We start from the raw sequence: 1,153,433 nt of genomic DNA, 5'->3' as shown, positions 1-1,153,433 counted from the left end.
TCCAGGAGAGAGTTTGAGAGGCAAGAACTTAACACAATGAGAAAGGAAGGATAATGTTTATTGACTGAATGATTGGGGCTGGGGCAGGGGATATAGAGATAATAGCCACCAGAATCTAATTTGGGTGATCCATGGGTGGATTAGAACTACTGGGATGGGGAAAGTATTAGGAGCCTAGAGTATGCTAATCATTGAGCATGGAGTCCTGGCAGGAGTATAGTCTGACTCTGACTGTGGGAGGCAGGCGATTAAACTGTTCAAAATCTCCCCCAGAGGGACTGGCTAGAAAAGTCCCCTGGGCTAAGACAAAAGTCTAAAGGAGCTGGGTGGGGTCTTTTCCTGGATTCACACTCTCAGACTTTTCAGCCAAGTTTTCAGAACTTGTCTTTATCTACAGTCTACCTTTTAAAAATCTTTTCACTTCCACTTCTGGACAGAGCCAAGGAGTCCAGCATGTACCTTCAGAGTATCGAAAGTAGAATTCACCAGCTTTCTTTCTAAACCCACCTGTGTTCCCAACTTCTCTATTTCTGTCAAGGATACTACTATCCTTTTAGTCATCTGTTGACAGTCTCAGTATCCAGGTCAGGTCTTCACTCTCCCTCTCCCTACAAGCTAGATTTTGTGACTTCTATCTCCACAACATTTGACTCTTTCTTTTTACTCACTTAACTATCACTTTAGTTCAGCTTATTTATTATCATTTCTGTTCAGTTGTTTTTCAGTCATGTCTTGTCTCTTTGTGTCCCAATTTGGGGTTTTCCTGGGAAAAATACTGGAATCGTTTGCCATTTACTTCTCCAACTCATTTTATAGATAAGGAAACTGAGGCAAACAGGGTTAAGTGACTTGCCCAGGGTCATATAGTAGTAAGTGTCTGAGGCTGGATTTGAACTCAGGAAGATTAGTCTCTATCCATTGTACCACCTAACTGCTCTTATTATTATTATTTAGTTTAACTTATTGTAATAGCCTTTTAGTTGGTTTCTCTGCCTCAGATCTGTCCCTGATCCAGTCTATCTTCCACATAGCTGCCAAAGCTATTTACTGATAGTACAGGTTTCTAACCATTTTATTCCCTTAATCAATAAACTCCAATGATCACCTCTAGGATAAAATATAAACTGTTTGGCATTCAATGTCCTCCATAACTTGGCCCCAAACTATTTTTCTAGTCTTATTACACATTACTCTTGCTCACATGCTCAGGCCGTACATGGATACCGTAATGTGGTTTTCCTCACACTTGGTGCTGTTTCTCCATTTTTGCACTGGCTGACTTCATGTCTGGAATGCTCTCCTTTCTTACCTTCACCTCTTGGAATTCCTGAAGCCTCCTCTGACCCACCCTGTTAGTGCCCTGCCTCACAATACTATTTGGTATTTATTTTCTGTTTCATCTGCATTCTCATATGTACACATTATCTGTTAGGATGTAAGCTTCTTGAAGGCAGGAACAGTTTTTTTTGTTTTTGTTTTTGGTTCTTCTATCCCCAGCCCAGCACAGTGTCTAACACATAAATACTTAAGGACATATTGATTGAGAGACATGGACTTGATTTCTGTACTTGATCCTTAATAAATGCCTATTGATTCATTAGGTGATAGAAACAACTTGTTTCCATATTTAGTCCTTGTCAAACCACTGTGCTGTTTTTTTTAGTTTCAGGTACAACATTTGCTGGCAGGTGTCCAGAGGAGGGCAGCCAGGATGATGATGAGCTTTAGGTTAGATTTCAAGTTTGTGTCAGATAAAGATTGTGGGAGGAGCTAGAGATGTTCAACTGGAAGAAGAGAGGCTTTTTTTGGAGGGAGGGGCAACAGGAGGGAGGATTTAGGATTGTTTCCTTAACTGCAAAGGTAAAGTAAGGAGCCATGATTGGAAGCTGCAAAGAGGCAGATTTAGACTGAATGTAAGCAAAATTTCTCTAACAGTTATGGAGCTCTCCAAACCTTGAATGGGTTACTTTATGTTAAAGTTGGGCTCTTTTCCTGGGGTGGAGGGGCATTGTCCTAAGTTTCAGTGCTGCTTTTTTCAGAACTCATTTTGGGGGGTTATGAGTTTTCGGCTCTTCCAAAGTGGTATGGTGTAAGGAGAGGTGTGGTCACTGCTCTCCTGGTTTGTGCTCTGGTTCTGTGAGTGACCACAAGCACTGTTTTCCACCCTAGAACTGTGACCAGGGTCCTGCTAGTGCTCCTCACCCTGGCACTGTGACCTGGAACTCCTATAAGCAGTACAACAGAATCCTGCACCCAGGACCAGTAAAGGGTCTTCAGTAATCTTCATCTGACCAGTTGTGTGACCTCCTTACCATCTGTGGGTTGAGCCACCACTGCAGATTCAGTCACCCTTAAGATCTGCTGCTAATCTGCTATGGCATAGTCTATGCTGGACTGTGCTCTATTCTCACCACAGTAAGATAGAACTTTTCTGCTGACCTAAGTTGTCTTGGGCTGGCAAATTGTTTCATCCTGTGCTTTTGCTGGTTCTGTGGCCCCAGAATTCATTTTGAGGCTTTATTTTAAATTTGTTTGGAGGGGAATTTGGGAGAGCTCAGGCAAATCTCCCTTTCCTCCACCATCTTGGCTCCACTCCTCAGCCCACCCCCACTAGCTTACTTTTGAGTATCCCTTCTTGCTCTGAGAATCCATGAAAATCCATTGTAATGCTGCTGTTGGAAATTGATCCTCATATTTAGTACCACTGAGTCACATTGACCTCCCCTTCCCCAATCCTAATGATCCATCAGAGACTTTTGTCAATCAGAATATATGTGGATGAAGTGGAAGGAAAGGGAAGCTGACGTATGTGTAACTGGTTTGGAGTTTTAAAAACAACAATAACTGCATTTTCTTAAAGTTCTGATTATTGATTAGAGGAACATTGGATTGTATGTTTAGAACTGGCAGGGTCCTTGGGGATCATCTGATTCCCTTATTTTACAACTGAGACCCAGAGAGGGGAAGCCATCAGTCCGCAATCATGCATCTTGTTATCAGTAAAGAGGGCTGGCCCTCTGACTTCCTTTGGCTCTAAAGCCAGCACTTTCTCCACTTAATATCATCAAGAAATATTTGTCCTTGCTTATTTTTTCTTTTTTATTTCAAATATTTACATTTTTAAAAATTTTGAACTTATCAAACGCTAAATCAAATGGGCATTTTCATATATATAATAGAACAGAATAAAAGGATTACAAGACTGCGTGTCTCTATTATGTGCTTTTCTTTTAAAATGTATATATTCATATTTACTTACGAATTTATTATATACTTTAAATATGTAATATATTCAACTTGCAGCTTTCAAAGCTGGTCTCTGCTTGGCTGGCCTTCTTTCTGTTCACTGAATTAAAAAAATAAAAGATGCCTCAATAACTTCTTTTTTTCTTTCTTTTCCCCTTTTTCCTTATTCCTCCTTTCATCCCCCTTTCCCATTTGTAAACATAGGAAAAAAGCCCTTAGATCAAACTGCATAGTCAAACAAAACAAATTCCCACATTAACTGTGTCCAAAAATTGTGTGTCTTTCTGATCTTCCCTTGTTCTCAAAGGTAACCTTGTTTACCTCCCTTGCCTTTCTGATTCAAAGGAGGAGGATGTTACCATGTTAATTAAATATTTATCTACCTCTGAGAGAGGTTGGAGTTGACTTTTATTTTTGGCTGAGGGGAGGTGTGCAGCTCAACTCACAGGTCTCTGTTCACTCTAGCAGACCATTCTACCCTCTTTAAGAGTAGAGTTAAAGGTAGTTTGGAAGCTGTCTTGAGTAGAACATGTATGCTTGTTTCATCAATAATGGATATTTGCCATGTGAATTACCTATTTTGTGAATTACTGGGTAAATTTTAAATTCACGGTTTGGATTCCCCTGCCATTCATCAGGTACCTGGTGAATGGATTCCTTTCTTCCTGAGGGAGTTAGTATGGTTTAAACAAAGAGCATTGGAACCCACCAAGTTGGCAAAGATGACAAAAAAGTCAGTTGTTGGAGGGTATACAGCACACTAATGTGAAGATAGTGCTTTGAATTAGTCCAGACATTCTGAAAAACAATTTGAAACTATATCCAAATGACCTGGTGATGTCATTGCTAGGAGTCTATCCTTAAAGAGATCAAGGGCAATAAGTGAAGAAAAAGACCCATAGGTACAAAAAATGGGGACCCATTAATTGAGAATTTGTCAAAGAAATTCTAGGCACTGCTGCCAGGGGATTAAGGCGGCGGGTCCCCTTACACTGCCAGCCTGCTGTACCACACATCAACAGCAGAAACTCTGTCTAGACAGGTTCAGATTCATGTGAGTATGAATAATGTGAAATTCAGTTCAGTGCAAATGACAAAATGATACCAGGTCAGACTTAATACGAACCAAAATTCAATTGTGCAGCACATGCTAGTTGAGGATTTTAACATACCACTATATTGTTCATCTGTACTTGTCTCTTGCTACGTGTGGATATGATGTGTTGCTGCTGCATATATTACAACAGTTGCATTATTTTTAGAAGCCGATAACAAAATAAAATGGACACAAGAAAGAATACTTCATATGGAAATACTGCCAGTACAAAAGAGAAGAGGCTTGTTACTACAGTAGAACAAAAAATTTGATAAAACTGAATGAATGACATAGTAACTAAAAAATAGGATAAGATGTCAGCATGCTTGAATCTATGATGCAAAATATTATAAAATATGCAATTAAAACAAGTTAAGGTTGCATCATTGTTTTTGTGGTTTGCAAACAGCTACAAGGAATGGAAGTGTTACAGCAGTAGAAATGGAGTATCTTTTAGTTATATGGATTGAAGATTGCACTCAAAAACACGTGTCTCTTAACAGAGCAGCCATTCAGACAAGAACTTCACGTTTGTTTAAGGCAACGTAAAAAAATAAAAATGAAATGGATAGTGGAGAAACTTTTACTGAAAATCTTGGTTGGATTGATTGCTTTAAAAATTGAATTCAGTTGCATATTGTTAAAATTACTGGAGAGGCAGTGCTTGCAAATGAGGACATAGCAGTTAAATGTCTCAATGTTGTGAAGAAAATAGTCAAAGAAGGTGGATACACTGATCAACAAATTTTTAATGTTTATGAAACAGATTTATTCTGAAAAGGATGCCTTTTATAATTTATATTCCTTAAAAAAACCCCAAAAATCTAAATCCGGATTTAAATTGTCTAATGGTAGCCTAATACTTTTACTGATAGGTAATTGAGGAGGAGATTTGAAAGTAAAAGGTTGCAATCATTTATCACTTCCAGTTCTTTGATGGTCAAATAAGAAAACTGAGGGACCAAAGACTGGTTTTCAAGTTATCTTAGCTCAGTTGATAAAAAAAAATACTGCAAGGATAGCAACATTGCATTTAAAGCATTACTGATTTTAGGTAATGCTCCAGGTTATCCAACAAGACTTGGTTCATTGTATGAGAATGTGAACACACAAAATCACTGATATGTGGCTAAAACTCTGGACCTTCTAGGATTTGTATGATTTAGAGAAAGAGAAAACAGTTCAGCTAAAGTATTTTAAATGTAAGAGCTGTTAAAATATTTTAAATGACAAAAATGATATTTCTGATGTCATCAGTGTATGATTTTTAAATCTGATATTCAATAACTTTGCAAATTTTCTTTCTATAACTGTTATCTCAGTTTGTCATAAACTTGAATCCTTTGCTGTTATATTACATTAAAAAAAAGATAAAAATTTATTTTAACATTTTTTCACTGCATATTTCCACTGAGCTGGAACCAATTACCATATTTTGCATATAATTATAACTCTGAATAGTGTGAATCTGAATAATGCAAACACTTCACAGGTTTCATATTTCCAGTTGTTGGGACTTGACTACATATGAATGTAATTGAAAATAATTGTGACATGAGAAATGGTGACTATGGTAGATTCAGATAACCTAGGAAAACTTTGAACTGATGCAGAGTGAAGGGAGAAAGCCGTGTTTACTTTGTCCCTAGTAATGTAAAGGAAAATCATTCTGAAAGAGATAAAAACTTCAATCAGTGAAATGATCAATCATGACTTTAGAAGAGTCTCTCTTGGCAAAGAGAGGACAGACTAGAGGTATAGGATAAGACATGCGTTTGCAGACATGTTCAGTGCATGAATTTGTTTTCCTTGTCATGCCTATTTATTAAAGAATGGCCATTGAACTTGAACTTCCTCTTCTCATCTTAAAACCCCTTGATCTTATTTCTTACTTATGCTTCTTTTTTCTCAAAGTCTCTGACAATGATATGGCCCTATTGTTCTTTTTGGGAAGGCCAATCCCTCTATCTCTTCATCCTATCTGTTCCCATTTTTGCTAGTAGATTTCAACATTAATTATCCCTCTTCTGGAATCTTCATCCCCCTCCCTATTGGTTCTTTCCCTGTCATCTTTAAACATACTACTAGTTTTCCCCATTCTTTAAAAACAGAAGACCTTCACTAGGCTCTCTCAAGCTATTATCCTATATCTCCACCATCTTTCTCAGCCAAACTCCTAGAAAAAAACCATCCACACTTAGTCTCCACTTTCCCCCTTCAGTTAATGACCAACCCTTCATAATCCATTCCAGAGTTACCCAATGATCTCCTCATTGATGAATCTGATTTTTTTTCAGTCCTTCTTATCCTTCTTGATTGATTTGCTGCATTTGACACTAATGCATAGGCTTCTTACTAGATATTTCCTCCTCAGTTTTTATGACACTGTTCTCTCTTCTCTAACATTTCTTCCTACTGGTCTAACCACCCCTCAGTTCCCTTTGCTGGCTTATCATCTACACCACACCTTCTAACTGTGGGTAACGTTCATGGTTCTTTGCTGGGCTCTCTTCTTTTGGTATCCTCTTCAGTCCCCATGAGTTTAATCATGGTATCTATGTAGAAGACTTCTAGATCTCTATCTCCCACCCTAATCTGTTACCTGGATATAGGTTTGTACAACCAATTTGCCTATTGGATATCTCAAACTTAACAGTCCAAAACAGAAGCAAATTTGCCTATTTCTGTTGAGGACATAACCATTCTTCTGGTCTCCCAAGTTCATAATGTAAGCATTAACCCAAACTCCTCACTCTCCCTCACTTCACATGTCCCATCATTTGCTAAATCTTTTCCTTTCTACCTCTGCAACATCTCCAGCATCCAACCCTTTCTCCTTACTCACTCAGCACCACCTTAGTTTAGGTCCTCGTCACTTTGCACTTAGATCATTCCCTGGCACAAATCTCTCCCCACTTGAGTCCATCCTTTATGACACTGCTGCCAAAGTGGTGGTTTGTTCTTACACGAAGATCTGAATATCTGTCACTCTCATACTCAATACACTTCAGTGGCTCCCAATTGCCCCTGAAATAAAACGCTGACCCCTCTGTTTAAACACCTTCATAACTTGGCTCCCATTATCTTTCCGGCCTTGCATATGAACCCATCTCCCACAGTCTTTTATTCAGCCAAACTGGCCTCAGCTGTTAACACATGGCCTTCCATCTTCCATCTCTATGCCACTCTGCTGGTTATCCTTCATGCCTAGAATGTACTTTTTTTTTTTCTACCTCTGCCTTCCTTTAAGGCAAAAACCTCAAAAACCAGTTTCTGCATGAAGCCTTTCCTGATCCCCTTGCATTTCTCTACCTTTTCTTTATTTGTATTTCTTATTTTTATATTATTATTGTTCAGGTGTTTTTCAGTCATGTCCAACTCTTCATGAACCCATTTGGGGTTTTCTTGGCAGAGATACTGGAGTGATTTGCCATTTCCTTTTCCAACCCATTTTACAGATGAGAAAACTGAGGCAAACAGGGTTAAATGACTTGCCCTGGTCCATACAGCTAGTAAGTGTTTCCAGCTAGATGTGAACTTCAGAAGATGATTTCCTCACTCCTGGCCCAAGACTCTATCCTCTGTGCCATGAAGCTACCTGTATATTATATTATATATACATTACATATCCTATTTATATTTATTCTGCATAAGTATATGTAACAAAGCAGCATGAATAGTGGATAGAGAGCCAGTCTTGGGGCCAGAAATTCCTGACTAAGTTCAGATTCTCTGATCAATACTGATTGTGGTCTTGGGCTCTCAGTGGTCTAAGCATCTCTGCCTCTAAGACTGTAAATTGCAGGGAAGATGCTGACCTATATTAACAGTTTCCTCCTATAGGAATTTCTATACTGATGAAATCACAGGTTTAGTCCCCATTCTTATCCCTGTATATTTATAAATGTACTTGTTGCCCCTTGTTACACTGTAAGCTCTTTGAGAGTAGGCACTGCTTCATTCTTTGTCCGTAGAGCCTCAGCTTCTAGCACAGTGCCTGACGCAAAGAAAGCACTTAATAAGTGCTTGCTGATTGATCCATCAAAAGGATCCATTGGAATGGTTGGAATTTTTATATTTAGCTTCAAAAAAGTACATTTTACTTATATAATATGCCGCTTGACTTTGTCACCGTCACTTCGTTTGCATGTCCACTGGTCACATGTCAATCACAACATTCGATGTATCCTTAGGGATTAATGGGAATTCTACCATGAGGAGGGGGTTGACAGTGGAATCCTTACTCATTCATTTGATTTTCGGCATATTGTGTGACATATTGCAGTTTATGTGCTGGGTGAGCAGATTTATAGATTTTATTATTGGACTTTAATGAAACTACTCCTCCCCAAATGGTCAAGTAACTTAAAGAGGTTTGGACAAAGACACCAAAGATTGAAGATGACAGTGTAAACCCAATTGAACAACACGAAAATGGAAAAGTTGACATTTCTACTTCCAGTACAAGTTCTTCACCAGGCACACTGAAAGATAAAAACAATGAGCATCTAATCAGATCTGGCAAAAAGTAAGCCCCCAGATTAAGAACTCTCAAGAAAATTATTTGAAATATGGATTTTTATCCATTACTGTTAATGCAGAAAACACCAATCAGTCCATCAACAAAGGTATGTTGTGCCTTGTCATTTTGGCAAATGGTAATATGAAACCATCACAGTTAGCAAGACTTCTAAAAACTAAATGTTTGATGCAGAAAATAAAGCAACCAGATCTCTTAAAAGACTGCCCAACTTGAAAATTAAATTTCCTTTTTTCTCTTGCTTGTTTATTTTACTTGACAAAAACAAAAGCGAACATAGCTTGTTTTCTATGTTTGTTTGTATATTGCCTCTTCCCCATTATATTGAAAGGTCCTTGAGGGCAAGGACTGTCTTTTGCCTCTTTTTGTATCCCCCACACTTAGCCCAGTGCCTGGCACATAGGAAGTGCTTAGTATATATTTACTGGATTGATCAATATTTCCATATATGAAGACTAGAAAGAGGGCATTGTATATGAATCTGTGAGCCTCATTACATGCAGTGTGACCCAGTTTATGAATTTTTTCAAACTGCCTCATTGATATTCTTCCACTTTTTTGGGGGGAATCACTATTACCTCCACTTCCTGTAATTTTTCCTCTACCTCAAAGTGGGTAAAACCCCTCTCTTATAACAGGTTAGAATAGTTAAGCAAGAAAGTGCTTCTATAAACAGGTTTGTGCATGGGACCGTACAGTTAGAGCTGGAAGCGACATTGTAGGCCACTGAGTCTAGACCTTTCAATTGCTGTATCACAGTGACAAAGATTAAGACAAATTGTGAAGCACATCCAATCACATCATTCTCTTTAAAAAAAATAAGTAGAAGTATATATAGAATAGTTTCACACACACATACACACACACACAGATACACACACATATTTCTTCCTAATGGTAGCCATATGTAGGGTGAAGGGAGGGAATAAAAAGAGGGGGAAACAGGAAAGCTACATGATAACTTTATTATATGTTGAAGAGGAATAAGCAAGTTGTGCATAATAGATTTTCAGTTTCATGCACAATCTTCTTTTTTTCTATTCTTCTGTTATAGAAATGCTGTTTTATTTCTTAAGTTCAGAATAAAATAAGCAAAATTTAAAAGCATTCTTCATAATAATAAATTACTTCATTGTTTATTTCCTTTTCCTCATCCTCTTAAAATTCCCATATTGTGTATTTTTATCAGTCAGTCAATATTAGCATTAGAGCATTCAAATCCCAACCCTGCCATTTAATACCTGTGTGACTTTAGGTAAATCACTTAATCTCTCTGAGCCTCAGTCTTTTCATCTATAAAATGAGCTGGTTAGATGAAGTGACTTCTAATGCCCCTTCTGTCTTTAGATCTTCCTGGGATCATAGATATCTCTTCCTCCAGCCTTCAAATTTAACGATGAGATGCCAAAAGGAGACGTGACTTGTTTAAAAATACACAAGTGGCAGAAGAGAGGCTCAAAACTGGATCTCACATCTGGGTCATTGAACCCTGTTGTCAGAGAAATGGGTGAACTGGAAATAAAGCAGATTTGCCATAAGCAAACAGGGTTGCTAGTGAATTCCTCTGTCAGAGCTCATGAGTTGTTTTAGCTGTGTCAAGTTCAAGTTGTCAGTCATGAAGCAGGATGCACTCAGGCCCTCATCACCAAAACAAGTTTCTGCCACTGCTCACTCTTGAGCTGGATGTGTGACTATCATAAGTTACTCTGTTTTGATCAGATGAGTTTTGGGGAAGCAACTGTAAAGCAGGAGTGCTGATGACATTCAAGAGGCTTCCAAGCCTGGATGGTAGAATGCAGCCCTCTTTTGTGTTTCTATAATGTTTTTCTTTTTTCTCCTTCTATCTTGTTTTCCCTTATTTGCATCCCATTTAGATGTTGGAGAACAGATGGTTGCGATCCCCAGCTGAGGAAACTGAAGAAGAGCAAGGTCACATTGGTAGTTAATGGTGGAGCTGTGTCTAAAGCTCAGGTTTCCTGCTTTACAACTCAGTGGTCCATCTACTAGGCCAAAGAATATGAAGTGACTTTGAGCTTGGTTAGAAAAAGGCAGGGCTTTATAAAGTGAGAAGATAGAGCCATTCCCCATTGCTGTGACTTCCATGTTCTTTCCCTTCCTCTGAAATCCATCTATCAAAGTACTTATCAAGCCCCTACTATGTGCTGGGTGGTATGTTAATTACAGGCATTGGGGGAGGGGTATTTTAAAAAAAATTAAAGATCCCTGCTCATAATAAGCTTACATTCTAATGGGGAAGGCAAGTACATATATGTGTATAGTTTTATTATGACAATACGTTTATACACACATAACTTGAATATAAGGTAGTTTGAGAAAGTACTAGCAGTTGCGGGGTCAGGAAAAGTTTCACGTAGAAAGTGATACCTGAATTGTATCTTAAAGGAAGAGACTCTTTGAGGTGGAAATAAGAATGGAGCATATCCCAGGATACACACAGACATTCAGTGAAAAGACACTGAAAAGAGATTATTGTCATGAGTAGATGGCAAGAGTTGGAGGGAGAATAACATCCTCCAGTGAGACTGGAAAGACAGATTACAGTCAGGTTATGAAGAAAGATAGAACGTAGGAAGAGTTTATATTTTGTCCTATAGGCAATAGGAAGCCATTAGAATAGGTTGAGTAGAGGAGTTTCAGTGTCAGATTTGCACTTAAGGAAAATTACTTTGGCAGCAGTAAGGAGAATAGACTGGAGTCATGAGAGGCATAAGGCAGTGCTATCGCAATAATGTAGGTGAAAGGTGATGGGGAAATGAATTCAGGTTGCAGCAGTGTGATTGGAGAGAAGGGATCAGATGTCAGTGGACCCACTGAGGAAAAGGTGTGTGTGTGTGTGTGTGTGTGTGTGTGTGTGTGATACTATACTTATTCTTTCTGAAGGGGATTAGTAAGGGCCCCCAAGGCTTTTTATTCCCATAAGAAAAACTTGGAAATGGTGGCATTCAAAGTTTCTCTAGAACCACCTGAACATATAGGCACAATGTACTTTAATACAAGGTACTATGTAAAGGAGGGCACTAACTGTTGGGGATGGGGTATTAGGAGAGGTTTCAAGTCAAAATGGCAATTTGAACTGCATCTTTTTTTGAAGCATTTATTTGACATAAATTCAATTTTTTTCGATGAAAAAACATTTTCTCTCCTAATTACCCTGTCCCCCAAAACAAATAGCTTGGCCAGCCCCCCCAAATTCCCACATTGGTTATCTAAATAGATATAGATATGGATATAAACATACACACATACATGTTATTCTGTAGTTAGCCCCTCTGTTAGGAGGCAGGCATCCTGCTCTATTAACAGTGCTCAGGAATCATGATTTTTCATTGCATTATTCAGAGTTCTTTCAACTTCCAAAGTTGTTTTTATACTTATACACATTGTTCACCTGGTTCTGCTTCCTTTACTCTTCTTAGTTCTTATGAACATAAGAACATATGAACTCATATAAGCTCAAGTTTCTCTGAAACACTGTCTACTTCATTATTTCTTACAGTGCAATAGTATTCCATTATATTCATTCTGAGCTGTATCTGAGAGGAAAAGTTACATTCCAGATATGGGGGATGGCCAGTGCAAAGGCATGATGGTGGGAGATTCAGTATCATAAGAGAGGAATGGAGAGAAAGCCAATTTGGCCAGACCAAAAGAGATTCAGATCCTTTCTCATCCCTGATTTCTCCTTTGGGCTTCCCTCTACTTCCAGGGATAGTTAGGTTGGATTCTGTCCCTTTCCCTGGAACTAGGGTGGATTATAGCAAGACAGAGAGAGGGCTGGATTTAGGATCCAACAGATCTGGGTTTCTGTCCCTCTCTGATCATCTCCTAGCTGTGGTGTTATGGGTAATCAATCAATCAACAGGCACTTATGTGCCATATAGTCCAGACACTGGGGATAACCAAGATAAAAATGAAAGTTCTTCACACTCAAGGAGCTTATGTCCTATTGAGGGGAAACAATATGTATGCATATAAGTAGACACAAAGTTACATGCAAGGTAATTTTGCAGGGGACACCCTAGCAGCCAGGAAAGGCCTCTTGTGGAATGGGGACCCTTGAGTTACACTAGACAAGAGGTCCAAGGGAAAGAGGAGGCATGGGGTAGAGGCTGTGTTTAGGCAGGAAGGCCAGAGGTGGAATGTCATGTTTGACGGACAGCTAGAAAGCCAATGTGGCTGGACCACAAGGCACAGGAAGATGAGAGAAATATATAATAAGGCAGGAAAGTTAAATTGAAGCCAGGTGATGAAAAGCTCCAGATCCCAAACAGTCTTCTTCTTCAGGGGACCTGCCCTTGGACATCACCTTTCATTTGCACTACGTAGATTTTGTATACAGTTTTTTTGGGGGGAGGGGGGTCGGTCGTGTTGTCTCTCTCATTAGAATGGGAGCACCTTGAAGGCAGAGATCATGCCTTTTCTTTGTATCATCAGTGCTTAACAGGACCTGGCTGCCTCAAGTACGTGCTTAATAAATGCTTCTGGACTGAGTCATTTAACTTACCGACCTCCCGTTTCGTTACCTATAACAGGGCTGTCAGGTGTAATAATACCTATGTCTGTGTGGGGGTGGTTTAAAAGGGGCCAACACTGTGCCCACTCTAAGGGACTATTTTATAAGAGCCGTCGCCCCTCTCTGGACCTCAGTTTCCTTGCTTGTCCTGTGTGGGGTTGCGTGGCCGGTTTCCAGTCCTCTGACCGCTGTGATCCTCGCTTCAGTCTCTGTCCCTTGAGCCTCCCAGCCACCGCGGTGGAGCCGCAGCCCGAGGGCTGGCTTGGCCCCCGCACTGCAGTGCAGGGAGGAGGCTGGGTGGCCTCTTGGCTCCTGCTCAGTTCATCGATCAGAGCAGCCTGTGCTCTACCTGGCAAGGCTGCTGGCTTTCCCTCCCTCCTCTCCCACCTTCTTAGGGGGCACCTCCCCCATCTGCGCTTCTCTGACCTCCCCCTCCACTCTCCTGTTCCCTCCCCGCCTCCCCCCTCCCCCCACCCCTTTCCCTCAATGCTTCAGGATGATTTCATTTTACACGACAGCGCGCATCCCTGTCAAAGCAAATTAAGAGAAATTAATGCATGAGGCTTGAACAGACTGGGAAGCGTTTGGAGGCCGTGGCAGGATGGGCAGAGAGGAGGGCAGCCTGTGGGAAGGAAGGTATTTGTCTTGTCTTATTCTGTGTAGGGCATGGAGTCACATGAGCCCTTGAGGGGAGCATGGGCGCGGAGGGGGAGGGTGGACTCCGTCTTCATTGAGTTGCCTAATCTTTTATCCAGCTCTGCCTGCTAACTCCCATCCCCCCTACTTTATGGAATCTTTATCTCTCTCCTTGCTGAGATGTACACTAAGCTTAATTTTAGGATGATACATTTAGAGCTCCAAGGGATCGCAGAGATGATCCAGCCTCCTCCTTTTACACATGAGGAAACTGAGGCCCGCTGAGGTCAAAGGACCTGCCCGAGGTCCCTCTGGTAGTAACTGGCAGAGCTCAAAATTGAACCCAGGTCCTCCGGGGTCCTCCAAAACGAGCTCTTTTCACCAGAGCAGCGAGAGAGCTGCCTGCTCTCCTGTCCTATCTGGGATTACAGAGGTATTTGATGAGCTCAGCAGTTTTGGAAATGGGAAATCTGCCTTTGTGATTCTGTTCCCTTACCCTCCTCCTGTTTTCTCTGTGGAAAGAGGTATGCATGTGCCAATTTCCTTTTTTTTTTTTTTTTACTGGAAGTGAAAGGGATCTATTGAGAATGGGATGGAATTGTTGCCAGTGTATGAAAATGCAAAGCCTTAAAATGGGGAAGAAGCCATAAGGATTGTACTTCCCCTCCAAGCATTTTGTCCTAAAGGCTGAAGTTTTGTATTCCCCTTTTGAGATCAGATCTCTTCACCAGACAGCAACTGAAAAGGAACCTCCCAGACATCCTGCCTTCTGGGAAGCCTTGTGGTGATTTGGGACAAGTGCTAGATTTGAGTTCAGAAGACCTAGATCTTCATCTCAGCATTGTGTCTGTTATTTATTACCTGTGAGATCTTGGGCAAGTCACTCTTGTACATCTGTTAGTTTTCTAGGGTCCTTCCTAATGTGAAAATAATAAGTGATAATCTTTTAAATATATATGTATATAATATTTATGCAAATATATAATATAAATATATAAAATATTTTGTTCTTTTGAAAAACACCAATATAACAGCATAATAATGACTTCTTGCTATTAAATATATGCATCTGGAATAATGCAAGTTACCTGTGCTATTAACTATAACAATATTATCAATTCATTAAATTATTTATAAAACCAAAATAGGAATAATTTCACCACAAAAAAGAAGAGAAAAAGAGAATTGTATATAAAATTATAAATTTCTATAATATATAGCTTGTTTTATACACATACATGTATAGACTATGTTAGTTTTAAAGCTTTCTTGTCTTTATCACCCTCAGAACTCTGCTATATATTTTTTTAAAAATGCTTCAATGACACTCTTTCTTTTGGGAGGGGAAGAAGGCATCACTATCTCGTCTCCCCCTAATTACTTCCTTCCCAATTAAAAATCTTCTTAAGCATAGTTAAACAAAACAAAGATACATATTGACCTTATTAAAAAATGTTTATGTAATTCTGTACTGTTAGTCCATCACCTTTCTGGCAGGAGGAGGGTAGTATGAGTTATTATTGGTGCTCTGGAACCATGATTGGTCATTGTATTGATCAGATTTCTTTTGTTTTTCAGACTTGGTTTTCTTTATAATGTAGTCATTATATCAATTTCTCTTCTGGTATTGCTCACTTCACTTTTGCATGAGATCATATAAGTCTTCTCAATTTTCTCTGAATTTATTGGTTTCATTATTTCATAGAACGTGGTAACCATTCCATTCCTACAATGGAAAATGTTATATTCTTCATAGTGGTATCTCTGGGTCAAAGGTAAGCATAGTTTAGTGACTTCTTAGGCATAATTCCAAATTGCTTTCCAGAATGGCTCATACACATCACAGCTCCATCAACCAGTACATCACTACAATGACCTCTCACAAACTTTTCAACAATTGCCATTTTTCTTTCTTTCTTTTTCTTTCTTTCTTTCTTTTCTTTTCTTTCTTTTTCTTTCTTTCTTTCTTTCTTTCTTTCTTTCTTTCTTTCTTTCTTTCTTTCTTTCTTTCTTTCTTTCTTTCTTTCTTTCTTTTCTTTCTTTCTTTCTCTCTCTTCCTTCCTTTCTTTTTCTCTTTCTTCCTTTCTCTCTCTCTCGCTTTCTTCCCTCATTCCTTCCTTCCTTCCTTTCTTTCTTTCTTGATAATTTTTGCCAAACTGATGAGTATAAGGTGGAACCTCAGAGTTGATGACATGGGCATTTCTATTATTTTCATTGATTTAGAAAATTTTTTCATATAATTGTTCATAGCTTAGATTTTATCCCTGGAGAACAGTCCCTTTATCTTGGGAAATAGCTTTGATACTTTTTTATATCAGTTTTCTATTGATTTTGGATAGCAGATCTTGCTGCAAAGATTTTTCCCATCCTGTTTTCCCATTCCCATAACTGTTTTCCTTCTAATCTTATCTGAGCTGATTTTGTTTGTGTAAAAGTTTTTCAAATTTATGTGATCAAAATTATCTACCTTATTTCCTATGATCCCCTCTATTCCTTTTGACTCATAAAGCCTTCTAATTTCTACAGTCTACAAAAATGATCCTCTTTCTGACCTGACCCTTTATATCTAGGTCATGTATTTTTTTAAAATTTATTCTAGTATATTATGTGAGATGTTGATCTAAACCTAATTTCTACTATACTGCTTTCTAATTTTCCTAGCAGGTTTTGTCTAATAATGAGTGTCGCTTTCCAGTGGTTAACAAGCCTGTGACTTATGGAACACTACGCTACACTACAATGAACTGTTATGTTCGTTTATGCTATATATCTAATCTGTCTCACTGGGAATCAGATTTCCTTTTTTTAAAAAACTGGTACCAAAGAGTCCTGATGAATACTGTTTATGGTACAATTTGAGATCTGATTCTGGTAGATTCCCTTCCTTCTGACTTTTCCTTAGAAATTGTTGACGTTTTGTTCCTTAAGATGAATTTTGTTATTATTTTTTTCCGCTTTAAAAAATGTAGCTTTTTGGTGATTTAGCATGGAATTGAATAAGTAAATTAATTTATGTTGCATTGTTATTTTTATTGTATTGGCACATCACAACCATGAGCAATGAATATTTAATTTTCCAGGTTTTTTTTTAGTTCTGAAAAAGAATATGTTATAGTTGTATTTTACAGTTTCTGCACGTCTTGGTAAGTGGACACCCCAATATTTTATACATTCTGTAGTTATTTTGAATGAAATGTCCATTTCTGAATCTTTTTGCTGGGTTTTATTGGTCATATGGTTCGTCCTAAAAGTCTTAGTGTAATGCTTTAATAGCTTAAAACTGCAAAAAGACTTTTGAAACAACTTGTTATAGAAAGACTGATAATTTATGGGGATTTATTTTATATCCTACTACTTTGCTGAAGTTATTGAATGTTTCAATGAATGTTTTAGTTGAATCTCTAGGGTTCTTTAAGTAAATCATCTTATCATCTGAAAAAGCAAAGATTTTGTTTAATCTTTGCCTTTCTTTATTATCCCAATTTATTTTCTCATTGCTACAGCTATCTTTTCGAGAACTATATCAAATAATGGCATTGTTAATGCACATCCTTGCTTTATCCTTGATTTTATTGTAAAGACCTCTAGTGTTCTTCTATTATGTATTATGTTGATTCTTAGTCTTATTCTCATACCATTTACCGTATTGCTGCAAAGGTCCCTTCATTACTAGGATTTTTAATTAACATAAAGGGATCCATAGTATACCAAAAGTATTTTCTGTAATGTTCGTAGTTTCCATAATACTGAACCATCCCCATATTTCAATCTAGTCATAGTATTTAACTTTTAAAATAATTTGTTGCTGTAGATTATTTTCTAATATTTTATTAAATATTTTTATATCAATATTTATTATGAATATATTGGTCTATACTTTATTTGCCTTTTCTCTGCCTGGTTTAGGTATCAGGGACATAATTTTAACATTGAAGGAATTTGGTAGGATCCTTTTTTCCTCTGTCACTACAGATGATTTAATATTGGAATTAATTTTTTTTTGAATAATTGATAAGATTCCCTTGTAAGTCCATCTTAACTTGGTCTCCCTCCATTCATACTTTAAGAGTCCATTTATGACTTAAAATCCACTCCCCACACAATTGGGTTATTTACCTTTTTTATTTCCTATTATAATAATCTAGGCATCTGCAGTTTTGTAAATATTCTTCAATCTCATGTAAAATGATCAGTTTTGCTAGCATGTGATTTAGCGAAACAATTTCTAATAATTTAATTTATTTTCTCTTAATTTACTGTGAATTTTCCTTTTTCCTTTTTGATTTTGGTTATTTGGTTTTCCTTTATTAGTTTATCTATTTTATTAGTTTTCAAAACAGTAGATCCTAATCTTACTTATCAATTCAGTGGTGCCTTTTTTTTCTTTCAGTTTTTTAGTCATATTCAATTTTCCATTTTTGTGTTTAGTTGAGGTATTTTAATTTGTTGTTTCTCTTGCATTTTTATTTCCATTTCCAATTCAGTGATCTATTTTTCTCTTTTGCTGATAAAAGTATTTACTGATATATATTTTTCATAATGATTGTTTTGTGTTTTTCAAAAATTTTGGTAAGTTGTAATTTCAGGAATGAAATAATCAAATTGAGTTTTATAAACATGTAATTTGTCCTTTAATCCATAATTTCTTTAGATTTAAGTTATTTAGTCTCCATTTAAATTTTAACACTTTCTTCAGTGGCTCTTTATTAAATACAATTTTAATTGTACTCATTGAAGGGTGTTTTTCTATATTTCTTTTGAAGTTTTTGTTTTAGCACATGATCAGTCTTTATAAATGTGCTATACCTGTGAGAGAAATATGTATCTACACATCTATATATAGAGATATTTATCTAGATATAGTAATACATATATATATATATACATATATATTCTTTTCACATCATATTGAATAATTGTTGTTTCTAAAATTTTGTAAAAATTTCTAAAAATCTGTTCAGATCCTTAACCTTTTTCCTGTTTATCTTTTTATTAGATTTTTCCAGGTTTGAAAAGGGTATACTGAAGTCTCTAACTATTAGTTTTGCTGTTTATTTCTCCCTATAGTTTGATGAATGTTTCCTTTAAGTAGTTAAATACTATCACATTTAATCCATGTATATTAAGTATTGAGGTAATTTCATTTCACATGGTGTCTTTTAAGCATTTTAAAAGAAAAAATATTAATACTATACTCTTTGTTTGATGCACTCCGCCAAAAACATTTAACGTTAGTCTAAATTCATGCATTTCTAACTAACAGAAAGGAATACCCAAACTGGCATAATCCTTCTATTCCTTTTGACATCTCTTTACCCCAAGGAAATATGAGGTAACATTTATGGATCTTGAACTAAACAGAGATTATATTAAAATATAGTTGGGTTAACTTTCCAGAATAGTTACTTAATCTTCAAGTAGAACTGACTCGTTTAGTAATTATTTAGTAATTACTAAATAGTAATTGTTTCTCTTTTACCCAGGAACCCTGAAGTTCTTCCCTTCCTAGTTTGATTTTTATTCTTATTAAAAGGGGCCATCCCTTGAGTAACTACTTAAAGTGGCCTATTCATTGAATTCTTGAAGTGAGAATTTGATAAAACCTTAGCATAAAATGGCCAAGGTCCCACATTGCATCCTGGACTGTCTCCAGTCATCCTGATGAGTATCAGGTCACTGGACCCAGATGACTCTGGAGGAAAAAGTGAGGCTGGTGACCTTGCACAGCCCTCCCTCACTCAAATCAAAGTCAAGTGCAAGTCATGTCATCATCCTGATGTCATGGTCCTCTGAGAATGAAGGACAAACACATCACAACAGAACTGACTCAATTAAAGCATTGACTGCTCTTTTCAATGACTGGAAGATTCTCCTCCTTATCATCAATATCTTAATCTTTTTTTAATTAAAAAAAGGGGACTTTCTTTGGGTGTGGCTTTGGTCAGTAGAGTGAAAGGATAGAAAAGGCAGTGATTTTTAACTTGACAATAGATCATTTTTGTCCTGAGTTTTGGATTCCATCATTAGTAGTTTTCTTAAGGATGGCCTTTTATTCTTGTCCTCTCTACCTGGCCAGATTTGGAAAAGGTTTTTAGACTAGAAGAAATAGTTATTTCTTAATATTTCTAGAGAAACTATAAAAGAGGTTTTTAATATCCTTCCACAGCATATTGAACTTTCTATTTCTTTTATTCATGTCTATTTTTCCTGTTACCTTGTCCAAGATCATGATTGCTACCTTACTTTTTTATATATTATAAATTCTGTGTCAGCCTTACATTTTAACTCTGTGGATCTTTGTTTCAAGTGTGTGTGTTTTTAAACATATTGTTGGATTCTTCTTTCTAATCTGTTCTGCCGCTCCTTCTGTTCTGTGGATGAATTTATCTCATCTATGTTCATAGTTATGATTGTAAACTATGTATTTTGCTCCCAGTAAATTTTATACTTTTTCATCTCTTTGTCCCCAACCCCTATTATAAAGAAGAATGTTATGAGAAGTGTGATCAACACTGCTGAACAATAATTGAAGTTACCTGCTTTCAAATCATTATCCCTCTTTTCTTCCTGTTTTCCAGAACCTATTCACTGGATTGTACCCATTTTTTCCCCTAACCTTAAGTCCCTCTTCATGACCAATCCGCTGAGGTTGATGTTTGTTTGCTTGTAACTGTTCCTTCTCTAACTGTATTCCTTCCTGGAATTCCAAACCTGCCTTCTGTCCCTACTTGAGTTTAATGTATTTCATCAACAAACTCTGTGTGTGTGTGTGTGTGTGTGTGTGTGTGTGTGTGTGTGAATACATGCATACCTTTGTATCAGTGCTCAACCTTCCTTTGTCTGATTTAGAGAAGAGTTTCAAGTATTGCTGGCTACCCTCACCCCTTTCTCCGTCTTTGTGTAGCCTTGTTCTATCCTATCCCAATCATGAGAAATAGTGAGTCTCACCACTTTCTACTTTTTTCCTTTGACTACCTTCCCCCTCCCTTTTCTTTCCTCTCAAGAAAGCAAAGAAGACAGGACAAACTATCTCAGGATTCTCTGTCTTATTTACCTCCCTCTGTGACCCTTAAAAACATTAGTGTTAATGGAACACTTATCTGTTTTCCCTTTATTGGGTTATAACCACTTCCTAAGTTGTATAGGACTTTCTAATCATATATATACATACATATATACACATATATATATATATTCAGAGTCTCTGCTGTGTTCTGGTATTTTAATAAGGAATGCTTGAAAGTCTTCTAAACCATTAGAGGTTTATTTTCTCATTATATTCAATCTGACTGGTTGCTATTTTTGGTTCTAAACCTCTATATTTTGCCTTTTGGAAAATTAAATTCCAGATTTTCTCTCTTTTATAATCTTGACTTCTAAGTCTTGGGTAATTCTGACTGTGGTAATTCCTTGCAGTGCTTTGTTTCTTAGAAGTTCCAGATTTTTTTTTCTGTAATATTTCTGAGAGTTTTCATTTTGGGTTTTCCTTCAAGAGATAAGTGGTAAATTCTTTCTGTTTTCATTTTGCTTCTGGTTCTAGAACTGGGAAGACTTAATTTATGATATTGTTTGGTCAGTTTTCCATTTTCCATTATTTCTAAATGATCCTTATGACTTTCATTTCTTCCATCTCTTCATGATATTTTTTTCATAGATACCTTACATTTTCTTTTATTTTCCAATCTTTTAATTTTATTCTAGTATTTCTTATCCCATAGAATCATTGAGTTATGTTTGTTCCATCCTAGTTTTCAGGAAGTCTATAACTTGGTAAGGTTTTCTGTCTTCTGTTCTAAACTGTGCATTGCCTGGTCAGTCTTCAAATTTGCAGTCAGAACTCTGCAGATTTCTGGGTGTCCATGCAGCTGACTCTGGACTTCTTTCTTCCTTCCCCTAGCTTTGTAGGCTTCAAATACCCCTGAAGAATCTTCTCTGGTCTGAGATCTTCCTGCTTGTTAACTTGCACTTTTACTAGCTTTCTGGTGTAGTGATCCTGCAGTCTTTTAGCTGTTTGTCCTTTTTGGAGGGTGCATTCTTGTCCTGGATGAATACACATACCGTTTGCTTTTCTTTGGACTTATGGATTATTATTTGATCTGGTACTATTTTTAGATCTTTTCTGTAGTACATATTGTAGAACCTGTAACCTTTCATGCCACCATCTTAAATGGAAGGTTGCAATGAACTCATCTTAAATAAAATAGCTTAGCAATTTCAGGAGACATAGTGTGCCAATTGAGTGCCTATGATGCATTCCATGTATATAGATGTTTGCCATGTAAATGTGGTATGTGGGGTGACTACCCACACTGTACCACCTCATCCTTCTTATCTGGGCATGTGAATGCTTACTTACTCTCATAGTTGATTGGCTTGTTCACTCCAGCCTATTTTCACACTAACAAATCTAGTTTCCCATCTTTTTCTTTTAGTAAATAATATTTTTTCCATTACATATGATAGTTTTCAACATTCATTTTTTATAATACTATGTTTCAAATTTTTATCTTTTGCTCCCTCCCTCTAACCCCCTTCCCCAAGACAGCATACAATCTGGTATAGGTTATATATCCCACTCAGATTTTCTTAGGGCACTAGAGACTACCTTATTGAAGGGAAATTTGCTTCTCCTACTTACCACTCTAGCTCTTGATGCCCCGCTCCCATGAATATATTTTTTTGGTACCCAATCAGCTATTTACAATAATGACATGTTAGATTTTAAATAGAACCAGTCACTTAACAATAAAACAAAAGTAATGATAACAGTGTTTGTTCTTGGTACTGCTATTTAATCAAACGTATAAATAATAAAGAAGTCACAGTCTGCACGTAAATCTTGGTTTACTCTCTTCCACCAGTGCACTCAGTCTAGGAGGAAGGAAGAATGGGTTCACATTTACCGAAATCTGCCAAGGAGGCTCGTGAATGAGGAAAACCATTGTGTTCATTGTGTTCAGAGTTATTTACAACTCTGGGACTGTAACCTTAGGTGTTATCATCTGTTTCAGCAACTATCCCTAAAAGTCGCTTGATAAATTTAACTTCTTTTGTTGCGTAAATACTTCTGCTCAGTAGAGTTGAGGCAGCTGAGTGCTGTGGTAAATAAATAGAATGCAAGACTTTGAGGTCAGAAACACGAGTTCAAATCCTGCCTTACAAACTTATTAGCTGTGTGATTCTCTGGACAAGTCTCCTAACCCCTCTGAGCCTGAGTTTCCTCAGAGGATTCTTGTGATGATCAAAGGAGATAACATAAGCCCTTTAAATAGTAGCTGTTATTATTATCCACTCTGTGTTAGAGATAACACATCTCTGCCAACCTAGTCAATCCTCTCAGTGATTCCTCTTATTCTCTGCTTCCAATCTGTTCCTTTTTTTGCTAGATTTTTTTTCTCAAAAGTTACTATAGAATCCATTATTTCCAGCTTCAGTCTTGGCTGATTCAGTTCTGGAATCTGTCCTTTCCCCTCTTTCTCTCTTTTCTTCTCTTTCTGGGGGCAGACTATAATCAGATAAATTATATTTGTCCTGTAATCATGCCAGTTTTGTTGTCTTATCTCCCTAGTTTATAATAGCTTATCATATTCAAAACTCAGCAACTGCTTGGCTAAGAACTCTCAGAATGTAACTCCCAGCAACTGTCTACTGTTTTTCTTAGAATTCTGAGCAGGCTCAGCTCAGGAACAAACCTTAAAGGGGCAGTACATTACAACACAGTGCCTGTCTCTGCCCTGTTACCACAAAAACAAACAGGAAGATGGATGGACGTGGAGGCAAAATGATAAGGTGAGAGCAAAGATTCAGTGGAAGCAGAGTAGAGGGTGAGGTGGAAATAGGCTTCAGAGGGGAGACTATCCATTGTGGGATGGAAGACCTAAGCTTTTCTCTTTCCCTGTAATCCAGTGAAGGAGATCCTCTCGTCATGACACTCCATTTTCTACGCATGGTATATCAATAATTCCTTAGATCAAAACATCGTATTAGGCTGGGCATATCAGCACAGTGTGGTACAATGGAAAGAATGTTTACTTTGGATTCAGAAGGCCTGAGTTCAATTCCTTCCTTGGCCTCTTTCTACCTGGGTATGATCCTGGGTAAGTCTCTGGGCCTTTCTGTAAAAGGAAGGGGTTGGACTAGACGTCCTCTAAGGTCCCTTCCAAGTCTAAATGTTTGATTCTGTGCTTTATAAACCTATGCCTTCTCAGCCTATGGAGTTCTTGTTCCTTGTCCTTTGATAAATTCCTCCATAAAGGATTTCACCTACGTGCTGTGGGGTGTTCTTCAGGTTATTTTAATATTTTGAGACTGCCAGTACAACAGTCAGGTTGTTCATCTCTTCCTCCTCACTGTGGTGCTGTGATTGGTCCACCTGCTTCTCTGGTCAGCTTTTCTTGGTATTTTTTTTAACTAAAAGCCATGTGAGTGGTAAGAAAGGAAAAAACATTTATTAAGGAATAATCATTTGTTAATTAACTGCTTAAGATGTGCAAAGCACAGGACTAAGCATTGGGTATACAAATAGAGAAGCAATGACTCCTAAGGAGCTGACATTCTAATAAGAGTGGACAACACTCATGGGAATGTTTATTTGCAAGGCTGATGAAAAGATCCATCGGTCATTAAGATGTAGGAAAAAGGTTTATGGTAACAAATCTCCTTTAGTATCATTTTTATTAATAAAATCATATCCATTTCAGATGCTGAACCATTTGATAGGCCCAAAGACTTGGTGGTGGTAATGATGGTGGTATGGTGTATGTGTGTGTGTGTGTGCGTGCATGTGTGTGTGTGTGTGTGCATGTGTGCTTTTTTTCCTAGGTCTTCCACAGGTGTAATTGTTGAGGAGGCTAGACATGCAGCATCTGCCAAGGCAGTTAATCAGATTGAATCTCTACCAGGGGTTGCTCCACTGAACTACTCCCTCCATGGCTTCTGGGGAGGCATGCTACAAGTAGGGTCCCATGACTAGGGGCAGGTTGAGATGGGAGATAATGGTTTTTGAGCTTAACTACCACATTGGTGACTGTTTGGTCTGCAGATATGTTGGGGATGGTGGACTATCTCTACAAAGATTGCTCCCTTGAATGATGGTTACAGGGGCTGGGCTGGAAGGAAAAATATTCTTTTATTTTAGACTGCTGTCTCCTGGTCCCTCTGCCAGGATGCTTCCCAGCTGGTTTAAACTTTACGTGTTCATTTCTTGTAATTTAACTCTCTAGGGTGGCAAAATTGTGCACCTCACAAAACTAGCATCTATCATATGCCAACATTGTACCAACTGTACCAATGTATTGCTGATTTTTTAATGCATAGCTTTAGTTCTTGGGTTTTGATTGGTAGTTGTGTCTGTAATTAATCTTTAGACTTCCCACCCCTTTTGTTTAGGTAGGTTGAGAGTAGGAAGTATTGTGGGAAAGGTCCTTGGCTGGATAGATGTTTAGGGCAGCTAAAAACCCTGCTGTACCATTCTGATTTGTGAATGAGTGAGATTATTAGAGAAATCTACTTGAATTATGGATTCCCAAACAGAATTTTGAAGAGACACTCCACCCTGCTCCAATCCTCCATTTCCCAGAACATTCTCCTGATTCATCAAGGTGTAAAGGAAAAGCTGCCTTGTACCATGCACTCTAAACTGCTGCACTGATGGAATTTCTCTATTATAACTAAGGCACAAGAAGCTTCCCAATCTAGAAACTCAAAGTCTAGGGTTTCCTTCCTTGATTCTGTTATTTTTCTCATTTCTTACATCCTCATTGGGCTATCTATATAGTGGGAAGGAATGACTTTCTGCTTCCTGTAGATGAGATTCATGGAAAAAAAGATCTGAGGGTTTTAATGGTCTTTATAATTAATTCTTTGGTATATTTTTATTAATAATTAATTAACAATATAATTCATAATACCACGAACTTGCAAAAAAATAGCTACTGCAAACATAATATGTGTTAACGAGAAGCATTCTATCCAGGACAAAGTAGTTGCAGTGGTCTCATTGTGCTATGCTTTGTGAGATAACATCTGGAATGTTGTAGCCAGTTCTGGGTGTTGTTATCATTCATCCTTCAATTTTGGAGAGGACCAATGACATCATGGGATGATGTCTTGAATTGCTCATTAATTAGATATAAGTGAAGCAGAGTTGTACAAAGTTGTCAGACTTACTCTTTCTTCCAGAGTCATCAAAGTCTAGTGGCAAGAGAAAAATCAGGATGACTGGTGATGTCCTGGATGTAGTGGGTACGACATTTTTAGAGGGATGTTGACAAACTGCAGAAGGGACTGGAGATCTAGGATATGTGGAGAGCCAGTTGAGGGACCTGAGAGACATTTACTCAGAAAAAGAGAAGACTTAGTAGGGATATGAATGCTTGTCTTTAGATTTTTGAAGGGCCCTCTTATGGAGGAAGGATATTAATGTATCAAAGGGCAGAGTGGTCAAGTGGATAGAACCTGAGACTTGGAGTTCTGGGTTCAAATCTTGATCTGCCACTTAGTAGATGGATTATTCTGGGCAGGTCACTTGACAACATGAGAATCAGTTTCCTCATTTTGCAACAGGAAAAATATAAGTGTGTATTCACAGGGATTTTGAGAAGATCAAATGAGATAATGTATATAAAATGCTTTGCAATCCTTAAAGAGCTATGTAAATGTGAATTATTCTTATATTTTGTGTGGTCCCCAGGAACAGATTTAAAATAGGGGAATGATGGCAGATTTTGCCTCAGTATAATAATAGTGATGATGGCATTCATGTAGGACTACACACACACACACACACACACACACACACACACACACACATAATCTCATTTACTCCTCATGTCAGCCTTGTGAGGTAGATTGTATTATTATTCTCATTTTAAGGGTGAGGAAACTGAGGTATAAAGAAGTTAAGTGACTTGCCTAGGATCACATAGCATCTAAGTATCTGAGGCAGGATTCTAACTGATCATCTTTCTGATTTCATGTCCTATGATCTATCTACTGTGCCATCTAGCTGCCTAGGTAAAAAAGATCTTAATATATAAAAAAAAAGATTTCTAATGATCAGCAGCAGAATTGGCTGCTTTTGAGGCAGCAAGCTTTTCTTCACTAGAAGTGTTCAAGAAGAGGATGAGTGATGTTAGGAATGTTGTACTAGGAGCAGTTAGGTGGTATAAAGGGTAGAATACTGGACTTGGAGTCAGGAAGACTTGAGTTCAAATGTGACCCTAGACAGTTTCTATCTGTTGTTATTGTGTTTGTCCTTCATTCTCAAAGAGGACCATGACATCAAAGTGATGACATGATTTGCAATTGACTTTGATTTGGGTGAGGGAAGACAGTGCAAGGTCACCAACCTCACTATCTTTTCCTGAGCCATCTGGGTTCAGTGGTCTGTTATTCATCAGGATGACTGGAGATGGCCCAGGATGCAATGGGAGACCCTGACCCTTTCAGGCTTAGGTCTTAATCACATTCTCACTTTGAGTGAGATACACCTATTCAGTGAATAGGCTTCTTTAAGTAGTTACTCAAGGGATGGCCCCTTTAATAAAAAAAAAATCAAACTGGGAGGGGAAGACCTTCAGAGTTCCTAGGTAAAAGAGAAACAAGATATACATCAAAAAACAGAATAAGACAATAATCAATGAGGCAATAAAATTGTGTGGCAGTAAGTGCAAAAAGTAGAGAGAAAAGATGAATATCGGTTGAAATAATTAGGGAAGGCTTCAATGAGGTGACACTTGGATGGCACCTTGATGGATGGGAATAGGGTTTGAAAAAGTAGAAGGGAAGTTAGACTGAATCAAGAAGAAGATGTAATATTTTAAAACCTAATTTCTAGCTGTCTGACCCTGGGCAAATCACTTATGCCTCAGTTTCTTCAAATGTAAAATGGGAAAATTAATAGCCCCTACCTCCGAGGGTTGTTGTGAGGATTCTATAAGATAATGCTTGTAAAGTGCTTAGCATGGTGCCTGGCATTCAGTAGGTGCTGTGTACATGCTCTTATCATCATCATTATTATCACTAGAGATTTCCTGCATGGGTATGGGAGGTTGGACTAGGTGACCTTTAAGGTTGATTCTAACTCTGAGATTCTCTCATTCTCTAAAGTCCCAGAATGGAATGATCATTTCTGGAAATAAAGTGTTATTGTTTTTAATCCTGTTTGTACTGGCCACGCTCTAACTCAGCAAAAATGCTGGCCTGAGTTGCATGAGTTCCTTCCTGAGTCGAAATCCTGTTTGCATCACACTGGGTTTGGTGGTTGTGTGTGTGAGAGTGACTGAGCAGACAGAAGTTCCTCCTCTGGTTCTGATCCCCTGCCATCTCTTTCTCTGCCTCCTTCCCACCACCAAAATACATTGCTTACCTGAACAGAGACTGCTGGGTTTTATTTGTTTGTTTCTTTAGAGCACTGAGGACTGAGGGAAGTTGAGGAGAAACTGAGAGCCAGGCTGCCTCTACTGAACTCTGGGGCTGCTTCTAGTTCATCTCCTATTTTGCTGTTGTCACTGTGTGAGCATGTTTTTGTTGGCATTATAATTCGAATGCAAAGCAGGTAGATGGCTGATGCTTCTCATTTCGTAATTTGTCTACTTAAAATAATTGGCTTTGCAGGGATCTTGCTCCAAAAGCCAGGATCATTTTCTAGGGTACTACTGTTTTAGTATATCTGTCACTAGCTTCTCCTACTAGGTGATATTAATATTGCACTGGGGAGTTTGCAAAATTTTACTTTATATGTGTTGTCTTATTCGTACCTCACAACAAGTTTATGAGATTGGTACTATAAGTTTTCTTTGCCTTCCCTTTAAAGATTGGAAGCTGAGGCATAGAGCGGTTATGAGGCTTGCCTATGGTCACACAGTTAAATGAGTATTAAAGATAGGATTCGAACCCAGGTCTTTCTGACTGTAGGTCTGTCATGCTATTCTTTACCCCATGCACCTTATTTGCTGTGGAGCTAGAAGGAACCTGAATAATTCTTTGATTTTACAGATGGAAAAACAGGCTCAGGGAAGGAATTTTAGGAGCATGCATAGATTCAGAGCAGGAATCAGTCTTAGAGATCATCTTGTTTAATAGATGAGGAAATTTCGGACCTAGAGAGGTTAAATGACTTGGCCCAGGTCACAGAAATAGTGAGCCAAGTGGCATTTGAACCCAGGACTGTGACCCTTAAGCCAGTATTCTCTCCACTGTATCACCTTAACTGTCCAAGGTCACACAAGCATTAAGTAGCAAGTCAGGATCTGAACCCACATCTCTTGACTCTAGCCCTCTTTCTGCTACATATTATTGTGCCTTTTTTGTGGGCACCAATGTTCATTGTAAGATGAAACTATTTGTGCCTTGATGGGACTTCTTTTGTACAACAAGAGAAATACCTTCAGTCTTGTTAATAAATGAAGGGGAAAAAGTTCTGAAAGTTCCTCTGGATGTGGTGAATATAAGGGAAGAAGGATTGGGGGAGGTCTTATATGTGTGTATATGTACAAACTGGTTATAATTATTGTCACTCTATATGTTTGTGTGATAAGAATAAAAGCCCAGTGTTCATAGCTGTGATATTGACAGGGGTGTTTTCAATGTTTGTTGTCCTTGCCTCTTCAGGGCCAGTTGACCATTTCCAAGCAGTAGAAGTTCCTGGAATTGAAAAAAGGCTGTGCAAACCAGGGAATGGTTATGTGTAGCTGTGGGTGGGAGTGGGGGAGGGATCTTTTCAAGGGTACCTCTGTCCTCGTATATTGGTTCTAGCTTCTTCTGCCCTGGACGGTCAACAGACCTTTGCTTAGAGAGTGACCAGTATGTCTGGCCTTATATAAGCCAAGTAAGAATGGGAAAGGGTGGTAAACCACAAAGCTAGAGACTTAAAATTTATTTGTATATGTTCAAATCAGCAAGTCAAGTTAAGAAGTATGTGTGAGGCACTGTTCAGTGGAGAGCATTTAATATGGCCCCTCCCCAGAGCATTAATTCTTTTTTTTTTTTTATTTTTTTATTTTTTTTTATTTTGTAATGTTTAACAATCACTGCCATACAATTGTGATTTTATCCCCCCCACCTACCCCCCACTCCCCCCCTCCCTCCCCACGACTGCACACAATTCTGTATAGATTCTACATATACTTTCCTATTGAGTATATTTTCACTATAGTCATGCTATGTAGTCAGACTAAGATAAATGAAAGAAATCGTATAACAAATCAGAACATGATACACAAACACATACACATACACAAACATGATCTGTTACAATATGTGAGTGACTTCCATATTTCTCTCTCTGAGTGTGGCAGGCATTTTGCCTTGAGATCCTCCATTGGGATTTTTTTTTTTTTGGTAAGAAGTTCTTGTGTTATTACAAAAATCTAAGTCTACCAGAAAAAACTCTCACACACTGTGGTTGTTGCTGTGCATAAAGTTCTCCTGGTTCTGCTCCTTTCACTCAGCATCAGGTCATATAAGTCCTTCCAGGTCTCTCTGAAGTCTTCTTGTTCATCATTTCTTATGGCACAATAGTACTCCATTACATTCATATACCATAATTTATTCAGCCATTCCCCAATTGATGGACATCCCCTTGACTTCCAGTTTTTGGCAACTACATAGAGTGCTGCTATAAATATTTTTGTACATGTGGGACCCTTTCCCATTTTTATGATCTCTTGGGGATATAGTCCTAGTAGCGATATTGCTGGGTCAAAGGGTATGCACATTTTTGTAGCCCTTTGGGCATAGTTCCAAATTCCAGAGCATTAATTCTTGAAGCATATATGAAGCACCAGCTATATGCAGAGCACTGCAGTAGGTACAAATTTTAGTTAAGACATAGTCCCTGCCTTTTTAGTGTTTATAGTCTAATTGGAAGATAAGACACCCAACGAGATAACTAAAAGAAACCATATTTAGTAAGAATATTAGGAGACAGATGTTACAGTGAAGTGGTTTCCAAAGTGTTTTGTTCCCTGAATCCCTTTCAAAAACAACAACAAAATGTTTTGTGAACCCTCAGGGTAATTTAATATACTACTTGTAATATTCTGCAATTATTTATTGCTTAAGCCACCATTAAAGAACCCCTTGGACCAGTGCAAAATCTCCAAGGACTTCTCAAGCCTCAAAATAGGAACCACTGGTGTAATGGCTAGAGAGCCAACCTGAGAGATAGGTCTGGGTTCAAATCTCACCTCTAAAATATACTAACAGTATGACCCTAGTCAATCACTTAACCCCAAATTGCCCACGCAACTCAGTAAGACTATATGTTGGAGAGAAGATATGATAGAGGTAGTTTCTTCCAGGGAACTCTCTCTATTAATGAAATCATAGGTTTGGAAAAAAGGAAAAATGCCAGAGGGAAAAACAGGATTCTCTATGAGGTCTGAGGGGGAGATCACAAACAAACAGGAAAATAATTGAGGACTACATGAAGGAGAGCTTATATCTTGGTTTAGAAGAGTCAGTTTTACAGATATAAGGTGCATGAGATATGACTAGATAACAGTTCATCTGGAAGAAATCTGGGCATTTTAGTGGATTATGAATTCAGCATCAGTAGTGCTAATTGGCAATCACAGAAGGTAATGTGCACTTAAAATTTTTTTAAATAAGAAAATTTTCTCATTTCTTATTAAGAAATGCAACCAAGCAATCAACAAGCATTATTAGTGTACCTTATGCTGCACTGTGCTTACAATGAGGTGTTAATGTGATCCCTTTATAAAGTATGAGCATCTTTATATTCCATCCCATAGTGCTGGATACATAGCAAGCACTTAATAATGTCTATTGACTGACTGACTGATACTTGCCTTGAATGAAATGAGAGGAATATTTTCAAACTGGGTGGGCTAAAAATTAACCCTGAGGGTCTTTAAAAGGCTAAGTTGCTAGCTCTGCAACCAATTCTTTAGTTCAAACTATCAATTCAAGGAGAATCTAGACTATGAGAGGGAATTGCTTTAGTGGGGGAGGAGTGAATTTTTCTTTCCACTCCTGCTTTGTGGAGGAAGCTAGTCAACCAGTAGGAGCAGAGACACACATCCCAGACAGACCTGGATGGAGAAAACAATTAGGATGAAGCAGCTCTGAGGGGCGTGGCCTCTAGCAGCAGAAAAAAAAGAGCTGGTTATAAGCTTAAGGCAGAGCTAGCTCTGGAAATGGAGGTGAGCAAGAAAGGAACACATCCTGGGAGCTGAGCAGTCAGCCCAATAGAGACGGCCCCCCACCCCCCATCCAGTGGGGAACTTTGTGAGGACTCTGCAAAGACAGAAGGGACATTGGGACCCTGCATTTTCATAGATCTTTGTTGCTCTGGCCACACAGATTTCCTCTATTCATACTTCATGACCATTGTACTCTGTGAGCACTCCTCTGACATATGCTGTATGAATTAGTGGGAGAATGTGCCCTAGCTTTATGGGAGAATGTTTTGTAGCTACTATTTTTACTGTGTTTGTACAGAATTTTCCAATTTTATGTAATCACAATTGTCCTTTTTATGTCCTGAGATCTTCTCTACCCTTATTTGGTTAAGAATTCTTCTCCTGTCCATAGCTATATACATTATTTCCTTCCCTATTTCCCTAATTTGAGACTATGACCTTGTATGCATAGATTATGAATCCGTATTGTATGGGATACTGGTCTAAACATAATTTCTGCCAGACTCTTCCCAATTTTCTCATTGGTTTTTGTGAAATAAGTCTTTACTTAAGTTGTGTTGTTCAGGTTCATCGAACACTATGATGCTGTGTTTGTTTGATTCTAAATATTTTGTACCCAATCTGTCCCACAGTTCTATTTTTTTAACCAGTACCAAATACCTTCAGTGATTACTGCTTTGTAGTACAGTTAGATTTCTGCTACTGCTAAGATCTTCTGCATGCTTTTTTTTATTACTCTCCTTGAGATTCTTGATTGTTTTCTACCTCTACATGAAGTTTGTTTCTGTTTTATTCTATAAAGTAACCCTTTATTTGTTTGATTGGCATGGTATTCAATAAAGTAAATTATTTCAGGTAGTATTGTCACTTTTAGCATATTAACAGGGCCCCAAAATAAGCAATAGATATCTTTCCCGTTACTTAGTTCTGTCTTTATATTCATAAAAATGTTTTTGGGTATACTCATATAATTCCTATGTGTCTTAGTAGGTATGCTAATTTTTATATTTTGTAGCAGTTTTGGATGAAATGTATCTTTCTTTTCTTGGAATGCTGGAAGAGCTATTTCAGGCTTCTCTTGCCACAAATTCGCCTTGGTCCAGGCCTTGTAATGGGCTTCCTGCTACCTCTTCCTTCTGTATTTTGTAGGTAATTTGTGGAAAGGCTGATGACTGTTGTGAGTTTGTTTTGTACCTGTTTACTGAAGTTTCTAATTACTTCAAGTTAGATTTTTGTTGACTCTCTAAGATCCTTTAAATTAGTGATCATGCTATATTTAAAAAGTGATATCATTTCCTCTTTTCTTAGGTTTATTCCCTCAATTTATTTCTCTCATCTTATTGCTAGAGGGAGCATTACTCAAATAACAGTGGTAGCCCTGAATGTCCTTGTTCTACTCCAACCTTAATGGAAAGGTCTCTTTTTCCATTATAGATAATGCTAGCTTTGGTTGTTTAGATAGATGCTACATTAAGGAATGGTCCATTTATTCCTTTGCTCTTATCTTTTTTTTTCTTCAGTGTTCATGTGGAAAATTTCCAGAGGAAGGGTACACCAGATTGGTGATGGCCTTGGGTTCATGTCATTTGAACACTGTGTGAAAGAACAGGGGATGTTAAATATGGAAAAAAACTTAGTGGGGCCTGAACTGTCTCTAAGTAGTTGAAAGACTTTCATGTGCAACAGAGATTAAACTTTCTTTGTTTGGTCCCAAAGAGAAGAACTAGAGTAATGGGAAGTAATTGTAAAGAAGTCAACTTAGATTTGATAAAAGGCAACAGTTTTGTAACAATTAGAGCTATCCCGGACTGAAATGGATGCTCTCAAAAGGTAGAAGTTTCTCCCCCATTGAAGTTCTTCAGGTGAAGACTGGATGACTACTTGTTGGGTGTGCTGTACAGGTAATTTTTTTTCCCCCAGATATGAGTTAGACTCGATGATCTGAGGATCCTTCCAGTTCTGAGATTCTGTGAGTCAGCCTTTGAGTTGCCCATGTTTTTCTTGAGCTTCCGTTTGTCCACGTGGATTTTATTATTTTATTGAGCTCTGTTTTGATGGTCTGATTGGTATAGCATCAAAACTGTAAATTTACATTGAAATATTTTTATTATATTGTCACAGCCCAGCCATGAGCACTGAATATATTCCTTTAGTTATTTATTTTTCATTTCTTTCAAGGGCACTTTTTAATTGAATCTATATGAGTATTGAGTGTATTTTGGTATATTTACTCCCAAATATTTTATGTATTTTGTAGGTAGGAATCGGATAGCTCAAGTGAAGAGGAAGATCATTCTAAGCACAAAAAACAGAGCACAGATTAGGGAGAGCACGAGGCATGGAGGTAACAGACTACGAAGACAAAATACTGAATATGAGGAAGGATTATTAATAATGCAAGTGGAATAAGAAAGAGTTAAAGATGGGTTGAAGTGTGAGGAATTCATTCCTGTCATCTCAGACATAACTAGGGAAAGTTTGGTCTTCATGCTGAACTTAGAAATTCTAACTTTATAAAGTTCCTAAGAATGAATGAATGAATAGATCATTTATTAAGTGCTTACTGTGTGCAGAAGTACTGGGGATATAAATAGAAAAATAAGATAGTCTCTGTTCCTTAAAACTTCCTGAAGGCTTCATTTTGATTCACAATTTTCAGCATTAATTAGAGGAGATGGGAACTAATTTTTTCTAGATTAGTAATTGACCAGCTCTATACTGTTGGATCCCAATACCTGAGAATTGGAGATAGACTACCTCTGCCATGAAACTGGGCTTCCCTTCCCCCGAGTGTAGTAGGTATTTAATAAATGTCTTTGAGTGAATATGAATGGGTGATTGAGAGTGCAGAAGGTGCAGTGAAGATGGACGCATAGGAGGATGGGCTCAGCTGATGCTTCCCTTTGACTTGCCTGGGAGTGGGCTGTCTGACCCATCCTAACCTTGTCTTCTTCTCTTAACTAAAATGACCCATAAATACCTGCTAGAGAAAAAAAGGCTATCTGCTTGAAGTCTGCTTGTGAAGTCCTTTTGATGGTCTCCTTGCTTAAATGCATTCCAGTAGTTGTAGCTGGCATTTATACTGGTCAGTAAGATGATAGCTGCCTGACATAAGTAGTGAGAAATGCGTAGGAGTAGAAAGACTTTTAGGCACATGGTAGGCTCTGTGTCAGTGTAAAATGAATGTCATGGTTCCTTTAAGAATTATGCCAGGAAGAGGCAAGCCTGAAGTGAGAGAAGGTTTCTGAAAAATGCTAAGGACAATAAAAAAAGGCTTAAAAATTATATTCACAGCAAGGAGAACAAGGGCAAGATAGCCAAGTTTTGGGGGTGGTTCCATCTTATGTAAATAGATGACAGTAAGAACTGTTACTGTTTTGCTTCCTGGCATCAAAGAGGATAGTTTCAAACAGTAAAGGTTAAGAACAAATGTGGTAAAGAAGGAAATCTAGAAGAGAAGGAAGGAAATGGAATGACATATTTGTCTCAGTGGTGGAGAGATTAATTGCTTTCTGTTGAACAAACAGAAGGAATTAACTGGGGACAAGCTAGATATAGAGACATAGTATGCATCTATTGCATTTTCATTAAAATATATTTCTATAAAAGTAAAAGAAGATAAAAAGAAAAATATACTGGTAAAATATGGCAAATGTGAATAAAAAATCTTGATATCTAAAATGTATAATGAATTTTTTAAGTTGCAATGATAACTCCCATCCTACAACAGATGAATTGTCAAAAGGAATGAATAGAAAATTTTCTTTTTTTAAAAAAATTATTGTTATCCCTTATTTTTATATCTTCTTATTTTCCAAATATATCCTATTTTCACTTATCTTCAGTGAGCTCTCCCTTATAATAACAACAACAAAAAACATAAAAACTGCAGAAGTAGACAATTTGAAGAGGGAGCAAATTATTATGAATAACCACTCGAAAAAATGCTCAACATTACTAATGCAAAAGCAACATTACTAATAAAAAGCAAAAAATGTTCAACATTACTAATGCAAAAACATTACTAAAAATGCAAAATTAAATCAACTTTGAGGTTCCACCAAATATCCATCAAATTGGCAAAAATAACTAAACAATGAAACGCTGTCCTGGCAGGTTTATGTTGACATAGGCATGCTAATTCATTACTGGTGGAATTGCAGGCTTGTAGAGGTTTTCTGGAGAGCAATCTGGCAGAACTCTGTCAAGGACACAAAATTAAAATATTTATTTTTTACCCAATAATTAATTTGTTAGGCATGTACCTTGATCTTGGTATTAAGAAGAAAACAGAGAGATGACTTTAGAAATTTTCATGACATCATGGTGCGGTTGTAAAAAACTGAAAGCAGCCCTCAAACTTTGTTTGTTCAACTGCAGAGGAACAGTTAAACAAAATGTGTTAAATTAATTTAATGGAATTAAAGTAATTAATCAAAAACAATTAAGATGGACAAGCACAAGGAATACAAAGAGATATGGAGAGACCTGTATGCAACAATACAAAGTGAAGAAAGCAAAGCCAGAAAAGTGAACTGTAGGTGGTCTATGAATGAAGGAGAAAAGTGAGTGAGAATGTGTGTGTTCGTCCTTCATTGCCAAAGAACACCATGCCATCAGAGGAATAATGACATGACTTTGTTTTGAGTGAGGGAGGGCTGTGCAGGTCACCAGCCTCACTTCTCCTCCAGAGCCATCTGAATCCAGTGACCAGATGTTCATCAGGATGACTAGAGATGACCCAGGATGAGGCAGTTGGGGTTAAGTGACTTGCCCAAGGTCACACAGCTAGTGAGTGTCGAGTGTCTGCAGTGAGATTTGAACTCAGGTTCTCCTGACTCCTGCACTGGTGCTCTATCTACTGTACCACCAAGCTGCCCTGAGTGAGAATGAATGAACAGAGAATCCACTAAGTAATTTTTCTTAAAGCACAGGTCTAGGTATATCACTCCCCTTTTCAGTATGTTTCAGTGCCTTTTAGTTATCTCTGTGATCAGATAGGAATCCTCTCTTTGGCATTTTAAAGCTCTTTCTAACCTTGCTCCAACCTGCTTTTCCAGGCTTATTAGACCTTATTTCCCATTACACACTCAGTAACTAGCCTTCTTTCTGTTCTTCACATATGGTATTCTATCCCTTGTTTCCGTTTCTTTTTGCAGGTTATTTCCCTGTGTCTGGAATGGACTCCTGTCTCACCTCTGTCTCTTAGAATCAATCCTTAGCTTTCCTTTTTATGTAGCTCAGATCATGTGCTACTGTTTGAAGTCTTTCTTGATTTTCCTGTCTGCTACTATCCTCCCCTGTAACTTATGTGTGTGTGTCCTTCAGGAGAATGTTGGTTGATTGGTTGTTGTCCTTCATCTTTGAAGAGGATCAAAATGACATCACCATGATAAAGTGAAATTCCAGCGTGTCTGACTGTGGCTGATCAGACCAACATGAGCTCGGAATGCTCTACCACAGGTTGGGTGTAGATAGTCTGCGTGAATATTTGGGGTGGATATTCCAAATTTGCGCATCCTGCATTTACTTTGTGCTGTCTCAATTCTGTTTTGCTCATAGAGCACAGCACCCTTTCTGATGTGGGCACGCCATTCTGAGTGGTCCTGTGCCAGTGTCTCCCATGTTGCACAGTCAAATCCTAAGTGCTTGAGAGAGACCTTGAGAGTGTCCTTGTATCATTTCTTCTGGCCATCATGTGATCGCCTGCCCCATGTGAGTTCTCCATAAAATAGTCTTTTTGGCAAGCGTACATCTTGCATTTGAACAACGTGGCCAGCCTGTTGGAGCTGCTCTCTCTGAAGCATTGTTTGAATACTTGGCAGTTCAGCTCGAGTAAAGACTTCAGTGTCTGGTACCTTTATCCTGCCAGGTGATCTTCAGAATCTTCCTAAGACAGTTCAAATGGAAGCGATTCAGTTTCCTGGCATGGAACTGGTAGACTGTCCATGTTTCATAAGAATATAACAATGAGGTCAGCATAACGGCTCTGTAGACCTTCAGAAATAGAATGTAAACTCAAGGTCAGGGACTTATTTTTGTCTTTATATCCCTCTCCCTCCCACCCCATACCTGGTGCATAATAGATGCTTGTTGATTGTTTATTGAACACTTGTTGATGGACTGACTTAAAAGGAGAAAAAATAGTTATTTAGCAAGTATACTTGTTTAAGTATTAAATTTATAGTGATGCTGAAGTGATTGATTGGTTTCAGTAACTGACCTAAAGGGAGAAATTGATGACACATTCCTGAAATCTGTGCCGCAGGGAGTACAAGATAAACTCCCTTCTGAGAGCTAAGCCAATTAAGTGTCCATGCTAAGTCTGTCACCAATATAATGGGCCCTTGAGAGTGGGGAGCCTCCAGAGGACTTAGCTGGCCTAGGTCAGGAGGCAGTGGGGATCTGGGCTGTGGATGAGATAGGGAGACCCAATCTCAAAATAAAAAAGATACTTTGTCTTATTTTATCTTTGTATTCAGTGGGCTTGGCAGCGCTGTAGCCATAGTAAATACTTAGTAAGCATTCACTCATTTGAATTGAGCCAAGTTAATACATAAACCTAGAAGGGGCAGTATTCAAGACCAGCCTTAGCTGAACTTAGGAAGTTCTGATTAGGAAGGAAGTAAAAAATGCCTACCTTCCTGCAAGCTGATTCTGAAGGCAAGTCTCCAGAAAGATCAAAGAAGTTCTAGGAATATTGGGAATATTTGTAGCATTGTTGGAATAAGTGTACTCCTTATCAGAGGTTGTTTTTTGAAGGGAGCAATACCCATTTTGATGTATAAGTTCTATATATTTTATTCTACAAAAAAGTTTGGTTACAAGATAGTCACTTTTTATATGCTATATTTTAGATGGTTAGAATCCTTTGGTTTAAATTCTTTTTTTAAAATGTTCAACTCTCAATTATCTGTACCAGTGAAGGGGGTCTAGAATGTGGATAACTGAACATGTTGAGTTTGAGATGCTTACAAGGCACACAGTTCAATAGGTATTTGATGACACAGAACCAGAGCTTAGAAAGGAGACTGCAGATAGATGTTTGCTGTTAGTCATTTTTCAGTTGTGTCCAACTCTTTGTGACCTCATTTGGGTTTTCTTGGCAAAGAAATTGGAACAAGTTGCCATTTCCCTCTCTAGCTCTTTTTCCTTCCTTCCTTCCTTCCTTCCTTCCTTCCTTCCTTCCTTCCTTCCTTCCTTCTTTCCTTCCTTCCTTCCTTCCTTCCTTCCTCCTTCCCTTCCTCCCTCCCTCCCTCCCTTCTTTCCTTCCTTCCTTCCTTCCTTCCTTCCTTCCTTCCTTCCTTCCTTCCTTCCTTCCTTCCTTCCTTCCTTCCTTCCTTCCTTCCTTCCTTCCTTCCTCTCTCTTTCTGTTTTTGGGAAATGAGGGAAATGAGGCAAACAGGGTTGACTTGCCCAGGGTCACACAGCTAGTAAGTTTCTGAGGCTGGATTTAAACTCATTAAGATTAGTCTTCCTGACTTCAGACCTGGCAGTCTATCCATTGTGCCACCTAGCTGGCCCACATATACATATACCCCTATACCTACACCTACATCTGTGTGTGTGTGTGTATATGCTTACATATACAATTTTTTTGCATAGAGGTGATGATTAAACCCATGAGAGCTGGCAAGGTCACCAAATGAAAGAGTACATGTAGAGAAAAAATGAGGTCCCAAGACAGAATGTTAGGGAGCACCCACAGTTACAGGGTATGAAATTTATGAATATCCCACAAAAGGAAACTGAGTAGGAGTGGTCAGACTGGAACCAAGGGTATCATGAATCCCTGGGGAGCAGAAGGTGATTAACAGTGTGTCTGAGGCTTCCCTTTTTCTGTTGGAGGCATTATCTTTCTGGTCAAGATGTGTTAGGGAAGCTTCTGGTCTGGCATAAACCACTTCCTGCTTCTTCTCTAAGCCTTGATTAACTTAGGGTACAACACATCCAGGTTCTGTGAACCTGACAGCCCTATATAAAGGCTACTTATTATTATTAATCAATAAAAATTACTATGTATTCTATTCTTGATCTTACCCGATCCTTCCATTGTGACCTCTGGAATGCTGGTTTCATAATTAACAAACTTGCTTTCATCTTAAACTTCCTCCTTTCTTGTTCCTCCTATTTTTTATCAGTAACTAAGACCTCATGATGATACCTTGCCATCTTCTCCAGTGCTGGCTGCACTTTCAATCATACCCCTGAGTCATGGTCATGATAGTGGAATTGGATAGAATATTCCTTGTTCCCTATTGGCACTTTCAGACTCTCTCATCACCTCTATTACTCAGCAACCTCTCTTCCTTTGAGATTCATTTAATCCAAATTTACTACTCAATCCAGATTCTAGTAGCTATTAAATACCAAATCCCCAGGTCATTCTCTCTCCTGTTGCAGTGAATTGGTTCATAGGCTTCCTCTCTACCTCATCTCCTTCCCTCGTTGTAGAGGATTCTAACATACATGTTAAAGGAGCATCAATTACCCAGACTTTCCCAGGAAGTCCTTGATCTACTCAACTCCCATGACCTACCTCTCTATTCCATCTCAGCTATTCACAGGGATGGTTATATCCTTGATCTTGCCATCACTACCAAATGTTCTACTTTCATGTTCAAGAACTCTGAATTTCCTTAACATGATCATAATCTTTTCTTCTCAACCCTCCCTATACTTCACTCCTCCTAATTATAGTCTTTATTCTTACTATGCCCTCCCATTCCTTTGTCCCTCTGTGCTATCCTAAGCTTTCCTGCTTTGGCCACACCCTCCTTCCTCCCTTCTCAATTGTGACCCCTTGGTAAACCAATTCTACACTACACTGTTCTCTACTCTTGAATTTTTTCCTCTCTTGTCCTGTAGCTTGATCATGCCTTGCCCAGCCCCAACCCTGGCTTACTCCTGGCATTCGATTCTTTGGTCCTACTCAGATGCTGCTGAATCAATTGGAAATGAAACATAAAATCATGCTGATTGGGTTCACTTTAAATTTATGCTGGCTAATATCAGCAGAACCCTCACTATAGCAAGGCAATGCTACTACTTGTTCATAACTGATTTCCCTTCCACTTAAGCACAGTAGCCATTCCCAACCTCTTCATCTCTCTTCAAGCTTCCAGTGACACTCCTTCCCGCCACACTTTCTTCAGATGACTACATCTCGTACTTCACCAGAAAAAAAATGGAGATCATTCAGGTGGCACCGGATACAGAGTACTGGATCTGGAGTCAGGAAGACCTGAGTGTAAATTTAGCCCCAGACATGTACTAGCAGTGTGACCCTGGGCAAATCATTTCACTTTTGTCTGCCTGGGTTTCCTCATCTGGGATAATATTAACAACTACCTCCCAGGATTGTTATGAGCATCAAATGAGGTCATATTTGTAAAGCACTTTGCAACTTTAAAATGCTATATGAATGCTGGATATTATTATCACTACTACTGTTATCATTCAGCAATTCCTCTTCTTCCTTCCTTCTTATTAACATTCTTCTAATATCATCCCCTGCTATCTCCTCTTTCACTCCAGCTTCTGATGACAAGGTGGCCCTTCTCCTTGCCTAGAACAATACTCTTTCTTTCTCTCTCTGTCTCTGTCTCTGTTTCTCTGTCTCTGTCTCTGTTTCTCTGTCTCTCTCTCTCTTTCTTTGTCTCTCTCTCTCTTTCTTTGTCTCTCTCTCTCTGTCTTTGTCTCTCTCTGTCTCTGTCTCTGTCTCTCTTTCTCTCTCTCTCACCTAGCCCTCGATATTATCCTCTCCTACTTTCTCTACAAGATTGTCCCCACCAGATAAAGGCCTCATTTCTAGAATATATAGAGAACTGACTCAAATGTATAATCATACAAGTCATTCCCCAGTTGATAAATGGTCAAAGGATATGAACAGGCAATTTTCGGAAGAAGAAATTAAAGATATCTATAATCATATGAAAAAATGCTCTAAATCACTATTGATTAGAGAGATGCAAATCAAAACAACTCTGAGGTACCATATCACACCTATAAGATTGGCAAACATGACAGAACAAGAAAATGATAAATGCTGGAGAGGATGTGGGAGAGTTGGAACACTAATTCATTGTTGGTGGAGCTGCAAGCGCATCCAACCATTCTGGAGAGCAATTTGGAATTATGCCCAAAGGGCTACAAAAATGTGCATACCCTTTGACCCAGCAATATCGCTACTAGGACTGTATCCCCAAGAGATCATAAAAATGGGAAAGGGTCCCACATGTACAAAAATATTTATAGCAGCACTTTTTGTAGTTGCCAAAAACTGGAAGTCAAGGGGATGTCCATCAATTGGGGAATGGCTGAATAAATTATGGTATATGAATGTAATGGAGTACTATTGTGCCATAAGAAATGATGAACAAGAAGACTTCAGAGAGGCCTGGAAGGACTTATATGACCTGATGCTGAGTGAAAGGAGCAGAACCAGGAGAACTTTGTGCACAGCAACGACCACAGTGTGCGAGAGTCTTTTCTGGTAGACTTGGAATTTTGTAATAACGCAAGAACTTCTTAAAAAAAAAAAATCCCCATGGTGGTTCTCAAGGCAAAATGCCTTCCACACTCAGAGAAAGAAATATGGAAGTCATTCGCAGAATGTAGCAGATCATGTTTGTGTATGTGTATGTTTTTGTGTATCATGTTTTGATTTGTTATATGATTTCTTTCATTTATTTTAGTCTGACTACAGCATGACTATAGTGAAAATATACTCAATAGGAAAGTATATGTAGAACCTATACAGAACTGTATGCAGTCGTGGGGAGGGAGGGGGGTAGTGGGGGGTAGGTGTGGGGGGGATAAAATCTCAATTGTATGGCAGTGATTGTTAAACATTAAAAAATAATTAAAAAAAAAAAAAGATTGTCCCCACCATCATCCTCATCTTTTCCTCAATCTTCAGTCCTTTATCTACAGGATCTTTCCCTGTTACCTATAAATACACCTAAGTTTCTTTCATACTTAAAAAAACCTCACTAGAACTTACCATGTCAAGCAACTATCATCTGATGCCTCTCCTCCCCTTCTCAGCTAAGCTTCCTTAAAAAGCCATCTTTAATTGTTGCCTCCATTCTGTGCTCTCACTCTTTTCTTAAATCCTCTACAATCTGTGTTCTGACCTCATTGAACTGAAACTGCTCTCTCCCAAGTTACCAGTCCTTTCTTAAGTCCCACATCTAACTGCCTTTTTAAATCCTCATCTTCTTGACCTCTCTGGAGCATTTGACACCATTTAGCACCTCTCTGTACTCTCTTTGATGAGCTGGAAAGTCTCTTTTCTCTTTATTCTTTTCTTTACCTATGTGATCTCTCCTCATCCTTTTTTACTGGGTCTTCATCTGCGTCATACCTGCTAACTGTGTGTGTCCCTTTGTCTCTGTTCTGGCTTGTCTTCTCCTTTCCTGTTATACTATCTCACCTGGTGATCTCATCAGCTCCCATGGGTCCAATTATCATCTCTATGTAGATGATTCCCAGATCTATTTATCTAGCTCTAATCTCTCTCTCCTGAGCACCAGTCCCACATCACCAGCTGCCTGTTAGACCTTACAAATTGGATGGCCTGTAGGCATTTCGAACTCAGCTTGTACAAAATGGGACTCATTATCTTTCTCCTCTGAACCCTCTCTTCTTGATTTCCCTCTTCTTACTGAGGGCATAACCATTCCTTCCAGATACTCAAGTTTGAAACATCAGTGATATTCTTGACTCCTTTCTCTCACTCACCTCATATGTCCAATCTGTTGCCAAACCTCATAATTTCTTACTGTTATCTCTCTCATAAGTCCCCTTCTCACCACTCTCACAGCCATCATCCTAATTCAAGCCCTTTGCATCTCTTACCTGGACCATTGTGGTAGCTTTCTCAACGATCTCCTTGTTCCAAGAGTCTCTACCCACTCTAATCTATCCTCCACTTTTCTGGTAAAATGATTTTCCCCCCTAAATCTTAGGTATTATCATGTCACTTCTCTGCTTGGTGAACTCCCTTCATTTACTTTACAATCTAGCTATATCCTGGTTCATTTGCTGTTCCTCAAATAGAACCTCTCCCTATCTCTATGCCTTTAACTTGCCTGTGGCCCATGGCTAGAATGCTCCTACCACCTCTTAACTCCTAGGGGTCCCAGCTTCCTTAACAACTCAACTCAAATGCCACCTTCTCTTGGAGATCTTTCCTGTTAATGCCTTCTTCTCTATGTTACCTTTCTCTGCTTTATATTTCTATTATATGTTCTGTTTTGGATACAGTTATTCCTTTCACATCACAGGGGTTATGGGTGTGGCACTCTGCTATCTGGAAAATCTGCAGAAAGTTTTTTGGCCCTCCCTTTGTATTAGAGAAGTCTGAATTTTTTTCTTTTTCTTTTATGCGGTGTTTACAGTGTTTTATTACAAAATTGGGGTTGATATTATACTGTACTATACATATATTTTATGCATTTCTGAGTTCTAAACTTTTTCTGTGCTGTGTGTGGGCCTTCATGTGTCATCTGTGGCTTCTGTAAAACTCCCCCAAATTTCCCATTTACTTTCTTGTGCTTATATATCAAAACCTGCAGTGGGGAAAGTTGTGATATGGAAGGGACAATGTTATTCTGTTTTATATGCCTGTCCTCCCCCCTTCTCTGTTCGCAATGTAAACTCCTTGAGGGTAGGGACTGTTTTCCCTTTTTTCTTTGTCTTCCAGGTACTTTTTCCTGGCACATGGTAAGCACTTTGTAACTGCTTGTTGATTAGTCACATAAGTTTATACTTGCAGTCATCTTGGACTTTTCCTTCTCCCAACTCCGCTTCCATTCCCCCATGTCTAATTAGCTGCCAAGTTCTATTGATCCTATTTCCACACTGTCTTTTTTTATCTCTCTCCTTTTCTGTGTTCAGTTGATCCCAACCCTACATCAGTCTCTTGGAGTATCCTCAAAATTGAACTCCCTGTTTTCAGTTTCTTCCCTTCCCAAATCCACTTTCCATACAGCTGTCAAATTAATATTTTTAAGAGCCGACTATGTTATTCTGAATTTAATAAACATCAATAAAACAGGATTTTATATATTTCCATATACAGGAAATTATACAGGATGTCCCAGAAGTCTTAGTTCAGTTATAATAGCTCACTTAAAACTGCACTAAAACACACTCTGTATATGAAACTGTGAATCTCTATTATGTAAGGTTTATATCAATATGCATGATATGTATATATAATAAATTTAATGTTAGTTTCAAAACTGTTCTGCTTATGTCTCCCTTAGAACCTTCTTCTGTTTTCTTTTATGCATTTAAAAATGCTCTAATAACCCTCTTTTCTTTTCTCCTTTTTTCTCTTCTTTTCTTTTTTTTAGGCATCCTTTTTGCTCCTTCTTCTCCCTTCCTCCCCACCTCCCCTTTTCCATCTCCTGGTTTTGCTCATTTCATTTCGCATTCATACAAATCTTACAAGATTTCTTGTAATCTTTCCTTTCTTTTTTATGCCTCCATAATATTTCATTACATTTATATACCTTATTTGTTCAGCCATTTCCCAGTTGATGGGCACCACCTTGGTTTCTGGTTCCCTGCTGTAATTAAAAAAAAAGCTGCTGCTATGGTTATTTTTGTAGATATGAGGTTTTTCCTTCATTCTTTGATCTTTTTGTGATATTTTCCTAGTAGTGGTATCTCTGGGCCAGAAGGTATGCATAATTTAGTACCTGTTTGAGTATCATTCTAAGTTGCTTTCCAGAGTTGTTGGATCAATCCCAGTTCCACTTTAGTACATTAATATACCTGTTCTCCCACTGTGCCTTTTTAACAATTGTCATTATCCTTTCTTATCAGGTGGAATGTCAGAGACGTTTTAATTTACATTTCTCTTACCATTAGTGATTCTGAGAATTTTTTTCTTCTGGTTGTTAATGACTTGAATTTCTTCCCTTGAGAATTATATAGTTCATATATATTTATTGACCAGTCCCTCATATATTTTGGATATCAGACATTTATCAGAGAAACTTACTGCAAATATTTTTTTCCATTTAATTCTTTTAACTTCATTAAATTTATTTATGCAGAATTTTTTTCAACTTTATGGCATCAAAAAGATCTGTTTTATTTTCCATGATCTCTATCCACTCTTTGGTCAAGAACTCTCTCCCTATCCACAGTAGTGCTCCTCTAATTTGTTGATGCCATCTTTTTATCTACCTCACGTGTCCATTAGGAGCTTACTGTGGTGTATGGGTGAGGTGTTGCTCCAACTTTCATTTGTCGGGTATTTTTTCTCTAATTTTCCCAACATTTTTTATCAAATCTTTATCCCAGTAGTTGGGATCTTTGGGCTTATTGCACTATTTTACTATGTTCATTTACATCTGTGTTGTCTTTAATCTCTTCCACTGATAGATTTTAACCAGTAATAAATCATTTAAATGATTCCTGCTTTGAGGTGTAATTTGAAGTCTGGTACTCCTGTCCTAGACCCTCCTTTCCCCTTCTTTTTCTCTTTTAAAAATTCCCATGCAATCCTTGATCTTTTGTTCCTGCAGATGAGTCAATTAAAAAGTATTTATTAAGTGTTCACTATATGAAAGACACCTTACTAAGATGAGGATACAAAGAAACATGAAAATGGTCCCTGCCTCAAAGAGCTTACATCCTAATGGAGTAAACAACAAGTAAGCAATCTCAGAGGCTCAGGCACTAGAAGCTGGGGATATGAATGAGAAAAGGTCTTTTGCAGAAAGTGAGATTTTAAGTGAGACTTAAAGGAAGCTAGGAAAACTAAGAAACAGAGGTGAGGAGGGAGAAAAATCCAGGTATGAGGCATAGCCAATGTAAAGGTTTGGAGATGAGAGATGGAGTATTCTGTTTGAGCAACAGCAAGTAGGTCAGTATGTAATCAGATTAGAGAGTGCATGGAGGTAAGGTATAAGACTTGTAAGTTAGGATGAGTGAATCAACAGTTGTCATTGACCTTTCTTGGCATGATTAGACTAGTTCTATATCTTTCCTGGAAAGTGGACAAGATCCCAAGTCTACTTTCCCATATATCCCTGCCCTAGATTTCTGAGTGTTTTTCTACCAGTCTCAAAAGATACCAGTAAAATGGATTAAATTATGAAATGCTCTATGATAGGATCTCTTTGTTAAGTCAGATGATTTGCCTTTTTTAAGCCTACAATGTGAAAAGGATTGAGGCTCACATTACCTCTTCACAGAATTTTCTGCACCCAGGTGCAGAAGAAAGATAAAATTCATGTTAATTAGAGCTTGATATGATGAAAAAGATCAAGAATGAAATTGTGGTGATATAAAAGGAGGGCTAGATTTGGAGTCAGAGTGATATAGTTTTGAAGGGTTCAGATGGGAGTGCAGGACAGAGTCATATGGAAAGAATTCATGGGTTGGCAAAGGTTTATTTTTACGCTATTTAGCAGGTAAGAATTCTTAAGGAACCTGCAACTTTTGAAGAGTACAGTTAAAGTTTTATATAGCAAAAACTATAGTAAAACATGTGCCAGGTATGCTAATTAGGTGATTCAGAGCTGGATTAGGGAGTGATTAGGGAGTGGTCAGTTCTTAAGGGAGCATGTACTTTTAGTGCCTACTGTGAAGGTGTTTTACCCAGCATTCACCAGGAAAAGCCCAAGGTGGGGCCACAGCGTGGTATGGTTTTTAGGTCTGCTATATCACTGTTAACTAGTGGCCAGGGCTGACTGAGGATTGCCTAGTCTGCCACCAACCAATGTCTTGTTTGACAGGATGGATATAGGGAGTAAACATAAAGATACACGCAATGAAGAGTCCAGGATGCATATAATGAGGTAAGGAGTTGGTACTGAATATCTTTATGAGCCAGTACAAAGCCAGTTCAAACTAATAATTCCTACAAGTGCAGTTTGTTACTATACCAAGGAGAGAGAGAAGTGTTTTGATGGTGTTCACTGATGAGTAATTGCTAGGCATAGTATTGTTGGGCTGGGGAGAAATTGCCAGGGATAGTGTTTAGAGGCTAGAGAGAAATGTGATCTTGGAATTGGTGTCCCAACACAGGCACCCAGACACCTCATCAAGATGACCACAGCTTCTATGCCAACTCTGCTGCTAAAAAGTGAGTCCTTGGGCCCACTTTCCTGGTGTCAGTTTCTTCATCTCTAAAATGAGGGGACTTTGGGTTAGGAACGTTGCGTGTAGTAGCAGAATTGGCTAACGTATTGATTGATCTTGTGTAAGTTTTTTTTTCTTTTCAATTCTTGTTTTTTTGTGTGGGATACTCACTGGATAGGGGAAAAGAAGGAATATATTTGGAAATTGAGGTGATGTAAAAAACTAAAGATATAAATAAAAATTTAAGGTAAAAAAATAAAATTTGAGGGTTGGACTAGAAGATATCTAAGGAGATATCTTTGCCGTTACTCCCCTCTGTATACGCTGCTGAGGAAGGTTCAGACCCTGAGGTTAGGTAGGCTGTCTTGTACTTCCCATACCCAAATGGATAACTTGCCCTCTTTTTGTGCTATTGTCTCTGAGGCAGTAGGCAAGGCTTTACCTATCTCTTCTTGAATTTAGCCAGGTCTATGCTCTTGATTTTCTCGGAAAACTTAACTTCCCCAGAGCTGCAAAGAATTTCAATGGCATTCTTTTCCCATCTATCTAAGAACTTTGATCCTTGTTTAATAACTTCAGCTGAATTGGCACCTAAAACAAACTAATAGATGGATTTCTAAAGCCACCAACAAATCCACAAGCATTTATTTTCTACAAGCCTACTGTGTGCTGGTCACTGTGCTAGGGATCCAAAGAAAGGCAAAAACAGGCCCCATCCTCGAGGAGGGCACAATCTAATCAGAGAGACAAGCCAACAGCTGGGTTCAAACAAGATATGTGTGCATGATAAACTGGAGGTAATCACAGAGAGAGGGCTGGAGCACTCACTTGCTGAAGGTATGATTTTAGTTGAGACTTGAAGGGATCCTGGAGGCAGAGACAGAGGGGGAGAATTCCACGTACGGGAAACAGCTAGTGAAAATGCATGAAATGCAAGAAATGGAATGTTTTGTTCAAAACCTGTGTTGGGTTCTGGAGTATGTGGAGGGGAGTAAAGTTTAAGAAAATTGGAAAGGTGTGTGAGGAGGAGGGAATCAGATTTCAAAGGGCTTTGAAAGCCAAATATATTGGATCCTGGATGTAATTTGAAGACATGGGAGTTTACTGAAGGTGACATGAGTGACATGGTCAGACCTACACATAGAAAGCTCAGTTTGCCAGCTGAGTGAATGGACTGGAGTGGAGGGAGACTAGTGGCAGGCAGACCCACCAGCAGGCTATGGACTTGGACTGTCTTCAGTAATCCAGAATCTTAGAATCAGAGCCAGACATCAGCTCATTCCTTCCCCTACTCTATTATTTAAATGACTCCTCCTTTGTTACTTGTGAGTGCCTCTGCTCAGGCCCCTTTGTGTGCCTCTTTCTGTCTGGGTGTTCCTACTTCAGGAATACAGGTCTGTGCTTTTTACATACAGCTGAGGTGTTGGATCAGAGGCTGAATGGGCCTGAAAAAGGCAGGATCACCCGGGGCTTGTTGGAGGTGTTTGGGAAACTGGCTTCAGTGAGTGCAGAGTTGCTTTGAATTTAAGTATCAGAATGGTTTCCATGTAATTGGGTATATTCCATGTAATAGGGAATATTTGTCCCTATCTTTACTTCTCCCCCATTAGCTTTAGAACACTTTGAGTGACCAGGGGCCACATCTGTTCTGTAATTAAATGGGTTAAAAACACAGCCTGTAGCAACGGTGAAAAAGAAAACTTTCCACCTTCATGTTAATACTGAATATCTGTAGGCAAATGGACCTTGAACCAGCAAAGATGTGTAAATTTTAATGCGGGAATCCTTGTTGTTCAGTGGGATTTGGGAGAAGGAGGAGCAGAAGGAAGGGGGAAGGCCATTCTTTTCTAAGGAACTGCTGGCCTGGAGGAGGGTCTGTCTTTTCAGATTATCTTGTAGAGGTTAGCTCTACGTATGTGACAAAACTGCTATGACAAAACTGCCCAAGACACCCTCAGACAGGAAGTTCCCTGCTTTCTCATCTGGTCACTTTGGGTGCTGGCATACAGGAGAATTTCTAATAGGTTCTAGGAGGGTTTGCTCTTTAGAAGCTGTCCTTAAGAATAATGCCTGTTACCACGCTGCTGTATCTTGCACCCTCTGAGGTGAGTCACTAACAATACATCATGTGCTTAGTAATTTAGAGTATAAAATCTATTTTGAAATGTGAGGAATTGGGGAGCACCAGCAGAGTGCAGCTAGGTAAGTTATAGGTCTACAGCTTAGGCAGATTCCAGCTTGACATGACCTAACATAAAAGGACATTCTGCCTGGATGACTCACTGGCACCCCAGACTCAATATGTCCAAAGTGAAACTTCTTTTAAATATGCTCCTCTTTCTGGCTTCTCTATTTCAAATGTATATGGCACTACCGTTCACTCATGATAAAACCTTATGCTTCTCTTGGTCTCTTCTCTTCTTCATGTCAAATCTCATAAATTATCCATTCTACCTTTACAACATTTCTTCCTGCAACCAGCATTCTAGCATAGACCTTCCTTACTATCCACCCAGACATAAATAACTTCCTAACAGGTCTTCCTATCTCCACTGTCCCTTTCCACCCTTTCATACCTCTACCAGGATAATTGTTCCCATGAATAAGTCTGGTTATATTACTCCTGTGCTCAAAAATCTACAGTGGCTCCCTATGGCCCAATGGGTAACATTCAAAGTCCTGTGCTACTCTACCTTTCCAACTTTCTCTTATATTAGTCCTCTCCATGCCCTCTCTCCAGCCAAACTGAGCTGCCTGTGCCCCCTTCCCCAAAATTATCTTCTTGTCCCCTGCCTTTACATATGTGCTCTTCTATCCTCTGGACCTCGAAGCTTCCCTTTTTATTCTGAATTCCCTTAGGCTTCACTCTTTGCTGGTTGAATTCCTGCCTATTCTTTTAAAACCCAACTCAAATTCCTTTGCACTAATTCAGTTGCCTTGTTAGGTGCCTCTTCGGTAACCGACAGGAGAGCAGACCAGCAAAGAGCAGTCTGTTTTCTGATACCAAGGAGATGAGTTGCCATGGAAAGAGGAGGTCTTAGGAACCAGGGAATCTGGGTTCAAATTCTGCCTTGGCTCCTTCCTCCCTGGGTGAGTGTGAATGTGAATGTGAATGCTGAATGACTTAGTCTCCCAGGTAATCCAGTTGGAGCTCTCTGTCTGCTTCTGGCATCTCTCTCCCTGCCTTCCCTCCCCCTCCTTTGTCAAGGATTGGAAACAGCATTCTGTCCACTGCTGGGCTTGGGTGACTGAGCACACACGCATCTCTGTTCCTCGGTTCTGGGATTGTGTGCTCCGGCTTCTTTGTTTCATGGTTTACTTGATTATTCCCATAAAAATAGACTGCTCTTTGCAGAGCCACACTCCTTCTGGTTACATAAGAGGCCCTTCCTTTACGTCTTCCTCTCTGGCACCGTTTGTCCACATGGGAAGTCAGGAGACTGTTAGTGACTTCAGCTTGTTTTTTTTTTCTCTCTTTCTTTTTTTTTTGTTTTCTTACCTCTTGAATCTGGCTTGGTAAAGAAGATTGGGGATCAAGGGAGTACCCACACCAGGAGGCCTAACTTCCCAGGGCCCCTCTGTAAATATCTTTGCTTACAGAGGGACTGCTAGTAAATAAAGCATGTCCCAGCAGGTCACAGGGCCCTGACTTTAGAGAGAGAAGCAGTAGGTTTGTGTTTGCCGAGGAGGGAGTGGTGATAAACCCAGGAAGGACACTTGGGATCTTATCTACCACCTAGATGACAACTTTCAAACCTGATGACACAGATGGGTGAGTTGGGTGAAGGGGGCTCCTTGCCCAAGTGAAAAAAAAAAAGATTGTTCTGAAGGTGGGAGCTTGCCCGTTGTTAGCCATGGTGATGTTTAGGCCGCATCATGATTGTAACCCCCAAACTCCCTCCTTTCCTCTCTTCTCCCTTCCACCCTGCAAAGACCAAAGTATGGTGCTCTTGGTGACCCGACTCAGCTATTGCCTTCTACAGGAAGTCTTTCGTGGTCCCACCCCCTCCCAAACTGCTAGTGAGCTCCCTCCCTGACTACCCGGTAGTTAAACAATTTCTTTTGTATTTTTACTTAAATACTATTTATTTTGTGTTACGTATACGTGCTTTCATGTAAGTTCCTCAAGGACAAAGGGATTGTTTCATACATACATACATATTTGTATATACACATATATACGTACACACACACACACACACACACACACATATATACATATCTGCATATATATGTAGATATATTTGTCTTTGTTGCCTCAGAGCTCAGCGCACAGTGGGTGCTTGTTCATTGATTGTTTGCGTCATTCAGGAAGGTTCCAGCCGCTGGAAGCACTTGTAAAGTGCAAGAGATGGATGCAAGTGATCAAAAAGGATGGGAAGTTCTTCATCCCTGGGGCAGAGAGCCAGAGAGGATACTGGTGAATATTTCACAACTGATTGTCCTGTGGGCAGAGCACACTTTTAATTTTAATCTGCATTAGTTATATTTTCTTCTCACTTTCTAAGTCTGGACAGTCAACAAAACAATATACCAAGCCCCGATTTGTAGTCTGCTGATTTCGGAGGTGTAAGTGATTACTGGAGTGGCGCAGAGTATGCTGGGCCTAGAGTCAGAAAGACTTGAATTCGAATCCAGCCTCAGACACTTGGTGTGATCTTGGGAAGTCATTCAAACAAACTTTGCTTGCCTCAGTTTCCTCAATTGTAAAATGGGGATAATAATAGCACTCTCTCCCAGGGTGATTGTGAGGATGAAATGAGATATGTATAAAGTGTGTGGCTTAATGCCTGTCACTCAGTTGGTGCTGTGTAAATGCTAGCTGTTGTTAAATGCTCACACTGAAATGTTCATGATTGGCTCTCCTTAGCCAGGCCAGACTGGCCCTGGGACACTCCTGGACAGAGCAAAGCAGTGTTTGTGAATTCCACAGGCAGGCCTGAGTGGGAGATATTGAGTAGGAAGGGAGAAATGAAGAAAAAAGGGAGAAGTTTGTGAAAAAGAGAAGATTCACTCTTTGGGTGCTTACTATGTGCTGAGCACTATGCCAGGGGTGGGGAACCTGCAAAGGACTACACTTGAGGACCTGGAGGGCCCCGTGTGGCCTCGAGGCTATGCCCCATGCTGAGGATACAGACAGAAAAATTGAGATCGCCCTATTCAAGGATCTTCACACTCTAATAGGGGAGTTGTTACTGTTGTTCAGTTGTTTCTGATTCTTTGTGACCTCTTTTGGGGGTTTCTTAGCAAAGGTACTGGAGCAGTTTGCCATTTTCTTCTTAAGGAAAACAGGGTAAAGTGACTTGCCCAGGGTCCCACAGTTAGTAAGTGTCTGAAGCCATATTTGACCTCAGGAAGATGAGTCGTCTTGACTCCAAGGCCTAGCACTCTATCCACTGTGCCACTTAGCTGTCTGCCTAATGGGAGGGATACCACATTAAAGCAAATTTGGCTTCAGGGTAGATGGAAAGGCCTGGAAATCCTTTGCAAGGCCCAGAGGTCCTTAGGTTCCGTAAGTCATTAACATGGTAGTGCCAGGGGACCGCAGGGTGTAGAGGCAGTACAGATGCTAAATATAGCTACACCTCAGAGCTAATTTTCCAATTTGGTGCCTGAACTTGAAGGTTGGGTCCCCAGAGGGCAGCTGCTAACTCAAGTTCTAGGGATTACCTTGTGGGTTAATGTTGCTAACTCATGAGTGTGCCCACCCCTATATTTCCCATGAACAGCTTCATAGATGCAGTTAGCTCTTTGGCATTTATCAAGATGGCATAGTAAAAGCAGTAGTGACCAAAACATTCCCCCAAGAAACCCAGGGCATGTTCTCACACAAATGCACAACAGAGTCTCTGGGAAAAGTGGATTCAAACTTTCAGTATAATGGGAATGAGACACATATGTGTAGGATACCTGTGTGGCAACTGACACTGCAGGGCCCAGAAGGCCTTTCTCTCTTCAGAGAGTCCTCATGCAGCCCCCCTTTTTCCTGCAGACTCCCAATAGGTCTGTGCTAGTAAATGTTTATCAACCACGTCTCTGGAAAACAAATGTATGCACAACTCACTTTTAAGTTTAACCTGTATTTTCTCCATTAATTTCTTAAGTCTAGACAATAAGTATAAATGCTCACTGAAAATTTAACACCCAGTCTACTTTGAGTATCCCCTTGACATCTCTTCTCAGACTCTGAATTACCACAGCTCCCTCTCCTTGAAGATGTCCTTAAAGACAGCCTGAAGTGTGCGTCTACTCCCTGATTGATTCAATGTTACCTACCTCACCTACAATTGTTGTTTAGTTGTATCCTCATTTTCAGGACCACATTTTCCATGGAATTGTCTTGGCTTATGCTGGAGTGGTTTGCCATTTTCTTTTCCAGTGGGTTAAGGCAAACAGGTTAAGTGACTTGCCCAGGGTCACACAGCTAGTAGGGGGTCTGAGGCTAGCTTTGCACTCAGAGCTTCCTGACTCCAGACCCAGGTTTCTATCCACTGAGTCCCCTAGCTGCCTCTAGCAATATCTCCCTTTAAAGCTCTCTGCCGGATTGGGGGAGGGGAGGGAAGGGGAGGAGAACTAGTAGAAAGAAATTCCTTCTTCCTTGGCAGCTCTCAGTGCCTCGACTACCGTGATTCCGTAGGGCTTAGCTATTTAAAGCCCTCAGAGGCTAATTTTGTTTTTGTGTCTGTTGAGTTAATCAGAGGGGTGTTCTGGCCTCATAAAGGGATCAGGCTTGCCTTATTTACAGATTAAAAAAAGTGTGTGTGTGTGTGTGTGTGTGTGTGTGTGTGTGTGTGTGTGAGAGAGAGAGAGAGACAAACAGACTACATTAACTGAGAGTGTGAAGGAGCAAGGTGAATCACATCTCTCTCGCTTATATAAGTCCAGTGCCTGGCATATAGTAGGTGCCTAATAAATGCTTGGGAATTAATTAACCTTCACATGCATGACAAAAGAAATACTCCTACTATAAATTTTTGTTTTTTTTCACAGTGTCTTGGGCTCCATGAGGAGAAATATTCCATGAATTTCTGTTGAAAAGCTAACTCATTCAACAGCCTAGTTCCTCCCTCCTCCCCACTCCCCCCCTCACCTCCCACCTCCTACTTCACTGACTCTGAGCAATTTTCAGTGCCAGTCAAAGCGTGTCTTCCCTGCCACCACGGCTCTCCCATCTCCTGGTACCCCCTTTCCCCTCCCCTCATTGGGACAAAGAGGTGATTGTGCTTCTCTCTCAGTTCCTCTAAGCTGCCTTCTGGCTGCCCCCAAACCTACCACTGTTAAACTTGAGACAGCTCTGACCCCCTCTATCCCAGAACATTTCTTGTTTCTCCCTTCTCTTCCCAAATTCCTCAATGCTTACATCTCAGCTGGGTGTTAGGAGGAAAGTGCTAAAGTGTGAACAACGGAGTTCCCCTACCACCTCCACCCCCCCACTCTCGTAAATGTTTGCTTGTTTTCCACCAGATAGGACCAATACATTTTTGTTGAATGAATTCAGCAGTTATTTTCCAAATCTCTTTGTTGAGCTCTGTGCTATGCTCTCATGGACCTCACCATCCAGGAGGGTGAATCTCCACATAGAGAATACAAAGCAATATAGTATATATAGAGAGGTTCAACAACCTGCCAGATGAAGTCCTACGCAGAAAAGCTACTTGAAGAAACAAACCCAGACTAGTCTCTGATTGATGAAATTTCAGGAAGTATAGGAGTGGGGAGGGTTTGAATGGAGAAGAAGGGAATGAAGATGACCTTCCCTTAAATCATACCCTTAATCAAAAATCTGTGAGCTACAGTGGAAAGCATGGTGGATTTGGAATTGAGATCTGTCTTTCATCCATCTCTTTCTTCTGAGTCTTTGCTTATGCTGTTACCCTAGCCTGGAATGCTTACTTTCCTAACCTTTTGAAACCTCTAGCTTCCATCACCCTTAGCTCAAGCACCACTTCCTGTGAGAGGCCTCTCCTAATTTCCCACTAGTGTTGATGGTGATGGTGGTGATGGAGGATGCTCCTCTTCTCCCCTCCCCCCATTTTTGTGCTCCCAGAGATTCCTTTGTATTTATTTTGTATATATCTTGTATTTATACAAGTTTGAAGAGTTTCACTGTGGATGTTAAATTCCTGTTTGCAGATAGTCTTGGCTGCTAATCCTTAGAACACTGCAGAGCTTCCTGGAAGAGATCCATAATCTCTCAAAAAATTTTGACCTGTCCATCCCCATAGAAGGGTCCAAATGGATTAAAATGAACATCTGTTGCCCAGATTTCAATATGCGTTTAGATGGACACCCAATATAGTTTGTTCATCACTGTTTATATTGGGAAGACAGTACGGATGGATAATCAGCTGGGCCTAGAGTGGAACAAAAGGAAGACTGCTTTGGGGAAATTTCAAAGTTCCTTTGATGACCCCAGACTGCCCATGAAAGTAAAAGTTCAGTCTTTTTAATATTACCATTGTACCAGTGTATAGTAATGTGATGTGAAATACAGCAAAATGCCTCTAAGAGTTAAAAATGAGCATTGCCCCATAAGGCAATGGTGAAGCCCGTAAGTGGGTGTGAGTGGGGTGAACATGTAACCAATAAGGAACTCCAAAGAATAATAGTAAAACCAAGGAATTTTAGTGTATGATGGGAAGAGAACAATGAGTTGATCATGTTACTCAAGGAAGAATGAAAAGTAGACAGATGTAGGACTCCACTGGTACCCTTTCACTGGCAGGAGAAAGCATGTTGGGTGGACCCCTCCACCATAGTGAACTTATGGAGAGAGGAATATTGATTTGCATGATTGGAGAGAACTTGACTTGATGAAATCACAGATCCATTGGAGTATATCTTGTATTTCCTTATCTGGGTACCTGTTGTATTAATCAGTAGACTGTAAGCTGCCTGAGGTCAAGAAAAGTCTTGTTCTTGTTTTTGGATCCTCCAAAACTAAGCACAGAGTCTTACACATAGTTATCATTAGTTATCAATAGTTCTTTAGCTGTGGTCACTGCTGGTTGGGTCATAAATCCTATCAAGTGTTGAGGAAATATCTGGAGCTCAGAGAAAATTTATCTGGAGATTTCTTACTATTCACAAGGTAGTTGAAAGCTTAATTGATTGCGGATTTTTGTTTTCTATACTTCAGACTTTAGAAATAATAGCCTTCTCCCATCCTAACCCCAAATATATCAGAACATAAATGGAATGTTTGCAGTTATTGAGGGAAACCCTGTTGTTTCTCTAAGCCTCACCTTTGTATTGACAAAATTACTCCTTTGAAATTTACAAACAATTCACTGTGGGATTTTTCTTATTTTTGTCATTGTTTTTGTTATATATTAAATAACTCTGAAATAACACTTTACCAATAAGAATAAACATCCATGTTTATGTATCATAGAATATTATTGCTATGAGAAAAGTCACATATGACTGTTGTATAAAACTTTGGGATATTCACTGAACCTCCTTTCATAATTATTTTTATTTAGTAGCTGCATAATAAAAGCATGTTGAATTGAATTACAAATTGAGATTTCTCTGGAAGGACCCCAGAGCCCTTTCCTGCTTTCTTTAGAATCTCAGTGCTAGAAAGGACTCTGGTTGGAAGCCTTGGGCTCTAGACCCAACTTTGACCAAATTCAGGCCCTGTGCCAGTGCTGTGGAGATATTCTCTGTAACTTAAGAATGGTGTCCTGGGTCTGCACTGAGGGTGAATGGGACTCCCTAAAACTTTGAACTTTGAGAAGGAAAAATCAGTTTGCTGGGTTATGGTTCACTTTTCTTCCCTTGCTCAATTGAAGTTTGAATCCTTTGGGGTTACTCATGTAGTCCTATGACTGACAGGGTGGGTGTGGGGCAGAACACAATTCCATTCACCTTTCTGGACCTAGGTGTCCTCATCTGTTAAGTGAAGGGGCTGGACTAAGTGTTTTTGCTACTAAGACAAAATCTAAGGAAGGAACCTCAGAGGTCAGCTTGTTTAACTCATCCTGACTTTGCTTGAAAACCTGTGTCCCTTTATTGGAAATGGGGGGTGGCGAGGAACCTGGTGCTTTCTGAGACATTCACTTTTGGATAGCTAAGTGTTAGGAAGTTTTTCTTATGAAGAGCTGAGAGCTGCCTTCTGGCAACTTTCACTCGTAGCTCTTCATTCCTCCCTCTGAGACCAAACAGGTCTCATCCCTCTTCTACCTAACTTGAAGACAACCATCATTCGCCTGTCCTCAAGTCTTCTCTTCTCTAGGCTATGTCTGGCATGATCTTGAGATCCCCATCCTTATTGGCCCCTCTGGATGCCCTCCTCTAAGCTCCCATCAAGCTCTGACATACTGTAGGGTAGCATCTTGGATACGGTATCTAGGAGGTTCCATTCATTGCTAAGGGCATCAGTTTGAGTTGTTAGGCTTTAAAGATTGGGACTCAGTCTTAGTTTCCTCATCAGTAAAATGGGGATAACAATAGCTCCTGCTTCATAGGGTTGTTGAAGATCCTTAGATAGCATATACAAAGTACCTTATGCACCCCAAAGCACTCTATAAATGCTTGATGTTACCTGGGTATTGTGTGGGTTCCTGAGGGGGTGTGTGTGTATGTGTATATGTGTTAGTGTGAGTTTGTGTATCCAGTCTTAGGAAAGGAGTTTGTGTGTCCAGTCCCAGGGAAGGAGTATGTCTCCAAACCAGTATGGTATAGGAGAAACACCAAATTATTCACCATTAATTAAACGTATTATAATTAGCATGTGATTATAGGCATATATATGTCTGTGTCTGTGTGTATATATGTATATATATGCGTATATGGTATAGGAGAAACACCAAATTACCCAGCATTACTTGTAGGCTTTATAATTAATGTGTGATCATAGGCATATATCTGTCTGTCTATCTATCTATCTGTCTACATATATATAGATAGATATATAGATAGATACACTTATATAGTACAGGAGAAACACCAAATTGCCCAGCATTAATTATAGGCATTATAGTTAACGTGACTATAGGCATATATGTGTGTATGAGTATATATAGATACATGTACATATATGGTATAGGAGAAATACCAAATGATTCAGCATTAATTATTAATTAATTAATTCGAACATCACTGCCCTCAAGTTTCTCCAGGTCTTCTGAGAAAGCTGAGAAAGGCTGCTAGAGAAGAAAGCTGACCTGCCTTCTTCCTAGGTGCTCTGTCCAAGATGCTTCTCCAAAGCCTGGCAGAGCCGGGTGAGGGCTTTGAGGAGAGCGTCCAGAGGGGTCTATGTACCTGTCTTTGGAAAGGAGCTGCATTATAGTCACTCCTGGTACAAAACGCTCTCCCTCAATGTACATTGTATCTGTGCATGTATCTTATATATCTACATAAGTCCAGAAGTTGGTTGAGGCTTGTAAGAAGTTGTAACTTGCCTGGCATCTTATAGCTACTAAGTATCAGGAGGGTTTAGAGCCCTGGTCCTCCTAACTCCAAGCCTAGAATTCTAGCCACTGTTTTCCTACACTGCAATTCTTAAACTCATGAGAATAATTCACATTTATAAGAATCCTGTGGAGTACTTACAGGTCCATTCTTGTAGTTAAGGAAGAAGCTTATGCTACAGGGAGTTGAGAGACAGGGAAAGGGAGTGGATCTGTGACTGCACTGATGTAGGGAAATTCTGGGTGAGGAAATACCTTTTACCATTAGAGACTGCTGCCACAGAAAGATGAAGTGCCTTGCTCAGGGTTGGTCACATAGCTGATATATGTCAAGGGTGGGACCTGAGTGTTCACTACAGTTTACCTGGCTCTGACTTATTGCTATTGACAAAGAATATGTTAAAGATGTACGCCAGCTTGGAACAGGTCCCATTTGTCCCAAATCAGAACATACAACAGTGTGGTTTAGTTCCAGCCAGATCTGCAGACTGGCCTTAGTGGCTCTTAGCAGTTGAAGTCTGCTCTGCTCAATTCCTAGGGGAGTACAGAAGTAGCCAGCATTCTTCACAAAGGTGGGGTAACTCCTCACCCTCCAGGCACCTTTAAAACTACCAATTGAGAACAGGCTCCATGAAGCTTCTTTTAGAGGCTGATAAAATTCCTTTGGTGCTTAGTGGTCACTTTTATGGATACATTCTTTAGTCTAGCTATATCTGTCTTTGTGATACCCCTCCCTCTCCCTTCCAGTGCTGAGTCTGACCAGAGAACCTCAGATAGGTGCTGAATGTAATATTTAAATTCATTTTATAGGTGAGGGACTTGAGACTTAGAGAAATTAAGTGGCTGGCCACAGCTAACAAGAACTGTCCCGGGAGTCAAATTCAGACCTCCCGACTCATTGGACCGCAGATTTAGGAGGACCTTAGAGGCCATTGAGCCTCCTCATTTTACAGATAACAAAGCTGAATCTGAGATTAGTTAAATGGTTAAGTTTCTGAGGCAGGATGTGAACTCAGGTCTTCCTGACTCTAAGCATAGAACTTTTTATCTATGTGGCACCTAACAGCAGTGCTCTCCCCATCGCGAATGGAGAAACAGAAACGAGGAGTTCCATAGTATACCAGAACTGTTCTGCCAGTGAGAGGCCAGTCTGCATGGGTGACTGAATGTGGAAAACAGGAAGGGAATGCTTTGGCCTTCAGGGTGCAGGGATTTGTGCTACTTGTTACCTGCCTGCCTGGAAAGTTACATCCCCATTATTTAGATGTGCATGCAGCACCTTTGCCACATCTGGAAAGCTGCATTTTCTCAATGACACCTAGGACTTGACCTTTGCACCTGCATGTTCTCCCAGGCTCTTAGTGCTGTACCTTTCAGGAGTATGGACTGGCATACCCAAGAAGTACATTTCTTAGAATGCCTTGCCAGGTATGCGTGTGAGAGAGAATAGATCAGGGAGGCTTCTTCTGTCTCCTTTTGTAAGCCAGTCTCCTTTTGGGGAGCTCCTTTCCTCATCTCTCCTTTTTCTCCCTTATCTCTTTCCTTATTTTCTGTTGTGCACAGAACTTATATTTCTAGAGTGTTTGAGTTACAAAGTACTTTTGTTATTACTGTTTTGGAATATGTAATATGGTCTAAGCCCTTAAATGCTGTCTCTTGTATTGTGAACTCAAGGGCAGGGACCATCTTTTGCTTTCTTTGTATCCCTAGCACTTAGCCCAGTGCCCAGCACATAGTTTGTGTTCATCCTCTGTTGCTGAAGAAGACCATGCCATCAGAGAAATGATGACATAGTAGGCACTTAATAAGTGCTTATTGACTGATGACTATCCATCCATCAATCTCTCTGTTATCTTTCACAAATGAGGAGTATCAGGTACAGAGGAATTAAGTGATTAATTCAGCTAATAAGTGTCAGGGGTGGGGCTCAAGCTTAAGTTTTCTGCCCTAAACACGGGAATCAGATCAGATGATACCTTGGACTTAACCTTAACCTTAATCAGATCAGAAATATCCTTTCTTATATGTCACAGCATGTCTCGTGTGTGTGTGTGTGTATGTGTGTGTGTGTGTGTGTATTTCCCCTTGTATTCTTGGCATTTCATTATAGGTCAGAGTAGACCCCAGCCATGATCTCATTCTGAGTATGGGAACGAAGGGTCAGTGACAAAGGACTAGGAAACACACACACAAAAATTCTGACTGCTGATCCTACCTCTGACTCAGGCTTATCCTGTAATTCAGATCCCCTTTCTCAGCTTAAAAAATGAGGAGCACCCATCCTTTCCTCTAAGTCCTCTGAGGAACCTAGCAAAGAGCAATTAGTCACTCGTTATGACATGCTATGAAGATGGAAAGGGCAGCAAGATTGTTAAGCACCTTAGCATCAAAGAAAGCTTGTAGCTTTTGCTATGTAGAGCCAGTGCCTGGCTTAATGGGTGTTCTGGGGAAAATGCTGTTTTGAATGTAGAACCTTTGGATGTACAGATGGGGAGAAAGGAGGAGGAAGCAGAAACAGCTTTTCTGTTTTTGGAAGCTGTTATTTAGAGCAGAAAGGGTTGAGAGAGACAAGGTGACCTTTGGGGCCTCCTGAAAGTTTGGAGGGAGGGAGGGAGTGCATTCCTTTCCATCAAAACCCTGACCCTTTCTCCTGACATGCTCATTTTTCTTAATAGTACCACCACTTCATTCTCTAGTGAGGAAGCATCTGTATCTTTTTAGACTCCATCCTTCTCGTTCCCATATTCATCTGGTTACTGAAATGTAAAACTCCTTCACACTGTCTCTCCTTGTTCTTTATTCATTATTAAAATCATTTTTATTTGTCTCTTTTGTTTTTATATCATAGTCATTTTTGGATGTACCTGTGCTGCTCTCTTTCCCTACACCAACATATACCATATACAACCAATGAACCCTCTCTCCTGATACCCAGTGCAGCAATTGGGTCCAACAATCCATGAACCCTTCTAAATCCATAGTCCTTCAACTCACTGACGAAAGGAAGGAAGTCCATTTCCTCATTACTTCTTGCGGTTAATATTGGTCAATATAGTTACATGGTACTGGGCTCTTTTCATTTATACCTTGTTATAGTCATCATGTCAATTATTTTCCTGGTTCTACTTGCTTTGTTTTTCATCAGTTCTTCTATTTCTTCCCCCAGTTTCTTTGAATTCTCATATTTGTCCTTTTTTTGTGGAACAATAATATTCCATTAAATTCCATCAGATTCCATCAAGTGCCAGAATTTGTTCAGCCATTCCCCTGCTCCTTCTCTCTGTTCTTAATACCCCCACACCATCTCCAGCCTTGTCATCTCATGCCTGGACTATCTTTGCAGACTTTTGGATCACATGACTAACAAGGTGGAGGACTAAATGTTTCCTCCAATCTTTATGAACTTGCAAACCTCTCCAAAATAGGAATTATGCACCAGAGAGAAAGCAATTTCAACTGTCTCTGTGGTCTAGGATAATGAAGAATCCTCATGACATAAAAATCTGATTAATTAACAGCACAGGAAGTCAATCTCTAAACCCTTAACATGTTCATTCAGTACCGCTGATGCACAGGCTTGCAATAAAACTTAGCTCTTACCTTTCCCAGCCCTTCCCAGTGTGGCTGGGACTGGCAGTGTTCTGTGTTGCAACAGAGAAACTGAGCAACAGAGGGATCTGGGGCAGGATACCAGAGTGAGTGTGTGAGCATACATCAGGCCTGTGTGAAAGTAAAGGGCCCAAAATTCAGCTGGGTCCAGTTCTATCCTTCCCCCTCCTCCTGCCAAAGTCACTTGAGGCAGAGAATAAGGCTGGCAAAATTGTGAATTTCACTGAGTGTAAGGAGTCTAAGTGGGCTTTAAAGGTTTAGACCCCAAGGGAAGCCACAGTGAAAAGGAAAGAAGTCAGAAAGTCAGCAATATGGAAAATAAGAGGAAAAAAAATTAATTGGAATGTTTCATAAGTAGGCATCAGCAACAGAAAGGACTATGGACTCCAGATCAGGTAAAAGAAAATAGATATCTTTGAATAAATATAAGACAAAGGAAAACGAATCCAGACCTGATGAGGTAGAGGACCCTGTGGATTCCCAAGAGAGCAAGGAACCATAGAAAAAAGTTCCTAAATGGTTTAAAAAAGATATAAGAATTGTGAAAGCAGAATTTATGGTATGTATAACAGAGATAATTGGCATAATAGGGAAACTTGAAATCATGGTGGTAAGTCTCCTAAAGAAACAAAAGAGAGAATAACTCATTGGGAATTAAATACACAGAAATGAGGGACAATGTGGAAGAAGAAGTGAAAAAAAGCAATAACATTTTTAGATCTAGCCCTAATTTTACATGGGTAAATATGTATTGAACGATTTAATGCTGCTAGTCAATTCTTTTGCTCTTTCTTTATTGATTTCCCCCAGATATTTCATTTCTTTTTAAACCCTTTCCCTTTCCCTTTTTCTTTATGGAAAACTTGGACTTCACCCTTATAGTGATTGATTTACATTTTTTATCTTCAGTCAAGTGGTGTTCTTACGGCTAGCCTGTCATCCTTTTGTTCGGACCGAAGAGATATTCTTTTCTTCTTCTAAGGATAACCCTACCATCTGTACTTTAGATTCCATCCCTTCTAACTTCCCCTAAAACCCCATTCTCACAACTCTCCTCTGCCATTATAGAAGCTTCATTCTGTGTCTCTTTTCTTTTAAAAATATTTTTATTTTGAACTTAATAATCACCAATAAATATGTGTTGAGGAATTGAGTACTTTGAATTTTTCCTGACTTCAGCAGAGCATTTTCATCACTCATGTATTGATGGGGAGAATATGGCAGTGGATATTCAAGCAGAATTCACATCTGTGTTTTTCTCACAAGTGTGGTACAGCCATCTATATGTGGTATGGTCAATTTATAGTCATGCAATCGGTTTGAGAGCACAAAGAATAAATTAGGGGTGGTATAGAGCCGAAAGATGAATAGGTGTTAGAGCAGAGGAGATTGATTAAAGTGTGATTCTCTTCCCAAGTACGGTATGGCTGGCCAATTTATAGTCGTACAACTGGGTTAAGAAGATGAAGAATAAATTAGGGGTGGTATAGAGCTGAAATATGAATGGAGGTTAGTATGAAATTAGGAGATTGATGAAGGTATAATTAGTGGGTCATAGTGATTGACTTATGATCGGAGCATTGTAGGAACAAGTATTGCAAGCTGACTAGATGCTTTCCATTGTCCTGCCTAGGGACAAAATTCTTTCCCACAGGAACATGTTTCTTCATAGCTTTTTTATGTTATTATTACTTAGTCAACCCACAGACTTATACGATGATGTCAGTTTCTCTAGAAGCGCAACCAAGGCCTGCTTCCCACCTCCTGATTTTTGTGTTTCTGGAGCACAAAGGAAATCATGCTACATTGTGGAGCCTTCCTCCCAATCTATGATTATGAGGCAGTGCATTTTCTTAGGTTTGGGCAGGTAAACCTTATAGGGTTCAAGGTTCATGATGAGGCAGACTTCCTTTTGCTGTGGAGAGATGAACTACACTGATGCTTGAAGGAGGACTAGGATGGACACAGGTAAACAAGACAGGGATGTGTCCCAAGATTCACCCTCCAAGCTTACAAAAATTAGCCAGTTACACACCTGGCTAGACAGATCCTCACCTTGTTTGGGGTCCTTGTGTACCCTGTTAACTGTTTTTGCAGGCCGCTTGCTTGAAGGGCAGGATATATAAGTACAACCATGCTGTCCTATTAGGATTGAGACCTCCTTTTCTGACTGTTTAATTTGTGTAATATTCTGGGGAGTATGGAACATAATGGGACTCCCCCCATGTCCCTCTACACCCCATCCCTATGCATGGCCCATACTCATAGACTCATCTGTTGGTCAAATTTTAGGCTTTTGACAATGTGGTGAATGAAAGTGACAAATATATTACCTATCCACTTGAGAACCCAAAGTTCATTTGTGACTAGGAGGTGATCATCTCCAGTGGATGGTCCACCCACTACTGAACTTGGCTTTTGGTGCCTTTTTCTTGAGGGTTCAAGTGGTAATGGTTGGGCGCTTTGGAAGGGGACAGTATGAGGGATATATTTGTATGGGAATACCTTGGTTTATCACTGTGGTTTTGATGGTGAGGAGAGTCTTCAATGGGCCATTAGAGCAGGGCTATAGAAGTCTTATGTTCCTGGACTTTTACCTTGATCTCATTGCCAAGTTGCTTAGGGTGTCAGGGTTCTTCTAGTTCTTTGGGCAGGGCAGCTCGCATTATGCATATGGAAGGCTTTGACACATTTCATTAATGCCTTACAATAATTAAAGACAATGGTGTCAACCCCTTAGAGATCAAAGAATTACCTGCTTGTTAACATTTAGTGGGGAAAAAAATCCGTTGTGAAATAAATCCAGTTTTCATGAAATATCTAGCCATTTAGTTCAGTTTCAGCTTAGATGTTAATTATTTTATTAATATTCTGTTTCATCTGTTGATATGGGCAAATGAAAAGATTGTTGAATCAGCTTTATCTCATGTAGGTATCCTTTACAGTTTGTCTTGTAAAACTGGTACCTCTGACATTGTTTATAGAGGGTCATCAATCTAGGAGCAAGTTATTCAAGAGACTTTTATTAATTCTAGCAGAATTCTGCTTTCCTACAGAGATGAGCTTCCATACCTCCTGCAAACCCACACACAGCATTATTTTATAGGGACTCTGTTTAGTCACTTGAATAAATTTATTTTTTTAAAAGGTGAGCTGTCCTTTTCATTCTTATGGACTTGCTCAGATTATGAACTTTGACAGGGTACTGCCATCTTTGCGTTTGAAATGAAAATCTTTTCAAATCTTTCCTACCCCCCTAAAATTTGGAGAGGAAGAAATGGTTTTTCAAAGACCATCTCTCCTACCCCAAAAAGTATATAAGGGATTGAAGCTTGTTTGTGCCTCTTCTTTTTTTTAATTCAATTTTCTGAATTTCCAGTAGCTTGCAAATGTCTTAAAATTTAGGTAAACTTGGTTTAAGTTGCTGTTTTTCTTGTGGCATGCCTATAATATTTCCCTTTAGCATGCTGTGGCTATTTACTTAACCTTAAACTTTTCTGCTGCTAAATCATGTTTCTTGTGTTTTCCTTTTCTTGTTCGTTCTAGTTTTCTTTCCCCCATTGTTTCTGTCTTCAGTTTAGCATTCTTGCTATGTTTTGGATAAATTATCTACTTCAAATATGTTTTCTTTACCCGATTACTCCTAGGTTCTTAGATAAAGTATGATTACATCTATACAGAATTTCTTCAATTTGCCAAACAATTGCATTCAGTCAAATTACTTTCTTCAGACTAGCTTCCATGGGTAGTTGAAACTTTTTCCACTAAAAATGTAGGATTAATTTTGAAATTTTAGGTTGTTTAGCCATTCCCCAATTGATGAGGATTTACTTTGTTTCCAGTTCTTTTCCACTAGAAAAAGTACAGATATAAACAGTTTTAGTGTATATGGGACCTTTCTTTATATTATTTCCTCTTTCAGTAGCCATAGCCTCTAGGAGAGAGAATTTAATTTAAATTACTTTTAATAATAAATTAAGTCAGTATAGAGTTTGAGGGAACTCCTGCATCCCACCATCACTGTGAAAGAGAGTTTAAAGGAATAAGGTTATTTGCAAATATTTAAATTTCTTGATTTCAAATTTGGTGATCTATGCATGTACAGATTTAAATCCAGAGTTTTCCCTCATTATAATTTGCATGATATCTCTTTTTTCATTGATTGGCCAGATCAGTCCAGATCTTTGCTTAAATTAGGAAATTCCCATTTTCTTTTAAACTGACTACAATTTTTTTTATTCCTTCTCACTTAAAAGTGAATCATATAAACCTGAAGGAAAATTAAATTAAACACTAAAACTCTCTGTTATATACTAGGGGAGCAACCTGTTTTGGGATCTGTCATAATCTTGACTTTGACACAATCTCAGTATTTGCTTGAGTTTAGTGTTGTTGTTTACAAAAATTTAACTCTTTTGTGGAAGTTTTTTTTTTTCCCACTCCCCAGTAGGTGAATTTTTGCTAGTTCACTTTCTATTCCCCTAGCTAATTTAAAGTATTCTTGTAGCTACTTAGAGGAAAGAGCTTTGTAGCTTTTTGCTACAAATAATTTTAAAAACACTTCCTTCCCTAAGAGCAGGCAAGTTCAGAAAACACTTTTTGTTCTGAAATTTAGTTCACACAAAAAACATGGTAGAGACAATGTGGATAATGCATATACAACACAAAATAGACACTGCTGAGTTGAGAATCTGGCAGTAGACATAGCCAATGATCAGACATGCAGACAAAGCCAGCTACCAAGACTAGAAGAAAGAAACAAGTTTTTGGAAGAAATGACAGGAAACCTCTCCCATGACTAGGGGAGTATGAGAAAGAACCACTGGGGGATTAGAGAAAAGTAGCTACTGAAATTCTCAAGTAATCTCTCATTGAGTAGGTTGTAAAGAGATAGGGAAAAATTATTCATATACTTATTTTGGGGGAATCTCTTTTAGAAGAGTGAGATAGAAAAACTAGCTTTGACTTTTTTTTCTTTCTCAATTCAGACTACCCAGCTTCCACCAAATCTTTGCTTTGAGATTTCGAGAGATCTCTCTCAGTGAAAGATGACCCAACATGGCTTACCAAAGTCAATGCAGTGCTGCATTGAAGATAGAGCACCAGAACTGAGAAAAGAATCAATGGAGCATTTTGCTTTCTTTTCTGACATAGCCAAGACTCTGTAATTGTTTATGTACAGAATACCAGGAGCAATAATAGCAGCTAATATTTACATATTTACATTTGTGGTTTGCAGAGTGTTTTACATATGTTATCACAAGGGCCACCCAATCGGGGTTCACAGGCATGTCCTTCCCTCAAATGGAGTGTGGTTGGCCAGTTTAAAATCTTACAACTCGGTTGAAAAGTCAAAGAATGCACTAAGAATACTTTAGAGTTGAAAGATGAATGGGGGTTGGTGCAAAGTTAGGAGACTGATGAAGACTCAGTGCCCAACAGGAACAAGTATTGTAGGCTGGTCATGCTTTCAAACGTCCTGCGTAGGGACAGCGTTCTGTCCCATATTTTCCCATAGTTTCTTCAAGTTTAACAGTGTCTAGTCTACAGACAGGTTTTTGTAGTGATATCCATCTCTCTAGAAGCATAACTAAGTCAGGCCTGGGGGTCCTGCTATCACCTGGGAACACGCCATCATCCAAAACGACAAAACAACAAAAGAGAGGAATATTATATGGAACTGAACTCCTTGTTATGTACTGCTTGTTTTAGGCAGTCCAACAGACATTTATTAAATCCTTCCTAAATGCCAGATACTGTGCTAAAGGCGGGGGATTCCGACACGAGCAAAAAAGAAAGACATGGTTTCTTTCTTTATGTTACAAAAGTAGTGGTGATAGTGAAGGCAGATTCAGAGCTGGGAAGAAAATGGAGAATGGCTAGCCTTGGGCCCCTCCCCAAAATGGAGACCCAGAAGGAACTCATCTATGGGAGAAGGGGGCCAGAAGGACAGAGAGCTTGCTATGTTTGTGGCTCCTTCTGAATTTTTTATTCTATTTATTTTTAAGTATTTTATTGATATATTCTTTTTTTCTTTTTCTGTCCTGTCACTACCTAGTAACTTATCTCTCTTCTGTTGTGATAAATAAATACAATGAAGCAAAATAAATCAGCATCCACATCTCTTTTTCCCCTTTGCTTCTAAACTCTTGGACAAAAGTGTCAAGTATGCATTCTATTATCTCTCATCTCTTCATAATTCATTGTTAAGTTTCCATTTTAGCCTTCAACTACTATTTCTCCTATTTTCCCAAGACTGCTTTTATAAAGATAACCCAGTGATTTTTTTCTTCCCAAATCCCGTGGCTTTATTTTCATCCTCATCCTTTGTAACCTTTCTGCTGCATTGGATGTTGCTGACCCGACTGTCTTGCAACTTTTTTTCTTGCCAAATTTCTGGGAGATGGTACTTTGCTGTTTCTCCCCTAATTCTGTAATCTTTATTTTTCTGACACATCTTCCTTTTCTTGTCCCCTGACTTGTCCTTATTCTTCATCTTCCCTTTTTAAAATTGTGGAGGGCAAGAGCTATGAAGTCAGTGATCAACAGCTAGAATTTATTAACAATTGACCCCTAGTTTCCCCTAAAATTTCCTGATCAAGGTGGTGATAGAGGAGAAAGATTACTGGGTATTCCAGGAGAGTTCTTGGAAAATTAGGAAGACTGAATTTCATGGGCATTTGCCCCACAAGAGTGGCATCTTTCATAATATTTTATAGACATTTAGCTTTCCAAATATTTTTGCATTATTATTGATAATTTTTGTTGTTATATCACCTTTATTTCTCAATATAACAATGTTGTTTTTCACTCTTATGAACTCATGGACTTGTTCTCCCTCCCAGAGAGCCAACCCTTATAACAAATAATAAAAAAGAAAGAGGAAAAAAATAGTTCAGCAAAGCTAAACGATCAAGTCTGACGTTATAAGATGTGTTCTACACCCATAATTCCCCACTTTTGCAAAAAATGAGATTGAAGTGCATTCTCATGTCTCTTTTTTTGAGATCCAGCTTGGTAATTACAATTGTATTATAGTGTTTTGTTTCATCATAATGTTTTTTTGTTTCATTATAAAATTTTGATTGTTTATTGTTATCCTTTCCATTTACATTGTTGTGGTCAGAATGTAGTATATAAGATTGTGTTGTTTGGCTCCTGTAGGTTATGGGTATCCTCATGGGTTTTTCTGGATGTGGCTCTAAGGGAGCCAAGCCTAGATATCTTTATAATCTTCTTCCTTTATCCTTCTCCAAGGGAGACTTTGATTCCTGTCAGGTGGGAAAGTAGAAGACTGGGGCCAGAGGCCGGCCACTATGCTTTCTTTGGAGAGAGGGAGTACTGGGCTAGAATTATATCTTTCTACTCCCTTAAATATTATAGGTCTAGGAGAAGTAATTTTTGTTCAGGCTGCCTTTCTGATCACTATCCCTTATTGGGAAAGGAGGGCTCCAAAGCTATATATTCAAGGCTTGACTCCCTACCAAATGCCAGTTCCACAGTGAACACAAAATAACAATAAGCCCATTTATCCAAAGAGATAGCAAACAGAAATCGAAAAAGTATACATAGGTGTATACATACATTGTAGGAACAGCTGAGTGATTCAGTAGATAGAGCTCTGGACCTGGAAACAGGAAGACCTGAATTCAGATCTATGCTCAGTTACTAGTTTTGTGACCTTGGGCAAGTTGTGATACTCTGCCTCAGTTTTCTCATCTGTAAAATATACATTGTTATATATAACTATAACAGTTTGCAATTTGTAACAATTTCACTGTAGCAAAACATCCTTTATATATCACTCATACAGCCAGAATCCTAGAGGCCTTCATCACCTCTTACCCAGACTACTGTAAAAGCCTTGAAATTGGTCTCTCTGCTTCAAGCTTCTCCCCAGTCCAAATCATTCTTCACCAAGCTGTCAAACTGATTTTGCTAAAGTGCAAATCTAATTATATCACTCCCCTGCTTGAGGAGCTCCATTGGTTTGCTATTATCACCATAGTCAAATATAAATGCTTCTGTTTGGTATTTAAAGCTTTTCATAATCCAGACTCTTCCTCCTTTTTCAACCTTTATCCCTCCCTTCTCTCTATGACTTAGCCTACTCGAAGTTCTTCCAATTCCATCTCCCATCTCCATGTTTTTGCACTGGCTGCCCTCCCCCCCGCCCCAATACCTGGAGTGCTCTATCCCTTTTCAGTATTCCTGGCTTTCTTCAAGACTTCTCAAATCTCATCTTTTTCAGGTCTTTTCCAGGTCCCACTAGCTGATAATGGCTTCTCCTTTCAGATTATCTTCATTTACTCTATTTCATTTATATGTTGTTGTTCAGTCATTTTTCACTCATGTTCAACTCTTCATGACCCCATTTGGTTTTTGTTTTGGCAAGAATACTGGAATGGTTTGCCATTTCCTTCTCCAACTCATTTTATATATGGGGAAACTGAGGCAAACAAGGTTAAGTGACTTGTGCAGGGTCACACACCTAGTAAGTGTCTGAGACTTGATTCCTCAGGAAGATGAGTCTTCCTGACTTTCCAGGCCCAGTTCTCTATCCACTGTGCTGCTCGGCTGCCCATCATATATCTATATCTCTAGATGTTTATATGTCGTTTTCCTTACTAGAATGCACATTCCTTGAAAACAGGGAGTTTTGCGGGTTGATTTTGGGGGGGGGGGGAGCATTTTTTGATGTCTCCAGAGCAGTGCCTGTCACTTAGTAAGCTGATATGCTTCTTAACTAACTTGATTTACATCAAATGAAAGTGTTTTCACTTTTTCAAAACATTCTTGCTCTTCACACCAGGAAACAAAGTTCAGCAGATAATCTCTCCCTTGCTAATTCCTCTGATCAAATTAAAGGGCCTTAATTAAAAAAAATCTCAAAAGCAGAAGTGTAAACAGAGTAGAATTAATGGATTTGCTCAGTAGCACTCATAGTGATATGATATGTTTGCCATCACCATTAAGCAAATTGGCTCTTGGGTATCCTGTGGAACCTGGTGTCCTATACTCATCAATACAGAAAACACAAGTGTTCACAGGCTCTACACATATGGGCCACGGTTTTAGTATCACTGCATTTATTAATTGTTCTGTCTTGCTTTCCACCCCAGCCTTTGAGCCTCTGGCCCAAAACTGAGATGTTGCTACAGTGAATGGAGCCAGGTTGAATCAATCTGGGAAGGTTTCCAAGGAAATTGACTTTCAGTGACTTTGAGGAAAGGAAGGAGGTGGTTTGATGAAGAGATTGTCCTGGGATTCTCCTGATATCTATGCTGATTTTACATACCTTTCCTTCTTATTCCATTTTAGAAAGTGTTTTGAGGTTGGGGGTAAGTGTCAAAGAATTGAGAGGTTAGCTTAGGAGACTAGTGTTGAGACCCAGAGCCTGCCCTCCTCTCCTAGTTTATGGCTAAGGGCGTGGCCGAAGACACCACCTTGTTATTGCTTAGCCAGGTGGGAAGTTAGGAGTTATGGGAGGGCCTTGTGGTTTCGTTATATGGTCATTTGTGCACTTACTGCCATATTTATGGGGACTTAGGTTCTTCCTCTACCCTCTCAGGACTTGGAGGTCCCTCTGGACACAGGGGCATGTCAGCTTGAATGAAAGTCAACAAAGTAATAATGCTTGTTGGACTGAATTGAACTCAGTGACACTGGTGAATGGTAAAGCACTCTTCTTCTTGGGAAATGGGTCAGTTTTTGTTATTCGTAAGGATACATTGGAAAGGCCAAAACTGGAGTATCAAGGAGTCCTTGCAAAAGATCAGGGAGAAATGATGTATCTCTCAAATTATCCCAGCTCTCCTTAGAGCAGGATTTCTTAACTTGGGGTCTGTGAACTTGTTTTTAAAAGTATGTGTATTTTGATAGCTATTTCAATGTAATTCATTTTCTTTTTAATCTTATGTATTTTATTTTAGGCATTTAAAAATATTCTCTTGAGAAAGGGTCCAGAGGCTTCTTCAGACTACAATAAGTTTGTTATAGGATATAGATTTTGAGTAAGTTGGTTGCAGTCATCTCTGACTCGTTCCACTCTTTCATCCCCCACATTTAAGCAACTGCTAAGGTGGATTGATTTTTTCCCCCTTTGAAATGTCTCTGATTCATTCCTGTCTCAAAATTCCAACTATGACTTTAGTTTGGGTTCTCATCATGACTGCTTTCACCTGGATTATTGTAGTAGTCAGTTAACTGGCCTCTCTGACTTTACTTTCTGCTACCTCCAACATTCTATGTGCTACTACCATACTAAATTTAAAACAGTCTAGGCACACCCATGTTCCTATCTTCAGACAGACTGCAATGACTGTCTATTTCTGTTGTCTATTTACCCCTGTGCCAAGTCCTAAAACTGACACAGAGGTAAAGTATCATGGTGATGGGGGCTATTCCGATGTCTGTTGGAAGTCCCATTATGCCAAAAGGAGGACACATGGTAGTTTCATCTCTTAGAAAGACGAGAAATTAAAGAGGAAGATGGTCTCTGTACTTAGTTTTGTCCATCAAGAAAGTGGTTGGTGATGCAGACGTGAGAGGAGAAATGGGAGCACATACCTTCTTGGAGTTCATGATAGCAAGGGAAGGACACAACTAGACATGATTCTTGAACTTTACAGAACTATATTTAATAAATTAAAATAAATAAAAAGATAGGATTTATCCTATTTCTAGAGATTCTAAATGTGGAGGGAGCTCAATGATAATTTGTACAGTGGTATAAGACATCCCCTGGTGGTGTGGGATTTGGGAGAAAAGTGTATTGGGGGTCCTAAGGGCCCAAAGCTCTTTTGTCTCTGAGTTTTCAGTATCTGGAACACAGTCTTAGATTAAAAAGTTGATAAATTGAAGTGAAAATAGGCAGTGCTAATAATATTATTCCCATTTAAGAGAAGAGAAAATTGAGGCACAGAGAGATTAAGTGATTTGTCCCTGTTAATAAGGCACTACAGTACAATGGGAAGGCTTTAGAGTCCAAGGATGCTCAAATCTTGACTCTTATTATTGCCTGAACATGTTTGCCCTCTTATTGAACAAGCCACTTGGTCTCTCTGGACCAGTTTCTCCATATGTAAAGAGTTGGAGTGAGATTTGATGGCTTCTTAGTTTCCTTCTAGTTCTAAATCTGTGATCCTATGAAATGTTGGATCAATAAACATTTCTTAAGCACCTACTATGTGCTGGGCACTGTGCTAGGTACTAGAGATATAAGTAAGAAAAAGACAGCACTTACCTTCAGGGAGCTTAATCTAATGTAGGAAGACAACACACTTTTCAGGGGGAATGGCTACCAGGAGTACCCAACTTGGCAGGCATGGTGTGGCATGGGATTTCATGGAGTCAAAGCTAAGCAGAGTGACTGATGGAAAATGGAACTGAAGAGCTTTGAGAGGAGTTTATTGCTCTGCTCCCCAAAACTCTAATCAGAAGGGTGAATTGAGTTCTAGGACAGGAAGACTTGATGAGAAAATAATTCATGGACTTTAAACAGTCCTTGACTTAAAAATGCCTGATTTATTGAATTTACAATTTTTTTTTTTTTACAAATACATGCCCCAGTCCTCCTTCCCTACTGTGTAGTTATTATTATAGAAGACATTATAAAAAAACACAAAACTTTGAGGCTTGTAGGTCCAGAAGAGAAGGAGGGAACAAAACTGTGAAAAGTAGAAATAACCCACCAGTGTATTGGTTCTCCTGTCCCAAAATATTCTTATCCCCTTCCCTCAATTTTCACGTGTCCTTCCCAGGAAATATAATGCCCAGTTTAGGATTACTAAGAGTCAAGTTCTTAACCTGGACCAAGGGGTCTATAAATAGATTTCAAGGGATCTGTGAACTTGCACTTGGGAAAAAAATAATCTTTGTTTTTACTGACCTTTGGTTTTCTTTGTAATCCTGTGTATTTGACTTGATTTCACTGGCTGCTAGGTGGCACAGTAGATAAGGGCCTGGAGTCAGGGAGACCTGAGTTCAAATTCTAATTCAGACACTAGCTTTGTGACCCTGAACAAGTCTTAAATTCTGTCTGCCTCAGTTCCTTCACCTGTAAATTGGGGGTGATAATAATAGCACCTATTCCCAAGGTTCTTTCCAGGGCAAAATTAGAGTATTTGTAAAGTGCTCCATTACCCCTAAAGTGCTATGTAAATGCCAACTATTGTTATTAATGTATTAATATTAATTATATTAATATATGATATGAAATATATTATTCTGAGAAGGGATTCATAAGCTTGACCAGACTTCCAAAGCGGTCCATAACACAAAAAAAGTTTTAAAAATGTTTAACTTCCTGCTTTGGAGTGTCAGTGTGGCAACAAGGCATGGATGGAGAGGCAAGGAAAAAAGAGAAGTGTTGGGAGGTAGAAGAGGTGTGCAGAATAGAGGGCAAAAGAGGCAGAAGAGAAATTTTATCTGTCTAGGAAATTTGCCTAGGGCTGGCCTTACACTGAGATAAGTGGAAGCAACTCACTTCTTCCCCCTTCTTCTCCTTCCTGCACCCTGTGATTTCCTGCTTCTAGGATCCACACTTAGGCTAGATCTCTCTCGTACCAGAGTTAAGCTGAAGTATGGTTAAATTGCTCTTGGGGGCTGGGGCTAGGAGCCTGGCTAACATGTACATAGCATTCTGTCTTTAGGAAAATGCTTCCTTAGTTTCAAAATGGGATTCAGCAAATTCAGTTAAATTTAGTGCCTCCTCTGTGCAAGGCAGCAAGGCTGGGGATGAGGATTTTAAAGACAAAAATGCCCTTTTCCCCCCAAATTTATCCTGCACTGGGATCCAGGACTTTCTATTGATTTACCATCTGCACATTCAGACTCGAAAACATGGATTCCCTAGGTCCAAGGCTGTAGTGGGACCCTGGAGTAGAGTGGATGGAAGGTGATGGGGTGGTAAGTAAGAATGAGGGAGGGGTAATAAGAAGGGAGCTTGGAGGAAGGGTGAGACTGAGAAGGTGTGAACCAGGGCTGCTCACTTTCTGGTATAAACCTGCATTTCTCACCTTCTGAGGGTCCCAGCAACTGACTTCTGGTTCTGCTCCCATTGCTTACCATCCTCTGACCAGGACTTCTGTCCTTCCCTGATTCATTGCAGATCATAAAACAGTGTTGCCCCCTGCTGATCATATCCTTTGCTGGTTCTGGGCTAAGGTGAGAAGTAGCTACTGTAGGGTTATGTCTGGGTGATGATACCAGGCAATGGCTGGCGTAGAGACAGGAGGGAAGAGAAACCCCAAATAACAGCAGTGAGAACAAAAGTGGAGTTCCTCTGGATACGCTACATTTATGGGTGTTCGGTTGTATGTAGGTGATTTGGCAGGGAGGGGGTGTGTCTGTACAATATGGGACACCATGTTTTATGAAGGAGGAGGATGACCAGGATCGTGAGGGTTAGGGAAAGTTGTCTTAAGATAAATGGTAAAAAAGGGATCTGGGCATGTCAAGTCTGGAGAGTTCTACCATCACATCATCTCTCACCTCTGTTCACTTCTTTCTATTTATAGAACTAACATCAAGAATTTAGGTTCTCGTTAGCTTTTGCCTTCTGTGTTGCAATTGCCTCTTAATTGGCCTACATGCCCCCATTCTCTGCACAGCTACCAAATTGCTGTTACTAAAGCTCAAACCTGCCCACGTCACTTCCATGCTCAAGAAGCCCTATTGCCTCTAGGATAAAAAAAACCTCCTCTGTTTGGCATTTAAATGTCAGTGTTTATAATTGGGCTCTAGCCTACCTTTCCAGACTTATTGTGCATTGCTCTTCTTCATGCACTACATTTCAGTCATACTGGACAACTTACTGTTCCCAGAACACTGAATTTCTAGCCTTGTGCCTTTCCACAAGCTTTCCCCTATGTCTGGAATGCCCTCTTCTCTCACCTTTACCTCTTCCTTCAAGCTTTAGCACAAATGCCTATGTTGTAAGCTCCAGGACAAAGGGGGACTGTTTCATTTTCCTATTTGTATCTCTAGCACCTAGGACAGGGCCTGGCATATACTAGATGCTTAATAAATGCTGCCTAATTGACTGCTAACATATTGAAATAATTAATCAGCTAGCTGACTTTGTTCTCAAACATGAAACACCTATTCTTTTTGGTATGAGGTGAGGTCTTTCTCCTTCCCATTCTGTTGCCTTCACCCTTTACCCCTGTCTTCCTAGCTCTGAATCACTGGGGTCAAGAATTTCTTGACTTGTTTGATCAAGTTTTTGTTTGATAAAACTGAAAAAGACCTCAGAGATAATCTTGTTCAACCTCTTTATTTTATAGATTTTTGAAACTAGGCTTGAAGAGGTGATATAATTTGACTAGAGTTACACAAGTAGTAAATGGAAAAGGTAGGATTTGAACTCATTTCCTCTGGTTCCAAAACTAGCACTCTGGAGTCCTAACCAGGATTAATTCTATTTTTATCCTGTAGCCTGTCCTGTCTTAAAACCAAGTACAGAGATTATTGGCCTACTGGGTTAGTATATATTTTATTCTCCGGTAGCAGATTCTACCAGTAGCAGATTTTCCTTGCCACATTAGCTCAACAGCTTTTACCTGGGTGTGGGCATTGTCTCCTTTAATCTCAATTTGAGAGGTGGGAATGCTATTTGCCAGCTAGACCTGGAACCAGTAACATTTTCAGCTGTCAGACAAATCTCTTGGTATTCTCTAGGAAGGAAATAGGTCAGGAAGAGATTTTAAGATATAGTATTTGGAGGAAGGGGAGAATTCGAGTTGTTTTTTAGCCATGTCAGGAAACTCTTGAATATTTTACTGATACATTTCAGGAATAATCATTGTGGTCAGGTGAATTACAGTGACAGAAGTAGAAAATAAGTCCTTTTTGATTAAACAAAGCACCCTTTCTGGGGATTCTCTCCCAACATACACTTGCATTTGGCTTTTCTAAAACCATAACTTATGAGCCCCTACCAGTGTTTTTTTTCCTTAATAAGATAGGAGGTACAGTTGGCTCCAAAAACATTTACTAAAATGATATAGTATAGACAATAGCTACAAAATATTCTCCCACAGGAGCCTGGGGGCATATTGTTCATTTGTTTCAGTCATGTCTGATTCTCTGTGACTACATTTAGGGTTTTCTTGGCAAAGATACTGGAATGGTTTGCCGTTTCCTTCTCCAGCTCATTTTGCAGATGAGGAAACTGAGAAAATAGGGTTAAGTGACTTACCCAGGGTCACACAGCTAGAAAGTGCCTGAGGCCAGATTTGAACTGAAGAAGATGAGTCTTCCTAACCCTCGGGCCAGCACTCTATGTATTATGCCACAAAGTTACCTAAACCTGGGGCACTATTCCACAAATATATACAGAGCCCAGAGAAAGATATATATATATACACACATATATATATGTACATATCTCTATACATATATACACATATATGCATATATATGTGTGTGTATGTATGTATATATAGATAGATAAATAGATATAGATATCTTCTGTCCTTTGTAGATAAACTCAAAATGGTCATCTACAAAAGGTGCCTCTATTTTATTTTCTTGACTCTCTCCTTAACCTCTTATAATCTGGCTTCTGACCTTATCATTCTACTGAAAGTGCTCTCTCCAAGGTTGCTTAGACACCAAATCCAGTGGCCCTTCTTCAGTCCTAATTCTCCTTGACCTCTCTGTAGCCTTTGGCACTGTTATCACTCTTTTCTAGGTTTTCAGGACACCACTCTCTCCTGGTTTTCCTCCTCCCTATCCGACTGCTCCTTCTCTGTCTCCTTTGCTGAGATCTCCAGATCATGATCTCTAACCTTAGCCGTCCCTCAGGGTTCTGAACTGGGTCCTCTTCTTTTCTTCCTTTGTTCTTCTTCATTTAGTGATCTCATCAGCTTCTATGGATTTAATTACCATCTTTATGCTGATGATTCTCAAACTTTCTTTCCTGCCCTAGTCTCTCCAATCTAACATCTCCACATGCCTTTCAGATATACTAAATCCAATATGTCTAAAACAGAACTCATTATGTTTCCATCTACTGCGTTTCCCCAACTACCTCTCTTATTACCGTGGAGGGCAACACCATTCTCCCAGTCCCCCAGACTCACAACCTAGGAGTCATCCTGTGTTACTCATTCTCTCCCACTCGCCATATCCAAACTGTTGCCAAAGTCTGCCGATTTCATCTTTACAAGATCTCTCAAACATGTCCCTTTTTCTCTTGGACGTCACTCTACCAGAGGCTCTTGTCACTTCACACTTAGATTATTTTTTAGTTATTTTATTTGTTTTCAGTTTTCTACAATCACTTCCATTTATCTTAGGTTTTTTCGCCTCCCTTCCTCTCCTTCTTTTTTCCCTCCTCCCTCCCTCCTCAAGACAGCATGCAATCTTACATAGGTTTTACACATATATTCTTACTAAGTACATTTTCACCTTAGTCATGTTGCATAGAAGAATGAAAATGAATGGGAGAAACCATAAAACAAAGCATAACACAAGAGAAAATGATCTGCTTCATTCTGCAGTCTAATTCCATAGTTCTTTCTCTGGATGTGGAAGGCATTTTGCTTCGAGAGTCCATTGGGAATTTTTTAAGTCCTTGCATTGCTATGAAGGACTAAGTCTACCAGAAAAATTCCTCGCTCATTGTGGTTGTTGCTGTCACATTTACATTATTGCAATAGCCTATTGGTGGGTCTGCCTACTTCAAGTCTCTCCCCACTCCAATCCATCCTCCATCCATCCATCCACTGAAGTGATTTTCTTAGAGTGCATCACATATACACCTCCATACACAATATACTCCAGTGACTTCCAATTGCTTCCGGGAGCAAATACAAAACCCTGAATTTGGCATTCAAAGTCCTTCACAACCTAGCCCCCTCCTACCTTTCTGGTCTTCTTATACCTTACTTGCCAACCCATACTCTTTGATCCAGTAACAGTGATCTCCAGGGTGTCCCACAAACAAAAGACTTCATGTCTCAGTTCTGAGCATTTTCTTTCCTCTTACCTGGAATGCCTTCCCTCTTTGACCCTGACTACTCACCTCCATGTCTTCCTTTAAGTCCCAATTAAAATCTCACCTTCTAGAGGAGACTTCCCTAACTCCTCTTAATTCCAATTCTTTCCCCGTTAATTATTTCCTATTTATCCTGTATATTGCTCACTTTGTATATATTTGTTTCCATGTTGTCTCCCCCATCAGATTGTAAATTCCTTGAGGGCAGGAACCATCTTTTGCTGCTTTTCATGTCCCCAGCACTTAGCACAGTGCCTAGCACATAGTAGGTGCTTAATAAATATTGATCGATATATACACACATGTATAGACACACATATATTGCATACACAATATATGGCTAAGGAAACTCACAGTTCTAGTATTGTAGGACTTAACTAGACCTTTCTTTTCATGAAGAGCCCTCACAAAGCTTCCCTTTGGGTACAATATCTCTCCTCAGTGGGTCCCAGGTCTACACCTCACCTTAACTTGACTCTTGAGTGCCAGGGCCAGCTCTCTTCTCTGCTGCCAGAAGTCCTGCTTCTAGAAGATTTTTGACTACTGCTTTGAGTGGCTACCTTTCTGTACCCTGTCTGTCTAGAACACCTGCCCCTGTTCCCTGCTGGATGGGGGTATTTCCTACTAGTTGAGTAGCTTCACTAAGAGCAAGGTGTCCAGAGCAGTTATCTCTTAGGGGTTAGGTTCTCCCTCCATTTTGGGGTCCAGTTTCTAGACTTATGCAGAGCTAACAGCTCTGTGTTTTTATTCACTCTGAGCATGACTGATTCCATCATAGAAAGGTTGCTTGTATTTTATAGAGGGACCACAAAGTGCTAACACCTTGTTAACACATAACACTTTGTCATGTACAATTATATCAGCCATCTCTATGGAAGAACATTCTTGAAATGAATGTGTGGATAATTCCAAGGGGTGACTAGGTTGGGGTGAGGGGAAAATAAATGGAAAGAGAGATGAGAAATCTATATTTAGAAGTGTAAGTTCTGTCCCTTTGTGGAGGAGTGTCCCAGTTCTATGTTCCAAGAAGGCCTGTGGGATTTCTGTTTCATTGGTTTCTTAGAAAACAAACTATTCAGGGAGACAAGCAGACTTAGGAGATGGCTGGGAAATTGGTCTTCTTTTAAAACTCCACAGAGTTCTTCTCTGGACAGGTAGGCCTAGAGTAATAGAATGTTTCATCCAATTCTCTTGAGGGAGGGTGTGTGTGTGTGTGTGTGTGTGTGTGTGTGTGTGTGTGTATCTGTCTGTCTGTCTGTCTGTCTGTGTCTGTGTGTGTGTGTCTGTGTGTATGTGTGTGTGTGTGTGGTGTGTGTGTCTGTGTGTGTGTGTGTGTGTGTGAATCTGGTGGTTTCTGAGTCACGCTTCTGGTTGACATATTGATTTTCTGCCCAAGCAGCTGAGGAGAGCCTGTCATTTATTTCCAGGCTAAAGTTCAGAAGCAAAGAGAAATCTCTGGCTGCCCATACATTTGGGATGGATGAAGAGGCAGGCTACCTCTTACTGTTCTGTGTCCTCCTTGCCTTTGAGGCTCAGAGTTTCAGAGCAGCCTTGATGAGCCACACTGCGTGTTTTGTAATTCTCCTTAGTGGTTTGTGTAGCAACTGAGCAGGAACCAGGGAGCTTGAGGAGGGAGGCAGGATTGCTGGTTGTCTCACTTCTTCTACCCCATGCAGGAATAGCTGCTTATAATATCTTTTAGAGCATTGAGTGTTTGTACAGAGCTGGCTTCATTCCATAGTTGTGGTCTCATTTTGGCTTTCCAGGGAGATGATCCCATGGAAACCAAAGCATAGGGAGGTGAGGTGACTTGACTTACTTTTGCATGAGCCAGTGAGTCAGCCTAGAGAGCTAGCACTAAAAATCCAGGAGGCTAGAATCTCTCTTGACTCCAGAATAAAAGTAGAGTCATATAGTACAAGGAACATGAAATTCATATTCAAGAACCTCAGGTTTTAGATCCAGCTCTCCGTTTCTATGACTTGCTCCCTCTGTTCAATTTTTTTCCTACTCTGTTGGTCAGTAGGCCTATGTTAGAACAGCTGTATCCCATCTGGGTCAGGAGGGTGGACATAGAGAATTGGTCATTTACTGTGTGAAAAGTGAAAAACAACTTTAGGTTTCTGAGATGAGGCCATCATCATCACCATCATGGAGTGTTGGATTAGACTGAAGATCACCATCATCCCCAGGCTGGGTCACTGGGAAGTCCAGAATATTTAAAGCGCTGTTATTCAGTTGTTTCAATTGCATCTGACTTTCAGTGACCCCATTCTGGGGTTTCCTTGGTGACGATACTAGAGTGTCATTTCCTTCTCCACTTCATTTATAGATGAGGTGACTGAGGCAAATAGGGTTACATGACTTGCCCAAGGCTACACAACTAGTAAGTGTCTGAAGCCAGAGTTGACCTCAGGAAGATGAGTCTTCCTGATTCTGAGCACCACTATGCCACTAGCTTTAAATGGAGAAGAGGGAGGAAGAACAAGACAGACTTCAGCCTTTGGGGGTAAATGGAATAAACGTTTCCTACTAGGTGCCAGTCACTGTGCTGAGTACTTTATAAATATTATCTCATTTGATCCTTACCATGACTTGGGAGGAAGGTGCTCTTATTATCTCCATTTTCCAGTTGAGGAAACTGAGGCAAGCAGAAGTTAAATGATTTGCTCAGTGTCATATAGCTTGTAAGTGTTGGAGGTCATTTTTGGCCTCCAGGCCCAGAACATTATGTGCTGTGCTACCTAGCTGCCTTTGTGCCTGTAAGGAGGAGCTTCAGTAAAGCAGTGAATCCAAGATCAACTTTTTGAGTCTCCACATCCTTGGAGGTCTCACTGTGGGTCCTTATTTTTTGAACAATGATTGTGACCAGGCTGCCTTCACACAAAGAAGATCCCTTTCTATACATACTCTTGCAATAACTTGGAAAAGTTACACAATGGTGTGAAAATGAAATTATTTGGGGAATGCAGATATTTTCTTGCCTTCAAAGGGGATGTGTGTGTTTTTTTCCCTATGCTGGTGTGTGTTCCTTGTGCATAAGCATAAGAAAGTTGAATGGTGTTAAGTTGGAAGAACACTGGAGCAAGGGCCTGGCTCTGCCACTCACTTACTGGATGAGTTTAGAGAAGCGCCTCCATTTCCTCCCTTATAAAATGAGAAGGTTAGGCTAAATGGTCCCTAAAGGCCAGTTTAGTTCTAAAGTTTTATGGTTCCATTTCTCATAGGGACATTTAGAACTCTCCTTACTGAGACAGCAGAAACCAGGGAGCTGGCATGGTGGATCATGGTTGTAGGCCTGGATTCAGGAACACCTGAGTTCAGATCTCACCTCGGACATTTATTAACCATGGACAGTGGGCAAGTCATCTAACCTTTGTCTACTTCAGTTTCTTCAACTGTAAAATGGTTCTAACAGTAGCACCTGCCTCCCAGAAAGGAATGATAAATGAGATAGTTTTAAAGCACTTAGCTCAGTGCCTACCATATAGTAGATGCTTATTTCCTTCCTTCCTTCTATGTGTCCTTATCCTGATAAAAGGTATCTAGGACCATAGATTCAGAGCTGGAAGAGACCTTAGAAATAATCTAGTCCAACCTTCTCATTTTACAGATGAGGAAACCAAGACTCAAAGTTGTGACATACCCAAGCTTATATAACAAATGTGAGACTAGTACCCAGCTCTTCAGACTCTAAAACCAATGTTGTTTTTCATTATGAACTTTTTGTTATTCAGTCATTTCAGTCCTGTCTGACTCTTCATGACTTCATTTGGACTTTTCTTGGCAAAAGATATTGGAGCAGTTTGCCATTTCCTTCTCTGGCTCATTTTACAGATGAAGAAACTAAGGCAAACAGGGTTAAGTGACTTGCCCAGGGTCACACAGCTAGTAAGTGTCTGAGGTCATATTTGAACTTAGGGACATGTCTTCCTGACTCCAGGCTCAGCACTCTATCCACTGCACAACCTAGCTACATCTTAACAAACATGAATGTTTCAGTATACATACAACAGAAAAAGTAATGTTTATGAAATGCTGAAATTCTATCATGTATGATTTTTAAAGTATATTTAATTTAATATGATAGTAACCAAAGTGTCCTGCTTGTCTATGACCTCTTCTAAGTATTCTTTCATAACCCTCTGAGTATTTTTTAATGCTTCTTTGATGCTCCTTCCTTCTTTCTTTCCTTCCTTCCTTTTTTTCTTTCATCAGTATCACTACATATCAACAATTCCTTTCCCTCTTCCTAGACTCCCCTCCCTTCTAACAAATAAAACACTCAAGAAAACAAAATTCACACCATAGCCTTGTCTGGAAACATGCCTTATTCTTGTCCATCACCTGTCCTTGTCTTATCCATATGCAGCTCTTGTCCATCACCTGTCTGCTGAGCAATGGGAAACATACTTCATCATCTGTCTTCTGACATCACGATTAGTCACTGCATTGATCAGAGAGTTATTATTATTACAGAGTTGTTTTCTTTTACACTTATGGTTCTTGATAAGTTGTTCTCCTCAGTCTCATTTCACTCTGAATCAGTTGATAAAAGTCTTTTCAGGTTTTTCTAAATCCATGTTATTTGGAATTTCTTATGGCTTAATACGATTCCATCACATGCGTGGACTATTTGTTCTGGCATTCCCCAGGTGATAGACATTTCCTTGGTTTCAAGTTCTTTGCTACAAAAAAAATGATGCTATAAATTATTTTTGGACGTATGAGTCCTTTTCTTTTGTCTTTAGATTCTTTGGGTATCTACATAGTGGGTACGTGCACTAGGCCAAAAGGTTCTGATGAAGTTTAATGATTTGGGGGGGCATAACTCTAGATTGCTTTCTAGCATTATTGGATCAATTTCCAGATCAACCAATATTGTGTTAGTGTGTCTCTTCTCTTACTGACCCTTCAACAATTGCCATTTTCTTTTTTTGGTCATTCTTCCTACTCTGTGTGTGAAGTAGAACCTCAGAGTTACTTTGATTTAAATTTTTTTTTTACTATTAGTGATTTGAAACATTTTTCATAGGGTTATTGGTAGCTTGTGTTTCTTTTTTTGAAAACTCTTCATATTTTTGACCATACATATATATATATATATAGCTCTTGTTGTATTTGAATCAATTCCGTATATATCTTGGATGTTATCATAAATTTGCTGCAAAGATTTTTTCCCAGTGACCTGTTTCCTTTCTAATTCCACCTGCATTGATTTTCTTTGTGCACAAGCTTTTCAATTTTATTTGATCAAAATTGTCCTTTGTATCTTTTAGTATCATCTTTCTTACTTCTTTGGTCAGGAAATATCCTTGTATTCACAGTTGTGAAAACTATCTTTTTACCTTCTCTAATTTGTTAGGACCTTTTATATTTAGGTCACACATCAATTTAGATCCGATTATAGTTTGTTGCATGAGATATCAGTCTCAAACCTAATTTATGATTGCTTTCCAGTTTTCCCAGTAGTGTTTATGGAAAAGTGAGTCCTGACTCCAACTTCTAGGGTCTTCATTAAATACTGAACTACTATGTTTGATTGCTTCTGGGCTTACCTAACCTGTTCTACTGATCAGCTTTTCTATTTTTCAACCCATTATGAATGGTTTTGATGATTATAACTTTGTAGTATAATTTGAAACCTGATATTCCTCTTTTTTATTATTTTCCTTGAAATTCTTAACTGTTCATTCTTCCAGATAAATCTGGATTTCATTTTGTCTAGTTTTGGTAATTTGAGTGGTACAGCACTGAATCTGTAGTTTTAGTCTTGTCATTTTTTATTATATTAGCATGACTTAACCGTGAGCAAATAATGTCTCTCTAATTATTTGTCTTCTTTAGAGTTATATTCATACAAGTCCAAAGTGTGTCTTGGATGTAGGTATCTTATGTGTTCCCTAGTTATTTTGAATGAAGTTTCTTTTTCTGTTTCTTCCTGCTGGATTCTGTGGCCCCTATGCAGTCTGACTGTCTCTGCTATTACTCTACTGTGGTTATGGATAGGGTTGCCCTAAAATCGCAGCCTAGGACAGGGAACTAGGCCCTATCCTCTGACTTCATTCTTGTGTTCTGCCTCTGTGTCCTGGTGGGCAAATGCACAGTTTAACCTCTGCTCCTTCTCCTTGCTTAATCAGCAACTGGAAATTGACTTTTTTCCTTGTTGTGATGCTGACAGGATCCAGTCAGATATCAGAGATTGTACTGGTCTCAGGTTTCTTCTATGTTGTCTATGTCTACTTGATCCACCAGCTTGGCCATGGAAAATTCGTCATAGATTCAAACCTTCAGGAAGGCTCCTCACCCCAGATTGTCTGGGCATCTCAATCTTGTTTCTCTCTCTTTATCAAAAGACTTTGTCATCTGCTGCGGTTCTAATAGTATATTGGAAATTGATCTGGCTTTAGAGATCCCTAAGGCATGTCTGCTCTGCCCAGATGCCTATATCCATTTCTTGTGTCCTTGTGTAGTGACCTGTTGAGAGCTGCTTTGTCCCATGCCACTCATTCAGTAGATCAAGGCCAAGAGCCCTCTGGACCTTGGGGCCTGTTTAGCAGACATCCAGCTGGCTTCAGAACTTGCTGGCATGCTCTCAACTAGAGTTCTTACAGGCATCTCGTTTATATTCTTGTGCAGTCCTGAACTGGACGGGGATTTTCATTGGGGTTTCCTTTTGGCTTTATCAATCTATAAGGGGTAAGGGTGCAGGTATAGATAGACCTTCTTGTTAGAGAAATGAAGAAACTGAGGGGTGGCAAGGACATGGAACCAGACATGTCTTTGTTTCTTGGGAGAGCTGGGCTCACTTGTGACGTTTCATGTCTCCATCTTTACTGAAAGTCACAAGTACATCATGTTTACTTTCTCTGGTTTGCTACAGTAGCTCCTAAGGGTTGACAATCTTTTAGATGACTCACAGGAGCTTTTCTGGGATAAGACCACTCTGACATTTTCTGGGCACAAGGATAGATACCTACTCCTTTTAGCCCAGGGGTTGTGGGATGAGGAACCTGAGCAACTCATACACATATTCCTTTCATGGGCTTCAGATGACCTGGGAAGGCCTTTATTTCTATAATTAAGCCAGTTTCTCATCCATGGAGTTCTGAAATACATGAAGCCACCAACTATCATTCCTCTGCCCCACCCTGGGTCTTCTCTGTGTTAAGCATCCCCATTGTCACATGGCAAAGACTCAAGACCCTTTACCATCCTGATTGCCCATCTAAGAACTTTCTCAATATCCTTTTGAAACTGGACTGATTTTTTAAAAGGATCCAAGGCTCTTCTCCTGACCATGAGTAGAAGTTGTTTGTCTATAGTGCTTATAAAACACTAATTTTGTTCAATTCCTCAGGCCCTAATGTTGGCCAAACTGTCCTGAAGTTGTTTACCATTTTTCCTGAAGGGGGTATTGAGTCATGGGAAGTGTGAGCATCCATCATCACTACTGAAAAAATATTTCTGAGTACACTTTCCTTTTGCGTGTCATCATCAGATACAAAGGATATCACATCATTACAAAGCAGTGTGTCTAGAAAGAAAGATTTGGGATATAGTAAGGGGGAATGGGTTTTTTCTTTTCCTTGTCTCCCCATAGACTTTCTTTGTGACTGTAGGCAGGTGTTTGGGGTTCTCTCTGTAGATATATGGGTTTCAGGTTGGAAGTATGGCCAAATGAAGCAGTGAATTGGAAGTCAGGAGTCTGGAGTTTGAGTACCATTTAAATGACTACCCAAACCTCAGATTCTCCATCCATGTTTGAACTGAATGAATTAGACTAGATCAAAAGGTCTTAATCTTTTTGTGGATGTTGCTGTTGCTATGAACCCTTTTGGCAATCAGGTGAAGGTGACAGATCCTTTCCCCGATAGGATTATAGTGGAAAACAATTATATTGAAATTCAGTTTTCAACATATTAAAAAAATTCAAGGATTCCAGGTTAAGAAGCTCTGGACTTGATCTCTGAGGTTTCTTTTGGTTTTTGATATTCCTAAGGTCATTATCTTGTCCTTACTTTTGACAGACAGGGTGAGAAGAAACACACTGAGATGGCGAAGTGCTTTTGTCTCCTGGTGAAAGGTGCTATGGAAGTTGACATTGGTGTGTCTAATGTATGAAGGTTTTCCCCGTTTGGGGGCTATTTCAGACTTCAGCTGTCTATTTCCAACAGTGCAGGAGAAGATAACACTCTCTGCTAGTGGTCCTTCCACCCTGCTCATTGCTAATATTATTTTCCTGAAGATTTTAAATCAAACTGCAAGACCCCAAGGACCGTACTGTCCAGGGAAGACCAAACCCTGGGTTCATGAAGGTTTAGTATATTGTTTCTTCATCTGATTAGGCTAAGAAGAATATCTATTAGGATCTATTGGATTATAGCTGGAAGATAACTTAGAGATCATGTTAGCAAACCTTTTCATTTTACAGCTGAGGAAACTGAGGTCCAGGAGGAGATTAAATTAGATTAGATAAATCACTTATTAAACCCTTTCTTAATGCTGGGCCCTTTGATAAGCAGGTGGCAATACTCAGGGAACTTTTAAGAGGGGAAAAGAGAAAAATAGGAAAAGCAGTCTGGAGAGTCAGCAGCTAAACCATATTACAGGGAAGTAATTTGAGCAGGGATCACCTAGATAATAAATAAATTAATCCAAAATTCACACTCAGATCTTCAGACACAAAATCCAGTGCCCCCCCCCTCCCCAATCTGTTCAAATTTAGAATCTGTTGTAATGGTGGAGGGAGACAGTGACAAAGTAGAAATAGAAAGCCACTCATAGGTTATCTTAAAGAGATAAAGCTCATTTTTCTTAGTAGTATTTGTTTTGACCCAACAAAAGGTCAGACTGGTTTCTGATCAAATTCTGCATCTCCCCTTCTCCTGTTTCCCAGTTTCTGTGAACATTTATCATGGAAGCTGTGACAATTATCTAAAATAGAGACAACCACATGCCCATCTGTCCTTCTTCCCTTTAACCAATCTCTCCTACTCTACCCTTCCTCCCCACTTGAAATAAGTTTTATTTAAAACATAAATGTTTTAAAAAAAGCTGCACCAAAGAAACAACAAAAAAAAGGAGACCTATCAGTGCACAAGACCCATTCTAGGGTTTGGTTGGGGGAGGGGTTAATTTTTGAATCCAGATTTCATAGACCTGAGTGGCAAAGCACCTGCAGTCTTCTCAGCCCCCAAAGTGGCTATTCCACTATTTCCTGCTGATATTTAGCAAAAGGTCACCCATCAGCACTCACTGTAGACTTGATAATGCATGGATTGTATGAAGCCAGGTGGGATAGCCAGCAGGAATTCTCTCATCTTGGAATGTTTCCTGTTGGAGAGGGTGAAGAATTGTAATAGGCAGGGGTGGAGGGGGTGCTCACACAAGGGATGGGAATAAGGCTCTCTGGTGCTGGGAGACTCACATCTTTCATCAATCAGTTCTTTGTCACTTTGATGACAAGCACTATTTTATGAGCTAACACAGATCTTTTCAGCTCTGAGTCTCTCTCAGGCAACTGTACTGATTGATTCCTGGGTTGAAGACGCCTTAGAAGTGTCAGGAGACAGAGAAGGTTCAGAGCCTAGGTGGGATGTGACTCCAGAGTAGGGCACATAGTAGTTGTTCTTCTATGCCCCCCCCCCATGAAAGGCAGGGATACGATGAGTCTTTGAAAGCCACCTGCACCCAGAAACCATAGGAACTATGGAGAGAAGGGTGGGCAGAGTGGTGAAAAACAGCTCCTTGCTAGTTAGTTAATCATCCTTTTTATCAGACTAACTTTGTCTGAGTCTGTAGTGGCATGTCATGATGTTGGTTAAATGATTTCACGAAATTTTCTAGTCTCTTACACTGGAACACTACTCTGGCTTCCTTGAGGGTGCCAGTACTTATTTGGGCACAGGTTTTAGAGCATTAATCCCTATGATGTTATGGATTCTAACACACAGTGAGAAACTTATTCCCTCCCCCACCCTACACAAAGACTGATACCTCATAGGAAGATCATGCTTCCAGTCCCAGCAATGTAGGTGAAGGATAGCTAATCCTCCTTCTTAGAAAAATGAGGAAACTGAAGTGGAGTAGGCATGGAATAAGCATTATTCTTGTCTCTCTTTCCCCTCCACTTCTTTTATGTCTGGTGACTTCCTCTCTACATAGTGAACAGTGGTTTCTCCTCTTCCCTGCACGTGTTCTAGCCATTCCTACCCTCTTGGTACACAATGTAAAGGTTTGATCTTAGAGAATACATTAAGTAGGAAACCAGGGACAAATGTGATCATATGCACTGGAGGGGCTGGAGGTCCATAAAATCCTTTTAATGGAGTTAACATTTGATTGTATTGAACTGATTCCCACCTCCTGAGAAAGAATAGCCCTTTACACCACCCAGCACCAAGCACTAGAAGGTCTTCCTTTCTCTCAGATCTTTCTTAGAAAGTGACTATAGCTTTGAAGAGATCAGTCATTCATTCCTCAAATGCAGAGTTAACTTTTTTGGGGGGTCATGGGCCACTTTAGTAGTCTAGTAAATATGGACTACTTCTCAGAATGTTTTTCCAGTGCATAAAATAAAATACATAGGATTACAAAGAAAATCAAAGGTTCGTAAAAATAACCTTGCAACTTTTCCCCTATCCAACTTCATGAATCTCCTGAAATCTATTCCTGGTTCATAGACCCCAGATTAAGAACCCCTAATCTGATGTGTCTGGGATTGTTAGTTTTTGGTCTCTTGGTAGTAAGTTACATACGTTAGGATGTTTGTGGTAGAGGGTGGGTGAAGGTTTGTACTTTCCTGCATTACTAAAACTTTTTCCCCCAGCCTTAAGACAAACCATTGTGAGGAAAGGTACTGAGCTTAAAAGGTGGCTGAGGCTTGGATAGTCAGACCCCACTATGCATAGTGGAGGATAGGATTAGCCTGAAGATTAAGCTAATTTTTGGTGTAATGAAGCCTGATGTACTCCATGTGGCAGAGGCTTAAGTAACTCCCTTTTAGCAGATAGATGTTTGGGCCCAGGGATTCAGGGAATGGGCAGCCTGTGTAATTCCCCTCTCAGTTTTCCCTCTCTTAGTTCTCTCTTGGGCTCCTGTGTATCTAGAGGTAAATGGCAATTCAAATACAAAACTCTCTGATCTTTATTCTCTTTAGCTTTCTTTCCCTCCTCTACCCCCAAACAGTATTACACAAAAGACAGTCACTGTTAGTAAGCAAACATTTATCCAAGCAAGTAATAAAACAAACTGGAGAAGTCATGTAGATTAGTGTAGAAGGTTTAATAGTAACTCTTTGGTCTGGGAAATGAAATAAAATCTCAACTCCACCAAGGAGAGAATGATCTCACTGGAGAAGTCTGTTCATAGCACTTTCTGGGGGCACAGGTACTAGGAATCAAGGGACATATTGTAACTAGCTTTCTCCACATGCCTGAAGCTCAATGGTTTCCTCTTAGCTGTTCAAAAGTTAATACAGTTATCCCTTCCACATCATGGCAGTTAGAGACATGATGGCGCCCCTGCAATCTGGAAAATCTGTGTAAAATTTTTTTGCCCTCCCTTTGTACCAGAGGAGTCTTCTGGCTTCACAATTCCTCTTTTTTCTTGATATTATACAATGTTATGCGTGTGTTTTATGCATTTTTGAGTTTCTAAACTTTTTCTGTGTCATCTGCTGGCCTTTGTGAATCATCTGTGGCTTCCACAAAATTCCCCCCCAAATTCCCATTTAATTTCTTATCCTGACCCGTGATATATCAAAGTCCCAGTGGGGAAAGGATTTCTTGCATCATTCCTCTTTAACTCCTCTTCTTTGATCCTCTCTCTGTATTATCTCCAGAAGCAGGAAGCATCATGTGTTCAGAGTTCTCTCAGCCAATAAGCCATCACTTCTACCTTTGCATATGTGGCACCCAGAGGTACAGAGTTGCTCTTCAGGAAACTACCCTTAGTACTGCTGTGCAGGGTTGTTACACTGGAAATATGTCCAAAGCCAGGCTCCCCAGTGCCATCCTGGATAGTTTCCTATGCCTGCTAAGATTTTATTGAAATGGATAAAAGGACCCAGCTCACCTGCAAGGTCTCTGTGCTATTGTCAATTGGTCTTTTGGCTCCCCTTCTTAGCAGAAATTTCCTAGGATTGAGTGATTTTTTTAAACCACAGACAAGAGTTCTGGTCCTGGCTTTCCTTCAACTTGTTGTTCAGCTTAAGCAAGAGTGACCTCTGTGGGCTTTACCTTCTTCATTTTAAAATGAGGTAGGACTAAATCATCTCCATGGTCCCCTTGAGCTCTGATATCACATGATTGTAGTCTGAGATCTCTTCTGCTGACATCTTACCATATTGAGGCATCTAGGTGGTATGGTGTGGACAGAGTGCTGGACCTGGAGTCAGGAAGACCTGAGTTCAAATTCAGCTTTAGATACTGAATAACCATTTGTCCTGGGCAAATCACTTAACCTCTTTTTTTGTTAGAGTTTCTTCAGCTATAAAATGGAGATAACATCTTGCTCTAGCCAACCAGCATTATTTCCTATTTCTGTGAAACGCAATCTTCTTACGCATTGATTGGGTCATTTTCTTCACTGTCCTCAAATCCACGTTTGTGCTTTTGCTCAGGTCCAACCAGAATGTTCTTCTCCTCTCCAGAACTTAGCCATACTTTAAAGGGCTAGTTCAAGGTGTACCTCTTCTATGAAATCTTTCTGGATTACTTCAGCCCATACCAATTTCTTCCTTCTCTCAGTCCATGTTAAAGAGACCAGACTGATTGGAATGGAGGCAATTGCTGGAAAGTAGGAAAATGAAATTGTATAGAAGGGATGGTTCCAAATTGTGTAGGGCCCAATAAAACCAAACGGAATGTGAATGAAACATTGAAAAATACATAGAAAAGAGCAGAAAGGAAGTTTAGAAGGGAGCACAGGCAAGAAAGGCAGTGTTGTTACTGTCATGTTAAATTTTATAAATAAAAAACAAACTGTACAAAGCAATTCCTATAAATCCTCTTTTCCTTTTCTTTGTGTATTGAAATTTTCATGTTAAATTCATAATGAAAAAGAAAATTTTATTTAAGAAAATAAGTTAAAGAGTTTGAATGTAATCCTATAGAGTGTGGGGCATCTTAGAAGTGTTTTTCAGCTGGGAATAACATGATGAACTTGTGTTTAAAGAAGATCAGGTTTGGCGAATGGATTGGAGATGCACAAAGACCAAAACAGGGAGACCACTCAGGAGGCTGCGGTTTTAGCTGACGCAACCAGGGGCTAGATTAGGGTGATGAGAATGAGAAGAAGGGCTAGACATGAACGGTGTTGAATTTAATATTTTATTTTTACCCAATTACATGTAAAAACAATTTGAACTTTTTTTTTCAAATTTTTGAGTTCCAAATTCTCTTCCTTCCCCTTTCCGCTCCTCCACCCCATTGAGAAGACAAGCAGTTTGACATAGATTATACATGTGTAATGGTGAAAAACACATGTCCATGTAAATCGTACTGTGAAAGAAAACAGACAAAAGGAAAGGAAATAAAAAGTATCTTCGATCTGCATTCAGGCTTTACTAGTTCATGAAAGACATTTAAAAGGCAAAATTTATAATGTGTGTATGCATGCCCAAGTAAATTGTGTATGTTCATATGACTTCTCCAAATGTGTAAATATGTGAAGGTGTTTGGATAAATAGAATCTGAAGACTGAACCACCACTAAGGAGAAGAGGAGGGCCAGTAAGATAGCTGGAGTGGAAAAAGCAGGCAAGCCCCGAGGAGTTGGAGACAGGTGACTCTTTCCCCCTGAACTGGAATTCTATCTTAGTAAATATTTCTAGTGGTTCATACCAAAAGCTGCTTCTTGTTTGCCAGCCCTTAGCTTACTCTTACCAACTTGACTCCTTCGCACTGGTTACACAAAAGGCAAAGAGTGAAAACCTTGTAAACCCATTTATCCAAGCGCTCAGAATACAGAAATTGGAGAGGCTATACAGATTAGACCACATGAACTAGAAAACAGAGTGAATTAATTCTTCTCCGAGGAGATATTTCTACTCAAAACAAGAGAGGCTCAGATCTCACTCAAGAAGAAATTCTTGAAGTCTCTAGGAAGTAAGCTGGAGGTCAAAGACATGTTGAAGAGCTGGTTTCCCCTACATGTCTACAGTTTCCAAAGTCTCCTCTACCCCTTGTCCTGCCATACACTCACAATTCATATATGTGTGTATACATAACACACATATATGTATGTATACATATAATACACACATATGTATGTATATGTATATTTCTGAGTCAGTCCTGAAGAGAATGTCTGGAACTACACATGTCCTCTTGAAGAAAAATCATTTCTCTTCTCTAAAGCTCCCCCACCAACTCCTCTGCACATACAAGAGCGTGTCCTTGCATCAGCATTTTCTCTTTCACCTTGTAGCCATGTCTGAGCAGAGACATACGAAACACCCCAGGCTCAGCAGCCCAGGGACATCCCAGTTGACTGAGTATGGGTCAAAGGGAACTTATTTTTTGAAGCTGAGTGACTGGGAGGATGATGGCTTCAGGGACTCTGGGAGAGATGTGCTCAGTTTGACATGCAGAAAGGTATGATTAGCATGTTAAGCTGACAGTGGAGTATCCAAGTAAAAGTATCTTGAAGACAGTTTAGGATATGGGATCATTTGATTTAGAGCTGAGAAGGGGCATTAAAATAATCTAGCCTAATGGTCCCATTTTACGGATGAGGAAACTGAAATTTAAGAGATTAAGCGATTTGCCCAAGATGACCAAGTAATGATTAACCAAACTGGGATTCTAACCTAGGTCCTCTGCCTCTTGGTTAACTACCCTGTTTATAATGTCCTACATCCTGTAAGATTATATATTCCTTAAGGAAGGGGACTCCTCTCTCTAACTTCCCATTCCCAAGCTACCAAGCCTGTGCTTCTTTGGTGAGGGGAGATGCTGTGTAGGAAAATTCCTTGAACAATGCAGATTGTAGAACAGCAACTATTTTGCCATTATTGTTGTAGAGAGTTGCTTGGAGTACTAAGAGATTAAGTAACTTGTCCAGGGTCACAGCACCAATACATATTAGAAGCAAGATTTTAACTCAGGTATTCCCGATGATAAGGCTAGCTCTTTCTCCATGATGCTGCACTGCCTCTCCCTGATGTGTGATTTGCTTCCATCCCTGTTGTTTCCCCAAACTTGATCACATGGAGTTCTCAGGGGATCAGACATTATTGTTAAACATTTCCAGAGATGAAGTGGGAGTCTTGGAACTCCAATAGACTCAGGGCCCCCCATCCCAAACTTCTTTGATGATGTTTCCAACCTTCATCACATGTGTCTGTGACTACTGTCTGGTGCCTCACTGATTAGAGCCCTTGGCTCATTGTGGAGGAGGCCAGCTGACTCTGGAGTCAGTGAGAGATTCTTTCTGTTAGTTGAGATGCACTTTGGGGGCTAGTGATGTCACTTAATTGAAAAGCATTTGTTTAGCACCTATAACCAGCAGGTATGGCTGTCTGTTTGAATATATGTTTAAGGTGAAAAGTGAAAGCCCAAATAAGAGATATTTACTCTTTGGAATTTCTCTGCTCCCACTAATTAATTGGCACAGGTAAATCCTTTCCAGACCACACCTTTCCTCCAACTAGATGGATCTAGGAGACATGCACTTTCCTTAGTCCCTCTTTTACCCTGCCCCTTGCTGGGAGACCTGAACTCCATTCACCAACTTCATCGCTGACTCCATTAGCTTAGAAGTAAAATTGTCCTGGTTCATGTGGATCATCTCTCTTTCTATTCTATTTAGGAGCTTATAAAATTATTAATAAAAGTCAAAACCATGAAAATCTGTCACAATCAGGTCATCCCCCAGCTAGAAAAATCCTACTGTTCTAGACTGAGGTCCAGTTCTCTGATCCAGTCTTATTCTGTGTACACCAAGCTAGTCATTGGCATCTTGTACACAATTAATATACTGATGGACATCACAATGAAGTTATGATGGATTATAATTTTTATATGAAATTAGGAAACAGAAACAGGTCAAAGAAATAGAGAAAACCATAGAAAAAGCACCCACTGGCAATAGAAATATTGGAGAGAGTTAAATCTTTACTGCCCTTGTGCTGATTTCCAAAGGAATGGCACTGCTAGCGTATTGAGTCTGTTGCAGCCACTCATGCAGAGTTGCGCCCTCATTTCTGCAACTGTAGTCTTCTGCTACAGCTTTGTTTTCTCTAGCGAATGCTGCTGCAGCCAGCACCACTATTCCTGTACCAAACAACCTAAAAACTGGCTCTTCCTTTCCACTCCTTCTCAGCCTCTGCCAGACTCATTTGGTATAGTCTCTCTTCCATTGAAGGAAGAAGACAGTGCTGTATAGGACAATAGTTCCTAGAGTTCATAGTCAGGTTTCTTTTTTTTTTAGTTCAAGGTCAAAAGACTAAAAAAGCCAAAAATCTCTGTCCCTTTGAAATGTAGTTCTTCTCTTGTTCATGGAATAAATTGAAGGAATCCAACCAGAAGGCTTTAAACTTACTGTATACTTCGCCTTGGCAGAGATTGGCACCTGTGTGATGGTTGGAATTATACACCTCCTACATTCTAGGCACTGTACCTGGTGCTGGAGGGGAAAAACAAAATTGATAGTGCTGTTGCCCTCAAAGAGTTTGTGCTCAATGAGGACAATAGCATCTGCACACCTAAGTAAATATATAATATATGTACAGCTAGCAGCCGGGAGGGATTGAGAATGGCTTCATATAGCAGGCATTTGAGCTTACCTTTTAAGGGTACAAGAAATAGTAAGAGGCAGAGATGAAGAGGGGGATGCATGTCATTCGAAGGATAGGGCACTGCCATTGCAAAGGTGTGGATATGGGAGATGGAATTTTGTATATATGGAGCAACACAAGGACCAATTTGGTTGGAAGGTAAAATGTATGAGGAAGAGGAATTTATAATAAACCTGGAAATGTAGGTAGGAACCTGATTGTGAAGGATTTTAAGTGGCAGTTTGTGGTGTTCATTTGTTTCATTTGTATCTGAGTCTTTGTTGGGCAGCTAGGTGGTGCAGTGGACAGGGCACCAGTGCAGGAGTCAGGAGGACCTGAGTTCAAATCTCACCTCAGACACTTGACACTTACTAGCTGTGTGACCTTGGGCAAGTCACTTAATCCCAGTTGCCTCATCTTGGGTCATCTCCAGTCATCCTGATGAATATCTGGTCACTGGATTCAGATGGCTGTGGAGGAGAAGTGAGGCTGGTGACTTGCACAGCCCTCCCTCACTCAAAACGAAGTCAAGTACAAGTCATGTCATTATTTCTCTGATGGCATGGTTGTCTTCAGCAATGAAGGACGAACACATATGAGTCTTTGTGACCCCATTTGGGATTTTCTTGGAAAGGATATTAGAGTATTACGCCATTTCCTTCTCCAGCTCATTTTAAAGATGCAGAACTGAGGCAACCAGGGTATAGTTTCTTGTCCAGGGTCACACAGCTAATAAATATCTGAGATCAGATTTGAACTTGCCAAGATGAGTCTTCCTGACTCCAGACCCAGCACTTTATCCACTGTGCCAGCTAGCTACCCAACTGGCAAAATAAGAAGTTGGAATTTTATCCTAGAAGCAAAAGTGAGTCATTGAAGCTTTTTGAGCAGACAAGTGATAGTTAGAGCTGTGCTTAGGCACATCACTCTGGCAGCTGTGTTATCACATGGATTGTAAATGGGAGGGACTTGAAGCAGGGTGAACTGGACAGAGAAGGAATGATCTGAGAGTAGAGAGGAGATGGATACAAGAGATTCTGTGGAAGTAGAACTGATAAAACTTGGCAACTGTTTGGATATTAGGAGTGTGGCAACTGTTTAGCTGTGGAAAGTGAGAGAGAATGAAGAGTTGAAGGGTACGATTATGAACCTGGATGACAGGAAAGTTATTGTTGTTCTTGAGAGAAACAGGAGTGGTTTTTTGGGGGAAAATAGCGAGTTCTGTTTTGGACACGTTCAATTTGGTACCTAGTTTGAAACATCTAACGGGCAGTTGTTGATGCAGGCAGGGCTGCAGTTCAGGAGAGAGACCAGGGATGGATATATAGATCTAGAAGTCAACTGAATAGAAATGATAATCCAATCCATGGGAGCTGATGAGGTTGCTGAGACAAAGGAAAGGAGAAAAGGAAGAGTGGGAAGGCTCAGGACAGAGCCTTGCTGTATATAGGTGTGGGGAAAATGACTTAGCAAAGAAAACGTAGAAGGAATCACCTGCTGCTATGTGCAATGCGTTTGATTTCTGGTGTCTTAGATCTCCCTGGCCTGGTCACTGCATTTCTTTGCTATTTGGAGATGTCAGAGAGGAGGTTTGACCAAATTCATAAAGCTTGTCTGGGGTAGAAGCAGGATTAGAACTCCTAGTCTCCGAGCCGTAATCCTGGAACTTAGTCCCTTGGTTACCCAACCTCCTCCCTGCCACATCCCTCTCCTGATTGCTGGAATGGGAAGATGTCCCTTGGAGCTGGTGATTACATGGAAGTATGATTCATCAACCTTGAGTGACATAGGCTCCACTGGTCTGGAGGACATAGTGATAAGTCACTAATGCTTTGATTACAAATATACTGGGATGTGAGGAAATCATTGAAGACTAGTGATCACACAGAAGTATAACTTGTTGATCTTGGATGACATGGGCTTTGTTGACCTAGATGAGCCTCAAAAGAACTAACCCAGGACTGGTCCACAGACATCAGGATGGTCATCTAGAATCTAGATGACACAGTGGATAGAGTGACAGCCTGGAGTCAGGAAGACCTGAGTTCAAATCTGGCCTCTACCTGTGTGACCCTGTGCACTTGTCACTGTTTGCCTCAGTTTCTTCAGCTGCAAAATGAACTGAAGAAGGAAATAGCAAACCACTTCAGTATCTTTGCCAAGAAAACCCCAGATAGGGTCACAGATAGTTGGATATGACTGAACAATGACTGAAAGTAGCTCCCAATTCTGGAACAGCCCCTTCTCTTGGTCATATTGGTGTTATATTGGGGAGGGAGTAGGTGATAACAAGACTAGTACAGCAGTGGATAGAATGTTGGACTTAGAGTTGGGAAGACCTGAGTTCAAATTCTGTCTTATTAGCTCAGTGAGCCTGGGCAGGTCACTATCCTTTCTGTGCCTCCGTTTCCTCATCTGTAAAGCAGAGATAATAATTGCACTTGCCTCCCAGGGTTATTGTTAGAATCAAATGAGATTACATTTGTAATATGCTTTCAAACCTAAGTGTCAGCTATTAATTGCATGGGTCCAAAAAAGATCTGAGCAGTAGTCAGGGTGTGATAGAGAATGAAAGTCAGGGAGCCAGGAATCCCAGAACTTGATCATTGGAAAGGAACTCTGAGGTCATCCAGTTCAACCAACACACCAAAGGAATAAAGCCCAGGGACCAGAAGGATCTGTGATTTAGTATGGTCAAGAGAAAGCTAAAGGTCTGAAGGCTAAGAGATCAGCTGAGCTGGTGAGGAATGATAGATCTCAAATGTCAAGTGAGGTAAGAATCAGGAGCCCCAGCACGTGAGGTCTTTGAGATTTAGCTCTAGTGATAAGGATTCTCCAGTAGGGTGTAGTCTTCTGCCTTCTTTTATTACTTCATTCCTAGGTAGAAATATTTTTTAAGATTTAAGCCTGCAGGTGTGGGAAAAGTATCTGTGGCTTATTATGGAAAAGGAGTGAGACTAACAATTGATTGCCAGTTTGGTCCTCATTATTGGAACCAGCAGGCAGCTAGGTGGTGCAGTGAATAGAACATTGAGGTTGGAATCAGGAAGACTCATCTTCATGAGTTCATATCTAACCTCAGACACTTACTAGCTAGGTGACCGTGGCCAAGTCACTTAACCCTGTTTACCTCAGTTTCCTCGTGTGTAAAATGAGTCGAAAATGGAAATGACAAACTACTCCAGTATCTTTGCTAAGAAAATCCCAAATGGAGTCACAAGGAGTTAGACATGACAATATTGGGACCAGGAAGCCCATCCTGTCTCAGATCACTATTCATCTGATGTCTTATAACTCTTGGAGCTTCCACCATTCTGTAAAACTTTCCTTTACCTCTTTTTGCTGGATTTGGAAACAGGACCTAGATTTGAATTATGGCTCTTCCACATATTAGCTCTGTGACCACAGGAAAGTCACTGAACCTTTTGGGGCCTCAGTTTTCTCATCTCTTCCTTTTTTTGTGAGGACAAAGAAATAAGAAATAGCTTTAAATGAAGAGGTAATTGTAGCCTCAAGTGCTAAAAAAGCAATTGGGTGGGGAAGGGGGCAGAGATCATGGGTGATTCAGGCCAGGAAGACCAGCCTACGTGAATGTTGTTTCTCTCCCAGCATGGGTAGAGTCAGTTATAATCTCTGCCCTTCCTTCAGCAGAATGGAGATATTTTTCAACTGAGATCTACCAAGCTGCAGGAAAAATCATTTGTGGACCATACATAAGTACTTAAAATTTATTTTAGCATGGAGGGGAGAGGGAAGGAGAGAGAGAGAGAGAGGGAAGGAGAGAGAGAGAGAGAGAGAGAAAGAGAGAGAGAGAGAGAGAGAGAGAGAGAGACTCAGTGCATTCACGTAAAATTTTTTTTAAAAATTCAGTAAACAAGCATTTATTTTATTTCCCTCCCAGAAGGCAGCTAACCCCTAGAGTTCTATGGATAACTCCAAAGGGCTGGAGTTTCTAAATCTATTGCTCATGAGCCCTCATCCTTTGGGAGATCTTGGGCTGTTAGGGATGTTTTGACCTCATTCCTATGCCTATCTTTGCCTCTGGCTAGGTGCAGACATTTGTTAAGCACCCAAAAGGAGTGACATTCTGTTATTTATTTATTTTTTGCCGGATGTCCTTGCCATATAATTGTTGCATCAAGACTTTGGGATAGGAAAATGTGTTGTATGTTGCTTCCAGTTTTACTAAACATCTATTAAGGGAAGAATTGATAAAAGGCAGTCACTCCTTTCGTTGTAGAATTGGAGGGATCTGGGTATGGAATGATTGCATTTGTTTGCCAGAGACAGCTGATGTCTTGGTTAGTTTTGCTGAACTGATTTTTTGAAATGTCTTTTAAAATCTTTGTTACTTGGGTTGGCTTACTGGGTAGAGGACAGGGAGGTGATATAAAAACAAAAGATATCAATAAAATTTAGTTTAAATTTATTTTTTTTGTGTTCCTGCAATCAAATTCCCTCCTGTCCTTGTGTGATCCTTTTGGGAATGAAGGTCAATAGACTTCCACCCTTTTCTGAATCTACAGTTCTCTCCTCCTATGTATTTTCTTTTCCATCCACTGCACTCCAGCTGCCACCCTTGAATGAAAATCCCTGTGTTTTCCACATCTCTGGACCTTATTTTATCCCTCCTTAGCATGGAGATAAGTTCCAGCTGTCCACTTACTTCCTGCCATCAGCTCCAGGGGAAGAAGGAGCATAGCAGGTCCATTCATTTAATAAATGGAAAAAGCAAGTACCCAGAGAGTAGAAGTGATCTGCTCAGGGTGACTCACTTTATAAATGGCAGAGCCAGGGCTTGAACCCAGGTCTTCTGACTCTGAATTGGATATAGGTTTTACTACTGATCCCAGGTTGTCTGGATAGGTGAGCATATTCTTGTTCTTGCAGAGATGGGCATAAGAATGGGCTCAAAACATCCATAACAGCCCAAGATCTCCCAATGAATAGGGGATCATGAGCAATAGATTTAGAAACCCCAGTCCTTTCGAGTTAACCCTTGAACTCCAGGATCTAGGAGAGAAAATAAGTGCACGTTAATTGAAGCATTAGCTGCTCTTAGCAAAAAAAAAAAAAAAGAGTGAAAATACAGTCCCTCATCCCCAACAGGTGTTGGAAGTCTCTAGATTAACAAAGGACAGAATCCTGGGGAGAATCTAAGTAGCCACTTGACAGACTTGTTCTGAGGGCCAGATTGAGTGCAACTCGTTGTAAAAATTGGTGACTGCCATTACTGATGTCCATGGAATTGTTAGAGGATGGTTAAGGGATGGGGACAGTGGGTTGATTTAGAGCCCAGTGACTCTTAGAGTTCACCTAGCCCAACATTTTAGGAAATATTAAGTGACTCCCATGAACATACAGCTGGGGGTAGGAGGCAAAGCCTGGATTTGAACCAATGTCCTCTGATTCCAAATCCAGATGTTTTACCATTGTATCTTGGTAATACTCTGTTGATTTTGTGACCTACAATACTAAGATGGAGGCCTAACTTTGCTGTCAATCAAAGGAGCCACCTGAAAGTGGGAATTTGTTCTTCCTTTGAGCACTTTTCTGAATGGAAAGAATAAAGAGGACCAAGAATGAACTTGCCATGTTCTGAACAGTCTGTTATCATACTAGCTTGTGTGGTGAAAATAGATCTCTTCATTCTGATTGTTGACCAGCAATAATTCTAGAAGACTAAGGAGAAAAGCATGCTACCCACCTCCTGACCGAGAGATGATGGACTTGGGGTGCAGACAAGAAATATATTTTTGAGCATGGCCAGTGTGGGAATTTATTTTGCTTGACTATGTATATTTGTGAAAGGGGCTTTGTTTTTCTTTTGAAGAGGTTTGTAGGAGGGAGAAAAATAGATTTTTGTTAAGTGGGAGAAAAAAACAGGTTTTAAGAACGAAATAACTCATCTTGGAGTCAGGTGACCTGGGTTCAGGTTCTGGCTCTGTTACTATCTGTGTGACCTTGGATAAGTCACTTGATTTTTCTGTTCCTTATTTTTATCATCATTAGAATAATGAATATAATAGTTGTTGTTTAGTCATTTCTGATTTTTCATGACTTTGTTTGGGGTTTTCTTGGCAAAGATACTGGAATGGATTGCCATTTCCTTCTCCAGGTAGTTTTATAGAAGAGGAAACTGAGGTAAATGAGGTTAAGTGATTTGCCCAAGGTCACACAGTTAGTAAATGTCTGAGGTCAGATTTGAACTCAGGAGGATGTCTTCCTGACTCCAGACTGGCACTGTGTCACCTAGTTGTCCCCAGTATAATAGTAATATCTCACACATACATGACACTTTGTGGTCTATAAAGGATTCTCTTCACAGTAATGCCATGAGGTCAGTTGTATAAATACTGTTGTGCCCACTTTTTATATGAGGAAGCGGAGGCTCAGAGTGTGCCTGGTTCACATTTATGTAGCTAGCAAGTGGTGGAGCTGGGGCCAGCCCTCAGAGGTTTCCCCTGTGGGGCATTGTACTTGTCTACCGTGCCTCAGTACCTACTCTTTCACTTCAGTGGTGGAGATAAAATGAGACCATAGATGAGGAAGCACTTTGAAGATTACAAAGCTACCAAAGGCCAATGTCGTTCTTTAGGTTGTCTTGCTGCGAGGGCAGAGGAATTGTAGACTCGGCTCTTTGTGAAGGGAACAGGTGGTAGAAGACCCACCTGCCCCAAGATGGCCTGTTGGCTCCTCCTGCTATTGTGGGAGGGTCTCTCAGTGTCCATCTGTCAGATTCCTTCAGGACTGTGTCCCCCACCACCTCTATCCCTACCTCCACCCTGAACAAACCCCTTCTGATGAGTTCCCAGGGCTGCTGAGACTTCCTCCTCCTTCATAATTACAGTTTGTTTCCAGAGACCATGGTCAGGAATAATAATGACTCAGCTGTGGGACTCCATTTTGGATGGTGTGTGGGCGAGAATGAATGAGAGGGCCTCTCCTTCCTGGCCCTTCTGAGCTGCCCCGATGCCAAGGCTGGGGTTCACAAAGCCACCTCACAGATGGGTCTCAGATTCCTCTCTGCCTCGGGAAACTCCCCAATCCAGATGTCCCTGCATGGTGTGCATGGAACATCCCTCGTATCCTTTGTCATTTCGTGCTCTTTCTGAGTTTGCTGAATGCTTCCTTCCACCAGAGATCATTTCCTGCTCCTTGCGCCAAGTCAGGGAGAATGCTATTCAGGCTTAGATTCCTGTCTAGTCCTCTTCCTAGTTGTCTGAGGGCAGGGACCATGTCTCAGCTCAACCTCCTGTCTCCCATAGCATCTACTACCAGTTCTGTTAACAACGAGTGGATAACAATAATGATGGTAGTAATGAATGATGTGTGAAAGGCAGTGGACAGTGGAAAGAATACTGCTTTGGAATGAGAGGACCTGGATTCAAATCCTGCCTTTCCCACTTCTACCTGCATAACATTAGCCAAGCTATTTAACTTTTTTGGTCCCTGTTTCCTCATCTGTAAAATGAAGAAGGGGCAGCTAGGTGGTGCAGTGGATAGAGCACCAGTGCAGGAGTCAGGAGGACCTGAGTTCTAATCTCATCTCAGATATTTGACACTCACTAGCTGTGTGACCTTGGGCAAGTCACTTAACCCCAATTGCCTCATCTTGGGTCATCTCCAGTCATCCTGATGGATATCTGGTCACTGGATTCAGATAGTTCTGGAGGAGAAGTGAGGCTGGTAACCTGCACAGCCCTTTTTCACTCAAAACAGAGTCAAGTGCAAGTCATGTCATTATTTCTCTAATGGCATGGTCTTCTTCGGCAATGAAGGATGAAGGCACAGAAAATGAAGAAGTTGGGCTTGATTTCCTCTAAGGTTTCTTCCAGCTCTAATTGTTGATCTTTACTCTTCAGATTGTATGGCCATTTAAATTTAGCAAAACCCTTTACGTACCAGAATATAATTTGAGCCTCACAAACACTCAGTGAGGTAGGTAGGATATGTATTATTATATCCATTTTATAGATAAGGAAACTGAGTTTTAGAGAGGTTAATTGTACAGATTAAGTAACATATGTTCATATTAAGTTACAGGTTAAGTGTCAGAGGCAGATTTTGAACACGTCTTCCTGAATCCAAAACCAGTACTGAGTCAATTCTGACATGCCACTCGGTGAGGTAATTAATAGTTTATGTGTCTATTATGGCTGCTGCTTGTTCCAATATATTTTACAGACTGATGCTAAGATGAATCAAGGGGCACCTCGGTGGTACCATAGTTCATAGAGTGCCAGGCCTGGAGTCAAGAAGACTCATTTCCCTGAATTCAAATCTGTCCTCAGACACTTACTAGCTGTGTGACCCTGGGCAAGTCTCTTAACCCTCTTTGCCTCAGGTTCCTTATCTGTAAAATGAGCCAGAGAAGGAAATGGCAAACCCTTCTAGTATCTTTGCCAAGAAAACCCCAATTGGGGTCATGAAGGGTCTGACAGGACTGAAAATGATTCCACAACAAGATGGTAAATTGAATCTGTTGTTTGGTTTGGTTTAAGAGGATGGAAGAGAAAACTTCCAAAACTTCTTTCTAGTCCCAAGGTTGACATGGAAGGGGAATGGAAAGAGTGGAGTTTAGTTGAGGCAGTCATGATCAACCTCCTGTCCTTTAATTCAGTTCATTAAATAATTAGTAAGTCACTACTGCATACCAAACACTGTCTTGAACTCTAGAGGAGATGTAAAATTAAGAATTAAATGTCTTCCATGTTCAAGGTGCCATGATAGGCAATGGGATTTTAAGAGTTGGAGGCAAAGAGTTCATTCAATCTGGGCTTGGAAGATAGCCAACATAAAAGTGTGCAGATAGATGGAATAAGGAACAAAAGGAACAAAAAGGAGGATGCTTTGACTAGACCCAATAGTGGGTAGAAATGATAATAATAACAGCTAGCATTTCTATAGTACTTTAAGGGTTGCAAAGTATATGTTCCTTACAACAACCCTTACAACAAATAGCTTGGTGCTTGGTGCTTGGTGCTATTATCTACATTTTGCAGATGAGGAATCTGAGGTGATGTGAGAGGTTAAGTGACTTACCCAAGGCATATAGCTAATAGGTAAAGGAGGATTCTAACTCAGGTATTTCTGACTCCAGTCCAACACTATCCACTGAGCCACCTAGCTACATCCTTACCTGTGAATGGGGAGTAATGTACAAAAGAGCCAGAAACATAGGTTTGGGCCAGCTTGTGAAGCAGGACTATTTATATATTTGATTCTGTAGGGAGTTTGTTGAGTTGGGGAGTAGAATGGTCAAAAGAGATATAGTCCCTGCTATATGGAGTTTAAAGACAGGGCTGTGTGACACATGTAAAAATAGCTATTCATTAATCAAGAAGTATTTATTAAGCTCTACCTCAGACCAGGAACTGTGCTGGGCACTGGCAAAGTGTAAAGCACAAAGACAAAAACAATGGAACTATCCTTGCTTTTAAGGGGCTTATCTTCTATGAGGGAGATAGTACGCACCTCTATAAGTATATGAAAAATAAATACAATGTAGTTAAGTGGGGAGGGAAGGCACTGGCAGCTGGCAGCAGAGCGGTCAGGAGAGACTTCATAGAGAAGAAGATGGTCTTTGAGCTGCCAAGAAGACAGCATGTAGAGTGAAGGGAAGACGGGAAGGGAAGGGAAAGAGGAAGTTGGGATCAGTCATGTGACCACATAAAACTCCCCAGGGTGAAGCTGATGTAGCTAAATGAAGCCAGAAACCACAAGGCAAGCTCCCAGCATCAGACCAGCCACTCTCACATGGCACAAAGGCTCCTTTCTCCAACAAGCATGCCTTGGCCATCAAGTCTGAGGTTGTTGTCTGGCAAGTAGACAAGATCCCAAGAAGCCTTCTTAGGTTTCCCTTCACCTCTTCCCTTCTTCCCCCAGGGGGAGAAGATGGGCCTTCCTTCTTCCTTTCAAACCCTTCTCCCAACATTATCCCTGACCTATTAGAGTCAATCCACATGTTGAAGGGCCTGGCTAAACAAATATTGTGGGGTGCTCTTCTCCCCTAACCTACCCTGCCAGAATCCCCTTCCCTATCCCCTCTATTGGCTGGCTGGACATTGACCTTCCAAATGCCCCTCCCTTTGCACAAATGGCTGTTCACATCACTTGGATAAACAGGTTGTCACTAAATGCAATCCTTCCAGTATGATGGTGTTTCTTGAGGCATTGTCATTTACCCTTCTACTTGGACCTCCAGACCCTGGGGGCACTGTCATCTGATGTGCTGAGGTACTCTAACATCCTCTGGGCTTTGCCATCTGTTGTACGTTTCTGAATCTTTCCATCCTTTCTGCAGCTGAACTCTCTTATTTTACAATACCTTCTTATGAAAATTAGCTCCTTTTTAAGTCTATGGATCCTAGAAGCTTAAGGTCTACTTGGTTCCCTCTGTTCTTCGGCTTTAGGAAGTTTATTTTTGACAAAAAGTTATGAGTTCAGTCACAATCTGAACCTCTAGTTAGGGAAATTCCTAACAGAGGTTGGGCTTTCTGCCTAACTTTACATTTATGTCTATCTCTAGTTAACCCCTGGCCTCTTTGTGGTTGAGACAAAATGCAGTTTACTGGAAGTGCTTGGGTAAGTAAACAGCAGATAGACAGGCAAAGTCAGGGGAAGTTGGGAAAAGAGCCATTGTTTTTTTCCAGACTTCCATTACTCCAGGACTTCCACTCCTAGATGCCAATAGGGCTGATGACCCTAAGTTGAAATTGTCTTTCTCAGCCATACCTCAGAACTATCTTTGCTCCTCAGCGGTATATTGGAATGCAACCCTTGCTCCATCCTCTTGAATTGATATGGTTCTGACTAGCTTGGTAATATATGGAAAACATACCTCTGAGGGTGACCAAGTTCCCTCAGCCTATCTGAATCCCATTCTTATGTAATGTGTTACAGTTTGAAGGACTTTTCCATGCTTAGTCTAAGTGTGAGTGGGAATGATTGATCATCTTATCAATTACTTTAAGTGAGATGGGGTTGATTAAAGCAATCACTTCATCCTTACATAGTGTACTTAACCCCCTTGGCAAACCACTCCAGTATCTTCGCCAAGAAGAGTTGGGACACAACGGAAATGACTGAACAACCTAAAAAAAAAAACAACCCGTAGAAGGTGAGCTGCTTGACAGCAAGAAACCATGTGTGACTTCCTGTTTGTATCTTCACTGCTCAGCACATAGAAAGCTCTTTTTCTTTCATTTATTTACTTACTCATTTGTTGTTTCATTTGTTCAAATATCAGGATCATATGACCTGCTGGGGCTTTAAATTTACTTTAAATTTAATCAGTCAACAAGCATGTGTTAAGTGCCTACCACATACCAATTTCACAGTCACAGTCATACAATGTCAAACCCTTTTTGTGCCATGGCATTGACATAGGAGCCCCAGGAAATTAAGTCACCAGCATATTGGTATTAATGTCCCAATTAATTACCCAAATAAGCTTGGGGAAGAAACACGCAAAATTCACAATCCCTGACTTTTCACCCTACAAATTAATACATAATAAGTATATGAGAGGGAGAGAGGAATGCTATATGAGGTGTGTTTGTGGTGGAGAGGTATCAGAGAGGGCTACCATGTAGCAAGAGTATTTGAGTTGAAGTTAACCTTAAAAGAATGTATTGGAACTCGATAGGCTGTGGGGGCAGGGGGGGAGAAGGGAGAAGAGATGTTCCAATCACAGAGAAACACAACAGTAAAGGTAAGAAAGTATGGGACATGGAGTGGGGATTGGGATGTCCAATAATCCACTTTGGCTAGAGCATGGAGGGAAGTCCCTCTTAGTGGAGGGAATGTGTTATCTGTGTGGCCTCAAGGAAGTCACTTAATCTTTTGGGGTCTCAGTTCAGTTCAGTGGCATGACTTTTTCTATGCATTAGGAAGATTAACTGGGCATCATCATGGATGGTGGTATGGCTGGGATGGGGTGTGGACACAATGGAGGTACAAAGATATATGTTTCTATTACAGTAGCTCAGGAAGGTCATGATGATGACCTGTACTAGTGGGATGGCAGGTAAAATAGTTAGGGGGAGCTATGTGATACAGTGGCTAGAATGCTGGGCATAGACTCTGGAAAACCTGAGTTCAAATTCCACCTCCCACATATACTAGTTTTGGGACTTTAGACGAGTCCCTCATTTCTGTTTGCCTCTGCTTTCTTAACTGCAAAATGGGGATAATAATGGTACCTACGTCCCAGGGTTGTTGTGAGGATCAAATGAGATAATATTTGTAAAGCTCTTAGCACAACGCCTGGCACATAGTAGGTGCTACATAAATGTTAGCTATCATCCTCATCATTATTACTTTCAATTCCATATTCTCTCCCTCCACCCTTTCCCACCCAATGAGAAACTATTATTATGACATTATTATTAAATAGAAGGGGAGATAGATGTGAAAGAAATCAGTGATGTCGAATTAATGGAATTTAGAGGTAGCAAAAAGAATTTGTGGCTGTTCAGTTGTTTTTGTGACCCCATTTGAGGTTTTCTTGGCAAAGATACTGGGGTGGTTTGCCATTTCCTTCTTCAGCTTATTTTGCAGATGAGGAAACTGAGAAAAACAGGATTAAGTGACTTTCCCAGAGTCACACAGCCACTAAGTGTCTGAGGTCAGATTTGAACTCAGGAGGATGAGTCTTTTCTGTCCTCTGTCCACTGTGTCATGTAGGTGCCCTATATAAAGAACACTGGATCTAAAATCAGAGGATCTGGATTTAAATTCTGGCTGTGATTTTACTCTGTTACCTTGGGCAAATCACTTGTAAAACAAAGAAATAAAATGAAGAAACTGGGCTAGATTATCTCTAAGGGCCCTGCCAGCTCTAAATTGTAGAATTCAGGGTCAACATCAGCTTGGGGAGAGAGATAGAAGAATCAGATCCAACACCCCCCCTCTAAGGAGGTAAAATTAAAAAAAAAATGAGGTTGAAAGATTTAGCAGATTGGAGGAGGATTCTTCATATTTACCTTTTAACATATTTTCTCCATATTTATATGTGTACACAATGTTTCCTTGATAGGTTCTAAACAACTTATATGCAGGATCTTTTGTTTTTGTGTCTCCAGCAATTGTAGCAATGTGCCTGCCGCATAGTAGGCATTTAATAAATGCTGATTGATTTATTTGTTGTTATCTTTTAGTGGCAAGCCTGACTCAGTCTGGCATTTCAGATTTAAATTTGGGATAAAACGAGACTCTTACAGGTCATCAAACAGTTAAGTTAGCCCTAACACAGAAAGGATGTAGAAGCCTTTAGCTTGAGATGCAGCTATCTTTGCCTCCATGTAGTCAGTAGAGTAGGATGTTGTGACTCTTGTAGTCTTGGGACATCCTTCAAGTCTGAAGGGCACAGACCCCATGTGGGCAGGCCATTTTATTTCCTCAGGGGACCAGGAAGCCATGTCAACTTAGCTAGAGGCAAGCTATCAGGAGGCTGCTCCAAGGGAGGCACAGCTTGACCTGTGCCTTCTCCCCCAGCCCCCCAAGGACAGTTAGGTCCCAGCTTGCCACTTTACAGGGAAAATCTAGCTTAACCCATACTGAGTGTGAGATGGTGATCCTTGGGAGATTTTGATCCTATCACAGCCTCAGTCTTCTCAGCTTCAGTAGGAGGCTGAGACATCTAATTGAAGTATGAGGCTATATTTGGAGTTTGAGGAGAAGGAAAAGGGTCTGGAACTCTCACTGAAAAATGTGTCAGAAGTCCTCTGAACCAGGTTCCCTAACTTCAGAGACAATATTTCTTCCACTGTGATTCAGTCTTACCCATACGATTAAGCACCTTTATGTGCATACTAGGTATAGAGAGTATAAACACACAAGCAAAAGCCGTTTTTGCCCTCAAGAAGTTGACATTCACCTGCAGGAAAATAACATGAATTTATGTTCTAGACATATAATAAGAGCTAACCCCTTTATGGTGCCTACTGGTGCAAAAGGCACTGTACTAAGTGCTAGATAAGTAAAGCTATGTACAAAATAATACAAAGCAATTCAGCAGGGAGGGAATAGGAAATAAGTAAGAAGTGGCACTTCATCTGAGCCTTGAATGGAGCTTTGAATTCAAACTATGAATTCCAAGAGGTGGAGAGGAGGAGGGAGAACATTCCAAGCACGGGACATTGTACAAAGAAATCTACAAGTCATGTGTGGAGATGGCAAAATAGGTCAGTTTGGTTGGGATGTAGAGTGGATTAGGGGGAATTTACTTGGGTAATTTACTTGTTTATCCATATTAATATTGAAAACTTTTATTTTTACTTTGTCTAATAGCAAGATAATAATTCTCACTTTTTTGGATTTGCTTGATGCATAGTAAAATATGTTCTAGCCTCCCATTTTGATTTTGTGTGTCTTTTCATCTTGCATGTATTTCTTGGATATACCAGATTGTGAGATTTTATTTTCTTATCCATTTGATCCATTGTTGTTTTATTGGATTGTTTTGTTCATTTCTATTTAAATTTATGTGATTTAGTCGAGTTTTCCCACCATTTGCTTCTTTAGCAATTTTTTTCTTGATTGATAAAATAATATTTTACTTACAATTTTTTTAAAAAATGTATATTAACTTCAGCAACATAGTTACAAATGTTCTATTTGCCTCTGAACTCTTCTGTATATTTTTTGAAAATTTTGTTATAAACATCAACAGGCATGAATATCCCAACATACAAATACTAGGAAATTGAATATGAAACATAATGCTGGTTATATTAAATACTGTTTAATTTTTTAAGTGCATGTTAAATTTAACATCATGCTAACAAAACTGCCTTGCTTGTCTATGCCCCCTTTTGAATGTCCTTCTACTGACTTCTGTGTATTTGTTAATATTTTAGGGCTGTTCTCTTCTTTTTCTTCTTTTTTGGAATCCCTATCACTCACCATCAATTCCCCTCCCCTCTAAAAAGAACCCTCTGCCTTATATTCCATAAGCATTACATGTTAAAGCAAAACAAGTCATCACATTAGCTGTGTTTTTTAAGTGGATGTCTCATTCTGCACTTCTAGTCCAGCACCACTCCACCAAGAGGTAGGAAGCATGCTTCATCATCCATCTTCTGGAATGAGGCCTCTGAAGTCTCTTCTATAAATTATTCACCTGCTCCTAGGCTCACTTCACTCTGCATCATGTCATACAAATCTTCCCTGGTTTTTCCAAATCGATCTTACTCATCATTTCTTATGGTGCAATAATATTCCTTTATATTCGCATCCCATAATTTGTTCAAGCCATTCACTTAATTCATATTCACCTACTATCTTTGCTACAACCAAGTGCTCTGTAAGTCTTTTTGGTACACATGGGCAGCAGGTGGAGCTAGCAAGCAAGGCAGGCTGATCTACTGGAGCACAGAGGGTAGGGAGACATGGCTTTCTTTTCATTCCTTCTTCCATGAGACGTGTTTACTTTTTGTTGTTCTATTAGTAAGAGTATATATTATTAAACTTTTTTAAAAAAAATCAATTAACAGAAAATCTAAAGAAAATCTAATTTCCTCTAATGAAAAATAAAAAAGAAGACCCTTGTAACAAACATGTTTATTCAAACAAAAAAAAAATTCCCACACTGACCATGTCCAAAAAATGCGGAGTGTCCAGAAAGTTTGAGTGCAGGATTAAACTTTAATAGCTTAATAGCTTGGGCCATTATTATTTTAAGTTTTATTTGCTTAAAACTGTACCTAGACTTTTGGGACACTCTACATATACCCTGAGCCCACCACCTCTTTATCAGGAGCTGGTAGTTTGTTTCATCACGGGTCCTCTGTGCTTGATCATTGCATTGTATTGCATTACATTGATTGGAGTTCTTTCAAAGTTATTTATCTTTAAGTGTTGTTACTGTAACAAATTGCTGTGGTTCTGTTCGCTTCACTCTGTTTTAGTTCATATAAGTCTTCCTAGTCTTCACTTCATGTGACTTCTCTGAAACTGTTTTTTTCATCAAGAAGGTTTTCTTTCCCATGCAACCAGCCAAGAATGACGGTAATTGGTTTCAAAATTAAAGTACGCTTAGCCACACTTTGCATCTTGCAGCCTGCCACTCTGTGACTCATGATCGTGGAGCATCAGAATCCTGAATTTATGTTCTAGACATATAATAATAGCTAACCCTTTTATAGTGCTTGCTATGTGCCAGGCACTGTGCTGAGTGCTTTGTAATTATGATCTCATTTAATTATTGCAAGAACCCTGGGAGGTAGGTGCTATTGTTAAGGAAACTGAGGCTGAGAGAGGTTAAGTCACTTGACCACACAGTTAGTAAGTATCCGAGGCTGGATTTGAACTCAGGTCTTGAAGACTCCAGGCCTAGCAGTCTACCTAGTGTACTACCAAGCTACCCCATACAGGCTTGCACCACTCTTTTCCCCTTTTATCCTAAAAACTCAGTCCCTAGATCAGCTCCCAATGATCACATTTTTCTTCTCTCTGGAATAAAGAACTTTTTCTTTTATCCTTATTCTACTTGTAAGCCTTAACACACACACACACACACATGCACACAGAGACAGAGAGAGACAGAGGAGAGAAAGTGCTTTGCATTTCTGCAGACCAATGCAGTTTTATAGTTGAGATCTGAATAGAATGCAGCAGCTGAGGAACTGACAAAATCGCCTACCTGGCTAACCAGTAAAGGGGAACCACAGATTTGCTAGGTGGGGAAAGATCCCAGATCTGCTCTCCCCCCCCCCCCCCACTGGTTCTCATTACATGGAAGCTACAGATTTTTGGCTATGGTGTTTCTGTTGTGTGACTGCAAAAGGAATAGTTCAGATATTCTGAGAAGATGGTCACGTTTATTATTCTTCATCCTTTATTATCATTCTTTATTATTTATAATAAATATAAAATATAAATAATAAAAATTATTTATTATTTATTATTATTTGAATTTTCCCTGCATGTTTCCATTGGGCTGGAATCAATGACCATATTTTACATAATTGTAACTTCGAATAGTACAAATTCAGATTCATATGACCACTTATCATTATTCCCATAATTGGGACTTAGATGTCTTGTCACTGGATTCCGATGACTATGGAGGAGAGAGTGGGACTGATGATGACTTTGCATAGCTCTGCCTTATTTAAATCCAATTCACCTGCAAGTCAAGCCAGCACTCTCCGATGTCACTGGTCTTCTTTGAGAACAGAGGACAAAAGCAATCACCATGATGAACAGTCCCAACAACTGGGACCTACCTGTAGTTCCATATTGCTTTCCAAAAGAGTTCAACCAATTCCCAAATCCACTAACAGTGCACAAACGTGCCCATCCTTTGACAGCTCTTCCAACAATTGGCATTTTCTTCTCTTTTTTTGCCTTTGGCTGATAGATGTGGGTAGCTCCTGTGTTTTTCCAATTTTTATTATTCTTTTTTAACATAGTTGTCAGTTTTCATCTTGTTGCTCTGAAAGTGTTTTTGTTATTCTGCATTACTGTATTTCTTCCCATATTTTTTGTATCTGTCATATTTATCAAAGACTTATGATTTCATTGGCATGAGAACTTCCTCTATTGATACAGATTTATAACCTTTCAATAACTTTTAGTAGAGAGAGTCACTTACAGTTTAAAAAGTTCATCTCAAGTCACATAGCTAATAAATGTCAGAGGAAGGATTTGAACCCAGACCTTCCTGACCTAATACCCTTTCCATTTGGCCCTGTCATTTTCTATGATATAATGATTTTCGTTATACTTTCGTGCCATAGCTTGTTTACCCATTCTCCAATTGTTGGACAAATGGGCTATTTTTAGGTTTTGGGGTTTTTTTTTGTCATTATTTTGCTATAAATATAGGTCTTTCCCCCCCTGTCAATTACATCCTTAGGATATAGTCCCAGAGTTAATCTCTCTGGATTTTGTTGAGCTCATTATCCTCTTTCTTAAACCTTCCCTACCCTTCTGATATTGCTATTTCTGTCAGGGGCTGTTCAGCCACTCATGTTCATAATCTTGCGATTTAGTTGACTCTTCGTCTCTCTCATCTCTTAAATGTAATCAGTTAACAAATCCCATCGACTGCACACACCACATTACTTGAATTCATCCCTTCCTCTATTGCTATCAGCCTATTACAGGCCCTCATTACTAGCTACTTGGATACTGCATTAGTTCCCAACTCATCTTTCATATATCTGCCAGAATTATCTCCCTTATGCACAGGGCTAATAATGCATGGCCCTCCTCTGCTTGGAAACCTTCACTGGAAAAGGCATCAGAACTAAAATGCAGTGACCAATTCTGGTTCTTGGGGACAAGTGACCTCCTTCCTTTCTGGGGTGAGGAGGGAGACTCTAGGTATGGAAATGTTGCATATATGGTCACAGTAACTGTGCTTAACTGTGTTCGTTACAAGGGAGTGTTTTATGGGGAGGGAGGCATAACTGTAGTGCAGAATACATAGTATCAAACCTTTAAAAACACAATAACAGTAAAATACATTAGTGGCTTCCTATTGGCCACCAACCATCCCACCTTCTCAGCATTAGGTTATATGCCTCCTTAGAGCCAGGTAGGTGGTGCAGTGGTTAGAGTCTTAGAAAAAGCTGGAAAACTTGAAGTTCAAATCCCACTTCAGATGATGAGTAACTAGCTTGTGTGATTCTGGGCAAACCACTTAACATCTGAGCTTCATTTTCCTCATCTATAAAAATGAATAGATGAGATTAGATGGTCTCTAAGGCCTGTTCTGGCTCTAAATCTATGATCTGATGGTCCTTTGTATGTATAAGCCAAAGTGGACCACTCTCTGCTCCCCAGTACATTTTGTATTTTCTTGTCTCTCTCCATCTTTGCCATTTCCCAGGCCTGCCACGTCTCCTTTCCTTTTCTTCCCTGGATAAGTTCCTATCTGTCCGTCAAAGCCCAACTCAAAAGCCTGCTTAGCTGAACATCACCCCCTCCCATCCCACCCTCCACCCTCACCTTCCCTATTAGACCTCAAGGAGCATTTAACCCTTTACATTGTGGTTACCTGTTTGGTTGTTTTATTCTCTTTCTAATCTGCAAATTTCTTGAGGGCAAAGACCATGTTTAAAGTAAACTTGATCTCTTCCAGCATGTAGCACACTGCTTTTCATAATACCTGATGTTTAATTTGTTGTATTCATCCTTCATTGCTGGAAAAGACCATGCCATCCGAGAAACAATGACATGACTTGCACTTGACTTGGTTTTGAGTGAGGAAGGGCAGGGCAATGTCACCAGCCTCACTTCTCCTCTAGAGTCATCTGAATCCAGTGACCAGATATTCATCAGGATGACTGGAGATGACCCAGGATACAATGTTTAGTAAATGCTTGTTGCATGAGTGAAGGAGTGAGTGAATGAATGGTTACAGATGATTTTACTTCATATTTTAAAGGGTTAGAATTTAGGGGCACTAGATGAGGCTCCAAATGCAGGATAAAGTTCATAGAAAAAAATGAACCTAGATTCTAATATAGTACATCCCCATGCCCTAGTACTCTCTGCATTAAGAAGTACCATGACTGCTAAGATGAGAAGTGTTAAGAGCTAGTAGATGCAAATCATCTATCTGCAAGGAGGCTGTAAAAATTAGGCTGTATTTGAAAACATTACATTCAAATAGTGCTCTTCCATCCAAATCTCAAAGTACTTAGCAAGCAGAAAAGGGAAGAAAATAGACATTTATTAATTGATTACTGTGTGCCAGGTACTATGCTAAGTGCTTTCCAGATATTATCTCATTTGATCCTCATAATAGCTCCAGGAGGTAGGTGCTTTTATGATTCCTAATTAACCAAGCTGGACAGAGCTAGTTAAGTGTTTGAGGTTGGATTCGAATTTGGGTCTTTCTGACTGCAAGCCCAATGCTCTGTTTACTGTGCCCAACAGCCTCCAAAGCAGAACTACAGGGGAGTCTTTTGATGACAATGTCATGAGGGAATGGGACATCACCTATTTTATATTAATATCTTGCATTTATAAACTCTTTCATAAATTGGTTTCATATCCATTCATCTCATTTATTGCTCAAAGCAACCTTAAGAAGTAGGCAAGACAACTATTATTATTCCCATTTGATAGATGAGAAAGGTGACATAAAATAACTGACCTGAAGTCATGCAGCCAGTAAGTGGCAGAGCTAGGACTGGCACCCAACCCTTCTGAATCCAAGTCTAGTGCGCAACGCCGTGATGGCATTCATGGTCCCATACTTTGGCCTCTGACAATTCTCTAATTGTACCAGGTTTGTCTCTAGGACATTGCTTGGTTGAACGTTGAACATTAACTGATCTATAGCTGAAAGGAACTTTAAGAGTCATCTAAGTCATTTTGTAGATGAGGAAACTGAGGTCTGAGGATATTAAATGACTTGCCTAAAGCCATAGAAGTAGTAAATGCCAGGAGAAAGTGTCAGGAATTTGGACCCAGGTCCTCTGACTCCAGAGCCATGCTCTGTCCACTGTCCCACATTGTTTCATGATATCTTCATTCCCAGACTTTTACATAACATCTTCTTTTTGAGCTTGGCTCTTTAGTGGATTCAACATTTTCCTCCTTGATCATCAAACCACTTAATTCCTGCTTTTCCTACAGTGCTCCTCAGCTGCTTCTCAGCACTTTTTTTTTGGCCAGATGTTCCTATGTTTCTTCTTCTTACTACCCCCTCACTGCCTTTCAGAATTAAGTTCTGAGGTCACATGGATAGTGAGATGGAGAACTAGACATTATTCTTTGATCCTTATGACCTTTCACAAACTACCCAACATAAGAATTATGTGCAAGAGGTGAAGAAACTGCATTTATCACCAATCGCCTAAGACAGCATTATAGTACTTCCTTCTAAGGAGGATGATATCACTGTGGGCTGGAGTGATCAGGAAAGACTTTATCCCCAGAGGATGTGCCATTGAAGGAGCACTGATTTTGAAGGCAGGACCTGAGTTTGAATCTGGTTTTGCCTTTTACTTTGGACGAAGCCCTTTACCTTTTTAAAATTTAGTCAATTTGTCTATAAAATAAAGGAATTAGACTGCACTACCTCGAAGGTCCCTTCTAATCATAATTTTATGATCCTGCTTGGAAATTGGGCATTAAAAGATGGGCAGGTAGCATTTACATAGAACTTTAAGGTTTGCAGAGCACTTTACAAATATTATCTCATTTTATAGGACATTGATAGGCAGAAATAAAGTAGGGGAAGGTCAAAGTACTCATTCTAGACCAGTCTGTCTTGACGGGAGGATTTGTAAAGAACTGTAGAAGATAAGGAAGACAGAAACATAGGTTAGGACCAGATCATTCAGAGTCTTCAATAAATTAACTAGCATTTATCATCAGCAAAGACAGAAAACAGAGTCCTTGCCCTCAAGGACTTTATGTTCTTATAAGGGCAAATAACCTGTACTTACTAAGACTATACAAAATAGATATAAAGCAACTGGGGGAAGGGGCACCAGCAGTTGAGAGAACTGGAAAATCTTTATGTAGAAGAGGTTACTTGAGATAAAAGAAATTAGGGACTCAGAGTTAGAGATGAGGGAGTACGTTCTAAGCAAGGCCCATACAAAAACCTGCCAACAGGTGATTAAGTGTGGTGTATGAGCAAGGCCAGTTTGGCTAGACTGATGAGTGTGTGAAGGGGAGTAATGGCCATTTATATGGTCATCTGGGCATCTTTCTATCCATCCTGCTGCTGCTCCACTTCTTACCTGGAACAACCGTCCAAAGAACATGCTCCCTTTCCTCTTCTCCCCTTAAAAGTCAATCCACTAAGTTTTATAACTCCCACTCTTGAATGGAGTTACGTTGAGTGAGTGGAAATGTAGCTAAAACATTGAACCTAGCACACCCAGGTTCATGCTTCACATCCTAACCACCCTAGACATTTTTTAAAATCTACATTGCATTGCATTTTTATTCATTTTGCTAAATGTTTTATTTTTTCTTATTTTTAAATTTTATTTATTTACTTTTAGTTTTCAACATTCATTTCCACAAGATTTTGAGTTCCAAATTTTCTCCCCATCTCTCCCCTCCCCCACCCCAAGATATCTTGCATTCTGATTACTCCTTCCCCCAATCTGCTCTCCCTTCTATCACACCCCTCCCTTCCCTTATCCCCATCTCCTCTGTTTTCTTGTAGGGCAAGATAGATTTCTGTACCCCATTACCTGTATTTCTTATTTCCCAGTTGCATATAAAAACAATTTTTAACATTTATTTTTAAAACTTTGAGTTCCAACATCTCTCCCTTCTTCTCTCTCCACCCATCCCTACTGAGAAGGCAAGAAATTTAATATAGGTTATACATGTGTTATACACGTTGTACATAGGTTGTACATGCAAAAGACTTTCATAAAAGTCATGTTATGAAAGACTAACTATAATTTCCTCCATCCTATCTTGCTCTCCATTTATTGTATTCTCTCTTTTGACCTTGTCCCTCCCCAAAAATGATTACTTCTAATTACCCCCTCCTCCCATTTGCCTTCCCTTCTATCATCCCCCCACACCTCATTTTATCCCCTTCTGCCCTACTTTCCTGTAGGGTAAGATAGATTTTCATACCAAATTCAGTATGCATGTTATCCCTTCCTTAAGCCAAATGTGATGGGAGTAAGCTTCACTTTTTCCCTTTCACCTCTACCTTTTTCTCCTCTTTTATGAGAGATAATTTGCCCCATTCCATTTCTCTATTTCTCCTCCCAATATATTCTTCTCTCACCCTTTAATTTTATTTTTTTAGATATCATCCCTTCATATTCAGCTCACCTTGTACCCTCTGTTTATATGTGTATAATCCCTCCAACTACCCAAATACTGAGAAAAGTCTCAAGAGTTGTAAAATTATCTTTCCATATAGGAATGTAAACGGTTGCACTTTAGTAAGTCCCTTATGATTTCTTTTTCCTGTTTACCTTTTCATGCTTTTCTTGATTCTTGTGTTTGAAAGTCAAGTTTTCTATTCAGCTCTGGTCTTTTCATCAAGAATGCTTGAAAGTTCTCTATTTCATTGAATGACCATTTTTTCTCCTAAAGTAGTTTACTCAGTTTTGCTGGGTAGGTGATTCTTGGTTTTAATCCTAGTTCCTTTGACTTCTGGAATATCATATTCCAAGCCCTTCGATCTTTTAATGTAGAAGCTGCTAGATACTGTGTTATCCTGATTGTATTTCCACAACACTCGAATTGTTGCTTTCTGACTGCTTGCAATATTTTCTCCTTGTCCTGGGAACTCTGGAATTTGGCTACAGTATTCCTAGGAGTTTTCCTTTTGAGATCTCTTTCAAGAGGTGATCAGTGGATTCCTTCAGTATTTATTTTACCCTCTGGTTCTAGAATATCAGAGCAGTTTTCCTTAATAATTCCATAAAAGATGATGTCTAGGTTTTTTTTTATCATGGCTTTCAGGCAGTCCCATAAGTTTAAAATTGTCTCTCCTGGGTCTATTTTCCAGGTCAGTTGTTTTTCCAATGAGATATTTCACATTGTCTGCTATTTTTTCATTCCTTTGGTTTTGTTTTATAATTTCTTTTTTCATAAAGTCATTAGCTTCCATCTGCTCTATTCTAATCTCTAAGGAATTATTTCTTCAGTGAGCTTTTGGACCTCCTTTTCCATCTGGCCAATTCTACTTTTTAGGGAATTCTTCTCCTCATTGACTTTTTGGATCTCTTTTGTCATTTGGGTTAGTCTATTTTTTAAGTGTTATTTTTGCTTCAGCATTTTTTAGGTCTCCTTTTAGCATGCAGTTGACTCGTTTTCCATGATTTTCTTGCATCACTCTCATTTCTCTTACCAATTTTTGCTCTACTTCTCTTACTTGATTTTCAAAATCCTTTTTGAGCTCTTCCATAGCCTGAGACCAATTCATATTTTTCTTGGAGGCTTTAGATGGAGGAGCTTTAACTTTGTTTTCTTCTATTTGCATGTTTTGGTCTTCCTTGTCACCATAGTAAGATTCTATAGTCTGATTCTTTTTCCAGTTTTTGCTCTATCCCCAACCATTTACTTGACTTTTGAGCTCTTTGTCATGGTAGTTTTCTGCTTCCGTTGGTGGTGGGGGGTGTACTATCAGCTGCTTGATTTCCCCTCCCCCCCACAATCTGTGGGCCTAGAGCTCCAGAAATAGTGGCTGCAGCCTTGCTGCTGCTGTGGCTGCCACAGGTTTCTGTGACCCCCCCCCCCCCCCCCCAGGGCTGGGGTTAGACCACTCCACTCTCCTGCACTGGTCCCACAGTCTTTTTCCACTCACTTTCTAATTTGTCCTCATTGTTTTGGGATCATGAAGTCTGGAAACCACAGGTGTGAGAGATTCAATCCCCCCAAGGCCTGCTCAGGTCCTCTCTGTGCAGGCGTGGCCCACACTGGACCACACTGAACTGCACTCTGTTCCCAGCGTGGCATGATAGATAGACACTTCCTGGGGACCTTCCAGGATATCTTGGGCTGGATATTTACTTCACTGTCATTCTGTGGGTTTTGCAGCTCGTGAATTTGTTTAAAATCATTTTTTACAGGTATTTGGCTGGGCTTGTGGGGAGTGCTCTAGAAAGTCCATGCTATTACTCTGCCATCTTGGCTGCGGCCCCTCCACCCTAGACATTTTTCTATATTCTCTGATGCTTCATGGATACCCCTTCTGTCTTGTTTCTGTTCTCCTTCTCTACCTCCATACTGTGCCCTCCCCCTTCCTCACTCCCAGACCCTCTTCCTACCTCTTGCTGTGGGAGCAGTAACCAAATCAATACTATTATTTTTCCAGGAACTGTGCTGGGCTTCTAGAAAGCATTTGGCCATTCATTACTCTGTAACTGTGCTCATCATTCCTATGATTCTCTGTATAAAATCTCCCTTCCCTGGCCACCACTCCCCTTTATGTGTTTTTTCCCCCTTTAAAATATAAGTTTCTTAAGGGTAGCGACTTTCTCATGTGTGTGTTTACATTCCTGGGACCTAGCGCAGTGTTAACCTAACATGTGTTAGGTTTTTAATTATTGCTTTTTCATTCATTCAGTAAGACTGGAAAGGTATATTGGAGCCAAGTTATGAAGGTCTTTAAATGCCAAACAGAGAAGATTATAATTGATCCTAGAGGTAATAGGACACCTTGGAAGTTTAGCGAGGAGAGAATGACATGATCAGACTTTTGCTTTAGTCATGTTTCAATAGCTGTGAGAAGGATAGGTTTCAGGGTATGGGTACTTGAGGCAAGAAACACAATTAAAAGGCTCTTATAGCATAGCTCAGCTAAGATATGAGGAGATCCTGAAGGGGAGAAGGGGTGGCGGCTATGTGAGTGGAGAGAAGAGAATGAATAAAAGTGAAGTTGTGGAGTTAGAATCAATAAGACTTGTCCACTTATTGGATATTTATGGTGAGGGAGAATGAAAAATTGAGGTTGTAAAACTGGATGACTGGAATGTTGGTTGTGCCCTCAACAGGAATGGGAGAACTCTGAAGGTCAGAGAAGGAAAATGAGTTCTGGTTTGGACTTACTGGTGATGTATAACTAGAGCTCAAGAAAGAAATCAGTTCTAGGAGTTACCTACACAAAAATAATCATTGAACCAGTGAGAAGTAGAGTGTGTATGATTGTGTGTGTATGTGTGTAACAGAGAGAGAGACAGACAGACAGACAGATAGGCAGGCAGAGAGAGACACAGAAAGAGAGAACAGAATAAAACTACACTTGGGGGGGTAAGGCATGAACAAAAGGAAACTAAGAAGAAACAATTGGGCAGATAAGAGGAGAAGCAGAGAGAGCACTATAACCAAAAGAGAAGAATGGTCAACAATGTCACATGCTCAGAGAGGCCAAGAGGGATGAAGATTGAGAAGAGGGCATCAGATTAGACGGTTGAGGGAGATTATTGGAGAGGACAGTTTCAGTTGAATTAAGGCCATATGTCATATTACAGAGAGTTTATAAGAGAGAGAAGAGGAAAGGGAGACAAGGAGTGGAGAAAATTTTTTTCTTGGAATTGGCTGAGAAAAGAAGAAGATGACAGACTGAGAAGACGGTGGGATCAAGTAAAAATTTTTTAAAAATAGGGAAGTTCTGGGCATGTTTGTAGGCATCAAGGAAGGAACCAGTAGCTGGGTATCGATTGGAGATGGCAGGGAGGAGAGAGGAGGGAGAGAGAGAGAGGGAGAAAAAGAGGGAGAGAGAGAGAGAGAGAGAGAGAGAGAGAGAGAGAGAGAGAGAGAGAGAGAGAGAGAGAGAGAGAGAGAGAAAATGATTGTCTTCCTAGAAGAGATGGCATAGGATGGGATAAAAGGAACATGTAATGTTAAGAGCCACCTCTTCATGACTCTAATGATGAAATAACTCATTGCTCTCTTCATTATTAGTCTTTACTTCATAATATATGGTATCTAATATCCAAATAGTATCTAGGTGAGGCTAGAGGATGATGTCAGGAGGAGTAGGCAAGCTCACAGTAAACAGACACTTTTCTTTTTTTTATTAAATAAATTTATTTATTTAACTTTTAACATTCATTTTCACAAAATTTTGGGTTCCATATTTTCTCCCCATTTGTCCCCTCCCCCCACCCCACAACACCGAGCATTCTAATTGCCCCCGTCACCAATCTGCCCTCTTTTCTATCATCCCTCCCTTCCCTTGTCCCCATCTTCTCTTTTGTCCTGTAGGGCCAAATAACTTTCTATACCCCTTTACCTGTATTTCTTATTTCCTAGTAGCAAGAACAGTACTCGATAGTTGTTCCTAAAACTTTGAGTTCCAACTTCTCTTCATCCCTCCCTCACCACCCCTTCCCTTTGGAAGGCAAGCAATTCAATATAGACGATATCCGTGTAGTTTTGCAAATGACTTCCATAGTAGTCGTGTTGTGTAAGACTAACTATATTTCCCTCCATCCTATCCTGCCCCCCATTGCTTCTGTTCTCTCTTTTGATCCTGTCCCTCCCCAAGAGTGTTGACTTCAAATTGCACCCTCCTCCCCATACCCTCCCTTCCATCATCCCCCCCCCCCCGTTTATCCCCTTATCCCCCACTTTCCTGTATTGTAAAATAGGTTTTCATACCAAAATGAGTGTGCATTTTATTCCTTCCTTCAGTGGAATGTGATGAGAGTAAACTTCATGTTTTTCTCTCACCTCCCATCTTTTTCCCTCCACTAAAAAGTCTTTTGCTTGCCTCTTTTATGAGAGATAATTTGCCCCATTCCATTTCTCCCTTTCTCCTCCCAATATGTTTCTCTCTCACCCCTTAATTTCATTTTTTTAAGATATGATCCCATCCTATTCAATTTACTCTGTGCTCTCTGTCTCTGTGTGTGTGCATGTGTGTGTGTGTGTGTGTGTGTGTGTGCGTGTGTGTGTGTAATCCCACTAACTACCCAAATACTGAAAAGTTTCAAGAGTTACTAATATTGTCTTTCCATGTAGGAATGTAAACAGTTCAACTTTAGTAAGTCCCTTATGAGTTCTCTTTGCTGTTTACCTTTTCATGCTTCTCTTGATTCTTGTGTTTGAGAGTCAAATTTTCTTTTCAGCTCTGGTCTTTTCATCAAGAATGCTTGAAAGTCCCCAATTTCATTGAAGGACCATTTTTTCCCCTGAAGTATTATACTCAGTTTTGCTGGGTAGGTGATTCTTGGTTTTAGTCCTAGTTCCTTTGACTTCTGGAATATCCTATTCCACGCCCTTCGATCCCTTAATGTAGAAGCTGCTAGATCTTGTGTTATCCTGATTGTATTTCCACAATACTTGAATTGTTTCTTTTTAGCAGCTTGCAATATTTTCTCTTTGACCAGGGAACTCTGGAATTTGGCCACAATGTTCCTAGGAGTTTCTCTTTTTGGATCTCTTTCAGGCGGTGATCTGTGGATTCCTTGAATACTTATTTTGCCCTCTGGTTCTAGAATACCAGGGCAGTTTTCCTTGATAATTTCATGAAAGATGGTGTCTAGGCTCTTTTTTTGATCATGGCTTTCAGGTAGGCCCATAATTTTTAAATTATCTCTCCTGGATCTATTTTCCAGGTCAGTTGTTTTTCCAATGAGATATTTCACATTATCTTCCATTTTTTCGTTCTTTTGGTTTTGTTTTGTGATTTCTTGGTTTCTCATAAAGTCATTAGCCTCCATCTGTTCCCTTCTAATTTTGAAAGAACTATTTTATTCAGTGAGCTTTTGAACCTTCTTTTCCATTTGGCTAATTCTGCTTTTGAAAGCATTCTTCTCCTCATTGGCTTTTTGAACCTCTTTTTCCAGTTGAGTTAGCCTATTTTTCAAGGTGTTATTTTCTTCAGAATTTTTTTGGGTCTCCTTTAGCAAGCTGTTGACCTGCTTCTCATGCTTTTCTTGCATCTCTCTCATTTCTCTTCCCAGTTTTTCCTCCACCTCTCTTATTTGATTTTCAAAATCCTTTTTGAGCTCTTCCATGGCCTGAGCCCATGGTATATTTATTTTGGTTGCGTGGGATACAGAAGCCTTGACTTCTGTGTCTTTCCCTGATGGCAAGCATTGTTCTTCCTCATCTGAAAGGAAGGGAGGAATTATCTGTTCACCAAGAAAGTAACCTTCTATAGTCTTATTTTTTTTCCCCTTTTCTGGGCATTTTCCCAGCCAGTGACTTGACTTCTGAGTTTTCTTTCCACACCCACTACCACCTCCACATCCACCCAACCAGCACTTGGGGTCTGAGATTCAAATGCTGCTTCCCAGCCTCAGGGCTTTGGGCAGGGGCAGGGCTGCTATTCCATTGTGTGATTAAGTTCAGGTGCTCATGTGGGGGCAAGGCCACCACACAGGACTCAGTTCCCTCAGGGGGTTTATATGGAGACCTTCAATAATGGATCTGAGCTCCTGCCTGCTTGGGGAGCCCCTCTCTGCTGCCACCCCCGCTGCTGCCTTCCGAGGGGGCCTGAGTTATGGGGACACCTCACTCCCCTCTCGACCAGCCAAAGAGACCCTCTCACCGACCCTTGTCACCTCTGGGTGGAGGGTCCTGTGTGGCCACTGGAGATTCTGTCCCTGAAGCCTGCTTGGATCTGCTCCTCTCGGTGCCGTGGGGCCAAGGCAGGGCTGGGCTCCACTCTGGGTCCGCTGCGTGACGGACCTTTCGCATCAGGTTTTCAGGGTTCTCTGGAACAGAAATCTCCTCCGCTCTGTTGTTCTGTGGCTTCTGCTGCTCCAGAATTTGTTGGGAGTTCTTCTTTACAGATATTTTATGGGCTGTGGGTTTGGAGCTAGCATATGTGTGTCTTTCTACTCCGCCATCTTGGCTCCCCCCCTCAAACAGACACTTTTCTCGGTACAATATAAGAATACAAGGTTCTCTTCTGAGAGGGTGTGGGGAAAAGGAGGAGGCATGGGAGGGTTGAGAGAAGGGAAGGTTTGAAATAGCAACTCTGATGAGTGAGATAAAACAAACTAATTAGAAATAAATCAGGGAGAAGTACTACCCTGCTGTAGTGAGGGTCATTTGAGTAGGATAATGTAACTTGGTAGTGAATCCACTCAACATGATTCCAGTTTTATTTAACATCACAGCAAGGAGGGAGGCATGAGTAGCCAATGGACAATAGTATGGTAGATACTAAGGGTTGGAGGAACTAGACTGGAGGTCATGGTGGTAAGGATGAAGAATAGGATTTATAGGAATGAGGCACAGGGAGAGATGGAATGATAGGAGATTTTATAATCTGATAGATATAAGACAGAACTTCACACTTGCTTTAATTTTAACTTCTACTATTAGTAATTTAGAATATTTTAATATGTTTGTCAATAAACTGCATTTCTTCTTTTGAGAATTGTCTATTTGTATCCTCTGATCCTTTATTTATTGGAGAATAGTGCTTGCTCTATAATGGATATGTAAATCCATTCTGCATATATCTTGGATATTATTAGACCTATTCTCAGAAAAGTTTGCTCTAAAATTTTTTCTTCAGATTGATGTTTCCCTTCTGATTGTAAATGTGGTGATTTTTTATGCAAGACCTTTTTAATTTCATGTAATCAATAATTTCCATTTTATCTTGTATTATTCTCTCTATCCCCTATTTGGTCAAGAACTAGTCCCCTTTTCATAAATTGTTTACGATGTGACCTTTTATATCTAAGTCCTGAATCCACTTGGAACTTACTGTGGACTATATGAGTGTTGATTTAACCCTCATTTTTGCCAGATTGCTCTCCAGTTTTCTTAAATGTCTTTTCTTTTTGTTTTTAATCAAATAGTAAATCCTTATCTCAGGAGTTGGCACCCTTAGGTTTACTGAACACGATGCATTTATGCCCATTTGCTTCAGAATGTTGTGTACTTAATCTCTTCCACTGATAACTTTTTGCTACTAGTTTTAATGGTTATAGTTTTATATTATAGTTTGAGATCTGGTACTACTAAATCCCCTTCTTTCCCACTTTTTCCTGTGAAATTCTTTTTTTTTTTTTCCTCCAGATGAATCTCATTTTTTTTCCTTAATTACATAAAGTAACGCTTTGGTAGTTTAATTGGAATGACATTGTATAAGTAACCTTATGTAAGTATTTTCACTTTTATTTTATTAGACTGGCCCAACCACAAGAAGTTCATAGTATTACAATTATTTAAGTCTGTTTTTATCTCTGTAATAATAGTTTGTAGTTATATTCATAGCTAGATGGAGCAGTGGATATAGATAGGAGCTTGGAGTCAGCACGACCTGAGTTCAAATCCAACCTTAGACACTTACTAGCTGTGTGATTCTGAACAAGTCACCTAACTTCTGTTCTGTTTTTCATCTGTAAAGTGAGAATAATAGCACCTACATCCCAGGATCATTGTGAGAGTAGCTCATGTTTGTAAAGCACTTTGAAAATTTTAAAGTACTATAGAAACATGAGTAATAATTAATAAGTAGTAGTAATAGTAATATTTTCTATGTGTATCTTAGTAGCTAGACTCATAAGTATACATTTCATAATTATTTTGAATGGGATTTCTTTCTCTCTTTCTGCTGAGTACTGTTGGTCAAAGAGTATAGAAAAGTTGGTGATTTATGTGAGTTTATTCTATACCCTGCTACTTTATTAACTAATTTTTAGATGAATCACTAGGGTTCTCTAAGTAAACCATTATGTCATGAGCAAAAAAGTGATAATTTGTTTCCTCTTTTGTTATATTTATAAAGTGTTTTGCAGATCTATATGATGATGATGAGATCAAAAATGTATGTCTTTTTCTGCATTATAAGTTTATTACTTCTCTGGCAAGAGGTGGGTTGTGTGTTTCATCTTCAGTCCTCTAGACTTTTGGTTTGTCACTTAAGAGTTCTAAATCAGAGTTCTAAAGTCTTCCAAAATTATTTTCCTCCATAATGTTATTATTGTGTAAATTGTTTCTGCTCACTTCATCCTACATCAATTGATAGAGGCCTTCTAGTATCTTCTGAAACTATCCATTTCATCAGTTTTTTTATTTTGTCATTTCTTATGGCATAATAATATTACATTGCATTCATAAACCAAAATTTGTTTAGCCATTCACCAATGAGAAGATACCTCATTAGCTCTCAATTTTTGGTCACCAGAAAAAAAAACTGTTATAAACATTTTGGAACATATAGGTCCTTTTCCTCTTTCTTCCTTTCCTTAAGCACTCTAGTTCTAGTAATGGTATAGCCAGGCCAAATTATATACCCACTTTAGCAGACTTTTTGTGCATGGTTCTAAATGACACTCCAGTTCATACCTATACCTTTTTGCCCATAGCCTTTCCATTTGTCATTTTCCTCATATCATCTTTGTGAGGCTTATTATAGGTGTGAGGTGGAAACTTAAATTTATTTTATTTTGAATTTCTTTAATTATTAGTTTTTTAAAGCATATTTTCATGTTTCTTGATAATTTGGGTTTTTCCATTGGAAACTGCCTATTCATATCTTTTGACAGTATATCTTTTGGGGAATGGTTCTTGTTCTTAAAATTTAAATCAGTTCTTACATATCTTAGATATAAGACCCTTATCAGAGAAAACTGCTGCTAAGATTTTTTTTCTCCTGTTACCTGGTTTTCCTTCTGGTTTTTACTTCATTAGATATGTTTGTACAAAAGCTTTCAAATTTGATATTATTTAAATTCTCCATTTTACCTTGTATGAGACTGTCACTTGTTTATTCATAAACAGTTCACAGATTTGAAAGGTGATTTCTTTCTTGTTCCTTCAATTTGTTTTGTGACTTTTTATATGTAGGTCATGTAACCATTTAGTGCTTGTCTTGGTATATGATAAGAGTTAGTAGTCTAGACTTACTTTCTACCAATCTGCCACCCAATCTTCCCAGCTATTTGACTAAATCAAATAATGGATCCTTCCCCCGTTAACTTGGGCCTTTGGGTTTATTGAACATTAGGCTACTGTGCTTGCTTTCATTATTATGTACCTAATCTATTCCACTGTTTGACTGCTATTTTAAAAAAACACTATGAAATTTTTAATGATTATTGCTTTGCAATACAGTTTGAGATCTGGCACTGATAGACACCCTTCTTTATCACTTTTTTTTCATTATTACCTTTGAGATTCTTGACCTTTTCTTCTTCTTCTATATGAATTTTATTGTTTTTTCTAGTTCTATAAAATACTTCTTTGGTAGTTTGATTAGTACAGTACAGAATAAGTAAATTAATTTAGGTGGTAGTGTCATTTTTATTATATTGACCTGACTTACCCTGGAGCAATTAATGCTTCTTAAATTGTTATAGGCTATCTTTATTTATGGGCTATTTTTATTTCTTTTTTTAAAAGGGGCTGGGGGTTATAGTTAGAGTCATGTAGTTCCTGAGTAAATCTTGGTAGATCCACTCCCAAATATTTTATAACTTCTATAGTTATTTAAAATGGAATTTCTCTCTCTAACTCTTCCTGCTGGATGTTGTTGGTTAGATTTAGGACAGCTCATGATATATGTAGATTTCTTGTATGTTCAGCAACTTTCCTGTAGTACTTCAATTAATTTTAGTTAACTCTCTAGAATCCTCTAAGTCAATGGTGTCAAATAGAAACAGAGTCCACTAAACCCTAATAAGGATCCCTGGGGCTGCATATTAACTTAGAAAACCACATATTAACATTATCTACATTTTATTGTATTTTTATTCATTTTGGTACATATTTCCCAATGACATTTTGCCATCTTGGGGAGTTGATGCTGCGTGTTTGACACCTCTGCTCTAAGTACATGGTCATGTCTTCTATAAAAGGTGCTACTTTGATTTCCTCTTGACCTCTGCTTATTCTTCTTCCCTAGTTTTCTTTTGCTTGCTGTGCCCTGACTTGGTGGAAATATTTGGAGACGTGTCACACAGTGCAGACACAGAAGCGGGGTATGAATGGGTTATTTTTGGAGTGACACAGTAGCAGGGGAACTGGTGTATTGCAGTCAAGTGCCAAAAGCTTTTATCTCTTGTCTAGTTCAGGCTCTTCTTGAAGTACTAAATTCCCTCGACAACATAGCTGACAGATGGTCTCTTGACTCCAGACCGTCAGTACCAGGGTGATACTGCCACACGGAGCAGAATTTTCGCTGAAGCATTATGGCATAGCAGTTAGCAGGCTACATTGGAACCTAGGAAAACCTAAGTTCAAATCCTCCCTGGAACATTTATTCACTGTGTAACAAGTTACCTGACTAGAAAGTCTAAGCCTCAGGTAACCCTCTCAGACTGTAACTGGTAGATGAGTTGCCCTCTTGCTTGGTGAAAGGGTTTCCTACACTGACAGAAGCAGAGGTCATTGACATATTACATGTCGCTAGGCTCTGGGTTATCTCCACCCATCTCCATCCTTGCTGTGGGTCCGGGAGAGGAGTAGGGCCCTTCTTTGGTTGTCTGTCAGAGGGGTACTCCCTGTCTCCCCACTCCTCAGAGCCTCACTGTACTATAATGTCAACTTTCTCAAGAAAATGAAGCATCATTTGATTGGTATGCTACCCTCTCAATTTGCAGATGCTCTCTAAAGCCCAAACATCAGTTGTGTGTGTGTATGTGTGTTTGTGTGAGAGTCAGAGAGAGGGAGACAGACAGAGAGGCAAAGACAGAGAGCGAGGGAGAGACAGACAGATAGAGACAGAGAGGGAGAGAAACATGTCTGTCAACAATTAGATGTAATTATGAGGAGACAGTCAGGTGATGCAGTGTATAGAGTCCTGGGCCTGGAGTTAGGAAGACTATCTTTTTGAGTTCAAATCTGACTCCAGACACTTACTTAGGTGTGTGACCCTGGGCAAGTCACTTAACCCTGTTTGCCTCAGTGTCCTCATTTATAAAATGAGCTGGAGAAGGAAGTCGCAAATCATTCTAGTATCTTTACTGAAAAAATCCCAAAAGGGGTCATGAAGAGTCAAATACAACTGAAAACGGCTAAACAGATTTTTTTTAGGAGGCAGCTATAGCACAGTGGGCCTGGAGACTTGAGTTCAAATCCAGCCTCAGACACTTACTATGTGACCCTCAGCAAGTCACTTAATCTGTCTTCCTTAATCTACTGGAGAAGGAAATGGCAAACTCCTCCAGTGTCCTTGCCAAGAAAACCCCATGCAGGGTTGTGAAGGGTCAGATATGTCTGAACAGCAACATGAACGGCATGAAGCCAAGGTTGAAGGATTGGTCTTCGCCTGTATGGGCTGCTTTGCTTCGTTGTGTGTTGTGAAACCCAAATTCTGGCCAGTCATTCTCCAGTATGTATCCACTGGTCACAAGAGGGATGAGGGGACATAGTATCAATTATTTTCACCGATCTTTCTCTGCTGGTACTCTTTTTCCATAAAAGGGATTTTGGATTCACATAGTTTGAGTCAGGAGAATAAATATAAAACAAATAAGTATGTGTATATTTATATAAATAAAATACAAAGAGAATAAATGCAGTATAGTTAGATACAAGGGAGTCTGAGAGGGAGGGCACTAGCGATCAGGGTGGGGCAGGGATCTGAAGAGACTTCAGAAGGTAGAAGGTGGTGCTTGAGCTGCTTCTAGAATGAAGAGAGGGATTCTATGGATTGTCATAAGAAGGAAGTGCCTCCCAGCTCCGAGAGGTAGGAGAGGAAGTGTTGGATGGGAACAACTGGGGGAATTCCAGTTTGGCTGCATCACAATGTAAGGGGAGGGGGTGCGTGGTAATAAACTGTGAATGAATATGGAAAGATAGGTTGAGGTCAGGTCATGAAGGACTTTAAAAGCCAAATGGAGAAGTTTATATTTCTACAAGGAAAATCACTTGTCACCAGTGTGTAGGATGGGCTGGGGCAGGGATGGGATGGGACTTGAGGTAGGGAGATTGATTAAGAGGCCATTTTTGTTATTGTTCAATCATTTCAGTTTTGTCTGAGTCTTCGTGACTCCATTTGGGGTCTTCTTGGCAAAAATACTAGAGCAGTTTGCCATTCCCTTCTCCAGCTCTTTTTTTTTTTTTTTACAGAGGAAGAAACTGAGGCAAACAGGGTTAAATGACTTGTTCAGAGTCATGTAGCTAGGACATATCTGAGGCTGGATTTGAACTCATTAAGATGAATCTTCCTGATTCTTGAGCCCACTGCTCTAGCCACTGTACCATCTAACTGCCCATTGTAATACCCTAAATTAGAGGTGATAAAGTCCAGACCCAAAGCAATGATTGTATGAGTCAAGAAAAGGGGTCAGATCTGAGACCTGATGTGGAGGCAGAAACCATAACCTTTGGCATCTGGTTGGATATTTTCGATGAGGAAGAATCCAGGATAATGCCAAGGTTATGAACCTAGGAGATTGGAAAATGTTGATACCTTCAACAGAAATGGAGAAGTTTGGAAACAGAAGAGTGGAGTTTGGGGGAAAGATAATGAATTCTGTTTTGGACATGTTGAATTTGGAGTGTCTCTGGGACATCTAGTTTGAATGTTCAGTAGGCAACAGAAGATGTGGGACTTAAGTTCAGGGTAAAGGCTGGAGCTGGATTATGGATCTATAAGTTATCAGAATAAAGATCATAACTTAACCCATAGAAGTTGTTGAAATTTACCAGGAAAGAGAAGGTAAAGAGAGAAGGGCCTAGGACAGAACTTTGGGGAAAATCTCAGGTTAGAGGACATGAAGATTAATTAGATGGGTAGGAGGAAAATCAGGAGAGAACAGTGATATCAAAACCTATAGAAAAGGGAGAATCCAGGACTTAAGAGGGTGGTCAGCAGTGCAGCAGAAAGGTCAAGAAGGCTTAAGACTTAGAAAAGACCATCATATTTTGTTAGTAAGAGACCATTGGAATCTAAGACAATTCCAAAGAATTCATATTGAAAAATGACATTCACCTCCACGGAAAAAAAGGACAGAATGTAAATGCAAATCAACACATACTGTTTTTAAACTTTTTTTCTTATTTTTTGGTCTATGTTTTCTTTTACCATATGACTAATATGAAAATGTGTTTTGCATGACTGCATGGGTATAACTTATATCAAATTGCTTACCTTCTTAATGAAGAGGGAGGAGGGGAAGGGAGGGAAAGAATATGGAACTCAACATTTTAAAAAGCAAATGCTAAATAAATTTTTTACATGTAATTGGGGAAAAAAAGAAAATATTTGGGAAAAAAAGATCATTGATAACTTTGGGGAGAGGAATTACAATTGACTGATGATGTTGGATGCCAGACTGAAAATGATTAAGGAATGAAGGAGCCATGAAGAAAGACTGGGAGTTTTCTAAGAGTTTGGATGAGAAAGGGAAGAGAAAAATAGGCTGATAGCTTGGGAGGATAGTAGAGTCTAGTGCAGGTTTTTTCTTAAAGGGTGCTGAAGACATGGACTTGTTTGAAGGCAGTAGGGAAAGAACCAGTAGATAGGAAGAGGTGGGAGATTAGAGAGGGCAGGGAATGGTTAAAATTGTATTCTGTGGCAGAAGAGAGGAGGATCACTTATGGTAACTCTCAGAGGCACTGGCTTTAGTAAGAAGGTCCACCTCACTGTTAAAGACTGAAGGAAGAGACAAGAGTGGGTAATGATGTTAAGGGGTTTTGAGATGAAGAGAAGGAAAAAAAAGAGTTTGCTCAAACCAAATGCCCTCAGTTCCCCTTTAGAAAAGATGCTAGGTAGATATCAGCTATTTATTTCCTATGCCATAAAAGTAATGCTATAACACAAAAGGTTCATAGGTGCACATTAACAAATATTTAAAACATGAAACAATACCCATCACCTATACTGGGAGATAAAGACAGCTCTGTAGGTCTGCTCTATAGATATTGCTCATTGACCTTGGATCTCCTGATAAAGCAGGATATGTCTTTGGCTTCTGCAGTCCAACATCTTCCTAACAATGGTCATCTTTTCTTCCAATAAACCTCCTGTTGGATGATCGATACCTGACTCATAAACTCCAGGCCTCTGTACCTCACAATGTTACTGGAAACATCCATTTCTCTGGGTTGTTAAAGAAGCATGAAACAAAAGCCAGAGACACGAGGTCCAGTCTCATGTTCATCTTGTTAAGAGTGTCTTCTTCCTACCATGCACATGAGGTTGCCATTTTTGCCTGGGGCAGGGGTGAGGTGGTCTAGAGTTGGGAGGAAGAGAAGAGAAAAGAAATCCCCTCCCTCTTCCTTGTGGGACCCTCAAAGGACAGGCTGCTAGAATCTCCATCCACAATCAATGAGGACTCCTCCAAAGAATCTGGAAGCTGGGTCCCCTGGCTCCTTATGACCCACACAATAGGCAGCTTTTCCTGTTTCAGTCACCAATCTTCTTTGTCCCAGTTGCTAGTCCCAGGGACCAATGTTAGGGCCAATCATGGGCTGCCTGTAAAGGGTGAGCTTATATAGTCCACTGGCAGGGACCAGGTCATGTGTTTAGTCCATCATCCCCCTCTACCCCAATTAAACGTTTACTGTCTCCATCCAATTAGTTGGGGTACTTTTTGTACTCTCGTCCATATTCTCAGTTCTTGGAGGATCAAACACTTAGTCATCCCAGTTATATCAGAAATAAACAACTATAAGTACCTGTGCTACTGTTGGGACATTAGAATGATCATTGTCTTGTGTGAAGTGTTGTGTGGTATATACGTGCTTAGAATTGGCTGGGGAGACATCCAGGAAAGCTAAAAATAGAAATGAGGAGTCTAGAATCTGTCTCCTGGATCAAGACTAGAGAGAGTATAGTATAGTAGAAAGAATCTTGGAGTGAGAACTAGGAGACCAGGGTACCTGTCTCCACTTTGCCACCAACTAACTACGACTTTCTCGTCTGTGAGCCTTACTTTCATCTTGCGTAAAGTAGGGTGGTAAGACACTAGATCCCCAAGATCCCTTCCAGCTTTAACATTTTCCAGACACAAATCTAGATGACCTGTCTCAGTTCATGAGGCTTTAAAATGCTCATTAAAAAGGAATTCCAGTATTGAAGCTCAATAGAGATCTCTGTTTAGAATAAGTATGCTCTATGTTATCTAAGAAGATTGAGGCTTTTGTCCATTTGTTTTTGCCTGAGAGCTAGATCCTGGAAGTCAGCTAGATTCTTAGTGGAGGGCTAGCTTCTAAATCCTAGACTTGATGTAGGATTTTAATGGGAGTTAAGATGATCTCCACTATTTTACTTCTTTCCTTTCCCTACCAACTCACAGACACCAAACCTGTCTTCTCCACATCCTTAATGGATGTATAGAAAGAACCTGAGCTTCATCAAGGTGCTTTGAGATCTGGGATATCTGCCACATCACCCCAAGCATTTTTTTCACAAGTGTGCCTGCCAAGGCCAAAGAGAGAACCATAACTCACCTTGGCTAGGGTTTGCTCAGTGAATTCAAATAGGCCTTTCCAAAGGGAAGGACAGTATGTGCCCTAATTATGTCTGACTTCTGAGCCAAATTCCACTTCCAGTAACTGCATTCTGCCCACCTAAATTCCACAGCAGTCCCTCCCAGGTACATTCTTGCTTTTCCCCCCATTTGCTTAAATTGTCCTGTTGTATTTGGTTACTGGAACACATGCTTCTTCACCGTCTCTTTCAGACATTGAGCTGATGGATAGATAGGGTGCTGGTCATTTCTTAACATGCTGTGTGACTCAGAGAGACCTTTGGGACCAGAAAGCACCCACCTCCCAAAGGGGAGGACAGACATGAAGCAGAATTTCCATCATTAAAAAATTAGAGGAGCAAGGAAGAAAATAACTTTTTGCCACTATGGATAGGAAGAGAGATTATCACCCCAGGTCAGAGTAGATTATAGGAGATAAATGGACCATTTTAATTGCATAAAAATACTTTAAATTTCTGCACAAACAAAATCAATTAACTTAAAATTAAAAGGGAGTCAGGGAAAAAAATCTTTGCAGGAAGCTTCTCTGAAAAAAGGTCTTATATCTAAGGAATTGATTCAGATATATAAGAAGAAGAGTCATTTCCCAATAGTTAAATGAAATGGTCAAAGGATAAAGGCAAGCAATTTTCAAAGGAAAACAAAGTTATCAACAAACATATGAAATCCATCACTAGTAATTAAAGAAATGAAAATTAAAACAGCTCTGAGGTTCCACCTTGCACTCATCAGACTGGAAAAGTTGAAAATAAAAGAAAAATGGCATTTGTTAGAGGGGCTGTGGGAAAACAGGCACACTAGTGTAGTGGAACTCTGAATTGATCCAGACATCCTGGAATGCAATTAGGAAATTTGTCAACCCCACCCCCCCAACCTCATCATTAAGCTCTTTATACCTTTTCGCCCATCAAGGGGGAGCAATGTTCTCTCACCATTGACTCCAGTGGAGAATACCGCAGGGCTAATGAGGGAGCCAGTATCTCATCACTCCCAGATCTTCATTCAACTAGAACCTGAGTTCAAATCCAGCCTCAGACTTTATCTCTGTGACCCTGGACAAGTCACTTAACCACTGTCTGCCTCCATTTCCTCATTTGTAAAACAGGGAACCCAATAGCACCTGTTGTCCCAGATTATTTTAAGGATCAAATGAGAAAATATTTGTGAAGTGCTTAATACAGCACCTAGCATTTAATAAATGCTTGGTCCCTTCCCTCCCCTTCTCTCCAGATGGGTTTGAGTCCATGCTTGGCTTTGGGGATATAGCGGTCTCTAGGTCCATCCCCCTGGTCAGGATGGGGTATAGGTCTATACCACAAAAAAAGTGAATGAATAAATTAAAAAACCTCTATTGAACACTTACTATATCCAAAACATTGTGCTGCTTGCTGAGGGCACAAGGAAAGCTGGGATAGTCTCTGTTGGCACCAGGAATTCCCATTGCAATGCAGGAAACAACACATAGAGGAGCTACAAGTCAGATGGAAAGACCTACCCTTAGGGTGCAGAAATAAAGCAGATGTAAAGCATCTTCTTTATTGTTATTTCTGCTGACAAAACCCTATACACTTCTGACGTGGAACTGTTTGACTTTACCGAAGACTATGGTGGTTGGAAGTTTCTTTTTCCTGTCTTGAGCAGCTGTGACTACAGAATACCAGTGCACAACCATTTTACCCTTCTCCTGACGGAGAGTTGATGGACTCAGACTGCAGAATGAGATATAAATTTTCAAGCCCAGCCAATTTAGGGATTTGTTTCGCTTGACTCTGCGTAATTTGTTACAAAGCTCTTGTTTTTCTTTTTTTTTTTCCTCAGGAGGATTTGGATAGAGATAGGGTTAGAAGCTATGGATAGTATGAGAGGAAGGAAGGAGGCAAGCAGGACAGGGAGATGAGACCACTGGATAGCCAACTTTTTCAAGAAAGTGAAGTCATCCCAAAGGGAACTCAGATGGGAATTGGGCAATGAAGAAGGGTTGAGAAATTCTTGTCTGTCTGAGTCGGGTAACCATCTGGAGAGGGGAGACAGGGAGATGTATCACCATGGTGATGGCAGGGAAGTAAATGGCCATTTTTGCTACTTCTCAGTATGCTTGTTGATAACTCTGTTTTCTTTTGGGAGCTTTCAGTGAAAGATGTGTGTGTGTATGTGTGTGTGTGTGTGTATGTGTGTGTGTATGTGTGTGTGTGTGTGTTTATACACTCCATGACTCCACCTGTATTCATATATTATAAACTTTCTGAGAGGTTTAGAGAGAATAATTACATGTTACCAGAAAAGCATGAGAAAATGATTTAAAATGTGAAAGGCATCATTTTCTATTGAGGAATAAGCCTGGTATGCCATAGTTGTTTTTTTATTTTGAGGCTAACAGGCAATTGGGGTTAAGTGACTTGCCCAAGGTCATACAGCTAGTAAGTATCAAATGTCTGAGGTCACAATTGAACTCAAGCCCTTCTGGCGGGAGTGTTCCATTTACTGCACCGCCTACCTGTCCCAATGCCATAGTTTTTATCAGGGTGATATTAACTTATGAAATGAATGGACCTGTCCATCACTTACTGCAGGGCTCACTAACCATGTACGAATTGCTCATACGTAGCAATCTGAGTTTTGTCTGTCTAATATATGTTTAATATATAAGGGGTTTGGAGCTTTTCCACATTTAATATAAGTTGGCCTCTCATGCCTGTCTTTAGGGGTTTTGTTAGTCACTGACCTATCTCTGTGTCTGTCCACTTTCAAAAGCAGTGTCCATGGTCTTGTACTCAGGTTGGCAGGGAGGCCTATCTCGAGATGATCTGGCATAAGTGTAGGAAAGGATGTTGGATTAGACATGCAGATAAAAGACTGTTTTAGATCAAACAACCCCAGAGTCTATTGATTAAATAACAGGCTGGACAGGGATGTTGGAGGGTGGGGAAGGGGAAGGGATGTTGTGCCAGAGACAGGAATTCAAGGCCTCTTCGCCTGTAGCTGTTACTAGGAAATCAGCTCAGTTGGCATTTCTGTGTAGTAACAGTGTTGCCCACTGGCCATTTCTGGTATTGCAGACTTCCCAGTCCACACCAAGAACACCAATCCTCTACTCTCTATTTCTCTTCCTGTTCTGGAGACAGGTAGATTCTAGTTTTTTGGTCCTGACTTCCTGCTGCCTATCAGGAGATCTCTGTAATCAGATTCCACACTCATCAATTGTATCTTGTGCTGAGGTACCAGGAGTGTGTCTCCCTGGAGAAGTGACTTTTTATAGGGGTAAGCAGCATTTCTGGGAGTTCTTCATTTTTCTGTCCTACATAATGGTATGATAGAAAGAGCACTGAATCGGGGAGTCCAGAGGCCTAAGCTTTAGTTCCAGTTCTCCTACTAACTTCCTTATATGGTGTTGGTAATTAATTTTCTCTTCTCCGAAAGCCTTGGTTTATTCATCTGTAACATGAAGGAGTTAGATGTTTTTGGGGCCGCATTCAGAATAAGTTGGTTGGTTTTCCTAAGTATCCCTTCGCTTGTGAGAGTACCCAAAAGAGGGGATTCTAAATCTTGAAGGTCTCTGAGGCCTGGCCATAAAAGGATCTGTTGAGGGAACTAGGGACGGGAGGTCTTCAAACAAAGACTGGGAGATCACTTGTCAGATCTATTATTTTGGGGAATTCATTTAGAGGAATGGGTTGTACTAGTCAGGCAAGGAGGTCCCTTCCATCCCTGAAGTTCACTGATTCTGTGACAAAGTAAAGTTCCCTCCTAGCTCTGCCATTCTAGGACTATGGTTCTACTCCATCAGGTTCAAATACTACATTGAAGGATCTGAGGGGATTTTGCTGCTTTCTTTGAGGATAAGGATGGGAGGGAATGGAAGAGCCTTGAACCATGGGAAGTTTTGGACCAAAGTGTGCTGGCTTACCCCTCTAGTGATGCAGTGTGTCATTCTGTCCCTCCCAGTTCTCTTCTCGTTGGTTTTATCCACTACCAAGACTCCTGGAGGTTTGTGCAAGGAAGATGAACCCGGATAGGACTCTGGGACTTTGGTACTTAGCCTACCATGTGATTCTAGGCTATAAGAGTGGAATTTTCCCCAAAGAGGATTGATAGGTAGTTTGTTGGGTTAACCAGCCACTCTTAGTAGATAGAGAGTTAGGAAACTGCAGTGACTTGAACTCTGTTGCCATTGTCCTACCAAATGGCCAAAGGTGCCATTATCTTCTCCATCACCCATGGTCACAATTTTAGAGTCATCTTTGATCTTCCCCTCTCTGTTATCCTAAAATCCAATCAGTCATCTAGTCCCATTCATTCTGCATCCACAATATGGATGAGAGTCAAGTCTTTCACTTCCTTTCCACTCAAACTGTGGCTACCCTAATTCAGACTTTCATGACCTCTTGCCTGGTCTTCCCCCTTCCGTTCTCTCCCTATTCAATCTGTCATTCCTATTTAATCTTCCTAGTGCTCAGATATGATTCTTGCCACTTCCCTGCTCAAAAACTTTCAGGGACTATTTGATACCTGTTGGATTAAATACAAACTCCTTGGTCAATCTGTTACTTAAAACCGTTCACTATCTACATACAGCTTTATTTCCCATGATTCCACTTCACAGACTGAATTCCAACCAAATAAGATTATTAACTGATCTTGCCCTGAACTCTGCTGGCTCAGGTCATGCATCCATGACCTCTCCCATGGCCCAAACATATTCCTTCCCACCTCTCCACAAGTTAGAATCCTTCTCTTCCTTCCAAGGCACAGTCCAGGTGCCACCTTCTGAATCAAGCCTTTCCTGACACCACTCCATTGCCCACTTTAACACTGAACCTGGAGTCAGGAAGACCTGAGTTTAAATGTGACCTCAGCCACTAGCTATATGAACACAGGCAAGTCATGTAATCTCTGTAAAATGGGGCAATAATAGCACCCAACTTCCAGGGCTGTTGGGAGGTAATAATATTTGTAAAGCACTTTGCCAAACCTTGAAGAGTTGTACAGATGCTGAGCATTCTTCTTCTTGTTTTTGTTGTATCTGTTGCTCCTCAAATTTTCTGATTTACAGTGTTTAGATCTCTTCTTTGACCTTATTATACTCTACAGAGCTCTGAAAATTAACTGAGAAAAAGTAAAATAAGTTTATTGATGTACACAAGAAACCTTACAACTTTTTATTTAAAACTCCCCTTTTTAATAAGCGATATGTCCTCCTTTTCTTACAATCGCTTGTTTTACATGATTTAGCATTGACTTCACAGGATTTTGACCTATTGCCTATTTTGACCTATTACCCTAATTACTCATCATGAAACCACCCTTATGGCATTGGAGATTAAGTACAACTTATATAAACAGACGATTTTTCCAAGGCTAGTCATAGCTCATAGCTGGGTTCCCCCTTCCCCAAGCAGGATTTAAATTAAATGGATTCCCAGGTCCTTTAAGCATGGTTATCTCTGTCTTTTGGGTAACTTTCTTCACTTTTTGTGGATATATGGCATTAGGCAAAGGTGTGCTATAGTATTCCATCTCCAGTTGGGGATGTGTAATTTCAGAATATTTATCAGAATTCATCATTGCCTCTGTAAGCGACATGACTTCCAGGCCCACTGAAAATTTAAAAATTCCCCCCAAACACTTTTTGGGTATGGATGCTTTATAGCCTGATGAGAATACCCAGATATGACAGATGTATAGACTTCTTCCATCAAAAGTTTTGTATATCCTTGAATGAAAACGTGAAAAATCATTAGTAAAATTACCTTTTTCCAATCTTTGGTACTCTCTCTAGTCTTTGTATTGTCCTATCCTGTGACATACATTTTTTTTATGGCAATGGTTAGCAGTTTAAAACAGCAACAACTGTCATTCTGGTCATTTTTCTACCTTGAAGACATCGACACTGAATTGCAGAGAAATCATTAACAACTCCTCCAGCTGTCAGGTCCTTCCGAAGGCCTTTGCTTCTTTTCTGAGAACTAATTAGGCTGTCCTTTGTCAGCTCTAGGTTGATTTTTTTTGGTTTTTATTGCACTTAACTTTTGACCTCCACACCAGCAGCTGCTGCAATAATTTTAAAAGTCATTGAAGGGTGCTCTTGAAGAACAACAGTTTTTGCATAATTCCTTAGAATAATGTCCATTCTTCAAAAATCACAGAATTAAAAACGCTACGAAAGAAAGTAATGTATAGCATGAACTATATAGCATTCAGTTTTCAGGTAACTGGCTAAAAGTCAGGAAACCAGCTCAGTAAAGTTGTCCCTGGTCAGGGTTAGAAGCTCTGAGTCAGCCTAGCATTAGTAGAAGCATGCTTGCCGGACCATTGTCACAAAGTGAAACCATATACCCATTGTTTGTCCTAAGTGATTCACACACCTCTATAATTCACTGTAACCTATATCACACTTAGTAGTAGATGTGACACATCCCCCAGATAGAGTGTAAGGTCCTTGAGGACAGGAATTTGTGTTGCTTTCCATATTTGTTATTGATGTATGCAAGAATATTGAGCAGTGTCTTGCACATAGCAAATGATTAATAAATGTTTATTGATTGAAGTTGAATTGAATTGGTCTCTTGGGAATGGGCCTAGAGACTTTCCATCTTTTGTCTCAACCTCATTGTGGTAACCTCTTCTCTCCCTGCCTTTGATCTTTCCTTGTAGACGGAGCCCCACTTAGTGAGCTGTCCTGGTCCTCATCTCTTGCTGTGGTGGCTGTTTCTTTCTCTGGACTTTTTACCTTCATCTTCCTCATGCTGGCTTGCCTGTGCTGTAAGAAGGGAAACATCGGGTTCAAGGTAAGGCATGGATTGGACTTCATCCATGGAAGAGAGAGATGAGTTTTGTAGTGATAGATGAGCCTAGACCAGGTCCCACTGCCTGCCAGAGATACCATTCACATTGGTTTGGAAGCCTTACAGGGTTGGGCCTGCCTTCTTCCTTCTGCAAGCAGCTCAAAGAGGACAATGTGAATTGGTGAGATTGGTTAGTGTGAGGAGATTGATAAGGGTGAATGCCAGCCAGTGGATAATGAATTGAGCCTCATGCCTAGGAACATAGCTTCAGTGACCCATCGCAAAACCTTGGAGTAATCTCAGGCCTCCTGGCCCTCTTTTCCTTTCCCTAACTCTAGTTTTGCTTTGTGGGTATGCTATCCACTGGCCACATTTTGTGGCAGAGGTCTGTTATTGGCATATTCTCCAAAAACCTTATTGAAGAGCTCTAGCTTTTCTGATGCAGGATGTGGTCAGAGCAGGTCCAGGCAGTTCTGTCAGTGACCACAAATACAGCTCTTGCCTCTGCCAGCTGACCTACTCTGGTAGAGGTGGGTGAGAGCTTGAATGGTGTGACAGGATCCATCCTCATTGCCAAGAATGTTCACATAAAAGCCTTCAGTCAAGCTGACCTTGAGTTCAAAGATACCCATCTTTGAATCAAAGTGCCCATCTTGGCCTGTGGAAGGTAACAAAGAAGGATTCAGAGATACACCCATACACTCATACACCCATACACCCCCATACAGAGCATCCTTGAGAGGAGAGAGGTGTCATATGCTAATAGTCCCCAACCCTTGCTGGTTCCACTGCTGAGCATCTTGTCAGGAACACCTGACACCACTTGGGTGGCCGTAGTCTTAGTTCTCCAAAGCTCTCATCCTCTTTCCATCTTTGTGCCCATATTGATTTTCTATTGAAGCTGGTAGAGACTTTTGTGCCAATGATGCTTTTAGAGATACTGATAATTTATAAACATAATAATAACACAACTCCAATGAATTACCTCTCTATGGAATCACTCATTTGAACCTACAACTCCTAGTGTGGGAGTATTGTATGTAAAAACTATTTCTGATGAAGTTTTAGAGTTTTCTCAGTTTCCTGCATTGATCTCTTTGTTAAATTAATAGAGGCAGTGCCCCATACTGTGATGTCTATGGTCTGCTTGTTGGAGGGATTGTTTGGTTGCTTGAGCCTTATAGATTATAAATCAGATATCAAAACCCTTTTTTACTTAGAGATTTATCATCTCTGATAAATCACAGCACTGTAAGGAGAGAAAAGCCTTGATCTTGGTATTTTAGGCATATGGCCTTGGGCAAGTGACTTCTCCAAGGATCAGTTTCCTCACCTTTAAATGGAAATAGTATTATCTGCACTGCCTAATTCCTAGGTTTATTGGGGGGCAATGGGTATGAAGGCATTTTGTCAGCACCAAGTCACTTTGCAAATGTGAGGAATTATCCTTGTAAATTCTAGGAGGTTTAAGGGCCTGGAAACTGAACAAAAAGTCCTTGGAACTGTCAACAATTCCATTCAGTAAACATTTGCCTACTATGTGCCAGACACCCTGTGAAGTGCTGGGATACAAAACGAAGCAAAAAACAGTACCTGCCATAAAGAAGCTTACAATCTAATAGGGGAGACAACCTGGCAACAAGCATACACAAAGCAAATTATATAAAGGATAAAAAAGAAAAGAGGGAAGGCACCGGAATTAAGAGAGGCCAGGGAAGGCTTCCTATAGAAAGTGGAATTGTGGTTGGGGCTTAAAGAAGTAGTCAGAATGTAGGAGGGAAAGTGGTCCAGGAATGGGGGAGAGCCAGAGAAAGTGCCCCGGCAGGGGCATCACTAGCACATACCCAGGACTCCTTGAGCTAAACCTTTAGACTCTGAAGGTTAGAATCAAAGCTGAAATTCCTGATGCACCTCTGATTCTGATGGTGTCTTTTGATTTGAGTTAGCCTAATTCACTGAGTTAATAGGATCAAATCACCATTTCCCAAAGGGAATCTAGTAAACAGAATCCACAGTACTACTAATAATTATTATAAGAATTGGGAATACCTCTCATTTCTGGGGCATTTCTTCCTTTCAGGGGGCTCCTCCATGTGGTTATTTCATGAGGAATCCTCTCAGTCTTTCAAGGTAGAGAGAGCAGACATCATTATTCTTACTTAAGTAGAAGACTACTTAAGTTCCCACCTTTTTATAGGTGGGAAAACAGAGGTGAAAAAACTCCTCAGAGATGGAGAGTGATAGACTAACTCCAAGGTGAAGGGACTTCCTAAAGTGACACAGCCATTGTGGGTCTTGAACCTCCAAACTGCTTCTGGCTGCTCTGCTTGGATACCACAGAGAGGTGAAGTGATTTTCCCATGGTCACATAGTCATCATGAGACCAGCACTCATGGTCTGCCACCCCTAGCTGCTCTCCCATTACTTCCCTGTCCCCTCTGTTCTCTTTCCTCCTGACCTCTTTCTACCCTTTCTTCACCCACCTCACACCTCACCAAAGGACTCTGCCTGGCACAGAGCTGACACCTCTCACCAGAACAATTCAGTAATGCTGGGTATTGCAGCAAGATGAAATGCTCTGGCCCCAGGCCACTCTCAAAGGGTGGGAGTCTCTGACCTCACAGGCACAGAATGTGCTGGAGAAAGTGATCCTCCCACAATCTTTGGGATTTTTGTGGAGATGCCTGGCAATAGGTTTGCAACACCAGCTGGTACAGAGGGGAAAGAAGTGGAAAATGAATGGGGAGTCAACCAAGGAGTGTATGGTAGGGGGGGGGGGGCCCAGCTGGGTAATGCAATACAGTCCTGTCCTAGCTTTATCCTAAATACCCCAGGATAACAGAGTTCCACACACTGAGGCTTCTCCTGCCCTTCTCCTACCAGTCCTGACCCCTCAGAAAATGCCAGATGGAGAACTGGCTTTGGGGTGTGACTGCTTCCTAGAGAGGCTCCCTCCCAGACACTGCTGGGTTCCCCCCAAGGCAGCTCAGCTCCTTGAGCTTCACCCTACCATTCACTTCTTTAGGGCCATGGGTGGGCAGCACAGCTGTGCTGGAGCCATCCCTAGGAAGAGGGAGCAATAATCATGCTGTCCTATCTGATTACCTATCTGATCATCATCTGATCTCTCCACAGCACTGTCAGGTAATTAGGTTTGTCAGGAAGCAGCCCCCCCTTCCCCCCTTTCACCCTCAGGATGGCCCCAGAGCACCAGCTCCTTCCAGGGCACTAGTTGGAATTCCTATTTCCTTAGGAAGTGGTTACAAGAGCTCTCTCTGGTATGGAAAGGGGATAGGCTGAGAGGGTGACCTTGTTTTTGGACTCAATGCAAGGTAGGATTAGTCAGGGAAAGGGGTTGGTTTTTAAATGGATTGAAAGTGTTTTTGCAAATCCTTTGGTCTAAGAGGTGGGAGGAAGGAGTGAAAGAATGATGAGGGATTTCGGCAATCTAAAAGTAAAACATCAATAACAATTCAATTTCTTTTTTCTAAAAAGTGCTGGTGAATGTGCTCTGCCCCTGTTGGTAGAACTGGAGTGCTAGGAATGGAGGAGAGTACGTACTGACTGTGGTGAGGGTTTCTGGCCCCTGCTATCTATCAGGCACTCTCCTTAGGAGCAGGTGTGGCAACAGCCACAGTGTGCTTGGTATTCCTTCTGCCTTGGATTGCCCAACCTCAAGCTTTTATATAGGACTGAGCAACTCCCTGTAAATGGGTGGAGTGGAGAAGGGTTGCTGAGTTGGCTGTCCCAGCCCAAGGGTAAAGGTCTAATCTTCATCTGGCAGATGGCTGGGGTAGGTGGCATGGGACTGGGGAGTCCAGGGTGGGGGGTGAGTCTGGTCTGCAACAAGACTTCCTTCTGGAACTAAGGTATGGACTCTCTATCCTTAGGGAGAGTTAAGGGGTAGGGGGCAGGAGGTGAGGAGTGAATGAATGTGAAGGAGCGAATTGATGTGCTAAAGATTTTATAACTGGAACTAAAGGGACTTTCTCTCTCTCCTCCATTAACCTGAGAAGTCCAAGGGTTAGGTAGGATTGAGCTGAGTTTCTGGGTCCTCCCAGTGGAGATAGTTCACATCTCATATGGGGCTGCTGTGACCTCCAAGGAATTAAGTTTAAAGAGGGAGATAACCTTGCCCCCACTCCCTCTATCCCTTTCCTTGTTTAAGTGTGTGCAGAGATTTGATTTATTCTCCAATTCTATTGGGAGAGGAGAAAGGGAGCAGAAATCCTGGGAATGGGAGCCATCCATGTGGTTGATGCACAGTCCTCAGGACTCTAGGAGCTTAGAGATGTGCATGTACCTGATGTGCATGCTTGTTCACTCACATAGAGGCTGTTACACAGGTAGTAATAGAAGATAGGTAAGGAAAACAACCTCCCATTTTCTTTGTAGGGAATTACAGTGTTTAAGGGTAGATTGAATTCAGGAAGAAACTGCCCGGCTGAGGATTCTTAGAAACCTCCTGGTGATACTTGGCCTCTGTCCTTCCAGGCTAGGCTGGTTGAAGGGCCGTGGTAGGTGGATGTGAGGAGTGAGCAGGTGACCTGCTGGTTCTTTAGACCCTACACTAAGCCAGTGAGGTAGATAGGTGCTGTGGGTGTTATGATCCCCATTTTTCAGATGAGGAAACAGATTCTCAGAGAAGTTAAATGAATTTCCTTCTTTCCATTTCTGTGTCTCTTTCTTGTGGAGAAAATGATAGTTCTTTGACATGAGGAGTGCAGCTTAGACCGGAACCCAACTGAAAGGGAGTAGTCTTTGGTTTGGGTGTAGAAGGAAGAAAAGTGAAATTATTCATGTTTGGAATCCAGTGGACCAAAGAGTCAGGGAGAGAGACAGAGAGAGACAGAGTCAGGGAGAGACAGAGACTTGAAAGAGAGACAGACAGAGAAAGAGAGAGACAGACAGAGAGAGAGAGAGATAAAGAGAGAAAGAGGTCTATGTTTGAATACTGAGCTTCAATCAGAGTTCCTAAACCTAGGGTCTATAGACCCTACTGTAAGAGGTCAAGGTCTATGGATAGATTTCATGGAATCTGCTAACTTGGGTGGGAAAAAAGAGACCTATATTTCAATATAATTGATTTCCTTTGTAACTGTATGAATTTTATTTTATTTACTTAAAAACCAAGTTTCTAGACCAAGTTGATTTGTTGAGGATTTCTTGGAGGCTCAAGACAAAAGTCCCCACAGGGGTTGTTTGTTTAGTTGTTTTTAGTTGTGTCCAACTTTTTGTGACTCTTCTTGAGGTTTTCTTGGGCAAAGATACTGGGGTAGTTTTGCCACTTCCTTCTCCAGCTTATTTTTACAGATGAGGAAACTGAGGCAAACAGGGTTAAGTGACTTGCCCAGGGTCACACAGCTACAGCTAGTAAGTCTCTGAGGCCAGATTTGAACTCAAGAAGATGAGTCTTCCTGACTCCAGGATTCTGCCTAGAGGGGTTAGGAGGACTGTGATAAATATAATGTCCATGGTACTTAACACCTTAAGGACTATCAGATTTGACCTAAAGTTTTCCAGCTAGGGCTTAACATGAAATTTCTCTCTCTCTATCTATACAGTCACTGGTTCTTTGTTAAGAGGCACTTGGATCAATATAACCAGCCTCTCCTCTCCTCCCAACCACGCTCACTGCTCTCTCAAGCTATGGGGCTCTCCCTGAAAAGCAGAGTACTCTGCCAGGGCAGTCTGACTCAACCTGTCTGCCTGCATAGCTCTGCCATCCCTAGCCAGAAGCATTTCCCTCCTCCCTGACCCCACCTATCCACCAAGGTAGCTTGGGGCCACAGGACAGACTAGGCAGGGACACTGAGGAATCTGATTCAGGAGAATGGACTGATGTAGGAGGTGGAGTCCCCTGCGACCCATGGAACACTCCTGAGTAAGCTCCATGCTTGTGTTTTGTAATATTTTCTCTTTGTTTCTTTAAAACAGAGGTTCTTAACTTGGGGTCTGAGCAACTCTTTAAAAAACAGCCTTGATAACTGTATTTCAATATAATTGGTTTTCTTTATAATCTTGTATATTTTGTATAGTTTAAACCATTATTCTGAGAAAGGATTCATAGGCTTTACCAGACTGCCAAAGGGGTCCATGACCTCAAATAGTTAAGACCCTCCTGCTAAAAGTAGGGGGTCCTCTAGTGTGTTAGAGTTGGTGTCTCTGAGCCAGAGGTATGAACTAGATGTTGGCAAAGTGCGGTGTAATGATGTGATGAGCCCTTTTCCCATACATCCTCTGCTTCCCAGAGCAGACAGTCCAAGGCCTGGGACCTGTGAGGACTTTGGGGAGTGTCTAGTGCCTTTGACTGGGAGGGGAAGAATAATGGAACAGGGGAGGGAAAAGGAGCAGGAGAGAGAGTGGGAGAATTGTGTGTGTTGGGGGGTGATGGTGGATGGGGAGAGGAGAGACTGCAGAAAACGTCTGGAAGAAGCTTTATTTGCCTTTTTGCTAGGAGGGGTGATCCTGACCTCTTAGACCCGACAACAGGGGCAGAACAAAGGCAAAGCCAAAGAACTGGTGATTGCAATAACATAGCCCAGAGGGGCAAGCAGGGCGGGATTAGCTGTGGGTGTGAGGAGCCTGCCAGTGGGTGTAAGGGAGGGGAGATGGTACAGCTTTCTGTATGCAGTCAGTGGTCAGGACCATGGAGGGCACCTTTCAGAGAAGTGGGGCCATCCCCACCACTTTTTTTTTTTTAACTCACTGCCTATCTGTCCATCCCTCCATCCATCTGACTGACCCATTGCAGGAGCCCCCAGGGAACCCTGGATCAGGATCCACGGCTCACGGGAGGTCTCCGTCTCCGCTTCCCCCCCACCAGGAGTTTGAGAATGCCGAGGGTGACGACTACACCACCGAGTTCTCCGTGCAGGGGTCTCCGGCCACGCAGAATGGCCCCGAGGTGTACATACTGCCCCTCACTGAGGTCTCGCTCCCCATGGCCAAGCAGCCTGGGAGATCAGGTTAGTCTTATATTAAGAACTTGGGGTCAGCCCTGAAACTGGGGGACCACCTATTTCCCCACCTCCTCATCCACCTACCCCCACATTCTTACCCTAAGACTTGGAAGGGATTAGAGATTGTCCTCTGGAATGTAACTGAATTGAGAAAAAAAAATATGGTCTAGGTAGGCAGAGGTCTTGTTGGAAACTTGCATGGGAACCCTTTGATCAACACACTCTGTCCTTAGGATCTTTATCATGAAGCCTACTTTGCCTGGCTACCTTCCTATAAGTGTGACTTGACCTGTTGGTGGCCTTTCAATTTCTTAGAGAATTCTAGACTTTATTCTATATCATGGTAGAATACTAGGACTAAGGGTCAGATTGCACAAAGAAAGCTTTGGGTGGGCCTTGGGCCCTCCTGGGCAGTGGCAGAATTTCTTGATATGAGTGTTGTGCCCTACTTCCCTGGAGCACTGTCCCTGGCCAACCTGATTCCTGTTTCTAAGAGGATGCACAAACTTGACAGCTGATGTTAAGTTAAGCACCCTCACCCTTAACTCTCTGGGAGTAAGCTCGGGAGGGTCCTAGAATAGGAACAAATGACCTCAGACAGTAGGATCTCAGGGTGATGTATATAGAGGTCTGCCTATCCTGGATCCCTTTCCTTGACTTTGAGGCAGGGCTTCAGTGGGGTCTGGCCTATCCTAGAGGAACCCCCAGAGCAGCTGTCTCTTGTGCTTTTTTGGCTCCTGGGATCCCTGAGGAAGACAATGTATTAAGGGTCCCTGTTGTCTTTAAGACTACAGGACTATAAGGGCTAAGTGATCAGGTCATACTACTATAAGACTTAGAACTAGAGGGAGCCTTAAGAGATCATTTAGTCTAGGGATAGGGAACCTGTGACCTCAAGGTCACATGTGGCCTTCTAGGTCCTTAAGTGCAGGCCTTTGACTGAATCCAAACTTCACAGAACAAATTCCCTTAATAAAAGAATTTGTCCTGTAAAACTTGGACTCAGTCAAAAGGCCACACTTGAGGACCTGGAGGGCCACAAGTGGCCTCAAGGTCACAGGTTCCCCACCCCTGATCTAGTCTAACCCCTCATTTTACAAGTGAGGAAGCTGAGGCCCAGAGAGTCAGTCTTTCAAGTCCATCAACAAGCATTTATTAAGTATTTTTTATGTATCAGGCACCGTGCTAAGGGCTGAGGATACAAAGAAAGGTAAAAGCAAAAATCAACAAACAAAAAAAATCCTTCCAAAAACTCACTGTTCTCAAAGAGAAAACATTTCTAATGGGAGAGACAAATCAATGATTTTTCCAAGGCCACACACGTAGTGAATAACAGGGCTGAAATTTCAAGCCAGGTCCTCTGATTCTAGATTCAATGGTTTTGTCCTTATGTTATACTGCTATGTAAAAGCCCTTTGCTTCTCTGGGGCTCTCCTTTTTAGAGAAGCAGAATGGGCACTGAGATCCTGGGCACTGCCAGCTTCATTTCTTCTGGCACAGGACCACAGTCTTTCACAGTTGTGGAGTGTAAGAGGGAGGAGAAACATACATCCTTCAGGTGCTTCTGCACAGACTCCTTCCTCTGACCCCCCACCAGAAGAGCACTTAAGGTTTGGGAGAGATGGGTAGAAGATAGACCTTTCTGTGTCATTTCTGCCAGCCCTAGTCTCCATTGGAATATTCTAGTTAGAACTGAAAAAGACCCCTTCCCAGTGCCAGCCAGTTTTCCCCTTGCCAACCAGGTGGCCAACTAAGAAAGATCCATGTGTAACCAAGACTCAGAAGGCATACCAGCCTTAGCCTCGTTGCTCCTATGTGGCTGGAGCTGATGTGTGGCTATGCATCTTGCAGAAGAAAGTTGGCTCTCCCACTCTCTTTCTCCTTTGGCCCAGAACCCAAAGTTATATCAGAAAAGAAGGAAAAAATCTCTGCCTGCCCAGAAGGGTCAGGGTTGGATGTTTAGATATAAAGGGAACAGAAGGAAAGTTTGGGGTTAAAGTCGAAGCTACATTTTGTGTCCTCATCCTACTAGGAAGACACTTTAGGATATCGGGGTGGGGTGGGGGTGGGGGAGAAGCAAGACTTTGTTCCCTTACTGTTGAGTGGCACTCACCCCAGCTCTGTGCCATCCTGTGACAACCTCTGGACCGAGCAACCCAAGAGGCCCTGGAGCTTCTTCAAGTTCCTTGGACTACTGGAAAGAAGGCAGAACCATTCCTACCTTATTTCTTCCCCTCCTCCCAAACTCCTACCCCACCCAACGATTGTGGACATGAGCCCAGACCAACCACACAGCCCTGGTTAGCCATTGTGCCCGGACAGGGCAGCTCGTCCACACACAGAGGCTCTTTTTTTGTGTTCTGTGAGCCTTATGGGGTGTGGGACCCATGAATCTGCCCTTTCAGCCTGAGAGGAGTGGGTGGGCCGGAAAGGGGGCTGGGGGCTTGTTCCAAGTGGTGCTTTGTAATTTGGGGAGTGAGGTGGGGGGAGTAGGTGTGGGTGGGAGAACAAGGTACTTTTTCACTGTTTCTTCTGCCAGGAGGCTGGATTCTTCCATCACAGTGGGAAAGGGGCCAGGGTTGGGGCTGGGTAATAATACTCCTAGGACTGAGACTTGCCCTGACCAGGCTCCTCATTCTCTAGGTGCTCTCTGTATCCCACTCACTGAATACTGAGGGTTCGTGCAGGTACTGTAATGACCCTTGCTCTCACTGAGTTTCCCTTTTCTTAGATACTGAGCAAACGCCTCAACTTGCCTCCCCTAGTTCTGTGGGGTCCATCACCATCCTTGAGCCGCCAACCATGGTTCAAGACCTCTAACCATCTGTAGGAGGTTGATCTAGTTTACTACCTTCCCTAAATTGGGGGCAAGGCTGTAAGACTCCAATTAACGCTCCAGAATAGAGGTGGGATAGGGGGTTCATAGTCAGAGCAGCCCCTTCCCCATGACTAAGGTTGTCTGAGGGTTGCATGATATATGTGAAGTGGGATATAGGAGCAGAGTGTGGGGGTGAAAAAGAGAGATAGCCAGGTTTTCCTAAGTCATCTACCCTCTGGACTTTGGGAGTATAAACCTTCCAAGGGGGACATTCTGATCTCCAAGTTGAGCTGGCTGGTAGGGGTTCTGAGGGGCTCTGTGTCAGGCAGCTGTTGTCAGCGTGATAAGGAGGCTGTGGGCAGGAGCAGATGATTTAGGCTCATCTCCCACCTGTCCTTCCTAAATTTAGGCCACAGGTTCTGAACTTGGATGGGAAAATTTTTTTCATCTCTATTTCCACCAACTTCTAACTGAACTTGGGCATTTCCTTCAGTTATGCATAAAAAAAATTTATTCTGAGAGGGGGTCCATAGATTTCACCAGATGGCCAAAAGGTTAAGAACTTCTGCCCTAAGGCACAGTGTGTGTGCCCTCCTCAGTCTCTCTCCCTAAAGGAAAAAACAAGGACAAGGGTAACAGACTCCCCAAATCCTTGCCCACCCTCCCCCAACTCAGGCTTGGCTCCAAGTTATCTCTCTGGCACATAACAGGAACTTCTAGAAATTTCAGTTGTGATGCCCCTTCCTTTACTCCATCACCCTGCCCCTCCCTTTGTCTACTTAGAGTTTCCAGGAAAATGAAAAAAAAATGACTGAGTCAAATGCTTGCCCATAGGAGAACCCTCTCCCGTGCTAGGGAACCCTAGGACCCTTCACTGAAAGAAGGCAAGACTCTGAAGCTGAGGTCCTCTAGGACTTTTTAGGTATAGCCCCTACCATCTGAAGAGTAGTCCCTGAGCAGGCAGGGAAAGAAGAGATCAGAGAACTAGAGTTGGAAGGGACTCAAGGCCATTGAGTCCAGCCCCCTCATTTTACAGATGTGGGAACTGAAACCACAGAAAGGAGATCAGAAATCCCATATCTGGTCTCCAAGGGATTTGAACTCAGGTCTTCCTGACTCCAATGCTCTATCCACTAAGCCATGATGCCTCGTTATATCTAATAATGACAGAAGTAATGGTAATACCTAGCATTTATATAAGCTTTGAAGTTTGTAAAGCAAGCACTGTTTACGTGTTAATGCATTTGATCCTCACAATAATTCTGAGAGGGAAGGATTATTATTTTCCTCATTTTTGCAGATGGGGAAATTGAGACAGAGAGAGCTTAATTAAGTGACTTCCAGGGTCACAAAGCTAAGTGGCTGGGGCAGAATTAAAACTCCAGTTTTCCTGACCCCTGAGTTCTGCATTCTAGCTACCAAGCTAGACTGCTCCAGTCCAAGATGATTCCTGACCACCCAGCTCCAGTCCCTACTCCCTGCCCTTGACAGGTGGGAAATCTAAGGAAGAGGAAGGAACTTGATCATGGTTGATCTCACCCTGAGACTAGGACCCAGGTACCTGAGTCACACAGGTCTAATACTCCAACTCTTTATTTGCCTGCATCTTGAGGGAAGAGTCCCCCCTTTCCCCTTTTTATAAGGTCCTCCAAGTATGTTGTTCTCTCTCTCAGATTAACTTTAAGAATGAGCTTTAGAGATCAGTATATATGAGACCTGCTGCCTTTCCAACCTCCGCCCCTGCCGTGCCCCACCTTGGTTCTAGAATTTCTTGAAAATCTTTGAGCAGTTATGGAAATTCTAGGATTGAAGGTCCATTTAGGAGGGATTCCTTAGCCAAGGGGCAGGTTTAAGGAGTTACACTTCCTCAACTCTCTTCTCGTTTTTGGGACCTGGGTCCTTGAGGTCTAATTGAGGTGAAGGGTTTAGGAAAATGTCTCTTGAGGGGCCTGGTGTCTGATTCCTGAAGGGAAGATTAGTACAGTCCACCCTACCCTCCTTCTTCTTAGGCAAAGATGCCCCAAGAAGAGGCTTGAAATCTCCAATGTTCCCCCCTCCCCTCCAGTAAACAAGGGTGATGTGTGTGGGAACAGAATTTGGAGCATGCCAGGAAGAGCTAGAGGGAGTCAGGGCAGATACCAGGGTCCAGCAACCGGCCCCTTCCCTCAGGATTGTGCCGGGTGCGGCCACCACTGACCTCACCCAGGCCTGGTTTGGGGTGGGAGGGAGCCCAGGGGAGAATGGGGCCAGTGTGTCCCGTGTAGGGCTGTGCCAAGCAGTCCCCAACAATAGGCCTTTGGTGGGGCTGGAATGTCACTGCAGTGATTGGGTTGGAGGAATGTCAAAGTGTTCCCCATCTTTCCCGCCCTCTGTCCTCCTACACTGGGGCAGGAGGGGGTGGGTGGGCAGCATCATCAGCAACTTGCCCAAACAACACTGTCTGCCTGATGCTGCCCACTTAGTGGGCTCTGGACTTTGCCATCTTCTGCATTCAGTTGTTGGGCTCTTACCCTCACTCCGATCCAAGCTACTCGCCCTTCTGATGCCATGCTAGGATGCCTAGAATAGCTCCCTTGATACTCCATCTCCCAGGGCATCTAGCTTTCTTTCTTTAGAGGCTATTGCGGTCACCAAGCAGCAGGAGATTCTCAGTGATTCTGAGTGAACCCTGGCCAGTCTGTGGTCACACTGGGAGCCTCCTAGACGTAGACCCTCTTTCCTGGGTGACTCCCAGGTCCTCCTGGCTTTCTTGGGGCTCTCTCAAAGATACAAGGGCAGCATCTATTTTGGTGTCATTCTTCTTGGGCCCACCTACAGTGGGGCTCCTGAACTAAGGTCGAGTGGCCAAAATTGGATGGTGCTTGTTGAAGAGAAATTGAGCGGGTTGTGAGGGGACTCACTGAACCTAGCCTACTCTGTTACAGTTCAGCTGCTCAAGTCTACAGACCTGGGACGCTACAGCCTCCTGTACCTGAAGGAGATTGGCCATGGCTGGTTTGGGAAGGTGAGTTCTTTTGGTTCATGCTTTAGCTTTCTCTTTTTCCTCCCCCTCAGGACTCAATGTTTCCTAGAGGGAAGATGTCACAACCTTAATAGTAGAGATGCAGGCATTTGACTTAGGATAGGGGCTAGGTAATTCCTTAAGAACCACAGAGCATGCTTTGTCAAAGGCTGTCAAAACATTTTCAGTCTATTTCCTCAGTGGCCCAGTACCTTCCCTCTAGATTTGGAAGTGAGGAAACAAGAAAGGATTGGAGAATCTTATCCTGAGGTTCTGCAGTGAGTCAGTCAACAGTACAGCCTGGTTCCCTGCATGTCCACACATTAGGGTCTCTGTACTGCCCCCAGTCTAAGTTCTGACCCTGGGGACACCCAACGTGGGGCCCCCTGAATCAGAGTTGCTCCTTAGAGTAGGATCCTTAATACCCTGCTGTCTGTGCCTTTTACCCTTCTCTGGGGGACAGGTAGGTGGCCCCATCTTGGCAAGGCCTATGAACCTGGCCTGGGCCTGGGACTCCAGCTGGTGAAGGAGGTAATTCTGAGGGATGCAGGCGCTAGACTTTGCAAAGGAATCTCAGGACTGTGTGCCCCTGGCTCTCAGCTCTATTATTTGCCTCCTACTTTGCCCTGCAGACCTTCATTAAAATCTGTCTCCCCCACCTGCCTCCCACCCTGGGGTTGAGGGGAATGCAGAGAAGTAGTTTGGGAAGGGGAGCTACTAATCCCTTAGGGAGGAGTTGATAGAAGAGCCCCCACCCCCAAGTTCCATGGTAAAATGCATTGGAGCTCTCCCTTGAGTCCCTGGGTGGAGAGGACCCAGGGTAAACCCAAGGCTTGGTAGGTGGGGTGGTTTCAGGTAGGACAGGAGGTAGAAGGAAGGCCTTCCTAGGAGGTCTGGGTAAGTTGAACAGGTTGCTGCTCCCCCAGAGAGTTCATGTAAAAGAAGTCCCCAAAGCTGGAGTGCACTATCCTTCTTACAGCCAGGACCTAGATGGTAGCTCCCAGCCAGACGGGGCATTATCCAGAGGTCCACTTCCAATACAAGTTGGTCTTAAGAAAGGAGCAGGACAGTGGGCTCCCTGGGCTGGTGCTGCTCTTTGCTCCAAGCCTTCTTTGCCCAGCAGGTGAGCCCCTCCTTCATGATAGGGGGTGGGAGGGGGGTGTGGGTGGGTGACGACCCTGTTTCCTGCCCATGCAGGTGTTCCTGGGTGAGGTCAATTCGGGCATCAGCAGCACCCAGGTGGTGGTAAAGGAGCTGAAAGTGAGCGCCAGCGTTCAGGACCAGATGCAGTTCCTGGAGGAAGCCCAGCCATACCGGTAGGTGGAGGCAGCTGTGCCTAGCTGACCAGCCCCCGACAAAGACAGAGTAGAGGGGGAGATGGTGGGGCCTAGAACCAGCATCACAGATGGCTTTGATCCTAGAAGAGAAAAGGAGTAGTGGTGATATCCAAGCAGGTACCAGCGACATCTGGTGGACAAAGAGGAATCCCAGGCTCACCCAGAGAGTTGGGATGGGGAATGTTTTTCCCTCAAGGCTGCATGTGGGGTCCTTGGTAGTCCGACCCTTAGTCACTAGAGCTCCAGGTCTGGAGCATCCTTTTCCCATTTGCTGCCCCAGTGGAACTCATCCTTTCCCCACAGGGCTCTTCAGCACAGTAACCTGCTTCAGTGCCTGGCCCAATGTGCAGAGGTGACACCGTACTTGCTGGTGATGGAGTTCTGTCCACTGGTGAGTCAGGGGTTCCCTGCTCTGCTTCTCTCTCTAGGTTGGGGGCTCTTTGCCTTTTTTCATAGACCTCTTGGCAGTCTGGTGACGCCTGTGGACCTCTTCACAGAACAATATGATTTTTTTGGGGGGAGGCAAGACAATTGGGGTTAAGTGACTTGCCCAAGGTCATACAGCTAGTAAGTATCAGGTGTCTGAGTTCAGATTTGAATTCAGGTCCTGACTCCAGGTTCAGTGATCTATTCACTGTGCCACCTAGCTGCTCCTACAATATTTTTTTAAAAGCATAAAATAAAACATAGGAGATTACAAAGGGAACTAATTCTCTTCAGATATTATTAGCAAAAAGATCAGTTCACATACCTCAGATTAAGAACCCTTGGTCTTTTTCTTGGGGTAAAACTCTTCTCTTTTGCTTTGGTCCTTGGTTTGGAGCAAGGTCAGGAACCACCAGATAAGACCAAGTTGATGTCTGTATTCATGTGGGGACTTGGTTCTGCAGATTCAGTTTGGGGGGACCAATCCATCCTGGGACTTTCTTGGAATAGATGCTCCACTTATTATAACTCTAAAAGGTCTAGAGAATTCTGGTTACATTGATTTGGATTTGTAAGACCAGTTAAGAGGGCCCCGCACCTAACCAGACATTCTCTGCAGTGTCTTGGATCCCCAGTCGGTGGAAGCAGACCCTTTCCAATGGGAAAACTTGGAGTGGCACCAGTCACGGTCTAAACCCTTCAAGCCCAGCCAGAATTAATCTGGCCATGCAGTGAGTGGTGGGGCTTTTCCACAGGTTCCTGGGAGCTTGTCTATTATTGCTAGAGAATTTCCTTGGCCCTCTAACAAAACATCTATTGTTTGGTTTTGGGGTGGGGACACTATCCCTCTTAAAGTACTCACAGCCATGTTTGAGTGATTTTCAGCCATGTGGGTTCTCCCTTCTCCCCATTATTTTGTTGTATCACAGTGTTGTAAATCAGAAGCAAACATTGTACTGTATTATGAATGACTTATTAATTAGATCACCCCAACTGTTTATGCAAGTTACATAAGAACCAAAATTGATAAGATAGTTCAGTCCCCTTATTAAATTTGTATTTCTGAGTGTTCAAATAGCAGATTACATCTCTTTGAGTTTAATTTCAGTACAAGGTTAGATCTTAGTTACCTGTATGTACATTAACCACTTTGTAAAGTATCCCCAGAAAATGTTTAATTCAAAGGCAGCTGAGAATCACTTAGATAAGACTTGAGCTCTTAATCCAGCCTCACATTCCTACTGAGTGCCCTTAGGTAAGTCACTTAACCTATCTGCCTCACTGTCCTCATCTGTAAAATGGGGGTTATAATAGCACACCCAAGGGTTATGATGATAATCAAATAAGATAATTTGCAAAGTGCTTTGCAAATCTTAAAGTATTAGCTATTATTTTTATATAACTCTTGATCTAGGCAGCTAGGTGTCACAGTGGACAGTGCTGAGCCTAAAGTCAGGAAGTCTCCTGAGTTAAAATCTGGCCTCAGGCACATGCTAGCTGTGTGACTCCAGGCAAGACACTTAACCCTGTTTGCCTCAGTTTTCCCATCTGTAAAATGAGCTGGAGAAGGAAATGGCAAACCATTCCATTATTTTTGCTAAGAAAACCCCAAATGGAGTCACAAAGAGTCAGACAGGACTATAACGACTGAAAACAACAAGAATTATGAACTCTGACACCAGGAGAAAGAAGGGAAAAAGTATTCGAAGCAGAGAGAAATGGAATGGCTAAAAGTGTGCATGATATAATTGGTGCATCATCTGGACCAAAGTGAAAGGTAGGATAAGGCTTATAGAAAACAGGGTCAGAGAAACAGGAAGGTGAAATTGTGAAAGGCCTTAAATGTTAGACTTGGGAGTGTAAACGTTGTGAGCAGAATTCTGTATACATAAAAGAAGTGTTTTAGAAAAAGAAGCACAACCTTGCGCAGGGAATTGAAGTGTCCAGCAGGAAGAACAGGTAGAAAGCTATCACGATGGTCTTAAGCAAAAGCTGATAAAGACCTGGACCAAGGATAGTGGCAGTGATAAGAGAGGAAAGGGAGGACCCCGGGTTTTGGATTAGATGCTGTTTGTGTGTACATGACTGTTCATTTCCACTGCAACTTAAAAAGCAATTCTTGTTTGGATTTTTTTCTTATACTCTTAAGAAATCAGTAAAATCATATATAAAATTTTGTGGCACTTTTAGGGTTAGGAGTTGGACAAAGGCCTATCCGTCTTTTGCTCATAACTAGAGAGGGTTTCTGCTCCTTCACATTCTAGGAGTAAATCATCTCTGCTGCACTGCAGGCTTCCTCAGTCTAGTGTGGTGCAACAAAAACTACTTTACCTCAGGTTCATGGATTTGTTATCCATGATTAGTATTAACCATTATTAGTAGAGATTACCTATGGAATTGTAAGCTAAAGAAAGATTATTTTAATGTGAAAATTTTTATGTTTTTTTTAAATTACATGTAAAACAACACCCATTCTGATTAAAAACACTAGAGAGCATAGGAATAAATGGAATTTTTCTTAAAATGCTAAGTGTTCGTCCTTCGTTGCTGAAGAAGACCATGCCATCACAGAAATAAAAACCATATGCAGGCTTTATCTGTAATGGGGATAAACTAGAAGCCTTCCCGAGAAGCTCAGAGTTGAAGCAAGGATGCCCATTATCACCATTATTATTCAAGAAATGTTAGCTATAGCAATAAGAAAGGAAAAACCAATAGAAGGAATTAGAATAGGTAACAAGGCAGCAAAACTATTGCTCTTTGCAGATGATATGGTGATATACCTAAGAAATCCTAGAGAATCAATTCAAATTACATGTAAAAACAATTTTTAAACTTTTTTTAAATTTTGAGTTCCACATTCTCTCCCTCCCTCCTATTCCCTCTCCTAGAGACAGTGGGTAATTAGATATAGACTGCACATATGCAGTCATGCAAAATATATTTCCATATTGTTGTTTAGCCTTTTCAGTCATGTCTAACTCTTTGCAACCCCATTTGGGGTTTTCTTGGCGAAGATGCTGGAGTGGCTCGCTATTTCCTTCTTCAACTCATTTTGCAGATGAGGAAACTGAGATAAACAAGGTTAAGTGACTTATTCAGAGTCACACAGCTAGTAAGTATCTGAGTCTGGATTTAACTCTGGAAATTGAGTCTTCCTGACTCCAAACCGGACACTCTATCCACTGTGCCAGTTAGCTGCCCTATTACCATATTAGCTGTGTTGCAAAAGAAAACACAGAACTTGACCCCACCCCCCACGTCCCCAAACAAAACAAAACAACCCAACAAGAAAAATAAAATTTTTTTAAAAAGGTATTCTTCACTCTGCATTCAGACTCCATCTGTTCTTTTCTCTGGAGATAGATAGCATTTTTCATCATAAGTCCTTTGGAATTATCTTGGATCATTATATTGCTGAGAATAGCTAATTCTCATTCACAGAAGCTGATTTTTACAAATTTTAACAAATATCCTGGATCTGCCTAATTTTAACGAATACAGTATCTAAATGAGTGTTGTCTTCTTTAAAGTAATCACCATCAGCATTTACTCATTCATTCCTCAAATGTTGGCATTACTCAGCACATTCCCAGAACTGTGGAGTCAGAAGACTTAGATCAAAATCTTGCTGATATTTATTACTTGGGCAATCTTGGGACAGCCACTTAACTTCCCTGGGTCTCAGTTTTCTCATCTGTAAAATAAGAAGGTTCAATTAGGTGGTCTCGGAGGACTTTTCCATTTTGAGGTGTCTATGTTCCTGTGACCTTGAGAGCAGGTGTAATGAACCACACCGGGAGATCTATCACCCTGTTTCATAGTCTTGGATGCCAGGACAGCCTGGGCTTGGGTTCCTTCCAATGCAGAGATGTTATGATTCGGAAATATTTGAACCTTGTGTGTCACGGTCATGTCACAGGAACATGGAGCACAATAGATTCAGAGAGTAGTAGATTCATCTGAACTTGAACACTTCTTACTGTGATCTCTTAGTCTGAGATGTCTCAAAGCAGACGCCCAGCCGGGCCATTTTCCACTTGTCTCGGTCCCCCACAAAGTATAATAATAATAATGGTTATATATTATTGTTGTTGCAATAATATATTATCTTATTGTATATTACATAACATATTATGTTATGCAATACATTATTATATAATATATACTATTCTGTATTAATATAATATGACATATAATATATGTTTTGCATATATATTATTATTGAAGCACTTGTATAGAGCTTTTACAAATATCTTGTTTGAACCTCACAACCTCTGTGAGATATGGCTATTATTATCCTCCTTTTACAGATGAGTAAATTGAGACCAAACAAGGTTAAGTGACTTGCTCAAGGTCATATGGCCAGCATCTGAGGTGGGATTTTGAACTCAGGTCTTCCTGGTTCCAAGTCCAGGGCTCTAACTACTGTGCCATATAGCTGCCTGTTTTCATGCTCGTATCCACCTGACTTGAGTTCCTTTTCTGGCCAAGATCCTCCCTCTAACCCAAGGAATTGTTTTGTTTTTTTTCTTCCTCTTCTAGCTCCCAATTCTTACTCTTGGTTTAGGCTCAGCCCTCTACTATGTTCTCCCTTCATTGAAGGTTTTGTTCTGAGGTTTTTCTTCTTTGGAAATAACTTTTTCCCCTGACTGCTTCCCCTTTAAACTCTCCCAGGATCCAGACTTTGTCTTGGAGGGACCCGAAGGGCATTTCTCATTACCCTTTTTAGCCCTTAGTAGCTTAGTGCATTGTCGAATACTGTAACGATATTCTAATGTTATCCTGGCCCAAAGGCAGCTTGTCGGATGGATAGTAGGAGCTCTGTGTTCACTCCCACTGGCCTTGGCTCTCCCCATCCCTACGTGCCTACTCCAGGAAGCTGGGAACATAATTCTGGGGTCACTCTTTGGCAGGGAGACCTCAAGGGTTATCTGCGCAGCTGCCGAGTGGCAGAGTCCATGGTCCCGGATCCCCTGACTCTGCAGCGGATGGCTTGCGAGTTGGCATGTGGAGTCCTTCACCTACACAAGAACAACTACGTGCACAGGTAAGCTGGAAACTGGTACCTTTCCATGGCTTCAGGTAGAGGGCTCACATTGATAGTGCTGGTGGCAGCAGGAGTAGTGGAGGTGGGGAGGCAGGGGCCTCAGATAGTGGTTTGGTGAGCCTGCTGCTTCTCCTCTCCTAAGCTGGGGGATTTGATTCTTTACTGTCTAACTAGAAAAGAGATTGGGGAGCCAAGAATTATCATCTGCCATTCTCCCTACCTCTGATGCCTGCCTTTTTCTGCTTTCCATTTCTTTCCAACATATTCTTTTCTCCCCTGCCCTATGAACTGGGGGAGAATTTGCTCTGGATGTCACTAGGTTGTACGTGGTGGCCTGGGTCCAAGGTAATTGCCAAGCACAGACTTTTCCTTCTCAGAGATTAGGTCCTCTGTGTTGGGTTAGCTCACCCCTTCTGGGATTTGTCCTCTGCTTGTTGAGGGTGCCGCTGGACAGACTGGGGAAGGAACAAGTTGAAAAATGAAGGATTTAGGCTAGACAAAGGAAGGGATTTCCTGACAGCAAAAGCTGCACCCCTTTGGCTCTGGTGGAAAGCTGTGTGGGGCTGGGTTCTCTAGGCTTTTAAAAGCAGGCTTGAGTCCATGGAGCTGGACTGGCTTAGGATGGGGTTTTACCTCAGGGCTGGTAAAGGTTGAAGTCCCTAAGGCCAGCATTTAGAACTGAAGACTGTCAAATAGAGTATCCTCTTCATTCAACAGATGAGGAAAGAGGTCCAGAGGTGGGTAGTGACTTGCCCAGAGTCACAAATAGTAATGGAGCCAGGGTTTGAATCCAGGTCTTCTGACTTCAAATCCAGTGCTCTGTTCCATGATGCCATGCCCCTGCCTACCACCCTGCCCTGCCAGCTCGAGGATTCTCTGATTCTGATTCTTCCAGGATGCACGAGCAGCCATGGGGCAGCCTCTCCCCCAAGCACCACTGCTCACCTTGGCCTTCCTCCCCAACAATATCCTGATGCTGAGTGAGCGGCACACAGAGACTCCAGCATCAGTGATTTTGTTGAAGAGGGTGGCTGCCAGCTTCTTCCTGACCTGCACTGCCCCCTCCCCCCTGAGGCCTGTCCTGGGAGCAGGAAGAGGAGTTCCACTCTTGGATCCTGCCCCCACACCCAGGATATGCTGCTGCCTGGAACCCTGCAGCTTGCTTGGAGCATGGCGGCCTTGGAACATCCCAGCTGGGAGGCCGGCTCCGCACCCCTCTACTCTCCCTACCCAGCCACCATCCCAGAACCTTTGCCCTTCACCCGCATGTCTCTTCAAGGTGCTATAGTTTTGTCAGTGAAAATCTTGTAGCCTCTGATCCAGACCACCATAGACATTCCTTTGCACACAAACTGGTTTTGGCCAAGGGCAGCAGGGGAGCCTGTCCCTCCTGAGTAATCTCAGCCTCTTCTTCCATGGGTCCTTTGCATAGGACAGCAAACTGAACAGATTTTAAATTCACTTCCCTCCCTCCCTTCCTTCCTTCCTTCCTTCCTTCCTTCCTTCCTTCCTTCCTTCCTTCCTTCCTTCCTCCCTTCCTTCCTTCTTTCCTTTCTTTCCTTCCTTCTCTCCTTCCTTTCTTCTCTTTCCTTCTTTCCTTCCTTCCTTATTTCATTCCTTCCTTCTTTCATTCCTTCTTTCTTTCCTCTCTCCTTCCCTCCCCCCCTCCTTCCTTCCTTCCTTCCCATTTTGCCTGAATAAATGACCAATGCCATGGCCAAAAGGCAGGCAGAGACCAGGTACAGCTGAGCAGGCCACAAAGCCTGAATAATGGGAATCAATGGATGCTGCCCATCTCATTTAGCATTTGCTCCTTCTCCTCCTCCTCCTCCCCCTCCTCAGATATCCTTTCCCCACTCTGCAGTGGGAAATATACATCTTGTATATATTTTCAGGACATCCTGAACAAAAGAACACTGATTAGGCTGCCCTAGAACTGGGTCCCTGCCTTAGTTCTCTAGGGGATCTCTTCCCCATCCCACTCCTGTCTGTAGGCAGGGTGGTCTGCTGGAAAGAACCCTAGAATCTGTTCCCGGCTCCATCCTTGACTCATTTTGTCAGGGCTTAACCTTTTCAGGCCTCATTTTGCCCATCTGCAAAATGGAGATAATTATCTCTGTTCTTCCAGGGAAGTTGTTGGGGAATGGGGGTATAAATGAGATACATGCTCTAGGAAAAGAAATATGGTGTAAATAGGAATGATTCTTCTTGTGGAGGGGCGCTCATCTTGGCGCTTTCTCCACTCCCCCCCAGCCCCCATCACTGTCTTGGTTTCTTTTCTTTATATTGCTGGCTACTCAGTAAATTTGGGATGCTCTCAGAGACAGAGAGGAGGGAGGGGAGAACATGTATGAGGGAGAGGTGTTTGTGACCAGGACAAGGGAGGAAGTGGGTCCCATTGCCGGGACTGGCGCTCCTACACCTATCAAGGGGAAAGTACTTCCTGGAGACCAGGCATATTTCAGGAGCCGTAGCCATGCCACAAGGCAGACTGGGTATGGGAGCAGGGGAGGGAGAGCGAAGCTAGGGGCCCCCCACATGATCAGCCATGGGGACAATTGATGTGGTTGTATTATTTTGCATTTAAATGTCTAAATGAGAACAAAAAGTGACCTGTTCTCTCCTCTCCTCAATTCTGCTTTCTCCATCTTTTGTTCTGAATAAAAATAATAATGATAGTAACAAAAGTGGCATTTTGGTTAGTCTTTAGATAACACTTGAATGTTTATGAAGCACTTGACATAGGTTATTTCATCTGATTCCTCACAATATACAGAAAGTGGTTTTTATCTCCATTTTACAGACAAAATAACCGAGGCTGAGAGGACTTGCCTTCACAAGCTAGTAAATGTAGGCAGGATTTGAATTCAGGTCTCTTGACTCAAAGTTCAGCCCTCTGACCACTATGCCACCTAGCAGCTTACATATCAAGTCACTCTGGGTGTGAGGACAGCCTGGAAGAGCTCCCAGTGGGGGAATTTCTCTTGAGTACAGCTTGCTAGTGCTGCTTCCACAGCTTCCAGCATCTCCTGGATATTGAGGTTCAGCAGACAAGCAATCAGTGCCTTTCTCTCTCTGGTTGGGTGACCAGAGGAAGGCCCTTGGGTCTTCCACATCACCCTCCTTTCTTCAGCCCAGATTTGAGTCCCCCTCTTGAGTCCTCTTTTCCTGACTCTTGGTCTGACGCTGTCCCTCCCTCTCCCCAAATTTTCTTTACCTAGTGACTTAGCCTTGAGGAACTGCTTGCTTACTGCAGACCTGACTGTGAAAATCGGGGACTACGGCCTGTCTCACTGCAAGTACAAAGTAAGTCCATGTGGGTTTGGGGAGATCCCAGAGTGCACCCTCCCCCTCCCCCATGCACAACCTTTTGCACTGTTTGTGATGACTCCTAGTAGATCATTCAGTGCAGTGGGTCAGGCAGGGTTCTCCCCCTTACCCCCAGGTGGGTTGGTGGGTCATGGGGCATGTGAAGGGGAGGAGGGCTCTGTTGCTTCCACATGGAGTTTGACATTCTCTCCTCGTGCTGACCGTGCATGCTTGGCAGGATGACTATTTCGTGACGGCCGACCAGCTGTGGGTGCCGCTGCGCTGGATTGCTCCTGAACTCATTGATGAGGTGCACAGCAACCTCCTCGTTGTGGATCAGACCAAGGCCAGCAATGTCTGGTGAGGGGGGGGTGGAAAGAGGGGAGGGTGGCAATGGGAGTTGACCTCCTTCCCTCCAACCATAGGAGCAAAGGCATGATGGGGCCACAGGCCTCTTAGGGAGATCAGCAGCACTAAACCAGGAGAGAAGAGACCCAGACTACCTCTATGACCTTGTCACCTTGACACCTCTAGGTTTTGTTTTCCTCCACTGTAAAGCAATGAAGTTAAACTAAGTGGTGTCAAAGGTTCTTTCTACCCAAATGTCACCTTTTCCCATTCAGATTTAGGGAAGAAAAAGGACAGGGCTGACCCTTGACCACTTAGGTTTGGGGTTTTCCTTTCTCCTCAAAATCCCACTCATACACATTTCAGCACTCTGGAATTGAACTGTGCAAGTATATTATCTTTAAAGAGGGTGGAAAGGAGTCTCTAACATTACTTCCTCCTAAATTCCAAGATACATCTTATGTTCTTTTCCATGTTTATGTATCTGTCTGCATAAGCGTGTATGTGTATATGTGTGTGCATGTGGGAGGCAGTCTGTATATTCATGCAAATATGTGATACTATTTGCAGTTAATATAGTTTACATGCATATTTTGACCAAAAACTGGGCAGATAGTAAGCATATTCATAAAGTATTGTTCTGTTTTCACTTATATTTTCAAGGCTAATTGTTAGACATCTTTTAAGAACATCCAGAAATGAATACAGTGATCACTGTGAACCAGTATGGATTTGCTAAGAATAAGTCATGCCTAGCTACCTTTATTGCCTTTTTTATTGCTTGGGATGGCAGCTCAGGGAAACACCATGTCTATATACATATACATATACATATATATATATATATATAGAGAGAGAGAGAGAGAGAGAGAGAGAGAGAATATATGTATGCATATCTATATGTATATATAGGTATATGTGTATATGTATATATAATGTAGCTTGATTTTAGCCAGTCATTGCACCAAGTCTCCTTGGCATCAGCATAATAAGCTGATGAAATAAGGGCCAAACAAGCAGTTGGATACAATTGACTGGAGCTGCACCCCCAAAATGAAAAGACGTGTCAATCAAGCAGCACATATTTATGAAGTGGTGCTGGGTATAAAGAATGAAACAACCTTATTGGCAAGGAGCACAAGTAAATATGTAAACATATAGGGAATAAATGTAAAAGTGAATAAATACAGATACAGCGTTGTTTGGGAGGGAGGGCATTAACAGTTGGGGGGGGGGCAGTGATCAGGAACAGCTTCCTAAATAAAAAGGCTTTTGAGCAGCAACCTAAGGTAAAAGAGTCAGAGGTGAGGGGGGAGGGCATTCCAGGCACATGGTAAGTTTTGAGGACAGAAGATGGAGCATTGGGTGGGACAGAGAGAAGGGCAGTTTGGCTGAGTCAAAGAATATGGTAGGGGAAATGATGTCCACTGAATCTGGAAAGAGAGTTTGGGGCCAGGTGGGGAAAGGCTCTAAAGCTGAACATAATTCTTTTTCTTGTTTGTTTTCAGAACATGGCTAATACAAGGGGGGAAAAAGTTAAACTAAAAGTTTATATTTTATCCTCGAGGCAATAGAAGCTGCTGGAGTTGCTTGAATGTGGGAGTCACATGGTCACATCTACACCTAAGGAAAATGACTTTGCAGCAGTGTGGGGGTTGGGCTGGAGTAGGGAGAGGCTTGAAGCAGGGGGACTGATAAGGAAAGCTCTAGGTGATGGAGTCCTGACCTCAGGTGGGAGTTGGGGGAGGGAGGTATTCTGGAGGCATAAACTGCTGGGTAAATACGTTGCTGTTTTTGATTGGTAGTTGCCAAAGTTTTGGGTCTTGGGAGTCCTTTACACTCTTAAATATTGTTGAATAACTCCCCTGAGACCTTTTGATTATGTGGATTATATATGTTGATATTTACCATAATTTGAAATGAACACATCGTAGTATTTTTATGAAAATAATTTTGAATTAAGTTAGAAATGAAAGCATTTTTAAGAAGATAGCTTTGAATTAGATTAGAGAAATGAAAACATCTTAGCAATTTTATGAAAATAATTTCTAATTAGAAATGAAAAGTTAGTATTTTTATGAAAATAGTTTGAATTCAATTAGAAATGAAAACATCTTGGTATTTTTATGAAAAGCTTTGACATCATGGACGCCTTGAAAGCATCCTGGGCACATTTCGCAGTCTCCAGACCACCCTTTGAAAATTGCTGTTTTAGAACATGCAGCAACCTAGAAGGCTCTCATTAGTGAAGTGCCACAAGGCTCTGTTTCTAGCTCTATTTTGTTTAGAGCTTCTCTGATTATTAATGAAGAAATTATATTAATGAAGCTATTTGATAAGTGCTTATCAAACATAGAGATGACCCAAAGAAGGGAGACCAGCTAATATGAGAGATGACATAATCAGGATTCAAAATTATTATTATCACTGATATTATCTCACTAGGCTGAAGTGCTGGCTCAAAGCCAAGAAGATAAAATTTATCAGGGAAAAGTATAAAGTAAATGTGGAGGTTAAAAAATTCGCTTGCACAAATACAGGATGGAATAGATGTGATTGACATCAGGCTTGTGTGCAAGAAGTTCTGGGGATATTTTTTGGCCACAAGCTCAATGAGAGGTAATAATATTATGTTGTTGCTTTGAAAAAAGAAAAACTAATGCAAATTTAGGAAATCTCCACAAGTATTCATCCCACTATATCCAGCCTCAAGCGCTAAGTAGCTGTATATCTTTGGACACGTTGCTTTACCTCTGTTTGCTTCAGTTTCCTCATCTATAAAATGGGGATAGTAATAGCACCTGCCTTCCCGGTATCCCGAAGGAGATGATTATAGTAAAGCACTTATTATGTGCCTTACTAGAGTAAGCACAGTGTAAATGTTGACTGTTATTATTATTGTCTGTTTCAAATTACTTTCCAAAGTGGTTGGACCAATTCATAGTTCCACCAACAGTGTATTAGTACTGGGGTGCCATATTAGTACTAGTAGTGTATTTGAATTAGGACACCACATTTTGAGAGGCAAATGGACAACCTAAAGTGTATCCAGAGGAAGGAAGACCAGGATAGTGGAGAGTCAAGCTACCACATAGTCTGAATCTGTTTTGTTATCTACTTAGATAAATGAGTTTATTTGATATGTGTGTTCTTAATGGAACCTGCATTTGGTGAGCAGGGAGCCAAGCCTTGAACATGTAACTTGGGATGCTGTTTCTCAATATGGGATAGCAGTCAGTTGTTTAGCGTTAGCCTAAAACAGCATTTCCCTTAGGCTAACAATATGTGAGAGGAGAATGAATAGATAAAATTCTACCCTAGCTCCCCTTCCCTCTGTGTGTGTTCGTCCTTCGTTGCCAAAGAAGACCATGCCATCAGAGACATGATGACATGACTTGCACTTGACTTCGTTTTGAGTGAGGGAGGGCTGTGCAGGTCACCAGGCTCACTTCTCCTCCAGAGCCATCTGAATCCATATTCATCAGGATGACTGGAGATGAGCCAGGATGAGGCAGTTGGGGTTAAGTGACTTGCCCAAGGTCACACAGCTAGTGAGTGTCAAGTGTCTGAGGTGAGATTTTGAATTCAGGTCCTCCTGACTCCTGCACTGGTGCTCCATCCACTGCACCACCTAGCTGTCTTCCCTCTGAGGAGAGCAGTGGCTGATCTCTAGTACCAATTCCCTGCTTTTTTCTCCTGGAAAGAATGAAAGTATCTCTTGGAAAAGAGTGTGGAGAAGAGAATATAGATGTATTTATTCATGCCCCTGTGAAAGCCACACCTAGACAAACCCATGTGGACATCCATAGTCATCATCATCTTAGTCTTCATCATCAACTTTTTCTTCATCTTCATCATTCTGATAGCTAGAGTACTTTGAGACTTAAAAAGTACTAGTATTATTTCCAAGTATTATCTCATTTTATCCTCACAACAACCATGAAAGGTTGGTGCTGTTACTACCCCCATGTTGCAGTTGAGAAAGCTGAAGCAGACAGAGGGTAAGTGACTTGCCCAGGGTCATACAGCTAATAAGTATCTGAGACCAGATTTGGACTCACATCTTTCAGCCTCCAAGCTTGGTTTTCTATCCATTGCACTATCTGGATGTCCCGTAACACAAACTCAACATATCCAAAAACAGAGTTAATATTTCCCCCACCAAAAAACCCTGGTCTTCTGAATCATTTAGCGTTTCTCCCTTTCCCTGGCCCCTCATATTTAGCATATGTTCACAGTAATTCTCATATCCTGTCATTCTCCACTCATTGAGTCTCCAGTATAGTTCAAGACTATTGTCAATCAATCAATAATCTATAAACATTTATTAAGTGGCTATGGTGTGCCAGGCACTACCTTTTTTCCCTTCTCTTGATTCCCATTTCTTCTGTCTCCACACTTCAGGGATCTCTGACTTCATCAACAATGCAGATCGCAGCCTTAGTTTCCCTATTCCCTATTATCCCTCTTCCCCTCAATTTACTTTATGTTCTTGCCAAACTGGTCTACTAGCTATTCCCCAATCTTCTTCCTTATCCCCCTTCATTGCAATTTTCTTGGGAATAGTGCACTCCCACCACATCTCTAGTTATCAGTATGATACAGTAGAAAGGGCTTTGGATTTGGAGGCAGAAGACCTTGGGTTCAAATCCCACTTCCTCCATTTGCTGCCTGGGTGATCTTGGACAAGTCTCTGGACCTCAGTTTCCTCTTCAGTAAAATGAAGACCTTGAACTAGATAATCTCTAAGGGTGAGGAGAGGAGCTACATCTGTGATCTTAAGAGTTGAAGTCTTCTTCCTTCAAAGGTCAATTCAGATACTACCTCCTCTGTGAAGCTTTCCTTGCTCTTTCCTTCCACCTGCTAGCTAAAAGTAACCCTTCCCTCAAATTAATGATGTCTCTATTGACCTTATATTTTTTATTATTCAGTTGTCTCCCACTCTTCATGATTCCATTTTGGTTTTTTGTTTGTTTGTTTTTTTGTAAAGATATGGAGTAGTTTGCCATTTCCTTCAGCTCATTTTACAAATGAGGAAACTGAGGCAAGCAGGGTTAAGTGATTTGCCCAGGGTCACACAGCTAGTAAGTTTCTGAGACCAGATTTGAACTCAGGTCTTCCTGACTTCAGGGCTGGCACTCTATCCACTGTGCTACCTACTTATCACATTTTATTTTTTATCATACTTATTTGGGTATCTGTTGTACCTTCCCGGTTAAGAATGTAAGCTCCCTGAGGTAGTTTAAAAGGACTGTTATTCTTCATCTTGTGACCCCACTGGTGAGCAAAATGCCATGCACAGAGTAGATGTAATTGAAGGGCTATTTTGGGAAAGAGGGACCAGGGTATTCTGTTTTGTTCCATAATATAGAATGAGGAGTACCATAGGAACTTTATATAAGAAGACAGGAGATATGAGCATAACATAAGAAGGAACTTAGAAACCCTTAGATCTCTCTAGCAATGGAGCAGGCAGCAGGAGTCATGAAAAGGTACACCCCTGTGCCCTCAAGGGTTCAAGGAGAGATTGGATGCCCATCTGTGGGGCATGCTAGAGAGTGCGTTTCCACAGTGAGTATGGTCAGGCTAAATGATCTCCAAAATCCATTCTAACCCTAAGCTTCTGTTACTCCATGATCCTTCAAGCATAATGATTTGCTTGTTAAAAATTACAGCTAATGCCTTAACTGCAGAGACGAAGCACGGCATAGACAAAAGAGCACAGAAGTCTGAGTTTTCATCCTGGTTCTGCTCTCGAGTAGTTGTGTGACCTAGGACAAGGCATTTCCTTGGGGTCCCCAAGTTCCCATAACTTCATGAGATTGTAGTACTTAGGTCAGGAGGGAATCATCTTAGAGACAGACCGCTGAGTCCTGGGTGCCCCTACATTTCTCCCTTTTGGAACTTTCTGTGGCTTGAAACGATTACCTAGGTGGGGTTCTCTGAAATGGGCCTCGGAGTCAGGAAGACTTGAGTTCCACTTCACTTACTGCATCGTGTCCCTGGGCAAGCCACTGAACCTCTGTTTGCCTCGGTTTCTCATCTGTAAAATGGAGAGAATAATAATACCCAGCCCCTGGGCTTGCTATGAGGACCAAATGAAGAAATAACTGTGAAGCACTTAGCACAGTGCCTAGCCTAGAACGTACTAAGTGCTATATAAATGTTAGCGATGATGATGACCATGTAAGACTCTGGGCAAGGCATTAGCTTTGGCTGCCTCACTTTTTTCATCTTTAAAATGGAAATAATAGTACCACCCACCTCCCAGGGTTAATGTGAGGATCAAATGGGATAATATTTATAACGTGCTTTGCAAGCTCTAAAGCACTTACATCAATGCTAGCTATTATTTTTTTAAAGACTTTTTTCTTCCATAGCCCTAATCAGGCCAGAATTTTTTATGCAGATCAAGAAATCACTCAGCCTTTGCAGTAAAAGTAGAAAGAGAACTGTGATTCAGAGCTTGCTAACTGCTTTTTTGCTTTTCTTGCCTGTGCACTGAGTGGCCTCACTGGCTGCCTCCTTCCACCCTCTGCAGGTCGCTGGGCGTGACAATCTGGGAGCTGTTTGAGTTGGGTGCCCAGCCCTACCACCACTACTCTGACCGCCAGGTGCTTACCTATGCTATCAAAGAACAGCAGCTCAAGTTACCCAAGCCCCAGCTGAAGCTGTCACTCTCAGATCGCTGGTGAGGAGACACACCCAGCTTTCCTTTCCTCCTCCTTCTCCTCCCGCTCCCCAAATATCCTCTAGAAATGGGCCCTGAGAGGGCTTTCTGCTGGGATTTCCTGTGTACCACAGCCTGAGCCATTGGTGATCTAGCCCTGACTCCCAGCTTCCCCCAGGATCACATGCCCTAGGAGATTTCCCTCAGAGGAATAGGAGCTTTAGGGCACTTCAAATAGGGGTGTTGGCTTAGTTCTTTAGCCATGTGACCTTGGGCAAGTTGCTTTACCTCCCTTGTCCTCAGTTTCCTTATTTGTAATGTGAGGAGTAAAGACGAGATGGTATTTGAAATCCCTTCAGGGTCTAGCTCAGCTACCTCTGTGATCTCTATGCCAGATGAGTTGTAAGGGACCCTCCAGCTCTGGCATCCTGTGTCTCCATGATTCTTTGGCATGTACCATGTGTAGAGTCTGATGACAAGCTAAGAGCTTGGAAGGGGGCGGAATGCAAGGATTCAGAAGATTTCATCCCAGCACAGAATTGCTGAGTTGCAGAGTTCCACATACACATGCGTGGGCATGCTCTAAATATATGATACATACAATAGAAATATAGTATGGGCTGCCCAGGAGAGCTGAGGGGATGAGTAGTGCCATGGGTGAAGTCAGCGTGGGCCATCAAGGACAGGTTATTCCACCGGGTGAATTTGGAAGCAGTGACCACAGTGACTTTGAGTCACCCTGGGTGGAAGTGAGGAGCCTTGGGAGGCGGGAGGGTGAGGCTGGAGTGTGCTATGACTGGAACAGGCCTAAGCACCCCATCTCTACCCTGGGATCGATAGGTATGAGGTCATGCAGTTCTGCTGGCTCCAGCCAGAGCAGCGACCCACAGCAGAGGAGGTGCACCTGCTGCTGTCCTACCTATGTGCCAAAGGGACCACGGAGGCCGAGGAGGACTTTGAGAAGCGGTGGAAATCCCTAAAGCCCAGTGGGACCGGGGGAGCTGGCCATTTGGGCAGTGCGGCTGAGCTGTCCTCCAGCTTCCCACTCCTGGAGCAGTTCTCAGGGGATGGTTTCCATTCAGATGGGGATGACATCTTGACAGTGATGGAGACCAGCCATGGGCTCAACTTCGAGTACAAGTGGGAACCTAGCCGGGCTGAGGCCTTCCAGACTCCTGCAGGGACCCTCAGCCCCCGACATGCTGCTCACTACCAGGACCTCTACTACCCAACCAGCTCTTCCACCAGCCACCTGAGTCTGGGGGTCTCACCTTCGTGCTATGAGTGTCCGCCACCTGGGGTGGTCCCCATCCTCAGTGCTCACAGCCCTTCTGTGAGCAGTGAGTACTATATTCGCATTGAAGAACCAGCTGACTGTGATCTAGACTTCACTATGTGTTCCTCTAGCCCTGAGTGCCAGCAGGCATCTCCTGAGGCAGCCACCCCTTGGCATGACAAAGAGGAACCCATAGGGGGTACCTATGACTCAGACAGCAGCCCTACTGTGTCACTAACTATGGAGCCCCTCCTGGGGCAGGGACCCAGTGGGGAGGGGCCCTGGGATCACCCTGACTACTACTCCCATATGAGCTGTAGCAAAGACTCACTCTGTTACCAGCCTTCCCCTGCAGGGGACTCACGGACTGAAGACAGTTTGTTGGGGGAATGCAGGGAGGGTGCCAGCAAAGACTGGGGACTTCCAGGCTTTCGCCAAGCATTTTTTGAGGACCCCCTGGGAGTATCCCCCTCAGGAAATTCTGCAACCCAGGAGTCACCAAGTGGGGCCCAGGAGGCAGTGGTGGGAGAATCAATGAAACAGGAGGCACAGGGCAGCCCTCCTGAATCAGTAACCATAGAGTTGGGTGAAGCTGAGAGTTTGCCCTGCAGCAGCTCCCAACATGAGGGTGCTGAGGAGGCGAGCTTGGCTGCCCAGCAAAGACACTGGACCTCAAACATGTCAGCCAATAATAATATCCTTAGCAGCTGTGCCCCTGATTCCTGGGCTGCTCACTTTGTAGACTCCTACTTGGGATCAGGAGAGAACCTAAGTGCAGGACCTGACCCATGTGAGTTGCCTGCCCCAAACTGCCTAGCAGACCTGTCCCTTCCTGAGAGTCAGGAGTTGGAGACAGCTTTCTCTGGGCAGGAGCTGGGAAGCCCACCTTGCTTTGCTGAACACTGCCAGGTGGAGGAGGACCCAGTCCCAGTCGCCATCTCTCCCTCACAGATAACAGATATAGAAACTGCAGAGAGAAGGGGTGTAGATCATAGGGTTGATCAGAAAGCCATGGAGGAAGCTGTAGCCCCTTCCACTTCTCCAGTCCGATCTCCCCTGCCCTCTCCACCCCAAGGCAGAGTCCTTCCTCTTTCCAGGGCAGCGGGCAATCTTGTCCTTGTTCCGAAGCCAGATTCCCCAGTGCCGTGGGACAGTAGCCAGAGTAACAGCAATGAGCCAGACCCAACGCTGGACAGCAGCGGTAGCTTCCCTGAGCTAGAAGGGCCAGCTAGTGAGGAGGAGGACACGACTGAGGCCACCTCCGGAGTCTTCACGGACTTTTCCAATGACTTTCTTATTGAGAAACCTGACACAACCCCTGCATTCCGGTCCCTGCAGAAGCAGGTGGGAACACCAGATTCCCTGGAGTCACTGGATATCCCATCCACAGCCAGTGATGGTGGGGAGATATACAGCCCGACAGTGTCCTACCCTGCCACAGGGCAGCCCCGGGCCCTAGATAGTGGCTATGACACAGAGAATTACGAGTCGCCTGAGTTTGTGCTGAAAGAGCCCCATGAGCCCCGGGACTCCGAGGACTTTGGGCCGCTAGGAAAGGAAGATGAAAGCCCTGGCTTAGAGATGAGGCTTTCTTCCTCCATCAGTGCTGAGCTGCATGGTCTGAATGAGAAAAACCCCTACCGAGACTCAGCCTACTTCTCTGACTATGACACAGAGACAGAGCGGCCGGCCCAGGATAGGGAGGAGGATGATGAGAGTGAGGCTGGAGAAGGGGAGTCCAGCCCAGTGGGCCCTGATTCCCAAGGGCTCTCTCCCAGCAATCAGGAAATCCCAACAGCAGAGGAAGCAGGTGTTCCGTCTCTTCTTTCCCCTTCTGGGGAACCCCCTCCAGAGGGGCCAATCAGCCCAGCCAGCAAAGAGCCAGACCAGGAGAGCCCCAAGGACCCAGCAGAAGGGTTGGCCCCTGCCCTTACTCCTGCCCCCACTCCTGCTGCCCCTACCCCTGCTCCTGCTCCATCCAAATTATTCTTCCTAACTCCTGTTCTGCCAAGTCCCGAGGACACTGGGGTTGGGGAAGGCTGCCACAAACCCCAGGAGGCCTCAGGTGTGGTTCCCACCTCGGTGGACAAAGGAACTTGGAACCCGGTTCCTGGGGCAGAGGTGCAAGAATGGAAGGAAGCCCCGGGCTCCAAAGTGAAGCCAGGGGAGAAGCTGGCCCCACGTCCCACCCCGCTGCGCCTGGACCTGTCAGACCTCCCAGCACCCAAGGACAGCCGGCCGGCAGAAGAGGAGGAGGAAGAGGACTCGGAGGAAAGTGACGAGTCAGATGAAGAGCTATGCTGCTACAACATCCAGGAGCAGAGTGAGGAGAGCGAAGAGGAACCAGCCACAGTGCCCATCGTGGTGGCCGAGAGCCACAGTGCCCGCAACCTACGCAGCCTCCTCAAGATGCCCAGCCTCATGTCCCAGTCCTTCTGTGAGGACCTGGACCGCAAGAAAAAGGCTGTTTCCTTTTTTGATGATGTTACTGTCTACCTCTTCGATCAGGTAAGCCCAGTGGCCCTCAGGACTTTTCTGGGAGGGGAATGGAGAGAGGGGGCTCTGTGTCCTTGCTACGGAGACATAGGGTTGGTATAGAAAGGAGGGCAGAGGGTGTAGCTAGGGTGGGTTTGTCTCTAATGCCTCTGGGTGAGAGGGAGTAAAAGCTCTTCCATACCTTCAACCCAATGCCAGAAATCCAGATCATGGACTAAAGAGAGTATGGTGGGATGCCTCTTATTTGCCAGAGTTGGGAATTATCTATTTCCCCCTTGAGGTTTCTGGGTAATTGTCCACTTCTCCCTCCTTTCCAGAGCCCTCAGGAGATTGGGTGGGATAGAAGAAGTAGTTGCCCTGATGGGAACTGATGCCCAGCCATGGCAGGTGTCTCATACTTGTGCCACTTCTGTTCTTTACCACCACCCAGGAAAGCCCCACAAGAGAACTCGGGGAGCAGCATTTCCCTGAGATGAAGAATTCGGCTTCCTCTGTCCTGCCAAGCAGCCCCAGTACCCTGAGCCCGTCCGACCAACTCAGTGCAGCAGACAATTTCCCTGACAGGACTGTCTCTGAAGAGAGTGAGGCTGGTGGGGGAGCTGGGCTGGCCTGGGAAGGGGTAGACTTTGCCCACCTTCCACAGGAAACCTTATGTTCCCAAAGTAGCCCTCCACTTATTGTATGACCCTCCTTTAGCAGACCAGGCAGCCCTACCAACTCTCATCCTATGAACTATTCCCAAATAACCCTTTCTGACTGTTTTTGTTGGTTTCTGTTGCCCCAGCCCACGAGGGCACCTATACTACAGGCCCTTGATTCCAAGTGTCTCTGCTGCTGGGTGTCATTTAAAAACAATTGTGGCCTCTGTTTTCTGAGGAGCCACATAAATCCATTAGAGAGAAAGAAGACCCAGACTTCAGGTCTAAGGGATGATGAAACTGCCTTGAGTAAGGCATCAAAGGGTCAGGCTAGAGAGATGAGTCACCTTTACTCTTTCTTTTCTCTTTCTCCCCCCCGCCCCCCCCCCCCTTGGACCAGGGAGTTCATTAGGGAGACCTGGGCATTGCGGGTAAAAAGGGTGAGTGACAGGGCCTTCCTTGCAGGTGGTGGGTTCGAGTGGGATGATGACTTCCCACTAATGCCAGCCAAGTCATCTTTTGTGTCTTCACCGGGGCCTGGAGTGCCGGACTCTGTGCTGCCCAACCTGGCAACCCCACCGAAGCAGGTGCTGCCTGTCCAGTTTTCCCGCTTCACTGTGTCTCCTAGCCCAGTCTCCCGATTCTCCATTACACACGTCTCTGACTCGGACATCGAGTCTGTAGGAGGTGAGGACCGGGGGGGGGGGGGGGGGGGGGGGGGTGAGGGTGGAGCAGAGAAGAAAACAGGGAAAGCTTACTACCAAGGATGGGTCTGGGATTCATTAAAAACCATAGGGCAGCAAGCATCAGAGGAGTCATCTAAGCCACTGATCTTAGTTTAAAGATGCGGACAATAAGGAGGTCCAGGGAAATTAAGGATTTAATCCAGGTGGTGAGTAGAAGAACTGGGATTTGAACTTGGGTCGTCCAGCTCCAAGGCCAAGGCTTCTTTTCACTGCATCATGTTGTCCTCATTTTGAGTGGGGGAGGCCTTTGGGGTTAAGTGACTTGCCCAGGGTCACACAACTAGTGAGGCTGGATTTGAACTCCAGTCCTCCTGACTTCAGGGCCAGTGCTCTATCTGTTGCACCACCTAGCTTCTCCATTATCCTCATTTTCCAAAGAAATTCCTGAATTTCAGTTACTGAAAATCTACTTTCTTCCCACTTCCCCACCTTCCCAGTTGAAAAAAGGAAAGAAAAACAAAACCGCTGTAACAAATATGCGTGGACAAGCGAAACAAACTCTCCCTTTGACCACATCCCCCCAAAATTTGCCTCAGTCTGTACCTTGGATCCATCCCCATTCTGTCAGGAGGTGCTGTCCTCATTTTTATGGAGATTTAAGAGTTACAACAAGGCAAGATGATGCCAGTGTTAGGAGGAAGCCGAGGCTCTGACATGTGACTTGGTTAATGTGACCATGTTAATGGTCAGATGCAGGGTTTGAATCCAAGAATTCCTGATTCCAAGCCAGCCTTCTTTGTACTGTTCCCCTCTGCCTTGACTTGAGATTACACATTTCCTCGTGTTCCTTTAAGGTAGGGACTGTGTCCTATATGTAGTTACTTGTATCTGGGGTTGTCTGAAGGAGGACAGATGGCCATGAATTTATGCCTCCTCTTCCTGTGACATGGGAGAGGGAGACTGACATAGTCTGCATTAGCATCTAAGAACAAAACTGAGTCCAGGCTAGGGGAAAGAGGGTTACAGAAAGGTAGACTGTTTCAGACTAGAAGGAAAAACCTTCAATGGTGATAGCAGACCAATAGTGCCTTATCTGGCAGCGAGAACTCCCCATTGTTGGACGTATGTAAGCTCAGCTAAGGGCTTAGGCTGCTGTGGAGATGATGCTGGACTAGATGACCTCTTTGGCCCCTTTCAAGGCCCTTGGATTTTATAACATCATCGTGCTGAGTATGGTTCTGATTGACTTCCACCTCAAAGAAGCCAGTCTGGAAAAAGATCCAGGGTTGGAGAAGCAGCTTGAGCCACTTTGGGAGGAGGGCCAATAGTCAATGAACATTTATTAAGCATCTACTGTGTGGCAATCCTAAACTCTGGAGGCATTGTGCCAGGCATCCAGTGCCTGAGCAGGAATCCAGGTGTCCTAATGTACCTGCCCCCTGAATCTTCCCTCTCTTCTCTGAGGACCCAGAGATACCTTCTCCTTTCCCCTCCCTTCAAATTGTTGGGACCTAATCTCCTCCCTAGGACTCATAAAGAGTGGTCTGTTCCCCTCTGCTCCCACCCCAGGCCTCACGCCTGGCCAAATCTCTTTAAAAGGAAGCCCACGGGTAACTTTCTAATCTCTGGGGGAAGCAGAGCTGTTCTTTGAGACAAGGGCTGAGTTCAGTTCCTGGGTCAAAGTGGACCTGCCCTGAGATCAGAATGAAGAGCTAGAATTCCGGGGGGTTCAGGGGACCTCACTAGCTGTGTGACTGTGGGTAAGCCAGCTCCCCTCTCTGGACCTCAGGAGAGTTGGACTTGATCCCCTTTGCCTATTAGCCTTCCAATGCTAATCTTTACCAGTTGTACGCAGATGAAGAACATCGGATATGGAGTCAGAGGACTCGGGTTTGAATCTCAGCTCTACTAGAGGTCTGTGTGGAAACATCACTTGTCTCTAGGTTCCAATTTCATTATCTCTAGAAGGGGTTACACTGAGTGACTATAGCTCAAAATCTTATGGCTCTCTGAGTAGGACCCAGGGAGGTTATGGGCTAAGGAAAGGACTTTTCCTGCATCTGCTCTTTGGAAGTGTACGGTCTAGATGAGTAAATGGAATACCTTCATCCCATGATGACATGGCCACATGCTGGCAAGACAGGGAATGATGACAGGCTCAGAATCGGGTGGGATTAATCAAGAAAAGTCTCCTGCGATGGAGGTCTCAGGTCTCCAGCCAGATGTTGAAGGGAAAGCGAGAGTGTGTAGGGTATTCACTAACATGTGCCTGGGAGACCTGACCATCAGTTAGTAAACTGATTAATTAAGAGCCTGCTATGTGCCAGACACTGTCCAAAGCACTGGGGATACAAAGGAAGGCAAGAGATAGTTCCCAATCAAATGGGAGAGACAACATATGTACAAACTGCATGTAGCCTGAATGGGAAATAAGGCATCAGAGTGAAGAGGGATTGGGAAAGGCTTCCTCCAGAAGGTAGGATTTTATTTGGAACTTGTAGGAAGCCAGGAGGCAGAGCTGGGGCTAGAGAACATTTCAGGTGTGGGAGACAGCCAGTGAAATGTCAGGACAGGGAGGGTTTTGTGCCAAGAATGACAAGAAGGCTGGTGTCACTGGAGAGGTGGGGGTGGAGGGCATAAAGTATAAGACTCAATCGTCACTTACCGTGTTCTTTGGGAGAGTGTGTGAGATGCTGGAGAGGAAACGAGATATCCAAGACATGGCACACACTTTAGTTAGGGAAACAGAATATATGCATGGTGAGGTAGGCTGTGGGCGGTGGCTAGGCTGTCGTCAGAATAACCATCCTCTTCCTCCTGTTTCAGGAAGCAGTGAAGATGGTGACAGAGAATAACTTGGACCCAGAAGGCACTTCAGAATCTATAGTGCCGGCATGGCTCTGTGGACCAGGGCAAGAAGAGATGGCCCTCCCAGCCCCAAGACGAAGCAGTGGAGGAGATGGGGTGGGCGGGGGTTGTCCAGAACTCAGCTCTATTTTTTTAGACAGATTTTATCAGAGGCATTTGGTTTGCTGCTAGCTCACAGAGACATCCCTCCCTCCCCTGCCTTCTGCCCCTTTGTCCGGTACAGGTGCAGTCATGGACGATGGTGTCTATGTGGACATATGTGCTTGAAGGCATGTGGGTTTGTGTATAAATATACATATATAAATGATAGTGTTAAAGGGTAGACTTGCAGAATCCTGCTCCCCCTTCTTACCCTCCCCTCTTGAAGGGGGTGACTACGACCCCAGTACTGCTCGCTCCTCCCTTGGTCTGTGACTTCTCGGGGCTTACTGCTGCCCCAGTGCCTCGTGCTCCCTTGCTTACTAGAGCTGTAGTGGGGGTGGGAGCCTGTGTCAGCCCCTCCCAGGGCCTTTCCTTTCTGCCGTGCTCTCTTGGACCCTGCTGTACATACACTGGATTTCTGAATCTCCACGCTAGTGTCATTCAGTAATACTGTCTCTCTTGACTTCCCACTGGGACATGTTTCTAACTTGTCTCCCTGTACAACTCAGATAGATGGATGGTTTCCTGAGCTGGCTCCTACCCTGACCCTCCCTGTCCTCCTACCCTCTTGCCTAGCTTCTGCCAGGAGCTGGCTCTGCTGGAAGATGGGGCAATGGGAGGGACTCCCACGTCCCTTCCCGCTGTTCTCTTTTTTATTCCCTTGTTTTGTTTTTATCCCTTTGACCCTTCCCAAGCAGAAGTCTGGACAATATTTCCCAAGCAGTTATTGCCGTCTGGCTAGAGCTGGGGAGGAGGAAAACTAATGGGTCTTTCCCTCTAGAAAATGAAGTTTCTTCACCCTAGGGCCTTGGTGCTTTGGGGCAATGAGGATGGGTGGATGTCGCTACCAGCACAGTCTCATTCATCAGCGAAACTATGGAACATCTGGTTGCTTGTGGGGAGTGAGAACTGAGGGGGAGAGTTTGGGATGACCTCTCTACAGGATACGCAGTAAATGGGAGAGCTTACTGGGCCATAACTGCCCTGAGTTTCCAAGGAGAGCAAGGAGAGGACCCCTTCTCCACAACTGTCCAATTCCATGTTCAGCGTCGGGGTCCCTATTCCCCCTGCTCAGGGGTTAGGGAACAGACTGGGGGGGGGCGCTGGGTGAATGGCAAATGGGGCTCTGAGGAAATATTTTTGTAATGGCTAATGCAGAGAGAGTGGGACTGTGATAATTTAAGTTATTGTTGCCAAAGAGATGTAAAGAGTTTATTGAAGGGGTGGGGGGTGGGGGTGGGGGGAAAGGGACCTTATTTTTGGTTTGTCCTTTTTTTTATTATTTGTTTGAGGCTTAGAATGCTGGTGCAATGACTTTTTTTTCTTTATTTAAAAAGAAATTAAGCTAAGAAAAAAAGCCTTTAAGCAAAGAGAGTATGTTCTCCTTTGGGGCCAATAGACCAACCCCTGTACTAGGGTCACAGCCTTGGGAGATGAGAGTGGGAAGAAAGGCAGGTAAATGATAAGTGTGCGTATGTGTGTGCTCATATTGTGCAAGAGCATCGTGGGGGAATATGGGGGTGGCAGAGTACGTATTGGTCTGTGGGTGGCCCACATGTCCCAGCATATGTGTGTGTCTAGGTAAATCAGTGTGCTTTGTGTGTGTCTCTGGGCTATGACAGCCTTACTTACTGAAGGGGGTGCAGTTCAGAGTCCCCTGCCTGGGGGTGGAGACTGTTGATTGTTTTTTTCCATGGTGTGTATGTGTGTTTGTGTGTGTGTGTGTGTGTTTGTGTTCTGATGTCATCCAAAAATGTCATAGCTTGAAAGTCCAGCCCAATTGGCATCTGTTCCTAGAAAGGTAAGAGATGTTGAACCCCCAAATCCTTCAGGGGTTTCTGAAGCTGGGCCTTTCCCAGCCCCTGAGCATGCTGGGGTCTAGGTCTTGGGACATTACTGGCTCTGTGTTCCCCCATACTGTCTCCGAAAGTCCCAGAGAATTGAGGAGAGAGATGGAGGGAGGGAACGGGACATACCCAAAAGGAAGACTGAGAAAAGACAGAGCCTGACTGCGGTTTTAATGGCTACAGGTAAAGTCAGGCAACAGAAAGCATGTCTCCTCTGACAGATGAGATGGTGGGTTCTCCCTTTGTCAAAGAGACAGCCCAGGTATGCCTTTAGGTAAGAGCATCCTTTTCCAGTCAGGCTGCCTCTCCTTTCCTGGGAGTGATCTCATTTCTATATCTGCATGGAAGCGCAGAGATGACTATCTCCTCTCAGTCACCCCTTCTTTAGGCTAACCTATTCCAGTCTTTGAAGGTTTCTCTAGTGTTGTTAGTCAGGACCCTAATGGATCCTTTTCCTGGTCTCTGAGGCCAAACTCAACAAAGTTACTGTCCAAAGGCAGACTTGGAATGGACTCTGGGTTCCAGCTCTTGTGGCAGGAAGTGGTATGGTCCGGTTTTAATGAGAAGAAAACAGTGAGGATATGGGACAGCAGGACCAAAACTGTGGCTGGAGGTCAGGGTGGGGTCTGGGAATGAAGACATATGGGACTTCTGGTACAGACTGAGAGGGGGGTCCTGGTAGGGAAGAGGCCCTTGGTGACCAGAAGCTTTCTAGACCACCCTCATGTTGCTGGAAAATGGGGAACACCCTGATTAACTCCACCACTCACCCACACCAACCCTTAAGCCACCAATGTGGGGAGAGAAAGAAGTTGGCAAAAAAAAAATGCTTGTAAATGGTCTGTCCCTTGCACCCCAAGGGCAGTGGTGGTGGTGGTCCCACTGCCCCAACTTTAAAAGCAAAAATTGTGGGTAGGAGGCAGCTGGGAGCTGGTGGAGGTGGGGGGTGGGGGGAAACAACAAGCTGAGCCAGATTCTTCTGGGACTACGGAAAGATACAGGAGTTCCTTTGTCCTGGATGGCCCCCCCTGCCTTAGACAAAGGGGGCGGGGTAAAAAATGAATAGAATGAGAACAGCTTCCCTGCGGGAGGGGCAAGTGCCCCGTGCCAAGCTTTTAAGCAATTTGCAGGGCTTCTGGCCACTGCCACCCTTCTCTCTAGGTCAGGAAAGCTTTTGTTAGCCCGAGGCCTTCTGGGACGGTCTAATTGCCTTGTAACTGTTCCCCCGTGCTGCTTAGCTTTGAGGCCTCCCCTTCATAGCCTTCCTGGTGGTGTCTCCTTTTTGTCAAGTCTTTGATAATTGCAACAGATATTTAAAAAATAAAACAAAATGCTACATCCCAGCAGGACCTTGCCCTCCACCTGCATCCCATCAAGCAAACGAGGTGCGTTCCTTAGAGAAAGAAGCCACAAGGTCCCCAAGTATCTCTGCCGATGCTCACTGAACCTGAATGCCAGGAAGATCTTTCTCAACTTCAGTCTAAATTCTCTCACTGTTGTTAGAGCCTTGTTCATTGGTTCGTTATAAAATAGGATAGGCTGGGGCTAATTTTTTTCAAATCACTTGTACATCTATTTCATTAAGTCCTCACCTAGACCTGGTTAAAAGTAGTTAGGAAAGATGAGGAAAAGGGGACCCAGAATTAAGTGAGTCAGTGACTGCCAGGCCTTCTGACTGACTCATTTTACTCTTAAATGGGATCGGGTGGTTCTGATCCATCTGCAATCAAAGTCCTGGTTGTGGTTCCTATCTACCTATAAGACAAGCTGGTCAATGTTGGAGATACAGGCTCTAGCTAAGAAGTGGAGGTCTGAGGGTGGAGTGGACAGGATGCAGACTTCCCTCACATTGGCCTCATTTAGCACCACATGCCAAGCACCTGAACTCCCACTGGGGTATGGTGGGTACAGAATGACTTCTTACCTTCAGTCTAAGAGTGGAGTCACTCCCAAGCCTTTGGATCTTGTGGCCTAGAAGGCTGCTCCCAAGAGCAGTTCAGGATGGTGAGTGAACAAAGAGGTAAGAGTTAGAGTGCACCCGTACCTGACCGAGAATCCCTGGTACAAAGTGGTAGGGCTGGAGCTCTCCAGTGGGGAGGCGCCCCATTCCACTTTTGGACAGCTTTAATTGTTTAGTTTTCCCTTAAGTCAAGCTTCTTTGCCCCCTCTGCCCTTTGTCCTAGTTCCACCCTGAAGAACTGAACAGGACAAATATAATCTTTCACAAGACAGTCCTCTGAAAGTTGGAACCCTCTTGATGCCCAAGGAGCTAGGACCAGGGGACTGGGGAAAGCTGCAAACAGCCTACCCTCCCACAAGGGCCTTGCTCATGCACTCATGTTAACCCCTGAACCCCTCTTTCCACTCCTCTCCTGCAAAGTTATCAGCACATCCCCTTCTGGGAGCGAGGAGCTGTTACTTTAATCCCTCCCCCCCAATTTGTGCCAAACTGGGGCAGGGTACCTTCACTGGCCTGTTTCTTCTTCCATTTGTAAAATGGGTGCTGAGGGGAACTTGATAACTTGGCTTCCAGAGCATCTGTCTATGCCTCTGGTAGTCCTGTTTTGTTTTTTCTTGGTGTGTGTGTGTGTGGGGAAGGTTATTAATAGGGATGGTAGGAGACGGGCAGGAAGCCCAAATCACAATCTGACTCTGACCAAGTTCTGTGCTGCAGAAGTTGGAGTTTCAGGGAGATGCCTGGTTTCCTTTTAGACCGAGGTAAGCTATGGACCAGGTGGGAATTGGTTGTGTATGTGGGCAGGAAGGGGCTCAGTGCCCCCTCTCCCTGGGCTACTCAGGCAAGCCCAGGGGAAATGGTCCTTGTTTCCCCTGGTGCTATGGCCTTGCCCTGCCAGGTCTCCCTCCCATCTTGTCCAATGGGTAGGTTGGGCACAGGACAGCAGGGGAACCAGGACCAGGTGCTGCTGGTCTAGACCCTTCCCCTAACCCTCAAATACTACTTAAAGGCTGCATGAGGCTCAAGCTGTCTTGGATATTTTTATTAAGATAAAGGCTATTACTATTATTGTATATTTTATCAATACGGGTCATAATTGCTGTATTTTTTACCAGTGCTGATTTCCATACAGCTCCCCAGCATGTGTGTAAAATATTGTCGGTCTGATAATAAAGTTTTTAAAATATCTTAAACTAGGCTCTCTGTGGTCAGGTGGCCCCTGCCTATCAGGGTAGCCACTTCTCAAATGGTGGATGGGAGAGGGATGAGTGCAAGTAACCACAGCAAAGGATCTCTTGGTACGGAGAGAAAACCAGTAGCAAAGCCTGGGGAAATGACTGGGGGTGGGGGGCATCCCATGTTAGCCCTGATCATAGCAATCCTTGGGTGGCAAGAAAAGATTGAGCTCTAATAAAACGAACGCATTTATATAAAGTTTTGCAAGAGTTTTATAAATATCCCATGTAATTCTTGCCACAATCCTGAGAGACAGGTGCTATTATTATCCCTATTTTATAGATGAGGAAACTGTGGCAGAACTTGTGACTTGCCCAGGATCACACAGATAAGTGTCTGCAAGCAGATTTGAACTGGGGTTTTCCACCTAGATGCCTCCATTTTGGGAAACAGACAACAACACTTAGCCTTAAACAACTTTGGAATAGGGAAGACTAGTAATGCCCCCCAGCCCCCAAATTGCGTAGGACTTGGGACATTTTTCAGTGCTTTTTAATTGACTATTGAAGCCTTTGACCATTTTTTTATTTTATTTTCTCTTGGATTCTCAGTCTCTCCCCTTTGACTACCATGTCCCTGATGCGGCTCTCTTGGCATAATTTGTGTCTAAAGACTATTCTTTTCATTTGCTGTCTCCTAACCTATTAAACTTTGGAGTGTCCCCCATAACTCTGTGTGGGTCCCCCTCCTCTGTACTCAGTGATCCACATTTCTCAGCTACTCCTAGATGGCAACAACACCTGCATGTGTAGTTAATTTAACATGTCTAAAATGGAGCTCATCATCTCTCATCCAAACTCACCTTTCTAGAAACTTAATTTCTTTTGACAAACATTTTCCCATCTATCTAGATTCACAGCCATGGAGTCAACCTTGATTCTTCCTGAAACCTCCATTCCCAGGACTTGTCCACTGTACTGTCATAGATATAGCATTTTTAAAATCACTTATTATATCTATCTGTGTACATGTATGCTTCATCCCTGTGTAATTGGCAGCTTCTAAGACAGAGATTTCTACCTTTGTATCACCATCACCAAGCACGATGCCTTGTACCTAATGTTCAGTCATTTCAGGCATGTCCAACTCTTTGTGATCCTATTTGGGGTTTTCTTGGCAAAGATATTGGAATGGTTTGCCATTTTCTTCTCTAGCTCATTTTACAGGTGAGGAAACTGAGGCAAACAGGATCTTTCCCAGGGTCACACAGGTAATGAGTGTCTGAGGCCATATTTGAACTCACTAAGATTAGTCTTCCTGACTTCACACCTGGCACTCTACCCACTGTGCCAACATAGCTGCCCAATTGCATTTTAATAAATGTTTATTAAATTCTAGAAGGTAGAGAGGACTTTTTCATATGTAACAGAGGAGAGGGAGCCTGAGGCAGGGGAGGGATGGAACATTTGGAAGGGAGGTGTGAAGACATGGCAGAACCCAAGTCAGGATTAGAAACCAATGTTTCCCTCTCCTCAGAATGCACAAGAAAGGGCCTCCAGCCAGGTAGAACCTCTGCTATTACTTACAAATCAGCAAGGAAATAGGCCACACACTTTGCTTAGTTTTTTTAATTGCTTATAAATTATTTTTCCAAACAAGAAGCTTTTCAGCCATAGGTCCCATAATGGCTGTAGCAAACACTATAGCTCCCATGTTAACTTTCCTGGCACCCAAGGGTTTCTCATTGGGCCAGAAGTTCAGGGAGAGGAGCTCACACTCAAGAGTGGATGGTAGAGGGTAACAGCTTACTACAGGTGAAGGCAAACTTGAGAGCCAGCAGCACCCACATGCAGATGCATAAAATACTCAGTTCTTAACTGCCTGAGTTCTGCAAGAGTGGGGATGCCCCCAGGCCACTGACCTTAAACCTGTCCCGTACCTCATGCAACAAATAAATCTCCCTCCCTCCACATCCAGTTTCTCTATTTCCAACTCACACCCTTGGTCAGCCTTGCTGGGGGCCTTGTACTGCTGAGGAAGAGGGAAGAAAGATGAGGGGGATGTAAAAGATTATATAGATAACAAAGAGTTGCTCCTTTATATTTAGAGGGAGACTACAGGTTCTTGAGGTGGCTCAAAGCTCTCCCCTCATACTGAAATCAAATCTGTAACACACCACAAGAATGCATTGTAACAGCTGAGCCCAAATAATCCTAAAGAAAGCAGTGGCCAAACTCACTGGGTGATGATAATCAGCCGACTTGGGTAGTTTAGGGGTAAGGGGACTGCTAGAGCTAAGGGCTACTAAGGGATAGGGTCAAGGTTTCAGAGGCCTGCTCCCTCTTCTCTTGCTATGGAGAGAGAAGCTGGAGTCACCTGATCCCTAAGGCAAGGAACCAGTCCCCAACCCAGCCTCTGTCACCTTCCTCCTAATCCCAAACTAGATTCCCGTAGGGGTTTTGGCTTCTCCCTGTTACCTCTTAGAGTCCTACTGCCTGCCTAATGACCAAATATAGTGGGTTTTTAAAAAAATCCTTCCCTCTTGAATCAAATTAAGAAGGATGGGACCGAACAGGAGTACTAACCATAGCAGGCAGGTAACATTGTGAGCAAGGGCAGAAGGGATCCACTTTATTGCTATAATGCAGATCATCAAAAGCAGCTTTGGTGAAGATTGGCACTTTGAGCTAGTAACAAGTCTATAAAATATACATGAGGCTAGGGCTAGAATCACAGCTGCACACACCATCCACCTTCCCCCATCCTGCAATACAACATAACCTAATTTATATAACATTTTACTCTTGTCCAAAGATAGGGTGTCAAGGAGATGCTAAGGGATAAGGCAGAAGATGGGCCACAGAAGAGGCCCTGATTCCTTTGAGGAAACTTCTAAAACTGATAACGGGGAAGTGGAGAGGGCATGGAGAAATGATTTATTTTGGCCCGCTCCTGAGGCAAGTTAAACTAAGTGACCCATGAGGGGAAACCCAAAAAGCAGAGTTTTTCTGGCTTTCATAGCCCACCTAGATCACAATCACATTGGTTCTTTAACTCTGGGGAAAACTCGTCCCAGTTCACTCAGTCTTCAGACAAGGTGATTTAAAAGGAAAACCTCTTACCATCCCATCCTCCTCCCTCCCCCCTGAATGCCTGGGATCCAGCCCAGGTAAGTAAGGTTGAACGTTAGGATGGATGGAGCCAAGGAAAAAGGCTTGGATCAACAGCCTGGAGGAAAAACAGCCCTTCCCACCCCAAAACAAAGAACACTCAGGAAAACATGCAAATGATTACAAAATAGATTGTGTGTATGGGTCTAAAATGGTGAAACCAGCTGGAGAAGACTGCTATCAGCTGAGCAGAGGAGCAGACCTGTCATTTGTCACCGTTGGCTTTAGCTGAACGTTAGCAAAGGGATTTCTGTGGAGAGAAGAGAAAAAGCAAGTGTTTAACAAAGATTCCTTCCAGCATCCCCACTGAGGAAGGAGTGAAGTTTGGGGGCACAAGCGCTTTGTTGGCTTCATCTCCTGCCTCCGTTCCCAGGGCCATCCAACCTCAGGCCTAACTAAGCCTTGCAGACAGGCAGCAAGATGGGGCAAGGAGGGGCTCCTGCTCAGTGTTTAAATATATCACTTAAAAATTTCCTTATTTATTTAGTAATTTGAGATCTTTGGGTGGGCTAGTATGTCTGTGAACCTGTGAGTTTAAGAACTATCTGTCTGCAAGGCTGGCTGATATGAAATCATTTCCCACAAGCTTTTTAAAAAAACTGACTTGCAAATGAAGGACAAGTGGTGGGGATAGGAGTAGGCTACAAAAGTCTCTTTTTGGCACCTTTTCTATAATGGGTCTGGATGGGATTTTCTCCACTGAACCAAACACAAATCTCTTATATTTGAGATTTCAAAACTGGCTTTCAGACATGCTGGATCAAAATTTTTTCCTCCATAGAATTCAGTCTATTCTGGCTGCTTCTGTCAACAGAAGGGGCCAAGAGAACTACTCCTCAGTTGCTGGAAGGCAACTAATAGATAGCAAAGCATGTTCATCCACCCCATCCACTAGAGAGGGCAGGAAGGAGGGGGGAGAATTTGAAAACCACCCGGCCCCCAACTATTTTCACCTAGGGTGTTCAATGGGAGTGTCCCACCAGCTGTTCTCTATCACCGAAGCAGAAATTTGCTGCATAAAAGCAAGGTTAAGAAAGAAGTGGTGCCTTCAGGAGAGAGGTCTTTAGTGACCTTCAAATGCACCGCCCAAAACACGGTCCAATGGAAGAATTTAGTGAGAAAAGTCCCAATCAATTAGTATCCTAATTAAAGCAGATGAGCTTCTTTCTTTGAGGAGTTTCCAACAAGACAGGAACATCTCTCTACATCATACACACACAGATGCAGACAATAGTGTTATGTCTAGTGATATATTATGCGATGCACACACAGATGGACGATTGTCCCTAACACTCCACAAAGTCCCAAGGCAAGCACAAGGTACACCCAAGTACTGGCCCTCTGTATGACTTCTGACACACATGTATGCACACACACACAGATTATGCAGCCACATCTTAGGCTCCAGCAGGAACCTGCATAACAAGGATGGTCAATTGTTAGGTTGGCAACCCAGATCTCTAGGATGTTTCCTCCTCTCTCAGGAGAGACTTGGAGGAAAATGGAAGGCCAAAACCAGTTTTTGTCAGTCATTTCAGGTAGAAGCAAGGGTCACAGGGACTGATCTCATGCTTCCCTCCCATTTGACATCCTGACCTACCCACTGGCCTAACCTGTGGGTCAAAGCCAAAGGGACAAGACACAAGCTGGCATGATGGAACGAGACAAGGACAGAATGCTGTGAGGGGCAGGGAAACAGATGAAAACTCCTCTCTTTTCTGGGGTCCAGGGATGCCAGATTTAAAAGATGAGCTCCCACAAAGCAAGTGAAGGGAACAAGACAGGTTTAGCATAGCATAAGGTGCCCTTGGGCAGCCACGCCACAAACATAACATAACGATGGGTCAGCTTAAGGCACAGATAGGGGAGGCAGGCTCCCAGGTCAAGCCAGAGGAAGCCGGTCCCCAAGCCTCCTGACTGGCATATTACCTTTTAGTGCTTGAGAGAGCCGAAGTGTAAACTCATCACGAGGGACTTGGCCAGGGGAGAGGAAGGAAAGGGAAGATCATACTAACTCAAGCCAGGAGCAAGCAAGGCAGGCAAAACCATAGCTCAACTGGGAAAGCCCAGGAGGGAAAAACTGGAAGAATTTGAGAGGAAAAACAAGATTGTTTTCCTTATTAAAATGAAAGATTTAGGATTATATAAATCTTTTTCTCAAGAGTTATTTTAAAAAAAAGGTAACAGATGCATACAGACCTGCATAGCTCTTGCTTCACCCAAAAATATTTTAGAAAACTATGTGATGGAATAACTGTCTATACCACCGAATCCCAATAGTTCTTACGTATGCCCTGAGGACACGCAGAACTTCCAAGGGGAAATAAATCACCATTTCCATAAATTTGCTGTCTTTGCCTGCAGGCTTCTTTTGAAGTAGAGGTGAGCGACTATGTGCTTTTATTTCTGATTAGGTCTCAAAAGACTGGAGGTGGAGGAGATGCTACCAGTAGCATCCAGTTATTCTTGCAGAGATGAGAAAACAATGGGTTTCTTGGCTTCATCTGGACAGAGGAGTAAGAGCAAGTAGAAAGGCTCCGGAGTTGGCAGAAGTTGGCATCCGTTCCTTCCTTGTCCTGGGAAACCAAGATCTATAGCAATTGGGTCTGGGGTCAAGAAGACACATTGAAGTTTGGCTTCAGACACTTAACTAGTTGTGTGACCCTGGGCAAGTCATTTAACCTTTAACAGCTTCAGGTTCCTTCTCTATAAAATGGGGATAAGTGGGCAAGTAGGTGGTGACATGGATAAAGTGTCAGGCCTGAAGTCAGGAAGACAGATCCTCATGGGTTCATATCTGGTCTCAGATACTTACTAGCTGTGTGACCTTGAACAACTCACTTAACCCTGTTTCCCTCAATTTCCTCATCTGTCAAACGAGCTGGAGAAGGAAATAACCAACCATTCTAGCATCTTTGCCAAGAAAACCTCAAATAAGGTCATGAAGAGTCAAGCATGACTGAAAAGCAACTGAACACCACCACTTCCCAGGGTGGTTGTGAGATTCAAATGAGATAACATGGGCAAAGTTGCTTTATTAACCTTAAAGTGCTATATGTGAATGCAAGTTATTACTTCTTCATTAAAAGGCAAATCTATCATAATTCAGGATAATTAACCATATTTTTTTTTTTTTTTGCTGAATTTTACAAAACTCTCTCACAATGTTTTGTGGCAAAATCAGTTGCCCAGAATGCCGGGCAGGAGAGCTGATCATTACCATCTGAGGAGATGCGGTGACTGAGCGTGGGTCCTAGTGTTTATACACCAGCTAGGTATACATTTATTTATAAAATTATGTGTCTTTTTGTCCCCTCCTTTAGTAAAAAATCTAGCCTGAGGGAACAATTCCTACAGTGTATGTAAGGAACACCACTGTTCTTAAGTAACCATATTATTGTGAAGGGAAAAGCCAAACTCAACCCAGCCCAAAGCCTCCCCCAATGGTTTCCTTTGTGGACTAGATGTGAGCTCTGGCCAATCTGGAGCAAATAAATGGCCACCAGTTGAAAATGCAGACTAGTAGGAAGGCGTTAAATCACTGGAGCCATCTTTGAACAAACCACTTTCAGACTCTGAATTTGAGTGGGGGAATTTTCCTTTCCTTTTAGGAAGTATCTTGCGGTTACTTATGAAAGTTGTATTTTGATCAATGTAATAACAGAGCATGACATGGGATGACAGAAAATGAAGCACGTTACGCCCCCTCTTTCCCACCCCTCCCCCAACACAGAAGGGAAAGACTCAAAATGCAGGATGAGACATGATAGCCAGCTTTTATATTAAGCTTTTGAAATCTGCAAAGTGCTGAACATATTTTATCTCATTTGAGCCTCCTGAACAAAGTGAGGCATTATTATCCCCAGTTTATAGGTGAGTCTGAGAGTGACTTGTTCAGGGTCACCCAGCTGTTAGGAAGCATCTGAGTCAGAATTTGAACTCAGGTCTTCCAAGTCTAAAACTCTATCCAATGCACCAGGCAAATGAATTAATTTACTTTGCTTTGTTATTGTTCTGTTGCTGTGTCCAATTCTTTGTGACCCTGTACACCATAGCATGCTAGTAGTATCCACGGGGTTTTCTTGGCAAAGATACTGGAATGGTTTGCCATTTCCTTCTTCAGTGGATTAAGGTAAACAGAGGTGGAGTGACTTGCCCAGGGTCACACAGCTGTAAGTGTCTGAGGCTGGATTTCAACTGAGGTCTTTCAAACTTTTTTGAACTCCAGGTCCAGCGCTCTATGCACTGAGCCACCTAGCTGCCTCTTTACTTTGCTTAATTATGCATATTTACTACAAGGGTTTTTCTTCTCTGTCTGTCTCTGCTCTCTGTCCCTTCTTCCCCCTCCCCACCAACAGGGGAGATAAAATAAATGCTTATTAACTTTTAAAAACAATCAAAAGAAAGCAGTAACATATTTGGTCTGGTGACCAATACTCAGGTAATAATAGCTAGCATTTACACAGTGTGTCAGACAGGTTAACTCTTTAAGTGCCTGACATGGAGTTCTGCACACAACAGGTACTTGTGATAAACATTTGTACAGGTGGGAGGTCATGATGGAGATATGTCCTCATTCCTGCAAAAGGCTCCGTGCTCCAAGATCTGCACCTGCTCCATAGTGATGCTGTGAGGCTGGACCCTCACCCAGAGATCAATGACAGGAGGATGAGGAGTTAGAATACGCATGCTGGATATGTTTTCTTCAGGAAAAGCAAGGATTTGATGACTGAAACAATGGGGTTGAAATTCTGTGGTCAAACCGAATGGAAAGTTTACTAAAAAGACTAGGGAGAAAAGCAGGAAAAGGAACAGGGAATGTAGTAGATGATGGGGAAGTCTTCCTGGTTCAATTGCAGAACTTCCTTGCAAAGTGTTTCTTCAAGTGATTAATTGCTACTAAATCTGGCAGCAGGCTTCTGTCTGACACTCATCAAATTGCCCAGATATAGCAAGACTGTCAAAAGTTGGGAACTGAGCTTCACTTAGAAAGTGATTGTCTCATGAAAGAGGAAATTGGCCTAAATGGGAATATGAAATAAGGAAATAAGTGAATATGACAGAGAGAAGCCCGTCTCAATCTAGACCAGAGATTCTTAACCTGTTTTGTACTGTGGGTGTCTTTGGTGGTTTGGCAAAACCTACTAACCTCCTCCTCAGAATGTTTTTAAATGCATAAAGCAAAATACATAGGATCACAAAAGAGAACAATTACATTGAAAGAGTGAAAATGTTTTTTAAAAAAATTTTATAGATCCTCTGAAATCTATCTATGGTCCCCTTGGGGTTCCATGGACTGCAATTTGTGTAGACAAATCTTTGGTTTCCATCACGAAGGATGAGACAACAAAAGCGGAAACTGATAGAGATTCCTGCCTTCCTAAAAAAGGCTGATTCCATAACAATCCACCTGACAAAAGTTGTCCCTGGTGAGTTTTAGGGTTTTCCTCCTCACCTCTTTCCCTCCCATCATGCTTCTGAATGCAGGTTTTCTCTATCTGACAACAAAATCCAGAACACATCATTTTCTTTGATCTGCCCTAAAGGGTGGTGGTTCCTTTTGCCCTCCAATTTCTGTCTTCTCATTCTAGGTGAGAATCATGATTTCACCGGGGCAAGGATTCTTTTCCTTCCCATGCGATTTTCATTATCTCAATCTCTCCACTTTAGTATGCAGTCTTCTTGAGTAGTGTCTATGATTAAAAAGAAAATTAGCACCTATTGCCCAAGACAGTGATGATAAGCCAATTCAAACTTAGCTTAGCTGGTCCTCAGATTTTATTTGGGAAGCATTTATGAAGCACATACTACGTGTGAGGTACTGTGCGAAGACCTTTTACAATGATCTCATTTGATCCTCACAACAACTCTGCGAAGTGGTTGCTACTATAAATCTCCATTTACAGTTGAGGAAACAGAAGTTGTGACTTGCCCAAGGCTACACAGCTAGTATGTGTCTGAGGCAAATTTGAACTCTGGTGTTCCCGATAACCAGACACGCCGCTCTGTATCAAATGGGCCTGAGTGGTGGAAGCTATTGTTCCAGCTGGAAAAAACAAACAAACTGGTTTTTAAAAGCACCATAGTTGGTTGCTCCAGTTGTAAATGATGAAAAAAGTTTAAATTAAATTTCGTTGATGAATTTGTAATTAGCTGGATTTATGTAAGATGCAGCATGACATGAGAATAGAGGGTCAACTAGCTGGTGAAGTAGATAGAGCATTGGGTTTGGAGTTAGGAAGATCTGAATTCAGACTTGGCTTCAAACACTTACTTAATTAGGTGACTCTGGACAAGTCACTTAAATCTCTGCTTGACTCAGTTTCCTCGTCAATAAAGTAGGGATAAGAGCGTTTGATAAAGTTATTGTGAGAACAAAGAGAAATTTGTCAAGTGCTTGCAAACCTTAAAAATGCCTTATATAAATGTTAGATATGTATGGATATCTATGATCACATGTTTATATGTATATATTTATAGCTTTAGTTGCTAAATTTGGTAACCTATATGTATATCTATTTGGTAACATATATATATCTATAACATATATGATGATTGGTAAACCAATGTATACATGCATTAACATTCACACATATATACTCATATGGTGTGTGTATATATTTATGTATATTACATGTTGATACATATAAACATGTTTATATGTATAGATATATGTATATATCGTTATGTGGTAAAACTGTGTGTGTATATGTGTATATATGGTAAACCAATATATACATGCATTTACATATACCCACATGCACACATAAATGTATAGGCTAGAGGGCTGGCCTTGGAGTCAAGAAGAACAGAAAGGTTTGAGCCCTACCTCTGACACGTACCAATTTGTATGTGTCACAGGCAAATCACAGAAGCTCTCAAGGCTCCAGGTAATCTGCTACAAAGCTATAAACTAAAGGCAGTTTCCACACCGAAAGTTCTGCCACACAAATGAAGTTATGGCTCCAACCTCCTTCATAAAAAATGAATAATGTAAAACACATTTAATGATCAAATTTAAGAACATTTTTACATTTTAAAAACTAATGGTGACCTTCAATTTGTAAAAGGCGCTAGAAAATTACAAAAAAATTAAAAAGAGTGTATAATGAAACACTTAGCAGTTTCCAAAATGGTAACTCTCTAATACTGTACCCAACTCAGTGTCATCTCTGGGTGGAAGTTAACTGTAATTGCAAGAAATCAGCAAAATTAAGGCTTGGATTAATCAATACTTAATTATCTCTTGTGGAGTGGTCTCTTTGGAGAGGATTCTTGATGTGTTAGATCTTGATGTGTTAGATTCTTGTGTTAGATGTGTTGGACTGGAGTTGCCCTGCCTCCCAGGGTGGGCCTCACCTAAGGGGTATAGGGGTGGAGGTTAGGGTGCTGAGAGGACAAACTCACTGAAACATCTGCTTGCACCAATTCCTCAGGAAGAGAAAATGTGAACAGAAGTGGCCTTACACTTAGCAGGAGTTTGGGCACTGTCCTTGACTGATGACCCTGCTATATTGGCACACAGAATCTAGAGTAGATGGCACTGAACTCCACTGTCCTCAACAGGAAAGCCAAAATCCTGGCTAGCAGCTACAGGAGTCCAGGCCTCTTCTGGACTTCCTACACCTCTCCTAGCATAAAACTGGAGGGAATGTGTCAAGGACAGTCCCAAACTTGAAAGCAGTTATACTGTTTCCAAGTAGGGTCCAAGATTTCAGCCACAAATATGGTCTAGAACTTTGTTCATTGTCTTCTTTTTGAACGTCTTTTGTAGCCCTGCTGGCTGGTGACCAGGCCTTGGGAGTAGTGATGGGGGCTTGGCCCGGCCCAGCCCAGCCTAGCCTACCCCATTCAGGGTAGGGAGAAGGCAGAATTTTGATGGAATCCCCAATATATGGCTTACTCTGCGAAAGGGGAAGGAGGGAAAAATACTTGGGGCAGTCCACCTTGAATGAAGTGGTAAGGGTAGAGGGGGAAGAGTCAGAAATAAAGAGAAGGGAAGGGACAGAGACATCTGTAAGCCAGGCCAGCAATTAGAAAACATAACCCTGCCACATGATTGAAAGTGTCTAAGCTTGGGGCTTAGAAGTTAGATCTTAGGAAGAGAGATGTTCCTGTTCAGGCCTGGCTGCTAGGCTTGCTGTGGGAGAATTTGAGGGAAATGAAATCATTCATATTTGTTTCAAGGGGACCCAGATTGGGGAGTGGCAGTGGTAGGGGGCAGGTGCAGATGTGAGTGCTGCCTCTCCTTCCATCAGGTCTGAGAGCATGGGACAGATCTGCAAGTTAGGAGACTTGTAATCCTGGCTTGATCAAGCTTTTCGTTATTCAGATTTTCTGGGCTTCAGTTTTTTCATCCGCAAAATGGCGGCGATACCCACCCTCAGTATTTCACAAGGCTATTTGGGATGATCAAACGAAATCTAATTTGGTGCTTTATAACTATAAAATGCTATATTCATATAAGCCATTATTGTTAGAGGTGTTATTTATAGCAATGAGGTCATCCTCTCACTGCCCCTCTAATGACCTATTTCAAGGGGAAACCATCTATTCCTTGGGCTGCCAGGGATTTCTCTCCAAAATAAGGGCTGGTATGGAGGCAGCAGTTCTCTAAGCTAGACAGCCAGCCTGGGAAATTTAATTCTTCTCATTCTATAAATTTGGGCCAGGGAACTATTCTGAAAACAGAGGCAGGGAGATTAGATAAAACATGTTGGAACCCAGCTGGAAGAGCAGGAAGTTGGTGGGGTGGGGAGTGGGGTGGACAACCACAGACAAGCAAGAACAGAATTATACTAGCTGAGTTGAGCGGGGAGCAGAGGGCAGAGGAGTTGGCCTCCTAGGGCCCCTGGCACAGGATCCCCTCAGCTCAGCCAAAGTGGCCAGACGGTTGGTGACTCTCACAACGTGACCCTGAGCTCCGACAGACACAAAAACAACAAAAACTCATCCACACCTCCAACTAGGTACCTACTTCACATCCTACACAAAGACAGGCTCCTAGCCAAGACAACCAAATGAACATTTTGCTCAAGGTTCACTCGATGGATTAAACTTGCAGAGGGAGTGTGTGTATTGCCGGGGTGAGGGGAATAGACACTCATCTCCTGGCTCCCTGGGTAGCATGTCCAATCAGATGGCAACGCTTTGGAAACTGACCACAAAATGCTGCCAGTCTTGAGGCTTGGGGCAAGACTGGAGTGGGAAACTCCAGCTCAGGATTCAGGATACCACACCCCTCCCTGCTCATTGGCTGAGGGAGCATCATTTCCACCCCCAGGCCTGCTTGCTCCAGGCAATACTCACCTACTTCAGAGGGGCCAAGGCTCAGGCCAAACTGTGCAGATGAAAGAGGCACTTGAGAAAAAGCTAAATGCCGTGGGCCTCATCGATACAAGGAGCCAAGACACACCAAAGGAAATCCTCAAGCAGGTTAAACTGCTTTGGATGAGAACTAATGATGGCATTTCTGAAGAAAGCCTGATCACTGGTAAATGACTCATTCCTGATTGGTGGCAGAAGCATAGCACTGGGAAGGGCTCAGCAGCAGCCGGAGAGAAAATCCCAAAGAGCTAGTCAGACCCCACACCCCAGGAGTGATGCAGAGAGAAGATTCTGAGGCCAACCAGGGTCATTCTGGGCATGGGTGTGCAGCTACACGTGTGGCTGACTGGCAACAGAGAAACCAGAAGCTTCTAGAGTGAATGGAGGGGAGAGGAGGGCAAAGGGAAGAAGAAGGAGGAAAATCCATTTTCAGGGCCCAAGGAGGGAATCAACCTTTTCCCAATGGATTTAGCTTAAAGCAGAGGACCAGAGCCAAGTGAAGAAACCACGGCTCTCAACAGACTCTCAGGCATTGGCCGCCAAGCTTCAGAGATGAGAGCAGACCAGACTCCGTGCTGAGGTGGGGTCAGTAGTGCTGTATCCCCACCACTTCCAGCCCACCCCCACCCATCCTGGTAGATACTCAAGCAGGCCATCATCTGAGGAGTCTGTCCAGAGCCACCGGGGCATGAGTGAGGGTGTTTGGCACATGAAAACTTGGAGCAACTTACTAACTCTAGTCAGGGGGGCAGTTCAAAACCTGGCCACTTCAACATCAGCGCTGCAATAAAAACAAAATGCGGTTGGTATGAGAGGTAGAGCCTATACACCCTGGGTAAGCAAACGGGCATTTTGCTAATCTGAGCACAAACGAGGAGCTCAATGGAGCTGTTGGCACTTTGGCACTGAAAATTTTGTTTGCACACTGCTTCTGCTGAGAAAAAAATAAAAAACACATTTTACCCTTTGGAGAGGAAAAAAATGGTAAGGAAACCAAGGGTGCCTCAGCCTCCTTGGGGGTGGTAGGTAGGGGAAAGAAATAGCAAATCAAACATTCTCTTCCTTTAGGTCAACTGCTCAGGTGGTACCAAGAGTTTACTTGTAAGCTCAAGAAGCATGTGTGCCACACAATGGGAGGAAGAGAGCAGCCTAGCAAGCAAAACATCGAATACCCCTTATTAGACCCCATACCCCTAGAAGGCACATTCTTCAATTCCATTCAAACTGAAGTATCAAAGTAATGGAAACCCTGGACTTGGTCACCTACACCCCAACCCCAACCCTCACAAACACACACTCTATCCCAGGCTTACATTCACATCAGCTAGTCCATTTTTTTTTTTCATAAAAACACTACCAAGTTATCCTGCCAGGCTGTCAGGTCATTAACCATTCCCTCTCACAATATTATTTCTGAGGAGTTATCCAGAGAAGAGAAATAATGCCAGTGAACTGGAAACACTGATCCACTGAGGGAAAAGAGAAAAACAACTCTCTCCATATCATACTGTCATACATGTCTACATGCATGGCCTCTATGAAGGAGTAGCTTCTCTTCAAGAGTTTATGCAGCCAAAAAAATTTATCACGCTGTAGCCGTGACATAGTGGTGATGTGCTGCCACTCCACCCTTGGGGAAGATGGTGGTCCATGGTTAATAGGCATGCCTAGTCCATCACTGAGCCTATATCTGAGGCTTTTGCAGCTTGCTTAGATGCTATCAGAGATTGTGCATTAATGGACTAGCCTCTGAGAAGCCAGGATCACACCTCCATGGCATGAGGTGGCATCAGAAGTGTTTTGTGGAGGCATGTCTAGATATGCAGCAATCTCTTCTGTCACATGCCCACTACCCAAGTCTGGTCACTGACAACATGAAAACTCAAAAAAGTCACTGAAGCCCAACTCAATGCAATAAATAAAACTTTTATTCAAACAATTTACTCCAGTACAGGGCACGTTTCTCTTCAGATAAAAAAAAAAAAGGAAAAAGAAAAAGGAAAAAAAAAAGATTTTTCAGTACTTTACAATCTTCATACAAGTTTTGCTATTTTGTGTATACATTCAATCCACTGAGCAGAAAATCCCCTGGATTTAAGATCGTTTAGCAACATTATCACCCCAACACGGAGGGTTCTTAGTACACAGGTCCGTGTTCTGCCTTCCCCCTCCCCCCGCCCCTTTTTAACATAAAACAAGAACCCCTCTCTTGTTTTCTCTCTCTACATATCATGTATTGCCAACAACATCCTAATCAACAGGTAGGTAGGAGGTTTTAAAATCACACCGGAAAAGGAAGTGTCTACGGCTTCACAATGAAGGCTTTCACCAACACGGAAAGGGTAAAGTGGGGCTGTTGGCCCTTCACTCACTTCCCAGACAGAATTCAGTGGGTGAAGAAACAATACCAGTAGCCATTGAGTCCCATGTGTTTGTTTCTAAAGTGACCAAGACATACAAAAAGATGGACAGCATTTAGGAAAGAATGCAACAGGAGACTGCCTGCTTACCCCACCCCTCCCTATAAAGGGACAGCCTGGGGCCCGGGTCTTTAAAGCAGCCTTGCAAATAGCCACTTGCCCAGAGAAATGAGGTCCAATCATTTAATGTCATTTGTGTTACCACACCCCTATAAGGAAGGAGGGCTGGCACATGGTAGGGACTAATCTGCAAAGCTGGTTTAAGGAATAATTCCAAAAGGAAGGAGGAAAAAATATATATATATATCTATACCTATAATCTTTATCTATCTATCACTATAGGTAAGATAGATAGATCGATCAATCGATCAAGGTCTTTGGAATTCTCTTTAGTCAGGTGCATATTCCTTCCCCAGCCCCTACCCAGGTGCGCTAAGTGAGGTAACAATACCCTGCTACAAAAAAGAGATATATATATATACATATATAGTCTATGTACACTTATAAAACAGCTTCATTGAGAAAGATGCTTTTGATCGGCCCCTTGGGCTTAATGTCCCAGCTCTCCTTCAGAGAGCCAGCCAGCTTTCCTAGTGGGCCAAAATCTGACAATCCACCTTTCTATATGCCACCCATGGGCAAAGGAATAAGAGGATGGGCTGAAGGGTGGGGGTTACATTTCAAGCCTGCCCTCAAAGAGAACGACCTTAGTCTCTCTAGAGCCTTTAGGTTGCCTTCCCTTTCCTAATAAAGAAACTGGGCTGTGAACCCAGTGAAAGTCATATTAAAAATAAAAGTAACAGTACGTACACCATAGTCCATGCATATTGGGTTTGGATGTGTTTTGTTTCATGGTGTGTATGAGTGTGTTTGCATTTTGGGGTGCCATGGAGGGAGTCCTTTATCTGCTGAGGAGATGGGGTATTTTTTTGTTTGTTTTTATTTTTTGCCTTCAGACTCTAAACATGGCTCAGGAAAGAGCTTTAGAAAAGGGATAGTGCATTGTTAACATCCAAAAGTATGCGGGAGAAGGAGGCAGCAGAAAGGTTGTAGACACTGCATCCAAGTTGCCACTCCCCAAGGGAGCAGCCCCCAGTTGGGCAGTTTGCACTCTGAAAGGCTTTGGACCAGAGTCGGAGGCAGGGCAGGGACGAAGGATAAAGAAATAGAGATGAAGCAGCACCATGGATCCTTGATGATCACAGAGTTTAAAATGTCACCAACCGAAAGGCAAGGGGGAAAAAAAAAGTCTACCCAAGAACAAACCAATGAGTTGAAGAAGGGGGAAAAGAAAAAGGGAGAGATCAAATAAATCAGAGAAATCAAGGCAGGAGAGGGGAGGGGAAAGAGAAGCAGAAAATCTCTTCAAAGCAGCAGGTGCCATTTCTAGTCAAGGGGTCCTCACACTGTTGAGACCAGAGTCCCACTGCCACTGTGAAACAGAAAAGTACAGGAGAACTGCCAGACCGAACACTTCATGGTGTATCCCAAGGACAATAGCCCCTGTTCCTCCCCATCCCTGCACCCCAGGCACACAGGTCTACCCCCACCCTTCCCATGCAAGATCTCTTTTCCGAAGCTCCAGGGGGCATCCCTCCCTGGCAGACTTTAATGGACTATTATTTAGTTTCTTTAGGGACCCCCACGCCCAGGGCAGAAGAATGGGAGAAGGTAGTAGCACAAGCTATAGCTGGGCTACTTCACCTCTGGTGGGTTCTTTTCTCTGCTTTTTTAGGGTGACCATGGGTCCCATGTTTGGAGCTGGGAAAATGCCGCGCACCTTTCAAGTGGGGAAGAGGGCTCTCTGTCTGCCAGTTGGGCCAAGCTTGCCCAGAAGTCACAGGAAATCCCAATGCTATACATTCAGGTCTGCCTCATGTGTAGAGATTATTCATACTTCAGATAGGGGTTGGAACCTTCCAATTCTGAGATTCCATGACAAGAAATTGAGACCCCTTTTCTTGGCTCACCTCAGGAGGGTGGGGAAAAGGGACTAGAGGACACACTAAGGGTGAAAGGACAGGGGTTAAAGTGTCTGATAACTAATGAGATGGGTGTGGGACCCTAATATCCTCAGCTGGATGCCCAGCTCAATGTTGGTCCAGGGAAAACCTCTGGTAATCTACTGTAGTGATCTCAAATTGTAGACACTGCATCCAAGTTGCCACTCCTCAAGGGAGCAGATCCAGGTTGGGCTCATGAAGGGTCAACTTGTGTGCCCTTTCGTTACCATAACCAAAGGAAGATAGTAATAGGGATGAAATCTATCATCAATAGGACAATTGTATGTAAATCCAAAAGGGGTAATGTATATTTTCTAATTTGAGTAAAGGAGGGAGCAACAGGGCTAAGGGAGCTTCTATCATCCAGGTAGCCCAGGGATTTGTCCAGCCAGCTTGGAGATAAGCTGTCTAACCTTGAAAAACAGATCCCCAAGAAAGGGTTCTGAAAATGAGCCAATGAGGGCACTGACAGAGGAAAGGATCCCTAGAGATCAGTGATTGAGTAACAGCCTGAACATGATTTCTTCACAAATGTATTTGTAGGCCCAGATCCCTAATATCAACCCATCTACCCTACCCACCAGATCTCTCTCCCACTCGTTCCATGTTACTTTCCAGGCATGCTTGTGGGGGTGGTCTTTCCAAGTTACAGATACTCTGCCTTTGAGAAGAACCCACCCCAGTTCCCTGGCCAATGAACTCCATACCTCCCAAGGTAAGGTCGAAAACAAAGAAACAGAAAGCCCTCTTACCTGCTCACGGATCGGGAACCATAGTCATCTAGGCCCTGGGGAAGCAAAAGAATAATTGACACATCAGTTGCATGGTTTTTGAGAGTTAAACACCAGCCTGGCTAACCCTGAGAATGTGCCAGGTTCAATGTACTGGAGATAGAGGAAGAGAAAGCTAGGTTCTGGTATTCTTCTGGAAAAGAACATGGGATGGGCTCTCTGCTCTTCCCTTTTACTACTTACCCATGCAAGTGGGTTTATTTAATTCTTAAGTGGAGGCAGAGAGGTATTATACCGCATGAGAAGTCAAGGAAGAATGTGTGAGAAAACATCTGTTGTGCTGAGACATAGCTAGAGAGGATGGGGCACTAAATTACATATGTACCAGTTGAGGAGGAAGAAGATCCCTCCTAAGCTAAGGTAGACCAAATTAACTTTTTTTCAGGCATTGGAAAAAAAAGATTCACCTAGGCCAAGGATGGGGAACCTGTGGCCTTGAGGCCACATATGACTCTCCAGATTCTCAAGTGTGTCTGAATGAACCCCAACTTCACAGAACAAATCCTTTTCAGGCCATCACCATGTCAAGAGTTTTGCCCCTCCCCCGGGTCTGCTCCTGAAGCCTGGGGCAGGGGCTCCTAACCTCCCTGTTGGGCACTTAGCAGCTGTATAATCTCATCACAGCAGCAGGTCTGAACTATACCAAGGAGTTGTCAATCACCAGAGTAGAGGTTTCAGTATTTTACAGTAAATTTAACTGGAACGTATAATTGTCTATTCAAGCTGAATGCCTTCATATGGTGAGATGCATGTGAGACACACAGCCAAGGATGCACAAACGAACAGAGATCCTTCACTTCACGCATCTGAAGGTACCCTTGCTACTGTCCTTGTCACAATGCAAACTCTCCTGGGAAAAGCTATGGCCTCACACCATAAGCCATAAGTTACAGAGGACGAGGCTAGCAAAGCTCCCTGCCCCTTTAAGCTTCAGAAGGAATAAGCCCTAATAGATTTTATAAAGAACAAAATCAAAGACTGATTGTAGAATTGGTATCATTTGAGGAGGGCTGGCTCTTCAGATGGTTTAGGCAAGGGCCACCAAGCTTATCTCCCCTTCCTACATGTAGTGGCTTCTATAAAAGGTTAATTGACAGACTTTGGGTCAGGAAGGTAAGAGCTCAGAGAGAATGAATTCAACCTGAATCCAGGCCCTTGGAAGCCAGTCTCAGAAGTGCATTGGGGTATACACCAGACTGCTTGGTGGGGGTGTGAAGGCCATACTCTGCTTTCAGGTCACAGTTTGCATCAAGGTTCAGGTCATAGACTCCTCCAGCAGGCAGGATGAGTTCAGGTGACCACATTTACTTCATCTCAGCACGAGTAGGGAACCTCTAATTTCACATCCATTTCCTGTCCGAGATAACCCATCCCATCCTTTAATTGTGCAGACCACTTGGCGTATACCCTGATGCATTTCCCCAAGACTGGTTTCCAAGAGGCTGGGTTCAGGGTGATTCCATTCTCTGAGACTCCTAACTTGGCTATAGTTGTTTCGAGTTGTCAAGAAACACACTAATTTCAATGTTAGTGACCAGGTGACTACTGGTGGGGAGCACTCAGGGAAGCAAACTGGATCTGTTTCAGATATTGTTGGCACTTCTCACTTAAAGTCTTGGCCACAGGAGCAACTACAGGGGTTGCTGATGGGCCAAATACTACATTTCCAAATGGGGCAGAGGCAACACTGGTGTGTGGATCCTTCATTTCTAAAGTGACTAACAAACTACAGAAACTCAAGACACAGGTAGAAATGCAAAGCACAGAAAGAAGCTAACCAGATATTGTGTACATCCCCTTAAAAAATTCCCCCAGATAGCAAGATTAGCCATAAAGATGAGTGTTTGTCCACAAGACAGGGGCCTGTGGAAGTGCCCCAAGAATAGAAAGGTAAGACAAAATAATTGGCCTAAGAACATTAAAAATGCCAATTTGAGGCTTTTTTTTTTCTGTCCCTGCCTTTGGCCCCAGAACCAGAAAGAGGTACAGAATTGCTAGATACAAGACTCTTCCCAATCAGTCAACACCCCCACAGATTAAGGTGGGGCCCACCTTGCCCCAATCAGTCTCTTCTGTACTGGCAGCAGAAAAATATACCATTATGGCAGAGAAGAGAAGGGAGAAAGAGGAAGAGTATGTCAGAGAGCTGGAGAATACAGATGAGGGAACCAGAAAGCAAATATGACTCCTGCACACCTGGCTACTCCCTCCCTCTGCAAAAAGAAGGCTAAAGGCATCAAGCACAAGGGTGAAGAGGAGGGGAAGCACCAAAGCAGACAAGTGTCCCAAAAGTCAATGATTTGTGTATTATTTGCAGCCCAGCTCCCCTTTCATTGTAATGGGACGACCAAGACAGAGTCACCCTCTTGGATAACAACAATCCATAGGCAAGTTGCCTGGCTGTTCTGGACCCAAAGCCCCATTTCCTATGGAGAATTCCCTTAAGGCAGGAAGTAGGACTGATGTCTCTGAACCACCAGGGACAGCTCCCAAAGCTCAAGGATAAACTGCAATGCAGGTAACCTGATTTGTTGAATAGAACAGGGAGTGGAAGGGAGGAAAAAAATAAAAAATTCATGAGCTCTTCTGTTAACACATCTAGACCTAAAGCTAATTTAATACTGCTGTTGTTGGCCTGAAGAGTTTGTCTTGATCCTATAGCAAAGTATGACAGGGAAAGAAAATATATGGAAAAAAAAAATTGTACTAACTGACTTCTTTCTCCCTACCCTATCACCAAGACCTATTGTTTCTCGGGTCTGTTTCTCAGAATATGCTATTGTCCTAATGTAGAATGCCCCCCTCACACCCTTACCTTCTATCTATATGAACAGGCTTAAGTCCTGTCACATGATGGGGCTGAGAGAAGCATCACAGAATCATAGATTTCAAGGTCAAAGAGATCTTAGAGGTCATATGGTGGAGCCCCATCATTTTACAAATGAGGAAGCTGAGAAGTTAGGGGACTTGTCCAAAGCCATCCAGGCAGTGAATGTAGCAGTCAGGATTCAAATGCAAGCCCTCTGACTTTCTGACTCCTCCTTTCAAATACCATGGCAACCAATAAACTCTCCTTTCTCTGAGAAAGTATTATTATGTGAGATGATATTTATAAAGCACAGTGCTGGCACACAATAGGGGCTTTGTAAATGCTTGTTTGCTCCCTTTCCCCTTCTCCCCTCTAGACTACATAGTAAACCATACAACACAATGCTGCATTTAATTAACTTCTAATTTTCTTTACAATAGCCCCAAACTGGAAATGCAGCAAATGTCCATTTAACAAGAAATGGCCAAACAAGTTGTGATACATGAACGTAACGGAGTATGACTGAGCTGGAAGAAATGATGAATGTGGGAAGGGGAAGTCACATGTGCCCATGCAAAGTTAAGTAAGGAGAAGCAGATAACTATGAAAACGACGACTATGGCAACAGAAAATGGAAACAATCACAACAAAACAAGTCAAGCTGAATGCTGCAAAATTACAATGATCAAGCTTGGCCCCAAGGGAGGGACAGGAGAAGACAAGTCCCGGTGTTTCTATGTGGAGGCAGGGGACTATGGGCTTGGAATCCTGTATACTATGGAGGATTTCCCCCATATGTTGGTTAGTATGAATGAACTATTTTCTCCCCCCCAAATTGTTCCAGTATATGAGACGGCTCTTTGGTGGGTGGATGGGGGAGAAGAGAAGAGATACATTTGGGAAATGTAGGCAATGTAAAACGACAACAGAAATTTATTTTTAAAATGTATTCTCCATTTGTTTCACGTGTATCTAGCTCTCCCCAGCTAGAGAGTAAACTCCTAAACAGCACGTGTTTTTATGTTAGTAGCCCCTCTCTTCCTTGTGTCTAGCACAGTGCTGGACATTCACTAGATATTCAATATACTTGTTAATGGGTTAATTATCCATTTGCAAAACTGAGATCATGCTTCTTAGGACAGCTGACATATATTATTCCCTGGGGAGAGGGGGGAGGGACAAGAGGACAGAGGAAAGAAAGGCATTATGATCCCTTCTACCCTCAAGGGTCGAAGTGGACAAGCAAGCTGGCAATATTTTCGCCCCCCCCAAGGTTTGCAAAACAAACAAAAAACCAAACTCTAGGCTTGGTTTGAGCCAGAAGCTCAGAGGGCCCCACCCACCAAGAAGGTTGTTTCTAATAACAAGGAGAGCAGCTCTGAAGCTTCCTTTGTCAGTTGGGTTTACTTGGCTGTTGGGCTAGGTTCCAAATGGCATCTTCAGGCCACCTGAGCTAGGGCTCTTCTCTCCCACACTGATTTTAATTCATATCTTTGCCCACAAAAGAACATCAAACCCAAAGGCTCCACTAGCTGGGGCATGATGGTTGCAATGGAAACATGGCATCTGTCAGGACTCATGGCTGTTGCCTTAGTAAAGACTGGTAGTGAGCGGGCAGTGGTTGGCCGAGGCCACTGGCACTGTCTTTAAATGCCCGGCTGTAAATTGTAAGGAAATCCTGCAAGGAACTTTTGAAGAAAAATCTCAATGACCTGAAATAAACCCATAAGGAAGCCCTTCTCCATTCCTTACAATATACACTAGGAGCTTGAATGTAATAATTGAAATAAGGTGATCCTGCTCCCAGCTAGTGATATTTTAGGGTGAGGCAGGAGTGGTTTAGCAAATGGAAGGGACCAGTTTGAGGAATCATAAGGTGATCATTCGGAGAATGAAGTTTGGGGTTTTTTGGTTGGGTTTTGTTTTTAATCCTTTCTCTACAGATCATGCCCCATACCTCAGGAGGGGTGGCAAATAAGAAGCCTGGGGAAAACCAATTTTGCTCATGCATCAACACTCCCCAACAAGAAAATGAAGGGGAGGTTCTGAAGCCAGCTGTCTATTGGTTAAACCTTCATGGCTCAGCTCCCCAGGCGTTAGCCAGAGTCAGCACATTCAGGCTGCCTCTGTTGTTCTGCTGGCCCTGCAGAAGCCGGCCTGTAGGATGCTCTCACCTGGGAGAAGGCAGGTACAGCCACGCTGTAGGGTCTTTGCTTGAAGGTATTGGCTGTCTGGGCTGGAAAGGCCCTAGAGGAAGACACACCATAATCCGGGGGTGGGATGGCCAAATCCTCTTTGTCTAGGAGATTGCCCGTGCTGCTACTCTTTCCTTGTTGCAGGCTATAGGAAACAAGGGAAGGCGGGACAAGTGAAGGCCACACCCTGCTCTCCAGGTAACAGTTTGCCTTGAGGTTCAGGTCATCTACCCCTCCCCCCTACCAGGCAGGATGATTTCAGGGGGCCCCAACCACCTCACCTCAGCACCAGTAGGAAATTCCTATTTTTACACCCATTTCCTGTCGAAACTAACCACTCCAATTCTGTTATTTTGAGTTTTGGGGAAGGCAACTGAAGTCAAGTGACTTGCCCAGGGTTACATAGCTAGTAGGTTTCCCAGGCCAAATTTGAACTCAGGTCCTCCTGGTGCCAGGGCCAGTGCTCTCTATCCTTGGTGCCACCTAGCTGCCCCCCATCCTGTTATTTTGTAAGAAGTTGGCCCCCACCTCAAAGAAAAGCAGGAAAAAAAGGCATCTCCCATCCTTCTCTGGTGAGGTGGGGGACTACCAGTGTGGAATACTGCATACGCTATCAGGCATGATTAATGTGTTCACTGGTTTTGCTGAAATGCTTTTTTCCCCCTCATATTTTCTTAAAGTTCTTTTAAAAATCATGATTATAAGAGATGAGTCACTGGGGTGGGGAAGAGAAAGGGATGTTCTTGGAAATGAAGGTTATATAAAAACAAAAGATGGCAACAATAAAAAAAAAGTTGATGCTAGGTTATGGTTGAAGTCCAAATTAAGTTGCTGATTCAGTTGCCTAAATTTCAAACATTTTGTCAAATTCCCATCTGAGACATTTTAATTTGTATAGACAAACCCTAAACAATGAGATACTTTGGAATCTGTGACCAAGCTGTCTGAGCCAAGACTAGAAGCTCAAAGGGAGGGCTCAGAAGAAACAAAGATTGTTTTTAAATTTTTTTTTAGGGAAAAAAATGCCTTTGCTTTTCTAATTTTCCTTTTTACTAGGCTTTATCTTAAAAGCTGTCAGGGCGCTCCCCTTTAATAGCACAACTCTGTTAAAGCACCCCAAGATTTCAATGTGGAATTTCATCCCCTATCATTAACTTCTTAGCACCAAGAGTAATCTTCAGCAGCTGATGGCAAAGTGGATGGAGCATCGAGCCTGGAGTAAGGAAGACCTGAGTTCAAATCCAGCCTCAGATACTCACTAGCTATGTGACCCTGGGCAAGTCACTTCAACTCTATCTGGATCACTTTCTTCAACTCTGAAATGGAGATAATAACAGTGCCTCCCCAGAAGGGTTGTTGTGAGGATCAAATGAGATAGTATTTGTAAAGAGCTTCACACAGTGACTAGCACACAGTAGGTGCTATATAAATGCTTATTCCTTTCCATCTTCTCTTCCTTCCCCCTTAAGACCTATAAAGATAGGCAATATTGCTCAATTGCCAGATTCACAACCTGCCTTTATATCTGCCACTATGTGGGGACCTCCCACCACTCCTACAACAGACTGCAGGAAGAGCCACTCAGTTCCTCTCCAATCCTGAGGTCAGAATATAACATGTGTGTTGGTCAGGAAGACAAGGAGAGTTCAGGCCTGCTGCCATCCCTGAGAATCTCTCACTGGCCTTTCTCCTCCTGACCTTCTCTATTTCTTTGTGGCCCCTAGTGTCATCTTCTCTGATCCACATGCCATCAGCCTGCCCCTCCCTAAAGAGGCCTAGAACAGAGGCTCCAGAAGCCAGCTGCCCTGTGTCCTGATTCCCCAGCCAGCTTTCTCCGAGTGCCCACTGCTCTGGGGATGTGCGCATGATTGTCACACAAAATCTGGTCCTGCTTTCTCTCTGGGTCTGAAAGATGAATTTCCAAGGTCTCCTGGGACCCTAACTACTGAGGTGAGGGTGGGAGTGGAGGAATCTTAAGGAGACATAGCTAGTATGGGCCAGAAGTTGAAGCCAGAAAAAATGACGAGTAAAACTCAAGTATTTGGTTGGTTTTGCTGATGCCAGGTGACATAGCTATGGAGCCCAATGTGTCTTCCACCTTTGTTAATCCCATTTACAAGCAATATCATCGTCTTCTTTCTTTTTCTCCTTCTTCTTTTTTTATAAATTAATTTATTTGTAGTTTTCAACCTTTGCTTTCCTAATTTTTAATGGCTTCTTCTTCTTTGACTGAGGAGGCAACAAGGGGTAGGCTTACTGCTGGAGAACTGGTGTTCAAATTCAGGCTTGGCCGGCCCTTCACCTATCTGAATTGCAGCATCCTCATCTTTAAAATGAGGCAGTTAGATCTGATGACATCTAAGGTCCCTTCTAGCTCTAAATCCAAGACGACAATAAAAACGTTAATAGCTAACATTTATGCAGTGCTGATTGTGTACCAGGCACAATGCTCTAAGCACTTTACAGTCATCAATTCATTTGAGCATCACGACAATCCTTGGAAGTAGGCGCTATTATTATCACCCCCATTTTACATATGAGGAAACTGAGGCAAACAGAGATTAAATGACCTACATAGGGTCAGAGAGCTAGTAAGCGTCTGGGGCTGGATTTCAAGTCAGGGCTTCCTGACTTCAGGTCCAGCACTCATCCACTGTATTTGTTGCCTAGTTGCCTCCTGTGCTTTTCAGTTGAACACTAGGTCCCAGGTCCTATTTCATCCTGGGACAGGGCCAGAACACCGGGCTGAAGGGCAATTCATTCATCTAGACCACAGCACGAATGTTGAGTTGTTATCGCCTCCAAACACATTCCAGGCCCAAGGGTTGCGGCTTACCTCATGTGCAATCTGTCACTGACTTCACTGTCCAAGACCCGGGTATAGGAGAAAGGAAACCAGCCTCTCCTGGAAGAGAACCACACAAAAGCAAAAATAGGGGTCTCTGGTGTCCTCATCTCAAATGATATTACTACACTAGGTGGGAAAACTATACTCCCAGGGGCATCCTTTCCACTTACTTGCCTTCCAGCCAAAATATACAGGCATTTTGAAGTAGATAAGGAACTGGGAAGTTCAAGCATTTTAGCTCTGCCACCACCAGTCACCGTGCCTACAATTTTCAGTGCCTACATCTCTCTCAATTTACCAAATTGGAATTTTGTCTGTTTCCATCCCATCTCTTTGTTTTCTTTCACTTTACTCTCACCCATCCCTTTTCTCAAGTAGATTTAACACATAGGAAGTATTCAGATCTGTCCATGCTACTGCTGAAACCCCTCAAGTTACAGTGCCCATGAAATGGCCAGCTGAGGCCCTGCTGAGAAGAGCCAGGCCAGAGGGAGGCAGTGTGACCTCTATGGTCATGGCAGAATGAGGGGGGCGGGGGCTGAGAGGTTGGCTGCACACTTGTGGGTCAGCTGGTCACAATCCCATCACTGAGGATGATGGGCTGGCTCTGCCACAGGAACTGCTATGCCAGGGCCATCTGCAGATCTTTCATTCCTGGAAGCGGGTCATCCATAGGGATAGCTCCATGCCCAAAGGAGGGAAAGGGACATTTTCAATGCCATGGTATTGCCTGGAACCCGGGAGGAACTTGGCAGTGAGCACACATCTGAATCCCAAATTATTCCCAGAACTATAGCAGTGAGCACACATCTGAATCCCAAATTATTCCCAGAACTAAACACAAAAAGGGTAGGCTATAAAGAGGCCCAAGGACCAGGGCAGGAACTAGGTTATCTCCCAGAGACCTCTCTGCTCTTAAAAAATATCCCCCAAACTTGGCTCTAAGGCAGCCATGATCACAGGATGAGTCTCTTACCCAATGGCAGAAACAAGCTAGTGGTAGCTTACGTGTTATACAGCCATTAGTCTGCAGTTGTTCCCTCCCCTGGATTGTCCTGCCCAAAGCCTTCCTGTCCTGGTTTAGGGTAGATTCCAAATTCACAGAGACAGAATTTAGGAAGCCCATTTTGGATTTGAGAATAGGACTCAGTCTGTCTCTCTCTCATCTTGGACCAACAAAGACACAGCAGAAAAGAAGTGAGGTGGTGGGACAGTAATGACAGCTGGAGAAACTGAGGAATGGGCAAGCTGACTAGAGTATTAAGCAATAGCTGCAGATTACTCAAAAGTGCCAGGGTGATTTAGGGTCCTCAAGTTAGGGTGCCAGATCTCCCCAATCTCCTACAACTCAAACTCTGCCCAGTCTTCTCAGCACACAGAGAAATCCGCCTAGCATTCAGGTAGAGGGCTTCCCACTGACCAAATCAGGAGACAAAAAGGACAAAGCCCCAGAGGCCCTCACATTTTAGTTTTCTCACTCTCCCCATAGTGCCAGCCGTCTCGGGCCTCGGGGACCAGCAGAGTGATGAGATCGCCCTCTTTGAAGCTCAGAAGGGTACTGTTGTCACCAGCTGCATGGGAGAAGATGGCTTGCACTCTCATTCTGCCGTTTCGCTCCAGACCAGCTGCCATGGAGCTAGAGCGAGGAAGAGTTTTGTTCTCGGCTGGCCAAAACAACAGAGAGCAAGAGGTCAGAGGCCCTCCCTTGGACACCATATTCTGGGAAGGTGAGTGAGTGTAAAGGGAGAAAGACCACAACCAGCTGGGGGCCAAGCAACACTCTGAGGATTTATAAAAAGTCCCGAGGAAGGCAGCACTGGGTGGGCATTTAATTGGCATCCTTTATTTGAGCAATTGCTGATCTAATTACAACAGGCTTAAGGAATAATGTAGTGAAGTGTAAAATCACATGGGATCCTGGGCTGGGGATCAAAAGGTCTGGGGGCTCCAGGCTCAGCTCTGCCACCTAATATTTGTATGACTTTGAGCAGTTGACTTGTCCGTCTATAAAGGCTTTGCAAACCTCAAATCACAATACATAGATGCTAATTTTTACGATTGCTACTGTTCATTATTCATTACCGTCCATATAGAAAATGATATTGTATAAATGCTACCTATTATTATCATTGTCAATGCCCAGAAAAAAGTCATCTGTGCCCAGTCTACCTCAGTGGATCATAGCAGGGATGAAGTGATTATTGATAAGAAACAGACCTATCTCCTCACTTCTCACTTCTGGCCTGGCTGCACTACTCTGGTACTGCTCTGACTTTTCCACCATGCTCCCTGACTTGGGTACGTCCACCCCCACCTTGTGCTTTTTCCACTTCCTGTAAGCTCCCAGAGGACTGGGACTGTCTTTCTTTTTTTAATATTTCCTCACTGTTTAGCACAGTGCTTGGCACATTTTGTAATGCGGTCTGACTCTTTCTGACCCCATTTGGGGTTTTTTCAGCAAAGATTCTAGAGGAGTTTGCCATTTCCTTCTCCAGTTTATTTGAAAACAGGCAAACATGCCCAGGATCACACAGCTAGTAAGTGTCTGGGGCCAGATTTGAATTCAGAAAAAGGAGTCTGCCTGATCCCAAGCCCCGTGCTCTATCCACTGTGCTACCTAGCTGCCTTCTGTGCCTGGCACATAGTACGCACTTAATAAATGTTTATCGACCAATTGACTAATTAGCTCTTATAGAAGACGTTAAGGTTTGGAAAGTGCTTTGCATATGTTAGCTCATTTGATAAGGAAGGAATTTTAATTACCATGCTGCCTTCCTCCCCTTGTTAGGCACTAATAAAAAAAACATTCAGAAGAGAGCCCCTGCCTACTAGAGGTTATTATTCTAAAGGCAGCTCACTAGGGAGCTACCATAATTCCATCAAGTACATCTCTCATCAGCAATGTTTATTTGCTCTTAAGTCTCATGAAAAGTTTGATAACATTAAACTAACGGTTCTCTCCCCATCCTCTCCATCCCCATTCCCTTCATGCCAGAGCTACATTATGTGTACTTTAAGGCAGATGCCTGTGGTGGCCTATACCCTAACCACGTTCTGCCTAGCCTTCCGCTAATAAACGTGGACATTTCTGGTACAAGGGAGCATATGGTCCCCCCAGCAGGGTGAAGGTGAACAGTCCCTGAGTGATGGGCTAAGTTCCTGTGGGTGTGGAGCTTAGCCTCGACTCCTGCAGCAGCAGGATGCCCCCTTACTGGTTGCGTAGCTGTTTTTCGGTGCCACGCTCTTGCGCACGGGAAGCGTGTTCGAATAGGAGTCACTCATCTTGTTCTGGGTCTGAGGAGGAGACAGGGATTTGGGCTGGGCTGGCTTCCTGTCAGACCAGTGGTTGTAGTCTTCACTGTCTGGACCTGAGACCCCATTCATTACTGGCACATTCTCCTGGGCCGACATGCGCTGTGGAGGGAAAGACAGCTGTGCTTGAAAGATTTCTCTGCTTATGACATGGGCCTTCAGGAAGAAGCAAAAACACTTTAAAAATCTGTCTCCTCAACACCACACTTCCCACCTTCCACAGGTCTGAATATTATGAGACTACATGCTTTTCCCTTCAAACCCTAAAACCCTCCTTTTGGCAGAGGAAGCGCTCAATCACAGACTCCGCGCTGGGAGGTAGGAGCCCCAGACCCTGGTCCAGCCTCCACCACACGATTACAATTTGCTCTAAGCAATTCCTAATCTCCCTGGGCAGTTCTTTTCTTTGTGTAAAATGGAAGCAATATACTTGCTCCAAGGAGAGAATCTACTTGGAAACATTTTAAAAAGGGAAAGTTCCACATAAATGCAAAGAGGGGTCTTAATATTGTGAATAACCATTTCAGTCATACGCAGTGAGGGATAGACTTACCCCCACAAATGGGGCCAGTTCTGGGGGCACTGGAAGTGGTTTGGCACCAGGAATGGGATCTGAGATGACTAAGTTGGACTTGGAAGCAGACAGGGAGCTCGGCATGACTGTGCCATTGCTGCTGGCCGCCATCTGTTGCATCAGTTGGATGGCTCGATCTGGAATTTTATTGGGGTCTGCGCAGGACTGCTGCCACAACGGAAGTTTCTGAGTCAGCATGTCCTTTCCCTGAAACCAGAGAGAACAGGGGAGGTGTATGTCAGTGCCCAACTATAGCCCACATGCAAACAAAACACACCCTATCAAACTCTCAAAGATCAATGATCAACATGCTCTCCTCTGAAAGCACTGCTCTGTGTTGAGAGGGTGGGCCTTACCCAGAGCAGGAAGAAACCAGAAGCAGTTGAGTCTTAGTCATTGGCTGCTACTATATCCAGAGTCAGACATACAACTTCCTTAACATCTCTCTACCCAGAAGAGATCAGACATAGACTGAACTGGCAAGTCCAACCAGGAAGGTCTTTTATGGAAGGGCAAGCAGAACAATGGACTCATATTCTTAGTCACAGAACATAGTAGACTCTCAGAGACCAGACCACATGACATGGGGGTGAGGGTGTGGGGGCAGGTTACGCTACTATGTGCTAGGCATTGGGGATGAAGAGACAAAAAAGAAAGAGTTCCTGCTTTCAGGGAGCACCTTATTATTCCATCTTAAACTCATTAGCTCAGTGTCAGAGAACAGAGGAATTGGCCCTAGCACTGGCTTATGTCAGTAGTATAGCCACAGTCACCTAAGGTACCCAGTGGGGGAGAGGAGATGACAAATATAAAGTAGAGATAGGTCTAAATGCCTGAAAATATAGAGGAAGCAGGACTGGAGTTTATAAGAAGAAAGGAAGGAAAGAAAAAAAAAGAACAGAGGAGATCATTTAGGGCAGGAGGGAAATACATGATCCCCCAGACCAACTACTGCTAGCCGACCTAAGAGGTGAAGTTTGAGTTCAAAGTTGTAGCTTAGGCAGTGGTTAAGGTAGGGCTTCATGCCTATGCCATCCGAGTCCTACAAATTACTAACTGCTACTGTTCAGATTCAGGTCTGAGAGCCTTGAGTGATGCCAGTAATCTGGCCTCTTTGTCTCTGATGTACCACAATAGGCTCTTCACCCTGAACATGTTAACACGGGGGGTTGGGGAGAGAAGCTAAACAGTCAGAAATGGTGGATTTGACCAAAAGTTTAAGGGTAGAGAGAGCGAACCTGCCACAGGCTATGAGGTTGCTAGGGGACTAATGTTCACAGTCCAGCTTACAAAGATCTCTTAATAATCCTCTCCAGAATGTGGGGGACTAGGGAGAGGTAAGGAAACAGACAAGCTAGTGAATGGAATGCCAGTGGACACAGGCTGCTAACAGAATGGAGATTCCCCACAGAGTAGCCCAATTCATCAAAAGGAATAAGCTTCAGACCCAGAGGGCAGCAGGGACGTGAGCGATGTTGTCCACAAGGCAGACTGACCACCTGCACAGATGTCACCGCAATAACAACTACTATCTGTTAGATATTGGAGGAAACAGACAATTTATATAAGACATGTAACATGATTTGCCTTCTGGCGCTGAGGGATGTACTAGCAAAGTTAGAAGCTGCCTGCTTATGTATCAGCTTGGCTTCTTAGACAAAATCAAAGGTTTCGGATATGTCTAAAAGGAGATTGTGGGGAACAGGTCACACATGAATCTATCTGAATTCATTACATTCTTCTAGCCACCTATTTTCTAAGTCGGGGGTGGGGGGGGAGGCAGCCAACACAGGAAACACAGAAAGATGTGTATGTGCTTGGGACAGTCATCAGTATGGATTGCACTTGAGGGAATGGAGGATTTCCATATAAGTTGCAGTGCTGGGAAGGATACAACATGTGGACTTTACCTCCTTGGCTTTCCCACTGGGCCAAATAAGATTTGGGTAAGTTTTGATTCCTGGCACAGGGAGTGAAGGTGTCAACCCCCAAGCATGTCTGTACCAGATTACATTCATGAGTTATAGCCCAATCCTTAACTCTCTCTAGCTTTGATAAGCTGCTTTCTTCTATCCGTCCTCAAGGTGGTAGGTGCTTAGCAACCTGCTACTCAGTGGCTGTGCCCCTTGACCCACCCTTACTTTCTGGAATCCATCCAGTTTCTTAGCAGGAAAGTTTGAATTCATTTCTGGAAAAGCTTTGATTTTCCTGGATGCTTAGAACATGATGCCTTAAGAGTACTGACATTGAAGGTATTTGGAAAGCCACTGGCAATGACAATAATCACCTGAATTTCCCAAAAGAAGGGGCTTTGGGCCTGAGACAGTCAGGGGTAGTACCTAGACTGTAAAGATAAGGGCCACGTTTCTTCTACTCTTTATATTTAGGCAAAATGCAAAGCAATGCACTGGCTAGTTATCCAGTGTTTAATACAGTCGTCTCCATAAATTATAAGTCATAGGGACAGCTAGGTGGTACAGTGGATAGAGCACCAGCCCTGGAGTCAGGAGGAGCTGAGTTCAAATCCAGTCTCAGAAACTTACTAGCTGTGTGACCCTGGGCAAGTCACTTAATCCTGACTGCCTCAAAAAAAAAAATTATAAGTCCTTAAATAAATTGTAGTAATATATAATTGTCTCAAATCCAGAGCCAGTTCAAGTCCTACCCCTGATACATGTTGGCCGTATGACCTCTCAGTGTTTCCAAGAAGGTGCCAATCTACGTTGGTACTGGGAGTTTCCTCCCCAGAGGCTTCCCCATGCCAATGGAATCACACAAATCCAATCCCTATCCCAGAAATCCCAGGCTGCTGAATGAATGACTAAATGAATGAATGCTCTCCCCTCATCACCACCATTGGATACCACACGTATCCACAGAAGAAAATAGTTCAGTTACCAAGCTGAGGTTTATTTATTTTTTTTATTTTAAGGATCAGTCTCTCTCTCTTGTGTAAGTTACATGTAACATATGCTAGGGATTGACTCAGCATAGATTGTTCAAGAATTGGTCTGACTCATCGGTACTCATCTGTTATCCCCTTGTTCCTGTTCAGCAGGCATATATTAAATGTCACTTAGAGCTCAAAGTAACAGAAACTAAGCAAACCAGCATACACGGCAGCTCTCTCGATTCCCAGGGCCTCTATGTGTGAGGGGTGGAGGGTGAGGCGAGAGCTCAGTTCCCATAAGATCCATAAAAATCCATTCAATTAAATTCAACAGGCATTATTATTAAGTGCCTACTTAGTTAGTTAGGGCATTGTGTTAGTTGCTGAGGAGATATGAAAACAGACCCCACCTTCAAAGAGCTAATGTTCTCCTGGGAGATGGGGAGGAGAGGGGAGAGAGTCTAATCTATGTACATAGATTAAGTAAATCCAGGATAATTTAAGGACAGACTGAGAGCACTAACAGATGGGAAGGGGGTGGTACCTGGGCACAGAGCCTTTAGAGAAGTTAAGAATTCTAAGGGCTAAAAGGAAACAGAGAGGGCACTCCCTCTAGGCATGGGGGATAGCTCTCAGCATCCTACTAACCAGCTTGTTTCTCCCTTGAGGATAAATACATCTCCTCCTTCAGAGGCTTAGAGCCCTGACCCTCTCCCCAACAAGGCTTGGTAGACAGGCTTCTGCCAAGTTCCTGGCCACATGCTCACCTGGCTGGAGGCTCTAAGTCTCTCTCTCACAGGTCCTGTGATGAACCCACAGCAGCCAACCACCACTAGAGGGGAGCAGATGCCTGCCTCTCCACCCTGATCGCTAAGAATGAAGGCCCTAACAACCCACCCCTCTCCTCTCTTCCAGAACATTTCGTCTTGCAAAGAAAGATGTAGGCAGAAGAAAATGTGCAAGTGGGAGGCTGGAACAGCACTTTAATATTTCATACTTTTTTCTCCCCCCTTTTTCCTTCCTCCTCTTCAAGCCCACCCCCACCCCCCAACAAGAAGCTGGAACAGAGGCCTCAGAGTCCCCAGGCAAACTTTTGTACCACACGACTTAAAGTGCTTTGGAGGAGACAAAGATGATAGTGATTTTTTAAAACCATTTCCTCTGAACAAGACAAAGAGACATTTGCCCCTGTTGCTCCGTCCCCCACCCCCCCTCTCTTTGTGTATTATTGACAGACTAGAACACTTTTGAAGTGCTTCTGTGCTGGGTACTGGGGCAATTAAAGGGCAAAGAGGATTTCTCAGACTGGCCCAGGTATAGGCTGATTGCTCCTGAGAGCAGCAAGTACCCTCCACTGAGCAGGTGCCCCCCTCTCCTGGTGCAGGAGGAAGCTGCTCTGCAGAGAGGGGACAATAACAGGTTCTCTGACAGGGCCTTATCCCTGGGAGTAAGAACAGTGACTCTAATACTGACACCATTCTATTCCAAAAATCAGTGCAGTAGGATGGAACTGGAAGAAGAGGGTCTAAGTTCGAATCTCACCTTTCTCACTACTTACCTCCTCTCCAGGCCTCAGTTTCCTTATCTATAAAATGAGGGATTTGAACTAGATTGCCTCTAAGGTCCCTTGCAGCTCCAAATCTAAGATCTTCTTTCTGGGAGATGCATCTTTAATTAATAGCTGATGAAGACTACAACTGTGTCTGCATACAAAGAGTGGGCATTTTTTGTGTCCACACTGGGACCATGCATGGATCATCCATCAGGCTATTATTCTATTTAAGGGATTCTGAACTAAACAGGCAGTGAGTACCAGAATCTATGTAACAAGGAGCCAGGTGTCTTTGTGAAGTGTGCATGTGCTGGCACACTGACAGGACAAACCCCCTGGAAGGACCCAGACCACCATTTCAGTTTGCTTCTCCTGTGAAAAGAACCTGCCTGGCCCTAATCTTCTCTTTCCTCTTCAAAGAAACCTGCATGTCTTACAGAGGTATGCTTGGCTTCAAGAAAGCTGGAAAGGGACTCCTTCCCTGGATAACCTCACACCAAGAAGCACCAGAGCCACCGTCCCCCAAAAGGCAGGCCTGAGCAAAAAGAAATGTGGCTTTGGGCAAAAGTGGAAAGATAATTACAAACACAAGGCTTGAAAGTCCTCTTAGGTTGCCACCATCTGCTTTTTGATACAAAAAGCCGGGAGAAGCTTGCATGGATTCTGAGAAATATCTCTTGGGAAGGTGGTGTTTCAGTTCCCTCTTAATTTTTTTGTAAGATCCTCCTCTAAATCCTTTTTATTTATTAATTTGTGCCTCCTATTACCACCCTCCCCCTCCACTGAATAGATTTTTTTTAAAACTCTTAATCCATAGCTGCATTGGTCTGCCAAAGATAAAAAGAAAAATTCCAACAATAGCCATACTGGAAAATATATGTCTCTCTGCATTTTCATCATGTCTGTGTCAGGAGATGAGTGGCAAGCTTCATCTTGATTCTTTTGGATTTGTGCTTTATCATTGCACTGAACAGAATTCTAAAGTCTTGTTTTCCCTTCTATAATATTATGCTTATATGCACGGTTCTTTTATTTTACAGCCTTCTCTTTGAATCATCTCATAAAAACTGTCTTCTCAGGTTCCTCTGAAATTGCCTTGGATTAATTTTGAACGGTACATACACCTGTCAGTGCTTTCCCACCCAACATGGATGGTGCCCTGGGAGCACCTTACTGAGCCTCAGTCACAATTCTCCTTCCTAGACCGGCCTGGATCAGTGGCCTTACCTTGGAATGGTAGGAGACTGAGTTTTTGGCCACAGCACATTGTTTTTCCACCAAGAAGCAAAACCTTCTCCGTTCCTCGGTGAGGGCTGTCTTATAGCCATCCGACACATAGTTCTCCAATTCACCTTGCTTGTTACTGATCGCATCTATGTACTAGGGAAAGAAAAAGAGAAACTGATGACTTGGTAACTAAGGAACATATGTTCACATTTGCTTCTGTGCAGACTCTCAGGTATAAACAGTAAGTACTATTCTTACAAAGCAGGGGCCATAAATAGAGATGTATTCTGAGGCCATGAATTCAGGATGCTCATGATAACTATATTATGTTATGCTGTTCTGGAACATTTATCTTTTTTTTTTTTAGCTTCCCAAAAGATGTAATTAATATTCAGAAGACCGTGTTAATAATTTTTTAAAATCTTCATTTTATAATATGACTTTTCTTACCAGGAAAGTCACCCTTATATATACACTGCTAATTGTAACACCACTTGGAATATGTGGCTATACAACATAAGAGTATTTAACCACCTTCCAACCCCCCCCTCACCCCACTCCATTCTTTTGTTTTCTTTTTTTTAAATTTAATTTTATTTACTTTTTTAAATGTTCTACAATCACTACCATAAAATTTAGATTTTAACCCCCCCACACCTACCCCCCCCACTCCTCTCCCTCCCCAAGACGGCAAACAATTCTATACAGGATCTACATATACTTTGCTACTGAAAACGTTTTCACTATAGTCATGCTATATAGATGAACTAAAATAAATGGAAGAAATCATATAACAAATCAGAACATAATACACAAACATACACATACAAACATGATCTGCTACATTCTGTGAATGAATTCCATAGTTCTTTCTCTGAGTGTGGAAGGCAATTTGCCTTAGAAAACCATTGGGATTTTTTTTTTTAAGTTCTTCCATTCTTTTCTACATACATCAGATCAATCCAGTATGCAAAAGTTCCACCAACAGGGGCCAGTACCCTACTAATAAAAGTTTTATTTTATTATTAATTTTTTTATAGTTTATCGATGTGTTTTGATTTCACATTATAAATATCTACATACTATTCCCAATTCTTTGAGAGTCCCACTGTAACAAATTAAGCAAAACTAACCATACAGTGACTTTATCTGAAAATGCATGCAATGCACACATCTGGAGCATCACCTCGCCTCTCTACCAAGAAATCAAAATCAAATAATGGAAATCGATTTTCTCTTCTTCTTACCCACCCCCCCATCCCATTGGGGGAAAAAGAAGAGATGAGAAAACCAAATTCCTTCCAACAAATATGTGTAGTTGAACAAAACAAATTCCCTTATTGGGTGTATGCAAGCATGTGTGTACATATAAATATACACATGTGTATATATGTATATTTACATATTTTGTCTGTCTCTATCTAGCATTCTGTACCCTAAATTCACTACTTCTCTCTTAGAAGATAGATAGTGTGCTTTTATCATGTCCTTTGGAATCATGGATGGTTCATGCATCTGACAGCTTTCAAAATTGTCTATCATGTTGTTATTGTATTAAAATAAAATTGTGTTTATTTCATGTTTCATCAGTTTATAAAAGCCTTCAAAATTATAGTACAAATTGTTCTATTTGTGATTCTCCTCCCTTCCCTCTGCATGCATCAGTTCATACAAATCTTTCCATAGCTCTCTGAAATCTTCTACTTCCTCATTTCTCACAGAGCATTATGCCACAACTTATTCAGCCCTTCCTCAATGGATGAGCATTCCCCTTTAGTTTAAGGTCATTCAGACAGTAGGTGGACTGTTCCCAGGCTAGCTGACTGCACCAAACAGAACCCATCAGAAGGTTCAAGTTCAAAGACACTTCAGTGATCTATGATGGGAGTGGAGCTGTTGGAAGGCTTGTTTTGGTTTTTTTCAGGGGATGGTGGGGAGAACTGGACTTGTGATTTCACTGATGCTGGGAACCCTCAGTGATGAAACTCTGTCTCTGCACTGATAGCTACCGCTCTGCAACTTATTGTCTCACAAGACTTGTTTGGGACATTGTGACTTGCCCAGGGTCACATAGTATTCATGGCATATATCAAAGGAGATGACTTGAACCCAGGTCTTCCTGACTTCAGGGCTGGTTGATTCTGAAAAGGTTAATATAGTTTTAAAAATGAATTTTAAAAATTGTTTTTACATGCAACTGGGAAACAAGATATACAGGTAATGGGGTATAGAAATCTATCTTATCCTCCAAGAAAATAGAGGCGATGAGGATAAGAGAGGGGAGGGGTGTGATAGAAGGAAGGGCAGATGGGGGAAGGGGTAATCAGAATGCACACTGTCTTGGAGTGGGCGGAGGGAAGAGATGGGGAGAAAATTTGGAACTCAAAATCAAATGAATGTTGAAAACTAAAAATAAATAAATTAGAATCTTTTTTTTTTAAAAAGGTTAATATAAACTAAATGAATACACACTCATTTGAACATTGATAGGGAGGAAAAGGCAAAGAATTCTCCAGATTAGTGATTCTCATTAGTTTGCTGTCCTCCTAGTATGGAAATTCCCTCCACCAAAGCAGATCAGCACCTCCTTTCTAATTTATAGTTTAAGAAGTAAGGACTTATCTAGAACCTGTATGTGTCAAGCTTGAACTTGTCTCTGACTCTGAAGGAGCTATATGTTCCATCACAACAGTGTCTCCACTTGAATATTAGCTAAGGAAACCATAATTGGGAAGGTAAATCTACAGCACCTTTTCCTGGGTGGGTGGGTGGATGGAATTATTTGTGTATATTTTCCCAAACCAGAGGTTTTTGGATCTTCTGATTCCAAGGCATTTCAGATGATGAAGAGTTGACCAAAAACATAAGACTCGTTGTTAGTCTTTATTCTGGACATGGTCCTCTTCTGGCAAGGATGAGTATTTGTAATATTGATGTTTCCCAACTTAAAGCTAGTCTCACTGATAGAAACGTCAGCATTTGAATACCTTTCCTGTCAAATTTTTTTCCTTCTGGGTCGGCTGAGGGATGAGGTTTCTAGGACTGGCCTTTGAAGAAATTATTTTCCTCCTGCCCACCCCCTTTTTTTCTTCCATAGGTGTGTATTTCAATTTTCTTTTTGTTTGCTTGTTTTGGTTTTGTATCTACTTCCATCCTATAGTCCTCAGCCCAAACAAGGAAACACAGTCCATGTGTGGACTTTGATTATCTTGAAGGGATATTCAGGAAGGAAAGCAGAGATGGAAACTCTGTTAAGAGATTTCATTCATTCATTCATTCATTCATTTTTTCCTAGCTAGCTTCCTTTTTAAGGCTTGGTAGAAAAAACAGGGAGCATCCTAAAAGATTTCTGTAATCATGGGGACATGTTTGTTTGGACCCTTTGATACTCCACAGACTATGACTGGTTTAGGTACTCTGCACCTTGTAACAACAAAGTCCCCATCCCTTCAGAAGGGAATGTGGTTCAAAAAAACCCTGAGACCAATCAACCATCCCAAGCTTGTCTCAGCTGAACTAGGCTGGTTCTTGGACAACATATACATAGTCAGTCCATCAACAGGCCAATATTCTGGCCTAACAGTACCTGTTCCTCAGGTGCCTTTGAGAATCCTAGCCATAAGGCATTAGAAGGGAACTTTGGTGGAAGGAGACTGTTTATTTCTGAGATTTTTTTATTTGATATTCCAGATCATTCTGAAACATCTTCCAGGCTTTTCCAAATCCCCATTTCTTGTCTTACTTCCCACCCACTCATCCACCCCCTCTCCCAGTTCCCTGAATGGTCTGGAGCCTGACACTAAGTGGCAGGCCTGACTGCCCCCATGCAGTTACACACTAGCAGGGTTTGCTGACACATCGTTAAGTCAGGCCTCCAACTTGCTGGCACTCCAGTCCAGCAAACCCTTTCTTTAAGATTGTTTTTTCCAAAGACAAACAGCTTACATCTCTCTTTCTTCTTTTGAAAAGTCATGTTATCCCAGCAGGGGGCAACCACAGTGAGCCTACAGGGGAAGGGACGCCCCCCCACACCGCCCCCCACACCTGTGACTCATCAGTTCCCTCCCCCCACACTGACTCAGCCTGTGGGCTTTTGCCTGGGTGTGTGTGTATGTGTGTGTGTCTATGAGCAAGGTGGGAGGTGGGGGAAAAAGAGAGGGGGAAAACAATTGCTGGTAAATGCAACACAAGCTGTTCCCTCGCCTCCCCTCCCCCATGCCGCCCACGCTGCTCATCCGCCCACCCGGATTTTGCAGCGACTCAACCTGCACGCTCCCAGCCCTGCTCTCCAGTTCTGTTATAAGGAGACAAAATAAAGGATGGAAAGAAAGTTGGCATGGAATGTGAAACTGGCAAGGGGGTGGGGGAGCTGGGGGCATGCAGAGGTAGGTCTCCCACCGTAGGCCGACTGAAGTCAGGAGCCACAAGTGTGGAAAAGAGGGACTGGGTGGAGTACAGCTGCAAAGGGCCCGTGTTTCCCCTGCCATAAAGTGTCCTGAGCATCACTCTGCAGCTTTCTGGCCCAGGGGAAACGTAACTCCCTGGACCCCTGATTGCTGGGAGAAAGGGAGTGCAACACAGGGAAGGAAGCCCTTGTTCATTTACCCATAAATATTCTTATCCCCTAGGCCACTACCAAAGAAGAAAACTGCCTGGATTCAGCTCAGCCTTCCCCAGGACAAAAGTCATGAAGCAACATAGCTCATTAAGGTTTCTCGTTATTGTAAGTGGCAGCCACTCTGGTCAAAGAGGGTCTTCTTGCCCTGATGGTAAGGGCACTCACTTTCCAGTAGGGTACCCACAAGCCTCCACGCTCCTCAGCCTCACTTCTGCAGAGGTGATTTAAAGGGCCTAAGACAAGGGGGTGGTGGTGGTAGAGGGACACACTCTCCCCTCTGTACTAGAACCCTGAAGTGGTAAATGAAAGCGATAAAAATCTTCTTTCACATTTGTATGGTGCATTAAGGAGTGCAAAGCTTTACATACATACAAATATTATCTTATTCAAGACTGGAAACAGCCCAGGGAGGTAGGCAATATTATTGTCTCCATATTACAGATGAGACCCTGAGAGTATAAGTGACTTGCCTGGGGAAGTGTCTCAGATTCTAACTCAGATTTTCCTGACTCCAAGTCTAGTGTTGGGGGGTGCAATGTATGGGGGTGCAAGTTTACATTTTTTTTGTGTCGTTGACCCCTTTGGTGATCTGGTAAAACTCACAGACCCCTTTCTCCTTATTAAATAATGGTGAATTGCTAACATTCAAAACAGAAGTAATGCTAAATTTCAGTTAGTGAAAAGAAATATATCATTTCTTTTTCCATCTAAGCTCATGGACTCCCTGAAATCTATCCATAGGTCCATGGACCCCACATTAGGAATGTCTGACCTAGAGAGAAAATAGATTCTAAGATTCTTTCTGTCTTAAACTTCTATAGCCTTTCATGTCCATCATTCTAATGTCTTCTCTCTCTCTCTCCTGCCCCCAACTGTCCTCAGTTTTGTGTGTATGTGTGTGTGTGTTTTCTGTGACCATTCATTATTCAAGAACATTTGAGGCTGTCTCAAAAAAAAATCAGGGGTCAGGCCTCTGATCAACCAACCTTTGATTCAACATTTATTAAACGCTTAGTACAATACAAGGCACTGGATAAGACACAAGGGTCAATAAGACAGTGCTTCTCTTCACTGGGAGGGGCCACAGCCCCTACGTGTAGAGGCAGAATGGGTAGATTCAATCCAAATCGAAGAGCCGCCTCCCTCAGCAGCTAGAAACAGCTCTTGAATATTTTCTCTCCTATTATGCAATCCTCACCACTGTCTCCTGCTTCTGTGTCTTCTAAACATGTTTCTCTGCATCTCTAATGCTGAAATGAATGGTAGGACCACTCTTTCCCAACATGCAAGGCTAACGGGAGAAAGAGCTGCTCTTTACTCAGATGACACCACAGTATTTTTGTAATCTCAGAGGGCAGATCCACACTCAGAGGGGTTATTTATTGGTCACTAAAGTGTGCAGAGGTGTGGGCAGGCTGGAGAACCTAAGGGGCTTGCTCTAGGTTTCCTATGTTATAATTAACTATTTCCCCCAGTCATAGATGCTCACGTTTACAAAGTGGTTTCAAAGTAAGAAAAAAGGATTTCCTAGAAAGAAAAGACATCTTTGGTCCCTGGAGGTCTCCGAGCAAAATGGCTGGATGACCACTTGTCAGAGATGCTGTAGATCAGGGGTCCATGGCTTAGACTAGGTTGTCTCTGCAGCATCTATTGAGTCTGCATGATTCTGTGAACTACATACAGCCCTGTGAGAGAGGTAATCCTGGCAGGATTATCTTTGTAAGATGAAGAAACTTGGAGAAAGAGAGGTGACTTGCTCAAAGTCATGTCTCTACTAGTTAGCATGCATGGGCTTGTTCACCAAAATCAATGCTAGGAGGCAGCTGGAAGTTGCCCTCCAGAAACAACAACTCTGGTTGTTGCCCAAGTACTCCCAAGAACTCAAAGAGGGACAAATCTGAGGACAGCCCGTCAGAATCCACCTACATACCATGAAGTTGCCTCACTGGGAAAAAGAAATTGTTAATTTGCTACCATAGCGGCAAGAACCTTCTTCAAGAAGGTCCTGCTGACCTTTGTACTAGAGTGGTTTGGGACAGAGAGTTCCTCAGTAGACAACTGGGCATATTCAGGAGGGCAGAGCAGGGGGGAGGGAGAAGGGAGGAACTATACACCTTCAGTACTGGCCAGAGCCCGTGGAAATTTTATCTACTAATATGCCTTTCCTGAAACGCCTGCCAGATGGAAAAAGTCCAACTGAGGTTCTGGGCAAACATCAAAGTTCCAAGGAGTATAAAGAGAGGATGAGTGTAGAGAGGTAAGCACTATTCATTCTCCCAACATTCACCTTGGTGACGGAAGAGTATTTGCTGAGGAGCCTTCTTACCACAACTGCAGGGGGCAGTGACGTGAATTCCATATTAAGATAGACAACTCACATCCTAAGTAGGAAGAGAACTACTGAGTTGGGAGTCAGAAGACCGGAATTAAAATCCCAGCTTGGCCACTTACCACCAATGTGACCTAAAGCAAATCAATCCACTTCTCTAGGATTTGTTTCTTCATCTGCAAAATGGAGGGGCTGGCCTAGAAGTGATCTTTCTTCCATATTCTTTCTTGGCCTTAATGAAGTATGTTAACTCCTGTTCGTGGATAGGCTCAGCAAAGGCTAACCTTTCAGGACCTGGGAGGATTCTACAATCTATTCTGAAAGTGGCCAGAGGCCAAATGTGAAAGGACAGGCAGACCAAGTCCCCAAAAGGAACACCCTGACCAAATCACCTAGGGGCCAAGTGTAGAGATGCAAATACAAGAGAAAACCAAACACTCATCTTAGAATAAACCAGGCCTGTGGCCAAGAAGATCCAAGTAAAGAGAAGAACAGGAGAAAGCAACTGTCTACTTGACTGCAACCCTGGAATTTCACTTAAGCCCACACCCTCTAGCCAACAAAGCTTATGATAAAAATTAGCTTTGCCCAGGTCCAGGTCCAGGACCAATTCAGGATGAAATAAAAGCTAGAATTTGGAACTGGAAGGTACATTAGAGTTCATCTAGGTCAATCCCCTCATTTTACAGCTAAGGAAACTGAGGCACAGAGAGATAAAGGGACTTGCCTAAGATCTCACACTGGCCTCAAACCCAGATCCTTGGACTCCAAACATAGTGTTTTTTCCACTGCCACCCAAACTGGTTCTGGGTTTTTAGGTTGGTTCTAATTTCTTTCACATAAATGTTCTTTCTTACCAAGGGACAGACAGGAGAGGGGGAACATCATTGGCTTAAAATGCACTTTCCTCCAAGAGATGGCCTCATTAGCTGGGCTTGTGCTGCTTCCAAATGCCCAGGGAGGGAAAGGGAATTTTATTTTTAAAATTTCCATTTATTCAAATCAATCCCCTGGACAGACATCAGTGAGATGAGCACCACGGTATAAACCAAAAGAAACCAGTTGTTTTAAGTCTCTGTGTTGGGAGGGTGGTCATGGTGACCCAGCATGACTGTAGAAGGGGGGAGGGATGGCAGGTGTAAGAATGGAGGGAGGGAGCTCTCTCAACTCCAGGTTTATCAGAGAGTGAGACTTCTTACTTTTCCTGAGGGAAGAGGAAGAGGGAGAAGAAAGGCTTCCTAGGTGGCCACTTCTGCAAACTGCTTGCTCAGAGGTTTAAGGCCAAGGGCCAGGCTGGGGCCTGGCAAGATGAGTTGTCATCTCATATCTAGGGTAGGAACAGAAAAAATCAGCTCAGAAAAAATGGTGCTGCCTATAAGGTGATTAAGGTTCTGGTGAAATCCATCCACCCAGGATTTTTTTAACTGTTTGGCTGCTGTTAGGGGGAAAGGGAAGAAATTCTCATAAGCATTGTTGAGGTTCCCAACAAAAAGAGTTTCAATTAGTAACTTTCATTTATATTTGTTGAGCATGATAACATGATTTTTCAAACTTCTTTGCATATATTTAAATAGCAGTGAACTCCTTGGAGTGGGGGAAAGTACCATAAGTGGACTTTCAAAAATATTAGGAGGGTGGAGGAAAGAAGGGGAGAGGGAGAAAGGGAGGGAAGGAGGAAGAGGGAGAGGGAGAAGGAGAGGGAGAGGGAGAGGGAGAGGGAGAGGGAGAGAGAGGGAGAGGGAGAGAGAGAGAGAGAGAGAGAGAGAGAGAGAGAGAGAGAGAGAGAAAGCATGATATAATGGAATGATGGGCATGGGTCCTAGTAAGAGCTTTTCTACTTACCTGAAGAATTATTTTCCTTCTAAGTTTCCTCTTCTATAAGGGGTTAGAATAGATGATTCCTAAGGACACCTTTCTAACCCTAAATTCCCTAACTCTACATTCCTCTGTCTGTTTCTCTAGTGCCTATGACATAGCTATGTTTTTGTAGTAGGTGACTCTTCCATCTTGAAAAAAAGGAAAAGGACTATGGCTGCCTATAGATGAAAGACTTCCCTGGTACAGAGAAGGCCTAGAAACAGATCATTTTAAAAAGCACCTACATATAAATCTGGGCTTAAAATGGCACTGGGTCTCTCTCCACTGAACCATAAAACGCCCACTGTTCTTCTAACTACTATAGCTCCCTGGACCCTTTTGGGGTTAGGTGCTATGGTGACAACCACTATAGAGAAATCCAACCAAAAAGCATTTAACAAAAAGTGCTTCTCCTTAGTCATCCCCAGATTGAAGCCCTAAGGAGACAAAAGCAATCAGAATAAAAATCTCCTCATCTTTGCCAAGAATGCCAATGACTAAGAAACTGGGGGATATGGAATTTTTAAAAAAACAAAACTAAAACATTAATTTTTGTCAACCTTGACTGGTGTCGCCACATTGTATATTTCACTCGCTATTATTACTCAGAAACGACATGTCCACTTTAAGGCCAAGGCAATTTGGGAAGAAATGTTTGATTCTTGGCCTTCAGCTGTCACTGTCAACACCAATTACAAGTAACCAGAAAACTAGGGTATGGTTGTGATGTGCATGAAGGAGGCAGAAAGAATATGCTTTTTCACAAACTGTCTTCAATTGTTAGGTGACAGCCATACTCCAGTCCTCTCCAAGACTGTGCTTATAACACATCAAGCTCTGTTAAAACTCACCAGCTCCCAGGATCAGGGTTCCAAGAAGGCAATGAGTGCCACAAGGTCATGAGAAGGTCCTTCCCTCCTGTTTAAATTCTATCTGAAGACACAGAATTCTACTGCTAGCAGGGCCATACATTTGGTGGGAGCTGGCCACCACCTATATTATTATATCCAGCCTTAATTTCTTGCCTGAACTCTAGTCAGGCATTGTCAACTGCCTGCTGAACATCTCCCCTACACAGTAGACATGGCAAATTCAGTATGTTTGAAATAACTCATTATCTTTTTTCTCTAAATCTGTTCTTTCTCCACACTTCTCTAATTTTGCTGTGCATACCACCATCTTCCTGGTCATCCAGACTTATAACCCAAGAGTCATCCCTGGCTTTTCACAGTCCCTCCCCTTCCATATCCAACTGCAGCCAGGTCTTGTCAATTTTGTCTCCATGTCATCTCACTTTCATCTCCTTCTCCTTCATTCACACAGTGCATCGTAGGAGTTCAGGTCCTTATCACCTCTTGGCTGGACTACTGTCATAGATTCCTTACTGGTCTCCCTGCTTCTAATGTTTCCTTTCTTCGTTGTCCACACGGTTTCCAAAACAACCCTCCTAAGATACAGGAGGTCTTACCATGTCTTCACTTTGATTGTGGACCTAGATATTCACTTTCTGTAAGACATAATACAAGTCTGCCAGCCTGGCTTGTGGTCTCCACCACACAATCTGCCTCCCATCTCCCTTTCCAACTTTATTTCACACCATTTCATTTTATAAATTCTATATTCCAGTATAACTGGACTACCAGTTGTTCCCTAAATTAACCTGTCTTTTTCCTTGGAATGCACCCCTCCTTCCTCTCTTACCAGTCAGAATCACTGTCTTTCTTGAAGGATCACCTCACAGGCCACCGCCTCCAGGAAGCCTTCCTTGCTTTCCTCAATTGTTAACACTCCCTCCTACTTTGTTTTTCCTTACTTACCTGCTCACATGTTAGAACACAAAGTCCTCAAGGGAAGAGAGTGTTTCACTTGTGTCTTTCTAACCCTTGTGTCTTTCACACAGAAGTACTTAATGTGTCTGCTGAATTGATGTCATGAGAGTTTGCCGATTCAGAAGAATATACCACCTCTTTGAAATACCTTCTCTAGTTTTAACAGGAAGCACATTTTCTCTTTCTTTTTCCTGTCTGAAAAAGAATTGGTGGCAAAGTTACCCTGAGTCAGCACCATTTCCCCTCCAACCAACCCTCTAATACCCAAACGCTATGAGATGTGAAGAAGAAAAGATGAGAGGCTGGGGGACCATGTTGCCAGGAGGCTCTGAGTGTCTGTCACCCTGTAATTGAAGTATCACACCCTTACAGATAAACTTGGTTCAATGGCACTGATGGGAGAGATCCATCACTAAGCGTCTGAACTTAACACTTTCGTGTCAAGGCAAAGGACAACAACAATGGTAACTATAAATCATGAAAACAACCAGCCTACCACCTCAAGCTTTCTTCCAGAATCTAATCCTGAAGTTAACTTGTCAGAGAGCCAAGAGACTTGGGTCTCCAACCCTGTCACTAAGCAGCAAAGAAACTCTGGGCAAGTAATCTTTCCTCATCTATAAAATAAGGTCACAGGACCAGACACTCTCTAAGCCCTCATCTAGTTTCAATATTCTATGATTCTATGTTACACATCATAAGTGCTTAAGATCATAGAATTTAGAGCAGGAGTCTTGTCCAACTCTTCCTGATCCTCTTTGGAGTTATCTTAGCAAAGATGCCATTTCCTTCTCCAGTTCATTTTAAAGATAAGGAAACTGAGGCAAATAGGGTTAAGTGACCTGCCAGGGGTCATGGAGCTAGTAAGTATCTGAGGCTGAATTTAAACTCAGGTTTTGCCTGATTTTACTGCACCAGATAGCTGCCCCACTCAGAAATGACCTAGCCTAACTCTTTCATGTTATAAGGAAACTGGGACCCAGAAAACTGACTTGCCCAAGGTCACCAGTATGCACAATCTCAACTAGAATGTACAGGTAGTAAATTTAGGACTGGTACTTGAAGTCAGATATTCCAAATTCAGATCAAGTACTTTTCCTACCATGTTGCCTAGAATACTATCTGCATTTCCTAGCTCATTTCCTGGTGACCTAATAAATACAAAGGATTCTAACTTGCTAGCTTAGCCATGTCTTAAAAGATAGAAGTATAGGGTACCAGCAGTGGGGTAAGATTTCTGGAACTGGCAATCAGAATTACAGAGTTAGCAAAGTAAGCATGAACCTGCTCTTTTGGCCCAAAATACTTTTTTTTTAAATTCAAGAAAGAAATTCTAAGGAAAACTTGATTTTTTAATACCTTTCTCAGACATGTAACAGATATCAAAGGAAAAACTCATCTCAACTGGACCCCTGTGTAGTTTCTGACCGTTTGTGCTGTATTTCTCTTTGGTCTTCTTTCTTCCCAAAAAGAAAATGAAGCCAATTTTACTCTAATGGAAAGAAACATGCCCACTACTGAAAAGATTGTAAATTTGTCTAAGAGCCACTTTGAGCTTTTAAAATGTTTAAAAATTAGAACAGATTTGGTGGGAGTTAATAGAGTTAAACTACCCCGTACATTCGTGATTCTCAAGCTTTTTCCCCCTTTTCTCATGGCACTGTCTGGAATGAGAAATCAGAGCTTCCTGAACGTATGAGTTGGCAAGAAGGAGGGGTTTCCCAGGAAGTAGACAGAGCTTGAAGACCCAATTACCCAGGCCTGAATTCCTTGTTCTCTCTTTCCCTTCCCCCCTTCCTTCTGTACTTCCACAGAACTCTCAGTAGAAGAGGCGGCTTTGTGCCTCTACTGTTATATTGTGACCTTCCTTATGCCTACCATGTCAGGAAGAGAGGAGAGACAGCAAAAAGCTAGGGGTAGGGGCTGGAGCCCATGGAACTTTTGAGATGGCCCATCTAGCAAAACTCCCGACAAGCCAGCATGCTATAGCATGCACTCTTTCCTGTACAGTCACACACTGCACATATTAAATGGGATCGGCCTCCACTATTATCTTTGCTGAAGAACTAAATTATGGTTATTTTGTTTTTGCTTTGTTTAATTACACATCCCTTTAAATAGAACTAACCCTTTCTCAGACCGCAAAACTGGATGTACTTTGCCTTATGAGACAAGAAAAAGAATTTTAAAAAGAAAGGGAAAAAAAAGCAAGCTGACTGAAGACCATAAAATAAACCAAAGATGACCTAACAATCTCTTTTTATTATGGTAAACAGAATAACAAAGAATGATTCCCCTAGGAGTAAATGGAAGCCTGCAAGTTGTTACTATGGGAGCCACACTATTTGTCTTATTTTGTTCCCCGGCTGGTGCCTCCCTCTCCCCCTCCCCTCCCCCTTTCCCCCCACTTTGTAAAGCTCTGCAGCCTATGAATAATAGGCCAGAAGGACTGTCCTTCTTAGGAAAAGAAATGCTGTAAATTAAACACCAATCCAGTCAAACTCTTTGGGCATCTTCTCTGAAGGGTAGAGTGGTATGGCAGAAAGGACACTGTTCTAAGTCCCAGATCCTGTGCTTCATTGACATGTGATCTCTAAGCCTCAATTTCCTCATCTGTAAAATGAGTATAATCCCCTGTACATCAAAGGGCACTTGCTATGAGAAAGGTTTATTTTATCTAAGTATGTTGTTCAGTTGTTCCAGTCATGTCCAATTCTTTGTGATGCCACTGGGGCTTTCTTGGCAAAGATACTGGAGTAGCTTTCCATGCCCTTCTTTAGCTCATTTTCACAGGCAAACAGGGTTAAATGACTTGTCCAGGTTCATACAGCTAGTAATTGTCTGAGGCTGCATTTGAACTTGAGTCTTCTGGACTCCAGACATAGCGCTCCACCTGCTCCACCTAGCTGCCCTATTTATGTATGAGTTATTTCTTATTCCTTCTCTCCCCCCCAACCCATTCCCAACCCTTCCCTCTCAAAAAGGGAATAAGTTGCTCTGGGAAACAGCAGAACACTCTAAGCTCCCCTAAGAGGATCCATTCATCAATGCCATAAGTTGTGGTTCAGAGGCAAAGTGGACCCAAGGAAGAGGTTCATGGCCTTTGCATAACGTCATGTCTTCCCACCACATCAGTTAACTGCACTGCACTAACACCGCAATGGGGCTTTCTTGTTGATTCTTCCCATGCAGATTAGCTACAAAAAGAAAAATTTTAATCTTGGCAAACTTTCTCCATTCAACATGCTTCTGGTCTACCTCCTCCCCTCAGTCAAGACACCAAATTCTAGAAATGCAAATTCACTTTACCACTTTAGTTTTAGAATTAGGATCTGAGTTCCTGCCCCTGATATAGGAACTGGCTTTGCAATCATGGGCAAGCCACTTAACCTCTTTATGCCCCAGACAAATCACAGACACTAGAAATTATTCAGGGGTTTTCCATGACAGAAGCACCCGACATGGATGGAATCACTGGTGGAGACAAACTCAACACAAACACAATTAAAACCCTCCCTACACGTCACATAAATAAAAATCATTTTTACAGATAAGGGAACTGAGGCAAGTCAAGATTGAAGGGAATGTTTGGTAATCCAATGATGCATTACTTGAATAGTTATTGTTGTTCAGTCATTTTAATGGTGTCTGACTTGATGACCTCATTTGGAGTTTTCTTGGCAGAAATACTGGAGTGATTTGCCATTTCGCTTTCCAGTTCATTTTACATATGAAGAAACTGAGACAAACAGAGCTGAGTGACTTACCCGGGGTCACATAGCTATTAAATGCCTGATGCCTGATTTGGACTCATGAAAATAAGTCTTCCTAACTCCAGGCCCAGTGCTCCATCCACTATACCACCTCACTGCCCTAAATAGCAAAAGGTCCTTTCATTTATATAGGGGAGGACTATGGGAGTATCCATCACACCCTTCCAACTATAAATAACTCAGACTTCCAAGATGGTAAACTGCCAGACTAGTATTGAACATCTACTCAAAGTTTTCAGCTTTCCTATTCTTCCGCAGGGCTACATCCTGTTAGCCAAAAAAAGAGGAAAAACCCAACCAAAAAACTAAACAAACCAGACTTAAACACATAGACACATAGACACACACACACACACACACACACACATATGCTCATAAACAGAATGCTTGCTCCATAATTTTGGTTTACTATCTCCCAAGCTAGATGAGGCTGATGAAATTTACTCCCAGATGTAAATACTTGGTTACTGATGGAAAGAAATCAGTAGCCCACACGGTCAGTCATGACATATCTCCAAACTATAAGAACACAGCTTCCCACGGATGAACAGGGGGCACAAACCACTTTCAGGATGACAAATGCTCAAATCTGAAATTCTCAGGCTGCTGGCCCATTTTTCCAGTATGGAAAATCACCAGACTGGCCCCAAGTCAATGAGTATTGACCCCCCAAGCCTCTCTTTAAAAGTCTTTTTTTATTGTGAACTTAATCTTCAATAAACATAACTATTTCAAGATACTAAGAAAAACAGGGAAGAAGATTACATAAGAAAGTACAAACTTCCGTTGAATAGTTTAAAAGACAATTATTAAGCTTAACAAGGCAGTGATAATATTGCTCTATCCACGTCCTCTCTGTACTTGTTTCTTCATTTTTTTTCCTGTTTTTCTCCAAGTTTATTACTACCCAGTAACTGACCCACCCCTACCCAGTCTGAATAGAGGGCCTCTCTTATAACAAATAAGTCTAGGTATAGTTAAGCAAAAACAACTGAATACATTGGCCATGTCTGAGAACAGATGTCTGATTCTTTAGAGTGGTACAATTGGATAGAATGGTGGGGCCACAGTCAGGAACACCTTCGTTCAAATCCAGCGTCAGGTACTCACTGTGTAACCCTGGGAAAGTTATGTAACCTCTGTTTGCCTCAGTTTCCTCATTTGTAAAATGGGAATAATAAAAGCTCCTACCTCCCAGGATTGTGAAGATCAAATGAGATAATAACTGTAAAGCACTTGGCACATATCAGCATTATATATATGTATAAGCATTATATATACATATATTATATATATGTGTATGTGTGCGTGTGTGTGTGTGTGTGTTACCTAATAGCCATTATTAAACTGTTCTCCTAGTTCTGCTCATTACACTCTATTTCAGTTCATACAAATCTTTCCATATTTTTCCTAATCTGTCATATTCATAATTTTTCATGTCACAAAAGAACTTCATTACATTGATATATGGAGTTGACAAGCATCTATTTTGTTTCCTATTCTTTGATACAGCAAGAATAGAGTGTGTGCACACACATACACACACACACATGTTCCATGTGGATGTGTATCTATATATGTCTGTAGATTTCCCTCTGCCCTTGACCTCCCTGAAGCATATACCTAAGTAGTAAAATTGGGTCAAAGAGTATGGCCAGATTAGTGATTTTTAAGGTTCCATTTTTACCTGGTTCAAAAGATGGTCTATTTTACAATAATTTTTTACTCTCTTAAAATAAAGGTCCTTCAACAAACCTACACCCAAGTTTGAACTTCTCACTTTGACAAGTGGTTTCACTTTCAAAACAACCCCCTAATATTTTTCTCCTCTCAACATCACCCAATATCATATTCCTGTTGCCTAGCATCATGCCTGGCATATAGTAGGCACTTAAAATGTTGATTGTATTTGATTGCACACATTTTTGGAGGAAGTGTGGGGAGAGAAGTCACTCTTATCAGATATTTTTTAAGAGAAACATCTGGAATGAGGGCTAGTCTGACTTCACAATTACAAAAACTAAGGCATTGAAAGGTTCAGGGATTTATACAAGATCCCTCAGCAAGTTAGTGGCAGAAACCATCACCTAACACTTGCTGAGTGTCGAGAACACCTTTTAATTAGTGCTAGACACAGAATGTAATAGACGTAGAAGACAAAACTCTTACCTTTAAGGAGTTTGTAATCTGACAGGTAAAATAGCATGCGTGTCCATGCATGCACATGACTTTGCTTATGGAACTACTGAAAATATTAACAATAGACCAGCAAATACAAATACAAACAGTGTATGTAAACTAAAGAATATAGAAGTGCTGAGGGGGTACCACGAGCAACAGTGAGCAATCTGATGGGGTCAATCACAGAAGATTCCCCAGAGCTAAGTTCTGAATCTTTTTCTGAAAGATGGGAGAATCAAAGACTGGAAGAAATAGAAGGGATGCCAAATGCAGAAGTATGAGTATATATGGTAAATTAGCTTGACTAGAGTAAAGTGTCTAAGGGAGAAAAGAGTGAAAATAGTATTACTGAGAATTAAGGGTTGGAAGGTGAAGAAAGAGGGCTAAGGACACATTTGGAGAAGGGTTTTGAAGGCTAGACTGAGCTTAGATTCAAAGGTACAGGTTAACTGTTCATAGCCTGACCCAGCAGCCCACTGCTGGGTTTATACCCCAAGGAGGTAAATATCAGAAAGAAAGGACCCATGGGTACTATAACCTTCATAGCAGCTCTATTTGTAAATGCAAAAAGCTAGAAGTAAATTGTATGTCCAACCATTAGAGAACGGCTGAACAAACTGTGATAATATAATATAATATAATAATGTATTATATATTATAATATATAATTTAATATGATAATAATATAATAATAACGGAATATTAGTGAGCTATAAAAAGAATAATGAATCTGAAGAATTCTGAGAAATTTGGGAAAATCTGTATAAAGTGATACAGAATAAAGAAAACAGAGTCCTTCCTCCTAAGCACTCTCTCCTCCCTTAGTTTCTGCAACACTGCTCTCCTTTGGTTCTTCAGACAGGGAGAATGACCATTCCTTTGCCGGATCATCCTCTCCTCCCTACCTGTTAAGTGTGGACATCTCCCAAGGCACTGTGCAAGGGCTCTCTCCTCTTCTATACTACATTCTCTCTGAGTTCTCATATCTTCTCTAACATATAACCCCAAAATCTCTGTGTATAGCCCCAAATTCTCTAGTAGTAGAGTTTTCCCTGAACTTAACTCAGCATTACTAACTGATCATCTCTAATTGGATTTTCCAAAGGCATCACAAACTTAATTGAATGGAACTTACATTGTGCCACCCACCCCAGGCCCAAGCCCATTTCTCTTCTAAATTTCCTTATTTCTGTTGAGGAGCTGTCATTCTCCTAATCATTCAGCTTTGTTTTTTCAAAGATATTCTTGAATCTTCCATTATGTGGCTCTTACCAACCTTTAATAGTTTTTTTTTTTTAATACACTCTGTTCCAGTTAAACCAGCCTAATGATACACCATATGTCATGATCTATTTCTAGTCTCCATGCCTTTTCACAAGTGATTTTCCATGGTCTCCTATAGAATTTACATGTCACACACAATCTCTAGATTCCTTCAAAGCACAACTGAGATATCACCTACTAACACAAGGCCTTCCTAGATACCTCAGCTATTAGTCCTTTCTTCCACCTGAAATTATTTTGTATTTAGTTATGTGTGTGTGCAAATATATATACACACATATATATGTGTGTGTGTGTGTGTGTATATACACATATATATGTATACTCATGTATATTTTAGAATATGTGCACATTATGTATACTTTGTGTGTGTATATATATATGTGTGTGTGTATATACACACACACACACACACATATACACATATATGTATTCCCTTGTGAGAATGTGAGCTTCTAAAAAAAGGGACTCTCATAGCTCCAACTGGGATGAGGGTTTTTTGTGTTTAAGGAATTTGAAAGTGAGAAGGAGTTTTGGTGAGTTTTTCCTGCCATTTCAATTCCTTCATTGAGCAATATATGCCTCTCCATATATGAGTGAGGTTGTGGGAACCAGGGAAGGGAAAAGTTACACATAAGTCATATATATGTCTGAAGGAGATTTATAAAAGAATATTCTTTATATCAAGCTGGAGATGGGAATGGGATACCCTGGGCCTACAAACCTGTATCCAGAGTGAGGTGACCTTCAGATGAGGGTCATGGGGCTGCTTCAAAGATGATTTCCTAACTTGCTCTTTTTTTGCACAAGAAAAGGAAAAGTTCTGTCAATGATGTTTGTTGAGGATACTCCCTCCTTTTCAGAGGTTCCAAGATGACTGGTAAGAAACACATTGCTATCTGCTATCTCTACTTCCAGTTTTATCCTTTGGAATTTTTGAGCACGTTAGTTGGCAGATGGGAGTGAGAGTCTGAAAGTGGAATATTCCCTGATTTGGTTGACAAGGAGGATAAGGAAGGTTTTATTTGTAATGTTACATGCTACGGAGCTGTCTGGGCCCAGATGGGCATTTTATCTATGGAGTCATTAAGAAAATAGGAGATCTTCTCAATTCATGTTAGAAATAAAAGAACAAAAGCTTATAGGATAAATGCTGTGTGGTGGACATCTATCTTTCCAAGGAATTCTGTAGGGAGTCTAATAGGGAGTAGATTGAATGGAGGCTGAGAGACGGATGTGACATGATCAAATCAGATCTGAACTTTAGGAAAATGAATTTGATAGCTGAGGGGGAAAATACACTTGAGGCAGGGAGACCAACCAGGAGGTTAATGCAGGCAATAAGGGCCTGTATCAGGACAATGGCAGAATCAGAGGAGGAGAAAGGGGCATATTTGAGAGTCGTTACAAAGACAGAAACAAGACTGAACAAATCACTCCATTCCATGTAGTGTCAAGATGCTAAGGTCCGATACTTTTACCAGATGAAAAACATCTCTATTGAATCATTCAACAAATAGCTTTAAATCAGAAATTCTTAATCTAGGATCCACAAACCATCAAAGGGTCTGTGATCTTGGAACTTTTAGTATTTTGATAACTGTACCTCAATATCGTTGGTTTCCTCTGTAATCCTGTGTATTCTATTTTATACACTTAAAAACATTTTGAGAGGGGATCCAGAGGCTTCACAAGACAGCCAGCGGGGTCCATGACATAAAAAAGTTAAGAACCTTTGCATTAGGCTAAGTGGAAAAAAGCCCTTGAAATGACATTGCATAGGAAGTGTGTTTAGATTGGCTGAGGAAGATTCTAGAGATGACCCTGTGGGTCATCTATGAAATACCAAGGCAGTTTAGACCTGAAAGACTTTAATTTAGGCCTAAAAGATACATCAAGCCAAGAGAGAATGTATCAGCCAAACTCCTGAGAAGAAATGGCTTGGGGGAAGGGGCAGGTAGAGGGGGCAGGTAGAGAGGGCAGAGGAGAGAACACCTCAGTCTCAGGCAGAGGAGGCCTTGGAGAGCTCTGAACAATTCGGTCTTTCCCATCAGGGTCCCAGCAGAGTCCCCAGGCCATTAGCAGCTGGCAATAATGTCTGCACTGTGAGCTAAGAACAAATGGGACAAGATGAGGAAAGCAGATTCAAAGCTGTACAAGGAGCTCAAGAAGAAAGCTAAAATGGGTATGTCTAAGGGAAACCTCCTGAAGAATCTACCAAAAGGATGTCCAGGAGCCCCTCTGCTACATGTCAAAGTTTGAGCCCACTTTCCTCTGGACTCTGTATTTATGGGAGAGTTAGCACATACTGGGGTGGGAGGGCAGTGGTATTTTGGACCAGCTGTTCTTACTATATCACTTTAGTAAATACACCTTTTCTAAAAGCTAATTAAGTTTGGCTGACTAAGTAATATCAAGCAATGACAAAAGCACACTGGTGGGGACCCATGGAACTATGAAGCGGAAGGGGGTCAGGCTCATCACTACAAGTGGAAATTGGGATAGAAGTTCCAGAGCATGGGCTAAAGGTGTACATGCGTTTGTGTATGTAAACACATTTCATAGTATGTCATGTTTATTTACATTCCTCAAAACAAGGAAGAACAGAACTTGTGGCTAAATCTAAGAAGTAAAACCATATCCTTACACACATTAAAGAAATAGCCGTAGATAAAAGAAAAACCAGACATCACATGGAAAGCCCCGCAGCAGACAGAGAGTGGTGGGCCCTGCAATAACTTCTGGAGGGCAGAACTGTTTCTTTCTCTGTATCCCCAGCACCTAGCACTGGGGTGGGGAACCTGCGGCCTCAGGGCCACCCACATGTGGCCTTCTAGGCTCTTGGGTGCAGCCATTTGACTGAGTCCAAGTTTTACAGAATAAATCTTTTTATTAAGGGAATTTGTTCTGTAAAGTCTGGATTCAGCCAAAGGGCTGTACTTGAGGACCTAGAGGGTCTCAAGGTCCTCTGAGGTCCTAGATACTGGAATCTAATGAAAACAAGTTTTATTGCCTTAAATGTTACATGGAGGAACTTTGTCCCCAGGAAGCTCACTCTCCTGAGTGGTAACTGTCTCTTTGTAAAAATTATTTTAGAAAAACTTTCATACCCTCTGACCCCTCCAACTCCCTCTTCTGGATGCATGAACTATAATCAAACGAACTCTGCCATAATTTTTGGATGAGATGTGTCAAGCTATTCCTCTGTGGCCCCCCTCAATACCCCCATAACTTCTCCTACCACTCTTTCTTTACGTGTGCAGCTTCCTCCTTTAGAGTAAGGTCCTTGAGGGTAGGGACTGTCTTTGCTCTTGGAGTTGTATCCCTAGTCAATAACATAGAGCTTGGCACATAGTATGTTCTTTGATAAATACTCTTTCCTTCATTCACTCAGCATAGTGCCTTGCATGCAGTATTTAATATTTGTTGTACTGAAAATATTTACAAAGACAAGACTAAACGGCAGCAAACCCAAATCAAATTTATTGATAACAATGATACCAAATTATTAAAGTTAAATCATACATCCTGCCTTTCACCTAACAAATGGGAAATGACAAAAGTGGAAAGTGTTTCAATAATACTATTAGACAGTTTTGCTTAACTTTGGGAGAATGTATTTTGTTGGGAGGGGATTATGTTGGTGGAATGTGTCTCTGGATTAAAAAAAGAAGCATTGAAAAAGATTTTTTTTAAAAAGGATTAATAAAAAATTTTGTAAAAATAACAAGCGAAAGGCCAGGCTAATACTTCCCAACCACTGGGTCAGGCTACTCTAGTCCCTCACCACGTGTACCTCCTCTTTCTTCTCCTTCATTCTTCACTACTTTCCCATCCTCCAAAGTCCCTTCCAATCTATGTCTCCACCCACCCCCCCAAAGCAAAATCTAAACCAGGATGACCTGTATAGTAATCATTTTTAGCTTAGTTGTTAAGGATGCCTCCACCCTCTTTTCTCCATCTTCTTAAGGATTTCCCCCATAAAGACCTACTCTCCTTCTCACCCTCTCATTTTCATCAGCAGCAGACAGAGAGACATTTCCTCAGCCCTAAGTAGACCTCTCCAAGTCTGGAAAATTACAAGTATGATAGGAAGTTCTAGGACAAGTAATAAGGAGCCAATGCTCAAGCAGAATCACCATTCAAAATCCTTGAGTTTCTGACCACATTTTAACAGCCCTCTTCAATCAACTTCTTAAATCCCTTAGCTTTCAGTCTTCTCATTTTAATCCCCAAAGCTAATTAAATTCAACAAACAGTTACCATTTTGTGCAAGCCACAGTGCTAGATGAAAGACACAAAGATAACAAAACAGTCCCTGCCCTCAGAGACTATACCTGTGAGGTGGGGAGGTGGGGGGAAAGAGAAAGGATGCAGCAGGTAAACAGATAAGTAAATACAAGATAGTGGAAGGACAGAAAGATCACGAATGCCAGCTGCTAATGTACCTTACACACAGGAGACACTTAAAGCTCCAGCTCTGGACTCAGGAAGACCCCTCTTTCTGAATTCAAATCTGGCCTCAGACACTTACTAGCTGTGTGACCCTGGGCAAGTCACTTAACCTTGTTTGCCTCAGTTTCTCATCTGTGAAATAAGGTGGAGAAAGACATGACAAATCACTCGAGTATTTTTGTCAAGAAAACCCCAAATGGTTATGATGAGTTGGACATGACTGAAATGACTGAGCAACAACTCTTGTTGATTTGAACTTGTTCTACAGTAAAAAAGAAGGGCAAAGCTGGCCATTCACATGGCATAGCTACCATAACTGGAGCTATTTTTAAATTTTCCGTTCTTGGAAAATTTCCACTAACTATCACTAAGCCCAGCTGTCACTCCTGATTCGTTTGCTTGTGTAAGTTTGCCTGTTTCCTGACAGTCATATTTCTGGGTCATTTAGTTCTTACAGGTTCATGGTACCATGGATCTAAAAGTGAAAGGTATCTCAGAGGCCTCTTATGAGTCATGGAAGCTGGAGGGGCACATGCAAAAAAAAAAAAAAACAACCCCAAAAAAACAAACAAACAAAAAAAACCTATTTGATTAGCTTTGGGAAGAAAACACAGCCTAGGAGATGTCAACAACATCCACTTTTGTCATTGTCTTCAATGCGGTGGACTATCCCATTTTTACTTCTTGTTCCCTTCTCTTAGTACTACCTAACCCCCCAAACTTATAGTCTTGTAGACACTCCATTACATTTTTTAGCTCTTACCTCTTTCTACTTTCTTGTACTCCCCTACACCATTCACACCATCCTCTGTATATCTGCCATCAACCAGCCCTTCTATCCAAAACTAGCATCTTCCCATCCCAAAGGCTTAGTTCAGATTCAAGTCCCAGAAGCATGAGGGACTCCTTAGATTTTTTTCATACACCTATAAAGACAAGATGAACCAAACGTCCTAGTGGAATATCTAGTAGGGAATTCGAAAACTGCTGAAGCTAGCAGCCAAAGTTCTGTTTTCCTCCCAGTTGTTCACATCAGACTACTGGAGGTGACTAGAGGGAGGGAGAAGATGTAGGAGAGTGATGATACTTAATCATAATATGAAGTTGTGAGAATGGGAAACAGGAACAGAAGAAATTCTATTCCTGTCTGTGTTGCCTGTCCCACTGAGACCTGAGAGAAGGCCCTTTCCCTCTGTAGGATTTTCTGCCCACAAATCAGGGAATGACAATTTTCCCCCATCCTGAGTCACAAGGGCTGCCTCCCAGATTGTAAACTCCTTCAGGGAATGGTCTGGTTTTTGCCTCTTTTTGTATCCCCAGTGCTAAGTACAGTACCCAGTGCGTAACAGATGCTTATTAAATATTTACTGATTGATTGAATAAGTATCTGATGATATCTTGGGATTCCAGGGTTAGAGGATGATATCTCATTCATAACAAGCAGCAAATCGCAGGGCGATTACAAATTAGAATTTGATTTAACAAACATTCAACAACCACCTACTATGAGCAGTAGGGGTTTTGGAAGCAATAATGCTGAGCTAGATATAGACTTTGACCTCAAGATGCTTAGAGTTTTACACTGGCAAATGTCAGTTAGTTTAAATACTGTTGTTGTTCAATCATTTCAGTCATGTCTGACTCTGCCTGAGACCCAATTTAGGGTTTTCTTGGCAAAGATACTGGGGTGGTTTGCCATTTTGTTCTCTAGCCTTTTTTTTACAGATGAGGAAACTGAGGCAAACAGGGTAAAGCAAGATGGCAGAGTAACAGCACAGACTTTCTAGAGCACTCCCGCCAAGCCCAGCCAAATACCTGTAAAAAATGGTTCTAAACAAATTCTGGAGCTGCAGAACCCACAGAATGACGGAGTAAAGCAAATCTCCAGCCCAAGGTAGCCAGAAAGTGGCTACTGCACCACAAAGAGGGCAGGGTGCAGTCCAGTTGTGACCTGGGCAGGCCTTGGGAAGACCTCTCACACCTGTGGTGGTTTCCAGACTTCATGAAGACCCCAAAACACTGAGGATAAATTGGAAGGTGAGATGAAAACTTTTCTAAAATAATTTTTACAAAGAGACAGTTACCACTCAGGAGAGTGGGCTCCCTGGGGACAAAATTCCTCCAGTGCAGGAGAGTGGAGTAGTCCGACCCCAGTGCCAGTGGCAGAGGGGGGAGGAGATGGAGGAACCTGAGGCAGCCACAGCAGCAGTAGCAGCAGGGGTAGCTGCAGCCACTGTTTTTGGAGTTCTAGGCCCATAGATTGTGGGGAGATCCAGCATCTGACAGTGTACTCCCCACCCCCACTGGAAGCAGAGAATTACCTTGGCAAAGAGCTCAAAAGTCAAGTAAATGACTGAGGAAATGAGCAAAAACCAGAAAAAGAATCAGACTGTAGAATCTTACTTTGGTGACAAGGAAGACCAAAGCATACAAACAGAAGACAGCAAAGTCAAAGCTCCTCCATCCAAAGCCTCCAAGAAAAATATGACTTGGTCTTAGGTCATGGAAGAGCTCAAAAATGATTCTGAAAATCAAGTTTGAGAAGTAAAGCAAAAATTGGGAAGAGAAATGAGAGTGATGCAAGAAAATCATGAAAAACGAGTCAACTGCTTGTTAAAGGAGACCCAAAAAATGCTGAAGAAAATAACACTTTAAAAAATAGACTAACCCAAATGGCAAAAGAGATCCAAAAAGCCAATGAGGAGAAGAATGGCCTAAAAAGCAGAACTGATCAGATAGAAAAGGAGATCCAAAAGCTCACTGAGGGACATAATTCCTTAAAGATTAGAATGGAGCAGATGGAAGCTAACGACTTCATGAAAAATCAAGAAATTATAAAACAAAACCAAAGGAATGAAAAAAATACCAGACAATGTGAAATATCTCATTGGAAAAACAACTGACCTGGAAAATAAATCTAGGAGAGACAATTTAAAAATTATGGGACTACCTGAAAGCCATGATCAAAAAAAGAGCCTAGACATCAACTTTCATGAAATTATCAAGGAAAACTGCCCTGAGATTGTAGAACCAGAGGGTAAAATAAATATTGAAAGAATCCAATGGTCACCTCCTGAAAGAGATCTGAAAAGAAAACCTCCTGGGAATACTGTAGCCAAATTCCAGAGCTCTGAGTCAAGGAGAAAATATTGCAAGCAGTCAGAAAGAAACAATTCTAGTATTATGGAAATACAATCAGGATAACACAAGATCTGGCAGTTTCTACATTAAGGGATCAAAGGGCTTGGAATAGGATATTCCAGAAGTCAATGGAGCTAGGATTAAAACCAAGAATCATCTACCCAGCAACACCGAGTATAATACTTTAGGAGAAAAAATGGTCATTCAATGAAATAGAGGACTTTCAAGCATTCTTGATGAAAAGACCAGAGCTGAATAGAAAACGTGACTTTCAAACACAAGAATCAAGAGAAGCGTGAAAAGGTAAACAGCAAAGAGAAATCAAAAGGGACTTACTAAAGTGGAACTGTTTACGTTCCTACATGGGAAGATAATATTTGTAACTCTTGAAATTTTTCTCACTATCTGGGTAGTTAGAAGGATTACACACACACACACACACACACACACACACACACACACACACACACACACACACACAGACAGAGGACACAGGGTGAGTTGAATAGGAAGGGATGATATCTAAAAAAAAATTAAGGGGTGAGAAGAATATATTGGGAGGAGAAGGAGAGAAATGGGATGCGGCAAATTATCACTCATAAAAGAGGCAAGAAAAAACTTTTCCAATGGAGGGGAAAAGGGAGGAGGTGAGAGGGAAAAAGTGAAACTTACTCTCATCACATTTGGCTTAAGGAGGGAATAACATGCTCACTCAATTTGGTATGAGAATCTATCTTATACTACAGGAAAGTAGGGGAGAAGTGGACAAGTGGGGTGAGGGGGATGATAGAAGAGAGGGCAAATGGATGAAGGGAGTAATTAGAAGTAAACACTTGGGGGAGGGACAAAGTCAAATGAGAGAATAGAATAAATGGGGACAGGATAGAATGGAGAGAAATATAGTTAATCTTTCACAACATGACTTCTATGGAAGTCTTTTGCATAACTATACATGTATAACCTATATTGAATTGCTTGCCTTCTCAGTGGGGATGGGTGGGGAGGGAGGAAGGGAGAGAAGTTGGAACTCAAAATTTTAAAAACAAATGTTAAAATTTGTTTTTTTCATGCAATTGGGAAATAAGATATACAGGTAATGGGGTATAGAAATCTATCTTGCCCTATAAGAAAACAGAGGAGATGGGGATAAGGGAAGGGAGGGGTGTGATAGAAGGGAGGACATATTGAGGGAAGGGATAATCAGAATGGATGGTGTCTTGGGGTGGGAAGAAGGGAGAAAATTTGGAACTCAAAGTCTTGTGGAAATGAATGTTGAAAACTAAAAATAAATTAACTAATTAAAATTTAAAAAAACCCAAACAAACAGGGTGAAGTGACTTGCCCAGGGTCACACAGCTGAGTGTCTGAGGCCATGGGTGAAGTCAGGTCTTCCTGACTTTTAGGCCAACTAGCTGCCTAGTTTAAAAATACAGCACTGACAATGTACTATCCTGAAAAGCAAGTAGGAACACTTCAGAAATACAAAGGTGTGTCCTGGACCTTCTCTCTGGATTACTGAGAAGACTCTAATCAAAGTATTTTAGCTTGTGGTGTAAATACTAAATGAACTAGCTCCAAAGTCAGAAGAAGGCTTGGGTTCAAATTCCTTACTTCAGCAAGTCACTTACAGTCTCTGCCTCAGTTTCTTCATCTATTAAATAGTAACAACAATATATGTTTTGTAAATGACTTTTGTAAGCTATGATCATAGAGGTGTGGGCTTAGACTATTTTGAATGGCATTATGATGTAGCATTGAAAAGGCTGGCCTTGGAATCAAAAGACCTGGGTTTAGGTCTCACCTCTGACACATACTAGTGCCATCAATCCGGTTATTTAACCTCAATGCTCTAAGTAACTTCTCTAAGACTATGAAGGACAGAAAAGGTGCTGATCTGCATTGATAGAGGGAGTTTCTTCACCATGAGTTTTCTATAATAGTAAAAATCACATTTGCAATAAAAAACAAACAAACAAAAAAACATGAACATTACTACGTTTTGGGTGGTACAAAGTGATTATAATTAGGCAAGTGGCTCAAAATTCTTTAGCTAATCCTAAGTATTTTTCCTTTCTAACTATCATATTTTAAAGGGAAAAAAACTTTCTGCCCTAGTTAGAACCAAAAAAAAAAAAAGGCTTATAAATGACTATTTCCTGACCTATAATTAAAATTAATTCTTCTTATGGGAATATAAAAGCAGAAAGCCTCAATTATGATTAGCACATGAAAACGGCAGGCTATCTGACCTGGTAATAATTGAGGGAAGCAAAACATGCAGTTAGGGAATCTGATTTTACCTCTATGACCTGAGGAGAAAAAGGAAACCTGATTTAAGTCTAATCAGGCATTAAACCTATGTCACCTCATTACTACCTTCACTTACCTGCCCCTCAAACTCAAGCAGCAGCTTGCTACCTTATATGCAGCACAGTGAGGGGAGATGGGAGGGGGAGAGGGAAGAGAGAGTAAGGTGCATGCACATGCACCGGCAACATCAACGTATTGAATATCTATACAATGTCTGGATGCAGAAAAGCTCCCAATGAGGAGTCATCTACAGAACCCATTAGGCAGAGCTGGTATTTCTGACTAGCTCAAAGTATTAGCAGACCCCCTTTCTCTGTCTTGTTCCTCTGAACATTTCATCTTGGAATCATTACCGCCTCACTGGAGCCCCCAGAAGTTGCATACAATTCTGTGGCACACATTAAGAAAGCATGAGAGGGGAAGGGAAGGGGAAGAAAGCACTGACTTTGTGGTGAGGAAATCTGTTTAAAACCTGACTCCAACACTTAGGATCATAATTCTGTAGCTGGAAGGGACCCTTAGAGTCCTTCTGATCCAATTCCCTCATTGTGGTGGTGGTAGTATTCAGTCATGTCTGACTCTTTGTGACCCCATTTGGGGTTTTCTTGGCAGAGATACTAGGATGGTTTGCCATTGCTTTTTCCAGATCATTTTACAGAAGTGGAAACTGAGGCAAACAAGGTTAAGTGACTGGCCCAGCATCACAGTAAATGTCTGATGTCAGATTTGAACTCATGAAGAGGAGTCTTTCTGACTCCTTTCAGGCCAGGCACCCTACCTACTATGCCATCTAGCAGCCCATACTGTACCTTCATTGTACACATAAGGAAACACAAGGACACATAAGGACCAGGAACTCAACCCTGTTGAATTAGGATACAATCAGATCAAATACCATACAAAAAAACTCTCTTTTTACCTATACAGTGTTTTCAGCAATGGACTTAAAAACAGATTTGGAGCACAGGTCCAGGGAGGGAACTGTTAAGTAACTTGCCCAAGGTCACACAGGTAGTAAATGTTATAGGCAGGCTTTGAATCCAGGCCACTATCTTGCCACTGAAACATGGTGGGTGAGCCTGAGATGGTCACTTAATCTCTCTTGAATTTCAGCTTCCTCATGAATCAAACAGGTATAATAATACTTTTTCTGTCTACCATGTTCTCATTCAATAACTCATAGGCTTATTCTAAGACAAGGACTCTGTCAACCAAAAAAGTGCTACATTATCAGTTGCGCTAGTGTTGAATCCCACACTTGATGCTGAAAGGAAGTCAGATGACCACAAAAATTTCATCTAAGAAAACAACCTTAGATTAGGAGTACAGAATAAGAAATACTTGACACATAAAGACTGACATTCCTAAGCCTCAGTGAAAGACATCTGCAACCAAAGAAACTTGATAAATATAATCTTGTAAACATGGGTTTTCTGACATGTGAAGGCATCAACTGTGGGGAATAAAAAAGACACGTTCATACACACACACACACAGACACACAGACACACAGTTAATCTGTTAAAACCATGCCTCAAATAGTCTCTTAACCAGGTAAGAAGATCCCTGAGGTGCTGAAAGACCAGCAACCAGCACTGTGAATAGGCACCAATGGTATACAGGCCTGCTGAGATTCCTTAGCCATCCACCATATGGCTCTCTTTAATCACTTAACTACATTCTCTCCTAAATTCCCTGTTGGCCCACTAACCAATCTAGGAAAAAAAAAACTGAAAGGGAGAGGCATATGAGGACATAAAATGACATCTAAAGGGAAGAAAAACTTTCCAATGCTTCTAACAACTTGGTTCCTCAACTTGTTCTCACCCTTTACTTGCTGTGGGAAGGGGAGGGGATATGTGGAAGAAGTGGATAGGAAGGAAGGAAGGAGAGGCAGGAGAGAAGGACAAGATTTATACAGCACCTGAAAGTTTACAAACTGTTTTATAAATATTATTTTATTTTCACAACAACTCTGAAAGGTAGGTGGTATTATTATCCTCATTTTCCATATAAGGAAACTGAGGCAGATAGCAGCGATATGACTTGAGCATGGTCACACAGCCCATAAGTGTCCGAGGCCAGATTTGAATTCAAGGGTCCATGAATCCTGGTGGAGCACTCTATCCATGTGCCACCTAGCTGCCTTGGAAAGGGAAACCAGATGATGGGGTTTTATCAGCCCTGGACTTAAGGATCAATTTGGGGGAAGTGTCCTGAGCACCCTAACCCTGTTTGCCTCAGTTTCCTCATCTGTAAAATGAGCTGGAAAAGGAAATGGTAAACCACTCCAGTATCTTTGCCAAGAAAACCCCAAATGGGGTCACAAAGAGTAGAACATGACTGAAAAACAACTGACCATCAGCTGTCCTGAGCACCATATCCCAGCAAATGGCTTGGTTCTTTTTCACTTCCTTGGGTTCAGGAAGCTTTTAAATAGCAGGAAAAAGAAACAGCTTCTCTTCCTCCTGTGGTTCTGCTATTTCTTGGCCTGACCACTGACAGAGCTAACCACAGGGCTTGGAAGTCTACACTTTCCCAAAGATAATAGGGTACTTCCTCCTCCCTTTCTCACTTCCTTAGTCTGGGGAAGACCAAGACTAGTTCCTAAAATTTCAATCCAGCCCATCTCAGTGGACAAGTGGAGGAATGAATGAAAAGGTATAAAGATCTCTTAGGCATAAAAGCTCTGAATCTGATTCCTGAAGCTGCTTTTCAGGCCACTACTGAAAATACTGTCATTGTAGATAAAAGAAGATGGGTTTCTTTTTGCAGCATCTGGCATGACTATATCCTAGTAAAACAGGGGTGATTAACATTCTATAGAAGCTGAAATCTAAATGTTTAACTGGTTACACTGAAATTCTAGGCCTCTTTAGAGTGAGAGAGACAGAGACAGAGGCAGAAAGAAAAGTGATTCAAATGATGCCCATTTCCTCTTAACTACCAGGATCTCTGCCAAGGCCTTTATGCCCCAAGACAAAAATTTGCATTAAGAAAAAAGACAACCTATTCAAGTCAACTTGCCTAGATGGGTCTTCTTTCCCAGAAAAGTGGAAGGGAGGGACGACAGATAAGGAGAGAGCAAGGCCTGTCAGTAATTTCTTACTTAAAAATAGCCTCCAGTATCCTCCCTGGCACCCTGTCTCTCAATAACCACCAGGATTTTCAATCAGTATTTATGAAGTGCCTACTACGTGTCAGGGACCGTGCTAAGCAACTGGAAATACAGAAAGGGGCAAAAGACAATTACCCTGCCTTTCAGGAGCTTCCAGTCTAACAAGAGAGACAGACGGATGGACATGTGACAAGAAAAGTAGGATGGAACAAAAAAAGAGTCACCACTACTGAGAGCAAATGGCAAAACTGAAAGATCAGTTTCCTTGTTTGTGAAATGTTAACTGGGTTATGCTAAGATGCTCCAGAAAGCCCCCACCATCTCAGCTCAGCAGAACCTACTGTCAAATAGTGTCAAAAAAGAATTTTTATTGTCATTGAATTGGTCATTCAGTCATGTCCAACTCTTATGGACTCCATGGACTATACTACTGTCCTTGGCAAAGATACTGGATTGGTTTGCCATTTCTTTCTTCAGTGGATTAAGGCAAACAGGGTTAAGTGACTTGCCCAAGGTCACATAGCTAGTGAGTGTCTGAGGCTACCTTTGAACTCAGGTCTTCCTGACTTCAGGCCCAGAGTTCTATCTACTGAGCCACCTAACTGCCTTAAAAAAAGGGGAGAATAAGAAAGGGATGAACAGAACTCAAGGTAACTCCTCCCAAAAAAGAAATGCCTCCACAAAGTCAAGTATCTACTGAACAGCTATGTGTATGTCACTGATGTCACAGTCTATATCACTGTGCTGGAAAATTTAGTAGAGATTAAAATATTAGAAATGGCTGCTGTTCCAATTAAAATTATATTGGGTTTGATTTGAGAGGAGGAATCACAATATATGGCAATATCAATAACTTCTCACATTTATATTGTTCTTTATGGCTTATAAAGCATTTTTCTCACAATAATCTCAAGAAGAAGGTGAAAGAAGTATTACTCCCATTTTCCAGGTGACGAAAGAGAGGCTTAGACAAGCTAGGATCAAGTGGCTAGACAGAGCTGGGACTCTCCATCCTCCCCCTTCTCCCCAGCTCTAATTACCTAACTAACAGATATCCCAGCTTTTCTTAAGTTTATTTTTAAAGGGGAGTAAAAAGAAATGACCTTATTAGCCCCTGCTGCCTGTGCTGAGTCGTTTCCGTGAAGGGCAGCCAATTACAGATTTGTGAGCGGACTAAGAAACAGAATTAAGTTCTGAGGAGCTTCAAGGTAACAGAAGGGAAATATTGCCTCTTGATACCATGAAATGCCCCGTTCCACAACAATGACTCTAACTTCTCATTTTAACCCAGGGACTGAAATTCAGAGAAACCAACCCACAGGTTTGGTCATCCTTCCCTAAGCCTGCAAAAACACTCCAAGGCTCCTTCCAACACCCCCCCCCCCCCTCCAAAAGATAAGTATTCTCTAAATTCCTAGGGCAAAAAGATAAAGGTTTGAAGGTCTAATCCCAAACATTCACTCAGAAGATAAGAGAATTAACCTATTGCCTCCCTAGTTCTGCCAGGCATATATATATATATATATATATATCAAAGACTTGGTAACTGAGCTCTCCAACTCTATCCTCTTCTCTCTGCAGCTAGGTTAAAGTGCACAAAATGAGGAGTCAGGTAGGGAAGTGAAAGCTTTGCTCTTAGCTAAAATGAGAGATACTCTTTGTACGGGTTTTCAGGTAGACAACCTGAAACAAGGCAATGATCAACTGACTGATGTGTAGATGACTCAGGAGGAGAGTGGGGAGGAGAAAGTGTTATTAAGCTGTAAACGTTTAAGAGAAAAGAAATTGTTCCAGCTCAGCCCACTACTTTTGACTTTTACCAACTGCCCCATCAACTTGAAATAACCATATGAACCCTTCAGCTAGTGCTTCAAGAGGGATACAGAGGTGAGCTGGTCAGTATAAGGAACTCCTGGGTAGAGGGATCAACACGTGCTCTATTAGATCTGGGGTTCTTACCTGAGTGAACTTATGTGGTTTTTAAAGTATTTTGATACTTGCTCATATTTAAATATAATTGGTATCCCTTGTACTTCTGTGTATTTTATTTTAATGAATTTTAAAATATTGTTCTGAGAAGGGAGCCACAGGCTTTATCAGATTATCAAAGGGATCCATAACATAAAAACAGGTTAAGAAGCCCTGTATTGAACAAAAATGACATAATGACTCCAGTTCCAGGCACAGTATTGTCGGTTATGTTCTACTAAGATGAGAAAGAATGTCATAGATGGATAGGATATGTTGTTCAAACCATACATATATGAGAATCTTTTCTCCAACTAACTTCACAAGTGTTCAACCAGATTTGGCTTGAAGACCTCTGAGGTAGACCCTTTCGCTTCTACACAGCTCTAATTATTAACAGCTTTTCCTTGCATTGGGTTAAATCTCTCTGCAACTTTCACCCATTAACCAATCAATAAACATTTATTAAGTGTCTACTATGTGCCAGGCACTGTACTAAACATTGGGGATACAAATGGAGGCAAAAGACAACCCCTGACCTCAAGGAGTTTACAATCCAATGGAAGAGACAGCATGAAAACAAATATATACTATAGGAAATAGTTAGAAGTGGGAAAGTACTGGATGAGTTAGGGAAGGTTTCCTCTAGAAGGTAGATTTCAGCTGGGATTTAAAGAAAGCCAGGGATGTTCATAGTAGAGGAGGGAGAACATTCCAGGTATGGAGAACAGTCAGAGAAAATGTCTGTAGCAGAGAGACGGAGAGTCCTGTTTGTAGAGAACCAGGAGGCCAGTGCCATTAGAGCAAGGAGAATGGACCAGGGAGTCAGGAGTAAGAAGACTGGAAAGGTAGGAAGGGGCTGGTTATAAAAGCCTTTGAATATCAAACAGAGTATTTGCTCCCGGAGGCAATAGGGACAGGGCAAGTCTAATTCTTCTTCCATACAAGGACCTTTTTCAAATATCTGAAGATGGTGATAAATTATTCATTTTCTGGGCTAAAGACACATCCAATTCCTTCCATTGATCCTCCTATGATGGCAGGATCTTAATACCCTTCATCACTCGGGTTACCCTCCCTTAAATGTTTTCCAGTTTATCAATGTCTTTCCTAAAATGTGGTATCCAGAATGGAATATAACACTCTAAGGGTGTTTTGGGGGCAGCTATGTGTCAGGCAAGAGTCAAGAGTCAAGAAAGATTCCTCTTTCTGAGTTCAAAATTGGCCTCAGACACTCGCTGAGTGACTCTGAGCAAGTCACTTAACCCTGTTTGCCTTAGTTTCCTCACCTATAAAATGAGCTGGAGAAGGAAATGGTAAGCCATTCTAGTCTCTGTCAAGAAAATCCTAAATAGGAGCCAAGATGGCGGAGTAGAAAGACACACATACGCTAGCTCCGAACCCACAGCCCATAAAATATCTGTAAAAAAGAATTCCCAACAAATTCTGGAGCAGAAAAAGTCACAGAACAACGGAGCGGAAGAGATTTCTGTTCCAGAGAGCCCTGAAAACCTCTCGCAAAAGGTCCTTCACACTGTGGACCAGAGCCGAGCCCAGCCCTGCCTTGGCCGCATGGCACCGAGAGGAGCAGATCCAAGTAGGCTTCAGGGACGGAATCTCCAGCGGCCGCGTGGGTCCCTCCACCCACGGGCCCCAAAGGTTGGTGAGAGGGTCTTCTCGGCTTGCCAAGAGGGGAGTGGGGTGCCCCCATAACTCAGGCCCCCTCGGGAGGCAGCAGCGGAGGTGGGAGCAGACAGGGGCTCCCCAAGCAGGCAGGAGCCCAGAATCCATTGTTGAAGGTCTCTGCATAAACCCCCTGAGGGAACTGAGCCCATGAGGCAGCCCTGCCCCAACCTGAGCAGCTGAACTTAACCTCACACTGAATAGCAGCTCTGCCCCTGCCCAAAGCCCTGAGTCTGGGAAGCAGCATTTGAATCTCAGACCCCAAGCCCTGGCTGGGCAGATCTGGAGGTGAAGTGGGTGTGAAGAGAATATTCAGAAGTCAAGTCACTGGCTGGGAAAATGCCCAGAAAAGGGAAAAAAAATAAGACTATAGAAGGTTACTTTCTTGGTGAACAGGTATTTCCTCCCTTCCTTTCTGATGAGGAAGAACAATGCTTACCATCAGGGAAGACACAGAAGTCAAGGCTTCTGTATCCCAGCCCACTCAATGGGCTCAGGCCATGGAAGAGCTCAAAAAGGATTTTGAAAATCAAGTTAGAGAGGTGGAGGAAAAACTGGGAAGAGAAATCAGAGAGATGCAAGAAAAGCAGGTCAACACCCTGCTAAAGGAGACCCCAAAAAATGCTGAAGAAAATAACACCTTGAAAAATAGGCTAACTCAATTGGCAAAACAGGTTCAAAAAGCCAATGAGGAGAAGAATGCTTTCAAAAGCAGAATTAGCCAAATGGAAAAGGAGATTCAAAAGCTCACTGAAGAAAATAGTTCTTTCAAAATTAGAATGGAACAGATGGAGGCTAATGACCTTATGAGAAACCAAGAAATCACAAAACAAAACCAAAAGAATGAAAAAATGGAAGATAATGTGAAATACCTCATTGGAAAAACAACTGACCTGGAAAATAGATCCAGGAGAGACAATTTAAAAATTATGGGTCTACCTGAAAGGCATGATCAAAAAAAGAGCCTAGACATCATCTTTCATGAAATTATCAAGGAAAACTGCCCTGAGATTCTAGAACCAGAGGGCAAAATAAATATTCAAGGAATCCACAGAACACCGCCTGAAAGAGATCCAAAAAGAGAAACTCCTAGGAACATTGTGGCCAAATTCCAGAGTTCCCAGGTCAAGGAGAAAATATTGCAAGCAGCTAGAAAGAAACAATTCAAGTATTGTGGAAATACAATCAGGATAACACAAGATCTAGCAGCTTCTACATTAAGGGATCAAAGGGCATGGAACAGGATATTCCAGAAGTCAAAGGAACTAGGACTAAAACCAAGAATCACCTACCCAGCAAAACTGAGTATAATACTTCAGGGGAAAAACTGGTCTTTCAATGAAATAGAGGACTTTCAAGCATTCTTGATGAAAAGACCAGAGCTGAAAAGAAAATTTGACTTCCAAACACAAGAATGAAGAGAAGCATGAAAAGGTGAACAGCAAAGAGAAGTCATAAGGGACTTACAAAAGTTGAACTGTTCACATTCCTACACGGAAAGACAATATTTGTAACTCTTGAAACTATTCAGTATCTGGGTAGTGGGTGGGATTACACACACACACACACACACACACACACACACACACACACACACACACACACACAGAGACAGAGAGCACAGAGTGAATTGAATAGGATGGGATCATATCTTAAAAAAATGAAATTAAGCAGAGAGAGAAATATATTGGGAGGAGAAAGGGAGAAATGGAATGGGGCAAATTATCTCTCATAAAAGAGGCAAGCAAAAGACTTATTAGCGGAGGGATAAAGAGGGGAGGTGAGAGAAAAACATGAAGTTTACTCTCATCACATTCCACTAAAGGAAGGAATAAAATGCACACTCATTTTGGTATGAAAACCTATCTTACAATACAGGAAAGTGGGGGAGAAGGGGATAAGCAGGGTGGGGGGATGATGGAAGGGAGGGCATGGGGAGGAGGGAGCAATTTGAGGTCGACACTCATGGGGAGGGACAGGATCAAAAGAGAGAATAGAAGTAATGGGGGGGCAGGATAGGATGGAGGGAAATATAGTTAGTCTTATACAACACGACTATTATGGAATTCATTTGCAAAACTACACAGATTTGGCCTATATTGAATTGCTTGCCTTCCAAAGGGAAGGAGTGGGGAGAGAGGGAGGAAAAGAAGTTGGAACTCAAAGTTTTAGGAACAACTGTCGAGTACTGCTCTTGCCACTAGGAAATAAGAAATACAGGTAAAGGGGTATAGAAAGTTATTTGGCCCTACAGGACAAAAGAGAAGATGGAGACAAGGGCAGAGAGGGATGATAGAAGAGAGAGCAGATTGGTGAGAGGGGCAATTAGAATGCTCGGTGTTTTGGGGTGGGGCAAGGGGACAAAAGGGGAGAAAATTTGGAACCCAACATTTTGTGAAAATGAATGTTAAAAGTTAAATAAATAAAAAAAAATTAAAAAAAAAAAAGAAAATCCTACATAGGGTCACAAAGAGTCAGAAGCCACTGAAAATGACTGAACGATAACAAAGGGTGTTCTGATATGGGCAATGGGATTATCACTGCCATCATTCTGCAACTATGCTTCTAATCCTGCCTAAGATTAAATGAGCTTTTCTAGCTGCCACAGCAACAATGTTGTTAATTCAGGTTGAGCTTGCAGTCCACGATAACCGCCAAATCTTTTTCAGGGGATCTAGCCACACCTTCCCCAAATTCTTTCGTGTCCCCCATCCTCCCCACCCCAGGCAAATATTCTGTTGATGAAACTGACATTTTGGAAATGGGAGTCGAATCCTAGCTCTGACATATACTAGTTCAACAAATCACTTAACTTCTTTAGCCTTGGCTTCCCCATCTACAACATATTTTAAAATATTATATTTTATATAAAATATTAAAAATATTTTGTGTAAGATATTTAAAATGCTATAAAATATTTTATATGAAATATTATAAAATAAAATATTTTACATGAAATTTCCCCGAATTTAGTGTCAGGCCTGGACCTTAACTAGAATCTTGGGTCCACTGCATACTAGGTGTGACTTTAGGTAAGTCACAATCCTTTCAGGGCTCAGTTTCCTCACCTATAAAATGAGGAGGTTGGACCAGATTTTCTTTAAGGTACCTTCTACCTTTAAATCTAATGAACATTGGACTATCATAAAAAAAAGCTTCTTAAACCTTAAAATGCTATGTAAATGGGGGTCATCAATAAATAACAATGATGATATTAAAGATGCCTCAATTCAACACATGGCCTCCATGCTTTTTTTCTATACCCTCTCCTACTCTTCCTCACTTAAAGACCCAGAATGGGAATACCTGCTTTAGAACTTGTAACATTCTATTCAACACATCAACATTTCTCAGATACCTCAGTATTGACATATAGATCCCAATAATGCTGCTTTTAGATGGAATTCCTTTTGCGTCACCTTTTAAACTCTGCTTTAATAATTAATTCAACCGCCTGAGAAATACCACCACAATGACAATGCAGTCTTTGATTTAAAGCCAGCAAAAAAGCTGAGACTTCTCTACTGCAATTGACGTTCTAGCCCACATCCCTCCATGACCTTTGGTTAGGCATGGAATCCAGAGCTGGAAGGGACTATAGAGCTCATTTAGCCCAGCCCCCTCCTTTTACAGGCAAGCAAAGTGGGGCCCGAGAGGGAAAAGAGGGAAAGTGTCACAGGGGGAGCAAGTATCTGTACTGGGATTCAAAGCCAGGTTCTCTGACTCTCAAATTCAGGGCACTTTTACTTATCCTCATCTTGTCCTCATCTCAGAACTGATGAAGCTAAACAAGCTTCCTGATGAAGCCCTTTAGAGTTAGGCTTTTGGAAGGGAAGATTTATGTTAAATTCTATGGGTTGGTTTCCATTATAGTAATGGGAGAAGAAGAATGGCCATTGAGAGCCCAGTCCTGAGAGCATGTGTTTGAAGAGCTTGTTTCTGGAAGCACCTGAAAACAAGCAATGAGGGGTGGAGAGTTGGAGAGGGTGGAGAGAAGAGAATAGGTCAGAATTTGTGTATTTATTCTGTAACTCTTTTCTGCTGGTTTATTGAGTAAAGAAAATAGCTAACATTGATATAAGCACTGTGCTAAGCACTGGTACAAAGATTACTTCATTTGATCCTCAGACAATCCTGGGAGGTAGCTGCTGCTATTATCCCCATTTTACAGATGAGGAAACTGAGGCAGTTAGCAGTTAAATGATTCATCCAGGGTCACAGAGCTAGTAAATGTCTGACGCAGATTTTGAACTCAGGAAGATGAGCCCTCCTGATTCCAGGCCTGGCACTGGAGTCCACTGTACCAGCTACCTACCTAAAGAAAAGCCTCTTGATTGGCTACTGAGCTAGAAATGAATGTGTACAAAAAAGGGATTAGTCAGACCAAAGCAAGTTCTTTCCTGTCCTTTGTCCCAAGAGCTGTAGGGATGAGGCCCTGAGCACCAGAAGGTTGGTACTCTCCTAGGCCAGTTCATGAGCACACAGTCTTGTAAGAAGTAAGCCTGTGTCTAGGTTGAGGTAATTTCTGTTTGTATCTTCTTTCTTTCAGTACAGAACCTTGTAAGATCACAAAAAGTTGAAAGAACCACCATGCAACCCTGAGAAGCAAGCTCTTTCACCCAGGCCAGCAATGAATCTACATGCTGGCTGAGCCACAGGATCACAAAAACAAGGAAACAAACCATTCATCAGTCAGGATGCACCCAAAGGAACTCAGTGGTGGAAATGTATCTGCTTTAACATGGTACCCACTGTGCCCAAGGACCAAGATGGTGGAGAGTGGACCCATGTTCAGAGAAATGTTTATGTACTTAGGATCTTACTACATCTCCTATATCCCTTTGTAAAAGCTAATTAATGTTAGCTTATTGAGGAGATGTCAACTAGATAAAATGATACTGGGGTAGTAATTGCTGGACACTGACATTGTGGGGAACATATCAGAATGGGGACTTGAGTCAACAGAATCAGAAGAACCTCATTGCCCCTCAAGGGGACCCAATGACCCTAAGAGAGGAGAATGAGCAGTATCCTGGATCTGGGTAGTTAATCCACCAGTAGGAATGTGGGTTGGGAGAGCTGAATTCTGAATCTCACTATCTTAGCATCCTCATCTTTGCTAATGACCAAAGATAACACTATGGCTAGTCCTCTCCATCAGAACTCTTTGACATAAATCTTGGGCAACCTGTACTCTCTATGTCAAATCCAACCATGTTCTAGGAATAGGGCTTGTCTTTTGGGATACATGCCAAATCCTCTCTTTCTCAGCATGCAGGAAAAAGGAATATAGGACTTGTGTGTAGCAAGAGTGATAGTCCACAGGTTTCCTAGGTGACAGGGGATGGGTGAGGGAAGTATTGATGTGCCAATAGTACAGTTCCCTTCATTAGGCCTAATGCACAGAAGCAGAGAGAGTACAATAAGTAGGTCTGTGAAATACTTGTCACAGCCTGCTAGCCTCCTCACAGTCAGTGTAGAAAGTAGGCCTTCACTAGGGGAGGCAAATGACTTTCAAGAAATTCACAGGAGCCTTGCAGGAGAGCACTTATTAAGTTACCAAAATCACACCCATCCCCACCCCTCAAGCTTGGCAAGGAAGGGAAGTTTCCCTTAAGGATACAAACTTGCATTTTCTAATGTATCAAGTAAGCACACTCATCTGGAGTTCACTTTCAAAAGCTTGATGTCTGGGGCCTTAGGAAAGGAGGAATGCCAAAAGGTATCCCTCTAATATACCTTGGTACCATCTGCATCATACTGCAGGAGCTGCCAAGGCTGCTCTTGTCCACAGCACTGCAGTTTGCCTGCCTAGGGGCTCAAAGGCCGCAGTTCTGTGGGTGTGCAATCAAAACCTGATTATAAAAACAGTCTGTGGTCTCTCTTGTGGTTCTGAATCCAAAATGCACAGGGTAGAAAGATTTCATTTGGCTTTTCAGCTCCAGTGAATAGAAAGCCACTTAGGAGGTTGGGGAAGGGTGTCATCAAACAAGAGGAGGGGGGAAGGCTCGCAAATAAGAGGAAGGGAGGTGGTCATTAAACATAGTCTATTCAGTCCTGGAAGACCAGCTCCTTCAATGACAACAGAGAATCAGCTTAATTGAGCATCTGAAATCAGTCCACCCAATCACATCAAAAGCAGTCAACTTCCCTCTTGCCTGTGTTCAAAAAAAGGAAAGAACATAATTTAGTCATTCTTTTCCTTCTCTTCATCTGCATACTGAAAAGAGGGAAAAATTCTACCAGCCAAGGAAGAACCACTGAGAATCAGGTTATCTGCCAAAAGGATAATCCTTCAAGCCCCATTTCCCAAAATGCCACTCCAGAATTCCCTGGCAAGGTACCTGGGAGGCCAGTGGGAGGCCAGACTCTTACCTGCAGCTCCTTGTCAGAGTACTTCTGAGGGTTTTTACTCCCTTGGCTCTTCTTACGGAGTTTCTTCAGCTCAGCCTGACACTTGTCAAGAGCGTCCCCTTTGCTCCTTTGCTCTGTCTGGTATTTCTTCAGTGCAGCCTGAGAACAGATGACAAAAACAACGATCCCTTTGCAGTCTAGCATTGGATCTCTGCAGATCAGATAAGGATTTGGCTCCTGAGGAGCACTTCCCAGCCAGCATCCCTCTCTGTGGTCAGCAGCTAAGGCAGGGGGACCCCACAGATTATTAGGAAAAGTTGTCTGTTCAGCTGCAAGGCAAAAAGTAGGTAGGAGGAGGAGATCACAATTTAAATGTGGATTTCAAGTCCTCTCATCTCCCAAACTCTGCTACTGGATGGGAGGATGGGGAGGAGGAAATATCCTCCTCACCCTGGCTTCTTGGTACTTTATCCTCCCTTTAACGCTTGTCTTACTTCCTAGAAGAGGTCTTCCCCAATTCTCACAGTTGTTAACGATTCTCTTTCCCACTAGGTTCTACCCCTCCTCCCCTGAAAAAAAAAATTACCTTGTATTTCTTTTAGAAATGTGTTACATTTTCTGGTCATTATGGAAGTTGTTACTCCCCAGCAGAATGTCAAGTTCTTGGGAAAACTCTCTATCCCCAGTGCCTGGCACATAGTAGGTGCTTAATAAAATATCTGTTGAATCCAATCTGCTATCCCAGTTCAGCATCCTACATTGAATACTGCTGCAGAGCCTTTGGAGGTCCTGCCTCAAACCAATAAAGGGGACCTATTTCATATTAAATTCTTTGCAACAAGGCTGAATGAAAAGTCGCACACTAGCAAACTTGTGTTAAGAACTGGTTTGAAAGGGGGGGGGCAAGGAAAAGAGCATGGGAAAACTAGATGAGACTATGGAAAGGTAAGACAGCCAACAACATGTAGGTTTGAAAGAACAGTCAAATAATTCAATGGGCTTTACTAAAGGAAAAAAAAAAGGAGCCAAAGGTGAGAAGGAGAAGGGGGGCACTCAAACCAAAGCAAGGTGGAGTCTTGGATGCTTTGACTCACAAAACTACTACCAGGATTACACTATAGGTACTTGGTTTAGAACAGGTAAGAATTTTAGGAGAGGCACCTGTATGGGAAGCTCATAGGAAGTTGAGAAATCTCCAGATCGGGGGAAGGATTTAAAAATACCTCAGAAAATACACCTGGTTATCTGACAAGTGAGAGAGACACAGAGAGAGAGAGAGAGAGAGAGAGAGAGAGAGAGAGAGAGAGAGAGAGAGAGACAGAGACAGAGACAGAGAGACAGAGAGAGAGAGACAGAGAGAGAGAGACAGAGAGAGAGAGAGAAAAGGATGAGAATATAGTTACTTACACTTAGATACCTGGAATCTAATTCCACTTTCTGCTCCAGCTGTGTGAGTAGTTCATTGTGAAAAGACTTCAGCTAAATACAAGAAAGAAAACATATTGGAACATTACCTTAGGAGTCAGGTCTAAGCAAATATTGCCCTAATGATGGGAAAAGTCATCTGCCTGCTCATCTACTGGGACAAAACCTGGCAAATAAAAACAAGACAGATCACAGGACATGGGCCTTTTTTCAAAAAGCCAAATAATTTTCTTTAAGACTGCCAATCCAGTTTTGAAAGATGAGCTTATTCCTGTCTAGATAGATAAGGAAAGATCGGCTGATGAACTTAGGGAGACAGATGGAGACCCATATGGAGCCAAGGAGACTGCTTGGAAAACATGCAAGTGAGCAGGAGACAAGGCAATGCTTGACAGTTTCAGCATTTATCAACCAAGTTTAAATGGCTTGATTTCGCATGGATAAAAATGGAGACAGTTTTCTCTCCCCGTTACAGTGCCAGCGGCTCCACTGAGACACTGATTAACTGTGAGAAATACCTCCAATGTATAAAATGCGGCAGGAGTGACCTCCCCCTCACTCCAGACAATGGCATTTCTCACCAGGCCTTCCTCTCCATCCCACATGTTATTTTCTTTGGATTCCACCATCTGCAAAACTAGCTTTCTCTTTCTAACCAAAAGGCTCCGCCATATTTCTACAGCTTCCTGACAGCAGCCCCATGGTTGGGCTCTCTTACAAAGTACATCCACAGCCCAACAAACTGCTAGGTTATCTTCTGATCCTCAACTTGATTACTGGGTGCCCACAGGCATCTGACCTATCCACCCTTTCTCAGAGAGAGTCCAGCCAGTGGAAGCTTGATACTCACCATCTCTTCTAACTGATTCTGAATCTGCCTGTGAACTTCTGCCATCTGGAAGAGTACATCCCCTGAAAAGATAAGATCACAGCAGGGAAAGAGAAGAAAGGTAGGGGGAGAGGAGCAGAGAAGAAACATAAAGGAAAGTTAGGTTAAGTGCTCCAAGTTCGCGGTATACATCATCCACATCCGCACATCTGGGACAGCTGAGGCATTGATTCTAGTGGGATAAAAGGGCTGACACCACAGAGTTGGTGCTTTGTAGTTGACAGTTCCAGAAACTGATTCAGTGGCATTTGGGGATTCACGGAGGTTGGCATAATTCAAATAAAAAACTTGTTTAAGCTATGTGATGGGCATGCAGAGCCATAGCTGCTTGGGGGCTAGAGGATGCACTTCAATGCCTTCCCAAGGCCTCTTCTGATTATGCAAATACCAGAAAGGAGATAAGAAGGAGCAATATCACCACCAAAAACAAAAATATATCATATAAACTAACAACTCTGGGACCCTGAAAAGTATGGATAACTTGGCACCCAAGGAGTAGCTGGGATGGTGAGATGAAGTGGTGGTATGGAAAGTCCCTGAAAGGCAGGGATTTATGAATGCCTCTCCAATGGTGAAAAGGATTTCATTCAAAATTTTAAAATAATGAATCTGACAGACAGGGTGTGGGTATGTTTAATATAAAAATGCACCAAAATGTATGTATGCACTTTCTTCATGTAAACGCTCAAAATCACCTCCAAAAGTTAAGCTCTAACAGACTAATGATCACTTTCAGTTGCCTGGGCTAAAGAGAGAATACCTACTATGGCAAGCCTTGTCAGGGAAAGACTCCAAAGGCTTACCTAGTTCAAAGGCTACAGAATCAGACCATTTCATTATTCCAGTCTGCTGTTTAGGGATGAGAGAACAGAGGGGGAAATGGAGAGCCTGGGTCCTAGATTTCAGGGTGGGAGAGAGGGAGTGACTATTTCTAGTGCCAGTTGTTTTTCTGATGTCCCTTCAAATTTCATTGACTAAACCTTCAAATTTCATTAATTAAATGAAAGATAAATTAGAAGAAAGATAAATTGGAAGACCCAAGATCCCACCATGCATAAGCTGGAAGTTTAAGTTTCCAATCAGGGAAACACAAGCATAGGTCTGTCTGCAGAGGCGTTTGCCTGCAGAGGACTAATGATTGGATCTTGCCATGCTGCTGGAGTTCTGCAGCAGTCTGTACACGGCAGGCCAGCAGGCAGCAGCAAAATCCTTCAGGGGTTTCTGGTACTCAGAGGAAATGAGTGAAGAGCAGGAAGGCCCCTTGGGAAAATGGAATGCTTTCTGCTTCTGCCCTTCTTTCTTTAATACATTTCTCCAGCACACAAACACTTCAGGGATTCTGACAGTTCCTTGGCCCATTTGCAAAACACAGATTAAGAAATTTAAATTGCAGCTAAGCAAAAACTAACTACTGCTACAGGTCATTTCAATCCTGGATATTAACAATAGAGATTCCATTTAACACTTGTCTTCGCTATTTATATTTTCCACTGGCTTTGCAATTGCCTGGATTAATTTATCCCTAGGATGACAGCTCTAGAAGACAGAGTGATGGTGAAATTTTGGGTCTCTGCCACTATAGGAGGGGTAGGGTGCGGCGGCCATGCGGCTTAGTGGAAAGAGCACTGAATTTGGAGGCAGAACACCTGGCTGCACTACTTACTAACTGTGGCTTTGTGTAAGTCCCTTCACCTCACTCAGCCTCAGTTTTCTCATCCGTAAAATAGGGAGAGTGAGGGTGGACTGGATAATCCTAAAGTCCTTTATAGCTCTAAAATCTCCTCCTTACCCGTTATACCCTCCCTCCACTCAAAAAAAAAAAAAAAAATCACAACACAGAATGACTAGAAAGATGAAGAGGCAGGGATTTTCCTTCTGGGTCAGCTGCTTCCTCCCCTATAAACTCTTTGGATTTCCTATGTAGTCAGTTCCAAGGACCCCCCCCTTCCATTATCCCCCTCCAAAACTTGATGAACAGCTTCCCAGCTGTACTCTAGGCTGAGGTTAGCAAATAGTTTCAAACACTGCTCTGTTAACAGCCTTTAAGCATGGGACCTAGAGAAAAAGCCAGCAATGGAGAAATCTATTTCCACAAAGCCTCAAAGTCAAACCCCAGGAGAGGAGACAAAAAGGCCAGGAGTTAGGAGCACAGACTACTCACTGAAACCAGTTATACCAGGGATCAGAACATCAAAAATCACTATCTGCTTATGTGCTCCAGGTAACAGAAAACAAGGGATCTCCCTTGAGGAATTTCTGGAATCTTCTGAAACATTTAGGTCTTATTTTCCTAGTTCTACTAAAAACTTCGTAAGCTGTGGGTGGCCACAACTCAACCATAAATGATTAAGTTCAATCATTTCATAACTAGTGGCTGCGGCCAAGTAATCTGTCTTCTTCGGGGCTCAGTATCCTCTTCTGCAAAAACGAAGGGTGGGATGAGAAGGTGTAAAAGATAGGTCATAGCTCTGTCATTTTTTAAATAAAATGTCCTCAAACTCTGAAAAGAAAGGTGATTTTGAACATGCAACATGCCTTCCTATTGGCTACTGTTCAGTCGTTTTCAGTTGTGTCCAACTCTTATATTTTGGGGGTTTTCTTGGCAAAGATATTAAAACGATTTGCCATTTCCTTCTCCAGCTCCATTTATAGATGAGGAAACTGAAGCAAACAGGGTTAAGTGACTTACCCAGGGTCACACAGCTAGTAAGTGTCAGAGGTCAGATTTGAACTCAGGAAGAGAAGTCTTCCTGGTTCCAGGCCTGGAGCTCCAGCCACTGAGACACCTAGCTGCCTCCTAGGTCCTCTTGGACCTAGCTATAATACAGACAGTTCTGGCTTTATGTAAATTCACATTATGCAAATTCAACTTTATGTAAAGAATTCTGAAAAAAATTCACATTCCAAAAAAAACCTATGTTCTCTTTACTGTACAGTACTGTGCTCTCTCTCTCTCTCTCTCTCTCTCTCTCTCTCTCTCTCTCTCTCTCACTCTCTGCACCCCCCCCCCCCCAGTTCTATACTGAGCAGCCTCCTACCCACCCACCCCCAACTGTCGGTAATACCTTTGATTTTGAACTTCTCTTCCCAGTCCTATAATTGCTATCAACACATATATATGCCAGAGAGTATTTAGGTCTTTATTCAAGGACTGGTAATAATACTAGTACTAACACATTTTTGTAGCACTTGGCTTTATACAGATCATCTCATCTGATTCTTATAACAATCCTATGAGGTCAGTGCTATTAATTCTTCCATTTTACAGATGAGAAAACTGAGGTAGGAGGGTAAATGATTTACCTAAGATCACATGGCTAATAAAAATTTGAGGCAGAATTCAGCTCAGGTTTTCCTTACTCCCCAAAAAGTTATCTATGATGCCACCTAGGAGATAAGAAAGCTTTCATGCTGTCAAGGGAAGTGTAGCTTCAGCCACAGCAGTTGGATGCTACTAAAATCCACTATTTCTGAAAGACCTCCAGCCCAGTTCTGGAAATCTCACCCTCATGGACCAGCATATAGTAAATAGTCTGAGACCACATGTGGTCTCAAGGCTGCAGGTTCCCCACCCTGGCTAGCTTCATGGAAACAGACCTAACTTGATAGGTAGACACCATTTCAAACAAACCATGAAGGCCTTTCTCTTCCTTGAAACCCGCTAGGACCATCTCCTATTCATTCTCTTGATTCCAAAGCTACCCTAAATCCTGGCCCCTTTTGCTTTCCTCATTATACAATCTAGTTATAATCACTCAACCACCCTCTTTCAAGCCACGAGGTTTGGGAATAGACTTTATTACCGGTCCCTTGTGCCTGCCAAATAAGGTTCCCTTCTCCTCCTAATTATATAAGAACACACTCAAAATAGGCTGCTTATAATATGCCAAATTTTGCCAACTACTGAAGTTCTAAGAAACTGATTTATGCTCCCTCATGCAGGACCATCGACAGAGGGATTACTTTGGCAAAAAACCCACTGTATAGATTCCTGTCTAGGGAGGCTGGGGAAAAGAAGACGTGTGCTTTCCAAAAGAAGCACTAGGAGTGAGAACTTACCCAATAGTGGAAACCAAAGCTACAATTTGCCAGAAAAATATTTGTTTCACTAGGAGGTTACAAGAAACTCAACTTCATCATTTATTATACTATGGTATCAGTCCAACTCCATGAGAGTGACTTCCAAAATGGCGACCAAAGCTGGCAGGCCTGCAAGATTCACCTCATTTGGCAGAGGGATTCAGATTAGTTATGGCAGAAGAGGCTGTATATCAATCCTGATCGCCTCAAAAGACTAAGTTTATCACCCAGTCTAGATCATAGTGACTGTGGTCTAATGACCTCCTGGTCATTCTACTTCTTTAAGAAGTTACACATCTGGTTTACAGTCTTCCTCTTCTCCCAACTTTTGTCTATTACTAGGAAACATCAATATACATACTGATGCTCCCTAAAATACCCAAACTTGCAAGTTCTTCCTCCCCTCACCCTCAAGCCACACAAAGGGAAAGCCATATCCCGTATCTTGCCATAGTCCACAATGGCCAGGAGATGGGAAGAATTGCCATCACTTAAGATAACCCATCCTCCATTATCTTGCCCCTTCTTGTATCTCTAGACTGTCCCAGAACCCAACCAGGAGGTGAGGCAGCAGCAAAAGTGAGCACTAATGGACATCCTACCCTGGCTTCCTGCCCCTCTCATTCTGTTACCCTCATCTTTGCTTCTATCCTGGAGTCAATCCAAGATTTGGGAAGAGCCATTACCACCACCAGGTTGCCCTTACTACCTTACCTTCTCCATTTGCCCAGGCTGCTTGACTGCTCATAGGATTGAATGAGATGGTAGCCAACAACTCTGTTCCTTTCTTTACTGTCTGCCCTGAAGTCTTCCCGTCACCCTCATCTTAATTATCTATGCAAACTAAGGACATCTGTACCTTGCTAAGCACCCCACTTTTGCACTTTAGGACTTCTGGGCTTTTCCATCAGCCCTGCAGTTGACCTTCCTTTTCTGTGTCCGCCCCAATTTGAATGAGGAGCTCCTTATGATCAGTGTCTCACTTTATTTCTAGTCAGCATGTAGCACAGGGCTTAGCACAAAGTAAGTGCTTACTTAATAAATTCCTACCCTAGGACAATGAAAGCTCCTTGAGCATAAAGAATGGTTTGTTTTTTCCTTTCTACCCTCAGATCTTGGTAAAAAGCTTGGCATATAGTAAGTGCTTAATAAAAGATTGCTGATTGATTCACTCTCTATACTCTCTTATTCAGTCACTGTACCAGTTCCCATGGGTTCAATTATGATCTCTATGTAGAGACCTGGAGCATGTAGGGTGGACTGTGATGGAAAACTTTTGGGACTACATGGAAGAGAGGAGCACAGGATGGGCAAACATGGATGGGTTGAGCATCAATGGATGGGTCTGAATTACTGGAAGGAGTTCATAAATCTATGAAGTCATAGATCCATTTGAGTATGTACATGCCCCCCAGATGTATATAGTCAGCTCCAGTCTCTCCCCTGAACTCCAAACCCACACCAAAAACTACTGTTTAGACATTTAGAACCAGATGACCCATAAGATTCAACCTGTTCAGTACAGAACTAATTATTTTCCCCCATTTCCAACCGTCTCCCTAACCTGAAGGATAAGATTGCTTTTATCAGGTACTTACACTGTGCTTAGCGTTAGGAATGTGATTAGAAAAATGGTGAAAGTCAGTGCACTCAAGAAGCTCACTCTAATTGGGGGGAAATAACAGAGAAAGTTCGCTTCAGAGCATACAAGAAGTCCCTCAAGTCTCAAGGGTACAATGGTGGGACAAAATGACAAAGCCAAAGGGACTTCAGGTTACGTGAATGGGTAAGATATCAGAAGGCATAAAGGCAGGGCAGAGGACCTCGGGGGACAACAACAGGATGGAGAGTAAGGCATTTCATCAGGAGGAACAGAGTTGTTGACTACCATCTTTCATCCAAATCCTATGGCCACTCAAGTAGCCTGGGGGAGGAAAAAAAGAAAGCCTTAAGGGCAAGCCCTCCCATTGCCTGGTTGCCCCTAGCAAGTTCTGGGACTGCCAGACCAGAGAAAGAAGATGATAGAAGAGAAAGATGACCTATTTCTTTCCCACTTCTGTTAAGAGCATCCACCATCCTTCTAATCTCTTAAATATGGAATAATGCTATCCTCAATTTCTCCCAATTCCTTATCCCTTATCTATAAGCAGCTGCCAACACCAACCATTTCTGCCTCTGCCTCATCTCTCATATCCACCCACTTCTCACTACTCACACAACCATCACCTTGGCTCAGGTTCTCATAACCTTGTCTGGACTAATTTATTGGTCCCCCTGCTTCACATCTCTCCAATCTGTGGTCCACAAAGTCACCAAAGGGACTTTCCCTATGCACAAGCCTGACCACACCACTCCCTAACACCCAATAATCAAGAGTCGCTACCCATTACCTCTAGAATAAAATATAAACTCCTCTTAGATTCTCTACAATCTAGGCAAAATGGCCTTCTGCTATTCCTCAAACATATTATTTCATCTCCCATCCTTTTACTGGCCACTCCTTATTCCTCACCTCTATCTCATAAAATCCCCCATTTTTGCCAAGACTCACACAACCATCACCTTTTCTGATCCCCCCAATTGCTAGTGCCCTACCTCCCAACACTACCTTCTATTCATCTTGTATTTCTTCTCTCTATATTTATATATGGACACAATAATCAGCAATAATGACTAGGCATTTATATCTCACTTTAAGATTTATAAAGTAATTTACAAATATATTTATTTGATTCTCATGATAACCTTGTAATGTAGGTGCTACTATTAGCCACATTTTACAGATGAGTAAACTGAGGCTTCAAGAGGTAAAGTGACTTGCCCAGGGTCACACAACTATCAAGTGTCTGAGGCTGGATTGGACTTCAAGTCTTCCTGACTCTGGTCACCTATATTTTCTCCCTCTTCTCTACTCACTCCTTGAGAGCAAGAACTGCTTCATTTCTGTTACTGTACACTCAGTGTCTATCACAGTGCTTGACAGTAGTAGTGCTTAATAAATATTTTTGATTGATTGATTAGTGAAGATGTGGGGTTAAAAAACTCCATCCAAGTCAGAGTTCCATACACATATATTTTACTTAATTGTGCTCAGATTCAGGTTACTAAGAAAACTCCACTTGACTGAAGGACCTAGTACTTATTTGGATGGAGAAAAGAGAGCTGACTTAAAAAGAATGGAAGACACAGTCATCCCCAGTTGAAGAGTTTACAATATAAATCTGAAGACAAGCATAATACAAAAGAAACCTGGTTAGAGAACAACTTCAAAAGGCAGGTAGGTGTGGTGGAAGAAGCCAATAACAAGCCTGCTAGGTTAGGTGCCCTCCAAGGTCCCTTTTCCAGCTCTAAAGTTGCAGGATTTTATGAAAGAAAGTAGCCCAGTGGATAGGACACAGGCCCTGGAGTAAGGAAGACTCATCTTCCTGAGTTCAAATCTGGCCTGACACTTACCCTGTGTCTGTGTCACTTACCCTCAGTTCCCTCATCTGTAAAATGAGCTGGAGACAGAATAGGCAAACCACTGCAGTATCTTTGCTAAGAAAACTCCAAATGAGGTCATGAAGAGTTGGACATAACTAGACTAATGGACTGAAAAACAATGAAAAGACGATGGAAGTGATTGTTGAAAATTGAAAACAAATCAATTAATTAAAAACAAAACAATGAAAAGAGGAGATGATGAAACATTGGAGGTGGGGTGGGAAAGATAAAAACAAAAACAAGAACACAAATCTAGAAGGAGCCATTCAGCCCAACTAGTATACACATCATATAATTCAATTAAATAAATATTTGCAGAAGACCGCAGAGTACACAGCATCAGAGCAAATACTAGCATGGGATGATGATCCCAAGCATTCCACAGTCATGGCTCCAAAAAAAAATGGAAATTATTTTCACCACTAACTTTAATTAACTCTAAGATCCCAAATGTCTCATAATGTTATAAAGTACCAAATCTTGCTACTGATGGAAGAAGCTGCAGTAGACAGAAAAGCCATAAATGTCCCAACTCTTGTGGACTCTCCCCAAGATCCTTTTCTCCTTGCTGCAATAAAGTATGATCATGCCTATCTCTCCATAGAGATTCTTTAAGGAGCCAGCCACTCCTTTAAGCCAGAAGAGGGAGAGTACAACTACTGCTCCTATTAGAAACTGGCAAGTCAAGTGTGGCCTCAAACCACCTGCTCCCTTGGGAACAGAAGAAAACAACAGCCGCCACAGTAGAGATGGTTTCATGTGCTCTGGAGGAAGCCCATCATCGTGTGTGGTTAAAGGTAAGTTACATAGTAAATAGAGAAATGAATGAATCCCAGACTTCTGAGCTCAGTATCCCTACCAGCCCTCAACCTGGAAAAGAAGGTAGCCTGGCAAAGGAAGATAAGGTAGAGTCATGCATACTGGTATTGTTCGGTATTCTGTTCCTTGGCCCACAATTCTGAAACTGAACTAACTCCTTTAGTGGGCACCATGAATTTGCAGCAGAAGCTCCAGAATGTACTAAGTGAATGGTTGTTTGGATGACAAGGGAAGGTGCTTTTCTCAGTGCAAGCACACTAGAACCCAGACCTGGAAGAGCCAAGTCTCTCTCTTCTCCTACCAGTCTTTAAAGAACCAGATATAGCTGCTGAGGAGCAGCAGGTCTCAGCTGGCATTTCAAAGTGTCAGATAACTAGGACTGGCACCCTTGTCAAGAGTGGCTGCTAATGAAGCTGCCTCTTCCAAATTCGTCTAACATCACGAATCCTGGGTAAGAAGCAAAGTGCAGGAAGAGAACAAGGGTGTCCCCTTACTATAAGGTCCTACTATTCTTAAGCAACAAGATCTTCCACAGCAGAGCCTGTATCTTTTATCGATATGTACCCAGTAATGGCCCAAGGGTAAACAAAATGGATGCAGCATGGCTTCGTGGAAAGAGCCCTGGAGCTAGAGTTAGAGCAGTCAGGTGTGATTCCCAGTTCTGCCACTCACTCCCTACCTTTGAGACCCTGGATAGGTCGCTTCATCTCACTGGATTCAGTTTTCTCTCCTGTAAAATGAGGGGGTTGGACTTGATGACTTCTAAATTCCCTTCCAGTTCTAAAGTTATGACCCAAAGATCCTAATTATTCTCTTACCATGTTATCTAGAAAGTGCCTAGAACAGGGCCTGGAACATTCCAGACACTGAATAAACGCATGTCAATTTGGAAACAAAGCAGCTATTAAAAATAAGAAGCCAAAATCTGATGATATGTGGCACACAATATTGAGTTTGGAGAACTGATTAATGAAACACTCTTCCCTAAACATGGTCTATGCCATCAGATATGGTTGCCATGTCGGTTGGCTTTGCTCACAAGGAGCATCATATGATAGACAGAGCACTAGCCCCTTGTGAATAATAAGAAAGACCTGGGTTCAAATCCTGTTCCTGACATTTTTTAACTACATGACTTCAGGCAAATCCCTACTTCTTTCAACCTCAGTTTCCACATCTGTAAAATGGGGCCAATCACGGCACAGGGTTATTGTGAGAAACAAATGAGATCATCTACACGAAGTGCTTTGCAAACCTTAAAGCCTTATATAAATGCTAGCTATTATTTTTTCTTATTACATTCTTTTGCTTGTTACGAAGAATACAGCAGTGAGGTGGGGAGCTCTAAGAAGAAATAAGGACGGTGCTAAAAAGAAAAGGCAACCCCAAAGTCTCTCAAAATGGGGAAGGCCAATTTCATTACTTACACAGGTATCAAAAAACTGCCATGCTGCTAAACAGAAATAAAATCATTTTAAAAAGTTAAAATAAAGCTATTTTCCTTTGCAGACAATCATGTTGACATCTCTTTTCCCAGGGGTTAGTGATCTACACTGTCTTGCTCGGTATGTTTGGGTGGTCAGTATTTATGAAATGACTGCCAGAAGTGATGAGACATAACTGGCCTGTATGGATGGAGATCAAATTCCAGAATATGAGAATGGCCTCATTAATAGTAAACACTCTTTTAACCAAAGCTTTATCCAACTAGCTGATAATGGTGCCCAGCTAATCTTTCCCTACGGCAATCAATTTGGACAAAGCAGCTGCCCCATGAAGATTAAGTCCTGAAGCAAAACATTCTTACCATCAACTAGTGCAAAGGCAAATGGACAATTAGGTGGCATGGTGGATGGATAGAGTGTCAGGCCTGGAGTCAGGAAGACTCATCTTCCTGAGTTCAAATCTGAGCTCAGATACTTAACTAGCTGTATGACCCTGGGCATGTCTCTTAACCTTTTTAGCCTCAATTTCTCTCAACTATAAAATAGGGATGATAATAATAGCCTTGGAGGCAGCTAGGTGGTGCAGTGGATACAGTACTGAACCTGGAATCAGAAAGACTAAATTCAAATCCAGCCTCAGAAACTTATTAGCTGTGTGACCCTGGGCAAGTCACTTAACCACGTTTGACTCAGTTTTCTCATCTGTCGAATGAGCTAGAGAAGGAAATGGCAAACCACATGCCAAGAAAACCCCAAACAGGGCCACAGACATGACTGAAATGACTGAACCATAACAAAATAATAATAGCACTTACCTCCCCAGGGTGATCGTGGGGAGCAAATAAGACAAATCTGTCAAGCACTTTGAGAACTTAAAAGCTCTATATAAATGCTAGCTATTCTTAACACACCATATGTCTGGACACAGAGTTGGCACCATAATTATCACAAGATTTTGATGTCAAGACTAAGGAAACAGGATTTGAGATTAAATGGATCTATTTCTTTGGAAATTTCTACATGAGAGATGTAAGAGAAATGATTGAGATGCAAGCAGATTCTTCCCCAAAGGACATTCTTGAATTTGGTACCAAAATAGTATTTGGAATTACTCAAGTATAACATGGGGTGAGGGTCTTTTTCTGCCCATCAAATCTTATGGGGTTTGCTGAAATTTGGAGGGGGTATCAAAACACAGATAAAAACTTCTCATGATATGAAATGGAATCATGGTCCATTTGAGCTGTGATTCTGCACCTCACACCAAGACTGCCTAACTCATCAATGGCTACTAAATGACAGCTTGCACACAGGTAGGGAGAGGAGAGAAAAAGCAACACAGGGTAAAATTATTTCCACAGTTCTAAATCTCAATCTGTTGGCTGAACAAAATAAGCCCACACAGAGCGTTTTTTGAACTGATTTTATGAGCATCTACAGGAGGCCATGTAAAGTCTAAAATCTGCAAGGCAGTGGTGTGAGATGTTGTGCTAACTACCAAACGTTTAACTCCTGCTTCACTGTAAGATGCATCCCCAAGCTGGAAGGTGCTTAGGGGAGAGAGAAACTCAGCTGAGTGCGAAAGACCTAGTCTAGGAGACAAGCAAGATCAAGCACTGACCAAGGCATTTTGTCAAGGTTATTTCAGGGATGAACTGCTTACACGGCTCAAAGAACCTTAAACATCCAATACCATTGGTCCAAAGAGGTTCCAAATATTCTCATTTGTCCAGAAGATGTAGTTTTTCTGCTAGGTCATTTAAGGAAAACATCTTCAGTGAGCTTTATTATCTCTCTCCTTATTGGGTTCCAAGAAGGAATGAAGGCCAAAAGGGTTTTGGGGGCTGAAAAATATTTTCTTCAAAAGCATCCAGTAGCTGGAGAGCATTTTGTTTCTTTTTCATCTTTACCCTGCCTCTAATGAAACAGGAAGAAAGGCACTGAACTCTTTCCCTATCCAATTCTGTTGGTCCAGAGAAGGAAGGAGGCAGGGTAGACCTGACAGTCTAAAATATGTACAGAAACAACACATCCATTTAAACATGGCTCCCAGATCAAGGACACATGTAGGATCTAAATCAAAAAACAGGGTTTAAAATAGGTGCTGGTATCCATTTGGCACCACAGTAAACTAGAAGAGTAAGTCAAAATAAATCAACATAAAGATCCATCATCTGATAGAGACTGTCATGGTTTTGAAGAATGCAAATAGTTCTGGGATGAGTGGGTCAGTTATTTTGGTCCTGTTCGGCAACTCAACAAATCACCTCTAAGGAAGTAGAGGGGGGAGGGGAGCAGGGAGAAGGGGACACTGGGACATCACAAGTATAACATGATGTACGCGTATCACACCCAAAAAGAGGCAAACAAATTTTAGAGTGCACCCAGTGAACACAGTCAGAAAAATTCTCCAACCACAAAATATTAACCTCGCCCAGTTTATGAAACAAAGGGCTTAAAATTACCATTCTGTCATCTCAGAGAAACTGACCTGGAAGGGATGGAATGTGATGGTTTCAATCATTTATTTGATTTTTTTTTTCTTTCTTTTGCAAGGGGGTGAGGAAGTATATAATCTTCTAATTACATAAATCAGTGCTTTAGGGTGAAACCATGTCAAACATATTAGCATCCTAGAAAGAACTACCACACCCTATTCTTACCAATATCTTTTAATATCTTAGCAATTCAGGTAGCTAAAAGGTTAAAGAATGATTCACATTGCCTGTATTCTAAAAATCTATCTCTGCTCTAGTCAAAGGGTGAAATTGGCATGGCATATCCAAACCACTCAACCTAGTTGGGAACACCCTCCCAGTATAAAGAGAGGCAAAGGGACAAGGAAGGACCAAATCTGGTATAAATCAAGTTCACTTTAGTGACCCCAAACCAATCTTATTTGAGAGAAAATTCAAAATGCTGTGCTTCCTCATTTCCCCTCCTATGATAGGAACAATGTTTTGGGTATCCAGATCCAGGATATATTAGGTAGCTTCTAGGCTGGAAAAACTACCATTTTCCCTGACACCAGACAATGACAGAATAGGAAGGGGGTAAGGGAACAAGTATTTATTAAATGCCAGATACTGTGCTAAGCACTTAACAAATTTTATCTAATTTATCTTCATAACTACCTTGGGAGGTAGATGCTATATTATCCCCATTTTACACATGAGGATACAGATGAGGAAACTGAGGCAGATACAGGCTATGATTTGCCTTGGGTCACACAATTAGCTGGATTTGAACACAATGATCCTTTCAGCAGTTATTCTGAACACAGCTTGCACTTGCCTGTTCAGGGTAGAAGAGAAACAGAGCCTGCCCTACAGAAAGTTGTAAAGTAGGCAAAGGTTATCCTCAGCTCTCTTAGAATCCTCTTTCCTCACAATCCCTCCCTTTTTCCCAAACGCTTTAGGAAGATGGAAGTAGGATAGATTGGCAGCTTAGAGATCCACCATTTGGGGGAGGAAGGGGGAACAGAAACAAGGAGGCTGGGAGAACCTGGGCTAGAGGGGAGGAAGAGTATTAAACGAAATCTCAGGGGAACCGCAAGGAACATCAAATGCTGAGGGGCCCATCCAAAATGTTTGTCACTTTGATAGGAACGTCAGTGGCTATGAGAATTAATGCACATGAAGCCCATTGGGGAAACAAATTAATGTTCTTTACAGAGAATGGAAAGTGAACAAAAGTTTATTTTTGTTAGTTAGACGTCATTGCTCAACCTTCATTCTGATTTGTTTTTTAAAGGAGAAGTTATGGCAACCAACATACAAACAAATACAGAAGAAAATCGACATCTCTGACCCACCATTGGTATTAATTTGATAAGCTCATCTCAAAGATTTTTAATGGCATTTGTATCACCAGCAAATAGGACAGTTAAACCTCATACTACGTTTGCTGCCCTGGGCCAGTCCAACTTCCATCTGGAAAGTAACAAACGCACACTGAATTAAGTTGTAGATACTAATAGAAATTGATTCAATAAACCAGGGTATAGCTTCAAAAGTAGGTCTGTGTGATTCAGCACTTCATTCTAGCAGACTGTCCTAGAAGGAGGCAAAAAACAGACTGGGATGGGGGTGGGGGTGGATGGGGAGGAGTTCCAACTGGACCTCCCCAAACTGCTGCTTATCTTTAAGATAATGATGAACTAACATTGTCTGAAATGGAAAGGCACCACTACGGCCTAGTCCAGAGGTTCTTAACCTGATGTCCATAACCTTTTTATTCATATTTTGATAACTGTATTTCACTGTAATTGGTTTCCATTGCAGTCTTAAGCATTTTGTTTTATGCATTTAAAAATATTATCCAGAGAAGGGGTCAATAGTCTTCACCACACTGCCAATAGGCAGTCACCACACACACACACACACACACACACACACACACGCACACAGAGGCTAAGAGTCTCTGGCTGATGGGAAGCTGGCTTCCATTAGAAACTGGGACCATTAACTAAAATGTGGGCAAAAGATATTCTTTTATTTCTCCACTTCCCTTTTGTTTTCAACACACACACACACACACACACACACACACACACACACACACACACACACACACACACATACATACATATATTCCAGTTAGCCCTTCTGACACAAAGATACTGGGCCAATGCCCAGAGTAACTTAATGATTAAGGGTAGGAATGCTGACACATACCGGCTGTGTGATTTTAGGCAAGTTCAGAGGTGGGGAACCTGTGGCCTCAAGGTCATTTGTGGCCCTCTAGGTCCTCAAGTGTTGTGCTTTGACTGAATCCAAACTTCACAGAAAAAGTCCCCTTAATAAAAGGATTTGTTCTGTAAAACTTGGACTCAGTCAAAAGGCTGTACCCAAGACCATATGTGGCCTCAAGGACCCAGGTTCCCCACCCCTGGGCAAGTTGCTTAACTTCTCTGTGACCTAAACGACTGCCTAAGCCTATAAGTGGAGGAGGAGCAGGTGCTAATATACATTGGTAGAGGAAATTTCTTGTATCAATGAAATCAAAGGTTTGAGGGAGGGAAAAGGGGATGAAGGTTAGAAGGAAAGAAGGAAGAAAGAAAGGAAGGAAGGAGGAAAAGAGAAAAGGGAGGGGAAGGGAAGGAAAAAGGGAATATGATTTATAAACTGGAAATCATAAGATATGGTATTCAGATTTTCTTCTTTCTGTACTAGATGAAAACCATTTTATTCCTCAGTTTTATCCATTTTAAAAAATTAAAGGATCATCGTCCCTGCCTTCCAAGGAGGTCAGCAGGGTAAGTGAAAAGAAAATAAATTACTTAGGGTTTCCTGGAAGAATGATGATAGTCTATAGGAAGACTTTTTTTTTCTGGAGTCATATGGACTAAACCATTTCTAATGAAAGAAAGAAGATATTTCCAAAGAAAGTGCTAAACTATCAGATTTTCATTTGTTTTTAAAGAGAAAGTCTAGATAAACAAATTAAAAAGAGCCAGCCTTCTGTTTCAATCAGATCTGGCCATAACTCCCAGTGACTTGACTTGTTCCCAGTATATGCCTTGAAAGAGCTGTCAACATTTCACGATCATGCTTAGTTAGTTCCTCAAGAGGGCAAAACAAACCCTTTTAGAAACTACCAGTATCTTGCAGGGAGGGATTTGGGTTAAAAAGAACTTACTGAGAGGATCACAAAGCATAGACTCTTTATTTCTCTGTTGTGACAGTCTAAAACATGTACCTACACAGCAGGCCAGCCAACAAGATAGAGAGACAAACAGGCACACACACAGACACACACACACACACATCCAGTTAATACCATCAATCCTGGTATCCTTAAGAAAGAATCATCTTATTTCTATAAAATCACAAATCAGAAACAAGGAAAGAAAAATTGCATCACAAAAATTCTGCACATTCACACAACACCCCTACCCCCATTCCAGCTTAAAGAACTATTTGTAATATATCTCCACTTCTCAGCAGCAAAGATCCCCACCCATACCTCAAGGCTTCTGATTATTCCCTCCTACAGATCAAAACCCAAACTGGTAGGACAAGTCAATAGGGCAGGGAGCTTTGCAACACAGAGGGTTCTGAGTAACTGAAAACCACAAAACATCTACACCTTACCAAAACAACAACAATAACAAAAAGGTCTAAGGGCTCTCTCCGTTGTACCATTAAGGTCACAGTAAAATTCTATGTTTTTTCTTGCAGCAAAGAAGCGGAAATAAAGTGAGTGCCCATCAACTAAGGAATGACTGAACAAACTGTGGTATATGAATATAATGGAATACTATTGTGCTATAAGAAATGATGAGCAGGATGGTTTCAGAAAAACTTACATGAACTGATGCAAAATGAAGTGAACAGAACCAGGAGAACATTGTATACATAACAGGAACATTGTACAATGATCAACTCCGAATGACTTAGCTGTTTTCAGCAGTACAATGATATAAGACAATTGAAAAGGACTCATGATGAAAAATACTACCTGACAGAAAAGGAACTGATGGAAGTCTGAATGCAGATTGAAACATATTATTTTTCATCTTCTTTATTTTTTCATGGTAGGTTTTTTTGTGTGTTTTCTTTCACAATATGACTAATATAGAAATATATTTTGCATGATTGTACATGTATAAGACATATCGAATTGTTTACCATCTCAGGGAGGGAAAGAATTTGGAACTCAAAATTTTAAAAATAGATGCTAAAATTGTTTCTACATGTAATTGGGAAAAATAAAATATTCAATTTTTTTTTAAAATAAAAGAAAAAAGAGAAAAAAAGATGAAAGTTTTAAAAATTCAAGGTGATTCAGTTAAGCAGGACAATTTTGTTACTATTGTGTTAAGTCTAATACACTTTTAAAAATTTCATGGAGCAGTTCACACTTTCATACACAATTCTCTTTTCCATTTTGTTTATTAAAATACTGATATCGTAAATCATAAAATATGTTTTTAAAGTTCAGTTATTGGTAGAAGTTAGATAGTTAATCAACTAATCATCCTAAGTATTTCATTTTCCAAATATTAAAAGACTCCACCCAAAACATGGTTTTTACCAACCTTCAGTTTAGTCTGAATACCCTAAATTCATAACTTTTATAAAATTCAGAGCTGGAAAAGTCCTTACACATCATCTAATCCAACTCCAGTTTTACAGAGGGCAAAATTCAGTGCAGACATCACTGAAATCATGGTCAAGTAACTAAAGCTGACACCCCAAACTAAATCCTTGACTGTTCAGAAATCCTCCAGCCATCAATTATCCAGTAAGGATGCCTAGTTTGAGAAGGACGTAGAAGAAATGAAAAAAGTCTAAAGGAAATCTGAGACAATAATGAAAGGGTAGGGATACTGGGAAAGGTTAAATATTAGATTAGATTATTGAGGAAGAGTTGGATCTTCAAGTACATAGCAATTAACAAGAAGGATGGATGGTCTTTTCTTTTTCTCTTTCTCTGACAGATGTGATGAATAAGCAAAAGAGACTTAAATTGCAATTGTGGAGGCAAGGTGAGCACCAAGTCTGACAGCACTTATTGACAAAATCAAAAGACCTTTCTGTAAGCAATATGCTTCTCTTCATAATGATCTAGATGAGGGGTCCAATGTTTTTGTGGTGAGCAGCTACTTTGAAGTCTTGACATCAAAAAGGTATGCTAACAAGTAAATGCCTCCAGAAAAGGGGAAAAGTTAATGTTATTTTAGATTGCCTTGAGAAACATAGCATCTAGAAGGGGGGGTGACTGATAGTCATGTGTACATGCCCACCCAGATCAGAGCACATCTGGAGTATCATGTTCAGTTGTGGGCAACATCTTTAAGAAAGAAGTGACAAGCTGTAGAGAGTAGCCAGGATGGTGGTGGGCTCTGAGGTCCTATCACCTGAGGATGGGCTGAAGGAAATGGAGATTTTTTTTTAAGCCTGGAAAAGAGAAGATATTCCAGAGCACAGATAAAAGAATTAGGAATATAAAGGGGAGGGTGGTGACTGAATCAAGGTAGATTTAGGTTCAAATTAAGGAAAAACTTCCTAACAATTAGAGCTGTCCCAAAATGGAACAGATTGCCTCAGAGGGTAGTAGATTTCCCCTTAGTTATGCTCTTTCAGTAAAGGCTGGATGACCACTTGGTCGGCGCACTTTTGTTCAGATGTGGGTTAAACTAAATGGTTTCTCTAACTCTGAGATTCTGCTAACAATTACAATTTTGGCTTCAATAGGTCCCAGTCATACCCACTGCCCCACCAGAAATACCCAAAGATCACAGGGCAGAGAAGCTGGAGAGCGGGTCTTAGATATCTGAAATTCCACCTGAGTAACGGCTCTAATTCCCATCACCTTTCTTGTACCCATGAAATTTAAAACTGTAAGGGAAAGGGAGGCACAGCCAGCAACTATGGCCCTATGATCCCAAATAGTTCTAGAGCAAGAAGAATGCTACAAGGAATAGACTACTTTCCAAAGCCATCTGATGTTCTGGTCCTTGGGTCTCTGTATCTTGTAACCTCAAATCCAAAGAGAGGTGAGAGACAGAGGGCCGCTTATAAACATTAACTTCATGGGGGTGGGGGTGGGGGGCGTGATTAGGGAAGGGACGCCTCCACCTCCTCTCTCCAGCGTGGGAGTTGTTAATTTTCTCTGCAACACCTCCAGTGGCAGCCGGCTCAGATGGCAGAAGCATGTGCTGGAGTAGTTATTAGCAACCCACCAGCTCCAGATGGTATGTTTTGGGAAAGTAGAGATGAACAGTCTGACCAGAGTTTTCCTGGCTCAGAGATTTATTCCCCTTAAACAGAGGCTCTCAGAAACCTGACTAGCAAAGGTGCAGTATAGCTATTACACAATTAGAATGCTGTGATTTGGAAGGAAAGGGGGATGTCTAAACACCATTCTTGGGTGCGGTGGCAAAGTAGGTCTGTGTTAAAGGGTCAGCTACTAGACCTTAGTCTCTAGGCACATAATATCTTCCTGATCTTTTTGTAACAAATCACGTTAATGCTCAATTATTCTGGGGGCTTCCCAGGGAGGGATGGGATCCCTGAGAGCTAATTAGCATGTTTCAGCAAGACACGAGCATACAGACCTGTACGAAATGGAGGAGACTACATAGACGTACTGTAGTAATAGGAGACTATTACATCTTCTCAGAGCCAGGGGATAAAGGCACTAAACTCATCTGAAGACTACAAGAGTCTAAATATAAGGCTACTGATCCCATTACAGACATGTCCATAGCCCCTAAGACTCAAAACTGGCAAAAGAAACAAATTCTCTCTTCTCTTGAATTTGAATTCCTCCTCTGATACTTAAGAGCAGGGCAAGTCACTTGTAACCTTCTCTGGGCCTCAGTTTCCTCATCTGTAAAAAGAGGATTTGACTAGATAGCCTATAAGATCTCTGCTAACTCTAAATCTATGACTTATGCTCCTATTCACTAAAAAAAAAACCCAGAAAATGGCAATGTTACGTTGCAAACACAGATCTCCATAGCAATGCCAAATGATGGATTTTACTGGTGACAAAAGATTTTTTGCTTTCTTTATCTTCCTCCCTCACTCCCCCCCTGAAAACAACAACAACAAATTACCCTCTACTTTGATGACAATCCTGCTTCAATAGTTTCATGAAAAGGAGGCAGAAAATCTCAAATTTACCTCAGTGATACATAACTGAAGAGAATGGTCCACCTGCGTCCACTCATTCCTGTGTCTCTGCACCTTTGCTCATGGACGCCCTCTTAGCTCCTCCTCAACAAGTCATCTCAAGACTCACCTTCTTCCTGAAGCCTTCCCCCAACCGAACTGCTGATAGCTCTCTGGCTTTCTCTGCCTTCTCATGGTACTACACATGTTGTCTAGGCTATTACTCATTTCACTAACAAATGCTCAACGCTTATTCCATATAAGGCTCTTCAGGAGACAGCATCATCATACATTGCCTTGTCTCCCAGTTCCACATAGGTGTCTCCTCTCCCTAACTAGACCAACCAGGGGCCATGGATGTTTTTAAAACAGAAAAGGGATGAAGGATCAGGTCAGCTACTGAGAAAGGAGAGGTAAGCCACAAAAATTGAAAGCTCCGTATGGGCTTTTTTTTTTTCTGACATTGCCCTATATTAAATGTTTTCCTTTTTTAACAAAATTTCCAGGAAACCTAACTTCATAATCAAGCAACAAGAATGTTACAAAGCACCTACTGTATGCCACGTGGTGTACTGGGTTCCAGGGATTACAAAGACAAAACAGCCTAGCTAGCTCTTCAAGAGGCTTAGATTCTTCTCCAGGTTGTACTCTCAACATCTTCTACCATGCTCCAGCTCTTCATCTGGAAGCCTCCAGCCATGGAATTCACACCTCACCACTGCAGTCTCTCCCTGGTGGCTCCTCAGACTTCTCTTTAATGAGAGCACCCTGGTCAGTCACATCTCACTCCTTCCCCTACCATGCCCTCACAGATGGTACCAAGGTCTCCCTTCCTCTCTACCCCCTTTTGAGTTTCCTTTTGTTCTAGAATACGCACTTCTTGGGGACAATGCCTTTCTTTCCACTTGTATTCAAAGTCCCGTGTTTAGCACACCACTTAGCACACTGTAAAGTGTTAACTGACATATAAGTATATACAACATCAAAATAAAGTAACTGAGAAAGGTGCAGTTGAGAGGAGGAAACAGATGAGGAAACTTTCAGGTACATCATGAGACTAGAGCTGAGCCTTGCAGCAAAGAGGCAGGGGTGAAGAAAGAGTACATTTCAAGGCAGAAGAACAACCAGTGCAAATGTATGGAAGCAAGAAGGACAGTTGGGTTTAACTGTAGAGTGTGTGAAAGGAGTAATGTGGTGAAAAGTTAGGCTGGAACCAAGCATAGAAGAGTTTGCATTTAATCCAGAGATAACAGGAGGCCACTAGAATGTGTTGAGCAGAAGAGAACGACAAGATCAGACCTGTGCTTTGGGAATATCCCTTTGGCAGCCTTGCGAAAGATTAAAGTAAGGTGAGTATTGAGACAGGAGACCCATTCAGATCCGGCCTTCCCTCAAGGAGGACACCAGCTAAGTAAATAAACCTCCACAATGCAACAGTGGTTACTCATTTAACATGGATACGTTATTCTATGGAGTCTCAAAGACATTTTGGGTGGATAGACATGGCCTAACTGGGGAAACACCAAACAAAACACTGGAAGTGAGCAGACCTAAAAGAAGCTCTGAAAGCTATTTTAATAGAGAAACTGGAAATAGAGGTTGAGGGGTGGGGGGAAGTACACAAAAGAGCATGGAACAGTGATTACAGTCCTAGCCATTATACTAGGGGGGAAGCTTATCCTGAAAGACTCTAATTTCACTACTTTTAAATGGAATTGTATGATATTAAAATTTTTAAAAACTCAGAAAGTGGGTAAGTGATGCTAAAGCCATCACAACAGGGGTGGGAAAGCACCTTCTGCTGACAAATCATTTGAATACCAGCTATCTTCAGCTCCTGTATAGGAGGAAACCAGATTTTCCAGATTTAAGCTTCTTAACTAACACCTGAGGTGCTGACAGTATATATGCCAGGGAACAGCAGTTGAAGACAAGGTGTGGGTTTAATTTAGTGGAGGTAGCTGCCATATTTAGATTTAACATGCCTTGTGTCATAGGTAGCGAGGTGGTGCCACAGTGCATAGAGTACTGGGCCTGGAGTCAGGACTCCTCTTCCTTGAGTTCAAATCCGGCTTCAGATAGATTTGTGTGTGATTCTCGGTAAGTCACTTAACCCTGTTTGTCTCAGTTTTTTCATCTGTAAAATGAGCTGGAAAAGGAAATGGCAAATCACACCAATATCTTTGCCAAGAAAGTCCAGAAAGGGGTCATGAAGAGTCAGACATAACTGAAAAACAGGATCATAGATTTAGGACTAAAAAATAAACAGAGGTCATCTAGGCTTTCTGCCTCATTTTAAAAGATGAGAGCTGGGATCCCGAGTTGTTGAATAATTTGCCAGTGTAGTAAGTAGCAGGGCCAGAATTCAAACCCAGGTCATCTGACTCTAAATCCCATATTCTTTCTACAGTAACACACTGCCTCTCAGCTATATGAGAGGACATGGGTCAGTTTGAGGTGGGGAAGGTGGTTCAGGGTTGAGATGGATGTTACATTTTGTCACTTGATAATTGTGAGGTACTTTCAATGTTATTTAGACAAACTGTTCCTTTTCCCCCTTTCCCAAATTCCTGGGACAGCTCAAGGTGGTAGAGCAGATAGAGTGCTGGCTGTGGAGTCAGGAAGACCTGAGTTCAAATCTGGCCTCAGATACTCACTAGCTGTGTGACCCTGGACAAATCACTTAACCCTAACTGCCTTAAAAAAGAAAAGAAAAGAAAAAGACCAAATTTTTCCCCAAAAAAGAGAAGGAAAACTTTTCTTACCCTATTAGCCTTGAGCTCCCAGTAAAGGGGAAATACTAGGCTGGGGAGGTTCAAACCTGCTCATTCCCTTCACTCTCCCAACTCTGGTTTCTATCTCCTTACTTACCCAAGCCATCCCCTTGCCTGGAATTCTCCCCACTCCTGTCAAACTTCAACATCTATTTCAAAATCCTCTTTGGAGCAGTTTTTCCTACAGTTATTAGTCTGGAGTTATTATTCCATATACTGTGACTTTAGAATGACAGCTTGGATGTATTCCTTTGTCTTAGGTCCTTCATGTGAGCTGAACCTCTCTCCCATCTTAAATTAGAAACTCCTCTGGGGTGGCTGCCAGTTTCAGCAACAAAACAGACAAGCTATCAGTAACCCATACTGACTGCCTGGAAGCAACTTCTCATGATGTATAATTTGAAGGGAGCTGAATTCCAGAGAAGCCTGGGGTGAAGATAGCTCAGGAAGAGAAAAGCTTCTGAACTGCATGCCAGAGGTTAAATGGTTCTTTCTGATCTCAAAAAGCTAAGGATGCCCTCTTTCTCCTGAAATCTGAAAGCAAAACCCCATGGCCTCAATGGAAAACAAAGGTTAGAGGAGACAATATGGAGAACTGTAATTCTTACCTACACTGGCTGTCACCAGCCCCCTCACCCCTGGGCAAGTGTTTCCCAAAATCTACTCTAGTGAGAACAGTGTTTTTGTTACAACAGAGCTCAGGAGAATCCAGCAATAGGGTAAGAGTGGTTAATTCTCTGTAGAATAGTGACAAACCACTCATGGTCATACACACACACACACACACACACACACACACACACACACACACACATACACACACACCACAAACACTGCCCTATCCCCTAAACACAGCACAATCCATAGCAAGGAATGAGAAATAAGCAGAAACTGAAAATTTCCTAACAGAAAGAGAATTTGGGGGCTTGTTGCCTGATGGTCATGGAACCAGGAGTCACAGGTTTTATCACCTTGGCTCTGCAAATTAACTTGTTGGGTGGTCTTGGGTAAAATAGGTCCTGTCCTTGGACCACATTTTCTATACTTTGAAATTTACAGACACCTTTTGTTTTTAATACCACAATAATTTCCTGACACACAATTCTCACAACCATCACAACTGGTACCACCACCACTGGACCCTTTCTTACAGCAACAAAAATGACAACAACAAACAGTTGAGCAAAACTAAGAGACTCAATAATAACATCTGGATGCCGATTGCTTCATGTTTTTCTGAAGGTTTCCCTTAAGGTTCATCATGCGATATGGTGCAAGAATGTTCCATGGTAGTCACAAACCACAATTTGTCCAGCCCCTCCTCTATCAAAGGGCACCCACTTTATTTCTGGCTTTTTCTTGCTACCATGAAGGGCCACTATAATTTGGTAAATGAAGGGCCTCTCCTTTCTGGCTCTGACCCCCTAATGCCCAGGAGGAGGACCTTTAGGCCAAAGGGCATGTACAGCTTAGTGGTTTTTCTTTAAATCCAAGTTGTTTCCCAGAATGGTTTGGGCCTTGGATTTTTCATCTGCAGAGTTTCCATCACATAATGGAAAGAATGCTGAATCCTGGCCCTGCTACTTTGCCAGTGTGACCCTGGAAAATCTGGATCTCAGTTTCAGTCTGGACCACTCTATGAAATGAGAAAGTCAGACTAGATACCAAACCCTCAGAAGGACTTTTTTTAAGTGGCTATTACAGCTTGAACATTAATTCTGCTGCCATCTTGTTGAAACTTTAACAAGTAAGACAGGGAGTCAAAGGCTACCAAGAAAGGAGAGCTAAAAAGTGTCACTATGATTTTGGTATATAAGGGGACTTTCGCTCTGTTATTGACTTTCTTGAGGTAGATGGCTAGAAATGAAAACTCTGGATCAAAGGGCATAGGAATTGTAGTCACTCTCCTTGCATAATTCCAAATTGCTTTCCAGAATGGGGAGACCCCTTGATACCTTCACCAACAATGAATTTTCTGCTTGTCTTTTCCATAACCCTTTCAATGCTGACTAATCCCATCTTTGTCATCCTTGATTATTTGCCTGCAGTAAGGTGAAATTCCAGAGATGTTTTGATTTATATCTTTCTTATTATTGGTTATTTAGCACATTATTTCACGTGGCTGATAGTTTGAAATTCTAATACTGAGAACTGTTTGTTCATATCCTTTGACTACTTATCTATTGGGAGATAATTTTTAGTCTTATATATTTCCGTTAGCTGTCTATTTGAGACAAAGGTTTTTTTTTCCTTCCCTCCAGGTGATTGTTTTCCTTGTATTAATTTTATTCATACAAAAGCTTTTCAGTTTCATATGATCAAGATTTTCTATTTAATTTTTTGTAATTGCCTCTATTTCTTGTCTGGTAAAGAATTCATGCCCTATCCATAGCTGAGAAAGATATATAACCTGCTTTTCTTCTGAGTTTTAAATTTTATGATCTCTTATATTCTGGTCATTTATCCATTATGAATTTATTGTGGAATAGGGTCTAAATTGTGACTTCTACCAAACTGCTTCCCAGTTTTCCCAGAAACTCTAGTTAGATAGGGCATTCTTATGTAGGTAATTTATTTTTAAGGGTTTATCAAATGCTAAGTTATTGAGTTCAATTATTTCTGATTCTTCCTTGTTTAGTCTATCCCAGTGATTACACTCTCCTTTTTAAAAAAAAACAAAACTATACCAAATAGTTGTAGTTACTGCCTTATATTTGAAGCTTGAAGTTTGGAAGTGCTATTTCCTCATCATTTTTATCTCCCCTCCCCAATTATTTACCTTACTATTTGAGATTTTTCATACCTCCACCCTATATGAATTTTGTTATTATTTTGTCTAGCTCTGTAAAGTATTGTAAAGTACATATTGTAAAGTATGCAGAGTACCAGCTTTGGTACTGGATAGCGTCCTGGGCCTAAAGTCACAAAGACCTGAGTTCAAATCCAACCTCAGACACTTGTTAGCTATATAACCCGGGGCAAGTCACTTAACCACTGGAGAAGGAAAAGACAAGCCACTCCAATATCTTTGCCAAGAAAACCCCAGGGACAGTATTGGCATGCTATGTACATGTATGGTCCACGGGGTCACAAAGGGTCAGCTGTAACTACACAACAATTTTGATAGTATTGTTATGTTTCTCGTGCTGTGCACAGATGTGAGCACTCAATATCCTTTCAGTTATCTAAGTTGCTCTTAATTTCTTTAAGAAACACTTTGTATTGGTGTGTATACAAGTATCCACATGTAAATGATTCTCAGATATTTTATGAATTACATAGTCATTCTAAATGGGACTTCCCTTTCTATTTTTGCCTCCTGGATTTTGTTACTGCTTTACAGAAATGCTATTGATTGTTCTGCGGGTTTATTTTGCCTGTTAGCTGTCTGTTTGCTGAATCCTTTACGTAAATCATAATGTCACTCAACAAGGAAAGATTTTGTCTCTTTCTTTTGCCTTTCTTTATGCTTTCAATTTTTTTTCTTGCTTCATTGCTATTGCTAGCGTTTCTGGTAAGATGTCAAATAACAGCACAGAGAAAGGACATCCTTGCTTTACTCCCATTCTTTACTGGGAAAGCTTCTAATGTTTCTATATCCAATCAATCAATTAAACAAAAACATTAATTAAGTGCCTACTTTGTGCCAGGCACTATGCTAAGTGCTGGGGATACATAAAGAGTCAAAAGACACTTGTAATCCTTGAGGAGTTTATAATCTAATGGAATTAATTGAATATATTTTTATTTTAGACATACATTTTTGTCATACCTAAAAAAAGATCTTTTTATGCTTACAAGTTTGTGAATTTTTTTTAGCATCATTGGATATTGTATTTTACCATTTCTGCTTTTTTATATTTACATATTTCTATGTATATTTCTATACATTATTTTTGTAAAGGTTCTACATGGTACTGAGAAATATGAATATTATCTAATGTTTCCATTCAAAATGACAAATTATTTAGCTCTCGATTGTCCAACAGTTTGTTCAGCTCAATTTTTTCCCCTTTTATCTTTCTGTTTGATTTGTCCAGCTCTTACAAGAGCTGATATCATAAGTCTGATATCATAAGTACAACTCCAACTCTTTGGGATTCACCTGATTGCACAGTAAACTTTGCACTAGCCTCTCACTTTGATTCTGCATATGTGTTTGCTTTTTAGATATCGTTTTCATAACCCAGAGATTGTGGGATTTTCTTTTCTTTTCCATTCTGCCTACTTTCACTTTACTGGATTGTTTAGGTTATTCACATTTAAAATTCTGAGAGTTAGGAGCTTCATTTAGATTTGTTTTATTCCCTTCCTCATTTAAGTAAATACTTTGTGATTAGTTTTGCTTCAATTACTTTGATGTAAATCTATCACCCATCGGTGTTTTCTCTCACACACGCTCACATACCTCCCCCACCGCTCACTAATGTTTGTCAGCCTTTTGGGGGTTTTTGCTAAAATTATTGCTTTTTTTCTCTATTTTTATGTTTTCCTTCTCTTTAGCTTTTCATTCTTGTTACTTTTCTTTCTTCTATGCTTTCTTCTTAAGAACTTTTTCTTTTCTTTTCTCTTCCTTTCCAATAGACTATGAAATTTTATTCTTTGACTCACGGTCTAGACCTTTATTTATTCTTTTATATCTCTCTGGGTTCATTTCACTTCCATTTTACTCCTGTTCTACCTTCATGCCAGATGCTTTGACCACTTAAGGATGATGTCCTGAGGTTTGCTTGCTGACTGGTCTTAGTCTAGGACAGGCCTGCACAACATATGACCCACCAAGGGATTTCGGGTGGCCGTGAAAATTATAGAGAATATAAAACAGGTCTGTGGGCCACTTTGGTGGACCACAAGTGACCTCTGGGTCGAAAGTTGTGCAGGTCTGGTCTAGGATATCTATAGCTTACGAAGTTGTAGGCATATTCTTTATCTTACTTTGAGTTCACTCTAGTCTGTTCCACTGGTCTACTTTCTTCTCCCTTGCACCCATTTTTCAGTTTCTTTTAATGTTTTGTCTTTTCCTATGAAAATGTAAGCTCCTTGAGTAGGGATCATCCTTTTATCTTGGTTTCTACACTTACATGCCACAGAACTTAAAGGTTGGCAAGAGTTTTACATGTCTTGTCTTCTGATCTTCAAAATAACTCTGAGGTAAAGTACTATTATTATATCTCCATTGTACAGAGGAAAATTGAGGCTACAAGAGTTAAATGACTTGTCCAGGTAACACAGCAAGTAACTGAATCAAGATACAAACTCAGGTTTTCCTGACTCCAAGTCTAGCACTCTATACCTTATGATACCTGTTTTATTTATGTGGTCTATCCTAAATTTTAACATTTTTAGGGCATTCAATTAGGCTATATAGAAACAGGCGTAGAAAGAATTAATATGAAGGTGATTAGGAGCTAAGCTTCTGCAGTTGGTTATTTATGATTCCTCTGAAATCATTCCTAATCTTAGATTCTGATTTTTTATTATGGATAAGAATAGCATTTAATTCTATATCCTCTCTGTACTGCACATAGCATCACTGAATGCTTTGGTCAAATATAAAGGTAAGAAGAGGACCTTGATTTTTTTAAACATACTTCTCACAGGGAATAGGAGAATAATCTCCTCCCATTGGAATGTAAGCTCCTTGAGGGCAGGAATTGTCTTTTTGACTTTTTTTTTTTAACCTTAGAGCTTAGCCCAGTGCCTGGCACAGAGTAGCTGCTGAATAAATGTTTATTCATTGAATGATTGCTTAACCATCACCATTTCCCTCTGCTCTGCAGGTGTTTACTGTGAAATAACAGCACTGTTTACTGGCAAGACAGCTTCCCCATGCAATGGCTTCACGGGAAGCACATCCCTTCTCCCCAAGAAGCACCATCAAGAACAGGGGACGACAGCAGCCGCAGCAGCAAAACTTAAGACATCGTCTCAGCTCCTTGTTCTTTCTAGCTCTTGACTGCTGAAAGAAATAAAGGAAGCTATTCTCCTTCGTTGCTTCCAGAATCAAATGCTATAAACAGAGCTGGCTGGTGACAGCAACTAAAACGTGGTAATTACTGCCTTTTGGACCTCAACTGTGTCAAGATGCAGCCAGCTAAAGGGGAGCGGGTGACAAGAAAGGGAGGGACTGTGCAATTCAGACTTCTGGGTTACACAGTTATTGCTATTGGGTCTACCCAATCTTCTAGAAGAAAAGGAAGGGGAAGGGAGAGGAGAGGAGAAGAGAGGAGAGGAGAGGAGAGGAGAGGAGAGGAGAGGAGAGGAGAGGAGAGGAGAGGAGAGGAGAGGAGAGGAGAAAGGCAACTGATTCTAAGGTTTTGCACAAAGAGAATTTTACTTTGATCTTTAAAACTTATAGAAGGTAAAGGTAACCCCTAGGAAAGATTAGAAAGGTCCTGTTACAAAGCTTATTCATTTAGCAGTATGTTTTAGGCTGATTTTCATTTCCTGAAATATAAAAGGAATATGGACAATACCTTAGGAAACCAGTAATTTATGTAGACTAAATTTAATCCAGGTAACATTGCACCAAGATGCTACCACTTTACACATCCCAGAACCAAAGCCAAGTCTTCTCAGTTACTAGAACTGACTGTGAACCCAAATTTAAGAGAATCAAGAATGACACTTACAAGGTCACAGAATACTTAAATAACTACAATGTAAGGGACTTAAAATCGTATTTCTAATTCTCCCCTAATCATACAAGCACTAAACAATTCAACTTCACAAACAGGGAAATCAAGACCCAGGTCATCCATTCCTCCCAGAAAGCCAGAAACAAAAAGTAAGCAGTCATAAGCAGCAGAAACCCTAACTCAAGACATCCTTGTAAAACTCAATCCATTTAATCTCTTTATTAACAACCCTGTCCCAAAATGGGAAACATGGGAACATGCTGAGCTCTTTCCTGATATTAAAAACACTGTTTCTTAGAATCTAGCAAATCCAATTAAGAGCACCATGAATCTCTCCAAAAAAGGAATCAATCCATCACTAAGGAACATCTAGTCCAGGGTGGTAGAGCCAATAAGATAGAGGTGGTTGTGTTCCCTTCACATATAGACATAGTTTGTCACAATGGTCATGGAAACTTTCCATTCAGTTATCCTGACAGGCCAGGAATCAAAGGTACTCAGGGTGTTCATGTTCCGTTTTGAGTCCAATCCATGAAGAAGACAGGATGATCAGGATGACCACCAAGAGGAAAAAAAATTCCCACCTATTTATTAGTCAGTGTATTATAAGTAATTAATGCATACAAACCAAATGCGGAGGCACAAAAGACAAATAAAGATTGTTCCTGTTCTTTGGGAGCTGACTGGTATATAAGAGATTGAAGAAAATGATACAGAGGAAGGCTCTTTATTTTTGGTACTTTGATAATGATATTCAGGACACATTTCTTCCATGTAATGCAGAAGACCCCCATTTGCAGTTCATCAGTAAGGAATGAGAAGAGAGTGTGGTGTGGAGCAGTCAGTCAGTCAACATTTATTAAGCACCTACTAGGGGCCAGGCACTGGGCTAATAAGCACTGGAGGAGCTCACAATTGAAGGAGGGAGACAATAAGCAAATAAGTATGCACAAATATGCTATATGTAGGACAAAAGGGAAATAATTAACAGAGGGAAGGCACTAGAATCGAACACAGTTGGGAAAAGCGTCCTGTAGAAGATGAGGTTTCAGTTGGGACTTAAGGAAGTTAACTAAGCCAGGAAATTAAGATGAGAAAGGAAAGTGTTCCAGAGATGGGGGAAAAGCTACAGAAAATGCTGGGGTGTCTTGTTTGCAGAACAACAAAGAAGTCAATGTCACTGAACCGAAGAGTACATGGCAAGGAGTAAGGAAGAAGACCAGTAAGATAGGAAGGGGCTAGATTATGAAAGACATTGAATGCCATATAGAGCAATTTGTATTTGATCCTGGAGGCAATGGGGAACCAATGGAATATATTAAGTAGGAGGTGTGTGACATGGTCAGACCTGGACTTTAGAAAAATCACTTTGGGAGTTGAATGGAGGATGGATTAGAGCAGAGAGAGACTTGAGGCAGGCAGAACCTCCAGCAGACTATTGCAGTACTCTAAGAATGAGGTGTTGAAGACCTGTCCTCGATTGGTGGCCATGTCAGAGCAAAGAAGAAACATCAAGATGATGAAAACATCAAGAGATGTTGCAAAGGTGAAACACAAGTCTTGGAAACAGATTGGATATGGGAAGGGGGAGAAGATAGTGAGAAGCTTGAGGGACTAGAAGGATGGTGTTGCCTTCTACAATAATAAGGAAGGTAGAAGATGGGCAGAGTTTAGGGAGAAAGGTAATGAGTTCCATTTTGGACATGTTGAGCTTAAGATGTCTATGGGCATCCAGTTCAACATGTCTGAAAGGTGACTGAAGATGTGAGACTGGAGGTCGGTTATACATGAAGTTTGAGAAAAATCAGCATAGAGAGGTTATTAAATCCATGAGAGATGATGAGGTTACCAAGTGAAGTAGAATAGAGGGAGAAGAGAAGAGATATGAATGATATCTATGGTTAGAGGACATGATCTGGATGAAGATCCAGTAAAACACTGGGACTGAGAAGGAACAATTAGATAACAGGAGGAGAACCAGGAGGGAGTGGAGTCCTTTCTGAAATCTAGACAGAAAAGAATATCAAGGAGAGAGCAATCAACAGTGTTTAACATTCAAGGAGAAAGAGGATTGAGAAAAGGTCATTGGCAATTAAGAGATCAGTGATAACTTTGAAGAGAGCAGTCTATACAACTATGAGGGCAAGGTATCAAGAAAGACTTGCAGCAGACATGGCAACCAAACACTTTTTCCAGCAAAGATTATGAGCTCTGTCCACATGGTTACAGTATTCTTACCATAGCTTTCCTGCTGCTATTTTTCAGAAGAGTATTTTTTTTTTTAAGTTTACTTGAGCTGCTTCTGCTTTGGGTTTGTTAGGGGCTAGTAAGACCAGAACTCTACTATGACTGAGGGCTGAACTAAAGACAGCACATCAGAGTAACTGGGATGAATCTCCTAAACTACGTGGATAAAATGAATCTCGAAGTCCAATCACATAAAAGAACACACCTGGTCAAAAATACAGCCACCAGCAAATGATGGAACTGATTTTTAAGCTTTTGATTTTTTTTATTTTTGAAACTTCAACAAACATTTCTCTTTTTCAAATCCTACCTTCAAACTAATCACCCCAAAAACAATTCTTCAAGGAACTCTCTGTTGTTGAACAGCCAAAGGTACCTGTTAAGTTCAATATTCAGGCCACAAAAACAGAGAAACCATCCATAAAAGTTTTGACAGAGATTTGGTTTGGACTTCTGAGAGCTAAATGACTTGGGAAAATACTCAAAAAACATCTCTCTGGAATGAGAAGGGGAAACCTGAATCCTACAGGGCAAGTTCCCAAAAGGGAGGAATTGGAATGTTTGCCTGTTTCTTCTGTCTAGGTAACAAGGTGTGGAAAGCTGCCAATGACAACCAAGCCAAAAGCTAAGAGAGGCTTTTCAGGACACACCTTAGTCAAATGATTCAGTGGCCAGAATCTGGCCTAGGATTCAAACATAACATGGGGGAAGTTAACTCCCACCTCTTTCTGAACCTTCTTGTTTTTCCTAGTATCAGGGCATAGCAAAGGGCAGAGTTTCTGCCACTGTTCTCAGTCAGCTGCCCAGGGACCAAGTATAGGTGAAAGAAAGATAGTTATACCACATGTTTGGCAAGTATATACTTGCTTCCTGATTAAGGAAAAGTGGTCTGCTGGCACTCAGCTATTATAAGTAGCATCCTTCAAAGGAAAATAAAACAGAGGGCCCTCCGGAGACTAACGCACTCAGCAATACAAGAAAACAAGTATCAGCCCTAAACAGAACCATGTAATAAAGACAGATGAAAAGAAAGCAAAGTGAGAAAGAGGCTATAGCAATGATCCCATCAAAACATATGGTCTGTTTATTAGTACATGGGAGAAAAAGGAAGAGATTGTACTTTGGTGTGGATATCACTCACTTCACTATGAGTGAATTGATGGGGACCATTAAGACCATTGTTCAAATTGAGATCAATCTCTCAGTATCTATTAAGCACATATATACTAGGTCCTGTGCTACACAGATACAAAGGCAAAAATGAAACAGTTCCTGCCTTCAGAGAGCTTACATTCTATACTAGAAGGCAAAATAAAAAGGTATGCAACTAAGAATGACATCCAAAAAAATTGAAGGTAATCATAATGTGGAAAACAGACTTTTAAGTAGATGAAAATTTCAAAATACTCCTATCAGGGGTAAAACAAAAACACCAAACCAGATGACTACAATCTTTTAAACACAGAGAGACAAGATTAACCTAAGACAGGAAATAAATCTGAGCAACTGGAAGGCGTTAAATGATAGTTACGTGTTTACATCCTAACGGAGGGAGAAGACACCATTGTCCCTTCAGAATCCCACAATATTCCAAGCTCAAAGATGGAGCAAGTAAAGATGACTGAAGAGCCTAGGTGAAGTTTTGTTCTGCTTTGTTTGCTTTAAAAGAAGAAAATAAAACAGAGAGGAAAAAGAAATGCACATGGAAAGAAATGAAGGAGAAGGAATGATTTAGAATCACATGAAGTGGAGCCCTTCAAAATAAGAGGAAGGGGTGAGAATCGAAGAAACAGGCTTTCTCATGATCGTCACTCAGATGGCCCCAGAGGAGAAAGTGAGGTTGGTAACTTTGCACAGTACTCCCTCACTTAAATCCAATTCACTTGCAAGTGATGACATCACCTTCCTGATGTTATGATCCTCGTTGAGAATGAAAAACAAACAATAACAACTCAATCTGAATTCGACTGGAAACTGAAAATAAGGTAGATGCCCACTGACTGCAGCATAGTTAAACAAGGTTGAACACATACCTAGACAAACACAGTATTTAATGTGTAAATATATTAAAAAATAAACAGGGAAATGGGTGAGGACAGGGAGGGGGAAAGGAGTATTTTTAAAACATAATTTATTTTTAGTTTTCAACATTCAGTTCCACGAGCTTTTGAGTTTTAAATTTTCTCCACTCCCTCCCCTCACTCCTCCTGAAGATGGCGTGCAATCTGAAATAGGAGAAAGGTGGATTTTTAAGAGGTAGGGGAGAGATGAGGAGGGAATAGTCATAAAAAAGCCCCAAACTTTAACCACAGAGAGCTACAAAGGGAGTAGAAGAGAACAGGAAAGGACACTCCAATTAAAAGATTGCCAGTGCTTATCCCCTTCTCTTTCTTACCACTTTTTCCTTTGTAAAGAAGAAGATAACGGGTCAACGAGGAAAACAATATAATAAGATACAATGGAAGAAAAATACATCTCTCACAACTATGAATGTAATGAACACAAATCTTTTAATGGTGGAGAGTTAGCTGAATCTAACAGAACGCAGAATCCAACAATATGTTGTTTACAAGAATGTATTTGATACATATATTTGAACAGAAGTAGATAAAATGAGGGATTAGAATAGAATCTAGATGAATAGGTGAATTCAAAGAAGGAGGGATGGCAACAAGGATCTCAGACAAGACAACAGTAAAAATAAACATGTTAAAAGAGATAATCCAGGAATTATTATTATACTACATTATACTTAAAAGCACAATAGACAATGAAAAATACCAACAATAAATATATATGCACTCATTTGCATTGTATTTAAGCACTTAAATGTAAATGCCATTCTTAGGTTTTTTTGTTGTTGTTCTGTTCAGTCATGTCCAACTCTTCATGACCTCATTTGGGGTTTTCTTGGCAAAGATATTGGAGTGTTTTGGCGTTACCTTTTCCAGCTCATTTTACAGATGAGGAACTGAGGCAAACAGGATTAACTGACTTGCCCTGAGTCACATAGCTAGTAAGTGTCTGAGACCACCAGATTTGAACTCAGGAAGGTAAGTCTTCTTGCCTCCAGGACCACCATCCACTGCACCACCAAGCTACCACCTTAGTTTGCTGGCATACAAAAATATGTGGTGGGCTGAATTTGAACTAGTCTCTGTGTAGTTTGCCATCCTTTCACTTAAAGAAAAAGGAAATTGAACCACAAAACAATATAGATGGAAAACAAATGCTCACTAGATATTTTAATGTGCCCCTTTCATACCTACAAAAATCTCACAAACAAACAAGAAAGTATTTAAGAATCTGAAAAGAATTTTGGAAAAGTTAGAGTTGATAGCCCTCTGGTAGTTAATAAATGGGTAAGAAATATACCCATTTTTCAGTATCACATGACACTTAAGAAAACTGACCATGTGCTAAGACATAAGAAATTCAAAAATAAATGCAAAAAAAAATAGAAATACTAAACATGCCTTATTAAACACTATACAATAAAAATTATAATCAATAAGAAAAATTTGAAAAAAGGATTATGATTTAAATGCAGACTAATACAATCCCCAAAATAAGTGGATTAAAGAAGAAATTATAGAAGCAGTAAATAATTTTATCAAAGGAAATTACAACAATGAAAAAGTTTTTCAAAAATTTTGGGATACAGTCTAAGTAGTTCTTGGGGAAAATGTAAAGCTCCACACATATTTACCAACAAAAGAGAAAAAGAACAGATTAATAAACTGAACATACAACTAAAAAAAAGACAACATTAAGTAATAAATCAAAAAACTCCAAATAAATGCAAACCTGGGAAATATGGAAAGAAGTCTGGCAGAAACTAGGTTTAGAACTACATGGTACACCATATACTACACTCAAGTTAGAAATAGATACATGGTCTAAAGTAAAAGGTGATATTAAAAAATAATAAAAGAGAATGGAAGGAGATATTTTTCATAACTATGGCTAGAGGGAGAATTCTTAACCAAATGAGTATAAGAGGTTATCAGAGAAAATAAAATGGTCAATTTTAGTTAAATAAAATTGAAAAGCTTTTGCACAAACAAAACTGATGCAATTTGAACTGCAAAAAAGAAATAGCTAATGGGAGGAAATGTTTATATCAAAATTTTTCTGATACATACCTGGTATCAAAAATGCATAAAGTATTGATATAAATATATTAGAACAAGAGCTACTTTACCCATTGGTAAGTGGCCAAATTCTAACAGACAGATTTGAAATGAAGAAATGTAAGCTACCAACAACTTTATGAAAAGATACTCTAAATTACTAATAATAAAAATACAAATGAAAACAACTTTGAAATTCTACTGAACACCAATTATTTATTGGCAAAGACCTCAAAAAAGCAATTGTCAAAAGGTTAAAATAGCAATTGCCAAAAAAAAAAAAAAAGCAATTGTCTCTCTGAGAGAAAATGCACACTAATTCCCTATGGGTAGAGCTGTAAATTGGTCTAAACATTCAGGAAAGCAATTCAGGATTATACAAAAAGTAACTAAATTGTGCATATCTTTTCACCTCGCATTACCACTACTTATTGGCATATACTCCAGAAGAGATCAGAGACAGAGGAAAGGGACCATATGCACTTTTTTTGCTGCAGCAAAGAATTAAAAACAAAGGTAGAACTCACTAACTGAGGGGTAAATTGAGATTTATGAAGAGAATATATGGTGAGAAATGATGACTTCAGAGAAACCTGAGAAGACTTGTATGAATTAATATAGAGTGAAATTTACACCATGACCGCAGTAACATAAGGGAGACAATTCTGAAAGACTGCTCAATTCTGATCAGTGGAGTGTCTGATATGACTTCAGAAGATCAGCGATGAAGCATACCATCTACTTCTTGTCAGAGACACAGATGGACTAGAGATGCAGAACAAAACTCATTTCCAGACATGACTAATGTGCTGAATTATTTTGCTGGACTATACTTATTTGTTAAAAGGGAGGCCTTCTATTTGGGGATGAAGGTGGGCATTTTCAGTGGGTTGTAATTATGACATAAAAATACATAAAAGAACATGAATAAAACATTTAAAAATCCATAGAAAAAAGCAAAAAGACATGCAGAAGGAGACCTTAACAGAGCATGTTAAATTTAATATATACTTCAGAAATTCATGGTTTTGCATACAATCTGCTTTTTTTGTTCTTTTTATTACCAAAGTGTTTACGTTTATTTACAACTGTTAAGTTTATAACAAAAAGAAATTCAAGAGTGGCAACATTTTTATGGTGGAAATAGCACTAGACTGAATCAGGAAGACTTGGATTCTAGTCCTGGTTCTTCCACCTAAAGAGGTGTGTGAAACCATCAGTAAGTCCCTTCATATCTCTGAGCTAGTCACATTTGTAAAATGAGAAAACTGGATCAGATGACTCCTTTAAGGACTCGCTGATTTCCCTGCTTTATGATTCTATAAATTGGCACCTCAGAATTCTCTCTCTCAATTCGTTCATTTTTTTTTTTTTAATGAGGGTCTATGTCTACTTTCCTCATGTTTTAGAATGGTGTGAAGAGTGTCTGATTTGTAGCAACAACTTCTGTAAGTTGGGAGGGTTCAGAAAATTCAACAAGTATTTATTAAGCTCCTTCTATATGCCAAGAGTTGGGACCCAAAGAAATAAAACAAAAATGCATCAGTCCCTAACATCAAAGAACTTACATTCTCCCAGGAAGGAGTAACGACATACCACGTAAACACAAAGTAAATTATAACAGCTGGCAGTAGAAAGGTTCCTCCGGGCTAAATGAAGTGGAAAAAAATTGTAGAATTATTCATTCGACAAACATTTTTGGGTACCTTCCACGTTCAAATTCAAAGAACACCACTCACAGAAACTGACTGGCACCAATCCAGGTAAGGTATGGGAGCCAAGAGGGACCCTTATGTCCTGGATTCATGGTTATTCTGATAACAATGACAGCATAAATGTGCTACCAAGTACTTTCATTACGAGATCATCAGGGTATAAGCTTAACATACCCAATGGAACAACTGTCCCATTTAGAGGAAGGAAAATCTGACACAAAGGGAGTGGAGTCCTGAAGTCTTTTAACCCCACAGCAAAAGCAAATGACTGGATGATATATAAACGTCTGAAATTAAGGCCCCAAAATATTGTCTTCTCTACATTTTCTAGCTTAATATGAGATATTACTCAGACTTAATGGAGAAAAAATTAGTTTCTTTCTCCAGGGAGGGCAGCTAAAGCCAAAGGTTGAAATGAACCTGATTTTAAAATCTGATCTCCTGCCTAAATTGTTTTTCCCTAAGGCTGTATAACAGGACAATATTTCTGAAGCACCCTGTTCTTCTACACTTTGTTCCTTGCTCCTACCTTGAGGGCTAAGACAATTTTAAGATATTTTTCACTGAGCTGGAGGGCTGAGCATGAATGCTTACTCACATTTCAGAAGCCTCTGTTTTCTCCCTTGCTTTCCCTTTCCTGGGGGGCGGGGAGGGGAGAGAGGGAGTAAGAAGGAAGAATAATATCTAGCTAGATGAGAAAGTTGGGGCCAAGCTAAAAAGAACTTTACAAGTTCCTTCAGGCTGCCTCTCAGGACCCATGTCTCTTTTCTATCAGTTCCTTTACCAGAAGTGGTGACTTCTTCAGTAGTAGCTTCCTACTCAGTCCCACCTCAAAATCAGTACTTTCCTTTACTTGGTTATTCTGCTTTGTACTTGTAACGTCCTTACGCTGGTAACCATCCCACAGTCCTACTGGAATCTTTCTCTGCCTTCTAAGCAGCTACATTAAACAAACAAACCTAAACAATGCTTATACTTTAACCCTGGAGTAACAGGGAGCCACTAGAATTAACTGAGGAAGGGAGTCAAGTGTTTAAGGAAAATTACTTTGGCAGGACTTTGTAAACTGGAATGGAGTGGAGAGAGATGAGGCATGGAGACCAAGTAGGGGGCTGCTGTAGTAATTTAGGTGAAAGGCGATGAGGGCCTAACCTAAGGTGAAAACGGCAATGGGACAGCAATGGGCCAGAGGCAAGATATGTCATGTAGGCGAAAATTACAAAATTTGGCAACTAACTAAATAAAAAAGGGGTGAAGGAGGGTAAGGAGCTGAGAATAAGGCTGAGGTTATGAACCTGAGATATTTAAAGGAGAATGGTCCCTACAATGGTAATAGGGAATTTTGGAAGAGGGGAAGGAAGGGGAGGAAAGATGAGTTCGGTTTTGGACAAGGTGAGTCTAATATGGCTCCAGGACATTCACTTTGAATTGGCCAACAGGCAATTCATGATGTGGGACTGAAACTCAGGGGAGAGACTAAGGCTCGATATATTGATTTGGAAGTCATCAACCTAGAGGTGGCAATTAAACCCGCTGAGAACTGATGAGTTTACTAACAGAGTGAATAATGAGAGAAAAAGGCTTTGTGGAACATCCACAGTTACAATATGTGCTATAAAGGATGAGTCAGGAAAGGAGACAGAAGAATATATAGACAAGATGAGAACCAGAAAAGATTAGTGTCACAGAAACTCAGAAAGGAGCAAGGACTCAAGAAGAAAAGGTGGTCAACAGTGTCCAATGAAACACATAGATCGAGATGGATGAGGCTTAAAAAGACAAATCAGACTTGGCAATTAAAAGATCACTAATAACTTTGGAGAAAGCAGTGAAACTCAGTTGAGTAATGAGGTTTGGAAGTCAGGCTGCAAAGGACTGAGGAGAGAAGAGGATAGGGAGGAGTATATACAATTTTTTTCTAGGAGTTTGGCTGAGAAAGGGAAGAGTGATAAAGATGATAGCTTGAGGAGATGGTAGAATTTAGTGAAAGTTTTCAAAAGATGGAAGAGACAGAGAGAAAGAGCAACAGAGAGAACAACAAAGACAGAGACAGAAAGAAAGAGTAGGAGGCATGATTGCAGATGTAATCTGTTGGAGATGGCAGAAGAGTGGAATCAAGCTTACACACCTCTTCCCCACTCTGATCCATCCTATACTCAGCTGTCAAGGTGATTTTCCCAGAAGTTCAATCATGTCACTCCCCTGCTCAATGAGCACCAACGGCTCCCTGTTTCCTCCAACATCGAGTAAAAAGTCTTCTATTTGTCATTTAAAGCTCTTCATAAACTAATCCTTCTTTCTTTTCTAGTCTTCTCACATGTTATTTTCCTCCATGTACCAACTATATTGGCCTACTATTCCTCAGTTATAACATCCCATCTGTTGTCTCCATTCCTTTGTACCAGCTGTCCCACAATCCTGGAATGCTCTTTCCCCCTCACCTCCACAACTGTCTTGGCTTCCCCTTCATCTCTTCCCCCTCAGCTTCCCCTTTTTTAATTTCTCCTCTACCTTTCCATTCTGCCACTTCTACCTCTCTTGGCTTGCTTCAGAACTCCTCTCAAAGCCTACCTTAAACAGGAACAGTATCCCCAGATGGCTAATGCCTCCTTTTTAGGATAATCTATTCTTTATATATTTTATATGTTCCTAATTATTTACATATTATCTCCTCCCACCTCCATTTAAATGAAAGCTCTTTGAAGTCAAGGATTATGTTTCTGCATTTCTCCCCAGTACTCAGCACAGTATCTGGTACAAATAAGTACTGGATAAATGCTTGTTGACAAATTGGCTCCATTTTCTCTCAACTTTCCAAGTGAGAGGGGAGAAAAAAAGATGTGGAAAGATTGAAAAAAGAAGAAAATTTCTGGAATAGCTTCTGTATGGAATGAGATAAGGAATCAATTAGGGAGCAGTAACAGGACTGATTTGCTTCAGTGCAGGCTCAGTTGAAAATGGACAACAAGAATTTAAAATGCACCCAGTCAGCTTGGTTGTGTGATTTCTTGCAGCTCTGTTCAGCAGCCTGTGAGTAGGATCAGAGGACACAGATGGTGGCAGTAATCCCTGGCCAAGGTCTGACAAGAAATGAACAATGACGGGACAAGAGAGGAGGGAATTCAAGAGCAGAGGACAGTGTAGACTTAAAACGGCTAAGTATAGGGTCAAGACTGGAAAGAGAGGAAAGCAAAGTTAGACTATTTAGCCTTGCTAACATACTTAGGCATTGAAGGTCTCGATGAAGACAAAAAATAGGTTTGGGAGGACTGAGGCATACAGAGAATAATAGGAGTTATAGTCAGATCAATTTCTAATCAAGAGAGTGGAACGCTCATGAGTAATGTTAAAGTCTAATGAATGATCATTTCTAAGTGTGGCTCTGACATAAGGTAAAAGGTGGATCACAAGATTTAAAGAGGCGGAGGAAGTGGAAGGTTGAGGGATTTTATAGGAGTATCAAAGTTCACTAATATAAAGAGAGGAGCTGGGGAGGAAAAGAGGGGAAAGGAATTAACATTTATTAAGCGCTTACTAAATGTCAGGCATTATGCTAGGTGCTTTACAAATATGATCTCATTTGAGGAGAGGAAGAATATGAGACAAGTGCTGAACTCCTTAACAAAGGAGGGGGAATGAAGGATCAAGAGTCTAGTGTACTTTAAATACACTCATTATCACTAGGAGCTCCACAAAGTCTGAATTTTCCTAGAAGACATGAATAAACAAATCAAGAAAGAAATGTTTATCTGTCAGAAGTCCATATAAAGCTCCATTTTCTCTGAATGGGGCCCCAGAAAAGTTTATGAAGTGCATAAAAGTAATTTGGGAGAGAAGGAACTTTATCTGAGGCCCAGGTAGATCCAAATGAGGCCATTCTCCAGTGGTCCCAGCATCATTCCAGATTTTGCCCTGTCAAAACATGAAAACAGTTCTAGGAATCAGTTTTCAAAAAAAATGGGGAAAATAGCCAAAAAGGCAGTCACTTCACTTGCTTGTTTAAATTGGACAATTGTGACCATGCTACTGCTAAGCTTCTAAGGATGGGTGGATCTAAAGTCTGTTTCCTTGAACTTTTACCACCATGGGATAATGGGAGAAGGTTGAGGCACATTCAAATAGGAAATTCTAAAGCCATATTTGAAAATGGGAATCACCCTGCATTCCAGGAAGTGTCAGACCCACACAGCCAAAGAAAGGAAGTGGTCTGATCCTACTTAAGTCACTTCTCCTTCAATGGCATGAATGGAAGCTCTGGTCATATGACTCGATTCTCATGCGGCTTGGAGATTTTAATGGTATGTAATACTCTTGGTACATTTCCAATGAGATCAACCAACTTTTTAACCCTGAATGCCACAAGTGAAGCTAAGCGAAAACCAAAAAAATTCTTGTAGCTTCCACTGATGGAAGTCATGTGAGGGAGAAAAAGAAAAGGGGAGAATAAAGGAAAGAAGGAAAAAAAGAGTGTAAAACAATAGAATGCAATTCGTCAATGCCAGATGCCTCTTCCAGTTTTGGAACATTGTAGAGACTAGGGAGAGTTAATCTTATGTATTAATAATACTGGGGAGAAAGAATGGGATTGTAGATAGAGACAGAACTGGAGTTAGGAAGATACTTTTGTTGGAACTCCATCTCTGATACTCATTAAATGTGGGACCATATCACTGAACCCAAGACAAAGGTTCTCCACTTGTGAAACGGGAATAATCTCTGTAAGACCTAATTCACAGGATTGTTGTTTCATTCAAATGAGATAATCTATGAAAAAGGCTCTGTGAACCTTCATGTACTTACACAAAATATGCGTGGAAAGGAGACAGTTTCTAAGAAAGCCTTGTTCTACAAAATGCCAATGGCCGTCATGCATATATTTCAATTTAATCCTCACAACAGCTCACTGAGGACCATCAGAAAGTTTTAAGGTCACACAACTAGCAAATATCAGAGGGAGGTTTGAAACAACCTGTTTCTACTATATAACACACATTCTGTGTGTATGTCTGTCTGTTTGGCTGTCTGTCTGTCTCTCTCTTAAAAACGGCAAGGGGGAGGAATTGGTGTCCTCATTTTTGTGGTTCAACCTTCAAGCCAAGTAAGAATTAAGTAAATGGAATAAATGCCTGGTTAAATATTAGGCCTGTTGCTTGTCTGTTAACATTTTCATAGAGCCCTACAAGGAGTTCCTTACGGACAAGCAAGGAACTACTATTTTTTCCAGGCTTGGAGGAACTGAACCTTGAGGATGTCACAGATGATTGCACAGGTAAACATCGACTTTATATCTACAATAACTTTCTTTACTTTCAGAGACTTCCAAAAATAGTTGGGGAACGAGATTTGGGATAAATTTCCTCTCCAATCCCTCAGGACAGAAAGAGTTTTAGCAACTGGAGCACAGCACAGAGGAAAATTTCCCATAATCGTTGCTGGAGCTGCTCACCAAGCCTATGGGAGGAAAAGCTAGCCAGCTAAGGTCCTAACCTGTCACACATAATAAATAAAATTCAAGTTATCTGGAAAGGAGTAAGTTTCATTGTAAATAATGAATGAGAGCAGTGAGGAAGAGTGGATGGGAAATTTAACCTCCGGGGGAGAATAATCATGATACTAAGGAAAGTGAAAGAAAGGGAACTTGCCAGATGGACTTCAACACAATCTTGTAAAAATAACCAGGCAGGACCACCACTGAAAAGCACACATCTGAAACCTAGATACAAACCTGATGCTAAGGGTATTTCCCAGGGCAAAATCTGCAGGAAGAAGGTCCCATCATAAAGACCAGGCAGCATATGAGCAGCTGGAGGCATCTTTCCTGCTCATTCATAATACCAGTTAAGTAGCAGATCTTGACAGGGTACAATTTCACCCTATAAACTCCCACAGAGGGTGGCCAAAAAAACTTGATTTTTCTTAGCAAGTCATTACATGTATGGCAGAAACAGAAATGAAATAACCCAGGTCAGAGGTTTTACCATTGCACAGAACCCAGGACAGATGTATCTAAGAAATCCAGATAAACTATTAGAGTAAGAGCAATCCCACTAGGACCAAAGAGGCCCTCCAATAAAACTGTTTTCCCTTTAGATGACACAGAAATACTTCAGCTAAAGTTCAGCTCCTATCTGTCTGCTTCTTAAAGAAGAAGATGAGAGTACAGTCATCTTAGTGCTATATCCCAGGAAGTAAAAAGAAAAAAGTCTACCTGAAGCATCCAGTTTGCCATAACTTAAGCAACTTTACACCTCAGGGATATGTCTTCAATGACTAATCACCAGAGAAACCACTTGTCTTCAGCTCCTTCAACAGAGATTTATTAAGCTCCAATTGACTTGAAGTCATTGGAGGGAGATGGAGGACTGAGGGAATTGGGAGAAGTGTAGGTGATACAAAGAAGGTCAAATCAGACACATGCCCATCCTCAAGGAGTTTACAATCTAACAAGAGTGATGTCCCAGTAATGAATAGTATATCCAAATAAACATAACAGAAATTATGATTTTAAGTTTATAAGAGATCAGAGAGTCTTGAGCGATTTACAGAAAAATGAATTATTTCTAACTGAGAGGAAAGTTTCAGGTAAACTTCATGGTACTCCATAAAGTTTGGCACATGATGGCACCTGAAATGGACTTTTAGGGAAAGGAACAATTTTAGCAGACTAGTACATGGGAGGGACACTGTTCCAAGGACAGGATACAAGGTGTACCAATGCTTAAAGACTAGAGATGGAAGGACCAGATCAGAGAACAACCATTAGTCTAATCTGGATGGAGTATCTGGATGGAGTGATTATAAACTAATGCAAATACCCAGGTAAAGTTTGTATCTTACCCAGTAAGTGGCAGAAGGCAGGACACAGAGAACCTCCTGCATCTTTGGGAGAAGAGAAGGTTAATCATACATTACCATATATTAAAGCATCCAAAACATATCTTATTCAGTTCCAAGAATTAAGCCTGATAAGGATAAGAAGTCTCCAAATAAAGGCTGGAACCTCAGCACTCCCCCAAAACCAAAAATGTACTTCTCTTAGCTCTATTTCCAAAAATGGGAGAAAGGAAAAGAGAACATACATGTGAGCTGACAGTTCCCTTAGCAGTGATAATACTCCTACCATGCCTTTACATAATCGAGTTCTTACTGTAAGACTGCAGATTTACAGAGTAATATAACAGCTTCTTGGAAGCCATTATGGGAGTATCATGCAAACACTGCAACAATGTTGAGACCACATGACAGAATGCCTTGAAATATCACTTGGGTCAATACCAGCAAACTAAAAAATGCCCCCTAACCACCACCACCACCCTGATTCCAGAACTGTCCTAAAAAGCATAAGCAAAAAAACACCCACATGACTGAGTTACTCAAAACCAGAAATATAAGTCAAGTTAGAGACAAGAAAACAGTAAGTACACCAGCAAAGAAAGCACAGAGAACCTCAGAAGTGTAAGCATCATGGTCTTTGGTATTACCTTAGTTATCTGAAATTGACACTGACTCCAAGCCAAGAGTAAACCAACTCCTTAGCTAAGTCAGAGACTCAACTAATAAGTTAATTCTGGAAAATCTATCCTGACCCATCCTGGCTTCACCAACAATGGAGAGTACTCAGGCAGGAAGAAAGAGCATGATGTGGTAGAAAGGATACTAAATTTAGAGTAAGAGGATCGGAGTTCAAATCATGACTATCACTTATTACCTACATGATCTTAGACATTTCATTAGCTTCCTAGTCAGTAAAGCGAAGGTGCAGAACTAAACGCTGTCCAGAGTTCCTTCCTGATCTAAATTCTATGATGCCAATGTAATTAACACATGTTCCAACTTTGGTATCACTGTGGACCCCCATCTTTCATTTAGGCATTGCCATTCTCTGCCTGTCTAGAAGATTACATGGTGCATATGATGTGTACTTAGTGACCAACAAATTAGGAGTAATGTCAAGAAAAATTCCTTTTTCATAGTGAAGGAAGCAGAAACACACACACACACACACACACACACACACACACACACACACACAATCTCATTTACCTACAAGTCAGTGGAAAATTGGGCTGAGAGTTCTGGTTTTCTTGAGACAACACCCAGCAGACCAAGTGAACCACTGGAAGTTAACTTAGGAAATGGAAGTGCTTCCAGGCTGAGCATCTGAAACTGTAGCCTAAAACCTGTTCATTCTATCAGAGCTGTTTATAATGAATGAGTTAAATAACTAAGAATTGTGACCTTCATCAGCATCTAAACATCTCAAAACATATTCAGATAAGTTAAGTCAAGTCAATAAGCAAAAGCAGGAAACAGGGAGACTCCTTAAAACCCCCCCGGAAATCAGAGTCCTTTTCCAGGATTCTCAAGGGCCTGCCTGATGTCATAGTGCAATTCTCTCCTTTTACAAGCCATTTCAAGTCTTCCCTGCATAAGCACCTCTCTCTCAGTTGTGTCATAAAAATTATTCTGAGGATATATTTGGCAAACCACCACTGAGACCTGGGAAGAACTTATAAGTCTTATGACCAGCAAGATGGAAGAAGAGTCACTTTCTCCAAACCTCTTCAACCCTCAATGGGTTGAAAAAAAGTCTTCTAAAAAGCACATAAACAGAAGGAAGTTCTACCTCACACAAAGGAGGGAACACCTCATTTTATCGTGATTATTGCATATTATAGTTGTTTATTATTATTGTGCTTCGCCAGATATTGCTCTTTTTTTAAACAAATTGAAGGTTTGTGGCGACCCCGCATCAAGCAAGTCTACTGGCACCATTTCTCCAACAGCATGCACTCACTTAAGTGTCTCTCTTCTCACTTTAGTAATTCTCACAGTATTTCAAACTTTTTCATTATTATGGTGATCTGTGATTTGGGGGCACCATGAACTATACCCATATAAAACAGCACATTTAATAGATAAATGTTGTGTGTTCAGACCACTTCACTAACTAGTGTTCCCTGCCTTTCTCTCTCTCCTCAGGCCTTCCTAATTCCCTGAGATACAACAATATTGAAATTAGACCAATTAATAACCCTACAAGACCTGTCTTATTTTAAGAAATTGTCACATTCAACCCTTCAACAACCAAACCCTGAGCAGCCATCAATGGTGAGGCAAGACCCTCTACTAGTCAAAAGATTATAATTTGGTGAAGGTTCAGATGATGGTTAGTTTTGTCTTTTTTTTTTTTTTTTTAGCAATAAAGCATTTTTAAATTAAGGCAAGTATATTTTTTAGATATATAATTATTGCATACTTAGTAGACTACAGTCCAGTGTAAACATAATTTTCATATGCACTGGAAAACCAAAAATTTCATGATTTGCTTTATTGTAATATTCATTTAATTGCAGTGGTCTGGAACCAAGCCCACAGCATCTCTGAGGTATGCCTGTGGTGTAGGAAGGGAAATTGAGACCTTGACTCTAACTCCAATGTGACCACTGGCTAAAACTGTATGAACTAAACAGGGGTAACAATTCCTAGAGCTCATAGTACTGCAGTGATGCTGGAATAATGTAAAGCATTATATAAAGTCAACAATTGTTATTAACCTCTCTGGGCCTTAGTCTGTTTCCTCATGCACATAAAAGCAGAAGCTTTTAAAATCCCTTCCAGTTCTAACATTCTGTGCTGTATTTTTGCTGCTCTTAGAATGACTAATGACAACTTATTGAAGCACTGAATGGATAAAAGGTTGGGATATAGATTCAACATGCCCACATGTGTGAATTTAACAGTAAATCTTGAGATAAAAGTATTCCTCCCTAGGTAAAAATTAACAGTCATGGCCCAGAGCTGATATTCAAACACCTGTATAAACATAAACTGGTAAGTCTAGTTAATTAAGCCAACTTGCCTTATTTCTTTCAAAAGGATCAAGTCATTACAGGTCACCTGCCTTTATAACTGACTCCAAGAAACTGCAGCTTGCTTGCACTATAATTTTATTGTGGCAACTATTGCTTGAAAGGAGTAGAAGCTCCCAGAAGGCAGGGACCTAGTTTCTATAGCACTTAATGCAAGGATCAGCAACTCTTTTAACACTAAATGTCCTCACTAGTAAAAGCCAAAATTTTCTTATTAAATGGTTTGACCCAAAGTCCTAAATTTCCTTAATTTAATGAACACAAGTTTGTTGCTAGACTACCAAATAGCCTGGGGGGACACATGCTATTTAAGACTTCGGGGGGGAAAAAGTCAATCTGATTTCCCTGCCAACTGTTAAATTGTCATTTGGCAAAAGACCCATCTCCCCACCTCTGTCACATTCAACCACAGCCACTGAGACAGCTTCCGGGAGTTCTCCCTTCTTGCTTGCGCATTATTAAGTTAATGATGACAACACTGTATCTTATGAGCAAGGTGAAAGGGTCACCCCAACAGCAATAGCACAGTCCATGCACGGATTTTAGAAGAGCCACAAAAATGCTGGCTTATTTTAAAAGCTTAAATTCTGGCATGGGATTCTCCCTTGATTTTTGTTCAAAAGTGGACCAAACCTGAGATATGAAACCAATAAAAGTATGTTCCAGAACTTCACTTTCCATCCCCGCTCCCACCTTCTGGATATTCCAAAAGCTCCCAAATTGTTCTTTTCTCTCTACAGTTGCATATCTTACCAAGTTCTTTTGAGCCTTGACTTTCACTGGCCAACTCCCCCATTTTTACCAGGGCATCAAAATAGCCTTTGGCAGCAAATGTCACACCTAAGAGAAAACAAAACGAAAGTTGGTCATTTCCTTGAAAAAAAAAAAAAAGCAACACAAAACTCAGGTCATAACTTTTGGCAACCACCCAGTCACCATTAAACTCATCCTGTACCATGTCCCATTTGTGTTTCCTTTGTATACAGAAGTATTCAACACTTGATTTCCAGTTTCAGTTCAACATTGATCTCGACATTCCAACAACACGTAGTAATGTCATTCCAAACATTAGGCTTCCTTTCATTCTGAGGACATGGTCCAGGCCCAGAACTATTCAAATGAATTCATGAATGCTGTTCCTATTGTGTGTTATGGGTAGGGGAAGGCAGAGAAAGTTTATTTCAAGTGTTCTTCAGAAGGTCAGGAACACAGCAACTGAGCAAGAAGTCCATGGGAATCCAGGTACCTTCTTAGAGGTATATTACTTCCTATACCATATTGAATCATTTCTCACTTTTTCTTCTTTCTGGCCTTCAAAAAAAAAGTTATGCCTCTCCCCCAAGTACATTAAATGTGTAACTGGCACTTAACAATGCCTAATCATATTAACATAGCCACTAGCCAATATATTTAAACTCTAATGCTTTAAATAACAGATTCTGGTCTAACAAGTGGTATGTTAATATTCTACTGAAAATCATTCCAATCAACTGAAGTATTGATATTGGTTGATTAGACTTGGGCAATCATTTTGCCCTTCCGTGATGGTAAAATGAAGGGGACTGGCAAGATGGTGTCTAAGACCCCTTCCTACCGCAAATCTATGATCCATGATTAAAATCTGAGTGTAAATCCTAACTTTCTCAATCAAATTATCTTTCCAAAATTTTCAAGTTTGCTTTTAAACCTCGCTAAACCTAAAAAGAAAGCCCCACTTCCCCAGACTCCTGACTAACAAGGAATGGTGAAAACAAAGAGAAGGGAATTCAATGGCTGAAAGATCAGGAGCATGGTGAGATTGCAGACCCAGGATAATTATGTTTTTAATGCTATTTTACATAGAACCCAGTGAGGGTCCTTATAACTGGGTATTCTATCAAATTTTATTTTTATAGTTTTCAATTAAGTGCAAACAATTTGTTCTGTAGCACAAGATTGCTGCCTCGTCATCATGGGGGTTGCTGTTTCCTGAATAAAGTGAGCTTCTTAAGACAAATGGAAGAAAAACACAACTAACTTATCAGCTATGTTTTGGTTTTACTGAGACAGTGTAGTTGAAGTAGATATGAGGGCTGGAACTGATAACTATAATACAAAATAACATATTAAGAAGAGCATTAAAGAGGTATAAAGTTTTCTGTGACGTTCATGGTGAAGTTGGGGGGGGGGCAAGAGAAAAGAAGGAATGTCATCACATTAAGGATCAAGAAAGGCTTCATAGGACTTAAAATTGGAAAAGATCTTAGAGACCATCTAGTCCAACCCTGTTGTTTTTACAGATGAAGAAATTCAGGGGAGGTAACATTTCACATGGCTTTTAAAAGACTGACAAGAAGCCCAAGCCTTGTTCCATCTGCTACCATGAATTCAGAAAGAGGTGGTTTTAATCCATGCTAAAAACCTGAACAAGACTGCTCTTTGTGTTGTTCAGTAGCTTCAGTCATGTCCGACTCTTTGTGACCACATTTGGGTTTTTCTTGGCAAAGATACTGGGATGACTTGCCATTTTCCTCTCTAGCTCACTTCACAAATGAGAAAACTGAGGCAAACAGAGTTAAGTAATCTCACCAGGGTAACATAGGTGGCAGTAAGTGTCTGAGGCCAGACTTGAACTCAATAAGATGAGTCTTCCCAACTCAAGCCTGGTATTTTATTCACTGTGCCACCTAGCTGCCCAAGGCTGCTACATTTGCTTTGTAAGTGGAGCTCCCCCTCTGGGTTACCATCCTCCCAATTCATTCACAGGCTGGTTCCAGGCCATTCTCTGAGGTTCAAGGTTCTCCATGGGTTAGCTCTCCCTAAACTATATCATATTCCCTACCAGTATACTTACAAGCAAAGGTATTTACTGAGCAGGCACTGTAAGAACAATTGTAATAAAAATGTTCCCTCCATGAACCTGGATTGCAGGTTCTCTCTCATTCCACACATATGGTCAGTGGAAAGAGTGGGTATATATATAGAATACACTGAGGTAGAAAGGTCCAGACACCTCAGACTTTCAGCACTGCAGGACTTTAATGACCATTCCCTTCTTATAGTGTTCTTTGCTAATTATCCCCCTGGGCATAGCATCTATCATATGGCAGATCACTCAGCTGGATGCCCTGAACCTGTTACTCTCCACAGTTCAACTTCCAACAACCAGAGCTAGCTCCCTTCTCTACTGCCAGGTCACACTCTATGGATCCTCTTTTTCTGCCTTGGCCCTCAATTCATTCCTTACCTCATTCCCTGTTGGATGTGATAGCTGCTACTGGGCAACTCCACTGCAAGTCACAGCCAAAGAGGGAAGGAAAAAAAAATAACTCCTCTTCCTCTCTCCTCCCTATGTCTCTTCAGGTCTGGGTTCTTTTTCCATAGTTGGCTCTCTTCTATTCTGCCAGGTTACACTCCTCAGAACCATCTCCTGACTGAACCTAATTCTTTAGAGAGTCTCTGGATTTTTACAGAGCCATCAGAAGTGTGCTCAGTTCTTGGCCATAAAATAGTTACATGTCTTCTAATTACAAACAATTTTGTTACAGAAATTCTTCACACAAGATATAACAAAGTAAAAGCACTTTTTTACATTTTTATATTCACTGTCTCTCTTAATTTCCTCTTAAATTCTGTGGTATTTATCATCTGGACTAGGGAAAAATCAGTTATCAGGGGTGTACTGAGCAACTCCACTCCTTCAACTGCATAAGGTCCCATACAGTCTTCAAACATTGACCTTTGCAGGGAAGGAATAAGTAACATTGAGGTCACAGCTAAGAAATATTAGGGAAGTAAAGGAAAAAATGAGAGGAGGTGCATTATGAAAAGGGAACTGAGAAGACTAAATAATCATCCGCTCAACAGACATACCAATTCTTTGTAGATCATCACTTTCAGAACCATTCTAGCCTCTGTCAGCAAATAGAAATCTTTCTAGTAAAAATTACAAATTGACTCAACAAATTTTATACTCTTCAATCATGAGATGAAAGAGACCTGAAATCAAAACAAGTTGCAGACATTTACTGAATGAGATATGACAACAGGCAACTCAGTTAACATCTCTGAGCCTCATTAACTTCAAATGTAAAAGGATGGGTTTGGGTTAGATGACCTTTAAGGTCCCTTTCAGCTGTAAATCTATGATCTGGTAATATAGATATGAGAGCAATCTATGAATAGATAATAACTGAATCCACAGAAACATGAGATCAATGAGACTATGAAAAGAAAAAGACTCAGGATAAAGTCCTAGGGGACACTAACACCAAGGGAGAAGACCATTATGACAATCAAGCAAGAGAGACTGAGAAGGAAGAGTCATTTAGAAGGAAAACCAAGAAGGACAAGTGTCATAGAAACCTAAGGAAGAGATAATATCTTGGAGCAGGCTGCCACTGGATTTAGCAGTTAAGAGATCACAGGTAATCTTGCAACACACAGTTTCCAACCTAAGTTGTGAGTTAGAGGTCAGATTGCAGAATTGAGAAGTAAATGGAGTTCATGGCTAGGAGAGGAGGGGAAAGGCAACTATTGTATGTATGAATGGAATGGAATATTATTGTGGCAAGAAATGTTACATATGAGGAATTCAGAGAAACATGGGAAGATCTGTGTGAATTGATACAAGGTAAAAATAAACAGAACCCAGGAGAAAATCATATATCTAGATATCTATATACTTATATATATAGATGTGTATATATGTTGACTATAACAATTTAACAAGGCATCTCCAAGTGGAAGATGCTAGGGAAAGCATCCTCCACATGGAAGACACTTGGGAGAAGATAGGTTTTCCACATGGAGCTGCTTCCAACACAATGGTGATGACATTCAAGGAAAGTGCCTCTGAGAGCTAGACTACAGAACATGTAGAGACATTCTGTAATTGGTTCTGGTGAAAGAGCCACCTGATAAGGAGATTCCTCAATTGGTTGTGAAGTCATTCAAAACAACTGTTCAGCTTTAGTCAATACCCCTTTGCCTCAATGTTCTTGTGAGATTTCAGCTGCCAGTAAAGAAAATAGAATCCATAACCATGTAAGTTCAAAAGGTCTAAAACAGAGGTGTCAAAAACACACAGCCACAGGCCATGTGGAGCCCACAGATGGTGGACGCTCAAGCCAATAATAAAAGAGGGAAAGCTGGATCTTGCCCTTCAGGATACCCTAAAGAACCCTGAATGGCAAGTATAACCTGTCTGGCACAGAAAGGGCAGGGCCACAGAACACTTGCTACATACTAACAGGGAGAACACATATTATTAGGATAGTAACCTAAGGGGATAGGTCAAGTGAAAAGTTTTTTAAGAATGGGCTATACCAGTGAATAGAATGCCTGGTCTGGAATCAGGAAGACCCATCTTCCTGGGTTCAAATCTGGTCTCAGACACTTACTAGCCATGTGATCCTGGGCAAGTCACTTAACTGTCTGTCTCAGTTTCCTCATCTGTAAAATGAGTTGAGAAGGAAATGGTAAAACCCTCCAATATCTTTGCCAAGAAAACCCCAAATGTGGTCATGAAAAGAAAGACACAACTGAAACAACTAAACATCAGCAAAGACTTGAACGTGTCTATAGCTAACAGGGAAGGCACCAATAGATAGGAAAAGAAGAAGAAAGAGAAATAGAATGTTTCAAAGGGAAAGAAAGGAATGGATCAAGGATTGCACCCTCAAAAGTCATATGTCTGCTGGGAACAGAAGTATCCTTAAAAAGCTAGAGACTGTTGAGCTGTAATAATGTGGCAGAACTAAACACACTTTTACACTATTCCAGATGGTGTCCTCTTGTCAGGACATCTTATTTGGAATGTGGCCAGCTTGAACACTGACTATAGCTGTGAGCAAATAAGCCACTTGGGTGAACAGAAAGTTAAGTTATTCACCCAGGATAAGAGTGGTATATTATGAGTGGTATGTTAACTTTGCAAGGCATATTTTTTTTCTAAGCAGGAACTGACAAAATACAGTCATTTGCATACAACATTGATACATTAAGTAGAAAGATAAGATTCCCTTCAGTTCTACCATTCTACATATGAATGTTCATGATAACTCCTTAATGGAAGGGAATAAGCCATAATACAAAATAGTTCAAAACTCATTTATTTGAGATTTTAAAAGTTTTATTTCAGTTTTGGGCAATTTTACCCTCCTGATTATGCTCTTAATCAGAGAGATAATTAACCAATTTGCACTGTCTGAAGACACAGAGGGATAAACAGAAGAAATTTATAAAAAGCCCAGTGCTGGGATGTCAGAGTTCATATAGTTCAATCTTCTCATTGGATCAAGGAAGAAACTGAGGAAACCAGAAAAGGCAAGGCAATTGGGGGTAAACTAGGTGATGGATATTGCCCAGAAGAAAAAATTCACTAAACATAAGTATCCAGATTCTGTTTTTCTAAGTATTTATCCATTTCATCTATTTTCTTAGGATATAGTTTCTAATAATTTCCTTTATTTTTTCTTCATCTTTTGTCATTTTCATTTTCAATTTTGGTAATATGGTTTTATGTAATGTATTTTATGTGTAATATGTTATGATTTTATGAATCTTTTCCAAAACCCAGCTCTTAGTTTTATTTACCAACTCAGTGAGTATTTCACCATCAATTTTCTCTTCCCTGATTTTCAAAATTTCTTTCGTGTTTATTTGTGGTTTTTAAAAATGTACTGCTTTTCTAGTTTGGGGGTTTTTTGTTTTGTTTTGTTTTAGAAAACTTCACCCAGTTCATTGATCTACTTTTTCTCTTTTGTTGATGAGTTTAGCAATATAAATCTGCCATAAAGGACTGTTTTGTATATATCCCAAAAGCACTGGTATGTTGTCTCATTTATGACACTTTCTTTGATAAAAAACATTCATTTCATTTTCACCTACTTATTCTATGGGATTATATTATTGAGTCATCATTGGAATCTGAATCCTTTCTTCAAATTCATCTTACTGATTAAAAGTATCCTTGTGCTATAGTCAGGAAAGGATTTGGTTAATTTTTCTTCATTAATTTATAAGTTCTTTTTTCTAGCATATCATCACTATTGGTAAAAGAATCACTAAAAACTGAAAAATTTCCATACAACATTTCACCTTACATTTCAATAACCACTTGAAGTCTGTTATATCTAATTTTTATAAAATTGTATTTAGACCTATGACAGGATGAGTATTTACAAGTATTTCCCTGATGCAGCATCTTTTCCTTCACTCACAACATGAAGTAGGCCCCAACACTTCCTCTTTCACTACTGTGACAGGAATTAGCTTGCCCTAAAAAGAGACAAAACTTTGTCACTGGCTCTGACTGATTCCAGCTTCCTAGTCACCTATGGACACAAAAAAATCTAAGCCTCTCAGACATACATTGGTGTGTACCCAAAACCATGTAAATTGCCATACCCTGATCATCTGCTGACCAGATTAATTTTTACAACAAGGCAACAGAAGGCTTGGTACATCTTTATAAGTGCCACTGTATCCTTGTTGCAAATACAAATGTAATAAAAATATTGTTTCATTATCTGTAGTGTCATTAAACACAATGTAGTTTCTTTACTTAGAAGACCAGGTTTCAAATCTTGCCTAAGACACTTATTAACTGTGTGATCCTGGACAAGTTACTAACTTTCCTCATCTGTAATGTGAGAGGGATGAGTTCGACAGTCTCTTAGGACCAGCTCTAAATCTAAAATTCAACAATCTTTTAACTATGTTTTTACTGTTGCCTTGTGCAAGATCATGATTGCCATCTCTGTCCCTTTGGATTCGTCTAAGGATTAATGCATTATACCTACAGTATATACATTATCCCTCACTTTTAACTATGAATGAGTGTTTCAGATCAGTTACTTATAATCATTTTTAGATCCTGCTTTCTAACCCATTCTGCCACCCTTTTCCATTTTTTGGAAAAGTTCATCCTATTCATAGTTAAAATTGTAGGTTGCATTTTTCATTTCACTATATACTCTTTAATAATGTGTCTTATCTTTGCTCCCACCCCACTCTTTACAAAGAAAGAGGTGAAGAAATAAAGGGAAATGGATAAACATCAGTGATCCATAATTAGAATGGTCTAATTCTGTTACTTTGCTCTTCCTTTCACCCCACCAACAACTGACTAAAATCACTAGTTCTCCCTTTATTTGACTTCTACAGTTGAAGTCTGTATTTCTTGTGATTATTTACTCCTCAACTCTACCACCACCTCTTTTAAATTCCTTCTTTCTCTCTGTTCCCATTTATTTTTCTTTTGACTTTAATGCAGTTCTATACCAAGTGTTTTTGGGGTGAGGGATATGTGTATTCAACTTTTCTTTGCCTAATTCACATAATAGTGAGTTTTGTGAGATGTCAGTACCCCTAACTTCTATTCTCCATATTTGCATATTCTTCTGAGGTCTCCCAATTAAGTGCAATAGTAAATTTCTCCCTCTTCTTCTTCAGTTCTTCTACAGTATATTCCTTTTTATTTCCTGTTTTTTTACTCTCTTAAAGCAAGCAGAGCAAAACCATATCCAATCCCTTCAGTTGTCTTTCTTTGCACCATCTTTGACACTTGAAGTAGGTGGAGTTTTGAAGGGAGAATGAGTTCTTCACCACCTATTAGGATGCAAGCATTTGACCATCATTTAATTACTTCTAATTACTCAAATGTATTTCTATTTCTAGTCTTTACTTGTCTTCTATGTTTGTGTTTCAAAAATTTTACCCAGCTCTGGTTTTTTCAACAGGAATGCTTGAAAGTTATCTATTCTATTAAAGATACATTTTTTTTCTCCTCAATTTTACAAGTTACTATTCTTGATTATGTGCCTTTTTCTTTTGCCTTCTGGTATATCTTATTCCAAGCTTTCCTTTTCTTCATCCTAATTGCTGCAAAATCTTGTGTATTCTTAACTGGTTTGTTGGTACTTGATAATTTTCTTCTTGGTTGGCTACAATATTTTCTCTTTGGACCAGAAGCTCTGAATTTTAGCTAACATTTCTGGATGCTCAATTTGTGTTTTTGATTCATGAATTCTTTCTGGTTTTATTTTGCTTTCTGACTCTAAGAGCTCTGAAAATTTTTGTTTGTGATTTCTTGAAACATGATGTCCAGGTTTTTTGTTTCATCATGGTTTTCAAGGACTTCAAAGACTCTTGAATTTTCTCTCCTTTTCCTGTTTTCTAAGTTAGTTGTTTTTGTATCCCCACCCCTGTTTTAGTACAAGCCACAAACATTCTTAAGGTTTTTTCAGTTCTTTATCTATTCTAATATTTCTTTTAATCTCAATGAATCACTGAGCTCTGTTTTACCCTTTCTGCTTTTTCAGAGTATCTACTACTTCTGTACATTTTTCCACCTTCTGCTTACTCTCTTTCTAAATGCTCTAATTTCATTCTTTATCTCTTGTTTTAGCTTATCCTTCATTTATTTGACCCATTCTTAGAAACCTTTGTGAACAATCCGTTCTTTTTTTCTGAAGTTCTACCTGCAATTATTGTAAGGTTATTTCCTTCTTTTGTGGTTTTCTCTTGGGATTTTAAACAATATATTGTTTCTTCCATACATTGACAGTTTTCTTCTGTTTATTCATGTCTTCAGCCTCATTTCCTAGACTGGAATTTTGTGCCATGGTCAGGCCTTGCCACTTGCTCCCTTGCCTTGCACCCTTGGGTGGGTGGCTAGGTCCAGGTGCTATATCCTGACAGTGGCTACTCGGTTTTCAAAAACAACGTTTGAACTTACACACTCTTATTGCCACAATGTTAGAATATACATGCTACATAAGCTGTCCCTTCTTTTCCCAACCTTCCAAAAGCCCAGTCCAGAAGAATGCTAATAGAGAGTCCAGTCAATTTATCTTTCTCAAGACTTACAGAGGCTCATGGATTAGTCCAGCACTTGCTATTAGTGCAGAATTATTCTACAACATGAATTCCCATAGAATTTACAATGAATTTGTAGAAACCGAAAGTGACAAAGCAAAATAACTAGCAAGTATAAATCCCAAGCCTAAAGGCTTCCAAGCCAACAACTGGCTTGATCAAGTGGCTTGTTCTCTGCAGACCCCTCCTCTCCAAAATGAGGAGTAGGGGAAGCTTAACTGCCAAGATCCCTTCTACCTATCTATATATCCCATGATTCCAGGATTCTTGAATGAGATTCTTATCCTTTATCTGCATAAATTTTCTTGGTAAGTAGAAAACCCCATATAAACTTTTAAAAAAAAATTTAACATGGCTTAAAATTTTTCCTTTTGGAAAGCAATGCTGTGTTATTGCATTTCACTAGATTTGCAGGGGATAACACCATTAAGAGCAATACTCTCTTCAGGTGACAGATTTTGTGGCAGGTTTTGATGATCACATGCCACAAAAATATAACACCTGCACCTTCATTCAAACGTCCTCTTTGCAGCATTTTGTTTGAGGAATAAAGAATATCCTTTGATGGTCAATAATGAAGCTGGGATACACTGAGGTCTACCTGCTGACAATCAAGAGCTATGTTGAAACATCAAAAGATCCATTCCCAGAGCTTTCATAACAGAGGGACAGGGAAGTCAGACATACCTGCCAGGGCTTTTTCGTAGTTCTTCCCCATGGAAATGAAGTTCCTGAGGCTAGGGTTGAACTGCTCCATAATTGTCTGGAAAAAGAAAGCAAAACATTAATGTCCCAGGTGGAGATGACTACCTGAAGCTTCAAGATTCTGGCCAGTAGGGAGGGGGCAGACAGGAGAAGAGAGACAACAAAGGATATAGGCACCTTGGCACCAAACTTGTTCTCATAGCATCACTGACATCACATTGACACAGCATGAATAAACTTGGAGAGGATTTTCAAAGACTTCCTCCATCCCTGAATCTTTAGGCAGATTTCTCAACATGTAAATATGCTAGGCAGACATTTCTCAAACATAGGGTAATACTCATGCCTGAACTCTATTTTCTAATCTTTAAAATGGGAGCTGGACTAAATGATCTCTAAAATTCCCTTTCACTACATTTTTATAAAAATGTATAATTTTCAGGTCTTATGAACCGATACATCAGTATTGATGAGATAACTATTCCCATGCTGTGACTATCTCAGCTAGTTCTATATTCCACAAAGGACCAAAGTTCAAATGCCAACAGTCAGAAGTTCTTATACTAAGGAATTAAAAGAAATTTTACTGTTAAGACCGAATAGCCACTTTTATCATAAGACTCAAAAACAACACTAACATTAGCTGACGTTCACACCAGAAAACTATGTTAGAAGGAAGCAGTGAACCCCAACAACCAAAGAGTTGAGTCTCTAATCTGTACCTTGTAGTAAGAAAAGGGAAGTTAAAGGAGGAGGAAAAATTGATTATCCTAGTCTCATATACTTGAAGGCTATAGCAATTTTTATACAGACAGTTCTCACTTTATCTAAGCTCAACTTTGTGGAAAGAATTCTGAAAGAATTCACATGCCAAAAAAATCCTGTTGACTTTACTGTACAACCCTGTGTTCTCTCTCTCTTCCTGCTTCCCACTCTGTAACCTCCTACCTCACCCCTCACCAAAACAACAACAACAACAACAACAAAACCTCTGCAAGTGAGAGCTGAAGAATAGGTGGGGAAGGACCACTACTGTAAGACAGGGATTTGACTTGAAACCTCGTGCATGGAGAGAGACCTTTGCTCCCACTATACCCATCCAACCTTGTGAACACTCACTTCTCTGTGCCTAGACCCCAATGAACTTGAACTATATGCTTGCTGGGTCTCCTCTCTCAACAGGCATGGGGCTCTCTTCCTCCCTCCTTCCCTCTCTCTCTTCCTATGACCTCAGCAAATTTGCATTACCTAATCTTTAAGTAGAGTTCGGCACTTATGTAAAGCAAGAACTGTCTGTATATGGAAAACCAAGACATTCCACTGTGGTTAATCCCTCACTCAGGCAGACAGTCAACAAGCAGTCATTAAATGCTTATTATGAGCCAGGTACTGTGATAAGCTCTACGGATATGTCCCAGCCCTCAAAGAGCTCACTTTCTATCGGAGGAAATAACTATATACTTATAAGATATATACAATGTAAATGGAAGGTAATTTTAAAGGGAAAAGTGCTAGCAATACGGGAAAATGAGCTGAGTCTCAGAGGAATCCAAGGAAGCCTGGAAATGGAGATGACAAGAAATAGTGTTCAAAGAATGAAGGACAGCAAGAGAAAAGGCATAAAGCTGGGAAATGGACTACTATATGCAAGAAACTAGAGGTACATAACATTTAAGATAACTGGAAGGGAAGAAAGAAGCCAACTTATGAAGGGCTTTAGATGTCAAGCAGAATGCTTTATAGTTGATCCCAGAGGAAAGAGGGAGGCACTGGGTTTTACTAAGGTGGTGAGATGGAGGGGGAGGTGGTATCATCAGAGCCAGATTTCAGGAAATCACCCTGGCAATTGAGTGGAGGATGGCCTGGAGTGGGGAGAATTTGAGGCAGGGAGGTCAACCAGCAGGCTTTTGCAATAATCCAGGAATGAGGTAAGGAGGATTCTACATCGGGAGAACATACTATTTAGGGTAGAGTGGGTTGGAACTATGGTAGCAATTTCAGTAGCAGGGCCAAGCATATATATCCAGCCTTCCTACTCATTTCTATTCCCAATCTATTCATTGTTACCCACTAATCTGCTGTATTAGCTCAGCAGAATAAAGAAGGGTATTTAAAGATGCCAAAGAGAAGGTGTTTAGAAGGGCAAGAGCTCCAGAGAGTCATTTTTGTGGTCCTCGCTCCATTAACCCATCCTTCTTTGGACAACAGTAAAAATTCCAGTAACAGAAATAGTCCTGGGAAGCAAATAGCTGCAATCCAAAATTCATTCCTAGGGTAGCCTTAAGGCTGGATTATGAAACAACCAAAACACCTGATGCCTCTAGCATAATACAGTAGAAAGAACACAAAGAACTGGAATCAAAGGTCCTGGGTTTCAATCCTAACTCCACTTCTTACCACACGTGTGCCTTTGATCAAGTCACTCGTTCCAAGGTTCCTCATCAATTAAAAAAAGGGAGTGGGGGATGAGTTATGGCATATGAAAGCAATGGAATGTTAACAATGCCATAAGAAGTGAGAGAAGGTATCAGTTCAGAGAAACCCAGGATCATAAATGCAATCCTTTCAGTCGCTGAATAGCAGCTGATTAAACTTTTTACAAAAATCATCTACAGCAACGTATAACACAAGATAGTGGTTATGTTGAGTTTAAATAAAAACATATCAATATTTAATATTTTTGATAAACAACCTTTCCATTTTTTTTAATAAGACTGTAGCATTTATACTTCTGAAGTTATTAAAGCTAAAACTGTACTGGTACCATAGTGTCAATTGCCTACTTTATACAAAGAAACATGCTAGACACTAGAGATACAAAGATAAAAATGAAACACACCCTGCCTTCAAGGAGTTTACATGCTAGTGGGGTGTGGGGGGGTGGTGGTGGATATAACATGTAAAATTCAAAGTAATACTGAGTCATTTCAAGAGAAACCATGCAAACTGATATTGCTTGCCTGAAAATTTCCTTCACTTAAGTCTATTAAAAAGATATTTATTTTGCTCCTACTACGTATGTGTGCAAGGCTTTGAATTAGGCTCCCAGGGGAAGGTTTAAGAAAAGAAAACAGGAGGCTCAAAGATCCTGTCCTTTTAAGACTCCCCAGTGACCCCCTCCTGTGTCCAGCCATTTACATAGGAGTAAAAGCTAGATTAAGGCATTTCATAGTTGGGCAGTAGGATAATCTTGGCCTCTTTCTGGGGTTTTTAGACAATAGAAGAAATCCCATGAAGGAAAGAGAAAGAAGACCAACCAAGGATCTCTTTTCAAACTTTAATAAACTATGAATATTGGAAACACCCAAAGCCTTCTGTGGTAAATCACAGTGGATTACCCTGACACCACAGCTGGCAATGCCCAGAGTGTAGTGACTCTATGGAAACAGCGGTGAGGTTTCACTTCCTTAGATTCATTGGCAGAGATCATCCAGGAGGAATGCAGGTGTGAGTGGGTGGGGACAGAAGGGAGGGTTCAAATGCATGCCAATATCACTGTCACCTGGATGAATGCCACTAGGTTACCTCTCTACTGGGAAACATACTCCTGGGTGGAGAGACCAGTCAGCCAGGAAACTGTCATTACTGCAACATAAGTAACACTACGTCTCAAAAGCTTTGGGTCTCCATCTGTACAAGTGTGGGGCATGGGAGAAGGGCCGGAATATGGAAGAGGAGAGATATATGAATACTACATTAGTATAATTTTCTGGATGCTGGAGATGCCTTCTTCATTACTGGAGAAAACAGTATTTCTCCCCAGAAGAAAAAAAAGTCTGTCCATTCCCACCCCCAGGACCAAAGAATAGACCTTTTGTTCAATAGTTAGACTCCCGGCTATAATGGGTCATCCAACTCTTCTCTCTGTCACTCAATCTCTCTGTAACTATGGCATCTTAAAAGCAAGACAAATTCAAGAGCTGACCTTTGCAGGGAGGTGAACACAATGCCATGTGAAAATGGTCCCAGGCTCTTGAAATAAGGCAAAAGATGGAGGGATTGCTGGCAGCTTTCCATGGTTAAGGTCAACAGAGCCTCAGTTCAAGTACAATCATTCTGGATCTTATTAGACCACATCCCCCAGGTTTCCATTTTGACACTGGAGAAATTTCTGTCATCTCCAACATCACACAGCTCAAACTAAATGGCTAAATGACTAAGTATTTATAAAGTCCAAATGTATGTATTACTGTCTGAATCTAGAGCAAAAGCAAAGGCAACGTTTATTAAGAGAAGGTTTATATAATGATCAACTGGTATGCTCCCTTCCCTACCTCACCCCATCTCCACCCCCCAAAACCCAGTAGCACAGGGCGCCCTGATGCTGCTTATTTGAAGGTTTAATTTTTTAAAAATTTAAAAAACCTACACTCACATTTATTAATCAACAGCTTTTCTTTTTATATGACTTTCATTTCCAAAAATCCCTCTCTGCTCTTCCCCCAAAGAACTTTTTTTGTAACGAGTTCACAGGTGCATATCTCATCTCTTCGTCAGGGCTAAACTTAGTCATTGTAATGGGACGTATTTCTTTGGTTGTTGTCCTTTCCATTTCCATTGCTGTTGTCATTGAATATATTGTTTTCCTGGTTCTTCTGACTTTATTTTGTACCAATTCCATAAAACCTACCCCTTCTTACACACATTGATACTACATTCATAGACTACATTTATTTTATCCATTCCCCAATTAACAAGTGGCTTTGTTTTCAGATCTTTACTACTTCAAAAAGTGGTAATATAACTATTTATGTGTACACACACATACACACGAGAGCGTGCACACACACAAATGTACAGATTAAAATAAAGATTAAAATATGCAGAAAAAGTGTAAGGATATTTCAGTCATCTTAACAGAATGATTGAGGCAATTCACAATTCCATCATCAGTCTCATCCATATTCTAGGGATATATTTTCTACTTGAGTCCTGTAGGAATAAGATCACTGTCTCGGGTCAGCTATCTCAGTTGGTGATAAAATTAAATTAAACTAAGATCACAGGTTTAAATGTCCAGGATGTCATTAAAGGGATGCCTGCACTGAGGTTCCTTCCAACTCTGAGATTCTATAAATCCCTGAAGGGACTAGTTGACTTTATTCTTCTAACACAGACTATACCTCCTATGGCCCAGCATAGGGATATCCCAGCAAAAAGTTACCCCTACAATGAATAACTGCATTTATCTTCAAATGAGGATGGCATGGTACTGATCCCTCACTAAGAACCTTTCTTTTTAATTATCAAACTCCTGAAAGGATAAAGATTTGAATAGATTTGCCTCAGTAGTGTAACATGACATTTCCAAAAATGACTCAATTTCCACTTATCATGTGGATATATAGCAGAAATCTCCTTCTTTACTATTGATGGAAATGATCTATTGCTACTTTAAGTTTTTTAATAATAATATTTTCTTAACTATAAAAATGAGAGGGTTGGATTCTAGAAAAGGCCTTCAAAGGTGGGAGGTAAAAGAGTAGGCAGGACTGAAAACTTGAGTTGGAAAAAGTATGATCCATTCACTGTAAGTATTTAAGTCAACCAGCAATAACTCTTGCTATATATAATGTACTGTGTTAGCCTTTGGAGATATAATGATGAAAAAAGATACTCTCTACTCTCAAGGAACTTTATGGGTTCATGAGGGGAAAAGCATCCAGTAAAGTAGTAATAATGCAACCTAGGCATAAAGAAGAGGGTCAAACATAGTGAGTGGGCTGAGAGATTCAAACAGGAAGAGATCACTTCTATTTGGGGAGATCTAAGAAGGCTTTAGCTGAGCTATATCTTGAAAAAAGACAAGAATTTCAACAATTGGGAACATGAAAAGATTCCACTCCAAAAGTAGTTGAGATTGGAAATTAACAAGCAATCCAGTTACAATGGAACATGAAATAGAGGAAGGAGAGTAAACATGAACTACAAAAAGTAAGAGGAATAATATGATTTCAGACAAGGTAATAGGGCAGAATAAAATGGGATAAGCAGGAAAACTACCTTATGAATAATGGCATCATAAATAATGAACCAATATTAATATTTAATATATATGCACCAAATGGCAAAGCATCTCAAAATGCAAGGGAAAAGTTAATTGACTTACAAGAAGAAATTGACAGTAAATGTATATGAGACATCAATATACCCCTTTGGGGCCTAGACAAATCTAACAAAAAGGTAAACAAAAAATAAAGGAAAGGACCTAAATAGAACTTTAAAGGAGTTATTGTATGATGTCTTATGATTACTAACCAAGAACAGAAGAAAGTATACATTTATCTCAGCTGAGTATAGAACCTTTTCAAAAGATGACCAAGTTCTGAGGCATAAAGACCTTACAAGTAAATGAAAAAAAACCAGGAATGTCAAATACATGTTTTATTGACCACATCGAAATGAAAATTATATTCAATAAAGGGACTCTGAAAAAGGGGATTTAATCTTAAAGATTAAATTTATGTGTAACATTTCCAAAAGTGATAACATCCCTATTCTATTATGAAGATATGTGACAAAAATGCCCTTTCCTAGTACTAATGAAAAAAATTGTTACTACTTTTAAGTTTTTTTTTTTAATAATAGCATTTTCTTAAGTATAAAAATGTAGGGATTGAATTCTAGAAAAGGCTGTGAAAAGGTTAGCCAAAGAACAAATCATATGAACAATAGAAATTTAATCAAAGAAAATTCTAACAATGAAACACCATACCAAAATGTTGGATACAGCTAAAATGGTCTTTATGGAAAATTTTATATCTCTAAATATATTCATCAGTAGAAAAATAAAAGAATTTATCAATATAATGCAACTAAAAAAACAAGAAAAGCAAGAAATTAAAAAATCCAAACTAAACACCAAAATAGAAATATTGAAAATCAAAGAAGAGATTGACAAAACTGAAAGCAAAGCCCACCTCAATTTGATAAACTGACAAATGAAACTAGGAGCTAGATTTTTTAAAAAGTTAATGGTTAACTAGTCTATTTTAAAAGAGAATTAAACCAAATTATTTTATGAAAAATTAAAAGGGGGAACTCACAACTATTGAATATAAAATAAAAGAAACTATCAGAAACTCTTTTGCCCAATTATATTAACAAAACTGATAACTTAGATCAAATGGGTGAATATTTCCAAAAATATACTTATATTTACAGAATAAGAAATAGATTGTTTAAACAGCCAAATATCAGAAGAAGAAATTAAACAAGAAATATACGAACTCCCAAAGGGGGAAAAAAGGGAACAAGTGAATTTACAAGTGAATTACAGAAGATATTCAAAGAGCAATTAATTCCAATATTACATAAAGTATTTGCAAAATAGTATTAAGAAATTTTTCCAAATTATTTTTTATGACACAAATGTAGTCTTGATACTTAAATGATGGAGAATCAAAGCTAAGAGAAAACCACTACAAAGAAATATATCTAATTACAAAGGTACAAAAATGTTAGCAAATATTTTGGTCCAAAAAAAGATATTTTAAAGATTATACACTATAACCAGAGTGATTTACAAAGGTTGGTTGGATATAAAGAAAACCACAAATGCAATTAATAAAAAAATCATAAAAAGCACATAATCATGTCAATAAATATTCATTTGTTATTAAAAAATAAACAAATGAGAAAGTATAAGAATAAATGAAGCTTTCCATACCATAAGGACCAACATCATGGCTCCCAAAATGTAATGGAGAAAGGCTAATGGGCTTTCTATTGAGATCTAAGGTAAAGAAAGGATGTCCACTATCACTGTTATTTGATAAAGTTCTAGAAATGCTGACCAAACCAATACAAGAAAAAGAAATAAAAGGAATAAGCCTAGGGAAAGAGGAACTATGATGTTTTATCTAGAGAAGCAAGAGTTAGCTAAAAAACTAATTGAAACAAAATAAATCCACAAGAATCATCAGTATTTTTTTTAATATTACCAACAAAACTCAGCAGGAAAAGATAGAGCAATTACATTCAAAATAACTACATAATGTATAAAATATTTAGGATTCTATCTACCAAGACACACAGTAACTATATGGATAACTACAAAACACTCTTTATACAAATAAAGATCTAAAGAATTTGAGAAATATTAACAACTCATGTCAATATAATAAAAAAGAGAATATTGCCTAAGTTACTTTGCTACAGTATCAAATTTCCAAAAAGTTACTTCATTGTATTAGGAAAAATAGTAATAAAATTCATCTAGAGGAAAAAATAGGTCAAGAATCTTGAGAAACATAATGGAAAAAAAAAACAGGAAGGAAGGGGAACCTATTAGTATCAGATCTCAAAGAATACTACAGAGCAGTAATCATCAAAACTATTCTGGGACTGGTTAAAAAATACAAAGGTTGATCAATAGAACAGATTAGGTACACAACGTACAGAAGCAAATGCACATAGTGGTCTATAGTGTTTGATAAATTCAAAGATCTCAACTCCTGGGATAAGGACTGTGGGGGAAATTTGGAAAGCAATCTGGCTAGAAATCAGATATAGAGCAGTATCTCTCAAAATAAGCTCCAAATAGATATTTAGATATTAAAAAAAACACCACATCATAAGCACATTAGAGGAACAAGAAAAAGTCCCTTTTGCAACAATCAACAGGGGAAGAGTTCATGAGCAAAGAAGGGATATAGAGGGTTCAGAGAAGATAAAAGGAACAATTTTAAAATGTAAAATGCATAACCATTTGCACAATCAGTACAATTAAAATTAAAAAGAAAGTAGTTTACTGAGGAAAAATTCCTTGCAGAAAGTTTCTAGGATAAAGATTTCATATCCAAAATATATTAAGGAAGTGTTTCAAATTTCTAAGAACAAGAACCATTTCCCAATAGATAAATGGTCAAATGATATGAAGAGGCGGTTTTCAAAGGAAGAAATACAAAGTGTCAACAATCATATGAAACAATACTGCAAATTACTCATAATTACAGAAATGCAAATTCAAAAACTCAGAGGTTCCACCTCAGATTCATCACATGAACGAAGATGACAAAAAAGGAAAATGACAATTGTTTTTTTCAATTTATATTTAATTAAGTTTTCAGCATTCATTTCCACAAAATTTTGGGTTCCAAATTTTCTCCCCATTTCTCCCCTCCCCTCACCCCAAAACGCCGAGCATTCTAAGTACCCTGTCACCAACCTGCCCTCCCTTCTAACATCCCTCTCTTATCCCCATCTTCTCTTGAGTTCCAACTTCTCTTCATCCCTCCCTCCCCACCCATTCCCTTTGGAAGGCAAGCAATTCAATATAGGCCATATCTGTGTAGTTTTGCAAATGACTTCCATAATATTCATGTCGTGTAAGACTAACTATAATTCCCTCCATCCTATCCTGCCCCTCATTGCTTCTGCTCTCTCTTTTGACCCTGTCCCTCCCCAAGAGTGTTGACTTTAAATTGCTCCCTCCTCCCACTGCCCTCCCTTCCATCAGAAAATGACAATTGTTACAGAGGCCTTGGCAAAACAGGCACATTAACGTACTTTTGATAGAACTTTGAAATGGGTTGGCCATTCTAGAAAATAATGTACAACTACGTCTTTGACCAAGCAATACCACTATGCCCCAAAGAGATTAGAGAAATAGAAAATGGACCCATGCTTACAAAAACATTTATGCAGTTCTCTTTGTTAGAGGAAAGAACTGAAGTTAAGGAAATACCCAGCAGCTGGGGAATGGCTGAACTAATTATGCTATATCAATGTAATAAAATATTATTTTTCCATAAGAAATGACAAGAGATGCCTTTCAGAGAAACATGAAAAGACTTATTAGGAACTGATGCAAAGTGAAGTAAATAGAACAATTTATATGATGACAACATAGAAAAACAAACAACTTTAAAAGACTTAAGAACTCTGATTAATGCAATATTCCAGATGGCCTACAATGAAGTCATCCTGACAGACAGGTAACGAATTCGAGTTGCAGAATAAGGCACAGATAAGGACATACACACTGGGAGAATTTGTTTTTCTTGACTATGTATTCATGTTACAAAGGTTTCATTTTTCTTTTTCCTCAGTTTGAGAGTAGGGATGGGGAGGAAGAGAAGAGCTTGGGATTGAGTTGTTGGAAAGAGAGAGACAGAGACAGAGAGAGGGAGAGAAGAAGGAAGGAAGGAGGGAAGGAGGGAAGGAAGGGAGGAAGGAAGGAAGAGAAAAAAGAGAGGGAGAAAAGGGAGAGAGGAAGGGAGGGACAGAAATCATTGAAACATTTGTCAAATGTACAGAAAAAAAAACCAAAAAGAACCACTGAGAAACCAAATGTCTTTGAAAATAACAAGTTTTATATTTTAAAAGAAAAGCAAGCTGTACATAACAGAGACTTGCAGTTTCATGAACAACCCTCTCCTCCCCTACTATGTACTTGGAAGTGTTCATTTTAGTTAACATTTTTAAATTTCGAATTTTTAAGGATGAAGAAAACAAAACAAACCAAAAAGAGTAAGGTATGTCAGTGACCTGAGCTCTGTGCTATCAGACTAGAACAACCCTGCTGCTCACAAACTTGGCTGGGAAAAATAGCCATTTAATTTTCACTACTTTTGGGTTTCCTTAGTAATCAAGCACAATATTTTTGGCATTTAGAAACATTATTCTGAGGGAGGGTCCGGAAGCCTCCCTAACCTCCCCAAAGGGCTCAACGATGCACAAAAAGGGTTAAGAACTCCTAATCTAAAGGCATCTCCCAAACCCCAAAACAGAAACTTAACAGAACATATAAAGTAGGCAAGAGTGAAGTAGGTAACATGAGTTTAGAAACCTGAAGAGAAAAGGCAATTCATCAATAATCTTTGGAGGAGGCTCTGAGGACAATGGAACCCAACTGGGGGTACGAGACCACTGCAGTCTCAGATCCCACTGGAAAGATACCAGACTGAGAGTCAGGAGAAATGGTTTGAATCTGAGACATGACTATATGTATAATGGTAAACAAGTCACTTAGCTGAGCCTCAGTTTCTGTAAAAAGAGGAAAACTGATAATTACTCTACCTACCTCACAATGTTACTTAAAAAAAAAAAACTTAAAACATTGTGCAATGAGTTAAGGATGAGAATAAGGCCACCTAAAAGAGTAAAGCAGGTGACTGAAGTCAGCATAGCCAGAGGTTACTCCTCCCCAGGAAGAATCTGAAAAGCCAGGTAAGGGTATGCCTTCTTCAACCAGGATTCCACAAGAAGAGCTGTAATGAAAACTGAACTTGGATCCAGATGTGAATTGGAGTCCTGGTTTGGGGAATTTACCAGTCTCCTCATCTATAAAATTAGGAGACTGGAACAAGCTTCCTTCCTATTCTAAATCCTCTAATCCTATGAAAAGGAACACGAGGTTAGGTACATAATAAACTGTGCCAGGCAAGCTAATCTGAGGCTAGACTGTAGCTTCCTTATTAATAGAAATGCTCTGTAAACTTGTCACTTCTAGGTTTTTCTCTTGTTTTGTTTTTCCCTGCATTCCTAACAAAGTTCCTTTTGAAAAATTCCAACCATGTCTCAGCTCATTACACATGACTCCCCATTCACTCACTCTTGTGTTACTGCCCAACTGTCCTGTTGGCTATTTCCCAAATGTGGTCCTCCATCTCCCACCCCTAAGCCTTTGAAGAGGCCATCCCCTATGTGGGGAATGCACTCCCTAGCATATTTCAAGGATGATCACATGGCAGCGGAAATCTTCGTTGTTCTGTCTAGTTGTTGTTAGGTGGTATTCAAATGATTCCACGTATGCATCTTTGTTTGCAACCCACAGCAGAATGTGAGTTCTAGGAGAGCAGATTTATTGCTGGTTTTCCCCCCCATTTGTCCAGTCACCTTGGATTGCATTGGTTGCACCAGAAAAAGGGATGTCAAGAAAAAGTGAGGGGAAAGGAGAAAAACAAGAGTTCTCAAGCCAGGACTCACTTCCTGATGGCAAGTTTGCTAGCTTCCCAGAAGAAAATCAGAGAAGTAAAAACTCATATGAAAATCAGCACTGATTACTGATCTCTTTCAATCTGAGCATTCCCTTATGAGTCTGTGGGAGGAAGTTTTGTCGTTTAGCTATTTCAGTCATGTCCAACTCTCTGTGACTGCTTCTCCAGCTCATTTTACAGATGAAGAAACTGAGGCAAATGTGGCTAAATGACTTGCCTAGGGTCACACAGCTACTAAGGGTCTGAGGCCAGATTTGAACTCACAAAGCTGAGTCTTCCTGGCTCCAAGTCCAACATAAAGCGCTGAGTACCAAGGAACCACCTTGCTGCCCCTACTGGAGGAAAACTGGATAATGATGATATACACTTAGGTTGGGCACACCAAAATTCTATTATATTTATAGTCAAGGCATAAGGTGAACTGGAATAAAAGAAATGGTTTAGTTTTCCTCTTTTTGTCATGCCATCACCAAAGGGCATATAAAAACACACACACACACACACACACACACACACACACATCCATCAATTAGAAAAGAGAAGGGGAGGAAACTCAAAAAGAGTCATTTGGACTTCATCAGAGCATATGCAAAGAAATTCAAAACCAGGACACAGTGAGACATTATGACCCAGTAGGAATCTGAAACACAATGGAGGGCTTCCAGGATCATGTAGTTTACAGGAATACATGAAGATTATCTATTCTATAGAAGTTACATTGTTATTTATTTTCCATTCTATGTTACCCTCTGGGCATTCACATTGTAGACTGGCAGTTTTAGAATGTAAGCAACCACTGGGGATTGTTAAAACTCTTTGTAATATCTCACCGTACTATGCAAATGCAGAATTTGGATAAAGATGGGGAACCCATTAAGTTGTCAAGTATTGTACTATGATGCATAACTGCTTTGTGCCATAGTATCTATGATTATAACAGTATACTATAGGGTCTAGACCATGGAATAGTGGATGGAGTAGCAGCCTTGGAATCAAGAAGGCCTGGTTCAGATTCTGCGTCTGCTACTTACTTATGGGACCATGAGCAAGTCACTCCATTTTTCTGAGCCTACATCTCTCTATCTGGGTGGCGAGGTGGCACAGCGTTTAGAGTACTGGGCCCAGAGTCAAGACCTGAGTCAAATTCAGCCTCAGACACTTAGTAGCTGTGGAATCCTGAACAAATCACTTAACCTCTGCCTGCCTCAGTTTCCTCGTCTTAGAAATGAAGATAATAATAGCCCCTACCCCCCAGGGTTGTTGAGAGGGTCAAATAAGATAATATTTGTAAAGTGCTTGGCACATAGCAAGGGCTATATAAATGTTAGTTATTATCATTATATCTACAGAGTATCTACTTTCATGGGCTTCTGGTTAGGCTCAAATGAGTTCATGTACTTTTAAGATGTTAAAGTGCTACATAATTGTTAGTTAGAAGTAATAGTACCAACAAAACAGAAACACAGTCCCTATCCTGTTTACAATAATATTATTATGATAATATTAATGTTGCTAATCATGATAGCTCACATTTATCCAGTGCTAAAGGGCTATATTTTTTTTAAAAGGACTTTCCTCACAATGACCCTATGAGGTTGGTAGTGCATGTATTATTATTCTCATTTTATAGATAAGGAAACTGAGGCTCAAACTTGCCTGCCCATAGTCAAGCAGCTAAGTGGTAGAGACTGGATTATTCAAATCCCAAGTTCTCTTCCCTCCGAGTCTAGCATTCTAACAGCTGCACCCCTTCATCTCTAAGAGGTGGTTACAATCATAGGACCACAGACCATCAAAGCTAGAAGAGATCTTCCAAGTCACCTAGTCTAGACTCTTTGCCACCAATGCCAGCGGCTTTGATTTCTGCCTCCCCACCTGTCATTTTCCTACCGGTGGACTGACTGCTTGAATTTGTACCATAATGAATATCCTACAATTGTTTTCCTCTCTAAGAACTAAGACTGGCACCATATCTTAATTTTAATGGATGGAAAAGTATCGATTTGGTCCACTTGAAGACACAGGAACAGGAATCTTTCAGCCCCACACCAAGCACTTGAGCCCTTTCATTTCATGTTCTTGGCAGAGAATGTGAACAACGGGAGAGAAGAAATGACAGGGAACCCCACCCCACCCCCACTAGCCAGGCACCACATAATAATGTCTAATAAATTGATTACACATGTGTCACCTCATGGGAGGCTGCCTAAACACTCCAGAAATCTCTTCTGCCTGAAGCATTTCAGTCCTGGGTGTTCCCAGCCTAGCTGCTTTGAAGAATGTGACCATTTTCATTTACTTTAGCTGTTGCTGAATTAAAACAAAAATGGCTACATAGTTCACCACACACACACGCCCCCTACTCCCCCTTTTGCTGGGTCTTCCCCTCCTGTAATCCCAGACTGAGTTCCAATGTTTGCCAGTTGAGGAATTCTGTTTATTCTCCAACTGTAGTCCTCGCTAATGGCCTTTCTCCAGTGGTTTTCCTGGCAGGGCAGCAGCAGCTGCCAACAAAAAAAAGTGAAGTTGCTTTGCTGGCAAAAGGAAATGGCCACCCCTGGTGTTCCTTTCCCTCCCCCTCCCCCCCCCGCCCCCCCCCCCGCCCCAATAGCAAGGCTAAAGTTTTTTTGAAAGGGAGGAGGGGAATTACCCTAACTGAAAGGAAAATGCCAAAGGAAGACACATTTCCTCTCTCTACACTCACAGAAATGTAGGGCTTCTGCTGTGATTCTCCTTGAAAGTTCCTTAGCTCTTTTTAAGTAGGCCTCTCAACCTTAGTGATACAGAAGTCAAATCCTGTCTGAGATGCAAGCCGAGAGCTGGAGGACAGAAGCAAGGTTTCTGGGCAAGAGAACTGGGAGATGGGAACAGGGGAAGTGAGAGCAATTGTGTGGTCTCAAGATTGGAAATTTGGGGGCAGTGAGGAGAGGAGGAGGGGTCACAAGTCTCCCTCCCCCACTTCCCCAATCCCCCAAGAAATCATTCCTGCAGTTTTCAGGGAAAGGTTAACCTACATGCTGTCTACTAGTCATCTAATGGATTACACTTCCCTTCACTGTTCCACGTAATCCCTCAAGAGAAACGAGCTCACTCTGTCACATACATCACCACATGCTGCGAATTTAAGGGAGATCTGTGCTCTACCAAGTTACAACTTCCCACCACTGAAATTCAGTGAGCTATCTGCAAAACTCATCAGTTTGTGGAAATGGTTTCCTCTCATCCCCTCCCCCCAAGGCCAACCCTCCCACCAAACAACCTGTTAAACAGTAGCACCCATTGTTGGCGTCACCAGGATACTGCAAACTTCTGCAATTAGACACCCAGGTTCCTCCAACCATTCCACAACACTGGTCAATGTTTACCCGGCAGAAATCTGGCCAGGGCTTCTGCAAGGAAGGATAGAAAGCAAAGACTTGACTCAGTGCTGGTGGAAATCCATAATGATTTTACTCCAGTAGCAGAAAAGTACTTGTGAAGCCCTGAATCACAGGCCCAATAGGTACACTTTATATGATGCCCATGTAAATAACTTAGGGGAACACCCCCAAAATACAGAAAAGAAAAGTTTTATTTTTCACCTCACTGCTTTTATTCCACTAGAAGGATTGTAAGACTTCTCCATAATGTTCAGGAAATAAAGTGGCAAGGTCAGGTCCACACCCAGCCATAAGAAAAACGAATCATGTTAGATTTGCAACTCCATTCTCCCCGGGGGGTTATCATGAAGGGGAGTAGATATCACCAAAACCTTAGTAAGAAAAATACAGTTGTCTTGCACCACTTGAGCCCAGAAAACCAAAGAGATGTTTTTCAGTCATTCAGTTGTGCCCAACTCTTCATGAACCCATGGGCCATAGCACACAGATACTGTCCACGGGGTTTCCTTGATACTGAAATGGTTTGCCATTTCCTTCTCCAGTGGATTAAGGCAAACAGGTTAAGTGACTTGCCCAGGGTCACATAGCTAGTAAATGTCTGGGGCTGGATTTGAACTTATGTCTTCCTGATTCCAACTTTAAGTGCTCTTTAAGTCAAGAGATAGGTTGAAAAATTCATCCAACCCATGGAGAATGATTCCTGCAGAGTCTTAAGGCAAACCACCATTTCTCCTCCAACAGTTTATCTAACCACCATCATCATCATCATTTGTTGAACAGCTATGTTATTATGTACTGAGGAGCACTGGGAATAAATTGAAGTTTAAAAGATAGTCACAGACTTTTAATAACTGAGTATCTCATTTTATAGATGAGGAAACAGACACACAGAGAAATGAAGTTTTCTCAAGGTTTGCTCAGTGGCAGATTCAAGATTCAAACATAGGTCATCTGACTCCAAATTCATGTTCTTTAAATAATGCCCAGGAGTGGTTAAACAAGGCATATTGTGGAAGTGAAAAAACAAATAGGATCATTAATTTAGAGATGAATGGGACTCTAGAGGCTATCTAGTCTTGTCCTCTTATTTTACAGATGGGGCAAGTGAGGCACAGAGAGATGACGTGCTTTGTCTAGGATGTCCACATGGCAAAGTGCCAGAGACAGGATTTGAACCCAGGTCCTAAGTCCAAATCCAGTGCCCTATCCACCATTCTACTATTCTACTTCTACGCTTCGCCTGTTATGGGAGAAAGAGTTGACCAAGTCAGTAGGGAGATAAGAATTAGATGGTGGAGGAGCTTACACTAGCTTAGAAGATCCTTTAACAAGAACTAATAATGAAACTGTGGAGTTCAGCATAAATGCAGATTAAAATTTAAACAGAAAACAGGCTTTAGCATCCCTTAGGCACCTACTCTCCCACTCCCCCCACCCAGTTGAGCCTCCTAAATCTGATTTTCAGTGGCCTTTCAGGACTCATATTTTTTAGTTGTTAGTTATTAACAAAGCTTTCAATTAATCAGTGAAAAGAAAAAAAATGCTGTTAAAAAGTAGTCTCGTACCACAAGGAATTTTCATAAGTCAAGAAAAATGTATATACGCCCCAACCAATCAAGTTTGCCCTCTACTGTTGCTGTTGAGTTGCATCCAACTCTTTGTGACACTGTGGACCATAGCAGGCCATTTCTGTCCATGAGGCTTTCTTGGCAAAGATACTGGAGTGATTTGCCATTTCCCTCTCTGTTGGATTTAAAGTAAACAGGGTTAAGTGACTTGTCCAGGGTCACACAGCTAGTAAGTGTCAGGGCCTTATCTGAACTCATGTCTTTTTGATTTCAAGCCCAGCACTCTATTCACTGGGCCATCTAGCTGCCTTCTGCTAGGTATTCTCATATGCCCAACAATTCTTGGGTTAACAATGCTCATTATTTCTAAGATTCATGACTTCAAAATGTGCAAGCAAGGTGACCTAGCAGTCCCTGCACACCTGAGTGGGTGGTCTCCAGGAGTTGCTATGGAGAAAAAAAATCATCCTGTGGCAATCAGCCTCTTTTCTACTTTGGCTAACTCTCAAGAATACAAATAGACACATCAGGCTTCTACTTGAGGTCAATTGTCTCCTGTACTCTTATGTGCCTCACTATGCTAGAGTCACCTCCCATCACAACAGGACTTTCACAGAGATTAGTATTTTAAGAACATCAGATCAGTTAATAAGACTCCAAAGTTTTATTTGTTTAAATAAAGTCAGTCTGTGACTCTGGAGAAATAACACTATGACATAAACCACCTCTCTCCAGAGGCAAAGGGAAAGGCAAATCAAATTGGAGGACAAAGAACATGGGATTCTAGATCTGGAGCTCTGGAGGCAGAGAGAGAGGACTTTACAAAAGTCCCCATGGATGGTTATCTGTACCTTCCGCTTTACAAAAAAAGTTTCATTTCTACAAGTCATAATGTCTTTTAGAAGTAGAAGAGCTCTCAAATGTCATCTAGTTGACTTCTCTCATTTTATAAATGAGGAAACTGAAACAGAGAGAAGTTAAAGTGCTCTCCCTAATCAGGGTAAAAGGCAGCTGGTAGCTCAACGGATAGAGGCTGGACCTAGAGTCTGAAAGACAACTTGCTGAGTTTAAATATAGCCTCAGATACATACTAACTGGGTGACCTTGGGCAAGTCACTTAACCCTATTTCCCTCAGTTTCCTTAATTATAAAATGAGTTGGAGAAGGAAATGGCAAACTGCCGCAATATCTTTGCCAAGAAAGCCCCAAATAGGGTCACAAAGAATTGGACATGACTGAAATGACTCAACAACACCACCACTCAAGAGTCACACTAAAACTAGCAAGTGTCAGAGGTTGGATTTCAACTCAAATTTATCCAAGGTCACACGGTAGTAAGTGGTAGAGAGAGGATTTGAATCCTCTGACTCCAAGTCTAACATTCTTTCCACTCAATCACTCTGCCTCCTACTTTTCTGGCCAAAGTATCTGGTTGTCTGGCAAGAATGGGGAAAAGTGGCACTGAAAGATGGAGCAAGCCTCCATTTTGCCACAGTATAACAGTTCTCAACCATTGGCAATCCTGCAGGACACCTGTCAATAGCAAAGCTTTAAGAACTAAAAGGAACAATTAGATCTCCAGCATAGCTCCTCCTCCATGATATAAAATAGGCTGATGCCCTATAAAAAGAATAAATGGAAAAGATATATAGCTTTCCCTTTCCAGGGGCTCCTATCCTTCACTGAAAAAAAAAGCCAGAAACTAACACATCTATCAGGAGGGCAAATGTGTCCCTTAAGAGGTCCTGCTTGTTCTTGCCTCTAAAAAAGGTCATGCATATGAATTAATTCCCAAAGGGAGGTGGGAAGTTCTAACTATTGAGCATCAGCTATGAACACCTTTCATTTCAGCCCCACTTATTAGTACCTCCTACATGCAAAGCACTGTGTTGGGCACTGGGAGAGTTACAAGGATCAAATAAGACAATTTCTGCCCTCACAGAGCTCCCAATATAGTGGCAATTACTCCAATTCTTTTTCTTCAAAGGAACTATTATTTCAGTGGTCTAAATAATCACTCCACTAATGCAAATCACAACCCTTGCAGGCTGTGTGGCCTTGGGGTCAACTTTTTGGGGTGGATCAGCCCTTTTGTCAATAAGACTCTCCAAACAAAAGTAGATTTCTGAACAACAGTTCACCAACAAACTGCTCCTCCTTTCAATAAACTTTTCCAGCTGGCTAAGACCTACCAATGCTCCCACCTTACTTGTATAGGTCTTTGAGAAAATAGGATCAGTGTCCATGCCATGACGAGGCATCAGAGTTCTGTAGTGGATTCTCAAGAAAGGAGTAAAATCAAATCTGATTATCCTACCTAAGTGGGGGGTGGGGAATTCAAGGATGACATATATAGTCAAAAGAACATTACTGAATTTCCTTTTCAGATGAGGGGCAGAGAACACAGCGGGGTTTGAACATTAGGACTGAACAGCTAGGTCACTTCCTTCCTGTCCCAGTGCCTGGCATCCTGCAGATATAGGAAAACGCCATAACCTGGTCACTGGTCTCCAGTGTGACATTTTCAATCTCTGCCTCAGACAGCCGAAGACAAACTAGACTGGGGCCAAATAATAAACTTCATTCCCAAACCATACTATTTTGTTGAGAAGGGGTTCCCTAACTGGGTATGAAATTTGCATTCAAGCTACTTTTTGCCTGTGGTTACTGAAAAACTGGAACTGATATCCCTCTAGCCAATTGCTTTTATAACGAAATCAGTTTGCAGCTATGGAAATCTTAAAGTTGTCATAAACACAGGACTGCTGTTTGACTGAAATTAGAGGGAAAAATAGTTTGATATAATCAGCCTGAAAATAGAAAAATTACTACAATTAAGCAGACAACACACATGAAGAGTCCTGCTCTACTATAACAGCAGCTCCATAAAGAATCACCCAAAGTATAATAACAATGCTGTATGACGTGTATGATTGCTAAATTTGTCATTTGCACTGGCAAGTGTGGGGAAACCCATCTCATTAGGTCTACATTATTATTTCTTAATAGTCAAGCAATGTATGATTGCCATTTGCCCCATTAGAACATACCAGACGATCCCACCCTTTTTCTAGTTAAGATAATGAACTATAGTTTCAGTGGGCTGGGCTTCTGATGGAGGACAAACTTCATTATGCTAATGATGAGGCAGGTTGGGCAGCAGGCACAGAATTGTAAAAGACCATCACACTTTCTATCTCCCACGTGCCAAGTGGAACATTTCTATCAAAGCGGCTGCTGCCAAATCAAATGAGATAATGTAAGTAAAGTGCTTTGCAAACCTTACAATGCTATATAAATGTCAACTATTATTATTGCCCAAAAGAAGATATGCTAGAAATACCTAAAACGCATTCAGTAGCAGCAATAAGTTAAAAAAAATACAATAAAATAATAAACAAATGCCTACTTCAATTCAAGTGATCAAGTTTCTATTATCATGAAAATTATTACCACAAGGGTTCTCCAGTAAGCAAAACTAAAATCTATTTAATCACCAGGAGTAGTGGTGCATCCCTGCTGCTGGGATTGCTTAAGCTCAGGTAGGCTAAAACCAATTGGGTATTTGAACTAAGTCTGACACCAATATGGTGAGTCTCCCTCCAGGAATAGGGTTGCCTAAGTTCTGATCCAGGTTGGAAACAGAAAGTTAAGAAAGCTCTGTGTCAAACAGAAGTGAGATCAGACTCAAGAGAGGTCACTGCAGTTCCAGGCTGGGTGAGACAGGGAAATACAGTTTTAAGAAATACAAATAAATAAAAGGTATAAAATCAATGCAAAGTATGGTTCCCAAGTCACACAGTAGAGAATAAAGACAATACACTCCCACCCATGATGAATACAGTCCTGGAGTCACAGGAGGAAATTAAAGATGAAAGAGAGTTAATGACTCCTCCACAGTCATACGAGAAGTAAATAGTAGAGGTAACACTCAAACCTAGCTCCTGAATTCAAATCTGGTACTCTTTATACTGCACCAAGATTTCTTCCACAAAGGCAAGACTATCTTTCCTAGAATCAAAACCCAAATCAACCAACTATGCCAAATCTAAGACAGAAAGCCTATTAAGAAATATAGGCAGGAAAAAAAGAACTTTTCAGGTACTGGGGTCGTCCCTGTCACTGGTTTCCTTGGTCCGTTCTAAATCTCTCATGATGCCAACTAATTCTCTAGAGACTTACTAGTTCTAAAATCAAAAGCAGACGGAATATAATTTTCTCTTTAAGGGGGTCCACAAGGTCAAAATTATTTTTACAACAAAACTAAGACTTTTTTACCTCCAATTTATCCTGCAAATAACTGGTTTGTACACAGATGTTTTCAGCATCTCATTAGACTGGGAGCATCTTAAGGGTATGGACTGTCATTTGCCTTTCTTGGTATCCCCAGCCCTTAGCACCATGCCTGAATGCTTGCTAATACAATAAATACTAATAAGACACAGCCCACATAAACAACAGTTCTTTGGTCAATCTTTAATCCCTTTCAATAATATAAAGGAATCCTTAGGATCAAAAAGTTGGAGAACCTCTGCCTAATACTATTACATCCAAGGTCTAGAGAGAGAAGAGTTATAACAACTCTCCATTTCTTTCCCCTCAAAAAGGGAGAAAATATTTGAAACCTCATAATTAGCAGTTTGTAGAGGCTTTATTAACCGAACACTTTGAGACTATCGATCACTAAGTAGGTCCTTCAGAAGGCAGCCTGGAGGGCAGGGACTATATAGCATCTCCTACTTTAGGAGAAAGGATGCTCTAAAAATGAATATAAACCAGTAAAAAATCCCAGGGACAGAAGGACAAGTCACCAGGCTCAGGAAAAGAGAACTAATATTTTATCTACATAGTTATAGTTATGGGGATCTCATGAAACTCGATTTTAATTTAAACCTGTGATCTCCAATTTTTTTTTTAAATCACATAACTTTATTGGTTAAAAAAAAGTTTGAGCACCCCCCATATATATATATTTATTAGTTATATACATGTAATACTAATGATTATGTACATTAAAAACATACCAAAAATTTAAAAATAAAGGAAGAGATAAAGATTAAATATTTAATCTTGGATTCAATAGGGAACCACTCACTGGCATGTCCTGAGGAGTGACATAGGCAGACCAGCACTTTGGAAATACCATTTTGACAGCTGTGTGTGGGAAGGAGTAGGATGAAGACAGATATGAGACAGGCAGACCCATTAGAGACCATTTCAACAGGCCAAGTAAGAGACAAGGGTTATGTGTGAAGAGAGGACAGATCAAAAAGATGGTGCCAAGAACAAGCATTTATTAAGTGCCTTCTACACTGGGCACTGTACTAAGCCCTGAGGATACAAAGAAAGGTATGGAGGTAGAAATGACAAGATTTGGCAACTGACTAGATGTATGGGGTGGGTAAGAATAAGAATTCAAGGATGACACCAAGGTTTCCATTCAGGAAGACTAGAAGGACGTTGGTACTCATTTCAAATGTAGAGTGTAACCCATCTATGCCAAGTGAGTCGCTCACTTTTATACACTGAAAATGAAAAGGGATAAGAGAGTTCTTATTCACTGGACACTGTAGTTGGGAGCTGATCAAGAGAATGTCAGCCATGGGGTCCTTGCTGTAGCCGTGAATTGATCGAAGGAATTGAATGAGATTGTGCCATGGGGAGGGGGCAGGGAATTTTCATTGGCACCTATGCAGTGCTGGTGATGGTATCTGCTAAGAAGGGGCTGACTCTGGTGCAGAAAGGGAGTTTGGAACCTTGTCAAGCTGAAAACTTGGAGTTAAAGAATCCTGGGCAACCTCTCTGATAGAGTAAGAAAGTGTGGTCGCATTAGAAGGAAGCCCTGTAATTGGCTACTGCAGGGAAGTTGGGCAGATTACTCATCTTTTGAGGTCACACCACAGCCCTCACTTTGGAGACCACTGCTTTAAGCAATGGTATTTCTTCTCCCTATTCCTAACCTATCTTCCTTCTTTCTTTTCTTTTTCTTTCCTTCTTACTTTCTCTTTTTAAAATATTTTTACTGCTATCTTTTTATATCACCTCCAACCTTTCTTTTAAAAGGCCAAATGTTTAGATGGCAAGGCAGCATGGGTATAGTAGCACTGTCTCCAGAAACAGTTTATCTAAGAAGCAATCAAGCCTGACTACACCCCAACCCAGTGTAAGGCAGATACTCTCTGGACTGAAGCCACTAGGAAGGAGATATTTTCCATGCTGAGATTCACTCAGACTCCATAAGACTTAGAGCTAGAAAGGACTTCAGTGCTCATCTCTCCAATTTATAGATGAAGAATTTGAGGTCCAGAGACGTAGGGGATGTGATGAAGGCCAAAACTCCAATTCATTAAGCACTACTAAATATCCACTATGTTATTATAGATTTAGAGCTGAACAAGGCTTTAGTGGTAATTTAGCCTAACTTCTTTATTTTACAGATGAGGAAACAGACTTAAATGACTTGCCCAAGGTAGCTACTAGTGATAAGAAGACAAAAACACCCCTACCCTCAAGGGGCTTACCTTCTACTTGGGGGAGAAAAGAAAAGGGAACGTAGAGACAATGTAGCCATGAAGTTGTTCAGATAACCTGACTGCTACTCTAGTGCTTTTTCCATCATATCTCACTGGATGTCCCTCAAGGTTCAAATCTCCGTTGCCCCTATGGTGAGTGGCAAATGGTGTGAATCCACGCTCAAACAAAAATACCAACCATTGAAAAAGGCATAGGAATTTTCACTGCAGCAAGGATGGCAACAGGAAACAGATGGAGATTGTGTTGCATGTTTTAATAACCGCCAAGCAAGATGTAAAAGTGGTAGGTGGGAATGAAGTGTTAAGTTAAAGGCCTAGGTTTTGGAAAAGTTTAATACTCAAAGTTATCTTCCACGGAGTTTTTTATTTTTAAGAGGCACAATTTTAACCAAGCACCCACACTCAAATAACAGCTACTAGCTCAACATAATGAACTACCTGACTGCCTTCCTACCTGAGGTTTCCAAGGTTACCTTTTGAAGGAGAAGGAGTCTCACTAACAGTCAAGGCCCAAGGCTGCTGATCTTGCTGCCCTGAGTCAAACCCTTTCTCCCCTATAGCTCAGCATTTAGACTTCCTGGCACTCCAGAGGAGCCAGATGTTAGGGGCAGCAGCATGTGCAAAATATCAAGAAACTTCATGGGGGAGAAGGAATCTAAAGTATCAACCATTTCCCTTTTTCTTATGTATCAGGCTGTCCTCTCAGCCTAACAATTTCCCCCTTCCCTTTATCTTCCATGAGTAGTTGCACCATTCCCACCAAACCCAAAGCTGTAAAAGTGCCTCACTGAGCTATGTGCCTCATAAATGCTGGTTGAATGGAATTTACAAACAGGCATCTCTCTTCTTCAAGCCATTGAGCTAACCAGCAAAGCTTGGTCATCACCATACCATCTTACTCTTGTTAGTCCAGGAAGATAAGGGCTCCCAGCTGTTTTTCTTAAGGCAAATATCTGAAGGAAGAGCATACATATATACATACATATACTGGAAAAAGAAATTCTTACACAAGCAAATACACCCACATGATTCTTTCAAAATAAAACAATAACTAGGTTTCAGCTTCTGGGAACACAATACCCAACCAACAAGGAGAGTCCAAAAGACCTTGTTCTATATTTGTTCCCCCAATAAACCAACCCCTGACCTTCAGGGAAAGGAAGACTTGCTTCAAAGTGCATTCCTTATTTATCTATTTTCCAAGGTAGCCTTTCTCTCAGTTTTGTAAACCAACACCCCTCCAACTTGGCTGGGCTGGGCTTGTGCCTTGCATGTGTCAGATCTCTGCTGACACTTCTGGGGTTGAAGCCTGCTCCTATGAGAGCCATCCTAGCAGCTGTAGAGTTACAAGGTACATAAGGATGAATCAGAGCACGGGGGAAGTGGGATTACGTTGGTGGAAGGTGCCAGCTCCCTCCATTCGGCTCTGTAATTACTACATGGACGTAGGCAGCTGATTGTAGCAGCAGCATCAGTGAGGGGGAGGCTGACAGCTCTGCCACCATCTCATTAAGCACAATCTTTCCAAGGAGAGCACAGTTTTTTTGTAAAATAATTATGAAAGACTTCCTTATGCCTCAAGGAAAACCTTTGGGGGTAAGCTATGGACCAGGAAGGAAGAAGACCATTGTTGGTTCAGTGCATCCAAACACAGCAATGCAAAAAGATAACAGTCCATACCAGTAGGCTACTGAAGCTACCATGACACTCAGGCAACTTTTCCAATCTTTACTGCTGCTCCGGCAGGCCATCACTGAGACAGCTATGCCAAACTTAAGTGGTAGCAGGCAGCAAGTACCAGCCCTTCCACCCACACCATTCCTAGGGATGACTAGGCAACTGCTGCCACTGGAGAGGCTGGGCTTCATTAACCAAAAGGAACTTGCAAGCATGGCCTCACCCTCCTTCAGCTGCAGAAGGAAGGAAGGAAGGAGGGAATCTCTTACCTTCCCATTCCAGAGCTCTGCCCAGCCCCCAGAAATTAACATTATGTCAAAATCACTCCCACAATATGCTCAGCACGGGGGAAAAAGTCATTGCCCTCAAGGGATATCATTCCAAAAAGACACAGGAGACACAACACAGACCAGGACACAGGGAAAAGGCATATTGTTGCTGAGTTGTTGGAGCATATTTTCTATAATTAGACTTAGTTGAAATACATACATACACACTCACTCTTCTCTTTCCATGCTAGAATATATATACACCCTTTGAGGACCACCTATCATTCTTACAATTGAATCTTTGAAGACTAGCTTTAATTAATTCTATCCAGCTCTGGACCCCTGCTCAAAATTAAATCTTCAGCGAGAAAATAGACAGAACCCAACCAAGTTAAAAACTCTTGCCTGTCCAAAAATTTCATGTGGAAAACTGACTTCCTCAAGTGACAGGTGACTTCCCTTTTGTATTCAGACATAATATCTAATAGAATTGCTTGTGTTCAAAATGTTATCATGTAGGGCACTGTCAGGGCAGCAGCACACTATCCACTAGTCCAGATGAGTCATCTATCTTTTGGGAGATACAGAGTGCTAGGTACCTCACAGGACAAGATGAGATCAGCAGTCACTATAATGAATAAATTGCCTTTTTCTGCTTCAAGTACCAGACCAAGCATCAACAAATTAATCCAGTTCTTGGAAACAGAAGAATCTGCTAAAAGCTAGAGAGAAGTGGGGGAGGGAGGGGGCAGGGGGGAGGAGAGAAGTACTGCATTTTATGGCAAGGGGAAAGGAACTACAGTACCAATCTGTTCTTAACCCCAAATACAAATGTCATCCAAGATAGCAATCTTCCAATCTACCTAGAAACTTACTGCCTCAAAGAAACAGATAGCTGCAGTCTCTCTGCTCCTATAAATGGGAGTTTCTAATTACCTGGTATATATTTACCTCTAAACCTATTTCAGCAGTTTCCAAGTAAAAAAAAATTCATGAAAATATGCCCACTACAGTCAGGCCTCTGTTGGAAGTCAACCATTATGCCCATCTCCACTGCAATGATGAGTAAAGTTTAAGGCTAAGGTCACGTCCCATAATAACTATACCTTCAGATAGCCAAGTTGAATGAATGTATGTTGAAGAAATGGGGAGGAGAAATGTGTCATAAAATCATAGACTCACAGAGGGTTTCAAAGGCCATGTAGCCCAATGCCCTCTTTCCCAGAGAAGCTAAGTGATTTTATCACATGAACTTTGGTTTGGGATTCAAACTTTGGTCCTCTGCCTCCAAGTTCAGCAGTCTTTCCACCACCCCAAATTCAGTTCAAAAGGGGCAAACTGTCATATCACATGCAGCTGTCCTGAGGAATTTTCCACAAAATTAACATACCACCAGCCCCAAGAGATTCAGCCTATAGGTTAGAGCTGCACAAGGAGGACAAACTCAGATTTGGCCTGAAAACAAACCAAAGATACAACCAGTCTAACCCAGATCCTGCCCATCTATAGTCAGACACTTATGTGCAGTTGGAATATTCAGAGTAACAAATACATTTGCCTGAGGCAAAAGCTGGCCATTATGCCAGAAATGGCAACACTTTCCCCAAGTAATCTCAAAAGCACGTTACCAACACTGATTTCTCAGAACATAGCAAGCAGGTCAGCAACAAGGAAAGCAGTTTTTCAAACTGTGGCATAACAGGATAAAATGCCAAACTCAGTCATCTGAGTCCACATATCCAAGAACAAATTTCAACAAACATTTAGTACCAGTCATATGCAACTTCGATGTATCAATGATCACATCAGTTTGAGTATCCCTTCTACCAGCAGAGAAAGAAATTTATGTGTGCTTTCTCATCCTGTGTGATTCTTAACCATGCCTCTACATTAATTCTCCATAATTCAGTCATTTTCTAGTCATGTCAGATTCTTCATGACTCCATTTGAGGTTTTTCCTTGGCAAAACTACTGGAATGGTTTGCCATTTTCTACTCCAGCTCACTTTATAGATTAGGAAACTGAGACAAACTGCGTTAAGTGACTCGCCCAGGGTCACACAGTTGGTAAGTGTCTGGTTTGTCAGATTTGAACTCAAGGAGGCGTCTTACTGATTTCAGACCTGGCACTTGATCCATTGAGCTACCTAGCTACCCAGAATTCTCCATAAAGGATCTACCAAATGCAGTGAAGGCCTTCCTCTGGTTCTCTGACTCCAAATCCAGCAGCCTCCCCCACACTATGCTGATGAAGCATAGGTCAGAGAAACAGGTATCTATCTATTACCTCTCCAATCACTCAAATAGGACTGAACACACCTTTCCAGAGAAATTACATTCAGCTCCCCAGGAACAAAATGCTCCATCACATCCAGTTGCCCTAAGGAGTTTTTCACAAAGTCAACATACCCACCACTTCGTGTAATAGTCTGGTTAAATCTAGAAGCAGTCTGGTTAAAAGAACCAGAAGAAGATCTGCAATAGTTAGCAGTGTAGTACTAAGGCTGTCTGTGTATCATTCCTCACTACTGTTAAATGACCAGATCAAATTACTTTTCCCTGTTATACATATCTTTAATATATCCTTGACACGCTGCTTCTCACAAAAGTCATAACTGCTAATAATCTGCAGTCCAAGTACATCTTTGTCATTGTCTTTTGGGTCACCTACAGTTTAATTCTTCTGAGAGTGTAAAACAATTCTGAGCCAGAAGGGTACTAGATGGGTCTTGTGGCAAGGAACAGCTTGAGATCATCAAATGTGCTGTGCAGTTTTCCAAATTCAGTTCAGCTCTTCTCCCCCTCTTGTTTGATTCTGAGACAAAACGCAGTATCCATTTACAGTAACCACCCAAGTTTTTATAGATGTATATACATACACACATGCTCTAGCCTTTCTCCCTCTCCCTGTCTCTCTCTCTCTCTCTCTCTCTCTCTGTCTCTGTCTCTCTCTCTCTCTCTCCCTGTCTCTTTCTCTCTCTCTCTCTCTCTGTCTCTCTCTCTCTCTCTCTCTCTCTCTCTCTCTCTCTCTCTCTCTCTCTTCTCTCTCTCTCTCTCTGTCTCTCTCTCTCTCTCTCTGTCTCTCTCTCTCTCTCTCTCTCTCTCTCTCTCTCTGTCTCTCTCTCTCTCTCTCTCTCTCTCTGTCTCTCTCTCTCTCTCTCTCTCTCTCTCTCTCTCTGTCTCTCTCTCTCTCTCTCTCTCTCTCTCTCTCTCTCTCTCTCTCTCTCTCTCTCTCTCTCTGTCTCTCTCTCTCTCTCTGTCTCTGTCTCTCTCTCTCCTCTCACTCTCTCTCCCTGACTCTTTCTCTCTCTCTCTCTCTCTGTCTCTCTCTCTCTCTCTCTCGCTCTCTCTCTCTCCTGTCTCTCTCTCTCTGTCCTCTCTCTCTCTCTCTCTCTCTCTCTCTCTCTCTCTCTCTCTCTGTCTCTCTCACTCTCCCTATCTCTCTCTCTCTCTCTCTCTCTCTCTCTCTCTCTCTCTCTTCTCTGTCTCTCTCTCTCTCTCTCTCTCTCTCTCTGTCTCTCTCTCTCTCTCTGTCTCTGTCTCTCTCTCTCTCTCTCTCTCTCTCCCTGTCTCTTCTCTCTCTCTCTCTCTCTCTCTCTCTCTCTCTCCTCTCTCTCTCTCTCTCTCTCTCTCTCTCTCTCTCCTCTCCTCTCTCTCTCTCTCTCTCTGTCTCTCTCACTCTCCCTATCTCTCTCTCTCTCTCTCTCTCTCTCTCTCTCTCTGTCTCTCTCTCTCTCTCTGTCTCTGTCTCTCTCTCTCTCTCTCTCTCTGTCTCTGTCTCTCTCTCTCTCTCTCTCTCTCTCCCTGTCTCTCTCTCTCTCTCTCTCTCTCTGTCTCTCTCTCTCTCTCTCTCTCTCTCTCTCTCTCTCTCTCTCTCTCTCTGTCTCTCTCTCTCTCTCTCTCTCTCTCTCTCTCTCTCTCTCTCTCTCTCTCTCTGTCTCTCTCTCTCTCTCTCTCATAGGCTAATTCAGTGGACTGACTTTTACAATGAATGTTGTAATCTGAGCAAGGTGCATTTTTACCTACTTAACTTTTCCACTGTAGGTAAAGAGCCTGATCATCAGCACAAAATCATTTGTAAATGGAATTATCTGAAGACTTCACCATTGATAAAGAATCCCTGTTCTACTTGGGTTGTGTGAAGAACAATCTCCCAGACAGTCTCCTCGGCACAGCTCCTTGCTTTAAGCTTGGAAGTTGGGGTAAATGGAATTAACAGCAAATCAATGAACAGCAGTATCTCCAATAGACTAATCTTAATATTTGCAATAGATATCTTGCTTAGAGTCTTTAAAACTGCATTTTGTTCAGTCAAGTAAAATACTCTTTTTGAAAGGAACAGCTACCTCTCTGTCAGTTACATGACTGAAGGTAATAATCTACTATAGAAAACTACAGAAGGAAAGCTGGTTGTTTCTTTCTCATATTTTCCTCAAGGATGTCCTTGCACTCAAATATTTTATATGCATGAGAAAGTAGGCACACAGGTACAGTGGTGGTTGATGTCTTCCTGGTCATTTTTTATTGCTGTTAACTATCCATTTGTTATCTTTTCCATTCTTTCAAAATCTCTCATTTAAAACTTCTAGAAAATCAGTCCTTTGATGCCTTCAAAATTATGTCTCCTCCAAGACATATTTCTTCTGCATGGTTTTGATCGGGTCTAGTCACTCTTCCTAACTTCCCCTGATGTGTCCTGACACTTTCTCATCATGAGGTAGTTTAGCCCAAATGTGGTGCTTAACCTACTATCATCTATGAGAATAAATCACTATGGAAAGCAAATTGATTCCTTTTTTGCCTCTGTTTGTTGCCTCTTCATGGTTTCATCTATAAATGCTCTCTGGATGACCTGGTTTAGCTGAATCTCACACCAAGCTCTCTAGCTCTCGGCAGGCTAATTTTCTCCTCAACTCTTTTTTCACTGTTTCTAATCTCCCCTCTATAATCTTTTGCAAATTAGCTAGTACTGGTGCCCTTGGCTGCCATGTCTCTGCCTGGCAAGGAGATAAAGTGTTTACTGACTAGGGAAGGTTTTTCAGCTCTTATTGTCTTCATTGTTTTGCACTGAGGTTCAACTTCTGTTTAAAAATTGTGGGAGGTAAATTCTTGTTCCTTCCTCCATTCCCCATTTTTCAGAGTGGACAGCTCATATAACCAGGTCAGGTTGGAGGTACTATTATTATAGGCAGTGCCATCTCATCTTTCTTCCTTCTTCTGATTTGATATTAATTTTGCCCTTAGACCTCACCAGTCAAAAGATCACTGGCTACAGTTGTTTCAGATCCATTAGGAAGTAGCCATTTTCATCTGTAGTAATATTTTTCAGGTCTCACTTCATCTAGTGCCTTCCAGCTTTCTCCCTGAAGAAAGAATATAGCATATAAAAAGTGTGTTGTGGCTTCTCAGTGATCTGCAAGCCTTTGGACTATCCTTTCTCAATCCCAAGCTACATCTTCCAATAGTTTTTGCTGCCATCCACATTGACCACCTTCATGTTGCCACTAAGCAAGTACACTGGCTTGGCCTGGAGGACCTCGATCGGGCTTTTCATAGAAAATCCCAACTTCAACAACTGCAATAAGATGCTGGCACATAAGCTACATGACTCTCTGTTCCCTCATGTTCATTATCAGCATGGAGAGGTGAGATGACCAAACATCCTGCGAAATAGTGTTTCTTGCTGCTTTAGGGGAGAACTGCCAACTCATATTTTATTCACCCTTCCAAGGAGAATTTATTCACTGTCTTCTCATTTAGTCTCAATTTTTAAAAATGTCTTTTATTTTCATTATGGTTCAATTTTTCTGTGGTGGCATCTTAGCTTCTTGTTAGTCTTTGGACAAAGGATACACACAAAAATAATCAAAAGCTAAATTAATGTTTAGATAAGTTAAAATCCATGTGAGTCTTAGCCTATAAAAGCATGCTCTGCCCCATATCCCACCACTCTGCTACCACCATTGCTAAATATGAAATAAGCTACAAACTGAGGGTTGTTTTACAGTCTAGTCAAATGCCTCATAATAGTATGGGGGAACCATGGGTTCTCAGACTAAGCCATCACTACAAGTTCTGACAGCTTCTATCAAATGAGAAATGTCGTAAGTATGGGCCTAGTAATGCATAGACTATATCTGTTACCTAAGGCTCGATCTTGCTTAGTATAGAAAAAAGAAGGTTGGCTTGTTCAGTCATTTTCAGAACTACCCAATTCTTTGTGACCCCATTTGGGGTTGTCTTGGCAAAGATACTGAAGTAGTTTGCCATTTCCTTCTCCAGCTCATTTTACAGATGAGGAAACTGAGGCAAACAGGGTTATACAGCTAGCAAGTTCTAATTTGTTGGATTTGAACTCAAGAGGGACAAGTCTTCCTGACTCCAGGTCCAATACGCTATCTCTACTGTGCCACCTCGCTGCCTCAAGAGGGTTGGCTACTAAGAGATTAAATTTTTGTTTTGTTTTCAAGCATGTCGATCTACAATACAGAAACAGAAGATGAGATAATCGGATCATGGATCTAGAGCCAAGAAGGGACCTCAGAAGCCAACTAGTCTAACACCCTCAATTTTATAGCAGTCCCTGCCCTCAAGGACCACCTAACCTAATCAGGGAGAGGAAGGAGAAAAGACAAAAGCACAATTAATTATAACTTAATAAGTACACATTCTATGAGAAATTTGAGGGAAAGATTACTTTCACCTAAGGGTTCAAGGGTGATTTCATGGAAGAAGAACCATCTGAGTGGGCCCTTTAAGTGAAGGATTTTAATAGGCAGAAAGGGTACAGAGGCAGAAAGAAGAGACTTAAGGTTCTTGGTTACATGAGTAACAACATAAACTCAGCCCCTCTGACACCTGCAATATTGTTTACATTCAACCCTGTAAATTAAATAATGTTATTAACACATTGAAGAACGATGAACTCTACATCTGAACAAACTGAATGAACCAACTTGCATTTTCAATCTGTATCCAGATAGTCCATTTCTGCCTTCAGCAAACGGACTGAGGAAGAAGGCAGGATGAATACAGGCATACTCCCATTTGGCCGAAACATATGAAATATATGAAAGGGAGTAATAGCTAATGAGGCTAAAAAAAAAAAAAGGAAGCCAGATTGTAGAGAGCTTTGTACACTCTTTGAAGGACATACTTAGTTTGGAGAGGAAAGTGATTTGCTCAAGCTCAAAAGGACTTTAGTTACAATGGATCTCAGGTTTTGGTGGGGGTTTTTATTAAAAATAAAAAACCTTAGTTTTTCAGATTCACAACCTTCTAGTTGACTAGAGAAAGGACTGGGCCCCTACAGGAGAAAGGCAAATGTAGACCCCCTTTCATATCCAATGAAATTCCCTAAGGGGTGTATCTGCCAAAGGCAGTTAAGACAAAGAAAGGGCCATACTTTCGAGTTGCATTTTCTCCTATGATGCTAGGGAAAAATCAAAAGTGCACACTTTATTCTCACATGTTTAATCAGAAAGAGCTTGGAAGTGCTTCTCTGCTTTTCCTCTCTTTGCCAAGGCAAACACGCCACTTAGAAGTCCAGTTGATATGATGCAACAGCCAAAATAAACAGTACAACAGCATTCAAAAGGTCCATTGCATTCACAAGACAAGAGAATCACAGGCACTGAAACAGGCATTTAAAGGAACCAAGGGCTGAGCCAAGAGAAAGAACTGTAGAGTAATAGAAAATAGAGTGCCTAGAAAACTAAAAATCCCAGATCTCTACGCTGTAGGTTCAGTTCATCTATCAAATGCTTCCTTATTTCTTAATCTTCTTGTCCAATTTTTCTCCTTGTCCAAGATGCCAAGTTATCAGACCCACATCTACACAGTTCATCAACCCCTGCCTCCCCCATAAAAGAAGACAACAGCATCTGTTTTATAGGATTTAACAATCATGTCAACAACGGAGCTGTAAAAAAGCCAACCTATAAAATCAATCACCCCAATAAACAGCAGTACTGCAGGGCTGTTACTAGGTCATATGAGTTTCCAGGATGGAACACATCTCTTTGGCACCTGCAATGTGGTAAATTATATATCATCTTATTAGGAAACTTTCACAATGGATAGCAATGGACTCTATATCAGAACAAACTAAATGAACGCCAAACTTGCATTTTTAATCTCTACCAAGATAGGTCATTTCTGCCTTCGGTCAACTGACCTTACAGAAGGAGGCTCTAATATTTTTTTCCTGCCACCATTTGACTGGTTTCATCTCACAGTCCCAAATAAATTGCAGTTCCATGCTTTAAGCATGCAATGCCATAACTGCTAATGTTTGCACACAAGAACACATAAATTATAAGTATTTTATTAGGGTCTATCACAGGATTCACTAGAGCAGAACTACTAGCTTTATCCTTATAATCTAAACCATGTAAGATGATTTTAATTGGTTTTAGTTCACCCTCAAAGAAAAAAAAGAAGACAATTCTGACACTTCTCCATTCCCCCCTCCCCCCCCCCACTGATAACTAAACCACAGTAGCAGGAAGAGCTCATCACTAATGATTTAATAAATCTTCCTTCTCATAACAGCATCTGCTTTCTCAGAGAAAAAAATATATATATACAAATATATACACATACATATATACATTATATGCATGCACACACACTCAGAGAAGAAATGGTGCTATAAAGTCTGTTCCTTCAGTGGGTTTACCCCTTAACTGATTCTTTCTAAAGGATATCATGGAAATCATGGAAAGGGATAGAAGACTGAACATGTCTTCAAATCTAATTTAGATAGCTAGGGTTTTGCATCAGCTGCAAATTTCTCTTCAAATCCTACAGCTCCAGTTTTAAGGGCTTTATGAAATAAAAGCCGAATTAGTAAAGTACATTCTGTCCCTTGGACTCTTGCTAAAAACCAAATGGGCTGTCCCAGGAGCTTCCATGGGATATGGCCCAGAATGAGTTAAGAGGGTTTGCTTCACAGTCCACTGACTCAGAAGGCACAGCTATGGTTGTTTGGCAATTAAAAACTGTTGCTTTGCAGTGAGTGTGCTGCATTTCCACTTAGTGAGCTAGCTGTAAGCCAGTAACTGCAACATAAATACTGACCACTATAATCTTTGGACCACTGCTTAACCTTCAGACTTGGCAATGAAGAAAGGTATAGCATTATCTTCCAGAATTTGCCTAAAATTCATTTTTCTCAGCAGAGCCCCATGGATTGGATCAGCTGTTTCCCCCTACCCCCCAAAATGATGCTTGAGAATGGGGCACTGAGCTTGTCTCCCCACACATAAAAATGATAGAGATTTCTTCCTGTTTCTGGAACCAACCATTTGTTGGGGCAGTGGTGAGTCTAAATGCTAGAAGTGGTACCCATCCGTGCTCTGTAGTTGAGACTGCATTTTAAAAGTCAAAGAATGTGAATTTGACTTTTAAAAGAGGATTGAAGCATAAGAAGTCTCCTTAAGCTTTTAAATTATTCCTCCACAATAAGATTCACCACCACTACCATCACCAAGTTATATAAGCTAAATTATCTGTCCACTCATCTAGCCTACTCACAAAGCAGTGGCCACCCCTCCCCAGCCCTATAGGATATTCAGTCATTTCCCAAAGCATGAAGCTTTCAAGGAGTTAAATCTCAATTGTAAGTAAAAATACTAGCATAATAGCAATTGGAAGGCACAGCAAGGTACTAATAAAGACACAGTAACTAAAATCTCAGCCATTTGATAACTGTTATAAGAGCCAGCGGAGAACACGTATAGACTATACAGAGAACTGCACTGTAAAGAGAGCTGCCTCCCTTGGCCTTTCCCACAGCTTAATTCTCACTCTCAATGGTGTCTCGTCTTATTTTATGTGGTTTTTCTAGGCCACGCCAATAAAATTTCCATTTGATTCTATGTACAGTACGGCCTCTTTATTCACGGAATGGATAATCAATCCACACTAACTATACAAGATGATCTGATTTTTTTTCTCCTCCCCCCGACTTAAAAAAAAACCAACCCTGCACTACACCCTAGAAAAAAAAGAAAGTTATCCAGGATTTTGGAAGGAAAATGGGGAACTCGGCCTAAGTCCTTATGCCTCAGAGATTTCATAAAGTGTCAGCCACAGCGCAAAGCAAAGACGAAGGCCAAAGAGCCCAGTATCAAGGACCGACTTTAAGACTAGATCTGTGCCAAGGTGCCACCTGTGACTCTACAGCAACACTAGAAAAAAAACACCCAGTATCTGTCTTGAGTATACCACAGGGAAAAGTCCCCCACTAAAGGAACAGGTAGGTAGGTGGCGAGCTCGAGGGATCGACGGAGAGAGGGACAGAAAATCTCGACCTAAATTGAACTCAATCTGTTAGGAAAAGCACTCGGGAGTGAGTGCCAAGCTTTCCAGGGCAGCGGCTGGAACCGCACGGAAGGAAAAGCCCCTGGGACGTACATCCAGCCATTTCCCATCTCTGCACACCTCCCCCCAACCCAAAGCACCACCCCTTAACCTGTGCCTCCCCGAGAGGCGCGTACCCGGGTCGTCCCCAGGCGTGGGTAGGACTGGGCTGGAGCTTCTCCAGCTGGGCACCTCCCAGCTCCAGTACAAGCTGCCTGCCCCGGGCATGGACGCCCTCAGGGGACGGAAGGGGAGGGGGAGAGGGCAGGAAAAACTTAGAACGGGCAAGTCTCCAGGGGTGGGGGGCTCTCACAAGATTTGAGGCAGGGGGAATTAGGGGAAGAGAGGATTAGCAAGGAAATCCCCAAGCACGGAGTGGCACAGGGTGGCCAGACTGGGGCACAGAGCCGCACCGGGTGAGGAGAGTGGGGCCAAGAGGAGGCACGGAGTGGGGCACAAATGGGGGCACAGAGTGGGGAGCAGGGCTGGGCAGAGGACGCCACGAAAGCAGGCAGCACGGATCCTGGACACAGCAGGGCGCGCTGTGGCAGAGGGTGCCCAAGGAAGGGCGGGGGGCACGGCGGGACGCGACAGTCCCCCTCCGGAGGCTGGAGGTGCGCAGGGCTCACCTTGTAGACATTCTCCGTCAGTCGGTGCACTTCTTCCGAGCGCGACATGGTCCTGGGTCCCGGCTGCACCATAGACCGGAGCGGGAGCAACAGCGAGACGAGCCCGGAGAGCCGGAAAAGAAGAGTGGAGCGCGGACCCACAGCGGCACCTCTTATAGCCTCTCCAGTCCCGCCGCCCCGCGGCTCCGCCTCCTGCCCGCAGCTGCCGCCCGAGCCGCTGCCGAGCCGACAGCCACCACGACACCGCCTCTGCCTCCACGGATGACGCCGCCCCCTTGCCCAGGGATAGCAGCGCCCCCGGGCCTGCCGGCAGCTCTCCCTCCTCCCCCTTCCAGCCGTCGCTAGGCAACTTCCCGCCCCGCCCCCGCACTCTGGCTCTGATTGGTGCAGATCGAGAGGAGGAGACAACGGGGGAGGGAGTCAGGGGCGGAGACGAACGGGCCGTCCCCGTGCGCCGATTGGTCAGCGCGGATGTCCTTCGGGGGGAGGAGGAGGAGGCGGAGGCGGGGAGGAGGCTTTAAGCCCATTGGAAAGAAAGGCTGAGGGCGCCTCGGTACCGGCCTGCCCGGGGGTGGGGACGTAGGGGGCGGGGTGCAGCAGGAAGAAGGGAGCAGAAGGTGGGGAGGAGGCGTGGGGAGGAGAGAGGGAATGCGGCAACCGGGAGGAGAGGGGAAGGAGGGGCCGGATCGGGGAGCGAGAAGCACTTTGCGAAGTGGGAACTCGGGGCTTTCCTGGAGGACGCGGTCCCGGCCCCCTGAGTTAGCTCCGGGGGAGTGGGCTGGGGGGCGTCCCTTCCCTCCTCCCGGCCGCCCCCAGCTGACCGGGACGGGATCCCCGCTCTGGCCCCCTGTGCTGCCCTCAGGGCTTTTCTCGTCCCTCTCCTCCCGTTACGGGTTTGGAGAGACGCTGGCCGGCTGGCACGTCAGCAAGCATTAAGCCCCTGCTGTGTGCCTGGCACTGGGATACAAAGAAAGATCAACAAGTCAGCAAGCATTTATTAAGCGCTTGCTGTGTGCCAGGCACGAGATGCAAATAGAAACAGAAGACAGCTATCCCTAAGGACAGCTAATAACAGTAACTGACATGTTTTGTATAGCGCTTTTTATGTGCCAAACACTGGTGAGGGAGACCACATGCCATCCACGTATTGCAAACTGGAGTTGGTCTCAGAGTGACGGCCCCGTAGCCTCAGGGAGGAAGGAACCGAACAGGCTTCTTGCAGAAGGAGGGTTTTTAGCTGAGACTTGAAGCCTGGGAGACTAGGAGAGAGCATTCCAAGTCTGGAGACTGGCAGTGAAAACTTTTGGAGTCGGAAGGTGATGGCTTTATTGTCCTCATTAGTCTGCTGTGCCAGATAAGGTTAATGAAGATAAGAGGCAGGGAAATGGGAAGCAAAGTGTGCGCTATTACCTGGCTGCTACCGAGGTGTTCCGGACTTGGCCTTGGGAGGACAGCTTCGGTCTCAGGTTTCAAATGGAAAGGACTGGAAAAAAAAAAAAAAAAGATAAATCTCAGCTATGGGGAAATCAGGAGGTTGGTCCCCTGGGAGAGGAGAGAGAGAGAGCTGCTCTAGGATGATATCTTCTGTCTCTTTTTTTAAAGGATGGGGGTGGGGTGCTCGTTACCTTCTGCAGAAACCAGTCCACCATGGCCATCAACGTCTCCTGTGTATAATCAATAATAACAACTATTACTACTCACTTGTATCTATAGCACTTTTAGGTTTGCACAAGGCTTTGCATCCTCACATCAGCCCTATGAAATGGGTGTTATTATTATTCGAGACATTTGTCCAGGTGATACAGCTGGGAAGTGTATCAAGTGGGATTTAAATTCACATCTTCCTGATTTCAGGTCCTACAGGCTCTCTTTCCCTGCTAGACCAAATTGCCTGTGAGGAAAATGTATATAAATTAGACTAAAGTGGGGGAATTATTTGCTTTACATTATGAAACACCACATCTGAGTGTTTCCTTTTAATTAATTCCAAAACACTAACTGCCAACTCATCTCAGAAGAATTGTTAATCCCAAACACACTTCAACCTTTCACTTCCTTTTAATCTATTATCTCCCACTCTTTTGATGTCCTTGTGCCCCCCCACACACACATGTCCATTTTGACTTACTTTATACACTTTTGTATAAATTCATATTATCTTGGTATATGTGTAAATACATACACACACATATATGTATAGGCTTGTGTTGGCACAATTTACTTCCGAGATCAGCTTTTCTCCTTTTTTCTTTATTGTCCCAACATTTTGAAACCAATTTTTGTTAGTCATTGCAGCCTGAGATGAATCCATGGGGCGGGGGGCGGGGGGGAGGGGGTTGCACAGAAGAGGAGAGGAGGGAAGAACAGGTGTTAGATACAGACAGTGATTTCATCTGTATACACTTCCACCAAAGCAGATCATTAGCTGGTGTAGAACTAAGAAAGTTTGGGTTTTTTGTTTTTTGTTTGTAGTTTGGTTTTTTTTTTCGGGGGGGGGGGGGGGGGCGGCGTTGTTTTGTGAATTTGCCTGAGACTGAGAAATTCAGTGACTTAACCAGGGTAACACAGCTAGTATATGTCGGAGGCAGAAAATGAACCCAGGTCTTTAGGGGTGCATGCTGGCTCTTCTTGATCGGGTTTTCTGACCAGAAAGGAAGGACCTCCAGGGATGAACTCCATAGTCCCTGGGTCTTTCACCCAACCCTCCCAAAGTGCAATGCCCTATTACTCTCTAGCACCACCTTCAGGCCTAACCTGAGAAACTCAAAGGATTTTTACTGAGTCTATTTCAGCTCGACCTGGCAACTATGGCACAGCAAGTTTCGTGCTAGTCCTGAGAAAGAGTAGGGATGAACAAGCAGGTAGGTCACTCAGACCCACATTAGCAGAAATGCTTCCTGCTAATGAAAATGAACTAGTATCACTAAACCTTAGAATTGAAGTGGGGGAAATATATCTGACTTATGTTCATATTAAAGCAAACCAGGAAGATGAAGCTTTGGAAGGATGCAGCATGACCCACCAGACAATAGTCAGATAGAATTGATGCCCCAGGGAAACTGCTGATCCCAACTCTCGGCCACATCTCCACAGGGCCCAGCCTAAAACTGGGGTGGGGGAAAGAGTATACATAGCCAGAGGCTAAGTGAAGGAATGTCATGTCCTTGGATGGAGGGGTAGGAGTAAAAAAGTGAAGGTGAGGAATAAACAAGGATTTTCTGAGTTTTTCCTTGCTTAATTGAAGCTCTTTAAAATGGCACCAGTCATGATCATGGGTACTGAGTCCCAAGAATAAAGGATTAAGTCCTAGGGGGCCAGCTATTACCCATTCAGGGATCTTGTTCCACTACTTACTAGCTCAGGTCTACCTAGGAGGGCACCATGTTTTTCTGGTATCCCTTCTGAGCAGTTCAGAATCCTTTTATCAGTATCAACATAGCCTTTATCCCCTCCTCTCCAAATTTGTTAGCAATGACTAAATTCTTCCGGTTTTACACATGGAGAAGCTTAAGCTGTAAACTGAGTAGAAGGGACTTCCCTGAGGTGATAGGCATGAAATCAAAGTAAAGTTACTAATTAGTGATGGTGATACACATTTCCCTCAATCCACAGAGAGACGGGAGAGAATGCTTCATATCCGGCAGCCTTGGTTGATTGCATTGATACGTTCTGTGATTTCTTTTTGCTACAAGGAAAGGGGCTGGGGGGGAGATTAATTGACAAGTGATGTTTTTCTAAAGCACAAATTACGCTTTTTTAAAGTAAAGTTTCTGACTGGGAAAAGAGGGAGGACAATGTTTGCATTTACAATAGGCCCACATTTTCAACTTCCTGCTGGACATTCCCTTCTGGACCAGTACCTCAAACTCAACCTGAATTAATTATCTTCTCTCCCCTCACCAAAAACCTGCCTCTCCTCCCGACTTTTCTATTTTGTTTAATGGCACCTCCATCCTCCCACAGACCTCATAGGTATCTTTGATTTCTTTGTATCTAAACCCTCTTCTCCATCTCGTTAGTTGCTTATCAGCTCTACCTGTTCTTGAATAGGAAAGGCTGAATCTCATGGAAATATAGGTGGGAGTAGGCATAAAGGGGCCATCCCAGAGACCTTGTGTCAGAACTCCTTTGAAAACTTCCAGGTACAGGTATAAATCAATACTGATTTTGATTTGAAATGGTGAAGTAATACCCATTTTGACCACCAAGCCAGAAGAGCTATCCGTTGACTTTTTATTCTTTGGGATCCTTAAAAGAGAATGAATCTGCCTTCTTGCCTTTTCTCCTCTTCCTATCTGTGGCATAGTAGAAGACCTTCCATTCTTCCCCCCGGATCTATGAGGGTTCAGCTGGTGCCCTTCTCCTGCACTGGCAGAAATAGTAAATGGCAAGCCCATAGCAGTCAAAGTACCTATAAGTTTAGATGAGTTTTCACTTGGGCCATAGGACTCTGGCAGCATGCTAATTTTGTTTTATTTCTTTGACTGATCATAGATGACTGAGTATTAATCCTGAGACAAATAGTTCTAGCTTTCTAGAGGTTCTAGAGGTTATTTTGGATGTTTGAGATGTTTAGAAATCCTGGGTCCTCAGTCAGTATGAGGAGGACGGAGTACGGTACTCTCTCTACATCCTACAATTTCTACAGTCTACAATCTCTATAATTTCTGAAGGCAGAAAATAACCACCAGCAGGAAGATAAACCCTGACCTGGAGGGAATTATTTGGACAGTGCAAAGCCTAGGTGAAATGCCTCTCCATCAGTTCTGCAAACTGGACCATGTCATGATACTTTAGATATGGACTTCCTTGAAGAAGACAATAAATATTTATATTACTACTGCTACTGCTGTTTCTTTTCTAAGTCTGTTAACATGGAGGAAATAAATAGCTGTCCTATACCCACTCTAGAGTATTTACTGAATATTTTTATGCTTCTTCCTTGGGAAGACCCTAGACATTACCCCAAACTTAAACCTTAATTAATTTTCCCTGGGCTCCATGGTTGGGGTATAAAGAGCCAAAGAATTTGGCTAAAAGAGCCAGATTCTTCTTTTAGATAATAAGATTCCTCCTCCAGCACTGAACCTAGTCTATGAATGCCTTGATCCAGTACTGAAAGGGGTTCTTTAGTAGAAAGGGAGACAAAAAAGTACTCCAGCCCTGAGGGCTCAGTATTGGTTGTTATTGTTAGATTTGCATGGCAAACTCTCCTATGGACTACTATAATAGCTTCCTATCTTTTCTCCCAATCTCCAGGCTCTAATCCATCCTTCACATAATTGGCAATATAATCTTGCTAATGCATAAAACTGACCATATAATTCCCCTGATCAAAACTTTCAGTAGCCTTCTATTGACAATAAAATAAAATATAAATCCTTTAATCTAGAATTTAAGACTCTCCACAATCTGGTTCCAACCTACCCTTCGGACCTTCCTACCCCTCAACCCCCACCCCACCTATACTACTTTTCTTTATGTACTCTAAATTCCATGCCAATAAGACATCACTTTGATCCGTGATCTCTTCCTTCATGTAGCTTATACCTGGAATACACTCTCTACACATTTTGCCTATTGAAATTCTTTTCTTTCTTCAAGGCCTCCCTCAATTGGCACCTCCTTCATAAAGTCTCCCCTGGTACAACTGAAAGTGATACCTCTGTCAGAATTCTCCTCGAGCATCTGTGTAACCCTTTCCTTTGTTTTTTGTCATAGTCTGTCTTGTATCATATTTATTTGTGTCATATCTCCCATTAGATAGTAAATTATGCAAAGTCAGGGACTGTGTCATTTGTAACTTTGTCTTTTCAGAGCCTGGCACAATGTCTTACATGGAGCAGACATTTAATAAGTATTGGATTGTCTCACTTACTTTAGAGGGAGTCAAAAGTTTTTAAAGAAGACGTGGGGATGCTCCAATCCTCTATCCCCTCCAAGTAAGAATGGCCTATCCTGGCTTTGCCTCAGACCAAAATCCTCCCTGGAATCCCAGAACAAAGCTCATGCCAAGTATTAGGGGTGAAGTAAAAGGGTTTTGCTAGGCAAGATTTGGTCTGGAGTCTTTCCCATTTCCGTTTTTCAGGTTTGTTTCTGCCCAGACAGTTTCTAACCATAGTGACATTTAAGCATTGGACTCTTTTCAGATACCACCTGCTCTGAAGTGATAGATTCAACTGGTCCTTATGCACCATCTTGTCCCCAGGTGGCTACTTCTTGGGAGATGCAAAGGGCTTAGGTGTGAATCCAGACAGAAGGTGGAGGTGACTGACACTATAGAGTTTCAGCTGAGACCCTGAGGATCAACAGAAGCCAAGATGAAGATTTCATAAGAAAAGACTAGAAACAGGGAGAATAAATGCGCATCTCTTCATCAACTTATTTTTAGTTATGTTATATAAGTAGCTTCTTTGCTACGTCATGTAGGAAGGGGGGGGTCTCAGATTTAATTACAGGATGACAGCCCTTGCTTTTCAAGCAAGCTGTTCTCCTGGCAATGCAGATAAAAGGATTTTTAGGTTTTGCTATGGAGAAGGGGCCTTTTAGGGGGAAAGGGGAAGACCCTCAACCCAATTTAAACCTCACTTGCTATCTAGCTCTCATCTTCAGCTCCTTGTTTTTGATCAACCTGGTCAGAGTTGGACTTTGCTCTAGGTAGAGCTTTATCTATAATCATAAGGAAATTCTGAGGTAATCACAAAAAGCTTCTTCCCTCCTCCCTTGCCTCCCACCCTTTCTGCTTGGCAACTTCTCCCTCTCTCCGTTTAAGTGAAGGATTTATCCAATCAGGATTCCTCTTCACCTCCCCCCCCCCATCTTTCCCACCCACCCCCAAACAAAGCACTTGTAAATGGCAACTAGAATGTTCCTGAGCTTTACAGACCTGAAGGAGCTGGAGCTAAGGCAGAAATAGATTTTGGGAAAGGGCCTCTGCCTGAAGCACTTGGACTCAAGAGTGGGAGATGATCGTATTTTCTAAGCTGCTATTTCTTCCTTCTCATTGCTTTTCTTCTCTACCCTACACATTTCTTAAGGTCCCATGTTGTAGTCAACAAAGCATTTTTGCATAAATCCTTATTCAATTCTAATATTCAAAAATTATTTATTAACAATGATAGATATTTGTATGACTCTTTAAAGGTCTCAAAGCACTTTTTTCGACCCTTACAAAAACCAGGTGAGTTAAGTAGAAAGCACTTCTCTCTATTCACTTTCACTTTCTTTGCCTTCAATTTCCTATCTTTGACTCCTTTCTCAACCCCTTGCAATTAGCCTCTAGGCCCACCAATCATCAGTCACCTGAAATTGTTCTCTCCAACATCACCCAGCTATTTTCCATCGCTCAATCTAAAGGTCTTAGTCCTCATTCTTCTTTACCTCTCTGCAGGCTTTTGACACTGGCACCCCCTTTCTCTTAGTGTCTCTTTCTCTCTCTGTCTCTGTCTCTCTCTCTGTCTCTGTCTCTGTCTCTCTCTCTCTGTCTCTCTCTCTCTCTCTCTCTCTCTCTCTCCTCTGCCCCATCCACACCCCACCCCAATTTGGATTTCATAACAATGTTCTCTCCTAATTCTACTCCTGCTCGTCTGAACCATCAATCAGTTAATCAATGTTTATTAAGCACCTATCATGTTCCAGGGAGCAACATGACAGTGTTGCAATCACTGTTGCAAATAAGGATATATTAAGTTCTTACTATGTGCCAGAGACTGGAGAAACAAAAACAGAAGGGAAGTAGTCCATTCCCTTGAGAAGCCTACTTTCCATTAGGGAAAGAACACATAGTCTGGAAGTGATCTAGTCTATGAGATAGTGCTTAGCATAGTTCCTGGCACATAGTAGGTGTTATGCAAATACTAGCTAGGTAGTAGTAGTAGTAGTAGTAATATATACAAAATAGATACAAAGTGATTGGTTTTGGATGGGGGAAGGGTAGTAGCAGCTCGGGGGATTAGTAAAGCATTCGGTAGAAAGTGGCTGCAAGCTGAGCCTTAAAAGAAACTAGGGATTTTAAGAAGCCAAGATAAAATAGGATGACATTCCAGGCATGAGGAGCAGCCAGTGCCAAGGTACAGAGACCATAGAAGGACTGTCATATGTGAAGAATGATCAGAAGAACCATTTGACTGGCTTGTAGAGTATGTGAAGGGGAAAAATTCACAGTACAACTGGAAAGATATATTAGGACCAGATTATAAATGGCTTTAAATACTAATCAGAGATTTTTCTATTTGGTCCTAGAAGTAAAAGGGAGCAACTGGAGTTTATTGAATAGGGAAATGACAGGGGCAGACTTACATACGCTTTAGGATAATAACTTTGACAGTTTTGTGGACACTGAGAGCTGCAAAGCTTGAGGCACAGAGACCAATTAGAAAGCTAGTGCAATAGTCCAGGCAAGAGGTGTAATGAGGGTCTTAACTAGGGTGGAGGAAAATGATTGTATCAACATAGAAATGATAAGATTTAGAGGTGGAGCCAAGATGGGATTTTCCTGAGCTCTACCAAATTCTCATCCAAACAATGGTTAAAATAATGCCTCAAAACAAATTCTGGAGTAGCAAAAACAACATAAGGACATGATGAAACACATTTGTAGCACAAGATAACTTAGAAGGTCAGCAGGAAAGGTCTGTCTCACTGGGGTGAAAGTGGAGTACAGTCCAGCACAGGCCTGGCCCAGAAAGTCATTAGCAGGCTTTGGGGGTGAGTGAATTGTAGGCAGCTTCTGGAGATCTGTCCACACACATCTGACAACTGGTCAGAAGGAGATTACAGAGAATCCTTTGATAGCACTGGGAGCAGGACTTGATTGTTGCTCATGCTCAGATCCAGGTCACAGTCCCAGGGCAAGGAGCACTACCAAGAGCTCTGGTCACAGTTCAAGGGTGGAAAAGAGTATTTGTGGTTGCTCACAGACCACAGCACAAGCTAGGAGAGCAATGACCATACCTCTCCCTAGGTCATACCACCTTGGAAGAATAAAATGTGTAGACACTCAGAACTAGCTCTGAAAACAGCAGCACAAGCAACCTGAACCCTGGAGCAGAGTCCCACTTTAATATAAAGTTTAAAGTCAAAAAACAGACTGGGGAAATGAGTAAACTACATCAAAAAGAACCTGACCATAGAAAGTTACTAAAACATAAACTCAGAAGACAATACCAAAATCAAAGCAGCTATCTGAATAGCCTTAAAGAAAAATGTGGATTGGCCTCAGACCCTGGAGAAGCACAAACAGTCATTTAAAAATCAAATGAGAGAAGTAGAAGAAAAATAGAAAAAGAGCACGATACAAGAAAATAATGAAAAAAGAATCAACGGCTTAATAAAGATAGCACAAAAAATACTGAAAATATACACCTTCAAAATAGAATAGGTCAAATGGCAAAAGAGTCACAAAAATTCGCTGAAAAGAATAATTCCCTAAAAAGTAGAATTGGCCAAATGGATAAGGAGGTACAAATGATCACCGAAGAAAATAATTTCTTCAGAATTAGAATTTGGAAGTAGAAGTTAATGACTCCGTGAGACATCAAGAAGCAATAAAACAAAATCAAAAGAATGAAAAAATAGGAGAAAATGTGGAAATATCTCACTGGAAAAACAGTTGACCTAGAAGATAGGTTGAGGAGAGGTAATTTAAGAATCATTGGACTATCTGAAAGCCATGATCAAAAAGGGAGCCTAGACATCACATTTCAAGAAATTATCAAGGAAAACTGCCCTGGTGTCCTAGAACTAGAGGGGAAAAATAGAAGTTGAAAGAATTCACTAATCACCTTCTGAAAGAGATCCCAAAATGAAAACTCCCTGGAATATTCTAGCCAAATCCCAGAGCTCCCAGGGCAAGGAGAAAATATTTTAAGCAGCCAGAAAGAAAAAATTCAAATATCATGGAGCCACAGTCAGGATAACACAAGATTTAGCAATTTTTACATTTAAGGATCAAAGGGCTTAGAATATAATATTCTGAAGAGCAAAAGAGCTAGGATTATAACCAAGAATCATCTACCCAGCAAAACTGAGTATAATCTTTTAGAGGGGAAAAATGGATATTTAATTAAATTGAGGACTTTCAATCATTCCTGATGAAAAAAAGACCAGAGCTAAATAAAAAATTTGACTTTCAAATACAAGATTCAAGAGAAGCATAAAAAAACAGAAAGGAAAGAGAAACCATAAGGGATTCAATAAAGTTATACTATTTATATTCCTACATGGGAAGATGACACTTGTAGCTCCTAAGAACTTCTTTATTATTAAGGCTTTTAGAAGGAGTATACATAGAAATGACAAGATTTTTCAACTGATTGAATGTGTGGTATGAGTAAAAGTAAGGGCTGGAAGACAGCACAGAGATTACAAGCCTGTTTGGCTGGTGGGATAATGATTCCTTCAAAAGTAGCTAGGAAGTTCAGAAAAAGGGATAGATCTTGAGGTGAAAGATAGAGATCAGTTATAGACATGTTAAGTTCAGATGCCTCTAAGGGGCAGATAGACGGAACAGTGGATAGAGCACCAACCCTGGAGTAAAGACGCTCTGAGTTCAAATCTTATCTTAGACACTTACTAGATGTGTGACCTTGGGCAAGTCATTTGAACTTGACTGATTTTTTTTAAGGGTGTCTATAACACATCCAGTTCAAAATGTCCAGTAAAATGCAATCAATGATGCAGGAGATTGACTAGGGCTGATTATTTAGATCTGAGAGTCACCTACATCAGGATGATCATTAAACCCATGGTAAAAATGAGATCACCATGTGAGAGAAGGTAGAAGCAGAAGAGGAGACCCAGAACAGACTTGGAGTACACTCCATAGCTAGGGAGTGTGACCTGGATCAAGATCCAGCAAAGGAGAGCATCAGTAAGACAGGGAGGAGAATCAAAGAAAAGGGATGTTATGAAAACTCAGAGCGGAAAAGGTATCTAGGAGGAGAGGATGCCTGGCAACATCAAATGTTGTAGAGGAGTCAGAAGGGTCCCAATAAGTGGTCGTCCAAATTCTGTTTGAAAATCTCCAGTCAGAGGATGTTTACGACTTTCCCATTCCACATTCGGATTTTGCTAATTATTCAGTAGTTTTTTGGACATGAAACCCCAGTTTACCTCTTTGCAACTTCCACACACTGCTCCTTGTTTTTTCCTCTTGGGCCCAAAAACATTTTGTCTAGCCTTGGATTAGGGAATAGATCCTAAACAGATAGAATCAGAAGCATAGAGAATACAGTTGGCAAGACAAGGTAAATTAAGTAAGAAAAACTAAGTGGAACAATTAGAGCATAAAACATATCTTAGTTGGTTGGGGGCAAATTAGTGAAAAAGACAGGAAATCAGTGTAAAGTTGAAGGCAATGATACACTGGTAAATGTTTAACAATCTGCTCTTCAAAACTACAGCACACTACTAAGTTTAATTTACATTCTTAGCATTTTTTCCATCATTTTCTCAAGTCTAGACAGTCAACAAAACAGCAAATCAAGAACTGATTTGTAACGTCCAAAGTGGAAGTTTCACTTGCGTTGAAAGTTAACAATCAGCTCTCTAGCCAGTGTGTGTGTTTGTCCTTCGTTGCGAAAAAAGAACATGCCATCAGAGAAATAATGACATGACTTGCACTTGACTTTGAGTGAAGAACGGCTGTGCAGGTCACCAGCCTCGCTTCTCCTCCAGAGCCATCTGAATCCAGTGACCAGATATTCATCAGGATGACTGGAGATGACCCAGGATGAGGCAGTTGGGGTTAAGTGACTTGCCTAAGGTCACACAGCTAGTGATTGTCAAGTGTCTGAGGTGAAATTTGAACTCAGGTCCTCCTGACTCCTGCACTGGTGCTCTATCCACTGCACCACCTAGCTGCCCCCCTAGTCAGTAAGAAATGGCTGTAGTATACCCCTGGCTACACAGGAGCTGAGTGCAATTGCCTGTTGCAGTGCAATTAGTTGATAAAACAAGGAAAAGGAATTTGGATGGGGTTGCCATGTTATCAAGAAGTGGTATTTGGCTATAAAAACTTTTAATCAGATGTTTAGGATTGTATGAACAACTACAAGTAGGTTTCAAGAGACAAGGCTGAGCTGAAAATCTCCACCATTGTGGTAAATAGGAGGGGAAATTGTACAGCAACAGCCTCAAGGCATAGGATATATCTTTTTGCCATAGTTTGATGGCTGTTATTTGTGTTCCTGATGTGAACTCATCTCTCTTTCCTGAAGAAGGCAAAGAAACTTCAACACATTTCCACAGTCCAGGTTGTTACAGAGATTGAAGTGTTCCTAAAAGAAATTAAAGCAAAGCTTCAATGGTAGTGAAAAGAAAAAAAAAAAGATCTGAAGTGGAGAAGCATAGACTTGACCCTTGACACTTGTAAGAATGATGGTCAATGGAAAATTCTTATATAGAGAGGAAAGGGAAGGAAAAGGGGTTCTGTACTATCACAGCTTAAAAACCAGATTTGAGGCTCTTCCTGAAGAGGAGAGAGCTAGTTGCTCTGAGGAGGAAGATTATTATCCTTCCAAGAATGATATGGTAGAACCACAGGAACTATCAGATTCACCCACTGAAAGGCAGAGGAATAAGACTATAGTTATTGTAGTTAATGATTCATTGTCCAGGATACTGAGGTATTTGTTGACCTGATGACGACAATAGAGAGGTTCATTATTTTTCTAGGGCAGGTTTCTAGTATCTAAGAGAGAGCCTCCCAAGACTTATGAAAATGTATGAAAACTACCCACTCCTTAAGGTTCACATTGGCTCAAAGAATCTTTTCTGAAGGAACCTAAAAACGATTGCTAGCAGTGCACTGGAGTCATTTTGTACCGGCTTATAAAGAGCTGGTGGCTAAATTTTCAGTATGAGCATTTATACCTCAGAAATGGGCAAGTACTACAAAGAGGGCTTGGTTTATTGTTATGTTTGATTTTCTAGTGAAGATTTAAGAAGGTGATGAAAAATGTTAATAATGCAGATTAAACTTAAAAATGTGTCATATGCACTTCCTTTTTTTGAGAGGGAGAGAACTGGTTGTTAAGCATTTGCCAATAAACCACTGACTATTACCAATGATTATCATGTCGGGCAAAAAAATTAAAGATCATAGGCACACAGGTTGTTTATTATTTTCTACCAAAGAGAAGAAACAAAAAGGGAAAATTTAATTTAAGAAGTGAACTGGTTAACAGCTGCTATCTAGGAACGGATTTGGATTTCTGGACCAAAGCTTATAATTTGGGACTGACAGATTCCCGGTCTGAGATGGAATATATCTCACAAAGGCTGGTAAGAATATACTTTCTGAATATCTTGCAAATATAATGAAAAGGACTTTAAGCTAAAAGAAAATGAGAGAGGGAAAAGGCTATACTCAATAACCACTAAGAAGGAAGTATAATAGCCCCTAAAATACACAGAAATTCACAGGAAACAAAGGAACGAAGGAAAAAACTAGTAATAAAATCCATGGCCTCAAGTAAACAGTATACAAATGCCTAAGTTTAAGTCATAAACAAGAGGAAGTAGGGCTCTTAATTCGAGGAGGCAAATTGGACATCATGGGTGTAAGATTTGGTGAGATGAAACCTGTGACTGCACTATGACTCTGGATGGGTTTATCTTCCTCAAAAGATACAGGACTAATAAAAGGGGCAGAAGATTAGCATTGTATATTGAGAAGGCATACTTAATTTTCAGAAAATTCAAGAACCAGAGAGGGGAAGCATGAAGAAGAGTATTTGGGTGAAGGAAGAAAGGAAAGAAAGAAACACTTATTAAGTGTCTATTATGTGTTGGGCACTGGGCTAAGAACTTTACAAATATAATCTCATTTGATTTTCTTAATTTACCTAGGAGGTAAGTATACATAAGTAAGTATTATATCCATTTTACAGTTATGGAAACTGAGGCAAACAGATATTAAATGACTTAGGATTCCATGGCTAGTGTGTGTGAGACTAGATTTGAAATTCAGGTATTTCTGACTCCATGCTAAGAAGCTCCATCCACTGTGCTACCTAGCTAACTGCCTCTCAGGTAGTCAAAGGAGGGAGACATAGAAATGATTTAGCCATTGGCAGATACCACAGAACTTATGGACAGAAAGAGGAACTAGATAAGAACAGATCAAGTATGAGATAGGACTGAGGGGGGATTTCAATTATCCAGATATCTGCAGGGGCTCTCTCTCTCTCTCTTGATGTTTCTGTCTTTCTATCTCTCCATCCATCCATCCATCCATCCATCCATCCATCCATCTATCCATTCATCCATCCATCTCTTTCTGCCAAAAGCAGAGCAATGAATAACTTCTTGACTTGCCTTAGTGATAATATCATTCTTCAAAAAGTAGAGAAACCAGCAAGAGGTTCTCTATTCCATATCTCATTCTCACTAACAGGAAGGAACTGGTTGGACATGATGGGAATCTTTGGGAAGTATGACCTTTATACTCTAAATGACAGAATAAAAGTGCTTGTCCAGGAACTGATACCCAAGAGAAGTAAGGAGAGAACTGTCCCTGAGGGATTCAAGTGCCCTGGCTCAGATGAACCACATTCTGGCAGCTAAGGAAACACTTTTAATCCTGGGGCCAGGAAGGTTGAGTCTAGAGGATCTCCTGAGCTTAGGACTTCTGAAATGCACTGGGATAATCAGACGAACTAAGCCAATCAGGTGTTCATACTAAGTCTGGCATCACTATGATGATCTTCCCCAGAAGCAGAGACCACTAGATGGCCTAAGGAAGGGCAAATGATACTAGGTCAGAAACAGAGCAGATCAAAAAGTTCCTGCATCAATCCATAGTGGATAAGACCAGTAAATAGTCCTTACACTTGAGCCTGGACAATATAAGATTACCCAGTCATTAAAAACAAAAACAACTGGCTTATATGATTGCTAAACTACTTTCTGTTGTATCTCAAAGATTATGGAAAACAGGAGAAATGCCAACATATTTAAAAAGGGAAAATGTCTTAATTTTCCAAAATCAACAATTATTTAGCTAATTGGTGAATCTTTAGAAGCAGTCATTTCAAAGAGTCAAGATGATTTCATCATGAATAGGTCACATCAGAATATGATTAAAAAATACACAAAAGAATATTTCCTTTTTTGATAGGATTACTGAATTAACAGATGGGGAGAATGCTGTGAATATAATTTACCTAGATTTTAGCAGAGCTTTTAATAAAGATTTTGTGCTATTCTTGTAGAGAAGATGGAGATATGAAATAGATACACAATTACACAAAGCCGGGAAGGATAGCTAACGTACTGGATGACAGTTAGGATCTGAAAGGACTGTGACAGGCTAAACACTAGACTGAATCTGATCAACTGAAATTCAGTAGGGATAAATGATAAGCTTTATACTTAGATACAAAAAAGCAACTTTACAAGTGTAAGATGAAGAAATCATAGATATCCATTATTCAGGAAAAGGTCTGGGGTTTTAGTGGACTCCAATGACTGATACGTTGTTCAATCATTTCAGTCATGTCTGACTCATCATGACCCCATTTGAGGTTTTCTTGGCAGACCTACTGAAGTAATTTGTCATTTCTTTTTACATTCTACAGATGAGGAAACTGAGACAAAAAGGGTTAAGTGACTTGCCCAGAGTCACACAGCTAGTAAGTGTTTGAGGCCAGATAAGAACTCAGGATAATGAGTCTTCCTAACTCCAAGCCCAGCACTCTGTCCACTAGATCCTTAATAAATGTTTATTGGTTGACTCTATGAGCCAATATGAGTCAGCAGTGTGATATGATGGCTAAGAAAGTTAATACTATCTTGGGCTGCATCAAGAGGGCATTTTGCCAGGAATAGGGAAGCGATTGTTCCACTATGCTCTGCTTTCATCATATCTCATCTAGAGTATCGTCTTCCCTTCTGGGATTCACAGTTTTAAAAAGACATTGATAAGTTGTGGAGAGTGTCACAGCCAGGCAATCAGAGTGATAAATGACCTTCAGTCCATGATTATGAAATTTAGTTAAAGGAACTGGGAATGGTCAGTGACAAACTTTGAAATACTTGAAGACAGCTAGCATATTTCCCCTTAGCCTTCTCCAGGCTAACCATCCTGAGTTCCTTTAACCATGCTTCACACGACATGGACTCAAGACCTTTCACCAACCTGATTGTCTTCCCCTGGATACTCTCCATAGCTTAGCAATGTCATTCTTAATCTTTTATGACCATAACTGAATTCTGGTATGGTTTGATGAAGGAAGTGTAGTAGACCTATCATCTCTTTATTTCTGGAAACTATGCCTCTCCTAAACCAACCTAGAAGTGCATTCATACCGCAAGCTTAGTGCAGCTTGTATTGCTACATCACACTTACATTAAGTTTGTAGTATATTAACCATCCACCCTCCCCCGTGATCTCTTTCTTTTTAAGCTTTATTTGCTCAATTTTTAATTTATCGAAGAAAACAAGTATTTCTATAACATAATATAATAAAAAAGATGAAACTGAAAATCTGTTATGTACAACGTGCCATTCCTTTTAAATATATGATAAAGTTATCACGTAAGTTTCTTTTTTTTCTACTTTTTTTCTTCCCTCTGTCTCCTATGCTAGAGATGGCCACCATTAGATGCAAATATGTATAAATGTGTAAGGTTATTCTCTCTCTCTCCCTCTCTCTCTCCATATATATATATATATATATATATATATATATATATATATATATATATATATATATATATATATATATACACATACATATATATATATATATACACATACATATATATGTATATATATATATATTTCTATTTATCAGTTCTTTCTCTGGATGCAGACAATTTCTTCCTTCATATTCCTTTGTAGTCAACTTAGGCATTTATAATAAAGGACTAATTTGCTCAAAGTCATTCTTAAAAAAATATTGCTGTTACTATATACAATACTCTCTTGGTTCCGCTCATTTTGTTCTTCATTATCTATGTTTTTCTAACATCATCAAGCTCATCATTTTCATAACCATTAACTGCTGTCTAACCATATTTCCCTCATCTTATCCCTATGGGAGACAATGTGGTACAGGGGGAAAAGCAATAACTTTGGCGTCATAGGACCTGGATTCAAATCCTGGCTCTACCACTTGCTATATGTTTGGCCTAGGGCAATTCACTTCACCTTTCTGGGTCTTAGTTTCCTCATCTGTAAAATGAGAGTGTTGGATCAGAGGACATCTAAAATTCCTCCCTCTATGATCCTATGAAGATTTTCCGATGATTTACTTACAAAATTGTTTTTTTAACCCAAGTGTAAAACTATTTATCCCTATTGAATTTCATCTTATTAACTGAAACCCAGAGTGTAGTAGCTTTTCAAGACTTTTTTTTTGTATCCTGACTTTGTCATCCAAGGCATAAAATATTCCTTCCAACTTTGTGTCATTTGGAAATTTTAAAAGCATGACTTTTATATCTCTATCCAAGCCACTGATTAAAAAAAGTAGCATAGGGCTGTGGGATACTCTGCTGGAGACTTCCAAAGTGACACTGAACCCAATAACAAGTGCTATTTGAGTCTGGCTATTCAACCATTTCCAAATTCATCTGACTCTATTATGATCTAGTCAAAAGTTTCCTCAGTGGTTAGTGTTCACCCAGTTCTAGCAAAATAATAGAGTGTAACCTCCTTGAAGGCAGGAAATATTTTGTTTTTGTCTTTGTATTCCTGGTACCTTTCCTAGTTTTTGTCACATAGAAAGTACTTAATATATACCTGCTAAATTGACATAAGTTGCAAAACTTCCATATTGCAGTCAGCCAAGTGGAACAATCCTTTCTGGTTTCAATTAATGTATATATTTATTAATAATCATAATAATAACTGACATTTGCATGGTGCTTTAAAGTCTGGAAGGTGCTTTTACACATGTATCTGATTTCTGCCTCACAGCTAAGTACTAAACTATTTGTTGCACTTTAAGGGAAATACAAAAAGAGTTCCACCAATGGGAAAGAATTCTAGCTTTGGAATCAGACGACCAAGGCTTGAATCTTGGCTGTATTCCTTACTATTTATAAATAAAATAATGAATAATAAATAAAATGATAAAACTAGGACTAGGCATTTAATTTTTCTGGGCCTCAGTTTTCTGATCCATAAAATGAGGGGGCAAGAACCTAAGATTCATCACTTTCAGGTCTAAATATATGATTCTATGATATAGTCCCTATTCTTATATAGGTACCCCTGGTGTACCCCCACCTTTTCTGTTCCTTTTTGTGTTGTCTCACCCTTTAGATTGTAAACTCCTGGAGGGCAAGGACTATCTTTCTTTTTTATTAATTGTATCTCCAAAGCTTAGCCCAGTGCCTTGGCACATTGTAGGCACTTAGTAAATATTCATTGAATTTGGATTTAGGTTCTGGGAGATGCTGGCCTGTAATGAGTTAATCTTATTCTTTTTTTAAGATTTAAATTTATTTATTTATTTTTAATGTTCAACATTCATTTCCACAAGATTTTGAATTCCAAATTTTCTCCTCATCTCTCTCCCCTTCTCCCAACCCTATATGGCATGCCTTTTGATTACCCTTTCCCCCAGTCTGCCCTCCCTTTTATCATCCCTCCCCTCTTATCTCCTTCCCCCTTACTTCCTTAATGGGTAAGATAGATTTCTATACCCCATTGCCTGTATATCTTATTTCCCAGATGCATGTAAAAATCATTTTTTAACATTTGTTTTTAAAACTTTGAGTTCCAAATTCTCTCCCTTCTTCCTTCTCCACCCACCCCCACTGAGAAGGCAAACAAGTCAATATAGGTTATCCATATGTAGCTATACAAAACAATTCCATAATAGTCATGGTGTGAAAGACTAACTGTGTTTCCCTCCATCCTATCTTGCCCCTCAATTATTCTGTTTTCTTCTTTGACCCTACCCTTTTCTAAAGTGTTTGTTTCTGACTACTCCCTCCCCTAATCTTCCCTCATTTCTGTTATCCCCCCTTTTATCCACTTCCCCCCTACTTTCTTGTAGGGTAAGGTACCCAATTGAGTGTGTATGTTATTTCCTCCTTAAGCCAAATTCAATGAGAGTAAGGTTCACTCATTCCCTCTCACCTCCCCCCTCTTTCCCTCCATTGTGAAACCTTTTTCTAGGCTCTTTGGTGTGAGATAATTTGCCCCATTCTATCTCTCCCTTTCTCTTTCTCCCAACATATTTCTCTCTCACTCCTTAATTTTGTTTTTTAGATATCATCCCTTCATATTCAACTCGCCCTGTGCTCTCTCTCTTTCTATCTCTCTATCTCTCTATCTCTCTATCTATCTATCTATCTATCTATCTATCTATCTATCTATCTATCTATCTATCTATTTCCTCCAACTGCACTAATACTGAGAAAGATCTCATGAATTACAAATATCATTTTTCCATGTAGGAATGTAAACAGTTCAACTTTAATAAGCCTCTTGTGTTTTTTCTTTCCTGTTTACCTTTACATGATTCTTTTGATTCTTGTATTTCAAAGTCACATTTGGATATTCAGCTCTGGTCTTTTCATCAAGAATGCTTGAAAGTCCTCTATATCATTGAATACCCATTTTTCCCCCTGAAGGATTATACTCAGTTTTGCTGGGTAGGTGATTCTTGGTTTTAATCCTAGCTCCTCTGACCTCCAGAATATCATATTCCAAGCCCTCCAATCCTTTAATGTAGAAGCTGCTAGATCTTGTGTTATCCTGATTGTATTTCCACAATACTCAAATTGTTTCTTTCTGGCTGCTTGCAATATTTTCTCCTTGACCTGGGAACTCTGGACTTTGGCTACAATATTCCTAGGAGTTTTCCTTTTGGAATCTCTTTCCAGAGTCTATCAGTGGATTCTTTCCATTTCTATTTTATCCTCTGGTTTTAGAATACCAGGGCAGTTTTTCTTGATAATTTCTTGAAAGATGATGTCTAGGCTCTTTTTTTTAATCATGGTTTTCAAATAGTCCAATATTTTTAAAATTGTCTCTCTTGGATCTATTTTCCAGGTCAGTTGTTTTTCCAATGAGATATTTCACATTGTCTTCTATATTTTCATTCTTTTGGCTCTGTTTTATAATTTCTTGATTTCTCATAAAGTCACTAGTTTCCATTTGCTCCATTCTAATTTTGAAGGGATTATTTTCTTCAGTGAGCTTTTGGACCTTCTTTAACATTTGGCCAATTCTGCTTTTAAGGCATTCTTCTCATTGATTTTTTGGACTTCTTTTGGCATTTGGGTTAGTCTATTTTTAAAGTCTTATTTTCTTAAGTATTTGGGTGGGTCTCCTTTAGCAAGCTGTTGGCTCAATTTTCATTATTTTCTTATATCACACTCATTTCTCTTCCCAATTTTTCCTCTACTTTTCTTACATGATTTTCAAAATCCTTTATGAGCTCCTCCATGGCCTGTGACCAATTCATATTCCTCTTGGAGGCTTTTGTTGTAGGAGCATTGACTCTGCTATCCTCCTCTGGTTGTATGCCCTTGTCATCAAAGTAAGAGTCTATAGTCTGAATTCTTTTATGATGTTTAATCATCTTCATAGCCAAACACTTGACTTTCTAACTCTTTGTTAAGGTTTCTAGTGAGGGTGGATGTACTGTCCCAGGCATCAGGGATTTTGTATCAGCCCCTTTATCCCCCACCATCTGTGGGCCCAGAGCTCTGGAAGAAGCCTCTGCCACTGCTGCTGCTGCTACTGCCACGGGCCCTTGCTGCCACCACCCCCACTGCCCTGGGGCTGGGGCTTGACCCAGCCAGACCAAGTGCTCCTCTTTCCCACTGACCTTTTTGATGTTTGTGGGTTGAGAAGTCTGGAAACTGCCACAGCTGCCAATGACTCAGTTCCCTGTCTGTGCTGGTGCTGCCCACCCAGGACTGTCCTCCTCTCCCTGCCTGGCACAAAAAACCCTTCCTGTTGATTTTCCAGGTTGTCTTGGGCTGGGGATTTGTTTTACTCTGTTATTTTGTGGGTTCTGTAGCTATAAAATTTGTTTAGAGTCATTTTACAGGTATTTGGAGGACTTTGGGGGAGAGCTCAGGGAAGTTCCTGCTTTTACTCCTCCACCTAGAGTTGGTCTCACTTTTTAAAATTAATTAATTTATTTTTAGATTATGATATGCATTTCCACAAAATTTTCAGTTCCAATTTTTCTCCCCATCTTGCCCCCATCCCATAACACCTTGCATTCTGATTACCCCTTCCCTCAATGTGCCCTCCCTTCCATCACACCCCACCTTTCTCTTATCCCCATCTTCTTTCTTTTCTTGTAGGACAAGATGGATTTCTATACCCCATTACCTGTATTTCTTATTTCCCAGTTACATGCAATAGCAATTCTCAACACTCATTTCTAATACTTTGAATTCCAACTTCTCTCCCTTCCTCTCTCCCCACCCAACCCCACTGAGAAAGCAAGCAATTCAATACAGGCTATATATGCACAGTTTTGCAAAAGACTTCCATAATAGTCATGTTGTGTAAGACTAGCTATATTTCCCTCCATCCTACCCTGTCCCCCCTTTATTCTATTCTCTCGTTTGACCATGTCCCTTCCCAAAAGTGTTTAGTCCTTGTTACTCCCTTCTCCCATTTGCCCTCCCTTCTATCATCCCTTCACCCCACTTGTCCCCTTCTCCCATACTTTCCTGTAGTGTAATATAGATTTTCATACCAGATTCAGTGAGCATGTTACTCCCTCCTTAAGTCATATGTGAAGAGAGTAAGCTTCACTTTTCCCTCTCACATCCTCCCTTTTCTCCCCCATTGAAAAAGATTTTTCTTATGTCTTTCGTGAGTGATAATTTACCCCATTCCATTTCTCCCTTTCTCCTCCCAATATATTCCTCTCTCACCCCTTAATTTTATTTTTTATAGATATTATCCCTTCTGATTCAACTCAACCTGTGCTCTCTTTCTGTGTGTGTGTGTGTGTGTGTGTGTGTGTGTGCGTGCATGTACAATCCCTCCACCTACCCAAATACTGAGAAAAGTCTCAAGAGTTACAAATGCTATCTTTACATGTAGGAATGTAAACAGTTCAGCTTTAGAAAGTTTTTTATGATTTCTCTTTCTTGTTTACCCTTTCATGCTTCTCTTGATTCTTGTGTTGGAAAGTCAAATTTTCTCTTCTGTTCTGGTCTTTTCATCATGAATGCTTGAAAGTCCTCTATATCATTGAATGACCATTTATTCCCTTGAAGTATTATACTCAGTTTTGCTGGGTAGGTGATTCTGTTTTAATCCCAGTTCCTTTGACTTCTGGAGTATCCTATTCCAAGCCCTTTGATCCCTTAATGTTGAAGCTGCAAGATCCTGTGTTATCCTGATTGTATTCCCACAGTACTTGAATTGTTTCTTTCTAGCTGCTTGCAATAGTTTCTCCTTGACCTGGGAACTCTGAAATTTGGCCACAATATTCCTAGGAGTTTCTCTTTTCAGGTCTCTTTCAGGAGGTGATTGATGGATTCTTTCAATATTTATTTTGCCCTCTGGTTCTAGAATATCAGGACAGTTTTCCTTGATAATTTCATGAAAGATAATATCTAGGCTCTTTTTATGATCATGGCTTTCAGGTAGTCCCATAATTTTTAAATTGTCTCTCCTGGATCTATTTTCCAGGTCAGTTGTTTTTTTAATGAGATATTTCACATTATCTTTTATTTTTCATTCTTTTGGTTTTGTTTTGTAATTTCTTGGTTTCTCATAAAGTCATTAGCTTCCCTCAGCTCCACTCTCATTTTTAAACAACTATTTTCTTCAGTGAGCTTTTGAACCTTTTTCTATTTGGCTAATTCTGCTTTTTAAAGCCTTCTTCTCCTCATTGGCTTTTTGGACCTCTTTTTCCAATTGAGTTAGCTTATTTTTAAAGGTGTTATTTTCTTCAACATTTTTTGGGTCTCCTTTAGCAGGCTGCTGATTTGCTTTTCAAGCTCTTCTATGGCCTGAGATCATTGCATTTTCATTTTGGAGGTACTAGATGCAGAAGCCTTGACTTCCTCTGACAGTATACATTGTTCTTCCTCATCTGAAAGGATGGAAGGAAATGCCTGTTCAGCAAGAAAGTAACCTTCTATGGTCTTATTTTTTTTTCCCTTTTTTGGGCATTTTCCCAGCCAGTTACTTGACTTCTGAATCCTTTGTCAAGAGGAGGGTCCTAGTGCTCCTCCTCACCCCAGGACTGTGCTCAGGGCTGAGATTGAGATCAGCTAATCAATTCTTCTAGAGGCTTTAGGCAGATTGCTTCACAGGTGTACACTGCAGCTGCTTCCATCATTGCTGCCATTGCCACTACCACCATTGCTGCCTGGAGCCGGTGCTGGGGGGGACCCTGCACACCTCTTGTCTAGTTGGGAAAGCCCTCTCACCAACCTTTGAAGCTTTCTTTGGCGCTTGTGGGTTGAGGGATCTGAGACCCTCCCTGCTGGGGATTCTGCCCCGGAGGCCTGTTCTGGTCCTGTTTCTCCCAGTGACAGTACTATGAGGCCAAGGCTGGGCTCTACTCTGCATCCTGTGTGATAGACCTTTCCTGTTGGCTTTCCAAGTTACCTTTGGCTGGAAATCTTTTTCACTCTGTCTTTCTGTGGCTTCTGCTACCCTAGAATTTGTTGAGAGTCATTTTTTACAGATATTTTATGGGCTGTGGGGGAAGAGCTAGAGTATGTGCGTCTTTCTACTCTGCCCCCCCAGTCTCATTCTTAATTGAATTCTTTGACTCTTTATATCCCTTCCTTAGAGACTTGATGAAAATTTCTTAAAGCTTAGATATTGGCTTATTTCTAAAGTCTCACAAAGGAGGGAAAAAAAAGCTCTCAATGTGTGATATCAATCAGAAACTGAATAGTTATTCATTTCCTCACAAAGGAAATCCTTAACACAAAGATTCAAAAGAATAAATTGCAAAACAAAACGAACAAAACAAAACTTGAAGAAGCAACAGTAATAAATTATAACTGCTGTTAAGCTTACCTAGGAGGTTGATCATGAAAATATCAAGATGTGATACAATTTGTGAGATTGCTAGATAAGCATATTTCACCTCGGCTCTGCACTGTTCAAACAATTTTCTCTATGTTCATGTCCTCTGGTAAACCAGACCAGGGCTTAGATTTATCTTCCTATTGTGGTTTTCCTTTCTCATGCAGAAACTCCTGCTGCCAGCTATCTATAATTAAGACATCTAGTACCTGTCCACCTCTCTAGCTCATAAGAATGTCTCCAAGACTGGGCATGTCAATTTTAGGGTTACTATTGAGTTACCCTTGTTCATGGAAGGAGTCACAGAGATGGAAAAGTCAATTAGAACACAGACAATTTGGTTTTTTTTCCCTGACTTTGCATATCTGTTATAAGGGCTTTTTGTACTAAGAGGACAATGAAAGAGGGAGATAAGGTAGCGAAAAAGAAAGAAGAAAAGAAGAAGATGGAGGCATCTGTTTTCTTAATGTAGACAAGAGACAGGAATGTCAAAAAGAAGCACAGACAAGGAGGCTAGCTCTGAAAGCTACAGGTTGAATTTACTATATATTTAGGTAAAAAAAGTAAGTTGTACATAGTAAGAGATGTTTAGTTTCATATATAATCCTCTTTTTCTACTCTATTAAGTATAGGGAAGTGCCTATTCTTTTGGTGTTTATTAAATTCAAAGGACTAAAAAACTGTGCATACCCTTTGATCCAGCAATACCACTTCTAGGTCTGTATCCCAAAGAGATCATAAAAATGGGGAAAGGATCCACATGTACAAAAATATTTATAGCAGCTCTTTTTGTGATGGCCAAGAATTTGAAACTGAAGGGATGTCCATCAACTGGGCAATGGCTGAACAAGTTGTGATATATGAATGTAATGGAGTACTATTGTGCTCTAAGAAATGATGAACAAGTCCACTTCAGAAAAACCTGGAAAACTTACATGAATTGATGCTGAGAGAAATGAGCAGAACCAGAAGAACACTATGCATACCAATAGGAACATTGTATGATGACTAACAGCAATGCAAGGATCTAAGATAACTCCAAAAGGCTCATGATGGAAAATGCTATCCACATCCCAAAAAAGAACTACGGAGTCTGAATGAAGATTGAAACACGCTTCTTGCTTTCTCTCTCTCTCTCTTTCTCTTTAGTTTTGTTTCTTCTTTCTCATGGTTCCTCCCATTGGTTCTAATTCTTCTTTACAACATGACTAATGTGAAAATAAGTTTAAGATCATGTACATGTAGAGTCTATATCAGAGTGCACACTGTTTCGGGAGGGAGAGGGAAGAGAGGAGGAGAAAATTTAAAATTCAAAATCTTATGGAAGTGAATGCTAAAAACTAAAAGTAAATAAATTAATTTAAAAGGAGAATTTTTTAAAAAGGCAGTCAGGGGCCCCAAAATCCAGGCTTAGTTCACCTACAGGGTACTGCTTTATCTATCACATGCTAACTTGTGGTATGTTGTTTAGGTAGAGAAGGGGGTATCCCTCTTCCTTTCCCTCACAGAAAATTTAGTGGACAGCTATTTGCCACAGGGGACACAGTCAAAGGAATAGAGAGATGAGAACTTCCCAAGGTCCACTGAGTGGACCACTCTTTTTGGCTTAGTGGCCAATCCTATCTTATGCAGCTTTGATACAAACTCTCCATACCTTCACCTGTCATTTGGTGGGAGACTAAGGGACCACTTAGCATTTTTTGTATCATCCCCAAGTGACAAGTGCTTTGGTGGTAAGTCCATTTTTTTCCTGGAAGTAGCCAAAGCAATTCAATGCTTACTCCATGAGATATCCCCTGTAAACCCATTCCCATATAAGTTTCATGGGTTTCAATTCCCATTACCCTAATATCTTCCATGATGCCTGGTATTGGAGTACCTTGAAGTAAATAGAAATTTTAAAATTAGGCAGCTCTGCAGCACAGTGGATAGAGCACTGGACTTGGAGTCAGGAAGACAAGTTCAAATATGACCTCAGTCATATCTTAGCCATGTGACCTTGGACAAATTACTTAACCTCAGTTTCTTCCACTATAAAATGGGGATGACAGAACCTACCTCTTAAGATTGTGGTGAGGATCAAATGAGATTACATTTGTAAAGCATTTAGCATACTGCCTGCCTCCAAGTAGGTTCTATGCAAATGCTAGCTATTATTAAAAGAATATTTAAATGTTAAGGAGAAAAACCACAAGGAATGTGGGAAGGAGCAGGCTCTCTTCCGAGGTTCTAGGGACACCATCCTAGCTCTAGAGACTCCAGTCTGTTCTATAGAGGGATCATGAGCACTTTTTTATTTATCTATTAAAAATCTTACCCTCTTATTACTATGACCTGTTTCAAGTCCAATTCTAGTGAATAGATACTCTTGCTTCACTCATTTTGATGTCACCTAGATAAGATATTCATCCATTCCTTCGTGCCCATCCAGCTGTGGCCTTTCATAACAAGGGTGGCTTCATTTCCTCAACCCAGTTCTTCTTAAGGTGCCAACAGATGTGCTGGTCGCTGCCCAGGACATTGTATCATACAGCCTGGGAAGCCCCAAACCTCAATTACACAGAAAGCCAAGAAGGCAAGTAGGTAGAGTGGCTTCCTTGGATGTCAGACCACTCAATTCTGTCAATAAAAATACTCTGAACAAAGGTTCATTCTTCTGCTTTCTAAGGGCTGCTGCTTGCCTATCCTACTCCAGTGCTAGGAGATGATGGAGAAGAGTTGACAAGAGGGTATAATAGAAAGCATGAAGTGAATGTTGAGATAATATTCTATTCTTGACCCCAACTTAAGTAGGTGAATGATCTTGGAAAAGAAGTTACTTCTCCTTAAAACTTCCTTAAACTTGTCTGTGAATTGGAAAGAATGGACTAGATAATGGTAGTGCTCTCCCACCCCTAAGCGAGCATTATTTTATATTTATTCATTTGTATTATTTTGTATTATTGTGTAGTGTAGCATTTTATATAGTAGGTACATGTATAAAGCATTACTTTGTATTTATTCATTCATATATATATGTACACACACACACACACACACACACACACACACACACACACACACACACACACAAACTTCTCTTAGAATACTCCGTGAGGTATCAAAACCACTTTATACTGGCTAAGAAACAGAAGGGTAAACAAGTGGAATAGGCTAGGTACTCAAGATACAGTTGTCAATGAATATAGCAATCTACTGTTTGATAGACCCAAGGACCCCAGCTTCTGGGATAAGAACTCACTGTTCAACAAAAATTGCTGGGAAAACTGGATAACAGTGTGGTGGAAAGTAGGCATACACCAATGCCTGACACCATACACAAGAATAAAGTCCAAATGGGTACATGATCTAGGTATAAAGATTGATACTATAAACAAATTAATGGAGTAAGGAATAGTGTATTTGATTACATTAAACTGAAAAGGTTCTGCACAACTAAACCCAATGCAACCAAGATTAGGAAAGAAACAGAAAACTAGGGATTTTTGCAACTAGTGTCTGTGATAAAGGCCTCATTTCTGAAATACATAGAGAACTGAGTCAAATGTACAAGAATACAAGTCATTCCCCAATTGATAAATGGTCAAAGGATATGAACAGGCAGTTTTCAGAGGAAGAAATTAAAGGTTTCTATAGTTATATGATAAAATGCTCTAAATCAGTATTGATTAGAGAGATGCAAATCAAAACAACTCTGAGGCACCACATCACACCTATCAGATTGGCAAACGTGACAAAACAGGAAGATGATAAATGTTGGAGGCGATGTGGGAAAGTTGGAACACTAATTCATTGTTGGTGAAGCTGTGAGCTGATCCAGCCATTCTGGAGAGCAATTTGGAACTATGCCCAAAGGGCTACAAAGGTGCATACCCTTTGACCCAGCAACACCACTTCTAGGACTGTATCCCCAAGAGATCATAAAAATGGGAAAGGGTCCCACATGTACAAAAATATTTATAGCAGCACTCTTTATGGTTGCCAAAAACTGGAAATCAAAGGAATGCCCATCAATTGGGTAATGGCTGAATAATTTATGGTATATGAATGTAATGGAATACTACTGTGCTATAAGAAATGATGAACAGGAAGACTTCAGAGAGGTCTGGAAAGACTTATATGATCTGATGCTGAGTGAAAGGAGCAGAACCAGGAGAACTTTGTGCACAGCAACAATCACGGTATGGGAGGATTTTTTCTGCTAGACTTAGAACTTCATTGCGAAGCAAGGACTTGAAAAATTCCCAATGGTCTTTTAAGGCAAAATGCCTTCCATATCCAGAGAAAGAACTGTGGAATTTGATCACAAAATGTAGCATTTTCTTTTGAATTATGTTTTGTTTTGTTTCATGATTTCTCCCATTCACTTTAATTCTTCTTTACAATATGACCATGGTGAAAATGTATTTAATAGGAATGTATGTGTAGAACCTATATAAAACTGTATGCCACCTTGGGGAGGGAGGGAAAAAAATCTGTGTTATATGGTACTGATTGTGGAGCACTGAAAATAAAATTAAAAAAAAGAATACTCCATGAAGGTAGGGATTTGTATCCTGGGTGCTGAGTGTGGTACCTGGATCATATTGGGTTCATAATATACTTGAAGAATTTAATTTAAACCAAAATCCTTTTTCCAGTGTTTTAGATTTTCAGTTTCTTTTCACACTGGCCAATTTGTACAGTATCTCCTGCTTATCATTTCCCCAGTTGTGTACTTATATATACCTCCTCTATAAAATTCAATTTTGTGAACTGATATGAAACCTTACTGGGTTATTAATAATATTAGCACTAACAGTAATAATAGTGACACAATAGTAATAATGCTAACACTATAAGTACTGCTCTCAAAACAATCCTGTTAGGTTAGGTAGAGAAAAACATAATGGAGCTAGTTAGAGGAACTCCTCTAACTCCTCCTAACTCTAAGGTCCTCCTTCTCCTCCCCACTTTAATCTAAAGGACTTGGTTCTAGGGTGAGGGTGGCAGGCTGCATTCTATGGAACATATGTAAGAATGGGCCAACATCTTTGCCCTTTACAGAATGCTGGGAGATAACATAGTGGATAGAACACTGAGTTGGGAGTAAGGAAGACTGAGGGTGGTTCAAATCCACTCTTGTAAACTTACTAGCTATGTGGTCCTGAGGAAGTCACTTTATCCAGAGGTGTCAAACATGTGGCCATATTTGGAAAATACTCACAGCCAGAACCAGATTAAAATGTAAATTGGGAAATACTTAACAAAACAAATTAAAATGAAACATAATGTTAATATGTGGTTTTCTAAGTCAATATGCACCTCAGGGATGCTTATGTATGGTTTAATGGCCACCATTTCTATCTGAGTTTATCCACACTGACTTAGCCTTTGTCTTCCTCAGTTTCTTTAACTGTAAAATGAGGATAATAATAGCACCCATCTCCCAGGGTTCTTGTGAGAGTCAAATGAAATAATATTTATGAAATGCAAATTTCCAACATTTCTTCTTCTGAGGAGTGTCAGCCTTCAAGAAGTTATAGCTTAAACATGACCCAGGCACCCAGAGCTGCAGTTATGCAGGTCCTATTGAGAACATTCCTCTCCCTAGCCACTCCAGCCAAACATATTCACCAGAAAAAAAATAATTTATTATTAGGAGTACATTGCCCTGGATGAACCTGAGATTGCACCTAAAATCCCTGGTTGCTCTTATGTTTTGTGTTTCCTGCCCTGAGCTCAGGTAACTGCTCAGCAATGCTGACATGGATATCTCTATAGCCTTGGCTGCTACCTCATTTGTTCAGGAGTTCTAGAGTCTGGATGCTGATTGGTAGTGAGAGGTGCTTTTTTGCAAATATACTCTTCTTAGAAGAGAAAATTACCACTTCTGGGAGGACGAGCCATGCATCTTGGCCAGAAATCTGGACCTTAAGATAATGTTCAGATAGGAAAGTGCAATCAGTTCAACAATCCCACAAGTCTCCTGGGAGATTTTGCCTCCTGAGAGAAGATAATAGAGGTGATGGGGTGATATGAATTTCTGTATCTGTTCATGCACTTCTGAGAGTCCTTTGAGTTCCTCATGTGTTTTCTGTTTATGGGTTCCCATGAGTCCTTTGTGATGAGTTACTCTTTTATGTTTTAAGTATTTGTCAGTATGCACTTATGAGTCTATAAAGAAGAGAAGAAAAAGAGAATTCTACTCATAATTCATAGACAGAGTGTCCTAAAATTCTTAGTGTAGTTTTAAGCTATTAAAGCTTTTGGAACACACTGTATATGGATAAGAATACTCATATATATGAAACTGTTAATCTTTATTATGTACAGTGTTCTCCTTCTTCATCTCTTTCTCCTGGCTTCCCTGGCTTCCTTCAAGTCCCAGTTAAAATCTCACCTTCTACAAGAAGCCTTTCTCAATCCCTCTTCATTCTATTTGAATTCTCCATGAATTATTTCCTATTTATCCTGTACAGAGCTTGTTTGTACATAGCTGATTGTATGGTGTCTCCCCCTTAGATTGTGAGTTCCTCAAGGTTGGGGATTTTCCCTTACCTTTCCTTGGATCCCAGCTCTTAGTGCAGTCCTGCAATGTTGTTGCTGAGTCATTTTAGTCATGTCCTACTCTCTATGACCTCATTTGGGGTTTAAGCCCTGATTATTTATTGACTATCTGTACAGGTTTTCTTTTTTTCTTTTTAGTATATAAGAAGTGCAATAAGGGATTGCTCAACCATGGCCCAATCCAGTATTTAGAGCATAAACAGTGTTTTCTGGGTGCATCCAATCTAACACTCAAAACTTTGACTGACCATGAGTGACTGATGAACTGATGCTATGTGCTGATGGTGAATTTTATAATTGGCTTCTGAATCAGAAGGACCAATGACAGAATCAGAACTGAGGTCACATATGAAAGGTTTGAGGTGATCTTTTTTCACATGAGGAAGAAATGCTGATAATCTCCAGGTGGGGCAGGGAAAATGGCAGCAGATATCATGTGTCCATGAATGGTACATTTGTTTCTTTTGTCTTTTGTGTTAATTCATTCCTGATTTCAGATATCCAGAAGTGAAACAAATGAGGTCATTACCTTTTTAGCTCTGAAATGCTGGAAGATCAGAGGTCCAGAAACTGGAGTCAGTAATGAGTCTTCCAAAAGCTACAACAGTTGAGTCCAATGAGGAGCCAATGCTGAGAAATGTCCTGCTTAACTCAGACCGACAGTAAATTAGCCAGGCAGCTAAGATAGCACTCTTTCAAACAAAGGAATGACTCATCTCTTAGCCATGCCATACCCAGGAATTAAGTTGGAGAGAATTTTGACAATTGAGAAAAGGACTGCCAAAGGCAGGAGTGCTTACATGTTTTAGTACAACTTTTAGTATGCTTCAAGTCTGGGCCCATTCTCCCCAAGGATCTTGTATATATGAAGGAGGGAGAATGTGTCTCATGTTTTGAAGAAATGTTTTATATTCATCACTTTGAGTTTGAACCCACTCTCCTGACAGACCAAGAATATGTAAAGGAGAGAGTGTGCCTCTAGTTGTTTGTAAAAATATATTTGTATTTGTTATGTGAAATGTTTGCCAATTACATTAAAATTATTTTTCATCTTTAAAAATTTTAAGTTCCATGATATCCCAGAAGGCAAAGGAGCTAGGATTATAACCAAGAATTACCTACCCAGAAAAACTGAGTATAATCCTTCAGGGGAAATGATGAATATCCAATGAAATAGAGGACTTTCAAGCATTCTAAACTGTTTACATTCCTACATGAGAAGATGATACATGTAACTCCTAAGAACTTTCTCATTGTTAAGGCAGTATATACCTTAAGGAGTATACATAGACAGAGGACATGGATATGTGTTGAAAATGATGGGATGAGTATTAAAAAATAAAATTAAGGGATGAGATGGAGGAAATGCACTGGGATAAGGGGAAAGGGAGAGGTAGAGTGGGATAAATTATCTCACATAAAAGAGGCACAAAAGAGCTTTTACAGAGGAGGGGAAGATGAAGGAGGTAGGGTGCCAGGCCTAGAGGCCTGAGGGCTACCCGAGTCTTACCTTACCTCTATCGCAGGTCTTCGGTTGGCCAAACCAGATAAACGTATGAGAGAAGAGACTTTCCGGAGTCGAACAAGGGTTAAGCTTTTATTCAGGGTCCTGGTTACAAGTGCAGGGGGAATTCTTCCTTAGGAGGGAGCGAGGAATCTCCCAAGGAGGCAAAGATCTTATAATAAGAGATTGGAAGTAGAAGTGTAAGTGGGGAGAGAGGGGGAGGGGAGAGCGAAGAGAGGAAAAACGGAGCCTTCTGTCCTGTAACGACCCCTCCTGAGCTAAGAGCCCTTCAGGCTTTCCTGATCCTAATTAAGCTCTCCGGCCGCATAGTTTGCACCTGAATACTGTGCCTGTTAGATAACAATAGGTGTGCCCAGATCCGGGACAGTCTCGAGGGGGATGCTCCTCCCATCACGTTTCTCATGGGAAGAGGCAGAAATACACGAGATTGCTCGGTCTCACTCCTCGATTCCCTGCTGTTTTCTGGGGGGCCTCATGAGAACTCTAAGATTTAGAAGTTCCCACCTTTACCCTCCCGAGACTGTCCACATGGAATTGAGCTTCCACCCCCAACATCGGGGGTGGAACACATGAACTTTACTTTCATCAGAATTGGCTTAAAGAGGGAGTAACATACATCCTCAGTTGGGTATAAAAATTTAACTTATCCTACAGGAAAACAGTGGAGGAAGGAAATAAGAGAAGGGGGGAGCTAATAGAAGGAAGGGCAGATTGGGGGAAGTGGCAGTCAGAGGCAAAACACTTTTGAGAATAGACAAGGTTAAAAGAAAGAGTAGGACAGATAGGAGGAAAATAGGGTCAAGGGAAATACATAATCATAACTATTAAAAATAGCAAGTTTTTCAGATAAAGGCCTCATTTTACAAACAGATAGAGAACTGAGTAGAATTTTTAAAAATAAGAGTCATTTCCCATTTTATAAATGGTCAAAGAATACAAACAGGCAATTTTCAGACAAAGTAATCAAAGTTATCTATAGTCATATTTTAAAATGTTCTAAATTACTATTGATTAGAGAAATGCAAATTAAAACAACTCTGAGATAACACCTCATACTTATCAGATTGGCTAATAGGACAGGAAAGAGAAATAACAAATGTTGGAGGGGATGTGGGAAAAATGAGACATTAGTGCACTGTTTGGTGGAGTTGTGAAGTGGTCCAACTATTCTGGAAAACAATTTAGAACTATGCTCTGAGGGCTAGAAAACTGTAGGTACCCTTCAACCCACAATACCACAACTAGGTCTGTGTCCCAAACAGAACAAAGAAAAGGAAGACCCTGTTTGTAAATATTGATAGTAGCTCTTGTTGGGGTGACAAAGAATTGGAAATTTAGGGTATGTCCATCAATTAGGGAATGACTGAACAAATTGTGGCATATGGTTGTGATTGAATACTATTGTGCTATAAGAAATGATGAGCAGGGTGCTCTTAGAAAAACCTGGATTTACATGAACTGATGCAAATTGAAGTGAGCAGAACATTGTACGTAGTAATGGTAATATTGTATGGTGATCAGCTATGAATGATTTAGCCATTCTCAGCAATACAATGATCCAAGAAAATTCCAAAGGACTTATGATGAAAAATGCTATCCATCTCCAGAGAAAGAACTTTTTTACTTTATTTTTGTTTGAGGAGTCTATGTTTTCTTGAACAACATGACTAAAATGGAAAAGTTTTGTATGACTGCACATGTATAACCAATATCAAATTGCTTGACTTCTTGATAAGGGGGGTGGTGATAGAAGGAGAGAATTTGGAACTCAAAATTTCAAAAAGTGAATGATAAAAATTGTTTTTACACATATTTGGGGAAAATAAAAGAAATAGTTTTCAAAAAATAAAATGAAATGGGGGCAAAGCCAAGATGGCAGAGTAGAAGGAAGGAAGTTCCTTCCTGGGGAAGTTCTTTCCCCACAGCCCATAAAATACCTGTAAAAAATGACTAAACAAATTCTAGAGCAGCAGAAGCCACAAAATGACAGAGTGAAAGAGATCTCCAGCCCAAGACAGCCTGGAAGGTCAATGGCAAAGGTCTATTGCACTGGGTACAGAGTGAAGCAGTAGAGTACAGCCCAGGGAGTGCAGTCCACAGAGCTCATTGTGGTGCAGCAGGGACAGGACTGGAGCAGACTTCAGGGTGTGGAATCCCAGGTAGCAATTGCTGTTCCCATATTCCTTAGCCCACAAAAACCAAAGAAAGCTTCAAATGTCAGTGAGAAAGTTCTTCCACCTGGGTGAGAAAGGAATGTGGTCTGGCCCTGGGCCCAGGCAGTGGCAGCCTTCACTTTTGAAGGCCTCAGCCTAAAGACCCTGGACAAATTGAGCGATTGATCTGGGTCTCATCCCTGAGTGGCAGCCCAGGGGTGAGGAGGAGTGTTGGCTGGCGTGGTGGAGCTGGTGAAGGCTCTGAAGAGGGAAATCTCACAGATCCAGGGCAGAAAAGCTTGTGGTTGATTGCAGACCAGAGTACAGGCCAAGAGAGGCATAAACTCCTCCCCTTGATTGTGCCACCTTGGAGGAACTGAGAATTGCAGGTCCCTAGAGTATATCTTCCACTTGACAAAGGACTCAAAAGTCAAGAAATTGGCTGGGAAAATGTCCAAAAAAAGGGAAAAAATAAGACTATATAGAAGGTTACTTTCTTGGTGAGCAACATGACTATTATGGAAGTCTTTTGCAAAACTACACATATATAGCCTATTTTGAATTGCTTGTCTTCTCAGTAGGGATGGGTTTTAGGAACAAATGTTGAGAATTGTTTTTGCATGCAGCTGGGAACTAAGAAATACAGGTAATGGGGTAAAAAAATCTATCTTGCCCTACAAGAGAGAAGATAGGGATAAGGGAAGAGAGGGGTGTAATAGAAGGGAGGGCAGATTTGGGGAAAGGGTAATCAGAATGCATGGTGTTTTGGGGTGAGGGACAGGAGAGATGGGGAGAAAATTTGGAACTCAAAATGTTGTAGAAATGAATGTTGAAAACTAAAAATAAATAAATTATTTAATTAAAAATAAAATAAAAAATAAAATTTTAAGTTCCAAATTCTCTCTTTCCCTCTTGCCCCTTCCCACCTCCTTATGAAAGTAAGCTATATGACATTGATTGTACACATGGAGTCATGCAAAATACATTTCTATATTAGTCATGCTGCAGAAGAAAACACAAAAAAGACTCCAAAAAAAAAATAAAGTGAAAAAAGTATGTTTCAATCAGCTCTCAGATTTCATTAATTCTGTCTTTGGAGATATGTAGCATTTTTCATCAAGAGTCCTTAGGAATTGTCTTAGGTCATTGTCTTGGTCAGAGTAGCTGTTTTTCAGAGTCAATCATCCTTACGTTACTGCTGTTACTGTGTACAATGTTCTCCTGATTCTTCTCAATTCACTTTGCATCAGTTTACATAAGACTTATCAGGATTTTCTGAAACCATCCTAGTTATTTTTTTATAATAATACAATTAGTATTCCTTTACAATCATATTTAACAACTTGTTTCCTCAATTTCGAAATCTTTGTCACCACAAAAAGAGCTGCTATATTTTGGTACAAACAGGTCCTTTCCCCCTTTCTTTGATCTCTTTGGGACACAGATCTAGTGATATTTCCGAGTTGAAGGGAATATGGTTTTATAGCCCTATAGGCATAGTTCCAAATTGTTTTCCAGAGCGGTTGAATTACTTCACAACTCCACCAGCAGTGTATTAATGTCCCTATTTTTCTACATTCCCTCCAGCATTCATCATTTTCCTTTTCTGGTAGGCATGAGGTGGTATCTCATAGCATTTTAGTTTGCTTTTCTTTAATCAGTAGCAATTTAGAGTATTTTTATATGACTTTTATAGCTTTGATTTCTTCTTTTGAAAACTGTCTATTCATATCCTTTGATCATTTATTGATTCGGGAATGGCTTTTATTTTTATAAATTTGGTGTGCCTCCAGTTTGGGGGGATGTTCTAATAACCTCTGTCCTTGCTATATCTTCTCAGCAAATATTCTTTTACTTGATGGCAATTGGCTGATTGGTAGTGGGGAGATGTTAACTGGTTAATTGATTTTTGGGAGATAGAGGCTCATTGGCAATAATACTAGAAGCCAAAATCTGAAGAAAGAAGTAGTCAGCCACCTGTCTAGAGATAGAGGCTGTCAGACCAAGTTAGGGTTGGGAGAGTATGCAGGGCACTCACCTCTCACCCCTATTCTAGTCAGAATGGGGGTACTATATAAATTTAATAGGATAGTTCCTAGACAATCCTGCTCATCTGAAGTTCATTCTGTGGTATTCTGTGTATTTTCATAATGTTTCGTTGACATACTTTTTAAATTTTTCTTTGGCATCATTATCATTATCTTTTTTTCTCTTAACTTTCCCCTTTCCCAAATAAAAGCCCCTCCTTGTAACAAATGAATATAGTGAAGCAAAACAAATCCATACAGTGATTATGACATAAGTATTATTATCCTCATTTATAGATAAGGAAACCTGAAAAGTTAAATGACTTTCCCAGGGCCACACAACTAGCAAGTGTATGAGACAGGGTTTTCACCCAGGTTTCTTGACTTCGTCTATATATTCATAATATTATTGTGATAATAACATACTTTGGAGTGATAATAATAATATATTATAAGGTTTACTGTGCACTTTCCTCATTGTAGAAGAATCTGTACTGGTTTTGTGAGGACTGTGAGTGGGGATCTGGGGGCTGTTGTTGAGGAGGGGCAAGTGGGATGCTGTGCCCACGCATTGCTTAAGGCAGAAGGAAGAAGTCATATACAGTTACAGTGATGGTTAAAAGTAACTCGAGCAGTGTTCCTTCTCCTAGCTAAGATATTGTAAATAGTTATTTATGTCTTCATGTTATTATTGATTACATTGTTAATAAATTGTATAGCCAGTAACAGGAACCCTTTCTCCCTTCTCTCCCTTTCACATCTGCCTCCTTCCTTCCCTTTTCTCTTTGGAAGGCCCACCCACTCACTGCTTTACACACCAGGAGGTCGCTCTTGCTGCATGTAGGCTGAGCTGCCTCTCTAAGGGGGTGGGGAGGCTGTTTGAGTGCCTGGCCACTTGAGGTATAAAAAGGCCCAGTTTAAGGGGAATGGTTGTTAGAGATTTTTCCCAACTTCAGTTGCCTGTGGGGAATGCCTTCCTGATTTAGCTTGGCTGGTTGCTGGGGTGACTACCAAAGGAGGGGCACTGAGAGTTTTTCTATATCCTTTTAACTCTAGAAGCTTTGTTCTTTTAATCTCCTATCAGTTAAGTTGGTTTTAATTGCATTTTATGGTCCCCAAGTGCCTTATTGCAATTTAAAACTTGAGGCTGAATTATTGCCCTGGCCAACTATAGGCCTGGACTAGAATACTCAGAACAACTCTATGAAGGAGATAGCACAAGAAACATTATCTCATTTATAGATTAGGAAACTGAAGCCAAGAACTAGGGCTCAAACCCAACCTCAGGACTGTACCATGATGAGAGACTCCACCCCAAGGCATAAATAGTCCTATTTCCAAACTGGCACAGGTGCTTAAACTTTTGTCAAAGCTGCAACTAAGGCTACGGTAAATTTTTTAAAAGAATTTATCCATTGCTCCTTTTATTTCAAAAATTCTAGGATTTTACTTTTTGTATTTTGTGGCATGAAATGTTGGATAGTTAGCATATCCTTTACATCCCCATGACCAGCCTGGCTCTGGGATTCCATTAACCATTGCCTTTCACCATCAGGCAGTACTGGAGATGGGATATATTCCCTGTCGTCATTGGGCAACTGGATCCCCATTCTCTTTTGTACCCCTTTCTCAAATGTAACCACCCCTTTCTCAGCATAATCAAATTATATTACTTTTGCCACTATGAAGGATGAGGTGTTATCTGACTAGACCAAAACCCTCTCACCTAACAATCCCTCCTTGCTTCTTTACACACATCCTAGTTTCTCCCATCTCTCCATTGTCCCTATCCCACAATCAACAAAACATTAAATCAAGCCCTGATTTGTAGCCTTTGAACATTTCCAAGGCATAAATGCTCATTCTGAAAATTCAGTTACTGACTTCTGAGAGCCAGTTCAGAGCTGACTCTATCATACCTCTATCATGTATATATATATATTGTTTCTCCTTAATAGAATGTAAGTTTCATGTGCAATTATCTTTATTTTAAAAAAAAAAATTATACTATGTTATGGAAATGCTTGTTTTATTCCATAAATTAAAAATAAAATAAATGATTTTTAAAAAATAGAGTGTAAATTCCTTAAAGTCAGACAGTATTTTGTTTTGTCTTTGACATTTATAGTGCTTAGTACTCTGACCCAGCTCATGATAATCCCTTAATAAATGACTGCCAAATTGAAATTGAATTTTATTAGAAATAGAGTACTTGTCACTTTAGAGACTATGCTCACATCTTTCCCTACCTCCTGATAGGGTTTCATTATTCCTAACAAGGTCTTCTAAAAAATTCAGCTCACCATAAGCATCCCTTCTTTTGCTGAGCAGGGACAGAATCCCACAATGTTTAAGCTGGAAGGATGACTCTGGGCAACTCCCTATTCAGAGAAGCAGGAGTTGAGGAGGGGGATAGTGTAGGAGACATGGATGGATAGGTGGGGTGATTTACATCTGAGGGTGAGATGATCACATTTCAGAATCTGGCAGACTACAGCTTCCTCTAGGCAGCACCAACGTTGGGGGGAGGGAGAGAGGAGGTTACTGTGGTAACACACCCCTTATATAATGTCCCCGGTGGAGTCTCTCCCCAGGTGCATGTAGGAGGCATGGTTAGGGTGAGCCCAGGGGTGCAGCAGTGCAACAATGAGTTTCAAAGTTTCATTAGGGTGGGTTTTCTCTCTCTTTTTCTTTCTCTTATTATATTACAATGTCATCCTCAATCTACCAGCTATGTCACCCACTTGCTCATTAGAATACATTAACTGACAATAGATGATTTAAATAGCTTGAGCAGGTGACTAAGACCTCCCTAAATGTACTCCTGGGATGCTTGTATCCCAGAGCCCTGTAATGCCTGCCCTGTAGTCACAGGGACTAAAGTGTCCTTGAACCATTACAATTAAGGGAAAGAGAACTAGGATCCTTGAGATGGGAGGTGACGACTCTTTCCAGTTCCCTGAGCAACCCAATGAAAAGATCACATGATTATAGAATACAGCTACCAAAAACCTAGAAAGGAAAGTTCTGGCCACCAAAGTTCTTGGCACAGTCAAATTGTTCAACATAAGAAAGTGACAAGATTTTATCAGTGGAAGTGACATTAAAAAGAAGTATTAATACCTGTTTTGCTGCTGCACCCTAAGAACTATGGGACTTTTCTACCTTGAAGTTGGAACCTTCCATCATTCTTTACTCCCTTGTTAGAATGTGGGCTCCTTGAGAGCAAGAACTGCCTGACTATTCTATCTTCATACCCAGTGCTTAGCATGGTTCTTTGTACATTGTAAACATGTAAGAAATGCTTCATTCATTCATTCATTCAGTCCTAGGTTCATAAATGAAAGGATTTCAGAGACCCCTAGTCCAAACCCCTCATTTTGCAGATGAGGAAACCAAAACCTTGGAAAATTAATATTACTTAAGATCATACAGAGAAATGTGATGGTTGAGGTGGTCTTGTTCATATACCAAAAACAAGAAACTGACTCTAGGGACAGAAGTGTGGGATAAGGATTTTTTGGCTTCTTCATTTTGAAGTACTTTATACTACCTCCAATCCGAAAGGCACAGCCAGAGTAAGTGTTATATAGCAAAGGTTAAGTGCCAAGGGAAGACAGATGTCAATCCAACCCAAAAAGCATTTATTAGGCTGAATGATAGGCACTGTATTAAATGAAAAAACTAAATAAACAACAAAGGAGGAAAAAACAATCTCTTCCCTCAAGGAACTAACATTGTACTAGGGGATACAGTATATGATAGGATACTAGGAGATACAGCTAAGTATATATATATATATAATAAGGAACTCAGGAAAACAGCCTTAACTAGGTTCTGTATCCTTGGGTATGGTTCTTGAATCAAAACTCTTTGCTAACACAAAGCAGACATACACATAGCTTTGGTGACTCCTCGTCAACATAAGAAACACATTTATTCAGCCAGTGGGAGCATGTAGCTAAGAAAATCCAGTCCAGTTGACTGGATTAGAAGCTTCCTTATGTCAGACCTCATGAGTTCTTCCATTAATGTATTTCTCTTTTTCTAGATCAGATTCCATAATGCTGCCAATATATAGATTTTTTTTCTAGTCTTTTGACTCCAAATAGCTTAGTTTTCCCAGTTTGTACAATGGGGGAGTAATTTTCTGATCAGGGTGTTGGATTAGATGGCTTCTGAGCATCCTTCTAACTTGTGATTTATGATCTTATGATTCTATAAATGTCAAAGTGCTACATCAGTATGCGTTATTGTTATTAATTGGGCAGCTAGGTAGAACGGTGGATAGAGTGCTGGGCCTGGAGTGAAGCAAGCTCCTCTTCCAGAGTTCAAATCTGGCCTTAGACACTTACTAGCTGCGTGACCTTGGGCAAGTCACTTAACTCTGTTTGCCTCAGTTTCCTTATCTGTCAGATGAACTGGAGAAGCAAATTGTACTCCAGTATCTTTGCCAAGAAAACCCCAAATGGGGTCACAAAGAGACACTAAATAACTGGTTATTGTTATTAAATGTTATTAATTTACCATCTCCTCCCCCAAGCCTTTGTTTTCTTGTTACTGTCTTTTAAATGACTCAGTTTGTTTAAAAGTGATCTGAAAAGGTAGTTTGGGGAGGGAAGCAGGGAAATTTGCACTTGAGAATTAACCGAAATTAGAGGACACCCCAGAAAACAAGACTTTAATGCTTTCTCACTAATCCTTCCCAACAGAACACAAGGCAGAAATGTACCCGCAATTATCAGCTTTTTAATGCTATTAGTGAGAAACCAAGACATTTACATACTGTGTTTCTCATGCAGATGGCTTTCCTTGCAGAGGATTGACTGTTTCTAATTCTAGACTGTGTTAGAGAGGGATGTGTGTGTGTATGTGGTTCTTCTTTTTTTTTTTAAGTTTATTTAAAGCCAAAGTTTAAAATACGTTTTTTCTTCAGTCTTCAAATCTGACTTTCTCTTCTTAGGGCTTTTGGAAGAGAGCAAGAAGAGAAACTTAACTCTATTAAGAAAAGGTTGAGTGTTGGCTTGGCTTGGATCTACAAGACTTTTTATACCAGATATTCAGATGAAAAGTAAATCTGTGGACTGTCCAATATATGGATATTTGACATTTGCCTAAAGGTAGACAGGTGGCAGAGTGAATAGAATGCTGAGCCTGGAGTCAGGAAGACCTCAGTTCAGATCTACCCTCAGGCACTTAGTAACTCTGTGTCCCTGGACAAGTCACTTTAACTTCTGTCTGCCTCAGTTTCCTCAACTGTAAAATAAGAATAATAGTAACTCCTAACTCTCTAGGTTGTTTTGAGGATCAAATGAGATCATATTTCTAAAGTGCTTTAGCAGAGTGCTACATAGCACATAGTAAGTGCTATATAAATGATTATTTCCTTCCTTTGAAGTTATATGGATTATTACTTTTCAGTTAATTTGATTCTCATCAGAATTGTAGACACAGCCAGAAAATAGTATACTTCAGTTTATCTGTAGTCTATCTTTCTTAAGCGGATAGATTGCCCATACTCCTCTCAGACACTTCAAAGAGGAGTGCTAAATGCTAAAAGTCTTCCTCTAGGTCTTTTCTGAAGTGTCCTGAAAGTCTTAGTGCACTAAGCAGCCTTGTTTTCCTTATGCTCTATCTTGTGCATTGAAAGTTTGTCACCACCTACGTACACCAGCCAGCCATGTCTCTTTGTACCACACCTTTGATTCTTCAAAGACTGTAGTGTTTGAAAATTTATAGACTTGGCATAAGTGAGAATATTGGCATTTAAAAGGTAAGTTTTCATGTCAGAGAGCAACCCAGGATCGCTGAAAGTGCTGTACAATTTCCTAAATATTATCCAACCTACTATTTAATTCTGAGCCTAACGCAATAGTGGTGCCAGTCTCAGTTAGGTGGTATAGTGCATAGTGAGTACTTGGAGTAAGGAGATTCTGAGTTCAGATCCAATCTTAGATATCTGCTAGCTGTGTTAACACTGGAATGACTAAATGGAATGTTGAGGAAAGGGCGGTTTGGAGTTGGAGTTTTGATTGTCACATTATGAAGTGCTTCTCTTTATGGAGTCAGACCAGAGTGTGTGACCCTGGGCAAGTCATTTCAGTTCTCTTGGACTCAGTTTCATCATGTGTAAAATGGGGATAATAATAACACCTATGCTCTGGGGTTGTTGTGAGGAACTAATGAATTAATATTTATAAAGCACTTTGCACACTTTAAAGCGCTGTATAAATACTAGCTATTGTTATTACTGGTATATACCCATGAACAAAATAATTTAATGGACTAGTCATCTAATTTCATGTTATGGTCCAGACAAAAAGGGATTTTTCTTCCATTTAGTTAATGTGGATTGTTAGGCCAAGCTCTTTTTGTTTTGTTTCCTTGGATTTTAGGGAGGGGTATTGTCCCAAACCTGGGATGTCATTAGTGTTAGGCAGAGGTATTAAACTTGTGGCCTCACTCCTGAGTGTTGCCCCAACCAGATTGAAGTGTAATAGAGAAATATTTAACAAAATAAAAATATAGTAAAACACAGATAATATTAATTTGTGGTTTTCTAAGTCAATATATGCCTGGCAGGATTTCTATTAGAGTATGATAGTGCTGATTTTGGGGACCACATTACCAATGAAGATCATTCCTTGCTCTAAAACTTGTAGTCTTAGAGAGATGCCCTCAGGGTACTAAGAGGTTCAGTGACTTTCTTAGTGTCATATATAAGTCAGAAGCAGTTCTTGTACACAGATCTTTCTGATTTTCTAAGGCTGGCTCTCTGTCCACTATATCACGCTGTCTTTTGGGGCAATCTCTTTCCTGTTTTACTCATGGTTTTCAAATACTAAGTACTTAGTAAGTATTTGTTGAAGAAATACTGAATCTGAAGGAGTTTGGCAGTGTAGACCTTGTACTAAATTTGACTTCTAATGCATACTAGCTATGTGACTATGGGGAAGAAACTTATCCCGTTTAAGCTTAAACGTTGTCATCTGCAAAATCATGATAATAATAGCTATATGATCTATATCAAACAATTGCTTTGTAGCCCAAATGAGATAATGTATGTGTAGCCATAGGCTTCATTACCATCTCCCACAGTGACTACAGAAATGGTTAATGTATCTTTAAGAGCCAAATGTAATGTTGAGGCAAGGGTAGTTTGGAATTGGAGTTTTAACTCTCATCCTCTGAGGTGCTTCTCTTTATGGAGTCAGACAAAGCATGTGTGAATTTAAAGTCAATCTATGCGGATCTGTGAGAAATCAGAGAGAAAGATGGTGAGGAGGAATTTCTTTCTTGTTAGAACTATAAACTATTTTATGAAAAAAAATAAAGAGAATTCTAAGATGAATCTGTGAAGAACTGGAATTTTGAAGTGCATTACTTGTGATAGCGAAAGAGTGTATTAAGCAAAAAGAGACTAAAATAAGTTATTTAGAGGGCAAATAAGTGGTGTAGTGAATAGGGCTCTGGGTCTAGAGTCAGGGAGATCTGAATTCTAATCTGGCTTCAGACACTTCCTGTCTGTGTGACCCTGGGCAAGGGATTTAATCTCTCTCAGTCTTAGTTTCCTCATCTGCAAAACACAGATAATTAGTAATACCAGTTTCCCTGGGTAGTTGTGAGGATTGAATGAGATAATATTTGTAAAGTGTCTAGCATAGCACCTGGAACATAGTAGAAACTACATAAATGTTAGCTATCATTATTCTTATTATTTCCTAAGACACTAAATTTAACTCATTTTGAGGAGAAATATGAAGATGATTTTTGAGGGATTTTAACTGGTGTTTTGAATGAAGTGAATGGTTAGAACTGTGTTTCCAGAAAAGTATTTATCTGTTGTTATAGTGAGGTTTTGAGGTAACTCTGGTGGTGATCCTTCTCACAACTAAAAGATTGTAAATAATTATTTCTGTCTTTGTTTTATTACTGATTTCATTGTTAATAAATTGTAGATTCAGTAAATATAAAGTATTTAATTTTTGGAGATTCAGGTAATATATACATAGATGTGAGTAACTATTATTGGGAAATGAAGTTTCTTCAGTTTCTTAAATAAATTATGTTTAATGAACTGGGGTTGGGGTTTGAGCATGGTAGCTGATGACAGAAGCTGAAATTGAATTCATTTATAAGATAATATTTAAACATACCTCTGTTATCCTAGAGCTCATCATCATAAGATTAATTATGAGAACAAGTCAATTAAAAGCCCCGAAGGTGACTTACAAGTAAATACAGTTGACTCATGTAAACTTTACCTTATTTTGCCTTATCTACAATTTCGCATAATATTTTACCTTATCTGCAATGAATTTGTTTTATTTCTTTCCCATAGTTTCCTCATAAAACCTAAATACAAAGTGCTTGCCTATTTCATAGTTTTATTTCATACATATTAATTATCTAATTTAATTATTTGTTACTCTATAGCCTGCATATTTATTTTAGAATTATTCATTTACTAAATAAAAATCTTACGCTATCATTATTTGAAAAGTGAATATTGATATGTTTAATAGTTATTGTGATGTTTTAGACTAGAAATTAATAGGAGTGTCCTATTTTTAGGAATGGACTCAGAGATTAAAATAAGAACATTATAAGACTATTGAAAAGAAAGATCAAAGAACTGGGAGATTGCAAGGTAATTCATAGTAAGTTTAGGCTTGGGGAATCCACTCAGTCTGTACTCTGCAAATTACTGGATCCATTGAACCATTCAAAGATATCAAATACCTTTACCATAGGGAACAAAATCTAGGAAATGATTTATATACCCCCTTCTGAGGACGAAGAATTGGCCAAGTACATTTAGACCATAATGAGAAAAAGGCCTAAAACAAAGAGGCTGAAAAAAATTGGAGTCAGAAAGAGACAGCTCTCCTATGAGTAAGAGAGAAGCTAGATCTCTTATATTAGAAAGAGGTGTCCCTGCTGTAATTAGGGTCAAAGTTGGGTCTGCTTTGGTGCTAAAGAAGTTGGGGTCTATAGAACCAATATCTAGGAACAAAGATGGGATGATGATGGTGACGATGATATCTATATAGTACCTTTAAAGGTTGCAAAGTGCTTCACAAATATTTTCTCATTTTATCTTCACAAAAACCCCGGGAGGTAGGTGCTACTGCTATCCTCATTTTACAGATGAGAAAACTGAGGCAGGCAGTGGTTAAGTGATTTGCTCAGGGTTATGGGCTCCATTTGAACTCAGGTCTCCCTGATTCCAGCACTCTATCTACTTTGTCACCTGGAATTTTATTTCAGATGCAAAAAACAATTGGCGTAGAATCATATGGTAATGGGTCTAATTCAGCTGGAATCACCGAACTCCATCCAGAAATAATCGTGAAAATTGAAAAGTGAAATAGTGAAAAATTTATAGCATACACTGCTATAAAGAGTAGATCCCAAATAACTGTAACATAACAATAATTTTTAAATGACACTTGCAATGAATAGTTTTGCAAACTATGAAAGGACTAATACTCAGTAGATGGGTAATAAAGACTACCTGTTTTGGGGGTGCATCAAAATAACTTTAAAGTTTCCAAAAATGTTGTTGAGTTGAAAAACACTGTTTTATGGGAGGAACCGTGAGAAAGTCAGTGTCACGTAGAGTCTGTGGAAAGGAAAAAAGAAGAAGGCTAGAAAGGTAGAAAGGGGCTGGGTTGTTTCCCTTTGAAAGGCAAACAGAGGACTTCAAAGTTAATCCTGCAGGTGATAAGGAGATACTGAAATTTACTGGCTGTGGGGGGTGACACACCTGCTTTTTAGGAAGATCATTTTGATAAGTGATGGTTTTCTGTGGGGAGAGACTTGAGGCAGGTAGACTTACCAGAAAGTCATTGTAATAGGCCAGGTGTGAACTGATGAGGTCCTGCACCAAGGCAGTTGCAGCTCCTGAGGAGCGAAGTGAGCAAAGGTAGAATGGACAAGACTTGGCAATAAATTGGCTATGATGGTTGAAAGTAAAACGTCAAGGATAACATCTAAGTTTTGAGCCTGAATGACCAGGAGGATAGTGGTGCCCTTCTCAGTAACAGAGAAATTTGGAAGAATTGGGAGGGTTTTGAGGAAAAGATGAAGAATTCTACTTTGAATATCTTGGTTTTAAGATGTTCACATCCAGTTTGAAATGTTTAATAGATAGTTGTCAATTCAAGACTGTAGGGCAGAAGAGAAGCTCGGGGAGGAGTTTATCCGAGAATTATCTGCACTGAAGGAAGGAAATAAGCATTTAGCTTAGATTAGCTAATATATTAGTATATATTGCATGCCAGGCACTATACTAAGTACTTTACAAATATTATCTTATTTAATCCTCAGAACAACCCTGAGAGAAAGGTGTTATGTTATCATCCCTATTTTACAGTTGAGGAAACTGAGGCAAATAGATACTAAATGACTTGCCCATGGTCACCCAGCTCATAAGTGTCTGAGGCCCACTTTGAATTCAGGTCTTCCTGACTCCAGGTCCATTAAACCACCTAATCGCTTCTACCAAGTGAAATAATGTAGAGGGAGAAGAAAAGGAGGTCCAAAACAGAGGTATGGGGGATACCCACAGTTAGCAGACGCTAAGGGGGTGAATATTCAGCAAAACATATAGAAAAGGGCTGGTCGGACAGGTAGGAGGAGAACCAGTGTCTTGAAAACCCAGAGAGAAGAGATTATGAGAAAGATCAGCGATATCAAAGACTCCAGAGAGGTCAAAAATGATGAGAATGGAAAAAAGACCATTAGATTTGGCAATTAGAAGATCACTGACAACTCTGGGAGGAACAGTCTCTGTTGAAGCTAGACTGCAGAATTAAGGAGAGTATGAAATAAAAGTAAGTGCAAGCATCAATTGTAGATGGCCATTTAATCATTGAACATCAATTAACTTTTACATAGTGATATTTATTTCAAAGTTATAGCAAGGAAAAAATATAAATATCTTACCTCACCTAGTAGCTTGGAGACAGGACACCCTCTTCTCCTTATCACTTCAGTGTCTGGGGGCCAAAATTTAGCCCCATTCTAACATAGTAATGGTACCTTCAAGTTGATGTCCAGATACAGCATGATAGTTGGATGGGTCCTCTCAGCTTTCACTGGCATGGGGCCAGAAGATCAATCCTGGAAACTTGGGACATTGATCCAAGATTGGCTAAAAAGTCTTGCTTGGAGGACCTAAAACAGCTCCAAAAGACTCATGATGGAAAATGCCATTCATATCAAGAGAAAGAAATATGGAGTCTGAATGCTGATCGAAACGTACTATTTGCTCTTTTTTTGTTTTTTTCTTTCTTTCTCATTGTTCTTCCCATACATTCTAATTCTTCAATGCAACTTGACTAATGTGAAAATATGTTTAATAAAAATGTATATGTAGAGCCTATATCGGACTGAAAGCCTCCTTGGGGAGGAAGAGGGAAGGGCAGCAGAGAAAATTTAAAACTTATGCAAGTGAATGTTGAAAACTAAAACTTAAAAAAATAAATAAATAAATCTGAAAAAAATATCTTGCCTGGACACTGGAATACCAAGAAAGGTCACAGAATGTCCACTCTCTTCACCTGTAATGGAAAAGAACACACACAGATGCCAAGGACTGAGATCTATTTCTCAGTGTTCACATAGGGGAGACAGCCTTAATGACTTTCCCTTTACAACATAGTCTCTCATCAGTTGTAATCAGCAAAATAAAAATCACCGATATCTTTAAGAATGACTGAGGAAAAGAGGGAAGGCTGATGCTGACAGGCCTTTTTGAATGCCTACAAAAGCTATCAAAGAACTTTTCCTTTTATCATGTGCTTAGCTGATTGAAACTAGTTATGTAACATTGATGTATACTCCACCATCTCTACAACCATTTCCCTTACATGAGATTCTTACTCTCCTGGAAGCAAGCTTTCCAGTGTCCTCCCCATGAAGAGGTTGCATCAGTGGAACAAACTGATGAGGTCTTCACATGCACTAGGCCAACATCATATTTGTTTCATTAAAGCCTTTCTTGCCTTAATTATCTGTAAATGATCAGCAGAGAGAACATATGGCTTGTGAAGGACTTTACAAGGCAATCAAAGCTAAGAAGTGACATAATGATACTCAAATGAGGACATGGTCCCCATGAGGTATCCTACTGTAAAGACAATGGTGGAAGTTGGGGTTGTTCAATGAAATACATAGTACAGGATTGTCATTGTTCCCACACATGGTACCAAGAAGCAGTTGATGTTAACCAGAATGTGTCATGTTAGGGACATGAAAATTCTACATGATGATTTTGGACACATAGTTAAGAGAGAACCCTGGAAAGGGTAAGGAGTAGATTTTTCTGGCCCAAGATGGCTACAGATATCATTAAGAAGTGTGCCGCTTGTTCTCATTGCGTGCAAAGAAAAGCACTGCTAGGCCGTGGTGCATATTTAGAGAATATAAACTCTAGCAAACCTTTGGAACTAATCAGCACCAACTTTTTATCACTGGAAGGAGGTAGTTAGAACACAAGGAGGAACATAGTAGTGGCTGATCTTTTTACCAGATATGTAAAGATACGTCAGACATAGACAAGCTTCTACAACTGCTAAAGCATTGTGGGAGAAATATTTTTCAGTGTATGAGTTCTCTGACAGGATTCATTCTGACCATGATAGAAACTTCAAAAACAAATTACTCAAAAAAATTTTAACTTTGGCAGGTATTAAAAAATAAAGAACTACACCTTAGTAACCTCAAGGAGACCCATGATCTGAGCTTTTCAATGAAACATTCATGAACTTGTTGGAAAAAATGAAGACTGAACCAAAATATCTCAGTGGAGTCAACATGGAGCATTTTTAGTTCATGTGTACACCACCACCAGAAATGATGTCAAAGTAGAATGTTATTTTGCTGTAAGATATGATGAAAGGGATGATTTTAGAAAAACCTGAGAAGACTTGCATTAACTGATTCAAAGTGAAGAGAGAAGAACCAGGAGAACAATTTATACAATAACAATAGTGTAAAGACAAAAAACTTTGAAAGACTTAGAAACTCTGATCAATACAATAGATCTGATCACATCTCCAGAATAAAAAAAGGAATGCTAACCACCTCCCAGATAGATAGGTGATGGACTCAAGTGTAGACTCAAGCAAATTTTCTCTTTCAGACATGGCTAATATAGAAATTTGTTTTGTTTCACTCTACACACTTGTAACAGGTTTTGTTTTTCTTGCTTTCTCAGTGAATGAAGGGGGAAGAAGTGGGAAGGAGAGAATTAAAATGAAAAGAAATGATGTCACAGGTTTTATACCATATTTACTAATGATTAGTTGAGCATGAAATATGACTATCTACTGATTTGTGCTTAGGAGTCTTCCAGGATGAAAAGGATATAGTTTCTACAGAATCAAAATACTTTATGTTTGCGAAACAAGTTGAAGAAAGCTAACCAACTTATTATGACCTTAGTCAAAAAATTCTGACAGAAATAAAGTTACAATATTATGTTCAAGTTCATTATCCATGAACTTGATTTTCAAACAGGTTATAGGGTTTGGCTGGAAATCGTCAGGTTCAAGGAACCAACAAAAAAGTTGATAGATGAAGATCTACTGCTGCTAAGCCTTTAAGAGACTGGACAATTTGCTAATGGATAGAATAACACCAGAATGTGGTGATGGTGGCAGTGGTGAGATGTCTATAAAGATAATTCATAGAAACTATTTCCTATAGGAGAATTAGTCAAGACTCCCTGAGGAGTGAAATAGTCATGAACAATTAGTTAAGAGATCTTTGAAGAGAAGAGACTGTGCACCAGATACAATTAGACAGTCTTAGTTAGACAATGGCTCAAAAAAAATTATGTTTCTAGTGAGGAAGACACTATATATAGAAATCCAACAACCTTTACTGGAACTGTGGAGAACCTAGGTCAGATATAGGAGAAAGATTGAGCCTAGAAGTAGTCCTTTTCTTGGATAAAACCTCATTTATAGAGACTTCTAAGGAAAGAGACAATCTATAAAATTTAAAGATAAGTCAACCCATAACTTTTAAAACAGTTTGTATTATGATGTGTATTGTGTATAATATTAGTTTGATATAACCCCAAATGATTTCCAGGGGAATGAAAATTTTTGGCCATGAGGAGAAATGTAATAGGTGTTTTACTAGGCTTTCCCACAGAGACTAATAAATTAAAACTATTTTTTTTCTGAATTTTAAGAGGAAAATGAAAGTTCAGGAAAAGGCAATTTGGCTGACATTTTGGAGTTACAATTTTAACTGTCATTTTATGAGATGTTTCTCTCTGTGGAGTTAGGCAGAGTGTGTGGGGGTTTAATGTTAATCTGTGAGGATCCATGAGGTGTCTGTGGAGAAGATAGAGAAAAAAGATGATGAAAAATGTTAGAACCACCAATGGTTATTTTATAAAGAAACATCATAAAGATATTTCTATGAAGAGTCTATAAGAAACTGGTAGTTTATGATGCATTTTAAAGAGATCTGTGGTTGCTAAAGTGAGGTCACATTTAAAAGGATTAAAACAATTTATTTCCTGAGAGACTGAGTCTAACTCTTATCTAAGTCTTAATTCTAACTCTTGTCACATTATCTTTAAGATAATGTGAATTATCTTTATAGACACCTCACCACTGCCACCATCACCACATTCTAACTCTTATCTTAAGGGGAAATATGAAAATGATTTTTGAGAGATTTTAATTGGTATTTTGAGTGAATTTAATGGAATTATATTGTCAGAAGTGAATTTATTATTGCAGTGAGGGTTTGAGGTAACTCTAGCTGTGATCATTCTCATAGATAAAATATTGTAAATATTTTTATTATTTATTTGTATTATTTATTCTATTGTTTTATTATCTATTCCATTGTTAAAAAGTTATATATTCAATAACTTTAATATGTATTCAATTCTAAGAAATTGAAATTTAATACATACATATGAGTAACTGTTATTGGTAGAACTTCCTTTAGTTTATTAAATAAATAAATGTACTGTGTGTCAGTAGCGTAACCTGTATATGCAAAGTGCTTTGCGAACCTTAAAGTATTATCTGTGCCAGCTATTCAAATACTGCTTCCCAATTCCAAAATACAACCAGACAACATGAAGACTTCATTGGTATGCTATCTTCTTTCTTTAACTTCTCCTCTTTTGCTGATTTTCTCTATCTTCTTTACCTCTCTTCTCCTCTCTTTCTATCCTATCTTTCCACCAGATGGTTGCCTTTATCTAGGGGATGAAATCTCTTTGGAGAAAGAACTCCCAACAGACCACTGACAACATCAACACCATTTGGTGACCAACTAATACCATCGGACAGGCAAGTCAGTCTAGTTCAATCGTTTTCATCCTCTCTGTCTTTTCTACAGACTCCTCACTGACCCTCATGGTTCAGAGTTAAACCTACATAGACTCTCTCCCTGACTCCACAGAGAGAAGAACTTCATAGAAAGATAATTACAAGAGGTGGCAGATGTCAGGTGCATCAAATCACTTCTACCATCTATCCTGAGACCCCAGTGTAGAACATGCAGGAGTATGTACCCTAGGCACTCTAGGAATAGCAGTGCCCCTCAGACCACGTGCCTTGCTTCCAGTCCAACCCTCATGGCCATCATCCAAGAAAGCAACCTTTACAGAGATACAGCCTGGTAATTGTTCCTACAGGTGTTGCAGCCCTTTCCTCCTCAGCAGTCATAATTGTTAAAAACCTAGAAAAAAAGTTCTTGACAATATCAAATGTCACATCAGAACCAAATATGGTTTTTATCTAAGCAAAGAAAATGTATTTTCATGTGCCTATGTGCCACTGGACTTTTCCATCTGACTTGCTGGTGAAATCTTTTCTTTGTATTATTTTCCCCTATTAGACCATAATAAGGTCCCTGAGAGCAGGCACTATCTTGTTTTTCCTGTTTGAATTTCCAGCACTTAGCATAATGGTAAGCATTAATAATAAAAATGAATCTCATTTTTTCTCCTCCAAATTTTCATTATCTTCTCTCTTTATCAATGCATAACTCCCACCAATTCTCATGAATAAACATGGAATTCTTTCCATGTTGCACCATACTTCCATAACGTGCCAAGATCATTTCAAAATTTTCTGGTGTGATGTGATAAAACAGACAGAATTCCATTTAAACAAACGATTTTTCAAAGACTTTTCTAACCCCCAGAATCTATGGAATCAGTAGGCACACTCTTTTTCCCTTTGGATATGAGCAGAAAGAATACCTCTTGCTCCTTATCATCCTCACTACCAACAGTAACATATAAGTGTTTATTAACCCACAGCAGTGTACAAAGTGAATAGGGCCTGGACACAAGTCATATATCTATGGTCTGTAATCCATGAGATCTGTAAGAATCAGCCCAGTCAAGTATGGAGTGGCTCTTTACTAGGTTTGTTTCAGAATGGTACGTTTTTTAGCCACAGTAACTCACAAAGACCACCCACAAAGGCATAGAGGAGTAGAGTACATGGGTCAATGGGATAATAAACACTTGAAACATCAAAGTGCCACACAAAGAGAGTAAAATTGAAACTATTCTTTCCTCTCTACCATTACTAGTACTACTAGTACTAGCATTACTTCTTGTACTACTGCTAGTATTAGCACTATTACTGAGAGTACTAGTACTACTACTACAACCCCTTTCAAAGGTTAACCTATTATCTGTGCATTCAGAGGGAGGATAATACAGGGTAGGAGAATTCCAACTGGATGGATGTACAACAAGGCAGTTAGGTGACACAGTGGATAGAGCACTGGACCTGGAGTCAGGAAGATCTGAGTTCAAATCCAGATTCAAATGCTTATAAGCTATGTGACCCTAGGCAAGTCACTTAAATTTCTATCTATCTCAGTTTTCAAATCTATAAAATGAGCACAATAATAGCGGCTGCTTCCCAGGTTTGTTGTGAAGATAAGAGGAGATAATTTTTGTACAAACAAACTCTAAAGTACTATATGGATGCCAATTATTATTATTTTTCAGGATGATATATATTCCAAGACTTTGAACAGTTACCTTGAGAGGTCATGTGACCAACAAAATGGTGGACTAGATATTTTCTCCAGTCCTTCCAACAGTCAAAATTCCCCCAGATAGAAAGTACACCCAAGAGGTGAAGTCATTGCAGCTGTTTTCACAGACCAAGACACCAAAAAACCCAAGGACAATAGTAATAGCGTGCATTAATATAATGTTTGAAGACGTATAAGACATTTTGCAAATATTATCTCATTTATTCTAACAACAACCCTGGGAGGTAAGTGCTATTATTTATCCCCATTTTACAGATAAAGCAGACAATGATTAAATGACTTGCCTAGAGTCATAAAACTTTTAAGCATTTGAGACAGGATTTGAACTCAGGTCTTGCTAACTTCAGGTTCAGCACTCCATCCACTGTGCCACTTATGACTTAACAGTAGAGAAGGAAAATCCCTAACCCCTAGCATGCTCATTCAGTATTTCTACCAGCCCTTAGTCCTAGCAGGGAAGCACAACTTATTTCACCAATGTGCCCCCTCCTATTGGCTCATAATTTCCTTGCTGCTGCTGCTTTAATCTCTGCCAGCATACACTCTGCCCCTGCCCCTACCCCACCGTTCTGTGACAACGAGTAGAAAGACTTCAGCTCTGCCCACTCCCTTGTGGAGGAAGGGGCTATATGAGAAAGTAGAAGTATGCTGTGCCTGCCTGCTTCCACAGCATTCAGTTAGTGAATAACAGAGGGCAATGGGTCAGGATGCTAGCATGGGTGTGGGACTGCACCAGGCTTGCAGGAAAGGGGACAGGCATCTAGCTGGAGCCAGTTCTGTCTCCTTTAGATGTCACTTAGGGCATGAGCTGAGGTCAGTGAAAGGTAAATTCTCCAACAAAGGAGGAGGCAGAGATAGCTTTGAAGTTTAGTCCTCAGAGAATGTCATTAAGGAGAGTCAGAAAGTGGACAATCAAATTATAGTGCAGAGAGTTCATAAGAAAAGTGACAACCCACACAGTGATAGCCTTTAATAAACTTTATTGTACTCACAAGGAGAAAAGTAACAGGGATAGTCTCAGTGTATGATCTCATTGCCTTAGATGAGGAGCACTTTGTGGAACTGGAGGTGGTTGGGCACCTATGCTCAGTTTGAAGGTACAAAGTCAAACTAATATAGAGTTCAAACTAATGCAGAGTTTTCGACAAAGGGCAGCATGATACCAATAGAATACTGTCCTATTATTTGTAGGATCAGTATTGTAAGAGTATTTTGTAATAGGTTTCCCTCTATAGAGGAAAGAATAAAGGGCACAGATGTAGAAAATGGTACCTAGTGATACCATTCCATCAAAAGGCTGAAAAAAACCAATGGCTAGTCTTTAGGCTGATTAGCCTTGGGTCACCTCCATCCTGGGTTGCAGAGGCCATATCAGTCAAGCTGATTTTTACTGGTTGACAGTTCACACCCCAGTCCCAGAATTCTCCAATTGATGGGCATCCCCTCAATATTCAACTCTTGTCCATCACAAAAAGGGCTGCTATAAATATTTTTTTACATGTGGGTCCCTTTCCCATTTTTATGATCTCTTCGGGATACAGACTAGAAGTGGTATTTTTGGGTCAAAGGGCAGGCATAGTTTTATAGACCTTTGGACATAGTTTCAAATCACTCTCCAGAATGGTTGGATAGATAGTAAAAGAAAGTGTGCTGGATGGCACAGGCAAGAGTTTAATATTGTTGGCTCTGAAACCCTGTTTCTGGAGAAAAAACAGAAAAGCAAGAGAGTCCTCTCAAAAAGTGGAAGCATGTTCAAAGTGCCATCTGGGTCTGGTTACCTCCACAATTTAGTGATGGTCAGAGTGAAAGATCAGATAGAAAAATCACACATGTCAGCAGGAACAATTCAAATGGAGTCAGAGAATCTCAGGCAGTTCCTTTCCAGTGTCCAATGTTCCCTGTGAAAATAAAACAAAGACTGCTAGCTAATGCAACTATTCTGGAGAGCAATTTGGAACTACGCCCAAAAGTCTACAAAAATGTGCATACCCTTTGACCCAGTAATATCACTTCTAGGACTGTATCCCAAAGAGATCATAAAAATGGGAAAGAGTCCCACATGTACAAAAATATTTATAGCACGTCTCTTTGTGGTGGCCAAGAACTGGAAATAGAGGGGATGCTCATCAATTGGGGAATGGCTGAACAAGTTGTGGTGTATGAATGTATTGGACTGCTATTTTGCTATAAGAAATGATGAACAAGAAGACTTCAGAGAGGCCTCAAGGACTTCTATGAACTGATGCTGAGTGAAAGGAGCAGAACCAGGAGATCATTGTACACAGTAACAACCAGTGTGTGTGAGGAACTCTTCTGGCAGACTTAGCCCTTTACAGCAATGCAAGAACTTAAAACATTGCCAAAGGACTCTTGATGGCCAAATGTCATCTACATCCAGAGAAAGAACTATGGAATTAGAACGCAGAAGGAAGCAGAATATTTTCTCTTGGGCTGTGTTTTGTTTTGTTTGGGTTTTCCTCATGGTTTCTCCCATTCATTTTAATTCTTATATGCATTATATATAATATAATTTATTTATACATACATCGTGTATACATTATAATTCTTATAATTAATGTGAAAATGTGACTAATAAGAGTGTATATGTAGAACCCATATAAGATTGTATACTCTCTCAGGGAAGGAGGTAGAGAGGGAGAAAATCTAAGATTTATGGAAATGATTGTAGAACACTGAAAACAAATAAATTAATAATAAAAAAAAGAAAACAAGGAAGGCTTCAGGTCAGAGTCTACCATTCTCCTCTCTACCAGTTCACATTCTCTCTTCTGGGCTTCTTTCCCATCAGCCTATAAGTGAACTGCCTCTTGGGCAAGATCCATGGTGTCCTCCTAGTCCTCTGGCACACGATCTCAGCCGGGGCCCATTTATCTCTACCACCTGATTTTTACTATACAGTATAGCAGTAGATCTTTCCTGATCTGTGCCATTACTTCTTTAACAACTGTTTGGGTTAATTATATAGTCCCATCCTTTCAGTGGTTCAAATAAGTAAGTTTTAACCTCTTAAACCTTAAAACAGTTACAAACAAATGCACTGAGGATATGTGATACTTCAAAGCCTCAATTCTTTCTTAGTCCTCAAACTGGTCCTCTTAAAGTCTGTGAAAACTATTGCTTCACACAACCTTCATTATAGGGTTTTTTGTTTTTGTTTTAGAAAAAAGAGTCTTTTTTCCCTCTTTCAATCACCAAACTATCAACGTATGAAAGGAGTATCACCTTACATCCTTTATAAGGTGATTTAAACTTTTTTATTAATTAAAAATCCATTTTCTGCTCTTCTTGTCAATCCAAATCCTCATATACCATTTAAAAACTGTATTTCTTGATACGTAACTTTGACAAGTTTTAATTCAACAAAAATTCTTTTCCTACCCATTTTAAGCCAACCAAACTGCTCACCTATTAGAGAGGCATTACTTTAAACTCTTACCAAGGTGATTTGTTTCTTCTCCTTTTCACAAAAATGCTTTTTCTTCCCATTTCAGTGGTCACATGGCTCACATCTTAAGGGTAGCACCTTGCATAAGTCTGTAAAAATATACACAAAGTTTATATACAAGGCAACTTCAGTGACAGAAAGGAAGCAGGAGCTGGAAATATCAAGAAGGGTCTCCTGTAGGAGGTGGTGCTTGAACTGAGCTTGGAAGGAAGTTAGAGGTTCTAAAAGGTAAAGGTGACATTCCAAACATGGTGGACAAGCCTGTGCAAAGGCATGGAGACAGAGGGCTAAATGTGTGTGAGAAGCAGCAAGACCATTTTTCATATGGCTCAACCACAGAGTGCATGGAGGGGAGTCATGTGTAAGACTGGAAAGTTGGTTGGCTAGAGCCAAATTGTGAAAGACTTTAAATGTAAAAAAGAGGAATTTGCATTTGATCCTAGTAAGTCACCAGGGTTTATTGATTGGGGAGGTGGGGAGGGTGGGGAAGGAAGGAGTGACATGGTTATACCTGCGCTTTATGTACATCACTTTGGCAACTGTGGAATTATAAGGTCATAGAAATTAGACCGCCATCAAATCTCATTTTACAGATGAGAAAAATGAAGCACAGGGAGGTTATGTAACTGGCCTAGAATCACAGAGGTAGTAAGCATTTGTGGAATGTGGATCAGAGAAAAAAGAGACTTGTTATAGGGAGACCAATCAGTAGGCTAATGAAATAGCCAAGAGCTGATGATACCCTGAAGTAGGTGGGTGATTGTAGGTGGGAGAGAAAGGAGTAGATTAGGAAAATGCAGTAAAGGTAGAGCCAACAAGACTTGACAACTGGTTTCATATATGACTTGAGAGAGGAATCAAGGATAACACTGAGGTTGCAAATCTAGGTGGCTGGAAGGATGGTGGTATCTTCAATGGGAAATACAGAAGTTCAGAAGAGTCGTGAATCTGGGTGGGGAATGATAATGAATTCTATTTTGGACATGTTGAAATGTCCAATAAACAATTAATGATGTGGGGCTGGAGTATGAGAGAGAGGATAGCTTTGGGAGTCAACTACATAGAGATGATAATTAAACCTACAAGAATTTATAAGGACTTGAAGATAGAGAATGTAGAGGAAGAGGTGGTCCAGGACAGAGCAAAGAACATCAATGACTATTTATAACTTTAAGTAGATATCTCATGGGATCAAAGATTCAATGTCTTTTTTCAAAAAAAACCCAACAACTTATTTTTTAAATCTAAGCGGAGGTAAAGGAAGAAATGCATTTGGTAGCAGAAGGTAGACACAAGAATATGTTTTCAATTGATAGAATGTTCAACTTCGGGGGAAGAATTTTCAGATCATCATCTCACATAATTTTTTAATTTTTGAAAATAATTTTTAAGGAATGTGTATTAATTGCTCTTTAAGCATTGAGAGCATTCATTTATAAATCATCTAGACCATTTTTTTCCTTTAGTAGAACACTTATTGCTTGCTTTATTTTCTTCTGAAATTGAATTCTTCAAGATCTCCATTCCTCATTTTGTTAATCTGGGAATTTTGTATTTTTATAATCTTTTTCCCTTTATATCATCCTTATGAGTAAGATAAACCAGATTTTCTTATTCCCATTTGATAGATGAGAAAATGGAATTGCAGGAAAATTGAATGACTTTCCCCTACAATGCCATTGCCCAAGGTAATGGTAGCTTCTGTGGTTCAAACCCAAAATAGTGCTCCCTCATATGCAAGATAGCGCACCTGGTCATTGCCCTGGAACCTAGGGGCTCCTGTTCACACCAGTGGAGTGCTCAAGGAAGAATGGGCAGTTGTAACCACTCAGTGGCTCAAGTAGGGATGTAAGAAGTCTCAGAACTGAACTTACCCCCAGGGCAAGGAATTTCATTATTCTTATCAGTGTGACTCACCTAAATATTTTATTAGCTAACTGGGTGAACCAGGGCCATGGAAAAACATGACTTTTATGCTTGCCTGGGATTGAATATGAACTTCAGCATTTTCATTGGAGAAAAGTTCTTCCTTAAAAAGAAGATCTAGTGAAACTAGCCAGAGAAGAGTAATGTCAAATTTTAATATCTTCATTATATTCATGACTCTTCTGAACTTCTCTGTTTCTGTTAAAGACACCACCATTCTTCCAGCCACCTAGGTTTGCAACTTCAGTGTTGTCTTTGACTCCTCACTCAACTCCCTTGTGAAATCACTGCTAATCAGAGCAAGCCAAGTTGTCCACATACATGGACTGAATTTGTTGCTGAAAAACTCGATTCTTCAATATGGGAAGTAGGCTTCTGAGTTCTCATATTCATTGATTCATCACCTCAATCCTGAGTACTCTGGAGATAATTCTACTTTTTTACTTTAGAGTTCCTCCTACCCCAAAAGGGGGAAATTTAGAGATACCTAATATGCATACATGAACATGGTACATATGGTTCCTTTATTCCTACACCAAAAAGAAAATGCTAAAAATCATATGCTGGTTTCTTTCTAGAGAGATGAAAAAGTAGTGAATGGCAATCTGTCCAGTTTCTATGAAATCTTTCATAATAAGAAAGGAATCTTAGCCAGCAGAAGTGGACAACAAACTAGTGAAAACCTCTTTAAAAGAAACGGAAATCTTACATCTATTTTGAAAATAGATATCACTTTTAAAAGGGTGATTTTTGTAATTCTTCTTTACTGTTGTAATGAGCTTACAGAACGATTAGAACAGAATTCACTAATTTAGCATTACTAGTGAAATCAGTTGGACTGTTCAATGGGAGAAGTTAAAGTGTACAACTTTACTCCTTGTTTATTTACATCAATTACATTAGTGATCCCACTGGAAAGCAAATATTCAGACTTCACTGAGGCAGGAAACAGTTTTTGCAAGGCTGCTACCTTGACATTTCACCTAAGAATTATCTAAAATTGATTTTCTCTTTGGTGGTATTTTTCTTTATGATCCTGACTTTTCTGTTTGCTCCATCCCACTCTTCCCTATGCTGAACCATTCTTTCCTGGCACTGACTGTACTTCCTGATACAAGTATTCCCCTTTGCTGTCAACTACTGCTTGTTCAGGGGATACCACTACAGTTGCCTTGCCAGGAGTTGTTGCTAATACTGAGACCAACAGGCCTCCAAGCTTTTGCTTTTCTCACAAGGCCTGGTACCAAAGGAAAGAAAACACAAAAGAGAGGCAGTTCCATTATATGAATTGTCTTGACTGGGCAGGACATGTGTACATGCTGCATAAGAGGGAGGGATCAACACATCACCTCCTAGTCTTCCAGGTAGCTCAAAGAGTTCTTCTCATGATTTGAAGCCATAAAGAAAGTAATCTAGAGGGAGGGATGGCTCTTTTAGCATATCCATTGACTTCTGATCCAGAGATAAGTCACATATGGCCAGAAGTCACACTCCCTTCTAGCTTCCATGTGGTCACCAGGACTAGTGACTGTGCATACTTCAAAAGGGAGGGGAGCACCTGCTACACATATCTTAAAGAGTGGAGCAGATGAGATGGTTGACTTTGCTGCTTATTCATTTGTACAGCCACATTAGTGACTCTGCTAAGAGTTCTTAACGTTCCAATATATGCCATCTTTTCATCATTGTTGTTTGTTCTGCATTCTTGAAGAGGACCAGTGACATCATGAAGGTGATATCTTGATGTGTAAGTGAATTGGTTTAAGTGAGGCAGAGCTGTGCAGTCATTAGCTTTCATTATGCTTTCTAAATGAAAGACTTCATCTTCATGGGGGGAAAATGATATTAAATATTTGAGTGTCTTCTGTTATGGAAATTCATACCCTCCAAAAAGGAAGAGTTAGAATCCTTAAATGAGATGTCTCATAAGCTAGGGAATTAAGTTTTTATGGTCTTCTGACTTTGATATTAATTTTTGTGGTAGATCCTCTACATGAACAGACAAATACACTTGTTTGCATAACAATCTCTTATTTAATTGGAATTCTTTCTGACTCTTGTGTTCAAGGTCTAGGCAAGGCTATTAAAAAACTTTTGCAAGAAAGCTTATGCTGAGGCTCCTGCTGTACTGAATTCTGCGATTAAACCTTAAATTCTGGGAAGGTACACACATCAATTATTTAAACAGGACCCTGGATATATTTAAGCCATGTTTAGTGATTCCATACATTGTATATTCTTCACTAAGTCTATTTTAACTTGTTCAGTTACTCTTTTTAAAGAGTGGCAAAACATGCCTGTCGATGACATTATTGGCACTGAGTGTCTTTCTTACAATCATTTGGGGAATTTTTTTATTGCACGCCTTTAAAGATGTCAGTTTTAGTCTAGCAAGTATGCTGGTTTCTTTCTGAAAAGATGAAAAAGTAGTGAATGGCAATCTGTCCAATTTCTATGAAATCTTTCATAATAAAAAAGGAATCTTAGCCTGGAGAAGTGGACAACAAACTAATGAAAACCTCTTTAAAGGAAATGGAAATTTTACATCTATTTTGAAAATAGATCTTACTTTTAAAAGGGCAATTTTTGTAATTCTACTTTTCTGCTGCAAAAAAAAAAAAATGAGCTTTCTGAAAATAGAGATTGCCATTTGAAATGCTGTCCAGTCAGAACCTTTCTTAAAAATGGTTTCCCTAACTTGGGCCAAGAAGAATAATGCCTTTATTTTTCTTATATGCAAAGTGCCAGATAATTCTCTAAAATGATCCTGGTATGGTTGGTTTGGGTTTCTATTAACATCATATAATTATTTTTAATTTCAGATTTCATAAAAAAATTACTGAATGAATTTTCATTGCAAAAATAAAATGCCTTCTTACCAAAAAAAAAGAGAAAGAAATTAAGAGACTTCTCACTAAATTCCGGGTCTTATTTTCACTAATTTGCATTCCTTCTCTATTCTGTCTTCCCAGCTCTCTTTTTACCATTAAATTCTTGTTAATGATACTGTTATTAAGGGTACATGTTTCAATTTTTTTGGAGAATGGGAAAGTGGGAAGTTTCTTCTCTAGATTTCATTGAAAACCTTTGCCAGTTTTTTTTCATAATTTGAAACATCAGATTTTTATTTTGGAATATCCTCCACAGAATATTTGGTAAGACTTTTGTGAGATTTCAAGGAAAAGTTTTAACACCAGACTTGGGCACATTGTCTCCTCTGCCAAAATTCACTTCCTCTCCTCAATTTTGGAAGGAAATTGAAACTATGGTACTTGTTCATTGAAAACCTTAGGCTGCTCCCCAGAAAACCAATGCAAAGAAAAATCCAGGGGAGAAAAGTAATTTCTTGGCAGAGATACTGATAACATTTTACTCTAGGTCCAATCAGGCATGCTCTCCATTGTAACCTTTGCAAAATGTCACCCTGTTTGCAAGCAGGAGCTGGTCTCCCATTAAAAAGTTGGCAATTCAGACTCTTGAATCTGTTTTTTAATTCTCTTTCAGATTTTGAGATTTTTCTCTGCAGGAGCCAACCACAATTCCTTTGCTACAGCTTTTGGAATTCATTTTTTAAAGTGGCTGGAGTTAATGTGGTTTGGAGTCAATTGGCCCCTAAGAGTTACTATTGGGAAAAACCCCAGTGAACTTTATTTTGCTTCCAGAGGAGAAAAGATATTTATTCCAGTTGGAATATAGGTTGATTGTCAGTATTCAACTTTATTGTATAGATCTTTTCTACAAAGAATGACTATTTTACAGACTATGATGTGCAGCTAGATAGATAACTCAATTTGTTGGGGTTATTTTGGGGTTATTGAGCTCATTTATATACATACATATATATATATCATCTATAGAGCTCATCTATCAGTATTCATGGGTTGGGTGGACACTGAAAATAGACATGAATGGGAGGAAAAGACAGGCTTAATTACTTTTGGGAAACAGCAAATGATTCGGTTTAAGAGGAGAGTGATCAATCATAAGGAAATATGTGGGAATTATGTGAACCCATGTGCCATGCCAGAGGGCATTATAGTCCAGGGGTTATAGGATCTCCCATAAATAGACCCTACTTCTGGGTTCTTGTAGGTACTGGACCAAGTTGTCCCATGTGGTGAGTGATGGACATTCCCATATATAAAAAAAAACAAAAAACCCTTCCCAAGCTTGACTTGCTTTTGTCTCAAGGACTCATTGCTCATAGGTCTAGGGGTATCTATATTTCTATATTGGGGTGTGTGAGGTGTTCAAGAAAGACTAGCACCTCTGGTATGAGTGCTTGCCAAGCCCTTTTCAGGGATGTTCATCTACATTTGGTGTCTACCTGGAACTCAACCCTCATCTGTGGCTCCAAGAAGCTGTAGCATGCTCAGCAGTCACCCTTGGTAAAATTGTCTTGGCATATGGGCTAAACCAGAATGAGTGTAACCAATGGGCCTCAGATCCATCAGTGAATTAGTAGGGTGTCTATCCCAAGTATGCCAAGATTTCCTTTGGACTTAAGTCCAATTCAAGGCAAATCAAGAAATTGTTCATGATGTCATTGATCTCTACACTATTTTCTCCCTGCTTAGAAGCTCCATGTCTATGAAAACTTACATTTGCCTAGGAGCATGATTTAAATATTGCCTCCATTTCAGGTGGGTCTTCAGAATGAACATGTCTCCTCTTCCTTAATACCTTAGCTACACCGAAGCAGGCCTTTAAAGAGACCCAAATCTCTCTCAATCTCTACATAGGCTAGTATTAATTATGCCAGATGAGGATTTAGTAGCCATCGGAATTTCTTTTGTATAAAAAGGAATAAAATATAACAATGAAAAGAGAGTGAACAGCAATGAGGAAGATTTATTGGATGCTCATAAAGAGGCATTATTTATTTTTACTTCCCCTTCAGAGAATGGGAGGAGAGCCAAAACTCTAATGAACTGGACAACTGTCCCCAATGAGGAGCTGCTTCCTTACCTGGAGAGGAGGAAGGAGGATAAAGAGTTGCCCCAATTCAATGCTTGCATTGTTTTTCCAACATTGTCTTTGGAATCTCACAGCTCCAGTCTACCTACTGATGCAGTCCATTAAGATTTCAGGAGGCAGTAGAGGGACAGATCTCTGTAGACTGGACACACTGCTTAAACCTGGAGAATGAACTCTCCTCTTCTAACTTCTATCTCTCGTAATTCTCCAAAAATAAGTCCAGAAAAAACATCATCGCATTGGTGAACTCTAGGATAGAGCCTGCTAGAGTCTCTTGTCTCCTTCTAGCAGTGCTAACTTGAACTAGGAGTTCAGGAATCTGGGGCCACAAAAAGGTTTTAAAGACCTAAATTTCCATTAAAGTTCCATTTTTTTCATACCAGTATTCTTCTGATGTTGTGGTATGAGTATGAGAAATAGGTTACAAGTCTCTGAAGAGTTAAAAATGAGTGTCACTCTGAGGTCAATGGAAAGGCATATCGTGGGTGTGAATAGGTTGCCACATCTTGCAAATAGAGAATAATGAATAAGTGGAGTAAAAAATGTCATTAAAGGTGCAGTTTAAGTGCCATCTCCTATATGAGGATTTTCTGGTTCTTCCCCAGTTGTTAGAGCTCACTTCTTCTTGAAATTATTTTGCATTTACTTATCTGTGCACTTGTAGTATCTTCTCCCCACCCCAGAAGTGGAAGTGAATGTTTTTTGCTTTGTTTTGTTTTGTCTTTGCATCCTCAGAACCTAATATAGTTCTTTTCACATAGAATGGGCATTTAATAAGTACTTGTTGAATTGAATTGAATCAAAGAAAGGTATAAGTGAGAAAAGGAGATGAGCTGATGGCATACGGTGAGTGAGGGTTAATTAATATGGACAGTCAATGTGCTGATGTCAAGAGAAAACAAAAAGTGGAGGGCATGGACAATATTCTCACAGACTGGACAGGTATAGATGGGTGTTACAATCTTCATGGATGGTATGAATATCGATATCCATAAAATCATAGATTCATTTGAGTATTTGTGATTTCTAAGCTCTCAGATCTTTGGAGTTTTGTTAGAGATGCTGATTATTAAATTAAAGCCCTATGGTTTGGTTTTCCCCAAATGGATTTTCCATGCCCATTTCAAGTGATGGGTAAGGTAAACATGGCCTTAGAATTTAATAAGCAGACCTAAGAAGTCATGAATTAAATAAAGGAATTCAGATTTTTTTAAGTAACTCTGTTCTTAGGGCAAAGTGGCATGGGGCACCATTACTCATAGTGAAGACAAGAGGTTGACTGCAAGGACAAGATAAGTAGCACATTTCTGCAATTTAGTTCATCCAACATGGTTCCAAAGAGGGCAACAGGCAGTACCCCCCTCCCCCCAAAAAGTGGATAAATGCAAAACTTGTAGAAATGGGGAGGTTGGGAAGTGTAGTTCTATGGCAGCTGAAGTTACCAGCGTGTCCCTTGACATCAAATAACCTTCACTGCCACCTGGCGGCTGAGGGGAGGATAACTGAGCAGAAAGGTAGCCTATTCAAAAAATTGGGGAACTGATGGTAACAAGAGGCTCCAAAAATGTAACTGAGTAAGGTGAACAAAACTGGAGTGCAGCAACAATTACGAGAAATAATGTTGAATAGTGGATATAATGTTAAACTTGGAGTCAGGGACCTGGAATCAAATCAAATTTCACTTCTGACACCAACAGGATCAGGTAAGTCTTCATCTGTAAAACTGGGAAAATATTATCAATGATACTTATCTCATAGGGCTGTTGTGGAGCTAAAAAAAAAACTTCACAAATTCTAAGAAGTACAGGAATGTCAGTTATTATGAGGAGCATCTTGCTAAGGCATGAATAGGGAAAGAAGTAGCATTTGTGTGCGTGCGTTCATGTGTGCGTGTGTGTGTGTGTGTGTGTGTGTGTGTGTGTGTGTGTGTGTGTGTGTGTGTAGGGGGTAGGAAATCTGGACATTGAGAAGATGGACAAATTCCAGAGAAAGATAACCAAGATGGCAAAAGACTTTCTGGCTGTTTTTCGGTCATTTCAGTAATATCTGACTCTTAATGACCCTATTTTGGGGTTTTCTTGCAAAGATTCTGGTTAAAGGTTTGCCATTTCTTTCTTCAGCTCATTTTACAAATGTGGAACTGCGGCAAGGAGAGTTAAGTGACCGAAGATGGTTAAGACACAGCTAGTGAGTGTCTGAGGCCAGATTTGAATTCATAAAGATGAGTATTCCTGATTCTAAACCCAGTGCTCCATCCCTTGTACCACTAGCTTGCATCTATGCTATATGAAGATCAGCTGGAGGAATCAGAGGTCGGTAGCTTGGAGAAGCCTTGGTAGAGGGGGTTAAAATATGAAAGTTGTCTTCAAGTGTTTGAAGGGTTGTTGTGTCGTGTTGTTGCTGTGTAGAAAAGGGATTTGACATATTCTCTTTGGTCCCAGAGAGCAGACCAGGAATGGTGAGTAGAAGCTGTAGAGGGACAAGTTAAGGTTTCACATCAGGAAAACATCCCTAAGAATAAGGGGCTGCTACAGGTGGTGGAGAGAGGCTTCTCCTTGGAGATCTTCAAGTCAAGGTTGAATGACTGCCACTTGGAGGTGTTACAGTGAGGGCTCCTTTTCAGTTATGAATTAGTCTAGTTACTGAGGTCCCTAATGACTCTAAAACAATGTGATTCTGTGAGCCTATAACTGTCTTGCTTTGAACAAGACTCATGTCCATCTGCCCATGCAGAAAATGTCTTTGGACTTATTTCCTGTCCAACCAATGCCCTTCCATGCTGGCTGCCTGTGTGTAATCTTTTGTTTTGTATGGGGTTTTCTCAGACATTATCATTACGTTATTATTACTAATACCAAAAAACTGAGAACAAGAGAATATAAATAACTAGCTACCCATATGCCTCCTTTCCCATTGCTATACATTTTTTATTAGAATAACCTACATATACATCAAGGGTATCTTGGATAAAGGCATGAGAAGGGAATAGTCAGACTTTTGCTAAGAAGGAAGGAAGGAAGGAAGGAAGGAAGGAAGGAAGAAAGGAAGGAAGGAAGGAAGGAAGGAAGGAAGGAAGGAAGGAAGGAAGGAAGGAAGGAAGGAAGCATTTATTAAGTGCCTACCATTTGCCAAGCATTATGCCAAGTGCTTTACAATTATTTGATCCCCACAACAACCCTGGGAAGCTGAGAGAATTTAAGTGACTTGCCCAGGGTCACACAGCTACTATGTATCTGAGATGGGATTTAACTCAGGTGTTCCTGACTCTATGCCCAGTGTTCCAACAATTGTGTAGCCTAGCTGTCTCTACTAATATTCTACAAGAGACCACATATTTATAGTCTCACAATTAGTTGAATGATGCAATGATTGTTTATTTGCAAGAAGAAAGCATTTGATTAGATAAAGCAAAAGACTTTGTTGTAAGATCTCCTCTATCAAGTTGCCTCAAATTTCCTTACAAAATGTAACCATAAAGATAATTTTGCTTAATGACCCTCTGAATTGTAATAGCAAGGGAAGTCTAAATAAGAGACATGTTCATCAAAACCAGTATTATGGAGGATATTTTGCTCAGAACTCTAATTGAAAAGGAGATTCCCATAGATAGTAAAGCTTTCCACATGCTCCTATTTGTAGATTATTGTATCACCACATAATTGTGTGCTGATTTCATCAAGCCCTGGAACATTGCAGAGCCTCCTAATTAAGATTTCTAATCTTTCAAAAGAGTTCAGCCTAACTATTCACCTAGGAAAAGCCAAGTGGATAATGAACACCCATTATTAGAGAGATAGTAGTTGGACAGACAGCCATGTGTCCTGCGCCGTGCTGTGGGTATAGTTCTAAAGACAGCATCCTGTTCAGGTTTGTTGTGACAAAATGTAGCACTCATGAGTCATTAAATCAAGGAGATTTACTTTGTTCAAACATAGCAAGGATATATAGAAAGGATATGGTGGCATTTAGCTCCTCCAGACATGGTTCCCTCTGTGGACATGGTTTGTCAGTATGTCATCAAGGTATGGCAAATTGGGTAGTATCAGGCACCCACCAAGTCTGAGAGGCTCTTACTATACAAGACTTGAACTTTCTATGCTCCCAGGCTTGAAAGCTGCGTTGGGGAAGCTGGAGCCAATCAGGTTTCATAGGGGAAGAAAATAAGCTGTGTAGAAAAAAAATGTCACTCCTATCACAGATCAGCACTGAAAATGATCAGTGAATTGAGTCCAAAATTGAACAGGAGGAGGAGAGTGGGCTAGATCTCTTTTGAAGGAACAAAAGCCCATTTTTTTAACACCAACATTCTATTGGTGATGTTATATGGTTGAGTCATAGAATACCACAGTCTCTGAAGAACTAGGCTGAGAATCACCTTCAATGAGGACAATGGAGAGGTGCATGGTGGGTGGGAGCAGGATGGAACAGATTGCAAATGAAGAATTATGCAGAAAGAGTGATTGTCAGAGATGTCGTGTGGTGAGAATGACAGATGGACAGTTGGCAGACTCCACTGATATCCATACAATGTCAAGGGAAGAAGAAAAAGGATCCAGAACGTTGGGTGGAACTATTGTGACAGATTCCCCAGAAGAAATGGACAAAAGTAACACATCAGGGGCAAATCCGTTGGAGCACAGTTATAATTAATAACTATTATTTCATTTGATTTTAAGAACAGTCCTAGGAAGTAAACGGGTCAGGTACAGTAAACCTCATTTTATAGAAGGGAAATTGACACAGAGGAGTTAAAATAAATTGTCGAAGGTCACATATTATTAACAGCTAGCATTTGTGGAACTTTAAGGTATACAAAATGTTCTTACACATGTTTTCTCTTTTGATTCTCGCAAGAAACCTGGAAGATAGGTGCTATTTTTATCCCCATTTTACAGTCAAGGAAACTGAGGCTGAGAGAGATTAAGCAACTTGCCCCCACACAGGTCTTCCTGATTTCAAGTCTAGTAACTCTACACATTAGACACATAGCTAACTAATCTGTAGCATCTACAGGTCTTTCGTTTCTTGTCCAGGGTTAGTCAATAACACTATTTTATGTCTTATGTATCTGAGATTGTTCTTCATTCAAACCACACACACACACACACACACACACACACACACCCCTTTATATTCCTTCCATACATACATAAATACTTAGTATGTGCTTCAAAATTTGGGTTCTCCCTTAGGGCCCATTTCCTGCCTCTCTGAAGAAATGTCCCATCTCCAAGAAATTTATTAAAGGAAGCTGTTTCTTCTCAGTTTTTCTTCCTTTCTCCATCTGCAGAGAACTATTTTTATTACAAAATATTTTAAAACCAAATATATTTTTCTAAATAAGTCAAGAAACAGGGTAAATTTATTTTCAGTTCAGTTTGTCAAACTGGACCTAGGAGAACCTAGAAAACAACGAATATAGCTGGAGGACACGACCCAAAAAAGAATTGTAGAAGCATTCTCCTAGACAGGGACGGCCGGCAGGGTTGGCCTGGTAACAAATGGGCCTTAGAAAAAGCATGTCCACAAGAGACATGGTGAGACAGTTCATAACCCCACATAAGCAGTCCCTGAGACGATTTCTCCCTCACATTGGATCCCAAGAGGCAAATATATCCATGCACTGTACATATAACCCAAGTCTGGGAAAGACAAAATCCTCATGAGGTTTTTTTAAACTAAAGCCTTATGGTTCCACTGGGAAACCCTGGTTCCTTTCTCTCCGCACTTCCACACTCAACACCACTGGGAAAACCTGATCAGGTTTCTGGGAAGGGGAGAAACAGAAGGCTCCAAATACTTTTATCTGTGAGGGAGCCTTTGAATTGTACTATTGTACTCCCCTCCTCTGCAGATTATTGCAAAACTACTTATGAGCTGGCAATCGACAAAGAGAAAACAGAGTTAAACATAGCATTATAAAACTTTACCCTAAACTGAGTGCTAAGAACAGGCTCCTGAGGAGCAAGCATGGATTTTTCTCCCCAAGGGGTAGAGGTAAGAGGGATATAGAGTATGTAATACCTAGGCACAATCTTTACTGAGGTCTTTCCATTTTTTAATATTTTTATACTTTTATTTTTATATGGCACTCCTTTTCCTTTTAAACATTCCTTTCTGCCCTTCTATCCTACTCGCCTACCAAATGAACTCTCTCTGATAACAAATAAACACAATTAAACAAAATCAACAGACTCTCTAGGGCCACATCTTTATACTAAGGGAGGGAGATGTATTCCATCATTAGTTCTCAAGGATGGAGATTTGTCATTACGTTCAATTAGAGTATGACCATCTTTTAACATTATAAATGACGTTCTATTCATTGTATAGATTGTTTTTCTGGTTCTGCTTAATTCACTCTGAATCAGTTCATGCAAGTCCTTCTAAGTTTCTCTGAATTCCTCATATTCATAATATCTTAAGACACAATAATATTTTGCCACATACACTCATCCCAGTTTGCTTATTCATTGATAGGCACCCACTTTCCTTCTAGTTTTCTGTTGCCACAAAAAGTGCTACTGCAAATATTTTGCTATACTTAAAGAATCTGTGAGCTCATTGGTTTGGAAATTCCCTCCCAAGATCCATCTGTACCAGTCTCATCCTGTGTGACTCTTGTTTATGTCTTCCATTAAATTGGCCACAGAATGTCCATGCAACATTTAAGATGTCTTCTTGGGGTTTTCCTGACATAACAAACATACCAGGAGAACATGCTGACATGTCATTCCTTATCCTGCCCATATGACTAGCCCCTTCTAAGTTGCTCATTATTTATATATTCTAGCCTGCTCACCCTCATCAATGCATCTCTCTATTTTCTTCTGGACATTTCTTTTCTCTATTTTCATCTTTAATGTTTCTGAAACTCTTGTATTCCATTTCTCACATTTATACAGCAGTATCATTAAAATGGTGGTGTTAAAATGATGAACCTTTATTTCTGGAGAAAATTCGTAATCATCAAAGGAGGCTTACCACTCCTCAAAGGCAATCTAGTCCTCTCTCCTCCATTCCATTTAGCTTTGGACCTAGCCCATTGCTCATCAGTTTGTCTCAGTTCTGCATAGAAATAGATGTACTCTCTAGGTGAAGCCTCACACCTTTAAATCATGAACACTTTCTCTGAGAAAAGAATTGGTAGACGCTAGAAGGAATGAATGCCGAGTAACAGTTCTCCAAAAAAAATTACATTTTAAAAACTATGAAAAGACTTGTTATTGTATACCTAAATCTGTTATCAGATCACTGATTTGCCAGGGTAAAATCAAAATTAGAAAAAAAGGAAGAAGAAAAAAATAATTGTGAGAAAAAGATACAGCATATAATTGAAATAACTGAATCATGAACTATTTAAACAAGTAATTTATCATTTAAAATGGGAAATGAATGGCAGATATGAAACTGACACCGTTTTATAGAAAACTTCTCCTCTATGAAATTAAACTTTTGTATAATTTTATATAAAAGTTTAACTGGTGCAATGTATTGACACAACAAAAAAAGTCAAAAGAACCCAGAAAGCACCTAAGTCAGCAAATTTGTGAAACAGAAAGATATGGGCATCAAAGTCAAGGCCAGCTGAGAATATTAACTCGTTTATAAAATCTTATGAAGAAAGATGGACAATTATGGACATTATAATCTCCTAGAGCAGAGAGGGTAAAATTAGTTTAAGAAAGCTTGTCAAGAGATCCAACTGAGCAAAGTACTTCCAAGGGCATATAAGGGTGAGAATTTAAGGAGGTCAACAAACAAAATAAAAATGGAAAAGATCTGCAAAGATCATTATAACAGACTCTTTTTACTTATGAGGGTCCATAGAAACACCACATTTGGACCCTAATTTCACAGGAAGTGCTTCAAAGGGAGATAGAAATGTCTATCAACAGAACTGATAGGAGAAGTAGCTGGACTATGTGATTTTGTAGGAGGTCCATGCTAGAGGCAACATAAATGTGAGGTTGTTGAGGGACTGATATGCAAAGTTTCTGAAGGGGAAGAAGAAACCAAAGGCATATAAAAATATCTCAGGCTTTATTATTACCAAAAAAAAAGATGATGACAAACAATATGCTAATAATTATGAAATTCTGTTTGCTTTCCCATATCTGCAAAATCTTTATGGGAATTATCTATTCATGAATTGAAGGCATCTTTGATGAAGGCATTAATAGGGAACAAACAATATTTAAAAATGGTTCATATCTCAACATTTTCCCAAGTAACTAAAAAATGTCAAGAATATAAGATCCCATCGTTTTTGTTGATTACAAAGTATTTTATTTGGTAGAGTATTATGTTACTTTAAGAGATTTCTTTTTTACAATGAGGTATATTTCAACCATGCAATAAAATCATTTTTTATCTTTTAAGAGATATCACAATAGAAATAACCTTGTTTAGCAACTTTCTGGTCATAAACATCAGAAAAGTCATGTAGCAGAGAGAGATGTCCTCACCAAAGATTTTCACTTCTGGGATGGAAGAGATTTATAACAGGGTCCGAACTGAGGAGGGATTCTCTGTGGACACTGAAATTTTCAAGATAATTTTGTAGATGACTGTGCTAGTTGCATTAAGCTCTGACACTTAGAAAAAAGATTTCCAGTTACACTGGAAAGACCAAATGGGTTATGGTGGATATATATGGGCATTGCTGTGGGTATGGTGTGTGGGCCTTGATGCTCAACCTCCTTTTCTCTCTCTGGATTGACTTGCTCCTCCAATTTGCTCATGCTGGAAGTTTGGGGGTTTTCAGAAAAGGGTGACCACTCTGCTACAACTAACTCTCAGAGTTCTAGGGGTGACTCTGTTGTGGTTATTTCAGAATTTTAGTCCCTGAGCCCTTACCAGTATGTTTCCATTTAAAGGATACCATTTACTCTTAATCATGAAACAGTTACTCAATAGAATACAAGGCAATAATAATAATGACATATTAGGTCATTAATGGGTCATACTTTCCCACAAATGTACTCAATGTCTGTGGGAGGAAACAGGTACAAAGTTACAGGAACTTAGCCAAGAGGCACATGAGCAGGGAACCCCATGTTTCTAGGGCAACTTGTGATTCTGGATGCAGGCACTGATGTCACTGGTCTCATCAAAGAACACTACATTGCATGTTACCTGCTAGATGTTACAAGTTACCTGCTTCACTGGCTGCTCCTTGAATGGGTTCTAAAGTAGTGTTACACTTTTTTAGTCAAAAGAAGATCCCCTAAACCTGGGATCTGCAGAGATAGTTAGGTCATCTCTCTTGGCTAAATTATTTAGGTCATCTCTCTTGGAGGCTTTGAGGGAACTTTGAGGGCTTTCTTCATCTCAACTCATAAGTGGTAGAGAAAGGCAAAGCAGACAAGCCTTTTCTTTTCCTCATCTGCACTTTACATATGTATGTATGTACATATGTATACTTTCTGTCTTTCTAATATGGAAATATGTTTTGCATGACTGCACATGTATAACCTGTATCAAACTGTTTATTTTCTCAGTGCAGGAGTAGAGGAATAAGAGAGGGAGAAAATTTGAAACTCAAAAATTTTAAAAATGAATGTTAAAAAAATTTTCATGAAATTGGAAAAAGTAAAATATTTAAAAATACATTTTGTCTTTTATTTCTTTAGTATATGTACTAGATATACTCTCTAAGGGTCCTCTCTGACCATACATCTATTTTATTCAATTCAACCAACATGTATTAAGCACCTGCTATATGAAAGACTGTGTACTGAAGACAAAAAAAGAGAGAGTTTTTACCCCTGAGGAACTTAAATTTTTGTGGGTACAAAAGGGTGGGAAAGAGAAGGAATGCAACATGTACACAAGTTAATATCAGCTTTGTACAAAGCTGCACAATGTAATTTTAAGAGGGGGAAAGAAAGCTAACAATGGGAATTCAGGAAAGGCCCAGTAATGCCTAAGCCATGCTTTGAAAGGATTCTTTGAGGCAGGGGTGAGGAAGGGAGCACATTCCATATATGAAGAACCAGAGGGAGGAGATAAGGCATCATTAATGGGAAGCAGCTAGCAAACAAGTTGGACTAGAATACAGAGCGTGGGAGGGGATGCAATATGAAATAATACTGGAAATGTAGCAAGATCGTGGAGGGCCAAGAGAGGCAATAGGGATCCATGGAAGACTGATGAGCAGAGGAGAGCCTGGGTGGGAAGTGTGACTGTCAGGTTTATGTTTTAGCTATGCCAATCTGGCAACCATGTGGAGGATAAAATGGAGAATGCAGAGACTGGAAGAAGGAAAAGGTAAGAAGGTGAGGAGGTAATTGCATTAGACCAAGGAAGAAGTGATAAGGGCTTAATTTTGGATAGAGGCTGGGCCAGAGGAAAGAAGGGTTTACTTTAGGTAAAAGATCTGGCAACTGATTGAACAGAAATTGAAGGAAAAGTAAGGAATGATTGTCTTTGGATCTACTTTTCTTAGATTCTGTCCCAATTGAGAGGGCCAGCATAAAGGCTCTGGATTGTGTCTATGCTACTGGGGGAAAAGAGATTTTTTTTTTCAAAAGATTAGAGTCTTGTCACAGAGCTCTCATCATGGACAAAAATGAAGATTTCAAAGCCAAGTTCCTAACATTGGACATTAGGGAGCTCACATTAAATAATAACATCTCCCACTCCTAATAAAATCATTCCAAAAGAGTGGAGGCTAAGGTCTCAGAGCTAGGTGGCACAGTGGATAGAGTGGATAGAGTGCCTGGAGTCAGGAAGATCTGAGTTCAAATGTGACCCCACATTCCCAAAGGATTCTTGAGACAAAATCCCATTCACATCCAGATAAAAAACTATAGAATTGGAACGTAGAATGAAGCAGGATGTTTTCTCTTGTGTTTTGTTTTGGTTTTTATTTTTCTCATGGTTTCCCCTATTCATTTTAATTCTTCTATGAAATATGACTAATGTGAAAATGTGCTTGATAAGAATGTATGTACAGAAGCCATATAAGATTGCATGCCATCGATTACAGAGATGCAAATCAAAACAACTCTGAGGCACCACATCACACCTATCAGATTGGCTAACATGACAAACAGGAAGATGATAAGTGTTGGAGAAGATGTGAGAGAGTTGAAACACTAGTATTCATCGTTGTTGGAGCTGTGAACTGATCCAACCATTCTGGAGAGTAATTTGGACCTATGCCCAAAGGGCTACAAAAATGTGCATACCCTTTGACCCAGCAAATCACTTCTAGGACTGTATCCCAAAGAGATCATAAAAATGGGAAAGGGTCCCACATATACAAAAATATTTATAGCAGCTCTCTTTGTGGTGGCCAAAAACTGGAAATCGAGGGGATGCCTATCAATTGGGGAATGGTTGAACAAGTTGTGGTATATTAATGTAATGGAACATTATTGTGCTATAAGAAGCGATGAACAAGAAGACTTCAGAGAGGCCTGGAAGGACTTATATGAACTGATGCTGAGTGAAAGGAGCAGAACCAGGAGGACTTTGTACACAGCAACAACCACAGTGTGTGAGGAATTTTTCTGGTAGATACAGTCCTTTACAGGAATGCAAGGGCCTAAAAAATTCCCAATAGACTCCTGAAGCAAAACATTTTCCATGTCCAGAGAAAGAACTATGGAATTGTATCATAGAATGAAGCAGACCATTTTCTCTTGTGTTATGTTATGTTATGTTTTGTTTTATGGTTTCTCCCATTCATTTTAATTCTTCTATGCAACATGACTAAGGTGAAAATGTATTTAATAGGAATGTATGTGTATAACCTATATAAGACTGCATGCCACCGCGGAGGGAGGAGGGAGGGGGGAGAAAATCTAAGAATTATGGAAGTGATTGTTGAAAACTAATAAATTAATTAAAAAATTTAAAAAAGAAAAAAATTTGATCCCAGATGTTTACTAGTTGTGTGACCCTGGGCAAGTTACTCAATCCTGTTTGCCTCAGTTTCCTCATCTGTAAAATGAACTGGAGAAGGAAATGGCAAACCACTCCAGCATCTGCCAAGAAAATTCCAAATGGAGTCATGAGGAGTCTGACATGACCAAAATGACTGAACAATAACAAAAAGGTCTCAGAAGAAATGTTATACATCCACAAACACACACATAAATACATGTACATATATGCATACACCAATGAAAGCACATACATATATGTAGGTATGACCCCACCCCTAGAAACAAACCAACTCTTTCAGCTCTAAACTAGAACCAAATTGTCCTCCCACTCCTGCTTTGTCTCATATCGTTGAACTCCAAATTGCTAAAGAGATCTCCTGAGGAGCTTTAGGGAATGGGAATATTTGAAGTGATTTGCATAATTGGCAACCTGGGATTTTCACATTCTTTTATCAAATTGGGACACAATGCTTTGGGAAGCTGGATAGGTATGGCAAGTCTGTTAGTAGCCACCGTTTGATTGGGAATTGTGGATTAATGTATTCTGTCTGGACCAGAAAGGAGCTTGTCTGTCTCTTTTTTTCAGCAGAGGCTTCTCTCCCTTGGCTGTTTACCTACTCCTAGACCTTTAAAGTGTCAGGATCATCAGTCAGTGCTAACTCTCCTTCTTCACAGGTATTACAGCTATCTCCCTTATTGGCTAATATTTCTTTTCTGAGTTCCTCCAGTTCCTTGTAGTAACCAATGCCTATCCTCTGAAGGCCAACATCTCTCAACACCTACATAAAGCTGAAAAGTATTTTGTAAGGTATTATCTGATTTAACCCTCGCAAAAATCCTGTGAGGTAGGTGGCATTATTCTAACTTTAGAGATGAGGAAACCAAAACTAAGGAAGATTAAATGCCCTGAATTTGGAAGTAGAGGACCTGGATTCCTATCCTGACCCACTTACTTGGTACTTGTGTGACCTTAGGCAAGTCATTTGACCCCTCATTATTGCCTAGTCTTTCTCCAGACACCTTTTCCTCAGCTGCTGCATTGCCATACTAGAGAAACCGCTGCCCTGAGGCCTTCCTCTCCTAATTAGTGAGTCCCTCTCTCTCCCTTTCTAGCTCTCCTTTAATTTTTGTCTTGCCCAATTAAAATAGAAGTTGTCTTGAGGGTAGGGGCTAACTTCTTCCTGTATTTGTATCCCTAGTGCTTAGCACAGTGCCTGGTAGCTATCTAGTTATCATATCATACTCATCATTTTAAAAAATTTAATATTTAGTTTTCCCCAATTACATGTAAAAACTATATTAACATTCTTTTTTCAATTTTGAGTTCCAAATTCTCTTCCTCCATCCTCCTCTCCTTTGAGAAAGTAAGCAATTTGACATGGGTTATACATGTGTAGTCATGCAAAACACACTTCTGTGTAGTCATCACTTCTTATAGCATAGTGACATTCCATTGTGTTCATGCTCCATTTCATTGGCAGTCATATGGCATTCATATGTCACCACTTACTTCTATAGCCATTCTGCAAATAATAGGTATCCATTTTGTCTCTAGTTCTTTACTAGTACAAAAAATACTGCTCCAAGTATTTTGTAGAATTGTAGACTGTTCTTTTTATCGTTACCTCTTTGAGAAATATGCCTGAACATTTTAGTCACATTCCTAGAATAATTTCAAATTGTTTTCCAGAATGGTTGAATTAATATTTCTTAAGCATTTATGACTAAAATATTATATAAGTTGTGGAGATACAAAGACAAAAACTGACATCATTGACTTAAGGGAATATTAGTGATACAAAAGTTTTCAACTAAACCCTTATGAGGAAACATCTAAGGAAGAATGGCAAAGATTGCTAGAAAAATTAAAAATTCGATGAATCAAGGAGAAATACCAGTGACTGTTTTCATCTAGACTAGGACTCCATGAGGAGATGACCAGAAACCTGCAAAATTCACCATAAGGAGAACAGGACCTGAAGCTGGCATGAGTTCTGGGTTGAGTCTTTGTCAGGAGATGGACCAAGTCCAGAATGAGCTCCTGGTATGGGCTGTGCCAAAAGTCATTTGAGGTCCCTGACTATGCCAGTGGCCAGGATCTGGTCCCAGTACAGGACTGAAAAAGGAGGCAGGGTCTTCAATCAGGAATTATCAAGCTACCCCAACTGGAATAGAACGAGGGTATCAGCATCTAGACTTAAGCAAGGGCAAACTTTAGCCCTTTTAGAAGGGTATCTATACCTGAAAATTGGGTGAAAGATAAAACAAGCCACTCCATCCAAGAGAATATTAAGTTTCTTCAGTATTTGGGGGGAATCTCCTTTAACAAGTTATTGACTTGATTTTCATTATTTTCTTGCATCACTCTCATTTCTCTTCCCAATTTTCCCTCTACTTCTGTTACTCGATTTTCAAAATCCTTTTTGAGCTCTTCTATGGCCTGCAACTAATTCATATTCCTCTTGGAGGCTCATGATAGAGGAACTTTGACTCTCCTGTCCTCCTCTGATTGTGTGCCCTGAACTTCCTTGAGTTCTTTTGTGATGTTTACTCATCTTCCCAGCCAAACTTTTGACTTTCTCACTCTTTATGAAGTAGGACTTGGCTTCCAGTGGGGATGAGCATGGGGGTGGGTTTACTGTTCCCGGCTTCAGGAATTTTGTATCAGCCATTCCATCCCCTACCATCTGTGGGTCCAGAGCTCCAGAAACAGACTATGCTGCTGCTGCTGCTTCCACTACTACTGCCGCCACCCTACCACCGCTACCCTGGGGCTGGAGTTGGACCTGGCTAAACCACATGCTCCCCTTTCACCCAGGTCCCACAGAGTTTTCCGCCTGACCTTTAAGATGTTTGTAGATTGAGAAGTCTGGAAACTGCCACAGCTGCCAATGATTCAGTCCCCTCCATTTGTGCTGGTGCAGCCCACCCCAGACTGAGCTCTGCTCTCTATCCAGTGAGAAAGACTCTTCTTACTGATTTTCAGGTTATCTTGGACTGGGCATTTGTTTCACTCTCTCATTTTGCTGATTCTGTAGCTCTAGAATTTGTTTAGAATCATTTTTATAGGTATTTGGAGGGTTTTGGGAAGAACTCAGGGAAGTCCCCTGCTATTATGTCCCTAAATATTATATTCCAAGAAATAATTTTTAAAAAACTGTCCAGAGCTATTAAAGCCAGGGGGCAAGAAGAAAAAGACTAAGAATCCAACAGTAGTCTCTAGAAAGAAACCCCAAACTGAACATACCCAGAAGTGCCATGGCCAGAGTTTCTTGGTTAAAGAAATACTATTGTAAGTATCCAGGAAGAAAGAGAACAAATGCAAAGAACTGGGGTCAGGATCACATAGGATTATGCAGTAATTATTGTAAAAGAAAGGAAAGTTTAGAATATCATAAATGAAAGTGCAAAAGAAAAATGCACACAACGAAAAATAACCTAACTTGAAAAACTGAATACCATCTTATAGTAGGTAAAATTGACTTCTAATCAACTTTCAGGCATTCCTGTTGAGAAAACCAGCACTGTGTATAAGCTTTGAAACACAAATATAGGAGACAAAAGAAAGAGATGAATACATTTGAGCAACTGGAAAGCTCAATGATCTTCAAGTGCTTACACACTGAGAGGAGAAGATACTGGCATCACTTCAGGATTTCACTTTGTTTAGGGAGCAAAGTAAGAAAACTGAAGGGCCTGGGTTTGGTTTTGTTTTATTTTGTTTGTTCTAGGTATAAAGAAAAGGAAGGAAGAAAGAAATATATTAGGAAATAAATGAGGGAAAAGAGGGAGCAACTTATAACTCATATTTGAGACATGTCGGAAGAATAATACACAAATAATGTAGGGAATATCATACTTATCTGAACTGTGCAAAACATTAAACATGCACATATGTACATACACAGTTTGCCATAGAATTACATCAAAGCCAATGTGAAAATAGGTAGGAATAGACAGAGGGGAAGTGGATGTCAAGAATGAAGGTAAAATTGAGAAGGGAAGAGTAAAAGTAAAACAGTCTTCAATTGTAGAGGACTATTGGGGAGAGAAATAAAAAGGATAAGAACCTAGAGATCTGGATCTGGGCTGGAGAAAGAGAAGAAGGACAGAGGAGTCAGATCAGATTAATGAAGTTATAAATTACTAGTGTTGATTATGTTCCCTTTTTCTTCACCTTCATTTTTTTTTGTAAAAAAAAAGGGTACAAAATTATGCTAAATTATAATAAGATATGATGGAGGAAAATGGGCATCTAACAATCATGACATGTTGGGGTCTAAGAGGAATTTGAAGAAAGAATTTATATTTAAGTGGAAACTAAATAAAATAATCCTAAAGAATGAGTTGAGTCAAAGTAGAAATAATATAAGCAATAAATAATTTTATAAAAGAAAATGACAATCATGAGGCAATATACCAAAACTTTGGGGATATAATTAAAGCCTGGGGGATTTTTCTTGTGTTTTAAACAATGCCAAATCTGCTACAGTAAGGGCTTATATGTCATTTCTAGGTTAGACACCTTTTATTCATGGTAGTTAGGTGTTACAGTAATAGAGCACTGGGTTTGGAGTCAAGAGGAACTGATTGTAAATCCTGTTTCAAACACTTACTAGCTATATAAGCCTGGACAAATCTTATAACCACTCTTATGCTCAATTTCCTGATCTGAAAAATGAAGGAGTTGGACTCAATGGTCTCTAAATCTATGATCTATATCAAAAAATATTGAAATTTCAATTATCTTCATTATCAGAGGGAAACAGTGATGCAGATGATTCTTAACAATGAATGATAAGGCGGGAGGACAGAGTAAAGGGGGCAGATTAGGGGCAGCCATTCAGCTGAGTTCTCCCAACATTCCTCTCCAAATAATTTTAAATGTATACATGTATAGCCTATATCAGATTACATCCCATCTTGGGGAGGAGGAAGGGAAGGGTGGGAGAAAATTTAGTTCTCAAAATCTTATAAAGGTAAATGTTGAAAACTAAGAATAAATAAAAGATTTTTTAAAAAAAGAGAAATTGTTGGTATTCCAAGTAATGATAAGAAGTTTAAATAAAGAGCATTTTAAGACTAAAAAAAAAAAACCCCAAAACACCTCATATCAATTTTTGGCATTGCAGATTCAACAAAAGGTTAGGGTAAGACATTTTTCTGGATTAACAAAACTTAAGAGGTCATCAGGAGAAATCTGGAAGACCTGTCTGAATCCCACACATCAAGTGGTAACTGTTACTGTAGCAGAGTTCTCAGCCCAGAGATGGTAAGAGGATCAGGTAGCTGGTAAGAAAGAGATTACAGGGGACCTGTTGCTGGGTTGGGTTTAGCTGGTGGTGATTGGTAATGCTATTGCCCATATGGAGTTCTGAGTTGCAGTTCTAGGATGGAGAGGTCCTTGATCCCAGTTCCAAGGCAAAGAGAGCTCTAGTGCTGGTGGCTGCAAGGGGACTAGAGTCCCTTCTTAGGTAAAGACCAGAGTACAAACCAGGAGAGTAGTGACTACATCTCTCCTAGGATCACACCACCTTGGAAGCATCAAAAACTTACAAACCCCCAGAAATAACATTGAAAACAGCAGCACAAAAAAGTCTGACATTTGGGATAGTGACTCTCCAACCTCAGGTGAGTGGAGCCTAATTTTAACATAAAATTCAAAGTCAAGAAATAGGCTGGATAAATAAGCAAACAACAGAAAAAAAAATGATCATAAAAAGCTACTACAATGTCAGGGAAGACCAAGATATAAACTCAGAAGACAAAAATATGAAAACAGCTACCAAAAAAGCCTCAAAGAAAAATGCTAATTGTACTCAAACCCAACAAGAATCCTTGGAAGAGTTAAAGAAAGAGATAATAGGGAAGCTAGGTGGCAAAGTAGATAGAGCACTGGCCCTAGAGTCAGAAGGACCTAAGTCCAAATCCAGCCTCAGACACTTGACACTTACTACTTGTGTGACCCTGGGCAAGTCAGTTAACTCTAAATTGCTTCACAAAACAAAAACAAAAAGAAACAGATAGTGATACAGAAAAAATGGAAAAAGAAATGAGAGTGATTCAAGAAAATTATGAAGAATCCTAACAGCTTGGCAAAAGAGGCATAGAAATCCACTAAAAAGATGAACGCCTTAAAAAGCAAAATTGGCCAAATGAAAACATGAATAGAAAATCTCACTGAAGAAAATTATTTCTTAAAAGTTAAAATTGGGAAAATGGAAGCTAAAGACTCCATGAGACATAAAGAAATGATAAAACAAAGTCAAAAGAATGAAATATGGAAGAAAATGTGAAATATTTCATCAGAAAAACAATTGACCTGGAAAACAGATTGAGAAGAGATAATTTAAGAATTATTGGACTACCTGAAAGCCATGATCAAAAAAAGTGTGTAGACATCATGTTTCAAGAAATCATTAAGAAAAGCTACCCTGATATCCCAGAACCAGAGGGTATAATAGAAATAAAAGTATTCAACAATCATCTCCTGAAAGAGATACCAAAATGAAAACTCCCAGGAATATTCTAGTCAAATCCAGAGCTTTAGGTCAAGGATAAAATATTGCAAGCAGCCAGAAAGAAACAATACGAATATCATGGATCCACAGTCAGGAAGACAAAAGACTTAGAAGGTTTTACATTAAAGGATCAGCAGGTTTGAAACTTGATATTCTAGAGGGCAAAGGACCTAGGATTTCAACCAAGAACATTTACCCATCAAAACTGAATATAATCGTTGGGGGTGGGGGAAGGGAAATTGCCATTTAATTAAAGACTAACCATTCCTGATGAAAAAACCAGAGCTGAACAGAAAATTAGATATTCAAACAGAAGATTCAGGAGAAACATAAAAAGGTAAATATGAAATAAATATTTATAATGATTTATATTTGATTTATATATGATCATATTTATAATGATCATAATCATAAGAGATTCAATAAAGTTAAACTATTTACAGTACTGTATGGGAAGATGATACATGTAACTCCCAAGAACTTATCAGTAAGGCAGTTAAAAGGAGTTTAGATAGACAGAAAACATGGGTATGAGTTGATTATGTTGGAATGATCTCCAAGAAAAATGTAGGGGTAAGGAAGAGGGATGCATGGGGAGAAGGCAGAAGGGAGAGATCGAATGGGAAAAATTTTCTCACATAAAAGAGATACACAAGGAAGAGATTTTACAATGGAGAGGAAAATGAGAGGGGGGAGGGATGGCAGGCAATATTTGAACCTCAGTCTCATTGGAATTGGTTCAAAGAGCGAACACACACACACACACATAGTACAATATAGAAATGTAATTTACCCAATAGGGAAATGAGAGGGAAGGCGATAAGAGAAAGAGGAGTAGTGATAAAAGAGAGGGCATATTAAAGGAGGCAGTGGTTAGAGGCAAAATAGACTTTTGAGAAGGCCAGGATAAAAAAAAAGGAGAGAAGAAGAGACAGAAATGAGATGGACATAATTAGTAACCATAACTGTGAATGTAAATGGGATGAGTTCACTCATAAAATGGAAACAGCAGAATGGATTAGAAACCAGAATCCATCAATATGTTTTGTACAGGAGACACATACAAAGTTAAAATAAAGGACTGAAGCAGGCTCTAATACACTTCAAGAGAAGTTAAAAAAACAAAACAAAACAAGGGTAGCAATCACAGTTTCACACAAAGCAAAAGGAAAAACAGACCTAGTTAAAAGACAATCAGCAGAACAGCATTATGCTAAAAAGTACCATAGACAATCAAGTAATATCAAAATTTTTACCCCAAGCACCTGTGATAAAGGCCTCATTTTTCAAATATGCACTGACGAGAGAACTGAGTCAAATTTATAAAAATAAGAACCATTCTTCAAATGATAATGGTCAAAAGATACAAACAGATTTCTTCAGAAGAAGAGATCAAAGCCATTTGCAATCATATGAAAAAATGTTCTAAATCACTATTGATTAGAAAAATGTAAATTAAAACAACTGTGAGGTACCACTTCACACCTATCAGAAATTACAAGTGCTGGAGGGCATGAGGGAAAAATAGGTATGCTAATGAATTAATGGTGGAGTAGTGAACTGGTTCAACCATTCTGTAGAACAATTTGGAACTATGCTCAAAGGGCTATAAAACTGTGCATAACCTTTGACCCAGCAATACTACTTCTAGGTCTGTATCCTAAAAGGAAAAGGACCTATATATACAAAAATATTTATAGCAGCTCTTTTTGTGGAATTGGAAATTGAGGGGATGTTTATCAGTTGGTGAATGGTTGAACAAACTCTGGCATATAATTATAATGAAATACTAATGTGCTCCAAAAAATGATCAGGGTGGAGGTGGGTGATGGTTTAGAAGAACATGGCAAGACCTATACAAACTGACACAAAATGAAGTGAGAAAAACTGGGAGATGATTGTATACAATAGCAACAATGTCGTAATAATGATCAACTATAAAAGACTTGACTATTCTGATCAATACTATGATTTAAGAAAATGCCAAAGGACTCAGGATGAAAAAAGTGAAAACTGATAAACTCTGAGTGAAAATTGAAGTAAAATTTGATTACTTCTTTTCTTCTTCTTGCTTTTAAAAAAAGACATGGCTAATATGGAAATATGTTTTGCATTATTTCATATGTATAATTGATATTATATTGCTTTCCTTCTTGGTGAGAGTAGGAGGAGGTGGGTGGGAGGAAGAGAATTTGGAATTCACAATATAAAAAGAAAAGAATGTTTAAAAATAGAGTGCCAGACCTGGAGTCAGGAATACTGATTTTCCTAAGTTCAAACCTGGCCTCAAACACTTAGCTGTGTAACCCCATTTGCCTCCATTTCCTCATTTGTAAAATGAGCTAAAAAAGGAAATGGTAAACCATTCCAATATCTTTGCAAGAAAACCCCAAATGGAGTCACAAAGAGTCATACATGACTGAAATGACTGAACGACAACAAAAAATAAAAATTTAAAAATCAATGAATCATAAGAAAAATCATTTCTATTAGCTTTTAGAAATCACTAAAATTCATAATCACACAAAATTACAGAAACTAATAACCAGAAGGGACCTCAGGGCCATCTATTACAATCTCTCCCTTACTTCTATAATCTAAGGTGGAATGATCACTTTCTCCCAAGATCCCTCTTCTTTCTCTTTCAGCAACTCATCAGAGTTGGGTCCAAAATGTCCATTCTCATTTCCTCTATATTTTGAAGTTCATTTTCCTCTCTATATAGAAGCAGCTAAATTGCACATCCAGCTAGATGGTTCGATGGATAGAGTGCTTGGGACTGAAGTGACTGTGGGAAAGTCACTTAATACTGTTTGCCTGTCAAATAAGCTGGAGAAGGGAATAATAAACCACTCCAGTATCTTTGCCGAGAAAATCCCATGGACCGTACTGTCCACAGGGTCACAAAGAGTCTGGCACAACTGAATGAGAAGACTGCACAGCAGACAGAATACAGAACCTAGCATAAAGAAACTCGGGAGTCTGAATTCAAATTCAGCCTTAGACATTTACTAGCCACATGACCCTGGGCAAGTCATTTATCACCTTCCTGTCCCCGTATTCTTATTGATAAAATGAATATAATAATAGCACCTACTTCCCACGGTTGTTGTGAGGAGAAAATGAGTTAATATTTGTAAAGCACCTTGCAAACATTAAGGTGCTATATAAATGTTATCAATATTATTATTATGAATTTATGAGTTATCAGCTACTGTGCTTTTTTGGCAGGCAGTGCCAAAAGATGTCCAGATAATTCAAGTTCTTTTTAAATATAATCTTGTGCTCCTCTGCCTGGTTTATGATCTGTTTTCCAATCTCCTCATCTCATGCCTCTTGCCAACGTGATCTGAAAAGTATTCTTATAACAATATTACCTTTGTGTTTACCTTCATCGAATCCATCATGTTTCTACCCTCAGTTGTCAGATTTTCTTCATGAATATATAAACAATATGCAGTGCTTCTGCATCCCTCTTCATCTATTTTCTTCTTTTTGAATAAAGTATATGCTTCCAGATCTAAATTCCAGTCATGAATCTCATTCAATCATATCTCAATGATGCCTACTAGGTCAACATTTCCTTCCTGTACTAGAACTTCTACCTTCTGTTTATTACTCATACTTGATGCATTTATATATAGACATCTGAGGCTTTGTATATCATTTTCCATAAATTATTAGTCCTTTCTTCTATTTTCTTCCTCCTGTATTGTACCTGCTGATCTTTATGGTACCAAGTTCGTTAGTTCTATGTGGGTAGTTTTCCCTTTCCCCTTCCTTTTTTTCAGTCTTAAAGTTCTTTTGATTAGATTTATAACTTTTCAGGCAAGTTTGTTTTTACTGTACACCTTGTTAGATGTACTTCGTTCCTTTCTAAGATCCTTCTCATTCCTATATTTTAAGTTATGGCACATGTTTCTTCCCTATGGTGACCACCACCAGTCTTGTGCCTCATCTCATTGTCCTTCTGTGATTCATGCCAACCTATGGCATCAAACATCCCCAGGTTCTGTAATCTCTCATGAAAACCACCTTCCCCCAAATCATAAAGGTACAAGGTGAATTGTCTCTTCTTCTAGAGTGATTGTATCCATTGTTGGGTTATTCTCTGCACTGGCAAAAATTTTTGTAGTCATAGATCTGTATGCTGCATTGGGTAGGACTGTCTCTTAATTCCCTTCGTACATCTCAGCATATTCCTCATTCTCCTTTACTGGTTCATCATCCAAGGTCATCTGTCCTCTTCTCTTCTCCTTCTATGATCTCTCTGTCTCTGTCTGTCTCTGTCTCACTGTCTCTATCTCTATCCTTATCAGCTATCAGCATTCATGGGTTTAACTAGCATCTTTATGTAAATGTTCATGTATCTGAACATGTGACTCACCTACTCAATCAATTCTCTCTGTCTCTCAGTCTTTCTCTCTCTCTGTCTTTCTCTCCCTCTCTCTGTTTCTCTCTCTCTCTTTCTCCCTTCCTCCCTTTCTGTCTGTCTCTGTCTCTCTTTTCTCCTCAACTATCAACATTCATGGGCTTAACTAGCATCTTTATGTAAATGACTCATATATCTGAACATGTGACTCACCTACTCAATCAATTCGCTCTGTCTCTCAGTCTTTCTCTCTCTCTGTCTCTGTCTTTCTCTGTCTCTCTGTCTGTTTTTCTCTCCCTCTCTCTGTTTCTCTCTCTTTCTTACTCCCTTCCTCCCTCTCTATGTCTCTGTCTGTTTGTCTCTGTCTCTCTTTTCTCATCAGTTATCACCATTCATGGGCTTAACTAGCTTCTTTATGTAAATGACTCATAGATCTGAACATGTGACTCCCCTACTCAATCAATTCCAGTGGCTTCCTATTGCCCCTAGCATAAAATATAATTTCCCACTTGACTTTAAAAAACTGTCACATACATTTTTTCAATCAGTAAAAATCAGACTTTGTCTCCCATTCCAATCATCCTCCTAATTGAATATGAAAGAAAAAATAAAGAATACATGTACACCAAGAGCCATTGAGGGAGAGGGGTTAGGAGGGAGGCAGGAGATTGAGACAAAGATCTCCAGGTAATTGGGACAGAAGTAAAGGTGGGCAAGGAAGAAGACATGTGAGCAAGAAGAACCCAGCAGAGATGACAGACTAAGAGACAGTGCAAAGGAGAAAAGACATTTGATTTTGAAAGGTGAGGAAACTGAGGCTCAAAGTGTAACACAGCCACTAAATGGAGGGCTGCTCTAGCTGCATCCCAGAAATTTTGACAGAATTAAATGAGAAGTTAAGGAAATTATTCAGATAATTAAGACCCAGTGTTCTTTCCACTGTGCCACCATCTGTCCTATCCAAGAGAGAATCAGCATGTGTGTGGAGATGGTAAAGGAGGACCTTAGGTACATGGTTTGTGGAGAGAAAGGGAAGGATGCTTTTACACGGATAAGTTTTCACATGTATTTTCTATTTTGGGTTCTATCTAGAACTTTTTTTGTTTGTCTAGGAGATTCAGTGCAATGACCTTGCTCGCTGCTGGGTCACTCATTACAATGAAGAAAAAGATTCTGAGCTAGAAAGAACCTTCCTGATCACCCAGTGATGAACAAACTGAGTCTTGATGTCACCCAGGTGGCAGCTGGAGGGTCAAGACTAGCACTCATGCCCTGGAACTTCACATCCCTCTCATTCTTTCCACTGACTCATCCTGCCTTCTACCACCTACAGTTCCATTTTTTTTCATTTCCTTTTTGTTAAAAAATTAATAAGAACCAAATAATTTTATTTGCATTTCCGTATATAAAGCAAACCAGAAAAGGCCACATGGAGGCAGAAATTTGTGCCATCCCCAGATGGCTTCCCTCCCTAAGTATGCAAAAAATGTCAACATGTTATTTTCTTTTGAAAATTTTTTTATGTAAATAGTATTTTATTTTTTCCAATTACATGTGAAGATAGTTTTCAACATTCATCTTTTGGTAAGATTTTGAGTTTTAAATTTTTCTCCCTCCCTTCTCCAGGCCTCCCTCCCTAAGACAAGCAAGCACTCTGATATAGGTTATACATGCACAGTCATCAACATGTTATTTTCACAGCTATCCTGATTACCTGCGTTTCCTACTCACTTCTGTTTTCTTTTGCACGTTTGAAAAATACTTCAGTGACCCTCTTTCCTTATCTTTTTTTCATTTAGGTAACTCTATCACCATCCCTCCTTTCTGCTTTCCACAAAATCCTTTCAGATTTTGAAAAAAAGAAAAGAAAATGAAAACTCTTCTATCAAATAGGCATAGACAAGCAAAATGAATTCTCCTATTGATCGTATCTGAGTACGTGCCTGATGCTGCATCTTTGCTTCATTGCCTCTCTGCCAGAAGATGAGCAACATGTTTTATCACCAGTCCCCTGGAATCTTGATTATTATATTGATTGTGTTCTTAAGTCTTTCTTAATTGTTCATCTTTATAATGTTACAGTCTTTAGAATGTTTTTATAAAATTGTTGATTAAATTATCCTCCTAATTCTGCTTACTTCATTCTACTATGTGTTATGTACATAGTGAAGATTTATTTCTTATTTAAAAGAAGAAAGAAAAACAACCCCCTGTTACAAATATGTGTAGTCAAGAAAAACAAAATTCCACATTGGCCACAACAAAAATTATGTGGGTATGCATACACACACACACACACACACACACAGACACACACACACATCTCATTTTGCACTCTAAGTGTTTTACCTCTCTTTTAGACACCCAGACACCTGGATGATTTGTTCTCCTAACTTTTTGAAACTCATAAAGCTGTAATCTTCAATTTTTCCACCTAAAATAAAGAGTATATGCCCAGACAAAGGATTGATGCTGATCTTCATAGGGTTACATGCTGGCTTCAGAGGGAGTTAATCCAAGACCTCTCCATACTCTGTAAACATATAGCATTGTCTCTCACTGGATGCCACAAGCAAAGGAGTCAGACCTAGAGCGAAGGTCCACAAAGTGAGAGGCACAAGGTCATCTAAGGCCTTTTGAAAGCAATGCCTGTTCCTAAGGACTGAGCCCTTTGGCCTGTCTCCACAACCTTAATCATCTAAATGACAAAATGTTAAAAACAAACAATAAATTCTTACACTATATTGCATTTCCTTGCCTTCTTAAACTGAGTAAACAGAACATATTTTTCTCTTAATGACACAGTATCATTATTGTGGACATTATTTAACTGTGCCAGATGCACCTTAAGAAATGTTATTTGCCCCTCACAATTCTGGTTGACCTTCTCTAGATAACTTCCTGTTTTTAGTGTCCTTCTGGTGCCCAGAATTGAATATAATATTCCAGATGTAGTTTGAATGGTTTTCAGACAGAGCACAAACAGTTGAATTATATCCCATGTCTTATAAAATTTGGATATTATAGTTCCATTAATTCAGGATTAGATTATACTGTAATGTATGTACACACATATGTGTGTATATGTGGGTATACATATAATGCATATATATCTATTTGCATGACATGATCCAATATAGTCAGATTGTGAGGGGGGAAGTCATTATATCTATATAATTTATGAATGAATGAATAGTATTTATTAAGGAGTTACTGTGTGGCAAGCATTATGCTGAAGATACATATATAAAAGTGAAACAATGCCTACTCTTAAGGAGTTTAAATTCTAATAGGGAAAGCCAACACATATAGAGGAAGGATGGCCAGGGAAGAATTTCAGTCAGAGAACTGAGACTCGGCATAATGAATGAAGTCATAAGGGAGTCAATTGGGACATCCTGTCCAGAAACAAAAGTAAACTTGATTTGATTATAGTTTCTAAGACAAGAGGTGGAGGATATAGTGGTATTTAAAGAACAACAAGATGAATGACGGGGAGATGGTTAGGGTAGACAGCGAAAAACATGGTCTAGTGGTCCAGGGTTGGTTAGATATGTTAACTTTCTGAGTTTGGGCTCAATGATTTACCAGTCACATCAGCTTAGCCTGGGACAGGAGTTTCAATACTGAATAAATTAAGTTCCCAAGGGCAGGGCCTTTGGAGGTCTGGTGGCCATCATGGTCGTTTCTGGATATACTGTTTTTCATCCAACCACAAGTGAACCTTGTCTTTTAACAAGGCGACAGTGAAGCGAAGCCAACTGACATCACATTTGAGAGCATATGCAACCCTTTGCACCCATCATCCCTCACATTTTCAAGGAAAAAAGGAAGTACACTCCCTTTCTAGCCTCCCCTGTTGACTTAGTCAGACAAAGTCAGCAGGTAATAAGCAGTGCCCAGGCACTGTGCTAAGCAATGGAGATGCAAAGAGAGACAAAAGAGGGGTCATGCTCTCAAGAAACTCACAATCTAATGGAGGAGACAACAAGCAAACAAATATGTATAAATCAGCTGAGGAAAATAAGAAATGATTAAAAGATGGAATACACTAAATTAAGACAGGTTCCAAAAGACTTCCTGCAAAAGATGGGATTTTAGTTGGGATCATTATAATTTTCAGGTCTTTTTCCACATAAAATGTGAAAAGTCAGTCCTATGCTTATTATAATGTATTCTAGAATTTTAACTGAGAAGGGGCAATTAAAAAGAGTCATTAAAGAGTGTTTCTGGGGCAGAAAGGAGAGTTATGTCTGGTGAGAGGCAGGGACCTTATAATAGGTTTTATCTGGGGAAATTGGGAATAATCGATTACCTTCTCCAAACAAGAATGGTGCTTTCTAGAACTGCATCCCATCCTAGAAGAAGAGGTGTATACAAGTGTCCAGAGACAACCAATACCTAAGGTGGTAGTAGGGATAGAAAACAAAAGGCAGGTTCACTTGGTTTTAGGAGTCATGAGAGATTAGGGAAAGGAAGTAGGACCAGGCCTTTCGAGCTGGCATTTAGAGTCACTAAATGGTGTATCATCTTTCATGAATTTATATTTTTAAATGATATGACAGAAAAAGATACTGTTAAAAACCAAATAAGAGATTAAATAAATAAATGTATGTGAAGGAGGATGGAATAAGAGCTATGGAAACAGTAATGCAGAAGTAACTCAACTATGGCACCTAGAAGTTCCCTACCTCTAATGAGAGACTATAGACAGAATAGAGAAAGGTTAGGTTATAGTCCATGAATGAGAAAACAGAATTCAAAATAGACTACACAGACCCAGAAATAAGGGAGATTATAAAATGAAAATTTCTTAGAAAAAGGTACCAAATATAAATGTAATAATAATAGAGTGCCACAGAAGAATGACATTTAAGCTAAAAGACTGGGGGTGGTAAGAGAATGACAATTTCCAACCATATGTTTGTCTGTGCTTGGAAGGGAAGGGCTAATGAAAGAGGAGGGAAAACATAAACAGACACTAGAAAGACAAATGAACAACTTAGATGAATTCAAGAAATTTGGTATGGACCAGGTAAATGGGAGTCAGGGAGGGTAGAAGAAGAATCTATGGAAATAGACTAATGAAATCACCAGAGGATGTTGCTGAGGGTGGAGGGCAAAGCTTGTCTGATGATGGCTTTCTTCGTTTACTTCAAAAAATAGAAGAAATTCTCCATACCATGCTTGTGTCTTTCCATGGGCTTGGTTTGGGTTGTTAACTTCCCTCTGATCACACCTCTTTCTTCCCTTTCCCTTTTCTCAAGAATGTGAAAATAGATTAAAACCTCCCCCTTTTTAAAAAGGAATGTTAAGGAATCAATTACATATTATTCTAGTTTAAATCCTTTGGACTAATATTAAAGAGAAGCTTAATTATCAGTCTTTCTTTAGCTATCGATGTCCTGTTTTCCTCCTTTCAGATTGGTGCAGGAAGGACTCCTCCCTGAAGTAATTGAGGTGGTTACCAGGCAAAGGCCAGAGACCTTAAATGATCCCATCATGACCAGGTTAAGGGAAATCGTCAAAGAAAGAGAAGTCTTTTTATTACTTCAATTAGTGGAAGCATCTCTGGGGTTCACCTTTGACCACCCAGAAAGGGGAATTTTTGATAAGTGAGGTCAAAGGAATGAATGGTTTTAGGAAAATAATTCTCTTAGGGTGTGCTAAAAGTTAATTGACAATTGCTCTGTTTGATGCAGGAAAATGAACTTTGCCCTGAAATACAATTACATTTTATCATTGCGGAATTTTGTATTTGTCAGAGAATGATGTAATTGTAACTTAGAAATGGCTTGTGTATGTGAGAGAGACTTCTAGAGTTATGGTGTGGTTCTGATCATCTATGGTCCTTTTGCATCCCAAGCAGAAATGCTTAGATTAGAATAATCTAAATTAATAAAACTTGGCAGGCTTGTGCCTAAAATGCAGAGTACAGAGTTTTCTTCCACAAGAGGAAGGGATGGAAATTTCCCAAACTGCCTTTGTTTAAATCCGCTGGAGATATTAGATAAGCTTGCAATTTTTAGCCCAAGGGCAATGCCCTGGATCCACATGGATTCTTTCCTCTACTAGTTAAGAGAGCTTTTTTAAAAATACAGATGAATACTGACTATTAATAAAATTTTAATAGCTCAAGCCCCCAGTTGAAGAGAAAATTATCTAACAACTTTTTAAAAAATTTATCTAACAACTTTTTGCCAGGGATGAAAATTTCTGACTTGCAAATTTTTTCTATATATCCAAATAGCCAGAGATTCCTATATCTCCAAGACATTTACTCATAATGCAATTAAAATCATCTTATATTTATCTATTACTTTGTCAAAGTATAAATAAAAATGAAAAGGAATTGAAAAGAATAAGAAAATCCTTAAGAATAATCAATGCCTATTTCCAAAAAGCAATAAAATAGAGTAGGAAACAGAATGTGAAGAAATTCATCAAATTTCAGCAGCATCTTGGGGAAGGCAGAGTCAGTCTGGGTTCTTTTTGAACATATTCTTCCATGAGTAGATCAGTGAGTGTGTAAAGGCTACAACTGTCTATGCTAATGACCAGTTAAAAGATGTAGCATCTTCTCTTTGGTATTCTGGCTCCTCAATCCTGCAGCTAAAAAAAAGAAATGCAATCCTGCATCTCCCCTTTGGATGCAGAGACATATATTCCAAACTTCCTGTGCTCCTGGACTCCTGTCCTCCAGCATAGATTTTATGATGGTTCATCCTCTTTCTAAGCTGAGGAAAATCTCTAACTCCCAGAATCCTATTCATCTATTGATCCAACATGATGCTGCATTAGCATTGAAGTCATGTAAGCAAAACTAATCTTAGAGTCCTTAAAAGAGAAGAACGAAAAGAAAGAAATGAAAGAAAACTCAACCTAACAATAATTACCTAAAATGTGAATGAATTAAATAATCCAGTTAAACATGAGAAAATGACAGGATAAGAAAATAAAACCAACAAGTTCTGCATGCTACAAACATATCTAAAACATAAAGACATAAAAAAAATAAAACATAAAGCAGAACCAAAATAAAATGAGGTGGTTTGACTAGATGATTTTCTAGCTCCAAATCTATGATCCTCATGTTACACAGCTCCTTTTGTACTCATTGGGATTGTTCATAAGTGTATCATAAGAATTTCATTTTGGGGGGTATCTGATATCCATCATAAGTCATGTTGCCCCTTAGATTTCCAGCCTAGAATACGAGGACTATCTTGTGGAAATCCCTTAACCTCTCTGGACCTCAGTTTCCTCATCTGCAAAATTAAAGGAGAGAACCAGATGCCTCTAACATTCCTTCTAGATCTAAGTCTATGATCCTACAATTGTATTATGTCCCATGGTTGGACTACTACAAGAAAGATCTTATTGATATTACCGTGGAATCATGTTGATCTTTTTGAAATGTGTTTCCCTACAGCATAGGGCAAATACTTAGCTATGCTCAATGTTCTCTTTCCTCAATATTAAAAACACCAGACCTTGAGTTCTTGAAAGCTATGCCAATGGAATATAAAATCTGGCATTTTCTACCACTTTGGAAAGGATTTGAGTACTGTTTTAGCAATAGACAGTCTGTTTTCTGAGGATCAGCCTAAGTACCCAAGAGTCTTATCACCAATACACTGGCCGCTTTGTGATGAATCTTTTGACCAAGGCAATTTATGGAAAAAGAAAAATGAAAAATGATCCTCAATCCTTCTTTCTGCAGTGACTGTGTCAGAGTAATGGAAAAGCAGGTAACGAGTGCTAAAAATCATATACCCTTTAGACTGTAGATAAATTTTAATTGACTACTGGTACTTTAAGTGAGAAGAGGTTGTCCAATGACCAATGAGGGGATATATTCTAAGTGTAATTATATTAATGTTGACATTCTCATCATAGATATAACTAAAAGACAGTATGATCTTGCAACTAAATGGAAGAATGGTTCCCACGTTCTACTCGGAAAAGTAAATAAAGAAATTTTTGAAGTTGATTTTATTATGCATCCAAAGGTAACAAGAAATATTATTTCAGGGGGGCAATTGGTCCATATATATTGCAATGCTTATGATAAGGATTTGCAAAAAGACTACAATGAAAATAATTGTAGCTTACATATCGATATCTGTTACAGATAATGAAAAATAGAGAAATTCTATTTAAAAATTCAATAAGACTCTAAATTAAATCAACATATTCTTTGATACTTGACAACTTTCTATGCAAAGATGAAAGTGAAGAGAAATACATAGGAAAATGAGAGTCAGAAATAAGGAATGAGAGGGGTCAAAGAAATGTAAACTAAACAGAAGGCTGAAACATATATCATGAATACTTTCTCTACATACAGAATCAGTAAGTATTAGACACAGTGAGCTCCAAATAACAATATAAATAAATGGAACTTCTCATATTTTGATGGGAAATAATATGCTACTGGAAGTCATTACTGGATCAATTATATGTGTACCAACTTGTTAATTAATCAGTTAACAGTCATTTATTGAAAGCCTGCTATATTCCAAGTTCTAGATTACCTATAGGTGATGAGGTCGTGGAGATTACTTTGTTGATGGATGACATTATACTGCTTGTATGAGGCCCTAGAACATGGTAGAGCTAATGGAAAGTGATCCATAATCTTTCACAAGAAGCTGGTCTAACTATCTACAGAAGAAAAAAAATTGAATAAAGAATACCTGTTGTCCAAACAGGTATTGAGGAAATTAAATTGAGGAAATTAAAATTTTCTGTATCATTTAATAATTGATTCTATTCTGTAATTAACCAAACTCTGTATTTCTGCCCCATTTTACATATGGCTCAAGTCACATTTCTCCATCCCTCAGGAATACAGCCTTTCCTCTGTATTAGTTTAAACATATAGGTAACTTGCTATCATCCTCAAAAAGTATATTGTCCATCCTTGCCTCCCCTTGGGTCTTATCTCCCTAACAAACCCTTCTAGGTTCCAGGATGTCTGCTAAATCAGGTCTCCTGACAAGGCCTGCAAGATGCTGATGGGTCTCATGAAACAATTAACATTCCTTAATTGTCAGATAGAAATGGTCACTATCCTTGTGGAGTGTTAGCTGACTTTCTTTAAAATAAGCAATCATGTTGTTACCCTGTTACCAATCATATTGTCTTCCCTCCCAACCAAACTCTGCAGTCCCCAAAACTATATTAAGACTGGTGAGCCCTATCTTAGGGTCTCTGATCACTGAGAGAGGCCATTGATCCAATTTATTGGTTACTACTAGACTCACTAATAAATCGATCATACTCAGACCATTGTCTCTGTTTACCTTAATTTTCAAACATAACACTATGATAATATGACAGCCCAAAGAGCTTCTTCATTTATAATCAGTGGGAAAGCTTACTATATGCCAGACACCATGTTAAATGCTGGAGAAAGACAGCTCCTGACCTCAAAGAGGTCACATTCTGATGGAGAAGACAATATGTAAATAATTAGTCATATACGTGATATACATAGAGTAAATGGGACATTATCTCAGAAGGGAAGGCACTAATGGATGGATAGAGGGGGAAGGAGGGGGTCACTTACAAAAGCCTTCATCAAAAAGTGGGAATTAAATTGCATATTTGAATATTTGAACAAAAAGTAAGCCAGTATACTTGGATCATAGAATGCGTGGAGAGGAGAAAAGTGCAAGAAGATGGGCTGAGTTTGAGTCATCCACATTAAGAAGAGCTTTAGCTAAATAGAGAATCTGATCCTAGAAGTAATAGGGAGACAATGGGGTTTATTGAGTAGGAAGGTATCATAGTCAAACCTATATTTGAGGATAATCCATTTAACAACTGAGTGGAAGACAGATTGGAGAAAGACTTGAAACAAGGCCAATTAGAAATCTATGGAAGTGGTCCAGGTGAAAAACTATGAGGGTCTATAGACTAAGGTAGCAGCTGTGTGAGTGGAAAGAAAGGGACATAGATAACCGATGCTGTCAAGGGAGAAATGGCAAACTTTGACAACAGACTGGGTATGTGAAGAAAGAGTGAAGAATCAATGATGACATAGAAGTTCAGAGTCTGGGTGATTGGGAGGATGGTGTGCCCTCAACAGTAGAGGGGAAGCATGATGAGGGAAGAGCTGGGGGGAGAGAATTCATCCCATCCAAAAAGGGAAGGGAAGGGAAGGGAAGGAGAAGGGAAGGGAAGGAAAAGGGAAAGGAAGGGAAGGGAAGGAAAGGGAAGGGAAGGGAAGGGAAGGGAAGGGAAGGGAAGGGAAGGGAAGGGAAGGGAAGGGAAGGGAAGGGAAGGGAAGGGAAGGGAAGGGAAGGGAAGGGAAGGGAAGGGAAGGGAAGGAAAGGGAAGGGATGGGAATGATGTAAAATAGGTAGTTGGTGATGCAGAACTGGTACCCAGGAAAGAACTAGAGCTGGATGTATGGAACTGGGAATCATCTGCTCAGAGATGATCACTGAACTCGATGAGATCACTCACAGATAGTGAGTGTGATATAGATGAAGATTTAGCAAAGGAGATTGAGGAGGACTAGTCCTTTTTGACAGACACTACAAAATGGCAATGAGGTAGGTCCAGAATAGATTGGAAGAGGAGTGTGGGCTGCATTCCCCTTAGGAAGTTATACATTGCATTTAAGCTCCTCCCTAAAACATGTTTATCACACTCATATTCTTCTTTTGAGGCTGCTATGTTTGTGAAGCTTGGAATACCAGAAGAAGTCAAGTCACTCAAGGGGCAATAGAGAGAGGCATGATGGGGGTGAGTTTGCTGCAGCAATATTTCCAGTGAAGAGTTATACAGATGCAGCTTTAAAGAGCTTATCAAAGAAAGGTACAAATAGAAAAGGAAGTGGGCTGGCCAACTTGTGAGAGTAAGGAATAACTAATGGTGTAATGGTAGCCCACGGACTCCACTGTTATGTACACAATGTCAAGACCTCTACAGAATGATCCTTTAGAATTAGTTTCTCCTACCTCCCACAAAGGATTTACAAGAGGATACATATTCATGAGTCTCACAGTATGAGATGGTGTGGAGGGGCTGTGATCTTGCATCATTGGAAGGAATAAATACTTAGATTGATAAAAATAAAACACTGATTCATTGAATTATCAAAATTCCTCCCAGTGGATGTGGCCAGGTTTATTTCTTTTTAAAGTTTTATTTTTGCCTTTTGTTTTTACCTAACCTTCACTTTTAAATGCATCCCTTTCCCAACAAACTGTCCCTTGTAACAAAGAATAAAAGGGAAACAGAAAAAAACAGTTAATTCATTAAAACTAATCAATACACCAACTAAGCCTGATGATATCAGCAACATTCCAATCCCATAATCCTCCATACTTTCTCATTTTTTTTCTTTGGGGCTAAGCTTGGTTATCAAAATTACATAGTGTTTAGTTTTTAGGCTATTGAGGGGGCTCTTTCCATCTGCATTGCTGTAGTGTTTGTATGTGTTTATTTTCCTAGTCCTGTATCATTTCATACAAATCTTCCTGCTAGGCTTCTCTTCACTGGGTGCTACAAGGTAATAACAATCTAAATTAATATGAAGGCATGGTATACGGAAAGAGCACTAGATGTGGGGAAGAGCATTAGATGTGGGGTCCAAGTTATATCATGGGGGTTGGACTGAGTAATCTTGAAGTCTACAGACCTCAGTTTCTTCACCTATGTAATGAAGGTAATTGAGGACCTCCTTCTGCAATCTAGAGTACACCTTATTGGAGAACTGATAGAGATGAGAAGGACTCTACTGGTTGCTTCTAGTGATACATATGGGTTAGCACTGGAGGACTTGTGTTTGGGGGTGATGAACCAATCCTTTTATGGATCTCCTGGTCTTGTGAAAGACACAAGGGATGCTTGTTTCAAAGAAAATTGGCCATTGAAGCTGGAAGAACCTCCCATTTAGACTTTACAGGGAGAAAAAAAATTCTTCTTTCCTTCTTTTCTTCAGAAAATATGAAGTGGAACTTCCTTTGGAATTTCCCAGGGGGTGAAAGAGGAAAGGAGTTTTTCCAGCTGCACCTCCAGTATCTATGGTAACTATTTGCACATGGCAGTTAGAGCTAGGGCACTTGGTGAGTTTGAGTAGGGATCTCCAGACCCAAGTGGCCTTTTTCTGCTTTATATTTCTTTTCCCAAGTATAGGTGACAAAATAGCAATTTTTTATTTTTTTAAAAAAAGAACAAAATATATCTGTAGCCAGGATTTTGCTTTGTGCATGCCCTGATCACCTAAAATGAAACAGACACATGGGAAATTCCAGGGACCTACTTCTAGAAGACATCCTGAGTTTCCTTACTACGTGGGCAGGATAGCCTCTTTCCATTGGTTACATGACCAGAATAGTCTCTTTATAATGACAGGACTTGGACTCTCTCTTTCCTGTGGCAAATGGAAAAGGTAAAGATACAAGTTCATCCATAGCATGGGTGCCGTGAACTGAACTAGTGAGGGGGGAAGGACTACCTTCTGCTCTCCTTTTATCCTGTGGCCCTGAGAAATGGTTTGGGGCTGGGGGTGTTGTTTTCGTCTGTATGTTTTGTCTTTTTCAGTTCTAGTACAGGTGGTGGAATCCTCACAGGACCAAGGAACTCAAGGCATGGCAACTTTGGAGGTAGGATGTGAGGCTGAATGTTCCTGTCAGTCCAGCCAGACAGCCCAGAGAAGATATAGTGCCTAGAACTTGAACCCAAGGAAAACTTTGGTCTTGAAGCTGGGAACCATGCTATATAAGAACTAAGCTAACTTCTAAGCCTAATCCCCTTCCCTTTCCCAGAGTATGAAGTAGTGTGGGAAGGGATTATGTGCCCAGTTTTAGGGGGAATGTATGTTTATTCTTGCTATACCTTTGGAGTAAATATTTCCTTGTAAAAGCTAATCCAATTAACTACTTAATTCTATGTAAGTAGTTGAATAGAAGTAGGGTGCAGGGTTCTCCCCTACAATTGGGGAATGTCTTTAGTGAGGTGTTGAGTCAATAGCTCACTAGATAACCCCTCCACCTAGTCCCCATTAAGAGTAACAGAGATCCCTGAGGGAGGGGTGAAATGTGGCAAACCTGTCCTTCAGGCAGTGTGAGCCAGAGTAATCATTGTTACACATTGATCTTTATATGTACTTATAATTTGTGCCTCCCACTTCTCTCTTAGCAAAAATTAGAATTATTTTTTAAAAGTCTTCATCAGAAATATACATAGTCCAGCCAAACAAATTTCCACACTGGCCATAACCAAAAATGTATGTCTCTCTCTACATTTTAAGTTCATCACCTCTCTGGAAGGCATTGAGGGATGTGTTTCATCTCTAGTCAACTGGACTTACAATTTGATATTACATTGATCAGAGTTCTAAAGTCTTTCAAAACTGTTTTTCTCTATAATATTGTTATCCTATAAACTGTTTTAATTCTCATTCCACTCTGCGTCAATTTATAGTTGTCTTCCCAGTTTCTTCTGGAATTGTCCATTTTGTTGTTTCTTATAGCACAGCAATATTTCATTCATTCATCTGTTATAATTTGACCATTCTTCAACCCCTTAGTTTCTGATTGTTGGCCATTATGAAAAGAACTGCTATAAATACTTTGGTACATATTTGTTTTGTATATGTATATTATACATATATATTGCATTTTATTGTACATATGTATTTTGCACATATCTGTTATCGCTTTTTCTGTGGTCTCTTTGGCTTTGGTAGGTTCAAAGGGCTATAGCTGGTTCACAGTTTACTAAGTTCCAAATAGGGGATTCTAAGATGTATATTGCCATCCTGGAAGACAATCTTATGAGATTCAGAGGGTGAGAACTCCTGGGCCCCCATTTTGTTCTGGATGCATTATAGGAGGTGCTCCCTTCAGCTACTACCATGTTTCTCAGAGAAGATGATGACCATTAAAAGAAAGAAATGCCCCAGTCCCAGACTGGCTTACCAGAATATACGGATCTTGAGAGAGTTGTTTCTACAGTGCAAAGTCAAGGTTAATGTGAAATACCAACTCAGCAGTCCCATTGGATGTTTCACAAATTTAATATTTAAAATCTCCACCTCCAAGGACAGTATAGGGAATAATAGATTACTGTTTCATGTTGGAGTTTTTTTTTTGTCAGTGTATGCTTATGATTCTTTTGTGTTTTAAACACTTCTTTTCTACGAAAGAAATAGCTTTTTATTTTATATATATATATATATATATATATATATATATATATATATATATATATATATATTTTATATGACCAACACTGTATCTTGGGTAGTTTTCTCTTGGGGAGGTAACCTCAAAATAAATCAAACCTGAGTTTTAAGGACTGTTGGGTAAGGATAAGAAAAGAGTTTGGCCTTTTTTTCCAGGGGACAGATTCCTCCAGAACTGAACTTGGTCAACATATGAGTCTAAAGCTACAGACCCCTTAGTGGGAGAGAATGATCTATTGTTTACCATAAAATTGTAGTTTGGACCAAATTCTGCTCTAACCTTCTATGCTTCTATTAAATGGGAAGGAAGGAATGGGTGTAAGACATATTTCAAAGGAAGAATTGCTTGAAGTGTGAATGATTCACTATGAAGAAAGAGGGAAGGAGCAGGATGAATCAAAACAGATTATAATGGCGTCAGCCTGTTGCCAAATACATTACTGTAATATGTTATTGGGATAGAAGTTCCCTGTTGATGTGAGCATTTAGAAAAATTGCCTTCTGAATTGATACCAGAGGATAACAGCAGTCTGGTACTATATGATGTACAATGAAGAGATATGCTGCCATTCTGGTTGCTGAGACAGTTTACTTTAGTCTGATTTTCCACAGTTTTAATATTATTGAGGCCAATAATCCTTCCTTCAATTCAACAAATATTTGCTAAAGTTCAGCTATATGCAAGGCACTGCACTAGGTACTGAGGAAATTGACTATCATGGCTATGATTTTATTTTTATAAATCAGCACAAGGACCTGTGATTTTACTGGAATAAAAAGGAAGGAAATACAGCATTTGTTAAGTATCGACTATGGAGGATTAGGCCCTCTGCTTGCCAAGCCCTTTTCAGGACTATTCATCCCCTGCATTCCCAGCCATTGCCAGTTGTCTTGATTTTTGTTCAGCTGCTGGACTTTGATGACTCTGAAAGAGAGGATGAGGGTGATGACTTTGTGCAATTCTGTCCCACTTAAATCCAACTTACGCACAAGTCAATGACCTATGAAGTCATTGTCTTCATCAAAAATGAAGGACAAATAACAGTAACAACTATGTGCCAGGCACTGTGCTAATAACTTGAGGAAAATGATTTCATTTGATCCTCATAACTCTGTGGGGTGGGGAGGAGCCAAGATGGCGGAGTAGAAAGATACACATATGCTAGTTCCAAACCCACAGCCCATAAAATACCTGTAAAGAAGAACTCCCAACAAATTCTGGAGCAGCAGAAGCCACAGAACAACAGAGTGGAGGAGATTTCTGTTTCAGGGAAACCTGAAAAACTGACCCTAAAGATCCATCGCACACCCCACCCAGAGCAGAGCCCAGCCCTGCGTTGGCCACACAGCACCAAGGGGAGAAGATCCGAGAAGGCTACAGGGACAGAATCTCCAGCAGCTGAGCAGGTCCCTCCACCCACAGGCACCAAAGGTCAGTGAGAGGGTCTTTTCAGCTAGCCAAGAGAGGAGTGGGGTGTCCTCATAACTCAGGACCCCTCGGGAGGCAGCAGTGGACAGGGGCTCCCAAAGCAGGCAGGAGCTCAGATCCATTGTTGAAGGTCTCCACATAAACCCCCTGAGGGAACTAAGCCCTGTGTGGCAGCCCTGCCCCCACCTGAGCACCTAAATTTAATCTCACACTGAATAGCAGCCCTGCCCCCACCAAAAGCCCTGAGTCTGGGAAGCAGCATTTGAATCTCAGGCAGATCTGGAGGCCAGGTAGGTGTGGAGAGGACACTCAGAAGTCAAGTAAATGGCTGGGAAAATGTCCAGAAAAGGGGGAAAAAAAATAAGACCATAGAAGGTTACTTTCTTGGTGAACAGATATCTCCTCCCTTCCTTTCTGATGAGGAAGAGCAATGCTTACCATCAGGGAAGACATAGACATCAAGGCTTCTGGGTCCCAAACATCCAAAATAAATATTCAATGGGCTCAGGCCACGAAAGAGCTCAAAAAGGATTTTGAAAATCAAGTTAGAGAGGTGGAGGAAAAACTGGGAAGAGAAATGAGAGAGATGCAAGAAAAGCATGAAAAGCAGGTCAACACCCTGCTAAAGGAGACTCCAAAAAATGCTAAAGAAAATAACACCCTGAAAAATAGGCTAACTCAATTGGCAAAAGAGGTTCAAAAAGCCAATGAGGAGAAGAATGCTTTCAAAAGCAGAATTAGCCAAATGGAAAAGGAGCTTCAAAAGCTCACTGAAGAAAATAGTTCTTTCAAAATTAGAATGGAACAGATGGAGGCTAATGACTTTATGAGAAACCAAGAAATCACAAAACAAAACCAAAAGAATGAAAAAATGGAAGATAATGTGAAATACCTCATTGGAAAAACAACTGAGCTCGAAAATAGATCCAGGAGAGACAATTTAAAAATTATGGGCCTACCTGAAAGCCATGATCAAAAAAAGAGCCTAGACATAATCTTTCATGAAATTATCAAGGAAAACTTCCCTGAGATTCTAGAATCAGAGGGCAAAATAAGTATTCAAGGAATCCACCAATCACCGCCTGAAAGAGATCCAAAAAGAGAAACTCCTAGGAACATTGTGGCCAAATTCCAGAGTTCCCTGGTCAAGGAGAAAATATTGCAAGCAACTAGAAAGAAACAATTCAAGTATTGTGGAATACAATCAGGATAACACAAGATCTAGCAGCTTCTACATTAAGGGATCAAAGGGCGTGGAACAGGATATTCCAGAAGTCAAAGGAACTAGGACTAAAACCAAGAATCACCTACCCAGCAAAACTGAGTATAATACTTCAGGGGAAAAACTGGTCTTTCAATGAAATAGAGGACTTTAAAGCATTCTTGATGAAGAGACCAGAGCTGAAAAGAAAATTTGACTTCCAAACACAAGAATGAAGAGAAGCATGAAAAGGTAAACAGCAAAGAGAAGTCATAAGGGACTTACTAAAGTTGAACTGTTTACATTCCTACATGGAAAGACAATATTTGTAACTCTTGAAACTTTTCAGTATCTGGGTGGTGGGTGGGATTGCACACACTCTCACACTCACACATACACAGAGACAGAAAGCACAGAATGAATTGAATAAGATGGGATCATATCTTAAAAAAATGAAATTAAGCAGTGAGAGAAATACATTGAGAGGAGAAAGGGAGAAATGGAATGGGGCAAATTATCTCTCATAAAACAGGCAAGCAAAAGACTTTTTAGTGGAGGGATAAAGAGGGGAGGTGAGAGAAAAACATGAAGTTTACTCTCATAACATTCCACTAAAGGAAGGAATAAAATACACGCTCATTTTGGTATGAAAACCTATCTTACAATACAGGAAAGTGGGGGAAAAGGGGATAAGCAGGGTGGGGGGGATGATGGAAGGGAGGGCAGTGGGAGGAGGAAGCAATTAGAAATCAACACTCTTGGGGAGGGATAGGATCAAAAGAGGGAATAGAAGCGAAGAGGGGCAGGATAGGATGGAGGGAAATATAGTTAGTCTTATACAACACAACTATTATGGAAGTCATTTGCAAAACTACACAGATATGGCCTAAATTGAATTGCTTGCCTTCCAAAGGGAATGGGTGGGGAGGGAGTGATGAAGAGAAGTTGGAACTCAAAGTTTTAGGAACAACTGTTGAGTTTTGTTCTTGCTACTAGGAAATAAGAAATACAGGTAATGGGGTATAGAAAGTTATCTGGCCCTACAGGACAAAAGAGAAGATGGGGAGAAGGGAAGGGAGGGATGATAGAAGAGAGAGCAGATTGGTGAGAGGGGCAATTAGAATGCTTGGTGTTTTGGGGTGGGGGGAGGGGACAAATGGGAAGAAAATCTGGAACGCAAAGTTTTGTGAAAATGAATGTTAAAAGTTAAATAAATAAATTTAAAAAAATAAAAAAATAAACAATTCTTTGGGGTGGTTGTTTTTATCCCCCTTTTACAGATAAGGAAACTGAGGCACATTAAAGTTAAGTGCCTTGCACAAGGTCACACAGTTAGTGTCTGAGGTTAGATTTGAATATGGTCTTCTTGGCTCTAGGCTTACCTCTCTATCCACTCATATATCACATCAATGACTCTAATTATTAGTGTGGAACTCCTTCCATTGGCAGAGATAAAAGTCCATCTTTAATTTATAGTCTCTCAGAGAATTACCTGAAGCTCAGAGAGGTTAAATGAATTAGTTAGCTAATTAAATGTCAAAGGTAGCATCTGAACTCCTTACTCCAGGTTGAGGACTCTAATCATTGCTTGTCTTGTTTTCAAGTATGGTTTAACTCATTTTTATTGCATTTGTAACAGTATAATAATAATAATAGCTAGTATCTGTATCACTCTTTAAGGTTTGCAAAGTGCCTTTCAAATATTATCTCATTTTATCCTCACAACAACCATAGGAAGGTTTAATCATAATGAATTTAGTTTTATACAATTATATTTATATTATTATATGTTCATATATTAGTTATTGTTTATTAATATTATTTATTACTCAGTAATATTCTATGCAGTATACAATATAATAATATACAAAATTACAAAATATGTTATTTACATATTGCTCATATCATGATAAAAATTATGGTTTTGTGAATACGAAATAAAAATAAAACAGGTCCTGTTTATTATTATTATTTTCATCCTCTATTTACAGACGAGGAAATTGAGATTAACTGATTTCTCAGGGTTACACAGCTAGCAAATGTCTAAGGCTGGAACTGAACTCAGGTTTTCAGAACTCCAAGTCTGATGCTCTTTCTACTGGTTCAACTGTATGAATACCTTATAAGAATCTATTTGGGGATAGATATCTCCTGACACATTTTCTACGTTAGCATCATTACTACTAATAACATAACTAATAATAACAGTAGTAACAACAGATCCTTGCCTGTTCCTCTGAAACTCAGGAATCCTCTTAGGCACAGGCCAATTGCTCTGAGATAGAAATAAAGCATGGGATGGGGAGCATGATCTCAGCTGCTCATCTTTCTTGAAGCACAATGACTTCAGTTTCCAACTCCTAAATCTAAGTGTTGACAATAAGAGGGCAAGAGATAGGCTTAGTCCTTCAAAAATCTGGAGCTCTGTCTTCCACATGTACACAATGACAGTCATAACTTGTTATACTTCTCTCCATGTTTCTTTTACATGGTTTAGAAATTTTGGCAACAGGAATTTGTCCTTGGTACCATCTCATGTGGCAGTTAAGCTGCTCTGGATGTGAAGATTGTCTTTTAGTATAGTTTTAGGGTGAGAAAGATCACCAGGTACTAAATGAAACAAAGCAGGAACTTGAAAGACAGAGCCAGCAAAGGACATCATTGCCTGCCCTTACACCCACGACCATCTCTTACCAGATTTCCATACTCAAGAAAGATTTCAAGGTGTCCTCCATTTAAATCCTGTGATACAGGTGTGAGTTACGCAGGACATTTTACTGGCATGTCATATATGATATTTGGGGCATTGCAATAATAAAAGCAGTCCACACCAGCTTGTGTGTTGCCTTCTACAGGACTATGGAAAGACAAGATGTTACCTTATTAACCAATGTGGAAGTGTAATTGTATCATTTGCCCACCAGGTGGCATTATACTCAATCACTATCCCAGTGGTCTCATCAAGGTCACTATGACACATACACAAAAAGTTCTCAACCCTCCCTCCAAGCACCCACCTCCAAGCATCATTCTGCTCTTTAAAGTTGGGCAAGATTATACAAACCCATTATGGCCAGATTCCAAACTGATCTAGGGCAGTGATATCAAACTCAAGGAAGAAATGAAGACCACTAAACTGTATATAAGGATCCCTGCAGGACATATATTGATAGAAAAACAACCCAAACATATATTATCTATGTTCTGTTGTATTTTTATTTACTTTGTTAAATATTTCCCAATTACATTTTAATCTGATATTGGCAGCACTGGGAGTGTGGCCTGTGGAGAGAGTGTTTGACATTTTTGATCTAGGACATAATATAGCACATGATTAAAAAATTACTAAGAATAGAAAAATATTCCTAATTTTTCTTCTCTGTCTTGACCCTCACCTTAACATACACACACATAAGCACATTCATAGAAAACAGGCTGAAAAAGAGACCAAAAAATAAAATCAAATGGGCAATGTTCTGTGGCCATATCCTTTATTACAATGACCTTGAAACTCTTCTGATCACATATTTTTATCAGGAAAAATGTTTCAACATCCATGACATACAACATGTATATACATACTCACATATATGATATTTATAAATTATGTATGTATTGCTATGCTAATATTCTGTACATTATAAAACAAACTAAAATAGAAATTTAAAAGATTGAGACAAAAGAATAAGCAATATTTTGAAACATTTTATTTCAACAATACCAAACACCTTTTTGCTCTTGCTAAAAAAAAATTGTGGTGAGAAAAAAATTATAGAGAGAACATTTTAGTGAGAGTAATGTGACTACATATGCTCTATCACTTTTGAAAATTTAAGTTTAACATTTCATGGTACAATGATTCAAAGGTCTGGTTCTAAGTTCAGTTTATTTCAATATTTGGTGTTAGTTACTGCTTTGTCATAGCTGAAAAAGATATTTCACAGAGATCCAAATGAAAGAAAAGCGTTGTTGGCTGCACTTATTAAACCACAGTCCTCGTTTTTTCAGTCCTTTCTACTTATTATGCAAAGGTTTTCATTGAAATTCACCTGGAAGACTTCCATCTTCCCTGATGTGGGAGGTCTTTGATTTAGAAAGTAAGCAACAGGCATCAGCAAGGTGCCTGGGTAGGCTCTGGTTTCCCGGTGGTGAATGACCTTCATTAACTCACCAAGTACTTACCAAAACATGACCTGATGACTAGAATTGTACATTAGGAGATTATTATCTTTCATTATTGACAGACAAAACCTCAATACTACAAATACAGACTTCCAAATATACTGGATAACTCCAGGAATAAATTGAAGTGAAACTGGATCTTTATCACAGATGAAAATGTTACCCACAACCACCTGGACATAACATTGAACCATAAAAGCTAAAGAACTACATTTTTAATGGAGGTTATCATAGAAAATACTCATGCTCTCCAAGCTCCATGGAACAAACACTTCCAAAATATAGAGGCATAGTATATAGGCACAGGATGAGGCACACTTTATCACTGTTGACTTGTCTGCTACTAGTGTTGTACGCAGAATGCTTTCATTGAGTCTATATGGAGCGTATGGGGTGTTCAGGAAGACTAGCACCTCAGGTGTGAGGGCTTGTTGAGCCCTTTTAAGGGCTCCTCATGGATCTTTTCTCTCCACCTGTCATCCAGCTCTCACCTGTGGCTCCAAGAAGTGTAATATGCACAGCGGCCACACCCCAGCAAATTGTCTTAGTAAACAGGCTGAGGGTAACTGAATGGCCTTAAACTCATTGGTGGAGTAGGATGATGTCTACCCTAAGATTGTGAAGACCTTGGACCTCTTCAAGAATGAAGGGTAACAAGTAAAAGGACAAATAAAACAAAGAAATAAAAGATCAATTAGAAGGAAAGAGTTCAAATCATGAGGAACTGTAGTATCATGCAAGACTTAAGAGCTGCAATTATACAGAAGAGAAAAACTTGGAATATGTTGTGTGTCATATATATGTTCATCTTTCATTGTCGAAAAAGACCATGCCATCAGAGAAATAATGACATGACCTGCACTTGATTTTGTTTTGAGTGAGGGAGGGCTGTGCAGGTCACCAGCCTCACTTCTCCTCCAGAGCCATCTGAATCCAGTGACCAGATATTCATCAGGATGACTGGAGATGACCCAGGATGAGGCAATTGGGGTTAAATGACTTGCCCAAGGTCACGCAGCTAGTGAGTATCAAGTGTCTGAGGTGAGATTTGAACTCAGGTCCTCCTGACTCCTGCACTGGTATTCTATCCACTACACCACCTAGCTGCCCCTGGAATATGCTATTCCAAAAGGCAAAAGATAAAGACCTACAACAAAGAATAACTTACTCTGTACTGCATAGTACTACAAAGATTAAAAAATAAGCCTCTTATTAAAAAGAAAACTTTTAATCATTCCTCATGAAAAGACCAGAGCTAAGCCAAAACTTTAAAATGCAAAGAATGGATTCAAGAGAAAACCAGGAAGGCAAAGACATATAAAAAATTGGGAGAGATTAAGCAATAATGAAATACAGTCTAATAGAAGGAAAAGAGACAAGAGTTGCTTCAAAATCCTAATGTCTTCAAGGCTCATAGAAGGAGATAAATAAGATGAATACAGGAACTGAATGTGGTAATGTTCTGCTTTGTTGGTTTAAAGAGAAGAAAAGATCGGATAAAAGAAATACAGTATAGAAGAGATGAAGAAGCATCTGAAAAAGCTTGTTATTTTGCATAAATGGGTTAAGTACACAAACATGGAGGAAGGGATGTGAGAAGTAAACATCTGCTGATCTCCTTGTCTGAACCAGACAAAAGAGGACAGAACACATACAACTAAAGAGTTTGATGTAGAGGTACATGAAACTCAGCAAGGAAGTAGGCAAGTATAAAGAAAGAACAGAAGAGAATATAATAGAGAGAATAATCAGGAAGGCAATAGTCATAAAACAAATTTCAGCTTTAATGGCTGATCATAAAGGAGAAATTAAAAGGAAAATAAAGTATAAGGACCAGAAATCAAGATTTGGACTTTGTGAAAAGAGGAGGGGTAGAGAAATAGGAAGAAAATGCTTCAGTTACAGACTTCGAGAGGTGATCAAATTCCTTCTCTTTCTTCATGTCCTTCCTTTTTTGAAAGAAGGAAAAGGAGAAGGAGGAAGAGGAGGAGCAGGAGAAGGAGAAGAAACAGTCACCTTGAGGAAAAGAGTAAAAATAGAAGAAGCCACGATGGAAATAAATATGCAATTAGCAATCGTAACCGTAAACATGAGTGGGATGAATTCACCTGTAAACTGAAGGAGAATAGCAAAATGGATTAGAAAGCAGAATCTAGCAATAACTTATTTACAGGAAACACACTTTGAAAACACAGATTCAAACAATTAAATCGGGGGACTGGAACAGAATTTACTATGCTTCAGATAAATTTTTAAAGCAGGGATGGTAATCAGAATCTCAGACAAAGCAAGAATGATAGACTTGGTTAAAAGCGATAAGCAGGGAAACAAGATTATGCTTAAAGACACCAAAGATAACGAAATAATATTAATATTTAATTTAGTATACGTATACCAAGTAGCATAGCATCAAAATAAGACAGCTAGAAAGTTTGGTGGATAGAGTGCTGGACCTGGAATCAGGAAGTTCTCAATTCAAAACCAGAGTCAGACATTTACCAGTTTTGTGATCCTGGGAAAGTCACTTATCCTCTGTTTGCCTTAGTTTCCTTATCTGTAAAATGGGGATAATAATAGTACTTACCTCCCAGATTTTGTTGTGAGGAAGAAATTAGATATTTGTAAAGTGCTTTGTAAACCTTAAAATGTTCTATGATATATATATATACATACATATTTGCATATGTGTATGTATATTTGTATATACATACATATATGTGTTTATATGCATATATAATATACTACATATCCATATGAAAGAATCTAAGTGAACTTTTTCAAAAGTTAGATATGATAGATCCCTGGCACTTATCCAAAGGAATGGAACAGAATCAGTTATCCATGCTGTCTGTAAAAAACTGACCATAGAACAAAAAAGCCTCAAAAACAAATGTAGAAAAGCAGAAGTATTTTACATATCCTTTACTGAACAGAACACAATGTAATAAAATTATAATTAATAAAGAGTATTTGAAGACAGGATTCAAATTTGAATAGTGACTAAATAATTTAATCCTAAAGAATTTAGTGGGTTAAAGAACAAATCATAGAAACTATAGAAATTGCCAAAATGACCAAAAAAAACCTTTGGGCTGCAGCCAAAGGAAAATTTATGTCTCTAAATACGAAACAAGAAAAGAGAAAAAGAAAAAAATCCAAGAATTAGGTGTGCAAACAAGATAATTAGAAAAGCAGAAAATAAAAAAATCCCAACGGAACACTTTGGCATAATCACTTTCTGGCATAAGAGCCTCTCCTGGGAGGGTTCCCCTACTGACCCTTGCTTTCTGCTAGTGGGCTAACAGCGTCATACTCCCCCAGTGTAGGTGTTATCAGTAGATTAAGTCCTTGCCAGGTTACCCAGTTTATGTCTAATAAAAGGCTCATGGGCTAGCCAGAAACATTGAGGAAAACCACCTCTTAATGAATTTGGGTGCTGAGAGTAACATGTGAAACAAAAGGAGTCAGTTCAATGCAAAGCTTTATTGCAAGTAATAATAACATGGGGGAAGGGAGAGATAAGAAAAGAGGACCCACCACACAGCTCAGGCACACACACTAACATAGATATAAGGACATAAGGATAACACTGCTTGCGGAGCACAGAGATATGGGACCATTAATAAACCATATTTTAAAAGGGGATATTTCAGTTAATACCAACTAATTACACTTGTTAAGATTTTTATTTATCATGAAATCACACTAATGTCGAAAAATAACTTTGCGAAGTGACACAAGTTTTAATCATTTTTCTCAGATTTTCTTCTTGTTTACACTTAGTGAGACATATACTTCTTGTCAGCAATCAGTTTATCATACTCTGGAATCAAGTTTGAAATCTATTTGATTAGAAATCTGAAAACTAACCTTAGCAGCCACCTCATTTTCTGAGTTTACTTTCTTGAAAAACCATCATTCCCCACTGAGATTTTTTTTAACAATTGGAAGTTTTTATTTGTTTTTCATTGGTGTCCAATTTGCTTAAGTCAGGATGTTTTGATTCAAAATGGTGATGAAGATTATAATCCTTCGGAACAGGTATTACTTCTCAGTAAACAAAGCACAATATTTTGTCTTTTGTGTAAGTAAACAAGCATCTATTTGTCCACTCTATGTTCTGATTCAATCTTTGGTTTCTTTTTATCACTCATTTTACAAATGAATATCATTCCAAAAACTTTAATGTTAGAACCAGAGAATTTCCACAGCAACTGCTCACATACAAAGAAACACTGAACTGAGTGTTTGACTTTAGAAAGAGCCCTAGACACTCATGTAACAGGGAGGGGAGCTATGCAACGAGGGAGGGGAAGAAGCCCTCGCGTTGCTGCCACTCATCAGCTGAGCCACGTGGCTGCACTCACTTTGTCCCTGTTCAGTGCCAGTAATGACTGAAAACACAGTGAAAAGATGCGGCTCTTACTCCTCTCAGACTAGAGACAGACTGATGATAGTTGGTTGCCTGGGGTTATGAGTGCACAGTGGCAATCCACCTGCCAAGTTACATGAGGGGCACAATATAATGGAAGGCAAGTTAAGAGAGTCACGGACAAAGCAGTCCTTACATCTTTGCCTTCTTTTACATCCTCTACATTTTTTCATGGGCCACTCAAAATCCTTTAGCAGGACTTAGGTTGTACAGGACTGGCTTTAAACTACCTGGAGCCTGGGTTTTCACACAATGGGCCTACCATGGCAGGTGTCACATCACTGAGGAGTGGGAGGTAAGAGGTGTAATGAGGTCAGGGAACATGGACCAGTAGTAAAGTGGGGGTTCTGACATTAACAGGGAAAGCCTACTCAGAATGAGGAAGGTAGAATTACATCTCCATGAAGTTTGTCAGAGAGCTTCAAAAATCAGCTCTAACTAGAACTGGTGTTGTTGAATCATTTCATTTTGAGAACTCCAACTATTTGAGTAAGAACTCATTATTTAATAAAAACTCCTAGGAAACCTGCTGGCAGAAATTTTATTTAGACAAACATGTCAGATTATATACCAAAATAAGCTCCAAATGGATATATGACCTACATATAAAAGTTCATATGACAAATATGGTTAGAGGTGTATGGAAGGGGCAACTTTTACAACTATGGATCAGTGAAGAGTTATTGACCAACCAGTTGATACAGAGAATCACAGGTGTTAAAATGGGCAGTTTTGATTACATAAAATTGAAAAATTTTTGCACAAACAAAAATCAATGCAGTTAGAATCAGAAGGGAAAAGGGAAATAGTTAACTGAGAAAAATATCTATATACAATTTCTTTGATGTATCTCTAGTATTAAAGATCTAGAGAATCAATAGAAACATACAAGAAAAAGAACCATTTCCTAATAGATATATGGACAAAGGATATGAAAAGAAAAATCTCAAAAGCATAAAGGCAAGCTATCAACAACCATATGAAAAATATACCAAATCACTCATAATAAGAAAAAGGAAAATTAAACAAGTCTGAGATTTCACCTCATACTCATCAGGTTAGGAAAGATAACAAAAAAATGACGGTGTTGAAGGGAATGTGGGAGGACAGAGGCATTAAGGCATTTTGGGGGACCTATGAATTAGTCCAGTCATCTGGGAAATGACTTTGGAATTGTCCCCCAAAAGCCACTAAACTATGTATACCCTTTGAACCTGTGGTGCCTCTTGTATCTGCATATATCCCAAAGAAATCAAAGAAAGGACTCATGAACAAAAAATATTTATAGTATCATTTTTGCAGTAGAAAAAAAACCTGGAAAACTTAGAGGTGTCCAGTGATTAGGAGATGACTTAAAGATTATGGTATGAGAATATGAAGCAATATTATTATATGTAAAAAAATTACAAAAGGAACAGAGTCAGAGAAAACTCAGAAGACTTGCATGACCTTAGACAGACTTAAATGAGCAAGAGAATAATGTATACAATGTATACTACATTAAAAAAACAATTGTGAGAACTTAAGAATTATCGTCAAGGAGTGATGATACTTATTACAATTTTTTATTTTTAGTTTTTTGGTAGTGGGAGAGTTGGGACTTAAGTATAGTTTAGAGATAATGGTACTAAAAGGGAAGAAAATGAAGTTGTTAATCAATTACTATCAAATAGCAGAAGAGAGGAGACGTTGTAAAGGGAACTCAGAAGAGCATGGCAGCATTGGAGCTGCACAATGTTAAACTGGAAATTAAAAATATTTTTTTGTAGTAGAGATTCACAACTTTATATGTAGTCCTCATTTTCTGTTCTTTGTATAGAGAAAGTTTCCTATTTGTTGATGTCTTCAAGTGCATAATGATAGAAAGGAAGTTCAAGTAAAAAAATATGAGAAGGGATTCCACCCTTTCTTTGCAGGTGATGGAAGCTATCTGTGAGGAGGACTGCATCAAAGTGTTGTTTAGTTTTGATGAACTTTTTCCTTCTCCTTTTTATTCTTTATTATAATGGAGGAGCAGGAGAAATTACATAGTAAATATATACATACATGTATATGTGTGTGTATGCATATATATATGGAAATCTAAGTAATGTAAAAGCAAGATATCAAGAATCAATTGTTTAAAAAAAATTTTACACGTGACAAAAACAGATCTCCAATGAATCTGAAAAGAAGATGTGCACTTTAGGAATTTGTAAAAGCTCTTTTTTAGGTTGGATGGCATGAGTCCAACTATGAGTTATTTTTTAGGTCGGCATTTGTGATAATCCTCATGAACATATTTTCTCATAATATTTGACCTAAAGTATGAAGATGCAGCATGTTCCATTAGTCTTAGGGAAATTTTAAGCTGTTGAAGCTTAAATCCATCTAAGTTATTAAAGTTTAAAACAAAACTAAGCATTTGAGACACCCTTCAGGACTTGTACACAATATCATATGTGCTCGCTGTCACCATAATTAAAACCATAGGAAGAAATATGAAAGTATCAAAGAATAGTCTTAAGAACAGATTTCATGCACTCTAATGGAAGAAGTCATTGAAGAGAGCTACCAAAAATCTGTGGAAAGACAATGGAAGATTCCAAGAATATTACTAGAGCTGATACAGGTAGTGGACAACTTGAATGTTACAATATCCAATTAAAGTTGACAAAAAAGAAACATTCAAAAGAGGAATCTGGAAAATAAGTGTATTAGAAATTCTAGATTTCCTTAATTGGCAATTAAATACAAAATGTAAAAGGTAAAGGTGATATCAGTAGTCAAAGAAATGTGAAGAACAAAATAATCCATTAAACATTAATAAAAAAACTTTGCTATAAGAAGCAAAGAAATTAGGTGAGAGGGAAATCCCTCAAAGGAGGAAGATGTATAAAATTTCTGGCAATCTACATGACTGCTGGAAGTCCAACAAAACAAAAACATAAGTTAAATCAATTAAGAAACACAAAAATTTGCACATCATTAACATAACGAGAGGGCAAAAGTTACATTAAATAAGGCATAGACACTCTAACTCCTCTTCAAAGTTTAAAATGGCAGGACCAGACAAGATCCATAGTTATTGACTCAAATCTTTCATAGTGATTCATGAAATACTAGTGAAGTGGAATGTTTGGTTAGATTCAGATGAATTCCTCCCTAGGTTCACTTAGATCTGTGGGGACATGATTTCTGGGACATGAAAGATTTGTCTTTTCAGCTCAAAAAGAAACAAAATACTCTATGTCATGATTGGGTCTATATGGCATTATGCTTGTCTGGGGAAGTCTGAATGTCATTGTGAGGGAGAGAGACAGAGACAGAGACACAGAGAGAGAGAGAGAGAGAGAGAGAGAGAGAGAGAGAGAGAGAGAGAGAGAGAGAGAGAGAGAGAGGGAGAGAGAGAGAGAGAGAGGATACAACAATGGAGGAAGTTTTGCATGAGACCTGACCCTAAGAAATCCAAATTGCTGAAATTGATCACTGCCTTGTTTATGGGGTAATATAGCAGGGAGTTACTGAATTACCCTTATCCCAAGAAAATGCTAGGAAAATGATGAATTTACACCACTTTCTGTTTCTCCTTCAGTTCTATTACCATCTGCATGTGGTTAGACAAACAGACAAATAGACACACAGACACAAAGACACGTAGATCATTTGTTAAATGCTTCCCACATGCCAGGCACCAGGCTAAGCTTTGCGCATACAAATCCAAGCAAACCAACAGTCACTCTCTCCTCAGGGAGCTTATATCTTAATAAGGGAAGACAATATATAGTAGAAGGAAGGCGTAGGGTACCCTTGAAGGAAAGAAGGAAAGGAAAAGGAAAGGAAGGAAGGAAGGAAAAAGAGGAAATCTGGGGAGTGAATCCAGGCATGAATAAGGTGAAACAGGTATGGAAATCTTCCTAAAATGGTGGTTCCAGGGAAGGAGTCACCAATTCAACTCCCTTATTTTACTTTTAGGGGAGTGAGGGGAAATTTATAATGTGTAGTTAATAGAAGGGCAGCTAGGTGGTGCAGTGCATAGTGTCAGGCCTGGAGTCAGAAAGACTCATCTTCCTGAGTTAAGATCTGGCTATTTACTAGCTGTGTGACTTTAAGCAAGTCACTTAACTCTGCTTGCCTCAATTTCCTCATCTGTAAAATGAGGTGGAGAAGGAAATTACAAACCACTCCAGTATCTTGGCCAAGAAAATGCCAAATGGTATCATGAAGAGTTGGACACAACTTAAAAATGATTAAACAGTAACAGCAAAAGTGGCTATTTGACTATATGTGTGTGTTCATCCTTTGTTGTCGAAGAAGATCATGCCATCAGAGAAATGATGACATGACTTGCACTTGACTTTGTTTTGAGTGAGGGAGGGCTGTGCAGGTCACCAGCCTTACTTCTCCTCCAGAGTCATCTGAATCCAGTAACCAGATATTCATCAGGATGACTGGAGATGACCCCGGATGAGGCAATTGGGATTAAGTGACTTGTCCAAGGTCACACAGCTAGTGAGTGTCAAGTGTCTGAGGTGAGATTTGAACTCAGGTCCTCCTGACTCCTGCACTGGTGCTCTATCCACTACACCACCTAGCTGCCGATTTGACTATATAGAATGTTACTGAATGAGAGCCTCATCTCTGGTCTAGTGACTGTCTAGTCACCTGTGGGCTCCAAGATTTTACAAATTTCATGAATAAACTATGTTAATTTATTTCCCCAAAGTAGCAGGGGAATACAGATCTCAAGCTTGTCTCTTTATCTCCAACAGGCAGGTTCACTTTAAACATGGATATCTTGATACCTAAACCAGGAAGAGCCAAAACAGAGAAAGAAAATTATAGACAAATTTCTCTGATGAATATAGATACAAAATTTTTAATAAGATATTAGCAAAAAGAATACAGCAACTTATCACAAGAATAATACAGTATGATCAGGTAGGATTTATACCAGGTATGCAGGACTGGTTCAATATTAGGAAAACTGTTAGCATTATTGATCATATCAACAACAAAACTAACAGAAACCACATGATTATCTCAATAGATGCAGAAAAAGCTTTTGACAAAATATAACACACATTCCTATTGAAAACATTTGAGAACATAGGAATAAATGGAATTTTCCATAAAATAATAAGCAATATCTACCTAAAACCATCAGTAAGTATTATAAGCAATGGGGATAAGCTAGATGCATTTCCAATAAGATCAGGGGTGAAACAAAGATGTCCATTATCACCACTGTTATTCAATATGGCATTAGAAATGCTAGCTGTAGCAATGAGAAGAAAAAAGAAATTGAAGGAATTAGAATAGGAAAAGAAGAAACTAAATTGTCACTTTTTGCAGATGATATAATGATCTACTTAGAGAATCCCAGAGAATCAAGTAAAAAACTACTTGAAATAATAAACAACTTTAGCAAAGTTGCAGGCTACAAAATAAACCCAGATAAATCATCTGCATTTCTATATATTACTAACAAAGTCTAACAGCAAGAGATAGAAAGAGAAATCCCATGTAAAGCTACGGTAGACACTGTAAAATATCTGGAAGTCTACCTGCCAAAATAAACCTACGGACTATCTGAACACAATTACAAAACACTTTGCACACAAATAAAGTCAGATCTAAGTAAATGGAAAAACATCAGTTGCTCGTGGGTAGGCTGAGCTAATATGATAAAAATGACAATTCTACCTAAATTAATTTACTTATTCAGTGTCATACCAATCAAACTATCAGATAATTATTTTCTAGAGGTAGAAAAAATAATATCAAAATTCATCTGGAAGAACAAAAGGTTCAGAATATCAAGTGAACTAATGAAAAGAAATGCTAGGAAAGGTGGCCTAGCCCTACCAGATCTCTAATTGCAGCAATAATAAATGAATGAATGAATGAATGAATGAATGAGTAAATAAATAAATGAATGAATGAATAAATGAATGAATGAATGAATAAAGCAGCAATCATCAAAACCACTTGGTACAGGCTAAGAACACAGGGGTAGACCAGTGCAATAGGTTAGGTACTCAATACTCAGTAGTCAATGAACATAGCAACCTACTGTTTGATAAACCCAAGGACCCCAGCTTCTGATATAAGAACTCACTATTTGACAAAAATTGCTGGGAAAACTGGATAACAGTGTGGTGGAAACTAGACATAGACCAATGCTTCTCTCTACCCTCAGGAGTGGGCTTTGAGTAGTATCTTCCTTCTGGTTGAGGAGAGGAGAGGAAGGGAGAGGAGAGGACAGGAGAGGAGTCAGTAGAACCCAAGTCAACTGGGCATCTTTTGGCCATCCAAATTTACCTTCCCTTGGAGAGGAGAAGGAAGGGGAGAAGGAGGCAGACAGGAGAGGAGGAGAGAAGTTACCAAGCTAGCTGGATCCCCATTCAGTCAGTTGCTTCTACTCATAGGGGATAGGGAATAAGGGAGGGAAGATAGGACAGCCCACTCCTGAGCACAGAAAGAAGCATGGTCTATGCCCCTTAAATTTTCTTCAGCCAAACTGCCCTTTTGCAACAACATGCACTGCAAAACACTTCATCAACTTACTCTCTGATGAAAGTTTTTCAGGAGCAGTGTGAGGACATCAGCAAACCTACATCATTAAAGGAATCATCTTGTGTACCTTGGCCACAGTTGTTCCCTATATATGTCTTGACACTGATGCTGTATTCATGGGAGAGCATTCACCATGTTTATGGAAGACATGTTCTATTACTGGGTTTTTCTTTTTTGTTCTTGCTATGTAATTTCAGTAAGAGCTTTTGCCTTAAGTTAATTCTGTCTTCTGACTGGCTAGAGTAATGAAAAATGCACTGCCAAGTGCATTAAAATCTCTGGTGTAAAGAGTGGACACTTACAGAGTAGTTGTCTCCAGAGGAAAATGATCTGTGAGTGGCAAGGTAGCCCAAATGGAGTGCTACAGATATAAAAAGTGGCATTTTACAGACAGACAGTTCAACCATATTATGGTTCTGTCTAGCCTTAGACACATCATCATCTTTCCTAAATAGAACAGGGTAAGGTTTCCAAGTTAAAGAGGGAGTCATACCAAAATAGCTTATGAATCACTTCACGTACATAGAGGATACCAAGTGATATGGCTCCATCAAAAAACACATGAAACAAACTACTATAGTGTTACATTTAATATATACTTTTGAAAACTAGATATAACAGTAGTTCAACTTCACAGATAACTTCCTCTTTCTGTTCTTTATACATTGTAATACTCAGATTTGCCAAGAGTCTAATAAAAAAAAAAAGAAATTTAAATAAAACACATGAAATACTTTCTTCACCTCAAGACTCTTCAGTGTTATAAAAATGTCATTTGGAATGGCAAGTATAAAATTCTTAATTTATGCCAATGAAAAATTGAGACTGAAATCTTTGACCTTGATTCCAAGGGTCCAGGCAAGGTATATCAAGTATAAAGCCATCAAGAAAAAACTATCCTTTTATACATCAAAAGGTCCACTGGCAAACCCAAAATCAAAGGTCAATGGGAAGAATGCATTTAAAGCAACTAACAGATCATAATAATATTTTTTTAAAATACAAGTTTGAAACTATAAAATGGATAATAACATACTTGGAAATTATCCTAGCAAAAACTCATACAATATTTATATATGATATATGATTAACATCAGACCCATTATCCTAAAACAGAAAGTTAAACACTTTTTACAGAAAGTTAAACACCTCCTTGTCAAAAAGGAGGGAAAAGATTGATAGGTTTTCCAACTATGCATAGTAAACAGGTTAAAAACATATAAAAATACTTTTAGATCAAACAGACATCAGTTTCACCAAGCAATAGTAAAGAGTGACAATAGGGATACATCACTGAAATCACTGAAGCCTATGAAAATGCTAAGATCCAAGAGTGGAATCAAAATGCCCTCCATGGGTAACATTCTCAAGAAATAAAAATATGGCATATACATAAAACTTTTTTCAGATTTGCAAAGTGTTTTACAAATAATATTTCATTTTGTCTTCGAAGTAGTGCTATTATGGGAGAAATAAAACAGAAGTGTAAGTGACTTACCCAGGATCACACAGCTAACATGGGTCTGAAGATAAATGTGAGCTCAGGTCTACCTAACTCCAGGTCTAATGCTCCATCCATCCTCTCACTGCCTGAACTCAAGCAAAAAAAAGCATCAAATGGCTGAGTCATTTGAAAACTCCATAGACTAGTTTATAGAAACTTATCTTCAGACTCAAATTATTACTACAAGAAATTATGGAAATAAAATGACTTCTAATGATTCTAGATTTATTGATTAATACAGATCATGCAAGAAAATGATAAAATAACAAAAACAACTTTGTTATGTGCCTCTGGAGATTGTGAAAATCAAGTAATTAAAGAAAACCTAGGAAGACATGATCAGGTGGCCAGAATTATGCAGTGGATGCACACCATCCTTCAAAAACAAACAGATACTACAAATATAGACCACAAACTATCCTTAGGCACAAAAACTGTACTGGAACAGAGGCACTATCAAAGATAAAACTATTGCCCACAATCACTCAGACATCTAATTAATTCATAACAACTTAAAAACAATTATTGCCCTAACCTTTTGTTGTAGAAAAGACTAGAAACAAAGTATGAAATGAATGAACATATCCTGGTATATAAATGTAATAGAATATGACTACATCAAAATAAATGATAAATGTGACAGATTCAGGGAATCTTGGAAAAACTTGTGAGATCTGAAACTGAATGAAATGGAACCAGAAGAGCAATGGATACAGTGAGTACAATCATGTATAAGAAAATTACTTTGAAAGAATACAGACTACCAGTCAATGCAGGGATCAACCATAGCTGCAGAAGACTGATGATGAAGCATGCCATCTCCATCTTGATTGCAAGGTGATATACTAGAAGTACAGGGCAACACAGCCAGTGCATTGTTGCTTTGTTTTACTTAGGAGAGTTGGGGGAGGGGGGGGTAGTAATGGAAAACAGAAAAAGAGAACTGATGAAATATTTTTAAAATACATAAAAGTGATGGTTTCAGAAAAATCTGAGGAGTCTTATATGAACTGATGCAAAGTGAAGAAAGCAGAAGCAGAAGAACATTGTCTATAGTAACAGCAGTATTGTAAACAGTAATCAGCTGAGAAAGAATTAGCTCCTCTGATCAATACAATGGCAATCCTCTGATCCATGACAATTCCAAAGGATGCATTTTAAAAAATCCTCTGGTTTTTAATCTTATTTTTTCTCAATTACATGTAAAACAAATTAACATTCTTATTTTTAATTTTGAGTTCCAAATTCCCTCTCTCCCTTGCTCTCCCCTCTTTGAGAAGGCAAGTAACTTGATATAGATTATACATGTGCAGTCATGAAAAATATTTCCATATTAGCTATGTTTCAAAAACCAAGAATAATAAAGTTTTTAAAATGTACTTCAATCTGCATTTGGATTGCATCAGTTCTTTCTCTGGAGACGGATAGTGTTTTTCTTCATAAGTTCTTTGGAATTATCTTGGATCATTGTATTGCTGAGAATAGTTACATCATTCACAGCTGATTATCATTACAATATTGCTGCTAATGTACACAATGTTTTCCTGGTTCTGCTCATTTCACTCTGCTTCAGTTCATGTAAGTCTTCTCAGGTTTTTTTGAAGACATACTGTTCATCATTTCTATGGAATACAATAATATTCTATCACAATAATATACTACAATTCCAAAGGACTTGTGATAAAAAAAATGATTCCCATCTCCAAAGAGAAAACTGATGAACTCTGAGTGTAGATTAAAGCATATTCTTTTCATTTAAAAATTTTTTCTTGCTTTTCTTTTGCTAATATAGAAATATGTTTTGCATGACTTCACATGTATAATCCAAGAGTGGGGGAGAACAAAGGGAGGCAAAGAATTTGGAACTCAAAATTTAAGAAAATGAATGTTAAAAAAAGTTTAAATGTAATTGGGAAATATTTAATTAAATAAGATATATTAAAAATACATAAAAGAGCAGAAGGAAGTTCAGAAGAAGACAGAGATAAGCAAGGCAGTTTTGTTACTATTGTGTTAAATTTGATATATACTTCTAAAAAAAGCGAATTTTTCACATTTGCATATAAAATCTTTTTTGATGTTCTTTGTGTGATGTGGGAACTGACCAATGAGGACCAAAACTTTAAAGCATGTGTATTATACTCTGCCTACTGCCAGTCTTGCAGGCTCTGAGCTCCTTTTCCCAACCTTCTATTCATACTGATAGTTTGAGCTCCCAAAAGGCCACTGAACACTTCCCCTTAGAGATCTAGGGGTAACCCTGAGGATTTGGGAGGTTCTCTAGTACTATCTTTTGGAGCCCTTATCTGATATGTTATCCTCAATATCAAATGACCCATTTACACCTCCTTGATGTCAATTACCAATCAACATTACAGCTTTTCTAAAGAGATACTTGCTGAGAAGGACCAAAGAACAACAGTAACCCAAACTGTGAGTATATTCTCCCACTACACACATTTGTTCCCTGGGAAGAGGAGCCCCCAGCTTCAATTGGTTACTACAAAACATTCCCTTTCACCATGAGGAGGGGGTGGTACAGAGATGAGGGGTAGAATTTCCTTCCTGACCTTGAGAATTTTTTTTTCCATTCTATGGGTCCCAACCAGCTTCACTCCTAGGTGTGGCATAAACATTGGACAGATTGCTCCCTTGGTTACACAAACACAGTATCTTGACTGTGAGGTCAATTCACTGTTGTTGGTGTTCAGTCATTTTCAGTCATATCTCACTCTTCATGATCCCTTTTGGGGGTTTTCTTGGCAAAGATACTGGAATGATTTGCCATTTCCTTTTCCAGCTCATTCTACAGATGAGGAAACTGAAGCAAATAGGGTTAAGTGACTTGCCCGGGGTCATACAACTAGCAATCTTTCTGAGGTCAAATTTGAACTCAGGTCTTTGAGACTCCAAGCATGGTTCTGTGTCTACTGTGCCACCAATTCATTGCTGGATTAGTTCAAATGAGTTATTTTTCATGGCTGGATTTGACCACTGCTGCCATCTACTCTGGTTACTAATGAGACATATGATGAATTTTCTGATTTTCAAAGTTGTAAAAAAAATTGACCTTGTAAAGTCCTAACCTGGGGTGTTCACTATACCCATTCACTTAAGATCAAGAAAGAATGATATACAAGAAATAGAAGAGAGGAATTATGTGTTCACAGTGTTGACCTGAAAACTTAATTTAAGAAAAGGCAACAGGCTGAATGCATACAGTTTATGATTTAATTAATTAATCAATTCTCTATTAAAGAAAACGGTAACATAATGCATTATGGAGCCAGAAATGTTCTGGCTACCCAGTGCAGAAATCTTCTGGCTTTTATACATTTTGCCGTGAGAAGGGAACTCTCCTAGTTGAACAAATCATAAATTCAGTGAGACAGGACAATTAACAAAGCAATGTTGGTCAGGCCTTGGGATTCCAGGCTGGATAAACATATGTCTCGTTGATAAGGAAATCCCACCACTAGTGAGTGGCAGGCTTCCTGCTCTAAACAGATAACTGACATAGGAAAGGGTAAACAAAGTTCAGTAGAAATTACGACCTAAGATGTCTATATTTTCTTTACCATTAACATGCCATAACATAGTATATGTCTACAAATATTAAGATATGGAAAATGTCCCATTATTCAAGATAGTGTCTTAGGTTAAAGGTCTCTTAAGGAATGTAGAGTCAGCCTTGGCTGGCTTTGTTGACATAGGAAGAGGCACCCTCTGAGTTTGCTTCAGAGAGAACAAAGAGATTATTCCAAAATTTTATATTAAACATTATCAACAGATACATGGTGGTTGGGTGGTAGGGAAGAATTAACAGCTCCTCCCCCACCTGAAGGTCTGCAGTTCTTGCCTCCCTTGCCACTGGGCAAGAAAGAACAAGTTTATCTGTTTGAACCTTTTATTCATTACATACTCAGTTCAGGTTTGGCAGCTAATTAAGATGCTTTTGTCACCACGCAGTAAGTCAATAGGAAAGAGTTAGAGGATGCTTGTGCATGCTCTGAAGCAGACAGGAAAAGGACCTCTGCAACATTCATTTTCAGAAGTCAGCTCACGAAGCCTCCACTAAATTGGCAGTGGCCACAGAATATTATACATGATCTAAAGCTGTGAAGGCTAGTCCATTCAATATTTGTCTAACAATTAAAACTGCTAACTGAGTGGGCTAAATGGGCCCACTAGATTAGAGCAATGCATCCTCCAAAAAAAAAGGCGGCTATCAGCTCTGGACCCACAAGCACAGTGGGCTGGATTCAGTCCTAGAGAAGCCTAGACATCTAGAAGGTGAGACCCTTTTCATTCCACTTTGAGAAGGCTTTAGGCATAAGATAAAATCTAAAGTCTTTTCAAATGAAAAAAGTCTTTTCAAATGGGAGAATAGAAAGGTACACAATATGCAATGGAAATAGGGTCTGAGGTAGGCATTTATTTCTTAAACAAAAGAAGTGTTTCATATAAATGGCTCTGGCAAGTATACATTGACTAGACTTAAGCAATCAGAAATTTATAACTTATAATGACTGATATACTCTAGAGAAGAGAAGACTTAAAGCCATCAGAACATAAGCATCTGGCATGACTGTGGAATAGACACTTTCCATTTCTCCTTGGTTCTACCTTCTTCTAATAATTCCCTCTAGATTCACATATTCTGGCATGCTAGGCTAGGACTTGGGCTCCTCCTCTTGTTGGTGGCTGTCTTCTCTGACGCAGAAACTCCCCTTGCTGCCAGTCACCTCTCACTGATGGAGTTCTCTTGATCTCATAATGATGCCTCAAGACTGGATAGATCTCTCAGGATTGCTATCTTGTCACCTATGATCTGGCATACACACCAAAAGGCAGCTAAAGGCGTAGCCTCAAGTTTGCCTGGTTGAGTCCCCTGCTCTAGCTATATCATGAGCGTGGTCGCTGTGTTGCCAAGGTAAGGGAAGATGTGTACAGCATTCCTTGCCCTTCTGAGGATGGATTGAAATAGTGCAGACACATGGGGAAGGGAGGGTCACTTCCTTTTAAAAATTCATTGTATCAGTGGTTATTCTTGCTCCCTGGCCAATGAGGGAATTGCTTTGTAATAGCGAACCACAAACCTTTCAGTGATGAGTTCCATTTCTCCCAAAGTTCCCAGAAGTTTCCAATGGAGATCCAGCACACATTTCCTGGGATTGCCCCTAAAGGTCAATTCAAACCCCACTTCATATACATATGAAAATGTTTATATTGATGTTTGTCAAGTTCACAATTAAAAAAATAATTTTTTCAAAAAAATTTAATTATAGACATCTAGCAGAAGAAACAAAAATCACATGGGAATAAAATGAGCTAGATATAATCCCTGTCATCTTGTCTGGATGTCTTATCTCATTTTATCATCTTATTGGAATCATCTCAAAGTTGTACAGAAGAAGTTTACATATAAATAACTTTTATTCAATTACAAAAAAGCTCTTATTTCATCAACTTGTATAATGGTCCACAGAATATTAAATATAAGAAAAATTAAAAGAATTACGACTTGTTCTGGGATCATTTCTATTTCAACTCCAAAGAAAGATGAGAACGAGATCATGACAAAAATGTCATCATCGTGTTATTACAATTTATGATAAAAAAAGTTACAATTAGAAATGTTTCTGATAAGTAGACGTAACTTCACAAAGCAACAGGAAAGGCTGGCAATTAAGTATATGCTCCTAGATTTGTTGGATATAACCGAAAGTGGTTTACCTTCAGGTAAAGGTGGAGACACCTTCATAGATGGAACCAATAAAACAGTTAAATTCTAAGAGGCAACTAGATGGCGCAGAGGTTAGAGTAGCACAATGGACCTGGAGTCAGGAAGACTCATCTTTATGAGGTCGATTCTGGCCTCAGACACTTATTAGCTGTGTGACCCTAGGCAAGTCATTTAACCCTATGTGCCTCAGTTTCTTCATCTGAGCAGGAAATGGCAAACTACTCCAGTATCTTTGCCAAGAAAACCCTAAACGGACTCACAAAGAGTTGGACATGAGTAAACAACAACAAAAAGATCCAAAAGTAGATTCAAAAGATCCTCCATGACCCATGACTGGGTCAACAGATGAACGGGATTTATCAGGGCCGTTCACCCCGAGCCGACAGGTTTATCTGACCAACAGGGCCTGTTGACCCTGAAGGAGCTCGCTGTGAGTAACGATGAGGCGGGAGGCAAAGATGTAAGGCAACTCCGTTTATTCAAACTAGCTCAGGCACTTATATAGTATCATGTACGCCTTAGTTACGTAAGCAGCACAAGCAAGATTAAACTAGTTTTTTAAACAGGTTTTGCTACTGCTTTCCAGCCACATTTCAGGAAGTATCTGGTGGTGAACAGGAGTGGAACCCTTCCTCCCAGCACCATCTTGTTCATGCCTTACCAATCTCCCCTCAGATTACCTGAGCCGTGATTGGTGTACGCCGTCCAAGAGAGCTGAGGGTTGGCAATTCCCTTACAAACAGACTGGTTTATACAATAGCAATTCAGGCTCAGACCATTGTCGTAAGAAATAATGGAAAAATTATTCTTAATGAGTCTGGATACATTATCCATGCAGATTATACCATGAAACAATAGAAACTGGGCTAAAATTGAACAACTACAAAATACATAGCAAGACTTAGTCTTGTAACCAAAATTAGGCATCATAGGTTCAGTCTCTTTAATAAATTAACAGACAGTAAATCCCTTGTTGCAAATGAGAATCTCAAAATCTACTTGAGGATTCAACAAATACATTGCAAATAGTATGACAGATAAAACTGTTGTTTATACGCACCCAGACAATAGAAATCATAAAAAGTTAAAACAATATTTTTAATAGAGGTTGACACACTGAATATCATAATCTCTAAATAACACAGGATGAAAAATGTTCAAAATATGGAGACCTAGTGATAGAAATCAAAACTGTGGGAACACATAGGAGATATGTATCCCTTCATCCTTTCTGATCTTGGAACTGTCCTGAAGATTCTTCTTTCAGTAATCTTACAGAATATGAAATTACGGTCCAATATTTTTATTCAGTTGCAAAATGTAGTTATTTCATCCACCTGGGCAGTCATCCATAAAACATTAAATATAAAAGAATAATAATAAGGTAAGAACTTGTTGCAGAACAATTTCTATCTGAATGTCAATGAGAAGAATAAGAGAAAAATAGTTAAAGAGCATTTATTAAACATTTACTATGTGCCAGGTACTACGCTAAGCACTGGGGACACAAAGAAAGGGGAAAAAAATGGTTTCTGCTCTTAAGCAACTCACATTTTAAAAGGAGGCAACATGTAACTTTGTGTGTGTGTGTGTGTGTGTGTGTGTGTGTATACACAGATGTGGATGTGAATGTGTGTAGAATATCTATGTAATATCAGTATCTATCTATCTATCATCTATCTATCTATCTGTCTGTCTGTCTGTCTGTCTACCTGTCTATCTATAGAGTGTTGTTGTTGTGTTTGTCCTTCATTCTCGAAGAGGACCATGACATCAAGATGATGACATAACTTGCAGTTGACTTTGATTTGAGTGAGGGAGGGGTGTACAAGGTCACCAATCTCACTTTCTTCTCCTGAGCCATCTGGGTCCAGTGTTCAGGACTGGAGATGGCCCAGGAAGCAATGTGGGACCCTGGCCATTTTAGGCTAAGGTCTTATCAGATTCTCACTTTGAGTGAGATACACCCATTCAATGAATAGGCTTCTTTCAGTAGTTACTCGAGGGATGGACCCTTTAATCAAAAAGAAAAATCAAACTGGTAGGGGAAGACCCTCTGGATTCTTGGGTATAACAGAAACAGTTACTATTTAGTATTTACATTCACTCTGTGCTAGGTGGGTGGGGACTCGTCCAGTTTATGAGCTCCAGAGTGAATTGGGCTTAAGGCTTGGTCTTTGAGCAAGAAATCCATCCAGTAAAACCAAAGGGAAAAAGGCAGTTTTTGGCCATGAAAGTGTACTTTCCCCTGGGTAGAGCACCCTAGGCAAGGATGCAGGGGAGGGGAGGGTACAGGAGAGGAAGGGAGGGGAGGAGCTACTACTCACTCACAGGTGTGTTTGTCCTTCCTTCTAGAAGAGGACCATGATAGCAGGAAGATGATGCCATGACTTGCAAATGGACTGGATTTAAGTGAGGGATGATTGGGCAAAGTCACCAGCCTCACTTTCTCCTTTGAAGCCATCTGGGTCCAGTGGCAAGATATAAATTAGGATGGCTGGAGATGGCTCCCTGCAGAGGTAGGACAATCTCTAAGGGAAGGCACTGGGAGAATAGCAAAGGAGACCGTAAAAAGCTTTCTACAGAAAGTAAAATTTTACTTGAATCTTGAAGGAAGCCAGGGAAGTCAGAAGATGGAGGTGATGAGGTGCTGAAGGAAAGCATTCCAAGTATGGGGAATAACGTTTGCAAAAGTACAAGGTTGGGAAAAGGAGGGCATAGGTGGATTGTGGGCTGTATAGAAGGGAGTAAAGGAGGGAGAAGACTGGAAAGGTAAGAAATAGTCAGGTTGGAAAGGTCTTTAAAGACCAGAGGACTTTCTATTTATTTGATTCCAGAATAGGAAACCCCTGGAGTTTACTGAGTAGGAGTGGTTGCTGTGATTATTGTTTTAGTTGTCATTCATCCTGTGTTCTTGAAGAAGACCAATGACATCATGAGGGGGATATCTTGACTTACAAGTGAATTGGATTGAAGTGAGACAAAGCTGTGCAGAGTCATCAGCCTCACTCTCTCCTCCAGAGTCATTGGAATCTGGGCAAGACAAAACTCATGATGACTGGTAATGGCCCACGATACAGTGAGGGACCTTGGCCTTTTTAAGCTAAGGTCTTTCAGTAGGGGTGGTGGTAATATGGGTCAGACCTGTATTTTAAGGAAATTGCTTTGGCAACTAAGTGGAAGATGGAGGATATCTTAGAGTGGGAAGAGGCCTGAGGTAGGGAGGGCAACTAGGAATAGTGCAATAGTCCAGGCATGAGACAATGAGGCCTTTGCACCAAAGCAGGGAAGAGAAGGGAACATATAAGGAAAATGTGGTAGAAGCAAAAATGACAAGATTTGACCATAGATTGAATATGTGGGGTGAGAGTGGGTTGAGGATGACATGAAAATTGTGAGCCTAAGTGATTGGGACTGTAATGCCCTAAAGGGGTGGAGAATCTGTGGCCTAGAGATCACATGTGGCCCTCTAGGTTCTTGGGTGCCACCTTTTGACTGAGTCCAAGCTTTATAGAACAAATCCTTTTATTAAGGGGATTTGTTCTGATAAGTTTGGATCTGGTCAAAGAGATGCACTTGAGGACTTAGAGGGCTGCATGTGGCCTTAAGATCACAGCTTCCCCACCCCAGTAACTAAACGGTAATGGAGAAGTTGAGAAGAGGAAAGGGTTTGGGGGAAAAGGTATATTTATATAACTTTAAAGTTTGCAAAGTTCTTAATATATATTATCTCATTTCCATCTAACAACTACCTTGAGAAGTAAGTTCTAAAGGTATTGTTATCCCCATTTTACAGATGAGTACACTGATGTTTAGTATATTTAAGTGATTTGTCCATGTTCACAAGCATAGTAATTTTTAGTCATTCAGTCAATTAGCATTTATTAAGTAACTAATGTATGCTAGGAGAGAGGAGGGGGAAATAGTCCCTGCCCTCACAGTCTAATGGAAGGGACAGTGTATACACAACTATGTACAAAAAAGCTATATACAGGAGAAGTTGGAAATAATCAACAAAGAGGAAGGTAGAATGAGAGAATTTGGGAAAGGCTCCTTGGAGAAGGCGAGACTTTAGCTGGGACTTGAAGGTAGAGATGAGGAGAAAGAACATTCCAGGCATGGGGGACAACGGGTAAAAAATGTCGTATTAAAGGAACAACAAGGAGCTCAGCATCATTATATCACAGAGTATGTTAAGAAGGGAAGAATAAGGTCACTGACATGGCTGACATCCAGAGCCACCACCTTACGTGAGCGAAATCAAAGCTACTCCTGGGTGAGGAGGTTGGAAGTCCAAGGCTCGGGAGCCAGGGGATTCCTTTTGCTTGCAATTCAACACTTGACATCTGGAACATGGGGAATATATTTGCTAACCTCTTCAAGGGGCTCTTTGGCCAAAAAAAAAAAAAAGAAATGCAGATTCTAATGACTGTTCTGGATGCTGCATACTGGACAACTATTTTGTACAAACTGAAGCTGGGTGAAACTACTATCCCCATTATAGGTTTCAATGTAGAAACTGTAGCATATAAAAACATTAGCTTCAGGATGTGGGATGTAGGTGGTCAGGACAAGATCTGACCCCTGTGGTGCCACTACTTTCAGAGCACAAGGACTGATTTCTGTGGCTGACAGTAATAACAGAGAATGAATGAATGGGGCCCCCAAGAAGAAATGTTGAGAATGTTGGCAGAGGATGAGCTTAGAGATGTCGGCTTATTAGTGTTTGCTACCAAACAAGATCTTGCTAATGCCATGAATGCAGCTGAAATCACAGATAAACTTGAACTACATTCTCTTCCTCACAGAAACTGGTACATCCAAGCCATCTCTGCTACTCATGGTAATGGGCTCTATGAAGCCCAGGACTGGATGTCCAGTCAGCTCTAAAACCAAAAATGAAGCAACAAAAGTTCTTCCTCCCTCTTCCCTTCGCTTCTTCCTATTCTCTCCTATTTGTCTTTTGCTTTACTCTTGTTTGTTAGCAAACACTAATAAGACAGCATCTCTAAACTATTTTTTTTCCTATCCCTTGTCACAGTATGTATTATACCATGCTGTAACTGTGGCAAATACAGATCTGAAAGCAGGTTTCTTATTTAATGTAAATAGTTTTCATTTCCAATGGGGCAGTTTCTGGCCCTCCTATGTAATATTATTCAGATTTTTCTATTGTAAAAAAAAAAATCAACTCACCAATTAGTTCTGGGAATGGTTTTTGAGTATATTGACACTTGGGTTACTGGGGGTTAATGGGCAGCAACACAGTCAAATGCTACTCCTACTGGCCTGTGAGATCTGTATCAAGATCCATTTCAGTGGCTGATTTTTCACATGAACTCGGTGTATTTTTTTAAAATAGTAAAAAAAAAAAAAAATCAAAAGACAAGTAAAACACTTGAACACATAGAACAGAAAAATATGCTTAGAGTAGATTTTACAGTAACAACTTGAATATCAGATCATCATAATTGTCTGCAGTTTCTCTTTTGAAAGGAAAACAAAAATCAAACAAGTGATGGGTTTTTCATAGTTAAAATAGAAATCCATGGAATGCTATGTCTTTGGATCTTTATGTACTTCACAGAGTTTGTGCTTGTATTTGTGCTTACATGGATATTTATTAGAAAAAAAGCTTTGAGGTTGTGGTTCAGAGCAGACTGCACATTGAGAACATTAGATCTTCAATCACGAACGGTATATAACTAGATTCCCCACCCCCACCCCCAGTTCAGGTGAAGCTCCCATTAGTTCTCCATTGCACTTGAATAACTCTTAGGAAGGGCACAATGATGGCTGGTTATAAACATTGAGAAGAGCTTTCTGACATAACTGGATAACAAAAAAACAGCCTTTTAATTTGGTGAAGTGTGTGGTGTTTCTGTTTGAAACCTCTCCACAGTAAGAACAGCCTACATTAGCCCCAAAGCTTGGCTGGGGCTTGGATATTTCAAAAACACAGTCAAAAACACCAGGCATTTCTCTATGGTGTCTAGATTTTGAAAGAAAATAGATTGAGCATGAGACCTTGGGGAGTCATTCCATTCTAGAAGTATTTGGTCTGATTTTGGACCAATCCCCCTATCTGTATATGTATGGAATGTCCTTTACTACCCCCTCATTACTACGGGGGTCAGATTTGCCATCCGGAGAAAAAGAAAGATCTTTACTTCTTTTTCCCTTTTGTATTTTGATAAACACTGAAGAAACTGGAGCTGTTAAACTTTATCTCAGGAAAAACTCAGAAATGGTTTGTTTGGTCTTGTGGAAACTTATTGCTTTCAACACACAGTTAGTAATTGATTGCTTTGTATCCTTGTTTTCAGTTTTCATCTTGATAAACAAGCTCTGTAATTAAAACTATTAGAATAAAATCTCTGACCTATTAAAAAAAAAAAAGAATGGAAGAAGAAGAGTTTGGAAGAGAGTAAGGTATAAGAAAGGAAGAAAGGGCCAAGGTAGAAAGGGCAGGATTTCAGAGGCAGGATTCCCATTATACTTTCCTACCCATGTATAAAAGGAAGGTAAGGATCTTCTATGATCCTCCTTTAGATGAGGAAACTGAAGCCCAGAGACACAAAATAACTTCTTCAAAATAATATAGTTAGTTTGTGGCAGAGACTCCTGGCTCAGGGCTTTTTGTCTCCACTTGACAGCTGAATAAAGCACAGTATTAACTGGTTCACCATGAGGTAGAGAATGTACTAATCTCCAATGCCAAATCATAACTATTAATCATGCTTCCAGCTGGACTAAAGTATGACCTCTATAAATGAGAGAAATCCACTACAGTTAGATTTGAGAAACAAGGAGCTAGTCACATTCACATGGGTATTGAGGTATTTGATGAATGAGGTTAAGCGGTATCTCAAAATGTTCTTTCATTCACTCAGCAAACATTTGGGTAGCTACTTTGTACTACAAAGCTGTTTAGACCAGCAGATCCCTGCCTTCAAGGGGCTAATAATCTATATACTCATATATCTATTCCGGAGAGAAACATCTAGATCAAAACCCTGACCATATAGGCAAGGGGGAAGGGAATAAGTATTTAAGTGCTTGCTATATACCAAGCACTATACTAAGTGCTTTACAAATATCTCGTTTAATCCTTACAACAATCCTGTGAGGTAGGTGCTATTATTATTCCCATTTTACAGTGGAGAAAACTGAGGCAGATAGAAGTTAAGTGACTTGCCTAGGGTCTCATAGTTAGGAAGTGTCTGAAGCCATATTTGAGGGTTGGGTTTTTTTAGGCAATGGGGTTAAGTGACTTGCCCAGGGTAGCACAGCTAGTAAGTATCTAAAATCAAGTTTGAACTCAAGTCCTCCTGACTCCAAGGCCAGTGCTTTACCCACTTCACCACCTAGCTGCCCCCTGAAGCCATATTTAAACAAAAATCTTCCTGCCTCCAGGCCCTCTATCCACTGTTCCACTTAGCTGCCTAGATCCCATCAGTGGTCACAAGCTGGACAGCACTGTGGAATCGACTTAGCATCCAACTTAGAATCAGGAAAATCTGTGTTCAGATCTCATCTCCAATGCTTACTTTTCTAAGAGGTCATGGGCAAGTCATCTAGCCTCTGTGAGCATGAGTTTTCTCATCTATAAAATAAGAATGCCTAAAGCACCAACCTTGAAAGGGTCAGCGTAAGGTTCAAATGAGACAATCTATGTAAAATGTTTTATAAATCTTAAAGCCTGTATAAATGTCTATTGTTATTATCTTATTACTATTATTAGGGAGGGAATGCAATAATTGGCATGACAGGGTTGATTAAGCCTTTATTGGAAAGGAGGGGGAGAAAACTAATCTAATCTCCCTTTCCCTTACTAACCTGTCCAGAAATCCAGCTGTGTTGTCATGACAACTCCCAACAGGCTCAAACTGACTTCATAGCACCACAATTAGTACAGACAGGAAGAGGTTGAACTCAGTAATATGGAACCCAGACCTAGGAAGGGGAGAAGTCAGAGCTCCACTGCAGCCTAAGCACAATAAAAAACCACAGACTGACACCAAACATGGTTCAAGTTGTCCAGAAAGCTATGGTACACAAAACATCAGAGAATTTTGTTATATTGTGGATAACCTCGTATTTGGAAAACGCTGGCTTGGCCCATTCTGTTTCATTACTGATTCTCCTCGCTCTCTGTCTTAGTCATTTTCTAGAAGGACTGGATTACTCCCCGCCCCCTATGCCCTCCCTCACCTCCACCCACTCCCCCACCCCCCCCACCCCCACACTACTCCACTCCCACTGCTGATTCCTACCTGAAGTCTTAATCTTGTGCAGAGAGGAGACAACTGAGCTGGTTGCCATGGGGACACCAAGGCTATCACATAATACACAGAATGTTTTATGGCATATGGAGAATGAGCTGGGCAACTCCAGAGAAACAATGAGCCCCAGCTTCTGCTGGCACATCCCCTGGCAGAAAATCAATTTAGGATATGGGGAGATTTGGGGAGGTTGGACCAAAAGCTAAAGAGAAACAAATGTTTTCAAATGGGTTTCCATGGAGTAGAGGAAAGGAAGTCGTGGTCCACTGCAATACATCACCAACTGCCCCTGCTCTTTTGTTTTTGTTGTTGTTCTTGGCAGAAGCTTGGGGGGTGGGGGTGGGGACACCCAGAAAAAGAGAGATCTGAGATACAGCGGGGAGTAAGGGATTTTAAAATAGTCACAGTGTTAATTTACTTTGATGCATCTGTAATGGGGCAACTTTTAAGCATCTTTTTTTAACTTAAGCATCTTTTATTTTCTCTTCCTCTCTCTCTCTCTATGTGACACACACACACACACACATACACACACACACACACACACACACACACACACACACACCACAGCTAAGCCAGGCACTTGGGTTTAGAACTATGAGTCAGGAAGGTAGCATGTGAAAGAGTGAAGGAGGCGTGGGACCTGAAGACACCCCTCACTTGCACACTCACACAGAGAGCTGTCATCACAGTCTTATGTTCATTCAGTGAAATGTACCCAAAGCAGGCTGAGAGGAGGAGGAAAAATGGAAGAGGAAGAAGAGGGGAAAGAGGATAGAAGGGGATTATTGGGGTTTGGACAGGAAGGAAAGAGTGGTACCCTTAAAAGGCAAAAAAAGTCATTATATCTTAGGATAGGCTCATTTCAATTCCAGGAAAAATAATAATGATAGGTCATATTCATATAGAGATTTTAAGGTTTGCAAAGTGCACTACATGTTATCTCATTTGATTTAAACAGTCCTTTGAGATGGGAACTATTTACTATCCCTATTTTACAGATGAGAAAGCTGAACACAGCGCAGTGGGAGAAACACACTGGGTTTGAAGAAAGAGGACCCAGGTCAAAATCCTAGTTTTACATCTTATTCGCTGTGTAACCTAGAGCAAAATACTTCATCTACTGGGACCTCAGTTGCTCCTACATGAGATGGGGATGTTGGACTGGGTGACTTTGAAAGGGTGTGTCCTATTAATACTTCAACAAAGTTAAAGTTCTTGGGGGTCAAAGACAGAAACAATGAAAGATAAAGATGAGGCCCTTTAAAGTCTAGACTAAGCATTTCGTACCTTGAAAGAGGTATGAGACTTTGAATATCTCAATGCATCTGAAAAGGTCAGAAAAGAAAATGAACCCCACCACAGCCCAGAGTACCTTAACATCTTTGATCCCAGTCAAAATAAATATGTGAGATATAACTATGGTTACCATAAGTAAGCATGGGATCCCTCAGTGAGGGAACCAGAAAGAATTTTTGAAAAGGAGAAGCCATATCTGTTGAATCCCTATCTGCCTGGGAATGGGACAAAGCCTTGAGCCAAGATCCTGAGTTCTCAGAGGAGAGTCTTCTGCCAATCCTAGGCTAAGGGTTTTTGCCTTTTCTGAAAGAATACGATAGCACTCCCTATATGTGTGTGTTCGTCCTTCGTTGCCAGAGAAGACCATGCCATCAGAGAAATAATGACATGACTTGCACTTGACTTTGCTTTGAGTGAAGGAGGGCTGTGCAGGTCACCAGCCTTACTTCTCCTCTAGAGACATCTGAATCGAGTGACCAGATAGTCATCAGGATGACTGGAGATGACCCAGGATGAGGCAATTGGGGTTAAGTGACTTGCCCAAGGTCACATAGCTAGTGAGTGTCAAGTGTCTTCTCCTCTAGAGACATCTGAATCAAGTGACCAGATAGTCATCAGGATGACTGGAGATGACCCAGGATGAGGCAATTGGGGCTAAGTGACTTGCCCAAGGTCACATAGCTAGTGAGTGTCAAGTGTCTGAGGTGAGATTTGAACTCAGGTCCTCCTGACTCCTGCACTGGTGCTCTATCCACTGCACCACCTAGCTTCCCCACATGAAGGAGTACATTTGTAAGTGATGGCAAGATGAAGGATATGACCATCTTTGGGAGTGGCTGAGGTGGGATGCAGGAATAGCTCATGGGAGGTGAGTTGAGGAACTGAGCAGTTAGGATATTTGAGGGAGAATCAATATGTATGATGAAGTTCCCTGGTGTGAGGGCAGGACTTGGAGAGAAAGAGAAAAATTGCAAATTAGGCATCAAACTCATTGAGAAAGGAAGAATGACTGGGGTTGGGTTTGAGGGGGTATCTGTAAACAATAGCTACCAGGATTTTGACTGAGTGATAGATATGAGTAGCACGAACTTTACAGGAAGAGAGGCTACTGAGTGAAGGAGGGAGAGAAATGAGAAGTGACAATGCAGAGAGAGGAGTAATCCCACCTTGACCAGTGAGTCAAGGAGAATGAGTAAAGATGCAGTTAGTACTAGAAAGGATGGCTAGGGAGGCTGTGTCATTATGGGGAAGCCAGGTTTCAGTATGAACTAGCAGATGGAATGAAACATGATAGCACAGAAAGAGCACAATAGCACCCAGCACAGTCAGAGACTGGAGGTGGTGGATACTGTGGCTTCCCCCTGAGGAGTAAGCCAGGGAGTTCAGCAAAGTGACCTGTCCACCAGAGACCTTGACCCCTGTGAAAAGCCAACCCAGTAGCCAAGTAACTTGCTGGTCCACCAGCCAGCCATCCCAGCAGCATCTGTGGCTGTGAGGAGCTGTCTTTTGGCCAAAAAAACAGCTCAGTCTAGGGGATTGACCACAGTAGAGATTCCATGCCTTCTCTGTAATGAGACAGCCCAACTCAGATACCTGCCCATATGAAACTCCATGCCCTATATGGAACCAGTCCAGCTTAGTGACTCATCCATCACTAACACCATGCTTCACAATGAACTTTGTAAGAAAAGACAACAAGGCTGTCTAATTACAAAGTTGTGAGTTGCCTGGGCTCCTCATCACCATTGTATTTTACATTTGTGCCCACTTAACCTCACTGTGTGTGTATTCCTAGGAGAGTGCACTTCAGGTGAGGGTGAGGGATTTGGAGGGTGGGAAGCAGGAATGTTTACTGTTCTTACTATACCATTTGAGTAAATGCCTTCCCTGAGTTTATTGGGCAGCTAGTTGGCTCAGTGGATAGAGCACTGGACTTGAAATCAAGAAGATTCATCTTCATTTTTAAATCCAACCTTAGACATTTACTTGCTGTGTGACTCTGGGAAAGTCACTTAACCCTGTTTCCTTATACATAAAAATGAGCTGGAAAAGCAAATATCAAACCACTCCAGTATCTCTGCCAAGAAAACTCTGAATGGACTAGCAAAAAAACCAGACACAACTGAAACGATTTAACAATAAAAACAAATTTATTTGAAGAGAGTTAATGGGAGATACACTCATGGGGGTTCACAAGCTGCACAGTGTCAGGAGAAAACCCAGTCACAGGAATGCCCCTATAACCTGAGGCAGCAGTTTCTGTATTAGTCTTGCTTAGGGCACCAATTTGAATTAGGGCCATTGCTTTGGGTTTGCAGGACTCTTGTTAAAATGAAAGGAACTGATCAAGTTTTTCTATCCATTTTAACACTTGCATTAAGCAACAAATGCCTCTCCAAATGAATAATTCTCTGGTAAATCATGTCTACACTAGCAAGGGGAAAAAATAGCCCCCACACAAAAACATACAAATGAAATTTATCGAAGGTCAATGAGGATATGACAAATCTCTAAATCTAGAAGTAGCACAACTCATTTTGTTTTTAAAATATCATTTTATTTCTCCCCAACTGTATGTAAAAACAATTTTTTAATATTCATTGTTAAAAATTTTGAGTTCCAAATTCTTTCCCTCTCCTCGCCTCAAGATGGTAAAAATTTGATATAGGTTATACATGTGGAATCATGCAAAAACATTTCCATATTAGTCACATTGTGAAAGAAGACACAGACCAAAAAAACCCCCACAAAAAATAAAGTGAAAAATAGTATACTTCAATCTACATTCAGCCTGCATCAGTTCTTTCTCTGGCCGTGGATAGCATTTTTTATCATGAGTCCTTTGGAATCGTCTTGAATCATTGTATTGAAGAGAATAGCTAAATCATTCACACTGGATCATCATAGATGTTTGCTGTTACTGTGTACAACATTTCTCAGTTCTGCTCAGTTCACTTTGCTAATATCAGTTCGTATAAGTATTTTCAAGTTTTTATGAGAGCATCCTGCCCATCATTTTTAATAGCACAATAATATTCCATTACAATCATATACCACAACTTGTTCAGCCATCCTCCAGTTGATGGGGTTCCCTCAGCTTCCAATTCTTTGCCACCAAAAAAACAGCTGTTATAAATATTTTTGCACAAATAGGTCTCTTCCCCCCCCCCCCAACACACACCTTTTTAAATCCTTTTGGGATACAGACCTAATAATGGTATTACTAGATCAAAGAGTATGCACAGTCTTCTAGCCCTTTGGCCACAGCACCAAATTACTCTCCAGAATGGTTGGATCAGTTCACAACTCCACTCACAACAATGCATTAGTGTCCCAATTTTCCTGTATCTCCAACTTTTATCATTTTCCTTTTCTGTTATATTAGCCAATCTGTTAAATGTGAGGTGATACCTCAGATTTTAATTTGCGTTTCTCTAATCAGTAGTGATTTAGAGCATTTTTTCATAAGACTATTGATACCTTTGATTTATTCATCTGAAAACTGCCTATTCATGTCTTCTCACCATTTATCAATTGGGGAATAACTTGTATTCTTACCAATTTTACTCAGTTCTCTGTATATTTGAGAAATGAGGCCTTTACTGTGACACTTCTTATAAAATTCTCCCCCACTCTGTTTTCTGCTTTCCTTCTAATCTTGGTTGTATTGGGTTTGTTTGCATAAAACCTTTTTAATATAATCAAAATTATCCATTTTGCCTACTGTAATGCTCTCTGTCTCTTGTTTGGTCCTAAGTTCTTCCTTTATCTGTAGATCTGACAGGTAAACTATTCCTATTCTCCTCATTTGCTTATGGTGTCATATTTTATGTCTAAATCATGCACCCATTTTGACCTTATCTTGATATATGGTATAAGATATTGGCCTATTCCTAATTTCTGTCATATGGTTTTCTGTTTTCTCAACACTTTTTGTCAGTGAGTTCTTGTCTCAAAAGTTTGGATTTTTGAGTTTAACACTAGATTACTAGGAACATTTATTACTGAGTATTTCATAACTAATCTGTTTCACTGATCCACCACTTAATTTCTTAGCCAGTATCAATTTTGATAATTACCACTTTATAAGACAGTTTGAGGTCTAGCACAGCTAAGCCACCTTCACATTATTTTTGTGCTAATTCCCTTGATACACTTGACTTTTTATTCTTAAGATGAATTTTGTTATTATTTTTTCTACCTATATAAAATAATCCTTTGATGATTTGATTCATATGGTACTGAAAAGGTAAATTAATTTAAGTGGAACTGTTATTTTTTATATTGGCTCAACCTCCCCATAAGCAATTAATATTTTTCCATTGGTTAGATTTGACTTTATTTGTATGAAAAGTGTTTTGTAATTGTGTTCATATAGTTCCTGGGTTGGTCTGGGCAAGTAGACTCCCAAGTATTTTATGTTGTCTCCAGCTATTTTAAATGCAATTTCTCCTTCTATCTCTTGCTTCTGGACTTTGTTAGTAATATGTAGAAATGCTCATGATTTATGTGAGTTCATTTTATAGCCTGCAATTTTAGTAGAGTTGTTAATTATTTTCAACTACTTTTTTTAGTTGATTCTCTAGGATTCTCTATGAATACCATCATACCATCAGTAAAGTGATAGCTTCCTTTCTTCATTGCCTATTCTAATTCTTTCCATTTCTTTTTTTCTCTTATTGCTATAGGTAGCATTTTTAGTATAATTTTGAATAATAATGGTAATAATCCTTTCTTCACCCATGATCTTGTTGCACAATTCATTTTCAGAGAGGCAGAATGAGAGGATGAGGAGGGGATGATAGTTCACTGAAATGAATTCCCGACTTACTCCTTTTGCAAAAGAAAAGTCCCATCTCTGACATCAGGCTGTGTGTTCCTCTAGGACAAAGATTGTGTTTTGCCTTTCTCTGTGTCCCCAGTGCTTGGTATATAGTAAGAGGTGCTTGGTAAGCAGACTTTGCTCACTTCCCAGAGTTTTTAGGGCAGTGATTGGTGAGGAAGCAAAATGTTACCTCTTATCTCTGCTCCCCCAGATCTATACTTTGGGATCTCTGAGCAACATAATTGATTGTGAAGGCAAAGTGGAGAAAAAGGGAAGGTAGGGGTAGGAGGTGGAGAGAAAGTCTGACTCATCCCATGTCTGACTTTGGGCCTGTTCTCATAGTGATAGAAGCTTGCTCTCATGGCCTTGGCTGAATTCTGAGAAACTCTCTTCTCATGGATGAGTCACCAGCTCATACAAAGAACAAAGCTGCCAAAGTTTGTTCATTGACTGAATTTCTGATTTGATTCAACCCTCCTGAATCTGTCTCTAAACCCTGATGCTTGCTATAGATATAGTGAAAAGGTTAACATCCATTCAGGGCTTTTGGTCAAGTAGTTCATATTCTAAGGTTTATTACATTGATGAGATGGGCCAGATGGTAAATTTCTCAGAGTTATGATAAACATCGTTCTGTAAATATGGTCACTGTGGTAGAAGCAATATCTATTAAGGAGAAGCAATGTCTATTAAGGTCTCTGCAATGTAGGTTAAGCTAGTCCTTTTCCTTAAAGGCAGAAAAGCTGTCTGTGAGATTGGTCTAGGGGGCTAAGCTTGTTGATGTAGAGTTAGGCCCTGCTGCATTGAATGGATTCATTTTATCTAACACCCTGCTCTATAAATTGGGCTATTTTTTCAGGGAAGTTGTGTGTGTGTGTGTGTGTGTGTGTGTGTGTGTGTGTGTGTGTGTGTGTGTGTGTATACACAAGATCTACAGAGCCGTTGTGCTGAACTCATTGTTGTATGCATGTGAAACCTGAACAGTCTACCAGTGTCATGCCAGAAAACTAAATCGTTTCCATTTGAATTGTCTTGGGAAGATTCTGAAGATCACCTGGCAAGACACTAAGGTCTTTTCTCCAGCTGAACTGCTAAATATTCAAATTCTACCACAGAGAGTGCAATTCCAATGAGCTGGCCATGTCGTTGGAATGCCAAAAGTACGTTTACCTAAAAGACTATTTTACAGAGAATTCACTTAAGGCAAGAGTTCATACAGAGGTCAGAAAAAGCGATACAAGGACACTCTCAAGGTCTCTCTGAAGAGCTATGTAATCAATTGCATGACATGGGAGATGCTACAAAGGACTGCCCAGCATGGCATACCCACATCAAAGAAGGCACTATGCTCTATGAGCAAAGTAGAATTGAAGTAGCTCCAAAGAAATGTTAAATGCATAAGATGTGTTCCTTGAGGATAAGAACTGTGTTTTGCCTTTCTTTGTATCCCAGTGCTTCGTACATAATAGGTGTTTGTTGAGCAGTCTTTGCTCACTTTCCAGAGTTTCTAGGGCAGTGATTGGTGAGGAAGGAAAGTGTTATCTGTTTCCTCTATTCCCCCAGACCTGTACTTTGGGATCTTTGAGCAACACATCCAACACACCCAGCCTTCTGAGCTCATATTGTTTTGATCAGCCATTGTGGGACACACTATACCTTGACCCCAACATAGTGATGTCATTTTTTCTCCTCTTCTAGAATGAAAAAACAACAACCAATCAACTATTCATACATTCATATATACAAAAACATGGAAAATAGTCAGTATGTATATATATGCATATATAATTTTTCTAAGACCTTTGCCATGTAGACTAACTACTTTTCAATATACACATACACAAATATATACACATATCTATTTATAAACTCACATATAGAGATATAGATATATTAGTATATCTATATATTATAGCATATATAGGGACAGCCTATGCAGCAGGGGCCTTAGGTGAATGGGAAAATCATGTCAATGGCTCAAATCATAGTCACCTACTCATGACAAAAGGTATAAACTTAACCTGCCACATATGTAAGGAACATGATTCCTTACATATGACAAATGGGAATTATTTGTCATTATTTGTCCATATGTATATATAACTCAATTTATATGTATAAATAACTCAAGTCCCTCCTGCAACCCCCTTTCCCCTCAGGGACTAATGAAATAACTCCCAGGGTATAAGAAGTGTGGTTGTTCAGGGTTTGCATGAGAGTATGAGATATCAGTGCATAAGGGTAGGCCATACAAAGAGGAGAAAAATAGGAACTCTAACTCCAGAGACCAGGAGACAGGGCAGAGACTGTTCAATAGGGTAGAAAACAACTGGGCCCCTCCAGAGTTGGACAGCGTCTGCAGTAACCAGACTGGAGGTAATATCTAATAAATAGAAGGCTTCCCCCAAATCCATTGGCTGTGAAACACAATGGCGAAGGTATGTCTTCTTTATCCTTCCTTCTCTACTCCCTACCTTCATTTAAGGAGAGGTGACAAAATTCCAACAATGTCCTATCTTCCACTGTAGGTGCCTCATTCTTTATTTGTAAATGAGTTTGCTCCCACTGTCTGTGAGCATGTTATTACTGGAGATCAGAGTGTGCACAGGAGGATGACCCTGAGGAGTTTGTTATTTCACACCTTGTCTGTGTTAAGAAGCATAGGGGGCTATCTGAGTCAATTTAGTTTTATGGATGAAACTATAACTTTCCCAAGCATAGCCCTAAAATTTGAACTCAAGGTTCACTTAGATTTTCCCTAGAAGACTGAGATGATTGAGGCTCATTGTACAGTTCACAATGTCCTTGAGAATAAACTCCATTTCTGAAGATAGGGAAGAGCTAAGAGGAACTAGAGGAGAGGGTCTCACCTCTCAGCCAATTTAGTACGTATAAGGACTCTGACTGAACTTCTTTCTGGATGACATAGGAAAGAGAAGAACACTGATCCTGTTCTACTCCACAGCAACAACAAATATGATATGTATTTATATATTATATATGCATTATGTTATATATACATTATATTATATATAGTTACAGAATATATATCACATAAAAATGATATTATATAATTATGTAATATTATATATAGATAGATATTACATAACATTTAGAATTACCAATAACAGGAAGAGCTTCTTTTATTTTCCTGCTTTGAGAATGACAAATAATTCCTACCTTAGTGGAATTTACTTTTTTCTCCGTAAATAGGGCTTGCTAAGTTCATGGAGGAAAGCCTCATGATTATGTGACTATGGCTTGAGCTATGACATGATTTTCCCATTCACTTAAGGCCTTGCCACAGGCTGTAACTAAAACTTGATTGGGCCAAGGGTCAGGCCATCAGTGGGTTTCCCAGTGACTTAGAGCATAAAAAGGCCTACCCACAAGGAGTTGATATCCTTCAGACCTCATGTCTTTATTCCCCAAACAAATCCTCATCCATATCTTCTGCTGGTACTCATTTTCTCCAGTGGAGAAACTTCCTCTTGCCTCCAGCTGGCAATGGGCCTCTAACATCTTGAACTCAAAAGATCACCTCCAAGCCAAGACACATCCTTCTCAAAGTCTATGCTTGGTCACCTGCTCAGGAAAGGTAGCACAATGCAGAGAAAGCAGCCAAGGCTCAGGCGTACAGGCTGTCCCCAGGACTTAACCAGCCTAGTTAAAGCCATGCTGTATATGGGAGCATCTGACATGTAGGGGGGAAAGAGTGCCACCCATCCTCCCACTTCTTCAACAGAGTCTAGTGACAAAGAGCACTACTCCCTACAAAAGAACAAAGGAAGCATAAACTGTCTCTTCTTTTTAATTAATGCATTACTCTACCCTACTTTCGTTGGTGTGGGGAAAAGGAGCCTGAACAAGAGACCACATAGGTTTTGCATTACCATACCAAAGAGGCAAGCCCTCTCAGCACTGGATCACATAAATAAAGTTGACCAAAAGCAGATCAGTCCTGCACATTCTGTTTCACACTGTCATTCAGAGTGTTTGGGGACAGAGAGGAGTCAAAATTCAGGAAGATGCCTGCATCACCATGATACAACAACCTCTCTCTGTGGGAAGAAATTGTCTGTGTTATCCTGAATGTGAAAAGTCCTGGCTTAATAGGAAAAGATAAAATGAGATTCTGGAAAATGATGGGACCAAAACGACATTCCCTTCCTCATGGTCAGAATAAGAAAACAAAACATCAAAGTGAATGGCGCCCAGTGCTGGGCCTGGAGCAGTGTAACATTTTAACTGAATGCTTAAAAGTCAGCTGTCTTATCTGAATTTCACCTAGGACAGGGCTAATTTCTGTGGGAAGCAGAACCATCATAGACAGGAAGAAAAGAAGGGAGTTAGTGGAAACATGAAAGTGGATCCTCCTAGGGAGGAAGTAGGAGTGCCCCATGTCCTCTCCCCAATTAAGGAAGCATGCTACTGCCATGTTGAGGTGTAGGAAAGAGTGCCTTTGGTTCTGGAAAGCCAGAAGGTCACAGAAACCAAATTTGCCTCTTGTAACTTCCACATATTTCTCCAAGTTCTGATCATCCTTTTTAAAAAAATAAAATAAAACTGTTTACCAAACTATGCCTTTAACAATAAGTCAAACTTACAGTACAGAGAATAGCTTTTCTTCTCCTTTTTGGTAAAACAGTACATTTACCCTTCTCCAATGCATCAACAACTTTTCTGTTTATTATAATATTTTTAAAATATATTTTCATTACATGTATAACTTATATTGAATTGCTTGCCTTCTCAGTGAAGGTGGGTGGGGAGGGAAGAGGGGAGAGAATGTGGAACTCAAAGTTTTAAAAATTAATGTTAAAAATTTGTTTTTACATGCAACTAGGAAATAAGATATGCAGGCAATGGAGCATAGAAATCTATCTCACGCTGCAGGAAAATAGAAGGGGATAAGGGGGAGGTGGGCGTGATAGAAAGGAGGGCAGATTAGGGGAAGGAGTAATCAGAATGCATGCTGTCTTACAGTGGGGGGAGAGGAGAGATGGGAAGAAAATTTGGAACTCAAAATCTTGTGGAAGTCAATGTTGAAAACTAAAAACAAATTAATAAAAATATATATTTTCATTCTTTAAATATTTTCTAATTCATATAAGTTTTAGCAATCTTTTAAAAAATTTTGAGTTCCAAATTCTGTCCCTCCTACCCCTATCCCTCCTTGAGAAAACAAGCAATTTAATATCTATTAAATTTGTGAAATCATGCAAAACACTGCATTAGCCATTTTGCAAAAGAAAATACAGACAAAGAATTAAAGCAAGAATAATAAAGTTTTTTAAAAGTAAGCCTCCATCTGTATTCAGAGTTCATCAGTTCTCTCTCTAGAAGTGGATGGCACTTTTTTCATTATCTCCATAATCTTTTCAATTGCCCTGGTTCAATATTTGAAGATATAGTCTGTCTGAGTCTGGTGGCTTAAATTCTTCAAGAGCAGAGACATATAACTGCTTCTTGGGAATCAATTCCCTATGAACAATTTTTGTACTTTACTTTTCTTCTTGGTCCAAAGATAACTCTTCTTTAGCAGAGAAAAAGTATTAAGCTGCCCTGCCTTCCCTCTAGCATCAGTTATTATTAGTTAGCATCAAATCAGTGATTCTATCCCTTCCTTGCTCTCCCCCTTTTCCCCATTTGTGCTAAAAAGAAGCAATTTAGGCTTTCAGTCTCAGCTCATTCTGAACTTCATCATTTCTAAGGCTATTCTTACAGGATCACGTCATGACATTTTATTCCTCTTCCATTACTTGCCTTTGCTTCTAGCATGTCTACATTTATTTTAAAAGAATGAGTTGACTCCTAATTGGTCTTCCTGCTTGCAATCTGTCCATCTCTCCACTTAGACCTCCTCACAGCTTCAAACTGATATTCTAAAAGAATAGATCTAACCCATGTTGCTACACTGCCCAAGAAGCTTCACTAGTGCTGGGCATGATGGCACATGTCTGTAACCTCTCCTTCCTGGGAGACTGAGGCTAGGGGAATCTTGAATTTAATAGCTCTGAACTGTAGTGAGCTTAGCTGATTTGGTGACCACATTATGTTTGGCATTGACCTGGTGAGCTTTCTGGGAACCAGGAGGCTACTGGGTTGCCTAAGCATGAATGAACTGGTGCAGGTCAGAAAATGGCCAAGTCAATGCTCCCAAGCAAATTGTAATAGCACCAGGCCCTGAGTGGCCCCTGTACTTTCAGTCAGAGGAAGAGGAGGAAGAAAAAGAAGAAGAAAAGGAGGAGGAAAAACTTTATTGGCTTCTTTTTACCTCTAGGACAAAATATAAATTCTTGTTTAAGAGTTTATAGGAGTTTACCTAGAGGCAGCTAGGAGGCACAGTGGGTGGAGCACTGAATCTGGACACAGGAAGACCTGAGTTCAAATTTGACCTAAGATATTTACTTGTTGTGTGACTCTGGGCAAGTCACTTAATCTCTGCTCTGCCTCAGTTTCCTCAACTATAAAATGAGAATAACAATAGCACTTAACTTTTCAAGGTTGTTGTGAAGACATAATGAGATAATATTCATAAAGTGCTTAGTAGGTTCCCTGACCATAGTAGAAGCTTAACAAATGCCTGTTTTCGGGGAGCAGAGACAAGATGGTGGAGTGGAAAGATGTACATTCACTAGCTCTTCCCCCACAGCCCATAAAATACCTGTGAAGAAAGACTCAACCAATTCTAGAGCGGCAGAAGCCACGGAACAATGGGGTGCAGGAAATTTCCAGCCCAGGGTGACCTGAAAGGCCGACAGGAAAGGTCTGTCACACTAGACACAGAGGGGAGCCCAGCCCAGCCTTGGCTGCATAGTAGGGCACCTGGAAGAGGACCTGAGCAGGTCTCGGGGGCGGAATCCTCAGCAGCAGTAGCAGCGGTTTGCAGATCCCTCAACTCACAGACACCAAAGGTCAGGGAGAGAGTTTTTTCAGCTGGCAGAGAAGGGAGAAGGGTCTCCCCATAGCTCCAGCCTCAGGTGGTGGCAGAGGCCACATCTGGCAGTGGCAACAGCTCCCTCAGCAGCCTGCATCCATTGTTGGATCATAAAACCCCTGGGGGCACTGAGCAGCTGATCTTTATTTCACACTGAATGGTGACCCTGGCCCTGCCTAAAGCCCCTGGAGGAATTGAGCACCTTATCTGAATCTCAGCCCCCAGTGCCAGCTTGGTGGAACTGGAGGCCAGGTGGTTGTGGAGAGGAAACTCTACTACTCATACATTCTGGAGACAAAAGTTTCTTGTTGCTCCAAGACCAGTGTACATGCTTGATTGTGCCACCTTGGAGGAACTGAGATCTTACAGACCCCCAGACCCTACTCTTGACAAAGAACCCAAAAGTCAAGTAACTGGTTGGGAAAATGCCACAAAAAGGGGAAAAAAAATAAGACTATAGAAGGTTACTTTCTTGGTGAACAGATATCTTCTCCCATCCTTTCAGATGAAGAAGAACAATGCTTACCATCAGTGAAAGACATAAAAGTCAAGGCTTCTGTATCCCAAACATCCAAAATAAATATTCAATGGCCTCCTGGCCATGGAAGAGCTCAAAAAGGATTTTGAAAATCAAGTAAAAGAGGTAGAGGGAAAATTGGGAAGAGAAATGAGAGAGATGCAAGAAAAGCATGAAAAGCAAGTCAACAACTTGCTAAACAAGACCCAAAAAAATGCTAAAGAAAATAACACCTTGAAAAATAGGCTAACTCAATTGGCAAAAGAGGTTCAAAAAGCCAATGAGGAGAAGAATGCTTTCAAAAGCAGAATTAGCCAAATGGAAAGGGAGCTTCAAAAGCTCACTGAAGAAAATAGTTCTTTCAAAGTTAGAGTGGAACAGATGGAGGCTAATGACTTTATGAGAAACCAAAAGAATGAAACAAAATGAAACAAAACCAAAAGAATGAAAAAATGGAAGATAATGTGAAATATCTCATTGGAAAAACAACTGACCTGGAAAATAGATCCAGGAGAGACAGTTTAAAAATTATGAGACTACCTGAAAGCCATGACCACAAAAAGAGCATAGACATCATCTTTCATGAAATTATCAAGGAAAACTGCCCTGATATTCTAGAACCAGGGGGCAAAACAAATATTGAAAGAATCCACCAATCACCTCCTGAAAAGAGATCCAAAAAGAGAAACTCCTGGGAACATTAATTCCAGATGTCGAATTCCGGAGTTCCCAGGTCAAGGAGAAAATATTGCAAGCAGCTAGAAAGAAACAATTTGAGTATTGTGGAAATACCGTCAGGATAACACAAGATCTAGCAGCTTCTCCATTAAGAGATCAAAGGGTATGGAATATGATATTGCAGAAGTCAAAGGAACTAGGACTAAAACCAAGAATCACCTACCCAGCAAAACTGAGTATAATACTTCAGGGGGAAAATGGTCTTTCAATGAAATAGAGGACTCTCAAGCATTCCTGACAAAAAGACCAGAGCTGAAAAGAAAATTTGACTTTCAGACACAAGAATCAAGAGAAGCATGAAAAGATTAACAGGAAAGAGAAATCATAAGGGACTTACTAAAGTTGAACTGTTTACATTCCTACATGGAAAGACAATATTTATAACTCTTGAAACTTTTTTCAGTATCTGGGTAGCTGGGATTACACACATACACACACACACATAGATGGATAGATAAATATAAATATATATATATATATAGTGAGAGAGAGAGAGAGCACAGGGTGAGTTGAAAAGGATGGAATCATATCTAAAAAACAAAATTAAGAGGTGAGAGAGGAATATATTGGGAGGAGAAAGGAAGAAACGGAATGGGGCAAATTATCTCTTATAAAAGAAGCAAGTAAAAGACTTTTCAATGGAGGGGAAAAGTGGGGAGGTGAGAGGGAAAACGTGAGGCTTACTCTCATCACATTTGACTCAAGGAAGGAATAAAATGCACACTTATTTTGGTGTCTATCTTTCAATACAGGAAAGTGAGGAAGAAGGGGATAAGCAGGGTGGGGGGGATGATGGAAGGGAGGGCAATGGGAGGAAGGAGCAATTAAAAGTCAACACTCTTGGGGAGAGAGGGACAAGGTCAAAAGAGAGAATAGAAGAAATGGGGGGCAGGATAGGAAAGAGGGAAATATAGTTAGTCTTACACAACATGACTATTATGGAAGTCATTTGTGAAATTACACATATATGGTCTATATTGAATTGCTTGCCTTCCCAATGCAGATGGGTGGGGAGGGAGGAAGGAAGAGAAGTTGGAACTCAAATTTTAGGAACAACTGTTGAGTATTGTTCTTGCATACAACTGGGAAATAAGAAATACAGGTAATAGGATATAGAAATTTATCTTGCCTTACAGGACAAAAGAGAAGATGGGGATAAGGGAAGGGAGGGATGCTAGAAAGGAGGATAGATTGGTGATAGGGGTAATTAGAATGCTCAGCATTTTGGGGTGGGGGAGGGGAGAGATGGGGAGAGGATTTGGAACTCAAAATTTTGTGGAAATGAATGTTGAAAACTTAAAATCAATTAATCAATTAAAAATTCAAAAAAAATTCAAAAAAATTTTTTTTAATGCCTGTTTCCTTCCTTTCTGTTTAGTGTCTAAAACCTTTCAAAACCTGGCTCTAACCTGTCTTTCCAGGATAATTACATATTACTCTCCCTTATACTATGCTCCAGCAGACTGGCCTTTTTGTTCCCCACATATCATATTCTGACTCCTGCTTTTGTACATTTGCACAGACTGTCCCCTATGCCTCAGATGGTCTTGTCTTCACCTGTGCCTTTTGCCAAATCTGATGAAATTTCTTCAGCCCTCATCCTTTTTGTCCTCTCTGATGAATCTGACACTGTTGACGGTCCCCCTCCTGGACATTGTCTCTTCTCTGGATTTTTGTGACACTGCTCTCTCTTGCTCAGTTTCTCCCATACCTGTATGACTATTTCTTAAAAATCTCTGTAACTGTGAGTGTACCCCAATACTCTGTCCTAGTCCTCCTCTATTTTCTTTTGGGAAATTCATCAGCTCCCATGGATTTAACCATCTATGCTAATGAATCTCATATAAATATACATGCATACATGTAGAGAGAGCCCTAACACTTATATACATAAGTATATGTATATTGACATATATTGGTTCCTAATATTGGCTCAGCTAGGTGGCAAAGTCGATAGAGAACCAGTCTTGAAGTCAGGAAAACCTGAGTTCAAATCTGACCTCAGACATATACTAGTTAATTGTATCCTCCTGAGCAAGTCACTTAACTCTGTTTGCTTCAGTTTCCTTATGAACTGGAGAAGGAAATGGCAAATCTTTGCCAAGAAAACCCCAAAGGGGCTCACAAAGAGTCAGACCCAACTAAAAATGACTAAAGAACAAATTAGAAAAACTACATACACAGGCTAGGGATAGTGTGTAGGGATAAGAACTGTAATTTCATTAATAAAACAAACTTATAGGTGAGGAAACTCTTCCTGACAATGTAGATACATTGTATGCATGTGTATGTGTATGTATGCATGAATAATATGTACATGTATATATACGCACATATATGTATGTATGTATACATATATATCCGTGTGTGTGTGTGTGTGTATATACACATCCATACACACATATATACACACACACAATATCTGGTCTTTAGCCTGAGGTCCTGCTGTGTTATCAACAGAATGCTAACCATCTCAAATTCAACATGTCTAAAAGTGAACTTATCCCAACCCTGCTGTTCTATATTCCCTTATTTCTGTGACCATTCTTTTAGCTTCCCAGGTTAGTAAGGGCAGTGTCACCCTCAGCTTCTCCTCATTCCACACCACTACCACCCCACATCCAATCAATTGTCATGTCTTTTCATTTCTACCTACACAACTTTACACAGTCACAGTGGTAACAATGGATAGATAGCCTTTTTTACTCCTGATCTTATTGGAAAGGCCCTTAGTGTTTCTCCACTAGAGATAATATTAGCTCTTGGTTTTAGATATACATAATTTGCCTTATTAAAAAGATTCATTTATTTCTAGCTTTTTAATATTTTTAACATAAAGGAGTATTATATTTTGTCAGTTTCTTCTATACTGTGGGAAACAAAGGACAGTTTCATTTCCACAAGGTCAAAACTTCCAGAAGGGAAAGTTGACCTGTGACCTAGCAGTCAGGTGAAGAAGATCAGAAACTAATGCACAGGTCTGAGGAGTTTGAGGCAAAGCCTATCAGAAAGGAGAAAATTCAACCACGTATGTTAGTGACTTAAGTAGGTGTGTCAAAAGGTTGTGACCTGAGAGAGAATAGACCAATCCCTCCTCTGATGGGAAGATCTATCTTGCATGAATTTTATAAAAATGTCTTCACTTTCTTATCTCTTTCTCTCACTCCCCCTTTCTGAAGAAGGGTGGAGTTCACCTTGACCAAGGCCTTTAATTCCTCTGAAACTCTGTTTTAATAAATTTTACTTGATACCTTTTTGTGTGTCGAGTGCGTCACTAACAATTTCTATCAATAGAATTGTAATTTGGTTTTTTTGTTATTAATATGATCCATTAAATTTATATGAGCATGGAGTAGTGGAAAGAGAGCCACTTTTGAAGCAAAGAAGATCTGAATTTAAGTCCTGACTCAGGTGCGTACTGTATGACCCTTGGTAACCATTTAGTGATTTAGCAAATCTCTTAAGACATAAAAACTCTCTAAGTAGCATAAGAGGGATCAACCTGCATGTCAGAGGGAGTTTCCTTACCTGGAAGTTCACTATACTAATGAAATCACAGATCCCATCCCTAGCCATGGTCTGTGTTTCTAGCTTTGCTAATATTGAACCAACTCTCCATTTCTAGTATATGTTTTTTTGATTTGTGTGTAAATTGGATTTAAGTGAGGCAGAGTTGCATGAAGTCGTCAACCTTATTGTCTCCTCCAGAGTCATCACAGTCCAGTGGCAGGACAGAGTCAAGACAACTGACTATGACTCAGGATGCAGTGGATGACCTTGGCGTCTTCAGTGTCTAACCAAGCTCTAAGCACTCCACATCACCTGCTTCATCTGCCTTCATGGCCGTTGGAACAAATTGTTCTCATCCACTCATTCCACCAGAGGAAGTCTTCACATGCTTAGGGTAGAAATCCTTCCAACTCAAAATTTGAGACTCCTTGGTTACCCTCAACCTGGTTTGGCCCATCTGCTGAACAGTTTACCGGGGTGTTGCTGAGCATGCTGCAGCTTCTTGGAGCCACAGGTGAGAATTGGGTGCAACAGTTGAACACCAAAGGTAGAAAGAGCCCCAAAAAGGGCTTAGCAGCCAACACACCAAAGGTACTAGTATTCCCTGAACACACCCTACACCCCATTTCTTTACCAGGTTAATTTCTAGTATAAAACTAACCTGGTCGTGGTGTGCCATCCCTCTCTTTTTATAATATGTGTAAACTTTTAAATATTTTATTCAATTTTTAATTGATGCTCATTAAAGATATTGATCAATAGTTTTTGTCCTCTGTGTTTTATCCCTCCCTGGTTTTGTTATCAGGATTGTATCTTTCTCATAGAAAGTAACGAATAGGAAGCCTTCTTTCCCTATTTTTCCAAACTGTTTGTGTAATATTGGAATTCATTGTTCTTGAATATTTGATAGCATTCACTTGCAAATCTATCTGGTCTTTGTTTTTATATTCCTTTAGGAATTCCTTTGTGGCTTGCTCAATTTCATTTCTAAGACTGGGCCATTTAAATTGTTTATTTTCTGATCTGTTAATCTGATTATTTTACATTATTGCAAATATGTATCAGTTTCATTTAAATTATTGATTTCATTAGTGGAAGATTGAGTAATTTCTAAATAATTTCCTTTATTTCCCTTTTATTGTGAATTCTGCTTTTTCATTTTTCATATGACAATTTGTTTTTCCTCTTTTTTAAATTAAATTAGTTAATTTTGTTAGTTTTTTAAAAAAACTAGTTTTATTGATCAATTTAACAGTTTTTGTTTTTAATTTTCTTTGATTACTAGAATTTCTCTTTTTGTGTTTAACTGAGGATTTTTATTTCTTACTTTCCTAGTTTAAGATTTAACTAACCTCCTGCAGAAGACCTTTCCTGGTCCTTCTGATGGGGTACAAACTCTGGGAACCTCCTTGAACTCCGTAGAATCTTCTCACTTAATCTGGCCTTTCACACTCAAACCTACTACCCTTAATCTAACCTGGCCCTCCATTATCTGTTACCTCTGAATTGCCCCACCTGCTTCCCACCCAATCCCTGCATTGTCTGATACCTCCCAATTGCCTCCTACTGTTTCTCACGCTTGATTACATCCCTAATTACCTGAGTCTCATCAAGATCCTCCTTAGACCCTCCTCCCAGACTATGAGACCACCTCTAGACCTTTTCCACTGTCATTCTGTATATAAATTCCATCTCCTCTCCATGAAGGCACTCAGTTTCAATTCATCTTTGACTCTGTCTAGCTGAGATTCCATCTGGCTTACTTGTCAATACAAGCATCGCAAATGGTTAGGCTCCTTAAGAGTCAACCTAACATGGTGAATCTTTAGTAAACTTTGTTTTACTTTGGCTGAAAGAAGGCTTGAGGTGAATTCATTTGGCAGGACCAAGCATGCCAGTATTTTGGGGTCCAGAGCTCCCTAAACCTCATCATTATGGTTCCCTGACCTCAACATTTCCTCTAGTGGTACTCTTTCCTTTCGATTTACCTTCTATCTACTCTGCATGTGTCATCTACGTGCCTAGTTATTTTCATATTGTCTCAACCATGAGCTCCTTGAGGAAAAAGACTGTTTGGCCTTTGTATGCCAGACATTTAAACCAGTACCTGTCATATATCAAGGGCTTAATAAATACTTGTTGATTTAATTCATTCTCTCTTTTGTTAATGAAAGTATTTAGAGTTATCTACTTCCCCCAAACGACTGTTTTGGCTGTGTCTCAAGCTTTTTGGTAGATTCGGTTCTTTATAATTTGTTTTGATACGATTATCTATGGTTTCTGTAATTTGTTCTTTGACCCACCAATTCTTTAGGATTGAATCATTTAGTCTCCATTTAATATTGAATGGTTTCTTTAAATTCTTTTTATTGATCATAATTTATGTTGCACTGTGGTCCGTAAAGGTTGTGTTGAAGAGAGAGAGAATGAGAGAGCTGGTTCAAAATGTGAATGAATTCATTTAGATCTTCTCTTTAGCCATTGGGAGCTTTATTGGAGCAAAAGCAGTGGGTCTGAGATTTAACTAGGAGTTAGACAAAGATAGTGTTATACGAAAAGGACCAGGTTTATATAGGATGATTTCAGGGTTTCCTCAGGAGGGATTGGATATCTAGGGTAAGTCTTGCAAGATGAAGACACAGGGTGAGGACTATGAATGACACAAGATAAGGGAGATAAGAAAATCCCATTCCCCCAGGTCAGGGGGAGGGGACAAGGAATTTTATGGTCCCCCCAGTATGAGGGGTGGGGACAAGGAATTATATGGTCCAGGATAAGAGGAAGGGAAAATTTTAGGGCACCTTCAGGTTAGAAAATAAACCAGGGGTCTATCCTTAATATTATTTTTAACTCTTAGGGCACCATTTCTATCCACATTAGTTGTATTTTATATTTCTGCTTTTCTGCATTTGTAAATGAAACTTTTATGATCGTGATCGATTTTTGCAAAAGTGCCATGTATGACTGAGAAATATATATGTATATACAAACACACACACATACACACACACACATTTTCCTTTCTATTCTCATTCTGCAATCTTCAGAGATCTATTATTTAACTTTTCTAAATTTTACTCAGGTCTTGACTTCTTGTATATTTCTTTTTGTTAGATTTGTCCACTGCAAAAAGGAACATCTTGATCTCAACTATTTTAGTGTTGCTGTCAATTTCTTCCTATAATTCACTTAACTGTTCCTTTAAGTATTTAGAGGCTATGTCATTCCATGAACATATAGGGAGATACTCATTGGTGGATATCCTTATTCTGTCCTAACTATAAATGAATTAGTGCCAATCAAAGAGCTTTTTCCCAAGGCTTCCACAGAGTCAATCAGGCAATAGGTATTTGTTGAGCACCTACTAAGTGCCAGGAACCATGCCAAGCACTGGGCATACAAATATAAATAAAGACAGTCTCTGTTCTCAAGGAGTTCACAGTCAGAGGAGACACAACATGAAAACAATTTTGTATAAACAAGCTTCTCTTGCTTTTGTTCACTTGTTTTTCAGTTGTGTCTGGCCCTTTGTGAACCCAACTGGAGTTTTCCTGGCAGTGGTTTTACTGGAGTGATTTGCCATTTCCTTCTCCAGTTCACTTGACAGAGAAGGAAACTGAGGCAAACAGAGTTAAGTGACTTGGTCAAGGTCAAACATCTAGAAATTGTCAGATGTTACATTTGAACTCACATCCTCCTGACTCCACAACTGGGGCTCTGTGCTACTTCACTGCCCCTCAAGGTGAATCTTGCTATATGTGTTAGATCATCCCTAATAGAGCACATCAGCTCCTTGGGAGCAAGGACAGTCTTCTTTTTTTTTTCCTCTTTATATTTCCAGTGCTTAGCATGATGTTTAGTATATAATAAGTGCTTAATAAATGCTTTTTCATTCTTCTATATTCTAAGTATTGATAGTATTATTTAATTGTATACTTCTTCCTTTTGACTTTTCTGCCCCTGCTTTTTTGAAATCATCTGAAGGATAATAATTTCCTCATTTTAATGTGGCACGAATATTTCTATTTCAAGTGTGTCGGATAAATGACATACTGTTGGATTGTGCTTTCTAATCCATTTTTTCCACACCTCCATTTTATGGATGAGTTAACGCCAGACACACTGGAATTTAAGAATATCTAGAAGGACCAAATTGCACCAATTAATGCAACATATTTTTTTTTTATCCACAGGACAAAGAAATTAGAAAGAGCAGGATGAAAAATTTTATTTTGAAGTAAATTAGAATTCTTTTGAATCAGTTGATGCACTTGGGTCTTCTAGTGTTCATCCTTTTCACAAATAGCCATGACTATTAATTATGTGTTTTCTACCATTGTGTCTTCTTATGCTTTTTTCTTCTTTCTTTCTACTCTCTACTCTCCCCAGTTTGTAAAGGAAGGTAGCAAAAAGAAGACATTTATAATTAAGATTGTCTGTATTTACTTCACTGCCCTTCTTCTCTTCACCAAGACTAGATAGACCCTAACCTGTAGTTCTTATACTGCTGTGGGAAGTAAGAAAGTTCTGTTGTCCACATTCCTAGGTGATAAGGGTTGTGACCTAGAATGGACAGGTTAGAGGTCAGAAACTAATGTGCAGGCCCAAGGAGTTGTGTGAGGAAGGGCCTATCAGAGAGGAGAACATGGAGTCACAGGGCCAGGGGACTGTAGCGCAGGACATCCAAAGTTAGGAAAACAGTATAAGAAGCCCCATCTTTCTGCACGTATTGTAGTCATTCTGTAACCTTACTGGAGAGGCTACCTGTCCGTTCAGGGGGAATGGACATAAAGATTAATAAAAGCTTTCCTGTTTTCACAACACGTATTGTCCTTTGTTTAAGGTGATGGGCTCACTTCTAACACTACTTTCTCTTTTTTTTACTCTTCCTTTTGAACTGCCCTCCAGAGAGGATACTTCTTTTGTTTGTGACTATTCCATCCCTTGATGTGCCCTCCTTCTTTAAACCCCCTTCTTCCATTTCTGTCTTTATAATGATTTCTACATCAAACTCTGTGTCTGTTCAGTTTTCCTTTGTGCAATTCAGATAAAAGTGAAAATCAGGAGATGCCCTCTTCTGGTGTACCCCAGTTATGCAAAATAGTAAGCTCTTCTACCTTCTTCATCATTTCTTTACTGCTATATTCTGTTTTCTCTTCCTTTTTGTTTTTCTCTTAAAAGCAGCAAAACACTCAGGTCCTTTGCTCCTTGAAGTATGGTATCCAAGGTTTTTGTTTGGTCTTAGTTTTCTGAGAGTCAAATGATTCTTTTTTTGTTTTGTTTTTATAGTTAAACAGTTCTTAAGCTGAACCTGTTTTCCAAGTCAGTTGTGTTTAATAATAGATACTTTATATTTTCTTCTCTTTTTTAAAAATCTTTTGATGTTGTTCTAATATTTCTTGTCTCCAGAAGTCACTGAATTTTGATTGTACTATCCTATTTTTCAGAGTCTGAATAAGAACTTCTACTTTCAATTTAATGTTATTTATTCTTCTTTCAATTTTTTCCTCTCACAGTTCTAATTTCAATTCTGATTTCATTTCATTTTTTTATTTCTTGCTTCATTTCTTCCAGCTGTTCCTGCAATCCTTGTGCCCAAGTCATTCTTTTCTCTGTGGCTCTGCCCATACTTGTGATAGAGTTACCCTTTCTTACTTGTTTTGCTTTTCTTAATACACATTATTTCTTCATTGTGTTTTCTTGACATTTGACACCAGAATTTTCTGATATCATTCCCACTATAGACTAAAATTTTAAAGAGAATTTTTACATTGTTTAATATATTATCTGCCTTTTGTTGGTACTAAGCCCCTTTTCCATTACTATCTGTGCTAAACTTTTGCATGTCTGAGGTCAGAATTGTCTAGTAATCTCCTTAAGGCCATTTAAGCAGTGGAAGATCACCTGGATAAATTTTCAGACCTTGCCACGAAGGGGTAGTATGTAGAAGGAATGGCACTTTCTTAGACTATGTTAATTTCCCTTTAAGAGGCAAGGAGGCCATTCTTGGGATTTGATTTGTGCCTGGGACAAAGACTTGAACTATTGGTGTGGATCTATTGTTGCCTGATGCATAAAAAGCTCAGTCTCTGGAGAACTGAGACAGTAGACATTTAGTGAAAACTCTGCTGTCATGTAGAACATCTGAGCCACATTGTGTGAACCCAGAGACTGAAGGGAGTGTTGTTGTTCAGTTGTTTCAATCATGTCTGACATTTTATGACCTCATTTGGGATTTTCTTGGGGTAGTTTGACATTTCCTTCTCCTGTTCACTTGACAGATGAGAAAACTGAGGCAAATAGGGTTAAGTGACTTGCCCAGGGTTATACAGCTAGTAAGTGTCTGAGTCATGATTTGAACTCAAGAGGATGAGTCTTCCTGACTTCAGGCTGGGTACACTGCCATCTAACTACCCCTTATATATGCAAGCTCATTTAGAAATATAGGGATATATAAAATAGATATGATAACTTTTGGGGGAGGGGGTGGCACTAGTACCTTTGGAGAATCAAGAAAGGTAACATGTAGAAGGTAGAGTCAAAATTGAGGTTTGAAGGAACCTAGGGAATTTTAAGAGTTGAAGGTGAGGAGAGAGTATCTTCATGCCTGGAGAAGAGCTAATGAAAAGATATAGGTATGGGATGTGGAGCACCATGTATGAGGAAGAATATAAAATACAGTTTGGATGAACAATAGTGGGTGTGAAGGAGAGTAACTTGCAATGAGGCTGGAAAGTTTGGATGAGGCCAGGCTGCAGAGGATTCTAAATGTCAAACATAGGATTTTGTATTGGAATTTGTTGAGTAGGTGAGCCATATGGTCAGATCTATGCTTTAAGAAAAAAAATATTTTAACAGCTGTGTGTTAGAAGAGGTAATATTTGTAAAAAGTGTTTAGTACAGTCAGTGCCTGGCACATAGTAGGTGTTATATAAATGTAATTCCCTTCCTTTTGCTGTGTGAAAGATGAATTTGAAAGAGGAAGACTCAAGGCAGGCCAATGAAGAGGTTATTGCAATATCCTAAAAGAGAGATGGTGGGAGCCTGGCCCAAGGTGGTGACTACACATGGAAAGAAAAGGACAAATGTAAGAGATGTTAAGGAGATAGAAATAATTAGATTTAGTAACTGATTTGATATTTGGAGTAAGGGAGAATGAGGTGAGGATGACACCAAGACTGGAAACCTGGCAGCCTTGACAAATAGGAAAATTAAGAAGAAGGGCTTCAATTAAGATTGAAGCAACCCTGACAGAGGGCAGAGCCAAGATGGTGGAGTAGAAAGACAAACATACATTAGTTCTTCTCCCACAGCCCATAAAATACATGTAAAGAAAGACTGTCAACAAATTCTTGAGCAGCAGAAGCCACGGAACAATGGAGTGGAGGAGATTTCCAGCCCAGGGTGGCCTGAAAGGCTGATAGGAAAGGTCTGTCACACCAGACACGGAGCAGAGCCCAGCCCAGCCTTAGCTGCATGGTAGGGCACCTGGAGGAGGACCTGAGCAGGCTTTGGGGGAGGAATCCCCAGCAGCAGTGGCAGTGGTTTGCAGATCCCTCAACCCACAGACACCTAAGGTCAGTGAGAAGGTTTTTTCAGCTGATTAAGAAGGGAGCAGGGTTTTCCCATAGCTCCAGCCTCAGGTGGTGGTGGTAGAAGCCACATCAGGCAGGGGCAGCAGCTCCCACAGCAGCCTGCATTCACTGTTGGATCATAAAGTCCCTGGAGTAACTAAGCAGCCAATCCATACCTCAGTCCTATGTGGAGGCCCTGCCCCCACCTAATGCTCCTGCAAGAATTGAGCAGCTGATCTTTATCTCACACTTATTGGTGGCCCTGGCCCTGCCTAAAGCCCCTGGAGGAATTGAGCACCTTATCTGAATCTCAGCCCCCAGTGCCAGCTTGGTGGAACTGGAGGCCAGGTGGTTGTGGAGAGGAAACTCTACTACTCATACATTCTGGAGACAAAAGTTTCTTGTTGCTCCAAGACCAGTGTACATGCTTGATTGTGCCACCTTGGAGGAACTGAGATCTTACAGATCCCCAGAGTATACCCTACTCTTGACAAAGAACCCAAAAGTCAAGTAACTGGTTGGGAAAATGCCACAAAAAGGGAAAAAAAAATAAGACTATAGAAGGTTACTTTCTTGGTGAACAGATATCTTCTCCCATCCTTTCAAATAAAGAAGAACAATGCTTATCATCAGGGAAAGACATAAAAGTCAAGGCTTCTGTATCCCAAACATCCAGAATAAACATTCAACGGTCTCAGGTCATGGAAGAGCTCAAAAAGGATTTTGAAAATCAAGTAAAAGAGGTAGAGGGAAAATTGGGAAGAGAAATGAGAGAGATGCAAGAAAAGCATGAAAAGCAAGTCACCAACTTGCTAAAGGAGACCCAAAAAAATGCTGAAGAAAATAACACCTTGAAAAATAGGCTAACTCAATTGACAAAAGAGGTTCAAAAAGCCAATGAGGAGAAGAATGCTTTCAAAAGCAGAATTAGCCAAATGGGAAAGGAGGTTCAAAAGCTCACTGAAGAAAATAGTTCTTTAAAAATTGGAATGGAACAGATGGAGGCCAGTGACTTTACAAGAAACCAAGAAATCACAAAACAAAACCAAAAGAATGAAGAAATAGAAGATAATGTGAAATATCTCACTGGAAAAACAACTGAGCTGGAAAATAGATCCAGGAGAGACAATTTAAAAATTATGGGACTACCTGAAAGCCATGACCACGAAAAGAGCATAGACATCATCTTTCATGAAATTATCAAGGAAAATTGTCCTGATATTCTAAAACCAGGGGGCAAAACAAATATTGAAAGAATCCACCAATCACCTCCTAAAAGAGATCCAAAAAGAGAAACTCCTGGGAACATCAATTCCAGAGTTCCCAGATCAAGGAGAAAATATTGCAAGCAGCTAGAAAGAAACAATTTGAATATTGTGGAAATACAGTCAGGATAACACAAGATCTAGCAGCTCCTACATTAAGGGATCGAAGGGCATGGAATATGAAATATTGCAGATATGAAATATGAAATATTGCAGATATGAAATATGAAGTATTGCAGAAGTCAAAGGAACTAGGACTAAAACCAAGAATCACCTACTCAGTAAAAATGAGTATAATACTTCAGGGGAAAAATGGTCTTTCAATGAAATAGAGGACTTTCAAGCATTCTTGATGAAAAGACCAGAGCTGAAAAGAAAATTTGACTTTCAAACACAAGAATCAAGAGAAGCATGAAAAGGTTAACAGGAAAGAGAAATCATAAGGGACTTAGTAAAGTTGAACTGTTTACATTCCTACATGGAAAGACTATTTATAACTCTTGAAACTTTTTTCAGTATCTGGGTGGTTGGTGGGATTACACACACACACACACACACACACACAGAGCGCAGGGTTAGTTGAAAAGGATGGAATCATATCTAAAAAACAAAATTAAGACGTGAGAGAGGAATATATTGGGAGGAGAAAGGGAGAAATGGAATGGGGCAAATTATCTCTCATAAAATAGGCAAGAAAAAGACTTTTCAATGGAGGGGAAAAGTGGGGAGGTGAGAGGGAAAATGTGAAGCTTACTCTCATTACATTTGACTCAAGGAAGGAATAAAATGCACACTCATTTTGGTATGAAAACCTATCTTTCAATACAGGAAAGTGGGGAAGAAGGGGATAAGCAAGGTGGGGGGGATGATGGAAGGGAGGGCAATGGGAGGAGGGAGCAATTAGAAGTCAACACTCTTGGGGAGGGAAAGGATCAAAAGAGGGAATAGAAGTGATGAGGGGCAGGATAGGAAAGAGGGAAATATAGTTAGTCTTACACAACAAGACTATTATGGAAGTCATTTGTGAAATTACACATATATTGTCTATATTGAATTGATTGCCTTCCCAATGGGGATGGGTGGGGAGGGAGGAAGGAAGAGAAGTTGGAACTCAAAGTTTTAGGAACAACTATGGAGTATTGTTCTTGCATACAACTGAGAAATAAGAAATACAAGTAATAGGATATAGAAATTTATTTTGCCTTACAGGACAAAAGAGAAGATGGGGATAAGGGAAGGGAGGGATGCTAGAAAGGAGGATATATTGGTGATAGGGGTAATTAGAATGCTTGGCGTTTTGGGGTGGGAGGAGGGGAGAGATGAGGAGAAGATTTGGAACTCAAAATTTTGTGGAAATGAATGTTGAAAACTTAAAATAAATAAATTAAATAAAAAAAAAAGATTGAAGCAACCCTGAATTCATAGTAGAAATCCAATATGGTCAAAGAGTATTCTCTTTTAAATATGTTGTAGACTCCTTGCTAATCTTCTATTAATTTTTTGCATCAATCTTCATCGGAAATATATAGTTTTATTTTCTGCTGTATCTCTCTCCAATTTAGGAATCAGGATCACATTGGTCTCTGAAGTTTTCTAGGATCCCTTCTTTTCTTCTTTTTTTCCTAAACAATTTTATAATGTTGAAATCCCCTATGTGTCTGGATGCTTTTTCTCAGATTCCTTTGCTGAGTCATTATCTGTATACTGAAAGTACATCCCAAGACTTTCTCCTGGGATTTCTTCTCTTCTTTATCAACACTCTTTTTCTCTCTCAAAGATCTCATTAGCTCTTCTAGGTTTATTTATCAACCTCATGCAGTTCTCTCCCAGTGGTAGGAGTAATGTCTATCCCCATGCAGTCTAGGTTTGTTTCGCTATTAAAAGAAATTTTACTGTCCTTAAGACATAACTGGCCCAAGGGACTAAGACAGGAACCATTGATGTACAAGGAATACCACAAGGTAAAAGGATAATAATTTCCTCATTTTAACTTGGTATGAATTTTCATATTTCAAGTATTTCTTATAAATGGCATATTATTCGATTATGTTTTCTAATCCATTTTGCCACACTCCTCCATTTTATGGATGAGTTAGTACTAGATGAACTGGAAATTAAGATGGATCAGACTGCACCAATTAATGCAACATATTTTTTTATCCACAGGATAAAGAAATTAGAAATAGCAGGATGAAATTTTTTATTTTGAAGTAATTTAGAATTTTTTGCATTTGAGCCTTCTATTGTTCATCCTATTCATGACTATTAATTATGTGTTTTCCACCACTGTATCTTCCTATACTTTTTTCTCTTTCTCTCTACTGCCCCCAGTTTGTAAAAAGACAGAGAAAAGAAGCATCTGATCAACACTAGTATTTTATACCTAAGGTTATTTATATATCTCCTGCCCTTCTCTTCACCAAAACTAGATAGACCCTCATCTCTAGTTCGTATACTACTTTCTTTCTTTCTTTTTTTTTTGACTCTCTCTTTGGAACTACCCTCCAAAGATGATATTTGTTTTGCTTGTGACTATTCCATCCCCCCCTTTAAACCTCCTTCTCCCATTTCTGTCTTTATAATGTATTTCTACACTAAACTGTGTATATGTTCAATCCTCCTTTGTGCAATTCAGTGGCCAAGACTTGTACATTCAACTCCCACAATATCTCTTCTAGTTTTTCCTTTAACTTTGCTCACATAGCCATCTCCCTAGTTCTAGCCCTCATCACCTCCTGGGAACTACTGCAATGGCCTCCCAATTGTTCTCCCTTCCTCCAGTCTCTCCCCACACTGATCAATCTTCTATTAATCTGCCAAAATCATTTTTTCAGAAGTGAAACCCAAGTCACTCCCCTACTCGGTAAACTACAGGACTCCCTATGACAGCCACACCTGGGGAGAAGAGAAGGGCAGAAAGTCTTGAATAAGTCGGCTGACCTTTACTCTCAATCTTATCCCTCCCCTTACCCCCTGTTGAAAATTAATTTGTGGGTAGAAGACAGAAAGATCCAGGGACATATGAGAGCTAAATAAACATAAGGAGAAGACTGCAGGAGCTTATCAGCACATATAGGAGATGTCACACCAATCTGGAGGACAAATGGGAGACATTCTCTCTGAGAATGTTTGCTAGCACTCACAATGATCACTGAACCAGGTTATGTTTGTCCTTTGTTCTAGAAGAGGACTATGACATCAGTATGATGACATGACTTGCAGTTGACTTTGATTTGAGTGAGGGAGGGCTGTGCAAAGTCACCAACCTCACTATCCTTTCCTGAGCCATATATGGATCCAGTGGCCTGATATTCATCAGGATGACTGGAGGTGGTCCAGGATGCAATGGGAGACCCTGGCCCCTTCAGGCTAAGGTCTTTACACATTCTCACTATGAGTGATACACACTCATTCAATGAATAGGCTTCTTTAAGTTACTCAAGGGATGGCCCCTTTAATTAAAAAAAAAATCAAACTGATAGGGGAAGACCCTCAGGGTTCCTGGGTAAAAGAGAAACAATTACTCTCTAGTTATTGCATTGTACATTTTGAACAAATGAACAGGGAAGAGGACAGTGTGTCCTCTTCCCTTTCTGTCCCCTCTGTTCTCATTTCCCTATGCTAGGGAAAATGAGTCTCTGTGGTACTGGTTAGTTCTTTTTCATAACTGTTCTCTCCCTTAAATGTAGCTTTAGTTGTCAATACTTTTCTAACTATTGAGGTCAAGGAACCATATGTTGAGATTTGGAGTGCTTGGGACCCCAAAATACTGACACCCCAGGGGCCTGCCCAAATGAATTCGATCAAGCCTTCTTTTAGTCAAAGGAAAACAAAGTTTATTTAAGATTGGCCATATTGGGTTGACTCTTAAGCCTCAGCATTTGTGACACTTGTATTGACAAGTGAACTAGAACTATCTGACTCAAACTGAGTCTGAGCGAGATTGAATCTGAATACCTTCATGGAGACTAGAAGGATCTCATATACAGAAAGATTGTGGGAGGGATCTAGGGTTGACCAAGTAGTCTGGGGTTTAGGGAGGGTCTCAAGAAGGAGTCTTAGAGGGATCTTTATGGGACTGGGGTGACTAGAAGTCAGAACCAAGAGAGTGGAATTTTGATGTGATCAAGGGTGGGAAACAGCTGGAGGCAATGGGAGGTAGCAGACAATGAAGGGCTAGAGTGGGAAGTAGGCGGGGCAATTGGACAACCGTATTGAAAGGCTTATGGCCTCAAGTGAAGATCAAGTGTGAAGATTCCTGGAGAGTTCAAGGGGGTTCCCGGAATCTGTACCCATCTTAATCTTAGATAACATTGTTAACCCTTATACTTAAGTTGTTCTCACACTTTCGTTGCTCAGTCCTGCCTGACTTTTTGTGACCTCATTTGGAGTTTTCTTGACAAAGGTACTGGACTGGTTTGTCATTCCCTTCTCCAGGGGATTAAGGCAAATAGAGACTAAGAGGCTTGTTCAGGGTCACACAACTAGTACATGTCCGAGTCCAGATTTGAACTCAGGTCTTCCTGACACCAGGCCCAGCACTCTGGCACCAGCTGCCTCTGGTATTTACTTAGTGCTTAGTTACATGTGGAGAAAAAGAAAGGTGATGACATTTCTTTGCAAAAAATGAGAGACGCCTTGCCCACCTAAGTTAATGAGGGGGCCTAAAGCAGTTAGAGGAAAATGAGAAGCATTGTGTTGAAAAGCACAAGCTTGGAGCTAAATTCTGGCTTCAGAGACTCCTATAAATAAAATCAGGAGCTGGTAAGACCATTAGGCCGTGAAAGAGAAGTGACAATACCATCCCTATAATTTTTACTTTCCACAACTTTGGCTGTAAGCATTTGGGACACTAAACTTTGAAAACCAAGCCAAGGACTTGAAAGAAATTGAGCTGCCAGGGAAGATCTGTTCATAAGAAAGGAGGGGCATTGATTTGTATGAGCATGCTTAGTAAATCTATGGGTTTATGAGTGACAGCTTAGTCTATGAAAACCTCCTAGGCTTCCCAGGGCAACCTGCTGTCTTCACTCATAATTCTCTACCTCAAGTCTCTCCTGTCTTCAATACAACCATCATGGCACTGCCGAGAGTCACATACCTAGTAAGTGTCAAGCATCTGAAGCTGGATTTGAACTCAGGTCCTCCTGACTCTAGGGCTGCTACTCTGTGAGACGTAGCTGCTCCATCTCTATCTTTGTGCCATTGCACAAATAGTCCCTCATCCCTGAGATGCACTTCCTCCTTTCCTCTGAACCTTAGAATACTTAGCTGCATTCAAAGGTCAGCTCTAGTGTTATTTCTTACGTGCACCTGCCCTGATTTCCTAGTGCTAATGCTTTCTCCCACCCTCGATTTCCTTTGCATATATTTTGTATTTATTTATCTTTATCTCCTTTACTAGAATGTAAGTCCTTGAAGGACTGTGGCATTTTTGTCTTCATATCAACAGTGCTCAGCACATTTTTCAGTCGTGGCAGACTCTTCATGACCTCTTTTGGGATTTTTTTGGCAGAGATATGCTGGAGTGGTTTGCCATTTCTTTCTCCAGCTCATTTGACAAATGAGGAAACTGAGGCAAACAGAGTTTAGTGACTTGTCCAGGGTCACACAGCTAGTAAGTTTCGGAGGCTAAATTTGAATTCATGAAGATGAGTCTTCCTGACTCCAGATCAGGCACACTATGCATTATGGCACCACCTAGCTGCCCATCTGGCACATGGTAAGTGTTTAAAAAAGGTTTGTTGATGAATTGATCAACTTGATCAAAGAGAAGCAGCATGGGGGTAGTTGATAGAGAGTCACCTTCAGAGTCAGGATTTATTCAGATCCTGCTACCGGAACAGAACTAGCTGTGTGATGCCAGACTAGAAGCTTAACCTCTTGGCGCTGAAAGCTACACTCTAAGATTGTAAGTTGTACATTTTCATGTATGTATATGTTATCTTCTGCCTCCTCTCTCAGAATATAATAAGCTCCTTGGGGTCAGCCAAGGTTTTATTTTTGCCTTTATATCCCCAGCACTTAGCATGGTACCTGGCACACCTTAGGCATTTATTTTTGTTTTCCCTTTGTTTTGGAAGAGGACCACTGACATCACAGGGTGATGATGTCTTAGCTCATGCATGAACTGAATTTAAGTGAGGCAGAGTTACACAAAGTCATCCGCCTCACCTTCTCTTTCAGAGTCATCTAGTGGCAGGGCAAAAGTCAGAATGACTAGCCATGGCCCAGGATGCAGTGATGACCTTGGAGTCTTCATGTCTGACCAAGCTCTAAGTCCTCCACAGCACCTGATTCAGTCACCTTCATGGCCATTGGAACAAACTTTTCTCATCCACCTATTCCACCAGAGTGAAGTCTTCACATGCTTTGGGTAGACACCCTACTAACTCGCCAATGGTTTTGTGGCCTGTAGGTTCCCCTCAATCTGGTTTACAGGTGAGAGTTGAGTTCCAGGTGGACACCAAAGGTGGAAAGCAGCTGTTAGGCACTTACTAAGTACTTGTTGAGGATATAGAAGCAAATAAACATAGTAAAATAGTGCTTGATAAACCAGAAAACGGCACCTACTTGGAAGGAAATGTCAAAACATTGTCAAATGCCAAAATATGCTATTTGACAAAAACTATTAGGAAATCTGGAGAGAAGTTTGGCAGAAATTAGATTTACTTTAACATATCATATACTACAGTTAACTCTAATTGGATATAGGACTTAATTATAAAAGGTCACATCACAAATTGGAACATTATGAAAAGAGATATCTTTTATAATTACGAAGAAAGAGTAAATTCTTTACCAAAGAAGGAATAAAGAGGATTGCAAGAAATGAAATAGACAATTTTCATGACATAAAATTAAGGCTTCTGCACAAACAAAATCAATGCAGGTAAAATTAGAAAGGCAACAGTTGTGGAAAAAATCTTTGCATCAAGTTTTTCCAATTAAGTGCTGATATCCAGGATATTTAAATGATCAAATATATAAGAGCAAGAGCCATTCCCCATTACATAAATGGTTAAAAGAGGTGAACAAGGAATTCTCAAAAGCAGAAATACAAATTATCAACAACCATATTAAACTGATGAACTCTTGGGTGCACATTGAAACATTTTTTCCACTTTATTTTTCTTTCCTTTTTTTTTTTGCAAAATGGATAATATGCATTACATGACATCACATGCATAATGGATCTCATATTGTCTGCCTTCTCAAGTGGTGAGGGAAGAGCTGAGGGGAGGGAGAGAATTTGGAACTGAAAACATTTAAAAAAAATTTTAATTCAGAAAAGAATCTCAAAATCCTATGATAAAACGTTCCAAATCACTAATAATAATAAAAGGCAAATTAAAAAAATCTCTAAGGTTCCATTTCAAATCTACTAAATTAGCAAAGATGATGAGACAAAGGAAAGAAGGAGCTGTGAAAGACTAGCGCACTGCTGATGGAACTATGAAATGGTCTAGCCATTCTGGAGAGCAACTTACAGCAATAGGCAAAAAGTGACTTAACTATGCATCCCCTTGACCCAGAGACACCACCACAAGGTTTATAAACCTGAGATCAAAGACAAAGGGACAGGACCAATATACTTTAAAAATGGTTATAGCAGTACTTCTTGTTTACCAAATAATTTAATTCCCTCAACCACACATGCCCTCTCCCAAATTACCTTACAAGTTAACTACTTTGAATTTATTTGTATTTGTTTTCAATTGTTTGACACGTACTTATATATGTCCTTGTCTCCCTCGTTAGGATACAAACTCTTTATGAGAAGACATTGTTTCACTTGTTGTATCCCGGTACCTAACACAGTGTCTGTTACATGGTTAAGAGCTTAGCAAGTATTTGTTGTTTGATTGAAGGTGTCAATCACTTGGAGAATGGCTGGATAAATAATGATATAAATGTAATGGAGCAAAAAGAAAGAAATCACACATCTTTTGGGAAGACTCACATGAACGGATACAGAGTGAAATAAGTAGAATCAGGAGAACAATTTGTACAGTCACTCCAATATTGCGAGGAAAAACAACTTTGAAAGATTTAAGAACTCTGATCAATGAAATGACCTACCAACTACTATCCCAGAGGATCAGTAATGAAGCCTATTACCCACCTCCTGATAGAGAGGTAATGCACACAAGAAGTAGAGAGTTTCCAGATATGGCCAATGGGGGGGATCACTTTTGCTTGATTATGCTTTTTTGTCACAAGGGAGATTTTTTTTTCCAGTGGGGTTATGTGTGGAGATTTGGGGCAGGGAGAAGTGCATTGGGTCACTGGAGTATGTTCAAAATCAAAGAAGGGAATAGAAACATCTCTGGTGAAAGACAGGCAGCTCTAAAACATATTAACTGAATGTATTACATGCTTAAAAAAGGAAGCTGTTTTCATACATGACCCCCTGCTTTTTTTCTTTTGCTCTTTGCGTATGGGAATGTTCGTATTAGCTAATGTTTGTCAAGTACAGTATGATTCTCTCTTTCTCTAGATAGATAGACAGATGGATAGATAGATAGATAGATAGAAAGAAAGATAGATAGATAGATAGATAGATAGACAGATTATATATATATATATATACACATACAAACAAATATACACACACACATATACATATATATGTACTTTTTTTTAAGTAAAGCAAACAATTCTTGATTGCTTGATATCATTGGTAAAGGAAGTTTCCTCAGTGGAAGTTGCCTATGCTAGTGAAGACATATCCAGATCACTCTTCCTAACCACCACAAAAAATTCTACTAAAAATATTACTGTTTCTGGGAGACAGGGTTATTTCAATCAATCAGTATATATTAAGTACCTTTTATAAGTCAGGTAATTGGCTAGGTTTGGGAATAAAAACAAAAGGGTTCCTTCCCTCAAGGAGCTTATATTCGATCAGAGATCATGTGTACACAGATACGTATATGCAGAATGCATAAAAAAGAAATACATAAACACTTGGTTGACAGTTAGGAGGCAAAAATACATGTCAGAGATGGCACTGGAGATGAATTCTAAAAGAAACTAGAGATTTTAAGAGACAGGGAAAGAAGGAGTACACTCCAGATTTGCAAGTCAGCCTGAGCCAAGAAAGAGAGAGATGGAAAGTAAGGTCAGTTTGGCTGGGGCATAGAGAGTGTAAGGGAGTTCTGTATAATAATCACAAAAAGGTAGGCTGGAATTCATTTCAAGGCATGAGGAATATCTGTTGAGATATTTTTAAATTAATTGGCAGTTGAACTCGATGCTAAGTGGTAGAAATAGCTACTTGTAGTAAAGACCACGTCTGAAGTGTCAACATAGCATTTGGAGCTAGTTTGATTCCTCCATAATCATCCATAAAGACTGTGAGAGCGTAGGGCACCTTCAAGTGATATCGGATCCAACTGGGTGCTGTTTTTAGCAGGTTTAAATTTACCATCTTCTCTGATGAACAGACATCACAACCAGCAGGCAGATGTGCTGTTGCAGAAACAGAAATTTGGACACCTGGTGAGTTAGCTATCTCAGTAGTATCTCCTACAAACCAAAACTTTCCAGCCACTTAGGAGTTATAGCCAAAAATGACCTGTAGCAGGTCTGGAGTGAGGAAGACTCCTCTTCGTGAGTTCAAATCAGGCCTCATACACTCACTAGCTGTGTGACCCTGAACAAGTCATTAACCCTGTTTGCCCCAGTTTCCTCATCTTGGAAGAAAATTATCTTCCAAGATCCCTTTTAATTTTGAAATTCTGGGATTCTCTATGCTGCATGATCTCTACTAGTATCTATAGCTGATTCTGAGAAACCCAAGGGGCTGGTTTGTGGCAACCTCTGCCAATTCCCTTCTGGCCTTGACTGGCAGTAATAGTAACCTGCCCTCATTCTAGTGGTATGATGTCAGGGTGAGACACTCTGCCCAAGAGGGCTCAATTCTCCCAATGGACTGGAGATTCTGACCTACTGTCCCTGAAATACTCTGGCTCCACAATATCCCCCCACCTCTCACAGAGCGAGATGTGATTAGCTTTCCATTTTACCTCATTTCTAAAATGGCTCTACAGGCAAAACAAAAACCAAATCCATCAACGTAAATATTTGATAGTAAATATCTTGTCCCTAAATCTTTTCCCTAGGTAAGCATCCTGTTTCTTCAGCTAGTCTTTGTATGGCATGGCTTTCTTTTTCTAGAAACGTCAATGCACTTCCTAAAATGTGGTTTCTGGAACTGGACGTATATGATCCCAGATACAGTCTGATCAGGACAGAAGGGCTACCTATGATACTAGAATTTCTACCACACAATTTAGTATTTAATGTTGCCTTGTATCCTTCTCCAATTGTTTCATACTTTCTGCAACTGACTTGAAAGCTTAAAAAAACCCCCACAATTTGTGAATTCTGCATAATACCTGATGGATATACCACACAGCACTGCTTTGCATACAGAGAGCACTTAGATGTCTGTTGAATAGCATCTCCCTTTTCTATAGCATGTCAAGGATCACAAAATGCCTTCTCCACAAGAACCCCGGGAAATGAGTAGGTTTATCCCAAAATCTCAGCAAAGAAAGGGATGCCAGGGGCAATCTAGTCTAACCCTAACAAGGATCCCTCTACAGTGTAGATGCCACACAGTAATGCATCCTCTTTACTTAAAGACTTCCCATAAAGGAGAAATCCCAAGGCAGTCCATTTCAGTTTTGGATAGTTCTAATTGTTAGGAAACTTTCCCCTTTACATCAAGTCTCAGTTTCTTGCTAATTTTCACATATTGTGCTTGATTCTGTCCTCTGGAACATTACTTAGGAGTGAAATGCCACCTATAAATTTATAATGTTTCTGGGTGAAGTAACTGAGGTTCAGAAAAGTTAATTAATTAGTCTGTGGTCACACCAAGAAAGAGCCAAACTGGGATTCTTACCCAGGACTCCCGACTTTTGAGTCCAGACCTCAGGTTCTTGACTAGCAATGGAAAAATATAGGAAAAAGCTTTTATCACTTTTGCCTTTTATTCCTCTCACCGGCATTGGCCAAAAGCTAATTAGAGGGCCATTACAGAACTAGGAGCACCAGCGTGGGACCTTGAATAGCCTCCCCTTCCAGTAGGTTCAGAGTTCTTGCTCCAATTCCTCATCCTTCAAGTTGGAACAATGGCTTCAGGGATAGCGGTTCCTAAGTGTTCTGCTTTTTCTATCATGTACATGCTATATATACTGCCTACACACAAAAATTTATGGTTTGAATTTTTTTAGTAGCATTGTTTGCACCATTTCATCCAGCGACTCCTTCCATGCACACATATCTAGTGGCTGTGGACAATAAAATATGCCCTATAGGGAATAAAACCTAGTTACCATCTCTTCATTAGCCCACTAAACCAAACGGCTGAGATGATGCTAGCATGTATATGTATATGTACATGGCCACCTACCATCCTGATCAATTTGGTCACCAGGCTTCTGTTGTCAACTTACACATTTAGCCTTTGGCACTTTGGACTGGCTTCTGCAATGCCCTCACATACAGTCAAAGCTAATCACTAGGCAGCTTACATTTCTCCATAAACCTGCAGCTTTCAAAACATGCTTCACCCAAATGCCACTGGGAAGATAATGTGCTTCTCCATCAAATAAAACAGATTTTTTTCATGACAATCTGAATACCAAGAACTTGGTGATGAAACCATTAAAAATACTTTATTGTTACAACATATCATGAAGATCACAACACATTCGGCTTTTTCTCTCAAGGATATACACAGTACAATCTGTTTGGTACAGAGGTTAGAACAGGAAACTGTTCTAGCAAGCCCTTGAAAACTGGCTGCTGTAAATCTCAGGCAAATGGGAATTGTTAGTGTTTCAGTGACAGCAGGTAGGATGTGATGAATGGCTCTGTTAACCACTTCCTTACACCATTCTCTTCTCAACAATAGATGATCCCTAATGACCTAATCTCTACTCCTCTAATGTAGAGATGCAGGCAGTTTTCAATGGCACAGGGACTGACTGTTGATCTAATATATTAGATCATATATATATATATAGTATATAAAGACTCCTGGCTTTTCTTGTCATCTTTTAGTTCCTTTCCACATTCCCAAAATCCCCAAATCAACATTGTGCAATGTAGAGTGGAGGACCTGGGTTCCAATCCTGAGCCAGCCACTTACCAGTTGTGGAACCATAAGCAACTACTTAAACCTCTGGAATCCAGTTTCCTCTTTTGTGAAACAAGCGGGCTTGGCTGGATGACTTCCAGAGTCCCTCCAGCTCTAGTTCTAGTATCCTATGATCCCTGTTTGTTCAGGTGACAGGACAGAGAGAGAAAAGAGAATTCCTATCTCTTCTGTTCCATTCTGTTAGGAGTTTGGTAGGGAAGACTGAAACTCACCTAAAATGAGGATTTAGGATCACTTATGGATCTCATGATCCAAGGTTATTCCTTTCAACAACTATGGCTAACCGAATTAACTGAGGCATAGATCAATTCGATCACTGAGCTGGGAGAGACATCAAAGGTCATTTTACAGGTAAGGAAACTGAGGCCTTAGGGAATGAGGGGATAATCCCCAAGAATCCATTTTCCTGAACAAAAAGACCAAAACACAGTCCCATTCCACTACTCCTAGGAAAAAACAGTTTGAGAAGGACACAAATAATCTAGAAAGAATCTAGAGGACAACCAAGTTGTTGGAGGATTTTAATCCATGACAGATATGGATTAGTTCAAAGTAATCAGGTATGTTTAGCCTGAAAAGGAAAAGTCTTAAGATTTGGGAGTAGGTATCATGATAGAAGCCTTGAAGACTACCATGTGAGTGATTAGACTTGTTCTTGACCCCAGAGGATAGAACCAAGAGCAAAGGGTTGCAAGGAGACCAATTTAGGCTCTCTCTCTCTGTCAGGAAAAACTCTTTAACAATTAGAGCTAACCATAAGTAGAATGAGTTGGGAGGTAGTGAGTTACCCTTCATCAAAAGTCTCCAAGCAGAGACTGATTGGCTGCTTAACTGGGTATGTTGAATGAAATAAGGATTTTTAGGTAAGGGATGAACTAGATGATCACTGAAAGTCCCTTACAACTCTGAAATTCTGTGATTTTTTTGCCTTTATGTTCTATAAAACTCGACTAGTCATCTGATCCCTCAGCTCAAAGAAAACTATCACTTTCTTATGGACCTTATTATAATTCTGTGGTACAGTGGTAACAACTGCTCTCTGCAGTCAGAGATCCTAGTGTCAAATCTTGTCTGAGTTCCATGACCTTGAGTTCATCACTTAACATCCTTAGGCCTGTTTCCTCACCTGTAAAATGAAGGGGTTGGACTACATAGCCTCTGAAGTCCTTTCCAGTTCCCATTCTATGGTTTTGTCACTAAGCAGGAGGTAGGGAGGTGGAAGTAGTCAGTTCCAAGTTAGTCAGATGAGGTCTGATGCTTCCTGAAAAGATTAACTTTGTAGATTATAGGATGAGCCTCCCCCTACTGGCTAATTCACATACCACAAGATACCCTTGGTTTTAAAAACAAGCCTCCAGTGGAGGATATGAACTGTGTCCTTTATTTCAACAAGGAATATAAGCTGGTGTCTCAAGGATCACAGAACAACGTACTTATGGAGAACAACATTCAAATTCACGACTATACCAAGCCAAATAAGAATATTTTCATTAGACTCCACCTGCCATGCTGCCAGGCCCTACCTGTCTTATCCACATGGCTGCCTAAAAGGAAACTTCTGGCCACAAGGCACCTTCCGTCCCAAGTTCTACAGGGGCAAAAGTCAACTTCATCCTATCCTTATCAGAGCCGACTGTAGAAACTAAACTTGACCAATACTAGATATTTTTTTCTCTATACTTTTTTGGAGGTAGGAGAGATTGTAGGGGTAAATCTGTTGAGAACCATTGCTAGAAGGTTCCTCTGCTAGAATCTCTGCTCCTGCTTACTTCAAATGGAGAATAAAGTCAAATGTCAGCTCCACTGCCTAATATAAAAACAGGAATTATGCAGATGGCATGAAGGAATTCCCATCCCACTTCAGAAGCTGATTAGTGCTACAGCAGAGAGAAAATAGCAGCCAAATTTAAGGAAATGAAAGTTTCAGGTGAATCTTAGGAACTTGAAAATGGTCAGAACAGATACGATATTTAGGGTTTTCACAGGTAAGAACTTCCCTGCTAGAACCATGTACAGTTGTTTCTACCACACTTTTGAACCTTTCGGGAACACTACTGGAGATCCTTTAAAAAGACCAGTGACAATGTCCCCAAGGTAGTCCCAGTTTTAACGACACAATGAAAATGATGTGAGGAACGAAGCTAAAGTCTATGTTCTTCTTCCTAGAGCTTTACCTTTTGGTTCAGGGTGGAAAAACTGACCCAGATTTGAACATGCTGTTGTCCTATCCCAGCAGGTAGGGAGAGGATAGAGTGCCTAAGAAGAGCAGCACAGAAAGGCTCTGCTTATAGGGACTTCCTCTGTCCTTCCTTCCTCTGTGTGGGAACACAGAATCCAACAGAAGCCCAAATCAAATGATCTCTCCTCTCGGTGATGGGTCTACTAAAGGAAGAGTCTTCTGTTCCTTCCCAGTGTAGCCAAACCCTTAGAAATGGTCTATGGAGAAGGCAGTCCTTCAAGCACATCACAGGGTCTGGGGTAGGTAGTGTAAATACAGCACCAAGAGTGTTGTGATTGGGGCTTGACCATTATGGAAATCACAACCTTTAGCAACAGCATTTGGCTTGAAAAGTTTGCAAGTCACCATTTAATCCAGAGATGAGAGAAAGACAGCACTACTAAAGTGCATTCAGACTTCAAAGTACCAGGAAAAAAATGCTCTAGAAAAAAAAATCTTGATACAAGAGCAATAAATGTGCTGCTGATCAGTCAGCATTCCCCTGTCCACTTTGCTTTTGCTCTGCCCTGTCCAGTCCAGGAGAGTTCCAGGGCATGCCCATTCCTGGGACTGAGAACTCAAACCCTCCAGGGGTCATAGTTCCTTAGGAAGTCTCTCCAAGGCCCCAGTAGGGGAGGAAAGAAGGTTAAGACGCTGCCACCAGTTCTGGCTGTTTTGCCCTTGTCTTGATGGGTTCTTTCTCTGTGGAGGAAAAAATACTTGTTACTTTTACACAAAACAGCCACAAGTCAGAGCTACCCTATGGAAAAACAAGGTTTGATAGGACAGGCAAGTCTCTGGGTTCCCAAGACGCATTCTACTCTGAGAGACCTTGTTTGCTTCCATATCTTGAATATGAAAAAGCTGCTGGTTTGACAGAATTCTATTTATAAAAGGAAAGAAAAAAATCTAGGAAACTGATTTTGCTAAGAACAAAGTTGGCCACAGATGTTGTAATAAAAGAAATTCTAGAAGAGGACAGGAACTACTTAGAGGATAACAACAAAAACAAAAAAATAGCAAAATGGGGAAATTATAAAAGCAAAGCAAGGGCAGATTGCCAACAGACATTTTTTGACAGTTAAGATGAGCTTATGGGAAGACAGTAGTCTCTTTTCCCCAGGGAACAGCACAACTAAAATGGAAAACAACGAGCAGAGCCCTGCTCTACTGAGAATGTATTAAATACTGTTGTTGGTTCATGGGGGGAGAGCCTTGGGGGCCAAATGGACTTTCCTGTATATTATTTTTACAGTATTCCCAATTTTTAGGATATAGTTCTTTGAAAATAATGTCCAGGTCATTGTCAAGAGAAAGGACAATGTTAACTCAGTGCTTCTGAAACCCTATGCAATCTTTCAGGAAGAAGGACTTCACTGGAAAGCATTTGCCCTCATGGACTTCTCAGGTGAGAGGGCTAAAAGCCAACATCAGGTTCTTCACTCTTGTTCCCCAGGTGGGGACTGGCTTCCTCACTCCCAGTCTGTACCAAATGAGAAAGGTCTAGGCTTGTGTGCACTTTGGTTATCTCTTAAATTTAACAAAAATTCTCAACTCTCTTGTAAACTTTAAAGAGGTTAAAATGTAAATTAAAAAGAGAAAAAAGAACATACCTGGAATCTTCTCTGATGGGGGTTCTGAAGGAACTTCTGGAAGCTCTACTTGTTCCTACAAAGACAAAAGAGGAAAAGTCTTAAGGTTTGGTAGTTGGTTCACCAAGCAGCCCCTTTAGGTTCTTCTTAGTCTAGCTTAACTTTGTCTTTTCAACTTCTACTTAAAGTTAAACAAGCTCCTTTAGTTCAAAGGAGCTTCCTTAACTATCAGCTTTATATGAGATTAAAATTCCTAACCATGAATTTCTAGATCCTTGTGGTCTTCAGAATACGTCTAGCAGGAGATCAATATTTAACTTTTTTTGTGTCATGAATCCCTTTGGTCACAGAGAGCTGGGCCTGGAGTCAGGAACAGCTGAGTTCAAATATAGCTTTGATGCTTAATGGCTGTTCGACCTTGAGCAAGTCACTGAATCAATGTCTGTCTCAGTTTCCCCATCTGTAAAATGGGGAATAATAGCACCTACCTTGCAGGGTTAGTGTGAGACTGAATAGGATAATAATTGTAAAGCTCTTAGCACTTTAAAACCTGGCACATAGTAAGTGCTATGTAAATGTTAGCTATTATTATTACTGTTATTTGGCAGCGCTTAGTGAAATCTGTGGACCTTTTCTCAGAATAATGTTGCTGAATACATAAAACGAAATGCATCAGATTACTAAGGAAACCAATTATTGAAGTATGGTTATCAAAGTATTTTTAAAAACAAATTTCTAGGTATCTCACATCAAAAGCCCTTGCAATGGACCAGTTTCGATAGGTCCTGGTTCTGAGGAGGGTCTACTGTGCCCCAGCCCTCATGTCATATCAATTCAAGTCAAGTCAAAGTCACTATTTGTGAGCACCTAGGCTCTGAAAAGAGAAGGAAAGGCACTGAATGGATATTTCATCAAAATAATACTAGAAAGGCAGCATGGTATGATGGGAAAATCTCTAGACTAGAAGTCAGGAGACACAGGTTCTTGACTTGACTAGTTATTAGCTATGACCTGGGAGAACTCATTTAAACCTGTTTTCTCCTTTGTAAAATGAGATCTGACGAGATCATAGCATTGTGGGAAGAACATCAGACTTGGAAATCAAAAGCTCTGGGGTCAAAATGTTGGCTTTGACACACACCAGCCATGTGATCAAGAACCAGTCAATTAGTCTTTCTTTGTGTGTGTGTCTCAGTTTCCTCATCTGCAAAATGGGGATAACACTTGCATTTTACAGAAAATGTTAACTATTATTAATGTAAACTATTATCTTAAGTTCCCTTTTAATTCTAACCATTTTGGTTCTATCCTATGGTATCTTTTAGCAGCCATACACAAGCTATTCATCAAAAGCTCTTGTGCATTTCAAAACCCCTTAATTAAATCTCCCAGTACTACCCTCTTTGCTCCAAGGTCTAATAAAGGGGTGGTCCTTCTCTTCATCCAGGCCAACTCCTCTATGGGCACCCCTGATCTCATTCCCCCCTGTCTTTCCCAGCAAACTGACCCCAGTTTCACCTCTCTTCTCTCCCTCTCAAACCATCAATCTCTATCTTCACTCCTGGCCTCTATACTGTCTAATTTTCTTCTGAACCTCTGCAATCTGGCTTCTATCCTCATTATTCAAATGAAAATGCTTTCTCCAAAATGACCAGTAATCTCTTAATCAAATAGTCTTCTCTCCACCGATCCTTCTTGATTTCTCCATAGCTTCTGATACTGCTAACCACTCTTTCCTCCTGGGGTTGTAAGACATGTCCTCTCTGTCTGACTGCCTTTTCAGGTTTCTTTGCCTGAAAGGTCTCATCATTCATTTCATTTCCACAAACTGTGGATATACCCCAAAACTCTATCCTGGGTTCTCTTCTCTGCTTCCTGTACTTTCTTATCAGTTCCCACAAAAGGTGTGCTGATAAATTTTTAAAATCTGCCCTCCAAAAATGCAGGACAAATTTTAAGTTTAATCTGTATTTATAATATTTTTTCCACTTTTTAAGTGTAGGCAATAAACAAAACAATAAATTAAGCCCTGATTTGAGAGAAGAATGTTCACAATAAAAATGTAACAATTGGTTTTCACAAGGCAATTTCACTGGGCTCTAGAATCCTCTGGTTCTCTTTATGCCCAGTCCTACTTTCTCACCTGAGCATCAACTGCCTAATAATAAAAAGTATTTAATTTTTTAAAAAATGTTTAACAGTTGTCAATGAATATGAACATTTTCATATGCAAAAAGGGAGTGCATATGAAACATGGCTTGTTGCTTTTTAAGTACACACCAACTTTAATATCACTCTTGTTGACCTCACTTTTACTTTTCATTATGTATTTTATTGACTTTTTGTATCACTATCATCTTCTCCTTCCCACATCCCATCAAACAGCTTTATATGGCCTTATAATGCAAAAGCTGAGTCAAGAAAAATATTTGTACTGTATTGGTCATATCTGAAAACATATTTTCTCATCCTGCACCTCCAGTCTATCATGTCTCCACCAAGTTGCAGGAAACACACTTTTGGAGTCAAGACAGGTCCTATTGGATACTTCAAACTGAATGTCCCATAAACATCACAAACTGAGTATGTTTCAAATACAACTCTATCTTCTGTACCAAACTCAGCCTCCTCTTCCTAACACCCCTATCACTACTATATCCTCCAACACCATCCTTATAGTCACACAAGTTCACAACTTCTCAATATCCCTCACCCCATATAAGGCATATGAATTGCCAAATCTTGTCACTGACCTACAATCTTTCTCTCTATACTCCCCCAGCCACTACTTTAGTTCAAGCTCTCATCACATCTCTACCAAATGACTGCAATGGTCTCCCAAATCATCTTCCTAGCTTAAGCCTCTTCCTACTCCAATCCACCTCCATGTAGCCTCCAAAATGATTTGCCTTGAGTGTAGGTCAGACCATGTCATGTCCCCCCTCTACTCAAACTCCAGTGACTCTTCTATTACATCCAGGATCACATCTTTTCACAACCAAGCTTTTCACACATAGATCCTGGCTCCTTCCTAAATTCAAGCTCTACTGACTTACTATTCTGTACATGACATTTCACCCAGTCTCGTAACACTGCACTGGCTGTCCTCACGCCTGGAATACTGGCCACTCACACCTTTGTCTCCTAGAATCCCTAATTCCCTTCAAAACTCAGACTTACACCATCTTCTCTGAGGTATTTTCCTGATTCTCCTAGCTGCTAGTGCTTTCATGACCGCCTAGTATTTGGCTTGTATATGCCTTGCATATACCTGCATGTACATGCTATTCTCCCCTCTCTACTTCCACTAGAATATAAGCTCCTTGATGGCAAAAATTGTTTTGCTTTTGTCTCTTTATCCCCAGGGCTTAGTACACTCTCTAGAATATGGCAGGCACTTAGTAAATTCCTATCAACTGATTAAACATAGTTGTTGGTGTTTCTGCCTTCTTCTTTTAGCAGCTCATACCCATACTTTTTCCTTTCCATTATCTCAATAAGCTTCTAGGATGAGCCCCTATGACATTGGGGCTTTTCACTGGTATGACTGGGGGGCTGGGGGGTTCTACTGAACCAGCCTTATGACCCCAGCTCTGTGGCAGGCATGTAAATGAAAGGCAGCAGGCACTAGCTAAGCTACAGTTTGGCAAACTGGGATAGCTGCCCCAGAAAGATTGGGAATCCCTGATCTAAGGGACTAAATACAGACCCTGAAGAGTAAATAGAGAACTTTGGAAGTGAGAACAAGTAGGAAAGGTCTGGGCTGATTCCTTATAAAGGTCTCTTGTGGATGGAGGTGCTCATTCATGTATGCACAGAACCATGGAACAGAAAAAAATGTCAAAAAACCTCACACCACTGTCTGTTGAGGGTAGAGAAGAGGTACAGAGAAAGACAAGGAAAATAATCCTCTATTTCCAGGGAAAATGATGTTCAAATTCTCAATTATTCATGTGTTCCACTTGTGTAAAAAAAAAAAAATTTCTATCCCAGCCTGTCTTTCAAGATATTCCCAGGACTCTTTATCTCACTACATAATCAGTGTGTGCGTTCAGGAGGTGTAAACTCTTTTTTAACATTTATACTGATTTAACTGGTAAGGAAAATTAGTCAGGAAAATAGATCTTAACTCATAATCTATGTATGTAACATCTAGATTAGCAGGGGTCTGGGATTTTCAAAATCTTTTTCTTTAAATAAAGGAAAGCAGTCAACTCAAATGTTACCTGAGTAATTGCTTCCAGTTCCTCTAAGATAGCATCTTCATCTTCTTGAGTAAAACTGCCAGCCAAGAGATCATCTATTTGCTGCAAAGAGATAAACCACAATAACTAACACACTGCCCCTGCTTCTTACAGGTGAGGCCAGGAGCAAGGTAAAAGGGTAAAAAGGTCAGGTATAAAACTGTCTTTTGCCACCCCAAAACTTCACTCATCAAGGAAGTATATCAACAAAACCAGTGTGGAAGTGCTATATCCTTGAAGACTGTCGATTTACATCATAAGGTAAGCAACTGCTGTTTGGAAGAGATCAAGACACAACACACATCCAGAATCATACCTTCTGGTACTCCACAGCATCCCGAGTTTCATCCATTATCCTTTCCACTTCTTCTATGGACATGACCTAATAGTATAACATAAAACGTTTACACCTTGAAGGGATCTTGACACTCACCTAGTCTAATCCCCTAAAAGGGTGAAAGTGAGGCCTAGAAAGATGAAGTCATTGTTCCAAATCCCTCAGTCAGCTGTGGCGTAGCCCAGTGTTCATACCACTTTGGTACCTGGTTAAAAATAACTATGAATTCTGCTGGCCAATAAGAAATGCAGATTAGGACAGGCCTGGTTCTCAGGCCTAAAAGAAAGCTGAGCTAGAAAGTAAGGAAATTACACTTGGGACTCCCTGGGTTACTGCTTTCACTGGTGTTGAACAAAACATAAAATGTTACTGGTTCCTTTAGAAGATTTTATCAAAGGTAGTATATAACAATGTATATAAATCCAACAGAAGTCTTGCAGATTCATTTAAAAAAAAAAAAAATCTTACAGCAGATGTTTCTACTCTCCCATCTCCATCTCCCTATGCCATAAGGGGGCATTTTTTTTGATGGTCAAAAGGGGAGTGGTAGGATTTATTATGAATCCTCCCACCCCTAATCCTCTCCTTGGAATCAACTCAAACATTGCTTTCAAGACCTAGCTTAAAACTCATGTTTTATATCAAGTATTCTCCAATTAATTTTAAAATTAGTTACATTTTATTCTGCATGTCTTTGGCACTTATGGATTTAGTTTGCATTGTTTTACACTTGTTGATAGGTTGCTTGGTAACTGTTGTTAAGAAGAAAACTTAGCTCAACTGAAGAGATCATGTCTTCTACTTACTTTGCATTTTTCTACAGTAACCAGTGCAAGGCTCTATGCTCTGAAGATGCTCAAAAATGCTTCCTGGAGCTACCCTTTCTTTTACAAGCCTCTATTTGCCTCATCTTTTGCTGCTCCTTCCCAGCAACACCCTTCGTGTCTTTGACCTACCTGATGCATTTTATTCAGACACTCATTTCCAAACTTCAGGCCTTCGATCACTTTCATTTCAATCTGGGTAAACTCAATATTCTGAACCTGGAGGAAAAAAAAACAACCAAATCCCACCTTTTTCAGGAGACATTCTATAGCCAAACCATTCTTCTCCTCACTTCCCAAAAAGGAACTAATTTCATTTTATTACTTTCATATAATTATGCACTCTGTGTCTATTCTAAGGACTAATATCAGTGTGCATGACCCCTCACATACTCCTCCTACCTTCAGAAATAAGACTTTAAACAACTCACTTATCCCTAGCCTTCATTAGAATGCAAATACAGGAAAACAGAAGAGACTAAACTCAAGTAGTTTATGTTGCTTCTCATGAAACGGCTGGTGAAAATTTAGAGAATTAGATATGGATTTCAACGATCCCTATTCCCATGGGCAGTGATAACTGAAAAATTATAGTAAGAATAATTGAGATTGGCACTGGCTCATGATTTCATTAATAAAGGGAACTCCTAGATAAGAAAAATACTTCTGCCAAATGACTTGTTCAATTTACAATCTGAGAAATTTGCCTAGAGCAGTACTGTCAAATAGAAATGGGGGCCACTAATCCACACATAAGGATTCCTATTGGCTACATATTGACTTAGTTTTAAAATGTAATATCCTTTGTGTTTTATTGTATTTTTATTCATTTTGTTAAATATCTGGTTTGGGCAGCCCTGAGGAGTGCTGTGGGCCACATACGTTTGACCCCCTGGCCTAGAGTATGGAAGAGGTAAAGTGTCTTGCCCAGAGTCACACAGCCAGAATTGGAGGCAGGACTTGAATCTAGCCCTTCCTGGCTCCAAGGTAAATTCCCTGCTGAAGGGCTGCCTAGAGTAACAATAATAAAATTTTGTCACAAAACCCACATTTTAGAAATGCTCCAGCTGTTATATACAGCTTCTCTTTCCAAGCCAGTTTCCTAACTTCCTTCAATATTCTTGAAATAAAAGTCAGAGTCCTTCTTTCTCTAGTATGAAGGTGGGGTGGAGTTCAAATCTAGGACCTCCTACTCAGCAGGAAACTGCTTTTCCATATAAATCAGGTCTCTATTGAATGTTAACTCTCACCTGCATGTCCATGACTCTCTTTTCTCCATGACAAGATTCTAAGCTGGCACAGGATCCAATCCAATCTTTTCTAACTCTCCCCTAGCTTAGTTACAGATTCTAGAAAAGGGCATATGTATTTTAATTTTTCTCAAGACAACTGTCTCAATGTCCCAGTCTGGGGCCTTCAGTTACAACTGCTTCATTAATAAGTCAGGTTAAAACATGTCCTGGCAAAGGATTTTATTTGTTACAAAAGCACTTTTGTCTAATGTTATCCAAACAACCTATGGTTCAGTGGCATATCCGCCACTCTGGGCTATGGGGATGTCTACATACATACCATAGTTTCCAGATTTGTGATTTGGTTTTCTGTCTTATCCAAGAGCTGTTCCTGGTAACGCTTCTTCTTAAGCAGTAACTTTGCTCTTCTGCAGAAGAAAACCCAATAGGGGACAAAGTGACACAGATGGAAGCAACAAAACAATCACAACATAATCACTTTGGGTTGGAATCTCAGTGCCTGTCAATTACTAACACAAGCAGGCCCCCTTGAGCACAAACCTGATAAAAGGGACGTCTGCATCCCTAAACAGAACACAGGCTCCTTGGGGAGCCCTGGTTAGGGAGGAGGGAACATATGCAGACTTAGTGAGCAGACATTTAGAAAGATCAGAGAAGAAATACCTAGAGAATTCTAGGTTATGATTTCAGTTTTTCCATCCCAGATTTTTCCAGGTCTAACGTTGGCCAGAAGCAAGTGGGTCTCTCTAGTGCTCTCACTTACTCTTTCTTTCCATCACGAAGAAGTTGCCTGGCAAATTCCCTTTCCCTCTCCAGTTGCTGGGTGATCCTCTTCTGGTACTGCTTCAACTTATCCCGTTGTTGTTTCAATTGCTATCAGAAACAAGAGAAAATTGCATCTTGCTAAAATTGTTGATGGATGCAGGGAAGTCTGTGTCTCACTATCAAGCCAAAATGCTTGTGACAACACAATCAACCTCCAGGTCATCACTTTTATCAAGTAACATAGTATGTACAGACCAAATTATGTGGATGTGATTGCTAACCTCAGGAAATCCATGCTTTGGAAGAGAAAATAGCAATATTGACCCACATACTCTGAGATAACGCACTCATGTAATGATAAATGTACATTGACCAATGTTAAAGTTTTCACCCTTTGGACAAGCAATTATGTAAGTGGCTTTGGACTCTGTGGCAGAGATCTATAACCCATGCCAAAGATGGCGAATGGGTAAATTTTCAGGGGCATATGGGCCAGTCACTACTACCACCTCTCTCTCCCTGGACACTGCCCTGCTGCTCCAGGTAATGCATGCATATATCCCATCCACACATTCAAAAGAATTGATTTAGCCTCAGTCTCTTCTCTCTATCTTGAGAAAGGAGATATCGGTTTAGCATACTACTTCTGAAAGACAGCTAACTCCTGGTCTATTTAAATTATGACTCAAATATTAGGGGATTGTAAGTATAACCATACTTCTTCCTCTGTGAAAATAACAGTTCTTAAAATCATTTCTGAGCAAGGGTTACTATACCATTCCACAGGCTGGCATATACAGTTTTCATGGCTCATATTTCAAAGAAATATTAGATGATGATAATCTGTTCTTTTAGTCTGGGATTATACATGGTCGTGGGAACTTGTGCGGAGAGGGAGAAGACTAAAGATCAAATGAGATAATATTTGTAAAGTGTTTAACACAGTGCCTTAGTAGGTGTTTAATAAAAGGCCAGCTAGGTGGCACTGTGGATACAATGCCAGGGCTGGAGTAAACAAGACTCCTATTCATGAGTTCAAATCTGTCCTCGGACACTAGCTTTGTGACCCTAGACAAGTCACTTAAGCCTGGTCACCTCAGTTCCTCATCTGTAAAATGAGCTGGAGAAGGAGATGGTAAACCACTCCAACATCTTTGCCAAGAAAACCCCAAAAGGGGTGACGGCCAAGTGGAACACAATGGCAAATGCTTGTTGCCTTTTCCTTTTTAAAGAAAGATGGCAAGTTTGTGCTCCTCTAAAAAACACACTAGAAGTAATTCTCTGACAAAGGAAAAGCACAATTCAGGGAAGAAATCTTGGTGGTATTATTAAGAAAGCAAAAAAAGAATGACTTTCAAGAGGATTAAGCTTCTTGAGGTGCTTTTCCCAATTACCAAAAGGGGCTGTCTTCAAAAGGACAAAGAATAAAAGCCTTGGGGCAAATTGACAGCACTTGAGAAACAACTTTGTGTTACTTAAGATATAAACCTTAAGTCCCACACCAACTCCACCAACCAACATCCCAACCAAAAAATCTCCAGACTCAAAAAAGCCAAATGTGAAAACAACGAAGAAGTAAATTCCAACTATCCCCATCATCTGCTTGGTTGGATTATTTTAGACAAAAGCCTTAAATACCTCTGGAAGAAATTTCCCCTTTAAGAGGCACATGAATCTATAATCATGATTAAGAACAAACATTTTTTGAGTGCCCTAGTATGTGTTCAGTCATGAATTCAGAATGATCTGGAAAAGCCCACCAACCCACCTTTCTAATTAATCCTTTCTCTTTTTAGAATACACCAGCACACAGTAGGTACTTAATAAATGTATACCAACTTTGATGAACATATATGGTGTCTCAATAGGATCAGTTTGTCTTTCCTTCTCAAAGAGGACCGTGACATCAGGGAGGTGATGCCATGACATCCAAGTGAAGTGGATTTAAGTGAGGGAAGGCTGTGTGAAGTCATCAGGCTCTGTCCCTAACAGATTTAAAAACAGAGGGGCTCTCCTTTTAGAAAAGAGGAAGGAAAAGATGAGTGTATTTGAGCTATAATACCCATTCATTCAATAGTCAATTCCCAGTCCGGATCAAAATTTACATTCCTTTGGACAAAGCAATGGCAGGTAAGAGTATGATACCCTATGTGGAGGGAGGGAGGGAGGGAGGGAGGAAGGAAGGAAGGAGTTTTGCAGCCCAACCGGCCAGTTCCACTTGGGTCTCCAGTGGGGCATCTTATACTACAAGTCACAGAAGCTGTTCATCCTTAGTTCTCTAAGAGGACCATGACATCAGGGAGGTGATGCCATGACTTGCACATGAATTCAATTTAAGAGAGACAGAGCAGTGAAAGACACCAGCTTCACTTTCTACTCAAGAGTCATATCTTAGGTTTTATGGTCTAGATTTTTTTTCTTAAAGACACTGCTCACATACAAATGAGAGGGGTTCTCATAGACTGATCAATAATAAGCAGGTCCCAGCCCAAGACCCACATGGTCACTTCTTGGGGCCAGACAGGATCAGAGTGAATGTAAATAGTAACTGTTCCTGTTTTGGCCAGAAATCCTTGAGGGTCTTCCCAGACAGACTTTTTTTTTTTTTTTTGGAGTAGGTAAGAGGCCATTCTCTGTCTCATTTCTTACTTAGCCTTAACCACCGAATGGGCATCACCTTGGTCAAACTGAGACCTGGTAAGAACCTTAGCTTAAAAAGGCCAAGGTCTCCCACTGCATCCAGGGCCATTTCCAGTTACCAAGATCTATATTTTGCCACTGGACCCAGAAAAAGAAAAACAACCAAGTCTGGTACTAATCCTGGGGAGACACCATAAATGTTCAAGGAACTCGGTATACGTTTTATTAAGCCCCTAACATGTGCCAGGCAACGACGCTCGGTGCTCTGCGGAGGATAGAAACACGAGGCATGTGGGCATAGGTGGGTCAGGGAAATACTCCAATTTCCAGATAATTATATACAGAACTTTAGGACCCTTAAATCGATATGTAAATGCTACCAGTTACTATGTCTGCAATTTACACACTTTATTCAAAAGCCCAGAAGTCGGGGCCACCTTGGAAGAAATCGGAGCATTCTAAGAGTGCCAGGAGGTCCGACTCAAGTTTCGGAAAAATGTTTTCCAAGGTGTTTGCTGGGAGGCAGGTCTCGCAGCAACCAGGACAAGAGGCTTTCCGGGTTCCGCAGAAAACGAAACTAATACAGGAGTTTTTAAGTTTCCTCCGCGGTCAGACAGGGATGAGAACAGCACCTCCGCAGGGCGGCGGGGGGAAGCCCGAGTGCCCAGATTCGGTTCGGCGAACCTCCGCGCTGGGTCTAAGCAAGCTGGTGCTGCAGTCCCTCTTAGCCGGGATGAACGCTGAGAATGGCAGCGGGCCGTGCGCGGAGCCAAAAGGCACGAACTTCCAGACCCAGCCCGGCACCGGGACCGGCACCGGGACCCCCGCCGGACGGCCGGGGGCGATGGCAGGGGAAGATGCAGGGCGGAGATGGGGGGCAGAAAGGTCCAGGGGCGACCAGGCCCTTCCTGACTCCGGCCTCGGCACCCGAGAACTGGAGGAGACTCTCCCCGCCGAGATCCGCACCCCCAGGCCCCGCCGGCGCCGCATACGAGCCCCGCTAATATGCGTCTCTTTTGACAGAAGAGGAAACTGAGGCCGAAAGAGGGGGGAGGATGAGTCGCCCGGCGCGCTAGGGGACCCCAGGCTCGGGTGTCCGCTCCGCAGCGGCGGGGCTCCGGCCCGGGTCCCCTCCCACCCGGGTCTCCGGCCCCCCAGCCCATGCCCCGCCCCGCCCCCGCCCAGGCCCCCTCACCAGGATGGCCTTGTCCTGTTCCGTGATCCGGCTTTGCTTCTTGCGGCCGAACAGGTTGCCCATGGTGGCCGCGGAGCCCCGGCCCTGCCCGGCCGGCCCCGCTTCCCCGAAGTCCTCCCGGAAGCCTGAGCCCCGGCGGCCGCGGGCCGCCCAGAAGCGCTACGGTGGCCGAGGAAGACCAGGCGCTGCCGGATCGCGAAGGCCCCCCCCCCCCCCCCCACGGGGCCGGCCCCGCCGGCCCGGAGCCAATGGGTGGGGAGAGAGCCTGAGGGCGGGGCGTGGGGAGGGAGAATTAGAACAGTCCCTCCGGCCTCAGGGGCTTCTTACTGACCCGAAATCCGCCGAGGTTAATCCTGAGGGATTATGGGAGGGGAACTGTAGAGGCTTAGACGCGGCCCTCGGACCTTGGCCAGGGCAGCGCCAGCTGTGATGTCAGAGTCCAGGGTCTGACGGACTAGGAGCCCATGAAGCAGTAAACATGTATGAGCACCATGAGCACGAGCCTGGCGCAGTGCTGGCTGGGCTGCGGGGATTCGGAGCCAGGACCTGGCCTCAGGGAGCTTCCCAGTTCATAAGGAAGAGGACCAGGAGGAGAGCGGTCCTTAAAGAGTGCTAAGGGCTTATCTAATGGGGAAAGAACGCAAAAGAGCAAAAAAGCCTGCGAACATGCATGTGTTCCAGAGGAGCCCAGTCAGACACAACTGAACAGCAACTTTTTTTTAAATTAACATTAAATTAACATTTATTTCATTCTCCTTAAATCTCCATTTATAAAAAAAAAAAAAGGCAACTTTTGAGGGGTCAACAATCACCTTAATTCTGTTCAACATACAGAAAAACATAAGCAGAGACTGCCTGAATCAAAGCAATATTGCCGTGCAAATCACATACACCCCTGGATCGAGGGAGCCTTTACATCCGAGCAGCGGGGGTCTGAACATAAGAACACTCAGAGCCTCAACAGAGTAACCACAAGATACTTCTTATACACCCCCAGAGGAAAATGTAACGAAGACTCGGCTCCTGATTGGCTCAGTCAGCAGGCCTGAAACCTACAAGACTCAGCACACGTGCGAGCCCTCAGGGCTCAAAGGGGACTGAACCCTCAAGTGCTCACCATCTAGCCTGAGCCTGGAAAACAGCCCCAACAAATCCCACTTACCCACTCATCAGTGGAAGGAAAAGAAAAACAAAACTGACAAAATGAGTGTAACCAAGCAAAACCAACGTCCATGTTAGCTGTGACTGAAGATGCGTGTCTCATTGTCACCTCTGACTGTAGACAGGTAGCCTTCTTCATCATCGGTGCTCTCATTGATGCAGATCAGAGTTCTTCCGTTTTTACAAAGTGTTCATTTTTCATGTTCATTCTCCTTGTTTTGATCACTGAATTATTTCTTACAAGTCTTCCTAGATTTCTCTGAAACCATCTTTTGATTACTTAACAGCACAATAGTATTCTATGACATTGATGTACCAGTCTTTGTTAAGCTGTTTCTCAATTCACTAGCACTCCTTAAGTTTCCAGTTCTTTGCCACTACAAAAAGAGAGCTGCTGTAAATGTTTTGTACTTTCAGGACCTTTTCATCTTTCTTTGATCAGTTTCTAGTATGACAGTAAAAAGTCAAGGTCATCTCATGCATGTACATGTATGCATGCGTGTGCACACACGTGTATGCACATGTGTGTTGTGCACATGTGTCACATGTGCACATATGCATTCACATTTGTGTACATGCATTTGTATGTACTGTGCACACACGTGCACTGCGTGTGTGCATTGTGTGTCATAATATGTGCATGCATTACACTATACATGGCATGCCTCCATGTACATGTATATGCTTGTACTGTGTGAATTGTGCATGTGTGCACACATGACTGTATGGACCGTGTATTGCATGTACTGCATATGTATGTTGTGTGTACACATGCCTGTGCATGCACACATGTGTGTACAGATGCACTTACACATGACATGCATGTATATACATCATGCATGTGTATAGCAGATACATGTATGTGTACATATACACATATACTTGCATGTGCATGTATTGTGCAAGTGCATTTGCATTGTCTTGTGTAGTGTGTGCATGTACATGCATGTACACTGTATATGTGTATGTGTTCCTGTATCTTCATCTGTGTATGCATGCACATGTGTGCACATAAGTAAATGCACTTCATGCATGCTTGTGTGTGCCTGCATGCAATGTATGCAATACACTTTTGCGTGTACATATACACGCACACATGTGCACGCATGTGTGTATATGTATTACACTGTATGGTACATGCATGTGCACTGCGTGCGTGTAACATGTGCATGTGTGTGCATCTTCATTCCACAGAGACAGTATATTTATCCAGGGCAAAAACTGATCTTGATGCTTTGTTTTCTAGATGTTCACTTACATATGACTGATAGGAAAAAAATTGGACTTAATAAGTGAGCAACCCTGAACCTCCGGAGTTTTGTGATTGTTGGACATTGCCTGCTTATAGCTTAGTCAGCAAAGATGTGGATTTGGTATTGTATTAGTTAATAATCATAAGCTAAAATGAGGATTCTCACTGTAAGGACACTGCTGAGAAAGAGGAACAGCTGACTGAAGAAAAGACCTCAGAGTTATGTGGAAGAGAAGAAATACCCCTCTGGACTATTAGCGGTTCCCAAAGAAATGGAAATCCCCTAGAACTCAGCCAAGGGAACAGAACTTTAGAAACTTCTATAATCCTTTGTGAAGGATCTCTCTCTCTTCCTTTCCTGAAAGAGCCTAGCAGTGAAGAAGACTGACCCAGCAGAAGATTGGCCTTCCTAGTAGAAGAGTCAACACAGATGCCACATCCATCAGGGAACGTTATGAAGATAATCTTCATATAAGAAAAAGTCCCCAAATTTTAAGATGCCCTTGCCAAATGTTTTCCCTACCAGGCGTATGGTTCACTAACCCATGGTCATTGTATGTGTTGGTGAGAGAGCATGCACCAGGCTTATGGGTAGAACATTATTGTTCTTCTCTTGCCTTTTTAGTAAATGTTTTGTTTAAATTTTTTTTGTAAAGTCTCATTTTCTTGAGTTAAAATCTGACACTACCTAGCTGTGTGACTCAGTTCCTCATCTATAAAATGAGCTGGAGAAGGAAATGGCAAACCATTCCAGTATATTTGCTAAGAAAACCCCAAATGGGGTCTTGAAAAGTCAGATATGACTGAAAAACCACTGAAAAACAAAAAGATCAATGATTTTCAAACTTTTTGGCCTCAGAACTTCTTCTAACTCTTAAAAATTATTGAGCCCAAAGAACTTTTGCTTATGTGGGTTATATGAGTAGGTATTTATCATATTAGAAAATAAAACTAACACATTTTAATTATTTAAAAATTTTATTATTGTTTTAAAATGACCGTAATAAACCTTTTACATGTTTACAAAATATGTTATTTTATTTTAATGAATTATTTTTATTCTAATTATTTTACTTTTTATTTTATTATTTTAAAGTAACAACGATAAACCTTTTACATGTTTCAAAACAAAACAACACAGCAAGCCTTTACTGAAATAACTCAACAGCAACATAAAAAAAGAACATAAATCAAGGATCTAATGATGGAAAAAGTGAAAATCACTGATTTCCCTTTATTAAAGTTTTGACACATTTAATGATTCTGTTATTTGGAAGAGATCAGGGTGTTGCTTTGATCACTTCAGGGGAGCCCTCCAGGGAAGGGATCTGGGAGAGATGTGTGGTTTATGGACAATGATTCTTGGTTAGACTCCAGAAAGATTGTTTGAGTGTTGTGTTAAAACCTAATTACAGTTATCTCTTCCACATCTCAACTTTCCCTATCTGGGTTTTGATGTATTTTGGATTAGCATAAGAAACTGAATGGAAACTTCGGGGGGAAGTTTTGTTGAAGCCACAGACAACACACAAAGGCCAGCACAAAACACAGAAAAAGTTTAGAAATTTAGAAATGCATAGGTATATATGTATAGTATTGTATAATATCAACATGGTTTATCTTTTAATAGTTCAGACTTCTTTTCTGGTACAAAGGGAGAGCCAAAAAATTTTACAGGGATTTTCCAGATCGAGGAATCATCACTACTGACCTGTGAGGTCGAAGGGATAATCGTAGCTGAAGTAGAATGTTAACTCCAAACTGGGTTTCCTTTGTTCAAAATTCCCATAGATAGTCAAGTCAAGTGCCATGCACTGATCTAAGTACTAAGAAATTAAGATATACTAAATAATGGATACTAAGGAAGGCTAAAACGCCCCCTACCCTCAAAGAGCTAATAGTCTAAACTGGGAAATAATATGCAAACAATTGAGTTTGTTTTAGATATATACAGGATAAATTGACGCTATTATTACAAATGTCTTGTGTTAGAGGCATATCCAAGAGCATGAGGCAACTCTGCCATTTGTACATCTCTGTTTTGAGTAGATCAATGCTAGAATTTAGATTAATGTTAAATTCATAAAAGCTGTTTCTGGCAGACCTATTCCTGAAATGGAGAATGCAGTGCTACAATTTATTTTTCGATGAGATAGTACGTACAAGGATAAATATTGGGTGTAAGGGCAACTGGAAAATTTCAGACAAAGTAATCCAGGAAAATTTGAGGGAGGAGAGAATACTTCAACTAGGTGGAGGAAGTAAAAACATGGGAGGAAGTGGTACCTAAACTAAGATTCTGAAAGGCAGGCTAATTCAGAGGAGGTTCATTCCAAGTATATGGAGTTATCTATGTCAATGTAAAGAAGCACTAGACAAATGTTAAAGAGAGGAAACATTTAAAGCAGCTTGCTGAATTTCTGCTATAGACAAGACAACTAATGTCCTAGACAATGAAACTACAAAAACAAAATGGTGCCTCTTCTATCAGAGCTTACTCCTGGAGAGCATACAACCTAGAAAAAGATAAAAGTGGTATTGATGGGGTACAAGGCCAAGCCAAGATCTTTGCTCTTTGGATCAGGAGGACTTTTGACACATTTGTCTTCAGGGCCCCAGAAAGTCTGGCCTTGGGGTGAACTGGAATAGGCTGCAGGGCCAGGGGATCGGGCTGGCAAGAGAAAAGATCTGCTGGTACCTGAGAAAGAGTGGCAGTCAAAGGGGGAGATTCCCCAGAGAGTGCCATAGGAGCAGGGCCTATGGCCGGAATGGATGTTGCCTCAGGGAGAGGAGCTGCAGAGGAAGGCACCTCAGTAAGGCCCATAATTGAGGCCTGAGCTAGAGTTCCCAAGGAGGGGTTGGTCATGGGCAGAGATACTGTAGAAACTGCTGTGGGGGTGGGGCCTCAGCTTAAAGCTTGAGTAAGAGTTTTCTTCAGTGGAGGGGCAGGTGGAGGAAGTAAAGGGAAAGAGGCATGGCAGGTAAATGAGGCCAGAATTGAGGGGGTTTGGCATAGAGGAAAATGGAAAGGAAACCAAGGGACAGAAGGGATAGCCAAGGAGGGGGAGGTCAGTAAGGTTAAAGGAAGTTGGGGGATGATAGGAGGGCTTAGGGGAGGTAGGGGAACAGTGGGAGGTTGGGGAGCTGGAGGAGGGCTCAGAGGGGGATTGGGGAAGAGGTGGGGGTTGGGATGGTGGTAATGGAGGTAGGGAAGAAGGTGTGGTCAAGACCCTGGGAGTCATAAATAAGGGGTCATCCAAAACATTCAATTCACCCCCATTGCCCTTTTGTGGAGCAGCTCTGGCTACAAGCATCTTACAGTCTTTTCTAAGAATGGGGCTCTCAGAGAGCTTGACAAAGGGCCTTATGTAAGATATTTCTATTCATTTTTCCTTTTGGTGACAATATAATTCTAACTGTAAAAGAGTATTACATTGTAATGTTGCCAAAATGGGCCATACTTCATGATGCTCCAGGTGATACTGAGGCCAAACTGTGTTCCAAAAGAGCATCAACTTTTTCTTTTTAAGTTCTTTAGAGAAGCTAAATTTTTTTCCAATTTTGTAAGAGACAACCCAAAGGCGAATTTTTGAGGATTGAAGAGGATTGACCCATTACATGTATGGAGCTGGAAGTCCCTTACTCAGTAAAGGAGGACATGGGAGTAAGCCTTGAAAAAAACAAGAGGAAAGAAAGAAAAAATAATAATAATAACTGATGTTTCTCTAATTCTCTAGTGCCCAGGGAATTCAGAGAGTTGGGCACATACTTCCTGATAACTGATGTTTCTCTAATTCCCTAGCACTCAGGGAATTCAGAGTTGGCCCAATATGGGACCTGAGGACAGGTCTGGAAATATGCTTCCAAGGTGTTTGGTGAAAGAGAAGAGGGCAGGGAGAGGGGGAGGCTTACATACCTTCCAGTCTTGGCAGAACTTGAGATTAGCGGTTCCTCCTGGTCAGGGAACCAAAATGACTAGGTTTAGGGGAGCTGGGGACTCCAAAATACCTACATGCCAGGTCCTGCCTGAATGAATTCGACACAAGCCTTCTTAAAGCCAAAGAGAACAAAGTTCATTAAAGATTCACCACCTTGGGTTGACTCTTAAGGAGCCTAAGCATTTGTAACACTTGCATTCACAAGTGGGCCAGATACAATTTCAGCTAGACAGAGTGAGCTGGATTGAATCTGAGCATCTTCATGCAGGCGAGATGGAACTTAAATACAGAAAAAAATTCAGAGAAGCATTCAGGTATAACCAGGTAGTCTCGGGGTCCTAGGGATGGTCTTCATAGATCAACCCCAGGGAGGATCCTGATGGGAGTGGCTGGTAGTCCAGACAATCCACAATCCAGGCTGGGCAACTTGGACTTCAAGAGAATGCTAAGTAGTTGGGAATATCAAAAGAATGCTATGATCAAATGAAGAGAATGCTAAATGTTGATCAGATAGGGAGTATCCAGGCTGGGAGAAATGGAAGGGGAGTCCAAGGAGCACCGCCCCCCCCCAAAGGCCAGACTTTCTGGGGGCCCTTCAGACTAATGGGACAAAAGCCTTCCCAATCCAGAGGAAAAGATCTTGGCTCAGGCTTGCACCCCATCAGTACAGTGGTATAGAAAGCTGGCCCCTGAGCCAAGAAAATCTCGGTTCAAGTCTTGCCTCTGATACGTACTCATCTGTGTAAACCTGGAGAAGTCACTTTTTTTCTGATCATAGTATTTTATGATTTCATCTTTCCCTATGCTTTATGACCCCTGTTACTTCCAACCTTTTATTCTCTTTCAGTTCACTGTCCCGATATCTTACTGGCTATATTCTGTTCCTTTCCCTGTCTTGACCCTTCTGGGAGGTGATGACAATCAAAGAAGGTCTTTTGCTGTCTTTGTTTTAGTATAATCAAGAAGTATAATGCCTCTATTTGAATGTGATTAAAGAAGATCCTCCCCATACATTGATGGGCCTGTCCATCTAGTGAAGCTTGATTAGGGGAGTTGTTTTATAGGAAGATCCCAAGTACCTTTTGTTTTTTCTTTTAAGGCATTGGGTCAGAGGCTCATGCCCTCTGGCTCTGAAAAGTGTATCAATACCCTGAGGGCGAGGTTTTATTTTGGGGCTTACATTTCCAGTTTTCGAAATGTTTCTTTGGCCAGAAGAGACTCTGGGAAGCCGCTGCTAAGGAAACCCCAGCCCCCTTTAAAAACTCAGATGTTTCTGTTTCCCTTTCTGGCTTCTATGTATATATGTTAATGGTCAGACATTTTGGAAGCATGTCGGTTGACTTTTGATTTCTCTGTATTTTCTCTGAAATATTGATTTTCTCTGATACCTGTGCTTGATTAAAGTGATTGTTAACCCCTCAAAGGTTGACATTCCTTTTAGAGAAGCAGACCAAAGAAACTGTGGTAGCAGGCCCCCCTGTGTATATTGGAGTGCTTATTGATACCATGACCCAACTCCGTTAACTCTACATTACCCTGTATTCTCAAATCCCTTGTCACCTTGACCTATTGCCAATAATCTCAATTTTAGATTACCCGGGCCATTCTCTCATTCACATGCTGCTGAATGGAACTGAAAGAAACCCTAAAAAATGAAACCATGCTGATTGAATCAATTACACATTTTTACTGGGCCCTTTCTGCAGCTAAGCAATCCTTCCACTCCTTCCTAAAATGCTCCTCCATTTCTGTCCCAAATTTCATCTCTCCTCAGGCCTTCCATTGCATCCCTTTTCCCCTACCATTTCAGCTGAAGATCTTGCCTGGTACTTTATTGAGAAAGCTAAGTCCATGCATTGTAAGCTCTGTCTTTTCCTTTCCTCCTCACCTCACATCACTGAAGACATTTTGCACCATCATCTCTTTTATTCCCGTCTCAGATAAAGAGATGGTCCTTCCCCTTTCCAAGGTCAAGCCCTGCCCCTCCCTAAACACCCTTGATCTCATTTCCTCTCAGCTTCTCTAGCATATTGGCCCTACTTGTACTTTTCTTTAGTTCATGAGCTGCTAACTAAAGCTGAGACTGTTTCCTGGCAGACAGTTTCCGGTACCTCTGCAGGCTGGGTGGAATAGGCAGCTTTACTGCCACTCCTTTCTCTTTTCTGGAGAATACAAGGACCAAATCATTGAACCTTATGCCCGCAAAAGAAGGAACTCCTTTCTTTCCCAAGGTCTATAGTCACTGACCAGGCTGGGACTAGGACTCCCAGCAAATGTACCTTCGAGAGCAGGCTGTCCTGCCTTCACTGAAAGGAGTGAGGCCTGAGTTCAAACCCTGCACCCCAGTTATAGAAAACTCTTATCTCCTCCTGCCCCCCCCCCCACCACCACCTTGACCACAAGTTACTAACAAGTGATGGAAGAGGGACTCTTGGCAGTCATACCTTCTTGAGGAGGACTTCCTGCTGTCCATATTTTGCCAACCACTGCTTTAGTATTAGTATGTGAGCATTCGGTCTAGTGATAGATTTCATAAATAAAGCTATCCATGCCTGCCAACTCTGGCCTATATCCTCTCATAATTTCAAACAGAGGATCCACCCAACATGGAAGGGGGCCTTCTTTATATTTTCTTTACATCATGAGTATACTAAAGGAAAATGACTTTCCATAGGCTATCTCTCACTTTCACTAAATAAACTTCCCATTTTTTTGTTAATTTTAAACCTTTTTGTTATTTTGAACTTGATGGACACCAACAAACATGAATATTTTCCTATGTAAAAAAGAACTGAAGAGCACTGAATATTAAACTGTGAATCTCAATTGCATACAACTTTTAGAAAATTAAGAGAATGTAATAAATTCAGGATATTAATTACAAAAAAGTCATGTATTATCTGTGTTCTTCTCTTCCCTTCTGTGCCTTTAAAAAAATTCTCCCCTGTAAGACATAGGCATAAATAAGCAGAATAAATGTACACACATATTTGACCATGTATTTTTCATACTTAACTCCCTCTGTGACCCTTGAAGACATTAGGGCTCTGAGACAATATTTGTTTCTTCTTCCTCATTAGAATACAAACACTATATTTTCTTCTGGATTTACCTTTTGGGCATCTCCTGACTGATAATATTTCCTTATAATGTTTGATATCTTCTTCTGTTTTACTCATATCTCTGATCTCTGTTTCTGATTTGGGACTTTGTACTAGGACAAGTCTCCTCCCTCTTCTACATTCCTAGATACAATCTTAGTTATTTCTTTTCCCAATTATCTGATCTCTTTCCACTGTCTTCCACTTCACTTGGAATATCTAGCTAGGCTCATACTGTTAGTAGGTTTGAGGGTCAGCCTGGGAGGGGAACAAGGAGAAAAAATCCCTCCCCTTGCTGTCCTTTAATCAGCTATGTTATCAGAGTTGCTGGACCAAAAGGATACAGTGCTTCCAACCAGTAGCAGATTGTAAACAAAAAATAAATTAACTAATCAAAGAAAAATATGTTTAATATGAATGTTTATGTAGAACCTATATCAGATTGCATGCTGTCTTGGGGAGGGCTGATAGGAGGGTAGTGGAGAAAATTTAAAATTCAAAAACTTATGGAAGTGAATGTTGTAAAGTAAAAATAAATGAATTAACCAACCAGTAGCAGGGATATGCACTCCACACTTACACAGATACAGGAATAACTTTATACTTCAAGATGCTCTGGTAGCATGGCACCATAGAGCAGGTATTGTTTTGTTTTTGTAGTGCCAGTGTCTAACATGTCTTGTATATAGTAGGCATTTAGCTGTATGACCTTGGACAAATTACTTAACCTTGTTTGCCTCCATTCCTCATCTGTAAAATAATCTGGAGAAGGAAATGGCAAAAAACTCCAGTATCTTTTCCAAAAGACAAAGAGTCAGACACAACTGAACAACAAAAAGTGGTATCTTTTATGCTTCATAAACAAAAGAGATATATCTAGGGATACAAGGTAACTCTACCAATTTAGACATCTCTTGCTTGAGCATATCAATACTAGAATTCAGATCAATGTTAAGGTCATAAAAATTACTTCTGGCAGACCTGTGCTTGACATGGAGAGTGCAGTGTTACCATTTTTTCTTCCACAAGATAGCATGTGCAAGGATAACTAAAAGGAGTGATGGAAAGGCAAAAAATTCAGACAAAATGATCCAGGAAAATTTGAGGAAAGAGATAATATTTTCAGCTAGGCAGAGGATAAGAGAAGGCTTCAAGGGAAGAGATGGCACCTGAACAAAGATTCTGAAAAGTAGGCTAATTTAGAGGGAGTTTGTTCCAAATATATGGAATTGTCTATGTAAATAAAATTGCATGGCATCTTGGGGGAGAGGATAGGGGTGATGTATCAGTAAACATCCCAAAATACACAGGGAGGCCTGCTATCACAGATTCTTAGATCTGTATTCATAAAAGGAAAGCAACTTTTAAGGGGTTAACAATCACTTTAATCAAGCACATGTATCATTCACCTAATTCATGAGAGTCAGCACCCTGAACTCCAAAGAAAATACAGAGAAATCAAAAGATCAACAGACATGGCTTCCTCTGCCTGACCATAATTCAATAGACAGGTAAACTGTCTAACCATAGTTACCAGAGAGGGAAGCACAACATCTGGGTTCTCAAAGCCAGTGGAGGGGGGTCCTTAGTGGTTTCTCAGAGTCCTCATCTGGCACTCAAACCTTAACAAAAACTAAGCCCCAAAGTAAAACCTCAACTCAGAGTATTTATACCTTTTTTTAGAGCCAGAGGGCATCACAACCCTTGAGAACCAGTGCCTCATTAACAAAAGGCTTGATCCTTCCCACAAATCTTCCCTAATCAAACTCCCTTTAATGGGCAGGCCCATTATTGGGTGGGGAAAATCTTTAATCACATTAAAATAATTAACAATACAAGTACATATACTCTTTCTAGTTAAAGAAACTCTTGTTTTTGTACTTTACCTCCTAAAGACTCTTGATTGATAAAGGCAAGATTCAATCAGGGGCACTTGATTATACTAAAACAAAAACAGCAAAAAATTCTATTTTGATTGCCATCACAGGAGGGGGAGAAAAATTTAAAACTTATGGAAGTGATTCTTGAAAACTGAAAACAAACAAATTAATTATTTTTAAAAAGTGGGCCTTTTCCTGGAAAAGAGTGGAGAAACTGAGGTGGAGTACTTGGTTTGTATCACAAAGAGATTTTTTTCTTAAAAAAAAAAAAGCATAACAACAAAACTAATAGAAACCACATGATTATCTCAATAGATGCAGAAAAACCTTTCAACAAAATACAACACCCATTCCTATTAAAAACACTGGAGAACATAAGAATAAAGGGAACTTTCCATAAAATAATAAACAGTATCTACCTAAAACCTTCAACAAGCATTATATGTAATGGAGATAAGCTAGATACATTTCCAATAAGATCAGGGGTAAAACAAGGATGTCCATTATCACCATTATTATTATTATTATTCAATATGGTAATAGAAATGTTAGATGTAGCAATTAGGCAAGATAAAGAAATTGAAGGAATAAGAATAGACAAAGAAGAAACTAAGTTATCACTCTTTGCAGATGATATGATGATATATTTAGAGAATGTCAGAGATTCAAGTAAAAAACTACTTGAAATAATAAACAACTTTGGTAAAGTTGCAGGTTACAAAATTAACCTGCACAAATCTTCTGCATTCCTATATATTAGTAACAAAGTCCAACAGCAAGAGATAGAAAGAGAAATTCCATTAAAGCTAGGGTAGACTTTATAAAATATTTGGGAGTTTATCTGGCAAAACAAACCCAGGGACTATATGAACACAATTACAAGACACTTTTCACACAAATAAAGTCAGATCTAAGTAAGTGGAAAAACATCAGTTGCTCGTGGATAGGCTGAGTCAATAAAATAAAAATGATAATTCTACCTAAATTAATTTATTTATTTAATGCTATACCAATTAAACTATCAGATAACTATTTTCTAGAGCTGGATAAAATAATATCAGAATTCATCTGGAAGAACAAAAGGTCCAGAATATCAACAGAACTAATGAAAAGAAATGCTAGGGAAGGTGGCCTAATGTTACCAGATCTCAAATTGTATTATAAAGCAGCAATTATCAAAACGACTTGGTACTGGCTAAGAAACAGAAGGGGAGACAAGTGGAATATTCTAGGTACTCAAGACACAGTAAGCAATGAGTATAGCAATCTCCTGTTTGATGAACCCAAGGACTCCAGCTTCTGAGATAAGAACTCACTGTTTGACAAAAATTGCTGGGAAAACCAGATAACGGTGTGGCATACACCAATGCCTGACACTGTACACAAGAAAAAAGTCCAAACGGGTACGTGATCTAGGTATAAAAATTGATACCACAGACAAATTGGAGGAGCAAGGAATAGCATATTTATCAGAGTTATGGAGAAGGGAAGAATTTTTGACTAAAGAAGAGATAGAAAGCATTATGAAGTACAAGACAGATAATTTTGATTACATTAAACTGGAAAGTTTTTGCACAACCAAACCCAATGCAACCAAAATTCAGAGGGAAGTAGTATATTGAGAAAGAATTTTTACAGCTAATTTTGGGGATAAAGGCCTCATTTCTAGAATATATAGAGAACTGAGTCAAATGTACAATACAAGTCATTCCCCAATTGATAAATGGTCAAAGGATATGAACAGGCAATTTTTAGAGGAAGAAATTAAAGATATCTATAATCATATGAAAAAATGTTTTAAATCACTTTTGATTAGAGAGATACAAATCAAAACAACTCTGAGGTACCACATCACACCTATCAGATTGGCAAACATGACAGAACAGGAAGATGATAAATGTTAGAGAGGATGTGGGAGAGTTGGAACACTAATTCATTGTTGATGGAGCTATGAGCTCATCCAATCATTCTGGAGAGGGGTTTGGAACTATGCCCAAAGGGCTACAAATATGTGCATACCCTTTGACCCAGCAATACCATTTCTAGAATTGTATCCCCAAGAGATCATAAAAATGGGAAAGTGTCCCACATGTACAAAAATATTTATAGCAACTCTTTGTAGTGGCCAAAAGCTGGAAATCAAAGGAATGCCCATCAATTGGGAAATGACTGAATAAATTCTGGTATATGAATGTAATAGAATACTATTGCACTATAAGAAATGATAAACAAGAAAACTTCAGAGAGGCCTGGAAAGACTTATATGATCTGATGCTGAGCAAAAGGAGCAGAACCAGGAGAACATTGTGCACAGCAATGACCACAGTGTGCAAGAGTTTTTTCTGGTAGACTTGGAACTTCGTAGCACTTCAAGGACTTAAAAAAAAATTCCCAGTGGTCTTCTAAGGCAAAATGCCTTCCACATCCAGAGAAAGAACTATGGAATTCAATTGCAGAATGTAGCAGATCATTTTTTTGTGTGTGTATTATGTTTGGGTCTGTTATATGATTTCTCCCATTCGTTTTAGTTCTTCTACACAGCATGACTGTAGTGAAAATGTATTTAATAGGAATATATGTGTAGATCCTATATAGAATTGTATGCTGTCTCAGGGAGGTAGGAGGGAGGTGGGGAATAGATATGGGAAAAAAAATCTAAGTTATATGGTAGTGATGGTAGAACACTAAAAATAAATAAAATTAATATATAAAATAAAAAATAAAATTTAAAAAAGCATATATATGCAGAAATGTGCACAAAAGTATTTACTAGAAGTTCTTTTGGTGGTGACAAAGGATTGAAAATTGAGGGGACGTCCATCAGTTGAGGAATAGCTGAACAAGTTGTGTTATATGATAATAAAGGAAAGGATGAACAGACTGATTTCAGAAAAATCTGGAAGGACACGAACTGATGCAAAGTGAAGTAAGCAAAACCAGGAGAACATTGTACACAGTTATAACAATATTATGTGATGACAACTGTGAATTACTTAGATACTTTCAGCAATACAATGATCCAAGATAATTCCAAAGGATTCATGATGAAAAATGCTGTCCACATCCAGAGGAAGAACTTACAGAGCCTGAATGCAGATCAAAGCATACTATTTTTCCCCTTTATTTTTTCAAGTTTTTTTTCCTTGAGACTATTTCTTCTTTACATAACTAGTATGGAAATATATTTTACATGATTGCATATATATAACCTATTTTGCTTACTGTCTTAGGGGAGGGAGGGAGAAAATTTTTTGAAATTAGATGTTAAAAATTATCTTTATATGTAATTGGGACAAAAATAAAATATTATTTACAAAATTGTGAGTGGGGTTTGTAAATTAGTTCAACTATCCTAGAAAAGAACTTAGAACTATACTACCCCCAAATCACTAAACTGTGTATGACCTTTGACCCAGCAGAACCTTCTCTAAACATATTTATAAAGCTGAAAACATCAGCTGGAGAATGGCTGACATATTTTGATCTATAAATATAATGAAATATTACTATGCCATTAGAAATGATGAACATGAATACAGAGAAACTGGCAAGATTTGTATGAACTGGTTCATGGTGAAATAAAGCAGAATCAGGACAACGGTTTACATAGTGACTGCACTAGTATAAAAAGAAGAAGAAAATTTTGCATGTCTCCAGAATTTTGATCAATGCAGAGACCAATCATGACTTTTGAAGGATGATACTGAAGCATGCCTCCTACTCAGTTTAGTGGAGAAATGATAAACTAGAGAGGCCTAATAAGGCACACAGTTTCAGAAATGTCCCATGTATCAATTTATTTTGCTTGACTATCAGTCGATCAGCTAACATGTATAGCAACTCCTTGGGACCCAACAATGTACTAGGCACTAGGGATATAAATACAATAAATAGATTTTTCCATTATCCCTGCAAGGAGTTCTCCTGGGAAGATTTTTCTTTGAGAGAGGAGATAATGGATTTGTGAGCAGTAGTAAAGATGGGGAAAAAAAGAACACATATAGAAGGAAAAAATACACAGAAGAAAATGAAAGAAGTTCAAAAGGGGACACAAACAACTATTTTGCTGGCACTGTGTTAAATACAGAATTGACAGTTTAATATTTATTTAATTCTCTTTTTGGTTCTTTATGTATTGAAATGTTTGTTAACTTCATAATAATTACTTTAAAAAACAGAAGAGCTCAAAATTTTTTTTTAAAAATAAAGTCCTTCAGAGAGAGAGAGAGAGAGAGAGAGAGAGAGAGAGAGAGAGAGAGAAGAACTGAGAAAATACATCTCCTTCACTTCTTTCCAGAAGTGGAGAGAATGAGTATAGAATACTGTGTGTACCACATTTTGTATTTAGTTGATGCGTTAGCTGGTTTTATTAAACTGCTTAGTTTCCCTCCTAAAATTTTTGTTACAAGTAATGACTTGCTGGGTAGGGGAAGAATACATTTATAAATGAAAACATGAAAGTGATTAAAAAAAAAAAAAGCAAAAGATACCAAGAAAAATATGGCTTTTTAAAAAAAAAATTTTTAAAGGGCTTTTATTTCAAGGAGAAGCTTGGGGGTCATTGAATTGAATTTATGTTTCTCAAAGAAAATCCAAACTGTCCCTTTTCTTCCTGTTTAGCTCTAGGCCCAGATAACTGTCCACTTGTGGTGTCTCTTCCAGATATGCATGTGTGTGTGTGTATCTATGCAGTATGCTTATGCACATATATATACATACTTATATAAAATAATAATAACATACATATGTAATAATGGCACTTACTATGTACTAGGATTGTGCTAAGCACATTACAATATTTTCTCATTTGATCTTCACAACAACACTGGGAGGTAGGTACTATTATTTGCCCCATTTTATAGATGAGGAAACTAAGGCAAACAGAGGTTAAATGACTTGCTTATGACTAGCTAGTAGCCATACATCTAAACTCAGATCTTCCTGACTTCAGACTTAGTATTTTATTCACTGTACCACCTAGCTTTCCTATATATGTGTGTTTGTATATGTACATATATATCAGGCTATGTTTATATATATATACATATATATAGTCTCAGGTATTAATTCTATAGTTGGTCCATCTAATTTAATATCATTGGATGGACCAACAATTCTCAAAGTATAATCCAAGGACCCCTGGAGGTCCTTGAGACCTTTTTGGGGGTCTGCAAGGTCAAAATTATTTTCATGATAATATTAAAATATTATTTGCCTAATAAAATAATTCTCCTTTTCTCAACTACATATCTGTGGTGAGGATGGGTTTTCTTCATATATTTCAACGAAAATAGCACATAGCAGATTGAATGTAGAAGCAGATAAAAGAATCCAGCTGTCTTCTATCAAGCTAGACATCAGAGACCTGCAAAATAGGCAAGACAATGCCATTCTTTTTACTAATTTTTCATTTTGTAGACATATAAAAAATTCGTTATTGTTATTTTAAATGAATTAATACATATTTTAAAAAATGTGTCAGTTTTATTTTCTAATATGGTAAATATTTATTGCTATAATCCACATAAACAAAAGTTCTTCGGGGTCTTCTATGATTTTTAACAGTGTGAAGGGGTCCTGAGGCCAAAATGTTTGAGAACTACTGATACAGACAATAGGTATTCTTCATCCGCTTGTTTTTTTCCTGTGTGAATATGGGCCAATCTACATTATTCAAGGGCTTGATGGGGTCAGTATAATGTTATTTACAGAGACACCTCTGATGACATATCTTCCTGTTTCATGCCTCATTTGATATTAATAATCAAAGAATCATCCAACAAGATTTTCTCTATTACATCTTTTAAGGAATCTTGTATAATTTTGATTGTGCATGGTAGAGATGAATAAGAAGTACTGTTTATGAGGAAATTCTGCTCTATCTAATCAAACTTTTTAATTATTGCTGTTCAGTCATTTCAGTCATGTCCCAACTCTTTGTATTTAGAATTTTCTTGGCAAAGATACTAGAATGATTTGCCATTTCCTTCTCCAACTCATTTTACAGATGAAGAAAACAAGGCAAACAGATTTAAATGACTTGCCTAGAGCCACACAGTTAATAAGTTCCTAAGACTGGATTTGAACTGAAGTCTTCCTGGTTCTGAGTTCAGTGCTCTCTCCACAGTGCCACCTTGCTGCCAATTTTAATTTTAATTATTAATCAACAGTAAATACCTTGGGATGTTCTATATCTTTCAGTCAATTGTGTGAGGACAGTATAATGGAATGAGTACTGAATTTGTGAACCTATGTCCAAATATGAGCTCTGCCACTTACCACCATGTGATTTTACACAAGTCACAAATTTTCTGAACCATAGTTTTCTGATATATAAAACATAGGACTGGACTACAGGATCTTTAAGGTCCCATTTTCAGCTTTAAATCTATAGCATGGGAACTGCCAGGCCACAGGCACAGAGATATGAGACAGAGTGTCATGTAGGAGGAACAACAAGAAAGCCAATGTAGACTTTCATCAAGGGTGGGGGACCTGCGACCTTAAGGTCACATGTATCCTTCTAGGTCCTTAAATATGGCCTTTTGAATGAATCAAAATTTTACAGAGCACATCTTTTTTTATTTTTCTTAATATATTTTTGTTCATCTTTTATATTTTTATTTTGTTTTTTAAATGAATGTATTTAAAATACTAAAGAATAATATAAATTTCAACAAAATAATCCTCCCAGATGTACTGGCACAATTAGAACATTAGTAAGCCATATGGGCTAAATTGATGGCTGTTATGCTCATTGTTTAGTTCTAACTTTCCCTGCCTAACTGGCACCACTACCGCATGAGATTGGTTGGCAAGAATTTATGGAGGTTTAGTACACCAGTCTGTTATCAGCTTTTGACAACAGTGTACTGTGTTTCTGTTTGAAGTACAATTTGTAAATAGTTGATCTACTCAACAGTATCTAATTCTGTCTGCTTAACAGCCCATCATGTCAAAGAAGACCAAAAGAAAACTGAAGGAAGAAAATAAAGTTTTTTAACGAGGATTGGGGATTGCAATGTTATCTTATTTCTGCTAAAGATAAGATTATTTGTTTGCTTTGTGATACTACAATATCAATATTAAAGAAATTCAGTGCTCATCAGCATTATAACACCTGCAAGGACCACAAATATTTTAAATTAGAAGGGGAGGCATGAAAGGCTGTATTGCAGAAATGAAAGATGAAAAGCAAAAGCAAAGACAATTCTTTTAAGCAGTGATAACATCTGGAAATAATGCCACTAAAGTGACTTAGAAAGTAGGTTATATACTCAGGGTAAAAACAAAAGCCATTCAGTGATGTAGAAATTGTGAAAGAATGCATTGTGGAAGTGGTAGGATGCTTAGACCCTAATAATGTTTCAAAGTACAAACAACTGCATCTTTCAAGGAGAACTATAATTCAGCAGCAGCATAAATTAGCCTTCAAGTTAACAAAGCAACTTCATGCAATACTTCAAAATGAAAACACATATTATTCAATCACTATGGGTGAATTAACTGATATTACTGACTCGGTGCACATTTTATATTTCATTTGAGTCATAACAGAAGATTTTCTTTTCTACAGAGTCACTTGCTTTGGGCACTCTTGCAAACAGAACGTGGGGAGAAGGTATCTTCAACAACTTTCAAGATGAATGTCATGAATTTGGATTGAATTTGGTAAATTTAGTGAGTATATGTACAGATGGTATACCTTCCATGACAGCAAAACATGAAGGATTTATTGCAAATAAAAAAGTATTAACAGATTTAGAGGCTCTCATCTCTTTTCATTGTATCTTGCATCAGTAAAATCTCTGTGCTAGGGGGGTGGAGCCAAGATGGTGGAGTAGAAGGACACACACATGCACTAGCTCTTCCACCACAGCCCATAAAATAACCTGCAAAAAAATGACTCTCAACAAATTCTAGAGCAGCAGAAGCAACAGAACGACAGAGTGAAAGAGATTTCCAGCCAAAGGTAACCTGGAAGGCTGACAGGAAAGTTCTATCCTACGGGATGCTGAGTGAAGTGGAGCCCAGCCGTAGCCACATGGCAACAGGAGGAACAGGACCAGAACAGGCCTCCAGGGCAGAATCCCCAGCAGGGAGGGTCTCAGATCCCTCAACCCACAAGCGCCAAAGAAAGCTTCAAAGGTCAATGAGAGGGCTTTCCCAGCTGGGCGAGAGGGGAGCAGGGTCCCCACCAGCATGGGTCCCAGGTAGCAGTGGAGGCAGCAGCAGTGGGGCAGCAGGACTGCGCAGCAGTGGCTGAGTTGAGAAGCAGCTTCCATCATGGGAGCAGCTCAGCATAAAGCCCCTGGGGGAATTGAGCAGCTGATCTCAATCTCCTCCCTGAGCACAGTCCTGGGGTGAGGAGGAGCACTAGGACCCTCCTCTTGATAAAGGATTCAGAAGTCAAGTAACTGGCTGGGAAAATGTCCAAAAAAAGGGGAAAAAAAATAAGACCATAGAAGGTTACTTTCTTGTGAACAGGTATTTCCTTCTATCCTTTCAGATGAGGAAGAACAACGCATACCGTCAGAGAAAGTCAAGGCTTCTGCATCCAGTACATCCAAAATGAATAAGCAATGGGCTCAGGCCATGGAAGAGCTTGAAAAGCAAGTCAACAGTTTGCTAAATGAGATCCAAAAAATGCTGAAGAAAATAACAGCTTTAAAAATAGGCTAACTCAATTGGAAAAAGAGGTCCAAAAAGTCAATGAGGAGAAGAAGGCTTTAAAGTAGAATTAGCCAAATGGAAAAGGAGGTTCAAAAGCTCACTGAAGAAAACAGTTCTTTAAAAATGAGAGTGCAGTTGAGGGAAGCTAATGACTTTATGATAAACCAAGAAATTACAAAACAAAACCAAAAGAATGAAAAAATAGAAGATAATATGATATATCTCATTGGAAAAACATATGACCTAGAAGATAGGACCAGGAGAGACAATTTAAAAAATTATGGGACAACCATGATCAAAAAAAGAGCCTAGACATTATTTTTAATGAAATTATCAAGGAAAACTGACCTGATATTCTAGAATCAGAGGGCAAAATAAATATTGAAAGAATCCACATGAAAGAGACCTGAAAAGAGAAACTTCTTGAAATGTTATGGCCAAATTTCAGAGTTCCCAGATGAAGGAGAAAATATTGCAAGCAGCTAGAAAGAAACAATTTGAGTACTGTGGAAATACAATCAGGGTAACACAGGATCTGGCAGCTTCTCCATTAAGGGATCAAAGGGCTTGGAATAGGATATTCCAGAAGTCAAAGGAACTGGGATTAAAACCAAGAATCACCTACCTAGCAAAACTGAGTATAATACTTCAAGGGAAAAAATGGTAATTCAATGATATAGAGGACTTTCAAGCATTCCTGATGAAAAGACCAGAACTGAATAGAAAATTTGACTTTCCAACACAAGAATCAAGAGAAGCATGAAAAGGTAAACAGGAAAGATAAATCATAAAGGACTTTCTAAAGGTGAATTGTTTATATTACTACATGGAAAAGTAATATTTGTAACTCTGGAGACTTTTCTCAGTATTTGGGTAGGTGGTAGGATTATACACACACACACACACACACACACGTATATAGACAAAGAGCATAGGTTGAGTTGAATCAGAAAGGACAATATCTATTAAAATATAAAATTAAGGGGTGAGAGAGAAATATATTGGGAGGAGAAAGGGAGAAAAGGAATGGGGCAAATTATCACTCATAAAAGAGATAAGAAAAATCTTTTTCAGTGGAGGAGAAAAGGGAGGAGGTGAGAAGGGAAAAGTTAAGCTTACACTCTTTACATATGGCTTAAGGAGGGAATAACATGCTCACTAAATTTGGTATGAAAATCTATCTTACACTACAGGAAAGTAGGAGAGAAGGGGACAAGTGGGATGAGGGGGATGATAGAAGGGAGGGCAAATAAGAGAAGGGAGTAACTAGAAGTAAATACTTTTGGGAAGGGACAAGGTCAAAAGAGAGAATAGAATGAATGGGGGACAGGGTAGGATGGAGGGAAATACAGTTAGTCTTACACAACATGACTGTTATGGACATCTTTTGAAAAATGACGCATATATAGCCTGTATTGAATTGCTTGCCTTCTCAGTGGGGATGGGTGGGGAGGGAGGAAGGGAAAGAAGATGGAATTCAAAGTATTAGAAACAAATGTTGAAAATTGTTATTGCACATAACTGGGAAATAAGAAATACAGGTAATGGGGTATAGAAATCTATCTTGCCCTACAAGAAAAGAGAGAAGTTGGGGATAAGGGAAGGATGGGGTGTGATAGAAGGGAGGGCACATGGAGGGAAGGGTCAATCAGAATGCAAGGTGTTATGGGGTGGAGGAGGGGAGAGATGGGGAGAAAAATTGGAACTCAAAATTTTGTGGAAATGAACGTTGCAAACTAAAAATAAATAAATAAACCACAAAAAAAAAAATAAAGAGCATGTTCATCAGAGTAGTACAAATGAAGTCAGGGAGATGACTGGAGTTTGATTTGGGGGAAAAAAGTCTCTGCTTTTATTTTTTTAATTTATTTTTTATTATTTATTTATTTTTATAATGCTTCTATTTTAAGTGACACTTGGCAATAAGTTATAAGTATTGTTAACTATATTCCTGCAAATACAACATGGCATTGTCAGTTTTTGGCATCATCAGTTTTGTAATATGCTAAAGTTGAACGATGAGGTAGTCAGTTTGGATTTGCTGTATCATTCTAAAGTGCACTGGCTATTGCAGGGACAAGTGTTAGCCAAAATTTTATCTCTGTGGGAACAGATAGTCAAATATTATGAACAGAATCAGCAATGTGAATTATTGAAAGAAGATTTCTATGGGAATGCTGCATTTCTGTGTAATATCGAGTCAAATCAAAATGACTTGAATATTTCTTTGCGAAGTAAAACTAAGACTATATATGGTATGTGGCAAACAATCCAAGCATTTTTTAAAAACTGGTTTTTTTCAAAACATTTCTTCTTCGAAAAGTAATTTCAGATGAATTTTTTCCCCAGTTAGCAAAGTTCATTGATGAGCAGGATGATAAATGCAAATCATTTGAAGAATACACAGCTGTTATAGACCTATTAATTGGAGAATACAATGAAAATTCACTGACATCATGCTCAAATTAGCATTTCAGCCTCACCTAGTTGATATCACCAAGGTGCCTAGAGAACTACAGATGGAATTGATTGAGCTCCCAATAGATGACATTTTGAAGACATTGTTTGATGCTAAGAAAATGCAATAGAATACCCATGCTTTTGGCAACATGCCAGAAAAATGTTTTCTTGCTTTTCAACCACTTACTGCTGCGAATCTACATTCTTCTACCTAACCCAAATCAAGACACCCTTAAGGTCACAAATGAAACTGCAGACCTCCATGTGGCACCCAAGTATTCAAATGCTTTCCACCAAAAAGGAGACACAAGAAAGTCATTAAAGGGTTATTTAACTTTAAAATTAATAAATAACTTTCATTTTTTGAAATGATTAAGTACATAATAGGTAGATTTTTACAAAATAACATATTTTTAAGTGTATCTAATCAAAGTTTCTTCAATGTGGCCTTAGTTGATTACAGTTAAATATTAATGTGGCCTTCCAACATGAAAAGGTTCCTCACCCCTGGGGTAGATCCTAGAGTTGTGGAGGGCAGTAAAGTGTAAAAAAGCTGGAAAAGTAAGAAAGGACTGGGTTGTAAAGGACTATGCATGCCATAGTGTGCTATATCTGAACCTAGAAGTAATAAGAACTCATCACAGCTCATTGAGTAATATCCCTGCACTTGAGAAAAATCACTTTGGAAGTTGAACAGAGAATGGACTGGAATAAGGTGAGATGGGAGGCAGAGAGGTCATCCAGAAACTATGGCAGGAGTCCAGGGAACAGGTGATGAGGGCCCAGATTAGAGGGGGGATTGAAGGTATGTATGAGAGATGGGGTAACGATAGAAATGACAAGGTCTGGCAAATATATTGGTTGTGTAGAATCAGTGAGACAGAAGAGTTGAAGAAAACAGGAGATTTTGAGTCTGGATGACAGAGGTGCCCTGTACAGTAATAGAGAAGCTTGGACAAGGGATAGATAGCAAAGGGAGAGAGATAATGAGTTTTGTTTTGGACGTTGAATTTGAGATTTCTGAAATGGGAAAAAGACAGCGGGTGATATGGTGTTAGAGCTCAGAAGAGAAACTGGAGCTGGGAGTCTTCTATACAGAGACAAAAATTGAACTTATGGGAGCTGATGAAATTACCACATAAGCAAGTATAGAGGGAGAAGAGGATTCAGGACAGAATCTTGGGGAAGACTGACAATTGATGGGCATGTTCTGGAAAAAGAAAATGCAAAAGAGATTGAGAGGGAATGAATAATCAGACAGGTTAGTAGGAGGACCAGGAGAGAACAGTATCACAGAAACCCTAGGAGGAGGGAGTAACCAGGACAAGTAGCTGATGAAAAATGCCAAATGCTTCAGAGAGGTCAAGAAGGATGAGAGTTGACAAGAAGCCCTTAGACTGAAGGGTTGCCTAGTCTAGAAGAGAGTGAGATGAGGGGAATTGGAGATGCCGAGCATCTCAAGGAGTTTAGCCAAAAAGGGGAGGACAGATATAGGATAATAGGGAGGATGGTTGAATCAAGTGACTTTTTTTAAGGATGGAGCATGGGCATGTTTGTAGGGAAGGAGCCAGTAGATAGGCAGAGATGGAAGAAAAGAGAGAAGTTGAGTCTTTCATTCCCAGTAGATTCAGCAGAAATAGATGAAGGCTCATGGGTTTGATAGTGCTCTCTTTGTCCTGTATACATGTTCTAGGATCTCATTCCTGGCTGCTAATCTACCTCAAATCTACAAGTGACTGCCTGTGATATGTAGGACTTTTTTTTTAACCTCAGAAGAGTCAGATTCAAACATTGTGGAAAGAATCTTTGTTGTTATTCAGTCAATTTTCAGTCATGTCTGGCTCTTCATGACCTCATTTGTTGTTTTCTAGACAATGATTTGCCATTTCATTCTCCAACTCATTTTACATATGAGGAAAATGAGGCAAACAGGGTTAACTGACTTGCCCAGGGTCACATAGCTAGGAAGTGTCTGAGGTCAGATTTTAACTCAGGAAGATGAGACTTCTTGACTCCAGGTCCAGTGTTCGATCCATAGTGTCACCTAGCTGCCCTCAGAAAGAGCCTTATGCTTCTATAAATCTGCTGAAATCATTTTCGAAATAGTTGCCAGTGACCTTTTGTAAACTCACAATGCACATTCCTTGATTTCTGTACGGCATCTGACAGCACTGATTATCCATTTCTTATTGACACTGGCTCCTCCCTGGGCTTCTGTGACCTTACTCTTTTCTGCTCGTCCACCTACATCTCTGACCATGCCTTCTCTATCTGCTTTACTCGAACCTCTTGCTTTTCATTTCCCTATATTGTGGGTAACCTCCAAGACAGATACTTGACTTTCTATTCCTCTGGCTCTGTTTTTTTCTCTAGAAGAATTTATCTACTTTCACAGCCTCAAATATTGCTTGTTTCTTGCTAGATGGCCACATTCCTGACATTTGGCTGGAAGAAAAAGATTCTGAGGATGATAGACATCAAAGTTCAGAGGTTAGCAAGTTGCTGCAGTTAACATAGAATAAGCGCGACTTAATATTCATTAAATGCCTACTATGCATCATGAGATAGTGAATCAGTTCAGTCTGGAATGATTCTAGTAGTGGCTTACACATATAGAGATTTTCAGAGCCCTTTACATAGATCACCTCATTTGATTCCCAAAATAAGCCTGTGATATAGGTTCTCTTAATACTCCTATTTTACAAATAAGGAGACTGAGTCTGAGAAAGGTTAGTGACTTGCCTAGGGTTGCATAGCTAGCTAGTGAAGTGTCTGAGTCAGGATATTAACTCAGGGCTTCCAGGCTAAAAGCTGAGTGTTCATCTACTGTGTCACCTAGCTAACACCAGGAAAACCTGAGTTCAAGTCCTGACTCTGTCACATGTTAGCTTTGTGACCCTGGGAAAGTCACTTAACCTCTCAGTTCTCTGGGCCACTCTCTGTGACTGCAAGTTGTAGACAAGGTGCCTACAAAGTACCAACTAGCATTGGTACAGGAAGTTTCTTTATCCAGGGGTTCCCTAGTGAAATCATAGGTCCAGTCCTTATCACTACTTTGTGTGTGTGTGTGTGTGTTTCTCTCTCTCTCCCTCTCTCTTTCTCTCTCTGTCTATCTCTCTGTCTCTCTGTCTCTCTCTGTCTCTGTCTCTCTGTCTCTCTCTGTCTCTGTCTCTCCATCTGTCTGTCTCTGTCTCTGTCTCTTTCTGTCTCTGTCTCTGTCTCTGTCTCTGTCTCTCTCTCTCTCTCTCTGGTTTCTGACCTGTATCCTTCCAATCCTTCATTCACGCATGGCATCTGTTCAACACCCAGGGTCCCCCAGAACAGTATCAAGATTGGAAACAACTTGGAGTGGAAGGGGTCAGAAGAAAAATATGTAGAAAGTAAGAGTCCAATTCCTGGTTCCCAACCCACTATTTAGTATTTTGATAGGACTTTGCTTTTCCTTCACTTTAGATGGGAAAAAAAGATGGGAGATAAAGAATGAGAAAGAGACTTTTTATGTCTACTTTGTTCTTCAAATTCTCAGAAACACTGTCTTGGACACTCACTAGCCTGGGCAAGTCACTTATCCTTTGTGTCTCAGTTTCTTCAACTGTAAAATGAGGATAGTAATATGATATATCTCTCCTGGGTTGTTTTGAGGATCAAATGAGATAATATTTATAAAGCATTTAGATAGTGCCTGGCACATAGTAGGCTCTATAAAATTATTATTATTATTCCTGGCAATGAAAACCGTATAGGGAATGCTAAAAATGGCTCTGACAAACAGACCCAGCAATGGGTCAGAGAAAGAGAGGAACCCTGATAGAGTGTAATAAGAGGCTGCAGCAAGAAGTGGACCAATTCTAGTGATGTGAACTCACTGTCAAAGGAGATACATTCCAACTTTGGATAATTCTAATTTTAAAGAACTTCTTCCTTATAATCAATGAAATTCGACTCTTTAGAACAAAAGAGAGAAGTCTGGTCATAGTTCTGATATTTGAAACCAAGAAAAATAAATTTCTCTGTTCCAGGTAAATCGTGGGTATTTATGCTATGGGCGATTTAATCTTGATCAAGTAATGTACCCATTCTGGGTCTCAGTTTCATCATCTGTAAAAGACAGGGTTGGAATAAATGACTCCCAAGTTCCTTTCCAGCTCTCATTCTACAAAAAAACAATGATGCAATACAAAATACAAACAGAGCAGTAATTAAGGTGAATTGAGCAGGGCTTTATGCCGTGACAATGGATGAAGCATTTTCTCCTTATGGGAATTCCTTGGCCCACTATCACTGTGTAGTACTGCACAATAACATCTCTCACATCTGGACCTAGACCATCCCCTAACCCCACTTCCAGTGTTCTATTTCCATGCTTCTTTTCTCCCAGGGCTCACTTTCATCGACCAACACACCTTCTGCTTGTCACTTCTCCCACCTCCCTCTAGAGAAGGAGTTGAGGGGCCAGAGGTCAAGGGTTATGAACCATGTAGTAGGGGTAAGAGTTAGACTCTCCGAGGGATGAGCTACTTCCTATGTCAGTGAGACTTTATCCAACTGGGATAGACTGTCTTCCCATGTCATGCTGCCAAACGTGGGTATCAAGCTGCTCTATACCTTTCTCAGGGGATACCGTAGATTAAGTAGCCCACGTAATGGCACACCCTGAGTGAAATGAAATATTAGAACTTTCCTTACTCCAGGTAAGTTTTCCCCAGCATAGACCACTATAATTTCTTCCCACCTGACCTCCCCAGTAGTGAAATCCAGAGGAATCTACCTAGAGGAACCATCTTGGGATTTATATATTCAGCAGGATCTTTCCAAGGTCTCTTACCAGGTCTGCCCTTTAACGTAATATGTCCTAAGTGTCAGAATTCCCAGTTGTGATTGCATTCAATAACTATTTATTAAACACGTACTATGTGCAGTGCGCTGTGCCAGGACCTGGGAAGATAAGCTGAGATATGTAAAGCACTCTGTAAGCCATAAAACATTATTATTGGAGTTGCTGCTGTTGTTTTGTTATCAATATAATTATCATTATAGCTATTTTTAGAAATTATATCTGTACAGGCTTTTTTGCCTTGATCTTAGAACCAAATTACCATTACCCCTATGAGAAAATGCCTTCTTAGTTCCAAACCATTAACTAAACAGATGGGAGATTCAGGATGCAGTGCATTTTTTTCTTTGTTCTGCTTCTAGTCACCACTAGGTGGTGGTATAGGACTGAATCTACCATCCCTAGTAACCTGTAGGACTCAGCAGCCATTTTGCACCTGTTTCCATCTCTCACAATAAAACCCGTTAGTGGCTTGAGCTCCATCCTCTCCATTGCTGATTCCATGGATACAAGCAAGAATGCCATGGAGTACTTCCAGAGCAAACCGGAACTATGATCCTAAAAATGCCTCTTACTTCACAGGGTTCTGAGGAAGTTAATGTACAAATCTTAAAGCCTGATAGAAAGGTGAGATAGGATGATGTCATGGGATTGAGTTACAAGGTGGTGGTGGTGGGTATTGTAAGAGCGTGTCCCTAGGGAGGATGTCTATTGGCCACTCAACGAGAGGACTAAGGGCATGAGGCTGCTGAGCTGAGGATGGCAAATAGCCTTTGTTTGGCATTTTTGATGGTCTTTCCCTATGGCTGGTATAGAGGTATCCCTTGATGCCTCCTGGAGGAGGGATTGTGTGTAAATTGATTATTGTAAGAAGGGTCTTTATTTTTAGGTGAAAGCAATCCTCTGTGGTGGCACATGAGTCTATGACTAAGACCTGTGCCTTTTCCCCTTTGGGACTTTTTCCTTTCCCCCTTTTTGGAGGACAGATCAAAGCACAAAGAAGCAAAGATATGTGCCTACCCACCCCCACCTCCTGCCAGGAACCATTAATGGTTTCCCTAAGGCAGGAGCCAATAGGGCTGAGTTTACTCTTACCCACATGACCTGAGAAGAAAGTTCCAGATTCAAAGTTCCTTCTCCTAGCCTTGGAGAGGTAGTGGGCTGCTCTTAGCCTGAGAGATGGGGGAAGGGAACAAGCATTTATATAACACCTACCATGTGCCAAGCACTGTACTGAATACTTTACCGCTATCTCATTTGATCCTCACAACAACCCTGAGAGGTAGTTGTTATCTCCATTTTACAACTGAGGAAAATGATGCAAAATTTGTATTTCAGTATAGTGGTCCAGGAGGTGAGGTCAGTTTTGAACTCGTGTCTTTCTGACTCCAGACCCAGTGTTCTATCCATTGCACAACTCCCCTAACCCCCAGCTAGGCAGATGGCAGATGCACAATGAAGTAAGCAGATGGCTGTCTGGGAGGGGACAAAGGGGGAAATCTCAGTAATGTAAAAATAAACATATCAATATAAATCTATTTTAAAAGGGGGAGGGGATTTCCTGGGCAGCTTGATGCTGGAATTCAGCCTTCTAGTGAGAGGAAATGCCCTGGACATCACCAGACTTCAAGGTTCCTTAGCAGCAACCTTGTTTTTCAGAGTTCTGGAATCCAGTCTTCTACTGAAAGAAGGAGACTTCCTGGGCAGTACCAGTCGTAGGAAAGGAAAGAGAACGACACTTTGGCCTCCAAAACTGCAAGAAAAACAGGAGAGTCTAAGCTATAGTCCAGGGAGAGCAAAAGACTTTCTGTCTATTGTTATTATGACTTGTTTGGACAGTTTAGCTCTAGTGGGAAAGGGGGTTGCCTCTGTAGCACCTTCAAGTTAGTTTCCTTCTAGGGGAGTCCAGATACTTTTAGGATAGTACCAGAAGGCTAGGGGCAAATATAGGTTACTGGGATAAAAGAGGAACTGACCAGAATGTTAAGAATTGTATTCATGGTTAAGAATTATTGTAACTCTTTTGCCATTCATGGCTTTGGGGCAGGAGCAGGGAACAGCACATACCAGAAAAGAGATCCTGTTCTGGCTTATTATTCCCAAACTCCTAAGAAAAAACTTCAGGGTTAGGTATGATGCATGTCTAGTTTTGCCCCTAGTGAATTAATAGAGTCTCTTCTAGAAAAATTGCTTAGTGTACAAATAGGAAATATCAGGTATAGGACAGCTATTTATTTCCTCCACCACAAAAGAAATTCTCAATACACAAAAGACTCAAAAGTGAGTAATATATACTTAAAACATAAACTATAACCCATCATTTCTGTGATACTATACTGGGAGGCAAAGATTTCCTGGAAACTTGTGGACTACTGAACAGATAATTCACCTCAAACCTGTACTGTTCAGATAGGAACTCTAGATCCATAGCTTCTACTGTGACTAGAGTGCTGGGTCTGGAGTCAAGAAGACTCATCTTTCTGAGTTCAAATCTGGCTACAGACACTTACCAGCTGTGTGACCCTGAGCAAATCGCTGAACCCTATTTGTCTCAGGTTTCTCATCTGTAAAATGAGCTAGAGCAGGAAATGGCAAACCACTCCAATATCTTTACCAAGAAAACCCCAAATGGGGTCACAAAGAATCAGACACGACTGAAAAATGACTCAACAACAAAGATAACAACTAAAATACAAACACATTTTATCTTCCTGTGGTGATCTATTTAGAGGAGAGAGTAGTTGCAGACAACACCCCTAGTGGGCAAGCATCACCAGAATGAATGACTTGAGACCTTTTGACCTCATGAGGTAGCCATCAAGGGGGGAAATGTTCATTACTTAAGATCACTTTCTGATAACCTGTTCTCAGGAAAAGATACACAAAGCAGAAGAGACAGCCAAAGACCTGAGGTCCAGTCTCATTCACCTAGATCAGACATTTTTTAATCTCTCCTCATGGTCTACGGAGTAGCCATTTTTCCTGGCCATTCACCAGTCTTTTTTGATACAAATTCTTGTGAGAGTTAGAGACCAAAGGACTAACAAGGAGCCCTCAGGTCTCCCCTATCCTTTAGCAACGCACCAGAACACATTTCTCTCCATAGTGCCAAAGAGTGCGTGCCAAGCTCCATAGGAAGTACTCCAATCCAAATCCCTACTCCACTTCCATGTGTTGGTTTTATGGCTTTTGTTTGTTTTTGTGAGGTTGAATAAAGCCCGTCTTGTACCCAGTATGGACATTGTTACCTTGAGTGCTCACATGGGAGGTAGAGACCCTTTTACTCACTTAAGTGGGGACCTAGAAATGAGCTATATTTGAGCTATATTCTGAGATCTTCTAGTGGTATATAATATTTATATAGTACCTTGAGGTTTACAAAATACTTTACTAATATAATCTTATTTTGCTCTTACAATAACCCTCTAAAGTAGCTACCATTATTACCCCCATTTTGCAGATGAGGAAACTGGGGCAAAGAGAAGTTAAGTGTAACCCTGCATGGGTTACACTGTATGTAACCTGAGTATGTACTCAGGGTTGCACAGTTAACTGCTAAGTATCTGATATGGGATTTGAACTCAGGTCTTCCTGAACCCAGGTTCAGTGATCTATACTCTGTGCTGCTTCTGTAACTTATAAGATGTTCTTCAAGAAACATAGAATAATAAAAAAAAGAAAAGAAAAAGAAACGGCGAATGTTAGTCCTGAAGAGATGAGGTCCTTAACTTTTTTTTTTTTTTGGTCATAGGCCCCTTTAACAGTCCAACAAAGCCTATGGCCCCTTCTCAGAAGAATGCTTTTAAATGTCTAAGTAAAATATAGAGGATTAAAAAAGAAATTAATTATATTGAAATAGTTATTGAAATGTTATTTTAAAAGTTCCTAGACACCAGATTAATCTGATATAGTCGAACCCCCTCAGTTTAGAGATAAGGAAACAGGTCCACAAAAGGATCAGCGACTTCACACAGGTACTTTCCACATGAAACTTTTCCTGATTCCCTAGCTTCTAGTGCCTTTCCCTTTTAAAATTACCCATATACTTTATTTGTATATATTTTGCATATACAATTATATATGCACATGTTGTTTTTCCTGATAGAATATAAGTTTCCTGAGGGCAGGGACCATTTCTTTTTTTGTTTTTGTTTTTGTATCCGCAATGCATGGAGGCTGACTAAATCTAATTACTTAATTTAATAATTCAAATTATTGTTTAAATTTTTTAATGATTTAGGTAGCAACTGGAACCCAGTTGTTATATAAAACAAGGGCATTGGACTAGTTCCTCTAGTGAGTCCCTTCTAAGCTCCTATGTTGCTATAATAACAGTTCTAGCCTCTTCCCTTTATTGAAAGGGAATTACAGGATGTAAAGCTCGGACATTCCACGAGAGGGCACTGCAGCGCTAGTTAGGGTAACCTGGTTGCTTGTGTGATGAGATACCACTGCAGATTCAGTTGTCGCAGATGAGTAAAAAGGTGGACCTTGCCTGTTGAGCCACCCACTCTTCTCTTCTTACTCTCCCTCTTTGAGGGCTTTCCTGAAGCCCTGGGTCCGAATTCTCCCCTCCTTCCAAACATCACTGACTTGCTTCAGGGCAAGGGTCACAGGGCTGCGAATATGGTTCCCACTGCTCTCCCTAGCCCCCATGTCAGGTAGCTATATACCCATATACACCATATACAGGGAGAAAAGACTGACACTGACACTTAATACCTATATGACTTATGACAAGAAAAAGAGAGGGTTGAACCCTAAATCTAGGATTTTGTGCCGATTTCTTTCCCATTACAACTTATCTCATTCCCTATTTTCTGGGCTGAGCTGAGCTAGCTATTAAATTTCACTGGTGTGAAACAATAATAATAAACTGGTACTTACATGACACTCATTTTAGCCCCTCAACAATTCCCATGGGAGAGACATTGCCGTGATGTTTATGCCCATTTTACAGAATAGGAAACTGATGCTCAGAGAGGAAATGTGACTTGCCTGAGGGCATAAAGCTAGTAAATGCTCATGTAGTGGTATTTGAACCCAGTTTGGTCTTAGGGTCAAGGCCAGCACTCTATTCACTATGTCACTGACTCTTCCACAAAAGGAAATTGGGAAAATCACTTCCCTTATCTGGACTTCTTTGCTGTTGAGGTAAATTATCTTTAAGGTCTACGCACCTAGGACTAGACAGATTTCAGAATTCCAATTCTAAATTCTGCATCTGCATTCTCTTCATTGGCTCATCTGAGGGGGCCTTCACTGGGTTTTGCCTGAGGACCAGGGAGGTCAGAAGGCTGAAATGATATAACAAAGCTCTCTATAGATACATGCATTATTATTATTATATATTATTATAGAATGCATTTACTAAGGTATGACATAAATGCCATTTATTGTTGCTAGGAGCATCAGTCACCAAACCTCCATCGTGGTGATGACTTCAGTCCCTGAGCTTCTAGAAAATGCCTGCTGAGCTCAAGTAACGTTTATAGAAAAATACTGGGGTGTGTTGGTAAATGTTGAACAACCAGGCTGGGCAGGGAAACATTAATATTTATGCACATTTTTAAGTGTAATCTGCATTATTAACACTTTCTTAAGTCTAGGTGATCCACAGAACAGTGAATCAAGGCCTGATTTGTAGCAGATTGCTGTTTTCTGAATGTATACACTGAAAATTTAACAATGGGCTCTCCAGGGTTAAAGCTGACTCTAGCACATCCCCTACTTGAGACCATTCACTGAATGGGGGCAGGGCAACTCTTCAGCTCTTGGCCTATGCTTTAGTATGACCAGTCATTAACTGTGATCAATAAGATCAATCTTTTCTTCCCACTGGAAGCTGTACCACAGAAAGTTTATTTGAGAATGATGGGTGGGGAGGAGTAGAAAAGGGCTGAATCTCTTACGAGTTACCTGAGTTATAGCATTTAGCTAACATTTAATGCTTTGCAAACCTTTAAGTACCATATAAATGATAGGTTGTTGTTGTTGTTATATGTAAACGAGGGGAAGGTATCAGGTATTAGGTTAGAGGAGGAGTTGCGGCTGAGGGAGAAGAGATTTGGAGAATCCTAAACTGGAACTGTTTCTGTCTAGCACCATTGTCTTTTAAGAGCAGCCTCAGTGGGCCAAGGGTAAGGGATGAGGTGAGTAAAGGCAAATGATTTTCCAGTTCTCCTTCAGATTTCTGTAATTCCATGGCATTTTGGAATGGATGGATGCTGCTTCCTTCCAAGTTTGTCCTGCCTCTCCACTCAACCCTTTCCTCATACACTTTATCATCAGTGACCAAAAGAACACACAGATTCCATCCCAACACTAAAAATCTACAATTCTATAGTATTGGCAAGTTACTAGATATCAACAAATCTTTATTGATCAATTTTTTAAAAAGACTAAATTACACATTGCTATCAATGGAGAGAGTTTTCACACTAGCATACACACACACACACACACACACACACACACAGAGACACCCAGTATGTTGTAGTGGAAAGCACAGTGAGTTTTGAGTCAGGGGGCCTTGATTAAAATACTAGCTCTGGCTTACTTTCTTCACAGATTTGGACCAGATTATTTCTTCCCATTCTAATAAATCCCATGATCCATCCCTCCCTCTCCATTTGCATATTCCCTCCAAACAACTTAACCTTTTTGAGATCAGCAACCATTTTGTTTTGTCTTTATATTCCCAAGTGACCAAGAGCACGGTGCTGGTACATAGTTTCCATTTAATAAATATTTGTTGATTTGGATATCTACTCATTTGCTTTCCTTTCCTAAAATTTGACTTTGAAAAAAGTCTTGGTTACCTTTTGTTCTAGTATTAAAAAGGTTCAAGGGTATTTTTTTCCCCATGTCTTTTGTGTCTTCCCCTCCTTCAGATACTTTGGATGTCAGTCCTTCAATACTCTCCAGTCCTCCTGATCTATATCTTGCCAGTGGGCCCAGATGGTTCCAGAGGAGAAAGTGAGGCTGGTGATGTTGCACAGCCTTCCTCCCTCCCTTAAATCCAACTCATTTGCAAGTGGTGGCATCACCTCCCTGATGTCACGGCCTTCTTTGACAACAAAAGACAAACAACTACATAATCATCTTGCCTCCAGAACAAATCTCTCTCTGTACTTTTCCAATCCAGCTGCTTTTCTTGTCTCTTTTTGCTTTAGGGTTATTTCTACCTCTCCTATAAGCATGTCTGGGATTGTGATGCTACAGTACAAGTGTGGCAGGTGTGCTGTCCTTGGTAGAAAAAAGTTTCTGAAGATGATTTTTCTAAATCTTTTCCTCTGTTGTCCTTTCTTGTCCTTAAATGCTCTTGAGATGCTTTTGCTTACTTGGGTGTCTTGCCAAGCTTTCTTTAAATTGGCTTTTTCCTTTCCACCATTTTTTCTGCTTTATGAGCTCACATTGCTCGTGATTGTTCATCTTTATTTTTTTTTACAAAATTTTACAAAATTCATATCTAACTCCATGTTGTCTTTGGAAGCCATCTCTCTAGCCATCAACTACATCAGCTGTCTGGACTCCTTTCTGTTCTTGTGGCAACTGATTTATGTTAGTTAAACTTCTTTATAAAATTATTTTAATTTGTATTAATGCCGTCTTTCTGGTCCATTTCCTACTTTTGAGAACAATTTCTTATTAAATACTAGACGATTAAGTTGTTTCAATTGTGTGTGGTATCTTTTTTCATTGCTACTTTTTTCTTGCTTTATACTAATTCTGATCTTAGTTCTGATGTGTCAGTGGTCTAATTGTATGCAGATAGATGATTCATGGATGACTCTTGCATCAAGTAATCTTTTTCTCTCTGTTAAAATATGATCTGTTTCTTTTGTATGGTGTTATTTAATAGTTGTGAAGAAGGTCTCCTGCTCCTTGGTGGTACTCATGGGACATGGCTCAGAGTACCTACTACAGGACAGGCAGACATGGATGAATTATCACCTACATCACTGAAGAGAAGTTCCAAATTGATGATAATAATAGATCCATTTGCGTAGTGGATTCTAGTTAATTACAATTTTATAGTTCTATTTTGGACATCTTTTTTGAGAGAGTTCAAAACCCTTTTACAATTGCATCTCCATAGTAGAAAGGGAATGTTTTGTTCCTTCTCATTTTCCTCATTTCATCCTGTTCCTGGCACCAAGAGTTTCCAACCACACGATCTCATCCTGGAACTTCCCTCCGCACCTGAGGCTTCCTTTCCCTGGAACATTCAATCACCTCTGTAGCCTTCTTAACATGGAGCATCCTGTCTGTAATACCATCCCTGGCTGTCATTGGTGAGTGAACCTCCATTTTGGGGAGGTGCTTAGACTGACCTTCATTTCACTCCTGGCCCTGTCCTTGGCTTCTGGATTTCAAAACCATGCCTCCACATCTGTACCTGCTCCTATCCCCTCCCTCTCCCAACTCCTTTTTGTGTGTTGTTTTCCCCTGTCTTCTTGTAAGTTCTTTGAGGGCAGGACTGTATTTTTTTAAATATACGATTAATTTATTTTTAGTTTTCAACATTCACTTCCATAAGTTTTTGAGTTTTGAATTTTCTTCCCCACTCTCTTCTCCCCTTCCCCAAGATGGTGTGCAATCTGGTATAGGCTTTACTTATGAATTCATATTGAACATATTTCCACATTAGCCATGATATAAAGAAGAATTAGAGCTAATGGAAGAAACCATGAGAAAGAAGAAAGAAAACAAATTGACAAAAGAAAAGGAGAGCAAATAGTATCCTTCTATCTGCATTCAGACTCCAAGGTTCTTTCTCTGGATGTGGGTATCATTTTCCATCATGAGTCTTTTTGGAGTCATCTCAGATCCTTGCCTTGCTGAGTCTGTCGAGGTCAGTCATCACTGTTGCTGTTACTGTGTACAGTGTTCTTCTGGTTCTGCTCATTTCACGCAGTATGGGACTGTCTTTCTTTGTGCTTGTATTTGTATCCCCAGGACTTAGCACAGTGCCTGGCACATAGTAATCACTTAAAAATTGCTTACTTCTTTCCCTTCTTCCTTCTCTCTTTTTTACAAGTAGGGGAAAAGGAGACCTAAAAAGACTTAAGTGACTTGTTTTCTAGATGACACATTGAGTTAGTAGCTCAGCTAGGACTAGAAACCAGAACTGGAAACCTCAGCACAAAGCTATTCACGAGGTCAGTGGGTCTTGTGGAAGTTTCCCAGCCTGGATTGCACAAGAGCCCAGGGAGAATCTTACCCTTCATGAAGTCTGAAACACTGGGACTCAAAAAGCGAGTATCCATACTGAAAGGAAATATATTCGTGCACCACGGAAGACTGCTTAGACAGGTACCAACTTCAGCTTGTTAGCATACAGATTGGGTTTTAATAGTTTTTTAGGCTAGCTTAGAACAGACAATCATCACCACTCCATGTCAGAAAAGAAAAGATGGGGGAAGTGAGTTAGCCTTGGGGCCACAGAAGTAACTAAAGGATAAGTTGGTTTCTATGGAAAAGAAATTTTTTCTCTGTTTTATTCCCCCTATATTATGCTGTGTTTCTCTTTAAGTTTGTTTTGTCAGAATTCCCTATGTTGACAGGAATCTCTAAGATGGTAGAGACTCCTTTGAAAATAGCATCATCCTTGTTCATCCTGTTGTTACCAATGTGGAGGGTATTAAAGTGCTAACTCCATAGTTCTCTTCCTTTGGTCTTAGGTGTTACTCTATCTGGGGAAAAGATACTTTCCCCAAACTCACAGTATTTATATTGTGAGTATTGTACTCTCCTCCACAATCTCAAACACTGGGGAGTGGAGACCCTAGAGCCTGGACTCCAAGGTAGAGTTTAGGTTTAATTCTAGATATAAATGCAAAGGAATCAGTGTGATTTAGTGGAAAGAGTGCTCATCTAGAAATCAGGAAACCTGGGTTCTAGTTCTTTTCTACTAAGTCACTCTGTGACCTTGGGCAAGTTAATTTACCACTTTTGGGTCTTCATTTTCCTCATCTGCAAAATGAAGGAGTTGACCAGTTCTCTGAGGTCCCTTCTAGCTCCAACATTCTATAATTGTATGATTCTGTGTCTGCCATGATGAGTTCTCTGTATGAGTACCCCAATGAACATACAGTTTGGAAAACATTGCCCAGGACCATATAAACACACTGTCCTCCATGACCTGTTCCAGGACTAGGGGACAGCCTCTGTCATGCCTGGAGAGCTCCCCAGGGCTCGAGAGGAAGAACCCTACATACTACATGGCAGAATTTCCATCAACTGGCTGGTATTGGATTCTAATGTACTTGAAAGAACCTAGAGCAGGGCAACGATCAACAGTCAGTCAATCAGTCAACATTCATTAAACACTTAGTATATGCTGGACTAAGTATTGGGGTAATGTCTTACTAAGTGTCACTGAATAGCAGCTTTTAGTGATCCTTTTCCTACTCTACCCACCTCTTATACACCCCCTCCTCCCCCACAATATTCATCATTTTCTCATTTTCTCTCCCTTTCCCTTTCCCTTTCTATCATTTTTCTCTCCCTCCCCCTTTTAGCTTCTCTATTACCATTAGGATCACTTACAAAATCATCGGTTTGGCATTCAAAGCCTTACTGTTCCAGCCTTATTAGACGCTGTTCACCTTCATGCATTCTTTGATCTGGCAAAACTGACCTTCTTATTGACCTATCTTTTCTGTGCACAGCACAGTCTGTTTGCTGAAATCAGAGCCATAAGATGAGAAAACGACAGTAGAAGTGAGAAAGAGACCTGGGAATTTCCAATCATGTTAAGATAGCCCTGGGCTAACCCTATTACTGTACTCTAGAGTGTGATTTCTTTCACTCTGGCTGGACCACCTTTTACTACAAAGGAACTTTCTAGAAGTTCTAATAGCAAGTTGATGAGTCGCTGGAGCCTGGCTCCCGAGGGCATGGTCTAATGGAACTAATTCAGAGACTCTCTTTGCAGAACAATTTTATAGGCTTGGGGAGCTTTTTGAGGACTTACTTCTACAGAGTCAACTAAATTCCTCTCTTAGAATCCAGAGTTTCCTTTGAGGAATCATACTGAACATATCACTTTTTATTCTTTTTGGGGGTGGGGAGAAATATTAAGAAATAATATTAAGACAGAACCTTTGTCTGAAACCCTTAGTCTAAGCTGAATGAGGGGCCTTATCAGCAATGATCAATTCAGCTGGAATTTTTTATTCAGTATCCCTAAGTGAGCTATGCCTGAAAACCTCCAGTGATGGAAAACTTACTACATTCTAGAGAAGCCCATTCGAATTTTGGACAGCTCCAGTTGTTCAGAAGCTTTTTTTCTTACCTTGAGCTGAAATCTGCCTCCTGGTAACTTGGTATCATAGATTTAGAGTTAGAAAGAACCTCAGTTTCTCAGAAAGAACCTAGTTCAAGCACCTCATTTTGAGATGAAGAAATGAGAGGCCAGAGAGATTAAGAGAACACTAAGGCAAAGTGAGGGGGCAGGGTGACAATGGAGCCTGAAGAAAGAAGAAAAGATTTAGGAATAGCCCCTGCAGTGAGTGAAAGAATGGATTGAGGAGGGAGGATTACCTTGCTGTAGTGAGGTTACATGATACAAATTTGTAGTGGAGGTAGGCACAGTTTTGAGACTCACTTCCACTCTATTCAGTAGGACATAAATAGGAATGGAGGTAGTAGGTGATGGTGGTGGTGGTGGTAGAAAGAAAGAGCACAGTCTAGGAATCAGGGGACCTAAATTCTAGTCCTTTTGTACTAACACATTCTATGAGCTTTGGGCAAGGCATTTCACCTCTCTCTCCGAACCTCATTTTCCCATGTGATCGCTGAGGTTTCTTCCAGCTCCAGAATTCTACAGTTCTGTGATTCTGTGTTTACCATGACAAGTTCCCCCTAGGGGTCCCCTGGTGGTGGTTCTTGAGTTTGTGGATTCTAGCAGAGCTAGGATTTGAATCTTGTTCCTCTGACTCCAAAGTCAAATACACTTTCTACACTCACTCCACTATTTCCCACACATTGTTCCAAGTTATGTCTTCTGGGGACCATCAGAACAAGAACTTGAAGACAGTTTTTATGTCTTCTCCTAAATCTCCTCTTCTTGAAATTAAACATGCTGGGGTCTTTCAATGAATCTTCATATGACATAGTTTCTGACCCCCTCAACAGCTCAACCATCCATTTGGAATGTTCTAGCATATTTATATCTTTCTAAAATGTGCCCACACAGAGCACAGTACTCTATCTGGAGCTGCTTCTGAGGCAGAGTGCATTGGGGTTACCCCCTTCCCTGTTCTGGATACTCTTAGTTGCAGCTTCAGACCTCAAAGGCTTTTTTTGGCTTTCAGTCACCTTGGTGACTCACTGAGCTCGTTCACTACTGCTGATGCCTTCATGCTTCCTCATTCCATTTGGAGATGGGCAAAGTTAGGGTGACGCATACCCACTGCTAAGATGGAAACCCCTAAGGTTGGAGTTGCACTTTGCTTCTTTTTTTTTCACTCCCAACACCTTGTTATCCAATCCCAATCTCTCCATCTGTCAAGAGTCCTCTTGGGAAATGGGGCAATGAAGCTGCCATTCTCTATATGTGTTCAAAATGAGACTGCAGTCTCTTTAGGGAAAGGCAGGGGAGATTTTAACTTAATTCAGTTTTACCTTCTGCCTGTTTAAAACTCAGCCTGGGAACTTGACACCCTATCAAGCCCACATGGCCTTTCCCACACTCTTCTTGCACTAATGGATGCTGTCAGTAGCCTCTGAGCTTACTACTTCTCTGTTTCCCTGCCAAGAGTGCCCCTCCCATCAGGAAGCAGGGATTGATTTTGTAGGCTCCTGGCAGCCTAGAGCAAATAACAGTGGAAACTAGAATTTGTCAGCATCCTGGTTACCTGGAAAACCTTCTTCCCCAAGGGATAGATTTGCCTGGAATGGCTGGCACCACTCTGAAGCTACGGCGGATGTGTGGGGAGGGGAAAGAGGGGAAGATGTAGAAGTCAGAGGATCATAAATTTAAAACTGCATGGAAATTAAAAATTTACCTAGTCCAACCCTCTCATTTTATAGGTGAAGTGACTGAGGTTCAGAGAAGGGAGGTGATTTGCCTAAGGTCAAATAGAAAGTAAGGTCACAATGGTTAGAATGCCCAGCCTGCACTCAGGAAAATCCATGTTCAAATCCAGCCTTAGACACTTACTAGCTGTGTGACCTTGGGCAAGTCACTCAACCTCTGTCTGTTTCAGTTTCCTCATCTATAAAATAGGAATAATAATATCACTTACCCCCCAGGGTCGCTGTGAGGATCAAATGAGATTATATCTGTAAAGCTCTTAGCATAGTATAGATATAATAGATGTTATATAAATGTTAGCTTTTATTGTTATCTTCTGACTCCAAATCCAGCAGACTCTCTACCATGTCACACTAGCACTCTAAACCAAAGCAAGAGGAATACCAGAGCTTAGGGAGGTGGCAACATGATGTAATGGAGAATGGACTAGTTTTAGAGTCAGAAGACTTTGGTTTGAGTGTCTGCTCTGGTATGAATGCATAGATGAATGAATGAAAAGGTATTCATTAAGTGGTTACTATTTGCAAAGACCTTGCTAAGCACCTGGGATACAAATAAAAAAGAAATACAGGCTCTGTTTTCAAGGAGCTCACCATCTAATAGGGGAGAGACAGCACATCTAAAAATGAGTCTCTTAGTCTTTCTGAATCTGTTTCTTCATCTGTAAAATGAATGGAATGATTGTTGCACCACCAATTGCCTCATAGGGTTGTTGTGAGAATAGCACTTTGTATATAAATGCTTAAAATGGTAGAGAAACAAGAGCTATTTTTTTCACAGAGAGCAGAATCCTAAGGATAACCCAGAAAGCCAAACCTGACTCAGGATTGTCTGTACCTCCAGGTTGGGGTGGAACAAAATGAGACACTCTAAGAACATCTGACAGCTAACAAAAGACCGACGTAGCTCTAGCAGTGGAAAGATATGTAGAACAGAAAAGAGATATTCCAGAAAGCTCCACCACTGAGTCAGATGAGCTCAGCTGTCCAGTCCCTGGATTGGACATGTTTCGTCTGCCAGAATCTTTCTAGAGAAGTCCATTCCAGTTCTGAGCTACTACTTTTACCCCAGCTTTTGTATTTCCAGTGCTGAGCACAGTGCCTGAGACATAACAATAACTTCTTCATAAGTATTTGTCAAATGGAACTGTTGGATTCATATTTCAACATGGTTCAACGTTGAGAAGTTGGGGTGCCAGTTTCTCTGTTCCCATTGTTCAATGTACATGGAACAGGATTGAGAACAGCACCATGGAGAGGGATCTCAGAAAAAGCAAGCAAGCAGACTGCAAAGGTAGGATTTTGCCAAGGCTTTTTGAATGTGGAAATAAACTCTTAAGATGAGAGCAAAGTCCTAATGGGATTGACTGTTCCAGAGGCTTCATTCTCTTCTCCTCACTTTTTTTTTCATTGAATTAGGTATTCTTTCAGTTTGTTCAGCAGCCAAAGCATTTATCTGGTGCCAGGTTCTAGCCTTATGAATTGGAGCCATTACCTTTCTCCCTGGAGGAAAGAGAGCTCAGGAGAGTCCAAATGTTCTCAGAACTCTCTTCACAATATCCTACTATAATAGACTGAGCTATTATAGAATGTGATAGAATGTTATTGGGCCATAAAAAATTATAAAATTTGGGAATTCAGAAAAATAAGGAAGGAGTAGGGAGAGACTTCTGGGAGACAAGATGGTGGAGTAAGCAACAAATCACTGTAACTCTCCCCTGTTCACTTCCAAATAGCCATAAAATAGTGCCCCCAAACAAATCCTGGAACAGCAAAACCAGCAGAAAGATGGGATGAAACAATCTTGTAGTCCAGGACACTTGAAAGATTGATAAGAAAGGTCTATCTCACTCAGGTGAAAGGTGAGTGCAGTTCAGGAGGAAGCATCCCAGCCAGCCTTCCTGCCTGCTCCACACACACACCTCAGTAAACCAGTGGGAGATCCTGAGTCCCAGTGTAGTTGAGCAGGCAAATGCCAACACCAGGATCCTGCTACATAACTCACCATAACCAAGATAACTGACAGACTCTAGTTCCAAGAACCACCACATGCTTCAATGTAGCCCCAGGCAAACAAACATCCTCCAGCAGCCAGACCTCCACTGCTTCAGACTAGCCCTGGGGCAAACAGGCAACCTCAAGAGGCCAGACCATTACATGCTTCAGTGTAGCCCTGGGAAAATGCAGAAACACCCCACTGACCTCAAAACACATTGGACAACTCCACTAGGACCCAGCATCAAGTAGGCTGCTAGACCCCTATGGCTTCCAGTAGACCCAGCCCCCCCACTCCTTCAGCACAGCACAGCATAGACAGGAGGGTCTACTGTGGGCCCCAGAGCAACATTAGTGCAGCACCAGGTAAACAGTCAGCAGCCCAGTGCCCCTTCCACCCCAGGAGCAGAACTCAAATTTAAAAGAAAGGAAAAAGGCTCCCCTAAAAAAGATGAGCAAAAAACAACATAAAAGGAATCTGACCATAGAAAGTTAGGGACAGGGAAGACCAAGACACAAACTCAGAAGAGTACAATAATGTTAAAACATCTATGGACAAATCCCCAAAGAAAAATGGGAAGTGGTCTTGAGCCCAGAAAGAACTCATGGAAGAGTTCAAAAAGGAGCTTAAAAATCATATAAGAGAGGTAGAAGAAAAATTGGGAAAAGAAATGAAAGTGATGCAAGAGAATTATGAAAAAAAGCTAACAGCTTGGAAAAAGAAAACAACTGCTTAAAAAGTAGAACTGGCCAAATGGAAAAGGAGATACAAAAATCCACTGAAGAAAACAAATCCCTAAAAAGTACAACTGGCCAAATGAAAAAGGAAGTACAAAAGACAATGGGGGAAAGCAACTCCTTAAAAGTTAGAATTGGACAAATAGAAACCAATGATCCAGTGAGACATCAAGAATTAATCAAACAACCCCAAAAGAATGAATAAAATAGAAGAAAATGTAAAATACCTCGTTGAAAAACAAGTGACCTATAAAATAAATCCAGGAGAGACAATGTCAAAATCACTGAAGTACCTGAAAGCCATAATCAAAAGGAGGACCTGGACAGCATCTTTTGAGACACTACCAAGGAAAACTGCCCTGATGTCCTGGAACCAGAGGGCAAAATAGGCAGTACAAGAATCCACTCATCACCTCAGGAAAGAGATCCCAAAATAAAAACTCCAAAGAACATTATAGAAAAATTATAGAACTACCAGGTCAAGGAAAAAATAATACTGCAAGTGGCCAGAAAGAAACAATTCAAATATCAGGGAATCACAATCAGGATTACATGGGACTTAGCAGCTGCAGTATTAAAAGATCAGCGGTCACAAAACATGATATTATGGAAGGAAAAGGAGCTAGGACTACAACCAAGAATCATTTACTCGGTGAAATTAAGCATAATACATTACAGGAAAAAGTGGTCATTCAATGAAATAGAGAGATTTCAAGCTTTCATAAGGAGAAGATCAAAATAGAACAAAAAATTTGATCTCTAATATCAAAACCCAAAAGAAGCCTAAAAAGGGAAAAAGAGAAAAGAAAACATAAGGGATTCAATGGAGCTGAATTGTTTACAGCCCTACATGGGAAGATGATACTTGTAATGCTTAAAAATTTTACCACTAATGGTACAGCGAGAAGGAATATACACAGACAGAGGGTATAGGTATAAGATGAATTTGAGGGACTGAAATAAAAAAATAATTAAAGGATGAGAAAGAGGAGTACATTGGGTGCATAAAGAAGGAAGAGGTAGAGTGGGGTAAATTATCTTACATGAGGTCACCTATCACAGTATAGGGGAAAATGGAGGGTAAGTGATAAGCATCATTTGAACCTTATTCCTATCAGTATCAGTATCAAAGAGGGAACAATATGTGCAATCAGGTGAATATAGAAATCTATCTTATCAGACAGGAAAGTAGGAAGAAGAAGATTAAGTAAAGGCAGGGATAGTGTGTGTGTGTGTGTGTGTGTGTGTGTGTGTGTGTGTGTGTGTGTGTTGGGAACTGACAGAAGAGAGGGCAGCCTGGGGGAGGTGGTGAACAGAAGCAAAACATTGTTGAGGAAGGAAAGGGTGAAAGGAAGAGAGAGGACAAATGAGGAAAAATAGGATGGAGGGAAATACACAATTAGCAATCATAACTGTGAATATGAATGGGATGAAATCTCCCACTAAAAAAGAAATGGATAGCAGAGTGGCTCAAAAACCAGAATCCTACAATATGTTGTTTACAAGAAACACATTTGAAGCAGAAAGATACACACAGAGTAAAGGTAAGGGGCTGGAACAGATTCTGTTATGCTTCAGCTGAAGTAAAAAAAACAAAAAAGCAGGGGTAGCAATACTGATCTCAGACAAACCAAAAGCAAAAACAGACCTAATTAAAAGAGATAAGGAAGGAAACCACATCTTGCTAAAAGGTACAATAGACACTGAAGTAATATCAATACTAAGCATGTATGCACCAAGTGATATAGCATGCAGATTCTGAAAGGAGAAGCTGAGTTACAGGTTCATGATCAAACCAGAGATAGAGAGCATTATGAAATGTAAAAGAGATAATTCTGATTGTATTAAATTAAAAAGCTTTTGCACAAACAAAACAAATGCAACCAAGATCAGAAGGAAAGTAGAAAGCTGGGAAACAATCTTTATAGCAAGCGTCTCTGATAAAGAGCTCATTTCTCAAATATATAGAGAACTGAGCCAAACTTATAAGAATACAAGCCATTTCCCAACTGATGAATGGTCAAAGGACATGAACAGACAAATTTTCAGATGAAAAAATCAAAGCTATCTATAGGCATATGAAGAAGAGCTCTAAATTACTTTTGGTTAGAGAAATGCAAATTAAGACAACTCTGAGGTACCACCTCACACTTATCAGATTTGCTAATATGACAAAAAGGGAAAATTATAAGTATTGGAGAGGATGTGGGAGAATTGGGATACTAATGCACTTGGTATGTTGGTGGAGTGATGGAGTGATCTAGCCATTCTGGAAAGCAATTTGGAACTATGCCCATAGAGCAACCAAATTGTGCGTACCCTCTGATCCAGCAATACCCCTACTAGGTCTGTATTCCAAAGATATAAAAAAGGGAAAAGGTTTTCCATGTGCAAAAATATTTATAGCAGCCCTTTTTATACTGGCAAAATATTGGAAATTGAGAGGATGCCCATCAATTGGGGAATGGCTGAACAAGTTGTGGTATATGAATGTAATAGAATACTATTGTGCACTAAGAAATGATGAACAGGCTGATTTCAGAAAACCCTGGAAAGACTTGTACAAACTGATGCAAAGTGCGATGAGTAGAACTGAAGCATAGCATCAGCAACACTGGGTGAAGACTGGGGCAGCTAGCTGGTGCACTGAATAGAGCACTGCCCTAGAGTCAGTAGAGCTGAGTTCAAAAGTGACTTTAGGCACTTACTGTGTGTCCTGGAAAAGTCATTTTAACCCCAGTTGCTTCCAAAAAAAAATGAGTGATGATCAACTATGAATGACTCAGCTCTTCTCAGTCACACAATGATCCAAGATAAGTACAAAGGACTCATGAAGGAGAATGCTAACCATATTTAGATAAAACACGGATGGACTCCAAATGTAGATCAAAGCATACTTTTTTCAGTTATTTTATTCTTTTTTTGTGTTTTTTTCCCTTTTAATGTGTTTCTTCTTTCACAACTGTGACTAATATGGAAATATGTTTTACATGATAGCACATGCATAACCTATATCAAATTGCCTACCATTTTAGGAAGGGAGAAAGGGAGAAAAATTTAGAACTCAAAATCTTGTAAAATTGAATGCTAAAAATTGTCTTGACATGTAATTGGGGGGAAAATGCTGTTAAAAGTCCAAAAAAAGGAGGGGAAGACTACAAACTGATATAAAGTAAGCAGAACTAGGAGAATAATAGAAGCAATGACTACAATAACAAAAACTACAATAATAAAGTGAATCTAGATTCTGTCAAAGTTAGGCATCATGCCAAGTTCTAAGGATGTTACTACAGAATAAAAAGAGAGTGTCTGCCTTCAATAAGTTACATTTCTAATAGAAGACAACAGCAATAGAGGAGTGATGGCCAGAAGAGAATATTTTCATTTGGAAAGTTACTGGGATCAGTAGGGTCATAAAGGAGAAGATTAGCTTACCTATAACAATGACAATATTATGGTTCCAGACATAAAAAGTGTTAAGTGCGAAAAGAGTTGCTGCTCAGAGGGTATAAGCAAGGCAGGAAGCGGGGGCTGCGGAGAAGGTGAGATCACTGGCAGTAAAATGAAGCATGGCCACTATAGCAGGGCACTCAAATTTCCACCTAATATAAACCTCCTCAAAAAAAAAAAAAAGTTGGAAATTGCTTAGTTTCTTGGACTTCATCAATTCAACATTGTACTAAGTTTTTAGTCATTCTGTGTGTGTGTGTGTGTGTGTGTGTGTGTGTGTGTGTGTGAGGTAGTTGCAATTAAGTGACTTGCCCAGGGTCATATAGAAAGTAAGTGCCAAGTGTCTGAGGCCAGATTTGAACTTAGGACCTCCTGACTCCAGGGTGGGTGCTCTGTATGCTGTGCCACCTAGCTACCTCTTTGAGCCATTCCTTATTCATGCATTTTATGTTCTCAACTAAGCTCAAGGCTGAATGTGAAACTGAGTGCCCTGCATGCTTCCCCTTCCCGTTTCTCAGACCTTGTCCAATTCACCTCTTCATATTCAGGCTCCCCTAGCCCTTAATACTGTCATCTTTACAACCTTAGAATGCAGGCTTTTTTGTGAATATAGAAGTACCTCAAGAACAGGACCTGTCTTTGTTTTTATATCTTCAGTTGGATCCCAGTGCCTGATTCCTAGATAGGCACTTAATATATGTTTACTAAATGGAACTGAATTTATCTCAGGGGGAAGGGGTGAATCTCCCCTTCAGGCTCTTTGCACTACTTCCCTACCCCTCTCAATTTTCTAAGCTCAATTATATGTTTTGATTTAAAATTTCTTATTTGTTCTGAATTGACAAAAATCTATTTTTTCTATCTCTCATATCTCCCATCCCACATTGAAAAAGAAAGACACGCAAAAGTATTGTACCAAATATGCATATTCGAGCAAAAAAGGACTTCACTGGATTGGTCAAGCCCAATTGTATTTGTTAAAACTGAATCACTTTTCCAAATCCCTGGAAATCTAACACCTGCTTCCCCTTCTCTCCCTCCCTATAGCACACAGGAATCTATAGAACAAAAAGGATTTTTTTAGCCTGCTGTCACATCTTAATTAACTCAGCAGGTGAATTGCACTATAAAAAATTCTGTTGGTTCAATAGAACCAGCTAAGACTGGTTCTTTGAAACCCAGCCACATTCCCATTTGCTTTATGTGAGAGGAAGAGTTTGCCAGTTTTCTTTCACATGGGTTTCCCTCCCCCACCCCCATATTTAAATATGTATCATTCCTCTTAGCTATTCTCTCCTCTCTCTCAACTTATATTCACAGGTTGAGTCCCTAGGGAGATGAATACTCCAGATAACAAGGTATTTTGGGGGTTCATTCTCCTAAAACTATAGCTCATGAGCCCCCACTGGTGTATTTACGTTGACGCTAGTCAATTGGAGGACACAATTAGCTCAAAGTACAAGCATTTACTGAATAGCAAATTAAAAACAAGCAATAAAACATCTTCCTCCTTCCTCTATTCTTGGGGCACATACTCCTACAAATAGAATGTCAGTGGGAAGAGTGGACACACAAAAAATTCACAAGTGAAGTCACAGTATGACTAAGACTTGCATAGTGGCAATTCACACTCTCAGTGCTATAAGACTATAGGACCCCTGATGTCCTCACGCTACTCCTGTCGAACTCAGCCTCTGCCAGATTCTCTTCCACTGGTTGCTGCTGGATGCTGCTCTCATTAGATATCTATCATATGCTGCTCCAATGAACGCTGCTTCATTAATTGGCTGTAATCACCACCTCCAGCCTTGGGTTCAGCTAGCATCTTGGTCTAAAGTACTGAGATACTCTTTCGGAAAGAACGGAAGCCCTCAGGCTGGCAAGGGCCCACTACCACCCAGGCAGGAACCCAGCTGCTGACAACACTAGACTCTTGACTCCTCTTGGTGATTGACTCAACTTTTGAGCAGGAAGCTCAGTGCTTTTCATCTCTTCCTCTACCTTTTGCCCACCAGTGAGTTTTACAGTTTCCACAGTCTGTCAGTAGGCCATTCATGGTCTGAATAGGGCAAAGTTTTTAAAAGACACTTTGCCCTACTGCTGTATCTAGTGTATCTAGTATCTCTTACCTCAAATCAAGTTACCTCTCTCTCACACACCTCTACAAAATTGTTGTTCAGTCATTTCAGACTCTTTGTGACCCCATGTGAGGTTTTCTTGGCAGAGATTCTGGAATGGTTTGCCATCTCCTTCTCCAGCTCATTTTACAAATGAGAAAACTGAGGGAAACAGGAAATTGAGCAAAGTGACCTGCCCAGGGTCACACATCAACTAGGTGTCTGAAGCTGGATTTGAATTCAGGAAAATTAGTCTTCCTGACCATAGCTTAATGGCCAGCATGCTATCCACTGTACCACCTAGCTTCCCTCTACAAAATTATACAGGTCTAATTCTCTCTTTGGGGAGGGGAGTAGAGCCAAACAACTTCTGTCCGGTAGTCTGGACATATTCCCATAGTGCCAATGCATAGAGAGGAGTATCCATGGATGGGTTTATTCAACAACCATTTATTAAGCTTCTACTATATATGGAAAGCTGGGCATAATAATAGCTAGCATTTCTGTAGCACTTTAAGCTTTGCAAAAGTGTATTACATATTTTCTCTTATTTGATCTTCCCAAGAACCATGGGAGTATCTCCATTTTACAAATGAGGAAACCAAGTCTAGAGATGCACAGTCCTTTCTCTGAAGGAGTTTGCATTCAATTATGTCACTACAGTTGAGGAGCAGGGCTGGATTAGCCTCTCTTCCTCTCATATACACAGCAAAAAGTTGAGATTACACTCTACCTCCTCTGGGGCAGTCTAAACCTTGACATCCCTTAGACTGTATCAAAAACCCTTAAGGGTGAGGGAAGGCATTAGAGGATTTGCTGGTAGACTCAGCCAAGGTATTATTCTCTGTTTTTTCAACCAAGATCAGGCAGCTTAACTTAGTTTATTGAAATGCTGCCAGCAGAGGAGAGAAGGAAGGGGAAGGTCTGTTAGTGCTGGCACTTGTCTGAGAAGCACTGGCTTCTCATCCAGTGGAGGATGAGTCATTATCTTGGTTCCTTTAAAATGTCACCATAGCTCTCATTAGAGAGTAAAAAGTTTGATTTTTCTAGCTGCCAAGGAAAGGAATGAGAGCCTAGAGCCAATGGAGAGACTATAACACGTACATGACTGCCTGTGAAGGGAAGCTGATCCTTTATTGTCCTTAGGTCATCTAAGTGTGAGCCACAATAGTGACCCCAACAAGAGATATGGATTCTATTCCTTCCAGATTGGGGAGTGATTCTCCTCTAATGCCATCTAGAGTCATAACTGCCCTGGGAGACCCAGGTTTTTGCCTCAGAGAACTGACTTGGGATTGGATGGAGGCTACAATTCCACTCCATGACAAGTGTTAGTCTAGCACCTTCCCTCCCAGTTCTCTGCTGGTCCTGTCATATGATGGCTCTGGGTACCCTTTCACAGTTTTCCGTCAACATAGGACCTTTCTCCTAGGACCAGCCCTTTTATCCAACTCTAATTGGCCCCTATGGAAGGTCTCTCATATGCATCATCCCAATAAGCCACTCCCCTACACACACACACACACACACACACACACACACACACACACACACACACACCCCTAAATTTGCCTCCTATGCAAGAATTCCTAAATGTGGCTCTGCCCCAGTCTCATTTTCTTTATTTGTAACATGAGGGGATTTGCCAACAATGATCTCTATTGTCCCTTCCAACTTTGACATATTATGAAAAGCAGCGTGGCATGGAGAATTAAATACTGGATCTGGAGTCAGGAAACTATGGATTCACATTTAACCCTGATACTTACTAGCACTTTGCAATCCTTAAAGCTCTATATTAAATATCAGCTCTATGATCTTTTATACCAGAGGGAAAGTCTTAAAACTGGGGCATGAAGCCACTCCCAGGGTGGTTTGACTTCTGTCTAGCAAGGTGAGTAAATTACTGTAATGCTACTTCATGCACAGAGTGTGTATGGGACTCAGGTCATATTAGCATACCCACCTTTCTGAGCTATTTCGTCAGAGTGGTCAGATGGAAGTCAGAGAGATCATCTAATCTATATTCCTCATTTTTCAAAAGAGGAAAGAAAGACCCAGAAATCTGAAGAAATCATACCAAGGTCACATAGCACAGTGGTAGAGCTGTGATTAGAACCCAGCTAAGCCACAAGTTAAAGCTGTGCCCAGGACATGGAGATATAACATATCCTCTATATGGAGACATACGGAAAATGTGGCTGGTAGTATGGCCATGGCCATAGATTATGGGATGGGAAGATATACAGTAGAGGCAGAGGGTACAAACATAGGTCCCCTCAAAAGGATCTCGTATTTGGTCAGCATCCACTGAAAACTAGAACTCACAAGTCCTCTAAGAACATATTAGCTAAAAGCAAATTTCATTTAATCAAACAAGTTAGCAAATAAAGTCACTTCACCCACTGGTGGGGTAGAGCCCCCAGGCAGAAGAGGTATGTGACTAGGAAACAAGCATGGAAGACATACATAAGGGGAAAGTGTGAGACCAAGGCATATATATGGATGGGACATATGTAGCAGAGATGTGTAGCCAGGGCGGTTCACACCACAGATGCTACAGAACCACCATTATCCAGTGAAGAGGATGATGTCATTGCATTGTTCTCTGCTATCCTCTGTCACTTGGGCCCCAGGTCTTCAGGAATGTCTCTCTGTCCCTAGATATTAAAACTGAAGGGCCAGAAAGCCTCTTCTAAAGAGGGGAAGACTAAACCACCAGAGCACACTAAACCATCACAAGTAACCGACCAAGCTAGATAACATGGCCCCAGGGTAAGATGAAGTCTCTTCTTTTTGCCTATTTGTGTCTGGTGCTGATCCAAAGGTCATGGCTTCATGACCAGGCTCATTCCTACCTTTCTGGGGTTTCTTTTTAGCCTTACTGTCTTACTGTTCCTGACTCCAGGCTTTCCTTGGATGTTCCTCATGTCTGGAAACTCCCTTCTCATCTCCACTTTCTAGATTCCCTGGATTCCAAGTCCCAGTTAAAGTTCCACCTTCTACAGGAAATTTCTCCTAATCCCTCTTAATTCTAACACCTCCGCTCTGTTAATTATATCCAATTTGTCTTCTTGTATCTTGTTTGTACACGATTGTTTGCATGCTTTCTCCCCCTTTAGACTATGAGTTCGTGAAGACCAGGACCTGTTTTTTGCCCTTTTTTTTGGATCCACAGCAGTCAGCACAGAGCTCGGCGCATAGGAGGCAAGAGGGGCTATATAAATGCTCGTTATTAATAATGGTTAACATTTATATGGCACTTATTATGTACCAGACATTGTAAGCACTTTGTAAATATTATCTCATTTGATCCTCACAACAACTCTGGGAGGTAGATGCTCTTATTATCCTCATTTTACAATTACAGAAACCAGAGGTTAAGTTACTTGCCCAAGGTCACACAAGTAGTAAGTATCTGAGGTCAGATCTGAACTCAAGTCCTGTTGACTCTAGGCCCTGGGGTTCTATCCTCTCTACCACCTACATGCTTGTTGATTTGACAACTATCTGATTTAGGATTAGAACATTCCTTGTAATACCCAGACGGGTATCTTGTGCCTCCAAAAGACATTTTTGGACCTTGCCAAAAAAGATTCATAGAAGCTCCATAGAGTCTGGGTTTAGGAAGATCACCTTGCTCCCAAAATCTGAAAATGGCAAACAAATGTGATTAAGAAAGAACAAAAATCAAATAAGGCCATTTCCCTCCACCCTCCAGGTCCACATTCTTGCCTTTATTATGAAGGTTCTTTGGCTTTCTTCCCAGCATGCCCCAGGAGTATACTGTCCCCCAATTTGCCTTCTTTCTCTAGCTCTGTGGGGGTTGACTGGAGGGATGGAGCAGGGATGGGTTCTTCCCATTGTCTTGACTTGCTCCCTCCTTCCCTTACCTCTCCGTTCTTTTGCTTAGCTACCAGAGGGCATCTGATTTGACTGAGAGAGGAAGACTTCCCAAGTTCTTCCTGCCTAGCATCTGACACAGCTCCCCCTTCCCCACAGCTCTCATGCTGAGGCTAGATACCTTCATTAAGCCTGTTTCTTTACCTAGGGAGCAGAAACACTGACAATTTCCCTTTCCAAGATGGTCCCAGTTACCACCATATTTGTGCAGGAGCTGACAGAGCACCCCCATTTCTCCCTAATTACCTCTCTTAAATTCCTAAGAATCTCTCTGAGGCAACTGAATAAGATTATTCAAATCCCCCTAAGCTATTACCAGCCTTACCTAAAATGTGTGGGTAAGAGCTAGTTATGCATTCTCCTGGTACTCACCTAGATTTGCTCCAGGGGCTTAACTTGTTGGGGGTTAGAAGGAACAGTCTCCATAGATTCAACTGTGTTACATAGGAATTCATGAATGAATGAATAAATGAGGTACTGTTGAGGTCAGGGAACCATATGTTGAGGTTTGGGGTGCTTGGGACCCCAAAATACCCACACCCCAGGTCCTGTCCGAATGAATTTGACCCAAGCCTTCCTTCAGTCAAAAAAACCAGTTTATTAAAGATTCACCATATTGGGTTTGATGGGGTACAAGCTCAAGCCAAGACCTTTTTCCCTGGGATCAGGAGGACTTTTGTCACATTTGTCTGCAGGGCCCCGAAAAGTCTGGCCTTGGGGGGGAGGGACTCCTTGGATTCCCCTTTCATTTCTCCCAGCCTGGATACTCCCTATCTGATCAACATATAGCATTCTCTTCCTTAGATCCTAGCATCCTTTTGATATTCCCAACTACTTAGCATTCTCTTGAAGTCCAAGTTGCTCAGCCTGGATTGTGGATTGTCTGGACTACCAGCCACTCTGATCAGGATCCTCCTGGGGATGGATCTATGAAGACCATCCCTGGGATGGTCTTTACCCAGAGATTACCTGGCAATGCTTCCCTGAGTCTTTTTCTATATTTAAATTCCATCTTGCCTGCATGAAGGCACTCAGGTCTAATCCAGCACAGACTCTGTTTAGCTGAGATTCTGTCTGGTTTGTGAATGCAAGCGTTACAAATGCTTAGGCTCTTAAAGAATCAGCCAAGGTGGCAAATCTTTAATAAACTTTGTTGTTGTTTTTTTTGTTTGTTTAAGAAGGCTTGTGTCAAATTCATTTGAGCAGGACCCAGCATGTCAGTATTTCAGGATCCCCAGCATCCCTGAACCTCAACAGGTTGACTCTTAAGAAGCCTCACCATTTGTGACACTTGTGTCGACAAGCAGGCCAGATTGAATCTCAACTGCATAGAATCAGAGCTAGATTGAATCTGAGCAGCTTCATGGAGACAAAAAGGACCTTATGTACAGAAGATCTAGGGGTGGCCTAGTAGTCTGGGGTGAGGGGAGGAGGAGTTTAGGGAGGGTCTTGAGAAGGAGCCTAAGGAGGATCTTGATGGGAGTGGGGTGATTAGGAATCAAAACCAAGAGAGTGGGATTGTTGATGTGATCTACGGTGGGAAACAGCTGGAGGCAATCGGGAGGTAACAGACTATGGAGGGATAGGGCGAGAGGCAGGCAGGGCAATCCAGAGACAACTGACAATGGACGGCTATAGTGTCAGAATGGAGAGGCAGCCAGAGGCAGTTGGACAAAGTGATAATGAATGGCCTCAGGCCAATGCCAGATTAAGTGGGAAGATTCATGGAGAGTTCACGGGTATTCCTAGAGTCTGTACCCCATCAGTACCCCTGAAAGCTGAATGATTGACCCTCCTCTGAAAGTATGTATATGTAGCACAGGTGGGTCTGTGCCTGGATACTGTTCCTTTTTTCATTGTTGTTCAGTTGTGTCCAACTCTTTATGACCCCATTTGGAGTTTTCTGGACAAAGATACTGCAGTGGTTTGCCATTTCCTTCTCCAGCTCATTTTACAGATGAGGAAACTGAGGCAAACAGGGTTAAGTGACTTGCCAGGGTCACAGGGCTAGTAAGTGTCTGAGGCCAAATTTGAACTCAAGAGGATGTCTTCCTGATTCCCTGCCCAACAATCTACCCACAAAAGAAAATAAATACGGATAATCTTAATATGTGGTTTTCTAAGTCAATGTGTACCCACAAGGATCTTTGCACATAGTTTTGCTGAGGTTTGGGGTGCAAGGGACACCAAAATACCGACATACTGGGTCCTGCTCAAATGAATTCAACACAAGCTAAAGCCAAAGGAAAACAAAGTTTATTAAAGATTCACCATACTGGGCTGACTCTGAAGGAGCCTAAGCATTTGTAACGCTTGTATTAACACGCGGGCCAGATAGAATCTCAGCTAGACAGAGTCAGAACTGGATTGAATCTGAGCACCTTCATGGAGTTAAGATGGAACTTAAATACAGAAAAAGACTGAGGGAAGAATCCAGGTGTCCCCAGGGAGTCTGGGGGGGCCCCAAGGATGGTCTTGATAGGGGAAGTCAGCCAGGGAGAATTCTGATGGGAGAGTCCAGACAATAGGACCCTGATAAGATCAAGGATCAAAGGCAGGGAGTGCTCTGGGCTTCAGTGACATGGACCTCAAGAGAATGCTAAATCAAATAAGGGGAATCCAAGGAGCCCCCCAAGGTCAGGCTTTCCCTCCAGGTCCAAGGGACAAAGGTCTTGGTTTGGGCTCCTACCCTGTTAGTTTAGTGGCCCCATTTATATCTGAGCTTGATGCCACTACTCAAGAAGATCCCCCACCACTTACACAGACTTAGGGCCAGGATGGGGAGATAGGCAGCCATGGGGGAGGCACTGAGTGCAGGTAAAAGAAAAAACAAAAACAGCAAACAAAAGACAACAAGCTGGAATGCCAGCTACATGCCTGCAGAAGGGGAATCTTTGGAAGGGGATGCTATATAAGATAGTTTTTTCCCTCAAGGTGCTTCCATTCTGACAGGGGAAGAGAACACACAGAGGAGAGGGGTTGCCAGGGAAGGGTGTTTTGTTCTGGGAGGTCACGGGCATGATGAGCTATTGACTGACAAGTCCTTTTCTGAAAGATAGTGTTGATTTGCACTCTGGCTCTCACTGATTGGTCAATAAAGGCTCCCAGCCCAAGCTTCACTTGCTCTTTGTTTGGGTTTTGATAACTCTGAGTGAGTGTAAATAGCAATTGTTTTCTGTTCTGGCCAGAAACTCTGAGCATCTTCCCTTCCCAGACTGATTCTTTTGTGAAAGCAAGGTAGGCTATCTTTTGCCTCATTTCTTACCTAGTCTTTAAATATTGAATGGGCATTGCTTTGGACAAACAGACCTGGGAAAGATCTTAGCTTAAAAAGGCCAAGTCCTCCCATTGCATTGGGGCCATCGCCAGGTGTCTTGACCTATCTCTTGCTACTGAACTCCGATGACTCTGGAGGAGAGAGTGAGACTGATGAGTTTGCACAGTTCTGCCTCACTTAAATCCAATTCACTTGCAAGTCAAGACATCACCCTACTGATGTCGAGAATGAGGGACTAACAAGTATTGATTTGCTCACAGTTACCAGAGCTACAGACAAGAAGGAAAGAAGGAGGCTAGGAAGGGAAATGGACATGAGCAGTTGCTTGGCATAACTATGGTCAAGAAGAAACAGCACCTGGGTCAGGCTGTTAGATTTGGTGAAAACCAACCAACCAATAGCCTAGTATCCCAGGGAGAAAGCTGGAGTGCCACGGCAGAGGTGCAGGCTGGAGTAAAAGAGGATGGTGTAAAGATTGCCTGGGAGCAGTGGCATGTTATGAGGAAAACACTCTGGCAAACTCAAAAGGGTAACCCACCTTTTGGGGCTCCTCCAAAAGACTTGGACATGGAGCAAAGGGAGATGAGTGGCAGGTGGCTTCCTTCCCAGCATTCCATCTGTTGACCTTGACTCACTTTGTGGGGAAGAGATATCAAGCCTAGCAAAGAGAACACAAGGAACAAGCTGGGGGCAGATAGTATCAGGAGCTGTGAAATTAGGGTTGCAGATGGCAGAGGTTTTAGAGCAACTATAAAGGGTCCCAAGTCAGGCCAGTGAGAATGTTTAAAGCATGAACTGTGTCCTTGGCAAATGGCAAATCTTTTGCTGCTGAACCAGTTTGGGCTGGAGAAAGAGATGGCTGACCTTCCTTCCCTCCTCCCTTTTTCTTCTCTCCAGGTAGGGTTAACTGGATGGTGGGTCATTTCCTCCCTTTCATCCCTATTGCTTCCCTCTGGGCTTAGAAGGCCTTTGCTTCCCATATCTGACTTGTGTCTTCAACTGGCAAATACGGTGAAGCCGTTGATTAATAGAAATTCAAAGCTGTGTGTTGGGCGTTATAGATACAGGGTTGGAGGAAGAGATAGAGAAAGATTCCTTGTGCTAGGGAGGCAGAATGTTTGTTTCAGACTGAACCTAGATGGAACTAATTTTGAACATTGAGTAAGGAGGTTGGTATGGAATATGCTGCTTGGCACATAGTAGGAGCTTAATAAGGAGAGTGATTGATTGTGATGAGCCTGGCAATGGATTCAGAGATAAAACTGTGATCTGTTAAGAAGAGCAGGTTGCAAAGGAAGCAACATGTGGACACGTTTCCTTTCCTTTTCCATTTTCTTGGCAGCTATCTGCCATCTGGGCCTTGAAAAATCAAGCCCCTGAAGGGGAGGGAGTACTTGGAAAGGGAAAGCTACACCCCTAAAGAGGAAGCGCAGCCAACATGAAGGGAGGGGAGTGAGTTGTACCATAAGGCTCAAGAAGGCTGCTGCTGCAAGGGATGATTGACAGCTCAGCCTGCCTAGCTCCCCAGTACCACCTGATGCTTAAGAAAGCCCTCTAACAGCAGCCGGGTGGTGAAGTGGGTAGAGTGGAGGGATTGGAGTCAGGAAGACCTGAGTTCAAATTTAACCTCCAACACTTACTGACTGTGTGATCCTGGACAAGCCATTTAACCTCACTTTTCTCATCTGTAAATTGGGGATAATGACAGCACCGACTTCCCAGGACTGTTGTGAGGATCAAATGAGATCATTGTAAAGTGTTTAGCACAGTGCCTGCCACGTAGCAAATGTTATATAAAGGTTGGCTGTTATTATGATGAGTTATCGGAGAGGTAACTCTTTGCTCATAGGTAAGTTCTCAGAACTGAAAGGACACTGCTGAACTGCGCTTGCAGGCACGCATTCTGATACCAAAGCCTTTGTTTGCCTTGCCTTAATTGGGAAATAAAGTCTAACTAGTCCTTGGGGCTTGGCTGCAGGACACAGAGATGTAGAGGATGCTCAATGTACTTGTACTCCTTTGGCAGGTAAAAACACCTGGAGTTAGGATGTGGTTAGCAGGATGAATTGTGTGTGTGTGTGTGTGTGTGTGTGCTCGTCCTTCATTGCCGAAGAAGACCATGCCATCAGAGAAATAATGACATGACTTGCACTTGACTTTGTTTGAGTAAAGGAGGGCTGTGCAGGTCACCAGCTTCACTTCTCCTCCAGAGCCATCTGAATCCAGTGACTAGATATTCATCAAGATGACTGGAGGTGACCCAGGATGAGGCAATTGGGGTTAAATGACTTGCCCAAGGTCACACAGCTAGTGAGTGTCAAGTGTCTGAGGTGAGATTTGAACTCAGGTCCTCCTGACTCCTGCACTGGTGCTCTATCCACCGTACCAACTAGCTGCCCCTAACAAGATGAATTAGTTAAAAGAGGAAGCTACTAAACGCTGGTATGAACTCCTCCTTGGTCCAATCTGCCCTGCTTCTGGCTTCTCTCTACTGGCTCCTTGGTGACCAACCAGCACTACTACTATGGGAGGTGGGCGTTTGGGGTTCTGGAGGTCTGAGGCCACTCCCAACCCCCTCTTCACATTCCTTTACAAATGAATTTATCTTAAAAATTTGAAAATTAGAAAAGAATGAAAGGAGGTAACTTTCATAGCTATGACTCTTTGGCTAAAGGAAAAATTCTTAACCAAACAAGAGATAGAAGAAATCATTTTAAAAAATAGAAAATTTTGATGACATAAAATTAAAAAAAACTTTGGCACTCTCCCCCCAAAGCCATGCAGTTAGGTTTATTAAGGGAACTGTCAGATTGGGAGAAAATAATCTTTGCATCAAACATCTCTGTCCAATATCAATGTCCAACTTATATAAATATATGGCTCAAGATTTATTCCTAAATAAATGGTGAAACAATATTACATTTTCAAAAGAATTGTAAACTATCAATATGAAAAATTGATCCAAATCACTAGTACCAGGAGAAAGGCAGATTAAAATAAATCTGAGGTGAAAAGCTTCACATTTAACAAACTGGTAATGATGACAAAAAACAGAATGCTTAATGTTGGAGGGGTTGTGGGCAGACTGGCATACTCATACACTGTTGGTGGAACTATGAATAGATCCAATTATCTTGGAAAATAATTTGGAATTATGCACTTAAAGTCATATTCTTATCTAGTCATATCTTTTAACTGCACTAATGGGCATGTAGCCAAATGATGTAAAGACAGAAAGACAGGTTCCATATATACCAAAATATTCATAGCAGCACTTTTTTGTGGTAGCAAAAGACTGGGCAAAGTTCTGTGAGGCTCATGCAACGTGCCTACGTTCTCTGCCCACTTAATCTCCCTCTAACTAGAACAGGTAGGTTAGGTCCAAGTATCCAGACAATGAGTGGCACTCAGACGTTGGCCTGACATATTGAGTTGAAATTCAGTAGAGGAATATCTGGCGCCTTCTCCTGTCTTGTTAGTTCTAGCCTGTGGTTGTTAATTCTTCACTTTTATGGGTACTCCATTTACATTCAAGATTCAGGGAAAAAAAAGAATTGATTCTAATGGGAAAAATATTACCCCTTTCAACTTCAGCATGCACCACACAAAGCTGTGTAAAATGCAAGAGTTACTTCTTATTTAAAACAAAGAATAATTTAGTACAGTTGTTTTGGCTGATTAGCCAATGTAATACCACAGTAGCACCTTCAGGGTTACCATGACAACAACTGTTCTCTCCTCTTTTTGCCAAGCTCTAGCAATCTACTGTGTCCATAAATCTTAAGCAGGCACGGTTGGCTATTGAACATTCTTCTCCAGGTCTCTTGGTGCTGCTGAATTTCATAGAATTCAATTATTGACAGACAAAACACACATCCTACTGGCAAGATTCTCTTTGGCCCCCCGGCATATTCCTGGCAATCTAAAGTCCACTGAATAGCGATAGATTCACAGGCCAAGGGGTAGCAGTCGGCCATACCTCCAGTCATGCCTTGGAACATGAGAAATCATTTGACACTAACTGTCTGTATTGTCCCCACCCAAGCAAAACCTATGGATTTGACAGCAGGAAAGTTTGAGAAAGTTTGGCATCTTACCTTTCATCTGATTGTCTCCTCTTCTCCTCCCCTTCAATGGAAAGAAAGAACAAATTGTTTCTCACCCCTAGTGTCCAAAGAACAACCCCCTAGGCTTTGATTTCAGACCTTTCTTGTCTGGAAGCTTGTGGACTCCAACCTGGAAGGGAATGCTTCCATACGAGAATCGCCTAAGTGTGGTGGACTCCACTTGGGCTCCATTGTGTTCTTCTTAGGCACCACGTTCAAATGTAATAAATAAGTCATGCCTTGATTCATGCTACCTAGCCAATCTTACTGTTTTCTAGTCTGAATCCTGCAGGGCTCCTTTCTTTTCCCAGAATACAGAATACTCATTCAAAATCTCACCATTTTCTTCTTGCTGTCCTACTTTCTTCTCCTTCTTACTTCTCCATCTCTCTACGCCTTACCAATTCTTTTCATTTATTCATTAATCTTTTGTTTTGTTGTACACTTGTCCATAGAAGTTTCTAAATACAAGGGCTAAAGAAAGTACAAAAAACATATTTCAGAAAGGTGATTGGAAATCACGTGCCACATACACTTGTTATTTACTGAACGCTAAATAAAAGCTGTGGGTGATGTTTATACGGCACCACGGGTATTTTTGTTTGTTTATTTTTTAATGTTGTCTTTTTTTTAAAGCATAGCTGTCGCCAGTGTGTACACTGTTCTATTGCTTTTGTGTGCTTTACTCTGAATCATATCAGTCTTCCCACATTTTTTGAATTGTTCCTATTTGTAGTTTCTTGCAGCAGCGTGACTATTCCTTTACATTCATGCATCCTAATTTATTCAACCTTTTAGTAACCATTAAGCACATAATAATAGCTTCCTCAGTTGTCTTCTCCTATCCTTTCCCCTTTGCAATTCATCCTACACACAGCTGTCAAAGAGATATTTCATGCAGAGCTGATTCTGTCACTCCTCTGCCCAAGAAAAGTCAGTGAAAGTCCATTGCTTGGAGGATGAATTATATAGTTTTGAAGGCAATTCACAACCTGTCTCTAGCCTCTTTCCATTATGCCACTCCCACATCTAATGCTCCAGTAAAACCAGCCTAGTTACTATTTCCTCTGTGCCTTTCATGCCTACAATGCTCTGCAGTTATCCTTTCCCCATCATGGTGCCTCTGTGATCTGGAAAATCCATGTAAAATTTTTTTGGTCCACCCTTCACAATAGAGAAGTCTGAATTATTATGGTACTAAAAAATAAAATATGTTGATATTATTCAGCACTCTACATATATTTGATGCATTTTTGAGTTTCTAAATTTCTGTGTCATAGGCTGGCCTTTGTATGTTGTCTGTGACTTCCGCAAAACACTACGAAAATTCTCATTTAATTTCTTATTCTGATCAGTGATATGTGGAAACCTTAATGGGGAGTCATGATGTGGAAGGTATATAACTATAGTTCTTCACCCAACTTCTCAGGAGTCCCATCTCCTTTCAAGGCTCAGTTCACTTCCTTCAAGGTCCTTTCCTGAGTTCCCCTTTGTGAGTGCCCAGTATACTTTTGGGTATATATTCCATATTTATTTGGGAAGCAGGAGATATTCACAGGACCTCTTGATCAATTGAGTCTCCCAGGAAACAGATAATGAGGTGTGAAGGTTTTACCCCTTTCAGAATTAAATACTTATATCTTATAAAGAGTGTGAAACCTTGAGGGGCTCACATCCTGGGTGGCCTATCCCCAGATTTTAAAGGATAGGAAAGTGGAAATAGCTCATTCACAGTTTGTAAAGGAAACAAGAAGATAAAGAAGTGCTTTCACTTCCTTGTTCCTTTAGAAGGAATGAAGAGGGTCTGGACAGAACTGTAGGGCAGCTAGTTATAGGCTCTCTTCCTCCATTGGCACGGGCATCATTGCATATTGGAATAACAGGGACCCAGAGACAAGTAGAGCCATGATGAGTTTTTTAGGAATCCTCTGGATCTTCTCTGCCATCCATTTCAGTAAGTATCTTTGCTTCCAGATAATTGTGTCCCCTAGCTGCCTTCTGAAGATCAATGGTAGAAACTTGTGAGCTTTAGTTTTAAATGTGCAGACCCACAGGGCACCCTTGCGCCTGGGGTAGCTGTGCCCCTTCTCCCAAACCTGTGAGTGTAAATCAAAGGGGTATTCCAGAAGGAGAGTGGATGTAACATACTGGGAAACATGTCCCTCTACTAGCTTCTGGAAGGCAAGGACTGGCTCGTTTTTGTATTTGCATCTCCATTACCCAGCACAATACCTAGCACACAGTAAGTACTTAATAAATGCATGCTGATTTATTGGTTGATAATTTGTTTCCAGTTTTTTGCTCTTACTCATATTGCTGCTAGGCAACATGCACACAAAATCATTTCTCCCTCTGTTGAGATCATTGTTATGATATAAATCTATCTGGTCATAAAGTATGAACATTTTAAACTCTTTTATTGTATGATTTCATAATATTTTGCCAAGAGATTGAACCTATTCACAGCCCCAGTGGTATGTCAATTTTCCCATAATCCCACCAGCTTTGAACTTTATTATATTCTACTATCTTTGTCAATTTGATTTAATAAGCCTTAAAACCCCAACCTTCCTGTGAAGCTTTCCTGGACATTTCAGTCCACTCTCTGGACTTCTCTTGGACTTCCTTTTTCTATAATTCATTTTTATACACATATGGGACTGATGAGACGCTTTTGTAATGTTTTTTAGCTGATTTATCCTTGTTTCTCCAACTAGTTCCTAAACTTCTACAGATTAAATAACATGTCAAAAATTTTTTGGAATCCTCTTCAGGGCCCTGCAAATGGTTATGCATGTAGTAGGTGCTGAATAACTAACTGTTCAAATTTGCATTGGGTATGACAAAACTCAAGATCAAATAAGTCAAATGAGGTAATGCATATCAAGTCCTTTGCAAATCTTAAAATATTGTGTAAATAGGAGCTATTATTTTTTACTATGTCTGAAAATATATATCTCATTTTGTACCTCTAGTATCTCGACTCTCAGCCAAGAAGTGAGACTCACGATTCATCATCTGTCTTAAGTCTTTCTAAGTTGTTTTCCTTTGCATTCTTGTAGTCATCATATACATAGCTCTCTTGGTTCTTCTCACTTCATTCTGCCTCAGTTTGAATAAGTCCAGTCAGGGTCCTCTGAATCCTTCCTTTTCATCATTTCATATGGTACATTAACATCCCATGATACTCATAGGAGGGGCAGTGGAACACTGCAGATAGAGAGCTGGTCTTGAAACTGTGAAGATTTTGTGTGCGAGTACCACTTCTGACACATGCTGGCCTGCTCAGGTCTCTAGGCAACTTCCTAAGACTTGAAGTTGCAGAGAAGGTAATAACTTGCATTAGTAGAGGGAGTTTCCTATGTCAGCAAAATCACAGGCCCAGTCCCTGTTCCTAAATTTGGTCTTCATTCTTCTCCAGACTGAACTCCTGTGATTCACTTGGTCTTTCTCTACAGTGCCCCAGAAAGCTCTTTGCTCTGAAAGCTCACTTTTCCCCTGGACTTTACTCCTTGGAAGAACCCTCTGCCCCTTGAACTCTCCCTCTGATTGGTTAGTTCCTTCCAATTTAAGGAGGGGGCCCAGGTCAGCCACATCTTCATTCCTCTCCTGGATGCACTTCTGACTCTCCTTTTGAACTCTGTGGGTCACAAGGCAGCTAATATTTTTGGCTGCAGCACTGCACAAAACCAACCATTTAGGAATGGAAGAATTGTAACTTGCACCAGTGGAAGGAGTCCCCATAGGGATGAAACCACGTATCTTCTGAAGTACTGAAGATATTTATCTAAGTTTACATTTTGGGCAATTAACAAAATACTGTTAACTTGGTTGATATATATCTAATTGATTTGGGTCTTTTACTCTTTATATTTACTATCATTGATCTGAATCCATCCTATGAGAAAATTCATGGCAAGTGATAAGGAGCCATGTAGCTAGAGAAAAGACTAAAGGTCTAAGAACCACAATTTACAGTACATTCATACAGTCCTAAGAAGTGAGATGGCATAATGGTAATTATGAGAATTAAAGATATTCCCCATTCATTAATGGGTCTGCCTATTAAGGGAAGCTTGATTAGGGGAAACCCACATCTTTTCTTAATTTCTGTTGAGGCACTGGTTCTCAAAGGTCATGATGCTCTCTGTCTCTGAAAAGTGTATTTATTCTCTGAGGTGAGGTTTTGTTTTGAGACTTACCTATTGGAAGTGTTTCTTTGGCCAGAAGAGACTCTGGGCAGCAGCTAAGGAGCCCCCTGGCTTTGAAAACTCAGATGTTGGTGCGTCTCTCTGGTAACTATGTATGTATGATCAGACAGTTGGATCTGTCTGTTGATCTGTGATGTATATATTACTTATGGTCAGACTGTTGGTTGATCTTTGTTTCTCTGTATTTTCTTTGAAGTTCAGAGTACTGACTTTCTCCCTGAACTAAGTGAATGATGTATGTACTTAATTAAAGTAGATTGTTGACCCCTCAAAAGTTGCTTTCCTTTTAGAAAAGCAGATCTAAGAACCTGTATAGCAAGCCCTTCTGTGTGTGCTGGGGTCCTTGCTATTGCAGATGGGAAGCTTAAATGGGGATTTTTCTCCACTCATATGGCCAGTGCCCTAGCTGAGGCCCTCATCACCTGGATTACTTCAATAGATTTGTTGTTCAACTATCTGCATGCTTTCTTAAAATATTTAGCAAAGAATTTTTCTGCTTTTTTTTAATGTCAGAGAATACAATGATACTCCTGAGTATAAGCAAAAAGTTTCCCAAAAGTATAACACTATTTGCTATACTTGGTGTTTTCTTAGTTCCTAAAATTGTGTTTATATATTTGTAGGACTGATATTCCTTTCTAGAATGTTCTGTTTGAAATGAAGTGAAAAAGTAATCCCTTCTGTCAGTTTTTACCAGTATCTGGGGTAACAGATATAGAAAGTGCCACACAGTGTAGGATGTTTCATTGTATAATTGGCAAAGCTTGCTTCAATTCTAGTGGTTCTATCTCTCTAACACTAAGTACTTTTATAATTTATGTTAATGCAAAGTGATAAAACACAATAATTTCTAGTTTCAAAGGCTTAACTCATTGGGGTCCAGTTGAGGACTCATTATGATTTTTTTTGGTGCTTTTTTATGCTTTAAGTAAATATAGGCCCTTTGTGAAATATGACTGTTATTTATAGACATTTCTCTTTGCCCAGATGGAGAAAGAGTGGTAGTTTTTTTGGGTGAGTTTTGTATTTTAATGAATATTCTAACTTTCAGGAATGTCATTATTGTATATCTGTGATTTTCTGGGAAAACAGATTTTGCAGGAGCTATTTTACAAGTCTTTTTCCTCCTGAATTACATAACAGGGGATTGGACTAAACAAACAAACAAAATATATTCTTCATCTTGTTGCCAAAATGATTATCTCAAGGCACAGATCTGACTGTATCACTCTGCTTCCCAATGGCAGGCAAAGTGTTATACGAAACTTAGCTAAATTTATACTTGGGTAAAGATCTTTAGTAATTCAAAAGATATGTGGTTTCACTACTGTGGGGTACTCTGCCCATTGAGGCAAATCATAACTCTTCATTCCTAAGTGGTTGGTTTTGTGAATTAGTATAGCCAAAAAAAATTAACTGCCTAGTGGCCCACAAAAATGGTCCTCAGATGGCAGGCTCACGTTCCTTGGCCAGGCCTTCTGTTAGAGGCAAGCTTAACACTAGTTCAAGTAATGTTGGGACAAAATGAGACATGTATAAGTCAGTGAATGCTTTCCTCTAGGTAGAGTGGTGCCAGAGAAGGCTTCATGGAAGAAGTTTTGTATTTGCTTTGTATACATTTTGTACTCATCTGTATCTGGCAATAAATGATGATTCTCTTGAATGAATATAAATTTCTTTGTTTTTATAACAAGCAAAGGGCCTTGTGTATAATAGATATTTAATAAATCCATTGACTGAGATAGCAACTGAATTAGGCTTTGAAAAAATGGAATGACAAAAAAAAAAAAAAGATGGAGATAATTCATTTAATTTTGGGGACTTCCATCCAGGAGCTAAGCTGTTAGTGTTAGATGATACAAATTCATACAGCCCACTCTAGGTAGATGACTCCAGACCAGACCATCCTTCACTTACCATCCAGCCATCCACGCCAGTCATCTCTCCTGCTGCTGCATGCACATCATCTTCTTTCCAGCTCTTGGGAATTATAATGAAATCAGTACTATCATTGCTTTCTAGAGACGTGGCAATGGACTGACCTGTGGCTCCACTCACCATCCCTTCTACTCAGACCAAAACATACTTTCCTCCTTAACCATTTCCCTTCACAAGGATCACCATTTCTTGAGGGCGTCTAGACATGTCATTCATTTCAGTTCCAGCTCAACTCACTTTTCAGGCTGCTCTATTTCCCCACCAGCTGACTTGTTTCCATGTTGGCACCCTTCTCCTGTTCTCCTTCCTCATCCCTCCTGACTTTTAGCTTATCTTTATGTTTCTGTCTTCCCCTACTAGAATGCCATCTCCTTGAAAGAATGAACCATATTTTAAAAAAAATTTTGTATTTGTATCTCCAGCATTTAGCACAGTGCCTGACATGTGGCAAGTGTTCAATAAATGCTCTATCTTTATCTGTCTATCTATCTATCTATCTATCTATCTATCTATCTATCTATCTATCTATCTATCTATCTATCTATCTGTTATCTTCCCTTAATAGAACTCCCTGAGGGCTCTCTTGATTTTATATTTGTATCTCCAGTGTTGGCATAGTTCCTGACACATGTTTTTCATTCATTCCTTCATAGTGATGATGTCCGTTGCAAGTACTGAGGAAGGAATGGGCAAAAGCACAAGTTGAGAGAGTGTTGTGGAACTGTTTGGCTGATTCAGCGGAGAATCTGGGAGATGGCTTCAAGGGCAACTTGAGACAGGTAAGGAAAGTATCTTAAAGAATCTATGAAACATGTATGGTCATTCAGTTGGCTAACCATGGAGGTTTGGGAGATTTTTTTGTTTGTATGGAACGATCACATCAGTGTCTAAATCTAAAAAGGCTAAATTGACTTTGGCCATCTCTTTGTTTCATTCATGTCTGAGGGAACTCAGTGATTTTTTTTCACATATACAATTTTCAGTGACAGATTATGTGGTAAATGGAATGGCCTTAGGGGTTCTCCCCATGGAGGTTATATGACCCTTGAGAAATAGGCCTGAGTCCTTGGCCTTTTTGTTCTTTGTTCTAGGTGAAGGAAGTGGAACTTTGTGACCTATTGAGTTTGAAAGGTCACCATGAGTGAACTCTGGCATTCTGAAATTTCAGGTCTTGTTGTTGTAGCTAGCAGTTAGTCTAACACTGATCCTCTGAGGGGCAAGGACCAATCTTTGGACCCATGCCATAAAAAGCTAAAACAAAGATTTATCTGGCATTGATGCCACCTTTGGATGGGACCAATGCTATACAGAAATAGAGCTAAACTTTGAGTCTACATTCTCAGACACTGAGGTTACATAGGGAAGAGTATACCCTGGAGGTATAGGGGGCAATGTTTATACATTTGTTCTTGCTATTATTTTAGAAACAAACATCCCTTTGTTAAAGCTACCTATGTAAGTGGTTAAATGGAACTGGCGCTGGTGCTGGGGCTGGTGACTTGCACTGGTCCCTAAGAAATGGGGAGGGCAGGGAATACAGCTGTTGGGGGCTTAAGCTTCTGATAATATACATTCAAATCCCTCAGGTTACCCTAGTTCTCTGAGTGGGAGATGTAGCAGGCCTGGCCCTCAGAGTGGAACCAGAGCAGACACAACGTACTTCCTCTTGAGCCAATTACTTGGTCCTTTCAAATTTCTGGTGGCAAGCGCTCCATGGTTTATGCAGATTCATAGAATCCTGTGGTTGGAAGGGACCTCAGAGGTCATGCAGTCCAATCTGTACCTGAAACAGGAATCCCCTCCACAATGTTCCTGACAAATGGTCACCCAGTCTTTACTCAAATACCTGTAACGATGTAAACTCGCTGCTTCCTGAGAACACCACCTCACACTTGAATGAACTGGTCTTTTAGACACATGAATTATCAGGAAGCTTTTCTTTTGCCCCTTCATTTTTCACATATTGCTCCTATTGTGTCCTGCAAATGAAACCAATGGCCATTTTCCTTCAACGTCCCCTTTGCCCATTTGATGAGTGGAAGATGGAACCTCAAATTTGTTTTAATTTGTGTTTCTTATTGGTAGTGATTTGAAACATTTTCTAAGAGAGCTGTTGATAGCTTGGATTTCTTCCTTTGAGAACTGCCTGTTCATATCCTTTATTTATCCATTGGGGAACATATATTCATATGTATAGATGTCAGTTCTTTATTTTTTGGATACCAGTGTGTAACTTGCTACAAAGACCTCCCCTACCCTCACTCCTTCCATGTCTTGTTATGGTTGAAGGTATTGTCTTTTAGTGATTATTGCTTCCAATTCTAAATGTTCACAGACTATTAAAAAACTAACATTCTAGCAAGTTTCCAGAAATCAAACTCAAACTTACAGGTTTGTGCTGCAAAGATTTAGCCTTCATCTATTTTTTTCTGAAAATTGGGGAAATCTGAGTCTTGTGAAACCTCTCCTGTCCCTTCGGATCTTTCAAAGATCACTGATGGTGGCTCAGCAATCACCTCTACTCAGAAGAAGTTACTCACACAAATCCACAATTCTTTCAGTGTTTTGGGAGTTAATTCACCCCAGCCTGACTTTACGTCACTGAAAGTGGCTAACTGTTCTATTACTAATGCTTTACTTAGCTTTGGCTTGAACTTCTTGCTAACCATTTTTTTTCTCCTCAGCAGTAAAATGATTACCACAGCACTTAGAACAGTGCCTGGCACACTGCAGGTACTTACTAAAAGCTTGCTTATTGAAAGTTATACTGATTCAGTGACCCATTGTTTCCAGACTTGCTTGTCTGTGTTGGGGGAAGGTGTCACTAGACCCCCATTTATCATTTGGTCAAGTCACCCCCTACCTGGAAAATGTCACATACTTCTACCTTGGAGAGGCACTGAGATGCAAGGGCCCAACCTCTTTTTCTGACATTGACCTATCTGAATTGTCTTATCTCATTTTGAAAGTTATCCATAAAACCTGTCCCACTCAGCAAGTCAACATGTTGCTGCTGCTACCTTGACATACTTATAATAAATTCCTTTTAATTCTCTGTCCTGAGTTTTGCTTCATTAATCAGGGTGAAAGCCCCAACAAAACATATTGACTGATTCTCCTTAATAAGGAAAGCAGAAACAAAATAAAAGTTGGATGGTCCTTTCAATCTCTTTGACATTCTTCTGGCTCCAAAAGTTGCTTAAAAAAGCACACATTTCCTTTTTAAAAAAACTGGTTCCATTGAAAGTCATCATCATCTTTGCTTATTCTGAACTTTGGCATTCCTGACTATAACCTTACAAGAAAGATCATGCTGCTCTTTTATATTCACCCTTGCCTGCTTCTTGCTCCCACTGTCTATACATGCACTGTTAATGAATTTCAGTTGGTAACTATATTCCTTTGGCACCCACATAGATCTTTTTTCTTTTTCCTCATCAGAATTGTTTTGGGCTGACTTCCCCTGGAGAAGTTCAGGCAATGAGATCCTATTTATCTTTTCTCTGAACTCTATAACCCCCAAAGTGGAGTTGGTCAAAGTCTTAGCATGTCAGACTTTTTTGGTATGTGTGTGTCATGGATTCCAAGCAGTAAGGATCCCTTCCTAGGGTTCCAAACATATCTACTTCAGCAACTAGTTCCTCTTATCAGTCAGAATCATAGGTCCAGAATAGCAGTTCCCTTGTTATTTCCACATTTTGAAAGGTTAACTATTCCTTCTTCATCAAGGCAAGTAAAACACTTGCTAGATGGTTTACTTTTGGCCAAGACAGCAAGAGAGTGCCCAGAGATGTCTGAAGAGTGTAATGCCTCTGGGGCAGATTTGCTTCTGTAGATCCTCATGGCCTATAATCCTCCCATGCAACAAAACTGATTCCCTTTCTCCCTTCATTGATCTTCGCCTGATTGTTATTCCTCTGGTACCCAAATTTCTTCACAAGTCAGTCTTTGTAATATACAGTGCTAGTCTATTGATGCTTTAAATTCTTTTGTTGTTTTTTAATTGGGCATATTCTTTAAAAGGCATTTTATATTAATGAGTCCCATCTCACCAAGTCTCAATGATATTTACGAAGTAGAATTTGATACGTATCAAGTTATGAATAACCAACCAATTCATAAGCATTTATCATGAGGCAATGGACCAGGAGTTAGAGATACAAGGCCAAAAAATGGCAACCTCAAGCTTACAATGAATGCAGGGAGACAAGTATATACAGATAAATGAAAACCAAATATGATGTAGTTTTGGGAGAAGTGTTTTAGTAGATGGGTGATCCAGAAAGGCTTCATGTAGAAGGACAGTGTTTGAGGCAAGTCTTGAGGCGAAGAAAGATTCTTTTCTGACTTAGGAAAACAAAAGCTAAGATAGTTCTCACATTCAAGGACTGTTGAAAGGAGGAGTCTGTGAAGAAGGGAAATAGGGGCAAAGAAGGGGTACTGTGGATTGGAAAGTTACTGGGGGAGAGAGTGAGTGGAGAATAGATTGACATGCCCTTTCCATGTATTAAAGAATTCTTTCTTTCAAAAGTTGGCTCAAATAAGAGAGTGCATTCTAGGCACTGGGACAGTACGTAAGCTTGGAAATGAGACAGTGTTTTATGTGAGGAACAAGAAGTCCAATTTGGCTGGATTATAGAGAGACAGAAAGGAAATAATGTATAATGAGGCTGGAAGGGTAGATTGGGGACAGGTTGTGCAAGGATTGAAAAGCAAAACAATAGTCTATACTTAACAGTAAGAGCAATAGGTTACCACTGCAGTTTATTGAGTAGGGGAGTGACATTGTCTACAATGGATTGGCCTAGGAGATGCCTGAGGTAGAGATCAATTAGAAAGCTATTGCACAACAGTCTAGGCAAGGCCCAATATGGGACTGTTCTAGTGGTGAGAAGGGGATGGATGTGAGAAATATGGTAGAACAAATACAAGAATGAATGAGTGGCAAAACATAAGATGATTATTTATATGCCAAGCACTGGAGATACAAAAATAAAAGCCAAAGAAAGTCTTTGCCCTGAAGAATTGTTAAAGGGGGAGTTATACTTATAGGGGAGGGTAGTCAAGAAAGGGTATTTTGGACTGAAAAATTACTGGGGGAGGATGAGTGGGAATCTAAGAGAGTAGATTAACATACCTTTTTCAATAGCAGAGCAGTGGCAGTGTTGGTCTGATCTGGGTATAGTTCTATAACTGAAAACTGTTTGGGAGAGGAGGGAAGATGGTAAAGGGAAGATGGTTGGAGTAACTGGTTTCTAGAGTGGGCTGCCACAGGTGAAGCATTCAGACCTGGAGGCCTCCAGGGCAGGAGCTTCAAAGGTAAAAGGTTTTAGTTCTTTAGGGCATAAAGGAGATGGAAAGGAGAGGAGATAGAAAACACCAAATTTGGCAACTGGACATGTTCTCTGAAGGAGAAATAAAAAGCCTCTTCCATGACTTTAGTTAATGAAAGTATCTCTTAAATTCACCTAGAATTGAATCCTCAAAGGTGATTGAGTAATCTCAGGAAAATTATTCTCCAAGGATATGATACAATATTAAGTGACTATTGTTCTGTTTGATGAAACAAAAAGTTAACTGAGCTTTATCCTAAGCACTGAAACTGTTCTCACTGGGGAATGTGGTCTACCGTTCTGAAGACTATAATTAATTTTGAAATGGCTTGCGTAACAAAATTTTTAGAGCCATGGGATGACTATACCTGTCCGTGGCTCCCTTTCTAAGCACAACTACTTAGGTTAGGTTAATCTAAATGAACAAAAATTGTTTCTGGCAGACACGTGCCTAAAACAAAGAATGCGGAATTTTCTTCCACATCGCTCCCTCAGAATGATTTCCAACTATTTTGAAGGGGCAAAAGCAGGTGTGTCTACCAACCGAGACCTAACCCAGGGTCAATAACCCAGAAACAAGAGTTTTTAAAGATTGCCTTTTGGAACTCGGATTTCCCAAACAGACGGCATGTGCCTGTTAAAAAGGTTCACTTTTGTTGCTTGGGTGCGCCATCAAACATGAGGGGCTTTTCTTTGGCACTCTGCCACAGCGTGAGTTAGGGGGTCAGGCCTTCCTTCTCAAGGGTTCTAATCGTCCAAGAAAGACTCTGAATGGCTTCAGATAAAAACTCCAGCATCACGGATTGCGGGAGAGTTCAGCGTCACAGCTAGAATGACTTTCTGTGTTTGACGAGGGAGCCCATGGGCACAGCTCTTCATTTGGCCATCCGGCCTTCCATTCTTTGTGTCTGTGTGTTTGTGACCACCCTCACAGCGGTCCCCCACTCCCGCCCCTAATCTTGCCTTGTCGCCACTGTTCTCCAACAGAGTTGTGACCCTCGGATTCCTAGTCTGGTAATATGGGGCATCGTTATCACTGCACTCTCTCTTACAGGATAATGAGAACAATTTGTACGTCATAAGTTTCCACGGAGAGGTGACTTGATGGTGCTGTTATGCTATCGAGCAATTCTATATCTCCCTTTCAGAAGAAAACTGAGGACAGCTATTTCTGCATTTATTTTTTATTAACAGTTTATTCTTTGTCATTGTTCTTACTTTCACATTACAAGTCCATTTTTTAAAAGTCTTTTTTAATTTTAATTTTTGTAAAATAAATAGATAAATGAACCTTTAGGTAGGATGCTCTCTAGAGCCTTGGTTAACTTCATGATTGAATTTTCGCATCAAACCTCTGAAAATATAGCCCACGTGCACACCCATACACACACCCACACGCACGCACGCACACCCACACATACACACAGATACACGCATGCATGCACACACTAGATGAAAGCTAACCGTAAAAGTTACTTAGTCACTCCTGGCTGTGCCAACTTGGAAATGAGTTGGAGACTGCAGGCAGGAGGAGGAGAAAAACTTTTTTTCTCCTTCTGGTACCATCTACTTTTGCCAGGTAATGGTTTTGTCTCAGAACAAAGAGAAATGCATATTAGGTTAAAAATCTCTTGAGTTCAACTTTGTTAGTCAGTTATTTGCAGATTAGAAGCTGTATTAACACCTAATGGTGGATCCCCCTCAGGACTTTCTCTGAACCTCCCAGTTCAGTAGAGGCTGGTTGGTTCAATGCTGAATTTGGACACAATGAATGAAGACAAGCGTATTAGCCTGACAGACACATCATTTGCACAGGCTACCAACAGTCTACCAGCTACTGCTAATGCAATCACCTACATTTATATAAAGTTCCACAATGGTTTGCTGTTTGTCCTTTTCTAGCCATGGAGTTGAGTGGGGAGTCCTATAGCCCTCTTGATACAATAATGATTTTATCCAACCTGATCTAGTCATTCCTGTAGAAGGCCAAGGCAGTTAGTCAGGAGGATGAACTGCATTCTGAGTGGGGAGGCAGTCTCCCTCACCATGAATTTCAGCATCAACATTTTACAATGACTTTTCTTTTAGCAGGTACATATTTATTGCAGAGTGGCTAGAAGGGGCAATTCATTTGGCCTGCACCTCCTCAGGAGAGCGCCTTCATAGCCAACTTACTAAGAGGCAACCCAAGACAAGGAATTTCCCTGGCATTTTACCCATGACAATAGAGTCATAACTCCATCAGACAGAATCCTGCGGGTGAGGTTGAACTGCCTTTCATAATAAAGAGAACAAAAATATTTCATCACTTTTTTTTTTATCACTATTATTGGTCTCATTATTGGCAGAATTAATTAGGCCACTACATTAGCCTATGAATAATCGTGATACCCAAAGAAAAATGGAAAAAAAAACGTTTTTCAAAATATCATCATTGTGGTTAAGTTTGGCAAATGCCATTTTTGTTCTCAAACACTGCTTAAGTTTACATTCTTCTGGCACCTAATAGGGAAAAAATTATCTTTATACCTCCCATATCTCTTTCTCTCAGGCTGCTCATGCAACGCAACACACATACACACAGAGACACAGACACAGACACAGACACAGACACAGACACACAGACACACACACACACACACACACACACACACACACACTCTCCTACACACCCATACCCTAAAGCATTCACCGGGGAAGTCTCTTTTGCATTACAGACTGCAAGATGCATATCTTAGTTATACCAGGATATGGGAGGAAAGGACCAGGAACAAGGGAATGTGTTGTCCTGGAAAAAATTACCCATCATTGACCCACTGTGATTCAAGAGTACAGTTGCTTTTCTATTCTTGTACACATAAGCATGCACATGTGGGCACACAAGCTGATAGGCATGCTCCTGGGTATATAATTACCGAGCCTGCCAGTAATCTGAATATTAGCACTTCTGCAAGAAATGAAACCCGGTGGTTTAAGGCAGCAGCTATAACAACCAAGGGGTTCTGTCATCTGTCCAGAGCCAGCAAAGCACCTTGTGCTGATGGGATTTGTTTGTGTGAGGAAAGAGAACAACTTAAAAAACAGAGTCAGAGTAGGGCTGACAGCAAGAAGGTGAAGGTGAACAATCCCTCATCATCCTCATTTCTTTACATTAAGGTTGTCTGGCTTGGGGTTCCCACTCACATGTCCAGTTTGAGCAGGATGTTTCCACTCGATCCTTTTCTAGGTCTTTCTTACCTCCTACCCTCAAACATTCTCAGTAAGCTGAGCACATTCCTGACTGTGTAGGAAGGGAGAGAAATGGGGAGAAACTGCATGGATGGCTCATTCTCGCCTCTCTTCATCACAACTGCCCAGTGTCTGGGGCTCATTCCACGGAAGGCCAGATCAGGCATTACTGTCTGCAGAGACAGCCGGGGCACATGCTTGTGAGCCCCTGGTCAATCTGGACTTCAGCGTTTCAGCTATCTGCTAGCTAATATTCTGGCAAAATAAAAATACACAAAACTAATGGGATCTTCCCCCCTCCCCACCCTAAAAAACCCAAACACAACAACAAAAAACCTCAACCAAAATGGCAACAAAAACAAAACAGGTGTGATTTGTTCAAGTCCTTTGAGCCCAGAAGTTGTGTTCTTAGCAGAGAAGCAACCATCGAAAACAAAAAGAAGAAAAATCCCCTTTCCTGTACTTTCTAGACATTATAGCAAAAACAAAAGAAAGCAGGCAACTGTCTCTCCTCAAATCATCAGTAGCTAAGTCAGAAGAAAACAAATGTTCAAGTTACAGGTTGCAGCAGCAGCTGACACTAGACATTCAAGTTGATCATTTCACTATGTACATGACAGGAGAGATACAGCCCTGCCTGGGAAGGACTTCCCCGTCTCTGGGGAGGCTGCAGGTTCCTGTTATCTGATGCGCTTCTCCACGGAGTACACCGAGATATAGTAGTCATTGCTTCCAACCGCCAAATGAGGCTGCAGGAGAGAAGGCAAACAAGAGAGGAATAAACAGCTTGCTTAGCCCACGCTTTCACACACGGACCCATGCACGGAGAAGCAGAGCACAAAAAAGCATTATGGGCAGTGCTAGGCAAATCACTGATGAAGTCATCTGGCTATCTTGATCCAAAATGGATCCAAGAAGGTACAGACTGCAATGGTGTGCATAGTCTGTCTCTCACCTAAAGGTTTTCATTAATCCTGCTGTACACATTGCTATTCCAGGCAGGCCCAGAAATGATGGTGGCTATTAGCTGCCAGCCTGTAGCTGGGACAATGCATTACCTGTCTTCCATTATGGGGGTTTTGCATATTACCCATAGTGCCTAGCATTTTTATTTCTAGGCTAATCCTATGGGGACAGATTCTGTGTATTCATCCAATACATTTCAGCAGAAATCTTGGGTCTAGAATCCTCTAGAGTAGGGGCTCTTAACCTGGGTCTGTCACATTTTCAAAAATATTTTAACAGTATTTTAATATAATTAATTTTCTTTGTAATACTTATGCATTTTAGTTTTGCATTTAATAACATTATTCTGAAAAGGGGTCCATAAGCTTTTCCAGACTGCTCCAGAAGCACAAAAATGGTTAAAAATTCCTGAGTTTGAGTTTCAGCCTAGAAGAAGGTTAATTAAAAAAAAAAATAAAGCACATGACTACCTGAATGGATTATTATTAGTAGCAAGGCTGAACACCATTAACTCTACTGATTTTGTTGGGTTGCTTTTGTAAGGAGAAAGTGGGAGCAGGAATCTAATATCACTGTTCACTGAAGGGTATTGGTTTCATTCCACGGGAAGGCCAAATGAAGTTGATTTTCCTGCTTTTGAACCTATGTTCAAGGTCAATGTATCAGTAATAGTGTTTGTCCTGAAGAGCTCCACAGGCTGTCTTTTATTCAGCAACATAGGAGGCTTCCTAGGATTCTCAGGAGGTAAATGCGGGCAGAAGAATATAAGCACAGATCATTTATTCATGGGGTCTACTGGTCCCAGAAACAAGGTGAATGAGGCTGGGGTTACCCCGGGGGCAAAGGCAAATGAATGGATGCTGCTGTTTGGCACTGGGAGATAGCTGTGTTAATTCCACTTGGGGGTCAGCACAAGTTCAGTTTAACGAAGCAAAGCATTAAGTCAACCACAGAAATCCTGACACAAGGATACAGACCCAGTGTGGGTGGAAAGCCAAGCAGCTGATGGCTCCAACTCTCTGTCCCATAAACCCGTCATAGTATTTGATGTTGTTGATCAGCTCTCCATTCCCATTGTAGATAGCAGTGAACTGATTCATTGAGCCACTGTAGGACGGGAAGGAGAGAACATGTATAAGTCACGATTGCTTTTTTTTGCACATACGTGTGTGTGTGTGGGGGGTGAAATGGGGGCAAGAGGGATCTAAACTAAATTCTCTTCCTCTGTGCCTTGCCTCAGCCACTCGCAAAAATGGGGTGTGTCTCTAAAACTGAGCAGAAGGGCTAAACAGCAATGCAGACAAATAGACCTTCTCTTCAATTCACTTAGAGACTGCTGGAAAAGATACATTACTGAGACTGGATTAAAACTGTTTTCCCCTAGAATAACACTGTTCATCAGCACAGAAGGCCAGGAGATAGATTTTTCTTGTGTCCCTCATAATATGGATGCTGAGACTCAGCAATCTCTCTTTAGAGATGGACCTTTGTGTCTCTCTTTGACACCTTGGGTACTTTTGAATAAGATCTCTATGTGTAAGGGTCTCAGATCCAATTTCAGTGGATGAGGGACAAAACCAGAGAGAGGGAACAGTGGGGCCAGGTACTAATTGATAGCCCAGAAACTACTATTCACTGCTCTCCCATCTTAAACTAGGGTAGAGGCATTTGTTTGCTGTCTTTGTCATCTGTCATTTCTTTCTTCTCACCTTGGAGTTCCTCAGCTCTGAGGATGTTGGAATTCCTAGAGTTTTGTAAGGCAACAGGGAAGTAGAGACTTTGCCTTCTGGATTCATGAAGTTAGAACCATTTCCTCCCTAAAGCAACTGCTATTTACACTGAGGCAATGAAGATGTGTTCTGCATCTTCTTTATGGATGATAAAGTGGGGCACAAGGACACCTCTTCCTCTTCCTCTTGGGGATTTAACAGTGTGGCAGTACATGGTGTGGGGAGGGGGGAGGATGGCATTCTCTCTCTCTCTCTCTCTCTCTCTCTCTCTCTCTCTCTCTCAAGAAGGATTATTGGGGAGAGAAGAGAGAAGACTGGCACCTACCATGCAAACAAATTTGCCTGCGGGTGAATGTCCAGGGCCGTCAGTCCTTTCACTATCTGGAGAACATTCACAGACTCAGGCATTCGGGGGTCGAAGAAACGTACATCTCCATTGACACTGCCAAGAGGGAACATTTTCAAGCATTATGATTTGGGTCAGTCTGATGGAAGGGATTCCCTTGACAATGGAGCAGACTATGGGTACCTTTCTGGGCCAAGACACTTCACCAAGTACTAAGAACCAGGACTGCAGGGATTCAGGTGCAATCTCAAGGCTGGAATAAGATCCTTTATTCTGGCACTTTATTCTGGTACATGAAAAAAAGACTCTGATTCTCTATTTACATAAATATTGTACAAGGCTAAAATATCTTGGACTCTGAATGATAGTCAATTAACTAACATGGAAAATCTGGCATTCTTTAAAATGCCAGTCATTTAGGAAACCAGGGCTGTGCGAACTGCTCATTTTCTTTCCTTCTTTTTTAAGAGAAAGAGGTGTGGGGTAGCTAGGGATCAGCAACTGTCATTGCCCATTCTAGAAAGTATGAATCCTCTTTGGATCAGAAAAAAAGGCCAAATAAGGAGAGCATGGGTTATTTCTTTTCTATTTAGTCAGGAAGATTAGATTCTATGGGATGGGGAGTGATGACACAATGAGAGCATGCATGTGACAGCTATGCTGTTAAGCCCCCTTTCCAGCACAGGAGAGTTTTAATACCCTCCTGCCTTCTACAAATAAGAAGAAAAGAGCAGCTCCGTGGAGAAGGCAGGGTGGCTTTGTGATAGTAAATTACATTCTGCTGTCCCTTTAATGGGCAAATAAATATTCACTACTCTCAGCACAGTATTTACCAAGCAACAGACATGGATTTATGAGCAGAAAATTGCTAGATGGTGAAGTCATCCAGCACAGCAATATGCTCCACAGACATGTACTGCTCCTTCTCCTTCCTTATAGTCTGTCTGCCTGATGCGTGGAAGGGAAGAAAGGGGAACAAATGCTGTGGAGAAGGCATTTCACCTGCTCCCTTGGGGTGTTTCCCCACTTTGTTCCCCTTACTGATTGAAATGAAGCTTAGCCAAGGAAAATGCCCTGAGAATTCAACAAGCAAGGCCAGGCAGGCTGGAAGACACAGACGTATTTTGTCGCTAACCCCCTGCCCTCATCAGTGGCCCCTTGGCCCACTGCAGGCAGAAGTTAACGACTGCCCTGAAATGCCAAAATGAAGTGTTGTCATTTCCTGGCTGCTTAAATACCAGACACATATTTTTAATGGAGAGGAAAATAATGTTTTTACAGCAAAATCTCTCATAAATATTCCACGCTTATTACCTGACGCTCATGATGTGGCCCTCGGGATGCTTCTGGAGGTGCGCTTTCACCACCCAGGCAGTGTGCTCTCGGTAGGTCATAACTCGGCTAGAGAAGAGAGAGAAGGTGGACTCTTGACATTCAGTTAGTGACTGAAAAACCTAGGCGCAGCTTAGAACGGTCTGTCCAGACTCGTGGTCCTTGGTCTTGATGGGTACAATAAGGGGGCTATCAGAGAAAGGCCAACTGAACATTTCTTCTTACCACACATCTGGGAGTTGGCTGGTAAAACGTTATAGGCGAAAAACAGGTCTATATTTCCCCTTGTTTTCCAAGGTGCAGAAAATAAAATGACATGAGAGTTTGCGCAGTTCCCTGCACCTTAACTCTGTTTTGAGGGTAATGGAGTAATTAATAAGAAAGGAAAGAAATAAACACTTATTAAGCACCTACTATGTATCAGTCTTTGTGTTGAGCACTGTGCAAATGTCTCATTTGGCTCTAGCACAACCCTGGGTGCTATTATTGCCCCCATTTTACTGGGAGGAAACCAAGGCAGGTAGGGGTTAAGTGATTTACACAGGATCACATAGGTAGGCCTGGGTGGTCTCAGGGGAGAAAGAGTGACCAATAATGTCCTAATACTTGTAATTTTGCCTTCAGGAAATCTGATGGGTCTGCCATGGGGACAACGTTCCAGCTCTAATTTCAAGTCCTTTCTTCTTGCAAAAATGGTAGGTCAAGGAAGAAGGGATAAAAGCCCATGTTCCATTTTCTCCTTCAGTGTTTTCTCTAAATCATCTGTTCCATTTGAGTTTGTTGCTGAGTGCCTTATACTTCCACAGCATCTTTCTCCCAAAAACCTTCAAATGCTTCCAACAAACACATATGTGCATGCGTGTGTTAACTCCTCCCCCCTACAAAAATCTCAGTATCTAATTTATTCTCACAAACATGCCTGTAGAACAATGAAGAGCAGGAATGAAGTTCTGTATTTTATACCTCTTAAAACTGAGATATGACATGTCAGAGGTCATTAATGAGACAAGATTAGAACCTAGGTCTTCAGACTTGTAACTAACTTGTAACCACTGAGTCTGTTTGCTTCTAGTAGGGAGGTGAATCCACCTTTTCCAATCAGACAAAGGTGGCTGCTGTGCCTGTTCATTGTATGGGCTCTCCTGTTAAGGGCACAAAATGTAGGCAGTATTTCTCTTGTGCTGGGAACCTTACAAATGGAGAGGCATCTAGGGTGGTCTAATGACATTCCTGTTTCTTTTTAAACTTTTTTTTTAGCCGTATCCAACAATAAATGGCTCCCAGTGAAAAAGCGTAAAAGTACACATTTCTCATTGACTCTACTGAGTCAATGCTTGATTATTTTTCAAAGTAATTCGGATCCAGTTTTATTCTGGATGAACACTGATCCACTGCCAAACTCAGGCAAGCAATTTTGGCCCTGTTCCCAATAGATATGGCTTCTATCTCACTGACAGCGTAACCCTGGAAAAGTCAGTCAACCCCTTTGGGCCTGAGTTTCCTAAATTATAAAATGAGAGAATTGGTCGAGCTGGTCTCTAATGTTCCTACAAACTGATCTCACCTAACCTAAAATAATAATTTTCTGATGACACAGTTGTTCCTTCATTTACCTATTTAGTGAGTCCATATGTTTAGTAAGCATTGCAAGGGACAAAAGAAATGGAAGATTGTTTCTGCCCTTAGGGGACTTTTACTCTTAGGAGACAGTTAGGGAGCAAGACCTGTAGATGAAAAATATGTAAATACCAGTCCAATTCAATACATGATGATAGGTCTGAGTGGTACAGTACTGCAGAACAGGAGAGGAAGGAGAAACCACTGGATTCCTGGATGAGGTGGGGGTTAAGCTGAGCCTTGGATAGTAGGTAGGTAGTATGCGGTGAGGCAGATAGGAAGGTGAAATCATGTGACACAGCATGGACATAGGCTCAGAGGTGACAACGAACATGGCATTTTTGAGAAAGAGACTGGTTTGGTTTGAGTACAACTTTGGTGATTGATAGTCATAAGAGGGAGATTGGGAAGAATGTGGAAGATCAGACTGAGGTGTTTACTTGTGGGCAAAGGGAGGAAATCACTGAAATTTTGGGGCAAGGAGGCAATACATGGTCAAAATATGAAGTGGAACATAATTTTTCTCTTTTTCCCTGAGAACACAGTGATGATCATTTACTCCACAGTGCAACAGGGGCATCACTGTGCCCCATTCAGTCAGCTTGGGATGTTAGTCAGCTGAGAAGCCAATTCATTAAACATTTGTGAAGCTTTTACTAGGCACTATGGAAAGGAAACAGTCCTTGCTCTCAGGGAGCTTACATTCTTAGTGGGTGGGGGTGGAAGATACAATATTTACACAACCAAGTTGAGGATAAAGAAAACTGGGGGGGGGGAAGGAGGAGAGAGAAAAGAGAGAGAAGAGAGAGAGATAGAGGAGGGAGAGAGAGAGAAAGAGAAGGAGGGAGGAAGGGAGGGAGGGAGAGAAGGAGGGAGGGAGGGAGAGAGAGGGAGACGGAGAGAGAGAGGGAGAAGGAGAGGGAGAGGGAGAGGGAGAGGGAGATGGAGAGGGAGAGGGAGAGGGAGAGGGAGAGAGAGAGAGGGAGAGAGAGAGGGAGAGGGCGGGAGAGAGAGAGGGAGAGAGAGAGAGAGAGGTGGCACTTAAAATGACCCTTGAAGAAAGTGCCTAAAGAGGTGGGAAGTTAGTAGGAATTAGAAATTCCAGACATGTGTGATGAATGCATGTGTGGAGGTGGTGAGGAGGCCAGAGAAGTGCTAGGTTCTGGGAACAGCTGGCAAGCTAGTTTGGTTAGAACATAAAGTATGAAGGTGAATAATTTACTGATCTGGAAAGGTAAGTGTGAAAGGCTTTTTAACCTGCCAAGCTGAGGCATTTGTATTTTATCCGAGAGACAATGGGGTCACTGAAGCTTTTTTTTTTTAAGTCAGAGAAGTGAAATGGTTAGATTTGTCCATGCTTTAGAAGCCAAAACTGGTGATTTTGTTATGCCTATACATTGAAATACGAGGCAATAATAAAAATGCTGATTACTTGAAGGTAAAGGTTAAAAAAATTAAGTGCCATCTTTGTTCTTTATGTCTGTCTCTGGTTAGTCTATCAGTCAATAAGCGTTTATTAAGTGTCCACAATGTGCCAGGCATTGTGCTAAAGTGCTGGGGATACAAAGGAAGGCAAAAGGCAGTTCCTGCCCTCAAGGAGCTCACAATCTATAGGGAAAACAACATGCAAAGAAAGGGAAGGCCCAAGAAATCTTAGCTGTAGAAGGTGAGATTTAAACTGAGATTTGAAGCCAGGAAGCAGAGATAAGGAGAGAGACCACTGTAGGCATGGAGGACAGCCAGCAAAAATACCTGGAGCTCAGAGATGAGAATGCCCTGTTTGAGGAACAAGGAGGCCAGTGTCACTGGATTGAACAGTATGGTAGGGGTTGGAGGTATTGCACGACATAAGAAGACTGGAAAGCTAGGGAGGGACTAAGTTAGAAAGGTCTTTGAATACCAGAGAATTTTGTAATTGATAAGGGAGATGATAGGGAGCCATGAAGCTGAGTATGGGGATGGATTTAGAAAAATCAATGTGGTGGCTGAATGTGGACAAACCTGTGGCAGGGATACCATCCAGAGGGTTATTGCAACAGTCCAGGCAAAAACTGATGAGGTCCTGTACTAGTGTGGCAGCAGTATCAGAGAAGAGAAAGGAACATATTTGAAAGATGTTGCAAAGGTGAAATCAACAGCCCCTGGCAACAGACTGGAGATGGGGGTGAGTGACAGTGAGGAGTTGAGAATGACACTCAGCTTGCAAACCTGGAGAACCGAGAAAGATACTGTGGAAAGTGGGATATTGAATTGATAAGGGAGGTATGGTGGGATTGCCTAGAAGTAGAGAGTTTAAATTGTGTAACACAAATTTGTAGTGGACCCAGGCTGAATGGTTGTATGATTTCCTTCACCTTTGTTCAGCAGCACATGTATAGGAATGAAGGCAGCAGATAGTGGCAGTGATCCAAGGCTCAGGCTTGGCCAGGTGTAATCCAGGACATGATAAAGAGGCCAGGGAATCAAGAGACAAGGACAGTATAAAGTGGAACTGGTTCACCAAGGGCTTAGGATGAAGAAAAGAGGAGAGAGTGGTTAATGTAAGAGCGATGGCTGGGGAGAGAACTGAGAGTTCTAGAGAGTGGAGGTAACCATTGGTTCTGATATAAGCTGGTTCAGGGAGTTTGCCAGCAAATGTCCCCAGGTGTGTGTGGACCCAACAGGCTGTTATGCGGCAAAGGTTTCTGGTGACCCCTGTCCTTTTTTAGAATTCCTGAGGGTGACTCCTCAGTAAGGAGTGTGAGAAAGTGAGAACAGTAGTTTTCTTTCTCTTTTCTTGCTCCCTATGCAGAGTATCATAAGAAGACCCATCTCACCCACTACACATTCATGTTAATTTCAAGTTGAGCTTCCCTGGGAAACCTGTGGATTCATCTCCAATCGACAACTTGGTCACCTTCAATTGGCTTCAAAATCCCGGTATCTGTTACTGCTCTTCCTTCTAGCTCCTGTTCAGACTTGGTTGGTCCTTCTGTCCTTCCGAACTTCCTGAACATGTCTACTATCTTATTACCTCTAGGCTCAAATACAAAACTCCCTGGCTGGATTTGAAAGTTCTCTACTACAAAGTGTCAATTCATCCATCTCACTTTGTCACATATTACTCTCCTTCAGTTTTACAAACAATGAGCCATCTCTCATCTCAATGCCTTGGCACAGCCTGCTCCCCAAGCCTGGAACGCACTTCCTTCTCTTAGGATTTGTAGTTTCCTAATGTCTCATTCTACGTTAACACTTTCCTAATCCTTCCATTTGCTAGTGCCTTTCTCCAAAAACACTTCTTATTTATGTATTTATTTTATACATCATGTAAGTGCATGTTGTCTCCCATATAAAATGTAAATTTCTTGGAAAGAGAGACTTTTTCTTTTGCTTGTTTTTGTATCCCCAAAGCCTAGCACAGTGCTTGGGACAGTAGGGGGGTTAACAAATACCTCCTGACTGACTGGCATACCTACCCTATGCCTAGCTAATCAATCAATCAATCAAACTTTTATTAAAACCTACTATGTACCAGGCACTGTGTTAGGCATTGAGGATATGGATATAAAGAATGAAAGAATATCTTCTGAAAAGGATCTTACATACTAACAAGAGACAAGTACATTAGAAAGTACATGGAAAATAAATGTAAAGAGAGCAAATACAGAATAATTAATTATAAAGTAGTTTGGGAAGTAATTTAGCTTAGTAAATAGAGTGCTGGGCCTGGAGTGAGGAAGGCCTGAGTCCAAATCTAATCTCAGACACTTTCTAGCTGTGTGACCCTGGGCAAGTCATTTAGCTTCTGTTTGCTTTAATTTACTGCAGAAGAAAATGGCAAACCACTCCAGTATCTTTGCCAAGAAAACTCCATGGACAGTATGATCCATGGGGTCATGAAGAGTCAGGCATAACTAAACAACATGTTTGGGAAGGAAGGCACTAGCTGATGGAGGGATCAGAAGAGGTGTCATGAAGAAGGTGGTGCCTGAACTCCTCATTCTAATTAATTAATCTAATCCAGCCCAAAGTTCTCTTCTAGTTGCACATACAGTCAGTACCATGTCTGCCTAGAATCTTCAGCTAACTCTCCATTTTTTATCTGCACCTCTACATGGTTTGAACTCCTAGAAACATGATGCCCCCATACCAGTGCCCTCTGGTGAAGCTCCTGCTCCCTCGCTTTCCAGCTTCCTCCACTAGACTGTTAAGCATCTTGAAAGCAGGGATTGTCTTTCTTGTTCTTATCTGCATCCTCACTGCTTAGCACAGTGCCTGGCATGTAGCAGGTGTTTAATAAATATTTACTGAATTGAATCACTGAGTACCACAGAGTTTAGCACGTAAGTGTTACCAAACTGGTTTATGTTTTATCTCTCCAACTTCATCATAAGGTTCCTACAGGGCATGCATGCATGAAATCTGCCTTATGTTTCTTTTACAGTGGTTTCCTCATTTCACTACATATTCTCTACCACACATCTTAGAGATCTTTTGCTTTTCATTTTGCCTCTTCTCTCCATTGTCTCTTTCACTTTCTAACTTGTATTATGCTCCTCTGTGTTATAACATGTTGGGTACATACCCTGTGTTCTCGTAGGTAAGCTCCTAGAAGGAAGAACTCTTTTCTTGATATCTGTGTATCCTTACAGTGGAGCACATGATAGGTTCTTAATAAATGCCTTCAAGTGAAATTTGAATGGAAGCTTTTATAGCTTCTACAAGATTCTTCAGTCCAACATTTATGGCCAGATACTCTAGAGAGTTGTACCACAAAGGCTATGTTCTATCTGTAGACCTTTGCCAAGAAGGGTAGGAAGTCTCTTTCGGTGGGGGAGGGGAAACAGCAGCACACTGAGCACCTGAAGTTCTCACCAGTAACCTCTCGGACAGGGAATCTGCCTGGTCAGTTTTTTGAGCACTGTTCTGTCTTTCTAAATGTCCCATATTTAGCATCTGTAGGAGCTGTGAAGGGAGTACCTGAGGAAAGCTGGCCCTAGAAATATAAAAAAACATGCCACTGAACTGACCCTGTATTTCCATGGTACCAGTTGGAGTGAGCCTAGCAGAAAAAGACCACTAAAGAGCAGAAGAGTGGGCAAGCTCTGGTGAGTTACCATTCACTGAGTGCCATTCTCCTATCATAAACCCGAATGGAGCCATCACCAAGGCCGGCCACAATGAGTGAGCGGTGAGAGTCACAGGAGAGGCTTGTCACACAGCTGTCTGCACCCGTGGGGATATCCTAAGGTACAAAGAGAGAGATCAAAATGTAGACAACTGCAGAGCATCTAAGTGTAGTCTTCTCATAAGGAATATTCCCGGGGGCTTCTTGAGAATGCTGAAGGAGCTATCTGATCCCCTATTAGTCTTTTCAAAAATAACCTGACGCATTTGACTGAAATCCCTCCTTCTCCCTTGTTGTGTGACATTCAGGGATGTTATGTCCATCCAGAGAAGTAGTCAGAAAGTCTTGAGGAAGCTAGGAGTAGAAGGGAAAAGTAAGAAAACTCTAAGAGCACAGAGGCACTCGTTCCTACAGTATGAATGATAGGCCAATTGAACCTCAGCTCCACCAGCCTGGAAAGGAAAAGCTATAAACATGCATCTCCCAGGAGACCATGTAGCTCACAAACACAATCTAGTAATGACTGTCTTTCAGGTCCAATTAAACTTTCTAACAATATATTCCACCCTTCCTAAAAAGAAAGACAAAGCACATTTGGCAGGGAAGAAGCCTCGTTATCTCTTCCTAAAACTTCTAATTAGTTAAGGAAAATCTCCAGGAGGAATTTTCCTTCCTATAAAGCATCCCTCCCCCTCCCTTCCTGATGGTCATAAACGCTGCTGGAAGGGCAGCAGTGGTGATAAATGCTTGATAGGAAAGAGCAGAAGACAAAAAAAAAATGGGCCACAGGAGAGAAAAATGCTTTCAGGAATATAAAAAGATTTTGCAATTAACAGACACATAGAAAAAGAAATCCAACATATATGAAAAGCTAGAGATTACCACATTAACTAGGAGCTCCCATTAAAGAATACTATTTTTCTATGCAGCAAATCAGAGTACAAATCTGTAATTAGCATCCTTATATCTCTATGAAAGAAAATACTACCAGGGGAGAGGAAGGGAAAACTCAAATAGATAAAACCATTGATTAGTTAGGGGAAGCTTTTCTGTATCTCTCGATCTGTTCTATACCTTAGCAGAGGCCTTTCAAACAAAGATGAAGAAACAGAACCTCTAGGGAACTCAAACTCCCTCTGGTTGAGGGTGACTTCCTCAGTATAGGAATTATATTTTACTAAGAAAAAGAAATCTGTCATTTCAGGGGAACATTTTCCTAACGAGAATAACAATTTCTCCAGAAAAAGATGCCAATTAGAGCTGTGCAGTTCCACTGGCAGTGATTTAATAACAAGAGGGAGTGTGAAACAAAAGATGACAAGCTCCAAAATAGAAGGTCAAAGGTGTCCAGAGGATGAGAATGCAAAGTGTGAAGGTGGTGCTATCGGGCCAGTGCCCTAGGTGGCAGTTCTGCAAGCTGCAGTTCCCCACCTGGTGCACACGTGGCCGCCAATGAGAATATTGCCTGCCACAGAAAGGAAATAACGGTAAGAAAGAAAAATAGTTTTAATTTAACAGCTACAAAAGGAAGGGCAGCTTCTAACAACTGGGAAATAATCAGGCCCTCCACACATTGCATTAGCTCACTTCACACCTTTTTTCTATTTTAGTTTTGGGAGCACATGCACTATACTTGTCCTTCTCTGACAATGTCAGGTTCTTTCTAACCAAACATCTAAGCTGGGGATCCAAGTTGGTCAAGGATGTGAGTTGAGAGTGGAAAACAACTATTTTCCCCTAGAAAAGAAATCTCACCCTTAGAAAAATTCTCAACTCATGAAGTTCTGGGGATAAAGGAAACCCCTGCACTCTAAAGTCATCTCAAACACTATTCTGAGAGAAGCATCTGGCTCCCCTCCCTCTGCTGCTTCTGACCAGACCTACATTAGCTCTCTTCCCTCCTTTCTTGGCCCTCTGTCAACTTTCCAGGGTGTCTTGAGCAAAACTAATTTACTTCTCTCTCTCTCTTTATTAAAATTGAAAATAAAAAAAATGTTTTCAGAAGCACACAGTCGAATAATTAATCATTTTAATTTAAAATATTTTCACCCTACTGATTTCTGATGTTCCCTAATTTACACAGATAAAATAATATTTGGAAATAATTAGGATTAGCATAGGCTTAATTACGCTGCAATGTAGGGTCAAAGTGTCATAATTAATGTTCATCCAGGGGTAATTAACTTCTATAAGCTTTGAAGTCTAGTCTTCATTTGTCCCCAATAGTGAAGGCTTTTTTCCTGTAGAACTTGCCTCCTCCCTGAAATAATTTAAGTTTTACCACAATTCCCTTTTAGTGATGATGCATTGCTTGGAAAGGTAGAATCTATTTCTCTATAATTACAAAGAGAAGAGGAACCTTAAGAGAGAGTTGAAGGCAGAGCTGAACTTTCAGGAAAAAAAAAAAAGATGAAAACTGAGATGATAATGGTCCACATTATCTATGAGGTACAGTAGAAAGAAGGCTGAATTTGAAAATAGAGGATCTGAGTTCAAATCCTAGTTCCAAGACTTATTTACTTATATGATCATAGGAAAGTTATATAAACCTCTAAGGCCTCACTTTTCCTCAATTATAAAATGGGGGAGTAGGACAAGATGAACTTGAAAGCTCCTTTCAGATCTGAATCTACGATCTCTACAACTGGTGCCCAAACACCCTGAATTGGAAGCATCTTAGAATAGCTGATACACTCTCTTTGGCAGCACTGGAATTGAGAAAAATGCCAGGGTTCTAAAAGAATGATAAAAGGAGCAGGCTAACATGTTCCACCAGTCAAGACAAGCACAGTATTTTTTACCTGCACTTTCATCTCTCTATCTGTGTCCCAGATTCGGATAATCCGTACATCTCCTGAGGTCATGAGGAGGCCAGTCTCTTGTTCCCAGTCCACTACCATACCTGCTCCTATAGAGAAACAAAGAGTATGCGTTACATGGAGAATTCCCTCAGCACTGATTTAGAGAGTCATAGGTGAAAGCAAGCCTTGCGTAATTAGCGCATTTAGTCAAACATTTCCAAAAACCTCATGAAACTGACTAAAAGAAAATTTATTTTCTGAGCTCAGGATCTAGATCCCAAAGAAGGGTGAACATGCTCTTTTAAGTATTTATAAAATTTGTAAAAGGTTAACCATGACTTGGATTACCATAATGCACATATCAACAAATCAACATGTACTTATTAAGGCTTACTATGTACTACGTACAAGTGCTAGAAACTGTTTGGGGTAAATAGCTTAAGAGAGAAAAAAATGGAATGACGTTGCTAGACTTTCAGGTTCAGGTTAGAAGAAATGGACTAGTTTAAGAGATAGGACATAGCAACCTTCATATCTGATGTTTTGTTTGACCTGAGATCTCAAGGGTTTGGGGCCTTCTTCCAATGATGTGGATCATGTTCTATCCATTTCTTCTCAGTATGTGATCCTTAAGTCCATTTTCTTCCTAGGTCCTCTACTGTGGGTTTACCCAGCATGTTGGGCTCCTCCTCTAGATCTCTTGACAGTCGTAACTACTACTTTAGTACACCATCATCCCATCAGTTATCCTTGTCTTTGGGCTCATGACTGACCTGCTTTATTTTCTGATCATACTTTTTTCTTGAATAATCATTTTTATAGTGCTTCTCTTACATAGTTCTTTGTTGATAATATGTTGCTGCCTAGTCTCAATCATGCCAGCCTAAACAAAGTAACAAGTTCTCCATTCTCATGGAGTCATGGATTGACTGGTTTGGAAACTCAAGATATTACTAAACACTCATCAAATGGACTGATGGGTGAGAATGAACATTTAAATTAAATTAAATTAAAGGGAACAATCCCTAATCCTTCCCCCTGTCCCACTCCCTGAAATTAAAAGGGAGCTTATTGAGGTGGTGATTAGAACTATTTTCTTTTAGCTCTCCAGAAAAAACAACTCTTGAATGGAATTTCAGCCTTTGTGGGTAATCAAATGATGGACCAACAAGGATGTATTGAGTGTTTATTAAGTGTCTGCTGTGTGTCAGATACTGTGCTGGTTGTTGAACACACACACACACGCACACACACATTTTTGAGATGGTTTGTGTCCTCAAGGAGCTTATATTCTACTAGAGGAATACAATATGATCATACAGTAAATGTAGCCTATTTATCTGGAGAGTAGAGTGTGTTAGGTAGAGTAGCGTGTAATCAGCCTAAAAACCTGATGGCTAGCAAGGCAGCTTTCAATGAACCTTAAAAGAATTTTAAAAGCTATAGCTAGGAGACTGTATTTTAATCTAACGGCTTCTTGATCAAAGTGTAGTAGCATGGTCAGACCTGTGCTTTTGTACTACACCATCACTTTGGCAACTGTGTAGAAGATGGATTGGAGAAGCAAGAGACCAGAAGCAAGGAAACCTATTAGTAGCCTTTGCAATCATCCAGGTGGGAGATAATAAGGACCTAGACTAGAGTGGGTACAGTGTGAGTACAGAGATACTGAAGTGGTAAAAGGGATAAGATGGAGCAATTGAGTGGTTATGTAAAGAAACCACTGTGAGCAGTCTTTGAAGTGGGGTAGAATGTATCAGGATGACATCTCATTTCCTCTTAGGAGGGCCTGACACCAAGTGAAATAGCCACACTTCTGTATTCTTCCATTCATAAATATCCCTAAATTAGCCCCAAAGGATATTCACTTTGGGACATACTGCCTACTCAGGCTCCCAAGACTTGTCCTATAATATATAACCGTCTACATACAAACTTAATTGATAAACTCATTCTCTATATATGTTTCATTTTAAAGGGTTTGTTCACATTAGCTAAGATTTTCCCTAAATGGTTTGCTCTGAAGGCAGTCAATTATCAATTATCTTTCACTTCTGGTGCTGGGAGGTAGGCTGACCTCATATATGATGCTTACTTGTATAGATTTCTACTCACAAATTCCTTCATGCATAAAAATAATTCCTGGCCTAAGAAATTGGAGATAAACTTCAAAGAGTGGTTGACTGGCAGGTTCTACTATCTTGGAGGAAGAATGTATCCTTTTCTTTTAAATTTCTAATGCATTGCTGCCTGTTTTCATATAGCTGAGATGAAAAAACATGACATCTTCTAAATACTTCCAGCATGGGACACTACCAGATAGGGTTATTTGTGAAGAATAACTCTTTTATTCTCTACTTTGTGTTCAGGAAGAGATGACTTTCTTAGGCCTCAATAAAGCCTGAGGAAATTACGCTGGTGAATGAATGAAGTGAATTAAGCCTTCTGATGATGCTGATAAAATGAATGGAGGAAAAAAAGGTACTTGGGTGAAATAAGGTGTGTGTGTGTGTGTGTGTGTGTGTGTGTGTGTGTGTGTGTGTGTGTGTGTGTGAATTTCAAGATAGGAGTAATGGGCAAAAGAGGAAAGAATCTTAAAAGCAAGGTCAAAGATGGTCAGCATTGTTATCTAACAGGCAATCACAGGGAATGAAACACATGGAAGTTACTGGACATTTCTATTAATTAGAATACTCTTTCCCTTTTCTTATTTTTAAAGACCGGTTCTCCCTATTTTGGCCTGGTTAGAAGTATAGGGCCTAGTACTCCTAGGCTAATCCCACTATTGGCATGGGACCTTTGACTGGACCCATTTCTGATCGGGGTTGATTCACTCCTCCTTAAGTGATCTGGTGATGCTCTGCTCTTAGACAGGAAGGGAAGGGAATCAACGTTTATATTACCACCTACCATGTGCCAGCCACTGTGCTAAGTGCTTTACAAATATTGTCTCATTCAATCCTAACAACCCTGGGAGGTAGGTGCTATTTTTATTTTCAATTTACATTTGAGGAAACTGAAGCAAACAGAGGTTAAGTGATTTGCCTGGGATCATACAGCTAGTATGTATCTGAGATTGGATTTGAACTCAGGTCTTCCTAACTCTAGGTCCAGCATTCTTTACACTGTACTATCTAGCTGTCTCTATTAATGTCCAATTTAGTGTGGACATCTGAATGAGTTAGCCCACTGCAGCTCACTCAATAGATTCATCAGCCTATGCTTCCCTATTAATCATAGGCACAGATCACTACTCCTGGTAGGAGATGGGAGTTTCATTCAGGTAACATTTATAGAGTGCCTACTACGGGCTAGGCATTGATCTAACAAAACGTTCATGCAATCGTGGGCAGCATTAATAGAAGTCTAGCAATGTCACCAAAGTAGGTAACAGTTCCACTCTATAGCAATCCAACAATGGAAAGGTCTGCCCTGGTAGAGCTCATTTCCAAGAACAAGTGGTTCTGTCTAAGAATGGATGACCAGGACCAGTTCAGGGACTAGGGAAAGGAGGCATGAGGGTGGAGAGGGGGAAGTTTGGAATAGTTGATCTCTAACATTGCTTTTTAACAATTAAGATCCTATAATTCTAATTCACACATTTTTACCATGTGAAAATGGTGGGGGTGAATTCTTGGGTATAGGTGCAGGTAGAAATCTGTTACAGAAGAGCAGAACTATTTTAACTTATGAAAACCCAGTAGACTTCCCGAACCTCCATTGTGAAAACTCTGAATCCTACTAAGGTGCAGAATCAATTTCTGGTTTGCAGTTCTCTCTACTAGGTTCTTAAATAATTAATGTTTTACTGGTTTTGAATAGAACCAAAGAAATGTAAGTAATCAAGAAGGACTACTAAAAGAATCAAGACTTTGGGTAATCCACAGACATCAAGGAAGTACTGATGTAATTTGATATGTATTTGACATATTGTACCTCACACTGACATTTAATGAACAGGAGGTAAACTGTTAAATATAAAATTTGGACTAGTACTAGAGGGCAAGAATAGGAAGTAGACCATGCCACTCCTTTCCCATTTTTATCCAGAACTCACAAAGGGGACAGAGTCATTAAAAGCTAAAATGATACTTACATGATTAGTAAAAATATACATCAACACTCTCTATTGGAAGGGTATATAAATTGTAAGTCAGCCACCATGATTGCCTTTGGTCTAAGAAAGGTAGCAAAATAACCATTCTTTTTATTAATAACCTGCTGGTCTTATTAATAAAATGATTAAATTACCCAGAAAAAACATATACATCAATGGGGCTTAGTTAGCATTTCCATGGGTAGTTGAGATCTTTTCATACTCCTGAATGGAAAACAATTCCTAAGCAGGGTCCTTCCTCGTGGGTGTCCCATCCCACCAACGCCTTGTGTGTGTGTGTGTGTTTTCCTTTACAGGCAGGAATGCCTTCTGCTTCATCTCTGCCCACTGAAATCCATCACGATTCCACTCAAATTCTACTGCTTTCTTTAAACCTTTCTAAACTGCCTGAGCCACAATTAATTCTTACATCTCCCAAGTAATTTTATCATTTTGTATTTCATCTTATGCCCTCTACTTTGTGTTCATGTCTTATTTCCTCTACTAGATTGTAAGCCCTTTGTGGATAAGGACTGTCTTTTATTCATCTTTGGATTTGTTGCCTAGTGGAGAAGAGTAGGACTCTCATCATCTTCCTTACAGATACTATGCTTTTATTAAGTCAGTCTAAGACTGCATTAGTTTTTTTGAGTAGTCAAGTCATGTATGACTTCTATCGAACTGGAAGACAACTAAGATCTCTAAGCTGTTTTAGTCTCATATTAATTGCTAAGTTATGTAGGATTTTACATTTATCTGAATTACATTTTACCTTGTTTGCACATCATTCCAGCCATCAAGATGTTTTTTGATCCTGAATTCATTACCATTCCAACTTTGTGTGATCTTCAAATTAACTAAGCATTATTCACCTATAATGACACTGATCCACCAGTGAGGATGATAAGAATGAGTCAGCATTCATAGAGTGCAAAGCAACTCTGAAGTGCACTTCACTCTCAGATTGGGAAAGATGAAAATGTAAATATTGGAGGAGATTGTAGGAAAACAGGTACATCAGTCCACCATTGGCAGAGAAGGAAATTTGTAGGATCATTCTTGAAAGCAATGTGGAATTGTGCCCTCCCTCCCAAAGCTACTAAATTGTGTATACTCTTTGACCCAGCAATACCGCTAGTAGGAGCCCAAAGAGACCAAAGAAAGAGGGAAAGGGTCCACATGTGCAGTATTCTTTATAGCAGCTTTTTTTTTGTAGTGATGAAAAATTGTAGACTACAAGGGGTATTCATCAATTGGGGAGTGGCTGAACCAATTATGATATATGAATGTAATAAAATACTATGGTGATAAGAAATAATGAAAAGACCAGTTTCGGTAAAACCTGTTTAGACTCATATAAATTGATGTAGCCTAAAATGAGAGGAACCAGGAGAATAATTTTTAAAACAACACCATTGTTAAAAAAAAAAAAACCAAACCAAAACAACTCTGAAAGACAATATGGTGAGATCTGAGCAGTGGGGGACTATGGGACTGTGTAAGGAATGAACTCACCCAGGTTGGAAATGGAGCAGGTGGGATTGAGCCCTTAAGTGGGTGCTGTACTTCCAGCCTGGGTGAATAGGGGAATACAATTTCCAAAAACAATGAATAAAAAAAACCAACAGTCGTCTTGACTCTAATTTCAGAATTCTCTCCATCAAAAGATCTACTCTAATCTTGTCTATTATTCTATGGTATGTTTTATTTCTATTCCCAGTGGCATAGTGGAATGAGAATTGTCAATGGAATCTGAAGTCTTAGATTTGAATTCTACCTCTAATATTCAGGGTTGCTGGAACTTTGGGCAAGTTCCTTGACTTTCCTGGACTTCAGTTCTATTCATGTGTAAAATGAAGGGGTTGGATGGGGTACCTTATGAAGTCCTTTCCAGTTCTGCATTTTCCTATGACCTTTTCTCACTTTGTCTATTGATAGAACCACACAATATTGGAGATGGGGAGATTATCTAATTTAAATGCCTCCTTTAGAGGGATGAGGAAACTTCTTCGTAGAGGGATGTCTCAGGTGCTTTCATTAATTCTTCCTCTCCAGACTCCCACCATGCTTGAAGCAAACTCCTTTTCTCAGTCATTTTGAACTTCACTAGCCTTTCCAAGTAATTCTTGAAAACTTTCTTAGTAGAGATGGCAGTATCAACAAATCAAGTTTCTAGGGAAAGAACATTGTAAAAAACAAATAAAAATGCCCAGAGATACATCACTGTGGTTTACTTCAAAAATCCTGAACTTTATCTCTTAGTTGTTGCTCCAATTTATACTGGGTACTCCTAGAACCAGGAATATGTCTTTCTTCTCTCTTATAGACCCTGGTGTGTACACAGTTGTCAGTCAATCAGTAATAGTCATGACAACAGAAGTGAAGATGTGCACAGGGAAAATAAAGTATTTGGTTGAACCCAAGCACTTCATTCCCAAGTCTCAAGATTTTATTACCCAACAAGAGGTAAGGTAAGAGACAGGAAAAAAGAGCTTTGGCTAGCTGGAAAGCCTAGGGTATACTCAGAAATATCTCCTTGCCTATTTTATGAATATGTCTAAAAGAATGCAAAAGATCTATTTTCAAATTCCTGAATTTCATTTAAGTAGAGAAAAAAAACTGTCTTTTCAAAATATAAAACATTTCTTGAGTTTCACAAATGAAACAAGATGGCAGACTTTAAGGGAATAAAAGCAGGGTGTGGAAGAAGGCATCTGCAAAAAATAAACAGAGGGAAAATTAGGAATGTTCAGATGTGTCATTAGAGCATGCATAGAAAGGCATGTGAGGATTTTTTCTTACATTGCAACCTAGATTTACACACGAAGTTCTCAGCACATAAAATTGAACTCTATCCCTCTCTTTCATCTGCATGCATATCTATATTGGTGGGCACATGGCAGGACCTACTTGTAAAAATGGTTTTCTTGCTTCCTAGATAAAAAAGAGTAAGTACACTTTGATAGTGCATGTCAAGAGAATCAATGCCGCAATCACTCCTGTCACATAAAATAGGAAGCAAGAAGTTTGGCAAATTTACCTCTGTTTTGTTGGGAATGTTCAAGCAGTCATGTTGACTAAGTGCTGAAGCTGGCTTAGGATTTTTACTAATCTCCCCTTTCTGAACACCAGTGATGGCAAGGCTCAGAGACTAATCGATCGTTTCATTCTGGTGCAGGAAACGATGGGCTTCACAGTTTAGCTGACAGCTTATATATTTATCTTGTGAGTCAAACTGATTGTTATTTTGGATTGCCTGGCACCTTAAAGTCTGCTGCAAAACAGGAAGTAAGCAGACTGACAGTGGTATTGATAAGTGCCTCCAAAGTGTTTACATTTGTCAGCTTATTTACGGCCCATATGACAAGATAAACCTGGCAATCCTGAGATGGATACTGTCCTTACATCACTGATTGAGTTAGGTGGACAGAACTCTGTGTGGCAGTTTGAAAGGTCTCAGTTTTCTAGTTAGATTCCTCTATTTGCGGACAATGATTTTCTCCAGTTTGATCTGCTGTAATCATCACAAAAAAACAGTTGAGACCTTCATATTTCTCTCTCCTGGAAGCTTTAAGGAGGACACACTTTCTAATTAGGGCTACTGGTACCAAGGGAAAAGTCACAGGGCACACATCTTCTTGGCTGTGGGGATGGGCATAAACACTGAACAACTATAAAATCATTGGTAAGGAAAGGCTAACACTAAGAAAGTGGCCTAGGAGGAACGGCAGCCCCAGAGGGAGCTTGGGCTGCATATGAGGGCAAGCCCATCATTTTTGGTAATCTCTAGGTTTGGGCATTGTAAGTGTGGTCTTCTGGATCCACAGTGTGATGGAGGATGAGAGAACAATGCACAATCTGGTACTTTGTGAGTCAGGAATCCTGTCTACCTTTCTGTTATCCAGCTTAGATAGATACTTCATAAAATGACATAAATAATACCTGTCATTTTCTGAACTGCTGCCCCCAAAAAGGGCAATAAGGAAATTGCCAAAGAAGTTCTGTGAATACAAAGGGAGAAGATTCATGAGCTACACTCTATGTTATTTAGATCAATTCTGAAACATTAGCCAGTGTGCTAGATAGAGTCAGGGAGACTTGGGTTCAAAATCTGCTCCTACTTTAAAAGTGGGGGAAGGGACTCAAAATAAATGTCGTGTTGATTGAAAAAAATCATTTAAAATAAATAAAAGTGGAAAAATATACAGAAGAGGAAACAGATAATAAGGGCAAAGTGCTAAAACTACTATGCTAAATTTAATATATTCTATAAAAAATCAAGCAAGAGGGAAAAAAAACCCATTATCTTGGCTAAAATTAAGACCATAACTTGTGAACTACATGGAGCATATTTTGTAGGATTCCCTAAGAAAATGAAACTGTGGATCATTTCCTTTATTGGTTTCAAATGAATACTTGGCACCAAAATTCTCTCCCATCTTGAAAGACGTGTGTATGCATGTACATGCATACATGCTCATGCATGTGTGCACATACACACACGCCCACACACATCATCGCCAACAAAAAAGCAAAAACCCAATAACAACCAATAAATAAATGCATACTTCAAAATTTTTTATCTTTTTTAGCATATGGCCGATCTGCCTCTGATATTCTGAGTTCTCTCCTGATGACTTCAGGACTTTTGCTGGGTGTTATAATATAGAAAGCAAATGCAACCTAGAGCCAAACAGATGCTCTATTGTTCATCTCAACCAAGCCTTTCTCTCCCTAGCCCCCCTTTAACAAACACTGAAGTATATCTCAGGTTTAATTACTGAAATGTTATAGATTAAGGGATTAATTGACTTGTCAGGAATATGTACAAGAAAACTGAAGGAAAGTAAATGGAAGACTAACAATGCCTATGATTTTAATACAACACAGGCCTGCAAAGAAAGTGATGTTATTCAAGAGCTAAAAGAGCTCTTGCTATTCAGCTTCAAAAAAGAGTTAAACATCATTGTTTCTGTCCCTAAGTGAATTACTGTTGACCAAAGTGGGGAAAATTGTTTGGGTTTCATTCCTTTGCTTTATCTTTCTTTTTTCTCAGGGAGGGTATGGGGAATCCTTTTTACCTTTATCCCAGTCCTTAATCCTTCTACTTTATCAAAGAAGTTCTTTTACTATGGGCCCACCTCCAGCAAAGAAATCACCTGCTAACACAGGGGTCCCTCTTGAATTTTTCTTCTACTTTTATTCAGATGCCTTATCAAATTATGAATTCCATCTTCTCCTCTCCCTTAATTAATCTGTTTTCAAATGAACTATGTTTGTTTTTAATAAAAATCTCACTTGTATCTGACAGGCAAAACTTAATTCTCTCCCGCTTCTGAAGATGGTTTTGTGACTGGGTCCAGAGAAGTTCAACTTTCCCACATATATTCTAGTGAAAACCTAAGAAGAATGTGAAACTAAACAAGGACCAAGAAATTCAGGTGTGGTGGTGCATGCCTGTGATGTTGGCTGCTGGGTGGGGGAGTGGGGTGAGAAGAATAAGAGCCTGAGGTTGGTGAATTACTTAGATTCAGGAATTAACAACAATGGCAACAATATTTATATAGCACTTACTATGTGCTAGGGACTGTGATAAGTGCTTTACAAATAAGATGATTTGGTGCCCACGCTAAGTCTGGCACCAGTAAGGTGAGCCTTCGGGAGAGGGGAGCCACCAGATACAGGAGGATAGAAACAACTTAGGAAAGAAATGGACAAAGGTAAAGATTTCATCACGATGAGCAGAGGGGTTAGGCCACCATATTTCTAGTCTGGGAAAAATAGAGAGACTCAAAAATCAAAGAAGGCAACAAACAAAACAACCCCCACCCCAAACCTAAAGGGAAATGACAATAAGTTCTTTAATTCAGTTTAGGGCTGCATAGTAAAACATAGCCAGCCTGAAGCCAAGAGGGCAGGGGTCCTATCAGAAAGGACAATACAAACAAGCTAGAGCCCTGTAAGTATAGACAGATAAAGCATCAAGCACTTAATACATGCCAGGAACTGTGTATAGACCAGAGATGCTTCAGGAGCACCTGAATCAGCCTGTATGGCTCTGTACCTGGGTTTGGGAAGAAAGGAAGGAAGAAAGCTCAGAGAATATTTCTGGGTGGGGAAACTCAAGGAATTTTAGAAATCTGCAACTATTTGATCATTGTCACCTTGGAAAGATAGCCAGGAACCGCCATTATTAAGACTAGGATGCCCTGAGGCACCAGAACTCTGTCCAATAACATTCCACAGGACTTTGTATACCATAGTACTCTGAAAATGTCTAATACAGGGGATGGTCTGAAGCCAAGCAATGTTGTAAACCTAGACATCAAAGGAGAGTGGAAGCCTGTAGCAAGAACCCAGATAACTGAGAAAAGAAACAAGCAGGGTTGATCAGTGTGTCGAAGATGGGAAAGAGTAGAGCCTGACCCTGGCTCTAAATCCCAAATCAGCAACTGAGACCTGAGATATGAGTAAGCATAAAAAGACACAGAACACTGAGAAGAAATATTATTGATCCAGAAATATCCAAGAGAAAAAGTCATTAGAATAGAACTATACAACTATTATAAGCAGAGACAGACATAAGGACTACAAAAGTACATAGGAAAAAAGTAAGAAATAAAAAATAGAAGTAGAGGCAAAATAAAAGCTCTGAATGAATTGGAAGGAGAATAAATAGCTTAGAATAGAAGATGGTAAACCTGACCCAAATAACACTGAAAATTAAAATGAGCCAACCAGAAGTCATAACTACATGACGCAATGAGAAATATGTAAAGCATCTATATGAGAAACAAATGATATGAAAATGTGTCAAGGAGGGAATTTAAGAATTATTTCATTGGAGTCTCTGAAAACTTCCATGAACAATGACAAGGAAAAGTATGGTATTCCTTTTCAAGAAATCAATTGATTAAAAACTATTATTAGAGTGAAAACAGAAAGAACCCACTAGTCATCTCTTAAAAGAAATCTTAAAATGACAACTTCCAGAAACATCAGTCAAAATCTAGAGCTTCCAGGCCAAAGAAAAGATACTACATGCTACCACAATGAAAGAGTTTCAGTAACAAAGGCACTCAGTAAACAATAAATGCTTGTGTCCTTTCTGCCTTCTCAGAAAAGAAATAAGGAAAAAAAGGGTAATTGTTTAACCTGATACTTTTTTCCTAGACCACTATGAAAGTGAAAAAGTGGAAGAGCTGGCCCGTCTTTGATGTTATGTGGTCATCTTAACCTCCTGGCTTTTCTCAAAGTTCATTCTTATCCCTCAGTTGCTAGTAGGCCTTCCCCTAGAAATTGCTGTGCAGTTACTTGGTATATATTTTGTATTTCCTTTTTTTGTATATTTTGATTACCCTGAATAGGATCAAAGGATCATAGATTTAGGGTTTGAAGGGATTTTGGAGGGCATTCAGTCTAACCTCTTATTTTACAGGTGAAAAAAATGAAATAATTTGCCCAAGTTAGGTTTCAAAGTTAGGTCCTTCAATTTCAAATTCAGCTCTATTTCCCCTGTGCCTTGTTACTTCCCATTTCTTGTGGAATATCTTTGAGGAGAGGTGTCAGTCTCCCTTTTGTCTTTGTAGTCAATGCTTAGGCACGTTTTTTTTTTTTGGCCTAGTCTGTGATTTTATTGGTGAAGAAAACTCCCAATGAGGAAACTCAGTCAAATTATATCAGTGGAGGCTCTGCAATTTAATCCTCTTAGAGAATTACATAGGACATGGATAGGTTAGCTTAAGTGACCTGCCCAGAGTCCCACAGCCAGGATGAGTCAGAAGTAGGTCTTGAGACCATCTTTTCCTGACATAAAGCAACTCTTTATCTTTTATAACATGCTGCCCCTTAAAACAGATGGCACTAAATAAATGCTTATTGAATGAATTGAATGAATGATATATAAAAACAAAGGCCAATAATACATTTTTTTTAAGAAGAAAAGAAAAAGATCCCCTTGGAAGAAATCTCTCCAACTTCTTTTCATATATGGAACTGCCTGATGCTTGAGCACTCAAAGGCACATTATTGATTGGCACATGGCCTATTTGAGTTATGGGGTAGAGTTCTGGCCTGTTTCGCTCTAACAGCATTGATACGACAGTAGAGGCAGTAGTAATGGCAAGCAGAGTTGTCAGTGTTTGCTTAACTTGCTCTGATTTCCTGCTTATTGAGTGGGGAATTCCCTTTGATCAGATCCTACTAATTTTAGACTTTGTATCTGTCAGTGAATTTCTAAAGGAACAGAAAGTGAGGAGGATAATGGTACACTGGTAAGTTCCTGTCAGTTCCCTAATGATCAGAGGGAGTGCAAAGGTTTCAAATTAAAGGATTCTGACTCATAGCTTCCCTTTCACTCTATAGTCTAACATAATCAGCTCTTTTTTGGTAATCACACTATCTGCATTTTAGTCCTCAGCTAATGAATATTAATAATTAATCAAAGACCCAAGATTTATGTCAATGTTCACACACATAAAAGTTTAGACAACCTTTTTAATGCACACTGCCACAGCAACAGAGGAAGAACTCTTTATGTCCTTTAGGTCATGGGGCAGAGCTTGGAGGCACAGTCAAAGAGGGGAGATATGTGCTGTATTTTCAGATTTCAGCTTTTAAAGTTAGTACTGGGTTACTTCTGACAAACCAGTGTTGATTTAGAACTGGGTATTAAAGGATTAGTATTGATTAATACTGAGTTTCTTTTGAACTCATTTAGGGCAAACCATTTTGACCTACAGAAGTCACTATAATTCCATGCCTACCCTTTCTGGCTTCCTATTACCAAGAATTCAATCAATTATTGAGCTGAAAAGGTCATCTAGTCAAACTTCTAGATTTCACATAGAGGTACAGTTCAGTACCTGAACCAAAGCATATAAATGTATTCCGTCAACAATGCTTTATTAAATGCTTACTGGGAGAAATGTACTGTGCTAGGCAGTAAGAAAACAAAGGCAAAAATGAAATGGTGTTTCCTTCATTAAGGAGGGAATAAACATCTTAAAGATTTCCAAGGAAGATGAGCAATTTCCCTGAAGAGCTTATTTCAGTGCTTAATTACCCTTTCTTATTAAAAAACATTTTTTCCTTTTGTCTAATTTAAATCTTTCTATGACAATGTAAGTAAGCCCTTTTCTTAGGATTTTTGTCTCTGCACATGGAGATTCAATGGTCAATATGTTTCTTAGAACTTTTCCTACAGTTCGAAGAATTTAGATTTTTTCACTTTAAGCAAAATAATCCTAAACCTGTTAGCCTTGCTTTATTTCATATATTCTGTACTTTTCCAGCCATAAATGCTTTAGAAAGTGTGATTCAGTACTTTCTCTGCTGGCTTCTGGTTTTCAAATCTATGATTCTCATAGTCCATCCTTAATAATTCTGACAGATAACCCAAGTCTTGAGTTTCCTAAATAATTTTGCTTTAGGAGTTACCTGGCTAGGAATGTCATTTTTGCCATTAGTTCAAAGACAGCAATGAATAACTAAAAGCTAGATTATGACCAAACAATCTACTTGAGGGATGATCACACATTGAACCTTCAGCTCTAAAAATTAAAGGTGAAAGAATGTATTCATTCTCTTTTTAGTGAGCCTCAATCTTCTAAAACTTTCTATCTAAATGGCAAAAAAACTCCTAAGTTTCAAGCAGAAATGTGGTAGCTTGAAATTTAAATGTGTAAAATAAGCCAAACATAATTTGGAAATCTGTAACCAGTGTCATTCAGATGTTCTGGTAATCTACAATATTATTTACTTACAAATTCCATGTTTATATGTGGAAGTTTCTCATGAAAACAGATATTTCAAATGGTTTAGTGCTTAGGTCTGAAAGAAATCCCTCAAAAATACAGAGACCTCTTGAAAGAACAAGTGGGAAAAACCACTTTCTAGGTTTGTTCCAATGGCTATGTTCTTCCTGTAAGCCACATCTAAATCCAATTAGAATATTCCATTCATCTGTACATAGTTTTACAAGAATACAGTCATAATGAAGAAATTCAAGATTACTGGATTTGGATATGGATTATTTTTCTTTCAAATAGTAGGGGAAAAGTGGCTTCAGACGTGGAGAGACAAAAATAACACTAGTCCCCTTATATAGAGAAAATGTTCAGTGCTTGGAGATTAAGCAGGAAAAATGTACATAAGAGTAGTGATGATAAGACTGGAACTTTAAGGCCACTGGCACGTGCTTTTTGAAAGAGCCCAAAGAAAGAACAACTATTAGATGAAACATTCAAATCTCATTTTTAAGAAGGTGGGCTATCTTCTCAGTTCCTTATAATTATCCAGTTTCTTCACTCAGACATATCCTATTTGCATTGGTCAACTTTATCCTAGTATTTAAGAACTCTGTCTAGCTTAAACACAGGTAACAGAATAAAGCAAAAGAAGCAAATCTAAATTCCTTGACCTTATCTCCCGGTAGCAAAAGAACCTAGAAGATGTGAAAAGGAAAATAACAACAAAAAAATTAACTTTAAACATCAACAAAACAAAGGCAAGGACAGGTTCCCAGTCTCCCCCAGTACCCTGCATGGTTGTAGTTAAGAGGAAAGAAGGCACTCACCTCCCTGCTTACTTCGGTCAAGATAGATTGAAACCCTTCGGGTCAGACCTGTGAGGAAATAGGGATTACGGGATTGGTGCTAAGGGTAAGTTGGTCAAGCAAAGCAAAATAAATTAAAACAAAACAAAACAAGATTAGGAAGGAAACTCAAAAGAGAAAGAAAAGTGGAATTAGTGCAGAAGAGGATGTTCAAGTTCACAACATGCTTCCACCCAAAGGGAAAGGAATGGTTTAGTTGTGCCAACCTGCCTAGGAAATTATTCTACTTGGGAAACATGAAAACAATTAACATTACCTAGCTAATAACATTTATTTGATTATCAAAAATTTTTTTCCTGTGGAATGTGCATTGTCTAAATGCAACATAAATGACCAATTTAACTTCCGTAAATGCAGCATCAACTTGGCCACAGTTGAGGATGGGTGAAAGGCCAACAAGGAGCTGAAGGGACTGAGCAGGTTCTTTGGAAGAAAATCAAGATAAGTAATGAACATGTCCAGGGATAACCAAATTTACAGATGCTCAGTTTTGGGGAGGTCAGTTTATGGTAAGAAATCAGCAGTGGAGGGGATTAAGTTCAAACTATCCAAAAAACAACTTCTCCAAGAAAGCAGGAGAAATGTCAGAGTGGTAGAGCTTGACTAAATGCAGGATAATAGGGATCCGTTGAGATATATAAGACTGCTTGGTGAGGAAATGAAGCTGCTTCTTCTGTCAAAATAAATAGCTCTATGCTGAAATCTTTCTCATTTAAGAGTTGGAACAATAACACATAGTGACTCAAGGGAATTCAAGTCAGGATACTGCTTCCTGAAATGATTCTTCAGGTGGTCTCATCAACCAATTCTACTCCACAATCTGGGCATCTGAAGAGGGAAGATCTTGAACAAAAATCTGCTTTGACTCTCTAATCACTTCTTGATTTTTGTAAGTAATTCAAGGATGCATGGGAAAGTACACACAATACTGTGTCCTCAATGTACACATGTGTAATGTTAATGTAAGGTTAATGGTAGGTGAGAGGAAGAGTTAAAGATCTTTCCCACCCATTAATAGGCCTCAATACTTTTTGTTAATTTCTTTTGAGGCACTGGGTCAGAGGGTCGTGCCCTCTGGCTCTGAAAAGCATATAAATAGTCTGAGGCAAGGTTTTACTTTGGGGCTTACTCATTGGAAGTGTTTGTTTGGCCAGATGAAACTCTGGGTAGCCACTAAGGAATCCCCCTGACTTTGAAAATCCAGATGTTGGTGCTTCTCTCTCTGGTAACTATGTATATATGTAATGTTCAGACAATTGGATCTGTTTGTTGATCTGTGATGTATGTATTGCTTATAGTCAGACAGTTGGAAGCCCTGTCTGTTGGTCTTTATTTCTCTGTTTGTATTTTCTCTTGAGTTCAGGGTGCTGACTTTTTCTCCTGAACTAAGTGAATGATATATGTGCTTGATTAAAGTAGATTGTTGACCCCTCAAAAGTTGCTTTCCTTTTAGAAAAGCAGATCTAAGAACTTGTACAGCAGGCCCTCCTGTGTATGCTGGGGTCCTTGCTATTACAATACGTGGTCAAACTGCTTCTGTGATGATGTAGAGACTTTGTACAATTTTCGCTTGATAATCAAAGAAGCAGAGAACCACTGGAAGAGAGTGCCACTCTCATCTCATAATATGAGATCTATCACATAGATCAATACATCAAATCACCTTCTGAACTAGGCTACCTAGCCAGTAACACAAAGCATGACCAGAATGCTAGAGAACCTTAAGACTACTGAAGACTCTGCCCAGGGCAAATAGTTTTACTAGTATATTTATGAAGAAGTGAGAACAAGACATGAAAAATAGTATTGGGAAATCCTATCTCCTTCCTTTTCAGCTTATCACTGTATGTTAATTCTCTGCCTTGGAAGCACATAAGACTTTCATTTGAAGATTCTTCAGATTTGTGCACTGCTGCCTTTCTAATACTTCTGGAAATTTTTCTTATATTATTTCCTGGAATATGGAAACATGAACTTTTAAAATATTTTCTGAGGAACCAATAATTCTTATTAAGCTTGTTTCTTTTGTTTTGATTTGTAGAGATCTGTAGTATTTGAGTTTTGCCATTCTGGTTTAGTTTTATTGCTTGATCTTCTAATTTTATGCATCTTTTTTTTTTTTTTATCACCTCTGAGCCCCTCTTCTCATCAGAGACTACTGTTTCACTAAGATTTTTCCACCACTAGTAGGTAGAGTTAGGTGTCAGTTAGGTGTCAGTTTTCATAATTGTGAATTCTTCCATCAGGAATGTTTTTTCCAGTGGTTTTTCCTTTATATCTCTTATTATTGACTCTAAATCTGTAGGTTCCTGGAGCTTGTCCATTTTCTCTTTTGACAGTAGACTTATTGCTCTTAGAGTTTTGTTCTTTCTTTCTGGAGATTTCTCCTGACTTTCTTTTATTCATTACATGATTCTTTTTACTTTACTCAATCCTTCATATTTGCTATTCGTTTTCCTGTGAGAGCTCTTTTCTTTTCTCTTTTTTTCTTCTTTTCTTTTATGTAAGACACATAGTGGTATCTTAGGATTGTGTGTGAGGGGAGTTGGGTTCAGTCCCCCATCTTGCTGAAGAAAGGCTCTTGTGTTCTCTCTCCTTATTAGTTAATCAACATCTATTAAGTACCTACTATGTGTCAGGCACAGACACTATTGCTAGGCACTGAAGATACAAATATAATAAAGAAAACTCTCCATTCACAAGGGACTTATATTTTAATGTAGGAGAAAACAAGAACAAAAAAGAATATTAAAAATAAATATGAAGAGAATAAATATAAAGTAGTCAATTACAAAGTGTGGAAAGGCTTATTGTAGAAGTATTTGGACTGTATCTGGAAGAAACACAAATAATGAGGTGCAGGTGAAGATGTAGGACACAGCTAGCAGTGTGAAGGTGTGGAGATATAAGAAGAGTCGTTGTTCTAGTCCTTTTGTTTAGCTTTAAAATTTCCTTTACAACATGGGCCCAATCTATATTTCTAGTCTCATGAATTTTCATGCATGGCTCAGTCTATATATCCAGCTTCACTTTATATTAACGAGGAAGGTTTCTGCAATCTTCTCAGATATCAGAGTTCAGGAAGGAGAGTAATATACAATGAGATTGGAAATAAAAGTTGGGGACATATGGTGAAGGACATCAAAAGTTAAATAGCGGACAGTATATTTTCTTCTAGGAGTAACAGGGACCCAATGGAACTGATTGAGCAGAGGAATCACAATCAGATATTTACTCAAGGAAAACCACCTTGGCAGTTATGTGAAGTGTGAACTACAAGGGAGAAAGATTTAAGGCAAGGGGAACAATTAGGACATTGAGTTAATAATATAAGTGAGAGATGTTGAGGACCCAAACTGTTAGCTAGCAGAATAGTAAAAACTAATAGAATAGAGAAAAGGAGACAAATGTGAGGATATTGTAGATACAGAAACTGTAAGATTTGGGAAATGACTGGATATATAGGGTGAAGGAGAGTGAGGAGTTGAGGGTTACACCAAAGTTACAACCCTGAGAGACATAGTGCTTATCTTATGATAGCTTAAGGGGATGAAAGGGTCTGTTGAAAGTTTTTTTTTTTTTAAAGGATGGTCTAGAGATGTGAAAGACTGAAAATTAGAGAGGGGATGACTGAGGTTACAACTGGCTGGAGAGGACACATGTAGATAGCTCTTGGCAAGGGTAAGGAGCATTTTATGGTTAGAACCTAGGGGATACAAAGAGAGTAGAAAAAGGAAGACTAAGGGTTTTGAGATAAAGAGAAAGGGGAAAGTGGGAGCTTGTGTTGAATAGCCTCAATATTTTCAGTAAAATTAAGAGGTAAAGTCCTTTGCTGAAGGAGAGAAGAAAAGGTCTGGAAAAGCTTAGGTAAGGAATGAGCTAGGGAATCAGTTTGGGAGGAATTGCCTCAATGCCATGGGGACCTAGTTTAAGTTGAAAACATGAATTTATAATGTAGCCAGTCACCTTGGTTATGTGAGGAGGAGAGGGGAAAGATGGTGGGGAGTAATCCAAGGATGAAGTTTGGCAGAGCATGAGTGGTGACAGGTAATGGGGCAAGGGATTTGAGCGAAGAAGACAATATAGGGTTGACTTGGTAAATTACAGGGTCAAAACAGGAGGGAAGAGATATGTACTGAGTAATGTACTAAGGGGGTGAGGGATTGGAAGTCCTGAGGAAGATGAAGAAGAGGTTTAGGAGAGATAAGACAGGGGATGGAATACTAGGAAGTTATGGTTAGACAGAGGAACATCAGTTTTTGATTATGGGGATAACACTTGTTGGTAATGGTGAGATCCTGGGTGCATGAGGAAATGTTATGCGTCTTTGTAGAATCTTTTTTACTTCCACCACTTAATCTCTCCCAAGGATTATAACCCAGCGATTTTGTAATGATCAAGTCAGAAGTGAAAACTTGGAACTTCGTTGAATGGGCAAAGGGAAGGATTTAGATGTAGGAGGGAAAGAAATGTATGGCAAATGGAGCAGAAATTGAGAATATAACGATGTTAATACTGTCTGTAGGAACCTTAGGAAAGGGGAATATCACTAAAACAAGACTGTGTTTACTTTCATGAATTTGAAGGGATGCTACAGAATAAAGGTGACATGGTACCATACCAGGGTACAGTAGGAAGAATGCTGGATTTGAAGTTAGAGGTTCTAGGTTTGAATTCCAGCATGTGTAACTGTGGTTAGGTCATTTAATGTCTCTGGGTTTCTGTTTCTTCTTATTTACGTCTACAAAAAGAAGAGCCTTTCAGATTCAAATCTAGGATTTTATATTATATTATCATCACTATTAGTCATGGAATTTAGAGATTTAATAGTTTCTCATTATTTTGCAAAAGAAAATGGAGACAGAGACACGAAGTGAATTTTGTTCAAAGATGTACTTCTAGTCAGTGGCAGAGACAGGGAGAAGACCCACATCTCCTTAAGTTTATATGACCCTTTTTCCACTGCTCACTCCAAAATGAACAGGCTTTTTAGAGAATAAAGAACTTTCTAGAGTTTTTTTTTCAAATGGTTTCAGAAAAACTACTTCCCTGAACTTTACTAAAATCCCTCAAGGGTCTGCCCTTCCTTGGAAAATACTGTTCTGAAATGCTCCTTTAAAGTGAACAGATTATCATACCCTGCACCCCCAACAAAAGAGAGGTGTGTGAAAGGTGCCCAAGATCAGAGATGGCTCCTCTATGCACTCCTGTCCCTGCACATTATCCCAATTTCTGACATTCCTAGACGATCTTATTCATCTCATCAATGACTTTGTCACATCCAGCTCTGCTTCTTTGTTCACATAATAGGGCATGTATTCAGAAACGGAGAGTGGTGTTGTTTGTATGAAAGGGAGATAGGTGGCAAGAAACTGAAATCCTTAGTATTTATAACCTGCTCTGAATTGTTGGGCTCTTCAAGAAGTAGGATAATAATGGGAGCTACTGTTACTCAATGCTAGTGACTTTGATGAACTTCATAAAATAAGAATCAGATTAGAGAAAGTATTAGACTTGTGGGGGAGGTCATTGCTTTTTAAGGGCATCTCTCAAAACTCAATATGTTTAAGACAAAACTTTTTCCTAAAACTTTTCCCTCTACCAAAGCTCCCCTACTTCTGTAAAGGGTACTGCCATTAATCCTGTTTCCCAGGTTTATAACTTCACTATTATCATCATTCTCTCTCAACCAATCAGGCACCAATTCCTGCCATCCTGACTTCTTCAACATCTCTCAATTCTGACCCCTTCCTTTTGCTAACAAAGTCACCACTTAATTCAGGCCTGCACTATTTCAATGGCCTCATAAGTGGTCTCTTAGCCTCAAGTCTCTCTCCACTCCAATCCATTCTTCACACAGCTGTCAAAATGATTTTCCTTAACTGCAATTCTAACTATGTCACTCCTCCAGACAATAAACAGGTTCCAGTTCAGGACCATGTATCCATTATAAATTTATGTTATATAAACTCAACTGAGCCTTCACTGCAGTATTGCAATTCATTTACTCCTCTATTCTTCAAAATGATTCTTTCCAAATTTTGTCTTCTTTGCTCAAAAGCCCCATTCACCTTTCACCCCCCTTAAGTATCCTCTTGGCTGAAGTCCTGAACTCATTATTTCCCAAGAAAAATCAAGGTCATAGTCCACAAACTCTCTAATGCTGTCCTCATGACAGCACAAACCCTTAATACCATTACCTCAAATCCCCTTTTACCCCAGTTACTGATGAAGATGTGGACTTTTTTCTTGCCAATTCTACATGTACCCTTGATCAAGACCTTACCAATTGTCCAGCAAATTGCTCACTTGCATGGATGCTCTCTTACTAGTCTTTAGTATTTCCTTATTAATTATTTCTTTCTCTGCTGCCTACAAACATCCCAAGTCTACCCTGTCATTAAACACCCCCACCCCTCACAAAGCCAATCATCCCTGGTAGCTAGTCATGTATCTCTCCTCCCTTTTTCAGCCAAAATCTTTGAAAATAGCCATCTGTACTGGGTATCTCCATTTCCCCTCTTCTCACTTTCTTCTAAACCTTCTGCAGTTTGGCTCCCCTGCCCCACCCCAGTCTTCATATTTCTTGACCTGTCTTACTACACTTGACACTGTTGACCAGTCTCTCTTCCCGGATGTTTTTCTCATCTCTAGGTTTTCATCTTACTTCTCTGAGCACTCTTCAGTCTCTCTTGCTGATTTATCATCCATATCACATCCCTAATTGGGGGTGGAGGGGGGGAAGGTGTTCTCTAAGACTTTTATCTGATTTCTCTCTTCTCTGTGTTCTATTTGGTGACCTCATCAGTCGCATGACTTCAATTATCACCTGTCTGCAGATGACTCCTAGATCTAGCTCCAGTCTCCCTTCTGAGCACCATTCTCGCAACACAAACTGTTGTATATCTTGAACTGGATGTCCCGAAGGCATCTCAAACAGAAAACATCTTCAAACAAAATTCATTGTCATAGAATCTGAGAGTTAAAGTCAAAAGCCAGCTAGTCCAACCCATACATGAAAAGAATGTCTATCATAACAAAACCAATAAATGTCATGTAGCTTCAGCTTGGAGACATCTCAGGAGGGGAAACCCATCATCTCTTAAGGCAAAGTATTCCATTTTTGGATAGTTCTAATTGGTGGGAAGTTTTTTTCTGACATTAAGGCTAAAACTGTAGCTTCCACCCAAAGTATGTAGTTCTGCCCTCTAGAATCAAACAGAACAAGTCTGATTCTTCCTCCTTGTGACAAGCCTTCAAATACTGGAAGCAGTTATCATATCCACATGGGTCTTCTCCAGACTAAACATGTCACAGTCCTCCAAATGATCCTCATGACATAGACTTAAGGCCCTTCACCATCTTGTTTTGTCTTCCTCTCTTGAGCTTATCAATATCTTTCTTAATTTTTATAACTGACCACAGTACTCTAGATGGTTTGATGAGGACAGAGTAGAGTGGGACTATTACCTTCCTAATCCTAGAAAATACTCTTCTTTTAATGAAATTCAATTTAGCATTAGCTGTTATGGCTGCTATATCACACTGCTGACTTAATACTGATCTTGTGGTCCACTAAAACCCTCAGATCTTTTTCAGAACGATTGCTGTCTAATCATGCCTTTCTCAACTTATGCTTATGTTGGTTTTTTGTACCCAAGGTTAAAACTTTTACATTTTTCCCTACTGAATTTTACCTTATTAGCTGCAGATCCATGCTCTAGTCTAAAGCTCTAAAGATACTTAAGACTACTGATTCTGCCATCCAATATGTTGGATTTTCTTTCCTTTAGGAATAATTTATTCTTCTTTACAAACTGGAGTGCATGTAGGTGTTCTTTGAATCCCTTTCCCTTCTCTAGGAGACAACTCTGTCCTACCCTTGGAGTACAGATAAGGGTCATTTGGCTATGGCACCAATACCTACAAGAGGAAGGTGGGGTTAGGTGTGGGGTAAAAAGTCTGAAAAGGACTTCTTCACAGCATTTTAAAGGCTAACTAGCCTTCCAGTTAAAAATTAGGTAGGCCAATCTAAGTTTTCTGCTCTGTTACCTCTGCTGGTTCCAAGTTCCTCAAGAAATATATTTGACCATTACTACCTCTAACATGCTCTTAAAATCTCTTTGCACAAAATATTGGTTGGAATCTAGTGGAATCATACACTAAGACAAAGTGAACTTTTTCTGATTTGCAATGACAGCTCACTTTGGAAAAGCTCCCCCTTGATTCAAAAGGCTCCTGGCATCTGGCTCTTTCCATAAGACATAAGAACAAGTCAGAACAGCACCCTTTACTATCAAGATTTCACAAAAATAGAGAATTTACTTAAAAAGACAAGAACAGTATGAACAAATGAAAGCATTCCTTTAATTAAATGCAAGAACAACCCCTGAAAGAGGAAAGCCATCAAAGGAAACATATTGAAGGTAAGACTAAATATCAAATTTGGTTACAGAAATTATAAATGAATAGAGAAAATGAGAGGGAAGAAGGAAAGGATTAATTTTTTTGGGGGGGGGAAATGTTTAAAAAAATTAGGATTAGCCTCGGGATCATCTTAAAAAGGAGATAACAATTCTCATACTCCAATTACTTCATCTAGTAGATGAAACCCTATCAATAGATATTAACAGATAATAGCCTAAGCCTTAAGTTAAAAAAAAAATACTCCTAAAGTACACATAGGTCCTTGAAAAAAGAAAGCAAAGAAAATGCTACTTACATCCTAAAGCAAGAGTTGCAATTGTTCTTATGTCCTAGACGTTGTTGTAGCCTTTTCTAAATGAAATGACAACATTTTATTTCCTTATTTAAGCTGGTTTTAGGTGAAAAACAGACTAGAATTATGTTGTTCCTCTATATCTTTACACCTACAGGAAATAGCTAGCAGACTAGAAATGACCGATTTATGCCCAAACTGAAGACAGGTGATGAGCTGATATGCAACATGCAATGCTGTGTAAAACAGGTTATCCAAAGTGATGGTGAAAGTAGTCAGTTGTAATCAGACTGACTAAATTTAGAGAACAGCAGGAATATTGTTTCCCCTTAGTTCAAGGCAGGCAAGTAGTCAGGTACACTTATTCTTCAGGTCTTAGGGGCAAATATGGAGGAACCCAGGATAATCACTTTGCATTTTTTGTAGCACCAAGATGGAATTTTACTTTTGTTCTAAAAACTGGAAAACCTAGCTATAAGGAGATATAAAATGGCTTGTTTATGACTCCTCTATTTGAATGGAGATGGCTTTGGGTTCTTAGAGTCTAGTCTAGTGAAGCCTAAGTTCTTACCAAAAGAAAAGTCTTACCAAACTGGAAAGCCTGTGGATATAGGTCAAACAGACTACTGTCTGAAGTGCAGTCTAGCTAAGTTTGGACTAGGTGGTGAATATTTTTGGCTAGAGAAACTCATGGAACTATCTAGTAAAGAATGGAGAGACTGTCATCTGCATCAATGGAAGGAGTAACCACGGTGCTGAAATCACTGCTCTTCTGAGGTACTGAAGAAATGTTCATGACATAATAGGAATCTGAGTGATCAAAGAAAGCGCTTGATTCTTCTGTCCTGGTTCTAATCAGCAGGCAACATTTCCTCCTAGAAAATACCCATCTCAGTTTTAAGCCACAAAGACAATGACATTACTTTCTACACATCAATGAAACAGGCAAGTAAGCAAATCAATGCTGAGATACTGACAGAAATCACACCAAAACATTCTTACATTATATTTATCAGATTCTATGGTGATTTTGACAGAAAAACAGGTTAGTTTTGTGTTACCGGGAAATCCCAAGGTGAACCAGATACTACTGAAAGTGACTGGTGGAGGAGGAATGGAGCCACGTGGATCACTTCTTCCAGCTCTGAAAAGACATCCTTGGGTGATATGCTTGAAACTCTTAAAAATTCCATGCAGACCTACCTCTTGTTGTTGGTAGCATGTCTGAAAGCCCCTGCCAAGCAGTCACCATTTCAGGGTTCTTTTCCACATCTGCAAAATTCTTCCACACTCTGATGGCACCGTCATCTGAAGAAGAAAAGAGAAGGATGTCAAAGACACTATCTCTCTCAGGCCCTATTTGGGAGTTTCAGGGAGAGATAGGAAGTCAAATGACCTGTGTCACTGAAAAAGAATGAATATGCCACCTCATGTAGTAGATTGACTGATGAAGAAATGGACCTAGCCTTCATGATTTGTTCCTTTTTCTTTATACTCCTCTCTCCGCAGTCCAGCAAAACAAAAATCATCTTGCAAAGTGGATGTGAGGGTACATTATTATTTTCCTTCTCATGGACAAACACACCTAGCTAACTACAGAACAGGTCCTTGAACCAATCTGAGCTTCTCTGGTGCATGAGACTGTTACTTCCTTCTTAGAAGCACTAGTTGTATAATCCTTCAATCTATAAGCACTATGACAAAGCCCAGATTCTGAATAGTACATTTCACTTTGCCTATTCTGCTCCTCTCTAACTTTTTACATGTTAAGAAAAAAATCAATAATTTCTAAGGAAAAAAATAGTCTTTATGGCCTTTCACATCCCCTTCCCACATTGTTTAATTATGCTCAACACACAAACCATAGCTTCAATGATGGAAACAACTGAAACCGGATGGACTGTCAAGATTAAGAAAATGAGTTGAGAACACTATTGTTAGTTCTCAGAGTCTGCTGAGTAGAGGAGAACTAATCCTTCATGATTTCCTTTGTTAAGTGAAGACACACCTTTCCCATGACTTCACTTTCATGGCAGACTATCAGAAGAGTTAGGGGAGAGTCTGACATGGCCAAGGTCTGATGGTTAGACTTTATGGGTTAATGCTAAACAGAACATCAAAAGAAAAAAACCTCGTGTGTGTGTGTGTGTGTGTGTGTGTGTGTTTCTTTCAGCCTCTTGCCTGGCTCAGTTTCCTTGTTTTATATTTGCATTATTCAGAACTCATTTATTTCCTCACAAACCCTTGGTGATTTGGGCACCTTGCAATGTCCAAAGCATCTGCCCATTGTAGCTGATAATTTCACCTCATACTTTGGAAAGAATTAGATCATGCACCAGGCACCTTTAGTAAATGTTTAGTAAAATGAAATATTCTCACACCAATCTTAACTTGACCTACTTCACATCCGTTTTCTTTCACTTTGGTTCTGACTTCTCTTTCAACTTGAATTCCTCTCCTTACTCTCTCCCTCATCAGCTAAGAACACTTAGTTTATCTTCTTTTCCCCCCCACCCCACCCTCACCTGTCCTCATCTGTCCTCCTCTTATAAGTACTTTCTTGATTTTTTAAGAGATGCCACAGTCTCACCTACACTAAAATACACTTTTGCTGACACAATTGTCTCTTCTCCATATCAAACTCTTGGCCAACCAATTCAACTATATGTTATCCTCTATATTTAAGACCCTTGACCTCTTATCCTATTACTGATCATGCTTTGCTAAGCCCCAACCCTGGATTACTCCCTTCTCTATTGCCTTTGCTCGTACTTCATGTGCTGTTGAATGAAGCTGGAGAAAATCACAAAGCATGCTTCCCTCACTCTCAAAAACAATAAATTAAAAATCCTCATTTATCTAAACACCCCTGCTCATTTCTGTCCTCCCTCCCCCAATTTTTGTTAAAAGCCTTGAAGAAGTTATTTATACTTAGAGTTTCTATTACCTCTTCTCACCTTTGTGAGCTGAAGTAACAACCTTTTCATTCAACTGAGACTGCTTTCTCCAAAGTCCCTTCTTATTTGCCAAATCTAATGGCCTTTTCTTGATCTTCATTCTTTTTTTTGACTTCTCTGAAACCTCTGACACTGTGAATCAATCTCTTCCCTGCCATACTTTCTTCTCTCCATGACACTGCTCTCCTGGTTCTCCTCCTCTCTGTCTGACTTTTTCTTAGTTTCCTTTGCTAAATCTTTTTATCCAAGTCATACCAGCCAACTACAGGCATCTGTCAAGGCTCTGTCCAGGGGTCTTCTTTTCTTCTCTCTCTATATTATCTTGTTCTTCTCAGCACTCATAGATTCAATTACCATCTCTATGCTGGTGATTCTCACATCTATTTATCTTGTCATTCTTCTCTCCTGACCTCCATTCTTGCATCTCTACTTCCTTTTTGGACATCTTGAATAGATATCCCTATAAAACATCTTAAACTCAAGATGTCCAAAACAGAAATCATGATCTTTTCCCTTAAGTTACCTCCTAACTTCCATATTACTGTCAATACTACACCACCAGCCTTTTGAGCATCCAGGCTCACAATAAGGTGACGTCTCAGACTTTTCACTTCACTTGTCCAACATGTCTAATCTGTTGTCAAGTCCTTCCCCAAATTTCTCATCTATGTTCCCCTTTCTCTCTCCACTCCAGCCTAGTCTTACACTGCGCTGCCAGTAATCTTAAAGCACAGGTCTTCACCCCCACCCCCACTCCCATGACTTCCTAGTACCTCCAAGCTCAATAACAATATCCTTAGTTTGGCTTTCAAAGCCCCTCCCAAGCTGGCCCCTTCTTACCACTTTCTTACCCTTTCCACACTCTACAATCCAGGGACTGGCTTTCTTGTTGTACTTTCGTAGGGCCCTCTATCTCTTCACTGACTGTCCCATGCCTGGAATACTTTTTCACCATCTCTGCCTCCTGGCTTCCTTCAAGACTCAGATTAAATCACACCTTCGGCAAGAGATTTCTCAACGTCCTCCAATGTTAGTGCCTTCCCTCTGAGATTATCTCCAATTTGCCCTATATGTATCATTTATATACCTAGTCATTTGCATGCTGTCTCCCCCTATAGAAATGTGAGTTTCTTTGGGGGGACAGGACTATTTCTGCCTTTCTTTGTATTCCTATTATTTATTACTGAGCCTAACACATAGTAGGCATTTAATAAATGCTTGTTGACCTGATTGATTGATTATCTTCTCTAACCACCATATCATATTGTTCTCCCACCTACTCTCATTTCTATGTCCTATAACGGTAATGGGAGAACTCCAAAATGTAATCTCATGCTGATTTCATGTAGCCCATTAGGTGAAATTGTTCTGTTCATGCTTGCTGTAGTCCAGAGAAAATAATTCTTATATGGTAGTAGACCGTTGTGGTTAAAGATTTCATGGGAGAGCCTTGCAAGATTCTTGGGAATATGAGAAATTGAAGACCAATGAATTCTTGTAACTGTTTAAATATTCAATATATTCTGAAACAGTCCAAATTAGCAAAAAAAGCAGTTTACCTCCATCCCATTTTGTTCTCATTCCCACATTCTCTCAATAGCTTTCTTTTCCTCTAAATACTCACAACAGCATCTCTAAAGTTTTGAAAAAATATCTGAAACTCAAAATAGAACTTATCATCTTTGCACCCCAATCCTCCTCCCCTCCAAACTTCCTTCCTTTTCTGGAGGCATCACTATCCTTTGCTCAATAAAGTCCCCCTTGCCTGGTTTCTCTTCCTCACACTTCATATCCAATTACAATTCCACAATGCTTTTCACTTCCTTCTCCTCTTCACTTACACTGTCACACCCCCCCCCCCCCCCCCCCCCCATGCGGCACACAGCTTCTTAGCTGCTGTTTCTGCTTCTAGGCCCTACTCTATTTAACTTATCCACATAACGGTGAAAATAATTTCTATAGACAAGTCTGATCATATTACTCTCAAAAACAACAACAAGAATAACAAAACTTATAATGATTCTCTTGCCACTATGTGTATAAAATACAGACTCCTCAGGCTGGCATTCGAGGCATCCCAGTTTACTTTTCCTGATGTATATGACATCACTCCCCTTCACATGCTGTGGGTTAAAAGCCCCTATGTATTTCTATAAGTGGTCTTCTGCACCTAGAATGAACTCCCTCCTCAGGTCCATCTGTCAGAATACTTACTTCTTAGTGGACTCTTCTAAGATCCCTTCTAATTAGTAGTGCTTTCTCATTTTTCTATCTGCCTCTTATCATGTTATGGATATCTTCCCAGGAGAATTAAGGTTCCTTGAGGGCCTTGTCTTTTGTCTTTCTGCGTGGTAGTGCCTAGCAACCGGTCTACACCTAATAAATGTTTGTGGAATAGAATCCCTCCTCCTCATCTCCCCAAATTTGCTCCTCTTCTTGACTTAACTTCTGTTAAGTTGTTCTGTTAATAGTTACCACTATTCTTCCACAAACGTATGCTCAAAACTGCAGTTAAAAGTTCTTTGATTCCTCCCTCTTCTTTCTGCCTCCTCTCCCCTTCAATACTTTCCTCCAGAAATATGGCAGTGGTCTATTAATTGATCTCTTTGTTCTAATCTATCCTTAATCAAACTCTACCAGTTTAACTTTCCCAATATACATGATGATCATGAGACTCCACTGCTCAATAAGGATCAATGGCTTCTTACTGCCTACTGGACAAAGTAGAAACTCTTTGGCCTGAGATTCATGGCTCCACAATTCAGTTTTAATCTACCTTCCTATTTTATTTCACAACTTACAGCTTCATCTAACTCTGCACCAAAGTAAAAATGGAATTTGACAAATTCCATAAATATGTCCCATACCTTATCATCTCCAGTCTACTGTTCTTTATGCCAGGAATTCCCTCTTTGCATGTCTGTTAAATTCCTATCCATTCTTCAAGACTGAGTTTAAACATAATTTTTCTCATGAAGCTTTCCTGATAATTATAGTTAGAAATGATTTTTCTCCCTTTGTGGAACTCTCATAGTACTAATGGCACTTAATTGTTTCTCTCATGCATGTTAGTTAAGTGCTTTGCAAAACTGGAGGTGCTCTGTAAAGGCGAGCTATTATCACTCTCATCAGACTATACTTGGTATCACGGTTAGTTGTGTATAGCTTAATTTTACCAGTAGATTGTAAATTCCCTGAGGGCAGGGACTATATCTTTTATATCTTTCTCAGTTATTAGAATAGTTCTGCTCAATGAATGTGTGCTGAGTGGTTCGGTTTTTAGTTTAACATGTGAGTGAATCAAGCATCTTATGTTTCTCTAAGAAAAATAAAAATACATTGCCTTTTGTTTCTGACCCTTGATTTTTTTAAACCTCTTTGGGTCAGTGAACCTTGATAGAAAACATGTCTTCCACCTGTGTCCTAGAATACATCTACTCCAACCTGCTTTTAATTCATCTTCTTAAACTCTTTCATTGATTCCTTTCCAAATCCTCAACTAAGGTTCTTCATGTGACATTTTACATCAACAACCTTCACAAAGGTTAATAAAAATATCCCCATGATTTGATCCTCAGTTGTTTTCTCCAGTACTTCTTTATAATTTTTGATATTATTGTTCCACACTTTTCTTACCGAGAAAAACGAAATATCTGACTTCATGTAATTACTGTCTTATGCTTTTTCTCTTGTAGTTGTTTATATTTCTTCACTTTTATTTCCAATGACAGGAAACATCTCATTTTTTTTTTGCTTGCATTACTCCTGTATTTTAGCTTCCATTCCCATCACATTTTCGTCTTGCAGTCTCTAATACTAGAATCATCCCTATAACCAAACATTCTCTAGTCTAGCCAGTAGCTTAATCCTGCAGCACAGAAATGGCATACATCTCTCTTAATCCCTACTGACATTTCATTGTGTTGAATCTGCTTCACAACTTTCTTGGTCTTTTCCTCTGTGAGCAGTTCCCCCTCCAGTCTAGTTTAGAGGAGTAATCAATAATAACTAACAATTCAAATGAAGCTGCACTTTCTATTTCTAGGTGATGACAGGAAGTGGTATTGATGGTTCGGCAGAAATAGACTATTGGGAAAAGTCCTCTTGTTGTTCAGTCTTTTTAGTTGTGTCCAACTCTTCGTGACCGTATTTGGAGTTTTCTTGGCAAAGATACTAGAGTGGCTTGTCATTTCCTTCCCTAGCTCATTTTACAGATGAGGAGTTAAGGCAAACAAAGTTAAGTGACTTGTCTAGGGTCACACAGTTAGTAAATGTTTGAGGCTGGATTTAAACTTAGGAAAGATGAATCTTCCTGACTCCAGATCTGGCACTTGATCCACTGTGCATCTACTTGCACCAGGGAAATTCTTACAATATGTCGAACCCAGGACAATTAAAACAGGCTAAGTTTTTGCCTTTAAATGATATTTGATGTTGAAGGAATTTCACTCATAATCTTTTGGCATTTTGTGACGATAACCTCCAATCAAGATATTTTATTTTTTCATTAGGAAGAGAGGAAATACAATCAGGATAAAAGATTTACTGAAATAGCAAGCATGGCTACCACTCCAACTCAGAAGTCTCAGGGTCCTATGCCTCCAAGTCCGCCTGCCAATGCCCTGAAGTAATACTTTCCTATCCCATGCTCTCATTTCTTTGACTAGCACAATGTGGCTTACCTGTGGCTGTCAGTAGCAACGAACAGTCCTGGCCATTCAGGTACTCCATGGCAGTGACTTTTGTGTAGCGAGGATTTCCATTGTGGAAGTAGTCCAACTTCTCCCCTTTTTCCCAGTCCCAAAAACTTAGGGAGTATAAGGATAACATAACAAAATGAAAGTGAGAACTGCATCTATTTTATTGGCAGTGCAAAGAAATCTCTATTAAATCAGTATCTTCTCAATTACAAAGGTTTATATTTATTACAAATTAAACTTGTTTTTCTCCTTGGGGCATCTGAATGTTTATTTTTTGAAATTAATGACTTTCCATAACATCTCTTGCTTTTGCAGAGGAAGTAATAAGATTAAATCCCCATTACAAGTTGTTCTGTTACAAATCTAGTTTTGATGAGACTATTATATGTACAGTAAAACCGGGAAACCACTTTATCTTATATACAGTATAAAAGTAGCACATCTCAAAAACTTAACATCTGATTTACTGTCCATTAACCTATAGTTACTACTTTGGGGCTTCACCCCTCTATAATTCAACAGTAGTCAAGAGAAATAGAGAGGATGCTTTCAACCCTCAAGAGATTGAAAAAGGAGTGAAGGACATCTTGTCTGTTTCTAAGAACTCCCTGTTTGGAACAAAATAGGAGAACCCCACATTCAGAGATGTGGGTTAAGTACACAAAATTTTGGCATCTTTCAAATGTAAAGTTAAACCATGTGGAAGTTAATATTTAGTTAATACTTAATGAACTCAGAAAAGTAGTTACCATGACCCTTACCAAATGCTGTCTTTATCAGCTACAGCTATGCAAGGAGTGAAGGGGTGGAATTTGACCACTGAGGGAACACCAGGGTTCCTATTGAGGAAGATCTGATCATCCAGTCTTGTAATACCTACAAAAAGATATGGAAAAGAAAGTTCCTGGTAACTAATCTGAATTTCCATGCTTATACCAAGAGACTGAGTATAGTACCTTTATGCTCTTACATGAATGAAAACTAGACACATCTGAGTTTCTGCCAGCATGACTGTATATAATATTGCCCTTATTTTTCACCAGCTGTGAAGCTTCTTAGACTACAGATTTTAGGAACCATGTCTTCTATTTCTTCATATAGGAAATATCCTCTGGAAAACGCCACAACATGCTCCCTTGGTACTGTTATATCCCATCTTCTTGGGTGCGCTCCATGCACTATCATCCCCATTCTCGAATTGATCTTCAATTTCTCACTGACTTTTGGCTGTTTTCCTGATGCCTATAAATGTGTCTATATTTTCCCCAACCTCAAAAAACCTCACTTAATCCAAACATCCCAGTTAGCCCTCTATTTTTCCTCCCGTTCTTGTCTAAACTCTTTGAGAACACCGCCTATACTGAGCACTTCCACCTCCTTTCTTCTCATCAGTGGACTCTATGGCCAAAGCTAAGGGCCTCTGCTCAATCCTTCTCAATGCCTTCCCAGTCACCCTGAGCTCTGTGAGGCTTCTTCCTCTTGTGACACTGTTCTCTCCTGGTTTGTCTCCTACCTGTCTGGACACTTGGGAGTCCCCTTTAGTGGGATGTTCTCTCACCTCATCTCACCCTGGTTTCCTTCCAGGCAGATGAAATAACTACTTCTGGTTGTGCCTCCCCTCCCTCCTTCCCCCATGGCAGTCCCCTGAGATTATCTTCCATTTGCATTGTATATATTTTTTGCATGTTGTCTCCCTTAGAGTCTCATTAGAATGTGAGCTCCTTGGGGGCAGGAAGGGTTTTTTTTGTTTTTTGTTTTGTCCATTCTTTATATCCTTTAGCTCAGGGCCTGGCACACAGTAAGCAATCAATAAATGTTTATTATTTTAAAATGGTCTGGAGATGGGATTAAAATTGTATAACAAAGAAAAATATCTAGACCCTAAGGAGGAGGGACTTAGATTGCTTCTTAGATAAATAGGGAATGGCTGAGCAAAACATGGTATAAGAATGTAATGGAATATTATTGTGCCATAAGAAATAATGAAAGTGATGACATCCATGAATCCTATATAGTATGAAGTGATACAGAAAGAAGTGAGAACCAGGAAAATAATTTTATAAGGATAGCAAGGTCTCAAAGAAAAACAACTTTTAAAGACTAAGAACTCTGATCAATGCAACGACCAACTATGTCTTGATAGGACCTGTGATTAATATGTTACCTCCTTCTTAAAAGAGAAGTGATGGACACAAGAGACATAAAATTTTGGATCTGGCTACCATGTGGATTTGTTGTGGGTGAGTATGCTGCTAGGTTTCCCCCTACTCACTTCTGTGAATTTTTAATTAGGTGGAAGGACTGAGGAGAGAGGGGAAGTTAGCAATAGTTATGCAGAAGAAGAAGAAGAGAAGGAGGAGGCAGGGGAGGACGGACATTATAACAGTGAAAAACATACAGATGAAAACAAAGAAGTTCAGAAAGAAGAACAGATGAGCAGGACAGTTTTGAAAGTAAAATGTAGATTATGTGTGCGTGTTTATATGTATTTCGTAAAAAGCAAGTAATATGCATGATTTTATACAGAATCCTCTTTTGTTTCTGCTATTTTGTTTGCTATTTGTTTCTGTTTTAAAATTTTTTTTTGATGTCTAAGTTCATAATAAAAAAAAGTCCTGAAACATTGGAATTAGAAAGAACTCAAAATTACTTTTTAGAAATACAATGGTTATGGCATAAGATGATAATTTTCAAAAAAGGGTTGAATGCCTTCTGGGAATAGAAAGCCAAAGTGGTATTAACAATGAAATGGCCAAATATACTCTGCCGTGCACTAAGAAATACACACACACACACACACACACACACACACACACACACACACACACACACACCTTTTTCTATAGGCTGGTATCCTCATAGTATTTATAAGTGCCCTTTCTTAAAAGTACTTGAAAAAATCTGACTGTTGTTCATCCTTCATACTCAAAGAGGCCCGAGGACATCATCATGTTGGGGTCAAGGTACACAGTATTTATAAGTATTCATTCTTGAAAGTACTTTGGCTAGATAAAGGGTTAAATGTATTAAATCATTTTGTTACCATTTTTTTTTTTTAGGCATCTCACTTCTTCAAAAATAGGACATATCGATTTATGAACATCCATCCTAGTCTCAATTCATCCTTATGACAAGGATTTAAATTGGTCAAACGAAGGATGACCAGGTTGTAATGCAATTACATTAGCTAAACAGTATAGCTTTTGTGTGTTCTTCATTTTCACTTTAACATTTTGGTGGTAGAACTCAGGGTATAGTTTTGATCCAAAGAAGTTAAGGTAAAGGTGATACTTCAGTTTCTCAAATTAAGAAATCATATGAACATTATGGATGCTAGCACAAAAGATTCAATGCCATTGAGGTTGTAGCTCAAGGATGGACCAAGGGGAAGGGAAAAGGAGTGTGGAGTGGAAAACAGAAAATGGAGAAAATCAAGCGTGCGGGGAGAGGACTCTCAACGAGTGAGGCTGCTCCATTTGCGGATGACAGAGTTTACTAACTTGGTTAATCTGGTTCAAAGTGTTAAACTTTGTTGGTTTTCAAATAAAGGCAATACTGAACCCAAACTCTGAATATGATAAATAATTGAAAGAGGGCATGATTTAAAATTAGCTTTCAGTCATTCTCAGTTTTAAGTACACATGTGTTATTTTGACATCTTGCAATCTCTCATTTGCTTATTTTTATAGCAGTTCAACAGTCCTCCTGACAAACACATCTCATCCTATTTTACTAAGTTTGAGAAAGTGAATCTAAATCTGGTCTACACAAAGATGGCCTATTCTGTTTGCAAAATACCAGCTTTGCTTTCCTGAACACCCAGACCTGATTTTACTATTTAATTCTGACCTGAAACAGTATAGTAGAAATTCTCTTTTAATGCCATGAGCCTAGATAGCCTCTGGCTATTAAGTGTCTGAGGAAGACTCAGCAATAGATTGTCTTGAGCAATAGGTTAACCAATTCATTTGAGAAATCCAAACTGAAAGGCTGAAGTCTTAAAGAATTTCCATTCTCTAAGGAAAACAATTTCTGAATATGACATTTCAGGGAAGTAAGGTGTTGAGTACTGGTTTCAAAGAATGATCTAGTTCTACTTTACCTGAGAGGATATGGAAAGGCTTTCTGGGGGAGGTGGTACTTGAGTTGAGACTTGAAGGAAAGATTTTAATAGGTGAGGATGGAGAGTATATTCAAAGCAGGAGGGGATGAGCTTGTAAGTAAAAGATGGCAGGATAAGACTGGCTAGTATCTAATTTGACTGGAATGCAGACTACATGAAGATGAATAAAGTAAAATAAGTCTAGAAAAGAAGGTTGGAGGCAGCTGATAGAGGAGACATCAATGGGGTAAAGGAGAAGGGGAGAAAAAGCATCTATATAATGCCCACTATGTGCCAGGCCCTGTGCTAAGTCCTTTTTACAAACATTATCTCATTTGACCCTCATAATAACTCTGCAAAGTAGATGCTCTCATTGTAACCACTTAATAGTTGAAGAAACTGAAGCAAACAGAGTTGAAGTGTCTTTCCCAGGGTCACACGGCTAGTAAGTGTCTGAGTTCAAATCTGAACTCAGAGCTTCCTGACTCTAGGTACAGCATTCTATCCATTGCACCACCAGCTGTCTCCAAGATGATAAATTTCCAAACATTTGTGAGCTTTACCTCTTTTGCTGACTGCAACCTCATAAAGACATGAGAAGTTATAAAGGACCAAGATTAGCTTTCAATAGTGCACTGAATATACCTGTTAATGAAACATGAGCCAGAGACATAATAAAAGGGAAAAAAACTCATAATTGTAAATGAGGCTATACATAAAAGTGTTTCAGAAATATCACTGGGCTTGAGAAGTAAACAATCATTTGTTATGCTCAGTGGAGCAAGGGTGTATACTAGAATCATTTAGATGTGTGGTGAATATTATGAGATCACATAATTCAGCTTAGCTAAATAACCTTGTTTGGACGGATGAATAATTGGAATGGCATTTGACAAAGGTCCCACTCTGACAGTACCCTTTAGCTCAGCTGAGAGTGACAAGAGTTTATCTTATTGAGCCCTTCTTACGGCTTTAAAAAAAATAACACATATTATTCACCAGAACCTTACGGGACAGGGAGAAAGGCCAAAGCAGTAAATCAATAAAATCTGTTAAGAGTTTCTAAATTATTGATTTTATGCTAGATCCTTTGGCTGCACTGGACCTATCATCTACAACTAGTATAGTTCCTGAAAGCTGTGGCTGGTGACTTGCAAATCCAAGGTCCTTAGAGTTTCTGCATTCACTTAAAATGGTGTAGTTGCATCATTTCCCCAAAGGGGAAAGCCCATTCTTAATTTGCTAGCTTACACTAAAAAAATAGCTACTTTTCTTTTGGTGCTTATTCTGACAAAACTGGGCTCTTTCATCACTAGATTTTACTGAGTGGTACACAGTAGATTTATTTTATTTCTATGCAACGGGCATTTCTGTCCTTGTGATAGCTATGGCTAACAAATCTGCAAACACACTATGGTCCAGGATCTTCAGGAATAATATAAGTATGATATAAGTCATTTGTTCTTCCCTCCATACTTATTTCTGATACTTACTTGATGAAAAGTTGTTTGGTGTAGTGTAGAGATTGCTATATTTGAAGTCAGAAAGGACTTAGATCCAAATTCTTCCACAAACAATGTTCTACCTGGGTGACCTTGAACAAGTCACTGGCTCTATGAGTTACAATTGACTTGTCTGGAATAAGGAGAAATGACATCTATACCAATAAACTCACAGGATTATTGTGAAGGTCAAGTGAGATAATGTAGGATGCATAGCATTTCGGTGAAGATCAAGGATGTAGTAACAGAGAGGATATTATTATCAAAGTATATACTGATTACTTAGGAGAAAACCAATGAAGAGTCTGGGAAATAGATCATAATCCTGGCATAGATGCAGTATGTAGTAATGATGGGGAATTTGAATTCTTCTGTTCTATGTCAGAGCTCTCTGAGAAAAGCAGCGTAGTTAATAATTTCTTCATTTGCCTCAATGACAAGTTTATTTTTCTAAAACTAGAATCAATGAGTTAGAGTCAATAAACATTTACTAGGTGCCAGATACCACACTAAGCTCGAGGGATACAAAGAAAGGTATAAGACAATCCCTGCCCTCAAGGAGGTCATAATCTAATGGAGGAAGACAACATGTAGAAAGAAGCTGAAAAGCTAGAGGCAGGGTAAGAGATGTGGTTGCCCAGCATGAGGGGAAGATGAAGCCCTGCAGCTAGGGTGGGAAATGATTTGAGTTGTGAGTTTCAGAGTAGATCACATCTTGTAGAATGTTGAGACTCTGGTGATCATACAAGCCAAGAAAGAAGCCAGGTGGGAAATGATGAGGTGAATTCCCTGGGTGCCTACTTCAAACTGGGGATCTAGAAACAGCACATATCTAACTGCCATCTTCTCCAATCAGAGGGGAGGGAGAAGCCCCCAGGGACAGGAGGTGTGAGTTTCAGAGCTGATTTCTTCTTGATGATGAGAAAACAATGAAGAAAATCGCCATTTAGGATAACTAACTAGGAATTACAAGCCGTTGAAATAGAAATGATGGGAACATTGGGAGAAATGATGAAAGAGGAAAGGAAAAACGGTCATAACCTGACATGCATGCTAGATTTTGGAAAAGTAGAGTTTATGGTTACACAGAGAAAGGATAAATAAAATCCTATCGGCTCAAAAAGCCTAGAAAGCTTTACAAAATGAAATTCTGAAGACACAAAGAAAAGCAATTCCAATGAGAAAGGTATAGTTTTGTCTAAAAGGATTGTTGTGAATATGTATAGAACTCAACAACCAATTTAGACTTAAAAGATATATATTATTGTAATATAGTACTAAACATAGTAACTGTTTCAATTTTCAAAATAAGGAAGAGAATAGATATTGCTAATGAAAGGCTGATGATTTCGATGTGGATTCCTGGTGAAATTTAAACTATATTGTTAAAGAGATGAGTTGGACTAAATGACCTTCAAACTTCCAAATTCTGTGTTTACTGCTTCCAGAATAGGAAGCAAGGATCACCAAGAGCCCAGCATAGACTTACAAATAAGTCATACCAGAGTAATTTCATTTTCCTTTTTCCATAGGGTTACTAGATTGATAGAACAATGGTGTAGTACTAGGAGATTATCTAGATTTTTAGGGAAGTATTTATCGATCTTTCACATTATCCCTGAAATCAAGATAAAGGGATGAGGGAAACAATAGAACTGATTGAATAGCTGGGCACAAAAAATAATTAATTGTTCAATGTCAACTTGCAAAGGAGCCTCTAGGGCAGGGGTGGGGAACCTGTGGCGTTGAGACTGCATGGGGTCCTCTAGGTCTTCAAGTGCTGCCTTTTGACTGAATCCAAACTTCACAGGGCAAAACCCCTTAATAAAAGAATTTGTACTCAGTCAAATGGCTGCACCCAAGGACCTAGAAGGCCACATGTGGCCTTGAGGCCTTAGGTTTACCTACCCTTGCTCTAGTAGATTGACTCAGGGATCTGCACTAGGTCCTGTGCAGTTTAACATACTGATCAATAACTGAGTAAGGCAATAAATGTGTCATGCTTATTGAATAAACAAGGTGAAATAAAGCTACAAGGGATAACATGTTAGATGATAGATTTAGGATTGTAAAGTGCTTAGCACAGTGCTTGGCACATAGTAAGCAGTATACAAATGTTAGCTAGTATTTCAAAAGATCTCAACTGGATGGAACACTGGACTGAACTCAAGAAGAATAACTGGAAGAAACATAAAGTCTTACACCTTGATTCCAAAGCCCAATTTTCCGAATGTAAGATATGGAAGGTGTAGTTAGAGAGGCGTTTGTATGAAAAAGATCTAATGATTCAAAAAAACAAAGAGAAAAAGGACCCAGATGTACAAAAATATGTATATCTATTTTTTTTTGTAATGGCAAAGACATGGAAACTATAAGGCCATCAATTACAGAATGACAGAACAAGTTATGGTATATGAATGGAGTAGCATTGTGATGTAAGCATGGAGAAAATCTGGCAAGAGGGAAGGGAAAGGAAAAGGACAGGAGAGATAAGGAGACAGAGAGGTCATGTTAAATATCTTGAAATACATGAACGACCATAATGTGGACAAGAGATTAGACTAGTTTTGCTAGACCCTGCAGGACAAATTTAGGAATAAATTGTTGGGAGTTTTAAAGGAGATTTAGAAATGCTCTAAATTAACACTGATTAGAGAAAGGCAAATTAAAACAACTTTAAAACAATCTATCAGACTGGCTAACATGACAAAAAAGGAAAACAACAAAGGCACGAGAAGATGTGGAAAAATAGGGACACTAATGCACAGTTGGTGGAGTTGTGAACTGGTTCAAGCATTCTGGAGAACAATTTGGAACTATGCCCAAAGGACAATGAAAATGTGCATAAAATACCCTTTAACCCAGCAATATCACTACTAGGACTGTATCCTAAAGAGGTCAAAGAAAAGGGAAAAGGACTTATAGGTATAAAAATATTTACAGAAGCTCTTTCTGTGGTGGCAAAGAATTGGAAACTGGGGGGATGCCCATCAATTGAGGAATGGTTGAACAAGATGTAGTATATGATTGTGATGAAATATTACGGTGTTATAAGAAATGGCAAGGGGTATGGTTTCACAAAAACCTGGGAAGACTTATATGAACTTATGAACAGTGAAGTAAGCAGAATCAGGACATCATTATACACAGTAATAACAATATTGTAATGATGACCAACTGTGAAAGACTTAACTACTCTAATACAAAGATTCTATAGGAATCATGATGAAAAGGTCAATGTGAGTTAGCAGTGTGATGTGCCAGCTAATAAAGCTAATGTGATTGAAGGCTGCTTTAAGAGGCCTTGATTCTTATATAGAGAAATGATAGACAGTTCCACTTTGATTTGCTCACATCAGACATCATCCATAATATTATGTTAAGTTCTAGGCCCCGTGGTATTAAGCACATTGACAAGTTGGAGAGTATCCAGAATAAGAAAGGTCCTTATGCCCAAGATTGGTTGAAGGGATTGGACATTTTTAGTCTGGAGAAGAGGAGTCTCAGGATGAGACAAGATTGCAGTATTCAAGTATTGGAATGACTGTCATATGGAGGAGAGATCAATCATGTTTTATTTGGTCCCAGAAGGCAGAAGCAACAGGAATGGGTAGAATTGAAGAGGCAAATTTGGATTAGATTTCAAGATAAAAAGATTCTTAAAAATCAGAACCGTCCAAAAGTGATGTGGGTTCCCTTGAGATCACTTATATGTCATCTGATAGCAGGGATTCCTTTTAAGACTTCACTCCTGGCTCCTCTTGTGCTGTTAGGATGTCCAGAAACCAAGCCCTGAAAGACTGAACACTTTTGTCTCCGGATAAACTGCCTGATTGGTGGTGATCTCAGGCACTAAAAAAGGACATCTAGGTCATCAGATTTTTTTTTTTTTAACCAAAAGTAGATTTAGGAAAAACTTCTAAATTAATCACAGCTATCCAAAAAAGAGAATGGACTGTTTCAGAGGCAAGGAGTTCCCCCTCCCTGATGATTTTCAAGCAGATACTGGATGGATAATTATTGGTTATTTTATAGGGGCAATTCTTTTCCAGGTATTGGCTGGTCTAAGTGACCTCATATTCATCGAGTTAGGGGATCTGCAAAGCAGATAGACAAATTTCCATAACACTAAACTGTTAGCGATATCTTTCAGGGATTCTTTGTACTTTTGTTCCTGCCCATTCTGGACTATGAAAAGTGTAGGCTACCATATAGTGTAAGGGAAAAGTGCCCAACTGTCCTCAGTGATCCATCTCCTCTGCTTCAAGCAATGATGCCTTATCATAGCATGGAAGTGTTCGTGGTTTCTCAAAGACTATGTCAATAGAGAGTGAGATCTGGCAGATTCTACCAAGCTCATGGTGCTTCAAATAAGGGTCCTGTGACTGAATGCTTATCTGTTTCATAGAGATCAACCTGGCTAAATCTTCAGGAACTCAATAGCAGGTAAGTTGCATGGTGATGAAGTTCTTGTCAAAGCAAATCATGAAGATCATCTATGAAAGCACAGAGGGGTTGTGATCTGCATTAGTCAAAGGAAGCATCCAGACTGAAGAAGTAAAAAAAAAATTAATGGGTAGCTTTCTTTAACAGAAAAAATGTCTCCTTTCCACTCCCTAATTCTGAAAGTAGAAAAGAAGCCAGATAAACCTAGCATTTCAGGCAACGTACGTGTGGAGGCCTCACTTACCCTTCTGGATGATCTGCTGTGCTTGCTTTCTCACACGCGTGTTTCGTAGAAATCGCCACTCCCGCTCTTTCCGGATTTGGCTCTCCAGGTCATGTTCTTCTGGGATCTTTGAACAACAACAACAACAAAAGAGGAAATCAGGCTCAATGGCCTGAAGGAAGATTTGGAAAAAAGTCTTCTTCCTTCATGCTTTCCTTACATGCTAAAACAAATGACAGAGTTAGTCTGGAGAAAAATGGCATTTTGGTCTTTTGATGTGTAAACCCAGATGGCCAGACCAAGAAGCATTTAGAAGGCTTCACGTTTCTGAGTCCTGTGATTAAGTAGTCAATAGCTGGAGAGCCATTATATTGCAATCCAAAGTGGAGAAGGAGGAAAGTATATGTGTGAACAGCTTGACAGGGTGCCTGAGGCAGGGCCTATGTGATGAGTGGAGGCAGTGGGAAGTGTGCTGGACTCTGTACTGGGAGGATTGAGTTGAAATTCTAGACTTGACTCTTAATTTTCTGTATAACGCTGAGCAAGTCATTTCACTTCCTGTTTAAGAATTGTCTCAATCAGGGATCAAAATATTTGTACTATTTGTTTTCCATGGTAAGCATTTTATAAAGCCTAAAGTGCTATACAAATGTGAGTTGTCATCAACATCGTTATTAATTCTTCTCATTTTTTTTGAGGGGGTTCTGATAGAAATGTCCAAGGAGAAGTCATTGCTTTTATTATTTTGCTATTATTTTTTTATATTTGATTTTTGGGGGAGACTGTTGTACCCATGGAAATAATACCTACTTTTGAAATTGAGGGAGTACCAGGGCATCTAGGTGGCACAGTGGATAGAATGCCAGGCCTGGTGTCAAGGAAGCTCATCTTTTGAGTTCAAATCTGACCTCAGACATTTAATAGCTGGGTGACCCTGGGTACCTGGGCAAGTCACTTAACCAATTTTGTTTCAGTTTCCTCATCTATAAATTGAGCTGGAGAAGAAAATGGCAATCCACTCTAGAATCTTTGGCAAGAAAACCCCAAATGGGTCACAAAAAGTCATACATGACTGAAAGACAACAATAATAACTAGGACATACAGATTTCTTTTTGTAGGTTCCCTGAAAGGCTCTTTGGGACCAACTCTAGTAACAGATAGGACATCAATGATGACATGTGATCCAGCTCCTACATGACTTTAATCTTGTCCAGTAGGTCTTCATAGTTTGAGAACTTTTCCTTCCATGCTGTTTGGAGATTATATGTATTCAGCATGGTGATATTTATAAAAAATGTTTTTTAGATTTTGTGGCCCATATTATATTTGTGATAAACTTGATAATGGTCTGGTGCTAGTACAGTTTATTTGCTAAACTCTTAAGGATACTTAGGGGTTTGTATTTGTAGTTCAAGGACTTGTTATCTATTAGCTTATAAAGGACAGGAAGCTGGAGCATAACTCCAGCCACCAGATTGCGTCTTTCTAAGTTTTGCTAAATGCTAAATTTTTGTAACTTGCACTTACTGCAGTTTCTACCATTTTACTGTATAATCTCTATCAGTGATGATAAGTGATGGTGTAGAGTGGGTGAGACAGGAGATGAGTGGTACAGGTAGTGGAAGGGTACAAAGTGGGGAGGAATGAAAAGTTGAGAGCAAATCAGGAGGTATCCTTCATTTCTCTCTTCTTCAGGTTATCACCTTTGCTACTGGTTTTATCTCTTCTCAGTTTTTTCTTTTCATGTATTTCACTTCCCCAAATTTCAAACTGGATTCAAAAAGGCACTCCCCTTCTATTAGACATAAGGGAGATTATCCCCAGGAAAGTTATCAAGGACACCTCTAAATATCAAGCCAGCTCATCATCTATTTTCTTGTTTTCCCCCTAAACCAAAGTTTTCTGGTACAGAGTGAAGTAAGCATGCTAGCCATCTCCTGATAGAGAAGTGACAGATACAAGGTGCAAAATGAGGCATACATATTTTGTTTGACAATGTATATTTTTTACAAAGGGGTTCCCCCTGCCACTGGGGGTGGAAGAGGTGGAGAGAGAAAAATGAATGTTTATTAAGTAAAAAATATTAACTAATTTTTAAAAACCACCCTACTTCTCTAAACATATAAGAATTAATCTGATATATATATACCAGCTCTAAGCGTTCTGCCTAAATTCCCTTGATTAGCATGCAGGGGTTGCAGAACTGTTCTGTGCTATCACATCAGAGTTTCTATGCATTCCAACTAAGGCACAGCCAAACAGTATTCAAACTTTTGAACAAGGTTCTGAGAGTTAGTGGTAATGTTGTGGAATCAATAGACTGATAGAGGTAGCCTCTGGGGTTTGACAATCACACCTACAAAGCATTTTTATAATAAATTATTTGGGTCCTTAGCAAAAGTGGAGAGGTACAAGGCTAAGAATGATGGGTATATCTTTTATATCTATCTCTTCATACAATGGTGCTAAATTACATACATACATATGTGCCAAGTGGAGGAATGGATATATGAGAAATGAAAATATAAGATATTAGGAAGGAGAGCTTAAAATTGTACTTGTCTGAATGCAAGTCACTCCCCAACTGATAAATGGTCAAAGGATATGAACAGGCAGTTTTCAGAGGAAGAAATTAAAGCTATCTATAATCATATGAAAAAATGTTCTAAATTACTACTGATTAGAGAGAGGCAAATCAAAACAACTCTGAGGTACCACATCATACCTATCAGATTGGCAAACATGACAGAACAGGAAGATGATAAATGTTGGAAAGGTTGTGGGAGAGTTGGAACACTAATTCATTGTTGGTGAAGATGTAAGCTGATCCAACCATTTTGGAGAGCAATTTGGAACTATGCCCAAAGGGCTACAGAAATGTGCATAACCTTTAAGCCAGCAATATCACTTCTAGGACTGTATCCCAAAGAGATCAAAACGGGAAAGAGTCCCACATGTACAAAAATATTTATAGCAGCTCTCTTTGTGGTGGTCAAAAACTGGAAATCAAGGGGATACCCATCAATTGGGGAATGGCTGAACAAGTTATGGTATATGAATGTAATGGAATACTATTGTGCTATAAGAAATGATGAACAGGAAGACTTCAGAGAGATTTGAAAAGACTTCTATAAACTGATGCTGAGTGAAAGGAGCAGAACCAGGAGAACTTTGTACACAGAAACAACCACAGTGTGTGAGGAATTTTTCTGGTAGACTTAGTCCTTCACAGCAATGCAAGGACTTAAAAAATTCCCAATGGACTCTTGAGGCAAAATGCCTTCCACATTCAGAGAAAGAATTATGGAACTGGATCACAGAATGAAGCAGACCATTTTCTCTTGTGTTATATTTTGTTTTTTCAAGGTTTTTCTGATTCATTATAGTTCTTCTATGCAACATGACTAAGGTGAAAATGTATTTAATAAGAATGTATGCGTAGAACCCATATAAGATTGCACACCATCTCAAGGAGGGAGGGGGAAGGAGAAGAAGGGAGGGAGGAAAAGATCTAAGATATGGAAGTGATTGTAGAAAACTGAAAAAAATAAATTAATTATAAAAAATAAAATTGTACTTGTCTACTTTATATGCCAAAGAAACCAGAGTTATCAAGTTTAGAGAAAATAAGACAATAGTAATTTTCAAAAGTTCACTGTGGTACAATAATAGAAAACTATCGTTTTCCTTTTCTCTATATTACATCAAGAAGTCTTGGGTTAGATACTCATAAACTAAAACTGTCTATAAAAATGTTATTGAACTTGAGTTCAAAGCCTCTATGAACATTGGTTTTTATCTGTAAAATGGGGATAATAAAATCTATAGTAGGTACCATATCCCAGCATTGGTACAAGGCTGAAATGAACTAATATATATAAAAGGCATTGGAAATCTTTAAGTGCTTACATAAATGTCAATTATTGTCAACAACAACAATAAGGATGCTGGAAATGGATATTTCTGTTGATACAAAGGTTAGTAAACTATTATTTGCAAAATGCTCTAAGAAGCCCTATATGCTATTCAAACTTAGTTCTAGGTTATTTGGAATAAGGTCAGTGTTGTCTCCTTACTACAGATCCAACCCATGGGTGATTAAGCTCTTCTCTACAAGAAAAATATAGCTTGAGATAGGAGGTTCAAAACTACTTTCTTTTTGTTTTGGCTTTTTTTTTTTTTAGCTTTTATTTAGTATTTTATTTTCCCTCAGTTACTTGTAAAAACTATTTTTAACATTTTTTTTAAAGTTTTGAGTTCCAAATTCTTTCTCCCTTTCCTTCCCTATCCTGTTTCCTCAAGTAGGCAAGCAATTCAATATAGGTTATACAGGTGCAGTCATACAAAACATATCCATAACAGTCAAGTTGTGAAAGAAAACATAGACAAAAAAAAAACCCTCAAGAAAAATAAAGTAAAAAAAAAGTATATTTCAGTCACCATCAGTTCTTTGTCTGGGGATGGATAGCGTTTTTCATCATAAGTCCTTCAGAGTTGTCTTGGATCATTGCATTGCTGAGAATAGCTAATTCATTCACAACTGATCATCTTTGCAGTTACTTTGTATACAGCATATTTCATTTTGTATGAGCCTATGCAAGTCTTTTCAGGTTTTTGTGAGAGTGTCCTACTCATCATTTCTTAGAATACAATAGCATTCCATCATAATCACATACCACAACTTGTTCAGCCATTCCCTAATTGATGGTCTTCCCCTCAATTTCTAACTCTTTACCCACAGAAAAGAGATGCTATAAATATTTTTGTATAGGTAGGTCCTTTTCCTTTTTATCTTTTATCTCTTTTGAGGTACAAACAGAACTAGTAGTGGTATTGTTAGGTCAAAGGGTACGTATGGTCTTATTGCCCTTTGGGCAGAGTTCCAAATTGCTCTACAATGCATTAAAGCCTCATTTTCCCCACATTCTCTCCAAAATTTGTCATTTACTTTTTCTGTCCTACTAGCCCAATCTAATATGGATGAGGTAGTACTTTGGAATTGTTTTAATTTGCATTTCTCCAATCAATAGTGAGTTAGAGCATTTTTTCATACGGCTATGGATAGCTTTGATTACTTCATCTGAAAACTGATCATATTGTTGAATCTCTTCCAATTTATCAATTGTGGAATGGTTCTTATTTTTATATATCTAACTCAGTTCTCTATACGATCAAGAAATGAGACCTTCATCAGAGAAATTTACTTCAGAATTATTTTTAGTTAGTTTTGCTGACTATTTCCCTCCATCCTATTCCTTCTCTCCATGTTTATTCTATTCTCTTTCCTTTCACCCTGTCCCCCCTCAAAAGCGTTTTGCTTTTGATCATCTCCTCTTTTCTCTTATCCCTTTCCCCTCTTAGTTTCCTGTAGCGTAAGATAGATTTCTCTACTCAATTGAGTGTGTATATTATTCCCTCTTTGAGCCAATTCTAATGAGAGTAAGGTTCACTCACTCCCCTTACCTTCTCCCTCTTCCCCTCCACTGTAAAAACATTTTCTTGTCTCTAATATGAGAGATAATTTACCCCATCCCACTTTTCCCTTTCCTTTTCTCCCAGTATCTTTCTCTCTCACCCCTTAATTTTATTTTTAACATATCATTCTTTCATATTCAACTCACACCTGTGCCCTCTGTTTATATATACTCCTTCTAATTATCCTAATAATGAGAAAGATCTTATGAGTTACAAATATCATCTTCCCAAGTAGGAATGTAAACAGTTTAAAATCAAGTCCTGAAAGTCAAATTTTCTATTCAGCTCTGCTTTTTCATCAAGACTGTTAGAAAATCCTCTATCTTGCTGACTGTCCATTTTTTTCTCCTGAAGAATTCTACTTAGTTTTGCTGGGTAGGTGATTCTTGGTTTTAATTTTAGCTCCTTTCCCCTCCAGAACATCAGATTCCAAGCCCTCTAATCCTTTAATGTAGAAGCTGCTAAATCTTGTGCTATCCTGACTGTGGCTCCACAATATTTGAATTGTTTCTTTCTGACTGCATGCAATATTTTCTCCTTGACATGGGAACTCTGGAATTTGGCTCTGATATTCCTGGCAGTTTTCATTTTGGGATCTCTTGCAGGAGGTGATAGGCAGATTCTTTCAATTTCTATTTTACTCTCTGTTTGTAAAATATCAAGATAGTTTTTCTTGGTGATTTCTTGAAATATAATGTCCAGGTTTTGTTTTTTTTTTTTATCATGGCTTTCAAGAAGTCCAATAATTTTTAAATTCTCTCTCCTGGATCTATTTTCCAGGTCAGTTGTTTTTCCAATAAGATATTTCACAATGTCTTCTATTTTTTCATTCTTTTTGTTTTGTTTGTTTCTTGATTTCTCATAAAGTCATTAGCTTCCATTTGCTCCATTCTAATTTTTAAGGAATTATTTTCTTCAGTGAGCTTTTGGACCTCCTTTTCTAAATTTTGATTTTTAAGGAATTCTTCTCTTCAGTGGCTTTTTGGACCTCTTTTACCATTTGGCATAGTCTGTTTCTGAAGGTGTTATTTTCTTCAATATGTTTCTGTGTGTGTCTTCTTTACCAAGCTGTTAAATCATTTTTCATGATTTTCTTGCATCACTCTTATTTCTCTTCCCAATTTTTCCTCTGTTTCTTACTTGATTTTTGAAATTTTTTTTGAGCTCTTCAATGGCCTGAGACCAATTTATATTTTTCTTGGAGGCTTTGCACGTAGGAGCTTTGACTTTGTTGTCTTCTTCTGAGTATGTGTTGTGATCCTCCTTGTCATCACCTAGTTGGAGTTTTTTCCTGTGGTTTGCTCATTTTCCCAGCCTATTAGTTGACTTTTAACTCTTTATTAAATTATCTAGGGTGGAAGGTACACTGTCTCAAGCTTCAAGGGTTTTGTGCAGCTGTTTTGAGAGATACTTCTACTGATCTGTAAGTTTTCAGTTCTTCCAAAGTGGTATGATCTAAGGAGAGGTGTTTACTCCTCTCCTGGCTTGTGCTCTGGTCTGAGAGAGACCACAAGTACCCTTTTCTGCCCTGGAACTGTGAGGAGGGTCCGCCCTCCATTGCTGCCACAAGCTTTTCTATGCTAGTGCTCCTCCTCACCTTAGGACTGCTACCCAGATCTGAGTATGTGCAAAGTAACAGAGTGCTAGTAAAAAGACCCCTATAATCTCCTTCTGATTAGTTGTTTGACTGCTTACCATCTGTGGGCTGAAAGCTGCCACTGACACTGCTGATTCAGTCACTCCCAAGGCCTGCGCCTGGTTTGGTGGGGCCAGGGCTGTGCTGGCATGACCTACACTGGATTGTGCTCCATTCTTACCCAGGTGCTATACACCTTTCCTGTTGATCTTCTAAGTTGTTTTTGGCATCTGTGGACTGACAGATCTGGAAACCACCACTGCTGCCAGTGATTCAGTCACTCCAAGGCCTACTTCTAGTTTGTTGGGGCCTGCTGCATGCTGGCCTGTGCTCCTCTCTCACCATGGTGCAACACACCTTTCCTGTCAACCCTCCAACTTTTCTTGGGCTGGAAATTTGTTTCATTCCATATTTTTGTGGTTTCTGCTGCTCTAGAATTTATTTAGAGTTTTTTTTTTTAAAGGTATTTGGAAGTGTTTGGGGGAGAACTCAGGACAATCCCTGCCTTTACTCCACCATCTTGGCTCCACTTCTAAACTACCTTCTTTGTGAGAAAAGATACTTAGTCTGAAAAAAAAAGTAGAGAGAGCACTCAACATGGAGTCAGTGGAGTCTGAGGTATGAATCCTGCCTCCAAAACTTACCTACCAGGTGATCACAGGTAAGTAGTTGCAGAAAAGGACCTCTGAGGTCACTGAGTTCAAATTCCTTTTGACAGATGAGAAAATCAATGCCAGGTGGGGACACACTAGTAAGTATCAGATAGAGGTGGGATATGAAGCCACATCTTCTGACTCCAGAGCCAGTGAACCTTTTCCATTGTACCATCCAAGTCTGTTTCTTCAATCATAAAATAGGGATAACAATATTTGCAGTATCTACCTCACAGAGAGCTGTGAGAACAAAATTAGATAATGTATTGAAGATTAAAAACAAAACCATCTAAAGTATTCTTTAAATAATATTTATACCTGCAAACTTGCCCCAGAGGATTAGGATCATAGATAATCATTCTACCTCCTTATTTAGTTAATTTTAATAAACGCTATCAATTCCTTATTTTTCATTTCAATAACTTGAGTGTGTATATATGTCATTTCAGGTGTGTTAAGTCTATAGAATGGGTGTTAACCGTTTGCATAGTGTGGGTGGAGTCAATGTCTTCTACAGAGAGAATGATAAATCATGAATTAGGATTCTGCTATATTCTTAAGGAGGATCATTTGTGGTCAGAAAAGACAGAAGGCAGAGTTGCTCAGTTTTTATTTTGCTTCCATTTTCTCAGCCAAGGAGAGTGCTTTTGCACTGGAAAAGGCTAAACAAAAATGATTAACAGGGAGTTGATATTCAAGATAAGCAGGAAAACAGCAAGAGAACACCTGGTTGCTCTTAATGTATTCAAGTTAGTTGGCTGACATGAACTACATCCTTGGATCCTGAAAGAACTGGCAGATGTCACTCCTGAGTCACTGTCAGTGATACCTGAAAGATTGAAAATGTGAGAGGTGCCACAAAATTGGAGATGAGCAAATGTCCCTATTAAAAAAAATAACTGGGGGAACAGAGTCTACAAAACATAGCCTACTGAGCTTGACTTCAATTACTGAGAAAATTCTAGACAGTGAGATATGGATTAGATGATAAAAAAAAATAGATTCAGAACTGATGGAGTGACCAGAGTTAATGGTTTAATGTCAATGATGCAGGAAGTCTCCAGCAGAGAGTCCAAGGGGTCTGAGTTTGGTCTTGTGTTATTCACTCCTCTTAACAATGATTTGAATAAAGATATATGGCATGCTTATCAAATTGATAGAAGAAACAAAGCTGGGAGCAATAGATAACATATTATATGACAAAGATATTGGCGAGCTGAGATGGACAAAATCGAATACATGGAAATTCAACAGAAGTGAATGTGAAGTCTTACATAATAGTATAATAAATTAATTTTCTAAATTTCAGAAGGGGAAGATTCAGTTAGAACAAGTATTCCGTAATAGGTGGAGGTTTTAGTAGACTGAAAGTTCAATGTGAGTTAGTAGTGTGATGTGCCAACTAATAAAGCTATTATGATTGAAAGCTGCTTTAAGAGGCCTTGATTCCAACATAGGGAAATGACAGACAGTTCCACTTCAAATTGCTCACATCAGACATCATCCATAATATTGTGTTAAGTTCTAGGCCCCATGGTATTGAATACATTGATAACCTGGAGAGTGTTCAGGATAAGAAAGGTCCTTATGCCCAAGACCAGTTCAAATAATTGGACAGTTTTAGTCCGAAGGAGAAGAGACTCAGGGTGGGACAAGACAACAGTGTTTAAATATTGGAGTGACTGTCAAGCAGATGGTAGTTGATCATTTATGTTATCCTATAACAGTGATTCCTTTTATGACTTCACTCCTGACTCCTTTCGTGCTGTTAGGATGTCCAGAAACCAAGCCCTGGAAGACTGAACACTTTTGTCCCTGGATAAACTGTCTGATTGGTGGTGGCCTCAGTCAGGCTCCAACCTATCTCCTCATCTACTTTCCATTGCACACAGTTCCCCCCTCCCTCCCTTTATGGTTCTCAAATCACAACTAAACTACTCCTGGAATGAATATGTTCCTCTACTGCTATGGCTCTCTTCACCGTTCCTGTAACTTTAACCAAAATATCCCTCCCTGGTGCTTGAAGGCAAGGACTGTCTTTGTTTCTGTATTGGTATCTCCAGTGTTTAGTACAGTGCTTGATAAAAAGTGTTTAAAAATGACTTTTAATTAATTGATTTACTTATTTCTTCATGAGTTGTACTATACCTATACATACACAGACATAGATACAATATTGCTTGCCTTCTTACTGGAGGGTGAGAATCTAGAGTTGAGAAATAAAATAAAAATAGCATCTCTCCCTACATATATACATATACATATCAATATATATATAGATACATGTATACACATATACATATTATACATATATATGTACTATACATATATGTATATACATCATATTTTTTAAAAAATTATTTCCAGTTCCAAATTCTCTCCTTCCCTCAAGCCTCATCCCTACCCACTGAGAAGGCAAACAATATATGATACCCATTACACATGTGCTGTTAGACAAATTATATTTCTATATTAGACAAGAAAAAAAAGGCAAGAAAAAGTGAAAATAATATGCTTCAGTCTACCCTTAAAGTTCACTAGTTCTCTCTGGAGGTGGATAGCATTTTTCATCATTAGTCCTTTGGAATTGTCAAGGATGTATGTACTCATCAGAGTAACGAAGTCATGCACTGTTGATTATCACTATAATATTGCTGTTCCTATGTACAGTGTTCCCTTGGTTTTGCTCACTTCACTTTGCATCAGTCATACAAGTTTTCCCAGGAAAAAACAGATTTTTTTGAACCAGAAAGAATCTCAGCGACCACTTAGTCAAACTCCATTCACGAGACGAAGAAAAAGGCCTACAGAAATTAAATTACTTGCTCCAAGTCACAATTGCTATTCTTTGAATTATGCTTATGTTGTGCAGGGATTCTCGTTACGTGCCTCTTGTATAGTTACACTGTTCCTTTGCAGGCTGACAGGTACGTATGACCCTGTCCCTTTACTTTTGCTTTGTAATTGCCTTTGCTCCAAATACAATATTGCTTGCCTTCTTATTGAAGGGTGAAAATCTAGAATTGAGAAATAAAATAAAAACAGTATCTCTCCCTATATATCATACACATATCAACATGTATACACATATACATACATTTGATATTTGTTTATCAAGCTGATCTGTTTGCTGCTGTTTGAATTCATTTTGCATGAATGCTCAGCATTCCATGGCTAAGCTACTCCTTAAAAAAAAAGAAAAGGTATTTGTGTCAAAAAACTCCATTGGGACATTTATTGGTTAAGAAATTTCCCCAGTGTAACATGGTGCAGGGTGTGGATTTCTAACCATAGATTGTATTTTGTGACAATCTAGTGTTTATTCAAAAAGAAATGACAAATGATCAATAATGTGGTGCAATAAATAAACTTGGATAAAAAGTATTAAAGCATGTGCAGGAGCTAGGATATTGCACTTTAATGAAAATCTGGTTTCTATGGGAATAAATTAAAGAAAGAGATCTAAAAGGCTGTTTCAACCAGGAAAGGGAGAGGAACATGATAAGAATTCTAAGTTCTTGGAATAGCATTCCCCTATGGTCCCAAAGCTGGATTATGCAGAGCATGTCTCTCCCTGGTAAGAGGGCACAGAATCACAGATGGTACAGAAGACTCTGAGAGACTTAGTTTTTCAGTTCTGAAGAAAATGGAGTCAACTTTTTTTCTGAGGGATAAGGGACATAACACAATTTGGAAGATATATTCTAGATGCGAAGCACCAGACCATGACAGAAGTTTGTGGCCAGAGATAAACTGCTAGCCTGCTCATGTCACTGACTGGCATGGGGGTGGGAATGTGAGAGGATTTATCTCCCAATGTTATAATTCTGTGTAACCAAAAGGGATGGGGAGAACTGCTGGGGGAAGATGAATGTAACAAAATTCTAGTTTGTCTTGCGTATCTGATACTATAGGACTGAGCATGTTGACAGAGCAAGATTGCCTATGGAGCATGCCTTTCTTTACTGCTGTGGAGAACTGCAGGGTGGGATCTGGATGGCCTCTCCTTTTCTGACCTTGCTAAGTGATAAAATGTACTTTTACAACTGGGATTATAAAGCTGTTCTGAGATTCCAGTATATGACCACTACTGGTCAAGTTCTGGTTTGAAGCAGATGGAATAAGGAGAACCAAAAGGGAGGGAGTAAGAAGAAAGAAAGGTGGAAGGAAAAAGGGGAGAGAGAGAGAAGGAGGAAGAGAGAGAGAGAGAGAGAGAGAGAGAGAGAGAGAGAGAGAGAGAGAGAGAGAGAGAGAGAGAGAGAGAGAGGGGGGAGAGGAGAGAGAGAGAGAAAGAGAGAACATGAGAGAAACAAAAGAAGACAGCAGACACAGAATCATTAGGGATATGATGATTACTGAACAAGATGAAAAACCCAATGAAATTATTCAACCAAATATTTATATTCAACAGAAATCTTTTAATCAGGCATGCTTTTTCCTCCTGCTCTCTTCTCTATTTTTCTTTGAGCTTTCTAGTAAACAAAAATCTAGTTTCAGTTGTCGCTTTGCTAGCCTCTAACCAGAGCTCCCGGAGGCATGTGGGTGTCTGTAATAGTGTTACACGATTAGGATCATGACACTCCACAGATTTCTAACACCTCTTGGCTTCTACTCAGACAGAAACCAATTACTATTCTGAAGTCTCCCACTGAGACACATCAGTCGAAAGCCAATGAAATTCATATTCTTTAACTCTCTTGCCTGGCTCAAAGAACATTTTGGGGTTTAGGGAAAAAAGGAAAGCTGAAGTCTCCCTAGAGGATTTGTGGGGGAACATCAGTTCCCTATATCCTTTCTGAGGAAAATATGCTGCACAAGATGGATTTGTGAGTCAGAGAAACTAATTCCCATTTGGTTCTACCATTCTGATACCAAAGAAGTTCAGGGGTTATAGAAGTAAGAGATATGACTAAGGTACATAGATATTAGGAATGAAAATGGCCCAGCTCCTCATATGTGCCAATGCCAAGATAGTGAAGCTTCATGATCTACAGAGCTTCTCAAGAGTGTTGCTGCTCATCATCCTCCTAGTGGGCAATGCTATTTGTCTTAAATGGAAAATGACTGTTCTACAGTTCTAAATACAAGCATCAAACTGTATACTCACTCCATAAACATGTATTATCTTGTTCCTGGATTTGAAATAAAAAACAGAATTTGCCCATTTGCTCATCGTGTCTTGGCAGAATGTAATTTTTTTTGAGGATTATGATTCTGTGTTTTTGTATATTTGTGCTCTAGCTGACTCTATGTCATGCAACATAAGTATTCAGGTACAAGTATTTTATGAGGGCAGTAACCTGCATACTCATCATTTTCATGTAATATTAAATGAGAATGGTGACTTAGTGTGACAGAAACAAAAAAATATGCTTCCCAAGTCAACAACTGCAATAACAGGATTACAATAGCAGAACTTCATTATTTTACAGAGAAGGGAAATTGGGTCCCCTCAAAACATTTATACATGACAGGTCACAGGCTGGAATCTGAAATCAGTTCTTTTGTGGTCTTCCCACTAATACCATATTGATATACATTATTATGCATATTTCTGTCCCCCATACTGTGGCTGCTTCTATTTTTTTCTGTTTCTCAAGTATCTTATCAGAATTAGAGGGAGACTCTGCAGAGAAAGTGGAGGGGAAGGAAGGCTATTGTATCTACTTTATCTAAAGTTATTTCCTGACAGAGTAAGGCTATGCAGCCATTATTTGCAACTTGTACATTAGGCTAGAAGCGACTCATCCACAAGGACCTTTGTCACATAGCATCAAACAAAAGGAGGGTAAAACTCTTCTGGAACATAAGGTATTGTTGTTTTGCAATGATTCATTAGTAGACCACTGAGCAATCACAATGGAACCTGCTTGCTGTAAATATATTTGATTTAATCACCAATAAATCAAGAGAACCCTGACTGTCTGAAACAAAGCCAGTAATTTGTAAGAGAAATTAATATTGACATAATTCTGGAGCACATATTACAAGATCCTTTGCAGGGGATGGCAAGTACCTGATGCCAGACAAAAGAGTGGCAGTCTAGGGTGTTGTGTGTGTGTGTGTGTGTGTGTGTGTGTGTGTGTGTGTGTGTGTGTGGATATCCAATTTGCCTCACGAACTTGAGCAAGACTACTTCTATGAGAGGATGATAAGTCAGCCACTAGTGATTCAGAGGCAATGTTCAATGCTAAATATGGAGTAGCGGAGAAAATGGGTAACCCTTTCCTCTCACCTTCTTCTTGGACAGCAGGAAAACAATATTCTAACAGCCTCTCTCATGCCCTGACCTAACTGCATGTACACTAAATTAGTTTTCATCAGTTCCTTTTTCTCAATATTGTTCCTTTTTTCCTTTCCTTCCCTTATGAGGTAGATAGAGTAAGTATTTTTATCTTCATTTTACAGAGGAGTAAACTGAGATTCAGAGAGGTCAAATGACACTCTTAGGAGCACATATCTATTAGATTTTAGAGCTAGGACTCAAACCTAAGTGTCTTGACCCTAAATCTACCATGCTGCTGCCTCTTTTTTTAATATTTCTCCCAGTGTGCATGCCTGCCTCTCTCTCTCTCTCTCTCTCTCTCACACACACACACACACACACACACACACACACACAGAGCACAACTGATTGAGTTTGTACCCAGTGGTAGTTAATAAATGTTTGTTAAAATTAAATGAAAAGTCTAGTGTAATTTTATGGTTCTAAAACACCAGGACTGCATGAACTAATAACTTTCAAGTTTCCTAATATATGCATTAGTTATGTAAATTAGATGATCCTCAGGCCCGTAAGACAAAAGAAATGAGGTGGTAAACTATTAAACATGCTAACAAAAAATGGGAAATACAGAAGCTCAGGTTGGGAGGTAGGGTGGGGCAAAGGGAACCATGTAGTCCAACCTGTAAATGAACAAGGATCTCTTCTCCCACACATCCAAATAAATGGTTATCTAACCTTGGCTTGAAGACTTCTAGTGAGTAAAAAATCCTTAATTCCAGAAACAGCCCACTTCATTCGTGGATTGTTCGAAATGTTTGGAAGCTTTTCATATCATAAAATTTGAATTTATTGCTTTTTGATTTCTACCCATTTCTCCTACTTATGTCCTTAGGACTGCCTACATTCTGAACAGCTTGGTAGTTGTGTTTCTTGGAGTGCTCATACTCTTGGTCATTAGAGGGTATAGTTTTGAGAGTTACTGGAAAAAATTAAAACATTTATTAAGAATTTCTATTGAAGTGAAAATCAACCTACCTTCCAGTTTGTTCAGTGTTTTGGGATTTTCCTAAATATTTTCTAAGGATGTACTTCTTTTTATCACTCACTAATTTATAAACTGGGTAGCTATGTGGCACAATGGATAGAATGCCAGGCCTGAAGTCAGAAAGACTGGATTTGTATTCGGCCTCAGACAGATAATAGCTGTGTGACCCTAGGCAAATCATTAAACCCTGTTTGCCTCAGTTTCCTCATCTATAAAATGAGCTGGAGAAGGAAATGGCAAACTGCTTCAGTGTCCTTGCCAAGAAAACCCCATATGGAGTTACATATATTTTGGTGCCCCCCCCCCCCCCTTTTTAAAGAGAGATGGCTTTTTACAATAGCAACAATGAATTGTTCTCAAAATTATTGTTGGGACAGGGACATACTGGACTATAAATGTGTTTCATAACTGGATGAAAAAAGAAAAAAGATTACTTGTCTTTTGCTAATAGAAAAGGAGCACTTGTATCTTTTTTCTTGAATCACATAGAATCACAGAATTGTACCATGTTGGGATGGGAAGCTCAATTCCGTGTGGACAGTCTCGGGCAGGTAAAAGTGGGACTTCTAAATCTTAGAGTCTTACGAGGCCCTCCATGAACAGCGGGGGTTCGAGAAGGTCAGACTGAGCTAGCTCGGCTAGCTTGGGTATTTCCGCCTCTCCCCGGGAGATACGTGATGGGTGGAGTCTCCCTGCCCTCGAGGTCGTCCCGGATTGGAGCACACCTAGTTACCTAACAGCACGGTATTGAGATGCAAACTGTGTGGCTGAAGGTTAAGTAGGATTGAGGAAGCCTGAAAGCTCTCTCTTACCACGTGAGGAGCCAAAGAGGACAGTAGGCTCCGCTTCTCTTCTTTCCTCTCTCCCCTCCCCCTCTCTCCCCGCTTAACTTTCTGCTTGCCTGGACTCTCCGTCCCTCCCGTGTTCTCCCCTCCCCTCTCTCCGCTTCCACTCTCATTCCAATCCCGCCCTGGCCTCTCCGGCCCTTCCAGCAGGCTTTTAATTACACCGAATATCAGGAAATCTAAATCCTCCAGCTCCCCAGGGTATTGTTGCTCATGAGCAGTCATTTGCTCTCCGACCGCTCCCCATTTTTCTCTTGATATTCCTGCCTGCTTGAGCCAAGGAGAAACTTTCCAAATCCTTTTACAAAATTCTCAGAGGTCATCTAACTCTATTGTGACCCCCGCCTAACTGCATTCCCTGTGAAGTTTCTCAGCCCAGACCTCTTGTTCCTCTGGCTTTATTACTGGCAATAGATTCCCCATCTCCGTCCTTTTCCCAGGGGTTTGGGAAGCTTCTCTCCACTTTCTCTCCTTCCGAATCTAGGATTCGGGACTCGCTTCTTTCACAGCCCCTTCCGGGTGTACCCCAAAAGCACCCAGGATTATCTGCGCTCCCAATCCCTGTTGGGGCGCCAACTGCCAAGCCTAGAGGCCTGTATTGGGCTACCCGAGTCTTTCTTACCTCACCTCCGAGGTCTTCGGTTGGCCAAAACCGGATGCACATATGAGAGAAAGGACGTTCCAGAGTCGAACAAGGGTTGAGCTTTATTTCAGGGTCTAGTTACAAGTGCAGGGGGGTCTTCCTTAGGAGGAAGAGGGGGAGATTTCCTAAGGAGGCTAAGCTTAAGGGATTGGAAGTAGAAGTAGAAGCGGGGAGAGAGGGGGAGGGGAGAGAGGAAAGAAAAGAAGCGGAGCCTACTGTACCATCTAATCCAAATCCTCTCTATTACTTGGTAACAGTTCTTTAAAGAAGAACCCACCAGTTCTAGACGCTATCTATTCCATTTGGGGATATTTCTAATTTGGGGGGATTTTTTCCTTACATTCAGTGTAAATTTGGCTCTGCAGCTTCTTACCCACTACTCCTAATACTGCCCTGGGGAATATAATTTATGTGGCAAGGTAAGACGGCCTCTATTTGGGTCTAGTTGACACCTGTGTTTCTAAATATGAGTTAATAAACTGACATTCTAGTGAATAAACCTGTCTCTTTTGAGTGTTGTTGGCATGGATTTCTCTCCCTAGGATAGATTCTAAACAATAAGATCAGGGATTCCCAACCTGGGGGACACATATCTGGGAACACAAAAAGTTGGTCACTCGAGTATGGTATATTGAATATTTGATAAATGACTCTATTATCCGATTGCAATATTCCCAAAGTGGTAGAGTTAGTGAAACATTCTGTAGAAGGCAGGGGCAGAGTGGGAAAAGGAGAAAGAGTTAGACTGCATCTAAAAAATTGGAAAGAGACAGTTGAAGGAATAGATCCTACTGACCCAAACCAGATGAATGTGGGATTTAAAAATGAAACCCTTTTCATATTGAGCTAGAAAAAACCCCTAGCAACAACAACCCAGTAAAAGATTAACTAACTGATCTCCCAATAACCAGAAAGTCTGAACTGATTTCCAAAAAATTAAATTATAATACTTTTAATGTACCCTTGGAGAAACATCTCATCATTACTAATGTGCTCAGAGGTTCCAATTCTGTTTATGACAACTTATCTCTATGAATCAGGATTCTTGGTTCTCTTTTCAAATCCAAAGCAATAACTGAAGGCTGAACCTGATATGCAGGAATCTTTCTCAAAAATCATACTTAGAAAAAACTGCTAGTTTACAAGAAACAGAATTAATGGTCTTACTATTATTGGATTGTATTCTGATAAACATTTAAGAAATTTATGTTACTAAAAATGTTAAGTACAGAGCAGTTTTATTCATGAAAAATTAATCCCTTTATTTTATTTCTTATGTGCATATGCATGGTAAACTTGACATTTCTTTTCATATTTATTAAGAAATATGAAAAGGTTTACTGAAAACCAAGAGGTCCAGGGACTAAAAGAAGTTGTGAACTCCTGTCCTGGGTAAACTGATTTTCAGCTTGTGTACTTGCACTTGTGGTTACCTCACCAATCTTGGGAGGCATAGTCTGAAAGCTCATCCAGGCTCATCACATATGAAATATTTCAGAACAAGTCTAGGGCTTGCTCTCTAATAAAGCAGGGATTGACAGGTGAGTGTCAGCAATAGGTACTACATCTTTCACTCTGGATTATGCAGCCCCCACCAAAAGAGGAATTTTAAGCAAAAATAATTGATATGAAGAAAAGTGTTTACTTCTCAACCTAAGAGCCTAATAAGGTCCAATATGTTGGACCATTTAACGTGTATGACGGAGGGCAGCTGTCTTTGTTTTGCACAGGGTTTTGGTTACCAGAAATAATATATAAGGTTACATACAGAGGTCTGTTTAGAGAATTGTTGATTATATACGATAAACCTTAGATGGATACGGATTTCTCTAGCAGCCAGTTACTGTGTGTTTAAAAAATGTATGAAATTTCAGGCCAAGTCAAATATATTTTAGGAAGGCAAATCTGCTGTTGCTAAAAACAAACAAACAAAATGTTTGACTCATTCTTAAATTGTGGATTATCAACACCAGTGGAATACTCTTCTATAGGACTTGCAGCAAAGTCCATCAACGACTGTTTCTAGAAAAAAGATGTGAACATTTGGGGCTATAATGTTAATGAGATGTACAAGCTGACTAGCAATATTTCTTATCCCTCTTCATATTTACTCATTAGTTGCAAGCATTTAACGAAAAGGTGAGACTACATCTTAGTCACATTAAATAGTTAAATTAAATCACATTTAGCTTTTAAAACCAAAACATCATTCTAAAGATGACCTCTCTATTCACAGCACTTCAGATGTTTCAGGAGTCCTCAGCGTCTTTGCTGTCATCATTTAGGCGGCACTGGTTCTCTTAGGTACAATTTCAGATTTTCATCTCCCCCTTTTTGAATTAATGTCCCTGTGATTGAAGAAAGGTTCTCTTTTTGGATGCCAGCTCTAATGATACCCAAAGTTAAGCAAGTTCAGGTATAATGTGGGATGGATGAGATGCTATGTTAACCATTATCTAGTGTGGTTGCCTCAAAGATTTCCTGGGGCTTGCTTTAAGATCTACTCATTAAGAAAATGAAAAACATTACCGAAAAGACACTTCTGCTCCTCCTATTAAGCAAAACGGGTTTGATAAAAGAGGCTTTAAAAATTTTGCTAACCTACTGATTATGATTCTATTTAGGCTTTTTCTCAACAAAACATCACTTACTGATAGCTGAGATAAAGGAAAGCTTAGGAAAGAGAAACAATAATCTAAATAAATTTAGAAGTATTGAACTTTAAATCTGGACATACAGATACAAACAAACACAATGTAACTTTTAAACTGACAAAAGAAAAATTAAAAGGAAATTCAGTTTTCAAATTCTAAAGTTACCCAATTGTATGATGTTGGGGATGGAAGCTCAATTCCATGTGGACAGTCTCGGGCAGGTAAAGGTGGGAACTTCTAAATCTTAGAGTTCTCATGAGGCCCCCCAGAAAACAGCAGGGAATCAAGGAGTGAGACCGAGCTATCTCGTGTATTTCCGCCTCTTCCCGTGAGAAATGTGATGGGAGAGAGCTCTCCCCGCCCTCGAGATTGGCCCGGGTCTGGGCACACCTATTGTTATCTAACAGGCAGGGTATTCAGGTGCAAACTACACGGCCGGAGAGCTTAAGTAGGGTCAGGAAAGCCCGAAGGCGCTCTTAGCGCGGAGGGGCCCTGAGAGACAGAAGGCCTCTCCTCCCTTTTCCTCTCTTCGCTCTCCCCTCCCCCTCTCTCCCCACTTACATTTCTACTTCCAATCTCTTACCGTAAGATCTTGCCTCCTTGGGAGATTTCTCTCTCCCTCCTAAGGAAGAGCTCCCCCTGCACATGTAACCAGGACCCTGAATAAAGCCTAACCCTTGTTCGACTCCGGAAAGTCTCTTCTCTCATACGTTTATCCGGTTTGGCCAACCGAAGACCTGGGACAGGTAAGGTAAGACTCGGGTAGCCCTCAGGCCTCTAGGCCTGGCAGTATGAAAACAAGTATATAAATTTATTTTCAGATTACAGTTGTCGATACTGTTGGGGAAAATACAAGTTTTTTTCTTCTACTCATTTTAGGAAGGAATTTCAAATTGTGGGAAAAAGTAAAAATAGTATGATATGAAAGGACTAACTGCACAGACATTTCTGTTTTTCCTAGGTTTCCACTCCAAGGGCACTGGAGTGAGAGTTCTTCTCTGAGCAAAGCCCAGCCACTTCCCGCTTTGTCGTGCAGGAATGTCAGCAGTCTGGGTTTGTTGCATCAACCTGTTTCTGAAGGAATGATTATGGCAGCAAAAATCTCCCATTATGACTCTGCTGCAGAATTTGAGCAGTGAGAAAGATAAAATGGAAGGATAACCCAAATGTTTTTAGAAATTAACCCTAAAGAAGATGTTCTTTTAAAAAAGTGGTAAAATTTAATGGTCCCATAAGGTCTAAGTGTGGCCTGTGAACTGGCCCAGGGCTATACCAATTGTTCACAAAGACAGAAAACCTACAGTGCCACTTTCAGGAATAATGAAGACAAAGCATTTGACATTAGCAAGAATAGGAATGACAAGACTGTGTGTTTAGATAAGGTCAGAAGGTGATCGAATCTGACTTCATCAAAAAATAATGATGCTCAATTCTCAGAGCACTTAGCTGGGCTGCCACAACCTCTTCAGCTTCATGCATGTATTGCATGATTAAGAAATAACTGGCAAATCATGCTGGACACAACAGTATCAGTGTTAAGAGTTATAAATAATTCTTCTGTTTTACTTTAAGACAACTCCTACCCTCCCATTCAGTAATGTAATACAATGACTCCCACTGCCTCTCCCCTCTGACCCCCCAGGAATTGACATGCCATGCCCCCTTGCCCCAATGAACAGACAGAGCAGCCAAGCTAAGTAGGAAGTAGGAAGCAGATCTAAGCTGGTCCTTTGAACACGGGATCATTTCATGTACATAATTATTCTGTTAAGAATGAAAAAGAGCCAATGATATGATTGAATTTTAAATATGACTTTAACAAATTTTAAAATGTAGTTAAGAGATATTAGAAAATATTTTGGGGTTTTGCATATACAGAGAAAAAGAAGAAAGGAGTAGCATTAGTATTAAGTGTATTTCTTTTATGTTGAGTGATAGGAGGTATTTGCTGACAGGGGAATCTGAAGAGGAACAGAATAGGACCAGGAATTTAATGGAAATCAACAAAAATAAGACCATTTACCTTCATTACTGGCTGTGCAAAATATTTGGCACTCCAGTCACAGAATCCTGTCTGCATTGTAGCTGAAATGAAACTTTTGTGTCCAACAGTGTCATCTGCATCGTCAGTGGTCTTCCAGGAGAAAATATACACACACAGAGAGAGAGAGAGAGAGAGACAGAGAGAGACAGAGAGAGACAGAGAGACAGAGAGACAGAGAGAGAGAGAGACAGAGAGAGAGACAGAGAGAGAGAGAAGAGAGAGAGAGAGAGAGAGAGAGAGAGAGAGAGAGAGAGAGAGAGAGAGAGAGAGATCACAAAGAAATAATTAGCAATCTGGCCATCTAAGAAAACCATTTCTGTCCCCCTTTCTACTTCATGTCTCATTTCTCCAATTAAAAATTCTGATATTATTCTGAAATATTTCTGTATCTGACTATAATCTCCTATTATTCTACCTTTCCCTATGCCTCAACTCCCCTAAGCCCTTTCCTTGTTCTTTTTAATACCTCTGCTCCATTCACCCCTTGGTAGTTTCCTCTCACTTCATTTTCCTTACTCTTGATTTCCTACCCCTTTGTCTTATTATCACACATCCCTTGTTAAACCTCAGCTGGGAATTATTCTCACCTTCTAATTCCTAAATTCCTATTCACATGCTGCTGAATAGAGCTGGAGGAAGTCACACAACTTCTCTGACAGGGTATATTATAAATTTATGTTGTTCAACTTCATCAGGGCCTTCAACGCAGTAAGGAAATCCTCTGAATTTTCCCTAATTGCTTCCAAATTTAATTTCCCACAAAGGTTCTTTTTCAAACCTTCCGTTCTCTCCTCAAAACTCCTACACCTCTAACCTCCAGCTATCCCCCAGCTGAGGACCTGCCATTTTACTTCACTTTAAGAAAACTGAGGTCATCTGAGATAAGCTTCGTCTTCTTCTACTCTCTTCATCTCAAAACACTCTGACATCATCCTCAATTATCTTGCCTTTCCTTTAGGCTCTGACAAAGTAGTGGTTCCTCTCCTTGTTTAGGCCAGTCCTTCCATGTATCTTTAATTATATACACTTTCCTTTCTCCTGCAAATTAAAATCTTAATTATTGCTCCAATCCCCAATCTTCAGTATCTCTCTACCTACTGGTTACTTCTCTATTGCCTTCATTTATACTCAATTCTTTCCCCTCTCTGTGTTCTTAAAAAAACTTTCATTAGACCCCAACTTCTCAAGGTATCTCTTTTCTTTCTCAGCCAAGTTCCTAAAAATTATTTTATATAATCTGCTTTTACTTTCCCTCTTATCATTCCTCCACCCTTTGTAATTTGACATGTGAACTCATCACTTACCTAAAACTGATTTCCTCAAGGCTCTCTAAACAATCAAAACTGATGGCCTTTTCTCAGTGTTAATTGTTCTTGACCTACCTGGGGCAGCTGGCACTGTAGACTTCCCTCTCCTCCTGGACACTTTCTCTTTTCTCAGTCCTTGTGATTCTACTCTCTCCTGGTTCTCAGGACACTTATATAACTGCTCTTTCTCCATTACTTTGCTAGCTCCTCATTCATATTATTACCCTAACTGTGGGTTTTTTCCAGGGATCTGTCCTAGGCCCCTTCTCTTTCTATAATCTCTTTTACCGAACTCATTGATTTTCAAGGTTTAATTAGTAGCTCTATGCGTATGACTCAAAGGTCTCTATACCCAGCCCCAGTCTCTTTGATGAGCTTCAATTCCACATCAACAACTGCCTATTATACTATGTGTCAGAGAGACATCTCAAGCACAAGTCCAAAACTGAACTCATTATTGGTCTTCCCAATTTTTTCCTTCCTCCAAACCTTCCTATTTCTTCCAGTCTCCCAGGTTCACAACATGGGCATTATTTTCAACTGCTCCTTTTCCCTCACCTATCTCATCTTCAGTTGTCAAATCTTGCTTTTTCTCCACATCTCCACACCATTTCTCACCTCTGACCCTTTCTCTGCTCACTCAGTCTATGGCTTTAGTTCAGCTCCTCCTCACACCCATTTAACTGGAATAGCTGCAAGTCTCTCTGCATGTCAGGTCGTCTTCCACATTGCTGTCAGGTGATTTTTCTTAGGTATGAGAAGTTGACCATGTGATCCCTTTGCTCAACTCCAGTGGCTTCCTATTGCTTCTTAGCCAACCTTTCTGGTATCACTGAACACCACTCATAGCTCTCACACTATGTAAACCAGCCATTCATTGTTCATGACACTCCATCTCCCTGACTTTGTACCAGCTGTCCCGGGTGCCTGGAATACATTCCTTTTTCATCTTTACCTCACAAAATCACTCTTTTCTTTCAATATGTAGCTCAAGCACCACTCTGTACATGAAACCTTTCCTGATTTCCCCAACTTCTAGTGACATCCTGTTCTAAACGACTTGTATGTAACTAGCCCTGGCATTCACCATTTAGAAGTACTTATGGTACTGCAAGCCCTCAATCTGACTGGAAGTTTCCTCCCGGCCTCCATTTAAGGAGGGTGCCAAGGCCAGCTATCTTCACTTCTCACTGGGCCCCACCCTGGACTTCTGAATCCACAGTCCCTTGTGCTAGGTGCCTTCTCACACCCCCATCCCTACTTTTCAGCATCCTTTTATGTGTTGTCTTCTCCAATTAGAATGTAAGGTCCTTGAGGGTAGGAACTGTCTTTGATTTGCTTGTAGTGGAATCCCTAGCACTTAGCAGAGTGACAGGCACGTACAGTAAAGGCTTAATAAATTCTTGCTAACTGACTCAACTAATTTTTATTCATTCTTTGTATTTAATCTGTTTATACTCATATACATACTGTTTGCTTCCCACATTAAAACATAAGATTCTTATGAACACAAATTGTTTCCCCAGTATATATGTATATCCCCAGTACCTAACAGTGCCTGGAAAATAGTATTGATTAATAAATACTTACTGATTGATTCCCTAATAATAAACAACTGGACTGGGAAAATCCAGAAGAGGGCATAAAATAAAAAAGAACAATTTCTTCAAGTAAGATTTGAAACCTAATTATGATAGCAATCTTAGTGATGTGTTTGTGTTGGGACAATCAAACAAAACGTCTGTTGTTAGCTGTGCCAAAATTGGAGTCCAGAAATGTTAGCCAATGATAAACACAAAAACAAGCTTACATCTGGCTTGATTTCTTGATTAGATTGGCAGATGAAGCAGCAGCTGCCATTATGTCAGGTTTCATCCACAGGAGAGCTAAGCTTCACACTTGGTACCATTTGGCAGTCTCTACTACTGAGCGGCCTAGGCATGGAGTAGCAGGTGGTATTCTTAGTTAGGAACAAGGTACAGTTGCTGAATGACATTTGTAAAATTTTCTCTACCACCTGGCAGCATCATGCCTAGCCAGTATGATGGCAACTTTTTAATCTACTGGACACAATGATTCTCTCCACAGTTATCCTACTTCTTCCTCTTTCATCAATTGACTCTGCTAACCCCTCCACTGATTAGAGGTCTAGAATGCATGACAAAAATACAACCATACTACAGGCCCACTCACTTTGCAGAGATGTAGTTGGTATATCCTGAAATTTCTTTTTAATCTCAGTGACCTTGGCATAGGAAGTCAGAAAAAGGTCACAAATATTTGTCAAACATCATTTTATGATCATGTACTACACATGATCCTGACAAATAACATCTTCATCATGCAAATTAAAACATGAAGTTTATCTCTTCAGAATGTCTTTTGAAATGTGTTAAGAAGAAAATAGGATCAGTTTATGCAGAAAACTTGAATGTTTTTTAAAAAATAACCTGCTCAGATTAAATAATTCTATTCAATAGCTGTGGTTAACATCGCCACACCACCCGCTGCAAAATAATATTTCTCCAGGAAGAAGGAAAATCAATTCTATTTTTTGGTTTTATTTTATGGAAGTTGCCAAGAATAGAAGAAATGAGACTAGTGGTGGCAGCAATAAGATAAATGCACATTGCAATATTCATAAAGGATATAAGAGCTCAAACAATAGAGTAGATGTGTATGCAAAAGACAAAGAAAGGAAGGGGATAATCTGACAAAATGGACTAACCAAGAGAACAGAGTTGAATGAGCTACAGGAAACAATCTTGGCTCTGTTACAAAATGAGTGACATGAAGTTACTTAAATCCTGATGCCCTTCTTCTAACACCTGAGAAATATGGAGACCAGTTCTTGATTATGAATTAATGAGAATGGTTGTAAAGGACTTACATGAAAATAATGAGCCCCAAGAAAGCTCTGTCAAATAGTAAAGGTGGTTGTTGGTTGTTTACCTGATCTGGACCTTTGTCAAACATCTTTCGTGTCCTGGGGAACTGGTGGGAGTGAGGTGTATACTGCACACCCATGGTGCCCACATTAGCTGGTCTGCCCGATGGGATGTCCCGACTGCCTGGCTGCTTAGTCACATCATTGGTCAGGCTAGAGCTGCTGGTACTGGATGTTGGAGGGGAGCCTCTGCCAGAAGAAGAGTAAGAGATGAATATGATGTTTTACAAAAAACTTCTTACTGAAAAATAAAAACTTTCATTATCCCCCACATAGAGTTCATAGAGACCCTAAGAAATCATTAGGTCTAGCCCCTTGTCTCTAAGCACATGCTCTCTTAAATTGTTGAACCCTACTATGGAGTGAGACACTTTAATTCCTTTCCCAACTAAGTTTTTTCACAGAAAACTAGTATACCAGTATGTAGACTAAGAACTAACAGCCAAATGAGTGACTACTCTTATCAGTAAGGAATACAGAATAGTTTACTATGCTTTATCTGCATTTGTCATGCAATTAAACTGCTCCCTGAGGTACAAAACTGTCAGAGGGAAAAAGTCTTCCTCTAAGTTTTCTAATTGGGGTATGTTGCTATTGACTTTTACAGTTTTGTAGGAACACTAAGGAGACCTGTAATTGTTATACTGTGTGCAAACAATGAGCTGACCTCAACTTGGAGAAGACCTCTGGGAATGAAGGAAAATAGATTTTCCTTCTGGTGGGAGGAAGAAGGGGGGAAGAGTATGGAAGTTGGAGAAGGGAAGAAATAGATGAAGTATAAAAGAAGAGAGCCTATCATCAGAGAGAGAGAAAGTACTAAGCAAAAATAAACCACAGGACTCAAGGACTCTAAGTCAGTAAGACACCTTACCCGACTTGGTGAATGTGCATGCCCTTGTTGGTAGGGCTGGCCGGGGCAGACTGAGTGAGAGAAGACGTGTCAAGGATGCGCTGCGGACGGGCATTGACAGTGGCCTGTAGAAAAAAGGGACAGACAATCTGCAAATATTTATTAAGAGTTTCCTACATGCCAGGAATAAATATAATGAATCCATACATTCTAATGGGGGAGATAAGGATACAGGAGAGCAGAATGACTGAGATAGGGGCTGGACCTATGATACCATTAGTAGAGGAAACTTCCTACACCTACCAATGGAGGTTGGCACCTTCCTGGTAACTTTCAGACTTGCCTAAGGAACTGGGAGGGTAAGTGAATTGCCCAGGATCACACAGCATATAAAGATATATCCAGAACAAATATAATGAGGATAAATGCAAATGACTACATAGTCATTGAACACGATGTGGTTTGAGAGGGGAGGACACTAGCACTTTAGGGAATCAGGGAAGACTTCACATAGGAGGTGGTGCATGAGCTATGGCTCATGCCATAAGAAGAGAGGGATTCTCTGAGGTATAGGTGAAAGAAGAGAGGGATTCTCTGAGGTAAAGGTGAGGCCGGAGTGCATTGGTCAAGAGTAATAACCCTTCTCAGTTTACAAGATAAAAATACATGGTTATTGGCTCCATTATATGGCTCTACAACTATATACTAATATGCATTTACAAAAAAGAATTTTGACCACAAAAACACACACAAGCTGTTCACAAAATGCAATTCTTGATATGTACTTGCTTTATTATTTTAAAATTCTAAACCAATTTGATCTAACAGCCGGGGGGAGGGGGTGGGGAGATGAAAAGATAAAATGAAAAGCAGTCCCTGTTCTTACAATCTACTAATTGTTTATCTGGGATCCAATAAGTCCTAACTATAGCAATTATTAAAAAAAATAAAACTACTTATGTACTACCTTAGGTTAGACTTTTCATCACCTCTTGTTTGAACCACTCCAGTGACCTCCAAGGAACTTGCTCAGCTACCAGTGTTCTCTTATCTGATTTCTAGCTTCAAAAACAATCTTCCCAGGGTAAAGGTTTGAACATGTCACAGCCCTGCACAAAAAAATTTGGTGGCTCTCTATTGCCTCTAGAATAAAATTCCAACACCTTACACTGGCATTTAAAGCATTCTACCATCTGGCTCCTACTTTTTCTAGCTTTAATTCATGATACTACTCATTACACTCTCTATGTTCCATTCAAAAGGGGCCACTAGTTGTTTCCTGGACTTGGCTTAATACTCAGTTGTAAATGTTCTTTCCTGTCTCAAACTACTTTGCATTTGCTTATCTGTGCATATACAAGCTTCCAGAGATTGTTTTCTTCCCGACTTGGTATCCCCTACACTAAATACAATACAATATCCCCTTTGTAAATAGTAGGTATTTGAGAAATATGTTGAATTGAAAAAAAAAGTTACAAAGTGGTTAAAAATGAAACAAGGCCAAAATTACAAGAGCAGAGGGAAGGTCTCAACTTCCTGATCAATAATGAGCTGTCCCTGTTCAAATGCTGTGAGAGTACTTTGAAACTTTCCTTTGCCCCTATCACATACAAGCATGTGTTATAATTATTTATGTGTATGACATATCCCTGTTATTCCTCTTCTCTCCTTCTACTGGCATAGGGGATGGATTAGAGATTGAAATAGACATTAGTTCTGAGACTATCATAATGATCTAGGTAAGAGACCATAACAGCTTAAGGTGCTAGCCTTGGGGATGTTGTGGAGGTAGAACTAACAAGAGTTGGCATGTAACTGGATATGGCAATATAAGCTAAAGGCAAAGTTGAAGATATTTTTGAGATTGAAAAACTGGGTGACTAGAAGGATGTTGGCACCCACAAAAGAAATATGGAAACACCTGGATGTGGGATAAATATAAGAGAATATAAAGGAAAGCCACATGAAGTCTGAGGACAAAGATCTGCTTATGCACACATAATCCACTAAAACATACTATAAGTACAAGTATTTGTACTTAAGGCTACTTCCTATACTTACCATTCCCAGGGTTATACTCCCTTCAAGGAGAGTGGTTCTGGAGCAAATTCTCAACTGTCATTTCTCCTCTTCCCCCCCGCTTTCCCCTCAGATGTCTAAGCACTCACACCACTTTAGCTTTCAGACAAATCCTCTTGAACATCGTAGTTCTCATTTTGAGGAGATATGAGTAGTGGCGGACTCATTATAATACTGTACATCATGTACTCTTCAAAAAGAAAAAAGCAGACTCTATTCTCTGAAGAATAAAGCTGGGTTCCTGAGCTGGCCTTCGAATGTATTATCTGCTTCTGTCCTTGTTCAAAGCCATATGAGTACTATACCTCTTGCTCCTTCCTAAAAGCATAACTCTTTTAAGAATTAAACTGACTACGGTATGGAAATAATTACTTAGGAACAGAAAGAGAAGATATATATATTAAAATAGTACCTAAGTAAGACTGTAATTATGCCAGAAATTCAATGCATGGGACCCTTGTCCCAAGCTCGACCTCTGTCATTAAAGTTGGTTTGTATTCATTTAGTTCCCTAAAGAAATTTATAAAATCCTTGGAGAATTTGGGCTGAGGGGAGCAACTAGGATAAAGGGCTCTCTACTATTTTTTTTCTTGAAGAGAAAAAGAATTCATCTTGAACTGCAAAACAAGCTCTCATGTCTCAGTTCTGTGACTTAGTGATGTGAGAAAACACTTGTTCATCTTAAAATAATTTATTTCATGTCACAGAATTTTTTCTTTCTGTATTCCTTCATCAAAAATACTTACCACAGATTTTTGCTTATAATGACTGAAATTTTTTTTTAAAATCTATGTACAGTAGGAACAGTAACTTTGAATACCTGCCCCTGGTTGAAATAGTATAGACCAGGAATTGCTTCTGAATGTTGTGATCTGATTATGTGCAACATGTAACTAGGGAAGTAAGTGGAAGGGTAATTAAGCCTCAGGCCTTCTAAGGGAGCAGCTTGATGGAGCCATCCTGGGAAGCTGCTTCATTAATGAGTCATACCCATGAAGCTCTACTTAAAGAATCCAAGGCTTTCTATAACTGTATCCAACTGTGTTGCCATTAGCATCTGGAGAAACCAGAGAAGCTGATCATTTTCACTTTTATTTGTTCTATTTTATGGTCTCAAAACATGTTCATCATTTGATGCTAAATCCTATGGATGATGGGAAAATAGTCAGTGTTGTAAAGCTTCCTTCCTCTGGGGCTTGTATGGCTTGAAATTCTAACACAGGAAAAGAAAATCTGTGCCAGCTTAAGACTTGGTACCCAGGAGGGCAGGGCTTCTTTGTTTTAGGATTTAATACAGATTTGGAAACCTGAAGTTTGCTTTAGAGTTATAAATGATAGGGAAATGATAAACAAATAAGACTGTTTATTGGGAAGTGAATTGTCTTTTTTAAAAACCTAAATTTTGCGAAGATTTGTCTTTTTTAGTAATCACCCAGCACAGTTTTAGGGGAGGAACTCAGATTCACTCTGAACACCCAAAGTCATTAGACTTCAAAGAGCCTATGACACCCACACAGAATGATGACCTAGTTTTAAGGGACACAGCTGAAGAAACAGACATCAGATTAAAAAAACAAATAAAACCTATTTAACAAGACCTTGAATTGGCACCTTCCTGCATATCTCTATTTCTTCCTGAATACATAACTCAACTTCCAAGAAATCTAATTTTTCATTTATAAATGTCAATTAGTAGTTAGGAACTTTGGAAAGGCAACCAGATCCATAGATTTAAAATGCAAGACAAATTAATTACACAATCCTTCATTTAAATAGCATCAGAGCATCCAGGATTCAGTTTAACGAACATTTATTAAGTCTACTCGCTGTGTACAGAGCAATGAATGAGTCAGAACTGGGGAAAAAACTAAGTTAAGGTAAGACAATGTCCCTGGCTCACAGAATATGGCATATACACAAAATATTACAATAGAAAAATTATATATCAGAGAGGTACAAAATGCTTTTTGGGCAGTAAAAGAAGGTTGCTAAGGTCACAAATGAAAGAAGGTTCCTTAATATTATAAATAAAGGTTTTCTCCCATTGTAGAATGAATGAATGAATCTCCTTGAAGGCAGAGACTATTTTAATTTTTGTCTTTGTATCCTGGGTCACTAACACAGTAAGAGATATAAAGACACTAAATAAATGTCTATAGAATTGAATCCTTGCTAAAACCTGGAAACTGGAATTTTTAAAAACTCTCCCCGCCCCCAGCCCCAAATGAATTACCTCCACAGTAAAACCTATCCATTCTTCAGTTTGTTTTCTCTTAGGTATGCAAATTGCTTGACCACCTCACATGCCTCCCCTCAACTGCCAAAGTCTGAAGACAATCATATTTCAGATAAATAAAGGGTAGAAACTTAAACTAAGAAACTGTCATTTCATTTCATATTGCTCATTTGGGAATAATTTTTGACTGCTCTTCTCCACACTTCCAGAAAAATGGTTGAAGGCGGAGGAGGAATACTTTGTTGTTGAACCAGAAAACTTCACCAAAATTCAGCAACCTTTCAATTACTTACAGAAATATAAAAGCTCCAACAACCACTGCCTTAGACAGTGACTCATTACCCAAACTTCTCAGACACTCAAGAGATGATCCCACTCTGAATGTGCCATTCCATTCTACTCTGTGGATCCATCAGCCCCCATATCAGCAATGAAGTCCCAACAAGAAAAATGAGTAGGAGTTACTGGGTTCTTAACTCACTTTTCTACTTCAGGGCTTCCCAACATCACTAAGGAGTAGGATTTCAGCCTTGGATGAACGGATTTTTGTTTTTTCCTGGCTTCTCTTGATCATTGCTATTCTTTTAGAAAGTAAATTAATTTTGCTTTAAGTTATCTGAAAGGACAAGTAGTTCTTTACTAGTTCAGGTAAAATCTATTACTTTTTAGTTAGAGTAGTAGCATTAACCTCAGTTAGAAACAGGGCAACTAAACTATACATAAGGATTCCTGCAGGCTGCATATTACTCAAAAAGCCACATATTAACATTATCTATGGTTCATTGTATCAGTATTTATTTTGTTAAATTTCCCAATTACATTTTAATCTGGTTCTATGAGGGGAGTGTCAAGCTGGGTGTATGACATCTTCTGACTTACAGACAATTTGGCATAGAGGATAGAGAGTAGGTCTCGGAGCCATTAAAACCTAGGTTTTATGCCTCTGACATATACTGCCTGCGTGAGCACACACAAGTCACTCTCCATGCTCTAGGTAATTCTTTAATAATATAAGTTTCAGAGAAGCAGTAACCTGCATGGTGGAAGGAGTTCCCTCATCTGGAAGCTTCCTATACCAATGAAATCACAGGTCCAGTTCCTATAACTATTCTTGTTTTTATTTTATCAGTCTTTTAGAAAAGAAAACTACTATATGTATTTTAGGGAAGATGTAAGGTGAAATATCTATTTCAAGAAGGAAGGAGGAGCTGCCCAGGGGATATTTTCAGATTCAAGATCTCAGTGGACTCGGTGCTCTCCGAACCTGAAAGAAGAGAATCAATCCATAACTCTTCCTCCTTCTCAACTCTTGCTTTTGCTTTTCTACATATACTTTATCCTGGGTTTATCTACCTTAATAAAAGTATCATCAAGTTCTTTTAGTATCTCGTGACTATCAATAAAGCACTAAGATTCCATCCTTTTTCCTATTTCCTATTCCACTTCCCATTCTGATCATATGTAATCCTTGTGGATGTCTTCTATTCCTTATCTCTCAACAAATCTTTGTGGCTGTACCCTACTCACGCCCATACGGAATCTTTCCATTTTATTTTGGGTCACTTGCAATCTTTTATCTTCCAAGACCTTGGAGTTCTCTGAAGAATATGGTAAAAACAGATTACTGAACATACTTATTGTTATGTGTGGATTGTCCATTACCTTTTTGTGTCTGGCAAATTTCTAAAGACACACACAGACACAGACACAGACACAGACAGACACACACACACACACACACACACACACACACACACACACTTTTAAGGCTTTTTCCATATGGCAGAATCTTACATTTTATGAAAATGGTCATAAAGATAAGAAAATGTTATTTGGATAAGTAATTGCTTATGCATTCTTGGTCTCCATTTTAAAATTAGTTTTAATATATGCACTTTTTCATTCTTTTGAAATCTTTCTCCTTTAGAGATATCTTGAAAAATGAACCCTGAATCTCCTTACAATTATGTCCCCTTCAGCACAGCTTCCTTCTGTATGTATTTGGTGAGGTTTAACAGCTCTTCCCAACTTTATTTTCTCAAGTACTACTCCCACTTATTTAAATAATACATTGTAAATTTAAGAGCAAGACTCCAAATATCACCATAATGAAAACACAAAAGACACACCTGAAGAATTTTTCCACTTAATGTCTGCTGTCCTCTTATTAGTTTACTACTAATTATTACTACTGATGCTCTCTCAATTGTCTGGATCAGCTGTGTCTCTTGCCAAGCTTCACATTTGGTACTTTACCCTCAATTAAAAAAAATTGTGAGGTGATACAATATTCCATTATTATGGCATAGAAGGTAGTGTCAGATGTGGACTCAGCAGAACTTGGTATGAATCTCAGCTCAACTATTTATTGGTTATTGACCACGGGCAAGTCACTTACCTTCTTCCAATCCTATTCTCATCTGTGAAATGGAGATAATAATACATATGCTACCTCACTAAGTTGCAAGATTTCTGAACCCCAAATAAAGTAATCAGTCAATCAATATTTATTAAGTGGTACTATGTGCCAGGCACTGTTCTGGGTGCTGGAGATACAATACAAATAATGTTATTTCTATTCACAAGGAGCTTACATTCTAATGGAAAAGAGAACCAGTGCCTACATAAATACGTGTAGTGTCAATATGAAATGAATAAATACAAAATGTACAGAGGGACCAAATAGACTAGAAAGGCTTCAAGGAGAAGATGGTGCTTGAGCTGCAGCTTCAAAGTCTAAGAAGGATTCCAAGAGACTGTGGGAAGGAGAGCATGCCAGGCACATGGGACAGTCAATGTGAAGGGAGAGAAATAGGAGAGGGAGTACTGGGTATGAAAGTAAGGGAGGTCCGTTTGGCTGGACCTCAAAATGATAGAGGAAGAATACAATGAAACTAGAAATATGTTCGGGTCAGGTTGTTAAGGGCTTTAACAGCCAAACAGAGAAGTTTATATTTTATTCTAGAGGCAACAGGAAGCCACTTGAATTGACTGAAAGAGGAGGTCAAATAGACAGGTCTGTACTTAAATAAAATCACTCTGGCAGCTGTGTGTAGGACAGACTACAGTGGAGAGAGATTGGAGATAGGGTGACCAATCAGGAGGTTGGTGCAAAAATCTAGGTGAGAGGTAATGAAAGCCTGAACTAAGGTAGTAGCTGTGAGGAGAGTTGTCACATGAGAGATATGTTGATGGTGGTGCCTTTGGCAGAAATAGGGAAGAGGGATGGATGTGGGAAAGAATGATAATCAGCTCAGTTTTACAGTTTAAAATGGCCAAGAGATATGTGATATTATGGAACTGAAGCACAAAGGAGAGATTAGAGTTGGAAATGGATGGGTATATGTATGTGTATCAGTGTGTATATAATATATATTATACACACATATGTCTGTAAATGTATTTATGCATATTTGTGAGTCATCTGCATAAAGATAATAATTAAACCCATGAAAGCTGAGAATCCATGTACCAAGAGAGTGTAGAGAGAAGTGGAAAGAGGAATTCAGACATAACCACAGAGGATATCCACAGTTACAGGGCATGATTTCAATCATGAACACGCAAAGAAGACCAAGAAGGAACAGTCAGATAGAGAGGAGGAGAACAAGGAGAAGAGTGTCCCCAAAACCCCAAGAGAACAAAGTATCTGGTAGGAGAGGGTGGTGTGATGTCCAAGGTAGCATCTAGATTCAGGGAGAGTAGGATCAAGAAAAGACCATCAGATTTAGAAATTCAGAAACTGCTGATGACTTTGAAGAAATTAATTTCAATTGAGTGATAAGATCAGATGTCAGACTGTGAAGGGCTGAGGAGCAAATGAGAGGAGAGGAAACCAAGGCAGCAAGTATAAAAAAGGTTTTTTAGAGTTTGGTTGAGAAAAGGAGGAAAGATATAGGATGATAGCTTGAGGGGGATGAAGGGGATCTAGTGAAAGTGTTTTCAAGGAGGGGAGGTAGAGCTAGAAATGTTTGAAGGCAGTAGGGATGGTTTGAAGATTTGAGACGTGACTGAGTATGCAATTTCCTGGAGAAAGTGGGAGGGGATAGGATTAGTGCACATGTAGAGGGGTTGGTGTTAGCAACCCTTTGTCAGAGACTGGAAAAAAGGAGGAGAGAGAGGGGATGATGGCAGGGGAGGCTGAAATGAAGAAGGGGAAAAGAAGGAGCTCACCTCAAATGGCCTCAATTTTCTCAGTAAAGTAAGAGGTAAGGTCCAAGAGGAGGTTTGGGATAGCTTCTGTGGGAGGTGAGACAGGGAATTAATTAGGGAGGAATATACAAATGTGAAGCACTAGACAAATGTGAGTAATTAATTATTACTGTACTGTAATGTTTTATAAATGAGCCTGTTCTCTAAATTGGTATCCTTTGCTTCCATGTCTTTTTACTTGGCAAAAAGAACAAGTTTTTGGTGGATGCCATAGTTTCCAGAATCTTTTCATCCTCCTCATTTTGTTGACTTTTGTAGCAATTAAAAGTTTCTATGAAATGGTGATGGGGTCATTATTTTTACTTTTGTCTATTTCTGATTTTGCAGAGTCAACCAACCACTTGTTTAAATATGTGTTAGAGCTTCTGTACTGTAAATAATACCATCTTTTATCTTTATCCCTTCTATTTTGACATTGATTTTGACCTTTTCTTTAACTAGGAAATGATCTGACTCCACAAATACCTGACAAGAAAAAGACTCTCATACTGGTACTCAATCATCTTCATTCTGGTGAGATACACTCAGTTTCACTTGCTGTAAAGTTGTTTAGCTCTTTCCCCAGAAAACAAGCTATCAAAGAATTCTAATAGGCAGATTTCAAACGAAGCAATAAAAATTATCAACAAACATAAAAAAGTTCCAAATCACTAATAATAAAAGAAATGCAAATTAAAATGTCTTTGAGGTTCCACACACATCCATCAGATTGGCAAAGATGACTAAAACAGGGAAATGACAATTATTGGAAGAGCTCTGGAAGGATAAGAATAATAATGGCCTGTTAGTGGATGCAAACACTCTGGAAAGCAATTTGGAACTATTTTTATAAAGGAAATAAACTGCCTTTGTTGACCCAGTGATATCATTACTGTGCATAAACCCCAAAGAGGCCAAAGTCAGAAGGGTAGAACTTCAAGAAGGATAGAATGTCAAAAATATTTAGAGCAGTATTTTTTTGTTGTAGCAAAAAACTGGAAACAATGGGGGTGCCCATAATTGTGGAATAGCTGAACAAATAATGCAGTGTGAATGTGATGTAAAGTCATTCTACCATAATAAATAACAATATAATCAATTTAGAGAAACCTCAAAGACACGAATTGATGCAGTATGAATGCGTTGAATCAAAAGAACAATTTATAGAGTAACATAAGAGAAAACAACTTTGAAAGATTATAGAACTCAGATCAGAGCAACCAATCATGACCAGAGAAGGGTGATGATGTTAGCCACCACTTGGAAGAATGATGATTGGCTAGAGGTACAGAGTGAGACAGATTTTCAGACATGGCGAATGTACTGAACTATATTGCTTGACTGCATTTATGTGTTGCAAGAGAAAGTTGATATTTGGGAGGAGATAGTGGAGGTTGTGACAGGAATGCAAAAAAAAAAGTATTGTTAAAATAAGCACATAGGAAAAAAAAATCAGATTTTTTTTTTCTGTTAACCTTAAAATAATAAAAAAAACCCAAACTAACAAGTTTATAGTTTATTGTGCAATCTTCTTTTTTGTTATTGTACACTGGGATGTTCATGTCTGCTGGTGATTTTAAAATTCACAAAAAAGAAAGCTTAAATTAAAAAAGATAGGTAATTTTTATATAGGTACAAGACTTTTCAGTCGTGTTTAATTGGCTTCTCTCATTCCTGGATGTTGAAACATATATTCCAGGGTTTTTTTGTTTTTTTGCTTTATTACCTTCTTATTGAAATCATAGAGCAATCTGAGGAGTTACATCAAGGTGATCATGTAACTTCCCTACTCCTTTACTGCTGCAATAGATGTTGGGACATTAGCTGCAATTATCTTCATAGAATGTTGATGCTAGCTACCATTTAGAACCCTTTAAGGTTTGAAAGTCACATTACATATGTTAGCTCACTTGGTTCTCACAGTAACCCTGGTAGGGTAAGTGCTTTTAGGGATAGGAAGAAAGACACAGAAGAGGGTAAGGGATTTGCTCGGGGTCACACAGCCAATAAGTGTCATGTTGAAATTTAGGTCTTCTTGAGTGGGCACTAGATTTCTCAATTGGAGAATTGCTTATACTCCATATTTAAGCTACTAATAGAAGCTTTTAGGTATGCTGCCTTAGATAGCAGGTGTTCTAGCACAGAAGTATCAAACATGGAGCCCATAAAAGTCATGAGTGTGACCTGAAGCAAACAAAAACAATAAAACATAAATAATGATGGGTTTTCTAAGTGAATATGAAGCTTGAGGCAATCCTTACATACAGTTTAGTGGCTGCCATTTCTATATGAGTTTGATACCATTTTTCTAGAAGGCTTTCAGGTTAGTTTTTTTATTTAGGAAATGGATTCGCTATAGTGATTCCTAAAAGGAAATACAGGATTCATCTTAACCTGAACGTACTGATAAGAGTAATTGTAGTACTCCAGACAGGGAGCACTGCACAGTGGAGAGAAAGGTGGCTTCAAAGCCAGAAGATCTAGTTTCAAGTTCCATTTCTGATACATACCAGCAAAGTCACTTCTCCATGCTCATAAGTTGCAGAGATGGTGCTAATTTACATTGGTAAAGGGAGTTTCCCCAACCAGAAGTTCCTAATATTAATGAATCATATTTGTAATAATATAATAGCTAACATTTACATAATGATATAAGGATTATTATTGTCTTAGAATTACAAGAAGAAAACAAAAACCAAGGAAAATGTTTAAATATGAAAAGTGATGGATTGAGAGGCACGTATGTAGGGATGCCTCTCATGCCAAGTTAAAGAATGTACATTTCTTTGAACTAATAGAGAGCTGTGGGAGGGTTTTGAGCAGGGGAGTAATAGGGTCACGTGTTAAAAACATTACTTTGGACAAAGTGTGAGAAGCAGATTGGTAAAGAAAGACTCTACCCAGAGAAATTCCCTGGGAGGTTAGTATAAGTATTAGAAATAGGGTGGTAGAGAGAATGGAAGGAATGGGGGTAAATTGGAGAGTTGTATAAGTGAGAGATTATATTATAGGGGTGTGTTCATCCTTCACTGCCGAAGAAGACCGTGCTATCAGAGAAATGATGACATGACATGAGCTTAACTTTGTTTTGAGTGAGGGAAGGCTGTGCAGGTCACCAGCCTCACTTCTCCTCCACAGCCATCTGAATCCAGTGGCCAGATATTCATCAGGATGACTGGAGATGACCCAGGATGAGGCAATTGGGGTGAAGTGACTTGCCCAAGGTCACACAGCTGGTGCGTGTCAAGTGTCTGAGGTGAGATTTGAACTCAGGTCCTCCTGACTCCTGCACTGGTGCTCCATCCACTGCACCACCCTGCTACCCCGATTATATTATATACACTTTAGTAGGACATAGGGTTGAAAGAGGGAAAGTTCTAAAGTTTAGACTCAGAGTGAGTATAAGAATGATGGTATCACCAAAAGATAATTTTATTTATAGATCATGTCATGCTGTCTGCATCCAGCCCTTTGCCTACTGCAGCACTTCTTCAGCAAGATCCAAGGCCACTCAAAAAAGATGACCTGAGCAATTCACATAGGGAAAAATGAGCTGATGAAGGACACCTATTAGCCAAATGATGACACCATGGACAGGTCCTGCAGATGAACAGTGAGGTAAGCCCAGGACTGAAGATGGGAGTGGTTTGGATTATATCTGGGAAACTAACACTGCACTTTCAATCATCCCAAATTGCTGTTTGCCATCAAAGTCCATCTTTCTAAAACAAATATTCTCTTGGTGATACTAGTAGCTCTGCTACTGCCAAAGATGACAAGAAGCTTCACAAATTGCAGAAGAATCAACAATTCAGGTGACCCAAAGGTTAACAAAAAGATGTATAGATGTAAGTAGGATTTTGCAAAAAGTAGGATTTTCAGGATAAGTGGTATAAAAGATTACTGCAGACATGGCATGCTGACCTAGAAAAGAGGAAGGAGGAGAACAACACATGGATATACTAAGTGTTGCTGAAATACAAGAAAACTTAAAAGAAGGTCTTTGGAATGTCAAATTCTCCATGGGAGAAATTCTGAAGGATATGGACAACAAACACATGGGTTGAGAAGGTATAGATGTGCAAAAATTGGCACCAGTAAAGGGTATTTCTGCATTCATGAGCTCATAGATTCATATATGCTTAAGGGTTAAGATGCATCTATTTCACAACCTCATTACGTACATGAACTTCAAAGATGGCAAGTGTGTTGAGTAACAAAATGGTACAATAAGGACTGAAAATAGCAATCGAAAAGGAGTATAACACATTCTCCTACTAGCTTGGGTAAGGTAGGGACACAAGAGACAGAGCTACCAATTCTTGTTCTGGATTTCTATGGCCACTGTTTTAGATACTGAAATCAGCTTTTGGCTGTTTCCCTGCCTCTAGCTTTTATAATGTTTCCTTCACACCATTACCACATCAGTCTTTTAAAAAAGTTTTATTAAGATCTTTTGTTTTGGTATCACCTTCCCCCTTCAAGTGTACCCCTTCCCACTCTGCCCTCCAGAGGACCATTGCTTGTAACAAAGAATGAAAAAGAGGGAAAAAAGTGATTTAGCTACTGAGCCTGACAATATATGGTATTCTGTACCCATAATTCCTCATCTCCAAAGCAGTCTTTCTAATGCTGATATCTTCTGTACTAATTCAACTGTTTGTTGAATTAAAATTGGAATTAGAAGTGAAATCAGAGGTCATCAAAACCAGAATGACCTCAGTAACTGAATTACCAAAATCATACACCTTTAACTTGAAGGACTTTGGGAATGTTCTAGCTCTCTTACAGATAAAGAAAAGTTTGATTAAAAAACCTGAGTGGCTTCTTATTGCCTAGAAGACAAAATACAAAGGACAGCTCTTCCAGGCCCTGCATAATTTGGTACAAATTTACTCTTTTAAATTAATTTCACCTTACTTCCCTTTAGACATTCTGTGTTCTAGCCAAACTACACTACTGTAGTACTAATTGTTCTCTGATTATGTTTGGTCCTCCTCTCTCCCCTTCATGTTTTTCTACTATCTGAACATCATGCTTTCTCTTGGCCTGCTAAAATCTTCTTCCTTCCTTAAGGCTCAGATTAGGTATCACCTCTTCTCTGAAAACTCTTTCTCAAATATTTTTATCGCACTTATCTGGATTTTTCCTATGATCTTATCACATTATGAAAGTTTAATACATTAAGTATAGTGCTTATTTGTATACATTTGTGTATTTATGTAATTATAATACAGGACAAACTCCTTGAGGCCAAAGATTGCTACTTTTGCACAAAGCGATAACTATATTATGCATAGTTGTGAAATAGAATTTTATCAAATCTTCTAAATTAGTTATATATTTTTTTCTTTTCTTTGAGGATTGTGCATGCTGAACAAAAGTAAATTTTGTAGAAAAGCTATCCCTGTATTATGACATATGAAGAGCAACCAAATACCTTAAGGACAATAAGCCAGATGATCCATGCATTTATTTAAAAAAAAAATCCTACGTGGACCTACATGGTGCTAAAATAATCTGTCAATATGTCTACCTATCTACAAGGACATAAAATACGTTCATATATAAAACTTTAGGTTTAAAATGGATATTAACCTTAGTATTCTAGTTTGGATTTTACTAAAGGATTTAACACATGGCTGCTTTCCACGTCCATCTTCTGCTTTGCTTTCAACTGCCAGCATTTTCATTCAGATCTATCATTATTACTGAACAGTACTACCAAAATACGGTTTCTAGCCTTCCTAATCCATTACATTAAAAATTAAGTTCTTTTTAATTATGAAAGTGACAACCATCTACAAACACGAACATTTCAAAATACAAAAAACTAGGAGAATACAAAAAAACTAGTGTACTTTTTAAGTATACTAAAAAGGTTAAACTTGATGTGATAATGATAAAACTATCCTGTGTTTATGTTTCATTATATTCTCTTCTGTGTATTTTAAATGGTTTATTGATATTCTTTTCTTTCTTTTGGATCACTATCATTACTCACCAATTTCCCTCTTCATAACGCCCCCCCAAATTAAAAATCTCCCTTGTAACAAGTAAACATTGTAAAGCACAAAAATACACATATTGACCAGGTCTGAAAGTGCACGCTTCAATTTCTAACTCTAAACTATCATTTCTCTGCCAAGAAGAAAGCAGCATGTTTTGTCATCAGTCTTTATGATTGCATTAATTGTAGTTATTAAGCCGTTAAAACTGTTTTCTTTAATGTTACTATAGTAGTCATAAAAATTATTCCTCTGGTCCTGCTCACTTCACTCTGAATCAATTCAAGTCTCCCAAGATTTCTCTGAATCTGTACCTTTAAATAATTTTTAATGGTACAACAATATCCCATTTTTATGGTGTAATAATCACAAGCCATTTGGCTAGCCTTCAATTAATGGACACTCACTTTATTTCGAGTTTTTTGCTATCACAAAAAGGACAGCTATAATTTTTTTGTACACATTGGTCTTTTCCCTCTGTCTCTGACCTCTATGTGAATATCCTAAATAGTGGTTGAGGGATCAAAGTTTGATGACATTTAGGGTATAGTTCCAAATTTCTTTCCTGAATTGTTGGATCAATTTTTTACTCTATCAATTTCTCCAACAATTGTGATCATTGTGAGATGGAAGATAAGAGTTGTTTTAATTTGCACTCCTGTTACTAGTAGTGATTGGTGGACTTTAAAAATATGATTGTGAATATGTTCAAAATTGGCTGTTTTAAATTTCTTTTTAAAATTAATTAATTTAATTTAAAAAAAAACTATTTCTTTTTTCTCTATTATATCTCCCTCCTCCTCTTCCCTACTGGAAAAAATAAAGAAGAAAACCAGAATCATTGGAACAAATACGCATGGTCAAGCAAAATAAATTCACACATTGGTCATGTTCAAAAATGTGTGTCTTGATCTGAATTTTCAGTCCACCATCTCTTAATTAAGAGATGGGTAGTTTTCTTCATTGGTTCTCTGAAATCATGGTTGGTCACTGCATACATCAGAGTTCTTAAAGTTGCTCTTGTTCATATATACATACATACATATACATACATACATATACATATATATATATATGGAGAGAGAGAGAGAGAGAGAGAGAGAGAGAGAGAGAGAGAGAGAGAGAGAGAGAGAGAGAGAGAGAAATATATCTTACATATGACACCTTTGGCAGAGAAATCTGATGCAGAGATTTTATTTCCAGTTGACTGTTTCCTTTCTAATTCCAACTTTCCAACTGCATTGGTTTTGTGTGTAAAAGCTTTCCAATTTCATGTAATCAAAATTGTTCATTTCATCCTTTATGATCATCTTTATCTTTTGATTAGTTAAGAACTCTCTCTATATCCATTGTTCCATCTACTTATCTTCTCTAATTTATTTATGATATGAGTTTTTATTTTTAGGTTATGGATCTATTTTCTCCAAATCATTCTTCACATGGCTGCCAAAGTTATCTTGCAGATTATTATAAGCACAGACTTGATAGTCTTACTCTCTTCCCTAAAAACCTTGAAAGCCTGCCTAATTCCTAGTGAACAGAAAAGTTCAAAATCTTTAGCACTACTACAGAAAGGCCCTCCAAAATTTCAGGTTCCAGTCTACCCTGGGAGCCTTTTCTCATATCACATAGTATACTTCATAGTCATAAAGTCTACTTCATACTTCATGCTCTGTAGTATTGAGCCAAAGCAAACCACTTAACATTCAGCAGATATACCAACAATATCACTTAGCTAGGGCATGGTGTTGAGCTTGAGGTTAAGAAGACCTGAGTCTGATTCCTAGCTTGGTTACTTTATTAGCTGTGTGACTTTGATCAAGTCAACTAAGTTGTTTTAACCTTATTTTTAAAATGGCAATGATATTAATAGCACCTGCTTTGGAGGGTTATTGTATCAAATGTGATTTTATATGTAATATGTTTGGTAAATCTTAAAATGTTATATGTTTGCTATCATTATTAGATTATATAATATACCTATTATCATAATTAAAGCCCATGTTTCCCTCACCATGCCTTCACTAACATTGTTCTCTGTCCTTGGGATGCTCTTCCTCTATCTCTATCTGCTGAAATTGTACTTATCCTTACAGGTCTAATTCTAATGCCATCTAATTCCATGAACATTCTTCTAGTATCCACAATTTGAAATAATTCTTTTCACTTCCAAAGTCACAAACTATTTGTATTCATTGTATGTGCTTATGCTCTACTTCGTTTTATGAGCCAATGTGACAGAAACAGCAGGTTGGTGGTTGTTCTTGGTCTAGTGTGAGACCTGGGCTAAAATCATGTGTCTGAGACCTTTCCATCTGCTTTAGAACCCCTAATCCTGTTCTTTGTTATAACTGTTAACTCCAACCCTTCCTTGTACTTCTCTAGTTATTTCCTAGGCAATCTTCCTCATATCGATTACACTTTCCTTCCTCCCCTACCTCCACCACCTGGTGAATCACTTATACTCTATACACTCCTCCGTGCTTAAATCCCTTCCCCCTTGTCCTGTCACCAATTATACTTGGCCAACCTCAACCTTGTATTATTCCCATTCCTATTCATGAACTGCTGAATGGAGCTGAAGAAAGTCTCCAAACCACGCAGACAGGTCCATTACAAATGTATATAACATTTGCTATTGCTGTTGAGTCATTTTAGTCAAATCCAACTCTCCATGACCCCATCTGGGGTCCCATCTTCTTGGCAAAGATACTGCAGTGGTTTGCCATTTTCTTCCCCAGCTCATTTTACAGATGAGGAAACTCAAATAGGTAAATAGGGTTAAATGAATTGCCTAGGGTCACCCAGCTTAATGTCTGAAGTCAGATTTGAACAAAGGCCCTTCTGACTCCAGGGCCAGTGCTCTATCTGCTACATGGATTTTTTTTTTTTGACTAGGTTAAGAAAGCCATTCTTTGTCTCATTTCTCACCTAGCCTTAATCACTGAATGGGCACTGCCTCAGTCAAACTGGGGCGTGGGAAAGACCTTAGTTTAAAAACGCCATGGTCTCCTACTGCATCTGGGGCATCTCCAGTTTTCCTGATCTATATCTTGGCACCGGACCTAGATAGCTCCAGAGGAGAAAGTGAGGCTGGTGACTTTGCATGGCCCTCCTCACTTATATGAAATTCACTTGCAAGTCATGGCATCACCTTCCTGATGTTATGGTCCATTTCCAGAATGAAGGGCACAAACAACAACGTATAACATAATCTTAACTGGAACTCCACTGGAGCAAGGCAATGCATTTATACTTCTGTAATCAGTTCATTCTTCCACTCACCACAAAGAAATTCCAAACCTTTCTATTCTTCCTCAAGGGACTCATGGCACCTACTTCTGTTACTTTCCCAGGTAAGGACCTTGCTTCAAATTTCACCTAGAAAATTGAGGGCATTCACCAAAAGTTCCCTAAGCAGCAGGTCTGACCAAACTTCAGTGACTCTTTTACCTCCAGGATCAAATAAAAAATGCTGTTTGGTATTCAAAACCATCCTCAACCTTCCTATTTTTTCTTGCTTAATTACACTTTACTTTCCTCCTCAGGCTTTCTTGTGGTTTCTCACACATGGCACTGTATCTCTTGACTATTCACTGGCTGTACTCTCATGTCTGGGATATCTTCCCTCACTTCCATCTCTGGCTCAAAGCTCATTTTCTGTAGGAGGCCTTTCCTGGTCATCTTTCCTTCCCTACCATTTTTCCTTTGAGATTACATTCTATTTACTCTGTATATGTCTCATATGTAAATAATTATTGGTATCTTGTCTCCTCCAGAGCTGCTGGAGGGCATTGACTGAGTTTTTGCCTCTCTCAGTAACCCTAGTGCTTAGCATAGTGTCTGGCTCACAGTAAGAGTTTTGTTAACTGAATGAGAAATACTATCTCTGTGAGGCTTGACAAATCATTTAACTTTCCATTGGCCCTATGCAATTCTTTCAAGACTCATGTGATAAGAAAGTCACTCATCAAGCATTTTTGGCAAAATTAGTCTCTGTCCTCAAGGGCTCATATTCTTGGGATTCAAATATGAAAATCACATATAAGATATATAGAAAAGAGATAGAAAGTAGTCACAGAGGGTATGGCACTAATAAGAACTGGGGGAGAGGACTATGAAAGGTGTCTTGCAGAAGATTATATGAGCTTAGTCTTGAAGGAAATCAGAGACATTAAGAAGTGAAAATAAGAGAGCAAAGCATTCCCAGACTGGGGGCAGTCAGTGAAGAGGAATCACAAGTTGTTCAATGTACTTGGGTTATAGAACATGTGGAAGGCAATCAAGCATAATTAAGATGGAAAAGTAGGCTTGTAAAGAGTTTTTACATCTTTCCAGTCTTAGAGAACTTCCTTTTGATCTTGGAGTCAATTGGGAAACATTGCAGTTTATTGATTATGGGGACATCCTAAAGTCCAACACTTTGGGAAAATCACTTGGGTCATTGTGGTGAGTACAATGGCATAAAGTGGTGAGCAACACAATGCAGGGAAACCATGTAGGAGGTTTTTGCATTAATCTAGGCAATAGGTGATAAGACCTGAACTACAGCAATTGCTGTGAGAATAAAGAGAAGGAATGTATCTGTGAAATGTTATAAAAGGAGGGATGACAAAACTTGGCAAAAGAAGAGCTCTATGGAATGAGAATCAGTGAGGAGTCAGGTCAATGGTGAAGCAGTGTTCCTGGGAGACTGGGGAGATGGTGGGTGACATCCAGTAATATGGAAGTTAAGAAGAAGGGGTTATGAATTCTGTTCAGCAGACAGAATCTGGGTTGGTAGAGGAAGTTGTCACATGGAGAATTCCTTAGTCTAACAGAATCACAGGCCTGAGAACCCAAGTAAATTGTCTTAAGAGTTATTTGATTAGATGCAAGTATTCTCTCCCCTACTGTAATGTTAGCTCCTACAAAGGAGCTATTTATTTACCTTTTGTTTTTTTAGCTTTCAAACATTGTGCTGAGCACAAGTATATACAAAGAGTACAGTTAATAAATATTCAATGAATAAATGAGGAAGTATTTATTCTAATCACTCAAAGCACAATAATAAGGTAGTGCAACAGGTTTTGTATGTCAGGGACTTGCACGCACAGTTTGTAAATTTGCTAACACCTCTAAAGTTGAAAAGTAAAATTTAAAGACTCAAATCACTTCTTCATGTACGTGTAAAACTTTTATTTCCACAGGAAAATATTTTCCCAACAAATTTGAAGGCTAAAAATAACGATGGAAAAACTGTTTCCAAGTACAGAAGGGTCCATTTAAAATTATTAGAGGGTTCATTAGAATTTCCAAGCAAAGTGATAACAGGTGCTAACTTATTTTGATTCTCATATTGTGAATAAATAGTAGGCTATGATAAGAGCACACTTGGTACACATCCTACTGTACAACCATTTATCCCTTTCTCTTGTCTTTTCTCTCTCTAAATCGAGCTCTGCTTATATGGCTGTGTAGCCATCAATGTCTGCTTGGCTCTGCGTCTATTTTTCTCTGGGTGTCTTTTTCTGTGTTCTTGTCTCCAGCTCTTTTTCTTCTTTCTTTCTCTTTCACACTCTACCATCTGCTTTTCTACTTTAACAGGCCATTACACGAAGCTGAAATATATTTTTCATTATCTGTTTTACTCACTTGACAAACTTATGTTCTCTACTGTTAATCTGAAAAGCTGAAGAGTAGTATGCTTTATATCTTTCTCTTTGAAAAAGGATTCCTCAACACTGGCAGAGACAAAATCATCTCTATTTGGCTGTTATTCTTCGTATAATTTTGGCTTTTCAACAGTTACTTAATTTTCTTTCACTTAGATTGATAGAGCAGAAAGATGACTCTCTTAAGTGTTCTGGGTGGGAGGGCCCATCTGTGATGAAAAAATCAAGTACATATAATCCATAGTGGAAATTTCCAGGTTGACTTATTATCAGATAATATTTTGGAAGAAGAATACCATCTCTCTGATGGCAGGGGGCTCACAGAAAAATATCTTGTGAAAGCTTTTAAAATTCTTTGAGCATTCAGAGGATCCTAAAATTTTATGCCCCAAAGGGGTCATCGAGGTTATCTGGTTCAAGCCTCTCATCTTACAGGTAACAAAACTAAGGTCCAGAGAAGGCAAGTGATTTGCCCATCCTGAAGAAATCAGAATTTACTTCTGCATTATTCTTACTTTTTAAAGAAAGAGAATAATGGCTAGGATGTAAGATATTAAAATTTGGCTTACAATCCTGCATCTGATGCAGTTCATTTGTGCTTATTAGTCAGAAGGCTAAGTAATCAGTAGTATTAATCACAAATGAAAAGCCAATGTATCAGTGCTAGCTCATAAAAAAAATAACAACAAAACCACAGAGGGTGCTTATGGGTACACAGGATGTCACTGAAATGTTGCTTTGATACTAGGTAATGCAATAGTTCTCTTGCAATGGCTAGTTCAGGCAGACTGCACAGCAGTACATGCACTGACATTGTCTTATATAGTACTGAAAAAACATGGGAAATATCCTCTTCAATCTCATCTCCTGTCTGAAGAACAGCAGTGTATCCCTTCTTGCCCAAGATAATTTCTGCATGAAATGTTTATACCAAATGTTTTCCCTCCTTATATGTTTGTGATAGGAGCTGAAATTGTTTCTGATCTCTGAACAGTTGGAAAAGGTGGCACTTGTGAGACTGGGCAGGACAGAGCCACTAGAACATGCATGGAAGCTGTTCTAATTCAGTGTCATAATGGATGCAACACAGGATCACATACATTGAGCTGAACCCCAGAGATCCTACAGTCTCTTCTCCTTCCCCAACCCCTTTACCCCTGCTCCTTCCTTTTTTATAGATGAGGGCTCATTTATAAAATGAACTGTGGGAGAAGGACTAGATCTTGATTCAGAGGATTTAACCTAGCTTCAAATCCCGTGCTATTAATTATAGCTGTGTGACCCTGAATAGTTCATTCAATTTCTTTGGGCCTTAGTTTGTTGGGTGAGACCTCAAAGGTATTTTCTAGCTCGAATTCCTATGATCTCACATATCACCCACTTCAATAGTCACTGTGAAACTGGGAAGTCTCTTAGCTTTGCCTTTGGTTTCTAAGGAATGGGAAGGTAAGACTAAGCTGCATGGGTTCCTATAATGGCCAGGCCAAAGTTGTTAGCTATTACAATGAAATTGAAAAGAACCTCTCTGATAAAAGAAGTGCATATAAAAATCTTTCTCAACTAACTAAAGGGATGATTCACCTTAAAGAAAATGTTTTCTCACTAAAGTACGCCATAATGTAGTTATCTATGTTATGACATAAGCATTTATTTAGCATGTGCTAGGCAGTGTGCCTAGTCTTAATATTCGTAAAATATTTATATATATTATCTTACATAATTCTTACAAGAATTCTGTGAGATAGGTACATTATCCCTATTTTACAGCTGAGAAAACTGAGGAAGCTAGAGGTTAAGTGACTTACCAGGGTCATATAGTTAGTGTCTGAGGCTGGATTTGAACTCAGGTCTTTCTGACTCCAGGCCCAGAGCTCTGGACTGTGCCACCTAGCTGTCTAAAATGTTAAATGAACTTGTTGAGGGCAGGAACTACATATCTATGTTCCAGATGCCAACAGCAATGATCTATAATGTCAAAGGCTTCTTTATTAAAATTCCCTGACCTAATCCTACATTCCACCTCAGCTGCAAACATGATGATCATGCCCTTCATGTTATCATCATCCACAAAAGGTTCCACTTTCATGTTCACAAATTCTACAGTTCCTTTCTATGATGGTACCTTTTATCATTCAATCATTCTCTTTGACCCCTAATCCTGTTCTTCATTTTCCCTATGACCTCAAATCCCCTCAATCTCCAGATCTTTCTCTTGCTATACTCTCCTTAATATCTTAATGATTTAGTGGTGAATTAGCTGACCTCTACATTGTTTTGTACACTTGAATGTCTTTCCTCCTGATCCTACTACCAACCACTTATCAACAAACCCTGACCTCGAGTTACTCACCCAAAGCTGATGATCACTCATCATGGATTACGCTGGCTGCTTGGTTTCAATTAATATGCTGTAGAATGGAACTGAAGAAAACCACCAAATGTGGCTGTTGGGATCTACCTGACCTCACCTGGGCTCTGCCTGCAACAAGGCAATCCTATGCCTTCTTTGTTCACGCACAATTTCATTCACAGAGGTTATTCCAAGCCTTTTCCATGCTCTTAACTGTGAAGCCTGTGAAATATTTCATCTAAAACACTGAGGCCATTTGCTCTTTCTCTTCTTCCTCATCTAAAATCACTCAGAAATCTTCCCCAACTCCTTGCTCCTTCCTGACTCTCAGAAGAGGTAGTTTTCAGGATACTATTCTCTCTCTTCTGACTCTATCTGCCCCTCACCTTCTTTTTTTAAAAAAAAAATAATTATTTTAGTTTTCAACACTCATTTTTGTAAGATTTTGAGTTCCAAATTTTTTTCCCTTTCCCTTCCTTCCCTCTCCCCTCCCCAAGACAGTAAGCAGTGTGAAATAGGTTATACATGTACAATCATAGTAAACATATTTCCACATTAGTCATGTTGTGAAAGAAGAATCAGAACAAAAGGGATAAAAAAAACTACAAGAAAAAGGAGAGAGAGAAAATAGTATGCTTCAATCTGTATTCAGACTCCATAGTTCTTTCTCTGATTGTGTACAGCATTTTATAATATGAGTCTTTTGGAACTGTCTTAGATCTTTGTATTGCTGGAAGAGTTAAGTCTATCGAAGTTGATCCTTGTACAATGTTATTGTTACTGTGTACTATGTTCTCCTGGTTCTCTATTCATTTCACTTAGGGTCTTAGTCTTCTCAGGTTTTTCTGAAATCTGCCTGCTCATCATTTCTTATGGCACAATAATATTCCATTAAATCATATACCACAACTTCTTCTGCCATTCCCCAATTGATAGACATCCCCTCAATTCTTTGCCACCACACAAAGAGCTGTTATGTTTTTGTATTTGGATCTTTTTTATTTTTTATGATCTCTTTGGGATATAGACCTAGGAGGAGTATTGCTAGATCACAGGGTATGCACAGTTTTATACCCTAAAGTTTCTTTTGCTAGATCTTTATCCAGGTTATTCCTATTAACCATGGGTGTTCCTCAATGCTCTGTCCTGGGCTCTCCTCTCTTCTTCCTCTGTGTTATCTCATTTGGTGACCACATGAGGTCTTACTATCATCTATGAAGATGATTCCCAGCTCTAATCTCCTGAGCTCTAATCCTGCATCTTCAAATTAATACTTCAAATTCTAACTGGTTGTCCCATGGGCATGTCAATCTTAACGTGTTCAAAACAGAACTCATTATTTCCCCCACTATGGCAAGTATCACTGTCCTCCTAGTCACCAGTGGGCTTGATGACTTGGTGTCATTATTAACTCCTCACTGTAACTATCCCACATAGCTATGTTGCTAAATCTTGCTTATATCTTCACATCTCTCATATACATTCTCCTCTCTATACATACAGCTACTGCCTTAGTTCAGGCCTTTACTACCTCTCAACTAGACTATTTTAAAACCTTTCAAATTGTTCTTCTTCCCTCAACTCTCTCCCCACTACAATCTATCCTCTGTTCAAGTGTCAAAGTGATTTTCCTAAAGCACAAGTCTGACCATGTTATTCCCTCTCCCCCAACCCTTCAAGTAACTGCAGTGGCTCCCTATTAACTATAGGATCAATTACAAAATCTACTATCTGCCATTTTAAGCTGTACACAGGCTGGGCCTTCCTAACTTTTCTTTCACTATACTCCCCAACATGTACTCTATGATCCAGGTACCCTGTCCTACCTGCTGTTCCGCATACAAGGCCCTCCATTTCCCAACTCCCTTCATTTACAATGGTTGTCTCCCATGCTTGAATGCTCTCCTTTCTTACTTCCCCTCTTGGTTGCCCAGGCTTTTCAAGGCTCAGCTCAAAATTGACCTAACTGCAGGAGTCCTTTTGTCATTTCCTCTCTTCTGCTTCTTCTCCATTTACAATGCATCAATTTTTGTAGGCCCATCGTTATTTGTACATATTCTCTCTCATCAGAATGTGAGTTCTCTGGAGGCAGGGACTGTGTTTTCCTTCTTATATTTCCAGCACTTACCATAATGCCTGGCTCACACTACTGGTTTAATAAATGTCTGCTGACCACCTGACTGATTATTTACTTATTTTTCTAACATGGATCAAAATACAGTTTGTTTATGGAAAATCAATTTGATTCAAAAAGAATTTCAAATTACGTCTCTTGCTTCTGTTAGACAGACATGGCCAATGAGTGATAGTGTTTCTTATAAGGGAGGGTTCCTGGTTTGGAGGAAGAGGTTTTTGGAGACGGAGAGGAATACTGACAATGCATCACTGGGAAATAATACTGGGAAAGGGTACAAAAAGAAAAGGTCAACAATAAGTTTTTGGATTCATAAAGTCTGAGCTGGGATTTTTACCCATAGATCGCTACTAATTTTGTCTAGGTCTCAAGTCTCAATAAAACACATATACAAATATGAAGAACATTATTATTTTAATAAAAGTAATTCTGGGACCACTGGGCCTACCTTATAGGCGATGCTGTTGAGCACTTTCATAGCCAAATCTGAAACATCTGGATATGGATCTGCAGCCAAATGTAGTAGGACTCTCCAAATTTGTGTGTAAACACTATTGAAGGAAACTCCTAATTAAAAAAAAAAAAGGAGAAATGTTGGAACCAGGTCACTTCCTTGATGGACAGTCCTTTGATGTCTTTAGGAGATGTCAATTTCTTGTAAAACAATAATACTGGAAAGAGTCAAGTAGTGACAAAAGAGTTTCAGTATTAGTTTCTTGAACAGGGTTTAGAAATTAAGGAATTCTAATCTGCAACTGAGATTAGTATGACACTGGCTGATGTAATCTATTTGTTGAGCTTGGTATCTGATTTCTTAAGGTTGAAAATTTAGGTTTTAAAAAGCAGGGGGAACAATTAGCCAAATGGAAAAGGAGGTTCAAAAGCTCATTGAAGAAAATAGTTCTTTAAAAATCAGAAGGGAGCAGATGGAAGCTAATGACTTTATGAGAAACCAAGAAATTACAAAACAAAATCAAAAGAATGAAAAAATAGGAGACGATGTGAAATATCTCGTTGGAAAAACAACTGACCTGGAAAACAGATCCAGGAGAGACAATTTAAAAAATATGGGACTACCTGAAAGCCATGATAAAAAAAAAAAAGAGCATAGACATCACCTTTCATGAAATTATCAAGGAAAACTGCCCTGATATTCTAGAACCACAGGGCAAAATAAATACTGAAAGAATCCACTGATCACCTCCTGAAAGAGACCCAAAAAGAGAAACTCCTAGAAATATTGTAGCCAAATTCCAGAGTCCCCAGGTCAAGGAGAAAAATATTGCAAGCAGTTAGAAAGAAGTTTTGAGTACTGTGGAAATACAATCAAGATAACATAGGATCTGGCAGCTTCTACATTAAGGGATTGAAAGGCTTAGAACATGATATTCCAAAAGTCAAAGGAATTAGGATTAAAATCAAGAATCACTACCCAGCAAAACTGAGTATAATACTTCAGGGGAAAAAATGGTCATTCAATGAAATAGAGGACTTTCAAGCATTCTTGATGAAAAGACCAGAATTGAATAGAAAATTTGACTTTCAAACACAAGAATCAAGAGAAGCATGAAAAGGTAAACAGGAAAGAGAAATCATAAAGGACTTTCTAAAGGTGAACTGTTTACATTCCTACATGGAAAGATAATACTTGTAACTCTTGAGACTTTTCTCAGTATTTGGGTATTTGGAGGGATTACACACACACAGACACACAGACACACAGACACACACACACACACACACACAGAGCACAGGGTAAGTTGAATAAGAAGTGAGATCTTAAAAAAAAATACAATTAAGGGGTGGGAGAGGACTATATTGAGAGGAGAAAGGACCAAATGGAATGGGGCAAATTATCTCTCATAAAAGGGAGGAGGTGAGAGGGAAAAAGTGAAGCTTACTCTCTTCACATTTGGCTTAAGGAGGGAATAACATGCTCACTCAATTTGGTATGAAAAATCTATCTTACCCTAAAGGAAAGTAGGGGAGAAGGGGACAAGTGGGGTGTGAGGAGAAGTGGGGTGAGGGGGATAATAGAAGGGAGGGAAAATGGGAGGAGGGAGTAATTAGAAGTAAACAGTATTGGGGAGGGGCAAGGTCAAAAGACAGAATAGAACAAATGGGGGACAGGATAGGATGGAGGGAAATATGGCTATTCTTTCACAACATGACTATTATGGAAGTCATTTGCAAAACTACACATATATAGACTACATTGAATTGCTTGACTTCTCAGTGGGAATGGGTGGGGAAGGAGGAAGGGAGAGAAGTTGGAATTCAAAGTATTAGGAATGAGTGCTGAGAACTGTTTTTGCATACAACTCGGAAATAAGAAATACAGGTAATGGGGTATAGAAATCACTGTTGCCCTAGAAGAAAAGAGAAGATGGGGATAAGGGAAGGATGGGGTGTGATAGAAGGGAGGGCACATTGAGGGAAGGGGTAATCAGAATGCAAGGTGTTATGGGGTGGGGGGAAGGGAGAGAGGGGAAGAAAATTTGGAACTCAAAATTCTGTGGAAATGAATGTTTAAAACTAAAAATAAATAAACAAACATTAAAAAAAATAATAATAATAAAAAAAAGAATGAAGCAGAAATGGATTTGGCCTATTCACAGCACAGTGATAAATCCATTTGGTTGGAGCCAACTTGTCAAGTCGGGTTACCGTAAGAAATAAAGCTGAGGAGATAAAATTTACCCTTGCTTCTGCAGTTCATTGCCTAACTTGGGAACTAGGCAATTTCCTTGTTGAAAATGAAGAATGCTGTTCAGTACTGAAAAGGATATTAAAATGTGACTAAAAATGTGCCACATTAAATGGGTAGCTAATTAGCAAATTGCTAGTGAATCTTTCTGACACGTTTGGTAGGTAGTTAAATATAATAAGTGATCCGACAGATGTTGTTTACTTGAATGGATTCTATACCAGTTGTTCTCCAACTTTAAGACTACATACAATAATTTATAAACTCAATGATACTCCCATCTTAATTTAAATTTTACCAAAATAATTTTTATGTACAAGGTGGGACAATAATGGAGTGAGATTGAGTTTCAAAAGTAAGTATATAAGAACCTAAATGGGCAAATTAATATTATCTTCCTTCAACATAGAAATGGAAAATGATACATTTATTTCAATTATTCTTCATCAATCAAAACATTTTTGGATTTCTCCTTTTGCAGTTATCATTAGAGCCTGACGCAAATTCTCAATAGTGGCAAATTTTTGTCCTTTCAGGGTAGATTAGATGTTTTGAAACCATTATAAGTGATTTGAAAGCAAATATGGTAACTAAAGTGACAATGAAGAAACTATACTATAACATTGGGCCTGCCCTCCTCTCCCCTGGTCAATTACCACTATATGGGTAGATGTTTATACCTGGTATAAACTCTAACCATCACTAATGTTCCTAGAGTTGTAGTTAATTTAATCACTGAGAGGTTAAAAAACAAAATAAAACAACAAAACCCAATATTCATTTTGAGGCTGATATTTATTATTGTTTTGGCTGGTTATGTACCCTGCATTCAAATTTTCTCCCCAGTCTTATCATGTAAGTATGTTAACTAAGAAAAGCTTATTTTTCCACACTGTGGCACAATTACAAATATGTAAGACACAACATAAATTTGGACTTTGATTACTGGAGAAATATTGAGGAATTTCATCCTAGTTTTAAGAAGATACTAAGTCATATTGAAATAAACCAACTCAAATCATTGCATCATGTACTTTTCACCAGTCATTTGATGTGGTCTTAGTTTGGGAATAAAATGGGTAAGTCAGCTTGAAAAATGGGGAAAAGATGTGGAAATATCACCAGACTGAAAGTTATCCAGATCAAAGAAGAACTTACTTGAGAAAGAGAAAAATAATCTGTGAAAGTAGCCAAGAAACCCTGTTGGAAAATCCTCTAAAGTCCATGTTTCTCTCTTTGCAGGAGGTCTCTTAATATGTCTGGTTCAGTGATATGAGTTACATAAAGACCACCAAGAAACTGCCACATTGGGATTTCATTTAAGAAGGAAAAAGGAAGGTGGGTAAAAGGGAATCTGCTTTTTAGAATCACCTTATTATAATGTACAGAATTTACAGAAAGGGTAGGTTGGATAAATGGGAACGTCTTCACCCATACGGGTATGAAATATAGTAGCCAACTATCAGAAACAAAAATAAGACCAAAAGGCTCGGTTATTTGATTCCTCTTCACTATGAGAGCCTATGGATGTCTCCAACTCATTAGAAGTGGTGCTTCACATCTTGTGCTCCCCTCCATTTTCTTTTCTTTTTCTTCTTTTTTTGTGGTCAAAAATGAAAGTTCTGACTCATTTCAGTGATGTATCTAAAGCAGCATGTTGGAAGCCTGTAATGCTCTGACAGTGAAAATGCTGTAAGGGAGGGAACAACCCGTGTGCTAATAATCTCAGTTTGACTTCATATAATGAACACCATGATGAAAAATGGGAGGAGGGAGGAAAAGAATAAGAGATGAATAGGATTAAAAGTTTAGATTAGATGACCCCTATGGTCCTTCCCAACTCTAGAACTGATCCCATGACTGGGTATATATGAATAAGCAAATTTAAAATGAGCGCTACTAATGGAAATGATCAGTTTGAAAAGTAGATTTTTAAAAAAATTAATGAGATGATCACAGGAGAGAGTTAAACTATAGTTTTATTAACCATTGGAAGTCATTGACTTTTCTTGCAGAATATCCTGGCTTTATTATGGCAGAGCTCATGGTTCAATTCAGTTCCAATCATTAGCACAACATAGACAATTCTGATTTTTAAATCATCCTCCCTGACTACAGTGATTGGCACAGATGTTCATTATGATAGGATATAAATGGGGATAATGAAAAGGAACTAGTATCTTTATCTAATTTTTTTTTTGGCTACAACAGTCCCACTCCCTGGGTCAGTTATAGCAACAATCATGATTTAAAATATGGTGTTTCCAAAAAGAGACACAATTCACATAACATCAGAGCAGTAGCAACACAGATTGGGAGCTAGACATAACCAACTCTAGTCTATCCTAAGGAGGTGGCAGGCATTCATGAATGCTCCCTCACATAATAAAAAAACAAAACAAAACAAAACAAAACAGGAAACTAGGATGGAGATTTGAGCTGCTAGATATTGAGAGAGCTTCTGTATCTGGAAGTAGTTGAAACCCTCAAGTGCTTTTAAAGTTCTGAAAATATGTTTCCACATCTAGACTGAAAGTGTTTTATAAAAGATCTACCCGATGGTTTTAAGGATTACATCTCAGTTCAAAACCCAACTCTGTCACTTACTGTTGATTGACTTTGGGCAAGTCATATTCCCTATTTGGGGACCAGTTTCTTCATTTATAAGACTATGGATTAGATGACCTCCAAGGTGCTTTTCAGCTCTAAATCAATGGCCCTGAGTGAGGGGCTTTTCAATTCTTCAAAAGAATTAGTAATAGCTGATTCCTTTTGAGACTGTAATCCTTAAACTGGCATTTTTCTCTGCTTCAGTGAGGTAAGCAGAGTAGTAAGGTGATCTCTTCTCCCATCTCAGAACCAAGTAATGGAAAGCTGTGGAGTTTGGCTTTGACTCATTGCATTTGTGCCATCCCCCCTGCCCCCCAGCTTCCAGGTATAAGGGAATATATGACTTGTTAACTCCTCTTCATAAGGTAATACCTACTTTACTCCAAACTAGTTCTTTAGGGGGAAGGGATGATACCTGACAGAGTTTATTTTCTCTTACCATTTGCTACCTGCTGGGAACTACTGTCCTTCAACGCATAAAGGAATTAAATTGCTCACATGGGGAATAAAATGTCTTCTATTCTCTCTCATCATGGACAGTCAATGAGCCTCACATAATCTTTCCAGCAAAGATTTTCAGTCTCACAATGACACACTTAAGGATAGCCTTTAATCATGGATTTTTGCTATAAAAACATAATTAATCTTGTGGCATCGGAAAACAATGTTGTTCATTTTCTCAGTACTCTTTTCCGACACGAAGAGATCAGATTAATGGGTTGTAAAACCTTCCCTTCAAATATTCTGCAGTTTTTTCTACAGAAGTACTAGTTATGTTCCTCTTTGGTAAATGAACATCCCTCTTCCCCTCAGGAGGCTAGAAACCAACATCGTTTATAATCAGAGCAAAATAAACTAGTAATTTAGAACTTACAATTATAGGAATTCTAGAATTATAGAAAGACTTAGCATTAACATAGCTTAAGGTATCTTCTTTTTAAAAATTCCCCATGGAAGTTTGAAAAAAAAAAAAAGATGCTATCACCACGGTTTCAAATATTTACTGATGTGAATACTGATGTTAAAATAAGACAAGAAGACACCCAGCAAGTGGAAGACTGGAAGAAGGCTGACTTTGGAGGCATAAATGCTTAAGGAGAAGGAATGCCATCTGTAGTTGGTGACTATGGAGATTCAAAAAGAAAGCAATTTTTTTTAATTATTCAGGAATAAGATTACAGATATGAGTTCTATAATTTTCTTGATTCTGGTCTTCAGGTACCTGCTCTTTCATGACAAGAGGAGGAAAGGATGAGAATGGGAGCAGAAATAATGGGGAATGGTGGGCATTCAAACATGATTCCTATAGGATTTCAAAAAGATCATGCTCTGTAAATACTGTGCAAAAATCTCTGATAAAAAAAATGGAGTTATAAGTTTAGGGTTTCTTTAAAAAGTCCTTTTGGGGAAAATACCTTCAGTTGTAAACTAGGCTCAACTAATTTATTGTAAAATATATTCAAATAAATATGCCATTTAAAATGTTATTGACTTATATAGTGTCATTTCATTTCATCCCACTTCTGTCCCACCATTTCTTAGATCATATAATTTTGGACAACAATTTTTCATCATGAACAGTATACCTGATTCTAATATTCTCATTCCTTAAACAAGTCCCTGGAAGTCAAATTAAACTGATTTGTTTGGAACTATTAGGGTAGGTGAGGAATCATTACCCATAAACATTTAGTGAATACTTATTAATATGAAGGCATTGTGCTAGTCAATAAGGCTACAAAGAAATATAAAACAGAGACTTCTCTTCATGAGCCTGAAATATAATTTGACCAAACAGGAAAGAGGAAACAGACAATATGTACACGAAGCCAAATGACTGACAGTAAGTGATATATCAGTTTAGAGGAAGGAGAGAGAACACAGTGGACTGGTCAGTCAGAAAATGCTTCACAGAAGAAGCAAAAAGTGAGGTGGACCTTGAAGGATGAATAAAACATCAACAGATAGAAGGGGAAAAATATTTCACACAGAAAGAAACATGATGTGGGTTCAGCAGACTGAATAGATTAGTTTGATTGTAATGATAAGATTGTCTAAGGAACTAAGAGTAGATAAAATTGTAGGGAGTTAGATTGTGGAAGATCTTAAATGCCAAGCTAAGAGCATTAGGCTACAATCAGCCACTGAATTCTTTGGTGCAGAAGTGATGTGTGAAGTTGTCTTGAAGGAAAAGTAATCTGGTAGTGTTGTACAGAAGAGCTTTCGGTGGGGAGGGGTGGTAGTGATTGAAGGTGAGAGACTAGTTGCTGGACCAATGTGAAGTGATAAGGGCTTGAATTAAGCATTGGGAATTGAAAGGATGGAGTCACTTAGAACTGAAGCATCAAGGTGGGCTGTGGTGAATGGGTATGGAGAATGGAGAGAAGAGTAAAAACATGACTCATAGGTCCAAAGCCTAGGTGACTGAGGGAACAGTGAATGACGTACTAACAGAAATAAGAAGCCTACTGATAGGAACTAGTTCTGTTGGTGGTTGAGGGGAGGGGTATGTGGTGAAAGAAGGAATGATGAGTTTGATGGGATGTTCCAGGCTGCCAAGATTTTGAAAACCTTTCTTAGCACATTCAGTGAACTAGGCTAAGGAGATTGCTATTCTTTGGTTGAAATGAAAAAAAAATTGACTTTAAACAGGCAAATGCTGAAGGTAATGGAATTCTGTCTAGGTTATGAATTTTAAACACTTATATAAGCACCGTCATTTACAGGTGGATATGAGCTTTGTCTGATTGAATATGAATGAGGCAAGCTTCGGAGAGTAGCTACTTTGTTTTCTTAAGTTTCCTTTCCTTATCTCTAGCTCATTTTGGGACATTTCCCACCAACTGTTCTAAAGCTTGTCTGAGCCACAGATAAAAGAGAAGCTTTCTTCAGCACAAATGCTAAAAGAATCAGATTTGGTGAGGAAAAAAATGATCAGAGTTTTGAGTCTTAGCAAAGAGAGAAAAAAGAAAGGAAGGGCTGGGGAAGAATAACTGATAGTGGTGCAGCTTAGTTAGTGAGACAAGGAGTGGTTAAATTCTATCCCCTCTAGCTTTTTGTATTATTCTAATTTCTTTTTAGGTTAAAATCTCATGGTTCCCCTTTAGTACAGTGAGAAAGCAAGGATGACACTTTTATTTTTGAATTAGTGGGGAATAAGCATGGCGTGAGGGTTTTATTCACATGCTGGTCTTATTCCTCTGTTTCTGTCCCTCTTACAAGCTCTTTCCCATATGAATTGTTACTATGGCCAAACAACTCTTCAGTGCGTGCATCAAACACAAAGGCACATTATTCCAGGAGTCAGTATCTCCACAGTACACTATGGACTTCAACTTAGAGCAATCTTCAACCTCTGCAGCTTGCGGTTTAGTTTTTTTAGAGGAAAAAGTTATATCATCTTTCTGAGAAGTGATTATTTCTTTTCCCTAGTTAGTACCAGAAAAAGCATTCAGCAGAAGTTTATAAATTAGCTCTAATGTCATGGATTCAGGACAGGTCAGAATTGAATACTATTTGTTACAAGGTGCTTAGAAAATCAATGGATGAACAGTAATGGGTTTCAGATTTTTTTTTTTTAAGAGAACAGGTTGGGGATAATGGATGTAAAAGGATTTGCTACCACATGTTTGAAACAGATTGTACTGAAATCTTGTAGGTTAGATATTTATTCCATTAAATACCTATATGAATTTGCATGAAAATTCAACTGAAAAACTCTATCAGTACAGATAAATAAGTTTAAAATCTGAACTGTAATACAAAGGATGGAAAAATAGTCTTTCAATATTCCTTCAGTAGGAAGTTTAATTTACTGATTAAATGCTGACTAGAAGAAGGCAGAAGATTTCAACAAATATTTCCAAATAAATGTTGGCTGGTCCCCACATGAAGAGAGCTCTCTAGTGGCCAAAAGGGAGAGACTCAAGTGTTTCACTAATGACAGTGTATGGGAAAGCTATTGGGTTGTGTTAGGAAAACTTCCACCTTTTCATTTTATATATGCAGAAACCGAGCTATCCTTGGATCATTTGTTAATGGTCATAGAATGGGACAGTAGCCAGACCAGTCACTGAAACTCTCAAGTGAACCAGGCAACTCTCTGATACTTATAGTTCTTAAACAGGTGCCAATCTGCTCTGGTAGAGGGAGTTTCTTCATTGAGAGTTTCTGATACCAAGGACCTTTCCTTGGTACTGCTAATAATTATTTCTGTGTCCTCAGGAAACAGAAATACTCCCAAGGAGTATTACTTGATAGCTCCATCTTTTCTCCTATGGCTCTCCATGTTTCCTCAGTAAACAGAAATAATTATTAGCAGTGCCAAGGAAAGATCTTGTACCTACAGAGAAGAAGAACTGTTTGCATCAAACAATAAATGGTGGTAGAGTAGAAAGAACAACAGATTAGACTTGGATTGAGAAAACTATGGTTTGAGTCCTGACTCAGACACTAGCTGTGTGACTTTGGTCAAAGTAATAGGTTTACAGAATTTTAAGCAGGTTAGGACTTCAGAGATAATCTATTCCTATCCAATGTTCTGACCAAATGTTAGACCAAAAGCTGACCTTCTGTGTAAATGGACTTTAGAGTTAGGAGCTAGTCTGGCTGTGACATATAGGTAGGAAGTTTTGGATAGGGAAGTACTATAATGTAGACTTACAAAGCATGGTTCTCTATTTTTTAACTACAAATGGAATTTCAGGTACATTATGTATTAAAAAGGCTTTAATGGGTTAGAAAAGGAATGTGGATACACAAAATACATAACAAATGGTCACTCAACGTTTGCTAGCAGCTGACCTCTGAGGAAGAGACTAGCACCTCTGGAGGCAGTCCAATTTATTTCTGGACAGCTCTAATACTTAAACTTAGGTGATTATAAACTTATGAGACTTTCCTTTTTTTAGGGATATTATTTTGCCACTGATTTCTTTACTTTTCAAGTATCAGTAGTAAATGTTTTGATTGATGCTGAATTGTTAATTTCCATCTTTGTACTTCGTGATCTTTACCTTTTATTTTTTTGACTTCTGATTTCAATTGCTGATTAAAAGAATCAAGAATTTCTGACATGATTTTGTATTCTATATTCTTTTCTGCATGTTTCTTTTCTGTTGCCTTTAATTGGTTTCTTTTCTGTTGCCTTTAATGATGGCATTTTCTATTATGTGTATGAGCTAGATACTGATGACTTCTTTCAGTATCTTACTGTACATATTCAATAGCTCTCTCAGGTTACTTCTGCCATGGTGGGGTTTAACATCTTTCCTAAGGAGTATTACTTGATAGCTCCATCTTTTCTCCTATGGCTCTCAATGGCAACAGCTCTATAGACTATTATGTGAAGGATATGAAATGTTTTAATGTTTTCTGTCAAGTACTGTGGGAGAATGTGTTTGTGCATGATGACAAGAAGAGATATCAACTTTTAAAAATAACTATTTTGGTAAAATTGGTTGGCTAAGCATGTCCATTTCCATAGCAAAATCGTTGCAAATAGTATTCCTGTTTTGATCATGAACTTTATTATTAAGTATAATTTCTAGAGTTTGAATTCATGGAAAATTTTGCATAACTTTGGTGCCTTCATCTTCTCCCTCTTCATATTTTTGAATTTCTTTTGTGTTACTGTCTAAGCTAGGCTTAGGGATGAAGCTGTTTCTTATTAGTGATTTGTACTGGTCAGTAACAGGGTACTATGACTTGAAGCTGAGCAGACTGTGGATAAAAAGCAGTTTGAAGCCCTTGCCTATAATTGGCAAAATGTTTCCATTTTGATATGATATAGTTCTAGTACAAAATGAAAGCATTCATTTCTTCATTCCATTTCATATTTTAGAATCAAACCATTTCCATCAGGTGGGGTATTACTGGCATTTCAGATTTGTTCCAACGCATCTTGATTTCTGGTAGTATCAGAAGACAAAGGAGCATTTTTCACTTTCGAATATGCTGTGTCAAGTTCATAATCATGACCACTGTTGACCACGACAACCCTATGCCACCCTATCTATTTCTTGGACTCATAGAAGCAATTTCATCACATAATGAAAAGCAGGCTAACGTAGTTTGATGATATCACTAGAACCTAAATAGTCAGAATTTCAGGATTACTGTCAGGTTTTCACAGCTACAGTACCAGCTTCAGGGCATATAGAGTTCTCACTGGAAATCATCTTGGCTAGTAATACTTTATTGGCCACTGCCTATTCCTTTGTTTCTTGGATGGTAGGTTATATTTTGAGGGGATGTCAATATTATTATTATCTTGGTCTCATCTTTTTTAATGTGACAGAGACATAGTTCTGAGACAAAATGCTTGCAGAAATGGATAAAATAGTTGCTTTCTGTAGTTTAATAAAAGTATTATAAGTTGATCTTCTGAAGGTTTGCTGAAAACATATATCACAACACCAGCTGTAGACTAGACAATATACATTATTTACTTCTCTTCCTTTTTCCACATGAATTTGATTTCCTTGTCTAGATCTTTATATTTTGAAAACTTTTTATTTCATGCAGCTTAGAAATGCTGAGTATTTAGTATAGTGACATCTTTTAACACTATTGTCCTTTTATGGATCGGTATTATGTCTAGATAATTGTGGGCTATAATTTGACCCATGATTATGGCTTAATTCCAGTACAGTTCATTGGCTGATGTGTCCAGAATATTTTGGTGTCAATATTTATACTACAGCGATCTGTTATCTATCAGTCCAGGAAAGATTTCAAATTTCTGACTTATAGGTGCTTTTATGTGTTACAGAATTTCTACCATTTTGTTAAATAATCTTAATTCCTCAAAGAAGGCATTATAACCCCTTTCTTCTTAAGCTTCCTACATCTTCTCCTTTTTCCTCTCTCTAAGCTGAGGACCATATCTCTAAGCTGAGAAACATGATGCCATAAGACATGGGCTGTGCTTCTCCTTTTTTCTCTACCTAAAAACTCCTTGACACCATACCCACAATTTTCCTCTTTTCTACTGGTCTCCTGACAGTAAGGCAGTATTTTTCTTTGCTAATACCAAACTCTCTATATAGACCCTTGATCATATATCCTCTTAGCTTCTCTATAAGATTCAAATTCTCTATTTTCAACTTCTTCCTATTAATTCTTTCCCTACTATCTTCAAATGTACCCATTTCTTCTATCCTAAAAAACTTTCACTAGACCCTATGATCCCCTCAAGACATTGTCCTGTATCTCTCTTTTCTTTCTCAATCAAACTTCTAGAAAAATTGACAGTACAAGTATTTACTTGCTCTCCTTTAACTCACTCGGCAATTCTTTGTAATTGATGTTCCTATCACATATCACTCAAACTGAAAATTCTTCTCTAAAAGTTATATATGAGCTCTTAATTGAAAGTTCTAACAATCTTTTCTTAGTCTTCATCCTTCTTCACCTATCTGCTACATTTGACACAGTTGATCAGGCTTTCCTCCTGAATGCTCTCTTCTCTTGGTGTGTCTCATAACACTACTCTTTCCTACCTGTCCAAGTGCTCCACTGCTCCTCAAGCTCTTTTTGTTGGCTCATTGTCCATATTATACTTTCTAACTGTGTCTGTTTTCCCTAAGTCTCCTTCCTTGGCCCTCTTCCTTTCTCTCCCACTAACACTTGGTGCCTCTATCACCACGGGTTACCAGGGGTTTAATGATCACCTCTATGCAGGTAACTCCAGGGCAGCTAGGTGATGATGTGGATAGAGTGCTGGGTCTGGATTAGGAGAATGAGTTCAAATTCAGCCTTATATACTTACTAGCTGTGTGACCATGGGAAAATCACTTGATCCTGTTTGCCTCAGTTTCCTCATCTGTAAAATAAGCTGCAGAAGGAAGTGGAAAACCACTTCAGTTTCTTTGCCAAGAAAACTACAAATGGGGTCACAAAGAGTTGGACACAACTGAAAAATAACAAGAAATCTATGTGGATGACTCATAGATCTGTATATTCAGACTGCCTCTCCTTTGAGCCTTAGCATTGCATCAGCATGCTTACTGGACATTTTAAACTGGATATCCCAGAAACAACTCAAAATCAACATGACAAAACAGAATTGATTACTTCCCCCCATAAACCACTTCTCTTCCAACTACTTCTGTGAAAGCCAACATTATTCTTTTAGTCTTTCAGGTTTATGACCCTGGCATTGTCCTCAAACCTTCTCTTTCCCTCAGTACACATATCTAATTGGTTACCAAATTTTGTTATGTTTGGTTCCACAAAATCTCTTGTGCCTGACCCCGTTTTCTACTCAAAACAGTGACCACTATTGTTCAGATCCTAATTACCTTTCATCTAGATCATTTGTTTTCAGCAGGATAACCTCTTTACACTCTGAGAAATCCTCAGAGTTTCTGTTTATGTGGGCTACATCTAACAATATTTACCATGCTAACGTCATTATGAAATGAGTTAGCATAGTTATGAAAATAGCTTTTGCCTTATAGACCCACCCTGCTCCAAAAGAATCCTGGGGACACACTGAGATCACACATTGAAAACTGCTGACCTAGATTATGACAATGGGCCCCTAATTCATCTTCCTATCTCATTTTTCCCTACTACAAGGTACCCTCTACAAAGGTATAGCAACAATTTTCCTTAAATATAAATCTGAGCATAAGAGTTATCTACTCAATACTCTCCAGTAACTTCCAATTAATCTTTGGATAGTAACAAAATCACAGAGTTTGAGAGATGGAAGGGACTTCAGTGGCCATCTAGTATAGTCCTCAAAAGATGGAATCCCCACTGTAACATACCTGACAAGTGGTCATCAAGTCTCTACCTGAAGACTTTCAAGGAAGGTGAAACCATCACCTTTAAAGGAATGGCATTCCACTTTTGGACAACAATAACTGCTAGAAAGTTTTTGCTACTATAAATCGTAAATTAGACTCTTTACAACGCTGGACCCATTGCTCTCATTTCTTCCCAAACAACACAATTCCAATAACTTGTCTACATGACATTCCTCTAAAGAGCTATGATGTCTCCCCTCCAAGTCTTTTTTTCACTAGGCTAAACATGTCCAGTTCTTTTAATTGCTTCTCATGTAATGGACTTAAGACCCTTCATCCATCTGATTTCCTTCCTCTGGACATTCTCCAGCTTATCAGTGTTCTTAAGCTACAGTGGCCATAACTGAACACAATACTCCAGAGGAGTTCTGACAAGGACACAATGACTCGTATTGAGCTTATGATATATCAAAAGTCCAAGATCCCTTTCAGAACAATTGCTGTAGACCCATGTCTCCCTTAGCCTGTATTTGTGAAATTGATTTTTTTGTACCTAAGTTCAAGACTACATGATTTACTATTGAATTTCATCTTGTTAGACTCAGCTTGATCACTAGCCTATAAGATCCTTTTGGATGCTGACTGTTATTTAGTATTTAGTGTTATTGTACTAAATTCACTTAAAATAAATTTCTCTGTTTAGTTTTTACAACCCTTCATAATCTAACCTAGCTCCAACTTTCTGCATTTTATTTTCCCTTCCATTCTGAGACCCCCTTAAAACATTGGCCTTTTTTCTGTTTCTAAAAGAAGATCTCTGTGCCTTTGGACTGGCTGATTCTCATGCCTAGAATACACTCCTGCCTCATCTCTGCCTCCTGGCTTGTCTCATTCACTTCAAGCCTCAACAAAAATTTTACCTTTTACAAGATACCTTTCCTAGGCCTCCTTAATCTTAGTGTCTTCCTTCTGAGATCAATTTAAATTTATCCTGCATATACCTTATTTGTTTAAGTTGTTTGCGTTTCACCTCCCCCATTAGACTGTGAGCTCCTTGAGAGTTGAGATTATTCTTGCTTTTTGGGTTTTTTTTGTATCCCTAGTGCTTAGCACAGTGCTTAGCACATAGCAGACGATGAATTAATGAATGTGGCTGAATTGACATTAAATGAGAATGTTTTCTTCTGGACTGAGTATATGATAATAGAATTCTCAGAGGCAATAATGTGGAACACAGTAAAACACAGCTTTTCAAAAATCCTCAACCAGAGCATCAAGGATAGGAAAAAAGTTTTCTAATCCTTGTAACTTAGCTCCCCTCAAACAGTTCAAAAAGGAAGATGAAAAGTTTCAGTAGACTTCTGCAAACTAAAATTCTTACATGCCCATCCATCCTGTTCCTCCTTGAAATTATATGTTCAGCTATAGATGTAAAAAAGCAAGTAGGAAAGCATCTTAACAAAAAAGAGGTTTAAATATATATATAGAATAAGTATAAAAAGAAAAAATACAAGGCAGTTAAGGAGAGGGCAATTAAGTACACTGTCCATTTCAACTCTTGATTTCTTCCACATAATTCTTGTCCATTTCTCTAAAGTGAGAGAATCTGAGGAATTGATCTACTCAGGTGACAAACTAATGTGGAAAAGGTTGGTTTTACTCTACAGAGAGTATCTTCATGGTAGTAAGAAAGCATAAAGAATCAAGTTGGGCATGAGTTACAGAATCACAAACCTCAGAGATGGAAGAGCTCTCAAGAGAAGAAAATATGGAGCTTACCTATGAGCGAATTCAGTGAGGAATAAGAGCTGACTCTTCTCATCTTATCGATTGTCTCAAATGAAAGGATGTACTCTTCGTTTTCAGGGCTTCCCAAGGTGCTGCTTGCACTGCTACTGGTGCTGAGATTGCCTGGGGAAAATGCAACAGAGCTTCCAGCTGTCCAGAAGCAAGGGAGGAGAGAAGGAGAAAAAGTTAAGTATTCTCTTCTGGTAACTAATCACTTGGTCTTATTAAATTACATGCTTTCAAAGTATATAATTAATCTAAGAGAGAGAGAGAGAGCAGAATGCATACATATACATACACACACACATAGAGACAAAAGTTATGCTTCTTTTGAAAAGAAATGTACTCCCAATAAACACTGTATATACACAACATCTACTAGTTATAAGTAAAAAGGTATGGATTATTCATTGGTGATTAAAATGTGTCATCAAGATGGATTTTTGTTTGATTGCTACACACATAGGTCATTCTGCAGGTTAACTATAATTACTCTGGAAAAAGCCCACAGTCAATAACTGGTAGGGAGATACTGTGCATGTGAGCAGCCGGCTAATAAAAATGTTAGCAGATGGCATTTCATGGCATGTGTATACCAGCAGAAAAGGTGACTAGGAAGGACTGCATATAGAAAAAGCAGTAAAGATAAACCCCCTCTCAATAAAGAAAATTCAAGTGTCTTACATTCTTCTGTCAAGCTCAGATTCTGCAAAGACTTATTCAAACTTCGTGCTGTAGTAACTGCTCTAATATTTCCATAGGAGCTGACTGAGCGAAGTCTAGGTGTACATGGACCATCTCGCACAGGTGTCAAACTTCCCCCCTCTAGCAGGAAAGAAGAAAAATTACATACAGGAGTAAAAAAGGATAAACCGCAGGCTTAAACACAGAGAAGTAGGTTTTTCAACTGATCAAAAGTACTAAGGGTTTTTAGGTGGCAACAACTGCAGAAACAAATGATTCCTGGAGCAATATCTATCACTGTTAGATTCAAATGTGGGAAGTACCTTATATTGCAATGCACTTTAGCAAAGAAAAGAGCTCAATGATTAACAATGAAGAAAATGGAAAAAACTGAGAAAAAATACAAATTTTGTAGCTTGGAGAGATGTATATTATTCTACTCTAATGAGAGTTGGCCATAATTATTTTGGGAATGGATGAATTCTAAGAAAACAGTATGTGATAGGAAGTGCTATTAATGATCTATGTACAGGTCTGTTTCCTTCTGAATTACTTCTTTGATTGTGACCCAGCACAGGGGACAGCTCTGGTGTTCTGTCTAGTTTTGAAGTCTGCTAGTTGTAATCTGCCTCTCTAAATTTCACTGTCTGTTTTCACAGGACAAGTTGATTCTTCTTCTGCTTCCCTGAGTTACTGAAAGCAATGGTACTGGTGGAGAACAGTTCATTGTCCTCACTGCAGAGAGAGGCGGATTTTAGAAACAAGGGCAGTTTTACCTGTCCTTTGAGACCCTTTAAGAATGAAATGTAAATGTTAAAGATGACTACAGTTTGTAGCTAAAAGGACAAAGAGAGGGAAAACATAGCTTTCTAACGTGATCTCACAGCTACAGAGAAAGGAAAGATTAAATCACTCATCACAGGAAGAGTTCAATTTTCTCTTCCTCAAGTTCCTGTTGTAGCAGTTGTTATCCTTAGAAATTTTGCACCATATGCAATTTCCAAAATGACATTAAATAAGGAAAAATAAGCGGGTCAATGGCAATTCCTTTTCCTTCCCTAAATGAAGCCAAACACATGAGAACAAGGAAAAGAAAGAAAACAGCCTATGGAACAGTTGGTGAATATTTGAAGCTAGACAAATAACCAAAAAGCCTGTGAACACCATTCTCCTGAAGTAGGGTTAGTAAAAGTAAAGAAGCCACAAGAAGGCAGCTTCTGTGTAGCCAGGGCATTGTTTCAGAGTAACCTCGGCTTTGAGGTTTTCAGTTACCCAGAGTGAAGATGTACCTGTGGCAGCCGGGGAAGGCAGAGGGTAGTTCTTTTCCTCTTCGATGAACTGCAAGGCTACTGTGCAGAAATTGCTCTCATACTGAACCACAAGATGACTCAGAGCTACCACCAGTTCCTGAAGAGAGGGAGAAGGAAAAATAACACTTATCTGCAGCTTAAATGATTGGCTTGGAAGGAACTCCCATTGTGGAAAAGCAGTCTAATTTAGCCAATAGACTAGGCTAACTGCTTGACCTCAAGAAGCTGAGGAACTACCTAGAAACAAAGTCAAGATTAATACAAAATACGCAATTTAGATTGAAAACTTAAGACTCGGCTTTTGCATTGGAAACAATTTTGTTATACTCTGCAACAATTGTCATAAAAAGGAATCTCTGAAAACAAACATGTTATTGAGATAATAAGAGTTGTCTGCATAGAACAAATCTCCAAGGAGCCAACGGCCTCACGCCCAATTTAGAGCACACCTATTAGTGGCAGAATTTGAAGGACAACTAGCAAAGTATAAGTGGAGACGTTAATGGGTTATATACATATAAAGTAGAAAAAGGAACACAAGTCAGAATCCAATGCTTACTGTTAATACTGTCACTCAAACTGCAAAGTTTTTCTATTTATTAGAATTGAAATTTGTGTTCCTTTTTTTTAAACCAAGAATATATCTGAAACAAACAGATATATTGGGGCAATATATGAGTGTGTCTACCTTAAAACTTTCTAAGATTTCTAAGGTCTAGAAGCCCTGGAATACGAAACTGTTCCTTAAACTCAATAACTTTGGTATTAAGAAAAAATCTCTTACTGTATCTCTATTTTAGAACAGAAAATACTGCAACAAGATTGTAGAGTCACATTGGAAATAAATTTGAAAGTGGTAGAAATTTTAGTTGTACTATTCTTTATTATACTGTTCTTTATTATTGTTATACTATTCTTTATTCATTTAAGACATTAATCAAACTTCATCTACTATCCTTTTTTAAGAAAACACAGAAAAAACAGGTTCTTTAAACCAAAGCCTTCAAGAAATAACTTATTGTTTAAGAGGATAACTGGGCAAAGTCACAAGGCCAAGAGAAAACTTCTCTATTACAGTAAGCTCTACTTAAATCTCTGAAAAAAGCAAGATTCATGGAGTGATCCCACTCCACTGACAAGTTTTTAAGCTATGTGTCAAAGGCACAGCATGGCAAGCTGGAAGGCCTGATTTTTGCTGCCAACTAAATGGATGGTAAGACTAGGTTTATTTGACACAATTCTGAGCAATTAATCTAATAACAACTCACATTAATATAGTGCATTAAGGTTTGTTAAGTGCTTTTCTTATAATAATCCTATGAGGTAGATAATATAACAATCACTCTAAAAATGACAATGCTTAGAGGAACAGGAATCAATTCTAGGATCTTTATGATCTAGGAACTTTAAGAGGCGTGTGTGTGTGTGTGTGTGTGTGTGTGTGTGTGTGTGTGGAGGGTGGGGAATTTGGAGGGGGGTGAGGAGAAGGATGTTTTCTAATTGGGAAGGAAAATTTTTATTTTTCCTTAATTCTACTAAGGCCATTTTCTGTGAGTTCCCTCTTCTATCCTTCTCTTCATCTCAAAACTTGTTGCCACCTCTCCTATCTCCTCCTTTCCCATGATTTCTCATAAGGTAGCCTTTCTCTTTGCCAATGGTAAACCCTCTACATGTGCTCTTAATCATAACCCTGCCTACTGTCTCTATCAAAAGGCCTCAATCAAAGCCTCTGTGTGACTGATCTTCAATCTCTCTACTGGCTTTTTTTCCTATTGCCTTTAAATATTCATTCCTATCTTTCCCAACTTTAAAAATATTCAGGAAACCCTATGTATGTAGGGTGAATTTTAGTGTAAGTAAGGTGGATTTTAGTGTGTGTAAAGTGAAATTTTGTTATTATTTCTCAGAGTTGTTTCCCAGGATCCATAGCCATGAAACTGTGTGCTGTGTTTATCTGTCTTACACCCTGTTGTCTCCTCAAGCCATTGTCTTATATTTCTACTTTCTTTCTAATCAATAGTCAATAAGCATTTATTAGCACCTACTCTGTGCCAAGCAATATGCTGAATGCTGGGGATACAAATACAAAAGGAGAAAAACAGTGCCTGCTCTCAAAGAACTTTCAGTTAATTGAATGGGGGAAGAAAAAACACAAGAGGAAGTCAAAAAGCGAGGGGGAGAGGAGGGAAGGGGATCTACCAAGAGGGCATGGTGGAGAAATCAGACAGGGAAGCCTCAAAGTAGGGCAGCCAGGTGAGAAATGGGGGAACGTCTGGGCAGGGGCTCTCCCCTCAACTTCTAGACAAAGCAGTCTCTACTGTCACTCTTTCATTCACTCTTCATGATCTGTCTTCCTACCACATCACTCAACATCAGCTGCTTTTCCTAAAGTTACCAGTAAGCTCTGCCATATTTGATACTCTTCTGAGTGCTTTTCTAGTTGCATGACTCTGCTGACCATGCTCTCCAGGATGCATGGCTGTCTCTCATCTGAGAGTATTGCATATTGTCACCCTTTTCAAACTGGATATCCTGGAGACGTGTCCAAACGCAGAATTCATTATCTCACCTCCCCAAACTTCTTCCAAACTTCCCTATTACTGTGGAACTATTCTTCCAGTTTCCCAGGTTCAGTATCAAATTTTCTCTCTCTCAGCACACTTATCTATTCAGTGGCCAAACTTTGCTACGTTTTCTTTCATACTATCTTTTGCATCTGACCCCCTTCTCTCTAATCCCATATGCACCACCTCACCACCTCCTGCTTAGACTATCGCAATGTACCATTTATTCAACTCCTTGTTTCATCTTTCCGCACTCTACCATATCATTTACACTAGTGAAAAAGTGATTTTCCATAAGCACAGACTATAAATGTCATTTTCTTAAAAAAACAAGCAACCAAAAACTCCAATGGCTTCCTATTACTTCTAGAAGAAAATATAAACTCATCTTTTCAGCTTTTAAAGCTTTTCAAAACTTATCTTTCCATTCTTATTATATATGACTCCACTTCCTATACTCTGTGACATTGTCAAACTGGCTGCCTCTCCATTCCTCAAACAGGGTATCCATTTCATGCCTTTCTGCCTTTACACCAGCCCTCCTCCTTGTCTGACATCACAGAATCCATCTCCTCCTTTAAGTTTTAGCTCAACAATCACCTTCAATATGAAGCCTTTCCTGATGTAACGTTTAGTGCCCTCATCCTTAAATACCTTGTGTTTATTCGCTTTATACTTACATATTTATATATAAGTATATATATAAATATATATTTATAATATAATATAAGTATATATATAAATATATATATTTATTATACTTATATATATATACTCCATATATTCTTCCATACGTTCTTGTCTCCATTAGAATGTAAGCTCCTTTAGAGTAGGGATTTGTTTGTATTTATAACATTTACTACAATGCTTAGCACATAGTAGGTGTTTGAAAAACACTTTTGAATACTGATTTTAGCAATGACCTATTTGTATTTTAATGCTAGAGTTGTACTTTAAAAAGAATTCTTCCAAACAAATGTCTGGAATTTTTTAATAGTTTTCATCCCAGCTCACTCAAACTGTGCTACTGTCAAATTGTTGTGCCTCTATTATTAGAAGGAAATGTAAAGCTCTCTCCACAAACACAAATATCATACAATGAAATAATCTGTTTTCTGTTATAAAAGTTCATTGGCATTTAGCAACAGGTGGCTTCCATTCTGTTTCATTGGTCGTTTATACTTTTATATACCTTCGGATGGATTAAAAGTTCAAAATAATATGACTTTACTAGAATCTTCCAGGACTCCTACATTAAAGATCTAAACTTGGCCAGATAAAATATATTCAGTTTAGGGGAAAATAACAACAAATGGCAATTCAAAGTCAGTGTGGTATATTCAGCCTTAGAAGTCAACAAGACCTGGGTTCAGTTTCCACTTCTGATAACACCAGCTGTGTGACTATGGCCAAGCACTTAACTGTTCAGTAATTAAGAAAACTCTATAAATTGCAATTGTAGAGGGAGTTTCCTTAAGAGGAATTCTATTCAAATAGAAATAACACATCAGGCCAAAAACAAAACAAAACACCTTTTCTCCAACTTAAGTGGGATACTAATTATTCTATAAGAAAGGACAACTATAAGTTTCTTTATTAGAATGAAACTTTGAATTAAAGATTTAAACTTTAATTTAAACTCCTTAGCTAAAAAAACTGGACATATATATATATATATATATATATATATATATATATATATATATATATATATATATATATATATATATGTATATAGTAAAACTGATTTAATGGAGAGGGTTTAATTCATTGGTCATGTTTCATCGATATAGTGAACACAGATTCATATACCATGCAGACTCCTACTGTCTTTTTAGACTATCTGAGGAATGGCAACTGCTCAAAGCAGAAAGAAGTCTTGGATATCTAGCTCATTAGACTTCATTCAGCCAAAGAGGAGAGCACCTTTCAAAAACATCTCTTCATGGTTGATATACAATAGTCACATTCAGCCTAGTCCCATGTACCAAAGAAGGAGACAAACTGAGACGACTGGTCTGGTAACTGAGGTACAATTATGGAGAGTCAAATATGTGCCCCTGAAAAGAGTAAAGAAGTTGGAAGCATACTGTCCATCTATTGTCCCTCCATAAAGCTTGGGAAAACAACTAAATCTCTATTTAGTGAAGTTGTCATGTTTCTTCCCCTATTCCCCTAATGCACTTCCTCCCTAAAGACTGCCACAAACTTCATGTTACCAGTAACAAATTAATATTTAGTATTTAATTTATAATTCAAGGCCTCCTAATGTAAAACTCTGCCATCACAACAGAGATAAAATAAAATAGCATAATAGAAGATGGGGAACATATTTTGTTTCTAAGAAGAATAACAGAAAGTTAGCCCTGGATTCCTAAGAGAATGGGCTCTGACCCAGACAGTGATTGATTCAACTGCTTTGATTCCTGTATCTTCCTCACAGTGGAAGCATTAGTTTCCTTGTACTAAGGCAGAGAACAATCTACTTATATTTCTAACGAGTTTGATTCAACGCAGGTATTTGGTTAAAGAAAATAAAATTATGCTCAGTAGCACAGAACTTAACAGGTTTGATACTTGTCTGTTATACTGCTATGCTTATCTCTGTGGGTATAGACAGAAATCAAAATGAAAAAGGTAAAAGTGAAGGTATTAATTAAGAATAGGCTCATGGAGGGAATGGACTATGTCTAAAATCATTCCCTCTAACTTTTAGGATCAAATATAAAATCATCTGTTTGGGGTTCAAAGCCCTTCAGAATGCTGTCTCCACAGCCCTTTTAGCTATGTAACACCCTCCCACCCTACTCTTCCAGTCTTCTTATACTTTGATTCTGTGATCCAGTGCTACTGGCCTCCTGACTGTTCTTTGCACAAAACACTCTTATCTTCCAGTTCTGGGTATTTTCACTGATTGTTGCCCATGCCTGGAATATTCTCCCTCTTTATTTCTGCCTCCTGGTTTCCTTTAAGTTGCAGCTAAAATCTCACCTTCTATGGGAAGCCTTTCCCAGTCTCTCACCTCCTCTGAGACTCCTTTCCAGAGGTGTGAGGTTTATGGGAGTGGAATACTGCATAAATGTTCAGACTTTTCCCATATATTGATTAGTCTTGCTGATAATTTTTTCTCTTCTTCTTCTTTTTCTTTAAGGCCCTGAGGCAGCCACTTCTCTTTTGAAGCAGAGAAGAGAGTTCTAGGGGGTATATGGCAACCTTATTATACACATATATTAAACAATTCCAAAGGGAACTCTAGATATAGTTCCTCATGAATCCCTGCTCTTGAAAAAAATAATGCAGACCTGGGTTTATATCAATTAACACCAATAAAGGAGTTATTCTTTTTATAAAGGATACAAAATGTAAGAGATAATGCTAATAAACCAGTCTAAGGTCACAAAATGTTAGAGCTAGAAAAGCCCTTAGAATCCAAAAATTCTTTTTTAATGGAGAAATTTAATGGAATAGAAAGCTAAGGAAGTCTAAAGATGGAAAATGACTTGGCAAAGGTCACACAGCCAGGTAGTGCCAGCCAGGCCTAAAAACTATAATTAATCCAGTTAGATTCTTAGCCTCTTTTCTTTCTCTCACACTGCACTTCAAAAATGCAAGCACTTTGGGGGAAATTCCCAAGGTCACCTTCATCAGAATTTGAAATGTTAGAACAAGATTTAAACGGATTATTTAAGCTGAAATCTTAGAACAAGACACACACTTCCTTTCAATTTAAGCTTAAAACTAAGCAGTTTTCATGAAACTGCAGCATCTCTAGCAAACAAAGGGGTCAGAGGGAGATATTTCTACATCTACATGTGGGCTTTTTATTGCTCTTTTGAATCATGATAATGTGTTTACATGTTGTTCCTAGGCAGGAAACAGCCTACCATAAAAGCTGTGAGGAGATACAGCCTATTCAAATGTTTTCTAAATGAATCAAATATATGTCTGTGCAATGAAGAAAAGAAATTTAGAGGAAATTAAACAAACATTAAAGGATTTGCTCTTTAACTAGTGCACAAAAACATAAAGTGAGTGGCTCTTGTTACTGTTGATGGGACCACCAAATCTCAAATCCCCAGTGTGTCACTGAAAGGCTTTTTTTTTTGCTGCTAATCCTTTGTGGTACAATTCACTTACCTTCCTGACCATAGGGCTTCCATCATTGATAAGTTGAGCTAACATCATAGCCACATTGTGATCAATTGTGGTAGAGTGATCAGTCCTCTCTGTAGAGTTACCCACAAAAGTGCCAAGGGCAAAGACTGCAGCACAACGAACCTGAAAAGCAGAGGAAAACAGTTAAGGGATACTTTCTACTATTCCCTACTATCTGAATTTGGCTCTCTTTCAGATATTCCTCACATTTAATTTAATTCAACCCAACTCAACATATAGTGAGAGAATACTATTTTATGTACTGAGCTGCCAAAAAACCTAACATAAACAATATGGTCTTTGTACTCAGGCACTATAAAATCTCGTTACATACTTAGAAATTACACAACGTAAATGATTGCAGTATAATATTAAATGGAAAAATGTACAGTGCTTATAAGCACTACAGGAAGTTTGGACAGGGAAGTGAATAGACCATGTGGGCTGGGGCTATGTAAAAGACTTTACAGAAAAGCTGGAACTTGAGTAGGGCTTTGAAGGATGAATAAAAATCTGAATAGGTACAAAAATGAAAACAGAATACTTCCATTTGTTTGTTTTTGTGTATGTTTGTGTGAAATAACATACACATATGAAAGGGGAAGTCACAATTATTTTCCTAAGGCACAACTATCACCCCTTCTTTAATAAACTGCAGTAGCTCCTTATTGACTCTAGGAAACAACTATAGACTCCTAAGACTGTCCCTTAAAGCCTTCACTACTCAGTCTCAGTCTACCTTTCCAGGCTTATTTCATGCTATATACATTCTAAATTCCAGCCAAATTGACTAAGCTGTTGTTCCGTGAGTTCAGTCTTCCATCCTCTATTTCCACTTCTTTGACAGTAGCTGGGCAAGTTAGAATTGGCTACTATCCTATCTGTCCATGTAGTATTAACTGGTAATCACTTTCTCCTGCTTTTACAATGGAAAACAGTCAGGAAGGTCTCCGTTTCCCAATTATAATGTCAAAGATTAAGTGTCTATGAGGGCCCAAATGGCCCCAGAGCACCTGGGGTGGATAAGGAGAGAATAAGCTCCTCTTTTTCTCATTTGATAGACATGCTTGAGCAGAGGAGTAAGTATTTCAGCCCTATACTTTCATTCCCTTAAGACAATTACTGCACTCATAAAATCCCAAAGGATAGACTTGGAAGTGGAGATACTGCAGGCTTTGCTTTACTCAGGTCACTCTGGTAGTTCAGATTCTGGATAGAAACAAAATGAGATGATGCAGACCATCTAACAACACACAGAAATTGACCTAGTATGGAAGGGACATTCAGCAAGGATATTGCATTAATTCAGTTGGGCAGATTTTCCCTGTTTCTTCATTTGCCATGAAGACACATGGAATAGAAGTGTGTATGAAGCCTGAGGGAGATGCCATGACTTTTGTAATGGTGAACAGGAAGCTATGGAAGTGGTCCAAGCTTTAATGTCCTAGACAAAAATTAAGTTTTGAGGAAGACTATAATATCTTTTAAAGAAAAATTAGCCTAGTTTACATGGGACAGATGGTACTCCAACTACAGAAGGTAATAGAGAACACCTTAATTCCCACCAATCACCATCCTGTAACTACTGAAATGGGAGTGTTTCTAACATACATCAGAGATGGGACTTTTCCTATACAGAAAAGGAAATCTTGGAAGTCATCTTGGGAGTGGTACTAGGAGCTGCAGTGGATAGAATAAACTGGATGGGATTCCAAACTATCAGACCTCTATTTGGAGACAGGTTGTTGTTGTGTTTGTCCTTCATTCTCAAAGAGGCCCATGGCATCAAGATGATGACATGACTTATAGTTGACTTTGATTTGAGTGAGGGAGGGCTGTGCAAAGTCACCAACCTCACTTTCTTCTCAAAGGCAGAGGAGACATTAGGAAGTTTATGGATGTCCCAGGGTGGGAGGATTTTTATTCCTCCCTAGCAAGAGAATGGGATAAAGACACAAGGTTCTGTGAAACCTGGGAACCAAGGCTATAGAAGGAAGAACCCAGAGACTTAAATATTTGCAGGGAATACCAATAGAACCAGGGAAAGAAATGGCAGGGGGGCATAGGAGAGGCTGGGCCTTGCTAATAAGCTCTCAAATTCTATGTAAAAGCAGAGACAACTGCTGGAGGAGAAGGCTCAGATGGAAAGGGAGTTGGCTGGTTTGCAGGAGCTTTTTATCCTGCAGCATTCAAACTGTCCTTTAGGAGAGGAAACTTGAGAGTTTCAGGTGGTGGAAGAAAAAGCTGCTGGTTTGGCTCACAGAAGATGGAAAGTTAACAATAGGAAAGTGAATGCAGCTCTTGCACAGGCTGGGCTTGATTCAGTCCTAAACACAGACCAGGAGGATATGTGGGAGGAGAATGAAACAAATGAGGAGGCTGAGGTTTGGCCAGTACTAAGAAGGAAGCAGGAGAATCAGGGGTTCCCTACAGTGTTTGGGGAGGTAATTGAGGATTTCACTCAGCAGGATGTCACAGATATTTTGAGCTGGTTCACCCAAAGGATGGAAAATTGTTGGTATCTTGGATGGTGAGAATCAGTGAAAAAGATAAATTTCATAGAGAGAGAAGAGTAAACCAGCGGATTCAAAGTTAGAATAGATTGACAAGAATTGTTCACTGCTCTATTGAGATCAGGGGTAGATTTTGGAAGAAAAGATGGTATTCCAACTAATGAACTATATAAAATGTATCAAGGAAAGAGGCTTGACGGAGCAGGGAGATGAGAACTGCCCCTGCAGATCCTTCTGAAACATTACATCTAAATTCATCACACCTGCAGGGAGAATGGGAGGTTGGCCAGGCCCCAGTTCAGATTACAGTAAGTATGCCTCTAACCAGAAGGATGACCCCCAAACTGCAAGTTAGAAAACAGTAAACAACAGTGAATGAAGCAATGATGGTGGGTTCATGGACTCCAGAAATATGGGTGACCCTATATCTAGTCTGCTTCTGGTTATCGTCTCCTTGTTTCTTTTTGGCTTTTTGTCTGTTAAACTTGTTTATCAGATTTGTTTTCTGCAGGCTTGGTACCCTCAATCTGATTGCTTCAGTTGGATATCACTCTCCCCCCAACTCCCTCCATGACTGTGATGTGTCACCCCTGGACCTGGAGGCATGCAAGCTCTGTATGACAACTAAAGAACTGACCTCTCGAATGGGACCTCTTGGGGCAGGGACAGCTCTATGTCCAATCTCAGCAGCAAGTAATTATGGAAGAAGAGACCTTCAGCCCTTACCCCAAGATTTTGGGTCCCATTTGTTGAGGGGGAATGATGAGTGCTTATGATCAAGCCTTACCCTAAGATATTGTTTTATGTGTTTATTTTGTGTGATCCCTATTATATGGCAAAGTTCTGTTGATACCAGTTGCCCCACTGACCTGACCTATATAATGAAAAAAAGATCTTGGGGCTGTATGTAATGGTAATTTAAAATGGGGAGATCTTTCCCATTCATTAATAGGCCCATGTGACCTGCCTGGGTCACATGAAGTCTGAGTCACATGGAGCCTGTGGTGGGAGGGGTTTGCTGAATAGGTGGAACAGGAAGAGGCAGAGGTAGAGCAGAGCTGAGAGGAAGTTAGTCTTGAGAGCAGTTTGTCTTTGTCCTTTGTTCTTGAAGAGGCCCATGACATCAAGATGATGACATGACTTGAAGCTGACTTTGATTTGAGTGAGGGAGGCCTGTACAAGGTCACCAACCTCACTTTCTTCTCCAGAGCCATCTGGATCCAGTGACCAGATATTCATCCAGAAGGCTGGAGATGCCCAGGATGCAATGGGAGACCTTGGCCCTTTCAGGCTAAGGTCTTATCACATTCTCACGTTAAGTGAGAGCAGTCAGAGCTAGGAAGGATGCAGGCTGCTGGCTGGCATGAGTTAAAGGACTTGTTTGTGATTTGTTTAATGGAGGTGGTTTGTGGGAAGCCTAGCAGGGGGGAAAGGCTTGGGGATGGTCTTGTCCTCTGCATTGTTATTGTGTATAGATTTTTGTTACTATGATGGATTTGGCTTTCTGGTGTCTGAATAAATGTTTTGATTCTGCCTTACGTGTGGGGAGTTTGTGGTATTTTGTGATTTAGAGTTGCACCGGGATATTCATTGCTGCCATAGGTGCTGTGAATATTACATTGGAGCCACATACATAGATCCTTAAAGATCAGGATGTATGGTATTTTTTTTGGAGAATTTATATATGCATTTTAAAATTACATATAAAAACAATTTTTGACTTTCATTTAAAAAAATTTTGAGCTCCAAATTTTCTCCCTCCTCCTTCCCTGAGAAGGCAATTAAAGATTACACATGCACAGTCATGCAAAACATATTTCTATATTAGCCATGTTGCAAAATAAAAGACCAAAAAAGCCCCCAAAGCAAAAACAACTTCCAAGAAAAATAAAGTAAAAAAAAACTATGCTTTGATCTGTATTCAGACTTCATCAATTCTTTCTCTGAAGGTGGACAGCATTTTTCATCATAAGTCTTTTGGAACTACTGTATTGCTGAGAATAGCTAAGTCATTCACAGTTGATCATCATACAGTATTGCTGTTATGATGTACAATGTTCTGTTTCGGCCCACTTTGCCATCAGTTCATGTAAATCTTCCTGGGCTTTCCTGAAAGCATCTTGTTCATCAGTATCCCATCACAATCATATACCACAAGTTGTTCAGCCTTTCCCTAAACGATGGGCATCTCATTAGTTTCCAGTTCTTTACCACCATAAAAAGAGCTGCTATAAATATTTTTGTACAAATTGGTCCTTTCCCCTGTTCTTTGATCTCTTTGGGATATATACCTATTAGCGGTATTGCTGGGTCAAAAGGTATTATAGACAGTTTCATATCCCTTTGAGCATAATTCCAAATGATGCATGGCATTTTTAACTAATACAAATAATTTTGGACACTTTTCTGAAGAAGCTAGGTAAAAAGATAAGGTCAGTAGACTAAGATAACTAAAGCATGACAGGGCTGTTGAGGGGTGATAAAGATGACTTAAAGGGTAGTGTCTGAAAGACTATCCGAGGGTATCATGTCACTCTACTCAGAAATTCCAGTAGAGAATACATGGTCAGTTATTCTTTGAACCTTTCTTCGTAACTGTAAAAATCCTAACTTTTTATTAAGTATAGGGACACACACCAATCTTCTTGTTTTAAGTCGAGATTTCCCATCATCTCTAGGTTTTCCTTTCCTAGCTATACTGATCACTCCTGAGTTGTCACTGAACATTTTAGCATCTTCACAAGAAACACTCTCATTTTGGGACTGATCTGTCAAGAAGGTGAAACATGGCTTCATTTGAATTCCTCCAAGGTTTTGACATGTTTACTGATTTAGACAAATGATACTGAAGAATTTTCACTGAAACATTTGGTAAGTACTGATGAACAGACACTGCTTTTTCAAGGGCTTAAGCCAATTTTATTCTATTGTAATATAAATAGGATAGTTTTGAACATCCAGGAATGCAAGTCAAAACTAGGAGAGCTTAAACGTCAAAAATGAAAAAATCTTATCTAAAAAGGATTGAGTTTTATTTTCTTTCCTTAACTAAAAACTCAGCTCTACAATTCCAAATGTAGCTCACAGAAACATTTTAAACATTTTTTTTTTTATTAGAGAGAGATCTGGAAAATGGAATTAGTAATACTGGTTCTTAGGAAACTGGATGAAACATTTTATGTTATTTTTTAAAGATAAGAAAGGCACAACTGTTATTCATTTCCTTTCTAGAGGGAAAAGTGATTGCATGACCTTGGATATATTACCTCAGTTTTTTCATATGTACAATGTAATTCTTCTTCCTTCTCTCCGGAAACATAAATTAGATGTTTTTAAAAGAACATTGAGCACTTGGGGTGAAATCTAACTTTTAGTAACAACCCTATCTTAACAATACTCAAACAACTAGCAAACTTCTGGAGTATACCCAAGAAATCACCAGAATCCAGGACAGTGCATAGGTATGTAACCCAACAATCTGTTTGTGAGAAGTTGTTTGCCACCTCAAACTCATTACATCCAAATAAGCTGTGTGATCTCCTAAAAGTCATTTTCAATCTATGACTTTTTGTCTAAAACCAAACTCAACATCTTTCTCCTTAACTCCTCCATCAATTTCCTAATCTACTATTAATGGTATCACAATTCTGTAGTCATTAGAATTCTGAATCTTTCCTCTAGGTCTAATTTTAAAAGTCTCCTTGCCTCTACCTTCTTCTTTCTCTATGTGAGCTTACATGAGAGCTTTCTAACCTTTTTTTTGTTGTTGTTGTTTTGGATTTCTATGGTAATCTGGTGAAAACTATGGACCTCATCTCAGGAAAAAAGATACCCAGGATCACACCTGGAAGATTTATATTCAAATAACTATCAATTTTTAAAAATTGTTAATTTAAAAAAAGTTCACAGATTAAATCTTAGGCTTTAATACTCATTATTTCCAGGTTAATCTTCTTAAAATGTAGGTGTTATCATGTCATTTTCATTATTCAGAAAATCTATAAGGTTTCTATTTTTAATAGGATAAAGGTCATGCTCTCGAGATTGGCATTATTAAGACTCCATAATAAGGTATCAACCTGGAATCCAACCCTATCTGTTTTTACTCCCTAATGTTTATTCTTGAACTGCAGCCAATACAGTCACACTATCCCAGGAAAACAGGCATTCTTTGCTTATGCTGGTTTCCTTGCATGTAATATTGGAATATATTACAGGCATGGAGGGCAGCCCATGCTAAGGCCCAAGTGATGAGATGGAGAACAGGATGTATGAGGAACAGCAAACTCAATTTGTTTGGTGTTTAGAATTCAAGAAGGTGAAAATGAATAGGAAGAAGAAAGCTACATATCACTTTGAAATAAATGCTAATTGCTATCATTAAGGACCATAAAGCACATAATACAGAACCTAAAATCATCTGGTTCATGAAGAGTAAAATAGAATATTGTTATTTAAGAGTGGAATGTTTTGCAGGCTAGGGAATCAGGAAGCAAATATATAATCAACCTGCTTGTCATTTCCCAAGAATTTTGGGAGCTTTCAAACTATAGAAACCTGAGTTTTAATCTAGTAAAAAAAATGATTTAATCTTTAATCTAATTTTATCCTCTTGAAAGATACAGAGGTAACTTGAGATTTACATAAAATCTGATTGCTTTAGGTCTCCCTCTACTGTTTGTCTAAACCACTTCAAGCCTTTTACCTCAAGGATATCTGCAAATGTCTACTTATAAGAAGTCTGGGGGAAAGATTTTACTTTTCCTCCTAAGCTTATTTTATTTAGCAAAAGTTGTTAGTCAAATAAGTTGTAATTAGGATTGTAGTTGGTGAAATGCTGTGTTTATAAAGCTATATATTAGAGAATCATGTCAATGATGGAAGGGATCTCAGAGACAACCCAATCCAACCTGTACCTCAAGAAGAATCCTACTTCCCACATATCTGACAGTCATTCATCCTTTATACTTGAAGACCTATTATACTATGAGGAAGGATACACCACCTCTCAAGGGAGATTCTTCCATTAGTACTAATTATTTGCAAGTTTTTCCTTACATTATCAACTGTCTACTCATGTACTACAGAAATGAGCTAGCAGAAGTCACCCAAACAAGTTAAACAGATTCCCCACAGATTTATGCTATGTAATCTCAATGGGCTCTCGGTAACACAAGGCAACACTTTAACTGCTCCCTGATTCTCTATCCCACTCTGCAAACCACTTTCCATAACCCCCTCAGCTGGGGATTTCACCTCATACTTTACTGAGAAAGTAGAAGTCTTATGCAGTGAGCTCCCTCTTCTTTCTTTTCTCTACATGTTATATATAACCCCTTGATATCACACTCCATCTCTTTTCCTTTACTCCTCATCAATACTAACCACTCTATAAGTAGCCTTGATCACATCCCAGCTCATCTTCTCTAGAATGCCTCAATGATTGTCCTTTATCTATCTCTAGTCTTCATTTTCTGCCTATCCATTGATCTGCATTTAACAAGCAAAGGAAAACTTCTTTAATAAGGGAATGAGCTCCTTTGGGAGATAGTAGATTTTCCCTCACTGTGTGTATCATCAAGCAAAGGATGAATGTCTGTCAGATATGTTATGGGAGCAATTCTGCTTTGAGGCACAAGTTGGATTAGGTCCTGTCTACAAACATGTCCAGTGCTCTCCCACACATAAACCCCCATCCATTAAAACACAAACACACATACACATACACACACACACACCATAATTAGACCCTACCATCCCACCAGTCTCTCTGTCTCTTCCCTTACTCCTAGAAAACACTGTCTATACTCTTCCACTTTTCCTCCTCTTAATCTCTTGCCAATGCTTAACAATCTGGTTTCTGAACTCATCACTCAACTGAACTGGATTTCTTCAAAGTTTTCAAATGTGACTGCCTTCATTTATTCCTCAGAAATTTCCATTTCCTTGGCTAGTTTCTCATTTGTATCACCCTAGTTTAACTGGTTGTACACCAAGGTACTGTCTTGGACCTCTTCCTATTCTTGTTTTCTAATGGTGAACTTATCAGCTTCCATGACTGGCTTAATTATTACCTTCAAACAGATGACTCTTCAATCTAATTACAGCTCTAGCCCTTATCCTGAGGTTTGGCCCTACACTTGTAACTGCTTGTTGAACATTTTAAACTGTATGTCTCAGAAGTACAAAACTGGACTCTACTTTCTGCTCAAACTTGCTTTTCTTTTAAATTTTTCTATTTCTTTCAAGGGCACCACCTTGAAGTCATTCAGATTTACACCCTTGGCATTCTTCACGATTCCTTACCTTCCTCACCCACAGACAATAATGTACCAAATCCTATTGTTTCCATCTCTACAACAAGTCTCACATTTAATTCACCTATATGGCCAATCACCTCTTCAAGCCCTTATTACCTCTTCCCTCAGCTCAGAGTGCATGGCACTGATGCTCCACCTATATGAGTCTAGGAGTAACCATGGGGGTGTGTGTGTGTGTGTGTGTGTGTGTGTGTGTGTGTGTGTGTGTGTTGGGGGAGACGCTGAGACACTCCTACTATTCACCCCTATTGTTTCTGTTTCCCCACTGGTGTGCTTCCATTTATTAAAAAAAAAAAATCAGCCATAATAACCACTGTTTTTTAAAAATGAAACATTCATTAAATGACAATGTAAGAGTAGGAATGTTCATACTATTTACTCAAAAGCAAGCAAGCATGGGAATAATCAAAATATACCAGTCATTCAAAGACCTGTTTCATACTTCTTCCTCAATGCACAAAGTGTTCATGGAGGAGAACAGGTATACCCTTAGAGAAACCTAGAAGGGAGGGGGATAAAGAGGGGAACCTATTTGCCTGGAGCAACTCCTGACTTTATGTAGCAGGTCTTGATGTCCCGGGTCTCTTTAGAGACAGTATGCACCTCATGTAACCTGCTGAGCAAAACTACTTCTTCACTGTTTGGCTTCCCTTGTGGCTCTGAGCAAAGATGTTTCTCTGCCACCATTAGACCACTGAAGCAGTGTTAGTTTCTTTTAATATAAAACCCTAACCCTTGGCAGGGTGCTGAGAAAATGTTAAGCTCTTTTAGCAAAATATATCACCTATGCTCAAAACAGTTTAGAAGCATGTGTTTTTAAACTTATCCTTTCCCATTTCTTAAGCTACAGAGGGTGCTATAGGACAAAACAGTCATCAATTAGAAAGTTTCCCTCTCTCAGTCTGTAGATGACAATAGAGGGCAAAAAGCCAAGATGCCTCTCGGAAGCAGGTGATGCTGCTTTGCTCAAATCATATTCCAGAAGCTGCAGAATCAATCTGGCTTCTGTCAACTCTCTCAGCCAACTCAGCCTTTCTCTAGCCAATAAGATCTCAGCAAAGCAGTCACCCTTCCATGGCTCCCAGGAATACAGGTGCATAGCTTGCCCATCAGCTCAGCTCCTGTGCTTCTGTATTTTGTCTTTTTAAAATAACTTCTCCCTTTATCTTCTGTGTCCTCTATCCCTGACTCCAACTTCTTCCTTCACATAACTGATTCCTACAGTCCTCAATAGCAGGGTTTCTTAGCCTACTTTTTTTTTTGACTGTGTTTATTTACTTTTCTTTGGCAGTGTTTACTAAAACCTATGAACCCCTTCTCAGAATAATTATTTTAAATGCCTAAAATAAAATATGTAGCGTTTCAAAGGAAATAATTTATATTGAATATAGTTATTAAAATACTAAAAAAAAAAAAGAGATGGTCTTACTCCTTATGAAGCCCCACCCCTCCATCTGCACAAGTGAAGTCATCGTATTATATCTTGTCCAACAGACTGCCCCCTCTGTCATCTCAGATTTATTACTTATGTTCAATCTCTGTCTACTGGCTCCTTCCCTACCACCTAGAAACATGCCCATTCTAAAACAATCACTTCTGATTCTTTCATCCCTCCTAATATCCCTTAGTTCTTCTGCCCTTTGTGGACAAACTCTTTCCAAAAGGCCATTTATAACAGATCCCTCTACATTCTCTCCTCTCACTTACCAACATACCTTACAATTCAGTTTTCTAAATCATTTCGCTAATACCACTCTCTCCAAAGTTACCAATAACCTCCTAACTGCCAAATCCAATGGCCTGTTCTCTCTCCTCATTCTCCCTGACCTCTCTGTAGCCTTTGACAGAGTTGATCACACTGTCCTCGTTGATAGTCTCTTCTGCCTAGGCTTTTGGAACACCATTCTCTCCTGGTTCTCATTCTACCTATCTGACCATTCCTTTTCAGTCTCCTTTGCTGGATCCTCATCTAGGTCATGCCCTCTAACCACAGATGTTCCTCAGGGATCTGTCTTGGGCCCTCTAGTGATCTCAGCATGGATCTCTCTATGCTGACCTCTAACTCACAATCCAACTGCCTTTCAGACATCTCAAATTGGATGTCCAACAGACATTTTAAACTAAAACGTACTCAAATCTGAACTCATTACTTTTCCTCCTAGATCCTCCTCTCCTTCCTACCCTATTACTGTAGAGAGCAACACCATTCCCCCAGTCCCTTAGGCTCCCAAATTAGGAATCATCCTTGATTCCTCACTATCTGTCATTCTGCTACTGCCCAAATCCAATCTGCTGCCAAGGTCTGTCAACATTTCTCCAATATACCACCCTTCTCTCCTCTGACATTGCCAGCACTCTAGTGTTGGGCCCTTATAACCTCACATCTAGACAGCATAGCCTGATGATGGCTCTGCCTGCCTCACATCTCTCCCCACTCCAATCCATCATCCATACAGCCACTAAAGTGATTTTCCTAAAGTACAGGTTCAATCATGTCACCCCCTTTACTCAATAAACTCTAGCAGCTCTACTATTGTTTCCAGCATCAAAAACAAAATGTTCTGTTTGGCCTTCTAAGTTCTTTATAACCTATCCTATCCTCCTCCCCAACTCCCAGCTTCCCAGGCTTCTTATACATCGCACTCTACTATGTACTCTCTGATTAAGTGATAATGGTCTCCTGGCTGTTCCTTGAATAAAATATTCTACCTCTTGGCTTTGGACATTTTCTCAAGCTGTCCTGGCAAACCTGGAATGCTTCTCCATCCTCATCTCCATCTGCTGGCTTCCTTCAAGCCTTAAGTAAAATTCATTCTTCTATAGAAGACTTTCTCAATCCCTTTTAATTCTAGTTCCTTCCTTCTAATTCTTTCTTATTTATCATACATATATATGTGTGTATATAACTTGTTTGTACATATTTAATTAATATAAGTATATGTATATAGCTTGTTCAAAAGTATCTGTATGATTCTTGCCTCCTTATTTAGACTGAGATCCTTAAGGGCAGAGACTGTCTTTTTGTCTTTTATATATCTAGTGTAGAGTGCCTTGTACATAGTAGGTACTTAATAAATATTCACTGACTGATCAAAAGAGCTATCTAATTTGTAGTTTATCAAGTATATCCTTCAAAACTCTGAAAAGTTATACATAGGTAAACTGCTGAGCCACAATGTGCTGTACCTGTTTTTAATGTAGTCAGTGCTCTGGCTTCAAATAGGTCCCATCATTACACTTAGCTGAGGGTGAGAGCTGGTTTTCCCCTCAGGTTCTCAGTCTGTGTCTTTATGTAATATTTTAATACAAGGGGCTGAATTTCTTCTCAAATTATTTTACTAGTGTTCCTTGTACAAAAATGCTTTTTTCTGTCCCTTTCAAAAATTAAAATATTTCTATAACATGACATATTCAAATAACATATAACAAAGGCAAAGTGCCTTTTATTTTGCTTAACTAGTGAACATTTGCAGACCTCTGCAAATTAAAAATTCAGTATAAGAGATAGACAAACAACACACACACACATCAAAATATAATAAAGATACTTTACACTGGATCAATGCAAGATCTCTAACTTTCTCATTCATGACAATGAATTTATATATATGTATGTATGTATATAAATAGCTCATATAGTCTAAAGAAATTATTCTTATTGATGAAAAACATTATACATAAGAAAAAGTAAATATTCTTATTCATTAACATCACTATATGGCATACAAAGAACAAAATGTATATTATCAATATATGAAGAGAATTACAAAAAAATACAGTACAAAAGTATAGTTTTTATAAACAGTAAAAAAAAAGCAAACTCAAATTTGAATAAAAATGAATTTTATAAAAATGTGAAATGTAGTTATTTATATACATACCACCACAAATCATCTCTCCTGTTTTACTTGATACGTTGGACATAAGCCTATGACCACTCATAAGTTTAATAGTTTTGAATTTTAAAATTCCAGATTAGTTACTGTAAAAATAACTTTGTACTAACTTTGTGTCAGCACTGTGCACTGTATTCTCTACCTAATGCTATATAGTATGAGGGGAAAATTTGGCCTAGATTTAATTCTCTCATCAATTGAATTGATATTCCTCTGTGAAAGAGATAAATGTGATGAAACTATCATGGTAGGGAGGGGAAGGAGAAAGAGAGGGAACAATATGCCATTGCTTTATTGTCATCTTAACTGTAATATTCTTCAGTTCAAGGCATACTTTTGGAGTTTTTGAAAGCAACATCATTTTCATTAGTTCTACATGCTGACTTTTGGAACAAGCTGAGTGTCTACGGTCTTGGAGTGCTCCTTCATACATGTATCAGTTTCCTATGTTGTAGCTAAAGGGCTTCTAGTTACTTTTGACCTTTTACACACATCATTTTGTAATATTCTCTTCAACTGAGATCTCACACAAATATCTGTAAGCTTTCTGGTCAAGAGATTATATGCCACACAGTTTTTGTACTGAGCACAATTCTAAAAGCTGAGCCTTTAAGATTTTCTAATAATTTACTTGGTTTTTTTTTCTGCTTTGAGTATCTGTCAATATTGTAAAGCTTGAATTATATTGCAGCCCAAACATTCCATGTTTCTTCCCCGGGAAGAGACAAGGATCCTTCCCTTAGAAAAGTCCTAACCTAAGTATATTATGCCACTGTAATATAATAGCATATGCTAGACTGGGAAAATCTAATAATATCTATAAATTGTTTGTGGTATTTCAAAGAGATTTTTATTTCAAGTTAACTCAAAGAATTTATCTACAGATAATCCCTCATGAAAGACAACATTTTAACTCTATTAAGTGTCCTCTTATTCTCTCTGAAAAGTATAGTTATCAAAGTTCAATTACTTTTTGAAACTCCAATCCTATTAGGAATTTTGGAGGTGTCTACATCATCAAGTAGTTTATAGAAAACAGATATGGTTTTATTTTTCCCCCTTGTATCTCTTAGTATTGCACATTCCCTATATTTCCAATAACATTTTGTAAAACATCCTCAATATACCATAATCTTTATATTTCCAAAGAATTTTTCAAAATAGTCTCAATATTTTTATTGCTTAAGTCATATGATATCCCCTTGACTACAAATCCTCTGTGGCTTTATCTTCATTGCTAAGCATTTATGCTTTAGACATTTTTTTTATTCTTTTGTCTTTTGATTCGTGTGTAAATTGGATTTAAGTGAGGCAGAGTTGCATGAAGTTGTCAGCCTCACTCTCTCCTCCAGAGTCATTATAGTCCAGTGGCAGGACAGAGTCAAGATGGCTGGCGATGGCTCAGGATGCAGTGGATGACCTTGGCGTCTTCAGTATCTAACCAAGCTCTAAGTGCTTCACATCACCTGCTTCATCTGCCTTCATGGCCGTTGGAACAAATTGTTCTCATCTGCCCATTCCACTAGATGAAGTCTTTACATGCTTGGGGTAGACACCCCCTTAACTCACCAATGGGTTTGAGAACCCTTGGCTAACCTCAACCTGGTTTGGCCTGTCTGCCAAAATGGTTTACCAGAGTGTGGCCATTATGCATGCTGCAGCTTCTTGGAGCCACAGGTACAAGGTTAGGTGGCACAAGTGGACACCAAAGGTGGAAAGAGCCCCGAAAAGGGCTCAGCAGACATCACACCAAAGGTACTGGTCGTTCCTGAACACACCCTACACCCCTTTAGACATGTTACATTATCATTATTCATATTAACTCATATATTTAACAAAAGGAGCAGTAAATCAAAAGATATTAACTTAAGTATTCAAATAATCTAATTGTTTTTATATGCAACTGGGAAATAAGATATACAGGCAATGGGGTATAGAAATCTATCTTGCCCTACAAGAAAGTGAGGGGAAGGGGAATAGGAGGAGGAATGGGGATGTAGAGGGGAGGATAGACTGGGGAGAGGGGTAATCAGAATACTTCTACTACCTACCACTGCTGCTCCTGAGGCCCACCAGAGAGCTTCCCATTTACACAAATTCCCAGATTACACAAATTTCCCAAATTCAGTGATGCTACCCTTGGGTATTAAACATAAAACATTTATGTAACAAAAAGACAAAAGGAAGAATAATTCTGACATTTGCTCAGTTGAAAGAAAAGGCAACAATAATTAAAATATAACACTAACAATAAAATTGGTTCATGCTCTCTGACTGATGTACTGTAAGTAGAGTAAGGAAAACGAACACATACACAAACCTGAAAAGAGGCATAAAAGTAGGGAAATGTATATGTTTGCAGCTGAGAACTGTAGATAGAATGTTCTCCAAACTGATCTGTCTTCCCCCAGTCCTTGCCCCTTCTAATCTATATTACACACCACTGCCAAAGTGATTTTCCAGAAGTGTAGGTCCGGTCAAGTCATTTCCCTACTTATAAATTCCCTAATGCTGCTCAGTTTATAAATATACACTCCTTTGTTCAGCATTTAATTACCTTTTTACAACTTGGACTTTCAAGGCTGATTTTACATTTCCACTTTTCTCACACTTAACAGGGTTTTCCTGATTCCTCCTACCTCTCATCATTGGTTGCTAATATCTTCTGTGCAAAATTATCTTGCTTTTATGTTGTATTGTGTGTGTGTGTGTGTGTATGTGTGTGTGTGTGTGTGTGTGTGTGTGTGTGTGTGTGTAGTTTTCCCTGATGGAAAGAAAGCTGCTTGTGAGGAGGTATTACTTTGTCCATTGTATTTGTATCCACAACAATTAGCACAGTGCCTAGCATATAGTAGGCACTAAATAAATGCTTATTGATTTACTGTATCCTAATTTGTCTCTTTGCAACTTCCTTACATTATTCCTAGCTCTGTCCTTTGGAATATAATTACATATTTAGAAATCAACCACAAAAACTCAAGGTTACACACTTGAAAGTTTGAAGGTCCTTATACTATGGACAGACATCTGAGTCTGGCAGTCTGTGTAAATAATTTGATCCTTATTTAAATGGAAGACCTGTTAACTAAGAAAATCTCCATGGTAATTAACTTATGTATAACTATCTTATTATTGCTATAAGACTTTGTCCTAATACTAACACGAAATCCTGTACAGAGTAGGTCCTTGATAAACATTTGTTGAATTGAATTATAAGGCCTAAGATCATGGGAATTCTTTCTATGTCATCCTCTAAAAACAGCAGTAGAGAGCTTAGATGTTTTTTGATAATGGTGCTTAAATTTGACATTTTAATTAGTTTAAAACTTGCATTTTCAACCTATCATTCACTAACAGGCCAACTTACCTCAGGAATGGGATCAGAGAGAAGACTGTAGAGTTTCTCATGGGCACTGTCCCTCACACCACACCACCTTGCTGAATCAAAATTTTGCCAAATCCGTCCTAGGCAGATGGCTACCCACTGGCGCAACAAAGGGTGGGGGTCATTCAGTTGCTCCAGACAAATGGCAATCAGGTTGCCTTGAAGACAGGCTTCCTAGAAAAAGAAAAAATGGTCCCCTGATTATGTAGGAAAAATTGAGGAGGGGCCTACATGATTTACACAACATCAAAGTTTCCCTACTACTCAAATTTTTGGCTAATAAAGCTTCCAAGGTGTGTTGATGAGATCATACTTGAAATCATGATATTTGAGGCAGCAATCTCCATATTTTAAATAAAGAGAAAGGAACAGGGTTCTATAAAGTTCTCTACCTTCCTTTCCATGTCCAGTATTATTCTTCCATAATTCCAATATTCTTTTGAGTTTGTGACTTTTATTTAATGTCAGAGCAACAGTTTTATCTGATCACAAAACAAGATAGCTAGTATTCTATCTCTTTTTCTGCTTGTGGACCATAAATTTTATTTTGAAATGATTCTGGATCTCCCTGCACCTAATCCCTTCCCTCTGAGATTACCTTCCATTTAAATCAGACATATCTTGTATGTCCATAATTATTTGCACATTGTCTTTCTTGTTAGAATATGGGCTCCACAGAACCAGGAGAACTTTATGCACAGCAACAGCCACAGTGTGTGAGAGTTTTTTCTGGTAGACTTAGATTTTTGTAATAACACAAGAACTTCTGAAAAAAAAAAAATCCCAATGGTGGACCTCAAGGCAAAATGCCTTCCACACTCAGAGAGAGAAATATGGAAGTCACTCACATAATGTAGCAGATCATGTTTGTGTATGTGTATCTGTTTGTCTATCATGTTCTGATTTGTTATACGGATTCTTTCATTTATCTTAGTCTGACTACATAGCATGACTATAGTGAAAATATACTCAATAGGAAAGTATATGTAGAATCTATACAGAATTGTATGCAGTCGTGGGGAGGGAGGGAGGTAGTGGGGGGTGGGTGGGGAGGGATAAAATCGCAATTGTATGGCAGTGATTGTTAAACATTAAAAAAATAAATAAATAAATAAATAAATTTTAGCAACCCACTCCTGTAAAAAAAAAAAAAAAAAAAAAAAAGAATATGGGCTCCATGAAAGCAGAGACTACATTTTTGCCTTTCTTGGTACCCCTAATGTTCAGCACCATTCACATTAGGTGCTTAACAAATGCCTGAACACTGCAATCATTTGACAGATTGAACCAAATCATGTAGCAAATGAATTCATTAAACATGATTCATAAAAATTTATAGTAAATATAGTACTGAACAAAGTGATGGACCAGTGGGGTGGCTGGAAGAAGGAGGCTACAAGACACACACTCACCTGTCCTGTGTTATAGCTATTGACAATCACAGCCAGAATGAAAGCAGTCATGGTCCTATGTTCAGCCTGCATGAAAAATAAGACATTCACTTTCAGTCATGCATCTGTCTCCTTTTGGGGTAAAACTCCACCACTCCTATGGCTGACCAACGTCACCCTGTCCAGGCCTTTATGATACAGTCATGCTTTTTGGTCTACTCAAAAAACAAACAACTAAACAAATCTGGACTCTCTAAATAAACATGACAGCACTATGAGAATAACTTCATTTCTCAAAGGAGAAAAGTTGTCTCCCAGAAAGACTAATAATACAGAAGAATAAGAAAGTTAATATGATAAAAACAATTTGGTTAATTATGAGATTTATCAGGTCTTTTCCTTCTGTCCCATTTCATATCAGTATGCTCTCACACTTGGGTATGTTTGTCCTAAAATGCAGAATTAGCCTTCTTTTCATTCCTTTTATATGAATTCTAATGTGCTGAGGAATCAGGTTAGTGATTATTTACAAAGATAAATTAAGGATACTGTAATCTTGCTTATAAATTTTAACTATATATGATATCTTAATTAAAAATCGAGGTTAATGTATATAAATAATTGTTCACACAAAACTTCTTATTTATAATACTTTCTTTTCCTTGGGAACATATGTTAGGAGGCCAACAGTACAAGTACCTCTGTTATCTGGAATGGTTACAGGAATGGAGGGTTCTGGATAATCAAATATTCTAGTTCAACTAAATAAACTCAACAAATATTAGATTAAGTATTTACTATGTGTTCAAAATTATACTAGGAGCTTCAAGAGACAAGCAGGTTTTATAAAACATGATTAACAGTTACCATATATCTGACACATGAATGAACAATTTTCAAAGAATCTAAATAAAATAAAATATATTTGAAAATAAAACTTAAAGTGAAAACAGTTCAATCTTTTGTAATGACTCAGGAGACATTTCATGAAATAAAATCATCACTCTAAATGTAAATTATCATTTTGTTGTAGATGTGCAGTTAGTTAATAGAGTTCTGTTAATAAAATCCTAGTAAATCACCTTTTCCTATATTGCAATGAAAACACCAGTGAGAAGAGATATTTTTTATGAAATTCATTTGTCCCATTTAAAAGCAGGGATGAAAAAGTCACTGGCATAACATAATATTAAGCAAAGAGTGCTGTTTAAAATTCAGAGGATGCTAAAATAGTAGTTGGGATTTCCTGTGGTTGGGTATGAAACCAACCAGACCTTTTTTTTTTGATGAATGAGTGTCTTGAGGTCTGTAGTCCTCATAAAAACAGATACTGCAATTGTGTATCACACAGTCAGATTCACACAACAATTCTTGAGAATGTCTGAAAAGAGCAATTATATTTGTTCTTACTGGCATGTAAGGGTCTGCCAAGACAGAAAGGAAATATTTGTGACCGTTGTCCTTCACGAGATCAGCTTGGCATGACTGAGGAGAAAAAAGAAAAAAAGAAGGGAAAACAGTGAGCACAGTTACCTGAACGGAATTTCTTTCTGCCTCTTATGATATATGAATGAATGAATGTACCATGAATATTTTATGGCTTAATCATTTTCTCCCCTCAAGCCCAATTTTCATTTGAAAAAATAGTGAGTTGTTGCTTGCAGACAAATTCTCTGTGGTTATGGATAAATTGCTAGAATCTTATGTGTACTCAGAAATGAAATGGTCCTGTGCTATAGTCTCTGAAAAAAATATGATCTGTGTAGTGGAAATAGGCAAAGGCATCACAAATTATTGGGAACAGCCCAGTTACTGGGAGACAATTTGAGAGATGGCCTATAGGCAAAGAATATCTTTACAGACACTCCTACTTCCTACACAATCAACTGATCAATCTACAAGCATTTACTAAGAGCTTACTAAGTGCCAGGCAGTGTGCTAAGCCTGAAGATACAAAGAAAAGCAAAAACACTGAGCTCGCCCTCAAGGAGCTCACATACAAGTATCTAGTGTAAATGGGAGGCTATCCCAAAGGAACTGGGGGAAGGGGAAAAAGGGAGGGATCTGGAAAGGCCTCTTGCAGGATAGGGGATCTGAGCTGAGTCTTGAAGAAAGCCAAGGAAGCCAAGTAAGTGGTGGAGGTTGGAAGGACAGCATTCTAGGGACAGGTAGTGCAGAGTTAGGAGGTATGTATAATGTGAAAGGAATAGCCAGACCAGTGTTAATTGATCCATGAATACGTGGAGTGAAGTAGAATAGAAGAAGACTGAAAAGTTAGGAACAGGCCAGGTTGCAAAGGGCTTTAAAAGCCAGAGAGAATAGGCCAATAAGCCCCAAAGAGAAGAGAGAAAGAAGAAAAAGTATTATGTGAAAAAAATTTATTGCCACTATTTTGATGGTGACAAGGAACTGGAAAATGAGGTGGGACAATCAATTGGAGAGTGGCTAAACAAATAATGCCATATGAATGTAACAGAATACACTATGCTATAAGAAACAATGAAGAGTCCAGTTTCAGAGAAAAAGGGGAAGACTTTAATGAACTGATGCATAGCTCAGTAAGCAGAAACATGAGAAAAAAAATTATACTGTAAGAACAACATTCTAAAGACCAACAAGGTTGCAGTACTTAAGAACTCTGATCAATGCAATGATCAAACATGATTCCAGAGGACTGATGATGAAGAAAGCTACACAGTTCCTGATAGAAAGGTGACCAACTATTCCAAACTAATAAACATTTATATAATATTTACATAACTATAATCATAAAACTACACACGCAGAATGAAAAACACCTTTTTGGACATGGTCAATATGGAATTTTTATTTTTTATTATTTTTTTTGCTTGACTCTGTTATCACTTACAAATGTTTTGAATTTCTTATTCAGTGGGGGAAAGGAAGTGGCAGAAAATGAGAGGGAGAGAAAAAAATGCTTGCTAAATGAAAAAAAGTATTTAAAAGTCCAACAGAGAATTTTATATTTTAGAATGGAGGTAACTGGGAATCACTGTAGTTTATGAACAAGAAGAGGTAATGTGGTCAGACTGTGTTTTAAGTAGATCACTTTTTAAAAAAAAAAATGTTTATTTATTTTCAGTTTTCAACATTCATTTCCACAAAATTTTGAGTTCCAAATTTTCTCCCCATCTCTCCCCTCCCTCACCCCATAACACCTTGCATTCTGATTACCCCTTCCCTCAATATGCCCTCCCTTCTATCACACTCCTCCTTTCCCTTACCCCCATTTTCTCTCTTTTCTTGTAGGGCAAGAGAGAGTATTATAACTCATTACCTGTATTTCTTAGTTCCCAGTTGTATGCAAAAACATTTCTCAATATTCGTTCCTAATACTTTGAATTCCAACTTCTCTCCCTTCCTCCCTCCTCACCCATCCCCACTGAGAAAGCAAGCAACTCAATATAGGTTATATATGCGTAGTTTTTCAAAAGACTTCCATAAGTCAAGTTATATAAGACTAACTTTATTTCCCTCTATCCTATCCTGTTCCCCATTTATTCTATTCTTTTTTGACCATGTCCCTTCCCATAAGTGTTTACTTCTAATTATGCCCTTCTCTCATTTGCCCTCCCTTCTACATCCCCCTCACCTTATGTGTCCCCTTCTCCCCTACTTTCCTGTAGTGTAATACAGATGTTCATACCAAATTGAGTGAGCATGTTATTCTCTCCTTTAGCCAAATGTGAAGAGATTAAGCTTCACTTTTCCCCTCCATTGAAAAAGCTTTTTCTTGCCTCTTTTATGAGTGATAATTTGCCCATTCCATTTCTCCCTTTCTCCTCCCAATGTATTCCTCTCTTACCCCTTCACTTTATTTTTTTTTAGATATTATCCCTTCTTATTCAACTCACCCTGTGCTCTGTCTATATTATATATGTATGTATATATATACATATACACATACATGTGTGTATAATCCCTCCAACTACCCAAATACTGAAAAAAGTCAAGAGTTACAAATATTATCTTTCCATGTAGCAATGTAAACAGTTCAACTTAGAAAGTCCTTTATGATTTCTCTTTCCTGTTTACTCTTTCATGCTTCTCTTGATTCTTGTGTTTGAAAGTCAAATTTCCTTTTCAGCTCTGGTCTTTTCATCAAGAATGCTTGAAAGTCCTCTATATCATTGAATGACCATTTTGTCTCCTGAAGTATTATACTCAGTTTTGCTGGGTAGGTGATTCTTGGTTTCAATCCTAGTTCCTTTGACTTCTGGAATATCCTATTGCAAGTCCTTTGATCCCTTAATGTAGAAGCTGCCAGATCCTGTGTTATTCTAATAGTATTTCCACAACACTTGAATTGTTTCTTTCTAGCTGCTTGCAATATTTTCTCCTTGACCTGGGAACTCTGGAATTTGGCTACAATATTCCTAGGAGTTTCTCTTTTTGGATCTCTTTCAGGAGGTGGCCAGTGGGATTCTTTCAATATTTATTTTGCCCTGTTGTTCTAGAATATCAGGGCAGTTTTCCTTGAGAATTTCATGAGATGATATCTAGGCTCATTTTCTGATCATGGCAGGTAGTTCCATAATTTTTAAATTGTCTCTCCTGGATCTATTTTCCAGGTCAGTTGTTTTTCCAATGAGATATTTCACAATATCTTTTATTTTTTCATTCTTTTGGTTTTCCTTTGTAATTTCTTGGTTTCTCATAAAGTCATTGGCTTCCATCTGCTCCATTCTAATTTTAAAGAACTATTTTCTTCAGTGAGCTTTTGAACCTCCTTTTCCATTTGGCTAATTCTGCTTTTTAAAGCACTCTTCTCCTCACTGGCTTTTTGGACTTCTTTTTTTCCAACTGAGTTAGCATATTTTTAAACGTGTTATTTTCTTCAGCATTTTTGGGGTCTCCTTTAGCAAAATGTTGACTTGCTTTGCATGGTTTTCTTGCACTGATCTCATTTCTCTACCCAATATTTCCTCCACCTCTCTTACTTGATTTTCAAAATCCTTTTTGAGCTCTTCCATGGCTGAGAACATTGCATATTTATTTTGGAGGTTTTGCATGCAGAAGGCTTGACTTTTAGATCTTCCTCTAAAGACCTAAATTGTTCCTCCTCATTTGAAAGGATGGAAGAAAATACCTGCTCACCAAGAAAGTAACCTTCTATTGTCTTATTCTTTTTCCCTTTTTTGGGCATTTTCCCAGCCAGTTACTTGACTTTTGAGTCCTTTGTCAGGGCCAAGCTCAGGGCTGAGATTCAGATCAGAGGCTCAATTCCCCCAGAGGCTCTAGGAGGAGGGCTCCAAAAATGGAAGCTGCAGCTGCAGTGGCTGCTGCTGGGGTCCAGACCATACTCTCCTCTCCTGAGTGACTGAGCCTTCCCACTGACATTTGAAGCTGTCTGCGGCATTTGTGCTTTGAGCAATCTGGGAATTGCTGCTGCTGGTGGCTCCCTGAAGCCTGTTCAGGGTTCTGTCCCTGCCACATCGGGCTGTGCTCTGTGCTTCCCAGGTTGTGCTGAGTGCACTCCCTAAGTAGATCACTTTGGCAGGTGATTAGAGGATATATTGGAGTAGGAAGAGAACTGAGCAAAGAAGACCAACTGGAAGGCTATTGCAACATCCCAGGAGTGAGGAAATCAATGAGAACCTCTATCAGGCAGGTGGCTGTGTGATTTTTCAGATTTTCTATATCTACTAAGAACAAAGGACCCCAGATTTCTCAATTTTGGTCCCTATTCTCCCTTCCTAAAATTGTTTAATGTCTTTTTCTCTCCTAATCATAGCCAGTCTACTTGCTAGTTCAATAAACTAATACACATAGATATATGGCATTTAAATTTTACCCCCCCTTTTTTATGACCTTGATACAACTGTCATCAAACAATCATCATATAAGCAACAGAAAATGAGAACTATTTATGACACTATAAATCTTTAGTGAATACACTCTTTAAAAAAAAAGTATATAATAAATTGCACACAGAAGTCACAAAACCATCCTGATTAACTGCCACTCCTGTTCTCTACAATGCATATTTTAAAAAAATTTTCACTGCTGGTTTAAAAAACAAAAAATTTTATTGATATTTTCTGTTTCCCATATCACCTTATTACCTCTTGTATTCCTCCCTGCTATGAATATTTTTATACTTATGAGATCCTTTGACTGCTTCTCTGAATTTCTGGGATACATGCCTAATAGTGGTATGAGGTAGGTGCTTTTATTAAGCTGTTTTTGAGATAAGGAAACAGAAATTGAGAGGATGAAGCATTTGCCTAGGGTCATTAAAGTATTGTGTCTGTGGTAGCATTTGAACTTAGGTCTTTCTATCTCAAAAGTTTGCATTACATATACTATTCCACCCAATGCATTTTACAGTTAGGAGGGAAAATTGGGTCTACACAGGGGACTGAACTCTCTCCTGCAGAGAGGGACATATGATGTGATTTATACAGTATTATGGCAATCTATTCCTGAATTCTAAAGAGAAAATGCAAAACAGAGATTTGTCTATATGCTCCACCTAAAAAGTACACACTAATATAATCCTTGCCTTAAAATATATCTAGTTCTATAAAATTGTTCCTGATTGTGGAAACTTTTGCTTAGGCATGACTCAAGGTTATTAATTTCATTTTTTCTAAATTTATAATGTCTGGCATACTTATTCTTGTAGTTCATCCCTAAAATCTTTTTATAGGGGTGGGGAGAAGTAATGGATGATAGATTTTGAAGTCATATAAACTATCAATGTGAGTGCATCATATGTGGATTTAAATATATACATTCTGGTGTTTTACCTGGACTCTAATATATCAAAGATCCCAGAAGTCAACAAACATTTATTAAATATTTATTATGTGCCAAGTAATATGCTAAATATTGAGGATACAAAGAGAGTCATTTAAAAAATCCAGTCTTTGCTCTCAAGAAGCTCACAGAGGAATGGGGGAGACCACATATAAATAAGTATGTACAAACAAGATATATAAAGGATAAATTAGTAGTAATGCCAGAGGAAAAGCATTAAAATGAAAGAAGACTGGGAAAATCTTGTAAAAGGGCAAATGTTAGCTGAGACCTGAATGATGCCAGGGAAACCAGAAGGGAGCGATTAGGAAAGAGAATTCTAAGCATGGGAGACAGCAAGTAAAAATGTTCAGTCAGGAGATGGAGTTACACATAACATCAATGATCCTCTCCTATGTGGTCCCTAAAGTATTGTGTTTACAATGTGGTCTCTGAAAAACTTATCGTCATTAGTTAAGACCTTATAAATTCTGAACAAGATACGATGAGTCAGGGTTTTCCTACTGGGAAAAAAGTTAAATAAATAAATGTCTTCTTTAAAATTCTCATATCTTGTTTATGTGTGGACACTTTAAAGTTTACAGCTTTTTCAAATCAAGGGCTCAAAATATTAAGAGGTCTTTCAACATGCTTCCTTCAGATTCTAGGTCAAATTCTTAGAACCAAAGACTTAGAGCTAGAAGGGATGTTGGAGATGGTAGAGTTGAACACTTTTATATTACAGTTAAGGAAACTGAGGAACTTGGCCAAAGTTTTATAGGTAACTGGGATTCAAATCTAGATTCTTTGACTTCAAGTTCAGCTTTCTTCCGCTATATCCTATTGCTGTCAATTTGACTTTAAAGGATTTTTATATGTAGATGATAAGGCTGTGATAACACATAGGTTTACTTTGAAGTTTTATTTGTTATTAATTTATTTTCACTTGAATGATAAAGCAGATATTTTTGTCTTGACTTATCACTCATTGTACTTGAAAATAATAATAGTTCTATTTCAAAAATATTCATACTTCTAAGACAGAACGCCTCTCTTCTTTTAGTCTAAATTAGTGAAATAATTTCATTAAATTAATAAAATACTATTATTGTGTCCGACCTTTGTTGCCAAAGAAGATCATGCCATCAGAGAAATGATGACATGACTTGCACTTGACTTTGTTTTGAGTGAGGGAGGGCTGTGCAGGTCACCAGCCTCACTTCTCCTCCAGAGCCATCTGAATCCAGAGACCTGATATTCCTCAAGATGAGTGGAGATGACCCAGGATACACAGGGATATCTTGGGCCCTTTAGGCCACGGTCTTTGCAGGCACTCACTTAGGGTGAGGCAACGCCCATTCATTGAATAGGCCTTTTTAAGAAGTAGCCAGGGCATGGCCCCTTTAATGAGGTCAAGAAAAAGAAAGACATCAGGCTGGGTGGGAAACAGCAACTGTCACTCTCAAGCTAGAAGGGTCCAGAGGAGCCCTCAGGCAGGGCCCCAATGGAGTCCCAGTTTCAGAGTGCAGTAGGTTTAAGGTTTTGGGACAGGACAGGAGAGGAGAGGGGAGGGGAGGGAAAAGAAGGGGAGGAGAGGAAGGGAAATAGGAAAGGAGCCAGTAAAAACCCAAGTTAACTGGGCACCTTTTGCCCACTTAAGGGAGACCTTCTTAAACAGGCCTATTCAATGAATGGGCATTGCCTCACCCTAAGACCTTGGCCTAAAGGGCCCAAGGTCTCCCTGTGTATCCTGGGTCATCTCCACTGATCATGAGGAATATCAGGTCTCTGGATTCAGATGGCTCTGGAGAAGAAGTGAGGCTGGTGACCTGCACAGCCCTCCCTCATTCAAAACAAAGTCAAATGCAAGTCATGTCATCATTTCTCTGATGGCATGGTCTTCTTTGGCAACGAAGGATAAACACAATTATACTGTATTTCAGACAAATAATTATTAATAAATTTTTCTTTATGCAATACAATAATGGTATGGAAAAAGTACTAAACAGTGTGTTTTGCTCTGACTCCTTTATTAAAAGGCACCATATCCTCACCTCTACCTATGATACCTGCCTATTAGGAAAAGAAAACAAACCTTCAAATGAAAAAAACAAAACAAAAACACTCAACCAGCATCTGACACACTTTGCAAAACACTGAGTTCACTAGAGACTTAGGGGTTCAGAATAAATGAAGCAAAAAAGCCTGGCAGTTAAGAAATCTCCAAAGAAACCTTTTTTTTCCCTCAAGATTCTGTTTTTTGCCAGATCAAGATTTAGGCATGACATAATAAGGTCAGGGTAGAAGAGAGAGAAGAGAGAAAAGAGAGAATTCGATTATGAATGCATATATTACTTTTTTCCTAAACAATAAGCAAAAAAATAAAATTTTCACTTGGGTTTCAGCTCCACTGGCAGCTCTGGTTCTTTTCTGTGCGTTGAGAGTTAAGGGAATCATACTTTTTAAAAAATCGGAAATGCAATTGGGGTGGGGTTGGGAATGAAGAAAGGCAAATTACTGAAAGGAGGGTGATACAAAGGAAGATAAGAGAAAATATTTTAGTGTTCCAGCAGCTAATGATACAATCTGAAAGTAGACCAGATACCAAGGCAATGGAATTGAGGCCAAGTAAAAATTGTGAAACTTGGAAGGGCCTTTTCATTCTACTAACATAAAAAGTAAAGTCTAATACTTGGGCAGGAAAAAAACAATAAAAAAACAACCAGACTAAGGCTAACGGGAATACTTACATCACTTGTAGGTTATTTAACATCAAAGTGATACAACCTTCACAACTCTTCATAACTTACCCTCCCCCTGCCCTGCTTTTCCAGTTTTATCACAACTTAGTCCACATACTCTTCAATCCAGTGACACTGGCCTCTTTGTGCATTATCTCTGGTTGCTGCCATGGATAGAATATGTCTCCCTTTCTGCTGAAGGGCTTCCCTGACCTTTTTAAAGTCTCAATTAAAACACCATTTTCTATAGAAATTCTTTCTCAGTCTCTCTTAATACTGGTGCTTTCTTTTTAATTGTTTTCTATTTATGTAGTCTATATCTGGTTTGTATATACTTGTCTGCTTGATGTCGCCCCCATTAGAATGTGAGCTCCTTAAAGTCAGGGACTGTTTTTTGCCTCTTTTTGCATTCCTAGCACTTAGCACAGTGCTTGGCACATAGTAGGTACTTAATATTAAATACTCATTGACTGACTCATAATTGTCAAATGAGGCAAGGTATAATTTTAAAGAATTTTCAAGTGTCATCACAAAGAATATTGAACAATAGTAGGACAAAATATTCACCATCTTTTAAATTTAATAAAATTGCATCACAGATCAACAGACACATTTGATCTGATTTTTTTAACCAAGAGAAGATTCACAACACCAAAATGAGTTTTTAGTGTATTGTTACTAAGTGAGTTCAAAGATAGATATTTGGCTATGATGAAATGGCAGTTACACATCCAGCTTTTTAAAAAGACTACTTTCTGGGAAAATAATGTATTTATTGCAGAACTTCTGGCTGTACAAAGAATTAGGAATTAAGAGGGTATCCATAAATTGGGGTATGGCTGAACAGATTATGGTATATGAATATAACTGAATATTATTGCTCCCTAAGAAATGATGGAAGAGTTGGGTTCAAAGAAAGCTGAAAAGACTTGTGTGAACCTAAGTGAAACAAGGAGCACAACACTGTAAAGAAAGATTACTTTGACAGACTTAAGAACTCTGATCATATGATGGCCAATCAGGACTCCTGAGGATTATTGCTTCTTTATAGGTAGCAGAAAAGCAGTAACCAAGCAGAGAGATTCTTTAGAAGAGAAAAACAAAGAAAGGGAATGATCAAATGGAATAAGGCCCTGGAAGAGATGGGAGAGGATGGGATCAGGAGCACAAGGAGAGTCTTATCTTTGGTGAGGAAGTAGGTCACCTTTCCATAAGTGACTGGAGAAGAGACAGATGAAGTTGTAGAAAGGTTTTGAGGTGTGGAGCAGGGGAGATGAGAAAGCGAATTCATTTTTAGATGGTTGGAATTCCCTCAGAAAATCTGGAGGCCTGGTCATCTACTGAGATGGCATTGAGACTTTAAGGAGAGGAAAAGGCTTGTAACAGCTACTGTGGGAGCCAGATAATTAGTCAGTTAGGGAAGAATAAAAGGACTGAATTGGAGGAACAGGCTCTGTGGTCCAACCAGAGGCCAAGTTTCAAAGGAGTCTTTCTGGTCTGTTTTGTAGTGATAGTGTGACTCTTCCTGTTCCTGTGATTCATTCTGGTAACTTTTTCTACATTATTAATTAAACTAATAATTCCATGGCCCAAGCTGCCTAACGTAATACTTGATATTGGTACCACACAAAGAACTTGGAATTCAGATTTCTAATCCTCTGTGATAGCCACTAACTTTAACTGCTTTCAATATATGTTAAATTTGCTTAGGGCCACCAGGTCAAATATTGCTACTAATGAAAAAAACAAATGTACTGAGAATGAGAATGCAATGAGAAATAACATCTAGTGCTGCTGCCTTCTGCGTTATACAGTAAGATGTCAGTTTTCTCAAGTAAATCGTTTCAGTTTTATGTCTCTAGCAAGTATAAAAGAGAGGCACAAATGAATTGGTATTAATATGGGATGGGGAAAGGATGCATTCTTTATGTTTCTGCTTAAAAAATGAGTCCCTTTCTGGAAACCAAGATCTGGACAATTTATGTGGTGCTATCATACTAAACATATGCCTAGTATGGGAATATACTCAAGGACTGACCAGGATCCTGCTTCTCTCCCTGCTCTAGTCCAACTCTGCAGTGGTAGTGATTCAGTGCAGTCTAACTATTAATCACTGTACCTTTCAGTCAACACATTGAAAAACAGCTTCCCTTGATTGCCTTGAGCATCTAAGATAATACTTCACTTTCATTTGCAGGGCATACCCCTGTAGTCATTGTTTCTCCCATTAATCTTTCAAAAGAATAATCTATAAAAACCACCACCACCACAATCTAATTTACCAGTCAGACATGGTGGGTTGAAATGGATAAAATACAGCATTATACTGATGTGGCCACTACACTGATGCAGTCAATAAATAATAGGTTATAGACCTTCTGTCTCTTCCTCCTTCTCTTTTCACTTTTCATTTTGGGAAGGTGTTGACATTTTAAAAATCTTCATATTTGACAATCCAGAAGTTGAAAACAAATACTCTTCAACACTGTACTCTTCATTTCCCTGGGTGTATCTCTGGTAAATCATGGCCCAAGTGATATACATAAAAGCTGTGCTTTTTTTTTCTTTTCTCGAATACATCACAAATTCTTAGGTTGCCTTTCCCCAAACAGGCTTTGTGTGTGCGCGCGTGCGCACGTGCACATACACAACTCAAGTGTTGGGAAAAATGGAACAAACCCATTTTGTGTTTCCCCAGATGTGTCACTGAGATACAGAAGGATCTGCTTTGGAAGAGGTGGGTTCAGAGAAACCTGAAAAGACTTGTTTGAACCTAAGTGAAATAAGGAGCACAACACTGTAAAGAAAGATTACTTTGACAGACTTAAGAACTCTGATCATATGATGGCCAATCAGGACTCCTGAGGATTATTGCCTCTTTATAGGTAGCAGAAAAGCAGTAACCAAGCAGAGAGATTCTTTAGAAGAGAAAAACAAAGAAAGGGAATGATCAAATGGAATAAGGCCCTGGAAGAGATGGGAGGGGATGGGATCAGGAGCACAAGGAGAGTCTTATCTTTGGTGAGGAAGTAGGTCACCTTTCCATAAGTGACTGGAGAAGAGACAGATGAAGTTGTAGAAAGGTTTTGAGGTGTGGAGCAGGGGAGATGAGAAAGCGAATTCATTTTTAGATGATTGGAATTCTCTCAGAAAATCTGGAGGCCTAGTCATCTACTGAGATGGCGCTGAGACTTCCAGCATCTGCTTAGTAGATCTCTGTACGTAGCATCATGATAGCTGCAAATATCTCTATAATAAAGAGTAGGAAAATCCACTTAGGGGTCCTTCAATAAACAGTAAGCTATCTTAACCAGTATGCTTGCTAGGGAGAGGATACTATACCCTGCATTTCAATGTTACCAACAAATGAAAAAAATTACACAGATAAACGTGATATGCATTCTAGATTATACAAAACTGTTTCAAGGGTGAAACTGGGTAATCTGTTGACATACTTTTCCTGATATGACCAATTCTTCCAGTTTTTACATGTCTTCAATCTACTGTTGTGGTTTGAAAAACAACATTCACCAGGGGGTGAATGGGGACTGAGCTATATAAGACATACTTATTTCTACGGATAGTTTTAAAATATGTGACTACTTCCTATCTGCTTAATTGTTTATTAATTGAGACATCTATCTCCAGTGGGGTTGGACTAACTTTATTCCAGTACACATTCTAAATAGAGCAAGGAGATATTACAGGCAAGGTAAATATGGTGCTTAAAAGAGAACACAAACTGGAACTCCAGACTTGGCAAAATCCTGAGGTGTACCCTTAGAGTTACAATCAAAAGGTTAAGAAAAGGAAAAGGAGGAATTGAACAATGATCCTGAGAGCTGATGAAGACAAAAAGATATCATGAAAGAAGACTTATGGATGTTGGGATGGAAAATGCAGGCAGGGAAGGGAGAAGAAAAACTGCAAAGAGGAGGTGAATTTACGCAGGATCCAGCAAAGATTTCTCTGATTTCTATGGTTTCTCTCAACAACATAAGTCCTATGTGAGGCTGTTTTGATGAATTCAAATTTTGCTTAAGGGATTCATTATGGGATGCTAGACAAAAACTGAAGAATAACAATCTGGTTTTGTTTTTAAATTAGAAAATGTGGGTAGGGTAGGACCAAGGTCAGAGTCTATGAATGATGAAATGTGTTGCTGAGATAAAAGTATATACAGGGTATCCCAAAAGTTATAGGTTTCTGGGATGCTCTGTACCTCAATCAGTTTCTTTTCACTTCTATTTCTGTCCAGAACACTATGTAATTTTTATAGCATGCTGAAGACCAACTGCCTGCTGATGACTAGGGAATTCCCCAAATTTCTTCTCCTCAAATCTTTGTAGAACCTCCTGTTCCAAAATGGGGGAGGGGAGAGAAAGAGACACTACAGAAGGAATGAACATGAAAGACAGTCAGTCACAAGTACTCTAGGAGAAATCCAGGGCTCATACCAGCAGGAGTGATAGTGGATACACTAAGGAGCTGTTGCATCCTCTACATTTTACCACTTGCACTGGGCCTGGTGAGATTGACAGAAGCACAAGGTACCCACAACTGCAGTTGTGACACTCAGGACAGCAGGAGACTAGGAATGTAATCCTGATGGAAGCACAGATGGAGAAGCCAACAGCATTGGGTTCTTGGGCTAGAAGGTCTATTTTGGTGGATCATGTTGTGCTGAAATCGGAGGGACACCCAGACCTGCTGATTCTTGACTACTTCCTCTTCTTTTGACTTTGCCTCTTTCTTCTAGAGAAGGAGGATTATTTTCTAATTTCTTCTTTAAGCTATTCCAAATATTTTAATAAGAGTTCTCTGCAAGGTATTTAAAACACAAGTTTATGAGGATAAACTCCTTTGGAGAGAGAGAATATGGAACACAAGTATCTACAGAGCTGAGGAATTTTCTTGATTTGGGGCAGGATCTGAGAGTCTACTGTTTTCTGATCAGCTTAGCGCTGCTCTCTAATCTCGTATTTCTCTTTTTCTGTATCAAAAATCTCTCCTTCCTGGTGTTTAGGTTTATGGAGCCTCTTCTTCTTGAAGTAAGCATCTGTAAGATGATTTGGAATTTTCATACCCGAAAGGTTAACCCTAGTAGAGGTGGCAATGACATATTTCTGATGGGTCCTTCTCAGAGGAACATGGCTGATGGTCAGAGGTCCAGTTACCAGTAGCAAGCCACTAGCCAGCTGCTTCAGGAAAACCACTCATTTGCCCCTGTGGTAGTCAGTGAGTATGATCAAAATGGTGCCTGAGGTGATGCTAGCTCAAAGTCTCCTCACATGCTGGCTGAAGAGCTTTTTGCCTGACTTAGCAGCTTTCTAGGCATATCCTCAGTACGGTAATACCTAGGCATTTTGTGAATCTTTATCACACGGGTTCCTCCATTCTTATTGCCACCAGCTGGCTTTGAGACAGTAGCAGGCATCTTCTCTTTATTCTTCCTTTCAATCCAGGTTTTTGGTGCAGCGTATTTTTGCTTGTACATGGCTCTCTGGGAATACACTGCAGACTTGGAGTATCTACCCCCTCGGGCCAGGACTGGGTTCCAACTGCAATGCTTTCAAGGCTTTTTCACCACCTTTTCATTCTCCTTTTTTCCCTTTCTGACATTCTTTTCCTTTGGGGTCTTTTTGTCAGCCAAAGGAGAGGAGGGAAAGAGAAGTCCAATTCTTGTTTCTTAAGAGCCTGTCATAATGCTTGTTTTGCTCTTGTAAAAAAACCCACTTTCCCTAAAATAAAACAAGGTTAAGCACCTCCTTCATCACATTATCAACCTAAGTATTTCGTTACTCGAAGGCACCTGAAGGAGAATCAATAGATAGAATAGCACACAGGACAGAAGTAGAAAATTTTTAATTTCAATATATATCTTCATAATTCTTCCATGGAGCACCAGTGAGGTCCTGGAGTGAGAGGGTGGGTAGGTGAGCAAGCTTAGGTAGGGAAGAGAAGGCTTGGAACAGCAGTTATGGAGAATAGAATTGAATCAATTAGGGAGGAACATAATGAAAGTTCAGTTGAGATTAGATAACAAACTTTTCCACTCAACTCATTCTCTGCCTGAACTCACTTGTCTAATGGATAGCATACTCCCATCGAGTTGGCTGTGCCAACTCCCTATATCTCTCTTTTACCAAAGGGCTGTGCCCTACTCTTTCTTTAAAAAAAAAAAAATTGAGAACATCTTTTGTGAGCTCCCTCTCCTCAGTTCTACACATTAAACCACTAAAGCATCATCTCATACCCTTCTCCCTTCTTTGCTCTGCTCTCAGAGAATGAGGGAATCTGTTTTTGTGAACAATAACCCCTTCATTTCAGCCTTTCGACTCAACATTTCTTCTTTAATCATCTCCTTTCCTCTCCTTAATGTTCAGCTTCTCCTTACTCGCTAGGTATTTCTCTCTTTCCCTATAAATGGGTCTACCTCTCCTTGATCCTTAATGGAGTCTATCCCTCTGAGTTCAGCCAAACAGATCTTCTGGCCCAGGAGCCCAGTGCTGGTGGCATCTCCATTTGTGTTTTCATCAGGATTGCATTTCCACTCCTCTTGTTCTCTTGAGTGTCACAACTGCATCCCTGGGTACCTTGTGTTTCTGTCATTCTCCCCAGGCCCAGTTCAGGTGGTGAAATGCAGAGAATGCAACAGCTCCTCAGTGTGTCTATTCTCACTCCTGCTGGCATGAGCCATGGTTATCTCCCATGTTCATTCTGACTAAATCTCTCCTTCTGTAGTGTCTCTCTCTCTCCTCTCCCTGCTTTGGAACAGGAGGGACTAGGTTCCACAAGGACTTGGATAAAAGAAATTTGGGGAATTCTCTAGTCATCAGTAGGCAGCTGGTTTTCAGCATGCTTTAAAAATTACAGTGTTCTGGAGAGAAATGGAAATGAAAAGAAAATAAATAGAAATTGGGTGAGGTATAGAGCATCCCAGAAGTGTATAACTTTTGGGATACCCTGTATATACTTTTACCTCACCAACACATTTCATCATTCATAGACTCTGACCTTGGTACTCCCTTACCCACCTTTCCTAATTAAAAAAAACAAACAAACCTCAAACAGATTGTTATGGTTCAGTTATTATCTAACACACCATCATAAATTCTATAAACAAAATCTGAATTTATCAAAACAGCCTCAGATAGTTATAATACCTGATCATCCCCTCAGTGGATCATTTATAACTAAACTCCAAGAAAATGCTGAATACATGCGTTCCTCCTACATTGTCATCCCCATTCCTTCCTTAACCTTCTATAATCTGGCTCTCCCCCTCCCCCTTGAAGACAAATGGTCTCTCTAAAGTAAACAATGACCTATTTATCTCTATAAACGAGTCCTGCACAATGACCCATCAAAAGATTTTGGGCAGCCCATGAAAAATATAGGGTTGCCACTGTGTATTCTTTCCTGTTTATCAAGTGACCTGAGGCCATCAACCATTGTCAGTCTGTCTCTAGTCTAACATAACTGCAGCCCAAAGAAATTTAGCCTATTTTAATTTTGGCCCCTTCCTACTACCAAGTTGTGCAGGTATGCTATAAACAATGGCCTTAATCTTTTTTTTATTTCACAGGGTGCTGAGAAATACATGTATTCTTTAGCATTCCCATTTGGAAGACACTATAAATATTTTTTAAAACTCTAGCTTTTCTACCACTTTGTTCTATTCTAAATTTTCTTGGTTATTTATCTTTCTATTATATTTGTCCAAAATTGTGAGAGGGACAACAGTCTCCTACAGCTATTATAATACTGTCTATATCTTCTTGTAATTTGTTCACAGAAATACAGTAAACCATACAGGAAATCAATCAGTATGACCAAGTTTTATTTATTTAAGGGATGCAAGGACAGTAAAATAGCAGGAAAACAGTCAATATAAATGATCATGTTAAAATAATATGATAATCTTAAGAAATGCAGAGAAAGTCTTTGACAAAGTACAACACTCATTTATGTTAAAGACCTTACAGAGCACAGGCAAAGAATTATGTTTTATATATATATACCTAAAACCCCAAACAAGCATGATAGGCAATGAACACACATTAGACTTTTCCCAGTAAATGCATAGGATAAGGCTGCTAACTTGCTTAGCTATTATTTGATATACTTCTAGAAATGCTAGCAGTACTCAAAAGGGAAAGAAATTAAAGATGTAAAGATAGCTAAAAGGGAGATAAAACAAATGATGATGATGGTTTAATTAGAAAATTCTAAGAAATCACTAAAGATAGTAATAGAGAAAATTAATGGCTTTAGTAAAGTTGTAGACAACAAAATTAACCAAAAAAATAAATGGCATTTTTATATGATAATAATAAGAAAATCTAATAGGCAAAAACTAAAAGGGAAATACTATTCAAAATTATTATAAAACACATAAGGTACTTGGGGATCAATCTATTAAAGCATACAAAATATTTGTTTAGATTAATTCATAAAGTGATCCTTAAAGAAGTAAAAAATAACTTTATTAGCTAGAGTAATATTCAGTGCCTATGGCTTGGCCTGGTCAATATAATAAAAATGATTATCCTACCAAACATAATTTACTGTCTTAATGCTGTATCAAATGCATAATTCATAGAACTTGTAATTAAAAGCAAAATTCATATGGAGAAACAAAATTGTAGAATATTAATAGAAATAAGGAAAATAGGGATGAATAGAGAACAGTATTTCTAGACCACAAACTACATTATAAAGCAATAATCATCAAAACCATTTAGTATTAGTTTTATAAAAGAGGTTAAAAACATTTTTTAAAAAACTTAACAAATTTCCAGCTCTTTTCAAGTATAAGCTCTGTCACCTCTACCAAGAGCTTCCTCCTGATTACCAATTATAAGGGCAACTCACCCCAAATAACTATGTATTCATACTATATAACATGTTGCATCCCCCAGTAGAATGTAAGCACCTTAGCATCCTGTACTTAGCACAGTACTAGTATATTGTAGGGGGTAGCTAAGTGGCTCAGTGAATACAGTGCTAGGCCTGTAGTTAGGAAAACTCACCTTTCTGACTTCAAATCTAGCCTCAGACTGTGTGACACTGAGCAAGTAATTTACTCCTATTTGCCTCAGTTTAATCATCTGGAAAATGAACTGGAGAAGGAAATGGCAAACCACTCTAATATCTTTGTCAAGAAAACCCCAAATGAGGTCACAAAGAGTCAGACACAACTGAAATGATTGAACAACGAAGTACATAATAAGTACTTAATAAATGTTTGCTGATATATTGAACTATTGGATTGACATAGAGATGCTTTCACCACAAATTTTATGAAGAATGGAATGAAGAAAGAGATAGTACAACTCTGGGAATAATTGACATTTGTTTAAAATAGATATTTATTTCCTTCTTATAATCAAAGAATTTCAGAAATTCTACAACTAGAAGCAACCCTAGAGATCATCAGCTCAATTCCTTCATGTTACAGATGAAAAGACATATAGGCTTGGAGTGATGGAGTGAATTACTCAAGATCACATGATCTGTTAGAAGAATCAAGAATAGAACTCATGTCTACTGACTCCTCTTAGAGCTCATGGTAAAACAGCTAGGGAGGTAGGATGGCCTGAGATTTGGAGACTGTGGCTTGTTCAGGAATCTGGCACTACCACCCCTCACTCTGCAACTCTGAATAGAACCCTTCTTCTCTGTTGGCTTGTCAGTTTGTGAATCAGAAGTGACCAGTGACTCTCAGGATGATGTGTTCCTGAAATGATGAGCTGATTTGGAATACTACCCTGAAATTTAAAAAGTGCAAGCACATACTAGTCCTAGAAGACCAATTAAAGAACATCACCAGCCACATACCATACATGGTGGGAAGATATGAAAAGGGTAGTGAAGGATAATTACTCAAACACAAAATCATTACCAAGCAAGGCAAGGGAAATTATGAAAAGGGGAGGGATAAGGTAAACGGGGCTCAGTTTGAAACTGGAAATATTTCAAAATTCCTATCAGCAGGAAGATCTAAATAAACAGGTTCTCAAGCTGGTTAAGAAACTGAGACTATAAAAAGTAGCTCATAGGGACTTAGAAAACATTACAGGCTAGGACATTTCTAAATGTGCTTCAAAAGTAGATCCTTGAGCATGAATAAGCATTTCCTTCAGTATGATGAAAACATTAAAGACAGTACCCTCATATCTTTCCCACACAGTCAAAACTGAAGGAGTACTGTAGTATATCTCTTGAATATTTTGGTCCCTAGGAATAAGCAGGCCTCTGGCAGACAAATGAAACCAAGAGGTCATCTTAAACCAGACTTCTTAAACTGAAATGTGTTCACATGTGCAACTGCAATAGGACACTAAACTCAAACTTAGTACAAAAAAGTGCCATGCACATATTAAGGAAGAAAACTTTCACCTTGGTTTGAGGGTAGATATAATTAATCTAAGTATAAAATTGAAAGCCCAAAACACAAACTATACTAAAAGTATAAAAAAGTGAGGTTACCAAGTACTCAACGGTCTCATATTAAAAAAAATTGTGTTCTGTTTTTGCATTACATTTACAAATTACCTCCTCGACCTCCATGAAAGGTCTCTTCAATAAACAATAACATATTAATAATAGTGACCACCTAAAATGCATACAAATTCCATATCAGTAGCACTTCTCTATTATTTAACAAATCATTTTCTAAATTAACAGAAATCTATTTTCTCTTCCTCTTATCCTCAATATCTTAAAAAAAAGGAGAAAAGAAAAATGAATTCAAGGTACATACATAGGTAGTATACATAGATAGTATATGTCATAATTGTTCCTCTGGGATCACTGGAAGGTCACTGTACTAATCACAGTTCTTACAACTTTTAAAGTTGCTTGTTTTTATGGTGCTGTTATAGTATAAAATATCCATATGGTTCTGTTTATTTCATTCTTCAGTTTATAAAAGTATATAAAAGTGTTTTATAATAATATCATAGTATAAGTTCTTCTGCTGAATATATTTTGTATCAGTTGATACAGTTCTTTTTGAAATTATTTATTTCTTCATTAATTATAGCAAAGTAATATTCCACCACATTCATATAGCATAATTTATTGACAGGTTATTCAATTGATAAGTATATTTTATACCTCAATTGTTAGGTATATTTTTAGTTTTTAGTTTTCTGTTACCATAAAAGGGGTGCTATTAAATTTTTGTAAATATATTTTGTAAGTATAGGACTTTCCCATTTCAGTGTTCTTCCTATTTTAAATCTTGCACATTTACTGAAGATCAATAATTGTTTCAATTAATTTTTTAGCTGAATCATTAGGAATCTTTAAGTACACCATACCATATTACTTTTTAAAAATGATACATTTGCATCTTCTTACCTATGCTCATTCCTGCAATTTCTTTTTCCTGTTTCACTGCTATAGCCAGAAATTCTATGCCAAAGAGAAATGGTGACAATGGACATCCTTATTTCTCCATTACTCATAATGGTAGCTCTTTATTTTAGAAAAATGCAAGTTATTCCTATGTTTTGTAGCATTTTTTTTAAAACAGAAATTGGAGTTATATTTTGTCAGAAGTTTTATTTGCAATAATTTCTGATTATAATCACATGAACATTTTTCATCAGAACCACGGGATTTTTGTCGACTTTGTTAATAAGGTTTTATACATACACATGTACATTTATATTTTATTTACATGGTCAGTTAAGTTTATAATTTGTCCAGTATTAAAACAGCCCTGCCTTCTCGTCACAAATCCAACTTGGGAACAGTGTATAATCTTTGTGGTGTTTTGCTTTAGCCTCTTTGCAAGTATTTTATTTAAAATTTTTACCTCAATGTTCATTAAGAATGTTGAATCTAGAAATTTCTTTTTCTGTTTTAACTGTCTCTGGTTTATGTATCAATCCCATAGCTGGGTCACAGAAGAAATATGGTAGGATAACTTCTTTGGCATTTTATGCAAAGTTTATATAACATTGGAATTGCTTTTGTCTGATAGAATACACTTGTGAATCTATATGGTCCTGCAGTTTTAAAATTTGGAATTCATTTAAGCCTCGTTCATTTTCTTCCTCTGAAATTTGTTTGTTCACATTCCCTATTTTTTGCTCAGTTGATTTGTGTATTTTATGTTTTTCATAAATATTAATTTATTTCATTTATTGGTTTTAGTGCCACATACCTGGGTAAAAGAGTTTCTAATGACATCCTTTATTTCTTCTTCTAGATGAATTCTTTTTTTCATTTTTGCTATTGGCAATGTGGTTTTCTGCTTTCATTTTTTAAATAAAATTAGCTAACAGTTTAAGTCATTTTACAAAAAGCTTCTAGTTTTCTTTTTGATATTTTTGTTTTTAATTTTGTTAATCTCTTCTTTGATTTTCAAAATCTGTTTTAGTGTTTAATTGGGATTTCAAAATTTGTTGGTTTTCAAGTAGTTTTGGTTGCACTCCTAATTCATTTATTCTCTTTTTGTTTTTTTGTTAATCAAAATGTTGAAAGATGTAAATTTCTACTTAAGAACTACTTATGCCACATCCAACAAACTGTGGCAAGCTACCACACTGTTCTCATTATCGTTAATGAAATTTATCATTTCTCTGATTTGTTCTTTGACTCACCAATTCTTTTGCATGAAGTTCTTTAGTCTTCAGATGATTTTCAGAATTTTTTTCAGCAGCTTTTATTTAATATAATTTTCGTTGCACTAAGATACTTGTGATCTAAGATATAATCAATCAATTTCTGTAAGATACAAAAAACTCTCAAGAAATATATATACTCCTTCAAATTCTATTCAAAAATTGCCAGAGGTTCTAATTTTTTTTAAAAGTCTATTGAGTTCTTTAATTATTGTCTTCATTTTGTTGTGTTTTTTTTTTTAATTGGTTTAACCTAAGGCTGATAGAGGTAAACTGAAATCCCTCACTATTACAGTTTTAGTGTCTGTTTTTCCTTGTAATTCATTTAGTTTGTCCTCTAGGTATTTAGAAGCTGATAGGGATAGCCTGTATTGGGGTAAAAGCAAAGCAAGCATGACAACCACAATGAACATTGCTATTATCACCTGCATTAATGTCAACCTGGAGAACAGTCTCCAGGAGCACGACAGGAATCTCCTCCAGAGCTCACTTTGTCCAAAATTATTATCAGTGACTTACAGGAAGGCATAATGGCAGATACTAAATTTCCAAATCACCCAAAGCTGGAAGTGATGATTACTATATTGTATAACAGAATATTATATGTTATGACAGAACAGAAAAGATCCTGACCCAAGCTAACAGGATGAAGTTTAATAGGGATAAACGTAAAGTCCCATATTGGGGTAATTAAAAACAAACAAACAACAGTTACACTATAGAGGAAGGAGATAAGGCTAAGAAAAAGCTCATGTCCAAAATCTCATCTCAATATAAGTAAGCAGTGTGATGCAGCAGCTAAAATTGTCTCAGACTGTTTCTCCTCACATCAATCTAGTAGTGTATGCAACAAATCCAGATTATTTTTTCTTGTAAAAAAACCTTGAATTGCTTCAGTTTTCTGACCAAAAAATTCCAAAGGCTCCCCACTGTATACCAAGTTATCTAAACTTCTTGGCAAATACTCAAAGCCCTTCATGTCATATCTGATCCTAACCTACTTTCCAAACCGTATTCCCCGTGCGCTAGCCAAAATACCATTCTCAGTAGTCACTCAATGTTCCCCAAACATGCCTCACACTTTCCAAACTCTGTGGCTTTCATTACTCATTATATTCCCCCTTCCATGAAGTTCTTACTTGAAAATCAAAATCCAAGCATCCATGAAGGACCAGGAAAATTCAACTTCCTTCATAAAACCATTCCTAATTTCCGACTATATTTTTTCTCTTTCACTATCGCTTGTGCTGTAGTTACTTATGTACTTACTTTATCTCTTCAACTAAATTATAACTTACCTGAAGGCAGAAACCATCACTGATACGTGTCTAGCACAATAGTTTGTTCCTAGCAGTTTCTCTTCTTCTAATTAAAATTGACTACTGCCTTCCCCCCCCCCGCCACAGTCATTTCTGGACAGATGGTCACTTCCCCCCTCCAAAAGATATCTCTGTCATAACAAAGAAAAACAGCTATGTAAAATAAACCAATACAATGACCATAAATGAACGAACATGTAACATTCTGCAGCCCTCTCTCACAACCATAAACAAAGAAGGAAGGGGCATTTCACCCACCCTTCTCTAGTGCCTAGATTGGTCATTACATTTATATGGTGTTTCAGTTCTTTAAATAGTACTTTTTGTTATATTATTTTTGTAACCTTGCATATTATTTTCTTGGCTCCATTATGTTACTGAAAAAATTCAAGCCAGTCATTCCATTTATATCCATCAATTCATACAGCATAATCACATTATTTTATATTTCTATGACATATTTTCTCTAGCAATTTCTCCATCAGGTGCACTCACTTAGTTTCTAGATCTTTGCTACTACAAAAAGTAGCCATATTTTGTTATATAGAGGAATTTTTTATCTTTGCCTTTCCTGGAATATTGGCTGAACTAAACAAATATTTTTTGGAAAGATTTTTAAATATAGATTTTCATGACTGTTAATTTTTTTATATTACCTCAATACATCGCACCATCACATATATATCTCTTCCACTCCCTTATGACAGATAATTTTTTTTAAAGAAAGAAAATAAGATAAAGAAATCCAATAAACTTCTCAACATATAAAAAAAGACTTTATTTACTAATCTTCTCCAAAGAGATAAAGGAGTTTTCTTCTATCTCTTCTTTGTGGACAAATTTGCTTTATCTTATTTCAGGGCATTCAGATTTGATTGCTTTGTGGTGGTTGTTTCAGAGAAACTTGGAAAGCTTAGATGAACTGATATAAAGTGAAACAGGCAGAACAGGGAAACAAAAACAACCACCTAATGTAAATGGTAAGATCAAACACCACAAAACAAAAACAAACCAAAACAAAAAGAAAATGTGAGTGTTATAAAGCAGTTTTTAAATGAATAAATACATACACACATACATACATATATGTATGTATGTATGTATATACATATACATATACACATATATATATACATACATATATATATATAGAATGAGTGCTTGAAGAAACAGTAAAGCAATTAATCACATCCATGAGACTGAAGATGTAGGAGAGAAGAGGGCTAAAGATATAGATTGTGAAGTCATATGAACTCCTGAACTCTCTGAAACTGAGGATACAGGAAAAAAAAATACCTATCAGATGCTAAATTCTGGGGACAGCCTACATATATCATGAAAGGGGAAATGGATTCACGGAAAGAGGAAGAAGAGTAGGTGGTAACAATAGAGAGGGCAGTGTCAGAAAAGAGTTCCAAGAAGGAGGAGGTGGTCAATAGTATAGATTGTTCAGGCAGCTCAAGGAGATTGAAGAGTGAGGTTGAAATCATTTTATTGATTAGGAGGTCATAATTTCCTTTTAAGGGTACATGTTCAGCAGTGGTGGAAGTCAGAGTATGGTTAAGTGTAGCAGGTGGTAATGAAATGGATACAGCAAATGTGGAACATTTTTTCAAACACTCTAAAATGAAGAGACATGGGATAGCAGTTCATGGGTATAGCACAATTAAAACAAGGTTTTTTTTTTTTTACTTTAAAAGAGAGAGAAGACAGAAATATGTTTGTAGATAAAAAAGAAGAAACCACTGGAGAAGGAAAGACTTGAAAATATGAGAGTAAGGGGATAGATAACTGGTAGTGCAAAAGTCTTAAAGGAGTTAGGGAAGGATGGGATGAAAACCATGAAAAATAAAGAAGACAATAGTGGTAACTACAAGTGAAACTAATGTCTGAATGTTTAAAAAACCAGAAAAGTCCATTTTAACTGAACCTATCCTTTTACCCCTTGTATCTGACATTCTTTAGGGGGAAGAAGCTTGGGATAATTTAAAAAAAAAACCTAGCCAAAAAAAAAAAACCACAGGAAAGTATAAACACCAACTAAAACACATTACACATAAAATAAATATGAGATTACTCACACTGTCCACAGCTAGAATTTTGGCCCATATGAAAACAAGAAGTGGCCTCAGCTCTCTGGCTGAGCTCTGGAGTAATTTCAGCACATAAGGGAAGATGCCAACTGACAAGGCCTAGGGAGAGAAAAAGAAAAAGAAAATTAAGAATTACTAATGAGCTCACTATAGGTTCTGTACAGGAAGTGAGTGGCACAGGTGGCAAAACTACAGAGCTCCAGGACACAGATGCAACATTATTTTCAGCACATCTGGGAAATATGATCAGAATGAATATCCCTGATTTATAGTAAAGAGGGATTTCCTCTAGATTTATTCATCTCTGATTTAATTCCTTAAAGTTGCCAGGTATTTCGAGACTCATCTGGTCTACAGAGTCCTAGAATTAATCTAGTGGCAGCTTTTCCTCATTACAATGATTACAGCTTTGTGCCTGAAAACATGCTGCTCTCCACCTTCAAATAAGGCTGTTCACTTTCACTGTGCATGGGTACACGAGCACGCACACACACACACACACACACACACACACACACACACACACACACAATGTCTCCTGAATTCTCCATAAGTAGGTAAAGTACTCCGGTAGGCCCCCACTGCCAACCTCTTGACAATTTTACATGATAATACACATGTACACATTTGAAACAAACTTGAGAGGCTAATATTGCCAGGATGAGAAAAAGCTTGGTGCTTAGTTAACATGGAGCAGGTGAGAGCTTTTGCCCCTCATAGTAGCTCAATACTTCTTAGAATTACTGGCAGGATACCCTCTTGTGGGGAGCTCCTTAATTCAAAAAATACAGAGGAAATGGGAGAGAGCACATGCACCACAGTGTGCTGAACATTTATGAGAAGTTCAATTATTTTTAATTGTTTAAGGCTTTGCTGTCATCTTACATTATCATCAGACAAAAACAATATAAAAACAAAACGAAAAAATTTTAAACCCCAAGCACCCACCCAAAAAGGCACTTCACCACAAAAGAAGTGCCTTTTGTGACCAGGGCAGAGGACACAGTGAGCTGAAGCCTTAGATCCAACTGCAATACTGTTGGGGGGGGGGGGGGGGGGGCGCATTTGGCTATTCCTATGCCTATTTGCACATAGTTCAGCATTTCTGTCTAGAGTGGTTTCTAATTTATTGGGTATTGTCAGGGAAGGAGGTTTTTACCCATACAGATGAAGTAGGTCTCTTATTATTCGAAAACTAAATTTTATGTTTAATCATTCAGGATAGAATCTTTCTTAAATGTATTAATACACACATCTCTGTCTTCTAATACTGATAACATTGAAAATAATTAACTTCAATGATTTAGGTTGATCATTATGAATATCAATATTTATATTGGGCTATGTAATACAATAGTGCTCCATGAGACTATTAAAATATGAAAAAAGGTTTTTCCTATACCAAATCGCCTGAAACTACTATGCTATTTGAATTCCTACCTGCTTTTTCTGCTTTTGAACTATCTTCCCTTGATGTAAGCTGTCATTTTTTGTTCTTGTCAACATGCCTGTCTTTTATAGTGCGCCTCCCTCTTCCCCTGTCCTAATTTGCCCTTAATCTTCTGTGGCTGGGAAACAAGACAACCAAGCTTGTCACTGGGTCTAAATTTGAGCAAACAGGCTCAGAGTAAGCACCTGAATGTTTCTTCCACGAGTAGAATGCTAGGCTATATTTCATGGACTTTATTACATCTAATTTGACTGCTCAGAGGCCTTTTTTTGCTTACTTCCGGGTTCTTGGCTGTGTTCCGGATAGCTGAGGTTGCCGGATAATGGACCTCCACATAAGTGAGTAAGGTGTTACTGTACTTTCTTTTCTGCAAAGGTTATGGCTAGGTGCAATCTCAGATGGAAGAAGAGGGATAAAAAGTGAATAATGGTAGTTGCTTTGGCCCACTGAGAAGACATTTCAAGTACATTTGGCAGTTTCCAAATCCTACTGAATACAGCCAGATTTGAAATTGAACTTAGGGATACAGAAGGCTGTGGTCAGTTCTGAGACATTCAATAAGTTCACAAAAGATTTCCCCATTCCCTTCATGCAAGAACAACTTATCATACACAATCTACATTTCAACTCATTTGAAAGGTTCTTTTCCCTTCTGTGAGCTAATGCAACAAGTACACACCAGGCTCACTGCCCAGGGGCCCAAGTCTAAAAACCTTCCCAGTAAGTCGAGAGCTCTCAACCGATGAACTTGACTTAACAGCACCTACAGAAAGAGGAAGAAAGAAACATTATTGCAAACCCTCATAAATCCACACCCTAAAAAAAGATCCCCTATTCCCAAATATGCACCTGAGGAATAAAGGCAGATGTTTTAAATAACTGAATGATTCTGATGGATGAGAAAAGAATTTCAACTCATCTACTCTGGACTCCAGCCACTTTCCCCAAAAGCCACTTACAGCTGATTCTGCTACTTTCCATCCCACTCCTCTGTAACTCATAGATGCACTATACGTTGACTAAAATTTGCATTTCTTTCAGCTCATAGTTAAAAAGACAAGTAATTATATCTCAGAAATATTTTGGATTAATGTTTTATTTGAGACTTCTACATTCAACTATAACATAGTCCCTAGATGACCTTGGGTGAGGGAGTCTCCTAATTTCCCAAGTTTGAGCAAGTGGGAGGGGCCAATCACAGCTATAGTATCACAGCAATTCAAATGCAACAAATTTTATCCATGATGCTCACAAAAACCAATTATATTTCTCTTATTCATCCTATTTCTTAAACATCTCCAAATAAGAAGAGAACTTTGTTTTCCTTTACCAAATAATTATAAAAGCACTTGGAAACAGAAGAAATAAGTCCAATAAACTTTTAATTCTTCTATGCAACATGCATTTAATAGGAATGTACGTGTAGAACCTATATAAGATTGCATGCCGTCTCAGGGAGGGAGTGAGGAGGGAGTGGAAAAAAATATAAAATATATGGAAGTGATTGTCAAACACTGAAAACAAATAAAATAATTCACTTAAAAAATAATTAAAAAAATAAAAATCTCTGTGAAACAGGACAATCTACTTAGTGTCCCCTGGGCCTCAGTTTTCCTATGTGGAAAATAAAGGGATAAATGAGGTGATCCCTAAGGTCACATTCAACATAGGGTCTAGACAGCTAGAACTCTCTCAGTTCCTTAAACAGTCTGTAGGAGTTGTAGATCTAATGTAATTTAATATCGTTTGTTGTTTCTGCCTTGTATTTCTGACTGAGTCAATCTTATTTGGTACAAAATTTAAAAAAGTAAATAAGTGACCTGATGAATTATTCCAATAACTTTTCTGCTCTGTTTAAGTAAAGAACAGATACAAGCCTGTGTGATGATTCAAATTAAAGCCATACTTGTCTATGGCAGTGGTTCATTATTGAACACTAGACTTTTGTAATGACAATGACAATGGAGATAAGAACTACAGTTAAACAGAAGATAACAGAACACTTCCTGCATTAAACTTTGACTTAGTTTCATTAATATTACAAAATAACAAAAACAGATAAAATGATGCAAATGAAGTGGACCAGAGCCATTTTCATGAAATGCTTATATCTATTTTTACCAATTCCATTGAATTTACCAATTCCATTGAATTAAGGTATGTTTTTAGGTTATTACATTATTACAGAAGACAAATTTCTTTCCTTTACCAGTCCTTTTTGTTGCTACCTATTCCCCTCATTCCTGTGACTCTCACAAATATTATATCTGAAACAAATAAGGACAATGTCTGAAAGCCTTGGGCATTGCTTCTTAAGAGCTAACAAGCATATAACAATGGGAAGCAATTTGTATTGTTTTGTTCTAAGGTAACTCTGCAGATATATGCCTTATGCAACAAACCTCCAGAAATACCAACCAATGTACGTACAAATATTATCAAAATGGCTTTTAATAAGAATGTAATTTTTTTCTACATTTGGGTTAAAAAAAATCCTACACTATTGAATAAGGGAAATGTGGCTTGTCAATAGTTCATGTGAAAAAAGAATGGGGGGGAGCAGGATAGGATGGAGGGAAATATAGTTAGTCTTTTACAACATGACTTTTATGGAAGTGTTTTGTCTAACTGCACATGTATAGCCTATATTGAACTGGTAGCCTTCTCAATAGGGATGGGTGGGGAGGGAGGAAGAGAGAGATTGGAACTCAAAGTTTTAAAAACAAATGTTAAAAATTGTTTTTACATGCAACTGGGAAATAAGAAATACAAGTAATGGAGTATAGAAATCTATCTTGCCCTACAAAAAAAGAGAGAAGATGAGGATAAAGGAAGGGAGGAGTGTGATAGAAGGTAGATTGGGGGAAGAGGTAATCAGAATACATGGTGTTTTGGGGTGGGAGGAGGGGAGAGATGGGGAGAAAATTTGAAACACAAAATCTTGTGGAAATGATGTTGAAAACCAAAAATAAACAAACAAACAAACAAACAAATAAATAAATAAGAAAGAATTGGGATTTTTAACGGAATAAAGTTCAAAGTAAGCCAATCATAACAGTCCCTAAAGCTAATCAATCAACAATTATTTATTAAACACCAACTATGTAACAGTCAGTGGGGATACAAATAAAAAAGTGGGACTATCCCTTTCTCAAAGAGCTTAAATTATACTGGGGGGAAAGAGAGGGATTCTGTCATTATCTTGGGCAACATTGAGAGGCAAATGTCCAGAATGAGGGGGGTAAGAGTCCTACTACGCTCTTCTATACTCAGGCTATAATTGGGGTACTGTAAGTCAGTATAGAGGGCATAATTTAAGATGGACACTGACATACTTGATTGTGCCCACAGGCCAAACAGGAAGAGTAGGGGCTGGAGACTAACATCATAGGATTGATAGAACGAATTGGAGATGTTTAGCTTAGAGGAGGAGAACAATATGTAAGCTATTTCAAGTATTTGAAGGCCTGTTATAAAAGAGGGACAAAAAATATTCTATTTGATTAATGAGTAATGAATAGAAGTGGTAGAGAAATGGATTTAAATTTGATATAAGGAATAAAATCCCTCAAATCAGAACCATCCAAAATAGGAACAGACTGGGGGAGGGAAGAATAGTTACTTTGGAGGCACTTCCCCTAAATTGAAGGTTTTAAAGGAATAGCCAGATTTCCATTTTGGCTAAAAAAGAGGTTCTTGAACAGACATATATTGTTCTAAAAGGCCTCTGAGATTCCTAGTCAGCAAGGGGAGTGACCAGGGGTAAAGAGAGGTGGTGAGTATGGGGTGTGTGTGACCCAAACTCTGTTTCTGTAGACATTATTGACCTACAAGGCAATACAGTAATTTTTACATGAAGAATAGTGAACTAACTGCACATTACAAGGATATATTTTAAAGTTGTTGACTGACCCAGGACAGTCATCAGCCTCTGCCTTTGGGGATGAGGTAGAAGAAATTTTTTCTACCATATGAAAAGAAAAGCAGACTGTTAAAAATGAACATGTTTCTCAATTAAACTTCTCTTTCTCCTGAGTAGTATTTAAAGAACTTCCAAGGTGTAGCTGGATAATTTATGGATAATAAGGTCTGGGCTTTGGCATCAATAATGCTTTTTAAGATAATGCATGATAGAAGAAAAAAGCGCAGGTCAATGAGACAGCAGCTATAATATTATACAGCAGCACCAAATAAAACTTGTGAATCTTGTCTTGCCTAATTCCTTACTGGAATACGAATTAATATCATCCACCTGTACTGGGCAAGGAACTAGAAGGAAAGCCCTTAGCAAAAATTAAGAATCTTCTGTCTATGCTAGTTTTATAGAATTACACTGAAAACAAACAAACCAAAAACCTATTTCTTTTATTTTACAAAGGAGTTTCTTCCTATTTTGGTAGCAATATATTGGCTCTGTTAGGTCTCCTTCCCTGAGGGAGTGTGGAATTGTAAATGGAACACTTTAAAAAAGTCAATAAAAAACGATTTACAAAAGGATTCTCTAGGTTTGGTCCCTAGAAGAACCAAGTTTAACATGTCTGGCATCATGTCCTTGTGACATAAAGATTCTGGTTTACTACACAATAGTATCAGGGATAACTAGAAGATCATTGTGCTGCTTCTGGATAGAAAGGTGTAGCTTCCCGTGAAGAAATTTGTAATTAGTGATTCAAGAAGAATTGAACAATGTATCAGCTTCCTTTCCAATTCCCTTACAATTTATTTGTTCAAATAACAAATAACTACTATGGGCCAGGGAAATAGGCTAGGCACAAGGGATACAAATACTAAATATGAAATCCTTGCTTCTCAAGGAGTTTATAGTTATAATTACGCTATCTTCTATGTAGAGAGATCTCCATAGTCTGGCTCCAATTGTCTATTCCACTTTATTTCACTTTACTTTCTTTCATACATTTAACGTCCCAGCCAAATTAGCTGTTTTATTCTGCCCTCTCTAGCCTCCACAAATTCGTGTCAGTTGTTTACAAGGCCTCGAATGGGTTATTTGCACCCATCTTGTAACCACTACAATGCTGATATATGCCTTCTTGTCAAAGGCTTTTTTCTCAGTCTTATTTCTTGATATCCTTTTCTTATATGAAGTTTTCTCAGATTCTGAACAGCTAAAAGTGACCTTTCCCTCAAATTTTCCTTAAGTCCTTTGTATTGCTCTCTCTCAACACCACATTCTACTTTTTAATAGGCTTATTTGAATATATGTTGTGTCACCCTGAAACAACCTATGTTGACTGGTAGCTCCTTGAGTGTAGAAATTGAGTGATTTTTTATCTTTGTACCTGTAGCAACTAGCACAGCACACACACACACACACACACACACACACACACACACACACACACACACACTGCTTTCCTAATTGATGAATGGTTCTATTTAATGCTTACATTTGTATACTACATTTAAATTGACTCTTTCTTCTCTGTCCTCCTTGTCTTACCATGAAAGATTCCTGAGGGAGGTCCCTATACCAAATAAAATTTCAGATCTGTTGCAAGGTTAATTATGAATAAAATCTCCAGTTGCCAGCTAATATTATGGCACAACATAGACTGAATACTAGAGAGAATACCTGCCAACTTCCATAGTAAGGACAGAGATGAACTATTCATCTATTTTTCAAAACCTCACTCAGACATGGAACCACTGAAAAATGAATGTTTGATCTAGTAAAGTCTGATGGTCTGGCCCTTCACAATGTAGTTAGTAGCATTTAGCAAAGAGAGTACAATTCTTTCTACTAGGAAGTGAAGCAGATGTCCTTGGAAAGGCAGAAGATAATAAACAAATTCCTGTCTCACAATAGGCAAAAGAACCAAATCACTGTACTTACAGAAAGGTTTACCCAGGCAATAATTACCTTTTTAGCATAATAAAGGCTTTTTAGAGATGGGACTCTCTTAAGTGTAGTAGACACCTACACTTAAGTAAGGTGTAGATGGAGACCAAAGAATGTCCTTACTGGTAGGAAAGAAGGGAGGGAAGGAAGGAGAGGAAGAGAGGAGAGAAGAGAAGGATGAAAGAAGGAAGGGAGAAGGGAGGGACAGTTAATAAAAAAGTTGTATGTCCTAAAGAGAATGACTGGGTGCAAGTATGAGTTTTGGAAAAACATATAAGATACCTAGAAAGGACATTCTTTGTAACCACTATAACTCTGATACATGCCTTCTTGCCAAAGAGGTGGACAGATCTCTAACAAAAGTATGAGTTTCTGTGTTAATAATCTGCCAACAGACAAAAAAAGTATTATTTCCTTCTTAGAATACACTTTCTTCTGAAGCAAGAAGGTATTCATAAGAAAAATTTGCTTCATATGTTCACAGTTTAAAAGCCAAGGAGGGGACAATACAGCCAATAGGTTATATTAAAAGATATTTATTCGTTTCAGCACGTTTTCAGATCAAAGCTCATTGTGAAAATGAATGGGGATGAGGGAAGGTAAGGGTGGATAAAAATTAATGTGTTACAACAGGCTAATGCACCATCTGAATTCACATTTAATTGGGCGTAGGGTGACATTCCATGCTTCTATCAAGAAAGTCTGCAAGGAATATCCAAACAACTAATTCTAATTACTCCTGAAGGAATTAATATAATTAATTTACCCAACTACCATCTGGCCCAGAGTATAGCAATCAGCAGGCACATGTTTCACATACCCCATACACTTCATAAAAACTAGACCACTGAGCTTAGGGCTATGAGTTCTTGTCTTTCTTCTCTCAGCTGTCATGGGGTGACAGTCAAGCTATGTGAACCAAAGAACCTTACCTGCAAGACTATGGGAAGTTGTTCTGGTGGGTTCCTGTTCTCTACTCCCATCGTGAGCCACACCTGGAATGCAGTCAATTGCTCAGCAAAGAATGGACTGTGCTGTGGGACAAAACAGAAGGAGTAGTGAGTTTGCTCTTCCTTTCCATGTATAACACAATTAGACTTCTTTGTATACCTCATATACAAATGAGATAGTGAATTCTGACCAGAATAGTGAAATATCGGTAATGACTCTTTCCAAATAAGCATTTTTAAATTCTTTTCCTCCCATAGAGGATAGAGAAAATATTCAGAGACTGCTTATGTTAAACCACTTTGGAGAAAAATGAAGACAGACAATAAAAGGGTGGGACATAAGAGAACACTGCCTAATTACATTTGAAGAAGACTAGGTCATTGTCTTAATACATTTCTTCATGTAGATAAAGCGACAATTGATTTCTCTTTCTTATATGTTAAATTTTTCGTATACATTGTGTCTTTTCTGAGCACAAAGTGAAACAATACAGTATGAATGAAAAATGTACCCTTTTTCTTTTGCTAAAGTATTCTGATGCTTTCCTGGAAAAAAAAAAAAACAAACCAAAATAACACCCAGTAGATCATTTCAGGACTATGTATTTTAAAAAGAAAAGTGAAATTATTTTATCTGTTATAAAAAGAAAATATAAGACAAAAATAGTTAATGATAATGATTTCTATTTGTAGTCCCTAAAATCCCAGGAGTGTGGGCAACGTGTGAGGGTCTGACTCATAGTCTAGGAAGTCATGGTCCCAAGGGATCTTCTGGAGTAAAGTGAGTGTTGAAAATTCTATTTGATATTTTTAAAAGAGTAACTTGAGGGTCAGAACAGCATGACTCTTGAGAAAAAAGTTTTGTTAGGAAAGAAAGGTCCAATATGCAAAAAAATAGTCACAGTGCCACTTTTTTGGTGGTTTTAAAGAGATGAAAAAAAGACATGCCCAATGACTGAGGAATGGCTAAAGAAATTGTGGTATATCAATGTAATGGAGTTATACAATGCTGTAAGACAGAATGAATATGAAGAATCCAGGGAACCTTGGAAAGATTTACATGAACTGGTGCTGAGTGAAGTAAGCAAAATATGGAAATATATACATTGTCTTCAATAATGTTAATGGAAATAACAACAAGGGAAAAAATGTGATTATAATGACCCAGCTTGGTGCCAGAGAAACAACAACAAAATATACCTCCTTTACTTCTTTGCAAAGGTGGGTGTGGAACAGTGCATATATTGTCAGATTCAGGCGATGTGTTGGTTAGTTTTGTGAACTGCTTCTTTTTCAATTTCTTTGTTGTGAGAGATGGCTCTCTGGTTAGGAGAAGAAGAGTGATCCATTTGGAAATGAAGGTGATGTAAAAACAGAGAAAAAACAGAAAAATGAAAGATGAAAATGAAAAAAATATGTTGGTATAAAAAATTTAGGGATTAACATCGATGGAGAATTAGACAAAATATAGTTAATTGTACTTGAAAGGCAATTTGTGATTAAGGGAAGTTAATGCTTTTCACACTTGATATAAACTACTCATAAATTGCTTTTTTAAAGGAAACTAGGTAAGTAGATAGTCCCTGAGTTGCGATAGGTTAAAAAAAAATTAGCAAACTGATTTTTATTCAGGTAAATTACATAATTAAATCCCTCTTTCTCTCTTCATTTAAAATCAATTTTGGTCTATGGATTTTTATATGCTGCACCTTTGCTAGTAACATCTGCTGGGCCCTATATATGGATATAAAAAAGCGTACAAAAACACTGATATCTTCAACAAGGGAACTAAAACTGTCAAGGGATGAAAAGGCTCTCCCAACTCAGTGTGACTGAGAGAGTTGGTCATGTTTTCAAAGGCTCAAGAAATGCTTGATGTAGTGGGGAAAAGTATCTTTCAATGATGAGACAGGCTCTGAATTTTCAATTATGCCAAAACCATGTTATGACAGAGGTTCATTTTGTCTCTTAAGACACTGCCCAAAGCAGATGTTCCAGGATGGCCCAAGATCTTCTTTGGGATCATTGCCACTGGATGTCAGGGCTAATTTTCTATTCTTAGGGGAATACAATAAATAAAATCAGCTCATACAGGACATTGAGTATATTCTTCTGGACTGGGGGTACTAAACAATGTTTAACAGTATTAAGGAATTCCTGTTCCCAATTTTCTTTGTAGATTATAAAAGGATGGTAAGAGAAGGGAAGGAAAATGGGAGAATTCAGACAGAATTAGCAAGAAACACTCAATATTTAATCAAATAAAATATGTTTTTCATCATTGTTACAAAAGAAAGCAACTACACCTATTGAGTACCTTATGATCATTCTCAGTCACCAGTTCTGAAGCAAAAAACTCATGCTAGATTACATCTTTCTTGACAAGGATTTGGCATGTTTGATATATACCTTGTTACCTCATTAATGATGTGTACTGAATTATTTTAAGAAGTGAAGATGACTAAGAAGCAAAAAGTAAATGAAGTGTTTAAATATAGATTACAAAAATTTGTTCAAGATTTTTAGCATACAAATTTAAATTCACTTTTCAGTATGAAGTAGTGTGGCAAACGGTCAAGAGTCCTAGACTTGGAGAAAGAAGGTCTGATTTTATTACTAAATAATGTGTCTAGGGACAAGGCAGAATCTCTCAGAGCCTTGGTTTCCTCATTTCTAAAATGGACATTGTATTTATTATATTTTCTACCAATATATTACTTCTCTGACAGAGCTGTTTTTAGGATGAAAATGTTTCAAAAACCGCAGGGCATGATGTAAATGTAAGCCTTAGTGTAAGTATAAATGTAGCATTGCTGCAAACACCTGTTGGTACAGGTATATTTCTCCCCACTCTCTATGTTGATTGGATAAAGATCCATATTCAATGTAACTCAAAACTTCTATGCAACATAACTTAGTTGGATATGGAACACTGGCTTAGCCAGATAAATGAATTGCTTAATTTCTGGATAAAGGAAAATGAATTCAGCCCTCTCATCTATGGGTAGGAGATATATTCTTAATCAAGCAACAGAAGCAATAATAAAATATATAATTTAATCACTGTAATCACCTTGTAACAATGTATGTAATAATAATTTAATAATCAAATAACTTTGATTATATGAAATTGAAGAGTTTCTGCTCAAAAATAATGTCCCTAGGGTAAAGCAGGGAAGTGGTTGAATGGGAAAAAAAATTTTTTGAATCAAATTTCCATGTCAAGGGTTTTCTATGTAAGATATACATACCTATACTTATACATACACATATATGTCATTCCCCAATCTATTAAGTGGTCAAAAGGTATGAAAAAATAATTCTCAAAAGAACTGTAAAGTATCACATATTTATAACTACATGAAAGAATGTTCCAACTCACTAATAATTTGAGAATAACTAGAGAAATAAGAATCACAATAAATCTAAGATTTCACCTCACACACAGCTAACCTGGCAAAGAGGACAAAAAATTGTCAAAATTTTTCAAAAAATGTTGGAGTGGTTGGGGAACAATAGGTACAATCATACATTGTTGGTAAACCTGTGAAATGGTATTATCATTTTGGAAAGCAATTTGGAATTTTGGAAACAAATGACTTATATGTTTATATCCTTTGAATTATTATTACTGGGCTTATTATACTCCAAGGAAGCCACATATAAGAAGAAAGTCTGGGAGAAGACTCTGGGAAGATGGTGGATCAGGTCAGAAAATTCCAAGCTTTCAAGATTTTCCCCCACAAAAGAGATAAAATAGCACCTTAGGGTGAACAAAGTACAGGTAAAAATAAATAAGACTAGGGGCACAACAGGAGTCTTTTTGGGACAATTTGTGAAGATTGAAGAAAAATCCCAGGACAAGGTTTGATCCCAGTGAAGAGTAAACAGCTCCAGGCTAGGGTCCCCTTTATCTACAAACTGCAAGCCCTGGGGTTAGTCAGTTTGAGAGGCTGCCTCAGCCCCAGCCAAAGGAACTTTTACCCCAACAATAGTGAGAGGGGTTGGGAAGAATGATGGAACCTCTGTTGACCAGGAATGGCTAGACACAGCGAAGAGTGGCCAGGGCAAGAAGGAAATAGCATATACTAGGTGAGTACAGAAGCAGTGGGGCAGAAAGCCCCTGGCTGTGGGGACTTACAGGAGGTTGGAAGTTTAGCTTTGATTCCAGGCTAGAGGGGAGAACTGAAGATCTGGGGCAAGAGGCACCATCCTTCGTACCCCAGGGCTAGAGGTGATTACAAAAATGCACAGGCAAAGGAGAAAGAATCCAAGCATAGAAAGCTATTATGGGAATAGAGAAGAGCTGGCTTCATCTTCAGAGGAGGATACTGTAGCAAAAAAAAAGAGCCCAAAGAGTAATGTCAAATGGTCACGTGCCCAAAAAGTTCACAGAGGATCCTAAAAAAGATTTTCATAGAGGATTCTAAAAAAAGATTTTAAAAATCAAATGACAGAAGTGGAAGAAAAATTTTTTAAAAAAGAAAAAGAATAATCCAAGAAAAACAGGAAGATTATGAAAGGAAAGCCAACCAATTAGAAAATGACATCTTAAAAATTAGAATTGAGCAAGGTAATGCCAGTGAAATTACAAGAGACCAAGAAATAGTTAAATAAAATATGAATAATGATAAAACAGAAGAGAAAGTGAAACATAGGAAAAACAATAGATCTGGAGAATAGATCAAGAAGAGAAAACATAAAAATAATCAGACTAACTCAAAGCTATGATCAAAAAAATAATCTGGATACAATAATGCAAGAAATAAATAAAGAAAATTGCCCTGAAGCATTACAACAAGGGGGGAAAGTAGAAATAGAAAAAAAAATCATCGATCACCACCCAGTTCAGCATAATCCTCAATGAAAACAATGGACATTTGATCAACTCTCAGTTTCAAGATTTTGTTTAAAAAAAAAACAACTAAACTTAATAGAAGATTTGACATATAAGAGCCAAGAGAAATATATGGTACATATCAAAGAATGATTATAAGGGATTCAATAAGGACAGACCGCTTACTTTATATGTAAAATGTAAAACATATGTCTAAGATCCTTCTTAATAATTGGGTAGCTCATAAGAAACATTGGTGCAAAATGGATAATTCTGACTACATTAAATTGAAAAGTTTTTGCATAAACACAGCCAATGCAACCAAGATTAGGAGTAAAGCAGAAAACTGGGAAAGAATTTGTACAACTAGTGTCTCTGATAAAGGCCTCATTTTTAAAATAAAGAACTGAGTCAAATTTATAAGAATACAAATCATTCCCCAATTGATAAGTGGTCAAAGGATATGAACAGGCAGTTTTCAGGGGAAGAAATTAAAGATATCTATAGTCATATGAAAAAATGCTCTTTATCACTATTGATTAGAGAAATGCAAATCAAAACGACTCTTAGGTACCATATCATACAAGTCAGATTGACTAGTATGATAAAACAGGAAAATTATAAATGCTGGAAAAGATGTGGGGAAAAATTGGAATACTAATTCATTGTTAGTGGAGCTGTGAGCTGATTCAACCATTCTGGAGAGCAATTTGGAACTATGCCCAAAGTGCTATAAAAATGAGCATACCCTTTGAACCAGTAATACCACTTCTAGGGCTGTATCTCAAAGAGATCATACAAATGGGAAAAGGACCCACAAGTACAAAAATATTTATAGAAGCTCTTTTTGTGGTGGCAAAGAATTGGAAATTGAGGGGATGGGCATTAATTGGGGAATGGCTGAACAAATTGTGGTAATGTAATGAAATACTATTTTGTTAAGAAATGAAGAGGAGGTGGATTTCAGAAAAACATGGAAAGACTTACATGAACTGATGCTGAGTGAAGTGAACAGAATGAGGAGAACACTGCACGCAGCTACAGCTACACTGTGCGATGACTAACTTTGACAGACTTGGCTCTTCTCAGCAATGCAAGTCTAAGACAAACTCCAAAAGGCGCATGATGGAAAATGCTGTCCACGTCCAGAGAAAGCATTATGGAGTCTGAAGGTAGATCGGTGCATGCTATTTGCTCTCTCTCTCCTTTTTATTTTGTTTTGTTTCCCCTTTCTCGTGATTCATTCCATTGGTTATAATTTTTCTTTACAACATGACTAATATGATAAATATGTTTAATATAAATGCATATGTAGAGCCTATATCAGACACACTGTCTTGGGGAGGGGGAAGAGAGAGGAGGGGGGAAAATTTAAAACTCAAAAGCTTGCGGAACTGAATGTTCTAAACTAAAAATAAATGAATCAATTAAAAAATTGGGGCAATCTTGAGTATGATATGAATCTAAAAATTTAAAAAGTAAAACCATTTAGGAACAGCAAAAAAGAGAAATTATTTTTTACAAATGAATTACAAGAGGAAGAATTGATACAGAGAAATTAGATGGAGGAAGAGGGCTAGTAGCTCAGGTAACCTACTTTTATCAGGAATGGGTTTAGGAGAGAATAATACATATATATTTAGAAGAGTTTAAAAGTCTCCTAAATTAAGAAGAAATAAAACATTAGGGTCATAGGGAGCAGGGAGAGGACAAGGGAGGGATTTTTGGAGAAGAGGGTGAGGGAATAGGCAAAAGTGGGGTATAGAAAGGTGTTCAGATTTCTGGGAATGGGAGGATAGGGGAGAGATCCTTATGGGGGGTAGGGAAGTAATAGGAGGGAAAGGTAGCAGGTGGAAGTAAAGTAGAGGAGGTAGGAAGGATAGGACACAAAAGATATGCAGAAACATAAAAAAAAAGATCAGGACTAAAATATATTTGGGAAAGTATATGTCTATATATGTATGTATTTATGTGCGTGTATACGCACATACACACATATACAAATATCTATACCTATAGAGAAACACATCCAAACTTAATTGTAGCCTTTGGGGGTGGGGGAGAGAACAAAGCAATAAAGTGTACAGCAGAGAAGAAAAGCAAACTTACAAAGAAGCAAAGAAAAGATAGGCAGTTCTCAACACAATGTACTATTTATCACACAGGCTTTCTTGAAATGAAAATTTATTGCTCCATATTTTGAATCCTCTCTTATGTTCTGCTATACACGACAAGGTTTTTTTTCTTTCTTTCTCTGGATTTAAGTTACAATATTTAAGTTTATGATATATTTTTGTTTCTTTTCTCTATTTGGTATTTATGTTTTGGCATGAGTCTAAAATAAAATTAAAGACAAAAAAGAAAGCCTTCATATACACTTTTTGTGATGACAAAGTGGAAACAAAGTGGATGCCCATTGATTGGGAAATATTTAAACAAACTGTGGCACTTGAATATAATGGAAAATTACTGTAAGAAACTATGTATAGGTAAGTATGGAAAGATCCAAATCAGGGGTGGGTGGGGAACCTGCATCCTGAAAAATAAAATCAGCCCTCGAGGTGCTCAAGTGTGGCCCTTTGAATCCAAACTTCACAAAACAAATCCCCTCAATAAAAGAATTTGTTCAATAAAACCTGGACTCAGCCAAAAGGCGATACCCAAGGACCTAGAAGGCCTAGAAGGTTTCTCACCCCTACAGATGAACTGATGCAAAGTGAGGTAAGCAGAGACAAGAAAACAATACACACAATAATGACAACATTATACATGGAAACACACACACACATATGCACACATAAGTGAATTAGCAAATTATAAAGATCAAGCATGACTCACATGAAGAGCTCTAAAAGAATACATGCACTACAACCCTTTGTGGAAGGTATTAAACAATGCACACATTTTTGGACTTTTTTAATGTATTGATCAGTTGTACTTATTTTTTTAAATTTTCTTTCTCTTTTTTTAATGTTTAAAAATACTATCTTTTATAGGTAAGGGACAAGGATATTGGCAATAACTATGATGATATAAAAAACTAGAAGACTTCAATAAAAGTTTATTAAACACACACACACACACACACACACACACACACACACAAATATACCAGTAAAAAAAGAAAGAAAATGAATCTGGAAAGCTAAGTAACAAATGTCACCTTCCCTCCCACTCTCCCACAAGGACTTGTAGCCAGTTCTGTCAGTTTGGCCATCTTTTTCTTAAGTAGAACATTCTGATCATTGTAGGTTAAAATGAAGAGTTATTAAGACACTGAAGATATCTGAAAAGCAAAGATATCTAGAACTGTACCTGAGGCGTAGAAGAAAAAGGTGAACAACACATGCATGTACAATTTCTTCATGCAGCAGTGAAATCTTTCACACAAAACAGTCAGAAAAAGCGATGTTCCCAGCCAAATAATGAATGGAATGGGACATTAGGAAAGTTTTAAGTGCTTATATTTATAAGGACTCACCCTAAATGCAGTTCCTTCCTCTATAATGGTTGGCAATTGGGAGAGGCAAATATCAACTGCAAGGTCCCAAGCTTGCCTGGGAAAAGAACAGAGAGGGTAATACAAAAATGGTTATTTCTTTCTTTCAGATAATGGGAAAAACCCACCACAAAGTGAAAGGTGCTTTGATATAACTTAGAACAAATATTCTCTTCCCCTGAGGCAATGGTATGGGAGAAAAATAACCATGAAATGATAATTAGGAATATTATGATAAAGAGCCTTTTTTGACCAGTGAAATGTCTGAAGTCACCAGTGGCATTACTCTGTTTTGGTTGGTTGGTTTTTTGTAGTAAAAAGACAGACTGACTAATCTCAAAAGGGGAACTCTTACCGCTTTCTAATGGAACTAGGCTACTGGAGACAATCTAGCCACACCCTTGGTCAAACAGGATAGAGTTTTATGCAAGTGAATCTGGTTTGCTCAAAATGAATGTGTGACAATTTGGGGTAGATGTGGAAATAGTCTGAATTATTAAAGAGAAACCATATAATAGTTACTGCAGGCACCTGGACTCCTATCCAATTACTTCCAAACCTGAAAGGAAGACAGAAGCATTCCTAACTCTAGAGAAAAGGGGAGGAAAACACCTCATACATAGAGATTTCATTGCTCTAAGGGACCTGAAGTTAGAAGAATCAAGCTACGGGTAGCATAGGGGCAATGTGGCAATGTAACTATGTCCCAGGGTGAGCACCAAGTAGTAACAGGGAGGTGTAGGCAGCCCCTACCAACAAGACAGTTTTAATTGCATCTTTTGCTTCATAAATAGAAAGTGAAGTATTGTTTACTCTTGTTTAATCTCTTGACTTAATTTCTCATTATAATTTTATTAATGGCCAGTACCAGGGCATGACTCAACTATTTCCATAACCTCAAATCCTAAAACAGACATATACTACCTAAATGTTGAGTACATTTAAAAAATACTTAGTTTTCACTGCATTAAGAACATTGATCTCCTGGATAAAGCATAAGTACCAGCCAGCCATGATTATCACATCTCTTAATTCAGCTTTGAGATCAGCATTTCAATTTAACTCACTGAATAATCCTGTGGCTGAGACATAAAAATATGATGATAACTATAGTTTCAAAACCACTAATTCTTAAATAACCTTTGGGATGTAGCAAACCAGACTCTCTGAGTTTTTAGTTATGTTTTTGCTTATATTTTTCTGGAAAGCAGTGGCAAATAAGATGACATTTAGTTAAAAAAAAAATCAATAATTTATAAGTGACCTGTAAGAGCTAATTTACAAAGTGTCTAATTTATGGGAGAAAATAACTAATGAAGTGGAAGAACTTGGATGAATCAGGGCTTGACATTTTCAGCTGTCACCTCATAGATGGCAACCAGGTTGAGAACAGATGCTTAGTGTCTGGCTGCTTAACATCTGTTTCCACAACTCAGCTGTGTGCTGCCTATGTATCTTAGTAAAACTTTTCACTCAAACTTTCAACTGATAGGCCAAAATGAACATATGGGATTGTCAAATTGGCACCTCTCCATACGCCTGCTCTCCTGGCATTTTAACTTACTATCTACATGACCTTCAGCAAGTTATTCAGCTTTTCTATAAAATGGAGGTCAGGGTGAGGGGAGGGTGTGATGGTTGACTATATTGCTCCTACAGCAACTTTCAGCTCTAAACAGATGATCCTATAAACTTATTCGTTTCACTTTCCTAGTCTGTCTACTCCATCATAACTTTAGTAATCCAAAAGACTGATAAGTGAAGAAATTAATTTCTGGACATAAAAATGCTTATTAAGCTTGTCCTGAATAATACTGACATCAGATAGAGATGAAAAGACTTAATTCTCCATTAGACTATAAATTCCCTGAGGCAAGAACTAATACCTTTCTTTTCATAGCTAGTATTTAGAGTAGTGTATGCTACATAGTAGGTACTTAATAAATGTTTATTTAGTATTATTATTTCATTGAATTATTCAGTGGGATATCATATGAAGTATGATTGTAAGTGATGAAAATGATTTTCAAAAAAATATTACCCAAACAAACACCTAGATGAGCACTGCTGTCCTGTCCAAGGTGGCTACTGTGAGAAGCAGACACTTATTCCAAAGATGTGACTTTTGCTAAAAATCTTCTTGAAATATTTGAAAGAGCTGGAGACAATTGCTTGCATAAGAACAATGGATATTTTTTAAAAATCACATTTATCAGGAACACTGAAGTTGAAAAAAACATCTTCAGAATAATATTGTGACATGGGAGCTACAAGGATTATTATTTTCATTTTGCAGATAAGAAAACTAGCTCAGGAAGGTTCGTCTTACCCATGATTATAAGCTAGTAAATACTTGATGTGAGACTTTAATTCTAAATTTCCTTACTACATGTCTGACTACAACTTGTTATCTCCTAAATTATAGCAAGTCATTCTTAAAGGGTGGATATGCCAGACACAATTTATTTGAACACGAGGCTGATCAAACAGGAAGGTAATCAAGCTGGACAATATTATTTTGGGCCTCCAAAAATGTGTGATAAAAAAACAAGACTGATTCTCTACCCTGGCTTACAAATTGGTTCTCAAGACAATTTTGAAAGAATACTCTTGAAAACATAGAGTAATGCTCATATCATTGTAATAAGTATATTGAACCTCCAAAAATGACACTCTGAAGGATAGCTAGCAATCATTTGAATGAGTAAGCTCTGGGAGGTTGGCTTAAAAAGAAATCCCTCTAAACCAGTCATTTCTTTAGAATCTAAACTAGTATATAACTATTTGGTACCATTTTCTTTCCCCGTTCCTGTTTGTGGTTTTTCCATCACACTGCTTACTAACTGAGGCAGCTATGTGGTTCAGTGGATAGAGCTGGGTCTGGAGTCAGGAAGACCTGAGTTAGTTCAAGTCTGGCCTCAGATACTTATTAGCTATGTGATCCTGGAGAAGTTATTTAACCTCAAACCCTTAAAAAAAAACCCCAAAAATCAAACCCTTAAATTCTTAAACCATTCCAACAACCACAAAAGCTTACTAATACTTGGTTAGACTAAAACTGAATCCAAAGAAAAGAAATACACTAATGTTGCTGTTCCATCTTTCGGTCGTATCTGACTTTTGGTAATGCTGTGATCATAGTATGCCAATACTGTTCATGGTGTTTTCCTGGCAAAGATACTGGAGCTGGTTGCCATTTCCTTCTCCACTGGAATAAGGCAAACAGAGGTTGAGTATGAAGGTGGATTTGAACCCAGGTCTTTCTGACTCCAGGCCCAACATTCTATCTACTGAGTCATGTAGCTGCCCCACTAATACACTAAGCTTCATCCTGAATAATAATGACACCAAACACAGATGAAAAGTGTTAACTGTACATTAGATTGTAAGTTTCTTGAAGCAGGAATTGTCTTATACTTTTCTTTCCATATCTAGTGCTTAGAATAGTGCATGGCGCATAGAAGGTGCTAAATGACTGACTTTTCCTTTTCATTGACTATACATGTGTAGGCAGTTGCCAGTCCTTTGTTTTTATATTTGCAATAATACTTATAATATCTGGCCCATACTCTCAGCTCCTATTTCAATCACCCTAGTTCAGGCCCTCATGTCTTCCTGGCTAGAGTAGTTACCTCCTTGATCTCAATCTACCCTCTCTACAATTCAACATGAATACAGAGAGACACGGAAAGACTTAACTGAATTGATGCAGTGTGAAGGAAGCAGATCCAGAAAAGTAACATACACAATGACTACAACTATGTAAACAGAAAGAACAACAAATAATACAAAATAGTTGAATGAGAATGTTGCAAAATTACAAAGAAAAAGCATAGTTCCCAAAAAGAGGTAAAAGAATAAACTTCTCCCTACTTTTTGGCAGACATGAAAGGTCCACAGTATAGATGTTAACTACTGTATTTGAACTGGAAAGTTTCTACACAGGTCAGTAATGCTTAGAAGTCATCTATTTCATTAAAGATTCATTTTCCCTGAACAATATATTCGGTTTTGTTGGGCAAGTTCTTCTTGGTTGTAAGTCTAGTTATTTTGCCTTCTGAATTAACATATTCCAATCTCTCCATTCCTTTACAATGGTGGCTGGTGAATCTTGTGTGACCATGACTGTGGCTCTAAGGGTATGTAAATATTTTATGGATGCTTTCAATATTTTTTCTTTGACCTGGAAATTCTGTATTGTGGTTAGAATATTCCTGGAAGTTTCCATTTGGGGATTTCTTTCAGGAGGTGACCAGTATACTCTTTCTATTTCCACTTTGCACCTGTTTCTAAAGGATTTGGGCAGTTTTCTTTTAATATTTCTAGAAAACTGATATCTAGGTTCTTTTTTTGTTCATAGCATTCAGGTAGTCCATTAATCCTTAAATGATTTGTTCGTGATCTGTATTGAAGGTTAGTTGTTTTTCCTATGAGATAACTGACATTTTCTTCTATTTTTTTTCAGTCTTTTGACTTTGATTTAAAATTTCTTGAATTCTCCTGAAGTCACTGGCCTCTATTTGGTCAATTCTAATTTTCAGGGAGTTTGTTGCACGAACAAAGTTTTGTACTTTTGTCAAAGTGGAAATTCTACTTTCAATTATTTTCTCCTCCATTTTTTTGCTGAGCTAATGCCCAAACTCTATCTGCCTTTTAGGCTGTGGTTATAGATGTTTTGTAGTCATAATCTTTTTCTGGGTTTGTGTCGTGAGCATGTGTGTCACCGTAATAGTTTTATAGTGGGATTCTCTTTTTGTTTGCTCATTCTAACAGCCTACTTCTTGATCTCAGACTTGATATTAGGGCAAAACTCTGTGGGTTTTTAGAGGAAAGTTGGTCTTTTTGTTGCATTTTTGGAGACTGAGCATTCATTGTGTTCCAAAATTTCAGGGACATCCCAGATTAAGAATATGCAAGCTTTCAGAGTCAGAGGTAATCAACATTTATTAAATGCCTACTGTGTGCCAGGCATTGTGCTAAGCTGTGGGGATACAAAAGAAGGCATAAGGTATAAGAGAATCCCCTGCCTTCAAGGAACTCACTGTTTAATGAAGGAGACAACATATAAAAAGAAGCTGAAAAGGGAGGTGGAGGAGAGGGGAAGAGTTAGCTGGCCTAGGGGCATGATTAAATTCTATGGCTAGGGTGGGAAATGATCTGAGGTGTGAGTTTCAGAGATGATTTCATCTTGTAGAATGATGACTTTCTGGAGACGCAGGAGTCCAGCAGGGCAGTCAGGTAGGAAATGATCCGTAAAGTTACTCAGGCCTCCTTAAATGATGAAGAATCAGGGAGGAGCTCCCAGATACTCACACCTTACCCACTCCAACCAAAGGGAGTCCCTGAAGCGGCTTGATATAGGACAAGGTCTGATTTCTGTTGTCTTGATCCAAGCTCTACAACTTCCTGACCTGGGTTTGAGCTAAGCAATAGTAGACTGCTACAAGACTTAGCCACTACAAGCCAGCTAGGAATCCACTGGCTCAGTGACAAAACTTCAGGTTCCCCCTCATTCTGAAATTCTTGCCTTGATTATTCCTCTACATATTTCAGACTGGGCTAGATGTTGGAAGTGAGTCCCTGCTCTGCTCCTGAGATTTGAACTACTGATGCTGCTTCCTTCTGAACCTGATTCTCTCACTTGAGGGCCTGAAACCATTCATTACCCTGGAATGCAATCCTTGGATGCAAACTCTTCGGCTCTAAAATCAGGAACTGGGTATTGAGGAACAAAACTGTCAGACAGCACCTGTTCCTATAATGGTGCCCTTGTATATGTCAAGGCTCCACAGACTTTTCTGTCTCCCCATGCTATCTTGGGTTGAAAAAATGACTGAATTTTTCTTAGACTTCTTCATCAGGATTCATTCTGGTATATCTTCTAGCTATCTTTAAAGGAGTTAAATCTGGGGAAGCTTCAATCATGGAGCCATAGAATTATGGCTCCAAAAATCACTATATTCAATCTCTCCCTGTCTAATGGCTGCCCTACTGCCTACAAAAATCCACATATATCCTCCAGTCTCAAAAAACCCTCATCCATTGCAATGTCCCATATATCTCTTCCCTTTTGGGGTTAAATTCCCACTTCTTACCTCTGATTTCTCCAAAGTTACCAATGATCTATTAATTGTAAAATGAATGGCCTTTTCTCAATCTTCATCCTTCTTGCCCTCTTTGTAGCCTCTGACACTGCTGATCACCTTTTTCTTGATATTCTCTCTAGGCTTTTGGAACACTTCTTCCTAGTTCTATCACTCCTCAGTCTCTTCTGCTAGATCTCTTCATATAGATGACATCCACTAAAGTTAGCTATCCCTCAGGGATCTATCCTGCACCCCCTTTTCTTCTCCCTCTATATTTTTTCACTTAGTGATCTCATCACTCCCAAAACTTCAACTTTCATCTCTATGCTAATGATTCTTAAATCTACTTATCTTGCCCCAGTGTCTCTGCTGACCTCCAGACTACCATCTCCAACTGCCTTTCAGACATCTCAGACGGGATGTTCCTCAGATACTTTAAACTCAACATGTCCAAAAATGAAGTCATTATCTTTCCCCACAAACACTCCCCTCTTTCTAGCTTCCTTGCTATTGTGAAAGGAACCACAATCCTCTGAGTCATCTTCACTTGAAACCCATCTGTAATCTTTGATTCTTTACTCTCATCCTCCAACCCAATTAGCTGTCCAGCAAGGTCTGTCAGTTTTACCTTCTTAACATCTTTAGCCCCCTTAAGTGGGCAAGAGATCTCTGAATCCCACTAATCCTACTGCCTTCTTTGGGTTGATGACTTTCAGTTTATCCTATACATAACTATATGATGTATATGTTTGCATTAGGTATAGTAGTATGTGTGTAGATATGTATAAGTACGCATAGTTGTTTGCCCCATTAGTCTGAGTTGCTTGAGAGAAAAGATCATTTTGTACCTTTGGTTGATCTCCAGTGCTTAGCACAGTACCTGGTACACAGGAGATACTTCATAAATGTTTACTGACTGACTGACTTTTCCCATTTCCTCCAACTTTCACCCTTAAACAGATCCTGCTCTGCCGAGTCCCAAGAAAGAGGGAGGGATTAGACAGGCTCAAAATGATCCTAAAAGCAGTTGCCCTTGGCCTGAGGGAAGGACTAATGGAAGCAGAGCCAGAATCACCATGCATTCCATTATTCTCTAAGGTAAGAAGGTTATGGCAGCATTGGAATACCAAGAAGATAAAAAGAAAAATATTGGGCAATCAAATATATCAAAGAGAAAAAGAAAGAAATAAAACCATAGGAGAAAATTAGGAGTAATGCAGAGTCAAAAATTAGAGATCAATGTAGAATAGAGTATTCAATACAAAATATAGAAAACAAAAGACTAAAAAAATTTAAAAGGACCTACTTTCTAATCCATTTTGCTACTCTCGTTTTAAGGACGAGTTCATCCCATTCACATTCAAGAAAACAATTATTGTGTTTTTTTCCTCTTTTTCTTCCCACCCCTACCCAAAAAAAGAAAAAAGAAGTTTGGAAAAGATAGGAAATAGAATCAACATTAATAATCTATAACTGGAGTCATTTTGCCCTTTCACACTTCACCAAGTAACAAGTTCTTAAATTTTCTCTCTATTTAATGCCCCCTTTATCAACAGTCCTCACTAGACAGAGTTTATTTTGCTATAGACTATTTCCTTCCCAACTCTAAATTCTGTCTCTTAAGGCCCTCTACCCTCCTTCCTATACACCCTTTAAGTAGTACTGTGTTGAATTTAATATATTTCTATATAAAATTTTTTGGGTGTTGGAATGTGTATGAATATTCAACCCTTCTTTGCCCGGTTTAATAAGTTTCATGAAATGACCAGTCTATCAACCCCAAACCCCATGACTACAAACTCTTCCTTTAGCCTACCAAATTAAGAGAAAGAGCAGGTTCCTCCATGATCATTTCTTTCCCAGAATATTCATTTTTCCTTCCCTTTTTAATTTCTTTCTTAAAATCAACAAAACAGAACAAAGACACACCTAGGTCCTGAGTTTGTCTTTCTTTATTCCCTCTGTGTCCCTTGAAGATAGTGAAGACAGTGAGGTTCTGAAAGTTCACCTGTCTCTTCTTTGCCTATTAGAATATAAGCACTCTATTACAACATATTGTTATGTCCATTTCTGTAAAGACCATTAAATAAAACTGGCTCAGGCCCAAAGCATTAATACTTTAAAATGAACCAATTTAAGGTTTGGATTTTATGTGATAACGCTCAAGAATTAAAACAACTTACATTCAAATAAAATGAATTTATATAATTAACCTATTGCATTATGAGACTATTTTTTAAAATTTCTTTAGGGATATTGGTCAAAAAGGGTTAACCTTCAAAGACAATATTTTTTTTTCTCATACTCTCTAATTTTGTACAAGGTAATGATTGATACACTGTATTTTAGTTTCTTGTTTGAACACTTTGTCCTTACCAACTGACTTTCTGAGAGCTTAAAAGATTCATACTAATTTAGATTTATTTATGAAGGAAAATATTTGCATGGTGAAAGGAGTAAAGGATGGGATTAAAAACTTCATTTTGGCAAAATTTTAAAACAATCAAAAATAGGTGAAATAAAAAAGATCTGGGGAGGGGAAGGGAAGATCTTTAAGATTCAAGATGAACAAAGGCTGAAAAAGAAAAGAACTCCATTTCCCAATAATCCAAAATATGAAATAAATTTCACTTCTCCCACCCTTAATCCCAGTCGTTTCCACTTTCCCCTGGACAATAGGCTGTCAATATAATTAAGAGGTAATCAGGATATAAACAAAACTGCTTCAAAGTACAGGCAATAAATAGTTCTCCTATGCTCAATAAATGTACAGGCTTCAGGCAAAATGGTTATTCAGCACTGGTGAGGGAGATATTTATTCTGGGTGGAGGAAGTAGCAAAGTCAATTATTGTAATTAAACTCTATATAGATTCTTTGAATTTCACCAAAGGGAGAAAAAAGTTAATTTCAGGGACTGGAAGAAAAGAAAGATGCATATAAATTAGAGAGGGGACTAGAGGATCAAGAGGGAAGCATCTGATAAACTATAAAGGTGAACCTTGGCAGGCAGCTGATACATAGAGGAAATATCTAAATGGACTATTTTGCTTCAACTTACTACATGAGAGAAACTCATGTCAAATTATGTTCTCCCAAAATAATGCTGCATTGGTTATTATCCTGAAAAATCATAATGCTACAATGTTATTTCATAAAAGTCATCTGAGGCAAAGAGTGCTAATGCCTGATAAATTTTTCTCTTTCATTTCTGGAAGGTTAGGCCATTTTAAAATGGTATCAGAAGAAATAAATTGTATGAGAAGAAAACGAATTCTTAATCATGTCTCCTCCTACAGCCCTCACCAGACCTGTGATTTCACCTGTACAGTCCTAGTGAGGAAATTCCTCTACTTGGATAGCCTGACACCTTCTTCACACCTGGGGCACTGAGAAATTAAATATCCATTCCAGAATCATATAATCATTGTATTCTAGTGGTAGGACCTAAATCATGGGCCTCCTGACACAGAGACCAGATCCTGTTCACTATGTCATGTCATTATTTTTTTTTTTGATCTTCTACAAATGGAAATATTAAACATGAAACAAGCTCACTGCCAGAGGATTCAAATCTTTTTATAAATAAGATAATGACAGCATGACATCTTACAAAAGTAGCCCCTGATGCGCTGGCATGAAATGGCTACAGAGTACGTTCCCTTCACTTTGATGTTAGCCAGTCATTCTGTGTGGATTTGAAACAATTTCAACCATCCCTTTAGCCAAACTGGTTTAGAACATATACATTTATTAGTTCAGGTCAGTGTATTTGTGAAATTAAAGAACCAACAAAAGAAAACAGTGGGGGCAGCTAGGGGGTATAATGGATAGAGTGCTGGGCCCAGAATCAGGAAGACCTGAGTTCAAATCCAACCCCACGCACTTGCTAGCTGTATGACCCTGGGCAAGTCACTTATATGTCTGCCTCAGTTTCCTCATCTGTAAAACGAGCTGCAGAAGGAAATGGCAAACCACTGCAGTATCTCTGCCAAGAAAACCCAAAAAATGGGTCATGAAGAGTGGTTAAACAACAAGAATAACAGTAACAAACAGCACAGAGGTTGGGAACCGCTATGGCCCACTTCAACGGGAAAGATACACACAGCAATAGTTGAATTGAATATTATATGAGGAATAAGGACAAGAGATTGGATTTTTCCTCCTTTTTGAAAGGGACTTAAGAGCATAGGCAGAGGAAAAAGAAATAAATTATTTGTCAATTTCTTTTAAAACATAGTAACAAATGATAAAATACAAAGAAAATGCATATAACTGCTCCCCCAACAAATACATACTAAATTTCTATTTAGTCATTTGTAATGTTCACAAGATTTTTAACTTGAGTAAGGTTTTATACCTATTGTTCCAAGCTATTAATTTTCTTTCCAAATCATTCTTTCATAGCTTTCATTTCTTTCCACATGCATTTCTTTAGCTTTCTCATTTGATTTTAAAAATGACTTTTTAATCTCTTCTTTGTTAAGCAAAAAACTGAAAACTAATGGGATGCTCATCAGTTGTGGAATAGCTGAATAAATTATGGTATATGAATGAAATAGAAAACTATTGTAAGAAATAATGAAAAGGGAAACCCAGAAAACTTTTATGAACTGATGCAGAGTGAAGTGAGCAGAACCTATATACAGAAATAATAATGTAAAGATCAACAGCTTTGAAAGATGTAAGAACTCTGATCAACACAGCGAACAACCACAATTCCAGACAAATCATGATGAAACATTCCTCCTGACAGAGAAGTGTTGGACTCCAAGATTTAGAATTTTTTATTCTGGCTGGGGGTGGGGGAGGAAAACAACAGATTCCTGCATTGGATGTTTTGCTTGACTCTTCATGTTCGTGACATGGAACCTTTTTCTTGCTTTGTCAATACAGGGAAGGGGAGAGAGAAAATGAGGATCTGAAAAATAATATTGAATTTAAAAAGAACACACCAAGCAAGTCTACTGTCTATAGTAATCACTATACATTTAACATTCAAAACAAGAAAAACATGTGAGGCAATGTAGTGGAAGTAAAAGAAACCTAAATGAGGAATCAAGAGACCTAGGTACTAGTTCTAATTATGACCTTGTAAACAAGTAACTTTAATTGTCATGGATTTAGTTTCCTTCACTTCTAAGGTAGCAAAATATAGTGGAAAGACAATTGTCAGAATCAATGCCTGAGTTCAGATCCTACAGCATTCTCTCCTTGTCTTACCTTAAATAACTTAAATTCTCTTGGCCTCAGGCTCCTTAGCTATTAAGGGGGGGAGGATCTAGATGGTCTCTTCGAGCTTCAGATTTATGATCCTATGACTAAGTTACAGCTATGATTCCATCATTGAACTTGATTATTTTCATATCACAGGAGAGCTTTGGCTATGTAGTAAACATAACAGAAATAACTTGCTGCAAGGTCCTTTAGCCATGTATCTATGAGCAGAATATCTTTATGTTCAATCGAAATAGCATCTCATTAAGTGAGAAAGCTGACAGTCTCAGAGTAAATTCCAAAATTAATTTGTGGAATGGAATTTTGAGTTTCAGAAAAAGTAGGAAAAGGATAAAAGTTTAGGGGGTACATTAAACCGGGCTGTTTAAGAAACCAGTGCTGTGTGTTTTGGCATCTGAGGCAACAGCAGAAGTTAAGAGGGAGGTTAGGAGGTGTCTGGATTAGCACTTCCCACACATTGCTATGAGACAACCACACTGTACTCCCTAGGAAGGGAGAGCAGCATGGTTACTTGTTTTCAAAATAAGATTTGGGAGGGAGGAAAGAGGTGGGATGGGAGAGGAGGAGTGACTAGCTGTGACCAGAGGATCTGAAATTCTATACATACTCCTTCCCTCAACAGCTTGGAACAATGTGACTTTCTAAGCTGCCTGCTACTGTGATGACTCACAGTACTGAAAAACATGGCAAAAACCAGGCAAGAGCTTTGGTTTTCAGGAAACAGGCACTAGGATGGCAAATGTCCAAGGAAGAAGTCTAAAAGGAAAACAATCTAAGCATATGCAGAACTTCCATCTGCACTGATCAATCAATCCATGGCACCCTCAAGGGGAAGAGAAAGTACAGGTTATTACCTCAAAGAAATGCAAGGATTTTAGGACCTGCAGAAATTGAAAGTGAAATAAAATGACCCCTCCCCCCATGATTTTTCATCAAAAATTAGCCAGGATATGGACCTCTTGTCTATCGTTCATTTTCCCCCTTTTACTCCTTTGAGCAGAGCCTGAATATATTTTACTTTATATTTTCAATCTCAATTTTTGGTAGATTTTGTTCATTTTTCTCTTACTACTTTCACTCCATGGACTTTGCTAACATGCTTCAGTTCCTTTCTGTCTTACTCTTAAGAGTCCCCTTCTCCAAATGGTGAATTCCTCTCCAAATTCCCATTGTGAGGAAGGGCCCAGACCAGTCATTCTTCATTGTTCTAACTACACCACCAGGTCTCTGAGCAAGTACCTTCCTCCATTCCCACCTATTTCATCCCTTTTATATGTTGTTTTCTATTAGAATGCAAGCTCCTTGAGGACAAGGACTATATTTCTTTTTGCTTGTGTTTCTGTCCCTGGTATTTATTAGTGTTGTGCTTGGCACTCTTTCATAAATGTTTGTTGATAACTAAAAGTTCAATACCATTACCCTATTAAATTTCATGGCCCAAGGAATAAAATTAATTGAACTTTAACAAATTAATAACTCTAATTGATCTACTATGATTATTCTTTTGAGCTTCTTAGGAAGGTGCAAAATTTGGACTGCTTAGATTTAGTATTGTTTGAGTTTAGGGAACATGAAAAATAGTAGAAAGAAAAAATAGTAGAAAGCTTTCAGATCACTGCAATGATTAACAAATGGCCCAGAGGACCAAAAAACAAAATAAACCAAAATGCAAGTTGTACATCTCCTGAGAAGGGAGGTAATAGGTATCCAGCTTGCATAGGGTGTTCACACCTTTGGTGTGAGGACTTGTTGAGCCCTTTTCAGGGCTGTTCATCCACCTTTGGTGTCTGTCTGATCCATTCAACTCTCACATATGGCTCTAAGAAGCTGTAGAATGCATAGTGGCTATACCCTCGTAAACTATCTTGGCACACGGCTACACCAGATTGAGGGTAATCAACAGGCCTCAAACCCATTACAAGTTAGGGGATATCTATCCCAAACTTGTGAAAACTTTCCTTGGCAGAATAGGTAGATGAGAACAATTTGTTCCAAAATCCATAAAGGCGTCTGAAGCAGGTGCTATGGAGCACTTAGAGCTTGGTCAGTAATCAAAGATGGCAGTCATACATTGCATGACTGCCATCACTTATGGTCACCACCATCATTTTGATTTTTGTCTGGCCACTGGACTTTGAGGACTGAGGAAAAGATAGTGAGGCTGACGACTGTGTGGAACTCTGCCTCACTTAAAACCAATTCATGCACAAGTCAAGAGATCACCTGTGCTGTCCTTTGTCCTCTTTGAAAACAAAGAACAACAACAATGGGCAACCAATCCAGGAGATAACTAGATATTTCCACACATAATCAATAAGTGGATTTGTTTTGCTTGACTATGCTTGCTTGCCACAAGAAAGGGTTTATGTTTTATTTTTTAAAAGAAAACTTTTTCATGGGGGGCTTTAAAGAATACGTAGCAGAGAAGTGGAGGAGGGCATGTAAAAAAAAAAAAAAGAGAATCCTTGAAACATAAAAAAAACCAGACACACAAGAAAGGAAATTCAGAGGGAAAGAGGTAAGTTGGTCAGCTTTAAAACTAACATGTTGAATCATATGTTTTAAAAAAACAAGTTGTTTGTAACAGATATTCATGTTTCCATATAGAATTTGCTTTTTCGTATTAATTGGTTCAAAATATATCAAAAAATGAAAACTATTAAAATAACTACACAAAAAAAATCACTAGAAATTCTTTTGTGAAATATATGGGACACATTCCTTAAATGAACTATTCTTAAATGTTTTGGAGTTCTCATCTGATAAGCAGTAGCTAGCAACATAAAATGGCGGCTATCATATTTAACTGATTTTCTTAGCTATGGCAGTCTTCCTGTTATTTATAGTTCTTTCATATTGTTTTTATAAAGCCTCTCTATATTCTCAAATTTTTAAATTCTGAAAACAACTGATCTTCATTGCATTTTTCCAGAGGAAAGATGGAAAGAAATGAGACTCAGGCCCACATCTATCTATTAGTGAATTTGATTTACCCAGGGACTGATAAAGAATGCATGATAAAGAATTCATCAGTCCACCTGAAGATTCCCCCTGGATCTATGACTCAATAACATGTTTTTTTGTTTGAATTACCATCAAATTTCAGTTTAAATTCAATGTCATTTAGAGATATGTGCCTTTCTGGAAAGAAAACTGTGCAATGTGTATTATCTTTCTTAAATTAGCACATTTTTAGTGCTCTTGAAAGTCCTGGTCTCCCAACCTTTTCATGGCCCAAATCCTTACAATCCCTAGAACTTGAGTTCTTTCTAGGTTCTAGTTAATAATCTCTCAACATCAAAGATGCTTTGACTTCCCCATGCTTTATGCTAAGATTTAATGATGTTTTCAAGACTGTCATGAGAATGTGAAAGTTGCATTCTCTAAAACAGTTTTTAAAATAAACAAGCCAGAGAGAAAGGGCACAAGACAACACTGAGATAGAAATTTTATGACTGTGAAATCCAGAGGACAGCCAAATTGTTTTGCTATGTTAGAATTCGCTTCCTATTAGAACATTGCCTCTCTGCTTGAAGTTCTATTCCAATACTTCCTCATGCTGGGATAGTGACCTTGGATTTACAAAGGTTATGCCCCCAAGGTGCAGTTTCTTGCCAGTCCTTCCAAACTGTAAAGTTCATGTACAGGTTAGGTGACGAACTACGACTGCTGCTTGAGAACCAAGTCCCACTAACTTGAGAAAGGTTTATCACGAGAAGCTGGGTGATAAATGCTTTTCAGCCATGGCCATTTGTAACATTTGCTTACTGCAGTACAGAGGGTTTGCGTTCTGTGTTAATAGAAAGAGTGACCACACTGATGAGATTATTGCTCCGAGAAGGATGGATCAAATTTACAGATCAATTTCTCAGTTTACAGGATTTGGACATGAAATAGCTAAAGCTCTTTAGGCAAAGCACCAGCAAGTGAAGAGGTATACTTTGAATACAGGAGAGAAAAGTGAGAACCAGTTTCTTGTTGAGCAAGATTCGAATGGTCACGTACATCAAGCTTTTGTTCTCAATGCTGCTGACTGTTTGGGTGGTTTGCTGAGTTTTGATGACTCATTTTGGAGTTTAGGAAAAGGGCGACTGAAAAGGGATAGGAGGTAAAGCTCATCAATCTGCTTGATGACGGACCAAAAGAACCACAAAGAGCTCAATGATAAAGAGTTCAACTTAGATCTTTTTCACCACTTGCAGTGAGTGCAATGTACAGCCAGGCATTATTTTCATAAATTGTTCTTTAGGCATTTTAATTGTGTCTGATTTCTTTGTGACCCCATTTGGGGTTTTCTTGTCTAAGATGCTGAAGTGGTTTGCCATTTCCTTCTCCAGCTCATTCTGCAGATGAAGAGACTGAGGCGAACAGGGTTATGTGACTTGCCCTGGGTCATATAGCTAGTATGTGTTTGAGACAGGATTTGAATTTTGGTCTTCCTGAATCCAGGCCTGGCACTCTGTCCAATGTCACCTACATGCACTTTGTTTTCATAAATAATAACTATTAAATGTTAGCAAATAAAAATATGGTAGAAAATTAATTTTAACTAGACTATCAGAGTTTATACTGTTAAGCTAGCCTTCTTGAGGCATGAGTAACTGTTGATGGACAAGACCAAATGCAGATGTCTCAAGTTCTGTCCTTAATGGTCTTCCCACATTGCCAGTAGCACCCTGAGAAAGACCTCTATAGAATATACATGACCTAGAAGCATGGAGGAAGGAGCCATAGGAAAGGCAAATAGAAAGAGAGTGCTTTTTCCACATCTCAAATAGGGTAAAGGAGAGGTGCTGGCCTGGTACTTTGGGGTGGGAAAGAGATAAATGGAATTTAGTTGCTCTAATTCTGTAAGGACCAGAGATTAAGTGCCAGGCAGAAGTCTTCACAGTTGCCTGAAGAGGCTCTTTTGTGTCCAATGGGCTGGTTTTGGGTCTTTAAAAACAAGGGATCTTTCAAGTATACTGACTAGTCTTGAGCTAAGTTGACTTTAATACCTCCAAAAGGAAGGGGCGGTAGGGGGTCATAGGCAGCTATGGATGGAAGTAATAAATGCTGATCAGTTTCTAGGAGTTCCTAGGACAATAACAAAATAACCACAGAGTAAATATTAAGAGATTTCTTTAAAAAAAATCAAGGAGAAAAGAATATAAATGGAAGAACTTATGGTAGAAGAAAATGCCTGAAATGTTAAGGATGAAACCTCATAATACCTTACCTAGAGGGATAATCACTATTTTATGGGGGATTAAACTGTAGAATAGGAAGGCACATAAAAGGGAGGTGGGAGGAAGAAAATACAGGGGAACACATGATGTACTGTAATCAGATTCATGGTAAATAAGAAAGTGACAAAGTTTTAAAGATATACAGAGAAAAATTTTCAAGGCATATTAATGTGAGGAAAACACCAAAATAATAGAAAAACATCAAAGTTTCTAATATATATTTGTTAAAATTCATGCACAATTCCTTGACAAAAGTCATCAGAATTAAATTTTGTCCTTGGTACTAATTATCAAGATTAAGCAAAGCAGTAAAACAGGCAGGCATGACAAAAGTATTTCCCTCTGTCATGGAGGATATCCTACACATTTTCCAAACATAAAAGAAATGCCATATAAACAGTGAGATTCACCAGGATCCTTTTTCATATTATATTTTTGTTTTGTTTATTTGTCTTTATTTCAGGAAAGCTATGCTTTTAACCACTTATTTTCAGGGTGAGGGCCAAAGCTTTGGGGGGAACCTAGGTTCTGGTCATGTTTCAGGCTTGCTCTCAAACAGGTTTGTACCCAACCCAGCTTGAGGGACCATGGAATGTTACAACAGCTTCACCTCCTTTCCCAGGAAGTGGTTCTATAGGAAGTCACAGAGATGTGAAACCACAGTCTGGAAACTAGAGCATGCTGCTCTAGCAGAGTCTCGTCCAGACTCTTCTGAAAGATCAGTGCAGACCTCATGTTGTCCAGGCTGCAGCCCCATTTATCTTGGGCAGTGGTTTACAAAGCCCTGAGGATGATCCTATGTATGTTTTGGAGTAATGGAAGACACTCATCATCCTCATGCCTTTCCTTTAACAGTGACTGGCAAAAGTACAACATCATTCAGGGCTAGACAGAAAGACAGGGGCAGATAAGAAGGGGCCCACAGCTAGAAATTGATTAGGTGCTATAAAATGCCATGGCCTTTTTGGCTAATCAGGGAGGTAGAGGACATGAATTTTATTACTTAGAAAAGTCACAAATTTGTTTTGATCAGCCTTCTTTACATGTAAAATAAAAACATAACTAAATTCAATTAAAGAAACACCAAATCTTTGCTGTCAGCAAAACAATGAACTAGGCACTGGGGATATATGAAATCCCTATGCTTAATAAGCTTACAAATTTGTTGTTGTTTGTGGTTATTCAGTCATGTCTGACTCTTTTTGACCCCTTTTAGGGTTTTCTTGGCAAAGATAATGGAGTGGTTTACTATTTCCTTTTCCAGCTCATTTTACAGATGAGGAAACTGAGGCAAACAAGGTTAAATGACTTGTCACACAGCTAGTAAGTGTCATAGGCAGAATCTGAACTCAGATTTTCCTAACTCTTGGCCTGGTGCTGTATTCACTGCAGCATCTAGTTGCACCAAATTGTTAGAGTTAGTTAAGGAAAGGATACTAAGTGAAACAGCTCTAGGAGTGGTCTTGACAGTTGAGAATGAACCTCTTTTACAATACTTTTCAACAAAAGGCTATGCTAGCTGATGTGGTACATAGTCTCTTAGCTCTTGTAGCATGGAAGTGTGACTCACTAATCTGTAATTTTTAGGAATATTTCTTACATTTATGAAAGTCCTATTGCCATGCTGTCAGTACTGGGATTCTGTCAAGGCAAGTTACACACTCTGGCCAACAGAGCAACACAATATTGTGCTATTCACCAGCAGCACTTCAAGAGAATCTAGTATATCCAAGTACATTTATCGCTACTTAAACTATATAACCTCTGATCTATCTATTTCAAAAGGCAACAAAAATATACCAGAAGAATTGAGTAAGGTTTTTTCGTCTTTCCTTTTTAATCACAAACTGTATACTTCTTACTGTGATTTTCAAGTAGTAACACTGATTCCAAAGGTAGTTTTCTGACACTGATGCATTTAAAGAAGCTTTTTACAGCATAAGAAAGAATGTGCCTTCATTACAAAGGCAGAGAAATGTTGCATACAATGTCAGACTTAAGTTAATTTTGCAGAATTGTTATTGTGTCCTCCCCTCCATCCTCCACTACATTTTTTGTTAAAAGGGAAGGCTCTCTAGAAAGGATATGTTTGGAAATGAAGGCAATACCAAATAACATTTTTAAGGTAAAAAATAAACTTCATAATGGTTTGGGAATTCTTTTTTAATTGATCCTCAAAGTATTTTTTCTTAAGCCTGTTGCTGAAGTTCTAACGCATAATTTAAGCCATTTTGTTGGCTTTTCTGGCCCTTTTATTTCATTTTTTTAACGTTTAAAAAAAGATACTTTTTTGTATAAAGGGTAATTAAAATTTTACCAATTATCCAGTAAGAGTTGGTTCCTCCACCATGCCTAATCCCTGCCGCAAGTGCAGGATTTTTTTGATATGTAGTATCTGTTTTTCCAACACTTCAAGTTGGTATTTAGAACTAGTTTCTTGGATTTCACAAGTTATTTACATTTTAAACTATTCTTTTCCTCAAGACTGAATGACTGAAAAAATAGTTTCCCCCATTTTAAATGAATTATCATAATAATAAATGGGCCAAAAGCTTAATATTCAAACCAAGAAAAAAGAAAATAATTCAATATGCTATAATATAATTTCTGTTTGGCAACACAGATGTAAGATCTGTGTTGAGAGGATGCTATTATAAAGGATGGTTTTATATCACAGAGTAATTTTCATGACTTGTCTCCACAGTAATAATGCTTAGCTAATCTACTTACAAGGAATTCTCTACAGCAAATAATTCAGTATAACCAGTTTTTTTTTCCAGGCTCAATTTATATGACCTGCAGTCCTGGATGGACAGCGTTATTCACAACACATTACTGTGTTACCATCAAGGAGAAATCATATATCAACTCTGTATACTCCATCTATTAGAACTACCCCTAAAATTTTCAAATCACCCATCTAAACAAAAAACTACAAAAAAAAGATGGAAGGGTTTAGAGTTTGAAAAGAGTGGGGTCAAAAATGTATTTTTCTTTCCTATCTTTACCTATAGATTGAAGAACCTTTGTTTTTATGTGATGACTCACTATAAAGAATTGGGGCTCTACTGACCATGTAGGAAAATTTTTAATAGTTTTAGTTTAAGCAGGTCCTCACAACAAAATCCCACTTCCAAGAAAAATGAAACAACTTAAAAATCCCATATAGTTCATTATACTGGAATTTTACCTATACTGGAATTGAAAGGTAACAACACACCCATTCTGTTCTTTCTAGTCTCTGAGAGAGAAAACAGTAATTCACTGAAGGACTGACTAGGAAAATTCTCAGAAAAGAAAGTTAAGCCACAACTCTTCACAGGGCAGTGGGTTGTAACTGCTGAATCAGAAACATATACTTAAATCTTCAGTGTAGAAAGGGGTCCAAGAGAACACACAAATCAACTTGAGGAAGCTGAGAAATAAAGAAATAGGAAAATTTCAAGCATAATTTTATGACTATTATAAAGTAATTCCAAGTTCCTTGGTATATGCATATAATCATTTTCCAAATCAACTTTAACCATTGCAAATTTTCATATTATTCCATGTTCTCCAGGCACAAAAAAAAAAGTAAAAATGAAGATTTAAACTACTGTTATTAATGTTGTGCTAAATTCTCATGCTAAAATGCTGTATTCTAAGTGGGAAAGGCACTAGTAACACTAATAGGGGATTTTATTACATGACCATTAAGTCTAGATTCTAGACTTTAAAAAAAATCAAAATAGCACTAAAAGGATCCTGGAATTAGGAAACAGGACAAAATCCAAATAATACAAAAAATGAATTTTCCCAGCATACTAAAAAACAACAGGTTTTCCTAGCCTATCTATAGCAATGATTTTTTTCCCCACTTGCTAGCAGTGTCAGTTTGGTGGCAATCACCTATTTCTATTCACTCTGAACTTTTTATTCTCCCTGGCTCTACAAATTAAGAGATACTTTCTATTCCTGCCTTTTTTCAGCTTCACAATAGCCTATTCCTTTGACTACACACAAGCAATTTGTGCATCCAAAGAAAATATGCAGGAAAAACAACATATTACATGCACATGGTTTGAAAACTGAGGAAGGCATGATGCCATTTCTCTCATAATTTTATTAGTTGATAGTTAAATTTAACTAACTGTTGATTTTCTCCTCTAAATCCTTTATCAATTTGTTCTCCATCAGCCAATATAACTCCTGAAATTTTCAGTTCCAGTTCCCTTCTTGCTCAGAGGCAGTCAGTTATTATGATGACTTCAATTAACAAGTTTTCAATCCATGACCTAAAATCACCATTGAAGTGACCCCATGGCCATTTTAAAAAAATTTGAATTCTGATGAAAGACTAGTCTCCAGAGCAACAGCAACTGCTCTCTAGAGGACTCAACAATAAACATGATTATTTTTTCATACAACCAGGCTCGTTTGAGACTCCTTTACTCACTAACTGTTGATAAAAACATTAGAGTGACATTTTCCTACTTCCTGGGCATTTAAAAAAAAGCATTCCATAGGACTGTGACAACAGCCATATTTTTTATAATTCTTTTATTTAAAGGATAATAGAAAATTAAATGAATGAAAATGGTCAATGATCATGGGTTCATCATCTCTGTGCAGATAACTCCCAGATCTAGACATCCAGACCTAGTCTGTCCAGTCTTACATCACCAACTAATTGCTTACTTGATATCCTATGGGCACCTCAAACTCAGAATATCTGAGGCCAAATGTCTTTCCCAATATCCTTCCCAGTCCAAAACTACCTTTCTTCACAATTTCCCAGTTTCTACTGAGGTTACCACCATCTTTCCATTTGCCTATGGAGTCAACTGCAACATCATCCTCAAATCCTAATTCTCACTCACTCTATATTTGTTTCCAAATATTAGTGATTTTGTTTCTATAACATCTGTCTCCTTCTTTCACTAATACAGTAGCAACCTTTGTTCATACCCTCATCATTTCTCCTCTGGACTACTATAACAGCCTTTTAATTGGTTTCCTGCCAAGAATCTCTTCCCATGCCAACCCTTCCTAAACTACCAAAAAAGATTTTCCTAAGGTACATGTCTTAACATGCTACTCACCTTACATCATATAATAAACTGCTGATTCCCTATCACCTCTATGATCAAATATAAATTTCTCTATTTTATATTTAAAGCTCTTCACAATATTGTTCTTTCCATGAACTACCCCTTTTGTCTATACATTCTATGGTTCAGCCATATTAGCCATCTGGCAGTTTCTTGCACATGAAAATTCATCTTCTGTCTACATGACTTAGCACAGGCCATCTCTTATACCTGGAATACATTTACTCCTCAATTCTGTTCCTTGGAATTTTGAAATTCCTTCCAGACTCAGCTCAATCTACACTTTTTTGCCTGTGGGGTTTCCTGGTCACTTGAATTACCACCAAGGTTATCTTATATCTGCTTTTTATGTAATTTCTATCTATGTCACTATATAATTCAATATTATATACTCAATTAGACTATAAGCTTCTGGAGGGCATGGCAATTTCTGGCATTCAAATAAATAATATTTAACCAGGATGGAAAATTAATCAATCACCCAGCTTTTAAAAACATCCTACTATGTATCAGGCACACCCAGTAGATGTTTTTAAAAGCTGGGTGATTGATTAGTTATTACTTGATTCTTCTACGATGGATAGAAATACAGTAGTCTGTGACATCTCTTTTTCTTTTCTACATATGATTGCGTATGAGAGATCTTAGCAATGGAGAGACTGTTTCAACTTTTGTTTAGGGTTCAGCTCAGGGCGTGCTACATATGATGTGCTCAGAAGAACACAATCAAATACAGGAACCTCTTGATGGTTCGTCTGTGAATGATGTGCAGCAAAGTTTTAAAAGCCATGCTGTTTTTCACTGGCACACAAAGGGTTCTGGGCTGATTCCTATTCACTTGAAAGCTGATGTGTTTTCAAGGAATGTGATTAATTTTACTGAATTAAAGTAAAACTATTGCCAAACAATTTGTCAAATAGATTCCTAAACCAAATATATATGATCTACACTTTCAGATAGTGTTGCTGCTATTTTATCTGTTGATGCATGTGCTGTCAAGAAAGTTTTCTCATTAATCAGTATTTAGGAACGGTATAGAACTTAATAATCAAACTATGCAGAAGGTTTTTCTGTCAAGAATGAAAAGAAGAAATGAAGAGTCTTCAGTCAAACTGTCTACATTAACTTCTTCTCATAGTTTCAAGAGGAGTTTCCCAGGATCAGGGAAAAGCAGTTACATCAAGAAAGAAACAGTTAAGGACTGACTTTAAACTAAAATTTACACGTACGCTGAGCTCACAGGTGCAGAGCAATTTAGGTAACAAAATGCCTCCCAACCTCAGTTCTGCCAGCCTCAAGAATTCATTTGCAGAAGGCCTGGCTCTTTTCTGGAGTGTGGAAAAGCCTCAGAAAGGAACCATGAGTTTCTTCAATCTCTAACCAGGCAAATATAGAAATTATCCCACATATGGGTAGTTTCTAGTCACCTTTGTGAACATGTTTTTGGGTCTCTAATAGTGCCAATTAAATCTTCTCATATTTTTAACTTAAAGCAATGCAAAAATTAAAAGAAGATCAATTACAGTAGTTAAAAAAGCAGTAGATGTTCAATTGTTGCAGACTTACCACATTGCATGCATATAGGTAGGAGGTAGGCGTGGACTACTGACTGGGGTACAGTTATATGATCTCATGATCCTTTCTGCCAACAGAAAGTTACGAAACAGACTTGCCACCAAGAGGTCCTGTCTGAAAAGCTTTTGGAAGAGATCTGGAGACAAATGAAAGTAGATAGTATAGTACCTTGTTAGTCAAAATTTGCATGCAAAATCACTCACACACACACATACACATACACACACACCCCCTTCATCCCAGAACTGAACAAGCAAGTTGAAACTAACATGTACATTTTCTACTGCCCAAAAATAAGTAGCAATTCTGGCTACAACACACCAGAAGACAGTTAGTGAGTTAAGAGGAAAATGCATTCTGAATTTGGCAAGCAAATACTGGAGAAATCCTAGACATGTATACTTCCTACCTTCTGACTGTGTCTGTCACTTCATTAGGTAACAGCATATGCTTCCTACTTGACTTCCCTTGTGACCAAATGTGGACTCTAAATGTCTTCTGTCCCTTTAACCCCGTTGTCCTTCCATCCTTCCCGTGAAATTATCCTCAAAGTTAACTTTGCACACTCTTTATCTACTAGAGAGATTCATATTATTCCCTGACAACCTTACCCCTGGGCAGCACATTCCAAGCAATGGTATCTGTGATTGCAGTGAAGATCCAATTCAGTTCTCCCAAAGGAGTCCGCCTGTCATTGAGCCTGCCAGGAATCCTATAAAATAGAGGGCATTTTCATTAATACAAATTGGGGGTAAGAGAGGTAGAGAGGAGAATTAAGACACGGAGAAAGAAGCAGACAGAACATTCCATAACAGAGTCCAGACAACAGACTCAGCACCATTCACCTGAAGCTTAGACCATCCAGTCTAATCTCATTTCACAAATATATAGGTTGACTTAAACTTGTCCATGGTCATTCAAACAGTAAACATCAGACATAGGCTTTAAACTTAGGTCCTTGGATACTTTGGTTCTTTGGAAGATCTTAGTATAGTCTTTTTTTCTCCTTATGTTTTCTGTTGTCTTGTTCTTAAATTCACACAGCTTTTGCTTCTGAAGAAAATAACCCTGCATTTAAACCCAGAGCTCACCAACTCAATGCTTATTTTTGACTTTCTCTCCTGTTGCTCCCCTCTCACTGCCCCAATGACAAGTCAAATCTTAATGATGACAAATGCCTTTAGACAGAAAAACTGCACACCAAGAGATGGCTATGATCTTGCCATAGGTAATTGATTTGGTCACTTCTAACAAACTAAAGAATCCAGATATTATCCTGGAGTGAGATGCAATGCTATTTAATCCATCTTCCCAATTTCACCAAAACAAGTCCTTTGTTATTTCTGCCAAGTACCCACAGTAATGTCAACATTGTACTTTACATTCTACAAAGCTGAAAATGAACTTCTTCTTTACCTTCAGCTGGCTGTCTAGCTTAATTTTATCCAGCTCTTAGCAAAACAACATGATTAACAAAAAAAAAAATCTTGATACTAAGAGATGAAAGTCTGAATGTGTTCTTAACATATTCATACTGTCCTTGCCTCCAAATTATAGCTGGAAAGAAAAATCTTTTCCACTTTCCAATTGCAATGGTACAAGATATGAAGCCTGACAGAAAACAAAAACTCCTAATAGCTCTACCCACCTTTTTGTTTTGTTTTAAAAGCAAAGTTTCACAATGAACATAGTTCAGAGTTGAGAATAAGATACCTTACACTTACAAGATGGAAAAGATTAACAGCTTAATTTTACAGAGCCCAGTTGAAGTAAATTATTTTATTGGCAAAATCATTCCATGCATGTTCACAAAATGGGATCATAAGAGAATCTATCTATGAAACCACAACAGATGGTGCTTTTTTCTTTTGTTGAATGTTCATTTCTTTAAGACAATAGAATTTCTTCCATTTGCTTAAGGTTAGGGCTACTCAAGCAGCTTGATCAAAGGGAAAAAATTTCAGAAAGGAAATGATTACATGATATAATAATGAGTAACTGTCTGAACTCAAGCAATACTAGTAGAAAGCAATACTGATGAAAATTTAAGAAATTTCTAATTTCTGAAATTTAAATGTGCTATGCAGATAGAGGTCTTGCATATTTCTAATCCCAATTACAAACTACTTGTGAGACATTTTAAAATTAATGTTCCATTGGCATCTCAAATTTAACAAGTCCAAAACAGAGTATCTTTTCTACTAAATCATTCCCTTTTCTCCACTCTCACAGTCAAAACATCATTCTACACCTTTAAACCCAAATCACTCTGGCTGTCACTGAATGGCCCTAACTCAAGCCTCCCTTGCACATTTTCAGGGTCTTGACAGCTTAGAATCAACACAAACAACAATTGTTTTCTGTACTAGCCAGAAACTCTGAGGGTCTTCCTCTCCCAGACTGGTACTTTTATGATGGTAAACTAAGTCATATTTTGTCTCAATTCTTACTAAGCCCTTAGTACTGAGACCCGGGAAAGACCTTAATTTCAAAAGGCAAAGATCAGCCCTTAGTACTGAGACCCAGGAAAGACCTTAATTTCAAAAGGCAAAGATCACCCACTACTTCTGGGGCCATGACCAGTTATCTTGACTCTAGTTTTGCTACTGGACTCTGGTGGCTCTGAAGGAGAGAGTTAGGCTGATGACTTTGGGCAGTTGTACCTCACTTAAATCCAGTTCACTCACAAGGCAAGACATCACCCTCCTGATGTCATTGGTCCCCAAACAAAGGGAGAACACCAAATAACGTCATTACTTCATGTCCTCATCAACTCTCACCTGGACCACTGCCTCAATCACCTCCTAATTGGTTTTCCTGCTTCAAGTCTTGCTATTCTCACTCTAGTACATCCTTCACATAGTTGACAAAATGATTATACTCAAATGCAGTTCTGAAAATGTGATCCATTTGTTAAACTTCAGGGAATCCTTATTTCTTCTAGGATCAAATACAAATCTTTATTTAACATTTAATACTCTGTCCATCCTAGTTTACCAATCCTCTTATACATAACTTACTTTTCATGCACTCCATGGTTCAGTCATAATGTTTTATTTATTATTTCTGTAACACAATACTCCTCCATCTCCAGTCTCTATGCTTTTGCAATGGCTTTCCCCCATGCCTGGAATACTTTCTCTTTCTATTTCTTCATCTTAGAATCTCTGGTTTCCTTCAAGACACAACTCAAGTGCTACCTTATTTATATAGAAAGAATTTGCCAGTGATAAACCCCTCCCTGCCCGAGTCTTAACTAAGGTTACGCTTTTCATCTACTCTCTCTCTATATATATATATCATATAAACATAGTTACATTTACATTATCTCCCTCCTTAGAATGTACAATCATTGAGGGCAGAGATTGCTTTTGTTTTTTTCTTTATATCTCTAGAATGTAGCATATAATAAGCTGCTACTAAATACTTGTTAATAAAATGGATCAACAAAGGAAGAGACATAGCCAAAAAAATAATTTAAAATAATCCTAAAACCACTGGTGAGAGTTTAAAGCTATTCCTTTAATAAATTAAAGAGAACATCACTCTGGTGAATAAATGAGAGCTGATTCTTCAACAGTAATCAACAAGAATAATCAACAAGCAACTATTAAGTGCCTACTATATGCTGGGTTCTTTGTTAGACCTTGATGGTACAAATACAATAAAATAAACTATCTCAGCCCACAAAGAGCTTGCATTTTAAGATGGGGAGAGAAATATATATAAAGAGAATGGATATAAAAAATGCAAAGGAATTAACATAAGATAGTTATTAGAAGTTAATATAAAGTAGTTGGTATTTCTATGATTAATATGACATGGATAGAAATATATAAAGAAATTTCAGTCCTTTCAATAAGATGGAAAAGTTTCCCTTTTCAATGATAACTGAGATGCGAGAACATTATTTTGCATATATTTTATTTATTAATATTTTTATCCTGCATATAGTTTTATGTATATGTATTTTATCACTCATTAGAATGTAAGCTCCTTGTAACTAGGGATTTTTTCATTCTTTTTACTTTTATAGCCAGCATCTAGTGCAGTACATAGCACACAGTAGGTATTTCATACTTCTTGACTGACTGATAGGCATCTCATCCAGATTTTGAATAGTGAGATGTATTATATTAATATCTCCTAGATGAATGTAAAATTTCCATATGTAGGAGTATAAGCAAATGCCACAATATATATACCACAAGACCAGACATATTTAAACCCTTGAGACAAACAAGAATTCAGGCAAGCGGGATTATTTAAGCCAATCCCTGTTAATGAGCCTTTGAAAAATGAATCTCAGAATCTCAGAGTTACCTCATCTGTGGATCCCCTCTCCAATTACATGCCCTCTTCTATTCCTATTTTATGAAAAAAATCTATATTCTTCTTATGCAGGACCAAAACATTCTAATCTTCTTAAGGCCTTCTTCTTTTAACAACAACATACTTCTTATTTTATATGCTTAAAATGAAGTAATTTTTAAATTGACTATCTCTTGATTAGTTAAGGATATATTTTCTACCCACTGCTGACTGATTACTTGAAGCTTTAGCTACACAGACAACATTAATGCATGTAGGATAAGAATGGAAGTGGTTATGTGGTGAAAATTTTTTTTTTAATTTTTCTAACAAGCTTTTGGTATCTAAGAATGTGTGTGTGTGTGTGTGTGTGTGTGTCTAATAGTCATTCAAATGATATGAACAAACAGTACACAAAAGAACTGAAAAGTATTCACAACCACATGAAAATTGTTCCAAATCACTGATAATAAGGGAAATGCAAGTTAAAGCAACCCTGAGGTTTTACTCTATCTACACTCTGCAAATTGGAAAAATGACCAAAAAATGGCAACAGTTCATGTTAGAGTGGTTGTAAAAAGGCAAGCAAATTAATCTGTTGCTGGAGAAGCTGTAAAATGCTACAACCATTTTGGAAAGCAATTTGGACTTATGCAAATAAAGTGACTATCCTTTGAACCAGAGAGGCTCCATTACTGGTCTAATACCCCAAGGAAGTCATCAATAAGAAAATAAAAGGCCCCATAAGACTCTAAAATATCAATAGTAGTGTTTTTTTGTGAAGGGTAAGAAACAGAAACAAAACAGATGGTCAAAGGAGATTGGTGGTTATTGTCCTTCGTTCTCAAAGAGGACCAAAATGACATCACCATGATAAAACAAAGTTTCAGTGTATCTGACAGTAGCTGATCAGACCAGTATGAGCTCGGAATGCTCTACCACAGATTGGGCACAGATAGTCCGCGTGAATATTTGGGGTGATTACTCTAAATTTGTGCATCCTATGTTTACTTTGTGCTGTCTCAATTATGCTTTCTTCATACAGTGCAGCACCTTTTCTGATGTGACAATGCCATGCTGAGTGGTCTTAGGCCACTGTCTCCCATGTCACACAATCAAATCCAAAGTTTTTGAGAGAGACCTTGAGAGTGTCATTATATTGCTTCTTCTGACCACCATGTGACTGCATGCCCCATGTGCGTTCTCCATGAAATAGTCTTTTTGGCAAGCGTACATTTTGCATTTGAACAACGTGGCCAACTCACTGGAGTCGTGCTCTCTGAAGCATAGTTTGAATGCTTGGCAGTTCAGCTAGAGCAAGGACTTCAGTGTCTGGCGCTTCATCTGCAAACAGAAAATCATGCACCAACACTCCCTCTACTTTGTTCTTGGCTTGTAGCCTTTTCAAATTGAAGAACTTACCATCAGTATGGTAGTTGACCTTGATGCCTTGTTCATCCTCATTGAAAGCGTTTGACAACATGGCTGAAAACATCATGCTAAAAAGCATGGGAGCAAGCACACAGTCCTGTTTCACTCTATTGGTGACTGGGAAGGTACGACAGCATTGTTCACTATCCAGAACCTGGGCAAACATGCCATCATGGAATTGACATACAATGCTGATGAACTCCTCTGGGCAACCAAATTTTGACATAATTTTCCATAAGCCCTCACAACTAACAGTGTCAAAGGCCTCGATCAGATCTACAAACGTGTACAGACCTCTATTCTGCTCCTGGCATTTCTCCTGGAGTTGTCGGCCTTTTCTGAAGCCACATTGGCTCTTAGGTATATGACTACTTTCCAGGTGAAGGATCAGTCTATTAAGGAGAATACTAGCAAAAATTCTGCCAGCAATAACAAAGAGAGAGACCTCTCCTGTGATTGTCACAGGACAATCTATTCCCTTTACCTTTATAGAGATGGACAATGGAGGCATCCTTGAATTCCTGGGGGATAACCTCCTCTTGCCATATAACCTGGATAATTTCAGTCAACTTTTGTATAAGCAATGGTCCCCCTACCTTGTAAATCTCAGCTGGAATAGAATCAGCACCAGGTGCTTTGGCACATGAAAGGAGCCTAATGGCCCTCAAAATCTCTTCTTCAGTTGGAAGCTGAACTAAGGAGGGATTGACTTCAGCCTTAGGTAAATGGTCATCGGCCTCAGCATTGATTGATGATGGTCTGTTGAGAACACTATGGAAGTACTGAGCCCAGCTCTCTAGGATCATGTCCTTATCACTAATCAATGTGGCTTCATCAGCACTGAGTAGTTGTGATGCACCATAGGTTTCTGGTCCATAAACAGCTTTCAGGGAATCATAAAAGTGCTTTGGATTGTTACTATCAGCATAGAACTAAATTTCATCTGCCTTCTTACTGAGCCATGAATCCTGCATCTCTCTAAGCTTTGCTTATGATGGAATTAATTGCTGCCTTCTTAGAGGTGGATGAACTAACCTGCTGGTAAATCCTGTGGATTTCTCGTTTTTCATTTAGCAGCTTTTGAACTTCCCCATTATTTTCATCAAACCAGTCTTGGTGTTTGTGAGTGTTCTGACCCAGATGAATAAATGCAGTGCTATACATCAGATCTCTGAGAGCTGTCCACTCCTTTTCTGCTCTACTGTTGCCAACTGTATGTTGGCTCAACTTTCCCTCCAGGTCAGCAGCAAACTGTTCACGCTGAGAGAAGAGCTCTAATTTGTTGACATTAATTCTTGTGGTAGTCATTTTGCCTTGGGGGTAGCGTTTTTGATGATTGCGAATATTTAGCTTGAAGAGGATAAGTCTACAATCAGTCCAGCACTCTGCACCACACATTGCCTTTGTCACTCTCATATCTTATCTGTCTCTTCTCCTTACAATTACATAGTCTATTAGATGCCAATGTTTGCTGTAAGGGTGCAACCTTGAAATTTTATTCTGTTTAGGTAAACAGAAAACAGTGTTGGTTATAAGAAGGTCATGCGATGCACAAGTCTTCAGTGGAAAATGACCATTACTGTTGCTGTTTCTAACTCCATTCCTCCCTATGACTTCCTGCCAAGTCTGGTAATCTGAGCCTACTCTAGCATTAAAGCCACCCAGAATTATAAGCTAGTCCTCTTTTGGCATATTAATGATAAGGGTCTCTAGGTCTTCAAACGATTTCTTTTCAGGCTGAGGTCAACCAATGGGTCTCAAACCCATTGATGTCTACCCCAAGCATGTGAAAACTTCCCCTTGTGGAATGGGCGGACGAGAACAATTTGTTCCAATGGCCATGAAGGCAGGTGAAGCAGGCAATATGGAATGATTAGAGCTTGGTTAAACACTGAAGACACTAAGGTCATCCACTGCATCCTGAGTCATTGCTAGTCATCTTCACTCTGTCCTGCCACTGGACTATGATGACTCTGGAGGAGAGAATGAGGCTGACAACATCGTGCAACTCTGCCTCACTTAAATCCAATTTACGCACAAATCAAAAGACATTCCCCATACCATTTTACTATTATACCTCAAAGTCCTGTGGTGACAGGCAAGCGATGAAGCAGCAGGTGCGGATACACTGGTAGCTGGAGTGACAACCCTGCACACAGGTGGCCTAGGCCATAGGGTCGTTTCTCACTGAAAGCAGCAGTGGGACTCGGCAGCTCCCTGGGTCTCTGAGCAGCCTTTTAAGGATCGCACTGCTCACCTCCTGGTAAGAGGAAGGGGGCTAGAAAGGTGTCCTAAAAATTGTCTGCTTACCCAACCCTAGCCTGATTACTGCAGCAGGCAGAGAATTCCACTATGCGGTCAAAACACAGAAAAATGTACAAAAACATGCAAAGATGATTCCACTCACCACTGGCACATGGAACGTGTGCATGTTTATAGACAACACAAAATCCAGTAGACCTGAAAGACAAACTGCTCTTGTTGCAAGAGAACTAAACAGGCATTGCATCCAAGTAGCAGCCCTGGGTGAAACAAGGCTGGCAAATGAAAGTCAGCTTACTGAAGTTGGAGCTGGATACACATTTTTCTGGAGAGGTCACAGCGAAGGTGAGTGCCATGAAGCTAGCGTAAGTTCCCCAATCAAAACTAATCTAGTCAACAAGCTGGTATGCCTGCCAAAAGGAGTGAATGACAGGCTCATAACAATGCCATTGCCACTTGCAGGAAAACACCATGACACCATCATCAGTGCCTATGCTCCCTCCACGACGAACCCTGATGAGGTCAAAGAAAAATTTTATGAAGACCTAGAGACTCTTATCATCAATGTGCCAAAAGAGGACAAGCTTATAATTCTGGGTGACTTTAAAGCTAGAATAAGCCCAAAGAAGATTAGAGAATTGTGCTACACAAATTGTGCTACATAAATGTAATGGAACACTACTGTGCTATAAGAAATGATAGATGCGATGAATACAGAGAAGTATCTATATGAACTTATGCAGAGGGAAGTAAGCAGAACCAAGAAAACAATATACAGAATGATCAACAACGGAAATGGAAAGAATGATACACCAAAAAAACCTAAAGTAAATACAACAAAATTATAACAATTAAGTGGGACTCAAATGAGATACAAGGAAACAACCCTAAACTTCATGGAAGTGAGAAGCCAATAAGTGTCACGTGTTGCACATGGTTTTGGACTTTTTCAATGTATCCATCAGTTGTGCTGATAATTTCTCCATGTCATATGGGATGACTCTGGGGGAGGTGAGGGGGATTGGAGACATACATGGGATACAATGATGATGTAAGAAACAGAAAATATCAATAAAAACTTATTATGAAAAAATAAAATTAAGCAAGTATCATCTAATACTGACATTAGAGCAGCTCAGATGATACAAGTTATTTTTTTAGAAATTTTTGCTCACTTCAAAGTGAGAAAAATGATGATTAATAAGCAATGATTTGGGGACATCCAGAGTTTCCCCAACCCTTTCCTAAAGTCATGATTTTTAAAAGTTCAGGACAGTGTAGATGAGATTGGATTAACTTTCTTGTTTAAAATCCCACTAAGGTAAAGTAGCCATTGTGTTCTGCAAGCATGGGTGGGGCATAAATTCTTTGAATAAATTGCCCAAGGCTATGGGTGGTCTGGGTATAGAGAGTCCCTCTGTCCAAGGGTGACAAGCCACTCTTTTTCCAAAAGAACATACAAAACCTGAGCCCAACCTCATGATTGTCTTTGGTCTAAGAGAGATGGCCAAATGACCATCCTTTTATTAATAAACATGCTAGCCTTATTAACAAAATTATTAAATTAATCAGAAAAAAAGGAAAAAATGAGAGAATGAGGGGAAAAAGAAGAGGGACAGTAGATGTAAATAGCATCATCAAGAACAGCAGCATTTATTGAACACCTGCTTTATTAAAGGCATTATACAAAATGCTGGAGATACAAAGAGCAATACATTAAAAATGGAACACCGGGGAATGCTAGAGAGAGGATTTAAATGAAGGCATGGGATGATACAGGGTATAGAATTATGGTTGAAGGACACAATTTAAAAACTTACTGAAAAAAATATGAAAAAGCTCTTCAGTACCTCTGTTTTATAGAATTTTTAGTAAAAATGTATATTGTATTTTGCAAAATGGCTATTTCTGCATGTACTGAGGAAATTGTCTTTCTGTTTTTAATATGATTAAATATACTATTTTCCAAATTTTGGAACCATACTTGCATCCCTGACATAGACAGATGGTCCATAGTGAATAATTAACTAGACAAATTGTTGTAGTCTTTTTTGCAAGGATTTTATTTGAAAGTCTTGAATCAATATTCACCAACAATACCTTAGAGTTCTCTTTCTTTGCTTTATCTTTTCCTTCTTTAGGGATTAGAATATTTATCTCATAAAAAGTTTGATGAATATTTTCTTTCTCAGAATTTGAGAATAATTTGCATAGTACATGTAGTATTAACTTTTCTTTAAAATATTTACATATTTTGTTGTAATATACGTAGCACAAATTTTTGTTTGTTTTCAGTTCAGGGTGAGAGGTAGTTCCACTATAGCTACTTCAATTTCCTTTTCTGAAACTGGATTATTTAAGATCTCTATTAGATGCTGTTACCTTGGGTGTTTTGTATTGATTTCTATTAAAAAAAATTTTCTATTGACTTCTCAGCTTTACTGGACTACAACTGTAAAGTATGTTCTAATGATTCTTTTTGTGTTTTTCTCTGCTGTGATTATATATAGCTTCTTTTTTATTAATTAAATTTTGTCACTTTTCTTTTTTAATAAGGCTATTTTAAATAAGCAACTTTATAGTACTTTCAAAATAAATTTTCTTTTGAAAACTGTCATTTTGGAAATGAAGATTTGTTCCTGTAGCAGACTGGCTCTATTTAAATATAGGAATATGCTAACCTTCTTTGTTCCCTCTTATTTTTAATGAAAATTGAAATTAAAGCAGTTCAGAAATTATTTGTTTCAGGTTTCTTTCTGTACCAGAACCTAGGAAATGTCAAAACACTACCCACTCTAGAAATCACATGTAATTCCTATGGCAGTACCAGTAGATAGAAACAAGATGCACAGAAGGAGAGAAGCCATTTGTTTTTAAAAGCTTCATTACACCCAAAAGATAAATTCTTTAATGTTCTAAATAGCCTATAAAATTTAAATTCATATTTGTTCATCAGTAGCTGAATCCCAGTAGCATAAGGGGGTATAAAATGATAGCTGTCCTGGGAGCAAAAGAACAAACATCCAGCAGAGTATCATGAGCTACTAACCCTACCCTTAAAGAAGCAATATGGCTGGAAAACAGGAAGACCTGAGTGAAAGTCCTGCCTATAACATATAATGGCTATGTGCTCCTACTGATCTGAATTAATAGAAAAAGTTCTTCCCCTGGCAAAGGAATACTTATTAATTTAATCTATACAGGTAGTTCATTTATTTGTTTTACACATCTTGTAGTCATTTTGAATAGGATTTCCCTTTCTGATACTATCTCCTGGATTGTTTTTATTATACAGACATGCTGTTGATTGTTGTGGGTTTATTTTGTTGACCTTTGTCTCAATCACTAATCTTGCTGATCTCCAGGATTTTCAAAATAAACCATCATGTTATCAACCAAGAAGGATGGTTTTATCTTCTCTTTTTCTAAAGTTATCACTTAAATTTACTTCTCATTTCTTTGCTATGATATTCAGAACTATATCAAGTAATAGCGGGGAGAGAATAGATACCCTTATTTTACTCTTTATTTATTGTGAAAACATATGATATATTGCTTTTAATTAATAAGGCATGTTTGCTTTCCCAAAGTATAAATGAGCTTACTACTTTGTCAATGGCTTTTTTTTGGAGAATGTGAGTAGGAGGGGTCATATACTGTGATTTGGAATATTTTTGCTTTTAATATAATTATGCTGATTGCTTTCCTAATTTTGAACATATCCCTGGTATAAATCCAATTTAGTCTTTCAATATTGAATGATTTCTGGAATGAAAGGTAGATAAATAAAAGAGTAGAAAAAGGAGAACTAGAAACAATGAAACTCAATAATCTGATATTTAATAAACCTGAAAATTTAAGTTACTTAGGAAAGAACTCCCTATTTTATAAAAAAAAACTTCTGGGAAAACTGGAAAGCATTCAGATAGAAACTAGGCTTAGACCAATACTTTATGTCATATTCCATAATAAATTCAAGAGAGACATTATCTAAATGTCATACAACAAAAAATTGGAAGAGAAGCAGATCATATACCTTTCACTGTTAACAAATATTCTTTAAAAAAAACAAGAGATCAAAGCAACTATAAAAGCAAGAATAGATCTGTATAAATAGAATTATTACATGTAGGATAAGAAAGCATTCAAATGTGAAAATATTTGTATAAAATCTCTCAAATAAGGAGCACAGATAATTAAAAATATAAAACACATAACTGATTAAAGTGAAAAGTTTTGTATGAATGAAATCAATTAGAACTAGGATTAAAAAGGGAAGTAGTTGATTGGGGAAAACAATCTTTATTAAATATTTCTGATAAAGGGTTGATATCCAAGACATAGAGACAAATACATGAAACTAAAAGATATTCCAATACATAAGGGGTCAAAGGATGTGAACAAACAGTTCTTAAAATAAGAATAGCGAACTATTAAAAACCATATGATAGAATGTTTCAAATTAGTAACAGTAAGAGAAATATAATTCAAAACAACTCTGAAGTTTTACCTCACATCTAGAAAACTGGCAAAGATGACAAAAACGAAAATAATTGACGTTGGGGGTGGTGTGAAAAGATAAGAACATTTATGCATTGTTGGGGGAGTTATTAATTAGTTTAACTGTTTTAGAAACCAATTTGGAATTATGCAAAGAAGGTGACTAAAATGTCCAAAACTTCTGCCTCAAAACTTCAACTACTGGAGATAGACCAAAAAGAGGTTAATACCAAAAAGAATTTTTTTCAAATTATTTTTCAAAATATTTCATACATTTCAAAATGTTAATATGACCTTTTTTTTGTGGTGGCAATGAACTGGAAACAAAATAGATGACTACCAATTGGAACACTGGTAAATAAATCATGGTACACGAACATCCTGAAATCTTACTTTGCTATAAGAAATGAGGAATATGATGACTACAGAGAATAATGAAAATATTTATATGATCTGATATAGAGTACAGTATGCAAAACCAAGAAAATCAAATATGCAATTCAAAATAACAATTTCCTGATTTTCCAACGCATTGACTAATTTCATTGATTTTCCTGATTTTAAAAAAATATTTGTTATATGGGATGGCTCTAAGGGAAAGAGAGAGGGAATACTGGGAAAAAAAATTCTTGAAATGCAAAAATAAAAATATTTAAAAGAAAATTTTTTTAATGTGTGTGTGCACGTGTGCATGCACATATGTGCATATACAGGATTCAAAGTCAAGGGAATGAAGATTTACCAGAGAAGGAAAAAGTTTAGCCAAAGAACAGTTTGTATTTTTTTTAAATGCAGGAATCATTTCTGTATCACAGTATTAACATACACATACACACATCCCCACATACACTCCCCTAAACTGATTAAATTTACTTGAATGGGGCAGGCTGCTAGGGTGGAAAAAAAGTATTAACTGGCCATTAAGTAAGCTGTGTCTCTTTGGGGAAAAAAAAACAAACCTGCTAATATTCCCTAGATCGCGGGTTCCTCTTCTGTAAAATGAAAGTATTAGGCAAAATGATCTTCAATGTCCCTTCCAATACTAACCTTCAGTTTTGCCCTCTATATTTTCACTTCATGGATTATTTTCCTGGCCCTTGATTCATAATTTACTGGAGGAATCTTTTTCATTTTACCACTGTGAAGAATTCATGAGCTAAAGACAAATGTATTTTTGATTTCAAACTAAATTGTTTTGAAACTAGCAAAAAAAAAATTAGATTGAAAAAAGACAAAAAAGTGAGTGTTTTAAAATTACAAAGGAAAAGCATATTTCCAAAGAAGAGGTGTGCAAAGACAGCAGCCCTCCCTCCTTTTCAGAGATTCATGGGGGAGTAGAGAGAGTAATTGGAGGTATCATCAGATTTGTTTCAATATATTGATTGATTTTACTGAATTTTCTGTACTTCCTCTTTTTAAAAAAATCTTGGCTACTAGGGATAGCTCCCTGGGAAATCAAGGCCATGGAAAAAATTTCAATAAAATTTATTATTTAAAAATGAAAAATAAATGAAGGTTTTTCATGGATTATGAAAACATTTTAATAAAACGGTCATAGAACTATACTCTCAAATGCTATATCAATTATTGTAGATAGATAATTTTTAAAAAACTTAATCATGGATTGACATAGGCAAACAAAATAATACTAGGTCTTCAGCATCAGAAGTCACTTGACTCTATCATATTATTACTTTTCATTCAACATTTATTAGGTTCTTACTATTTACAAAACACTTGGTTAACTTTTGGGTAACAAAAAGAAAAACATTAAACTGAGTTATTAGAAGGGACAAATAGGAATATAAAGCATGAAAAGATGTACACAACTTCAACAATGTAAATGGAAAGAACAACATCAACAAAACAAGGCTGAAAAATTACAAAACACGTCTGGCCCCAGAAGAGATATGAAAAAATACTCTTATTTTGCTCTTTTGAAGAAGGCATTGGCTCAAGAGTAGGGGACATCTCATATGTTTTTGCCCTTTTTTAAGCAATTGATAATTTTTGGGTTTTTTTTTTTCCTTAAAAATATGCTATATTGGCTGGCTCTCTAGGATGGTGAAGAGGAGGGATACCAGGAAAAATTTTTACAATTTAAAGATAAAAATGCATGTATTAAAAAGATTATTTGGGAAATGGAATAGAGAAAAGAATGCATATGGAGAAATCAGAAGTGAGAAGACCAATTCTGAGGTGATTGCAATGGCATATACAAAAAACTGATCTATAATCTCAAAAAATCTAATTAACTATTAAGCACTTCATTTCTTTTTTATAAAAAAAGGTGAATAAATGTGTTTGGATTACTCATATAGGCATCTGAGAATACAACTACATAAGATTATATATTTTTAATATTGTGGTCACTAGCAGTAAATTGCATTTCTTCTTAATGACAGAATAAGTAAAGAGTTGATTTTATATTATTATTTCTTCTTGAAAATCAGATACCTTTTGTATAAGATATCATCCTGAATATGACATCATAGTGCTTATTCATCAGGCTCCTAGGTTAGCTTGGATAACTGGAAATCAGGGTTGCTCAAAAAAGGATCATTATAATTTATGTCCAAACTCTGCAGCTTAATTAGAAAATAAATACTTTCTTCAGCTTTAAAGAAAGCACATACACACACACATATACACAACTGTAATAGCCACATACTGCCTGGATCTTGTCTTTGTATAACAATGTGTCCTTCGTAAATGATAAATGTGACAGATAAAAGGCAGTAGAAGGGTGGGGAGAAAAATGGGAGAAATGGAGAATATCCGATTCCCTCAGTTATATTCTTTTTTGATAACTTGCATGATGGCATTTACTTGCACTAAACTACATGTATTAGAGCTGTTGAGCAAGCCATTGAGAAACTAAAAAATTTCTGACTGATTTCCCAAGAGATGGCAAGAATGGCGGCTATACTACTAAATGAGGTTTGATTTCTGAATTCTCTGGCAGCAAGAATATCTCTTTTCATCTTGATACTATCTAGGCAGCATGGTGCACTAGACTGTGAGTCTGAGTACCTGGGATCCAATACTACTTTTATATGATCTTGGGCAAAATCACTTCTATTCTCTAAGTCTCAATACTCTTAATGGTAAAGTGAAGGAGGGAGAAGAGACGATCTATAGAGCCTGAATGAAGCTCTAAACCTTATCATGCTATGATATGAGATATTGTGGCAGGCTATTTACTACCGAAGAGTTTAAATTCAGAGACTCAGAGTGGAAAAATACATTAAGCAGTCCTTTGTGCCTTGAACACTATATATAAAAGATAAGTTGTTGTTTTCTTTAACTTGTGACAGCAGGAGCCTTCATTGATGCAAAATAATTTATATTTTCAGTCATCTTTTTTCCCCATGGGTCAGGTAAATTTATGGAAATCAAAACTATTTAAAGATATGACAGAGACATATACACCCACATGGCTGCTGGCTCTGACTCTTTTAGTTTTACATGGTGACATGTGAAAAGCGGGGCAGATTTTTAGAGGGCAGGCATTTATAATCTGAGATTATAAATATCTCAAAGACAAATATCTATGTAAGGATCACGAATATATTCTTGTACTTTAACAAAAATCATTGATCTCTAACTATATAATGCACTAGACATTCTTTTAAGAACCTCTCTTCACAACTGCGTGAGTGTTGGTAGATCACTTAACTATCTTCATATAGATTTGCTGAGGCATAAACCTGACTTTATCATGTTCTAAAGTAACCCTGAGTTCTTGAAGACCATGCCATTAGAGCACAACCTCAGATAGGTCAAACAAAACTAAAAGTCTGTCAGGGAGAAGCTTTTACCTGTCACCTCAGCAGCCCACGGCCCCAGGAGAAGTGGCAGCCATCAGTGCATCCTGTTTCTGATCTGTTCTGTCCAGCAGTTTGGTGGGCAGTGGCCTTGGCCCTTACTAACATGGTCTGTGAGCTAGATATTATGCTTAATTTCAAAAGGCATATTTTATCCTTGACGAGTTTATAATGGGTGGAGAAGTCCAGAAAACCTCAAAGAAAAGTGCTGTCATGGCTATAGAAGGCTCTGATACGTTACAGGACACAACAGAAGAATACATGAACAAGCCTGCATTTTAATGGAAGAATCTTCTTGACAACCCAATGATATGCATGTCAGAAATCTACAAAACTTCAGCTGGATGTGGTTCTTTTCCGTTGTGCCAGAGCATCATGCCCGAAATAACTTAAATGGATTGTGCGTGAAACTTCTTGGATACTTTGGGATACTGTGTTCAACTAGTAAGACTTAAAACTGTAGCATATTTGTAACAGGTACATGCATATATATTATTCTCTGTACATGGATTCTCTCAACTGTGGAACTTAAAATAACCATCATTCAGTAGATTGCATATTTTGTTTGTACGATGATTTTATCAGGAAAATAATAATTTTAAAATATTTTTTGAGAAATGAGCTATGCTTTATTTTTGTAGTACTCAAAGGACAACTTGGCAACTATTTTGTAAAAAAAATATTATGAATGTACTGCCTATCTTGGACTAAAATAATAATTTTTTCTAACTTTAAAAAAAAAGGTTGTCCGATGGGTCACATCAACAAACCAAGGTAAATGTTAAGAATTTTGTCCTCAAGTGAGCTGTTGTAGAGTGATGAATTTTTGGGCTGTCACAACTTTTAAAATCTACCTACCAAGGTACTCTACAGTTTGGATTATGATCTATGTTGTAGAGGGAGCTTCTACACAGATGAAATCACAGATACTTGGAGAATTTAAAAAATTATTTATATTGTCATTGTTTGAATATGGGGGCTTTAAACAATTTTGTGCTCAACCCAAATATTTTTGAGAATTAGTGTTGTAAATTCTGTAATTAGTTTTGCAAGCTATCTTTTAGTGTCTAAACAAAAAGTATCTTTTCAACAAATTTTTGTCTAATTTTGTAAAATAATAGTCTGAAGATATACTTTGTAAAATTTCTCCCTCTTGAATTTACAACATGCTACACTGTATCCAATCAAGAGATGAAGTTTTGTAAGTAATTCATGAGAACTTCACTTACATGTGTGTGCACAGATTGTCCTTCATGATCATCTTTGCCTCTGAAAAGCCTTAGATTTCATTCAATGTAAAGTTCAAATGTGTCATCCTACAGAAACTCCTTTGTGAAGCCCCTAGTTTTTATTAATTTCCTCTTTTAAGCTACTGTCCACATATTTACCTGTTTATCCACTGTATCCCCTCAATATTAATTGATAAGGGAGAAATTACTGATAAAGAAAAAAGGCAGGAAGTATATGTATATCATTATCATTTTCTTTTTGGCTACTAAAAATCGCAGAAAATCAAGTGTGCCCATTTAGTTAAGCCTCCTACTATATAGTTATATTATGATTTGTTTACAGTGGTAAGATACGTAATGTTAATCAATTTATAGATTTAGCAATGAGAGCCATGAATAAATGGAAGGTATTTCCATGGGGCTTATTAATAGGAAAGAAAATTATAAGCATACTTGAGCACTGAGAATTCTTGTAAAGCTGGTAAAAGTCAATAATTTAGGAAGTTAAAGTTTTGCCAAAGCTATATATCATATAGCCCTTTCTAAAATGTGTTCATGTTAGAAACCTTAATCAGTATGTAACTTCAGACTGCTTTGGTAGCATATAATGATTTTGTTACCTGATTATTTTTTAACCACCTAAAGTGTTTAAGAGTCTATTCAGTTTAAAAAGACATAAAATAAGAAGAGATAATCAAATAAAAACACAGCAATGCTATATTCTGGGATTTCAGAAAATTATGCTGTCAATATGGATGCAAAATATAGCAGAAGGTAGGTATGGCTGCTTGAGGTTGCTCTTATATGATGCCTTGTCCATTTTATTTTGCCAGACATATCTGTGAAAGGGGGTCGTGAAGGCAATATTCCTCAGGAAGTTAATGATACCAGAGAAATCAAAATGATGGATGCCCTCTGTCAGTTTTAATGTAGAAGTGATTCAAGGAAATTGGAGCTCCATTTCTCTCATACAGGAGAAACATTCACTGAAATGAGACATATGGGAGTATCACCACCAAACCAATTATTCCCCTCCTTCCCTGCAAAACTCCCAAAATGACTTCACAACTATTCTGATAGCTTTGTCAATAGTGTGTATGTTTCACTGAAATTGTACCACTATTCAAAAATGCTATTTTTAAAAAATAAGATGAGGCTCTCCCAAATTTCAATCTAAATAGAGAAAAATTTCCCAATGATCCTTAATCCCTAGTCCCTAGGATATGTGGACCAGGTAGGAGATTACAGCTCTGTTACTTGTGACCAGGGAGAAGAAGAGAGGAATTAGCTCACATACCTGGGATGTGGCCTGAAGCTGAGCTGAGGTCAGGGAGTGCTAACCAGGGATGAGCCTACAAAGTTCAAACCACATGGGGATTTATAAGGCTATACTCTAGATCAGATTGTTAAGAGTCCTATGAAAGTTAGAATATGATATTTCCAACAGCAAGCTAGATATAATCAAGAATATCTTAGCAAGTAAAACTTGAGTTTATTTCTAGAGGAGAAAAACAATCGACCGTTAATGAAGTAGAGACTTTCTCAGATTCCCAATAAAAAGACCAAAGATAAATAGAAACTCTGAAATATAAACACAGAAGTCAAGAGAAACATAAAAAGGTAAATTTTAAGCTATCAGAAGAGCTATCAATAAAGGTCTGCTTTTAAAAAAAAGTAATTACAGGTCACCCTTTTTAAAATCTACTTTAATATTTTAAAATTTCCCAGGAGTCAGTTATATTCATTTGAGTGGATTTTAAAAAATTTATTTTCTCTTTTTGAAAATCAGGAAAATCTCATCATCTTCAGTCATGTGGCATACAGTACTTTCTATACAGTTTTTCAAAGATCACAAACAATATTTGAGCACTCATATCTGCAAAAAGACCCCAGCAGATATCATCTACCTGATTTTGCAAAATTAATTCCATTAAATTCAACTACAGCCCCATTACCTACATTATCATCTTACTATTGGGACTCTGTCCCAGTTTTTATTTCTTTCAGTTCAAGATCATTGTCTTTGATAGAGAAAACAGGAGAAAAAAAGTTTGAATAATTATATCTTCCCTCCGCAGCCCACTTATCAATCTCCTTGCCACAAAAGCAGCTGTCCCATCCTCTCTTTTGTATATTTTTTGGATCATTTATAGTGCAATTGTTCCTACTCTGCAAAAATTTTTCATTTTTTTTTTTTTTTAAATAAAGCATACCCTTCCAGTGACATGTTCCAGCTATGGGTCTACTGAGACTTTGGGAGAGATAAGTATCAGTGTCTATTTCCTCATTAGTGTCTCCACTTACTAGTATCTGAGTATCTGATTTTATGTCTTTATTGCCTCAAGAAGACATTATCATAATTGCTACCATGGTCTTTCCTATCCAACCTCTCACCACTTTATTCCAGATTAATCTTTCTAAAGCAAAACTCTTTTATGATATAATAACTTATGACATCATCCTGACCATATCTCCATCCTCCCAATGAAGTAGTATGGTATAATGGAAAAGCACGAGTTGGTGTTTGAAAAACCTGGGTCAATTCTCACTTTAGAAATATTCTGGGAGAAGAATCTGGGAAGATGGCAGAGTAGGTCAGAAAATCCAAGCTCTCAAGAATTTCCCCCACAAAAGAGTTAAAATGACACCTTAGGCAGAACAAAGTGTGAGTGGAAATAAATAAAAATTGGGGCACAACAAGGGTCTTCCTGGATTAATTTGAGAAGATAGGAAGAAAAATCCGAGAATAAGGCTTGATCCCAGTGAAGAGTGAACACCTCCAGGCTAGGGTCTCTTTTAAGAACAAGCTGCAAGCCCTGGGGTTAGTCAGTTTGAGAGGTTGCCTTGGCCTCAGCCACAGAAACTTTCACACCCACACTCCCCTCCCTAAGAGGAGTTGGATTTTTGACTTTAGGAAGATTGAGGCCAGATCCAGTCCTGCTGCAAAGAGTAAAGAGTGGCAGTGGTGAGAAGGATCTAGCACACCTCTGTGAGTGCAGAAGTAGTGGGGCTGAACGTCCCTGGCTGTGGGCACTTACAGGATGTTGAAGATTTGGTTTTTGATTACAGGCAGGCGGGGAGAACTGAAGATCTGGAGCAAGAGGCACCATTTCTCATACATACTCCAGGGCTAGAGGTGATTACAAAAATTAAGCTATTACTACAAAATATACACAAAGGAAAAAGAATTCAACCATAGAAAGCTATTGTAGGAGTAGAGATGACCAGGGTTCATCTTCAGAGGAGGATACTGAAGTAAAGAAACCTGCAAAGAGTAACGTCAAATGGTCACTTGCCCAAAAAGAGTTCTCAGAAGATCTGAAAAAACAGTTTAAAAACCAAAAGACAGAGAGGTAAAAGTAAGGAAAAAAATAAGAATAATCCAAGAAAAACAAAAAAGTTATGAAAAGAAAGTAAAACAATTAGAAAAGGAAATTCAGAATCTTAAGGAAGAAAATGACTGTGAAAATTAGAGTTGGGCAAAGTGAAGCCAGTGGAAATATAAGGGATCAAGAGATAATTAACCAAAATATGAATAATGAAAAAATAGAGGAAGTGAAACATCTTATAAGAAAAAACAGGTTTGGAGAATAGGTCAAGATAAAATATAAAAATAATAGGATTAACAACAAGGTTGAAGGCAACAAAATAGATCCACAAGAATCAGCAGCATTTCTGCATAATAAAAAGATCAAAGATGTAATAATAGAAATCATAGTGGCCTCATTAAAAAAAACCACAAAATAAATAAAACATTTGGTGGCAAATATACTAAGGAATACAACATATTGTTTAGCTTCCATTACAAAATGCTCCTTATGCAAACAACAACAACAAAAAAGGAGCAGGAGTTTCAGAAGGGGATACTTCCAAGCAGAGCAGAGCTGGTACTGTCATGTTCAACTTAATATATACTTAAGAAAACAAAAACTATACATAAAAGAGATTCATTATTTGTTGTTCTTTGATTTATGGAAATATTTGTATGTATTGAAGTTTTTTGAGTCAATAAGTAAAAAAAAAAAAAAAGAAAGAAAGAAAATCCTAGGGAATCAAGGTAGATACTGAGAAAATTAATAGATTTAGGAAAGTTATAGGTAAAGGGAAATCAACTATGAAACTGATACAGAACTCAATAAAATAATGATAAATTCATTGAGAGGAATAAAAGCTCTAAACTATCAAGAGAAATAATTTAAAAAGGTAGGGATGAAGGCAAATAACACTTCCAAGCCTCAAAATATTTTTTAATTGATTATAGAGAAGTAGATGAACAGACTAGACTAGCTATGAGAAAATCAGAAATAACGGAACTTAATAAACAAGTGGTCAATGCACTTGAGAACTCAAAATGATAAGAAAAAGACTCTCTATTTCATAAGAATTTCCTGGGGGAAAAATGAAAAGCAGTCTGACAAAATTTGGCTTAGATAAACTTCTTATATTAAAATCCACAATAAATTCAAAATAGATCCAGGCTCTGAATATTAAAGATCATACCATAAAATAAATTAGAAGAGAAACAGATTATATTCTTCATCAAAAAACGTGGAGAAGCTATTTCAAAAGGTAAAAACAGTTCATTTTGATAATATGAAACTTTTAAAAGCTTTTGCTCAAACGAAATCAAAACATCTAGAATAAGAAGGATCCAATCAGGAAAAAAAAAATTCTTCATCAAATTTGTCATATAAGAGTTTGGTATCAAAGATAGACAGAAAACTAACTGATAAATACATAAAAGACCAAAAGCCACCCCTAAAAGGAGAACTCATCAAAGGATATCAACAAATAATTCTCAAAAGAAGAATCACAAACTAGTATTAACTATTTGAAAGAATATTCCAAATCACTAAGAACAGCAACACAATTCAAAACAATTCTGGTGTCTCACTTTATACTCAGACAACTGGGAATGATGACAACAGATAGGAATAATCTACGTTGGAGGAGTTAAGGGAAGATAGTCAAACTAGTGAATTGTTAATGAAGCTGTGAATCAGTACAACCATTCTGCACATTCATTTCTAATTATGCAAACAAAGCGCCTAAAATATTTATATCCTCAGAACCAGTTATTCCACTACTAGGTAAAAACCTCAAGGAGGTACATATACTATATATGCCAAATTATTTACAGAAGCACTTTTCATGTTAGCAAACAACTAGAAGCAAAGAACTAAACTGGTATATGAATGTACTGTAATATTAATGTGCTATAAGAAATGACGACTATGACGATTACAGAGAAGCATGGAAAAACATACAAAATGACCACAGCAATATAAACAGGAACAAAAGTTACCACAAAACAATGGAAGGTGAACGATGCAAAATAAGAAAGAACAAGCATGGACTCAAATAAGAGTAATTAGAAGGAACTTCTCTCCCCAGTCCTGCCAAGATGCAATGTCACTAAGCATGGAACAGTGCATATGTTTTTAGATTTTTCAATTATTGATTGGTTTTGCTGATTTTTTTCCTTTCTTCTTTCTCTTTAAAAAATCATCAATAAAAAGTTGTTTTTAAAAAGTTTATATAATATCAGGGCTTGTTTTCCCCCCATTTTACTGACTGGTCTTTCTCTTCCTACTTACTTTCATTTCTTTTTAAAAATTTCTTTGATATAAAAGTTGGACACCTTAGTTGAAGGGGGAGGATGGTCAGGGACAGATACAGAGAGAAATGTAGGCAATGTAAGAAAAGATCAGCAAAAAACAGAAAACTTTTCATTTGGTAGCTAAATCTCAGTTTGGGATCTAGAAAAGAAAAAATTAAATCATCTAAATCAAATTTTGTCAAGTGATAAGGTACAGTGGTCATGTAGCATTTCAAATATCCACAAAAATGCATAAAATATTGGGGAATCATCTTACCAAAGCATATTAAAAACTTATGTAGATTTAACTTCAAAATGCTCCTTAAAGAAATAATCACTCAAATAGCTGGAGGAATATTTTGTGCTCAAGACTGAGCTGTGACTATAAAACAAAAATGATTATATTACCAAAGTTAATTTATAGATTTAGTATACTACCAACTGAATTATCAACATGTTATAGATATTATATTCATTTGGAGGAACATTTAGAATGTCAAGGAAAATCGTGAAAAAAAATAAGAATAAAGGGAATACCAGATTAGATTTTAAAGTATATCATTAGAACAGAAATGATAAATTTGGAAACACTAAACAGTGTATATAATCTAACTTGGTTGACTAAAGAAATAGAAGGTCGTTTTTGCTACAGTACTCAGAGAAACATTTCAGTAACCAACCATCTTGTCTACTCTAATTTAAAATAATACATCTCAAATCTTTACCATCTTTCAAATACTCACTAAGCTTCCCATCCTCATTCCACTGCCTAGAAATTAGTTCTACATGTTGCTCAGAAGTGCAGAACCTAGAATCTCTCCAGAATAATTCTGACAACAAGCATTTCTAACAGGCAGTAAAGCCCTGAAATCTGATACATCTTTTTAAATTACTTACTCTGACTTGGGTAAGACAAATAAAAGAATTCCTGTAAAACCCATTACTTTCTTACAAGTACAAAACAAAAACTCTTTGAAAACATACAGTACAGTACCAGGTATTCTTACTGGGCCTTCTGGGGAAGTGCTTGTTTGTTAGGTGATGAAATGTGAGGACAAAATAGTATTTTTTAAAGTCATTCACACTCCTAATCAAGATGCCCTTTGAAGACTTCATACTTTCTGAATGCTGAAAAAAAGACTGTCTGAAAAGATCTAAAAGGAAGTTCAGTGGTATGAAAAAAATCCCAAGTAACTAATTTTAATGCAGTAGAAAATGAGGGAGCATTTACTACATCAAATCAATGCATAATGAAGGTAATAAGATAGTACTCTAGCATTCTTATATCACTCTAAAAGATGCAGATTATAAATATGAAGATGTTTCTTCAGCTTCAAGGATCCTAAAAACTTTTCTTAATGTGGCACCTTTCCTTTAAAGTCAGTTCACTTTTCTATGTCTTAATTTTCTCAACTGAAAATTGATGGATTGGACTAAAGGATGTCTAAGGTCCCTCCAGCTTCAACATTCTGTGGTCCTTATGATCCTACACCGATTACAGCTGAGTGAGCTTTGCTCTTAGTTCTGACAGAACGGAGCCTGATGAGTCTGTGAAAGGGATCATTTATTATATTCTTATTAGTTTGTCATTTTTTTCTAATTCTCATTGATGAAGTTATATCCATCCTCTAGCACAGTGACTTGAAGATAATAAGTGCTTAATATTTCATGAATAAAAAAATGGACAAATGTAGTTAATTTTTATTTGGTTTTGGTAAATTTTATAAATAAGTAATTGTCAGAATTGTTTTTGTGGTATTTCTGGAACCTGCTACTTAATATGAGTTAGCCAGATGGCTGTCATTGTGGCTAATAACAGGCACCAACTCAAACCTAATGGCAACAAACTGGAGTGGGATGTCTCCAAGGAAGTAATTTTAAAATTCTAACTGAGATTTGCCTTAAACCTGACATACTCTAACTAGCCTAAGAAAACTAATAGTATTCGTTTTCACTTTTTTAATTCCCAGGACTACTTCTGATCATGACGTCCTTGTCTTTATAATGATGCCCATGAACCCTCTTATTTCATTGAGTCTCATCAGTAAGGATTCCTATGTCAAAGTCACTGTGCTAAGTGCTGTGAACCAAAGTAAGGTAAAAGACAGTCCCTGTTTTCAAAGAATTCACAGTCTAATGGGGAAGACAACATGCAAACAGTTATGTACAAACATGCTAGATATGCTGGAGAAAAATAGCAAAATGAAGACAGTGGCCTTAAGGAGGATCAGAAAAGGATTCTTAAAGAAAGTGGGATTTTAGCTGGAACTTGACAGAAGCCAAGAGGCAATGAGGAAGAAAGAGGAAATTAGAGCCAGTGAAAGTGCAGAGTTGGGAGACAGAATGCTGAACAGGAAAGAGGCCAATGTCAGTTGTTGGATGGCAGAAGTATGTAGAAGAAAGTAAAGTGTAAGAAGACTGGAAAGCCTCTGGCACATTGTGACACTATCAAGGAAGAGATGGAGAGGAAGAGAAAAAGGAAAAGATGGAGAAGAGGTAGTGGTGGAAAAAATTAAGCTGGAAAGGAAAGGATGGATAAAAGGAACAGGGGAACTAAGTCCCTAACTATCTTCACATTATCTGCAGGCATTAAAGAGGGGCAAGTTGAATTTAGCCTCTTGGTGAAGGGAGTAATAAGGGATGTGACCTGATCCTGACACCACTAATCAAGCTGATTAGATACAGATATAATGGCCAAAAACAATAAAGTTGAACTAAACTCTCTAACGAGCATTTAAGTAACTCTTTTGCTAGGTGGCAAGATCTAATATACAAATATAGTTGGGGGGGTGGGGTGGGGGAAGAGAATGGAAAGGATATCAAAATAGCATAACCAGAATTAGGTTACATAAACTCTCATTCTATTCCACTTGGAAAATATGTGGTTGGAGGGGAGGGGTAATGATAAACACATAGATGGAATACAAAATGATAAACATTCAATGAATTTGGGGAAAATATGGTATTGATAAAAGGTTAAAGAGGGAAAAGATCTAAATTGAATGGTTTAGGGGACACAAGGAAGAAGCCAGAAAATGCTTCATGGAAATGGTACCTTTTGGCTTGGGCTTTGAATGATAGGCAAGGTAGTCTGAGCCAGGGAGGAACTTATTTGGATTTTCAGATATTCTATGAACTCGTCATGCCCATCTCCTATCTGTGCCAGGCCCTATACCACCATACGTCTGCCCTATTGAAATCATTCCTTTCCTTTAAGGCCCAAATCTAGTAGAATTTTCTGCACGAAGTTTTCTCTTGATTCCCCACTGCAGAAAGTGTTATTTCCCAGCCCACATGTCTTTGTGGCAATTCTGTATCAGATTATGTTTTGCCCTTACTTGGGATTTAGACTTCAAGAGCTGGCTTCATATCCATTGCTACTTCCTAACTGTGTGATCCAAGTCAAGTCACTTAACCTGTAGGCCACATTTCTCTAATCTGCAAAAGACGGAGAATGATCCATAGAACCTTATTCATCCCTTCCAACTTTAATGTCTCTTATCCCAACTCTAGTAATTATGTTTGGCAAGAAGGTGTATGGGGAAGAAATCAGGAAGGGCATACTTTGTACCATTGCCCCTTGGGTCATCATTCTCTGTAAATGTTGTATTAGGTTTAAGCCCTTAAAGGGAAGGGAAGCTGTAACTTTCCACCTTTATATCCCAACTACCTAGTCCAAAACAGGTACCTGACAATCTTTTTTTTTTAAGTTTTCAAATAAAGTGAATTGATAAAACACTTTAGACTCTCTACACGTTAAAAAAAAAAAACTTTTGAGGCTCAGACAGATTACAGGGCTCAACTCAATTCTTCTCTCATAAGAGGTTTGGAGGGGAGGGAATAAACACTTAGATAGCACCTACTATGTGCCAGGTACTGTGCTAAACACTTTACAAATACTATCTCATTTAATCTTCCCAACAATCCTTTAAGGTAGGTCCCCTCTTTTACAGTTGAGGAAACTGAGATAAACTGAGGGTAAGCATCTAGCCCAGAGTCACACAGCTGATAAGTGTCTGAGGTAGTATTTGAACTCATGTTTTCCTGACTCTAGGTCCAGAGTCCCATTCACAGAGCTTATTAGCTACTAACAAATACTATCTCAGAGCTTATTAGCTACTAACAAATACTATCTCAGAGCTTATTAGCTACTAACAAATACTATCTCATTTGATCCTCACGACAACTCTGTGAGGTAGGTGCAGTTATTAACTTCATTTTACAGAGGCAGCTAGTTGCTCAGATAATGATGATGATATGATAAAATTATATTCTTCTCTATATATACATTCACCCTTGCTGAGTTCAATATATTACTACTGCTTTAAATACTCTAACTACACAAGAGATTATCAAATCAATATCTGTTCTGAATTCCAGTCTCACACTGTCAACTGTTGTGTGATCATCTACTATAGTAGCTATCTCTTGGTATCTTAAATTGAATATGTCTCAGTTTGGACTAAATCTTATTCACACAGCCTGCTCTTACTCCAAACTTCTTAGCTGAAAGTGCCACCATCCTTTAATTCCTGCAGTTACCTAAGTTTGGCATATGACTTTCACCTTTTTCTTAGCTCATATTAAAATCTATCCCTAGAACATGTAACACTCATCTTCTCTCTACTCACCTAGTCACTGATTCTAATTCAGGACTTCTTATACTCTTGCCTGGATTACAGTCATGAGATATTAATTAGTCTTGACCAGCTATGTTCCTGCTTCTGCTTCTTTCCATTTTCATATAAATTCTCAACACAACTTTTTTACCTATACTTATTTCATATTACTTCTTTTTCATAAATTCTCACATTATTATTTTCATGTCAGAGAAAGCAAAAAATGTCTATCAGTAGAGAGGTCTTCATATTACAAAAAAGATATAGAAACAGATTTTTTCTACCTTAATTTTTAGTTTGAAAAAGGCTAAAAAGATTGAGAGGTTATGTTCTGCAGTGGATGGCCTCAGAGCCAGGAAAACGTGAATTAAGCCTCTCTGACATAGGCTAGCTGTGTGACATGGGGCAATCCTTTGAATGTGTGAGGGCTCCAGCTAATTACTGAAGGATATAAATGGCAGATAATGTGCTGACTTGGACTGGTAAATAGAGTTTCCTTATCTGAAAGTTCTGCATATTAATGAAATCATAGGTCCAGGCCCAATCCCTTCTCTTCATCCTAAATTATTCTGACAGTAAGTATTGATACTTCGCAAAAACTGGCCTTAATAACAGTACAAAGAATAGGAGACCACAGGCAGATGAAGGAGAAACAACCCCACAACAGCAGAAAAAAAGTTCCTACAAAGAAAATATGAAACAATAGGAAATAATTTCTCACTTGTCTTGAAAATCAAAGTCATTTGAGTATATTAAAACCTTGCTTACTTCTCTATCAAATCCAGTGTGACTCCAGGCACCAGACTGACACATTTCTGCATGCAAAACCTGTAGAAGAGAAAACAAAACAAAATCACAATACCTGAATGTTAAGCTTAGAGAAAGCAACAGTATTGTGGGAAAAATAAGGAATTAAGGGCATTTGCAATTAATCAGATATAGTACAATGGAAAAATGATTGTGGACTTGGGAAAACCTGGGTCAGTTAAGACACTGGGAAAAGTTGTTTAGTCTTTCAAAGAAAACTACACAAGTGTTAAAAAAACTTTTTTTCATGAATGCCTCCCACATCAGTCAAATAACATGTCTGCACTTCTGCCTCCAATTTCTTCCCATCTTCTTCCCTCCTTTACCACATAAAAGGGACTGTTTTAAAAAATCATATACAACTCTCATTATCTAGCTACTCTTGGGTTCATATCAAGCTTTTGACTGGTTAAGTATCAAGCTGGAAACTATTTCAATATAAAGAGAAGGAGCAGAGAATTTGAAATCACATAATGTATAGTTCTCGAGGGGAGCCCCAAGATACTAAATGTGTGTGTGTATGTGTGTGTATGTGTGTGTGTGTGTATGTGTGTGAAGCAATGTGGGCACTTTGTGTTTCTCTTTAAAAATGTAGACATAAAAGATAGGAATAAAATTTATTTAAAATGAGAGTAAAAAAGAAAGATGTGGTGTGAGTGTTGAGGGAAGAGGAGACTAAATGAGTAGAAGGGATTCACAGAAGAAAAGACAAAAAATGTGAACTCAGATTATATCTTACTAATGTTCATAAAATCACAGAAATGAGAACTAAAAATAACTTATTAAATACTGACAAAACCTTCCATCAGTAACCATTAAAAACATTTCTCAGTGCATAGCTTCTGCATTATGCCCTAAGCTAAGACATTATTTCTTCTAGGGCAACTAACCAAAAGAATGACATGAAAATGAGAGCCAAAATATAAACAAAAATCAATTAGTTCTCTTTTTTTTTATAGAGAAGTACTAATAATTCAGCCATCAGCTTTCAAAATTAAGATGACAAAACATTACATGATTCAATAAATGGACAGGGATATTCACAAAGATATACAATTGTAAGGGATAAGAGAGGATAGAGGGAGGCAGAGGGGTGAAGACAGGAAGAGACAGGAAAAGTTTCATAGGGTTCTGAGTTCTGTCAAAGTAACTCTTATACAATGAGAAGTCTCACTAATTGACTTCATAAGATATTCATAGGTTCAATTAATAGTACCTCAATGTAGATGACTCTAGTTTCTCTTCTGAGCCTCTATCCTGAACCACCATGAACTGCATGTTCTGTACATATGCACTTAAGATCACAGATCTATACACCTATAGCTACAAAGGATGCCCCACTCCTACAAATTAGAAGAAAGGCTGTGACTTTCTAAGGTCAAATAGACAGAGACGGAATTTGAACTTCTAAGTTCAAATAACTTTCAAGTTAAACATTTTCTTTATTCTATTAGGCTGCTTATAAAATGAATTCATCTTTCCTCCCGAATCCACCACTGATCTGAACATCTCTATCAATGGTGAGAGAATCAATGTCTTTTTTTTCTTTTTTTGGTGAGAGTATCATTTCCAACTAGAAACCTTGGTGTTACCTTCCATGATTCCTCTCTCTTACGCACAACTCACATATCTAGACTGTTTCCAAATTTTGTTTTTCTTTCTCTACAATATCTCCCACATGTGTGTCCTCCTCTATGCTCCCACTGCCTCCCTCCTAGCTGTGGTCTCCTATTTAGTCTCCCCATACCAGGTGACTCCCCACTCTAATCCATCCTATACAGAGCTCTCAAAATGATTTTCCAATGCACAAGTCTCCTCATGTCTCTCCTCCACTCCCTCAATAAACTGTAGTGACTCTTTATTTGATCCATAAGCTCAAATGGCATTATTTGGCATTTAAAGATTTTCAAAACCTGGCCTTTTTCTAGTTTTTTAATACTTCATAAAAATTTCTCCCCTACAACCCAGCTATATGGGCTTACTTTTGATTCTGCATCCACAAATAATCTATCTCCTATTTCCAAGTCACATCACCAAATGCATATACTATAGTAACTGTCTATTACCCTAGATTCAAATATAAACTGTTTCATTTGGCATTTAAAGCTCTTCATAACCAGGCTCCAACTCACCTTTTTATACACACACACACACACACACACACACACACACACACACACACACACAAAATATATCAAACTGGTTTTGCTATTCCCCATACATGAATTATGAATTCATATAAATTTAGATGCAGCGTCAGTTTACTATCAGTATTGGCATAATGTTTATGATTTCATGCATAATATAATCACCCTGCTTAGCAAGGCAGCATAAGCATACCACAGATTGGTTTCATATGGAAAGAGTTTATGCACTAGGCAGTCAATCTCCCTGAGAAAAGTAGTTGATGAATCTCTGTGAACTCTTTTCTGATGCAAGAGAAGGGATGTATGTGCAAGTTACAAGAGGCAGATGGCACCCAGACTTGTCTTGGATATAGATTTTAATTCATATTTCTGACAATGTGATTTTATTTATTTTTTTGTCCTACAACATGAATGGAATTCCAGCTTTTTAAATAATCACTTGGTACATAGTGAATTTTGTTCCAACATTTGCACCAGTTGTCTTTCTTACATATAACAAATTGCTTGTTTTTGTTTTCTTACCCATTATGATTTTTGTTTTATTGAACCATTTAAGCAATTCACATTTAGAGTTATGGTTGTTAGGCTTATATCACTCTCCATTTTTACTTTTTGGTCTACTTCTTCCTTTAAATAAGTATTTTATTCCTTTGATAAATTTTTGCTTATGTTACTCTGACAGTAGTCTATTCTCACTGGTTCCTCCACTGCCATTTGCCCATTGACTAAGGAATGGCTAAATAAATATGTGACTGTAACACAATAACATTATTGTGTTTTAAGAAATGATAAGCAATCATAAATGCAATGATATAAAGATGGAGATCAGAAAGAATCACTGTATTCAGTTTACATTTAAAACTGAATTAAAAGTACATCATTTGGGATTCATAGTAGAAGGTATCTTCCTAATCTACATATTTTAAGTAGCTGCACTTTTCAATGCCTAGAAAAGTTAGTTTTCTTCAGGAGTTTCTAGGCCAGAAACCAGGGCAAGGAACAAATTAAGGTTCAGGCATCTGCAATCAAAAGAAATGAGCTTCATCACACTGGACAATCATCAAAGTTATCTTCTATGTGCTATAATAATTAAACAGAAAAACTGCCTACATTGGCTTTCATGTAAGCAGAACTGGGACTATAAGGCCTGTGTAGAGAGGATGAGTTAAACCCTTTCATTTTACAGATGAGCAAACTGAGGGTGAGATAGGTTAAGTGATATCCCAATGGTCACACTGTTAGGAAATGTTCAAGACAGGATTTGATCTCTGGTCCTGCTAGACCAAAGGCCAGCATTCTATCCAGCACTGGAAATAATTTAAGGTGGAAGACCTGTTTAAACAAATATTAATGGCTGAATTTTCCCACCATGTTTGCAAAGGCACAAGAAATCAAATTTTAAAATGAAGTTTCTTCCTTTTCTTACTTTGGACTTACTATCATTGAATTGTAATAAGCCTGAAAGAATCAGGGAAGAAACCAGTGCCATGTACTGAAAATAAAGTTATTTTCACACACACAAAAAAATCATGACTAATGCCAATTAGAAGAAATGCAAACAACGCCCCCCCCCAAAAAAAACCCAGTGAACTTCAACTGAGCTTCATCAAATACTGATTTATTTTTTTCTCTGCATCATAAGAGCTTTTTAGATCAAAGACTTTATGGTATATTCAAAACCCCTACTCATCCATGGCAACTTCAAACTCCAGTCTCTAAACAAAATCAAAATATAGAATAGATGAATTTAACAAATCTGAAATAGCTTAGGATATGATTGCATTATAGTTTTGGCAAGATGTAAACTCTCCAATGAAGATGAATTTGTAGAGGGGAGGATCAATCTGTTGGAAAAGGGGGGATGTACCCCAAATAAAATGAATATACCTAGAACTCTGAAAATAGTATATATTTGTAACCTTAAAGGTTCCTTCTTCTCCAGTGTCACTATGACATGGTGTTTCCATTTTCCAGACTGTAGTACTGCTGAACACTGGCAAAAGCTACAAGCCCTTGGGACTTTGTTATATATAGTTCTATAGATGGAAGATAGTGCCAAATAGTTGACTTGGAATGAATTCCAACAAATGCATCTGTTTACTTTACACAAGGCAGCCGAGGCCTCATTTATCCTTGTCTCAGTTGTTGGATGTTGTCCTGACAGACATACAGAAAAGTTAGATTTATAAAAATGTGTATAGTATTTCAAATTTATAAAGTGCCACTTTGTGTCCCTTGGCATACCCACTGTAGCCACACAGGTTTTTTCCTCATACATCATGGCATAATGAAATGAATGCTGCACTCAGGAATCAAGAAATCTGGATACAAATCCTGCATAAGACAACGAGTCACTTAACTTCCCAAAGAATATGATCTGGCAGCTATTAAAAATAGATAGTACTTCTATTGCCTACCTCACAGGGCTGTTAAAAAAAAAAGGAAAATAAAAACTTAAAATAACTATGCAAATGTGAATTGTTAATAAGTTAAAGAGTTATGCCTGCTCCAATAATCAGAGATTTCACATTACTAGCAGTACATGGAAAACACATATCACCACGTTCATATTGGCTCAGAAACCCCATCTACAACACAGCCTAATAAGCTGCTAGTCTTAACAAATTCTAATATAAGAAAGGCAGGAGGAAGATGCAACATTGACAATAAAAAATGAGCACTTCAAAGGAGGTGACCCTTTTAAAAAAGACAAGCCTATAACAAACTTATAGAGAAGCAGTACTTATATGTGACATTGTCCACTTTCAAGTATCATTTTAGAATAATATCAAACTGATGTTACTGCACAGATCTCCTTGTCTAGTGGCCCTGGGTCAAGTTCTCATTGTCCTTCCAATTGCAAGTTACAGAAGAAATCAGCTAATCCAAGTTCTTGCCTAGTTGGAAAGAATTTTAAACAGAATTGGAAGCCAAGATAAGCACTGAAGTATCACAGTTCCTTCTGCAATCAAAAGATACAAACAAAAAACCTTCCAGTGCATTTCACAGATTTTATTTAAATAATGTAGAAATTAACTTTTTTCTTTCTAGTCTATAGGGTTTATCCCTCCAAAGAAACATTCTTTGAAACTGAAGGATAGTTCAAAAGTTACCTACATAATTTGAAACTAAGATGCATTAGTGGTAATTACTCAACTAGCACATATTCAGATACTAAAATCCTCCACAGAAAAAATTTTACACTTAATTCCATTTTAAAGGTTAGAGAATTCTTAACTCTACCAATACATAAATGTACCTGACTTACTTCAAGTGTATAATTTATTAGTAAAAGCACCTAGAGAAGGAACCTCAATAACTTCATTGTAAAACTGTTCCTCAACCCTAAAACTTGAGGTATTTTCCCCAGTTACTGAATCTAAATCCTTTCATTCAGTTAAACTTCTAGACAGCAAGAGATCATTGAAAACTGCCTGTTAGATAAATATTTAGACCGTGTTAGACAAATGGAGAGTAACTGCAATAAACTAAAAAAAAAAAAATTATTTAGTACTCTTTGAATTACAGCTATTGAAGACTAGAAACCAAAACTAATTAAAATATGTCCAACTCCACCCTATGACCTCCATATTACTCCAGTCATCCATCAGAACACTCTAAAATAAAAAATTAAGTAAAGGAGACTCCTTACACGTTTCAGGCTTTTTATTTTTTTTATGCAAAGAAGGGAGCTAAAAGTGAATTAAATAAATGTTATTTTAGGAATAGAGGGAGCAAAAATTAAATGAGAATAGTAGTGTTACATGTGATGACTCTCCAGAAAGGAATATGTAGGGATACATGAGAAAATTGAAGCAATGGAAAAATAAAAGATATCAATAAAAAAACTTATTGTAAGAAGAAAAGGAACAGAACTTAACTAAAAATAGCTATGGATATGAAGTAAAAGCAAGATCTTCAGAATAGCGCACATTATGACTCTATCTGGGTTACCTACTGATTTCTTTTATTGTAAAGATAATTTATTATTGATGATCTCTATTAATTTATCACAATAGAGTAGAAAAAATGATAAAAATTACTCCAAGGTACACTGTAAATAGGGTACAAGCATTAGTATTCTGAATATCAAATTGTTCCACTGGAATGAAATGTGAAATTAAAAAAATCATGTCTTAATAAGTTATGGCAAACCATTCCAGTATCTTTGCCAAGAAAACCTCAAACAGGGTCATAAAAATTTGGACACAATTGAAAATGACTGAACAACAACAGCATACTTCTAACCAACTTGGGAGGATCATAGACTAGCTTCCTGTGAGTTAAACATATTCATCAGTGAAATAAACTGTTAAATCATGGAAACATAAGATGCTTATCAACTGTTAGTCTATTACCAATCAATCTAATAGAAGTGGATGAGTATAATCATAATTTTTAACGCTGCTAATTTAAGCAACTTGCTAAAAACTCTGTGAGGCAAACCAAGAGAATTTAAAGAAAAAGAACTTGGTGAAAAGAAGATTTTGTGTGTATAACCACTGCCATATCAGGTCAGAACAAGTAAATTAATTCTGGATATTGTAAATGAAACTTCCCTGTTGTAAAGTGTGATAAAAATCACGTGCAACATTAAACTGACAATATATGAAACCAATCTATTTCACAAAATTTTTTGTAGCAGAAAGGATAGGTCTATTCACATGAAGTTTTCAATTAATTTCAAAAAATGAAGAGTCATGCTTCAGTCATTTGAGACACTGCCTGCTGTATTCTGAACTAACCTGCAGGTTTAGTATCATGCACCAAGAAATAAATATATTTACTTCAGTTACTAAGAAGCAGAATTTTCTGAATGCTTCCAAACTGCATTTTAGGCATTGTTTTGTGAATTTCTAGACAATCTTTGGTGCTGAGACACTCTTTTTAAAGAGAAAGTAGATTTTAAAAGGTTTCCGTTAAAAGCTGGGCCTGATTCAGACCAGGTCTTTCTGCTGCCTGAAGAGAAATGGACTTGGAGACAAGATTCTATGCACCTAAGAGTTAACAAAAAGAGGTTTGCTTTGCCATGGAAAGAGATATTACATTTAAGTTTATAGAACTGATTCAGTTAGAAACACCCTTCCTGCCTCTATGTTGGTGATACTGATGTCTTAGTGAATTTTGAGGGAGAACAATTCGTGCCTTTTGTACATATTAAAATATACCAATGTTTTGAGCCTTAGTTTAAAGTTTCAAAACCTTTTAAAGAAAAAGTAGGGAGGAGGCGGAGTCAAGATGGCATAGCACAAAGACAAACCTGCTCTAGCTCTCCCCGCATAACTCATAAAATACCTGTAAAAAATGACTCTAAACAAATTCTAGAGTAGCAGAAGCCACAGAATGACAGAGTGAAACAGATTTCCAGCCCAAGAGAGTCAGAAGGCTGACAGGAAAGGTCTATCACACCAGACCTGGAATGGAGTGCAGCCCAGTCTGGGCCACATGGCAAGGACAGGACTGGAGCAGGCTGAAGGACACCCAATCACAGGTAGCAGCTGCGGTTCCCAGATTTCTCAACCCACAAACACCAAAGACAGCTTCAAAGGTAAGTAAGAAAGTGCTTTCATGTGGGTGAGAGGGGATTGTGGTCTGACCCCAGCCCTGGCTCCAGGGCAGTACAGGCCACTGCTACTGCAGCAGCAGTTCACTTTTGGAGCCCTCAGGCCTAAAGACCCTGGGGGAAGCAAGCATCTAATCTGGATCTCAGCCCTGAGTGGTAGTCCTGGGGTGAGGAAGAGCACTGGCCCTGGAGTGGGGGAGCTGGTAATGGCTGTGAAGAGGGAACTCTACTCATAGTTCCAAGGCAGAAAAGAGGGAACTCTACTCATAGTTCCAAGGCAGAAAAGAATGCCTGTGGTTGCTCACACCTCAGAGTGCAGGCCAGGAGAGGAGTAAACTCCTCTCCCTTGATTGTGCCACCTTGTAGGAACTGAGAGCTTACAGGTTTCTAGAGATATCTCAGAGAACAGCTGCACAAAACCTCTTAAGTCTAGGGTAGTATACCCTTCACTTGACAAAGGACTCAAAAGTCAAGTAACTGGCCGGGAAAATGCCCCAAAAAGGGTAAAAAAATAAGACTACAGAAGGCTATTTTCTTAATGAAAAGGTGTTTTCTTCCATCCTTTCATGTGAGGAAGAACAAAACATACCATCAGAGGAAGACTTCAAAGTCAAGGCTTCCAAAACTCTCCAAAAAAATATGCAATGGTCTCAGGCCATGAACACCTTTAAAAATAGACTAACTCAAATGGCAAAAGACATCCAAAACGCCAATGAGAAGAATGCATTAAAAAGCAGAACTGGCCAAATGGAAAAGGAGGTTAAAAAGCTCATTGAAGAAAATAGTTCTTTACAAATTAGGGAGCAGATGGAAGCTAATGACTTTATGAGAAACCAAGAAATTACGAAACAAAGCTAAAAGAATGAAAAAATAGAAGACAATGTGAAATACCTCACTGGAAAAAAAACTGACCTGGAAAAAAGATCCAGGAGAGATAATTTAAAAACTATTGGTTTGAAAACCATGATCAATAAAAGAGCTTGGACATCATCTTCCAAGAAATGATCAAGGAAAACTGCCCTGATATTCTAGAACCAGAGGGTAACATAGAAATGAAAAGAATTCACCTATCACCTCCTGAAAGAGATCCCAAAAGGAAAACTCCTAGGAATATTATAGCCAGATTCCAGAGTTCCCAGGTCAAGAAGAAAGTATTACAAGCAGCCAGAAAGAAACAATTCAAGTATTGTGGAAATACAATCAAGATACCACAGGATTTAGCAGCTTCTATACTAAGGGAGCAAAAGGCTTGGAATATGGTATTCCAAAGGTCAAAGGAGATAGGATTAAAACCAAGAGTCACCTATCCAGCAAAACTGAGTATAATACTTCAGGGGAAAACATGGAATTTCAATGAAATAGAGGACTTCCAAGCATTATTGTTGAAAAGATCAGAAATGAATAGAAAATCTGACTTTCAAATACAAGAATCAAGAGGAACACGAAAAGGTAAACAGGAAAGAGAAGCCTTAGGGAACTCATTAAAGTTGAACTGTTTACATTCCTACATGGAAAAATGTTATCTGTAACTCATGAGACCTTTTTCAGTTTTAGGGTAGTTAAAGAGAATACACACACACACACACACACACACACACACACACACACACACACACACACACGGGGCACAAGGTGAGCTGAATATGAATGGAGAATACCTAAAAAAAAATAAAATTTATTGTTGAATGGAATGTACTAGTTGTAGGAGAATGGGAGAGGTAGAATGTAGCAAATCATCTCACATAAAAGAGGGAAGAAAAAGCTTTTACAATGGAAGGGAAGAGAGGGGGAGATGAAAGGGAAAAAGTGAGCCTTACTCTCACAGGATTTGGCTTAAGGAGGGAATAACACACACTCAATTGGATATGGAAATCTATTTTACCCTGCAGGAAGCGGGGCGGGGGGGGGGGGGGGGGGGAAGGTGATAGAAGAGGGAAGATAATAGAAGGGACAGCAAATTGAAGAAAGGGATAATCAGAAGCAAACACAATTATTGTAGGACCGGTCAAGGGAGAGAATGGAAAAACTGAGGGCAGTATAGGACAGAGGGAAATGTAGTTAGTCTTTTACAATATAACTATTATGGAAGTGCTTTGCATTGTTACACATGCATGACCTATATTGAATTGCTTGTTTTCTCAATGAGGGTGGTTTGGGAGGGAGGAAGAGAATATGGAACTCAAAGTTTTAATAATGAATGTTAAAAATTGTTTTAGCATCCAACTGGAAATTAAGATATACAGGCAATGGAGTATAGAAATCTATTTTGTCCTATAGGAAAATAAGAGGGTAAGGGGGATAGAAGAAGGATGGGTAATAGAAGGGAGGAGAGGCTGGAGGAAGGGGTGGATGGGGTGCATGCTGTCCTAGGGTGGGGGTGGGGAGAGATGGGGAGAAAATTTTGAGTTCAAATTCTTGTGGAAGTGAATGTTGAGAACTGAAAAATAAATAAAGTATATATTAAAAAAAGAAAAAGTAGACAGCCTATAAGGAAGATATTATTCTTAACACAACTTGTTAGAAAATATGTCCCATATGTCTAAAGAAGGGGGGTTCTCTGACCCTCGTACTCTGATCAAAAAGATAATCTTGATAAAGATATAAATAAATAAATGAAATTTATTAAGCAGCAGACATAAGTGATATACAATGGGGATACAAAAGGAAACAAAACACTGTCTCTGGCCTCAAGTTGACAGGAAAGACAACATGCGAATATACATACACACACACACTAAGCTATATACTGAATAAAAGGCAAAAGATTAATATACGGAAGACACTAGAATTTAGAGGAGTTGGGAAAGATATAAAAGATGGGATTTTACTTGATATTTAAAGAAAGTCAGGGAAGTCAATAGGTAGAGTTGAGGATGGAGAGTGTTCCAGGCATGGGAAGACAGTCTGGAGAGAAAATGCCTGAAGTATTGTCCTGTTTGTGAAACACTGGATCCAAAAGTACATAGCAGAGAATAAGGTGTATGAAAAGTGGGGAAGGAAGGGTGAGAAATAGGTTAGGAAGGGCTTTGAATACCAAATGGAGAATTTTGTATATGATCTAGGAGACAACAAGGAGCCATTGGAGTTGAGCTGCACATTAGGAAAATTGCTTTGGTGGCTGAATGCAGGATGAAACAGATTGGAGAGAGACTTGAAGCAGGTAGATCTACTGCATCAGGCTTTTGGTAAAATACAGGAGGGAGGTGATGAGGGTCTGCATATTCAAGAGATGTTACAAAGGTAAAACTGATAATCATGGGCAACAGACTGGCTAAAAGGGAAAGGCAATAGGTGGGGAGGTAGGAGTGGGGAAGTGAGAAATAGTAAGGAATCAAAGAGGACTAAGGTTATAAACTTGAGGGACTGGAAGGATGGTGTTTTCCTTTACAGTAATAAGGAAGGTAGGAGTTGGGAAAGGTTTAGAAAGAAAGGTGAGTTCTATTTTGAACAGGCTGAGTTTAAGATGTCTATTGAATAACTACTTTGAGATGTCTGAATATCTACTTTGGCAATGTGAAATTTGTGAAGCAGGTGCTATTATTATCCTCATTTTAGACAAGGAACTAAAACATTTCCTAAGGACTCGATGTAAAATTCCATCCAAATCCAGAGAAAGAACTATAGAGTCAGAAGTCAGAATGAGGCAGACTATTTTCTCTTTTGTTATGTTTTGTTTTTTCTCATGATTTCTCCCATTTGTTTTAATTCTTGTATGCAAAATGACTAGTGTGAAAATGTATTTAATAAGAATGTATGCGTAGAACCCATATAAGGTTGCATGCTGTCTTGGGGAGGAAGGGGGAGAAAATTTAAAACATATGGAAGTGATTGTTGAAAACTGAAAACAAATAAATTTTTAAAAAATGTTTAAAAAAAGAAAAGAAAATTTAAAAAAACACATTTTCATCAATATAGTTATTAGGGCTGATGTTTTTCCATTCAAGGTATATCAAACCAATCTCTAATATTTCCTGGTATATTTAAGCATATAATATTAAAATGTGTATTGCTGAGCTACTATCAATTTGTACAAATGAATAGAATACACCACTATGTTTTCGTACTCATGGTCAAGATAGAGTTAGTATTTGAAAGGTATACATGTTTTAAACAGATTATAAACTTGGCTTTCTTTGAATATCTCTAGCACTCACCACAGTGCCTTGCATATAGTATAGGCTTAATGTTTAATGACCAATTAAGTACAATTAATAATATTTACAAATAACATTTCTCTAATACTTTATAGTTACAAAGTATATTCCTTCTAACAATGCGGTAAGGTTAGTGGTATAAATGTACCTGTTTTACATACAAGGAAACAGAATTTCAGAGGAGGCAGTGACTTGCCTAAAATTACACATATAGCATGTATAACAAAGAAAGCTCAGATCTCTCCTGATTCCAACTCCAGGTCTCTTGGTTTTTCTTTTCTTTTCTTTTCTTTTCTTTTATTATTTTATTTGTTTTCAGCATTCTACATTTACTACCATATATCTTAGATTTTTTTCCCCTCCCTCCCCCTCCTTCCCCCCACCTCCTCACTCCGTCCCTGAGACGGCATACAATTTTATACAGGTTCTACACATACATTGCCATACATTTTCATCTTGGTCATATTGCATAGAAAAACTAAAATGAATGGAAGAAATCATAAAACAAAACAAAACATAACACAAAAGAAAATGGTCTGCTTCATTCTGCGATTGAATTCCATAGTTATTTCTCTGGATGTGAAAGGCATTTTGCCTTAAGAGACCATTGGGAATTTTTTAAGTCCTTGCATTGCAATGAAGTACTAAGACTACCAGAAAAATTCCTCACAAGCTGTGATTGTTTCTGTGTACAAAGTTCTCCTGGTTCTGCTCACCTCACTCAGCATCAGTTCATATAAGTCTTTCCAGGCCTCTGTGAAGTTCCTCATTTCTTATAGCACAATAGTATTTCATTACATTCATATATCACAACTTGTTCAGCCATTCCCCAATTGATGGACATCCCTTTGATTTCCAGTTTTTGGCCACGACAAAGAGAGATGACACAAATATTTTTGTACATTTGAGATCCTTTCCCATTTTTATGATCTCTTGGGGATACAGTCCTAGAAGTGGTATTGCTGGGTCAAAGGGTATGTACATTTTTGGAGCCCTTTGGGCTGGTTTTTCTTTTTGTAAATTACATTTTATTTGTTGTCAATGAGCCATGATTTTCCTTTTCTCCCTATCACTCTAACTCTAATTGAGAAAGAAAGAAAAAAAATTCCCTGTTAAAAATATGAATAGTCAAGAACAACAAATTTCTGCATTCATCAGATCTTCACCTTCACATCCACAGTGTCTCTCACTGTGTACTCTTGAGACTTTCTATCTCTGAGTAGATAGACTACTATCTCTCAGGAGGTGGTTAGGAAGTTTCACCATTAGTACTCTGGAATCATGGTTTGCAATTATGTTGATCAGAGTTCCCAAATCATTCAACGTTGTTTGCCTTTACTATATTGTCCTTGTACAACAACTTTTCTCTTGGTTCTGTACTCCTCAGTTCACATGTCTTCAATGGTTCCTCTGAAACCATCTCTTTCAGTACAATAGAATTCTAATCACATTTATACATAATAATTTGTTCAGCCATTGCCCAGGTGATGGGCATCCTCTCAGTTTCTAATTGTTTTCTACCACAAAAAGAACTATAAATATTTATATATCCTCAGAGCTCCAATCTTGTTTCTATCCCTTGCTTCCTACCTTCCTGTTGAGCGAAATGTACCTCTGTCTCTGTTTATATGTACTCTTCTCTCCACCTTATTTGTATGTACATTTCTCTCTAATTTGATCAACTGAGATGAAAATGAGGTTCCATTCTCCCTATCCCTTCCATGTTTGTGTACATAAAATTCTGAGATAATTTATTCTAATCTTTCTTTCCCTTTTGCCTCTAGTATATTTTTCTTTTTTCCATTCCATTTTTTAAGAACATTAAGACATAAAAGAACCACTCCCAGGCCTTCTGTCCAATTAGACACCCTCTGTGATCAATGATGATGACAGGGTTCACAAAGAATATCATTTCCCCATATGAGAATGCAAGTAGTTCATCCTTGTTTGGTACCTCATGATTGTTCATGCTTACTTTCTTTTTTCAAAAAACTTTTAAACTCCTTGTATTTGAACTTCAAAGTTTCTGCATAGCTCTGGTCTTTTTATCAAAAATACTTAGAAGTCATCTATTTCACAAAAAGTCCATTTTTTCCACCTTCAAGATTACACTCAGTTTCACTAAGTCAATTTTTGATTATTATCCTGTATTTTGTAATTCTTGGAATATTTTGTTCCAAGTTCTCCCCTCCTGATAATAAAGCTGCTAAATTGGGCATTACTCTGACTGTAGCTACTTGGGACTTGATTTTTTTTCTTTCTGGCTGCTTATATTTATTTTTTTCTTTCACTAGAAAGCTAGGGGTTTGGGCTAACTATTGCTGGAGGCTTTCACTTTGAGGTTTCTTTCAGTAGGTGATCAATGAATTCTTTTTTTTTTTTTTTTTTAATTTTTGGGATGCAATTGGGATCTGAGGCTGGATTTGATTTCAGGTCCTTCTGACTCTAGGGCTGGTGCTCTATCCATTGCATCACCTACCTTAGTTGCCCCAAACCGTGAATTCCTTCTATTTCTATTCCCCTCTACAAGTCTAAGAGATCTGACACCCTCTTTTATCATTTTTTGAAATATGAAGTCTAGCCTCTTTTTGGGGGGGCGAGGAGAGGGAGTTGGTGTCATGGCTTTCAGGTAGTCCAGTGATTCTCATAATTTCTCATCTCAATTTCTTTTGTAAGTGAGCCATTTTTATGATAGGAAAATATGAAATACCTTATATCTTCAGTCTTTTGACTTTGTTTTAATACTTCTTGTTGTCCCATGGATTCAAAGGTTTCTACTCAGTCCATATTAATTTTAAGGGAGCTTGTTAGTTGGACAAGGTTGCACCTTTTTGCTAAGCTGCTCATTCCTCTTCTAAATCTTTATTCCATTGTACATTGGTAAAAATGGATTTAAACTATTTCTTGAACTCTTGTTTCATCTCTTCCAGGAATTTTTAGTTGAATTTGTTCCTAAGTTGTATTCTTTGAGACTTTGCTTATACATGTTTTGGAATCATTCTCTTCTTCTTGGGTTTTTGTCTTAAGTGTCTCTATCACCACAGCATCTTTTCATGGAGCAATAAACTCTATATTGGGTGAGATTCCTTTTCTCTTCTCTTAATTTTCCACCCTACCTCCTGATTTTGGACTTTTACATCATGGCCAGTTTCTGCTTGATTCTGAGGGTTCTAGAGCTCTAAGCTGTTCTCTCTGTTACTGTCCTGAAGTTCTGAGTAGTTCCATATGACAAAACTTGAACTGCAGCTCAGGCTGAAAAACTCCAAGTTGTCAGTGTTCTTAAAGTGGTCAAAATCCTGGTCCAAATCTAATTTCTGTCCCCTAGTTCTGACCTCCACAAGCTCTTGAACTACAGGCTTGTAGACTTGCTCATTCTGGAGATTCAGTAGACTGCTAATGGAGTCAATCGCTATTAAAAACTAGAAAAGCTCTGATGGTCCAGAATGATAAAAGTATAGGCTCCTGCTTGGTCTGGGATTTGCATCCTAGCTATTCCTCTACAAATTTTAGGTTTGGCTAGAGGCTAGAACTGAGATCCTGCTCTCTTCTTGGCCTTAGGGCCACTCAAATGCTGCTTGTTTTTCTTGAGTTCTCCTTCTATCGAATCGTAATGCCTTTATGTTCCAAAGACATTATTATTAACATAATTTAACTGGCATAGCAATGTTATACATGTTGTCCCTTTCCCTAAAGGCAGGAGAATAGAATATTCACCCATCTTATGAGCTCAAGAAAACTTTAGTCATCTACTGAGATGTGGCTTTCTCTGTCCCCTAAGGCTCCATGACTTCACCATTTCTTATCTCAATGAGACTTCTAGACTGTGTAACGTGTTAAGTCAGACTCCATATAATTTTCTCTCAGTTTGGAAAAAATTAAGTGGATAATTAAAAATATTTCCATGTCAGTTATTCTGGATGTTACTTTGAAAACATATATATAAGTAAATTCTAAACCTAACATAAACATTATTTTTTCTAACCTCTTTTCCATAATTGGTCATCTTTCCTTGTTCTTAGACACTAGTGTTATTTGACAAGGCAAATTTAAGCAATTTTAAAGAAGAGTGAAATTTGATTCCAAATTTTACATTCTCTTGAAACAAAATTCTATCACCCTGGAAAGAAAAGCATTTGGGTTCTTAAAAAAAAAACAAACTGATGGTTTAACAAAAAAAAAAAGTGATTAATGTTTTATGGTTTGTCATTTAATAATTTTAAACATGGCAGAGATTTTAATTTGCTTCATATATGCATATCTGAAATATCTAGAGTATTAGCTTCTTAGCCTAAATATAATCTATATGTTTTGATATATTACTGATAGTAGAGTTCTTAAATTAATTGAAAACTATGATTACACGCAAGAAATTCACTGCAGTTGCATTTTATATACAAATAATTTGTAATACAACTTCCACAAAAATTGGGCTTTATATTTTTTCAAAGACAGTTCCTAATTTATCCCCTTTTTTTCTACCTGCCCCCCCATATTTTTGGTGAAATCTGAAGGAGAAGCAAGAAACAGTAATCTAAGAGCACTATACAGATTTATGACTTACAAAAATTTCTCTTCCACCTTTAGATTTAGTGCCTTCTTGCTTTAGTTTCCAAGTGAAAAAAAAGAAAGATTTCCAAAAAATTTCTTTTCCATTTCTTCAAAGAATTCTGACTAAAGAAATAATGTGGGGGAGCGGAGCCAAGATGGCAGACTAGAAAGACACACTTACGCAGGGTCCTCCCCACAGCCCATAAAATACCTGTAGAGAGGAACTCTTAACAAGTTCTGGAGCAGCAGAAGTGGAGAGCGATAGAGTGGAGGAGATTTCCAGCCCACGGTGACCTGAAAGGCCCACAGAAACACTGGCTGCGAGCTGCAGGATGAGACTCTGAGAGGAGGACACCTCAGGGGGCGGAATCTCCAGTCGCAGTAGCTGGGCCTCAGATCCCTCAGCCCACAGGCGCCAAAGGTCACTGACGGGGTTTAATCAGCAGGCCAGGAAGGGAGAAGGGCCTTCCCATAGCTTCGGCAGCAGGCAACAGCCACAGAGCCTGCACAGCAGCCTGTAGGGAAGCTCCAATGTTGGGGTGTAAAAAAAAAACCCTTGGGGGCACTGAAGAGCTGAGTCTTGCCTCCACCCTGGGTGGAGGCCCTGGCCCATCCAGCTTACCTGAAAATCAGCCCCTAATGCTGACTTGGGAACTGGAGGCCAAGTGGCTGTGGAGAGGTATCTGCTAAGATTCTGGGCATAAAAATCCTTCTCTGCATCCAGACCAGTACACGCTTGATTGTGCCACCTTGGAGGAACTGAGATCTCACAGATTCCCAGAGTATACTCTACTGATGACAAAGGACCCAAAAGTCAAGTAACTGGTTGGGAAAATGCCCAAAAAAAGGGGAAAAAAAATAAGACCATAGAAGGTTGCTTTCTTGGTGAACAGATATCTCCTCCCATCCTTTCAGATGAGGAAGAACAATGTCTACCATCAGGTAAAGACATAAAAGTCAAGGCTTCTGCATCCCAAACATCCAAAATAAATATTCAATGGGCTCAGGCCACGAAAGAGCTCAAAAAGGATTTTGAAAATCAAGTTAGAGAGGTGGAGGAAAAACTGGGAAGAGAAATGAGACAGATGCAAGAAAAGCATGAAAAGCAAGTCAACAACTTGCTAAGGGAGACCCAAAAAAATGCTGAAGAAAATAACACCTTGAAAAATAGGCTAACTCAATTGGCAAAAGAGGTTCAAAAAGCCAATGAGGAGAAGAATGCTTTAAAAAGCAGAATTAGCCAAATGGAAAAGGAGATCCAAAAGCTCACTGAAGAAAATAGTTCTTTCAAAATTAGAATGGAACAGATGGAGGCTAATGACTTTCTGAGAAACCAAGAAATCACAAAACAAAACCAAAAGAATGAAAAAATGGAAGATAATGTGAAATATCTCATTGGAAAAACAACTGACCTGGAAAACAGATCCAGGAGAGACAATTTTAAAATTATGGGACTACCTGAAAGCCATGATCAAAAAAAGAGCCTAGACATCATCTTTCATGAAATTATCAAGGAAAACTGCCCTGATATTCTAGAACTAGAAGGCAAAATAAATATTGAAAGACTCCACCGATCCCCTCCTGAAAGAGATCCAAAAAGAGAAACTCCTAGGAACAATGTGGCCAAATTTCAGAGTTCCCAGGATAAGGAGAAAGTATTGCAAGCAGCTAGAAAGAAACAATTCAAGTATTGTGGAAATACAATCAGGATAACACAAGATCTAGCAGCTTCTACATTAAGGGATCGAAGGGCATGGAATAGGATATTCCAGAAGTCAAAGGAACTAGGACTAAAACCAAGAATCACCTACCCAGCAAAACTGAGTATAATACTTCAGGGGAAATATTGGTCTTTCAATGAAATAGAGGATTTTCAAGCATTCTTAATGAAAAGACCAGAGCTGAAAAGAAAATTTGACTTTCAAACACAAGAATGAAGAGAAGCATGAAAAGGTAAACAGCAAAGAGAAGTCATAAGGGACTTACTAAAGTTGAACTGTTTACATTCCTACATGGAAAGAAAATATTTGTAACTCTTGAAACTTTTCAGTATTTGGGTACTGGGTGGGATTACACACACACACACACACACACACAGAGAGCACAGAGTGAACTGAATAGGATGGGAGCATATCTTAAAAAAATGAAATTAAGCAGTGAGAGAGAAATATATTGGGAGGAGAAAGGGAGAAATGGAATGGGGCAAATTATCTTTCATAAAAGAGGCAAGCAAAAGACTTTCCAGGGGAGGGAAAAAGAGGGGAGGTGAGAGAAAAACATGAAGCTTAAATTCTCATCAATTCGACTAAAGGAAGGAATGGAATGCACACTCATTTTGGTATGAAAACCTATCTTACAATACAGGAAAGTGGGGGAGAAGGGAATAAGCAGGGTGGGGGGGATGATGGAAGGGAGGGCAGTGGGAGGAGGGAGCAATTTGAAGTCAGCACTCTTGGGGAGGGACAGGATCCAAAGACAGAACAGAAGCAATGGGGGGGCAGGATAGGATGGAGGGAAATATAGTTAGTCTTACACAACATGACTATTATGGAAGTCATTTGCAAAACTACACAGATATGGCCTATATTGAATTACTTGCTTCCCAAAGGGAATGGGTGGGGAGGGAGGGATGAAGAGAAGTTGGAAGTCAAAGTTTTAGGAACAACTGTAGAGTATTGTTCTTACTACTAGGAAATAAGAAATACAGGTAATGGGGTATAGAAAGTTATCTGGCCTTACAGGTGAAAAGAGAAGATGGGGACAAGGGAAGGGAGGGATGTAAGAAGAGAGGGCAGATCAGTGATAGGGGCAATTAGAATGCTTGGTGTTTTGGGGTGGGGGGAAGGGAGAAACGGGGAGAAAATTTGGAACCCAAAATTTTGTGAAAATGAATGTTAAAAGTTAAATAAATAAAGAGAAATAATGTGATTCTATTTTACAAAAAACAAAAAATGTTGGGAAAACTAGAAAGTAATCTGACAGAAACTAAGTATAAACCAATATCACGCACAATACACCAAGCTCAGCTTCAAATGGGTACATGATGTAGAAATAAAGGGTGACATCATTAGCAAATTAGAAGAGCACAGAAGAAAGTACCTGTCAGATATATGGATAAGGGAAGAATTCATGACAGATTAAGAGCTAGAGAGATTCACACAAAGAACAAAATGGAGAATTTTGATTACATAAAATTAAGAAGGTCTTGCAGAAACAAAATCAACACAGCCAAAATTAGAAAAGAAGTAGAAATTTGGGACAACACTTTGTAGCAGATTTTTCTGATAAAGGCAAGAATTGACAAATTTAAATGAGAGCTATTTCCTAACTGACAAATGATCAAAGGATAAAAATAAGTAGTTTTTATAGAAGATTAAGAAGTTATCAACAGCCATAGGAAAAAAAAATGCTCCAAATAATTACTAATTAGAGAAATTCAAATTAAAATAACTCTGAGGTACTACCTCATACCCATCAGATTGTCAAGACTAATAAAGATGGGGAATGACAAATGCTTCAGCGGCTTTAGGAAGACAAATATTTTAATTCGCTGTCTAGGTGAGGCTGGGTTGGTTCAGTCATTCTGGAGAACAATTTGGACCTCTGCCCCGCAAAGCTATTAAATTGTGCATAACCTTTAACCCAGAAATACTATCACTAGGTCTATACTTCAAAGAGATCAAAGAAAGAGAACAGTAACTAAACACACATAATATTTGTAGCAGCTCTTTTCATGTTGGCAAAGAATTAGAAATTGAGGGGATGCCCATCATTTGGGGAGGGACTGAATAAGTTGTGGTATATGAATGTAGTGGAAGACTACTGTTCCATAAGAAATGATGAGCGAGAGCATGTCAGAAAAACCTGCAAAGACTTACATAAACTGATACTGGGTGAAGTGAGCAGAATCAGGAGAACATTGTACACAGTAACTGCAACATTGTGCAATGACCTCCTTTGATAGACTCAGTTGTTCTGAGCAAAGCAATGATCTAAGACAATTCCAAAACACAGACGCATGACGAAAAATGCTATACACATCCAGAGAAAGAACTATGGAACCTGAATGGAGATTGAAGCATACTATTTTTTCCTTTGTTGTTATTTTTTTCTTTCTCATGGTTTTTCCCTTTTGTTCTGATTCTTCTTTCACAATGTGACTACGGTAGAAATATGTTTAATATGATTGTACATGTAAAGCCTATATTAGATTGGAGGGGGAAGGGAAAAGAGGAGGAATACTTTTAGAACTTACAATCTCATAAAAGTGAATGTTGAAAACTAAAATAATTAAAATTTTTAAAAACTGATGCAAAATAAATAAGCAAAACAATGAGAAATTTTATAAGACAAAAACAATATTATAAAGACAAACAACTGTGAAAGAAAAAGAACTCTGATCAAAATAGTGATCAATCACAATTCCAAATGACTCATAATGAAACATGCGACCTATTTCTAGATCTTTTCTTTCTTTTTTTGGACATAGTTAATTCAGGAATTTGTTTTACTTGACTATATTTATTTCTAATGGATTTTGAGTTTTTTTGCCTTCTCAATGGGAAAGGGAGCAGAATGTGAGAAGCAGAGAGTTCAGAAATGAAAATAAAATAAAATTGGGGAAAAAAGAAGTAATATGATTAAAAACTCCTATCTTGCTATCAAGTAACCTAAAACTCAAACATTTATTTTCCTAAATTGGTAGGAAGCATGATTTGAACAATTAGTAGAAACAAAGCATTCAAAGCTCTAAGGACAGAAAACACAAAAAATTAGCTAACAGGATCTTACCCAGTTAATTATTAAATATATGTTCAAATTCAATGATCTTATGATAAGCATGCAATTCATAAGTTAATCATATAAAAGTGATTTTATTTTATGTATTTTTAATTAACAATATATTTGAAGTTGTACAAAAATGAATTCTTATAGAAAACTCATAAGGGATAGGTAAACATCCCACCCATTCTTAATAGTTATCTTTTCTAATAGCTTCCAATAACTCCATTTAATTCACAGAACCCTAAGTGTAAAGGAAGGTACCTTAGAAATAATTTGTTTTATGGATTTGGAATATGAGTGTCCCAGAGATTAACTGGAATTTCCAGGTCATTTCTTCAGTTTGTTGATGAAACTATGATTTTGTTAATGCAGGTACTCTTTCCATTGGGGCAGAATTCAATATATCTAACCTTTCCCTTCCTATTTCTTGCTTGTGATTTTCCATAGAGAAATTACTCACTGTGTTGGACGTCTTGCTCTAGATCTATATATATTTTGTAGGCGCTATTATCTCAGCAAAAGGCCAGCAGCCATCCTTTTCTGATCATATTTTGTCTTATATTCTTTATACTTCTTATGCACAAGTCAACCTCAGAAATATACTGAAGCCTATTGATACCACCCATGAGACTTTCTATTTTCCTTTGGTTAAATGTAACTTTGATTCCTTGGAAGCTATAGTGTTCCATAGTTCACAACTATGCATCACTTCTCAGAGAACATTTACTTTAAAAGGATGGCTTTGTGCCAGGGAACAGCTTGGCATCATTAAAAGTACTGCACAATTTCTCACATGCAATTTAGTCGCTCTTTTTCTTCCTGTTCAATTTTCAGTGTTCATCTACAGTGCCTCTCCTGGATATGTAATTGGTCTTCTTTAGTGCTTGATTAGTGGACTAGCTATTCAACTACATAGCATGGTTTGCATAACAGGCATTTTTCTGTATGAATTATTACGTTGATTTATTTTAATCTTCATGGATGTCACTGAAGGACCCTGTATTATTTGGAAACTTGATGGAATCAATACAACATCTTCAGAGAGGAACATTTAAAAGACTTTGTCATCTATAGGACATTGCATTTGGGTCTTGCTCAATATATCTTAAGTCATAGAAAATCTCCTTTGGTAAGTGGACATTCCTCTGTTTTAAAAGTCTTATGTGGCAATAGTTCTAATGTTTTGAATAGGTTATCTTTTTACATTTGGCAAGGAATAGTAAATGATCTTAAATTATTCCAATATCAATGTACCTGTGGATACGTATATTTCCTTCAACAATTAAGATCTACCTGTTTGCACATCTTGTGTGGCTATTTGTTCATGTCTTTCCATGACCTCACCATAGAAAGTCCATCCAATTTGCTGAGGGCTTTTCTCATCTTTTTTAGATATCACACAGATAACCAAGGAGTATAGGATAGATTATTCTTCCTTCTGGTCACGTGACTGGTCTAATTTTGAAATCAGTTAAATGTGTCTTACAGCCATAAGACAAGCACAGGTAGAGTACTCAAATTTTTTTTTTTTAAAGTATATATTTCAGAATGAAATTTGGAGTCATTGAAAGAACCCTGCAGTTTTCCAATGGATATCTCTTCTTTTTCACCAATCAAATTCTGGGCCCAGAAGAACTGAAATTCCGCTGTTTTCTACCCAATGCCAATGGTTTTCTAGCCAGTATTTTTCATCCACTTGATTTTTCTGGTGTGAAAAGTTAGGCTAAATGCTTTAACTTGATTATGGAGATCATTTGGCAGGCAGCATCTGAAATGTTTCCAGTCTTGAAACGTTTGGCACAAAGTAGGACTTCAATGAGTGGCTGAAAAATTCATTAAGGTGAACATAAAAGCTGAGTCAGATATACTGGGACACATCAACAAATGAACAGAGAGGATATTTGAACTCCTATGTTATTGACATATTTTTGGCAGATGCAAAAATGAAAAAGCAGGTCTACAGAATGGTGTTTACTGAAGTTTTTGATGTATTTTGGAGGTATTAATACAATGTGTAGGTTTTTGTCATTATTTGGTAGGTACATTTTCCTCCCTATAAAATACTGTTAAATGACCCCTCAATGCTTTCAAGATTGTGTACTCTCAAAAAATAGATTTCCTTAGGGTATACTTGATTTGTTCAAACTGTTCTCCCCTTCTTTTTCAGTATTTTTTAAGTACCAACATACTTGGTACTTAAGTATCAGGGTCTAAATATGATAAATTATTTAAAAAGAATATAGATTATTACAAAAATGCTGGCAAATATTGCTCTACTTTTTTTATTTATTTGTTGTTTTGCCAGTTTCATCTATTAAACATTTCTGGAGTGATATGGTTCAGTTAGGACTCATTCTGCTTTTTGTCAACTTGTGTTCTTTCCACTGCTTTTATTACACTAACCTATACCCCATACCCCTACCCCCATTTTACAAATGGGGTTCTATTTTAAACTCTCATGTAATTTCCTTGAAGACAGGAAACATCTCATTTTTGCATTCGTATACCCAGTGCTGACACACAATAGTTGCTCAATGAAAATTTGCTAGTTATTGGCATCATCCTTGGCTTTTGTATTTCTGCTTGGCAAGGAAATCAAGTATTTAGTGGCTAAAATGATCCCTGGGCTACTTTTATCTCCTTGTTGTGGCTACAATTTTACATCTGTTAAAATTTTGATGGAAATAGTGATAATTAAGGTCTATATTTCTTTTATTTCTCCATTTTTAGTACTGATGGGTTCATTTGAATAAGCCAGAAAAAAAGCTGCTGTGATAGCTCACAATGTCTTCTCTTCTTAAGCATTTCTTTATATTTTATTTTGATTTTTAACTTATTTTTAACTGGTAGACAGTTTGATTGCACAAATATAACTGTTGCTGATATGACTCCCACATCTGTAACCAATTGTTTTCTACCTTTTACAATATACTTACTCATTTAATTTTTTTTGGTGGTACTGGTCAATACTTGCTATAAACAAGATGTTTTGATTTTTTTTTCCTAGAAGAAAGAATTCATGTTAAACAGGCAAGAAGTTTCTGGGTACACTAGAGATTTTTGGCCCTTTTCATTTCTTAAGTCTGAGGCCAATGTTATACAACTCCTGAAAGGAGTAGAATTGAGAAACGTATATATTCTGCTTCATTTCTAGAAGTTTAATGGCATATAATCTTTAATATTAAGGTCACATATCCATTTATAATAGGTGTTAGTCTAAGTCTAACTTCTTCCAGACTACTTCCCAATTTTCCCAGCAGTTTTTGTGAAAGAGTAGGTTTTTTCCTAAATAATTTATGTTTTCTGGTTTATTAGACACCAGGTTATGGAGTTCCACTGTTTGATTATCCCTTTTCCAGTGTGTTCTGCTGATGTATTTTTCTATTTTTAACCAATACACAACAGTTTTGAGGAGTGCTGCTTTGTATTATAGTTTGAATTCTGGAAGTGCTATTCTTTATTTATCCCTACCTATTTTCATTATTTCCTTTCATACTCATACTTCATATGATTTTCCAAACAAATTTTACTGAATTCTGTAAAGTATCTCTTTAATTGTTTCTTCTCTGTATCATTAATACTATAAATTAACTTTGGTAGGATTGTTATTTTAATATATTTGCATGACCTGGCCATGAGCACAGAGAATGTAAATTTAAAGAAAAAAAGGCAAATGATTATTTCATGCAATTATTTCAAATTTTAAATAAACATTATACAAAATTTCCAACACTGATAATACTGGGAACAATTTTTAAAACAGACCAGAGATTTTTTCAAATAAGAACAGCTATTCAAAAGTAAAAAGAGTTTTGTGGGGAGGTAGATTTCCATCATTGATAGTCTTTTTTTCTTTAATTTCTGAACTTAAATACCAAATAAAACAGGCATTTCCACAGATACAGGGAAAAAGAAAATAGAACTACATGTAAAATTACAAATCCATCTGATGTACAGCTTGCTTTTCTCATATAAGGAATATGTGATATAATGTAAAAGTGTCATATGTAATAAAAGATGTAACATGACATCCTGTGCTATGATATAATAATTTCAACATGACATTTCAAAACTAGAGGTCCAAAACTCAAGCTAAAGGACTATGCATTGGGAATCCTTTGGCACAGATTCATGCTTAGAATGAATGATATAATCAATGACATCCTTTCCAAACATGGATTGCATGATTCAAAATTTAGGAATTTTCAGGTTAAATATATATTAGACAGTATCACCTATGACAAGAAAGTGCAACCTATCTGTTACAAACTGTATTTGTCAAGAGGACAGCAGGTCAGAGCTGAAGATCTAAAGTTAAAGACTCTCATGATTTGGAAGAAATGTCTTAGGTCTAGGATTAGAGATAGATCTAAAAAGACATCATTGGTCCTCTGAAGTTGTGACTGTCCATTTCATGATCTTAGTTCTAAAGTCTTTCAATATTGCTTGTTTTTAAAATGCTATTACATATACATATATGTTACTATATTAATATATACTACACTAAACTATCCTTCTGATTCTGTTTACTTTCTTTTGCATCACTTCATATAAGTCTTTCCAGGTTTCTATGAACAATCCCTTTCATCACTTAGAACAGCATAGGAATACTCTATCACATTCATATACCATAATATCAACCAATTGAAGGGCACTCCCTTGGTTTCCAGTTCTTTGCCACAACAAAAAGAGATGCTAAAATATATATGGGTGCGTCAAAGGAGATACAGAACTTAGTAATTTTTGGAGCATAGGTCCAAGTTCATTTCCAGAATGGCAGAATAAAATCAGAACGAAGACTTCAACAGTTTTCTGAAATCTGTTTGGTTTTGAAGATCATGTTTATGCAAAGTCAAGAGACTCTACTGACACTAGATACTAAAGCCTGATCATGGGACTTTTTTTCAACATATGACTGCCCCACCCTTGGATCAACCAGATAATTCCAATCAACTGGTATCACCCACAGTCCAAATGGAAAAAAAAAGATTCCCTCCCCTATTATCCTAATCCCCAATTCAAGTCATCATCTGTTAAGATAAAAATCTCACTTTCCTGTTACCAGTCTCTGCAATTTCAATCCTATCTAACTTAAACCTATTTTTCCCCAAATCTCCAATGCTTCCCTCAGGCCTACCAGTCCATTATCCCTTCTTTAATTTATCATTGACCTATATATAGATCGATGTATTTAGACAGATAGACAGACACACATACATCCTCGTTACCTAGTACAGTCTGTGAAATAACAGGAACCAATTAAATGCTTACTGACTTGACATAAAATTCTAAACCTGTTTTCCTCTAAATGAATTCTGCTATTACTGTTTTGTCCTATGAAGCATGCTTCCAGTAAAAAAAAAATGAATCAATTAAAAACATTTATTAAATGCTTATTATGTGCAAATTACTGTGCTAAGTGCTAAGGATACAAAAAGAAAAGAAAAAACAGTCTCTACTCAAAAGAAGTTCTTATTCTAATGGGGGAGACAAGATACACAGGATGTTTCAGATGCAAGTCAGACAGAAAGATCCGTGTGGTTCTTAGGGTGCAGCAGTAAAGCAGATCTAGGGGCTAGGATACAAACAGGACCTGTAGTCTAAAGAGCACTAGCATTCTCTAGGCTTTTGGAATTACCTGCCCATCAGTGGCAGTTGGTCAGTAGTTGATACTGATGGTGGTAAGGAAGAGGGACTCCTCCATAAAAATTTCTTGCCTTGAAGATGACTGCAGGAGACCAGACTAGAAGCAAGGTTAGTAGGTCTGATGGGAAAGAACACATATCTGCAAAGCTCTTAGGTAAACGGCCTAGGGCTATCTCCATGGATTTCTACAGGAAGATGGTGGCTAAAGTGATAGCAATGGTCAGCTGGCACATATGGCCTTCTTCTTTCTGAGAATGCCTTGCTGCTTCAACTTACCTAGCCTGCCTATGCCTATGAATGGCAGTTGGTCAGAATGGTTGACTCCTTCTTCATAGGAATTGCTTCCCTGGATGACAGATACAGAGCCTAGGTTGCAGGTAGGACTAGTAGTTTGGGGGCATTGCTATTCTTGAGGCTCCTGATTTCATGTCTCAATTTCAACATTGGGAGCTGGGGAATATTTGTCCATAGGAATCGCTCCCTTCAATGATGGCTGTTGAGCCCTAGGTGGAAGTAGGGAGATGATGGATGGAGGTCAGTAATATTGTAAGGGCTCTAAGGTTCAAAGTCCTGAGCTATCTACATTGGGCACTAAAGGGAAGTGATAGTCAAAGTAATGTAAGTAACTTGACTCATCTGACACATGGAGCCCTACTCATTCATTCCTTCAGCTTGTTTTCTGCTTCAATTAGGATGCCTTGCCTCTCCTCTGATTAGGGTAGCAACAAGTCTATAAATTAATTTTAGGTAATATTATCATTTTTTATTATATTAGCATGGTCCAATCTTGAGCAGTGAGAGTTTCTATAATTATTAAGTATGTCTTTATTTCTATTAATAGTATTTAGTGACTGTATTCATCCAAATCTTACATGTGTCTTGGTAAGTTAACTTCTTCACATGTTATACATTTCGGAGTTATTTTGAATGGGATTTTTTTTAAACCATTTCTTCCTGGGTTGTTAGTATTACAGACAAAAACTAATAACATTTTTTATCCTGATATTTTTGCTAAATTTATTAATTACCTTCACTCATTTTCTAACGTTCTGTAAGGACACCATCAAATTACTTGAAAACAGGCAATTTCATTTAATCTTTGTTTATGTTTACATCTTCAATCCTATTCTTTTGTCTTACTGCTGTAATTATATGTGTGTGTGTACACACATATATACACACACACACACACACACAATTCGAAAACTAAGTAGAATGGGAAGAAGGAAAACTCTTGCTTTGTATTTGTTTCTTCAGGGAAAATTTCCATTGGTTTCAGATATATGATTTTGATCATATTTTAAAAAGGCCCCTTATATGTTAATTTCTTTTTCTATTCCTAATTCCTTTCTTCCCTAGCATATGATCAATTTATACAAAGCTACTGAGGGATGTTAAGAAATATGTATTTAATTGAGAAATTGGTCAAATTAAGTTTATCCAACAACTCATTCAGCTTTATATTTTTCTTAACATGCCTGTGTTTCCACCTGGTTTCGAACCGGGGACCTTTCATGTATTTGGCAAACGTGATAACCACTACGCTACGGAAACTAGGTGGGGCAGCTAGGTGGTGCAGTGGATAGAGCACCAGTGCAGGAGTCAGGAGGACCTCAGTTCAAATCTCACCTCAGACACTTGACACTCACTAGCTGTGTGACCTTGGACAAGTCACTTAACCCCAATTGCCTCATCCTGGGTCATCTTCAGTTATCCTGATGAATATGATCACTGGATTCAGATGGCTCTGGAGGAGAAGTGAGGCTGGTGAGCTGCACAGCCCTCCCTCACTCAAAACAAAGTCAAGTGCAAGTCATGTCATCATTTCTCTGATGACATGGTCTTCTTCGGCAACGAAAGACAAACACACAGCTACATGCATTTCTTACTATGCATATCATTATTAGATTTATCCAGCTCTGAGAAGGGACTATAACTATCTCTTATTATTACTGTATTATCACCAATATTTCTTGCCAATGGATTCACCTTTTTTTTTTTTTGAAAGAACTACTAAGACACTTGGTATAGAAATATTTAATACTATTATCTACCGTGCCTTTAACATAAAGTAGCTTCCCTATTTGTTGTTCAGGAAGTTATCGATATTTATTCTTGCCTTATCCAAGATCATGTATCCAACTACTGTTTTTTAGAGTTGCCTGAGGCAGTCAGCTGATCCAGAGGAAGGATGGAATTTTTAAAAAGCTGGAATTGAAAAGAAAACAACTATGTAAAGAATACATACACACACACACACACACACACACACACACACACACACGCACACACACACACACACGCACGCACACACAGTCTCATCCTGCTCATTTTAACCAAAAGCTCTTTCCTCTTCTACAGTTACCATGCTCCAAAATATTAATAGGCTCACCATTAAGACAGTCTGAAAGAAATAGTTCCAATTTTATTATGAAATACCGTTCTTGTGACAACATTTTAATTAATATTATGTTCAAGACATTTAATAGTGGAAGCAAGTTAGGTCCAAGAATACATCTCATCTATTAACCTGGACTCTGTATCCTATCCAAACAATACTAAAGCAAGCGAATAGATATCATGAGAATTGCAGGAAAAATGGCAAGATTAAGAAAACTTAACACTGAGACTGATGTTTCCGAAACTAATTTACACTATTTAAAAAACAGTATTGAGGACATTGTGTTACCATCTGCTCAAATTTAAAGAGTAATAGACTAGATGGATCATTTGTGAAAGAGACAACTGTTTCCAAAGGGATTTCTAACACTATTTCCCAATGTTCCCAAAGGCCTATTGGCACAGTGGGCAGGATGCAGATGTGAAAGTCCTAAGCTGAATTACCTCCACTAAATAATATTTTAGTACTTCCATCAAAACTTGCTTCCCTGCTCTCCCAACGACAGTGAATTCCCATTAGACCTGATGTTGTCAGTGCACCAGCTACTTTTGATGCAATGTGTACTTAATATTATTGACTCTGCAGGCATGCACATAGTCATACACACAAATCACACAGGAAGCCAAGCTAAGCAATCACACTCTGAATGCCCAGCAGTCCAACAAGACGCAAGCAGGGGAAAAGACATTTTAGTTGATTTGTAGGTTATAATTTGTGGCAAAACACAGAAATTATTTGCAGAATGGTATATGACAATATCAGCACAGGAGCGACAATTATTTCTCAGAAATTAACTAATAATAAGAATTTGCACATTTTCAACCTATTTCCCCATACTTCCAGAATTACATTAATAACTCACATGTACTAAGAGTTCCCAAGCAATTTAAATTACATATGATCTACCCTACTCAGTCTCCCCTAAAAGCTTATTTTGCAAAATAAGCTTGCTAGTTTTCTTGCACATACACTAATACTAGCACATTCAAAGTCTTTCATGTAGAAAGAATTTCAGATTCATTTGACTGCAGAATAATATGTCTTTTTGTGATACACACTGCTCTGCATAATCACAGAGGGCAGAACTACTGCAGAAAAAACAGAAATAGCAGAGAGGTCATTTTAGGCTCAAAGTAAGGAAAACCTTGCTAAGAATTAGAACTATCCCAAAGGGGTTTGGGCTGCCTATGGAAGTAGTAGGTTCACTTTCACCTGATGTGAAAAGCTGATTTAGTACACAGATCTGGTAGCTTAGCCAAGGCATTACTTGTTATCAGTTAAAACTGAAATGGAGGGAGCATTTCAAACAAAATCAAATGAGGGTGGTAAAAAGTTGGGAAAACAAGTGACAAAGCTAGGAGACTGATCAAGGTTTGCAAAACAGGAATATAAATGACAGAATACAAAGTATTCAGGGAGGGCTGAGCAGCTGAGTGGGAGCTTGCAGATTATCTTTAAAGGGTTAAAATAAGCATGCATAACTGATTATAAGAAGTTGCACAAATACTTTCATTATTTCTTTGTCTCATTGTTTCTTTGCCTAAAAATAATAAGGTTCTCTCAAGGAAAAGTCCTTCAGGCCTTACTGTCCTTCTGGATAGCAATAACTAAATAACCCATAGGCATTTGCAAAAATATAAGACTTCTAAAAGTACAACAAAGACACGGCTAAGACAAGAGTCTTATTTCACAAACTTGATGTCTTCAAGCAAAAACCAGGTAACTCCTTGTTAGGTATATGACAGAGGGGGTTCTTATCCAGAAAAGAGTTGCAATAAAATGGACTCTGCATCTATGATTCAGGGACAGTTTTCTCACTATCTGGATAGAGGGAAGGTGGAAAAAAATGAGAGATGAAGGTAAACTACTAAGTAAAAAAAGCAGCAAATGAAGCTATAAATGAAAAGGGATTTTAAGCAAATTTTTTTTATTTTACAGTATAAAATGCACTCATTTCTGAGTAATGTAAAAGAAGTGTTCCATTCTAGTTTTGTTAAGAAAAACCAACTCCTTAAAAAATCTATGGTCTGGTGAATCGATATTTATTCAACGATTAGGAAAAATCATATTTATTAGTATTAACCCAAGTAACTAGTTTTATGATGGACAGAATAAATATTAAGTACTAACCATGTGTCAGGCAGCATGTTAAATGCTTCATAAATACTATCTCATTTGATGAAGAACAGTGTACATACTATAAATAACTGGTTATGAACAAATATATGCATTCCTTTGCAAAAGAGTGAACATTCCTGATAAGTGGTATGTAACTCACATTCCCAGAAACAGCATTGTCCTTTCACAACACCTTTTGTTAAAAATATTTATTAAATGTCTACTAAAGATATAAGACCACCATGGATACAAAAATGAAGAAATAATGGAGTGCCTGTCTCCAAAAAGTCTGAATGCTGTGCTATGAGGAAGGCAATGAAATGTGCAAAAGTAAATACAGCACAAGTTAAATGGAGAAGGGGGGATAAAATTTATATTTTCTATTATACTTAATGGGGGAAAATTATAAGGTTTTTAGCAGGGGACAGGCATGTTCAGACATGCACATTACAGAAAATTAATTTGGCAGGAGCATGAAGGATTACTGAAGAAGAGAATGATGGAGGCAAGGAGATCAATGAGGCAGTAAAATAAACCTCAGGGACTAGCATTTGTTGTTCAGTCATTCAGTTGGATCTGACTCTTGGTGACCCTGTGAGCCACAGTATACCAGGCGCTTCTGTCCTCTACTATCTTGCAAAGTCTGTCCAAGTTCATGTTCTGTGCTTCCATGACATGATCCATTCACCTCACCCTCTGCTGTCCTCTTCTCATTTTGCCTTCAACTTTCCCAACATCAAAGTCTTTTCCAATACTGTCATTGCATTATGTGACCCAAGGATTTAAGTTTCAGCTTCAAGTATCTGTCCTTCCGATGAATTCAGTGAATTTCTTTAAATATTGACTGATTTGATCTCCTTCTTATCCAAGAATAAGTCTTCTCCAGCACTAGAATTTGAAATCATCAATTTTGTGGCACTCCTTATAGTCCAAATCACAACCATACATTAAGATTGGATTTACAATACAGAGCTTTCTTGGCAAGGTGATGTCTCTGCTTGTTAGTCTGCTACCCAGATTTGTCATAGCTTTCCTTCCAAGGAGCAAATGTCTTTTAATTCCATGGCTTTAGTTGCTGTCAAAGTGATCTTTGAACCCAAGAACATAAAATCTGACACTATTTCCATTTCTTCTCCCTCTGTTTGCCAGGAAGTGATGGGGCTAGTTATGATCTTGGTTTGTAGTTTTTTTTTTTAATGTTACTCTCACTCTGGGTATATATCACAAAGAAGTCAAAATTAGAAATGAAGGTTCTATGTATAATGAGATATTTTAACAGCACTCTCTAGGGTAGCAAAGAACTAAAAACAAGGCAGGTATCCATTAACTGTTGAACTGTTAAAGAAAAGAAACCTATGTAAATATAACAATGTTACGTACTAAGAAATGAAAAATAAGTATTCATGGAAACATGAGAAGAATGTTATGAACTGATGCACAGCAAAATAAGCAGAAACAAGAGGATGCATACAATGAATGTAACAATGCAAAGTAAAAGACAAAAACTCTAAGGATGAAAACCAATCAAAACCATGGAAAACATTCTCAATAAATAATAACAAAGGAGAGAGATGATGGAAAGAGGGATCAGTGATAGCAAGTACTGTGTGGGGGGGTGTGGAATGCTTCTGCTTAGTTTTTTATCTTCCAAGCTTAAAGCTCAGTCTAGAGGGCCTGGTGATTATTGATCGAGGCTGGAAGACTGTGACATAAAAGGGCACCAGTAAAAGATTTTAAAAACAAAAAATAAAATTAATTTTCAAAAGCGATTGCTCCTGTCTCCTAGTCAACACATAAAGAAAAATCACTTCTTGGTGAATCAGAGAGGATTTGAATAGATACGTATGACTAAAAATTGTTCAGTCCAGCTAGATAAAATGATACCAAGCCTCCTCATCATTTTGTACTTCTGTTCTAGGACATTCTTGCATTTGTCATCCATCAGTCACCGGGCAAAATAAACACAAGGGGAAAACTTTCCATTATGACAAAAACACATTAATACTTTGTCATTAGCATTTAAGCACCTTCAAATCCTTCTACTTAATTATTGGGAGGGAAACAAACCTCCTACCTTCTATCCAATTCAAAATAATACCTATCATTTTCATTAATAGACAATAGAAATGCATATCACATGCTGCAATAGACATCAATCTATTTTACAAATACCCTAGTAAATTAAGTGTCACTGAATTGTAATATTCTATTGTACACAATATATACATAACAAATTCAGCATTGTGTTATATTGCTCAGAGAAGTGGGAAACGGCTAGAGGAAAAAATACATTTTGAATTGTGATGTTATATTGAAATACAGTGAGAAAGGCAGAAGAAGAGAGTATTTTAATGACTCAGTTCAGGGTTATTGAAACCATAGATTTCAGAAGAGTGAGATTGACTGAGCCCAATATTAAGTTGTCAGGGCCTACATCTTCTACCAACAACTTCATCACTAAACAATGGATTTATTGATACATTCATTGTCATCTTTGTACAAATAACTAAACAGCATCTCTTTTAAGTGAAAATGTCGTTATGTTCAAGGAAGGCACATCATTCTTTGATCACTACTTTCCCATCGATGCCTTACTTGATGAGTGAGTACATCAGAAGAGAGGATAACTCATACACAAAACATGAAAGCAAATTTATTAGTCAAGTCACTACAAGATTTAGGAAGAGCTCCTTCATCCTGACATAAATCAGTAAAGCTGTTTTTTAATTTTACTACCCTTAAAAATGACCACCACCACCTGCTTCTCCTCCTGTTCATTTTGGGGAGAAAAAAGAATCTGAGATCATTTAAAAGCTCTAAGCAAACTCACTGCCTAAAACATAGTATCTACTTGCAGCTCAGATCCTGGTTGCTTATGATAAAGATAAAAGTTTCTGATCATTCATCATTAAAATGTTTATCCCAATATTACTGTGCTCTAAAATCTTATCCTTAAAAATACTCATGTCTCAGAAATTCTAATTCTGATCTCTACATTCCAAAATCAAGCCCCATTACTCCTCCTATTCTTAAGCTGTATTTATTGATTTTTAAATGCTGACTCCACAGAGAAGTGCATATTTCATTTAATTATAATTACATAAAATGCAATATACTGCTCATCTTAGGCTAATAACATTCAGTAAGGTGTACCTTCTTTCAATGGAAAAAGGCTTATTATGAAAAATATCCTCTTGTAGGACACTGTTTAATTGTTCTAGAGAGCAGTTATAGTATGCAATTTTGTCATATTGACTTTGAATACATACCTATAGGAAAACATTTTTATCTTATAGATGAGAGTGTCAGGAAGTACCAAACAAGGCAGAATCAACTAGTAGTGATGTCAGATGAAAATTCTGCCACTTGGGGGAAATAAGCAAAAATTTCAGTAGGAACTGATTCTCCTAATTATTATCAGAATGTGAATTGGGAAAACAGTGAAATAAGGAAAGATGAAATAAATAAAGAAATTCAACAAGACAGAGGTTTCACAGCTAAAACACTAAATGCTGAGAAATCATTAGGCTACATCATACATATAAAGTCCAATTTCAAATCCTATTTTGCTTCTTTATCCCACTGTAACATCCAGCTATCAGGAGATTTGTGCAAGGGATAGTGCCAATCCTATAGAAATGCCATTGTGAAAGTAGTAACAATGAAGCAGGCTTTAAGAGCAGCAGATAAGGTTGAGGGAAACACAATGAATGAACAAGGTAGTGTGAGTATATTTCTATGGCTACAAATGCATATATAAGTGCATCTATCTATCTATCTATCTATCTATCTATCTATCTATCTATCTATCTATCTATCTATCTATGCCAGTAGAAAGTGGTGGAAGGTCTAGAGGAGGAATGTAAAATAAATTGTGGGGCTAAGAGATTGGCTTATCCTTAAGTAGTGATGGGTAAAAGGAGAAATCTCTGGAATACATCAGGCCAGAATCCCTCAGTAGTTTCTTTTCTATGACCTTTCAAATGTCTGCAAGAGTAGTTCAGCAATAACTCTGCTAATTATTCAGGACCCAAGGATGTGTGGTACATCTGGGCCAGGTGATTTAAACTCAACAAATATGGTTAGGTTCCTTCTTGCTATCTCTTTACTTAACTTAGACATCAACTTCCTATTGATTATATATATTTTTCAAAATAATGGTCAACCAGTTAGTCAACAAGCATATACAAAGTGCTTTCTACATGATGGGTATTGTCCTCCATTCTCCTTTGTAGAGAAAAAATGAATATAAGAATTGAGCAGCTTTGCCTTTACTCTGTTGTCAGTTACCACTGCCCCAAGGAAAGTTCCTATCCTTTCTATTACATGTCCCTTTTCTCTCAAAATAGCTTTTTAAAAATGTCCCAAGCTCATTTTGTTGATTCTAGGAAAATGAACACATTGAGGGTTGATTGAGGTAGATGTGTAAGCAGCCCAATAGTTTTCAAAAGTAATTTGGGATTATACCCCAAAAGTCACTAAACTGTATACATCCTCTGAATGAAATATAAGAGATCCAAGACATATAGAAAGGATCCATATGTACAAAATATATTTATAGCAGCACTTTTTTTATTACAAAGAACTGGAAACAAAACTGATGTCCATCAATTGAGGATAAGATGAAGAAATTATGTCATATGAATATAAATGAATATTACTGGGATGTAAGAAATGACAAAAGGGATTCAGAGAATTCTAGTATGAACTGATACCAAATGAGCTTTGCAGAACCAACAGAAAATTTTTAACTAGCTACACCGTTTAAAGAGACAATTTGATTGATGCAATGACCAATCATTTCACCAGAACATTAAGGATGAATTATGCTTCCTGCCTCTTACTGGAATAATTAATGGACTTTCAGTATAGAATAATACATACATTTCAAGATTATCTACTTAAAAAAGGTTTTGTGAGCATTAAAAAAAATGTTTATTTGTTAAAATAAAATGTTTACTTGGGGAGGGGCACTCCATGGACCAGAAGTGGGAAAGAATGATTGATATGCCCGAAAAAACTGAAACAAAGAAAGACCAGAAATGAAATATTTTTTAAATGTCCAGCAGACAGAAGAATGAAGTTCAACAAGGGTCAGACAAAAAAGGCAAGTGGCAGTATTTCCATGTAAAATTTCATGTATACTAAAAAAAAACCCTGACTAAAGTATGGTCATTGCTTTATTCAGATTCAGATGCTCTGAAACTTCTATTATGTCCACTTATCTCCACTGATGCATCTACAACCCTAATTAAGGAATTTATCACACCTCTTGCCTATACTATTGCAATAACCCTCTATCTGCTCTCCGTTTCTCAAAATTTTCCCCTCCCTATTTTCCCTCTCCTCAGCTGCCAAAAGGATTTTCCTAAAGAACAACTATGATCAAAAGACCTCTTCCCCAACCAATGAACTCTAATGGTTTCTGATGAACTACAGGATCAAATATAAAGTCCTCTGACATTGAAAGCTCTTTGTAAATTGTCTCCTTACTACTTTTCCAGTCCTCTTACATTTTAATTTCACTTTCTTTAACCTCACATTCAATGTTCTATCTCAAGTTTTCTTCATGAACTGTCTCCCATACCTGGAATGCCCTCCCTCTTACCTTTACCTCTTATATTCCTTCAAGACATAGCTCAAATCCCACCTTCAACAAAAGGCCTTAGCTAATGCCAGCTGCCATGATTTCCTTCTGCTCTCAGATAATCTTCCACTACCTCTGTGTGTATATATAAAATCTTACATGCCAAAGCATTTACATGTATCTCCCCCCATTAGAATGTACACTCCTTGGGAACAGACTATTATTGTATTCCCAGAACTCAGCACGTGCCAAATATTAAACACTTAGCAAATGCTGCATGACAGGATGACTGACTCATATATGCCATCCTCTTTTTGTATACTTCTTTGTATATGGAAATGATCATGTTTGCTGATGATTATCAAACTCATATTACTAAAAAAACACTAAGAGAACAACTTAAGTTCTTCCTTTCTTATTCAGTTCCTCAAGAAAGCAATTACATATGTCCTGGACAAAAAATTAAAAACTCCACACAGACAGAAGACTAATTATTAAAAAGTAGCACATTGGTTAAAGAAAAAAAAGGCTAAATTCAAAGCAAGAAATAGGCAACTCTGTTACTGACTTATGGAATCTTAAGGAAGGCATGTGATCTTTGTGAACATTATAGGACAAAATGTTGGTAAAATGTTCTGAAATTCTAAGAAAGATGCTAAAAAGTAACAACAAAATAATTATTAACAAAAAATGAATACAATATTACTCTAACTGAAGCATATGGTTAAATATACATATGTATATATATGTATGTATGTATGTATGAATATGCAAAAACATAAGTTTCAAAACAAACCCTTTGGTACTTACTAGTGATTCAGCCCTCTTATAATGATCCAAAATTATGAGACTAAAAATATTCTTTCTTTTAAAAAATACAACCGCATATGTAACTGATCTCTGAAAAAACAGGTTTCCTTAATTTCTAGGAGTAAATCTCTTATTCTTAGAAAACATAAGCAGCAATATCTAATCTAAATTATGTAATTAGGAGATAATATTTTCATTTTGTGGCTTTAATTAATAAGATGCTATCCAAGCAACACTCCTTACAGCTAGATAATTGACCAATGCTAAGGAGCACAGTATGGTGAAAACATTTGGGTCAACAAGTCCATTAACCTAAAACTCATGTCTCACCAATTAGAAACACTTACCATCTAAGTGCAATTTTGATAGGTGTTGTAAGGCATGATGTGAAAAGGTCAGCTGGAAGATCAGGAATCATAGGTAGTAGTTCATTAGCTTCACATGCTGCTAGCTGAATGCAGTTTTTCATTGATGGGGGCAAAGGCATCTGGGCAAGTGGATGACTTGGGTTAATTGCAGCTACCTACAGGGGAGAATGTTAAAGAAAAAAAGTGACTCATTTGGAAAATAACTTGGAAAATATATCTGAGCATAAAGGAACAAATCAGCTACCATTGGTAGTTTGGGATTTTTCTCTGGAGTTTTTTATGCATTGATTCTGGAGTTCAGAATTTATTACAAGGGAACAAATAATTGCGAATAAGAATAAGAATATACCACCCCTACAATCTTTTTTCGTTAGCAAAGCTGGAGTAAATTTAGAATCCAAGTCAACTATGCCAAATCTCATTTTTGAAATGCAAACAGTATGATCAGCCTTTTAAATATGAAAAACAAGAAGTAATTTACTATTGTGTATTAGAGAAAAATATGGTTTGTTTCCTTTTTCAAAAGTTAGATAGGAGAATCAGAAGCAAAACTATTTTCTTCTTTATAACCTAAAAGACATAAGAGACATATAACCTAAGGGACATACACAGGGCAACTAACTCCTTTTGCAGTTTCTTCAAAGAACAATAACTCAGAAATATATTTGGTTCTGATACTCCAATAGTAAAGCTGAATGCTCTTATCAAGTATTCAAATTGGGGATTTGGAAGAAATTAGGTGATTTGGAAGAAAGAAAAATTTACAATTTCATAGAAAATATTATAAAATCTTGCCCAAATAAATTAATTCTGGTTTCATAATAGAGTAATATATTGGCTTTGTTATGGGAAAAAAATTAACTTACCAGTTAAGTGGAAGTAATAATGACTGTTCTTTAATTATTTCAATAGGAAGTATGTTTGAAAGCACAGTAAGTAGTTAGGAAGGAAAGCACTATGTAAATCCAAAATAATATTTTAATTTTCTCATGATTACATGATGAAATGAAGGTGTGAAATAAAACAGTTCTCTATAACTAATTAAGGTGCTTCAAATGCAATGCTCTAAAAAGCCAAAGCTCAATTAGTTGATAAAATCATACATATATACAATATGCCTATGGTTTATCAATAGCAGAGTTAATCTCTACCTCTCTCTCTCTCAACTATTACCATTCCCATGCTGCCAAAATGGATATGCTCAAAAAAAGGCAAACAAATTCTAATATTTGCTAAACAAAATATAATTAAGAGAATAAATCTGCTTTGAAATCATACAATGAATTTGTGCCATATTGTCACGCCATTACCATGAGTACAATCAAGTGTTTACTGCAACACAGAAATTTCATTTATAGTACTATATCAATAATACATGAAAGAATACTAAAATTAAACAAATTTACTGGGTGGAGTGATTTCTGGTCCTTTGTCATCCTCTGAATTACTAGACTACTCCAGCAAGAGTCCTACCCTCCTACCTGCTATTTATAGAAAGTTCTTCTCCTGCTCCCAGGTGAAAGCTAGAATATGAAGGTATAAGCCACATATCTAAACATATATCTACTGCCACATTTTTCATAGCAGCTAGAGAGAACAAACTAAAAACCTACAACTTTTCTTACTGACATTCAAAGAGCAAGCATTATTTACACAAAATGAAAATACACTCATTTCTCCTACAGCTAGACAATAAAAAAACAATTTCTAAAGTGACCAATTTGTTATTTAAAAAAAACTCTTGAGATCTGTGCTCCACTCTTTCCACTCCCCAAACCCTATACAGCCACTAAGGATATGTAATTACCTGAATAACTGAAAAGATGTCATTATAATACTAATGGGTAGTCCTACAAGAAGTACTTGGAATATCATGTTACCTTGGCAAATACGGAATTATTTTATGATGTGTCCTTATTTTCTATCTATCCATATCAGTGTGCTCACATTACAGAACCCCATCACAAACAAGCAGGACATTTTTGAGAGTTATATGCTAAATAAGAGCTGCAAACTATTAACATTGATATAAAAGAATATTCCAAATCACTGATACAAGAAATGAAAAATAAAAACAACTCTGGGTTTTCACCTCACACATATTGGAGGGGACAAGGAAAAACTTGCCACCACTGAATTTACTTGTAGTGGAATTATAAACTTCAATCATTCTATTAAGCAAACAAAATTACTACAATTGTCTATAGCATTTGGAACAGCAATCCCATTGCTAGATACAACATACCCTAAGGAGATAAAAGACAAAAAGAAAGGTTCCATACACACAAAAATGTTTATAGTAGCACATCTTGTGTTAGCAGATAGCTAGATAAAAGAGGAGATATCCATTGACTGGGAAATGGCTAAACAAACTGTGGAACATGAATACAATGGAATAATTACTGTGCTATAAGAAAAGATGAATGTAATAGCTTCGGAGAAACAAAGAAAGTCTTGCTTAAGGTGAGGCAAAATGAAGTACAGCCAGGAAAACAATATAAAAATAACTAACTATAAATTAAAAGAACTTAATATATAACTTAAAATGAATGCTGTGAAATTATTAAAAACAAGTCTGGCCCCAAAGAAATTATAAAAGAAGAAACTTCCCCTTGTTCCTTTGCAGAAAACTGAGGGAGTGAGATGGTCCACAGGGTGTAACACTGCATGTAATATTTTTTCCTATTGATTGAACATTTCTTATTTTTCAAAATATTCTTTGTTATAAAAGATGACTCTTGAAGACAGAGAAAAATCTAGGTGATATAAAAACAAAAATTATTAATGTAAATCTATTTTAATGGGTATAAAAATTTTTGTTAATGATTTCAAGCTTCAAAAAAACTTAAACTCGCGTGTAAATTTCTTCAAACCCTTTTTTAAGTACCAAGAGCTTAAAAGTCTTAATGCATTTATCGTAGTAACCTCTCTGTGTGTGTCTCTGTCTCTGTCTCTTTTCCCTCCCCCACCACAATTGTGTTCTCATACCTTAGGTAGATTATTGCCATTGAATATATGGGTATACATAGGGTTAAGTGACTTACCTAAGGTAAAAAAATTACTTGGAAAGATAAATTAGAACCTAGGTCTCCTGTCTCTTGGTATGCTTTACATAATATTCTGCTTCTTGAATAGGGATACTATCAGCCCAAAACATGTGCCATAAGTTTTAAGAAATAATGACTAAATACTACTACTATTTAAAAAAGATAAATGCATATAAGGAATGAATTGTGCATATTCAGAAGTGTATAAATATATCATATTACTGTGTCATATAATAGTGTTTTTAATACTCAACTTTCCAAATAAAGGGCACTAAGCATGTTTCATTAAAAATCCATTTCCCTACAAGGACAACAAATCCTAGAGCACAATGGAATACTTAGAAATAAATAAAGACTTAAACTTTGTTATGAACACTGTAACTTTTAATACATTTGCTTTCAAAAAACAGAAAGGGAATATTTTAGAAAACTAAGGCTCTTCTCCAGCTATACAAATTAAAAGAGCATCAGCAAATACAAATTGTACCACTCAGGAAATTATTTCTTAGGTCTACTGTGACAACTCTGCTAAGAAATATGATTGGTTTGGGCACAATTTGAGTCTAAAGCTCATCAAATCTGAGTCATGAAGAAAGATTCGTGTAGTCTAACAGATGTGTCAGAACAGGCTTCACACACAAGTATTTTGCTGATGGAATACATTCAGCTAGAGGCATCCTTGCAACAGCATCCAGGGAGTTAGTTGTTTTTGCGTAAATGCCACCTCTTTCACTCTAGATGCATTAAGAGAATAGATGCCATTGTGCCTCTACTCCCACTCCCCACTCCCTACCAAAATACACATAAGAAAAGGAGGTGGCAGGAAAAAGAAATGAACAGGAAATCTTATAAGAATGTGGAAGATGACAGGAAAATTGGGACAAACCTCAGGAGAATGAGGTTTACTGGCCTGAGTTTACTGAAGCTGAGTCATTTTGAAATTGTATTGCCTTAGACCAAAAAGAAGCAGACTGCCATTGGTTAATAAAACATTACCACTACTGAAGCATAGTAAAATAAGAATGCATTATGAGGTTATTAAAAACTATTGACTTCAGGGAGCCAAAATGATGAAGTAAGCAGTAAATTGCCATAACTCTCCTAATTTCATCTCTGAACAACCATAGAGTAGCACCCCAAAACAAATCCTGGAACAGCAGAACCAAAAAAAAGATGGAGTAAAACAATCTTTGAGCCCAAGAAACTTGGGAGATTGGCAGGAAATATCTGTCACACTCAGGTAAAAGAGGAGTACAATCCAGGACAAGAAGCGTCTTAGCAAGCCAGCAGTAAGCTCCATTTCAGCAAACCAGTAGTAGATCCTGAGCCCCACTGTGGTGGAGCAGGCAAAAGTCAACACTAGGACCCCCCATGTTCCTTAGCATAGCCAGGGGAACCTGTAGATTCCAGTTCTGAGAACCACCACTTGCTTTAGCATAGCCTTAGGCAAACAAGTAACCTCTAGCAGCCAGGCCTCTGTGGCAGTCCCGGTTAAAGGGGCAGTTGCCAGTGACCAAATGGTCATATACATGCTTCAGTGCATCCCTGGGGAAATGCAGAAGCACCCCACCAGACTCAGCATATGCCAGACTAGGACCCTGACTCAGTACCACGTAAGCTGCCAGACCCCTATAGCCTCCAGCAACACTAGACACCCCTCAACCCATTCCCCAGAGCAGCACTAGACACAAGGGTCTACTGTGGGCCCCAGGAATCACAGCACAGAGTAAATAGTAAGGGCCAAGAGCAGAGCTCAAATTTTCCAAAAAGCAAAAAGACCAAAAAAGATGAGCAAAAAACAAGAAAAATAGAATCTGATCATAGAAAGTTATGGTGAGGGGGGGCAGAGCCAAGATGGCAGAGTAGAAAGACACACATATGCTAGCTCCGAACCCACAGCCCATAAAATATCTGTAAAAAAGAACTCCAAACAAATTCTAGAGCAGAAGCTACAGAACAACAGAGCGCAAGAGATTTCTGTTCCAGAGAGCCTGAAAACGTCTCGCAAAAGGTCCTTCACGCTCTGCGGACCCGGAGCAGAGCCCAGCCCTCCTTGGCTGTGCGGCGCCAAGAGGAGCGGATCCGAGCAGGCTTTAGGGACAGAATCTCCAGCGGCCACGTGGGTCCCTCCACCCACAGGTGACAAGGGTCAGTGAGAGGGTCTCTTTGGCAGGTCGAGAGGGGAGTGGGATGCCCCCATAACTCAGGCACCCTTGGGAGGCAGCAGCAGAGGCAACAGCATACCTGGGCTCCCCAAGCAGGCAGGAGCCTGGATCCATTGTTGAAGGTCTCTGCATAAACCCCCTGAGGGAAATGAGCCCCTGAGGTGGCCCTGCCCCCACCTGAGCACCTAAACTTAATCTCACACTGAATAGCAGCTCCGCCCCCACCCAAAGCCCTGAGGCTGGGAAACAGCATTTGAATGTCAGACCCCAAGCACTGGCTGGGCGGATCTGGAGGCGAGGTGGGTGTGAAGAGGATACTCAGAAGTCAAGTCACTGGCTGGGAAAATGCCCAGAAAAGGGAAAAAAAATAAGACTATAGAAAGTTACTATCTTAGTGAACAGGTATTTCCTCCCTTCCTTTCAGATGAGGAAGAACAATGCTTACCATCAGGCAAAGACACAGGAGTCAAGGCTTCTGTATCCCAGCCCACTCAATGGGCTCAGGCCATGGAAGAGCTCAAAAAGGATTTTGAAAATCAAGTTAGAGAGGTGGAGGAAAAACTGGGAAGAGCAATGAGAGACATGCAAGCAAAGCATGAAAAACAAGTAAACATCCTGCTAAAGGAGACCCAAAAAAATGCTGAAGAAAATAACACCTTGAAAAATAGGCTAACTCAATTGGCAAAAGAGGTTCAAAAAGGCAACGAGGAGAAGAATGCTTTCAAAAGCAGAACTAGCCAAATGGAAAAGGAGGTTCAAAAGCTCACTGAAGAAAATAGTTCTTTCAAAACTAGAATGGCACAGATGGACACTAAGGACTTTCTGAGAAACCAAGAAATCACAAAACAAAACCAAAAGAATGAAAAAATGGAAGATAATGTGAAAATCTCATTGGAAAAACAACTGACCTGGAAAATAGATCCAGGAGAGACAATTTTAAAATTATGGGACTACCTGAAAGCCATGATCAAAAAAAGAGCCTAGACATCATTTTTCATGAAATTATCAAGGAAAACTGCCCTGAGATTCTAGAACCAGAGGGCAAAATAAGTATTCAAGGAATCCACAGAACACCACCTGAAAGAGATTCAAAAAGAGAAACTCCTAGGAACATTGTGGCCAAATTCCAGAGTTCCCTGGTCAAGGAGAAAATATTGCAAGCAGCTAGAAAGAAACAATTCAAGTATTGTGGAAATACAATCAGGATAACACAAGATCTAGCAGCTTCTACATTAAGGGATTGAAGGGCGTGGAATAGGATATTCCAGAAGTCAAAGGAACTAGGACTAAAACCAAGAATCACCTACCCAGCAAAACTGAGTATAATACTTCAGGGGAAATATTGGTCTTTCAATGAAATAGAGGATTTTCAAGCATTCTTAATGAAAAGACCAAGCTGAAAAGAAAATTTGACTTTCAAACACAAGAATGAAGAGAAGCATGAAAAGGTAAACAGCAAAGAGAAGTCATAAGGGACTTACTAAAGGTGAACTGTTTACATTCCTACATGGAAAGAAAATATTTGTAACTCTTGAAACTATTCAGTATCTGGGTACTGGGTGGGATTACACACACACACACATGCACATGCACACACACACACACAGAGACAGAGTGCACAGAGTGAATTGAAGAGGATGGGATCATATCTTTAAAAAATGAAATTAAGCAGTGAGAGAGAACTATATTGGGAGGAGAAAGGGAGAAATGGAATGGGGCAAATTATCTCTCATAAAAGAAGCAAGCAAAAGACTTATTAGTGGAGGGATAAAGAGGGGAGGGGAGAGAAAAACATGAAGCTTACTCTCATCATATTCAACTAAAGGAAGGAATAAAATGCACACTCATTTTGGTATGAAAACCTATCTTACAATACAGGAAAGTGGGGGAGAAGGGGATAAGCAGGGTGGGGGGGGTGATGGAAGGGAGGGCATGGGGAGGAGGGAGCAATTTGAGGTCGACACTCATGGGGAAGGACAGGATCAAAAGAGAGAATAGAAGTAATGGGGGACAGGATAGGATGGAGGGAAATATAGTTAGTCTTATACAACATGACCATTATGGAAGTCATTTGCAAAACTACACAGATTTGGCCTATATTGAATTGCTTGCTTTCCAAAGGGAAGGGGTGGGGAGGGAGGGAGGAAAAGAAGTTGGAACTCAAAGTTTTAGGAACAATTGTCAAATACTGTTCTTGCCACTAGGAAATAAGAAATACAGGTAAAGGGGTATAGAAAGTTATTTGGCCCTACAGGACAAAAGAGAAGATGGAGACAAGGGCAGAGAGGGATGATAGAAGAGAGAGCAGATTGGTGATAGGGGCAATTAGAATGCTCGGTGTTTTGGGGTGGGGGGAGGGGACAAAAGGGGAGAAAATTTGGAACCCAAAATTTTGTGAAAATGAATGTTAAAAGTTAAATAAATAAATAAATAAATGAATTTTAAAAAAAAAGAAAGAAAGAAAGTTATGGTGACAGGGAAAACCAAGACACAAACTCAGAAGAAGACAATAATGTCAAAACACCTATGGGCAAAATCCCAAAGAAAAACAGAAGTAGTCTCAGCACCCAGAAAGAAATCATGGAAGAGTTCAAAAACAGGAACTTAAAAATCATATAAGAGAGGAAGAAGAAAAATTGGAAAAAGAAATGAGAATGATGCAAGAGAATTATGAAAAAAGAATCAGTAGCTTGGAAAAAGAAAATTGCTTAAAAAAATTGACCTAATGGAAAAGGAGATACAAAAATCCACTGAAGAAAACAACTTCTTAAAAAGTAGAACTGGCCAATAGAAAAGAAAGTACAAAAGCTAATTTAGGAAAACAAATCCTTAGAGTTAGAACTGGGTAAGTGGAAGCTAATGACTGTAGAAAATCAAGAATCAAACAAGTTCAAAAGAAGAAAAAAAACCAGAAAATGTAAAATACCTCATGAGAAAAACAACTGAACTGGAAAATAGATCCAGGAGAGACATCAGAATCACTGGACAACCTGAAAACCATAATCAAAAGGAGGCCCTTGACAGCATCTTTCTTTTTTTTTTTTTATTAGAATATTTTTTTCCTACCTCCCTCCCTTCCCTCCCCAAGATGGCATACAATTTTATATAGGACCTACACATATTTCCTATTGAATACATTTTCACTATAGTCATGCTGTGTGGAAGAATTAAAATGAATGGGAGAAATCATATAACAAACCAAACCACAACACACACACACACACAAAATTATCTGCTACATTCTGCGATTGAATTCCATAGTTCTTTCGCTGGATGTGGCAGGCATTTTGCCTTAGTAGACCACTGGAAATTTTTTTTTTAAGTCCTTGCATTGCAATGAAGTTCCAAGTGTACCAGAAAAAAACTCTCACACACTGTGGTTGTTGCTGTATACAAAGTTCTCCAAGTTCTGCTCCTTTCGCTCAGCATCAGATCATATAAGTCTTTCTGGGCCTCTCTGAAGTCTTCCTGTTCATCATTTCTTATAGCACAGTAGTATTCCATTACATTCATATACCATAATTTATTCAGCCATTCCCCAGACAGAATCTTTCAAGAAGTTATCAAGGAAAAATGCCCTTATATCCTGGAACCAGAGAGCAAAATAGGCATTGAAAGAATCCATGATCACCTCAGGAAAGAGATTCCAAAATCAGAACTATCAGTTCAAGGAAAAAATATTGCAAATGGACAGAATGAAACCCAAAGACTCTAGCTTCTAGGATAAGAATTCACTATTTGACAGAAACTGCTGGGAAAACTGGAAAATAGTATAGCACAAACCAGGCAAAGATCAACATCGCACACCATAAACCAAGATAAGGTCAAAGTGTACACGTGATTTAGACATAAAAGGTGAAACTATAAGCAAATTAGGAGACCAAGGAATAGTTTACCTGACGTATCTATGGAGAATGGAAAGATTTATGATCAAACAAGAAATGTGGATAAAGCAAAATGGATAATTTTGATTAAAAAGTTTTTGCACAAACAAAGCCAATGAAACCAAAATTAGAAGGGAAGCAGAAAGCTGTGAAACAATTTTTACTGCCTGTATCTCTGATAAAGGGCTCCTTTCTAAAATATATAGAGAAGTGAGTCAAATTTATAAGAATGCAGGTCATTCCCCAATTGATAAACAGTCAAAGGATAAGAACTGGCAGTTTTCAGAGGAAGAAATTAAATCTATAATCATATGAAAAAATGCTCTAAATCACTACTGATTAGACTCAGAGAAATGCAAATTAAAACAATTCTGACATACCACTTCACACTTATCACATTGGTTAACATGACAAAATAGGAAAATGATAAATATTGGAGAACATGTGGGAAAACTAGAACACTAATGCATTGCTGGTAGAATTGTAAACTAATTCAACCATTCTGGAGAGCAATTTGGAACTATGCCCAAAAGGTTACAAAACTGTGCATGCCCTTTGATACAGCAATACCACTACTAGGCCTGTATCCCCAAAGACATCATAAAAAAGGCAAAAGGATCCACCTACACAAAAATATTTGTAGCAGTTCTTTTCATGGTGGCAAAATATTGGAAAGTAAGGGATGCCCATCAAATGTGGAATGGCTGAATAAGCTGTGTTACACAAATGTAATGGATTACTATTATGCAATAAAAAATGAGTAGGCAAATTTCAGAAAAACCTGGAAAGACTTGTACAAACTGATGCAAAGTTAAATAAGCAAACCAGGAAAACACTGTACACAGTATCAACAACACTGGGTGACTGTAAGGGAATTGCCAACCCTCAGCTCTCTTGGACGGCGTACACCAATCATGGCTCAGGTAATCTGAGGGGAGATTGGTAAGGCATGAACAAGATGGTGCTGGGAGGAAGGGTTCCGCCCCTGTTCACCACCAGATACTTCCTGAAACGTGGCTGGAAAGCAGTAGCAAAACTTGCTCAAACTTAGTTTAATCTTGTTTGTGCTGCTTACGTAACTAAGGCGTACATGATACTATATAAGTGCCCGAGCTAGTTTGAATAAATGGAATTGCCTTACATCTTTGCCTCCCACCTCATCCGTTACTCACAGCGAGCTCCTTCAGGGTCGATAGGCCCTGCTGGTCAGGTAAACCTGTCGGCTCGGGGTGAACGGCCCCGATAAATCCCGTTCAGGTGACGGTCAACTATGACTGACTCAGCTCTTCTCAGCAACACACAATGATCTAAGACAAGTACAAAGGACTCAGAAAGGAAAATGCCATCCACATCCAGATAAAGAACTGAGGGACTCCAAATGTAGATTGAAGCAATTTTTTTCACTTGCTTGATTCCTTTCTGTATGTTTTTTTCCCTTTTAATCTGTTTCTGTTTTCACAACTGTCACTACTATGGACATGTTTTACATGATAACATATGTATCACCTACATCAAACCGTCTATCATTTTTGGAAGAGAGGAGGTAAGGGAGAGAGGGAGAAAGATTTGTAATGCAAAATCTTGTAAAAATGAATGCTAAAAATTGTCTTGACAGAATTGGGGGGAAATAATATGTTATTTTAAAAAATTTTAAGATCATTAAAAACCATACGTTTATGGCAATCTTAATCTGAGTTTAACAGCTGGAAACAACATCTGAAGCATAACACTTACCCAAAACATGAGCTGCCTTCTACAATACCACGAATGGTCATTTAACATCTGCTTAAAAAACCTCCAGTGATAAGGAATTCCATATACCCCAAAGTAGTCTATTCCATTTTTAGATAGCTATAATTTATAAACTTTTTTTTAGTGTTAGTTCTGCCTTTTGAAAATTAGAAGTACAAGCCTTATTTCCTTAGAGTGAGAGTACCAATCCCAACATGGAAAATTGACTTAGTTTGCTGGAATCTATGTGAAGCTCTGCCTAAAGCAGCCTTCTGCCTTGATCGCAATGCTGAGTAAGGTACGCATTTCTGGCTGAATGCCAAGTCACTGGACACTTTTGGATTTCTCTCTCCCCTGTAGAATTCTCTTTCGCTCTTCTCTTCCTGTCCTTCACCTCAACACTTTCTCTTAAATAGGACTCCTTTTAGCATAATATTGATAAATTGCTATTATTAGATTGAGGTTTTTATTTTTTTTTAAATTCTCAATTCTTTAATTCCGTTACATTCAGCTACTTTGTTTAAGAAATATATTAAGTTAGAAGCATCCCTACAACAGTAGCAGTAAGAGACATCCAAGATCTCCAGAGAGGTTTTGTATAAGTCAGTTCTCAATATTCTTTTGAGACAATAATCTTATTTCCTATGTGCTCTCTTCTGCAGATCAAATATCCGCGGTTGTCTCAACCAATCTTCGTGTGGCAGGTTCCAAGTACAATCATCATACTGTTCCCTCCTCCTACGGATTTATAGCATCATAATCATCATCATTGCCACCCCCTTCATAGTTAGCTTTCACATAATGTTTTGAGGTTTGCAAAGCATTTTACAAATATCTCACTTTAATCTCAACATGTCTGAGAAACAGGTGCTATTATTATCATCCCCACTTTACAAACTGAAGCAGATATGGGTTGAGTGACTTGCCAAAGGTGACATATCCAAGTATCTGAGGTAGTATTTGAATTCAGGTCTCCCTGTCTTAGAATCTAGAACTCCAGCTGCTGCTTTTAATCTGCTTTTATCATTGTCAAAGTATTTTTGAAAATGTAGTCTGGAGACATGGAGAGGACACTTAAAATAAGACTTACCAAGACAGAACAGCAGGATTGTCACGTCCATCATGTTGGACATCAGCCTTCTCTTAACCCAGCCTAAGATTTTATTAGTTCTTTTGATTGCTATATCATATTGCTCACTCAGACCGAGTCTGTAGTCCACTAAAATCCCTGTTTGCTCTGTAACTATACAGCCCACATGGTGTATAAGCACAGTTGATTTTTTAAAATAAAATTTTACTGAAATATTTTGTTTTTATATCTAAAATTTCCCTTGTATACCTGATCCTTTGCCACTCCACATAATAGAACTTCTTAAGAAAACAAAGAAGAGAAAGAAGAGGAAAAACACCATCAAAATCAATCATCACATCAAAAAAATCAGAAAACATCCCTAATATTCTACTCACATGTACTTCCAACCTCCACAAAAAAGGGAAGAGGGGAGGCGCACATGTCTTTTCACATCTCTTTAAGGACATGCTTGTTCTTTATAATTTTACAATTCATTTTCAATTGCTTTGTGGTGGCTCTTACCGTTTCTTACAGCATAATAATCCCATCACACTCATAAACCACAATGTGTAAAGCTATTGCCCAGTATATGGGTATCTACTTTGTTTCCATTTTTCTGCTGCTACAAAAATGCTGCTATAAATATTTTGTTGTATATGGAGCCTTTCTTTTAATGATCTCCTTGGCCTATATACCTAGTAGTGGAAATTCTGAGTCAAATGGTATAGATAACTTTTAGTTACTTTATTTGAATAATTCCAAATTATTTTCCACAATGATTTGTACTACTTTAAAGCTCCATCGACAAAGTAGTCTATCTTCCCATAACCTCTCCTGCATTGACTATTCCCATCTTTTCTCATTTTTGCCAATTTGTTCAGTGTACAGTAAAACCATAGGATTATTTAATTTAATTTGGATTTCACTTTTTATTAGTGATTTAGAGCATTCATTCATATCGCTGTTCATATTTTGCAACTCTTCTTTTGAGAACCATTTGTTCACATCCTTTGATCTTATATATTTCTGTCACTTTTCCATATATCTGGGGTTGTGAAAACCACAAGAAGGTTTCCCCTTCAATGCTTCCAGAATCTTATATGTGTTAATTTGGTTTGTTGGGAAGCTTTTTTAATTTTTAAATGTAAATGCACTAGAAGACCTGGGAAACCAAATCAAGAATCATTATCTTTTTTTGAAATGATCGTATTCATCCACTTAATAAGCATTTATTATTAAGTAAGTGTCAGACCCTGAATGGAACAACAAGACCAAGAAACTGACCGTTTTTTACTCAAGCCCAGTTACAGAGTCTGTGGCTTTCAATGACAGGATACAATTTTATGCTTAAAAACATAGCAGTAGGGTCATGTCAGCAACAACACAGAGGAGTAGACATATCCTATGACCTTGATAACCTCTCCATAACAGAAATTACATATGAATCATAAAACATAAAACTTTAACTGTCTCCTAGGCCAGTTCTGACATTCTAAAAGTTAACTGGGCCAGAGACTATAATTGGTGAACCAATATGCAGTTATACAAATCACCTCCATAATAGTCATGTTATGAAAGACTGTATTTCCCTCCATCCTATCCCGTAGTCCAATTATTCTGTTTTCTCCTTTGACCCTGTCCCTTTTCTAAAGAGTTTGCTTCTGACTACCCCCTCCCCCAATTTATCCTCCCTTCTATCATCTCCCCACTCTTATTCTCTTCCCACCTACTTTCCTGTAGGGTTACATACCCAATTGAGTGTGTATGTTATTGCTTCCTTAAGTCAAATCCAATGATAGTAAGGTTCACTCTTTCCTTCTCACCTCCTAACTCTTCCCCTCCATTGTAAAACCTTTTTCTTGCCTCTTTTATGGAAATAATTTACCCCATTCTATCTCTCCCTTTCTCATTCCAATATATTCCTTTCTTACTCCTTAATTTTATCTTTTAGCTATCATCCCTTCATATTTAACTCATCCTGTGCCTTCTTTCTATCTATCTATATGTCTGTCTGTGTCTATCTATTTTTTCCAACTACCTGAATACTGAGAAAAGTCTCACGAGTTACAAATATCATCTTTCCATGCAGGAATGTAAACAGTTCAACTTTAATAAGTCTCTTATGAGAAAAGGGATAGGCAGAATGTAGCAAATCATCTCACATAATAGAAGCAAGAAAGCTTTTAAAATGGAGGGGAAGAGGGGGGAGATGAAAGGAGAAAAGTGAGCCTTACTCTCACAGGATCTGGCTTAAGGAGGGAATAACACTTACTCAATTGGACATGGAAATCTATTTTACTCTGCCGGCAGGCAGGGGGGAAGGGGATGGAAGAAGGAAGATAATAGAAGGGACAGCAAACTGGGAAAAGGGATAATCAGATGCACTATTGTGGGAGGACAGGTCAAGGAAGAGAATGGAAAACACTGAGGGCAAGATAGGACAGAGGGAAATATGGTTAGTCTTTTACAACATAACTATTATGGAAGGGTTTTGCATGGCTATACACATATGACCTATATTGAATTTCTTGCATTATCAATGAGAGTGAGTAGGGAGGGAGGAAGGGAGAAAATATGGAACTCAAAGCTTTAATAATGAATATTAAAAATTGCTTTTGCTTGCAACTGGGAAATAAGATGTACAGGTGATGGGGTATAGAAATCTATTTTGCACTACAAGAAAATAGAAGGGAGGGATATAGAAGTGGGGGTAATAGAAGGGAGGACAGACTAGAGGAAGGGGTAGATGGGGTACATGCTGTCTGGGGTAGAGAGTACGGTAAGACAGGGAGAAAATTTTGAATTCAAATTCTTGTAGAAGTGAATGCTGAAAATTGAAAAATAAATAAATCATATATTTTTAAAAATATCTAAAAAACAAAAAAGATGCAATAATGTTAGAAAAAAAGATGAGGAAAAAGTTTAAATGGCAAAATTGTACAAATACTTCACATTTCTACAAACAAGCAGAAAGGATAACAAAAACAACAGCTGACAGTTATATAAAATTTAAAGTTTACAAGGTATTTTAACACAAGTGCTACAAATATTATTAAAACCATTTTACAGATGAATGAAAAAAAGTCTCTTAAGATTTCTCCTTCCTGTTTATATTTTCATGTTTCCCTTGATTCTTGTATTTGAAAGTCAAATTTTCTACTCAGCCCTAGTCTTTTCATCAAGAATGCTTGAAAGTCCTCTATTTCACTGAATATTAATTTTTTCCCCTGAAGGATTACACACAATTTTGCTTGGTAGGTGATTCTTGGTTTTAATCCTAGCTCTTCTGACCTCCAGAATATCATATTCCAAGCCCTTCAATTCTTTAATGTAGAAGCTACTAGATCTTGTGTTATCCCAATTGTATTTACACAATACTCAAATTGTTTCTTTCTGCCTGTAACTTTAAGCCATCTGGCTTAAAATATGACATAAATGTTAATTGTTATTATCATCATCACCAGTTATGTTGTTATCAACCTCTTAAACCTGACATTTAAAAAGCTCCTGGGGGGATGGAGGGGTTCTGAGCCAAGATGGTGGAGTAAAAAAAGCAGGGACTTCCCTGAGCTCTCCTCCAAAGGGAAACACCTTTAAATGAAACACCTCTCTTTTGAGATGGTATTGATTGTCCTCATTAGGCTTAACTGGCTTCTGATCATATAGCTTCTCAAAAGTGCTTTTAGAAAGACACTGTAACTGGTTTACATGAAGTGGTCATGGGTATCTCAGAGCAACCAGAAACTGTACTAAAGTTGTACATAATTCCAAACATTTTTAAAAATGAAAAGTCTTTCTCATATTCTCCTCACTCTGTGCATGTTTGCAAAACAAAAGTATTTACAAATGTTTTCAGGATTTTTTTTTACTAGGTGGTATTTAATTATATGATTACTGGCTAGAAAATTCTGGATTACAAACTGTATTTATGTATAGTTTGTAAAAACAACAAAAACTCCACACCCCTAGACAGATTATTGGACTAGAGACTTGGAGAGGGCATAAGGCTCATCTGCCTTTTCTAGGGGGCTGCAACCTAAAGCCTACACTGTGAGGGTAGATCGCAGATACAATGCAGTAGGTGTCCATTTAGCTTAAAAGTTGTCTTTATATATATAGTGAAATAGCACCCAGTTCCCAATCTTAGGTACCACAAGTAGGGGTGGGAGTCAGCTGGCATGAGAAAAGTGTCCATATTTTTGGTTTTTAGTTGAAGTGCAGTAATTTTAAATTGAAACTGTAGGATTCTTCCTTGTTTCAGTCCAACAGAAAACCAGGGCAGTGATGCAAGGAAAAAAACCCCACGAAAAGTCTGTTCTTAAACACAATTTGGAAACGTTCAGGGGAGGGGAGGTCTTGTATGTTTAGAATGCCGAAATGTCTTTTGAAGCAAAATAAATAGTATTACACTTAAAAAAAAGAGAGAAGAAATCTCAAAATAGCATACCCGAATTACAACTAATATTGTAACTGCACACCGCAATCATAAGCACTGAGATTGTAAGGGGTGTTAGAAGTCACTTAATCCAAGCCTTCCATGAGCATCAGAACCTAACTCTTTATAATAACTACTCTGAGGAAAGAGGAGGTGAAAAAAACTATATTTTTATCAAAATAAATACTTTTGCAAGAAATAAAATTATATCCTTTTCTTATACTCCTCTTCTCCCTAACATTTCAGCAGGTTTCTCCCTGCGTATATCTACATTCGCCAAACCCTTACAATTAATCCAGTGATAATATTCTTTGTAGTTCCTGTCTTTTCTTAGAAGGTGGTAGTAACAGGACCATGAATTTACACGGATTTGCAATAATGGTCCAAGGCTTTTCAGACTACAGAATGCTTTAAAATTGTGGCAGTATTTGAAAGAATAGTTGAACTAAAGAAAATAATTAGGGAAGAGTTAAGAACTTCTAACTTTATTTATCATTTTATGTAGTAATCCACTACTCAGTATTATTTTATATTTTTCAGAGAAAATGTCAGTATTTTTCTAGAATAACGTGAAGAAATAGATATTCAATACATCACTATGTTTTTATTTATATACGTATGTGCATACATGTATGTATATGTGTGTGTGTATAAGTACACATACCCACTTAATAATGACTTATTTGCTCATTTTGTTGTTTGCCCATTTGTTGGCATTCATATAATTTTTCAGTGGACACTGTAAAGAAAAAATGATCATACTATGGTCAGCAGAGCTAACTATGAAGCCATTTTTCTTTTTATCTTCATCTACTCTGCTTAGGAGATTTTATAGATTCATTTCCTACTCCACTGCCTTGTCCTGATTTGAAGGTGATTCTGGCCTCCAGAAATCTATACCAGTGGAGCACAGGTTTGGAGTATGGACCTTGTAATGGCAATGCCTATTGTCCAAATACTATCCTAACTAAGCCACAAGGTAAGTTTTTTTGTTTGTTTTACCAAAAGTAGAATTCTTACCAGGGATCCAGGAATAGAGTGCAGAGGATCCATGAGCCTCAAAGGGAAAAAAAAAATTACCTCTTTATATTAATACAACTGTTTTTCTTTGAAGTCCTAATACTTTATTTTTTATATTTAGAAACATTATTCTGAGTAGAAGCATAGACTTCACCAGACTGTCAAAGGGGTCTATACCCCTCCCACCAAAAGGCTGGGGCCCATTCTTTAAAAGGACTGTAGCCGTGGGTATGGTCAAACCCAAAGAATTACAGAATTTTGAAGTACATATGTTCGTATGGTTATATTCACAAATAAACTCTTACATACCATAAAACTATATAACAGATAATTCATCAAAAATTCTTTTCCCAGGGATTGTAACCATGTGCCAAGAAATAATACATGTCCACAAGTTTCACAGTTTTCTCTATCCAGTTTAAATTTGGAGGAAAAAAAAGGACAAAAATTCAGAAGTCCACCTAATTCTGTCAACAGAAAAATAATCTTTTCTCCAGGAAGAATAATCTTCCTAAAGATTCTTTAGGAAAGTCATAGGAGATGTGAAATATAGAGGTTTATTAAGTCATATGTACTATCTTGGCTTAAACTCATTCATAATAAACTGAAAACCTCTAACCTAACTTGGGTACATATTCAATGCAAAGAATATCTATTTAACTGAAATCCCACCAATGATGTTGATTAAGACAGTAAGATTAAAACAATAAACATTACCTGACATGAAAAAGCAATACATGAAATATTTTGTGTTTTATCAAGAATATGATATTCCTATCTAATGCTGGTATCAGTATACCCAAGAAACCAAATCCAATGTCAATTTCTCAAATTAAGATGATTCTCTGAAAATCAATCATTTGAAAATTTTTGGATTATAATTCTAAAAGCTAAAAAAGTCCAATTTTGCCATTTTCAAATGCTACACACTCCAAACTTAAAAAAAAAAATTGGATATACCCATCACCCAATAACTGGTTACCATTTAAAATGAAAAATACAAAATAAAATAACACTGAGGTTTCACTTCAAATCCTGCAAAATGGCAAAGATTACAAAAAACAGGAATATTCCACCCTGGACATGTAGAAAGATAGGGGTATACATATGAATGCAATGGAATATTACTGTACTGAAAGAAATGATGAAGAATAAATACAGAGAAGCATCGAAGGATCTATATGAACTGATGCAAAGTGGAATGGAAGAGGTAAAAACAAAATGTTTCTATGTAGGAGGTAAAAAAAAAAAATAAAACAAAAAGAAAAGAAGGTGCTTAAGATTTGTGGGACCTTGTACAAACTATTTCACTTCTGGACTCAATTTTCTTAATGAAGCAGCGAGGTTTTTCAACTGCATGAGTAAGGCATATTTCCACTCTTAAACAGGAAAAATGCAGGTCTGAATCACTTTAAACTCTCACCATTCTTTCTAACTTTCTATGATTAATCATTGGTTGTTAACAAAGGACATTAAATGCAAGTAAAATAAAATTCAGACACACTCCATCAGAGAGATCATCCTCAGATGCTAAGCCTCCAAAAATTAGTTTCAGTTCAAGAGGAAGAAATCAAAACCACAAGCTGACAAGTCCCTTCATTTTTATTAGAATGTACTATGCTATGTTTGAGTTTTTCAAAAGGAAAGGGAGAAAGCAACGTGTTTCATAAAACCTACACTCAATTCTGCAAATTCCAATACAAACAAGAAAATGACACTTCTGAGAATAAAGACTCCAAGAGCCAAATAAGAGGCTGAGAATAAAAAATAAGTATTACAAAAATTAGACTAGATAATATAGAAGAGGTTACATGAGGCCTCCTAATGGCTAAGAAATCTATGTTTCAATGTTTTTGCTCTAAGGACAACTAATCAGCTGCTACAAAACAAAAGCTTATCACAATTATACCGCAAGTTAAGTCAAATGAACAAATCTCTTTTTAACATTTAACTACATCCATTTTAAGAGTTTAATGGATTTTCTTGAATTTAAGACTTGACTGCCTCCTGGATCTTAGTGAAACTCTTTAATTAACTAATTAGAAATTAGAACTGCATTCTACTCATAGAATGCCCCTAGGTAATAGAGAAGTTAGAGTTGGGATTTTGGTAAAAGAGAATGAGTTTAGATGATGATAGTACTTTTTGGGCTGCAGCAGCTGGACTAAAAAAAAAACTATTAGCCCAAGGGCACTGTTTATTCATTCACTAAGCAGAAGAAAAATGAGACTCATTTAATAAATTTGGGATTCCCACTTCAAGACTCAACCTGTTTTTAACATGCTATTAAAATTTCCACAAATTTATAAAACTTAAGATTTCAAGCAACAACATGTCTAGTATATGGAAAGCTGGCTGGCATCATATGGGAAAACCTTGGTTGCAGTCTCACTATAAAATGTTCTTCAATGGCCCAGGGGAAGCCTTTGAATCCTTCTGTGTTATATTCGCAGCTCTCTAAGATCCTGAGTTACAGAGAAGGTGCAGATCAGTACCTGGTAGATGGAAAGTCACTATTTGGGAGATCCCTGTATCATTGAAATCATGGATCCAGTGTCTTCCTATATCTCTATTATTTACATGGTACATAAAGCCCTTTGTTGTCCAAATTGTATGCAGCAGAGTTAGAATAGTTTTAGCTCCAGAATATCAGGATGAGAGGGGAGACCTATAACTATTTTGGGTTCCCTCTTATTTTTTGCCATCCCAAAGTCTTCAGCTTTATTTAGCCAATAGGAAGTTTTGGTTTCATAGATTTAGAGTGAGAAAGGACCTCAGAAGTCATCAACTACAACCCCCTTATATTGCTGATGAGGAAACTAAGGCACAAAGAGACTGCAAGATATACAAATAATAATGAGGATTAAAACTCAGAGGTTCTGATTCTGATTCCTTCTCTTCACTGTATAGGGCTGTCCCCTCAAAAAGGGAAAGCCATGCATGTACACCATCTTACTATTGAATTACTAGACCTCTGAGCTGATGCAGAAGACAATTATATTTCTGAAAAAGTTATATATCTGAAGACTGATCCAAATTAGAACAGATTTTTTTCAACAGAAATAATAACAGTTACACTCTTGTCCCAGGAAACGCTAATGACCAACTTTATAAAAACAGTGTCAAAGGCTTTACATTAAGGAAAAATAAATTGCAAGGTGGCACTATGTATAGAGTGATGGGCCGGGGGTCAGGAAGACCCCAGTCTGACTCAGACACTTAGCTGTGTGACCTTGGAAGCAAGTTATTTAACCTCCTTCAGCCAGTTATCTGTAAAGTGAGTTTAATATTAACACCTACTTTACAGGGCTGTTGTCAGTATCAAAGGAGATAATATGATTTCCTTGATGATAAGGACTGTTTTGATTAGAAGCAGTTAGGTGGCACAATGATAAGTAAGGCCTGGAGGAATGCAGATGTGCACTCAAATTTTGATTCAGACATTTGCTAGCTATCTGACTTGACCAAGTCATTTAATTTCTATTAACCTCTGTTTCCTCAAACTGCAAAATGAGGGCAATAACAGCATCTGTCCCCCTAGGGTTCCTGTGAGGATCAAATGAGATAATATTTATCAAGAATTTTGCACAAAGCCTAACATAATTGGCGCTTAATAAATGCTTGTGATCTTCTTTCTTTCTTACCTATAGAATAAAAGCTTTCTAAATTAGATGTAAATCAATCAAGTAAAATCCTAGTAAACCTAATGCATCAAATTTAATGATTCACAATTTTGTGATTTTGTGGATCAAAATTTTGAATGTTAAATTATCACAGAGAAAATAATTTTTATAAATAATTGTATTTAATATACTTTTTACTTGTTATGCACATTGGTAATGTTAAGTATATAATTTGCAAAATAAACAAAACAACACAGTCACTTACTTCAATTCAAAATTTAAGTGTCTGACACCGAGCCTCAGCAATATATAGTAAACAAATAGAGCATTTACTGAATATATAACCAATATATCAAAGGTTAAACTATCTTTGTGCTACTATAAGAAATATTCACTGCACATTATATGTAAAATAACATAAAATGGTAATTCTTGCCACATACACAGGGTACTTTGGTGAAATAGTTAAGTAAAGTGAGACTGATTTTTGCCTCTTCTTCCTCTTTTTCTTTAAAAGTATTACTTGTTATAAATGAAAGACTGATGATCAAAAAAGTAACAGATATAAATAGGATAAGCAAAATAATAAGTTTTTAAAAAAAATTTATTCCAGACACAGAATTTTTGAAAATGTCGATGCTGAAAATCAGGCCAACTGTGTTGACATTTTATTTACTTGAGATAAATTAGCACGCTCCTTATTACTTATTGAACGTCTGGGGAGTAGGCAAATATGTCACTCAAAGCTTTTGGATTCTTTTTTCTGTTCATTAGATAATCTGTCTCTTAGGTTAACGCCTAACTATGAGAGAACAGAATTTCAAGTGATAATTTGAGAAATACCCTGTGCTGGAACTCAAAAAACCCCAATCATTTTAAATATGAATCTATCTAATAATATGTGTGAGACCATTTGCATTTTTTGCTTCTTACCTTAAAACTATCTGTTCTTTAACCAATCAGAATTCATTTATTCCTTGAGGATCATAGTTCTCCTTCCTGCTGATCCCTATGGTGGAACTACTAAGCATTCCACAGGCAGAAGGACTCTTAATTGAAACAAACTTTAATTTCTCTTTAGAATTTGCTTACTGTTTAATACAGATATTAAATATTAATTAAAACAACCAAGTAAGATGCTTCCTCATTATCAGAACACAACTATGATTCTCTCATCCATTTTTTAAAAGCCACTAATGGCAACTCTGTTTAGGTTGGTTTTACATCATTTAATTTTCCTATTTTTTTAAAAGCAAAAAACCCAATGTATTTGGTATAATAGCAAATATGCTAATGGAATCAGAGCATGTACCCAGACATTGGTCTAGTTGTTGTAAAACAAATGTGTCTGCTCTGTTTTCACATTTATCTTAGTGGTATAGACCATTGGGGCACAAATTGACTCTATTAATGTTATCACTTAATTAACATTTAGATTAAAAATGACATTAAGTACAACAGGCTGTGAAAATAAGTCAGTATGACTCCACTTCAATAACAAGGGCTCCTCCATCAAACAAGCTTGCCTTGGCACTGAAGAAAAATTTTATCCCTATCAAAAGAAGAAGAAAATAAAAACTACCCCATAGAAACCAACCTTGTGGGGGGAGGGGGTAAAAACCCAACAACCTCAAACTTAGAGGTCTTTGCTTCAGAATGCCTCACCTCTAACTCTTGCTCCCTTTGTAGTGCAAATTGCTTGAAGGACTTGACAATAAGGCCAGCATTAGAGCAATCATAGACGAAAATGGAAGGGCTGCCCATCCAAGTCTGCAGGTCATATATGGACAGTGGAATATATTGAGTATAGTTCTGTAAAACAAAAACAAAATAAACATACATTACTTATGCATTGGAAGAAATACACACTTCCCTTTCCCAGAGTGCATTTTTAAAGGCTACTATCAAGCTTAAATGAGTTTTAAATGTATAACTTTGCAATAGTGAAAGAGAAGAAAATTAATAATCTCAATTTTCATTCATTCAAAAAAGATCATTATTATGTTTTACTATGCTAGGCTTTGTGTAGTAAGAGATTTTTCTTTTTTCCTGAATGACTTCTTGGGAGGGGGGAGCAGTGGTAAGGGAGGGAAGTGGCTTCCTCTTCCCAATCTAAGATATTACAAATTCACAGGACATAATCACAGCAGATGAGGTGTCAGTGTGTTACCATGGATAAAGAAAATATTGACCATTGCCCTACTGCCCTGGAGAGAGTTAATAACTTGGGTGTTCCAAGTCAAAAGTAGATCTAAGTGTAACTAACAAGGAAAAAGATTTATTTAAAAGTGGAGCTATTTGCTTAGGAGACACCTCATGCAAGTAGCTGAAGAGTCAGTCTGAGAGGGTTTGAGGCCTAGCTGAAGGAGCAGAGACATATACTCTAGCTAAACACTTAACTGGAGACCAGAAACAATTTCAAGGTATAAAGCCTTTGAAGAAGACAGAAGAGAGAGTTAGCCCCAGAAATTGAGAATTGAACTAAAGGCAAGAGCAGACCTTGGGAGCATGGTTAAATGACTAAGCCAGCAAAGTCTCTATGTAAAGGGGAAAACTTGAAAGGCCATGAAAGGAGAGAAATGACTTCCAGGCCCAACAGAACCTTAGTAGCAAGTAGCTTCAGTCATATGTGTTCTGCACATTTATGTCTCCCAAATACGTGACTCCATGTGTGACCATCCTTCCCATATGCTGTGCATATTTCTAGTGGAGTGCACCTCAGATTTATGGATGGTTTTTGTAGCTATTATTTTTGCTGTGCCATGTTAGTAATAAATTCCTCTGCTAAGGGCTAATGAGGTTAACTGTTGGGCTATTAATATAAAACACATTGGTAGAGGCTTGTCAGGGAAGGGGATAAGCATTTATAGAGTGTCTATTATATACCAGGTGCTATGCTATTTGATTCTCACAATAAACCTTGCAAGGTGGGTGCTATAAAGTATCCCCACTTTATAGTTCAGGAGACTGAGGTAAAAAGGTTATGTGACCTGCCCAGAGTCACAGAACTTATAAGTATCTTAATCTAGACTTGAATTCAGGTCTTCCAGACTCCAGACTAAAGGCTCTATTCACTGTGCAAATAATTCTGTGATTCACAGTACCTAATAAAACACTGCACATTATACCAGCTGCTTAATTAATGAATTGTGACCTATACTATGTACACCAATAGTATGCATTATAATACAACAGTAAACTGGACCCCTCCCAAAAAATAATAGAAGAAAAGAAGGAGAGGTCAAATGAGAAGAAACCATCTCTTAGAAAAACAGATTTATAGAAATATAGAGGTTAAAAGGAACTCCCAACTTGTCTAAAACTTCCATGTTAAAGCTGAGTAACTCCACAAAGATCAAGTGGTTTGATATTTTTTTAGTAGCCAAGTCCCATGACTATGACCCATTACATCAAACTGTTTCTTGCTGTTCAAATATTTTCATGTGTGAGTTCTATGTGCCCATTTTGCTTCCTACCATACTGCAAACTTCTTGTAATTGTAGGTAAGACTTTTACTTCATTTCTACCATCCCTTCAATAGTGCCTAGTAAATTCAACAAATGTTGTTTTTGTTTCTAATATGTACAGAGAAGTTATAAGGAAGAGGATTACTATGTAGGTCAAAATTCTTAAAGAAATTTTTATGATACTATTTACATAAAATATTAGATATTATACAAATTATTCAATACTCTGTATTCTATAATTCTCTAATATGACCTCTCATTAGATACAGACATAGTTTCTGAGATGCAGTCAAGTCAAATGACTAGCTTGAAGCTCCCAGTCATTAACTTCCTTGACACACATCAAGGATTTTACACTTATTGAGGCCAAACAACATTCTGACATTATGTTTGTGTACATCAAGCAATTAATAAGATACTTGGTTCCAATCCCTCTTTAATTCAGAAGTTACATATGTACAAATTTAGGTGAGATAAAGGATTTAAAGACAGGCAGAACCATCATGTGCTTAAACTGCATCCCTGAAAAATATCACATTTAACATTAATTTTCTTGACATTACTATGTTAGTGACATTTTCTTTTTATAAAAGAATATTTTTCCATTTAGACAACAAATACACTAGCATTCTAACTAGACTTGGGTCTACTGCACATATTTGTGGTACATTTATTATTCCATAAGTATGGGTCTGAGACAAAACCTTTATGATAATTAAGAATGGGAAGAATTATCAAGCTTTGTCAATAATTACACAATTAACAAAAAGACTTTTTGCAACATCCATTTCCTTACTCAAATTATATATTGCTTTCAAAAATTTACATATTTTTTAAAATGACAAAATTTTGAATGCTTTGTTTCAAGTATATTTACATGTAACTGGACCATATTTGGAAGGGCCACTAATGTCCTAATTTTTTGGTGAGAAAGGTGAGAACAGGTTTATATCAGAGAGAAAGCTGGTAAAGTATTTTATTAGTATATAACAATCACTGTGAAAAAATGCTGTGAATTATTTCATTTCTTCAAAATAATATGTATAGATCTTAATAAAGCAGGGTTTCAATTCGGTTGTTCAGTATATTAAAGGTGATGCATAAGCTTTCTATTTCTTACTTAATTTAACTTTTTTCCCTATAAACATAGATAACCAGGGATTTTCTACATCCTCCATCCTCTGGGTTTTTTCTACTTTAATTTCTTCACTTCTCAAGTCTCTATAATCTTTTGAAATGTTACTTTGTCTTCTATTGATACTTTTATTCCGCATATATTTGAAAATTTTGAAACTGTTACTTTCAATAGCTGAATAAGGGACTCTAGATCTCTGTGAACTTTTATTTTCCAGATTTCCTTCTATATGTTTCTTTTTGTTGTCTCCTTTAAGGGGGGAATATTGCATTCAATTTTTCCACTATATGGACTATCAACTAGAAGGGAGAGGTATTTGGGTATTTGCAATGCATTCTTCTAGACCTTAAAGAGCTTTCTCAAGGTTCTTCTACTATGGTAGTGTCCTTAGGGTTATTTCTTGGTTCTAACACCTCTTCATGCTATGATTCTTAAGATTCTAGCATTTGATCTGTGAGTTGGCTTCACAATATCAAATGCAAAAAATGCTTTTCAGATTTATAATTCATTCATGCCCACATCTTTGTCAAAATCATTTAATTAGTTATTTGGGTGTACTTTTTGTAATTGACATTTTCAATGACCTCAGGATTTCCAAATTTGCAGAAACCCTCAACCTCATCTCTTATTTCATCTAAACAGAGTACAAGGATAAAGTTATTACTGTATGATTCCTTTACACTTGTTGGCAACCTGTTATGTGACTTACAGCTGAAGTCATACTTGATAAAAACAAGTGTAAGGCCTTTGTCTATAACTAGAGAGAAAATTTCCAATCTGTGATGAACTTTTCTGGACTAGATCTGTGATTTCACTTTTACTGGGAGCAACTTCTATGTTATAGCTGAACTCTGCCTACCAGAACCAGCACCATCTCTGCAACTTCTAGTCTTAAAGAACTGCACTTGACAAACTGGTCATTACAATGTCTTTGAGTGCAGTTGTTTGGAAGTCTATGCCTTTTGATTTATTTCTAAGATTCGGTAGTTTTCTAACACTAGCTATAGCGCTAATCCAATTAACATTAAAACTTTAAATTAATTGGTCGGCATTTCAGAGTTCATGCTAAGTTAGTCTTGTGGAAGATAGTGTTGCTGTCACAATAAAGTGGCTAGCATTTCCTTACTGTGCCAAGCTCTCATGTTCCGCCCCTCCCCTGCCCAAATCCTGTATCTCTGTATGTCTCTTGTCTCTCTCCAAAGAGAGAGGGTTAGCCTAGAGAAAATTCTCATCATTGCCATTATCGCACCCACTGAAATTTAATAACACAGTAAAAACAGATGTTTTGAAAGCCTGTTTTCCATGTTCACTTTCCAGTGCTTCTCATTTTCATTGGTGATCTCTCTCTCTCTCGATATTCTTATCATAAGTGTTGAAGCTCAAGGAGAATCCAATGTACCTAGACAGAGTAAAAGGACTACACTGCTAAGAATGAGTATTTACTTTTTTGTCAGCTGGTCAGCTTCTTGTACTGCCTCGAAGATTCTTTACAACTTAGTAAAAAGAGTGGAAAGAGTGGGACACTAAGTATTGTTGGAGTTGTGAGCTAGTCCAACCATTCTGGAGAACAATTTGGATGATGCCCAAAAAGCTATAAAACTATGCAAACTCTCTGACCCAGAAATATTATTACTACTAGGTCCATGTGCCATAGATATCAAAGAAAGAGAAAAGGATCTATTTGGATTAAAATATTTGTAGCAGTTATTTTTGTGGTGGCAAAGAATTAGAGGTCAAGGGGACATCCATCAAGCAGGGAATGGCTGATCAAGTTGTGGTATATGATTGTGATAGAATACTAACTGTACTATAAAAAATGACAAGCAGGATGAATTCAGAAAAACCTGGAAAGTCTTATATGAACTGATGCAAGGTGAAGTAAGCAAAACCAGAACATTGCACACAGTAACAGCAATATTTTGAGGATGATCAACTATGAATGACTTAGCTACTCTGATTAAGACAATGATCCAAGACAATCTCAAAGGACCCATGATGAAAAAAGCTATCCACCTCCAGAGAGAAGTGATGAACTCTGAAAAAAACAAAAAACAAAAACAAAAACAAAAAAAAACTTAGTAAAAAGAAAGGCAGGGCAGGTTAAAAAAAAAAAAATGAAGCCAGTTCCAAAGCCAACCAATGATAATATAAGATTAGAGAGATAAAAGACAGGAAAGTGAGTTTAACAATATAACGATGGAAAGGATTATTCAAGGCACATGTTCATTGTCAGATACTCTTTTGGAATGTTCATTCTGAACAACATGAGGTTTGCTTGTAGTTAATTTATATTAAGCTATCATATATTGATTGAAACAAAGATTTTTAGCTATTCTCATCTTGCCATACATAAATGATCTTTTTACTCACAAAGCTAGAGCTCAGGTTTTATATTTCCTTTATATCCCTCAGCATTTTGTGCGAAACAAAGCAGACATTTAAAAAAAATATGTTCACTCAATCTCAAACTGCAATTCAATTTTCCCCATCAAAACCAGGAGGGAGATAGTATCATACCTTAAGCACTGAGAGAATAGGAATTTTTTTTTTTTAGTAACCACATAACCAAACCCTATCCTTACCTGTGTCCATGTTCTGGCCACACAGAAGAGACCTGCTGTACAAGCCTAAATTGTACAATTATTCCACACAATTAGAAAAAATATTTATAGAGCTGTTATGTGAAAGACATTTTTTAACACGATTATTAAATGTTAGGTACCATACAGAATATACAAAAATAATTCTATTAATCATATACAAATAGAAATTGCCATCCTTACTGCATTCCTGAATGAACATTAAATTTGGAAGGACATTATAATGGCAAGCATAGTGGATTAGAGTCAATCAATCAAATATTTGTGCCAGGTACTATGCCGTGCACTGGGAATACAAAAAGAGACAAAAGACAGTGCCTTCATTTAAGGAGTTTACAATCAAATAGGGGAGATAACATGTTAAAAAAAAAACACAAAGCAAACTATTTACAGGATACATATGAAATAATTAACAGAGGGAAGATGCTAGAATTAAGAGGAATTGGGGAAAGTTTCCTGAAGAAAATGGGTTTTAGTTGAGACTTACAGGAGCCAAGGAGATCAGAAGGAGGAGGGGAAGATGGAGAGTTTTCCAAGAATGAGGAATAGCCTGAGAAAATGCCTGGAACTGGGAGATGAAATGTCCTATTCCTTAATCAAAGAGTACAGGGTACGGATTAAGGTATAAGATGACTGGAATCCTATGAAGGAGATACCTTGTGAAGGGCATTGAATAACAAATTAAACATTTTCCATTTGATCCTAGAAGCAACAGAAAGGCTCTGGAATTTATTGATTGAGAGAGAGGGGGTCACACAGTCAGAAAAAATACTTTGGAGGATGAATGGAAGATAGACTGGAGTGGGGAGAGACCTGGGGCAAGCAGGCTGTTGTGACAGTCCAAGTGTGATGTAATGAGATTCAATGAATTCTAGTCTCAAACTTCAATTGAGTAATTTGGGGCAAGTAAAGTTTCCTCAACAGAAAAATGAGGGGTTAGGATTAGATGCTCTCCAAACTCTCTTCTTGTTCTAACATTATCTGATTCTACAATAAAGTTAAGAAGTAGAATAAAGAATTTATCTTAGTCTCCCTCTTCTGTGTTACAATCTAAATTTATCGTTGATATTAGAAAAACATAAAGTGTTATACCAACTTTCAGATGTATTCAGTAAATTAAAAGCTCAGACACTTACTAGTCGTGTGACCCTGTTTGCTTCAGCTTCCTCATCAGTCAAATAAGCTGGAGAAGGAAATGGAAAATCCCTCCAATAACTTTACCAAGAAAACCCCAAACAGGATCGTGAAGTCTGACATGACTGAAAATGACTAAACAACAACAAAATAAATGTTTTTTTTAAACATACTAGTATGTGTAAAGAATTTATGACAGATAACTTTTTACCTATGACAGGGCTTTTGTTCATGCACTGAAGTACTTTACAGACACAAAAACAATGCAATATGCTATAGAGTTTCTCTTCAACATTGTAAATCAATGAGAACAACAGAACTAGTGTTTCTGGAATAATTTAAAGACTGCAAATCACTTTATGTATGTTATGTCTTTCCAGCCTCAGAAAAATCCTTTGAGGTAAGTACTGAAGTTATCTATCATACCCATTTACTGATGCTCAGAAAAAGTAAGGAACTTGTCAATGGTCAAAGACCTTCAATTCAGGGGCAGAATTGTAACGAGGTCTTCCTGACTCCAAGAATAGCAATCTATGCACTATGTCCACTGCCTCTCACTCAAAAAAGGACTATATGTTAAGGAATATAGTTGGTACATAATAACCACCTCACTTGACCTTAAGGTTCATGTGGACAGGGACAAAGAACCCTGTCAAAATCTGCAATTACTTAACACAAAAAAATGTTCTTTGCAAATGACTTGCCAGATGAATTTTCCATCATAAATTAATGAACAAAAAACAGACAGTGTGGCCTAATGGACAAGAGCCAGCCTTGGAATGTTGAGTTTCAAGACCTGTCTCTGACAAATTCTGTATGTGACCCTGGGCATGTCTGAGACAACTCTCTAAAAAGAGACATAGAAAGACACTTGCTAATCTCAATTAGTAGCAATAGCTTCCTCACTAGAAGTAACATATATGGATGAAAATTTAGATATGGAGGGGAATAAATACAATGAAGAAAAAATCCTGCTATTTTGATTTATCATTTAGTCTTTTCTAAGTTTGGCTTAAGTGTTAAACCCTGAAAAACAGATCAACTTTGAAAACCTAAGTAACTGAATATATAAAGATGAAAACCATACCCAGGACTTCTGGGTCACTACCAAGATATAAATACTCTGTGAGGTTTGTCCTAAAATAGTTTGTAAGTCTCTCCTTTCTTCTACACCATATTAATGGTAAACATCTACAAATGATAATAAGTTGCTTCCCTTAAATAAAATGAACATTTTCTTTAAAATATCAAATGTGCATGTGTTCAGATTAGAAGTGATGTAACAGCTTGGAAGACTACAATATTTTATTTCCACAGTGGGTGGGTGGGGGAATTTATTTCATTAATTACTATAAAATTAGAAAAATGACTTACTTCAGGGGCTACCCCTGTTGGAAAACTCAGACATCCCAAACCATATTAGCCTATCTCTAAAAATAAATACAGTTTCTTATACTGAAGAATAGAATTATAGCTATGTAATCTTTCAGTGACTGGTTCAGAGAATTACAGCTTTTACCTGCAGTGAACAATTCTGGGTTTTAGATGTTTTCCCCCTTTGGAAAAAAAGTTAAAAAAAAAAGGTAGAAAAAAATAGGAAATGTGACTTTCTTTGCATTATCTCCATGAATTTGAAAATTCATGACAGTTGACTGAAAAAAATTATATAGGGTTTTTAATATTTGACATAGACACCAAAACCCTGGAATATAAGTACTACATATATCATTATTCCCACTTTACAGATAAAAAAATGAGGCTACGATATTTAAAGTGACTTGCCCAAGGTCATATAAGCTTTTTCCTCCCTTAAATTCAATTTTATTTTCAGTTCCGATTTTTCTTGATCTCTGCTCCCTCTATCCCTTACTAACCCACTGAGAAGGCAAGAAAAACAAAATCCATTACAAAAAAGCATAGCAATGCATAACAAATTCCTGCATTAGTCAGAAAGAAAAATAGGAAGGAAGGAAGGAAGGAAGGAAGGAAGGAAGGGAGGGAGGGAGGGAGGGAACAAGAGAAATATGCTTCAATCTGCACTCTGAATCCATTGGTTCTGTACAGAAGAGGAAGGTGTTTTCCATCTTGAATACTTTGGAATTGTGGTTGGTCATTGTATTAATCAGAGTTACTAAGTTTTTCAAAATTGAAAATCTTTACAAGATTTATTTTCCATACAAACTGTTCTAGTTGCACTCAACTCATGTTACATTAGTTCATACAAGTCTTGCCAGGTTTTAATGAAATCATCCCCTTCATTGTTACATACAGTGCATTAGTCTTCCACTGCATTCAGACACCAAAACTTCAGTCACTCCCCAAGTGACAGGCATTCCTCAGTTTCAATTCTTTTCCATCACAAAAAGAGCTGCTATAAATATTTTTATACATATATGTCCTTTTCTTCTTTCTTTGACCTCTTTGGGGATTAGATTCAAGTGCAGTATTGCTGGGTCAAGGTGTACACACAGTTTAAAAACTTAATGGGCACAGTTTGAAATTGCTTTCCAGAATAGTTGGACTACTTCATAGAGCCACCAAAAGTACATTAATGGACCTCAATCTGTTTTCCCACATCCCTTCATTTTAGTTTTTTTAATCATCTAAATCAATGTGATGGGTGACAGATAGTATCTCAAAGTTGTCTTAATTTGTACTTCTCTATTCAAGTTTCTCTCATAATTATACATTGATATAATTACTTTGCATCCTGTTAACCTCTCTATCTGGTTTCATTGTTTCTTTCCCTATGCATAAATCTAACATGTAGTTTCCACTAATCTGCTTAAACCATCCTTTACGTCTAAACAATTTATTCATTTTGATCTTACCTTGGAATATAGTGTGAAATGTTAGCCTAAACCAGTATATGAAACTGGTTTCTGCCAGACTACTTTCCTGTTTTTCTAACAGGTTTTGTCAAATAGTGGGGTTTTGCCCTAATACCTGGGATTTATAAAACACTGAGTTATTGTTCTCATTTGTTTCTAAATACTGTGCACCAAACCTGTTGCACTGAAAAAACTCTCTATTTCTTACCCAATACCAAACTGTTCCAATAATTGCAGCTTTCTAGTTAAGTGTGAGATCTGGTATTGGTAGTCCTTCCCCCTCTCTTTTTTCATCAATTCCCTTGATATACTTGATCTTTTGCTCCTCTAAATGATTATTTATTCTAGCCATATAAAGCAATTTTTTGGTAGTTTAATTGGCATGGCACTGAATAAGTACATTAATTTAGATAATTTTTTTTATTAGATTGGCTTGGTCTACCAATGAGTGATTATATTTCTCTAATTATTTAGATTTTTCTTTATTTGTGTGCAGAGCATTTTGTAATTGTGTTCACATAGGTCCTGTGTGTCTCAGCAAGTAGACTCACAAGTATTTTATACTGTCTATATAAATGGAATTTTTCTAATTCCTCCTGCTGGGACTTGGTAAAATACAGAAATATGGATGATTTATGTGGCTCTATTATGTATCTTGCAACTCTGCTAAAACTGTTTATTGTCTTTTGATTAGTTTTTTAGTTGATTTTAGGATTCCCTACATAAATCATAATATTATCTACAAAAACTAATAGTTTTATTTCTTTGTTGCCTGTGCCTACAGCTTTCATTTTAAAAAATATTGCTACTGATAACATTTCCAGTACAATATAATGGACATCCTTGCTTGACCCCTGATCTTAATAGAATGACTCCTAGTAGATTATTCCCATTACCTCTCATTTTACATGGATACTACTTATCTTAAGGAAAGTTCCATTTATTCCTATGCTTTCTGGTGTTTTTTTAAATAGTAATGAATATTGTAATTTGTCAAAAGCTTTTTCTGTATCTATTGACATAATATTATTATTAATATAGTCAATTATGCTTATATTTCCTAATATTGAAGCAATCCTGTAGTACTGATATAAATTCATGTATGATCTTTGTGATCTACTACTATATCTTCACTGGTCTTTTATTTAAATTTTCTGCATAGATATTCATTGAGAAAACTGGTTTATAGTTTTCTTTCTGTTTTTGCTCTCCATGATTTGAGTTTTGAGTATCAAGATCATATTTGTGTCAGGGAAGGAATTTAGTAGGGCTCCTTCTTTGCCTATATTTTTGGAAAGAGTTTATGTATATCAGAATTGTTCTTTAAATATTTGGTAGAACTTGCTTATAAATCCATCTTGATCTGAGGGGTTCTCTGGGAATTAATTTACAGCTTGTTGAATGTCTATTTCTCAAATAAGGTTACTGAAGTATTCTAATTCTTGCTCTGTAAGACTGGGCAATTTATATTTTATAAGTATTTAATTTCATTTAATCATCAGTTTTATTGGCATAAAGATGGGAAAAATAGCTGCTAATAATTGCTTTTCTTTCTTAATCACTGATTATGAATTCATCTTTTTCATTTCTGAAAATGGCAATTTGGTTTTCCACATTAAAACAAAATCAAACTAGTCAATTGACTGGTCTATTTTACTATTCACTCCTCCCACCCCCTCAAAAAAAAAAAAAAGGTCTTAGTATTATGGATGATACTTATCTCTTTTGTATCACAGGGGTTAGGTGCATGGCACCCCTGAGATCCAGAAAATCCTTGTAAAATCCATAGGGGTAAACTTGCACCTTAATTGCTCTTTAGGAAATCCTAGAAGGACTTCTGGCATTTTTGATTTTCTAAACTTTTTCTGTGTCATCTGCTGGCCTTTAAATGTCATCTATGGCTTCCACAAAACTTCCCCAAAAGTTTCTTACGCCAGTCCACAAGATATTGAAACAGTAATTGGGAAAGTCGTGATGTGAAAGGGATAGCTGTTGTTCATTCTATTTGTTTTTTACTTTTAATTGTATTCATCTTTTCTTTGATTTTCAGGATTTGTATTATGGGTTTTAACAGCCATATTTTAAGTTGTTTTTTAGGGTTTTTGTTGTTGCTGCATATTCAATTTCTCTCTTTTACTTATAAAAGTGTTTAGAAATATAAATTTGACTGGATCCCACAGATATGGTATGTTGTCTCACTGTTATCATTAATATTGATGAAATCACTAATTGTTTCTATGACTTGTTTTTTGATCCATTCATTATTTAGGGAAGAGTTTTTTAGTTTCTAATTAATTTTTATTCATTGCTTCAAATGACCTTTACTGAATGATTTTTATTCATGGCCTGTAAATAATGAATATAATATTTGTTTTTGTGAGGTTTTTATGCTTTAATAATTGGTTAATTTTTGTGAAGGTACAACACACAAGTGGGAAATAAATATAGACTCACATTCAATAACTTTTCTAATTTTCTACTCAGGTCTATAATTTCTATCTAGTTTATTTTTTTGCTTAGATGTATCTATGTCTGAAAAGGAGTAAACTGAGGTTCCCCATTATTATAGCTTCACTGTCTATTTCTACGAATTATTTTAATTTTTCCTTGAAAAAATTAGATGCTATTCCATTTGGTGCATAGGTTTAATATTAATTCATTGTTTATGATATCATTTAGCAAAATGCAATTTGTCTCTTTTAATTAGGTATATGTTTGCTTTCACTTGTCTGCAATTAGGATCGCTACCACTATTTTTCCTTGAGCTGAAGCATAATAAATTCAGCTCGAGAGTTTCTGTTTCAAGTGTGTTTCTTATCAAAAATATATTGTTGTAATCTAATTTCTCCTTCTTCTTCCATTTTATGAGTTAGTTCATCCCATTCACATTCATGGTTATGATTGCTAACTGTGTATTTCCTCCATCCTATTATTTTTTACTTATCTTTCTCTTTTTTTAACCTTGTCTCCTCTTTAAGAGTCTATTCTGCTTCCAACTGATGCCTGGCTCAATCTATCTACCCTGTTATTCTCCTTTCAATTAGTCCCTTTCCCTCCTATTTCCTTTTGCATAAGATCTATTTCTGTATTCAACAATGTGTTTTTATGTATTCTTTCCTCCTTTAACCACTTCAGATGAGAATGATGTTCAAGTGCTGTCTGCTCAGCCCTGTCACCCCTACACTCCCTGCCTTTGTTGTGGAAATTAGAGTTAGATTCTGAACCAAAGTCTTCCTGACTTCAAGTCCAGTTCTCTACCTACTCCAAAATACTGTTAATAGTGTTCTCAAAAGAGCTTTAGGTATGTTACTTCTCCAGCAGTAACTAGACATAGATGATTCTCATTAAGGATATTTTTCCTTTTCTTCTTAAAAAAAAACATATGTAAGACATTTTCATTCCAAAGAAAGGAAGAGGAAATGAGGTTAGTTACAATTATCTTTAATAAAAAACTAGCCTTGCTTCATAGAGCACTATTAGAAGATTAAAGCTATCCACAACAGCACTAGTATAATAGCAAAGAGGAGTTCTGAAATATTAAATGCAGGAAAATAAGGAAGCTATGAGTTTTTCTAATATTAGGTTAATGTGACTATTGACCTATAAGTAGTATCTTTAATCTAAATTGCTTTAGACTTTCTTATGGATCTCTTGGGAAAATGAACCATGAAAAAAACAAAACAGCTTGATATTCGAGAGTTTTTTAGTGGCAACAATTTAGGCTAAAATAATACTTCCTGAAGGCTTTATCCTTTTTAATCTACATGTCAGAATGTGGAATGCATTACTGCCATAAGAGGGGATCTAAGAGTCACACAATCATATTGGAAACATAATGGCCTCTGGCATAAAGGCAGAGAAAATACTTGCTGAGTCTCAGGCAGAGAGGATAATTCTACTGACTAGTGCTATAATAAACATCAAGGAGAAGATAATCCCTCTGTTATTCCCTATAATCCAAATAGAATACAAACAACTACCTAAGAGATACACTAGGAAATGTCAAATGCATTAATTGAGTATGAGTTCTACATTGTAGTAGCTATCTGAAAATATACATTTTTATATACAAATAGCACGGATTTAGGCCTTGCCCTAGGTTAGAATTTGACCTCCTGGGGAATCACATCATTCTCAGATCGAAGTCTGAGAAACCCTGACCTTTGGATGTAGTTTTATCTTACTATAGTATAAACTCTGCTAATCTAAAAATGCTAACATGAGATACTAAATAACTGGGTTATTGGTCTTGGTCATTAGGGCAGGCCCTAACCATTAAGGTATCTTGCTGCTTCAGAAAACTGATACAGATACTCTTCATGCCACTGCTTTGTTACTACCACTATCCTTGGACACACTACCACTAGCAACTATTACAGTTTCCTGTAGGAAATTTTACCAATACCATCTAGTCATAATGTATCTTTTATAAAGGAGTGGTTTATTCACAAGAAACAAGGTATTTAAATGTGTATGACATACAAATTTAAGGTAATTACAGAAAATGAATAGTTAGGTAGACATCAAGTAAATTAAGCTAGACTCTATAGCTAACATTCCTTGGGCTGAATTGACTTACACTCAAATAAATCAACCTGTCATTATCAGAAATGGCCTTTTTCACTCTAATGACTCCCCTAGGCTCGAAGTTAGGATTTGTGGACCTCATTCATTCTCCTGATACTCATCTTTTTGATAAATCTAGGCTCTCTCGTCTAACCAAGAAGCCTCCAGACAACTGACAAGCTTTTTAAAAAATATATTAATCTATTTGTTTACAGTTTTCTACAAATACTTCCATGAGTGTTAGATTTTCAACCTCTCCCTCTCTGAGACAGCATGCAATCATGTATGGATTCTACATATACATTCTTATTAAACACATTTTCACATTAGTCATGTTGCATAGAAGAATTTTAAAAAATGGGAGAAACCATGAGAAAAAACAAAACAAAACATAATATAACATAACACAAGAGAAAATATTCTGCTTCTTTCTGGGTTCCAATTCCATAGTTCTTTCTCTGGATGTGGATGGCATTTTGAATTGGCAAGCCTTTGGTGTTTAACTTATACATCCCCATGTTAATAATGCTTTTCTTCCCTACCAAGGTGGGTATTGTCCAACTATTTACTTAAAAGATATGATTACAGTTTTACCAAATAGCCAAAAATTTAAAAAAAAAAAATCACTCCCAAATTTCACAAAAAGACACTGATTTTCAAGCAGGTGGCTCAAATTCATTTTTGATCAAGAAGAGTATCCCAGCTAAAACAAAGTTAACTAAGAAGTCAGGGAGGGCACATGTATCATCTGTGTGCTCCTAAAAAGTGAATGGTACCACTCAATTACCAAAATAGCAAAACTCTGGAATAACAGAAAACAGTTTTTCTAAGTGATAGGGTTTTTGTGTTTGTGTAATCATAGCTACTCTTTAAACCAGTCAGCAAGATTTATATGAAGAATAGAAATCTACATCTATGTAGGGCTTCCTCTAACCAATAAAAATTGAACACTAAATAAAAGCCATACCAAAAAAGGTTATGGTCGCATGGCAATCTTTCACAGTTGAACAAGGGAGAGAGGAAGAAAGTGTAGAATATTATTTGGAGAGCAAAGGGGAAGGAAATAAAATAATGATGTAACAGTGTTCCCAATATTTCCACTTCAACAAACAATTCAACATTTCTTAATTGGATAAAATGTACAGCACATAATTCTACAGGTTACCAGAATTAAGAACTGGGAAAGAAAAGAGAGACCATATTCCAACCTAATGCAGGTACATTCTTTCCAGTTGGTGGTGCAACCATACCTACTCCAACCTACTAGAAGGGCATGAGAATCTATCATATATCATAGACTGTACAGTATACTCTATAGCCATGAGTATACTAGCAGAGGTAAAGGGATCTTGGTTAGAGCTTTGTCACAAAAAGTATTTATCTACAAACAAAAGCAAGCATCATATCTAATAGGGACACACTACAGATTTCCCAGTAAGTAAATGAGTAAAGCAGGGATGCCCACTCTCTTCGTTATTTACTTAATAAAGTTCTAGAAATACTAGTAATAAAAAGACAAGAGAATGAATAAAGGTATAAAGATGGGTAAAGGGGAGATAAAACCTTACTTATTTGATGATGAAATTTATTTAGAAAATCTTAGGGAAAAAGCAAAAATATTTGACACAATAGCTTCAGTAACATTATAAGCTACAAAATAAATCCAAAATAATCAACAATATTTCTTTGCAATTAAAAAAAAGAAGCAATAACAGAAAGGGCCATCTCATTCCAAATAACTAAAAAAAGTATAAAACACTGGAGGTTAATTTATTAAAGCACATAAAATACTTGTATAGATTCAATGATAATATACTCTTTAAGGAGTGACAATGCTCATGGCTGGACCATGCCAATATAATAAAAATAATAGTATTATCAAAAATAATTTATAGTTTTAATATTACATCAAACTATCAAAAGGGATACTTTAAAGAAAATGATAAAATAGTTATCAAAATTCACTTCAGCAATGAAAAAGATCTAGAATATCAAGGAAAAAGAAGGATTAGCACTGCCAGACCTCAAATTATTTTTTAAAGAAGTAGTCATTAAAAAATGTATTTAATACTGGTTAAAAAATAGAGAAACATACCAAAACAACAAATTAAAAAAGGTAAATTCAAAAATGATGAAACTCAAAAATAACTCTGTGTTTAATAAACTCTGAAACATAAACTAGAATTCCATTTAATTTTTTTTTAAAACCTGCTAGGAAAACTGAAATAATAAAAGTCATACTATTAAAAAATCAGAAGAGGAACAAAATCATATAATTTTCAGAGCTATGAGTAGGAGATCTCTTAACCAAACAAGGGAGAGAAACAATCACAAAAGAAAAAAGTACATAATTTTAGTCACATAAAACTGAAGAGTTCTTATAAAAACAAAATTAATATATCCAGAATAAAAAGGAAATCATCAAATGAGAAAAATTTTTTCACACTAAGTTCCTCAAATAGGGTTTTATAGCCAAGATATATAAAACAATTAATAGATAAAACCAAAAGCCACACTCAAATGTTCAAAGGATATGAACAAACGTTTCTCAAAAGAATAGTAAACTATGAACAGCCATAGTAAATGCTCCATTAGGAGAGGTGAAAATCAAAACAACTCTCACTTTCACACTTGACATTCCACAAATTGGCAAAAATGAAAAAGATGAGAATGGTAAATGTTGGGAGGGATTAAAAGAAGATAGTTGTGAGAACTGGAGAGCCTATTATGGGCAGAAGTTTAAGAGGGAGACTTAGATTAAATAGTGATAGATCAAATCCTCTAATTTCACAATGCCACATCACATAGTGGATCCTCATTTCAAGAACTCAGAATCACGACAACTTGGATATAAATTCCAACTGAGACACTATACGTGCCTAACAAATTACCTACTGTGTCAGCACACCAGTTTTGTTATTTGTAAGATGGGAAGAATTAACAATTAGGACTATTTGGAGTGGAAAGGGATATATCCGGAAGTAGCTTATTCAGGATATTTTTCAAATTTCAATGTGTAGTTTTATTCCAAAACTCCAAGTACATAAAAAGTGGCATAAATCTGGGACTGCAAAACCTTTAGAGACCAAAACCAGGACAGCTCTACTCTAAGTCAAATGAAATATAAAACACAAAAACCCTCAGGTGAAGAGAGGGAGTAAGAGAAAATGTCTTTATCTCCAATTTGACTTTCTTAACGTGCTCGTTAATAGAAGGGATTAATCCACTGAGACACATAATGTCAAGAATAAAGAAATAACATTTATCTACAAAGAAAAGAAGTAGAGAGATGGATAAATTTCATAACAACCCCAATTTAAAAATTTTAATTCAAAAGGTTTATCACACTGTAATCTTTCTCACAAACACTAAAGAACAATCTACAGGTATCAATTAAGTACTAGTTCAAAGATTCCAGAAAAAGATTCAACTAATGACAGACTGATAAATAAAATTTATCCCAGAAGCTGGGGTCCTTGGGTTTATCAAGTGATAGATTGCTATATTCATTGACTACTGTATTTTGAGTTCCTAACCTATTCCCCTGGTCTACCCCTCTATTTCTTAGCTAATACCAACTGGTTTTAATGATTCCTGCTTTATAATACAATTTGCTAACTGGTAGGGCTAGGCCACCTTCCCTAGCATTTCTTTTCATTAGTTCCCTTGATATTCTGGACTTTTTGTTCTTCCAGGTGAATTTTGATATTATTTTTTCTAGCTCTAGAAAATAATTATCTAGTAGTTTGATTGGTATGGCACTGAATAGGTAAATTAATTTAGGTAGGATTGTCATTTTTATTATGTTAGCTCCATCTACCCATGAGTAACTGATGTTTTTCCACTTACTTAGATTTGACTTTATTTGTGTGAAAAGTGTTTTGTAATTGTGTTCATGTAGTCCCTGGGTTTGTTTTGGCAGGTAGACTCCCAAATATTTTATAATGTCTACCGTAGCTTTAAATGGGATTTCTCTTTCTATCTCTTCCTGTTGGGCTTTATTTGTAATACATAGAAATGCAGATAATTTATGTGGGTTTATTTTTAACCTGTAACTTTGCCAAAGATGTTTATTGTTTCAAGTAGTTTTTTACTTGATTCTCTGGGATTCTCTAAGTAGATCATCATATCATCGACAAAGAATGACAACTTAGTTTCTTCTTTGCCTATTTTTATTCCTTCAATTTCTTTTTCTTCTATTATTGCTAACATTTCTAGCACCATATTGAATAACAGTGGTGATAATGGACATGCTCGTCTCAACCCTGATCTTATTGGAAAGGCATCCAGTTTGTCCTTATTACATATAATTCTTGCTTATGGTTTTATGTAGATACTGCTTATTATGTTATGGAAAGCTACATTTGCTCGTATGTGCTCCAGTGTTTTCAATAGGAATGGGTGTTGTATTTTGTCAAAGGTTTTTTCTGCATCTATTGAGATAATCATATAGTTTCTGTTAGTTTTATTGTTGATATGATCAGTAATGCTGATGGCTTTCCTAAAATTGAACCAGACCTGAATTTCTGGGATTTATATCCAGAAATTATATAAATCCTACCTGATCATAATGTTATTCTCATGATAAGTTGCTGTATTCTTTTTGCTAATATCTTATTTAAAATTTTTGCATCTATACTCATTAGAGAAATTGGTCTATAATTTTCTTTCTCTGTTTTGGCTCTTCCTGGTTTAGGTACCAGAACCATATTTGTATCATAAAAAGAATTTGGAAGGACCACTTCTTCACCAATTTTCCCAAACAGTCTATATAGTATTGAATTAACTGTTCTTTAAATGTTTGATAGCATTCACTTGTAAACTCATTGGGCCCTGGAGACTTTTTCCTAGGGAGTTCATTGATGGCTTGTTCAATTTCTTTTTCTGAGATGGGGTTACTTAAGAATTCAACTTCCTCATCTGTTAATCTGGGCAATTTATATTTTTTAAAATATTCATCCATCTCATTTAGATTGTCAAATTTATGAGCATACAGTTGATCAAAGTACTTTCTAATTATTGTTTTAATATCCTCATTAGAGGTGAGTTCACCCTTTTCATTTTTTATATTGGTAATTTGATTTTCTTTCTTTTAATCAAATTGACTAAAGGTTTAACAATTTTATTGGTTTTTTCATAAAACTAACTCTTAGTTTTTATTTATTAATTCAATGCTTTTCTTAATTTCAATTTTATTAATCTCTCGTTTGGTTTTAAGTACTTCTATTTTGGTATTTACTTGGGGATTTTCAATTTGTTCTTTTTCCAGCTTTTTCAGCTGCATGCCCAATTCACTGATCTCCTCTTTCTCTATTTTGTCCATGGCACTCAAAGATATAAAACTTCCCCTAAGAACTGCTTTGGCAGCATCCCCTAAGTTTTGGTAGGTTGTCTCATTATTGTCATTCTCTTGAATGAAGTTGTTGATTGATTCTATGATTTGTTGTTTAACCTACTCATTCTCGAGGATTAGATTATTTAGTTTCCAGTTAATTGGCATTCAGTTGAGCATATCTTTCCTTTTCTTTCTTTCCTTAGCTATTTGTAAAGTTTCATCAGGTAGCCATTTTGCTTTGTTTCTCTCTTTTTCTTTGGAATGTTTTTTATTGCTTCCTCCTATACAATATTGCAAACCTTTGTCCATAGTCCTTCCATCACATCTAATCCCTTAAATATATTTAACATCTCCACTTCATATTCATGAGAGGATATTATTTAGGTCATACATAAATGGTCTGATGGTTTTCCCTACTTTCTTCAATTTAAGTTTGAATTCTGCAACAAGAAGCTCATGATCTGAAGCACTGTCAGCTCCAGGTATTATTTTAACTGAGCTTCTTCACCTCTGGTTGCAAAGTATATAATCAATTTGGTTTCTATATTGTCTATCTGGTGATGTAGTGTCACTTCTAGGTTTTTGAAAAAGAGACACAAGAGATTATGACCAGAGATTTACCTTGTCAAAATTATTAGTCTCTACCATGCTTCATTTTATATTCCAAGGACAAACTTGCCTGTTATTCCAATTATCTTTTGATTTCCTACTTTGGCATTCCAATCCCTTAAGAAGAATGTGACATTATTTTTTTTGGTTGTATTACTAGAAGATGTAGGTCTTCAAGAACTGATTCACTTTGGCCTCTTTGGCATCAGTGGTTGGAGCATAGACTTATATTACCATGATGATGAATGATTTGTCTTGGATCAAACAGATATCATTCTGTCATTTTTGAGATTACGCCCCAGTACTTCTTTTCTCACCCTTTTACTAACAATGAGGGCTATTCCATTTCTTCTAAGGGATTCTTGCCCACAGTACTGTATGTAGTGATCAGCTGAATTAAATTCACTCATTACTGTCCATTTAAATTCACTGATACTCAAGATATTGATGTTTAATCTTTCCCACTCCTGTCTGACCCCATCCAGTTTACCTTGGTTCATAATTCTTGATGAATTAGAATTAGGAGGAGTTGAGGAGGCTTCCAGTAAAAGATGGAATTTTGGTTACTACTTAAAAAAAGAAGGAAAGTCAGTAGTTGGAGCAGAGGAAGGAAATCATTCCAGGAATGAAAGACAGCCAGAGAAAATATCCAGAACACAGCAATGAAGCATCTTGTTCCTAGAACAGCCAGGAGGCCAGTGTCATTGGATCAAAGAGTATGTGATAGGGAATAAGGTGTTAAAGCACTGGAAAGTTAGGAAGGAACTAGATTATGTAAGACTTTGAATGTCAAAAAGAGCATTTTACATTTGATTCTGGGAATAACAGGAAACTATTGGAGTTTATTGAATAAGGGGTGATATGGTCTGACCTGTACTTTAGGAAAAATCACTTTAATGATGTAATGTCATGAAGAGAGACTTCAGATAGGCAGCCCCACCAAAAATAGCCCAGAGGTGAGGTAATGAAGGCCCATACTAGAACAGGGCAGTGTTAAATGAGAGAAGAGGGCATATTTGAGTGATATTACAAAGGTGACATCAACAGCTCTTGACAACAGATTAAGGCACTGGGAGTGACAGATGAATAGTTGAGGATGGCTTCTAGGTTCTGAGTGGGAGAAACTGGGAGGACAATGGTGTCCTCAAGAGTAATAGATAAGCATGGGGGAAATTTTAGAGGGAAAGATAATGATTTCAGTTCTAGACATAATGTATTTAAGATGTCTATTGGACATGCCATTCAAAATGTTTGAAAGACAGTGGGAGATGCAAGACAGGAGATCAGCAGAGAGTATGGGACAACTAGAAAAATGTAAATGGAAAGAACACCACACCAAAAAAAATCAAAAGTAAATATAACAGAATTATAAAGATTAAGCAAGACTTCAATGAAGACAAATGAGAAGACAGCCCTAACCTATCCCTTTGTGGAGGTAAGTGGTCTACTAATGTTACACATTGCATATTTTTTTCAAAATTTTTCAATGTGTGAATCAACTGTTCTGACTTTTTGCTCCTCTCTAAAAAAATAGATTTGTCATAAGGGACAGAGTCCTGAGAGGGAAAAAGGGGAGAGACAACTGGGATTAACTATGGTGATGAAAGCTGTTAACAATAAAAAAAAGAGAGGGAACTCAGTTTATAGGCTTTGAAGTTCACCAACCTTGTTGAAGACCCAGATTTCTCCATTTACCGTGGGCCTCGGTACACCATGCCCATTGTAGTGGAAGAGAACCCGTTCTTCCTTGGCATTTCGGCGAAGGGATGTGCAAAGCTTCTTGACTTCATCCACTGTTGGATCAAGACTTTGTTTGTAGCGGGCCTGTTGCAGTAGAAGAAATTTTAAAATTATAATGCATTCCAAACTCTATATACTATTCTATAAAACTCAGGATTCCTTTTGATGCTGGTCATAGCTTTCCCCAACTAGAAACTAAAGAAACAAAACTATCATTCCACCAGTCTGTCATGCCACACTCAAGTCAAAAAGTGACGACATTATTCATATACATACTAAATACTTTTATATTCAAAGTAAAAATGACAAAAATGTATAATATTCAGTTGCTGGATTCGTCCCTTGCCTTTCTACAGATAGAAGTTAGAAACATATTAGCATAGAATGCACCTGGAATCAGTTAAACACTAATAGTTACAGAGGAGAGAACAGGTATTAAGAAGTATGGAAGTTTGCAGAGAGAGCCTGCTACCTAAAAAAACTCATGAGGAATTTCAGCACCTGTAATTATGCCTATTGGTATTCTGACAAATTAACTTATGACAACCAACCATTTGAGAAAAATATTAGCAGTTTCAGAGAAACCTGGGAAATACTATATAAAATGAAACAAAATGAAGTGAGCAGAACCAGTGGAACAATTTATGTAACATTGTTATTATATAAAAACACAAAGACCAACAATTCCAGATGACCAATTATGACACCACTTGACTCCTGACAGTTGTAATGGATTCAGACTGTAGAATGAAATATATATTTCTTGGACAAGTTCAATGTAGGAATTTGTTAACTATGCATAGTTAGGGGGTTTTATTACATAAAATTAGAAGGACAAGGTAGGAAGAGAAAATAGTTTTTTATTCACAGAAAAATAATTAAAATTTTAAAATGCTGCCTTAAAAAATTTTAATTTACATTAATACTTAGAAGATAAACAACAATATTAATAACAAAATAGACTAATCCAAACAGTAGTGCAATGCATGAAGTGCTGGACTGCAAGTGACAAAGAACTAAGTTTCAATTCTGCCTAAAACATATACCAGCAAGGTGACCCTAAACAATTCATCTGACAGTTGTATGCCTCAGTTTCCTTAAGTGTAAAGGAGGAATAATAAAGCCACCTATGTCCCAGGAGGGTTGTGAGGAAGAACATGAAATAATGGGGAAAGGACTCTGAGACACTTGAAATGTTATATTAATGTTATAATTATTTTTTTGTTATTACTTCTTAGAAGGGCAGCAAATATTAAAAAGTGTTCTGAAAATTGAAAAATATCATCGCAATTGGAAAATAAGGATGTATTTTCCTCACCTTTTATTCTCAGTCAAAAATTTCAATCCCACTGAAAAAAATATTCAAAATGTCTATTCTGTATGAGGCATTATTTTTCACAGAAGTGTTACATACCACAAGTTATACATCTAAGAGGAAACCAAAAGACAGAGGTAGTGTGGAAAAGTTGAAGAGAACACCAAAGTTTTGGTTAAAGGCCCTGCATTCAAAACCAAGCTCTCTTCCTTGTGATCTTGAATAAGTCACTTAACTTTCCTAGGTCTTATTTTTCTCATCTATAAAAATGAGTTTTATACTGAACCTCTAAGTTCACTAAATCTCAGCTCTAAATCTAAGACCCTATGATCTTATACTAGAGATGACTAAGACAGAATTTATAGCCTGAAAGAGTATGTTAAGTATGTATCTATTATGGGCTAGGTAGTAATTATAAGACAAAAGTAAATGCTATAACAGTAGCAGAAACTGAGGGGGTGGGGGTGGGGGGGCAGGGGAGGTATGAAGCAAGAGAAAGAATCACATCTACTTGGGACACGGTCAGAGCTGACGTTAGAGGAGCTTTTTTTAAACCATGGAATAAGTTAGGAATACCTGGAAAATGGAGGATGTCAGAGATAAGAAACCAACTCTAATTGTATTACATTTAACTTTTTAGATTACTCCATGAACTAGAATCCAAAAGCTAAGGTATAGGTCAGAAACACATATGCTAAGAAGTTCCTTATCAAATTCACTTTTAGCTTTACCATTAAAATAATATTTCAAAGTCTAGTTCTCACCACAAAATTCTCTAAACTCACAACCTAGGTATCATCTTCAACTCCTCACTAACTCTCATCTTTTCATATTCAATCTGTCAACTGCACCTTTGTAACATCTCCAAATAAGCTCCCTTCTCTCCTTAGATGCAACCACCCTAGGGGCAGGCCCTCATCACTTTAAGACTGAATTATTACAAATACGCTGCTGGTGAATCTGCCTGCCTCAGGTCTCCCCCCACTCTAATGCATTCTCCATTCATCCACTGAAGTGATTTTCCTGAAGCACAGCTACAATCATGTCATTTCACCCCTCTACTCAATAAACTCCAGTGACTCCCTATCACCTTCATGATCAAGTACAAAATCTTCTTTTTGGTGTTCATAACTTAGTCCCTCACACTTTTCAGTCTTCTTATACTTTAACATACCTTTCTTCCCCATATATTCTTTGATCCACTGATCACTCACCTCCTTGTTATTCCTCATTTCTTAGAGATCCTCTTTTAGTTAACTATCATCCCTTAGTGGCATTCCGACCTCTTAAGGCAGCCCATTCTAGTTTGTTTTTGTTTTTTAATTAAACGAGCCTGAATTTGCCTTCATAAAACCCATCACTTCTAATATAGTTCGAGGGAGGGGGTGTCAGGCAAAATAAATTTAATTCTCTTTTTGTTTTTTCGAATATTTGAAGATAGCTATTATGGAGTCTTTTCTTCTACATTTCAGACTAAAATATTTATGGTTCTTTCAGCTGATCTTCACCTGGCTTGAATTCTAGGCCCTTCAACATTCTGATTGCCCTCATTTAAACTTTTTTCAGCTTCTCAACGCCCTTCCTAACCTGCAGCGCCCAGAACTAATATTCCAGATAAAGCTTGAACAAAAGAGATTATCACTTCCCTATTTCTCTCTTAATGATAATTCATATAGGGACTGCAGCTCACCTAAACCCTAGACTTTAATGTGGAATAGGGAAAAGTATACTGGCTCTGAAATTAGAAAACCTGGGTTCAAATCCTGCTTCTAACGTTTATTACTTATATGATTTAGGGCATCTTATGCCTCAGTTTCCTCAGCAATAAAATGAAAAATTGAACTAAATGGTTTCTGAGGTCCCTTCAAGGTCTAGATCTATAAATAAATGAATTTCACAGGACTGTTACATACTCAAGTTGTAGACCCACAAGAGGAGAGCAGAAAAACAGTATTTTTACATGCAGCCTCTAACCCATGATTTTCAGGTTCCAAACTGTTATGAGACTGCCTATTTTTTTTGAAGCAACTCAAAACTGACATATAATTTATTCTTCTGTGCACAGCTATATGTATGCACAAACTACTAAGAAGGGGATAAATCTTAAAGCATTTTACTATATGCCATATATATATTAGAAGTTTCCAAAAGTGGCATTATTACTGGAAGACACAGTAAGCGGAAAGAGTAAGACCTCTGTGATTTTCATCTATACTCTCACTAAATAACTCAGCCTCCCCAAAACAATTCATCATGGAGACAGAAACCTAAACTCATTTTACAGGTTTTGAGTCATGAACCATAAAAAGCACAAACATATTTGCCATAGTACCCACCAGGAAGTCCTTTTACTTATTAAAATAAAAAGTACATTTTCTAAAGAAAAGCCCAGAAACCAGTATCATATCTTTAAATCACAATTTAAAAAAATGAAAGTAACAGAGACAAAATGATATCCTAATACTACAGATGATGTACCCTAAATTCTGAGAACTAGGTATGCTTGATATTGAAAAATGATACTCTTGAATCATGATAGAATTTTTTAAAGTTTTGCATCTGTCAATGTAATGTAATAGCAAAGGATAAGAAGAATGTATTTCTGATCCAGGTTTATTACAAAGTAATAATTATAGAAAATAAATTATAAAAATTGAAAAATTACTGAATAGTATGTCAAAAGATAAACCTACAATGACGGTATAATAAAACATCATTGTCATTTAAAATATTTTAGCAGTGTAGATTGAACGATCTTTTCCTTCTTTCAATCTTTATACATACCATGGTATATACAAGAAAGCCTTAGCCAAAGCTCCAAAAAACTGCATGTTAACAGAGTGAAGTATACTTAGATGACCTGGGGCATTATCTAAAATCAGTAATGCTTTAAATTTGACGTTGCATGACAGAATTTTAAATTTGAATTTTAAGCATTTTGAACTAGTTGTTTTCTAGTAGTGGTGAGAGTGACACAAATTAAATGCTAATCTAGCACACTCACTTTCTCTCTATTCCCATTAACTAACACTGTACTTGCAAGGTGGTTGCAAGGTGTTTGAACAAGGTTCAACATTAGCCATCAATGACCACTGAACATAGCAAAGCTAAACATGCGATTCGTATAATAAAAGCATGCCTTTGGTCAAAAGCATACATTAGCTACCCAAAACTCAGACTTTGGTCAACCTTGGCTACCCAAAATGGTAACAAAGACGTAGCATGACACAGTAGGTAGAGAACAGGACTTGGAGTCAGAAAGCCTTGGATGTGAATCCTGACTCCAACAATTACTAGCTATATGACTCTCTTTATTCGTCTAAAAACTGAAAATAACAGCACATAAAACTAAATTTTTTTAAAATAAAAAAAAGTATATATCCAATGCCATCCAAATTAAATTACCAAAAATTATTTTACTGAAAAAAATAATAACAAAATTCATTTGGAAGAACAAAAGGTCAAAAATATCAAAAGAATTAATGAAAAAATGTAAAGGAAGGAAGTTTATCAGTACCAGATCTTAAACTACATTATAAAGCAGTAATTATAAAATAAACTATCTTCTACTGGCTAAGAAGCACAAAGGTAGATCAGTGGAACAGACAGACATTACAGCAGCAAATGACCTTGTGGTGGACAAACGTAAAGACTTACATTTAGGGGACAATAATTCTTTGCTTGGTAAAACACGGTGTTGTTTAAATGAGATAATTTAGTCTGTAAAATATTTTGCAAACCTTAAAGCATGACATAAGTGTCAGCTACTAAGCCTAAACACATTTTAAATTAATCTTATTTATATTAATATCTTTTGTTTTATATTAATTTCATTTATAAAATATCCCTTTGCCCTCACTTACACAGCAAGTCATCCTTTACAACAAAAATTTTAAAGAAAATAAAACATAAACAAATTAGGACATACGTGGAACAGTATTGTTCTGGAAAAAACGTGAAAGGGATGTATTAAGAAAAACCTTGGAAAACTTGGAAATGAAGAGTGAAGGAAGCAGAGGTAGGAAAACAATTAATATACCTATAGTATATTTTAAAGACAAACATCTTTTAATGACTTAAGAATTCTATCAATTCTGAAGGATCAATTATGGATGGAGCAGGTCACCTAAATCCTACGAGGGGAGTGGTAGGCTCAGTGTGCTGAATGAGCTACGTCACTTTTGAATAAGACAATATATGTTTCCTTGACTACACATATTCATTATAAGGGCTGTATTTTTCTTCCTCCAATAAGAATTAATTTTTGTTCAATAGGAAATATCAAAAATAAAAAGGAAAGAAAACAAAGCAATTCAGTAAACTAACTAATTCATCAAACATATTTGAGGGAATATGCAATATTCAATGCCCACTGTACCCATCACCTCTACAAATAAGGGAAGTACATTTTCTGAATTCTTCACCATGTTCATATTTGGTCTTTATAATTACATACTGTCAAGTGCTATCTATGACAAAAATTGAACAGAAGTGTTTCAAAGTCTGAAAGACTACACCCAATTAGAAGGAGAGAAACATTCTGACTGGTTAGAAATCACTATGAAAGACAGGCCACTTAAACAGAAGCTTATAAGTTTCTCCCCAGAAAGCATAACTAGGAGAACTCATGGAAAGGCTGACTTAGCTTGATACAATGAAAACTTCCTAACAATGGGAGATGTCCTAAATAAAATAAACTCCCTGGGAGATAGTAGGTTCAAGCTCATGAAAGGTCTTCAAATAACAGTTAATTGATCATTTTTAAGAGTATGTTTTAGACTAGATTCTTATTCAGATAAGGGTAGGACTAGAATAGTCCTTATGGTACTTCCAAATCTGTGATGCTGTGAATTTGGTAATCGTTAAGACTAAGGCAAGTTAGGGGGTCTGCAACAGATATCAAGAGCAATTATACAAAGATTGATTAAAGAACCTCCTCAGATTGAATCACCATCATCCTAAAAATTTACACATCTATGAAACTTTATGATTTACATGGTACTTCTGTCATGAAACCCCTGTGGGAAATGTGGTGAAAGTATTTATTGAAATGTAGATTTTACAAATAAGGAATCAAAATCTCAGCATCATAATATGCCATGAATCACACAGCTACTAGGTAACATATCTGCATATCAAACCAAGATTTTCTTACTAATATTTGATAAGCTGTGATACACTCTGGTAGAATAAATGTTCCTATGGATGACAGCAATGCTAGGTGGCTTGGTGAATAGGATTGAACATTGGAGGTAGGAAAACCTCATTTCAAATCCCACTCCAGACATTCCCTAGATGTATGATCTTGAGGAAGTCTCTTAACCTTTCTCGGCCTCAGTTTCCTTATATATAAAATAGGAGTAATAATATCACCTACATCACAGGGTTATGATGAGGAACAAAAGAGTTAACATGCAAAGTACTTTGCAGGCCTAAAAGCACTATATAAACATGACATATTATTATCGAGGTCACAGAGCTGCTTAAGCATAAAATTTATGCAATTGGTCATATTAAGTAGAATACACATTACAAAAGTACAAATCCAAAATTATGCTTACTTAAAAGCAATTTCAGTGAATTTTAAGTGCTACTGAAAAACATGCCATAGCAGTAAGAGGCAAAGACGGTAGGTGCACGATTCCAAAGCAAAACTGATACAAGAGATATAATAAAATATGTGACATGATCCTATTCCTAAAGGAGATATCGGTGACAAAAGACATACATTTATTAAAAGCTTACTATAAATATTTGAATTGATTGGAATATAAAGCTTTAGTGACCAATATATATTTGAATAAGGTTTGTGATATACACTGAATCTGAATATCACTTTTTCTTAGTGAAGATACACAAAGAAACCAGAAACTGGTTCACATAATAAATATATATGATCCTCCTTGCCAAGCAAAAGATTTGATAATTAAGGGCAATGCTGCTTTTGAACAAAAGTTCTTCTGTTTTCTTCACTCAGAACCTATGGATATCATCTACCAATTTGTCCTTTTTTCCCCTAGTCTCTAAGACGGCTCCTCTGCTTGCCAAGGCAAATGTGCCTTTTGATTCTATCCCTACCTGTCTTCCTCAATATCCTCTCTCTTATCTTCAACCTCTCCCTTTCCACTAATTGTTCCCCTATTGCCTTCTAACATAACCAAGAACACTCCATCCTTAAACAGAATTTATTGGACCCTAGAATCTCCTCAAATGTTACTCTAACATATAATTTCCTCTCTCTTGAGACCTTGGACCTAGTAGATACTTAATAAATGCTTCATTTTCTGAGTCAGACTCATAGAAAAACTACCTGCACTAACTACCTCTGCTTTTTTTCCTCTCACTCAGTCTGCAAACTTTTGCAATATAGCTTCCAACCTCATCATTTAACTGGAACTTCTCTCTAGAGTTGCCAATGATCTCTTAATCAACAAATATGACAAATTTTTCAGTTCTCATACTTCTCACTATATCTGATGCATCTTACACTACTGTCTGTCCTCTCCTCCTGAAGACTCTTGCCTCTGTTTTGTGACTTTTTGACTGTATGAGGGGGTGTGGGCTTGGGATACTATTCTCTCCTGGTTCTCTATATGCCCATGTGACCAATTCTTTTTCAATCTCATATGCTGGTTGATACCCATATCAAGTCTCTTAACTATGGGTGTTCCCAGAGGTTTAATTAAAAACCCCCTTCTATTCCTCTTTGTTAACTTCATCTGTTCCAATGGTTTGCTATTTTTTTAATATTATTTTTTTTTCCTGGCTTTAGCTATTGAATCTATGCAGACAATCCCAAATCTAAACAATCTAGCTTCTAAAAGGCCAATGGTCTACTGGACATTTCAAGCTGGATATGCTAGAAAAATCTTAACCTCAACATATCTAAAACTGAACTCATTAATTTTGTCCAAAAATCTAAACGACAAATATGACAAATGCAGAGAAGCATGGAAAGAAAGGCATGAATTGACATGACAGAATGAAGGCAGTAGAAATACAAAAACTGTACACAATGACTACAATAATGTAAATGTAAAGAACAGACACAAATCACAAGGAAATGTTATGACATTAGAAAGAATACGCACAGTTCCAAAGAAGATAAATGAAAAGATACTCTCACTAAACTCCCTTAGAGAGTTGGAGAGGTATATAGGTACCTCTGTACATACAGAGTAACACTGTACATTTTTTTTTTTGCAAGATTGATCCATTTCTCTTCTTCATGTCTTTAAAAATACTCTTTGTTATACTGGATGGTTCTGATGGGGGGAAGAAAAGAAAGATATTATTAGAAATTCTGGTGATCAACATTTAAAAGGAAAAATAAGTCAATAATTTTCATTTTTAAATCCACATGTGACCCAGATTCCATTACCCTGCATATACCTCAAGGAAGTTATTGACAGAAAGGATCTATATACATGAAAATATTTTTATAAGGACTTTTCTTGGTAGCAAGGAACTTAAAACAATTGATGTCCATCAACTGCAGAACACTTAAAATATGATAGGTGAATGAAATGAATAATTAATGATAAGAATAGATGGATAGAAAGAAGCATGAAAAGAAATAAAAGGAAGCAAAAGGGGTAGAGTCAAGATGTCAGAGTAACTGCACAGACTTGTTAGAGTGCTCCCCCCAAGCCTAGCCAAATACATGTAAAAAAAATGACTAAACAAATTCTGGAGCTGCAGAATCCACAGAATGACAGAGTAAAGTGAATCTCCAGCACAAGACAGCCTGGAACATTGACAGGAAGTCTACTGCACCACACTGGGAGAAGAGTGCAGTCCAGTGTGGGCCATGTTGGCACAGAAGGGACCTGAGCAAGCTTTGGGGAGGATTGAATCTCTAGCACCTGTAGCAATTTCCAGACTTTAGGACCCCATAATACTGAGGACAAATTGGAAGGCCAGTGGAAAAAAACTATGGGACCTGTGTGAGAGAGTAGAGTGGCTGGGCCCCAGCCTCAGGGCCATAGAGAGGGGAGGGGGTGGAGGAACAGTCTCTTAGCCCAGGAGGCTAGGAATCGCAAAAAGGGGGGGGGGGGGGGGGGGGGGGCCCTCTTGCTGTGGAGGAAGGGAACAAGGACAGGACCAGAGCTGTCCCAGACAATCCCACCTCAGCGAACCAGGAGGAGATACTGAGCCCCAATGGGGTGGAGCCAGCAATCACCAACACCAGTACCCTAAGTGTGCCTCAGGACAACCTAGGGAATCAGGAAGACACTAGTGCAGATGGGGTTCACCAACCACTAAGCCTGCCTGTGCTCTAGCTGAGGAGAGAACTCTTGCAGCCAGACTACCCCTCCTCACATACCTCATGCAGCAAGTTCCAGGGTAACTCTGGGGAAACTCAGAAAGATTTCACTTGGCCTCTGCTTTGGCACACCAGCCAGTTCAGCACCAGGTAAGCTGTAGCATTTGTTCTAGGTGAAAAAACCAGAGGCCACAATACACAAAACCTCAAATTTCAAGCACAAGAACCATGGAACAGAGACCCCTGTGTCCCAGAAGCAGAGATACACTTTAAAAGTCAGGAAAAAGGCAATCATCATGAACAAGAAGCAAACTAGAAAAGAAAAGGCCATAAAATCTTTCTGCGGGGACAAGGACCAAAACACAAATACCACAGAGGTCAGCACTGAGACTATACTACCATTTGAAACTTCAGAAGGGAAAATTAACTGGTTTCAAGCCCAAAGAGCATTCATGGAACAGCTGAAGAAGAATTTTAAAAGCCCAATTAGAGAACTAGAAGTAAAACTGGCCAATGATTTTAAAAATGTGAAAAAAAGAATTAATTGAAGACAACAGCACCTTAAAGAGAAAATTGGACAAATGGAAAAGGAAGTACAAAACCTAACTGCAGAAAATAACTCCTTAAAAGGAACAACTGGGCAAATGAAAAAGGGAATGCAAAATTTAACTGAAGAAAACAATCTATTAAAAGTCAGAATTGAGCAAATAGAAGCTAATGACTCTATGAGACATCAAGAATCAGTCAAACAGAATGTAAAGAATGAAAAAATATTAAAAAATGTTAAATATCTCATAGGAAAAACAACTGATCTGGAAAACAGATCCTGGAGAGAAAATCTAAGAATTATTGGTCTACTGGAAAGCCATGATGGAAAAAAGAGCCTGGACAATATCTTCCAAGAAATCATCAAGGAAAACTGCCCAGAGGTCCAAGATCCAGAGGGCAAAATAGTCATCAAAAGAATCCACCATTCACCTCCTGAAAGAGATCCCAAACTGAAAACACCAAGGAATATTGTTGCCAAATTCCAGAATTATTAAGTGAAGGAGAAAATATGGCAAGCAACCAGAAAGAAACAATTCAAATATCGAGGAGCTACAGTCATGATCACACAGGACCTTGCAGCTTCTACATTAAAAGACTGGAGGAATTAGAATATGGTATTCTGTAAGGCAAAGGAGCTGGGACTACATCCAGCAAAATTGAGTATAATATTTCAGGCAAGGAGATGGACATTCAGTGAAATAAGGGACTTCCAGACCTTTCTGATGAAAATGCCAAAGTTCAATAGAAAATTTGATCTTCAAACAAAAGTCTCAAGAGAGGCATAAAAAGGTAAACAGGGGGAAAAAACTTGTAATTCAAAGTGGGCAAGCAGTGTACATCCCTATAAGGGAAAATAACACTTGTTCATCTTGAGAATTATACATTTATTATGATATTTAAAAGGGATATTCATAGCTAGAGGGAGTGGAAATAAATTAAATAATGTGGTGATGAAAAATGTGATTTAAGGGTGCGAAGAGATTTAAATGGGAGATGTGAAAAGGAGGCAGAAAAAGATAAATTACATCACAGTAGGAGGTACAAAATATATTAAAGTAGAGGGAAAGAGCGGAAGAAGATACACAACATTTGAGATTTACTCTCTTTGATTTGGTTCAAGGAGGAAACAACAATCTCAGCTAAGTATAGAAATGTAACTAGCCCTATAGGTAGTAGGAGGAGAAAGGGGAAAGAAAAGGGAGGGGAGGTTAAAAGGGAGGGGAAAATAGTATAGGAAAAGGGGAGGAAAAGGGAGGGTGGCTGAAAGAAGGGAGGGAAGACCAAGGGAAGTGGCAGTCAAAAATTAGAACTATTGTGGAGGGGAAGGGAGAACTAAAAGCATAAACGGGGGAAAGAGGATGGAGGAAAAGACACAGATAGTAATTATAGCTGGGAATGTGAATGGGATGAACTCTCTGATAAAACGGGGGCAGTTAGCAAAATGGATTAAAAATCATAATCCGACAATATATTGCTTACAAGAAACACATTTTAAACAGGGGGATACACACAGGGTAAAGGTAAAAGGTTGGAGCAGAATATATTATGCTTCAGCTGATGGAAAAAAAAACAGTGGTAGTAATCCTAATCTCAGACAAAGCAAAAGCAGAAATAGATCTAATCAAAAGAGATAAGGAAGGAAACTATATCCTGCTAAAAGGCACCACAGAAAATGAAGCAATATCATTACTAAACATATATGCATCAAGTGGCATAGCATCCAAATTCATAGAGAAGTTAAGAAAGTTACAAGAAGAAATAGACAGCAAAACTATACCAGTAGGGGACCTGAACCTCCCCCTCTCTGAACTTGATAAGTCTAACCTCAAAATAAACAAGAAAGAAGTCAAGGAGGTGAATAAAACTCGGGATCAGATATATATGATAGATCTCTGGAGAAAACTGAACAGGAATAGAAAGGAATATACCTTTTTTCAGCAGAGCATGACACATATACAAAAACTGACCATGTAGTAGGGCACAAAAACCTCACAATTCAGTGCAAAAAGGCAGAGATAGTCACTGTATCCTTCTCAGGTCATAATGCAATAAAAATTATATATGATAAAGAGCCATGGAAAGACAGACCAAAAATTAATTGGAAACTAAATAATCTAACCCTAAAGAATGAGTGGGCTAAACAACAAATCACAGAAACAATCAATAACTTCATTCAGGAGAATGACAATAATGAGACAACCTACCAAAACTTATGGGATACTGCAGAAGCAATTCTTAGGGGAAGTTTTATGTCACTGAACACCTACATGAATAAAGTAGAGAAAGAGGAGAACAATAAATTGGGCATGCAGCTGAAAAAGTTAGAAAAAGAACAAATTGAAAATCCCCAAGTAAATACCAAATTAGAAACACGGAAAAGAAAAGGTAAGATTAATAAAACTGAAAATAGGAAAACTATTGAACTAATAATAAATAAAACTAAGAGTTGGTTTTATGAAATAACCAATAAAATTGATAAATGTTTGGTCAATTTGATTAAAAAAAAAAGAAAACTAAATTACCAAAATCTAAAATGCAAAGGGTAAACTCACCTCCAATGAGGAGGAAATTAAAACAATAATTAGAAATTACTTTGCCCAACTGTATGTGCATAAATTTGACAATCTAAGTGAGATGGATGAATATTTAAAAATATATAAATTGCCCAGATTGACAGAAGAGGAAGTTGAAAACTTAAAAAGCCTCATCTCAGAAAAGGAAACTGAACAAGCCATCAATGAATTCCTGAGGTAAAAATCTCCAGGGCCAGATGGGATTCACAAGTGAATTCTATCAAAATTTAAAGAACAGTTAATTCCAATGCTATAGAAACTATTTGGGTAAATTGCTGAAGAAGTGTTCCTACCAAATTCTTTTTATGATACTAGTTCTGATACCCAAGAGCCAAAACACAAGAAAATTATAGACGAAATTCTCTAATGAATATAGATGCAAAAATTATAAATAAGAAACTAGCAAAAAGAATACAGCAACTTATCATGAGAATAATATATTATGATCAGGTAGGATTTATACCAGGAATTCAGGGCTGGTTCACTATTAGCATTATTGATCATATCAACAAGAAAACTAAGAGAAACCACATGATTATCTCAATAGATGCAGAAAATCTTTGGACAAAATACAACACCCATTCCTATTGAAAACACTATGCTTTAGGAATAAATGGAACTTTCCATAAAATAATAAGTAGGATCTACCTAAAATCATCAGCAAGCATTATCAAAGGTGAAAGAAGGATGTCCATTATCACCACTGTTCTTCAACTTGGTATTAGAAATGCTAGCTGTAGCAATAATAGAAGAAAAAGAAATTGAAGGAATAAAAATAGGCAAAGAAGAAACTAAGTTATCATTCTTTGCCAATGAAATGATTTACTTAGAGAATCCCAGAGAATCAAGTAAAAAACTACTTGAAACAATAAAACATCTTTGGCAAAGTTACAGGTTAAAAATAAACTCACATAAATTATCTGCATTTCTATATATATTACAAATAAAGCCCAACAGGAAGAGATAGAAAGAGAAATCCCATTTAAAGCTACGGTAGACATTATAAAATATTTGGGAGTCTACCTGCCAAAACAAACCCAGGGACTACATGAACACAATTACAAAACACTTTTCACACAAATAAAGTCAGATCTAAGTAAGTGGAAAAACATCAGTTGCTCATGGGTAGGATGGAGCTAACATAATAAAAATGACAATCCTACCTAAATTAATTTACCTATTCAGTGCCATACCAATCAAACTACCAGATAATTATTTTCTAGAGCTAGAAAAAATAATATCAAAACTCACCTAGAAGAACAAAAAGTCCAGAATATCAAGGGAACTAATGAAAAGAAATGCTAGGGAAGGTGGCCTAGCCCTACCAATTAGCAAATTGTATTACAAAGCAGGAATCATTAAAACCAGTTGGTATTGGCTAAGAAATAGAGGGGTAGACCAGGGGAATAGGTTAGGAACTCAAAATACAGTAGTCAATGAATATAGCAATCAATCACTTGATAAACCCAAGGACACCAGCTTCTGGGCTAAGAACTCATTGTTTGACAAAAACTGGGAAAACTGGGTAACAGTGTGGGGGAAACTAGGCACAGATCAATTCCTGACATTGTACACAAGAATAAAGTCCAAATGGATACATGATCTAGGTATAAAGATCAATACTATAAACAAATTAAGGGAGCAAGGAATAGTACATTTGTCAGATTTATGGAAAATGGAGCCATTTTTGACCAAACAAGAGATAGAGAACATTATGAAGTACAAAATGGATAATTTTGATTATATTAAATTGAAAAGTTTTAGCACAAACAAACCCAATGTAACCAAGATTAGGAGGGAAGCAGAAAACTGGGAAAGAATTTTTCTAACTAGTATCTGTGATAAAGGCCTCATTTCCAAAATACATAGAACTAAGTCAAATTTACAAAAATACAAATTGTTCCCCAATTGACAAATTGTCAAAGGATGTGAACAGGCAGTTTTCAGAGGAAGAAATTAAAGATATCTATAGTAATATGAAAAAATGTTCTAAATCACTATTTATTAGAGAGATGCAAATCAAAATAACTCTGAGGTACCACATCACACCTATGACAAAACAAGAAGATGATAAATGCTGGAGGAGATGTGAGAGAGTTGGAACACTAATTCATTGCTGGTGGAGCTGTGAGCTGATCCAACCATTCTGGAGAGCAATTTGGAACTATGCTCAAAGGGCTTCAAAAATGTGCATACCCTTTGACTCAGCAATATCACTTCTAGGACTGTATCCCAAAGAGATCACAAAAATGGGAAAGGGTTCCACATGTATAAAAACATTTATAGCAGCACTCTTTGTGGTGGCCAAGAACTGGAAACTGAGGGGATGCCAATCAATTGGGGAACGGTTGAAAAAGTTGTGGTATATGAATGTAATAGAATACTATTGTTCTATAAGAAATGATGAATAAGAACACTTCAGAGAGGCCTGAATCACTTAAATCACTTAAGTCTAAATCACTTAAGAATTTTCAAGAAAATCTTATCAAGCTGACTATGGCAACTTGTACAAGAAATCATTCATTATGATGAAGGGCAATTTATAAAAGGGATGCAAGGATAGTTCAACATTAAGAAAACAAGAAACTCAAGTAATCATACTTAAACATCTAAAATCAAATTATTGGCTCAAGAGTTGCAGAGAAAGCCTTGACAAAGTATAACACTCATTAATGCTAAAAATTCTACAAAGTATAGGCATTAGGTACTTTTTTTGACATCATAAGGAGCATCTTATCTAAAACCAAAAGGAAGTATCATATGTAATGGGAATACTCTAGAACCTTTTCCATTAAATAACATAGTGAAGAAAGGAAGTTCACTCTCCCCACTATTATTTGATATAGCTCCGGAAATGCCAACAATAGGAACAGAAGAAATTAAAGGCATAAAAAAGGCAAAAATGTGATAAAAGTATTCCTATTTCCTAATGATATAATGGTATGCTTGGAATCAGCAAAGACATTAATTGAAACAATAGTATTACCAAAGTTGTAAGCTATAAAATAAATTCTAAAAAATCAAAGTAATCTCAATATTATAATAATAACAAAATACAAGAAGTAATAATAGGAATGAAAATCCCATTCCAAACAACAAAAAATGCATAAAATTTCAGGTGGTCAACCTATCAAAGCACACACAAGACTCGTATAGTTTTAATTACGAAATGTTCCTTGAAGAAATAAAGAATTTAAATTTCCAGAGGAATATTCAATCCTATGACTAGACCTTGCCTAAAAATAGTGGGTTATCTTTGTTTCACTCCCATATTTATCAGAAAAGATTCTGGTGGCAATGTAATAATAATGACAATGGTATCAAAGTTAATTTAAACATTTACTGCAATACTAATCAAAAAACCAAGGGGATACTTTATAGAAGTTGATAAAATAATAATGAAATTCATTTGGAAAAGAAAAGGATACATAATATGAGAGGAAAGGATGAAGGGAAATAGGGATGAAAGGTGGATAAAATTTCCAGACCTCAAAGAATATTATGAAGCAGCAGCCAAGAAAATCATCTGGTACTGGTTAAAAAATAGAGATAGACCAGTGGAACAGACCAGACAAAGGAGAATAAAAAACAAATGAGACTCAAAAGCCAGTATTTGATAAAGAAGAAAACCTAGACTACCTATGAAAAAACTCAGTATTTAATAAAAACTACAGGTAAAAGTAGAGAGCATTTTGATAGAAAACAGGCTCAGATCACCACCTTACACAATAATCCACAATACATTCTAAATGCATATGATTTTAACACATGGCTTTAATATACCATCATACTGTTAAAAAATAATATATAATGCTAAAAAATAAAAGATGGAATTAGAAGAGAAGCAGGTCGCGTAATTATCACAGCTGTGGCTAACAGACATAATCTTTTGTTTTCCATGTTTAATGTTTTATTTCTTCCCCAATTACAAGTAAAAATAGTTTTTAACATTATTGAAATTCTGAGTTCCAAGTGCTCTTCTTTTCCTTTCTGCAATCATGCAAAAACATTTCCATAATATTGTATATATTGGGAAAAACACTCACACACACACAACATAATAAAGAAAGCTTTAAAAAACAAACGATGGTTTGATATATATCCTGACTGTATCAGTTCTTTCTTTGAAGATATAGTATTTTCTTCATAAGCTTTTGGAAATTGTCTTAGATTTTTGTATTGCTGATAACAGTTATTGGCAGCTGATCAACATAAAATATTGCTATTACTATGTACAGTTTTTTTTCTTCTGTTCACTTCATGAGTCTTTCCGCATTTTTCTGAGAGCATCCTGTTTGTCATTTTTTATGACACAATAATATTCCATCACAATCATATACCACAACTTGGTCAGCAAGTCCCCAACTGATGGACATTCCCTCAATTTCCAATTCTTTGCCACCACCAAAACAACAACTATAAATATTTTGGTAAATGTAGGTTCATTTTCTTTTTGTTTTTATCTCTTTGGGATACTGACCTAGCAGTGTGTAGTGGATCAAAGGGTAGGCACAGTTTTATAGTGCTTTGAGCATATTTCCAAATTGCTCTCCATATTTCCAAATTGAATCAGTTCACAACTCCATCAGCACTGCATTAGTGTCAATTTCCTCACATCCCCACCAACATTTCTTATTTCCCTTTTTCTTATTAGAACCAAGAAAATAACATATGTAGTAATTAAAGCAATGTAAATGGTAAGAACAATTACACATAAAAAAAAGTAAATATATCAAAATTATGAAGATCATGTAAGGCTTGAGTGAAGAATGAGAAGGTACCCCCAAACCAATGCTTCATGAAGGTGGAAACAGATGCACACACATTGCACGTGTTTCTTGATTTCTTAAATGTGTTCATCCATTGTACTATTTCCCCCCTTTCTAATAAATATCATTTTTTGTATGCAATGGCTCTCTGGGGAGGATGAGGGTAAGGATAAATGTAATGATGAAAGAAAACAAAGATAGCTATAAAAATTTGTTTAAAAAGACAGAAATTATGTAGGGGACGAGTATAAAGAAGCATGATGATATAAAAACCAGGGTATCAATAAAAACTGATTTTGAAAATCGTATGTTTGGTAGGCATTTCAAACATAGCACCTCTAAAAAGAGAGCTCATCATCTTTTTCCATAAACTCTACTCTATTGTGAATTCCCCTATTATGGTTGAGGGCAGCACTATTCTTCCAGTTACCCAAGTTCCCAATCTCAGTGAGCATAGTTTCGCCAAATTATTCTCTGCTCAATAAAATCTAAGGGCTATTATTAACTCCAGGATCAAATATAAGTTGTTTATTTGGCATTAAAGCTCTTCAGAACCTGACCTCTTCCCACATTTCCAATCCTCTTATGGTACACTCTCTTCACCACACTCCACAATCCTATAAATAAATAAATAAATAAATAAATAAATAAAATAACCTATTTATTTTTCCTCACATTCAAAACTCTGACATTCCTAGAAATTTCCATTCTGAAATTTCTTTCCAGAGTTGATAAGCAAATGCTTTCAATTCTTCCTTTACCCACTTCAAATAGATTTAGGCAGTTTTCTGACTTCTTCTGGGGGACAGAACCAAAATGGTGGAGTGGAAGGACGGACCTACTTTAGCTCTCCACTGACAGCCCACAAAATACCTGTAAAAAAATGATGCTAAACAAATTCTAGAGCAGCAGAAGCCACAAAATAACAGAGTGAAAGAGATTTCCAGCCCAAGACAGTTAGGAAGGCCAACAGGAAAGGTCTATTGCACTGAGCTCAAAGCAGAGCGCAGCCTAGACTTGGCTACACTGCACCACACAGACAGGACTGGAGCAGGCTGCAGGGCATGGTATCGTGGGTAGCAGCTGCAGTTCTCATATTTCTCAACCCACAAACGCCAAAGCCAGTTTCAAAGATCAGTGAGAAAGCTCTTTTGCCTGGGTGAGAAGAGAGCATGGTCCAGCCCTATAGTTCCAGCCCAAGGGTGGAAGAAGTCACTGCAGCAGCATCCCCTTTTGGAGCCCTCAGCCTAAAGACCCTGGGGGAAGTGAGCAGATAATCTCGGTCTTAGACCTGAGTGGTGATCCTGGTGTGAGAAGGAGCTCTGGCATGGTGAAGGTAACGGTGAAGGCAGAGAGGGAACACTACTTGCAGATCCTGGGCAGAAAAGATTGCTTGTGGTTACCCACATAAAAGAGTGCAGACCAAGAGAGGAGTAAACTCCTCTCCTTGATTGTGCCACCTTGGAGGAGCTGAGAACTTACAGGTGCCTAAAGTATACCCTCCACTTGAAAAAGGAGTTAACTGGCTGGAAAAATGCCCAAAAATGGAAAAAAAATAAGACTATAGAAGGTTACTTTCTTGGTGAGCACGTATTTTCTTCCATCTTTTCAGTTGAGGAAGAACAAAGCATACCATCGGAGGAAGACATAAACGTCAAGGCTTCTGCATCCAAAACGTCCAAAAAAATAGGCAATAGTCTCAGGTCAAGGAAGAGCTCAAAAAGGATTTTGAAAATCAAGTAAGAGAGGTGGAGGAAAAATTGGGAAGAGAAATGAGAGCAATGCAAGAAAATCATGAAAAGCAAGTCAAAAGCTTGAAAAAGGAGACTCAAAAAAATGCTGAAGAAAATAACACCTTTAAAAATAGGCTAACTCAATTGGAAAAAGAGGTCCAAAAAGCCAATGAGGAGAATGCTTTAAAAAGTACAATTGGCCAAATGGAAAAGGATGATCAAAAGGTCACTGAAGAAAATAGTTCTTTATTTTGTGTGTGTGTGTGTGATGTTGGTGTGTGTTCTTTTTTTTTTTTTTTTAATGTTTAACAATCACTGCCATACAATTGAGATTTTATCCCCCCCACACCTACCCCCCACTACCCCCCCTCCCTCCCCACGACTGCATACAATTCTGTATAGGTTCTACATATACTTTCCTATTGAGTATATTTTCACTATAGTCATGCTATGTAATCAGACTAAAATAAATGAAAGAAATCATATAACAAATCAAAACATGATACACAAACACTTACACATACACAAACATGATCTGCTACATTTTGCGACTGACTTCCATATTTCTTTCTCTGAGTGTGGAAGGCATTTTGCCTTGAGAACCGCCATTGGGATTTTTTTTTTTTTTTGAAAATAGTTCTTTAAATATTAGAATGTAATAGCTGGAAACTAATGACTCTATGAGAAATCAAGAAATTACGAAACAAAACCAAAAGAATGAAAAAATAGAAGACAATATGAAATATCTCATTGAAAAAACAACTGACCTGGAAAAAAGATCCAGGAGAAACAATTTAAAAATTATGGAACTACCTGAAAGCCATGATGATAATAAGAGACTAGACATCATCTTTCATGAAATTATCAAGGAAAACTGCCCTGAGATTCTAGAACCAGAGGGTCAAAGAAATATTGAAAGAATCCACTGGTCACCTCCTGAAAGAGATCCAAAAAGAGAAACTCCTAGGAATATTGTAGCCAAATTCCAGAGTTCTCAGGTCAAGGAGAAAATATTGCCAGCAGCCACAAAGAAACAATTTGAGTACTGTCAAAATACAATCAGGATAACACAAGATCTAGCAGCTTCTACATTAAGGGATCAAAGGGCTTGGAATGATATTCCAGAAGTCAAAAGGAACTAGGATTAAAATCAAGTATCACCTACCCAGCAAAATTGAGTATAATACTTCAGGGGGAAAGTGACCATTCAATGACATAAAGGACTTTCAAGCATTCTTGATGAAAAGACCAGACCTGTTGGGGTGGAAGCTCAATTCCATGTGGACAGTCTCGGGCGGGTAAAGGTGGGAACTTCTAAATCTTAGAGTTCTCATGAGGCCCCCCATGAAACACCAGGGAATCGAGGAGTGAGACCGAGCTATCTCGTGTATTTCCGCCTCTTCCCGTGAGAAACGTGATGGGAGGAGCATCCCCACCCTCGAGACTGTCCCGGATCTGGGCACACCTATTGTTATCTAACAGGCACGGTATTCAGGTGCAAACTACGCGGCCGGAGAGCTTAAGTAGGGTCAGGAAAGCCTGAAGGCGCTCTTAGCGCGGAGGGGCCCTGACAGGACAGAAGGCTCCGTTTTTCCTCTCTTTGCTCTCCCCTCCCCCTCTCTCCCCACTTACACTTCTGCTTCCAATCTCTTACTGTAAGATCTTTGCCTCCTTGGGAGATTTCTCTCTCCCTCCTAAGGAAGAGCTCCCCCTGCACATGTAACCAGGACCCTGAATAAAGCCTAACCCTTGTTCAACTCTGGAAAGTCTCTTCTCTCATACGTTTATCCAGTTTGGCCAACCGAAGACCTGGGACAGGTAAGGTAAGACTCAGGTAGCCCTCAGGCCTCTAGGCCTGGCACAGATCTGAATAGAAAATTTGACTTTCAAACACAAGAATCAAGAGAAGCATGAAAAGGTAAACAGGAAATAAAAATCATGAGGGACTTATTAAAGTTGAACTGTTTACGTTCCTATAAGGAAAGACAATATTTGAAACTTTTCTCAGTATTTGGGTAGTTGGAGGGATTACATACATATAATAGACAGAGGGCACAGGGTAAGCTGAATAGGAAGGGATGATATCTAAAAAGATAAAATTAAGCGGTGAGAGAGGAATACACTGGGAGGAGAAAGGGAGAAATGGAATGGGGCAAATTATCTCTCCTAAAAGAAGACAAAGCTTTTTCAATGGAGGGGAAAAGGGGAAGGAGAGAGGGAAAAAGTAAAGCTTACTAACATCACATTTGGTCTAAGGAGGGAATAACACATACACTCAATTTGGTATAAAAATCTATCTTACACTACAAGGAAATAGGGGATAAGGGGATAAGTGGGGTATGGGGGGAGATGATGGAAGGGAGGGCAAATAGGAGGAGGAAGTAAATAGAAGTAAACACTTTTGAGGAGGGACAAGTTCAAAAAAGAGAACAGAATAAATGAGGGGAAGGATAGGATGGAGGGAAATATAGTTAGTCTTTCACAACATGATTATTATGGAAGCCTTTTGCATAACTACACATGTATAGCCTGTATTGAGTTGTTTGCCTTCTCAGTGGGGATGGGTGGAGAGGGAGGAAAGGAGAGAAGTTGGAACTCAAAGTTTTAGGAATGAATGTTGAGAACTGTTTTTGCATGCAACTGGGAAATAAGAAAAACAGGTAATGGGGTATCGAAATCTATCTTGACCTACAAGAAAAGAGAGAAGATGGGGATAAAGGAAAGGAGGGATGTGATAGAAGAAAAGGCAGATTGGGGGAAAGGGTAATCAGAATGCATGGTGTCTTGGGGTAGAGGAGGGGAGAGATGGGGAGAAAATTTGGAACTCAAAATGTTGTGGAAATGAATGTTGAAAACTAAAAATAAATAAATAAATTTTTGAAAAAAGGAGAATCTATTTCTGCCTGTCAGAAATACCCACTCTTCCAAGGGTATTTAAGAGGTGAGTGGCTTCCATAATTAGTCTTTGATTTATAAGAAAAAACCAAATGCCCACCATTTTATTAGTTATCGGCTAGTCATAATTAATAAAGTTGATTATTAATCACCCAGAAAAAATATGTTGGTTATTTTCTGTGGGGTGGGGTGATTTTCAGGAAGTCCAAGGATGGTGGAATTTGTATCCAGGTTCTATGAATTGAGAGCTGTTGCTCTTTCCACTTTTACATATCATTTTAATTAAATACCTACTGTGTATAAATGGGCAGGTAGATAGCAAAGAATAGATAGAGTACAGACCCTAGGGGCAGGAACACCTGAGGTCAAATCCAATCTCAGACTGGATTAGTAGCTGTGTGGTCCTGGGCAAATCGCTTAACCCTGTTTGCCTCAGTTTCTTCATCTTTAAAATGAGCTGGAGAAGGAAATGGCAAATCACTCCGGTATTTATGCCAAGAAAATAGCACACAGAGTCACAAAGAACTGAATATGACCTATCAACTAAACAAAAATTGTGTATAAATAAATCTTTTACTAGAAATGGAAAGAAAATTGAAATTAAGAAGTGTCTACTTTAAAGGGATTTGTACTTCAAAGCAGTAGGGGGAAGGAAGCTTAAGCTGCATAATATTAGCAAGAACTATATCAGTGAAAAGAATCTGGGATATATATTTTGCAGTTTAAGTAGCTAAAATGATTTAGTTTGATTTTTAAAAAATATCTATTTGAATTAAGCATTTTAAAGAGGAAATAAAAGTTTATCATATAGCCCTTTTTTTAAAAAAAAGTTACATATAAAAGGTCATGCAAAAAAAGATTTCCAGATTATCCATGCTTCAAAAGAAAACACAAAATAAAGTAAAAACAAAAATTTTCTTTTTAAAAAAAGTATGTTTCAATCTGCAATCAATTCTCCCTCTGAAGGTGAATAGCATTTTCATCATGGGTCCTTTGGAATTGTCTTGGATCGTTATCTTGATCAGAGTACTTAACTCCTTTACAAGTGATCATCTTTAAAATATTGCTATTAATATATAATCTTCTGGTTCTGTTCATTTCATTTTGTATCAGTTCATACAAGTCTTGCAGGTTTTTCTGAAACCCTCTTCTTTTTCATTTCTTATAGCACAATAGTATTCCATTACAATCATATACCACAATTTATTTAGCCATTCCAACTGATGGGTATCCCCTCAGTTTCCAATTCTTTGCTACCTCAAAAGGAGCTACCATAACTATTTTTGCACATAAAGGTCCCCTTTTCTTTGAACTCTTTGGGATACTAAACTGGTGGTGGTATATACCCAACAGGTTGCACAGTTTTAGAGCTCTTTGTGTATAGTTCCAAATTGTTCTCTACAACGGTTGAACTAGTTCACAACTCCATCAACAATGCATTAGTTTCCCAATTTTTCAAAATCTCTTCCAGCATTTGTCATTTTCCTTTTCTGTGATGTTAGCCAATCTGATAAGTGTAAGGTGGTATCTCAAAATAGTTTTAATTTGGATTTCTCTAAACAGAAATTATTTTGAGCATTTTTTCACGTGAATATTGGGATGACTCTTTTCTTAGAAATTTGGCTTGGTTACCTACATATTTGAGAAATGAGGACTTTATGAGAGCAACATGCTAGAAAGAAATTTTTCCAAGTTTCTTATTTTTCTTCTAATTTTGGCTGCACTGGCTTTCTTTGTGCAAAAGCTTCTTAATTTTATGTAATCAAAACGAGCAATTTAATTTCCTGTAATCCCCATTGCCTCTTGTATGGATATAAACTCTTCTCTTGTCCAAAGATGTGACAGTTACTTTTTCCATGTTCCCCTAATTTACTTAAAATATCATGTTTCATGTCTAAATCATTCATCCATATTTATCTTATCTTAGTATTTATAGTGTGAGATGTTGGTCTCCCAGGGGTGGGAAACCTGTGGCCCTCTAGGTCCTCAAGTGTAGTCCTTTGACTGAATCCAAACTTCACAGAACAAATCCCCTTAATAAAAAGATTTGTTCTATAATACTTGGACTCAGTCAAAGGCCACACTTGAGGACCTAGAAAGCCATGTTTGGTCGCAGGCCACAGGTTCCCCACCTCTGGTATGCCTTAGTTTCTGCCAAACTGCTTTCTAGTTTTCCCAGCAATTTTTGTCAAATGCTGAGTTCTTACCCCAAAAGTTTAGATCTTTGAGTTTACAAACTCTAAATTACTACAGTCATTTACTACCATGTATTGTATACCTAACCTATTCCACTGATCTACCATTCTATTTCTTAGCCCATAGCAGACAGTTTTGATGATTAGCACTTTTGCAATATAGATTGAAAACTGGAACTGCTAGGCTACCTTCCTTCACATTTTCTTTTCATTGATTCCCTTGATATCCTTGACCTTGTGTTCTTCCAGATGCATTTTATTATTGTTTCTGGCTCCAAAAAAAATTCTTTGGTAGTTTGATTGGTATGGCACTGAATAAGTAAATTAACTTCAGTAGAATTGTCATTATTATTACAGTGTCGAAGCTTGCCCATGAACAATTGATATTTCTCCAATTGTTTAGGTCTTTATTTGCATGAAAAGTGTTTTGTAGGTGCGGAGCCAAGATGGCGAAGTAGAAAGACGCACATACACATAGCTCCAAACACACAAACCACAGAACGGCTAGAGGGGACCAAGCCAGGGTGAATTCTGCACCCAGAGACCACGGAGTATTGGAGCGAGGGAGATTCCTGTGGACCTCTCGCGGGGGGTCCTTCGCGCCGCAGACTGGGCGCTGGGACGGGGAGCGGAGTGCGGCCCTGCCGCGACACTGAGGGGAGGAGATCCGAGAGGGCTACGGGGACGGGATCTCCAGTGGCCACGCGGGTCCCCCCACCCACAGAGGGACCTGCAAACCTCTCGCAAAAGGTTCGTCGCGCTGCAGACGCGGAGCCCAGCCTGGACCTGCAGCGGTGGCGGCGGCGGCCATGGCTCCGAGAGGCACAGATCTGAAAGGGCTCCAGAGGCGGGATCTTCAGTGGCGGCACGGGCCCCCCCACCAACAGGTGACTGACGGGGGTGGGTGAGAGAGTCTCTTTGGCGGGTTGAGAGGGGAGTGGGGTGGCCCCAAGGCTCGGCCCCCCCCCCCGGGAGGTGGGGGCTGAGAGGCGGCTGCGGATGGGGGCTCCCCAAACGGGCAGGAGCCTGGATCCATTGTGGAAGGTCTGTGAATAAACCCCCAGAGGGAACTATGCCTGAGAGGCGGCCCTGCCCCTGACCACCTGAACTTAATTCTCACACTGAATAGCAGCCCTGCCCCCACCAAAAATCCTAAGGCGGGAAGCAGCATTTGAATCTCAGTCCCCAAACGCTGGCTGGGAGGACCAGGAGGCGAGGTGGGTATGAGGAGAACATTCAGAGGTCAGGCCACTGGTTGGAGAAAATGGCAAGAAAAGGGAAAAGAAATAAAACTATTGAAGAGTACTTTACCGGAGAAAAGACACTTCCTCCCTTCCTTTCTGATGGGGAGGAACAAGGCTTGCCATCAGGCAAAGACACAGAAATCGAGGATTCTGTGTCCCAGCCCACCCAATGGGCTTGGGCCATGGAAGAGCTCAAGAGGAATTTTGAAAATCAAGTTAGAGAGGTGGAGGAAAGACTGGGAAGGGAAATGAGAGGGATAAGGGAGAAGCATGAAAAGCAGATCAGCTCCCTGCTAAAGGAGAACCAAAAAAATCTTGAAGAAATTGGCACCTTGAGAACTAGCCTAACTCAGCTGGCAAGGGAGGTGCAAGGGGCCAATGAGGAGAAGAATGCTTTCAAAAGCAGAATTAACCAAATGGAAAAGGAGATTCAAAAGCTCACTGAAGAAAATAGATCTTTCAAAACTGGAATGGTACGGATGGATGCTAAGGACTTTTCGAGAAAGACATATCTCAGAACATACCGCGCAGATTCGAAAAATGGAAGATAATGTGAAATATCTTATTGGAAAAACAACTGACCTGGAAAATAGAATCAGGAGAGACAATGTAAAAATTCTGGGACTACCTGAAAACCATGATCAAAAGAAGAGCCTAGACATCATCTTCCATGAAATTATCAAGGAAAACTGCCCTGAGATTCTAGAACCAGAAGGCAAAATAAATATTCAAGGAATCCGCAGAACACCGCATGAAAGAGATCCAAAAAGAGAAACTCCTAGGAGCATTGTGGCCAAATTCCAGAATTCCCAGGTGAAAGAGAAAATATTGCAAGCAGCTAGAAAGAAACAATTCAAGTACTGTGGAAATACAATCAGGATAGCACAAGATCTGGCACCCTCTACATTGAGGGATAGAAGGGAATAGAATAGGATATTCCAGAAGTCAAAGGAACTAGGACTGAAGCGAAGAATCACCTACCCAGCAAAACTGAGTATAATACTTCAGGAGAAAAAATGGTCTTTCAATGAAATAGAAGACTTTCAAATTTTCCTGATGAAAAGACCAGAGCTGGAAAGAAAATTTGACTTTCTAACACAAGAATGAAGAGAACCATGAAAAGGTGAACAGCAAAGAGAAATCATAAGGGACTTACTAAAGTTGAACTGTTTACATTCCTACATGGAAAGACAATATTTATAACTCTTGAAACATTTCAGTATCTGGGCACTGGGTGGGAGTACACACACACACACACACACACACATGCACACATGTACACATACATAGAGACAGTGTGCACAGAGTGAATTGAAGAGGATGGGATCATATACTAAAAAAAAAAACAAAAAAAAACGAAATCAAGCAGTGAGAGAGAAATATTGGGAGGAGAAAGGGAGAAGTTATATGGGGCAAATTATCTCTCATAAAAGAGGCAAGCAAAAGACTTATTAGTGGTGGGATAAAGAGGGGAGGCAAGAGAAAAACATGAGGTCTACTCTCATCACATTCCACTAAAGGAAAGAATATAATGCACACTCATTTTGATAGGAAAACCTATCTCATAATACAGGAGAGTGGGGGACAGGGGCACAAGCAGGGTGGGGGGGAGGATGGAGGGGAGGGCATGGGGAGGAGAATGCAATACGAGGTCGACACTCATGGGGAGGGAAAGGACCATAAGAAAATAGAAGTAATGGGGGACAGGATAGGATGGAGGGAAATATAATTAGTCCTATACAACACAACTAGTATGGAAATCATTTGCAAAACTAAACAGATATGGCCTATATTGAATTGCCTGTCTTTCAAGGGGAAGGGGTGGAGAGGGAGGGAGCTAAGGAGGTTAGAACTCAAAGTGTTAGGACCAAATGTAATGTTCTTACCACTGGGTAACAAGAAATACAGGTTAAGGGGTCAAGAAAGCTATATGGTACTACAGGACAAAAGAGAAGACGGAGACAAGGGCAGGGAGGGAGGATAGAGGAGAGAGCAGATAGGTCACAGGGGCAATTAGAAAGCTCGGGTTGGGGGGGGGAGGGGATAAAAGGGGAGAAAATTTGTAACCCAAAATTGTGTGAAAATAAATGTTAAAAATTAATAAAAAAAAAAAAAGTGTTTTGTAATTGTGTCCATATAAACCCCAGGCTTGTCTTTGAAGGTATGTTATCTACAGATATTTTAAACATAATTTTTCTTTCTATCTCTTAGTTTTGTTTGTTGGCAGTATACAGAAATTATTTTATATCCTGTAATTTTGCTGAAGTTGTTTTAACTAGTTTTTTAGTTGATTCTCTATAGTTCTCTAAGTATACAATCACAGCTTCTGTAAAGAATTTTGTTTCCTCATTTCCTATTTCTATTCTTTCAATTCATTTTTTCTTCTCTTATTTACAGCACAACATTGAATAATAGTGGTGACAATGGACATTCTTGCTTCACCCCTGCTCTTATTGGAAAGGCTATATTTATCTGCATTAGAGATAATGCTTGCTGGTGGTTTTATATAGATACTACTTGTTATTTTAATAAAGGTACTGATTTCTATGCTTTCTAGTATTTTTAGTAGGAATAGGTTCTGTATTTTGTGAAAGACTTTTCCTGCATCTATTGATGTAATAATATGATTTTTGGCTATTTCATATAATTTGCCAAATTTGATTTGCTATTGATAACAATCATGTTTTTGTTATTGATATGGCCAATTATTCCAATAATTTTCCTTGTATTGAGTCCTGCATTCCTGGTATAAATCCCACCTGGCCATAATGTAATGTAATATACTCTGCAATATAATGCTGTAATCTCCTTGCAAATATTTTGTTTAAAATTTTTACATCAATATTCATTAAGGAAAGTAGTCTATAGTTTTCTTTCTCTACTTTTCCTGTATTTGGTTTCGGTATCAAGTCCATATTTGTGTCATAAGAGGAATTTCATAGCACTCTTTTGCTTATTTTATAAAATAATTTATATAGCATTAGGGTTGACTTTTCTTAAATTTTGGTAGGATTCACCTGTGAATCCATCAGCTCTCGGGGATTTTTTCTTAGGGAGATCACTAATGACTTATTCAATTCCTTTTTTAAGATAAGATTATTTTCCTATTTTCTTTTCTCTTAATCTGCATGTTTTATATTTTGTAAATATTCATCCATTTTACTTAGATTGTCAGTTTTACTGGCACATAATTGGGCAAAATAAGCCCTAATAACGATTTTATTTTCATCTTCATCAGCAGTGCACTCACCCATTCCATTTTTGATAATAGCTTATCTATTTTTTATAAAACTAGTTTTATTTTAGTTCAATGGTTTGGTTTTGTTTACTTTACTTGAAGTTTTATTAATCTCTTCTTTGATTTTTCAGGATTTCCTCTTTGGTGTTTAAATGGGGATTTTTAACTTATTCTTTTTCTTGGTTTTTTAGTTGCATGCCCAATTCATTAATCTGCTCTTCCTCTCTTTTACTGATACATGCATTAAGAGATATACAATTTGCCCTAATTGTTGCTTTGGCTGTATCTCACAAATTTTGGAATGCTGTCTCATTGTTGTCATTCTCTGTAATGAAATTACCAGTGATCTGTATGATTTGTTCTTTAATCCATTTGTTCTCTAAGATTAAATTTTAATCTATGCTTCCATGACATGCAGAAAACCAAAGAAAGCAAGGTATACAGGGAGGGGGGAGGAAGTGGGGTGGAGTGGTAAAGTGTCATAGAAGAATAACAAAATGTTAACTTAAAAATTACTTGACTCGGATAGCATGATGCAATAGAAAGAGTGTTGCATTTACAATCAGGAAGACCCTGGATCAAAAACTATGTCTTCTACTTAATTCTTATCAGACCACGAGTGTGGTACATTATACATATATTCTCAAATGAACTGATGAATTTTGGTGATTTTTTTCCCCCTCTTCTTTTTTTTGTAATTAAAAAATATTATATGAGATGGCTCCCTGGAGGGAAAAAGAGAAAGAATACTAGGAGAAATTTGAGTGATATAAAAAAGAATTTCAATAAGTATGCATTAAAAAAAAAACCAGTTCTACTGATGTGTGAAAATGCTACAGGCAGTTTCCTTAGGAGAAAATTTTTAAAGAGACAAAGAGATTCTCAGCTCATAACTTGCAAGTGCAAGCCTGACTTTCGAGGAAATACCAAGTAACTGAAACTTTATGGAAACATTCCCAGATAATCTACTACAGCTGGATACAAACTGACAATTTCTAAAAGAAAAATACTGCTTTATTTTGCAGTTAAACAGGCCAGGCAGTGTCAAGGTGAAGAATTGTATTACATACCACATATGGAAAACTGGCCAGGGCTTTTGTAAAACAGAAGCATAAGCATATTCGTTTTACAAGGTTTCAATCTAACTTCATGAAACAAGGCATTTTTCTTCAAAGAAGGGATGCAAAGAAATGGTAGTATTCTGCTAGGCCCTGGGTCATAGGCTAGAAACAATCTTTATATAGAAAGATTAAGGAAATCATCTGTTAAGAGTCACAAAGAAGTGAAAATTAAATGGTGGCAGAGAAGAAGAATGTTTACAAGTGGTGTGGCTTATAAATTCCTTTCAGACAGCATCTTAATAATCTTTTTAGCCTTTATTTCTACAATTTCCTTCAGATTCTTTTCAATTCCAAACCAAAAATGAGCACAAAGTCTCTACTATAATATGAAGACATGATAGAAGTAGAGCCTCAATAAATAAATGTGTTTTGTGGATGATGCTAATCTAAGTCACTTGAGAGACTGATTTCCACCGGACAAATTCATGGATTCTACAAGTACTGAAGAATCCGATCATCAATCAGGTGGGCCTAGAAATTACAAGGTAGAAATGAAGCTGTCTACTCCATATTGGTGAAGGTATGTCTATTTGAAAAAGGATGTTCTTATACCTGACCTACCTAAGAAAGTAAATACTATTTACTTAAGTTGGTAAACACTGTCACAAAACTATTTTCTATCCAAACACAATCTATCTCAAATTTACTAGGAATAAGGACTGTATTTGAAAGTGTAGTTTACAGAACCATTATCTAGTGTTATGAAAGGCTTGTATATTTTCTTTTTTGGACCTCACAACACCATGAAACAGACACTGGAGGCATTTTTATCTATGAGAATAACAAGGCTCAGTGAAGTTAAGTTGTGTTGTCCATTGTTTCACAGTTAGTATCAGAAATGGAATTTAGAAGAGGAAAGAGTCTTTGAGATAATCTAGTATAGATAGAGTACACATTTTTAATAGATGGAGAGCTTAGTCCCAGAAAGGCTAAATGAATTCTGTTTATTTTTTTTTACTCAAATATGTTATGTGCATTTTCTCTTTAAACATTACCACTTTCACAATCATGTAGTAGCTGTCCTAAAATGGTCTTTTTTTCTGGTATTAATATTATGAGCTCAGCTTCCCCCTTTCCTACCATTTAGTCTCAGATTTCAAAGAAAAAAAAAAACACAAAAAACAAACTACACCAAAAGCCAAAACAAAACCAAAGTCCCCAACATTCTTTTAAGTTGAAATGGGACACTCAAGTCCTTAAAATTTAAAAAGCGGACAAGAAGCCAATGTTCTGATTTATAAATTTGCTGCAACAGCCTTGTCAACCCCTAGAGGAATTCAGAGTAATAAGGCCAAGATCTAAATACTGCAGTATCTATGATAGGCACTCAAATGGAAACTGCAGCTTTTGTATCTGAGACAAGTAGTGCCTAGTCAAACTCCTTAGTCTAGAAAAGAATAATAAGACATTAAGAACATTTCCCATATACATAGGAAAACATCAACAAACCCTGATTCCTAGAAGCAAAATGCACAAAATTCAGCAATATCCCCAGGCCAATTAAATAGAAACTGGTGCTTTCTCCCAGTCTTTTCTTTCCTCTTTTTTTCTCACATCCTCCCAGTCTGAGATCTAGTCACTATGAATTCTTTTGTTTTGCTTTTTAAAGCCCAGGTTTTTTTCCTACAAATGAAAAATGTATTATTAAGATGAGCCAGATGAGTCCCAACATTACAAAATTCCTATTATTACCAACTAATTTATTTCCCAAATGGATAGGAGTACATATAATCATATAATACACACACACCTGCACGCACCCATACCAGTGCGCACGCGCGCGCACACACACACGCGCGCGCACACACACACGCGCGCGCACACACACACGCATGCTAGTTCATACGGCCATATCATAACCTTTTGATCCTATGTGTTATTCAGGAAGCAAAGTGCTTTGGACATAGGGGGGAAATGCTATGCATATTTAGCGCCAATTTATCAGTAAATTCTTTAAGATTCCATTCTAACATGTTTAGTTTGTTAAAAAGTTGGTTTATCCCACATAATCATTAAACATTAGTTTACTACATGCTGATTTTAAATGTTCTAGGTCTTTTACATGTAATTTTTCAGTTGTATGGACTGAAAAAAAGTTCTAGCTTTGCGTTATTAATTCTTTGCATTCCTCTGAATTTTTTTTCTTCCTTTTCATTTTTCAAGGCCCCTTGAAAAGAAAACAGCACATCCTGTTCTAGCAATCTGTTCAGCCTACTTAACAGTATCTAGTTTGCAGATGACACTAAAATTTACAACTATTTTCCTTCAAGATTTGCCAAGGGCAGTGATATCTCAAATAATGCTTTGATTTCATTGAAATTAAGCCAGCTGAATTGCTTTACTACGTACCAACTCTTAAGTACTGAGAAAAATGATGGTCATTTTGCCTAAACTTAAATATTACTTTAAGTCTACAAAGTTTTATAAAGCTAAAAATTAGGATGATGACAATAACCATAATACGATTAATTTAAATTAGTCTCAATTTGCAAGCCCTAAGAAATTCTTTTCTTCTCTTCAATAAATTATTTTCTCCTCATATATAATCTTTACTGCCCTTTGGGATAGATAACTAGCTTCTCTATCCATTCTTTGATACTAAAAATATAACATATCTTAGAACAAGATCACATGACATCAGATATGGTACCATTTTGCCACTATCTCTCATTATATTGCTAAATTTTAGTGTCATTTTAAAAAAAAGAAAAGAAAAATGATCAGGACCTCAATACAAGTCACACTGAAATCTGATCTATGTAAAGCAATACTTTAAGCAATGCTTAAGAAAATCAGTTTTGTCCTGCAACACAACAGTATTGTGAACAATAAATAATCAAAAGCCACTCCTTAATGTAAACTTTCACCACAAAATTTCAGGTAAACATGAGACACAACTGGCAAAACTGCTCCCTTCTTACACAAAACCTGTTAAATCTATCAAGGAAGCTGTCATGATTTAAACATTCCAAGAGTTACCTTATTTGAGGGGAGCTGTTAAGACAATCATTGCACTTAACCAAGAGGAGGAGAAGAAGAAACATCTATAATTTTAAAAGCCTTTTTTATATTGGTCCAGACCTACAATTCCACTGTTTCAGAGAACTCTCTGTGAGAAAATCCCCTCTATCAACCCAGATGAGCAATGTACTGTCTTAAAGAAAGGCCTAGAAAACAAAGAGGTCAAGTGATGCGATGAGGGTCACAGAACCAGTATGTATTTGATTAGGAGTCTTACTTTAAGATTGGCTCTTTGTCTAGTATGCCATGGTAACTCCACAACCACGTAAAGAAAGATATTAATTCACAAAAAAAATTATGTCATTTGTACACAAGTAAATATAAAAAAAGATCAGAGAAACAAGAATAGTGGCAAGCACTATTACACTAAATCCAATATGAATATGACCACTAAGAGGTCATGTGATATGATTAGGTTCACACAGCCAGTGTGTATCAGATGGAAAGGTTGAATTTGAGTGGTCCTTGCTCTTCATCCACTATGGTGTGCTCCATCTCCAACTACAGTCATGTAAAAAATACAATAATAAGCAACAATAAACTATTCTTTTTATATAAAAATAAATGTTCAAAAGGATCAAAGAGACAAAGAAGGTAGTGGGTCATGTTATGCTAAATTTAACATATATGTCTTTTAGACTAGTATTAATAATATCAAATTTATACAATCACTTACAATATATTTTTGTTGCTTCATCTTGAGTACACATTTTTCTTACGTCCTTTTCTAACCTACGTGCTTATAAATATGAAAGTAAATATGAATATTATTACATTTGTCAGCTTAAACAAAAATAATTTTTTAATGATTTATCATGAGGAACAATAATTTCAGCATAATATATAAAGTTGTTCCAGTCAAAAAGTTGTTCTAGTCAAAAAGACTAATATTTACTCTAAAGGACAAATGATTTTATAGATACAGGTGCATTCTACATCAAAGTCTACCAAGCACAATGCCTCTCAGTTCTAGCAGATGGTTACAAGAGTTACTGCGAAATGGTTGGATCAAAAGCTGTGAACAGTTTCAGTATCTTTGAGGGCATAGTTAGTTCCCAATCATTTTCCAGATTATCTGACCAAATTGACAGCTGAACCAATAGTCTATTAATGTGTTTATTTTTCTACAGCCTCTCCAACATTTGTGATTTTCCTTTTTTGATAACTTTACTCATCTGAGGTGTGTGAAGTAGAATCTCCTCTCTTGGGAATGAGATCTTTATCAGAGAAATTTACTACAAAGATATTGCCTATCCTCCCATTAACTGTTTCTTTCCTAATCTTAGCTACATGGATTTGTTTGTGAATTTTCTTTCTTACTTTTCAGTAATCAAAAATGTCTACTTTATCTTCTGTCATCCCTATCATCTTTCATTTGGTCACCAAGTCATTCCTATTCATAGACTGGAAGGCTCATTTCTTTTTTTTTTTTCTCCAATTTGCTTATCACAATGAAGAATGCTACCTACTTCCTTAAAGAGACAGGAGATGGACTTAAATATGTAGAATGAGACACACACTTTTTTATGTGGTCAGTACAGAAATTTTCTTCATTGACATATTGACAAGAGTTATGCTTTTATTTTTCTTCTAGAAGTGAACAGAGGTAGGAATAAGAAAAAAATGAATATATGATAATTTTTAAAATTTATTTTTTTAAAAATACACTCATCAGAGCCAAAAAATCTATTACTGGTGCCATCCCTCTGGTTAAACTACTCCAAACTTACCGTGGCTGGTCCTTGAATGGTAGTTATTCAGTAGGCCTATACTTGATGTCTTTCCAGGCTGATTAGGGCATACTGCAGCTTGAGTCTGCCATAGTCTTTAAGAACTCATGGTCACCTCTACAACACAATGAGATCAGAGGCTTTTCTAACTCAGATGATAAAAAAAATATACCTTTCTCCAGGAGACCTTCATATCTATTTCTATTAACAATATGGAAATTTAAGCATACTGGTCAACAGGGTCAACAATCACAAAAAGATCACGGTATTGTACTCTTGAGCTCTTCAGACTTTTATCATCTCTGAAATTCTACAATACTCACTATCTGAAAGATATCACAAATTACCATGCACAAATTACAATAACACAACTATGAAGTAAGCTCTTTGAAAGCTGAGACTTATAATTCCTGCTATATGCTTAGGAAGCAATACAATTTGTTGACTGTCAAACAGGAAAGGTGGGGAAGCCAAACAGAGTGCTATGGAGAACATGTATTTCCACTTAATCCAAATAAAGAATGGAAAACATCCCCAAAACCCAAGAGTGACAAACTCATTTAAGGGCCATAGCATAACACAGTGTTATTGTTGTTGTTTAAAGGCACTAGAAAGAACAAAAGAACCAGCTCTGCTTTTAAACTGATGCTTGATATTTGACAAGGCCTTTAATTGACCTGGGTTTCATCTTTCTCATCTTCAAATAATAAAGTTGTCCTAGACCATCTCAAAGTTCTTTCTAAACCTGAAGTTTCTTCTTCTATCATAAATGATTAACAAATGTGTTACATCTGAAAAAATTATAAGATTTAACAACGTTGGGGGTGGGGAGGGTATGCAGAGCCAAGATGGCAGAATAGAAGCTGGGACTTGCTACAGCTCTCTCCCCAAACCCAGTCAAATACCTGTAAAAAATAACAAATTCTGGAGCTGCAGAACCAACAGAATGATAAAGGAAAGCAAATCTCCAGCCCAAATCAGCCTGGAAGGTCGATGGGAGGCGTCTATCCACTAGGTTGGGAGCAAAGCACAGTCTGGCATATGCCATGACAGCACAGATGGGACCTGGTCAGGCTTAGGGGGAATTGAATCACTGGCACCTATGGCAGTTACTTGACTTCACGCCCCCAAAAAGTCAAGGACAAATTAGGTCAGTGGAAAAAAACCTGTCACACCTTTGTGAGAGAGTATAGTGGTCCAGGTCCAGACCCAGGGTGGCAGAGAGGGTGGAAGAGCCCATGGAAGCCACAGAAGCAAGGGCAGAGGCAGTTGCCATTTCTGGAACTCTAGGCCCACAGATTAAAGGGGGAATCAAGCAGCTAACAGTATACCATCCCCACCCCCACTGGAAGCAGAGAACTGTCTTGACAAAGAGCTCAAACGTCAAGTAAATGGCTGAGGAAATGAGCAAAAACCAGAAAAAAAATCAGACTATAGAATCTTTCTTTGGTGACAAGGAAGACCAGAACATGCAAACAGAAGAAAACAAAGTTAAAGCTTCTACATCCAAAGCCTCCAAGAAAAATATGAATTGGTCTCAGGCCACGGAAGAGCTCAAAAAAGGATTCTGAAAATCAAGTAAGAGAAGTAGAGCAAAAATTGAGAAGAGAAATGAAAGTGATGCAAGAAAATCATGAAAAAGGAGTCAACTGCTTGCAAAAAGGGACACAAAAAATAGTGAAGAAAATAACAACTTAAAAAACAGACTAACCCAAGTGGCAAAAGAGATTCAAAAAGCCAATGAGGAGAAGAATGCTTTAAAAAGCAGAACTGACCAGATGGAACAGGTTCAAAAGCTCACTGAAGAAAATAATTCCTTAAAGATTAGAATGGAACAGATGGAAGCTAACGTCTTTATGAAAAATCAAGAAATTATGAAACAAAGGCAAAGAAATGAAAAAATAGCACACAATGTGAAATATTTCACTGGAAAAAAACTGACCTGGAAAATACATTCAGGAGAGACAATTTAAAAATTTTTGGATGACCTAAAAGCCATGATCAAAAAAGGAACTAGACATCATCTTTCAAGAAATTATCAAGGAAAACTGCTCTGATATTACAGACCCAGAGGGTAAAATAGATATTGAAAGAATTGACCAATTGCCTCCTGAAAGAGATCCCAAAAGGAAAACTCCTTGGACTATTGTAGACAAATCCCAGAGCTCCTAGGTCAAGAAGAAAATATTGCAAGCAACCAAAAAAAACAAACAAACAAACAATTCAAATATTGTGGAACTACAATCAGGATAACACAACATCTAGCAGCTTCTACATTAAAAGAACACAAGGCTTGGAATATGATATTGCAGAGGTCAAAGGGGCTAGAATTAAAGCTAAGAATCACCTACCCAGAAAAACTGGGTATAATACTTCAGGGGAAAAAATGGTCATTCAATGAAATAGAGGACTTTCAAGCATTCTAGAGTTGAATAGAAAATATGACTTTCAAACACAACAATCAAGAGAAATATAGGTAAATAGGAAAGAGAAATCACAAGAGACTTACAAAAGTTGAACTGTTTACATTTCAACGTGGAAAGATTATATGTGTAACTCTTGAGACTTTTCTCAGTATTAGCGTAGTTGGAAGGATTATATACATATATAGAGAAAGCACAGAGTGACTCGAATAGGAAGGGATGACATATAAAACAATAAAATTAAGGGATAAAAGAGGAATATTTTGGAAGAAGAAAGGGGGAAATAAAATGGGGTAAATTATCTCTCTCATAAAAGAGGCAAAAAAAAGCTTTTTCAATGAAAGGGAAGAAGGGAGAGGTGAGAAGGAAACAGGGAACCTTACTCTCATCAGATCTGGCTTAAGAAGAGAACAACATGCATACTCAACTTGGTATGAAAAATCTATCTGCTACTATAGGAAAGTCAAGGGGAAGGGGATAAGCAAGGTGTGGGGGGAATGATAGAAGTGAGGGCAAATGGGAGGAGCAGGTAATCAGAAGTAAACACTTTTGAGGAGGGACAGGGTCAAAAGACAGAATAGAATAAATGGGGGGGGCAGGATAGGATGGAGGGAAATATAGTTAGTCTTTCATATTATGACTGTTATGCAAGTGTTTTTCATGACTACACATGTAACAACCTATATCAAATTGCTCATCTTCTCAATGGGGTAAGTGGGGAGGGAGGAAGGAAGGAAGAGAAATTGGAACTCAAAGTTTTAAAAATGAATGCCAAAAATTGTTTTTATATGCAAGTGGGAAATAAGACACACAGGCAACACAGTAAAAAAATCTATCTTGCCCTACAAGAAAATGGAGGGGAAGGGGATGGTGGGGAGGGGAAAGACAATAAAACAGAGGGCAGACTGGGGGAAGGAGTAATCAGAATGCATGCTATCTTGGGGTGAGCGGAGGGGAGAGATGGAGAAAATTTGGAACTCAAAATCTTGTGGCAGTGAATGTTGAAAACTAAAAATTAATTAATTAATTAAAAAGATTTAACAACATGGGGAAAGTACTACTACCTCATACAGAAAAATTTCAATGGAAAAAAAAATCTCAGTGTGAAATTAAACACAAGGGACCTTAAAATACAGTGAATGTTCAATGAAAGCCAGTGTCCTGCCATGTTTATAATCATCAGTTAATCAATTAACATTTATTAAAGCATATGCCTAATAAATTAACATAGGATCTGTGTTAAACTAGAGTGATATAAAGAAAGCAAAAATACTCCCTGAACTCAAGAAGAATACATTTCAATGGGAAATCAATGTGTAAATAAATAACTAGGTAGATAAACAATACATACAGAGAATATATGAAAGATAAGCAAGAAGGGGAAGGCAGCTAGCAGTGTAAGAGGAAACAGAACACAGGAAAACAACTCCTGCTGTAGGTGGATCAAAAGTTGCATATTCAAGGAAGTCAACAAAACCAAGATTAGGCAGTAAGGAAGGAGAGACTTTCAGGCAAGAGGAGACAGGCAGTGCAAAGACATAGATACAAGGGAAAGAGTGAAGATTCTACCCAGTAGGTCAATGTAGCAGGATACTAGAGTGCACTGAAATGAGTCATGAAAAGCACACTGTAGTCCATTTTTTTGGTTTTGTTCCTATTTTGGTAATCTTGGATGCATCCAGTTATTAATTTGGTATTTTCTAACCACAGACATGGACAGGAGCAAAATATAAAAGGACTGGAAAGGTATGAATGGGACAGCTTATAAAGAATTATAAATGCCAAACAAAAGGCTTTAAATTTAATCTGAGAGGTAATTGGGAGTCAATGGAACTGAATGCACAGGGTTCAGAAGAAGAGTTGGGATGATATATTCTGACTCCCTTTAGGGAAAAATCACCATTCCAGTCAAGTGAAAGAAGGAGTGGAGTAGGGAGAGAAAAGGTAGGAGGTTAGTTAGGAGGCTATTGCAATAATGGTCCAGGTGAGAGGTGTTGAGAGCATGCATCCAGGTGTGAACTGTTTGAGTAGAGAGAAGATTTAGCAATGAATTGCTGAGTGAGAGTGAGGATGATGGGAAGGTTGCAAGACTGAGTGACTGAGACCCTCAACAATAACAGGGAATTTTGTGAGAGGGCAAGATTTAGGGAAAGACAATGAGTACTGTTTTGGACATATTGAGTTTGAGATGTTTACTGAATACACACTCTGAGATATCTAGACTTAAAGTTGGTGAAACATAATGGTAGCCCAGGAAAGACAGCATCCAGACACACTGCTCTGGGAATTAATCAGCACAGACATGATAATTAAACCTATGGGAAATAATGAAATCACCAACTAAGATATAGAACACAAAGAGCAGAGGGCCTACGACATAGTCTTGTGGGACAGCCATGGTTGATATGGACATGACAGGGATGTAACATGAAACAACAGACGTAGAAAAAAGACAGAGAAAGAGTAGTAGGAAATCAAGAAGGAGAACTGGGAGAGACAAACCAGAAGGGGGTCATCAACAATGTTAAATGCTCTAAGGAGGTAAGAACAGCATTGAGGGAGGATTGAAAAGAAGCCATGAGATTTGGCAATTAGGAGATCACTGGTAACTTTGGAAAGAACAGTTTCAGTTTAATGATGAACTAACAAGAAGAGTTCTAGAGGAAGTGAGAGGAGAGGAGATAGAAGAATCATGAATACAGTCTCTGAAACAAGTTTAGCCCCAAATGGGATGATAGATAGATGTGGATATGAATGTAGATATAGATAATATATAGATACAGATATATGAATGATAGCTATGAGATTAGAATCATGGGATCAAAACTAAAGCAAACAAACCCCAGGATGTCATTCTCTGAGATAACACCAGTACTGAATAAAAGACAAGGCAAAATCTCATGTCTAAAATATTAAACTCAGGAACGCAAAAAGATATTTTCCACCTTTCTCTCAAATATAAAGCCTGGCCTTATCAAGTTAGTAGAAGTAAAGTCTAACTTCTATTCAAGGTATGTTTAACAATCCTAATTATCAACTTTCTAAATCACAACTCTGAAGGTATCATTATACATCTTTTGGTAAACATGATCTGCTACTAACTGCTGGCTCAAAAAGTGATATTAAAATATGTCACTAAATTTTCAAAATGCTGAGGAAGCTACCTGATCAGAGGAATAAATTAATTCATACGCATGGGATCATGTCCATCTAGCTCAATTGACATATTCCATGACATTTGTCTCAATACTTGCATGGGCCTTTGGCAAAATGCCCTTCTTTCTGCCATTATCTAACTGAATAATAGGGACTTCCATTCCCATGCAGATGAAAGTCAGCAGTATCTGTGATTCCCACTCTGATAGTCTCAGAGCTGTTAAAGTCCTGGCTGATGTGCACCCATATGAGTTGAAAAATGCTAATGTCAATACTCTTGGCATTCTGTTTAGTTTAACATTTTACAAGAACAAAATATCTAAGGTTTTGCAATATGTATCTTCCAATTGAGTGCAGTAATAAATCTGCAAATGTACCATCTGTTTTTCTAAGAAATCTTTCTTCAGGTTATAAGGAAAGTTAAGATTTTTTTTTAATGTTGGTTAGTTTTGTGGTTCATGTTGCTCACTTTCTTAATCAGGAGGCTAAAATCATGACAGTGGTAATGTTGTCATGCCTTCCTATACAGTCAAAGGAAGCATTACGAAAAAAAAGAATGACTGAGTGGGTGAGAGGTTTCAATATTGACACAAGATGTCTAATCAACAAAATATGCAGTGCAATTTTTTATATTTTAGAAGTCTCAGACAGTTAATCTCCTTATCACATAAAAGAAGAACATTTATACACTGTCTTTCTTCATTACCTGGAAGATCTAAATTGCTTACACTGTTCAATGCAAAGAAGTGCCATTCAATTACAAAGTATATGTATCATACATACACAAACACTGGATTTCCCTTTATAAATTGAGAATTTTTGGCCAGGTCATTTGTGCTAAATACAAAGTACTCAAAAATATTGTTTACATCAAACCATATTATAAATATTTCTCACATAAACAGTTTCTCCCCAAAACCCTGAGAAAAAAAGCAGCTCAAATTGTTTCTCATAGTAACAATGAATTCTCAGGGATAGGCTTGTGTCTGTACTTATCAGGCAAAACTCATTACACTTAAGATTATTGTTCTTTTAGGCTTAGAGTAAATTATGTTTCATCTTAAAAGCTGTCAAAATAGGTAAGAGAATTATGTTTTTGTGTAACAACACACATTTGTCAAATAATCTGAATGTACTAATGTTTCCTACATACACACACAAACACAATGTTTTAATTTTGCCATGCAGTCCAGGCAGAAATACTAGAACTAAGTAATGAACTTGCAAAGGTGATTTTTTTATCTATACTATTTGATATTTTATTTAGTACTAATATTCTGTATGTTTATACAACACTTTCCTTAGCAAAAGTAATGGCTAACTACAGTTCAAATGATGAATTTTATCAGGTGTAGGCCTTCAAAAGGACTAAAGAATCTTCCCTTAACAATTACACAAACTAACAGCTAATGGGGGCTATTATTATTACTTTTATTATAAGTCTTCCCAAGACTGGCTTCTCTAATTTCTCTGAGTAAATAAAACATCCATTTACAGATACTGAATTGCAGATATGGCTGCAATCTCTCGGACATGAATCTTGCTATGGTAAAAAGTAAAAGTGACTTTGCATCTGCTGAAGTTCAGTGCAATTTGGCCCTTGTGTTCATATAGAAAGTTCATGACTGTCAAATTCAAAATAACATTCTTTTAAAAAAGTAGGCTAAAATGGACAATTTCTAAGATCCTTGATGCTCTACATTGTATGCTGTCTGCTTCAGCACACCTGTTTAGGTGTGCAGATTCAACTTGACAAAAGTTTATTTATGCTACAGAAGAAAAGAAAATTTCAAGTATAGTGCCTAATTTGCGAGGTGAGTAAACCTCTAGAAAGGTTAGTCTACAAACCTCAACTTTATAAAAAAGTGAAATTATCTGCACTTCTAATTAGGATAATAAACAAAAAAAAGCCATTAGAGAAATATTTGTCAGACATTCAAACTTGGAGATTTTGGCTTTGTTGGTTTAAAAGGAAAAGATGGGCAATAAAAATAATTTCCACTTAAGTGCCAAATCTGGCCAATTTGATTGAATACTCTAGGGTTCTCTTTGGTGCCAAATGCTAATCTTCAGAGGGGTTGCAAGGGTCTGCCAATAAATAAGCTATATAAGACTGGTATCATACATACCTATTCATCTATTATTTTTGATATTTCAACAATGTACAAAAAGAAAAACAACATTATTAAAGTGTCAACTAAATTGAATTCTTAATTGATACTTTTGATTAATTTATCATTACTCATTATCTCTTTTTGAAAATAAAAATAGTCTGGGTCCAGAGCCTTAAGAAGAAGAGTCAGTAAAGTTAAGTGATCAGTAGTTCTATTTAAGGTTTCAATGACCTCATCAAAGACAAAAAGTAGGAATTTCACTGAGCAGTATGTGGAGTGCAAGAAAATTAGAAGTTGACCAACTGAGCACAATATACCATCTTGAAGCTGAATCAACATGGGACAATCCAAACAGAAGAAAAAATTTCAACTAGGTAAACCTAAATTAAATATGGATAGAGATGCCCAGTGGTAGTCATTATGTGAGTAGAAAGAGGAGTTAGAATTCAAGAGATCAAACAACAACTCTTAAAACCCTGGTTAAGCCTATCTTTTTCATCAAGGTATCTTACCTTTAGTATATGTTTGGAAAAAAAGAGAAACCACTTTATCATGAGCCCAAAGAAAACACAGTCATGATGACCAGGTTAAAAAGACAAATGTTCCTATCCATGCAAAGAGCTCAGATATTTACCCACGACATCTAAAACAGCCATAATTACAAATATTCTGCACCTTGCTATGATATATACTTAATATTAATTTTTTAATTGTTTCATGTCTCTGGCATTAAGTTCTAACATTCCAGATGTAAACAGGTTTCTGACAATAATAGTTTCTCCTTCCAATATATCTTCCCATTGTTATCTCAGTCAATGAAATCTTCATTGGTTCAATTCAACTCAACAAACTGTGTTTAAATAAAGTATGAACAAAATACAAAAGCAACTTAGGTCTTTAGAACTTACAATTTAATTAACAAGGAGGAAATAATATTTGATACAAAATTTATATGAAATTATTTGTTTGCCATCAAGAAGTTTATAAAAGTTTCACAACATCACAAGAGTAATACATGAAAAACATTATGAAAAAACTACTATACAAGCTGTGGGGGAAAGTTACTACCAGTTTAATTGGGAGAGGAATCAATATTGACAAATTCTTTCCCCTAAATTCCCTATTTTCCATAAGCTATTGTGGAATTTTCTGTCTCAGGAGTTTAAATACTGAATAGGTTTACCAAGAAGAAAGTTAACGACAATGCCAAACTTTTATTTTTCTAGTAGAAACATTAGTTGTTATGTAACTGTGGATGGGTCATTTCTCCTCTCTTCCCTCAGTTTCCACATATATAAACTGTAGGGGAGAACCAAATTATCTCAAATGTACATTACAGCTCTAAAATTCTATGAACGTATATGTGTTAAAAATGCATTAGAAGGAGCCAAGATGGTGGAGTAACGGCACTGACTTGCTAGCACTCTCCCCCAAATGCAGCTAAAGACATGTAAAAAATTACTCTAAACAAATTCTGGAGCTACAGAACCCACAGAATGACAGAGTTAAGCAAATCTCCAGCCCAAGACAGCCTAGAAGGGTGGCAGGAAGCATCTATCACACCATGCTGGGAGTAGAGTGGAGTCAAGTGTGGGCCATGGCAGCACAGATGTGACCTGAGCAGACCTTAGGGGAATGAATCTCAGGCACCTGTGGCAGTTTACAGACTTCATGACCCAAAAGACAGAGGACAAACTGGAAGGTCAGTGGAAAAAACAGGACCTGTGTGAGAGCATAGAGCGGTTGGGCCCCAGTCCCAGGCTGGAAAAGGGAGGAGAAGAGCCCGCGGTGGAGTTGAAGGAGAAACCCAGGGCAGCAGCAGGGGCTGGAGCAGCAGCAGCCACTGTTTCTGAAGCTCTAGGTCCAGAGATTGTGAGGGGATCAAGCAGGTGACAGTACATGGCCCAACCCCACTGGAAGCAGAGAAATATCTTGACAAAAAGCTCAAAAGTCAAATAAAGAGCTTGGAAAGTGAGCAAAAACCAGAAAAAGAATCAGACTATGAAATCTTACTTTGGTGACAAGGAAGATGAAAATATACAAGCAGAAGAAGACAAAGTCAAAGCTTCTACATGCAAAGACTCCAAGAAAAATATGAATTGACCTCAGGCCATGGAAGAGCTCAAAAAAGATTTTGAAAATCAAATAAGAGAGGTGGAGGAAAAACTGGGAAGAGAAATGAGACAGATGCAAGAAAATCATGAAAAGCAAGTCAACAGCTTGCTAAAAGAGACCCAAAAAAATGCTGAAGAAAATAACACCTTGAAAAATAGGCTAACTCAATTGGCAAAAGAAGTCCAAAAAGTCAATGAGAAGAATACTTTAAAAAGCACAATTAGCCAGACGGAAAAGGAGGTTCAAAAGCTCACTGAAGAAAATAGTTCTTTCAAAATTAGAATGGAGCAGATGGAGGCTAATGACTTTATGAGAAACCAAGAAATCACAAAACAAAACCAAAAGAATGAAAAAATGGAAGATAATGTGAAATATCTCATTGGAAAAACAACTGACCTGGAATCCAGGAGAGACCATTTAAAAATTATTGGATGACCTGAAAGCCATGATCAAAAAAAGAGCCTAGACAACATCCTTCAAGAAATTATCAAGAAAAACTGTAGATATTCTAGAACCAAAGGGCAAAATAAATATTGCAAGAATCCATCAATCACCTCCTGAAAGACATCCAAAAAGAAAAACTCCTAGGAATACTGCAGCCAAATTCCAGCGTTTCCAGATCAAGGAGAAAATATTGCAAGCAGCTAGAAAGAAACAATTCAAGTATTGTGGAAATACAATCAGGATAACACAAGATCTAGCAGTTTCTACATTAAGGGACTGAAGGGCTTGGAATATGATATTCCAGAAGTCAAAGGGACTAGGATTAAAACCAAGAATCATCTACCCAGCAAAACTGAGTACAATACTAAAGGGGAAAAAATGGGCATTCAATGAAATAGAGGACTTTCCAGCATTCTTGATGAAAAGACCAGAGCTGAATAGAAAATTTGACTTTCAAACACAAGAACCAAGAGAAGCATTAAAAGGTAGAATGGAAAGAGAAATCATAAAGGACTTACTAAAGTTGAACTGTTGGCATTCCTACATGGAAAGGTAATATCTGGAACTCTTGAGCCTTTCCATAGTAATTTGGAAGTTGGAGGGATTATATATATATATATAGACGGAGGGCACAGGGTGAGTTGAATAGGAAAGGATGATATCTAAAAAAAATTAAGGGGTGAGAAAGGAATACATTGGGAGGAGAAAGGGAGAAAAAAGTGTTTTTGCAAAACTATACATGTATAACCTATATTGAACTGCTTGCCTTCTCAGAGGGGATGGGTGGGAAGGAAGGAAGTTAGAACTCAAAAGTTTTAAAAACGAATGTTCAAAATTGTTTTTACATGCAACTGAGAAGTAAGATATACAGACAATGGAATATAGAAATCTATCTTGCCCTAGAAGAAAATATAGCAAAAGGTGATAAGAAAAGGGAGGGATGTTATAGAAAGGAGGGCAAATTGAGGGAAGTGGTAATCAGAATGCACAATGTCTTGGGGTGGGTGGAAGGAAGAGATGGTGAGAAAATTTGGAATCAAAATCTTGTAGAAATGAATGTCAAAAACCATAAATAAATAAATTATTTTTTAAAATGCAAAAAAAAATGCATTAGAGCCTGAAAGATAAGGTACTCAAAAAATAAATGCAAAGTTTTGATACTATAAACATTTCAGCAGATACACTTTATTAACATTTGTAAAACACAGAAGTTATTTGGTCATTTTAATAGCAAATCATTTCTTTTTAGAAGTAAATTTTTAATATTTAATTTAATTCTTAAAAAAAATTAGTAAGTTTATTCTCTCTCCTTCCAACTCCAAAATCCCCCCAAAGAAAGAAAAATGAAAAAAAAGCACGGTGTCTGGCACATAATAGGTACTTTCTAAACATTCAGTGAACTGAATTTCTGAGTGGGAAGGGGGAAGGAAAAAGAAAAACAAACCCCTGGTAAGAAATACATCTGGTTACACAAAACAAATCCCTTTAGCCATGTCCAAAATTCTACAGCCTGAGTCCATCACCTCTCTGTGAGGTCATAGGTAGCAAGCTATATTCTTAGTTCTCTGGAAATCTTGGTTGGTCACTGAATTGATAATCTTTCACAGTAGTTTGTCTTTTACAATAATATTTTTATTATATAAATTATTCTCCGAGTTCAAGCAAATTGCTTTTATGAAGCATTAAAATGGCAAATAAAAAGAGAAGTTCTTACTGCAGAGGTAAAATCAAAAGTGCTCATAATAGCTACTAGCCCAATAAAGAGCAAATAACATTTTAAAAAAGCACTTTCATAATTGAACTTTCTATTTCTAAAGACAACAATGAGAAGACTTCTGATGAGCTTGTTAGGTCTTTTCTCATGAGTAGTTATAATCAGTTTCAGCACTCATTCAGGAAAACAAGTAATTTAAGTTCCTCCATGCCATATGCATTACGTAACACTTGTCATGTACTTTGAAATTGTTTTGACAAATCTCCAAAGGCCTTTCACAATCACCTAAATTTTGAATAACCCCCTAGAAGCTTTAGGTAGGCAGTATCTTTCTCTTTACCTAACCTCCCAATTAACTACCCTAAGAAACATTCTATAACATGACACTTTTAATCTCTTTTTTTAGGCAAAGAATTTGCCATTTACTTATACTTTTTGATTCCTACTAAAAAAACACTTCTGAGATTCCAAGAGACACCAGAGGTAATATATTTCAGAAAATCCTAAACATGGATTATAATTGTGACTGTGGGCTAATTCTTGGAACATAAAATGAATCACGTGTTGATTTTTTGATGTAATTTCTTCAACAAAGTTGCATGGTACTTTGATCCTATAAGGTCACTTAATTATATTAGATTTTCAAATTAATTGATTGGTAAAAACTGAGGGTAAAGTCAATGTGCTAGTCATAGAGAAAGTCATATCAAAAGAAATCCTTTCCTTACAAAGGTTTATATATAAACATTGTTTAAAATGAAGTATTATATGAAATTGCACTTAAATTTATTTCACTTATCACTTAATACAGTGCTTTTTAAGTAGCCAGTAGAAAAGTAAATATTTTATAGGTGGCAAAATAGAGTGCCAGTAGTCAGAAGGATCTGAATTCAAATCCAGCCTCAGACACTGCCTAGCTGTGTGACCCTGGACAAGTCAGTTAATCTCTGTGTGTCTCAGTTTCCTCATCTGTAAAACAGGGATAATAATGTCATCTAATTTCCAAAGCTATTATGAGGACCAAATGAGATAATTATAAAATGCTTGGCACAGAGCCTAGCACACAGTATTATACAAATGTTTGCTATTATTCTATGTCATAATCATGAATTTTTGCCAATTGATTAGGTGACTAAAAGTAAAAGATAAATTTCCATCTCTCAGCAAAAGAGTTTGTAAAATTTTCCTGTCATTTTCCACCACAAATTCTTTATTCTTGTTCAAAATACAGAACTAAACTCAATGCAAAACCAGATTTAAGAATCTGATATTGAACCAAATATTGCAAACTTTTGTTAAAAAAAAACTAACATCAAAATTAAATTTATATACGATTATTATGTTGCTAAACATCATCCAAGTTGCAACTTATATGAGCAAAAAATGTTATTTATATTAAAAAATTGTAAAATAAAGAAATTTAATAGGAAATCATGTAGATAGTAAGGATATAATGTCTTGCTGGATTGCTTCTTTTAATTCTTACAGAATGTCCCACATAAAATATTTCCAATAGGTTTATAGTTTTCATAATTGCAGCTAGAATAAATTTCATATTATATAAAAAATTTAATCATTGTAGTTACTTATGCATTTAATGAATAAATATAAAAATATTATGAATGGTATATTGTTACCCTAGAGAAATCATGGAACAAAAAAACATCAGGAGCCACTGGCCTTCTGCAATGAAGTCAAAGGTCCATCAATTTAAATAATGAGGACACTTTAACTTTGTTGTATTTTTCTGTGTTCATATCATAGCTATCCAGCAGAATATAAATTCCTTTAAGACAAAAGGATTGTATGCCCAGCAATTAGCACTGTCCTTAGTAAATGATTATTGATTTTAATAAATCTCATCTAGTCCTTCTACCATATTTTAGAGGTAAGAAAAATAAGGCCCTGAAATCTAAAGTAACTTCTACAAGACTAGCTGGAGGCAGAGCATGGATAACCTTCAAAGCCAAGCAAAACTAGTTGCAAAAGCATAATTGTCTTATGTTAATTGAACTATAGACAGTAAATTTCTAAAATGAGGTCAAAACTTTGTCCTCAATACTAAACTATATCCTCAATCCTAAATCAACTGCGGCTTTTGAAAATCTGCATTATATCTATGCATAGGGTTGTGTGTCTCTAAAATATAAGAGTACACCTCAGTAAAGGCAGTTCTAAGAAAGATTATAGGTCATGGTTGTCAAGCTGGAAGGAACCTCAGTAGTGAAAACTCCTCATTTTTCATTGAGGAAATTGAAATCCAGAGACTTTGTGACTTGCCTAAAGTCTATATTAGATAGCACATACATACTTAAATAGATATAATACTTTTACTTGCTGGTTAAATACCAAGTGGATCATAAACATTTATAAAATGTACTTTTTTGGGACTAAACCTATGATTTCAGTATAACAGGATATGGCAAGTGAGGAAATTCTCCCTACGAATGGAGTTCATTCAGTACTTGCTCTTCAATTTATAGTCTTAAATAAGAGTTGCCTTGAGTACTAAGATATATCTTGTCAGGAGTCACGAAGCTAGTTTGGGTGTCAATGATGACTTGAACTCAGGCCTTTGTGACTATCAGACCAGCTAACTGCTCCCTACACCACAATGTCTCTTTTATATGCAGATATATAAGACCTCACTGTGGATAATAATTATCTGCAAGGTCAAGTGTACCTCCATCTCTATGCAACATAAGATCAAAATTGCAAAGCTAGCCAGTGGCTGGACCAGTCCTCTCTTTTACTCTCTTAATCAGTGCTAATGGCCTGAGACCTCAAGTCTTAGCTCTAGAAGCAAGGCATAGGATATCTAGTAGGTAATCAGAGATAATACCTCCAAAAGTGATATTCCCATGTGCACTCACAGGCAATGAGTCACTGGATATACTGTTTGCCACCCTATGGAACTGATGATTAATGTTTGCACATCGCTTGGGTCTTAAAAGAAAATGTCACTCATAGAAGAAACTAAACTAGCAATCCTTAATTTATTTTGGGTATACCTCCCACCCCTGGCCAGAGGTAGATACAAGACTAGATCAGTAGATGGGTAGTTAGAGATAAAGATACATACATACATATATACAAACATACCTAGAATGAGCATTTATTAAGCACTCAGGCACTGTAACATTCTAGGGAAACAAATAAAATCAAGCAAGATAGAACCTATCCTTAAAGAGCTTACAATCTAATGAGAGAAGACAATATATATAGGATGGGAGTGCTGGAGAGCCAGGGAATTGGGGGAAGTGGGGAAAGAGGGATGCCATGCAATTTGGGGGAAACTCAATGGTAGAAGAGGACTCCAAGAGCACAGGTTTCCTAGGGTGTTAATAAGAAGGAATCACCAAAGAGGAGAACAGGGACCTTTCTCAGAGCCTTGTCAGGATAATATATCCTTAAATAAAGTTCATCATGATTGTTCTTTAACATCCAAGTATGTGACCTCCAGCTTACCATGCAATAGAAATTCACATAATAGAAAATGGGCAAGAGACTGACCTGATCCACAGGTCACTAGCTCTCAACACAGTAAAAAAGGAAGAGTCAAAATTTGAATTCAGATCCTCTGTCTCTAAATCCAGCATACTTTCTATAAGTAATCTGACTATTCTACCAAGAATTCAAATATGATACCACAGATTGGTTGCTGATCAATGAGAATTGGAAGAGATTTCAAAACTCAAGCAGAAAAACAACTATGAAAAGTCTAATAACTGAGCCTTAGGCAACTGCCCTCATTTGGAAGTAAAAAAGAAAAAGTACCAATGGGGAAAGGGAGATTAAGAAAGAAAAAAGACCCATAATAAATACATTCTCATAGAAGTGAAGAATTCTACAAAGCAGAAGTCTAATCAGCAGGGTCCAGTGCCAATGCTCTGTTATACCAAGATGCCTCAGAAAGAAAAAAATTACCCCTTTTTACAGATGACAAGTAAGTTTGCTTACACAACAGTTATCCAAAAAAAATTTTTTTTAATAACTGTAGTAAGGTAGATAAAGTAGTAAATGTATGTAAAATAAATAAACAAAAATTAGCCTTGATCACCACCCCCACCCAAAATAAAGCAAGCAGGAAGAGGCAGAAAATGAAACGTGATTAAAAATAATTACAGAATACAGAAAATATCTGAGCCTACCTAACAAGACACATAGAAATTATATTAAAGCAATTCCAAGGCACACTTTACAGAAGTAATGGTAAACCTAAATGACTGGTGAAATATTAATTACTCATGGTCAGGCCAAGCCTATTTAATACGACAGTACTTCCTAAATTAATTTACTGTGACAAATCAATTTGTGGGAAACAAAAGAAGGAATTCTGTTTCCACAGAATTAAAAATTACTCCCAGCTTTGAGTGGTAACAGAATGTAAGTCAGAGGTTCTAATCAGAGCTATGAAAGACCAGAATCAGGCTTCTGATCAGATAAAAGGTCAGAAGCTTGTACAGATGCTTAATGAGGTGTTTGAGGGGGAACCTATCAAGGAAGAAAACATGAAGTGGAAGGTTCAGAAGGTTGCATCTAGCCAATGGAGAGTAAGGGGGAAAATTCAAATTTTGAATAGCATAAAAAGTGTTGCATTTGTCTGATCAAGCATACTCTCCATTAGGGAGGTACCCATTCACTAGAAATGGAAAATAAAGTGAGAATTTTCCTGGCTTCACAATGAGTATTGTTCTTTCTAAAGTATGCATGTTTCTCACAAATTGAATTGTCAATGGAGTTATTTTGAAGAAATAGAAAAAAATCCTAATAAAATTCATCTGGAGGATAAGAATGAAGAATCTCAGGGTAAATAATGTTTGGTATTGCTTTAAAAAGTTATGTCAATTAGTTGAACAGATTACTCAAGATACCAGAAACAAGAAAAAGCACGAATGAATTTTTAAATTTATCTTCTTCTGAACTTAAGAAACAAAGCAACACACCCTAGAAGTGACTACCATTAGGTGTGTGTGTGTGTGCGTGTGTGTGTGCGCATGTGTGTGTGCGCGCATGTGTGTGTGTGTATGTGTAAAACCATTCATCTATTTAGCAGCAATAGAGCAGGACTTCAGAATGGAACATGGATAAGCAGAGAAATATCAAAATTACTAAATTTGAAATGTACCAAAGAAAAAAATAAACAAGTCCAAGTTTTATGTCATACAGATTTACAGTTTTGTTTTTCTATTTTATGTATATGGAAATGTTGGTGGTTATCGATGTCTGTCAAAGTCACAAAAAGAAAAAGAAAAAAAATTTTTGCAAATTAAGATATCACTGGACTAGATGCTCTGTAAGGTCTTTCTTTTCCAGTGTTAAGTCTATAACTACTATTCAAATAGAACAGTTAGAGCTGTATTTATCTCACAAGTATAGCTCTAACTTCCTTTTAAAGATAGAAACTTTGGGGCAGAGCCAAGATGGCAGAGTGAGAGCTCATACTCACCTAAGCTCTAGGACAAACTCCTTCAGATACATCTAAAAAGAGGATCTGAACAAATTTTAGAAAGGCAGATACAAAAGGAGCCAGATTTCCAACACAGGACAGACTGGAAGGTTGATGGGAAGGATCTATTGCACAGGACTGGAGAAGCGCACAGAGCACAGGCTGTACCAGCATGGACCCAGCCGTAGCAAAGCTGAGCAGGAAGCCCTGGGTGATCTGAAGTTGCAGCAATGTGGATTCTCAAATATATCAGCTCAGGACGGGAGTCCAGTGAAAGTGAGCAAGAGAAAAGTGTAGAAACCCAAGTAACTGCAACAGCTGCTCCTACTTGAACTTCCAGGAGCCAAGATGGTGGAGCAATTGGTAATTGCTATCTCTATGCCCTTGTTGACCTTGAAAAGTTTAGAGAATATTTCCTGAGGATAAATCCTGGAACAGTGGGATCAGCCAAAGGAGTAAACAGTCTCTTAGACTGTGAGGCTAGGAAAATCGCAAAGGGGGGATTCCTCTTGCTGTGGCTGAAAGGGACCAGTGCAGGACCAGAGTTATCCCACACAGCCCCAACTCAGTGAACTGGGAGGAGATCCTGAGTCCCAGGGGGATGGAGCCCACAATTGCCAACAGCAGGTCCCCAGGTGTGCCTCATCACTCCAGGGGAATCAGGAAGACATTAGCACAGACAGGTTACCAACTACTGCTATGCTCTAGCTCAGCAGAGGAGACCTCCTGTGGCCAGACCATCTCTCCCCCACACTTAATGCAGCTAGCTCCAGGGTAACTCCTGGAAAACCCAGAAAGACTTCATCTGGCCTCTGCTTTGGCATACCAACCAGCTCAGCACCAGGTAAGCTGCAGTATTTGAGCTTCTAGCTAAAAGAACTAGAAGCCACAACACACAAAACTTCAAGTTCTAGGCACAAGAACTGTGGGACAGAGCCCCCTGTGTCCCAGAAGCAGAGATCCACTTTAAAAGCCAGGAAAAGGGTGATCGTCATGAGCAAGAAGCAAACCAGAAAAGAAAAGACCACAGAATCTTTCTATGGGGACAAGGACCAAAACACAAATACCAAAGAGGTCAGCATTGAGAATATATTCCCATCTGAAACTCCAAGCCCAAAGAGTATTCTTGGAAGAGTTCAAAAAGGATTTTAAAAGTCAAATTAGAGAAATAGAAGAAAAACCGGCCAATGATTTTTAAAATATAAAGAAAGAACTCACTGAAGAGAACAGCTCCTTAAAAAGGAAAACTGGACAAATGGAAAAGTACAAAACATAACTGGAGAAAATAACTCCTTAAAAAGAACAATTGGGCAAATGGAAAAGGAGATGCAAAAGTTAACTGAAGAAAACAATCTATTTAAATTAGAATTGGGCAAGAAGAAACTAATGACTCTATGAGACACAAAGGATCAGTCAAACATAATCTAAAGAATGAAAAAAAAATATAAGAAAATGTAAAATATCTCACTGGAAAAACAACTGACCTGGAAAATAGATCCAGGAGAGAAAATCTAAGAATTATTGGTCTACCAGAAAGTCATGATGAAAAAAAAAGAGCCTGGACAATATCTTCCAAGAAATCATCAAGGAAAACTGCTCAGAGGTCCTAGATCCAGAAGGTAAAATAATCATCAAAAGAATCCATCACTTACCTCCTGAAAGAGATCTCAAACTGAAAGCACCAAGGAATATTGTTGTCAAATTCCAAAACTATCAAGTGAAGAAAAAACTCAAGAAACTATGTCACAGAGGATGTTGTAACTTCTACATTAAAAGATTGGAATGTGATATCCTGTAAGGCAAAAGAGCTGGGACTACAACCAAAGATCAATTACCCAGCAAAATTAACATAATATTTCAGGTAAAGAGATGAACATTCAGTGAAATAAGGGATTTCCAGACCTTCCTGATGAAAAGGCCAGAGCTCAATAAAAAACTGAATCTTCTTTAACGATAGAAACTTTGTATCAAAATAAAAATTAAGAGTAAGCCTTCTTTCTGCTTAGAAATAAGTAACAGCTAAAGACAAATTTATATAGTCCAAATACATGAGTCCTTTACACAAATGGTAAAAACACTGCTCTAATTTCAATGTGAACATTACAATCACAGAAACAGTTTAAATCTATTTGCTAAACCCTAAGGATTTTAAAAGAACTTTAAGATCTTCCTAGTACCATCTAGTACATTCTAAATACCAACACTATGTAACAAATTGAGGTCAATGTACATGTTAACTCAAAATGACATTTTCATTTGTAAAAACACTAAAACCTGCTGCCAGGGGTATTAGTGGTATTTTCAGCTCTGGTTTCTATACTATTTCTTTAGCCAGCAGAGGTCCAGAAAACAGCCCCGAAGTGGAGTTTGGGCAGGGACCTAGTTTATGGGTTTCAGAGTGTGGTAGGTTTAAGGTCAGGAAGGGAAAAGAGAGCAGCAGAGAGGGAAGGACTAATTATCAACTGTAACTGTTTCCCTTTCCTTCTACCTTGATTTAGTTATTTTTATTTTGCTCATTAAAGGGGTCACTCCCTGACTACTTCTTAAACAGGCCAATTTACTGTACAGGCCTTACTTCACCCTAAGTGAGTACCTGAATAGGCCCAAGGCTAAAGAGGCCAAGGTCTCCCATTGCATCTTGGGTCATCTCCAGTAATCCTGATGCATATGTGATCACTGGATCCAGATGGCTCAGGAGAAGAAAGTGAGGCTGGTGCCCTTGCACAGACCTCCCTCACTCAAAACAAAGTCACATGCAAGTCATGTCATCATTGCTCTGATGTCATGGTCCTCTTTGAAAACAAAGGACAAACACAACTATAATATTTCTAGGATTTTACATCATGTGTACTGACATCCAATGTGCCCCAAATTCCTCTGTCTGAAGGTTACTCTGCTCACAGTGACTGATCAGAGCTGTCAGTAGGACGACCAAATCAAAAAAGATTTTCTCAATAAGATGATTTTGCAAAAGTTTATTGATCTGACTTTAGGATGAGAAGTCACTGATGAATGCAGAATGAAACTATATTACAAACTGATAAGTTTTATGGCTACAGTTATAAAATTCAGCTCACTCAAATTTTCCAAATCACTTTTCAAAATACTGAAAATGCAAGGTTCACGCAAAACTCCAAAAACAAACACTAAAATTTCTAAGAACGATATGAAGGCTGAAAGCTCTAAATGAGCAAGCTATAGAAATCAAGGGAGCTAGTGAAGATAACAATCAGCTAATATCAGAGAAACACTGGAAAGACAGGTAAATCAATACAGGTATACCTTTGAAATAGTCCAAACATTCCAGAAAGCAATTTACTATAGTAAGAAAGTAATTAAAATATCCATATACTTTGACTCAAATATCCCTTTTATAGGCATATACACTAAAAAGATTTCATACATACCAAAATATTTAAAGGGATCACCTGGAGGTGAGGTGGGTGTGGAGAGGAAACTCAGAAGTCAAGTCACTGGCTGGGAAAATGCCCAGAAAAGAGAAAAAAAATAAGACCATAGAAGGTTACTTTCTTGGTGAACAGATAGCTCCTCCCATCCTTTCAGATGAGGAAGAACAATGCCTACCATCAGGGAAAAGACATAAGTCAAGGCTTCTGTATCCCAAACATCCAAAATAAATATTCAATAGGCTCAGGACATGGAAAAGCTCAAAAAGGATTTTGAAAATCAAGTTAGAGAGGTGGAGGAAAAACTGGGAAGAGAAATGAGAGAGATGCAAGAAAAGCATGAAAAGCAAGTCAACAGCTTGCTAAAAGAGACCCAAAAAAATGCTGAAGAAAATAACACCTTGAAAAATAGGCTAACTCAATTGGCAAAAGAGGTTCAAAAATCCAATGAGGAGAATGCTTTCAAAAGCAGAATGAACCAAATGGAAAAGGAGGTTCAAAAGCTCACTGAAGAAAATAGTTCTTTCAAAATTAGAATAGAACAGATGGAGACTAATGACTTTATGAGAAACCAAGAAATCACAAAACAAAACCAAAAGAATGAAAAAATGGAAGATAATGTGAAATATCTCATTGGAAAAACAACTGACTTGGAAAACAGATCCAGGAGAGACAATTTTAAAATTATGGGACTACCTGAAAGCCATGACCAAAAAAAAGAGCCTAGACATCATTTTTCATGAAATTATCAAGGAAAACTGCCCTGAGATTCTAGAACCAGAGGGCAAAATAAGTATTCAAGGAATCCACAGAACACCACCTGAAAGAGATCCAAAAAGAGAAACTCCTAGGAACAATGTGGCCAAATTCCAGAGTTCCCTGGTCAAGGAGAAAATATTGCAAGCAGCTAGAAAGAAACAATTCAAGTATTGTGGAAATACAATCAGGATAACACAAGATCTAGCAGCTTCTACATTAAGGGATCAAAGGGCATGGAACAGGATATTCCAGAAGTCAAAGGAACTAGGACTAAAACCAAGAATCACCTACCCAGCAAAACTGAGTATAATACTTCAGGGGAAATATTGGTCTTTCAATGAAATAGAGGATTTTCAAGCATTCTTAATGAAAAGACCAGAGCTGAAAAGAAAATTTGACTTTCAAACACAAGAATGAAGAGAAGCATGAAAAGGTAAACAGCAAAGAGAAGTCATAAGGGACTTACTAAAGTTGAACTGTTTACATTCCTACATGGAAAGACAATATTTGTAACTCTTGAAACTATTCAGTATTTGGGTAGTGGGTAGGATTACACACACACACACACACACACACACACACACAGCACAGAGTGAATTGAATAGGATGGGATCATATCTTAAAAAAATGAAATTAAGCAGTGAGAGAGAAATATATTGGGAGGAGAAAGGGAGAAATGGAATGGGGCAAATTATCTCTCATAAAAGAGGCAAGTAAAAGACTTTTTAGTGGAGGGAAAAAGAAGGGAGGTGAGAGAAAAACATGAAGTTTCCTCTCATCACATTCCACTAAAGGAAGTAATAAAATACACACTCATTTTGGTATGAAAACCTATCTTACAATACAGGAAAGTGGGGGAGAAGGGGATAAGCAGGGTGGGGGGGATGATGGAAGGGAGGGCAATGGGAAGAGGGAGCAATTTGAAGTCAACACTCTTGGGGAGGGACAGGATCAAAAGAGAGAATAGAAGTAATGGGGGGCAGGATAGGATGGAGGGAAATATAGTTAGTCTTACACAACACAACTATTATGGAAGTCATTTGCAAAACTACACAGATAAGGCCTATATTGAATTGCTTGCCTTCCAAAGGGAATGGATGGGGAGGGAGGGATGAAGAGAAGTTGGAACTCAAAGTATTAGGAACAACTGTCGAGTACTGTTCTTGCTACTAGGAAATAAGAAATACAGGTAAAGGGGTATAGAAAGTTATCTGGCCCTACAGGACAAAAGAGAAGATGGGGACAAGGGAAGGGAGGGATGATAGAAGAGAGGGCAGATTGGTGATAGGGGCAATTAGAATGCTTGGTGTTTTGGGGTGGGGGGAGGGGACAAATGGGGAGAAAATTTGGAACCCAAAATTTTGTGAAAATGAATGTTAAAAGTTAAATAAATTTTAAAAAATAAAATTGCATTAATCATCATTAAATATAAATCGTATATAATTTTTAAATATATATTAAATATATAATACATAAAATATATTGTATATAATTATATGTGGTACATATATATGCTGTTATATACAATATTGTATATATTATATATGTAACATAAATTACATGTCTAAAATATATATAATAAAAAAATAAAATTCTAAAAATAAATAAATAAGTCTGTAGGCAAAGCTCTACCTAATCTCTTCTTCTTCCAATTAAAACAGAATTAAGAATTATTTATATTTTTATAATTATTAATTTAATATAATTATAAATAATCTTCCAATTAAAAAAGAATTATGAAAGAGCCTCCTTCTTATAATAGAAAACACTCTATATATGGGCACATAACACACAAGATCACTTATATTTTATAACGCCTATAGGATCTCCAATAAATTCCACCTTGGTATAGGATTTCTTCCCTTATTAGAATGTTCATCTAGCCTATCAAAAGAACTACCTCTTCCTAAAGCCTCTTCTTAATCTCTACTTCTCTTTTATGTTCTATGGTCCGACATCCTCATGGGTTCTGCTGACACAACCTACTAGCACACTTCATTCTTCTCTATGTGTCTACTTCTGTTCTTAGTCAAGCAAAATTTAAGCTTCAAGACCTAATCGTGCATTCTTCCTTATCTCAATGTTCTTCTTAAAGAAATCAGGGTCAATAACAAGTAGAATGGAAGGATAGCTTTTATCAACAAATTATAATTTGCCACCTTTTATACCAAAACGATCATCTGGGGTAAATCAAATTTGGAGAAGGCTTTAGAGGTATGTCCATGTTCTATGTAACTCAAGAAAACAAGCTCGACATTAAAATGTAGTACTATTCCTAAAAGGCTTACTAAAAATAATTATTTCCCCACAAAAACTGAATGGGTTCTCCAATGTTAGATACCTAAAACAGCTTTAAAAAAAACCCAAAAGGGGAAAAAGAAAGAGAACAATGAATTTAGGGTTAATAGGCGAGCAAAAGTTCCTATTATTTGGTATCATTCTAAAAGAAAAAAAGCTGTTCAGAAATAAATTAGGGCAGTGATTTGAATGTAACCTAGTAATTAGGTTGTGTGTTCAATTAGCTTTCAGGCCTAACTTGTTACTTTTTAGGTGCCTTTGAGACTTTGAAGTAGAAAGTCAGCATACCTTTTAATTAGGATGACAAGCAATACTAAAGAATGAAACTTCAGAAAACAAAATCAAAGACATAAATGAGAGGGGACACAGGGTCAACAAGGAATGAATGTAAAAATGTGCAAGAGGTGACCATTCAAAGTAGTTGCCTCAAGCTTCTGGACTGATTTTACTTCAGATGAAGATAAAACATTTTCATGAAGGGAGGGAGGGAGATGAGAGACAAAAGAGGGAAAAGATGAGCACTTCTGATCTCTCTGAAGCTTGGCAAAGAAGCTTCATATCAAATCAGTAACTTTGAACACTACATCAGTGCTAAGAGAATGATGCCATCTTATTTGGAAAATACCTGGTATATCTGAATACAAATGGATACTGTGCTCATCTTGACCTGAAATACATATTAATAATCCTAATTATTCTCAGGTTTTGTTTTGTTGTCCTAAGTTTTTTTCATTCAGTAAAATTTCTAAGCCCCACCTCCCTTGGGAAAAAAGTCACATTATAGGCAGTCACAATTGCATCCTTTTCTTTTGACACCAACTATAAAGGTATTCTTGACCATATCTTTTCTGCAGAAATTACTACTTATAGCCACTAAAATCATCAAGCTTTATAATTACTATTCTGAAAAGAAGGAGGTTGGACAGAAAACTCCACACATAGTACCTGGAACACAAAGTCAACCTATGCCTGATAATGATTTTTTCCCTACTCTGGTTTCTCAAAAGAAAAAAGAAAATTATTTTTGTCAAACTGATTAGGATTTGCTGCTCTTTATTATAAGGAAGAAAGAATAATAAGCCCCCAACCTTCTATTTTACACAATCAAAAACTAGATAAATATTGCAAAGTCCAGGAACTTTGGATTTTGAAGTGGTCAAATTTCATGCACAAAATTCTAGTCATCCCTCACCCCCTACCATTTTGATAACATATTATTTAGGACAAAAGTAACACTCATATGTCTTTTAAGGAATATTCAGTTAAACAACAAACAAAAATCTCTAAATCAATTTGTTTCAGGGTCTCGTATACAAAAGAAGAAATGTGAGCAAGAATCCCCTACAGCACAGCTTTATGTCAAGGATTCTTTTGGAAGACAGCTAAATACTACACATCCCTTCTTAAAATTATTTTTTAAATATATAAAATAAAATTCATTGCATTACAAAGGAAGTCAATTATTTAATAAATATTAGTTAAAACAAATCCCTGTGTATTTATTTTGTATATATCCTACCATATCGTACTCCCCAACAATTTCTCATTACTAATATAAGTGCGTTAATTATGAGACAGTCTTATTTTTGAATTTGTATTCTTGGCGCTAAGCAGTGTTTGGCATGTAGCAGGCCCCTAACAGGTAGTTATTCATTGACTGACTGGTATCAATTGGACTTGAAGAAAGATATTCAAGATAACAGCAATTTAATGGGATGGGGGGAGGGGAGAGATGGGGAAAAAATTTGGAACTCAAAATCTTGTGGAAATGAATGTTGAAAATCGAAAATAAATAAATAAATTTAAAAAAAATAAAAAGTAATTAAAAAATACTGAATTCAATCAATAAAAATTTATAAAGTATGTGCTATAATAAAATCCACCTCTTTCATTTTAGTAGGGAGGTAGAGGATTATGGCACATTACAAACACAGATGTAGTCACTGTAACTATTTGTTTTTCTTAACTATTATTCTTTGACACAAAGGAGAGTTTACATAGGAGAAATGAGAAGTGGACAAGGATATAAAAATGGCTATGAAATACAAGATATTATAAAATATGTGTGTGCATGTGTACGTGTGTATGTATGTAAGTATGTAAAAGATGTCCAAACAGTAAAATTCCATTTCCCCTATGAGAGTCTTCCGGCACTTTTTTTTTTTAGGAACCACAGAGGATGGTTTTGAAGGACTTGGGCATGTTAAACCTTGAGAAGAGAAAACTGAAAGAATACACCAGTCACCCCCTGAAAAAAAACAAAACTTTTAGGAATGTTGTAGCCAAAATTGTGAATTCCTAGATCAAGGAAAAAATACTTCAAGCAACCAGAAAGAAAAAAATTCAAATTCTGAGGAGCCACAAACAGAACCACAGATGATTTAGAAGGCACCACTATAAAGGAACAGAGGGTTTGGAATACAATTTTCTGGAAGGCAAAGGAGATAGGATTACAAGTCAAAAACAACCTATCCTGCAAAATAGTATAGTCCTACAAGGAGGTCTGGGAAGGGGAGAAGGGAAATGAATAATTAATGAAACAGAAGACTTTCAAGGATTCCTGATTTAAAAAACAGAGCTAAATAGAAAATATTACATTAAAACACAGGAGTCAAGAGAAGCATGAGAAATGACAAATACAAATTCCCACCTTCTACAAGAAGGCATTCTAGTTCCTTCTTAATCTTACTGTCTCCTTTCTGAAATTATCTCTAAATTATCCTGTACATATCTTGTTTGCACATACTCATTGGCATGGTATCTCCCCCATTAGACTATGAACTCCTTGAGAACAGGGATTCTTTGCTTTTCTATGTATCCCCAGAGCGTAACATAGTATCTAGCAGATAGTAGTAGGTACTCAAAGCTTTGCTGAGCTGACTTGAGATGGTAGGCCCAGGATATGAGTAAAATAATATACTGTTTACATTATACATTGCCAACAAATTTTAAAAATGAAAAGATACTGACCATTAAGTTCATCAGTTTGATCCCTCCCTAAGACTGCAAACTTCTTGATGCCAAAGACTACATCTTCATTCCATAAAAATTCTTATATCACTCAGAGTATCATGAATGTATGTTGTTGTTGTTGAGTTGTCTCAGTTGTGTCCAAATCTTCATGACCTTATTTGGGGTTTTCTTTGTAAAGATACTGAAGTGGTTTGCCATTTTGCTCTTGAGATTTTACAGATGAGGAACGTGAGAGGCAAACAGAAGTTAGGTAACTTGCCCAAGGTTACATAGCTTATAAGTGTCCAAGACTAGATTTGAACTCAGGTCTTCCTGACCCCAGGCCCAGCACTCTATTCATTATGCCACCCAGCTTTTTTCTCTCTTCTTAGGTGTTTACTAATTAGCACAGTTCAAATCTGGCCTTCAGACATTTATTAGCTATGTGACTGGGCAAGTCACTTAACCCTGTCTGCCTTAGTTTCTTCATCTGTAAAATTAGGGGAAGAAGAAAATTGGTAAATCCAAAGTTACTTCAGTATCTTTGCTAAGAAAGTCCTAAATGCAGAACCATGAGAACTTTGTGCACAGCAACGACCACAGTGTGCGAGAGTTTTTTCTGGTAGACTTGGAATTTCATAATAACGCAAGAACTTCTTAAAAAAAAAAAAATCCCAATGGTGGTTCTCAAGGCAAAATGCCTTCCACACTCAGAGAAAGAAATATGGAAGTCATTCGCAAAATGTAGCAGATCATGTTTGTGTATGTGTAAGTTTTTGTGTATCATGTTTTGATTTGTTATATGATTTCTTTCATTTATTTTAGTCTGACTACATAGCATGACTATAGTGAAAATACACTCAATAGGAAAGTATATGTAGAACCTATACAGAATTGTATGCAGTCATGGGGAGGGAGGGGGGTAGTGGGGGGTAGGTGTGGGGGGGGATAAAATCTCAATTGTATGGCAGTGATTGTTAAACATTAAAAAATAAAAAAAAAATAAAAAATAAAAAATAAAAAAGTCCTAAATGGGGTCACAAAGAGCTGGACACAACTGAAACGAATGAACAACAAATTGTTATTGTTTGTGGTTTGAGTTGTGCTTGCAAACACACAATGACCACTGAAACTTTCACGCCTTTATGCTGACGACAAATGTCAAAAGTCAAATAAAACAAACAGCAGTTAGACTGGGCTCTGGTGCCTCCCACTATGCTACTAGTACTGAATACAAGATACCTCAAGTTAATCAAGTGGACCTTATAGAGAGCACAGCTGGCTAGATGTGAAAGAACTCAAAAAGGGACCTGGTAAGGAGAGGCCTGGTTTTGGGGGAAAACTAAAATCTGCACTAGAATCAAGAAAGGGCTAAAGAGACATGACAGAACCCTACATTAGAAAATCATGCAAAATGAACAAAGAATCTACTAAGAGTCTACAGATAATGGCAGAAAATTTACAAATAAGAATTAAAAGATAAGTTGCTTTTCCTTTCAACTGTTTAAAACCAGAGATATGCCTCATAACCTTTACAAAGGAAAAATGTAAAAACCTTTTTTTTCACAATTCTATAGAGTTAGAGCAAATGGAGGGAAGCTCAGAAGTTACTCAGTCCAGGCCGAATCTAGATAGGAATCCTCTCCAATATCCCTGACAGGTCAGGATCCAGCCTGTGATGAAAGACTGTCATAGATGAATAACTTGATCCCTTTCAAAGCATTACCCTTTTTTCTATAGCTCTGTTACCAGTTTTCACATTATATGATGTGCTCATCTGATCCTCCCTAACTTCCACCTAGGCCAGGCCAGGCCAGGCAGAACAAGTATGATTCCTTCCACACTCCATTTATTCATCAAGACTCCATAGAGTGAATGGATTTTTTTTTTTTAAATTACATGTACATAATGAACATAATAGATTTAACATTAAGAATTTTCTCAATTAAAATATTTTAATTATAATAAAAAAGCTAATGTTCAAAGTTGTCACTAAGGAATTATAACTTGAATTAAAACTTGTAATTATTAAGCACTTTTGAGGCAATGTTTATATAACTTTGGTCCTCTCTTTTGTGTAGTTTTCACAGTTTTCTACAAATTATTTGCACTCAGGTCTTAAGTATTAGTTGGCTGTTCAAACCAACAAAGAAGTGCATAGGGCCAGTTTCCAAACTAAGAATGACTCTAGACTACATGAAGACTAGAGATTATAGATCTAAACAGTAACTTTGCTTCTCAACAAGTGTGTTTCCTCAGTGTTACACCCTTATGACTTCTCCCTAAAATTGTAAATTTTCAAGAAAGTAAATGAATAGGATAGTTAGGGATGTAATAGATCTGGGAAAGGAAAATAAATAAGGAGAGGGGAAAGCAGAAAGAAAAAGAAAATTTCTCAGCAGTATTCCATCATAACGTGGGAGATCCACTAACTTAGGATCTACATTTCTTGAGAACAGAATCTCTTTTTTCATTTTTCTCTTTGTATTCTCAGCACCTAGCACCATATCTTGGTTCAAAGTGTGTGCTTAACAGATATTTGTTCAAATGAAATGAATTAAAAAGGAAAACTTATTCTAGGTCAGCAGGTCTTACATGAGAGAGACTCCATTTGGGAATGTTTAATTATGATAATAAAGGCTGGGTTTGGGGTTTTTTTGTTTGTTTGTTTGGGTGGAGGCAGGAAGGAGTGGGGGAAGCCTGGGCCTATGATTTCATTATATCCTCAAGTTTTCTCATCTGTGATCACATGATAGTGCTCTGCAAATCTTACAATACCAAATAATGTTAAAAAGGATGATGCTGATGATGACTGATCATTCTCTCCACAGGTACAGCATAGCACCTCTCTAACTTGTCTTGGTTACCTAGGGGCAGTGAGAGATTAAGTGATTTAGAGAGGCAATTTTGAGTTGATTAGTCATTCCTTCTGATACTTAGCACCTATGACAACAGTCTAGAGGATGTTCAGGAAGGACTGAGGTGAGGGCTGCTCCTCCACCTTTGGTGTCCATCTGGCACTCAACTCTCACCTGTGGCTCCAGCAGCCACAACCTGGTAAACCGTCTCAGCAGAATATCTACACCAGGCTAATGAGGGTAACCAACAAGTCTCAAAGGCAGCAGTGAGTTAGAGGGATGTCTATCCCAAGCATGTGAAGACTACCCCAGCAGAATGGGCAGATGAGAACAATGTGTTCCAATCACCATGAAGGCAGCTGAAGCAGGCACTGTGGAGTGCTTAGAGCTTGGTCAGGCATCAAAAATGCCAAAGTCATCCTGTGTATCCCAGGCCATCACCAGTAATCTTGATTTTTATCTTGCCACTGGACCAATGACTCTAGAAGAAAGAATGAGAACAACAGCTTTGTGCAACTCTACCTCACTTAAATCCAATTCACACAGGAGTCAAGACAACACCTTATGATGTCCTCCTTGAAAATGAAGAATGAACAACAACAATCCTGGACAAGTCACTTAACATCTCTGAGTCTGTATCTTCAACTTCCTAAAGAGTATGTTCAACTGGATCACCTCTAAAGACCCACTCAGCTCTAAATTTGTTATCCTATGACTTGCTCTTGCTTACATAACCACTGTGTGTCACATTCAAAGTCCAAAATTCTTAGCCATTTGGCAATGCTGCCGGGTCAAGTGAGATTAATGAATTTTCTCATGCAAGATACAGACATGAGCTGAGTAATTCTGGGAGAGTCATGTGCTCCAGATTTCTCATGTGCAAAATGGAAATAATAATAATAGCCCCTACCAGAAGAAAGGGGAAAAGCACTTCCAAAATTCAAATGACTAAATATAAGTTAATAAATTAGAATCAAAACCATCTGGTATTGATTTTTTTAAAAATACAGAGGTAGAACAATGAAACAGACTAAACACAGGGGAATCAGAAACAATGGAACTCAATACTTCTGTGGCTATTGAGAAAATTAGAAAATAAATTACTTTGGAAAGAAATCCCTATTTGATGTAAACTACTGAGAAAACTAGAAAGCAATCCAGCAGAAATTAGGCTCAGATCAACACTTTATACCATGTGATAAGACCCACATGTCCCCAAAGCAGCTTCCTCACTCCTATCTATAACCCAAGGGTAGAGGGAACTAAAAAAAAAGACAAAGCTGTCCCCTAGATCTAAATGGCCTATATGACTAGCCCTAGTTTCTCAGTTTCTTCCTCCAACCCTATATCCTACACCCTGCAACCCCACCCTTAACCAACATGGGGCAAATCTAGGACAAAGCTGTTCTAAAGACTTGATTCACATTAATTTCCCTGACATTTAAAACATTAAAAAATCCTAACCACCTAGAATCTAGGATCCTTGGAGACAATGGATTTCTGAAGTACATATGAGTAATATTACCCTGCTATGCAGGCTAGACAGCATTTCCAAATGAAGAAGAGGGGAGCCTCATCCAGATAAACTAAGGGCTACTGTATCCTTGCTGCATATCTTTGCAGCGACAGAGCAAAGTAAACCTCCTTATGTTAAATATCCAATGATTTACAAGAGCTTCATTGTATCCTAATATCAAACCTGAACTAAGAGAGAAGATATTAACAGTCATGCCTCTGACATAACATACTTCAAAATAGTTTCTAAATGGTTACACAACTTCAAGATTAAAGATCATACTTTAATAAATTACAAGAGAAGCAGATGATAGACCTCCTCATAGCTATAAGTAGGTGTTGTATTCTTAATCAAGCAAGGGATTGATGCAATTAAATAGCAAAATAGATAACTTGATGACATGAACTTGAAAAACTTCTGCACAAACCAAATTAATAAGGAAGAGGTCAAATGAGGAAAAAAATTTTTGTATCAAATTTTTCAGATAAGAGTTTTGGTATCCAAGATATATAAGGATAGATAGATATGATACATGATATGGTATGATATATGATATGAATGCATAGATATTTGTTTCTATATATGTATATATGTGCATATATTATAACATAATATAAGCCATTTCCCAATTTTTAAGTGGTCAAACAATGGAACAAATGGAACAAATAATTCTCAAAAGAACTGTAAAGTATTAACAATCATATGAAAGAATACTCCAAATCACTAATAATAAGAAAACTGCAAACTAAAACAACTCTGAGGTTTCATCTCATAACTTGAAATCAGCATGGATGACAAAAGATGAGAATGTTGGAAGATTTATGAGAAGACAGGCACACTAGAGCATGTTAGTGGAGTTGTGAATCAATATGACCATTTGGGAAAGCAATTTGAAACTGTGCAAATAAAGTGACTAAAATACCCCAAGGAGGCCATTGATAAGAAAAAACGGGCACATGACAAATGTTTTTTTAAAAAGAAAATAAGTCCCTATATGTATCCTAATATTTATGCAACTATTTTTTATAAAAGTGAAGAACTGCAAACAAAGCAGATACTCATTGACTGGGGAGTGGATGAACAACTTGTGGCACACAGACGTAACAGAATCTTTCTGTGCTGTAAGAAATAATAAATATGATGAATAAAGAAAAAAATTAAGATCCTATGATGGAAAGTGAAGTAAGCAGAGATAAGGAATCAATATATCCAATGACCATACAATGTAAGTGGAAAGAAGCACCCTCCCAAAAAAAATTTAATGTGAAAAGTTGCAAAATTATTGAGAACAAAGCTCAAAAGAAAATGAGAAGACATTCTTAACCAACCCCTTTTCAAAGAAAAGAGGTCCACAACTACACATACTTTCACTTTTTCAATGTATTGAGCAATTATGTTGATTTATTCCACTTCTTTTTCTTTTTTTCTTGAAAAATACTATTTGTTATAGGTCCTAACTTTCAGGAAGAGTGAGAGGACAGATAGATACTTGGGGAAATTAGAGTGATATTTAAAGAAAAACAACAATAAACTATATTATAAAAAATAATAATACTGATCTTCCAGGGTTATTATAAGGATTCAAAGAAAATGACATAGTACAGTGTTTTGCAAACCTTAAAATACTTTATTAATGCTAGCTATTATTACTAAGCAAAATAACTCACTAATTAAATGAAACAACATCAAACATCCATATCTCTGAGTAAAGAGGAATACACCCTAAGGTAATAACAACAAGAATAATTTACTTTTAAAGTGGTAGAAACATACACAATTAAATCCAAACTTCTAGACCAAGTTTAAATCAATTTGATTTAAAGCAGCTATACAGCTTAATAAAAATGTTGAATAGTGTTTTATCTAAAAACAAAAAAAGACTGGATGGGTCATGGCACTAAATTACTCTAATTGATTGCAGCAGGATGACAAGACAACCTTTCCCAACATACGCAGGTAAAGCACAATGGCAAGTGCAATAGACCAGAAGGATTATTAAAAACCAGCTATTTTACTCAAGCATTCTCAAGGATGTTATCATGAACACTTTGACCTTTGGGGGAAGGCAAAGACAAGTGAGAGCGAAGACAGAGATGAAACTTCAGGCTGTTGCTATTCATCCTTCACTTTAGAAGACGGACCAAGGTGAAGCCTTAACTTGCATGTGAAGTGGATTTAAGGGAGACAGAACTGAACACAGCTGTCAGCCTCACTCTCTCTTCCCAAGTCACTGAAGTCCAGTGGCAAGATAAAAGCCAAGACAATTGGCGATGGCCTGGGATGCAAGGCAGCTTCAATATCTGACCAAACACTAAGCACATCACATCATCTGCTTTAGTTGCCTTCAGAGCCACTGGAAAAAGCTGTTCTCATCTATCCACTCCAGGCTAAGGAGCACAAATTGGAATTCTCCCTGAATACAATGTACTACACAACTATCATGCTGGCAAAAGAAAAACACACAGGAGGGCCGGAAGTGCTCTTAAGGTCGAATGAAATGAAAAGACAATTAGGTTGGGCACAGATGCACTAGACTGATTAGGCAATGAGGAGTTAAATAAAATTATTCTACAAATGTAACCATTAACCCCCAAATGATGGTATGATAGTTTGTGTAATTTTATACAAATTTAATGAGCATATGCTACAGGCACTTCACACCAGATACCAAATTATGCAAATTGTGTGCCATCTAGCATACAGTTTTGCCTTTGGCTATGTGTCCTCTTTTGCAATTTGTCACAAATGCCTAAACAAAGTGAACTAAGCTCAACCTTGGGAACCTTCTCCAGAATGATGATTTTCCCCATTTCCAAACACCTACACTGATTTTGGACTTCTTTGGATCTATCATGCCTTCCTTCCCCAGGAAACTCATCTCTAAGAAATCTCATTATGCTGCAAGACTGAATCTACCTATTCACATTCAGTAGTCTCCAGAGAACTGGAGCATAGGGCCAAGGGCTCCATGGTCTCTAAGGAAAGGGGCTTTGCAAAGTCTCCTCTCATTTCCTACCAGCTACACTGCTTTTTAAGTCATTTGAATTTATCTTACATTTGGCCCATCTATCTATCATGCTCTCATATAATCACAGCCCCCTACTTTCTCAACCTTTTCCCTACCTTTTCAGCTTCCTTTTTTGTGTTATTTTCCCCCATTACAAGTTACTTGAGGGCAAAGATTATTTGTATTTATATTCCCAGCTCTGAGCACACTGCCTGGTACATAGTAGGCACTTAATAAATGTTTAATGATTGACTGACCTTTGGAAAGGAAAACAGAGCAGGTGAAAAATAGTATTATAAATTTAGAGCTGAAAGAGACTTTAGAGGTCACTCAGTGCTCTTTTAGCACAGTAGGAAACTGAGACCCAGAGGAATTAAAAGATGTCCCCAAGATCATGAAGAAATACAGTGACATGGCTGAAATTTGAATGTTAGTACTTCTGACTCCAAATTCAGTACTTTTTCCACCATATCATGTTGACACAAGTGACATCTATGTGATTAATAATAATACAAGATTAGATGGTAGATGATGAGGGCCAATTTAATGAACTAAATTAAATTGGGAGTTTGAGGAGAAAGTCCAGAACAGAGTTATGCAAAGTAAAAGGTTTTGGTAAGACTCTGAGCCTGCTTAGAAAATTACTTTTCCAGAGGTACTAAAATGCTTGAGGATCTGTGATCTCATCAGTTTTCCCGGTTGCAACAGCTGTGCTCATCCTAGGCCTCTCTGCTTTTTCCCAACATTATAAGGATAGTACTAATGGGGCATTCCAGCTATGCACCTCAGATTCTTACCACTTAACAAGCCCATCTTCTCTTCTTAAAACATAAATCTTTGATGCCATCCTTCACTCCACTTTTTCTTTGTAGTTTCTTGTAGGCCATTCACTATTCTCCCTCATTCCTGACATGCGCATCTCCATTGATCTTTGTACAATATGCATGTTTGGTTGCTCAGAGACAGTGGTATTCCACATCTCATTGCCATATGTAAAACACTACTAAAATGTTAGAATTGAAAAATGTCATCGATTGTACCTACCTACTCAATGATTAAGACAAGTTACAAGAAAAAGGTCTGCTCTTTCACCAACTACTCTGGCTAATACATGTCTATTCATAGACACTATAAAACATAATTACATTAATTATTATTATATTATGTTATGTTATTATATTATAATAATTAACTACTTCACCACTCAAATTTCCAGCAACCTGAATCTGGCTTGACCACAAAGAAGCTCAAGATTAACTGGCAAGAGACAAAAAAGTAAATCAAAGCAAGGAGCCAAATCTTTGCCCAAAATGTATGGATTTTAAGTAAGTAGGAGCTCTGAGCAACTGTATTTATACACCTGACACTTCATCTAAAATAAACTCCTTAAAGCTTAAGCTTTAGGAAAAGGGAATCACATGGACCTTAGAGGTCTAAGTTTATAACTAGCTAATTATTGTAATAGGATGTTATATGATCAACAAAAAAATTAGCATTTTCCTGCACTACAATGTGAAACAGAAAAACAGATTGTACATGAAACTGAAGGGGGCTTATGTATACCTAGCTTATAAATATATAAAATAAAATTGGTGCAGCTAGGTGGCACCATAATGCATAGAGTGACTAGCCTGGAGTCAGGAAGTATCATCTTCCTAAGATCAAAACTGAACTCAAGATACCTACTTGAACAAGTCACTTAACCCTGCTTGCCTTGGTTTTCTCATTTGTAAAATGAGCTAGAAAAGGAAACAGCAAACCACTCCAGTATCTGCCAAGAAAATCCCAAATGGGGTTATGAAGAGTTGAACATAACTCAAACAACTCAACAACAACAGCAATAAATATAAAATAACCTGGATATGTAACTTTCAACATTTTCCTAATTGCCTGCTTCCTTCTGGCTTTGTTTTCTTTTTTTTGTTCTTCCTTTGAACACTCTTTAAAAAACACTTCAATGACCTCATTTTTCTTCATTTTTTGCAACCTTATCACTTCTATCACTATCCCTCCAATGTAAAAGACAGTGCTTTCTCATAATGCTTCTAGAATCATAGCTGGTCATTGTGCTGACCAGAATTTGTCTTTTAGAGTTCTGTATATGGTCTTTAAAAAAAAAAAAAAGTTGCTTTTATTTGAATAATGAATTTTCCTGGTTCTACTCATCACTTTATTTCGAAGCAGTTCAATTAACTTGGGACCACCCTCTCAGTTATTTCTTACTAGACAATAATATTCCATTACATATATATAACGAAATTTGTTCAGCTATTCCTCAATTGATAGGCACCTCCTTAATTTCTAGTTCTTTTCTACAACCAAAAAACTTTATTTGTGGTTTCCATTTTTGCTTATATTTGTCAATCTATAAATATGAGAAAGAATGGCAGTTGTTTTAATTTGTACTTTATCAGTGATTTGGAGGATTTTTCTTATGGCTGTTAAGAGTTTAAATTTCTTTAACAACTCCCTGTTTATGGAAAAGAATTGGAAATGAAGGGGGGTGCCCATTTTTATACGAATGTAATGGAATACAGAAATAATTGATTCAATACAATTGCTTTGCTTTACTTAATGCCTTTTTATCACTTTATTAGCTCCTCAGGGCTAATGACTGAGATGTTAGGGTCTAAGTGTGGTATTTCCACAATTCTTGATGGAAAAGAGTATTCCATAAGAAATAATGCACAGGCAGATTTCAGGAAAACCTGGAAAGACCTGTATGGACTGATGCTGGGTGAAGTGAGCAGAATCAGGAGAATACCGTACACAGTAAAAGCAAAGATGTGCAATGACCAACTTTGACATAGACTCAACTCTTCTCAGCAATGCAATAATCTAAGACAATTCCAAAAGACTAAAGATGGAAAATGCTATCCACATCCAGAGAAAGAACTATGGAGTCTGAATGCAGATCGAAGCAGACTATTCTCTCATTTTTTGTTGTTTTTTCTTTCTCATGGTTTTTTCCCCTTGGGAACAATCTTCTTTACAACATGTGAAAATATGTTTACTATGACTGCACAAATATAATCAATATCAGATTGTATGCCCTCTTAGGGAGAGAAAAGGGAAAAGAGAGAAAAAAATTTGGAACTCAGAATCTTATAAAACTGAATGTTGAAAACTAAAAATTAACTAATTAATTTTTTAAAAAAATAAATGACGAGCAAGACACTCTCAGAAAAACCTGGAAAGACTTACATAAGCTAATGCAAAGTGAAATATACTGTGTACAAAGTAACAGCAATACTGTAAGACAATCACTTGTGAATAACTGAGCTATTCTAAGCAACACAATGATCCAAGACAACTCTGAAAGGCTTATAACGAAAAATGCTATCCATCCCCTGAGAAAGAACTGATGGTGTCTGAATACAGAATAAATTATATTTTATTTGCTTTATTTTTTTTGAGGTGTTTTTCTCTGGTCTGTTTTCTTTTACAACATGTCTATTATGGAAATATTTTGTAAGACTATAAATGTATAAACCTACATCAAACTGCTTGTCTTCTCAATGTGGGGGAATAAGGAGGAAGGGAAAGAATTTGGAACTCAAAATTTTAAAAACTAATGTCATAAGCTTGTTATGTGCAACTGATGAAACATAAAATACAAAACAAAAAAAATTTGTTTATATATCTTTATATAAGATATATATATGCCTGTTTATATATCTTTAACCATTTATACATGAGGGAATAGCTATTATTCTTATAAATTTGAAATAGTTTTTTACATACTTTGCAAATGAGGCTTTTGTCAGAGGGTCTTGCTGCAAAACTCTTTTCCCTTAAATTAACTATTCCTCTTTTAATTTTAACTCACTTGGTTATGCTGATGCAAAAACCTTTTTTTATTTCATGTAATCAAATCTATTTCATCTTCTCTGATCTTTTCTGTTCCTTGTTTTGGTCATGAATTCTTTCCAAGTCCATAGTTGTAAAAAAGTATTTCCTTCTCTGCTTCTAGAAATTACAACATGATTGCATATATTTAAGTAATATATGCAACTGTAGCTTATTTTGGCACATGGTACAAAGCATTTATCGAAACCTACTTTGAAATTAGATAGAGGGATTGACAGATGGACAGACAGATAAATAAAATAGACCTAATTTCTTCCAGACCACTTTCTAGTTTTTGTCAAATAATGAGTTCTTTCCTCAGTAATTGGGTAGTTGAGATTACTGAACACTATTCTATTGTAGGTGACTGCTGCTGGGCCTTGTGTTCCACTAATGTACTATTCTTTTTTTTATAACTAATGCCAAATAATTCTGAAGATCTGGTACTAATAGATCTCATGCTTCCCCATCTTTTTACACTATTTTCCTTAAGATTCTGCATATTCTGTTCCTCCAGATGGATTTCACTGTTATTTTTAATAACATTCTAAAGTAATCTAACTGATACTTTGATTGGCAGACCACTAAATTAATTAATTAATTTAGGTAAAGTCATTTTTATTATATTGGCACAGCCTAACCATGAATAATTACTATTTCTTCAATTATTTGAATCTGTCTTTATTTCTGTAAAAAAGTATTTTGCAGTTGTATTCACATAGTTTCTCTATGTGCCTTGATAAACGGACTCCCAGATGTATTTATTGTACACGTCACGTAATTATTGAAAATGGAATTTCTCTATCACTGTCTGCTGGATTATACAGAAAAGAAGATCATCTTTGTGAGTATGTAGTGTATTCAGGTACTTCATTGTTCCAATTAATTTTTAGTTGAATCTTTAGGGTTTTCTACAGAGATCATCATATCATCTGAAAAAAACAACAGTTTTGTTTCCTCTTTGCATGTGTTTATTCCTTAGTTTTTTCCATCTCATATTGCTTTAGTTAGGACTATATCAAATAATAGTAGAACATCAAAAATCTAGAACTACACTAAATAAGTGGTGATAAAGAACATACTTGCTTTATGCCTCTTCTTATTAGAAAATTTCTAGCATTTATCCACTAAACATAATAATGGCCCTGAATTTTAGATAGAAATTATTTATCATATTAGGGCAAATTGATTCAAATGCTTTTTAGTGATTTTAATAGAAGTGGGTATTTAGAGCTTTACAGAAAGTTTTTTTTTTAAGAATCCTTTAATACAATCATTATTTTTATTGTTATCAATATGAATGTGGCATATTACGCTTATAGTTTCCCTAATACTGAACCAATCCTGAATTCCTGGGATATATCCAAACTGGTCAAAGTATATAGTCTTTTTAATATTTTTGCAGCCTCAGTGCATAATGTTTAACATTTTCGCATTAATATTCAATAGGAATACTGATGTATAGCTTTCTTTCTCTGATTTGTTTTCTCTTCCTAAGGTATAAAAGCTTTAACTGTACTGTTGGAAGGAGTGGTAGTATTCTATAACTTTCTTATTTTTGTATGAGTGAAACAGGGACATTGTGAAGACTTCTCATAATAAAATATGGGGAATATTGTATTTTCTAAATAAAATTTCTTTTCCATAAGGCCTCTCTCTGGATGCCTAATTTCCAGGAATCCAGAGATTGTGGACAGTTAGGGCTCTTCCCCTACCTTCCCTCTGTGACAGTGCTACCTGAGCACTGGTATTTTACCAAATAAGGACATAACGGACTGTAGTCGAAACTTGGAAGTTAATCAAATCTCTCTTTGTTTGATACTATTGCCACATCAGCTAAGCTCCCTCTTCTCCTCCCTCCTCTCCTTTTTATTTTAGTTATAGAATAGCCACATCAGCAGTTAGTTAGATATTAGATAAGGAAGTATGTTTGGATAGGTGTATCCTAGTTACCTGATTTTCCGGGTCTTGTCTAGTTTTTTACACTTAGTCTGTAAGCCAGCCTCCAAGCCAATGGACAGGTGGGATAGTGGGGGGAGGGGGGGCAGGATTCTTTGCATTAGGATATATGATGGTGCTTTGTCCTCTGTAAGCTGCCTCCTTCCATCAGCCCCATCCTGGTGGAGGGATGCCCCTTTCTCGCAAGAACTGAATAAAACACTTTCTGTTCTTACCTCAAGAAGCCTCTTTATTTTTCTAAAATTTTGGGATGTAACCCACACATGTAGGAAGTTTATGTAATATTGTAATTAATTATTCTTTGAATGTTACATAGAATTATATCTTGGTCCCAGTAAGTACCCTGACATACAGGGGTCTGCTGTACAGGTACTTAGATCTGCATTCATAAAAGGAAAGCAACTTTCAAGGGGTTAACAATCACTTTAATCAAGTACATCCATCATTCCTTTAACCAAGCACATATATCATTCACCTAGTTCAGAGAAGTCAGCACTCTGAACTTCAAAGAAAATACAGAGAAATCAAAGATTAACAGACATCGCTTCCTCTGCCTGACCATCAAGAGACAGGTCCAACTGTCTGACCATAGTTACCAGAGAGGGAAGCAAAGACATCTGGGTTTTCCAAGGCGGGTGGGGGGGGGTGAGGGAGCTCCTGAGAAGCTTCCCAGCGTCCTCATCTGGCCAAACAAACACTTCCAGTAAACCCCAAAGTAAAACCTCACCCTCAGAGTATTTATACCTTTTTTAGAGCCAGAGGGCTTCCTAGCCCTTGAGAACCAGTGCTTATTAACAAAAGACATAGACCTGCCCACAAATCTTCCCTAATCAAATTCCCCTTAATGGGCAGGGAAGATCTTTAATTACATTAAAATAATTAACAACACAAGTACATATACTGTTTCTAGTTAAAGAAGCTCTTGCTTCTGTACTTTGCTCCTAGTAAAGACTCTTAATTGATAAAGGCCATATTCAATCGGAGGCACTTGATGATACTAAATCAAAACCAGAAGATCCTATTTTGCTTGCCATCATAGTCCCTCATTCTCTTCACAATTATATCACCTCCAACACAGAAATAAACTGATTCAATACAGTTGCTTTGCTTTACTTAATGCCTTTTTATCCACTTTATACACTCCTTCAGGTTAATGACTGAGATATTAGGGTCTAAGGGTAGTATTTCCACTATTCTTGATGGGAAAAAAAGTTTAATTTTTTTTTTTGGAAATCTTTTTCATTTCTCGTCTGTTTTTAGGACCCTATCCATTTTCAACTTCGAATATCCTTCAGGGTAATTTTTCATGTTTGTATAGTTATGAGCTTTGTATAAACTGCTTTTTACCCTCCACTGCTTCTCTTTTATTTTCTTAGATGATTCTGCTTATAATCAATGATCACTTTTCCTCCTAAGATACTGCAAATTTAGATAGTAAATCCGTGTTGCCTTCTGCAGACATCTCTTTCTGTTTAACAATTCAGTTATTTGACAATAAAGACACTTTTTGAAATCTCTTTATCTCTGTGAAAATAAATTTCCATTGTTTTAACTTCTGAATAAAACTATTATAATTGATGTGTCATTTTTGTTGTCCATTTCCCATTTTTATTTTTTTTATTTTTTTTCATTTAAATTTATTTAAGTTTTCAACATTCATTTCCACAAAATTTTGGGTTCCAAATTTTCTCCCCATTTCTCCCCTCCCCCCACCCCAAAACACCAAGCATTCTAATTACCCCTATCACCAATCTGCCCTCCCTTCTAACATCCCTTCCTTCCCTTCTCCCTATCTTTTGTCCTGTAGGGCAAGATAACTTTCTATACCCCATTACCTGTATTTCTTATTTCCCAGTTGCAGGAACAATACTCAACAGTTGTTCCTAAAACTTTGAGTTCCAACTTCTCTTCATCCTTCCCTCCCCACCCATTCCCTTTGGGAAGGCAAGCAATTCAATATAGGCCACATCTCTGAAGTTTTGCAAATGACTTCCATAATAATCATGTTGTGTAAGACTAACTATATTTCCTTCCATCCTATCCTGCCCCTCATTGCTTCTGTTCTCTCTTTGGATCCTGTCCCTCCCCGAGAGTGTTGAATTCAAATTGCTCCCTCCTCCCTCTGCCCTCCCTTCCATCATCCCCCCCCTTCCATCATCCTCCCCACCCTGCGTATCCCCTTCTCCCCCACTTTCCTGTATTGTAAGATAGGTTTTCATATCAAAATGAGTGTGCATTTTATTTCTTCCTTTAGTCGAATGTGATAAGAGTAAGCTTCATGTTTTTTCTCTTATCTCCCCCCTTTTTCCCTCCACTGAAAAGTCTTTTACTTGCCTCTTTTATGAGAGACAATTTGCTCCATTCCACTTCTCCCTTTCTCCTCCCAATATATTTCTCTCTCACTGCTTAATTTCATTTTTTTAAGATATGATCCCATCCTATTTGATTCACCCTGTGCTCTCTGTCTCTCTATGTGTATGTGTGCATGTGCGTGTGCGTGTATGTGCGTGCGTGTGTGTGTGTGTGTGTGTGTAATCCCACCCACTACCCAAATACTGAAAACAGTTTCAAGAGTTACAAATACTGTCTTTCCATGTAGGGAATGTAAATAGTTCAACTTTAGTAGTCCCTTATGATTTCTCTTTTCTGTTTACCTTTTCATGCTTCTCTTGATTCTTGTGTTTGAAAGTCAAATTTCCTTTCCAGCTCTGGTCTTTTCATCAAGAATGCTTGAAAGTCCTCTATTTCATTGAATGACCATTTTATCCCCTGAAGTATTATACTCAGTTTTGCTAGGTAGTTGATTCTTGGTTTTAGTCCTAGCTCCTTTGACTTCTGGAATATCCTATTCCATGCCCTTTGATCCCTTAATGTAGAAGCTGCTAGATCTTGTGTTATCCTGATTGTATTCCCACAATACTTGAATTGTTTCTTTCCAGTTGGTTGCAATATTTTCTCCTTGACCCAGAAACTCTGGAATTTGGCCACAATGTTCCTAGGAGTTTCTCTTTTTGGATCTCTTTCAGGTGGTGATCTGTGAATTCCTTGAATACTTATTTTGCTCTCTGGTTCTAGAATATCAGGGCAGTTTTCCTTGATAATTTCATGAAGGATGATGTCTAGGCTCTTTTTTTTGGTCATGGCTTTCAGGTAGTCCCATAATTTTAAAATTGTCTCTCCTGGATCTATTTTCCAGCTCAGTTGTTTTTCCAATGAGATATTTCACATTGTCTTCTATTTTTTTCATTCTTTTGGTTTTGTTTTGCAATTTCTTGGTTTGTCATAAAGTCATTAGCTTCCATCTGCTCCATTCTAATTTTTTTATTTTATTAAACTTTTAACATTTATTTTCACACAATTTGGGGTTACAAATTTTCTCCCCTTTTTTCCCCTCCCCCCCCCAGACCCAAGCTTTCTAATTGCCCCTGTGACCTTTCTGCTCTCTCCTCTATCCTCTCTCCCTGCCCTTGTCTCCGTCTTCTCTTTTGTCCTATAGTACCATATAGCTTTCTTGACCCCTTAACCTGTATTTCTTGTTACCCAGTGGTAAGAACATTACATCTGGTCCTAACACTTTGAGTTCCGACTTCTTTAGCTCCCTCCCTCTCTACCCCTTCCCCTTGGAAGACAGGCAGTTCAATATAGGCCATATCTGTTTAGTTTTGCAAATGATTTCCATACTAGTTGTGTTGTATAGGCCTAACTATATTTCCCTCCGTCCTGTCCTGTCCCACATTACTTCTATTTTCTTATGGTCCTTTCCCTCCCCATGAGTGTCGACCTCGTATTGCATTCTCCTCCCCATGCCCTACCCTCTATCCTCCTCCCCATCCTGCTTGTGCCCCTGTTCCCCACTCTCCTGTATTATGAGATAGGTTTTCCTATCAAAATGAGTGTGCATTATATTCTTTCCTTTAGTGGAATGTGATGAGAGTAGACCTCATGTTTTTCTCTTGCTTCCCCTCTTTATCCCACCACTAATAAGTCTTTTGCTTGCCTCTTTTATGAGAGATAATTTGCCCCATATAACTTCTCCCTTTCTCCTCCCAATATTTCTCTCTCACTGCTTGATTTCGTTTTTTTTTGTTTTTTTTTTAGTATATGATCCCATCCTCTTCAATTCACTCTGTGCACACTGTCTCTATGTATGTGTACATGTGTGCATGTGTGTGTGTGTGTGTGTGTGTGTACTCCCACCCAGTGCCCAGATACTGAAATGTTTCAAGAGTTATAAATATTGTCTTTCCATGTAGGAATGTAAACAGTTCAACTTTAGTAAGTCCCTTATGATTTCTCTTTGCTGTTCACCTTTTCATGGTTCTCTTCATTCTTGTGTTAGAAAGTCAAATTTTCTTTCCAGCTCTGGTCTTTTCATCAGGAAAATTTGAAAGTCTTCTATTTCATTGAAAGACCATTTTTTCTCCTGAAGTATTATACTCAGTTTTGCTGGGTAGGTGATTCTTCGCTTCAGTCCTAGTTCCTTTGACTTCTGGAATATCCTATTCCATTCCCTTCTATCCCTCAATGTAGAAGGTGCCAGGTCTTGTACTATCCTGATTGTATTTCCACAATACTTGAATTGTTTCTTTCTAGCTGCTTGCAATATTTTCTCTTTCACCTGGGAATTCTGGAATTTGGCCACAATGCTCCTAGGAGTTTCTCTTTTTGGATCTCTTTCATGCGGTGTTCTGCGGATTCCTTGAATATTTATTTTGCCTTCTGGTTCTAGAATCTCAGGGCAGTTTTCCTTGATAATTTCATGGAAGATGATGTCTAGGCTCTTCTTTTGATCATGGTTTTCAGGTAGTCCCAGAATTTTTACATTGTCTCTCCTGATTCTATTTTCCAGGTCAGTTGTTTTTCCAATAAGATATTTCACATTATCTTCCATTTTTCGAATCTGCGTGGTATGTTCTGAGATATCTGTCTTTCTCGAAAAGTCCAAAGCTTCCATCTGTACCATTCCAGATTTGAAAGATCTATTTTCTTCAGTGAGCTTTTGAATCTCCTTTTCCATTTGGTTAATTCTGCTTTTGAAAGCATTCTTCTCCTCATTGGCCCCTTGCACCTCCCTTGCCAACTGAGTTAGGCTAGTTCTCAAGGTGCCAATTTCTTCAAGATTTTTTTGGTTCTCCTTTAGCTGGGAGCTGATCTGTTTTTCATGCTTCTCCCTTATCCCTCTCATTTCCCTTCCCAGTCTTTCCTCCACCTCTCTAACTTGATTTTCAAAATTCCTCTTGAGCTCTTCCATGGCCCGAGCCCATTGGGTGGGCTGGGACACAGAGTCCTCGATTTCTGTGTCTTTGCCTGATGGCAAGCCATCAGAAAGGAAGGGAGGAAGTGTTTTTTCTCCGATAAAGTACCCTTCAATAGTTTTATTTCTTTTCCCTTTTCTTGGCATTTTCTCCACCTAGTGGCCTGACCTCTGAATGTTCTCCTCACACCCACCTCGCCTCCTGGTCCTCCCAGCCAGCGTTTGGGGACTGAGATTCAAATGCTGCTTCCCGCCTTAGGATTTTTGGCAGGGGCAGGGCTGTTATTCAGTGTTAAATTAGGCTTAGGTGCTGAGGTCAGGGGCAGGGCCGCCTCTCTGGCTCAATTCCCTCAGGGGGTTTATGCACAGACCTTCCACAATGGATCCAGGCTCCCGCTCGCTTGGGGAGCCCCCGTCCGCAGCCGCCTCTCAGCCCCCACCTCCCGGGGGGGCCCGAGCCTTGGGGGCACCTCACTCCCCTCTCAACCCGCCAAAGAGACTCTCTCACGTACCCCCGTCAGTCACCTGTTGGTGGGGGGGCCCGTGCTGCCGCTGAAGATCCCGCCTCTGGAGCCCTTTCAGATCTGTGCCTCTCGGAGCCGTGGCCACCGCCGCCGCAGCAGGTCCGGGCTGGGCACCGCATCTGCAGCGCGACGAACCTTTTGCGAGAGGTTTGCTGGTCCCTCTGTGGGTGGGGGGACCCGCGTGGCCGCTGGAGATCCGGTCCCGTAGCCCTCTCTGATCTTTTTCTCACGGTGTCGCTGCCGCGGTATGGTTGCTCTCTGCTACCCGCCCTGGCGCCCAGTCCACGGCGCGAAGGACCCCCCGTGAGAGGTTTGCAGGTCTCTCCGGAACAGAAATCTCCCTCGCTCCAATATTCCGTGGTCTCTGGGTGCAGAATTCGCCCTGGGTTAGTCCCCTCTGCCATTCTGTGGTTTGTGGGTTCGGAGCTATGTGTATGTGCGTCTTTCTACTTCGCCATCTTGGCTCCGCCCCCCCATTCTAATTTTTAAAGAACTATTTTCTTCAGGGAACTTTTGAACCTCCTTTTCCATTTGGTTCATTCTGCTTTTGAAAGCATTCTTCTCCTCATTGCCTTTTTGAACCTCTTCTGCCAATTGAGTTAGCCTATTTTTCAAGGTGTTATTTTCTTCAGCATTTTTTTGGGTCTCCTTTAGCAAGATGTTGACCTGCTTTTCATGTTTTTCTTGCTCTCCTCCCAGTTTTTCCTCTACCTGTCTTACTTGATTTTCAAAATCTTTTTTGAGCTCTTCCATGGCCTGAGACCATTGAATATTTATTTTGGATGTTTGGGATACAGAAGCCTTGACTTCTATGTCTTTCCCTGATGGTAGGCATTGTTCTTCCTCATCTGAAAGGATGGGAGTAGGTATCTGTTTACCAAGAAAGTAACCTTCTATAGTCTCATTTTTTTTCCCCTTTTTTGGGCATTTTCCCAACCGGTTACTTGACTTTGGGGTCCTTTGTCAATAGTAGGGTATACTCTGGGAATCTGTAAGATCTCAGTTCCTCCAAGTTGGCACAATCAAGCATGCACACTGGTCTGGAAGGAGGGAGGGATTCTTGTGCCCAGAATCTTAGCAGTTTCCTCTCCACAGCCACCTGATCTGCAGTTCCACTAGCTCCCTCAGGGCTCTACACAGGGCTGAGGTAATATTCAGCTCCTCAGTGCCCCCAGGGGTTTTTATGATCCAACAATGGATGTAGGCTGCTGTAGGGGCTGCGGGAACTGCTGCTGCCTGCCCGATGTGGCCTCTGTGGCTGGCTGCTGCCTGAGACCAAAGCTATGGGAAGGCCCTTCACCCTTCCTGGCCAGCTGAAAAAACCCCATCACTGACCTTTGGCGCCTATGGGTTGAGGGATGTGGGAACCACTGCTACTGGAACTGGGGATTCTGGTCCCAAGGGCTGTTTGTGAGCAACACCCTGGCCAAGGCCAGACTGGGCTCCGCTCCATGTCCAGTGCAACAGACATTTTCTGTGGGCCTTTCAGGCCACCCTGGGCTCGAAATCTCCTCCACTCTGTTGTTCTCCACTTCTGCTGCTCCAGAATTTGTTGAGAGTCCCTCTCTACAGGTGTTTTATGGGCTGTGTGGATACAGCCTGCGTTTGTGTGTCTTTCTACTCCACCATCTTGGCTCTGTCCCCCATTTCCCATTTTTAAAAATTAATAACTTGCGTAAAATATTGGACTAAATAATTTTAATATTTTGCTTTTTCTCACTGTTACTTAAAAAAATTTTCTTTTTTTTACAAATTCTTATCTTTCAAAAGCAAAAGGCTTTACTATATACAAAGAGCTGACTCAAAGATAACTACCATGCAAATAATTCTTTCCCTCTGTAAAAATGCAATCAGTTCTGTTCTTTGTTGTAAAACTGAGATGCTTCCATCTAATTTTCAAATATTTTGCCTCTCTGATTTCTTTCTCCTCTACCTACTTTCCAAGGTATTTCTCCCTGGTCTTTGTTTTTATTGAAGTCATCCACTATTAATGTGATTTTAAAGATCTTGACCTAAGACAGCAAAATAACAATTCTAGTTAGAAAACATGAATTGTGGATAAGTAAAATGCTTCCTCATATTTTCACAACTGACTATAGCAACAAGTAACCTATACAAACCTGATGGACCATTAAATCAACTTATAAAGTTGTAGTACATTCTGGTAAAATCCTGAAATAAACACTGGTACTGACCTTTCCAAGAAGCAGGTTCCCTATATATCTAGAAAATATTAATAAAAGAAACTGACGTTTATATAGTGCTTACTATGTGCCAGTCATCATGCTAAGCACTTTATAATTATTTCAGTAGATCACAACAACACTGAGAGGTTGGTGTTATAATTATCCCCATTTTACAAATGAAGCAAATAGGGGGCAAGTGACTTGCCCAGGATCACACAGCTAGTAAGTATCTGAAGTCAAATATGAACTCAGGTCTTTCTGACTCCAGGCTTGGTCTTTCTATTCAATGTGCCACTTAGCTGTTTCCATTTACCCGTCAATGTAAATTCTTGGTCAGTCCAGAAAATAAATAAAGCCTATACTTAGTCTATAATCAATCCAATATGATACATCCATAATGCAACATGAAGCAAAATAACAAAACTATTTTCAGTCCTGCAGAAATGACATTAGCCAACAGATAAGCCTAGCAATGAGAAACATTTCACCATGGCTTCTAGAAGAGCAAATAGTGAATTTTAAGAGGAAGAGAACACAAACATAAGTCCTACAAACAGTACTTATGGCTGAAATCCAAGAAAAAGTCTCCAAGTCTTTATCCAAAAGTCTTCTCATCTACCCCATAGTGAGAGTGACTGCCACCTGAATCATCTTCTTGAACGAAGTACACATCAACTATCAATTAATAAGTACTTGATAATGGTGATGATCATTAGGCAAGGGAAAAGCCCATCAAGCAGGAAATTTTAAAAGTATTTCTAATGTAGCTCTGAAATGTAGTTTTGTTTTTGTTTAGGTTTTTAAGTGACTGACTTCTCTTCCTAATTATATTTTGCTTAGTTCCCACCACTAATACACAAAATGAGACCCAAGGAATAAGGTAGAAAGGATGACAACCTGGAATTTTAAATCTGTGAAGAATAACCCACAAAATATAAAATTTACAAGTTGATAATCAAAAATTGGCTACGTGCCCTATAATGTAGTATAAGTAACACTCTGTAAACTAAAAGAGGGGCCAACCAGTAAATCATCTGAAACCTTTCAACATAGTGAATCATCACACTGATAGGATGAGTTGTCAAAGCTCAGAAATCTTTGTGCTCGATAGCCTCTATAAAATACTGAAAAAGATGAGATGTCTATTTAGTATTTCCCTAAAGTCCATGGCTAATAACAAAAGCCCCAGATACACCAAAATCAGTAATCATTTGTCTTCTTCTTTACTGACATACTTCAATTAAGATGATAATGGAATATTCCCTACATTATACACAACATCTAAATGTCAAAGTCCCTCCAAAGTGTACTAATTTGGAAGAAACATCACATCACCTCACCTCACTTTCAATCAATTTTCTTCATCTATTTTAGTATACTATAAATATTTTAATCTAAATCTATTTAAGTCACCAAGGAGCACTAAAATTAAACCCAAGTAAATGTGTCATGATTTTGGCTACATGATTTGGAACATACTTTTTTGGGAGCCAGGTTGAAGTGGGGGAAGGGGAAGAAGGAGAAATTTTTTCCTTACTAGCTCCAGTATCTAAATTATCTCCATACTGAACTGACAGAACTCCAAATTCATTAGGAAAATTCTTGAGAGAGATAAATTCTTTACTCTGTGCCCTAGTTTTGTAATCTCTTGCTCCCATCTCTCAATAAAACTTTCATTTGAGACTTGCAATGAAATGAGTAAGTTTTATTTAACTGCAGTATTTTGCAGCTGAAACAACACTGGGCATGTTTTTTTCCTTATTCCTCTTGCAGTATACAAATTTATATACCTATAAGGCAATAAAACAAAATCTTAAATTTGATCATCAGTACTTCAAGCAGTGGCAAACTGATAAATTATTTACAAGGCAGTTCAATGAGATTGGGCAAGGAAATACATGCCACATTCAGAGTTTGAGAACATGAAGAAAGGAATATGATCTACTCGGTTTCTTAAATTTTCTTTATAAATCAAAATTGCCCTATAATCAACATTTATTAAAAGGCATTAGTTAAGGTCTAAAAAACAAGAACACAAGATTAGATCTTTGGCACCTGTACAGTAATAAATCTTCAAGCTTCTCTTTCTGGAGATAGGGCAGTCAGTGTTACTGGTCAATTATCTGCTCACATATAAATGAAGATGCTCTTAAAAGTGTAAGTATTTCCTAATTTATATTCACCTACTATAAACTTGAGAGCAAGAAACAATTTCAATATGACTAGACTGATCTCATTTGATTGAATTTGTGAATTTTTAAAAATAAATTTAAAAACTAGCTCTATTAATATTTATATCAAAGTGTACTAATTTGGGAGAAGTATCAGACATAGAATGCACTTTACATTTGATTAATTATCTTCATCTATTTAAATCTAAATTTATTTTTAAGTAAAGGAAATCTAAAATTAAATCCAAGGAAGTACATCATGATTTTGGCTTCTAGATTTGGATCATAATGCAGAGGAATGGGGGGGCTAAGGGATGAGGTGCAGCAGAGAGTTTTTCCTATCACCTCTAGCACCTAAATTATTCCCATACCAAACCACCAGAACTCCTAATTCATTAAGAAAATTCTTGAGAGAGATAAATTCAAAAGGAAATTCAATAATGTCCCCATTGTTTTATTGCAGATGGCACATCAACTTCCCTTTATTACTGCAGAAAACTCAAGAGCTCTGTTGAGTGCAATAAAGTGGTACGTGTTTAGTTTTGCAATGATTCCAAGGGCAATGATTTACTGTTTAGAACCAGGCACCTTGAGCACAAACATCTGAGCTTGGTAACTGTCTCATGTTTAGTGCAAACTCTACAAGGCAGTAGGAGGCCTGCCCACACACTGAGTACTGGCTGCTACTAGAAGCCAGTCCTCTCACTCTGCTTTACTGTAACTAAACTCAATTATTAAGCAGCAAAGATGTTACTTTCTTACACACTGAGGTGTTTGGCTATTAATACAAGGGAGATACATCATTAGACAGTCAGAAGTATCATACAATATTAATTATCTTCAGTGTGTCTTTTTAAAAAAAAAGACATCTCGTATAAGTTGAAGGAGGAACATTTAAAATACTTTTTACCACAACTGAAAACAAGTCTGATGGTCATGATCAACAAGGAGAAAAACATAATATTTTCACTGACATGGTTTTGCAAGATTGTACTTTGGTACATAAGCAACTGTTCCTAAATTCTTTACAAGATTCTCCCACAAAATTGATCGCAGACTGCTCATTATTAGTTGACCAAGTAATCCCACTTTTGTATTAATACCCTTTTCCATAGTGTACCCTACACTTGAAATGGCCCAGAGAACAAAACTGAGTTTTTTTTTCCAGCTGAAGACCATTTAATCAGGTTTTGAAATCTTCATCGTCCATGTGAAAATTTAATACTTAACATTTAGGTTCACTAAATATTCATTTTACTGTACATACTACAAATTCTTACTACTCTTTCTGTATTCTTCTGTCTTTATGATCTCTAAATAGTTACTGATTTCAAATTGTTTCTCTTCAAAGAGTTTTCTTCGTTGCTATGGAACAAATTAACTCCCTAAATAGCATTCAGAGAAAGGGTTAGTGCAAGGCCTTGTGTGGCCAGCTACACTGACTATGTACCAACATAAACACACTAGCTTACTTCTCTGATTAAACTAATATTAAATCTATGGCACTGTATCAACTTTTAGTACCCCATGAACTTTGATCCTAAAGAACAAAAGTAATAATTTTGGAATGGTAAACAAACATATGCCAACTGATTGTATTTTCTTATAAAAATAGTAATTAAAAAGCCAGTTAGCAAAACTATTAAGAATCACTCTCTAAAAGACATGATCAGGAGATCTAAATTCATGGCTTTAAAAAGTTTTAAAGTTTTTTTCAGGGTTAAAAACTGTAACATAGAGGCATATTTACAATCACAAAATCAGAGCCAAGAGAAGAATTAAAAGTGTCTCTTGAGGTACTCCTTTAAGTATACCTGTAAGTGTTAAAATACTCTAAAACTTCAATAATTTGAAGTCTTTATCATTATTATTTTATCTGTATATAGACAAGACCACTAATGCTTTTAGACTTAAAATGTTTGTCTAGCCCCACTCGTGACTCATTAGTCTCAGATGAAATTTCATTGTACCTTAAAAATTCTCAAAGAAATCTCTTTCCATTGATAATAGGTTTTCCTACTATTCCAAGCGAAATAATTCATTAAAATACTTCTATTCACTTTACTCTATACACCTCCACATTGTTCACATCAACTGTTAAAGAATACCATAGTCTAGACAACTATATTATACATGATCCTGGCATACATGATACAAGGCATACATTTCATACAAAAAAATTTAGTACTAAAAAGGGGCATGCAAACTGCTTTCAGAAAAGCTAAAATCCATTATTATTGACTTAACAAATGACACAAATACAAAATAGAAGAGATATGGGGATACTTACTAACCAATTAGTCCATTATCACCTTTGAGCAACAGCAGTAAAGATTTAAGGGCAAGGTGCAGAGAAAAAGGCCAAATTGATCTCTGACATCACTTTCCTTAGCAGTAAATAAAATACAAATGGGATTTGTATCTAGGACACACTCACAAACTAATCGAAATCCAAGGCAGGCAGATTTGTAAACTGTATTGTAAAATGTTATTTCCCTGTAGACTCACAGGATAAGAAAATGCAGAGAACCTTTATCAGTGACATATAAAAAGCATCAAATGTCACAAAAGGCATACACTTAATAGTTGTTTAAATTGCTCACTTCATAAACTCTCACTGGAAAGAGTTACAATACTAAGTGTACTGGGAAAACAAACCACTGAAATTGGGCTCAGGAAAACAAGATTGGTTGGCGCTGCTCTTGACTAGTTTTATGAACTGGTGTGAATCACTTCATTTCTCCAAACCTCAACTTCTTCACTTCAAAATGAGAACTGCTAAGGTCCCTTCTAAAGAGTTAAGATGCTCTAGATTTAAGTACGTGAAGGTATTGCTAATTATAACAGTACATCCACAAAGCCTTTTAAAGCTTTGAAATCTTCCATTAAATTTTTAAACCAGCTAATGAGAAAGGTTAGATGAGGGGGAAAGGTTTCCCATTTCTTGCAAAGAATTAAAGATCTTAAATATAACATGACAGAAGTATCATATTTCATAACACTGATCTAAAAGAACACAAACACTATAAACCATAGAAAACATGGTAATTGGTAAATGAACCCCTCAAAAACTTTCCCTTTGAACCAAAGAGAAAGCATCTAAGAGGCATCAACTATACAATGTTAGGCATTTCTTCACCTCTCCCCACAAAATTATTTGGAAAAAAAATACTGCAAATGATAATCAGGAGTAATCTAGCAGACTGAGATAACTAAAAAAAAAAAAAATACCAGAAGTACCTTCCCTGTGGAAAAATGCAACAATGACTTAGGGGAAAAACAGACCACTATTGCAAAGTTACTTTATGGAAAATTTTAAAAGCTGAAGAGGAAACTGCATCAGTTCAACAATCAACATATCCTGGGTCAAAAGCAAGTTAAAGCACTGGTATGGTTTGTGATTATCAGGACAGACAAGGTATGAGACTCAGTGAGAATCTAGCTGTCTCATGAATAGTTGGACAAGCGATAAGCGATCACATTTTGCAATAGGTAAAGGAGGTCTATAATATTCTTATTTAGATTAATTATTAGTTAGGATACTAAAAACCACATTATGGGAAAATGAAAGAATAAAAAAAATTCAAAGCTTACCCTTGGCTGCCAATTTTCATATTGTTTCTGTAAATTTGCACCAATAGTTTCCAAAGCTTTCTGAGGACCCATTGACAAAGGATCTAAGAAAAAAATTGGAAAAAAGAAGTCATCACATGAATTGTCTTCCTCAAGGGCAGCTTTCTAATTACATAATTCATTTCAAAGCTACTTTTGTCTACTTTTGCACTAACATAGCTCAAGTTTTCATCATAGCTGGCCAGATTTTTACAGCTGTTAACTAACTAGTCCAAATATCCAAAAGTTAGTCTCCTACCTAAAACGTACTTTGCAAAAGTTTTATTTTTAAAAATCATGTTGTCTTGGTAGTAGAAAAGTCTACATACAAAAATGCACATTTTCACCTTATTTGTGTGTTGAGAGAAAAAAAATCCTCCATATGATCCTACTATTACCTCAAACTATCATACTATATCACTCTCCTTTCTTAGCCAAACTCCTAAAAAAAAAAAAACCTGTCAAAACTCATTGACTTCACTTCTCTCAATTCTCAGCACTTTGCAATCTGATTTTCAATTTCATCATAACTGAAACTATTCTCTCCATAGTTAAATATGATCCCTTAATTACCTAACTTGATGGTCTTTTCTCAGATCTCATTGTTCTTCATCAAAAGATGCTGCATTTATGTGACACTATTGACCACCCTCTCATTTCACATACTCTCTTCTCCCTGGGTCTTTGTAACCCTCTGATTCTCCTAACTGTCAAATTGCTTCTTAGATTCCTTTGCTGGCTTAATACTAACATTATGTCTCCTAACTCTGAGTGGTCCCCAAGGCTCTGTCCAAAAGGACTTCTTTTCCCTCTGTACTCTCTCTCAGTAACCTCATCAGTTTCTATAGGTTTAATCATTAATTATGCCAGTGACTCAAAGATCTGTCAGTCAATGAGTATTTATGTTAATAAACACCTATTATTTGCCAGGCACTGTGGTAAGCACTGCAATTTTGCTAAGACCTGTACATCAGACCCTAATCCCTCAAACTCACATCACAAAATGACATTTCAAACTAGATGTTCTGGAGACATTTCAAACCCAATATGTTCAAAACTGAACTCACTGTCTCTCCCCCTTTCCCCAACTCATAACTCTTCCAAATTCCCCTCTTACTAGTGAAGGTAAAAACATTCTTCCAAGCTCCCAAGTTAACTCCTCCCTCTCCCTCTCATCCAAGTAACCAATTAGCTGCTAAAGCTATGTCTACCTCCACAATCTAAGTCTCTCTCTATTCACAGAGCTGCCAATTTATTTCAATTTTTTCTCTTACTTAGCTTTTGCAATTGCTTCAAGGCTCTCTCCACTCTAGACCATTCTCCATACTCCTGCCAAAGTGATTTTACTTAAAGGAAAGTCCAGTCACGGCACTCCCTACTCAATAAATTCTAATGGCTCTCTTGTCTCTAGGACAAAATATAAACTCTTATCTAGCTTTCAAAGCCCTTCACAAACTGGCCCCAAACTACTATCCCTCCCACACTCTGCAATCTAGGCTAAACTTGCCTTCTCTTTGTTTCTCATACACAAGACTCTATTTTCCCTTCATAATGGCCATCCTGCATGCCTGCAAAGCACTCCCTCTTCACTTCAAGCAAAGAATCCCTCTCTTCCTCTCAAGACATAGTTCCCTCTTTCCAATTGCTAGTGCCCTCCCACCTATATTCTCTTGCCATTGAATACTTTGTATTCATTCTTTATAGTTATATATATATATATATATATATATATATATATATATATAAATTTATACTCGCCTCACCTGTCAAAATGTAAACTCCTTGAGAGAAGAATATTTCATTCATTGTATTTTTATCCCCAGTACCTCAAACAGTGTCTGCACACAGTAGGTACTGTTCCTGTTGATGCTGATTGATTGACAGATAAAATAAAGGTTGTGGCTCTAACATATGTGTATGATGTGGAACAGAACAAAAGGCATCATTTTCCAGTAAACATACCAAAACTTGTATATCCAGATGACTATTTTTCTTTAAAAGTTCTCACACTGGGAGGATCAGTGATGCTACTATTGTTATAAACAATTATTGAACACTTTTGGTAGTTTTGGAGCCAATTTACTTGTAAGATAAGAGTACTACAAGCATTCTCATTCTACAGATGAAGAAACTGAGGCTTGAAGAGAGTTTAAAAGATTTCCCTTTGGTCATATAATTATCAAGCATCAAAGGCAATATTCCAATACAGGTTATTTAGCAATCATTTCCTTTAGGCTTTCTCTTCTCTAGGTTCTATATTCCCAGTTCCTTAAACTAGTCCTTTTATAGAAGGGTCCACAGATACTTATTTGCCAGGCTATTTCCCCATTCCCCACCAGCTATACTGTTTTTAGACTTTGGCCCTTTCCAGTATGTCAATCTTCCCCAGGAAACTCATCACTGAGAAATCCCATTATGCTACAAGACTGAATCTACCTGTTACTCAAATCTCATCAGCACTCTCTGGCCACAGGCTCCAGAATCTCTTTTTAAAAGAATGGACCTCAGCACAGTTTTTCCCCCTTTCCCACCAGCTACACTGCTACGGGGACATCATGCCCATATGTCAGGCATTTTCCACTACTTTCCCCTCACCTTTTCGGCTTTCTTTGTGTGTTGTTTTTCCCCATTAGATTGTAAGCTCTTTGACTGTCTTGGTTCTTATTTGTAACCCCAGAATTTAGCATAATACCTGGCACATACAAGGTACTTAATAAATACTTACTGACTGGCTGAATAAAGAGATTACATTTTTTGCCAAAGAGCTTTATCTGAACACTGAATTTCCTGAGCAGGGGAAGAACATGGTCAAAACCATGACTTAGGAAAATTATTTTGAGTTGCTACATAAAGAATTAAAATGGAAAAGAAAAAGAAAAGTCAGTAAAAAAGATTTCACAACAGTTTCAGTCAGAAACTAGGACCTGATTGAGGTGGTATCAGTGATAATGAAGAAGTGAAGCAAGACACTGTATGGAGGTGGAACCAATAGGACATGGTAAATGACTATATGAGGACTGGGGAGATGGAGGGTGGGGAGGGGTGAGAGCAAAAAAAAAAGTCCAAGAGGACTCTGAGATTTCATACTTAGGTGACTGGGAGGAAGGTGGTAGTACCAACAAGAAAGAGAATAGAAAAAGGAGATAGTTCAGGGAAAAAGATAATGAATTTAGCTTAAATTAGTGTCATGTTCAATGCTAGAGGTTTTAAATAGAGATTCAGGACTGGGATTCAAAGTAGAGATTAAAGTTAGGAAGATCATTAAGAAAGTAGAGTGTTCACAAGATGATGAAGGGCCTCAAGTTTACCCTTTATGGACCCTACCAAACGTGGGGATGTGGAAAGAGGATTAGAACAGTATGAAGGCAGAGGGATGCTTTTTGCATCTAGGAATTAGTCCTACTGTGTTCTGCCTTGGTCAAACTATATTTAAAATACTGTGGTCACTTCTGAAAACTAAAGTTTGGAAGAATGTTTATAAATTTATGAACATTCAAAGGAGGCCATTAAGAACAGTGAAGAAGCTAAAGGATGGCCATGCCATGATAACCCAGATGAAAAAACTGTAAATATTTAGCCTGGAGAAGATTCAAGGGGGAAATAACAGCTTTCTCCAGGTACTAGAAAAGTTCTCATGTAGAAGAATTGTTCTGCTTGACTTAGATGGCAGAACTAGCAGCAACTGGTGAAAGTAGCAATATGGCAAATTTAGGCTAGATATAAGAAAAAAATATTCGGAGTATTCAAAAGTAGAATGATCCAACTCAGGAGCGAGTAGGCCCCTTTAACTCTGAGGGTCTTTAAGCAAAGGCTAGATAAGCATTTCTCATGTATGTTGTAAAGGAGATTGTTGTTCAAGTATTGTCCATCAATAAGCATTTTTAAAAGTACCTACTGTATGCCAGGCACTGTGCTAAACACTGGGGATAGAAAAAAAGGATGGACTACTGCTGACATCCTTACAACTCTAAAATCTTGTGATTCTGTGATCTACTCATCATCTTTATCAGCTTCCTCTGGTCATGCAACAGTTTGCCAAAGTCATTCCTAAAATGTGGTATCTAGAACTAGACAAATATTTCAAATGTGGTCTGACCAGGAGAGGGCAGTGAGACCTTCACTACTTCCATTATGAATATTTTGCTTCTCAACATGGCCCAAGATCACACAGCATATTTTTCAGTTATCACTTTGTTAACTTATATTGACTTTCTCATCCACCGAGGGTCCTAGATATTTTCTTTGAGGCCAGTCATTCAGCCACATAACAGTACTACCACTTTGCCCACATCACGCCATCTTATTCACAAGAATAGTAGGAGGGGCACTTTTACATGCTTTCCTGACAATTAAACATACTAGATTCACAGAATTCCTATAACTTACCAGATAAGTAACCTTATCATAAAGAAACAGAGGTCTAGGGAAACATATGACCCCCCTCAAAGGTATTCGAGGAAATGTTTGTACTTCATTATTTCTATATTTTCAAAGTAAATATGCCTCTGCTTAATAATAATGATACTAACCAGTACTGATAGTGGTAGTGATGGTGATGATAATGATGATGATGGCAATGAAGACAATGGCAATGAGAAGCAAGATGACAATATGAAGTTAGTCTGGATGGAGTCAGAACAGGGCTCTTGATAGGCTAAAACACATACTGATACTAAAGCTCTAGTCTTGTCCACAAGAAGCAATACAGCAAATCACCAAGGACCAACATTAAACCCAGTACTCTTTTTACTATGCCAGAGTTTCTTATGTACAACATCTTGTGGAAAGAAAGAACAAAGAAAAAGCTGGAAAAATCTGATTTTCCCAATTCTAAGGTAATTTATTAAAATCTAAAATTCAAGAGATTCAAAATCATTTTTTATTTTTTCATCAACAAAAAAAATGTATTGGTAAGAGTGGCATTCCTTAGACAAATTATTAGCTTCAAAAGAATCTTGTCAAAGCCTCAAAAATATTTTAATGACTAAAATAAAGCTTTCTTTTATATGATGAACCAGTTGAGGCCATTAAGACTCAGAAAGTTATGAGAAGAGACTAGATTTAGAAAGGTACGACTAAAGGTCCATTAAAGTACATGAACATTAAGTGAATAATCCAATTTTTAAAACATGAAATCAATGAATTTGCCATCTTTCCAAAATGAAGTTGATGATATCCATAAATAACATCATAGTTTATAATTATAAAGCACTATGGGTTTGCAAAACCCATCCCTATTTTATTTATTTAAGGAACATGAGGCTCAAAGGCCAGGTGACTTCCTCAATATCCTACAACTAGTAATTGTCAAAAGCAGTATTTGAAGCCAGATCTCACCTAACTCAAGTCCAGATCTCCTCTATAGTGGTGACAAGTTTTCATACCACCCACATTTATCCAGTCATAGAATTTACACTTAGTATTGAAAGGAACTTCTTGGCCAACGAGAATCACTTCTATAACATAACCAACAAAAATGTGGTTGAAGACTTCTGGTAAGAAGTAATGGAATACTTTCCAAAGCAATCTACTTCTCTTTTGATAACTCTACTTGTTAGGAAGCTTTTGCTTACCAAAGAGAAGGAACCTAATTATACCAAGTAGCTCACAATCAATTAAGCCACAAGGAAAACTAAGAACCATCTGGTGCAATCTTCAAGGGGAAAGAAAGAATATCCATCCAATAATAATGTCAATGCTATCAAATGCTTTAGATAGTTCAAGAAAGATGAAGACAGAAAAAGATTTAGCAATTAAGAGATCAGTTTTAGTTGAGTGATGAGGTCAAAGGACAGACTGTAGAGGGTTTAGAACCTGCAGCCTAGAAGGCCACATGTGGACTTCTGGGCCCTCAAGTATGGCCCTTTGACTGAATCCAAACTTCCCCACTCCTGGTTTAGAAGAATGAGAGGAGATGGAGTGGAGGCAGTGAATTTAGACTGTTTTTTTATAGGTACTGAATAAATGTTGGTTTTTATCATGTCACACAGTGTTATAAACATTATGACAAAGAAACAAAATACATTCATTAGGGGGAATGTAAATAAACGTAAGTCTTTTCAATTTTGCTCTGATTGTACTAGTTCTTTTCCAGGAGCCAAAGGACAAGAAGGAGCTCAAGAAGACTTTTTCTAAAAGAATGTGTTCTTGTTTATGAAGATTAAACTTAACTTTTATACTCTCTTCACCTCCAATTAATTCAATATCTTTGTTACCAAGAATCATTTAGGAAGAATTACATTTAAAAAATTTTTTAAAGCATTCCAGGGGGAAAGGAGAAGAGAACAAGGTGTTATTAAGTATCAACTATGTTCTAGGCACTACACTATGCATATTATAAATATGATTTCATTTGATCCTAATAATAGCCATAGAAAATAGGTGCTAGTATTTATTATCTGCATTTTCCAGTGGAGGAAACTAAGGCAGACAGCATTTAAGTTCCTTGCCCAGGGTCATACAGCTAGTAAGTGGTAAGAGTAATTTTGAACTCAGGTCTTCCTGACTCTAAACCCCGTGCTCTATCCACTGTGTCACCCAGTTACCTCTACACTATTATATAATCTACAATCTTTCCCCAACTTTTTTCCCACAAGTTTTGAGGTAAAGGGGGAATGCAAAAGTTAGTTTAATCCCAGTAGTTCCCAACTGGCTATGTACCTCCTCACATCAGAATTACTTCAGCAATCTCCTACTTGTCCTCTCTGATGTTCCCTTCTACATATTTCCTCCTTGAATCATCTTAAGACCTGTATCTTAAAACCAGATTCCTCTTTCTAAAACTATGCTCCCATGGCTGCATGATTGCTCTAAAACCTAAAATTAGCAGGTACTCTGCCTTATAGCTCTCTCTATTCCCGTTGAACTTGAATTGACATACTATCCATGGTGCCTGATTTCTTCAACAACTGATCAATGCCTTAGTCACTACATCTGAATTCCATTGCCTGCTTTTTAAGAGCTAATTTGCTAAACAATAATGTGCCCTTGAACAAGTAATTTAACCTCTCTAGGCCTCAGTTGCCACATGACACTCCCACAATCAAAGGATTTAACTTTAAAATGATCTCCAAGGTACATTCTAATTTTATGACTACATTATAGATATCTTCAACAATCTAACAACAACTTAAATCCTATTTAAATTTATTTCATACAATTCAAAGTCTGTCTCCTTGCTCTCCTAATCAAATGGCACCAAATGCTCCAGAAATGCTGAGGAAAAGAAAAGTGTTAAGGAACAACAAGAGGCTAGTACTATTTATGATAAATTACTCGCACCTTGAAAGAAATCAAATTCAGTAGAGAAACCACATTACTAGAAGGGTTTTTATGTGGCAAGGAAGAGGACACTACAAAAGTCTTTTTCAGGAATTGTGGTGATGATGGAAGAAATGGGATGGTAGCTAGTTGGAATGGTCTCTGTGTCTGCACACACATACTGTTCGTGTTAACAGAGAAAAAGTGGCTAATACACACAAAAAAGTTAAAGGCATGGAAAAGTGAAAAGAAATATAGAAGCTTACATTAAAAGCTTCAGAAAAGTAGGTATCATAAATTATATTTCTTTTATATTCCCCACTGTACTTGACAAATAAGTAGACTCTCAATAAATAGTCATTTTTCTATTATCTCATAAATACAACCTTAATGAACCTTAAGAGAAGAAAGAAGAGAGAATTTACAAAATTAGTCATTATGAAAAAGGCAATAGAAAACAACAAATCAATGAAACATTACTTTGGGATAAATAGAACTTCCAGAGGTCCTCACCAACTTTCAGTACTCTTAGCTTTTATGATACACAAAATCCATTAAGTGGTTCATAAAAAAAAAATTTCAGTAAAATTACATTCCCTATGCTCAGTATTCAGCTCATTTATACCAGTTTAAAATACAGATAATTCTCAAGGAAGTCATGGGACATACATTTTTCCAATAGAATTTTTCAATTTTATTGCTGCATCATTTAATAAAACATAAAATAAGATAAAGCCATAAAACAAAAAACGATTATTCCTCCAAAAACAGACAAGTGTCAAGAGAATTGGAGAAAAGAGAGGGAGTGAGAGGGGGAGGGGAGAATGAGAGGAAAAAGAAAATGTCTTATTACCTAGGTTGAAAATACAGGGGAAATAATAGTTCCTGACCTACATTTTTAGTTGCCACTTCTACACCGACATTTCATATTCAACATGCAGAAAACTTAACTCATTGAACCATTTTTTATGGTTCTAGAAAATAAAAGAGAAAAAGACATCACTGTTCAGTCAAGTTCAGTTTCATGAGCTCTATAAGCTAACTGCTCACTTTGCTATAATAGCTATCTATATATCCCTTCCAATCCTAATTTTACAACGCTACGTATGAATGAAAGGGAGGAGAAGTAGATGCTTTCAGGTAAAGCCAAGAAATATAATATTTCTATTACTGATCAAGCTGCTAACAAAAGTATAAATCAAAATGAGAAAAACCTGAAGAGTTATTTTTATAAGCTGATTTACACAGATACTCAGGACTGTGCTTCTCAAAGCAACAGTCTCCAACTACTTTTAGAAATACCCCTTGCACTTATTTGGCATCATTGTAGAAAATACATAGCTGTTCACCTCAGCAAAGCTACATCCAAAACTGAACTCATTATCTTTTACCCTAAACCCTCCCCACCCCCTAACTTGCATATGACTGTGAAAGGTACCACCATCTTTCCAGGCCTCATAACTTAGAACCCTTGGTTCCTCACTATCACACACACACACACACACACACACACACACACACACACACACACACACACACACACACACACACACACACACACACACCGATCCAATCTATTTCCAAGGCCTGAAGATTTGACCTTTGTAAAATCTGTCAAATATACACCCTTCTCTCCTCTGACACTGCCCTCACTCCAGTGGAAGTCATCATCACCTCATGTCTGGCTTAGCCTAACAGCCTGCTGGTGGGTCTGCCTGCCTCAAGTCTCACTCCAATATATCATCCCATTCATTTACATATGTGATTTTCCAAGGGCTGACCAAGTTACCACCTCCCTCAAAAAACTCCAGGGGCTCCCTATCAACTCCAGAATAAAACAGAAAAGGTTCTATTTGGCATTCCAAGCCCTTCATAACATAGCTACCTCCAACTTTTCCAGTTTTCTTACTCCCTGCAACCTATTCTTCAATTCAACAACACTAGCCTTTTTGTTGTTGTTCAGTCATTCACACGTGTCCAACTCTTCATTATCCTATGGATCATAACATGCCAGGCCCTTCTATCCTCTACTGTCTTAAAGTCTGTCCAAGTTCATGTTCGTTATTTGCACAACACTATCTGTCTATCTCATCTTCTACCATCCCCTTTTCTTTTCTGCCTTCAATCCTCCCCAACATCAAGGTCTTTTCCAATGAGTCCTGTCTTCTCATCATGTGGTTAAAAAACTTAACCTTCAACTTCACTATTTGAGCTTCCAGTGAATAGCCTGAATTGATTTAAGATTTAATTGATTTGATCTCCTTGGTGTTCTAGGGATTCTCAAAAGTCTTTTTCCAGCACCATAATTCAAAAGTGTCAATTCTGCAGTGCTCTCCTTTTCTTATAGTCCAACTCTCACAATCGTAGCCATAGCTTTGACCAAATGGACCCTTTGCTGGCAAGTGATTCTTTCTTTTTAGTATGCTGCCCAGATTTGCCATTGCTTTTCTTTGCAAGGAGATTTTTCTTTTTTAATTTCCTGGCTGCAGTCACTATCTGCAGTGATCTCTGAGCCCAAGAATATAAAATCTGACACTGCTTCCATTTCTTCTCCCTCTAGTTGCCAAGAAATGATAGGACCAACTGCCAAGATCTTTGTTTATGTGATATAAGTTTCAAGTCAGCTTTTACACTCTTATCTTTCACCTTCATCAAGAGGCTTCTTAATTACTCTTCAATTTCTGCGATCAAAATGGTATCATCGGCATATCTGAGATTGTTGATATTTCTCCTAGCAACCTTAATTCTAGCTTCTAATTCATCCAGTCTGGCTTCACATGATATAATTTGCATGTAAGTTAAATAAATAAGGTAATAATGTACAGCTTTGTGCTCCTTTTCCAATCTTAAGCCAATCAGTTGTTCCATGTTCAGTTCTAACTGTTGCTTCTTGGCCCACATACAGCTTCTTCAGGAGACAAGTAAGATGATCTGCTACTCCCATTTCTTTGAGGACTTAGCAAAATTTGTTGTGATCCACTCAATCAAAGACTTTAGTGTGGTCAAAGAAGCAGAAAGAGATGTTTTTTCTGTAATTCCCTTGCTTTTTCTATAATCCAGGAAATGTTGGCAATTTGGTCTCCAGTTCCTCTGCCTCTTTGAAAACAACCCTGCTCTTCTAGTAATTCTCAGTTCTAGTTCTCCGATTCTAGTAATTCTCAGTTCACATATTGCTAAAGTCTAGCTTGCAGAATTTTACACAACACCCTGGTAGCATGTGAAACAAAAGCAAATATTTGATAATTTGAACATTTCTTGGCATTGCCCAACTTTAAGATTAGGGTGTAAATTTATTTTTTTTCCATCTAATGGCTACTGTGGAGTTTTCCAAATTTGCTGACATATTGAATGCAAAACTTTAACAATATCATCTTTTAGGATTTTAAATAGCTCAGTTGAAATTCCATCACCTCCACTAACCTTATTGGTAGCAATGCTTCCCAAGGCCCACTTGACTTCATTCTCTAGGATGTCTGACTATAGATCAATATCCACACCACAGTAGTTATATGTGATTTAAAGATATTTCTTGTATAGTTCTTTATATATTCTTGCCACTTCTTCTTAATCTCTTCTACTTCTCTTAATCTCCTAAAATTTTTGTCTTTGATCATGCCCATCTTTGCATGAAACATTCCTTTTAGATTTCTAATTTTCTTGAAGAAATCTCATGTTTCCCTTAAATTCTCATTTAAGGAAATGTTCTTATCTCTCCTTGCTATTTTCTGGAATTCTGCATTCAGCTGGATATATCTTTCCCTTTCCTTTCCCCAGCTATTTGGTTTTTTCCCCACTTAATAGTATTGTATTTTTTTTCAAATTACATACAAAGAAAGTTTTTATTATTGAATTTTACAACATTTTGAGTTCCAAATTTTTTTCTCTTCCCTTCCCCTCCCCACTTCCCAAGACAGCATGCAATCTGATATAGGCTGTATATGTACAATCACATTAAACATATTTCCACATTAATCATGTTGTGAAAGACAAATCACAACAAAAGGGGAAAACCATGAGAAAGAAAAAAGAGAGAAAGAGAAAATAGTATGTTTCAAACTGATTAATATTCCATAGTTCTTTCTCTGGATCTGGATAGATCATTGCTATGCTGAGTTGGTCATCACCCAATGTTGCTGTCACTGTGTACAATGTTCTCCAGGTTCTGCTCACTTCATTTTGTATCAGTTCATAGTCTTCCATTACCTTCACATACCACAACCTGTTCAGTCATTCCCCAATTGATGGGCATCCCTTCAATTTCCAATTCTTTGCCACCACAAAAAAGAGCTGCTATAAATGTTTTTGCACATATGGGTACTTTTCCCTTTTTAATGATCTCTTTGGGATACAGACTTAGCAGTGGTATTGCTGGATTAAAAGGATATGCACAGTTTTATAGCTCTTTGAGCATAATTACAAATTACTCTCCAGAATGGATGAAACAGTTCACAACTCTATCAACATTTCATTGGTATTCCAATTTTCTCACATCTTTTCGAACATTTATCATTTTCCGTTTTTGTCATATTAACCAACCTAATTGGTATGAGGTGCATCCTCAGAGTTGTTCTAACTTACATTTCTTTAATCAATAATGATTTAGAATATTTTTCATATAAATAGTTTTAGATCTTGTACGGCTAGTTCACCTTTCCTTGCATTTCTTTTCCTTAATTCCCTTGATATTCTTAACCTTTTGTTCTTCCAGATGAATTTTATGATTTTTTTCTAGCTCTATAAAATAATTTTTGGTAGTTTAATTGGTATGATTTTGAATAAGTTTATAAATTTAGATTGAATTTTCATTTTTATTATGTTATCTAGGCCTACCTATGAGTAACTGATATTTTTCTAATTTTTAAGATCTGACTTTACTTTTGTGAAAAGTGTTTTGTTATAGTTATTGTGCTCATATAGTTCCTGTGTTTTTCTTGGCAGGTAGACTCCCAAATATTTTATATTGTTTACAGTTATTTTAAACAGAATTTCTCTATCTCTTGCTGCTGGGCTTTGTCGGTAATATATAGAAAAGCCAATGATTTGTGTGGGTTTATTTTATATCCTGCAACTTTGCTAAAGTTGTTAATTATTTCAAGTAGATTTTTAGGTGACTTCTTAAGGATTCTCTAAGTAATAACATCATATCATCTGCAAAGAGTGATAGCTTTGTTTCTTCATTGTCTACTCTAATTCTTTCAATTTATTTTTCTTCTCATCGCTAAAGCAAACATTTCTAGAACAATATTGAATAATAGTGGTGATAGTGGACATCCTTGTTTCACCCTTGATATTACTGAAAATGCTTCTAGCTGATCCCCATTACACGGATCTTGTTTGATGGTTTTAGATACTTGTCATTTTAAGGAAAACTCATTTATTCCTATGTTCTCTAGTATTTTTTAATAGGAACAGGTGTTTTATTTTGTCAAAAGCTTTTTCTGCATTTAGTAAGACAATCACATGACTTCTGTTAATTTCATTATCAATATGGTCATTTATACTGATAGTTTCCTAATAATGAACTAGTCCTGCATTCTTGGTATAAATTTCATCTGGTCATAATGTCTTACCCTTGTGATAAGTTGCTGTCATTTATCTGCTAACATTTTATTTTAAACTTCTGCATCAATATTCATTAAGAAAAATGGTCTATAATTTTTGTAAATATTAATTCATTTCGCTAAGATTGTTGAATTTATTGGCATGAAGTTGGGCAAAATAGCTCCTAATTACTGTTTTATTGCCTCTTCATTGATGTTAAGTTCACTCTTTTCATTTTTGATACTGGTAACTTGGTTTTCTTCTATTTTTAATCAAATTAACCAAAGGTTTATCTATTTTATTTGTTTTTTCATAAAGCTAGCCCTTAGTTTTATTAGTACAATGGTTTTCTTAATTTCAATTTTCTTAATTTCTTCTTTGGATTTCAGAATTTCTAATTTGGTATTTAATTGGGGTTTTTAATTTGTTGTTTTTCTAGCTCTTTTATAAAGTAGCACGCCCAATTCATCAACCTCCTCTATTTTATTTATGTAAGCACTTAGAGATATACAATTTCACCTAAGAACTGCTTTGGCTGTATCCATAAGTTTTGGTATGTTGTCTCATTACTATCATTCTCTTGAATAAAGTTATTGGTTTGTTGTTTGACCCACTCATTCTTTAGGATTAGATTATTTAGTTTCCAATTAATTTTCAATCTTTCCATGGCCCTTTATTCCATGCAATTTTTATTGCATCATGATATGAAAAGGATGTGTTTAACATTTCTGCCTGTCTGTATTGGATTATGAGGTTTTTATGTCCTAATACATGGTCAATTTTTGCATAGGTGCCATGTATCACTGACAAAAAGGTATATTCCTTTCGACCCCCATTTAATTTTCTCCAGGGAGAATATCTAACTTTTCTAAAATTCTATTCACCTTCTCGACTTCTTTCTGGTTTAGATTTATCTAGTTTTGGGAGGGAGAGATTGAGGTCCCCTACTAGTGTAGCTTTACTGTCGATTTCTTCCTATAATTCACTTAACATCTCCTCTACAAATGTGGGATGTTATGCTACTTGGGGCATATGTTTATTATTGATATTACTTCATTGTGTATGGTACCCTTTAGCAAGATGTATTTTTCTTCCTTATCTCTTTTAATTAGATCTATTTTTGCTTTTGCTTTGTCTGAGATTAGGATTGCTACTCCTTTTTTTTGTTTGTTTTTTACTTCAGCTGAAGTATAATATCTTCTGCTCTGGCCTTTTATCCCTCTGTTTCATATGTGTTTCTTGTGAACAACATAATGTAGGATTATAGTTTTTAAACCACTCTGCTATCAACTTCTGTTTTATGTTAGAGTTCATCCCATTCACATTCAGTCATAATTACTGTGTCTTTCTCTCCATCGTATTTTGCACCCCCTTTCCCTGTTTATACTTTTCTCTTCACCCTGTCCCTCCATCACCAGCGTTTTACTTCTGACCATTGCCTCCCTCTATCTGCCCTCCCTTCTATCAGCTCCTCTTCCTTTTCTTTCCCTTTTCCCCTATTACTTCTTCCCTCCCTTCTACTCACCCTCCTCCCTTTTCTTTCTCCTCCTACTTCCCTACAGAGTAAGACAGATTTCTATAATCAACTGAATATGTATGCTATTTCTTCTGAGCCAAATCTAATAAAACTAAGGTTCAGACATTGCTCACTCTCCTTTTTTCCTCTACTGTCTTTGTGCCTCTTCATGTAATTTACCCAATTCTGCCTCCTCCTTTCCTCTTCTCCCAGTACAATCCTTTTTGCCTCGTTTAATTATTTTTATCATCATATTAAAGTCAATTTATACTCACAGCTTCTGTCTATGTATATTCCTTCTCAGTGTTATAATAAAGATACAGTTCTCAAGAGTTACAAAAATCATCTTCCTGTGCAGGGATGTAAACAGTTTAATCTTATTGAGTAACATGGCTTTTTCTTTCCTGTTTGACATTTTATGCTTCTCAAGTCTTGTATTTGAAGATCGACTTCTCCAAAAGATCGACTTTCTCTGAAGCTGAACACAGCTTCAGTTTTTTCATCAGGAATGACTGAAAGTTGTCTGTTTTAATGAATGTCAACTTTTCTCTGAAAGATAACGCTCAATTTTGCTGAACAGAACAGATGAACCTTGTTTGCAATACAAGCTCCTTTGCCTTCCAGAATACCATATTCCAAGCCCTCCAATTCTTTAATGTAGAAGCTGGTAGGTCCTGCATAATCCCGACTATGGTTCCACAAAATTTAAATTGTTTCTTTCTGTCGGCTTGCAATATTTTCTCTTTGACCTGATAATTCTGGGACTTTTCTACAATAGTCCTTGGAGTTTTCATTTTGGGATCTCTTTCAGGAGGTGATCAGTGGGTTCTTTCAATGACTATTTTACCCTTTTGTTCTAGGACATTGAGGTAATTTTCTTTGATAATTTTTTGAAAGTTTTTGTCCAGGCTCTTTTTTTTATCATGGCTTTCAGGTAGTCCAATAATTCTTAAATTATCTCTCCTAGATCCATTTCCCAGGTCAGTTATTTTTCCAATGAGATATTTTATATTTTCTTCTAACTTTTTATTCTTTTGATTTTGTTTGATTTTTGATGTCTTATAGAGGCATTAGCTTCCACTTCTCCAATTCTAATTTGTAAAAAAATTATTTTCTTCAGTTAGCTTTTGTACCTCCTTTTCCATTTGGTCAATTCTACTTTTTAAGGAGTTGTTTTCTTCAAGTGGATTTTTCCCCCCATTTGGCCAATTGTATTTTTTAAGGAATTGTTTTCTTCAATTTTTGCCCTTCCTTTTCCAAGCTATTGACTCTCTCCTGCTTACCTCTCATTTCTTTTCCCAATTTTTCTTCTGTCTTATTTGACTTTTTTAAATCCTTCTTGAGCTTTTCTAAGAAGTTTTTTAGGGCTGGAGATCAATTCCCTTTGTAGTTTCAAGTGTAAGTATATTGACAATGTTGTCATCTTCTGAATCTGTGTTTGATCTTCCCTGTCACCATAGTAATTCTCTATGGACAAAGTTCATTTTCACCTTTTGCTCATCTTTTGTGCCTATTTCTTGGATTTTAAAGTTGAGCTCTCCAGCTGGAGCCCAGGGGGCACTGTCCCAGGCTTCTTGTGCTGGGACCTTAAAGTGCTGGCAGTTGGAGGGGTCTTGCAGTTTACCTGGTGCTGAACTGGGGTCCTAATGATGGTGTCTGGCATGTGCTGGAACCAGGTGGGGTTCTTCTGTGTTTCCCTGGGGCAACACTGAACTTTGTGAAGTTCTGGCCCCTGGATTTCCCCAGTTATTTGCAAAGCCTCATCAGACGGCCATTTTGTTTTCTTGATCATTTTTCTTTGGAATATTTGCCACTTTGTTGCTCCTCAATGAAGACACTCCATCTCTAGGCTCTGGGCATTTTCTCTGGCTGTCCCCATGGTTAGATTGCTTTCCTTCCTCATCTCTGCCTATCTCCTTCAATTCCAAACTAAAAATCTTACCTTCTACAGGAAACTTTTTCTAGACCTTCTTAAATATAGTCTCTTCCCTCTGTTAATTACTTGTTAATAAAATCCTTCAAACAGCTCATTTGTACATATTTGTTTGCTTGTTTTCTCCCCTATTAAACAGTGTGTTCCCAGAGAGCAAATACTGCCTCTTTTTGTCTCCCGCACCCTTAGCACAGTGCCTGGAACATAGCAGATACTTAAAATAAATGTTTATGACTGTGTCATGTAACAATGATATATGAATATTACTGATCAAGATAATACCTTCTATTTTCCCTCTTTACCCTGACTGAAGAAACCACAAGTGAATCTCCCAAATTGCTACCTAGTAGACAATATTTCACTTGTAAAATAAAGGGTTTTTAATTAAAATAAATACACAAAAGAAAAAAACCATAAACTTATACATTAAAATTTAAATATAAAATAAGAAGTCATGTGCATAGAAGACATAAGAGAAGATTCAAAATATATAGCAATAAATTTCCATTTCAAGAAAGCCTATATATTAAATACTGTGATGTGTTGAGAGCTGTCCATCTTTTCTTTGCTTCCTTGTAGATTTTTTTGTTCTTTGCAGTACACTTTGTACTTTCCTTATTTTTTCCCCCACCTCTCTCCTCTCCACCATTCTACAATTAAGCATGGCCATATTTATATATACATATGTACACATATATACATGTTTTCCCTAACATACTACTCCTAATTTTTGTTTTCATGTTTGTGTGTATATCTTACTTTCTACCCCTCCTGATTCTTCTACTTTACTTCTATTCACTACTCTGCCCTCCTATTACTTTACCTACCCCACCTCCAAGAATTCCTCTTTTATCCTCCCATTCCCATAAATCTAAACGTTTTAAAACCCCATTTAACCTATTCCCTCAACCTCCTCTCTAAAGATCCTCTCTCCCCACACCTGAACCTCTTAGAATTTTATTTCTTTCTAAATTTAGAAGACTTTGATACTCTTCTAGATGTATATGTATTGTTCTCCTCTTAAGCCCACTCCCAATGAAAGTAGGTTTCCAGAACTAACAGCCCTCCTTCCCCACTGATTTTCTCTTTATTAGTTGTTCTTCTTACACCTCATTCATATAAGACAATTAATCTTTTTTGCTGCTCCTAAATGGTTTACTTTTTGAGGTCATATCATGCCCAGGCCTACTCCAATCTTTCTTTTTAACTACCAAATTACTAATAACAATCCTAAACATATGTTTTACACTTTTCATACATAAAAGATAAAGTGTTGTCCTTATTGAGTCCCTCTAGTCATTGGTCTTTAGTATGTACCTTACGTTTCTGTTGGCTCTGTATGTCAAATCTTCTATTAAGTTTAGCATTTGTTTTTTTTAAACAAAGTCCTTAAATTCATTAAATATACTTTTTTTTCCATTTAGAATTCTGATCAGCTCTGTTGAGTAGGATATTTTCAGCCAGAAGACCAGTTCATTTGCTCGTCAATATATAGCGTTCCAAGAGCTGTAGTCTTTTAGTGCTGCCACTGCTAGGTCTTACGTGATTCTAATTGTGGTACCACCATATGTAAATTGGTTTTCTCTTGCTGCTCATATTATTTTATCCTTGAGATGGGGATTCCAGAACTTGACTATAATATTGCTGTAGGTTTTCTTCATAGGATCTTGTTCAGGTGATTAAGTGAATTTTTTCTATTTCTACTGTCCCCTTTTGTTCTGATGTTTCATGACAACTTTCTTTAATTATTTCTTGTAATATACTAAGATTCTTTTTTTGATCATAGCTTTCAAGTAGTCTAATTATTCTTGTTTTCTCTTCTTGATCTGTTCCCCAGATCAGCTGTTTTTCTGAGGTGTTTCACATTCTCTTCTATTTTTCCACTCTTTATATTTTATTATTTGTTGATCTCTTGTAATTTCATTGGTTTCCCCTAGCTCAATTCTGATTTTCAAGGAGTCATTTTCTTACTTAAGATTCTGGATCTCCTTTTCTAATTGGTTGACTTTCTTTTCACAATCTTGTTTTTCTTGGATAGTTTTTTTTTTTTTTTAGTTTTTCCTCAATCTCTCTCATTTGATTTTTTAAAGTCTTTTTTAAGTTCTATGAATTTGGGGGGGGGGGGGGAGGTGACCATTACTTTTTGGGGTAAAAGATTTCTTTGCTTCACTATCCTCTTCTGAAGTGAACCCCAGTTTTGTCTATCCCCATAGTAATTTTCTATGGTTGGATTTTTTCTCCTTTGCAGGTGCATTTTTTTTAACAACTTAATTTTTATGATCAACACTAGAACTGGGGTATGGCAAATGGCCTCTGGCCTCAGATCCTCCTTCGGTTCTCCTCTTTGACCTTTAAACAAAATCAAAACCCTTAGCCTCCTGTAAGTGCCCAGAGTTAGCAGAGTCCCCATCCCACTGCTTCTGCACTTACCAGGCATATGCTGGTTCCTTCCTGATGTCACTGCAGTACAGCTGGATCTGGTGTTCCTTGTCATTAAAGGTTCTAGATGCAGAACTCCCCTCACTGTCCTGGGGATAAAAGTTCCTGTATCCTCAGCTAACCCAGCTAACCCCAGTGTGTTTGCCTCTTGCTTTTTAAGGCCAAGCCTGGAGTCGTTTACCCTCCACAGGAGTCAAACCTCATCCCCAAGGATTTTTCTTTAGATCTTCTTTGATTGTCCCAGGACAACCCCCATTCAGCTCCTTTTCTTACTGATTTTTACTGTTCTCTATATTTGCCCTGAGGTGCTGTTTTATCTTTTTTGTAGAGATAAATCTTGAGAGCTTGGAATTTTCTAACCTACTCTGCCATCTTCCCGGAATCCTCTTATAAAATGAAGTTTGAAGAAAATGTCATTCAACTGAGCAGCTATTTATTGTACATATCCAGCTCTAATTTAACAACTGCCTTTGGAACACTTAATAACTTTGATTTAAAAAAGCATGTTTATTTTACCACTTACTTCTAGCAGGCCAATAGGTATGAAATACATTCTAACTTATTCAAAAGAATAACAAATTACTGGCAGAAACCAACTCAGAACCAACTCAGAATCTTAGCTATCAGTTTTCCATAAAGTAAGTAAAATTTCTTGATGAGTACAAAAACACTTAATTTCTGCTCAAAAAGATAGGGATATAATGAATACTAATAGTCATATTATATTTTTAAAAAATCAGAAAAGAACTAGAACAGTTAGAACAGAATTACCTTTCACAGCAATGGGAGGAGAATTCTTAAACAAGGGATAGAGGTTATATTTGTAACAATTTACGTAGTCAAGCAAAACAAACTAACTATGACCAGTGTATCTCATTCTATATATTGATTCCACCACTGCTCTGCCAGGAGGGGGAGGGCATCCTTCATCAGCAACTCTTGAGCATGGTGGTTGGTCACTACATTGATCAGAGTTCTTGAGTTTTTCAAAGTTATCCATTTTTAAAATATTGTTGTATAATTTTTTTTCTCCAGTGTATTGCATTCACTTCACTCTTGATCTGTCATTACAAATCTTTCAAGGTTTTTCTGAAACTGTCCCTTTCAAATCCTTTGAATCAGAGATTCAATTATTAAGCAAACTGGTCAATGATAAAAAAAAAAAAAGGCTCCATATACACTGAAACAGTTTTGCAACACTTTTCATAACAGTAAAGGACTAGCACATGCCCACCAAGAGTGGAATGTCTGAATAAATTATGGTACAAGAATTTAATAGAATACCACTCTGTCATATGAAGAAACGATGAATATATCCATGATAAAATATGCTCCCCACCATTTGAGAGAAAGATGATGGACTACAGGTTCATACATTGAGAAATTACCTTTCATGGGCAAAGTTGAGGATTTGTTTTGCATGACTACGTATGGTGATTACAAGGGAAGTTGGTTTTGTTTGTGTGTATGCACAGTCTAAATTGGGGGGGTAGAGGGAGGAGGAAATAGAAGTGGAGAGGTAATATGATGATATTGATGAAAGTATCAATGAACTAGTAAAATTTTAAAAAGCACAAGAGAGAAAAAAAAGAGGTTCAAAAGAAGACACCAACAAGTAAGATAGTTTTGGAATAAATTTGTTAAATTTATTCTACATTTTAAAGGAAAAAAGTTGGGGCAGGCAGGGACCAGAGTGAAGAACTACCATATCATATGCAATCCTCTTTTTCTGTTCTTTGAATATGGAAATTCTTGTGTGCCTTGATGTTTGTGAAGTTCAGAACATTAGTCAGTCAATAAGCATTTATTAAGTGCCTTCTATGTACCAGGCACTATGCTAAGTATTGATACTGGATACAAATATCAAAAAAAAAGAGAAAAAAACACAAATTTAATGAATGAATTAATGAATGAATGAATGAATGAGAAGGAAAAACTCATAACCAATGCAAAATAAAGCAAAACCAGGAAAACATTCATAACAATATAAATCAAAAAAAAAAACAACAAAGTAATTGAAATTGAATGCTGTGAAATTGTAATGACCAGGTCAAGAAGAAATATGAAGATTCACCTCTCTCCCATCTTTGAATAGATACGGATCAACCATGAATATGAACACCACATATGATGTCATGTTTAATTGATGTGCTGGTTTACTTGGGTGAACTTTTCTTCTCTTTTGTCTTCTTTGTTATATGTGATGGAACTTTGGGAAAAGGGGGATAGGGAATGTACTGGGGAAAAACAAATCAATAAATTTTATATATATATACATATGCATACATATACATATACACACATACACACATATATATGACTGAGAAATATGAAAATAGTAACATGTTCCCTAATGTGGCTGGCATAAATGCAAACTGGAACAACAGACTATTATTCCAGTCCACCCCTTATTCTATTGATCTAAATGAGATTTATATTAGGCAACGGTAAAAGATGTTATCAATTATATCTCTTGGATGGAGCTGGAGCCCAAATTGATGACCAATATGTATTTATTTAGGGCCAATTATGTGTACCAGTTGATGCACCTGTTGGTACACACAGCAGGGTACTAGGCTATGATTTGAGGATAGAAAGACAAAAATGAAATACTCTCTGCAGACAAAGGACTTTTTAATGGTAATGTTTCAAGTGTCTCTTTTGTATGAGGTTCACCTTTTTTCAGCAATGATTAGGCAGGATATGTTATTTTTGGTGGAAGTTGAAGAACCTCTGTTTACTTTTTAACATAGTATGCAATTCCCTGTCTTGATTTCTTGCAAATTCTAGGTTTTTTGAATTGTCTTTCCTTCATATAAAAAGCCTCCCTCCTGGTAACTTGAAAAATCTGTCATTTATTAGTGAAATGGTGACATTTAGGATTTGAGGTCTGGTAAGTTTTTTCTAGTGCAATTCTATCAATCAGTACTTTGCTACCTATGGTCTAAAAACACACACAGACACACAGATGAAAGAAAGCAGGGTTGCTTCATTTTCGTCCATGTTTCCCTAATGCCTAGCACTATGCACAGAAAACAGCACAAAAAAACTTTGAAATGTTTGTTGATATATATGTGTATATAAGTTTGCACTCAAACATATATAATCAATACATACCAATTCATATATCACTACAAATTAACAATTACTTAACATATATGTGTAAATGTGTATTGTATAAGTGTATATCTCTATCATATATACATATATACACATATTAACATTTCCAAAAGATTTTTTTTTACTTTAAATGACTAAAAGAAGGTACAGAAACTATGTACCATAAAAGTACAATAATTTTTTAGACGTGTATAAAACATAAACAGGACAATCTCATGTTGATCTTAAGAGTAGGGGCCAATGAACTTACAACCAAGGTGTGTTCATCCTTGAAGTCCTCCAGATTGTCTCTCCATGACAGGTCATAAGAAAATTCATACTTACCAATCCAGCACTCTAAACGGGCACAGGGAGTTGTCTTCACCACATCCGGAGGATCCACACCTACATTTAGGCACAAAACTAAGGCAACGCTAACCGTCTTCATCTGGGAACACAATAGAGAAACCAAAAAGAAAAATGTTTTCATGTGGACACTGAGATTATCTGTTTTCTATAATCAGAGGACATTGCTCTGCCTTCACATTTTAGCAAAACTCTTCTATTCATCTCAAAAAATCTTTATTAAGTGACTACCATATTTGCCATGCTAGGTATTGGGGTTACAAAGGGATAAATGATACCATTGTTCCTATCAAAGAGCTTATAATGTACTACATAGAATATAGCTTGAATTCATTAAGTATAACACAAGATAGAATGTGATACAGGCAAAGAAAAGTATAAGACAAAGCACCCTGGCAACCTGAAATAAAATACTTCCAACAAGAAAGGATCAGAACTTTGTGAAATTGTTGTTGCTGTTTTTAATTAAAGTAATTCTATAAGGAAATACAGAAAATCCCTAAAATATATAAAATACAGGCCAATTTTGTCCCAAAAGTTCACTTGTTGGATCATTTTTTTCATGATATGACAATTAAGTCCCCAGGATGGTCCATAAACACTTATTTAAACCATAACACAAAAATACTATACAAATGTACATTGAAAAATGGAAAAATATTATTAGAAATACAGAAATACATCATAGAGTATAATCTTTTAGTCCTTCAATTTTGGGAAATAACAGGAATGTATCAGGGGAAATTAAAAATTTATTATTATATTTGAGGCTCACTCTCTCTTTCAATCATTGTTTAACTGATATATCTCCTGTCATTCCTGTGCTACCTCAAGTAGCACCCTCCTAACAACTGAATTGCCCAGTAAACTGGAACATAGTAGGTAGAAAAAAATCAGAGGGAACTGGGAGTAGTCACTTCTAGTTCAAAATGGATATAGCTTATTTGTTTGCAATTATTTGCATTTCAACTAGGATTAAGGTCAGTAATAAGAAAAGTTTCTTTCTCAATCTTTTGAGATCATGCCATGGCCTCCAAAGTTCTTTTCTTTTCTTAGTATAGCTGACAGTACAAAGATTGTACACAGCACCCCTATAAGAACCCACACTGGCCACTGGTTTTCCAGAGGGATCTCTTCTAAATGGGACAGGTCTTGAGAAAAGAGAAACGTTGCTTACTCCTCTCTTTAGAATGGAAGTGTATATGAAGGCCTGTCTAATGTATAAGAGTTTCTTTAACTCTTGGGCACCATATTTTCCAAACTCTATGGAATTCTCACTAGCATCACAAGCCACTACCGCTCCCACCAAAATCATAACCATAATCATAATAACTAACATTTATATGATGCTTACAGGTTAGTCCAGAACTTCGCACATAATATCATATTTAATCTCCCCAATAACCTTGTGATGCAGATGCTATTATTATTCCCAGTTTTTAGATGAGGAACCTGAAGTTTAGAGAGGTCAAGTAACTTGTCTAGGCCAGATAGTTATAAAGTGTCTGAGGGAACTCTGATCTTCCTGACTACAGATACAACATTATATCTAGACGCCTCAAATCATTCTAGTGTTCTGATGTTTTGCTATCCAATGCCAAAGTAATTCAGTAATTTTGTAACCTATCAGAGTACTTTACTTTTTCAAGGGAGAGTGGGTGTGGGTAGAGGTGAGGATTATGTTGAAAAGTTAGCAAGATTTCAGTTTTTCTTGATTTCCTTTTAACTAAACACAAATACCTCTGAGTAGAGGTAATTTGAGGTACCAGGCAGTCACACAGGCAGCTTACAGAGAACATAACTGTTCCCTGGAAATTCAAAGATAATATTTACATTTGTTACTTTCTTTCAAGTTTCAGGTCTCAAGATTAAATACTTCCAATATCAGGAGAAAAATGAGCTTGATGTTCTTGCCTCGCAGAATTGAAGATAAATAGTATAAGTGTATCCATAATCAATTGCACAGAGAGGCAAGAGACAGAAAAATAAAGGAAGAGAAAAAGAGACTCAAAAGGGGATGTCAAAGTATTGTTTCCATTTCCCCAAAGTGTAGCCAGTAGCAAATAGCTTCAACTCTTGGCACACTTCATATGACTAAATTGGGTACTATTTAAAGGATCTTCTGAAGCTCAATGATAAATAACCTCACAGAATTAAGTGTGAGTTAGGGGATCAACCAGCTTAGAATTCAGCGTTTTGAGCATGATAACTCCTTCATACGGAGGTTCCTGAGAAGATCTCACTAATTGGAACAGGAGGCCAAAGGAGTAAAGGTACTGAATGGGAGGCCAAAGGAGTAGAAGTGTTGCACAGGAGGGCAGAGAAGGAGGACAATGGAATACAGGTGTCAAAGAGATCGAAGGAGCACAGGTGTTGCCACAGTGGGAAGGCTGCTGAGGCAGAGGTGGAAAAGTAGTTGAAGGGCAGAGGCTGAGTTGGGTTTCAAGTGTCATTTTTATTACACTAGAATGGCCTAACCAGAAGCTCTAAACAACTATCCAATTATTTAAAAGAAATCTGGGAAAGTTTATATATAAACTGATGCAGAGTGAAGTGAGCAGAACCAGAACAATTTATACATTAACAATTTAAACACAAGCACTATTGAAAGACTTAAGAACTCTGATCAACAAAATGACCAGCCCAACTCCAAATGACTTATGATGAAAAGCACTGCCTACCTTCTGACAGAGGCGGATAAAGACTAAGAGTAATGAAGGAGACATATTTTTTGGACATGGCAAAAGTGGGAATTTATTTTGCTTTTCTATGGATAATTTGTTAAGAGGGTTTTGGTTTTGTTCCTTCTTCCCCCTGCAATGGGAGTGGTGAGAGGGAGAGAAAAGAGGTTCTTGCTAAGTGAAAAAAAAAATAGTTTAAAAATCTGAATCCTTTCTTCAACTGCCGTTTCTGAAAGATTATTGCACTGTGGTCAGTAAAGGGTATGTCTAATTCTACTTTTTTGCACTTGTTTGTGAGGTTTTTATATACTAGTACATGGTCAATTCTCACAAAGATGTCATACACAACTGAAAAATAACTTTTGCTTTCTATTCTTATTTAGTAATCGTCAGTGATCTAGCAAATCTAACTTTTAAAATTCTATTCACATGCTTAATTAGTCTTATTTTTTTCTTTAGATATAAACCTACTGGACCTCAAGAATACACTGAGACCCTCACAACTACTACATTTCTGTTGTTCAGTTGTTTCAGTTGTGTCTGATACTAAGTGACCCTTTGGGTTTTCTTGGCAAAATACTAAAGTGGTTTGCCATTTCCTTCTTCAGCTCACTTCACAGATGAGGAAACTGTGGCAAACTGTAACTTGATTTGCCCAGGATCACACTGCTAGTAAGTGTCTGAGGCCAGATTTGAATTCGGGAAAATGAGTCTTCTTCACTCCAGTCCTGGAACTGCACCATCTAACTGCCAACTATGATAATTTTTGCTAACTCTCTTGTTAACTAACTTCTCCTTCAGGTAATGCATATGCAAGTAATTACTGTTATTAGATTATTCTATTATCTATGGTACCTTAAGTATAATGCAGTTACCCTGATGCTTATTTCCCTTAATAGTATCTGTTTTCACTCTTGCTTTGAGACCAAGACTGTTACTCCCTTTTTTTAATTTACATGAAGCATAAAAAATTCTGTTCCTTCCATTAATGTCAACTCTGTGTGAATCTTTATATTTTTAGTGAGTTTCTTATAAATATTGATGAATTCTGCTTTCTAATCCATTTTACTAACCTCCTCCTCCTTATCAAAGTACACATCCCATTCACATTTATTGTTATGACTATTTGTTTTCCTCTCTTTTCCTCCTAGCCACCACATTTCTACAATGGAGGTGAAAAGAAAGCACATAACCAGCACAACCAATCTGCAACTAAAGTGCTCTGTTCAATAATGCTTATGCTTGCTTTCGCTTTTTATTGCCCCCTTTTAAGATCAAACTTCTGAAGCTGACATTTGTTTTTTTCTATTATTCAAAAATGTTGTCTTGGCCCTCATGACCCTCTCCCAGCTCCTGGTCTTAAACTGTTTCTCTGTTAAATTTAATCTATTTCTACACCAAACTAGATGTGTGTACATTCAACTTCCCTTTGTCCAGTTCAGATAAGAGTGAGGTTTGTGATATGTCCACTGTCCTCACTTATTCCTCAACAACTGTACTCTTCTTTTTGTACCCCAGTTATGCAGAATGGCAAGTTCCTTCCCTAGTATATTTCGTTTTATCTGCCTTTTCTTCTCTTAAAATACTGTGCCCTGCCCCCAAACAGCAACAACAACATAAACACTAGAGTTTCTGTCTGTGTAACTAATTATGACTGTATATGACCCTTTAAAACAATGGCATTCCTAAGAAACATTTGTTTCTTCTCCCCTTTTTAAAATGTTAAGACTTCATAATTTGGCCCTTCCTAGTTTCCCAAAGATATTTAACTTTCAAGGCCATATGCATGCCGATGAAAGCAGTTCAGCTCAAGCTGGGACAACAAAAGTACGTCCTGCTTTATGCTAAAAAGACATGGGAAAGTATTGTAGAAATATGTTATTATTGTCTTAAAGCAGACCTTCAACATCCTCTACATTTTTCTCAGGCCACTCAAAATTGCTGGGCAGCCACAGGTTGTACAGGCCTGTCTTAAAGCCTGTCAGTGACTACATACTGAAATGAATGTGACCAACCAAGCTAAATTAATAAAAATAAGAGTCATTCCTTAATTGATAAATGGTCAAAGGATATGAACAGTTTTCAGAAGAAATCAAAACTATAGCTATGTGAAAAACGCTCAAAATTACTACTGATTACAGAAATGCAAATTAACACAACTCTAAAATACGACAGCACATCTATCATATTGACTAACATGACAGAAAGGGGAAATAACAAATCTGGAGGGGATATGGAAAAATAGGGACACCAATGCATTGTTGGCAGAGTTGTGAACTGGTCCAAAAATTCTGGAGAACAATCTGGAACTATACCCAAAAGGCTAAAAACTACATATACTTTTTCACCCAGTAATACTATGACTAGCTCTATATCTCAAAGCAATCAAATAAAAACGAAAAGGATATATACATACAAAAATATTTATAGTAGCTCTTTTTGTGGTGGCAAAGAATCAGAAATTGAGGGAACATCTGTCAATTGAGGAATGGAATGGTTGAACAAATTGCAGCATGTAATTGTGATGGAATACTATTGTACTATAAGAAATGGCAAACAGGATGGTTTCAGAAAAACTTGGGAAGATTTAGATGAACTGATACAGGGTAAAATGTGCTAAAACAAAAGGATGCTATACATAGTAACAACAATATGGTAACAATGATCAGCCATGAAAGACGTGGCTACATGGATCAAGACAATGCTCTAAAGGACTAAAGGATCCATGATGAAAAATGCTATCTACTTCCAGAGAAAGAGCTGATGAACTCTGAGCAAAGACTGAAGTATACTTTCTTCACTTTTGTTAATTTCCTTGGTTTTTTTTTTCAACACTGCTAGAATGGAAATATATTTTATATCTATAAAGGTAATTTAAATGGGAAGATTTTTCCCATTCATTAATAGGTCCATGTGACCTACTTAAATCACATGGAAGCCTGAGTCACATGTGGTGGGAGGAGTTCGCTGAATGGGTGGAACAGCAAGGCTGGAGCAGAGATGAGAAGTTGGTCAAGGCTAGCCAAAGCTGGGAAGAACACAGGCAAGCAGGTACAGCTAGGCTCCACAGTGTTTGTTTGTTTGTGGGAAGGCCTGGTGAGGGGAGGAATGGGAGGAAAGGTGAAAGGCTTGGAAAAGCCTTTGTCCCCTCAGGTGCTAATGCGTATTGACTTCTTGGTTACTATGATGGATTTGGCTTTCTGGTGTTGGGATTTGGCTTTATGGTATCTGAATAAATGTTCTTCTGCCCTCTATATGGAGAGTCTGTTATACTCCGCAATTCAGAATTATCCTGGCATATTCGTAGTCACCCTCAGTGCTGTGAATATTGCCTGGGCAATACAATATCATTGCACATATATAATGGGTATCACAATCCTTGCCTTCTCAATGAGTAGGGAAAGGGCTGAAGGAAGAGACTTTGGAATTCCAAATTTTTAAAAATGAATGTTAAATAAGCAAAAGGAGTGGAGGGGAAGATAAAATAAGATGAATAAGTAAAATAAGATGAAAGATTCCAAGTAAATTTCAGAAGCTAAGCAAAGATAACAAACAGTAAATACTTTAAACCAAACTAGTTCCTTACAAAAAAGGTCATTATTGGAAGGAAAAATAAATAAATTGATGTGTGGATTTTACAAGTCACTTCATAACTATGGACAAGGTTAAACTGTATAACTTCTAAGATCCCTTCTAACTCCTCTATTCTGTCAATCTATGATTTAAAACTTATTATTCCCAAACTGGAAGGTAAGCTCCTGAAGGCAAGACCTAGGATTGCATGGCTTCTATAAACCAGCCCTCTACCTGGCTTACACAATAAAAGGTAAAGATGAAGGGATAGATAAGAGGCAAAGGACTAGTTAAAAGATTATTAGTGATAAGATTACCTCTATGTAAATGAAGTCAAGTAAATTCACCCCAGATTTATCATTATCTTACACCATATTTGACAAAAACAATGCATATGGAAGGCATGAAAATAAAATAAAATCCAAATTTTTATTATCATGACAATGTCTAAGATCTAAGCTTTGCATATAGGAAGTGCTTAATAAATGTTTTTTTAATGCATGAACAAATGACTCAACCCAAAGAAATGACATCAATTACTCTTGCAACTGATTTCTTTACCCAGAACTTGATGATTAAATGATATTTTGTAATTTTTTTCCTCCCATCTTACTCTGAATTCTTTTCCAGCTAAATATCCTAGCTCTAGAAAAGAAACCAAAAACAATATTGTGGTTCACCTTATTTATGTCCAAAGTATTCAGTATTCCCTTGCTTGTCTGAGGCAAAGCCACCCCATTTCTCAATATCCCTGGGAGTATTCATTAAAATTCAGAGCAGTAGGCAAAAACTTTCAGCAGCACAAGAACCATACAAATGTATAATTTATTAAGTAAGTCAGTAACTAGAACATACAGCACACCTTAGAGTAAAGGAAGAAAGAAAAATCCCAGTTGTTGAAGGAGATAAAAATTCAGTTTGCTCTATAATATCAATCTCAAATATTGTTAGGAAGGCAAAAATTACCAAAATTCTAAACACACTGCATATCAAACTACATTTTTGCCCTTGAAAGCTTACAGTCAGAGAGTTGCACAACTCAGTCATCACCATCAGGAGCTCTATGCTATTAAGTCAGCTTTCTAGGACTTAAAGGAAACACAAATATCAGATTTTCTCAATATCTCCCTGGTTTCATTTCATAAATGTAAACAAGAAGAGATATAAATTCTGTCAAATGTTCAGAAGGATCTGTAATCTCATTGATTTGGAAGTTCCCTCTGTTGATGAAAATCATGACCCACTCATACCCACCCATCTTGTGTAACAGTTGTTTATGTCCTCCACCACTTCACCAGAAGGATGAATATACTGGAGTTCTTTCTCAATTGAAAAGGGTAACAATGGCACACTTTAAATTATCTGTCATGCCTTCCCTTTACCATGTAACCAATTCATGCTCTCTTCCTATCATATGACTCCTTCATGGCAATTTTACACCTGTTCTTCTCTAATGTTCCCCACTGGAAAATCAAACACACCTGCCTAAACACACCATACTCTCTTCCATTTGTTCTCTGTGATATTCAGCACATCATTACCTAAAAGGAATCTAGTAAACACTCTAGTATTTTGAGGCCAATTCATTGTTTACCTGTATTATTTGTCCTCAACAGACGTACTGTTGGACAAGCGCTACAGGCTGTCCATCTATATACTGTAACATATTATAATATTATATATGAGCAACAGACATTCATCATCCAATTGATTTTTCTTACATGGATAGTCAACCCAAAATCCTCTGAGTGATTAGCCTTTAAGGAAGTTCTGCAATATTCTGAGGTTTAATGCAATCTGTGTAATATTATCCACAAACAGCCAGTCATCAAGAAATCTTCAGAAACATACTCATTTAGAAAGAACAACTCGCAATGTAAAAGCCAGGAAAACTTTTAATTTTTAATGTGTGGTTGCAAGCCAGGGTGTTCTACAAAGAGACACAACTCCTCGTGATGAAGGATGGTACCTTTATCCCTGTCCCGTTATACAGTCCCTCCCTTCTTTTCCCACTGGTTGGTACTCAAGAGGCACACAACTTTTTGATCCACCTTGTTCATACAAACTCCCTTAACATGTTCCACCCTCCTTTACATACGTTTGTATATGCATTCAAATTAAGTCTGCCTCTACCCAAGGCAGGAGAGATAATATTCAAAAGATCATTAAGCATGCACTCTGCCTTTTAGCTGTGAGTTTTGACCCACCCTTAGGAGATGTCCTAACCTCAGAACCAGTTCTTGCTGGTTTCTGTAAATCTGGGGCTTGTAACCCTCTTAGAAAACAATACACCTCCCCTTATTTTCAATCTCTTGTGAAAATAATACCTCTTCCTCGGTTCCTTACTTTGTGTTGCATTTCCTCCATCAATGGCAAATTCCTTTGGTAAGTATATATCTCTATGTTTTGTGCCTGACCTTGTTGAGGTTTAAGGGTGCTGGGCCCCTGAGATAGCAACACTTGCATCCTGCCCAAATGAATTCAACCCAAGCTTTCTTTCAGCCAAAGACAAGGTTTATTAGAATATCTACAGAAAGTGGGCATGATTCTAAAAACCTGGTTTCATGGAGGCAAGATAGATCTTTTATACAGAAGACTGTGGGAACAGAGAAGGGGTCTAGATGAAATTAAGTGAGTGGCTGTCTAGGGTGGGCCCAGGTGCAGGCAATAAAAGGCCAATTAATTAACTGGGACTGGCCAACGGCCAGGTACCTGAGCCACATGGGAAAGTCCCGGGGTTTTTCCTTTTTTGGGGTCCAGATTCCAAAGACGTAGTCTTTCCTTTTGAGGATTCAGATGCCATCCCCACGAACCTAATGTATATGATGAGAGAATAACTGAAGAATTATTTCTATTGATCTTTCAAGACACAATAAGTGATTTTTGATGTGTGGTTGAAAAAGGCAGCATTTTTTCTATAAGATCAAAATTTTTCATAATCAACAAACAACAAGCATAATATATTCCAGTCAATTATGAAATAGCAAAGACATGATCCATTTTTGAATTAGCATTTTTTTAAAAGCCTGAATGTTCCCTATTTAATACCCCTGTGGAAGATATCCACAACAAATGTGCAAAATATAGAGGAATAAGCAAAGTCATAGAAAACAAAATCAGGAATGCAAAGTGGAAAAAACACAAAATTTGGAAATAAGAGTATTCTTGATTATAGCCACATAAAATATGTGAGTAAGCATGGTCAGGTATAATCGTTAATAGCAACTTTCATTTAAATATGGCACTTAAAATTTACAAAGCTCTCTTCTTTCAGCAATCCTGTGAGATATATAACCTCCATTTTATAGATAACAAACCGAAGGTCACAGGGATTGCAACTTGTGCAAGGTCAGGCAATTATAGGTGGCAATCAAGGACTCAAACTTGCTAAATAAGAGACAAAGAAATCTAAGAAATCAGCACCAAATAATGGGAGAAAAGGCAACAGTCAAGAAACCCAGAAAAAAAAAATGTAAAGCAGCCTATTTTTTTAACCCACCTTAACAGCTTTCTCCCAACCCCAAATTTAACCAGTCACTTAACAAGATTGTGTTATATCTGTTTTTCTTCCAGAGATAATTAAGAACTATATATTATTTTGCTTGTTTCTGCCTCATCAAATGTTTTCTATACTCTTAGTTTTTTTTGTTTTGTTTTTTTACTTAGAGATGATATCTACACTTCACACAGCTGGGTCAGAAAGAATTCATGCTGGAGTAAAGCAGTGTAAATATGCTAGCTGTGGGAAAAGCGTCAACAAACATAAGAGTACACAAATGATTCCATATTGGTAAGAATTCTTATATCTGTTTGGAGCATGGAAGGAGCTTCTACTAACTTCTTGCTCACAGAAGTACCCCTATGAAGAAGAAATCCCATAATATGATAAATGTAGGAAAAGCTTCATTTAGAACTCACAAAGCATCAGAAAACTCACACTGGATAAAAATGTATTAACTGTGGGAAAAGTGTTTATTAGAAATTAAATCTTAATACATGTGAAAAAATCCAGTTAAAGAAACAGTCTGTTTGATTCATGTGTTTCTCAAAGAGTCAATCAAGTAGAAAATAATGCTAATTTTTTCTTGATTAAAAAATTAATCACATTTTAATGTGATAAATAACAATAGAAAAATTTCTCATGTATAAATATCATTAAAATGAAAGCCTACTCTATGTCAAAAATACACTGAATTATTTATTTTAAATATGTGTATTTAAATTAAATGTTTGAGTTACGTGTTCCATGAACATAGAGAATTTCTGTATTTTCTAAAACATAAGAACACAAACATGACTATACCTATTTGTAGTTTCTTTTGCAACTGTATTTTAATGCCACATCCATTTAAGAACTCTGATTACAAAACTGGAGTTTTTTTTTTTAAGTATTCAAAAAGCAAGTTGATTTCCTAGCTAGAAAAGGTGGAAGAACCAAAGGAACTCACAGATTATAAGATAAAGTATTCTTTAAAAGAACAAAAGAAATGCTTCAAAATTTCAAATATGAAGGATCTGAGGGGGAAGGGAAGAATGTCATGCACAAAAAGAAAGGAATGCAAAGGACGCCTGAATCACTGATGTAATAAAAAAAAGTACCAGGCTCTCCTCCCATGGATATTACAGCAGAAGTCTCTAAAGAAACTGTAGATAACTGTGCTCCATGGAACGGGAAAAGAGGAACAGAGGCAACCAGGAATGAAAACATCATCTTTGGACACACAAAGAAGACATAAAGAGATGCCCTGCAGAGGAGTTCAAAGGTGTTCCAGTCTTTTGCTAGAACAATCTGAGGATAGGTTCTTCCATGCATTCAGAACAAGACAAAGAGCACAACTCACTATGCACAATTCATCTGGGGATAAAGGAAGTCATGGGGGAGGAAGGACTAGGAATGAAATTCCTAGAACAGGTTGTGCCTTTTTTTTTTTCTTTTTCTTTTCAGCAACAGGAGAACTAGAAAAGAAATGCTGTGTCCGTGACACAAAAAAGGTTAAGAACACATGCTCAAAGACTATAAGTTACAAAACAGTTGGTAGTCTATATTGATAGAGGGAGTTTCCTCAAATGGAACTCCCTGTAGCGGTGAAGTTATAAGTCTAACCAAAATATATTATGTATTATATCATATAAAGACTAACCTATATTAAAGTACAAGCTAATTATTATTTTATATTTCTTTGCTAACATATTTCTAATAAAGATGATAAATAAACTATAATATAATTAATAAACTCTTTAGTTTCTTATTGGTTAATTTGAGATTTCTTTAAATTTATACTCAGGTTTCTAGTCATTGTGAATAAATCTTATTTTAAGGTCAATGTATATAACCCACCACCCTCTTTGCTTATAGTTAAAGATGTTAAACTTGCCCGTGCTGGTGTCTGTGGCAGAGCAATTGAAAAGTGATTAAATCAAGTGTTCTTTTTAGAAACATGAAGGGTAATCTTTTTTTTTTTTTTAATGAGACAACACATGCAAGGATTTTCAGTCTGAGAGTGCTACAGAAATTTTAAGAATGAACATGGGTATAACTAGTAATTCAAATGCATTTTCATTTCCTCTAATTTCCCTGAAGTAGATCTCATTCAAAATAAATTATTAGCCTTGAGAAAGAAATATGAAAAGACCCTAGTTAGTGATTTTTTTTTTCTAATCATTCTACCTTTCTTGGAACATTACCCATTGGACAAAGTTCAGTTTCCATAATGGAAACATCAAATCTTTCCAACACAGCCAGGCAGCATGAAGGAATAAGGAGAGGACCAGAAGACTGAGAAGAATTCTATGAACTGATGCAAAGTAAAGTGAATAAAACCAGAACAATTTATACAATTACAACAACATGGTAAAGGTAAACAGCTTTGAAAGAATTAGGAACTCTTATTAGCATAATGACCAACTATAATTCTGAAGGACTGAAGATGAAACAAGGTACCCATCTCCTTAAAAAGGAGATGAAGAAGAAGAAAAGGAGAAAAAAATTTTTTTTGGTTGTGGCCAAAGTAGAAATTTGTTTTTATTGTCTGTATATCTTTGCAGCAAGTTTTGTTTTTCTTTAGTTTTCAGTTGGGGGATATGAATGAGATGGGATGATAAAAAAGTAGATTTTAATGACTAAAAACCATTAAATATAATTTTAGAAAAGAGGATCAGTTACAATGAAGAACAAAAGGAAATAAAAACTGAAGCCAAGAACTGACAACCTATTACTAAAAAACAGCTGAATCAATCCTCAGAAAACAAGCAAAGAACTTGTGAGGTGGGACTACTGTTGACCCTTCTGTAGTATGACATATAAGGTATTTGAGTTGTTCAGGGAGGACTAGTACCTCTGATATGAGAGCTTGCTGAGCCCTTTTCAAGAATGCTTATCCAGCTTTGGTGTCCACCTGCCACCTAACTCTCACCTGTGGCTCCAAGAAGCCATACCTCAGTAAAAATGTCTAGGTAGATGGGCTAAACCAGGTTGAGGGTAATCTACAGGCCTCAAACCTGTTGTGAGTTTAGGGATGTCTACCCCAAGCATGTAAAGACATCCCCTGGTGGAATGCATGGCAGCTGATGCAGGTGTGCTTTGGATTGCTTAGAGCTTGATCAGACATCGAAGACACCGAGGTCATTCACTGAATTCCAAGCCATTGTCAGCCATCTAAACTTTTGCCTTGCCACTGGACTCTGATGACTCTGGAAGAGAGAATGAGGCTGACAACTCCGGGAAACTCTGTGTTACCTAATTCACGGGCAAGTCAAGACATCACCCTGTGATGTCAATGGTCCTCTTCAAAAAGGAAGAATGAACAGTACAACATACACTTCTTCAAGTTAAAAGAACAGCAAGAAGACCAGGGGGGAAAGAAAGCAGCTAACTTGCTACAAAGGGAAGTCCTTCCCAGGAGAGGAAGTTTATCATGAGCAAGATAATACAAAGATTGAAATGAAAAGTGGGAAAAGGTCATTTTTAAGATGAAATTCATTTTTTATATTCAAGACACAATTGCTGTCAGAAGACAGTCAAGTACATTTAAGAGCTAGAAATCTTCACCAGACTACAAAACATTCACCCCTCAAAAAATGTTTTAGGGATTTATTTTTTATTTGAAGTTTGGTACTTTTGAGGACTGCCTGGTACTTTTGAGGACTGCATTAATGAGGCAATTATGAACTCTGATACACTGGTAAAATGAGAAGCAGAATTGTTACAAAATTACAGAAATTTTCAAATGAAAAGAAAATATTGCAATACAATCTCAGACCAGGCCACGTATCACAAAATGTCAAGAAATGTATCCAAAAGATGAATCTAAACATATATAGGCTTGAGGATTTGTCTACTTTAAACTCTTGAAAACCCACAGATTACAGTCAAGGCTAGCCTTGGAAGATCATCAAAGGTATGCTTAATATCCAATGTGATGAAAGTGAAGTTGATTATTAAGAATTAGAGAACATCAAAAACTTTTGAACCAATGCCACATCATGTAAAATCTGTAACTATAGTAAAAGGAAGACAAAGACACATTTCATATAAAGTGTTTTAAAAATGTAAAAAGTTGCAAGATTTACTGTACAAACTGATAAATTATTTTATTTGGCTTCCAGTTAACTCACACTCTTGCATAACTGCATTTCTGTATTTTTGCCAAAATTTCCTTGGCATAAATCACAGCATGACTAGGGATCCCTTCCAGGCTTCATGGAGTTCTTCAGGATCCTACAATCAAAAATAGATACAATAGGGACAGAAAATGGATAAAAGAATGATCCAATAGATAAAAGGGACCCAATCAAAGTTCCTATGAAAGAAATATAATCAAAGCTATGTTTTAGAAAGACTAATCTTGGAAAAGGAAATACAAATGACTGAAGATGGCAGAGAATGGAAACAGACCAAGGAGAAAAATAATACACTAACATAACTGCATTTATTTAAAAGACAACTGATGGTTGTGGTAATGAAGAGAAAAAAAGGAAAACAGGATATTCTCGTAAAAGAATTAAGAGTACTTGAGGACTTTGAAAGAGAAGAAGTATTAGGGAAAAGTATTAGCCAAAGATGATTCAAAAATTATAAGCTAGTTTTCTAGAAAAATTCACTGAATTTCTTCCAAAACTTAAAAGATATTAGTGAGAAAACATTGAAAAATCAGTAATATAAATTTTAATCTGTTACAAATTTAGACTAAACAACACATCCCATTAGTCACTATTAAAGCAGGCCAAGGACCTAAAAGTACTTTAGATTATTGCAGACTGCTACCATTCCACTGAAAAACTGTTCTTTCAAAAAGTGCTTCCAAATCAGAGTAGTGGAAGGTGTATAAAGGGGAAAAAAAGAACTGTAGGAAGAAAAATTGCTTCTCATGTAATAAAAACAGTTTATGTTTACATAGTGATATAAAACATGTATCACCTTATCTGACTCTCACAGGCATGGAGATGCCAAGTATTTTCCTACAGATGAAGAAATGGGCCCCAAAGGTTAAAAGACCTATGCGTCAGCACAGAGCTAACATGAATGCAAATCTTTTAATTCCAAAACGAGTGGTTTTAGGGCTAGGCAGCACAGTGGATAGAGTACCAGTCCAGGAGTCAGGAAGACCTGAGTTCAAATATGGCCTTGGACACAATCTCCAAAATCAAACAAAACTAGTAGTTTTATATTGACCATCATGAACATTTACTAGACCCCAAAACAAAAAATATGTTGAACTAACTTATAGCTATCGTTCCAAAAGCAAAGATCCTATTTTCAAGGGACTTTTTCCCTAATAAACAACTTCTTTAGTCTTGAATACTTACAGAACAGCTAAGCAATGTCACTAGGTCTATAGGTCTAAAGCAATATTTTCCAGCCCAAATTATATTTTAGTTACATAAAATATCTAAATTCTCTACCACAAACTCCTCTAATCTCTGCATTCTCTAGTCAATGAGCATTTAAGCACCTCCTATTGGCCAAGCATTGTACCAAGCACTGAAGACACACAAAAAAAGTATAAAACAGTCCCTGCTCTCAAGACCACACCTTCTAATGGGAAAGACATGCAAAAAACTGTAATGAAATAAGATATTTACAGGATAAATTAGAGATAATCTCAGCACAGATAGCTCTAGGAGGAGCAACCAAGTATTCTCCTCAAAGAACACAGACTGGAGAACACTAAGACAAAATTATTTAATATGCTGGCAAGGACACTACTGTATTGGTTGTTTTTGTTTAATTGTTTTTCTTTCTTACAAGAGACATTTCAATGGGAATGAAAGTGGAAGCTAAAATGGATTTCCAGAATGTAACTATTATATATAAACAAAAGGGATCAATAAAATTTATCTTTCAAAATGTTTTAAAGAAAAGAAGAATCTGGAGGTAGAAATATAAAGAATAAAAAAAAAACCGTGGTTTTTCATTTTTTTAAAACAAGTTGAGCCTCTGAAAGTAAAAGTTTTATAAGCCAAGAAAAAAAGTGCTTTCCTATATGCTTCTCTGACTGCCAGCACCCAGGTGCATGCAGGCCCTCATTACCTCATACCTGGACTACTGCAACAGGCTGCTCTGTAGTCTCTGTGCCTCAGATCTTTTCCTATTCCATCTTCCCCTCAGCTACCAAAGTGATTTTCCTAAAATGCAGGTCTGATCATATCACCCTCTCCTCCCATTCAATAAATTCAGATTTAGGTTCAAATTTCATAACTTGGCCTCTTCCTACTTTTCCTGTCTTTTTTATACCTTACTCCCCCTCTACACATAATCTAATATCCCAGATATTCCATTTCCAATCCAAGTCTGGAATTCTAGTGTCCCAAATCTTACTAAACCTTCATTGCTGTTTTGAGACATCTCCCTCCTGGTCTTCTGATTTCACTAGTTTTCCTAGCCTCCTTTAACTCTCAGCTGAAATTCTACCTTTTGCAAGAAGCTTTTCCGGGGCCCCATTAGTGCATGTAACTTCCTTCTGAAATTTATCCAGTATATTTTTGATTTATCCAATCTGTCCTGTATATATCTTGTGTTTATGTAGTTGGTTGCATGTTGTCTCTTCTGTGAGTTTCTTGAGGGCAAAGGAGGTTTTTGCTATTCTTTGTATCCCCAGTGCTAAGCACAGTACATGGCACATAGTAGGCACTTAATAAATACTTGTTGATTTAATCAGCAGCTGGGTATGGGTAACATCCAAAGAATAGATTAGAAGGAAAAAATGGGGGAAGGGAGAGGCAGCAAAGTAAAACAAAATTAAGAAAACAGAAAAGGAAAGGAAGAAAGGTGAAAAACATATACAGTGGGGGGTAGACTGTCACCAACTATCACCTCAAGGGAAGCAGGGTTAGAGGGTGACCTACCCTCTTGCTTTAAATTATTTCCTTCGGCAAAAGTGAGTTTGTTTGTTTAACCTGAATAAAGTCATTCAAAATGTATTCCTAACTCGTTCAAATGAACTTTGAATAATGAATAATGGCTGCAAGGCAGGGGCAATAAGAAAGGAAGAATGAGGCAAAGAAACATAGAAATAGGGAATTCCAATTCTTTCCATAGCCTGGATGATGAAAGTGATAGTACATACACATTCCCTTTGGGGAACAGTAGAATATTGATCAAATTTGACAGCAAAACATAAAACATAATGGAGAAAGCACAAAGGCATTATTAGCATTAACAAAATGCATTATAACAAGGAATTTCATCACTGACTTCAAAGCTTTGCAACAGCTAGAATCAAGCCATTTACTGTAAGTGTGAGTATGGCTGTGTGTGTGTGTGTGTTTTGGATTATTATTGTGGTCATTTCTCCTCAACATTTTGGCAAGTCAGATTCTTAAAAATATTCTTGTCACCCTGTACCATATAATCTATCTTCTCTTTGGTAGTCTCAAAACTATTTGAAACACACAGAAGAATGTAAACTGAAAGGAACAATGATGTATTTTGTCCTCAACGGAACTAAACAGCAATATTATCATCATTGCCCTGGAAATTTCCTATGCTTTTTCAGACAGCTAAGGAAGTATAAGACCTAGTGAGTTTCTATTGGATCTACAATAGCTGCTAATGTTTTCATCCAATAGTTGGCAGGTTTTTACAGGGAAAAAATACTAATCTATACATAATGTTTACCTATACATGTTTATGACAGAACTGTCTTGATCGGCTAATAATTTCTAAGAAAAATCCAACATGTGATCTTCAAAATCCCATAGTGACAAGCCCCCTCCTAAGCAGGTACAGGCTTTAAAAAAAAAAAACTCAGTGGTAATGAAGGCACTCACTCCACACCACAGCAGTATCTTCAATAACAGTCCTCTCCAAATACAATAATAAGAAATTCAATATTCTCCCATGGTGCAGTGTCAGGAAATCCACTTAATGTAGCCACTAGGACTCAACAATACCTGGTAGAGAAATGAGAGCTCTGATGGAAATTTTGTAACCTTTACACCACAACCCATCCAGAACATGTACCTTGACTTCAATTTTAATACTAGCTCAAAAGTTCTTCTCAAAAAGCCCACTTGTTAAGTGACAGACTATCAACTATATCTATTTCATTTTACCTTAAATGACTGTATGTAAATAGCTATAACGTACAGCTATAAAATATAAATGAATATGAAAGCAATATCAACTCATTTCAGAATATGGGTTGCAGAATGAGAGTTTGGGATTTGGGGTGATGTGGGGGTTTTCTTCCTTGTTATAAATATAGATAACATCTATGTTTTAGTTTCCTATACAGTTTCAGGGTTATCACAAAGACCCTAATTTTTAAATGAGACCATACTGAGAAACTAAAAGTGAAATGAACACTAAGCATACTGTAATGTGTTACATTCAACTATGGAGTCATTTGTCATCCAAGAGCTGGATAAAAAACTCATTAAAAAAATTACTTTGGCTGTTCACTGATGAAGAACTTCTTTTCCAGGTTCAAAACCAGCAAACGCATAAATCAAACCAGGAGGGAAAATTCTTTTTTTTATTACCTGCAACTGTTTTCTGGGTAATAGATGTTATTTAGCTTTCTGAAAAGGAAGACTTTAAGTCTTTTAACAGAACATTAGCACCTTTCTAAAGCAAGTAAGATAAGAAACACCAGTGTGCAGCAACGTCTAAACAGTAATACCATTTCCACAATGACCACCAGCTCAGTAAGTAATATGACAGTGCCTTCAATACAATATTTGTTTCATTCATTTATTCATTTATTATCTATTATAGGCAAAGAGCTCCGTTCAGCATGGGGTGGTGGGGGAGGTTAAAGGGATGACCATATTGTAAGGGACAGGACAATTAATGTTAGTTCTGACCTTTTGATTATTATACCTCTTTTAGTTTGTTATAATATAAAAAGCTCTCACATATTTCCAATTTTCCTAAAGCAAAGGTCTGACCATGTCAATCCTCTACTCAATCAACTCCAGTAGATCCTTATTAGCTCCATGACCAAATATAAAATTCTTTGCTCGGTTTTAAAGCTCTTTACAATCTGCTCCTTCTTATCTTTTCCATTCTTCTTATACTTTATTCCCTTCTACGTACTCTCTGATCTATCAGCACTGGTATTCTTGATCTTCCTTGCAAACAAGTTTTTTCTACTGGCTGTCTCCAAGTCTGGAAAGCTCTCTCTCAACTGGGTGGCAAAATGGGTAGAGCTCTGGGGTCTAGAGTCAGGAAAACCTGAGTTCAAATCCAACCGTAGACATTTCCCAGCTGGGTAAACCTGGGCAAGGCACTTAACTTCTGTTTGATTCAGTTTCCTCAACTGTAAAATAAGGATAGTAGCACCTATCAAGTGAGATAATGTTTGTGAAATGCTTAGCTTGGTACACAGTATTTAATAAATGCTTGTTCTCTTTCTTTCTCTCCCCTCAACCCATCTCCACCTCCTGACTTCCTTCAATACTCAGATAAAACTTTACCTTCTACAAGAGGACTTTCCTGGTCCCTGCACTGCTAGTGCCTTCTCTCTGAAATTACATCATATACATATATATATATATATATATATATATATATATATATATATATATGTATATATATATATGGCATATATATAATATACAGTTATTTATCATTGTCTCTCACTAGAGTATGAGCTCCTAAAAGGTAAGACTTTGTTTTTGCTTTCTTTGTATCCTCAGAACTTAGCACAGTGTTTAGTACATAGTAAACACTTAATAAATGCTTGCTGAGTAAATAATTGGTATTGTAGTAAATTCTCACAGTGAAACAAAAAGCTTAACTACTATTACTTGATAACCAAGATAGGAGTTATTCTGGAATGTTTCCAGTAGACCATAAGCCATTCCACTCTTCCCAGGAGAAGAGGTTTAATGTTTGCCACATTAAAGCCAAGCCAATTAATCAATTATTACCCTGAACCTGTTTTACCATGCCAATGAGATAGCAAGCAGCATTACAACCTAATTATTTTTAAATTACCATGCAAGTAAATTACAACTGACTGGTTCCTTCTTACTAACAGAAAGCCCAATAGCTGTACCTAATTCAGACTTGCTTATATTAATGAGCTATAATAATGGACTATGAGGACATTAACATGCAATTACATGGCAAAATTCAGAAATGCTTTCTCTCTTTATGTTATGAAACAGCAATTCTCCTGAAAGCAACTCTGATAAACTGTAGGGAATGAAATATTATCCAGCTGGGCTCTCACTGAAGCAAGGCAATCCTTTTATCCCCTCCTAATTCATTTCCTATTTCACTCTACATCAAAGCTTTCTCTTTACTCCTTAATCTTATCACACTTTCCTCTCCCCAACTGAGAAAGCTGAGGATTTTTGTCTCTTAGTCTATTGAAAAACTGAGGCCATTAAACTTGAGCTCTCACCTTCATGTATATTATCCCTTTCCTCTCCTCTGTTCTCAGCCTCTCACAACAAAGTGGACCTTGACAATTCCCTCCCATCCTATCTGGTAGACCAAAGCCTCAATCATCCCCCTTGCCCCCTGCATCTTAAACATCGCCCTATCTACTGACTCCTTCCTTAATGCCTTTAAATATGCACAAGGTTTCTCCATCCTTAAAAAACCTTTCCTTAGATTTATCATCCTATATCTCTAGCTCTCCTCCTTTTCTCAAATAAACTCTTTAAAAAGTTATTTACCCTCTTTACCTCTCCAAGTGCTCCACAGTGCCTGCTTCAGGCACTTTCATGACCTTTCCATCAGGAGAAGTGGTTGAGGCAGATACCTCCCTCCCCCATTCACTAATAGACTGGAGGTCTGTCAGTTACCATCAACTTGGTTTAGCCCATCTGCCAAGAGGATGTGGCCATTGTGCATGCTACAGCTTCTTGGAGCCATGGGTGACAGTGAAAACCAAAGGTGGATAAGCAGCCCTGAAAAGGGCAAGCCTTCACACCAGAGCTCCTAGGCTTCCTTGTCTTCCTTCCCCATATACCTTTACTTTCTCTCTTCTCTCCCCTCTCATTCACTCAACTCTTTGAAGTTTGGCTTTTGATCTCAGTACTCAGCTGAAACTGCCTTCTCCAAAGTTACCAATGATCCCTTCATTGTCAAATTGTCAAATCTCAGCCTTTTCTTGGTCCTTATCCTTCTCAACCTATCTGATGAATCTGACACTGTTGAGCATCCTCTCCTCTTGCATACTCTGTCCTCTCTGTTTTTTTACACCCCTACTTTCTTCTGGTTCTTCTCTGACTTGCCTGACCACTTCCTCTGTCTCCTTTGATGGTTCCATACCAAGATCCCAAAGTGTGAGGTACTACCCCAAGGTTTTGTCATAGACCCTATTCTCTTTTCTCTCTAAACTCTTCTGCAGAAAGCTCATCAGCTTCCAAAGGTTTAACCATTACCTCTACACAGAAAACTTACTAATACAGGAGAGAGACAGAAAAAGAGAAACAAATGGAGCTAAAGAGATACATAGATTCTATTATAGGCCTTCTCTTTTCTTGGTAAACTCATTAGCTCCCATAGGTTTAGCTATCATCTATATGCAGATGACTTCCAGATCTATATATTCAGTCCAAGTAAGTAGTTATACTTTACCAATTGCATATTGGACATTTTAACCTGGATAGTCTAGATCTTAAACTCAATGTGCCCAAAACCGAACTCCTTTTTCCCCCAATCTCTCCCCTCTTCCAAGCTTCTCTATTTCTGTCAAAGGTATCACCATCCTTCAAGTCCCCCAGGTCAATAACCAAGGCATTACCTTCAACTCCCCTCACTTCCCCTCACACCACATAACCAGCCATTTGACAAATCATGCCACTTCTACCTTCACATTTCTTGTATTCAACCTCCTCTCTACTCACACAGACGCCACTTTAGTTCAGGCTCTTATCTCTCACACAGATTTCTGCAACCCCCTCCTAACTGGTCTCCTTTGCTTCAGGTCTCTCCCTACTCCAATCTAACCTCCACACTGATAGTAAAATTATTTTCCTTAAGTACAAATATAACCATGTAACTCTCTTATTCAATCACTTTCAGCATCTCCTTATTATATCTAGAATAAAATAGAAGCTTCTATTTAGTTTTTAAAGCCCTTAACAACCTAGCCCCAATTTATCTTCCCAGACTCACTGGACAATCCCCACACCTTCAAATTCAGCCAAACTGGCATTCTGTCAGTTTCTGACAAATGACACTCCATGTCCTATCTCCATGCTTTTGTATGGGTTGCTCTGCCTACCCCCTTATGCCTGAAGGTGATTCCACCCTTATTTCCATATAATATTCTCTTCCTGTAAGAGCAGTTGAGGCATCATTAGTTACCTGAAGGCTTTCCTAAAACTCCCAACCACTAGTGCCCGCCTTCTCAAACTATCTTGTATTAAAATACTTTGTATATATTTATATGTAGCTTCATACGTATATGTATGTGTGTTTGTTGTTTTACAAATTAGAATGGAAACCTTTTGCCTGTGGATTGTTTCAATTATCTCCAGTAATTGTTAATAACTGCTAAATTGATTGACTGTAATATTTACTAATGAAATCCTTGCATGTATAATCAAAACATATACTTTTTTTAAAAAGTAAATAAAGTAGATAAATGAAAAGAAAAACAATCTTATTAAGGTTACTTCAAAAACCTAACCATGAAAAAATGCAATGTTGTTCTAGTAGCTATGTTTCCAAATGTATACATTTGTTTAATGTATCCATTCTCAACTTACAGGCCTGAGTTCAATGAATTCCCCTGTTGGAAAGCTGGCCCTCTCCAGGAAATAATCCAGGCCAAAATCGAAAAAGTGTAGAATCACACACAAGTGGGTATTTTATGTAATTTTCAATGCTGTTAAAATAGTTGTATTTTATGGCAGTAATCATTATTTTTATTTTAAAAGTCCATTATTACTATAATTATAATGTCATATTGCCTCACAATAAGTTACTTTTTAAACTAATTCTCTCTACACGATGTTCCTTAAAATACACGTTATTGCCCAGTATAAATAATAAAGCTCTAACTGGCTCTTCTTACAGAAAAGCTCCAAATGGCTCTAGTTCTAAATAAGGTGACTTATACCAAGGTGAAATTCTTTCTTCTCCTGAAGGAAGAATCTCCACTAAAATTGTGACATTAAACCAATTACTGTATTTCTAAGGCAGAATTTCTCTAAGTAACTATTCAACAGTCTATTTAAATAGGATACCACACAATCTCTGAAAAACATCTATTCTATTCACACTACAAAATTATATATTTAAAAGGCACATACTAAAAATGTCCAAGAAAGCCCATTTAATCTGCTTACTTTCACCATGAGGAAGTATTATGGAGTAGTCAAATGTTTTTAATAATGTGTAAGGCCCCCCCAAATTCATCAAAATTTGACCCCTCAAAGTGCCAAGGACTCCATGGTAGTCCTTCAAAATGCCTATGACTGGAAGCCTGGATATACTTAGTATCTTAAGAAAACCTGGACAAAAGAGGCATCCACTTCAGGCATACATATGTAACTGATTTTATAGCCATTTTATTAATAACAACAACAACCATGTAAAGGGATTCCATGTTACCAGGAGAACTTTCAGGTCCTTTCAAAGAACTTTCAGGTCCTTTAAGAAAAATCTCCCAACATACCAGTGAAAAAGAAAAGTAGCAAATCATAATATATCTATGTCACAGATAATCAACTAGGGAATGTTCATTTAAGTCAGCAAGTTTATAGATTTCATATATTTCTGTATTCAACCTAATAACGTATTGTCTTAACCATATTTATTTAGGAATTTTAACAAAAAAAGAAATAGTTTCAAAAGCATTAAAGTGAAAAATTCATACAATTTTCTTTAGGTTCAATAAACACTTGCTATGTAAACTGCCCCTAAAAAGAGAAGAGCCACCAATTAAATAAATCACTCTGTTGAGAATGCCAGTTTTTATGAAGGGATGCTTCATGCTATGAATTACAGAACAATCTCCAACGACTCAAAATTACGGATGTCCCAAAGGGCAATGGAGGCTGTAGCATATTACCAATGATGATTTGTACACAAACAATATAAAAGATACCATCCAGAAAACATGACTGGCAAAGTATCTGGGTGAATCAAGAATGAAGGATAACAAACAGATAGCCCACTAGTATTTAATCTTGAAAGATTCCAGGGGAGGGCCTCCAGGGCTTTGGATGGAAGGCATGGACGAGAATCACAAAGGATGAGAAAGTGTGGTTTGGGTTACAATTTTTATCAGTGAAGACAATACCTACACTGAACTATAAGTTGAGAACTAGGTCAGATTTTTCACAGATAGGTTGAAAGGAAGGGAAGAAGAGGGACTTTATTTCCAAGTTCAAAAAATATGTGAAAACCTCACAAGAGAGTCCCAATAAGCCCATCTTAGGTAATGCTAGATATTACTCTGTAGTTTCAGAGTCAACATGAAGGCAGAAGGTATTTCAGAATATTTTGGTCAAGGACAGCACAGTAATTTTCTTTTCCTGCAGAAAGAACTCAAATATTCCTTCCTTGGGTGTCAAGAATAAACAACACACTGAAATCTAAAATCAGTACAAATAGCAAGCTACAAGGTTCCCCAAAGCAGAACACACTGATAATTGTACCAACTTTATCATAAAATACCAGTGGTTTACAGAAGCCCACAGGCAATAAAGGAAAGGGGACTGCCAGCTAAGCCATGGTTCAGGCAAACAAGCTGGCAGGACAGCAGAAAAGGGACAGAGGCACTCAGTCTCATAGCAGGACTCTGTGTCTGGGGCATCAAGACCCTTTGTACCCCGCCCCCCCTTAAGGCCAAGAAGGTCATAAAGTTCCAGGGTAGGGACATTAGAGGTCCTGAAAAGAGGGAGAGATAACCCAGGCCCCAAGGTCTTTGAGGTCCCTAGCATAGTTCAAAATGCAATAGAAGATCCAGAAAATTCAAAGCTCTGAATTTAAAAGATGCAAGAGTTACCTAACTTCAAAAGACAGCAATCAGTGCAGGAAACCCAGGCAGTGCTGTGCTAGCAAAAGTAATGAAATAGGGTACACAAAATACACTTTTAAGTTTAATCTGCATTATTAACATTTTCCCCATCACTTTTTGAGGTGTAAATGCTCACACTAAAAATTTAACAATTGCTGATAGGAGGAGCAGGCTCCAGAATATCCAGTTTCCAGGTGATCCATAGCAAAACCAAGAAGGCTAATTATCTCAACCAAAAACACAACAAGAGGCAGAGCCAGACCCTGGCACAGAGCCCCAATTTAGAAACTAAAGATAGAAGGTAAGTAAACAAAATAAGACACCTACCAGTAAAAACAAATATTGGAGAAATAGAAAATTCCAAAAGTTTTAAACTAAAAAAAATAAGCAGTGGGGAAGACTATCTATCTATCTATCTATCTATCTATCTATCTATCTGTCTGTCTGTCTACCTATTTCCCCTTCTCATTATCCCTTCATGCCCCCGTAAATGCCATAGAAAGTAGATAGAATGAAGAAGAATAACAATTGAGATACCTAAAAGTCCACAGGAGGAAAAAAAATCTATAAAAGGAGGCAGTAGTAAGAGTCTTGGCTTCAAATACAAGACACACATTCTTAAAGTTTAGAGAACAAACAAGAGGAACTTGAAGTCCTAACACAAAAAGACAAATCTGATCTCATAGTACTGATGAGTCTTAAGACAACCTCTGGTGCACAACAAAGAACAAAAGAAAACTTAAAAGGAAGCAAAGAAAAGACAGACAGCTCTTAATACAATGGTATTTATTATGTAGTCCTTCAAATGGGAATTTATTTCTGTATATTTTGAATCTTCTCTCATGTTCTGCTGTGCACATACATGGAAAAGACTTTTTTTCATTTCCTATTTTGTTTTATTTTAGTTTTAGTATTTAAGTTTGTTTCTTTTCTTCCTTATTTTATTACAAAAAAAAAAGATAAAACCTCTGTGAGATCCATGGCTCTGAATGAGAATATACCATTCAAAAGAAATGTAATAGGTAAGAGGGGCTGGGGAGGGGGGAATTGAGAGAAACATTGTATATTAGGAAGTTACACTCATGTAAGGAAATTCAAAACTGGGATGGAAGGGGAGCAGTACAAAGCATTTAAATAAAGCTCAACAGAGGGAGAAGCAGAAATGTTATTAGAGTATATAGGAATGACCACTCATCATGCAACTGACTGAAAGATGCAGAGAATACAATATCCCACTGTTCTTATATTGGCTACCTTTTTAAAAAAGTATTTGATTCATCTTACCAAACTGTGACCTTAAATTATTCCAATAAGGAATTCTAATGCAAGTCAAAATTGCACAAGATTTTTAGAAAAATATAACAGAAGACATAGACAACATTCTAACAAATGATATCAAATTCTCAAGATATAAAAATAGGGAGACAAAGGAGTTCACCACTGTCATTAAAAAAATTTGCACCAGAGTTCAAATAAAAAGAAGTGTCACCTCTGGATGTTCCAATAACCATACGATATTGTGCTGAATATATCAAGATACAAAACAGAAGAAAAACTTAGCTGATTAAGAACACCTATTTCCAGACTATATTGTGTAGTTAAGTGAACTACTCTAGAGACTATACATCAGTGTCTTGAAAAAACTATGAAAATGGGCAATGAGTTGAAAGTGTTTTGCATAACTACACATGTATAATCTATATTGAATTGCTTGTCTTCTCAATGGGGGTAGGTGGGGAGGGAAGAAGGGAGAGAATCTGGAACTCAAAGTTTCAAAAACAAATGTTAAAAAATTGTTTTTACATGCGACTGGTAAATAAAATATACAGGCAATGGGGTACAGAAATCTATCTTGCCCTTCAAGAAAGTAAGGGGAAGGGGATAAGAGGGGGGATGATAAAAGGGAGGGCAGACTGAGAGAAGGGATAATCAGAATGCATGCCATCTCAGGGGTAGGGGGAAGGGAAAGATAGGGAGAAACTTTGGAACTCAAAATTTTGTGAAATGAATGTTGAAAACTAAAAATAAATAAATTTAAATCTTAAAAATAACCAATACTATACACTATATAATTTGAGCCTTGAAACATCTGTGAAGTCAGATATCATTATCCTGTTTTAAAGATGAAAATACTGAGATTTAAATACTGAGATTGTGATGTAAATGCAAGGTAGATGGAGAACAGGATAAACTCACTAGTGCTAGGTGATTTCTAAATTTCCTCTTCCAGTAGTATCTCATGCTTTTGGCTAAGGCTAAGTGAGTATGATCTCCAAATTCACTGCTTCTTATGCAATGTCAAAGTCTCATATCTCTCCTCCCTTTCCTGGCTAAACTCCTTGAGAAAGCCCCTTACAAAAGTTGCCTCTATTTCATTTCTCTATCTTCTTAATTGTCTATGGATTCATTCATTCAACAGAAACTGCTCTCTCCAAAATTACTAATAATCTCTTAGTTGCCAAATCAAAGGGCCTGTTATCAAGACTTATCCTTGACCTCTCAAACGCCTTTGTCACTGTCAATCACTGTCTTCTTGATATTTTCTTCTCTCCAGATTATCATGACACTACTCTCTCCACCTAAAACAGAACAGACCAACATATCCAAAAACACAGCAGGAGAAGAACACAAAGCCCCCATTTAGGCATTAAAACTGAAAAGATGAGTAAATCAAAGAAAATGTCAATCAGCATTCCAAATTATTATAAATGTAATAACCCCATAACTACTCCAAGCAGAGATTTGAAGGGGGAAAAAGGGTTTTCCACAAGAATTTCATGAAAGCCTAGGAGAAATGAAGAAATAAAAAAATGAAATAAAAGGAAAGAAACAGAAGGAGAATAAGTAGTAAAAGAGAAAGCAGTACAACTTATTCAAGAAGAGACTGAAAACTAGTATAGAGCAAATGGAAATAAAAGGCTAAGACAGCAAGAAATATTAGAGTGAAACCAAGAGACTGATATATGAAAGAAATAAGCTTTTCTCTACATTTATATACTACTTCACCTACTACTATCTTGTTTTCCAATATTCTATTAAAAGTGTGTCTTTTCAGCTTGGTAATATTCATACCAATGCTTACTACTTTTATTGTTCCATTCCAATTGTTTTTAATCCCAAGGGAAAAAGAAAGTGGGAGAGAGGGTAGCAACGGCACCACATTAGTAAGGAAGAACAGTCTCATTACATATAAGACAACTACATAATAATAAAATTTTCCCCTTTTGTCTTTCCAATCTTTAAAAGAAGATAATAATCCCCATTATAACTTCTTGGATGATAGGGAGACTAAGATAGAAGCTTTCAAGGAAATCAGATCTGAGTGCGAAATGTTACCTTTTTGCTTCTGCCCCATGCATGTCTAAGATTTTAGTTGTTTTTTGTAAATAAGAAATGCAAATAGTTTCATTATTGTATCTTAATTCTCAAAAAAGCTATTTTATGGTACACCCTTTTTACTGTATTTCTGCCCATTACATTCATGGTGTCAACAGACTTCTGTGAGTCAAAGATGATGACATTAGTTTTAGATTCATTTTTTACTGAGTCCCACAAAGATTATGTTATTGGGTCACATGAAGGAAAAATTGATCATTATTATAAATTTTATTTTCTAAAGCACCCAAGAGGTGAGAAACAAATAGATACGCAGTATCAGTACCCATTTTTCACCATGGACCACAAAATAATAAGGGGATCCATCAGAATATAAATAGATAGTCTCATGATATGGAAAGTTCCCAAACATTTTAATTCAATCAACAAGCATTTCTTAAGTACCACGAACCACTTTGGCAGTTTGATGAAGCCTATGAACTTCTCAGAATAATATTTTTAATACACAAAATAAAATACATATGATTACAAAGGAAATCAGTTTTATATTGAAATACAATGAAACTATATTAAAAACCACTAGAAATTATTTTTAAGATGTCTTCCAGGAAGCTTCAAATACTATGACCCATAAATGGAAGCTTTTCATTGTTAGCTCCAACCTCCCCATTTACTTAAAGAAAACAGACTAAGAAATTTAGAAAACAGACTAAAAAATACACATAATTCTACAAAGTCTTAGCATTTTTCCATAATCCAACAGAGCTGCCTTCTATGACTATGGAGACAGCAGGAACTTGATTCCTTTCAGGTGCTCTTTTTTCTTTTTTTCTTAACCTTTGTGTTTTGCACTTCCAGCAGGAAATATTAAAAAACATTGTGTCCAAGATTCTTCCTATTTCTAAGATTTTGCTTAATGAGAGCTTCTACTGAACAAAGTTCAAGGACAATCAGTAATGCAAGCATAGTTCCGCCTAATAAAATGGATTTTTAATGGATGGCTTCCATTTCTACTTAATAACTGCTGTGGATTTCTCTTATGACTATAGTATGTACATAATAAATTGCTTTAACATACAAACACAATCTTCATTTGATTCTCTAAGTACAAGCACCTACTCCAAATGTTTAAAAAGGACAGTTTTGGCAGTGGGCATGAAACAGATCACTGAACTCAAATATTAAGAAAGGACTTCCAGAAATCTGGACTTATTGGCAGAATTACCTTTAACAAGAGATTATATTAATAGCAACTGACATTCACATAATGTTTTGCATACAATACCCTGTTTCAACTTTGTAACAACCCTGGGAAGTAGAAGCTACAAATATTATCCCCAATTCTCTCCTCAAGCATTCTACACAAATAAAAGGACATTTCCCATGAGCAACATTTCTTCTACCTTATTCAACACTTCAAAACTCCTTGAGATTACTCACTATAGTCTCTTTCTTTACCCAATTGATGAAGAAGTAGCCCAACTCCTTGACAAGGCCAACTCCTCTACACATCTTTGATATCATCCCTCTCCAGCAGATTGCCCCCACGGTTATTCCTTTATTCTCTGAACCTCAATCTCTTGCCATCTACTAGCTCTTTCTCTGTTGCCTACAAACATGTCCAGATCTTCCCAAACTTGAAAAAACCTTGACTTGATCCTATATAATCCTCAAGTAAACATCCTATTGAATGAAGGATCATGGTGACATTCTCCCTTTTAGAGTAAAATGTTACACACTTCCTCTTCTCTCCCCTCAATTTTCAAACCTTTGCAATCTGATATCTAAAGCCTCATCAATCAACTAAAACTGCTCTCTCCAATGTACTGATGATTTGTTGACAAATCTGATGGACTTTCTCAATTTTCATTCATTCTTTCTTTATTTCTCTGTAGCATTTAACATTCTTAAACACTCTATTCTCTGGGCTATTCTTTCCTCTCTGAGTTTTCCTAACACTGCTGTATCTTCCTACCTGTGTGGCCACTCCTTAATCTCTTTTTGTTTGATTACCTTTGCCCCATTCCCTACATATGGGTATACTCTGAACTCTAAATCTATTATTTCTGTAGAGATCATTCCATCTTCGGCTCTTCCCTAGGCCCTCTTCTCTTCACTCCCTATGTTAATTACCTCCTGCTTATCAGCTGATGTCTATGAAAATATTTCAAGGAGATGTGTGTATGTGTGCAATATGTATGTACACACAGTCCCTATCTCATTCCTGACCTCCATTTCTCATAAGTTAGTCAATAAACATTTATTAAGAGCCTACTATATACCAAGTACTGTGCTAAAGTCTGGAGACAAAAAGAAAGGCAAAACTTTTCTATGTTACACGGGCCAACAAGATGGTAGATTAGACATTTCCTCCAGTCCCCATATTATACAATAAAGATAAAGCAACTTCAGCTGCTTCGATGGTCTAAGACATCTAGAATCGAAAAGAAAATTAAAACACACACACACAAAAAAAACAAGAACTGAGCTTACTCAGCACCCCCTTCCCCACCTCCATGCCATTAAGTAGACCTATGAACACAACACAGCCTTGTATGAAAACCTACTTTTTTACCCTATTCCCTCCTCCCTCTTCCATAGCTTTAGACTTTGGAAGTTTGCTTAGGGACAGCCAGGTTAGCCAGTCTTTAAGGAGCAAAAGCCTGCTGTGGCTGCAACACAGAAGCACCAGCACTGCAAAGCTCTGAACTGCCACTACCAGGGAAAGGAGGTTCTGCCAATGCCAGGAAAAACAGGCTATGAACTGCCCAATACCCAGCCAGAGAACTCAAGAACAGAGGAGGTGGGACAAGTCACCAGGTCAGAATGTGGGAGGAGGCTAACACTGAGACTCAACCACCAAGAAAACCACAATCAGAAGGGAAGGAAGAGAAAAATATGAGGAAAGAGAAATGGGACAAGGGTCTGAAAGTGTCAAAGACTTCAGGAAGAAGAAATTTCAAAGACTGAATATAAACAAATGAATCAATAGGGAAAAACAGTAAGAAAACAGGAAATATAGCCTTTAAAACTAGTAAACAAATTCAGACATCCATGAAAATATTCAAAATGAAGAAAAATGGACCAAGATGGGGGGAGTAAGGCAGGAATTATACAATAATACCTCAAATGAATCCTGGAGCAACAGAACCAATAAAAAGATAGGATAAAACAATTTTCCAGCCTAAGCTTCCAGTTTAGAAGGTTAGCAGGGAATGTCTGTCTCACTGGAGCTCAGTTCATTACAGGCAGCATTTGGACAAGCTATCAGCCAGGTTCCAAGCCCTAGGTCAGGCCAGCAATGAGGTCCTGAGGCCCCAAACACAGCCCAGCTGCAAGGCCCAGCAGCCTCTGACTCTGCCCACTGCCAAGATTCCTTGGCCCACAATACATTCCAGCAGTAGGCCCAAAAAGAGCTCCTGGAAGTGAGCAACAAGGATTTTTAGCAAGCAGACAGAAACAATTCAAATATTGGGGAGTCACAGTCAGGATTACACAAGATTTAGCAGCGTCTCCATTCAAGAATCAGAGATCTTACAATATGATATTCTGGAAGGCAAAGGAGAGAAGAGTACAATCAAGAATCACATATTCAGCAAAAATGAGTATAATCCTTTAGAGGAAAAACTGGATCTTCAATGAAATAAAGGATTTTGAAGCATTCCTGATAAAAAGACTAGAGCTGAACAGAAAACGTGATTTTCAAATGTAAGACTCAAAAGGAACATAAAAAGATAAACAGGAAAGAGAAAACATAAGGGATTCAATAAGGTGAAAATGTTTACATTTCTATTTCTACATGGGAAGATGATACATGTAAATTTTAACTTTATTACTATTAGAGCAGTTAGAAGGAATATACATAGGAAAAAGGCATTGACTATGAAAAGGCTGACCAGGGCATAAAAATTTCACAATCAAATGCAAGAAAAGCAGAAATATTAAATGCATTCTTTGCAAGATCATAATGCAATAAAATTATGTCCAACAAAGGACAATGAAAAGATAGATTAAAAATTAACTGGAAACTAAATAATATGATCATAAAGAATGAGTGCGCTCGAGAACAAATCATACAAACAATCAGTAATTTCTTTAAAGAGAATGACAACCATGAGACAATATACAAAAATTTATAGAATATAGCCAAGGCAGTACTTAGGGGAAAACTTATTTCTGTAATTTTTACATCAATATAATAAAGAGCAGATCAATGAATTAGGCATGCAACTAAAAAAACTATGAAAAGAACAAATTAAAAATACAATACCATAGTAATCTAGTGTTTGATAAATCCAAACATCCACGCTTTTTGGGCAAAAACTCACTATTTAATGAAGACTGCTAGAAAAACTGGAAAACTATATAACAAAAACTAGGTACAGCTTAAAATCTTACACTGTAAGCTAAGGTAAAACAGGTACATGATTTAGACCTAAAGGATGATACTACAAGTAATTTAGGGGAGCATGGAACAGTTTATGTGTCAGAACTAAGGGTAAAGGAAGAATTTACGACTAAACAAGAGACAGAGAGCATTACAAGATGTAAAATAGATACTTTTGATTATATTAAATTTAAAAGGTTTTGCACAAACAAAACCAATGCAACCAAGTGCCTCTGACAAAGGCCTCATTTCTCAAAATATACAGAGAACTGGGTCAAATTTATAAGAATACGAAGTCATTCCCCAACTGATAGTCACAGGACATGAACAGGCAGTTTTCAAATGAAGAAATCAAAATCATATTTAAAAAATGTTCTAAATCATTATTGATGAGAAAAATGCAAATTCAAGCTTTTTTTCTATTGAGGAAAAGTGATTTTTTTAATGATCTCATGTGATCTACTTGGGAAGAAAAAAACCCAACGTATAAGCAATGTTCAGTACTGCAAATTCAAACTCTTTGTGCTTTTAAGAAAAAAAGAAAACCCCACAGCAGCAAACTGTAAACCCACACTAATTGTAACTATTCCTGTGCTGCTTTTTATATTAAGTGAAGGTTTCCTCCTTGGCTATATCCATTTTTACACCAAGAAGATCTTCCAAAGAGGTATATATATCATATATATATATGATACAGCTTGGGATACTGCTGTGAGGACTTGTTTACATATATAATACTTTAAGTTTATATACTATAGACATATACTATACACTCTCACAGCCACACAAATGGGAGGTATATTTAAATAAATATATTCTATAAACTGTTAAGAGACCTTAGAACAATGCAAATAAAATGAATGGGCAAATATTTTACAGAATAGGCAACTTTAATGCGGCAGGGCACTTAGAAAAAAAGTCCAACTCTTTCTCCTGGTTGAGCAGTTCATTTTCATATATATATATATATATATATATATATATATGCACGTATGTGTGTATACATATATACATACACACGCATACACATATACGAATACATATAGACATGCCATTCTTCTACTTCATACGTATCAGAGAGAGAAAGAGAAAAAATCTATTTGTACAAAAATATTTATAGCAGCTTTTTTGTGGTAGCAAGGAAGTGGAAATTGAGAGAATGTTCATGAATTGGTGAACTGAACAAGTTGTGGTATATGATTGTAATGGAATACTATTATGCTATAAGAAACAATGAGCAGCAGAATGACTTTAGAAAAACCTGTAAAGATTTACATGAACTGATACAAAGTGAAATGAGGCGATCAGGAAAACACTGTACACATTAAAAGCAATATTGCTAGATGATCAATTGTGAATGACTTTGCTTTTCTCAGTAACACAATGATTCAAGATAATTTCAAAGGACTCAATGAAAAATGCTAACCATCTCCAGATGAAGTCTGAATGCAGATCAAAGCATACTATTTTTCACTTTTTTTCATGGGTCTTTCTGGGTATATTTTCTTTCACAACATGACCAATATAAGCAAATATGTTTTGCATTATTTCACACATATAACCTATATAAAATTGTTTACTGTGTCAGGGGAATGGCGGGGCAAGGAAGAGAGAGAAAGAATTTGTAACTCAAAAAAATTTTTAAAGCATGTTAACTTTAACCTAAAAAAGAAATGGCTCTTCTTTCAAATACCAACTGTTTTATTTGTGTCCTTGACCTTCTCCAGCATCTTGTCCCTGTATCATCCATTCTTTCTGCCTAATTATCAATCTTTCTCTATTCCCTGGCTCCTCCTCCATATTGTATTACCCCTTCTTTGTATTTTCCCCTTCCTTCTGACTAATTATCAGTCTCTCTTTGTTTCCTGGCTCCTTCCTTCCTGCTTATCAATATTTCCCCAATCCTTAAAAAACTTTTACAAGATTTTACCATCCCCTCAAACTATCATTCTCTCTCTTTCTTTTCCTAGTCAAACTTCTGGAAAATCCATATCCTGCCCCTCCATTTTCACAACTCAACCTCATTTCTCAACACCTTGCAATGTGATCTCATTATTCAACTTAAATGCTCTCTCCGAGATTTCCTGTGATCTACTGCCAAATCCAATTGGTCTTTTCTCATCTTGACCTTTCTGAAGGTTGATCACCTGTTGATCACCATTCTCTCTTACTAGAAATCGTCTTCTCAGAGTTTTCATTATACTATTCTCTCCAGGTGCTTTTTCTACATGTCTGGCCATCCTTTGCAAGATGATCAGCCTTATCTCATACCCTATTTGTACATTTGGGCCCTCTTGTCTCTCTATATCCTCTATGGATCTCATCAGTTCCCACGGATCCAAAATTCTCTCTCTTCAGACAGTTCCAAAATCTATATGTCCAGCCTCAGTTTTTTGTCTAAATTCCAGTCCCACTTGACTAACTGAATAACTCCAACTAGATATCCCTTAGGCATCTCATATTCACCATCTATCTCATCACCCAGGTTCATAAATTTAGAGTTATCCTCAATCTTTCCTTGTCCCTCAGCCGTCATATTTAATCATGCCATATCTTCTCTTTCTATATCCATAATATATCTCAAATTAATTCTCTTCTCCTCCTCTTTACCATAGCTCCATAGGATCCCTAGCTTCCTTCAAAAGTTTTATTCAAGTGCTACCTCCTCCAGGAAGCCTATCCTGATCCCAAGTTGCTAGTACCTTCTTCTCTGGGAAAATATGTAGATATTTTGATATAGTTGCATATATGTGTGTGTGTGTGTGTGTGTGTGTGTATACACACACACACATATATATAGTATATTTATATGTGTCTATGTTATTTCTCTAAGAAGAATGTACATTCCTTGAAAGCATGAACTACTTTTTGGAGTTTTTTTTGTCTTTGTATCGTAAGCACATACAACAGTAATAGTACAAAATAACTGTTTTAAAAATGATTGTTGGGGCCGGAGCCAAGATGGTGGAGTAGAAAGACACACATATGCTGGCTCTCCTCACACAGCCCATAAAATACCTGTAGAGGGATTCTCAACAAATTCTGGAGCAGCAGAAGTGGAGAACAACAGAGTGGAGGAGATTTCCAGCCCAGGGTGACCTGAAAGGCCCATGGGAAATGTCAGTTGCACCAGACACAGAGCGGAGCCGAGACCAGCCTTGGCCTCACAGCACACAGCTCCCGAACAATCCTCGGGGGCAGAATCTCCAGTCACAGTAGCAGCAGTTCGCAGATCCCTCAACCCACAGGCGCCAAAGATCAGTGACAGGGTTTTTTCAGCTGGCCAGGAAGGGAGAAGGGCTTTTCCATCGCTCCAGCCTTAGGCAGCTGCTGCAGAGGCCACATCAGGCAGGCGGCAGCAATTCCCACAGCAGCCCCTACAGCAGCACACATCCATTGTTGGATGGTAAAACCCCTGGGAGCACTGAGCAGCCCATTCTTACCTTAGCCCTCTGCAGAGGCCCTGTGGCAGCTGACCTATATCTCACACTGACTCGCCAGCCTGACCATGCAGCTCATCTGAATCTCAGCCCCCCATGTTGGCTTGGCAGAACTGGAGGCGAGGTGGTTGTGAAAAGAAAACTCTGCTAAGATTCTGGGCACAAAAATCTCTCCCTGCTTCCAGACCAGTGTACATGCTTGATTGTGCCAACTTGGAGGAACTGAGATCTTACAGATTCCCAGAGTATACTCTACTCTTGACAAAGGACCCAAAAGTCAAGTAACTGGTTGGGAAAATGCCCAAAAAAAGGGGAAAAAAATAAGACTATAGAAGGTTACTTTCTTGGTGAACAGATATCTTCTCCCATCCTTTCAGACGAAGAAGAACAATGCTTACCATCAGGGAAAGACATAGAAGTCAAGGCTTCTGTATCCCAAATATCCAAAATAAATATTCAATGGTCTCAGGCCATGAAGAGCTCAAAAAGGATTTTGAAAATCAAGTAAGAGAGGTGCAGGAAAAATTGGGAAAAGAAATGAGATGCAAGAAAATCATGAAAAGCGGGTCAATACCTTGCTAAAGAAGACCCAAAAAATGCTAAAGAAAATAACACCTTGAAAAATAGGCTAACTCAATTGGCAAAAGAGGCTCAAAAAGCCAATGAGGAGAAGAATGCTTTAAAAAGCAAAATTAGCCAAATGGAAAAGGAGGTTCAAAAGCTCACTGAAGAAAATAGTTCTTTAAAAATTAGAATGGAACAGATAGAGGCTAACAACTTTATGAGAAACCAAGAAATCACTAAACAAAACCAAAAGAATAAAAATGATTGTTGTATTGAATTTGGAAGGGACGGTTGGCTGAATGTGGGAATTAAAGAGTAATATATTCTGAAACAAATGTGATATTGAAACAAAAGGCATCTATTTCTTTGAAAAAAAGAAAACAACTGTTTAAAATAGATACTTCTCTTAGGTGCTTTTCTTAAAAATAAAAAAAATTCCCAAGGAATTTCTCCAAATGAATTGATTATTTTTTCTACCTTTTGGATCCAATTTCAACAGGGAACAATTATCCCATACTGATCTGACCTTATTTCAAATACTGTGTTCAATTTTGGACACTGCAGTTAATAGAGTTATTTTTTAAAAAATGAACAAACCATAGAACATTCACAGGATGGCAAATTAAATGGGAAAATTAGCTCTCCCAAGGAATGTTCATAATAATTGGGAATATTTAAGGAGACTAGGAGACTAGTAAATTAATGAGAGATGACAGCTATCTTCAAATATGTGATGGCTGATTATGTAAATGAGAAAACTGACTTATGCTACATAGTTTCATAGGATAGAACTAGGACCATGTGTAGAAATTACAAGATAGATTTTGGTTCAATATAGGAAAGAAATTTTTTAAAAATTATTTTATTTGTTTTCAGTGTTCTATAATCACTTCCATATATCTTAGATTTTTCCCCTCACTTCCCCTCCTTCCCCCCCTCCACTCCCTCCTGGCTTGCAATCTTATATAAGTTCTACATATACATTCCTACTAAATACAATTTCACCATAGTCATGTTGAATAGAAGAATTAAAATGAATGGGAGAAACCAGAAAACAAAAGAAAACATAATACAAAAGAAAATGGTCTGCTTCATTCTGCGATCCAATTCCATAATTCTTTCTCTGGATGTGGAAGGAGTTTTGCCTCAAAAGTCCATTGGGAATTTTTTAGGTCTTTGCATTGCTATTAAGGACTAAGTCTACCAGAAAAATTCCTCGCACACTGTGGTTGTTGCTGTATACAAAGTTCTCCTGGTTCTGCTCCTTTCACTCAGCATCAGTTCATATGTCTTTAGGAAAGAATTTTCTAATAAACAAAGCTGTTCAAAAATTGGAATGGCCTAATTTTTGAGGTCATGAATTGACCATGCCTGGACCATTCAAACAGAGTACATATATTAATCAAGGATGGCTACAGAAGCTATTTTTTTACTGACTGGGAGATTAAACTAGATAGAGGACCATAGTTCCTTCTAATTCTTAGTTCCTAAAGGATTTGTGGTATGAGAAAGAAGTCTGCTCTCAAGTGTGAAGCAGAAAGTTCTTTCCTTAAAATAAAATGTCTCCAATAATGAAAGAAAGTGCAAGAAAAATTACTGTCTAAGTAAATTGCTTCTGGTATAAATATTTTTTATTTCAAATTTGTTCTCCTTCAGTACACTTCTATATTAAAAAGCTCTTTCAACTTCACATGTAAAGACTAATATTCAAAATATATAAAGTGGTGTGGCACAGTGGAAGGAAAGATGGATTTGATTCAGAGAAACAGTCAAAGCTCAGTTTTGTCATTTACTATATCTGTATCACCTTAGGCAAGTCAATTAAATTTACTGGGCTATAGGTTGCTCATCTGTAAAATGAGAAAGTTGAGCTAGATGGCCTTTAAGGTTCCTTCTAAATCTAAATTTGTGGTGCTATGAATACTCAGAAATACTTAGAAACAGTAAGAATTGATAAGTCTTATTATAAGACTACTAGAGTCTACCCAAAAAACAATTCAACTAATATTTCTGTAGAGCCTCAGCTACCCAGATTTCAATTCTGTCATTTTTTTTTTCAGTCATGTCTGACACCTTATGATCCCATTTGGGGTTTTCTTGGTACAGATACTAGAGTGGCTTGCCATTTCTTTCTCCAGTTCATCTGACAGATGAGGAAACTGAGATAAACAGGGTTAAATGACTTGCCCAGGATCACAAAGCTAGTAAGTATCCAAAGTCAGATTTGAACTCAGGAAGATGAATCTTCCTGACTCCAGGTCTGGTACTTTATCCACTGTGCCACCCTGAAAGCCTATATAATAAACTGCACCAATAACAACAGACAAAAAGTAAGGTCAACTTACTCCAACGCGTAGCTATTTCTTATTGGTGCCCAGAAGATATTGAACAAAAATCCAAACACACTGAGATTATTGGCAAAAACAATATAATACAAACCCAGACCCCTTAAAATCAAAAGAAATACATAAAGACTAAAAACCACTTTTCAGACAAGATATTGTCTAATTCAATAAAGTTGTCTTTTAACTATTTTTTTAAAGACAGTGTAGCCTGGCATAGAATATAGAAATCTGGAAGACCTGGTTTCAAATACTGCCTCTAACATATTCACGCTGTAAATATTCCCCAGGCAATTTCCTAGAAATAAGAAGAGTTGCTGATCTGCCTTAGAGGGAGGGAAGACTAGGGAGGGGAAAGAGAAAGAAAAAAGAGAAAGACAGTGGGACATGACTAAAAGATGACTGAACAACAATTTTTTTTAAATTAATAAAATTTTCAAATTTAAAAAACTAAAAAGTTTTCTAGTATCTCCCTTCTGGCTCCTACTCTTTGAAGAGTTAATACATAAAACTAATTAAACAACGTATAAGCATTTATTAAGAACCTAACTAATAAAACAACATATAAGCATTTATTAAGAACTTAATATATATCAGGCACTGTGTTAAGTGTTGAGTAAACAAAGAAAGGCAAAAGACAGTCCCTGTTCTAAAGGACCTCAAAATCTAAAATGGGAAAAACAGTATTCAAACTACTATGTACAAACAAGCTATATACAGAATAACCAATAGAGGGGGGACGTTAAATTAAATAGAATTGGGAAAGGCTTCCTGTAGAAGGTGAGATTTTTGCTGGGACTTGAAAGAAACCAGTAAGTAGAGGTGAGGAAGTAGAGTGGAAGTAGACGTGGGTGACCACTAGTTAGACCAGAGTCCGGATGAAGTGTCTTGTGCAAGGAAGCCAGTTTTAATGGATCAAAAACCACATGGGGAGAAGGGGGAGAGGTTTAAGCTGTAAGGACTAGAAAAGTGGGGCAGGAGGAGGAAACAAGGGACCAGGTTATGAAGAAATTTGAATGTTAAACAGAAAGTTTTATATTTGATCTTAGAGCTATTAGGGACTCACTGAAGTTGACTGAATAGGGGGATGGCTTGGGTAAGCTTTTAGATTGAGAGCTGAGTGGATGATGGCCTCGAGTTAAGAGCAATTTGTAGCAGGAAGGTAAACTAGCAGGCTATTATAATAGTCCTGGTATGAGTTGATCAGGGTCTGCACCAGACAGGGTCAGAGAAAAGAACCAGACTAAGCTTCCCACTCAGCTCAAATATACAGTTTGCCAAAATATAAAACAGAAGAAACCCATAATCAAGTTCTGTGTGTGCAATTTATTTAAATTAATGAAAATACAAATTAAACAAACTAATAATAAAGATACAAAGGTATTTCCATTCATAATGGATCCATTTTGGGGGAGTCTGTAGTTTCACTCAACTTGAATGGTTCTCCAAAAAATCTAGTTTAAAAACAATAGTAAAAAATAAAAGATTAACAACTCTGCCTCCCAGGCCACTCCTTTGTATGCCTATGTTTGTCTGTGCCAAGTTAGGTATTTACTGAGTACTTCTTAAAGGTTCACATAACCTCCTGTCTCCAACTTCTGAAATATACATGATGCCAAAATAAAGCAGTGATAGCTGTCAAAGAAACAGATGTTGCTGTTTTCTCTCCAAGAGCTTTATGTGAAGCAGCCCACTACCATCTGGCTATTTACCACTGCACTAGAGTGCAACCACTGTTTATTAACGTTTGCAACACTTGAGAAATCAAGGGAAAGAAGAGTCACACCGTGATGGATATTTTTAATTAAAACATTCAATTTCCAGTAATGGGTAACTTATCTCTTTCAATTTCAAGAAGCTTTATTCTTACTCTGTGCTTGAAAGCCTCAGCAAAGCATTCTACTGTCATACACAGAGGGGCATCAGGAGCTTTTTTCACAAGACAGCATTGATGTAAGTAGCAATAGGCAAGTACTGCAACAGTGGGTGGTTCTCATGCTGGTTTTATTTGGCCAAGGTGACTAATTTCTACCCAAAGGGAAGCAGCTTCTCTTAACACATTATCTCCTACATTAACATGGAAAGGAGGCAGTCTTGGGGGCCAAGAAATAATGCCTCTGCCTTCTTCCTTGGTCCAAGTTAGGAACAAATGCTAAAATTTTCAGTAATTTCCACTATATTTCCTGAATGTAAAGGATGTGATTTTCCATTCTTGAAATTATACTGAATTTTCCCTATAATTCACATTATAAGAACACTTACAAGCATGTATTCTTGGGAGCTTTTTGTACATAAGATTTTTTTTTAGTTTTTACCACTAAATTAATTATAGTGGTAAATTAAAAATCACAAAACATTTTGCTGAAATCTCTGTGGCTAGAAAAGTGGCACTGATGAGTTTAATTTGTCTATAAAATATCCAGCTCAATATATCCAATAGGTAAAAATGTGAGATTAGAAATCAGGAGAGAGGTTAAGGCCAGACAAGTAGATTTGAGAATCTTAAGCATATAGAGTATAACTGAATATACAGAAGCTGATGAGATCACCAGACAGAGAAGAAAAGGTCCAGAAGGGAGCCCTACCACCCAATTCCTCATTCCCAACCCCTTTAATCATCCTACTCCAAAATTTAGTTCAAATTCCACCCAATCCTCTGGATTGCCTGTCCCACAGGCAACAACCTTCCCTTTATCTTAAATGTACTCCTATCCTACTCCTTTCTTCTATTAGCTCTTAATGAAAACAGGCTTCTCCTTGATCATGCAGTCTTCCTGTCCATTCTTTCCAGTACTGGCTACAACTTCACTCATTTTCCTCAGCTCATGGATTAAGACAAGGGAACTGCAATACTCCTTGCTCCCCAATTGCCACTTTCAGGTTCTCCTCCTTCTCCCTTCACTCAATAATCTCTTTTCCTTTGAGATTCACGCTATTCATATCAACCACCCAATCTCAATGCTTAATCTAACTACTTACATGCTACTTTCCTAGGTTTGTTTCCTTTTCTATAAAATGAGGCCTCTCCTAGCTCAAAATTTTATGATTTTAAAAATCCTGCAATACCTTCAGATATCCAGACTTAATCTCATTCCCAGATTTCTAAATCAGGGTTTTAGATTAGTGCCATAAGAAGGCAAGAGGAAATCAAGGAAATGTATCACTATAAAGGAGATGGGCAAGTCATGCATTCTGACAGAAGAATAACAGAAAGTCATATATGTGCATATATACATATGCTGGTGGGTTGTGCTTTGCACCAATAGAGGGTGAAATTCCTCAACCTATTCAAGTATCTTGACTTGGTGCTTTGTATACCAGAGGCACTTAATGTAGATTCACTTAACTGAACCATGTAAAATGTCACTCATTCTCCTTCAAATAATTCAGTTATTACTTAAGAAATTACCTGGGCAGAAAGAATGCATCCAATTGGTTCTTTGAAACTTAAAATCTGTAACAATTAAAATCCTGATTTTGGTAAGATAAATAAATCTGTTTAAACTACTTTCCTGTAGAAAGACCATGATGCATTGAAGAAGGAGTTATCATAGGACTTTGCAGCTAAACCAGACTATGGCAGAAAGCAAAGACTGATGTCCTCACACAAATTCTTAAATTACAGCTTCTCCACCTCTCCATCTGTCCAGCTGCTTTCTGATACACAGTATGATATTTAATGAAAATGTTGTTTCAAATATACAAATGAGAAATGGAGAGTTATGGTCACAGAATCAGAGATTTAAAGTTAGTAAGAAAGAACCTTAGAAATCTCTAAGTCCAACTGCCCTGTCTTAAAGGTGTGAAAACTGAGCATCTGAGAAATTAGGTGACTTTCTCAAAATGGCAGGTACTACATTTTACAACTCTAAACTGATGAATGCTGAGTAGGGTAAGATGCACTTAAGCACATGAAAAGAATTTCAAATATAGAATACTTGACTATTTCCCATTAATGTTGCTCTCCATAAAGACTTGGCTCTCTATGTATTAATATTAATGTGATTTAAGGAGTATACATGAAAACCTAATCCACACAATGGAAGTTCTAGCTCAAACCACATCAGAGTTCCTTCTTCAAAGAGGATGATGGTGTGAGGTTATAACACTATCAACAACTCATATCATAACAGTGTCTTAATGCTCTGAAAGTCCTTTCCTCATCATTCTCCTCATTTCACAGATGAGGCTGAAGCTCAGCAGATAAAGTGGCTTACCACGGATCAAAGCACTATGAGGGGCAGAGCTACCATTTAAACCCTCATCTGATTCCAAATCCACTAGTTTTCCTACTATACCAATGTTGCTACTCATGGAGTATATACAAGTTAAGTAAATTACATCAAGATATAGTATATCTTCAAGAGGAAGATGGTGTTTTTTATCTTGATTTCAGAAAACAGCTTTTTTCTTCCAACTATTCTAGTTCTATTTATGAAGACAAACTCTCAACTATGGCTCCAAGAAGCTGTGGCATGCACAGCAGCCACACCCCAGTAAAATCATCTCAGCAGACAAGCTCAACCAGGTTGACAGTAACCAACAGGCTCCAAACCTGCCTGTGAATTAGAAGAACATCTATCCCAAGCAAGTGAAGACTTTCCCCAATAGAATGGGTGGACAAAAATAATTTGTTCCAACAGCCATGAAGGCAACTGAAGCAGGCACTATGGAGTGCTTGCTAAGTATTTAGAGCTTGGTCAGGCATCAAAAATGTCAAGGTCATCCAGTGTATCCTTAACTCTAGCCAGTTAGCTTGAATTCTGTCCTGCTGCTGGACTTCAATGACTCAGAAAGAGAAAGTGAGGCTGATGACTTTGCGCAAGTCTTAAGTCCTTTGCATCACTTAAATCCAATTCATGCACAAGTCAAGACATCACCCATGATGTCACTGGTTCTCTATGAAAAGGAAAGACAAACAATAATAATAACACAAAGACAGACATACAAAATATGTTTGCTAATATCAGTGTCCAGTCTTCAAAGCACTGCATAAAACAAAAATCTAAGCCACTGGAAAGTTAAGATTCACTAGGACTAAGAACATCCTATATAACTTGGCATCAATGCAAGGCACAGTAAGTAGAGTAATGGATTTAAATACTGGCTCTGCCACTGTCATGTTTACGATGTGGGCAAGTCACTCAACTTCTCTAGACCTCAGTTTCCTTATCCATAACACAAAAAAGTTAAACTGGATAATTTCCAAGGTTGCTTCCAGCTATATATGTAAGATCATGCGAATTCAATAGTTGTGATATATCTAATCCTACCTACCTACAACCACCAGTAGAAATCAATGAATTAAGAAGCATAAGGCAGACGCTGAATGAGATAATGGGGATACAAAGACAAAAGTGAAAACATTTCCTGCCCCATAAGAACTTACAGTGTAGCCAGGACAGATAAGATCCAAGAGACAGACACACACACACACACACACATACACACACACCCTTAGCCTCTGGAGGTCCTGCATAGATTCTACAGTAGGGTAGATCTAAGTATGGAAACCAAAGATGAAGTGTCACATGTAAGGACCAGCATGAAGATTAGTTTGGTGGAATCACAATGTATATGGAAGGTAGTAACATGCTACTACTTGAAAGGTAGGTTAGAACCAGGTTGAAATGAGCTTTAAAAAGCAAACAGAATTTCTTTGTTATGCTGGAGGTAATGTGATGAGTAGTGGTATTTAATGAGTAGGGAAGTGACAGATTTACACTTCAGAGTCGGATTCACATTTTAGGAAAACCATTTTAGATGACGTTAGGCAAAGATGATTACCTGAAAAGGAGGTGGACTACATGGTTCCCACATACTTCTACTCCAGCAAAATTCTTCTACGCATACCAACCAAATAATAACCAAGAAATCCAGTGGAAAACTACAGTCAGTTACCTCTTCTACCCTAGAACAACACAAGACATTAAAGGGCAAAAAGAGGCCTGCAAGCAAAGCATATAGGGTAGCATGATCAGCAGATCAGATCATCTGAACAGCAGATGAGAGGTGGGATAGGAACACAGGTAATCTGCAAGGCTCTGTGGCTGGAAACAGTGAAAGCAGAAGCCTCCCCTAGAGAAACCACTGGGGGTTTGGGCAGGGGCAGGGAGACTAGAGTACAAAGCAACAGGATGGGGATCTTAGAGATCCTGGGAGCAATGAACTCAGATCAGGACATCCCAGGCCCAGGGTAGTGTCTCTGTTCTGAGATGCTAGAGAAGGGCCTGAACCTTAAAGATCCTGGGAGGCACCAAGGACAGCACAGAAACCCAGAAAACCTGGGGTAACAGGGTAGTCCACCCCACCCAAAAGTAAAGCAGATCCCTATTCAGAAACTAAAGCTGGGGAGATAAATCAAAGAAAAAAAATAACCAATATAAAAAAGTTGGCAAATCCAGAGATTCTCAAAAAGGGCAGAATAACTCTATAAAAAGTGCAAGCAAAGGCTCAAAGGTAAAAATGGATTTTCTTCAGGAGCTACATGAACCCCTAGAAGAAATGAAACAAAAGACAACCAGACTGGCTGCAATATGGAGAGACTGAAGAGGGAAAAGAGTTGAGGAAGAGAAACCAATTGGGAAAACTATTGAAACAGTTTAGAAGTGGTAAGAGTGAGCGGAGAAAACGAAATGGAGCGACAATGTCAAGTATGGCACTGACAAATATGGAGTGAAGAAAAGTGAGGAATCAAAAGTTCTGAAGTTATAAATGGAAACAATAAAAATATAAAATCTGCCTATAATCTTCTCTTTTGCTCTTTTTAATAAATCAATATAAAATGCTGCTCAATTTAAATGTTCCAATTTTGGTAGCAACTTGTAAGTAAAAATTCCACACATCTAAGGTCTTTTTATTTCAATCAAGTTTCATGACTCACTAATAAAGCTATGAGTTAATTCAATATTCAAAGCATAATTTCTACTTTTTCACAATAAAAAATTTCTCTAAATAAATATCAAAGTAATGACACACTTATGGTGCACATATCCTGCACAGTCAATGAAGCAAAAATATGAATACTAGAGACATTCAGTCTTTTGGGCAAAGAGGAAATTACAAAAAAATAAGGAAAGAAAAAGGCTTAGAAAAAATGGGAGTCTCAAGAAGACTTTTCATCGTCTTTATCTTGACACAATAAAAACTACTAACCACATAATGACAAAAGCACATTCACAGTGTCCATGCTGAACTAGACTTGGAGAAGTGGTTTCTATATTCTTCACACAAGATCATTTTTTCCTTTGAAGAAACCCCAAATTTGTGTCATGCAACCTATTATATATCATTCTGCCCTCTCCAGAGGCAGTAAAACTTCCATGTTATTTCCTCTACCAAAGAATTAAGTTCAAATTTTCATTTAGTCACATTTCTAGCTCCTGAGAGTTTGGATTTAAAAGCTCAAAGAAAAATCTAGCACCTTCCTGCTCTCCTTTCCAAACTCCATGGGTTTGGTAGTTTTATCTCTTCTAAGTAGCATCTCAAATAAATGGAAAATAAATTTCACTTGAGTTACAGTTCAGTTTCTAATTTATGATAGTGTTGGACTTGAAGTCAAGAAGACCTAAGTTCAAATCCAGCTTCACTTGTTAGCTGTGGGACCATGGGTAACTCATCTAACATCTTTCAAACTCAGTTTCTTCACCTACTTCATAGGATTGTTTTAAAGACCAGATGAGAGAACACATGTGAAGTTCTTTACAAATCTTTAAGTACTACATATATGCTAGGTGTTACTATCCTCCCTTACAAAAATAACTTAAAGAAACACCACATTCAGAAAAAAATTAAGCATGAAAAAATATGAGATTTTCTCATTTATGGAGGATCTGATAATATTGTCTTTATTCCAGTTCCACAGATACAAACATTCTCTCCACTGATTTACTAGGAACAACCACATTAAATACCTCCAACTGCTACGTTAACCCTCACTCTCCTGCTGTATATATGCATTAAACAAAATATTCTTTGTGATGAAAGTAATATAACTACTCTCTCACATTAAGAAAAAAGAGAAAATTAATGCTTAAGACTTGTGTACACTCTTATTCAAATCAATTGGGAATGTGTGTCAGAGTAGATATGTTCAAGGGGTTGGTGTGAGCATGAAATAGTGAAGACTAGCAAGTTCTAAGGGACTAGTAGAGAATTTTCTGTAGCTTTTCCATTTGGGAAAGTACAAACTTAACCTTAAGATTTAATCTCCTTCTTCTTAATAAGAGGTCTTTTGATTCCCCCATCCATTATCTCCTAATTATATATCTGAGGCATACAAAAATATTATCAAGCATTTATATAGCATCTTTTCCCCAATGAACTCCAAGCACTTTACAGATAATGCTCAATTATTTCCTACCACATCTTGAAAAGAGGTAGGTATTATGGTTGCCGTTTTACAGATGAGGACTCAGAAGCAAAATAAGGTTAATCAGTCTGCATGAAGTCACAAAAGGTGGAGTCCTGAAGAAAACACCAAATTTCCTCTTGGTTAAACACTCCAAAATAGAACACCAGTGACCCAGAGTATGATATACTTCTGATCAAAGTGACTAAGAACTTCCAGTTCTAATTTTTTAACTTTACAACTTAATCAGCAACATCCTTCAGTTTCACAAAGGACACTGCTTTTCACTATTAAACAAATGTCTAGACTCAATAATCTTGGAGTTAGAAGGAAACTTAGATGACCTCTTCCTGGCATCCCTGATAAATGATTATCCAGCTGCTACTTGAATTCAATTCCAATGATTAAGAGCTCACTACTTTGGAAACTGGCAGTTATATTGTTCAAAGGATCTTACTTAACAGATGATCCTTCCTTACATAAGTCAAATTTGGGTGATTCCATTATCAAATGCTTTTTTGCTCATTCTTTATTTGTAAAGTTAGGTGGGATAAGACACTTCCTTCAAGAACCACTTCCCCCTACCCCAACCCCACCCAGATCTAAAGCTATGATGTTATGGAAGGTATACTATAGGTCAATAACAGCACTTTCTAGATCTATCACACTAGAAACAAAATTAGTTTGACATGTTTCATTCTTAGTAAATCTATGCAGGATTCTTGTGATGAATATGGCTTTCTTAAGAGTTACAAATCATTGTTTGGTAAATTCCTCTACACTTCTAAAATATAAAAGGAGCAACAGAGTTAACAGTACCTAGCTTTCCATCCTTAGAATTATTCTATCTTAAAATTATAAAGGTTTAGAATCACAATCCAAGACTGAGAAGGAAACTTAAAAGGTTATCTAATCACACTTTCCACCAATGCAGGAATCCCATTTATATCATTCTTGACAAATGATCATCCAGAAATAATCTTTTTTTCCACAGTTCATTTATACCCTTCAAAATGAGAAAGAGAACTTATACATGAACAGATCTCATGCAAAAAACAACCAGAATAGAGCTGTAATAGATACTCTTGCCTCTAACTATCCAGGAGTTCAGATTTTTCTGGAGAGTAATACTGCAAAGGTTGTATATTCTATACATTGTATATTCCATCATTAATGTTCTTCTTTCAAATAGATTTGCATTCCAGCTGGCTTTCAATAGCTCTTGATGTTGGTCTCTACTTGAACAAGACTGACAACCAAGTTTCTATAGATTAATAGCATACCTAAAATGATGTAAACACTAACAGTTGGAGAATAATGGACTCTGAGTCTGAAAGAACTGCAAGAGGCTAGTTCATCTTCTACCCAAAGTAGGAATTCTGTTTGCAATATCCTTGGCAAATACTTATCTTTGTTTAAAGACCTCTGGTAGGAGAAAACTCACTTTTTAGAAAAAATCATTTTACAGATCACCATTAGAATGAGGAATGTCTAGTATGGGAAGTCCTTCCACCAAAGCAGAGCTGCAATTCATGTATAACTTAAAATTCTGACAGAGTTCTCTGGAGTACTAGGAGTGCTTTGACATTTTCATGTCAAACCTTTCTCGGTATAACAGATGAAGGCCTTGAAACCCAGATCTTCCTAACTCCAAGGCTGCCTGAGAATCAGTGCCCAAACATGAAAGATCAAAGATTGTTTTCACAATACTCTTTGTAATGTTTATTAACTATTCAAAAAGGACCTACTAAGCCAACAGAAAGATTGCCCTCCTCCAGCAAGGAGGGCAGAGGCAGAACGGGTTCCTTCCTGGGTCCAGAAGAGTTAAAAAGAAAGGAAGCTTAAAGAAGCAAAGACGACAGGCATAGGGACAGACTGGAAAAATGTCAAGAAGTCAACAAATAAAAGAGAGGAGTCTCCAGTCAAATAAGAAGCAGCCCAGAGTTGTGGTAGAAAGCATCTTCTTCTGTAGATCCATGATACACCCTTTTCAACCAGGAAGGTTAATATCCATCCAGGCCTGATAATCCTACATAACTTTCATCCTTATCTTCCCATAAACTTACTGGAAAGAATCCCCATCCAACCTCCCTTAGGTGGGTGAGGTTTCCACAAGTCAGTGGGCTTCTCTGAATGACTGTCAAAATTTAATTGTCTGATAAGATAGAAAAAATGTCACCTAAAAAGAGTTGGACAGAAATATTAGAATACATCATGAAATTAGTTACATGTTCTTAAGAAACTAAAGAAGAAAATGTTTCTACGGCAAAAAAAAATAAATTCCCTGTAAACCTGGAAATTTAATCTGTAATTTCCCAATAGCATAATTATACAATGAATTTGAGATCCCAAGGAAAATTATTCTAATTTGCAAGACAGATTCAGTAGAAAAAAAGAAAGATCTAAAAAGACAATTGGAATATATCATGATCTGAAAGAAGTTAATAAATTGTGTACCAAAGAAAGGGAAATACTAAATCAATACAAACAGAAATGCAATTCTGTGACTCTCAAAAGAATCAGTCTGGGATAATTATAATCAGAAACTGGAAAAAAAAAAGAATTTAAAGAAATTAAAGGATGTTTAAATTGGCACAGAATAATCTTGAAGCTGAATTGGAATTCAATGAGAAATGAATAGAGATGTCCTTAAAACTACAAAATGCAAAAGTGCAACTATGCATACAACAGTAAATAACTGATTTAGAGCCCAAGTCAGTGGCTTCAATTTTTTTCTTCAATCACAGAAGATAAAAACAGTGACTTACTGTCAGGGACCCAAACAAGGTCCTCAATTTTTGTGTGCCAGTTATAGGAGTCCTATGCAGGAGCCAGCTGAAAAGCAACCAGGAGAAAAAAAAAGGTTGTAGACAGTTGCAATATAAGTTTAATAAAAACCACATTAAGATGAAAATGACAAGATAAAGAGACTGCAATGCCAACAAAGAAAACTGTATTTGGAGAAACGACTGTTATAAATGTGAGATGTCTGATTACAAGGGGAAAACAATGACCACTACTATCAAAAAGCTCACATTTAAAGAATTCATAAGGAATTTTAGAGCCAAAGGGGCATGAAGAAAATCTAGGCCAGATCAGAATGGAACAGTTCAACAACCAAAAAAAAAGAAATTTGCCACAGGACCTCTATCTTTTAGAAACTGACTGGGACAAAAGAATGTCTCTGAAGTGAAATCCTCCCTCCCCCCACTCTCCAGGAATATTGGATTTGAGATTTCGAATGATTTTCAAACTTACTGTGAATTCACAGATGTCAGCATACTTTTAGATTTAGAAAAAGAGCTGAAACCATACAGCAACATTTAGAATTGAGTAGTTTAAAATCTGGATTTAAATATAATTGGATAAATTCATAGTTGATCTATGTTCTGGACAATGGTATCACAACTTGGTAACTATGAGATTCAAAATTTAAAAACTATATGCTACTTTCTGAATGCATTCAGCATAGAATAATATCAAAAATGAGAACTTATTAAGGTTAATTATGTGCCAGGCACTATGCCAGATGCTAAGAATGCAAATACAAAGAATGAAACAATACTTGATCTCAAGAAGTTTACATTATAATAGGGTATATAAGTTCATATAAAAATGTATACAGCATAAATATAAAATTAATAAATACAAATATATACAAAGTAGTTAAATGTAAAGTTGTCTGAGAGGGAAGGCACTAGAAAATGGGGGGTTCAGGAAAGGTTTCTTGCAGAAGATAGTGCTTATGGAAGAGCACCAGACTCTCAGGAAGACAGACAGGAACTCTTAAGATAAGGTAAGAAGAAAGTACATTCCAGGCATGGGATCTGGGAGCTGTGAGGTGCATCCAGTGTGAGGGACCTAGAAAAGGCCAATTTGGCAGAGTTGCAGAATATGGAAGGGATTGAATAAAGTGTGATGAAACTGGAAAAGGTGGCTGGGGTCAGTTTGTGAAGGGTTTTAAAAGTTAAAAAGAAAATGTTGTATGTTATCCTAGAAAGAATAGGATATCATTGGAGCTGGTCAAATATAGTCAGCCCTACGTTTAAGGGAGATGATTTTGGCAGCAATGTGTAAGATTAACTAAAGTGAAGAAACACTAGAGTCAGGGAGTCCATAGGGGAAGCTGCTGTAATAATTTAGGCAATAACTGGGCTTGAAAAAAGCGACCAATACAAGAGTTAAGGTAGAAATGGCAAGATAGCAGTGGATTGGATATGTGAGGTGAGGAAGAATGAGGAGTCTAAGATTACCAGCCTGAGACCCTAGAAGGACGGTGGTGCCTCCAACAAAAATATGAAAATTTGGGAGAGGAAGTTTTTCAGGAAAAATGAGTTCAGTTTTAGACACACTGAGCTTAAGCTGTCTTTGGGATATCTAGTTTGAAATATTCAATAGGTAACTGGTGATTTGGTAGTGAAATCCAGGAGAGAAACTGGAGATAATTTATATAAATATGGGAATCCTCTTCATAGAGATGATGAGGAACTTAAATTCACTTAAAAGAGCTCTTACTAAATGCCTACTATGATCAAAGCACTGAGGTAGGCCCTTGGGATACAAATACAACGAAAACATTCCAACCGGTCAAAGAGCTTATGTGACAATCATCCCCTCTCCAGGTAAAGTTGGAGGGGAAAATGTACATAGACAAGCAAATACAAAACACATATGATGTAAATATAAAGCAAGGGAGAGCACTATCAGCTGTGGTGGGTTTGAGGAGTTGGAGCCAGGGAATCAGAATAGGATTTTTGTAAAAGGCTGCTCTTAGTTGAGCCTTTAATGGTGAGGCAGGACAGCATTCTCACAGTGGAAACAGTCTATGAAAAGGCATGGAGGCAAAAGACAGAATTTCTGGTAGGGGTTACAATAAATAGGCCAAATTTGGGTAGAACTTGGAGCACATGAGGTGAAATAATGTAAAATCAGTCTGGAGAGATTGAAGCCAAGTGAATGAAACACCTCACAAAAGCCCTGAGGTAGATGGCATAAGTATTATTATTCCCATTTTTACCATGAGGAATGTGAAGCCCAGAAAACTTAAGCGATCTATCCATGGTCATATGACCAAAATATGTCAAGTGTCTTGACTACAAACCTGAAGAAGTACAAGGAAGGTCTTGAATGGAGCAAAATGTCCAGGACTGAATACCAATATGATCATTTTATTATTCTTCAATTCAACTCAACAAGCACTTCTTGCACATCCCCAAGGACATTACATTCTACTTGGGAGAGAATATATACTTATAACTATATATAAAATATATACAGATAAATAACGTGGAGGAGGGAAAAGTACTAATAACTGGGAGTAATCAGGAAATTTTTCAGGTAAAATATGATACCTAAGCTATGCTTTGACATGAAGCCAGGGATTCTACGAGATAGAAGTGAGGATAGAGAATTCCAGGCAAAGGGGACAAAATGTTCAAAAGCAGAGGGAACAGTAAATCAATCAGGACATATAGTAGAATATTTCAGAAGTTCTCTCAATCAATGGATATTAATATAGTATAACTATTTTCAAATGGGGCTCCATGAGATTTCTGATGTTAAAAAAAAAGGTTCTTATTTTAAAAAACTGGCAATCACTGCATGCTGCCTAACAAATAAATCAATGAATAAATTAAAGAATGAATAATGTGCTACTACAGATAGAACCTTTGCTCTGCCTATCTATACCAATGAATGAAGACAGGAAAATAGTAGTACAGTCAACTATACTCTTCTATTTAGCATGACATTCTTTTTTTTAATTAATTTAATTTTAGTTTTCAACATTCATTTCCACAAGATTTTGAATTCCAAATTTTCTCCCCATCTCTCTGGACGAGGCCCTACCACAAGACACTGTGGATTCTGAATACCCCTTCCCCCAATCTGCCCTCCCTTCTATCACACCCCTCCCCCTTCCCTTATCCCCATCTTCTCTCTTGTCCTGTAGGGCAAGATAGATTTCTATACCCCATTACCTGTATTTCTTATTTCCTAGTTGCATGCAAAAACAATTCTCAATATTCATGCCTAAAACTTTTGAGTTCCAACTTCTCTCCCTTCCTCCCTCCATACACATCTCCACTGTGAAGGCAAGCAATTCAATATAGGTTACACATGTGAAGTTATGCAAAAGACTTCCATAATAGTCATGTTGTGAAAGACTATATTTCCCTCCATCCTATCCTGTCATGATTTATTCTATTCTCTCTTTTGTCCTTGTCTCTCCCCAAAAGTGTTTACTTCTAATTACTCCCTCCTCCTATTTGCCCTCCCTTCTATCATCTCCTCCACACCCCACTTATCCCCTTCTCCCCTACTTTCCTGTAGTGTAAGATAGATTTTCATACCAAATTGAGTGTGCATGTTATTCCCTCCTTAAGTTAAATGTGATGAGAGTAAACTTCACTTTTTCCCTCTCACCTTCCCCCTTTTAACCTAAATTGCTCTGTCAAACCGAAGGTTAAACTTTGACCTGTATGATGCTATAAAGCCCACTACTACTAGCACTCAACTCTAGAGACCTGAGACAGAGATGACTTAGCTGAGGCTGAATACCTCAAATATGCCTCTCACCCCTCCATAAGAAACTAAGAGAAGCATTTAAATATGAACTATCAACAAGTAAATGGAGGAGGCACTGGATCCACAAAGAAACAGTTGTATAAGTGTAACTTTGAAATGAATATCTAATTTCATTTTATTATAGAATTAACTTGTTCAACCTCTCCCTAGGATTCTACAGACCCCTGCCTTGACTACTGAGTTGACCAGGAACATCTAGCCTGCCTCTTGATTCCCTTTTTCAGAAACTGATAACCAGATCAACAATAACATTGCTACTATAAAGAATATGGCAACATACTGCCCTATGACTCCACTTAGAATCTATGTAACACTGAGTTGTAGATTACCTAAGGCAAAGTTCTCCTCTCTGTCCACCACTCCCTATTCCCTCATACCCATTCATGATAAGCTTTCATCCTTCCTATGTCCCTGTCTGACCCTTCCTTTGTGCCCTCTGGAACCTCTGTTTTTTAGGGAAGGGCTAACATGAAGAACAGTTCTAGCCCTTCCCCAGAAATTACTCTGTATATGTTAACTGGAATAAATTTAGTACATGAGGTATTATGATACATCCCAAGAATTCACATTACTAGCTGTCATAAGTTCAAAGAATCTCAGAAAAAAGATTGTTAAACCAAAGCATTTTATGTTCACAAACCTAAAAATGCAGAAATTTTAAATGCAAATATTAAAAATTTTCATGAACCTCCTATTAGGAGATAAACAATTCATGTCTTCTTCCAAATCTAACTTAGATTACTAAAAGAGTCCATTATAATTCAACAAATCTTTATTAAACACCTTCTATGTGTAATCCCTCTCAATGATCTCATTTTGAAGACAAAAAAAAGCTACTGCTAAATAGTCACTAAATAGTTTTTATGCTATTCTACCAGCAAGCCAATCATTGTTCTGCACAGTGTTCACAAAACAGATTGATAAAAGCTACTTTATAAAGGTCAAGTCTGTTCTTCATTAAATTTACATTACACACCAAACTTCAATTTAACATTTTTCACTATATTACCATGGATCCAATTTCTCTAAAGTCCAAGTCCACAGTTTGGGACCTCCTAGGACACTGTACTATCTCACAACCACTGAACCTGCTCTCTGTCCTCACCAGAAATTCCTTCATTCAAATTCTCTTCTTCACCCAGCATGCATCCTTCTCTCACTGGATTGCCTTATGACATTTCAATGCTATTTTCACCTCTACTCACTATCTCTCATGTTTACCACAGTAACCCTCAATCCTAGAACATCCATACAATGTATGTCAGGCCACAAATTGAATGCTAAAAGCAGAGTGAACTGAGCTGACTTTATCCAGTACAAATCCTTTCCAATTTCAAGTGGTCCCTTGCTACTGTTTCTTAAAATTCCAGTCCCAATTCTTTTTTCATGGCAGATGATCTTTAAGAAATCAGATCTACCCAGCATAAGCTCATTTCCCTAACCTCTTCTCTTCTTCTAAATTTTCTGGCCTCTACATCCAACTGCTTATTCTTCCCCTCATTCTCAGAAAGCTAATCCTAATTCTATGGTCTAACCTGTACATCTGTACCCTGATCCCATTTCTTTCTAACTCCTAAAGGACTTATTACTACAATCATCACCTCTCTTCATTGGCTCTTTCTGTTCTCCCTTCAAAAAGTCACTCTCTCTCAAGTCTCTCTAAAGTAAATAAATAACCTTTACTTAACAGTGGTACACCTTCTAGTTAGTACACTATTGTTCTACTCCCAAACTTGTCAAAGAAGTAATTTATCCTCACTGTTACCAGCTACCTAAAAACTGCTAGACCTTAATCAGATTCTAACAGAGAAAAATACAAAGATAAAGCAGGATCCCATATCCATATACAATATCATCTAGAGTACAATAAGTATAAAGTGCTATGAGATCAACTAAGAGTGAAATCACTTCCATCTCTTCCTGAAATTCATTCCTGCCTTTGCCTTAGCTTCAAGATACTACACTGACCTTGCTCTTACCTCTGACTGACTTTTGCTTGTCTCTGTTAGCATCCCTTCCTCCTCTCCCTCTAAGAATTATAAACTCACAAGGCTTCAATATAGCTGGGTTAGAAGGTCAAACTATGTGACTAAAGACAGATCATTTAATCTCTCTGGACCTCTGGTTCTTCTGTAAAAGAATATCATCTCTATGATCCCTTCCCAATCTTAGTTCTTATCGAGTTAACCAGTTCAATTCACCACTATCTCCCCTCCTCAATGCACTTGTTCCCTTTTCTTCCTGCCACCATTTACTTCTTCAAAATATCCAAATGGTGCTGGAGAAATTCACCCAACCTCATAGATTGGGTCCACTACAAATTTATGCTATTTAATCTCACTACAATGAGGCAATCCTTTAAATCTTCCCTGACTGCATCTCTATTCCACTCCCCATAGTGGCTCTTCTAAATCTTCTCTGCTTAAACTTCCCACACCAGCATCAGCCTCTCCAGTCCTCTCAGCTAAGGACCTTACTTCTTATCTCAGAGAAAAGACAAGATCATTTGCGACATCTCACAAACCTCCTACATTATCTTCCCTTCTCTTCTCCTGTACTGCAGTCTCTGAAGAGGTACTTTACCCTGTCAAAGACAATCCCTCTAAATTTGTGATCTCATCCCTTCCCAACTTCTGAAGTAAACTAATCCCATGCAAATCATCCCTTCACTTTTAAATTTTCAATCTCTTCGCATCCAGTGGTTCTATTTCTGCTACCTACAGAAACAAGTATCTCGGGTCCTTAAAAACCATGAATAGCAGCTAGGTAGTGCAATGGATAGAGCACTGGGCCTGGAGTCACAAAGGCCTGAGTTCAAATCTGACTTCAGACAATTATTAGCTATGTAACCCTGGGTGAGTCATTTAATCTGTTTGCCTCAGCTTCTTCAAATGTAAAACGGAGATATATAACCCCAACCTCAGAGCTGTTGTGAGGATCAAGTGAGACAATATTTTAGCCCAGTTCTTGGAAGATAGAAAGCAATAATTAAATGCTCTCATTATTGCTATTATTAATCTATGTCACTACTCCCTTTCCCCATCAAACTAGACAAAACTACCTATAATTGGTACATACTTGTACTTCCTCTCCATTCATTCACTTCTCTCACTCTCTCTCTCTCCCTCTCTCTCTCTCTCTCTCCTTGTATGTTGGAATACTTCATTCTCATCGACACTATACCACCTAACTTTGTGTGAATTCCAACATTCTGCCCTTAGTCAGTTTCTTTTCTCTCTACACTCTCACTTGGTGACTTCACCAGGTCTCATTCATTTAATTAAAACATCTATGCAGATGACATCCAGCTCTAGTCCAAATCTTTTGAGCTCCAGTCCTGTATCACCAACTGTCAACTTGCCATTTCTAACTGGATGAACTGCAGGTATCTCCATTCACACAGCCACTACTTCAATAATTCAGGCACTCACCACATATTTCGTGGACTACTGCAGGAGTCTTCTGGTTGGTCTCCTTGCTTCAACTCTCTCCCCACTCCAATCCATCTTAAACTCAGCTGCTAAAATGATTTTCTTAAAGTGCCAGTCTGACCACATCACTCCTCTACTGAATTAACTCCAATGATCCCCTATTACTTCAAGCATCAAATATAAACTCCTATTTGTCACTTAAATCCCTTTACAACCTTGCCCTATCCTCCCTTCCTCGTTACACACTGCATTCTTTTATGAACTCTACAATCCATCCAAACTGACCTTCCAGCTGTTTCCAACATACAACAGTCCATCTCCTGTTCCCCATGACTAGAATGGACTCCCTTCTCAATGCCACCTTTTAGAATTCCTACTTTCCTTTACTTGTCAGCTCAATAACCACCTTCTGATAAGAAGTCTTTCCATAATTCTGTCAGCTTCAATGTTTTATCTCCCATAATCACTTTGCATTTATTCTGCATATACCTTTATATACATGTTGTCTCCCCCAATAGAATATGAGCTCCTCAAGAGCAGGAAATATTTCACATCTGTCTTTCATCCCCAGCACCTAACACAATGCTACAGTCAGTACATAATAAAGGCTTATTGACTGAGTCACTTAATAATGGATAAATCTAGTCATATCAACTCTAAGATACGCAAGATCAAAATTTTGATTATCTAAATCACTCACCACATCCTATCAAACACTGCTTTAAATTTTTTCTTATATCAGTCCTCTTTTTTCCATTGCCATAATACTATATGATTAAACAGTCTTATCCAACCTCTACAATATAACAATAGCTAACATTTATACAGTGTTATAAGATTGGCAAGGCACTGTACATGTTTTCTCATTTGATCCTTGCAAAATCCTATCAGGTAGCTGTTATTGCTATTCTCATTTTACAAATAAGGAAACTGAGGCAAAGAAGTTAAGTGATTTGCCCAGAGTCACACAACTAGGAAGTGTGTGAGGCTGGATTTGAATTCTGGTCTTCCTGACTATGGGCCCAGCCCTCTACCCATTGTATTGGACAACCAGGTCTCATTCACTTAATTAAAACATCTATGCAGATGATATCCAGCTCCAGTCCAAATCTCTCGAGATCCAGTCCTGTATCACCAACTGCCAACTAGCTATTTCATTGGCCTGCTTTGTTTTTAAGTAACCATGGCCTAAGAACTCATCACCTATGGTGAGCCTACTCTGTACTTGGCTCTGTACTCAGATCTGGGATAGCTAGCAAGTTGTCATTAGGATTCTATTCAAAGCTTCTCCAGAATAACAGAAGTGACAGAATTTGCACTGTGTTGTGAACTGGCCAAATCATTCTAGACAGCAATCTGGAACTAGGCCCAAAGAGCTATCAAACTACATACTCTTTCATTTCAGCAATAGCACTACTAGATCTGTAAACCAAAGGGATCCCAAAAAGAAAAAAAAAAGGTGGTAGCAAAGAATTAGAAGTTGAAGAGATGCCCATCAACTAGGGAATGGTTGAATAAGTGGCATATAATTGTGATGGAGTACTTTTGTGCTATAAGAAATTATGAGCAAGATGATTTTAGAAAAACCTAAGAAGACTTAAGTGAACTGATGAAAAGTGAAGTGAGTAGAACCAGGAGAATAATGTAATAGCAATACTGTACAATGATCAACACTGAATAATTTAGCTATTCTCAGCAATACAATGATCCAAGACAATTACAAAGGACTCGTGCTATCCACATTCAGAGAAAGAACTGATAAGAGTCTGAATACAAATAGCTTACTTTTGTATTTTATTTTTTGGGGATTTGGGGATTTTTTGGTCTATGTTTTATTTTACTATTGGCTATTATGGAAGTGTTTTGAATGACTTCGTATGTATAATCTATATCAAATTGTTCACCTCAGGGAGTGAAGAGAGGAGGGATGGAGAGAATTTGGAACCCAAACATTTTCAAAAAGAAATGTTAAAATTATTTTTACACATAATTGTGGAAAAATTAAATATTTTTTAAAAAAGGACCAGCATTTCACTGGCATAATTTTCAGGAGCCTAAAGTCATGATGAGACATCAAACACTTGCCATGCCACATTTTCAAAAAAGTTTCAGAGACTCCCTGTAGCTCACAACATAAAAAGACGGACTCCTTGGCTTGTCATTTAAGGCTTTCTACAAACTGATCCTAACCAATCTCCCCAACCTTATCACAAAAATTCACTTTCATTCATACTTTGGCTCACATTTCTTCAAAGGTAAAAAGCCTTTTCCCCACTCCTCTAAGCCTTCACTGTGATTTAAATATGAATGCACACCTTATCTCTCAAATTACAGTGTCAGCCTAGGGAACGTAAAGACAGCACTTTATGTTCCTTCTGAATCTTCCTATAGCATCCAGCAGTGCCACAGAAAGATTTAGATAGGAAAGAATGAATTACTTGGGAAATGAATGAAAGACCTAAGACAGATAAAATAGTTGTGGTTTGGACTTGGTCAGGCAAGTAGCCAACTAGTTACTATCTTTCTCAAGATGCAGTAGACCCCTCAAGAACTGGAATTGGGTTTTTGAGCTTATATAAAATTTCAGAACAAACAAGAACCTACCCATGTACCTTTTAAGAGTCCTATCACTGACACCTGAACAGGGGTGGTGTTTTAGAGATACCAAAAGGTAAACAGAAGTATTAAATGTTCTAGTAGCCTTAAGAAGAGCTATCATTAAAGAGTGCTCCCAAAATGATTTTAACTTCATTTAAAATTTAAGGAGAAATAGTATAATTCTGCTGCTTTACAGAAAAACATGTATCAAAGTATTTTCAAACTTTCAAGAAAATGTTCTTTAAAAGTTTAGTAACATCATAAAACATTGCCCTGTTGCTGGATAAAGTTATTAATTTGTTTTAGCTATCAGTCACCTGTGAAAAGAGACTAAGAGTGGCATAAATTTGAACCAGACACCATGAAACCTTATTTTCACCAACAGTTTCAATTTCTTTACATCAGACCTTTTCTAAGAACTGCTAAAAAGTAACAACTTGTTACTTATTAAACCTTTCTTGTCCTACTCTCCTTAGTGAAGACATTGACAAATGGTACAGCAAAAAAAGTGAAAGAGGAAAATGGAACAGGAAGAAGTGAAAGTGAACTGATTGATCTAAAAGCAAGACAATTAGCTCCAGGCTAACAGGTGTTATCTTCTTTTATCAATAAGGAAGTCAACATAAAGGCTTACCACATGAAACAGCTTTTTTTCCCTGCTTCTTCAACTATGCTACAATTGACAAAAATTTAAATGTGACATCCTCAATTTGAAGTTAGAATAAATGTAACTAACAAGAGGAAAAAAGGAAGTAGATTCAGCTCAAATTACAATTTCCTTGGGGGAAAAAAAGGAAGTGTTATATTTTAATTGACAAGTAGGGTACTTTTTAGGCCTTTAAAAGTGTGGGCAGAAGGCCACTGATTGATAGTAGGTAGGTTCTCTGGAAGTATACAGTAGTATCCAGTAGTATACATATATATAATATAACTTATATATAATATATATAACATAAAAATATTATATAACATATTGTATAATAATAAACATCACATAAATATAATAAATAATATAATGACCTAGTTAATATAACTACTAATTTTGCTAGAAGTATTAGAGTACAGGCTAGGCAACCATCTGTCAAGGATTGTCTTGAAGAGATTCCTACATTAAATGAGAGGGAACTTCTGTTGAACAGAGAAAATTTTGATGAGATTACTTGTTTCAACTCTAAAATAAAACCACTAAAAGGAGTTTCAGATACCATTACCTCTTAATTCAAGCTTAGAGCACTACGCAGCTGCAGCCTAATCTACCCACCAAATGTTTCTTATATTTAAGCAATAGGTTTTAAAAGCCTCCAGGATCCATTCAAAACTCAGAGGCAATTTTCATAAGAATGACAATTTTAATATGAAATATACTAAAGAAGTATGGTAACATTACAATAGCCATAAGGAAAGAACTTCTGCACTAAGTACTGAGAATCAACTTACTGATCTCAGAAGCCTTTTCTATATGTCTAATAACCTCAATTCTTGGAACTTCAAATAGTCTTCCTTAAATTATAGCATTATTCAAATGTGTTTTAATAATTATTACCTTGTATTTTTACTTAACTTTTCATATGGCTGTATATTGTCTCACCAGTGTAATTAAGTTCTAGTAACATTTCATTTATATCTGGCCTCCCCCACACACTCAAGCACAGTCAGTCAACAAGCATTTATCAAGTTTTTACTATGTACCAGGCACCTCCCTTTGCATGTAAGTATTATGAGTTAAGGTTGGAATATAATGAAACAACAGAAAAATTCAATGTTGTGGGTGGAGGGTTTTACTGATAGTGATGGTTGACATTATTCAAAAATTAAGAATAAATATATGAATTTGGTCAATGATTTTTTTAATTTGAAAAAAACATAATATTGAGGACTAGATATACTTAGCTCCTGTAAGAAATTATCTTTTTTCAGAAAAAAAAATTTCACTTAGTTTCATATGCACTCCTATTCTATCTCTAAGGGTTCCAAATTCTCTACAAAGGCACAACTATCAGCACCTGATGTCAGCCTGCTCCTTATCTCTAAAAATAAAATTAAAACATTAACATATTATGTCAGTGCTTTCACAGAAATAGCATTTTCTAGGTAACTGAATCATGCTAAAAAGGAAATGTTAAAAGTAGCCCTACTGCAACAAGGTACTGTGGATGACCAAAGTGAATTTTAGTCAACTTTAAATAAAAGGTGAAAGGGATAAAAAAAACTGTAGGTGCAGCTGGAGAGGCAGCATGGCAGAGACAACAGCTGACACGAATGACCACCTTCTCCCTCACTGATACTCTCTCCTCTCTAGGCTTTTAACATATTACTCTTAGTTTCCCTTTAAAAATAAAAGGTGTTGAGAATAAGCTTTTGGCATAGACAAAAAGAGATCTATCTCTAGAAAAGGAGGATGGGTTCAAATTCTGCCTCTAATACTACTTACTAACTGTGACACTTGGGAAGTCTCAGTTTCTTTTGTATGTAAAATGAGGGAGGTTGGAGTAGATTTTTTTCCAGTTATGATCCCATGATCCATCTATATATAACCACCTGCATTCTAATTAAAATACCAACTTCAGAATCCTACAAAGTGATAATGAGAGGGAAAAAATGTTCTCATTCATTTCTGAACTCACAAAGAATATTTTAACATCAGGTTTTCCCATTTTCTTTTTGTAGCTAGACAAAATGTATCCCATGAGAGTTTGGTGATAGTGAAAAGCCTTTCAACAGAAAAATGAAAAAATCATAGTACAAAATTTTTGATATTTCTAAAAGATGTATTCATTCATACACTAAATTTAGTTTTTAAATATCAACCAATGGAGGGGGGGAGGAGAGGAGAGGGATGAAGATGCCTCAGGAAAACAAGAGAAAAAAAGTTCAATCATTCTGTGGGGAGTTATTTTTCATAAATATCTAATCTGTCAATAGAAATAACAGAAGTAATTTGCTATTTTTCTTAACCCATGTCATATGGCTCAATGTAAGGCAGGAGTCTTAACAGAGCACTGCTAACTAGCTACACATAGGCAACATAATGTTAGGGTTACATTTGATTTTTGCCAGGGTGAGGATAACCAGTATCAGTTGCCACATCTTGACAGAAGAGATTCGTTATGCTGTACATGATTGGTTCCCTCACTGTTCCTGAAGAGGGTCCCTCCAATAAACTATAGCCTGAGGCTCTTTTGCCCCTTGAAGTCAATTGTGAGGGCCTCTTTTGTGAATGAACACAAATCTGGCAGTCTTACCAAATTTGTCAAAAAAAAAAAGTGCTGACAAATTTCCTTCACCAAGCTCAAGCTACATTTTATCAACCCAATACCTTAAACTTGTACCTCCCTACCCCACTCTTACCCTTAAAAAGTTTACTACGCAATTACCAATATGGATTGGCATAGCCAATACAATATATGATTATAAAGTAATGGCTACTTTAATATCTACTTCATGGAATTTGTTCTACTACTTTCATACCCCCTCACCCAGGCAGGTTAAATTACTTGAGACCAGGGATCAGATCTACATCCCACCTGAGGCCTTGAGTAAGTTACTTCCCCTTTCTGGGCCTTACAAAATCAAAGAGTTGGTCTCTAAGGTCAGTACCAACTCTAAATCTGTGATCCGATGATGAAGCAGTGAAATCAGGTACTTAGTAGAACTTTTGGATGAGTATGATGTTCAATTAACCATGAAGAAAGATGCCTTCTAGAACAATGGAATAGTCTGGCTTGTATGCCTGGAACCATAGTGATTGCTTACGGTCGTCTCTCTAATGGAAGTTTCTTAAGTGACATCCCCTCAAGTGGCTCATCAGAGAGAAGCCATGGACCCAACTTCCCAAGGCATCTTTGAATGGAAAGATAATAGTTGGTTCTAAAATTACTCCAAAAGGTCATTTACAAACTGATAGTGTAGACTATTTTCACAGCCAATGAAAATATTCTTCTCAGTAAGGTATTCAGAACTACAGGACTTTTATTTTTCTTCTCAGTGTTCTGTAAGGAGCTTATTAAGGAGTTTTGCCTTTCCCAACTTAGAATTTTAGTTTTAAAAAGTCAAAGTTAAAAGAAATCACATCACTTTTGGCCAGATGAAACATCAGATTTAGAACAAGAGCTACATTTCACAACTAGTCATTATGAAAGACTTTTCTGTCATATTAAAAACAAGATGTGATGCTTTTTTAGAAAAAAAGCAGGGTGCACCAAGATTATACTTAAAAAATTGGATGGATTTGTTTTACAAAATATTGCTATTCAAACGCTCACAGCAACCACAAGAACTACAAAGCCTTTAAATAGCATCAAAGACATACATTAACTCCAAAGGATGTCCACAATTCTTGAGGATCTTATCATTTATACTTTACTTTTTGGCTTATGAAAGATCTTCTCCATTCATTTTACAAGTAAAAGTCACCAAAATACCAAAAATACTAATGACTGGCTAAATTAGAAATTTTCCTGTGTAATTTTATACCTATTTGTTGTGATTTTTAAGGGAATACTAAAGATTTCACCTTTAGTGAAATTGGATTTAAATGAATGGAAAAAGAAGCTGGGAAATTGGTAGTCCAACTCATTTTCTTTGGTTATTGTGATGAAAGTTATGTGGATATGCAATGCATATGAATATCAGATACAGTAATACTACCTGGCTAACCCATCTTCTTCCCCACTGGAAGCCTCCCAAAGTCACTGCCAACACAAGTAGTTTCTTCTCTCCCTCCCGAAACAATAGCCTGGAATGGCGATCCACCACATTACCTAATTCACTGTACTGGAAATCCTCTCTCCAATTTCCTGCCATGTAAAATATGGAAAGTTTGGGGTTATGACAAGTTACTTAGAATGTTAAAACTGATTGGGTCTTGAAAACAGAGGGTCCATGAGAATGGTGTATATAGAGAAGCCCAAGAATACAGGAGTTCCAGACCCACCTCTGATACATATTGACTAGATCAAGTCCCTTAACCTCTCAGTGCTCTGAGCAAGTTGCACGATGTAGACCTGCATTATTACTGTTGAGAATTTTTCTTACCTAAGAGCTCCCTATAGCAATAAAATCACAGGTCCAATCCATATCTATCTTGAAAACAAAAGTTTATCTCACCAGCTGCCACCTCCGGCAGTAGTTCTGACCATATTCCATAACTTAGATTTACTTGTGGCCCCACGTGATTACCACACACTATTTACTTTTTTCATTTTAATTAGTAGTAAAAGTTTAAAAAGTAGACTAATCACTAATTATAAGCAATAGTTTGTGGTTTGTAATCGACTCTTCTCCAAGCCAGAATGGCAGGGAATATGTTCCTTGAGCTGTATACAAAATGGTAACCATAAATAAAGTAAGTTTCTTTCTACATTAATTCTAACTTTATCAGTCACCTGAAGTTTTTCAGGCTGGTCTTTCTTTTAAAAAAACAAAACAAAACTAGAGCAGAAGTACCACTTGATTGTTAGGTGCAGAAGATATGCAACATGTGGCTGGTAGACAGGACCGCACAACACCCAAGATACTGCCCCGGGCTTCACCCGGACTAGACTGAGATCCCCCTGGAGGGAAAATTACCACAGTTAAAGGGGAAGCAGAGGACGGTTATTTACCCGGTCCTTCATCCTCCAGCTCTGGGCCAAGGACTTGGAGCCCTCGATCTTCTCGCAGTGCCTCTTCTTCATGAAAGTCAAAGGCAGGTTCCAGTCGGTCAGGTCGGACTCGTCCTCCTCCCCAAGCCCGAGAAGAGGCGACTGCAGCATCTCGGACTCCATGAGGGTGGGAGGAGGTGGGGGAGTCCTGGGCAACAAACGCTCGAGAACCTCCAGCCTTAGAGAGTCGTGGGCACCAGAAAGGATGAAATATGGGAACGAGGGGTGGATGCGGGGAAAAGAGAAGCACTGGCGAGGCCGTCCCAGTATGGAGCGGGGGGCTGGCCAAGTTCCCGAGGCTTATCTCCGCGTGGGAATGCCAAGAACCCCAGGGCCAGGGGCCCACGCCCCCGGGCTTCAGGCCACACCGACTTCTTCGTGGGCTGTCGGATGGAGCCCCGAGCTGGCTGAGAATGGAGCTGTCAAAAGCGTGGGAGCCCTCGGACCTCCGATGACCCTGCTCCAGGCCACCGGGGCCGGACCGGCCTCCGGTCGATCCCGAGGAGGCGGGCGGGAAGGTCGCAAGCTGTCGCTGCCTGCGGGCCGCCGGTCAGGCGGGTGGGAGATCCGAGAGGGGGCTAGGCGACGGGGAACGGGGGACAGGGATCCTCCTCGGGGCGCTTCTCAGCCCTGCGGACCCCGCACTCTCCGGAGCTGCTGCAGCCGAAGCCAAGATCGGCCCATAGTGTCCGCCTGCGGGAGGCTTCCGTCAGGTCTACCCTGGGTTCCCGAGGCCTGGCTCGTCCCCGCCCAAAGGCTCCCCGCCACTCCCTTAGGCCTGAGGGCAGGGAGAGGGGAAACGCCAGGTACAGGACCCTCCTGGGCGACGGAGAAAGAGATCGTTTGACTTGAGGAATTTCCCCTCGTCGTCCAGGGACAGAGAGAGAAACTCCGCTCATCAGCACACCAAGGGGGACGCCATATTGCTAAGGCCCACAATGCATAGCGATCTACGGAGCCCCCAGAAGGTCAAACTTTCTGAGGAAATTCCTGGAGCTGTCCGCCAAAGCAGTAGAAAGGGAAAGTGCTACTGACACCCATCCCCTTAGTGATGAAGGAAAAAGTAGAGTAGCATTAAGGGATGTGTTTTTTCTTTTCTCTTTTCTTATTTTTTCTTTTGGAGAAAGGGAGGGGGGAAATGGAGGAGGAGGGAGAGAGAGAGAGAGAGAGAGAGAGAGAGAGAGAGAGAGAGAGAGAGAGAGAGAGAGAGAGAGAGAGAAAGGGAGAGAGAGAGATTTTTTTATTATTTGCTGTGAAGTAAAATGGAAAAGTTAATGATGACCATCTTTCTCCAATTTTCACAAAAAACACTCTTAAAGTCATAGCTCTTTCTTGATCTTGGGTGATACCAGGGGTACCTTCTTTCAAGGATTCTACTGTTTGTGAAAGTTTTATTTGGGGGGCTAGCATGGTGAAAGAAAATCAGTACAAGTTTCTATGATGACTTACTTGTGATGTCTGCAAACCCTGGAACAATTTATTTCACCTTCTGAGGCAAGTTTCTTTATATATATATATATATATATATATATATATATATATATATATATATATATATATATATATATATATATATACACACACACACACACATGCATACATACATACATGTATATATCCATATATACACACATACATGCACACATATGTATATATGTATGTGTATGCATATTTATCTTTGTGTGTACATAAGTGTGTGTATATGTATGTGTGTGTGTGTTTATAGTGAAGGAGGAATGGTATGAATAGGAATGGTATTATCAGTCTAATCCCAACTTCCCCTCCTCAAGTAATTACTATGAAGCCCCAGAGTGGTTCATTTTCATATAAAAGGACCAGCAACTTAGAGTGTGATCAGACCAAGAAAATAATCCTTCACTAAGCCACTCTTCAATTTGGACTTGACGGCTGTCAAGGAGAGAAAGTTTTCTCTCCTTTGACAATTCAAAACTCTTGAACTTCATCCCCCATTCTCTCTCATATTTCTCCTTTTCCAATCAAATCTAGGAGCATTTATTAAGCACTTATTATGTATTGTATGAGGAGAGGGTCCCATGAACAGGATACAAAGAAAAGAAAAAGAAAAAAAGAAGGCCCTGCCTTTAAGGATAGAATGGTGAGCTTGAAGTCAGAAAGCTTCATGGTTTTGAATTGAAATGTGACCTCAGACACGTACTAGCTGTGTGACCTTGGGCAGGTCACTGAACCCCATTTGTCTGTGTTCTTCATCTGTCAAATGAGCTGGAGAAGGAAATGGCAAACCACTCCAATGTCTCTTCCAAGAAAACCCCAAAATGGGTCACCAACAATTGGATATGACTCAAAAATGACTGAACATGTGGGGGGAGGAAGTAACATGGTCAGATTTGCCCTGTAGGAAAATCACTTTGGAAATTGAAAGGAGGATGGATTGGAGTAGGAGAGACCTGGAGCAGCTCAGAAAGCTGTTGCAACACTGCATGAAATGAGGTGATGAGGCTCTGCACCAGAATAGCTGATGAATGAGTATAAGAGATGGTGTGAAAGTAGAAATGACAGCTTGGGTATCATAGAAGATAGAATTCTAGGCCTGGAGTCAGGAAAACCTGAATTCAAATCCTACCTCAGGCACCAAAGGCAAGTGACTTAACCCCCTTTGCCTCAGTTTCTTCATCTGTCAAATGGATTGAAGAAGGAAATGGCAAACCAAGAAAACCCCAGATGGGGTTATGAAGAGTCAGACATAACTGAAACAGCTGAACAGCAAAAATGACAACATTTGACAACAAAGTGAATAAGTGCAGGTAAGTCAGTTTAGAGTCTGGATGACTTGGGAAGATGGCAATGCCCTCAAAATTAATATGGAAGTTGGAGGAGAGGGAAGAGTTTAAGTATATAATGAGTTATGTTTTTGGACATGTTGGGAGGTCTAATAGGTTATTGAAAGGTTATTGGAGAAGAAAGTTAGAACTGAATAAATGGATCTTCGAGTCATCATCATAGAGTTGATAACTAAATCCTTCAGAGATGATGTTGCGAAGAAAAATAGTATAGAAAGAGAAAAAGGACCAGGACAAACCCTTGAGGAACACTTAAGTTTGGTGGGTATGACCTTAATGAAGATAGCACAAAAGGGATGGAGAAGAAGTAGTCCAAAGGGTAGAAGGAGAACCATAGTGGTATGAAAATTGAGAATCCAGGACAGTGAGAATTCTCATAGCACTATATAGTTAGCAAAGAGTTTTACATCATACAGCCAGTGTCTGGGGCCCTTACATGGTACAGTGGATAGAGTGCTTGGCTTGGACTTAGGAAAAGTCATTTGGTCTCAGACACTAACTAGATGTGTGACTGGGCAAGTCATTTAACATTGCTTGCCTCCATTTCTTCATCTGTAAAATGAACTGGAGAAGAAAATGGCAAACTGCTCTAGATTCTTTGCCAAGAAAACCCCAAATAGAGTCACAAAGAATAGGACATGATTGAATAATGCTAATGTTTGAGGCAGTAATAGAACTTGGTTCTTCCTGATTCCAAGTCCAGAGCTCTATCCATTGTGCTACCTAGCTGTGACCAAAAAAGGTTGATTGGCAGTGTCAAAGGTTGCAGAGAGGTTAAGAAGTATGAAGACTGAGAAAAGGCCATTAGATTTGAGAAGTAAGTGATTATCTATAACTTTGGAGAGGACAGTTTCAGTTGAATGATGAGTTTGTAAGTCAGACTTTATAAAGGATTTAGAAAACAATGAGAGGAGAGGAAATGGAGATACTGTTTTATTGTAGAGAAGAGAGAAAGGACATTGAGACCCTAAAGTTCCAGAGTTGTGAGGTGCCTTGGCCATGTGTTCCTTACAGATGTGCCTTGTGACCACTCTTACCACAAATATTGTGTGCAGTCATGGGTAAGTACATCCCAAGTTCACAGGGAAATGCTTTATAGCTTCTGTCCTTACTATGCCATGTAAGTTAATGTCTTTCTTAAGAGTTAATTGGTTCTAATAATAATAACAACAGCCAACATTCATACAGCATTTACTATAGCATTCTAGGCATTCTGCTAAGTGTTTTGCAATTATTATCTCACTGGATTCTTATAACAACCCCGGGAGATAGATGCTATTATTATCAGGAAACTGGGCAAGTGACTTGCCCAGGGTTACACAGCCAATAACTATCAGAGGCTGTATTTGAAGTCTGGTCTTCTTGACTCCAAACTCACTGTACCACCTGCCTGCCCCTAGCTGTCAGTCTATTAATTAGCTGTTAAAAGAAAGCTGATGGGGGCTCATGAGTTACAGTTCTATATATTGGGAATGCTAATACCATAGCTGTAGTCCAAGGAATTAGTACTTATGGGATATCACCTAAAATCAGAGGCAGCATCTCTTCCCTGGGCACCTAACTTAGCTTTTCTACATCCAGTTTATTTAGGGTTCTAGTCTATTATAGTGATTTAACGTTATGGAATACTTTCTAGATAATATTGAATTAGTACTGCTATCCATGTTAGTAGAGGGAGCACCACTTATTCCTAAAGATTCCAGATTTTCCTGTATTTTTATATTCTTTTTAATGTGATACATTGTCCTAGTAACTTTTCTTGTTCTGTGACAACCTTGCATGCCAGGGACAAACCATATTTGTTCATGGCGGAGATTTTTGAATGTGTTATACTCTTTGCTAAGATTTAATTTAGTATTTTTACAACTAAATTCAAAAGAGAAGTTGGCATGTGGCTTTCATTTCTGGCTTCATCTTTGTCAGATTTTCAAAGAAAAAATATATTTGTATCATAAGAAGAATTGGGTCACACACCACTGTGGTCTGTATTCTAGAAAAATTTATGTTATATAGTTCAAAGGGACCTTAGAGACCATGTAGTCACAGATGGGAAAACTAAAGCTTAGAAAGGATAATTTGCCAAATAGTGTTTGTTCTTTAAATGTATAGAAATGCTTCTCAGTGAACCAGTACGTTCTCTCAGGTAATTATTTGACAATTTCCCTTACTTCTTACTTTGCTATATTCATCACTTTTTCCACCTATCAGTGGTTTGAACATTTTGAATTTTTTGTCAGCCTTATTAAAATCCTAAATAATTAAGTTAGATTTGTTTCAATTGCACTCCATGGCTTCTTCTGTTATAGAGAAGAGAGGAAGGACATTCTTTCTTCTAATAGAATATTGATTTTTATCTTTAATAAGCCAGTTGTCTGGCATGCAAAGATTTGGAAATGATTTCCCCATCACTGACAAGTCATTTCCTCTATATTAAAATATAGTTTCTTTTTTGTAATATTCTATAGAGAGATAACCCATGAAGCTAGTCTCTCAGCTTTTTGGTAGCAATTAGGGTTAAGTAACTTACCTGAGGCTGGTTTTGAACTTATATCCTCCTGCCTCCAGGGTCAGTGCTCTATCCATTGCACCACCTACCTGACCTAAGAGCCAGTCTTTGTAACACTGATGTTCTTTCAGCAATGCTGTATGACTGGAAATCATGCATGTCTTTGATAAATTAAAATTTTGGTTCATGCAAAGGACAATGAAGAATTAGGTAATGGACTGCAACATATAGAATTAACAACAAAGAGTTATTCAGGAAAGATTGTATAAAAGATATCATCACAGAGATATATGAACAGACAAAGAAAGTTGGGTTGACCATATAACAAGTATGAAATTGTTGTTGTTTGTCCTTTATTCTCAAAGAGGACCATGATATGAAAAAGGTCATGCCATGACTTAAAAGTGAATTGGATTTAAGTGAAGGAGGGCTGAGCAAAGTCACCAGCCTCACTTTCTCCTCCAGAGCCATCCATGTCCTGTGCAATATATAGATCAGGAGACTGTAGATGAGATGATAACCAATGAACCAATGACTAGCAAATGTGTTCTATTGGCCTACAATGTCAAGAGAGAGAAGATCTCTACCATGCTGGGTGGTTCCCTGTGGAGGATTAGGGAAAGACAGGTAGAAAAGTCACACAAGATGAGAAGATCCGTCAAGATTTTTGTCTGCACCTTTGGAGGCAGTACTCATAGTAGTCATTGATCCATTCAAGTTTCAAATATTAAAAGTACATTTTTTTCAGAAATAATTACAAATTTGCCCACTGAACTTACTGCTTTAATTTTTGTTATAAACAGTTACAAGAAACTGAAATCTAATGAATCAAGACCCGTTGTTATTTTTCATTAATAAAAAGTAAGTAAAATCCTGGTAACAGAAGAAACCATCAATACATGCCATGAACCAATTCTGCCCCTTTCTACTGCTACTATCAAGCTTGATCCCTAGAGGGCAACTATTACATGTACCCCAAAGGGTTCCTGGGATTTCCCTAAAAGCTGAGGAAATTTGAGTGTGTGTGTGTGTGTGTGTGTGTGTGTGTGTATTTTCAACATATTGAAATGTGTGTATATTTCCAATTCTCCAATATTATTGGTCATTTTCCTTTTCCGTCATATTAGACAAACTGAGAGGTGTGAGGTGGTACCTCAGAAATGCTTTAATTTGTATATGTTTAATGAATAGAATCTCAGCAATTTCTATTCTGGTATTTCATTCCTAATGTGCTTCAGAAAACTAAAGTTTTGTCCAAATGGAAATAAGGTTTTGATGCAGCATAAGGGTTCTAGAAACCCTGAAATGCAAGGATATAGGGCATGGGTCCACCTTGAAAGAATTTTACTACTCAATCCATCTTTCAATCCAAGGAGCAAGTTTATTAAGACGCGGGTTGGGTGGGTGAGATTTTGCAAGTCTGCAGTATTTGTTATGCCAATACAAGCAGCCAGATTTTAACAATCTGGGCATTTAATGAGTCTGGGACTGATTTTTATATAGAAAAAGACTGAGAAAATCTGGGTGGGATCAAGAAGTGGCAAGTAGCCTGGGGAGGTGTGGAGGTAACTAGAGAAAGGGGGGCCTAGATGGGATTAAGGAGTGTTAAGTAAACTAATTAAGTAATCAAGGAGGACTGGGATAGGCCAGATGCCTTAGGCAAATGCCAGGAACTAGGCCATGTAGCAAAGTCCAGGAGACACTAAAGGGATACATCTTCAGCACCCCATCAGTTTGACATATCATCACATATTAATTAATTCTGGATTAGGTGTAAATATTCCTAAACACTGACTAATTTCTCTCATACTGCAGTGGATAAAGATATCCACAGCAGCCAAGAAACAAGAGTTCTTCAAATACTGTAGCATGTATGCCTTGCCACAATGTTACAAAATGTTTTACTTTGAATCTCTGATTCACAACATGAATTGTCTGAGAACTTTATCTTTCGTTTTACTTTTTTCTGTGCTTACCAGAGAAATATATTAATAAGGAGATAAAGTGCAATGAAACAATAGAATGAACACAGGCTCTGGAGTCAAAAGATTTGGGTTCAAATCCCTACTCACTTGGTGATTATAGATTTCTCCTGTAACCAGAAAACTGCCAGGACAGCTGGGTGGCAAAGTGGATAGAGTACCAGCCCTAGAGTCAGGAGGACCTAAGTTCAAATCTGTCTCAAATACTTACTAGCTTTGTGACCCTGGGCAAGTCACTTAACATTGATTGCCTCAAAAAAGAAAAGAAAAATACAAAAAGCAAAATTTACATAATAGAGTAGTGAGGAAAAACCCCTCTTTTAGATCGTTTTTTTTTTTTTTTTGTCTATTGACTAAAAGGATTATCAATCCCACTCCTTTGAGGAGTTTCATTGATAGGGGACAATGAATATATTTTCAGCTTTTTTTTTTCAATGTACTGATTGGTTCCCCCATAAAAAAATATTGTTGTTATGATAGTATTAATATGATAATGATATGATAATGTTAATAAAATTTGCTTTTATAAAAAGGAAATATTTATCAATATACAGGTTTGAAAGAATCAGGTCAGCATTCCAAAATGAAAATACGATCTTGATTGCTAAGCTTGGCAATTTAACAAATGCTAGTTAACCATTTCATGTGTGCAGAGGACCTAGACTTATGTTGAATATTCAAAATGGAGATGAGAAAGGGTCCATGCCCTCATGTACATCATGGTCTGATGAAAAAGTTGTCTACAATCATTGCCTTCAATTTCTCTCATGCTGTTGTTCAGTCATTTCAGTTATGTCCAACTCTTTGTGACCACATTTGGGGTTTTCTTAGCAAAGATACTGGACTGGTTTGCTATTTCCTTCTCACTTGACAGATAAGGAAACTGAGGTAAACAGGGTCAAGTTATTGAACAAATCTTCCTGACTCTAGGTCCAGCTCTATCCTCTGTGCCACCTAATTGTCCTTTCCTGAACTTCTCACTCAACAAAAAGTGCTTTCTCCAAAGTTATATTAATTTTCAAATCTGAAATCTAATAGTCTATTCTTAATTTTAATCTTTCTTTACCTATCTTCAGCATTTGGCGGTATTGAACTCCCTCTTTTGGTTATTCTTCTCTGGGTTTTCATATTTCTCTCTCCTGGTTCCTTTCCTACCTATCTTACCATTTCTCAGTTGTATCATAATATGCATCATATTCTATAGATATGGATTTCACCCAAGGTTCTGTCTGAGTCTGATCTCTTCTTCCTCTGTACTCTCTGTCTCATGTTAATCTTGCTCCCACAGGTTTAACTATCATCTATATGCAGATGATTCCCATATCTGTACACTCAGCCCCAGTCTCTACTTTGAGCTTCAGTCCTGCATCACCAATTGCTTCTCAATGCCCTAGACATCTCAACATGCCCACAACTGAACTCATTAATTTGCCCCCAAACATTCCCTTCTTTCAAGGTCTCTTTTATATTTTAAAAAAATGTAAAAACCATTTTTAGTTCTCAAGGCTATACAAAAACACATGGTGGGCCTGATTTTGCCCTTGTGCTTTGCTCATCCCTGGTAGACAATCATCAAAATAGTAAATGGAGCTCTAATTTGTAACAGTTACTGATTTCCAAGATGTAGTGAGAAGTTAATAATCAGCCCTCCTGAGCCAGTTTGAGCTTATTCCAGCACAGTCTCCTGGGTAAAAGAGTGTAAAGAGTTGTGGAGATTGGTGAGGTTTCCAACTGGGAGACAGGAGGTTGATTGTGGCCTCAGCAGTAATGGAGAAGTTTGAAAGAGGGAAAGGTGATGTCTTTTGTTAAGAAGACATCGGACACAGGTTTGTGTCTAAATCTGAAAAGAAGCTGATAAAGTGGTGAGTCCCTCAGTGTCACAGTGGTGCATGAAGATTCTTCTGGTAGTCATTTTGCCTTGGGGGTGACACTTTTGATGAATGCAAACATTTAGTTTGAAAAGGATAAGACTATGATCAGTCCAGCACTCTGCACTATACATTGCCTTTGTCACTCTCACATCTTGTCTGTCTCTTCTCCTTACAATCCCATAGTCTATTAGATGACAATGTTTGCCGTGAGGGTGCATTCATGAAGTTTTATTGCATTTAGGTAAATGGAAAACAGTGTTGGTAATAAGAAGGTCATGAGAGGCACAAGTCTGCAGCAGCAAATGACCATTGCTGTTACTGTTTCCAACTCCATTCCTCCCTAGGACTCCTTGCCAAGTCAGGTGGTCTGAGCCTACTCTAGCATTAAAGTCACCCAGAAATATAAGCTTGTCCTCTTTTGGCACATTGATGATAAGGGTCTCTAGGTCTTCATAAAATTTTTCTTTGTCATCATTAGGGTTTGTCATGGTGGGAGCATAGGCACTGATGATGGTGACATGGTGTTTTCCTGCGAGTGCAGTTTTGAGCCTGTCATTCACTCCTTTTGGCAGGCATACCAGCTTGCTGACTAGATTAGTTTTGATTGCAAAACCCATGCCAGCTTCACAGCGCTCCCCTTCACTGCACCCACTCCAGAAAAATGTGTATCCAGCTCCAACTTCAGTAAGCTGGCCTTCATTTGCCAACCTTGTTTCACCGAGGGCTGCTTTTTGGATATGATACCTGTATAGCCTGCAACAAGAGCAGTTCATCTTTCAGGTCTACTGGATTTTGTGTTGTCTATAAGTGTCCACATGTTCCATGTGCCAATGATGAGTGGAATCATCTTTGCAAATGTTTTTGTACATTTTGTACATTTTTTTGTTTTTCAAGCACGTTGTGGGATTCCCCGCCTCCACACGGTAATAAGGCCAGGGTTGGGTAAGCAGACAATGTTTAAGGCATCTTTTCTAGCCCCTTCCTCATACCAGGAGGTCTTTGATGTTGTTTGACCAAGGCCTTTGACACTGTTAGTCATGAGGGCTTATGGAAAATTATGTCAAAATTTGGCTGCCTGGAGAAGTTCATCAGTATTGTACGTCAATTTTATGATGACATGTTTGCCTGGGTTTTGGATAGCGGACAATGCTCTCATGCCTTCCCAGTCACTAATGGAATAAAACAGGGCTGTGTGCTCGCTCCCATGCTTTTTAGCGTGATGTTTTCAGCCATGTTGTCAAATGTTTTCAATGAGGATGAACACAGCATCAAGGCCAACCACTGTACTGATGGTTAAGTTCTTCAGTTTGAAAAGGCTACAAACCAAGACCAAAGTGGAGTGTATGTTGGTGCATGATTTTCTGTTTGCAGATGATTGTGCACTCAATGCAGCCTTTGAAGCTGGGATGCAACAAAGTATGGATCAATTCTCTGCTGCCTGTGCTAATTTTGGCCTAATAATTAACAACCAGGAAACACAGGTGCTCCATCAGCCCCCAGGTTCCATACATGGAATCATAGGTTACAACAAATGGAGAAGTTTTGAATGCTGTGGAGAAGTTCACTTAGCTTGGTAGTATACTTTCCAGGGATATACACGTTGATAATGAGGTTGATGCACGCATTATCTTGGGAGACTCTGAAGAAAAATTTGGGAGAGAAGAGGTATTAGACTGACTACCAAACTGAAGGTCTACAGAGCCATTATGTTGCCCTCATTGTTGTATACCTGTGAAATATGAACAGCCTACCAGTGCCATGCCAGGAAACTGAATTGCTTCCATTTGAACTGTCTTAGGAAGATTCTGAGGATCACCTCACTGGATAAGGTACCAGACACTGAAGTCCTTGCTTGAGCTGAACTGCCAAGCATTCAAACTATGCTTCAGAGAGTGCAACTCAGATGGACTGGCCACGTTGTTCAAATGCAAATCATACACGTGCCAAAAAGACTATTTTATGAAGAACTTACATGGGAGAGGTGATCACATGGTGGCTAGAAGAAACGATTCAAGGACACTCTCAAGGTCTCCCTCAAGAATTTTGGATTTGATTGTGCAACATGGGAGACACTGGGACAGGACTGCTCAGCATGACTTGCCCACAAGAGAAAGGGTGCTGTGCTCTATGAGCAAAGCAGAATTGGGACAGCACAAAGTAAACGCAGGATGCACAAATTTGGAGTATCCACCCCCAAAATTCATATGGACTATCTGTGCGCAACCTGTGGTAGAGCATTGAGAGCTCATATTGGTCTAATCAGTCACAGTTGTACACACTGAAACTTCACTTTATTCATGGTGATGTCATTTTGGTCCCCTTCGAAAACAAAGGACAACAACCAACCAGTGGTGCATGAAGACGAATTAAGGGAAGCAGGATTTTCTGTGCTTGGACTTCTCTTCCAATTGGAAAGAAGGAACACAAAAACATCCCCTACTGTACTGCCCTTTCTCTGTCCTTCGGCCCAGTGGGGAAGAGCTTTCTTCTCTAGTCCCTTCCCTTAACTGTGGTTCCCTCTTAATCTAGAGACTTGGGAGGGAGGAATATCTTACCTCTAGGCCATCCAGCCTTTTTCTCTCCCAATGGGCCCCACCTGGTGCTGGCATTCTGAGGAGCAGACAGAAACAAAACCCAAGGTTTTTCTTCTGCCCTTGAGAATTTAGGTATGAAACCTACAGGATAAGTAGCTCATAAAACATACACCTGGGTGGTCTCCTTGACCACAAAACCCCTGTTTGGTGTCCAAGCTTATATATTCTATGAAATATAAAAACTTTTCAGAGCTGTCTTCCTCAAAACCATCCCTCAACACTCAAAGGGTATTTGCAATTTTACTCAGCAAAACAATGGAGAACAAACTTAACCTAAAGGAATTAAATTTAACAATAGGATTGTACAGTGAAAGATCCATGTGAAGAGAGTACAAAGTTCTGGAGGAAATCTCCCTTTTGGCAGGCAGAGAGGAAGACAGAAGAAATCCTCAACCCCTTGGCTGCCTGACATGGACATTCTTTCCTTTCTCCACCCATCCCAGTTCCCCTAAAATTTCGTGTCACTCCAAGAATCCTGGATAACCATGATATCCCATCCTCCCTCAAATCTATCTGATTAGACCATGAAAACTTGAGGGAAGGGCTACACTAGTAACTCATCTATCATTATAACAGATCAGAGCCAATAACTATGGATTTCATCCAGCCCCACCACTTGCAGAAAAGCTAGTCTTTCAGGCAACTCTCTTGAGTAATCATTTTGTTTTTCATTATATTAATACTAGATTAATATTCTATTTATTACTTTTTAATCCTGTTTGCTTTTTTGTTAATTTTTTTTTTTTGCTTCTTTACTTTTTTGTCAGGCTCATAGAAAACTATGTTTTCCACATCCTTCTCCTCTGAGCAGTCTTTCTCTTCTGATTTCCTTTCTTCTCAGACCTCTACAAGATACTTTTTAATGTTTAATGATTCTGTTCTTGTGCTGCCGTGGCTTCCTGTATTACCTTAACTTTTTGTCTTTCGCTTTCATTTGCTGATTAAAGCTATCTAGAGTTTCTGTGTTCCTTATAGTTTCTGGATTCTGTTTTGTATATTTATTTTTTATTGCATTTAATCGAGCAATATGGGATTCAAGTCTCCTGCTGCAGATACCTGCTTGATATTAATGTCATCTTCCAATGTCTTTTCACATGTCTTCAGTAGTTCTCTCTGTCCTATTTCTCCTACCATAGTGGCATACAATTCCTGTCCTTCCTTCTGAGTGTTCCTTGATAGTTCTACTTTCTCTACCATAAGACTGAGCAACAGTCCCATTGCATACTGATGTGCTTCAGAGATTTCTGATTATTATTAATGTTACTATATCATTCTCATCTTTTTAAAAGGAGTTCAGACTGAAATGATTGCAGCAAAAGTCAATATCCTGTTTTTGTTCTTTTGTGTTTAATGATCTTTGTCCTATTTCACAGGTGGATAAAATAACTGCTTCTTGTAAGTCAATCAATCAATTAAAATATTTATTAAATACCTTCTACATGCCAGGTATGGGTTTGGTTGTTTGGCACAGTGTATAGAGTGTAAGGAAGAGCTAAGGAAGATCTGAGTTCTAATGTGACCTCAGACACTTACTAGCTGTGTGATTCTGGACAAATCACTTACTTCTGTTTGCCTCAGTTTCCTCATCTGTAAAATGAGTTGGAGAAGGAAATGACAAACCAGTACAGTATCTTTGCCAAGAAAACCCCAAGTGGAGTCACAAAGAAGCAGACACACCTGAAATGACTCAACAACAACAACAACATTGTGTCAGACATTGTGTTAAGTAATGAGAATGGAATACAAGTACAAAGAATCAAACAATCCCAGCTGGCAAAGAGCTTACATTCTAATGAGGAAGGCAACAAGCACATATAAAAATGTATGCAGCATAAATATAAAATGAATGAATATAAATATATGCAAGTCAGGTAAATACATGTTAGTTTGAGAGCGAGGCCATGGGCAGTCGGGATCTGGAAAGATATAGAAGATGGTGTTTGTGCTGTGTCTTGAAGGAAGAGAGGGACTGCATAAGGCTGAAGTGAGGAGGGGCTGCATTCCAGGCTTGGAGGATGGGATGGAGTGTCCTGTGTGAGGAACCAAGAGAAGACCTACTTGGCTGTGTTTGTAATGTGCAAAATGGGGAGAAATATACAAAGAATCTGGGAAGGTAGGTTGAGGTGAGGTCAGATTGTATGTAGTTTTAAAAGCTAAACAGAAAAAGCTTATATTTTATCCTAGAGGCAATAGGAAGCTACAGGAATTAAGTATGGAAGTCATGCAGTCAGATGTATGTCTAAGAAAAGTTACTAAGACAGCTGTGGGTGGGATGAACTCATAGTGAGGAAAGGGAGGCAAGGATCCTAATTAGATTATTAAATATTCTAGGTGAAAGGTGATGAGAGCCTAAACCAAAATGAATTCTGTGTGAGCAGAAAGAAGGGGTTGGATGTGAGAGATGTGAAGGAAGAAAAAAGCAAGATTTGGCAACTTAGATATGTGAGGTGAGGGAGAGTGAGGAGCCAAGGGTAATGCCAAGATTACAAACCTGGGAGGCTGGTAAGACGGTGGTATCTTTGGCAGAAATTAGAAAGTTTGGGGAAAGGTGGTGTTTTGGAGAAAAAGGTAATGAGTTACATTTGGTATATCTCTGGGATATCTAGTTGGAAATATTCACTGGGCACTTGGTAATGCAAGACAAATTCAGGGTAGAGAGAATGGGGATGCCTTTACAGATCTGGGAGTCATGTACATAAGGATAACTGTGAAACCCATGAGACTGATGAAGTTACCAAGCAAAAAGTATAGAGTGATAGGAAAAGGAGGACTATGAAAGACCACCTTGAGGAACACCCACAGCCAGGTATTATTAAAGAAATGTATTGAGGTATAAATTTATCTTCCATAGACTCACTAGAAGCATATTTGGAAGAATCATGGGAAAGGAGACGAAAAAGGAAAGGAAAGAGAAGAGGAGAGAGAGAAGAGGAGAGGAAAGCAAAAGACAAGAAATACGTCCTGACAATTGCAGATAGAATGACAAGGATTATATTTGCTCATGAAATTTGGATTCCTTCCATGAGATCTCTATGTTTTGTAAGCTTTCATCCTTCATACTTTAATAAATATGAGTGTTTGGTATGTTAACTTCTATTAAAAATGTGGTTCTTAAATATTTATAGATCAATATTACATTTGTCAGTTGCAGACAATAGTTCTGCCTGTGATAATGTTTTAGTTCCAATACAATTTATTTATTGAATTCTCAAAAATAGTTTGATTGACTGTGTTTGTAGCATGAGATTTGTGATCTAGTTTTTGAAGGGTAGCAAGCTGCTGGTGTTTGAGCTTAATAGCCTCGTAGCCAAATCTTTCTAGGTTTTTAGTAGGTGCAAAATTTTTACAATTTGCAATGATAAATTGCATATTATCTACTGTTTTCTTGCACACTTTGCACTGATCAGTGAATTCAGGCTTCTTAAAGATAATTTTTAAATACTTTTCAATGATCCTGAATTGCTATCCAGTTCCTACATTGGATTAATAAATCCTCATGTAAGGAATTTATTCCATGCTTCCTTGTCAATATATTGTTGGTTAAGTTCATGTGAATATCATCCAAAGGTAAGCCACTTTCATTTACATTTCACAAATAGCAATGTAACTGCTAAGTTACAGGTTGCTGTCAGCCATTGTCATTACCTTTTGAAGCATGGCTTGTTTGTTCCAAAATAAATTTTGAGAAGCTATATTAATCCTCTTGCTCATTTTTTCATGAGAAATATTAATTTTTATATAGCTGTTTTAGGGTGATGTTTTCTTTAAGTGTGGAGTTTTGTGAGGACACTTTTTTCCTTTGTTAGGATACTTCATCTCTCAGTTCTGGAAATTCTCTCTGACTCTCCCCCATGTTCCCTCCTCTACTCCAACTATTGACATCCCTGGCTTCTTTTAAGTCCCAACTAAAATCTGATCTTTTATAGGAAACCCTCCCCAATTCTTAATTTCAGAGCCTTTCCTTTATTAATAATCTCCTATTTATTCTGTATGTAGCTTGCTCTGTGTATATTTATTTGCATGTTATCTCCCTCATTAGATTGTAAGCTCCTTGAGAGCAGGGACTGGCTTTTGCATCTTTTTGTATCCCTGGTGTTTACCGCAGTGCCTAGCACATAGGTACTTAATAAATATTGATTGATTGATACTTTCCAAATCTATATCATTATCATCATCATCATCATCATCATCATCATCATCATCATCATCATCATCATCATCATCATCATCATCATTGTAAAAGCATAACATAGTGATAGAGAGCTGACCTCTGAACCAGGGAGACATCCTACCTCTGACAACTCACTGTGTATGTATAATCTCTCAGGCAAGTTATTTAACCTTCCAATAAGTGCCCCAGGCAATTCTAAGACTTAGTGTTATAGAAAAGGTGCCAATAAGCACTGGTAGCAAGAGTTTCCTTACTGGGGAGTTCCCTATAACAATGAACTCATAGGTTTAGTCCCTATCCCTATTGTCTTTCAATTCAGGGATTAGCCTTGGATTTGAAGTGGGAAGACCTGGGTTAAAATTCTGCCTCAGATATTTAATAACTGTATTTGTTGTTGTTGAGTCATTTTCAGTTGCGTCTGACTCATCATGACCTCATTTGGAATTTTCTTGGCAAAGATACTAGAGCGGTTTGCCATTTCCTTCTCCAGTTCATTTGACAGATAAGGAAACTGAGGCAAACAAGGTTAAGTGACTTGACCAGAATCACATAGCCGATAAGTGTCTGAGATCAGATTTGAACCCAGGAAGAGGAATCTTCCTGACTCCAGGCCTGGCACTCTATCCATTGCACCACCTACTAGCTGTGTGATCATGGGAAAATTATTTTATGTATCCTCAGTTTCCTCATCTGTAAAATGAGGATAACAATACTTACACTACCCACCAGTGTTGTATACTTATGTTTATACTAAGCAACAGAATTTTTTGTGAGGAAAGCACTTTTTAAATCCCAAATTGTGACATATGTGCATATGTATATATACATATACACACATATCTGGATTAATAATAATAATACTATATGGTCTCCAAAGGGCAAAGTTGATAGTAGAAGTTTTAGTTTATCTTTCCCTTCCCCCAATCATTCTGTGTTTTCCTTTGTATTAAGTCTTTGATGTGAATAGAATGGATCATATCTTAGCAGTCACCAGTCACTGAGGAGGAGAGGATGGATATTTTCAACACGATTCTTCACTCCTGCACAGTCACCCTGCAGTACAGCTTCTGGCCAAGACAATTGCTACAGCTGTCCTGCTGATATCTTGGCCCTATCAGTGCTTTAAAAAACTACCTGTGTATAGAAAAGGTAATTTGGCCAGGAAATAGCATTTTAAAACCTATTCAACACTAACTTGTGTTTCTTTGAGGAAGTCACTTAATCTCTGTGGGCCTCAGTTTCCTCTTGGATAAAAGGATTAGATTATATGACCTCAAAGATCAGACTTCTGGCCCTCTATGTGTGCCAAGTCTAATAATCCATTTTTCTGTTCTAGCTCTGCAGTGCTTATTATTAAAAATAGTAATATCAAAAATTTCATAGGAAAGAAAAATTTCTACCATTCACATAAATATTAGGGAGAGTTATTCACATAGACTGCATAGAGTTTCTTTTAGAGGCTTCCTTTTGAAAAAAATGCGTGTTATTTTTTTCAATGAACAAAAATCTATTTTCTCTGGACCTTCTCTCAGCCCCTGAGGTTTTCTCATTGGAATACCCTCCAACTAATTCTTCCTTCTGGAGCTTCCACTTTGGGGAAAGTCCTAGGCCAGGAATGCTTCATCTACCTCCAGGCCATGGCCCTTGCACCACCCCATCTCTGTTAGGCATCGTGGCTTCCTTTGGTGTTCTATTTCCCTCCATTAGAAAGTAAGTGACTTGATGGCAGAGACTTTCTTTTTACTTAGCACTGTGCTCCTGCCATACATTAATGTCTTAATAAATCCTGGTAGCTTTGCCTTGCCTCTGCTTCCCACTTCTCCTCCCATCCCACAATTAAAAGAAAAGAAAGGAGGAGAAAAATAGAACCGTTGTAACAAATACGCATAATCAAGAAAAATTCATTTCCATATGGATCATGCCTCACCCCACATCTCCAAATGTCTCCATTTGTACTCTGAGTCCATCACCTTCCTGTCTGGAGGTGGGTTACACACTTCCTCATCAGTCCTCTGTAATTGAGGATTATATATAACATAATTGATATGATAATTGTGTTCAGCAGAGTTTGAAGTCTTTCAAAGTTGCTTTTTCTTTACAATGTTGTTAATGTATAAATTGTTCACCTGGTTTTTCTCATTGAAGTACAGACCTAGTAATGGTGTTGTTGGGTCAAAGGGTATTCACAGTTTTATAGCCCTTTGAGCATGGTTTCAAATCATTCTCCGGAATGATTGGATCAGTTTACAACTTCATTAACAGTTTTTTAGTGTCTCAATTTTTCTGTGTTCCCTCCAACATTTGTCATTTTCCTTTTCTGTTATTTTAGCCAATCTGACAGGTATAAGGTAGTACCTCAGAGTTGTCTTAATTTGCATTTCTCTAATAAATAGTGATTTAGAACATTTTTTCATATGAGTACAGATAGCTTTCATTCCTTCTTCAGCAAACTACCAGTTCATATCCTTTGACCATTTATCAATTGGGGAATGACATATTCATATAGAATTAACTCCATTCTCAATATATTTCATAAAGGAGACCTTTATCAGAGAAACTTGATATAGAATCTCACACACACACCCTTCTGCCCCAGTTTTCTGCTTTCCTTTTAATCTTGACTGCTCTGGATTTGTTTGTGCAAAACCTTTTTAATTTAATGTCACCAAAATTATCCATTTAGTTCCTATTTTGTCATAAATTTTTCCCTTCTTCATAGATCTGACAGGTAAAATAGTCTGCATTCCCCAGATTTGCTTATGATATTACCCTGATGGCTCTTATTCTTAAAATTTTGAATTAGTTTCTATATACTTTGGACATGAGATTTTTATTAAAGGAACTTGTGGCAAAGATTTTTTTCCTCCAGTTACTTGAATCCCTTCTGTTTTTAGCTGCATTGGGTTTGTGTGTGTTTGTATATAAAACTTTTAAATTTCACATAACCAACATTATCTATTTTATTTTCTGTGATCTGCTCTATTGCTTGTCTAAGTCATGAACTTTTCCCGTCTTTAGATCTGAAATGTCATGTCTTCCACATTCCTCTAATTTGTTCATGATGTCACCCTTCACGTCTGTAGGTTTCTAGTGGTCCCAACCTGTACAGAGTAGAACTAGACTGAAAGGAGCATTTATTATCAAAATGACATTTGTTAGCCACCTAGGAGTCATCCTTGATGGTTCCCTCTCCTTTCCCGTCACATAGTCTCTCAGCAATGGCTAACTGTCTATATTATCCTTCCCCTTCTCTCCACTCACAAGGAAAACTGAAGCTGAGAGAAGCTTAGTGATTTGCCCAAGATCATACAGCTAGCTAGTGTTTGAGGCAGGTTTTGAAATCAGGTCTTTCTAAATCTAAGTCCTTGCTTTCAATCCACTATACCACCCAACAATCTTATATTAAGACAACATAGTGCAGGGGTGAGGAACCTGCAGCCTCAAGGCCACATATGGCCCTCTAGGTCCTCAAGTGTGGCCCTTTGATGGAATCTCTGTGAAGTTTGAATTCGATCAAAGTGCTGCACTTGAGGACCTAGAGGGCCACATGTGTTCAAGGTTGCAGGTTCCCCACTCCTGCTATAGTGACTCCCCATTATCCCCCAAAGGAAGTTTCTGTTTTAGAGATGTCAGCCAGAAACAGTTTTTTAATTAATTTAACACCATTCTAAAGTCAATGATCTCCAATTTGGAGAAATGGCCAACTCGAAGAGTCTCCCTTACCCCTTTGGACATCTCTACCCCAAGACAATTCTAAGTAACATTTACAGGAATTTTTTAGGGAGTAAAGATTGCAGTATGTTAAAATACAGTTAAGATTCCAGAACAGTCTTTAATTAGAACTATTAGTTTGTACTAGAATTCCTTCCTTGACCACTCCCTTCAGGGATTAAAAAAGATCCGTTATAAATTTGCTATCTGCATCCTGAGAGAGACCTGATAAGTAGAATAGGGATTTTACATATATTTACATATTTGTAAATAATGGTAGCCATCACTAGAGTGAGGGGAGGGAATTTTCAAAAAAAGAAACAAGTTAACATGATAATTTTATTATATATTTAGAAGGAATAACAAGTTGTCCATAATAAATCTGCAACCTCATGTTCAATCATTTTTTATTTTTACTATATTTTTAAAATGCTTATTTTATTTCGTAAATTAAAAATAAATAAATAAATAAATGTTAAAAAGAAAATCAGTATCTTAATCCATGAATGGAAAAGAGTGCACTCTCCTTAGGTGCATCCTAAAATCTGTGCTTTTGAGGATGAGGAAAGCCATGAGCTTTGCTGGGTATTTTTTCTTCTAAGTTTGTTTATCACCCTTAGTCCATTTTCCTGGAACTTCAGCCTCTGTCTTTGACCTTTAACACATTTTCCTGAAGGGAAAAGTCTGGAAAGAATTTTCAGCTGGAGAAAATATTATTTCTTAATAGTTTTAGTTGAACTAAAAAATAGGTTTATAAGATATTTCCACACTAATGCTCAAAATCCACAGTCTGACGCCAATCTCTCTTTGCAGCCTTTCCTCACATTATTTACCTTTTTTTAATTCTCTTTCCACTCTATTCAATAGTTCTAGATCTATTCCCTTAGCCAAACAGGAAGGCTTCTAATTGCTGGTGAGATTTTTTTTGGCATTTTTACCCAAGATCATAGGATTTAAAACTAGAAAGAATATTACAGATCACTTAATCCTGTATAGCTTCAGGTTCAAATGAGAAAATTAAGGCCTGAGAGGTTAAAATACATGCCTGGAGACCCAAAGACTGTGCACTGACAGTACCCTGTGTACAGGGATTTCAGGTGAAGTTTCATGGTTTCAGATGGGGAGGTAGAACAGTCAGAATGTGAATATATCTGAGAGTAAAATGAACATACTTAGGGCCTGGTGGTATGCTGAAGCCAGTTCATACTAAGATAAAGAGCCAATTGTTAAATTTGTAGTATGAGAATTTTACACCTCAGAAATCAGCAAACATTACAAATTAGATTGGTTCAGTGGATAGATCTCTGGGCCTGGAATCAGGAAACTTGAGTTCAAATTTGACCTCAGATGCTTACTTGCTGTGTGACCTTGGGCAAATCATTTAACTTCCGTTTGCCTTAATCTGCTGGAGAAGGAAATGGCAAATCACTCCAGTATCTTTGTCAAGGAAATTCCAAATGGGCTCACAAAAAGTTGGACATGACTGAAAGGAATGATTGAACAGTGACATATAGGTGTGTGTTAGGCAGCAAGATGAGGTGAAAGGCGTGCTACCATGAAGTCTAGGAACCTTGATTCAAGTCCTTGCTAGTTCTGAGGCTCTTAGCTCACATTTGTAAAGTGAAGACAATAATATTTACATTGCCCACCTCAGAAGGGCCTCTGAGCGTGATGGAAACCATAAAATACCATAGCAACATGAGTTATCATTTTTTGATATTTTTCTAAAATGACTGTTTCGGAATCTGTGGAACTGAACAAAAAAGAAATTTTTCTTTTTTTTTTTTTTTTAAAAAAAGAGAAGCTGAACTCTGAGGAATGGGAAAAAACAAAACAGTAAAGGTCCTGAAGGAGAGCTAAGGAAAAATTCCTCTTCCCTCACAGCAGAGAGGCTAAGGACTCTTAGGACAGAATATTATACGCATTATTAGACAAGGCTGTTTATGCTTTATCATTTTTCTTTATCTCAAGGGATGGATTCAATATGAAGGTGGGATTGGAAAATGGTAGAATTTAGAAAGTGATCTATCTATATATTATTCATATATCATATTAAAAATTTTTTAAAAGAAAATTGTGGGACATTTTATAAGGGCGAAATACCATAGGAATGATTGAATATTATAATTTCTGATTCTGTCACATCATATCATAATGTCATCCTATGTGATTATGATAGCATATCATATCATGGCATCACAATTTCATATGATGCAACCAGTCAGGAGCAGAGTTTATAAAGGAAAAATACAATTTCAAAAGTATAGCATTGAATGTAATAGAAAAAATTAGAAGGGAAAAAAGGAACCCTGAAGAGAAAGGAAAGAAGCAAGATCAAGAATTTGTTGGGAGTGTGGAAGGGGGAATGTGACAGAAACAAAAAAGAAAAAAAAAGATAGAAGCTTTAAAAGAGTCTAGATCAAATAGCAGGTTAGAATTTGGGTGCCAGGGGGAATGTCTTCACTTACAAGATGCTGAGCTATTGGTCAGCTTCAACTAACCAAATGTTTTCTTAAACCAAAAGATCATTATGTCTACACATTTTCATTTGCAGGCAAGACAGGTTGTTTTCCATCTTCCAATAGTGCATTTTCTTCACTAACTCAATCAAGAATGTGTTCTCTCATCAAGAACGAGGGGAAAGAGTTGAGGTCAGGCAACTTGAGAAAATCTGTTGCTTAGCTAAGCCATTGTTTTTTCACACAAGGAAGGCTGGCCAGCTCTGGTCTTTTCCAGAGAAATTTCTGCTTAGCTGAAAAAGAAACCATAATTGATTGAGAGTACTTGGCTTTTGTTTGGTCACCTTTCTTTTTTTTAAAAAAACAAAATCCAAAACATTTCTCTCTCTCTCTCTCTCTCTCTCTCTCTCTCTCTCTCTCTCTCTCTCTCTCTCTCTCTTCTCTCTTTCTCCCTCCCTCGCTCCCTCCCTCTCTTTCTTTCTCCCCCACCCCCCAAATGTTTTGGTTGACTGTAAAGTGAGAACAAGTAAGAAATGTTCAATATTCAAAATTCAACAAACATTAAATGCTTGCAGAATGCAAAGTAATCCTAATAATAACTAGCATTTATATAGCCCTTTAAGGTTTGTAAAGTGCTTTCCAAATAAGAGCTCATTTGGATCCTCACAACAACCCTGAGAAGTAGATGCCATTATAATCTGAATTTTACAGATGAGAAAACTGAGGCAAACAGAGGACAAGTAACTTGCCCAGAGTCACATAGCTAGTATCAGAGGGTGGATTTGAACTCGTCTTCCTGATTCCAGGTTTATTGTTCTATCTGACTATGTCATCTATTGCCTCAAACACTAGAGACTCCAAATCAGTTGGGAGATTCAGAGTTTAGATAATATAAAACAATCCATGCCTTCATGGAGGTTATGATCTAGTAGTTCTTCCCCTTATTCTGACATGTATCCAGATGTGCAGAATCAAAAAGTATTGTCTCCTCAGGGAATATTGGGAAACACCTGTTAGAGACAGTGACTGGTGCCTGGATAAGGATCAGGGAAAGCATCTGTAGTAGTGATTATTCATTGAAGAGAATACGCTGATGAAGAAAGTATTATTTTGATACACAGAAATAGCCTTGCCTTTCAGACCCATCATTTTAATTGAACTATTTCTACTGAAATGTTTCCTTGAAAGAATACAAGTAATGTGAGCAGATGCCTCTATTTTAATCCCTATTACATAACACCTATTGGATATAAATAATTCCCTAGGTGCTGGGCTGAACCTGACACTGAGATAACTATACTCATTCAACTATTGCTCAACAAACATTAAATGCTGTGCATATGACATTGTACCTGGAGGGAGTGCTTTCTAGGCATGGGGGCCAAACATTGCAAAGGTATAGAGACAGGAGATGGTGCTTTCTGTGTGCAGTGAACATGAGGAACTCACTTCATTTCTCTGAAACTTGAGTTCCTCATCTTTGTAGAATCATTTAATGTTGCAGTATGGCAGGCAGGACAGTTAGGTAGCCCAGTGGATAGAGCACCAGTCCTGGAGACAGGAAGACAGTTCAACTCTGGCCTCAGATACTTACCAGCTGTATAACCCTGGGCAAGTTACTTTACCCTGTTTGCCTCAGTTTCCTCATCTGTCAAATGAGCTGGAGAAAGAAATGTCAAATCACTGAGAAACAACAAAATGGCAAGCAGGGTTTGGAGGCTTAGGATAGTAAATGAAAATAAAAGAAAAGGGTGTTCCCTCTTCCTGTCGCACCCACCTTTGCAATATAGGCTTGGTCACTCTTCTCAAAACCATACTTTTCTCCTCCTACCAGTTGTACCTACCCCCTTTAGCTACAACCTATGCTCCACTGATCATGGAAGGGAGCAAGCAATGGGTAAGATTGCTTCCAGTTCTAGACCTAGGTGATGATACCATGGCTTATCTGTTTCCATCCTTCCCTCACCAGATAGTCAATGGCTTAACCAGCTTGCTTTAGCTAGAGGGTAACCCCCAACCCCCATTAAGTATATATTTTATTATGGAAAAAATATTATTTTCAACTAAAAATCATTTATTTTCTCTCACTCTCACCTTGAGAAAAAAATAAAAGAAAAAGAAAACCTTTGTAATGAATAACTTATTTGGAGATTTTTATAAAATTAATATCAATATGATTCTCAAAGCCCCATCTAGGGAAAGAATCCTAGCATTTTAGACCAAGGTTCAAACCTCTATATACTACAAGCCTTTTACTGATTCCTGTTGCAGTTTCTGTATTTGCAAGGAACACACACAATTCAGAATGGATTTATAACAAGTCCTACTTTTATATCACGGGTAAGCTAGCTTTAAAAAAATATACAAATCAAGAATTATAAAAAATTGAAAGAACAAAGAAAAAATCTTGGAATAATTGCCTGCCCTTTTCAGGCAGAGGGGGTAGGGACTCAGTACTTCAGAGGCTTTCACAGATTTCTTGGAATGAAAACAGAACAACATTCAGAAACTTCAGTCTATTCTAACCACACCCTATTCTCAGGAATTCTAATAGGGAAAGGAAGCAATGAATGATGGGCAGTTGTTTGCAATGCCTTTTCTGTAGTCATTGGACTCACATTGCAAAATGCTTCCTGGGGTTTCTCTGTCTCTCCCTCTCCCTCATCTTTCTGTTCTGTCCCTCCTTGTCTTCCTACAACCCCCCCCCCCCACACACACACACACCTCTCCCTCTTTCCCTCCTTCCTCTCTCTCTCTCTTTATGTTTCTCTGTTTCTCTCTTTGTCTCTCCCTCTATTTTTCTTTCTTGTCTTTTGATCCCACCTCTCATGGTCTCCCCTAAGTGAAACTGAAAACAAGCTCCCAGAATGGAGCCTCTCTTTCCTGACTTCTCTTAATCCTTTTTCTTCTTCTCTAGGCAAGTGGAATGTTTGCTCTGTTTATAACTTAACTATACAAAAACCTTTGGGATACCCTGTATCTTGTATATGGATAGTTATTTTCTTATTGTCTCTCCCATTAGAATCTGAGTTTCTTTGGGTCAGGCACTGTTTTTACCCAATTTTTACCTATGCCCAGCTTTTAACACAGTGCACAGAATTAGTGCTTAAATGTTTTGGACTGGTTGATCAGTCTTTCCCACCCTGAAGGGATATTTGTCTCAATACTTGATTGCATATAAAATTATTAGATTGGAATGGATCAGTTCTCAAACCTTTTATTGCTGAACCCCTTAAATTTTCTTGAAAATTATTGAGGACCCTTCTTCCAAAGAGCTTTTATTTATGTGGGTTATATTCATCAATATTTACTATATTAGAAATTAAAGAATCTTAGTATTATTATGAGAATAGGATAAGTACTTTAAAATGTATCTTGACTGAATGACATCACAGATCCCCTTAAGAAGGGTCTCAGGGATCCTTAGCAGTCCCTGCATCAAATTTTGAGATCTGCCAGACTAGCTGATCAAGGTAAGTTCCAACTCAAAAGTTTAGTTGAGGACCTTGATTGCCAGGCTGACTGGTTTGGATATTACTCAGTAAGCAATGGACAGCTGCTGATATTTGGTTTTGTTTTGATTTGTTTTTAGAGAAATGGAATAATATAAAATAGTACTTTCATTTTCCTCTTCTTCCAGAAAAAAAAAAAGAAAATCAAGAGGACAAAAAATTCACTTATCAATCTGAAATTCATATTTCCTTTAAGGAAGGCTAAAGTAAATCAAATGACCAAGTTTGTTATGCCCAAACCTAAAGAAACATTCATAGACTTTGCATTTTCATAAAACTTCACCCACCACTACTGATACAGATGATGATGAAAGAATACCAGAAATCTGAAACAAATCACTCATGAAACAGATCCATGAAACCATTTGTTTCCCTATAAGTCAAAACAGTGAGGAATTAGTCTAGTCTGAACCAGAGTGAATTATTCATATACTGCTTTGGCTTTGATAATGTGGTATCCTTCCATAGCTAGTCTCTGGTGGATAGGAAAGATTTTTCAAATGTAAGTTGTGTCTTGCCATTTCTGTAATACTTTTTGGTCATTATTTCATATTATTGAATATGAACATTCAGCAGTTCATAATCTACCCAGATTTCCCTTTCCCAAGTTTTTAATCAATTGGATATATCAAATCATGGATTTGAAACAGCTTGCCTTCCCTTGTAATGTACTTTGTTGCAGCAGCGAGTGATGTGAAGGAATATGCCCTAGGACCTCTGGGAAGAGTTTATGTTTATGATATACTTATTTTTATTGACTTGCTAGTGAAAGTGATTGCTGGAGTTTAGCTTTCTTAAATATGTATTTTTGTTCAATTTCTTTGGAGTGCAGCTTGAATTTCTATGCATCTTTCATTCTATGTGTCAAATTTAGGAGAGAAAATAAACCACTTTCCTTTCCTGCTCCTGAAGGGCACAACAGTGGGGCCTCTAGGAGCCCTGGGAGGAGAGAAAATCATTCTTTGCCTGGGGTCAAGAAGATGAATTCTCCAATTCCTTCAAAAAAGCATGTAGAAGCTTTCCTGTTAGGGATTGTAACATATCCCATCCGCCTCCAATTTCTGGGTAAGAGAATTGGGCTGAAATTTAAACTGAAATGGAAATGGAAAACACTTCTATTTATCATTAAACTCATTTAAATTGGATTACAGGGATCATGTACAGCAAAGATGGGGTCTAGGCTGACACTGAAACTAGCTACCAGAGAAGAGACAGAATCTCTCTCTCTCTCACACAGGAAATTTAATGACTAACGTGATGGAACAGAAACATTGAGAGGTTAATGGGCTTGCCCAAAATTCTGTAGATTTGATAGCATGGTCAATATTAGAATTTATGGTTCCCAACTTAAGTTTACTGTTTAACACATGTGTCTATGAGTCTTTCCTCCCCTCCACACACCAATATTGCATGCTGCTAAAAGATGCTCCCCATGCTTTCCCAACATATGCAACATGTATACACCTGTATTCACATGTATACAACTGCTTCACCTGTCAATTAGGTTATAACATGGTATGATTGATATAAAGATTGTAGGTCTTAGGGTTTAGTGAGCTTTTCAAAGAGAGTTTTGTTTCATGGCCTAGTGGTAAGAGACAATAACTGACATTTATTTATAAATTACCCAACATATATTATGCTCATTTGATTCTTGCAACCACTCTTTGAGGCAGCTTAGGTACCATAGTTATCCGTGTACCCATTTTGCAGACAAAGAAATAGAGGTTTAGAGGGGTGAAGTGATTTGTCCATGGTCACAGAGGCAAGATTCAAATTTTCCTGCTCCATCACTTCAAAATCCAACAATTTAGTGGCTACCTCTCCAGTGATCAAAAGGAGGGTTAATCTACATTCTTTATGGGGAAAAAATTTTAAAAGAACTGGTAATAGTGATAGTGGGTCAACAGCATTGCCTCAACATACTAAGGAGCATACATTGTAAAGAATATTTTCTTATCCTATAAAGTATAGGAAGCTATATGCTATGAGTTATGTACACTTTACATCATATGCAAACATCAGCACCTTTGGCATTTGTTCTAGATTCTTCATGTTTTGTCCTTCCAAATCTGTCTTGACTACATGCCTATCACATGCATGCCAGATAAATGTAAAATTGGGGCAGCATTGTTTTTCAAAAGATTTCTCGATTTGCCTTCGCAAGCTGCTGAGCTGAGAAAGATGAAGGCTTTCTTCATTTGTGCATTGGCAGGAATAAGTTGATTTCCCAATATCTAGGCTTCTTGACAGATTACTCTTTTGTTGTGTAGATGATCACAATGGGAAAATATTCCTATTATTCCTTCTAAATTTCTAATGATGTCATTTCTTTGCTATTTCATTTTCTCTCCCTTGTGGAGATATAGTTATATTCAAATATACAAGGAAATGATTTGATATAGCCAAGAGAACACTGAGTTTGGAATAAGAAACCTATATTCTGGGTTTGACTCTATCACTTCTTAGCCATGTGATCATGGGCAAATCATTTCAACTTCCTCATCTGGAAATAATAGAAATAGGGACTGGACTTATGATTTTATTGGTATTGGAAATTCCAAGGTCATTACAAGTGTGTATTGTCATTCAAAACAAATTTCCACATTAGCTATGTCTAAAAAAGAAAAGAAGGAAGGGAAGAGAAGAGAAATGAAGGCAAGAAGAAGAAATATTCTTCAATCTGTACTCAAGTCCATCACTTCTCTATCTGGAGGTGGGTAGTATGTTTCATCAGGAATCGTTTGGATTGTGGTTGGACATTGTGTTGCTCATAGTTACCAAGTTTTTCAAAGTTGATTATCTTTACAATAATATTGTTATTGTAGAAATTGTTTTCCTGGTTCTGCTCATTTTACTCTGCATCATACAAGTCTTTCAAGGTTTGTCTGAAACTATTCCCTTCATCATTTTTTATAGCACAACAACATTCCTTCATATAGCAAAACTTGTTCAGCCATTCTCCTGATTGATGGATATCCCCTCAGTTTTCAATTCTTTACTGCCACAACAAGAACTACTATAAATATTTTTATGCATATGAATCCTTTTCCTCTTTTATTTCTATTTGGGGGTATAGACCCAGTAGTGGTATCACAGAATAGTGATATTTCAATAGACCCAAGTTTTTATTCAATAGACCCAATTTATTTTACCATTCTCAATTGATGGTCTTCTACTTAGATGCTACTTCTTTGCTAGCACAAAAAGTGCTAGTATGAATATTTAGGTGGTTTGGGTTCTTTTTTTTTCTGTCTTTAGCCTCTCTGGGGTATATGTCTAGTAATAGAGTTTTTAGGGTAGAGAGTAGGGACATTTTAAAACTCCTCATTCTTTAGAGGAGAAGAATGGTCTGATGAATACAGGATAGGCTTTGCAATCAGGGACACCTAAATTCAAGTCTCATCTCTGATGAACTGGCTGTGTGACTACTTGCATGTCATTTAACTTCTCAGTGAATCATGTAAGTCTATAACTTGCAGAAGGACTGACCCATGGAAGGGAGTTTCCACAAAGAAGTTTTCCTTTCTCTCACTAATAAATTCACAAATCTGGATCATTAATGACTACTGGATACTAAGCTCAGCTGTTTCTGTGCTACTAAAGAACTTCACGTCCTGTAAGTACCCTATAAATTTTGGCACACTGGGGAGAAGTCTTAATTACCTCTGCCCTAGGTAGATCTTTGCCCCTTTTGCCAACTAACTTAGAGAAACAGAGCTACTATGGCAAAATCATTAGACCATGAAGAACCTTAGGCAGAGGCAGAGAGAGAACCTATAGATTGTAAAGGGGGTGGCTCCCACATTATAGTATGAAACTGCAAACAGGTGATTTGGCAGTTGGGGCAGATGGGGAAGAATAGCTGGATGTTTTGAAAAAAATCATCCTTCCAGCAAAATATATATATATATATATATATATATATATATATATATATATATATATATATATATATATATATATATATATATATATATATATATATTGCCAGGTGGGTTATCAGACTATATATTCTTGAACCCAGGTTGGTTCTTGCCTCAGTTTACCTCTCTCACCTCAGCTCTCTTGCTAGTTCAGCCTCTTGACCACTATAAAATAGAAACATGAGCAATAATTATTAGACCTTTCAGTATTCACCAACAGATCACATGTAAATCAATACAAGAGGATTTATTTCAATTTCCCGAATCTGATGTACCTCACCCTCAAATAGGAATAATCACTCCTTTGTAACGTGATGCATGACATGGTGGTACCTGATAAACTTGTCTTTATCCTTCTCCAGGGTACCTTTCTTTAGCTCAATTCCAAAATCCAATCAGACCATGATAACCACAACACATTTCATGCAAGCATCCCTTGATAACTTTGGGTAGGATTTCACAATATCCCATTTTAATAAAACTCTGCTCTCTAAAACCCACAGCAAGCATATGGTACAGACATTCCCTAGCTGCATTTTTTTTCCCTCTTGCAAATCTAACCCTTTTCCCTCCCTCACCTAATTTTCACACCACATCTTTGGAGACATAAATCCTGCTTAGAGTCAGATCTTAGAAGGAATTATCCATACATATTTGAAATATGTAAAAACCCAAGATAAACATGCCAGGTATTGCCTTGTGAGGATCAGTGTCTCGGATTTTCTTCAGTAATCCCCAGGCTTCACAAGAAAAGCTAAGAGCCAGGGAATCTGCAGCAACATCTGACAAAAGCAATCCATGACAACAGATCCCAAGGCTTGGAAAATGGCCACAGACAAACACAACAAACAGACAAATAAAACAACAATGACTGAAACTTATCTCCTCCTCCTGGCTTCCTTCAAGTCCCAGCTAAAATTCTGCCTTTTGCAAGAAGCCTTTCCTAATCTCTCTTAATTCTAGTGCCCCCTTCCCCCACGGGCTGACTGCTTCCTATTTATCCTGTATAAGGTCTGTCATATCTAGTGGTTTGCTTGTTGTTTCTTCTATTAGACTATGAGCAATTTGAGGACAGGGAATGTCTTGCTTTTCTTTGTTTCTTCAGTGCTTGGCACATAGTAGGCACGTAATACATGCTTATTGACTAATAGCAGAGGCAGATTTCTAGCAAGTTACCTGATTTTGCCAATATAGACAAGTCCTATGTCACAGACAATATCTGTTTCACTCCTTCGTCTCACACAATTCTGCTATTATTCTTCAGACTCACCCTATGTTATTTAATTTGAGCCTTGCAACAACCCTTGGAAATAGGGGTTATTATTATCGCCACTTTACAGATAAAGAAATGAGGCAAAGAGAGGATAAGTGACTTGTCCAGGATAAAGGTAAGTATCTAAGGTGGGCTTTAAATTCAAGTCCTCCTGACTGAGCTAAGTACCCCTACCCATTACTCCACCTAGATGTTCTTTAAGGTCCCTTCAAATACTAAATTTCTCTGGACTCTCTAATTTTTTTCTAATACTTTTATAATACTTCTGATTCTTTTACAATACTTTTGTAATTTTTTAATAGAATGTATTATAATTATAATATAATTCTTTTTATAACACTTCTGATAGCTGGTCATCTAGCCACCTACCTCACAGTGTTGCTGTGAGGATCAAATGAGAAAATATTTGTAAAGCGCCTAGCATAGTGCCTGGCATACAGTAATTGCTTAATAAATGCTTCTTCTTGTTTTATCTCTATCATCTATATCTATCCATCCATCCATCCATCTATCTATCTTTCCATCTGTTCGTCTATCTGTCTGTCTGTCTATCTATCTATCTATCTGTCTGTCTGTCTGTCTGTCTGTCTATCTATCTATCTATCTATCTATCTATCTATCTATCTATCTATCTATCTATCTAGAGAGAAGGCTGTGATATATTGCTGCATCACCAGCCTTTTCAGTCTTCTTCAGCTAAGAAGAGCTATGACCTTCTGTAAAAGAGAATCTTGCTAACCACAGAATTCTTAGTGAATGGTGAAAGGGGTATTGGTTGACTCTGAAGGTAAGTGGATAGATAAATACCAGTTAGAAAAGCAGAGTTATGATACCCAGCAGGAAGGAGCAAAGACATGACACTTGGTGGGGAGCATCAGAAAATAAGCTGGCCCATCAAGAGAACCACATAATAACATTACTATCAGATGACAGATAAGACGCACATTGTTGCTTTATTTGGGTTCTCTGACCACATATGATCACTGAACGAATTTTTTCCTCTCATGATCCCTGTGCATATGTATTCTTCCCATCAAGGATATATGCATTTGTGGAACAGATAATTTAATCTTTACGAGTGGAATGTTCTATTGTTACTAGTATTATGATACTTCCTTAAATGTTTTTGCTTTAGACTATGTCCTCTGGCTGACGAGAAAAAAAAAATTCACTAGTTGGGGCTCATGGGGTAAGGTCTAATGAGGAGTCTGACCTTCAAAGTACCTAGTACCTGGGGTAGGTGTCTGTCAGTACATGAATAAAAGGATCCTGAGTTATTTTACATTCACACACACACACACAAACACACACATATATATATGTATGTATATACACATACATTTATATATATACTACATATATACACACATACACAAATTATCTATTCTCTATCTAACGATCTATCTGTCTATCTATAGAGAGTGTTAGCATTGGAGCTAAAGGCTCTTTTTATGTACATCTGTAGATATAGTACAAGGTACATAAGTACATAGACATGTACTATA

At 38.7% G+C, this 1,153,433-nt stretch overlaps 4 protein-coding genes, 1 long non-coding RNA gene and 2 pseudogenes across 24 annotated transcripts in view; 2 read left to right on the top strand and 5 right to left on the bottom strand.

The window, feature by feature from the left end:
• Positions 1–180,938, top strand: part of AATK (apoptosis associated tyrosine kinase) — a 212,039-nt gene extending 31,101 nt beyond the window's left edge. For 2 of the 5 annotated variants that reach the window (XM_072645269.1, XM_072645273.1), the window contains exons 2-14: positions 142,601–142,734; positions 149,486–149,699; positions 155,436–155,515; positions 156,710–156,828; positions 157,153–157,240; positions 162,192–162,325; positions 165,547–165,631; positions 165,873–165,994; positions 172,524–172,673; positions 173,493–176,436; positions 176,855–177,005; positions 177,528–177,749; positions 180,575–180,938. In XM_072645269.1, the coding sequence (XP_072501370.1) occupies positions 142,601–142,734; positions 149,486–149,699; positions 155,436–155,515; positions 156,710–156,828; positions 157,153–157,240; positions 162,192–162,325; positions 165,547–165,631; positions 165,873–165,994; positions 172,524–172,673; positions 173,493–176,436; positions 176,855–177,005; positions 177,528–177,749; positions 180,575–180,603 (4,472 nt within the window). In that variant the 3' untranslated portion in view covers positions 180,604–180,938. Of the gene's footprint in view, positions 1–13,893; positions 14,053–21,422; positions 23,842–142,600; positions 142,735–149,485; positions 149,700–155,435; positions 155,516–156,709; positions 156,829–157,152; positions 157,241–162,191; positions 162,326–165,546; positions 165,632–165,872; positions 165,995–172,523; positions 172,674–173,492; positions 176,437–176,854; positions 177,006–177,527; positions 177,750–180,574 lie in introns of those variants that run through there. The other 3 variants (XM_072645270.1, XM_072645272.1, XM_072645271.1) reach the window with 3 other exon arrangements.
• Positions 180,939–187,350: 6,412 nt separating this feature from the next.
• Positions 187,351–358,084, bottom strand: BAIAP2 (BAR/IMD domain containing adaptor protein 2). 6 transcript variants are annotated; one of them, XM_072645276.1, is made up of 15 exons: positions 357,827–358,084; positions 321,447–321,522; positions 311,652–311,738; positions 264,031–264,092; positions 263,163–263,234; positions 261,777–261,914; positions 220,856–221,008; positions 215,166–215,393; positions 214,513–214,714; positions 212,763–212,964; positions 211,289–211,357; positions 208,432–208,597; positions 203,410–203,444; positions 198,966–199,015; positions 187,351–189,157 (listed from the first exon to the last, which is right to left on the bottom strand). In XM_072645276.1, the coding sequence occupies exons 1-14, from the start codon at positions 357,896–357,898 to the stop codon at positions 198,988–198,990; spliced, it is 1,590 nt and encodes a 529-aa protein (XP_072501377.1). In that variant the 5' UTR covers positions 357,899–358,084; the 3' UTR covers positions 187,351–189,157; positions 198,966–198,987. The 6 variants fall into 6 exon arrangements, with proteins under 6 accessions (XP_072501377.1, XP_072501378.1, XP_072501375.1 ...); XM_072645277.1 differs by having other exon boundaries at positions 198,970–199,015; positions 357,827–358,061; XM_072645274.1 differs by lacking the exon at positions 198,966–199,015 and having other exon boundaries at positions 357,827–358,063.
• A 101,143-nt stretch (positions 358,085–459,227) lies between these two features.
• On the bottom strand, positions 459,228–491,918 carry LOC140523973 (uncharacterized). The gene is made up of 3 exons (XR_011973529.1): positions 491,824–491,918; positions 491,387–491,503; positions 459,228–459,420 (listed from the first exon to the last, which is right to left on the bottom strand). It is a non-coding gene; the product is annotated as an uncharacterized lncRNA (long non-coding RNA).
• On the top strand, positions 487,901–488,204 carry LOC140523972 (ADP-ribosylation factor 1 pseudogene; annotated as a pseudogene).
• A 35,743-nt stretch (positions 491,919–527,661) lies between the features above and the next one.
• On the bottom strand, positions 527,662–545,940 carry CHMP6 (charged multivesicular body protein 6). Of its 2 annotated transcripts, none has more exons than XM_072645267.1 (8): positions 545,744–545,933; positions 541,907–542,016; positions 541,463–541,550; positions 540,023–540,109; positions 539,046–539,111; positions 538,712–538,792; positions 534,507–534,561; positions 527,662–527,974 (listed from the first exon to the last, which is right to left on the bottom strand). In XM_072645267.1, exons 1-8 carry the CDS (start codon positions 545,804–545,806, stop codon positions 527,760–527,762), a joined length of 765 nt encoding a protein of 254 aa, XP_072501368.1. In that variant the 5' UTR covers positions 545,807–545,933; the 3' UTR covers positions 527,662–527,759. The 2 variants fall into 2 exon arrangements, with proteins under 2 accessions (XP_072501368.1, XP_072501369.1); XM_072645268.1 differs by lacking the exon at positions 527,662–527,974 and adding an exon at positions 530,169–533,595 and having other exon boundaries at positions 545,744–545,940.
• Positions 545,941–618,322: 72,382 nt separating this feature from the next.
• RPTOR (regulatory associated protein of MTOR complex 1) lies at positions 618,323–1,122,046 on the bottom strand. 10 transcript variants are annotated; one of them, XM_072645264.1, is made up of 37 exons: positions 1,121,066–1,121,139; positions 1,105,617–1,105,683; positions 1,055,724–1,055,826; positions 1,033,573–1,033,655; positions 945,100–945,258; positions 923,423–923,569; positions 900,760–900,935; positions 862,615–862,674; positions 834,680–834,780; positions 834,060–834,204; positions 810,836–810,911; positions 802,500–802,601; positions 796,387–796,470; positions 794,246–794,356; positions 770,112–770,186; positions 768,723–768,788; positions 767,293–767,484; positions 751,179–751,319; positions 744,457–744,574; positions 743,168–743,308; positions 742,475–742,633; positions 727,071–727,189; positions 710,459–710,524; positions 701,992–702,095; positions 701,126–701,309; positions 696,846–696,956; positions 675,666–675,771; positions 666,133–666,247; positions 665,354–665,478; positions 658,918–659,022; positions 648,957–649,004; positions 634,285–634,391; positions 631,473–631,600; positions 624,739–624,825; positions 623,404–623,520; positions 622,326–622,455; positions 618,323–621,131 (listed from the first exon to the last, which is right to left on the bottom strand). In XM_072645264.1, exons 3-37 carry the CDS (start codon positions 1,055,824–1,055,826, stop codon positions 621,063–621,065), a joined length of 3,960 nt encoding a protein of 1,319 aa, XP_072501365.1. In that variant the 5' UTR covers positions 1,105,617–1,105,683; positions 1,121,066–1,121,139; the 3' UTR covers positions 618,323–621,062. The 10 variants fall into 10 exon arrangements, with proteins under 10 accessions (XP_072501365.1, XP_072501358.1, XP_072501367.1 ...); XM_072645257.1 differs by lacking the exon at positions 1,105,617–1,105,683 and having other exon boundaries at positions 1,121,066–1,122,046; XM_072645266.1 differs by lacking the exons at positions 1,105,617–1,105,683; positions 1,121,066–1,121,139 and adding an exon at positions 1,054,354–1,054,516 and having other exon boundaries at positions 1,055,724–1,055,820.
• LOC140527932 (large ribosomal subunit protein eL6-like) lies at positions 781,083–794,238 on the bottom strand (annotated as a pseudogene).
• Positions 1,122,047–1,153,433: the final 31,387 nt, after the last annotated feature.

The sequence above is a fragment of the Notamacropus eugenii genome, chromosome 2 (genome assembly GCF_028372415.1).
Source record: "Notamacropus eugenii isolate mMacEug1 chromosome 2, mMacEug1.pri_v2, whole genome shotgun sequence".
In the NCBI taxonomy this organism is placed as follows: Eukaryota; Metazoa; Chordata; class Mammalia; order Diprotodontia; family Macropodidae; genus Notamacropus; species Notamacropus eugenii.
The sequence above is the reverse complement of the archived record's forward strand: the minus strand, read 5'-3'. Positions and strand labels throughout refer to the sequence as shown.

What these genes read in the sequence shown, in the direction of transcription:
- RPTOR (XM_072645257.1), bottom strand. Translation starts at nt 1,121,227, where the DNA reads ATGGAGTCCGAGATGCTGCAGTCGCCTCTTCTCGGGCTTGGGGAGGAG. An exon ending in CCGTTTAGAGTGCTGGATTG is followed by an intron (nt 1,033,656 to 1,055,723) that starts GTAAGTATGAAT and finishes TTTTTTTCTTAG; the next exon opens with ATCCTTTGTCAATGGGTCCT. An exon ending in AGGAAGGAACTGCATTTAGG is followed by an intron (nt 802,602 to 810,835) that starts GTGAGTCCTTAT and finishes TTTGTCCCACAG; the next exon opens with CACAGTCCATTCTTTGCTGA.
- CHMP6 (XM_072645267.1), bottom strand. Translation starts at nt 545,806, where the DNA reads ATGGGCAACCTGTTCGGCCGCAAGAAGCAAAGCCGGATCACGGAACAG. An exon ending in AACAGGACAAGGCCATCCTG is followed by an intron (nt 542,017 to 545,743) that starts GTGAGGGGGCCT and finishes TGTTTCTGATAG; the next exon opens with CAATTGAAACAACAACGGGA. An exon ending in CTTCGTGATGGAAAGAAAGA is followed by an intron (nt 541,551 to 541,906) that starts GTAAGTGAGAGC and finishes TTTCTTCTGCAG; the next exon opens with AAGAGCAAAGTTACTGCTTA.
- BAIAP2 (XM_072645274.1), bottom strand. Translation starts at nt 357,898, where the DNA reads ATGGTGCAGCCGGGACCCAGGACCATGTCGCGCTCGGAAGAAGTGCAC. An exon ending in ACTCTGACAAGGAGCTGCAG is followed by an intron (nt 221,009 to 261,776) that starts GTAAGAGTCTGG and finishes TTCTTTCCCTAG; the next exon opens with TACATAGATGCGATCAGTAA. An exon ending in CTGTACCTGCCTTCTCCCAG is followed by an intron (nt 203,445 to 208,431) that starts GTGAGAGCATCC and finishes TTGCTTCCCCAG; the next exon opens with GGCCTAGATGACTATGGTTC.